At 40.0% G+C, this 1,153,433-nt stretch overlaps 9 protein-coding genes and 1 long non-coding RNA gene across 25 annotated transcripts; 4 read left to right on the forward strand and 6 right to left on the reverse strand.

The window, feature by feature from the left end:
- Window positions 1–77,416: 77,416 nt before the first annotated feature.
- ANO1 (anoctamin 1) lies at window positions 77,417–246,933 on the forward strand. Its single transcript, XM_089523489.1, has 27 exons — window positions 77,417–77,542; window positions 136,126–136,304; window positions 145,831–146,157; window positions 152,753–152,851; window positions 156,773–156,924; window positions 159,446–159,500; window positions 165,153–165,204; window positions 171,530–171,595; window positions 172,209–172,264; window positions 175,385–175,426; window positions 182,059–182,123; window positions 184,047–184,181; window positions 192,622–192,782; window positions 205,982–206,064; window positions 210,384–210,455; window positions 215,323–215,400; window positions 216,972–217,046; window positions 221,422–221,623; window positions 225,637–225,748; window positions 229,044–229,101; window positions 229,220–229,320; window positions 231,963–232,108; window positions 233,447–233,599; window positions 233,939–233,991; window positions 238,775–238,959; window positions 244,678–244,783; window positions 246,533–246,933. Exons 1-27 carry the CDS (start codon window positions 77,497–77,499, stop codon window positions 246,791–246,793), a joined length of 3,120 nt encoding a protein of 1,039 aa, XP_089379615.1. The 5' UTR covers window positions 77,417–77,496; the 3' UTR covers window positions 246,794–246,933.
- Window positions 246,934–270,809: 23,876 nt separating this feature from the next.
- FADD (Fas associated via death domain) lies at window positions 270,810–276,130 on the forward strand. Of its 2 annotated transcripts, none has more exons than XM_089523491.1 (3): window positions 270,810–270,863; window positions 271,934–272,236; window positions 275,825–276,130. In XM_089523491.1, coding segments are annotated over exons 1-3 (579 nt in total). In that variant the 5' UTR covers window positions 270,810–270,862; the 3' UTR covers window positions 276,100–276,130. The 2 variants fall into 2 exon arrangements, with proteins under 2 accessions (XP_089379617.1, XP_089379616.1); XM_089523490.1 differs by lacking the exon at window positions 270,810–270,863 and adding an exon at window positions 271,285–271,361.
- Window positions 276,131–311,576: 35,446 nt separating this feature from the next.
- On the forward strand, window positions 311,577–394,461 carry PPFIA1 (PPFI scaffold protein A1). Of its 9 annotated transcripts, XM_089521386.1 has the most exons (31): window positions 311,579–313,035; window positions 316,669–316,932; window positions 341,331–341,432; window positions 345,905–346,069; window positions 349,888–349,962; window positions 351,125–351,226; window positions 352,299–352,520; window positions 356,374–356,520; window positions 357,458–357,592; window positions 358,433–358,516; window positions 358,777–358,908; window positions 359,737–359,799; window positions 360,676–360,755; window positions 360,884–361,031; window positions 362,189–362,412; window positions 364,180–364,414; window positions 366,498–366,527; window positions 369,533–369,684; window positions 371,286–371,458; window positions 372,990–373,083; window positions 379,048–379,129; window positions 379,219–379,419; window positions 382,254–382,316; window positions 383,054–383,080; window positions 384,298–384,473; window positions 384,558–384,655; window positions 386,334–386,509; window positions 387,033–387,101; window positions 389,461–389,626; window positions 391,299–391,369; window positions 393,075–394,461. In XM_089521386.1, the coding sequence occupies exons 2-30, from the start codon at window positions 316,669–316,671 to the stop codon at window positions 391,355–391,357; spliced, it is 3,744 nt and encodes a 1,247-aa protein (XP_089377512.1). In that variant the 5' UTR covers window positions 311,579–313,035; the 3' UTR covers window positions 391,358–391,369; window positions 393,075–394,461. The 9 variants fall into 9 exon arrangements, with proteins under 9 accessions (XP_089377516.1, XP_089377521.1, XP_089377512.1 ...); XM_089521390.1 differs by lacking the exon at window positions 391,299–391,369 and having other exon boundaries at window positions 311,577–313,035; XM_089521387.1 differs by lacking the exon at window positions 383,054–383,080.
- An 11,260-nt stretch (window positions 394,462–405,721) lies between these two features.
- CTTN (cortactin) lies at window positions 405,722–453,445 on the forward strand. Of its 2 annotated transcripts, none has more exons than XM_089521398.1 (16): window positions 405,722–405,759; window positions 414,367–414,450; window positions 414,786–414,859; window positions 417,479–417,608; window positions 427,783–427,893; window positions 428,429–428,483; window positions 430,060–430,170; window positions 431,461–431,571; window positions 432,469–432,579; window positions 437,734–437,789; window positions 441,202–441,271; window positions 441,814–441,962; window positions 447,220–447,309; window positions 448,866–449,049; window positions 449,582–449,650; window positions 451,687–453,445. In XM_089521398.1, the coding sequence occupies exons 2-16, from the start codon at window positions 414,367–414,369 to the stop codon at window positions 451,821–451,823; spliced, it is 1,542 nt and encodes a 513-aa protein (XP_089377524.1). In that variant the 5' UTR covers window positions 405,722–405,759; the 3' UTR covers window positions 451,824–453,445. The 2 variants fall into 2 exon arrangements, with proteins under 2 accessions (XP_089377524.1, XP_089377522.1); XM_089521396.1 differs by having other exon boundaries at window positions 405,742–405,821.
- Window positions 453,446–468,146: 14,701 nt separating this feature from the next.
- SHANK2 (SH3 and multiple ankyrin repeat domains 2) lies at window positions 468,147–949,139 on the reverse strand. Of its 6 annotated transcripts, XM_089521402.1 has the most exons (24): window positions 948,836–949,139; window positions 895,995–896,223; window positions 883,481–883,684; window positions 879,221–879,292; window positions 876,327–876,435; window positions 876,000–876,151; window positions 873,924–874,091; window positions 861,194–861,310; window positions 848,267–848,344; window positions 819,728–819,794; window positions 760,701–761,007; window positions 758,069–758,238; window positions 751,701–751,814; window positions 679,117–679,192; window positions 634,273–634,355; window positions 632,636–632,760; window positions 543,420–543,555; window positions 535,717–535,797; window positions 528,231–528,251; window positions 502,431–502,561; window positions 501,532–501,643; window positions 497,179–499,585; window positions 494,898–494,924; window positions 472,906–472,975 (listed from the first exon to the last, which is right to left on the reverse strand). In XM_089521402.1, the coding sequence occupies exons 2-23, from the start codon at window positions 896,196–896,198 to the stop codon at window positions 494,909–494,911; spliced, it is 4,950 nt and encodes a 1,649-aa protein (XP_089377528.1). In that variant the 5' UTR covers window positions 896,199–896,223; window positions 948,836–949,139; the 3' UTR covers window positions 472,906–472,975; window positions 494,898–494,908. The 6 variants fall into 6 exon arrangements, with proteins under 6 accessions (XP_089377525.1, XP_089377526.1, XP_089377527.1 ...); XM_089521399.1 differs by lacking the exon at window positions 494,898–494,924 and having other exon boundaries at window positions 468,147–472,975; XM_089521400.1 differs by lacking the exons at window positions 494,898–494,924; window positions 528,231–528,251 and having other exon boundaries at window positions 468,147–472,975.
- LOC149314567 (uncharacterized) lies at window positions 505,769–509,085 on the reverse strand. The gene is made up of 2 exons (XM_089521405.1): window positions 509,074–509,085; window positions 505,769–508,759 (listed from the first exon to the last, which is right to left on the reverse strand). The coding sequence occupies exon 2, from the start codon at window positions 508,515–508,517 to the stop codon at window positions 507,903–507,905; it is 615 nt and encodes a 204-aa protein (XP_089377531.1). The 5' UTR covers window positions 508,518–508,759; window positions 509,074–509,085; the 3' UTR covers window positions 505,769–507,902.
- Window positions 521,151–523,008, reverse strand: LOC149314568 (uncharacterized). Its single transcript, XR_016280937.1, has 3 exons — window positions 522,592–523,008; window positions 521,515–521,585; window positions 521,151–521,333 (listed from the first exon to the last, which is right to left on the reverse strand). It is a non-coding gene; the product is annotated as an uncharacterized LOC149314568 (long non-coding RNA).
- Window positions 949,140–1,019,068: 69,929 nt separating the features above from the next.
- LOC149314569 (actin, alpha skeletal muscle B-like) lies at window positions 1,019,069–1,068,408 on the reverse strand. The gene is made up of 9 exons (XM_089521406.1): window positions 1,068,213–1,068,408; window positions 1,056,148–1,056,295; window positions 1,048,883–1,049,011; window positions 1,039,559–1,039,669; window positions 1,034,689–1,034,773; window positions 1,032,154–1,032,315; window positions 1,029,129–1,029,320; window positions 1,022,884–1,023,065; window positions 1,019,069–1,019,280 (listed from the first exon to the last, which is right to left on the reverse strand). The coding sequence occupies exons 2-9, from the start codon at window positions 1,056,274–1,056,276 to the stop codon at window positions 1,019,137–1,019,139; spliced, it is 1,134 nt and encodes a 377-aa protein (XP_089377532.1). The 5' UTR covers window positions 1,056,277–1,056,295; window positions 1,068,213–1,068,408; the 3' UTR covers window positions 1,019,069–1,019,136.
- A 1,142-nt stretch (window positions 1,068,409–1,069,550) lies between these two features.
- On the reverse strand, window positions 1,069,551–1,138,927 carry LOC149314570 (uncharacterized). Its single transcript, XM_089521407.1, has 29 exons — window positions 1,138,773–1,138,927; window positions 1,128,697–1,128,754; window positions 1,125,449–1,125,592; window positions 1,124,020–1,124,166; window positions 1,121,626–1,121,748; window positions 1,120,303–1,120,470; window positions 1,119,871–1,120,056; window positions 1,119,223–1,119,345; window positions 1,117,918–1,118,031; window positions 1,116,301–1,116,622; window positions 1,114,468–1,114,577; window positions 1,114,024–1,114,141; window positions 1,111,628–1,111,719; window positions 1,110,026–1,110,176; window positions 1,105,922–1,106,031; window positions 1,105,567–1,105,690; window positions 1,104,019–1,104,149; window positions 1,101,540–1,101,649; window positions 1,100,420–1,100,588; window positions 1,098,463–1,098,567; window positions 1,086,427–1,097,292; window positions 1,085,742–1,085,893; window positions 1,083,366–1,083,525; window positions 1,080,818–1,080,970; window positions 1,077,313–1,077,477; window positions 1,074,921–1,075,018; window positions 1,073,660–1,073,794; window positions 1,072,691–1,072,805; window positions 1,069,551–1,070,227 (listed from the first exon to the last, which is right to left on the reverse strand). Exons 2-29 carry the CDS (start codon window positions 1,128,739–1,128,741, stop codon window positions 1,070,069–1,070,071), a joined length of 14,595 nt encoding a protein of 4,864 aa, XP_089377533.1. The 5' UTR covers window positions 1,128,742–1,128,754; window positions 1,138,773–1,138,927; the 3' UTR covers window positions 1,069,551–1,070,068.
- Window positions 1,138,928–1,142,408: 3,481 nt separating this feature from the next.
- On the reverse strand, window positions 1,142,409–1,145,909 carry LOC149314571 (guanylyl cyclase-activating protein 2-like). Its single transcript, XM_089523114.1, has 4 exons — window positions 1,145,715–1,145,909; window positions 1,145,377–1,145,526; window positions 1,144,971–1,145,079; window positions 1,142,409–1,142,560 (listed from the first exon to the last, which is right to left on the reverse strand). The coding sequence occupies exons 1-4, from the start codon at window positions 1,145,907–1,145,909 to the stop codon at window positions 1,142,409–1,142,411; spliced, it is 606 nt and encodes a 201-aa protein (XP_089379240.1).
- Window positions 1,145,910–1,153,433: the final 7,524 nt, after the last annotated feature.

Genomic DNA, 1,153,433 nt, shown 5'->3' on the forward strand with positions numbered 1-1,153,433 from the left:
TGACATGCTCCAGCTTCCTAATATCCCTCTGGAACTGTATTGCCCAGAACTGGAAATAGGATTCCAGGTGAGGTCTGGCCAAAGCAGAATAGAGTGGTACTATTACTTCACGCAGTATGGACACTACCCTCCTATTGATGCAACATAGGATCATATTGGCCTTTTAGCTGCTTCATCACACTTGAATTTTCAAGAACACATGAACACTTTAACTAAAATTGCTTCTGTTCTTCTAATGCAATCTGTGTATATACTGGAGTTTTACGACTTTTATACATTGATTGCACTGTTAGTATTCAGTAAAATGCAGGGGTGTATCTACTGCGGTGGGGGGAAATGAAGGCACTGAGCCTCCAAATGAAAATTCTGCCTCCCCATAATTTTTTTCTTCATTCCTCAAATTTGTAGCATTGCAAAGAATGAAACATCCATTTGGCTTGCATTCCCTTGGCAACTTGGCTTGCATTCCCTTGGCCTGATCCCTTTCTTTGGATGTCTGTATTTCTAAATGCTCAACTGAAGTTTTAAGTTACTCTAAGGCTAGACATTTGGTAAGTGAAGGGAAAATTCACTTGCCAGGTAGAAATTTTATTTGCAGGGACAATGTGCTCATCGCTCTCTGCCAGTACTGTAGCTACACCCTTATAATAGTTTGCTTTGCTATATTGATTGTTACAACAATCTACTGACCGTTCATATGGAAGATGAAAAATAGATGTGTATTGGCAGGGAAGAAGTAGGTATGAAAGATGAAGTAAGTTAGAGAAGGTATGTGTAGTGTATGAAGGTTTGAGTAAGCATTAAAAGAGTCTGCGCAGGAGTGAAAGTGATGTAAAGAATGAGAGGATGAAGGAAGGTTGGAATGAGTGGAGGGGGAAATGTATGAACAAGAAAAGGAAGAAAATCAATAAGAGAAGGAAATAATGTGGAAAGATAAAAGGAAGAGGCTATATGGATGAGAGGGTGAAGAAAGAAAAGAAGAAAAAAGAGTGGAAGAATAAAGAAAGAGATAAAACTTTTCATAAATAAATAGTGGAAAGGGGTTTGGAGGATGGGAGATGAGAGATATTAAGAATATTGGATATGTAATGTTGCTAATATAGTAATATGTAAATTATGTAGGTATATATATTAAAGTATATGTTTTATGTGTTTATTATGATTGCTTTTATGTGTAATATTTTTTTTTCTTTACAAATCCCCAATAGACTGACTGTTACAATGATTTTATTGTTTGCATTGGCTCCATATAAGCTGCTTTGGGGAGCCTGAAGACTAGGAAAAAATTATCTACAATATGTATAAATAAATGTCCAAACTGTATGGAGCCATATAATATAATTTGGGATAATAATAATTGTATGCATAGAAACATACACAATCATTTAATATAATTTCTGTCCATAATAGGAAAAGAAATAATGAACAAGGTTACCTATAGTAAGGAGGAATTTAAGTGGCAGCTTAGACATTACATGAAAATGCATGAAATGAAGTTCCTATTTTTCAATAGAAAAGCAGCCTTTGTAGGATAAAACATAGGCCCTATTCCTACTGGGCAAAAAAAGGGGCTTATATTGCTGCGATTCTGACTCGGATTTTTTTTCCGAGTCGTATTCGAATCTGGGCCCTCATTACCATTACGAAAGGGTGCAAACGGACTCAGGGTTTTTTGACCCATGTTCTCGTTCCCATTGAAATTTTCTTAGTTGTAATTTGAAGCGGATTTTTTTGCTCCTTGTTCCCATTGCCCTTCTGGAACCTCTTTTTCTTAAAACAACTGTCAATCAAGCGCCTAAGCGCTTGACGTCACAGCCAATCAATCGCTTAGACGCTTTTCCCCTCTGGGAAAGGGAGAAGGGAACCTCTATTCCCTCAAGTCCCTTTGCCTCCCAGGCTCTCCTGTGTCTTCCCAGAGTCCCTCTGGGAAAGGAGCCTCTATCCCCCAAGTCCCTTTGCCTCCCCCATTGCTCCCTGGGCTGTTTGGGAGGTGATCGAGCAGGCATGTAAAAAAACAAATAGTTAAAAATGGTGTTCAATTGCTCTCCTCACACGTTGATCTATGAATGTGGAGCAGGGAGGAGGTTGCAGAGGGGTGTAATGTGTTTACTGCGTTTGGAGGTCAATGTAGCAATTTGCTATGTTTGGACACCTGACAGAGCGCCTTGGTGATCGAAAGCTTAATTTAAAAAAAATATATTTGTCTACATGTGCGATCGCCTTACCCTGCTTCCCACTCCACCGAGGGAAAGGCTATGCAAACAGGGGGAAATGGTGCCAGTAATGCAGGAAGGAGAACAAGCGGGTGACACCCCCAGGCCAGCCCCTTGAGCACTGCTCCTCCCATCCCCAAGTTCCCAAATCAGACACCCTTGTCGTTCCCATTCATTTGCCCCAAATCAGACTTGGGAAGTGCAGGAAAAACCTCCAAAAAAGTACAGTCAAATTAACCCAGATTATCCACCACTGATTTGGGTTTTACCAGGAAAAATTGATTACATGGGAATCAGATCCAAATTCCAATGGGAATGAAATCAGCGCAATGAGGATCGAATGCACACTCAAATGGGAACAATGCCCCCATAATCCGCATCTTGATCCGCTTTATATGCCAATGGGAATGGGGCCCTAGGGTTCTTCCAGATGGAATGAGTCTGTTGAGTGATGGTGGAACTTGTAGCTGTACATTTTACATTTGCATTTTTCAAACTCTAAGCAGTGTTTTGTCAATCACATGATATTCTGAGCTATTTCGTCTCCTTTTCTACAGTATTGATAAGTAGCTTGTTTTAATTGCAGATGATTTTTTAAAAACCTCATGTATGGTAACAGTGTAACCAAAGCTCTCTCTACCTATTTTCATAGCATTTCCATTGCTGCTGTTGTGTGCCTTCAAGTCATTTCCAAACTATGGCGACCCTATCATGGGGTTTTCTTGACATGTTTCTTCAGAGAGGGTTTGCTATTGCCATTCTCTGAGGCTGAGAGAGTGTAACCTGACTAAAGTCACCCAGTGTGATTCCCTGGCTGAGTGAGGATTTGAACTCTGGTCTCCAAAGGCATAGTACCATGCTCTAACCACTGCACCATGCTGGTTCTCCTAGATCCCCTTTAGATAATTTTTAATTTCCAAACAGGAAAATATATTCTGTGTATGTCTGTATGTTTTATATGTGACATAGGGAGGAAAAGGCTTGAGATTGATTTTGAGCCGGAAAAAATCCCAATGATGCAAGTGTTCGGTTGTTATTTTTTAAGGCAATTTCTTACCATTGCTCTGCTGAACACTACAACTTCCTGAGGGTGCTTCTTGTGTAAAAATCAAACGTTGGAGCTTCATTCCTTGTGTTTACATGTAACTATGAATTTCTCTTATTTTGCTTCAGGTTAATGAAAAATTTCCTCCACCCTCCCAAAAAAATACCAGTACATACTTCTTCACTCCAGACCTAGACGATTAATTTTAGAAAACAGAACAATTGTTTCATCATTCATAAAGCAGTTTTAAAGTGCTATAAAACAAGTGTAAACAACTCTTGTTGCCATAATATTTCAGTTAATACAGGGTGTTGCTATGATATTATCTTGGTCAGGAAGTAAAGCTTACAGTCATGAAGGAAAACTGACTGCCAATATGATACTCATATGCAAATAACATCTTGCTTTTTCAAAATATTTCATTGGAGCAATACTTTTCTCTCCCAAAACTTCATCCATAACACACATTTTACTTCATGAAATCTACTTAAATTGAACAACAGCAGGTTTAGGATCAGCAAAAGCAAGTCCTATGTTACACAACCCATAATTAACTTTGAAGATTATTGTCTGAAGAATTGGACAACAGCCATTAGTTTAGCTAGATATCAAAGACATGGCTATCCATGGATGCTGCCCAGGGCAAAAATAAAAGTGCTATAGCCAGAAACAGTATGCCTCTGATCCAGGGTGCTTAGCCATCTTGGCTGCAGCATTCTGGAGGCTGTAACCCAAAAAGTAGCTTTTCCCAGCCTTGCTCTAATTATTTTATGGTGTGTGAAAAAAGCAGAGGATGATCACAAGTCCTACAGACCTCTCCATAAAGTATGTTGCTATTTCATTCTGTTCCATTATTCAATCTTTCAATGACTTTGTTACAGAAGGGGAAATACATCAAAAGGAGAGGTGCATAAACAAAAAGCCCTGTAGCCTTATCCAGGCAGTACTTACTGGCTTGAATCAACCAGTGAAGAGGCTTTCCCCCAACCTTCCATCATTGCTTTCTTCTTGTGGAAAGAAAGCAACAAGTCTCTGGAGGAGAAGCTTATTTGCATGCAGGTGCCAACAAGATAGCTTCCAAGGAATATCCCTAAATAGTGGCAACAGTGTTGATTCATATCAAGAAACACCGTTCTAGTAATTTCCGCTCTTTAGGAACAAGTTTTCTACTAAACATTCCAAATAGTTCATTTATATCCCACCTTTCTCCCAGGACTGATATACAAAGTGGTTTCCAATATAATTTCATAGAATCAGGGACTTGGAAGGGACCTCAATGGCCATCCAGTCCAACCCCTGCCATGCAGGAACTCACAATCAAAGTATTCACCACAGATGGCCATCCAACTTCTGTTTTAAAAACTCCAAAGGGAGAGGATCCACCACACTCCAAGACAGCGTGTCCCACTGTCAAAAAGTTCTTACTGCCAGGCAGTTCTCCCTAATGTTTAGGTAGAATTTAAAAGTTTTCACTAAAAACAAAACAAGCTTTACATATGAAAATATGCTTAGTATTAAAATATCAAGTAAATGATTTAAAAGCCCTTGGAGAGTATTTTGTTATCATCTACATGCAACAAGCTTCTCCTCTTGAGATTTGTCATTTTCTTTTTATGTAAGCTATAAAATAAATAAGTAGTATGAAGAATCCCCTGTATGACTGCAATGGCTTCTCCTTGAATTTGCTCACCACCAATCAATATTTAGAATGAGGAAAACAGACCAAGCAAGCCCATGGGTCACTTGGGCCGCTGCTACATGGCAAAATCAATGCAGTTTGATACTGCTTTAATTGTCATGGCTCCATCCTGTAGAGTCCTGGGATTTGTAGTTTCTGGTGGCACCAGAGCTCTCTGACAGAGAAGGCTGAATATCTAACAAAACCACAAATCCCAGAATTCCATACACAGAGCCACGGCAGTTAAAGCAGTGTACAACTGCATTAATTCTGCAATGTACCTGCAGCCTTTATTTCTGCCATTCCAAAAATGGTTCTATTCTTTTCAAAGTTAGCCTATACAAAGTTTATGCAAATTATGTAATTTTTTGCCCTGTTTTGGGGTAATGTATCAGTAGGCACTCTGTCAATAGTGCTTATGTGAAGGTAATGTGTATAGGTTTGAAGTCAAAGAGAAACTACCTGAACAAAGCAGAATGTTGCTGTCCTCTAACCCTTGTACTCTTAGTGGAAATTATTCTTGTCGACGTGTTTTTGTTGTTGGATGCCTTCCCATAAGCCATTTGTCCTTTCTTTTCAGGAGATGTTGCAACTATAGTTTCATCTGTACTCAATATAATTACTTTACGCCAGGGGAAATACATGGCAAAAAGCCACCAACTATTGGGGGTGGGGGAGGAAACTGGTTGAGAGGGGTGTCCTTCTGCCAAGCAATCCAGACATGGAACCTCAAATCATCCCACCAAGAATGCCAACACTCACTGATTAGTATTTAATACTTTGTATTATGGAAAGCACTTTTATATTTTTAAAAGCCATTGCCTAATGTTAATGCTTTTCTCCTTTTGTATTAGCTGCATACCTCTCTACTCCTTATGTAACAAGCTATTCTCTGCTTTAAATGAATGGGGAGGAGAGGAGAGCATAATCTGATTTTAAAAAACAAAAACGAAAGCACCTTGTGATAGATACAGTATGACTTTCAAGGGACATTGTTCAGAAAGACCAAACTATTTGAAGGCAGTCAAATGCAGCCTCTTGTCATGGCAACTCCAAGTAAGTAGATTGATATGCAAAGGGATCTTGCAGCATTTTTGAGACAAACTGAAATATGGAAATTGTTAGTATGAGCTTTTGTAGACTTGGTCCTACTTCGTCAAATGTATGTGGTAAGTACTTTAAAATAAAGGTGATGAGAAAAAGAAGTATGAATACTTTTAAATGGGGTAAACATGGGACAAACTCTGAAAGTATTTTCCAAATCAGTTTGGAACAACTCTTGGGAGATGATCTATATGTTCAGTATATAGTTACAGTTCTGTTCAGACTACACTAGTTCAGACTGATAGTGAAACTTTTCATTTCTGAATGCTCCATGTTGAAAAAAGTTTTCTCTGATGGGAGTTACCACAGTAAGAATACCTCTGTCTTCAGCTTTGTAAGCTGTTCTAAAATAATGGGAGATAACCTTATTCAACATGTCTGGAATCTTTGAGAACCGTCTACCAAGAACATGAAAAATGATGCGCTGCTTCTTTCCCCGTGTTATCTAGATTTCCAGTGAGGTCTCCCTTATACAGTATAGGGCCAGTGTAGTGGTTTGAGCATTGGACTATGCCTTTGGAGAGCAGGGTTCATATACCCACTTAGCCATGGATACCCACTGGATGACCCTGTGCAAGTCACACTCTCTCAGCCTCAGAGGAAGACAATGGCTGACCCCTCTGAACGAATCTCCCCCCCCCCCCAAAAAAAACAGGATAGGGTCACCATGAGTCAGAAACAGCTTGAAGGCACACAACAGTTCCCATATAGAGCTCAATAGGAATTTCTTCCTATACATAGATTTAATAGAAATCTCCCATAAGTACTGAGGCAGTATCCATGAGCTGAAGGATCCCTGAAGGCTCTTTCTGGTAGGACCAAACCATGACTAGATCTGGGCTCCAGCCACACTGCAGAATTAATGCAGTTTGACACTGCTTTAATGGTCATGCCTCCATCCTATGGAATCCTAGGATTTGTAGCTTGTTGTGACTCCATTGCTCTCTGACAGAGAAGGTTACATATCTCACAAAACTACAAATTCCCAGATTCCATAGCACTGAGCCATGGCAATTAAAGTGGTTTTAAAGTGCATTGATTCTTCAGTGTATATGCAGCCTTGGGCATATCTTAATTAAGGGTAAACTCTGGTTAATATATCTGCTAATGACATAGAAAAAAAGCATACCAATGAATGACAATGATTGGTCTTATAGAGGTGTTGGCTTCTCTAATCCACTGCCTTGCACAGAAAGAAAGAGGACACTGTGTAGTCTCTTCAGGAATTTCACATTTGGGACTTTGGATCTTACTGAAAGAGTTTGGCAAGTCCTCCCAATTTCCACTTTGCTTTGTAGCTTTGCCAGGTTCATCTAAGTCGATGCTCAGCTGGGAGTTTCACATTGAACATTCAAGAATACTGCTGTGGAGGTCAGCTGCTCTTGTCCAGACTGAGAGAAAGTAGTCCATCCCCTAACTGGTCATCAGCTTTTGGGATCTACATGGGGATTTGTCATGCTACCAAAACCCTATTTTCAGGAAGTGAATAGAAGGTTTTTGTTTGTTTGTTTGTTTGTTTTGTTTTGTTTTGTTTTTAAAAGAATACATAGACTACAAAATCAAATATGGAACTGAGTTCACAAAAAGACAGGGGATAGGGTTTGAAATGGGAAGTCATATTCTTGGAGTCAGAACTTTTGCTCTTTGTATCCAGATGTGCTATCTGTTGTGATAAATCAGTCATCCCCCACCCATCAATTTTTTTTTAAAAAAATCTGTTTCCAAAACCAAATTTGAGCCTTTAAAAATTGGAAGTTTTTCCTAGTTTCTGCCTCTGTATTTCAGTTGTATTTGTATTTGTAGTACCTTAAATTCAATACAGCCACAGCAATTATGACTATAACAATGGCTAGGAATAGTTGCCATCTGCATCAGTGGAAAATCCAGGACTACCTACACCAAAAAAGTCAAAGAATTTCACATATTCAAGATAAATCCAGCTGGAAGGAAATATTGCACTAGCACTGCTGTGAATGTTCCATGACTAGTAAATATATGCATACCATTAATTTGCTGCAATGCTTTGCAAAAAGAAGAGAATTTTCCCACTGGAGTTTTTCCTGGCCTGCTGTTCTTTGTTCTGTTTTTTAAATTGCCTCTAGAACTCCATCCACACTCCTTTGATTCCAGAAATGCATCTCTAAATCATTAAGTTTACAATGTGAACACTATTGATATAATGAAACCTATCAAAAGTGAAGTATATCTACTGAAGCAGCCAGGACTGTACTTCCATTTCCATTTTAAAAAATGTGAGCCCTTGTGATTTTTAATAGTGCACAAGTCAGCATTTCAATTTTCATTGTTATGGGATTGACTGGAATAGCTGTGGCATCTTCCTTCTGGACCAGCTCAGACAGCAGGTTGGTGGTCCTTGCCTGATGGCCTCTCCAAGTTAATCGAACAACTAGTGGCCTTGAGATCTGGCCAGATTGTCTGAATATACTAGTTCTACATACTGTCAGCAGGAAAGCCATAGGTTACTTTGCAGCTAACAGAAAATATTTGTGTTCTGTCCTAGCAGACAACCTAAACTCCGCTGCCAGCCCCTACAAACACACTTCAGCCCTTCTGTACCACATTCCATCCTGTTCTATAAGATCCCCCAAATCTCAGCAACCACTTTTCAAAAGGTTTCTGCCAGTAGAGAATAGCAAAAAATTGGGTACTTTGTCTTGTATGAGCAGAAGAGCTTCCTGACAGCAGAAAATTGATGTAAACCATTATCAATATCTGCTCATAACAATTTTGGTTCCTGCCCAAGGCTTCATATCCACTTGCACAATGGGTTACTCCTTATACTCCTCTCCACTGGATCCCTTTCATGCCTTAAAATCTGGTGAAATCTCCCTTTTTAAAGGTCTTTAAACAGAGGTTGGAAAGCACCTGTCAGGATGGCTATGATGGTGTATTTCTGCATGGCGGGGGGGGGGGGGTGGACTGGATGGTCCTTGTCTTTTCTAGAGCAAACTTGGGGAATGTGCTGGAAGCTGTAGGAAAAAAGGAAACTCTTCCTACCAGTGATGAACACATGGTCACACTGTATTCACATTGGAACATGCACATAGTTGGATGCACTGACTGCTTTTAAAACAACTGAGGGAACAATGAAAGCAGTGGCAGCTGATGGCTCCAGTTTCACTGCAGATGTGGTGAATCCACTCCAGTCAAAACTTTAAAGATTGTCTCTATTTTGAGCAAAGAGTTTAGCACTGTGGATGAAGCCAGTGGCATCATGGGGAGGTGTGTGTGGGGGGGGGGGGGTCTGGACTGCACTGGGTGACACCCCAGAGGAGGAGTGAGACTGGGTCAGGCTCTCCTCCCCCTTTGATCAGGAGAGGGAAGTGCACCCTTTCCAACTACTCCATCACCAGGCTTACTCCCTGGAGAGGAAGCCCAGCAATGGAGAAGAAGAGACGTAAATGTGACACCCTCCACACCAGGTGACAACCTAGCTATTGACACCACCAGATTAAAACAAAAACCCAGAGCAGATCTAACATCCCACTGACAGGGAAGATATCAGCCAGCCACTAAAAAAACAACCCCCCCCCCACACAAGTATAGGCATAGAACAATCTATTAAAAACTCATACTGTATCTCTTATCCCTTCCTCTAAAACGAACCTGCAAAACTGTAGGAGGTATTAGGTAGGAGCCAAAATTAAAATAAGCTAAACTTCTTCAGGGCACAATAGGTTTTAATTAAACATTAATTAATAATTAATTATTACCGTCAGCCCTCTATATCCATGGATTTTTTATCCACGGATTCAAAAATATACAAATTCTAAACAGCAAGCCTTGATTTTACAATTTTATATAAGGGACACCATTTTACTGTTCATTGTATTTAATGGGACTTGAGCATCCACAGATTTTCTTATGCACAAGGGATCCTGGAACCAAACCCCAGTGGATACCAAGGGCCCACTGTATTAATGAACAATAATTAATATTATTTATATTAATTCCGTCACCCTTCTGCTCTGCCCGGCCCCCTCCTCAAGAGAAAACTGAGTGACAGAGGAGCCTTGCCTGTCCTTCTCGGGAAAAGGCCAAGAAACGGAAGAGCCTTGAGGGGCAAGCTTTCCCCCCTATTTGCTGCCTAGCCATCTCAGGAGAAAGCCAGGCAGAGGAGGATCCCTACAAAGTGAGCATTTGCCCATCCTCCTCCTCCACCCAGCCTTCTCCTCAGGAAACAACTGAGCAGTGGAGGAGCCTTGCAAGGCAAATGTTTGCCTTTCCTCCTCCACCACCACCACTGCCCAGCCTTCTCCTTAGGTGAAAGTTCGGCAGAGGAAGAGCCTCACAAGGCAAGCATTTGTCCATCTCCCCCTCTGCTGCCTGGCCTTTTTCTCAGGAGAAATCCAGGCAGTAGAGGAGCCTTGCGGGGTGAGTGTTTGCCCACCTAGACTTCTCCTCAGGAGAAAGCTAATCAGCAGAGGAACCTTGCAGAGTGAGCATTCACTCTCCCTCCTCTGCATGGCCCTCTCCTAAGGAGAAGGCCAAGCGGCAGAGGAACCTTCAAGTCATTCTACATTCTCATGGACCATCCAAAATCCTTTGGTGGGCTGCATGCAGCCCATTATTATTATTATTAACCTTTATTTATAAAGTGCTGTAAATTTACACAGCACTGTACGTACAATCTTTTTAATTAGACGGTTCCCTGCCCTCAGGCTTACAATCTAAAAAGACACAACACAAAGGGAGAAGAGAATGGTGGTGGAGAAGGGGATCAGGTCCAGCAGTTCTTTACCTCTGATGCCTGGACCAAGGGAGATGGACTGGAGTGAGGGCTCGGCTTCTTAATGGATAGTTAAAACAAGACATCCTGGGGCAGAGAGGGGCTCACCCTTGGGAACGCTTCACTAAACAATATAGTCTTTAACTCAGTTTTAAAACTGGGTAGAGAAGTGATGAGGTGTGCACGTGGTGGAAGAAGGTTCCAGGAGTAAGGGGCAGCAAGTGTGAAGGGACAAATCTGGGAGGGGGCAGTGGCAATCCTACGCTAGGACATGAGACCTTGACTACCAGAGTGGAGGGTACGAGTAGGAATGTAAGGAGAAAGAAGTTCAGATAAGTAGGGAGGGGCCAGTCCATGGAGGACTTTGAAAGTCAACAACGAAAGCTTGTACCAGATGCGAAAGGGGAAGGGAAGCCAATGAAGGGAGGAGAAAAGAGGAGAAACATGGTCAAAGCGGTGAGTGGATGTGATAATACGTGCAGCTGAATGCTGGACAGATATTAAAGGATGGAGGTGTGAAAGAGGAAGCCCTGTCAGAAGAAGGTTATAATAATCTAGTCGCGATACCGCTAGGACATGGACCAGAGTCTTGGCAGTAGAGGCTGAGAGGAATGGATGGATCTTGGCAATGTTGTGGAGGAAAAATCTACAGGTCTTGGCAGTGGCCTGGATCTGTATCTGCTGTGTTGGGATGGAAAAGTGTGTTGGTGTAGGTGACAAACTGCATTTGCCGGTTGAGGTTGTCCAGCTGGGATCCCGACATGGTGAGGTGCATCCCACCTTTTACTTCTACCTTGTTGCCATCCACTTCTGCAGCCACATCAAAGGCTGTAAGGTTCACCCGGTACTACATATGTTTGCAGGCCTGCTCTAAAACATGCATTAGCCTATAGTACTGGGAGGATGTATCACTGAGATAACAGATTTGAAATGTTTTGAGTATTTGGGGAAAGCACTATAGACCATACCCGCGCTTTTGAAAGTATTCATAAGACAATTCTACTCTAAGATATATACTCATAAAAATATGTATAGGGGCTTATGCAGAGTGAACTATACTTTATATTGCAGGGGCAACTTCTACTGGTCCAATTTTTCACCAGCATCCCAGGATTGTCCATGGGCCATACCAGTCCTACAAATACTTTTTTCAAAAATTAAAATGAAACCAGAAATGGCTGGAAGTCCACTTCTAGTCCCCCCCCCTGCAGTTTTCCCCTAAGTTTTGGAGCATTTACACTCTGCTGTAGATGATGATGATGATGATGATGATGATGATGATGATTCCAGTTTAGAGGCCTCCAGTAGTAAAATAAATGTTTTGTTTGTTTGTTTGTTTGCTTGCTTTTTAGACAGGGGATGGGGGCATGATGGAGCCCAGAGACAGCAAAAATGGCCTGTGGCGCTGCATGTGGCCCATGAGGAACATTTGATTCACTCTTGCTTTAGATGGAGGGATATTCTACTTTAGTCTATTCTCACAGCCACTTCCCACATAAATACCAAACTAAATAATCCTTGAACCAGCTGAACTTGTTCCTTGTTGATTACTGCTGCCCTCAAGCTATAACCATTTCAACACCCTTTTCAGTAATGTCTAAACTTTGCTTTTCCTGCTGTCTGAATTTAATTTAATCTGCTATTGTCCCCAGTCAGAGTGATCCTTAACTCAGAATGATGTCATGCCTTCACCTGCACCACTCTTAAATTCTAAGCAAAATTCTAATGCTGAAAACAGAACTATAGATGATATATACTTAACCTTCACACAAGTATAATTTCCTCAGTGAGGATTAAAAACTGAGCTGCTTGTCTTCCCACTGAAATCAACTGTCCCAACTGTCCCTTTCTATTTTAGTCAATAATATCTGTATTCAACCTGTTCAGAAGCCCGTAGTCTTGGTTTTCTTTTTTATTCTTCCTTGTTGTGGATCCCCCAGATTCAGGCTACAGTCAAGGCATGCCAATTCTTTCTTTATAACTTCGTGAAAATTAGACCGTTTCTTTTGGCTTCCACTGCAAAGATATTGGTCCACGGGTTAGTGATCTCACAACTGGATTATTGTAACATTCTTCTGACAGGGCTTCCTCTTTCCCACCTCCACCCTCTAATCTCTGTTCAACATTCAGCTGCATGTATCATCATGTCTGCTTATTGTTTCGGTCACATCTCCCCTTTATTCTCACCCCTCCACTGGGTCCCCCTGCCTTTCCATACCTATTATAATCTTTTGCTAGTGACCTTCAAGCTCTGCATGGATAGTCTGGTAACCAAGGACTGATATCCCAGCCAAGGATTTCCACTTCTTTGGCTCGGATCCACCCCTTTTCACTTGCTGCCTCCTACTCATGAAACCTCCTTTGCACACAAGCATGCTCCATCACTTCTTTAACCAGCTTCAAAGCTGAGTTGAAGACAACTCTGTTTAGAGAAGTGTTTTCAGACATTATACGATTGTTAGCTCACACTTATTTTAACCTGTGTTGTTCTACCTTATTGTTTTAATTTTAACACATGTATTAACTTGTAACTGTTTTTTGTAGACTGTACGTCCTGATGTAGAGTCACCTCACCAACTATGACAGTGGAAGTAGAATGATGCACATGCACATCATTTGATTTATGGTTTTAAAAAATGAGAATTGAAAATGTTCAATATGGTAGCTCCATTTTAAATGGATACAAATGGTAATTTGAACATCAACAGGGTTAAGTTGCCACATAGAGATTCAGTCGTGGCAAATGCAGTGTGAACTTCAATTCAGAATCACAACATCGAATCTCCTTGGATCTTCTCACTACAAAAACACTAGTGTGAATGATCCCACTGACACCACCAATACCATTCTTTCACTTTTAACTGATATCTCAGATAAATAACAGACCCATCTCTCTCAAGAATCATAGTGGAAAGAGACTGCAAAGACCAGCTGAATTCCTAGGAGATCTGATCCAAAAGAAGTCTGGTGCACAAGGTGTCACAAGCAATGAGAATGTGCAAGACTCCTCAAGAAATCACTTCCAGTAAGTTCATGAGATACTGTAGGTTGCTTGTGATCAGACCTTGAGGTAAATATACCTCAAGTTACTCGCAATGGGAAACATTGGTTCTGTATATCACTGTCCCAGGTGATGATCAACCAGGATAGCATTTTGGAATATATATTTTTGGGTAGCAATATGTCCTTAAGATCTTGGACTAGCCTTCCCTCCCTCATCCTACCTGATACGAACTATTGGCACCTCATATAAAAAAGCTATTAAAATCTTCCCATTTAGGTTGGGAGTTTGCTTGGGAACAATGGCCTTTGTGATTCCAGTGTGTTCTAGTTTTGAGTTTTGCTCCTTAGCTTTGATTTCTGACTCATCCTCCTGGCTTGGCATACGTGTACACACTACGCACATTTCACCTCTACTGTTTAGTGTGACTTCTCAGTTATAGTTCCAGCTTAACAGCTGCTTCTAACTAATCCCTTACACAGAAACCAAGTATTATCTGAAGGATGAACCAGGCCTAAGAAGGTGTTTGCTACTTCTGGCTTCATCAGAACCTTAGCAAAATGTGGGTAAAGATGGTGTATTTGACTCTCAGCAAGACTTTTGGTCTGTCAGATCTCTGACTCTATTGAAGCATACAGACTTCTGTCTTATCACTATCATCTACATACACCTGGTTCTCTTTGAAAGTTCTTAGTAATGCCATTTAGAGAACTGGGGTTCTTGGCATAAAACAACATTTTAGAATAAAGAAGTATTGTTAGTCATCTCTCTCTCTCTCTCTCTCTCTCTCTCTCTCTCTCTCTCTCTCTCTCTCTCTCACACACACACACACACACACACACACACAGAATATAGTGTGTGTGTTGTCCAAAACACACTGCAGAAATAATCCAGTTTGAGACTGCTTTAATTGCTCTTGTTCAGTGCCAGGGATTTCTAGGAACTTTAATTTTGTGAGACATTTAACCTTCTCTGTCAGACAGTTCTGGTGCCACAATAAACTACAATTCCCAGGATTCTCCAGCACTGAGTTAAAGCTGTCTCAAGCTGGATTTTGAAGCAGTGTGTTTTGGTCCATGTGTGTGTGTCTGTGTGTGTGTTGAGTGCCTTCAAGTCTTTTCGGACTTATGGTGACCCTAAGGTAAGCCCATCATGGGTTTTTTTTTGGTAAGATTTATTCAGAGGAAGTTGAGGCTGAGAGCATGTGACTTGTCCAAGGTCAACCAGTGGATTTTAAGGCTGAGTTGGGAATTGAACCCAGGTCTCCAGAGTCATAATCCAAGACTCAAACCACTATACCAGGCTGGCTCTCACACACTATGAAGTTTATCGCATGGGGCATAAACCGTTCCCCAGCGCGTTCTAACGGGGACGAGCGTGGGCGCGCATGGAGCGCGATGGGCACCGGTTGGGGCCCAAAACGCGACTTTATCGCACGGAGGAACGCCGCCGCCACCGCGCGTTCCCATTGCGTCCCAATTCTGTTCCAGAGGGTGCCATTTCTGGGGACTGTTTCAAAGCGTCCCCAGAAATGGCGCCCTCTGGAACAGAATTGGGACGCAATGGGAATGCGCGGCGGCGGCAACAGCGTTCCTCCGTGCGATAAAGTCGCGTTTTGGGCCCCAACCAGTGCCCATCGTGCTCCATGCGCGCCCACGCTCGTCCCCGTTAGAACGCGCTGGGGAACGGTTTATGCCCCATGCGATAAACTTCCAAATTACCAGTTCTTAGGTTATTTTGTGAAAAAAGTTATCTTATTACCCCACATTCAGGTTATGATATTTATTTTGGTATGTTGCTGTTAAACTTTTTGGCCTTCTCAAGGAAGAAAAGGGCGGGGTGCAAACATGAAATGGACTACTTAACTTCATAGAGCAAGTCAATTGCAAACTTTTCTTTTTGATGTGGATACTCTAACACAACACCATATATACAAGCAGTAAATCTGTCATAAGATAGTCTGTTTCCTAGCATCTGTATGTCATGGATCCTTCTTCCGTCAAGTTTATAACACAGTTCAGCATAATGAATGTGTTAGACCTGCATGCAACAATATTTAAAAATTAATGACAGACCCATTTAAATATCACAGCTAATTGGACGGAAATGATTACTTTATCCTTGGCTAATTCTTCACTCCAAAAGCATACTTAGGGGTCATTTCCACTTATTGCTGAACCGGTTTCTGTGATCGAATCCAGAAATCGTTTCAGCAGTGAAAATTTTGAACAATTAGAAGACTGACAGATGTGCAAGCCTGAGATACTTTGATTCAAGGCAAAGAGAAAAATCTTTTTGCACCTATTGCTTTTCAAAATTATTTGAATTGAGCAATATACATATTTGTATAGAGCAAAACAGATCTAGGCAATCAAAATTAAAGAGAATAAAATATCAAAGGAGATAACAGGAATTGTTCTATATGCTTTTCTCATCCACAATCTTACAATAATACAAGTAGCAAGGATAGCACTGACCCAATATATTTTGCTGTCTGACAAGAAGGGTATTGTCCTCCGTGCAACATACAAAAGCTAACCAGCCTGGCAGTTGGCTCTTATTTTATCACTGGTCATCCAGATGGCAGCAAACTATCTTAGTGGTAAATAAGCCAGGTGTTTGCCTTACACATCCGACTTATTGCCACTGCTCCTCAGACCACCCCACGAGATGTTGACCCTTCCCCCAGTGTGGTCCGCACCTCCTTCACCCATCCACCCCCAATGATTCCTCTGAATCTGGAGGGACAAATTGGTTTCAACTGTATATCCAAAATAACTGGATGGATTTATTCCTCAAACAAGGCCTATAAAACTGTGCACCACAACTATAGCAACTGAAAATGTCACTTAAATTGTTGTACTGTGTACCTTTGTTCTGACTTGTGGAAACCCTTAGATCATGGGGTTTTCTTGGCAAGTTTCCTCACAAGTGCTTTGCCATTGCCATCCTCTGAGCTGAAAGAGTGTGACTTGCCCAAGGTCACACAGTGAGTTTACATGGCTGAGCTGAGATTTGAACCCTTTTGTTCTCCAGAGTCAGTGGACAGAGACACTGGATTATCAAATAACATCAGTGCTGAGTTGGGAGGGAATTCAATTTTCCCATACTGAGCTCTAAACATCTGAAGAAAAATTATATTCTAAGTCAATAACTGAGAAACTTTTGAAGCTGAGATAAAATACATAAGACAGCATTGTAATACTCCTTAAAAAGCTGAACAAAAACAAACATAAAGAGAATAAACAGCCAGGAAGTAAGGTGAAGGGGCATCTAAGTAGTCCTACAGTAACTCAAGTGCATTATAGTACATACTTTCAAAATGGTTAAATCTCTCTCTCTCTCTCATTCATTCATTCATTCATTCTCTGTCTCCCTTTCTCTCCAGGTTTTGTAAGTAGACAGACAGATAGATATCGGATTACATATGATGTATACCTGTGTGTGGAACATAATCAAGATTGCTGGTGTCAAACAGTTTGCTGACTTTGGGCCCAAACAGACAGGCCAAAACAAAGCTGCTTCAGTTCACTTTGGAGGTATGCTGTTTAAATAATGCATGTGTCCTAAGAGGCCGGAAGCTGCACCAAAGCCACGCTCCATTTGTTTTTGTTCAGCTTTTTAAGGAGTATTACAATGCTGTCTTATGTATTATAGCTCAGCTTCAAAAGTTTCTCAGGAATGGAGCACAGCTTTGGCACAGCTTCTGGACTCTTAAGATGTGTGTGTCATTTAAACACCTGAAGCAGCTTTATTTTGGTCTGTCTGTTTGGGACCTTCATTTGGATTCTCAGGACACTCATCCAAAAAGCCCACAATTACAATGCTGTGTTTAATCTCTGTTTTAAATTTTCCCTTTATGTAGAATTTTGCTAATGTAGCCTGAATCTTTGAAGGAAAAAAAGCCCCTTTCCTCCCAAAAAAACCTCCCACAAAAGTAAATCTTAATGAATCAGTAATCATTATTGCTAAGGCAGTGATCATTATTACAAAAGGGATACACTGTGAGAGAACAGTTGGTAAAGAAACCTTCTTCCTAAGTTTCCAAACTAGCCAGTTTCTCATTAGGCACTTCTTAGCAACCAAGGACAGCAAGTCCATAATAGGCTACTAGACTTGAAGTGGAGACTCCCTTGGAACGGAAATGTATTTTAAAGAAATAATTTCCTCATGAAATAATATATAACTCTGTGGGAAAATCCTCTTCTATGATGAATTCTTCTAAACCAGTGTGGAATTATGTTTACTCTTGAATGATGTTAATTCCTGGAAGCTTCATCGAGTGTCTTTGTGTGCCAGGAAGAAGAACCTTCAGGGGATTCTCATAAACCATGATCCTCAGTAGCTCTGTTTGGTTATGCTTGTTAAAAATCTCTTTGTCACACAGCTTTTCCCCTCCCCTTATCTTAATTTCAGAACCTTTGAGTCATCAATTTTATAATTTGGTCACCAAAATGTTGTGAATTAGCTATCAAATTGATGTTCTACTGCAGATGAATCTGGGGTTTGCAAAAAAGAACTGTAATGTTCCTTAATGGTAGGTGGCCAAGCTTTGCCACTCATATATTCTTTTTGGGGAAATAGAATATTGAGATATCCAGCATTGCCAAATAGATCTGGTTATAACCTTAAAATTTACAATTATAGATACATACATTTACATTTAATGAACCATCATTAATTCTTGAGTTATCTTTAAATATTAATTACTACTGATAAGGATGAACTTTTTCATCAGTTTTCATAGAGACATTATAATAATATACTAATTCTACATTCCCAATTGTGAATGGTTTGCTAGATAGTTTGCATTACTGAAGCTGAACAGGATTAATTAACTGTTAGGGGGAGATTGTAACTTTTAGTATGATATCTGAAAAGATATAGGAGTTTGGTGTGGGAGGGAAGATGAACAAGGTAGCTTGGTTACGGCCAAGCTTCGGGATGACATGGGGCAATGGAAAATGCACTGAGGTAGACATGCAACCTGCCGATTGCATGTTCCCAGTTGAGCTCCTAGTCACCGGGAGATGCTGACTCGATGTGGCCTGGCCTCAGAGCTCCCGGGTCCTGAAGAACTCCCACTCCAGCGCTATGCAGCCCTGGATATCACACCCACCGGATCCAGGACCTATGTTGCCACCCCCAAAAGTTGTGACAGAAAAAACACCCTAGCCAAGAGGAGGGAAGCCCAGCTAAGAATGGCACTGAACGGGGTGCTATGTGGCCTAAAATAGGCCTAACAACCTATCAGGGGCCAGGAAAGGGTGGAGGCACTACTCTCCCTGACTCCCAAGCCAATAGGCTGGACCCAGAAGTCCGGGCCAGCCAATCGAGGCAACTTCTGCCCTGTGAAGGATGCTGAGACATGTAGTTCCGAGTCCCCCAAAGTGGAAGGGGCCACCCCTTCCACCCCAGCAGTCAATGGCAGGCCCTTCTGCCCTCGCAAAGGCTGCTGGGGCAAGGCAGGACGCCTCCGAACCTGAAAGTGGGGCAACTGTCCACCCCAGCAACGAGGCCCACTTGGTGTGTTGGGCAGCCTGATTTGTCACATTGTAAAAACTTACAATGCAACTTACCTCCTCCAAACCGAAGTCTTTGGATTTTAGGTGGGATGCAGACGGGGTCTATCACATGCGCTTGGCCGCCAATGCCGCCTCCCAGCTGCATCCCTGCTAAAATCCAGCTAGAATCCGCCCTCAGGTGGCCAATTTGCAAAGTTGCAGAGATCCTGGCTTTGCACATTAGTCAGCTAACGGCCAGCTGAGCACAGATTCTAGCCAGGCTTTAGGCGGGATGCAGCTGGGAGGCGGAATCAGCCATAAAATGTGTGTGATAGAACCCAGCTGCATCCGAGAAGAGACTTCAATTTGGAGGAGGTAAGTCACGTATTTTTACAATGTGATGAACTCCATATGCTCATGTCTGGAATCCTCTTGGTACACTATGCTGGTTTAACTATGCCAAAGTAATCATTGGTGCCAGGAGGAAAAGGCCACAGGCAGACTGGCAATGAAGGAATTAAAAGCATTGGAGAAATAAGCTGCTTAGAGCCTGCAGATTTTGTCTCCCTTTCCTTGCCACCACTGTGTGTCCCAGGAAAAATCACAACCACTAGCATAACCCAGAGGACTTTGGCCAATACATTATTATGGGGAAAATGTTTAGTGTACACTGAAAATGCACAGTCCAATAACAGTTAGGAAGTAGACTGTAGTGGGAAATTGCCTCAGAGCTTCACAGGACAATTGAGCAAATTTTATTTATCACCCAAAGCCCATTGCTTTTGCTAACATGATTTCCACTGTGTTTGATAGTTTTTACATACTATACTATTGTCCATTAGCATTACAAGGTAAATGGATGCATGTAATATATTCTGCAGTTAATCCTGTGTTATTCCACTTTTTAATATGTTTTTAAAGGTCCCAGTTTCTCTTTTTCCCCACTTTGTCCTTAGCTTACTTCAATGGGTGTAAAGTGATATTAAAGTATAAAAGTAGTTTGGACCCAATTTACCCAATAAGGGAGAGAAGAGGAATAGGTGGAATCTTGTCCTTCTTTGCAGGGTCTGCCAAAAGCAAACTGCTGCAGTCTCTCTTAACTTATCTGTTCTTCTACCTCAACAGGAGCCACGGGAAGAAAATCTCAGCTATGTTGCTTTGTCATTATTTTTTACATCTTTACCCATAAAAGAGGTATTTTGCTTTGGTCCTGTGCATTGTGGTATTTATAATCACATTCTAGACTGAGGAGTAGAAAAACTGCTTTAATCCTCATGTATGAAAATATCTTTTGTATGTGAGCTTTGCATTTTCTTTTAAAGTTATTATTTATAAAGGCTTACCTATATGAGAGGGAAACTGAGAAACAACCAGCTCAAAGCACTTCCCTGGAACTCATTGCAAAATACACTAATTCTACATTCCCGATTGTGAATGCTTGACCAGCCAGTCATTACTGGGTTGGGTAACATAAATGCCTTCATAAACAGTGCAGTTTAAAGAGGATAAGATTATTAATTAGCTTTCTCATAATCTTTCATTTTTGTGATTAAGGGAGAGACTCAGCCCTGCCATCCCACACATAAGCAGGAATTGACATAGTTTCTATAACACCAGCTATTCATTTGTTATTAATGTGCATGATAAAACTGTAGAGTATTTCTGACCCCAGCAAAATTGGAATTTCTTCCCTGCTTCCCATAACTCCCTTTAATACCCAATAGCTGCTCTTCAGAGCTTCTTTGCCCTCTGTAACAGATTTGTAGGATCCAGCTGAAGCTGTAGGAAGGTAACCAATTCTGATAGAAACAGAAGCCTGGTACAGACCTTTGCGGCGCGCCCATGATGTGCCAGGGTTGCTCAAGGGTGGGGCATGCACATGCCCCGCAACCTTGGCATATCATGGGCGTGCCACAGCTCCACAGCGCCGTACAGAAGGCACATGCAATGATGACACTGCAGCTGTGCTGCATCCAAACTGCGCAGCGCAGCTGTGATGTCACCACACCGTCTCTGGTGTTTCGAGGTGTCACAGCGGCGCCGCAAAAAGGAGCCACTTCCGGGCGCTCCTTTTTTGCTGCACAGCAGTGCTGCACAATTTGGTTGCTATGGCGCTGCTGCAGGGCAAGGAGAGGCGCCGGGGAGGCACCTCTTTTTGACCCTCTGTACCCAGAGTTACTTGCAGGAACACCTCTCCCTACACAATCCGCCCTGCACTCTGAAAAGATCTGGGAAGAATTTATTAGAACTGCAAATAACCAGACTGGTAATGACTTCCCAAAGAACTTTTGCTTCTGCTGCTCCAAAACTATGGAACGACCTGCCGGAGGAGATCCCTCTTATTAGCACCTTAGATGCTTTTAAGAAGGCAGTCAAGATTAATCTCTTTCAGAAGGCATATCCATCTGACCCGGTATAGGACAACTATTCACTATTATGCTCCACCCCTCTGATTATGATTATGACTATTGAGCAATTTTAATGTTAATTGTCATTGTATTATAAGGTTAACTTTTTATTTGAATTATTGTTGTTGTTTGTATTTTATCGATTGTACTATTGTGTGTATTTTATCAGGTTGTAATCCCACCTCAATGCACAGGGAGAGGCGGGAAATATACATTATTTATTTATTAAAAGAAATACAGAGATGGATCCTGACTTGGCTCCCAAGTTGGGAGTTTAATTGTTTTGTTTTGTTGTTTTCTTTTTACAGCTGTCTCACTGATGAGGATGTGTTGAAAGACAACAGCAGTAAATCTGGTTAACAAGTGTTGGGTGGCATTGGGATGGGAAAAATGAGTCCAGAAAGACAATGAGAAGAGGTGGCAAAGGAGGCTAAAAAGCAGTTAAAGCCCCAACCCACATAGGCAGTGAACTGAGCCTAGAGAGGACTGACAGCTGGACATTACCTGATGATCTTCTAAAGGGCTGGTTTCTCAGGGCCTGATAACTGGGCTGCACTCTAGAATGTATGAAAATAAATAGCATGGTATTTAATGTTCTCCCTTGGCCTCTGCAAGAACCCCCACCTTGAATATGTTAGAAGTAAAAACACCCAACACATGTAACAAGTAACCACGTGATAAAGGTGGCAATGGGAAGATAGGTAGCCTAAGGTGTCTTGTTCCCTATCACATTTTTCTTGGTTATCAGTTGCTCTGCTTCTTGATTCTTTAAGGATTCTTCAAGAAATCCAACTAGTCTTTTAGCTCTATGGGTAGGCAAAACAGTAATAGTCCTCTTTCCATGATGGCTACCAGCATGACTCTATATGTTGGAGTCCATTTTACAGATTTCTGTTACCAAGTCAAGGGATTTCTTTCCTGTCATATCTTTGACAGACTTCCTGAAAGAATAAACCTTTTTTTAAATTTTTGGTTATTACTGAACAAGCATCTACCATAATTGCTCCTCTTTTATAACCGTGTGTTCACAGCACTATACAGCTGCACTGTGCCATCATAAATACAAAATAGTCTTCTGTGATCAACCAAAATAGGCTGAAGCTAAAAGAAAGCAATATGTTTTAGGAGTCATCACCCCATCTAACAGTGAACTCAAGACTCTTGAGTGGTAGCAAGACTGTAGCCCAAATGATGCCGTTGAGGACCAGGATGGAAGTTTTTACATGCTTAGGGGAACACAAGATTTGAAACAGTGTGTGGGGAGGATTTAAAGACACAAATATGATAATTCTCCACAAAACAGCAAACCCATGCCTTTGCCATACCCAGGTGGCTGCAGCGAGGCATTGCCTTTGCTGGCACCTTAAGAAAGGTAGACTGATAGGAAGCAGCAGAACAGAAAGTGCCATGGCATATGAAGGTGGAGCCAGAAAACTTATGAGCCCTGACTACCCACAAGAACTTTCTCTTTGGTTCCAACCCTCAACCCACACACTGGCCTCATGTTATGTAAACTCTGGCCAGTCACAATTGGATCTCAGTAGGATTTCCCCCTTTTATCTATCTTATACTGCATCTAGGAGACTTGGACAATTGCCTTGCAGTGGTACCATTAAATAGAGGGTGATGTGGCAAGTACTGGAGAGAGAAAGCAGAAGTTTTGGTGAACAATATTTACTGAAGAGGAGATAATCTGAAACTCCCCCTTTAAGTCATGGGACCTCTGGGTGGGAAAGCAGACTACCCTGAAGGCTGGACTGGGGTGGTGGGATCTCACTTTGTGTTGTGAGAGTTAGGGGAAAGGGTTCATTGGGTTCGCCTTCCAGCATAAAGCTAGTTTGTAATCTAGGCAATTGAGTTGTCATTGGGGCACTGGTGCTTTGCACAGGGGAAGCTGAGGAGGATGTTAGAGTCTCATCAGATCCCAGACTAGGTTGCACCTCCCCACCCCTTGCAGTTCATGGTTTTAACCAAGTGAAATAGTTAAGATGAGTGTCCCTAATCAACCTAATACTGGTGTCTGGTCTCATGTGGGTCAGCAATGAAGAATGAACATGCTCAGTAAAGAAAACAATTTCTGCTTTGTAGGGGGAGAAGTAGTACTGCAACATGGTATCCCCCTTGTTTTATCTAGATTGATTTGATGTTTTAAGATTCTGTAGTAAGACAGCAGGAAAATAAGAGTGCTGCTCTTACTTACCACAGGAAGAAAATCGGCATTGCAGGATTGTTCTGCTTTCTTGGCTTCACATTATGTTGCTCTCTGGAGGTGCAAAAGGGAGAAGTATACATATTTGAAATGTGGTGAGTAGCATAAAGACTATTTGTCCTTCCCAGAATTTTAGAATTATTGCCAAATAGGTCGTTATTTGGAAGAATCATAAGCTACCATGACTGAGCACATTCTTTGTACAAGGAAGACCCAGGTTCAGTCCCTGGTGTTTCCAATTAAAAGGATAATCTAGCTACAGGTAATATAAAACATTTCTGAGTAAGAACCAAACTGCATCTTACGCTAACTGCATATTGTAGAGCTACTAGCTAACTAAAGAAAGGTGTGTAGAGTCCACATTCTCATCAGGATTGAAGCCTATGGGGAAAGGATGTTTTGGCATCTCTCCCCAGTCACAATCAAGACATGAATCCAGGTAGAACAGATGGTGTGGGCTTTTTAAAAGGTCATTGGTGCCAAAGGGAGGTGTAATTTTGTCTGGATCATGGTTGGAACAGAAAGAGGTCAGTTTATCCTCTCTATGTGGCATGGTTCTACTCGCAATTAGAATCCACTCATCCTTGCAAAACTGCTGGCTGTACATTTAGCACATACCACAGTTTGCCCCTGAAAGTAACGGCCACTTGGACTAAGGGGTCATTCAGACATCTCTTTTTTTTTAAGCAGAATGATACAAATAACTTCACTGATGCATTCCGGGTTTATTATTCATACTATGGAACCACATTTCTGAGCAGCTCTGTGAATTCGGTTGCTCACACATACCAGCACTTGCATAAAGATGGAGAGTCGATAATGCCAATGTATTTGAAATGCATTCAAGGCATGCAGAGTTTAATCCCAGGTCTATTTGAATCGGTTATTCACATTGCCAACAATGTGGATTTTTAAGAAAATACTCTCTTCCTATTGGTCACACTGGCGAGCCTACCCTAAAGAGAAATGGTGGTGCACTGGATAGCCTGTCCATGGAGTTCCTGCACATATGGAAGCAGCTGCTCTAGGGACAGGGGACAGGCCAGCTGTGCTGATGCAGTGTTGGCCAAGTTGGAGTCAGTTCCAGCACATAATCCTCCAGGCTGGCCCCAGATGTACAGTGCTGACAGGACCTTTGCCTACTGCTCCATTCAATATACTAACCTCTGACAATTATAGGCTGAGCAGCCCCTTCAGCAATGTTTGCTTCATATAACAATTCATAAGTAATCACTTTTTTCCAATAAATCCTGCTAGCTAATGCTGGGGACAAAAGAAGGCAGTTAAAGGAATGCTTTACCAATTCAACTGTGATTTTGTTGTGTGCCTTCAAGTCATTTCTGACTTATGGTGACTCTAAAGTGATCCTATCACGGGGTGTTTTTGACAAGTTTCTTTAGAGTGTGTTTGCCATCCTCTGAAACTGAGAGAGTGTGACTTGCTAAAGGTCAACCAGTGTATTTACATGGCCACAAACCCTGGTCTCCAGAGTCATAGTCCAATGTTTAAAACTCTTCACTACACTGGCTCCATGGAACTAAAACTATTCTGTTGTTCATTTGGGACTGATGTTGGAGACATGCATTACATTTTAACAACACTTTCATTAAACACTTGGAGCTTTTACAATGTAAGAATGTCACCAACCCTGTGCTTCTTTTTAATCTAAACAGAGGTTATGAACTTTAACTCTAAACAAATTCTTTCAATATTTGTTTTCAAAAACTGGTAGCATCAGTTTGGTGTGAAAACCAGTGTGAAATCTTCTTATAATGTAATTAATAAATATCGAAACAATAACAAAAGTAAGACTGGCTATTCTCTGCCCTTTAGTTCATAGTGGGGTGGTTTTTTTACCAAATATGGTAGCACAGCTTTACTCTGCTTATAATACAGACATGACATATGATGTTTCAAATGGTTAGAGAAAACAGATTTCATCTTTTCTTGCCCATTTCCAGGGTTCTCCCCCTAACACTTCAAATTCTGGCTATGAGTCTTAGACAGATTTATAGAGATTCCCATGTGCTTTTCTCACTACAAAAAACACTTTAATAAACTTCAAGTGAAAGAACAACATATCAACTCCATAACAATTTGTTGCAGTCACTCACATTACTTTGGGCCTTTTTAATACTTTTTAATAAGCCCCAAAGTACAAAGCTATTTTGGGGAAAGAATTCTGTGTCAATCTTTAACGTGTTTCTGAGATTATCACATGAGTAACACTGTGGTTGCAAGAGGTTTCATATGGAGGGAAGAGAAAAGAGGGAGCCTTGTTGAATCTTCCACGTGTATTAAGTTGAATCTTCTACATGTATTATGGCCTGTTACCATCCAAGTCTCATAAGGATAAGATCCACAGACCACTGGATCTAGCCAGACGTGTAATAAAAACTGGGAATGAGACCTATAAAAATCTTAAGAAAGTGAAGGCTAAAAAGTGGAACTGATAGGACTACCTATGGATTTTTTGCATAGATTTGACTTCAGCCTCCTTTGGGTCAGTTCAGGCATCTATACTCTATAGTCTGAGGCATTTATAACAAGCATATACTCCAACTGTCCTGATTTGGCAGGGGCAATCCCATTTAATCCTGTGGCATCCCGATTTTTCAGAGGATTTGAAAATGTTCCAGTTTCTCTCTCATCCTCCCATTTTCCCCCTTTGCTCTTGGCTTGTTTCAATCATTGAAAATTTGTTCAAGGTACAAAAGAAAAATCAGCCCTCCATATCCACAGATTTGTTATCAGCGGATGATTTGAAATATTTAAAATATATATAAATTCCAAAAAGCAAATATTGATTTTGCCATTTTATACAATGAATACCATTGTATTTGATGTGATTAGGGCATCCATGGATTTTGGTATCCACAGGGAGTTCTGGAACCAAACCCCAGCAGATACCAAGTGTCCACTGTAGTTTCCTATTTTCCCTATTTCAAGAGTTTGAAAAATAGATGTTGTATTACCTTTCCCTGCAGCCCTCAAACCTGCATAGCCAATGGTGAAGAATCTTGGGAGTTGCAATCCAACACCAACAGTTATGCTCTTTAGTTATGCTATCAGGATATACCAAGGAAGTGTTATATAGGACACTACTGGTGCCTTCCTCTCCCTTCAGGGAACAGGGGCCCTGGCAGGATGGAAATATTTCATTCTCTACTTTGGGGCCTGCATTATTCCTCATCACTTGTCCCAATACCATATGAACCTAGGTCCTATGATTGCCTCATTCCATGGGGTTGCTGGTTGGAAACCTAAGCCCCCTGTTCCCTGAAGGGAGAGGAAGGGGGAAAAACAAGCCATATATACATTTTAAATAAAAATAAGAGTTTAGATTTATTTAACAATGAGAAGGGAAATGGGAGAAGAAACAAAGGTAACATCCATAGGAATACATAATTTAAAATACATTTCTAAACAACAAAAAGGCCCAGTAATTATATGATACACTTGGACCTTCATACCTGATTTAGGTTTGCTTAAGCAGGAATTCAATATAGTTTAAAGCAGGGGCTAGGAATGTATGTGACCCTTCAGATGTTGTTGGACTGCAACTCTTATTAGCTCCAGCCAGCATAGTCAATAGTGAGGAATTCTGGGAGATGCAATATATTTGCAGAGCCACAAGGCACCCACTCTAATGGAGCATAGAGAGAGAGAGTGCTGTATCTGCAGGCAGGTACAGTTACGGAGCTCAGTTTCATTTGTGGAGTCACTGGACATTATCCAGTTGGCTTTCTCAGGCTTGCTTGGGACAGGTACAATGTAATATTGTGGATGAGAGCTTTCCCATAGGAAAACAAGGAACCAACAGGGTTTTTAGATGCAAATAATTGTCTCTGGAAATTCCTGCTTTACAGCAAACTGTTGATAGAAGTACCTCTTGTTTGAGTGGAGAAGAAAAGGGCAGGCATCTGGTTAAACCAGTCATGTTCAAGGAGGCCCCTTAACTATTAGGATTCCTATGGTGTTGAATTATTTCTATATCATGAATCTGGCTTACAGTCCATTTACAAATCTGATTGATGCTTTTATTTTATTTCATTCTGAATGCTTTTATAGAATTCTTCAGTTTTAAAAATGGAATGAGGTTTATTACAATAATTAAAACAGTAAACTTTCCAAGTTATAAGATTAAAACAATAGAATCATCAACGCATCAAGTCATCTTCCTGTCTTGTCATTGCATTACCTTTGAACAGTGGTCTCCACAGCTGTAATATGATAGGAAGCCACACCAATCACTCTACAGTTCTGGATATAAGTAAGCATGATGGAGCTTGTCTGTTGTGTTAAGTAGATAGTGTCAAAGCAAGGGAAGCACTTTTGCACAGCAGTGCCATCAGGGCAGCACTCTGGAGCAGAGCACCAGGACCATACTCAATAGAGTGAGCGTGAAAGGCCCCTAGAAGAGCAGGCCTGGTTTACTAAGTAAAGCAATACACAGCAAGATCCAGAATCCAACACCAGCTAACTACAAAGTACTTTTGCACAGAAGATAATGGGCAACAGCAAAGTCAGGCTAATTGTTCTGACTAAGGGCTTAGTGGATTGAAGCAAATATTTTCTAAAACTCCCTGCTTGAAATTACTTTCCTTTTTAAAATGAGAAGGAAAAAGAGGAGATGGAGAAGGAAGATGGCAGCACTGGGGCACTGTTTTTTTAATATAAAATATTTTATAGAACACCCTGCTTGAAATAACTTTCCTTTTTAAAATATGGAAGGAAAAGGAGGAGAGGGTGAAGGAAAATGACAGCACTGAGGCACTGTAACACAGGTTCATGTGTATAGTGTAGTTAGTTTCTTAGTGCCTTTGGGAAGCACTAGCTAAGCATATAAAGAGGCTTATGAGATCCTGGTCATAGTACCAGAGTATTGCACTGACCTTACTGCCCAGTTCTTTCTATGCTCTTCCAGCCAGTGCAAAGGATCCTGAGACTGAACTCCAAATTGTAGTTAAACAGATTGTTGGAACACATGATATAAGCATATAAAGAGAGAATTTAAACATTGTGTACCACAGAAGTGACATGATATGTCCCCATTTATTGCCTCGGATTTACCAGGCTTAACAAAATGCTATTTAAATTGTGTGTTTAAAACTTCAGTTAGCAAGCTGAAGGCCAGCAAGGCTCCCCAAGTGGCTTTGCACACAACCTTTATGATAGGAAGGTTTAGTTTAGAAATTCTTGAAAGGAGATGCTGGGCATTTTAAAGTGCTTTTGCACTCTTATGGAAAGCTGACTTTATAACAAGTCAGACAGTCCATTCAGCCCAGTCTGGTCTAGTGTGATGGAGAATGGCTCTTTCACATTATTTGATATCTGATAGTTAACTGGAGATACCAAAGATTCATTATGGGGCCTTCTGCATGTAAAATATGTTCTTTATTACTGTGCTAGAACCACTCCTAAATGGAGCATTTTATGAATTTTTTATACCATTGTTTGAGACACTGAAACCAGTGTGTTGTTATGATGGCTACAGTCATAACCTGAAAATATAACTCTTTGTTCTATAGCTCCTAGAATCCCCCCAATAGCATAATGAGTTGCTATGCTATCTGGGTAATTCTGGAAGATGTAGAACAAAATTTTATTTCCTCCCAAAATAATGCTATACAGTTCATGTTAGAATGTGAGAAACACATTCAAATCCTCAACCCAGTCCCACTGCATACAAATCTATTGAGGTATATTAGTGTGGATACTGGAATCAGAGGACTACTTGTATGACCCCAGGGCTAACACAGGGTACATTCCTGCTTGAGGTGAAAGGGCTGGCCTCTCCCCTCCACTTGGAGCTGTTGTTAAGACAGGCATCTGGCCAGAGGGACTGCAAAGCTTGGTTGCTGTGGAGGAAGCTGAAAATGAAGATTCTTCTCCCCTACAGGTATCCTTAAAGCAGGCATCTTGTCAGAGGGTTCTTATCCTGGGGCAGTAAGCTGGAGTGCAACGAGGACCTGCTTTGCCTATTGAATCCAGATATAGTGAACACCAGAGCAAAACAAGCTGCTTTTCAATGACCTTGGGAAGATTTTGCCAGAACAGTATGTTTGCTGTCTAAATAAGAAAATGGAGCACCTATTGAGAAGAATCCCATGAGGCCAGCTTTGGCTAAGAAGTCAGAGTGCTTCAGGCTTAACTGACCTGTGTGTTTGCTTATGATTGTTTGTTCTGCTTTTGGTCAGCCAAATATGTGTTCAGAATATATAAGGGTGATGCAATTTCAGTCACAATAGGCAGGGGGAAGTATAGCAAGAGGGAAAACAAGACAGTGGAGGAGAAGTTGGGAGAGCTATTTCATGCATGTTCCTCTTTCTGGTTCCCCACCCAAGAAAAAGATTCCTCTAGTAGAACCCCACCAGACTGCTGCTTAATGCCAGGTCAGTGTACTGGGAAGAGCTGTATGATCCAAGACTTGAGCCTGGGCAAGCATGCTGACCTTGCATGTATAACCTGAAACCTGGTTGACTGAACAGGTGGGTGTCTACTTGACCCAGCTATGCCCACCAGGTTTCTGGGTGCAACAGCAGACAAGATCTGATCAGCAGGAAGGAGGAGTAATTATCATGAGTCCGTTCTCCTATTGAGGTACTCTGTCTGGCAATTTCCAAGGTTTGAGTGTATACAGCTGGCAGGAATGAGATAGGATGGAAATTCTGTTGGTGTACTGTCCAACGCACTGCCCAAATGTCTCCCTGACTGAACTGCTGAAGGTGGTCTCAGAGGTAATGACCCCCAAACTTATTGTATTGGGGGATTTTAACATCTATGCTGAAGCACCTTATCAGGACTAGCTCATGATTTCATGGGCTTCCATGGCAACCATGGGCCCATCTCAGATCTCACAGCTAAATCGCCCTCACATCCATCTCAAGTACTATCTGCCCCTACACATGTAGCAGGCCACACCCTTGATCGGTTTTGTTCTGGTCAGGATGATGATGATTTGGAAGTAGGAGGTATGACAGAACCCCATTATCATGGACAGATCAATATGTGATAGGTTTTTGATTTGCTGGGACTCCTAAGCTCTGCTAGAGTTGGTGATTTGTTGATGTCCTGGTTGAACTGTGGAATAGGGAGATGACCCTGGGAATTGACACAGTTGTTCCCAAGAATGCTTTACCTGGGTTCAGAGTACCACTCCTTGATTTTTTTTAATAGCTCAGGGCAATGAAGTGCTTGAGTGGATAACTACATTGATGGTGAAGAAAGAGTGGATGTGGATGAACAGACTGAGACTTAATCTGAACAAGACAGAAGTGCTGCTGATCGGTAGAAAACCCAATCTGGGATTGGGATCACAGTCTGTTCTGGATGGTGATGCACTCCCTGTGAAAGATCAGTTTTGTAACTTGCCAATGGTTCCACTGGGGCACTATGGAAGCTATTTATCTCACAGGTCAACTACTACATTAGAAGGTTATTGTGAGGAAAATACAATATGCTGCCTTGAGCTCCTTTGAGAAAAGCTGGAATGAAAAACAAAACACAAACCAAAAAGATCCTAATATTGGACTACATGGTTCCTCTTGTTTCTGTTGCAATCTAGTTAGCTTCAACCTATGGTGATCCTATAAATGAGACCTCCAACAGCCCTGGTCATCTACAGCCCTGCTCATGATTTGCAAACCCAGCCTTGACTGAATCAATCCACTTGTAGTGCAGTCTTCCTCTTTTTCTATTGCCTTCCACTTTACTGAGCATTATCACATTTTCCAATGAGTCATGTTGTGTCCAAAGTAAGAGAGCCTCTTCAGTCAATTTGACTTAAAGTAAGAGTTCATTTTGATTTGCTTTAGGATCCATTTATATTATTCTATACTCCACAGAAAAGAGTTTAGCAATTCTAATAGAAAAATGTCCCCTTAAATAAAAAATTATCATAGTGAAAAGATAGTTCACTGGTCCAACATATTTCTGATAAGTGGGAAGCTGCCTTATATTAGAGCAAAGCATTTGATGATCTAGCCCAGTATTATCTATTTGGACTGATAGCAGCTTTCCATGGTCTCAGGCACAGGGATTTCATGCCATTTGATATCTGACTTTCTTAGCTAGAGATGTCAGGCAGTGGACCCTTTGCACGCAAGTCTCTGTGACTCTGGTACAGCCACTCTCTTATTATATTGCAAAGAAAATTCATATTTCCAAACCATGAATCAAACTGAATTTTTAAAGCTTGACTAGACAGCATGTGACATGCCAGCATGTGTCACCGGCCAATTATGTTTTAAAAGTCTTCAAGAACTACAAAGGTGTGTTCCTTCCTTTCAGAATTCTTGAGCCACACCTTAATTACCGTCATTTAAAAAATTCAGTTTAGCTTTTATCTTTCTTTTTGGGAGAGTACAGGGAGTGAGCGAGAACTTTCTCTTTTTGGAAAATGTATTACACTCACTTGTTAACAGGTAAGATAAGTGTTCCATTGTAGTGTCTTCTATGAACATATGTTTATCTATTTATTTTAAAGAGAGTTTCATAACGTGTGTGGACTTTTGTTGTCTGGAATTTTTCTGTGATATTACTATTCACTTAGAATAAAGATGGTTATGCAAAACATTTCATTTACTATTTAAACCATGATAGGAAAGTATTTTAGAATAAATTGTTGTTTGAGGATGAAAGTTTCCATTTATGTCAACAAAAGTTCTGGGTGAAAATTGAATGAAAGATGAAAAAGAAAAAAAGAAAAAGAAAAGGTACGAAATTAGGTCACTGGACAAAGCTAAAAGAGTGCTGAATTACTTGTCTAAAGATTAGAAAAAAGTCTATAACTTAATACATAAGAGACTAGAAAACTCTGTCTTCAAGCAGGAACTAACTGGATTAAAAACAGTTGATTCAAGAATTTAGGGTACCTTCAACAAATTATTATTCTACTGTACTGCTATACTGCTATTCTACTATACTGCAATACTGAGACAGTGTGGTGTAGTAGCTTGAGCATTGGACTATTACTCTGGAGACCAGGATTCAAATCCCCACTCAGCCATGGAATTTCACTGTGACATTGGGCAAGTCATACTTTCTCAGTCTCAGAGGAAGTAAAAGCAACCCTCTGTGAACAAATCTTGCCAAGAAAATCCCATGGCTTGGTCCCAGAGTACTTGAGGGAACGCCTTCTTCCCTATTGTCCGCCCCGCACACTAAGGTCCTCTGGAAGAAATCTACTACAGCCAAAAAAATCTAGGTTAACATCAGTTTCCCAGAGGGCCTTCTTTACTACTGCTCCTAAACTATGGAACGAACTGCCGGAGGAGATCCGTCACATTTCCACTCTGACAGCTTTTAAGAAAGCACTCAAGACGGATCTCTTCCAGCAGGCCTTTCCAACTTAGATACCCTCCCCAGATATAGAGATATTGTCCTCTCATGTGTGTATTCTTCCCCACCTATGTTTCTGCCTTTTTAAAAATGCTTTTAATGTTTTTAATACTATTATTGTTTAATTCTGTTTTAGTGCTGGGTATGGGGGGGGGCGGTAGGTATAGGGTTTGATTTTTAACTCTATTGTAATTGATGTATTTTATTGTTGTAACCCGCCTTGATTCTTCGTGATTGGGCAGGTTATAAATAAATAAATAAATAAATAAATAATAACAATTATTATTATTATTATTATTGCATCACTATAAGTCAGAAACAACTTGGAAGCACCCAACAACATACTGCTTTATTTTAAATGTTGCTGTTGTGTGCCTACAAGTCATTTCCAGCTTCTGGCAATCCTTGGGTGAATCTATGGACCTTATCACACGTGGTGGGGTTTGCAGCTGAAATCCGTAGTCACTCCTGTTCTAGTAATGCAAAGTGTGATGTTTTTTCACACCAGATCCAGAGTCACTCCTCTCTAGCAATGCAGATTGAGGTTAAAACGTGATGTTTTTCCACACCTGGCTGCCTTTCTGTTGTCCTTCTGAAGTGAGGGGCAAGCGAAGTCAGTTCTATTCCAAGCAAGTCACGTGATGCGGACTCAAGCAAAGGGGAGTGAGAGCACATTGTATTACCACACCGGAGGGTTCAACGATTCAAATCGCCCCCATGAGGAGAAGGGGTTGGGGACGGGGCTCCCTCCTCCTCCCTCCTTTCCCACAGGTGACAGGGACCCCTGGAAAGAAAGGACTGGGAGGGCTGCCTCCTCCTCCTCCCTTCCTTCCTGGGGATGATGGGCATCATCCCCGGGAAGGAAGAGACTGGGGGGGCTGCCTCCTCCGGCTCCTTCCCTTCCGGGGATGATGTGCATCATCCCTATGAAGGAAAGGACTGGGGGGATGCCTCCTCCTCCTCCCTCCCTCCCTCCCTCCCTCCCTTCCCATGGGTGCCAGGCACCTGCGGAAAGGAAGGGACGGGGGCTGCCTCCTCCTCCTCCCTCCCTTCCCAGGGATGATGGGCATCATCCCCGGGAAGGAAGGGACTGGGGGGGCTGCCTCCTCCCTCCCTTCCCGGGGATGATGGGCATCATCCCTAGGAAGGAAAGGACTGGGGGGATGCCTCCTCCTCGTCCCTCCCTTCCTATGGGTGCCAGGCACCCACGGGAAGGAAGGGACGGGGGCTGCCTCCTTCTCTTCCTCCCGGGGCGCTTGCAGTGGAGTACCAGAGCAGTAGCAAAGCTGCATTCCAGACCAGACCAATCCTCAGTGCAATCGAAGGGAGCCTGGAAGCGAATTCTGTGAAGTCACTTTTTTACTGGTTTTACCCAAATCAGGGGTCACTTTGGAATCACTGCAGAAGCACTTTGCAATGAGCTCCCATAGAAATCAATGGCGTCTGATAACACAGTCATTTTATGACCTGAAACCGCATTGTTGGAAGTGCAGTCACTTTGGAAGTGACCCTGAACTGACCCAGAAAACCACCCAAAAGGTCCGTGTGATATACTTCTATCACAGGATTTTCTGGGGCTGAGAGTGTGTGACTTACCCAAGGTCACTCAGTGGGCTTCCATGACCAAGCAAGGAACTGATCCCTGGTTTTCAAAGTCATAGTCAAACTTTCAAATCACTACAACCCACTGGGTCTCTAAATAGCAAATAACAAAACAGATTTTATGTGAAAGGAGGAAAAAATAGAGCACAGATTACTGAAGTTCAGGTAATTGCTTGTCTACAGGGAATTGCTTATTGTCCTGAATATCAGGTATCATATATTGTTGTTATATATTTAAATTATTTACAAGATAACTTTCAAGCCAACATAGTGTGGTTATCCTCATTTAGTACTAGATCTATTACACACAAGGCCATTTACTTTTATAAAAATATTTGGATGACACCCAAATTATTTTAATAGAGGTGATGCTCACGATGTCAAAAAATAGATATAATAAAATACAAAGATGCTTTTTATTTTAAAAAATTAATTAAAGAATTAGGGATTTGCTACCATCAGCAGACTATCAATTCACTTTTGCTCAACAGTGTTGTATTCCCTGGCTATCTTCCAGGGGAAGGTAGACAGAGCACTTGTGTTATACAGACTTAAGATGATCTCTGTATGAGTTACTTGTAACTTATGGTGACTCCATCAATTCATTGCTTAGGTGAGGAATTCTTTGAAATGATAAAATGATAAAAAAAGCTAAGTAAAGATGGCTATGTGTCAAAAAAAGAAAGAGTATTCCTCTACTCTAGGAGCTTTGAAACAGGACACCATTCTGCCTTCCCTGTCTGCTTAACTGCCACATTATGAGAAGGTGCCTTATCTACAAATAAGGTTCAGCAGTTTGAATAGTTCTTTTAAAGTATGGAATCAAACCTAAAGTAGATTCACTGCATTCTTGACATGGAAGCCACGAGCTGCCTCAGCTGTAATATAATATTCTTGAGATATAGAAGGCCAATTGGCATGTCCATTTTGTACACCATGGTTCATTCTAAATACATATAGAGGTTATCATGCTTCATTTCCAATTACTTGGCTAAAATCAAGACAAAAGTGAGTGAAAGAGTATTAAACAGAGTTAATTCCTCTAGGGAAAAGAGTCTCTGTTTTCCTTGTTTCTAGAAAACAAACTGGAGGAAATGGATAGAAAATAATCTTGAGAATTTTAATATGAAATCCTGCAAACAAGCAACCAAGATAGCAAGATATAACTGAAGAAAAATATTGCAAGTCCCATGTGAAAGTTCAAAATATGAAGGAAAAAACCCCCAAAATAACGGTACAGCTTTAGAGTGACTAACTGCAAATCAAAACATGCCTTTTAGTCTTCATTACAGCATAATATTTTTTCAGAGAACAAATATGTTTTAATAGTAATACTGGAAAAATATATGGGCACCAAGGTCTCTTCCATGCACAGCAATAGCAGGCTTTCATGAGGATGATGATAAGGATGGGGATGAAAGATTGGAATAGGAAGACATCAAAAACTGAGATCCAAAACACATTGCAGAAACAAAACAGTTTAAGACCACTTTAACTGCCCTTTCTCAGTGCTAGGCAATCCTGGGAACTGTGGTATATTATGGTACCACAGCTAGAAGGAGAAGACTAAATATCTCATAGAATCATCAAGTTGGTAGAGAACACAAGGGCCATCCAGCCAACCCCCAGCCATGCAGGAAATCTAAATCAAAGCATCCCCAACAGATGGCCATCCAGCCTCTGTTTAAAAACCTCCAAGGAGGGAGACTCCACTACATTCCAAGGAAGGAGTGTGTTCCACTGTCGAACAGCCTTGACTGTCAGGAAGTTCCTCCTAATGTTGAGGTGGAATCTCTTTTCCTGTAGCTTGCATCCATTGCTCTAGGTCCTAGTCTCTAGAGCAGCAGAAAACAAGTTAGCGCCCTCCTCAATATGACACCCCTTCAAGTATTTAAACAGGGCTCTCATATCACCTCTTAACCTTCTCTTCTCCAGGCTAAACATGCCCAGCTTCCTAAGTCGTTCCTCATAGGGCATGGTTTCCAGACGCTTCACCATTTTAGTCGCCCTCCTTTGGACACGCTCCAGTTTCTCAATGTCCTTTATGAATTGTGGTGCGCAGAACCAGACACAGTATTCCAGGTGGGGCCTGACTAGAGCAGAATAGAGTGGCACTACTACTTCTCTTGAGCTAGACACTATATTTCTATTGATGCAGCCTAAAATCGTTTTGGCCTTGTTAGCTGCCACATCGCACTGTTGACTCATGTTCAATTTGTGGTCTACTTGGACTCCCAGATCCCCTAGTCTTGTTCAGCCAGGTGTCCCCCATCCTATATCTGTTCATTTCATTTTTCCGCCCTAAGTGCAGTACCTTGCATTTCTTCGCGTTGACATTCATTTTGTTAGCTTTGGCCCAGGTTTCTAGTTTATTCGGGTCGTTCTTAATTTTGATCCTGTCCTCTGGAGTATTAGCTATTCCTCCTAATTTGGTGTCATCTGCAAATTTGATAAGTATACTCCCAATTCTGTCAACCAAGTCATTAATAAAGATGTTGAATAGCACTGGGCCCAAGACAGAGCCCTGTGGGACCCCACTGGTCACTTCTCTCCAGGATGAAAAGGAGCCATTGTTGAGCACCCTTTGGGTTCAGCCAGTCAACCAATTACAAATCCATGTAACAGTTACATTGTCTAGCCCACATTTCGCTAGCTTGTTTGCAAGAATGTCATAGGGAACCCTGTCAAAAGCCTTACTGATATCAAGATATACTATATCCACAGCGTTCCCTTCATCTACCAAGCTGATAATTTTATATATATAAAAAAGATTAGATTTGTCTGGCATGACTTGTTTTTGAGAAACCCATGTTGACTTTTTGTGATTATGGCATTGCCTTCTAGATGTTTACAGACTCTCTGTTTAATGATCTGCTCTAGAATCTTTCCTGGTATAGATGTCAGACTAACTGGATGATAATTGTTGGGTTAGTCTGAGATCTATACCAGAAAACAAAACTACAGTTCCCAGTTCTCACAAAGCTACATTTCCCAGAATTCTCTAACATTGAACTAGGGCAGTTAAAGTGGCCTCAAACTTGATTATTTCTGTACTATGTTTTGGACCTGAGAAATATTTGCAAAGTGAACTAAAATTTCTTCTGAGCCTGTTGGTGTCAATATATGAAAGACAAAGCTGTAGTTTTCTATTTGTAAATTAACTTATAAGTGTTATATCCTGTTGTATTTGTCCACCAACAGACACTGCCCATGGGATAGATTCTCTCCTGTGCAGCCCTATGTACAGATATCTGCTCTGAAAGGGTGGGGCACAATATACAGTAGACTTAGTGGCCTACAGGTGGAGAGGAAGGAGAAGTCCTCCTATGGAACAGATGTCAACTCACTGGAGGTAGTCCATGGCCCTGAAGAAAGACAGATAAACATAACATTTCAACCTTCCTGAATTCTGTGTGTCTCTTGTGAATAGATTTCCCTCCCTGAAGCATATGTTTAACTGGCATCTTCCATTTTCTCTGTATAGCAGAACACATGTGGGAATGGCTTTTTAACTTTTTCTCCATATAATAAAGAGCAGGCAGGGAGGCAGGTGGGTGTAAACTGGCTAGCATCACCAGTACAGTTTCCTTGTAAATGAAAAATAATCAGGGAACATCATTGTCATTAATTGATTGCCATTTTATTTGCAAAACAAGTTGCAGATGCAGGGGCTGTGATTCACACTGGGACCACAAAGGGTTAGCCTCCTTACGCATACACATACAGAGAGATCTCACAAGGTTTCTATGACTATCGCTAATGTGTATGGTTGGTGTGCATGGTCCACAAAAAGGAGACACAAAAGACCGAGCAACTATAAGACCATAGCATTAATCCCCCCACACAAGCAAAATTCTGCTCAAAATTCTGCAACACAGGCTCCAGTCATACATGGAGAGAAAAATTCCAGGGGTGCAAGCAGGATTCAAGAAAGGAAGAGGCACTACGGACCACACAGCAAATATACGATGGCTAATGGAACATGCCAAGGAATTTCAGAAAGAAAAAGCAGCATGTACTTTATAAACTACAGCAAAACATTTGACTGCATAGATCATGACAAACTATGGAAGACTCTTAAAGTCATGGGAGTACCACTACATCTGATAGTCCTGATGAGAAATATGTACTTAGGACAAAAGGCTACTGTTAGAAATAATATGGCAAAATGGAATGGTTCCCAATTGGCAAAGGAATCAGACAAGGCTGCATTCTATAACTCTACTTGTTCAACCTGTATGCAGAAAATATCATATGAAGAGTATGCTTACACTCTGAAGAAAGAGGAGTAAAGATAGGAGGAATAAATATCACCAGTCTAAGATATGCATAAGACACAATACTAATAGCAGAAAACATCACAGACTTGGAACAATTATTAAGGAAGGTCAACGCAGGCTTACTGCTGAACGTAAAGAAGAAGAAAAATAATGACCACAGAGGATCTACATAAATTCAACCTAGAAAATGCAGAAATCAAAATAGTAAAACTTTTCCTACCATGGATCAAACCTTGATCAGAACAGAGACTGATGTCAAGAAATCAGAAAAAGACTAGGAGTGGGAAGGGCAGCATTGAAAGAACCAGACAAGATCCTAAAGAGTAAAGATATACAACTGGGTACCACAGTTAGGATTGTCCAAGCCATCGTATTCCCCATCACAATGTACAGATGTGAGATATGGACAGTGAAAAAGGCAGATAAGAAGAAAATCAGTTCATTTGAGATGTGGTGCTGTGGAGATCCAAAAAGAGAAACAAATTGATCCTTAAACAGATTAAGCCTGAAATCTCCCTGGAAGCCAAGATGATCAAATGAGACTGCCATACCGTGTCCACATCATGAGAAAGCATGTCTCACTGGAGAAGGCTGATAATGCTAGGAAAGGTAGAGGTCAAGAAAAACAGAAGAAGACTGCACACTAAATGGATAGAGACTCAGGTAGGTCACAGGTCTGAACTTGCAGGACCTAAGCAGAGCAGTGGAGGACAAAGAGTCCTGGAGCTGTTTCATCCACAGAATCTCCATGGACAGGGTCAACTCAAGGGTAGTTAACAACAACACCAGCTTCTACAATGGTAGGTAGAGATAGATTAGTCAGGCAAACAGGCAGTTAGACAAAAGTTTTAAAAGGCTTTGAAATGACAATGTTTTCCTTCAACTTTGTCAGAAGAGTGCAAAGAGCTGAAGAAGAATACAATGGTGAGGTAAGGAATTGCCTAGTTACTAAGCTGTATGGGCCAGCATCCAGGGCAAACAGATAATTGGTAATATTTAAAATTTGGAAAATATAAATTGTGGACTGTGGTCATGTGCATTAAATGAAGCAGGTGAACCAAGATATTTAAGGTGCTTTAAAAATCAACTACATTCATTAACTTAGCAGTTACAGGTTTAAAGCTTTGTACCTAGCTGTGCCAAAATAGCCTATACATACAGTATTTCAATGAGAAAAGTTATGGCTCAGTGAAAAAATAAATGCTCAGGAAGTGTCACCAGCTAACTTTTGCCTATGTTGCATGACAGTGGTGATCAAGGTTTTGGCAAGTATGCCAAAAGTCCAAAGTGTGTGATATGGCAATTTACAGACTACGCAATGGCATTCTAAAATTGGGACTCCCATTATAGCAATAGCAGGTACATTACTTCTATGTCACCTGCCCAATTCTTTTAAATGGGAGCAAAATGACCAATTTTTATAGAATCATATTCAGTAAATGTGAATTTACTAGGACCTCATATTGGAAGTTAAGCAGGGCCAGCCCTGGTTAGTACATGAATGAGAGACCACCAACAAATACCAGGTACTGTAGACTATATTCCAGAGAAGGGACTAGCAAAGCCACCTCTGAATATTCCTTGCCTTAGAAAATGCTATGAAATTAATGGTTACCATAAGTCAACAAGCAACATGAAGGTGCACGCATGCACACACACACACACACACACACACACACAGAGTTCATTTTATATCTAGGTATTAAAAATTATCTTTTATTATTTTATCTATAAATTGTGAATGCATTAGGTCTGATCTGTGTCCTGTAATTAGATATGCTTCATCCTATTGCTATCTGTGTGACCTAAAACCATAAAACACTCACCTGCATTTTGGCCTTTATGGGAGACTGCTTGTTACATGATATGAGTGTTAGATGGGTCTCTGAGAGGCTAGGATTCAAATCCCCATTCATATGTGGAAATTCTCCAGTTGACCTTGGGCAAATCAAACTTTCTCAGCCTGAGATGAAGATGACGGCAAAGCCCCTCTGAATAAATCTTACCCAGAAAATACTGTATTAGGGTTGCCTGAGGGTCACCATGAGTCAGAAATGACTTGAAAGCACATGCAGCAGCAGCAGCAGCATATCTGTACTGATTTTTATGGCATGTCCTCCTTTTCCTGGAAAAGCTGCTGCGCATCCTCCCACATAATATGAAAAATCACTTAAAGTCTTTAGATTTATAGCTGAGCCAATTTGCTGTCACAAGAGAAAACAGTTTAAATTAAATATGCCTGACACAAAATTAACATCACACAAATTATATAATATGAATATCATGTTGTATCTCCTTCAGTTCACATTGACTGAATGAAGGAGACTATTTTACCTACCAATTTTCTAATCATACTGAGAAGGATCAACTATGTGCTGCCCCCTTGTGTTTATAGCAACACAACATAACTGTTATTTCATTCTCAAAAAACTGGGAGTAATGAATATATCTGAGCAGATATTTCATTTTTAAAAGTGGAAGATAGATGTGTTCAATTGTGCCCATGTTCTGTCATCACTCAGTTTTTTTCTTCTTCTTTTTAGAAACAGGAAAAGAATAATGTGTGTTAACAAAATGCTGTGACAATGAAAATGTCAATAGAAAATACGAACTAAAATCTAAATACCTAGAGCCCATCTCAGGAACCAGCTGACTGAATGACTGCCAGGTCTTTTGAAGTCAGTATACACTAAGCCACAGGAACTTTGGGGCCTATTTTCCACCTCTGTTAGCCTAAATATCCTAAAGGTACCAGATGCTATCTGATCTTGGAACCTAAGCAGGGTCAGTCCTGCTTAGTACCTGGATGGAAGACTGCCAATGGATGCCAGGTGATTTAGGCTATATTTCAGAGGAAGGAACTGGCAAAAGCATCTCTGAGTATACCTTGCTTAAGAAAACCCCATAAAAATGATGGAGTCATCATATGCAACAGGTGACTTGAAAGTACATGTACACAGAGAGGATCCTCTAAGGATACACAGATTACAGAAAAATACACCACTCTACCTCAAACCCTAAAAGAAACAGAAAACCACTTCTAGTTTTGAAAAACTCAATTTTTTTTAAAAAAAAAATGTTGAACAGTCATGAGTTGAGGTGGAGAGACTGTGACCTATTTAAAAGAGGGATAGTATTTGACACCGGTCAGGGGAAGGAAAGTGCAGAAGTACTCTAAGAACTACATGCAGTCCCATGACTGGACTTTGCACACCCCAGTATTGTACTGTTCATCATAAAAGTAGCAAGTAGCAAGTACATTTCTGTACTGCTTATCAGTGCATTTCAGCACTCCCTAAGCAGTTTACAAAGTGTAAGCTAATTGCCCCCAACAAACTGGGTACTCATTTTAGTGATCTATGGAAAGATACAAGCCTGAGTTGAGCTTGAGCCCTTTTGCTGGTATTGAACTTGCAACCTTATGGTTTGTGAGTGAGTGGCTGCAGTACAGGCATTTAACCACTGCGCCACCAGGGTGCCACAACTAGCATAATTAAAATACTATCAGCACTGAGGACTTCAGACAGTGGGGTAACTAGGGTTGGTGTCACTGCTGTGGTAACTCTTGGTTCCCTACCCCATTGACCTCCTCCCATACCACATAATACAGAACCCTTAGCAATATTTTTCTACTAATATTACCCATAAATCGTAATTCCCATATATCACTGAATGTAATGGCAATAGTTGAGACATAAACAGCTAGCATAATTAAAATTGTACCTTTAAATTACAATATCATGCTCACAGCCTAAATGTATTTACATATACATAGTTTCATGTGCTTAAAGTTAAAATTTGTTAAAACATATTTTTTTAAAAAAATATTTAAAAAATTAAAAATTAATTTTTGAAATTTGAATTTTTTTAAAAAAAAATCAGGGCCCTCTCTTCCCACGAGCCTCACCCCTCCACACACCATGCCTTCAGAATTTTAATGGGGCAAAGGTGATTGCCACAGCCCATTTCTGCAAGAAAGCAGACTTTTGAGGAACAGTGGTGTCACCCACTCTTAGGGTGTTACCTGGTGTAGTGCTCATCTTCCTGTACCCCCTGATGATGCCACTAACTTCAGATTTGATTGGACCAGTAGCTCTGGGAGAAGCATTTAATGGTTTCCCCTCCACAGAGTTTGGGAAAATTACTTTTCTGGACTACAGTTCCTAGAATCCCCTAGACAATATGGTTAGTCGTGACTGAAAAAGTAATTTTTCCAAGCTCTGCCTCTATACTATTCCCTCATCTGAATCATCCCTGCCTGAGATGCATTAGTCCTGTTGCAGTGGGAGAATATATTCAGATATTGTGGGGATTCCCTCTGCTGCTCTCTGCTATTGTTAATTGATAGCTTGAGTCTTTACTTGTTACTGCAGAGTGCAGTAATTTTTATAAACCATCTTTATGAAAAGGTGAGCTATAACATTTATTTTAATGCATGCTTATACGTACTATTGTCAAGAATGAAATATAAACTCAAACTCTCAATAGACAAACTGTGCAGCTACTGAAGTAATAAAGATTTTCTTGTGTGCAAAAGAGTACTTCAAGGACTTTCAAGGCCAACCTCATTTTTTTCATTTAATAAATACAAGGTAAGTGATTGGCTGTTTTACTGACATTATAGCACTATGATTTGTTTAATGAAACAACTATGTTTCTGAATATACAAAAATACATATTTATTTTTGTGATCAGATACTACATCTGAAAACCAGAAGACAGAAATTCTGAACATGTACATATGCGTATAGATATATATTTAACAAACGTTAAGCTGTATAAATCCACAAAGCCATTTCTCTAACCTATTGCAACTCAGTACACATTATCATTGAATATCACTGAATATTAACCATAAACCTTTCTTCATTGGTGGTTCTTATTACATCTGGATATGAGAGAGGAAAGTGGGTAGGTGCCAAATTATTCAGTAACTGATGATCCTATTAAATAATGTAAAGGCATTAGGTAACTGAGAAGGATTTTCACCTTCCTTTGAAGAAGGTGGCATATTTCTCTTTATGGAGACATATTTCACTTCAGAAGGCGTATTTGTACCATACTATATATAGCAGCATATGTACCTTTCCCCCCCCCCCCCTTGCCATTAAGGAGCAAGTGAGGGAAAGTGAGCGAGGAGGGGGAGTGGCCTTGGTCCATAAATCTATCTTCACCCTGACCAGGAGACCTATTCAGAAAACAGATCATTTCAAGTGTATCTACCTGACCCTGAAGGCTAGGGACAGTCTTGGGATTATGTTAGTCTACTGTCCATCCCGTTGCCTAACAGACTCCCTGGCCGAGCTGACACAGCTGGTCTCAGAGCTGGTGCTGGAGTCTCCCAGGCTTCTTGTCCTGGGAGACCTCAACATTTCCTTCGAGGCTGGCTTACTAGAGCTGTCAGGTGCAGCTCGGGAGTTCATGACTTCCATGGCAGCCATGGGCCTGTCCCAATTAGTCTCGGGTCCAACACATTGTGCTGGTAATAAACTTAATGTGGTCTTCAGTATGGATAAGGAGCATCTGTGGGCAGAGGTAAAGTATACTTCTGCTCTGTCATGGACGGATCACTTTCTGGTCAAGGTGGGACTTAAGGTTACTACCCAGACCCGCCTTGGGGGTGGAGGACCTATTAGAATGGTCTGCCCGCAAAGGCTGATGAAACCCAAAAGGTTCCAGGAAGCCCTAGAAGGATATATGGTTGGAAATGATGGAGATTCTGTTGATGCCTTGGTTGATACCTGGAATAACGATCTTACCAGGGCTATAGACAGCATCGCTCCTGAGCATCCTTTCCAGCCCGCTCCTAATAAAAAACCATGGTACACTGAAGATCTTCATAAAATGAAGCAGACTGTGCAACGACTAGAGCGCCGCTGGTAGAAACATCAACGTTTATCCAACAAGACACTCCATGAGATCCTATTGAAGTCTTATGGAGTGGCAATAGATGCAGCAAAGAATTCCTTCTATGCTGCACGTATTGCATCCGCTGAGTCTCGTCCAGCAGAGCTGTTTAGGGTGGTCAAAGAGCTAACTCAACCATCTCCCACCCTAAACGTATTATTTGAACCAACTAAAGCCTGCTGTGATGCTTTTAATAACTTTTTCGTGGATAAAATTTCTTGGATAAGGGCTGATCTGGACACCAGCATTATAGCAGGGATGGGAAGAGAGATATCCAGTGACTCTGTGGACCTTGTTAGACTGGATCGTTCTGAGTCTGTAAAAACTGATGAAGTGGACAAGATTCTTGGATGTGTCAGGAGGACGACATGGCCTCTCGATCCTTGCCCATCATGGTTGACCGCCCAGGGAGGGGATGCAACAAAAACATTACTACAATCTATAATCAATGCATCCCTCAGGGATGGAAGATTTCCATCGCAATTAAAGCAAGCAGTAGCCTTTGAAAAAACCCTCCCTGGATCCCCTGGTGAGAAACAATTATAGACTGGTCTCTCTTTTACCATTTTTGGGCAAGGTGATTGAGAGGGCAGTCGCCTTCCAGCTCCAAGCTATCTTGGATGAATCCAATTATCTAGACTCGTTTCAAACTGGTTTCAGGGCGGGATACGGGGTTGAGACCGCCATGGTCGCCTTAGTCGATGATCTCCATCTGGACATCGACAGGGGAAGTGTGATCCTGCTGGTGCTCTTGGACATCTCAGCGGCATTCAATACCATAAACCATGGTATCCTTCTGGAACGCCTGAGGGAGTTAAGTATTGGGGCACTACACTCCAGTGGTTCCATTCCTACCTCTCAGGCACATTCCAGGTGGTGATGCTGGGGGACAGCTGCTCTTCCAAGAGAGAGCGGACATTTGGCGTCCCTCAGGGTGCCATTCTGTCCCCCATGCTTTTCAACATTTACATGAAGCCGCTGGGAGAGATCATTCGGAGACATGTGGCACGGTGTCATCAGTATGCTGATAATGACAACTTCACATAAGGCATTCACTGCCGCGGCCCCAAGATTATGGAATGACCTACCGGAAGAGATCCGTCTCATTAGAGGCCTTTAAGAAGGCACTCAAAATGGATCTCTTCTGGTGGGCTTATCAACTGAATTCCATATAAAAAGGTTATGACGACTGCTCTTCCTTGACTGATTGTTGGCTAATGGACGAGTTGTAATTTTTAAAGAACTAATAGGAATTCTTGATAAATTCATTGTTAGTATTTTATTCATTGTTAGTATTTTATTGTTGTATTGATTGTAAATTGATTGTACTAAGTGTCTTTTAAGGTTGTAATCCTGCCTTGATCCGTGGGAGAGGTGGGAGGTATAAATAAACTATATTATTATTATTATTATTATTATTATTATTATTATTATTATTATTTTACAAAAGATTTATTTCTAGGAAGGAAAACATAAGTATCCAATGCTCCCTAATTATTTACTACTGAGAAAACTCCATTTCATACCAATGTTATCAATGTCTTGGTAGTTACAGTATATTTGTTGCCAATGGGTGCTGGAAAATATTCCAGAAAATAATAATGTAATAATTACCTTAGATGATCTTTGCCTATCTTTAACCCTCATCCAGGTGGAATTTTGAGTGAGCTTTGGATATTTTCTGGCCCCATGGGAATTCCAATGTATCCACTGAGAATTCTGATCCTGCCCCCCTCCCCACTAAGCTGCTGACAAACAAGCTATAGCACTTTTGCATCTTGGCATTATGATTCTCTAAAAAATTCCATGAGACATACTTTTCATTGGCTAGGACAAAAAAGCAGGGGGCATATCACACTTCCTTGAAGCATCTAAGTATGCATTTCAAAATCAAATATTGGCCTTCAGCAAACATGGATAACCTTTTGGCTCACAAGTAACTACATTCAGGGATAGGCGTGGGGAGAATGGAACTGCAGTGAATGAGGTCAAAACCAGCTCTAGGCATGACATGGGGTGGTACTAGACACAACCAAGTGGCAGCATCTCATCATTCCTCAGTACACAAACACAAAGCCTTCCCCTGATTCACACAAATTCTCATATATTTATATCTCATGTCACATATAAAGTCATGCAAGGCTTATCTCTCTTCCTCCCACTCCCCATACCCCTTACACATATGCACATTCATTCATGAGAAGTAATGGTCATGTACCATCCCTTCCCCATCTCCTCCTCTCTCAGACCATTATTTGGTGGCCTGTGGAGGGCAGTTTTTGTAGTGCAAGCTTCTCCATCACAGGTGTGCCCCAGCATACCAAATGGACAGCAACTTGGAGGAATGTGAAATTTGTAGAGGCATTGCTGGTATTTGGCAGATTATGAGTTTCCTATGTGCAGCCTATGAGGAGTTCTTGCATAATGTGCCTTGGTTCTTCTCTCCCTTCTAAGTATGGACCATCATTTAGTGGATGATACTATGTTGCTATCATCCACAACACTTGTATCTGTCAAAGGTATTCACTTTTGAAAAATGTGTTCTGTCAGCTAAGCATTGTCTCAAATTGCTGTCCTTACATTTCTATTTACAAATTTGGTATCACACTATAATATTCTTGTGACATTATGGCACATCTTTTGTACAAAATACTTTAGGGCCAAACTGAGACACTTGTATTAAGTGAATCTTAGTGCACAAATAGTCCTTTAGAGCTCCCTGGAACTATGTAAGGGGAGAAGATAGAAAAATACGGGCATAAAATATTTATTATTCCAGTAAATCAATAAAACACTAATAGCTGTTCCAACAACCTTTCCTGAAATGCATATTGTGTATCAATTTACAGGCAAGTGGTGCATCTACAGGCACTGTGTCTAGGTGGGGGCAAAACTTAGATGAACACCCTGCTTCTATGGTCTATGCTACCTCTTCATTCACATGGCTGTGGCTGGGTACGTGTCAAGGAAAGAGCATAGTTCATACCAAAAGGAAGACCGTATTGTTATCTCATTGTCTTGTGTCTTTTTGAATCTCATTTGTCTTTTTGAATAGGGAGCCTTGCTCTTTTGGAAGACAAAACAATTAGATACATACAAAACTTCATGTATATGCATTTCTTCTGTTTCTGGTTGTGACAGGTAGCAAGTAATGTTATAGATTTGTAGGATATGGTTATAAGAAAAGCCTGAATGGTCTAGAGCACTTGAAATAAATAAATACTTATGTGGTGCAGAGGACTAAGATGCATGCAAATGCTGTTAGCCACTCTGAATCCATGGGCCAGGATGATCTTTAAACAACCAAATCATAGTAAAACCTTGTAGAGATTAAGCAGATTATAAATGCCAGGGAGAAGAGAGATATCCAGGTAATAATAATTTTTCCCTTGATTGCTAAATAAGGAAGGAAGGGACATCACTTGGTAAATTGTGTAAGAGAGGCATGTTAATCAACTAAGATATGATGTCAGGCCATATTTTGGGTTTGGTCATAGATTATACTCCACCAGGAATGAACCTTCCTTCCTTCCTTCCTTCCTTCCTTCCTTCATTATTTATTTATTTATTTATTTATGGTATTTATACCCCACCCTTCAGCCCTAATGGCTATCAGAGCAGCTTACAATTATTATTTTTAATTAGACAGTTCCCTGCCCTCAGGCTTACAATTTAAAAGACACAACACAAAAGGAGAAGGGAATGGTGGTGGGAAAGGAGATGAGATCTAGTGATTCTTCTCTCCCTTTGAGGCCTGGACCAAGGCAGATGGACTAGAGAGAGGGCTCTTCTTCTTCAGGCTAGCCCTGGTGGAGCTGGGCCTGCCTGGTGAATTCCCTCTCAGGCTGGAAGATGACAGTTATGGCAAGAATGAATATGAGTTTTCTTTTCGAGGACCTTTCAGGAACTGCACAAAAGAGAACTGAAAGTGGATGGAAGTCCCCTTTTGACTTTGGTTTTAAGTGGGGTTTTATTTAATTTTAAACATTGTGTGAGAAGGGCCTGCAACTTATTTGAAAAGTTAATTGCCAAAACCTGAATTGTCAGGAAAGGCTATTCAGACCTGCAGTGGTTCATACTTTGCCCACACCAATATTATATCCTGCATTACTTACTTACACACACACACACACACACACACACACTCTTAAATTTTACTATAGATTATATCCACATTTTGGATATAGTAAAAGAGCAATAAGTATATGCATGTCGATGTGAGGAAAAGATACAGAATGGAAAAGAAAGCATTACCATCTATCTGGCTACCAGCCAGTGCAGCTGGCAGAAGTTTTTCCCCCCTTGGAATCTAGGAGGGATCTTCAGAGATGATGATTCATAACTGTCTTGAGTCATTGTATAGTTATACTGATGGTGGGTGATTTTGTTACCTTGGGTATGACTATGCCTAAAGTCACAATCCTCTTTTGGAAGATTATGTAAGCCACAGATGTCTAGGGCTGATTACTACCTATGCCTCACCCACAAGAAGAAATGTTTTTTGGGTTTTTTAATGATCTGCTGAATTATCTGTATTATTTCTGTACTTATGGATACCATATTTATCTTTTAGGGGCCCCCTCTTAACTAACGGTTAAGCTCTGACTTGGATGTTGTAGTTGATACAAGTCTGGCAGATGTAACCATGGCTCATGCCTGCTCTTTAATACTGAATATTTTTCAATTTGTGCTGCTTGATCCTTATTGGGTGAAAGCCTCTCCAAGGATCCAGTTCTTGGGGTGCGGAACTGGCCAAGTGGATAAGGGGAATAATGAATGCCACAGCAAGGCAGGATTCTGTCTAGCCTAAAAGAAACTGTGTTGAGGCTATTCCTGAAAAAACACTCCCTGACTCCCACAATATTAGACAGTTATTAACTTATCTCCAATACTCACCTTTCGGGGCAAGGCTTTAGAGCATGTCATGGCTTTAGGAGTTCCTGGATGAACTTAGTGATCTAGATCCATTTCAATCTGGTTCCATTCATAGTTATGGAATGGAGATGGCATTGGTTACCTTGGTGGGTGATCTATGCTAAGAACTGGAGAGGGAGAGTTTGTCCTTGTTGGTTCTGCTAGACTTCTCAGTGACATTTGATACCATCAACCATGATATACTTCTGGACTATCTCTCTGGGATGCAACTTGGATGCACTGTTTTATAAATGCTTCCTTTCTGGAGGAGCAAACCTAGAAGGCTGTGCAGGGGGACTCCTCTTCGACACCCATTGGTCTGTGTTGTCCCTCATGCTGTTTAGCACATACATGAAACTATTGTGAGAGAATGATCAGAGATAGAATCATAGAGTTGGTAGAGACCACAAGGGCCATCTAGCCCAACCCCCTGCCATGCAGGAAATCTAAATCGAAGCATCCCAGACAGATGGCCATCCAGCCTCTGTTTAAAGACCTCTAAGGAAGGAGACTCCACTACACTGAGGGAGTGTGTTCCCTTGTCAAACAGCCCTTACTGTCAGGACGTTCCTTCTAATGTTGAGGTGGAATCTCTTTTCTTGCAGTTTGCATTCATTGCTTCAGGTCCTAGTCTCTGGAGCAGCAGAAAAAAAGTTAGCACCCTCCTCAATATGACATCCCTTCAAGTATTTAAACAGGGCTCTCGTATCACCTCTTAACCTTCTCTTCTCCAGGCTAAACATCCCCAGTTCCCTAAGTCTTTCCTCATAGGGCATGGTTTCCAGACCCTTCACCATTTTAGTCACCCTCCTTTGGACACGCTCCAGTTTCTCAACATCCTTTTTAAATTGTGGTGCCCAGAACTGTATTCCAGGTGGGGCCTGACCAGAGCAGAACAGAGTGGCACTATGACTTCCCTTGATCTAGACACTATACTTCTATTGATGCAGCCTAAAATCGCATTGTCCTTGTTAGCTACCACATCGCACTGTTGACTCATGTTCAGTTTGTGCTCTACTTGGACTCCTAGATGCCTTTCACAGGTAGTCGCGTTCAACCAGGTGTCCCCCATCCTATATCTGTTCATTTCATTTTTCCGCGCTAAGTGCAGTACCTTACATTTCTCCATGTTGAAATTCATTTTATTAACTTTGGCCCAGCTTTCTAATCTATTAAGGTCATTTTGAATTTTGATCCTGTGCTCAAGGGTATTAGCTACTCCTCCTAATTTGCTGCCATCTGCAAATTTGATAAATATGCCCCCAATTGTGTCATCCAAGTCATTGATAAAGATGTTGAATAGCACTGGGCCCTGGACAGACCCCTGTGGGACCCCACTGGCCACTGCTCTCCAGGATGAAAATTTGGGGTCCAGTATCACCAGATTGTGGATAACACCCAACTCTCTCCTTTCTATCTCACTCCACGGAAGTTGTCTTAGTACAAAACCAGTGTGTGCTGTCAGTAATGAACTGGATGAAGGCAAACAAATTGAAGCTCAGTCCAGGCAAGTCAGGTGTTCCTGGTCAGTTAGAAGCCAGATCATGGAATAGGGATTGAAATAGTGCTGAATGGGGTTACACTTTCCCTGAAATCTCAGGTTCACAGCTTGAGAATACTCTTGGACTCATCATTGAATCTGGAAGCCCAGGTAGCTAGGGATGTCAGGTGAAACAACACACAGGGCTCCTGCTGAAATTCCCCTTCTACACAGCCACTGCAGCCCTGTTCCTATTTCAATGGCAAAAATGTAATAGATATGTTGGGACAATTTATGTCATTTTTTCTGTTAGGCAATATGTGGCTGAAGATTGGAAACACTGTTTACAACTAATGAGGTGACCGTGTTGTAAACCTTGTAGAACATTCCGTACTGAAATATTAAAAAGGAAATATCAATTGCTATTCCTGACATATATACAGTATTCAAACAGTCTCATAAGTCTGCTATGGTATCTGATGCTTATATACTTAGACCATCTATAACTTATAGATGTGTAGATATAAAAGTTAGTTGCTTACTTAAACATTTAGCTGAATCCAGGATAAAAAAGCTTCATTATGGTTTGGTTTGATGTCTAAATGGAGAAACCATTGTTTGCAATGCATTTATTTATTAATTTATTTATTGCATTTATATTCCTTAGATGGAAGCTAAGGTGGCCAGATTCAGAAATCAGAATTAGAAAGGATGGCTTGAAGTAGATTTGTAATCCTTTGTTTGTGGTTTCTGAAATAGCAGACCATTGTTATGGCCATTACATTACCTACAATTTTCTGTAGAAATGAACATGTAAACAAGATAAAGAATAAAATGCAAACAGCTCTAAACAATGCTTCTCTTGTAATTTTGGAGCCTCAAATTATACCTGGATTCTCAACTGTGGTTAACACAAACCTGAATTTGGTGGAATGCTTCCATTGAACTAATGAAGCTAACCTAATGTATTATAGATTAATCTTTTCTAATTTGCTGAATGAATAATTTTGATTATTGTGTCACATAAGCATTAGTAACAGCTTCAACAAAGTGACTGCTTCAAAAAATAATTAGTTGTGAGCATCAAACTTCATTAATTAGAATTCTTGACCCTTCTGTATATGTGATATTACTTCCCAGAACTTTGGACAGAATGTTATTAACATTTCACATTGTACCCATAAATCCAGAAAATTGCTGCTCCTTTTAGTGGGGTTAGGCATATTACTCCCTTTCTCTGATCTCTAAACCAGATTTTGGAAATCTTACACTGCAGATGAAATGTTTCAAAAACTTTTACAAAACATGGTTATCATCAAAAGTAGGAAGCAGGAACATAGCAAGAATGAGTAACTCTCAGATATATGGACATATATTGGTGAAAGTGTTGCCATAATTGGTATGTGTTTGGGAGTTGTCTTCTCAAAAGCTCTATAGGCACAAAGCTGGGATCTTAACTGAATTTAAGTTCAGTTATATGTGGACTAATAATGATTTTTAGTATGGTCTTAAAACTGAAAACTGTATCACCATCTACAGTCATCCCTCCTTTCTCATGACTTGAGATCTGCATTCTTGACTATTCACGGAGGGGCGGCCTCCATTATCCTCGATGAGGTGTGCCCCATTCAAGCCTATGGGACTTGAATACACACAAGTCTCTGCTTTTGTGGGGGGGGGAGGGTCGAGAATGGATCCCCCGTGAAATGGAGGGTCAACTGTATACTATTCAAAGCAATGGCAGTTTAGCAGTTATGATGGCATGTCTGATTTGTGACATCACAATTCAGTTTTACATTCATTGTGCCACTGCAATGACCAAATGGCCTTTTCAAAAACTACCTTTTTAAGGCAGGCAACCCTACCCCATACAGCCATTTCAAGTTGCTAAAGTATAGAGGAGGTGAGTGCTGATGTAGCCAGCCTTTTTCAGCTTGTGAGGTCCTTACAGCTGCTTGTTGCAGGGCTCTCAGCTTTAGAGAAAGGGCTGAATGCTTAATCACTACCCTTTCCTGCTCTCTGGTAACTCAGAAATCATTGTATTTGAAGTGGTAGCACCAGGAGGTGAAGCTACAAAAATAATTGATGCCCAACATAGTGTAGACACCTGTTTGGCATAATCCATGCCATCCCAGAACTCCTGAGCTCAAGCTATCCACCAGACTCAGTTGATGCTAAATAAAACTACAAATTTTCCTTCTTCCTCTATGAACATTGACTTTTCTTGCACCAGGGCAATGAACCCATGTTTATACGGTTATCATAACTACAAGTGGTAGCCAAAGCTCCTGATGCAGGATCTTCACCAATGTGTTTTCTAGCTTCTTTACATAGTCTTCTGCTGGTATTGACAGTGGTTGATTCCTGGTGATCTAAAAGCAGCTCATGTGCCCACCCTGTCCCATGAGTGATCTCTGGCTCAAGAGGCAGAAAAATGATCCCTGTCACTAATCCTCTCGTGTGGGAAATAATTTGTACAAGGGTGAGTGGTGGGACATCAGGCAGTCATCTCTCAGTTGACAGGGGAACAGACCCCTGTTGTTCCCAGCAGCTGCTTATCAATAAGTAGAGTTTGGGGGACTTTCACAGTCTCTACAAAGCCCCTAAACTAGGGACCACATAAACTAGGGACCACATATAATATATAGCAGAAATATATATATTAGAATATTACAGAAATATACATTACATATATATATATATTATATATATATATATATATATATATATATATCACATGAATATATAGCAGTTATGAACAGGTAACTGTAGGTTACATATTTGTAACTGCCCAACAAGATTCCATTCAATATTACAGAAATACAGATTACAGAAATATACACAGATATAAATTACAGATATAGAAATATATATATTAGAATATTACAGAAATATACATTACATATATATATATATATTACAGAAACTATTACAGAAATAGAAATATATACATCAGTTAAATCAATACATGGTTTTTAAAAATTCAAACACGGATATTTATTTTTATTCTATTTACAGTATTTATTGAATTTATATCCTGCCTTTCCCCCTCCAAATGGTATCCAAGGTGTCATACAATAATTTTTAAAAGGTCCAACTAAAACATTAATTTACAAAAGTTAAATAAAAATTAACTATCAATGTTATTAAAACATGACTAAAGATAGCTAGAAACACTTAAAACATACTTTAAGCATAGTTTCAATAAAAGATTTATACAGAGAGAGAGAGAGAGAGAGGGTGAATATACCACTTTATACTCACACTACAGCTCCATAATTAAAATTCAACGACCTGCCTAAAATATAATATCTTCACCTGCTAGTGGAAAGGAAGCAGGGAAGGAGCCAAACAGACCTGTTATGGGAGTTCCACAGCCACAGTGAAGGCTTTCTTGTAAGTCTTCACCAACTATATCTGCAAAGGTGGAGGGACTGAGAAAAAGCACTCCCTCTGCAAATCTCAGAACTTGCACTGAAAGACACACCATCTTTCCAATAGTTCCTGGATTTAAGCCATGTAGGGCTTTAAAGGTCAAAAATTCTGACCAAAAAGAGACCAGTAGTCAATGCAGCTGTTTCAACAGGGAAGTCACATGATCCCTGTACCCAGCCCCTTTCAACTTGACTAAAGCATTTTGAACCTGCTGAAGTTGCTGAACAGTTTCCAAAGGAAGCCCCATGTACAGTCCATTACAGTAGTCCAAATGGGATGTAACCAAGCCATGTGTCCCCAGACTGACTACTCAAGGAACAGGTGCAGCTGGGACACTAGTTTTAACTGTGTAAATGCACTCCTGGCCATAGCCAAAACCTGGATATTAAGGCTCAGGTGTGAGCCCAGGAGCACACCAAAGCTGTGAATCTGAGGTTTCATGGGGAGCATAATCCCATACATCACAGATGGATGTCTGTATTAAGTTTCAGTTTATTCGTCATCTAGTCCATTACTGACAGCAGACACTGGTTTAGCATAAAAACAGCTTCCTTAGAATTGGATGGAAAGGAGAGATGGAGTTGTTTATCATTAGCATACAGATGATACTGAACCCCAAAATTCTGGACCACCTCTCCCAGCAGTTTAGTGTCAATATTAAACAGTATTTTTTTTGGGGGGGGGGGGGAGGGAGAACTAAGTCCTGAGGAACACCACAGGATAGTGGCCAGATTGTCAAACATGCATCCCCCAGCAATACTTTCTTTATTATCTTTTATGTATTATTCTGACCACACATTATCATGTAATACCTTTCTTATTACAAGCTTTCTTATCTTGTCCCTTGTGAATCACATGGTTGATAAAAACCAGCCACACAGTCTCAAAACAACCATCATCTGTTTGTTCCTTCACTTGCCTAATTTGATTTGTCATTTTCTCTAAGGGGCTGAGCAGACTGGCCAGGATAGCACTGGCTGAGCCCCTGCTATTCTAGCCCTGGTGATCAACTGGGTCAGTCCCCAATCAGCATGGGGAGGGACAGGTGTACACACCCTTCCCCATGCTGACCTGGGATCCACTACCAGCATGCACTCCTTACCTTGCTGCAACATCTATGGTATTTAGAAGACACCCCCCCCCGGGCCACATTTGATGTGGTAACAGGGCGCCTAGCTGCACCCATGTGACCAGGCACCCTGTTTCTGTGTCAGATGTTGGGGTTTTTTTTTGTTAGTTTCATTTATCTTTAATAAACTATTAAAGATAAATGAATAGAATGTATATTGACAGGTTTAAAATGTTCAGTTAGCAGTACTATTGGAAAGACTTGGAAAAGATGACTTAATTTCAGTAGAGCTCTCATTTTAATTGCTTTTGTTTACCCAAACCATGGCCCAGAACAGATGGGCCAAATGAAGCGGCTTCTGGCCACTTTGGAGGCATGCAGATTAGACAACGCATGCCTCCAAAGTGGCTGGAAACCATGCTGAGGCCATGCTCCAGTCATTTGGACTGGAGCAAAAAGGAGTTGGAATAATCCAGCTCCAGGAAGCATCGGTCAGCCCCAGCAAGCATGGCCTGCAGGGGGAGCAGATCATGCCATCAGTGGGGTTTGGACCTGCTTCTGACCAGAGTGGACTTGGGTCATTCTTTCCTGCCCATCTGCTCCAGCCCATGATAGGCTAAATTTCCACTATTTTTTAACATCTAATTTAATTTGTTTGTTTTATTGTGATTAAATTTCTTTAAATTGCTAATTTCTGGAGGGATATTTTTCCCTAAATGTTTATAATATAAAGTTTAGATCAACCCCAAAGCCAGTTACTAGTCTCACAGAGATTACACCCAATGAAACAATGAAATATTTCTAAATTTCCATTGATTCAGTGGGTCTACTATTCTGGGATCTGATGCTTGCATTTAGGTAAATATATTCAGTCCAAGCTGCCATATTTAGCTGATGTGGTTTTGTTTCCTCTTGTTTCCTCTTTCAATCATTTGAAGTATTGATTCTTTTTTTAATAAACACAAATCTCTTAATTTGTTGACCAATTCCCACTCCTGTTTTAGAATGATCATATTTATATCTAACATTAGGCTATTTGAGCCCTTCAAGTTACTTTTAAGTGACTGACTGAATTAGTTGTATCATACTTTCCTTTAAACAAGCTTAGAGCAGTTTAAACAATAGGTTTTCTATCAAAGCAAGTTCACAACATATTAACATTTCTGGCATATTATATGTAGGACTGGGTACTCTTCCTTAACATTCGCTAGTTTCTTGTTATAGGAGAATGGTGACTCTCAAACAAAACAGCAATAATATTCAAATATGGGCTCAGTATTCTAGTAACATGATCTGCCTATGGTTTGGATCCAGTGGTGCCATGCATTAGGCAAATTCTACTCATTTTCATTAACTCTTTTTTTGGGGGGAGGAAGAGTTGCCAAGAAGACCCTTTTCTGTGAATGGGACCCATTCACAGATGTTAAGATGCAGCTATAATGTCCCCACATATGGAAGGCCAAGCTTTTGCTTTGTACTCTATTAGAAAGTTAATTACAGTGGCTTTAAAACAGTTATTCTTAAGATTTTTTTAAAAAAATCACATGGAAAGGCCTCCTAAAACATTTTCATCTAATGAACGGCATATTATGTCTCTCCATCAGGTCGGGATTTGGGATGAAGAAAAGATCATTGTCTTTGGAACAGAGGTCAGGGTTTTGCATCAACTCACATATGAATGAGTAAAAAACAAAGGCTGGGCTTCAATTTATCACAAATCTAGAACATCACATACTGTACTGTGGCTCTAATAAAGTAAATAATGTGCATTTTTCAAAGTTATCTAAATCCATATTTGCACAGTGAACCATAAAAGTTACAAAGAATTGAATAATGGGTATTAAAAATAAACCAAGGCACATTTACTTCTTTGTGAAGTCTTTGAGGATTAGATTTTGCTTTAAAAGTACCCACATTTTTTAAAGTGCCTGATTTATATATTTATAGAAACTGTCTTTTATATGCAATCATCTCATCTCAGCTATCAAATTCCTTTAGGAAAAGATGGATTTAAATACCCTTGTAAACATGAAAGCATTGGGAACCACCCTTCTGGATAAAGTTAACTTAAGACCACTCAAGGCCTTTTCTTTTAAATGAACCATTCCATCAAGCATCAGACATCAACAACAGCAATTAAAAATTCACTCCGAGTGCTCCTAATGCTAATTTTGGTATCATTTTCTCTTAGGATACCCTTCTTTGGACTAGTGTTCACTGGGCTAATGAACTTGTGTCTAGGCTGTTCCATGTCAGACAGCAGATAAATATTCTATGAAATGAAATGAATTTGCATCCCAAAATAATTAAAAAATTAAAAAATCTGATTGGCATATCAAGAGGAATATCAAGAAGAGTAACAAGTAGACTTTTGGATTCATTGTCATGTTAATCTGGAATATATGTATGCAAAGGGATATTGTAGCATATTTGAGACTAACTGCAAAAGAAGTTGTACATATGCTTTCATAGACTAGGTCTACTTCCTCAGATTCACTCTATGCATCTGGGGAAGTAGAATCATACAATACTAGAACTGAAAGAGGCCTCAAGGGCCATCCAGTCCAGCTCCCTGCCATGCAGAAATACACAATAAATACCCCCAACAGATGGCCATCCAGCCTCTGTTTAAAAACCTCCAAAGAAGGAGACTCCACCACACTCTGAAGGAATGTTTTCTATGTCAAGCAGCTCTTATTGACACAAAATTCCTCCTAATGTTGAGGTGGAATCTCTTTTCCTATAGCTTGCATCATTTGTTCTGTGTCCTAGTCTCTGGAGCAGCAGAAAACAAACTTGCTCCACCCTCAAAGTGACATCCCTTCAAATATTTAAACAGGGCTATCATATTGCATCTTAACCTTCTCTTCTCCAGGCTGAACATACCCAGCTCTCTCATAGGGTATGGTTTCCAGACTTTTCACTATTTTGGTCGCCCTTCTCTGGACACGCTCCAGTTTCTCCACATCCTTTTTGAATTGTGGAGCCCAGAATTGGATACAGTATTCCAGGTGATGCCTAACAAAAGCAGAATAGAATACAGGGGTACTATTACTGAAGGGGGAGGGTAGCAAGCCCTCCCAACCTATGCCGGAAGGGTCCTTGGAGCACCCAGCAACAAAGAGAATCCAGAGTCCGACTTTAGCTCAAAATAAGCACATCTTTATTACCCGTACGGGGTGACAGCTGCCTACATGGCAATTCCAAGACTGTCACACCCCATTGCCTTTCTTCAAGCCTTTTATACATTCAAAAATGCATAGTTTTAGCAACATCCTTTCTTCAAGTTACCTTTTAACATTTCTTAATTTCCAGAACCAATTTATTGACTAATTCCTGTCTTCCTGCCTTCCAGGCAAGTTTCCACAGTTCTGGTTAATCTTTCACAATCCCATTGTTCCTCTTTATCCCTAGTTTGCTTTAGCCATGTTGTGCTGTAATCATTCAACTGCCCAACTGTCCTTTTAACCTTTAGGTATTTGTTCCTCTCATTCCCCCATTTTTTTCTTGTGACTTGTGTCAACGAGTAACACTATCAGTCTTGCTTCTACCAGAACTCCTTCTCTTCTGGCGAATTTCTTCCTGAATTACTGGGGGTCCTCTGATAGGAACTTAACATCACCATTTCTTTGGCCACAGCCACATTAAGCATCCTATTTACCATATTTTGCATATATTGCATTAGACAGAGAATACACATACATAAAACCAGTCCTATTACCAAAATTAGGACTCCTGTTATGACTATGCCTTTTACCCATCCTAGATTTGGTAGCCAAGATGTTATCCATGACCACCAGTCACTAGTTGGTTGGTATGTTTTTCTCACACTTTCTGCTATCTTGTGCAGTTTTTCTACATCCGTCTCAATTATTCCACTCTCATTAATAAAATGACAACAAGTAATATTTAGCCACATACATAATCCTCCTTCTCAACTCAACAGATAGTCCAGTGCGATTTTATGCTGGACCAAAACCTCTGCCAATGAGTTTACTTCTCTCTGTAGAGTCTCCAATCCTTCTGCAGATCGATTGGCTAAACTTTCCATTTGGTATGACAGGATCCTGAGCTGTTTTATATTCCATGCCACGCCTAACATAGGCATACCTATAGCTGAAAATCTTTCCCCTTCGGTCAGGTATGTGTTATCAGGGTCATATCCATATTTTTCATCCTACACCCTTTTTCTCAACATATGTCTATGTCAGCCAAACTGTCGGTCCCAGGCTACTGGGGGGGTTGATCTTGTGGGTGAAACCTCAACTCACCAGCCATAAGGGTTCCAACAGTGCAGGTACGTTCCATACAGGTGGTAATATTTTACCTGCCCATTGTCCACAAACCCAATATACACCCGGGGGCAACCCTCCTGTCCAATTACCTGGGCCAGCAAGTAGTCCCATTTGTCTATTCAGGGCCCCCAAAAGTGTATGGCTTCCTACTTGTCCAAATAGAGTGGGTTCACCTTGGATAGAGCAACCTAAGGGATAGGGCCATCCTGTGCAAACCTCGCTACTATTCAGATGTACAGTGAGATTGCATTTATCATAATCTCCCAAGTTTGCACGTCTTACCAGCACGTTAGTGCCATATCCCATGCTTACATTTCCCATCCATATTGTTTTTTTCTACCATTTCTGACTGCTGAAAATGGCGAACACATAAAGCTGCCTGGGGCCTGTCATTCTGCTCTAATGAAAATTGTGCCTTATCAAATGTTGAGGGATCTCCTACTCCAGAATATACCTTGGTTACATTCCACCCTGTCAAGTTTAGAGTTGCTGAAACAGTGATTGGCCAACCTTGACCATGATGTGAGGGGCCATGTGAACATATCCAACAGCTGCTCCTGTTGAATTCCTTAGAAATATTATTCACCATTTGGTGAAATCTGTTTTGTCCCCACCCTCCATCACATCCTACAAGAAATACAAACATCATAACAATACACCAAATAATCATGTGTTGAACCGTGAAACAAGTGAATTGTGATGATGGGGGACAAATTGGTAGGTCTGGCCAAAATAAATTTGTGGTTTGTGTTCCTGAATGTTTATAATGTCCCTTGGTTCTTTCAGGACTATTCCGGTAATAGCCCCTCCTCTTACTTCGAGGCTGATCTTAGAATCATGACCTCGGAAGGGGGGCTCACGTTGCGATGCTGCCCCTTCCTCCATCTGGAACCTGCAAACCTTTTAAGTTTTACCTTCAATGGATTGTCTTTGTCCAAAGTAACTTGCCACTCAGGATCTTTGGTGGTGTAGTCTCCTTTGATTCTCGTATAATGGACCCAAGGCTTGACTCCCTCTAGTTTGACTGCAGTTGGAGTCATCAGCAAAATCACAAATGGTCCTTTTCACCTGGGTCCCAAAGGTGTGGTCTCCCAATCTTTTAGCCACACAGATTCTCCTGGAGAGAAAGAATGTAGCGCAGTAAAAGGGAAAGGGTACTTTGCCTCACTCACATATTGATTCAGTTTGTGTAACACAATTCCCAATGCTTGAACCTCATTAATCAAAGCTTGTTTTCCCAAGATAGTTACATCTCCTCTTAACTGTTTTATTCCCAAGGGGGGGTCTTCCATAAACCATTTCATAGGGTGACAATCCTAACATTCTAATTGGTGTACATCTCATTTCTAACAAACACATTAGTAACACCCGTGTCCACCCCAATCCTATTTCCTGACAGATTTTCTTCAAGTACCACTTCAGACTTCTTGCAGGGGTTTGACTTAGCTCTAATCACACAACCTCTGGGGCATTTCTGCACATATTCAAGAGCCAGTCAATGTATAAAGTTTATTCATTCAATTATCTCAGTGTCTCTTCTGACAATTTCTGGGCCAAGTTGGGATGGCATTCATACTAGTGAATCTGGGAGGATGTATCCTTTTACTCTTCCAATAACCTCAAATGGAAGCTCCTTCCTTGTGGTTAATTCAAAACAAACTTCTGACTTTTCTTTTTCTCACTAATCCTCTTCTTCCGCATCTCTCATTGCCATAGCAGGAACATCCTAGGAAGCAGGGTAGAAGGGGGGCACTAACATTAAGTTCATGGCTTCCCTTCCTTCTTTGTCTAAGTCCACGTCTTCCTCCTCTTCCTCATATATCATCATTCCACATACTCTCATCTGGCCTCTTCAGTCCAATGGGACATATCGTCCTCCTTTCTTCTCTTGGTTCAGTGCTGCTAGGCCAGTAAACTTGCTTTTTTCTTGCATCTGCTCCTTCACTTCTCTCTTTTCCTTTGTAAACTTTCTGTCTGCTAAGGCTGGGACATTCCTTAATCCTTCTACGACTTCTTCTAGATCACTTCTCTGTCTTTTCTTACAATCTTTATTTCAATGGTTTTACCAAATCTTCTCAGGTCTGGTTACAAAACATTTAAAACTCACTCAGGATCACAACCTCCAAAAACTCAAAAATGCTAAAATGATGAAACAGTGTCCTTTTCCCAAAAAATTCAAAATTCAAAATCCAAACAGTCCCAAACACTCTCAAAAGTGGTTGAATTTCATAAACATCAAAAGTTTAAAAAACAAGAACTGAAAAACTCTTTAAAGTCTGGAAATGCTTTTCTTTGTTAGAAATCCTTCTCAGACTCTTTCAACTTAGCAAGATGTCTCTCTGTAATTTTATTGTTGTTGTTGTTGCTGCTGTTATCAAGTGCAGCTAAAACTTATTCTGCAATGGTAACTTCATCTCCTTTTTCATTAAGATAGCACTCTTGTTATGCTCTGGAACCCTTGTTGACTCTCTAGTGCCTCCAGTGTTCACTTTCAGAGTATTGAAAGAACTCTCTCTTTTTCTCTCTCATGCTTTCTTAAAGCAAACTCTTTGTTCTCTCTGTAGTGCACACAGTGTCTTATCTCTGGCCTTGCCTTGAGGAACTGAAAGTAATTTAATTTTAATTTTTTTTTTTTTTCATCCTCCATGGTAAGAATAAAGGGGGGCAGGAGAAAAAAAAAAAGAAAGCCTTCGCTCTCTAGAAGGAAACTTTTCCTTTTTAAATTGCTCAATGAAAGTTTTCCTAAAAAGCTGTTAGCAATCCTGTCCCATTTATTTCCTCATTGTCTCCTGCTTTTCTCTGGGTGGTTGGCTGTGTGCTCTATATTATATTTCAGGATTTCTCTCTCAGGATTCCTCTCTCAGGCCTCCATGCATACACCCTTCCTCAGCCTGGATTTCCACAATCCAAAGGCTTCTTGTGAGTCTCTTTCCTTTTACAAACATGCTTGGTTCTTTCATGTGTTCTGCATAACTTTGCAAACCCGTCTTTACTCTTTAAATGTGGTTGTTTTGCTGCTTTCACAACCAAATCTCAAGCTTGTCTTTGTTACTTTAGGTTCTGTGTTTTCTAACTCAATCTGTGGAAGTTTGTTGTTTGTACATTGTATGTATTATAGTTTATAGCACTGTGTAACTTTACAGTGCTTTATAAATAAATAATATTTCCTTTAAACTCACACAGATTGGGATTATATTTTTCTTTAACAGGAGTGTTTTTTTTTTCCCACACAAACTGGTATTTCATTAATGTGATTTTTCTTCTTATATGATACACAGTCCATTTGGGTGTTTTTAAATTATTCTAACACCCATCTTTCATTTTTCATTTTAAACACTCCAGGCTTTTAATCTTCTTTTTTTTCTGCCCATGCTCCTGGGTTTATCTTCTGTTTGCTCCTTTTAAAATTTTTAAACACAGTCCTCAGAGCAAACGGACATAAGCTTTTTCAAATTTCATCACAAATTTCTAGTTTCAGGCAAAGTCTATTTCAAAGGTTCTGGGCATCTAGGAGCATTTTAGAACTTATGGGCTATTCAATGGCTTGTATAAACTTTAGTCTCTTCCAATAGGTTGACAAAAGGGGTCTTATTTTCTTTCGGTCTGGTATAGTCTTTATAGTTCTCTGGCTTGAGTTAATGCCATGGTTTTCTCTTCCAGACTTTATAAAACATTTAACAATTGTTGGATATCAAGCCAGGTGGGCATATGGGTGCCCATGATGCCTTCAATTAAAGTGGTCATTCCAGTAGGATCTTCCGACCATGGGAATCTGGTTACTTTCCAGTTTAATAAATCACTACTGGTGAACAGTACATGTTGATAAGTACTTTGAATAGTATAACTTGGAATGCCTTTCTCTGTTATTCCAACTGGAACCATTTGAGTGACTACTCTAAGGGGAAAAAAACTCCTGCTTGTTTTCCTCCTTCCTTTTGTTTGGTTTGCGATTTATTCTATCAGGATAATCCTCTTTCCTTCTAATGGTGGCATAGCATCTTCATTGAAACAGATTAGTAGTTTATCATCTGTTGATGGTAATTGTCTTATAGCCTCCTCCTTGGGTAAGGTTGGGTAGGTTTGTCTGCCAGAGTCCAGTAAAAAGGGGTTGGTTCCTGTCTTTTTACTTTTAGGTTTTTCTGTTTTAACTACCATGAAACATTATCCATGGCAGATTTTCTTTTACAACATTGTACCATTGTGGTAGCATTGTAGTAGCATTGTAGTAGCATTGATCTGGATTGGTACTTTGCTGTAAAGGCTAACACTTTCCTTATAAGTTCTAGGTCCAAGAACACAATAGCTGGCCAGGGGGAATCTAAAGGGAAAAGTGGCCACTCTAACATACAAAAGGTTTTTTTTTTTTTTTTTCAACTTCCCTGCTTTTCGGTGCCTGCCGAAAAGTGTTTTTCTCCAAAGTTTGCTAGCATACAATCCAAAGACGTCTTGCCTTTTTGAACCCTTTTTTTCTTTTTTTTCTTTTTCTTTTTTCCATGGCAGACTACATTTAGTCTGTCTTATTGCAGACTAGGTCTTGGGTGGAGGCACCCACCCTCACTAGCCTGTCTTAACAACTGTTTTCTACTGTTTTCTCTGGGGGAGTCTTTCCTCTTGACTGTCCTTCCCCCCCATTGCGGAAACTAGGGTCTTGGGGCACCCTCACCTAGTCCGACTTCCTATGCAATTGCTCCTGAGGTTTTATATCCCTCCAAATCTATAGTCTAGACTTTCTTTTACTATAACCCAACCGCGGTACAAAATCAACAGACACACAGGGAAAACAGGGATTCACAGCTACTGAAGGAAATGGGGGAGTAGCTGCTTGACTCACAACCCACCAGCCTGGGCCCCCGGTTGCGCAGACGGCAGGCTCACAGGAATCGTGATTAGGCTTATAAAATCACTCACTCAACACACAAAAACCTCCCAACAATATTTCCCTTTTCAATGTGCACTAATACTTGCCTCCTCCAGCGCGCTGGTCTTCCCTTTTTATGCGGTTATTTTGGCCACTTGAAAAGTCGGCACCTCTGGCTGAGACGTCCTCGTAGGACGGCGGGAGAGCTGCCAACGGTCAAGTAGAAGTGGGGCCCCTCTCGTCGTACAGCAGTCACCGTCGTCCGCCGGGGTCGTGCCAGCTGGGTGAGGCTAACACCTTCCTCTGAAACTCTCAGGCAAGGGTGCTCCACTTCCCGGCCAACCGCACCAGAAAATGAAGGGGGAGGGTAGCAAGCCCTCCCAACCTATGCCGGAAGGGTCCTTGGAGCACCCAGCAACAAAGAGAATCCAGAGTCCGACTTTAGCTCAAAATAAGCACATCTTTATTACCCGTACGGGGTGACAGCTGCCTACATGGCAATTCCAAGACTGTCACACCCCATTGCCTTTCTTCAAGCCTTTTATACATTCAAAAATGCATAGTTTTAGCAACATCCTTTCTTCAAGTTACCTTTTAACATTTCTTAATTTCCAGAACCAATTTATTGACTAATTCCTGTCTTCCTGCCTTCCAGGCAAGTTTCCACAGTTCTGGTTAATCTTTCACAATCCCATTGTTCCTCTTTATCCCTAGTTTGCTTTAGCCATGTTGTGCTGTAATCATTCAACTGCCCAACTGTCCTTTTAACCTTTAGGTATTTGTTCCTCTCATTACTTTCCTCGATCTAGACACTATACTTCTATTGATGCAGCCTAGAACTGCATTGGCTTTTTAGCTGTTGCATCACACTGTTGACTCATGTTTAACTTGTGATCTACTAGAACTCCTAGATCCCTTTCACATGTACTGTCAAGCCAGGTGTCCCCCATGCTGTATTTGTAATTTCGTGTTTTTTTCACCCAAAGTGAAATTAATTTTGGTAGTTTTGGCCCGGCTTTCTAATTTATTATGGTAATTTTGAATTTTGATCCTGTCCTCTGGGGTATTAGCTATTCCTCCTAATTTTGTGTCATCTGCAGATTTGACAAGCATGACTTCTATTCCTTCATTCAAGTCATTAATAAAGATGTTGAATAGCACTGGGCCCAGAGCAGAACCTTGTGGTCACTTCCCTCCAAGATGAAGAGGAGCACCCTTTGGGTATGGCCAGTCAGCCAATTACAAATCTACCCATCGTTTGCACTGTCCAGCCCACATTTTACCAGCTTATTCACAAAAATTTCATGAGGGATCTTGTCTAATACAATATTTTCTGAACTTCTCAGCTCCTAATATCCATTAACAAGCTAAAGCGGTAGTACTAATTTGTTCACAGACTCTCCACTGTCATCCTTAGTCAATTCACACAAAAATAGCAGGTGTCTTTGTTAGGACAACTGAAAGTCCCACCTAGTTCACTAACTCCTCTATTCATGTGGCTTTAGGGGCGATAGCAAGGTTGTTCTGAGGCAGCTAGCAACCCAGGCAACTACTGTGGCGACTTTACTCTTTGGATAGAGATATCTAGACCTAAATAACTTTCCAGGCTCACTTATGGTGGAATGATTGGCATTCTACCAAGGAGGGTCCCAATTGCATACGAAAGGCCTCATGACTGGCTTCAATCACTCTACTGTGATATTTGTTAACTATGGGAAACATGTGCACCCATGCTTACAGAGACACATCTTCACAGGTAAATGTTTTCCCCATACCATTGGGAATGTGTATGAAGAAGTATTAAAATAGGTCAAAATCCAGATTGGCTAATCTGACATTCAGTTCTGTCAATCGACCAAGGAATAACTGTTTGGATTCATTAGGGCATCACTTTGGCTGAGAGAAAATACTGGTTGCCTGTATCCTCCCTAGAGACACAGGGGAATATTAACATTAATATTTTCATATCTATTGCACGAGATTGCTGGAAGCATTAAAGTATATCACCATGACATTGCATATAATTATGAAGATTAAAGCTGATATCAAAACTTAAACAATTTATAGAATCATAGAATCAGAGTTGGAAGGGGCCTCATGGGCCACCGAGTCCAAGCTCCTGCTCGATGAAGTATCTTCAGCTAGTGCAACCTCAGCAGGTAGCTGTCAGTTTAACCTGGTGTCTGTTTGAAGTGGTAGCCTTTGGCACAATATATGTTCATACTGAGTCTTGACTAGCATGACACCAAACCTAGTAGACCCTACCCCAAAGCATAGCCTTTACAAGTTGGGTATGGAATGGAAATTGCATCAACATGCATAGTATGTAATAAAAATTTTATTTATATACCGCCCTTCTTAAAATCAGGGCGGTGCACAGCAGAAACACAACAATACAATAATACAATTATACAAAATGATTAAAACAGTACAATAAAAATAATAAAATTCATGCCGGCAGAACAGAGCTGACCAAGGGGGGGGGGGGGGAGAGTATTCAGGGGAAGGTCAGGGGTAAGCCTGCTCGAATAGAAAGGTTTTTAATCCCTTCTTAAATTGGGCTAGGGAGGTGGCTGAGCGGAGCTCAAAGGGCAGCGAGTTCCAGAGGGTGGGGGCTGAGATGGAGAAGGCCCTCCTAGAGGTGGAAATGTATTTCCCCTCTGGAACTCTTAACAGGGCTTTCTATGTATGTCAATCTATGTATTGACATAGATCTAACTTATGTAAGTTAGATCTATGTCAATATTTACCCAGTTTGAAATCAGACAATAGAAATGTGCAAGATTACACACTGCCTAGTTTCAGTGGTCTACAGTGTATACTGTTGAATGTTCAAGCATTTCACATATGGCTCATTTACATGGGTCAAATACAATGGTCTTACCCCCATCCTCATGGTGACCTGTCTTCACAATGCAGGCCCAAATTCCCAGTATGAGTGTGGACTGTCTTCATGACATAAGACTGTTCCATACCAAATCTGCCCTATACCATCATTAAACCAATTTTTAAAAACTTATCTTTTTATCTGGATTTTGCAGGGAAACCCAGAGCACTCAATAGCAACACCAGATGGCTGTCTACACATGCATCACCAGTGCATCAGTTGGTGCCACCAGCGCTGCTGGCATGAGTCACTCCATCTGAGGTTACAATGAGGCACCCAGCTATGTGTCTGATGTTGAGCACCTCATTTCTGACCTCAGAGGGAGTGATACGTAGCAGCACCAGGGAACACAGTAGAGATACGTGTGTAGACAACTGCCTGGTGTCTCCACAAAGTGCAGAAGTAATGGGATTAATCCAGGCCCAGAATATTCTGGGAGCAGCACAGACTATTCTGGATGTTGTAGACAAAACCATAGATTATTACAGCTATCATCCTACTAATCAAAGTGTAAGAAAGGCCAGTAAAATTAGCCCTTCAGATGAAGACTGTGGACATTAAGATGAGACCTTCTCAGAGTTATTGTACCACTACACTGTCCTTTGTATCTCCAGAAATATGCAGGATCACAGTGAGATCAATATGACCATTCAGAAGAAGAAGAAGAAGAAACAAAGAAAGCCATTCAGTTCTAACAGTGCTCATCTTCCCCTGTTATTTCTGATAGAAGTTGTTAATATATTATTTTGTAAAACAAAATATTATCTTTCTTTATTGAAATCAAGATATAAAGCAAAAGTACAGTCATCAATTTTTATGAAATTATTAAATAAATCAGGCTGTCTAAGTGCTGTAGCTCCATCCTATGGAATCCTGGGCTCTGTAGTTTTACAAGGTCTTTAGCCTTCTCTGTCAGAGGGCAGGTGCCTCATAAAACTACAAATCCCAGGATTTGTAAGGTTTCTCTTACCACATGCATGCCATCAGTAGTTTTCATGATACTTGATAAATTTTTGGCCTCTTGTGATATATTTGGCTTCAGCAAGAATGCTGAAGCAGCAGGTGCCAGCATGACATAATGCACACAGTAGTGGTAATAGAGCAATATTTTGACTATGTGTTAGTCTTATTCAGTGGTGTCCAAAACCCTCTGGAAATGTTGAGGCTTGTATTGTGTATAGAAAGCTAGAGAGAAACTATCAGCCCTATAAAAATATGTTGCACCATTATGGCATTATTCCAATCTTGGCCAGTTTACATCTGTGAGGAAAATGTTTGAGTGCTTGGGTACTCCTGATACTGGCTAAAACTGTACCAGACCGATGTACTGCTGGACAACAAACACAGTGGATTCAACTGACTTCTAAGCAGAGGGATCCCAATGAATATCATGACTGAAGTTTTAAATAAGAGACCTCCCTGCTTGACTTCATTGCATGAGACTAGGTTAGTAAATGTTATGTGTAACACATCTCCTAATGCTCTGGCTAGAACTTGAGGGGGTGTTCATAAAGTGCTAATGTGTTTATTAACCATGAGACCGATTGCAAAGTGGCTCAACTATTTCTGAAAATTGAGAAGGTTGAGAGAACAGAGAAACTTTGGCTAGATGAAAGAGTAAGTAATCATACAGTGGAAAGAAACAGGAAGACTTTAAATTTTGGTGAAGTGGGCAGAAATCAGTTTTTTAAAAAAGAAATCAATAGCAATAAATAAATAATCTATTTCTAAGTAGCATTTCACTTTGGAGATATCAACATGAGAACCCTCAAAGCTTTTATCTATAAAGCTTCTTAACAGCATCTCTTAATTATATTTCCCCCAACAGTCCTTAGTGGCACAATGTACGCATGATCTCGGCCCTCTTAACACAGAGGATGTGGTCCTAACCCCACCTCCTTTCTCTCCTGGGCTACCAGCCTGTGGTTTCCAGTAGCTGCCTCTTTTCCTGCAGCCTGCTGGCACAAATCTGTTGCTGACCTTTACAGAGGAATTCTCCACGCACATGTCAGCTGCTGCTATCATTCAGGGGTACTGTTGCTCAAAAGCCCAAGGTCAGTTCCCCTGCAAATTGCTTTGTTTAAGGTAGACTTGGGTGAATTTATTGTATTTATCTGTGGATGTCACTTGCCAAGTTTTATAGATATACAAGAAGGCGCCATCACTGTAAGGGATTCCACAACCCCTATCTTTTTCTGCTGTTGCAGGCAGCCAAGCTAGGATAGGAAGTCTCTGGCATCTGCAGAAGAGCATTACATATTTCAGTTAGAAATTATCAATTCCATACACAGGGAAGAAGAAAGTATGAAGAAAACCAGGCCTGTGCTTAGGGAATGACTTTAAAATAGGTACTAACCAGAAGGCCAAAGCTGAGTAGCTAATAAACAAACATAGCCTGAGGAGACCTGGGTTTGGATCCTCCCTTTGCCAAAAAGGTCTGGGATCCCCTTGTGCAAGTCATTATCTTGCAGTACAATCTATCTTGCTGAGTTGTTGTAAGGGGGTAACAATGCCTGTGTGGGGCAGAGAATTCTGTGATGCAGGAAAAGGCAATTTTATTCCAAACGAACCCCAATTTTGTTTCATTCATATTTTGAACTGGGTTTGGGTACAGATATAGCTGCCTTAAGAAAAATACTGGCCAAGCACCCAATATTGAGATTAAACTCCTTTATTTTAATTGTAAAGACTATGTCCCCCCAGGAACATTTATGTTGAAATGCATGAGAAATGAGGAAAACTGTCCTTTCCTATTTGCTCCTTAAACAGGCTTTTTAAAAAACTGTTTATATTTTTTAAAGCTAGTTGTTCCTGCTTATTGTTTTGATGAAGTGGAATAAATCCATGTAGACCATAGTGAAATCCCTGGAGGGAACACCGGATAAAAATGTGATAATTAAGAATATGCAGTAGACTACTGTGTGCCCTGTGGCAAAATGAAACTGGACTATATCCATCAGTGTGTAAGCAGACGATTGCCCACAGAGTGGATGATTCCTTCTTCTCTTACACTCTGCACCTCTGCATACAATGCACCTCTGCATTCAGTACTGTTCCCAATCCTCCCAAGCTGAGGGGCTGTGCAGAGAACTATAGGGTAGAGGATTAATTTACTCTGCTGGTGGATGCTGTTCTGGCAGTGGACAAGCATCATTGGAGGTTATCCTGTGGTACAAGGGGGCAAAGTGAAGCCACTTGTGGGGCCCAAGGCCTTCGACCTCCCAGGATTCCTCTTTATTTTTTTGGCCAAAAAAGGTGTGAGTGAAACACCTCTTCCAAAAGCCTCTCAGAGTAGTAATTTACCTTGTAAGTAGCCCCCTCCTGCTGCACAGTTTAACATTGAAAAACACTTTTTTTTCAAAACTAGAAAAGGAATTCTGGGTACGTTTCATTTTTGTAGACTACATTTTTGGCAATCCATATGACCCCCTACAGGATCCAGACCCACTGCTCACCCCTGTCCTGTGAATTTTGTAATACTTGAATATTTGCATCTTCTCTCCGATTCAGTACCTATTTTCCTTCCCACAGAACATTCACATGAAAATTATGATTGGATAACATATGAATCCAATACAGCTCAGAACTCTGCTGTCTACAAATGCTGGAGTTTTCACTTTTTAAAGTCTTCAAACTAGATAAATTATCCTTTAAACAAGTAAAAACTGGCAATGTTATTATTATTTATTATTAACCATCCAATTAAAAAGATGGTATGTACAGCGCTGTGTAAATTTACAGCGCTTTATAAATAAAGCACTGTAAATTTACACAGCGCTGTACATACAATCTTTTTAATTGGACAGTTCCCTGCCCTCAGGCTTACAATCTAAAAAGACATGACACAAAAGGAGACGCGAGTGATGGAGGGGAAGGGGATGAGGTCCAGCAGTTCCTCTCTACCTCCAAGGCCTGGACCAAGGCAGGTGGACTGGAGGGAGGGCTTGGCTTCATAATGGATGGTTAATCTTCTTCCAGGGAGGCCTGTTGGAGTTAGCCTGCCTCACTAGTAGGATAATACATATAAAATACATGTAAAATAAAATATAAAATGTTGTTCATGTCTCAACAATATGAGGTGGAAGAAGTCTTATTCAAATAGCTTCACCAAACTAAGCAGAAGGGGGGGGGAGTGAATATCAGGATTGTCAGATGTTACATATTTTAAAGCAGAGACACAGGTATGGAAAGTGTGGCCTTCCAAATGTTGATAGACTTTGACTCTCAGCATCTCTCACCATTGACTATTCTGACCAGGGCTGGTGGGAGTTGCAGCCCAACAACTCTAAACAGCTAAATATTATTCAACAAATCTAAAGGACCAAACATTATTGCAAAGGATAACCATTTTAAACAATTAACATTCTTATTTTGAAGAAGTGGATTTTGTTAAACATGATACATGCCCAGTTTCGATGGCAACATCTAAAAACAAAGCCATAAATCCATGTGTTTTTCATCTGTTGATTTCTCTGAGGCTGCATGGTTGTGAAATTAAGCCATGTTACTCTACTCGGGGGTGGGCTATGTTGCTAATTTGATATATAAGGAATAATGTAACCATATAAGGCATATTTGAGGGGCATCACATCTACATGTAGTACTATAGACTATAGGGCACATTTTACAGCACTGATATTAAAGCCAAAATTGGTGATTGTTAGTGATGCGGGAGCATATGCCTCCCTCACAAAAAATTAAAATAAATGAAAGAATATGTAGGGTGAAATGTCTGAAATTTTCAGAGATCTTCTAAGCTTTCACATCAAGTGTCCTTGAAAGATCGAAAGCCCCATCACTACAGTAATGCTTGTTCATACTAATAAATGATGCAAGGATTCTGCAAGAAGCAAGAAAAGGGTTAAACCCCATTCCCCACGGTCATGATCTTGAGCACATCTCTCCATAAGTTCTTCTTCTGGGAAAGAAAAAAAGAACATGATAACATGGTACGTGTTAAGCATACTTTTAACATCTGTGCTTACAGCATTGATGGGTAAAATGTAGCCCTAGGGCTGTAAGTAGCCCCTTTCAGGCTGTTTTGTGGCCCACAGAGCCATCCAGATTCCCAGTTCACTCCTAATTTTATACAAATTGTGTTCCAATGGAAGCTTCCAAGAGTGGCAGGAATGGATTGCAGCCTCCCCTGCAATGTTTGAGTCTTTTAAAAACATCCTATTTTGCAAAATCAAAAGTTAACTTCTGCCTACTTCCTTTTGGGGGGAAACATTTTTAGCAGTCTGTGCAGCCCTGGAAGGCCTAAGGAATAGAAAACAGGAGTCATCTGTCTCATTAAGCAAAGTAAAACAGACTTTTTAGGCAGCAAATATTGGATGATATGAAGAGGCAGCGAATTACTTGTGTGCTTTGTTATTATTGTACTTTAAAAGAAGAGAAGTGGTTGTGGGACTGTCTGCTAGTTAGAAGTTGGAAGGGAATGAAGCAGTAAAATAAAAGCAGCAAAATATACTAGGCTAGGTGTGGGCTTTACCTCGTCTGCAAACACCTCCATAACTTCAGCAGACAAAGCATCAGGCTGCATCCACACTGCAGAAATAATCCAGTTTGACACCACTTTAACTGCCAAGGCTCGATGCTATGGAATTCTGGGAACTGTAGTTTTGTGAAACATTTAGCCTTCTCTGTCATAAAGCTCTGGTGTCACAAAAAACTACAATTCCCAGAATTTCATAGCATTAAGCTATGGGCTGGCAGATAAAGTGGTGTCCAACTGGATTATTTCTGCAGTGCCAACTACAGCTATGTTTGTTCCCCAATCTCTCTCGCTCTCTCTCTCTCTCTCTCTCTCTCTCTCTGTGTGTGTGTGTACACAAATCTAGTTCCTACTGTTAAACCCAGGTAAACACACTGTATCAATGGGATTTAGCCACGTATTGCTGCACCACTCAATAACTGATTCAATGGCTGCATATTAGTTGGGAGAAACTTAACAAGATTCAGGCTACACCCAAAAGTATATATATTGGGGGGGGGGGGGGGGCGGTGAAGGCCAAACCCCTCCAAATGAGAGTTCTGTCCCTAATGAATTTTTCTTCAGTCTGCATTGAAATCTCTCATATTTGCCTTGAAATCTTATATTTGCAGTATTTGAATTCCTTTTGTGATTTTTTTCTGCCCCTTTTCTTTGGATGCCTAAACTATATTTCTAAGTTCAGTGGAGGTTTTAAGTTACTGCAATGCTAGAAATTTTGGGAGTGAAAGAAAACTGCTTTGGAGGCAGAATTCTTATTTGGGATGCAATGCCTTCATCGCCCCTCATAGGTATATCCCTGCACTCACATGCATGAAGTTACTATTTCTGGATGGAATGGGTTCATTTGGCAACAGAGAAATGCTGAACACTTGCTTAAAAGTGCAATCTTCTTCAGTGCCAAGAATACAAGTGTGTGTGTGTTTTCAATTCACCTGTTGACTTATTCTTTGTCTCTTAGCCAAGGAATCCTCAGAAGATGTTTCAGCAATTCCTTCTTCTGAAATATAACATACAGCACCTGGTATTCATTGGCAGTCTCCCATCCAAGTACTAACCAGGGCAGACTCTGCTTAGCTTCCAAGATCAATTAGGATGTGGTGCCCTTAGGAAGAATCCAAGTACACATCATTTAAGAACTAGATGTGTTATGGATATTAGTTGTGCAACAGAAAATTTAGTACCAGGGGCAGCAATGGAAATTATAAGAAAAGTGGAGGCAGGTGAAAGAAGTCGTCATCCCTAGATTCTTTGGAAGATGCCTTCTGGTGGCCTTTAGAAGGCACAAAATATTTTTGTTTAGTTATCCTTAGTTATTCAAGAATAGGGATAGGTTCTTATACCACAAAAATGAACAGGTTGTTTCAGCACACTTTTTATTCAAAACTAATAATAATAAACAACCAAGTCAGGTCGAGCTTGGATATGTAAACAAAAAATATTTTGTACCTTCTAAAGGCCACCAGAAGGCATCTTCCAAAGCATCCACGAATGACTACGTCTTTCACCAGCCTCCACTTTTCTTATAATTTCCATTTTGGTGGATTAAAGATGCCTTTTAAAAAAAACATTCTAGGGGTAGCAAGTGAGGGCGTAAGCTGGTGAGGCAGGCTTATCTAATCTCTCTATTTTATCTATGCTCCATAAAGGATTTTGGATGCAGTTGCTGTTTACCTTCAGCCAAATCCTCTTACAGTAGGCGCAGCTAGAGCAGAAGCCCATTTTTTCCCAGTTCAAGCTTTATTTCATTGTCTACTGCAGACACATTGCTGCAGCCCAACACTGAAAAATCTCTTTCTCCAGCCCTCCTTCATCATCCTCTCAATACCAATGCTGCTAAAAGAAAGAAAAAAAACTCCAGCTAGACAAAGGAAACATTAAAAAAAGAGCTTGTCAGCTTTTGCTAATATTCCTGTTATATCCCAGTTACTCTATGACATGGGATACTATCAGGATACACCAACACAGAATTTCCAAATAGCCTGATGTAGCTATGAATCCAAAGCACACCAAAGCTCTGCTACCCAGTCATTCAAAGAGCTTCAGTCCTTTCCAATGTCAGTGGACCCACTACCCAAATGACATTACAGTGCAATGGGATTCACAGCAGTGCTGAAACAAATGATGGGTGGCTGCAGAAAGCAAGGGTGGAAGCTACCATTTTAGTTCCCCAGCAAGTGCATTGGTGAAGGATTAAAACACATGGTTCTTGCTATCACCCCCAACCCCTATCAGCAGAGCCACTTGGCTTTCAAAAAGAATTCATTCCCAAAGGCCTCACCTAGCCAAACCTACAAAGAGCTGTCAGCAGCACCTTTCGTCCAGTTGTGGAGGGCTAGCGCTAGGCCTGCATACTGCTGCCACACAGCCAAATTAATGCAGTTTGGCACTGCTTTCACTGTCACTGCTCCCTCCTAATGAATGGTGGGATTTGCAGCTTGTTGTGGCACTAGAGCTCTCTGACCAAGAAGGCGAAATAGCTCACAAACCTACAAATCCCAGGATTCCATCGCACTGAGCCACTGCAGTTAAAGTGGTGTCCAAGTGCATTCATCCTGCTGTGTAGATGCAGCCACAAAGTGCAGGCCAGTGAATTCAAGGTGAAGAAAGCAAGGTGATGAATCAACCACAGGAGAAAGGCAGCAAATGCACTCGAGGAAGTAGACTGAAGCCTAGGAAGGCTCATGCTGCCCATTTCTTTCTTTCAGTGAGTCTCAAAGGGGCTCCAAGGTCTCTCTACGTAGGAGAAAGGTGGTTGTTGTTGTTGTTGTTTTAAATACTCTGCCTTTCTCCCCGAGAAGGGAGTGCAAACTGGAAGAGGCTCTTCTGTACTTGTCAATGGTTGGGTAGAAGAGGGAAATGTCAGCAGGTGTTGTTTGTCAGGAAACCAGGTAACGAGCAACACCTGTTACCTGCTGGCAGTTCCCTCCTTGACCCAGCCATTAAAGGCACAGGAGCTCTGTCCAGTTTTCACTCTGGCAACCCTACCCCCAAAACTGAGGTCCAAGGTGGCCATAGGTCTTAACCATGGGCCAGGAAAGAAAGGGCTGAGGGAAGAAATGAGCATAGCTAATATACCTGCGTGTGTGTGTATGAACAATGGCCACCTTGGACCCCAGTTTTGGGGGTAGGGTATAAGTATATATGTATGTGTGTGTATGCACAGACAGACAGGTACTTCATTCTTCTTCAGGGGCTTAGCAACCCTTCCCCGCCTCTCCTCAGTGAGAGAGTCCGGGCTTCCCAGGTTGGTAGGAGCCCAGCTCGCCTCTGTTGATTTCCTCCCGAGTTGTTGCCCAGGTCTGCAGGGGCTGGGGGGGGGGGCAGCCAGCCTCTCCCCGCAGAGAAACAAGCCCGCCTTCGCCCGGGAAAGGAGGGAGGCAAGGAAAGGCCCAGAGGGAGCCCCGGAGGAGCCCTGGCGAGGGCGTCCAGCCAGGGCCCCCTCTCCTCCTCCTCCTCCTCAGCTGGGAGAAGAAGCCCAGAAGCCCCTCCAAGGAAGAGGGCTTGAAGCCAAGCCAGCGCCTCGTTCGTCCCGCCTTGTCTTGGGGCGGCGGCGGCGGCGGGTGCCCAGAGTGGCCGGCGCTAGTTGGGAGCTCCCTCAGCAGCCCAGGTCCTCCCTCGCTCGCTCGCTTTCTCCTGGGAGTCGTCTCTTGGCCAGGGAGGGAGTCCCTCCAGTTCCCCCGAGCAGCATCACTTTCCATGCTCTGCTGCGCCCGGCAAAGGAAGGAGGCAAGCCCTTCTGGCGCGCCAGCGGAGACCGGGGCTGCCTCTCTCCCTCTCCTTGCTCCCGCCTGCCTCCCCCTTGGAGAGCTCCCTGAAGCAGGGAAGGGGGCTGGTCCTCCTCAGAAGCTCTGGAAGGAGCATGCCTGCGCCCTGACAGACAGACAGAGCGAGCGAGCTCTGGGGGGCTGCAGCTGGAACTCCTGGCCAGAGGGGCTTTCTATCTCCCAGCATTCCTGCCCCCGCTGGGGTTCTGTTTTGTGCTTTTCCTCTTCACCTCAGCTCTCCAGGCTTGGCTTAAGACATGGACCAGGATGGCATTGATCTCCACAGAATCTCCCGCCAGCCATGTAAGTGGGGGATCATAATAATAATAATAATAATAATAATAATACATTGTATTTTTACCCCGCCTCTCCCACTGGATCGAGGCGGCTCACAGTCGTTGTTGTAACGGGAGGAAGGGGGAGGAAGATACACCAAGAGTTTGAGGAACTTGGGATGGCGTGGTTGTGGTTGTTGTGTGCCTTCAAGTCCTTGCCAGCTCATGATGGAGAGCCATCGGAGGCAACTTTTGCTGGCAACTTTCCTCACAGGGTTTTTGTTTTTTGGTTTTTTGCCATTGCCAGAGGTTGAGAGAGTGTGACTTACCCAAGGGCACTCTGGGGGTTTACATGAGCTGGGATTCGAACCCTGGACTCCACAGAGTTGTGGTCCAGTGCTCAAAGCACTACACCATGCTGCCTCTTGGGATGGCATTAGGAAACCAAAAAGACATTCCTATCCATTTGTGGCTCTTTCAGGGACAAAGGTGTTTAAAAACTCTTTCAGGGGCACAGGCTGTCAAAAACTTGTCCCATCAGACAGCAAGGATCTCTGTCATAAAAGGAATGCCACTGTTTAAAAACAAAAGAAAAGAAAAAGAATGGAGATGATTAAAGATTATCATAGCAGTGTCACTGAGATTAAATAGCTAGCTTGGCTTTTCCTTTCAGGAAGCTCCTCTTTCTCCCTTTGGCCTCTGGTTGTGTGTCCCCAAACTGCAAAAGAAAGTGTGTGTTTCAGAAGGTGCATGCAAATACACAGAACATTGACACTGCATTCTGCCTGCCGCATGCAGTTGGGGATGTGCACCATGCAAACTGCAAACAGAAATCTGGTGTTGCCCCAGTATTTCCTCTTCTAATTAGCTGAGAGTTAGAGTTGTCCTCCAACTTTATTTGCAACTGTATTCCCTGAAATAGCAAACTGAGCAGACAACGTGGTCCAGGCTCCATTATGGATTCCATAGCTCTGCGTATGAACTAAAGAGTATAGGGACTTCTTCAACTGAATGAAAACTATATTTTAGAAGCATGAAGCCAATTCTTGCCCATGAAGATGTTTAAAGAGAAAAGTTTGGAAACGATCTCTAGGCTCTTCTTAGAAGTAACTCATTGGCACTTCTGACGCATTTATGTTTGTAACAGGCCTTTTGGTGCAAATTTACAAGTACACATGGCTGGGCAACAGATGGCATCAGTGGTCTCCATCGTATGGTTCCATGTTCTTTCTCCATTTTGAAGGTGTTGCTGAAACGTGCTGAAACACATGACTATCCCTCTGAACTGTATACAAAGGAAGTAAATTTAGAATGGCACAGTTTATAAATTCCAAGCTTGGTAATCAGAATGCCAAATCTGACTGTTTGCTTCTAAGAATAGTAAGGGGAGTCCTTTGCTTTACTCCCATCTTCCAAATTCCCATGAAGTACCAGCACCAAAGCTGCTTATTAAAACAGCCATATATTGAACTGGAGTAGAGCCCAGTTCTAAAAGTAACATTGTATGCTCATCAAATCTCTTGCCAGCCAGAGTGTCTCAGGCCAGGGCAGTGAGATGAGGGACACTTAGGAAAATTAGCCTGACATGAATCAGCTGTACTTTGGTCCAAAAGATTGCTTCTTTGCAAGATGCTGAGTGTTCTCTAGTAACTCACTGTGAGCAGTATGTATGAAGAGGCACCAGTTAGTTTCATATCAAAGTTTAATGTGAGGGACAGCTTTTAATTAATTTTTTAAAATCAGGCTAAACAGAGGAAGCTGATTCTTAGAGGGCATTAATCAATTTGAGAGATCAATGTATAAATGTACCCAATGACACCCAATGACTCATGAGGCATGTTGGAAGTTATTTGTCACTAGTTCTACATGAGAGACTGAGAAATCGCTGCATAACTCAAAACAAATTAGGAACAGGCGTTTATCTGTTAACTTTATGATGACTTTTGGCATTACTTTATAAAAGCATGTGCTCATATCAACATACAGCTGCAAATATGATTTTAATTTATTTTAATATTTTCTTCTCTTGGTCAGATATCTTTCTGCATCCATATCCACTGATCTGAGGATCTACATATAATCGGATGGATCCTAAATGTGCCATGCATATCCCTCACACTAATTTCATATGCAATAGGGTCTAATATAATAATAATAATAATAATAATAATAATAATTTATTTTATATTCCACCTTTTCCCAGGAGAATCAAGGCGGATTGCAACAAAAGTAATCTACAAAAAGTCTACAGATTTTCATTCTTTCAAGAAGTGATAGATTGCCAAAGTCAGAACCACACATGATGCTAGTGAATCTGAACTACAGTGGACCCACTGTGGATGCCAAAATTCATAGATGCTCAAGTTCCATTATGTACAATACCATAGTAAAATAGTGTCCCTTATATAAAATGGCAAAATCAAGGTTTGTTTTTTGGTATTTGTGTGTGTGTGTGTTTGCATATTTTCAAACCATGGTTGGTTGCAGGGTCCATGGATATGGAGGGCTGACTGTATGCTACCATGACAGGTTAGATATTTTATATAACTAATAAAATATGGGCATTTTAAAGGGACTAGTTATGATCATTAATAGAATTAACCGAATGTTAGATTGCTGTCGGTCAAGACTATTATTAAACAACAAAAAGAAGAACATTCTTTTTCGCAGTTAGCTTCATACCAAAGGTGCTACTGGATATTTTTATGCTAAAACAGATAACTGTGCTGTCTCGTAGAATACATCAGAAGGCACATTATGCAGAGTTCATTATGGGCAATATTCTCAGAAAGTGCTATAGAAAATGATGGATCATTCACTAATGTATTTGGAAGATACCAGAAAGAAAGAAAGAAAGAAAGAAAGAAAGAAAGAAAGAAAGACATGCTCTGGCCAAAACTGGAAGATCAGAAGAATAGGCTTTTATACGTTTTATTAAGAACTCCATATATTTCCACCATAATTCAAATGTTGGATGTTCTTCTGACTTGTTTTCATAATTCATCCATTAACTGAGTAAGCAAAATCAATGTGAGTAGGATAATTTTGCTAGTCCAAAATTAGAAAATGTGATTCTGTAGACAAACATTGTAACAAACAAATGCCTCTTAGACCATTTTTCTTCCTGTGCAGGAGACTAAAAAAAATAACAATATGATTTTGTAGTCAGATTCTGCTTACTTTTAATTATGGAGTGACCTCAGTACTAGGCATGGTGAATCTGGAGTACAACTTCTCTTGTACCAAACTAGCTGGCTGGGGGTGATAGATATGCGGAATCCATTGAGATCTAGAGCAATGCTTCTCAAGCTATTTAATGTGACAGATAAGCAATCTATCCTCACTATGCAAGGGGCTGGTATCATATTTGTACGGCATTATTATGATGATTGCCTAATTTTCTGGAGATTCACCAAGGAGCAGACTGCTAGCTGATGGTTCACTAGTCTGGCACCAGTCTGTGGACCTCCAGCTGATCAAGAGAGTCACAGCTTCCCCAGCTCTGCTGAGTACTGTCAGCTATCCAGAGCTACGTTCTGAAATATACAAACTGCCTTCCACTATTTAGCAGGTCCCATGTTAGGCCACTATCTAGCTAGTGATGTAATCCAGTTCCTTTTTCTTTACTCCAGTAGTGGGATGAGAGAAGTTGCATTTGGTGGATTTTTTCCAACCTATTCTGATTTCGCAAGAGGACTAGGCACCCACCACTAGCATTCGTTGTTGGAATATGGTCACCCTGATCTGAATCACTGGCAGTCTTTTGTGAATTCATAGTTTTGCTAAAGGGCAGAGTAAATATGATGACTGCTCTTGTCATAATCCATCAAATCCATAGGCATGCTATTTTCTGAAGCAAACATTACTGCATTACTGACTAGCTCATGTTGATTTCCTTTCTGTTTTTTAATCAGCTGGAGCACAACCATGAAGTACCAGTTGGGGGCAGACCAGAGCCAAGGTTGAAATGTGTAGTACTGTATGAATAGCATGCTTTTCAGAGGTGGTTGCCCCAAAGTAGAAATACAAGGTTTTCTTTTCTTCTCTTTTTTTAAGATATCAGAATGATTGCTAGTTGGAGGTTGAATTGTGTGTTCCTTAGATCACTCACTACTGTACTTTCACAGGCACAAAAAGAGAAAAGCTGGCCAATCTTCAACAGTATTCCTTAAGGGTGTTAATAGACTAAGCAGGAACACCATTCTTTTGATAGATGAAGAAGGTATGTGTGGAAGTAGACTGTCTCTATATATTGAACTTCCATGGATGCTGGGATGTAGCATAAGAGTAATGGTCAGGGTTGGCATATACTACAGTGCTCACATGTGCAACATTATATGTTCCCCATAGCAACCATTCACTTATAGTGGAGAAGGTAAAGGCATGTGCTTAGGACACAGTTGTGAGTTTAACTCACTGCCTTCCATGCGTCTACATAGCCATTCAGAATCAAGGTTATGATCTTGTTGGCTGGCATAACTATACTGGTATAGGTGGCATAGGTGGCAACACAGTGTTGGGGGGGGGGGGGAATGACCATGGGTACTGTAGTATGGAGAATAGGATTTTATAGAAAGCATAGGAAGTTATCCCTGTCAGGAAAGAGAACTTCCCTGAAGCCTTCCAAGCTGCTCAGCATCTCTTTTCCTTCTTTCCCCTGATGCTGTTCCGCACCATAAAGTGCCTTATGCTGGTATAATGGTACATTAAGCCAAAATCACCAAGAGGATTCTGGCAAAAGTCCACGCCTAAGTGTAGAACTCCTCAGTAGCCTGGTTCTCAGTGTAAAGGTAAATCATCATCTGGGCTAAACTTACTTTAGACTGTAGCTGGAAGTTCATATAATGGAATGATACTCCTTTTTTAAAAAAATACACATATATCCTGATCATTTAAAACTAGATGTCAGGAAAAGAGTTGAGTTTTTCTGTGTGTATATCGAGGTGGGTAGTCACAGTGAGTCCAGGAAGACCTTTATCTCATTTCCCTCCCTCAAGTCTCTGTGAGGCACACCCACCACTTTCTGAGGAAGTACGAAGTAATCAAAATTTTGTGATTCTGAGACCTGTGGTCCAACAAGTAATGTTTCCAAGCAAACAGATTACCAGGCCCTCCTGTTCCTTTATATCATGCAGTACCCCTTCATGTGGTTAATATATGATGAGGACTACAGTTTCAATATGGAAATTGGGTACTATTACATAACACAATAGATCTGGTTCTTAGTGCAGAACATATGTAGCTCAGAAATGAGATGTCTCTGTTATGTTAGTATAAAATGATGGTATATAATGGTACATAATGGTAAAGCTGAATTTAAGGTTTTGCAGTCCTTGAAGTCCTTCATTTCCCTTCACTTTTCTTTTTAATAGGTCTTTTCATGGATAAGAAATTATCTCATTCTGATTTAGAACAACTTCATAGCTTTATCTTCTTTATTCCATTTCTGTACTTGGTAGTACAGTAGCTATTTCCATCACAAATTAAAGTGACAAAATATCTCATGCTAATAGTGACAAGAGACTGATAACCACTTTGATTTAATTAGGCCTTCGCTGCCATCCCTAAACCTGACAGTCATCATGTTATTAACTTTATATATTAATTTGAAACAATAAATTATTCTTTTACAGAGACTGATACATGTTCAACATAATGCAACATGCACTTCTGAGGAAGAAGTACTGGCAGTGTATTCCTTTCAGGAGTTGTTCATAACAAGGCAGAGTTAATTGCCAACAGGACTGGAAAACAAACAAACCTTTGATTGTCAAAGGACATAGGAATTGTGTGTGAAATTTGTGTATGGGTAGGTCAAAATAAATAGAGAGGTACAGAAAGGTGAGGAATTAGGGGGAAATTACCATGCAAAGTTCAGAAAGACTTTCAAAAGCTCTGACCCTATATACAATATTGGCATCAACTTGCCAATAAAATAATTGATAGATGGCAGAATTCACATCCAGGAAGATGGGGAAACATGTTTTCTTGTTTTTAAACTGCATCTCTGGAACTAGGACATTTTAAAAAAAAGTCATTGGAGACATAATGTTACTAAAAAAAATAAGATTCATTCACTCATATCCAATTTTATTAAACAGAAAAAAAATTTTAGTAAACAAAACTGGGAATAGGGATAGGGCTAAAGTTTATCACAGTCTTTTTAACAGGTGTCATCAAGAAATACATTCTGATTAGTGCTGTTCTGAAATGGCAAGCTTCCTTTCATGAATATTTTATCCCTCCTCCTTGATATACTTTCCCAGCCCTTTGCAAAAAAAATGATTTAAAGTGTTTGCTTGGTTTCCAAGGCATTGTTGATGAGTTGGATCAGAATGTGGATGGATCTTGCAACCAAAGATATACAGTTGTCATTAAAGAAATACTATGGGATAGATGGTTACCATAGTTTGGATACATATCTAGATGCAGATGCCATCCACCTGCAGTATATTACTTCTTGTGGGATAATTTACATGAACATCTCCATCATATTCTTTTCCAACTAGTCATATCTATGTATACATAACTAGAGACAGACAGGTAAAGGGCAAAGGGGAAGCACTGGTGAGCAATGGAGCATTATGACAAGATAAAGAAACATTAGTTTGGATGCCTGCCCTATTAGCAAACATTCCCTCTCCTGACCACCCTATTTAGAGGGAAGGCTGTATTAGACCTGAACAATTGCATCACATCAGCAACTTGTGTGATACAGTTTTCTTTGTCAGTGCTACTCAAAGTTTTGTGTAATGGCTTGTATCAGTCCATGGTGAGTTTTCAGAAAGAAAGAAAAGTTATAATGCCAGTACCTGGCACTGTGATGGAGGAGAGATGCCACTCTGTTATCAGATATGGTGGTATGTGATCCCTGATTGCCTAGGACACTGTTATTAAATAAGAACTTTCAGGTTAAGGGAGAGGTGAAAGTAAGAGTGTGAAGAAGGAGATTAGCATGGGGTATGGAGATGGGAGTAAGTGAGCCTGGGAACAGTGCCGATAAAGTATACCAAAACCTGAAAGATGAGAATTTCTGTATACCTACCCCTTGTAGGCAACCATTTTTATGTTGAAATTATACTATGTGAAAATTTGATGATGAATTTGAAAGGAACAACAACAGCCCTTTTTCTAACATCAATGTATTAAATATATTTCACATACTCATTTTACAGTCACGTGTGTGCACAAGCATGCACATGCTGATATACTTGTATTTTTAAAATATATATATATTAGGATGCTGTTTGAAAGCTGTGGAGGAGCTGTGTAATATCAGTGATGACCATCTTGAGAGCTTTCCTTTCCGTAAGACACAAACAAACAATTTAATATAGCATCCCTAATTTTGATTCTCTCATGGGAATCTTAATTAATAATTTAATAATTTGTTTTATTTATATACCGCTGTTCCAAAGATCATAGCGGTGAACAGCAAGTAAGCTAATTAGCAAGTAAGCTTGGTGAGTAAGTGTCCCATGCACAGATGTGGGGAGCAGTTGCCAGTTATCTGGGAAATGGAAACACTGGCTTTCCAAATTAAAAAAAAAAACCCTCAAAAATATCCATCCAGGTCCCAGAGAAAAAAAGTTGAATTTTTAGTTGTGCAGTACCTTGATGAGAGCCAACCAAAATGCTACAAAAGCATCTGTGTTCTCCAGAACATTTCCTTAGACTGGAGCTGCATATTGAAGGAGAGCTGTGATGCAGTATAGAGATTGTGAGGATATGTGTGGCACATGGGTGGTTGGTACTCAAAAGTCACTCTCTCCTGAATATAGCACAAGATGCTGTACCACTTTGGACTGTACTTTTAAGAATGCTGTCCTGCATTACAGGCCTCTGAGAAATTGTTGGTGCCTGCTCTGCTTGGGAAAGACAGCCATTAGGGTGTCTGTCTTAGTACTGATGATAAACATGGATCTTTTAGCTAGCACTCCAACAAATGGCTTGTCTCCTATATTTTAATTACATGAAGTGTGTCTTGAGTACTATGCAAATGCTGTTGTAAGCATTAGCAATAATGAAAGATGAAAGACGACCACAGTTGCATGTTACTTGTTTTTGTCCAATAGTGAAACTTGAGAACCACAAAAAGTGGTTCATTGATGAATAGGCTTTGATTCAAAGAAAAACATGCATTATTTCCCATTGACTTCCCCCTCAAACAGAAATTAAGCATTATAACTAGAAGAGATATACAAAAATTATTTTCTTTTCTCTGATTACTGATTACATTAGGTTGGAATCAGACAGATAGAATACTTATATTGCATTGGATCCAGACTAAACATACAATAATTCATTTTTTCCCATTTTTACTTGATTGTATGTAGAACAATTTACAGCAATTTATAACGATTAATAATAAAAATAAAATCCTTTACAATGCAGTGCTTCCCCACCTTTGGTCTGCCAGATGTTTTGGACTTCAGCTCACATAATTCTTACTGTTGGCCAAGTTGGCTGGGACTTCTGGGATCTGAAGTCTGAAACAAATTGAAGGCCAAAGTTTGGGAACCACTGTATATGTTTCCTTAAGTAAGAGCTGAAACAGACTGCCCCAAAGGTCCAGCTTTAAGCTGCCCCTTTCAAAGGTGGATTGGGGCTGTGGCAACCACACGCCGTGGCCCCAATCTGTCTTGAAGCCGGATTTTCCCACACATTGCAGCCAGAAGCCGGCTTTAAGAAATTCCAGTGGCATGTGGCATATAAATGCCATGCTACCGGAGCACCTGGAAGCCAACCCATGTTTGAGCAGCAAGGGGACTGAAGACACTTTCCAGGTGTCTTGGGGGCATGCGTGATCTGTATGCCACAAACCAGCTGGAGGCCAGCTTTTTATGTGGTCTGTTCCAGCCCTAAGTCTCATTAGGTTCATTATGGTCTGATCAAAGAAAACTGAGTGTTGGATTGCAGCCTGACTAAGGTTACATCCACACTGCAGAAATTAAGCAGTTTGACACCACTTTAACTGTTGTTACACCATCCTGTGAAAACCTGGGATTTTTAGTTTGGTGAGCCACCAGAGTTCTCTGACAGACCAAACTACAAATCCCAGAATTCCAAGACAATTGAAGTGGTGTCAAACTGCTTTATTTCTGCAGTGTGGTCTTAGTTACAATTAGTTTCTATTGTAATAAATGTGAAAAGCAATTAAGTTCCACCAAATTCAATGGAATTTGCACACAGGTTAATATGGCTTCTATTAACTTTGCTGTAAGCATCCTGCCTAGCTTTTCTCCACATACTTATTTTTTTATCTGACCTTTCTCCCAATATGAGGCTGATTTTGATCCCTGGATCAGTCAAGAGTGGTTCATCCTGTGATGTTCTGTTCCAGAATTGTATTACCCTAATCTGATCCAATCTGCAGCTGGTCCAAATTAACCTAAATCAGGCCAGTTCACTTTGCTGTACAGATTCAGATGAATTGGTTGCACAGCCCTACCTTATTTGCTAAGAGTAATTGCTAATCTCATTTTATAGGGACCTAAACAGCTCAGAAGCAGGTTGTTTGCAAGGCCACCTTTTTCATATAAATAAACTACTTGGGTCTCTGTGCTTGAAAGGGAGACTACTGTGCTTCTAGTTCCTTGGTCTGATAAGAGTTTGTAAGTGAGGATGTTATTTTCTGTAGTCAATTCAGGTCCATCATGTGGAATAATCTTCCTAGAGATCAGGTGGGATACCAGTGCTGGCTGTTTTCTGCCATCAGTGAAGATTAGTTTGTTTACTCGAGCATTTTTCTGATTACTAACCTAGAAGGTTATTCCGTGTGATTTTAATATTTTCATTGAAATATTTTACATATAAAATTAGTTTCATTTTATTTTATCACTGCTTGCAGGTTTATTATTGATTTTATTATACTTTGTAAATATGAATATTGTAAACTGCTCTAGCTGGTTTTTTTGGAATGGAAAGTAATTAAAATAAGGCTTTGCTGTCACCTCTGCAGCCTTTTGAACTAAGAATCGAAATTTTAATTTCAAGTTCCTTCTGCGTAATTTCCTGCTTGAAGCTGAGTGCCATTTTCTTGAATCTCCTCTTCAGTTGCATTCATGTAATATGCCAGCTCAGTGCCTGTTGCAGCCTTTCAAGACTAATTTTCTCATTTATCACATCTCTTTCTGTCAATGTGCCAGATAACCCAACTTTACATAAAACTTATCCTTGTACACACATTACCTCAGCCTTTCACTGCTGCCATATACCCCAAATAGCTGTATAATTTCTAAATATTGATGCTGTTTCTTTTTTAAAAAAAAGAAAATGAGAAATGTAACTGTAAAAGATGATGTAAAATGTATTGTGTATTACTGTAGTATATGTTCATGTTTTTTGACCTCATTCTGAAGGAAAAAAAGAAACACTTCTTTGGTCCAGAAGTAAAATTTAAAAGGTAGACTTTAGTAATACCTGTAGTGGGCACTACTATGTCTTTAAAAAAATAAGTGGCAGCTTTTGAATTAAGAATTCTAAAAGATTTTATAAACTTGCACTTTTCATATAAAAAATTGATAATTTCGTGACTCAGTAGTGATATTCCTTAGTCTGCAGTCCCAAGAAAGTTACAACTCCCGTTTAAACTAGAAGAGCTTACATTGGTTGCCCCAACTAAAATGTTGTACTTAAAAGTCATTAAGTAGGCTTACCTTTCCAGAGAAAAATGAAGTCATGCTCTTTTCCATACTTTGCTCAATTTATTGTCCAGTAAAACAACAGCTTGTTTAGCTTTCTAAAGTTATTTAAATTGTTTTTCTGTTTTTTTCTGGCTATGTGGTCATGTTCTAAAAGAGTTTCTTCCTGATGTTTCGCCAGCATTTGTGGCTGGCATCTTCAGAGAATGCTTGCCTGGAAAAAGTTGGGTATATATATATATATATATATATATATATATATATATATATATACTGTATGAGCCTGGGAATGCAGGAGTGATTTGCATGTGTATTGTTCTGTTGCTGATGGCAGGCCTTAGGCTGGGAGGCTAATGCAAAAGAGGATTAGTGTCTGCTAATTGGTGACCATTATCTGCTGGGAAAGCCCCTGACTCTGAGTGTTTTTCCATTTGCATTTGCTGAGTTCTTATTTTGCTATTCCTCAGGACTGGTAGCCAAATTTGGTTCACTTTAAGGGTTTCTTCTTTCCGGTTGAAATTATCCAGATGTTTGTGGATTTCAATGGATTCCCTGTGCATCCTGACATGGTAGTGCTTGGCATGATCCAGAATTTCAGTGTTTTCAAACAGTATTTTATGCCCAGGATGGTTTGTGGCATGTTCTGCTACTGAGGACTCAGCAAATGCAAATGGGAAACTCTTCTAAAACATGGCCATATAGCCCCAAAACCCCACAAAAAACTATGGATGCTGGCCACGAAAGCCTTCGACTTCACATTGTTTAAATTGATTTGGGACTACCTTATTCGGAAAGCTAAATTTAGTAATGTCACAATATCATCAACTTAAATTGTTTCCAAGTAATATCTGTACAGACTGGCGCTTTGCACCGGTCTGGGACTGGAATTAGGGTTTTGTAGACCTGGGCATCTGCACATGCCTACCCTACAATTGGTGCCGCGGGCACCATATAGGGCATGCAACAATGACGTCTACATGGTGCAGCGCCCAAAAAGCGCTGTGCTGCATGGACATCATCATTGCTTGTGAGGGTGCCAATGGCACCTACCAGATGGCGCAAAAAGAATCTGCCAGGAGCAGGTTCTTTTTAGGCCTCACGGAGGCTGCAGCATTTCTCTGCTGTGGCCTCCATCTGGGGCAGAATGAGTTGGCATCTTGTCACCCCTTTCTGCCCATCTGTATCCCCCCTTAGTTTGTTTTTGGCTCTGCATCCTTCATTGACCACTCAGTGGAATACACTCTCTTGGAAAGTGGTGGCATCTCCTTCTTTGGAGGTCTTTAAAGAGAGACTAGATGATCCCCTCTCAGGGGTGCTTTGATTATGAGTTCCTGCATGGCAGAGGGTTGGACTGGATGGCACTGTTGTCTCTTCCAACTGTGATTCTATGAGATCTGTGGGGGTGGCAGGAGGAAAAATCCACGGAGATGAACAGTAGTGTCTGAAGCTTGCACTAACTGTATAGGGGGTGGAGGAGAGACTGGAGAGAAAATAAGTGCAAGTCTGGTACTGCTGTATTTTTCTTCCCTTGTTATGTGTATGGGGGGGAGGGAGATCAAGAACATTTTTCCACTGGATACATTTTCTCACTATGGCTCTCTCTGCCATCATTAGATTGCTGATAGTTGAATAACAATGAGGGTAGGCCAACAGTGGATAGACTGCACCAAAATTCACATGGCTATACTTTTTCCAGCATGTGGATAGAAGGAGAGACCTATGAGATCTGATGGTCTCAAGACACTTTCCCAGGGGCCATAGAATTGTCCCTTTAGTGGCATGCTATAGTATTTTGATTTTGCCTTTTTTACTCACAAATATTGAGGTACCTTTATGTAACGGAGAGCACTCCCAGCTGTCCAATCAGAAGGCAACTGAGGGCCAGCCAATAGCCTGCAGGCTGGAACTTTTGAAGATTCCGAACTGACAGTTGGGGAGTCAGTTAGAACCGAGACAGTTTAGAACGGCAATTAGGGTTTAGAATCTTGGGGAGAGAGGACTGAGGTCCAGGAGTTCCTTCGGGAATGTGTTAGTTAGGGGCTGGAATCCTGAGATGGAGGGTTCCAGGGCTCCAGAAGGACGGTTAGGGGTAGAGTCTGTGTAGTAAGGGCTCCCCACCGTTGCACTGCCAGACCTCTAGGAGAGGGAGGGACTGGAGTGTAATATCCTGCGGGATATGGTTAGCCTTGGTGGCTGAGTTAAGAGAACAAACTGTCTAAAGAGAGGCAGGAAAGTCTCTAGGTGATAGAGGGATATCTAGGGAAAAGTAAAATGACAGTAGCCGAGTCAGATAATACAAGTGTAACTAAGTAACCTGTGCCTGAACTATCAATTACATAATATCATTCAGTTCAAGAAAGAGATGTTCAACCATTCTGTTTAATAAAGTTTGTATTTTGGTTTACATAAAAGCTTGTCAGTCATACATATCAGCTCCACGCTACTATATTAAATAAGGTGAACCTGCCAGAGGGAAGGGGGTTCATATTACATAATTGGGTGGAGCAGTGGGATAACAGAAGTCCCAGGTGCTTGCCATAAAAAAAGAAGGCTTGTGGTTTGGACATCCGTTACATAAATGGTGGCAGCGGTGGGATAAGTAAAGCCCAAGCGCCTGCCATCTTTAAGAGGGGGTCCGTTACACTTTATCACTATTGGCCACAGGTAGTTGCTCTGTTCCTTCAAGTTGTTTTATGACTTATGGCAACCATAAGGCAAACCTATCACAGGGTTTTCTGGGTCTGAGGGTATGTGACATAACAAATGTCACCAGTGGGTCTCCATAGAATCATAGAGTTGGAAGAGACCGCACGGGCCATCCAGTCCTGCTATGCGGGAAATCCAAATCAAAGCATCCCCAGCAGATGGCCATCCAGCCTCTGCTTAAAGACCTCCAATGAAGGAGACTCCACTACACTCCGAGAGAGTGTGTTCCACTGTCGAACAGCCCTTACTGTCAAGAAGTTCTTCCTAATGTTGAGGTGGAATCTCTTTTCCTGTAGCTTGCATCCATTGTTCCGGATCCTGTTCTCTGGAGCAGCAGAAAACAAGCTTGCTCCCTCCTCAATATGACTTCCTTTCAAATATTTAAACAGGGCTATCATATCACCTCTTAATCTTCTCTTCTCCAGGCTAAACATCCCCAACTCTCTGAGTCATTCCTCATAGGGCAAGGTTTCCAGACCTTTCACCATTTTAGTTGCCCTCCTCTGGACACGCTCCAGTTTCTCAATGTCCTTTTTGAATTGTGGCGCCCAGAACTGGACACAATATTCCAGGTGGGGCCTGACCAGAGCAGAATACAATGGCACTATTACAGTACTTCTCTTGATCTAGACATTATACTTTTATTGATGCAGCCTAAAATTGCATTGGCCTTTTTACCTGCCGCATCGCAATGTTGACTCATGTCTACTTGGACTCCCAGATCCCTTTCACATGTAGTTTCATTCAGCCAGGTGTCCCCCATCCTATATCTGTGCATTTCATTTTTCTGCCCTAAGTGCAGTACCTTACATTTCTCTGTGTTGAATTTCATTTTGTTAGCTTTGGCCCAGCTTTCTAGGCTATTCAGATCATTTTGAATGTTGATCCTGTCCTCTGGAGTATTAACTATTCCTCCTAATTTGGTGTCATCTGCAAATTTGATAAGTATGCTCCCAATTCTATCATCCAGGTCATTGATAAAGATGTTGAATAACACTGGGCCCAGGACAGAGCCCTGTGGGACCCCACTGGTCACTTCTCTCCAGGATGAAAAGGAGCCATTGTTGAGCACCCTTTGGGTCCGGCCAGTCAACCAATTACAAATCCATTTAACAGTTACTTTGTCTCACCCACATTTTACAAGCTTGTTTGCAAGAATGTCATGGGAAACCTTGTCAAAGGCCTTATTGAAATCAAGATATACTATATCCACAGCATTCCCTTCATCTACCAAGCTGGTAATTTTATCAAAGAAAGAGATTAGATTTGTCTGGCATGCCTTGTTTCTCTGAAACCCGTGTTGACTTTTTGTGATTATGGCATTGCCTTCTAGATGTTCACAGACTCTCTGTTTAATGATCTGCTGCAGAATCTTTCCTGGTATAGATGTCAGACTAACTGGACAATAATTGTTGGGATCCTCTTTTTTCCTCTTTTTGAAGATCGGGACAACATTTGCCCTCCTCCAGTCTGCTGGGATTTCTCCTGTTTTCCAGGAGTTTTCAAATATGATTGCCAATGGCTCCGATATTACATTTGCCAGTTCTTTTAGTACCCTTGGATATAGTTCATCTGGTCCTGGAGACTTAAATTCATTTAGATTAACAAGGTACTTCTCTACTATCTCTACTTATTCTGTGCTGAAATTCCCCTATTCTGTCCTCTGCTCCATTATCCCCTGGTTGAGCACCCTTTGCCTTTTCTGAGAAGACTGAGGCAAAGAAGGTGTTGAGTAATTCTGCCTTTTCTCTGTCTTCTGTTAGCATTTTGCCATCTTCTCCATGCAGTGGCCCTACCATTTCCTTCTTCTTCCTTTTGCTGCGGACATATCCAAAAAATCCTTTTTTATTCTTTTTAACCTCTCTAGCAAGCCTGAGTTCATTCTGCGCTTTAGCTTTTCTGACTTTACCCCTACAAATGCCTGCTATTTCTTTGAATTCCTTTTTTGTGATTTCCCCCTTTTTCCATTTCTTATACATGTTCTGTTTCAAACTTAGCTCGGTTGAAAGTTTCTTAGGCCCCATACAGACTGGCCAAAATAAAGCTGCTTCGGGTCACTTTGAAGTATGCTGTTTAAATGATGCATGTGTCCTAAGAGTCCAGAAGCCATGCCAAAGCCACGATCCAGTCCTAAGGACTAGAACACAGTTTTGGTGCAGCTTCTGGACTCTTAGGATGCATGCATCACTTAAACAGCATACTCCAAAGTGACCCAAAGTGGCTTTATTTTGGCCAGTCTGTATGGGGCCTTAGTCATCCATCCTGGTTTCTTGAGACACCTCCCATTTTTCTTTCTCACTGGAACTGTTTGAAATTGTGCCTTCAGTATCTCTCTTTTGAGAAACTCCCATCCTTCCTGAACTCCCTTCCCTTTTAGTATTTCTGACCACGGGATCACCCTCGATACTTCTCTAAGTTTACTGAAATCTGCTCTCCTAAAGTCTAGGATGCGTGTCTGACTCTGCCTGGCTTCTCCTTTCCATTGTATAACAAACTCCAGGAGAACGTGGTCACTTCCACCTAATGATCCCACCACTTGTACCCCATTAACCAAGTCATCCTTGTTGGTTAGGATCAGATCCAAAATAGCTGACCCCCTTGTTGCCTCTTTTGGAACATGAAATAGTCTTCCAGGCAAGTGAGGAATTTGTTAGATCTTGAGGATTTTGCTGAGTTTGACTTCCAGCAAATTGAAGTCGCCCATCACTACTACATCTCTCTTTTCTGACTGTGTGGTCATCTGTTCTAGAAAGATATAATTCAATTCCTCAGTCTGACTTGGGGGTCTGTAGTAGACTCCCACCATAACATCCTTGTTGTTTCCCTCCCCTTTAATTTTTATCCAGATGCTCTCCACCTGGCTTCCATGATTGATGTCCTGGATCTCTTCATTGGTGTAAATATCTCTGACATATAGTGCTATTCCTCCTCCTTCCTGTTTGGCCTATTTCTCTTTAAAAGGTTATACCCCTGTATTCCTACATTCCAGTTATGAGACTCATCCCACCAGGTTTCAGTGAGGTCTATTATATCATATTTGCTTTGTTGTACTAGGAGTTCAAGTTCATCTTGCTTATTTCCCATGCTCTGTGCATTAGTGTAGAGACATCGCAGACCACGGGTCCCATTTACTTGCTGCTTGTGCAAGTTTTTTTGCCTCCCACTGTTGGGTCCTTGCACTTTTTTTCTTGTTTCCTCTATGTCTGTTTGGCTATTTTCTCCAGCCCTTTCGCCTTCCTTAATATTGTCTCCCTTCCCCACGGAAGCCCTCCTGATCAAGTTCTTGAGACTGTTGGCAAAAACATTTCTTCCAACTGGCGTGAGATGCAACCCGTCCGTTGCAAGAAGTCCCTCCTCATGGAACCGCAGCCCATGATCAAAGAATCCAAATCCTTCTCGGCGGCACCATCTGCGGAGCCAGTTGTTCACATCTGCTATTTTCCTCTCCCTTCCTGGACCGTGCCCTTCAACTGGCAGAAGAGACGAGATGACAACCTGTACATCCATTGCTTTCAGCTTCCTACCAAGCGCCTCGTAATCCCTTTTGATGTTCTGCAGGCTGTGTCTTGCAGTATCGTTGGTTCCCACGTGGACCAAAAGGACGGGGTATTGGTCAGTAGGCTTGACCAGTCTTGTCAGCCTCTCTGTCACATCACGGATCTTTGCACCTGGAAGACAACACACCGCTCGAGACATCTTGTCAGGCCTACAAATCACTGCTTCTGTACCCCTCAGCAAGGAGTCCCCCACTACGACCACATGCCTCCTCCGAGGTTTAGCAGCGGCTGTTCCCTTGGGTGGGACTCTCAGGCTTGCCTGCTCTGTCCCTGAAGTCTGTCCGTGCTGCTCTTCTTCATCCTCCTTGATAAGGGAAAGAACAAGCAGGGAATCAAACCCTGATCTCCGGAGTCATAGTCAAATGCTCAAACCGCTACACTATGCTGGATCTCTGACCATAGACAGTTGTCTTTTTTAAAGACCTGAAACTGCATTGATAGTAGTAGGATTTCATGGCTGCTCAGTGTTGATAAGCAAGGAAGAACTGTTTCCCAAGTACCATTCTACACCTGCTTTTGATGAATCAATGATAATCCCCATGTTTCTATGGAGACAAAGTGACTGAGAGGGGTTGTTTTCCTCTCTTTTTCACCAATGATCTGTTATGTTCAATATTTTCTGGATCTCAGTCTTAGGAAAAACTCAGTGTGTGTTATTGCTTCTATTCAACTGTGTTTGTGTTCATTGAAAGAGGCTTTTCCATGTGTTCTTCCACTTGTACTGTAATGTGAGCTGGATATTCATTTTTGCTCTACATAGCCAAGGAATATCCTTCACCTTTTCCTCCAGCTTTTATATCTAGCATCCAGATTTCCCTTCTTTGAAACCATTACTTCTAAGAGTGTGTAATCAGAATGCTTAATGGATCTTATTTATGAACCAGGGACCTTTTATAGTACACTGTTATAGCACTTTTATATCCCACTTTAACTGCCATACTTTAGAAGCCTGGGGTTCCCAGTTTAGGGAAAGGTATTTCGAATTCACACCCAGAGAGCTTTAGTGCCTCATCAGCAGTGGTATTCCCACTCCTGGTGTCACCCAATGAGGTAGGGGTGGGGTGGTAGGAGGCCACAAGGGGGTGCTTGGCCTTCTCCATCACCACTCCTGGAGCAAAACTGGGAGAAACGCACTTAGTCCTCTCCTTTGCCACTGTGGAAGAGGCCTCCTTGTGAGTCTCCTTTATCAGGGTGAGTCTCCTCATGAGTCTCCCTTATCATGAGGGGGTCTCCACCACCACAGCAAAGCTGGGAGGGGAGAATTTGGCCCTTTCCTTTGCCACTATGGTGAACACCTTGTGAAGAGGCATCTGCTGTGGCAGTGAAGCAGCGAGGGGCACATCTTGCCTTCCTCACCCGACAGCGGGGTGAGGGGCTGACCAGGTGTTACCCTTCTTCTGGGATGACACCTGATGCATCCTGCACCCCTTAGTGATGCCACTGCTCACCAGACTATATATCCCAGGGCTCCATAGATGTTGTCATCGTAGTAAAGTGGAATCACAGTACTATAATTGTGTTGCATGAAGGGCCTCCAGGTGTCAGCAGCTAGAAGAACAACTCTAAAAGACCTTCAGAAGTAATGCTGTTATTATCATGAGTGGAGCATATTATGAAGAAAGGTCTTGCAGTGGACCTCTTTCCGCCCATCCATGGAATTGCTCTCGATATGTGCTGTCACAGAGGTTGAGATGCTTGTCTCACTAGCCAGTTGTTTCAAGTCATTCCATTTGGAAACTGCTTCTTCTATACTCAGAAAGGTAATGGAATGGCAGTGTACTCTTTTGCAAAATGACTTAATATGCATCTTTGTGGTATTATTTTTGTGTTTGCTGTCTTGTATTTGAAATATAACAATACAGCCGGCCCTCCATATCCATGGATTCAGTAATCCACAGTTTAAAAAAATTACAGAAACCAAACCTTGATTTTGACATATTATCCACATTGCCACACTATAGTCTTATCATAGAGTTGGAAGAGACCACAAGGGCCATCCAGTCCAACCCCCTGCCTTGCAGGAAATCTCAATCAAAGCATACCCGACAGATGGCCATCCAGCCTCTGCTTAAAGGCCTTCAAAGAAGGAGACTCCACTACACTCCGAGGGAGTGTGTTCCACTGTAGGACAGCCCTTACTGTCAGGAAGTTCCTCCTAATGTTGAGGTGGAATCTCTTTTCCTGTAGCTTGCATCCATTGTTCCGGGTCCTGTTCTCTGGAACAGCAGAAAACAAGCTTGTTCCCTCCTGAATATGACATCCCTTCAAATATTTAAACAGCGCTGCTATTCCACTTTTACTACTCTGGCTTAAGACCGAAGCTGTTTTTGATTCCCCCCCCCCCTTTTTTTTTTTTTTTTGGATTTTGGAATACCTGAATGTACACACACACACACACACACACACACACACACACACACACAGATATCTTAGAGATGGGACCCAATTCTAAACACAAAATTCATTTGTGTTTTAGTTATACACATAGCCTGAAGGGAATTGTATACAATATTTTAAATAATTTTTTGGGTTGAAACAAGTTTGTTTACATTGAGCTGTCACAAAGCAAAGGTGTCACTATCATAGCCACCCATTAAAAGTTTTGGGTTTTGGAGTATTTTGGATTTCAGAATTCTGAATAAGGGAGGCTCAACCTGTATTCCAGTGGAGCGGAACAAGTCATTTACACCCAATATAGTTACTAAATCATAGAGGAATAGGGGGTCTTTAATGGGTTATTTCAAGTGGGAAAATAATTGATTTCCAAATGACCCAACAGTGGTACAACACCAGGAGAGACATAATGTAAGCTCCAGAGAAAGATGGGAGAACTGCAGTGCAATTGCAGTATGCCAATGTTGTGTGATAAGATCCTGGGTTTCTCACTTAGAGGAGATCAAATAGTGAGCATCACTGGGATGAAAAAATTAAGCCCGTACTGTATTTTGTCCTTGATGACCTCATTGATCCCAGACTTTGAAAAACAGTGGGATGGTCTTGATTTTTCAGGGAAGCCCTATCCTGGATCATGTTTATCAGTAATATTACAGCAGAAATGATGAATTGTTGCCTGACCCATGCCTCCTTGGCTGGATGTTCTGGGAGATGAAGTTTCTAACACCCAAAGGACCGAAGGCTCCCCACAAGATTGTTAGGATGTTATGACATTTTTGAAAATAGCTATTAGACATGAAGTTTGTGAAGTTGGGGCCAAGCTTTTTCAACACCTTTCTTGAGAGCTTTCAACTGTTTCTGGAGAGAAGATTTTCAACAGGCTCACAGTGAGCAACTGAAAAGGGGATTAACTCATCCCAAGGAAAATTGGTCCCTTTCGTATTTCATCTTAGCAAGAAAGCTCCCATAAGTTACAGTGAGAGATGCCCTTCTCCCATAAGGCAAATAGCTGACTAGGGACAATTTTTTTTGGTCAGAATTATGGCTGATAGCAACAGGGTAAACTGTCCTTTCTATGTATTGCCATCTTGATGACCCCCCCTCCATCCCTGCTATTAAAGTAAAAATGATACTGATAAGGCTTCAAGTTGCACATTTAGTTTTGCCCTCATTCATTAGTGGAAATGGCCTTATTGCTTAATATAGCTATTGGCACAGCTTCTTTTGCTTGGTCTAAAGAAAGCAAAGGATTCTCTGGCATTTTAGTATGGGGCCAAAAATTTTTTTTGATTTATGGCATGCAAAATGTTTCTCTGAAGTAATGTTGCCTCCTTTTGTTTGTAATGTTCAAGCCATTTTTCATTCATGTAGTATAGTTAGGCCGGCCAAAAAATGTATCAGATAAATGTCTGTGTTCCCCATTCCATTTTCAGACATTTAGACTAAAATGTTAGGAGTCTTAAAGAAGGCTATGAGATGAAGTTCAGAATAAAGGAGACAAGAAATATGATTTTCTTGCCTTGTTAAAAGTGTTTCTTTATTAGAGACATGTCTTGTCAGTCAGCCCAGTAATTTTTTTAAAATGCTACTGCTCACACAGCCTGCACATGTTTATTATCCATGTGGTGGAGTTTAAGTGCCCTCAGAGTTGCATACTGTGTCCCGCTGTGTAAACTGTAAGGAGAATTAGTACATAAATTGTGTAGAACTCAGTTCACAATACAGTTAATAATATGAAAGGGAAGGACATGCATGCATAGCTCTTTCCCATTTTCTACTTTAAATGGGCAACTTTAAATCCTGAGGTGCAAACCAGTTTTGAATTGCAAAGCATTCTTAATGGCATTTACTTGCCAAAGTGACAAAACAGTGTTTATTAACTGCTTTAGACTGATAGGTTTTTTTTTAATCTATTCAAACAGAATTGGTCACATAGCCAAGCTACTAAAATTTCCATAAAATTTAGAGATAATTATTTGTAGAAAGACAACATTTTAGTATACATAAAAGAGAAACCCTTAACCACATGGTAGGGTGTACTAAAGAAGTCAGTCATGGAGGTGGTGGTGTGAGGTTGATAACCATCTAATTGTGGCGTGACTGTGATCCAATCTAGAGTTATTCCATTCAAATACACATGCTAATTTAATGATGAATGGTCCCATGTTAAAATGATGGGGCAGAAATAACACAGATTGACAATTTTTTTTTTTTTTGCAGTATAAGGTTTTTCATCCATAATACTTATGAGATTGATTAATTGAGGAAAATAGAGGAGAGTTTTTAAAAATAATTTGCAGAGATTCTGAATTACAAAGTATTTTGATCTTTACTCCGTGAACCAAAAGACAGCATTGCAGAGCAAGCTTCTACTAACCTACATGTATTCATTTGAACACATACATGCAGCACTTATGTCATGTTCTAGAGTTGTCTTTATACATTATAATAAACTTGCATGGTTTCACAGAAAAGACTCTTACCAAATGTCTGCACCATCACCCCACCCCATGTCATATATCATGGCATTCAACAGTAACTCCTGAAAAGGGCTTCGGTGTTTTCTGGAGGAGCACCTCTTTACAACACATGACTGATGAAGGGAACTGAACCTGATCCAGGCTCTCATACTCATAATTATATGTGACTGAAGAAAATGTTTGTGGGACAGTTTTTAAAAATGTTGGATGTGCCTATCACTGTCTGAAGACAAGGGTTTATGAGAACTCTTTGAACACGACAGTGAATTATGGAATAATCCATTGATACAAAATACAGCTATTGAATTCTCTGGAGACATGACTTCTTAGCTGTTTTGAAATATTTCCTTAGGATAATAGAAGGCACAACAATCCTATATGTATAGACTAGGGATTAAAGAAATTTAGATCATCACTCCTAGATATATATACAGCTTTACTACATACCCTCTGACCTTCTGTGTCTTGCAAGATAAATAAGAATTCTTATCTTTTTCATCCATGCATTCCTTCTGTAGGCTTTCCACAACACAGACTTCTTCAGGTTATCTGGTAGGAATGGTATGTACTGTGTCTGCACACTTTAGTCTAGTAAAATCTCCATTTAGGAATCTGTTTTGTATGAAAGAACCGTGTTAGCCTTTTCCTCATAAGCATAATAACTTTGGAAATGGCTTTACAGCTTACTATATTTTTATGATGCCTTTTGCATGAAACCATGCTCATTGAGGGTGCATCAGCACTGATTAAAAAGATCAGAAAATCTCAGATTTTATTCCTGTTCTTTCCAGTTTTTGCTTTCCCCAGAATATCAGTATATACTGTCAGCTCCTGGTACAATCAGAGACTTTTTTATACTAGCTCCCCAGGTTGGTTTATTTTAACCCAGTATAAAATTGGAAAGAATAGGAACAAAATCCGGGACTTTTCAATGAGTCGGATAGCACCTTTAAAGATGATGTTAAAAAAAACTTGTCAAAAAAAAGGGAGAGGGGGAGAGAAAGAGAAGAAAGGAGGTTCAGTTTCTCTGACAGTATTATCCTGCTTGTTTTTGCAATTGTTTTGTCCGTTTTCCTAAGTATAGGCCATTTTCAGAGTCTGCACTTGAGATTTATTTAGCTATGATTTTTAAATTTAGATTAATATTTACATGCCTGTTCCTTAGCTTAGAAAGCAGAGAGGGACTATTATTAAAATTCAATAATCAAGTACAATAATTTAAATAAAGCAAATAACCACTTAAAAGGAAGAATATGAGGAGGAGCGGGGGCGGGGGGACCACACACACACAATCAAGTCCCAAGATGTATAACAAGGTTTTCCTGGGCCTGGCATCCCAGAGAAGTGAAGACAAGCAGCCACCCAAAGGGAAGGTATTTTTACCATACATCAAAGGAGTCACAGACAGAATAGGCAAAGTGGTGAGGAAGCACAACTTTCAAATGGTTTACAAACTGACAAAGAAAATCCAGCAAATGCTTCGCTCAGCCAAGGACCAGAGAGACCCTTTCACAGCTGCAGGAGTTTACTGCATACCATGCAGCTGCGGACAAGTCTACATAGGGACCACCAAACGCAATGTGCAAACAAGAATCAAGGAACACAAGAGACACTGCAGACTGGGCCAGCCAGAAAAATCAGCAGTAGCAGAACATGCCACAAACCATCCTGGGCATAAAATACTGTTTGAAAACACTGAAGTTCTGGACCATGCCAACCACTACCATGTCAGGATGCACAGGGAAGCCACTGAGATCCACAAACACCTGGACAATTTCAGCCGGAAAGAAGAAACCCTTAAAGTGAACCAAATTTGGCTACCAGTCCTGAGGAACAGCAAAATAAGGACTCAGCAAATGCAAATGGGAAACCATTCAGAGTCAGGGGCTTTCCCAGCAGATAATGATCACCAATTAGCAGACATTAATCCTCTTTTGCATTAGCCTCCCAGGCTGAGGCCAGCCATTAACACAGAACAATACACATGCAAATCACTCCTGCATTCCCAGGCTCACACAGTATATATACACCCAGCTTTTTCCAGGCAAAGCATTCTCTGAAGATGCCAGCCACAGATGCTGGTGAAACGTCATAAAGGAAACTCTGCTATAACATGGCCACAGCCCAAAAAACCCACAAAAAACTATGGATGCCAGCCATGAAAGCCTTCGACTTTACTCTAGCTATGAACTTAATGGCTTAGCTGCAGCCAAGACAAAGGGTGTAAAAACCTGGGCTTTTGTTAAACCAAGGAGAAGCCAAGGCCAAGGCACTTGGATCTGAACACAACTAGGGAAGGCAAACAGATGAATAGATGGCCATTGACTTAATCACAGGGCCATCGGCTGTGAGGCTGAAAACAAACAACAGGTATTGTACCGGTTTTTGGAGGAGATGTTTTTTCTTGTCTAGAAACTCCAAAACTTCCTGTGGGGAATTTCCAGTCCTTTTCTCTAGGGCTCTTATCCCCTCCTTTGCAAGCTGCCTACATGACATCTCTACTTTGGAGAAATGGCAGTGCCCCTAGGAGGTCAGCTTGTGGTCAAAGTGAATTCCACACACACTCCAAAATATAATATAAATCGATATACTTTAACACCCCGCACTGCCATTGGCTGACACCAAGGGGCAGGAAGCAACTGTATCATAGACTTATATTGGATTTCTTGTGTGATATCCTTATTCAATTGATTAACCAAAACATTTGGGGTGACAAAACATTTAATGTTGCAGTATTTGCTTTATTCATGCATAGGTGTGTGTGTTGTGTGCCTTCATTTTTTACTTCTGGCAACCCTAAGGGGAATCCATCATGGGGTTTTCTTGGCAAGATTTGTTCAGCAGAGGTTTGCCATTGCCTTCCCCTGAGGTTGAGAGCATCTGACTTGCCCAAGGTCAGCCAGTGGGTTTCATGACTGAGCTGGGAATCAAACCTTTGTCTCCAGAGTTATAGTCCAATGCTCAAACCATGCTTTATCTACATCCTTAAAAAAAAACCTTTGCAGACGGACAAAGTATAAGTGGGGACTTGCACCCTGGAGGATCCTCATCCTGCTCTCATTTCTCTCCATCTTTACTTCTTCCAAGCTTCTCTTTTGCTCATGTGTGCCCACACCCCTCTAGCCTTCCCCTTGCCTGAAAGCATGCTTGTCAGTTTCTTGAGGCTTTGATGAGTCTCTCATTCCAACACAGAGAAATTTCCAACTATTTCCTAACCATTAGCTTCCATCAGTCAGCTGTTTTGGGCTATTAACCAGCAATCATCCCAAGAAAGTAGTAGGGAAATATCATGCTGAGTCAGCAGAGTTAAACCTTGGCCTGGAATGCAGTGCTGAGAGGCTTCATCTTACTCATGAGTCTGTCTACACCTCCTTATCAGAAAGAAGGAGATGTTTTGTAAAAACTTCCAAATGTTCATAAACTACCAGTAAATAGCATTGTATATGTCAGTGTAAAAGGTGTGATTTAATCCTTTGAATTATGTCTGTAGATTTTACCTTTGATTCCAGTAATGGACAACTTGGAAATAAACTTGGTCAGAATATTTAATCATTTGGTATGCTATGGCTGCAGGTAAATGTAGAATGTCAAAGGGAAATGGCTTATTAGTAGGCAAGTTGAATGTCTAACCAGTTTTCTCAGGTTTTGTGCTGATGTTAGCACAGAAAAAGATTTGGAACATAATTTTACATTTGCTGCCATGATCAGTAATGATATTTGGCAAGTGGCTGGAATGAGCTTAAATGCATTTCACTGTGAAAGATTAGTCAAAAAGTACTGTATTCAGAAGATAATGTAAGCAAAATAATTTTTTTTTTTTCAGTTGAAAAATTGCACTGGATTTTTTTTTATTTCACTATACTTTGGCAAATTCTTATTCCAGAGTTACAGACTATGATAGCACAACAGCAGGAGTGGTGTTTGCATATATTGAACTGTGTCAATGAAGAATAAATAGGGATTATTAAGAGATGACTGCTCTTAATTACTGGTGGTCTGTTTTATACATTCTTCACAACAGTACTGAAGATTCTCCACTTCTGTCCATTACTTTCAATTGGCACCTTTGGAGTATTCTTGTAGTTCCATAACCAAATTCCCATAATGATAGGCAATAGTGGAAATGCTGTCATTGTTTATGATGAGATACACTGAACAAATGTAAGGCTGCAGAAATGTTTTTGCCAGCAGTCTCAAAAATTGGATCAGGAGGGCTTTTTTTTTTGATACATTAATAATACCTTATGTAATTGTACATTAATACCGTGTATTCCATACATCTAAACCTTTTTTGATTTAATAAATTTTAACAGTTCTTTCTCTGTACCTTATTTTTTTAGTATATTTCCTTTCCCTCTTTCCCTCCCCCCTTTACCCTCCTATCCCCTCTGTAAACAGTTTTATTCACTTGGCTTATTTCACGAGCCACATTCTGTTAGTATTCTTACCATTCCTGGTTTTTACCACCATCGTATTTTTCCATGGTTTGTGGATTATTATAGGTATGTTCAATACCATACCCCTTTCACTTTTCACCATACTACTTGGAGTCACTAGGTTCAATATTATAATATTAACAGTGTTATTAATGTTAGATTGCTTTGTCATCCCTTCAATTATCTAGATAATTATTAGATAACTGTACCAGTTATCCTAATACATCTTCCAAAGTTCTACTCTGATCATTTACATTATGACCAGCGCTTGTTGCAAAAATCTTTAAGAATTGTCCACTCATCACATCTTTCTTCTATCCATTTCCCTCTTAAATACATCGTAAGCTTGTCCAGTTCTAGCATTTCTAAACTTTTTAAAAGCCACTCATCTACCAAGGGAATCTCACTAAGCTTCCATTTTTGCGCGTAAACCATTCTTGCTGTTGTTATTAAATACAGAATAATTTTTAGGTGTTTCCTTTCTTCCTTGTCTTCAACCATATTTAAAAGGAAAGTTTCAGGCGCGAATCTTATTTGTTTTTTAAGCAAGTTCTGCAGTGTCGTATGTATTTTCTTCCAGAATATTTTAGCTTTTGGACACAACCACCACATATGATAAAGACTTCCTTGATTTCCCATACACTTCCAACATCTTACTTCTTTCCCTCTATTCATTCTTGCCAATTTATTCAGAGTTAAATACCAACAATGGATCATTTTATATAAGTTCTCTTTCATGTCCATTGACAGTGTTATTTTTAAATCTTTTCCCCATGTTCTTTCAAATACATTTAAATTTATCGAATGACCTATGTTTCTTGCCCATTTTATCATACATTCCTTAACTGTCTCTTGCTCCATCTCTCTATCAAGAAAGAGTTTATATAATTTTGAGATCATGCCTTTTTCAGATTTTAAGATTATTTCATCTAATTCGTTATTTTTTTGCCATGAATTGAATCTGTTTTTCATCCATCATATATTTCTGCTTGAGTTGCATATAAGGGAACCATGGACAGTTATTGCCCTCTTCTTCCAACTCTTTACTCGTTTTCAGGATCGGCATATTGTTCTGCCATTTAATAAGGTCTTTATACTTTAGAGGAGTAGCGGTTTCCGAGCCCATGTTTATCCTCCATGCCACTTGTGGTGATATCCAACTCGGTGTTTGGTTATAAATTTTTTGCTTTATTTTTTTCCAAATCCTTAATAGTGATTTTCTTATAACATGATCTTCAAACTGTTGGTTCACCTCCACCCTATTATACCACAAATAGCCATGCCAACCATATATGTTGTTGAAACCTTCTAGGTTTAGCGTTTGTTTTTCTGCAATATTAATCCATGATGTCAACCAGATCATTGCGCAGGCATAGTAGTATATTCTCAGATCTGGAATTGGATCAGGAGGGCTTTAAACTAAGGCGCGTTACAGACCGCCTGAAAGCGGTGGTCTGCTGCCACCGCCATTAGCACCAAGGAGCCCCAGCGGCCAAACTGCGAGGCTCCCCGGCGCTGCAAAAAAGAAGTGCCATTTTTGTTGCAGCGCACTAATGACGCCGCAAGGCACCAATGGCACACTCACAGAGTCATTAGCGTCACGTGATGTGCGGACACTAAGCGTCTGCTACATCAAGATGGCGGCACCCGTGTAGAACGGGCGACGCCATTTTGTATGTCCCCAGGATGTACTAGGGTTAGGGGCATGCGTAAAGCACGTACTTTAAGCCCGTGCGGAACGGGCCTAGGTTATGGGAGATGGGGGGGGGAGAGAAACAGTATTCTGGAGTTCATCAGGGGCTGGAGATAATAGCCAAACATTTATTTATTTTATTATTTTATTTATTTCATTTATAACGTGGAGGGACCCAAGGCGGCTCACAGATAAAACCTTTAAAATTGTTATAGAATTCAAATAATTAAAGCATCTCTATATAAATCATATAAAATATACACAATATAAAATATAATATAAAATCTCATAAAATATACACAAGTTAAAAACAGAATAAAAACCCACCTGCTCCATAAAACCACCCTGCTATGCATAAAAATGTTTTTATTTGGTGGCGAAAGAGGTCAGATCCTAACCTAAAGGGATGACCTGATTAATGAGGAGGAAGTAGCAGGATCCTTAGGTGGGAGTGATCATGTACTCCTGGAGTTTATTATACAGTGGAAAAGAGAAACCAAATATGTTCAGACACACATTCTAGACTTTAAGAAAGCTGATTTCAGTAAACACTGGGAAATACTGGGGGTGATCCCATGGTCAGGAATACTAAAAGAGAAGGGGGTTCAGGATGGATGGGAGTTTCTCAAAAGGGAGATATTAAAGTCATAATTTCAAACAATTCCAGTGAGGAAGAAAAATGGAAGGTGTCTCAAGAAACCAGGATGGATGACTAAGGAACTTTCATCCTGAGTTTTAAATGGAACATGTATAAGAAATGTAAAAATGGGGTAGCCACCAAAAGGGAATTCAAACAAATAGCTAGCCTGTGTAGAGGTAAACTCAGAAAAGCTAAAGCGCAGAATAAACTCAGGCTTGCTAGAGAGGTTAGGAACAATAAAAAGGGCTTTTTTGGATATGTCTGCAGCAAATGGAAGAAAAAGAAAATTGTAGGGTTGGAGAAGATGGCAAAATGCTAACAAAAGACAGAGAACAGGCAGAATTACTCAACACCTTCTTTGCCTCAGTCTTCTCAGAAAAGGCAAAGGGTGCTCAACCTGAGGATAATGGAGCAGGGGACAGAATAGGGGAATTTCAGCACAAAATAAGCAAAGAGATAATGTCCAGGACCAGATGAACTACATCCAAGGGTATTGAAAGAACTGGCAAATGTAATATCGGAGCCATTGGCAATAATCATTGAAAACTCCTGGAGAAGTCCCAGCAGACTGGAGGAGGGCAAACATTGTCCCCATCTTCAAAAAAAAAAAAAAAAAAAAAAAGGGGGGGGGGGATCCAAACAATTATCATCCAGTTACTTTGACATCAATACCAGGAAAGATTCTAGAGCAGCTCATTAAACAAATAGTCTGTGAACATTTAGAAGGGAATGTCATAATCACAAAAAGTCAACATGAGTTTCTCAAAATCGTCATGCCAGACTAATCAGATCTCTTTTTCTGATAAAATTCCTGGCTTGGTAAATGGAAAGAATGCTGTGAATGTAGCATATCTTGATTTTAATAGGGCCTTCAACATGGTCCCCATGACATTCTTGTGAATAAGCCAGAAAAATATGTGCTAGGCAATGCAACTGTTAGGTGGATATGTAATTGGCTGACTGGCCAAACCCAAAGGGTGCTCAGCAGTGGCTCCTCTTTATCCTGAAGGGAAGTGACTATTATGGTGCCACGGGGTTCTGTCCTGGGCACAATGCTCTTCAACACCTTTAATGTCTGGGCACATTTTGTCCGACAGGAGATTGACAAAATGTTGCCTGGAACAAGTCTGGAATCCGGGATTGGAGGGTCTAAAATGCCCAGACGGGACAGGACATATTTTTAGATCCTCCAATCTGGTATTGTCCCAGAAAAACAAAAAGGATATGGCAACCCTACTCCTGGAGGACCACTGGCTGGAGGGGTGGGGGGAGAGTGCCTGGTTGCATGGGGGTGACAGCATGAGTTACCACACTGGGTGGCACCAGCCCTAGTGATACCACCGGCATCATGCTCCATTGATCTGAATTGTGATGTGCCCTACTGTATTGATTCATTTGTTTAATGTATGTCCCACTTTTCATCCAGTCTGAAACCAATCCTTCCCACCTGAGTCCAGTGGAATGCCATTCAGAACTACAGAACACAAACTCACATTGCGGTAAAGCTGACTGAAAGTGAGCCTTACTTCTGATTAAATATGTAAAATACCATAAGGACTAAATCCAATCATATTCCCAGCTAGAGTAGATTTATTGAATCAATGAGTATACCCACTGAATACTTGCATGAGTGTTCCCTTTCCCAAGCATCTAATGATTCACTGAGTCTATTCAAATTGAGGCTACCAACTGAATGTAGTGTTTTAAAATAGTAATTGTTATTATTTGTCTAAATAAAACAAGGAATCCATTTGAACATTCTTCAGAAGGCCTACTACTGACTATGCCTGTGATAGATTGGCTGGCTGCTAGATGATAAGACTTGACCAAGTCCAGCCCAGATTGGTAGGCCCCAGGAAGTAAGGAGTTAAGAGGCTTCTTCCAACTTTTTTTGACTGACATTATATTTACTTCAATGGCATGGGTTAGCAACTGTTAGATATCAAGACAGTGGACTTACATGTTGTGGAAGGAATGACACAAGACTATTCTGACCCGGGTTCTCTTGACACGTCTATCATATTAAGTTGTATTATTTTAAAATAAGGGTTGCAACAGTTTAATCTTTTAAAGAATATCCTTCCACTTCGAGAGACATTGATTCTATTTATATGTGTGCAAACTGAATTTAATAATCAGCTATCAGATAAATTTTATACAAGTAGCTAGGTTTTTACCATTCAGTTTAAAACTGTCCCAGTATTCTACGGAGAATGCTTAAAACTGTAGTTCTTGCTGTGGTACACTCCTCCCTATCATGTACTTCTCAGAGTATAATACTTCCCAGCATTCCTTGGAGAGAAGGAAAAATACTAATTGGAAATGAAAATGTGGAGGAGAGACAAGGTGAAAAGGATGCAGACCTAAACCTGAAATGTATCACTAAAAGATTCAACTGGGAATTTGAGAAATTTCCAAGAGTTTCTTTGCATGCCAAGGAAATGAATACAGCCTGAAAGGAAATGTGGGATAATATTTTGTTATTATAAACAGTTTAGCTGTTTGCTTCTCTGATCCCTAATCCAAACCCTTCTTTATTCTAGACATACTGCATGTCCCTTTGGTCCTCTTTTACTTTATACTTCTCCAGGCAGAATGCTCTATTTTGTGTGGTCCAGCATTTGTGTGAACATAAATATCTACATTGTATCTTCATCCTCTCCAGTATGTAATTCAGTTGTGTTCTTAAATACATGCTCAAACTCCTTAAATCTGGATGGCCAAAATCTTCCATTTTGTTTATTCCATGTGCAGACATGGTAATTCATGTTATTTTCATGATTAACAGCCTGTATATCTTCCCAGAAATCTTTTCTTTGAACTCAGTATTATCATTTTAGTTTAAACTCTGCTGCTTGTTCATTGTGGTCATAGAATCACATTGAACACCTCAGATTCATATTAAGATTGTCTCCATTGCCTTTGTTCTTCCTGTATTATTTACTGATCTATTTATTCTCTTGAAATATTTTTATTGTTCCTCTCAGTTTGCATCCATTGAGGTAGCTGACAAAATTTAAAAACAATAGACATATTATCATTAGAAAAACAACTGCAAAATACTAAAATGGACTTAGTAAACAGATAAATACCAGTAAGTAAAATGGACTTAGTAGGTGTGTGTGTCTATATGTGCCTTCAAGTCACCTGTTGACTAATGGTGATTCAATGAATTTCATAGGGTTTTCTTAGGGAAGACTGAAGGGTGTTTTAGCCAGTTCCTTCCTCTGAAATATAGCCTATAGCATTTGGTATGCATTGGCGGTCTCACATCCAAGTCCTGACCAAGATGAGATGCAATCTGGTGCCTTTAGAGTATTTAGGCCCTGGACTTGGTAGGTAGCCCACATTTAACAGCAATAAAATAAAATAATACCAATAAATTATAGAAAAAAGATTGTAGAAGGGGAAAGGCTTGGACCTCTTGCAGTGAGAATGGGTGTCTGTTGAGTTGTCAGAGGGAAAAGAGCTTAAAGGCAAGGACCCGCAACTGGAAGAGAATCTACACTAGATCATTATAGCAATTCAATCCAATTTTAACTGCCATGGCTCTAACTTGTGCAATCCTACAATTTGTACTTTAGTGAAGTAGTAGAAATCTCTGTGAGACATCTCTAGTTCAGGAGAATTGAACTACAGTTCCCAGGACTCCATTGTATAGAACCATTATATTTAAAGTGATATCAAACTGTTGGAACTCTGAGAAAGCCCTGCTATTTGTTGCCATTGACTGGACCTCAGAACGTGTGAGCATTCATCTAGCATATCCTCTCATGACATATCAACACATTGGACCTTATCACACGAGGCATTTACCGCTGCCCAAACGTTGCCCAAACACTCCAGAAGCGCTGGAGGTGGGATCATCCATCACACTTCTCTAACGTAATTGAGGCTTCCCACTTTCCTTCCATTGCTCAAGCATTCACAGGAAAGCTAGGAGAAGCAATTTTTTCAATTATGTAAGATCCTGTTACTTATAAAATGGCTTCTCCAGGCTTCCCCGCAAATGCTTCAGTGACGGAAGGAAAGCAGGAAGCTTCAATTATGTTAGAAAAGCACGACGGATGATCCCACCTCCAGTGCTTCTATAACATTTGGGCAACACTTGGGCAGCGGTAAGTGCTTCATGCGATATGGTCCATTAACTTTCTCTCCTCATTTTTTTGCTCAAGATGTGCCCCATTTTTCAGAGGGCTCACTTATAAGGGAAACAAGCTTAGGATCCTGTGGTTTTTATTTCATATCAGTCTGACTTCATCATATATTTCTGTTTTCCCATTGAAGAGTTTTAATTGAATGTTTTGTTCCATATATCTTCAGTCAGTGCTGCTGTCTTCCATGCTTTTCATGTCTGTCTCCAGAGTTGTTTCTACATTTACTTTCTTTTTCTAGGTCTTACTTTGAAGACTAATGTTTTCTTTTAAAAAGAAACAGAGATAAAGCAGTGACACCAGTAGAAGAAGAATATGCATGCTAATATAAACAGGGGAGTAAAGGTTTGAAGTCTATCCGGAACATGAATAAAGTCTGGAACAGTTTCATTGTTTTTAATATATCTGTTTCCCTCTTTGGCTCAAATGAGCTCTTAAAAAAGAAACTAAGGAAATGAAGCATTTACAGGGATGAGAATAATGAGAACAGAACAATGGATGCATGTGTGAATGAGATGCACAGAAGGAAAGATAAGTGACAAAGTTACAGGAGTAGAGATAGATATATACAAGTGGGACCTGCAACAAAATCCTTGCTTTGTGTAGTGCTCCTGTTCAAACTTCCAGATTGCTAGCTATGCCTTTTCTAGAATTCCTATTCACCCACCTTCAGCCCATTCAGGTTGACTCTAAAAGATTGGCTAATAATCTTTGTGACTTTGTTGTTAGTGTATATGATGTGTTGTACGTTATTTTGAATATGCACCTATATGATGTGGTGGCTAATTATGGGAAAGTATGCAGACAATGCAGAAATGTGTCAGTGAGCCATCTTTCTAGTGCAGTGATTGAAAAAATGGATTATTAGATGAACCTAGAACAATCTGTGGCATATCTGAACACAAAACACCCTGTGTTGAATTGTCCAGTCAAATCTTGCAGTAAGTTACATCAGGCAATTTTTCTTATTTAACAGTCTAGGCCTAGGGATCAGTTTTAGGAAATATTATGATTATGTGTGAATTTATCCAGTATTTGATTCCAAGGCAAGAAGTAATTTTCATCTCCAGCTAATGCTTTGCATAATGCCCCCCCCCCCCCAGCTCTCTTACAGTATTGTCAATAACTTGGATTTCACTTTGGAGCCAATGTATAGGTGGGCCAAAATCTAACATATAGGATTGGTTTACGAAGTAATACAGCTGGGTCTCAATAAATGTCTGGGTTAAATTCCTGGACTCCTGATATTAGGTGTGCATTCTGATGGAGCTGAAGTTGCTACAAAGGTAATGAATTTACTCAATCCACCACCAATTTTAAAGAGGTTTAAAGCATAAAGCATCCAATTTTACCTTCTCCATGCATAAGAAGTGTGCAGATGTTCTCCAGAGGGCTGGGGTAAGCTGGCTTGTCATTAGACAACAGTTCCTTGCTAGAGAAGCATACAGGGAGATAGCAACTGGTACAAACTGTGTTCCTCTTCTGCCTTGTATTCTCCACCAGGCTTCCCAGGTAAAGAAAGAGAAGTTGCCCGTTTTCTGCTCTGTCTTCTGCCACAGGTGTAAAGGGCACATTAGGAGGAGATTCAGCACAGCTCCTACAGTACCCTCTCCAGCAGCTTTGCCAAATTAAAAAGGAAATGTTTACTCACACATACACACACCTAAGAAAACAGAAGAAACCAATTCCACTTCCAGCCCCTCCTTCTAAGCAGGCAAAGAAAACCCTTTCCTTCCAGCAGTGCAAGACTGCAATTGCTTTCTTCCCCTCCCAGCTTCCCCAGTCTAGGAATGTTAAAGAAAACTGCTCCAGCCACTTTTCCCTATTGCTCAGAACTTTACACCAAAATTCTATAAAAGCTTCACTCCCATACCTTAGCTTCATTCTCTCACTCTTCCCTGCTTGTTTTTCTGCTTTGCTCAACTCCACAGACATTTTGGTAGAACTATGCATTGTGGGTAAAACTTTAATTCATTTATTTATGGAAAAATTGTAAATTGTAAATTTTATAAATTGGAGTAATGTGGACTGAGGCATGCTTGTATAACACAATCTTGAGCTTCTTGTTTTCTCAGTCCCTCTGCTTTCCTTATCTCTTTCCTTGAAGAAGTCCATAATTTGATATTTGAACAAATTGTGGTTTGTTCTCATGCTGTAAGCTAGTATTTGAAGCCAAACTTTGATCTTAGTTTTCAGGCCTAATATGCAAGAGCAAAGCACCATTTCCTGGTTTTACAAAATGTTAAACTATAGTTTGCTACAACCCTGGGAGGAAAAAGATTGTGACATGGAAAGGTCAGGCAGTATGAGAGGGTGGATATGCCACATCTAAGTACATCTGTTTTAGCCCTTTGTCTCCGTAGATTGAAGCAACTCTATTAGTATTCCATCTGTCCTTGGTGATTTCTTCAGAGTACTCTGAGTGCAGCTTCCACTTCACTTTCTAAAAAAGTAGATTCTTCTTCATATGATTCTTCCTTTTTTCACTTTATTTTTATTAACAATAAGATAAATAGATTACATAAGAAATTTTACATTTTGTTACATCAACAGGAAAGTTTCCATACCATGCATTGACACTGATCATTTAATATTACATATTCTCATCATGTCTGATTGTTTGCTTTAATTCATCTATTCCAATTTATATCTTAAATTAATTAAATCTGGTACTTACACAAAATAATCAAATAAACAAATACCATACACAATGTTTTTTATTATAAAATTTATATTATTAATTAGTTGTCTAATTTGTTTATCATTTATTATTGTTTACCAAGATATCTGTTTGTTCTGTTTTAGACTTCCAGTTGTCTTTCCTCTTTGTCTGGCTTAATTTTGTACCTTTGTCCACTTCTGCTTTCATGTACTTTTGTGTGAATAACTTCAGTATGTATTATTTTCCTTGAGTTACATAATCATATATTGATTGCTTTATGTGTTCTTTGTGATGTTTCTTTTAGCTTCATTTGTTCTTGCAGTATTCTATGATTGAATTCCATTCTTTTTCCATTGTTTCTGATGATTTTTCCATTTAACCAATTAGTTAATTTGTCTGTCTTTATTACGTTTAACAGTTTTATCAACCATTAGTCTGTATTTTGGATGTTTTCTTATTTTCCACCTTTGTGCTGAGTATTCTGGCCATGGAAACCATATATAGTATTGCCCTCCAATATTTTCTCCCTGTGTGATTACTGTATATACTCATATATAGGGCTAGAATTTTAGTTAAAAATTAACCCAAAAAAGCTAAGTCAACTTATTGAGGGGTCAATGTCAGTACTGTACTTTGACTGTTATCAAAAAGGGACTATCCCCTAGTGAAAGGCAAGAGTGTAATTTGTTATGAAACCACTGACACATACCACTTCTGCGCTCTCATCCATCCAGTCTTCACTGTGAGCACAAAGAGTTATATCTTCTGGAATTTTGTAAGTTCTTTGCCAATGGCCTGTTACAGACAGCCAAAATAAAGCTGCTTCGAGTCACAGTGGAGATATGGTGTTTCAATGATGCATGCGTCCTAAGAGTCCAGAAATCGCACCAAAGCCACACTTCAGCCCTAAGGACTGGAGCGTGGCTTTGGTGTGGCTTCTGGACTCTTGCATCATTGAAACACCATACCTCCACTGTGACTCGAAGCAGCTTTATTTCGGCTGTCTGTAACAGGCCAATGTTTCCTTTCCTTCAACCTTAAGATCCTTCATAACATGTCCCTAAGTTTTAACCACGACTTATCCACGGATCATGTCAAAATCCATACTTTTAGTCCCAAAAGATGACCTTGTCTTATACATGAGGTTGACTTATAGTCAAGTACATACTGCAGGTATTTTATTTGTAATTTTAAATAAATATATTTCTGGGAGCTAGTATTTTATTTTCAGTATTTTGCAGATGGTTAAATGAATATGGGTCCAGAGAGCCCTCAAATGAATGTCAGTCTTTTATCTGTTTCATATAGTTCTTCCATGTATTGCTTCCATCTCCTTTCCCCCCCATACTTGGACATGTAATGTGTTCCCCTGCTGTTCATAGGTCACCCCCACTCTTGGTTTAAATTTCCCTTTGATTTCTTGAATGTTGTGGTGGAGGTCACTTTAAGTCTGGCTCCTCAGCAAAAGCTTATCTGACATGGGAGACTCTACCGGCAGCACTGCTGCCATCAGCATTGCCTCATACCCCACAAGAGCATGGTCCCACCGCAACAAAAAGGTAGTGCCACATATTACCAAGCAATGATTTGGTGTGACATTTGAATCAGATTGCATGAATTCCCAGTAGGGCAAGTGAATTTCTTACAGCTATTCTTCCTCTAGGAACTGGGTGGTAACAAATGTCCTGTCCTGTACATCCCCGAAAGCAGGGGTTCCCAACCTGGGGGTCACCAGGTTGGGATTCCCCCCTGCCTCCCCCTCCTCCTTTTTTCTCTGCAGGTGCTGGCGCTAGCGCCGACAACCTCAAGGAGAAAGGGCCGGGGTCGCCTCCTCCCCTTCCCTTCTCCTCGCGGGTGACCTCGAAGGCACCCGCAAGGAGAAGGCAAGAGGGCCGGGGTCGTCTCCTCCCCTCGCCTTCTCCCCGTGGGTGCCCACAAAGGCGCCCGCGAGGAGAAGGCGAGAGGGCCGGGGTCGCCTCCTCCCCTCACCTTCTCCCCGCGGGTGCCCTCAAAGGCACCCGCGAGGAGAAGGCGAAAGGGTTGGGACTACAAGCCCCAGCGGCCTTTGCAACCGGAGGTCCCACCCCTTCTTCCCCAGTGGCCTCCCTGATTGGTTGGGAGGCTGGGAAGGGGCGGGACATCCAGCCGTAAATCCCGCTGGGACTTGTAGGCAGTCGAAAGTCCCACCCCTTCCTCGCCTCCCAACCAATGAGGGAGGTCACGGGCGGGACTTTCGCCCGGAATAGGGGTCGCGGCCCAACAAAGGTTGGGAACCGCTGCCCTAAATGTTATAGTAAATCAAAGCCTGCTATTTTGGGTTTGACTTCCTAGTTAATATGACCTATATGCACTGGGAGCATTTTCCACTTTTGAGATGGGTCTCAGTGTTTTGTGTTATGGTTGAGTGCTATGGATGAACCTTAGTGTTAAAGGTTATGTGGGGATGGTTATTGGTTGGTAAATGAAAATTTTGTACACAAAAATTTGGAAATTTTGCACAACGAAATCCTATATGAAGTTTGCTTATTTTTTTCTGCCTTGATGCAATGGTTAGCAACACAGAAAGTCCTTTTGTTGTTATTTTTAAATAACATTTCTCTATTGGGTTCACATGGATTCCTTTGGACCAAAGCAGATGTGCATGTACTGAGCTATTTGTTCACCACAGCTATTTCATTTATAACTTTTTCCCCTTCTTTTTAAAAACTGAAGTTTTTTTTTTAACCCTCCATGCTTTGGTACCCTCTTGTAGGAGCTTTGTAGTAGAATTCTCCCAGTTGAACTCAGTCCCATGAGGGATTTCAAAGACCTCCCCCCCCCCCCCCCGCCAAACTCCCTTCCTTGGCACAACTTCTGTTTTAATTATAGTCTGCATAATCTTCCCATGGCCAGATTCATTAGTTTGCCAGATATGTTGAACAGATAGAGAGAATTCTCCCCTTAAAACCATGGGGCAACCAATAAATGCGACTATCAATATTTTCACAGCGTACAAAATTAATTTAAAGGAACCATTACTATATGAAGTTATGATAGTCACCTTCCTAGGTCACAGCTGCCTATCAGGCTTTATTATGGCTGCCTGTTTTTGGAGAGAAAATGTCATACTAATGGGGCCCTGGTTCAATTAAAGAAGACAGTTCTCATGTTTTTAATTAACATATAAGTGTTGTATAGGAGTTCATCCTGCATGTTGAGCTACCTAGTCTTTCTCTTGCCATACTTCACCTGATTCATCTTGCATTGTTAGGTGCATTTGACATAGGTGTGTTGGTTAGGCTAAATAAACTTTGAATGGTCTGGTTTATGCAACTGTCTGAAATATACCACAATTTACTATGAATGCATATCTCCTATTTAATATCCAGAAATTAGGTTCATGTCACAAGTGAAATTCCATGAAGTTAGCAGCTATTTTATTGGTACAGAAATGCAGGGATTGAAGATTTCTGGGATTAGAGGCTTTATTAAGTTCCGGAGACAGGATTGAATAAAAACAAAATTAGTTTGTTACCCCGAATAAACTATTTGAGAAATACGGATTTAGAACCCTAAATATTTTGTGTGGTATGCAAATATGTCCTGAAAGAGAAAGAAGTTTGTACATAGTTTAATCATTCTGCATGTCTTAAATGAAGATTCTGAACAAGATTTAAATCTATTCTGGACAAGGTTACTGCCTGTATTAGATGGTTCTTTAGAGTATTTTTTTTAAAAAAAAATAACCATCTGTATTACACAATTGTATTATATACCTACAAGTGGCTGATCAGTGTTACCTATGTATTTATGGCTAAATGCTTCAAGCTCATTAATCAGAAATTTAACTTTTGGATGAAACAATCCCATTTTTATTTACACTTACCAGCCCTTGTTTACTTTAGTCATTATGTAGAAGGAAGAAAAATCTAAGGAGTCTGGTTTTAGTCTAAGTCTTTCCTCTTTTATAATCCAGGTAAACAAAAGACTGTAATCTGGAGGGACTCAAAATTTGGTGGGAGAAAGCAATGTTCTTTCCTTCAGCAAATAAATCAGCTCACTGCACAATGCTTTGGCTTTATATGAATATAGAAGGATGTGTATATTAAGGATAAGCAGACCTATCAACAGAGGGAAATCACTGACAGATCTTAAGTATGTCCTGTGTACAAGTAACCTCTCTTTGCTGACAGGTCTGTCACATTTGTTCCTTAATAACTGTTGACAAGAGGCAGACTTTATGACAACCTTTTTGGTAGTTTATTTTAAGGGAGATAGTTTAATTTTCTTTTACTCTTTTATGGTTAATTTATCATTTTTTTAAACAAAGAAAATCTGCTTGTGAGGAGGGTTACATTTGGGTAGATCTGCGGAAAGTAACTGGTTATATCAGAGGGGATGTAAGCAAAGGATAAAGATGACAGCTGGGTTATATCAATGGTATTCAGTTCTTTGACCTCAGAGGAAGTTCCTGAAACTCCATGGCTTATGTGTTCATGACACTGACTGAAAAAAATGAGAGCAGCATGTACATTATAATTGTAAGTCCTGACACTGTATTCCGTATTAGACTGTTAGGTTATATATGTGGTGTTTAAAGAAAAGATACTTACTTGTACCAAACTTTTTTCTGTATCTAGTGCTCATCCAAGAATTTGCTGCCTGAGGTTAAAAATAACATTTCCCCCAACCCCAAGTCAAAGTGCATAGTAACCAAAGCTGGCCAAGTGGATACATATGGCAGAAAAATCCCATAAGTGCCTCCTTCCCACCCATAGTAATAAAAATATAATACAGGTTGAGTCTCCCTTATCTGGAATTCCAAAATCCAAAATGTTCCAAAATCCAAAATTGTCCACATGGGTGGTTGAGATAGTGACACCTTTGCCTTCCAATGGTTCAATGTACCCAACTTTCGTTTCATGCACAAAATTTTTAAAAATATTGTGTACAAAATTAGCTTCAATCCATATATATATATATATATATATGGTGTATATGAAACAAATGAATTTCACATTTAGACTTGTGTCCAAAATTCTGAGATATCTAATTATGTATATGCAAATATTCAAAACTGTGAAAACTCTGAAATGCAAAACACTTCTGATCCCACGCATTTCAGATAAGGGAAACTCAACCTTTAATAACAAACTAAATATGTAACAGTATGAAAAGGAATCTTAAAGCACCTTTGGGACTAACTGTGTGAAAGACATTGTAGCACAAAGTTTTGTAGACTTGGGCTTGGCATAGTGGTTTGAATATTGGATTCTGGAGACCAGGGTTTGATTTTCCAGCTTGGCCATGAAACCCACTGGATGACTTAGACAATTCAAATGCTCTATTAACCTCAGTAGAAGGCAATAGCAAACTCCTCTGAATAAATCTTGCCAAGAAAGCCCCATGATAGGACTGCCTTAGGTCACCATAAGTCGGAAAGGACTTGAAGGCATGCAACAACAACAACCTTCCTCAGATGTGTGGAGTAAGTCCATGCATCTGAGAAACTATACCTAGTTTACAAAAACTTATGCTGCAACTTCTTTCACACAGTTAGTCTTAAAGGTGCTATAAAATCCTCTTTCATACTGATATTTCAGACTAGCATGGCTATGTCTCTGAGTTCTAAATATGTAACAGTTTGCTGACTTTTCAGGCTGTCTGAAGTGACTGCCTCAGCCTACCTCATGGTAGGACTGACTGTTCTCATTTGCTGATCAAATTCTTTCATCCCGAAGTCTTCCACACTCCATCACAGTGCATTCACTCACAAGATCTTCTTCCTATTATGTCCACTCCCTGGCCCATACACACTTGGGGTGAAAATGGAAAATGATTAGGGTTGAAAACTTAAATCAAGCAATTAATTGTACCAATTAATCAAGATGGGTAGCATGAAGTGTAAAAGGAAGAGTAAAGAAAATAAAATGACAAGGTTTTTAAATAGCAAGGTGATGAGAGAACTAAAATAAATTTCATAACCATAACTCAGCATGAGATTAATTTTAAAAAAAACTGCCAAAAAAATAAGAATAGCAGGGTTATATCCTGTCAGAGGAACAATCATGTTCCTATTACAGAAATACAATATATATTTAAAAGATAAATGTCAGAAACATGTAGACTGTTCAGACAGTGACTATGGACTAAACAGAATAGACAAGTAATTAAAATTAAACTGAAATGCAAATTAAACACTAGGCAAGGACATTTAATGTGAAATGACAGAACTATCACTGTATCGCAAAAGATAAAGACAGATGGTGTACATTGCCCAGAAAGGAACAGCCGAACATCAGAAGGGCTGTGTTCATTGCTACAGGTCTGTAGAAGTTGCCTCCTGAGAAAGAAAGACCCAGGAAGAAACCTGCATAGTAGGTGGTAAGGATGCAGGTATCCCCACCTGTTTTGTTTTTTGGTTTTTTTCAGATGTTTAAGATCAGGTAGTCCTTGGCCAATCAGAATGGCTAGATTGTTGAAAAAACAGGATAGCTTTTTACCTAGAGTTTTATTTGCTTTGTAATTAGCATAAGCTTTCATAGACAGTGGGGTGAAACAGACGTGCTAAATAAAGCAGTTTCCAACCACTTTCAAGGTGGGGCATTTCGATGAAGCATGCCATGAAAGCGGCTGGAAACTGGACTGAAGTCATGCTCTGGGGCTAAAAAGTGGGGGAAAAAGAAGGATGCACACTTTCCAGGCTAATTGGGAATATCCCAGCTTCTTTTTATTCCAGATTTTAGCCCCAGAGCATGACTTCAGTCCAGTTTCCAGCCGTTTTCATGGTGTGCTTCATCAAAATGCCCCTCCCCCCCTTGAAAGTGGTCGGAAACTGTTTTATTTAACCCGTCTGTTTCACCCTATTGTCTATGAAAGCTTATGCTACAACTTCTTTCTTTTAGCCCATGCATCTGAAGAAGTAGATCAAGTGTATCCAAGTTTATGGTACAATTTCTTTCACACAGACTCAAAGGTGCTACAAGTCTCAGCAGTTATTCAATAGGTGGGATAGCTGCACTCACTCAAGAGTATTTAAGGAATCCTCATGGTACATCCTTTTGGTATGAAGAAATGTTCCACCGCCCCAGGTACCTGCAGATATTTACCCTGGGAAAGCACATAACAATATCTCAGATGCCCTGTAGAGAAAGGTTGGTGTGATAATAGTTGATGTTCAGTTTCATCTCTATTGTTTCCTCCAAAAACAATAGAAACTCAGTAAGCATTTCTTTCTTCTTGGAGGGAAAGCTGGGACTCAAGACAGCACACATGATTTAAAACAAATGCAAATAAAAGCACATATCAATAAAAACATATAATATTGTGGGAAATCAGACTAGCTGCTTGGAGCAGCTTCTGGCCACTCCAGCCCCAGTCGGCCCCCAGTTGGTTGGGAACTGCGGCAACCAGACAGCCCACTGTGAAATCCACTCTAAAAGCCATGGGCTACTGTGGCAGTTCCAAATGACCCACTGGCAGGAGCAGTTTTTCTTTTTGCTGATGTCTTCGTAGTGGCTCCGGCAGATCCAGGGACATGCGTCCTCAGCATGCCATGCCCTTGAAGCGGCCAGAAGCCGTATCTTTTGGCCCATGTTTTTTGAGCCACAGTGAAATATAATTAAACTATCAACAGAATTTAAAGATGTTTAAAATGTATCCTTTTAAAAAGCAAGATCTGAAAATAGTACAGGATAGTAATAAAATCCTATACAAAGTAAAAGCATATGAAGACAGTGCTCCAAATCCTGTCAGGAAAAAAAATCCTTTCACCTGCCCTGTGGAAGGACAACAAGAAGGAATCCAATCTAGTCTTCTTAGCAAAAGAGTTCCAAAGCATGGCAACAGCCACCAAGAAAGACTTATCTTATGTTTCCACCATGTGAGGGTGACAGGACCAAGAGAAGGGTCTCTGTTGTGAATTTCAAATCCTTTGCAAGCTCTTATGGGAGTATAAAATAGCAATAGCAATAGCAAGTACATTTCTATGCTGTTTATCAGTGAACTAAGCACTCCCTAAGTGGATTACAATGTGTAAGCTAATTGCTCCCAACAAGCCATGTACTTATTTTAGCGACCTACAGAAGGATGCAAGGCTGAGTGGACCTTGGAGCCACTGGGATCGAAGTCACAACTTTGTGGCTGCAGAACTGGCATTTAACCATGGCAACATCTGGACTCCCTCAGGTTGCTAGACCTAAATCCTAAATCCTTCAGATTGCCAGGCCTAAAAGGTATATGGCTTTATAGTTCATAACCAGTATTTTGATGACTTTGGAAATAGAATACGTTGTCTATCTAGTATCCCCTTGCCTTACCAACGTCTCTTGGTCATGGGGAAAATTTAATGCTTGTCACTGCTGCAGTATATTATGTCTCATCATTTGTCCTCCAATTTAGACCTTCCATCAATTTGATCATTTTCTTACAACAGAAAGATCCATGATTTACAATGTTCTGTATTTGAATCAGAAACTTGCTGCACTAAGAGGCCACTCCTGCATAGCTCCTGAGGATATGACTTTTCTAGTTGTCACAACTTAGTGAAAGGCAGAGATGACCAGGACAGGACTGTGCATTTATAGCTCAGTAATACAACTGAAGGCCCTCTCCATTTGCATCAGCAGTGTCTTACTTCTGTCAGCCTCACTACAAAAGCATCTTACTTCTGTCAGCCTCACCTGATCAGGGAAAATTTGTAGACAATCAAGGAAGCTTCTAGCAGTCAATTCAGCAGAACTGGGCCAGATGAAAAAATAGAAGACATGTCTCCTATTTTCTGCTGTTTAGATTGGGTGCAGTATTTGTTTCCCTCAGATGGAAAAATAGTCAAATCTGCTGTAAAGCAGATTCCTATATCCCATCCCAGTCCACCCAGAATCTGGAAATGTTATTTGGAAGAGGGGGTCATGAAGTAGGTTATCCAAATGAAACAGCAGCTATATAATCCACTGCTAATATTGTAAAAACAATTTTAATTTTTGGTTTTTTTAAAAAAAAATCTGCTTTTATTCCCCTGTCTCATACATTTACCTATACACTACTCACACACTTAGCACTTGTTTCCCCTACAATGTATCTTAATTGTGAAGAAAAATAGCTAGGGTGAGATGAACAGCTGGCCTCCAGTTTCGCCTGCCCTTCAGATCCTATGCAAAGATCCCACCCTCCCTATATTTTTCTTCCATTCTCTTTTCTTTCCAGGAACGAATTGTGAGTCTACACCTATTGTGGTTTAGCCCGAACGCAACAAGAATCATTAAATGGAAATCAGATGATAATTATGCTTGTATCCTAAACATATACCTTTTAATATTAATGAGACATTCTCCCTCTGAGTTTGTTGCAGTAATAACATCTTGGATACAATATTCCATTTTGTGCATCTGGGATAATACAATAAATCAGATGTTGAAGTTTGCACAAGAAAAGAAGCAAAGCAGGACATTATGGCCTGGTATATACTGGCCTTTCAGGTGCCCTCATCACGTGTGAAGGTTGCTGGGAGCCGGAGCGCCCACACAACCCGCAACCCTCACAAGCGACAAAGGCGTAACAGTGGCAGTGCCCTGTCTACATGGGCGCCACCATCGTTACGTAAGTGCCACGCGGCTTCCGCATGGCACCGCATGGCACTTACGTAACAATTGCGTCAGTCGCGTACTTGTTATGCCACCGCGGCTTCAAATGAACATGCTTTTTGCGGGGGGGTTTTCTGCCGGCGGGAAGCCTTGACATTTGGTGGCTGGGGCTTTTTTCTGGCAGAAAAACAGGCACCAGCTGGCCGCCCTTTTTGGGTGGTCTGTACCGCGCCTATGATAATCAGAAAATCCACCTCAAAAGTATTTATTTGGATAGAGTAGGCAAGAGGAATGCACAATGATGTGAGTATTAATATGAGTCTTTCAAGAAGCTTTGCCTGTACTGTGCACAGTATATGAAAGTGTTCTGACCGGCAAGGTATAAAAAAACTAGAGCACTGGTCTGAAATAGAAGAAACGTTAAGAATGGGTAATCCACACCTTAAGGCCTAAATAGAATTGCTACCTCCAACGAGTAGACCCATTGAATGAATGAATACTAATACTAATAATAAGTATTTGAAAGAGGGGTCATGAAGTAGGTTACCCAAACCTGCTAATACTGTAAAACCAATTTTTAAAAAACATATTTTAAAAATCTGCTTTCATTCCTCCATCTCATACATTCACCTATACTCACGCACTCAGCAATTGTATCCCCTACAATCTATCTTCAGTGGGATGATGATGATGATGATGATGATGATGATGATGATGATGATGATGATGATTGTATTCATTTATATTCCACCTTTCTTCCAATAATGGGACTCTAGTCAGCTAACAACATTTTAAACCAATACAGATTAAAAACACTTCAAACGTTAAATATAAGTATAAGATGTACAATTAATCATACATTAAAACAATTAAAATATTAAAATGCATTAAAAACAATAAAATTAAAAAAATAACTATATAAAGATCCTTAAAATACTTCAAAATCAGCAAGCGTACACTTAAGTAAATCCCAGTGATTCATTCAGTAGTTGGGACTAGCAATTGAAGTTCACTCCAAAAGAAACTGTCAATACAAGAAGTTATTTCAAAGAGACAAGGGCTTCCTCGGACAGAAATATGTCAACTGTTTTATCAACTCATTTGGAATACTTCTGTTGTTGATTAAATTGATGTACACAGCTCATGTTAGCTTGACATTTTGAAATCCATTCTATAGTAGGTGTTCTACAATATTAAATGTAAAGAAGGGAAGTGAACTAAAGATGCTAAAATGATGAATTTCATAGTCCTGGATTGAGGAAAAGGTGGCTCATTCCTTGGCTCTCACATATTTCCTGGATGATTCTGGAAAGTCACTTAATCTTACTCTAGTTCAGTTTACAATACATGAACTAAAAGTTTATAAGAATGCATCCTTTCTGTTCTTCATATGATCTTGTCTGTGTAAGAATATAAACTTTAAGAGTAGGGTGTGCCATATGCTTAACTGGTCCTTCTCACTGTGGCATTGCAGACAACCAAACAGTAATAATAAATTTAATAATTAGTAAAGGAAATACGAAAACTGCTTCTTAGAGCAGTTGCTGGCACTGATTGTAATCAGTGAGAAACAGGAATGACAAAATGTGAGAACTAGGGACTCTATTTTAGGCCCAGAAAGTTTTTACTTATTCATTATTCTAACTTTCTGATACATTGCACTTGAAAAGTTTGGGATGGATGAAAGTATATCAGAAATAAATCGCAATCTCTGTTGTACTGTTAGATTAACTGCAACCTTTATTAGTAAGCCTAAGACCCTATGGGACCTCCAAATCAATTATCTGGCCAGCTTCTCATTAATCTTCAGTAAGAGCCCATTTCACAGACTATGGTGGGGTACAGACCACCCAAAAAAGGGGTTTTCTGCCCTGCCTTGTTTTGCTGCGCGAGGAAGCTGCAGCGGACAAACCGCGCAGCTTCCTCGCACAGCAAAAAGAACCCACAAAAAGCCGGTTCTTCTTGTGGCATGATTGTGACACCGCACGTGTGCCAATGATGCACTCGCAACGTCACAATGCCGTCACGACATGCGGACGCTAAGTGTCCGTTGCGTCAAAATGGCGGCACCCATCTGTAAAGGGCGCCGCCATTTTGACACTCTCATCATATGTGAGGGGCACTGGAAGCGCCGCCCCTCGCATGTAACAATGGTGCCCCATTGCGCCCGTCTGTAGAGTGCCTATAACAACAACTGAGAAGACTTCTCTACTTGCCTCTGATGTCAGGACAGATCTGTGTACGTAACTCACTAATTCATAGTCTGGAAGCATATACCTTCCAGATATTAAGAACTACAACTCCCATGTTCATTACTATTGGCTGTGTTTGCTAGGGGTGATTGGAGTTGCAGTCCTACCCCATTTGAAGGATCACTCATTTGCCCATTCTAATCATACTAACTGGTATTTAATTGTTCCCATAGTATACTTAGTAACACACTTAAGATAGCAGCCAATGAATCCAATCCTATGCAAGTTTATTCTCAATATAGCTGACACTCAAATAATGATGTACTGGAATGCAGCTCTTGAAATTTAAATTGACACAGATGTGAGTGATTTCCTTTAGATTACTGTGGTACCAGCTCTGTTCCCATTGTACAAATAGGATGAACAGGAAGGGAAAATATGTGTGAATGTTTCTAAGCCTAAAGGCACTTAAATCCAATGGAGGTCATTGGTGTCTTCCAAAGTTACACACATCTATAATGAATCCTTTGTTAATGAATCAGGACTTGAAATGTCTCTATGTGATATTGCCAGTGGAATCCTTTAGCTGAATTCAAGGGATCTTTGAAACAAGAGGCCAGAGCTGAGCTGTCACATGTACCTGGGCATACTGCCACTGATCTATCCACATACATTTCAACCATGATATTTTGAAGCCAGCTGTTGCCAACCAGTGCAGGTCTCGCACTTTCAATGTGTGCCGGTGTCACAAGAGCTAAAACTAGGAGGCAGTTATGTCTCTGAGGAATAATTTCTTTAACCCGTAATCCATTCTAACAAGTGTCATTTTTTTACTGTGAGTTCTATGGCAACTAAATCCCAACAACTGAATCCATTTTCTCTTATGGTGACTGTAGACTTGTGAGAAAAGAGATACAAGTCATGCCTGTCAGATGCCAAAGTCCAAAAAATTGAGATACTGTATAAGAAGAAACTACTTGCTACCCAGCCATATTCTATGCCAGCAGGGGATAAACTTAGTTTACAGCATATGTTTAGGACTATTACAGAACTTACAGGTCAAGTGAAATTTTCAGGGTTATCCAAACAAACAAAATAGAAGAAAGAAATGCTTACGTAATGACTTAGCACAGGGGTAAGCAACCTATGGCCCGCGGGCCGGATGCGGCCCGGCAAGGCCTTGGGACCGGCCCCAGCCCGGTCCTGCCGCCGATTGCCGCCGGAGCCTTTGGCCTCTCGCGTGAGGGTGTGGGGCCTTTGGCCTATCAGGAGGAAGTGGCCAAGGGGGGGCAAGCGGTGGGCAAGGGGGGCAATTGTCTATAGAAGCCTCAGAAACATGCATTTATATTAACATTTTTTAAAAACCAGCAAATTTTTCGTGTGTCCTCCATTTTTTAAAAAAGTGTCCTCCATTTGAAAATTTTGTCTTACATTTGTCCTGGTTTATTTATTTATTTAATTTTTTTTTAAAATTATTTAATTATTTATTTTTTGGCTTCGGCCCCCCAGTTGTCTGAGGGCCAGCAACCTGGCCCCCGGCTCAAAAAGGTTGCCTACCTCTGACTTAGCATAAAATGTTCTGAGGGCTATTAAAAATTTCCAAGAAGTGATAGCAAGAAAAATGGGCCTAGTGTAACATTTTGTTACACTAGACATGTAATGCAATTAACACAAGACTTGACTCATTATTTTGATGATACATCTTGTGCATTGGCATTTCTCAAGTTTTGAACGTTTTTCAGAGAGGCAATCCTGATTATTACTGTGGAGAAAAAAATTGAAATACTTCAGCCGACCCATGGCTGTTCCTAGACTTTGAGCTAATGTAACATAGGAAGCAGACTAATTCTTGGTCTATCTGATTATTGATCTATCTGACTCAGTATTGTCAGCCCTGACAGGCAGCAGCTCCTCCAAGTATCCGGCAAAAATCCAAGTTCTACTTTGAAATGCCATAAAATGAACTTGGGACATTTTTTAAACTTGATTTTTCATTAAAAAAAAGAAACATTTTACAATCTTTACTCATAAACTCCTTGTGATTCCTGAAACATCTTATATGACATCTTATATGATATTTGTGACATCAGTACACTTCAGATAAATTTCACTCAATTACTATAACTTAATATCAAAACATACTTTTAACTTCCAGTAGATTTTCTGTTTTTATACCTTGGATAGTTAAGCTAATGAACTTCTGTAATTTTGTCTGAGTCATTTTTTGGTTTCAATCTACCATTCTCATTCTATTGTGCAGAAAACAATAACAATATTGTGTAATTTACATTAATAAAAGAAGTATTATCACTGAAGTTATCTCTTATTTTTCCTTCAGATGTTTTATTCTTTCAAATTACTTTGTACGATATTTGTAAAAAGAAACTAAACTATACATTTCTATTACCCTCAAAGTAGTTACTTCCATTTTTCCTTAACAAAATGTTAACAGAAGTTCCCATTCCTTCTCTACTTTTTACATTGATTTTCCATTTAGTAATTGTTTGAGTTTGTCCATTTCTATGGCTTCTGGAGTAGGTCTGGAGTAGAATTTTCTTTTCTTTTTTGTGCATATGCAACCCTAGCTGTTGAGACCCTATATAGTATTTGTCTCCAGCTGTTTCTTATTTTAGGGTTAGTGACCTTGTTTACCATGTTGAGTAGATAGATTTCAGATAATTTTTTTCCAATATTCTTTTGCTCATGGACATGTCCACCATTAGATGGAATCAAGACCCAATAATGTTTTTACACTTCCAACAGGTGTTTTGGCCACACTTATAATTAAAGAGGAACAAATGCGAGCCTCTTCCTCCTCCTCCTCCTCTCCCCATGCTGTCCCCAGCCTTCAGCTGCCTCCAGAGGGTCTGAAAGGAGGAGGAACAGGCATGTGCTTCTTTTTCTTCCCCTTCCTGCCATGCCAATCCCAGCCTTCAGCCTCTTCCTTCTCCCTCCGCCCCCCGTGTGCCAGAGAAAATGGCTTTGCATGCCATCTCTGCCACGCGTGCCATAGGTTCGCCATCACAGCTCTAGGTTTTCCAGAACATCTCTATGACCAGCTTCTGGTAGTGTTGCACTGGACGATCTAGAGGTTCCTAGGGTGAACATATTAATCAAATCCATGAATAATCAAATCTGCAAAGGTCAAAGTCACAAATGTGGAGTGATGACTGTAAATATAATGTTATTACTAATCATTATTTCATATGCAGATATGGGTGGGGCTTGTGCACCCTGCGACATCTTGGTTCTGCGTGGCTCCTCAACCCCAGGTGTGGGTTACAAACTTGCAAACACACTGCTTGGATGCTTTCAAACTTTACTGAACTATCAAATCATACAAGATAACACCCCAAAACCCCAGACATAAACAAAGTCTCAGTCGACCTTCTGTTCCTTCATGGAGACTCCTCCCCAAACTCTTCTCTCGACCTGAAGCACTTCTCCAAAATCTCCAGTTCCGACTTGTCCCACTCTGCCACCACTGGACCCTGCTCCCACAATTCTCCTTTTGGGTCTCACCACTCCTTTTCCAGGGTTCCTTCTTCCTTTCTCCTCCACTTCCCTTCCTGGGGTATCTAAAGTCCCCCTCTTCTTTAGGGTTCCGCAGCTTTACCTCCACGTGTGGGCCAACCCTGAGCAGTCTGTGCCTTCCTTGAAGAGTTACGGAGTGGCCTTCCCTCCGGGGGCTTCTCGTCACCTTTTCTAGCCCTGCTCCAACTGCCTCCCCATGTCTGGTTCTTCCGCGTCTTCCCCTCCTCCATACGTTCTCCTCTCCCTTACCTTTTATACCTCTCCCCAAGGGTTTCACCTTCTCTCCTTCCCCTTCCCCAGGGTCCTCCTTTCCCTCTGATTGTGTCTCTGCCCAACCATCCCTCTCCTCCCCTTCTCCTCCCTCACTACAGCAGGTACAAATCTTCCACAGAGTCCCATAAATATCTAATTTTCAACCAAGATCAAACCATAAGGAACATGGAATCACTTCTAGATCAGCTGAAACACTTCTTGATCAATTGAAATGTCTATACAGCTTGCTGAGGGAGATAATGTTGAAAACTGGCCCCACCCCAGTACAGTTGCCCTCCTCTGGCCTTCACTAAATAATTTTGCTATTTATTTGCTGTCATGCAAATATTAACAAACCTACCAGGATGAAGCTCAGAAAATGTTGACAACAACATTTGGATCTTCAAATGTGAATGTTCTCTCTTGCTAGTTTGTTCTTGCAACATTTTTAAACAGACCCCCTTAAACTGAAAACAAATACAGAACTAGCCACAGACACTGTGTGGAAAAAATGGACCAGTGGTCTGTTCTAAATTGAAAGGAACTAAATAATCAGACATTTGTTATTTATTGTTTCCAAATAATAGGCCAACTTTATAGTACAATTTAAAAAAAAGTGTCCTTGCTTTGTTTCCTTGTGTGTCTTTGAGTTTAGTGTAAATGTATTCCAAGTTTAAATACATATTGCAAGTTTAAGTATATTAAAATGAGAAAGAATGTTGTGGTTCCTTGAAAGAGTGGCATGCTTTATTTGTCATAAGCTTTCATGGCCTACAGCATGGGCTGCATTCCACAGAATAGTAATGCCAGATAAAACTTGTTAGTCTTTAAGGTGCTACAAGACTCCTTGTTACTTTTTTCTGTAACAGACTAATGCGGAAGTTGTTTTAAAATAAAGACTGCCTCCTGCTGCAGTTTATTTGACAACATGCTCAGCGTGGATAAGGTCCCAGATTTAATTCCTGCTGTCTTCGGTTACAGCATCTGAGATATTGGAGCTGGAGATTTGCTGCTGTTGGTCAGAGTAGCCCATGCTTGGCTAGAGACGCTTATGGTCTGTCAATATAAAGTAGCTAATTTATATAATATTTTAATATTGGATCACCCAGCTTTGTTCCAAGAGCCACATTGTTGGCAAACCATCCATCCTGCTCTTTCACCGGAAAGGTAGGCTAAACATATTGCAGAATTCAGAACCTACATGGAGATAGTCTTAACAGCTGCTTGACAGTGTTGGTATTTTCAGAATGTGGAGAGGTTTCTTTGCGTCTTTTGGGTCAAATGATAAAAGTAAAATAGAGGAAGCAGCAACTTATCTGAAGACTCAGTGAATAAAAGCAGAGATCAAATGAGGAGCAAGAGTGAGGGTGAAGCAGTAATGGCAGCTTCTAGAGAGGTAGTGGTTGGGCATACAGAGAAATGGATGAGTATCAATAATGCGAGCAATTGTGATTTTTCAGCTAAGTGCAGTCATAGGCAGCAACTGAGTATCCCTATGATTAAATAAGAAGGGGTATTTCCTGGTTCCTGTCTCTTTAGAGAGAACTTTTAGGCACAGAGTCACTGTAAATGTTCATAGCTTTTCTACTTCTGTTTATTCATCCTTCCTTCTACTGCTGAGTTGGCATAAAGTACTGTACAACTTATTGAGAGAGCTATTAATAGTGATAATTATGCCTTGAGACTAGAACCCTTAATGGAAGTTCTCTCTAAAGAGACAAGAACCAGGAAATACCCCTTCTTTAATCATAGGGATACTTGGTTAATGTTAATGAATGATTGGATTTGTCTGGCAGTCATCCATAACTTGCATTTGTTGGGAAAGAAGGCATTTGAGAAACAAGTTATGCCTGTCTAATCTGATCTTTTAAACACTACTCTCTTTAGACCATCTCATTCTTTCCATAACTGTGTACATTCTGTGAAGCATAAGGTGGCCTTGAACCACACTGTTAACATCCTTAGTAGATGAAGAGATGACAGTGATTGTGGAAAATGCACCATATATCACAAAATGGTGGGATGTATCAGTGCTGTTACCTAGGTGAATCCCTTAAACAGTATAAAGAGTGCTTAGGGAGTGCTTAAGAGCACTGATAAGCGGTATAGAAATGTACTTGCTGCTTGCTATTGCTAAAAGTAACTGCAGTGCACAAAAATACGTTTCTCAAGGCCAGGAGAGCACAGTGAGCTCTACTTAATGTTAACTGTCCAAGATGCATGGAGACCCTTTTCACAGGTGGGAGCTTAACCTTAGAATTCCCTATTCTCTTGTATCTTAGGCAACAGATCAAAGCATTTATTTGCATAAGCTTTCAGAAAATAAATAAAAAAAATATTTTATTATTTGTTGGTCAAGTTGGATTTGTTTTATTGTATTTTATCAGACATTTGTACAATTGTAAATGTGTAATTTTAATCATATGTTTTATGTGGACCTCTAGTTGTTTTGATATCTTATAAGAACATAAATTTAATCAAGCTCAAAAGCAAACAGCAGAAGCTTCTGAATTTCTCCTTATACAGTCGGTCCTTCTTATACACAGATTTTTTATACATGGATTCAAGCATCCACAGTTTGAAAATGTTCAAAAAAAGTATAAATTTCAAATATCAGACCTTGATTTTCCACTTTTTTATAAGGGACACCATTTTGTTATGTCATTATATTTAATAGGACTTGAGTATCCATGGATTTTGTTATCCACGGGGGATCTTGGAACCAACCCCCAGCGTATAACAAGGGTCCAGTGTAGTTGAATTGTTGGAAAAGAACAAGGGAGGAAAGGAAGAGCTGTCAAGTCCAACATTGATTCATGCTTTAGTGTAAACTATAATTTATCATTGTATCTAAATACAGCCTAGGTATTCAGTCAGAAATACTCTTCACTCCTAGAGCAGCTTTCAGATCAATAACAGTAAGACAGTCTCTGCTCTCAAGCTTCTGTTATATGTGGAATGACTCCCATGATTGGAATATTAGAATTCAAGGATATAACTTATTCAAAAATAATGGATGTGGCAGAAAGGGAAGATGCCTTCTGGATGCCTCAATTTAAGAAGGATATAGCCAGCATGGTGTAGTGGTTTCAGCACTGGACTACAGCCCTGGAGACCAGGGCTCGATTCCCTGCTTGACCATGGAAACCCATTGGGTGATTTTGGATGAGTCACACACTCTTAGTGTCATAAAACCCTTTATAGATTTGTTTTAGGATTGCTGTAAATTGCAAATGACTTGAAGGTATGCACCACCACCAACAGACAGACAAGTTGACGCAGATTCAGAGAAGGGCAATCCAGATGATAAGAGGTCTGGAGAACAATTGTCTGAGAATATTGTCAGAATTTACTGACAGGGGCACAATGAAAGAAGAATACAGAGAGACACTTTCAGTAGCCAAAAAGAAAGAGTTGAAACTATGGATGACAGATAAACACTACAAGGAGTTAAGGAAAGAAAGAAGCTAAACAAAAGGGAGACATGAATAAACTCAGAATCATGAAAGCAACAGTATAACGACTAGTGCAAAAAGATAAAGACATCTACTACAATGATCAATGCGGAGAAATAGAAGACAACAACAAAAAAGTAAGAATGAGAGACCTATTCAACAAGATCTAGGAAATCAAAGGGAAGTTCAGACCAATGACCGGAATGCTCTATTATAATAAAAATAACATAATTCAAGACTAGGAAGGAATGAAAAGACACTGGATGCAATATACAGAACAGTTATATAAAAGAGATGACAAAATGAAGAACACATGGAATGAAGAGCCATATGAAGATGAGCACCAAATTCTAAAAATTGTTTACTATACAATGTATATATTTACTCTTTTATACTTTACATTGTTTTCTTTACTCTTCAGGATCTTCTCTAGTTCTTTTATAGCTCCCCCCCCCCCCCGCCGCTGCCATTCTTAATCTTTTTTTCTGATTTCTTGACTGCAGTCCCTGATGTTTGAATATTTTCCCAATATTTTTATTTTGTTTTCCAAAACTGGACAGAAAATTGTAACCTCTTTTACATACATATAAACATCATTTATTTTTCCATTTTCCAAGTCCTTTAAATCCCCTTCCTCCCTTCTTTCCTTTGATACAATATCAATTGGAAAAAGCCCAGTAATGCTAGGAAAAGTGGAGAGAAGTAGAAAGAGAAGAAGGCCACATGCTAGATAGATGGACTGTATTAAGGAGGCCACCAGTATGAAATTACAGGAACTAAGCAGAGTAGTGGAGGCCAGGGAGCCTTGAGATGTCTCATCCATGGGGTCACCATGGGTCGAGATCGACTCAAGGGCAGTTAACAACAACAACAACAACAGAACAAAACATATGAGGAAAGGTTGAAGGATCTGGGTATGTTCAGTTTGGTGAAGAGAAGGCTGAGTGGTGACATGATTGCACTCTTTCAAGACCTCAAGGGATGTCACAGAAAGGAGGAGGCAGGTCTCTTCTCGGCTGTCCTGACAGGTACTGCTAGGTCAAATGGTAGAAAGTTACAGGAGAGTAGATTTCAATTGAATATTAGAAGGATTTTCTTGACAATGAGAACAATTCAGCAGTGGAACCAATTGGACATCAAAAAGAGGCTAGACAACTACTTCCTGCAGATGCTTTAGCTGGAAATTATGCACTGAGCAGGGGTTAGAATAAATTGTCCATGAGGCCCAACTCTATCATTTTAATTCTCTCTATATTTTTAAAGGCACAAAAGGAAAAGACGATGAGGTATGAAAAGGAAAATAGAAACACTCAAGCAGCAATTCTTTATGTTATATGGTTCTTACAATAATAAGATGTAATAGATACAGTTGTTGTAACAGAGCCAAAAAAGTTGAAGGCTTTCATGGCTGGCATCCATAGTTTTTTGTGGGGTTTTTTGGGCTATGAAGCCGTGTTTAGAAGAATTTATTCCCGATGTTTTGTCAGCAGCTGTAGATGGTATCTTCAGAGAATGCTGGCTTGGAAGAGAGTGGGGTATATATACTGTTGGTTAAGAGGAAGTAATTTACATGTTAATCTGTGTATTTTTCTGTTGTTGAATGGCAACAATAGACACACTGAGACCTTGCTTTCAACAACAGAAAAATACACAGATTAACATGTAAATCACTTCCTCTCAACCAACAGTATATATACCCCACTCTCTTCCCTGACAGCATTCTCTGAAAATGCCAGCCACAATTGCTGGCGAAACATCAGGAATAAAATCTTCTAGAACATGGCCTCATAGCCCGAAAAACCCACAAAAAAAGTAATAGAGAAAAAAAATGCTGTTCTCTCAGCTAAATTAATGAAATGGCCCTTTTCCCTGTCTCTCCCTCTGTTACAGCATCAGGGGATGGATTCCAGACAACTCTTGAGGTAGAGGAAAAGGCCACTGATTGATAGTGGTCCTATTTCCTTCTCTATTCATCCTACAGTCTAAAGTACATGACAAAGAACTGAGATTTTGTTTTACTGTAACAGACTGGAACACCATGTGCTGAAGTTTGTTGTTGTTTTTTAAAACACATTCTGGGAATAAGAAAGCTTTGTGTCAGTCTTCCACATGGGATCAGTAACTGTATACTCCATTGATTATACAGATCTTGAGGACCGAATTACTTCCTTGCAGCTTATCTAATACTAAATTGATTTGAAGTGAAGCATTTCCTTCATAGAGTATAAGCTCCTGTTACTGAAATATTTACATTTCACATCTTTTCTGCTAACCATAACAAACCAGTTTTATGCTTCCTTGCCTATTGTGCCGATATGTTTGTTCTCTGTTATGTGACACATTGCCAAGGCTCTTGACACTGGGGGCCCAGGTGAACATAGTGACAGATGGGCAATTGTTTGAAATTGCACAATAGAATTGACTCATCTGAACAGAGTTCCAACCCATTCCCATACTGATTCATATTAACAGTCTACCAGCACCTTAAAGATTAACAAATTTTATAATGGTATAGCCTTAGGTGGACTACAACCCACTTCATCAAATTTGGGCTGTAGTCAATGTTTTAGAGAGCTAGCATGGCACAGTGGTTTGAGCGTTGGACTAGGACATTGAGAGACCAGGATTTAATTCCTGCTCAGCCATGGAAACCCACTGTGTGTCCTCGGGCAAGTCACACTTTCTCATCCTCTGACAAAAGCAAAGGCAAACCCCCTCTGAACAAATTTTGCCAAGGAAGCCCTGTGATAGGATCACCTTAGGGTCACCTTAAGTCAGAAATGATGCTGAGGCACACAGCAGTAACACAGTTCCACAAGACTATTTATTCTGTGTTTGCTGTAATAAACTAATAGAGCCAAATCCTTGACAATTATATAAATTAGTTACTTAAATTTAAACATAAAATTCCTAAGTTCAATTATTGGAGAATCTTTTAAACAATTTCTTTATGTAATTACTTCCTTTGAACAGAATCTTTCTCGCCTCCTCCTGCCAAGATATACAGTCTTTTGCTCTATAAACCATTTTATGCAAGTGCTAGACTTCTTCCATGTAAGAACTCAAATGTTGAGCTCATCCACAGACTAACATTTGTATAGAAAGGATCTAAGTTTGTTGTAATTTCAGAATAGCAGCACTAGTACAAATTTTCAATTGAAGTTGGTGTAAATTTCTGAGGAAGTCTTACACAGTGTTAGCTGACAGCTTCCATGTTGGTGGGGCAAAGAATCCACCTCACATTTTTTGGAAGGTGCTGTCTAAGGTAATTAAACCTATTCGCCAGATAGGTCGAGTACCTTTTAAAGTTCAGAATGAAACCTAGAGCAAAGTCACCATCCCACTGCCATGTGAGCCATTGGTATTACATCTAGGCACAAATAGACTTGAGATGGCAGTTATCAGAGCAGACATTAGAGACTTTCTTTGCAATGTATATTTACCTTGAATAACATAACATCATGGTGTGTGCATAGTGTTCACAGTCTTGGGGGGGCAAGTAGAGGGATTAGTGATATATAATTTAAGCAGGTACTTGCTTCCTCTGATCCAGCATGCATTAGTTTTCACACATAGGAAAGGATAGCTAATAGAGTTTTTAACAATATGAATTCATCAGTCTGATAAGTTCTAAAAAGTTACATATTTATTTGACTAATTTAGATATCTTCTTACAAACTGTTTAAATCTTGCTCCCACCCTTGTATTTTTCTCCAGTGTTCTCAAACAACATTGCTGCCAACCTATTTGACTGTAAATATTGTGTTTCTATTATAGAATTATTTCTATGCATAGGTTTAGCTATGCTATTGTTGTATAAGTAAGCAGTTGTGTGGCAGATTTAAACTTCATTGTATTATCTTATGATACTGCTATTTATTTGTAGTATAGAGCATAGTATGTTTGCAGTGACTATGATTAGAAATTCAGTTCAATCAGCTGCTAAGTACAGCTTGCAAGAACCCATTGGTCCCTATAGTCCTGAGACACAGAATCATTTCTTGCAGTGCTAATTAACTAAGCCATTCTCAAGCAGGAACCTGGGAAAAGTATACAGGTGCTCAGTACCGAGCCAGGGGAGCATAAGGCAAGGCTGACAGGAGGGACTTACAAAGGGGTGGGAAGACAAAAGGTAAGGGGCAGATGCAGACTGGAACCAGATATGTTCCAGCTGGAGAGTGTTGTGATGCCTGAGAGACTGGATATGAGGTGCAAAGAAAGGTTTTAAACCAATCTGTTCCTTTTCTCTTTAGACACGGATGGTTCATTTAATGGGGTGGAGTTTCTGCCAGAAGATTTTGGGGATGCTCCTCATGAAACAACAATGAGAGTGAATGAGAAATATTCCACTTTACCTGCTGAGGAGCAAGGGATTCACATTATCAACATCAGAGCTATTGAAGATATAGGATATGTTCGCACAGAAAGTACGGTGAGTAAAGGTGCTAAAAGCCTCCACATCCTCTTTATTGTCAAATGTGGACATTACAGGGAGATTCGCCTGTGTTCGCAATACTTTCATAGCCCACGGTTGTGGTTATGTCCCCACTGCATGCTAATCCTTCCCAAGACAAAGCTGATTTAAAGACCAGACACTTAAAAAAAAGCTTTCCATTACTTTATAAAAGCCTCAATTCTAATCAAAGATATTCATACACCTATATGGGAACAAATATATACACGCTGCACTTTATTTGCATTGCAGAACAAAGATATAGTTTTTGAAAAGTTTTTCCACTGCTTTTTCCTATATTCTTTGAATTTTCAAAATAATATTAATGGTATTAAAACATTTGTATTTATGACAGATTACCCTTAAGGGTTTGTTCCCAAATGTTATCTGAGAATAAAATAGTAGTATTTTTTGCATGTATGTATGTATTTACATCGTTTCTAATTCAGAGTTAGGCATCAAATGATGCAGCTGTCTTTGATAGAGATATGCGATGGGGGGGATTTACCTATTTTTTTCTTCCTATTATACAGTCTCTGTCCTCTCTCCACTAAAAAAGACAGACAGACAGACAGTGAAAAGATAGGTGCAGAATGTATTATCTGTTTCCAGAGGTGTAACTAGGTGTTTTCTGGGGAGAAAATCAAATTTTCTGGAATTTAAAAAAAAAAAAACACTAATGAATTTATTATGGCAGAGTCAATTTGATTTATCATGATCCTAAATGAAATGAATATCCCAAAGCTTGTTAAGTTGTAATCTGAATTAAATATCTTTGTATCTGTGTGTATGCATGTAGTAAGGTCAGAATGGAATTAAATGTTAAAATAAGTTCAAACGTAAAAGGATGTAAACAAACTACAGAGGCCATTCTTAGAGCAATGTTGTTAGTAACACAAAATCCAGTCATTGGTAAGCTGATTGAAAACATTAGTGATAAAGATCTAGAATGATAACTCTGGAACTCAGTTTTTTGTTGTTGAACTATGAAGCAGAAATAGGAAATTATTTTTCGGATAGAGATTATTTTAATTGACGTTTTCCTGTAAACTAGTAGAATTTAAGGGTTTTTTTAGCTATGGGTTTTATCAATTATAAATAGCATTATGTTTCTGAAACACATTGATTGAGATTATATCCCTTTGTCAGGCTTATTGAGATATTTCTGTGTTGGAGTGACAGTCTGAGACTATTAAAAAAATCTGTTTATTAACCTTAACAGAAGAGTCTTTCCAGCTAACGCAAGGAATAATAGCATAGCGCTAGTGTGGAAATATGCATCATAATTCAATTAGTTCTTTGAAAGAATACAATTACTTGCCATTCCTATGATAGGTAGTGGGTCTCCATATGCCCAGGATATATATGTGCAGATCATGTATTAGCACCCTGAACCACAGCCTCACACCAGGGACATAATATCCACAATCCCCAGTAGTCATGTCCAAGTTTTTAAAAAGTATAAATGAATACAAAACAGGTGAGCTCATAGTTAACATTGGTTTCGGCATGAAAATCAGCAGAAATTAAAATAAATGAAAAATGTGTTAGTTTCCCAATATGTCATTGGTGTAGAGTAGAAACACTGTGGAACAGCATGGACAGATCACAGAAGGCTTACAAGAAAGGAAGAGTAAAAGAGGTCTAGTTGTTGGATTCTGAAAAAAATTGTAAAGATCACAGAAAGGTTAGAGAGCCAGGAGAAGAGACAGAGGAAAAGGAATAGAATAAATAAGTGAAACTGACAGCTGACTCACTGTAAAACTCTGTTTAGTTTAGATGACAGACTGTTTCTTTATGCCTGCTGCTATTGGCTGTGAGACAGAGACCCTTTGTCCCATCATTCTTAAATTTGTTAGGTCTCGTCTTTTGAATTAAGAACAAAGAAATCACAAGGAGGCGAGACATGCAACTGGGTGTCCCTTTGCAGCGGTCACTGGGACCTTTGAAAATTATTTATTGATTTTAAAATGAGAATCCTTTCTCCTGGTTTTCTCAAATGTGACAGATCTGATGCTCTCAGGAAGTAGTACAAAACTCAGGGGAGGAGAATGTGCTCTTTGCATGTAAAACGCCTTCAAACGGAGAAGAGTGGCAAACTTATATCAATCAGAAAACAAATGAAATTTTTAAAATGAACTAATCATAAATGAAAATGAAAAGCATGTAATTCAAAAACTGTGTTTTAAAAGACTTAATTTTTAAAATGACAATCAAATAAAAAGTTATTTTTAAAAAAATAAATCTGGATACTCTAGCCTACTGAGAAGAGAAGTTGCAACAGGAGTCTTGTAGGAACCAGGACTGTGTATCTCCCTGCTTCTTTTCCCATCCTCTGCTGATGTTAGAGATGAGTGGAGAGACCCACAGCACATTGAAACTCATCACACATTCTTTCTGTCTTAGGCTTAAAAGAAGATCAAAGAAATGCTGTATTACGCAGCTCTGTGTCCCTTATAAAATCTAGTTTGGCATTTAGTAAAATCTTTGTGTTTCTTCAGTTGCCTGGCACAGTTTTTAAAACTCTACGAATTACATCTTTCCACATTATGTCTCCAGATTTAGTCACTTCAGCTATGGCTTGTGCACTAGAATTTATGAAAAGCTCTTTGAAAAAAAAACACTTTGCAAATCAGGAGACTATGACATCTTTGAGAAATGGCACAAAAAACAACACTGGATTTTTTTTTCTCCTCAGAGGGAAGCATCTGTTTTTTATGCTGCAGTCAAATTTGTAGAAAAGTGGTCTCTGGAGAAAGACCACACATGCAAACTTGGAAGCATCAATGGCTTTCTTTCCTCTTACAGTCTAATAAAGGAATCATTCTGAGCACTTTGTTTAATTAAGAAAAAGTGGGTTTATATATGAAGATCCTGATCTGGAACATCAATAATAGATCTTAACCACCTACTCCAGCCAAGTCCTGCTATTATACCATTTCTGTGGTGCAACTTTGGTGGTCTTTAGATGTCAGTCTATTGAATTTGACAACTCTCTTTGAGAGTATGAGCTCACACAAAATTCAATGCTTCAGTGTTTGATAGGCTGTGTTCCTCTCAAGAGACAGGTGTGTGCCCAGGTGTGACCTGCTTTCTGATGTTATAAAAACAAATACAGATAAAATTATTGTGAAATAGTGCAGATGGTTCAGGATTAGAGTCCCGCTACTTCTGTCTTACTTGCAAGATTGATGTCCTTTACTTTTATGGCATGGAAGCTGTGCCTCCTTATTGCATTTGTTAGTAAGTCCAAAGTTCCATAGAAAGAATCTTGCCATTTTGTCTCATTATAATTAAGGCAACGGGGCATGGAAGAGAGGCACACAATTGACTCCTTTCTTGTAATCTTGCCAACATTGTGTGTGTGCATGTGCACCTTCAAGTCAGGTCCCACAAATTTCATAGGATTTTCTTAGGTAAAGAATACTCAGAAGTAATTATGCCAGTTTCTTCCTCTGAAATATAGCCTACAGCACCTGTAATTTATTTGCATTGCCCAATCCAAGTTCTAACCTGGGATGATCCTGCTTAGCAATAACAAGTACATTTCTGTACTGCTTATCAGTGCACTTAAGCACTCTCTAAGTGGTTTACAGTGTTTAAGCTAATTACCACAACAAGCTGGGTACTCATTTTAGTGACCTACGGGAGGATGCCAGGCTTAGTTGGCCCTGAGCCCTTGGCTGGAATTGAACTCACAACCTTGCAACTGTGAGTGATTGGCTTCAGTACCAGCATTTAACCACTACAACACCAGGGCTCCTAAATGCTTAGCTTCCAAGATCAGGCAGTTTGGGATACCTAGGGTACTTAGGCCTCACTTCCAACATTATCAAGTGGCCTACAGTAGTAATCATACAGTCAAAAAAGCTGGACAGAGTATTCCCATAGAGAGAGAGAGAGAGATTGACCAGAATCTGTCAACACAAGTATCAGTTTGGGGAGAAAGACAGGATTGATTGATTGTTCCATTGATTGACTGATTATATAATATATATATATAATGTCAAAGGATCTCATGGTGGTATATAATAACATCAATTTAAAATATTTAAAACATTTGAAAATAATTTCAAGAGTCCAACATATTAAATTAGATGACAGTTTAAAATATTTTAAAATCATGTATGTAGATAAAATAATTAAACTTGAGAAGTTTTAGTAACAAGCAGTGTTTTACTTGGAATCAGAATGAAGTCAGTGCAGTGAGGCCTATAAAGGGAGAGCATCCAACAATAAAGGCATCACAGCTAAGAAGACCTTCCCCCAAATGCTTCAACAGTGTATTGCTCCCACTAGAGGAACACAGAGAAGTTCACCTCCAACAGACCTTATTCCTCAAACAGGCATATGTAGGAAGAGGTGCTGGTCCCAAGTCACTTAGAACTTTAAATGTTTCCACAAGCCAGCACATTGAATACTGACTGGAGATGTATTGGCAGCCACCTTTTATATTATTTCTGTAAGACTTCCCAGCTACCAATCTAGCTGCTGCAGTTCATATTACCTGATTCTGAGCTGTCTTCAGGATCTGCTTCATACAGTGCATATTGCAGTAGTCTAATCAGGATGTTAGCACACAAACTACTGTGGTTGGCTTATCCCTGTCCAGGAAAGGCTGTGGACTAGACAAAACTGGTCCTGGGCATTCTGGGTCATGAAGTCCAGATGAGTCTTGAAAGATGACTCTTGGAGCATGACCAACTATGCATCTGTTCTCTTGGGAGTGCAGCTTCATCTGGAACAAATTGCTTACCCAGTTCCCAGATATGAGAACCACCCATCCAGAAAGCTTTTTGTTTTACTGGGATTCAGCTTCAGTTTGATGTCATTCACCCAACAATTTCCAGTATCCTGGCATTATCCAATACATGAGTCTGGTTTCAGACCATGGTGTCACAAATTCAGTTTCTCCAATTGACAATCTATAGATGGAAGACAAGAGGAATGCTGTCCCGTTGATTCAGAAGGGCAAAGTGTTGAACAGGAATCCCATAACAATCACTGTCTGAAATGAACCATGTAGATAGAAGTAGAACTACTGTGACATGGTGCCTCCTACTCTCATCCTATAGAATCAGTCCAGTAAGATACAATTAACAATTATCAGAACTTTTTACTGATTGGTTTTTATTTATTAATTATATCAGTCAAAATAAATAAACAACTATGCTTCCACAATCTTGTACTAATAGCTTATCATAGACTTCATATAATCTGCTCTAAATTATTTATATGTTGATACAATAGTAATATATGGCTTGGTTGCCTGATTGGTGATTGTTAATAATAATAATAATAATAATAATAATAAAGTTTTATTTATATACCGCCTTTCAAATATCAAGGCGGTTTCCAACAAAATATAAATACATACAAAAGTAAAAACAATAATACAATTAAAACATTCCATTAAAAACACTAAAAAACTCATGCCAACTCACCGATGCTGGTGGAGGGGGGAGGAGGGCATTCAGGAGGGAGGGGTCAGGGGTAGGCCTGCTCAAAAAAGAGTGTTTTCAACCCCTTCTTAAATTGGGCCAGGGAGGTAGCCGAGCGGAGCTCGACGGGCAGCGAGTTCCAGAGGGTGGGGGCCGAGGTGGAAAAGGCCCTCCTGGTGGTAGTGACTAATCTCGCCCCTGGAACTCTTAGCAGTTGCTGCCCTGTTGATCTGAGTGTGCGGGGCGGATTGTATGGAGAGAGGCGGTCCTCTAAGTACCCTGGGCCCAAGCCATTTAGGGCTTTATAGGTAATAACCAACACCTTGTATTGCGCCCGGAAGCGAATAGGCAGCCAATGGAGGTCTTTTAAGACCGGTGTTATGTGACTGGCCCTGGATGTATTAGTGACCAGTCTTGCTGCCATATTCTGCACTAGTTGCAGCTTCCGGGTATGGTACAAGGGTTGCCCCATGTAGAGCGCATTGCAGAAATCCAACCGAGAGGTTACCAGAGCATGTACTACTGTTTCAAGGTCTCTCCGGCCCAGGTAGGGACGCAACTGGCGTATCAGCTGAAGCTGATAACAGGTGCTCTTGACCGTCGCATCCACCTGGGATGTGAGGTGGAGCGACGAGTCAAGGAGCACCCCCAGACTGCGTACTGAGTCCTTCACAGGAAGCGTGATCCCGTTCAGGACAGGTGGAACCACCGCCATCCCTGGGCCAGGGGAACCTATCGCGAGTACTTCCGTTTTCTCTGGATTCAAGCTGAGCCTGTTTTCCCTCATCCAGCCCATTACCGACTCCAGACAGGCCACAAGAGGAGAGATGCCATCCCCGGTCACTGCATCAGTCGGAGACATAGAGAAAATTGTTTGGGTGTCATCAGCGTACTGATAACCCCACGCCCCATGTCTCCGGATGATCTCTCCCAGCGGTTTCATGTAAATGTTAGAGCATGGGAGACAAAATGGCTCCTTGAGGGACCCCAGATGTAAGGGCCCTCTTATCGGAGCACACGTCTCCCAGCTGCACCATCTGGAACCTCCCAGAGAGGTAGGGTCGGAACCACTGGAGCGCAGTGCCCCCGATTCCCAACTCTGCCAGGCGCTCCAGAAAGATACCATGGTCTATGGTATCGAAAGCCTCTGAGATATCTAAGAGCACTAACAGGGACACGCTACCCCTGTCCATGCCCAGATGGAGATCATCGACCAAGGCGACCATAGCAGTCTCAACCCCGTAACCCGCCCGAAAGCCGGTTTGAAATGGGTCTAGATAATCCGTTTCGTCCAAGATCGATTGAAGCTGGATTGCAACCGCCCTCTCGATCACCTTCCCCAAAAATGGCAATAGCGAAAGTGGCCGGTAATTATTATGCATCAGAGGGTCGAGGGAGGGCTTTTTTAGCAAAGGTTTTACAGTGGCCAATTTTAAGCTAGATGGAAATTGTTCCAGTTACATACATACATTATTTATTAACAATCAACAGCTCAGACTTACAGATAAACATCAGACATACAGTTGGCCCTCCGTTTGCATGGGGGATCCATTCCAGACCCCCCCCCCCATAAAAATGGAGGCTTACACATAGTCAAGCCTCATAGGCTTGAATAGGGTGTGCTCCCATGCGCCATTACATGTAATGGAGGTTGCCCCTCTGTATATAATCAAATAGGAGGGGCGACTGTACAGACAAATTTTGTGTTTTGGTTTTTTGAATAGTGTGGTAGTATACTGTTTGCATCACATTTTACAGTGATTTGTTTTTTTAAAAAAATCTCTGAGGGATCTAGGAAAATCAACAGGGCAGCACTCCCCATTTCTTTCACCTAGAATAAGTCATCAATCAGAGCAACTAAGGCTATTCAGCATCACACCCTGGCTTGAAAACAAGAATGGAATGTGTCCAGATAATCTGTTAACTCTGATGTTTCCCAGATTCAGCACAGGGATATAAAGCAGATTGCTGCTGTTGTTAGAATAACTTCTACTTTTCTTCACATTTGCAGAAAACAGTGCATTTGCATTTTCTGAGCACAGATTCCTATCCTCTGGATACGGTGAAGAGCCTAATTCAGGCCTAACTACTCCTTCATCTAAAGCAGGTTTGAGGAACCTCTAGCACTGACGTTCTGTCAACCTTTCACAAGCCCTATCATTCTATTTTGGTTTGGTCAGACCTCACCTGGAATATTGTGTCCAGTTCTGGACACCACAGTTCAAAAAGGATGTTGACAAGCTGGAGCATGTCCAGAGGAGGGCAACCAAAATAGTGAAGGGTCAGGAAACCATGCCTTATGAAGAGACACTTAGGGAGCTGGGTATGTTTAGCCTAGAGAAGAGATGGTTAAGAGATGATATGATAGGCCTGTATAAGTATTTGAGGAGGTGTCATATTGGGATGGAGCAAGCTTGTTTTCCACTGCTCTAGAGAATAGGACACAGACCAATGAATGCAAGCTACAGGAAAAGAGATTCCACCTCAACATTAGGAGGAACTTCCTGACAGTAAGAGCTGTTTGACAGTGGAACATATGCCCTCAGAGTGTGGTGGAATCTCCTTCTTTAAACAGAGGCTGGATGGCAATCTGTCGGGAGTGTTTTGATTGTGATATGCTGCATGACAGGGGGTTGGCCTGGATGGCCCTTGTAATCTCTTCCAGTTCTGTGATTCTCCACATGTTCTTATCTCCAGTCACCAGCTGATCGCAATTAAGACTTTTCCTCTTGCTCTGCAATTTGCTTAGGAAAGATAAGGTGTGTTCCTTGCCTAAGGGAGGGAGCCTCTCAGTTCTGGACAATGAAAAAAATCTGATTATGTTTGACTGGAAAAACAAGGAATACTGGGCAAGGAAAACATCACTACTGAGTTGAAAAGCCAATGGAGAAGGACTCAGAAGAGTGTATATGTGAATGATATGTGTGAATGGTTTGGATGGTGGGAGGTGTTGGAGTGCACACTTGTGTGTGGATGATGGGGGGGCATGGTCATATGTGTGTGAATGGCATGTGAGAGTGTAGGTGGCTATGCCCACATGGATTCTAGATGCACCCAGTTTGAGCCCCAGCCATGTTCACAGCTGGTACATGGCCCATTAAATATGTTTCAGGTGATGAAATGCCCTTTAGGCCTTCACATCTGCCCTAAAGGAATCTTGAAAATGGAAGAAACTGCTCTTTTTCTGACCTGTGATGCCATATGTGCATCCCAATTTACCTCTCAGTAGAAACCTGGCTGATCCACACTGCATTGTTTTAGGCAGAACATGATGCACAACCAAATGTACCATTTTATCTAGAAATGAACTTTCTAGAGATTCACATTTTAGTTGATATATCAACTTTTTCCTGCTAAGAAGTTGTATTAAGTTTGGGCAGAGGATGCATTTTCATTTTAATGTTGCTTGAGAAAAAATTATGAAAAGAGCAAAAAAACTGAACCTTAGTCTGCTCCTGCTCCCATTCCACTGGCCTTTTTGGTTGAGCTGCATGACCAGCTGGCTTCTTTCAGTCTCTGTGCAAACTGATCTCTTTTTCAGATGATACAAAGAAGTGACTAATGTTTGAATATAATATTAATCTGTTTGTCAGTAGTAAAGTGCAGATGCCTTTGGTGTAGAGCGGCAAGATGATCTCTGGCACTTTTAAATCATAGAGAGCAAGAGCATACACAGACTGGTATAAATGTTCAGGCTAATCTACACAAGTATTTCTGAGTTGGAAAAGTGAAGTAATTGTTTTCAGGATGTGGTAACTTGAGATTGTAACCTACAGGGGTGATATCACAAAGTCCAGAGAGTATATTGTATTGAAAGCATGAGGAAAGACATTTTGCATTGATCTGTTGACCACAAATGCTTTTCTTAAAAAAAACTTTGAGGGAGAGTGGATAGATGAATTTATGACCACTGAATCCTGTCACTGATCAACCAACGTTTCAAATGTTTGATATTTCTGCCTTGTATGAAAAGGAATATTTCATACTTAACTATTTCAGTGGTTCTTAACTATTTTTCAGCTCAAAGAAACAATTAAATCTTCTTAATTTTCTTCCATTTACAGCTATTAAATTCATTCTCACAAGATCCAGATGCCAATTGCAAATATGGACTTTATTTTAGAGATGGGAAAAGGAAAGTGGATTATATCCTGGTTTACCACTACAAGAAGTCCTCTTTCAGCAGAACACTTACCCGCCGTATCCACTTCAATGATTTGGCACCCCGGAGCAGCAAACAAGAGCAGCCGCTTCCCGGCAAAGGAGGGCAGGCTAACATGGATGAAAGCGAACCACACATGGATTACCATGAAGATGACAAGAGGTTCCGCAGAGAAGAGTATGAAAGCAACCTTATGCAAGCTGGCCTTGAGCTGGAGAGAGATGAAGATGTAATTACTTCTTCTTCTTTACAATTAGCTGCATAAAATTTTTCTTGGGTCTATAGTAAGAAATTAAACTTTCATAGGTTTCTGTATGAATGGAACATGTTTTTAGTTTCACATAACTTTAACATAAAGCTGTTTTGTGTATTTCCCTTATTTGTATGTTTTATATATAGCCCTTCAGGAGTGAACCTTTTTGTTGCATGTGCATTCTTCACCTTACGGAGAGCTTTTTGTATGAGTTGAAAAGCATGCATTCACAAGTGAGAACGTTCTAATTCTACAGTTCATTTCTTTTGTGGCAGGCACATTAGATGCTCAGGTGATCTTTGAGAATAAATGTGCATGTGCCATTCTTGGCTCATACAAACTGCTACAAGGCTTATTGCAGAATCCTACTTTATGTGAAGCATACATACTGAGACAATGTACATACTGAGACAATGTGAGGTGTAATTTTTAGTGTTTTTCATGCAATTTAATATCTGGATTACCAGGTCAGCAGTAGCAATGTTATTAAAAGTGGCAAGATATATAAAATGTACAGCGGAAAGGGCATACCAGTATATTTTTCATTTTAAGGAACAGGATTCTACTTGGAAGTATTCTTCTTTTCTTTTCTTTTTAAAAGGAAACAGTTTCCAGATTTCCTGTGGTCCTTTTCAGGACATTTTCAAAAGATGGATGTGAATATAAAGTTGTGTGTCTTGCCCCTAATCTCAGTTCTATGTCCATTTTTTGTGTGTGCATGCATGCACGCACATGCACCTTCAGATCACCTGTCAACCTATGGCAGCCTCATGAATTTCATAGGATTTTTTAAGGCAAGGAATCCTCAGAGGTAGTTTTGCCAGTTGGTTCCTCTGAAATATAGCCTACAACACCAGGTATTCATTGGCAGTTTCCCATTCAAGTCCTAACCAGAGCTGACCCTGATTAGGTTCCATGATCAGTTGGGGCCTTATGCCTTTCAGGTATTTAGGCCTTCAAATCTTGTGTCCATTAGAAGGATAGAATACAGTTGCATCCCTACAACAGTGCATACATGAAGTTTTCATTGGAGTACCATCAGGGGATCAACAGTCTTCAGGCCTCATCCCCATCCTCCCATGATCCTCATCTTTTCACCTAGAACCACCAAAAAGTGTCAATTTCCAATGACAGCTTGCCAACCCCATGCCTTTTTCCATCCACAAACGTGAGGGACAAGTAAAGCCAGCTCAGTTCGGACCTGCTACATCAAGGTACCTTGGAATATCTTGAAGGTGCCATGGAATACCTTGAATCATTGGTTCTCAGTGGAGCATTTCTACCACAGAGCTGAGTAGCCCAAGTGGGGAAGCTAGCAGAGAAGGGGAGGTTTAAACTTTCCCTTATCCATGATTCCTTTCCTATATACTGTTCAAAGCAGTTCAAGATAGATGAGGAACAGCAGGAAATTGGATTATAGAGTTCTCTTGCAGTAGAGTTATCTTACAGATATGACCATACTCACTTTTTTATTTCATACTACCCTTCCATTTGGAGCAATATTTGTATTACAGTTATTAGCTCTCGCTTCTCTAACGTACAGCAACTGGACAGTAAAAGCTAAAGTTTTACTGGAAGAGGTGACTGGAGCTCACTGGGGAAAATCTAATCATTCTAGGAGCAGATGAAAATATCTGGAAAGCAGACAGGCAACTAATCTACATTGCTGCTATCTGTTCTCCTCCCAGAAGGGGAAAAAAGGATGGTCTATTAGAGATTATCTGACTCTTAAGGATCATGAGGGAAAATGAAGATGAGTTAGCAAATACTAAAGTTTATTTTGACAATGCAAAGAAATGGAAGGAAGCACTACTGTTTCAGGTTCTGTTTAGCAACATGTAAAGCCTAGCTTTTTTTTTTTTTTGACAAAACTCTGTATTGTAAACTGTATGCAACTATAAGCAAGTTAAATCGACATATTTAAAGCTGTGTCATTCTTTATCTTTGAAAGCAATCTTTTCAATATGCATCCTAGCTTTTACAGGTCTGTCATCAGACCATGGGAGTTGCTTTTGTGAAAGTTCATCCCTAAATAAATAAATAACATGACTATAGCTTTTTAAAAACATTTTCCTTTAGAACTGGCATAAAAAGGTGCTAGGTACAGAGGAGAGATCCATACAAATTACGGATGTGATTACAGGTTTCAAACATCACAGTTGTATAGCAATATGAATTCACTTTAGACTCCATAGACTAGAAGTGGAAAACTGCAGCAGGTTGGGGCACAGACTGTCCCCCACCCAAAAAAAAAAAAAAAAACCTGGTGGGAGGCCTAGTAGTGGCTACAAGTCAATTTCTGATTTTGAAAAATTGGTATTTTAAAATGTTAAACAGTGAAGTGGATTCCTGCTGCTCATTTAAAATATGAATTGCCATTCCTTGATAGGAAACACAATTCACCTCCTTTTTGGCTTAAAAAAAACTGCCTATAGAGTTTGGAGGGGCCAAGGGTCAAATGCAGCCCAGAGGCCATCCCTGCATATTTATGAGCAGGATATTGTCAAAAGATCTGCATGGCAGAGGAGATAGATAGGTGAAGGATACATGGGGCATGTTTCCAAAACAAACCAGTGGAGAGATTTCCCACGGAAGTATATTTTGACTTTGTCAGTATTATCCCCCACAGGGATATGTCCCTTTCTGCCAGTGGCCTCTTACAAGGGTAGTCATGCAAGGGTGAAGATGAGTAACAGAAAAATAAAAGCCACATTAACTGAAATAAGAGAAAAGCCTAGGGTTTCACATAAAGATCCCAGTGCTCTAATCCCAGTGGAGTTCTTTGTTGATACTCACACTCATGCAAGCTTTCTCTACAGATCTGGGAATATGCATGCTAAAACTTGCCTGGTCTACTTCCTTTACCTCAGGACCCCTACTGTGCTTGGATAGCCATAGGTCTTATCCTCAGTTGCACTTTTTTGCTCTTCCTCTAGATTGTTCACGCCTTACATAAACTTTCAGAATATAATGAGAACTAAGGCCAATTCATATAACCATACCTACTCTAAGAAGGAAAGAGCTGTGTAGGAAAATGGTTGTGTGATTTATTCACATGTTCAACCTAAATTTACTGTGCTGGAAGTGGATTATTGCCCATTGTTTCACATCAGAGTCTCTCTCTCTTTCTCAGATCTGCATTATAGGCAGAGATTCAAAAGTAGAATCAAAGAAAATGCTGAACTTTGTGGCCTATATTCCATCATCAGTTGAAATAATTTTGCATGCCTTCTTCTAAACCTGGGTGCATCTACCTTTCTAAATGACAAATTTCAGGATTCTTTAGGCTGGAGCCATTATAGTTAAGGGTATCAAACTGACATTATAGTGCAATGCAGATATATTTTTATAATCAAAATCCAAAATTCTGCCTAGTCAGAAAAAGACTTGTTCATTATGTACCTCAGTTCCTTCAATGTAAAACACATAAAACCAGTGATCTTTTATTGGGAGAGCAGAGGGATAGAGAGGATTTTGAATGTATCTCTTTGACTTGCCTACTGCACCAGTAAATGATATTACTGTCCAGCAATATTTGCTTTCATATCTGAAGATTGCTGAATGAGAGTTATATTCTGCATGCTTTTATGCCACATGGCTCACATCCAAAAAGGCAATTCATATACTATGTTGCTTCTGCTGGACCTTTTGGCAGTTTCATCAGCTTTTGATAATCAGCCTCCACAGTATTCTTCTGGGCCATCTCTTTGGGATGGTACTTGAAAACACTGTTTTACATTGACTCAATTCCTTCCTTGGAGAGTTGAGCCCTGAAAGTGATCCTAAGACATTTTTCTTGATGTCTGTGGAGTTCTGTAAGATTCCGGACTATCATCTGTATTATTGAACATATACATGAAACTCCTGGGAGGGATTTTTTGGGAGTTTTAGGGCCTGATGCTACCAGTATACTGATTATAACCTGTCCTTTGGTCCTTTCCCCCCCAAATCCAAGAAAGCTGTTTCAGTTGGCTTTTTGAATTGTTTTTAATTCAATAAGTAGTTAAATACTTTTTAACAATAAGGTTTTGTACATTTTAACCTATAAGTGTTATCTGTGCCTGTTAATTTTTGTAAGATGCCTTGAGTCCAGTTTTGGAGAAAAGGCAGGATTATTTGTTATTTATTTTATATCTCAGCTTTCCCCTATTATGGAACCCAAAACAGTTTATAAGTTAAAACAACATATAGTTAATATAGTACAATCTTATATGTACTTTTGTGTTGTTTTGTGCTTTCAAGTCATTTGCAGCTTATGGCAACCCTAAGGCAAACATATTGCACAGTTTTCTTCACAAATTATTCAAAGGGGGTTTGACTTTGCCATTGCCATCCTCTGAGGCTGGGAGAGTGTGACTTGTCCATCGTCACTCAGCAGGATTCAAACTCTGCTCTCAAGATTCTTTGCCAGGGGGTAAATCTTATGGAATACAGTCCATATTAGTTCAAAATAAGCATTCACACATTTCTGCCAATTTGCTAGAAGTGGCAATTACTTATGTGAAAATGATATTTTGTAATAATGGTAAATAGAAGGAAGAGACATACTTCTACATAAAACCCTACCTATGATTACATGGCAACATTCCTTTACCCTAAGCTTTATCATGCTACATGTGGAAGATTAGTGTGTAGTGTTCTTGTTACAAGGACAATAACCTGTGATTAGAGACAAACTGTCTTTCTGTTTCTCATTTTTACTAAATACAATTTTTATATAGGTAATCACCTCTTTTAGCACATTGGCAGCAGAACTGTGTGAATGTTTATTTGGAAGTAATACCAACTGTGCTCCATGAGATTTACTTCCAGGCAAGTGCCCATAGGATTTTGATCTTAGATAGTAATCCTTCACCCATTTACCTGTGCAGATAGCCTGTGCAGATAAACGTGTATAAAATTGCTACAAATTTAAGGCACACTTACCTAGGAATAGATTTTATTACCGTAAATACAGTGGATGTTGTGTCTGAGTAAATATGCATCAGTTTGCACTGACTGTCCAGTAATGCATAGTATTAAGATGTTCATAGAGAACTGAATCATGGCTTGATATAAGGCAAAGTGTTTTGTTTCAGACAGTTGCTTGGTTGTCATGGAGAGTTCTGTAATACCTTACAGGTGACATTAATATTGGTTAAAAGTAGTAGCTTATTTCAAGAAGGGCATATATTAAGTTGATTAAATTTTCCTCCATGAAGTAAGCTAATACATGTTTTTGAAGCTATGCCGTATTGAATATTGGCAGCTATTTATGTCCCTTGAGTAATGTATTTCTAGTAAGCAGGTGCACATGGGGTGACAGGATGAAAACAGGCCTTTATGCTTGTGTAAACTAGTACAGCAGCAACAGCATTAAAACAAAGACCTGGGAGGAAGTGGTTCCAAGCCTTGGAGGTGGTATTACTAGCCTGTTTGTCTGAAAAGGATTTCAAAACTGAAGTCCAAATTTATAGCCTTGTTTGTTGGCATAGGCTCTTAAGCCACTGACTCTTATCATTTCAAAATATAAGCAGTATGAACACCAGAGTAAACCATACTTTGGAAAACCCAGATTTATATTAGAGAATTAATCAAATATTAACGCTTCCATCCTGCAGATGAGACCTGGAATTGAAGACACTAGTGAACCTGAGCTGAATAAAGTGATATTCCAATTACAATGAATGGGGCTGCTGTGAAGTAAATGAGTAATGAATTGCAGCCAATTTTTTCTGGACAAGTGTCACCTTATCTTCCAGTCTTTACCTGGGAGACATAGCTAGGATTACTAACTGTTTATAATGCAATTATTTAAATTCAAAATTAAATTACTTCATTTAGAATTATCTTCAATAAGTCCATTTAATCATTAAAGTGAAGCCATTTAATATCAATGTTATGTCCTCAAATGTTCTTTAAGAGGCATTTGGCTAGTTGTTTCCATATAGCAGCACAGTGAATCCACCTTGGGCATTAATTCAAATGTTCAAGGGGCTTTAGTCCAAATTTTAAAGGAGGTGTCAAAAGTGCCAAAAAAATTGAGGATAAGCTCCTTAGATGCCTCCCTTAAATTTCACACTAAAACACTTAACAGTTTTGCCTTCCCACAGACCCAGAAGCCACTAACCACTACCAGGCTTATCCTTTAATCCGAAGTTTGCTTTTTTATATCAAAATATCTATCATGGTGAGGGCCAGCATGGTGTAATGATTTGAGCATTGGACTAGGTCACTGGGAGACCACGGTTCAAATCCTTGCTCAGTGGATGACCTTGGGCAAGTCACACACTCTCAGCCTCAGAGGATGCAATAGCAAACCCCCTCTGAAGAAAGTTGCCAAGAAAACCCTATGATAGATTCACCTTAGGGGCACCATAGGTCAGAAACAATCAGAAGCCACACAACAACAGCAGGTGTAGCCTGACATGAGTATTTATTCATTACCCTATCATCTTTATTTGCTTTTCCTCACATTCATTATTTTCACCCAAATTAACTGTGTTATTTTTAACGGGGGGGAGAATGTGAAATCGAATGAGTTTGTGTTTCACTTGTTTTAAACTAAATGTGTCTCTTTAAATGTTTTTAGACAAAGATACATGGGCTTGGATTTGTAAAAATACATGCACCCTGGAATGTATTGTGCCGGGAAGCAGAATTTATGAAACTGAAAATGCCTACCAAAAAGGTTAGTTTCAGCTTTTCTTCTGGCACAGAAACATAGCATAGACTTGCTTTTCAAATAAATTTTAAAAAGTTGACTGATTTTCACAACCTCTGCATAAAAAAGTTTTATCTGTATATAAAGGAAGCAGAACAATTTACTGACTAGTTTGTAAACATTGGTGTAGAATTTATAGTGTATTATGTATGCATGAACAATGAATGCTGTGAAATGTAAATATGAGTGCATATTAACTGCAAGTGTTGTACAGTGTGCCTTGAGATGCTGACAAAGATGGTTGGTACCATTCTGTAGTTGCTTAGTATAAATATTGCTAGTACATCCCATTAATCATGTCCATGGTGTTTTACCTGTGTGACACTACAGCAGTTTTCTCTTTAAAAAGAGTGCTTGTTAGCTTTTCCTGACTTGCCTCAATACTAATGGGGTACCATTGAATGTCTGATAACCAGTTGCAAAACACTAGATTCTATTCTATATCCACATGCAGAGGTTGAAACATTACATTTAAATAAAATTAATATAAAGACATAGCTTGAAAGGGGGATAAGAAAAAATGGAAGGATGGGGCCATCAGTGGCTCAGAGATAGGAAGGTTAGCAGTAAAACTTAATTGCTAAAAAGTCAAACATCTACTTAAATTGTATTTACATGGAAAGGGTGATATTTTAATAATTAAGTTAATTTTTTCCTGACATTTAAATTTACATTATATTGATGTACTAACAGCTAGAATAAGTGTGGGAAATTCCTTCCATTATTTCTCTTCTCCAACCATTTCTCACAGGTAGACAGTTGTAGTAAGGTAGGTGCTTATTTTTGCCTCTGCGTCCCCTGGTGGGCTGCATCACTCCATTTTGATCCAAAACACAACCTATGTTGCATCTGCACTGCAGAAATAATCCAGTTTGACACCACTGCCATGGCTCAATGTTATGGAATTCTGAACATTATAGCTTGTTGTGGCACCAGAGCTCTCTGACACAGAAGGGTAAATGTCTCACAAAACTACAGTTCCCAGAATTTCATAGCAATGAACTGTGGCAGTTAAAGTGGCATCAAACTGGATTAATTCTACAGTGCAGATGAAGACACAAAAAAGCCCTGAAGACTGATTCTCTTCTTCAGTTCTTTTATTTTCAGTTTTTCACTGATTTCTTCCCCACCCTCAAAGGTTTGTTCTTGTGATGGTGATCTTTGTTTTTCTTTTTGTTTGATTTTTGAATAGTGGCATGTGTTGCCATGTTGTGATGCAGTTTGTTTTGGCATCTTAAGGTCCTTTTGCCAACTGAAAAAAATTAAATTGGTCAGGTCCAGGGGCTTCAAGGAACTAGAAGAGGATTTAGATAATACATAAAAGGGTTTGGGGCTTCAAACACCTCATCTCTGGCCCTCAGACTCAGATATACCAGATTATTTGGAAAACAAACATTGACTAAGCTAGTGGTATTTGTGCCCTACAGACATAAAATATGTTATCTGTCCTGCCTTCCTTCCATGAGAATTTAACTTTGAGCGGCCTTCTTTTCTCTTAGATAGAGTGTTGTAAATCTGCATTTCTATGAGGGGAAATCTTAAAAGTAGCCAACTGGCAATGAATTAGATCCAGACTTGGTGATACCTTTGAAATCAATGGGACAAAATGGAATCTGAATTTGTGCCTTATATCCCTTGGTTTCCAGTAGATCTGCTCCAAGTATCACTACATTTGGATCCAGCCTGGTATGAGTAACATTTCTCCACTGCTAGTACTGGATTCCCAGCCAACTTACTAGATGCCCTGCTGTGGTGGTATAATTGTATGTCTCCTTGCTATGACAGCACCACACAGCATGTTCTTAGGCTTCAGGATGTTTTTGTTGCAGGACTGGGACATAGAAGCAGCACACAGAAAGAGTTCTTAGCTCTCTCTGTGTTCAGTTCACTGTATAGCAATGATTTTTATATTCTCATCTGAATGCTCAGATAAGAGTAGAATGATCTCTGTGCCCTTTGGGGGCACATATTGCCTCTGGCCACCAGTAACATCATGGCAAGGTCATGACTGAATGTAGAGAAGTGTATATTTCTTTATGCATGTGAGTAACCCCCTGTCTATGCCCAACATTAGCCAAGGATAAAGGGATAAGTAGGAAGCATTCTTAAATTCCAGAGTTATCATTTGAATTATCATTATAAAAATGACAGCATGTCACCAGAGAACATGATTATATGATGAATGTGAAGCTTCTGAGAGATATATCTGTACCTGTTCAGGGTACAAAACTGAGAAATAGATCAATATTTAATGTCACACTAAGTGCAAAACCCAGACTCTGCAGGGAAATGTCTTTAATGGAACGAGAGACAGCCTAAAAGTGCAAAATAATTTATTGCAAGTAAAACTAAAATTATACTTTGAGTTTGAATTTCTTATCAGTAGCTGATCCAGTCCTATTTTTCATGTTACTTATTTTAGTTATGTTTCAACACCCCCCCTCCCCGATTATGTTTAAGAGTCTTGAATTATAGAGAGATAGAATTGGAAGAGATTTGATCTTGCCCCGTCTCCTACACTGCTGGTTCAGTGCTTCTTGTTTAAAAATAGATGGTAGCAGGAATGACAAGGGTGCTCTAAGCAGGACTATGTATAGCATCCCATATAAACTCTGTAATCTGTATATATTATTCTGATTTACACAATTCCTTGCATAGCATAATTTCTTCTGTAGTAGTTTTATGTACAAAATTCGTGCTGCTGCTGCTGCTGCTGCTGCTAGTAATGAGGAGAACAAAGGAAGCATTCATGCACTGAGGCCCAACCCTTGTCAACCAACCAGATAATCCCCTGGATTCTGAGATTTCTCTAGGTATTGTTTACATATGTGTAAACTGCAGTGCAACCCTGAGAACTAGAAAAAATTTTAGTGAGATGATTTTTGAAATTAATTTGCTTGAGGTTTACCCTCTCTTTGGCGTCTTTTTTTTACATTATAGATTAACAGCATATTGTACATGCATGTAAACATAGTGTAAAATATGGTTCAAGTCCAATGCCAAGCAAAACACCATTGTGACAAAGAAAGAAATCTTAAATACTGGAAACCTCTGTGAGTTTGTATGCTTGTCTAAACCAGGGAAAGAAGGTTGGGGAAAACTACCAAAAGAAGAGTAGGCAATAGAGAGACTAGGGGGCAGATATATTTTCCCCAAGTGATCCCAGTGGAGATTTCAGGGGAGGGTATTCTCTTGGTTCCACACATTCCCAGGCATGTTTGATGGGAACACAAAAGAGTGTCTTATTGGTAGCATTAGAATTCCCTGCCTAAAGAGGCTAGGATGGCACTCTTCTTTCGGTCTTTCTGTTGGCAAGTGTAAAGTTTTCTATTCCAACAGGAATTGAGTGCTAGGGCTTTTTATGTGTTTTATATATGACTTTGTAGGGGTTTTTAAAACTATTTGTTTTAATATTTGTAGGCCACCTTCAGTCCTGGTATTGAGGAAAAAGAGGGCTATAAATGAAAAAATCATCCTCACCCTTCTCTGGAGTATGACCTGGAACTGGGTCAAAATTCTGCAAATTATTCATTTGCACTGAATATATTTTATTACTTTTTAGCACAGAATATTGGCAACCTGGTTTTGAACATATACATGTACTGAATCAAACCAATTGGAAACTCTAACTCCAAATCTTGGCAAGCTACAGATCTCTGGTGTCCATGATCCAACATATTGGTGTGCTGAGGACTGAGCGTGGGACTATGTGCACACAAAGGGCATGTGCTCTGCAGTTGTGGGTCTCCTTTCTGTATTACGTTTCCCTTTGCAGGTCTTTTTCCCCTTTATTTCTTTCCTTTGAAGAGTGTTTTGTTCTTGAAACCTTGGCATGTTTTGCTTGTGATGGGAAAACAAAGCCTTGTTTGGTTGTTTTTTGGTCCTCAGATGTATCAAATTCATCAACCACATGGCCTTTTGAAAAAAATCAATTCTGTAATTCAGAAAATAACGGAGCCCATCCAACCTAAAGTGGCAGAACACAAGCATCAGACAGTGAAACGCCTCTCCTACCCTTTCTCCAGGGAGAAACAACACTTGTGAGTCAAAGTTCATCATCTTTATTCAATGTCATTTTTAGCAGAATTGCCTCTGGGAATACTGTTAGAGGCTAAATCATGGGACTATTAATAGATATATGCAGGCTAGTGTTTTGATACAACTAAAATTGTCTCTCTCTCTCTCCCCTGCCCCCAAATAAACAGGATCTTCTCTGGCTCAGAAAAGACCTTTTTCCTAGTGAACTTTCCTAAGGATATACAGCAGAATCCTATACATGTCTAATTGGAAATGCATTTTATTGAATTCAGTGGGGCTTGTTCCCAAGTATAGAATTGCAATCTGTCCAGTTCTGTTTTAGAGTAAGAGTCAATAAACCCATTCAGAATTACCTTTAAATGACTTACTACACAGCCAGCATGATACAATGGTTTGAGACTTGGGTTAGGTCTCCAGGAGACCAGGATTCAAATTCCCACTCAGCCATGGGTACCCACTGTGTGGCCTTGGCCAAATCACACTCTCTCAGTCTCAGAGGAGAGCAATAGAAAGCTTCCTCTGAATAAATCTTGCCAAAAAAACTTGTGATAGGTTCACCTTGGGCTCACCATAAGCTGGAAATGATTTGAAGGCATGCAGTACACATTTTCCCACTGTAAAACAAATGTAATTGCAGAGGTGAAATGGGCAGTGTGTCCCAAGAAACACTTTAGACATTTATTTAGAATAGAAGAGACCACAACATTTATGGATTACAGCTGAAAGAAGGTTGGTTTGGTATGGAGCCAGATAAGAATATTAAGTAACCTGACTGTTGACCATTAGTAGACCACTACCCTACCACTTCAACTGCTGGGGGGAGTCATGGCTAACAGAAACCAGGATTTCACCTGGGTGTAAGCCACTGTGTAGTTCCCCTGTCATTGAGGCCAGGACATACCCACTCATCTAAACCAAGCTAGGGGCATCCCATTATCCTCTTCCTGAGGTCCCCTTAAGATTACCTCCTTTCCCCATGGGGGATATATACTTAAGCCAAACCCCACTTAATCCAGCCCTATACCAGTCCTGCCAGTGTTGTGACAAATAAATTGAAGATTTGATCAAATGTCCTTAATCCAACCCCCAGTCCATACTAACAGAGGGGAAGGAAAATGGGGAAGCTGCCCCCAAACCACCTGATGGAGCTGTCCCATGCTGATGTTCTTAAACTGAACAGATGGACCTGACTAAAATCTTCCTCAATCAGATCATCTTGCTTAACCACAACTCCTCTATCAGCCAGTCTGTCCCCTGGTTGGTCACTGATACCCAATAGGCTCAGGGGCCTGTAAAGATCACAGAGGCTCCTGGGATGGACAGACTCGTGTCCAGGGCCATTTTCCTCATTGTGTGCTCCTGCACATTGCTGCTCATGTGTAAATGGGGTGAGGCTGGTACCCAACATTGTGTGTCTTTGAAATTAATGAATTCAAAATAAAGGCTGAAATGCAATTGTTACTTTCAACCAACATAAACTGATTATTTCAGTGGAACTTACATTAGTATGGATTGGCCCTTTCCCAATTGATGAAGTAGATCTATTCCAGTTAGGATTCACAAGTACATTTAGGGCAAGGATTTTGATTTACTTTGTAGTTACTCTTTTTTCTTAACTAAAATCTAAAAACAGTGGGGTTTTATACTGCATGCTCACATTTAAAAATTGGCCCACACACAAAAGTTCCAAATGTGAGTTCTTTGTGATGTTCACTCCTCACATGACCTCACATATTTTACGATTTTAATTGTACAATTTTAATTGTTGTTTTAATGTGTTTTATGTATGTTGTTAACCACCTTGGATCCCACTTTGGGAGAAAGGCAGGATAAAATAATAATAATAATAATAATAATAATAATAATAATAATTCGTCTACTACAGCAAACCAGAAAATACATATATAGTTTCTATACTCATTGTTGGCATAGAAGAGCACTCTACAGTGATCTAGGATAATTGACACAGTCTGGAGTGAAAATCATTGTGTCTGCAGCCACAAATGAAAAGAGTCACAGAGAACTCCAAGGAAGAGACAACTGTGCCAATTTTTTTTTCTTTCAGCATGCTCAAAACCTTTGTTAGAACAAAACAAAAATTTTATGGCATGTTAAACAAACTAATTATTTATCAGAAATGTTTGTCGTTAATATTAGTGGTGGTTTTCTAGCTCTTTTTATCATATATGTTTTTTTTTACTATTTTTAAAGAGCTGTTTAAGTTTGTTTCTCAATGGTGTGCACATGCATGTATATTTAATGTGCTAAAGAAAATCTTTTGTGTTTTGCCTTGGGGATCCTAGTAAGCTGAGAGGTGGTATGTATGTGTGTGTGTATATATATATATATATATATGTTGGAGGAGCAGGGAAGGGCATGGAATTTTGAGGCTTTGAAAGGCAATTGCCTAGAGGCCATTGTTAAAAATCAAGTAGGAAAGATTTGACTGGAAAATAAGACTACCTTATTTTAAATTTATATTTCTAATTACTGATACATTTTTCCTTTTTAATGTTTTAACAGATTTGACCTCTCTGACAGAGACTCCTTTTTTGACAGTAAAACTAGAAGTACCATAGTAAGTATCATGAAATAATATTTAGGATTAGAGAGAACGAAGCAGAGAGAGAGAGAGAGGGAGAGAATTATATTCTTGTAGGTATTTCCATTTACTAGTCTAGCATTCCTATTTAGAAATATATATCCAGGCTTCTTGTTACCACTCTAGCAACTTTGAATACATGCAGATTCATACACAGTCACATGCACAGTTTCAGTGTGGAAGGAAAAGCAATAGTGTGTGTATCTCCTTCTGTGTGCAAAACATAACAGTGGAAAGTATATAATTCTTCATGATCTTAGTAAGAAGATTTACTGGGGGAGGGGGAGTTACAGCAGTTGGTCAGCCTTTCTCTTTTAATTTACCATTTTAAATTTCTCTATTGGTCTTTCAGTGTTTATTTTAAAATCTCTATCACATATAAATTAGGAGCATTCATTTAGTTTTCTCACATAAAGTATTTTCTTCCTCAGTTTCTTATCTTGGATCTGTCGTGAATATTTTACAATCTTCCAGGGCCTCATAATGTTTGGGGTAGGGGTGGTTTTATTGCAGCCGTGAGCCTTTAAAAAGGCAACATTGTTGTTGTCATTTGATTTTGCAGGGAACACGTATGCTTTGAATCTTCTAGCTTCTATACTAGCTTCTGTAGTCTACATTTGATTGGAACGTTGATGTGGTGAAAAAGTTCTAGGGCAGAAAGCTAAATATATAAGTCACTGCTGATGTACGTCGAGCTTGAGGTAGCCCCTCTTTGTCTGCTGATACAAAACAAAATGAAACAAAGGTCTCTAAATGATTTCACTGCCTTCTTGCAGTCCTTCCAATCTCCTGCCTGCCCTAATCTACCTTTAGCAATCTATTCCCCAACTCCAACTATTGTCACAATTTCTGCTAACAACTCCTCTATTTGGTCAAAGAGTGACCTGGGCTTCTACTTCCCTGAGATTCTTTGACAGTTCCCCTGCAGGTTCTTTCTCTCCCACTAAACTCACTCCAATTTCCCATATGTATTCCTTCCTTTTCTGGTGCCAACATAAAGAAAACTGAAATACTATTATATATTATTTGTCTCCTTACACATTATGTTGTGAGGAGGGGCAATATATATACAATACAGTATCTCTCAACTAAAGCTAGCATGGTGTAGTGTTAGAGCTTTGGAAGTGACTCTGGAGACCAGGGTTGGAATCCCTGCTCTGCCATGGAAACCAACTGGGTGACCTTGGGCAAGTCACACTGTCTCAGCCACTCAAAGGATGGCAGAGGCAACTTCCCTCTGAACAAATCTTGCCATGAAAATCCTGTGATAGGGTTGCCTTAGGGTCACCATAAGTCAAAAACAACCGGAAGTCACACAACAATAACAACCTCTCAGCTGTTTATAATTAAAGTTAAATGTGTAGAGCTTCTTTTAAAAGCAGTGCTTGTCAGAATTAACTGAAGGCCATTAATAGAAGATCATTAATCTTTCATAAAATAAAATGGTCTCTCTTTCAATTTTAACCTTACTTGCAAACCCTGCCCTAAAATACTGTTTATTGGTTGGTATCAAAATCTATTAGAGAAACGAATACATTAATAAATCTCTTTTGAATTACAAGTATTTCTTTTGATTCCATGTTATCCATTCTAATAAAGAAAATTAATATGAAATAGCCTAGAAATAAATACTATAAAAAGGACCACTCAATTTCTTTTCTTTTTTCTTCATATCTGAATTGTTGAATGTTGACGTCTATTAGCCTTTTTGTAGGTCTCCCTTTTCCAAGTTTTAGTCTTAAAAAAACAAATCCAAAGGAGGCAATCTTACACAATGCCTCTTTAAAATCAGTGGGGGCTTATTCTGTTTAGATATATGTACTTTCCTTTTAGGTTTTCTTTTACAAGATATGGAGGGAAAAGTGAATGTAGTTCTGTATAGTATGTTTGAGAATAAATCTGAAGAAGGTTAATGATATGGCTTCTATTTTTTAAAAAACCAGCATCCATCTAAAAGACAAACATAGCCATGATGTTCAGATTGTGCATGTTTAAAAATACAGTGGGCTCTTCTTATCCATCGGCTTGCCATCCATGGATTTGAGTTTCCAGAGATGGCAAGCCCCATTGTTTTAAATGTACACATGTGCACACAGCTGCACACACAACACAGCCATTGGAGAGAACACGACTGAGGGTCCTGCATTTTTTGCTAGCCATGCATGGGGGGTGGGGTATGGAACAGATCCCCGTGGATAAGAAGGGATGACCGTATTAAGCAAAATGAAAGAATCATCAGCCTAATTCTGTGTGTATGCATAGATTTGCCAGTGTGGTATAATGGTTTGACCATTCTGGAGACCAAGGTTCAATTCCCCACTCAGTCATGGAAAACCCACTGGGTGACCTTGGCAAGTCCCACTCTCTCAGCCTCAGGCAAAGATAAGCCTTCTCTGAACAAATCTTGTCAGAAAAACCCCTGTAATAAGGTCACCTTAGGATCACCATTAGTTCAAAATGACTTGAAGACACACAGCAACAGCATATACAGGCACCAGAACCCATTTGATCTTGGAAGCTAAGCAGGACCAACCCTAGTTAGTAGTTGGATGGGAGGCCACCAATGAATGCCAGGTGAAGGAGGAAGGAACTAGCAAAACCACCTTTGAATACACCTTTCCTAAGAAAACCCTATGAGGTTCATGGGCTCACTATAAATTAGAAGGCCACTTGAAGGCACTTACATACATACAGAGCTTGTGACATACTTGTGAAAGAGTAGTTCATTGTGAAGTCGAAGGCTTTCATGGGCGGCATCCATGGTTTTTTGTGGGTTTTTCAGGCTATGTGGCCATGTTCTAGAAGAGTTGTGGCTGTGGAGAAACGTCAGGAAGAAAATCTTCTAGAACATGGCTACATAGCCCAAAAAACCCACAAAAAAAAAAACCCCAGTAGTTTTTTGCTTTTTCTGCATCCTGTTTGAGATTTTTTTGGTAATTTTTCAAATGGGTCAATATTAAACCAGCAGCTGAATGGGAGCCAATTTCTCCCTAAATTTCTCCACCATGTATGTGCACCCCCATACAAACACAGAGAAAGCCCAAATACTTCTATTTTCCTCTGCAATCCATCTCAAAATGGTGACAAGAAATGACATGATGTCACTTCCTGTCACCTTTTAAACAGGGACACCCCCCCCCCCCCAAAAAAAAAACCAACAACAGGCGTTTGGAGATATACATGATTCTGGGGTCCCTGTGGCAGGTTTTCCCCCCATGTTTTCACATATTTTGGGAGCTTTTTGAATGCTTTGGGGGGGGAGGATTGGCTGAAAATCATGCTAAAAATTGGCATGGGAAGTTGGGTGCCTTTGGAGGACCGGCTGTTCACTTCAGAGGTTGCAAAACTGGATTCAGTAACTGCATTTGTGCATGCTGTGGACCACACTGTGCCCAGCTTTTTTAAAACAAACTTTAAAATACAAAAATTGTTCCAGAGCAATATTATGAGAGAAATTTTTAAATGTTACTCATTATGCTGAAGTGTGAAATACGTCCACATTACATGTCATTAACATTAGATTTTTAAAGTAACAAAATTGGTCATGTCATTGCCCCAGAAGTACTGTGATGCAAACTGTTACTTGTAACAAATTATTCCAGTCTTTGGTTGTATATATTTCTCTCTGGGGCTTATTAAAATAGAAAGGAACCATATGGTTTTAGACTCCTTTAATTGGTTTTGACCTTCACTTCAGAAGGCAAAGAACCACAAACATATGAATAAATCATGAATTTCAAGGTTGATGGGAAAGGATTGCAAGTGATCACTTCCTATTCAGGGTGCCCTATTCCTGTTGGCTATCATAGGTAGATATTTATGCTGAGCACAATTGATGATTGTGGGTAATTAAACTGTATTTTTGTGATATATTGTTTCATATGTGTTTGGTATATTTAAATTATTTTTATTTTTTCAAATTGTTTTCATTTTGTTAAATTGATTGTATTTAACCCCGAGATCCCATATATAGGGTGGTGTGTGTGTGTGTGTGTGTGTGTGTGTGTGCAAATTTTAAAAATAAAAACTACACAGAAGCATTGTACAAACAATGTGAAAGGCTGAATAACACATGGCAAGGAGAAACATACAAAGATGAATCCCAAATTTTGGAAAGCAAAGTGAAATCCACTCTGAAAGCAATTGGAAAGAACAAATCACCTGGAACAGATGACATATCAATAGAATTGCTACAATCCACAGAGATAGAATCAAGCTTAGTTTTAACTAAAATCTGCCCACAACTATGGAAAACAAAGCAGTTGCCCGGAGATTGGAAGTGGTCATTATATATTCCCATCCATAAAAAAGGAGAAACAAAAAACTGCAACCATTACAGAATCATTGCACTAATTTCCCATGTAAAACAAATCATGCTCCTATTCTCCTACCATATATGGAATGTGAAATCCCAGAGGTACAAGCTGGATTCAGGAAAGGAAGAGACAAGTGTCTTTTCAATTCCATTTACATGACTGGAGGGGATATTGCTTAGTCCTGGCTCCACCTAAAGATTAGAAAAAAAAACTTACTGATGGTAACAGCTGTTCAACAATGTTCAACAATATAGTATCATAGAATCATAGAGTTGGAAGAGACAGCAAGGGCCATCCAGTCCAAACCCCTGCCATGCAGGAAATCCAAATCAAAGCATCCCCGACAGATGGCCATCCAGCCTCTATTTAAAGACCTCCAAGAAGGGAAATTCCACTACACTCTGAGAGAGTGTGTTCCACTCTTGGACAGCCCTTACTGTCAGGTAGTTCTTCCTAATGTTGAGGTGGAATCTCTTTTGCTGTAGCTTGCATCCATTGTTCCGAGTCCTAGTCTCTAGAGCAGCAGAAATATTGCCTTGGAGTGTGATGGAGTCTCCTTTAGAAATTTTAAAGCAGAGGCTGGATAGCCATCTGTCAGAGCTGCTTTTATTGTGTGTTCCTGTATGGCAGGGAGTTTGACTAGATGGCCCTTGCAGTCTCCTCCATTTCTATGATTCTATGGTGTACTACAGTCAGTCATTACAGGTTCATAGGCGGAATACACACCGCCATATAGTACGTATTGTATACGTACTAGGGTTAGGAAGGGGCGGTGCTTCCACACACCCCTAACCCTAGTACGTATACAATACGTACAAGATGGCGGCGCCCCTTCCACATGGGCGCCGCCATCTTTACATACTGGACGCATAGCGTCCAGACGTGTCGCGGCGCCTATGATGTCACGAATGCGCCAGCAGCGCTTCGCAATGTCATCAGTGCGCCGCAAGAAGAAGCTCCGAAATGGAGCTTCTTTTTTGCTCCATGCGGGAGCCGCGCGGTTTGGCTGCTGCAGCTCCCGCACGGAGCAAATGGCGCCGGCGGCGAAGCGCTGCAAAGCGGCGGTTTGTATCCCGCCATAGTCTTCAATGAAATGGCTCATCCCAACTAAAGTAGGCCCTTTGACACAGTTGCTGAATGATGAATCAACACTTATATAAACTCCACTATCTCAATTGGATTTAGATATTAATATTCTATACTAGTTTTCTTTATCATCACTAAGAACTTAAAGATAACTGCACCATAGTTTGTTTGTTTTCAAAGGAATATTTCTTATAATGTCATGTTTATTTCTTTATCTTTTCTATAGGTTTATGAAATATTAAAAAGGACTACATGCACCAAAGCCAAATACAGCATGGGTAAGAAAATTTATGTAGACTTAAATTTGGCATCTTTTCCTAATCCTAGAATGTTCCCAACTTTAAAATGGAAGAAATGTATTTTATAGTAATATATAATTATTACTTATTTAAATAATTAGTGTACTTAATTATTTCTTTCCTTCCCCCACCACTGTTGGTTTTTCTGTATTTATGCAAAGGACCTGTCAGCCTCCACATGTTATTAATGATAGCTCCCATCATCCTTGGGTATGTTGGCTGGGTTTTATTGGATTCGGAGTCCAACAACATCTGAAGTGTTGCAGGTTCTCCACTCCAGAATCAGGGCATCATTCTATTATGGGTGGATGTCATTCTCTACAATCTTTAGATATACTTCTGTCATATGTCAAAACAAGGCATGACCACGGCAGATGGTCATGTACTTGGAACTAAATCTTACCATGTTAAGCAAGACATACTCCCTTGAAAGAGTATTTTCAGCTATGGTTCAGTGCGTATTTTACATTTCACTATTCTAATCAAAGCTTTTATTTTATTTTAAGTCCAGTTGATATTCTAGCAAGCCATTTGCCCACAGGGGGTTGAATGCAAGTGTGGGAAACTGGATTACTTTTGTGCATGTGCAAATATTGTCACAGGGACTGATTAACTATCCTTCAAATAATGAAAGACAAATTAAACTTTGTTTATTTATCAATTCCTGGCTTAAAGTAGGCCATGTGATCAGCATCTGCCACATTGCTGATGTACATTTTCTTTGTTTCATTTGTTCATTCTGTCATTTATAACCTGACTTGCAGCCTTTAACAGACTCTTCATGTGGAAGACTACAAACATAAAAAGTACAAATACAGTAAAAAAAGAGCAATTTAGAAACTTGTGCCACAAAAACACAGTGCAACTGCAAATTTAAAAAAACCTCAGACCCAATACCTGGTGTGATTTTTTTAAAAAAAATCTGTAAGAGCACATGTGCATATGTGAGACACAGTCTAGAGTTTTTGTTAAAGGTTGAGTGGCTTTTCTCCAGCCTTAAGACTTTAGAATCATGATATCTCTGTAAACAAACCTATTCCTTCAATAGTATGTGCAGATAATTTTGTGACAGGAAATATCTAGAAGCTTGCATAAGCTTATGCTTGTTAACATTTAGTGTGTCCTTCTTCATCTAAATATTGTACCTGGTGGCTGCATGCAATCGTTTTAGAAATATATTTGATCTTGTAAGCTGCCAGAAAATAAATGTGGAACTGGCGCATGCCAAGAGCTTTTGTAATATGTTAGAAAGCTGTGGGTTTCCATTTCAGGATTCAGATTCAAGATTCAGAGTTTCATTTCTACTACTGATTTTTCTGAGGAAACACAACCTCCAAATGATATATAAACTGACTAAGGAAATCCAGCAAATGCTGTGCTCAGTGAGGGACAGGAGAACCCCTCTCATGCCTGCAGGAGTTTAACGCATACTGTGCAGCTGCAGACAAGTCTACAAAAGGACCACCAAATGCAGTGTTCAAACAGGAATCAAGGAACACAGAACACACTACAGACTGGGTCAGCTAGAAAAATCAGCAGTAGCAAAATGCATTATAAACCATCCTGGGCATAAAATGCTATTTGAAAACACTGAAATTCTGAACCATGCCAACAACTGTCGGGTCAGAATGCACAGGGGAGCCACTGAAATCCACAAACACCTAGGCCTAATTCCCACAATGTTTTAAACCAGATTGTGATTCCAGATGATCCGGTTTAAACCACCATGGTTCCTACCTAATTTGGATTGCTGAAGCGATTCAGAAAGGGAGGGCATGGTTTTTGCCCATTTAACCCGCATCAGAAAGACGCCAGTAAAATGGGGTGTTTTGAGGGCTGAGTCGATTTATTTGGAAATAAATTGATTCAGCCCAAATGGGAACCAGGATTCAAATCGAATTCGAATCTGCCCTGGCTCCCACTGGAAGTGGCTTCCCCAGCCTCCCAGCCATACCTCCATGCCTGCTCCATCCTCCCGGCCTGCCTCTCTTCTTCCACCCCAGCATGCCTCAGTCCTCCTAGCCTGCTTCTCTCCTTTCATCCCGGCTTCTTCTTCACCCCCGGTAGGGCCAGGAGGACACAGGGAGGTATGATGGGGAAGCTGTGGCTGCCGCTTCCTGCACCAATTCTTGAAACTGACGCAAACATAGTGGGAACCACTCTGTTTGCTGAACTGTTTTCAGGAATTGGTTCAGGGAATCAAATCAAATGGAAATCTGGATTCGAATTGGCTTTGAGTCTGCCCTGGTTCCCACTGGAAGTGGCTTCCCCAGCCTCCCAGCCATACCTCCATGCCTGCTCCAGCCTCCCAGCCTGCCTCTCTTCTTCCACAAAAATAAATAGTGGCTGTGTGATGTGTGGGAGTGTAGTGGTGGAATTTTCCTGTTACAATAAAAAGCCTTAGAAAGATGGAGTCACTTGGGTTAAGAGAAAATTAATTTTTTAAAATGAGGTTTGAACGTTAGAGAAGAACTAGAGCAAAGGCGTGGAGAGTGCATCTTGACCTATAGGAAGTTTGCACCAGCAAAATAGACATAATATACACAATTTAAGATAAGGAGACATTGTTGATATAAAAGGGAAGGTTACTGAAAGACTGCTGAATTCCTGAGGGAGGAGTAATGGGTGGAAACTATAGTTTTAATGTATGCATGTATCTCTGTCCTGATTGTAAGAATTCTGTATATTTAAATTGTAATTGGCCAATGAAAAGCAATGAAAACCTTTCTTTGTGTAATTGACTATAAGATTAGGCCATCTTGTCTTGTTCTGGGCCTCAGATTTTGGAACTTTGAATTCCACTGAGTTCAAGTTTCCTTTGTCGACAAATTGGAAATAAACTTATGGATTTTCAATTTACTAGGTCCTCTTGTCAATCTTTTGCTCTGCCAGGCCTAGAATTTTAAGTTTCCTGACATTTCTGTTACAGGAGAGGTGCCCAGGCCTGGGCAGGGCTAAGAAAATGTGCACATGGTGAAAAGGATGTAACAGCAAAGAAAATAGACACTTTACCAGTAGTGATTACAGCCTTTAATGTGATAAACTTTGCCTGATTTTAACCCAGAAAAGCTGACAAAAATGCAAAAATGTCATATTTAAAACCTCCTAAGCCCAATTCTTCACTGCTAGAATAATATCACCGAATTCACCTTCTCTGAGTACAGTGGCAAAGGGTGAGAGCCATCAACCACCCTGGAAGAACCTAAAAGAAGCATTGACCCTCTCTACTCTCTTCGTGCTCCTTTGAGGAAAAATTCCAAAGAGCAGTCACCAGCATTTTCTTACCCCATAAAAGCCAGAAATTATGCCATGGTGGGGAGGGTAGAGGGGGTTGGTGCTTCTTTTAAGTTCTTCTGGGGTGGACTAAACTCTTACTTTGCTCCACTCTACTCAGAGAAGGGAGTGACTCCTTTTTTGATAAGAGTTAAGATACAGTACTTACATTGAGCTGTAGATAAGTTAACCCAGGTTTCTTGGACTGATTTTTTAACTAAAATTTCTAGGCTTATACATACAGTATATCAAAGTTTGCCATCAGGATCAACAGTAACAGAAAAGTAATAGTTTTTCATGAGGAGATGGAAAAGTCTTCACTTTGAGGTTATTCTACCTTTAAACACTCCAGTATTCTAAAAATATACCTGGCTCTGAATTGAGTTTCCAAGAAGTCATTATCCTCAAATTTGACTTAAGACACTTAGAGGCTTCTCAGTTTTCAGAGGATTGGCACTCTGAGTGCCAGGTGCTTTTCATACACAGAGTGGTCATCACATTAGGTGGCCATGGTTCCAGTAGATGAACTGACAGCATCAACAAGAAGGAAGAGCAGGAACATGTGCTTTATTGAAATCCTTTTTTATTTTGGGGGAAAAGGACCTTTGGCACATTTTTTCACACCTGGACTGGCACGATGCTGGCACTTAGCTCAAGAAAGACTGATCAAGACATCTGATGTGTGGGACTGGCAGGGGTATTTTCTCCAGTGTTCCGGAGAAAACTAATAAAACACTTGTGCCCACTGACTACACCTGTTCCTTTCTCTTCTGGAAACTCACTGCAGAGTAGCAGCCACTGTACCAGCACAAGTTGCTGGACCATTACTTTGAGTGGCACTGCTTTGGATCACCCTTTGGCTTTTGTCAAACCAATTGTCAAGATATTGTTTTGTAGTTTCAACCTTCTAATCCTTAACAGAATGCTTAGTAATTTGGTTGCTTCCCCTGGGTACCATGGGGACAGGATGGAGGGAAACCATTGTGCAAATAGTTCATGATGTTTGACAAATGAGCATTGCTGCCATTTCTGTTTTTCTTTATAGGATCATCCAAACTTCTGATGAACTGAGAACTTTTAGAAATTGCATATTTGGTCTTTGGCATTTTATAAGCTCAGCCTGTATTTGCTCTCTAGCACCCTAAGCAAAATAGTATACCAGCAGCACCAAGGCAATAAAAGTGATTATAGCATTTCTTATGGCCAGGTAGTTGCCTATACCTTCATCCACTTCACTACTATAAGCAAATATTTGAAGGATACTTCCTTGACTGAAGGAATTAACTAAAGTAGCTATTTTACTGTTAACAATAAACTCTCTCTGTGTGTGTGTACTTGTGTGTGTGTATACCTGTGTGCATGTAGACCCCCTGTATGTTACAGTCTTTTAAACAGAATTTTTTTAATGAACAAGGTATGGGTTGTTTTAATTGAACTGTTTGAAGAACTTCTTATCTTTTTAATTGTATTTTATGATTTTATTGAATGAGGGGTTTTAATACTGCAAATAGTTTAATTCTACAGTATTTTAATGCTTTTTTATCTTTTAATTGTATTTTTCTTTTAAATTATGAGCTATATTGAGTACCAGTTATGGGGAAAGATAATAATACTATAAGATATTTAACATATATCTTATAAGATTAATAATAATAATAATAATACAGTGGATCCTCACTATTATGTATCCAGTCTGCAAATTTGAAATGGAGATCACCACATCCAATATGATTCAGTGACAGTGATGTGAATGCGCATACGCTAAACATGTTCAAGTCACCACCACTTAATAATATGGAGCACAATTGTCTGTGTTATTTTAGCATGGGGGAGGGGGACATGGAAATGAATCCCTGCCGGTACGAAGGGCCACTATAATACAGAATACAGAAAATATTGAGGTCTGGCCAAGATAGGCTGAAGAAAGGCATGAAGCTTCATGGGATGTGTGGTCCTCTGAGACTTTACACTTGCATGAAGTCCCATAATGGCATTGCCATTGCGAGACATTGTCTGGGCCTGCATAACTAGGAGCAGCACAAAGCAATATTGGCTGGACTTGGAAGAGGCTCAGCACAACTAAGGGCCCGAACAGACAGGCCAAAATAAAGCTGCTTTGGGTCACTTTGGAGGTATGCTGTTTAAATGACACACACATCTTAAGAGGCAAGAAGCTGTGCCAAATCTGCACTCCAGTCCTTAGGACTGGAGCGTGGCTTTGGCGCGCTTTCCGGTCACTTAGGATGCATGCATCATTTAAACAGGACACTTCCAAAGTCTGTTTGGGCCCTATGGCCCCTCTGTATAGAATGGGATGGCATCCCAGTATGCAACTGGAAATAGACCTTGTTGGCCCAGCAACAGACAGCAGCCTGGAGTCTGTTGCATAGGTTTATTCTGAATTCAAAAGACTTACTAACAGAATAACTTGGGGAGAGATGTAGAGTGGGTTGTTTTATGTTAATGAACTTGCAGAGGAGATGGACTAAAAACATTTATCCCACCATAGACTATACTGTATCATGCTTCATAATGTACTGGTTTTTTTAAAAAAAAATCCCATCCCATGCTTTGTTATCATGTCAATATCCATATTGCTATTTTCAATTTGGTTTTAATGACTAGATTCCAGCCAGTATTGAAGATAGGGTATCAGAATAATCAAACATGTTTTCTAAGGTAACATGACCCTTTCAAGGTTTGTCAGGTATCCCATATCTGGACCCAGCTATATTAATGCCAGCAGCTGTGATGAAAAACATATCTAAGAATCAAATACTGCAGGTTGCAAGCATCTATAACTAAGCAGTCACTGAAATTCAGTTGGAAGCTAAGATTTCTAAGTGCATTCTTCACTCATTGCAAAATTTCATCTATACTTACAGCATCTCCCAATATGTATACTCTGTCATTCAATTCCCAAATTAGAGATAATGCCCATTAGGAAATAACATATGCTCTTCAGGGTTTCCATCACACAAGCAATTGTAACTTGCTCAATCATATAACTAATAGACAAATGTGTAAACAGGGCAAGGAGAGGGAAGAAAGAAGGAAACTACCCTTTTAAATAAAAGACGGAAATGTGATAAATATGGTAAGTATTATGCCAAGGACTTTTCAAAGGCTTTCCAAACAACTTCTCTAATCAAACTGAAATCTGATTTTAAAACTCTTTGGGTAAAAATATGTGTGGTTGTGGCTGTGTGTGTGTATGTATCAGAGTTTAGGAAAGTTATTTTTGGACTACAATCTCCAGAGGGGTTTTGTTTTTGTTTTGTTTTTTAACAAAACTAACATTTCCAAGCTTTGTGTGTATTACCCTTAGTGGGGCATTCCCAGCTGAATTCTCTTTCTTACAACTTATCCTTTTGCTGCACTTCCAAATCTTTGGGCCTGCTTTTCAAATCCAAATGGAAACATCAGGGTATATAATTTATTGCAATGACTAATTTTGAGATGTTGGCTTTCATCTCTTGACTCTGAAATGTATTAGTTCTTCTGAATCTCCACAAGTTTCTATTTCTTAAATCACATCGAATAATCTATACAGTCAAAAGACGTGGTGACAAATGAAGTGGTTCTGGATTCATTATCTTAACAAAATTACTAATTTTTGAGGGGGAAATCTCCACAATTGGAAGGCAGATTTACTTGTATAAATTCACTCTTGAAAGTGTAAATAGATCTCTGTTGCTTTTCCCCCCCAGGGATCACCAGCCTGCTTGCCAATGGCGTTTACAGTGCTGCATATCCGCTGCATGATGTAAGTGGACTTGGAATATATTTTATGTTTCTACAAGCTGATACCAAGAATGTGCTAAGTATGAATGACACTATCCAAAACATCTTCAGTGTTTCATAGACTCAGTATTCTGTTCTACTTTTATATTACTTTTTAGACATTTCTTCAAGAACATGCCTGCCAACTTTTACAGGTCTTAACACAAAATATAACTTCCTTTAGTTTTATATAAAATAGACTTGTAAAAATGACTCAACAAATGACTGACTCAGCAAATAACTGTGCTCTTGACCTTCAGCTACCAAGGGCACTGTGGCAGTTAGGATATATATTTATATCTGTGGCACCATCTAGCTAGTTTCCTAATCTAAATCTCCTAGACATCCTCCAAACAAATGAGATGAATGTTCATGGTGGTGTGGACAGTTTCTACCAAAGAGGTAGATTAGTCATATATTCTAATTGTTATAGCCTGAAACACAGTAATGCATTAAATCATATTTATATTTTTGCAAGCATGGCCAGCTAGTTGACAGTTTGTTTTTATACAAAACTACCCAAAGGCTACTGACACATTTTATATTTAATTAATTAATTATAATTAAATAATCAGTTTTTCTAGTACGCATGATAGTACTGGTGCTGGATGATTATGATAATGGCAACTGCATCAATAACAGCAATGATATTTTTATATGAATATATAATATATTATATGAATGTGATGAGTTTGTTAAATGATATTTTAAAAAAGCAATTAATAACACTAAAGCCTAAATCGTACATTCTTATTGCTGAGTGGAAGCTAGTTCTACACAACAGGGCCGAATCTGGTCCACTAGTTTAGGCTGTTCTCAAATCTATAAAGGCAGGGCTGGAAATCAGTTCATGAACTGCAGCTCTCAGCATTTTTCACCATTGGTTACACTGCCTATCAGTGATGGAAATTCCAGTCCAACAGCTTCCTTGTATTAAGGCAATGCATTTCAAACTATTGGATATTTTCTTAATTTGGAATATTACATCAGATCTTTGTTTTGTTTTCCACAAACACTTACAGTACATTATAGACCTCATTTGGTATACAGTCAGCCCTTCTTATACATGGGTTTTTTATACACGGATTCAAGCATCCACGGTTTGAAAATGTTCAAACAAAAGGATAAATTTCAAATATCAGACCTTGATTTTCCATTTTTTATAAGGGACATCATTTTGCTATGTCTTTATATTTAATGGGACTTGAGCATCCATGGATTTTGTTATCCACGGGGGATCTTTGACCCAATCCCCAGCGTATAACAAGGGTCCACTGTACTAGTTCATCCTCTAACACAGTGGTCCCCAAACCTTTTTGGACCACTGCCCCCTCTTAGGTGGCAACCTTAGTGCCTCCCAATGCCTATTTGCTGATATTAGATCTGCTGCAAAATTTAAAACACCCAATCTTGGTTGCTGATCCTTTTGCACCCAGTCACTGTAGGAGCAACAACCAAACAGCTGGCTGAGCAATGACTGAGAAGCCTCCCACCTGTTCCAACATTGCAATAAAGGCTGGCGCAGGTGAGAGGCTTCTCAGTCACTGCTTGACTAGCTGTTTGGTTGCAGCTTCCTTTGGTCTCCCTGAGAGTAGCAGCCGAACAGCTGGCTAAGCAATGACCAAAAAGCCTCACCCATTCTGGCCTTGTGGCAACGGTCAGTGTAGGCAAGAAGCTTCTTGGTCACGGCTTAGCCAGCTGCTCAATTGATGCTCCCAAGGTGACTAGATGCAAATGGAAAAGCTTCTCCCCAGGGAGGAAGGACTCTCAGTCTTTCTTTATTTGGGCAGAGAGGTGCACAGCTGGTGTGTGAGTAGTGGGTTTAGAGAGGCCACATGCTCTGGACTGGAGACTGATGTGGACAGAGAAAGAGCTATTTTAACTATAGGAGTGGCTCCAAGGCGAAGTACTCTTTCCAAGAATAAACCCCATATATTCCTCCCTCTCCTTTCCCAGAGGCATGTCTTCCCCACAAATAAACATTGCTTGTTCTGCTACCTCTTCCCTTCTGTCTGATGAAAGGAAGCACAGTTCCAGCCTGCCAACAAAGTCCCAGCAGAACTCACAAAGCTTAAGCAGGGTCTCAAATTTGAAAGCTCCTTTTTGCTGCCACTTTTTCCCCACCACAACATGCTCTGATTCCTTTCTCCAGTGTGTTAGTCTGTCCCAAAATCACTCAAGCTACAGAAATTATGCCCTGTGCCCAAGTCTCACAAGAGTTTCTTGCCACCACTAGTGAAAGTTGCAGCTATGAGAGTGAGCTCATGCAGGCAAATGAAGAGCAGGAGACAACAACACACAAAGTGAGGCTTCATGATAGTTTTAAGGGACTCTAAAAAGAAGTTTCATGCAACCCTCATCCCCACCATGGTCCTAAAGTCCATTGTTTACCTTGCACACCAATATTTAGACTGAAGGCCCCCTGCCACCCCCTTTGCCCCTCTCTACCCTCCTGCTGCCCCCTTTCACCCTTACTGCTCCCCTGGATCATTCCACTGCCTCCAGGGGGTAGTGTATCACCCCCTTTGGTAATCACTGTTCTAACAGGTTGTTTTCTAATTTTGAAAATCAAGCTCCTGCTGTTTACTGTCATTTTGTCAAACATCAAATCATATTAACAGATAAAGTAGGCTCTTGCTTGCAAAAACCAAGGAGTTTATTTTCACCATTACTACAAACTGACCATATTTAATCAAAAGATTAATGAATAAAATGCACTGAATAGAATATTTTATTTTATCCTAAGCTTGTGAGTCATAGTATCAGCATTTTATGGGCAAACTCCAGCTCAAACATTACACACAACATGAACTGTGTGAAGTTTTTACACCAGTGTTTTCTTTCCTTATCTAATGCAGCCACCCAGTGGGAGACCAAGGGGTGGGGTGAAGCTTATTCACCTCTTCTACTCTGCCATTTTTCTAACACCAGATCGTTCTTCCTCCAGATGTTTTCATTTTCAGGGTAATGGCTGCCGTGGGAAGAAACTTTCAGCAGTCCAGCTGCATCTGGATCAATCCCCATATGCAGTAATCATACCACTTTTGCATATTAACTGTTGAATGATATTAGTTTTCTTTCTTTTTTCTTGTTTTTTGAATAGGGTGACTATGAAGGTGAACACATTGAGCCCAACGACAGAAAAGTAAGTTGATACAGTAGGATTCAGCAGGTTTTCAGAAGTATCTCCCAAGAAACTACTGCTGAGATGTGGACACTTGCCAGAATTTCATGAAAAAGCAGTCAGTGCCTTTTAGAAATGTTGTTTTTGAATGTTGCATTCACTGTAGCAGAAAACACAATATAGATTCATGCCAGATCTCAGGGTCAGCCAAGCTACCCAAGTGAATGCATAAGGTGGCAAGTGAGAGGAAGTAGTGTTCTGGCAGTGTGTTCCAGCATCATGGCATCAGGATTAGGAGTAGCTTGGACATATGGCAGATTGTTTTATGCATTACTGGAATGTGTTTCTGAGCATACTGGCAAAGCTGGGATCCTTGTGCTCATTCCCTCAAATTATTATTATTATTATTATTATTATTATTATTATGCTTTATTTATATAGTACTGTAGATTTACACAGCGCTGTACATACAAACAATAAAATAGATGAAGTAAACCTGCCCATGGCGTACAATCTAAGAATAATAATAATAATAAGAAGAAGAAATAACTTTGCATTTCATTCAATGTAATGCCCATTGAAATTAATGGAATTTCCAGCTGTGCTAGAGGAAGACTGAGAGCCAGTGTGATGTAGCAAATTAAGGATTGTAGTGGTTTGAGAGTTGGACTATGACTCAGGAGACCAGGGTTTGAATCCTGACTCGGCCATGAAAACCCACTGGGTGGCCTGGGCCAAGACACACTCTCTCAGCCACAGCAGAAGGCAAAGGCAAATCTCCTCTGAACAAATCTTGTCAAACAAAGACTGTGATAGGCTTGCCTTCAGGTCACCATAAATTGGAAATAGTTGCTGGGACACAGCAACAATGAAAGAAGAGGCAAGATGGTACTTTGCAATCCCAGCAAACACAGCCCGAATCCAAACACTTGGAAACAGATATCAGGAGTGAATTACAGTAGTGCATTCTGAGTTGTCAAAATGAATGTAGAAAGCATTCCAGCAATCAGAAAATTGGCTAAATTAGAATTTTTTACAAAGATAAACATTTATGAGTTATCAGGGACTTTTATAAGTAAGGTACAAAACACATTGCAGAAATAATCCCGTTTCAGACCACTTTAACTGCCCTGGCTCAGTGCTAGGGAATTCTGGGAACTGTAGTTTTGTGAGACATTTAGTCTTCTCTGTCAGAGAGATTTGGTCCCACAATAAACTACAGTTCCCAGGATTCCCTATCACTAAGCAGTCTCAAACTGGATTATTTCTGCAGTGTGTCTTGGACCTAAGTTTCACATTGGTTTGTATGATTAACTGAGTTTGTGTAAATAACCCCTGATATGATCATTGAAATCACTTGGTATTACTCTAAGAAGTTCCAGTAAAGGAACAATGTGTCTTTTAGGCTGAAGTCCAGAACATACTGGCCTTTCACAATTACATAAGATCATGACACAGTGTTGATCATTGGTCTGGAAACATCCCAATCCTTATTAATCCATTTTTGCCTCTCTAATAAAAAAAACTGGATTTAATTATAGTTGCCCCTGTTTATTAATACTCTTTGTTGCTATCAGCCCTTTTGAGGCATATACCCCACAGCTAAGGTATTTTGTCTGCTTTTAAGCATAGTGGCGTAAATCCAGAAGAGCACTGCAAATTTAAAATATCTATTTTGGACTTCATGTTCAGTATACCATATGAATGTGCCCATATAATCTTGACTTGGTGCCTTCAAGATTTATTTTTACTTATTTATTTTACTAAAACATTTATCTTCCACTATCTATCATAAGAACATCTGGCAGTGTAGTTATGGAATTATTATTATGATTATTATGGAATTATTAGAGTGAGTGGAATTATGCAAGTTGTAGTCCAAGGGTTGCCATAATTGTCCACTATTACCAGGGACAAAATGTGGAACAAATTCTAGACCAAACTGTAGGACAACTGCAGGTCAAAACTCAGCCCAAAATGTAGGGCATTTAAGAAAAATGGAGGACCTTAAATGCGGCGACAGGCATCAAGTTGGGAAATAAGTGCTGTAAGGAGTTTGGGTTGGAAATACAAGGCACTTGGTGTTAAGATGTACATCTCTATGGAATTAATTAAATCATTGGCTTTGGTTCAATGAGTGTGTTAAAACCAATTTCAATAATTTGAAGGGGGTATCTGAAAAAAACCATGGAGGTAGGATAGAACTGTTTTTCTAGAAAGGGCAATTGTGAATATTTTCAGTAAACAATAATTTACCAAGAACAAATGGGTTTATTTTGTCATATTGTTATGTTGGGATGAGAGAGAGAGAGAGAGAGAATGTTTATTTTGGTCACAGGCCTTTAAACACTAGATATAACAAAGTAATCATCCAAAACAAACAGTATAGACAATATTAAAGGTTAACACAACAAACAGCTAAACTAAGATTTAGTCTTCTGGGTAACTGCACATATCCTAATTATATAACTTACTGTAATTTTTGTTATAGACTGTATGATGAAAAGAAAATGAAATCTCCAAAGGGTTGCAGTCTCCCTTCAGCAGAGAGGAAAATAATTTTACTCTAGGCTTCCTATAATAAATGCATGCCTGGAATACATATGTAAGAGTTTTGGTTTCTCCCAGACCACAGGAGCAGTCTTTCAGGGTTTGAAATACCCATAAATCTAATAATCGCTACAACAGAAGGAAGTATATTGAACCTAGCCCATGCAAAGACCTTTCTAAATTTAGGGAAAGTTAGCTGAGTAAGATACTCAGTTATGTTTAATGAAGAACATTTCCATTGAGCTGGCATTAAAGTGTTCTGTCTGTAGCATACCAGGGGCATCATAGGGGTGATGCTGGGAAAGCAGCACACTCCAGGTGACACCCTAAAATGGGGTGACACCACTGCTCCCCAAGCATCTGCCTTTTGGCAGAAATAGGCTGTGGCATTTGCCTGCATGCCTTTAAAATGCTGAAGAGATAATGTGAGTGTGGCAAGGCTCGGTGAGAACAGAAAGGAGAGACCCTAGGCTTTTAAAAAATAATTTTTAAAAAATTATCTTTTAAAAAATTATAAAATTATTTTTAAAACTTTTAATTCTTTAAAAATTTTATTTAAAAACATGACATCTTATCAAATTTTCATTTTAACCACATGTAAATCCATTTAGGCTGTACATATATTATTGTAATTTAATAGTATAATTTTTAATTTTGCTAGTTATTTTTGACAGAACTATTGCCATTACTGTACATTCAGTGATATACAGGAATTTTGATTTATGAGTAACACTAGTACAAAAAACATTACTAAAGATTCTGTAGGGTGTGATATGGGAGAGGGTCAGTGGGAAGGTGACATCTTGGGTTACCACAAGGGATGACACCAACCCTAGTGACACTACTGTATCTGACAGCAATAAGGTAACCAGGTTTTTGCAGACAGCAAGATAAGCTAGGAGAAATCTCTGATTTGGTTCTTAGGTTCCATACACTTTATGCCTGTCCATCATGATCAGATTTAAGTAACCTATTTCTGCATCATACTCTCAAACACTTGAATACTCTGCTTTTGGAGTATAGTAGTGTCTCCTCCTTTGGCGGTTTTAAAACTGAGACTGGATAGCCATCTATTGGGAGTGCTTGGATTATGTATTTCTGCCCAGCAGGTGGTTGGACTGGATGGCCCTTGTGGTCTCTTCCAATTCTATGATTCTGTGATTGCACTGATAAAACCAGGACATGTGCGGTGAAGCTGAATAAGAGTGTGGTCATGATGGCAAAAGTTGTTAATGAGGAAGAACACACAAGCTAAGCGAGACTGCGGCAGCTTGCTTTTGCCTTTCCATCCTGAGAGGTATAAAATACCACAGCCTCCTCTCCTATCCCCGGGATGAATAAATTGAGTGCAAACTGATATTTGGTCTTAATTTGCAGCAATTGAAATAAGCTGGGGATCAAGAGGAAAAAGTGGAAGGAGGTGAGAGAAACTGGAACATTTGAAAAGCAACTGGAAGATGGGATGACAGGAACTTAATTGGGTCTATCCCTGCCAAATCAGGACAGTTGGAATGTATGATAATTTCAGCAAAAACAATGCAGAGTCAAAATGTTAGTCCTATATGTATCCCAATAGAAATAACTAAGAGTCAATAAACCAAGCTTCAGTGTTGCTCAAGAGACATAGCTAGGAACCTCAAGGAGTATCCTCTCCTCCCATATACAGTCAGCCCTCCTTATCCACGGATTTTTTATCCACGGATTCAAGCACCCACAGCTTGAAAATATTTTAAATATATGCAAATTCCCATAGACAAACCTTGATTTTTTCCCTTTTATATAAGGGATATCATTTTACTGTGACATTTTATTTAATGGGACATCTACAGATTTTGGTATCCACAGGGGGTCCTAGAACCAAACACCAGTGGATACCAAGGGTCCACTATAACATGAAGAGCTGTAGCTCCACATCCCACTGATTTGGAACAACATGCAGCCCATGTGGGGTAACATGCTTAAAACCATAAAAATATATCCTAAGACAATCTTCCCTGACTTGATGCCTTCCAGATTTATTTTTATGGTTCATAAAAGTAATTCAGAAATCTCCACTTGACAGCAAATGCCCCAATATCTTGGTTAAGGTTCTTGACCTTACATGCATGGAAAGACAAGAAGAATCCATCTTGAAAATATATTTCTCTCATTTTGCCAACTTAGAATCATAGAGTTGGAAGAGACTACAAGGGCCATCCAGTCCAACCCTCTGTCATGCAGGAAATCTAAATCAATGCATCCCTGATAGATGGCCATCCAACCTCTGTTTAAAGACCTCCAAGGAAGAGACTCCACTACACTCCAAGGGAGTGTGTTCCACTGTCAAACAGCCCTTACTGTCAGGAAATTCCTCCTAATGTTGAAGTGGAATCTCTTTTCCCATAGCTTGCATCCATTGTTCCAGATCCTAGTCTCTGGAGCAGGAGAAAACAAGCTTGCTCCCTCCTCAACTTAGATTTATATGGTGTGTAATTTTATTAGTGAATTTATATTAAGAGTGGAATTTATTTCATTTGGCTAACATTTTAGTCACATTTAAAAAAAAAAATAAAAATCACTTTGTGCATCTGCTCTTTGTTCAGATGAGCATCTTATATATAGGAGAATAATATTAGTTTGGGAGAGCCAGCATGGCAGAGTGGTTTTAGCACTGGACTATGTTTTTTAAAATCAGAATTCAAATCCTGCCTCAGCCAGGGAAATACACTGGTTGACCATGGGCAACTCACACTCTCTCAGCCTCAGAGAGTGGAAATGGCAAACCTCCTCTGTAGAAACTTACCAAGGCAACCCCATGATAGGGTTCCCATATGTCAGAAGTGACTTGAAAGCACACAACAACAAATATTAGTTTGGTGACTGCAAACAGATTTCTTCTGTCTCACCCAGGCTAATGGCTCAAAGAACATACATTCCCCAGGTCTACTGAGAGCCTTTCTGGTATATGCACTTCTACAAATCATAGTTTCAAGGCTTCAATTGCTTCTCTCCACCTTTTCTGTCTATCTGTAATCTTCTTGAAGATTAATATAGTCAATCACTTTCAGTCAATCTCTTTATTTATATCTCACCTTTTCCCCAAAAGTGGGACTTAAGGCAGCTGCAAGAAGATGTCAGTAAGCCAAACCGCCAAGCGTAGAAAATCATAGAATCTTAGAGTTGGAAGAGACCCCAAAGGCCATCCAGTCCAACCCCATTCTCCCATGCAGGAACTCTCAATCAAAACATACCTGACAGATGGCCCTCCAGCCTCTGTTTAGAAGTGGATGGCAGAGGCCATGCTCCCTCTGGTGAGTGCATGAAGCCATTTTCTGCTTTTCTTGTAGGATGCTCTGTAGCAGCCAAAAAAGACCATTTTAGAGTTGGAAGCCTCAACCCCTGCTAGGCCCTGTCTAGCTTCCTGTACAGCCATGCAGCCAAGATGGTGGCTGTACATGCCAGAGGAGGAGTCCTCTGCCTCCTTTAACACCATCTCATTATAAGAATTGAAAGGAAATGTACAGGAGCCCTGGCAGCACCACCATGTGTTACCCAGGCTGCAATAGGATCTCGCACACCTGTTGGGATCCTGGGTGGCATTGGGGCCAGAGATGGGAAGGAAGGGGGAGACCAAGAGCTTACCCTCTCATCTGCCCTCCTGGCAGAGTTCCAAACCTTATACTAGGCATAGTGCCTGCAGTGGCAGTGGCAGAGGCCTCCTGGCAATGACTGCCCTGAGCAAGGGATTAGATCTGGCAAAGGTTCATTGTTGGCTGCAGAGAGGGGGGCCCTGGTACTCACCCCTTATCCTGTGTCTTCTGGCTGGCTTGCCTCTTGGACCTTGGCCCTGCTTCAGGCTGGGCAGAGGTGCTGTAGAGAAACGCTTTCCCGTGGCTTTTGGCTGGCCTGTCCTCTGAACCCTGGCCCTAAACAAGCTGGGCAGAGATGTCGAGAAGGGAAGTTTCCATATCTTCTTGCCAGCTGACTCCCTGAGCTCTGGCCCTAAATGGGCTGGGCGGAGGTGTTCTTACTTAATACAAATGGTATGTATTGGTTGGAAATTTGTGGAAGGAAGGAACAATTTGCTTGTGGTCTTCACTTTCATTTCAAATTCTTTTTAACAGCTCCTGTGTGAGGAATGGGCAAGCTATGGTGTTTTTTATAAGTACCAACCAATTGACCTAGTGAGGTAAGGAGAATTTGAAACTTAACAGTACTAAATCACATGTTAAATCCAGGATATTATTCTGTCTGTTTGTTACAAATACATTTTTGTATATGTAATAGCTGCAGAACTACAACTATTTAGAAAATCACATAAAATGTCACACAAAAAAACTTCCTCTTTGTTTTGGTCTGATAAATGTTATATTTTCTGCTTGGTCACTGTTATTTCCCTTCTGACTATGAAAGAATGTTTTGGAAAACAAGTGATCAGGAGGTTTGAAATCAAAGTTCATGGTTTAAAAGATAAAAATAGCCCAGAGGGCAAATCCAGCTTGCCCAAGTCATATGGCAATCCTCTGTATGTATGTTGGTTTTCCAACCAATAATGCTCTTGATCTGGGGCAAAAAAAAAAAAAAGATGTTTACACTGAAGTATTTTTGTTTGTTTAGCTTTCCTTGCCTAAGAAAACTTTAGAAATCTAGGGAGTTGCTATAAGTCGACATGCAACTTCACACACACACATGTACACACATGCACGCACACACTGTAAGTACAGTATATGGATCTCAGAGAGTAACAGGGTTAGATCAAGAACACTTTAACATGAACCTTATCATTTCAGTATCCCACACTCCAGTGGTTTCCAAGTCTTCAGAACTGAGTTTCCCCTTTCAATATTCACTAGATTCTCCACCTTCCATTCCACAAACATGGCAGCCTAATTCACTATATCTGCCTAGATTATTTTCCAAGTAATTGATTTTCTCCCACCTTTTTCCTGTGGGGTCAGACAATTTCATGATCTTCATACAGCATGCATTAAACATTTTGCAATAAATCTGTGACCAGCCACTTTACCCATGCATCACGATGCCCAGCCTGTTTGTTGTTGTTGTTGTTGTTTTATTTCTTCTCTCTAAACTATTACAAGTTGAGTCTTCTTTATCCAAAATGATTGAGTCCGGGTCTTTTAGAGTTTAGATTTTTTTTTTTTTTTTTTTTTTGGGAAATTTATATTTGCATATATATACATAATGAGATATCTTGGGGATGGGACCTAAATCTAAACACAAAATTCCTTTATGTTTCATAAAAACCTTATAGACATAGCCTGAAGGTAATTTTATACAATATCTTTAATAATTTTGCACATGAAACAAAGCTTTGTACACTGAACCATCAGGACGCAAAGGCGTCACTATTTCAGTCATCCATGAAAAAGGTTTTGTTTTTTTGGAGTATTGCACATTTCAATTTCAGACAAGGAAGACTGAACCTGTACTTCATTCATTTATTTACATATTACTTTATGCAAAATAAATTAAGATTTTATTAAAGATTATTTGCTTATAATAGTTCCTGCTTTTTGAAATAGAACACAAGAAACACCAAATGTGGCAAAATATGAGTGATGCAAAATATATTTGCCTTCAAACTGGGATGCCAAAGAGGTCAACAATTAGGATCCTAGTTTGTGGTCAAACCATGTTTTGGTATACCATGATTTGCTGTGTTCAGATACAAATTGTGTTTTTTCCAGGAACAAGAAACAGAAGCTTCTATTTTATTTGTCTCACACAGGTAGATGATCGGAAGGGGTTGATAGAGCAGGTTAACTTGAGACCCATGATCATTATTAAACAGTAAACCACAGATTGTCAGTACTTGAAGACTGACACAGAATGAAGAGATTTCCATTTGACAGTTCTGTGGAAACTGCTTGATAAGCAAGAATGGAGGACTGACTAGATGCCTTCAGGTCTGGATCTAATCCAAGCAGTATGCAGAGAAGAATTCTCCAGGGGAAAATGCATTCCAGCTAATCAACAGGGTTTATTTTCTCCTCCATCTTCAACCCTGCTGTGTAATTCATAACTTTAGCTGTGATAAATTTTAAGGAGTAGTAAACATGTCACAGTGATTTCTTCCTTCGATGTATTTCAGAAAATACTTTGGTGAAAAAATTGGACTGTATTTTGCTTGGCTTGGAGTTTATACACAAATGCTTATTCCAGCTTCCATTGTGGGGATCATCGTATTCCTGTATGGCTGTGCAACAGTGGATGAGAATATACCAAGGTAATATGCACAGACTGAGGTCTCCATGCTTGATGTAATCAAAGCCTCCTTATGTTCTTTCATGACAAGGGGAATTTTCATTGTGCTCAAAATAATGCGAACTTTAACACAGAAGTCAGTGAGTTTTAGCTGGGATTTCAGCCATCTCATAATACAAAACTCAAAATTCAGAATATGATATGATCCCAGCATATCACATGAAGGGTTGTTCTTAGGATTTCATAGAATTATAGAATCATAGAGTTGGAAGAGACCACAAGGGCCATCCAATCCAACCCCCTGCCATGCAGGAAATCCAAATCAAAGCATCCCCGACAGATGGCCATCCAGCCTCTGCTTAAAGGCCTCCAAGGAAGGAGACTCCACTACACTCCAAGGGTGTGTGTTCTACTGTCAAACAGCCATTACTGTCAGGAAATTCCTCCTAATGTTTAGGTGAATTTCTTTTCTTATGACTTGCATCCATTGTTCTGGTTCCTGTTCTCTGGAGCAGCAGAAAACAAGCTTGCTCCCTCATCAATATGACATCCCTTCAAATATTTAAACAAGGCTATCATATATTTCTTCATGTGTTAGTTGACACAGATTTTCCATGCACCACAATCCGGCAATCCTCTGTCATAGTTAGTGGCGTTATGAGAATTAGCTTTGTGCATAAAATTTACCAGCCTTCCTAACACATAATGTTAACATTTATATTCCGCTTAATCACTTGGAATCCAAGCGGATTACAACAATAAAAGAGGATACAGTTAAAATTCTAGAACCCCTATCCCTCCCCCCCCAGTATAAAAAATAGTAATACTAAAAAGAGATTAAACCAGACAGATATTTAAAAAGTAGTATAAAATCACAGTTAAAATCAATGGAAGATTTGTAAAAAAGAAATGTATAGCGGGGACCAGATAGGATGGAAAAAGGGATGGAGAAAAGGGGAGAGAAGTGGGGGGGGGGGGGGCAGGAAAATAGAGGTGGACCTAGTCTGGAAAGGCCTGCCGGAAAAGATCCGTCTTAATAGCCTTCTTAAAGGTTTCCAAGGTGATAATCTGATGGATCTCATCCGGCAAGGTTGTTCCAGAGTCTAGGAACAACTGCTGAAAAGGAGCGCTGGGTCACTGCTGAAAGTCTAATCCTCTTTGGTTGAAGCAGATTCCTCCCAGCAGAACGAAGAGTGTGGGGAGGATGATATGGAGGATGATAATGTTGCTTAATGAATGTTTATTCGAAGAAAAATGGTCCATTCCTGAGCTCTCAACAGCACAAGAAAATGACTAGTAGCTAGGCTAGGTATGTGCTTCTAAATTTCAACAGCATACAGATATTAAATATGAATTCTTGCCACCGTTTCTGTGCATGGAACTAGTTCAGTCAAGCACCATGATACCTTTTACTCTCTCCATTTAAGGAGCAGTTCTGTTAGACCTGAAGCTTCTTGGTCTTGAAAGCATGCTACAAACAGATGTTGTTCAATAAGAAGATATCAGTTTACCTGCTTTATGTCTCTCACGGGTCCTAGTTCTCTAGTTCCTTGTGGTGGCTTTTTAAAGCTTAGAAATGTTTAATTGAAAATAGATCAATACAGACTACAGGAAGTACAAGAAGTCAATGTATGTTAGTCAAGTGCAACAATAGTAACACAGTTGTGGTTTTTAGGAAATATTTTTTTATTCAGCATTTTATTTCCTTTTGTTATCTAGCTGAAACATTTTTGTAGACTTACAAAGTGAAATATTGAATATATCTTACAAAGGTTATACCCCTAAATGGCTTGGGCCCAGGATACCTGAAGGACCGCCTCTCCCCATACATTCTGTCCCGCACCCTCAGAACATCAGGGCAGCAACTACTTAGGGTTCCCAGGGCTAGGCTTGTCTCCACTACCAGGAAGACATTTTCCATCGCCGCCCCAGCCCTTTGGAACACGCTGCCCATAGAGCTCCGCTCGGCCACCTCCCTGGCCCAATTTAAAAGGGGTTTGAAGACCTTCCTTTTTGGTAATGCATTCCCCGATTAAGATGTCCTGTGGACCTCCTTCCTCTTCACTGGCAAGGGGACTGGCTAACTCGGGGCTTTTCTGTTTTTATTGTAATGATATTGATGTTTTTAATGTATTGTTTTTAAAGTGCTGTAAACCGCCCTGATCTGTGGAAGGGCGGTATATAAATAAAAATTTTATTATTTATTATTTATTATTATACCAAAAGTTTATGGAATGATAAAACAAAATGCTCCTTCAGTATAGACATTCTACTGCTGGAACAAGTTTTCTAATGTCTAAACATTAGCTCCAAACAGCTCCAAACAGTCTTTTGACCTGTTCTACACATAAGCTGAAATGAGACAATAGAATGGAGTGATAGTACTACTACTACTACTAATAATAATAATGATAATAATAATAAAATTTATTTGTATCCCGCCCCTCTGAGAACAATCGGGGCGGCTAACAAAGTTAAAAATACAAAACATATAAAATCCCTGGTACCCTCCCCTCCTTAAAAAAGTATTAAATCCAATCCAATATTGGACTTAATACTATACTGTTTTGGCCTGTAATTAGGTGGCAACATGCTTTAATGCTTTAATAATAATAATAATAATAATAATAATAATAATAATAATACACAGTAATCTAGCTCATGAGGAGGAGTGTAACATGCATTTGGAAATGATAAATTTCAGAGAGTTCTACTCTCCAACTGGTTCGATAAATATCCTGTCTGTCTGCAGGATAGTTCTGTAACCACAATGTAGCATCTTCCATACATTAACCACACTGTAGCCTCTTCCATATAATGTATATAATGTTAAATAGACTGTGCAATTAAAATGCAATTCCACATTTGGTCTGCTTTATTTCGCATGGCTCATGTAGACATTGAACATGGACATCTGAGAATGGAAATCCTTTGCAGGCTTCTACAGGAGTGAAAACTCAGATTATGCAAGGAGAGGGGAAATGGAATGAAGTGTCCAGAATCCTGAGCGTTAGCACTCCACACGCTTTGATGCCGTTTCCACCATTCTCTAGTACTAAGCATTACAGATGAAAAGAATGTTGACAGGCTGGAAAGTATTCAAAGGAGAGTGTGATAAAGTTCCAAAAGATAAAGCAAATGAAGAAAGCCTTAAGCAACTGTTTCTACTTAACCTAGATTTAAAAAGTGGGCGATCTGTTTGCATTCTGGATACATATATTTTTAAAGGATTTAGGAAGGAAAATTTCTTTACCTCATCTGCTGAGCAAACAAAATATTTTTTAAAATATTTATTTTCTACCTTTATATCATACCTTTTCTCCAAGACACTCAGAATTCATGAGCATCATGCATCTGATTGCATGATTTTAAGAAGACTTTTAATATTCATTATTTTTACTTATTTTTAGTTATCATATTGTTTTTTAAATGTCTAAGCTCTTTTGTATGGAAATGAAAGAATAAGCCATTTTAAAATATCTGTAAAATGGCCTAAAGATGAAATATAATTCAGAGAAATTTACTTGCCCGATCCTGCCCTGTGATCCTGATACCCATATTTAAGTTATCCAAGTTGATCTTTGAACACTTTTTAAAGTTATGTGCTTTCAGGTAGACAACTTAAAGTGAGTTTTCCAATGGCTACCTCTAAGGCTAAGAAATTATGACTTTCCAAGGTCACTCAGTGGATTTCCATGACTGACCAGAGAGTCAAGCCCTACTCTCAAAACAAAACAAACAGCTTCATTTAGATACCAGTTCATACTGAATTAACAGTGTCTAAGCAGTTTACAACTGTAAGCTAATTGTCCCCAAAAGCTGGGTACTAATTTTAGCGACCTCGGAAGGATGCAAGCCTGAGTCAAGCTTGAGCTCTTTCACTGATATTGAACTCACAACTTTATGGTTTTGAGTGAGTGGCTGCAGTACAGGCATTTAACCACTGCGCCACCAGGGCTCCTGGTGTACTCTCCTGGTATAGTTAACCATTAGGAAGTTAAATTCATTACATTCATTTATTCTTTTGGGAAAACATGTCTATTCTGGATAATATGTTCTTCTGTTCTTCCACCTCTACAATTATGTGATTTTACAAAAGTTGTGTGAAACAGAAGATGTTGGAGAACAATCACCTATTGTACAGCTGGGAACCAAATTAAAAGAGCTCTCCTGAGCCTTAGAACTGCTAAGGAAACAGTTAAGATGAATCAATGGCTGCTAGGTAGATCCCAAAAGGATGGATCAGAGCTGGATGCAAAGCCCCTCCATTTCTCAGAAGGCTCACAAGGCTTGTTACATATAAAGTTGGCAGAGATCACCCCACCCCCAAATCAGTAAGAGAAGGGGAACTTGGGAAATAAAAGAACCGGTAGAAAAAACTTTGGTAAAACATTCTTTCTCTCACCCTGAATGGTACAAGCTAGAACACCTTTTAGATCTTTATTTCATTCTTCACTCCTCTTCACATACTTCTACCAGTTTGCTGAACTTAGACCACACAGACTTCAACATCCTTTTCTGAGATAAAATCTGCTTTTTATAACATCTTGTTCTATGAAGAAATTTCAAAGGCTTGCCCAAAATAATGTGTATGTTTGGTTTGTCATAATAGCTATTTCATGACCATGTATTTTGGATTTTACTAGAGACTAAGCTCCAGTGAAAGCAATGGGACTTATGAGCAAACATGCATGGGATTATTGTAACTGCAGATTACTATTTAGGCAGTTTCAGAAAAAGGCTAAGCTGTGCTTTCTTTTCCTTGTGCCCATGTAGATGTTTATCTGCACAAACAGGTTTTCCCCCCATGAAGAGCAGATGAGAATCAATAGATTGCAGTTGTGATAGGTTACAGTATTACAGTAGTGCCCATACTTTCTCAGAGCATGACATTATAACTAAAGATTGGAAAATAGTTACTTTTCTGTATTTATGTTGGCTGGAGAATTCTGTAGCTTTAGCCCCTCCCATAACTTTTCCAGGCTATGTAACTGCACTGTGCTAATCATGAATACGTTAGCCAAAATTAAGTTCATTTGGTGTTGTAGTCACATCAGACTCAGAATGTGGTTTCATAATTTAACTGAGAACTGCTACTGTTAATATTAACTATGGATGATAGTGTACCAGTAGTTAATGCTGGGAAAAAAAGAACAGGGAAGAAAATTTGAATAGTATTGGAGAAGACTGGGAATTTCAAAGCCTGCTCCCTATCAAATAATCATGGTAAAGAGAGTGCTACCATTTATGTTGTGCTTATATAGCTGTAAGACACAAAACTATTTCAGGAAATTTGAGTAAATGCTTTTTAATGCAGCCCTTTTCTGCAGCCTCCTCAATTGATGTTGAGTAAAACATTTAATAGATCAAGCCAAATATAATTGAACCAATACAGAAGATTTTAGAATGGAACAGCATTCTCTCATACTAAAGCAGCAGGTTTGCCCCAGCATAAAAGGTAGATGTTTAAAGACAGAATATCATTTTTTCCTGGTCTTTAAGAAGGAAGCCATGAGCTCTACAAGATTTTTAAAGATTAAGAACGTGTTAAATGTGTTAATCAAAAAAGATCAAAATGGTTTCCTGCCAGGAAGGCAACTAAAAGATAACATCAGAATTATAATCAACTCTATGGAATATTATAACAAGAGCAAAGAGAAAAAACTTGCTTTAATGTTTATCGATGCTGAAAAGGCTTTCGATAATGTCAAATGGGAATTCCTGATAGAAACCCTAAAAAGAATGGAGTTAGGTGAATGCTTTGTAAATAATATTGTACAAATATATAAACATCAACATGCCCAAATAAAGATAAACAACAGCAAAACAGAAGACTTCCAGATTAATAAAGGCACAAGACAAGGCTGCCCTCTTTCACCACTTCTTTTTATTTGTGTAGTTGAGATTTTAATCAACATGATAAGGAAAAATGAAAGGATAAAAGGTATTAAAATTAAAGGTCCTATACACACTGCCAAAATAAAGCTGCTTCAGGTCACTTTGGAGGTATGCTGTTTAAATGATGCATGCATCCTAAGAGTCTGGAAACTGTGCCAAAGCTGCATTCCAGTCCTTAGGACTGGATTGTGGCTTTGGTGTGGCTTCAGGACACTTAGGATACATCCATCATTTAAAAAGCATACCTTCAAAGTGACCTGAAGCAGCTTTATTTTGGCCTGTCTGTATGGGGCCAAGGAAAAAGAAAGAAAAATGTTAGCATATGCGGATGATATGGTAGCAATTCTTGAAGACCCCTTAAAGAGTATTGAACCTTTAATGTTAGATCTGAGAGAATTCGGATTCCACGCAGGCCTAAAATTAAATAAAGATAAAACGAGTTTAATGACCAAAAACCGACAAACATGAAGAACAAAAAATAATGGATAAAACTGGATGTTGTATAGTTAAAAAGATCAAGTATCTTGGCATTCAGCTCACAAACAACAACTCTAATCTTTTCGAAAACAATTATAAACCTAAGTGGAAAGAAATATCTAAAGATTTAATCAAATGGAATAAATTAAATTTGTCAATCCTAGGTAGAATCGCTATCATCAAGATGTCCATCCTCCCCAAAGTTATGTTTTTGTTCAATAATTTACCAATTGTTGTTAAGGAAGAGCTAACAAAGGCATGGACAAAGGAACTGAGAAATTTTATTTGGAAGGGGGGCAAACCAAGAATCAGATGGGATGTACTGAAAGACAGTAAAGAGAGAAGGGGTTATGCCCAACCAGACATGAAATTATTTATGTGGGCCTGTAATTTGTGGTGGATTCAGGATTGGATTAAGTTGGAGGATATGAACCTACTAGATTTGGAAGGGGAGGGTCTGAAACACGGTTGGCACGCATATTTGATGTACGAAGAGCAAGTTTCTAACAAAGAGTTTCAGATACATCCAATAAGAAAAGCTCTTATATCAACCTGGAGAAAAATCAAAGGAATTTTCCATGATAAACTCCCTCTCTTGGTTTCCACTCAGGAAGCGTTTTTCAGAAAAGGAAGCAATAATGTAAAATGGTACAGATACAAGGATTTAATAAATATTAGAGCAACTGGTAGAATGGAGATTAAACACAATGAAGTATTAAATAAAGAAGGAGTGAACTTAAACTGGCTCGAATATATGCAAATTAAAGAGAAATATAGGGAAGATGTTAAAACAAGAGGAATTGAAACGAGTACCTATGACTTAGATACTCTGTGGTGGAAGCCAGACAAAAAGAAGATAGCAAAATTCTATAAAATTCTGTGAGAAAGGGAGCTAGAGAAAGAAATAATAAAGGAGCATATGATACAATGGGCTCAGGACATTGGGCATCCAATACCATATGAGGATTGGCAGAAAGCCTGGAGAAGCACAAACAAGTTCACCACATCACAAGATCTAAAGCAGAACCATTTGAAAATAACAAATAGATGGTATTTTACACCTTTGAAACTCAAAACAATATATAAGATCCCTGAGATGAAATGTTGGCGGTGTAAAGAGAACCCTGGTTCCCTGTTACACATGTGGTGGGTCTGTAGCAAAATCAAAAAAATTTGGGTGAAAGTGCATTCAATCATTCAAAAGATCTTTAAGACACAATTTGAAATGTCACCAGAGCTCTATCTATTAAACATAACTTCATCCCTTAGTAAGGAGATAGAAAAGAGATACTGGAGATTAATATTGTATGTAATCACAGCTGCAAGACTGACTATAGCTAAAAATTGGAAAAAAGAGGATGCACCCAACTTGGATGAATGGTTTTTGAAAATACAAGAGCTAAGAGAAATGGACAGACTTACAGCTTTGGTCAATGACAAACCTAATGATAAAATAATGGAGGAATGGCTCCCACTACTACAGTTCTGGAGAAGAAATTCGATATTAATAAGGATCTGTTGATATAAGAAATATTGTGGTGATAGAGAGCATATCTATAATACTTGGAGCTAATCATAGATGTATAGGATGGATACTTTGTATATATATACTTTGTAAAAGTATATAAATTGCTATGTCTTATGGATTAAGAAAAGGAACGATTTTACATATGTAATATATGCTATCGTTTCCCCCCCTCTTTTTATTGAGTTCTGTTTTCGTCTATTGTACATTTTGACCAAGAGACTGTGTGACCAACACTAGTGCAGAGAATATGAAGTGGGAAATTTATGAAAAGGATCAGTCCGATAGATATGCATAGCATATATGGGCACATCCAGACTGATGCAAAAGCCACAGATTTTGTTCCTGTTCTTTTTCATTTAATCTATCCTGGGGAGTGGGTGTAAAATGTCTCTGACTGGATCTCAAAAATAAAATTGGAAACAACAGGAACAAAAATCTGGGACTTTCTGGTCTTTTTAATCTGTCTGGATGCCCCTTAAATTACATAGGTCAGGGCAAGAGAAAGCTAAATTTGAACATTTTGATGTATTCACTATATTTACTACTTGCTTTCCCTCAGCATGGAGATGTGTGACCAGAGAAACAATATCACCATGTGTCCCTTATGTGACAGAACGTGTAGCTATTGGAAATTGAGCTCTGCTTGTGCCACATCTCGGGCCAGCCATCTCTTTGATAACCCAGCAACTGTCTTCTTCTCAGTCTTCATGGCTCTTTGGGGTAAGAATGTCTACATGACCTTGGTTGGCTTGAGGCTTGGTGGTGGTTTTCAAGTTTGCTTACATGCAGAAGAAAACAAATGAGAGGATAAATCAGTATTTTTACAATTCATCAGTTAATTATCTGTAGTCCTTTCTCCCCTCCCTCTCTTCTCCCATAAAACTGTCACACTTTTTATTTATGTTCTGATCTGAAGGTTAAAAATACAGAAAGCTGCTTGGGTGAATATAAAATGAAGCACTTGTCATAAAACTGCTGCATGGCATGTATAGATAGCATTAAGGGAATTGCTAGCTTGCCAACAAAATCTATTTGCAGGCTTGGCTTCCAAATTAGACCACTGGAGGAGAGATTTATTGGAGAGGTTTTTTTTTCTTGGGGAAGTGGTCTTTAACTTCTCAGAACAAAGCAAGAATGAATAATGACCAAGCTTCTAAGTGCATTAATGTTATCAACATAATACTGTTTGTACCTCTCAAGGTGTCCTTTTTATTTTTGAGGGACATCCCACATTTCCAAACACCTCCTGTGAAATTCTGTAGTAATTTAGAATCAAGCACTAAGTGGACTAAAAAAACAAAGAAAAAAACTCACATCTAACTTCAGAATAAAAAAAAAAGAGTTTTCTTAACATTACAACATGATAATAGGTCAAAATGTACTAGGAATCCATGTCCATGCATGAACACAAATGCACCACAGAGAAGAGATACAAAGCATTTTATTGTAATCAGATTCACTTGTATTTATTCCAAAGCTATAAGTGGATGTGATTATGTGAGGCAGTGTGTTTCTTTATGCCTGCTGCTGAAAACACAAACATTGGGGTTCTACATTTTACATTTTACATTTTATTCTTACTGTTATTTTATCTTTTTCTTTTGGTGATTTTAATTTTGTATGTCACTTTGGGAGCATTTCCCTTAAAATAGGATGTGAGGCATGTGATTCTCATAGCATAAAGGGATAATTGGGGTTTTAAGTCTAGATGCATCTGGCAGGCCCCACATTCCTCATCCCTGCCCTAATAGCCTTAAAATGTTAAATAAAGATACAGTATAAGCATTTTCAGGGAAAGTTTCATATGTGAAGCAGCCTTCTCATGCTGTTCATGTCTCCGCTCTCAGTGTTTGCATACCTACAATCAGAGGCATGATTTCCAAATGTGTTCTTTATAGATTAATGGTAGAGCACAATATGTCCCAAGTTCAACTCCTAGTATTTTCAGGTTTAGAGAAACTGCTGTTTGTCTCATGGGAGGGGGTCACTAGTAGACAATATAGACATTACGGAGCTGAATGAAGCAATACTTGAAGCTAATATACAGCAGCCTTTACATGTGTCAAGAAACAAATATGAACAACTTTCATTATAGACCCTTACAATGAGACGTGTATTATCTTCTATATATGTGCATAAAATCTCCTACAAAAAGACAAAAAATTCCTTGTCTTGTATGGTCATGTCTTTTAATGTTCTACAAAGTGCCTAGAAGAAATCTGAGATTAGACTAGAAAAGGAAATACAGTATGACCACCGTATCTTCGAGACTGGTAACCATGGTTTCACTTAAACACATCAAAAAAATGTTCTCTCTAGGCATTTTCTAGGTCCTCCAGCATGATTCTACAGTATGCTTCCAGAAGAAGTTGACCAGAGAGTCATACTGGAGGACCTCAAAATGCCTAGAGAGGTATTCTCTCTAAGAATATCCAGATCCTGTATGGCCAACTTCCTCAAGGAGTCATTCATTTCAATATGGTTCACTATTATCTGCAGTTTCATGTTTCCACAATACGTCTGGGAATGTCTCCTCCACAGATATGGGAGCCATACTGTACTTTGATTTATTGACTGGAGAGAAAAGTCACTTTAATTACTGTGAACAATACTGGCAACAATAGTTCTAGCCAACCAACACAATCTCCTCTTCCTATATCAAATTCAACCATGGTATTTTTAAAATTAAGATACCATAATTGCCTGCCATGTTAAAAAAAAACAACACCTCTTCATTACTGATGGCGCATATTTTGTATTTAATATGAGAAATACAGTTCAAATTTCCATTTTCCTCAGCTATATAGGAAACAATTGTTCCCCTATTAAAATAAATTCCAGCTGAGGTAGCCTCAGTTCAGCACATGGGTGCCCCACTCCCACTTTATTCTTCACTAAATCATCACTTTTCATACGTTGTAATTCTAACATACAACTGCATATTTTTCTTAATAAGAATGGAACAGGGTGTATGTGTTTCATAATAGCAGACTGAAATGCAGAGTGATTGAATTTAGATTTAATTTTATAGTGCAGTCAGCAGTGGGGAAGCCAAGAAGGAAGGAAGATGAATTCAAGAGAAGCAACCTGTGCCACTGAAGGAGATGATTTGTTATCACATAGAGTGGTTTGTTACATTACATATATTGAGAAATGTGATGTATAAGCCAAAGCAGAATGTCATGTCTTTAAATAGCCTTATCCTTTCATCCAAGCAATTAAATATCCCTTTTCTGTTCTTCAGCTCCCACCTACCCAGACTTTTCCATATAGATTTCAGCTACTTGAATAACAAGGACACTGAAAACATCCCCATCTAAATAGGGAATTTCCACATATTTTACATCAAAGAATCCTGTAGACCCCATTTTCACAAATATTTTCAAATGTTTTTCTCAGTCTATATTATTACCCAGGCTGTCACACTGCTTGGAATATTTTAGTGTGATGCCACCATGTTTTAGACAGCTGACTTGCTGTAGTATAACTCAGCAGAATAAGAGCTGACTTTGACAAGGTAAGCCAGGCATGTAGTATCTGGAAATAATTTGGGGGTAGATAAAACATAATTATGGAATCAAAAGGTAGTTGCCTCAGTTAGCTTTTGTTCATTATGCATTGTACATTGTTTGCTGATATGCATTCAGCCTTTGTTGTTGTTTTTATTTATTTTTTTTAAAAAACAGACAGACAAGGGTATTCGTTTTGAAGGAACAAACCAACTCACTTGAAATATAATGCTAGAAGAGCCTTTCATTGATGTCACAGACTACTAAAAAGACAAATAAATGGGTCCTAGGGTAAATCAAGACTGAACTCTTACTAGAAGCCAAAATGACTGAACAGAGGCTTTTGCGATGACATAACTCTTTGTGCTTGTTAAAGTATAAGCAGGAAAGGAGGAAGACTGTAACATCAGTGGATTTCCTCAATAAAGGAAGTCACAGCCCTGAGTTTGCAAGACCAGAGTAGGGCTGTTAATGACCAGAGCTCATGGAATTCATGGCAATTCATTGGTTTGCCATGAATTGAAGCCAACATATATAAAATAATACCTAAAAACATTCATGAAATCCCCACCTTTGCAGGTCCTGATTTAGCTCAGTCAGCATTCATTTCAAGACTCAGGAGAGATGCTAGCCAAGATTCTATTTTATGCCAGCAGAGTGGAAAGACGTGCCAACATACCTATGCAGGGTTGTATATTTGAAAACTGTCAAAATGGAAGGGACATAGGCAGTCTTCCTGACAGTGGTGCAACAGGCAGTGGGAAGTTTCTCAGTATACCCTGAAGGCCATTCAGTGACCATCTTGGCTTGTTGGGAGAAAGTTCTGCTTGGGCAGCAGACCAGCATGTAAGCCAGGCTTTTGCACCACTGGGTAAACAGAATGTTATTTGCAAATGGAAGTAATAAGAAAAATAATAATAAAATTTTATTTATATCTTGCTTCTCCAAACAATCGAAGCAGCTTACACTAAAAATATCCATAAAATACAATAACAGCATGTTTCATTATACCCTCCCTAACCCTCCCATCTGGATGCTTCCTTTTGCAAGCATGAAAAAGAGTATACAGGGAATCCTTGTGTTTCAGCTCCCCATTATCTGACAGCTCAGGTCCTGTATGCATGGGTCAAAAAGCTCATATTCACCCTTTCCTTTTGTCCTTTATAACAGTTAACTATTTTAACTGCACACTAAATGTTGGGACATTTTTTGTCCTTTGTATTCTGTGCCTTTTGTTTTAAATGTTTTATGCTTTTTGATAAGCTCATTTTGTCATGGCCTTTGGTTAGTAAAATAAACGTTAACTTGAACTTGAACATTAGCCTTGGGCTGAGATTGGACAGTCCAGATGCCAATCTGGCAGCCCTGAACTTATCTTGGCCCAAAGGTGCCTTAGTGCAGAGCAAGAAGACTGGTTGTTTGCCACAAAGCTTCCTGGAAATCCGGCAGTGACAGCTAGCATACTACAAGGCCCCTTCAACCCTTACCTGCCGCTGCTGTGGCATTTTCTCAGAAGGCCCGTGTCACAGCCTGTGATGTTGGATGGGAGTGGCTGGTCACATGGGTGTATCCAAGTGCCCCATTTCCACCCTTTCAGGTCACAATGGGGCTTTCAGAGAAGACACAATGGCAGTAAGGAGGTAAGTGGTGCATGGCAGGAGCAGCTTCATGCAACAGTGGCAGATGGACATGTAAACACCTGCCCATTGTCATGATGGCCCAGTGACTGACCCAGGTCGGAATAGGCAGGATGTCACAGGCTTGGCCCATGGTATCCTGCCCATCTGCTTAGGCCCGTGATCTTCCAAAGCTTGCCAATTAAGGACAAGTTACATTAATCCAACGATGAATCCACTCGTTTTGACAGTTCTTGCCTATGGAGGCTTGCTTGGGGTTGACTGCTTACAAAGCAGGCTGAAAGAGAGGAAAAGATAACAAGCCGGCTGAGACACTTTACAAGCAGTGTGTGCACAGGGTGGCATGGGCAGTTCCAAACAGGCCAGCCTGATTCCTTAATGTTTCCAGCAAAGGTTCTGTTTTTCAGCCAATTCCGATTTCTGACAGTGCCAACTACTCGTTTGTGTAACCAGGAGGTGTGTGAGTACAGTGCCTCTACTGGACAAACCCCCTCCCCTTTAAGACAGGAAGAGAAGAAGAAAATTATTCATAACTCAGTGCAGGTGGTCCTGCCTGAATCCCTGGAGAACACTGTGTTGACTGCTGCTTTAACGCCATGTTAGTGAAGTATTTTTAAATCTCCAGATTCTGCAAATTAAGATCTCCAGTACAATATTAAAAGCAAGTGAAGTAACATGATTTTAATTATATTAATTCATTACAGATTATGAGTGTTTCCAACAAACTTGGCTTGCTTTTGATTTTTAAGAGATGTGGCTTGCACTGTTCTTGTTCTTTGCCTCTGCAAGAGTTCAATGCAGCTGACCAAATTACAATACTAGACTCTTATAGTGCTGCTATTCCACTTTTTCTGCTCTGGCTGCCTCCTGTTGTATTCTGAGGCTTGAAGGTCAGTGAGGCCTAAGAGCTCTCTGGCTGAGAATTCTAAATGCCCCTCCCTAAACTGCAAATCCCAGAATGCAACAGGAGGCAGCCAGAGCAGTTATAGTGGAATAGCAGTGCTATAAGAGTGTAGTGTGGTAATCTACTGAATATCTCTTACAGAAGATGCCACTCTGCTCAATGTAAATTATTTTTTAGAACCCTATTCCTAACCAGTAGTATAATGGTAAATTCTGAAGTGTAGGCATTTAGCCTGACTAAGGGGTGAAACAGACTGCCCCAAAAGGGTGGATTGCAGCCACCCTAGAGCTGTTCGCCCTGAAGCCATGGCAAGCAGATGCCCACAACCCCAATCCGCCTTGCCGCTGTGGTTCTGGGTGGCACTCTAAAAAGATGTGGGTTTTTACCACTCCTTTTCAGAGCAGCTTTTCTGGGTTGGGGAGCTTCCAGGTGACGCCCCTATGGCTTTGAGGTGTGCATCATGTGACTGCCATGCCTCCAGGCTGCCTGTAAACTGGCTTATTATTCCTGTCTGTTTCACCCCTAAGTCTGAAAATTCAGGCTGCTGTGCTGATTTATAGGTTTCCCCTCAAAAAAACATGTAGTAGATCTTGTCTTCATCAGGAGCTGATATTTTGTAAAGTGAATGGGTCTTAATTTCCCATTCATGACCAAACCACTACAAAATATTTACTGTATATACAGTCAGCCCTCCTTATAAACAGATTTTTATACACTGATTCAAGCATGCTTGGCTTGAAAATATTCTTTAAAAGTATAATTTCCAAATAGCAAACCTTGATTTTCCATTTTATATAAGGGACACCATTTTGCTCTGCCATTATATTTAATGGGACTTGAGCATACATGGTTTTGTTATCCATGGGGGGGTCTTGGAGCCAAACCTCAGCGGATAACAAGGTCCCACTGTACTCATGTATAAGTCTAGAAATTTTAGTCAAAAAATTGGCCTCAAAAACGGGAGTCGATTTATCTACAGGTCAATGTTAGTACTGTACTTTAACTCTTATTTTAAAAAAGGAACCATCCTCTGGTGAAAGGGAAGAGCATAATCTGTCCTGGAAGCATTGATACACCTCTGTTCTCTCATCCATCTAGCCTTTAGTGTGAACACAAATAGCTATGCCTGCTAGAATTTTCTAAGTTCTTTGGCATTGTTTTCCTTTCCTTCATCCTTTAGATCCTCTGTTACATGGCCCTAAATTTTACCCTCAACTTATCCATAGGTCATATCAAAATCCATAATTTTGGCCCCAAAACCTGCCCTCGACTTATACATGAGGTCAACTTATAGTTTAGTATATGCGGTATGTAGACAGACAGACAGAGATATATTCAGTTTTTATGTTGTTCTGGAATTTGTGTTGTTTTACATTTTATTTTTATGAAATGGACAGTCAGGTTTGTTTAGTTTTGCAGAGACCCATGCTTCCCTCCACATATCTGTGTGCCCTTTCACATACTGATAGGCTGCAGACCTAAGTCAATTATTCCTTTCAAGTGCAAAAGTGGAAGAAAATACATACCTGGGAAATGTCATTTCCAAGTATTTTCATCACAGTTGTTCAACCACATATCAACCGGCACAGTATAAGCTTGTACAAAGTTAAGTAGATTACATACATAAATAGAATGTCATACCCAGTAATCAAATCATTAAACTGTCATTTGTATTCCAGGCACGCAAATACTAGACCTTGCCATGACAGCATACCTCTCTATTCACTCCCTAAGTCTTTACATTTACAATGTCTCAAATGTCACCATGGCAATTTCATAGCCAACCACATCCCTTCGTACACACTTGTCTCTGGACAGGATTTTGTGTGGCTTCCAGGTCTATGTCAAAGAAAACATACTTCAAGGTGGATATGAGTGGAGCCGGGTGAGTTAGTCTGAGTTGGTAGAGGGCAAGATTTATCAAAAAGTAATAAATACTGCAGAAGGAGCAACAACTGCAATAAACCTCTTTCATTGCCAGGGCTCTTCTAGAATTGAAATAACAGCCTCTACCTAGAAAGTGAAGACCAAGCTAAATGTGACAGGTGCTCTCATGTATCTTTTCTGTATGCAAAGAGATCTTGTAGCACATTTGAGACTAACTGAAAGAAAGAAGCTGGTAGTATGAGCTTTTGTAGACTTGAATCTACTTCCTCAGATGCAGAGAAAATAGATTCAAGTCTACAAAAGCCCATTACCAGATTCTTTCTTTCAGTTAATCTCAAAGGTGTTACAAGATCCATTTGCGTACTGATTGTCCAAACACAGCTATGTTTCTGAATGTATCTTTTCTGGTTGTAAAAAAAAAGAAAAGAAAAAAGAAGCACCCTCAGGAAGACTCTAAAGTTTCAGTGGAATAGTAGCAAGAAAGAAAATATGTTTATCTCTTCCCCTCTGGCCAACTTTAAGGCCTCAAATTCTTCCACTTTCTTTCCTCCTTGTGGACAGCAAAAAATATGGATACTCTGATTTGAACTACCTTTTATTTTTTTCAGTTTCTAGTCCAATTTCATCTTCTTCCCTGTTTCTTCAACCTTACACTCTCCCAATCCCCCATTCCCTTTTGCCTTTCCTTCCACACAATCTCCTCTTCTCTCTTTCAGAGTTTGGAATGAATGAGTTAAAGTAGAATAGTAATATCAACACAGTTTCCTGTGTTGGGGTTGTACAAGAGAGTAACCAAGTTGTCTAAAATAATGTCATGAATGGGAATAAAGTTATTTAGGAGATTATCACATTAGCTTCACTGCCAGAATAGACCTGGGATGTAACTTTCTTAAGGCAGATCTTATCGCATTCACCCATCGCCAGGCAGTATGCAGCCTGTATGTAACCCGGGCTTCTCTGGCATCTTTTCAAGAAAAGGAGAATCCCGTTCTTGAAAAGCTGTAAGAGAAGCCCAGGTTGCATACAGGCTGCATACTGCCTGGCAATGGGTGAATGTGATAAGATATGCCTTAAGAAAGTTACATCCTGGGTCTATCCCAGCAGCAAAAGTAATGTGATAATCTCCCTAATTAGTGTAACAAGTAACATTTTTGTTTATTTTTAAATATTACTTTTCAGAGAACCTTCAAAATGTTTTTAGTGGCACCTTGATGATTTTTTATTCAAGTTTTACACTGTTTTCCTTTAAAAAGACCATGGTTTTTAAGGTGTGAGGCAGCATACATGCTGCCATGCGTAAGTGAGCATGCAAGCAAGAGCAGGGACGTAGCCGGGGGGGGGGGGAGTTCTTGGGGTCCAGACCCCCCTTCCATTAGAAAAATGAATGGTGTGTGCTGCTGCGCTGCCGCACCCAAGACCCATTATAATGGTGGCACTTAGTCTGGATACCCCCCCCCCCCCCTTTCTAAAATCCTAGCTATGTCCTGGCAAGAGAACAGATGAAATAGATCGGTGACAAAACTTAAGTGCACAGTACTTTAGGCTGACCTTTCTGAACCTAACACTTTCCACATATATTGGACTACAGATACCACTGTTCCCTGCAGTTAATCTGATTGTGAGATTTTTCACCCATCTAAAAAGTACCAGCTTGAGAAAAACAACTTTAAAATGTACAAAGAAAGTGCTTATGTTCTTTGTAACAAAATATGCTACTTATTGGTAATGGTGTAAACCAGATCATTGTATGGTGTTTCTTTTCCTCTCAGTCCTGTGGTTTGTAATGGCAATGGTTTGAAAGTTCCTGATCCAATGTTATCATGCACAGATTAGATTTCCAAGTTTACTGGCAGTTACCTAAATGTTAATGACTAACTTTTTGACTAACATTGCAACCTCTGCCCTCTTCCTCTTGTCATACTGCTTTACCGTCACATATTTTCTGTAATGGCTGGCTGTGGAAATGCTACTGGGCTTCCTGCTTCTAGAGACATAGAAGCTGCATTGTAAGAGCCTAGACCTCTTTGGCTGGTCTAATATTGCCTATTCTGACTTACAGGACCATTTCCCCCCACCAACTAGCTCATTCTTTTAACTGAAAATGCCAGGGATTTAGCCTGAGACCTCTTGCATATAAAGCTTGTGCACTGCCTTTAAGATGAAGCGTTCCCTGACAAGGCTTGTGTCTATGTTCTGTTTTGTAATGCCAAGGGCAGCACGACAGCTTAAGGGCATCATACATGCACAACTTTCAGTCCCCAGTGGTTTCAAACTACAAGAAGTGTATGCCTCCCAGCATGCTTCAGAGGTTCCCCTCAGGTTTTCTTGTTTTGATGCCACTCGTGTTTGCAAGATTTGGGGAGGGTGGTGATCCTGTATTGTTTTTTAAAATGACACTCTCAATAGGATTTCTGTAGCAAAGGAGAAGCAAATAAGGTTTTTTCTCCATTTTCCATAATTGTCACTCTCTATATGCACACCACATTCAGCAGGTATTCATAATGCCAGAACAGCTACCAGCAAGTTACAGAAAGCCAACAGAGCTATTTTAAGGATTGTTATATTGCATTATATATAATTATGATGTCAGTTTACAAGGAGCATTTAGAGTTTACATACCAGAGACACAGAATAGACTAACAAAACAGAATAAAACTAGTATGAAAATGATTAATACCAAAAACAGTTGGAAAATTCCCATTATTGCTACATAATTAACATACATAGAGACCTTGGCTAGTCCCTCCCATTTCCCTGATCCCCAGAGTTTTTCTGAAGACCACAGAACAGCTTGTTGATCACATCTGTTAGCAGTCACTTCAGAGTTGTTCTCATGGGATTAGGTTTTCTCAGTACACTTTCTTCTTTCACAATCACTTATTTACCATGTGGAGCGTATTTGTTCCCAGGATTCAAATTCATGTCCCCAAGGACTCCCACAAGCTTGGTGGCAGATAGAGTGGTGTACACAAGCTGTATTTCTCATAACTATGTGTATATTTTACTGTAATTCCCCTACTGAAAATGAAAATGTAACTACTATCTAGGTCCCACTACATGTACCAGTTTAAACCTCTTTCTTTATATAGCATCTTGCAGTTTGGTTATCTGTTTAAAGAAGTGCTTGGACTTAAAAGGGTTTTATGTTACACAAATCCATGTTAACTCTCAAGAACTGCCATCAAAGATTGGGAAGAACATTAATGCAGAGGTTCCAAAAGACTTAAACATATTATTGCAGCTTCTAGCTGATCATTATTTGGTCAAGCAGGTCACAAAAGATGAATAGAAATCCACACCTGCAATTCACTGTACTCATTACAGATACTCCCAAACTTCAAGAGTTACAAATAGTAAACCAGGCTCCCTGCAACTACTGGTTATCTCATTCTGTTTGTATTGATAAGAGCTAGAGGGGTGCTTATGATGGAGAAGCATGGGAAGGTAGGAAACATAGATATATTCACATGGGATTGGAAGGATCAACTAAAAATGGATCACAACATGGTATTTACAAGGCAAACCACCAGCTCCATATCCACAATTTGAATACTCACCTATCTTACCAAATTGTTGGTTAATAGCCCAGAGTGTTAACGGAAATTTCTTTAATGACTGTGGAACTTGGATGTGAGTTAATCCTTCCCTCTGTGCTGATTATCTGACAAAAATTGATTACCTCCTTAAAGCTGCTGTTTAATTTGGACTGTAACTGTTCCTGATAGAAAATTTAGATCATGAAAACAATACAAGAAAAAGGAGTGTCCTTTTCAGGAGAAAGAGTTTACTGGATGGTGGCACCTGGAGCTTATTCATGTTACAGAATTATAGCGCTGTGATTCCACTTTAACAGCCATGGTTCTGCACTCCACTGCCTCACCAAAGTCAAGCCCCAGGACTCCATAGATGGAATCATGGTAGTTAAAGTGGAATCACAGTGCTATAATGGTGTAGTGTGAATGGGCCCCTGGTCATGGAATGAGCTCACTGGAAGGACCTCTATTTCTATTTGTATTTCCTTTTATCTCATCATTTGACTTTTTTTAAAAAAAAAACCTTTCAAGGCATCAAGTGTTATTAAAAAAGCATTTAAAAAAAAAGGAGCAATAAAACTATTGCAATCATCACCATAATTAAATAAAGACACATTTGAAAAGATGTGTATTCATACACTTTGTAAATGTAGGAGAAAGAACTGATTGCATCTCTGAGGATTGCACTCCACAATGGGAGTGACAAAACAGAAATCCCTCTCTAATATGCCTATCAAGCAGGCATCTGCAGGTGGTGGTTTTCTGAAAAGGGCCTTTCCTGACAATTGAAAGATTTAGCCAGGTGCAGAATGAGACAGGCCCTATGCCATTTAAAGCCTTAAAAGTTATAGCTAATACTGAGAGTTCAGCCCAGGAAACATTTGGCAGCACAGATCATGCAGTATCAGGAGATTATCTTGATAACATGGACTATTTAGCATTTTATCTGCCACATGTTGCACTAACTGAACCTCTTGAACATTCTTCTGTAGATCACATTGCAGTAGTCAATACAGTGTATCTAAGGCATGAATGTCTGTTGTCAAGTAAGATCAGCTTAGGAAAGGTCATAGCTAGGGTTCCTAGTTCAGCATCATCCCAGGCCCTGAGGTTTCAAGGCCAAAACCTGAGACCTAGGGACAGCCCTAGGTTATGTCATAAAGTGTTATACATTAAATAGACATCATAGTTCCTCATAGTTTGTCAACCACACATAACACCAATCAAGAGAGAGAGAGAACACCTTTTCCTGTTTGGACAGAAAATATAGAATCATAGAGTTGGAGGAGACCAAAGGAACCATCCCGTCCAACTTCCTGTCATACACAATCATGAATACACAATCAAATCACTCCTGATGGATGACCATCCAACCTCTGTTTTAAAAACTCCCAAGAAGGAGATTCCACCACACTCAAAGCCAGGACTGTCAAACAGCTCTTACCATCAGGAAGTTCTTCCTAATATTTAGGTGGAATCTCTTTGAACCTATTACTCCTGAAATCTTAATTAATGCTGCTGTTTCCATATCAAGATGAAATGTTCTTTTCATTTACTTAGGGAGATGTGATAAGGAACATTTAATGTAGCTTCCTTGCTTTTGGCAAGGTGGATGCAGAGCAGATTGGAGGGTAAGCTCTTGAACCACAATGATTGGGAGGGAAGAAAGAAGCTAAGTAAATACATAGAGTCTCATTGAGAGTTTTTGCAAGTTGCAGCAACAAATCCGTTAAGCCTTCCAAAATGTAGCAAGCAGCTGCTCTGGTAGCTGAACTGGAGATTTACACACAGCCATGTCCTTTTGCCTGCAGATGAGACCACCAAAACTAGAGAATTTGCACTTTTATTTCCCACCTAAAGATGACCATTCAAACTGGACACTCAGGGCCAGGCCCTGAGATCTGACAACCCTAGTCATAGCTGGTGTAGTAAGCAGAATTTTCCTCGGACTCACATGTGTATGTAACATATACATAACAACACAGACACTTAAAATTACTTTCCCAGTGTTATGATTCAAATTTAGATGGACTCCATGTCTCCTGAACTCCTCCTGTTCATATTAAAAACAAATATGGAGGGGCCCACTCAAAGCAGTTAATGATACTGAAGATCCGTATAAAGCATCATCATTTAAAATAGAATTATTAAATATTTTCTGCAAGTGGATTTCTTCTTAATAGCAGGTGTGCAAATATATCTGCTGCCTAATCCATGTTTGGTATTTCTCCTAACTTGCCCTTGGTCAAATCTGTTAATAGAATTGTCCATGTTGCAACCAGTGGATTTTGTTCCAATTTTAATTCTCGTAAGAATTGTTAGGATTTATCTTTGAACAAGGTACAAATTAGTGTGCTGTATGAGTCAGGCTAGCTTGAAGACTGTAACAAACTATAAGTGATGGAAGCAACCTTTACAGCTAAGTATTATTTTTTTAAAAATCACCCAGCTGCTACATTCATGGAACACTGGAAGAGAAAACAGATGCGTCTGAACTATAGATGGGACCTGACTGGGTTTGAAGAAGAAGAAGTAAGTTAATTTTGTTGCACACTATTTCACTGGATGTTAACATTGTTGAATGATCTTTCATTTCCAGTTGTTCACCCATTGGAAAGGAAAATCCTGCACATACCCAGGTTTGGGAAGGGTGTGTTACAGTCTGTCTTGTTACCATGGAAGCATAATGCCAGAACTACAGAATGACGGTCACACCCTGTAGTGTAGACATTAACATGATTCCATTTGCAAATGACTCATTTAATGTAAAAAGCATATCAACTGAGCACACTCTAAAAGGATTGGGAAAAACATGTAAGATAGGGCTGGACAATTATTCAGTTTTGAGATTAAGACCTGAATCCTATTAGAAGTCTGAACTAGAGTAAACTCACTGAATCAGTTCTTGAATACAGAATCAACACTTAGGAGAATCCCATTGATTTTATGTTTTTACTCTCATTGGGACTTCTAATGGAATTCAGGCCAAATACTTCTGTAAATGCAGAGCTGGCAAGTAGTCAAATTATACTTGATTTATGAATTTAAAATGCCTGAAATATAGCTTGTATCCAGCATATAAAAGAGACCAAGTCATCTGTTATGTGCCAAATATTAGAAAACGCTGGCATATTTTAAAAAAAAAATTAAAGGAAAAATGACAGATTCTTTTTAGTTGGTTCACTTTTTTGAAATAGTTTTAAAAGCTATATAAAGAATTCATCAAATAGCCAAATTTACTTTTGGTGATAAGCTTTTAATTCTATTGTTACTTAATGGGCTTGAAAACCAGAATTTCATTGAATGAGTATGTTACACTGTAATTTAAGATGTTCAGCGAAAATGAACATTAAAAATGAAAAGGGGCAAAAATGAACATTCTTCTTTGCATTAGATTCAAAATGCAGTTGCATGCATTTCTAAAAGAAACTTTTCTGATTTCTCTTTCAATGCTTTAATCACAGCCTATTACAGTTTGCAAAGGTGTATGATTCAAAGGCTTCCCCCTTTTATGCCATATTTTCCCCCAGATTTATTTTTGGAAGACTCCATCAGTTGGTTTTGCTCTCAGTGCCTATTATACAGTCCATATGATACAAAACATTTTTTAAAAGCCCATGAATGGAATCACTAGAGAAGAGAGACTTCTTCAGTGTTTCCTTCAAGCTACTTTGTTCTCTTCAACAATTGCAAATTTTGTGAATCTCCTTGCTTTTCCCCTTGGTTTTCTTTTCTTTCCTTAATTTAGTTTTACGTGCGGCCTAAATCTAATTGTTATTTGCAACAGACCCATTGAATCAGCTGCTGAATCAATAATTAGTCCAATTGATTCAAAGGGTCTTCTCTAGTTGGGACTAGCAATTGGATTTAGTTCTTATGTACTCTGTCTCATTATCAACAGAGAAAAATATCTACCATAATTTAAAATATCAGGAAAGAAGCAATCCTCCTGCAGTGAAGGTACACTTCAACCATTGGGATATAGACTACTGTAGTGCTTCTCAATTATTTTCTGTCATGCCCCCCCTAGGAAGAAGAAAACATTTCGCGCCCCCTGCACAACTGTAAATAGTATCATTTGTCTATAAAATTGTTATAAGTACACCTCTGCATAACATACCTTTACGGAACCTCGCGCCCCCCCTGGGGGGCCCGCCCCACTATTTGAGAAGTACTGGACTACTGACAGATGTGACAGCCAGCTGAATGTAGACTTGTGTGATCCAGCATACACAATCTGAATTCATTAACTGCCTAAGATTTAACTAATCATGAATCAATTACATTTCATATATTGGCATATGAATAAACACAGTACATATTTCTGAAGCAAAAAACTTGGTTTCTGATAATGCCAGTGTATGTTTTAGAATAGGCATCATTTTAGAAGGGGCATTCTGCCTTTGGAGGAAAGAATAGGAATGACATTACCCACCTTTTTAGATAGAAACTGCCACCTGCGGTTTAAGTACTTTTATCAGCAGGAACATTTTCATCAATCAGCCATTTCTTAATGGATTATTGTAACTCAGGGGTTCCCAACCTTTTTGACTTGCAGAGCCCTTATTTCTGTGGCAGAGCCCCTAAGAGGGCTACCTTATGTCTTACAAGTTAATGGTGTATAGGCGTATGAATATATTCTTATTCTTTAATTTCATTCAATTTTTATTTCTTTAATTTTCCTGAAGCGGCTGCGGAGGACCTGGGAAGTGCACTTGGACCCCTAAGGGCTCCTTGGAGCACAGGTTGGGAATCCCTGCTCTAACACATTTATTCATTTATTTAAAATTACAACAATAATGTCTTCTGCCCCGGGTTTCAGAAGGTTTGCAATGGCATGAAACTTTATTTGACCATAGATGTGACACCATTCTAACATAAACCACATATCTAGGACTGAGCTCTAACATAATAATAGTAGGATGTTTTTACAGATACCTCAGGACAACTGATCTTTTATTTTTGGTCCCTTGTTGTTAGCTTACAACATGAAAGTGGGAAGGATTAACTGTATCCTTCCAGTGGCAAATATCTTTCAGGGTTATGTTCGGTGTTTTCTGCAGTGATAAGTACATATGACCTGAGTTAACTGCTGTTAATAGAATGTGTTTTATTTTTCACTTAACACACTCCAGTCCTGTTAATTCAGTCCTATGAGCAAAGCATTTGAGCATGCAGTTAAATCCCACTGAAGACTAGAAATGGCTTAATAGTATGAGCCAATATCCCTGGGAACCTCTCTGGGGACAAATCCCATTGCAATGAATTACTGATATGCAGGAGTACTGCTAGTTAGCTGTTCCTTCCTGTGGTTATTAATTTCCGTGCGGGTTGTAAATGAGGGAATTGTGTACCATGTGTGCTAAATAACTCAACACCATCACAGTTTTGAGAGTTTCATACTACTTATTCCAGGATCTTGATACAATAATAAATTTTCTACTGTGGAATCCAGTATGTCTTCAGTTCATGTACAAATTAAGACTGTTTCCCAAAGATGCAGATATATGTCTTCTAATTCTCACGTCTGCATACACATTAAAGAAATCATTATATCCCATGTGCAATTTTCCTGCAGTAAAGTAATTTTAATTTATATGTTTTTTTGTGTTTTTTATGGTTTCCTGAAGGAAGCAGTCAAGGTTTGGAATTTAATTTTTTTTAATTTCTCTACCTTTTTATCTATCTAATGGTGAAAAATTCCTTTTGATCTCACCTCATTCTTTTTTCCTAACATCTGATTTCCTTTAGAGATTCCACTGCAATTGTTCTCTCTTCCTTTACATATATCCCTGTGATGGGACTTTTTCATATCCATTCCCATCTCCAACCAATGCATTTTTGAAGGTACTTTCTGAATCCTTTGGCTGTCTCATTCCTTCAGTTTCTGATTATTTTCCACATGTCTTTCCAGTGTGTTTTGATGATCTGAAATGCAATTTTGAGGGAAACCAATATCAGGTTAATGTATAGCAAGAGAATTATTTAAGTTGGCCAACATACTATGATTCCTCTCCACAAATTATGTGTGGTGTATTTTGTAATGTTAGCTGATATAGCTTGCCTGTGGTGCTGGGACTGAAATATTTTACTTTTAACAAATTATAAGGTTTCAGATCAGCACAGTCTGTGATCTGAAGCCATTTGTAGCTTTAAAATAGTGGTTTTAGGGCTGTGCCTGGTTTGATTTGCTATTCCCCCTCCCAGTGATATAATTCGACTGCTGTGCTATATTGGAGACAGAAACATTGTACAGCACAGGGGCATCTCACCATCAGTGCAAGCGCATCAAGTTGTGTGATTTCCAGAGCAATCCTAACTCAAAGATGTACCAGCTGTCATGGGTTAGGATTAGGTACTGTCTTCTTCTGCCAGCAGAAATGCCCTCCTCCCAGCTGATTTCAGAGACCAGCTAGAAGAACTATTTTCCTGGCTAGATGCTACTGGCAGAAGAGACCTGAAAGGGGCAGAGAAGGTGAAGGAGTAGCTAAATTGTGCCAGATCCAGACTTATTCCATCCAGGGACACAGTCATAATGTCAGCATAATGTTAGGTAAAGGCAAATATAGTCTTAAGTCATTTGCCTCAATCCTAGGCTTGGACAGGTCTCAATTAAGCATAACTTCAATTAGTCTGTCAACTCAGCTGGCCCTTGACTGTCCTGGCTACTTCACATTGTGCTCTTGGGCCATTAGCGGCAATGGAATAATAGCTACAGTAATATTTGAAGCAAATATTAGTGACATGAGGAAGAGTAAAATCATAAAAAAGCTGGTTTAAATCGCTTGTGATACAGTTTAATGGGTACACAAAAGGTTACATGTTTATCTGCATAAATGACTTATTTTCAGGATCATCCAAGGGCTGAGTATGAAGCAAAAGTGTTAGAAAAATCACTAAGGAAAGAATACAGAAATAAAGAGGTAATGTGTTTTTTTAAAATTTATAATTCAATAATGTGTGTTTTAAATCTATTTAAATTTAGTGGTGTGTGTTTTAAATCTATATTGAAGGTTTTCCCCATTTGTAGTAATAATACAGTAACCACCAGTTCCTTCCCTATTATCTACATTCCTCTCACCATACCTTAACCATGTACTAAGATGAAACAATAGTCACGTCAGAGAAGAAAACATCCAGACATAAAACAGGAAAGGAAGGATAAGATGAAGAGGGGGAAAGTATTAATAACAACCTGGATCCTTTTGGTAATACAGGTGTGGGTTCATTGCAGGTACAGTGACAATGTCAATTGTTTTAGGTTTCTGGTAATGTCATAAAGAATCACCTCCTTATTCTCTGCTTGTTCTCAGAAGCACGTCTCAAGGTGTTCAAGGGGACATTCTCCCAAGGACATTTATAGAATTTTTGATTAAATCTCTGTACACATAATGTCTTCAAAACCAGTGCAATTGTGGTGGCCTAAGTGTAGAAATAGCAGGACAGATATTTTAAAAACTGTAAAATTGACCCTCACCTATATAACATGAGCTTTATCTATATAACATTTATTGGAGGACCAAAGACTCATTTTGCAGCAAATAACTTGGCAATTACTGTACTATATAAAACGGAGAAATAGACATGTTAGTCCAGAATATCAGTCGGCAACAAGATCTTGTAACACCTTCAAGACTAACATCTTTTGCTGTTAGGTCCAAAACACACTGCAGACATACCCCAGTTTGAGACCGCTTTAACTTCAGTGGCTCAGTGCTAGGGAATGCTAAGGAATTATAGTTTATTGTGGCACCAGAGCTCTCTGACAGAGAAGGCTCAATGTTTCACAAAACTACAGTTCCCAGAATTTCCTAACATTGAGCCAGGTTAGTTAAAGAGGTCTCAAAGTGCTTGGGTCCAGGCTATTTGAAGGACTGTATCTTCCTGCACAAGCCCCCCAGAGTATTGAGATCATCAGGAGAGGCCCTTCTCTCTGTCCCACCACCCTCTCAGGTGCATTTGATGGGAACAAGAGAGAGGGCCTTCCCAGTAGCTGCTCCCAAGCTTTGGAACTCCCTATCTGGAGAGGCCAGAACGGCTCCATCCCTGCTGTCCTTCCAGTGCCAGGTAAAGATGTTCTTGTGCTGTCGGGCTTTTGCAAACTGATAAGGGCTGGGAATGGTGTGCTAATTAAATTTTAAGGTTTGTATTTTTAACATATTCTATTTAACTCATAACTATTTTAATTTTTTAAATGATTTAATTTTTTTAAAATTTTATATTTATACATTTTAATGTTGTATTTTTTTAACTGTATTGTTTTAAACCTGCTGTTTGCCACTTTAAGTCCCTATATTGGGAGAAAGGTGAGATATAAGAAAATAAAACAACAATAATAAATTAATAAATAATAAAACTGGATTATTTCTGCAGTGTGTTTTGGACCTTACTCTCCAAGGTGCTATAAGATCCCTTTGCATTTTGTATAAACAATTGTTCTGAGTGATGGATACAAACACATCTTGTGACATTGAATTCCAAAGCTAATTGCACACTGTTTCCTAGCTTATATTTGCATTCAGTCATATCTCTCAAAGAGAATGCTTTGATCAATCAGATCTACCAGTCGGCTGCAATTCCAACTAAAGCATTAGTAGTAATAGTTTTTTTGAATGAATGAATAACTAAATAAATAAATAAAGAGAAAGTCAGGTAGCTCAGCAAAGGACATTCCTTGAATCTTGATTTCAGAAACTGTCTAAAGTTAAAACAGGTATTAATTCGTTCTTTGAGCTCCTACAAATGCCTATACGGATTTCACTGTCATCTTTAGAAAATTGATATGCAACTTTGTGGTTGTATATCATATTTAGAAAATGGATATCCAGCACATGTTTATGTTTCCACACATATGCAGTAAATTCGCAGGGTTGCAGTAAATCAGAAATTACCTGAAGGCACCCAAAAAGAAGATTAGACGGGAAGCAGATATACCTGATAAGGAACACTCTGGCTGGAGAGACAGAGATGAATGTATCCGGAGCCATATATAAAAACGGGGCAGTTTTCTCTATGTTTGTTTAAATACTGCATCCTAAAGATATATATAAGATAAAATTATCAGTGCCTATGTAGTTCCATTTATTTTAGGTTGCACACATGCAAGACTTGCCAACTTTAAGCAGTGAATCTGTCGATAAATCAAAAGGAGAAAGCATACTGAAATATTGATTCAAAATATCTTACTGAACTTTGACTACATTAAACAATGGGGAACAATTACTTCTCTGATAATGGCTCTTTGTATTTTATAGTTACTTCCAAGCTCAATCTTTTTTTCAAAGTCCCCTTTTCTCATGCATCTGAGGAAATAAGCCTCTCTGTGATAATCTCCTATGTCTATGCATTCAAGGTCCCCTCATATATGATGATGATGTAAAATGGGACTGCCAAAAAATGTGTATCATACAGGAACATTTGTCAGGGAGCTATGATTAGTTGCAGCAGCCTATTGACTTCTCACAGATCTGAGGTTACCTCTGTATAATGTGTAGAAAGGCCTGGATGAACTCCATTGTGCTGCAGACTATGAGATCCAGAAACGGTTGACCATGACCAGTGGGTTTGTTTTTTTTCTTTTCCATCCTCTAATACTGAATCTAGTGAGTTGCAAGTAAGCCTGTCTTAGCTGCACATACCATTCATAGAAGTCCAGTTCTGAAGTGCATGCTTCTTAAAACTTTCTCATTCAGTCATTAGCTTCATTTCCACCTATTTTCCACTGTCTTACTTTCCCAGGTTTCATCTTTTCATTTTGAACAAACTTGTTTAAGTTGGATGGGTCATGTGCCTGAATTGTAACTTTAGTGTCAACATCTGCAAGAAACATCTTGTGGTTTTTGTAGAGAGTGTAACAATATCTAAGGCTCAAAAACACTGAGAATGGGATATATTTGGCTTACTGAACTGTGCTGATATCACAGTCTATTCTATAAAGTCACACTAGTGAAGCAACTTAGGTCAATATCAGAACTATGTTGCACAGTAAACAGCCACTCCATAAAACTCTGCTTTCCAGGCTAGTACATGTCTCAGAAATAAGTGAAATCAAAGCATTTTGGGGTCTGGTTCGAAGATAATTCACCTAAGTATAAGATTTGTCTGTTATTAGTGAAATAATTCAGTGAAGCAAACCAATGAATGCACATAATATTTTGATAGTAAAGTGTTAAAATAGATGAGTATGGCCCATTTCTTGCTCTTATAATTCCTCTATAAACACATTAATGTGTGTGCTTTGATCACTGAAAGATCAAAGAGTTTGTATGTAATTCACATCCCAGATCATCTGGAATCCATGGTTTTAAGATAGCTTACATCCATTAATATCAGTGTACTACGTTCTTAAATCCAAATGGACACCCATCCAAATGGTCTATAGTGTGGTTTCACTGATCTTTAGCTTTTTAATTTTATATGGAAATAAAGAGCATACCTCACTTTGGCCCTTCTGTGTATCTTCAGACTCAGTTGAAATCAAAGTTCTGCCTTAGAACTAGAAGCCCTTGGGGTGATTATGGTATGCTAAAACTTTTTTTCCTCTGTGTGATGCAGGTCTGTCAAAAATTCATAGTATCCCCCAGAGTGCATTATAAATGTGTAGATCTGGTACTGAAAAATTAATTGCTGCTGAATTTGTGAAAGCTAGAAGAAATGAGATAAACATGTATCAGAAGAGCTTTGCTCTGATACCCCCATTTGGCCAGTATAAGCCCCATTCAGTTCAGTATCACTTGTGCCAGGAGAATATTGTGGAAGCACTGAGATCTATTTCCAAGTAAGCATAGGAAGAGTCAGAACAACCTCTGCAAAGAGAAACCCTGCATCTTTAACATCTTGAAGGTCTTTGACAGTGTAACACAGGGACAGAAATGATGCTAGCCTTTATACACTTGGGCATCCAAGAAATAATTAACATGGTCCTGCATGGAATTGCCCTTGTGTAAACTTAGCAAATCATGGAAATAAAGATAGATCCTCTTATAGATTAGTAAAATTTGGCTCCAATAGCAGAGTTGCTTATACCAAGTGTGAAATATGAAAATCTATACAGAGACCTCCCAAAGGACATCTCCAGATTAAATAAAGGGGCAGCAAAATGATTTGTCATAAGTAGGTACAAGGCAATGATACATAGTGAAGAAGAAGAAGAAAACCTTAACTACATATATAGTGATCTCCTATAACTACATATATAATGATTTCTTCATTGGTCATTTTGGATTTTACCATATCAAATTTGCTTGCACTTACAAACATGGCTAGCTCACGACTCATAAATCAATCAATCACTTTATTTTATCCTGCCATTCCCCCAAAATGGGACTCAAGACAACTACAGAATTTTTAAAATCCCTGGAGTGAAATCACTTCTGAATTACTTAAATATCTCTAATTCTCCCAGAACAAAGTCCTGCAATATTTTACTCTTCCTTCTATTCCAAGGAGAAATCAGACTTTCACTTATTTACCATATTGTAAAAACTTAGAGTAGTATGAATCCCATTTTTTATATTCCCTTGCACCATTGTTGTTGTTGTTGTTGTTTTTCCAAATAATAACATACATTTTCTTGTGGTTTTATTTTATATATTTTCCCTTTGAGTAATTCACTTCATATCAGAAGATATAATGTTGCTCCATAACAAGTAACAGGAAGTTTTTACTTATTTTTAAGTTATAGTGTGTCCATGTTCTGCTGAGGGTATTGATTTATTTACCTCTACAAGTCAATGCTTTGTAATGACCATATTGCATGATCCTTTTCTGTTTTCCTTCAAACGCCATCAGAAGGGCCAGCAATTGCCAGAAGAGGCAGCAAACAAATGGCAACAAAGAGTTAAGAGAGTCATGGCTGGGGTGAAATTGGTACATTTCATTCAAATTTGTGCAAACTTTCTGAATTATGGATAACTATAGAAAGCACAAATTGATCCCCCCCCCAACTCTGTCTGTTTGTTTCTAATATTCACATATATGCCTTCTTCCCCTCCCTCTTCCCCTTTCTTCAGCACTCTTGTTGAGACTGGTTTTTTGCCTCTGTTTGGAATGGCACTGCATGGGTAATCCTTACATATTAACTGGTGTGCTCCTTTTGAAATGGTACACATGCCATCTGCTTGATGGAGTTGTCTGCTGTCCCTGCCCCCACCCCAACAACATGCATGTTTTATGCATGTAACATTAAATGCTTGTACTTTGAGTGGCCTTAATGTTTACAGAGTTTGCAGATAAAATTATCTTAATTACAGTGTATCAAAATTAAAATAGTGGTAGCTCACTGGACCCCAAAAACAAACTACCACAATACTATCTAGTATTCTCATTACTATATCTAACCCAGGGTTGCTGCCTAAAGCTTTAAAAACCCTGGCACATCAGGACAGAGTACATTACCAGTCCCTCCCCCATCCCATTCCTTACTAGCTGCAAGGGACATCTCATTTTTTGCTCATTTAAGAGAAGAGGATGGAAGAAGGGTACCAGTACATGAGAAAAATGAGAGATTTAATGGTTGCAATCTATCCTTTTGCATCAGAATATTTAAAGAGTTCTGATTTGCTTCTAGAAAATGTTATCAAAACATTGAAGACCATCAGTTTCCTAAATTTTCCTATACTCATAAAAATAACTACTGTTACTGTTCCTTGGAACAAAGAGGAAAAGGAACAAAAAATGGGTACATGCAATGTTAAGACCCTATAAATTATTTATTTACTCTCACTGTAATTCATCTATTCCTCTGAGCAATGATTTGGATATAAAAGGAAGCTTTCAGATAGTATTACAATAGTATATTAATATAAATATATAAAAACACTTTGAAAAAACAATTTAAATAGAGTATAGGGAGTGAAGAATGACTACAGTATTTAAATTAAGTTGAGATAAATATGCCTTGACAGTCCCATAAAATACTTGTTTCCTAAAGCTGCCTGGCCTCTAGTGTTTGCATCCAATAGTGCCCATGGCATCTGCTAACAACACAGACCCCTGTCATTCCTCCTACAGTCCTCATGTCCCCTGCTCCTCCAAAAAATACTCTGGATTATTGAGGACATGTGGAACAGATTACATGAGGCTTTAAAGGGGGAGAAGGGAAAGAAAAGTCTTGTTGCACAAGCGGATATCCTCTCACATAATGTTGGATATAGCCCTTGGGCTGATACATAGATTAGCTGCAATTTACTGACTCCCTATATAGTGTTGTAGCTCAGTGGAAATCACTGAACTGATCTTGCACTGTTCTGATATCTACCTCCTTTAAAATGTTTGCTTCCATTCCTTGACTTTGCACTACTATCAAGTTATGCATTTGATTGCTTTCCTACACTTCAGTATTTGGATGACAAGCACAAATTAAATAGAAATTGTTTAGCCACTGCTCATGACTATAATGAACTGCAGCCTTGTTGTGTTTTTTCCCTTTCTTTCTTTAGACTGAAAAAGAAAAATTGACCTGGAAAGATCGTTTCCCAGCATACTTGACAAATTTTGTGAGCATAATTTTCATGGTAAGCATTATCTAATAAATATTTAAAATTAATTGCACTGGCATATTTCACAAGGATGAAAAAAGCTTCTGTAAGATTTTAAGCAAGAAGAAAAAATTTCCCTGACCTCTCTTGTTTCCTTATTGTCATGTGTTTGAATTGGTGCAGGAATCAGAATATTTGTTGGTTTTTTTAATTAATCATCCAAATAATTTCAATTAATGCATCATGGGTACAAGCTTTATGCTCATTTATAGATGAGGTTAGTGATCAGTAAATATATTCCTTATTTTGTATGTATGTGTGTAGTTTCCCCTTCCCTTGCAGTAGTTCTTTCATAGCAATCAGGTGGTTTTTTTTCTCCCTTCTTTGACTTGTATATTATTTCACATCTGCTGTGTAACTTCTTCTCTTTGTTTTGTTAAAGCTATATGGAAGGAATTGAAACATTGCCCCTCCAAAAGCTCCTCCTCAAGCCTTTAAACTAGTAACTGACCACACTGAGAGGAGCAATGTGTACTTACAGTTCTTTGCAATACACAGCTGATCACTTCTGGACCCAATTAACAGTCATCATTTAATGATACTTCCTTGGCAATCCAGAATTCCTCTATATTGTTTGTTCATTTAAAATATTTATACCCCACACTTCATAAAGCTTCAGGGTAGTGTCGAAAATTATTTAACAAACATTTAAAATACAATACAAAAAGGTTCAATAAATATTTTAGCCTTAATAAGCTAAATACTAAGATTAGCAAATGCTTGGCCAGTTCTTAAATTTTTAACAGATACCAAAACAGCAACAGAGTTGGCCCTGTCACACTGCAGCAGACAGATGATTCCAAAGGTGAAGAGAACTTCAAGAGGAAAGTCCATTTTTTCTTGTTGCCTTCCAATGCACATGTACTGGCAGTGGAACAAGTAGGAGGCATTGACCTGTAGATCTTATGGGCAAGCTGATATGGGAGAAGGTACTGCCCTCAGTAATTTGGCTCTCAGTTGCTAAGGCACTTATATTTAAGAGCATCACTTTGAACCTGACTGTGTAATATATTGGCAGGCTGTACAGTTTCTAGCAAAGGTGTAACATGCTCATGATAGGCTGGCCCACTCAGCAATCTAATCCCTACATTCTGCAGCAGCTTCAGTTTCCATCCCAGTCTCAAGGGAAGCCCCACACATAGCACATTCCAAAAATCCAGTTATGGCCAGACTACCCATGTCTAGCAAAAAACTGTAGCTGGTATACCAATCAAAGTTGGTAAAAAGTGCTCCTAGTCCCTGAATACCTCTAAGCATACACTGAAAAAATAGTTCAAAGACTACCCCAAGATTACAAGTGTATAGTCTTCAGGGGAGTAAACCCCTATCCAGACTAGGCAGTCTGAGAATCATCCATCCACAGACCCTCTGGCTTGTCACAATTGCACTTCATCTTATCGGCCTACCTGCAGACAACCTCCCACCATCAACCAACAGAGATGGTCCAGAAGGATGCTGTAAACAATGGTATCAAATGCCACTGATGGCTCAACAAAAGTCAACAAGGTTGCTCTTCCCTATCTCTTGATAGCAGTCATCCATTTTGATAACCAAGGCTGATTCTGTCCTAAAGCAGACACCCCCCCCCCTCAAACAGATAGAATTGTGCTATGTAATGTGCTTTTTTTGAGAAAATTGTTACTGAGCTGCTACCACACTTTTGGGTGCCTCACCACTAAATAGGTTATTTGTGACCAGGTGGTAGTTACCATACACCTCCAAGTTTTGGGTTTCCTTTTTAGCAGTAGTTACACCACTGCCTCAGGGGATAGTAGGGGCCATTGTGCAAAAATATCTTTGTCACATGCTTGCCCCATCTGATCAACCCCCTCTGCATTTGCTTGATTATTCAAGATACAGAAGGATTAAAAAGGTATATGACTGGGTAAGCCTTTTGTCCATATTGTCCAGAATCCTGTTGGGGTTTCTCTATGGGAATGATTGGACATTTTCTTCATTCAGTTCAAGAAGTGGAGTTAGAATCATAGCATCGTAGAGTTGGAAGAGACCAAAAAGGCCATCCAGTCCAATCCTCTGCCATTCAGGAACTCTCACTCAAAGCATACCCAAAAGATGGCCATCCAGCCTCTGTTTAAAGACCTCCAAGGAGGGAGCTTCCACCACTCTCCAAGGAAGTGTGTTCCATTGACAAACAGCCCTTACTGTCAGGAAGTTCCTCCTAATGTTGAGGTGGAATCTCTTTTCCTGTAGCTTGCATCCATTGTTCGGGTCTTGTTTTCTGGAGCAGCAGAAAACAAGCTTGTTCCCTTCTCAATATGACATGCCTTCAGATATTTAAACAGGGCTATCATATCACCTCTTAACATTCTCTTCTCCAGGCTAAACATTCCCAGCTCCATAAGTCATTCCTCATAGTGCATGTTTTTATGTAGTGCCATTTTCAGTAAATGCACATCCATTTGCCTCTGCTGGTTTGGTTGCACATCTGGTTGTACATTCAGTTGCTCAGTATTGCCATTCAGTACAAGGGTTATGTAGCACAATCATTGCAAAACTCTTCATATGGAGGTTTACGTTGCACAATCCCAATGTAGGATCTCTGATCACTGAAAATCTCCAAAAGCTGAAACAGACCCTGTGAACCAGTAAGCATTTGGACACCTTGGCCAGATGTACAACAACACTGGTATCAAGATCATTGCATAGACAACATATTTTATCTTCAAAGGTGCCTTTCTGGTTAATCATTTTGGAATGCCATCATTTCCAGTACTCCATTTCCCAAAGCAGCTGCTCTGAATCATAGAAGATGCAATGGAAACAGTGAATTAAGCCTTCTTTACTGGCTTCACTGTCACACAAAAGGTGTGATTATGTGCTTGGGCATCCTCACCCAGAGCCTTCTGCTAGTTGCTCTCCATTATTTATTATTTTATTTAGTTTAGAATGGTTTTGTACTTCTTTGCATTCTTCACACACACACACACACACACATATGTACTTCTTTACAAACTAACACAGAGACACAAATATCCAGGCTGTTTTATTATCTACAACTTCCAAGAATTCCAGGGAGCAACATGAGCTTCCCTGAACAAGACAGGCACTCTGGAGAGAGACTGTGTCAGCAGCCTATCACATCTTGTCATTAGTGGAACTAGAGAGTCGGCAAAATGACTAGTTTTGTCTACTGGAAACTCACCCAGCACTTTCGTGAATCCTATGGATACCAAAATTGTCTAAGGGTAGACTGTCTTAATTGATATTGTACAAGATGAAAACTGTCACCATGAGACCAAACCTCACAAGGAAGTGATCTGACCAGGTCATTGGGGTTGCTGATATCACAGTTGTCACCAGACTATCATCACATGTTGGGACAAGGGCAAAATCAAGGGTGTGGCCTGCTCCATATGTTAGGCCAGTGATCACCTGAGATTGCCCTCATGGTCATCAGGGAGGCCATGAAGTTCCAAACTAGCCTTGGTGTCAACTTCAACCTGTAGGCATTTGCTCTCCCATCCAGGCACTGAGCCACAGCTCTCTGTCCAAAATATAATCACTCCAGAACCAGATGATAAAAACAGATTTATAAAACATGCAGAACATCCTCTATGCCACGAATCTCACCTGGGTGAAAATCCAGCCTATCTGCCCCACCTGAGTCACTCAGGTGTGTTATTGCCAAGGATCTCTGACTCTCATTCAGATACAACCCTTACAGCTACAACATCTTTTGTTTTTTGTTTTGTTTTGTTTTCTTATAAGATGGGCACATAGCAGCACTCAGTTTTTAAACTTAGGACTAATTCATACTGAGAGCCAGCATGATATGATGGTTTGAGCATTGGACTATGACTCTGGAGACTGGGGTTCAAATCCCCACTCAGCCATGGAAACTCACTGAGTGACCTTAGGCAAGTCATACTCTCTCAGTTTCACAAGGAGGCAAAGGCAACACCTCCTTCTGAACAAATCATGCCAATAAAACCCTGTGATAGGTTCACCTTAGGGCTGCCATATGTTGGAAATGATTTGAAGATACACAACAACAAAATTCACACTAGGTGGAAGGAGTAAGTACAGTGGAGCAGCCACCACTGAGATTGCAGCTGGAGAATAGTTATATTTATGCATCTATGTGAAGTGGTACTTTCTCAGATGGAGGCATGGAACACCAGGGAAAATATGTGACCAACAAAATTTTTGCAGTACGACAATATAATAACAGTGGTAGTAATATACCTTCAGTCAAGATGGAATAATTATGCTGGTGTATTTTACTAAAATGTACCCTCTTATGATTTAGATGTGGCTATCCTTAAAAAACAAAAAATAGATATCTTTGTAACAACTGTCCTTTTTATTTTGTATATTTGCTTCTTTACAGATTGGACTGACATTTGCTATTGTTTTTGGAGTTATCATTTACCGAATCTCCACTGCAGCAGCTTTAGCCATCAGTGCTTCTCCTGGTGGTCGGTCTAATATTAGAGTAACTGTCACTGCAACTGCAGTGATTATTAATCTGGTGGTAATAATAATCTTGGATGAAGTGTATGGCTGCATAGCCAGATGGCTGACCCAGATAGGTAGGTACAAATCTTCAAGTTACTTGACTTAAAGATCTGGTTTAATTGGATGACCTGTCCAAAGAGCATAATCAACTTTGGCCATCTAATCAAAACTACACAGAAGTAAACCTCTAGCCAATAATATAAAAATTAATTAATTATGTTAACATCATTTAATAACTAACATTGGTTTACTTATAAGTGGGAAAATTTACTTAGATTAATGAAGAGTCTCCCGTAGAAGCAAAGCTTTTTCAAAAGTAAAGTAACATAATTCATCTTCATTCCCAGTTGTTGCTTGTTTCATGTTGAATATAAATCAAGAACTGAAAAATAGAAGTGTCAAGCTTTGCTGAGCATGAGCTTCTTGTAGCATCATACAATAGAGAAAGAGGGGGTTTTCCCCCAAATATATATCTGATTAGCTGACCAGACTGATATTTCAGATGGATGTAGTCCACATTATTAACTACTGCAAAGCATGTAGCCCTAGGCATCATCCAAAGAGTAGCTGAGTTAGTCTGTTATAGGAAAAACAATTTTGTAGCACTTAAAAGATGAACTAAATTTATTTGGCATAAACTTTTGTAAACTGTATCTGGTGAAGTGGTATATGGGTTAGAATGTCAGACTGAGGTTTTGAGAGATTCAGATGCTAGTCCCTACCGAACCATGACCTTAGTTCATGTCTCTAAGCCTCATCTGTACAGGATTGTTGTTAAGGAAAAAGGGACATGGAGGACAGCTCTCTTTGGAGGAAAGGCAAGGTATAAATGTTTCTAGTAAATATATAATGTGGGTTGCAATCCACAAAAGCTTATTCCAAATAAAATTTATTAGTCTTTAAGGCACTGTAAGGATCTTTTTATTTTAACCATAGTAAAGGGAATGTGGTAGACATAGCAAATCTTGATTTCAGTAAGGCTTTTGACAAAGTCCCCCATAATATTCTTGTAAACAAGATAGTAAAATGTGGGCTAGCCAATACAACTGTTAGGTGGGTTAGTAACCCAAAGTGTTCTCACAATGGCTCTTCTTCATCCTGGAGAGACATGGCCAGTGGGGTGCCACAGGATTCTGACCTGGGCTCAGTGCTATTCAATATCTTTATAAATGACTTGGATGAAAGAATAGGGGGTATGCTTATCAAATTTATAAAATGACACCAAATTAGGAGGAATAGCTAATATCCCAGAGGACATGATGAAAATTCAAAATGATCTTAATAGATTAAAAAGCTGAACCAAAGCTAACAAAATGAACTTCAACATGGAGAAATGTAAAGTACTGCACTTTGGGCAAAAAATTAAATGCATAGATATAAGATGGTGGACACCTGGCTTAAGGAGATTACATGTGAAAGGGATCTAGGAGTCCTGGTAGACTACAAATTGAACATGAGTCAACAGTGTGATGCGCCAGCTAAAAAGGCCAATGCAATTTTAGGCTGCATCAATAGGAGTATAGTGTCTAGATCAAGGGAAGTAATAGTGTCACTCTATTCTGCTTTGGTCAGGCCTCACCTAGAATACTGTGTCCAGTTCAGGGCACCACAATTCAAAAAGGATGTTGAGAAGCTGAAGCATGTCCAAAGGAGGACAACAAAAATGGTGAAAGGTCTGGAAACCATGCTCTGTGAAGAAAGACTTAGGGAGCTGGGTATGTTTAGCCTGGAGAAGAGACAGTTAAGAGGTTATATGATAGCCCTGTTTAAGTATTTGATGGGATGACATATTGAGAAGGGAGCAAGCTTATTTTCTGCTGCTGCAGAGAATAAGTCCCGATTCCACCTCAACATTAGGAGGAACCTCCTGATAGTGAGAGCTGTTCAACAGTGGAACACACTCCCTTGTAGTGTGGTGGAGTCTCCTTCTTTGGAGGTTTTTAAACAGAGGCTGGATGACTATCTGTCAGGGATGCTTTGATTTTGAGTTCCTGCATGAAAGGGTGGGTGGGCTTGTGGTCTCTTCCAACTCATATGATTCCATGATTAGAAGGCAGTGGGGAGAAAATATGGCAGGCCACCTTTCTGTCTCTGGGACCACTGCAAAAAAGGAAATGGAAAAGAGAGAGCACATGTGCTAGGATCTATGTCCACTTCTCCTTTCTCTTATGTGATTTATTTAAAAAGAGAATCACAATGCCTGGATGGTTCCAGAAGAGGAAATTCCTCTTCTTTCTCCCCCCGCCATTCTCTCTCTCTCTCTCTCTCTCTCTCTCTCTCTCTCTCTCTTTCTTTTTTTCTCTCTCTTTGCCAGAAATAGAACAATCTGCAGGGCAGATTTTGGTCACAAAAACAGCCTTAAGGATCCTGGGACTGTGTTTTTTCCATGCATATTAGAAAGCTTTGCTGGGAGTTTTGATTTTCTAGGTCCATTTTCACTGTGAAGATATGTCATTTGTATCCAAGGAATACAAAACATGAATCCATTATACAAAACATTATTATAGTAAGCAGCTATCAGTATTCTATAGTACATTGTGTAATTTATGTAGATATCAAAAGGGAGCAGTATTTACTCTTAAAATAGCAACTGCTCAAAAAGGTATACAGGGCATATATCTGTTTTATATTACACATTAATATCAGTTTGATATCACTTATAACTCTGACAGCTCCCTTCTGTGGAATCTATGGAATTTGCAATTTGGTGAGATACTTAGAATTCCCTGCTAGAGAGGTCTATTGTCCTCCTTTGAACTATAACACCAGAACTCTGCGGTAGAGAATTCTAACTGCTACACCAAAACTAGAAATCTCAGGAAAGATTTAAGATGCAACTATGATAATTAAAGTGGCATCAAAGTGATATAACTATGTCATCTACAAAATCTGAGGTACTTAAATAGATAATTAATGTAAGCATATTGTGCCCACTTATGGAATTGTCCTACCACTGAAATGCTTCTCTCCCTTATTTACACCCCAGTTCAAATTTGAAACCACTGTCTTCACTTTGTTGCTTGTTGTTATGTGCCTTCAGTCAATTTCTGACTTATGTCTACCCTAAGGCAGAGCTATCATGGGTTTTTCTTGGCAAGATTTCTGCAGAGGGGGTTTGTCTTTGCCTTCCTCTGAGACTGAAAGAATTTGACTTGCCCAAGGTCATCTAGTGGATTTCTGTGACTGAGTGGGAAATTAAAATCCTGGTCTGCAGAGTTGTTGTTTAGCACTCAAACCACTATACCATGCTAGCTCTCAATACTAGCAGCAAAAGTGACATTCAGTACTCAACATTCCACATGGAGTAAGCGACATATATTCAGAAAATAATATGTGTGGGCATACAAAGATGCCTTTTCCAATAGATGCACACACAAAAACCCCACGCAATTAGGATGCATTGGAATTTCTTACTCTGTGACTGTTGTGTAAGTGTCCCTAAATGATATAAAATGTGCAATGTCAGCAGATAACTACTGGACCAGTAGCACTAATAAATGTTCATTAGCACCAGATTAGCATTAAAACCTTCATCCCCAACCAAGACATTTTTATGATCCAGATTTAGGTTTTATATAGCTCTATATAAATATAAAGATATCAGTATAACATTGTTTCCTAGCCAGTGTTGTCTTATCTTCCAGAGATATGAAAGCTTAGCAGTTTGGTCTCCTCATAAACAGTTCTGGTAAGGATCATATGGAGATCAGTGTGGTTATTATACAGAAGTACTTGTTCACATTAGTAGGGATATGGTAATTGATTTAAACTGAACATGCATTTGACTCAACAATTTAACTAAAACAGGCATTGTTCAACATTGTTGAAAACAAACTATTGAGAAACAAATATATAAATATCCTTTTGTCATGATTTTTCAGTTTCATTAGTACATATATTTTGTATAATATATTAGTTTTCGTGATTTCCTCCTTAATTTTGTGGGACCAACTTTTCTTCCACTTTCAAATTTGATATACACAATGCTTTTTGTTAAAAGGTCATGGGAAGTCTGCAGTGCTCTAGCATGTACAGGAATTTTGAATACAGATTCCAAACATATTTACAATCATCTTTTTTATATCAGAGGTTCCAAAAACAGACAAGAGTTTTGAAGAACGTCTTATCTTCAAGGCCTTCCTTTTGAAATTTGTCAATGCCTACACTCCTATTTTCTATGTTGCTTTCTTCAAGGGTCGGTGAGTTGCATAAGAAGTGAAAGAAATGTTTAGCTATTGCTTCAACCCCAGAGTCTTTCTTTTGTTAAAATGGTTGGGAAGCAACAACTGCTGAAACTGTGGTGCTAGCAGAGGATTCATTTGATGTTAATATATTTTAGTTGGAAATACTTTCCTTACACAGAAGAAAACAACTCTCTTATAATACAGTTGTATAGAAATTAACTAGATCCATTTCAATCTGGTTTCAGGACAGGCTATGGAACAGAACAGCTCTGGTCATATTGGTGGATGACCAGAACAGGGAACTAGACAGGGGGATTGTGTCCCTGTTAGTTCTGCTGGACCTCTCAGCAGCTTTCTATACCATCAACCATGGTATCCTTTTGGGGTGCCTGTCTGGGACTTGGGGGTACTGTTTTATAGTGGCTCCATTGCTTACTGGAGGGGCAAACCCAGAAAGTGGTGCTAGGGGACTCCTGCTTGACCCCCTGGCCATTGGCCTGTGGGGTCTCTTGGGGTTCTGTGTTGTCCCCTATGCTATTTAACATATACAGTGAGCCTGCATCATACTCGGGCACATTATACGCTGCTTTCAACATACGCTAAAAGAAGCACCAGAAGAAGCAGCGCCACGTGCCATAAGAAACAATGTTGTGCGTGTGCTGCCGCCACACCAAGCCGCTGCGAGCACGAGCCCCATTACTTGTAATGGGGCTCAAGCATACCGCTGTTTCTTTTATGTGGGGGGGGGGGCAGAATGGATCCCCCGCATAAAAGAAGGGCTCACTGTACATGGAACTGCTGGGAGAGGTTGTTTGGAGTGTTGGAGTCCAGTGTCATCAATATGTTGATGGCATTCAGCTCTACTACTCCTTTCCATCCCAATCCAAGGAGGCTGTCCTGGTCCTAAACTAGCGTCTGTCATCAGTAATGGGCAAGTTGAAACTTAATACAGATAAGATAGAGGTGCCCCTGGTCAATTGGAAGGCAGGTCAGGGAATAGGGATCTAGCCTGTGTTAGATGGGGTAACACTCCTCCTGAAGACGCAAGTTCACAGTTTGGGCGTGCTCCTGGACTCAGCTTTGAACCTGGAGATCCAGGTCTCTGCAGTGGCCAGGAGTGCTTTTGCACATTTAGAACCTGTGTGCCAACTGCGCCCGTCCCTTGAGGCACCAGATCTGGCCTCGGTGGTACATGCCTTGGTTACATCCCATTTGGACTATTGTAAACACACTGTACTTGGGGCTGCCTTTGAAGAATATTCGGAAACTTCAGCTGGCTCAAAGAGATGCAGCCAGGCTGCAAATGACAGCAGGTTACAGAGATCATACAATGCCCCTGTTGAAACAGTTCCACTGGCTGCCACTTTGTTTCTGAGCACAATTCAAAGTGCTGGTGATGACCTATAAAGCCCTATATAGCTCAGGTCCAGGCTATTTGGCAGACTGTACGAGCCAGCTCGGGCTCTGAGATCCTCAGGGGAGCCCTTTCTCTCCGTCCCACCACCATCACAAGCACAGTTGGTGGGGACGTGAGAAAGGGCCTTTTCTGTTGCCAGGGAGATCAGAATGGTCCCTTCCTTGATCATACGCCCTGACACTGCCCTCATACTAGCATGCTGTGCACCCCACCACACAGCAGGCAGTGTCACGGTGCTCCTCTGGCGCTGCATCCAGATGATGTAGTGCCAAAGGAGCACAGGAAAGCCACAACACCAGCGGCTATGGTGCCCTTTCCTTGGCACAGAATGGAGTCGCTTTTTGCAGCTTCTTTTTGTGTCACGGAAAGGCCAAATTGGGGCTGCGGCATGCGGTTGCTGCGACCCCCATCTGGCAAAGAAAGAGGCGGCTGCAGACTGCCCCTCAGAGATGGTCTGTACAGCCCCAAAGGAACATATTTAGGTCCTAGAACAAAAAGCCCCTTCCATAGCTCCTATTAATGAATGTTTATGCATTTAAAAAAATATTACATAGGGAGCAGGGGTGGTATACTTGTGCTTCATATGTTGAGTTGCAAGTCCCATCATCCTTTGACATAGCCAGTGGTGATGAATAATGGGAGCTACAGCCCAACAACATTTGGAGGGCCACTTGTTGACTAATAAATTAGAGGAATATGCATAAGTACTTGCTTTCTTATTTGCAATAATCTGGTGTTTGTTTCTAACACTTAACTATAAAGCCCTACATGGCTTGAGTCCAGCTTACTTGAAGGAACGCCTCCTCCCATATAATCCTATTTGCAGACTCAGGTCCTCTAGGAGGAACTTACTGCAGTGAGGAAAAACTAGACTGGTGGTGACTTCCCAGACGGCCTTTTCAGCTGCTGCTCCAAAAATCTGGAATGACCTGCCGGAGGAGGTTTGTCAGATCACATCTCTTGATGCATTTAAAAAGGTGATAAAAACGACCCTCTTCCGGCAGGCCTTTTCAAACTAACCTCTCCTAAAACAGAATCAACTGCCCATGTTAATCAGCCCTGCCTCATTATTGCCCATTATTATCATATTGCTTTCACTTCTTGCCAAGCTGTTTTAACTGATGTTATTCCAGTTAAATGTTTTTATTGTTATTATTTTGTATTGATGGGAGGGAAGGTAGAAGGGTGGGGGGTTTCAGGGACTGTTTCCTTATTTTTTCCTGTGATTTTGTATTTGAAATTTTTCTTTCTGTAACTGCCTCAATCTTCAAATGAGAGAGGCGGGATACAAATAAATAAATAAAATTATTATTATTATTATTATTATTAACTACAACCTCATAAGCATGTAGTCTTTTTTTTTTCTTAAAAAGAATGTATCAGGATTTTGTAGGATTCTTCCACAAGGATTCTTCCACAAACATGGAAAATATTAAAAGCCTGGCTTACTGTTGTGCACTCTGGATCTGCACATTGATTGCTTTTGTAACTGAGAAACTCAGTCACTACTTAGTGCAGTGCAGGAAGAAGCACTGGAACAGGAAAATGACAGGGCCAAGTTATACATGTGGAATCTCCTGGATTTTCCCACCAAATTCTTTATACCTTTGAATTCTTTGTATTTAACATTAATAAACCAGATCAGATTTGCTTTTTGAAGAAGATATGAATGACATTTTGTGATTTGAAAATGAAAAAAAATCAACCCCCATGGCCCAGATCTGTTTATTTATTTATTTATTTCCTATAAGATAGCAAATTGTTCAATTATTGTAACTGTGATCTATAATGTAACTTTTGGGTGCAGCAGAAATGTTTCAGGAAGAGTAACAAAGCATATACCTGTAGAATACATAGGCCAAAACTCTAATTGTTATTTCCAAATTGTCGCAGATTTGTTGGAAGACCAGGACAATACGTCTACATTTTTCATTCTTTTCGAATGGAAGAGGTAACTGCAATTTATTTTATGCATGATTATTTCTCATCTAGAAAAGATGTATGAAAATTAATGAAAATTATATGGAAGTGCCTTATTTATCTATCTATGTATTCATTTTCTCCTTTAGTGTGCTCCTGGTGGTTGTCTAATGGAACTGTGCATACAGCTTAGTATTATTATGTTGGGCAAACAATTGATCCAGAACAATCTTTTTGAAATTGGCATCCCGTAAGTAGCAAAGCAATGAAAACATGTTGATGATCTTCTGATAAATGCTTGTACATCACCACAGTATTTTCTTGCTTGACATCAAGAGTGAATTCAAGATTATGTCATTGATACTGTAAAATATCATTAAGATATACTCTTAATCCATTTTCAGTTATTATTATTACTTCACTATATATGTTGCTTTTCATACTCTCAGGCGGGTTACACACCGCCATTAAAGTACGCGCAGAGCGCGTACTAGGGTTAGGGAGGTGCGGTGCTTTCGCACCTCCCTAACCCTAATATGCGCTCCGCGCGTAAAAAATGACGGCGGCCGTTCCAGACGGCCGCCGCCATGAGGACGTCATGGCCGCACCGCCTCTATACGGGGTGGCGTGGACGTGACGTCCTCGCTCCGCGCCAGGGCGCCTAGTGCGCCCTTAGCGCGGACCAGGAAGGAGCTCCATTTTGGAGCTTCTTCCTGGTTTGCGGTGCCGCTTTGCGTCGCTGGGCGCAGCCTTCAGACGGCTGCGCCCAGCGAAGCAAGGAAGAAAGGGGCCAAGCGGCCCCTTTCTCCTTCTCCCTGCCGCCGCGGGGTCTCCTTGGGGCTTGAAGCCCCAAGGACACCCCTTTTCAGGCTGCGGAGAAGCGGCGTTTTGCTGCTTCCCCACAGCCTGAAAAGCGGCGGATCGGGGCCTCAGCGGCTACGGTTCTGGCAACTGAGGCCCCGATACACCGGGGAAAGGGGCGGGTACAGACCGCCCCAAATGGGCGGTCTGTAACCCGCCTCAGTTCCAAAAGTGATGTACAATTTTTAAAAATCAAATCATCATTCTGAGTTTACAATAAGTACATATTCATTCAACCTTGTAGGTAAACATTAGAGGGGAAAAAACCTGAAATAAGTATAGGGAGATGGGGAAATGAAGGCCTAGTTTAAGTTTAGGGAATACAGATGTTGCTGCCTTATAACTGCTGATGCTTGCTGGCACTTATGCAAGTGGGACTCCAGCATTTGGAGGGATAGAGGTTCCCATCCTAGGCCTAGGTTTAGAAAATAGGTAAGTAATAAAACCTGTCTTTGCCATATTTAGGGAATAGTACAAGAAAGTGTATTGATTCCACTCCATTTAGGTTTCCAGAAAGCTCCTGCATCTGAGCAATTTAGATTTGTGCAAGAAGCTGAGGTGTTCTCTTCTAGCATCTTTCTTAAACAAGCCAGTCCTGAAACTCAAATTTTAGAAGAATTCCTTTTTATAACTCTGGGTTCAAAGAGATAACAGAGGTGCCATGTGTTTTGTGCACATATAAGGAAGTCTAATATGATATATTTCATAGACCTAAATCCAGTTGCTAGTCCAAAATGGATTCTCTCCACCACCCCCCATCAACTATTTTATTGTAAGTCAACTCTTATGTAAATTCCATTGAGTCAACGTGTCTACTGTAGCTGGGAGTAGCAACTGGATTCATACCTTAATTAGTAAATGCTTTTATATATCCATAGATGGTTTTCTTTACCTGTATTATCACTTACAATTAGATTTGCTTGATCTTAGAGGTGAAATCTCAAGGAATTATTGTTTTTCAAGTCTCTAGGCAGAGCAATAAATCTTAAAGCAAGCAAGGCTTCTGGAAGATAATGTCTGGTTTTTGTGTATTAGTTGGCTTTAAAGCCAGGGCCCCATCTCCACTCATCTTCCCCTAGAACTAGGATTTTGTGGCTTAGCAATAAAGTATCTTCACTGCGTATTGTCCCTGTACAATATCAGTACACCAGAAAGCCAAGTGCAAGTGGAATGGACTGAAGCCAGGGATGATGGGTTCATGCATACGTATGTTCCAATTGGCAAACCAAAAGGTGGAGTGCTGGCACTGAACTTTTTTGTTGTACAAGTCCAGTTAGCACAAGGCCTAGGGTGAATTCACTGAAGGCTAAGAGTGAGCCTTCTGCCAATCTAAGCAAAATCATGGGGCTTGGGAACCTGCTTCTCTGCACATTATGTTTAATATAGGAAAGGCCATACAAAACAAAAATCCTAATGTGAATTGTGAAAACACCAAAACTGCTAAAGGCATTTTGCTGCCCCAAAATAAAACACCCTTCCTTTGCTGTGGGTTGCCATATTACCTTGGTAGCCACATTTTACCCAAATTCTGGGCCAAATTTGCCCATATTACTCTCGTACCTGTTGTCACATTCAGTTGACCTGGAGGCTATTCACACTGTGTAATTACAGCACTAATATTCCACTTCAACTGGCATGGTTCTGTCTTGTGGGATCCTGGGATTTGCAGTTTAGGGAGGAGCATTTAAACATCTCAGCCAGAAAGCTCCTCTAATACATCACCTGGATAAACTCCAGGATTCCATAGGAATAGCCATGGCAGTTGAATTGGAATAATAACACTATGATTTTGTAGTGCAAATGGGCCCCCAAAAGTAGTTCTGTTTGTCCCACCTCTGTGACATGACAGGATGTCACTGTATGAACCTTCACAAGTTTCTGTCCCATGACAACATATGGGCTTGAACCCTGAAATCTCATGGAATGGAAGTCTAATGACCTGGTAACCATACTTAAAAATACACGTAAAATATGAAAAACTGGATGTTTTTAATCACAAGACATTTAAAATACTTTTTCTGTCTGTCTCAGTAAAATGAAAAAATTAATTAGATACTTGAAACTGAAACGACGACGTCCTGTAGACCACGAGGAGCATATGAAGAAAAAACAGCGCTATGAAGTAGACTACAATCTGGAGCCTTTTGCTGGCCTTACTCCAGAATACATGGAAATGAGTGAGTGATATTTCAAGTTCTAAACATAGGATCCCAAACTTTAAATGGTTTACTCACTGATTAATCCCTGAGAGCCAGTTTTAATTGGTGGAAACAAACTTTATCCAATGGGCTGAGAGTCAAGGCCATTTGTGTTTATTTGTAAACTATTTTGGACATGATAAGATAAGAGGAAACAAGAAAGAAAATATTTTTCCTTCTGATAGTGAAAGAAAGCATTTCTTTTTTCAATGTGCTGTAAAATCTCAGATGTCAGATGACATCTGCATGTCATTTGACATCTGCAAAGTATAAATTTATTAAGACTCAATAATATGTAGAATGATGTAAATTAGCTAATGTTAACTTACTTTAAAAGTTTAATAATTTGCTAATCAAGTTTTAGATTTTTTTTATCATCATCATCATCAACTGACAGTTCAGCAATATTGTAAACAGGTTTACAATACTGTAATAAACAAATAAACAAAAAACTAACTCATTTTATAATTTATATAAAACATTTTATATTATAGAAACATGTTCAAGAGAACAGATGTGCTATGAACTGCTAGAAGTGGTGACTCAGCTGATTAAGGGATTATCCGAAGCAGTGCTTCCAAGCTTCCTCCCCCCCAAAAAACATGCCAAGGAGCAGTACAGTACCATATTTGTGCCCATTGACTATATTTATCACTTTTCTGCAAACCCATCACTGAAAGCAGCAGCTAGCTCACAAACTGACACTGGTGCATAGACTGCCACTGAGTATCATTCATTTAGTACACCACTTTGTGTCCTGTAGTAGACAGCTAGATGCTTATGAAAAGTTAGCCATTTTCATAATTGGGGAGATTTAATCTTTCTATTGTGCAAACATTATTTCCATGGTGTCAGTGTGACGTTTGGACCTTGACAGAAGCAATTGATCCAAGTAAACACAGAATACAACTTGGGCATCTGTTTTGGGAGGTGATTTCAGTCAAAGTTTTAACTCTTTCCTTTTCCTAGCTGTAGTTATCAAACTAGAGTGTCTACCATTTCTAAGTACAGATTATTGTAATTAAAAAACAAAACATTGCAAAACATCTTTGTGCATATTCTTATAATATATGAATCTATTCATTTTGTATTGAAACAAAATATTTTTAAACCCTTCCCTGAAAATTTGTTTCTGTTACATGAATTACTGTGCTAAGCTAACAGATATAGATAGCATATTGACTCAAGCATTTATGTACAGAAATATGCACTTAATTTTACAGTTTCAGTACTTATTTATGGCTCTTTGTTAGGGATCGGTTTCCAAAATGCATTCCAGTTAGAACAAATTAGACTAATTTATTTTTATATTTTCAGTCATCCAGTTTGGGTTTGTAACACTGTTTGTTGCATCATTCCCACTGGCTCCATTGTTTGCACTACTAAACAACATCATTGAAATACGTCTGGATGCAAAAAAGTTTGTTACTGAGCTTCGGAGGCCAGTGGCAGTTAGAGCAAAAGATATAGGTAAGTCGTTCATTAATAGAGTCATAGTGGGTCATTTCGGGGCAAACTGATTTTTCAGGCTTCTTTCAAATTTGAGGTATGGTGCTAAAAGGTGTGTGTGTGTGTGTGTGTGTGTGTGTGTAAACTCCAGGTTCCTACAGGGACCAGTACAATCTTCATGTGGAAGAAGGTCGTTTTAAGGTATCCAAGATCAGGGTTGTTAAATTTTTAAGAGTTAGAACCAGCATCATTTGTCACCTTTGTCAAAGCAAGATAATAATGTTTGTATGATGCTCTTTATAGTTATCCATATTTGTGATAACATATAAAAGTTTAAACATCTTACCTGTTTTTTTCCAGGAATATGGTATAACATCCTCAGAGCTGTAGGAAAGCTTGCTGTGATCATAAATGTAAGTGAGTTGTTTTCAGATCTTAATTATGTACAACAGCATGCCTGTTCTGTTCAATAAACCTGAAAAGTTACAGCAAAGAAGTGTGGTACAATGTGTGGAGTACTGGGTATAGGGACAGGAATCCCTTCTTCATATTCTCAGTTAACTAGGGCTGCATCCTCCTTACAAAAAATAATCCAGTTTGACATGGCTCCATGCTATGGAATTCTGGGAATGGTAGTTTGTTACTGCACCAGAGTGGAGCTCTGGCACCATAACAAATTACCATGCCCAGAATCCCATACCAGGCCCCATGGTAGTTAAAGTGGTATCAAACGAAATTATTTCTGCAGTACACCACTAGTATTCCCACAGTGTTACATAATATGTCAAATATTCTTACAGCCCCTATCCCTCATCAGATGAGTCTCATTCTTTATAATGTTCTCTATCAGCCACCACCTGAGTGCAACAAATTTGAAGACAGAACACTGCTTGTCTCTGCTTTTCTAAATACAGTACTGTGGCATGTCACAAACATGATATTCATTCCATGTATAACACAACTGACTAAGGGTTCTCCCTCCCCCCCCCCCCCCAATTTTGCATGCCTTGCTTATCATAACATTACACAGCAAAACTAGTTAAAATCTGAAGGCATATAATATTTATAAAAAGTTGTATGGCCTGTTTATCTTCATGAATTTAACAGCCTTGTTAAAATGGATGTTTTTGTGCAAAGCAGTGGTAGTTTATTTAGAGACTTGGGCTGTATCCACACTGCGGAATCCATTTTGACACCACTTCAACTGCTATGGCTCAGTGCTATGGAATTCTGGAAATTGTAGTTTATTGTGGCACCAGAACTCTCTGACAGAGAAGGCTAATGCCTCATAAAACTACAGCTCCCAGAATTCCATAGCATTGAGCTATGGCAGTTAAAGTGGTATCAAACTGGATTATTTCTGCAGTGCAGATAGAGCATTGGTTGGTTTTCAGTTATGTACAACACTTGAAAGTACTTTCAGAGAGCCTGCTAGGGCTCACAATAGTCAGATGGGAATTGTTGTTGCTGGAAGAGAGGAAAACACCATGATGTTCTGAGTATTATTTTTTTTTAAAGCACAGAAGCATTGCAATTTTTTTAAAAAAAACAGAATTTGTTGTTATCATTTATGGTCAAGTTGGTTTTGACTTATGGTGGCCCTAAGAATGGGAACCATCCAAGATCCCTGGTCATCTAAAGTTCTACTCAGCAAACTGAGACTTCCCCTTTTCCCACTGCCTTCTACTTTACTTCATTATCTATTTCATTATAATCTTTTCTTGTAAGTCATGTTGTCTCATGATATGTTCACAGTATGAAAACTGAAGTTTAATCATTTTGGTTTCTAGTGAAAGTTCAGGCTTGATTTGCTCTAGGACCCATTTATTGGCCTTTGGGGCAGTGAGATGATTCACTTCCTATCATTTCACAGCACCATAAAAATCTCAGAGATCATGAAGTACTAATTTCATTATTTTTTCTGGCGAAATGTCCACCAAATAGTGGGAATGGTCAATCTCCTGTATGCTGTTACCATGGCATAAATATATACCAGTGTATGCTATGCTGGATGTCAAATTTGCACATCTGATTGTGCCACTGACACCATGGCCTTGTGCTGACCCATTCCACAGTCAATGAACTCCCTGTCCACCAAATCATAACACTGTGTGACATCTATATGAGAGACAGCTCTATGTGTGTTTGTATAACAATTAACTGTACTGGGGACTATATTTACAAAGCTTCTGAGAAAGCATAAGCACAACTATTTTTATGCTAGTGTAGTGCCCCAACAAAACTCCAGCCAATATATTTGGGGAGGTATCCATAAAGATGGGCTGCAGCAAGTTCCCAGCCTCAACATTTCCCTCTAGTTAGTATTCCCTCACTCCCTGCCTCTGGCTCCTGCTTCTTCCCTCTCTATGGAGTTTATCACATGGAGATTTTTAGAGCTCTTGCAGCTCGGTTCCAACGTGAGTGCAGGTCCAACGATTTAGGTTCACATCATAACATGAATGTGTTTTCAGACGTGATTCCTTTCTATGGGAGCTCCTTCTGTGGGGCTTCCGCAGTGATTCCAAAGTGACCCTCATTTTGGTGATATCAGAAAAAAGGGGAATTCACAGAATTCATTTTCAAGCTCACTTCGATTTCACTTCGAATTGGTCTGGTGTGGAATACCACTCTGATGTCGCCCTCCTTGGCCCCCTGCATCCTGCTCCTTCATCACCCTCCTCCTCCTGCATCCCCATCTTGCCCCCTCTGCCAACCTGCCACCTATCCCATCATCCCCTGCTGCTCCTGCATCCCCTCTGCCAACCTGCCACCCATCCCATCATCCTTTGCTGCTCCTGCATCCCCATCTCACCCCTTCTGCTACCTATACCATCATCCCCTGCTGCTCCTGCATCCCCAGCTCACCCCCTCTGCCACCCATCATCCCATCATCCCCTGCTGCTCCTGAATCCCCGTCTCACCCCCTCTGCCACCCATCCCATCATCCCCTGCTGCTCCTGAATCCCCGTCTCACCCCCTCTGCCACCCATCCCATCATCCCCTGCTGCTCCTGCATCCCCATCTCGCCCCCTCTGCCAACCTGCCACCTATCCCATCATCCTCTGTCTGCTCCTTCATCCCATTGAAGGATGACAGCTAAGGAGGGGACAGGGAAAGATGACAGCATCCAGAAACCCATTGAGCATGCACAAGGGTGCCGATTCGAATCGTTGACCCCTCAAAGTATGCTCCGGTGTGGCAATACAATGTGCATTCACCCCACTTTGGTTGAAACCGCATCACGTGACTTGCTTGGAATCAAACTGACTCCGCTTCCCCCTCAATTTGGAAGGGCAATGGAAAGGCAACCAGGTGTGGTAAAATATCACGTTTTAACATGAATTCACATTGCTAGACAGGAGTGACTCTGGATCTGGTGTGAAAAAAATCACTTTTCGAATTGCTAGAACAGGAGTGACTGTGGATCTGAGCTGCAAACCCCCACCACGTGTGATAAGGGCCTATGATTCTTCAAGGATCATTGTCTCTGCCCCCTGTCTCAATTGCATCCTTACCCAAGTCTGTTGCATTCTTCTCTTTTTCCCTCAAATGTAGACTGTCCTTTCAGTCATGTTGGCAAAACATCCCAAATGATAGGAAAGTCTGTGGAAAGTTGGAATAAAGATAGGTGAGTGGAATTAGTCCACCGTCTGCTGATATCATAACTCCACATGTTGCAGCCGCCAGTTTGCTATCACATTACCAATAGCAAAGAAACTGCAAGTTCCCTTAAAATCTAGGGTATATCCAGAATGGCTGAAAAGTCTCAGATTTTATTCATGTTCTTTCTGATTTTATAGTCTGTTAAAATAATTTGACCTGGGTAGCTGGTACAAAAAGTCTCTGATTATAGCAGGATCTGACAGAAAATATGCTGAGATAAACAAAGTGTTTATGGATCTCGAAATTAAAATCAGAAAGAACAGGAACAAAACTTGGAACTTTCTAGTCTTTTTAATCAGTTTGAATGCTCCCTTTCCACTGTAAAGCAACTTGTCTGCTCCTCATACATGTTGTTTTTAAAGGGAAATTGAGCCTTTGTGCTGCTGCTACACCTCCAAAGTTTAGCACTATAGTGCTGACAAATTCATAATTCATACAATTACCAAGGGAAACAACATGGCCCACAAAAATCCACCACTACTCTATTCCTGTGGGAAAAGAAAGTTATTGTAAGTTACCCAAATACCCCTTCACTCTAGTGGTACCTATCCTGTCCACACCAGTAAATCTTCAGATTTATTGTAATACAAAAGGAAACAGAAAAAAAGAAGAAAGGGACAACATTTTCAGCATTTGTGTCTTCTACTGAAGTGTTTTGTTTTTTTTACATGTGAACCTCTGTGATAATTTGTCATCTCTTTTGTGTTATGATCAAGCATGTGTTACATTTGAAACAAAATTAGAACAAACTGTGGTGTTCTTGACAAAATTTTCTAACTGGACCATTTGCATCAGCAGGTTCAAGCCGATACATGTAGGATGGTTCACTGTGTGCATGTTAGCAAAGGCAAGGGGGAGTTATTTCATGGGCGGTAAAAACAAAACAAAATATGTGGACCCAAAACAGGGGACAGCAAGATTTCATATAATGCACTTCAACTGATAGCATATTGCAATTAGAGAATTAATCCCAATATTTCCTGGAGGACCTCTGTTTATTTGCCCATGTGATGTCCTTTCCTCACTCAGCCTCAGTGTCTCATTCTTAATTATTTGCTGCAGTTCTGTAGTTTGACTATAACATTTTATAATACAAGAAAAAAAATGGCCTGCAGATCTAATCATATAATGACTCCAAAACAGGGCAAGGGAGTCCTAGGGAAATATAGCTTGAGCACACCTACACAGTGATTAAAACTAAGCAAAGTTCGGTAATCAAATTTGTACTAAAAACTAACAGACACACAAAAAAGATTAACAGTGTAGTTGAGTACTCATAAAAGACCAAATACCAAACCAAACCTCTAAGGGAAATTGGAGGGGATGTACCAGGATGTTTATTTTTTATAGGGAGGGTTAAAATTACCTGCCAGTCTTGACCCCGCCACCACCCCATTAAAACTAGGTCCCTAAATGACATGACTCAAAAGATTGATCTATAAGAGCTACTGGGAAGGAGGTGGCTGAATCTGCTTATGTAAACAGTCCAGCATTGCCTGAATACTGTGCTCATTCTTTACTCTTATGGCTTAGGCATTTGTGATCTCATTCACATCTGACTTCATTCCACGCCTCGTGTACCTGTATATGTACAGTGAGAGTGGCACCATGCATGGCTTCGTGAACCATACGCTATCCTATTTTAATGTCAGCGATTTTCAAGAAGGAACAGCTCCAAATTATCCTATGGAGCTTGGCTACCCAGTCCAAATATGCAGGTACATAATATTATTTCCTTGGAACAGTTTTTTCCTTAGGCTATTCCCAGGGATATTGATGCATCTCACAAAGTTTCATATTTAGTTTCCATGCAGTGGTTTTCAGTGATGTGTACTTCAGTGTAGACTTCTTGCTGTTGCTTTCTCCCTTCTCCCATTCTGCATCAATTATGCATAAATTATTTCCCAATTTTGCTGCTCTGAGCCATACCAAGGACTTAGCCATCTTCGTTTTAACTTCTGCTTTAAATAGACAAGGTCTGGGGCCACACATACAGCTTGCTGGATCTGGAAGGCAAGGACCTTTGCCCATTCAATATTTTTTAATTTTAAAAAATTACTGGAAAAAGTCTATACCAGTGGTTCTCAAAAACTGTGGGGTGGGACCCCCAGGGTGGGCACAAGAATGGCTCAAGGGAGAGGGCAAGATTTGGAGGCCCTGATCCCTCCTAATTCTCATCCTCTGCTTCCCAAACATGCTTTAGTCACTTTTTGTAAAATAGCTTGGGGTGGGAGGCAGACTGAAAGCCAGGCAAAATTGCCTTCCACAACCTGTGGAGAAGTGGGATGGGGGCTTTTTAAGTTAAATTCTGGAAAACAGAGGAGTGAGGCATGGTGGGGTAGACTGGTGCCCTTACGGCTGGCTACACTTTTCCCCTCTCTGACTTAAACTCTTAGACAACTATTCCTTTCCTTAACATGCTTCTAGGGTTCACTAGCTTCCATAAAAGCTCAGCTCATTAAGACATTGCCTAAGGCTTCCAAACAGGATCACAATACCAACTCACTTGGTTCTTACACTCAAAAACCAGAAAGAATACTAACGCAGCCCTAAACCATCTTGCTTCACTCATCCAGTGTTAGCACTCACACTGATAAATCCAACACGTTATGGGACACATTCCATGAACAATGATTACCTGCACAAATCCCCTAAACAATTTCTATAGCACCTTTGGCATGAAAAGCTGTTGCTGCTGCTTACTCTCCTTCATCTTTACTGAAATTCTTTCCCAAGCTTTTCAGACATGCAATATAAGCCAGTAACAGTGGGATCCCTTAACTAACCAGTCTTTAACACATGTGATTCAGGAATGCCCAAAATACATGTTGCCTTGGTGGCCAGTGGCAATGCTTCAAATGACAACTGATCCTTCAAAAGACTATAGACAGCCCTCTGTATCCATAGATTCAACCATCCACAACTTGCAAATATTTTCCCCCTCCCAAACTGTAAAAAGCAAAACTTGATTTTGCTATTTTGTATAAGGGGCACCATGTTGCTAAGCCATAATATATAATGTGACTTAAGTATCCACAGATTTTGGTATCCATGATGGTTCCTTGAGGCAAACTCCAGCAGATACTAAGGGCCCATTGTACTAAATAAGTCAACTTCTACACTCTAATGGTCCATAAACTTTAGATTTCTGTTTGCTTGTTGTTGAAAAGGCAGGAATTGAGATTTAAATCTGAGATTAGATCTGTTCTTTTAGAATATGCCCAGCTATAAATATAACAATTCACATATGCTAGAATAAACTAATAAACAAATTGCATAGCCTTCCTCAATTCCCTTTACAAGACTAGACTTATAAGATACTGAATATGAAGGAACATTCTAGTTCCTTCATCTTCAGGCCAAGCTGAAATGCAGTCTCATCCTATAAACAAGCTGTTCTGTTAAAGGCACTCTTTAGATCAGAGTGGGCAAAGTGAAGCTCCAAGGCCATATGTGGCTTTTACACACCATTTTGGTGGCCACTGAAGCCCCCCACCAGTCCCCCCATAACTCCCAGCCCCAAAAATTTTAGGCATGATTTTCATGTAATTTTTGCCCTAATATCACTTAGAAATCTCCCGAAGCACATAAAAACATTTGAAAATACCCAGCCTCATAAGCAGTCCAAACTGCCTACTGCCTCCAAAAAAATCTCAATTTTTTCTGGTGACAAAAAGAGGAACCTTTACTTCCTGTTACCATTTTTAGAAGGTCTGCAGAGAAAATACATCCTTTTTCTTCTGCGTTCAATCTCAAAATGGCAACAGGATGAATATTGTCTTTATTTTCTATCACCATTTTGAGAAGGTCTGCACTGGAAAACAAAGGTATTTAGGCTTGCTGGGAGGGGGTTAACCTGTGGTGGGGGCTTGGGGGAATTGGCCTCCAGTCCCCATCTAGTAGCCCACCCTGCTCTAAACCAAAGATGGTACCCTTCTGTCTTTTCACAAAAGTATTTCTTCTGCCTCTTCTTTCCTCTGTCTCTGGACTCAACCATTTTTAGGAGAAGGTAGACTAAGGTGTGTTTCACTATAACCTATCCTTCAATGCACAAGAATGAATGAAAGCACTTGCACAGTACATTGGGTTCCCAGTATACTTTATATCTTCTCATCCAATCATTGAAGAGAATGACTTCTCTACTCTTGATCTCCAAGCAACTATTTCCCTAGACAAATATATACTTAGTGTAAGCCACTTTATCCTATTACAAAATAGGGTTTACTTTATTACATATTCTTTTTAGTCCTCCTAAATGAGGCAAAAAAAGAATATCAGCATCCTCCCCAAGTAGAAGGAAGTCTGCAGATACTGAGGGCCCATTGTAGTTGTGTAATGTGCAAGGGACCCTGGAGAAATAGGGAGGCAGCCACTGCCAGAACCTCCTCCTCTTCTTGTGTGCTTGAAAGAGAATATTGGGCAGAAGGCAGTGTGCAGGTAAAAAGGGGGACTCTGGGTGAGATTACTCTTATTTCCCATTGGTTGGTGAAGACAAAAATTAGGAAGGTTTTAATCAGTCAACAAGTTCATAAAGATCAGTGGTTCCCAAACTTTGGTCCTCCAGATGTTTTGGATTTCAGCTACCAGAATTCCTGACTTTTGGCAAGTTAGCTGGGGCTTCTGGGAGTTGAAGTCCAAAACACCTAGTGGACCAATATTTGGGAACCATGGATATAGATGATAACAAACCTTATGCTTTGTTGGATGGCTAGGGCCTTTCACACTACTAAACTAAGCACTGTGATTCTGCTTTAACTGCCATAGCTGCATCCTGCAGACTTCCATGGTTTTGAGGCACTAGAACTCTCTAACCAGGAATTCTAAATACAGTTGGCCCTCTGTTTTTGTGGTGGATCCGTTCCGGACCCCTCTCCCATGAAAATGAAGGATGGCGCATATTCAAGCCCCATAAGCTTGAATGGGGCACACCCCCATGCGCACAGCCCAGGCACACACACCATTGAAAATAGCAGAGGTCGCCTCTCTGTGGATATTAAAAGTCACGGATCTCAGATCCATGAGTTAGGAGGGGCGACTGTACCTCTTTCTGAATCAGATAAATATATGGGCAGGTTCCTGCAGCAGGGAGATGTAATATGAAAGGATCCCAAGGCTGCAGCAAATAGAATAGGGTTGCCAAGTTTTTCTGACCCCAGTATAGCCAATTTAAGACACATTAGGCTGGCCTGTATAAAATCCACCTCACATTTCATGAGAGGAGGATCCTTTGTGAGATTTCCATGCTCTTGTGAGATTTGAGATATTGTGGGAACCCAGAAATCTTGTGAAAGTTCTCTTCTCATAAGACTTGAGGTAGGCCTTATATTGGCCTGCCTTATGTGTTCCTCTTTTAGCCATCTGTAGAACAAAAAATGACTATGAGGATGCAACAGCATACATACAGCCACTGTATGAGATGAGTAGAGAATTCCAATCTTCACAACCATCAGACTTAACCACTAACAGGATACCAGTTATGTTTCTTAATGAATTATTGAAAAAATGAAATGAGAACTCAGAATTTTTCCATCCAAAAAGGAGTTGTTCAGAGAGGCGTATACCTTTAGGATGGTAAGGCATACAGCCACTAGGGTTCTGTCCAGATGGCTCTTAAACATACCTTTATCCTGCCTCATTCAACAAAATGCATGGAGGCACAGACAGCATACCCTACCCTTGAGAAGACCTCAAGCATTTTGCTACCAATTCTACCTATTTTTCTTTCTACCAAAAACAGGAAGAAAAAAACCCTGACAGAATAGTTGTTTCATGTCCTTTGATTGTCAATACTAGGAACTGTCTGTCCAGAAGCATGCTGGGAGTAAAACGTTTATGTTATGAATAGAAAACAATAGGGGACTATATCATTACCAGATCGGAGAATTGATATAATTCCCAAAATTCCATAGCAGAACACCGCATTTCATCCATCTCTCATTTTTCTGATTCTATGATTCTGTGATTCTCATTTTTATCCCATGCTGTTCATGTATTTGTATGAGTTTCCTGAAGATAAATACTTCCTCCTCCCATATGTAGTCATTTCTGTCCTTCACCCCCACAATAATAATAATACTAAATCCACATACCTGTGCATGCAAACATCTGGAGCAACCACTTTATTTATTTACTGCTACTCTTATCATGTGGATTGAACCCTGTTTAGGCTTTACTCACCACACTTTCTTGAACACAAGAGCATGGAAGGATGTAACACAGTACACTCCGCTGTGACTTTACTTACATAGAAAGTGAGACATCTGAAGTGGAAAAATTCCCTTTCACATGGAGAGACTCCATATGAACAAGATCACTGGGAAACCAGGGATTTTGCTTTTATGGATAGCTTCCATGCACATAGGAACATCTCCTCTTCAGAAATGTTTCTTTTCACCTGGGGAAAACAATGTTGATGATAACCAAGGCAAGAAACTACATTGCTTCAGTGTTCACAAAAATGTGGTAAGTATATATGCCTGAACAATATTCATTTGTTGTGTAGTTTGACCTCACACTAGCAATGTTACAGAGCTGGATCTGCTATTGTGAGATAGGAAACAAAGAGAAAATAACAACCTCATAATCATATAGGTGTAAAAATTTTTACTACTACTTCCATCCCCTCCCTCTTCCCCCCTAAAGAAAAAAGAATCTGCTAAGGAAGGGATGACAGAATAGTTGAACAGTGTGTTTTCTTTGAAATTGCTATAAATCCATTGTCTGGACACAACTTTAGACTTGTCTCCTGTTAGTCCCAACTTGAGTAGACCTATTGAATCAATGAGGTTTACTTACTTGTTGACACACTATCAGTAATTGACTAAGTAGCTCTACTGTAGTTGGGAGTAACTGATAGAATTAAGATCTAAATGTCCAAACTGCCTTTAGTTTTGGAAATAGATCCAAATCCTCTTTGAAAGAAGCTTGCAGTGACTCTTCTTTTTCCTATGAAGGGAGCCCAGATCAGTCCATAGATTTTAAAGATGATAGTATTTTGAGGCTTCAGCCCATTACTCACTTTTATAGGTAAGCCCTTTCTGTTCAAGAACATACTTACCACAGGCACAGAAAGAGAGTCATAGATGCCCTTTACAGTTTATATATAAGGATACACCCAGAAGTGAGTATGACAAGGACACAGGAAACAGTATAGTCAACATGACAACAGTACATTCATCATGCCAGCTGTCTGGCTATTGTCAGACTTTTTCTTTTTGCCTGCATAAAAAGCAAAATGATTTTATGTTTACTTTATAAACTTCATCAAAACCATGCATATCGCTAGAATTTCAAGCTGTTTGCAAGACCATTGCTACATGTGTACAGCTAGACAGAGAGAACTATTAATATTAAATGTTAATATCTTATAATGTATATTCAGTCATGATTCACACCAACTGAAACCTATTCATTTTCTGTTGTCTCTTATTTTTCAGGTACAAAGATTATAGAGAACCCCCATGGTCTGAAAATAAATATGAAATTGCAAAAGATTTCTGGGCTGTGCTCGCAGCAAGATTAGCATTTGTAATAGTGTTCCAGGTAAAGCACACCAAAGCTTTTCAATAACACAAGGTGATTGCAGTGAAACTAACCAAAGAGGATGGCATATTTAGAGTGGCATAATGTCTACCTGAGGGAGCTTTAAAAATAACGTTTCTTGTTCAAATCAAGTGAACACACTGTGAAGAATTCCATAGGTTACCACAGAACATAAAATGGTACTTCTGCCACTCTATATTTTCTCCATCTTCCTAGTAACATCTAAAGTTGCATAGCACATTATGTGCTATATATCTCTATGCTTCACTATTGGTAGCCAGTATTGTGAGGTGGAGATGAGTGTCACTGCTTATATGTAGTGTAACTAAGAGGAGCAGCAGGAATTACATGTTCTGTCTTTAAACAAGATACACTCTTCCAGCATATGGAGCTACCTCAAAAGGTTATCAGTATTATTGGGCTACATTAAGGGATTTTAACATTCTAAAGTTCTATAAATGTATACTTACAGAGGTTAGAGTGCAGTTGGTACAGAGGTAGCTCAACATTATGTTGCTGCTTCCAGCACTGAAATCCGCATCACTTTACTCAGCGACATGATTCTCTCTTGAAGCTAGAAAGCATAGCTGACCACTAGCCATACTTCCTGTCGTGGCTGGCATGTCATGTTGTTCTGCCAGCCACCCCAGGGGTCTTTTCACAATACACATTTATAGCACTGTCATTCCATTTTAGCTGCTATGAAATCCTGGGGTTTGTAATTTTGTGAAGCACTAGAGATCTCTGGCTGAGAATCTAAGCCCTGTTCTATAAACTGCAAATCCTAGGATTCCATAGACTGGAACTATGACAGTTAAAGTAAAATCATAGCACAATAATTCTAGAGAGTAAACAAATGAGTGACTAACAGCCACATTTCCTGTAGTGGCCTGAGAGAGCATCACGCCACTGAGTGAAGTAGGGTGGATTTCAATTTCAGAAGCAGGAAATGGACTCTGCACTATCTAAGTTGCATGTAAAGAGAGAGAAAAGGCAGAAAAGTGTTGTCCAGCTTGCCCACCCATCCTCTGTTAAGCAGAAAAGGCATGTGTATTGTGTCAGATACATTGAAATGACAACAGCCTCCCATGTCATTAATACAGATGAAAAGTAATTTGTGCTCTTAATACAGTATACCTTTTCCTTATTAATTTTCCTGTAAGAAAAAGTTAACTATAAGAAAAGGGCAGCTATGTACAAACTGGTATCTGTGCACATTATCTATGCTTATGTCCTTAAATCTTTAGCCATGTACTTTATGAGATCCAGCATGGTGTAGTGGTTTGAGCATTGGGCTACAACTCTGGAGGTCAGGGTTCAAATTCCCACTAAGCCATGGAAACCCACTAGGTGACCTTGTGCAAGTCAAACTTTCTCAGCCTCAGAGAAAGGCAAAGGCAAACACCTTCTGAACAAATCTTGTCTATGTGATGGGTTAGCCTTAGAGGTGCCATAAATCAGAAACAATCTTAAGACGCACATGGACACACACATTATGCAAAAAGAGATCAATCACACATCAGTTTCACACAACTTTGGTTTATAAAAATTTGCTTTTTGCATTATTAGAAACATACATTTAAGATGCAATATCCAGCCTAATGCTTACATTTTTAAAGAGCTCCATGGATTATATGTATCACATGCATAGCCATGCTTAACTCTCCATATAGAATTCAAAGGTGTTTAATTATTGTTGTCTTTTATTTTGCCTTTGCCAACATTTTCTCAACATTTCTTATTTTTCAGAACTTAGTAATGTTTATGAGTGACTTTGTGGACTGGATTATCCCAGACATTCCCAAGGACATCAGCCAACAAATACATAAGGAAAAAGTTCTGATGGTAGAAGTCTTCATGAAGGAAGAACAGGGGAAGTTGCAGTTGCTAGAAACCTGGAGGGACAAGGATAAAAGGAAAGGTGAAAGCTGTAATAACTATAGCCCTAGGCCATCCATGAGCCATAGAGGGAGTGTATCTTCCTGTCATTCATGTCATGTTAATGTGTAGAAGAAAAAGATGTTCTTAAGCTGGGGGCATTCCATTCCTAAACAAGCCATTACTTAAATAATAGGACTTGATCCTTTAACAACCTGGTGCATGTTTAAGCATATGCAACCATTTTGCTTATATCTATGTGAGAAATAATGTTCTTACAAAAAATGGAGGACCATATTTTGTTTCTTTTTTGCACAAAATGTAATGCAGGGATTTTTTTTACATATATATAGGTATTATATATATATTACATGATTAGCTTGTAACTATCACTGTTCTTATTTCTTAAGAAAAGCAGGTAGGATTCTATAGGATCTTCTTTGAGAAATTTATTTTAGCTTATTTATTTTATCAAAAAGGACAGAAAGTAACACTTAGATAACAAGTATTGGAATAATTATGGACTCTCCATTCTTGGGAGGTTAAGAATATGCAAAATAAAATAAACAGTGTACTATCGAGTGCTTCCTTGCAAGATTATGGCAGAAAAGCTCTAGGCTTGAATCTGCTGTTTTTAATTTTTGCAAGCAGAAGTCTTTGGTATTTTCTTTGCCTGTATGCTGAACCCACTGTGTTTTCTCTTAAGTGAAAGCTATGGCAAGAATGCCGTAATTTTTCATTCAGGGCTCTTGCCTTGGTAGAATTCATCATTTCAATTGCAGCTCACTCTATTAATCAAAATAGTCTGAATAGCAGCATCGTTACCTTCATCCTAGCACTACTGAGAGCAGTTCATTTTAATATCTTTAATTTTCTCTTACCTAAAAGAACAAAGGATTGGTGGAAGAGCATCTAGTTTAGTAATGCAGAGTGTCTAGTACACATTCCAGAGGGAGTCCATAGGACAAGAAAGAATATTAGCAACAGCACAATTTCCTCAAGCACTAAGGGGCCTTTTTAAAACTGCCCTGAATTAAAGAGCACACACACAGATCTACTAGCAAACTGCACTGCCCACCACAAACCTAGAAACCTAGCTGTTGAAGGAATACATTGAGTAAATGTGTTCCCTAAGCAATTGTGTTTAGATGTCATCCCTGCTCAGTATGCCTAAAAACTGCATATATGATAATGCTTGATCCTTGCAAATACCATGGGACCCTCAACATTTCACTAACAGAATATCCTCATGGTTCACAGCTATCTTTAGCTCAACAATTATAATGCAACAACTCAATTCCTTCATAAAATCGACTGAGCAATTGGAACATTTGCTGTTTACTAGGGTACAATATAAGATCTGTTTTAGTTACAAACAACAGTGAATAGAGGAGAAAATGCTCCTTCTCTTGTAGTACTAGAATTCAGGGGCACACATTGAAACTGAACTGCAGTAAATTCAGAATAGAGCCATTATGGTGTAGTGGTTTGAATGATGAACTATGACTCTTGAGACCTAGGTTCAAATCCTTGCTCAGCTATAGAAACCCATCGTAGGCAAATCACACTGTCTCAGCCCCAGAAAAAAGCAAAGACAAACCCCCTCTCAACAAATCTTACTAAGAAAACCCTGTGGTAGGGTGACCTTAGAGTCACCATAAGCCAGAAATGACCTGAAGGCACACAACAACAACAGTCAGAATAGACCAAAAGAAAGTGCCTTTCATACAATTCCTAATAAAAATATTACATATATTACTCGAAGATCCAGTGATGGCCACTAGCTGAGTTAGTTGTAAAATGGAATTAGACAAAACTACAGAACATAAGTCTAGCAGTGTCAGTTAGCTCTAATAAGTGGAAAAACCAACTTGACAAAGGTAGGGAATTTTACTATTTTGGACTGCAGTCCTCAGAATCCCAGGCAACTGGGAAGGGAGAACTTTATGGGGCTTCCTGCCTTGCTCTACCTCAAGCCAATCTGCAAGTAGTGCTTCCTTTTAAGTCAGAGAGCACTTTGGTAGGCTGCTTGGGTGCATGTGTTTGGCCACTGCTGGAATCAGGATGCTGGACTAGGAAGCTATAGCAGGGATCATTTTCTAAGGAATTGGGGTCTGCTCACTCACCTTTTCAGAGGCACTTACACATGCACAATCTGAGCAATAGCAATATTAGACTAAACAGCTAGAACCCATTGTTGCATTTTTCTTTCCCTTTCTTTCTTTCTTGTTCACTGTATTATCTGTTTTTGTAATTCCATTTGTATGAACTTCACATACTTTACATTTTTAGTAGGATTAAGAGCTGTTTACAGTTGTCTTCCAGATAAGCATTTTCAGAAGCTGTGGCCGAACATGGCAATGAAAGACCATAAGAACTTCTGGTTCTTCCTGGTTTGGTTTTTATTTCTCCTCTTCAAATATGTAGAGCAAAAAGCATGAAATTGGCATTAAGCCTGCTTTCAAAGAGTAGTTAAGGTGCTGAGCATATACAGTTTTGTAATCTATGTCAGCTCAGAAAGCAGCAGGTGGAAATAAAGAGAAGAACTATGGAAGAAGTAAAAAATGAATGGCAGTTCAGGAAAGAATCAGTAAGCCATGTTGAAAGAAGGAGAGTGCACCAAAAATGGTAGGAAGTGATACCCATATGTAAATATATTATAGTTTCTGTTACAGAGTAATTCCTGGGGATATGGATACTATTGAAGATTGCTTTCTTTCCCTGTTTACCAAAAGATCAAGTTCATGATTGGAGTTTGTTGAATGTGGAGGAGTATGTCTCCAGTTTTGAATTACAAAATGAACAAGATGATTAGCAAGTGGCTTATTTCCTTCTCTCTCTCTCTCTCTCTCTCTCTCTCTCTCTCTCAAGTTCTGTGTAGTTCTGTTGGTTTCTGTTCGCTCTTTGACACAGAGAACGCTATACTGAATATACTCTTTCTTGCTCTTTCTACAGACTTTTCAATATTCAGGGTTAACCGTATCCCATCAGTTTTATCCATTCCACCCAATATATGTTCCTTTTTTCCTTTACTCCCAAGTGGTCCAGTTACTCATCTTGGCTGGAAGGCTTGTAACATTATCATTCTCATACACACACACACACACACACACACACACACCTTCCTTTTGTGTAACGTTTGTGGCCCAGTGGAATAACATGGGGGGGAAATCCAGTTTCCTTTCTATCCGAAAATGAGCTGCAGGAACTTACATGGTATAGTAACATAGCTCTAATGACTTGGTATAGTAGCATAGATCTAGTATCCAGGTGAACATAAATAAAATCCTAGCTACAAAAACCTAGGTAACTTTCAAGGCCAGATTTTACTATACTGAAATATGGGTGGCCAGCTACAAAATATACATGGCACTCTTCAAATCTTAAGGACACATGTGTATTTAAAAAATTTAATGTGCCTTTTTAAAATATTTGGAAATGTCAAGAAAGGCTTTTAAACAACTACTATAATCTTTAGCATTTATGTAGCACTCTTAAGTGTTTGATGATTTTCAAACATACAGTATGACCCGCCATATCCGTAGGACCAGTATCCAGTTCCATTTACCTATGTGTGAAAAAAATGTTTTCTCCAAGCATTTTCTAGGTCTTTCAATGTGATTGAAAGAGCCCTGGTGGCGCAGTGGCCAAATGCCTGTACTGCAACCACTCACTCAAAACCATAAGGTTTCGAGTTCAATACCAGCAAAAGGACTCAAGCTTGACTCAGGCTTGCATCCTTCTGAGGTCGCTAAAATGAATACCCAGATTGTTGGGGGCAATTAGCTTACAGTTGTAAACCACTTAGACACTGTTAGTTCAATATGAAGTGGTATACAAATGATGCTGTTTGATTCTATTATATGCTTCCAGGAGAAGTTGACCATAGAGTCACACTGGAGGTATTCTCTATAGGAACCTCTATGTCCTCCAGTGCAACTATGGTCTAATCCACTGGAAGTCATTCATTTCAATAGGGTTCACTATTATCCATGGTTTTACATTTCCACAGTAAGTCTGGGAACATATGACCTACAGATATGGGAGTCATACTGTATTATATTTTTTGCAATGAGAACAGAGTGTATTTTATTCACAGGTACTCATGCAAACATATAAAAAAATCTCTAGCCCTCAAAAAGTTCTAGATAGTAGCTAGCTTGTAACAAATACTTGGTGATTCTCTTTGACACAGAAAGAACAGGAGGATCAGTTTAGTAGTTACTAGGCAACCATCCCATACTTTCTCTGCTATTGCCTAATATTTGGCAGCAAACGGCATCAGTGACAGGCTATAGCCAAGCATATGACAAGATTCCTTCCAATGTCAGTATCCAAGGGGGAGGGGGGGCAGGAGAAAAAGTGGGATTACAAATCTAGAATGCCCCTGCCAGTTATATCTAGTGTCAGGCTTGCTGGAGTTACTAAATGCTGCAAATATACTGTAGTACAGATAGAAAACCCCAGTCGTGCTGGTAGACACACACATGAAAACACTCCAGTCTTGGCACATGCACAGTAAAAAAGATTTGGATTGGTGTTTTTTTCCAATTTGTGCATGTTTTTTTCATGAATCAAATCCACCTTACCTACAACTTCCAGCTGTGATCTTGACAAAAGCATGTTATTTCAGTCAGTGCAAAAATTAATTTGTGATACTTTTTAGACAATGGTCTGCCAAATGATAAACTGCAAACATCATGTCATATATCATATTATTTATACATTGTATGAGTTGAGAATGAATTTTAATTTTAATTATGAGTGAAATTTAATTTCATTTCACTTAAAACAGCCAATGTCTGGATATATATTGCAAGCTAACTTACCTTAAGGTTTCTTACAAAACCAAATGTCAAAGACTGTTATATTTCAATAAAAAGCTTTTATTTCAAAATGGTTTAAAATAAATATCACTGCATAGTTTTGTAATATTTGTTTCAATATAAAGTATGCAATGAATTCTATTATTTGTAGTGATTTATCCCAAAAACGCTCTGTATGTGGAGGTAAATTATGTTGACAAAATAGTATCCAAACATGTTTAAAATATCAATTTAACCAAAGATTGTTCTTAATAAAGGGCTTATTTTTGTTTATAATGGCTTCTTACATGTTGAATGGCAGGAATGACACATTTTTAAAATTAAAAATCATACTTAAACATATTTTATTCTAATTGTAGTCAGTCTTATCTGCATTTACTAATATCAGATAATAAAAGTATTTTTATTTGATATGATCTAACAACTGCTTTGGCAGAGGCAAGAAGTTTTTACAGTATGGAACAGCTTCTGCATATGTAAGCTGACTGTGGATCCTTCATCAATCTCAATGCATGGATTTGAATGTAAATATTCAGAAATTTGATAACATTATCAGATGCAGATGTCGTCCATCTAACAATATTGTGTATGTGGGTATAAGCTGACATTTCCATCCATCAGTTGGAATGACATTTGGGACACTTCCTACAGTTATTCAGTATGTATTACAAGTGCACAGCATGCCGGACTGAAATCACAAATGTTCTGAATTATGTTATAAAGCCCTCTGTGTAGAAATTTGTCATGTGGACCTCACCACAGAAATAGTCTAGTACTGATCAGACTCAAACCTTCCCAGTCCAGAGATCCTTCCAGGAAAAGAATTCTCCACCATTCAGATGAGCTTTGACAGTGTTCATCACTGGATGGATTAAGAAGTAGTAGTTGGGAATCAGCACCATTTGCCTCAACACATGTATGGTACATTTAGAGTACATGCATTTGAATGGTCAGCAAGCCAAATGCACTTGCTGCATTGTGGATACATGTATATACAATTTTCCCCTGCCTTAGACTCAGAGTAAACTAAATTGGCCATTAGGAATAGTCAGATTTACACAATGCTGTTTGGATGATCCTCAGTTATGAAACCAATTCACTCTTCAACCCTCAGATATTTTCTTGGACCAATTTTTAAAGTTAAAAAAAAGAAAGAAATGATAATAAAGCATCAAACAGATGTTTGAGGATGTAAACACACAGAGTTCTTGAAGGCAAAATTAAAGCCACTAGCACTTGTGAACCAAAGCTGGGAGGGGAGATAGATAGTATTAGAGCAAGAAAAATGCATTCTTTGAGGATCATTTGTGGCAATTATTAATAGCATTCAGTGTTATATAATGCAGAAGAAGTAACATCATTGGGTTAGAAGGTATCTCAAGGGCCACCTAATCCAAGCACCACATCCATCCTCTGTTTAAAACAACATATTTAGAAGTATGCTCTAAAGAAGGTAGCTTCTTTCTATGTATGTTTTCAGCCTGTTCATGTTCAGTGGATTGGGATGAAAGAAACAGGCCTAGCAAGCAAAAACGAGAAAGTACCACCCTCTTGTTTGTATAAGAAAAAGGCAAATCCTTTACAATTTTTATCTTACTGTTATTCTCCCCAAATAGTTTACATTTATGAAAAAATGTATATTGAGCTATTGTAATCCAACTATTTTGACTAGAAAACAAGATGAATATATCACACACAGAGAAAATGGATAGTTCATCTCATACTTGATGAAATTTCAGTTCTGGAAATGTGTGGATGGCCCAATTTAGTAATATACTCTGACATAAAAGGGGGGAATTGAAATTAATTATCTTAAGATGTTGCCCTAATACTGACAAGCCTATAAATAAGAAATGTTTATTATTTTCTCAGATCATTAAATAATAAAAATGCTTATGCTTGTTTTATAGATTCATTTTGTACTATTTTTTAAGAGTTTGTATATCATGCTGTATTGCTACCTAGAAAATTATATAATGCTCCTTTTCATGGAATCTTTTTTTAAACAAAAAGTAAATGCATATAAAGCTGATTTAATTTGTTGAATATTCTTTGTATAACTGGTACATATTAATTCACTGTTTCAGACAAATGCTCTTCCACCACACTATTAGCATTGGAAGAGCCAGTGTGGTGTAGTGGTTTGAGCATTGGACCTTGGGCATATCACATTCTCTTAGCCCCACAGGATGGCAGCAGCAAACCCTCTTTGAAGAAACCTGCCAAGAAAACCCTATGATAGGCTCACCTTAGGGTTTCCACAAGTAAAAAATGACTTGGAGGCACACAGCAAAAAGAACAATTAACAACTAAAGAGGAATGGAATGAACGTTGTTTGGGTCAGCTGAAACTAACTCTATGTGTTCAGTTTGGGTACGTGTACAGAATTATTCTACTTTGCTCTGCATTTTGGAATTGTAAGAGATCTCTTTTTTCTTTTCTTTTTTTCTTTTGCTCTCTAGAGTACAACTAGATGAGGAATTTGTAATACAATCCACTTACTTCATTCATCAGATTTTGCAGGGGATCATGATATTCTGCGTGGAAGGTTGCATAATGCTCTTGGAGTATGTTTCCACATGATGTTATTTATGCTATGCAGAGGCGATGTTGGATTGCAGCCATGGTTTGAAGGGCTCTTATCCTCTCTGTTTTGTTTTTTTTTAATTATGGGCTGGCATCCTGTTGGTGAATGGCAGTTACGTAAGGCAGACTTATGCCATCACAACTCACTTTTGTTGTTGTTGTATAGCTTCCAGTAGTTTCCAACTTATGGCAAACCTAAGGCAAACCTATCGTGGTTGTATTGGCAAGTTCCTCCAGCTGTCTTCTGGGCTCAGAGAATGTGACTTGCCCAGAATCACCGAGTGAGTTTCCATGGCCGAGTGACTCAAATCCTCCCCAAATCTATCTATTTTGTACAGTTGGACACAGAACAGGGACATAAGCTTCAAAAACCTCCACAGGATCCATGGAGGGCCATGTGGGTGCCTGTTGCTGCTCTCTACCAACAAAAAATTTGGCACATTTGGGAGATTGCAGCTATGAAAAAAATGAGTTCGGGGGGTTAGATGAGAGACTCTAATAGCTATGTCTCTCACTGCAGGATCATAACCATAGTGCTACAGTAGAAGTATGTCATTTCACTGGTCCATTGATGTGCTGTCTCTCTCTCTGGCTTTGCTTCGCGAATGAACGAAGATTCAGGAAGGACTCATCCATTGATGTGCTACAACTCTAAAAAAAATGAAAAGAACAGAGGATACTTTTTTGTTCTGATACATCTCAGTGTTAAAAAGGAACACACTCACTGTTGCAGCTGGTGCCAAAAATTGCTAAGAAATGGTTGGATCAACAGAAATATCATTTGGATATTGTTCAAAAACCCGAAAACTACAACAACAAAAGCAACACCTCCCAACATTTTTGCCTCTTCTGCAGGCATCTAATGTCATCTTCTACTTGTACTCTTCTTATGCTTTCCCATCATTTTCCCATCTTTTTTGCTAATAGAAAGGCCCCATTCCCAGTGGCGGTTTTGCCCTGAAAGGAACTGGGCGGATTCAGGGGGGCCCCTCCCGAATCTCTCCATAAGCAAGTGCTCACTACAAATCAGGGGCATTTTAATCCGAATGCCCTCTTGGGGAAATCTGGGTTTAACATGAAAGTGCCTGCTGTCAATCAAGCGATCGTCATAGGTGACGTTTGCAGCACTCATTGGGGCATCGGAAGTGTGCTTCCCCCCTCCTTTTTTTTAAAGAGCCAGGCACAAAATGCGCACATTTTGTCAGATTTAAAAACCTCTTATGCATGTGTGTGTGTGTTGTGGGCATTTGGATCAGTGCAGGTTATGATCTGCCCTTGGCCCCATTTTCAACCCCAAAATGCAAGCTAATGCATCCTGTATCCCCAGCTCCTTGCCACCCCAGAATGCCTCTTACACATGTAATAATAATAATAATAATAATAATAATAATAATAATAATAATTTCCTCACCTTGGAAATGCCAGAAAAGGATGCAATTGCCATGCATTGTTTTTTGCTTTTAAAAGCAGTTCAGGGCTACCCCTTAGAGACAGTAGCAAAAGCATGTATCATTTTGCCAATTGGCCAAATTGACAAGAGCAACAAATGTAACATTTGAATTGTAGCATTCCATTCCCAAGTCTTGCCCTTTGCAACATTTCCCCTTTGCTGGAAGCGAGCAAATGAAAGGGAAAGGGAACAAGCAGCCAGCCACGTTCTATCCATCTATATATCTGCCTCAAGCAAAAAACATGCACATTTTTTGTCAAAAATAATTTTAAAAAATAAAAAAGGGGGGGAAGGTGCCTGATGGGAGCTCCGTTCATGCCCTGTCTCTGACCTGAACTGAACTGACCCTTTTCCTCCTGCTTACATTCTCTTCAGAGGAGGTTTGCCATTGCCTTCCACTGAGGCTGAGAGAGAGTGACCTGTCAGTTCCAACTGACCCATGGAATTCATTGGGAATAAAAGGGATTCTGGCATTCTGACTGTAGCATATGCATATAACACAAATAATAATATTCCAGGAGCAAGAGGAAATGAAAGTAGCACAAGCAAGCACACAGACATGTCACCCAAAAAATCATGCGCATAGATTGTCAAAAATAAAAGAGGCTCCTTCTGCAGCCTGATTTCCCTACATCCCTCCTCCGGCTTGGCCCCGCAGCCCAATTTCCCTTGGTAATCCTCCTCCTCCTCTTTCCTTCTGACCCTCCCCTCCCTCTGAACTTCCCTGGCTCCTTCATCCTCCTCCTCCTGCTCCATTATAGAATGCCCTCCATGGCTCCCTTCTTCCCGCGGCTCCTTCATCCTCATCCGTCACTTTCTCTAGTCCCCCCCGCCCTCCCTCTGACAGCCCTTTGCAGCCCCCATCAACCACCCTGATTTCCCCTTTTAGTCTCCTCTCACCCTTTGCCTCCTGTCAGATTCCCCTTTTGGAATCCAGGCTCTTTCCTCCTCCTCCGATGAGGGGAGGGAATGCTCTGCCCTCTACCCACCGTTTGACTTTAATCTCTCCCTGAATTTGGCCCAATCATGATCAGGGGCAAATTCATATTTCACAGAACCCAGGTTTTTTTCAGAAAAGACAGATTTTACCCTGAATCTGGATACCCCGCTCTAAGGGGCATTTGCTTGTGCATGCCTCGAAATGGATTGTGACAGAATCGGGCCCAATATGAACTTCACGTGGAAGGATCAATTTCTCCTCCGGGTTAAAAGGTAGTCTGAATGGGCCCAAAAATCCATTGATGTCAAAAAGATGGAACAACTGTACAATGTCATTTGATTGGCAGCAGTGGGAATCATTTAATTGAAAACTCACCTGGGGGGAAATGCTTCTGTTATGAATAGAAAAGAAATAGTAGCTGATTACCTGATCAGAATCAAAACATGATTCTCTAAAGCCAGTCTATGAGTGGCTGTTGAATTTATTCCAGTTATTCCTGTATCAGACTTACAGTCAGCCCTCCGTATCCACTGATTCTACATCCATGGATTCCACCATTCATGGCTTGAAAATATGTTTTTAAAAATTCTAAAAAGCAAACCTAGATTTTGCCATTTTATAAAGGACACTATTTTACTGTGCCATTATATATAATGGGACTTGAGCATCCACAGATTTTAGTATATACAGGGGGTCCTGGGACCAAACCTCTGCAGATACCAAGGGCCCACTGTGTAATCTTTATTTAGATAAAAACTTTTTTTAAGTACAGATCCCTAGTATTAGGTTTCAGCTGTTCATAATGCACTTCCTCCCAGTAGTCAGTTTCAGATCATACGTTTAACTATTTATTGCTTACTTTTTAATGATATACCACTAGTCTAAGTCCAGATAAAGTAATGCGCAAAGGGGCATTACAAACCACACATAATGCATATAGTTTAATGTAAATACACATTACCTGTTTGTGCCAATGCTTATGTAAACAAATTTTCTTGTGTAGGCACAGAAGTCTCTCACTATCCGCACACAATGAAATAGTGTATAGGTTTCATGCACAGAGAATGAATTAATATCTGTGCACAGGATTCTGATGGGTTAGGGGCTTAGAAATACCTGCACTTCCTGGGCAGATCTTCCATGAAGTGGAAAAGATGAAAGGCTGTGGAGAAGCACCATAGATCAGTGGTAGAACACATAATGCTTTGCAGACAAAAGGTCCCAAGTACATTTCCTGACACTGGCAGGTAGGACTGCAAATTCCTTGTCTGAAATCATGGTGAGTCACCAACAGTTACTGTAGGCCAGGTGGAGAGTCATGCAGCCTTCCAGATGTTGGATTATTATTCCCAGAATTCCTCATCATGGGCTCTGCTAGCTATGTGGCTGGGAATTACAGTCCAATATCATGAAGCGGGCCACAAGATTTCCGCTCCTGCAGTAGACAATACTGGGCTGAATGGACTGGCAGCCAGACTTTGGATAAGGCAGATTTCTACATCCTTGGGAGAGCATCCATGGATCATAGCAATCATATTTGTATCCCAGGATTGTAGCTAAGCCATATATAGGAAACCTGTGGAACTCCAGGTGTTGTTGGATTCCAGTTTCCATCAATCCCAATGTAACTTAGGGTTCAATAATATCTGAAGGCCCACAAGTTCCTTATCCCCAAAAGCACAATGGCCTTCAAATTTTCTTTATACAAAAAATGTATTATCAAAGTTACAAACAGTGCTAGCACTTTTGTCCCAGTTTCATGCTGTAGTGAAAAGAACACCTCACTGGACAAGTTTTCAGAGGATCAAACAAAGCACTGGTAAGCAGGTAGTTGTGCTGATATTAGAAGATTGATGACAAAGCAGCAGAAAATATTCTTCAGAGACAAGACTTCAATCAATATTCTTCTTGCAAGTTAACACATGTTTTGCTGTATGCAATGGATCTGAAGAAACTATGGTTTCTTTGGCCAAGCAGAGCTTGAAGGTGGGGGAAGTTGCATATCAAAATGTCTAGCTGGAACCAAACATATATATGGTATCATTTGCCAACTTACACCACTACTGTGGGAAAGACATGGACTTCTGTTTGTACATTTGACACAGAAATCACTTACACGCCCTATTCTGTTAACACTCTGTGCCTATTTGATTTCCATAGCAGTGTGTTCCTAAGAAACAGCTCTGCAAATAGCAGCTCAAACTGAGAGAGAATAGGTCTCCAGTCCATGTAAATATGTCTTCATTTTAACCCTTCTTTCATGGTATGATATGTTTATGTTTAGATCATATCTCAGCCTAAAGTGTCCCCTTAGCATCTTACAATCCACAAAAAAACAGTAACCATACAAAAAATCTAGAAATTTTAAATTGTAGTGAGATCACTAGTTACTGCATAATAATTATCCTAATGCCATGGGAATAAAAGGGGGTTTGGGGTGTATTTTAAGAGCAAGAAATCCATGCTGTAAACAAAGCTACATTTTTAATTCCTCCAGTTGAGGAAATGGGTGCACTAGATTATTTTTAGATGTTTTCCCTTAAAGTTTGCTTCCTTCCAATGGAGTTTCCAAAGAAAGCCTCTGCCTCCTTTTTATTATTATTATTTTACACTTGAAAACAATTTATATTATTCTGTGTCTCCTAAGAAGTTCACATGTATCCTTGTTATTCTTACTCAGTATTTCCATATGTAATGCTTTGGGGTTTCTTTCCCATGACAACATGCCAAATTTTCTGCAGCTGGTTTTGGACTGAAGAAGAACTTTGTCTTACAAAATTGATTTTAGCCAAAACAGCACTAAGGGAGGAATTATTTTGCTTATTATAAATATCTAGAGAACACTCTTGGAATATTCATCCCAACTTTCATGATTCTTGTGCCTATTTGCCTAAAACTATGATTTCAAGGAAGCATTTAACTGAGGAGATTAAATGTCATCTGACGGTAAATCTAAATGTAAACCCGACTGTAAACCTAAATGTAAACCTGACTGGTTTAGAGAGGTCCTTATAGGCACATAAAAACTCCTTGCATCTTGTTAATAGCTGTAAGAATAAATAATACTTATATGCCATCATAAATGGTAACACATAATCTACCAGAATTATGTGGTGTCTACCAGAAATGCTAACACATAATCTAATTTCTCAGTCTTGGTATCAATACTTTAGAAGGCTTTAAAATTAAATTCCATTACTAACTAGATTGATTAATTTACTTAGGGCATGCACATGGCATGCCTTTCTTCAAGGTGTGGATTTACAATATGGAATTACAGTAATTTGACATCACTAGAACTCAATTCCTGTTTTATCTATTAAGTCCTTAGGTTGGCTTGTTTTGAAGGAGTTGCTACTTCTTAGACTAGCCTAACCTATCCAGAATGCAGACAGAACATACAAGCATTAGCATAACATATTATTTTTCAGGATGTTAGGAAGGATCGAATTAGGGGAATTTAATTAGCTCAAATACAAGAGGCATGTCCTAACAACGCACGCAGCGCATCGTGCCCCTATGTGTATACTAGAGGTCATCTAGTCCAACCCCAAGAAACAGAGACTCCAATGCCAATGAGTTGCAATTAAAATATAAACATTTATTAAAGCCACACAACAAAAGGGATCACACATGCACACACACATTCAATGCTAAAACAAGGGAGGGGAAGAGTTTGGGGATAAAGGAGAAAGGATAGCGGCACCGTTGAAATAATTACCTTAGGAGTCTTCTCCAAGTGGCGGATGTGAGGGATGTTGGAAGGTGGACACGGCCGTGGGGAACGGGGACAGCAAGCGGCGACCGCGGTGGCTAGGAGCTAAGTTCCAGAGGACTAAGCTAACAAGAGGCCCGAAAGAGACAGTGGGCTTTGGCTTGCCCAAGTGATTTCAGCGGGGCGCAGTGCCCAAGAGATCTCCGGAGCAGTTGCTCGACAGAGTTTGAAGTTTGGAACTTCAGCTCACAAGCCCAAAGGAGAGCAGAAATCTAGGTCCTATTTATACTGCGAAACATATCTGCAGGCTATGGCTACGTGTGGAACAAAGGTCTTAATGGCTGTCTATTGACTAAGACTAAAGCTAAACAATGGATACACAAAAGGGGTCTGCCACTTCTTTGAGAGAGGACCACTATCTAGATGGCTGAGTACTTAATGGCTACGTGGTCAGCTCACTTTTGGGATAATGGCGGCTGCCGATGGGGTCAGTCAAGGGTCATGATTTTTGATCACTTGGCACCCAAAATTTATATAAATCCAAACTCAATAACAAGGATAATGAAGAACAATATTAGTTTCATTCTGATTTTACTTTTAATGTTAGCACATATTTTGCTGGTAAAGAGAAATATATGAATATTTCCAATTATTCGGGAGTGTCATTGAAGATGCCATTTTGAAGCCATTTCTCTATTTTGTTATTTTTTAAAAAAATTCCTTCATTAAACAACAAAAAACAGTGGTAACATGAATACTAAAGTGTTAAAATAATGGTAGAAGAATGATTAAACCAAGTACGTTAATCATTCCAACCTTTGAATGGATCTAATTTGACAATTGTACGTTTCAATGGTTGAGCAAGTGTAAATAATGGTTCTTCTTATCCTCCAAATGTTTTAAGAAAGGAAACCATTGGAATGCTGTGTACATTATTGGTCATCTTGATAATGATTGCCAGGGTATGTGTGCACAGTTAAGCCTAATGGGCCAAATAACAGCATTCAACAAGTTAAATCCCCTTAACACGACAGCCACCAAACTTAAATGGCAAAGACATACAGTATCTGAATTTTATTTTATTTTTTAAACTGCCTGCTGAGTGTTGGGACCAGTTACAATGACATGTTTGGAAACTTTAGCTCATCCAGAATGCAACAGGCAAACTGCTGACCAGAAGAGTTTCCTAGGACCTGGGAGCTTTCTAACCGAGTTATGGATTATCCAGCATGGGCTGCATTTACACTGCAGAATTAATGCAATTTGACACCACTTTCACTATCATGCTCAGTGCTATGTAATTTTGAAGTTTGTAGTTTTGTATTTAGCCTTCTCTGTCAGAGAGCTCTGGTGACAGAACAAACTACAAATCCCAGGATTCCATAGGCAGTTAAATGGTGTCAAACTGCATTAATCCTCAAATCACTGTAGCAGCAGTCCATAGTGGTTTGAGCACTGGACTATGCCTTGAGAACAGGGTTTGAGTCCCTGCTCAGCCATCGAGACCCACAGGGTGACTTTGGGAAATCACACTCTCTCAATCTCAGAAGAAGGCAATGGCAAATTCACTCTGAACAAATCTTGCCACTTGACCCTCCCCCCAAGATAGGGTCTCCTTAAGGTAGCTATAAGTCAGAAACAGCTTGAAGGTACAGAACAACAACAAATTTGTATCCCAATAAAATTAAAAATGCTAGTGGTAAGCTATAAAACTATAAAATGTTTGGGGACAAACAAGAGGGTTTTTCTCTGTGTACCAAGTTTTGTATCTTCCTGCCAAGGGAAACTGGGCTAGCCATTTGCCTCCTGTTGTTGCCAGCTGGGACCAATTTTTATTTGGTGCAGCAGATTTAACTGGTTAGGTGCTCTGCTATTATTTCTATTTCATTTGTGTTTTCAATTTATTTACCTGTTTTAATTCTACTTGTTTTACCTGAACTGTATTAATCCTGACTCCCTAAAATATCATTCTCTCGGAGAAAGACAGGACATAAATATAATAAACATGCAAATGAATAAATGCTCATAACTTTTCACTGCTTTCACAGCTTTTCAAATTCATCTTTGAAAGAGAGGCAGAGAAAAATCCTGGGTCTGGCTCCTTAATCATCTAAAATTATCAAATGGTAGGATTTTGCAGGCAGCTGGGACAAGGTAAAATTTGGGCCAGCAACCCATTTGTTGAATATCGACACCGCCAGCTACATAAGCTTTGCTTCTTAAAGGGATGAGGTGGTTAGGAGACTGGTCTAGGGCTCAAATTTCCCACTTAGGATTTTATCACATGAGCCCTGATCTCACAGCAGTCAGGCTAGTAAACAAAAATGGAAACATACTATTTGTAGAAAAGCTATTTCTACAAGTGGTATGTTTCCACTCCCACCCAGTGACTGGTAATCACATAACTGTCCCAATAGTGATGTTTTGCTCCTGGGAACATGTGCACTTGCCAGGTCATTGATGGGCTTTCCCTGTCGACAAAAAGGGACAGGTCTGGGAGAGAGCAGCTACATGTCAGAGGTGTCACTGTGCAGTAAGCATTGCCAAAGCAGCTTCTTTCTTGGTGTCATCACAGTTTAAAAGCCATGTGCAATAATGTCCTTAGTGTGGCTATGTTTATGGGTAAGACTCTATGTTTCAGTCAACTCCAAAATCAGGGTTGTTGGCAGGATATAATAAGGGAAAGCACTTATATGACTCAAGGGGAACCTTTTCTGAGGAAAGGTAGGTATAAATGGAATAAACATAGTACACACAATAAAGTGGCCCTTATTTAGATCATCTGTTGCTGCTTCTTTCATGTATCACTGCTTTCCCTACACCTTGTAGAATGCTCTCTGAGTCATCCAGCTAGGATGACCAGTAGCTATTCTGATAGGCTGGTACTGAGAGCTGTAGTTGAAAAAAAAGTAATTTTTCTAGGCTCTGGATGTACATATATGCTTCAAGTTGTACCAATTATTAGTTGTACAGGTATTGCTAGTATTAGGAGAGTTGCAGATGTATTTCTGGTTCCTTGAAACATAAGCTTCCAAGAGAAGTTTGGAACACAGCCTTTATTGCTTACATCTGGATTTCAATATGTCATTTGGGGTTGCTGTTAAAATAGGAAAACTATTTTCACCTTTTTTATTTTTAAGAGGAAGGTTTTTTAAAAGGAAATATGCTCTTGAATAAAGGAATTGCTTTCTTAACTACTATTTCTGAATCAGTATGAGTAATCAACCTTGTCATATCCTGTACTGGTTTTTGGACAGGAATGAAAGATAATACCCACCCTGCAAACTTGCAAGGCAACTCCCTTTCGTACAGAATTTTTAACAGAGCTCAAACCTTTCCATTTCCTGGGAAGGGTGAGGTGATGACTCATGGCGTAAAGGAGAGAGAGAGAGAGCTGCTATTTGTGGTGTGAGTCTTAGACTTTGACTCTGGAGACCAGGGATTGAATCCACACTCAGCCATGGAAACTCTCCTGGGTGATCCTAGGCAAATCACACTCTCTCAGCCTCAGAGGATGGTAATGGTAAACCCCCTCTGAACAAATCTTGTAAAAGAACAAACATGATAGGTTGCCGGTTTCCATAATTTGGAAACAATTTGGAAAGCACACAGCTACAATTATCTATACAGTTCCAGAACACCAATGGACAGAGTATCTACTTTGCAGGAACTACTTTGGGCTAAATCCAATGTTATTCCTATCTAAAGTAAACCCATTGAAATTAATGGGACCTTTTATTCCCAGCTACCTTAGGTTCTATTGGATTCATGGATCAATTTTAGTAACTGTTAATACTGGATTGAACTTTCTTTCATCTCAGCAATCCTATACAAAACAGCTGGACAAGAATTTATTGAAGGTTCGACTGTCTTCTGCAGCTTGAATCCCAGTGTGAAGACTGTCTGCATACAATCTGCATTAGGGTGGCTACACACCCATCATCAGAAATATAGGATTAGCACAATTCTGATTTATATGTCTAGATACAGGGTGAGGGGGAAACAATATTGGATTTAAATAGAAATGTGATATTTAGCACCCAAATGGAGACTTGCATGACCAAATGATCTTTGCTCCTACTCAGACTGCTGTCCAGGTGCTGGTGGTTGATGGGCAACTATGATAATTCTTTTGCACTGAGCAGCCCTTCAGATAGTGAGCACCTACAAATGGTGGGGTGCAGGGAGAAGGAACTCAAAACCGGCAGGCAGATCATTATGAATTTGGTGTACTTGCATACGTTCATGCATGTTCGTATAGTACAAACCAGCAAAAACACAAAATAGAGTAAATAACAACAACAGCAACAGTAATACCTCAGGGCAGCTAACAATGTGACTACCATAAAAACAAGAACAGAAAGTTGTGAATGAAATGTTACAAAATTGGTCAAAGCACAAATTAAGTGTATCATGGAAAGGAGAAATATATCAGATCCCATTTAGCCAATGCAAAGAGAGCTATAAACTAGGCCATTCTGATTTGTAATACCTAGGGAGGCTCAACTATACAGAAGTCTTGGTGACTGATCATGGGAGGGGCTTGCAGACCAGCACTGTTTCATGGATCACCTCTTTGAGTACCACTGATAACAAATTATCAAATTTATAGACACTCTGCATGTATGTACATGTGAAGACACAAAAGTTTGCCTTGTTTTGCTATGGCTGTTCTGAAGACAGAAGGATCTATTTTAGCAGCAATTTCTTATTCTTTGAGCTCCCTCTATTGGATTTCAGAAGATACAGTTTTACGAAAGTAATAAATTAAAGGAATTGCACTGTGGCCTTAGACAGATGTCATTATATCATATATGCTTTCTCAGTTCAAGTGAAGAAGTGCATGTGTTCATCTCTCTGATAAACCAGGGACCAGAGCAATCCTATTTGTCCCATTCATTGCACTAAATCACTATATCAATGTTGTTTTTAAATGTTTGGTTATTAATACGTAAAAGAAACAATCATATTAATGTGGATTATGAGATGGAGAAATATGGCTCTTAAGTCTGAATTACCTGGTGAACATATTGATTGTATTCCTGTGAAACGTCATTGTCTTGAAGATAAAATTTATTTCACAGTGCCCAGTTGTATAGCTTGAGAAGAGCAAGTTAGTGGGAGAGTGTTAAATGTGTTTGGTCAGTCATTAATAAACTTTTAAAAATCAGATTCAATTACTTTTACGTGGTAAAAATGTAACTATTACACTTATTTTTATTGGTCATAAAAGTATGTGGAAGAAGAGTGAAGCTGGAAACAGTCATCAGTGATTTACTCACCCCTGCCCTTTCATCCCATCTTGAGCCTGGAAGACATGAAAATACCTGCATGGATTTTTGAAGAGCCAGTTTCTCATGAACCCAACCAAAAAATCCTTCTTTTGCTTCCCTTTTCTTCCTACCTGAAAATCTCTTCTTCTTAACCTCCTTCTTTCTCATCTCACCTCTTTTACCTTTCACCTGGATCCTAACAAAAGTCCCAGAGCTTCAAAACTGTGTGTCCTGAGGCAGATGAGGGGTCACTATGTAATATCTGGTATACCACAGAGGACTCTCTGGATGCAAATACAAACAACCCCCTTCCAGGGTATACTTGTTCACTTAAAATCTTGTAATATTGGAGTTCACTGAACTATCATAGTCCAACTATGACCAAAAATAAACAAAAATTCCCATAACTATTTTAATTTATTAAAGAACTAGCTGGGAAATGTAACATTATTGGGCCCTTTAGCATTAATAAATAATGTTTTTTGTGAGTTTTTCATACTATGTGGCCATGTTCTAGAAGAGTTTGTTCCTGATGTTTTGCCAGTATCTGTGGCTGGCATCTTCAGAAAATGCTGGCATGGAAGTGAATGTGGTACATATATACTGTGTGACCCTGGGTTGGGAGGAGTGATTTCCATGTTCATCTGTGTATTGTTCTGTTCTGTGTATTGAATGGCAAGACCTCAGGGTGGGAGGATATGCAAACAGGATTTGTGTCTGTTTAATTAGAGATCCATTGTTTGCTGCAAAAACCCCTGAACCTCGGTGGTTTTCATTTGCATTTGCTGGGTCTTGATTTTGGTGTTTTTCAGGACTGGTAGCCAGACTTTGCTAACTTTATGGGTTTCTTCTTTCCTGTTGAAGATGTCCAGGTGCTTGTGTTTTCTGATGGCTCCTCTGTGCATTCTGACCTGATAGTTGTTGGAATTTCAGTGTTTTCAGTGTTTTCAAACAGCATTTTATGCCCAGGATGGTTTATAACATGTTCTACTACTGCTGATTTTAGTAGCTGACCCAATCTGCAGTGTCTCTCATGTTCCTTGATTTGTGCTTGAACACTGCATTTGGTGATCCCTATGTAGACTTGTCCACACTGCATGGTATGCGGTAAACTCCTGCAGGCATGAGATGCTGGTGAAACATCAGGAACAAACTCTCCTAGAACATGGTCACATAGCCTACAAAAACCACAAAAAAATGGATGCCAGCAATGAAAGCCTTCAACTTCACAATAAATAATGTATTTAATCACTTAAATAGGGAATTATGTTGATGCTGAAAGTCCAACTGAGAGCCTTATTGCATGAGAGTAGTGGCTTTCCTGTGCCTCACCACATGCCAATGTAGCATTTCTGGTCTCTTCCCGAGGGAGACAGTCATGAAAGCATGACTTTTGTCAGATTTTTCCAGCATGACAAAAGGCATGCTTTTATGACCATTTTCCTCAACAAGAGAACAGAAGTGCTGTGACAGCATGCAGAGAGGCACCCCCCCCCCTTTTTTTTCCCTCATGCAATAAATGGCTCTGTGTCAGTCAATTGGAGGCTGCAATTGCACTCATGTTCTCTTTATGGGCTTCTCATAGGTATCATATGGACTTCCCATATATTGGTCACTGTGAACAGAATCAGAGATTACATAGGCCTTTGGTCTGCTCCAACATGACTCTTCTTAACATTCTTATCATTAGCAAAGTCTGGTTTTCACTATGTGTATTTCTTCAGATTTATTTTCTGAATACCAGATTGGTTAATGAGCTTGTTTCCTTGGCATGTCCCAGAATGACTCCTGGATCTGAAAACTGGTCCATAGACTTCTCAAATTTAACTATCCCTGAGCTAAGGACAGGCATGCAAAATACTGTTTTACCATATGCCTGATCTATGTGGTTATACTGCTGTGACCATACTAGCTTCTAATTTCAATACATGGATTTCTCTAGATAAGGCAATAGTGTTGGGAGAATTGTATAATTCTCATATGAAAAAGACATTTCTTATAGCCCAGGCCATATTTTGGCAGTTCCCAGCATCAGCAGCAACATTTTATTCCCACCTTCTAGGGCGTTTGCTTTTCATTTTGAAATACATTGGAACAATACATCTCCTTTACTTCTCCTTTCTCCCCCACCCTGCCCATTTTAGAATTATCATGCTATAGTACACGTATTTAATGACACTTTTGCACTATAAATCTGTAACTCCTCCCCCCCCAATTGCCAGTAAGAAAACTGATAGGGGGGGGGGATCAGCTCATTTGAAATGTGGTGCTGGAGGAGAGTTCTATGGCTATCATGGACTGCCAAAGTAACCAATAAATAGGTCCAAGAGGAAATTGAGACTGAATTCTCCCAAGACACCAAAATGACTAAACTGAGATGATCCTACTTTAGACTATGAGAAGATATACTAGAAAACATAATAATGCTTGGAAAAGGGAAAACCACATTGCAGGTAGACTCTAACAAGGAAACCCCCACTGGCCTGACTTGCAAGATCTGCCAAGCAAAATTGTTGTTAACAGCTTGAAGTGGAGTTCTCTCATCCATAGGATCGCCATAAGCTGAAGACAGTTTGTTGGCAGCTAACAACATCTAGAGGCCAGCATAGTGTAGTGGTTTGAATGTTGGACTACAACTCTGATGATCAGGGTTCAAATCCCTGCACAGTCATGGAAACCTATTGTAAGACAAAGGCAACCCCCCCCCAAAAAAAAATATTATCAAGAAACCCCTGTGATAAGTTTGCCTTAGGGTCATCATAAGTCAAAAACAACTTGAAGACACACAACAACAACAACAACAACAACAACTATACTACCACCTCAGCCCTAGTTCACATCTAAAAAATCCCTACAAAACAATGGAACGAGAAAGTGACAACAGCTGATGATAGAGGTGCAGCTACAAAGAAGCAAAATGAAGGCATGGCTCCCCAATGAGATTTCTGCCTCCCTCTCAAAATGTTTATTTCTAGTATTCCAGAGAGTGGCTGAAGTCTCACGCAACCTTATTTGAGGTCGCGTGAGACTTCGCCTCTGGGTGCTGCCATTTTGGGCGAAAAAATGGCGGCGCCCAGAGCAGCTTTTTGCCGCTCTGGGCGCTGCCATTTTTTTGCCCGGTGGCGGCAGCAACCACCCCCGGGGGCTGCAAGGAAGGCCTCCGGGGACCGGATCCGGCCCACGGGCCGGAGGTTGCCGACCCCTGGTCTAGATAATCGCTTTCGTCCAAGACAGCTTGGAGTTGAAAGGCGACTGTTCTCTCAATCACCTTGCCCAAGAATGGTAATAGAGAGACCAGTCTATAATTACACATCTGCAAGGGGTCAAGGGAGGGTTTCTTTAAAAGTGGTTTCACTATTGCCTGTTTCAAGGCCGATGGAAATATCCCCTCCTGAAGAGATGCATTAACTATACAATGTAAGGAAATTTTTATAGCCTCTCCTCCCTAAACAGTCAACCAGGAAGGGCAAGGATCGAGAGAGCATGTCGTCCTTTTCACGCTACCAAGGAGCTTGTCCACGTCCTCGGTATTTACAAACTCAAAACGATCCAGAATAACCTTGTTTCCAAAGTCACTGGATTCCTCTATTATAGGTTCTGTCAAAAGACCAGCGTCAAGATCCGCCCTTATCTGAGAGATTTTATTGGCAGGCTATAGTTGGTTCTAATAAAGAGTTCAGGGCAGACAGTAGATGTGTTAATTCCCTGACCACCCTGAACAGCTCTGCTGGATGAGACTCTGCCGATGCAATCCGTGCAGCACAGAACGAGTTCCATGCTGCATCGATTGCCACTCTGTAGGAACATAGCATGTTCTCAAGGACTGTCTTATCAGATAAGCGCTGATGTTTCCGCCAGTAGCGCTCTAGTTGTTGCGCACTCCGCTTCATCTGGCATAATTCTAATGTATACCATGGTTTGTGGGCTGGTAAGGACACTCGGGAGCAATACTGTCTATCACCCCAGGTAAGGTTCTCATTCCAATTATTAACCAGGGTCTCAGCAGGATCGCCATCGTTCCCAAACATAATCCCCTCAAGGGCATCTTGGAACCTTTTGGGTTAAATAAATATTTAAACAAATGAACGTTTATTTGTAAAACTTGTGAGGGTGTGTGTTGTGTGCTTTCAAGCTCTTTCAGACTTATGGTGACCCTAAAGCCACCATATCATGAGGTTGTCTTGGCAAGATTTCTTGAGAGGAGTTTTGCCATTGCCTTCCCCTGAGGAGGCTGAGAGAGTGTCACTTGCCCAAGGTCCCCCAGTGGGTTTCCATGGCTGAGCTGGGAATTGAACCCTGGCCTCCAGAGTCATAGTCCAACACTCAAACCACTACACCAGCTGGCTCCTTGTAATATTTACCTATTGCTTACTATCACAATAGCATAGAACCAATTTAGCCACAATGCAGAAGTGCACCCAATGCCCAATATAATGTGTCAATATTGTTTATAGGTCACCAGGATCCCAAGGGGCAATACTTGCTCTAGATCTCTCCAGCTGCTTCTGGTGGACAGAAAAAGAAAAAAAACTACAATGAACACAGGTCCAAAGCATCTCCCAAACCTCTGGAGCAATTTTTCCCCCACAGCACAACAGGGTGCATCTACACTGTAAAAATAATGCAGTTTGGCGCCACTTTAAGTGCTGTAGCTCCATCCTGTGAAATCCCAGGGTTTGCAGTTTTACGAGACCTTTTGCTTTCTCTGCCAGAGAGGGCTGGAGTACAGGTGCCACAACAAACTACAACTCCCAGAATTCCACAGCATCGAGCCCTGGCAGTGAAAGGTCCCAAACACACTGCAGAAATAGTCCAGTTCGAGACTGTTTCAACTACCCTCCAAATCTATCCTAAATCTGGCTGAATTAGTTCTGACTAATTCTGACACTTGGTGCTTGGGAATTGTGGTTTACTGTGGCCCCCAGGGCTCTCTTGACAAAGAAGGCCACATGTCTCACAAAACTACAATTTCCAGGATTCCCTAGCACTGAGCCAGGGCAGTTCAAGTGGTCTCAGATTCTACAGTGTGTCTTGGACGAAAGTGGTGTCAAGACGGGTTATTATTTGTGCTTTCTGGGGTGATAACCTGGTTTGGCACTGCTTTCACTGCCCTGGCTGAAGACTATGGAATTCTGGGAGTTGGTGTTTGTAGTGGGCTGGGCACAACAACCCCCAGCTCCCAGAATTCCCTAGCCTTGAACCACAAAAGAGTTAAAGCGGTGCCAAACCGGGTTATCTCTCCAGTGTGGATGCAGGGTTAAAATGGGCGCCAAACCCACAGAGAAGGAAAGATCCGTCCTCCTTTCTCTGCTTGGCATGTGATTTCCGGAGGGAAACTTGGCCAAACCCAGAGGGAGGAGGGTCCCACAGGCAGCCTCTCCTCCTCCGAGGCCACAAAGTTGCAACCTGGAAGTAAGTCTAGACTTTCTTAACACTTTCTAAAGAGTTTCTTGTCTTTCCCCTGCTGTCTCCTGGCGGCCATTGCTCTCTTTCTGTCGCCTCTCTGCCTTCAGGTTTTTGCAGAACTCGTTCAGAACAGAAAGAAACTGGTGACTGGCCTCCAGTGCCTCCAGTGCCTCCAGTGCCAGGGACTTTGAAAGAGGAAGCCAGGCGTTTGGTGGAAGTTCCCAGGCAGAGCTGGGAAAAGTTACCTTTTAGGAGACTCTGGTCCCAAACACCCTTTCAGACCTCTACTAACTGCCCTGGCTCAGTGCTAGGGAATCCTGGGAACTGCAGTTCCTTGTGGCACCAGAGCTCTCTCTGACAGAGAAGGCTCAGTGTCTCACAAAACTACAGTTCCCAGAGTTCCCTAGCACTGAGGTCTCAAACTGGATTGTTTCTGCCGTGTGTTTTGCACCTGCAGCTTCCGTTACTCCCTTGCCAGGATTATGGGACTTGTAGTCCCAAAAGGTAACTTTTTAGCTCTTTTAAAAATGTCCTTTTCTTTTTGTATCCCTTTGGAGAGGTTTCTCTTTCTCATTTGTAAGAGGAAAGCAGATCCAAAAGGAAAGGTATTTCCTGAATCCTCTTGCTCTAAGGCAGGGGTCACCTGACGTCCTCCTTTTCCAGGACATGCCCTGCATTGCAATATTTTGTCCTGGGAGAATGCCAAAACGTCCTCCATTTTGAGCCTGAATTTATATTTATATGAGTATTTGAAGCTTTCATGTTGACATGTCCCTCCATCTTTCTTGAAGGCCCTACATGTTATGGTGCCTTGTCCTCCTTTGTGGTTAGGACAGGGTGACCAGACATCCTCCTTTTCCAGGACAAGTCCTAGATTTCCTTCTGTCCAGGAGGTATTCAAAAATGTCCCCCATTCAGAGCTTGACTAATAAGCACAGTATTAGTATTTTTACCTTTCATTTTGTAATGCCCTACATTTTCCTTGGATGTCCTACATTTTATGCTGCCTTGCCTTCCTTTGTGGTGAGGACATGTCGCCCTGTTCTAACCTCTTGCCTCCCCTTTCCTTTTTTCAGTGGTCATGGATCCATTTTTGAGCCTGCTGAGTTCCTTTTCAGGAGCCCTCTCGCCAAGCGAACTTGCGAATCTCAAATTTCTCTGCCAGGGCTTTATTGGGAAAAAAAGGCTCCAGGCGGTGCAAAACGGCAATGAACTCTTCACCCATCTCCTTGAGCAGCAGAAAATCACACGGAACAATGTGGAATTCTTAAGATCCATGTTACAGACCCTGAAAAGGGAAGATCTGCTAACCCAGCTGGCCCAGTTTCTCGAAGGTGCCAGTGGTGATCCCATTGACCAACTGGACGTTCAAGAAAATGGTAGGTGGAAATCAGTAAGAGGGGGTTGTGGTCCTTGGAAATCTTGTGTCACAGTGAGCAGGCAGAGGATGACAACCTCCTGGGTGGTAAGGAAACAAAGGCCCCATAGAGATAGGTCAAAATAAAGCTCCTTCGGGTCACTTTGGTGGTATGCTGTTTAAATGATGCATGCATCCTAAGAGTCCGGAAGCCACGCCAAAGCCAAGCTCCAGTCCTTATAGCGTGGCTTTGGCGCAGCTTCTGGACTCTTAGGATGCATGCATAATTTAAACAGCATACTTCCAAAATGACCTGAAGCAGCTTTATTTTGGCCTGTCTGTACAGACCTAAAGGGTGCATCTGCACTGCAGAAATAATCCAGTTTGAGTCCACTTTAACTGTCATGGCTCAGTGCTAGGGAATTCTGGGAATGGTAGTTGTTGCAGCTCTACTCTGGTGCCACTACAAACTACCATTCCCAGAATTCCATAGCATTGAGCCATGGCAGTTGAACTCTAACCAGATTATTTCTGCAGTGTGTATGCAGCCACAGTGGAGCTTCCTTTTGAGTAGTACATATGTGGTTCTGAACCACAACATATTACTTCCTGGGTTGGAGGACAAAATGGCGTCTCCAGGTACAGAAGCTGTCTGGAGTGGCTTGAACATTGATTTCAACATTGGCAGTGAGTTGTCATCCTCCTTTGTCATGTCTGAGGCTGCAGGCTAGGTTAGAGGACCCAAGACAGGTTGTGGCATAATGAAAACATCATGGCAGGTTGTCAGTGCTCTCTGTTACCATCTTCTCCTATCTGCTGCCTGGGGTGGTCATCTGACCATGAAAGACAGTAAGGTCATCTCTGAACATTCAAAAGACTGCGTAAATCCGTTAAGTCATTCAGGTTAGTTTTGAATGGAGTTTTTTCTGCGTGGCAAAATAATGGGGTAACCCATGCTGTGTATGTGGGAGACTTTTCGTTGTAAGTTATGGCTGCCTTGGCCAAGTGAAGACACATAGACCTATCCCATCCTATACTTGCAAACTCCTGCTATACTGGATGGCTCCCAGTCAGGAACCGTGGAGAGAAGAGCTAATGGAATGGTTTAGTGTCACAAATGGAGCTGCAGTTTCACTGTCTAATATTTGCTTGATGGGGGAAGTAAATGTAATGGGAAGTATTGGGGAAGCAGCAGGATATGATCTGTCGATTATTCACTTTACTTGTATCCTACCTTTTTGCTAAGAGTGGGACTCAAGGTATCCTATAGAAGAAAGAGATAAAAGTAAAAACACATGTAGCTGAAAACATACCAAAACTTAAGATTAAAATATAGTCGTCCCTCCTAACTTGCAGATCTGAGATCCGCGCCCTTAAATATACACAGAAGGGCAACCTCCGCTATTTGCAATAGAGTGTGCGCCTGGCGCACGTGCCTGGGCCTCAGGCAAGGGGTACACCCTATTCAAGCTTATGGGGCTTGAATAAGCGCGAGTCTCCATTTTCACATGGGGGGTCTGTAACGGATCCCCTGTGAAAATGGGGGGGGGGGGGACTGTAATATTAAACTCTCCGTAAAAACCATATAAAACGTTAGTTCAAAAGAGAGCCAGCATGGCGAAGTGGTTCGAGTGTTTGAGTCCCAGCTAAGCCATGGAAACCCACTCTCAGCCTCAGGGGAAGGGAACTGCAAGCTTCCTCTGAACAATTCTTGCTAAGAAACCCCTATGATAGGATCCCCTTAGGATCAAAATAAATTGGAAAGGATTTGAAAGCATACAGCAACAATACTGAAACAGAAAACCCATTACAGAGTGAGTATCCCTTATCTGAAATGCTTGGGATAGGACTCAAGTCTAAACATTAAATTCATTTATGTGTCATATACAGTGGGCCCTTGCCTTATGCCAGGGATCCGTTCCGGACCCCCTGCGTAAGGCAAAAAGTGCATATGCTCGAGCCCCATTGGATATAATGGGGCTCGTGCTCGCTGCACAGCCTGTGTGTACGCCACAGGTGCGCACACCATTTTCCCTTTTGCTGGGCGGCAAAGTCACCTATAATAAGCCCGCATATGGCGTGGGCTCACTGTACACCTTCTTCCCCAAAGATCTTAAGAGTTCAGGTAGCTGATATCGGAAGACACAGTCTGTAAAATAGCCTGTTCTCCTCTTAAGGGTCTCTCACAATGCACTCTTGAGCATGTTTATTCAAAAGTCAGCCTCACTGTACTTTGTGGATCTCACTCTCAACAAGTGCACCCAAAATTATACTTTGAATGGAGGGCAGGGGCCCTTTGGCCCTCCAGATGTTTTCACTGCCATCTTCCAGAGATGCCCCCAAGCATGGCCAATGGTAGGGGTTGGTAGGAGTTGTAATCCAAAACATACCAAAAGTTCCCCATCTGTGGTCTAAATCCATGTGTATAGGAATTTATACTGAAAGAATGTTCTTATACTGTGCAGGGGTGGTCTGAAGCAGAGCCTAAACACCCCTTGCTCCCAAACTAATGTTGCCATGTTAAAAAAAAAAAGAAAAGGAAAAGAAAACCTTCCTGCACTATTTAGTGAAACCCTATCTTTCTGTTTCCTCATCACACAGTGCCACCTAAATTAAATTGCTTCAAACTACTGCATGATTGGCATGGTTGAATTCTTTCAGTCTAAATTGTTTCTTACTCACATCCACCTGTTAGAAAAAGCACAGGAGCAAGTGCTGATAAATTGCTAGCAGCATTGGTAGCATTCTTAGGTAGATGTGCCATTTATTTCTCTTTTTAGGATTAGCATAAGAAAAAGACATAGGCAGTTTATTTACCACAGAATTTTAAAAAATAATCCATTTGTTGCATTTCTATAAGAATGTAAAGTTATGATGATCTAGCCAGGAAAATACTTTTTTTCAACTGGGAAGAAGGAAAGCTTGAGAAGGAAGTAATTTTTCTTCCAGCTCATCCATTTTGAATTTTCCTTTTCTCTGCAGCAGTTTGCCTAGGAGAGACATAGACAAGGAAGAGGGGTCAAAGAGTATACCTATGTGTATGTTTCAAGAAGCTTCTATGGGAGGAAGAGTTGGCACCTGGTTGGGAATGGAAGATAGCTGACAGGTTGCTACCCCTTAACCATAGGTTGGCCCTGTTTATCATCTTATGAAATGTATGTACAGCCAGGAACATTTACCACCTAAGGATCAAAACAGATAATAGACTTAGCACTTTTTAAAGAGAGGTGATCAGGTGGTGAAAGAAATCTGTTTGCCATAGTATGTTATTTTCCCCAACAAGTATATCCTGTAATTAGCATGTTTTCTTTTATGATTGGCCATTGGAAGGTAAACACAAACTTAATTTGCATGTATGAATGCTAAGGCATATACTGTATTTCTAATTAAAATCACATTATGGGATAGAAAATGTATTCATATAGGAAGTGTACATTTCTTTTAACATCTGGTTGGGTTGGGTGGTGTCAGATACAGGAATAAATGAATGTTAAATTGTAGCATCCAGCTGATTCATGAAAAGACAGAGAACCCAAAAACACCTTCTGGAGCATGAACATAATGCCCCACTGCAATTCGTTGGTTTGACAAATTGTGATTACCTTTCTAGATAATCTCGACAGAGCTTTTGAAATCATATGTGAACATGTTGGAAAAAACTGGAAAATGCTTGTTCGAAAACTTGGAGTTTCAGAAGTCAAAATAGATCGAATAGTAGAAGCCAATCCACGCAATTTGCAAGAACAATTGATGCAGTCGCTTTTGGAGTGGCGTAAATTGAAAGGGAAAGAAGCCAAGGTTGATGATGTCATCAAAGCCCTCAGGGACTGTCGCATGAACCTCGCAGCAGACTATGTCGAAGAAGGTTTACAAAGGGAAAGCTGAAAATAAAAGGTGGAAGAAAACCATTAATGTGACATTAAAATTTAGTATTTGTATGAAAACTGACTCTTTAGCTGTCATGGAAAACATGAGGTGCAATCCATGGCTTTCTGTCTTAATTCTGTAGAATTAAGGCTGCTTATGCAATTTTCAGTCGTGTGCCTTGTTCAAAGATTGATTTAAGTGTGAGGGAAAGGAGGGATAGTTTGATTCCAGTTAAATGTCAGTATGGCTTAGTTGGGACCTTCTGCACCCTCACCTCAAGAGCCAAGGAGAAACCCAAAGCTCTCCAAGACACACAGAACATGGTATACCAATAGATACTCCCTCACCATCTGTGCCAAATCACCAACTTCCACTCATCACAGGCTAGTATGCCAACAATAACTCCATACCAGTCAGGTAGGTAAACAGCTGAAGTGCTCCTGTGATTTCCACCCAAAGCTGGGAAAATGTCCTTTTCCAGACAATAGCTCCTAGGTCCCCCAGCCAGCATGGTTCTGCTTGCACATTATCCCACTTTAGACATGCATCACCAGATCTGCCATTGCATGAACCTGTACGGTCTAGCAAGAGCCCAATGACTGCAAGCCTTAAGAAATCTCACAAGGTTCAAATCCCCTTGTGTAGTTCACAAGCAGGCTGCTTGTAAGCATTGTTTTGATGGTATAATACTAAGAGAAAGGGGGGTGGGGAAATGAGCAAATGTAGCAGAACACCCAAGTAACTTCTTTTGAGAGGAGGTATCCCTGGGACAATCAAAGGCTTTCATGGCTGGCACCCATGTTTTTTTGTGGGTTTTTCGGGCTATGTGGCCATGTTCTAGAAAATTTCTCTGAAGATGCCAGCCACAGATGCTAGTGAAATGTCAGGAAGAAAATTTTCTAGAACATGGCCATATAGCCCAAAAAACCCACAAAAAACTATCCCTGGGACAATTTTTTTTAAAAAAACACCCATCTATGTCAATAAGATAATATGATGTGTATATTATCAGTTTATTATTATAACAGAAACTTAGTTTTAAAATATTCAGAATTCTGAAATGATTTTATCACAAAGTAAAGCTCTGGAAGGCTTATGAATTTGTAAATTAAGAGAGCTTATGTGCTCAGACATCTTCTGGGGCCAGTAGATTTAGAAACAAAAATGGCTCCCTCCCATTTTTATTGTAATCCTTTTATCTGCTTGCTTTTGCTTCTTCCCTCTCCTTCAATCAACTGCCTGACTTGTCCTCTTCTTCAAAGGCACAGGAAATGTCAGCATGTACTAAGAAGGTCTTGTATTTCTGGAGCTTTCCAACATGAAAGATCAGTGTCTCTCAACTCCTGCTCTAGAGGCTTCAAAAAAGGATGGAGAGAAGTGAAACACAGAGAGTCTGCATTTAATTTAATGGCTTTGTGCCAGTGAAATTTGTAGTGACTGTAGTGATGAGACAAAGGCACTCTATAGATGCTCGAAGACACTCCATTATCTCCAATTTTAACAGTTACGCATCATGGAGAGTGGCGCTGAGGAACCAAATTATTTCTTTTCTTGGAGGTGGAAACCATTTCCTTACCACCGCCGCCCACTCCATGCTTAAAGTTCAACCCACAACTACCTGTAGAATCCAGTAAAAGCCTAGGAGAGTGGTTTGCATGGTGAACTACCTTTTCTGGGTGAGGCATGTAATACCAAGGAAGTGGATGCAAAGTAAAAGGTATTGGTTCTCTAAACTTTAGAATACGCATTGGAAGCAATGAAAGTGCATTCTGCTTGTGCTCAGGAACACCCTGAGAAATTTTTAAATAAAAAATTCAGTAGTGGAGTCATTTTCTCTGCATAAAATGGCAGATGGAGGCCCTATAATTCCTGCAAATGCATAGGGGAGAAGTTAAGACTCTTTTATTTGGCCTCCACATCAAAATTGGCATAAATGTTGAAAGTTTAATATGGATGTATTTTCACCATAGAAATAAGACAGTTTTATACACTTTAAATGCTGTAGCTCCATCCTATGGAATCCTAGGATTTGTAAGTTTACAAGGTTTTTAGTTTTCTCTGCCAAAGAGTGCTAGTGCCTCACAAAATAACAAGTTCCAGGATTCTGTAGGATGGAGCCATGGCAGTTAATGGTGTCAAACTGTATTATTTCTACAGTGTAGCTGCATCCTGAATCAAGAGAAACCACCAAGTAAGGCATACAAGCTTAGCCATGTTTTTTCCTTGAACATGTAATGTTTTCCTGTTCTTGAAACTTTTGCAAGTAAAGCAGCAGAATTTTGTAAAGTCAGCTTTCATGGCCGGCATCCATAGTTTTTTGTGGGTTTTTCGGGCTCTGTGGCCATAATAATAATATTATTAGGATTTATTTATATGCCGCCCAATCACTGGAAATCCAGGCGGCTTACAACAGAGGGGATAATAGACGGTTCCCTGCCCTCAGGCTATGTTCTAGAAGAGTTTCTTCCTGACGTTTCGCCAGCATCTGTGGCTGGCATATTCAGAGAATTCTCTGACATCAGGAAGAAACTCTTCTAGAACATAGCCACATAGCCTGAAAAACCCACAAAAAACTACAGCAGAATTTTATTCTGTTTTTCACTCAGGTTTTCTTTTAAAAAAAAAACCCACTGCTGCTGCATGTGAAATGCTAACTGTGGGTTACCCCTTTTAGGAGAACCTAAAATACCAAATACATTTCTCAGAATTATATATGACCTGTTACATTGCATAACAGTATGTACACCTAATTATTTAGCACAGGTACTAAGAAACCCCCTTACTGAATTGTGAAGATGTATAATGGGAAACCAGCTGGAGCACCTGATATGCATTGGACATTTTGCTGGCTCTGCTACATAGCCTGCATCTGCATTGCAAAAATAATCTGGTTTGACACTACTTTAACTGTCATGGCTCAGTGCTAGTGCCATAACAAACTACCATTCCCAGAATTCAATAGCATTGAGCCATAGCAGTTAAAGTGGGGTCAAACTGGATTATTTCTTCAGTGCAGATGCAGCCTCAGTCACACAACAGCAGCCCTCTACTGGATGTGGACATTATGTAACTGTGAGATTTTAATTCCTGCAGATGTAAATCCACTTACAAAAATATAAATCCCAACAAGACCATGTGTGGTGTGCTTCACAGAAGAAAAAAGAATGGATCCCAGCCCACTGCTGTTTTAGTTGTTTATTTATTTTTCAAGTTTGCTCATATTGCCAGTAAAGTAGAATGGTCATTGTGCCTGACACAAGAAAGGAATTGGCAACTCATGTGCCTCATGTTAAATTTACCAAATAATGTTACAAGACAGCATTGTGAAGCTGACATGCTTTCTACTAGCCTCTCTGCAGCTGGCTTTGTATTTATGTAAAAACAACATGTTAACACTTGAATTCAACAAGCACAAGACTTTTTTAATTAATGCGTATTCCTAGACTCTGCCACATTTTAATTACTGCATTACTGAGCTGCGGAAAATGAACCCACAATTTAATGCTAATGTCATGTAGTCCTCAAATGCAGTGAAACGACATGCGTGAAGAAGCATTTTCTTTGACTTTCATACAACAATTTGCAAGAATTGAAACAGAATTACAAAACTGTGGGGCTGAGCAGAAAAAAGGAGACATTTGGTTAACTAAAGATAGCCATCACACACAGGAATGAATAAAATTAGGTCAAACAGAATGATCAATTTTCTGATATTTAGATACCCAATTTAAACACTTGGAAGGATTTTTTTAAAACCAGCACTTTGCATTGGGGTGATGAAAACAATTATAGTTATGGAATGTTTGTAATCAATAATATTTAACAAAAATTTAAAACTGAGAATGAATTAGGATCACTATGAAAGAAGAAATAAGGTGTTCCAGAAGCAACTCTGAGATGAGAAAAAGAAATTTCCAGCATAAGCTTCCATGGATCCCAGGCCACTTCATTAAATGTATCATGGACTAGAATCCGTGGAAACATATAATTTCTTTTTCTCAGCTGGTGTCAAAGATGCTTCTAGATTGCTTTATATATATTTTAGGCTGAAACAGGTATATTTTTATGCTGAAAGATGGGTATGTTTATCTGTGAAAGTATAATATTTTTAGTTTGGGGACCCTTTGCTCTAATCAGCATAACTGCAGCACAAGCTAGTGCAACCCATACTTTGAAAGCATGATTGGCCAAGGAACAAAAAATGAGCCATTAAAAATTAAAACCACATGCTAGTTGTTAATATTGAAAGCAGATTCATACTTAAGAATGTTTGTGCCTGTCATTTCTACCAGGCTGTTAAAAGCATAGACATTCTGGCCGGGGGAGGGGGGGACTGGGAGATAAATGCAATAAATGCACAATTGTGATGCCAGAAGGGGTTTTGATAAATAATGAAAAGAAATCTGTTTCAGAAACTCCGCAGCATTTGCTAAAGATTCCTTACCACTCCACGTCACATTAAATGGATAACTTCTTGCGTGATGCTCCATAATCATTTTCCCCCTCATGTTATTTAGAGTAACCTTTCATAGAGAATCAGAGTTGGACGAGACCACAAGGGCCATCCAGTCCAACTCACTGCAATGCAGGAATCCATAATCAAAGTACTTTTGATGGCTTGCCTCTGTTTAAAAACCTTCAAAGAAGAAGACTCCACTTCACTCCTAGGCAGCATATTCCACTCTCACAGCTCCTACTGTTAGGGAGGTCTTCCTAATGTTTAAGTGGAATCTTTTTTCCTGTAGTTTGAATCCATTGCTCCTTGTCTTAGTTTCTGGAGCAGCAGAAAACAAGCTTGTTCCATTTTCAGTATGACACATCCTTTCAAATATTTAAACATAGTTATCATGTCGCCTCTTAACCTCTTCCCCAGCCTAAATATACCCATTCCTCTCTAAGCCACTCTTCATAGGTAATGATTTCCAGATGAATAATGAAGAACAATGACCCAAAATGACCCATTTTTTTCGACTGGTTTTTTAAAAATAGAATAAAAATCATACCTCACATATTCTCCAAATATGTTTGTAAGAAATGTTCAGATATTTTTTAACAGATACTTGACGATATTCTTTAAATAATATCTCCATTCTCTGTGGCAACAAACACTAATTTAATAACACTGTTAAACATTATTTTTATTTTACATTAATGAAAATTGCATTTGGTAATAGTGAAATATTCTGATAAGCCTTTCTACTATCTTGGCCCATGTTTATTTGAAATTACCAGCTGCATGATAAATTAACAGTGTTTAATAGTAAATACATGCTAAGTAAATAAGTAAGTGAATAAATAATAAAATAATACAAACGTCTTTTCAAGTTTTACACATGTGTTTATATAAACCATGTTTTGTGCACAGTGATGCCTGTTCATGCATGTGAACACTAATGTAGCTGTGAATACTAACATCTACAAATGTTGGCACAAAATCCTATATTCTTTATGGTATCCCTTAAGGCTTTGCTGTACTTCACATTGTTAATTACACAAGATAATTCTTGTCTATGAAATCTTATTTTCATATAAACACTTTGAATGAGTAACAGGCAACCTGGATTAGAATCCCATGTATTATCTGTTCCAAGACAAAATCAAATTCCATGTAATTTACACCTTATTGATTTTTTAACTGAAGTTAAGGCTCACCTTGTACATCATCTGGGCTTTCTTACCAAGTCACAACTACTTTCAAGAAGAAGCTTGGGAAATACCCACCTGCTGCCACACTGCAGAATTAATGCAGTTTGACACCACTTTAACTGCCATGGCTCCATGCTGTGGAATCCTGGCATTTGTTGTGGCTCCAAAGCTCGCTGACAGGGAAGGATAAATATCTCACAAAACTACAGATCCCAAAATTCCATACCATTGAGCAATGGTAGTTAAAGTGATATCAAACTGAATTAATTCTGCAATGCAGATGTAGCACTACTGTCACTGAAGATGCAGAACAAGGGTGGGCAACTTGTGGTTAACTGAATCAAAGAAGCCAGGGCCCTGAGTTTGCAAGACCTGAGCCAGGCAGTTGATGACTGAGGTGCTTAGCATTCTCTTATTCATGGGGTTCCCACAACTCTAAGTTAGCTTGACAGTAAATAACAACGAAGCTGACAAAAGGTGAGTTCTCCCAAGAGACAAGGTATGTGCTTAACCTTAGACGACTAGAGCCAGTATATCTTTGAATTAGGATCGCATTCCCTGACTGCAATGCCTACTTACTGGGGAGTAAAATCCTTTGAGCTCAAGCAGCCTTCAGTGTCTACCTGTGGTTGCTAACAGGATCTCATGAAATATTTTATCCGTCGACAAACAAGAACGTCTTGTAGTTAACTGCAATGCAGCCTAAAAGATAAACTTAAGAGCTAAAATAGTGCTTTTCATTTCCACACAGTACATTTTTTACTTCAAATGGAAAAGAGTTGGGTTCTAGCTCTCTAAATTGCAAGTGGTAGAGAGTCAGTGTGGTTTGATCATTGAACTACAACTATGGTGACCAGGGTTCAAATCCCCAATCATAGAATCATAGAATAATACAGTTGGAAGAGACCACAAGGGCCATCCAGTCCAACCCCCTGCCATGCAGGAACTCTCAATCAAAGCATCCCCAACAGATGGCCATCGAGCCTCTGCTTAAAGACTTCTAAGGAAGGAGACTCCACTACACTCCGAGGGAGTGTGTTCCACTGTCGAACAGCCCTTACTTTCAATCTAGCATTTAAAAAAACATGGGAGGCTGGATTGGGGCCATGGCAACTGCATGCCACAGCCCTGATCTGGCCTTTCCAGGACACAAAAAGAAGCAGCTTCTTTTTGCGCTCTGGAAAGGGTGAAATAGTTGTGGCACTAGTGCTGAAGGGCAAAAGTGGAAAAAATGAACAGGTGGCGGCATGACCAAAAGGTTTCAAGAGGAAAATAAGGAAGCATTGTCTACTATGTTTCTCTGATTTGGGATGACAAGGCATCAGTATACATTTTTATGCAATAAAGAAACATAAGAAATGGTTTTAAGGGTGGGACTTGAATTTCTCTTGAGATGTGTACCTTACAATTTGAGACTCAAATATGTAAACCAACAATCAATGTGGGGAGGAACATTTCATTACAAAATGTAGGAGTATGGGTTACAGAACCATGGTCAGAGAAGAGCAGTTGTGTGTTGCCTTCTTCATGTATTGAGTAAACATGCTTGAATAGGAACTGAATAGTATTTATACTTGAAGGGATGTCACATTGAGGAGGGAGCTCTGCTGCTGCAGAGACTAGGACCCAGAGCAATGGATGCAAGCTACAGGAGAAGAGATTCTACCTCAACATTAGAAGGAACTTCCTGACAGTAAGGGCTTTTCGACTGTGGAACACTCTTCCTCAAAGGGTAGTGGAGTCTCCTTCCCTGGAGGTCTTTAAACAGAGGCTGGATGGCCATCTGTTGGGAATGGTTTCATTGTAAGTTCCTGCATGGCAGGGGGTTGGACTGGATGGCCCTTGTGGTCTCTTCCAACTCTGTGATTCTATGAAAGGACATAGCATGCATAATGACTGTCAGTTTACCTGGGAAGAGTTGATAACATTTTCTCATTTGCTTCAGAGACTGTTATAAACTAAAACAAAATTGAAAGGGCTATATGGCTTTTGCAATTAGCTTCTGGGTTTGCAAGAGCTCTTACATTTGACGGAAGGAGCCTTATAGGTATAAGTTACTATATTAAAATTATAAATCAAATGAACTGCTGATTTGCTACTTATAGCATAGAATATTATGACAGTTGTCAGCACATCTTCTTTCAACACTAAGTACATCTTGTTTTGGAAATATCTCTAGCTCTATAGGAGCAGCATCCTCTTTTCCTCTTCTTTTCAGAAAACTAGAATGGAAAGCCAGAGGAGGGATTGTAGCAGTTATGAGTATTAGGGGATAGGGCTCAGGAGGTTGGATTTCACTGCAACCTGGAGTAGATTCAATGGGCTGCTGACGTAAAAGGCGCAAGCCACAAGTCGGTAGGAGATGTCATAATGTTAGTTCTGGCTGTATCATAATACAGAGGCATTATTTATGCCCCAAACAAATCCAATCATACATCTAAAATTAACTGAAATGAATTAGAAATGTTACTCTTCAGAGGAAACTCAGTTGCAATATCCTGAATGGTCTCCTCTGCCATATCTAGAGTCTTGTGTTTTTGTTACAGGTGGGTCTCAATTCATATTGAAGTTGCCCACCTGGATTGGCAATGTAAACTGACACAATGACATAAAAATAAGCCAGTTCCTTCAAGAATCATTGGAGACCAGGGGGATGCATTCTGATAGAGCTGAAGTAGCCACAAAGTGATTTTACTCAATCTACCACCAATTTTAAAGAGGTCTAAATCATTAAGTATCAGAGCTTACCTATTCCAGGCTAGAGAAATATTGCAGTTGCTCTCCAGAAGAATCAGAAGAGACTGCAACTGCTGATCCCTAAATGGCTTGTCTGGGTGAGCTGGCTTGCCATTAAATGGCAGTTCCTCTTCAGAGGAGCAAACAGATAAGAGAGCAACTCGTAAGAACTATGTTCTTCAGCTGTGTATTCTTCAGCAAGCTTCCTAGGTGGAGAGAGTGAACACATCTAATATGCCCTTTTCAGTAACAAAGAAACCAGACTCCAGTTCCTTTCCTTTCCCACTTTCCCTCTCTACAGTTCTGTGCCATGGGAAAGCTTTCTACTGTACTCCATCAGTTAATGGCTGCTGGTGGTGGTATAGGAATACTGATAGAAACTGCTACAATGATACTGGAGCAGTTTGTGAAAGTTCTTTCTAAAAGTATTAATTCAGACACATTCTTAAAATTAAAATCACTGGCTCCCCCTCCCTTTCCGTATTTAGTATAAGCTCCTGCTGTCGACATTTAAAGCCTTCCATGGTCTGGCCCCTCCTTACTTATCAGACCTTCTTTCTCCTCACCTTCCCACTACCAGAATGGATAGTCAAGGTCTGCTGTCCCAGCCCAGGATTTCCTCTGCCCCATCCCGGATTTGCCCCTTTTCACTTGCTGCCCCTCACTCCTGGAACCTTCTTCCCCCACAAGCAAGAACCATCACTTCTTTAACCAGCTTCAAAACGGAGGTGAAAACCATCCTGTTCAGAGAAGCCTTCCCAGGCATTGCATAATTGTCGCTTACTATTTGATGTTCTTTTGGTGCCTGTTTATCGAACCATTTCCTGTATTGCTATGTACTGTATATGCATTATCCTACTTGAGAGTATGTATTTTCCCTGGAAGAAGATTAACCATCCATTATGAAGCCAAGCCCTCCCTCCAGTCCATCTGCCTTGGTCCAAGCCTTGGAGGTAGAGAGGAACTGCTGGACCTCTTACTCTTTCCCTCCACCACTCCCTTCTCCTTTTGTGTCTTGTCTTTTTAGATTGTAAGCCCGAGGGCAGGGAACCGTCTAATTAAAAAGATTGTATATACAGCGTTGTGTAAATTTAAAGCGCTTCATAAATAAAGGTTAATAATAATAATAATAATAATGGCAACAGGAATTCTGAGAGTCTTCATCCACTGCCAATATAAATCTCTAATTCCAAAGACACCTTTTTGAAAAAAAAAAAAACTAGGGTGGAGAACATGCAATCTGTGTGCCACTAGCCACCCTCATTTTTTTTCTATGGGATGCCAGATGTGCTAGCAAAATGTTCTTTTGACACAGGGTGCCATTCTATTTTTAAATATATTCTGTATTTTAAAAACATATTCCTCTTCCTGATGAAGCTGCTGTGCTAACTTTCTTCCTCTACCTCTTTTCACCCAAGCAGAGATGCATGATCTCCACATTATTGTTGTCATTTTTGTTGACGTTGTATGCATTCAAGACATTTCCAGCTTATGGTGACCCTAAGGCAAACTTATCACAGGTTTTCTTGGTAAAATTTATTCACAGTGGGTGTACCATTGTCCTCTGAGGCTGAGAGAAGTGATGTCCAGAGCCACCCAGTGGGCTTCCATGGCTGAGTGGGGATTCAGACACATTCCAGAGTCCGTGCCCAACACTCAAACTACTACGCCACTCTGGCTCTTCTTCTACTGCAGACCTTGTGATATACAGTTTTCCTGGGATGGGGCAGTGTTAGAAGCATCCCTTCCACCTTGGAGATCTACAGTAGCTACACTGCAGTGGGAGAGATTTCCATCTCACCTCTGTTACAGGATATTGCTGAACATCTCTGCTACAGAGGGATCGCAGCAACATTCAGGAGAATTTAGAGAGTAAATGAGTTCTAGGTTTTCAGGATTTCAGGGCCTAGCCTAGAGCCCATGCTTGGATCCTCTTCTCTGATCCACAGGGTAAGGAGAAATAATCTCCTCCTCATAACTTGGATTTGGTGTTTTTGATTTAAATGATTTAAGTGGCACCCTCTATACATTGGTGGTTGATGCTACTTAATGCTGCTGTCCTGCTTAACAGCGGCTGCCTCTTGTGATATTTATCCTTGTAAAATCACCAGGGTCCACTCCTTGTGTCATCACAAGAATATCCTCTTGCTTTCAACTGTATGGATTTTGATTTTTGTAAGCCATCTTGTGATAACTGTTGGGGGAAAGATGGGATAAGAATGAAATCATCATCACCACCACACTCGTCCTCATCCTTATCATCCTTCCTAGTGCAGGTTTTAGCTCTGAAAAATTTTTGGCTGGATTTGCTCCCTCATGAAAGAGTACATTAAGCAGCAAACCACAGGCTGATAGTCCTGCTTCCCTTGTTCAGATTATGTATTATGGCTTTTGTTATAAATTAATTACCAAGAAGGGTGTGCTTGCATTTTATAGCGTTTCTTAAAAGTTGTGCCTTTTGTAGAAGCCCCCAGGGGGAGCACTTGATTTCATTTTATCTTTCAGTCAACTTCAAACTGTAATCTATGCACTCTGCTGGAGGTTCAGAATGCCATTAAGAGGGGCATCCCAGAACTGATATTTCAGAGGAACAAGTACAGTTGTAGAAATATTGGAGGACTGATGCAGTGTGCTTCCATCAGCTTAAGTCCCATAAGAAAGCTGGACACATAAGAAGGCAGAACTAGCTGTTGCTTTAAAATAGAACAGAAACCACATTGGTTCAAATGGTTATTCTCAAAGGCAAGTGGTCTTAACATTTTGCAAATACTCCTTGAGTGACACGTTTGAGAATATGAATTAGGACTAGACATCTGACAATGATACAGTGGCAGTCAGCATTTGGCAGCATCTGACAGCTGCTTGCTATTGTCAGTATTTGACACTGCTTCATGTGTATGTTTGTACAGTTGGCCCTCTGTATACACGGATTCTTTGTCTACACACACAATCAAGCACCCACTGCTTGAAAATATTCAAAAAAAATATATAAACTCCAAAAAGCAAACCTTGATTTTGCTATTTTTATATGGGTCGCCATTTTACTATCCATTGTATTTAATGGGACTTGAGCATCCACAGATTTGGGTATACATGTGTGTGTGTGTGGGGGGGGGGGGTTTCCTGGAACCAAATCCCAGTAGATATCAAGGCCCCAGTGTATGTTCCTTCATTTCACCTGCTGACTCATGGGGTTTTCTTGGGGAAGAAATACTCAGAGATAGTTTGCCATTGCCTATAAAATATAACCCACACCACCTGGTATGCCTGGAACTCTCCCTTCCAAGTACTAACCAGATCTGGCCCTGCTCAGTTTCAACAACCAAATGGGCTCTGGTGCTGCAGAGTATTATTCACTTACTGACATGCAAAAGAGAAAATATATATTAACACATAACATATAGAACCAGCCAATATTGGGTAATATCAGGCATGTAGTAGTAGATGGGGAACATAGGGAGCAATCCTAACCTCTCAGCAATCTGTCATGCCTAGGCCCAGAAGCAGATGAAAGACCTTCCCTGCATCCCAACTGCCATTGCACTGGCCTCCGAGGGACACCTAATCCAAAAAGCAGAAGAAAAGCCGTCCCCACCATTCCAACAGCCGTTGCCCTGGCCCCAGAAGGAGAGAGGAAAAGGCACTATCAGCTGGAGTTAATTCCCTCCCACACTGCCATCCCCTTTTCTTTTTGTGTAATGTCTTAATTAGAATGTAAGCCTGAAAGTAGGGGACTAGGGCGGGTTACAGACCGCCGAAATGCGGTGGTCTGCTGCTGCCACCGGTTAATGCGTCTGGGAACCGCAGCAGCCAAACAGCGCGGTTCCCAGATGCAGCAAATCACGCTCCTTCTTGCTCCCTGGAAAAGACGTCGCAAGGCGCTAGTCGCGCACTCGCGGCGTCACTTCCGGGGCACGACGTGCGGACACACAGTGTCCGCTACATCAATATGGTGGCGGCCATGTGGAATGGCCACCGCCATTTGTTACGGACTCTGTCCGTGATAGGGTAATCCTAAGGACATCCCTTATGGTGGTGTGTAACGCGCCTAGAGTTTTTTATTGGTCCTTTACTTGTAAAACGTCATGTATAGTGATGTAACTTTATAAATAACTATATAACTATATAAATGTAACTATATGAATAAATGATGATGATGATGATGATGATATCATCATCAGTAAGCCAAGTGCAAAGCTTTAAAATGGTATAAATGTAGCTCCAATGGTGATGGTATCCTGGAGGTCAACAGTTATGCCAGTGGTGTCAATACCTATGGTGCTACCCAGTTTGGAGGGCTGCAGGGGGGGGGGGGCAGAGGGCTACCCTGCCCCCTCCCACTAACTGGCTCACTTGCCACCCTTCCTGGCTCCCTCCTGCTGCAAATGAGGCAGCAGGAGGGGACAAAAGGGGCACATATCACTCCTCTTTGTCTCTGGGCTTCTTCCACAGGGAGAAAGCCCAGCAGTGGAACAGCCAGGAATAGTGCACCCTCGCCCCTCCTGTTGCTCTTTCACTGGGACTTTGTCCCCAGGTAGAAGTCCCACAATGGAGCAGCAGGGAAGGTGCATGCTTGCCCTTCCTGCGTCCAAGGGGCATGAGGGCCCAACTGGGTGTCACCGCTCTTCTGGGTTGTCACTCAGTGCAGTCTGTACCCCCACCCCCCATGCCACCACTGAATTATGCTACTATAAATTCCCTGACCCACCTGTGGGATGAGGGATGCTGAAGGTTCAAGGAGCAGGCATGGGAACAAAAGATGTCAAGCCCCCTCTTCCTCCCAAAACAGCCCAGAACCAATGTGGCTCTTAGCCAGACTGTTTAATTCCTTCCCATTCACTACCATGAGAAGAAAAAGCAGCCCTTAACTTCCCACCATGCTTACAGCAAAATGGTGAGCTAATGGGTGTCTGCCAGTGTATGGGAGGTTTACTCTCTTAATAATTTAATCAACAATAATAAGTATTGTTGTTTTTGTTGTTTTGTACATATGTTTAGAGGTAAAGAAATAAAACTTGTATAACAATAATAAGTATTATTGTTATACAAGTTTTATTTCTTTACCTCTAAACATATGTACAAAACAACAACAACAGATATTTTATACAGTGGAATTAGGGTTGCCATAAGGCAGGACCTCCAAACCGGGACAAATGTAGGACAAATGTAGGGCCACATTTTTTTAAAAAAATGGAGGACACATGAAAAAATTGATAATTTTTTTTAAAATGTTAATATAAATGCATGTTTTTTAGGCATGCTCAAAATGGAGGATATTTTGGCATTATTCCTAGACAGAAGGCTGAAATGTACTTCTCTTTCTGGCCAAACACCCCCCCTGCCCAAATTCTACAAGTACATTTCCCACTCCCAAGCAGGGATAGCATTTGCAAGATCACAGGCAGTTCCTTGTGCCATTGCAAACTACATTTCCCACTTCCAAGCAGGCATAGCATTTGCAAGATCACAGGCAGTCCCTTGTGCCATTGAAAACTACATTTCTCACTCCCAAGCCTTCTTAGGAATTCCCCCCTTCCTCCTTTTCCTTGCCCCCTCCAACCCCCCCAAACCCCTCACCCCCTCTTTTTCCCAGGTATGTCTCAACTTAGGAGGGATTTATGGGACAGATCCAAAGCCTTTTTTCTTTTCTAATGGGGGCAAAGCCTTGAGAAGCCCTGGACCCCTGAGAAGAAGAGGGGGGCTTAGAGAGAGGAAGAAAGAGAAAAAGAAGATGAGGAGGGGGAAGAAAGGAAGAAAAAGGAGAGGAGGAAGAAGAGGAGAAGAAAAAAAACGGAATAACAAGAAGAAGAGAAGGAGGGGAAAGAGAAAGAGGGGAAGAACAAAAAGCAACTTGCCTGCAAAGCCCTCTCCGCTTGGAATTTGGAGCATGCCCAAATAAGGAAGCAGAGGGCTGGCCAATAGAGGCAGGGCAGTGCAGCAGACCCCACCCCTGCTGGGTTCAGTCCTCCTGCTGCTGCTCCAGGCATGCTTCACAGGCAGCACTCTATAGAAGGCAGGCAGCAGCCCTGGGAGCTCAGAGTTGGGCAGCCACCCGGGGGCGGGGGCGGGGGCGGGGGCGGGATGGGACCGGGCACGCCCCCCAGGGGGCGGGAAAGTCCCGCCCACCACCGTGAAATGGCAACCCTAAGTGGAATCCACTGGGGTTTGAATATCAAAATCTGTGGATGCTCAAGGCCCATTAAATATCATGGCAAAGTGAATTATTGTTCCTTATATAAAATGGCAAAATCAAGCTTTTTAGGAGTTTATATTTCCTTAAATATTTTCAAGCCATGGATGGTTGAATGCAGCTGAGTAAGTTTAGCAGCAATTATACTTACTTAATATTCTGTTATTACTGTTACTGTGTGCCTTTAACTCATTTCTGACTTATGGTGATCCTAAAGGGACCCTATTGCATGGTTTTCTTGACAAGATTTGTTCATTGCTTTCTTCTGAGGCCAAGACTGTGTGTCTTGCCAATGTTCAGCCAATGGATTTCCATGACTGAGCAGGGATTCAAACCCTGGTCTCCTAGTCTAGCACTCAAACACTACTTCAAATTGGCTCTATATTTATGCTATTAGTAGAAATGGTTGGAATTTTTTTGTTAACTGCCTTCAAGTCAATCTTGACTTATGGCGACCCTGTGGATAAGACATCTCCAAGACCCTCTGTCCTCCACTTCTCTGCTCAGGCTCTGCAGGTTCAGGGCCATGGCCTCTCTGATTGAGTCTATCCATCTGGGATGTGGTCTCCCTCTCTGTAGTGGAGTGCATCTACATTGTAGAAATAATGAAATTTGACACCACTTTAAAGGCTATAGCTCATCCCATACTGGTATTTGTAGCTTTACATGATCTTTAGTCTTCTCTGCCAAAGAGAGCTGGTGTCTCAGATAACTATACATTTTAGGATCCTGTAGGATGGAGTCATGACAGTTAAAGTGGGGTTAAACTGCATTGTTGCTACAGTGTAGATCACCTGTGTGTGGCGGTGCTCTCTTTTCTTTTCTTTTCTTTTCACAATGGTTTGTTTTAACTATCTTGAAATAACTGCATATTAAGTGTAACCATATGGCACATCATAGTAGTCTACCCTGAAGGCTTCTAAGGAATTCAGTAACCTTTGTTATATCTGTCAAATTTACAAGCTGTAAATCAGCTAGGCTAATGCAGCTCTCAGAAGGTTGTGGGAGAAGGGGAAAGCAACCAAAAGGATGCAAGAACTAAAATCATTCTGCAAAGAATGGTCAGAATGTTTGGGGCTTGTTAGTTTTAACAGAAAACAGAGTCTGTAACAGGAGGAATTAAGTTCTGCATTGTGTGAAGAAAGTGGATGGAAAATTCTTCTCTCATAGTACTTGAACCCAGGTCATGTAGTGAAACTGAATCCTGGGAGATTATGACAGCCAAATGGAAGCATTTCTTCTGACAGTGATAGTTTGAAGAGCAGGATTGTTCCAAAAGATCATATGTAGCCACCAACTAAAATGACTTTAAAGCAGGATTAGACAAAGTTATGGAGGATAAGGCTATTTATCACTTTTTGTCATAATGACATCTATTGGGCAGATTGCTGCACTGTATTGGAATAAGTACATAAATGGATACAGTGTCTGCCAGAGGAAGAAGACTCCAGGTGCTGTGACAGTGAAGGAAGTAAAGTACAGGAGAAATAGGCTGCACGGAGCCAGCAGATCTTGCTTACCTTCTTTTGTCATCACTGTGCCATGCATGAAAAAGTGTTCCTGTTAGCATGGTGCATCAACAGGATTTTATCTGTTCTCACCAGAGCCAGTATACCTCTGAATACCAGAATAAGTCCCAGAGCTGTTATTATCCATATGCCCATTGCTTATGGACTTTCCATAGCTGTCCTATCACCCACTGAAGGAAATGGAAGGCTGGATCCTACAGACCTTTCACTTGAGCCAAAAAGGTTCTTCTGGTGCCAAGCCCCAAGCTAAGTGTATAAAATAGATCTGTTACACCCTACAAAAACAATCTGTCCCTTCCCCCAAGGATATTTACATGTCCTCATTTATTGCAGTAATTATTCCTTTCCATCCTGAATATTCATTTCCTGTCACATGCATGACTGCTGTTTTCTGTTTCCTTTTCCTTCTGCCATGCACCTGACATGATTTTGTGGCAGGATAAATATTAACTTTAGAGTGAATATATTGCCTCAGCATTATTGGTAGCAATGTGACAGCCAATAGGCCTGAGCCGAGGGATTTCTCAACTCTCATGCCTCTCCTTCAGTACAGTGAGTTATTTGTGTCAAGCAGGAAAGGGGGAACAGAGTTTCTCCTCTTTCTCTTATTTGTTACCTCCAGAGAACACAGTCCACATATTTTGACTGCAGCTGGATTTTGTGTTTCCTTTAAAGAAAAAGCAGTCATCATCCCTTTAAAATACTTAACCCAAAGAAAAGAGAAATTATATATACACATACCTCTTTTTATTTTATTTTCTCTTTTTTTCTTTCTTGTTTGAAAGGTCAGTTTAAAAACTTGAACGTGCCACATGGAAATACATTTTAAAATTATTTTTAGGGATACCTAGGTAAATGCCAGATGTTTCTACCTATAAATAGGCCAGGTTTCCTGTAGTGCTAAAAACATATTGTAATTCGTGCCATTAAAAAGATCTAAGTGATATCCCCAGGCTCAGGGCTAAATTAACTACTGTTGTCACAAGTAGATTCCATCTAAATACTAGTCCTCATAGTGGCTTTTCTCCCAGTAAGCACAACATACATATCATACCTTCCAACTATCCTGATTTATCACCGATGGGCCTGATTGATCTTCTGTCATCCCACATCTTCATCTGCTTTAAAAATTTCCCAGTTTCTCTTGTCTTCCTTTGTAATCAGATTCTTTCAACTGCTGCAAACTGGAGTGCACTGAGTGTAACAAATGTGACCCCTGAAGGCTTCTGGACAGCCTCACCCAGACCCTCAAATCCTCACATCCAGAAAAAAGAATGGCTTTCCCTGAATGCCTCCAGGAATAATGATTTGTGTTTGAAATAGGTCTCAGCCCTTACACCCCCCCCCCCATGGTTTAACATAACAAATATCAGTTGTACAAATCCAGTAGTAAAACTATGGATATTTCATGTTTTGGTATTTGAAGCAGTCCTTGTGTTCCTTTTCCACAGATCCCAGTGGCATAAAATTGGCCCTCAGACTTGGTTTAGTGGCCCACTCCATTGTAGAGGGAGATAAATTTAATACCTGGTGTGTGAAAGAATCCTGAAAGTTTTAATCCGGTTGGGTAACTTGAGGTTAGACAGGAACACTCTTTATTTCTCATTATCTGCTATACTACATGGAGCTGATGGGCATTGCAGTCCAATGTCTGGAAGATCACAGGTTGCCCACAACTGACTCAATAGTATTTAATGAGTTCTTGGATATGACAAGTGTTCAAAAATAGGAAAGCAGCTGACTGGGATGTTGCTGCTTTGTAGACTTTGTCAGAAAGGTATAGATATAACTTTGCTGGTGCCAGCTATCCCCCACATAGTGTCCTCTAGATGTGTTGGACAGATGCATTGGATTACACACTCATCTGTTCCAGCCCTGCTGGTTGCAGGTGATGGGGCACTTAGTCCCACATACCTGGAAGACAGCTGTTTGAGGAAAGCTGGTTTTGGTCTTGTCTATTTGTTCCCCTAGAGTTCATTCAGATATTTCCTATCAAGTGCTCTCTCTGTCTACACTAGACAAAAAAATAAAATAAATAAATAAACGTATGGTTTATTATTGAATGCATTCATGAACTAAATTAAAACCCCACTGTAACATTTAAAACATATGGTACCTACCCCAGATGATACAAAACAATACATACAGCATCCTTTAATATAGAGTATTTGTATAGTTAGACACCAGGGAACATTTCCATGGATATCAGGCAATTTCTACAGTAAGTCTGCAAATCTGAGCTATCTCTTTACAAGCATGAAGTGTGCAAAAAATTCTGCCTCTGGCTAAAATATGTTTTTACACATACAGGTGAAGAATATTTATTTGCAGAAAGAGAGTTACTCCTTCCACACAGCCAGTGTGATATGGTGGTTGATGTGATTACTGCAGACTGGAGAGACCCAGATTCAAATCCTAATTCAGCCCCGAAGTTCACTGGTCAGTTATTGTCTCTCTTTTATCCCAGCTTACTGCATAGGTTGTCATGAGGACAGAAATGGGAAAGACCTATGTACACTACCCTGGGCTCCTTGGAGGAGACACAAGATATAAATAGAATACAAGGCCTGAGGAAAATGAGGAGTGAGGGAAAACTAGGAACATTTACAGCCAACAGGAAATTCAGAAGCAGAAGAAGCCGCTGCCATCAAGTGAGCATGCATGTGTATGAACCTGGTTGCGTAATACTCCTCAGAAGTCTTGAAAATTGCATTCATGTCAGCTCCCTTCCTTTGGCCAGCAGTTTCTGCCATGTGCAGTATTAGTTTTTGGCATGTCACTGCATATATTTGAAAAGCAATGCTGGTAGAGGCATTTGAGGAATTTAAGTTTCTGTTTGGCAGTTAAGTGCTGGGCTCTAGTGCATACAAGGAATTTCCCGGGACTGGCAGGTTGCTACATTTTAGATTTGCAAGAATGTGTTTCTTTCATCCTTTTCTTTTCATAACTGTTTCACATTCACATCAAAATTCCCAGAGTTTTGTTTCTCTTGTTCTGCTGACTATAAATCTGTGGTTTCTGCAGTTTTCAGTTGTCTCTTTTGCAGGCTTGAACTTGGCTTTAACTCTTTAAAAGGTGTACATTTCTCCTTGGTGTAACTGTTAGATAGCCCTAACTGTTTATTTTCACATGGATGGAACTGCTATTAGTTCTTCATGTAAGACCCTAACATATTTCTATCCCCATTTGGGGGCATGGTGCCCAAGGCAAAGTACATATTTAAAGGCAAAATCTAGAGCTTGCGTTAATCAAAATGAAATGACTGATTAATACAAAGCAATAAGGAAGAATTAAGAAGCAGTGCAGGAAAGAAAGAAAGAAAGAAAGAAAGAAAGAAAGAGGAAAAACGTTTTAGTTTAAAGATAACCATCTTCAAATAGATGAAGGTCTGTGAAAGGGAGGATGAAGCAAACTTGTTGTCTGCTGCTCCAAAGGGCAGTACCTGAACCTTTGGATTCAAATTACAAGGAAGCATATTTCATCTAAACAGGAAGAGCTTCCTGATGGTAAGAGCTATTCAACAATTGGCAGGTGGTGGATTATCTCCTTTGTTGAAAAGAGGTTTGATAGCAGCCTTTCAAGGAGAGATGGTCTTGACAGGTGGCAGATTCTTTCCTTTGGCTCTCTCTGGGATATCTTACCTAAGGTTCATGCACTGACTGGAACTAGATGACCATTGGGCCTTTTTCACCTCTATAAGTGTATGTATCTAAGGGCTTGTCTACATTAGCTCTAAATTATGAATTCCTCTTGGGCTAGCCACATGGTATTTACACCACACAGCCTGAAAACCACAGATTAAATGTGGGCCATTTACACAACAGTCAGACCTGATTTAGGGTTTCGAATCCTTATCCCACATTTTAAAAACTTACATTTTGCTCCAGATTTTCCAGAAAATGTGGATCAAAACACAGTGACAACAGGCAGCAATTGGCAAGTGCTGGCCCCTCAGCAACCTTGATGAGTTGCTCAAGTCACTCAGAGGTCAGAAGAAGGCTCGGGCCCTTGTTCTGACCTCAGAGCAACTCATGCCTACAGTGGCAATGCTGGCCAACTTGCAGGGATCACTGCTATCCATCTTTCTTCAGCAGGTATGGGGATGAATTTGGGGGGATTGCAGCTGTCAGAATACTCTGGGGGCATCCAGGAGTAATCTAGCAAGTATAGACAAGCCCTAAGTGAACAATGTACGAGGACAGAAATTTTGTCTATTAATTTTATTAAGAACGTTAGAGAGATCTGGATTAAGCAGTTTAATGGGAGGGAGGGTTCACATGGTTAATTTGCAGACTTTTTGATCAGCAAGGATCATAACATTATCTAACTAAGGCATGGTACAGACCACCCCAAACTGCATGTCTTCCCTCCAGAGTAAAAAGAACCTGGAAAAAGCAGGTTCTTTTTGCACAGCAGGGTGGATGTCACGAGTGCGCCAATGGTGCACTCATGGTGTAAGCACCGTGTGGCACTGTGTGGATGCCGTGCAGCGCTTACCTCACAATGGCACTGCCCATGTACACGGGACGTCGCCATTGTTATGATGCCACTCTGTACTAGGGTTAGAGACTGTGCGGTTGCCATGTAGTCCCTAACCTTAGTATCTCCAGGAGTACGCCACATTTGGGCAGTCTGTACCATGCCTAAATCATCCACTTCAGTTTTTCCAGTGAGTTTTGCAGCATTCTTTAGAGTTGCTGGCAGACTCGTTGAATTTCCTAAGAACAATATATCCTTATTTTAAGGCATGGCTTGGTCTTGAGTGAGAGCCAGCATGATGTAGTGGTTTGAATGTTGGACTATGACTCTGAAGACCACAGTTTGATTCCCCACTCAGTGAGGAAACCCACTGGTGATGAACTTAGGCAAGTCACATGATTTCAGCCTTGGGGAAGACAATGGCAAACCTCCTCTGAACAAATCTTGCCAAGAAAACCCCATGATAGGTTCATCTTAAGGTCACCATAAGTTGGAAAGGACTTGAATACACAGAACAACAACAACAAGTTGGGTCTTGAATGAGCAATTAAGACAAACTGCCAGTATCAGTTTATTGACAACACAATTGCTGATATTGGAAGATTTTCCTCGGGAAACATGAGAGCTTGCACTGCAGAATTTATCGCTGCACCACTGCTTGAGACATATCACTCCCAAACAAGGACATAATTGCTGTTGCAAATAAAAATGCTTTCCTTTCTATTATTTACAGACCACGATACTAGAAAAATTGCTTAGTGGTCGTGCATTATTTTCATAGGTAAGAAAGGTCAAGGGAATTCTCCATGAGCCATAATTTATTTGGTTAGCTGCCCTCTAATTGTTTGCATTTAAATTAGTGGACCAAGCCACTTTAAGGAGTAAACCAAGCTGAGTATAGCTATTAGGAATGTTGCTTAATTCTGATTTCTGAGTCTTAATGGAACACACTCCCTGCCTACAAAGCTGCACATTAATAATCAATGTAATAAAAATCTGTTTTCTGTATTTAACTGCAGAGACCATTTCACACTACACCAGTGGTTCTTAACCTGTGGTCTGCAGACTGTTAGGGCACTGTGATATCCTCACAGAGGGTCTGTGAAGGTTTGACAGCTACTCAGCCCACCTCCTCCCTGCAGTGGAGCAGCTATGTGACAGCAGCCACAGCAGAGACTGGCTGGATGGCTGGGCCTGTGCATTGCCATTTAATCCATTCCAGTTGCAAACTGGACAGAGGAAGCAGGAGAAAAGTCTTCCCTCCCCCTTTAGGTTTAACAGATGGTGTAATTGTGAATGGTTCAGTGTTCAGATATTATCATTATCATTATTAGTTTTATATCCTGAGTTACGTTTTGGGGTTCCATGGAAACATGATATTTAATGGGGAGGGGCCTGGTAAAGAAAAGGTTAAGCACCACTACACTATACAGTTATAGCCACTTTACTTGCTGTGGCTAGGGAGCCACTAGTACTAGGGAGCCCTGGTGGCACAGTGGTTAAATGCTAGTACTGCAGCCACAACATTGTCAGTTGGATCCTAGAGGGCTCCAGGTTGACTCAGCCTTCCATCCCTTTGTAGGTCAGTAAAATGAGTACCCAGCTTATTAGGGGCAATTGGTCGGCACACTGTAAACTGTTTAGAGAGTTCTTAGTTCACTGTGAAGTGGTATAGAAACATAAAGTGCCATTGTTATTGTTGTGGCTGCATCCTGTGAAATCCTAAGAACTGCTATAGCCATCCACCTAACTGATATGTTATCCATTAATTTGTACTTACCTCTCTTAAAGTGTAGATGATGACCATCACCCGATCCTAGTGAAGTAATTTTCATTATCAAACTATGGCCTTCATGAAATACATCTGATTGTCTGTCCTGAATCTCCTGTCACTGAGGTTAGACACGTGGCTTCTAGTATATGTATTTTGGAAAACGACAGCAATGACAATTATCATTTGCTTGCCTTGTCCACATTTACCATAAACTAAATGTAGCACTAATCCATCTGATTTATTTATCTTTATTTTATACAGCCAGGACTAAGACGTCAAACCTATGAATGCTTACCTTGGGTTAAGTTCTATGAATACATGTGGCCAGAAGGAGGACGGACCTGCTTGTATAGATATGTCTCCATAGAAGAACACACTAACAACACCTTGATAAAATGCAGGCCAGTGACTTTTTTTATAAAATTATCCTGAATGCTTTTTAACACCTTTGTGCGATGAAGAAGCCAGTGGAACTTTGAAAGCTCAGATCATGCATTTTGTGCATTTTGGTTGGCTAATTAAAGATATCACTGTTTTGTGGGTTTTGGGATGTTATTGTACTGAATGCAGAGTAAACACAGAGAGGATTGTGCTAGACAACTCAGCATGAAGCTGAAATGAGGTTCATACTGTAGGTTCTATAAATGTTAGCTTCCATAACCAAGGGGATGGCATACATTTAAATGCACATATATAAAAGAAATGGGCATTAAGCTTCAAACATATCTGTCTTCTTGTGTGTAGATTAGCTTCAGGGTGCTCTTGTATCTCTGTGGTATATGATCTCAGTTTTAACCGGTATCTTTCAATCTAAGGGCTAGGGCAACATTTAGGTCACCTCATTGTAATATGAAAAGAAAGGTCAGTACTGGATACTTAAAGAACAAAAGCAAAACTGAAACTGAAACACCCCTTTTGTTCTTTTTCTTCTGAAATTATTCAAGTCCTCATGGAATGAGCACAATGCAAAAAAGAATTGACATGGGGCCAAGGACAAAGTGGAACTAAGGAATTTATGAAGAAGTATTAGAAGGAAGTGACCTAAATACCTCATAAGGCACCAGATCCTGTTGAGCTTGAAAGCTAAGCAGGGTCAAGCCTGGTTAGTACTTGGATGGCGACCACTGATGAATGTAGGCTATATTTCAGGTGATGTAGGCTGAAGGCAATATTCCTTGCTTAAGAAAACCCTGTGAAATTCATAGGGTCACCACACATCAACAGAAGGCTTAAAACAGTGGTTCCCAACCTGTGGGTCAGGACCCCTTTGGGGGTCGAATGACCCTTTCACAGAGGTCGCCTAAGACCATTGGAAAACACATATTTGCATGTAGCAATGAAAATAATTGTATGGTTGGGGGGTCACTACAAGACGAGGAACTGTATTAAAGGGTCCTGGCATTAGGAAGGTTGAGAACCACTGGCTTAAAAGGACACACATGTACACATAGGAAGGAAGAGAGGGAAAGAAATATGTGGGCAATTCATTTTTCCCAGTGAAAATTTGTATATGATGGTTTAGATAGTTTTGAGAAACAGAAAACAAATGCTAGATACTTTTTAAAAAAATAATACAGGGAAGTATTTAAAATAATACTACAACAGAGATGAGCTATGATAATGTCTATGTTGTTGTAACAAACTGTTGATTAATCACACATTATCTCAGCAAAACTTTTATAGTAGAACAGTGTCATTATCCCCAATTTTGGCTGGTGGGGGATGGAGTTGCTGAAAGAATAGTGACTTCCCAAAAATTATTTAAGGGCTATCCCATTTATCTGTGGGCTATCCCTTTTCTCTGCTAACTTTTGTATTACTACATTGTTTTCAATGTGTTCTGATGAGCAATACATCAGTGTTAGAACCTAACATTGTTAGAACAATTAAAATCCTGTTTTTGACAAGTACATGTCATCCAATACCATGATTGTTAAAGAAAGAAAGAAAGAAAGCAGGAAGGGTGGGTATATATATTGTGTTAAAAAATCATGTGAATGCAGCAGAGTATGGTTCACTCCCACGACCAAATAAAACAAACAATGTGTGTGGAGAGAGTAATTTAAAAGGCTATTATCTTTTCCCAGGCTTTAAAAATCTGAACTAACACATCAAGAGCTCATGAAAGGAGCTTTTGTATATTTCAACTTACTTGAATATGATTGTATGGTCAGGTTGCTATGTTACATATCCATCCAATGGCTCTTGTGGTGCTGATGGCTGCTGTGCATGACACAGAGTGTGATTACATGTGACTGTAGCTAAAAATATCATATCATCTTATAAACCGTATACAAAGTACAATCTGTATACAAGTACAATCTCTTAATGAACTTGGGTTGCAGCAATGAGAACAATAACAAAGCATTGTAAAACCTCTTACAAGCCAGGAAGTTATTACTAAGACCTCCTTTTTTGGCTTCTGTATGTAATACTGTCAAGAAGAGTTATTTAAAGGGAAAGAGGATATTCTCCTTAATATTTTACTGAGTTTTAGTTTATGTAAACACAAACACGGGAATTATGACAAAAGAGCAATTTAAAAACAGAGAACCCAAAAGTTGTTTGTGACTGAGGTGTATGGAGAACCTGCCTGTACCTCAAATGTTGTTGCATACACATCAATCCTGTACATGTGCTTCAGTCTATCTCATGAAGCACAATGCATCCCTAAGCCCTTTTGTGTGCCCGCTGTATCCCCGCTGGCATCCTGGTATGCTGTAAAAAACAGTAAATGTACTATAATGGAGAAAGGGATACTGTCAACTGTGAGAAGAACTACCAATGACTGTTGTCAGTGGGATACGCAATATCACATTAAATAGTATTATATTAAAGTCAATTTAATTTTAGGCTGGCTGTCATATTTCGGCCACATCACAGGAAGGCGTGACTCATTAGAAAAGACAATAATGCTGGGAAAGGTAGAGGGCAACAGAAAAAGAGGAAGGTCATATACCAAATGGTCAAAAACAAAGAAACCAACAACCTGAACCTGCAGAACCTGAGCAGAGTGGTTGAAGACAGGGTTTTTTTGGAGAGGTCTCATTCATGGGGTCATCATGAGTCAGTCGACTCTAAGGCAGTTAATAACAACAAACAGTAATATTAACCTGTCAGGTGAAGGTGGGGGTTATTTGTTAATAATGTAATTAATATTTCCAAATACCAAGTAATCAAATGAGCAGGAATGATTATTAATAATGATTTATAATGGGAAGGATTTCATCTATTAATAAATGACTTTTAAATATAAAATAGCAATAGCATTTTCATTCCAATACTGTTCATCCCTAAGTGGTTTACAATGTGTAAGCCAATTGCCCCCAACAAGCTGGATACTCATTTTACTGACCTGCAAAAGGATGGAAGGCTGAGTGGACCTTGGAGCCCTCCTCTAGGATAAAATTTACAATGTTGTGGCTGCAGTACTGGTATTTAACCACTGTGTCATCAGGACTCCTTAAAACAGGGGTCAGTAACCCCCGGCCCGCGGGCCACATCCGGCCCGGCGAGGCCTTGGGACCAGCCCGAGTCCGGTCCTGCAGCCAATTGCCAAAGGCCCCATGCCGGTGGCAATCGGCTGCAGGACCGGGTCTGTTGCACGGGGCCTTTGGCCTCTTGCACGAACGGCCCTCAGCCGGCGGACAGGCAGGGCCAAAGAACCTCTTGGCCCTGCCTGGCTCCCTCCGCCAGTGGGTGGGAGGGCAGGGCCAAGGAGTCCTGCTGAAGCCAGGCTCCTTGGCCCTGCCTGGCTCCCTCCGCCGGTGGGCGGGTGGGCAGGGCCAAGGAGCCCCACTTCAGCGAGGCTCCTTCGCCCTGCCTGGCTCCCTCCGCCAGCGGGCGGGCAGGCAGGGCCAAGGAGCCCCACTTCAGCGAGGCTCCTTCGCCCTGCCTGTTCCCCTCTGGGCAGGGCAGGAAGGGGGTGGGAGTCCTCCTCTTCCTTCCCTCCCCTCCCGTGACTGCCAGACAGCCGCGGGCAGGGAAGAAAGGGGGTGGGGGAAGAGGAGCAGGAAGAGGAGCAGGAGGAGGAGGGAGGAAGGAGGAAGAGGAGGAGGAAGAAGGAGGAGGGAGGGAGGAAGGAAGGAAGGAGCAGGAGGAGGAGGAGGATGAAGAAGAAGAGTAGCAGGAGGAGGAGGATTTCCATTCCATTTCTACAGGTCTGCTTTGTTTTAACAATGATAGTGGTGGTGGTGGTGATGATGATGATGATGATATCAGTCAGTTTCTGAGACATGCACTCAGTCTTTCTGAAGATGAGACAGTGTGACTTTCCAAAGTGCATTTCTGTGTATTTTCGGTGCTTTTAATGCTAAAAGGTCTGCTTTAACAATGATAGTGATGATGATGATGATGATGGTGATGGTGATGGTGATGGTGATGGTGATGGTGATGGTGATGGTGATATCAGCCAGCTTCTGAGGCCCAAATGTCCTCCATTTTGATCATGCCTAACAAACATGCATTTATATTAACTTTTTTAAAAAAAGAATCAAATTTTTTCGCATGTCTTCCATTTTTAAAAAATGTGTCCTACATTTGAAAATGTCCTATATTATTTAATTATTTATTTTTTGGCTTCGGCCCCCCAGTTGTCTGAGGGACAGCAACCCGGCCCCCGGCTCAAAAAGGTTGCCTACCCCTGCCTTAAAATATAAAAAATCTACATGGTAAAGCCATATATTTTAAACTTTGTTCTTATTTTATGCATTTTTTAAGTTACTAAGTTCTGCCACTCCCCATTAGCCATGTGGCTGCTGAGTATTTGTCCAATATGGCAAGTGGCTTCTGGCACTGCAGAAGTTATCTACCCCTGTTCTGTAGCAATTCTGTGAGCACATCTCCAATTTTTAAGAGTACTGCCTACTCTTTCTCACTTAATTCCTAACAGACCAAGCACTTCTACTGTCTATATTTACAATCCTTTATTTGTTTGAAACATAGTAGACTGTTCCAGTTGTGATCATGATGTCTTATGCCTTGCCTTGTGACAAAGCTCACCACACATCTTATATATTTTTCTGCTGAAAACACCAAGTACAAAAATGCTACCAGGAGACAGTTTCCACAAGGCTAAATGAGTTCTAGATTCTGCTTTCCTGTCACAGGGATCTTTGCTAGGCTTACCTGGAGAAGGTGATGACTGAACCTGGGACTTTTCCCCTCCAAAAGCATGTGCTTTTCCATTGAGTTGTAGTCTTTCTTCTAAGTTTTATTATCTGAGGTCATAGCATAATATTCACCAGAACTATTCATGCCAGATTTTTTTTTACTGCAAGGAATCAATTAAAACACAGAAGTATCCTTGGGTTAATAAGGAATGCATTCTTGGAATGCCATGGTGAAGTTAGAACATTAGCTAGAATGCACACATATTAGAAAGTCTACACATTTTGGCCTAGTAGAAGAATAGTGGTACAGGCAGCAGGAAAGTCTACTGCTGTAGAAAGGGAAAACTGTCCTCCTGAGGCCTATCTGAATAAGTTCTGTGTGAAATCATTAATCTGTTTCATGTGTTGAACAAACATTATTTGGACATGCATTTGGACCTACACCAGCAGTTTCTAAATATATAAAAATCTTCCCACAGTATACCAGTGAGCCAATGCTATATAGTGGTTTTATTGCCAGACTATAATAGATCCGTGTTTGAATCCCTGCAGGACTATGGATACCCACTGGGTGACCTTGGACAAGTCATACATTCTTACCCTTAGATGAAGGCACTGGCAAATCAAGCATTGGCAAGAAAACCTTAGGATAGGGTTGCCATTAGTCAGAGTCATCATGAAGGAGCATAGAATCATAGAATAACAGTAAAAAGTAAGCCAATGCTGTCCCATTGGTTAGAACAAGTAAACTGATGTATTGTTTATTTCTTGGGGGAAAGTATTACAATGATTTCAGGCATTTCAACCCCTGCTGAGCTCATGACAGCATTAAATTATAATCCATAAATCCTCTCAGCTGCATTAAAGACTAGCTATCCATTTTCTTCTGGGGTGTGTGTCTGTGTGCCTGTGGCATTCAACACTTTATCTTTTCTTGGTTATTTTTATTTTATAGTTTTCAGTGATTTTTTTCAAAGTCATTTTGATTCCTTTAAATTTCTACTGTACTTTTTGCTTTGCTTTGTTTCCAAACATACACATTCCCATTCCTGATTGTAATTTAGCCTGTAACTAGGATTAAGCACAGCATATACTGTCTGCACATTCTTCTTTTTCTCTTTCATATGCGCTGAATGTTTTAGTGTAACCTTCTTGGAGTAGGGACTTACCCAAAACATCATGCGCAAAAAGGGATAAATAAGTAATTTGAGTCATTAACACAGATGCTCAAGAGCAAAACTGTATGGAATGCCACTTGATTCTAAGATTTTGGCAAACAATTCTCTCTGAGAATTAATGAAGCTCCACTTGCATATTTCCAATGAACATGCAAAGTTACTTTTTCTTTGACAACAAATAGTAAAGCTTATTTTCAAAAGAGGTTTGTAGTCAATAAGATTAGTAGGCAAGTTTCTTTGGATTGATTGCTTTAAAGCAAGGTTTTCCAGTCAACTCTCCACCACTTCACAGAAGCAATACCTTATAAGTAAAATAAGGATTTTAAGAGCTACTGTGATGAACGCCTCTCTTTATGTACTTCATTAATCGTGTGTCCTGCTGTTTCCTGCATGTTTCCTATCTGGTTTTCAGGACATCCGACAGCTCCTTATTCATCCAGCTGGCTTTCTTATGAGAGCTTGTTATCTTTCCTTTAAATCAGAATTGCCTGAAGTTGTATTTCTGATAAAATCTCCTTCTAGAGCAACTGTTGCCTTTGACACATTTCTACCTTAGATCCTTCCCCCCTTCTGTGAATATCTGTGCAAATCCTCAGATGAAATCTGGTAGGTTTTTACAAATCCTCTTTTTGTAATGATGCTTTTAGATCATATCCTGGGTAATTCTGTCTTGTCTTTTTCTTCTCTTCACTTCTTCTCTTTTTATCACATCAAAAACAAAACAAAGTCTTCACTTTTTGTTTCTTTTAGGTTTTTAATGCAAAATACTATATTTTAATATATATATTGATAACTGAGCACTGTGGTGATACAGTACAGTTCAGCAAATTCCTTTACACACATTTTCTAAAAAAAGTATGAATACCCTTTTTGAAACTAGTTCATTTGATGATATTACAGCTTCTACCTACCACCAATCACATCCTAGACTTCTCAACAGAACAAGTTTACTTTCTCAACACCATCATACACCTACACAGTGGACATCTAAACAACACACTCTATCGTAAACCCACTGACTGCTACATGGAGTTACATGCCTCCAGTTTCCACCCTGAGCACACTACCAGATCCATAGTCTACAGCCAAGCCCACTGCTATCATCTTGTCTGTCAGGGTAGGAACTGGGGGCAGAAGAAACCCAAAGGCAATACCCCCCCCCTTGTCCAGTGGTAGCTGTGCTCCTGCCCATCAGTCTTTATTTCCATCACCCGCTCTAGTCTCCAGGTGGCCTAGATTTGAAACTCTTCGGTGGCACCAAGGCTTCTAGTACTTCTGTGTAGCCACTAGTGCATATTTTGTTCATACTATATGAATATTGAGACCCAGCATGGCATAGTGGTTTGAGTGTAGTACTAAGACTCTGGAGATTTGGGTTTGATTCCCTGCTTGACCATGGAAACCTGCTGGGTGACCTTGGGTGAGTCATACATTCTCAGCCCCCCCTAAAAAATTCTTATAGGGTTGCTATATGTCAGAAACAACTTGCAGGCACATAATGACAACAATATGAATGTTACTGTATAAAGCAACTGGATTTCTGCCCGAAGTCTCCATTCATGAAATCTGTTTCAAAACACTCAAGAATCTGAAGGCAAAAACAAAGATACCAAAATCATGAGCCATAAACTACTGCTTGGAATACTTGAGCAGCTGGACCCAATGCATGTTTTCTTGGAGTCCATCTACACTCTAGAAATAAAGCAGTTTGACAGCACTTTAAGTGTTGTAGCTCCACCCTATGGATTTGCTGTTTTGCAAGGTCTTTAGCCTTCTCTGCCAAAAAGTGCTGGTGCCTCACAACACTACAAATGCCAGGATTATGTAAAATGGAGCCACAGCAGTTAAAGTGGTGTCAAACTATATCATTTCTACAGTGTAGATGTGTTGATTTTATTATTATCTCCTGTTGCTGTGGAGTGGAATGAACAACTGTCACCCTTGCATTTTTAATTCTTCCAAAACATATATTCATATAAATGTAACATTTTTAGGTGCATTATTTGCAATGGTAAAACTAGTTATTTGAAGTAAACAACATGGGAGGGGGGCCTTGAAGAGCTGACCATTGCTCACTCTGTAATTCATTAGCTGGTGAAATTCCCCCCACCCTCCCCTTTTCAAAAATGTTAATCCCCTCCGGCTAAGCTCTCAGAAACCCAGCTATGGAGCATGTTTTCTTTTCTCTTCTCAGCCCAGATGTCTGCCAGTCTCTCCACCCCTTTCCGGTGTCTGCCTTAACGTCTCACCGGTGGAATAATGTTATTGGCAGGACAATATTGTGCATCTCCACCTCATGCCCATCAACAAATGAAAAGAGAGAAGGGATCCTACACCCCAAGGCCAGAATTGCACAGTTGTGGAAAACAATCTGCGTGATTTGACTTGCAGCAGTGGGCATTTTTTTCTTCTTGGTTTTAAGTCTGTTACAACTAAACAACAGGAGAGTCTCGTGGCACCTTGGAAAGACTGTTTTTTGGCATAAGCTTTCATGCCATGAAAACGTCTGTCAAATAAAATGTGCTAGTCCTTACACGAGATGGAGTGTTTTGTTTTTTTTAACTGTATACCTGTTAACTCAGGGTACATCTACACTGTAGAAATAATGCAAGTTGACACCACTTTAACCCTTGTAGCTCCATCCTATGGAATGCTTGGATTTGCAGTTTTAAAAAGTCTTTACTCTTTTCTGTCAAAGAGTGCTGGTGCCTCACAAAACCCTGGGATTCTGTAGGATGGAACCAGGGCAGTTAAAGTGATGTCAAATTGCATTATTTCTACAGAACAAATGCACCTTCATAAACAAGTCCCTTGTTTTCAAGAGCAATTGCTCCCAGGTAAGAATAGAACATGAGATAACGTTTAGTACACCCATAGTGCAGAATTAAAGCAGCTTGATACCACTTTGGCACTATCTATAGGATAGTCCTGGCATTTGTAGTTTGGTGATACACCACAGGTCTCTAACACTTGTTGGTAATTGTCCCTGAGTTGTCCTCAACTCATGGTGACCCTGTGGATGAGATACTGCCAAGCCCCCAAATCCTCCACTTCTCTCTTTAGGTCTTCTAGATTCAGGCCTGTGACCCCCCTGGTTGAGTCCATCCATCAGGTATTCGGTCTTCCTCTCTTACTGATTCCCTCTAACTTTCCTAGCATTTTTGTCTTTTCTAATAGCCATGCCTTCTCATGATGTGCCTGGAGTACAACAGCCCCAGTGTTGTCATCTTGGCTTCCAGGGAGAGTTCAGGCTCGATCTGTTCAAGGATCCATTTGTCTTTTTGGCTGTCCACAGTATTCTCAACACTTTTCTCCAGCACCACATCTTAAATGAGTTGATTTTCTTCTTATCTGATTTCTTCACTGTCCAGTTCTCACATCCAAACTTGGTGATGGGAAATGCAATGGCTTGGACAATTCTAATTTTGGAGCTCAGTTGTATATCTTTACTCTTCGGGGTTTTTTTAGTTCTTTCATAGCGACCCTCCCCATTCCTAGCCTTCTTATTTCTTGACAGCAGTCTCTGTTGTTATCAAGGTTTGATCCAAGGCATGAGAAATATTTTAACTGTTTAAATTTCCCCATTGTCTATGCTGTATCTACGTAGCTCCACTATAGTAATTATTTTTGTTTTTGCACTTTCTCCCTTGACTTTCCTTAGTAATTGTTTCAAGTCTGTGATGTTTTCTGCTAATAATATGATGTCATCTGCATAGCTTAGATTGTTGAAAGAATCCTTTCTCCTATCTTCACTTCTCCTTCTCAGGCTAAACCCGCTCTTTGTATGACATTTTCTTCATACACGTTGAACAGATAGGATGATAAAATGCAGCCCTGCTTGACTCCTTTGCCAATTGGGAACCATTCTGTTTTTTTGTGGATTTTTCGGGACATGTGGCCATGTTTTAGAAAATTTTCTTCCTGACGTTTCACCAGCATCTGTGGCTGGCATCTTCAGAGAATGCTTTGCCTGGCATATGTATGCCAGCCATAGATGCTGGCATAATGTCAGGAAGAAAAATTTCTAGAACATGGCCACATAGCCCGAAAAACCCACAAAAAAACCATGGATGCTGGCCATGAAAGCCTTCAACTTCACATGGGAATAGGGTTGCCATGTCCTGCCTGGGGGTGGGACATTCACGGTTTTTAACCGATCAGGGAGGTCCTGTCCTGATTTCTAATTTGACCCAGGTTTGCCCTGGGTCAGATGGCTGCCACTGCAATGGCTGTGGCGGCTGCTGCGGCTACTCTTGCGAGCGGTTGTTGCGCACGGCTGCTCCAGCGGCCCTTGCGCATATGCACCGCCTCCACCTGGAGCGGCTGCTAGCAAGGGCTGCTGGAGGAGGCACATGAGTGAACGGCCACAGCAGCAGCTGCTAGCAAGGGCAAGGGCCGCTGGAGGTGGTGCATGCGCGAACGGCCACAGCAGCGGCCAATAGCAAGGGCCCCTGTGCCTCAGTTTTGCAAAAATGTCCTCCATTTTGATCATGCCTAAGAAACATGCATTTATATTAACACTTTTTAAAAAATATTAAATTTTTCACGTGTCCTCCATTTAAAAATATGTCCTACATTTTGGGGTGGTGGTAAATTTTGTCCTACATTTGTCCTACATTTTTAACATTTGTCCCGGTTTGGAGGTTGACAGTCATGGCAACCCTACATGGGAACCATTCTGTTTCTCCATGTTCTGTTCTAACAGTAGCCACTTGTCCTAAATACAGATCTGACAGACTAGGCTGAATACCATATTAAACTACAAATCCCGAGATTCCACAGGATGGATCCGTGTTGGTTAAAGCAGTGCCAAACTGCTTTAACTCTGTAGTGTGGATGTAAGTGTATCCTAAATTAGCAAGGCAAATGTTTAAAAATTGTACTTTATGAGCAACAGAACCTTGACTGAACCTACATTTATTTCAATATTTGCATTGTGTCCTCAAAGCAGCCCATTTGTTACGACCATGGTGTTATTCTATGCACTTCTAGGGCTGCATTTGCACTGCAAAAGCAATCCCACTTTAACTGCCATGGCTCAGTGCTGTGGAATTCTGGGAGTTGTAGTTTTGTGAGACACTCAGCCTTCTCTGCCAGGGAACTCTGGTGCCCCAACAAACTACAAACCCCTGACTCCCATAGCATTGAGCTATGGCAGTTAAAGCAGTGTCAAACTGGATTGTTGCTGTAGTGCAGACGAAGCCTTAGGTCCAAAACACTGCAGAAATCATCCAGTTTGAGACTGCTTTAACTGCCCCGGCTCAATGTTAGGGAATTCTGGGAACTGTAGCAATTGTGAGACATTTAGCTTTCTCTGTCAGAGAGCTCTGGTGCCACAATAAACTACAATTCCCAGGATTCCGCAGCACTGAGCCAGGGCATTTAAAGCAGTCTCAAACTGGATTATTTCTGCAACTACATAGAGTAAGTGTTGTTCATATCTGTACTAAGACAGGGAGAAGTAATGCTTTATAAACAGTCAAAGAGCAGAAAGTTGAAGAAAGCAGCGAATGATGGAAGCTTGAGAATGATTGTGTTGGTAAAACGTGTGTTTGTAACTGTGTTGTCTTTGTGTAAAATGTTTTTAGACTGGTGTGTTGTTTTTTAATTGGTTAAACATTTAATAAACAGGTTTTAAAAACCATGATTATTTCTGCAGTGTGTTTTGGACCTTAGTAAAACTCGCTTCATTTGTCATTTGTGTTGAAACTGGGGAGAGGGGTTTGGAATGCCTCTCGGGCAGAAGGTGGAAATGGAGGATACGACCTGGAAAAGGAGGGTGCGCCTGTTCAAAAAGATGGAGTTTTTCACATGAGAGGACAATTGGGACTTTAAATAGTGATTAACCTGAGAAAATTGTGCAATTGACATCAAAACGTGATTAAAATGTCCAGAGTCTAACCAGGGAATAACCAGGCCATAAAGAGTAAAAGGTGAATGATTTGCTGTTGTTTCTTGCCCGGGTTAATGGCACTTTAATCACATTTCACTTTGACATCAAGTGAAAACCATTTTTGTGATAATAACGGGTTATTCATGGGATAATATCACTTTGGACATGATGTCATGTGAAAACCAATTGCTGGGTTATCATGGGTTAATCACTGTTTATACTTTCAATGATCCCCGTGTGATCAAACTCCATAGCTGTGTTAGTCTGCAGAAGCAGTCTGTAGAGAAGTAGTCTCCAAACTGTGCCCTTTAAGGGATTGTGGACTTCAGCTCCCAGAAGCCTCAGCCATGTTAGCCAATAGCCTGGGGTTCTGGGAGCTGAAGTCCAAAATCCCCTTAAAGGGCACAATTTGGGGACCACTGCTGTAGAGAGACCTTGTAGCGCAGTGGCCCCCCAAACTGTGCCCTTTAAGAAATTGTGGACTTCATCTCCCAGAATCCTCAGCCACGTTGGCCAATAGCCTGGGATTCTGGGAGCTGAAGTCCAAAAAAGAAAGTCTCTTAAAGAGCAGCGTTTGGGGCTCACTGGAGAAGGTAGCCCTCTTTGGAGCTGCCTGGAAGAAGGACGTTGGCAGCAGGAGCTTTCCTAGCCTACTTCCCCAGAAGCATTTGGAGTTGAGTCTAGGAAAGCTGCTGCTGCCGCCAACGTCTTTCTCCCCGTCAGCTCCAAAGAGGCTAGAGACTTCTCTCTCTCTCTGTAAACTGAGGGGGAGGGAGCTGAGCCAGGCCCCTCTCGCAAAGCATTGTGGGCCACGCGCTGTTGTGTGCAGGGGCCGCAAAGGACGCCGGGAGAAACGAGAAGCGGCGGCGGCGGCGGCGGCGGCGTCTGAGGGCCTGGCGGCGGGAGGGACCCACTAGCTCCGGCTCCAGGGCCCAAGGCGCCGCCGCGGGGGGAGCAGGAGCCGGACTGGAGGCCTCGGATGTGGCGGCGGAGGAGGAGGAGGAGGAGGGAGGCGGAGCGACGGCTGCAACGACGACGAGGAGGAGGAGGAGGAGGAGGACCTGGGCAGGGAAGGCAGGCCGGGCTTGAAGGCGAAGAGCGGAGGGTTTGTGGCCTCTGGGAAGGGAGAAGCAGCCTCCCTCCGCCAGGCTCCCGGCCCTCTTCCCTAACTTCCCGGCGCTTTGAAAGTCAGGAGGAGGAGGAGGAGGAGGGGAAAGAGAAGGGAACCCCCTCCCTCCCTTCCCCCCCCAGAACAGCCCCTTGAAGTCGGGGGGAATTCGAGAAGAGAAGCCCGGCCCTCTTCCCCCTCCTTCTGCCTCCCTCTCGAGGAGGGCGAGGGCTTCTCTTGGTCTCTCAGACCCCAGGACTGCCTCCTGAACTCCCAGGGAGGATTAGGAGGAGTCCCCTGGTTCCCTCCCTCCCTCCCTCCCTGGAGAAGGGATGGCGGCTGCTGCTGCTGCTGCTGGCCCCTGATCCCCTTTTGAAGTTTGGAGGAGAGGGAAAAGGAGAGAAGGCCCCCTTTTGAAACAGTTGGGGGGAATTAGGAGGAAAAGAGAGGAAGACATCCTGACTTCTCCCCTTTCCCCCTCATTTCCCCTCCCTCTCCAGGGGGGCGATCATTGTTGTTGCTCTTGTTGGAACCAGAGTCCCCAGAACCGCCCCTGGGTCCCCCATCGCCCCTTGAAGTCACAGGAAGGGTCAGCAGGAGGAGGAGGAGAGAAATAGCACTGCTGCTCCCCCCTTCCCTCTCCGCCTCTTGAAGGGTGATGGTTTCTCTTGGTACCTCGGTCCCCAGAAGTGCCTCTGGGTCCCCCTTGGACTTCTAAGGCCGCCTTCCTAAGACCAGAGGAATTATAAATGCAAGAGAGAAGACCTGGGAAACGGAGAGAAGATCCTGCGCTGCCTACCAAGAGGAGAGTGCCTTCCTGAGCTTCCTTCCAGGGAAGATTAACACAGCCTCAACTGACTTGTATCTCTGTGGTTTTGTTTTTTAACAGCCATGGCCTGAAGTGAGGCTTCTGTTGTTGATGGTTGTTGGCCCAGAGGCACTGAAAAAGAGTTGGGTTTGGGTTTTATTGTCATCATTTTTCTTGGCACATCTTTCTTTCATCTCGGCGTTGGAAGGACCTGTGGATCAGGATCTGAATAGGATTTAAAGAAGCCTGGGCTGTTTGTATCTGTTTTGTCTTACTCTAGAGACCTTGACTCTTCACGGCTCCCTTTGAACCATCTTTTCTCAGCAGGGTTATTTATTATTGCCTTACATGTGAGGCTCCAGTGCCGGGGATTGTGGCAGGGACCTTGTGGATGACTGCTCTGCCCTTTGAAATGGTCCTGGAAATCATGCACAGTCGCTAAAGAGAGCTGATCTTGCTGGAAAACATTGGCTTCTTGTAAAACTTTATTTCATCAGTCAAGGTAAAGTAAGCAGCGGGAGGCTGTAGCTGTCAATGAGAAATTGGCCACAGAAGAGTAGCTTGAAATATATTCCACTCTCAGTGTGTTGTGTCAACTCTGTGTTGCTGGTTGTTAAGAATTAACTATACAATTCAATTAACTATAAAGCTCATTGCAATTATTATATAATCTTAAACATATGGAAAATGGAATTGTCTCACTGAAGATCCCATGACGAAATTGCTAACTTATGGTTAACTGAGTAAAACTGAACAATTAGCATCATCTAAAGAAGGGTAAAGAACTTTATTAGAATAGTTGCTCAATTTGGTTGGCTTTAATTAAAAAAAACTTTCCATTTTGGAAACTCAGATTTGTTATGGTTATTAAAAAATTGTAGTGCTGTACTGAAATGTACAAATCCATATACATCTGAATTCAAGTTTAAAAACCTCTTCATTCACTGTAATTTTAAAACTCAGACATTTGTCTTTAGGGGGCTTGTTCAGTTCCTGTGATACTCTCCTGGAGCAGATTGAGGGGAGTATTAATACTTTGGCATTACTGTTTTGATCTGCACCACTTTTGAGTTAGCACTTTGTTTTGTACTTAATGAGTGGGTGGAATTAGTACAAGAGTTATCCTGCCCCCCCCCCCCCCATTTTTCCTTCTCTGATGCCATGCTATGGGAGTCAGGAAAATTTGTACAATGATATCCATTTACCCTATTATGATGTACAACCATATCACAGATGGGTCTCAGTACTATTCTCCCAAGTTCTTCAGAACACCGCCTCATTGAGGACTACTTAAATTGACATTCAAAATTCTTATTTCTGAAGTCTGCCACTGTTGCTGTGCTCTGTCAGTATATCTTTTTCTCTTTCATTCTGCTTTCACTAGCAGAGTTTAGGCATGGAACAAAACATCACAGATTCTGCTACTTAACATTGAAGGGTAATTAACTTATCTGTGAATAATGTTTATATGACATTAACCAACTAGAGATTATTAAATATATCAGAAATTGCTACTCTGTGACTATAGTTCCTAGCAAAGTCTGTATATTAAACTTTTCCTCAGATTTTATCCATTTTTGCGAGCTTCCCCCTTGTTAACTAAATGAATGTTTAGGATCCCTTAGGTGACAATTGGGTCTCTAGGTGACAGGCTGTACAGACTGGCATTATATGCCAGCCTCGGGGCAGAGTGGGGGCATGGCATCCACACGCTGCCCACCTGACCAGACGGCGAGCGACTTCACACCACGTCTTCAGCACAACGCTTACATGCGCTGCGCAGAAGAAGCAGCGAAGAGCAGCCACAGTGGTGGTTAGAGCACCCTATCCATGCGCAAAAAGGAGCCACTTTTTGTGGCTTTTTGTATCACAAAAAGGCCAGATCGGGGCTGCAGCATGTAGTTGCTGCGGTCCTGAGGCAAGGAAAGGGGTGGCACAGAGCTGCCCCTTAGGGACCATCTATTGAGCCCCAAGTCATTAAATGATGGGGAAAACAGTATTCAACTTACTCCTGTTGGTCTAGCACCTGTTGTTGCCTCAGGTTTATTACTTTCCAATGACAGTCTGGTTTCATCTCCCTCTTTAATGCTGACTGTGGACTCATGCCCCGTTCCTTAGTTATAATGTTGGGTTGTCCACTAGCCACTGGTATGAAGTCCTCTGGCTCTCATTTCAGCAGGTTCTGAATTCTTTGGCTTTACATGTTCTCAAGCCAGAAATCACCAATCAATCAGATTCATGGGTTTAGAATTCCATCATCCCACTTTTCAAATCAACCAATCTCATTTTGCCAAGCCTCAATCATGTTGGCCAATTGTCTGGGATTCTGGGAGCTGAAGTCCAAAATTCCTTAAAGATCACAGTTTGGGGACCACTGCTTAACATAGTAGGTAATGGTTAACATTTTCCCATTAGCTAGCTTTACTATAAAATAGGCAAGTCTTATTATTGCAGTGATCATAGAATTCTGTTTTGAAATAAAACACAACAGCATACTCCTGTTTGTTACATCTATATACAGTTTTTTCATGTATTTCCTACAAAGTTTCCATTTACTAATAACTATCCAGCTGCAAAGCAAATAAAAACAGAACATGGAAATGATCATTTTTTGGCATTACAATGAGAAGATCCTCCAGCCTGCATAGTCAGTGTGCATTGCTGGCTAGAAAACGGGGAGTTGTGGTCCAAAAAGTAGCTTTTCCAAATTCTGACAAAAAGCTATATACTACTTTGATAGTGATAAATATCCATAATACAGAGCATACATTTGCTACAGTATATAATAAGATGACAAAGGATAGGCAACCTATTAAACTGCAGACATTTTTAGATAATATCTATCTCTTCCAACATGGCCATTGGTCAGAGATAATAGATACTGTACGCCAGTGATTCCCAAACTTTGGTTGTCCAGGTGTTTTGAACTTCATCTCCCAGAAGCCTGAGCCAACTTGGCCAGCAGTCAGGAACTGAAGTCTAAAACATCTGGAGGACCAAAGTTTGGAAACCACTGCTGTACTCTAAAGCATCTGGAGCGTATCAGTGTAGCTACACAGGATGCAGGTCATGAATGGACACCAGCACTGATCTGTCCTAGCCAACAAAGCCAATGGCCTGGTACAGACAGCCCAAAAAGGGCGGTCTGCCGTCACCCTGGTTAGTTCCGTAAGGAAGCCGCAGTGGACAAACTGTGCGCCTTCCTCGCAGAGCAAAAAGAACCCGCGAAAAGAAGGTTCTTTTTGCCAATGGTGCACTCAAAATGTCATTATGGTGCAGCGACGTGCAGATGCTAGGCATCCGTCGCATCAAAATGGCAGTGCTCATCTGTACAGGGCGCCGCCATTTTGAAGTACTGAAGACGTGCTAGGGTTGCGGAGTGTCTGTAAGAGATGCCCCGAGACAACCCTAGCACATCTTCATGACGTGCTATGGCGCTGGTCTGTCCCAGGCTTATCCTATGCTAAGGAGTGCTCAGAACAGCATCTAGAGAGCTCCACTTTGGCCACCTCTGATGTTGATTAGTCAAACACTAATCTGAGTTAAAATTAACTTGAGCATGGGACAGTTGTGCTAAGTTACACAGAAAAGTCTCTTGTGATACCGGTTGTTATTTTGCAAGAAAAAAAGGTTTTTCTGTTAGCAGTAAATGTCATGGATGTTTCTTTGATTTTATATCTAGCTTCAGCTGTGACGTAAAATGCTTGTAGAAAAACTGATGGACCTTCACTACTACAGTGACACACTTTAAATAAGCTGAACAAGGATTTGGGGGATTTTATTACATCTAAGTACAGTGGTACCCTGGGATACGAATGCGCCGCCTTACGAAATTCCCGGGTTACGAAAAAAAATTATTTAAAAAAACTGTTCCGCGTTACGAAAGTTTTTTCGGGTTACGAAAAAACTTTTGGTGCTTTTCGGCGCTATTTCGCACCAAATCGCGGCTTTTCCCCATTAGCGCCTATGGCAATTCGGCTTGCGAAAGCCTTCCGGGTTACGAAAAGGGCAGCGGAACGAATTAATTTCGTAACCCGGGGGACCACTGTATGACAATTGCTAATGAAAGTTCTGTTACTTGGATCTGTATTCTCCATTTCAAGAATGTAACTGAATTTTAAAACCTTATTTCAAGATGATGTGCGAGGTGATGCCTACCATCAGTGAGGCAGAGATTCCTTCGGGAGGAAGTGGAAGCCATGGTTCAGGCTCCCCTCTACAATCAGATGCTGATTCTCATTTTGAGCAGTTAATGGTATCTATGTTGGAGGAACGAGACCGCCTTCTTGACACGCTACGGGAGACTCAAGAGACACTAGCATTAACACAAGGGAAACTGCATGAAGTTGGTCATGAAAGGGATTCTCTACAGCGACAGCTGAACACTGCACTTCCCCAGGTATTTTATTTATTTATTTGATTTATATCCTGCCTTTCTCCTTATGTAGGACCCAAGGTGAACAAACATTATTATTAATAAACATTATTTATATAAAAGTTGAAAGAGAATTAAATAACAGCACAAGTAAAAACAAGATTTTCAAAAATATAAAAATACTGATCATGATAAAAACAAAAACCACAGTCTCACCACAAACTCTTGGTGTCGTGTAGGTTTTCTCCTAAATGTGCCTGTGATGGTGATGGTACAAAGAGAAAGCCTTCTCCTGAATATCTTAAAACTCAGGCAGGATCATACACGGGGATATATTCTTTCAGATAGTGTGGACCCAAATCATATTGGGGCTTTAAAGAGCACTTTGAATTCTGCCCAGAAATGGGCTTGTAGCTAGTGAAGCTGTTTGAACAGGGGGGTTATATAGTATGATCCTGTAACCAGCCCCTGTCAACAGTCTGGCTGCAGCGTTTTACAGCCACTGCAATTTCCGAGCAGTTTCCAAAGACAGCCCCATGTAGTGCACATAATAGTAATCAAATTATGATGTAATAAAGGCATGTGTTACCATGGCCAGATCTGATGTCTCAAGGAACAGACACAGCTGACACTAGTTTTAACTGTGCAAATGCCCACTCTTGGCCACTGCTGAAACCTGTATCCAGGCTCAAATCAGAGTCCAGTCATACACACGAGCAGGATACCAGGGGCCAGTGATTCTGGCCTGTTCCAGCCTTAGTGCCAGTGCAGCAGCAGGTGTATGTTCACATGTGTGCCTGCCACTGCACTCTAGAGCAGCTGCTGCTGTGCACCCCTTAATTGCCATCACTGCCACATTTCTCTCTGAAGGTCCATGCTGTGGCCCATAAGGGCAGAAATGTGATGCCTCCTTCCAGCATCACAGGCCATGCGACTGGGGCTTTCAGAGGGAGTGTGGCAGATAAGGGGTGTGTGGCCATGCAACCTGCCTGCTTTTGCAGTGGATTTTCTGTGAAACTCCTCTGCAAGCCGCCAGTAAAAACAGACTGCACTAAGGACCTTTTGGGCCAAGGTTGGGCCAGAACTGCCAAATTGGCATCTGATGTGGCCAATCCCAGCCCAGGCATGTTGGCCTACATCATCCATACAGGATGATGCCAGGCCAAGGGGATCACAGGCCTTTTGGCCACTGCATACAGTCTGTTGGTGTATACTCAAGCTGATTTCTTAAAATTCTTCAAATTAGCAAGATTTTATATTGTTTTCCTCAGCAGTTGACATGAGAAAATAGAACACTGGAGAAACCTTATAAGATGTGGCAGATGTTAATATGAGTGATAAAACTTGGAGGGCTGCGCCATGCTGCATTATCTTTGCAACGTATATTCTCAGACCTTTCCAAAAAATTAAGAATATACAACTGTTCAAAAAGTTGAGAATATACAGTCAGCCCTCCTCATAGGTGGGCTTGCCTTACACGGCTTTGAGTTTACGTGGAAAGCAAGCCCCATTAGAAGTAATGAGGCACGTACCCACGCTGTGCGCCCCACATTCTTCTGAGAGCATGCACCTCATTTCCTATGGGGCTTGAGCATACGCTCATTTCCCCATACTTGGGGAGTCCAGGACAGATTGCCCGCATATAGGGAGGGTGGACTGTACAACCCTAAAGCAAAGCGGGCAACAATATTTTATGACTTGTGTAAGACAAAACTTCTATGTGGTTCCAGTGAGGTATTTTAAAACAGGCTAAATGGACTTGCTATTAAAATTGAAGTAGTTTAATCATATAAATATCTAGGGATCATATTTACAAAGATGGGATTAAATACTAAACCTGAGCAGTAATAGAAAAGATTGGATCTTTTTAAAAAAAAAACGCAAAAAATGCTGATAGAATTATAATTCCAGTTATGCTCACACTCTTTATTGAGAGAAGAGATATCAAGAGACTGCAGAGGAACTAGTCATAGTACCTTCACTGATCTTCTCCCATGTAGAGAATTGCAGTAATACTTTTGCATGGCCATTGTTTGTGCCAAGGAAAAGGTGGAACAGCAGCCCTGACATATAGTCTTGTTTCTATAGAATAGAAAACACAGCATGTGATGAGGCTATCCTGCAGTCTTCATGTATGTGAAAGAGGTTTCTCCTGTCTTGACAGAAAGACTGAACTTGCACATTGGAAGATGATATTCTATTCTGATTTAAGTTGACATTCATATATTCAATATGATATTCTATTAAGCTGGTTTGGAAAGTAGTGAGATATTTGAACACTGATATTGTAGTCACATTGTTTTTTCTCTTGGTAAAAGAAAAGCCAAGCGTAATGCAGACTAGTCCTGGGAATCAGTTAATTTTACAGGTGAACTAAATTTTCACCCAAATATGGTCATCAAGTACCTTACTGACAAAACAGTAGTAATACAGCATCTCTCCAATTAATGGCAGGTGAAATAGGAACCGATTATTAATCTCTTACACTTCCTGCTTTAATTAAATCATCACAGCTGTTATGTAGAATCTTTGGAGAAGAGTTTATTATTTTGGTAGTGGTCTTAAAGAAGAATGTTATGTATATGTTATATGTTGATGTAGAAGAGGATATTGAGATTAATTTAATGCACATGTTCATTTATGATAAGATAGTAGCTGGAGGAGGAAGTATCAGTTTTAAGAATGTGCTTTAATTGTTGTATGGAATAAAGGCCAACTGAATATGTATATTTAATATGTATATAAAGATGTACATATACTTACATGTTCATCAAAATAGTCGCATGATAGCAACCTTTGGTAAGCATGGCACAGTTTGATTCCATTGTTTATAAGGAATAAGACTGGACTACACTAACACAATTAATAAACATATTGCTACTTTATTATGGCATACGCTTTTGAGGACAGATAAACAAAATGTTAATCTGAGTTAACATGTGCATATGCCCACACATTTGGGGAGTGGAGAGTGATGGATGGTAAATAGTGAGAACAGAAGGAAGTCAGATGCTTGAAGTGCAGACAGTGATAGTCATATTATACTGGTGATTCACAAAAGAGTTGTTGATAACAGAAACAGCCTGGCATTGGATAAGCCAATGAACAAGAAGTATGATTTAAAAGTTCTTACTACAGATAGAGTCCGACCTCTTGATCAAGTGCAAGAAACTGCAGGGTTTAATCCGCACAAGAAATTATACTGGAAAAATAACAAAATAAAAATACTGTTTAACATATCAGGATCAGTGTTTCCTGTAAATCAAACTGCCTGTGCATCTCAAATGCTAACCTTGATGCATTCAAAGTAGGAACAGTGTATCTGTGATTGAGTGTGAGTAGGAACTCCATGCCATGTTTCCTTTTTGAAGGGATTGTCCAGAAATACTATATATAAAAAGAGAAAGTATCTACTGGATAAGTATTTTCACAGTTAATACTCTCTGCCTCTATCATTGGAAAAAGTATTATCGTTAAATGTTTGGTACAGTGGACCCTTCCCATCAGTGGGGATTCGGTTATGGGGGGCCTTGTGGATGGGAAAAAATATGAACACCCATCCTCATTATTATTAGTGCATGCATCCACATGTCCATGAGCATGTGCCACCACTAAATGGTGTGGCAAGTCATGGATGCTGCAATCTGGTTGGTGATAGCTAGCCTGCCAATACAGTGTACCCGCTTTATATTGTTTTCCAGTGTCTTAATGTGTAGACGTGTTTGGATGTGCACATACTACCTGCCTTAATGATTTTAGACCTAAAGGTATATAGAGATAATTGGATTGATTTCCTCCCCTCAGCTTCCCAGGAAGAAAATTTGGAATACAGTGCACCCGCGTCATATGCAGGCGCCTTTCACGTGGCTTTCAACTTATGCTGAAAGCTGTGTAACGGGAGAGCAATGGTGTGTGCTCCTGCAGCACGCACCATGCACAAGCCCCATTATTTTCAATTTGCCTTATGTGGAGGGGTCCGGAACGGATCCCTGCATAAGGCAAGGGCACTCTGTAATTTGATGAAGCACCTAAAATATAATTGGTGTGTAATTTTGGCTAATTCTATTTATGTTTTGAGAACAGATGAACAGAGCCAAACTTCTTGGTGGAATATTTTCAGAAAAGACTTATTGAAAACGCTGCACTAATTAAAGGGCTTGTTTTAATGGACTTACACATATCAGAAATTACTGTACTTAAGTCTAAGCTGAAATTGTTTGCAGCTAAATAGAAGGTATTGATGTAGAAAATGGATTACTTAATTTTGGAATGCATGTTAAGAGTTATAAATTATGTAACTTAGTTAAAGCTATGGAAATGGAAAATTTTGAGCAGTTTAGAAACAAAAGGGCAAAGCAGACTGGCATAAAGAGCTGGCTTCAGGGTGGCATGGGGGCGTGGCATATGCACCCGGACAACCCAACACCACCCGCAAGTTGGCATCATGCTGCCCCACTGCCCACATAGTGGGTGGCGGCATGGTGTTTCTGGGGCGTGGTGTTTACGTGCGCTGTGCCTCAGAAATGGGGAAAGCTGCTGCCGTAGCACAAAAGGCAGCTTTTTTTCCGGCCCCCAAAGGAGTGGTATTTTGCCACTTCTTTTTGGGCTGGAAAAATGCCAAATTGGGGCTGCAGCGTGCGGTTGCTGTACCCCCGATCTGGCAGTTAGAGTGGTGGCGTCAAGCCGCCACTTCAAGACTGTCTGTTTTGCCCCATGGTGAAGCTAAATCCGTTGCATAGAGGGGTTTTTATGTACTGTAAGGCAGTGATTCTCAAAGTGGGTGGTATGCTCCCCCAGGGGTGGTGGAAATATCCAAGGGGGTGGTGAGGGGAAAAGGGGGAGACAGAGAGGGGACTGAAGGAAAAGGAGAGCAGCAGGGGGCCCTTCAGTCTTTTATATACTTTTGTATTGGTGTGTAAGAAAGAGAAGGGGAATCAGCAGCCTTTAGGACCATGGTGGGGATGAAGGTTAATAATAATAAATAATAATAATAAAATCTTTATTTATAGCCCGCCTTTCCTTGGTAGATCAAGGCGGGTTACAAAGTACTTAAATGTACAATTCCATAATAAACAAATACAATGATAAAACAGCAATAAAAACAAGTTAAAAATTACAGATTAAAAAAAACCTCACATATCTAGCTTAAAGTGCAAGTGCGATGGAGGGGGAGCAGATATTACATCGATTAGGGGAAAGCTTATTGAAAAAGGAAGGTTTTTAACCCCTTCTTGAATAGGTCAAGGGAGGCAGCTGAGCGGAGCTCGCCGGGAAGAGAGTTCCAGAGCTGCGGGGCCGAGACGGAGAACGCCCTCTTTGCTGTCGCAGAATATTTTGTATCTGGAACTTTCAACAGTTGCTTCCTGGCTGACCTGAGAGCGCGGGGCGGATTGTATGGGGAGAGGCGGCCCTCCAAGTACCCTGGGCCCAAGCCATTTAGGGCTTTATAGGTAATAACCAACACCTTGTATTGCGCCTGGAAGTGAATGAGCAGCCAATGTAGATCTTTCAGCACAGGTGTTATGTGACTGGCCCTGGAGGATCCAGTGACCAGTCTTGCTGCCATGTTCTGAACCAATTGTAGCTTCCGAGTATGGTACAAGGGTTGCCCCATGTAGAGCGCATTGCAGAAATCCAACCAAGAGGTCACCAGAGCAAGTACCACCGTTTCAAGGTCCCCCCGGCCCAGGTAGGGTCGCAGCTGGCGTATCCCTCTCTAACCTAGAGCAGTGGTTGTTAACCTGTGGTCTGTGGACCTCCAGGGGGCCACATTGGGCCTGCAAAGACTTCAAGATTGTTCAGACCACTGCAGAGGAGCCATGTGACAAGAGCTAAGACAGGCTGGCTGGCTTGTGCGTTGCTCTCCTACAAGGAGAGGGCAGGCTCAGCAGCTGAGTGACCACAGCTGACAGCCAGCAAGCCAGCCTTTTCCCTTTCTTTCTTTCTTTCTTTCTTTCTCTCTCCCTCCTCTCTTTTCCAGGAAAAAACAACAACAGGATACCTAAAACAAGGACCTAAGGTGATAACAACCTGTTTTTCCAGACCCTTTGAACAGTAACACTAACAACAAAAATCTTAAATGTTTCCAGGCTTAGGCTGAGGCAACTACACTTTCCTCATGATTTCTCCTCCTCCCTCTCCTCCACCACTACCTCAGTTGCTCTTCCACCCCTGAACTCAAGTTTCTAAATTTCATAACTTCCTCCTTCACACTGAAAGAGGAGTGAAGCTACAGATGTTACTTCACCATCTATTCACTTTCATATGTGGGGTCAGATTTACCATCCTTTTGATGTGTGTACACCTCTTGATGCGAAGTGTTGGGTGATTGCAAATTGTTCACATGTAAATTTCTGCACTGAAAGATTATCACAGGGGAGAGATAGGGAAAGCGAGAAGGTTGGTTGTCCAGTGTGTGTCTTTGTTTCAGCTATTACTAGATAACCCAAATAGATGTTTGTTTGTTCGAGGGGAAGAACATTTTGACAAAGGTTTGAGCTTCTTCCATTCTTTATAAATTCATGCTTATATTGTTTATGAAGGTAGAGCAGTGATTCCCAGAGTTCCAGGATGCAAAGGACTCTTTAAAACCCAATCACAGAGGAAGCATCCTGTGACATTTACTTCTATAGCCGTGCCTTCTTCAATCAGCCTTCATGGGAGTTGATTTACCTGCATTTAGTGCATTTAGTCAGTTCAGTCACACCCAATATGGAGAGGAAGCTCAGTTGCTCATCATTAGAGAAGCTCCAGGAGTCATTGTACTGGGCATGACTCCTTCCAGTCAGTTGGCAATCCCAGAACAGTGGCTCATGCAAAAATGCACAGGGACTGCATTCCAGTGCTCTTAAAATTTTGAGGAAATAGATGAAGTGGGTTTCTAAATTTTAATTCATGGTAGGGGAGTGGGACTGACTTGGCCATCAGTAATATGAGCAATGCTATGGGGAGATTTGTCAGTTGTTAGTCTCAAGTAGACTAGACCCACTGAATCAATGTGAATCTGGTAAATTGGTTCTTAGGCCTGTTACAGACTGCCAAAATAAAGCTGCTTCGGGTCTCTTTGGAGGTATGCTATTTAAATGATGCATGCATCCTAAGAATCCGGAAGCTGCACCAAAGATGCACTCCAGTGCTTAGGAATGGAGTATGGCTTTGACGCGACCTCCGGACTCTTAGGGCCCATGCATCATTTAAATAGCATGCCTCCAAAGAGACCTGAAGCAGCTTTATTTTGGCAGTCTGTAACAGACCTTAGATAAGTTGAATCAGTGTATCTACTGTGGTTGGTCCATTTAACCAAAACATCGGTTCCAGTCTGTATAGGTATGTCATATATTAGATTTAATAGATTTGAACACAGACTAAAATTTAAACCTCAGAAGACACATCTCATTTCAGAAATGTTTCATACCAAGAATACCTTCTTGCAGTAAAATAGGATGTGTTGTAAAGTTAATGGTGAACTGATTGCACATTGAATTGCTGCAAAAGAGGTGACTAAGATGTTTGCTTATGTTATTAGATATTGCAATGAATATATTTGCACACCAGGTCATAATGAACTTTTCAAACTATAAATACAGATGGGAGTTTTGAAATTAGAGGGTGTTCAAGTTCCTTCAGTATTTAATCTGATGTTATCTGTTGCAACTTTTGATTACAATATCTGAATTCCATTCTGAGCAAAATGTAATTGATTCTCACTAAATTGAGAACCTCATAATTTCAAAACTTATCAAACTGGTTTAATATGTTACAGTGCTGTTCACAAAATTCTTACCTTTTCCTTTGTTCTTGAAAAAAAGTTCTGAGATTACTTATACACATTTGAAGAATTTGACTAAAGTCTGGGTAAAATATATGATCATATTCTTGAATACAAACACCAGATATACTTGTGTATAAATCGACCTCATTTATACATTGGAGGGCAGTTTTTGGGGCCAAAATTATGGATTTTGATATGACCCATGGATAAGTTGAGAGTCAAACACTGGGGCATGTTAGAAAAGATCTAAAGGGGGAAACAAAGCACCACTTCCCTCCCTACTTCTCCGTCTCTGGATCTCTCCCAAGGATCACAGTCTTGGCATGAAAAATGGGGAAACAAGCCTGGTCTCTCTCTGTCTCTCTTCCCTTTACCACCAGCATTCCCTGCCTCATGGCTTGCAAAATGGGGTAGAACCCCCCCCCCCATCTCTTCCCTTTACCAAAAGCATCTCCAAGGCTTATGGCTTGCAAAATGGGGTACAAACCTCTCTCTTTCTCTCTGCCCTTAACCCTAGGATTTCCAAGGCTCATGGCTTGCAAAATGGGGTACAAACCTCTCTCTTTTTCTCTGCCCTTAACCCCAAGACTTCCAAGGCTCATGGTTTGCAAAACAAGGTACAAACCTCTCTCTTTTCTCTGCCCTTAACCCCAGGATTTCCAAGGCTCGTGGTTTGCAAAATGGGGTACAAACCTCTCTCTTTCTCTCTGCCTTTAACCCCAGGATTTACAAGGCTCATGGCTTGCAAAACAGGGTACAAGCCTGGGCATTCTCTCTCTCTCTCTGTCCCTTGCCTCAGCAGCTGTTTGTTAGCTCTGGCTGCAAGGGAAGGCTGAGGAGTAACAGAGAGAGAGAGAGAGAGAGAGCGCACAGCGCCTCAAACGGGGATCTGTTTAAAGATCCTTGGCTGCAGCGGAAGGTGGGCACTTCTTTTAGGGACTTTATAAGCACTATTAACTTATTGCCCCATATATAAGTCTACTCATGATTTTGGAGTCCATTTTGGGACATAAATTTCTTGACTTATAGTCAAGTATATACGGTAACTGATACTAAACAATCTTGACTATTATCTATTAATATTATCCCCTCTGTTGTAAGCCGCCTGGATTCCCAGTGATTGGGCGGCATATAAATAAATCCTATTATTATTATTATTATTATTATTATTATTATTAAACTGCATATCCTCAACTTCCAATAGATCGCAGGATGTTCTGCTTATCTCATACTGAGGGCTTCAGTTGTTGGATTTTAGAACAGTTCCTGAGTAGCTTGTAAATATTTTTAAGTACTATAATTATTTTCTGCCTTCTGTGTTTGATTTTTCTTAGAGAAGGTACATACTGCTTGGTATAGTTTAGATGGGGAATAATTATGTTTGTATTAATACAATTTTAGGAGTCCAAAGAGCCTGGTTGCTATTGCTGTTCTCAAAGTGTCTCATATGAGGCATTCCATTCCTCCAGTCTGCTGTTTTATATAATGATATGCCTCCGTGTACTTAAGACTCTGACAGAGAAACTCATTTTTACGTGTGTTTACACCCCAACCCCCTTTTTCTTTCTGCACTTTGTTTATCTTGATTTTTTAGTACTTCAACTTTGGGAGAATAGTGTGGAAGGGCTGCCAGGTTGCAGCAACATGTTTGCAGTAATCACTACAATAAAAGCTGAGATGGGGAAGAATGAGATTTTACTCTATCTGAGTACTGCAGCCTTCGGTGCCTGCCTGCAACAGACAACACACACATGTTTAAAAAAACATAAATCTAAAAGCTGGTGGGAAAAATGTCATCCCTGGATGCATTTTGAAAGAAACTTTCAAGTGGTCTCTAGAAAATTCAAAATGTGTTTGTTTACTTATGCAATGCTTACTTGACCTGGGGTCTCACCACCCACCCACATTTCACTTCTGGATAGTTTTATATTTGGAAAAAAGTTTGCTGAAGCATGCTGAACTGCTCTCTCTATATAAAATATGCAGGAACCTATCCTTATTCATTCTACACTTTTTCTGCCCCAGTACCAAATTTTCAGTTAAAGAAGTAATGCACAGCAACATATTTACTTCACCTGGTAGTAAGTGGTATGTATGATAAAGGACAAAGACCAGAAAAATTACTATCAATCACATAAACTGCAAGAAAATGTTCTTGAAAGTGGCAAATATTAACTTTGCTGAATGTCCAAACATTTAATTCCAAACTGCCAGTTAGCATTATGAATATAATGTGCTTGGCATTCCACAAAAAAGCAAGAACTCGATTCTTGCCTAAAGAAGCTTGCCTTTCCTATAGTTCAGCAGCATTTGCCTCACAAGAATGTAACTCTTCGATATCTAGTACACGCACTTGCTGATTTTTTTAAACATGGGTCCTTGGCAAAAATACAGATTTCTAATTAAATCTGATTAAAATGTTTCTTAACTGGAATGGGGAGAAGGAGGAGACCTTGTCTGTAGTATTAACACATGCAGTTCCAGAAGGCTTGATTCCAGTGCTGTCAGCCAGGAGTAAAATGCAAACACTTTTAACATCTTCAAAGATATATTGAAATTTAGGTGGGTTTTTGCAGAAAACTTGTTGAACTTGCAGTACTGGATTTGCCCTTTAATTAAAAAGTATCTTCTACTTTACAATGTGCCTTAAGAAGAAAGATGATTTAGGGAAAGGCTTCCTCTCCTGCATGAGTACTGTGCATATATACCTAAAGGTAGCACAGTCTTGCGTGATCAGTTGCCAACCAAAACATACCATAATACAATAAACGTTCCTTGTTTCTAAAGGGTGTTTTTATAGGACCATGCAGTTCTTACTAAAAATTTTAGTAGATCCCCCCATGCTTTTATAATTGTGATGAAAGGACTTGTAAAAAGGTATTACCATCAATCAAGTAAAACTTGAGTTCTGCTGGTTGGGTCACTAACCTTTTTCTTGGCAGATGAAATAATGTCCAAGTATTTCTAAGCATCCATGTTATGAGAACAACAAAGAGCATAATAACCAACAAGTTTGATAGTTATGCTAATCTGTTGTTGTGCATTTTTAAGTTATTTCTGACTTACGGAGTACTTATGGTGAACATATCATTGGGTTTTCTTAGCAAGATTTGTTCAGAGGTGATTTGACTTTTGTTTTCCTCTGAGGGTGTGAGGATGTGACTTGCCCAGGGTCACAATGGATTTCCATGGCCAAGGGGGGATTCAAACCTTGTTCTCCAGAGTCCAAGTCCAACGCTTAGACCACTATACACTGGTTATCGAGTGCTAATTTAAAAACCTAATAAACTATTAGTCAACATAAAAGTCTCTTTCCTATGCTCAGTAGAACTTATTCCTAGGTAAGTGTACATTGGATTACTGTCCTTGTGAAACAGTGATGTTAGGTTAAGATAATTGCAACTTTAATCATTTTTATTCTTCCCTTTCTTAAGGAGTTCAGAGAGCCTAGCTAGTTCTTCTTCTCCCCCCTCCCCACTAATGTTATAATCACATATAATATAGTGATGTAAGTTCATCTGAGTGTATAGACAACAAAGCGTCACCTAGTGAGCTTTAAATATAAACGAGAATTTGAACCTGGATTTCCTGTGTGCAAAGAGATGCTACGGTTTTTAAAATGCAGCTTTCTATACTGTCAGACATAAATATAAAAATAATATCTGTGCTAGTCTCATAGCAGTACACTGTGGCCTAGTGCCACTCATGAAAGTTTTTCCTGCCTGATTTTCAAGGGTTCTCTTGAAAAGATTCCCTTCTCCGTCCCATACAACAGTCCACCTGTTCAACAGGTCCTCTGATGTTTTTGCCTGGTCTTTACCCCAAAATAGTAAGGATGTGAAAGTAACCTTCCTCACATCTCTTTAACAAGATCTACTGGTCTTTGGGCTATACCTAGGGTTGAAAGATATTATTTTCTGTAAGGTAGAAAATTGGAAAGCTATCTTGAACCATTAATTGACTTTGAACTTTATGATACTGAGTCTGCATGTGGCCATTCATATTGTTGCTTAAGAGACTGAGAACAAAAGAACTTAGAGCTTCACATTATAATTTAATCAAGAGACTGATCAACAGCATCTGAAAAAAGCAGTACATGGATTCACCCATCCATGGCTTGAAAATAATGCCCCTCCAAACAAAATTCCAAAACGCAGACATTGATTTTGCTATTTATAGAAGGGACACCATTTTACTAGACCATTATATATAATGGGACTTGAATATCCATGGATTTTGGTATCCACAGGAACACCTGAAGCCAAACCACAGCAGATGTAAGGGGCCTTCTGTAATATGAAACCAAGGTTTGAAGTTGGTTTTGTACCCTAGCTTCTTCAGAAGCTGTTAATCACAGCTTCTATTGTAAAGAAAAACTGTTGTTTTCTGAAATTTGCCATCCTCATTTCATAGTTTGAGGAAAGTGTACAGGACTATAAGATGTGTTCTTATCTTTGTTTATTAAGCTGAGATACAATCATCAGAATTGTTGCTGTCAAGTCAGTCTCGACTTATGGTGACCCTATGAATGAAAGACCTTGTGGTCATCAACTGCCCTGCTCAGGGTTTGCAAACTCAGGGCTGTGGCTTCTTTCTTGCAGAATCTACCTGTAGTATGGTCTTCCTCTTTTCTCATCACTGTTGTCTTTTCCAGTGAGTCATGATGTCTCACTAAAGCATGACAGCTTCAGTGTAATCATCTTGGCTTCTAATGAGAATTCAGGCTTGATTTGCCCTAGTTTATCCATGATCCATGGTATCTGTAGAATAATTCTTCTTCAACACCACATTTTAAATGAGTTGATTTTCTTCCTGTCAGATTTTTTCACTGTACAGCTTTCACAACTATACATTGAAACATAAATAGTTACACAGAAAACCATTATTAGGTTGAGAATTTAAAAAATTAAATTCCATTTTAATTGTTACTTTTGTAGGTTTTTAATTGTATTGAGTTTTTTAGACTGTAAGCCACTACACCCCATTTTTGGAGGGAAAAGCAAGGTCCAAATCAGCATCATCATCATCTGGAAATCCAGTGGCATGGATGATCCTGACTGATACCCAGTGATACAGGTGTGCATTTGAAAATCTCTCATAGTTCCTTCATAGCTGCCTTTCCAAGTCCTAGTCTTTTGATTTCTTGACTACAGTCTTCATTTTGGTTAATGACTGACCCAAGGTATGGAAAAGGTATATATAGCACAAATACTTCTCAAATAGGCAGCAGGAAGCCAATGTTTCCAAATCATCTCTCCTTCAATTGCATCTGCCTTATCCTTCTGGTTAGTTGAGCCACTTTCCTTATAGCCTGCCTATATTTAGGTTACTTTGCCAGTGGCCATTCTAGTATGATGGACTGTTTTAGGTAAAAGTTGCCTTACGACTACAAAAATAGTCATAGTAGCTTCTACAGGATCCTTTGACAATGTTCAGATGCACATTCAATATCGTTCAGTCCAGATGCTCCTGGACTGAAAGTTCAACAGAAAAAAACCCACTTTATTCATTTCCCCATAATTGTTCTCTCTGCCAGATCAATACTGTATGTGGAGGGAGCAGTTAAGGAGTTAATATAGAAACAGGCAGAAGGATACAAAAATAATCACTTTCTGGGTGGTTTATAATGTTATAGCTCATTCTGTGGACAATAGGACAATAACTTTGTAATCAGTAACACTGCTGACTCAGCTGTTGAGAAATGTATACTATCCACTAGAATTATCGTTACAGACTGTCGTGAAGGCACGTCAGCTGCAGGCAGGACATTAACTCAAATAACTTCCTATTCCTTATTTATTTACTGCTTTGTACAAAGACAAAAGAATCACATACACAAAACAAAACTTCATTATAGCTCAGACCAAGAGCATTTTTCTTAGGACTCAGACCACAAACACGAGTATTAAAATCAGTACACACCACTATGATATCCTTAGGATATTATATCTTACAAAGATTCAGATCCTTTTTCAATTCCTAAAGAAGAGTTACCAGATTTAACAGGTAAAGAGTATACCTTAAAACAAATTAGAGCATCAATTTCTGCCCCCCCCCCCCCCGTTTCCTCTTAACAATACAGACAAAATGAAATTGTTTTGAGACTGATAAATCACTTCAGAGATAGCATCCAGTTTCACTGAAATTAAAGTGATTAAAGTAGATTGCCCATGGCAGTTAAAGCGGTGTCAAACTGCTTTAATCTCTACAGTGTGGCTACACTGCCCCATCAATTCCCATTGCTTAATTCTCATGCCGCTCATCTGTTATAATAAGATCATAATCAGAAAAAGCAAGATGAGAAATTTCCAGTATATCATCCTACAAATTTCTCAATCCCAATCTTTCCCAGTCCACCAAGAATTAGCTACATAACTCCCCAAATCCCTCTCATTGCTGAGAGAAATATCAGAATGAAGGTTGGTGGAAGCCAATTTGTTATCAAGTTCTTGATTAGGAGCTGTTATCAAAATCCCCATCTCAATTAAACCTGTTAAAACCTGAATATTAGCTTTGAGGGCAGAGAGTTCCTGTCTTTTCTTTCTTTTTTTGGTGATCCAGGCTGTGGAAAATTCTCTTCTTAGTTTGAGCTGCAAGAAAGTATTTCTGTATCCTTATCTGAAAATAACTGTACTTGGGCCTGAGTTAAACAGAGGAGTGTCATAGACAGTAGGCATTAAATAAGGATTTTCACATATGCATTCTGGATTTGGAGACCAATTTTTCTTATCATATTGGTCTACTGAAACTTCAAGCTGATTTTTGTGAATGTTATTATTCATGAAAGAAACAAAATGCAATGCTTCTGGTGCAGGTGAAGTGGAGGTAGAGCTGGCCTTACTGGAAATCTCCACTATAAATGTACCTCTAGTTTCCACTTGTAGATAGTATTTCAGAATAGTCTTTTGTGTAGGTAAAGACAGATTGTTTGAATCTCTGCTTCCTTCTCTGGACTCTGGTTACAGCCAGCGTGACCTGGTCACATGTTCTTCAAAAAAACTCCAAACTCAATTCCTCTTTTCTCAGGAGAAAGGAGAAAAAAATCCTTTAAATTCTCAGAGACTTGTTTTTCCCCTTTCTTTCTCCACCAACTTTGAATAGGGGGTGGCGAGGGTGACAGAGCAGTTCATTTACAAGGCGTTCTACTAGGCTACATTACTAGATCCTCATTGCTATTAAAACATGGAAACTTCTAGCCCACTGCTAGCATTTAAAAAACAGAATACCAAACAGCCACCCACCCATCCCAAACATCTTTTTACAGTTTTTCAAGGCTTCTGATAGTATTCAGAAGTCTACTGTTGGAGTAGCAAGCTAATCAGAATGAGGATAGCTAGCAAATGGCATGTATAAACCAACTCAGTAAAAAATTCCACCAAAAAGAGATACGTCAACATAAACCAAAATAATGCAGGGCTTGAAATGGCTAGGCAAAATAAAACACCTAGCCAATTAAGAGTTTAAAAATCCAGATAAGACCTCTTTAGAAAGTAAAAGCACCAGAGCTTTTTAGATCACTCCTCATCATGCCACAGCTATTTTCCTCAATTTGAGAAGAAGGAGAAGAAGATGATGAAATCTGAACACTGAATCATGCCCTAATATTTGCTGGTTAATTTTAATTAATTAATTAATGAAAAAACTTGTGCTGCATTTCACTTACAAGCCTTGGTATCTTAGGCCTAGTAGCTGAAATGTGTATTCTGAGTTCTGACTGTGTTTTTCAAACTGTTTCTGCACTTACCTTTAAGGCAAATGAGAGCTGTGAAAGATTTTTTTACACAAGTACAGTGGTTCCTTGTTATCCACTGGGATTTGGTTCCAGGACCCCACATGGATAACAAAATCTGTGGATGCTCAAGTCCCATTATATACAATGCAAAATGGCGTTCCTTATATAAAATGGCAAAATCAAGCTTTGATATTTGGAATGTATACTTTTTTAAAAATATTTTCAAGCTGTAAATGCTTGAATCTGGATAAAAAATCCGTGGATAAGGAGGGCCGACTGTATGTCATTATGAAAGACATCAATACTTTCATAGCCTTCTTTGATAGCTCTGGGGAAAAATGCTTGTAAATGAGCACAGAAATTTAGGAAGGAATTGTCCCTTGAACTGCAGTTTCAGAACAGCATCTGTGGATAATTCTAAAAGCTTGTCTTCATCTGCTGCTGGGAGCCCTCCTAGTTCATACACATTAACTAAAAATGGATCTCTAATCCAGTTTTTGCTTACTTCAACAGTGGGAAAATATTCACAAACTATGGCGTGTTACACAAGTGCTGAAAGTACGTGTTAGGGTTAGGAAGGGGCGTGCTAGGGTTAGAAAGGGGCATCTATTCTAGACGCCCCTCTAGAATCATAGAATCATAGAGTTGGAAGAGACCGCAAGGGCCATCCAGTCCAACCCCCTGCCATGCAGGAAATCCAGATCAAAGCATCCCCGAAAGATGGCCATCCAGCCTCCGTTTGAAGACCTCCAAGGAGGGAGACTCCACTACACTCCTAGGAAGTGTGTTCCACTGTTGAACAGCCCTTACTGTCAGGAAGATGTTGAGGTGGAATCTCTTTTCCTGCAGCTTGCATCCATTGCTCCGGGTCCTAGTCTCTGGAGCAGCAGAAAACAAGCTTGTTCCCTCCTCAATATGACATCCCTTCAAGTATTTAAATAGGGCTATCATATCACCTCTTAACCTTCTCTTCTCCAGGCTAAACATCCCCAGCTCCCTGAGTTGTTCCTCATAGGACATGGTTTCCAGACCTTTCACCATTTTAGTCGCCCTCCTTTGGACACGCTCCAGTTTCTCAATGTCCTTTTTGAATTGTGGCGCCCAGAACTGGACACAATATTCCAGGTGGGGCCTGACCAGAGCAGAATATAGCAGCACTATTACTTCCCTTGATCTAGACACTATACTTCTATTGATGCAGCCTAAAATCACATTGGCCTTGTTAGCTGCCGCATCACACTGTTGACTCATGTTCAACTTGTGGTCTACTTGGACTCCTAGATCCCTTTCACATGTTGTCTCCTTAAGCCAGGTGTCCCCCATCCTATATCTGTGCATTTCATTTTTTCGCCCTAAGTGCAGTACCTTACATTTCTCCCTGTTGAAGTTCATTCTGTTAGCTGTGGCCCAGCTTTCTAGTCTATTCAGGTCATTTTGAATTTTGATCCTGTCCTCTGGAGTATTAGCTATTCCTCCTAATTTGGTGTCATCTGCAAATTTGATAAGTATTCCCCCAATTTTTTCCTCCAAGTCATTGATAAAGATGTTGAACAGTACTGGCCCCAGGACAGAGCCCTGTGGGACTCCACTGGTCACTTCTCTCCAGGATGAAAAGGTGCCATTGTTGAGCACCCTTTGGGTTCGTCCGGTCAACCAGTTACAAATCCACTTAACAGTTGCCTTGTCTAGCCCACATTTTACAAGCTTGTTTGCAAGAATGTCATGGGGAACTTTGTCAAAGGCCTTACTGAAATCAAGATATACTATATCCACAGCATTCCCTTCATCTACCAAGCTGGTAATTTTTATCAAAGAAAGAGATTAGATTTGTCTGGCATGACTTGTTTCTCTGAAACCCATGTTGACTTTTTGTGATTATGGCATTGCCTTCTAGATGTTCACAGATTCTCTGTTTAATGATCTGCTCTAGAATCTTTCCTGGTATTGATGTCAGACTAACTGGACGATAATTGTTGGGATCCTCTTTCTTCCCCTTTTTGTAGATGGGGACAACGTTTGCCCTCCTCCAGTCTGCTGGGACTTCTCCTGTTCTCCAGGAGTTTTCAAAGATTATTCCCAATGGCTCCAATATTACATTTGCCAGTTCTAGTACGGACTGGGTCCGTACAAAATGGCGGTGCCTGTCCACACAGGGGCCGCCATGTTGACGTTGCGGACACGTAGCATCCGGACGTCGCATGGCGGAAGTGATGTTGCGAGTGCGTGACTAGCGCCTCACGGCACCACTTCCCCTGGCGCAAAAAGAAGTGCCATTTTGGCGCTTCTTTTTGGCTGCACCTGGGAATCGCACGGTTTGGCCGCTGCGGTTCCCGGATGCAGCAACCGGTGCCGCCGGCAGACCACTGCTTTTAGGCGGTCTGTAACGCACCTATGTTGCAAATCTTTCAAATGTTGGTGCTCGGGGATAGGTGGGCAGGGGAGATGGCAGTCCAATGTACTGAGTTCTGTGTCTTGCCCCACCCCATGGCACTGGGGGTGGGTGTATGGACCTCTGCTGGGTGGCCTCTCCCATTGGGATGACTACAATCAGCACAGCAGGAGGGAATCCAGTACCCCCAGGCCACTGGATTCTTCCATGGGGAGATTCCTGAATGTCCATCCCCATAGCCCTTCTCTCCTGGGCACTGGTACATTTCCTTTGCCACCGCTCTGCCCTAGCCCATTCTGTGCCATGAGTGTGGCTATCAGGACTGTCTGGCTCTCCAGTGTGGCAGATGCATCCTGCTGCTGGAAGGCATGCTTGTCCATCTGCCTCATGTGCTTTGCCTCCCTCTCCCTGCAATCTTCTTCCCCACATGTTTGTTCTGCCTCCCTTTCCTTGAATTCATGGACACACTCTCCTCTCCTGCTGCAGCCAGCAGGTTTCTTATGTGTTTCAAATTCTGCTGCATGAAGCGATTGACCACATCTGCTGGCATTGCCATCTCCAGCCGTTGCTCCTTTCTCCTTTGGATCTTAGCCGGGTGGTTGCATGGTTTAGTATTGTGGGACATGCTGAGCATACCACAGGGCACCAGTGGACCACTGAATGCTTATCTTAGATGCCAGGGGTGGGGTTATGAGTGAAGGGGGTTTCTTTGGGGCATGTTTTTTCAGAGAATGCACATATGCAGGATGCTTGTAGGGTTGCCACGTACCCCTCCATGCTTTGCCTCTCACAGAAACTTCTGGCTGCCAAAGTGCTGGCAGCTCACCTGGCCCAGGGCACCTGCTCCTGCCTGCTTCCACCATCCACCAGGCTTTCCCCCCATCTCCGCACCAGTGTACAGTCCACGTATCGTTGCGATAGTTTGTACTTTCCAGCTTGATCCACAACACACCAGGTGTTACTTTGCTCTGGTGTTTAGCTCCAGAGCACGGTGTCCTCCCATGTTGGCCACATGCATCATTTGAACAGCTAGGGTTTGGAAATGAGGGGAAACTGTGTCTTATCACTCTGGTGGACAATCCCCAAGTGGAGTCTAGCTTTACTCTAATTTTAGATATCAACAGTTCATGGCCTTTGCCATGATCCACTCATCTTGTTTTAGCAGAGAAAGCTTCTTTTTCTGCTTCCAATCATATAGCCGGATTGGTTTTTATATTGGGCCCATGGTGATACACATATAGTAGTCTCTTTCGTTTTCTGAAGAATGTGTTTGCAATTAGCAAACTGTTGGCTTCAGAAAATTGAGTCATTCATTTTGCTTCACTTCTTGATCCTAGGCCACTTTTCCTGAAGTCTTACTGATGTCATTTGATTAAACAGTGAGCCCTTGTTTTACACCAGGGATCTGTTCCGGACCCCTCCGCGTAAAAAAAAAAGTGCATATGCTCAAGCCCCATTACAAGTAATAGGGCTCGTGCTCGCGGCATTGTGTGCCAGTGGTGCATGTGCGCCATTGTTTCTTTCAGCGTGCGGTGCCAGAAGAAGCAGCGTATAATGCACCCATGTATGATGCAGGCACACTGTACTTCACATAGTGGCCATGTTCCCACTGTGATTAAATACAGATTGTGATCTGGGTTAAAAATGGGCATGGTTCCCACTGAATGCAACTTCAGAAATTGATTCAGAAAAGGGAGCCATGGTTTTTGCCCATTTAACCTGCGTCAAAAAGATGCTGGGAAAATGGGGTGTTTTTTTGGGCTGAATCGATTTATTTAGAAATAATAGAATCGTATCTGCCCTGGTTCTCAGTGGCAGCCTGGCCCCGGGGGGGGGGGGGGAGCTGGAATGGCCCGGCCTCTCCCGGCCCCTAAATCCCCGGCCCAGCCTCCATACCGGCTTCTTTGGCTGCTGACCGGGGAGGCCAGAAGGAGGTCGCAGAGATGCTGGAAGCCTTGTGGTCTCCTTCCCGGCTTTCCCCCAGCTTCTCTGTGAATTCCTTCTGGCCTCCCCAACCGCAGGAAATTTTTTTTAAAAAGTGCAGGGAACCCGGTCAGCAGCCAAAGAAGCCGATAAGGAGGCTGGGCCTGGGATTTTGGGGCCAGGAGAGGCCAGAGACGGGATGGGCCATCAAACTGCCCCCCACCACTGAACTGATTCTTGAAATCAGTGCAAACATAGTGGGAACTAGGTTTTTTCAGAACCGGTTTCAGGAATTGGTTCAGGAAATGGATTTTCCAGTAAGTGGGAACGGGCCCAGTAGCTCCTGACTACGTTTGCTAAATTTTGCCTCATTGTTAATGCTATCCAATTTCTTCTTTGATTTTGATTTTACCTTTGATTATCATTTCCAAAATAAAAGAGGATGTAACTATCATTGAAAATATGCCAATCTTATCCATATTAGTTATCTCACATCAAGTACATTCAGCCCTTAGTATCTGCGGAGGTTCCGTTCCAGATCACCCCCCCCCCCCCGGTGCATGCTAAAAACTACAGGACCTCAAGTCCCTTGGTTTTTAATGGCCATACATGCTGCCATTAGGGCCAGTGGTGCTTGCCATCCACAGGTGGCGAGCCCACTGCTGGGGTGGGCGGGCTGTATGACCATGTCTTATGCTATTCCATTTCTTTTTTTATGATTTCCAGGTTTTTCTGATTTATACTTCCCAGATTTCATGTTTCTACTACACAAATTGTATACATCATGACTTCTCTTTCACATGTGAGCTTGAACAATCTTTTTGCTTGAATCTAGTTGCATCAGTTAGACACAGTGCTACTCATAACTGTCTTCTGCTCCTCCCTACTACCCTGGATCCTTCTGATCTAGGAGTCTCATGTTCTAGTACTCTCTTGTTTCATTATGGATTGTCTCATCATAGCATTTTCAAAGTAAAAGGCATTCAGACGTTGTTTAACACTGCCACCTTCTTTGCTAATAACTCCTTTAGATTTTGCTAAGGCACCACTGCCATTTTTCTTCAGAGAGACTCTTCTTTCAGTGGTACATCCCCTCACTCCACCACAGCAATTATCCAGTAGCTACTTGACATATTTAATCTGGCTCATCACCAAAAGCCCCTCAGATATGGGAGATCCTATTAGTACCATGCTACCATTAGCATAGCCCCGTTTCTCACAGGCACATACAGTTCTGCCACCATGGATAATGCCAAGGTGGATGACCATCTGAATGTGGAGCACTTATTCTGATAAACAGTGTGTTTTTGCAGTCATTTTGGAACACTTGGAGACTTTCTAATATCTATAGCTATATCTATATCTATCTATATCTAAATCTATATATCTATATCTATCTATATAGATATAGATATATAGATATATCGTGAACAAGTAGATTATTGAAGGGGCATGGCAGTGTCCTTTTTAATTGTGCTGAACTGCTGAAAGAAAGAGAAAGAAAGAAGAAAAGACACTTCTGTTGTAACCCTCCTAATTCCCCTAGCAATATAGTAGAGCTGAGGTGCTTCTTAAAGTAATGAATAATAAATATGGGGCCTCTTTGCTGGTCCCAAAACTCAGTTTTCTCTATCTGGATTTGGGCCTGAAAGAGCTTAGCAGAATGTATGTATACAGAGGGTAGGATGGACATAATCACAGTTTGAACATTGTGCCGTATTATTGCTGATCTGTTAAATAATCTCCCCTCCCCACAATCCTGCTTTTATGAAGTGGGAGCCAACATAAGATAGTCTTAACTTGGCATTATAAGGGTCATTTTTTTAAAATAATAGAACAGTATATACTGTGAACATATTCTGTGACCTGTTGCTTAGGTAATACCTCCTTTTTGCTCAGATCATTCTAAGTAGTTGGTGGTAGGTGCTCGTTTTTAGATACATATTTTATTGCAACATTGGGTTGCTGGTGGAAACTAGTAACAGCCTTTGGGTTGTAAAATTTCTCCCAAGCCCACTGGCATTGTTAAAAATTACAGTGACGATGATCCTCTTGATGGAGCCCAGTCAGCTCTGAACATGGGTGCTGATGTTGTGTCTGTAAATTCTGAAATTTTCTGAACCACAGTGAGAATACCACTGTGCTGCAGAGTACAAAAATGGCTGTGTTTCAAAAGAGTGGTTGTGTGTGTAAAATGAAGTACGTTCTACCTGTGCACCCACAGCCATAATATATGAGGTAGAATAAAAGTAAAACAAAGTCACATAAAATAAAGCTTGTCATAATGTGGAATTTATAAAACTAGTAAGCACAATGCATAAGAATAACAGTGGAGCGTAGCTTCAGTATTTTATAGGAAAGGCTATTTGTTTGTTTGTATTGATATTTTCTTGTCTTGTACTGCAATGGGCTATTTGCTGTTCTTTTTAAAAGTTAAAAACCAAGATAATCCATATCGTTACATTCTTCAGATAGTCTGGAAGGATGTTTTATTTTCGTCTGTGTCGATAAAGCCAGAAGTTTAATTAAAGAAAAATATGTAAAGCAGCTGCAAGCGGTAGAGTGACACATGGTTCTGCTGTTTGCATCTGTTGTGAATCCAAGAAGTACCCCCAGACAGATGACTGTCTCCAATATGGCGTCAGCATTCGGTGGGAAACTCATTTAAACTCATTCATCTAGAAGTACAGTGACATTTCCAATAATGTGTACCAATCTTTTATACTGGAAAATAACCAGTTGCTCATGGCAAGATGTCCTAAGGAGGTTAAGTATCCTGTTAATGTTTTTGTTTCTTCCCACCCCCGTAGGTGGAAGGTGTTTCTCTTCATTGATTTTTACTATGATAATCAGTGTGTCCTGGGAGCGGGGGTGTGGGATCCATTGATACAAGTATTTTGTGCGTATATTCCAGAATATGCCCATTTGTATGCATTGTTTCAAATGTATGAGTTTTAGTATGTGGTTCAATTATTATTATTATTAACCTTTATTTATATAGCACTGTAAATTTACACAGCACCGTACACACAATCTTTTAATTAGACAGTTCCCTGCCCTCAGGCTTACAATCTAAAAATACACGACACAAAAGGGGAAGGGAATGGTGGTGGGGAAGGGGATCAGGTCCAGCAGTTCTTCTCTACCTCCGAGGCCTGGACCAAGGGAGATGAACTGGAGGGAGGGCTTGGCTTCTTAATGGCTCAAGTGGTTAAGACGCTGATTCTGTTGATTGAAAGATTGGCAGGTTGGCAGTTTGAGGCCCAGGTGCTGTGTGATAGGGTGGGCTCCCATCACTAGTCCCAGCTTCTGCAATATAAGTAGATAACTTGGTACCACTTTACTGGGAAGGTAAACAGCGTTCTGTGCAGTCATGCTGGCTACATGATCACAGAATAATCTGTGACAATGCTGGCTCTTCGGCTTAGAAACGAGATAAGCACCTCCCCCTGTGGTTGGACACCACTTGACAACCTTGTCAATGGGGAATACCTTTACCTTTACCTTTTACTTTGGTGTCCCATTCAGGGGAGGGGAAGCTCTTCACAGTCTTTGGGAAGGTACAGATTTTCATGTTCAACTATGTTCTGATTACAAACTTCTTTTGCCCTAGTCAGTGGTTGGAGGTGGACTGTTTAAAGATCCAGACATTCTGGTTTCTATCCTGGCTATTTGTTTTACTTACCTTTGAGAAGCCATGCATAAAACCGAGCTGTGCTTTTTGTACCTGAAACCTGTTACAGTGTGATGTCCTGAAATGACATTAATAGCATTTAACCCTGTTTGGTAGGAAAATTTCAAATTGCATGAGAGATATATCTGGAACCTGCCCATATTGGCTATCTCATATACTCTTAGTTTCTCTATTTCTGGTTTAACCTCCTGGTAAAGGACCTTACACCTTTTCTGAAATGGGCTAACCATGTGAATAAATTCTCTTGAGCTTCTGGTTTTTGCTATCATTATTTTACAGTATGTTTCAATTTGTTCAGTAGATTTTTGCTTTGATTTCCAAAACAGCTGTTGGGAAATCATTTGTTTGAAGCAGTCTGTTGACAGCCATGTTCAGAGAAATGTAGAACTAAAAGGAACCAATTCCTGTGAATTGAGGAATTCATAGCTAATCCACTGTTATGGCTATATTGATAGGAGACAACACAAGAGCATAACTATGCAGATACCAGGTTTACTTTTGTTGTCAGGGTGCAGCAGTGTATGTTTAAAATTTGGGGGTACTGCTGGGAAAGTTAACCTCTTAAACTGCTGTTTCTGCTGCCTGCCCTCTTCCTCGAGGTTAGGCCTCTTCAACCTTGGACGGTCCAGTCAGCCCCAGTCTGTGTAGCGATTTTTCAGGGATAGTTAAAAGTGACTGGCCAAAATATTTGGAAGAAAGAGATTAGATGAGGTTTCTCTAGGTCTCATCTATATGGGTAGTTGGAGAGACAGGAGAGTAGCTGCTGTTGCTCCTCTTTGTCCTTGTTTCTGCTTCTTTTCTCAAAGCAGTTGGGTGAACTGGCAGCAACAGTAAGGAAGAGGCTTAAGGCTAAAGTGCTTGTAAACCTCAGCAAGTGCCTGATGATACTTGACATTTTTTGCTTCTATCCTAGGAGTTTGCAGCACTTACTAAAGAGCTTAATGTATGCAGAGAACAACTCCTTGAAAGGGAAGAAGAAATTGCAGAACTGAAAGCGGAAAGAAACAATACAAGGGTGAGTTCACTACCTGGTATAATTTTTGGTATTGGCAGGGTTCAGTTCCAAAGCCTCCCCCTGCAGGTACCAAAAAACACAGAAAATTGTGCCCCATATTATTCAGTGGTGGTGACATGAATGCACACACTTCAGCACATTCGTGTTCGCATCACTGCCATTGAATTATATGGAGTGTGGAGATCCATGGGAAGTCAAAGTAATGGATACGAAGCCTGCTGATATGGAGGTCCCACTGTATATATAAGGAGGTTTTTTTGAGATGGAATCTGACATGTAATCTACTCAGTGCTCTCTTGCCTTTACTTTTCTAATTAAAGGGGGAAATGGTTGAACAAAACTTTCAGTTATGATTTTGTGTTTATAAATGTAGTGCTACAAGGTTTGAAAATGTGCAATAAAGGCTGTTCAGCCTTATTGTTATTTGACTGGAAAGTCAAGCAATTCATAGATGAAATTAATAATGCAAAAAAGAATTAATTAGAAGCAATATGCTAGAGAGATCTTGTGTTTATAAATGCAGTTCTACAAAGTTTGATTAAATTTGCAAAAAAGGCTGTTCAGTGTTATTGTTATTTGATTGAAAAGTCAAGCAATTCATAGATGAAATTAATAATGCAAAAAAGAATTAATTACAAGCAACATGCTAGAGATCTTGGAAGAAGTTGGCAGCATGAGCTTTTGTAGACTTCAGTCTGTTTCCTCAGATGCATTTGAGGAAGTAGACTGAAGTCTACAAAAGCTCATGCTGCCAACTTCTTTGTTTCACTTAGTCTCAAAGGTGCTATAAGATCTCTCTATATTCTGAGTCTACAGAATAACACAGCTATATCTTTTAAGCAGTGTGTTGTATGTGAACTTATTATTTATTCTTAATTAAACAGTTATTGAATTCAGAGTTGTATAAGCAGAATGCTGCTCACACTGAATTATAAAATTGTAAACACTGAAGACTGATAGATTTTGCTGTCATAACAGTCTGAATAGTTTGCATAATGTAAATGGTTTTAGATCAGATATTATTGCTATCACTACAAGGGGTGCACAGTTGATGGGAGGGGGGTTATGTTTTTTACCTTTTGGAAGGACTTTGAAGCGCACAGAGATCCCTTATTATATATCATAAGCAAATCTGAAGTCTTCTGCCTCTTAAGATCCATAAAGAAATAGCCTTTCAGCATTCATGTAACATATTTTCTAAAACAAACTAAAAGCTAATTCATGCAACCACTCTATAGTTTGACATCTTTTATCTTTATTGCATTTTGCATGTGGCAGAAAAGTCATCTGAATTGTATGTCATAAGCCCAAGCTGTTGTATGGAGCACATGGTTTAATCAAGACACAATAGTTTAAAGTAGAGGAGAAAAAATCAGAATGGTAGTAGAATCCTCTTATATTGCTACTGTTAGAGTAATTTCACACACAGGAATGTTTGCTGCATTTACAGTGTATTGCAGAGAACACCATGGAAGTGTGCTGGGGTGTATTCATCTCCAGATGTTTATTGGGTCAGTTCCAGAGCTTGGAAATGCTACTTTTCCAAGGTCTCAGTTTGCTGCTGTTGGATTCATGCATACTGTCCTCACTGTTTCACATGTACTTTCCATTCTGGTTTGAGGCAAACTTTGCTTTGCATTAACTATAGTTTGCCATTGCATCCATTCAGAGTAGGCTATAGTTTGCCATAAATTCCTCCATATAGCATGAGAAGAAGATAAAAAATACCTCTCTGAACTTTTCTTCATGTATCACAGGGAACCACAGCTTCATGAAGAAGTGTCTGCTCACAAATTTCTAAATCTGCCAGTTTGCACATATAGGACAAGGACAGTACAGAGTAAAAAAGAGAGGAGAGCACTTAGATAGTTGTAGTGCTGAATTCTGTGTTCTACATTATATATTGAGTGTAATTTTTGGCAGAAAAATATGTGCTGTATAAATTTAATATATATTAGTGTACTTTTTATGACACAATCCTGAAAAGTGCATGAATAAGGCATTGTCTAAAATTAGCGGCAAACAGATGCAGTAGTAATGATCACAACTGTTCTTGCCTCTAATAAAATAACATTCAGAACGGCTGTGAAGACCTAGAAACAGTGCAAATGATTTATTCTTGTAAAGTTGTTTTCTAAAATTAGCTTACCATGAATCCGGGACTTTTGCCTGTGGCTGGGGAGTGGGGTGGTGAATAGAGTTAACTACATGAAAGCATTAAGTGGGGAAAGGCTAAACACTTCTGTTCTACTGAGGCTGGATCTGCACTGCAGAAATAATCCAGTTTGACACCACTCTGACTGTCATAGAATCATAGAGGTGGAAGAGACCACAAGGGCCATCCAGTCCAACCCCCTGCCATGCAGGAAATCTAAATCAAAGCATCCCTGACAGATGGCCATTCAGACTCTTGTTAAAGACCTCCAAGGAAGGAGACTCCACTACACTCTGAGGGAGTGTGTTCCACTGTTGAATAGCCCTTACTGTCAGGAAGTTCCTCCTAATGTTGAGGTGGAATCTCTTTTCCTGGAGCTTGCATCCATTGTTCTGGGTCCTAGTCTCTAGAGCAGCAGGAAAAAGCTGGCGCCCTCCTCAGTATGACATCCCTTCAAATATTTAAAGATGGCTATCATATCACCTCTTAACCTTCTCTTCTCCAGGCTAAACATCCCCAGCTCCCTGAGTCTTTTCTATTAGGGCATGGTTTCCAGACCCTTTACCATTATAGTTGCCCTCCTTTGGACATGCTCTAGTTTCTCAGTGTCCTTTTTGAATTGTGGTGCCCAGAACTGGACACAATATTCCAGGTGGGGCCTGACTAAAGCAGAATAGAGTGGCACTATGACTTCCCTTGATCTAGACACCATATTTTTATTGATGCAGCCTAAAATTGCATTGGCTTTTTTAGGTGCTGCATTGCACTGTTGACTCATGTTCAACTTGTGGTCTACTTGGACTCCTAGATCCCTTTCACATGTAGTTTCATTCAGCCAAGTGTCCCCCATCCAATATCTGCGCATTTCATTTTTTCACCCTAAGTGCAGTACCTTACATTTCTCCGTGTCGAATTTCATTTTGTTAGCTTTGGCCCAGCTTTCTAGTCTATTCAGGTCATTTTGAATTTTGATCCTGTCCTCTGAAGTGTTAGGTACTCCTCCCAATTTGCTGTCATCTGCAAATTTGATAAGTATGCCCCCAATTCTGTCATCCAAGTCACTGATAAAGATGTTGAATAGCACTGGGCCCAGGACAGAACCCTGTGGGACCCCACTTGTCACTTCTCTCCAGGATGAAACGGAACCATTGTTGAGCACCCTTTGGGTTCAGCTGGACAACCAATTACAAATCCATCTAACAGTTACCTTGTCTAGCCCACATTTTACAAGCTTGTTTGCAAGAATGTCATGGGGAACCTTGTCAAAGGACTGGCTGAAATCAAGATACACTATATCCACAGCATTCCTTTCATCTACCAAGCTGGTAATTTTATCAAAAAAAGAGATAAGATTTGTCTGGCATGACTTGTTTCGAATTCTGGGATTTGTAGTTTGTTATGGCACCAGAGCACTTTAACGGACAAAGCTAAATGTCTCACAAAACTGCAGTTCCCAGAATTTCATGCGATTGAGCCATGACAGTTAAAGTGGTGTCAAACTGATTATTTCTGCCGTGTGGGTGCAGCCTAAGAAAGGCTTGAATGAAAGTGGAATGTTTAGTCTTGTCCTTGGTGAAAAATTTTCTAGCCTGCCAAATATCTATATAAAATTCTAGGCCCACAGAGGAGAGGGAGTACTGAGGACTAGTGGTAGCATTTATAGATAAGAAAATTTACCCAGGAAGGCAGGGGGTGCTAGACTCCAAAGTTTATTCTTTTTTGTCATTGCATTGCTTCCCTTGTTTAAATGAGAGTCAGGTAAGGTGTGTCCTGCAGACTACATGTGAACCCTCTAAGACTGTTATTATGGCCCTAAGCATCCTCAACCCAGTTTTTAATTTTTTTCCCCTGAACTTTCCTTATTAAAGCTCTGCATCCTCTTGTGAGTTCCACTTCTCTTTCTGGTTTGGAAAAACGCCTCTGCGGGCATAAAACAGACAGAGAAGAGTGGCAAAAACACTTTGAACTTGCTTCCCAAACCCCTCTAGAGGGTATAAATGGCATTTTGAATTTTTAAAATCCTAAAAGTTCAAAAGTGGGGGCATGGATGATGACCTTCTGAGGTCCGGTGGGGGACATGTATAGCCCTGGACCTCAACCAGATGCCCACTCCTGTATTAACAAAAATATGACCATAAAAATATAATTTAGTAATGCAGTTATTTATTTGGTTAACCAATTATTTTTGTTTTCTTTGCCATTCATTTGTAAAGAGGTATTCTGAGTTACACCTTTTTTAGGCCAACTATCATTCAACAGATAATTTTAAGAACAGCAGACTTATATAATCCATCATTTAATTTTGATTGTTTTTCAGTTGCTGTTAGAGCATTTGGAATGTCTTGTTTCCCGGCATGAGCGGTCTCTTAGAATGACTGTAGTAAAGAGACAGGCTCAGTCTCCTGCAGGAGTTTCTAGTGAAGTTGAAGTTCTCAAAGCACTAAAGTCCCTATTTGAACATCATAAAGCCCTTGATGAAAAGGTAATGAAAGATGGTTACTGAAGTCACTTATTATTTGTGAAATGTTTATTAATGCTTGGGATGATTCAATTAAGAAATGACAGTACTTTTGGATTTTGAGGTATTAATGCAAGTGAAAAAAATAGCCAAAGAGTACAGGCTAGTTAGGCATCACTTATCATAAACGACTTTGAGAGTAGGAGCTGACCACTGTGTTGAGTTTCTATGAGATTTCCCTTAGTAAAATCAAAATAACAGAAGGGTATTTGCCTTCTGTGTTTGTCCAGTAGAAGTTTTATAGCACTAGTGCTCCTCCAGAGTATAGGGCAATGGGATGGTGGTTGTTAAATTGAAATGTAGCATACTTTTAATATAGACCCTTCCAATTCCCTTTTCATGCATTTAGTTCCCATGCTCATTCTTGTTTCACTTCATTCTGCTGTAGCTTTGCTTTTAGTATGAAGTAGTTTCCTTTTCTTGCTTTACCACTGCCTACTTTACATTCATAGCATCATGTACAAAGGGGAAGGGGCAAGAGACAATGCCTCTTTGATGGAGGGAGGATGCGTGCCATCTTTTAATTTTAGCATGGAGAACATTTGGGGAACAGAGCTAGAGGAAGAGAGGACTACTGAGTCTTGGAGCCTAAGTCTGCTAAAAGCACAAGATGCATGACCAGGAAGGGGTTTTCCCTGAAACTGTATGTCAGAGAATGAGTCATCTAATGATTCTTGATCCTGTATGTCCAGTCACTGTGTATGAGACCTCTTGATGGGTGAATGTAAGAGCATCAGCCTGGATGAAAACCAGAGCATTGTTTTTATCTTTGTTTTAAAGTAATATTTTAAATGGTTTTAATTCTGTTAGTTTAATTCTTCTTTAATATCAACGTTTGTACATTTTTAACTGTATGTACTTTTATTATATATTTTTTGCCATTTATGATTCTCCTTAAGTTTCACTCTGAGGAAAGGGCAGAATATGATGGATGCATGGATGGGTTTGCATTCTATGTTCTCTTCCTTGAATGGAGTAGCCTCTTCCAGTTGTGGTAGGAACACCAATCTAGAGTAGAAAGAATAGACAAAACTTCAGTGGATTTTTTCCCTCTCTGCAGACCCATGTTTACCTTGCTCAGTGTCTTATGGGGTTCCCTTGTACTCTGGAGTAGGTTCAGGATACTGCTGGTAAAGGGGAGATAAACTTGTTTCTCCTTTTTGTTTTGTATTCCATGATTGCAGCTGTGCTGAGAATATTTTCCCAGCAATAGGTTGTTAGTATTCAATTCACTGTCATTTTTAAAAATCCGATTGATGACCTTACTTTAAATAACTTCAGTGTTAGAAATAATCATACTTCAATATTTCATAAAGTTCCAAAATGAAATCTAACTGCTAAACAAAAATTTTCAAGTGAACACTGAATATTTTAAAATATAATCTTTGCCCCTTATCACTCAAAATTGTACCGTGCTTTTTACTATAAGAAACAAACTTGGATGAGAATGTACACTTGAGTTCAGATGTTAGGACATAAGTCATGTGATGAGTGTGGCAGAATATTTATAACTGTAACACAAACACTAAGGATAAGTTCCATTGACTTAAGAGGCAGGCAGTCTTAACTTTTGCCATATTGTGCCCTTATTTTTTTATTCTCTGTTTGAACCTCCAAACTTATTGAATATACCTGATTCTATCTTTTTAAAAAAAATATTAAGCAGGGTTGGAACTCGTTAGTACTTGGATGGGAGACCACCAGGTAATACCAGCTATCTCCAGCTAGGGCTTGGAAATAATCCTGCTTGAAACCCTGGAGAGCTGCCAGTATTGAGCCCTGGTAGCGCAGTGGTTAAATGCCTGTACTGCTGCCACTTACTCACAAATCACAAGGTTGTGAGTTCAATATCAGCCAAGTGCTCAAACTTGACTCAAGCTTGCATCCTTCCAAGGTCATTAAAATGAGTACCCAGATTGTTGGGGGCAATTAGCTTACACATTGTAAACCGCTCAGGGAGTGCTTAGGTGCACTGATAAGCGGTATAGAAATGTACTTGCTATTGCTATTGGGCTAGATGGACTAATAATGTAACCCAATATAATGACTGATAAAGCAGCTAGGTACTTGTGTCCTGCTTGTATTTTCCAGTCTTTGTGTTTGGAAATTTCTGGACATTTCTCTTTTGATAAAGTGATTTTGCTTAATATGTTTTCAGCTTGGCTCTTTCAAAACATGCAGTAGTAACATGCCTTAAGCAAATACTTCTGCTTGGTTTCCATGGGTTGGATCCCCAAAACTGTACAGACATCCCCCAACTTTCAGTGACTCATTTTTTGATATTCTGCTACTTCAATAGATCTAAATTGTAGCCATGCACCACACTTTTGGCCCCTGGTCCAAATTCATAATTCCTTCTATTCCTGCAGAAAACATGGTGGAATTATTATACAGAGGCCGGCTCATGACACGCAAGTGCACTTGTTGCAATCTGACAGTCAACTTGCACCTTCCCCCCCTCTCAGATGCATGGTCCAGTCTTTCCTTTGTTCTTTCTCTTGTCTTCTTCCTGTAGAGAACTTGAGGGATCTGAGAGAGGGACAAAAAAGGTACCAATTTAACTGAGAGACTTTGCAACCAGCACACCCGCACATGTGAGCCTCTGTAATTACCTCAAGTTCCTTATAGAAAGAAGGCAAGAGGAGACGAAATGACAAAAGAGAGCTCCACTCATATCTGAGAGGCAAAAAAGGCACTGAGTCACTTGAGAGACTTTGCCTGGAGGCTGGCTCATGAGCTCGCACAGACTTGATGGGCATGCCAAGACTGGTGGCAGGCTGCCCTCCTTTGACTGGATGGTTTCCCACTGATTAGCAGGAAACGGAGTCCATTCAAAGATGCTGGCTGTGTGTCATCACTGCATGGGCTGGCTGTAGACACTTTTTGGCTTGGTTCACTTCATTCAGTATGTCCTGCAGCCAGTGCACAATTGCGGCAATTGTGGGGGTTCCTATTCTGACAGTTTTCCTCCTTCCCTGCTTTCTCAACAGCCACGGGCAAGGAAAGGTGGTAAACTTTCATTATTACAGATGTCCCCTGGTTATTTGACAGATTAGGGTCAAGTGGCATGCAGTGGTCCCACATTTTGATGATATCTGCTTTTTGCTGTGAACCCTAACCTGTCAAATAAGCAATGAGATTCACGTATCAAAGCGGCCTTACCTCTCCTTTGGATGCAGTTATTTATGCCCCCTAATAAACTGCCTGTAGGTCCAGTAGCCCACTAGTATAGTACTGAGCATGTAGAAGTGTGGAAATAAGAAAACATAAGTTATCAGAAATGCTTTATGCTTTGATTTGAGTTTCATTGGATCCAAGTCCATATGGTTTAGAATGTCCCCCTAGGTTAACAAAAACATCCTGTTTAATCATTATACTTTACTACTTTTTGCAACAAATTAATATGCATGACTCATCAGGAAATACGGATTACAAAATAAGAATATAAATATAAATGATCATAATCATGCTTCCTAACCATCTGGGCTCTTATTATATTGTCATCCGTTCAAATTTCTATGCCAACAGTTAGTCCTATACTCTTGTCTGATTTAGAAATTTATTGCCGGGGAATATAGTAGGAACTCTAAATCCATACTGGCTCATTGATCTTTCCTAGATCGCTTGTTCTGAATGTTCTAGTTATATGATGGGAATGTATTGGCAATTGCTTTGTTTTTTTATTTTTAACTGTCCCCCATTTATTGTCAATAAATGTATGCTAGCATGTTAGTAATGCTAGCAGAATTTCATTGTGTTCATGTTTTTGCTTCATCTTTTAGGTGAGGGAAAGATTACGAGTAGCACTTGAAAGATGTAGTTTGCTGGAAGAAGAACTAGGTACAACACACAAGGAGGCAAGTAATTTCCATCAGTTTGTTAACTCTGCCTGAATCTTTCGCTTCCTGGAGCTGCTTTGCAGGGGATTCAGACAACTTGTAGTGGAAAGGAAGAGGATTTCTCCAAAAACACGAAACTGCCTACAGCACTTCCTTGTTCTTGCCCAGAATGCTGTGAATGATTTCAGAAATTTCTACATCATCATGAATTGATGCTGAAGAACATTTCTATGAACTGTAGTGATTGTTTTTCAGTTTCTTATAGAATAAATTTAAATAAATGGAAGTGTTTTTCAGCAGCAAGCATAGAATTGTAGAATCTCAGCAATGTATTGCTCATGACCAAGAACCATTTACAAAATGTGTGCAATACAGGTACAAAAACTGAAGCAGATAAAATATATTTAGAAATATGGAATCATACATTTGTAGAATTGGAAGGATCACAAGTCCATCTGATGGAATCCCCTCCCAATCCACACTTAAAAGATCTCTGAGATATAGCCATCCAACCTCTGTTTAAAAACTTTTGTGAAGGAGTCTTCACAATCTTCAGAGCTAGTCTGTTCCACTGTCAAACACCTCTTATCATAAAGTTCTTCCCAATAATTTTAATCCTTACCTGAAAATCAGATTTGCTCTGTCTGCTTGGTAGCTTTTTCAAGTATGTCAAAATGAGTATGATACTACCTCTCAGACTTTTTTTTCTCTTCTGAACATACCTACCTCTTTCAACTCATCCTCATATGTTCACAGACTCTTTACATCTTGCCCTCTTCTAAACAGGGAAGTCCTGGGTGGTCCTATATACCAATCAACCAAACCCTGTGCATTGCTTAAAGTAAATTACAGTCATTGATTGATTGTTGTTAGTAGTGTGTGGGGTTTTTTTTTTCTTTCTTTTAGGACAGTATTTCTCAAGCGTGCATATTGTTAATGAGGCATACTTTGGATAAGTTAACTTTTGAATAGATTATAGAAATTGGTCTAAATTTGGCTGTAAAATTGAGCACAGTATTCTGTAAATCACATTGTGTTATCTGTACATTGATGAATGCAGTATTTCTGATTCTGGAAATATTGTTGCTGCAAATTATTAACATTTTAAAGGCTCCTTTTTTGTTCATAATTAATATATGTTATTATGATTTTGATGTAGTATTTTAATTTTCTTTTTTAGTTGATGATTTTGAAGGAACAGAACAATCAGAAAAGAACACAGGCTGATGGAATGGCTGATATTAATCATGATCAGGAGAATACGCCTAGCACGAATGGAAAGGTAGGAATAAAATCTGTTCTTGTGAGGTGTATCATATATACTTGACTATAAGTTGAGAAATGTATGCCCCAAAATTGACCCTAAAATCCTTGGTCAACTTATATATGGGTCAGTACACTAATACTGCTTAGAAAGGTCCTGAAACAAGCACAGCGTATGATGCCCCACTCTTCATGCCTCGAGGTAGTTTGTGTGTGTTTGAAATCCAATCATGAACTGCCCCCCCCCATATAGCTCCACTTCTGTCCCTTCCTAATCCGATGTAAAAGCCTATTCTTCCCATCGAAGAAAACCCCCATTTAGCTCCACTTCTGTCCCTTCCTAATCTGATTTGAAAGTCTGCTCTTCCCATCAAAGAAACTCCCTTTTAGCTCCACTTCTATTCTTTCCCAATGCAATTTGAAAGTCTGCCCTTCCTGTTAAAGAAACACCTCATTTTGCTCCACTTCTGTCCCTTCCCAATCCAATGTTCAAACCTCTCCTCCAGCACAGGGAAGTGGTGTTAGGTGGTTGGGAGAAAGAGAAGGAGGGCGGGAAGTGGTGTTTCCCCCTTTCCATCCTTTGTTATAGCTCCCTAAGATTTATCCTTGACTTATCCATGGGTCATATCGAAATCTATGATTTTGACCCTGAAACCTTCCTTCAACTTTATACATGAGGTCGACTTGTACATGAGTATACTCATGTACAAGTCGACCTCATGTATAAAGTTGAAGGAAGGTTTCAGGGTCAAAATCATGGATTTTGAAAGTCTGGATTTTGAAAGTCATCATGGATTTTGAAAGTCATCACTTTGCAGAAGAAATCTGTACCTGAAATCCCGGTGATTTACATGCCTCCAGCACATTATTGCAAGAAAGTACCAAGTGAAAGAAGTTGTGTATTACATTGGATGTGTTATTTTATTGATTACCTGATGAAAATCTACTCATTCCCGGAGTACTTGAGTAGTAATAAATAGAATAATCTCAGTTTGGGAAGTTAGAGACTCACGTGAAGCTGAAACCTTCCCTCAAAAGTCATAATATGAAAAAGTATCTTATTAACTAGTCTACCATCCTCTTCCCAATAGAGATCTTCTAATGGCTCACTGAGTCATGATGAAGACCTTGCTAAAGTAATAGAACTTCAAGATGTCATAGACAAACAAACAAAGGAGCAAGCCCAAATGAAAGAAAGGATTACTGCCCTTTCTAACAGAGTAGCAGAACTGGAAGAAGATCTTGACACTGCTAGAAAAGATTTAATCAAATCTGAAGAAATGAATACGAAGTTGCAAAGAGATGTACGAGAGGTGAGAAACTATCATTTTTAAAAAAAATATCTAGTAATATCTTAAATTCAATGCCTTGAAATGTTTTTACCTCATGGAATAAATTGTTTGTTTGTGGTTTGATGAAAGGATTGAACTGTTCTGTTCCTAGGACATTTTCATCAACTGTTTTAATAAGCTTTCAAATATAACTTCAACTTCCCATCATAGTTGTTTATATTATAATTTAAAATGCAATTTGTTTGTTTTTTGGATTCTACGGTGGGTCCTTCTTGTCCGCAAGGGTTCTGTTACGGACCTCCTTGTGGATGGCAAAAACTGCAGGACATCAATTCCCCCAGTATTCAACAGTGGTTTAACAGTGCTCTACCAGGACTGCATGCATGTGCTGCCATTGAACTCAGTGGGGCTTGTCATTCGCGGATGCTGAAGTCCACAGATGGCAAGCCCACGGTTAGGGTGGGCACTGCACTTGCAATATAAATCTTGGTTGGAGCAATACATTACTTAGTACAGTCGGCCCTTCTTATACACAGATTTTTTATACACGGATTCAAGCATCCACGGTTTGAAAATGTTCAAAAAAAGTATAAATTTCAAATATCAAACCTTGATTTTCCATTTTTCATAAGGGATACCATTTTGCTACGTCATTATATTTAATGGGACTTGATCATACACAGATTTTGTTATCCACGGGAGGTCTTGTAACCAAAGCCCAGTGTATAACAAGGGCCCACTGTACTTACAGTATTAACCTGATAATTCTGTATTTCAAATATAGGCCCAGTACAGAGCACCCAAAAAGGGTGGTCTGCCGGCGCCCTGGTTTGCTCCGCGAGAAAGCCGCAGTGGACAAACTGCGCAGCTCTCTCGCGGAGCAAAAAGAACCTGTGAAAAGCGGGTTCTTTTTGCGGCGCCATAATGACACCACAGTGCGCCAATGGCGCACTCACAACATCATTATGGCGTCATGACGTGTGGACACTAGGCATCCGTCACGTCAAAATGACGGCACCCATCTGTACAGGGCGCCACCATTTTGACTCCCTCGTCACATACTAGGGTTGAGGCACGTGTGGGCGCAGCATCCTCGGCCAACCCCTAGCACGTGACGAGGGCGCCCCATAGGCCTGTCTGGACTGGGCCATAATTATTTTTATTACATTCACACTCAGACATATCAAAAATATAGTTATTAATTCTTTAAAGGAGGTCCTGGCACTCATTCTATAAAGTTGCCCCAATCCTTACTTTGGTATAGGCAAGGGATTCGCGGAGCTATTTGTTACTACTCAAGAGGACTAACTATTCCAGTAGAATTTCTTCATTAATTTATATTAATAGTTAACTTTTGTTAACTTTTATTTCATGTCATAGCCTCTTTGGACACTTTACTGAGTGTGAAATATCATATATTTGAAAATCAACAATTTTAATAAATCGTTGTGCAATTAGTAACATGCACTATGTAGAGTTATTATCACTATATAGAGATATTCTGAGCACCCTAGCCTACTGATTAAGAGTCATGTGGAGCTCCCTCTTTTCTAGAACATGAGTTGATGAACAGTGGAACTGTAGATAGAGCAGTGCTGTCAGAAAACTCTCAAGTGGTGAAGTCAGAAAACTGAGTGAGTCCAGTCAGAGATAGGCTAGAGCAGTGGTTCCCAACCTGTGGGTCGGGACCCCTTTGGGGGTCGAATGACCCTTTCATGGGGGTCGCCTAAGACCATTGGAAAACACCTATTTAATTATAGTTATGAAGTAGCAACAAAAATGATTTAATGGGTATGGGTCACCACAACATGAGGAACTGTATTAAAGGGTCACGGCATTAGGAAGGTTGGGAACCACTGGGCTAGAGCAATGCTTCTCAAGCTGTTCCAAATGGGGAATGGGCTGGATTTTTTTTTCTCATTGTGCTGGGGACTGGTGCTAGATTTGTGTTGCTTGTCTACAACAATTTCCTTCTTTCCTGAAAACTTGTGCAGACCAGCACTTTGAGTTACACTGGGCTAGAGCACATTCATATGTCTACTGTATGTCAGTGATAGTGGTAAAAATATTCTTTCATAGAGCAGCTTTTTCTGGTGGTCAGAGGCCTATTACATTCTGGCCTATGAAAAGAAAAGGATGGTTCAATAGCCTGTTATGACCACATTAACAACATTTTGTAGGTACAGTGGGCCCTTTACGCAGGGGATCTGTTATGGAACCCTCACCCGCGTAAGGCAAATTCCATGTATGCTGGTGCCCCATTAGAAATAATGGGGCTTGTGCCCGTGTTGTGGTTCGGCGTGGTGTGTGCACCATGGGCACGTGCCCCATTACTTCTTCCAGGGTGCTCCAGGGCTCTTTCCGGCACAGCTTTCAGTGTATGCTGAAAGCAGCATACGTTGTGCCTGCGCATGATGCAGGCGCACTGTAAGATTACTCTGGTCTGTCATGCATGCCAGCTTGGATGCCACAGTTGATATGAGCTTAGTTCATTTAGTTTTGATACCTGTCCAGTAATAATAATAATGCTTTCCTGTTTGTACTGCACAAAAAAGGAAGACTTCACCTTTCATGTGGTCTTCCGGGTCCCCCCGTGGATACCAAAATCTGCAGATGCTCAAGTCCCATAGTACTCAGTGGAGGAGCAGCCATGCGGCCACAGCACCATTGAGGATAATGGCACTTTGCTCCCTGCCCCCTCTGCAAGGCCAGCCTCCCTGCTCTCCCCATGGCAGGCAGCAGGGGGCTACCTTTTCTTCCTCCTCTTCCTCTTCCTCCCCATTGCTGTTTCCGTAGCTCTTCCTCCTTTTCCTCCTCCTTTTCCTTCCCCCTCCTCCTCTTACCCCACCTCCTCGTCCTTTCTCCCCCTTCTCTTACCCTGTCCTGTTGCTGCTGTCACTGCTCTTCCTCCTTATTTTCCTTCCTTCCTCCTCCTCCTCTTCACCCAGCCTCCATGGATGCTCAGATCCACGGATGGCAAGTCCACGGATACAGAGGGTGGATTGTACTTCAGTTCAGGTGCACTGACTGAATACAGGAAGCCACAGCCCTGAGTTTGCAAGACTTAAGGAGTTCAGTGGATGACTGGTGTTCTTGAAGGTCTCTCATTAGTAGAGTCACCATAGTCATAGTAAAAGTCAAAGGACATTAAAACATGATGGAGAAACCCTTTACACATTTTGGAAGTGTTTTGGAGGAAACCCTTTTTTTTTTACCCCTGAGGGCCACAAAAATGGCCGTACTTTACTCATCCTTATGTTAGAACAGCATTCACTGTTTCCGATCACAGTTCTGAGTGCTGGTTATGCTCTTTAAAGCCCTAGATAACTTGGAAATAGGCTGTGTAAAAAATTTCATTCTCTCATGGGCATCTTGCTGGGTTGGAAGTCCTTCCACCACAGGAGGCATATCGACTGGGCACATGGCTGTTTCCAGACTCTTGAACTTGCTTCTGAGGGAGGTTAAGTCTGCTTTTTTCTTGTTATGTCCCCTCTGTGACAGACAAAAACTTAAAAAAAATATCAGGATATAACTTTGTTTTGGTTTTTTTTTTTTTTAAAGTCTGAATCTTTTAGCTCTGGCTATGTTTTCCTCTGTTTTGTGTTTATTTTTCTTCTGTTTTAAATTATGATTTTCTTTTAGTCTCACTGAGTATCTTTTGTTTTGGAGAAAGGATATGATTTTTTTAAAAATAAAATATTACATGTGAAGTAAAGGAAAGTATGGTTATTGCAATTTATATTGTAAATGGATCTTGTGATTGCCCTGAAAGTTAGTTTACCAGACAATGTGCTCAACATATGCAACAAGGAAAAATGCATAGTATATTGGAACCATGTATTTTTAAAATTTTCTGGCAATTTTTATAACTTAGGCAATGGCTCAAAAGGAAGATATGGAAGAGCGAATCACAACCCTTGAAAAACGCTACCTCGCTGCACAACGTGAAGCTACATCTGTGCATGACCTCAATGATAAACTTGAAAATGAAATAGCTAATAAAGATTCATTACATCGACAGGTAGAAATGAATACTATGGCACTCCTTAAGCTATGCTAGCATTCTGTTTGTAGATGTAGCTCATCTCCAGCATTCACCAACATAAGAAAGAGCTTATGCCCTTTCTTAAGATCTTTTAATACAGAATATGAAGAAAATATTTTAATAAATAATCTGTTAAGCATGTTTGATATCAGAGGAATATCAAGTTCTATGCAGTTGGGCACCTAGCAGGTCAGTTTTACCTTAAGGGATGTGAATAACAGATTGTATTCAACAGCAGCTTGCATAATGTGCTTTTAATATAAGAATGCGTGAAGATTGCTTGCAAAACATCTTTTGGGTTTGGGGAACCCTTTAGTGATTGCTTGAGATACGCCTTGGCATACTACAGTGGAGAATGACAGCTTGCACTCCTGTAAATGGCATACAGTTTAGGCAGTTGATACAACTAGTTAATTTAGAAGTTTGGTTTATACCTAACCATGTCCTGAATAATGACTGACATACCATATCAGAAGACTTTGATAGACTGACTGAGAACAAGTGAAGAGTTTGTTTTTAGTTTTAGAATACACCTCTAATTTGCTGTGTCATTCCATCCTTTATTTTTGTTGTGTGTGTGCGCGTGTGTGCGTATGAACACACAGGCTACATTTTTGTAGAATATGATTTGGAGAAAATTATTAGAAAAATTATTTCCTGTATCTCTGTTTCAAACAAGAATAAGCATGTTAATGCATTACACATGTAAATAATCTGTTTATGTGACTAGAATTGTATGTGAGCTATGATCCATGTTATCTAGATACTATAATATCTTTTATATATTATTTCATACATTTGTTTCCTCACAAAATCATTCTCCTCAGCAGTGAAAAAAAGCTGTTGAAAGCAACATCTGGAATAATACCTACAGTAGTAGCAATAAGCAGAATTCTTTTATCTTTGCTTCTAGAGTGAAGATAAAAATAGGCAGTTACAAGAACGACTGGAACTAGCAGAACAAAAATTGCAGCAGACTCTGAGAAAAGCTGAAACTCTACCGGAAGTGGAGGCTGAACTAGCTCAGAGAGTTGCTGCACTTACTAAGGTCAGTTTACGCAGTACAGCTTATCTTCAGCTGAAAACATTAGCACTTAGTAATTAATTTCTTTCTCTTAGTAATTCATTTCTTCCTATGTTCCTGAATCTGTCTCTCCATGTCTTGTCAATAAAATGGCATGCCATAGTGCTGTGTATTTTTCCAGAGATCTAGATCTAAGGCAAAATTTTTTTTTAAAAAAATCCTAATTTTTAAAAGTTTGAGGGGAGGGGGTTGTTTGAGCAACTCTTTTGCCAGCTGTGGGTTTATAAATTATAAACCCATAGTTTATAAATTTTCAGTTCCTAGTTGAGTGAATTATATCCTCAAATAAAGTTACATCTAATATTTACAAATGGGTTCTTGGCTACCATTTTGTTTGTTTGTATATTTCCCCCCTCCTCACTGTTTATTATTTACTTTTGTAACCTAATTGTTCACCTTCTGGGGATTCTGAAGCGAAAGATGCTAATCTGTCAGAGCATACTTCCAAATTTAAGAAGACAGAACTTTCACAGAGGTTTCTAATCATTTGCTCGTTGCTGTTGCTAAGAAAAAGACATATTAAAATAATATGAGGAAGAAACAATCATGAATATATTTTTTCTTTATTGTAAGATGAGCAAATGCAAATTTTATTTGTTTCCTCAGTTTTTCATTTGCCACAAGTCACCAGAACAAGATGTCCTGGGATGAGAGATTAATTGCTCATTAAATATATGAATCCATCCACTGTTTTTCTGGAAACTGGCAATGACACATCTTGCAACATGTGAACGAAAACAGCAATCTGCATAAAGTATGATATATTCTTAGGTTTTAATTAACACTATGATTTTAAAATTACAGGCTGAAGAAAGACATGGTAACATTGAAGAACGATTGAGGCAGATGGAAGCACAATTGGAGGAGAAAAACCAGGAACTGCTGAGGGTATGTTAAGACAGGGATGCCCAGAGCCCCTCTGCTCTAGAACACATAGAAAGTTGATGAAATTTCAGATTAGTAGTGCAAAGTATTGCTTGCTGTTCCACAAAAAGTTTAATTGGTTATGGCCAAAAAGCAGAAAATGTCAGGTAGAAAAGTTGGCTTAGAAGTTATCAGTTGTTACAAATGTAAAGCATTTGAAAGGTACTAATTGGTAATTTAATGCTCTTTCTTACTGTTCCTCCCCCATCAACCTCAAAATCCAGGCTCGACAAAGAGAGAAAATGAATGAAGAGCATAATAAACGTTTATCTGATACTGTTGATAAACTTTTGTCAGAATCCAATGAAAGACTTCAGCTTCACCTTAAAGAAAGAATGGCAGCCCTGGAAGAGAAGGTAATTGTTAATATTATAATTATTGTTTGAAATGCAATGCAAGATTAAGTAATACACTTTCCAAAATTATTGATTTATATTTTAAAAGACACCCAGCTGCTAATGGTGAGACAGAGAACAAATGGAAGGACAATACAAATAGAACTGCTTTTTGTGTTAAATAAAAGTGTGTTTAGCCAACATATGAGAAATGTTGTAGCTTTCTGTCCCAGGTTCCATCACCCTCCTGTATGTGGACAGTGATGAATTTGAAGTGAAGAGCCATTTTAATCTTTGAAGGCTCTCCACATGAGCTGGAACTCTGGAAATTCAGGGTATGAACTGAGATGGAGTACATCCATGGTAAATGTTGTAGTTCAGACTCCATGTATGGGTTACAGAACCATGGTCAGAGAAGAGCAATTGTGTGTTCCCTTCTTCATGTATTGCGTAAACATGCTTGAATAGGAACTGAATAGTATTTATGTAAAACAGAGGATTGAGCTTGTCTGCTCAGCCTTCTGCTATCCTTAAACTTTTGGTTTTTGTTGCTATGTTTTCATGGTGTTTCATATTTTATTGTAAACCATTTTGGGATCAAATTATGAAGAGCACTCTACATCTTTAAATGAAATAGATAATTTAAAATACTGGAACTGTGTTTAAGAAAAATAGACAAAAAGGTTTGTAGAACCCATAATGGAAACAGTGGAATAAAGCAAGTGTGTGCATTTTAAAAGAATATAGGTGGTATTTATAATCTGTAGTAACTTTTCAAAATTAAGAATGTTGAAAACTGAAGTTCTGCTTGTTCAATATTAACACTTGTTTGAATGAATTCAATTTCAGAATGCACTTCTTCGTGAAGTTGAAAACACTAAGAAACAAATTGACGAACTTCAAAATGAAAAGGTATAACTTGAAAATAAGCCATATCACTTTGTTCCATAGGTCTTCTTTATTCATTCAGATGTGAGAAGAAATAACATCTTTTTTTGAAGTTCGTATAAATTAGCACTATCATTAAAATATACATGTTTTGAGCATATTCATCCTCTGCTGTGATGAACAACCAGAAAAAAACTTTTATCTTCTGTATATTCTGAACTTATTGTGCAAATGAAACTCACACCAACCGTGCCATAACACCCCAAAAACCATAAGTACACAAAAATCCTTCAGTGGATCCTTTTTGTTTTCAGATCAAATAATTCCCCAAAATTTGGTCTTTTTTGATTATTTAACACAAAGCTACTACTGTAGTTGTGTGTAGGGGATGGCATTTACATCCTGTGTTCAGCTCGTGTGGTGAACTGGATTTTCTTGAGAATGTGTACTTAGTACAAGCAGCTGAAGTGGGAATACTGTACAGTGCTCCCTTGCCTTATGTGGGGGATCTGTTCCGGACTCCCCTGCATAAGGCAAATACTGCGTATGCTTCAGCCCCGTTGAAAATAATGTGCATGTGGTGTGGTGCAGTGCACGCGCCATGGGCGCACATGCCATTGCTGGTTCCGTTGCGTGGTTTTCAGCATAAGCTGAAAGCTGCATATAGCGCGCCCGCGTATGACGCAGGCACACTGTAATAGTTGGGAAGCCTTGAATTAATAGACAGATCAAGAGTCCTTAGATGACAACAGTTAGGTTTTAAAACTTTCATCAGTGTGTTAGGCACTGGAATTCAGTTGTATTAATTTTATGAATCTTACAAATGTGTATGATTATGGAAATGTAATAACAACATTTATTTATTTGAATTTTTGTTGTCTTCCCCCCCCCCCCTTGTAGGATCAACTGGTACTCAGCATTGAATCAGTAAGGGCTGAAAATGATCAAATGAGGATTAGAGGCCCTTCTCTTCATCATAGGTATGGGTTATTAATGAAGACACTTCCGTTCTAAGTTACAAAGTAGTACTAGATTTATTATTTTCATTTTCTTCATCTAAATGATCAATGATTTCAAGTGCTAAGTATGTTGTTTGCTCTTGTTTCAGTCGGCCACATTTGGGTAGTGTGCCAGATTTTAGATTTCCACTGACACCTTCAGCTATAGCTGACAATCAGACAGATTCTTATAGCACCTCAGTTTTAAGGCGTCCACAAAAAGGACGGTTAGCAGCTCTGCGAGATGAACCTTCAAAGGTAGGATGGCACTAAAAATCACTCTTAAAATGTGCTATAAAACTCTTTCCCCCCCTCTCTTCATAAAACTGCATTCCATATATATACATTCCATATCTAGATGTAAGACGAGATCTGTAATAAAATTCAGGTTCGCTTTAGTTCTTGATTAGATCCAAGGCTTAATAATGTTACGAAGATCAGAAATACTAAATGCAAAATGATTTAAACCTTTTTGATTCCCCGGAGTCTCTAAGGTGATGTACAATTGATAAAAACACTTCAAAAACATTAAATAACTGGAAACCAATGGAAACAGTTCAAAGTCCTCTTTGAAAGTATTTCCATTATATATATATATATATATATATATGAGAGAAACTCTAGATGTTCCTCTCTATGCATATTTCAACTTATAAAGTAAACAATAATATTTATAACCAAAATATTTCTTTGTGAGCCTATTGATTGAAATGGGGTCTACTGTCAAAATAATGTGCATGACTCAGTCCTATGACTTCAGTCCCTATGTTGAAGTAAACTTTATTTACATCTCTTTCTGGATGGGAAATTGCACAAATCCTGACATCTAGCACTTGTTCGTGTCTTATGAATCTTGGCTTGATAATAGAATAAAGGGCAAGGATCTTTCATTGGATGTTCTACTTCACAGTGATTGGTTTAGCTGCATATGTGAGAGTGGGAAGCCATGGAGGAACAAATGCTCTTCAAGCATATGCGCATAGTTTATTCATAGCAAGCCAAGATTTTCCAAAATCGTGGTTTATCTCTCCATGTGAGTGGAGCCATAGTTTTTTGCAGCATGCATGGACTTATTTTAAAAAGCTATTTTCTGGGCATAAACATAAACAAGATTCTTTGGGAGGAAATTATTTCCAAAATGTGAAGTGGCATGTAATAGAATGACCTTTTGTTGTGCTTCTGTAACACTGATCATTCTAATATCTCAGTTTCTGATTATGTATGTATTATTCGAATAAATCAGGTTCTAGTGTATATGACATTGTAATGTTTACTGTTTTGATTTTACTGCATCTAAACAGTGCTGTCTTGATAGGTTACTACAACATCTAAATGAAGTTATATCGACTCGATCCTGTATATTTTTACTTAGTGATAAATCTGCAATTAAAATTCTGATCATGTGTGTTAAATAGGTTCAGACTCTCAATGAGCAAGATTGGGAACGTGCACAGCAAGCAAGTGTCTTGGCAAATGTTGCACAAGCATTTGAGAGTGATGCTGATATTTCTGATGGTGAAGATGACAGAGAAACGATATTCAGCTCAGTTGATATTTTGTCACCTAGTGGTCAGGCCGATGCCCAGACTTTAGCCATGATGCTTCAAGAACAGCTGGATGCGATCAACAAAGAAATTAGGTATATTTCATTTTTCATCAGTAACTTTCAGTTTTATATTGAGAGTTATTGTTTTAATTGGAGGCTAGTTTATTTAATAATTCTCTTAATTTGTGCAAGTTAGAATATACATGTCTTTAGTGTATGCAGCATTTTTCATTGTTGTTGTAGATAGAGTTGCTGCATTTTGTCAGTTTGCCAGAATTAGTCACTCAGTGTGATAATTTTTGGCCAGTGTAGTAGTGAGATTTTCTTAATTGGCTTGAGTTTTAACTTTTTGCTGTGTGAAGCACCGCTTCTGTGAACATAACTCTCCTGTGACCAGAAAGTATTTCAGTTCATAGAGCATAACATTTCGTTCCAGTGTTATGTCTGCTACAATTCTGCTTTCTGTGAGCATTTAAGACTTGGCCTAAAGACAAGTAGCAAATTAGCATTGTTGAAGAAGAGCTGGTAGAATTTTTTTTTATTTTGCTTGATTTTTAGTAGAATTGGCCCCACAGAGAGGGACTTCTTTATTTTTGTACTATGTTTGTGTCAGTACAGCAGCACAGTATGCATTCTAAGTATAGATCTAAATATGCAATTAATCACATACTCAGACTAAATTTATTACACATTAATCCTGCTAAATTCAGTTGAACAAATCATTTGCATGAATTTCTCTGAGGCTGATGGATGAATAATTTACTCCGCATTCATTGTGCCCAAAACAATGAGCCATGGAGATGTATACACTTAGTACAGTACCAAATAAATAGCAAGATGTGGGGGGGGGGGGGCAAGGTGGGCGATAACACAGAAAAATGTCAAATTTGTGCACTGCTTTAAAAAGTGATTGCTGCACATTGAAAGTTTAGTTTTAGATGTGTGTTTATGTGAAAGTTGCACTTAAAAAGTTGCCCTTGAAGGATACAGTGCTTTGCTCTTGCGTAGTAATTAGAACTGAATCAAAACAGAGAGGAGCACACGCTGCAGTTTTTTGGACAGCAGTAACTTTTCAGAATTGCTGGATTCTTTGTTTGGTAAATGGGACAATATGTATCCATGAATCCTTGACCACCACCTTTACTGGCTTAATAGTCTCCATTGTGATATTACATAGATTTGATTAGATGCATAACTTTATAACATTGTCATAGTGATCCTCCAGTTGTCATATTGTGATCCCCGGTTGGCTGGAACTGTCTATTAGCTAGTTCCAAGAAGAACAGCTAGGTTTTCAAAATCCTCATCAGGCAAAAGGGTCACTTTAGTCCCTTCAGAGTAGTATTTTATTGTGCTAGATGTACGAGACAGGGATTGTATGGTATTATCACCTGAGGAATTGTAAACCTGAGTTTCAGTTATTTGCCTTGTATATTTCCTTTCCCCACCCCGCCCAGAAGATGTGTTGAGTTATATTCATGTTGGTTACATTTTTGGCAAAGGAGGAGTCTGAAAGTGACATGAAACAAACATTCCACCACATCACAATATGAGGCTCTAGGTCTTTAGATATTATGGAGTACCCTCGGTTCTACTCCCACCAACACTCAACTCCATTTTTATTCCCTGCAGTACTCTAGAATTCCAATTACATTGTCATTAAAAATGATAAAGCATTCAATTGAATTCTTTTAATCTACCTGGAATAGCAGTTGCTGAAGCAGTAAATCAAAGGAAATTATATTTCCAATAGTAATACAGAAGGATGTAATTTTAATTAACCTTTATTAAGACATCTTGTGTTACCATTTTTGGTGGCAGGTGTGCTTGTGTAAATGAGTCACAGTCTTAATTCTTTAGGTTGATACAAGAAGAAAAGGAGAACACAGAACAGCGAGCAGAAGAAATTGAAAGCCGTGTTGGTAGTGGAAGTTTAGATAATCTTGGTCGATTTCGGTCAATGAGTTCTATTCCTCCTCCTTTCCCTGGTGGCTCCCTTTCTGGCACTTCTCCACCTGGCAGTGGGCGTTCTACGCCACGCCGAATGCCACATAGTCCTGCTCGAGAAGTAGACAGACTAGGCATCATGACACTAGTAAGTATCTTCTTTTTCTTCCCTATTCCTCATGGAAAAAGTCATATAATTACCTCTTGTTTTGTTACCCATTTTCCCTTCATCTTTTACTCTCTGTGTTTAGATGATCATATTTCACTTTTTAAAGCTCTGATATGTGCTAGCTTTTTCCTTGCTCACAGAGCCTCTCTGCTTCTCCTAATCATGGTTTGAACCAGGAAGCCTCTAGTTCCCAATTTTGTCAGAACCAAAGAGTTAAATTTACCAACTTTAGAACAAGCCACCTATTTCAAATCAGATTAATAACCTGTTTGGCAGTTTGTACCTATAGTTTTTTGTTTCAGAAGATATGAAAAACTAGCCTTAATTAGAATCTCCCCGGATGAAAAAGTTTGTACTGAGTGATTGCTGAGGCATGTTCTGACCCCACGAGAATTCCATCTTATTTTAAAGGATAAAAATCCCCATATCCATAGGAGTCTTTGCTAGTGTAGAATGAAGAGTATTCCACAGTACCCAAACATCTAGAGCTAGAAAACACATGGCATGACATATCATATGACAGAAAATATTTTCCTCTCCTTCTGAATGCCCCACCAATATACTAGAGCAGTGACACTGAAGCTGATGGTCCACGAACTGGTGCCAGTCCCTGAGAAATCTACTGATGGTCCATAGAGAGCTTCCAGGCAAGAAGAAAACCGTTCTAGCTAGAGGGCACAATATATTGCCAGTCTTTGGCACACTGGGGGGGGGGGACTATTCACAGTGCCCCACATCAGATAGTGTAACAGCCACTGCTCTAGAGTTAAGATGAAGATACGGGTGGCAGTGTGGAGGCAATGAATGGCAGTTGCTGTTGCATGAGCAGATATGCACTTACACAGTGTCGGATGGAACCTAAAGATGACATTAGCTCCTATATTTACTCTGGAGTTTAAAATAATGTGAATTAATTTAAGGCTCCCATTATGAAACAAAAGACTGACCTTTTCTTACTTAATCTGCATTCTGTCTACAATATACTCAGGTGAGAATGGTTGCTTATGTGGTAATAACAGTAGTAATGGTGGTGGTGGTGGTGGTGATGGTGGTAGTGTCATTGTTTCGGCAGAAGGATAGGGTATGCATTCAATACATCTAAAAATATTTTGCTTCTGTCCTTTGGTTTTCAGAAAAACTTAGCCTGCCTGTATAACAACACTTTTGTTTCACATGAAAATATTAAATATTTACAGAAATGCTTAGTTGGCATTAAGAATCAAAGGCTTTTTCAAAAATCTTGAGAAACATGATAGTGCATCAGCAACACGTGAATTGGCTTTTCATTCCTTATTCTTACAATCATAGTTAAGGAATTTCCTTTATTACATTTGTACTGGTCTCAAAAGCTGACCTCCAAAGTTGGTTACATTTTGAACAGTTCTGCAGAAAGAAAGCTACAAATAAAGTATGTAATGGCCATAAATGTGTACTGTATTTTCTGGCGTATAAGACTACTTTTTAACCCAGGAAAATCTTCTCAAAAGTTGAGGGTCGTCTTATACGCTGGGTGTTATATTATAGGGCAGGTACTGAAACTTCCAAGCTGGACTAGAGAATCTGCAGTCGCATATTGTGGGGGGAGCTAAAAAAGTCCGCGACCGCATCCCCACTGTATGCGGTGATCGTATGAAAGCAGCTACTGCTCTGATAGTCTTGGAGACAGGGAGCACTGGGCAGGCAGGGAGAGCTGACCAATCCAAGCAGGCTTTGTATATAACAAGGTTTCCTGCTAACTACCTGCATATCATAAGCATTTGAATTAAAATTACCATATTGAAATCAAATCTGATATTTTTTCAATTTTTATTTGGTGTTTGTTGGAAGAGGTGTATTCTTATACAGTGAGTACATCCCAAACTCTATATTTTAACTGGAAAAGTTGGGGGTCGTCTTATACGCCCAGTCGTCTTATACGCCGGAAAATATGGTATATATAAGAATGGAAAAGTATTCTGGCATAAGCAACAGTTTGCCTAACAGTTCCTCCATGTGTTTCTAGTTTTGAATCATCAACAAATCTGCTTTATCTTAACTTTTCTTCTTTGCATGCATCTGTCAGCCTAGTGACTTAAGGAAGCATCATAGAAAGGTAAATCTTCAGCGGTAAACATATGTTGAAATTGTACAGTAAAACTGCATTATTTATTTATATTTAAAACATTCTATAATCTTTTGGTCTTCTAGACCAGAAAGACTGCAATAGTAATGAAAGACAGTTTTCATCTCCACTGCTTTCTTACTCTTCACCCATCCCAGTGTGTTCTTTCCAAGATAGCACATCCACATTGAAAAGCAGAGATAGAAACAGACCTATATATGACAATAGACTATCCATTTGAAGTGTGACCTCTAGTTTTCCAGTTCAAGAGCTATGTGTGCTGAGAATCTGGCAGTAGTATTTCCCTGTATCCAGTTCCTCTTTGTGCTCTTCCTCTTGATCTCCCTGCAGTAAATGGTACAGGTACAAGACCAGGTAGTGGCCCTGTCCTGTGCTCTCTCCCATGAGGCTACTTTGGTCTCGAGCAATGGGGCAGCCAGGGGCTGCTCCCTCAATGATAAATATTTCAGACATATTTTTATGTGCATATATCTTCTAAACTGGAAATGGCAGGTTGGTGTCTTTACTGTAAGTTCCTTTTCTGTTGTTGTTGTTGTTGTTGTTGTTGTTGTTGTGTACCTAGAAGTTGTTGCTGACTTAATGTGACCCTATCTAGTGGTTTTCTTGGCAAGATTTGTTTAGAGGTGGCTTGTCTTTCCCTTCCTCAAGGTTGAAAGAATGTGACTTGTCCAAAGTTAGCCAGTGGGTTTTCATGGCTGAGCAGGGATTCAAACCTAGTCTTCAGAGTCCTAGCTCAACATGCAAACCACTACACCACACTGGCTCTCTTTCTTTGCTTAGTGCTTCTTAAAAGCTTCTCATAATTTGGCATACCTTTGCATGTGTAGTTTGTTATTTCATATTGAACATAGTGCATATACTGTAGTATCTTCCATTTTAGAATAGCAATGCGCTGCCTTTCAACTAAAACTTCTCAAAGTAAATACCTTAATCCCTAAAGACTACATTTTTATGTGGCTTGAACAAGTAGATGTTGTCACCAGTTACTGATTTCCAGAACTCCTGGTTGAAGAAGCTTTTGGAGACATTGGCAGATCAATGATGTAAACTTCACTTCTCCTTAGCCTTCTTTTTAATATCGCACCATTTATCATGGTCATGATTTTGGAAATAGGAGAGCTTCCTGAACTAGACTTAACTCTGTAAATACATGTATCCCTCCATATTTGCAGCTCTGATATTTGCAGATTTGATTATTCACGGATTTGATTAATATATTCTCTCTAGGAATATCTAGGTCATCCAGTGCAACTCTATGATCAACTTTAATTAAAAGTTGCACTGAAAGACCTAGAGATTCCTAGAGAGAATACTCTACTAGGCATTTGTAGCTCCTCCAATGCACTTCTATGGTCAGTGTCTGTTGGACATTGACCACAGAGTTATACTGGAGGACAAAGAGATTCCTAGAGAGGTGTCCTCTCAGGTAAAAACATGGTGTTTTTGTTATTTGCGTTTTGTCCATATTCACGGGGGTTTTGTGCCCCTAACCCTAGTGAATATGGAGGGACAAGTGAATTTCTATGTCTAGGTGCCCTGAGGGATCACATCAGTATGCACTACTGACCACAAGGTCTCAGTAACTCAAAAGATTAGTACCATGAGAGAGTGGGAGTGGATTCTTGCTAATTAATTACAAATTAAGCCCATCATGCTGTTGTAAGGACTGTGTCATTTTAGATAATCTTTCCTGAGCTCTTAAGGCCTTCGGGAGAAGCCCTCATCTTGGCCTTGCCATCTTCACAGTTGTGTCTAGTGGAAACATGGGTGAGGACCTTCTTGGTGGCTGTTCAAAGCCTTTGGAACTCCCTCCCTATAGAGGAATTCTTCCTTGCTGCCCTTCTTGGCCTTGTCAGTGCAAGTGAAAAAGGGCTTTTAACAGTGTGCTGTTTTTATTGATTTCTGTCTTTTTGTCTTTTTAACTGATGTGTTTTAAATGGTTTTATTTTTATGGATAGCATTTTGACAATAGCTTTTTGTATATTTCTATTAGTGTTTGTATGTGTTTTTATATCTATCCATGTTAAGGTGACTTAAAAAAATTGAGTCCCACATTTGGGGAAAGATGGAATATAAATTAATAGCAGCAGGAGCAGCAGCAACAACAACAACAATAGAGATTCTATGTCAATATTAGGAAAAGCTTCCTGACAGTAAGAGCTATTAGACAGTGGAACACACTCCCTTGGAGTGTGATGGAGTCTCCTTCTTTGGAGGGTTTTAAGAGGCTGGACGGCCATCTTTCAGGGATGCTTTGTTTCTGTATTCCTGCATGGGAGGGGGTTGGATTGGATGTCCCTTGTGGTCTCTTCCAACTCTATGATTCTGTGAACAATAGCAGCAGCATTTTAGTCCCATTGAAATCAAGTTAGTCAAAACCTGACTAATTTTCAAATCAATTTCAATGAGAACTAAGTGCTAATGACTAGTCTAAGTGACATAAAATTTGTATTTTTCTTTGGTGTAATTTTCTGTATGACATCATACACATGAATTTTGTGTCTGTTTCTATGAGTCAGCCATAAAGACACAAAACCCAATACCCCGCCCCCCGCAGACACATATCTTCTCTTTCATGAACTTTAGATCTGTTTTGCTTTGTTTGGGGGTTCTCAAGAATGCTGTTGGAAATGAGAAATATGTTGAAATATCCCTCTGAATTTTACCATTAACTTCAGAATTAGTTCCATTATCTTCAGTAAAGTCTGTTTGCAGTTGCAATAAATGTCTACATCCGGTGAACTGCCATACTTTCTACTAGGTACTAAAAAAAGTTGGGAGAATAAGAAAAAAGTATGACAACATATCTAACAAGCAAAGTCTTCATGTAGTTTTCTTTGTTGAAACAGAAAATCACCTCAGTTCATGTATGGAAATGAAAATTTTGGAAAGTATAAAATCTTTAACAGAACTCTTTATTATAGGTGTTCTGTCTTAGATGTATAGATAAAGTAATATATCTGCATTCATTTTAGGCTACAGTTTCTAGAGAAGAAATTAGAGATGACAAGACCACAATAAAATGTGAGACATCACCACCTTCTTCACCTAGATCTCTCCATCTAGATAGAGCTTATAAAGGAGCCTTGCATACAGTGAGCCATGAAGACATAAGAGATCTCAGAAAGTAAGTATTTTTATATGAATATACTTAGAAGCAGAGATTCACATTCGAAGTTTTATCTGATAATTTTGAATGAATATAGGATATTGTCACGGTGTGTTATGACTCATGGATTCAGTGGTCCATTGTCAATTTGTATTAAAACCAGCAGCATTCCAAGTTCAGAAAAACAGGCTTCAGTAGTTAAAACTCATTAAGCCTTTGTTAAGAAACTGTAGAACCAGTATGGCAACTTTCATTGTTAGAACTGATCAGAAAATGTTAAAATTGCCTAATTAAACTACACACAATTTCAAACCTTAAGCAGGTTGAATTCTTATTTGTTATAATTAGTAAGCACGTTTCTCTTTCCTTTCCTATGTCACCCCATTTCTTTTGTTGTTAGAGCTAGATGCTTTCCTCTAAATCACCATGAGCAAATTTGCCTCCTTTCCTACATTTTCTCACCATCTGTGTCTGAACTCGCCTTTCTAAATCGCACTACTACTGCCATATATCCCATCATTACATAATCCAACTTACTATGGCAGACAAAAGCATATATCTTGTGTCTTCTAGTCACCAGCTTAATTTCTTGTTGTCCCCAGGATGTTTATTTTCTAAATTTCCCACTTTCACTGACTCCTCTTTCTTCAGGTTCTTATTTCTCAGACATCTAGTTTCCCTGTTTTTCAGGGTCTGTGCTTCTATGGCTTTGTTATGTCCTCCTTGTGTATTCTGTATTGCTGCCCTTTCCTTACCTGTACAAACACATTACCTTTTGTTGTTAAATGCTTCGAGAAGTTCGAAGTCATGTGGGATTGTTGCTTTTCCTTTTGGAAGCCTGCAGTCTCTATGACTCACTGTGCCAGTCTAAAGCTGCAGTATTAGGTACCGTCACACAGACATGTCCCTTTGACTTGTTTTCAAGTAAATACACTTAGTAAGAGAGCATGGTTTGAGGGTTGGACTATGATTGTGGAGACCAGGGTTTGAATCCTTGCATGGAAACCCACTGAGTGATCTTGAGCAAGTCACAGTCTCTCAGCCTCAAAGGCAAATCCCCACTGAAAAAAATCTTGCCAAGAAGACTCTGTGCTAAGTTTGTCTTAGGGTCACCATTAGTTAGAAATAATTTGAAGGCACACAACAGCAACAACAACAAACACACAGGATTGAACTCATGTTAAAATGCAATTGTATCATTCACAAATACTGTTAGACAGTTTCAAATTCTTACCGTCTTTTTGGCCATAATGCCTTAAATGGCTTGGAGCCAGGATATCTGAAAGACAATCACCTTATTACGCTGGGTGGCCAACTAGACAACTGTGGAAAGGCCCTTGACAATGCAAAACAAAAACAAAAAAAAAAAAAAGGGGGGGTCCCTGGAGGCAAAACACATCTTCCAGGCCTCACTTTGCACATTTTTCCTAAAAGATTCATTTTCAGTGTGAGCAATACTATTCAGTTAATTTCATTGAAAAGATTATCAGTATTATCTAGCTTTTGCTTGAGCCACAGTTTGCTCCCAGAAATGTATTTTAGCCAGTACATACAACATGTGCTTAAAATATATGTGTAGTTTATGTTCTGTCAAATGCTTAACAGTATCTGTTCTACAGTTCTACAGGTTCTCAAGATGGACAAGTAAGCAATCCCAGCAGCAGTAATAGTAGCCAAGATTCCCTTCACAAAGCCCCTAAAAAGAAGGGAATCAAATCCTCAATTGGTCGCCTGTTTGGTAAGAAAGAAAAAGGTCGACCTGGGCAGATCAACAAGGAGAGCCTAGGACAAGGTAGGTCATTACTGTAGTTGAAGTAGGAGGCTGAGATATTGTTAGAATAATTGTGATGAGGGTGGGGGGGAGTAAAGGAAGACAATTAACTTGTAGTGATACTGGCTGCAGATTACATATGCTACCTTGAATATATAAATGATTATGTAAACATTCTCACAGAAACTAACTAAAGCCAGGAATTACAAGATGGTAATGAATTACAAGATTTCAATCAGAAAAAAACAAATTGCATGATAATAGATTTAAGGAAAGATGTGAAAACTGAGAAAACTGTGAACATTTCCAGAATTAAGTATTTTTTCCCTTTTGCATAGAGAAACAAGAAATGATTCCTTCCCCCTATTTTTCAACCTGGGCTCTTATGGTTCTAGATTTGAGGCAAGTTAAACAATAGATACATTTAAGTGAATGTCAGGGGTCAGTGTAGATTTATGATATGAACCTTAATAAATATCTTAATGTATTTTTGATTACTAAAAGGCAAAGTACTTCTCTATCTTGTTTATACCCAGTGAAACAAAACTAGTAGGAGTAATAAATAGGATACATTAGAAAGCCCAACTACTGAGTAACCATAAATAATATGAATTTGAGTACCAAGTTAGGGCAATAATCCTTTCCAAAACTACCTGTGAAACAAGTCCATTGAACCTAGTGGAACTGAGTTCTAAGTAGATGTGAACAACATACTTCCTTCTTTTCATAGAAGGATCTTTGTGTGTTGCTATGTAATCAGCTTCATCATTGCTTTCCTACATCTGTTCCAAACATTTGCTTCTCCTGTTCTATTCAGAGAAAGTTTAAGATTGGATTTCCCCATAAACATAGAGCAGCAGACAGTTTTCACTCATATATATTTTCTTGTGAACTCCCCTCCCCATTGGAAATGACTTGAAGGCACACAACACACACACACCTTTCCATTAATAAATCTCCCATTAATAAAAGACAATGGGGGATAGAATTTTCTATTTCTCAAAGAATAATTCAGTGTGTCTCACACTGAATTAATGCCCCATTGGCTTGACCCTTGTTGCAACAAGAGAGTAAAGCAGTGGCTGGCCTTCATCCACTCCATTCAGATTGGGTCATGGTACCTACTACAGAAATCATATATGGGGTCATTCTCAGGATGGGGCCCCAGTTTCCATAATTAGCAAGTTTTGTGGTACTTCAAGACTGGGACTGTCTGATGATATACATTATATGTATAAAGTCTGTGTAGATTGTGAATGTGAAGTCATCAAATAATGTAGAGGACCTCTACGGCAGGAAGCCTCTGTTAAATCAGTGATTCCTGCAGCACTTCTAGTGTGTGGAGTTGTACTTTTATGTCTATATCTTGAATGCATTTTTTACAACCAAGTGGGTTGTAAAATAATAAATACATGTCTGTTGGTAAGTGAGGTTTTATTAGCTTACATATAATAATAGATCTTACACAGCTGTATTTCAGATAGAACAAGTGACAAACACAAATATAATAATTTTTTACTACTGTTTGCTGACACTCATTGAATTCTTGCAGTTACTGTAATGGATACAGATAATTCAACTCAAGATAGCCTGGGACTTGGAAAACTGGGAGGGCAAGCAGAAAAGAATAGAAAACTACAAAAAAAGTAAGTTTAAATGCACTAAGGAAGCATGCACACCAATCAGTTATTTTCATAGTTATGTGAAAACTGAAAACATTAAAAACGTTTCCTGTTTTCCATCTGCACTTTTATTTTAAGTAAATCTGTGAATTCAGAATGATTATAAGTGAATCCTAAATATCTACAAGCCCCTACATTCACCTGCCATTCTTCTATAATATCATGGTTTCTTGAATTAGTCAGTGTGCCCATCATAACTCTTTATATGTATGGCTGCAGGTGAAGACTTCTTGAAAGCTTCAGCAGGTCCAAAATGCAGAGACCTTGATGCTACCATATATACTCAACTATAAATCAACCTCATATTTAAGTCAAGGTCAGGTTTTGGGGCCAAAATTATGGATTTTGATATGACCTGCGGATAAATTAAAGATAAAACTGAGAGCCATGTAATGAAGTACACAAAGGATGAAGCAAAGGAAAACAATGCCAAAGAACTTACAAAATTCCAACAGGCATAACTATTTGCACTCATACTAAAGGCTAGATGTATGAGAGAGTAGAAGGGGGTCAAGTGCTTCCAGGGCAGATTAAACTCTTGCCTTTTACCTGGGGACACACACACACAAACACAAAAGTTAAAGTACAGTATTTACATTGACCCAGTTTTTTGGGGGTCAGTTTTTAGCCAAAATTTCTAGACTTATGCACGAGTATATACAATACTTTCAAAGAACAAATGATACCAGCTCTTCATGAATTACTGTGTAGCTTCCACTGTTTTTCTTTGTAAATTTTGGATCACCAATTTCTAACTCTTTTAGAGCTAAAACAACCTGATTCCAGGATACTTTGCCCATTTACAAACCCACGAAGTATTAGAATTTAGTTATAAGGCCCTGCTAAGGGTTTCATGATCCACAAGGATGGGATTGTCATATACTGCATAGCTGTGCAGTATCAGTGGTTTCTATGTTATCTCTCAGTATCAGTATCAATATCGCTATGTAATTTTCTCCACGTGCTGTATGCTGCTTGATTCTGTAGAAGAGTAAACCATCTCTGATTTTGCAAGCCCTTTAAGTATTTATGATGCTGATTATTATTCTTATTATTTATTATATTTATTATTTTTCATGCCTTTTCCTGTTAGCTTTTTGTTTTTTTATCTACCATTTAAGCACCCATAAATTGCAGCAATAAAATACATGACAGCTGCTCTATGTAAGACACACGTTTACACAAACACAAAAGGCCCTGTGGCTAGTTTTACTGAACAATTGCTATTCCTCTGGGCTTTGGAAATTACTAATAATTATTAACAAAAAAACCCCAAGGATTATGGATGCCCCAAAATGACTCGAGTCCAGCAAAAATGGCTTTAAGAGCCCCGTGTGGAATAGTGGAATCAAGAGGCAGTTCAAAGCACATGGGGGGCGGCAGGAGTAATGATAATTCAGATAAGTCTTTCAGATCTTAACTACTGTACATGAAAAATAGTGATGTATTGGTGTTTGTTTGATTTTATTTTTTGCATTCATCTGCTCAGTAGTCAGGGTGATGGAATATTTTATGTTTTGTGGCCTTCCAGTGCTTTCATTATGTCCTATAATCCTTCAGCTGACACAGCATGTGTATGAAATTGTAGCTTTAAGTGTCTATTACTTAAATTCTTTTATTCTATAGCTTTGGGGAATTTTAGTAGAAACTACTGTATACAGGGAATTAGGTGTTCTTGATTTTATCTGTGTACTTATGTTCTCTCTGTCTTTTCCTTATCTTCTGTTTTAATTTTTTAAATTAAATCTGTACCAAATACTGTTTTTAATCCCAGTTTTACATTTTATTTCCTTTATTTGCTTTATTCCCTTTTTAATTTTCCATTTGGTGTGGTAGTGCAAAAACTGGGTAAGTTGGTTTTAATTTAACTTAGACTGTGAATGTGTGATGTGTTAGAGAAATGCTAGAATGTGCACTGCTGGATTTCAAATTGAACAGCAAAGGGAGGAGGTGATTCCTCTTCTCATTCCAGCCCTCCAAACCAGCTCTGGAGGCATGAAACCCACTCAGTCTAGTTCTTCAGAAGCAGGGAGAATTCCAGTGGGGAAGGAAAGGGAAGGAAGTGTGGCATGGAATTTAGACTACAATTATTTAAAATCATATTTGTATTAAATATGAGTAATTAAGGGATCAGTGTGGTGTAATGGTTTGAGTTTTGGACTATGACTCTGGAGACCAGAGTTAAATACCTGCTAGGCCATGAAACTCACTTGTCCTTGGGCAAATCACATGCTCTCAGCCTCAAGGGAAGGCAGTGACAATCCTCTGAACAAATCTTGCCAGGGAAACCCTATGGTTTGTCTTAGGGTCACCATTAATTGAAAATGACTTGAAGGCACACAACACACACACACACACGAATCAACTTAAGATGTTTAATTTCAGTAAAATAAATAAATGAATTTAAAAGAACATAGTTGTTTCATATTTTAAAATTATAGTCTTGTCAAGTTTTTTTGTTTGGAGACTTTTTTCCTGGCTATAAAATTAATTAAATGAATTTGTTGTATTCATGAAATGAAATTGATTCAATTTGTTAATACTATATATCCCAGCTAGTTTGCTGATCAGTTATTTTTCTTTTTGAGTTCATGTTCTTTTAAATAACAGCTATTGCATGGATAAAGTATTTTTCTTTACAGATAGATATTAAATCATGTTCTGTTAAAATACCTACCTTCATGAAAAGCCAATTAAAACTTTCATGAATTATATGTAATTCAGTGCCCTGTCAAACATCATGGTATAATTTTTGACATGTCTTTCTGTACTTCTCAGGTCACAATAATTTTTCTAGTATTTGATTACGTTGCAGCTGAGTTGCTTTTTAAAAGCTATATTGCAGTACTGCATTTTTGTACAGGTTGGCATTGGCAATAGACATGTTTTTGTGGGTTTAGACTTCAACTATATTCTCCATTTCATCTTCCAACAAATTCCCAAGCATTTTCACTTACATTTTTTTCATCTATAGCAAATTATATTCCTCTAGGCCATCCAGATGTTGCTAAACAATAATTTACAGCAGCCCTGGCCAGCATAGGTAAAGGTCAGGAATGCTGTAACTTACTGTCCAGCAGTATCTGGAGAACCATACATTTCTTACTGCAGCCTTTACTGTGCATTTTAAAATTGGAAGTAAATGCTTAAGATTTGAAGTTATGCATTCTTGCTGGCATATGTTTAGGTTTTTCCTTAAGATAAGGTAGAAGATGGCATTGGTCCTTTTCACATCTACTATAAGTTTTAGTATACAGTATTTTTCTTTGTAGAGTGTGGGTGGTAATAGTTTGATTCAACTGAAGAAACACAACTTCATCTGTTCAGTTTGTTTCCTTCCTCCTACACACATGAACATTTTTTTTCTATATTGCTTTACCTGTTCTTGTAGCATGTAAAATATCTGTATGAATGTTTTAGAGTAGTGTTTTTCAAAATGATCAGGGAACTCTGGGGATCCCTAAAACATTATTGAAGCTTAATTGGAAAATGAATAAATGGACAAACCTCTATAAAAGAAAGTTTTCCCATCAGTCCCTGTCATATCTTAAGAACTACCAACCCAAAAGTATGCCGTTTGTTTTATGGAGCATTGATTACCTTGGTTGGTTTGGAGCCAATACTGGGCTGTGAGACAATCTAAATTTGCTGACTCAGGGGCATAAGCCCCTATTTTAGAACTATTCTTTAATGAAAAAACGAGTTCAAAGCAGTCAAAGTGGTGTGGAGAAAAGGATAGGGTGAAAGAGCCAGTGTGGTGTAATGGTTTGAGTGTTGAAATACGACTCTGGAGATCAGGGTTCGATTCTCTGCTCACGCTTAAAAACCCACTGGGTGACCCTGAGCAAGTCAAACTCTCTCAGCCTCAGAGGATGGCAATGGCAAACCTCCTCTGAAGATATGTGTCAGGAAAACCCTATGATAGGTTTGCCTTAGGATCACCATATGTGGGGAAACATGGGCAGAATAGAATATTAGGGTCAGCCAATAGGAATCAGGCTGGAAAAGCTGGAGGCTGCTCTCAGGAGCAAGTATAAAAGTGTATAAGTAGAGGATCCAGTGTTATTGGTGGAGAGTGTGTCAAAGCCTGCTGAGGCAGAAGGTTGTTTTAGAGCTGCCAGGATGTGCAGTTAGGAGGATAAGGAGTTCATTCTGGGTGGGACTAGACTCCCAGACCAGGAAAATACTTTAGAAGGGACCAGTGAAGTACAGTATTGGAGAAAATGTGAGTCTCCTGTGGGATGTACAGCCAGGAAGGCTGGGGAAAATATTAGAAATTGCCTGAGGAACAGATGAAAAAGCTGAGCTGGGTGCACTGATAGTATAACAAGTAACCTGTGAGGTTGTCAGCTAAGGAAGCTGGGTATAGATTCTGGTTGAACCAAGACAGTGAAGGAATGTGCCTATAGTTAGTGAGGGAAAGAAATAAAGTTGTAACAATCGAAGTAATGTGTATACTGTAACATAAGCTTGAGAACCATCCACTAAGAAAGATACAGTTCTGAATGTAAATAAAGTTTGATTCTTTGTGTTCAACAAGGAGTTGCCTGAAGTAATTTACAGTGAACAACAAACATGCTACCAAATATATTAAAATGCTACCAAAAGTAATAAAAACAACTGTTATTAAAGACACTTCAGTTAGTGGGTGGATTGCTGTCACATATGAAATGATGCCAAGCGGTTTGGATTTAAAAGATCCATTGTGCTGGCATCAGGAGAGATTGTGTGAAATGGGGTCTCCACATAGAAATTAACAATTACTTGGAGACACACAACAACATAAGAGTGAAAGAAGCAAAAACATAATAAAAATGAAAAGCTATGCTTAAAGTTTGCTTGATTCACAACCTGAAAAATGGAAGAAGCACACATTAGTTTCTGTGGTAAGCCCAACAAACCTAGTCAGTATCTTGCTACACTTCTTATACCTCTTCCCAGAATCCCCTACAGCAAGCAGGGTTTGCATGATAGATTTGCAGTAGTTCCTCAGTAGCAAATTCAAGTCTAAAGGAATCCCTCTAGATAGAAATTTTGAAAACATCTGCTTTGGAGATCTGTGCAAAGTACTTGAATTTGCCCTGTTTATAGTTGTTCCTTGATATACAGGAAATAAGACATGAGCACTGGATTTGGGATACAAAAAAACAGACTGGAGTGATGAAGGAATTGATGTGCCAGTTGGTTTTTGTTTCTTTGTTAATGTTATGCAATTTTGATGTGGGATCTATTGTATAAAATCATAGAGGACAGGTCACTTTGCCCAACACTTTGACTAACATTTTAAGTAATGGGCAGAACAGTGTTTGGAAACATAATTATGGCAAAAAGATCATTCTTGTTAAGAAAAATAACAGGAGCAGTTGTGCTTTCTCCTTTAGGCAGAGATCATTTTCACTGTAGCTGCTTGGGTTGGAAAGAGTGAAGATGAATTTTTTTTTGTTTGAGCTTTGCTATCTATCTCAAGCTGGGCTTGCTCTACATCTCAAATATTTTTGACTAAAATCAACTTCTGGAAATAATTCACATAATAGATATGAATCTTGCAGTTCTTTGATTCACTTGCAGATGTGTCTCAGGAGCAGTAACAAAGCACTTTCTATCAAAAATGTCCTTCTCCCGAGGGTTACCAAACTTTTTCTGTAGGAAATACTGTGTACTATATCATGTAAAAGGTATGCTAAGGTGAACGCGATAAGGTCTGAGATCGTGGCTAGTGTAACGGGTTGGTTTCCAAACAGATGAATCCAGTCTGTTAAGTTCCCAGTCTAGTCATCTCATGCTGTGTGCTTGCTGTGGACCTTTGTCTTTTGTGAATGTGATGCTGTGTTTAGAATTGTTCAAAGGGCTCAGGGATTGACATAGGACAATCAGGAAAGCAAATATGCCAAAGTCACTTCATTGATGTATTTTGTTGTACTATTTTAGGCATGAGCTGCTTGAAGAAGCCCGAAGGCAAGGTCTCCCCTTCGCTCAGTGGGATGGGCCCACTGTGGTTGTGTGGCTAGAGGTAAGGCATCATTACCATGGACTTTAACATAATATTCCTTCTAACGCGAAACTTGTAGATAATTCTCTACCTGTTTTTCTTTTTACCAGTTATGGGTAGGGATGCCAGCCTGGTACGTAGCTGCTTGTCGTGCAAATGTGAAAAGTGGTGCTATAATGTCAGCCTTATCTGACACAGAAATACAGCGGGAAATTGGAATCAGTAATCCTCTACATAGGTTAAAGCTGAGACTTGCCATTCAAGAGATTATGTCACTAACAAGTCCATCTGCTCCTCCTACATCCAGAACGGTAAGCCAAACTGAGAAAGAATTAATGTGATCCAGCAGAAACTAGCATTTAGGGATCTACCTTGTTTATTGGGATCTGTGTCAAGAAGGCCAAATATCCTAAGAGACTAAAATTTCATTCAGGATAGTGAATAGAAAATGGCAAAATGAAATGTTTCCAGTACTTTGTAGGGACTTCTTGTTTAAAGGGATTACTTTAAAATCAGTATATAGTAAGTACTGGACTAAAGGGAGAACATGCCAGTTTCTTTCTTTCTTTTTGTCATCCAAAAGCATTTAAAAAGAGCTTAAGAATTTGGCTGACTGAGACAATATTACTTCTTTCTATGGCAGGTATGATCAGCTTTTCAGTTTTGAAGGTGGAGAAGAGAGCTTATATCACCCATATATAGTTGTGCTCCCTTTCCAAGTTTCTCCAAGTACCTTACTACCAAAACTAGCCCTAACCTTCCTCTTCACTTGAGAGTATTTTGAAATCACTGGACAACCTTGGAAGGAGCACTATAATTGTAAGAAGATTGAACTGAAGAGGGCAAGAGAAGGTTGTTGAAAGGCATCCTCCTGCATAGGGAAGAAAAACGTACCCTTTCAGTAAACAACATAATCCTTAGTGACAAAGCTTTAGTAGGCTACTAAAGCCAGCAAAAATCTGTAGACATACTAGATTGGCTACAGAAAAAGTCCAGTAGAACTCTGCTCATGTGACTGGGCTTTTCTGATTTCGCCACTCATCTGTAGCCCTTGTGCTCCTTCTTTTGATAGTCAACAGATGCTCTAGAATGGCATGCAGAGACATGACAGGAGAACTGGAGTAATTTGGGACTGTCTTATGCAAGTGGAAGTGGTTTTCCACTTATGCAAACTAGCTTTGGCTCCAAGCCATTGTCACCTGGCTGAAAGTCATGTTATATGGAAGCAATTTCCTTAAATCTAGTGAACTAAATTAAGTTAGAGTTTTACCCAGATGCACAGACTGGAAGCAAATGTTTAACCAGCACCTTTGAGCTGCATATCTTTCTTAGTATTCAGTATGTAAAACAGCTGGTTATGTGGACTCATAATAAACACTGGAGTACAGATCCATCCAAAAGTATCTGTCTCCATCCTGACCATATATGTATTACCTTTGCTTGACTGGAGCATAGGATAAGGCAGTGGATCCAAAACTTGGGTCCTCAGGAGATATTAGACTGCACCTCCCAGAAACACTAACCTACATGACCAGTGGTCAAGGCTTCTGGGAGTTGTGATCCAATAACATTTGGAGACCCAAGTTTGGGAACGACTGGATTAGAGTAATTGTCCATATTGTGAGTACTATAGACTGCTTTGAATATAACTGTCAGATAAGAGGTTAGCAATGGATAATATCAGTGGAATTTAATCTATGTAATAATGTTAGGATCCAGGATACCTGATTGAACAGACTAATTTCTATCTCTATTCTTAGATTATAATCATATTAGGTATCATATTAGGTATTAATTTAAAAGTAATTTGATCTCAAGAGGTAGGTGTTTCAGTCTGTTTGAATATAATGTAAAGTCATGGTTTAGTTTTACAAGGATGAGCCTTAAGGTTGCAAGCACCACTTAATTATTTTCTGGCTTGAGGTAAAGCATAATTTGCTACTACATCTGTGTTGGCAAAATGATTTGCCCTTATCCTCTAAAACAGGCTTAAATTTAGTATCAGACTGTGGTTTGCAAGACAATTGGAGGCAATATTGAGCCCTGAACACACCAATATCATCTAAATTTTGAAGCTAAGTAGGGTCAGAGTCTTGGTTAATACATGTATGAAAGATCAAGTAGAAAATATATTTTTTCCCCTGAAACTTCAGAAAGACTCTGCTAGTCAGAGTTGACAGTATCAGACTTGGTGGACCATCGTCTGATTCAATATAAGGCAGTTTGCTATGTGCTATATAAGCACAAACTGTTTCCTGTTAGGAATTAATAACAAATTATAGCTTACCACAAACCATGAAATTATGTAACTTTGTGGTGTGCCCAAGAGAAGGAACTGACACACTGATTGCAATGGTATATAGTAAATGAATAATTTTTTAAAAAAATCTGAAGGCTAAATAGTATTGAAGAAAGTAATAGCAAGGGGAGTGACCCAAAGCATCTTTAAATAAAGTTGCTTAGTGTAAAAAAAAAAAAGGGGGACCTAGAAACCATACTGTAAATCTAGGATGGCAAACCTTTTTCAGGAAGAGTGCCAAATATGGTTTCAAATAATATCACAGAAGGGTCATATTCCAGTGGTAGTTAGGGCCAAATGAAAGATAAGTCAAGAATACCATTATATTTAAGTTCTAAAGCTCTTCTTGGCTCCAGTTCAGTGTTGGCCCCAACTTGAGAAGACCCACTGAAATAATGAAACTGATGTAAGTGTTGATTTTTACACGTCCTTTGAGTATCTTTTAGCTGTGATTAACAATTGGATTTAGGCCACTACCAGTAACTAAGCCTCCGGAAAGGCATTTCGACCTTTTAGAAAAGGTCTTTTACAAAAACTGGGAAGCAACTATTTGAGGATATCATGGGGAAAGGGGCATGGCCACTTGAGTTAGATTAGGAGGGCTAATCCACAATGTAATTTTGTATGCATTAATTTGGGATTGTGCTTTTTTAAAAAAAAATAACAAATATATTTCTCTGTGGGCTTGCATCTTACATGAGTCTGTATTTTACAATCTAGAAACCATTGCTTTTGCCCATGCCTGCTCCTTATATGTACCTATTGCTTATATATTCTGCAACCTTTCCTCTTTGTTACTGCTTTCCTTTCATTGGATGTGATTGGTTCACTATGGGGTCATGTTAGACCACAGGAAATGTCTGGGTAACACATGAAGAAATGGAAAATCTTACATCTACACACCAAACGGTTAGTTGTAGCACCAAGCTTTGTTTTTACAGTGCTTTTCCCACTTCTTGAGTGCTTGAATCATGTGTCTCTTTAGTATCAACAAGGAGTAGAAATATTGTTAATGTAACTAAATCCTTCTTGGTTATGGTTTATTTTAATTACTAACTCATCTAAAGTTTATAAATCATGCTGCAAACCGTTTTTCCACCAAGGTCATTGGTGGGGTGGGAGTTGTGGGGAACATAAGGTGTATTGCAAGCAAAATCAATACATGGATTTCTGAAATGAATGCGAGGACATTATTTAATCTCTCAACTGGGTTTATAGCTAAAGGGTAGTTCTTGAGTGGAAAAACTAAGCTGTATGTGTTTTGATTTACACTAAAGTATTAAAACAAAAAGAGATGCATATGTGCATAATTTTGGATGCATGATGCCTGCATTCTTCAACAATTAGCATGCCATTCTTCCTTTGTTTAGAAGGTGGCCGCAATCCAGAGAAGTCATTTTATATGGAGAAATGGCTACATGTAGTAATCAGTGTCAGGAAATATATACTTACCATGCCACAATCCAGGCAACTTTAAAACTTCTATTGCGAGATTTGTCTAATTCAAACCTCTGTATATATAGTTCAATTAAATTACTTTTTCTACACACTGGACTGTGGCCACTACCCTAAATTTGCTTGCTTTACTAAACTTATTAATACTAATATTTGTGTGTTCTTTTGCTTTTCTAATTACATAACATCAGGAAGATGAGGAAGGAAGCTGGGCTCAGGTTGGAGACTTTTCTTTTAAACCTTTTGTGTAAAGCTTCAGTTAAAGTTCATTATACTCTAAAACCCATTTTTATAGAAATATTTAAGGAAAATATTTAAGTAAAATGCACTCCTTTTAAGTCCTTTAACAAAAATAAATTAGGAAATATATTTATACTGGTTTCTACTTGAGGAATATTTTGTAGGCATTAATTGCAGGCATATGAAGAACCTCTCTTTCCCTGACGCTAGAATAAATAGTTGGAAGTCATGTTGTAATATTTGACTAAAAGCACAGCTCCCTAGATTACAGCTAGAGTGTTTTAAGGAGATTTAGGTTGCAGTTCTATACATACTTTCCTGGGAGTAAATCCCACTGCATTCAGCGGGGCATTCCTCTGAATAGACATGTATAGGACTGTACTGTGAGTCAGCTGTGTTTGTGTCAAATTACTGTTCATTAAAGAATGTGGATTTTGTGAAAGAAAATCATCAAATAATTTTGAAAGGCATGACCAAAAGTAACAGTTTTTAACTTTTGCTATTTTTTAAATTTATAGATTATACATTCAGATTCAAATACTTTAGTAAAAGCTTTCTAATACCAGCCACTTCTTTCTGTGATCCACTCACTGGTGTTTGCGTTGGTTAACACATGAAGTATAAAAGGGTAATGCATATTTCACACATAAAGTATGAAAAAGGTGGGCAATGATCAGGGAGCTAAGAATTTGAAAATAAGTGTCTCCCATTCATGCTTTGCTTGTGTTTTTTTTTATTAACTGTAGTTGTTTTAAAAAGTGTGGATTGAAGTTTAATACCTTGTTTGGAGTTGTTAAAATCATATCTTGTATGAAACTTTAGGCACACATTATGGGTTGGATCCAGGAGTTTCACCCTAAAGATAAGCTCCATCTGTTAGCTGGAGACCTTTGAAGCAGCAGGGCATTCTGTAGACTAAATGGGGAGGGGGTCCAGGTCCTTCCTGCTCTTGCAGTCCTCTCCAGTATGTGGACCTTGGTTGACTTGAGGGGATCCCCTAGAAATATGGGGAAAGTGGCATTTGGAGAATCTCTCCAAATCTCTGTAGATCATATGAGCATTCTCAGTAGATCTCTCCCAGGGAGTGCTTGTCAAATTTAAACTCTGGATCTAATCCCCCCCCTTTTTTTTTTTATAGTTAGGTTCTTAATTTAAATTACATTTCAATTGTGTTTTTTATTATTCTTTTTAATAGACTTTAGCCTATGGTGATATGAACCATGAGTGGATTGGCAATGAATGGCTTCCCAGTTTGGGGCTCCCTCAGTATCGCAGTTATTTTATGGAGTGTCTTGTTGATGCTAGAATGCTAGATCACTTAACTAAGAAAGATCTTCGTGGTCAACTTAAAATGGTTGATAGTTTTCACAGGTAAATACATTTAAAGTAAATCATTATTACTAAGCATTTCAGCTATGCTTCCTAATGCACCTACCTCTCCTTAACTTTACACAGAAATAGCTTTCAGTGTGGCATTATGTGTCTACGAAGATTAAATTATGATCGAAAAGAACTTGAAAGAAGAAGAGAAGAAAGTATGAATGAGATAAAAGGTAACCACTCAATTTTCTATATTTAACTTTTTCATTAGTAAATGAAATCATACTGTAATGATCATTTATGAAATATTTTCCCTTGGCTGAAAAATTTTTTGTAAGATATTGGCAATGGAAGATGCCTGATTTGGTGTTATTTCATAGTTCATAATAGTATTGTTAGAACCTGTGTTCAGTTTTTTATATTGTTCAACACTTATGCAATCAAAATTCAATATTCAAAAGATTTTGTACATATCACAGACTGTGTCTCTAAGAAACCTTAGACAGAATGTGTGTGTCTAAGAAATAGATAACACACCATGTAAAAGGAGCCCTTGAATTGTAAAGATTTGTTTGTCTGTTCCCATAAACCATGGTATACACTGATTACTGACCCTGCTTGAAATGTGAGCATAGTGAGCATGTCTTAAATGATTAATAGTATTAAGAAGCAGGAGGAACAAATCTAATTTCCCTCCATTCCCTCCACTCCATGCCACTGTCTTGGCCTTGGAGAGAGAAGAATTGGCAGTATTAGCCCCTTCCCCACTACCATTTTCTTCTCCTTTTGTGTCTTTTTAGATTATAAGTCTGAGGGAAGGGAACTGTCAAATTAACTATCTGTAACCATTCCAAGAGCCTTTGTAGCTGAAGAGTGGATTATAAATACTGTAAATAAATAAATATATCCCAAAACTGCAAATTGAAGATATTATAGATGTACCAAATTTAAAAGTATTGTAGATGCATCAGTTTCTAAATACTATGCTGGGATCCATCGTGTTATCTATGAGCACCAGATCCTTTCTTTCCATCCTTTCCCTTGTGAACCCCTTACAATGCCAGTCCTTAAACTGGCTCTAATTTACAGAAGTCTCTTTGGAGCAGCATTTAGTACAGTCAGGAAGCTACAGTGAGATGAAGATATCAGCAAACACATATTTTACATCTTTGGTTTCTAGCACTTGCTTTTTTGTCAGTCAAGTCCTCCTTCTTTGAGTCCGTATGAAATTCCTCAGTCTGTGTTACAAATGCCATCCCAAATTTTTTTTAAAAAAAAGATTAGACTGTAAAAGCTATTGGCTGATTAAACACTCCATTGTTTACTGATTATAAATGTCATTACCTCTTTATAAGATACATAAAACTTTGCTGAACATTTATAATGCAGCCATTCTGTACCAGCATCAAATGGTCAGGTATCTCCAGCCCTGAAATGTTTACAGGCCCATGTGCATTTTGTGTAAAACAAATGTGGACAATATAATATTTATTGTCAAAGTACTGTGTCTAAACTGTAGGTGCAAAGTCGTAATCCATGATACAGCAGTTTCTAAACGTATAATTTTCAGTATTACACTTGAGATTTGGAGGTTAGACCCAGATTCCCCAGGTGAAGCTCCACCCATGGTCTCTCTGAGAAAGAAGGAAGGGCTCTTTTGCCAACCCTTCCTCTGCCCCACTACTCTTTGGGCTAGCCAGAAAGCTCTTCTGAGTCAGAGGCAGTGGCACTAGTAGCTGGCTGCAAGGGAAGCAGAGGATGCAGTGAAGATTTTCTTCCCTCTTAGAACCCCCACTGGATCTTGATCATGCACATGCAACAAAAGGACATGTCTGAATTCACCCCTTTATCTTGTGCTAGCACATAAAATGAACTGTTTTGTGACATAGGCATTTACTTTTTCCCCTGCAGATGTCCTTGTTTGGAGCAATGACAGAATGATTCACTGGGTGGTATCAATTGGTCTTAAAGAATATGCAAATAATCTTATAGAAAGTGGAGTTCATGGTGCACTCGTGGCCTTAGATGAAACTTTTGATCACACTGCTCTAGCTCTTTCTTTACAAATACCTACTCAGAATACACAGGTAACAGTAATAAGTCATTTAATGGGTAATGTTTCTTACACATTCAGAATGATGTAGTGTGTGTAGTTTGGGCAGTAAATAGGTATATAAGGTTTATTTTAATATTGGAAATGTGTTTATGTGAAAGAGCTTAGGAAGTTTAGAAAATATTTTGCATTTTCCTTAGCACAGCATTTTATTCTAACACAACTAATAAAACAGATTTTTTTCTCATTAAACTTCATTTTAAGAATGTATTAAGAGTTATAATTGAATATTGCCTCAGTGTTATAATCTAAAGAAGATTTTGGAATGACATTTTATTTTGGAACTGTGAATTCAGTGCAAATCTACAAAAGTGATAGTGTGGGATCTTTTAGTGGGTGTTGAGTAGGTTCATAAAATATTGCTGAGGGAGGAAATGCTATTGCTGTTACATTTGCTGTTTGTGTAGTCATTAGTAAAATATATTTATAAAAATCTCAAACTACATTCCAAAGTTTTGAAAAAAATTGGGTTTTATTAAATATTCTTTTTAATTTAGGCACGTGCTGTGTTGGAGAGAGAATTCAACAACCTTCTTGTGATGGGCACAGACAGGAGATTTGATGAAGTGAGTTTTATCAGACTTTAGCTTTATAATTCTGACTAGCCTATTTTTGTTTTTTAGAGGCACCATGAATTAATGCCACCCTGCCACAGATCTTAGGCTAGAATCACAAAAGGCTTTTAACTTCAGTGGGTTTGCAGGACACCATCCCTTAAACATTCATTGTTGAAGGATATTGTAATGGGCTTCCTAGATATAGTGCCTTGCAGTAGTGTTTACTTTCTATCTTTTGACCTTTTCACATTTTGTTGTGTTGCAACATGGAATTGAAATAGATTGATGTACAGAAGACACTCAGCCCCCTGAGGGAGCAACATAACCTGCTGATCCTGTCCAAAAGAATGTGTTTAATATTGTTTAATATGTTTTTAGACTGTTTAAATGATTCTTTACTGTTTAAAAATTTAGGCTGGCTTCCCATTAGTGATTTGCAATGGCTGAGCCCATCTTACACCATTGTAAGTCACTTGTTTGGTCATGCATAGGTTGGAATTCTCTACAGGCCCTCCACAATGACCTCTCTCACCAGTTCTTGGTGGATGATGTCATTGTTTTGCATTTTGCTGCAAGGACATGGCCAGAGACATTTCCAGTGCCCCCTGTTCATAAATGACCATGGAGGGATGGGTGACAGGGCAGATATAGCATGGTTCTTTGTCATGGTCTCTGTGAATCACATAAATGGGTTTTCCTGCTGTGCAGAGACATTCAGAACCTTCTAGAATTGTTAGGGAAGACTTTTTGGCTGTAGCTCCACCCACCCTATATATATATACTCCTGGTGTTCCCGCTCTTTTTCCTCAGTTGCTTTTTGACCCATTTCAAACTGGCTTTCGGGCGGGTTACGGGGTTGAGACGGCCATGGTCGCCTTGGTCGATGATCTCCGTCTGGGCATCGACAGGGGAAGCGTGTCCCTGTTGGTGCTCTTGGACATCTCAGCGGCTTTCGATACCATAGACCATGGTATCCTTCTGGAACGCCTGGCTGAGGTGGGAATCGGGGGCACTGCGCTCCAGTGGTTCCAGTCCTACCTCTCTGGGAGGTTCCAGATGGTGCAGCTGGGAGACGTGTGCTCCGATAAGAGGGCCCTCACAACTGGGGTCCCTCAAGGAGCCATTCTGTCTCCCATGCTATTTAACATTTACATGAAACCGCTGGGAGAGATCATCCGGAGACATGGGGCGCGGGGTTATCAGTACGCTGATGACACCCAGATAGTCTTCTCTATGTCTCCGACTGCTGCAGTGACCGAGGATGGCGTCTCTCCTCTCGTGGCATGCCTGGAGTCAGTAATGGGCTGGATGAGGAAAAACCGACTCAGCCTGAATCCAGAGAAAACGGAGGTACTCGTGATAGGTTCCCCTGGTCCAGGAATGGCGGTGGTTCCACCTGTCCTGAATGAGATCACGCTTCCTGTGAAGGACTCCGTGCGCAGTCTGGGGGTGCTTCTTGATTCGTCGCTCCACCTTACATCTCAGGTGGATGCGACGGTCAGGAACACCTGTTATCAGCTTTGGCTTATTCGCCAGCTGCGCCCATACCTGGCCCAGAGGGACCTTGAAACGGTGGTACATGCTCTGGTAACCTCTAGATTGGACTTCTGCAATGCGCTCTACATGGGGCAACCCTTGTATCATACTCAGAAGCTACAGCTGGTACAGAATATGGCGGCCAGGCTGGTCACTGGTACTTCCAGGACCAGCCATATTACACCGGTGCTTAAAGATCTGCACTGGCTGCCTATTCGCTTCCAGGCACAGTACAAGGTGTTGGTGATTACCTATAAAGCCCTACATGGCTTGGGCCCAGGATACCTGAAGGACCGCCTCTCCCCATACATTCCGCCCCGCACCCTCAGAATTTCTGGGCAGCAATTACTTAGGGTCCCTGGGGCCAAACTCTCCTCTACAATGAGGAGGACGTACTCCATCGTTGCCCCAACCCTTTGGAACACGCTGCCCACAGAGCTCCGCTCGGCCACCTCCCTGGCCCAGTTTAGAAGGGATTTAAAAACCCTTCTATTTCAAACTGCATTCCCCGAGTGAAGTCCTAGATGGCTTCCCTCTCTCTGCTGACGGCAAGACGGATGGCTGACTGGGGGGTTTTATATTGTTTTTAACTTGTTTTTATGTATGTATTGTTTTCATTATGTTGTTCACCGCCCTGATCGATGGAAGGGCGGTATATAAATAAAAGTTTTATTATTTATTTTTTATTGTCCACCATGCTAGCAGCATCGAAGGAACTGATTCTTACAATTGCTCTTCAGTTTGTATTATTACTGCTTTTGATCTCGGATTTTGGCTTTGGTTAGTTGTATGTTAATCATATCTCAAGTTCATGCTTATTGATTTTTAACAGGATGATGATAAAAGCTTTAGACGAGCACCTTCGTGGAGAAAAAAGTTTAGACCAAAGGACATAAGAGGGTTAGCTGCTGGATCAGCAGAGACTCTCCCTGCAAACTTCAGAGTTACCACCTCAATGTCTTCACCTTCTATGCAGCCAAAGAAGATGCAAATTGATGGTAAAATACAATGCATTATTGAAGCATGGTGATTATTTATGCCTGAGATTGAGTGAAATGTGTAGCTGAAGCATTTGCTAGGTGGGTGGGGCTTAATACATGCATGATTTACAATACTGCTTTGGTTTCTCAATGAATGTTTTGTGATAGTTGTATGTTTGTAGTCTTTAAAAACTGGCCTTTAAGAAACTCTCAATTAAGCAGACATTTATATTGTTTCCATATGCTCAGTTAGATTCCTATTTAGAAGTAGAACACACGTAAACATTGCTGTGTTAATAGCTGCTATATATAATACAAATTGATCTTAAAAGTCCTTCATTCCTATTTGAATCTTCCTCCTCCTTCTATCCTGAACTCATTGAAGATTTGCTTATATCTGTTGCCATTGCTTCCTGATTCCTGTCTGTTCGCTTTGCAATGTACAGTGATGTTTCATCAATGCCACCCCACTGGAAGACTTAACTAGTCTTGGCCAAGTACAAGAAAATGCTAGTCATTCTGAGGATGTATGAAATAAAAATGAAACACGCACATATTAAAAACAAAAGCAAGAACCACACCACCCATACCACGGCATAATCAGGAGTTCAGAAACAACCATGCAAAGGATAGTGCTTTCTGCAACCAGCCACTTATTTGAATTTTTATTAATGAAAGATGTGTTGCAGATTGCACCAGGCTAGATGGGGACCAGAGATCAGTTCTAGGGATATGATAGCACCAGCAGCTTTTCTTCAATTGATTCTCTCTTCCAAGCCCCCCAAAAACATTTTAGCAGCCATCCCATGTTCTATTAGTGGTGGGTACTATAGATTTGGATAGACTTGAAGGGAGAGTAGAGATGTTTGGCTGATTATCCAGAAATTCTGTAATGAACACCAATTGACGAAGGGGTTTCCATTTTGCAGCCCAACCAAAAGACCAGATTTGGAGAACATGGGATTCAGGGTTTTAGACAGGATTTTCCCTCCCTCCCCCCAGACCTCTGTGGAGATGCTGTGGATTGAGGTTTGGCACGTCTTACATTTGTAATGGAGGGGGTGAAGATATCATAGGATTCAGCGGGTGGCATCTACTTAAAGTATATACTCATGTATAAGTCTAGAAATTTTAGTAAAACAATTGACCCCAAAAACGTGAATCGACTAATCCACGGGTCAGTATAAATTCTGCACTTTAACTTATTAAAAAAGGAGCCATGCCCTGATGAAAGGCAAGAATGTAATCTGTCCTGGAAACACAGACTTTGCCCCCCCTACTCTCTCATCCATCCAGCGTTTAGTATGAGCACAGTTATCCCTGCTGGAATTTTGCAAGTTCTTTGGCATTCTTTTTCTTTGCTTCAACCTTTAGATCTTTTGCCCCTAAGTTTTACCCTCAACTTATACACAGGTTGTATCAAAATCCATGATTTTGGCCCCAAAACCTGCCCTCAACTTATACATGAGGTCAACTTATAGTTGAGTATATATGATAATTGAATGTAGGTTTCAGAATGCACAATGTTTCTCACCATATTAGAATGTGATTCCAGAATATATAGCCAGTTACTTTACATTCTGTGTAGCTAACCTTTATAACTGTATGATGTTACTGTAACTGCATTGATATGTGATCCTAATACTAATTGCATGCCATATTCTGCATGTCTTCCTGATCGTTGAAATAGGCAATGTATCAGCAACACAAAGATTGGATTCTGCTACAGTAAGGACTTATTCATGTTAAAGCCTTTAATTGGTAAGTAAGACTAAAACACTGCTTATTAAAGTCACACGATACAAAGATGGGGAAATAACCTCAATTGGCTGCTTTCTGTGGCATGCTCAAGACTGTACTGAGCAGCTGGAATACAGAAGTGTTATTCTCTCAAACTGCCTTACAGCCTTGTGAATTTTCAAAGCAATGAAGGTACTGACAGAGTATGTGCACAGAGAAAATAGTTTGAATATAATGCATATGCTTCTGTAACAATATTCAATACAACTCTCATACCTAACACACTCTGGACTTCAGGAAACCTGATTACATTAAGCTTAGGATAGTACTAGTGAGAGAGATCCCATGGTCAGAAATGCTTAAAAGAATGAAATTCATGGTTCATAGAAGTTTCTTAAAATTGAAATATTGAAGACCCAGATACAAACAATCCCAATGAAAAAGGAAAATGAGAGATGTGTAAAGAAACAAGGGTGAATGTACAAAGAACCTTCAGATGAGCTGAAGTTTAGAAGAGGCATGTAGAAGAAGAAAGAGATCACCAAACAAATGAATACAAACATATCTAGCACACAAAGGGAGAAAATCAGTGGGGGAAAGCTGAGAATGGGACTCTCCTTCTTTGGAGATCTTTAAACAATGGTTGAATGAGCATCTTTCAGGAGTGTTTTAGTTGTATATTCCTTCATGATGAGTTGGACTAGATGAGATTTTGTGAGTCTGTGATTAGGAAGGACTTCCAGGTAATAAGATTTGCTCAACAGTGGAGCAGACTACTCCAGAAGTTATGGACGGTCCAGTCTCAAAGTTTTTAAAACAGTTTGAATGGCCATTTGCCAGGGATGATTTATCTGTGGATCCCTTCATTGACAAATGGTTGAGTAGATAACCTTGCAGGTAATTTTTTAACTGCACAGTTCTAGGGATGGTTGGAGAAATTGGGCTTTAAATGACTTTGACATGCATGTTGTGCTTTCTAATGAGCTGTTACGTGGCCAAGGCCATTTAAGACAATTATACTTTCTTATTTCATAAGCGAACAATATCCATTTCTCCTAGAATTTTGATAGTGAAAGACAGGTAGCAAGCAACTGTTAACTGAGCCAGGAATGAAGTTATTGAGGGAGTTCCTTTTCCTGATAAATCATTGATTAAAATAAATCATTGATCAAAAAGAAATGCTGGGATCCTGTGCAGGAGCACATTCCTGTTATATGTGATATACACCAATAGTTTTAAGGCTAATTTGTGAGTCCACACATAGTTGAATATGTAGCCTCAGCATTGTCAGACTTCCACACAAGTCCAGTCATCACTGAATATAAATATCCTGCACCAGATATGCTGTTTTTTCAATTAAGTGCATGTAGTATGGTGGCTGAGGGAGGAACAGTAGCACTTTCCAGTAGACTTGTCAATGCGTTGAAATTTCAGTCTAATGTCTTTCTTACTATTGATCATCTGTTTGGGTCTAGTGAGAAAAAAAAAGTCTAGGCAAAATCAGATTGTATCCGTTCTTCCTTTTTTTATCTTTTTTTTTCCTTTTGGTATATTTGCCAATTGGCATTGTGAGAGGCTTTCACTATCTTGATTGAAGCTATAAAAATATGCATTGCAGTATGTACTTTCTGATCTGTAGTGCTTGCCATTTTCTGTATCGGGACATGATATGTAATGCCTCCTGAATTTTTACTCTGAATCTAACAGGATTTTATTTCATTTTCAGTTTATCCCCACTATTTCTACAGATGATCTCAAGCATTTTGAACCCAGAAGACCATATTTTGGAAACAGCTGAAATCTTTAATCTGTTAATATTTGTTAAATCAACACTTTGAAATATTTTATTACAGAGTTTTTAATTAGCACACAAATTTGTGAGTACTATAGAGAAAGTATTTTAGAATTAAATGTTTCTTATATTTATATAAGTGTATGTGAGTCCCATTACTTAACTTTCTGTTAGTATTCAGTCGCTACATCACATTCTTGCTGACTTGTTAATTTTAGATTTTTCATCTGAATGTACTGTAAAACTTGTACGTATCAGTCCCTATAAGCAGTATAGGGCGTTTTGTAAATTATGCATTTATTGTAATTATCAGTGATGGTTTTTAATAAAGTGAAGGTGAAAAGAATTTTGCTATCTTTGTAAAGGTATCATGACACCAAGCAGTATATATTTTGTCATTTGGAAAATGCTAGCTAGATCTAAAATTGAAATAAATCTCAGTTTTTTTCAGAGGAGCATACGTTTGTTAATAAACCAGGCATGGTACCTGATTTCTGTTCGTAACTGTACCTTTTCCACATAGCATATGATTTTAGTATGAGTTTATTTAAGTTTTCTGTTCAGTATAATCTGCTTTACATTCTAAAACATGGGAATTACTAGGACACTATGAAATGTGTGAGACCTGGTAAGGTCATTTTTAACTACTTTGTGTGGCTGTATTTATACAGTCTATGTTCTCTGACTGAACATAAGCCATAAGTGATGGTATTTTCTATTAACCAGGGATAGCTCCTAATAGTACTCAGCAGGCAATAAGGAGCAGTCTCCTTCTGTATTTTGATATGAAAATGTTTGCAGAAAGATATTGATGCAGTACTTTTAAGTGGACCAATCACAATGCACTGCAGTTTCATGATGAGGTGCTGACAGCTCAAGAAGCTGAAGCACATAGTGCAACTATTAAAAAGGCCTTACTTTTCATATGTCATCATCTTTTACATATTTATAAACATGTTTTAAATTCTGGACTGTTTTAGTGATTGATAGTTTTAGCCATTTCATACAGTATAGGTAGAAAATGCATCATTCACTTTTAAATAGCATCTTAAGAAGCCAGCAAGGAATAAGTTCAGATCATGGTGCATTATTTATTATGCAATAATATATAAAGCATATCTTTTCTGTTTTTGGTTTTGGCTTTTCTTAATTGTACAACTGAAATTCATTTTTTCTATTAACCTTGTATGTGTATTTCTGATTATGTAACAAATTATGTACAGTCTAAGTACTTTGAACTATTTTTATCACAGTATTATTTATTGCTCTCTCTCTCCCTCTCTCAATAAAGTACTGAAGCATTTTTCCACTGCCAATAAAATGCTGTTATCTTGTGATGGATTTTCAAAGGCTTAAAAGTAAGATTTCAGTTATTAATGCGAAAGAGTTTTCTATTTACTTCTCCATTCATGCGTTTCTTTGTCTAAGCATGAGTGGGCAACATTTTCCTAAAATCCATAGGCACTGGTGGGTGGCAGGCTGGGGCCACTATGTCAGTGGCTGACCATGATGGTGAGCATAGCCAGGCTGAGGCATCTCTCTTACCCCCTTGTGCATGTGCATTCAGTAAAATGTATATAACTGTATACATATGCATATACTTCCTCTATCCCACTCACATATGCACTTACAAATTGTTCTCCAACACATCAGAACATCATTAGTATGTTCCCTCATCTCTGTCCCACTACCAATGCCCTTTTCTCAGCCACTGCTCCTAGCTTGAGATACAATATTGCAGGGCTTCTAAACCTCTTTGGTAGTCACAGTCCCTTTTGAGAACATGATGGAAGCTATGCACTACTCTCCCATAAAAATATGTAACCTTTTTATGTACAATTTATTTCTCAGTGGGATGGAAGTGACTAACTACTTAAAATATGTTTAAAGGTTTGGGATTTGTTATACAGATAAAAGGGAAAATCAAATGCAGACACTCTGAACCTCAAGAAAGCTGATTTCTTACGGAAATACTGGGTGAGATCCCATGGTCATGATGCATGGAAGTTCCTTAAAGGTGAAATAACAAAAGTTCAGTTGCAAATAGTTCCAATGAGGAGGCATATGGGAAGCCAGGGTGGATACATAAAGGACACAAAGCATGCTGAGATTCAAAAGAGATGTAAGTAAGAAATGGAAGAAAAAGGAAATCATCAAATGGGAATACAAAGAAACAGCCAGCACTTAGAAGAGAAAAAAAAAGTGGAGAATGATTTCAAGCTTGCTAGAGATATTTAAATATTTTTGTAATAATAATAATAATAAAATTTTATTTCTATACCGCTATTCCAGCGATCACAGTGGTGTACATCAAAGAGTAAGACAATTGAAACATCAGCATGAAATAATACAAAGTTAATAATTAAGAACAGTAAAAACTAACAACACCCTATACAAGTGGCTGTGTAGAAGGGAATACACAAAAACATTGCCACGGGGAAGAGAATGACCACAAGGCTCACAGGGGGAAAGCCTGGCGGAACAAAAAAGTCTTCAAGTTCTTCTTGAGAGCATCGAGGGAGGTGGAAGTACGGAGCTCATTGGAGAGGGAGTTCCAGAGCTGAGGGGCTGAAATAGAGAAAGCCCTCTGAGCTGATACATATCGAGTGTCTGGAACTTAAAAGATGTCTTTCACCTGACCTGAGAGTGCGGGGCGGATTGTATGGGGAGAGGCGGTCCTGGGCCCAAGCCATTTAGGGCTTTATAGGTGATAACCAACACCTTGTATTCGGCCCGGAAGCGAATAGGCAGCCAATGGAGATCTTTTAGGACTGGTGTTATATGGTTGGCCCTGGAACATCCAGTAACCATCCGAGCAGCCATATTCTGCACTAATTGAAGCTTCCGGGTTTGGTACAAGGGTTGCCCCATGTAAAGCGCATTACAGAAATCTAATCAAGAGGTTACCAGAGCATGTATAACGGTTTCAAGGTCCCCCCGGCCAAGGAAGGGTCGCAGTTGGCGTATCAGCCGAAGCTGATAACAGGTGCTCCTGACCGCCACATCCACCTGAGCAATAAGGTGAAGTTATGAGTCCAGAAGCACCCCCAAACTGCGAACAGAGTCCTTCACAGGGAGCGTGACCCCATTTAGGACAGGTGTAAGTGTTTCATGGCTATGTTTGGAAGAAAGAAATGGTAGGGCTACAATGTAGAGAAGATAATGGAATGCCAATGGGACAGAGAAAAGACCCAGCTGCTTCAATCTTCTCTGAAAACAAAAACTGCTCCAAGTGGTGAAAATAGAACAAATTATGCGATAGGAGATGAGCCCAAAGTAGATAAGGACATAATGCAGGAATACTAGCTACTGTAAATGAATTCAAATATCCAGGACCAGATTAACTACATCCAATAGTACTAAAGAAACCTGCAGATTCAATCTCAGAGCCACTCAATAATCATTGAGGTTTGAGTGCTGGACTGTGACTGGAGAGCATGGTTCAATTCCCAGCTCAGGCGCTTTGGGCAAGTCACACTCCCTCAGCCTCAGGGGAAGGCAATGGCAAAAATCCTCTGAATAAATCTTGCCAAGAAAATTCCATGATAGGGTCACCATAAGTTGGAAATGACTTGAAGGCACACAAACAAAACCTTAACTACAGTTACATAGTGTTTAACTGGAGCCTCACAGATCTTCTCTCAGAAGCCCTGGTGACGCAGTGGTTAAATGCCTGTACTCCAGCCACCCACTCAAAACCATAAGGTTGCGAGTTCAATACCAGCAAAAGGGCTCAAGCTCGACTCAGGCTTGCATCCTTCCGAGGTCGCTAAAATGTGTACCCAGATTGTGGGGGCAATTAGCTTACAGTTGTAAACCACTGTTTAGGCGGTATGAAGTGATATATAAATGAAGCTTGTTTGTTTGTTTGATTCTTCTAGTGTGGCTGTTGTGGAGAAGTGGAGAAATTATTAATTCTCCTGATTATCTTCTCTGGTACTTGTCTTCCCAGCATGCAAGAGAAGAAATAACTGCTACTGAAAATTTAGGGCCTTTTGATAGACCACTTTTGTTTTAGTGCAAATGACTCTATAGAGTAAAAACTGCATAATTCCTAATCGGGAAATGTAGAACCATAGAGTTGGAAGAGACCCCCAAGGGCCATCCAGTCCCATCCCCAATGCCATCGAACTCATCTCAGGCGGGTTACACACCGCCATTAAAGTACGCGCGGAGCGCGTACTAGGGTTAGGGAGGTGCGGTGCTTCTGCACCTCCCTAACCCTATGACGGCGGCCATTCCAGACGGCCGCCGCCATGAGGACGTCACAGCTGTGCCGCCTCTATACGGGGCGGCGCAGACGTGACGTCCTCACTCCGCGCCAGGGCACCTAGTGCGCCCTTTGCGCGGACCAGGAAGGAGCTCCGTTTCGGAGCTCCTTCCTGGTTTGCGGCGCCGCTTTGCGTAGCTGGGCGCAGCCTTCAGACAGCTGCGCCCAGCGAAGCAAGGGAGAAAGGGGCCAAGCGGCCCCTTTCTCCTCCCCGCCACCGCGGGGTGTCCTTGGGGCTTGAAGCCCCAAGGACACCCCTTTCAGGCTGCGGGGAAGCGGCGTTTTGCCGCTTCCCTGCAGCCTGAAAAGCGGCGGATCGGGGCCTCAGCGGCTGCCGTTCTGGCAGCTGAGGCCCTGATACACCGGGGAAAGAGGCGGGTACAGACCGCCCCAAATGGGCGGTCTGTAACCCGCCTCAGTCTCTTTAAAAAAATTAAAAAGACAAAAAATTCAAATTCAAATTTTATTGCTTTTGTCCAAAGGTCATTGCACAGCACAACAATATAACAATACATATAACAATATAACAATATAAAATACATGTAAATTATATCTAAAATGCGAGTATCTCGTATCTGGTATAGAATTTCTAAACAAACGAACAACAGTTGTCATTATGGGTTAAAAATTTTGTCAAATATAGTCATCACCTATCCCTGTTATATACTTGTTCCTGATTTTTTTAGCTGCTAAGGCAAACAAAGCTACTTTCCAGGTTACATATTTAATCAGGTCCAATAGAAGATGAAAAATCATATCCTGTGGGTTTTGACTGGGACTGGTTTCTATTATAGGTGTAATGAACCTTTCTCTTGGTTCTTGGTAGAGAGGACAAAATAACATGTAATGAATAAGGTCCTCTACCTCTTGACAACCATATACACAAGTACGTTCTTTTGCTGGAATACCTCTATATCTTCTGTCTCTGTATGCTGTATCCATCATATTTAATCTTAATTCAGTAAAAGCTTTCCGTAAATTTGCAAATGTTAAACTAACAAAATAGTCTGGAAAAATACAGAACTTCTTGAGTTTATAGTATAGAGGGGCACATGAGGACAGATAAGCAGTATGGAGAGCTTTTGGTATCGATGTTTCACTTATTATGTTCTTGATAGACTTTATCTGTACTTCTAATTGGAGTTCATTAATTTCAGCTAATGAAATTCCACATTTGATAATTAATTGCACGGCCTGATGTACCCAGTTCTTGTTGGGCATGCTGTTATTCAGTTCTATCAAACATTTTTTTGGAAGTCTATTATTATCCATCCTCTGAACTTTAAGCCAGTAACATAAAATTCTCTTATCTATAAGGCTTTCTATACTAAGCATGTTGGTTTCCAATCTAAGCATGGCAGTTTGTGTGTCTCTGGGAAGGCACAGTAACGACCTCAAGAAGTAATTCTGAGGGGGTTCCAGGTTTATGTTTGGTTTACATGTGGTGCCCCAAACCTCTGCCCCATATAGAAACTGTGCCATTGTTTTGGCTTTATATACTATTAAGGCAGGGTTTACTAAATTTCCCCCTCTAGTTGCTGCAAACTTTAAAGTAGCTTTTGCCAATCTGTAAGATTGAACTTTTAAATTTAACAGTTGTTCCTTCCAAGATGTTGTGTCTGAATATACTAGGCCTAAATATCTAAATGATTTTACTTGACTTATAATGTTTCCATCTAAGTGCCAAACATGTTTTTTGGGGCGTCTTCCAAAGACCATAACCTGGGTTTTGTCATAATTAATTATCAGTTTGTTGTTTTTACAATATGTGGAGAGTTTTGCAAGAAGTCTCCTTAGACCTACCTCCGTTCTAGAAATCAATACAAAGTCATATGCGTACATTAACAAAGAAATTTTGGTATCAAGAATTGTGACAGGGGCATATTGCAAACCCTCCAGGTCTTTTACAATGTAATTAATAAAAAAATTAAATAAGAAAGGAGCTAAAATGCAACCTTGTTTAACTCCTACAGATGCATCAATCTTTGGAGTAAGATGTCCTGCCAGGTCCACTTTAACCTGTAATGATGTATCGGAATACAATGACTTTACAAGAAATAATAAACGGTGGTCAATATTTGTTTTTTCCAGTTTCTGCCACAATAAAAATCTAGAAATCGAATCAAACGCAGATTTCAAGTCAACAAAGGCAACATACAATTTTTGTTTCAGGTTATGAACATATTTGCACATGAGGAAGTTCAACACAAAACACAAATCAATTGTTGACTTCCCCTTTTGGAAACCGGCTTGTACTTCTGCCAATAGGTTATTACTATCTGCCCAGTCTTCAATTTTTTCCAAGAGGTATCTTTTAAGATGTACACATATTAAAACAATCCACATTTAAAAACTACAATTTAAAAATCATCTGGATAAGCTTGCTGGAAGAGAATGATCTTTAATGTAATGTAAAAATCAAAATTTCAGAGTTAAATCCTGAATAGGAAATCTGTGAGGAGACAACGAGGATGCATTGTAGCAGTTTGTTGCAGATTGCAGCTTTGTTAACTGTAGCAGAGTTGGTACTTACTAGTTCAAGTTTCCTTTTCCCTCTCCATTCCTGTTTCTCTCTGTAATATCTTTTAAATGCAAATGTTTCTTTGAAAGTGTAAAACAGTCAATGGTTTGGCAACAATGCAACATATAAAAGTAGTAACTGAAAAGTAAACAAGCATTGGGCCTTTTGAGCTCCTCACTGGAAAATCTGCATTTTATCTTGCTTCCTAATGAATACAATAAAAAAAAAATAAGAGTCATACAATTGGAATTAAAAAATTGAATCATACATAGCCATCAGGTCCAACTCTCTGCTTAGTGCAGAATCTCCAGTTAAAGCATCTCTAGCAGGCAATTGTCCAGTTTCTTTTGAAGACCTCTTCCTACTATCAAGAAGTTCCATGTAATGACCAATCAAAATATACTCTCCTGTAACTTAAAATAATTAGACCTGGTTCTAACATCTGGAGCAGCAGAAAGCATATCTGTATCCTCCTCTCTGCATCAGCCTTTGAGGTGTTTAAAGAGTACCGTTATGCCATCACCAAGTCTTCTCTTCACCAGGTTGAACATGCCCAGCTCCTTCATCCTTTCCTCATGTTTTGTTCTTCATACTTGCATCATCCCTGTTGCCTTTCTCTAAATCCCCTCTAATTTGCCTATACAGTATTATCAAAATGAGGTGTCCAATGACACAGTACTTGAGATGAGGCCTGGCTAGTGCAGAATATAGGAGGACTGTTATTTGACTTGAAAATAGTTCTTAAGCCTCTTTTGAAATGGACTAAGGGGCTCAACAGCCCCTAAGGGGCAGCAGGATGCCACCCATTTCCTAGCTGGATTGGGGATGCAGCAACTGCATGCTGCAGCCCCGATCCAGCCTTTCAAGGGCGCAAAAAGGAGCCACAAAAAGCGGTGCCTTTTGCACCCTCGAGGGGTGTCATAGCTGCGGCAGCGCAGCTATATGGTGCTCATCCGGTGCTGCATTGTATGGCCACAGCACTGGAGGAGCGTCATAATGTGCCATGTGGAGTGGCGCACAGCATTATTGCTGCCATGGGGGTGGAGTCAGGGCGTGCGTCATATGGACGCGGTGCCCTGACTCTATCCCCAGGCTGGCCATTCAAAGATATGCCCCCTATTTTGAATAGTATCTAGCAATTTTTCTTTTCCCAACAAAGCTTTTTGAATACTTCTGAGTTTATACCTGAAATCTTTTTGTGTGTGTTCTATTAGAAGTGGTCATGAAAGGCTGGAAAACTACTTAGCAGCTGAAATAGAAAGATTATGTCAGGTTCAATTATTCTGGTGAAGATGCCCACACACCACTATTTGCCAGCCAGCAATTATTACTTTACCTAGGTTCCCAACTTTTCATATGCTCCACATTCCTAGGAGATAGTTGATTAATGTTCACACCCACTGCAAAAGTAAAATCACATTTGAAGACTAAGAAGTCTAATTTCTAATTTTGGAACCACAAATTGAACCACATAAATACTTCAGGTGAACAAATTGAACTTTTTTAAAAAAGCTTTTGACTCAGTGCATAAAAAACAAATCTAAATTGAGAAGTTAGATTCTAATTTATTCATAAAATTGTAAATAGTAAAATTAATCCAAATTGTGAACATAATATTCAATTACTTCTTTGCTCCTTCTCATTCATTATTTTGTCAAAACACACTGTTTCTTGCTGACTGCGATCTGCAGGTCTGCCTTTGGATTTAGATGATTCCTAGATTTTGTCTTGCTCAACAAAAGAGAACTGAATCCAGATTCACACAAGTATCTTTGTTGCACCCCTTGAAATTCATCTCATACCCCTGGGGGAGCGGGTACCACAGGTTAGGAACCCCCGACTTAGTGGTTAAACATGACGTCAGGAGTGACATCAACAGCTCAATTCCTGGCTAAGGGAGAGAGAACAGATAAATGGATGGGGACTTTGACCAGAAAAGTATAATGGAAGCTGATAAATTAAGTATATCTGAATGTGATGGCCAATACTCACTGTCTTTGAGCTCAGTTCTTCTCAGAAGCTGTATAAAGACTGCCTAATAGCCTGCATGATGGAAAGGGGAATCCCAGGGCCAGCATGAGGAAATGTGTACTACATTGGAATTTTTTGTGGTTACAACTGTCCAGACTTCTGCTTTTGTTATAATACAGGGAACCAAGGCAAAGACATAAGGCAAGTGAAGCACTGAAGGCAGGAGGGAAACACACTTTAAGGACCTAGTTAGTCAGCTGTAGGAAAGGATGTGGAGAGACTTATTAGGCCCAATAACCAACAAAATACCTGTAAAGCTCTATATGTATAACAGGAAAGTCACACTTAGAAGAAACATGAACAAATAGTTGAGCATGGAAACAAAATTTATACTAGGACTAGAATCTTCAACTGGATCTAAGTGTATCTTCAGAAACATTGTTGAACCTCTTCTTCAGTTTGATGCCACTTTTAATGCTCATTGCTATGGAATTCTGGGATTCATAATTTTGTGAGATAATTAGCCCGTCAGAGAGCTCTGGTGCCTCAGCAAACTACATATCCTAGAATTTCATAGGATGGAGTCATGTCAATTAAAATGGTATAAAACTGCATTATATATGCAGTGCAGATTCAGCCTAAGTGTAAATCAGAAGATAAGGAAAGCCCCCCCCCCCACAAAAGTGTTAATAAAATAGAAGCTATTTGTTATAAACATTTTTTTCAAACTCATATCAAATCAACATGTTGGCAATGTGATGCACATGGCACTGGACTCCTCACAGTATAACAACCAGCAGAGGTGCAGCAAGCAGTGGCATCATGGTTGGTGCAGACTTCACCAGGTGACATGCTAAGGGAAAGGTGACACCACTGTTTCTCAGACACCTACCTTTTGGCAGAAACGGGCTGTGGCGTTTATCTTCTTCCCTTTAAAATACTCTAAGAGATGGTGGGAGTGGGGTGAAGCTCAGTGGGAGAAGAAAGGAGAGGCCCCAGATTTTTTTAAAACTAGTTTCAAATGTCAAAATTGGACTTTTAATATGTCTATACATATAAATAAATATAATATAAAACATCACATTTTAACCAAATCTTCACGATGTACATGTAAATAGGTTGTGCATGTGATATTATAATTTGAAGGTATAATTTTAATTTTGCTAATTGTTTACGGCACACCTATTAGCATTACATTCAGTAGTATATGGGAATTACAATTTAGGAGTAACATTAGTGCAAAAAAAAAAAAGCATTACTAAGGATTCTGTGAGGTGTAAAATGGGAGGAGGTCAATGGGGGGTGACACCATGAGTTACCATAGCGTATGACACCAACCCTAGCCACTGGCAGCAAGAAAACATAACAGGGTAGTTGAAACAACTCAACAAAAGCGTGGACATTTTGCATTATATCCCAGCTTCAGCAACAAGAATGGGATAAATCACTAGGCTTATTGGGCTAATCGTCTCCTTAATCTTCCTTCTGTTAACGTCTGACTCAATTGCCAAGCCAGATCTTTCTTGGGGATGCTCTATAGGCATGCTTATCTCTCCTGTGTAATGACTATGCTTAATAAGACATAACGGAGACCACAGTGACTACACATAAAATAGGAACCTGCTGGCAGAGCAGTCCCTGCAAAGATCTCTGCTCCACCAACTCAGCCAAATCTTTGCAGAAGGAAAAACAGGGAGGGTGCATCTGAAATAAGGTTCAAAACATTAAGGAGGGATTGAAACAAGCAATGCTTATTAATTTTAAGGACAGATGTTAATATCAAGCATTTCGGTGCCTTCCTCTGACAAACCAGGTTCCCACTAGATTCACAGAAGTCTACCTCATCTGAGAGGAAGTTTGCATGTGGCCTTTATGAATGTCACTTCAACATTTAACTGATAGGGAGCACCTTTAAGGAAAAGTGATGACACAACCGTACAAATGAGTGTCTGCTCTATGTGATAAACCAAGTGATTCATCCCATTCTTTTGGCTAAAGCTATCACAGAATGGTGAAACAGCCTAGTTTTAATTTTGTTTTAACTTGCATGTTAAATATTTATTTTGCTAGTTGTTACACTGTGTGTTCATTTTCATGCTGATTAAGAGGTTTTCCTATTTGGTGATGTTTTAAAATCTCTGATATTTATACATATATAAACATATAGGATTTATTTATTTTTTAATATAAGATTATTTAAAATGATTTAACAATTTATAAAGTAAAAACACAAACTATTAAAAACATTAAAATTTATGACAAGATCAGATACAAGCCTTCCTTAATCACCAACTAATCTAAATCCAATGGGTGACCTTGGGCAGATCACATTCTCTCAGCCTCAGAGGAACGGCAAACAAATCTTGCAGAGAAAACCCCATTTTGGAATCAACTTGAAGGCACACAGCAATAGTTTCAAGATATGCTGCCTGCTGCCTTGAGTCCCCATGTTGGGGAAAAGGCAGGATTTAAAGGAGTAAAATAAACAAATAAAAATAAAACAAATTTAGCATATAGCCCATTCTATTACAGATGTTATTCAGTTACCAGTTCCATAGAAAGAATCAGTTTGCCTTTATCTTCACATTTTTATTAAGCAGAGATGGGCAAATTGTGCCAATTTATAGACCGTTTTACTATCCATGGTGTTCAATAGGACTTGAGCATCCACAGAGTTTGGTATTCACTGGGAGTCGTGGAACCAAACCCCAGCAGGTACCAAGGGCCCACTGTCATTGTTGGTTTTTAAATGAGGCGCGGGCTCTATTTATGTGTGAAATGTCTCTGTGTTTCATGTAATGTATTTCCCATAACTGTGTACAAATGTGACAGCTGGACAGTGAAAAAAGTGGATAAGAAGAAAGCCAACTCCTCTGAGTTGTGGAGCTGGAGCAGAGTGCTGAGGATACTACTGTAGAGGGCCAGCAAGACAAACACATGGGCCTCAGGCCAGAAATCTCCCTGGAAGCCAGAATGACTAGACTGAGGCTGTTGTACTTTGGCCACATCAGGAGAAGGCGTCATTGGAAAAGGCAAGAAGGCCGGGAAAGGCTGCAGGCCAGATGGATGGACTCCGAGGTCACAGGCCTGAATGTACAGGAGCTAAGAACAGCAGTGGAGGGCGGGGGTTTCTGGAGGGGTCCGGTCAACTCAGGGGCAGTTAATAAAAACAACCACCACCACCAGCCCTGCTTGTTCTCTGTGTTTCTTCTTTTGGCGTTTCCTTCTAGCTAAGACTGAGATGTTCAGATTAAGAATGTTTCCTAATTCTTACAAAGTACTACCCACTCAACCTGAGGGCGGCAAACAAGAGAAGGACACTGCAGCATGCCATTCAGTTGAGGGAGGGAAAAGGGGGGGAGGTTTCCATGGTCTGCGGGAAAAGATGGGCCTTTGGGGAGCTCTGAGGCCAGACAGCCTTCCTGAGGGGCAGGGGGGTCTGACAGCCCCCTTTTCCCGTTTGCCCCTTCTGTCCAGAGGGCGACCGCAAAAGCCAGGGCACTGCAGAGAATTATGGCATTCCTCCCGGACAGAAGGTCGAAATGGAGGCCATGGCCTGGCAAAGGAGGAGGCTGGGCCACCCTGTCTGTCGAGGAAGAGGGATTGCAAAGGGCCCTCCATTTCTGCCTGTCTGTCCAGGAGGGCTTCCAAGAGGCCCTCCATTTTGCGCAGGACCAAGGATGATGTATGTATGCGGGGGAGGGCTCCTGCTGGGCTGCTCCGAGGAGGCCCTTCCTTTGCTGCCTCCCTTCTTCCCTCTCCCACCTGATGACGAGGCGGAGGAGGGAAAACAGGAAGCCGGCCTTTGGGAGAGGCGGAAATTGCAGCAGAGGAGCCCTGGAGAAGGAGCGGCCAGGGTGAGTGAGGGCTGGAGGGGAGAGCCCTGGCCTTGGCTTCCTCCCTCTCTGCTGGCGCCCAGGTGAGGCTGCCTGCAGCGGAGGAGGCATGGCAAGAGCGGGGCCCGGGGGGCTTGGGGGGCTGCTGGGTGCCCCTTGGGGAAAGATGGAGGGCATGGCACCCAAGGAAAGGTCCTTCGGGAAAGGAAGGCAGGGAGGAAGGGAGGGTAAATTCTTGCTTCCGAGCCACGCCAAGGACCTGGGACTCCTCCTGGAGCGGAGGCTGGGATGGAGGGAGAGGGGTGCAGGGGAAGGGGGCCCTGGGTGGGTGGGGGGGTGCCCCAGGGCCGCCTCTTGGGGCTGAGCGGCGCTGCCCCCTTGGCGCCCTTTGTTCTCGGCTGGCGCCTCGGAGGGAAAGAGAGGGAGAGGCAGCCAGGTCCTCCTTGGCCTTGCTTTGGCCTGGCCTTCCTTCGACTTGCCTTGCCTTCCAGCCTTGCCTTGCCTGGCTTTGCCTGGCTTTGTTCTGCTCTGCTTGGGAGCTCCATCCCAGCTTCCCAGTGGCGCCTTGCTTGATTTCTGTCCTCTTCCTCCCTTCCCTTGGTCTTCTTCATAGAGCCTTGACTGAGGGAGGGAGCATCCACTGCTCCCTCTTTTCTCCTGGCCTCTGGGCTAAAGATTGGAGGGAAAGCTTTGTCCCCCTGGCAGTTTCTAGACAAAAAAGAAGAGAGGCTTCTGATGGATAGCTTTGTCTTGTGGCGGTGGAGTGCCTTCCAGTCGTTTCCAACTCATCTGGGCCCTTTCCTGGGGTTTTCTCGGCAGGATTTGTTTGCCTTTGCCTCCCCCTGAGGAGGCTGAGAGTGTGTGACTGTCCCAAGGTCACCCACTGGGTTTCAAGGCCAAGTTGGGCATTGAACTGTGGTCTCTAGAGTCGCAGTGCTTCAAATGCCATGACTGTGAAATTATGGGATTGGTAGTTTTCTGAAATATATCGCCTTCTCTGTCAGAGAGCTCTAGTGCCACAGCAAACTACAAATCCCAGGACTCCATAGGATGGAGCCATGGCAGTTAAGGCGATGTCAAACTGCATTAATTTTGCAGTGTGGCAGAAGCCTTGGTGTGATCAGATATACTATGACAGAAAGGCATGGATCTGAAATGTTTATGTACACTTGTTGGTAACATTTCCATGTACTTATTTACAATCAGATCACAACACATGGGACAATGGAGGCCAGCATTGGAAATGTCTATAGTCTTGGACATGCAACTTATTTTAGTGCCGCTCATCATGGATGTTGCTGATGTGATGTTCATGTCTATGAACAGCTTCCTAGCATGTTATGTTGGTTCCGTGGAGTTTGGATGCAAGGGCCACATGTACCAAATCTCCCCCTCATAATGTGAGAACGTGTGCTGGAAAAGGAGTCAGGAGCACAATGGAAGTAGGAGCCCTTGTCTGGAAATGAATCATAGTTCTGAGCTATTTTGTTGCCTCTGATTCAGCAAGTTGCACAGTCTCACTAATGGATTATTGCAGGAGGCAGAGGTTTGATTCCATCAGGCAGAAATATGCACAGCTCTGGACTATCAGCAGTGTTTAAATGTCTATATAAAATATAAACTTGTTCTTATTAATTGCCATCAAGTCAACTTCGACTTATGGTGACCACGAGGTTTTGAAACCTTCAAGAAACCCTTTTATTAACAGCCCTGTTCAGGTCTTGCAAATTCAGCCTGCTCATGTTTTGCCATATAATATAAAGTATAAGCAGTCATGGACAAAATGTGGACTTCCAGATGTTGTTGGACTGCAACTCTCAGCATTCCTCATTGTCATCTAGGATGGCTGGGAGTTGCAGTCCAGCCACTTCTGGAGAGCTGCTGTTTGGCAGCCTGATATAATAAATGAAATAGTGCATTTCTTGTTGTTTTGTGGTCATTGGCTTGGTTTCTCACTGTTTAGCTGGGCACAGACATATATGAAGACTGAGATTTCTTTTCTATGCTCTCATCCCATGACTATTTAGGATTTTTTTCTCCATCCTGTTTCTGTACATTAATTCATAATTATGAAGGTGCAACATCAGCTGTTCCGCTCCTCCAGTTTTCAGTCTTTCATACAGCTAGTTTTGCATGATTGTGTTTGGCTTGATTGTACCTGGACTAATGAGGGTCTAATATTATATTGGATTATATATTATTATATAACCAGGTCTATTATTATATTATATTGAATTATATATTATTATATATAACCAACAGACAGTTTGAGGTAGGCATAGTGCATGCTGCCTTATGGTCAAACTATGGTTTAATGATCAGGACTGTTCTACAGTTCTCCATGCTTTTGTGCTGACATCCCTGTGATCCCCCACCCCTGTTTGGGAGATTATTGTTAAGTCTGCAATTCCATTTTTGTTAGGATTTTTTGTGCCAAACCACTGTTCAAAAACATGATCAAAAGCAAGTTTGCAAAATGGCCAGCTATGCTTCACAAAAATGTTGCTGCTAGCGTAATGCTAACCAAAGACTTGCTCTTTATAAGAACTGGCTGGGAATGGGGGAAATATTTTTCCAAGAGGAGGGGGGAGAGAAATAAGAGGAGCACATAGTTGAATGGTTCATCAGCATAGAAACTCTGAAAAGGGCTTATGTGTCAGGATAGTTTGTACAGTCAGTTACTGTGCTTTGATTGAAATGAGCACCATGTTTACTCCTTTACTAATTTAATTGCAGCTGATTATGCTTCTTGGTGCTTTCCTAGTGATAGGAGAAGCTTCAGTTTCTAGCATGACAACCTGCATAGATCGAATAAAGTAGTGCTGAGAATTGTGTGGTCATCCAGATATTGTTGGACTGCAGTTCCCAGCATAGGCTTTGTTGGCTAGTGCTGATGGGACTTTCAGTCTGATAGTATATGCATTTTCACATGATCCCCACCCCAGCATAAGAAAACATATTTAAGTCATGTGTGGCATTACGGTTAGTATTGGATTGGGACTTGGAGATCCCAGTACATGCCCCCATTGAGCCTTCAAATTCACCTTTTGCCAGTCCTTCCCTCTATTTCCCTAAGGTTAACCTAATTTACAAGGTTATTGTAAGAATAAAGTAGGGAGAAGAGTCATGTACACCACCTTGAGCCCATTGAAAAAAACACCAATTTATCTCTAGAGATGGAACAATAGGTTGCTAAACTACTTGGAGAGGGAGGTATTTTTGTACCTGCCAGATGTACAAAGATCCTCAGGAGAGGGCTTTTTCTTGGTACGGTCACTGTCATGGGCCTATTAGGTGAGGACATAGGCGAGGGCCTTCTCGGTGGCTGATCCCATACTGTGGAATTCCCTGCCATGGAAAGTTAAGCTGGCCTCCTCTTTGGCTTCCCTGTGTTAGCAGGCAAAGACCTTTGTATTCAAACAAGCATTTAATGATAAGTTAGTTGCTAAACAGACCGGCCAAAAGGGCCTGCATTGGGGTGGAGTGGGGGCATGGTGGCTGCACGATGTACACCCCAACTGCACCCCCAAGCTGCTGTCGTGCCACCTGACTAACTGTATGGCGTTACTGCGCTCCTTTCGCATAGCATTCAGATGATGTACGCCAAAACGAGCACCAGAAAGTGCCATGGCAGTGGCAAAGGTGTCCCCTTTCTAGCTCCAAAAGGAGCAGCATCTTGCCACTTGTTTTGGGGCCAGAAAAATGCCAGATCAGGGCCATGGCATGCAGTGCCATGGCATGGTGGCAGCAAGCCGCTCCTTTGGGGCCATCTGTTTTGCCCCTTAGTTGCAGATAGTCTGTGTTTGTATGTGTTTATTTATCCATGTGTTGTATTTTTAATTTTATTTTTCTGTTTTTAAATGATTTTACACCTTTAAATTTAATGATGTTTTAATATGAGATTTTGTTTCATTGTGTTTTACCTTTTATCATCGGGTTTTTAGTTCTATCTTGCTTAAGCCTTATTGAAAGCTCCCCTGGGTCTCATATCAGGAGAAAGGTGGGATATAAAACAAATAAATAGCTTTTTAATATATATTTATGTATTTTTGCTTAATTAGGGAAGGGCATTTCTGAACAAATGCAGCAGATTTTCTCCAGCAGTTCAAACTGGCATTAGGAGAGGGGTGAGCAACCACAGTTGGTCTGGAGGTCATTTTCCTGTTAGGATCCTCTGAGTAGCACAGGCTGCCAACAAATGTCAAAGAAAGAAAGAGGGAGGGGGAAAAAAGAATACTGTAAGACCAGAAGGAGCTATAAATCCACTTCTACTTTTGAAAAAAAAAGGAAGTGTGTTAATATTTAACAGTGCAGGGTTTCAGAAAGGTAGAGTCTGTCTCAATTTGGAAGCTAAGGAGCCTGGTTAGCGCTTGAATAAGTGGCCACCAAATAATACAGGTATTGCAGGCTATATGTCAGAAGAAATCAGTTATAGAATTACAGCATTGTGGAGTTGGAAGAGACCACAATGGCCATGCAGGAACTCAGATTCCTATGCAGGAACTCACAATCAAAGGCAACTCACAAACAATGGCAAATCTCATCTGCATATTTCTTGTCTGAGAAAATCTTACAAAATCGTTGGAGTTGCCATAAGTCTATAGGTGACTTGAAAGCACATAACATCATTTTAACAAGATGAATCTTTTAAAACTTGCAGTTTTTTTAAAAAAGGAATCATCACTCCTGGAACCTTTAATAAAAGACTTTTCCTCCTCTGTGAGGCGGGGCAGGGGCAGGAGGATGACAGAAAAAGATTGGTCCAGGAATCTGGAGGGGCTGAGAGCTGCAAGAATGGCCTTAGTAGTTGGATATTGTCCACCCCACCCTTAGGAACTATTCAGCATCTGATCAAAATCTCCTGTGAAATAATTTGAGTTGACTTGCTACACTGTTCCTCGCATCCTGACCTTGCACAATAAGAGTCTGCACACCATGTGCCGCCCTGCTTTCTTTGCTGCAGGCTGGATGAAATCTTTTTTTTTTACAAAAACAAAAATGGGGGGGGGGGGAGGGGGAGAACCGTGTCAGTTTGTTGCTGAATAAGTAGGATGAAATATCCAGAATCTTGGGTTGTCAGAGTTCCCACTCCCTGAGTCTGTGGCTATCCCTCCCCGCACCCAAAATTTCTATGTAAGTCAGTGACTCACATGGATCAGCATGGATAACATTTCTCTTCAGCCTAGTTTGAAAGAAATCAGCCAGAACAGCAAACTGCATAGGAAACATTTAAGGCCTCTGGGCAGCTAACCCTGTCTAATGGAAAACTAGAAATGTTTCAATTGGAATGGAAAGTCTGGCAAAGTGTTAAAATTGGTGCTAAAGTTTAGAAGGCAAGAGATGCTGAAGTACTGCATAGTACTCCTCTGCATCATCTAATTTAAACTGAGGTGGGGATTGGTGGTCTTCCAGGGGCCTATCTACATGATGTAACTATCTGTGATTCCACTTTAACTGCCATGATTCCATTGTTAAGGAGGAGCATTTAGACTTTTAAACCAGAGCTCTAGTGCCTCATAAAATTACAAATGCCAGGATTCTATAGGCTGTAGTTAAAGTGGAATAATAGTGCTATATTTGTGCAGTGTGAATGGACCCCAAGTGTTGGACTGCAGCTTCCATCATTGCTAGGTGGCATAGCAGAATACAGAGAGATGAGGTAAGGCCCTGTGTTCCCTACTTTTGGATCTTTGAACACTGATGGTCCTTGTTGGATTTTAGACAGTTACTGTGTAATTGTGAACGTGTTTACACTGAGTTTAATGAGATTTATTCTAGAGTATGTGTATATTGAATTATGTGAGGATAAAAATATTAGAGGTTTGTTTTTGAGGTTTTTGGGGTGGTGTTCACATTGTCTGTGGGGAGGCAAGGATTTTTGCTAGATTTATTACTACGGTTTTATTTAATGTAGTGGCATCTTTTGCTTCAGTTTGAGCTATCTATCTATCTATCTATCTATCTATCTATCTATCTATCTATCTAATGTGAAGAGCACATGCTGGCTTTCTTTTTAATAACCTTTTTCCTCATTATTTTAGTTTATAGCAATATTTATTACAATTTTGTCTTCCTGTTAATGTGGCGAGATGACTTGGCTAAATGATATAGCTCATAAAGTGTCTCCTCTGAACGCAGCTGCCTTTCAATAGCTTGGAATGTGTTTCAGATGAATGAATGAGCCAAGCACATGTATGTGGACACTTAACCAGAGTGAACATTCTTCTTTTCTTTGAAATGATGCCAATGACTATTTCTGGTTCTCAAATAATGGCAAGAGGATTTTAAAAATATAAATGATTTCTTCCTTTAACCCAAATTGGCCTGACAGCTTTGTTTGCAGCAGTGTGCACTCAGTTAAACCAGTCACTTCTAATGTATATTTTTGATGTACAGTCATACCTCCATATTTATGGCTTTGATATTTGTGGGTTTGATTATTCACGGATTTGAGTAATATGTTCTTGATCTAGACACTATACTTTTATTGATGCAGCCTAAAATTGCATTGGCCTTTTTAGCTGCCGCGTCACACTGTTGACTCATGTCCAACTTGTGGTCTGCTTGGACTCCCAGATCCCTTTCACATGTAGTTTCGTTCAGCCAGGTATCACCCATCCTATATCTGTGCAAAAATGAAATGCACAGATATAGGATGGGCGACACCTGGCTGAACGAAATTACATGTGAAAGGGATCTGGGAGTCCAAGTAAACCACAAGTTGGACATGAGTCAACAGTGTGACGCGGCAGCTAAAAAGGCCAATGCAATTTTAGGCTGCACCAATAAAAGTATAGTGTCTAGATCAAGGGAAGTAATACTGCCACTATATTCTGCTTTGGTCAGGCCCCACCTAGAATATTGTGTCCTGTTCTGGGCACCACAATTTAAAAAAGATGTGGAGAAACTGGAGCATGTCCAAAGGAGAGCAACTAAAATGGTGAAGGGTATGGAAACCATGTCCTGTGAGGAACGACTTAGGGAGCTGGGGATGTTTAGCCTGGAGAAGAGAAGGTTAAGAGGTGATATGATATCCCTGTTTAAATATTTGAAGGGATGTCATATTGAGGAGGGAGCAAGCTTGTTTTCTGCTGCTCCAGAGACTAGGACCCGGAACAATGGATGTAAGCTACAGCAAAAGAGATTCCACCTCAACATTAGGAAGAACTTCCTGACAGTAAGAGCTTGTCCGACAGTGGAACACACTCCTTCGAAGTGTAGTGGAATCACCCTTCTAGGAGGTCTTTAAACAAAGGCTGGATGGCCATCTGTCGGGGATGTTTTGATTTGGATTTCCTGCATGGCAGGGGGTTGGACTGGATGGCCCTTGTGGTCTCTTCCAACTCTATGATTCTCGCTAGGAATATCTAGGCCCTCCAGCACAACTGTGTGATCAACTTTCACTAAAAGTTGCACTTAAAGACCTAGAAATTCCTAGAGAGAATACTCTACTAGGCATTTGTAGCTCCTCCAATGCACTTCAGTAGTCAGTGTCTGTTAAACGTTGACCACAGAGTTACACTGGAGCACCTATGGATTCCTAGAAAGGTGTCCTCTCAGGTAAAGACATGGTGTTTTTGTTATTTGCAGTTTTTCCATATTCATGGGGCTCTTGTGCCCCTAACCCTAGCAAATATAGAGGGACAAGTGTATATTTTATTATAACTGGCTTTAGTCGAAGTTCAAATTTAATATTATTTTGTTAATATGTTGTTGTGTTTTTATCATGTACATAGACTGGGTAAGGCCACCTGGTGGATTACTGTTTCCTTAATTTTTAAACATTGGCTATATTGGCACAGGCTTATGCCTACCACAGAAATATATAAGTAAACACTGCCATTGGCAGGTTACGTACCACCATTTGGGACGTCCTCAGGACGTCCCAGTTTAAAAAAGTGGTGTCTCTTCTAGACGCTCCTACTCCTGTTACGGACTCTGTCTGTAAGAAATGGCAGCGGCCGTTCCACACGGCCGCTGCCATCTTGACGTAACGGACGCTCTGCATCCGCATGTCGCACCCCGGAAATGACGCTGCAAGTGCGCGACTAGCGCCTCGTGGTGTCTCTTCCAGGGAGCAAGAAGGAGCGTGATTTTCGCGCTCCTTCTTGGCAGCGTCCAGGAACCGCGCCGTTTGGCTGCTGCGGTTCCCGGACGCTGCAACCAGCGGTGGCGCGAGACGGCCCCTTCTGGGCCGTCTGTAACGTGCCATTGTTAGCAGAATATAATCCTAGTGAGACCAGTGACCCAAAATTTCATTAGGTTAGTGGGCACAGGTTGGAATCCAAATAATAGCAACCCAGGAATGTTTTGTAAGATAGTGGATGAAAGTGTAGAATCTTACATTTTAATCTGAAGTTAGTGAGGTTTAGAGCCAGCTTTGTATAGTGCTTTAAGGTTTGGTCTATGACTTTGGAGACCAGGGTTTGGATCTCCATTCAATTACCATATGAAAACCCCTGGGGAGACCTTGTGCAAGTCACACTCTCTCAGCCTTAGAAGAAAGCAAGGCAAAAAGCTTGACAAATCTTGTCAGGAAAACCCCTGATAGGTTCACCTTAAGGTCACCATGAGTCAGAAGTAACTTGAAAGATCACAACAACACTGGTGTTTGTTCTGTTATTTCAGATGTGGAAAGCAACTGCAGGCCACACCATAACTGTCAACCAGGATGATGGCGCCGATGACTGGGAGACAGATCCTGACTTTGTGGTAGAGTTATAAATTGTGTTTTAAGCATTAGTGATTGGGCAAACAAGTGTAACTGATAGTCTTAATTTGAAAGTTAATGGGATACACAAACAATACGGAGCTTGCTATGTCAAATTTTGAAGCTATGGGGTGGAGATTGCATGTGTATTTACCCAATAATATATAAATTCTGTTTGGGGTTTTGTCAAGTTGAATATGGCTTGCTGAAAAGGGTGGAGTATAGATAGGAAAGAGAGATAGAAAGGTGGGACATTGATTTAAAGTCTCTTATTTCTGAACTGTATTGACACAACCATTGTTACTGTGTAACCTTTCCTCCATTGTGTACTTTACAGAATGATGTGAGTGAAAAGGAACAACGTTGGGGTGCTAAGACTGTGCAAGGATCTGGTCACCAAGAACACATCAAGTAAACCCCTTATTTCGTTGTCTTGAAGCTGAGATTGTATGCAGAGACATCACTAGGCAGGAGTGGGGAGTGTGGACCACTCAGTTGGTGGAACATCCAGAGGAACTGGCCTCCCTTTTCTACTCACCCAGCAGCTGCACCCTCCCCTAAACAGGTCCTCCAGAAGCCACAGTGCCACCTCCCTCAGCAGCAGTGACTCCTGACAGGGTGTCTTCAGAGTCCAGCATGGCTACTGTCAGAGCAGCCATGCTGGACTCTGAAGGCCTTTCAGGGTAGGGGGGATGCCTTCAAGATCTGGTGCAGCTGTTTGAAGAGAAGGCATGTTGGACTCTGAATGGGTACTCAGGAGGCCACAGTGCAGCTCCCCTCAGCAGTGGTCTGGGCAGGTGGGCGGTCATCGGCAGGGAGATCAAGGCAGTTTGCCCCCTTCACACACACTGGGCGACACTAACCTTAGTGACGCTACTGATTGTATGTGATCCAGTGATAGTTATGGAACATTTTCCATTTACTAGGGGCCTACATTTAAGTGAAATGGATATGATGTTGTAAGCCAGAGCTATTTATCAGGGTCAAAAATCTTTGGTCAAGTGGGGGATATCATTAGCTCTAATGGCAGGTAGTATCCCATCTGATATTCCCCTTAACTTTGGATGGAGTCAAGGGAGAATTTAATGGGGGGAGGTTTCTGTGTGAGGAGGAAGAGTTTATTCTTGCAGTCTTGATTTTACAACAATGTTGCTATAGTTGTCAGTGTTTGTCCACACCTATTTTTCCTTTGTTCATGCAGGAGTTCAGGGTTAAAGGCAGGATTCTTTACTTGACTTGTCCTGAGGAGCTGGGGATTGAAGCAGAGACCTTCTGTGCATGCAAAAAATGTGGTCGCTGTGGGAGCTTTTTATGTTTATTAAGATGAAAAACAGTTCTAGTTCATAACTTAGTTGCAAGTTATAGGTCTTCACATCTTCTGACCCAAGTACTGAACATGGTACTGATTTCTAGTTTCTTGTCAAGAGGACAACTTAGATTGAGGCAGTGGCAGGTTAAAAACATAGTAGGATCAAAGTGTAGTGAGGCATTTAATTTATCTAAACAGTAACCAAATGAGCTATGTAGTCCCATGTAGAGAACATTCCTATAATGGAGGTTGAAGGCTTTGAAAGCATTAAAGGTGATTGTTTGGGGTAAGTGTAGAGCACAAATGTTGTTTGAGAATGTGAGCTAGTTGAAGAACCAGTTTTCCTACTGTGCTTTGGTTAGCTGCTGTTTTTTGCTTCAAAATATAGCTTGGAAACATGTGTGGCATTTATTTTCTCTGAAGGATATGTTAAAATACACAAGCACACATGCTGTGTGAACTTTTTAACTGTGTTGATGATGACACTCTACATCTAGTCTAGAAGAAGGTTTGGATCTGGGTTATTATAGTATTTTGTAATATCAGCTATTTGTGGGCAGAAGCAGCAATGGATAATGAAGTATTTCTGGCATGGGTGGTGGGAAATGGTGCCCTTTTAATGTACTGGTATATTACAAGTTGCCAAGTCTACACATCAGGAATACTGTGTCTAGTAATTCATGCTCAAGAAACAGGAATTAAAGGCTAGACAGAAACACACACACCCAAGCCAGCTAAGAGAAGCAGATAATATGAATGGGTTCCAGCACTGTAAAATACGTAAGTTTAGTCAAGAATAGTGTATCCCTGCTTGTAATTCAGTCAGGTCAAGAGAACTGTTTTCACCCTGTATCTTATCATTTCTTTTTTTTTTTTTTTTTTTTTGGGGGGGGGAATTCATAAAGTGCCCTAACTAGGGATAAAGAGGTTCGATATTAAAAAGTTTCACCCTGTTACATTTCTCCTTGTATTTGTTAGTCCATGAGACTAAACCAGGGTGGGAATCAAGCAGCCCTCATGAGGTTATTTGATTACAACTCCCAGCATGCCTTCCTATTGACTATGTTGGCTAGGACTGATGGGGCTTGCAGTCCAAAATATCTGGAGGGTTATAGGATTGCCAGACCTACATGTAACAATAGTTTAGTGCTGCAAGAATGAACCTATCTCCTCCTCACCCCAGGTTTGCGTGTCCTACTTTCTCCTCTGATCCAGCCACAGCAAGGCATTCGAGAGCTTTTACTTCTCTCTGCGTTTACTGAAGATCAGCATGTTACCCAAAACAAGATAAACTCTAGTTTATTCCAAGAATGGCTAGTGAAATAAGGCATTTTCTAACCATAGTTTATTAATCTGTCTTGCTTTGAGTGACCACAGTTAAGGATTACTACAGTTTATGGTTCAAATGTTATATAAAACTACAGGTAATTGAAAATGGAAGCAAAAACTTTTGTTCACCTCACAGCATGCCACAGGGGAAGACAAGATTATGAATTCAGCAGCTAGACTCATTCTCAGAATGTTTGGTAAACCATAGTTTAGCATTTTAAGACACATCTTGTGTTTTATTGAATTTTGGGTGGGGTTTGATAATTTTCTTTATTCCATTCCAGAATGTAATTTAAAAAGTTAAAAGTTAAGGATACAAATGGCATAAGTAGGATGGTGAAAGTAGTGTCTTTGGTGCATTTTATTCATAATTGTTCATTTGTCTTCAAAAGTATTCATCAACTGAGAGAGAATGTATTCCAAGAGCACCAGTCTCTTAAAGAGAAAGAACTCCAAACAGGACCAAAAGCTTCTCATGGTTATGGTGGGAAGTTTGGTGTGGAACAGGACCGCATGGACAAAGTAAGTACAGAAGAATCTGTGTGTCTGACTTGCTCAATATGGGCTTGATGAAACAAGTCATTGGAGGTTATTGTCACATTTTCTTGAATTCTGCCACATATTTAAGTCTCCCATCTCCTTTTCTGCTTTCTTTTTCCATCTCTATGTGAATGGTTCTATCAAGTGCCTCCTTTAATTTGGGGGATCCTGGATTAGTGGAAAATTTAGCCCAGTTTGGCAATCTGTCTAGCCCTTTATTTTGTTTTCTGATTATAAAACAGTGACAGTAGTGTGTGTGATATGCTGTTCCTTTTTGTTTTCATCTGGGAAAGTAATATTTCCAGTAAAATTACTAAAATTGAGGGGAAAGAAGCTTACTCCATTTCCATCTTCTTCCATGCCCAACATAAAAACCACCATGCGGAAATGGTAAACCACACACTTGAAAAGTTGCTCTTTGATAGAAGATAATATATATTTAGCCCCTTTCTCCCTCTTTTGCCCTGCAGAAATAAGAATGTGGAGACCAAATGTGGAGGAAGTTGTAAAAGTTTGATAGAGACTTTGGTAAAGGAAAAGCATCTGTTGGCTTCCTGTGTGATAGTCATATGGCACAGCACAACACAGTGCATTTGAGAGGCACAATCATTACCTGAGTGCACTTGCAATTTGGAAGATGTTTGTTAGTTTAGTTTTTTTAAAAACCATATATGAGCCTAAATCTAGTTGTTCGTCTGACCTAGAGAAAGATCTGTTGATCCATTTACTGAATGGTATGACAGCAGTTTTGTAAGTTCCATTGAACCAAACGGTCTACTCTGCTTGGGATTAATAATTGAATTTAGGCTGTGATAATTAATAGTTGTTTGGAATAGGTGAAATTTTTAGTGGTTAAGGGATTTCCCTCTGTCCTGTTGCATCACCAGCCAGCCTGTCTACAGGAATATGAGTAGTAGGATCAACAACAATCCTGCATGGAAGAACTGATCCCATTCCATCTTGTTCAACTCAGTCTGAGCCAGGGATAGCCGAGATTTTATAGGATACCCTTGAAGTTTCTTGAAAACAAGGGGCAAATCCCTGCACTTTCTGTTCCCAGGAGTCCAGAGCCAAAAAATACTATGTATTCAGGAGCAATGATCAAGCAGCCAGGTGCTGGATTTAGAAGCAGGGTCTTCCTAATAATATGTACATACAATTATATGGAGGTGGATTTATTTACAGAATAAAACAGTAAAAGAGACATTACAAACAAAATAATTAGAAAATAGTAAGAAGGACTGAAGAACCACCTGTATAACAGGGGAACATTAATTCTCATATGAACCAGATGTATACACAACAAGATTTGAGTCTATAGTATCCACACAGACAAAAAGATGGATCAAGAAGGAGGACAGTTTTAGCAACAAACATAGAAGATACATTTCGATTTATAGGAAAAACTGGGTGAAGCTCAGGCAAGCACAGTTAATAAATCCAGACCCTTAAAAGCCCTAACATTTGAGCAGCTTAGCATACAAAAGGATATATTCCAAAAACAAATGAAATATTTCGTCTCTAATGACCAAGGCCTTGGAACATCCTTGATCCACTTACAAAAGAGAGAGCAGAGATTTGGAGCATTTCAAAATAACTTTTCAAAGAATATATGCACACATTTTGTGTGTGTGTTTATTTTCAAGTCATTACTGAGTTATGGTGCCCCTATCATGGGTTTTCCTGACAAGATTTGTTCTGAGGGTGTTTGCTTTCACTTTCTTTTGAGGCTGAGAGTGTGTGACTTGCCCAAGGTCACCCAGTGGCTTTCCATGGCTGAGTGGGGATTCAAACCCAGGTCTCCAGAGTCACAGTCCTGCACTCAAGCTTCTCCACCACACTGGCTCTTGTATGTGCTCACAGTTTTCAACACAGGAGAAAACTTATAGGAGACACAGAGCTAAAGCAGGCTTTCTTCATGACTACTGTTCCAGCTTTCTATATTACTGTGAATCGAGAGCCAACATGCTTTCTGTATCTGATACCTGTCTTGGCTGGAGGAGAGAAAGCATTTAAAGCAGTTGTCCCCTTAATTTTTTTGGGCTACCGCCCTCTTTCATTTTGAGCGGCAACTCTTGTTCCCTGCCAGTGCAAAATTTTTCATATTAAGTCTATTGTTCTCTGTATAGTCGTGCTGGCCACACGATCAAGAAATACGAACGTTGGTACTTACCTGTGATACGTTCATTTCCAGCAGACGAGGGTCCTAGCATCCTGTATTCTGGGTTAAGCTCCTCTTATTCGCTCCTGTAGGCAGGGACAATAAACAAAAGACCGGCCCCTATATAGGGAGGAGCTAACCCCCCTGGGCCTCAGTCAATAACAAGCCAAGCGACTAGTAAGGTAAATCAAGGAACTGAACTTTAGTAACCTCAGCTAAGGGTTAACTAGAACACCTTAGAAAAAACTAGTCCAAGAACAAACAAAAACCCAGTAAAACCAATCTAGCAACAAGAATAACAAGGCAGGTTTACCAACAGGCAGGCAGGGTCGGAGGCCGCAGGCAGCACCCAGGTGGGCAGGATGCTAGGACCCTCATCTGCTGGAAATGAATGTATCACGGGTAAGTACCAATGTTCGTTTTCCCAGCAGACAGGGTACTAACCGCCTATATTCTGGGATTTACAAAAGCCCTCTCGAACTGGGAGGGAAGTGCTGCTAGGAGACTGTGGCCCCTGACACAATCTGTTGGAGGACCCTCCTTACAAATGACGCCTCAGCAGACTGAAACACGTCCAGTTTGTAATGTCGTATGAAGGTCGAAGGCGACTTCCATCTGGCCGCCCTGCAAATGTCTGACAGGGAGGCGCTAGTGGCCAGGGCCTCAGAGGTAGATGCACTCCTGGTTGAGTGCGCCATCACCCCCTCGGGTGGAGTGAGATCAAGAGTTCAGTAGCTCTCTTGAATACAAGACCTGATCCACCTACTCAGAGTCGAGGCAGATACCTTGCACCCCAAAGAGCCCAGGAGAAAGGAAATGAACAACATTTCAGATGACCTTAAGGTTGAAGTCCTCATGATGTAGATTTTGAGGGCTCTGTGCACATCCAATGTGTGCCAGGTCTTTTCCAAGTCCTTCTTAGAATCGGGGCAGAATGAAGGCAGGAGAATGTCCTGCGATACCTGAAAGGCTGAGTTGACCTTAGGCATGAAGGTAGGGCCTGGACAAAGGCACACTGAGACTGGCCTAAAAATACACAAGTCTTTACGTACCGACAGGGCCCCAGCTCTGACACCCATCTGGTGGAGGTAATGGCCGTGAGGAAGATGACCTTGAGGGAGAAGTGTTTGAGGGGGGCCTCCTGAAGGGACTTGATCAGCCCAACCGTCAGCGACTTTAAGATCGTGTTCACGTCCCAAGATGGAAAACAATGTTTGGTGGGCTGGCCCTGTTGGAAACTCCCCTCAACAACCTCTTAATGTGAGGATGGCCGCCATTCTAGCTGCTCTCATATGGAGCAGAACCAACATGATGGCAGACACCTGCCTTATAACCATGTTGGGTCTTAGTCCCTTTTTAATGCCATCTTGGATGGACTATAGCAGGTCAGCCACTGAAAACCTGAAGCAGTCGATGAGAACTTGTCTAAAAGGTGGATTATGGTGGATGATGTGATCAATCAGAATAGAACCTGATCTAATCTGGACCTATGACAGCTTCCAGCCTATCACTGATCACTTTGTCAACTGCTTATAGCAATGAAGGTGATATTAAGGTGATTTCATTTGTAGTAATTAAGACTTACCACTCTGAAAGAGGAATGTTAATGTCTGACCTCCAACTAATATTTCAAAACAATGTGCAGTTCTTTACTGGAACATCTGTGAACCTGTGTAAAATAAGACTAATTCCATGATTAGGCAAGGGAGACACTGGATTAACCTTTACCTCGCAGACATTGGTGAGTCCATGCAGAAGCGTGGATGCACTCTGTGTTAACAGGGCCTGTGGTCAGAATTAAGTCTGATTTCATCTGAGGATGAACTTGTCTAGAGGCTTCAAAAATCACCCCAACTCCATGTAGCAGACTATCACCAACCAGTATGAAGGCTGAGGGGTCTCCCAGCTGAATGAACTGCTGATTAAGGAGTCATGAAATGGGAACAGAGGGCTTGGCAAGGATAGCCCTCTGGTATCTAATTTCGAGGAGAAGATTTTCTCCACAAAAAGGATCTGTCAAAGGAAAACAAACCTAAATTTTAAATAGTATAGTGGGCCCTTGATATGTACTGGAGTTGGATTGAGGACTTTGCATGGATACCAAATCCATGGAAGCTCAAGTCACATAAAACATAATGGCATAGTAAAATGGAGTCTCCTATATAAAATAGTAAAATCACAGTTTGGTGTTGTTGTTTTTCTGTTTGTTTGTTTTTTTGCTTTTTTGTTTTTGGAATATACACACACACACACACACACACACAAGCTGTGGGCATATAGGTGGCTGGTGTAAGTCTATGGTATATTAAATCTGAGCACATGTGCTAGTAGAAAACAAGGCATAGGCACTAGGAAGTCCATTTTCCCAGCCTCAGAAGGCAGTGGACAATGGTGTTGTTTAGACCAGACCTTGGCATGAAAGCCCCGTCAGGGATAAGACACTCACCCACACAGCAGCTAACCTTATAACAATAAAATCATAGAATCATGGAGCTGGATGAGACCACAAGGGCCATCAAGTCCAACCCCCTGCCATGCAGCAAATCACAATCAAAACATGCCCAACAGTATGCAAAGGAATCTTGTAGCACCCTGAGACCACTAAAAGAAAGAGATTGGCAGCATGAACCTCCATGGCCTTGAGCCCAACTCATAATATGCATGATAGACCTTGTTACAATAGGCCTATCCAGGGCAGGGAGCAGTTGAATGGCAAGCCCATCAGCAGGCATTCTTATTTAAAATGTAACTATCTAGACAAGGTAAGAGGTAATTGTGATCTTTGTGGCAGACTCCTCAGGGCTCTGTAGGATGTCTGAATGGGATTTGAAGCAACCCCTTAGCAGAAAAGCCTGATTATATTGTTTTAAACACTCATGGAGGAAGGGGGGGTTTTCTCCCCCCCATGGAGAGGAGGCTCTTTGTTTTTGATAAGAATTCTTCTTAACCCCCTGTATTAGTGAGAACCATCTCATGGAATAAACTGTATTTTTCAGTTTCTTCCCTTTAACAGACATCTCTCCTATGAAAGAAGGGAAGGCAAGGGGAGCCAGCTCTCCTGAGGCTAGCTGACTGAGGTTCCCTGTGTTTTATAACAGGAACATAACCCTTTGCCACTAAAGTGGAGCTTTGTTGGTCACCTTAATCCATCTCATATGAGATGTTTTTACCAAAGATCCTCAATGCATGTAAGCATTAGAGGTCTTCTGAGTGACCAGAGGCCTTCTCCTTGCTTGAGTCACCCTGTTTATTAGCATTTAAATGAATCTGTATTGTTAAAGCTTATGCTCTTAATGAGAAGTGCTATGGCTGATAACATTTTGAACAAAGGAGGTAGAACCATGTGCTCATCTTATGTCTTAGGCTGTTCCAGCTAAGGCAAAAAGGCTCTGGTCCTAATGGAGACAGGGATGGAGGCCCATGAGGAAGGAAGAAAAGTCATCATGTTGGCTATGGCTAGCCTCTTCCCTTGTTGAATTAGTTTCCAGGCATCTTCTCTGGCCTGGAAAAAAGAGGGGGGTGAGCAGAAACAGTACAACTCAAACCTCAAGGGCTAACAGTAATAAAATGAACACCAGAAAAAGTTAACCAGTATCTCTTGTAAATCTGAGCCCCCAGACCTGTTGCTGTGGGGGCTCTCCCCTCCTTTATTTGCCCCATCAAGGGAGGCTGCCTGGACAGTAGCTTCTTCCAAGCACTGCTCTTAAGTTAGCAGTGACAGAAGACCATTTGAAACCATGGGTAGATAGCTGCATATGGCCTGTAGTGTAGCCCTGATACTCACAGGGCACTTTGTTTTATTTATGTTTGAGACAGCCCCAACTTCAAGCTGGGGTTTACAGCTTAGCCCTTTTAATTTCGGGCAGGCTTTATAGTAACCTGGCTGCATGATAGAAGCTAGCTTGGTCCTCAACTCCCTTACCACTTGCATAGGTAGCTGGGAAGGGCAGAAGGGCTGCTGTGGGACATGGCTCTACATTTACCTGAGGTATGTCTGTCCTGAGAAAGGACAATCTCTGATGGAAAGGAGAGGCCAAGCGCTCAAGCTGTTCTCTCAAGAGTGCCATAGTTTGGGGCAGCCAAACACAATTGGGGGTGAAGGGAACTCTCCACCCATGATATCCACAAGTGGTTTCCTACTTTTTGTTGTTGTAATTTTTGGGGAGGGAACACAGGAGGATTTGTATCCATGTGCTCTCTCATAGAATCCTTGGGTTGGAAGAGACCTCAAGGGCCATCCAGTCCAACCCCATTCTGCCATGCAGGAACTCTCAATCAAAGCATACCCAATAGATGGCCCTCCAGCCTCTGTTTAGAAGTGGGTGGCAGAGGCCATGCTCTCTCTGGGGAGGACATGTAGCCACTTTCTGCTTTTTTGTGGGATGCTCTGTGGCAGCCAAAAAAGACCATTTTAGAGCTGGAAGCTTCAGCTCCTGCTGGGCCAAGTCCAGCTTCCTTTACAGCCATGCGGCTGTACAACACAGGAGGAGTCCTCTGCTTCCTTACACACCATCTCATGATAAGAATTCAAAAGGAATGTGCAGGAGCCCTGGTAACACCACCATGTGTTTCCCAGTCTGCAAAAGGATCCCCCACACCTATTGGGGTCCTGGGTGCCATTGGGGCCAGAGATGAGAAGGGTTTATGTCCCCATCTGCCCTCCTGGCAGAGTCCCAAACCTTATGCTAGGCATAGTGCCTGCAATGGCAATGGCAGCAGCCTCCTGGCAATGCCTGCCCTGAGCGAGGGCATTAGATCTGGCAAAGGTTATTTGGTGGCTGGAGAGAGAGGGCCCCTGGTACTCACCCTTCTCCTGTATCTTCTGGCTGGCTTGCCTCTCTGACCTTGACCCTGTTTCAGGTTGTGCAGAGGTGATGCAGAGAAATCCTTTGCCATGGCTTTTGGTTGGCCTGTCCTCTGAACTCTGGCCCAAATGGGCTGAGCAGAGATGCTGAGAAGGGAAGTTTGCATGACTTCTGGCCAGTTTCCTCACTGATCCCTGGCCTTAAACAGGCTGGGCAGAAGTGATGTGGAGAAACAGAGACATGGAGGAGATACCCCTCACCATCTGTTCCCACGGCTCCCATGTGCTGCAATGCTGTTTACAGAAATCTGTGCTCCCACCATGAAAGGGGGCAGCTTTGGAGGAGGGGGAGAGTCATTGGCAAAGCCAAGACCTTTCCCCAGTCCTGGGAGCCCTTGCCATATTAAGTCTTTCTTCATGCTTCTAAGGCAGCAAGAGAAACGAAGAGAAGAAAAGGACTGGAGTGGCTGTAATGAAGAAGCTGCAGAGCAACAGCAAACAGGTCCCAATGAGTCTCCCTCTGAAGCCAGCTCCTTCGGTTGAGTTGGCAGACCCTGAGCTAGGGAAGCCTGAGCTAAGGACCCTTAGCTAGTGCTCTTGGGGTCCTCTGCCATAGCCACCACCAAGGATGGGGGGAAAGGCAGGAGAGAGGAGAAGAAGGGAAGGCCAAGAAAACTCTCAAACCGCTTTCGGAGAAAGGAAAAACTTTGCTGGCTCAAAGAGACACATCCTGCTAGGAGTGTAGGCAGGAACAAGACTGAGGCCCAGGGGGGTTAGCTCCTCCCTATATAGAGGCCGGTCTTTTGTTTATTGTCCCTGCCTACAGGAGCAAATAGGAGGAGCTTAACCCAGAATACAGGAGGTTAGGACCCTGTCTGCTGGGAAATGCCTCTGACAATACTGGCTCCCTCTGCTTAGTAATGGAGATGAGCATTGCCCCCTACAATTAGACATGATTAGACAAACATGTCAAAGGAGAACCTTTACACCTTTTCTACTGCAAATTAAAAAAAAAACATAACCTTGGTTACTGCTCTCTTTGCACCCAGTCACCTTGGGAGCAGCAACCAAGCAGCTGGCTGAGCAGCACCCAAGAAGCTTCTTGCTTGTGCCAGCCTTGCAGCTAAGGCCAGTGCAGGTGAGAGGCTTCTTGGTTGTTGTTTGGCTGGCTGCTCAGTTGCTGCTTCCTTTGTGCCCTGTCATCCTGGGAGCAGCAACTGAGCAACTGGCTGAGCAGTGACTGAGAAACCTTTCACCCATGCTAGCCTTGCAGCAAAGGCCAGTGTGGCCAAGAGGCCTCTTAGTTGCTGCTCTTGGTGACCTCATACAATGGAGAAGCTTTTCCTAGAGAGGAGGGCCGCTCAATCCTTCATCAGGTCAGAGAAAGGTGCAGCTGGTATGTATGTAGGGGATTTACACGAGCCGCTCCAAGACTAAGGACTTTTTTCAAGAGTCGAGCACAGATACTCTTTCCCCAGAGATGTGTCTTCCCCACACAGCTTTCTAGTATCCACTCTCCCACAAAAAGAGAAGAAAAGAAAAGAAAAAAAGTTTATTCTGCTGTCTCTGTCTGATGAAAGAAAGCAGGAGCAGCAGTGCAACTGCAACCTGCCAACCAAGTCCCAGCAAAGTTTACAAAACTCAGTCAGGGTCCCAAATTTGAAAGCTCCTTTTTGCCGCCACTTCTCACCCACCACCATGTGCTCTTAACTCCAGTCTGTTCCAAAATGGTGCTGCCCTGAGCCTTAGAAGCCATGCCCTGTGCCCAAGCCTTGCACAAGTTTCTCAGTTGCTACTACTAGCCAGCTCAAAGTGGGGAAAGAGGAGAGAAAAACAGGCCACCTCACCACCCCAGGAAGAGATGTCTACTACCTCCTGCTTGCTACCTGCATGCTCCATCTCACCTGGTGGACTGCTTCCTGCCAGGCCCCAGGTACCCAGCCAGGAACACCTGCTCCCCTTGGGAAGTGGATAAAGGCTGGGTGCCTGGTGAGGTGGGCCTGCCACCAACCGGGGCGACAGCAAAGGGGAGTTGCCCCTTTGGGGGGAGCAAGGGAGCATTTGGCTGGTAGGGGAGGGAAAATTTTAATATATTGTAATGCAGTTAATTTAACTATATGTTGATGTTGATATTTTAGTTAAGGGGATAAATTTTTCGTTGTGTATATGTTATGTAATTGTTTATGTAATTGTTTTTGCATTTTTGTAAACTGCCTTGATCCTTTGGAAACGCAGTATATAAATAAATTTTATTATTATTATTACTACTACTACTAGTGAAAGACACCGGTAAGAGAGTGAATTCACATGGGCAGGCAAAGAGTGGGAGACATCACCACACAAAATGATCAGCAAGGCTGTGTGGTGGTTTTCTGGGGACTCTGAAAAGAGGTTTCATGCAACCCTCATCCCCACCATGATCCTAAAAGCTGTTGGTTACCCATGTCTTTCCTGCACACCAATAATTGGACCGAAGACCCCCCTGCTGGCCCCCCTTTTCCTTCAGCATCCCCAGTGGAGACATACTGCCCACTTTGGGAATCACTGATTTAAAGGAACAGTTGATACTCCATGAGGCATTTGTTTGTGGTAATTTTATTAGCATCTTATGTGTATTTTGATTTTGAGAATACTATGCAGAAAAGAGCGAAAGGAAGAGAAGTGTTCAAATATTTGGCACATTTTCATTATAGTAACACCTGGATTGAGTTAGTATCCCAGCCTAATTGTCCTACATGCCATTGTAAAGACACAGTAGGAGGTCTCCTCCAGATACAAATATGATCGATTAAATTTGTCTGGAGTACTTAGTGCCTTAATATGCAGCATTTATCTGTGCAGCTATGGTTGTCCCCAATAAGGATGATGCCCACTGTGACATATCCAAACAGGCATTTCTTTTTGTGCGAGACTGATTGGAATGTTATTTCTTATGTGGGGGATACTTTCTGTAGTTTTTGTAAGCATTGGGATTAAACATTTATTTAAACAATAATGGTCCGGTCAATGGTAGATGCCATCTTAGTCGGTCAAAAGGTTTAATTCAAGCTAGTTGGAGAATATGATACTAATAAAGGGGAGGATTTGTTCTGCTTTAAGTTTTAATCTACACTCTACTTTCATTATAGCATTGAGGTAAACATCCAACTGGTATATGGGTACAATAATAAAGTTGTTTCTTTCTCTTTCAGTCAGCTGTCGGTCATGAATATCAGTCTAAGCTTTCCAAGCACTGTTCCCAAGTGGACTCAGTAAAAGGTTTTGGTGGAAAGTTTGGTGTGCAAGTTGATAGAGTTGACCAGGTAAGTGAACAAATTATCTTTTGCCTTTCCAGAATAAGCCTTCAGTTGCTGCCTCCTATGTTTGTGTACTGGTGAGGCCACTGCATATTCTAAAGCTGTGTGTAAATTATATGTCCAGTCACTCTTGTTCTCTCTATGTCTGGCTTGTCAATATTCAACTGGTCCTTTATTTCTCTTGTATGTTTTCACTTTTTCAAGATGATAAAGTGAAGTGTGAAAATGTTTAATCTGAGAGAACAGCATTAAACCCCCACAACAGTGCATAGTTCAGTTAAAGAATATGTAGAACTGAATATACAGGACTGATCTGGTATGCTGCAAACTCAACCAAGATGATCCTAGATATATGGAAGAACAAAAACAATTACTAGTAACTAAGATTTGATGGAAATTGTGAGATACAGAGTAACAATGTCTTTATCCAACGACTAAGTAACGCTCACTTTTTAAAGACCTTTTATGATTATATTCATCATTTAGAAAAAACTTCTGTGATTTTATGCTTCTATTTCAAACTAATTATTCTTTTCTCCAGTCTGCTGTAGGATTTGAATATCAAGGGAAAACAGAGAAACATGCTTCTCAAAAAGGTAAATGAACTGAGAGGATTGCATGTGGATTCACTCTCAATATAACATATGCCAATTAAAAGCTCATAAATGATTTTAAGAGTGTTTTAGTAGCTGTAGTTAATTTCTTAATTCCAAATTTTTGGCCTAAATGGGATCGCCAGTTCCAGCATAAACTGGGCCTCTGGCATTAGGCAGATAGGTTTTAGAGTTCTTGTTAGCATCATAAAGCCTTGACAAGACCAGCCATAAAGGCTGGCATCAGGGTAGGGTGGGGGCATGGCATCCCACCCCTGACTCTTTTCCCATGCTGGCATGACACCCCACGTCACACCACATGGCGGGTGGCATAATGGTGCTTCTCTGACTGTGCGTCCAGATGACGCAGTGCCAAAGGAGTGCCAAAAAGCCACAGCACCAGTGGCTATGGTGACCTTTCTGCGGCGCAAAAAGGAGCTGCTTTTTGTGGCTCCTTTTTGTGCTGCGGAAAGGCCAGATTGGAGTTGTGGCATGTAGTTGCTGCTGCCCCAATCTGGCACCAAAAGGGGCAGTTGCAGGGCACCCCTTGGGGGGTGTCTGTTCAGCCCCATAGAGTTCTTGTTAGCATCTTGTTAGCAAATTAACAGCTGTCCAGTGGTATGAAAGTGTTAATTTTTACTAGTGACCTTGTTTGATACATTTTGCATTTGCTTTGCAGTTTGAAGGTGGGAAAAGATATGAAGATGTTAACAGACTGGAGGAGTGATTTGTTTTCTGTTGCTTACTTGTTCTCTTTGCTGTTAGGTGGGAGATGGGTCACATGTCTATGCTTGGGCTTTCTTTGTTTGCTTCTGAACTATATTACCCTTAGGAGCTCGACTTTCATGGGTCTCAGCTTGAGATGGATGCAGCCCAGGCCAGGAGCTTCCCTTATATTTCAGGCATGAGGAATTTTATCACTGGCCAAGGAATGGTTTGGGTAGAATTTGTTTGTGGGCCCAATTCTTACCATTATCTAACTGGATAACTCATCAGCAAAAAGGTTGGAATGCTTCTCAGCTAGGAACCATCTGCTGCATCATTTACCACGAGTAAAGATAATGCTATAGCAGTAATGTGTGTAAGGGTATGACACTGAAAGAACCCCTAGATAAGGCTGCAACTGCATCCAGTTCTGGAACAAGACACCTAAAACCAGACCCATTGAGTCAATAGGAACTTTGGTAAGCCACTGTTTGTGTAAGTTCTTTTTGATTTAGTGAGTCTACTACTGTCTTTGGCACTAACAGTTGGATTTAACCCCTACCAGTTTACACATTTTAATCACTCTTTCATATTTTGAAAGCATCATAGTTGAAATAAAACTGAATGTTTTCAGATCTTTCACTTATTGATTGTAGAATATGGAGGCTACAACTCTTTTAGTTAAGCATTATGAGCGTAAATAACAGGTGGTAGTAATTATCAATTGAGCCACAAACCAGAAAAAAATGTACTTTTACTTGGCCTAGACATTGTTGTAGAAGATGCTACCAGTTATCATTCTGTTTTGGATTTTTCTACTTCAAAGGTGGCAATTTCTGACACAATTCCGATTTTCTTGCTTCTTTATTTTCAGACTATTCAAGTGGATTTGGTGGGAAATATGGAGTACAGGCTGACAGGGTAGACAAGAGTGCAGTTGGATTTGATTACCATGGAAAAACAGAGAAGCATGAATCACAGAAAGGTTTGTTTTTGTGTTTGAAAAAAAAAGTAACTTGTAATGTACTAGCAAATACCTTGTGTTACATTAGCAAATTTTGTAAAATACTCATCTTCACAAATTTAGGGAGACATTCATCTCATTTTTATATCATCCGTTCATTTTTAAAGGATGAGGTAGTTCTCATGGTTTGCCTAAGTTTCTCCATCCAAGTTTCTTGGCATTAGAGATGGTGAGATTATCAAAGAAATTTTTGTAGAAAATCTTACCTGTAAATTCTGTAGAAGGTTGACTGGTGGTAATAAAGCAAGAAAAGGAGTCTGTTTAAACTTGCGTTTCAGTACAACACTAATAGGATCCAACATTTAGAATTATATTTAGAACAGAACCGTTGAAATCAATGGAACTTGTTAGTCACAACTCACCTAAGTTCCATTGATTTCCATGTCTCTGGAAGTTTCCATTGCTAAATCCAGCATTAGGTAAAAATATTATAGGTTCACCTTAGCGTCACCATAAGCCAGAAACAACTTGAAAACGCACACAACAACAAAAATAAGCAAAAGGTAGTAAGCATCACCTTTCCTTTTTGGGGATGCAGATTTTGAAACCTTTGCCTTATCAGCTTTAACCAGGGTTAATATCACACTGGTAATGAAGTCAACTGTAGTTAAATCTAGTCTGCTTTCCTACTTAAAACATATTTGGAGCTGGCTTGGTCAAAACACTCAGTTGTGGATAGTGGCATTTTACCTTCCTAAGGTTGTGACAAACCAATTTTTTTTCTTCTCTCGCATTGACAACTAGATGCAAATTTTACACTCAAATCCTGGTCATCGAATTAAAAACCAAAATTCTTACTCGTTGATCAAGAAATGCTCATAATTTCTTCTCTTTAAAAAGCTTTCAAAATCTTTGAATAATAATAATAAAAATTATTTCTATCCCGCCTCTCTACAAAATGCAATCGGGGCGGATATTTCTTCTGTTTGTTGAATTTTGACTAATATTTTTTACATCACTTCTCCCAACTGGTTAAGGGTGGTTTTATGTGTCTCATTAATTGACCTCTTGCAACTGAATGTTCATCTGCTTGCAATGAAAACATGGTTGACATTATATAAAGTAATATAAAAACTCTGTGGTGGCTCACGTGATAGCATTTTCTCACATGCAAGTCATCACATGATGTTTCACCCAGAATGGTGAACATGGATGTGAGAACTGATCCCCCCAAGTAGCTATGAATAGAAACAGTTCAATGTCTCAGTCTTGTACTATTACAATTTTTTTCTTTTTTGCTCCCATCTCCAGATTATTCTAAAGGTTTTGGTGGTAAATATGGTGTGGACAAAGAGAAAGTGGACAAAAGTGCTGTTGGCTTTGAGTACCAAGGCAAAACTGAAAAGCATGAATCACAGAAAGGTTTTTATTTTAATTTTATTCCATGCAATTATATGTAAGTGACCTCCTTCTTTAAACCTGATCTACTGAAATGATCAATTATTCTTTCATAAACTAGGGCCTTTGACGTGTAGAAATACAAACGATGTTTGAAAAAAAATAACCTTCCTTTCCTCCTTTTCTCCACCTTCTGTGCATAATATATTTTAGTCTTTCTTTCATCCACTTTTTTGATTGTCTCTTTCTTGTTTATTTTTACACATATACCCTAATTTCTCATTAAAAATGACCAACCTGTCTAGCATCAATAACACTCACATAAAATGGCTTGAGGGCCTGACAATAATGTAGAGCCCAATTAATGCAATCAGTCTTATGAATTGGTTTAGACTTAATAATTTTGAGATCTCTGCAGTGCTTTAATTCATTTATAGGCTACATTTCTGGGCCAAGGAATAGGGTAGGAATTGCCAGAGATAAAAATCCTGAGTATGTTAATTCTTCAGAGTTCAGTGAGCACTTAAAACTGAAGTATTAATATGCTAATACTGTATCCATGGATTCTGCATCTACAGATTCAACCAACTACATTTCAAAAATACGTTCCCCTCCCTAAAAAACCCGAAAGCAAATTTTGCTGTTTTATAAAAGGGATGCCATTTTACTTGAGCATCCATGGATTTTGGTATCCATGGGAGGACTTGGAGCCAAAACCCAAAAGATAACAAGGGTCCACTGTATTTCTCTCCCCCCCCCCCCGCCACACACACTCCCCTTTTGAACCCTGCTTCTACAACTAGTTGGTCTTTCAGTTCCTTTCCCCAAACCCAACAAACATATATATCATCTAAATTCTCTACTAACCTCCAAGATGAAAATGAGATTTCTGTAATGTTTTGTGAAATTTTCTGTGCATAGATTATACAAAGGGTTTTGGAGGAAAGTTTGGCGTACAGACGGACAGACAGGACAAATGTGCACTTGGCTGGGATCACCAGGAAAAAGTACAACTACATGAATCTCAGAAAGGTATGTTTCTGTTCTTAACTGGACATAATACAGCTTGGTTATAACTCCTGTGGGAGAAAGGTAACCGCAATGTATAACATGCTGTGTTTACTTTAATTTTCTAAGGAGGACCATGTGATCTGGAGTTTGCCTTTTTGGTGGGTTAATAAAACTCAAATTATCTGGTTAATTTTAAAATAAGGAGCAGGAAGCCAAAACCTGATATAATGCAGTGATTTACTTTGTTCCTATAATAATGGGTGGTATCTAAAGGAATACTTTAGATTCCCACAGAAGAAATATTCCTCATCTCAATTTCCCAGTGAAAGGAATACTTTAGATTCCCACAGAAGAAATATTCCTCATCTCAATTTCCCAGTGAAATTCTTCATCCCCCTCCTTTTGCCCCAAGAGCCCAAAAGGACCTGTCTCAAATGTAGAATGGGGGCTCTTCAAGGTATGGAGGGAACTGGGCAGAGGTAACTTCAGTGAACTGTCTTCTCTTGACTACTAAGAACTAATAATTTAACCCATTATTAGTCCTTTGTCATCTTGGTTGGCAATTACAGTGGATCCCAAAACGGAGCAGCATTGGTTCACCTGTAGTCAGAGTGATTTTACTATGGTCTCCATTACTGAAATAATTCCTGTGAATTAATTGTTTGTGTGAAAGATTCAAGTTGACAGATAGTACATATGCTTCATATATTGCTTAGAAATCTAAGTAGACATGATATGAATGAAAGTTTGAACTGTAACTGGTAGTATTCTTGCTGTTCATATTCTGTTGACCAGATGTGAGTAAAAACATGCCATTTTAAACATATTGGAAACTTTTATTGTCTGGAACTTTGTGAAGTATTCTTCAGAATTTCATAGCTGAAATATATGTTCCAAAATATTACATGAGACTATACCACTTCCAAATATAATCATAGTATCATAGAATCGTAGAGTTGGAAGAGATCACAAGGGCCATCCAGTCCAACCCCCTGCCATGCAGGAACTCTCAATCAAAGCAATAATGGCATGGGGTGAAGTGGCATCTTAGTGTTTTCCCACATTTTTTTTTTAAATTCCCTGCTTGTGGAAAGCTAGTTTATCTAATATTTCTAATGCACTCTTTACTGATGTTGTGGCTTCAAATATACAGGAAATGTTTTTTGTAGTTTTTTCAGCCTATATTGTCGTGTTCTGGAAGAGTTTATTCCTGACATCTCACCTGCATCTGTGGCTGGCATCTTCATTCTCTGTAGATGCCAGCCACAGATGTAGGGGAAACATCAGGAATAAACTCTTCCAGAACACAGCCACATAGCCTGAAAAACCCACAAAAAACTATGGTTGCTGGCCATAAAAGCCTTTGACTTCACATTATACAGGAAATTTTGGGCATCAGGAAACATAATAAATTGCGATGTCTCCTTACTGTAATGTGAAATAGTACAGTCTAAAAAGTGCTGTACTATATGATATTAATGTTTGTAAACTACTTAAAATAGTCAATTAACATCTATATGTAACAAGGTTGTGTGTTGTTTTTGTTCCTTCCTACCTAGAGCTCTTTATTGCTGCTGTTAAAAGAGTTTGTGTTTTGGATCATATATATTGTATCTAAATGTGTTCCTCTTTTCCTTCCCTTCCTTCTCTCCTCTGGTTCTCTTTCCCTATTGTATCCCTTGGATTTCTCAGACTATAAAAGTGGTTTCGGAGGGAAATTCGGTGTTCAAACAGAGAGGCAGGACCCATCAGCTGTGGGGTTTGACTACAAGGAGAAACTAGCGAAGCATGAGTCACAACAAGGCAGTGTTTCCCATTGTAACTCTTACCCAGTGCTGCCACTTCTAACACAGACTTAAGTTGCTCACTTGGAAAGGCTTGCATGTGCCACAGAGAATTATTCAGGGTGACATTTCTCTCATTGAATCATAGCGTGTCATCAGTGTAATGTTTAAGTAAATTTGAATAATTAAACCAGTGGCAAACACTATTTAAGCCAGTGATTCAGCCATTGTCAAGTGAGCATATGTTGATATTGAAAATGTGTTCCACAGTACATTTGGAATGCCCCATATCTTGCCCAGCATTGGTTCTGGCCTACTGAGCCTGACATCTGTCAGAACTTGGCCAGTGCTTATGGCACCCATGTTTTAGCAATTGAGCTTTGGATATTCCTCTGCTGAAAAGGAATCAGCACTTTAAGTAACCCATCATTGTCAAGGTCAGGTCACCACTTAAAAATGAACTCTAACCATGTTCCAGTCAGATGAAAAAGCTTTCACTGAATGTCTAATCTGATATTTTCTGACCCCATGAAACATCCAGTGTATTGCAGAATTTAAAAATGCTCAGTGTCCACAGGAGTGTTTGTGAGTTTACAATGAGGGTTATTTTACAATACCCACACTTCTAGAAACAGGAAATGCAGATTTACATGAGGCATATTTGTTTTGAGTAGCTGACAGACTTTCTTTCTTTTTGCCAAAACCAACACAAGTGCAATAGATTTGTTGGGGCAATTTTTGTCTCAGCCCTTTTTTCATAGAATCAAAGAATCATAGAATCGTAGAGTTGGAAGAGACCACTAGGGCCATCCAGTCCAACCCCCTGCCATGCAGGAAATCCAAATCAAAGCATCCCTGACAGATGGCCATCCAGCCTCTGTTTAAAGACCTCCAAGGAAGGAGACTCTATCACCCTCCGAGGGAGTGCATTCCATTGTCGAACAGCCCTTACTGTCAGGAAGTTCCTCCTAATGTTCAGGTGGAATCTCTTTTCCTGTAGTTTGCATCCATTGTTCCGGGTCCTGTTCTCTGGAGCAGCAGAGAACAAGCTTGCTCCCTCTTCAATATGACATCCTTTCAAATATTTAAACAGGGCTATCATATCACCTCTTAACCTTCTTTTCTCCAGGCTAAACATCCCCAGCTCCCTAAGTCGTTCCTCATAGGGCATGGTTTCCAGACCCTTCACCATTTTTGTCGCCCTCCTTTGGACACGCTCCAGTTTCTCAATGTCCTTTCTGAATTGTGGTGCCCAGAACTGGACACAATATTCTATGTGTGGCCTGACCAGAGCAGAATACAGTGGCACTATTACTTCTCTTGATCTAGACACTATACTTCTATTGATGAAGCCTAAAATAGCATTGGCCTTTTTAGCTGCCGCATCACACTGTTCACTCATGTTCAACTTGTGGTCTACTTGGACTCCTAGATCCCTTTCACACGTAGTTTCATTCAGCCAGGTGTCACCCATCCTATATCTGTGCATTTTATTTTTCCGCCCTAAGTGCAATACCTTACATTTCTCTGTGTTGAATTTCATTTTGTTAGCTTTGGCCCAGCTTTCTAGTCTATTCAGGTCATTTTGAATCTTGATCCTGTCCTCTGGGGTATTAGCTATTCCCCCTAATTTGGTGTCATCTGCAAATTTGATAAGTATGCTCCCAATTCTGTCATCCAGGTCATTGATAAAGATGTTGAATAGCACTGGGCCCAGGACAGAGCCCTGTGGGACCCCACTGGTCACTTCTCTCCAGGATGAAAAGGAGCCATTGTTGAGCACCCTTTGGGTTCGGCCGGTCAACCAATTACAGATCCATGTAACAGTTCCTTTGTCTAGCCCCCATTTTACAAGCTTGTTTGCAAGTATGTCATGGGAAACCTTGTCAAAGGCCTTAGTGAAATCAAGATATACTATATCCACAGCATTCCCTTCATCTACCAAGCTGGTAATTTTATCAAAGAAAGAGATCAGATTTGTCTGGCATGACTTGTTTCTCTGAAACCCATGTTGACTTTTTGTGATTATGGCATTGCCTTCTAGATGTTCACAGACTCTCTGTTTAATGATCTGCTCCAGAATCTTTCCTAGTACTGATGTCAGACTAACTGGACGATAATTGTTGGGATCCTCTTTTTTCCCCTTTTTGAAGATGGGGACAACGTTTGCCCTCCTCCAGTCTGCTGGGATCTCTCCTTTTTTGTCTGTTTTTTAAAAAAAATTATGTTGTTCAGTTGGTGGCTGAAATTCAGACATGTTATTTTCTGGTGACAAACTCATACAATGTCAACCTGATAGATCTAGTTCTGTGTAAATTATATTACAAAACATGCATATAGGGGATTGAAGTGTCTCTTCTGGCCCAGATGAAGGATACATGCAGTTGTTTGAAAAATGATAAGAGCATCATTATGAGAACTAGCTTAGTCTTGATTCCCTTGAGGGAATGTCCTTTTCTTTCCTTTTCCTAAAATTCATGTAGGCTTGTAAGATATAAGAAATTGATATATTAAATATAATAAATAGACTAATAAAGCCTATTCAGTTCTCTCAACAAAGAGTGTATCCTGCTTTAGCAGTTAAGAAGTTTGAGATTCTTTTTAGGGATTACTTATTCAGCCAGTATGAAATAATGTGGAATAAAAGCTGTGTTGGAACTTTAGATGTAGATGATTTGATTCATCTGGAGACACACATATCTCTATTACACAGTCTCTCTTTACACAGAATATCCCTGTAGATCAGGGTAATCATGAGGACAAAGGAAAACATAAGAGAGGTTAAAAATTATGTTACTCCTTGTTTCCCTACAGTCTGTCTGTCTGAAATTTTTCTGTCTTGCCTTTAATTACACTATGGCAATAGGGCACTGTATCTGTGGCAATGTGCCCAATATTTTTCTGTCTATATGGTACAGTACTTACTTTTTAAAATTATAAATGCCAGAAATGACCTGACATTTAAGTATGGCTAAGAGTTCCAATTTACAGAGCCTCTAAAACTGTTTGATAAAGTAATCCAAGGCTGTGCTGTAGAAGTGGTGTGGTCAAGATTGTGTTATGAGGGCGGGATGAAGTTTGAGGGCGGACACCTTTTTCTTTGCTTGGCTCCTGCCAACAATCATTCAGTTTCATTTCAGCCAATGAACATGGAAGCATGCATCTGTTATCCTGCACACATGCTGATGCTTCTACTAAAGACTCAAAATCTATATCCTTCTTTTTGCATCTACTTATTTTGGACTTTTTGCTTGGCTGCTGTCATTGACAACTCTGTGCATGCAGTTCTTTGTAATAGTCCTCCATAGTTGATTTTTTTAAATAAAAAAACCAACAGAACAGATAATAGGTAGAATTACCTACAGTGGTCTTTCTCTCTCTCTCTTTTTAGACTACTCTAAAGGATTTGGTGGAAAATATGGTGTGCAGAAAGATCGAATGGATAAGGTATGGCCATCATTTGGATCTTGTTTATGTGTTTAAAACTTGTCCCTAAATTAAAGATTGTTTTTTTCCAGACAAGCATTCTCTGAGATGCCAGCTGCAGATGCTGGTGAAATGTCAGGAAGAAACTCTTATAGAACATGGCCACATAGCCCAAAAAACCCACAAAAAATTAAAGATTGTTCTTTTAGAATGCTTGATTTTCTGTGATGCCTTTCTTTACAATTCATTTCTTAGCTAAAAATGCAAATTAATAAACAAATAATTAAAGGTCCAAATCAAACTATTAATCCCAACTACAATAGACTCAATGAACCAGTAGGAATTTAGTGAATTAAAACTTGTGTAAATTTCAGTGATCCAGTGGATTTACTATTGTTGAAACTTCCAATGGGATTTAGGCTACAATGTTTTGTTGAACAATAAATTGTGAAAAATAATTAATGTAAGTGATTAGTCCTGGGGTGAGGAATAAAGCAGAGAAACAATTCCACATGTGTTTGCGTATGGCAGAGACAGGAGAATATGCATGGCTTTCTTGTCAGGGATGATGGGAGTTGTGGCTCTTCACCTCTGGCCTGGAACTCACCACCTGGTTGTGCACCACGCTGACCAGTTTTGGCCAGTTGTTAAAGCTTTGCAAGAGTTGCAGAGAACAGGCTGAAGACCCCGACAAACTCTCCAAGCCTTCTCACTCTTGCTTCCACAGAAGTCTTCACCCTTCTTCACCAGGGTCCTGCTGGTTCTTGTAGCTTCACCCAAGACACCAGACAACTCAGTAGTCTTATATAAAAGATCTACTTTATTCTACTATATACACAGCTCCAAACTATCCAACACAACAATACTCCTCACTCCTACTATCCACAACTACTACCCACAAAACACACTGGGATTCATAGTCATTATTATAGTCAAAGCATGGTACCACCCACTGTGGTCTGTTTCCACCCAGTAGGCGTGTACATCATTCCCATTGGTTCTCTTGTTTCTATCCAGATTAGATGATTTCATCATCTCAGCCTTGACCACTTTACAATTGTCAGGTGTGTCCAATTATTCACTATGCATTTCTTGTCCTTGGCACTCAGTACTTGTTAATTGTATTACCATGTACACCTGTGTGGTTCTCCATTGGCTTCTGCTGAGTCACTCTGACTCTCACATACATCTTTTATTTCACTTACTGTATATCCCATGTGGCTTTTTCCTTAACATTTCTAAGCCTGGCAGGGGAAAAACTCTTTGTGAATTAACTCCAACCTCCAGTTTCAAGCTGGAATTGCTGAGATCTGATCAAGCCGCTTCTGGAAGAACAGAAGCTTTGGATCCATCCAGCAGATCCAAGGTTGGCAGTGTCTTGCCTCTCTTTCAGGATCCAGTTCTGCTGGCGCCTCAATTAATCTACAAGTATGTGCATTTTGTACAAAACACAACATATAAACACAGAATGATACAGACAGAAAAAGAGAGACCAAAATAATGAACAAAATTTACACAGACACATGCCTACATTTTGTGTAGAGCCCATGAATAGGATGCACTTTCAGAATTGTGACTAGCTATTTAGTGGTCAGACAACACTTAAATAAAAATTCTAAATATACCCACAAGCCTAAAAAGTTTCAAATTATGGTAGTAATCAGTAATTTGTCAATGTTAAGATGTGCCTGAACAAGAGAATAATTGCTTTTGCTGCCTCATGCCATTAGGTACTGATAAATTTGGTCAGCAGGCCTTTGGAATTAAAATGGCTTGTTTTTGTTTGCTTATTTTTGGTGTGTGAAAGCATGGCAGTTTGTTTTCATTATTCAGTGGAAATGTACCATTATGTTTCTTTTATAAAGGCTTTTTATTATATTATAATAGTTATATCATTATACAGTGCACCCTTGGCTTACGCGGGGGATCCGTTCCACCCCCCAATGTAAGCCAAATATCACGTATGCTCAAGCCCCATTCAAGTGAATGGGGCTCGTGCACTTGGTGGCGCGGTGGTGTCCGCGCGCCGTGGGCAAGCGCCCCAGTCATTCGAATGGGATGTGCCACCTCTTGCGCCCCTCGTGGCTCTACACAGCTTTGCACATAAGCTTAAAGCCGCGTATAGCGCACCTGCGTATAACGTGGGCGCGCTGTAATTACATTGAGTTTGAACAATGATTGTGATATGGTATACATTATTATAATCATACAACCCAGGTATCCATTGACTTGCAATCCATGGATTTGCATTGTCCCCAATGGCGGCATGGCTGGCCATGCAGCCATGCCACCATTGGGGACAATAGGACCGAAGTCTCCCTCTTCCTTCCTTCCTTCCTTCCTTGTTCCCTCCTTGAAAGCTTCTGCCTTGGCTTGGCTCTGGGGCCAGAGATTGGAGCCCCATCAGCTGGAGGGAGCTGGAGCTGGTGCTTGAGTCTCGGAGGCCCCTGTTCAGAGGGCCAGCACCCAGGATGGGGCCTCCAGGCTCTGTGAACCAAGCCCTTGACCCTGCAATGGCTCCTTCTGGCTTGGCTTTAGGGGGCGGAGCTCCATTGGCTGGAGGGAGCCATTGCTGGGGCTTGAGTCACGGAGCCCGGAGGCCCTGTCCTGGTTGCTGGGCCTGGAGGTGGAGGGCTCCGAGACTCAAGCCCCAACTCCACCTCCTTCCAGCTGACTTTGATCCAGCTTCTGTCCCCGGAACCAAGTCGGAGGAAGGGGGGAGAGAGGAAGGATGGACATATGGAAGGAAAAAAGGAAGTTAGGAAGAGGGAGGGGGAGAGAGGAAACAGGGAAAAAAAGGAGGGAAGTAAGTAAGGGAGGCAGGACTTTGGTCTCATCATACCTAATGATGGTGCATGCTGCCATTGGGGAAAATGAGACTTGAGCATCTGTGGATTTTGGTATCCACAAAGAGGATCCAGAACTGATCCCCTATAGATACCAAGGGCCCACTGTAACACTAATAATTTCTCCTATTATAATAGTAAAAATATTACAGATACATCTGAGGAAATAGATTTAAATCTATGTAAGCTCATGCTGCCAAATCAAAGGTGCTACAAGATCTCTCTTCATACTGATTTTACAAACTAACATGGCTATATCTTTGAGTAATAATACTCTTAGATATTATTGTTATATGTCAAACACCCCCCTGTATCAAAGCAGCCACACGTTTGACAACACTTTGTTTTTATTTTGGTATCTCCCAGTTTGTTAAACAGGCTGCATGGGTGACTTGTGAGAAGATCCAGCTTGGTTAATTGTGCCTTTTAATGATATGACTGATAAATAAATGAGATTAATTTGAGTATAATTTGTCTGTTTGTGTTTCTCATAGCTCAGTTGAACATGAAAATAAATAAGTACACCTAAATCAATAATATAAATGTGTGCTATACATGAACTTGACCCCTTTTGTCCCTTATGATAGAATGCTTCAAGTTTTGAAGATATTGAGAAATTGTCTTCAACGTACCAGAAGACTAAGCCAGTGGAAGCTGGTGAGACTATTTCAAAATGTGGTTTTTAGGGTTTTTGGATTATTCAGTTTATTTTTGGATTGTTCATTTTACTATGGTACCTTAAAGATCACCAGTCTTTTACTATTCCAGTGGCGCACTGTGCTGGATCTTCTTGGTGTCTTTAGCTTTTTATGGCTTTAATAGTGAAAGAGAAATCAGATAGACCATCTAATGTAATTGGTTTGTACCTGCAACCCCTAAAAGAGCGAACCATCATTTAGATGGAATATTTCAATTTATCCTTAGTCATATCACTGGGGCTGCTCCAGAATTCCTAATTTTAAACCAGTAATTGAATTTGAACTGCCAATAGGTGCTGATGTCTGTACTGACTGTTTCTGGTAGAAAGCTGAACAGCTCATGCTCCTTAGAGAATTACATTATCTTTTATGAGGATAAAGATTTTGCTTGCTTTGAATGTCAATTTGTCAGTTAACCCAAGAACTGTGTGTTGTGGAGATTTATGTAAGAAAATGGCCTGCAAAACATCACATTGATACTCAGTATTTTTGATACTGCAGCGAATACCAAAACAAGCAACATCAGAGCTAACTTTGAAAATCTAGCTAAGGACAAAGAGCTGGAGGACAGAAGGAAGGCAGAAGTTGAAAGAGCGCAGAGAATGGCCAAGGACAAACAAGAACAAGAGGAAGCTAGGAGGACGCTGGAAGTTGGTGAAATTTCATCTTCTTGCCTCTCCGCTTTCCTATTTTTTTTGTGGGGTGGTGGTTGAACTGTGGTGACTGTGAATAGGGTGAAATACTTGATATACCAAAAATGGCCTGTCTGTTGAAGAGTTTTGACAGTTCTTACTTGTACTCTACCTGATTTTAGATTTATTGCTTATTAAGCAGTAATTATTCTAAGACTGAAAAGTGGGGGTGGGGAAGGACTAGATAGTAGTAATACTGTTAGAATATTTCAGATAATAATATTACTATAATACTTGTACATTGGTGAGTCAGTAAAGAAATATAATTTAAAATGTAAGGTTTTGGAAGCCTGCTTCAGTGGCGAGTGAACAAAGGGGACCAGATGGTCTGGGTGTTACCCAAACCTGAAAAGACATTTTACTAATGAGAGTGATTTGAGACAAGGTCATTGGGTAGAGTGAGTTCAGCTCTATTTCTTGGGAAGCTAATATGTCTGCTAAAGAGGTTAAAGAGTAAACTGTAGGACTGATGTAATGAACTGTCTTTCTCCTATGTAGTATCTTAAATTGGAACAAACTAAAACAGCAAAACTCACCATCTTAGACTGCTGTAACAAACTGATTTTTTTAAAAATCAGTGATGGATTGAGTGTTCTGATTTACTGAATATCTGCAAATCAGGTCCAAGTCTTACTAGAATTTGGCAGAGATTCTGACAGGTTTTCACTACCTCTGAATTGAATCAGGTCTTGCTGTATATGTGCAAAAATCTGTTACATGACCCAAATCTATTACATCTCTATTACATTACATTATTTTTCATTTATTTATTTGTTTATTAGATGGATACCCACCTTTATCCCTCTAAATGGCACTCAAGGTAGTGAAGTATAATGTCAAATAAAACATGCAATTAAACCAGAGAATAAATTAATTAAACTACTGGTATCTGTGAGATAGCTATTAGTGTTTGGCCTCTGTAGCTGAGCCATTGTGAATTTCATATTGTGGCTGTTCCAAGCCCAAAAGGATTTTGCATTTAATTTTGGACATTTGGCCTAATCCAAATAGGGAAATCAGTTTTTTAGCTCCAAGGTGTTCTGACTTTTCTAAATCATCCTCTCCCAATGTTATCCTATTACCAACTGTGATAGATGAAACTTTAAAGTATAATTTTAGCTAAGAACTAAATTATACAGTTTATTGGATGGCCTTTATAAAGCTCACCTGTTTCTGTACAAATGTGTTACAGCTAACACCAGTTAACACAGCCATCCAAGATGATCAGATACTCTAATTACTTGGTTAAGTTCTCATACTTCAACAGTTATCCTTATACATAATCCTTATTAACTAAAAAGAACAAGCCGTCTCTCACCACCTGCCACTCCTCCAACTTCTGAGTTATGGGTGATTCACTCCATTTTGAACTGTATGCCAAGTTTCTGATGTGTAACAGAGATAACTACATCATTGATTCAGGGGGGGGGGGTAATCTGCTTCTCCTCTTTTGCTACTGTTTCCTAGGATAGTTGTTTTTACTGACATTTCCTCTGCAGTTTGTGTTTGTACTTGCCCATGGCTTGAGCTCTGACCATTAGAGTTTTGGTTCATGCATGGCTCATTCTCTTTCATCTTCTGAAATGGCTTTGTACTCTCTTCCTAGGCCTTAGTTGGTGTTGCACTTGTAGGCTGTATCTGAAGGGCCAGATAGTTTTGTATTGCCAATGACAACTGTTCTTACAGAAACTTATATTGAAGTCTTGTACGCAGTTCAAGCAACTTACGGTACTGACAATAAAGGGCTGCTTTTCCAGTATTGTAAGTGCTACACAGAAACAAGATAGCTCTGCTGGAAATCCATAGCCGTTGGCATGAGCGGTGCAGCTCTGTGAATACTTAACTCAAAAGCAACTCTGCCTTGAGAAATAGATAGTGGGTATGTGTTATACAGTATTGGGGGAAATTGGACGTCGTAGTCTGAGGACATTGCAGTGTTGCTTAACCCGGACAGACAAGCAATGTTCATACAATGTTCCCATGTGCTTTGAAAATATATATATTTTGGTAGGGAATACCAAAGTGACAAAACTCACAGAAATTCATAGAATTGAATGATTCAGACATACCAGCAAAACCACAGTTGGCAACGGTCATTGGATCTGAGCCCTAAACTCACACATATGTTCTTCTCCTTGATGTTTCTGATTCCCTCCTCAATTTCCTGGTCTTCCTGGGTTAGCAAACCTGAATGAGAGATGTGCTTTAACTTCTATGGTGCAGACATGGTTGTTCTTCAATCTATCAGAAACTTCTACTTCCTAAGATGGTGCTTCCTGTTCTCAAAGAACCATTTAAACTGCATACTAGCCATGAGGGTGATAGATGAAAGGTTAGGTCCTATACCTTTTTCACTCTAGATGACTTGTGTAAAATTCTGACATAGGATTTTGGAGTTGCAGAATGATTCAAGAGTTTCTTTTTGTTCCTCCCCCACCCCTGCTTTTTTTTTTTACTGAAGCTTACAAGATTTCCCTTTTTTTACTACATCTCCCAGAATCCTCCATGTAAAATCCTTTGGTCATATTAATTGGGGATAATAGAGATTTTAATCCAAAATATAATAATGTTTCCAATCTCAGGCTGCCAAAATGCAGAGCAAGTCCTTTGTGAAAATCAGAGCCAAATGGAATGGATGTACTACTTCTTAAAAAGAATAATTTGTTTTGGAATGCATCAATGTCTCTTTTTAGTGCATTCCATTCATAAAAAAATAACTTGGCTCTAGTCTTCCTTGAAACTGATGTTCCTGAAAAATGTGATTAACAGTAAGAAAGAGAAGAGTAAAATAGTAATTTAATGCTTATTTCAATATTATTTTCTCTAAATCTCCCATTACCAGTATGTCTTTAGTTATAATCTGATTTAATCTGGGGAAAATTACAGGCAGCATCACCCAGCAGAGGTCTGCCTAGTACCACTCACTCTGACTTAAGATATTTATCTGGAAAAAAATTGCTTGTCAGTTGTAGACTATATGCACTTTGTGAAACAAAATGCATCAGTACTGCAGTGCTTGCAACCTCCACACATGGGAATTATTTAGTATTTCAGACCACATCCGGGAGACTGAAAATGGAAATCACATCCTCTGCCAGCTCTGTAGTACATCTTAGAATCATAGAATCATAGAATCGTAGAGTTGGAAGAGACCGCACAGGCCATCCAGTCCAACCCCCTGCCATGCAGGAAATCCAAATCAAAGCATTCCTGACAGATGGCCATCCAGCCTCTGTTTAAAGACCTCCAAGGAAGGAGACTCTATCACCCTCTGAGGGAGTGCATTCCACTGTCGAACAGCCCTTACTGTCAGGAAGTTCCTCCTAATGTTGAGGTGGAATCTCTTTTCCTGTAGCTTGCATCCATTGTTCCGGGTTCTGTTCTCTGGAGCAGCAGAAAATAAGCTTGCTCCCTCCTCAACATGACATCCCTTCAAATATTTAAACAGGGCTATCATATCACCTCTTAACCTTCTTTTCTCCAGGCTAAGCATCCCCAGCTCCCTAAGTCGTTCCTCATAGGACATGGTTTCCAGACCCTTCACCATTTTAGTCGCCCTCCTTTAGACACGCTTCAGTTTCTCAATGTCCTTTCTGAATTGTTGCGCCCAGAACTGGACACATTATTCCAGGTGGGGCCTGACCAAAGCAGAATACAGTCTTGATCTAGACACTATCAGGTTAACAAGACAAGAGAAGGCTCGCAGATGAGTTCCTTACCATGATTACTCTGTATCTTCCTACTCCTCTGCAGAAAAACAGCAATGACAACTTACATATTTTGATTTGCACTCAAGATACTGTGCAATTTCTAAATGTTTACAGAAGAAATGGTAATAGTATATAATAATAATAATAATAATAATAATAATAATAAATTTTATTTATATACCGCTTTTCCAAAAGATCAAAGCGGTTTACACAGAATTAAAACCAGTTACAAACACATAATAAAAATAGATAAAAATATACTCACGATTGCAATATGTTACAGTGTACCCTTGCTTTATGTAGGGGATATGTTCTGGACCACCCCGCATAAGGCAAATATGTATGTTTGAGCCCCATTCAAAACAATGGGGCTTGAGCATGCAGTGCGGCGTGTGTGCCATTGCCTGTACCGTCATGTGGCTTTCAACAGAGTAACTCCTCATGGATGTTTTCATGCTTGTGAACTAGCCCTCTATATAGTTGTCTTTTCAAAGTATTCTCTTTGCTTTGGCTGTTTTCAGGATCCAGCTGGGTCTGTGTGCTAAAGCAAACCTTGTCAGTGGATCCCAGAGGAAGCAATCCCTCCCTGCTCCCAATCCGCAAAGCCTCTGTGCATCTGCAGCAAGATATTTGTTCTCCTTTTCCTCCCTCTTGTCATCAGCCCTCTGGGCCACTGGAGATGGTTCTGGTGGGTTTTCCAACCCTTCAGAGCAGAGGCTGAGAACATGCAGGGACTGTGCAGGAGGGGAAATTGCCGATTGGGTTTTTTTTCCATTGGCACATGGATCCAGTTGTATCTTGGGCTTACTCTGTTCTTGTGTGCTTTCAAGTTCTTTTCAGCTTATAATGACTATCATGGGTTTTCTTGTCAAAATTTGTTCAGAGGGGGTTTGCCTTTGCCTTCCTCTGAGGCTAAGAGCATGATTTGTCCAAGGTCACCGAGTCAGTTTTTATGGCTGAGCAGGGTTTCTAATCCTGGTCTCCAGCATTGTAGTCCAATGCTCAAACCATTACTCCACAATTGGTACTTTGAATAGCACTGCCTTAAATGACTAGCTCTCATACTGGCTCTCTGGCCTTAATCTGCTGCACCATTAATGACAATTTGCAATTCGAAGACATATCCATGTTAGTCTGGAAAATCAGTATGCTAAGGGACCTTTGAGACTAACTGACAGAAACAAAAGCTGGTAGCATGAGTTTTCGTAGACTTGAGCCTCCTGCCCCATGCATCTGAGGAAGTAGGCTGAAGTGTACGAAAGCTCATGCTACCAGCTTCTTTCTTTCAGTTTGTGTCAATGGTGCTACAAGGTCCCTTTGCATAGTGAATTTACAAGTAACTTTAATTGACCTAGCCCAACTGCAAGACACACACTTTCTTCTCCACAAGTAAATGGAAGTGTTAGTTGTAGTGAGCATATTGGTACCAGTCACAAACTTTTATTGACTCTCTTACAATATTGGTTGCAATGCTCACTCTTCATTTTGTTTATTTTTTACTGAAGGAAAAAGCTAAAGCCAAGGAACAGACACCTCCTCAGTCTCCAACACCACAGCCAGTGGACGAAAAACTGCCTTCAAGTCCAGTCTATGAGGTTTGATTGATAAACAGAAGATGCCTTTCACCTGTGCATTTTATACAGCAAGCAGACTTTGTATGAAAGAATGAATGGGATTAGTAATGGTGTTTTGTTTGGTATTTATTCGTTTAAAAACGTGTTTAAAAATGTTAAATAATGCAGCTATATTACATATGTATTGTTTATCAAGCCTGTCACACATAACAGCATAGGACGCCATACAGTAGGGAGAGAGTGGATATCTCAGTGGTACTGCACATGGCTTGCTCATGAAGCCCAGTCCTTAGCATGTCCAGTTATAAAAGAGCCAGGTAGGGTGTTGTGATCACTTCCACCTGGGAATAGAGAGCTTCTTCCTATTAACCAAGATCGGGAGTGGGAACTGTGTGATTCTCTGGAAGTTGTGGCTCATAGCATTTCTCACTGGAGGCTATTCTGGCTAGAGCTGCTGGAGGTTGAGTACAATAACATCTGGAGGGCCACACAGTTCCCACCCTTGGCCTGGACAATACTGGCCTAGGCAGAGAAATACTGTGTCATCTTGTAAACTTCCCATTACATGTTCCTACTTGCTAACAGAGGGGCAAAACAGATGGCCCCAAAGGAGCGGCTTGCCACCACCCCTTTGAACGCAAGATTGGGGCTGTGGCAACTGCATTCTGTGGCCCGATCCGGCACTTTGCCAGCTCTAAAAGAAACGGCAAAATGCTGCTCCTTTTAGAGCCAGCAAAAAGGTGCCCTTGCTGCCACAGTGGCACTTTTCGGTACTCCTTTTGATGTGCATTGTATAAACGCTGTGATGCCACCCTCCATGCCTTTGGGCGGGTGAAATAGAGGCAGCGTCAGGGTGTGCGGCATCCAAACGCCACGCTCCCACACCGCCCCCATGCTGGTGCTTCAAGTTGGTCTGTGCAGCCCTAGAGCCTGATGGTAACATAATAATTCAATTTACTAGACACAGATCAGTACACTGCTTAAGGAAGATACCAAGGGGAGGAGGGAATGGTAAAAAATCAATTGTGGAGTAGAGAAGCAGCAGGCTTGTCTCTCTAGTAAAAATGCTATACAATTCTATTCACATGGTAACTTTAATGAGGTTATTGTAGTGTACAGTCCCAGCTTATATTTTAGTGCATTTCTGAGCTATTGAAGTGTTTGTACAGTGGACCCTTGTTATACGCTGGGGTTTGGTTCCAAGATCTCCCGTGTATAACAAAATCCGTGTATGCTCAAGTCCCATTACATATAATGACATAGCAAAATGGTGTCCCTTATAAAAAATGGAAAATCAAGGTAAATTTATACTTTTTTGGAACATTTTCAAACCGTGTATGCTTAAATCCGTGTATAAAAAATCCGTGTATAAGAAGGGCCGACTGTATATTCATGGGCTTTGGAGGAGGACTGTAACCAAAATATAAAGGGTATGACTGTTCCAGCAAGTAGATGAAGTTTTACATTCATGATAGTATTAATTCTGTTGTATTCTCAGACATTAAGAAGTGTTGATTCACTAGTGTCATCAAACTTACAGCTCTCTTTGTGAACTTCCTGCCTTTTCACTCGTTCAGGATGCTGTTTCCATTGAGTCTGGTTACAAGAATTTACATACAAATTACTCCGCTGTACATGAGCCAGAAACCAACAGCAATGCAGAAGAATCTGACTACCAGGAAGCTGTTAGTCAGAGGGAGCCAGAGTTTGAATCTGAGACAGTTTATGAAGTGGCTGGAGCAGAAAACCAGTATCAACCAGGTTTGCAATTTCTAACTAGGAGTTTTTTAGTTATTGATTTTGACCAGTTGTTGACACAAGCACTGTTGGCAGCTAGGGGCCACATTGTGCCCCCTCCCTTGAACATAGCCTTCTCCAGAACATTGCCTTCTTCCACGGTGCCCTCTTAACATGTTTTGGACTTTTTTGCCCCCAAATGCCCTTCCACACTCCTTGAGGGTGTGATTGGGAGGCAATTTCACCACTTTTTTCCCTCTCTCTGCACCATTTGAGGCCAGAAGAGCCCCTCCTTTTTTTTTTTTTTTTTTTTACAACTGGGCACAGTTCTTGACACAAGTATACGTCAGCAACAGGCTTTTGGTCTTGGTCTGGCAATTCTTGACTTCATACAATAATAATGAAGGTAATCAATGATGGCAGTCTATGCTGGTGAGCCTCCCATGATACAGTTGATAACTGAAGCTGCTCATTATGTCAGCCTATATGCTATTGAATTTAGAAGACCATGCTTCCATCTTTTGTGTCATGTAGTATTGTGTCTCTTTATCCTTAGGCGAAAATACTTATGAATATGAAAATGACCTTGGAATAACAGCTATAGCGCTCTATGATTATCAGGCTGGTAAGCAGTACATCTCTTTCATCCTTCTGTTTCCCCCCTGTTGAATTTTATGAGGGGGCTGTCTTCAGAGTACAGAATAGGCTTGAATAGTGTCTGTTTGTGTAAATATATTTGCATAACTCTTTGTAAAGTTGAATGTTTTCAAAGATGTGTGCATTTTGCAGTTCTCTGAACACAGTGGGCACACACCAAAATTGGCACCAAAGACTGAATTCAGCTATGAGGATATCAGCTTTCACTTTTCTTTTTTGTTCCCCCTTCTAAAGGGGGATTGCTACTGCACAAGTGGACAATGCCTTATCAGAAGCCAGTGAAATAGGGTGCAAGGTTTAGGACAGTGGTACACTGTGCAACCCTGTGTCACAGTTAGCAAAAGTAAAACATATTATGGAAACAAGTATATTGAAACACAGGTAATTGCAAAATTACAGCACAGCATCAAGTCTGTCCTAAATGTTACTTTTCTAATTGCTTATATAGTAGGAAAGGCTTTTTGTTGTTGTTGCTTATATCAGTGTTACCCTGAGTACTTACTTTGTGCTTATAGTAATTTCTTGCATCACATCATTGACACTATAATATTCCAAAGTAGTAAGGATCCTTCATCTGCAAAAGTGGAGACATAACTATGCAGGAAGAGGCAAGGGGAAATGGGGAAACAACCCACAAACTCTTTTAAACTTTTTAAATGAAGAGTTATATTTTAGCTAGTGTAAATGTTTTTTTTTTTGGCTCTTTTGAATCTGAATACTTTTTTTCCAAGTTCCCTGATATCCTTCAAAGGTAGCACCTTCCTATGTGGTTTGCCGAGTACTTCTATCTTGAATCTTTGCCAGTTAGTCCACAAAGAGGTCTCATTCCATTACTGAGATCTTGTTCCATATTTTAAGAATTTGCTTTGTAAGATTTTTCTTTTTGTAATGATTCCTTTGCAGGACTGTTACCTGGTATCATCTGAATTACAAAAGGGGAAGTTGTTAGCTGGGCAGGGTTAGTTGAGTGAATGATGTTGTGTTGTACCACAAACTATACACACACACGTATGAGTACTTTTGTCCAGAGGAAGCAAACTTATGAAAGAAGCACTAACCTGCTTGCAAGTTTCTTGCCACAGTCATTTCTATAGATTCCATTATCTGTGCTGATCCTATTAGACCTTAGTCCAACTCTAAAGGGATTAGTGGAATTGTCATGTGAATAACAAGCATTCTTTAAAATGTCCTGTCCTTGGAAGTGTTCCTTGGTGGCCAGAAGATACAACACAGATCTTTTAGCCAGCAGGGGGGAGAGGGGGAGAGGAGGAGAAGAGTTATGTTGGCTCAGAGCAAAGGTTTGTCTTGGGAACAGAACAGAATTTGTTTGATGCTGATTAATTCATCCGCTAGCTTTTACTTATAGTCCACCCTCTTGGGGAATGAACCAAGCAATGTTTGATTGCTTCAAGGTAAGATGTTCATATGGAGATTTCGTATCTTGAGTGTCATCTGAACTCCATATGGTTACATGCTGTGGCCAAGATCCTAGTGAACGCAGGTGGAGTGGAAACTGAAGTAGCCACACTAGATTACTGTGCTCAGCATTAAATGCATTGGTCACTGTTGAAAATTATGGGATTTCCATGTGGGCAGTCCATGGGACTTGAGATTTCAATTTCTACATGGGCAGTTCATGAGGCTTGAGATATCCACATCGGCAAAAGATGCTTCATTGTGCATACGCCAAAAATGTCAAACTACTCATGCTAAAACAGTCCATCATACAGGTGGTTTGACCCCATATTATCCTGGGTGTAGTTCAAGCTCTAGTGCCCAGATCTCTTTTCATTTCCATAGATAAAACTAGGGCAAACTTGTTCAGAAACAGGAGCTGGGGTGTTCCACAACATACACTGTTAATTTAGCCTTTGCCAAGCTGGGCCCTTCATATATATTTAGACTTGTTTCCCAAAATGTTTGCTAATATAATCTATTACTTAACAGCTGTTAAAAATGCTGTATGAGACATCCATCTAAAAGTTTCCCCTCTTTTCTCCACAGCTGGTGATGATGAGATTTCCTTTGATCCTGACGACATCATCACTAACATAGAAATGATTGATGATGGCTGGTGGAGGGGAGTATGCAAAAGCAGATATGGGCTCTTCCCAGCTAATTACGTTGAGCTGAGGCAATAGAAAATAATGCCTACCTTTTATGCCTTAATACCGTGAATATTCATCTGATTTATTACACTACAAATCATGTTCCTTTTTCAGTGGGAGGGGAAGATGGAGGGATCTATACATATTCCTTTTATATTTAAGATACTTTGCTGATGCTTTTACAAATGTTTATGGGCTCAGAAATTGCTAATATATTATAATTCTCTTATCGTTCCCTGGTACAACCTGTCACCATAGGTTTTTAATGCAGTTTTGAACATGGGGCTTTTCTTTCTTCTGTTGCCAAACTGGTGGTGGAAGTCATAAAATATTTCAAGGAGTTTTCAGCTTTTTCTGACAGTAATGCATGTTCCATTTGTATGTGTGCTGAATTTTCAAGTAATTACATCCAGCAACTCTTTTGCTGAACAGTTTTCCAGATCTTGGCTGGGCAGTTGTGTTTCCATATATAGAGATCAGCACCACTATGGATGGGGGAGGATGATAGGCAGCCTCAAGTGTTGCATCTGACAGCAGGTACTTAACAGGATTTTTTTTTTTTACATTGATAACAGGAAGGATACATTGCTAAAGCAGTTCTCATCTTTTTGAAAACCAAATGCAAAGTCCAAGTGGGAAGTCCTTTCATGCTGTTCTAGTGGGCTTATCCAGAACTTTTCATAAGGTTATGCCATCAGTTTTTGCTGCTTGTTCTTTGTCCCTTCAGAAGAGTGCTCTGGTATCATAACACAGTTCTGCTTGTGTTGCTTTTTCTCTCTTGTGCCCACAACACTGTGAGGTTTTTGATCTCAGAGATTCATTTAGACTAGAGGTTACCATTGTTATCATATAGGGGATGGGATGAGCAGTAGCATACATTGGCATTCCTTACATACATATTGTGCTGTAAGGTTTGGGAAGAGGAAGATTGAGAGCCAATACCTATTGGGTAGTAACTCTGTTATGCAACCTTTGTTTGGCTGAGAAAGTAAGAGTTTAAGATAAGAGCTTAAACCACTGGAGACAATATCTTTCTAAGCAACATGCAGAAAACTACCATGTTTTATATGTTCAGCTGAAACTGCCAGTAACACTTCGAGTAAACCATACAGATGTCTTTTTGCCATTTGCCAACTTTTATGCTGATGTTCTTGCCATTCTGTCAAACATACATAGAACAAAAATTGGTTAGTTCTTATTTTTAACCACATAAACATCTGTACCAAAGACAGCATGTACTGTGTTCACTGTGTATCATGTCCATTTCTGTTTGAATTGAGAGATTCAGGGAGAAACTAATCAAGCATTAAGAACAGAAAGACTTGTAATAAAGCCCAGTGTTGTTCAACAAAATCTTTATATTAAATGGTTGTGTACAGTAAATACATCTGGGAAGAAGGGAGTGGGGGTTGGGGGGAAAACAGGTGAAATTACCTAGTTGGGACAATCTTTCAGAAGGATGCCATTTTAACCATACATTATCTTCCTCACTGTTTTCTTTCTGTCTCACAATTGCATTAATTAATGTTGGATTGGACTGGATTTTATATGTGGTTTATCTTAACCAGTTTTACATAGGACACCTCATAGGATACATAATTCCTGGTTTCCTTTTCTTTTTTGTAAATTAAATATTCAAATAAACTTTTGAACCATTTTCAGAGGATATTCTTGTTTCTTATAGTTATTCTAAGGAGTATGGCAAGGCTCTGAACACTAATGCACTGTGTTCTCTTAAGATCCAAAGTCATGTACTGGTTAGTGATGTTGAATTGCAGGAATGAAAACTTTGCAAAATTATTTCTTTGCACTCATTTCTTGGCTTGATTCCTTTCTGACTGTTTTCTGACCCAGCTGTCTTATGCTGATGACCAAAATATTCCTGGGATTAGGTCTTTCACCAAAGGTAGCTTGATTATCTGCATTACTCTGTGTGGTACAAGCAGATTTCAGTAATCAAACAGGTACATTTGTCTGAGAGCCTAGATGTGGTAGCAAACTCCTGTTTATTTTGGGTAATCTGTGGAGTTTACAAGAAGCAGGATATGTGGGAAGGTATATGTTTGAAACAAAGCCATTTAGAAAGCACCCAAAAGCCAATTTAGTTACCATATTTTGAAAGAAAAGAAACAGAGACACATGTACCAGCTGACTGCTTCAAACCACTAATCACAGCCCTCACTTTAAATACTTTATAAGTTTCAGGTACTTGTGAGAGGAGCCTTTGCTCCTCAGTTGAGTCAGTCCAACAGACAAAGACAGACCTTCCTTGCAGCCAGGCACCATTGTGGGGATGGCAGCAAGATACTTTTATTTTCTCCACTGTCTTCCTCCCTGAAAGGCCTTCCTCTTAGAACAGGGGAGGATGGCATCCCTTCCTTAATGATGATGGTGGCAGTGGCAGCGGCCCTGACCCAGCTGGTACACGGTGAGTCACTTGGTAACCTCCATGGGGCTAAAACTGGCAACTTTGGGGCCCTGCTTTAGCCTGGCTTGTCTCTTTTTCCTCCTCAGAATTGTAGTACGTGATCAACCACTTCCTTCAGTATAAGAAAACCTGGGCATTTTAAAAATCTGCCAGGATAAAGATTTTTAGCTCTCAAAAAGAAGACAAGAAGATGGGATTTTAACTCTGAAAAAGAAGACATGTCCTGGAAAAGGAGCATGTATGGTAATCCTAGTTAGATGCTCTTTATAATGATCTATTTCTTGTGTGGGAGTAACAGTGTTCTGGATACAGCTATAAATATTAGTATTCCATGTATGTATGTACCTTCAAGTTGCATATTGACTTATGGTGACCTCATGAATTTCATAGTATTTTCTTAGGCAAAGAACACTCGGAGGTGGTTTTGCTGGTTCTTTCCTCTGAAATATAACCTACAACACCTGGTATTTGTTGGTGGTCTGCCATGCAAGTACTTATCAGAGCTGACCCTGCTTTGCTTCAAAGATCCAATGGAATCTGATGCCTTTAGTACACTTAGGTCAAATTTGTTGTTGTGTACATTCAAGTTTCTGACTTATGGCAATCTAAAGACAGACAAACCTATCATGAATTTTTCTTGGCAAGCTTTGTTCAGAGGCTGTTTGCCTTCTTCTGAGGCTGAGAGGATGTGCCTTGCTCAAGATCATGGCGTGGATTTCCATGGCCAAGCAGGGATTCAAACTCTGGTCTCCAGAGTCTTAGGCCAATGCTCAAATTGAGCATCATACTGGTTCTCATTCTGCCACTGCTAAAAAGCTTGCAAACCTTTCCATAAGACCAGTTTTGGTTGGTGGAGAATCTGTCTTGCCTATTTGAGGGTTATTTTTCACTTTTTGTCTAGTGTAATGCTAGCTGCTTCTTCTTTAACAGTCGTAAAAATAACAGAAGTAATTATAATTAAACTAACGGTAATAATGCTGGAAGAAATGCTAGTATGTGTTCTGGAAGTCAGAGGATAACCTATGAATAAATAATTGAAACTATGTGAAGCACTGTATCAAAAATAACTGTATTTTTTATCATATCCATTCTTATTGTTGCTGCAATGAAGGAACTTTTTCTATATATTGAAAGTTCACTATTTTATTACTAATAGTTGGCAGTGGCAGCTGTTGTGTGGAAGAAATCAGTGGTGTAATCAGTGGTGTACAATATTACCTTAATGCAACAGGTCCAGTTGGATCGGAAGCTTTCCTAATGCCAGAGCTACACATTAAAAGGCCATGTCACCTTTTCAAAGCAGAGATGGTAGGACACTGGTAAGGTCATTGCCAGATACTTCCCTCCCACAGCCAGGCTTCCATTTACGCCAGAGGTGGAATAATGCAGATGTTGGGCTATAACTTTCACGAACCCTGCCCAGTATAGTAATGGTTAAGAATGCTGGAATTTGTAATCCAGCAGCATTCGGAGGGTCTCAGTGATTCATGTTACTGACCAACATGTTTGCTAAGAGAAAACAGAGTAGGTATGTCATGCTTGTCACAGTGTCTTGAACAAACTTCCTCACAGTTCCAGGATCCTACTTTTACCTTAGATTATACTCAGTACTCTTTCTGAAAACAGAAAAGTCCTCTTTTTTAAATGGGTAGGTATTTTGGGGGAGATGCAGTGGCTCAAGTGGTTAAGATGCCGACTCTGTTGATTGCAAGATCGACAGGTTGGCAGTTTGAGGCATGCGTACTGCATGATGGGGTGAGCTCCCATCACTAGTCCCAGCTTCTGCCAACCTAGCAATTCAAAAGCATGCAAATGCAAGTAGATAAATAGGTACCACTCTGGTAGGAAAGTAAACAGTGTTCTGTTCAGTCATGCTGGCCATATGATCATAGTGTAGTCTCTGACAACACTGGCTCTTTGGCTTAGTAACGTAGATGAACACTATCCCCTATGGTCAGACACAACTTGACAAACTTGTCAATGAGGAATACTTTTACCTTTGGTCCTCCCTATATATTTACTCCAGAACATCTGCCATAAACCTTTTGTTTAGCTTTCAATCCACTAGGCTTCCAAGATCATATACATTAAAAACAGCCCTAACTAGCATAACCAATGGTGGGGATTACAGGAGTTAAAGCCACACCTCTGTGTTAAAAACACTAGGAGGTAGCATGAAACTATCCAGGGCAATAAACCTATGCGAAGGAAATATAGTACAAAGAGAGCAGACATCAGTTTGTTGTAGCTGCTTGAATTCCTCAAAATGTGATATTCTAAGTGGAATTGGAATTTTTATTTGCTTTAGCAGAAACCTGCTCACATTGGAATTAAACTGAAGGAAATCTCTTGAATTAAAGTTACTGTACTCGTATACAGGTTGACCTCATGTATAAGTTGAGGGAAGGTTTCAGGGCCAAAAATCATAGCTTTTGATAGGATAAGTGGAGGGTAAAACTTAGGGGGCTATAACAAAGGATGGAAAGGGGAAATACCACTTCCCTCCCTCCTCCTCCTCCTTCGGACCTTTCCCAACCATCTAACAACACATCCCAGGTGCTGGAAGACAGATTTTAACATCAGGTCGGGGAGGGAAAGGAATGGGAATTAAATGGAATGTTTCTTTGATGCGAAGAGTACACTTTAAAATTAGCCTGGGAAGGGAAAGAAGTGGAGCTAAAAGGGGTGTTTATCTGATGGGAAGAGAAGACTTTCAGATTGGACTAGGAAAGAAAAGAAGGAGCTAAAAGGGGTGTTTTTTGATGGGAAAAGAAGATGTTCAAATTGGACTGGGAACCTCTCTCTCTCTCTCTCTCTCTCTCTCACACACACACACACACACGAATCCTGCCTTGAGGCACAAAGAGAGGGGCATCAGGTCATGCTTGTTTCAGTAATAGCATATTGACCCATATATAAGTCCACCCAATTTTGGGGCATACATTTCTCAACTTACAGTTGAGTATATATAGTAGTATTTGGATGGAAGGCTGCCAAGGAATACAAAATTCTGTAGGTTATATTTCAAAGGAAGGGCCTGACAAAACCACCTCTGAATATGCCTTGCTTTAGAAAATCCTATGAAATTGATGGGGTCAACGAACAACACACACACAGTTAACATTAATTTCTGCTTAATGGTCCAAACAATGCCCTCTGCTTTTTTTCTTCTTTCGGTACAACTGCTCCCCACCCCCAATCTGAAGAATAAAACCTCAAAAATGCCAACTCTGTAAAGAAAATCTGAGAACCATCTTGACTACAATGCTCCCCAAGTAGATTTTTTTTTTGAAAAGGCATTTCTGTGCTCTGTTTTACAAAGCCATTCTTTAAGCTGCTTCTTTATTTTTAGCCAGCACAGATGACAAAATTTAAGAGGATGCTGAAGAATGTTCTTGCATCCAATTTGTTTTATATAAAGCTGTGAAGCTGAGGGAGTCTGTGAAGGGGGCCAGTCCATTTCCCAGTTAAATCTATTTATTTATTTTGATGTGCTATTCAATAATAGGAATAAGCAGTTTGGATCTGAGAGTAAATTAATGGCAGTGAATGGCTGGGAGTTCTTGCATAGCATATAGTGTGGCTGTCTTTGCCATCTTAATAGTTGGGCATCTCTCCTCTGACATCATCTTCCTTTTCCCCATCCAGACACAAACCCTTAAAGCTGGTTGTTTGAGGACAAGCTACTATAAATGTTTTCCCAGTAAAGTCTGTTTTCAGTACATAGATAGAACTAATTAGTCCCCATTAAAGCAGGGTTCATCTTCAAAGCCATTTTGTTTTACTTTAAAAGGGGAGGAAAAATAAACTCATTCAGTGAATAACACATAACATAAATTGAATTTTAACATGAAAGTTACTAATTAGCAGTGTAAACTAAGGCCTTGAGAAAGGACTGAAATCCCATAGCTGGTATTACCACCTTTACAAATAACAAATTTAGAAATAAATGTGTTGTGGCCTTGCTTTAAATTTAATGTTGGCAAATAATTTCAGGGTTTTAGTCATGCTTCTTAGATATACACTATAGCGCTGCACTACAGGATAATTTCAGGAGTTCTACATTGCTTAAATCAAGATGTATGTAAAATAGTTCGAATGACTTCTAACTGGAGAATTGAAAATGATTTAAGGCAACTGTTTACTACAGCAAATAGATAACAGCATATTTTTGCATTTGGACTAGCATGGATTGAACTACATTGGCTAGTATGCTTTAAGATTTGCTCTAAGCCGAGGTAGCAATAGCAAGTGCATTTCTATACTCCTTAAACAGTTTACAATGTGTAAGCCAATTGCCCCCCGACAAGCTGGGTACTCATTTTAGCGACCTTGGAAGGATGCCAGTCTGACTCGACCCTGCACTCCTGGCTGGGTTTGAATTCACAACCTTGTGGTTTGTAAGTGGCTGCAGTGCAGGCATTTAATACTGCACCACTAGTTAGTATAGCAATTGGAGCACTGGACTAAAACTCTGGAAATCAGGGTTTCATTCCCTGCTTGGGCAAGGACACCCACTGTGACCTTGAGCAAGTCACATACTCTCAGCCCCAGAGAACCCTATGATAAATTTGCCATAAATCAGAAATGACTTGAAGGTACACAATAACTAAGCCTAATCTTGCATTGTAATTACACGGGCTAGAGTGCTTTAGGGTTTCTTCTAAAGTCCGTGCTAAATATTCTGACATTATGCTATCACCAGGGATGCTATGCTGATGGACATGTTATGCTGACTGAAAATGGGTGTCTACACTGGAATCATGTCTGGGAGATATAACCTTCCTAAGGCATAACTCCAGTCATTGTGCTGGCATATGTGTTGCATTGACAAAAAGTGAGGCAGTCCGAGTTCATTTCTGAACTTCAATGGAAACAGAAATCATTTTGACCCAAGGTTTTTATAGTAGAACTGAGATGGTTTAGCGCTGCTGGTGGTGGGCATTTTTATATGGCTGTGCTTTTCTCTTCCATTTACTTTTGATATTAATCCCAGGTGGTTTGTTTGTTTTTTTGTCTCCAGCCTAAATCATAATTTTGTTCTGGTGAAAAAGATCCCTTTCACAGTTATACCAATATAGGGATCAGGTTGCTGTGTCTTGTATAGTAGGTATTGTTACCCAAGGTTTTTCACTTTATTTCCAGGAGGGGAGGTTGAAGGAATGACTACATACTCCGAAGATGAAGCCTTCCCTTAGAGTTGCCATGATCTTCATGAGTCTTCCTTTTTTTAAAAACACACGTGCACACACACACACAACAGTAAAATTCTGCTGCTGTAGCAGTACAATCATCTAGTGCAATTACAACAGTGATTTTGTTTTGTTTTTAAGGCAGGAAATGCAGGATGAGGAAAAGTAATGACAGCCTCCTGGAAAACAGACAAAAAGGGATGAGGCAGGGAAGTATATGTAGGGGAGATTGCAGGTGGCATCCAAAATTGCTCTCAGCATGGGAAGGCTAAAGTGGGAACAATCACTATAAGCAGAAAACCAAATTTGAAATGTTAAAGGCAGTGTTACAGTCCCAGAAGCATACCAATGAACCCCAATACTTTAGCAGAAGAAGAGGTAAAGCAAACAGGCTCACAATGGATTGCCCTAAGCTGAGAGTACTGGTATTGGATGAGAGAACTATATAGTCACACCATATCCATGACGGTGTGTAAACCCTTGAGAAAAAGCACATAATTTAGAAGATGGGGCATGTGGCTACATCACTTTGATTTCAGGCCTGGACTCAGGAAGGACTTTGCTAGTGGGAACTTGGGTGGTGGTGGTTTTATTTATTTATTTAGCCCCAGAATATATAAATAAAACCCTTGTGGTTTGCCTCACAGCATCACATTCCCAACAGAAATTTCTGTTTAGTTTTCCCAAACAGAATTTAAGGCCGGTGTACTCTGTACTCAAAATACCAGAATGAATGTTGCTGAATACCAGGTACTCCAATCCGTGTGACAGGGACAAATACTCCTGCATTTTTTAGCATTGAAGGGCCACAGCCTGGGCTCACAGAGTAGCAAGAACATACAGTTCTACTGCCACTTCCTATATGGGAGGGGTAAATATTATGCAGTGTTGTAGTCTTTCCCACCAAGAAAAAATGGAGGGCTTCATGGGGATGATCCTGTGAACAGTGCTTTCTTACCTCTACTGAGCATCTATGTTTTGAAAACAACACTGTCTATTACTTATTCCTGTCTCCCTTCATTCTCCATAGGCAGCTTTACAAGACAGCCAAAGAGAGGAAGGGGAATTATTTCCAGCACAAAGCACCAGGCAAAACCAACGGTGAGGCCAACAACACTGAGCAATTATGGCCCCACTTGCTTCCTCCATGGTCAAGTAGGAGTTGTCTGGCCTTCCAGAGATTTGGAGGTAATTCCCAACAACCTCAGAATACCCAAGGGTGAGGAGTGCTGGGAGATGCAGTCCAACATCTGAAAGGTTGCACAATTTCCATTCCTGTTCTATGAGACTGTTTATTTTATGGTTGTAGCATGGTTCCTATACCATTTAAAGATGCTTGATAGACTTTTCCAAGACACATCAACCAATACTATGATAGAATGATTGATTCATTATGACCAGTGACCTGCTGTCTTGTGTGAAATAGAACCTTTGTTCTGCTTCCACTACCCAGTCCATTGGATGCTTTCTCCTTCCCACCACATACACACAGACAGAGATCCTGGAGCTGGCACAATGTCATATTCCACTGTGTTACACTGCAGTCCTGTAGATGTCCAGGAGGGTGAAGGAAACCAGCTGCATGGTAGCGTGATGGAGCTGCACCAGGAACCATCTCCCTGCCATTGCATAAGTGCACAGAACTGTTGAACAAGGGGATACTGAATACTTCCTTGTAAACGTTTGAAAAAGAATTCATTATGAGATGTGAGCTAGAGAATCAACAACTGTAATACATTAGAATTTCTTCCTCTTTACCTAATCTCAGGATGGGTTTTTGAGTGGGAGAGGAGTCCAGGGGCTTTCCTGCTACCATTGCTCAGTGTCTGCAAGTTCAACACCACTTGAGCTGAAGGGGATTTGAGTCTTCACAACTCAGAAGCCTCATTACTGTTATTAGGGCTGGTGTAGTCAACAGGAAGGGAAATCTAGGAAGCAGGGTGCACTAGGACAATGGCCAGCTAGTCCAGGCAAATTAGCATATCTTTGTATGTTTTCAAATACTTGGACCAAACTTTCTTGGAAAGTAAAGGATACTGCTACATATTTTTTCCTCCTTGTCCTCCCCCTGCCACTCACATTGTTACCAGCAGCTATGCTTTCGTAGAACAAACTGCCTGGACTCATTTGCCCAGCTGCCCTTCAAATTCTCACTGTTTCACCGTAGACTTTGTGGCTCAGGGCACAACTTACTCTGTAGTTCATAGATCACTGGCTACAGATCAGTACCTATTGTTAAGCCTGATCATATGCTAATTAAGTGCAACTAAAATAATTTTGCTTTCATTGGCTTGGGCACTCCCACCACTGTATACGGCTGAGTTAATTTATATTTATGAACTTGTATTATTCTAGCCAATAGTGAGAATCTTGTTGGTGACGTGTGTATGTATCTTTGAGTTATGCCAACACATCTGATAGTCCTGATGAGAAATCAATACTTATGACAAGAGGCCACTGTCAGAACAGAACACAGAGAAACAAAATGGTTCCATTTGGCAAAGGGTTCAGACAAGGCTGCATCCTTTCCCCATCTATTCAACTTATATTCAGAGTATATTATATGAAATGCAGGCTTGAACACAGGAGGAGGAAAGTAGGAGGATGGAATATCAACAATCTAAGGTATCCAGATGACACCATACTACCAGCAGAAAACATCACAGACCTAGAGCAACTACTAAGGAAGATCAAAGAAGAAAGTGCAAAGGCAGGCTTATTGTTGAACATAAAGAATTCAACCTAGGCATCAAGAAAGTAGAAATAGTAAAAAATAATAAATAGTAAAATAGTAAAAATTTTAAAAAAAATAGTAAAATGCTGTTTCTTGTGCAGAAAATGCTGCAGTTGGAGACAGTTCCGTTAAAATTCACACATGGTTGATTTGCACTGACAATAATGGAGAAATATTATTTTCTGCACAGAAAATGCTGTTTCCTGTGTGAAACAACCATGGGCAAGTTTTGCACAGAACAAGTCCTGAATTGCAAACAGTCTTCAATAACAGCGAGGTCTTTGAAGTCTTTCTTGCAGTAGGAAGAGCATTTCCAAAATTACTCTTTGCTTTCTTTGAGAGGAAAATGACTCATTAATTACATCCCTACCAGGCAGCAGGAGCAGGAGTCTATCTTGACAGCAGTTTTCTAGCCAGAGGAAGGAAAATGAGGTTGCACCTCACAACTGCAGTCTTTGCTGCACAGCCACTATCTGGCCATAGCAGCATCCCAGGGGGATTGACAGAAACCTTGGAGATGAACAGAACTGCAGATGCAGAGCATTGCACTCAGCAGGATATCAGGCTCTATCTTTTCTCAGTGACAACAGATACATTACAGATGTGGAAACACTTTCTCCCCTGTGGCTACCTGACAACAGGAATGGATTAGTAATACATGCACAGCACATGGGCCAAGTATGCTATCCAAGTGTCCGGTAGGTCTGGCTAACCATAGCACTGTTTCAGCAGTTGTGCTACAAGCTACTTTATTCAGACTGGCAGGCCTCTACACTGTGTGACAAGCTAACCAGAAAGTGAACAGGTGACTTTCATATCTTATTGCAAACCATTTTTGAATGTCAAAGAATGTCACAATTTAGATAAAACCAAGCATGGGAAACCTCTTTGAACTGAATGCAACCTCTTTGAGCTGAATTTTCGGGGGGGGGGGGGCAAAGAGAAAAGTGCAGGCACAGAAATATCAGTATATAATAGGTTAAAGCTCTTACTAATGGTAACTAATCCCCAGGAGAGGCCTTTCAATCATTTAGAATGAGCAAAACACTGTACAAAGCTGGAAAATCACCCAATGATGGGACTGTGGGGAAGGGGGCCTGGTCATCTGAGACGGCCAAGTGGCCTAAGATTACCCACCCCACCACTAGATGGTCTACTAGCAGCTCTTTAAACAGTGGTCATTATCTTTTGTTTCCCTGAGGGAAATGGGTTGCCCCCAGACCCTGAAATCTACAAAGCCACTTTTTAACTGAGCAACAGTTCATTAGAATGGAGGACTTTCTAATCAAACTTCAGTCTTTTGTTTCTTTTTTCTCTTCCCCCGCTCCTCTACCTCAAAACAAAATTGGAATATTAGATATAGCACTCACCTTCAGTACTATGTCCATAATCAAAAGCATAATTTATTTTGCTGAACTAAACAGCAAGATGCAAGCATCAGATTTTGTCCCTAAAGATATACACCCAACAGGAGATAATGTTGTTGATATGTGCGATTGCCCTTTTCAAACCAGAGACACATGTAATCCCAGGTATTTTTGCAAGGGAGTAAGATGAACTGAACGTAACAGGACTTACATTTGAGTAGGTATGCCTTTGATTGTGCTGTTAAACTGCTCAACCCCCCCCCCACCCAAAATAGAGACAAATTAAAATTTTGTAATTTTTAAAAATACATATACATTTACAAACTGTCATTTGATATGTTCATAGAAGCTACCCTGGGATGTTATCTAGTGAATGCCACTATGGATCAGCACAATTACAGTAGAGTCTTGATTATCCAACATAAACGGGACCAGCTTGTACTTGGATAACCGAATATGTCGGATAATCTAGTTATCCCTCGCCTCCCTTCCCCTCCTCCCTTCCTCCTTCCCTCCTCGGCTTGGATCTCCTCAGCAAGCAGGGAGTCCCTGCTTGCTGAGGAGATCCAAGCCTCTCCCTCCCAGCTTCACTTTCCTTCCCCTGAATGGGCTCTGAGGAGCCCGTTCGGGGGGGAGGAAAGCCCCGGAAAGTAGAAGCCTGGGCCAAAGCCGAGGCTTCTCCCTCCTGGCTTCGAAGAGGCCTGGGTGCTCGGCCCAGGCCTGTTCTCTGAGGCCGCGGAGGACAAGCCTGGGCCAAGGAAGCAGGCTCCCCAGAGGTGTTTGGGTGCTCAGCCCAGGCCTGTCCTCTGAGGCCGCCAAGGCCAGAGTCCCTTCCTTGCGGCCTGGTTTCCCTCAGCTTGAAGGGAGCTCCGCAGAGCTCCCTTCCAGCCGAGGGAAGGCTAGCGCTGGCGGGGCTTCAGCCAAGGCCTCTTGCTCCCGGCTTCCCTTTCCTCCTCACAAATGGGCTACTCAGACCCTGTTCGTGGGGAGGAAAGGCCCGGGAAGGGGCGGCCTGGGCCGAAGCGGAGGCCTCTCCCTCCCGGCTTCCCTGAGGAGCCCATTCGGGGGGGAGGAAAGGCCCAGGAAGGAGGGTTGGATAATCTGGAATGTCAGATTAGCGAAACTCAGATAACCAAGACTCTACTGTATCTGTTAAGATCTATAGTAGACACAAACAACATACTCTGTTAACCCAGATATAAGCATTAAAATGCACACATTATATCCTGACACATTGAACAGAGGTACAAGTTTGTTACTGGGAAATAACTAAAGCACAACTTTATTTGATTTTTTAATACTTCATTCTGGTGACTCATCAAGTCAGTTTGAGTTGTTTCAACATTAAGCCATTTAAATTAAAAACAACAACAACTACTGGACTTATTGATTCAGATAACAGGCGCAATTGAAATGTATATAGAATACACTGATGTTGAAATGGTCTTTTTCATTAACATAATTTTGGTACACATAGAATCATAGAGTTGGAAGAGACTACAAGGGCCATCCAGTCCAAGGAACTCTAGGTCAAAGAATCCCCGACAGATGGCCATCCAGCCTCTGCTTAAAGACCTCCAGGGAAGGAGACTCCACTACATTCCGAGGGAATGTGTTCCATTGTCGAACAGCCCTTACTGTCAGGAAGTTCCTCCTAATGTTGAAACCTAATCTCTTTTCCTGGAGCTTGCATCCATTGTTCCGGGTCCTGTTCTCTGTAGCAGCAGAAAACAAACTTACTCCCTCCACAATATGACATCCCTTCAAATATTTAAAAAGGGCTATCATATCACCTCTTAACCTTCTCTTCTCCAGACTAAACATGCCCAGCTCTCTAAGTCGTTCCTCATAGGGCATGGTTTCCAGACCCTTCACCATTTTGGTTGCCCTTCTTTGGACATGCTCCAGTTTCTCGATGTCCTTTTTGAATTTTGGTGCCCAGAACTGGACACAATATTCCAGATGGGATCTGACCAAAGCAGAATAGAGTGGCACTATTACTTCCCTTGATCTAGACACTATACTTCTATTGATGCAGCCTAAAATTGCATTGGCCTTTTTAGCTGCCTCATCACACTGTTGACTCATGTTCAACTTGTGGTCTACTTGGACTCCTAGATCCCTTTCACACATTGTCTCCTTAAACCAGGTGTCCCCCATACTTTTTCTATGCATTTTGTTTTTCTGCCCTAAGTGCAGTACCTTACATTTTTCGGTGTTGAATATCATTTTGTTAGCTTTGGCCCAGTTTTTCAATCTTTTAAGATCATTTTGAATTTTGATCATGTCCTCTGGGTCATTAGCTACTCCTCCTATTTTGGTGTCATCTGCAAATTTGATAACTATGCCCCCCAATACTGTCATTCAAGTCATTAAGTCATTCAAGTAATCAAAGATATTGAGTAGCACTGGGCCCAGGACAGACCCCTGTGGGACCCCACTGGTTGCTTCTCTCCAGGATGAAAAGGAGTCCTTGTTGAGCACTTTTTGGGTTCGGCCAGTTAACCAATTACAAATCCATGTAACGGTTACCTTGTCTGGCTCACATTTTACAAGCTTGTTTGCAAGAATATCATGGGGAACCTTGTCAAAGCCCTTACTGAAATCAAGAAATGCTATATCCACAATGCTATATCCCTTCATCTACCAATCTGGTGATTTTATCAAAAAAAGAGATAAGATTTGTCTGGCATGACTTTGTTTCTCTGAAACCGATGTTGACTTTTTGTGATTATGGAATTGCCTTCTAGATGTTCACAGACTCTCTGCTTAATGATCTGCTCTAGAATCTTTCCTGGTATTATGTCAGACTAACTGGATGAGAATTGTTGGGATCCTCTTTTTTTCCCTTTTTGAAAATGGGGACGTTTTCCCTCCTCCAGTCTGCTGGGATTTCTCCTGTTTTCCAGGAGTTCTCAAAGATTATTGCCAATGGCTCCGATATATTTGCCAGTTCTTTTAATACTCTTGGATCCTGGAGACTTATATTCATTTAGATTAACCAGGTATTCCTGTACTATCTCTTTACTTATTCTGTACTGAAATTCCCCTATTCTGTCCTCTGCTCCATTATCCTCAGGTTGAGCACCCTTTTCCTTTTCTGAGAAGACTGAGACAAAGAAGGTGTTGAGTAATTCTGCCTTTTCTCTGCCCCCTGTTAGCATTTTGCCATCTAAACCATGCAGTGGCCTTACCGTTTCCTTCTTCCTTTTGCCGTGGACATATCCAAAATAGACCTTTTTGTTGTTCTTAACTTCTCTAGCAAGCCTGAATTCATTCTGCGCTTTAGCTTTTCTGACTTTATCCCTACACACGCTAGCTATTTGTTTGAATTCCTCTTTGGTGATTTCCCCCTTGCTCCATTTCTTATACATGTTCCGTTTCAAACTGAGCTCAGTTGAAAGTTCATTAGTCATCCATTCTGGTTTTGTGAGACACCGCCCAAGAAAATCTTCTGAATTCTGAATCACAATGCAGATGTATGGAAAAGCCAAGAATAGCAATCTCCAAACAAGGCAAAATCCATCCATTTATAGGTTATGAATCTGATGAGTGTAGTTATGGCATTCCTCCCCTTTCCCACTCTTTCTATGAAAACTATTTAAAGCCTGGTGGAAAAGGTCAGATAAAAAAACAGAGTTTAGAATAGCCAACCTCTCCTCATTGGAACAGAAAATTAAGAACTTTAGTAAGTGTTAATAAAGTCTCACTGCAGAATGTTAGTAACAGGAAACAATCCTGACACAGCCATCTCTTTTATACAGATGAATGAAATATGTTTGGAAAAAGATCTCACTTTGTGAATGCAATTTTGTTATTGCAAAAGATGACCACATAAGGAGGTGACGGAAAGGCCTCTCATTCAGCTCTGTAGGAACGTGTAGTGCTGCTGTCCCAGTAAACAGCTGGTAAAAATCAGATCCCATCTGATCCTAGAAGGTAAGCAGGGTCAGCCTGGTTAGTACTTCGATAGGAGACTGCCAATGAATACCAGGTACTGTAGGTTGTATTTCAGAGGAAGGAACTGGCAAAACCACCTCTGAATATTTCTTTGCCTAAGAAAACCCTTTGAAATTCCTGGATTCAACAGGCAACTTGAAAGCATGTACACACACACATATCTGAATGTTTCTTAACCCATATGCAAGAAAGCCTTTCCTCCAAAACCGATCAGCATTGTCAGAAGTGTCAGCAGAGCCAAGCCATCTGTGTGGTGATGGAGATACTAACATGCAGCCTGGTGATGTACATGAGGATTTATGGATGAGGGCCCTTGCTTCTCTGTAGCACTTGGTCTCATACATCATCTTAGCAGTAGTTCACAAAATTAATAACTTTCTGACTTTGGTGCCAAATAAGATACACAAACTCATTTTTTAAAAACCACTTAATAAAGTAAAATATCAGTTAATCACAACATAAATAGATGTTTCTTTCATGCTACAACATAATTTCTTATTTGAGATCAATTAATGATTTATCAGTATGATAAATCAGTGTGATTTAACTCTGAATCAATATTCAGATACCTTAAAATGTTTTCATTAATACAGAACAGCAGAACTGCCAACTCTTTTGAAAAACACACCATTCATACTGTGTATATTTGCAATCAGAACTACAACCTTAGTGCAATATTATATTTATTTTTTACAGTAATTTTGGTTGCCATACAAGAGTAGTAAGGAGTAGGGAAAGTGCAAGTTACAGGAGCTTGATTTTGTTTTAATCCATCTGAAATAAGAGGAATTAAAGCACAAAAATTACAGCAACATAGATAACATGAACACAGGTTGTTACACAAACCATAGCAAAAACATTACTATCTAGAAAAGAAAAGAAAATGCAATGGGAAAATTATCAGTATTAGAGGCTCATACGTAGAGTCATTGCCAGATCAACTGGGTAATGCTTATTTGTAAAGGAAGTCAGAAAAATCACTTTTTTAACTTAAGTACCACAAATAGTTAGCTTTTGTGATATGTAAATTCTGTAAATCAACAGTCACATATAGTCATTTTAGAATATATGAATTAAAACTTAAATGTTCCTAGACACCCAGGGAAAGGAGTCTGTGCAGTTATACACAATTTACATCTTGTGTGATTTTGGTATTGTATACACAAATATTACAGAAACTAGGCATGTAAATGCAGTTTATTTAAATTACAGTATATAAACAAAAGTTGTTCCTAAAACCTGGAATATCATTAACAATATTATCTTGAACACCTTGTTTTGCACCATCATAGTAGCAGGACATTAAAAGGGTCAATCTCACTCCCAGCATTTTTAAAATAGATAAAAATGTCAGGCGGGAACACTGTATCTGTTACTATTGCTTTCTGTGATAAAACCATCAAACAGTGCTAAAGACTACTTCATCTTGGCAATGGTGTATTTTATTGTTATTGTTTCTTGCAGGCTCTATTACTCTTTAGATCATAAGACACAATGTAAAAATAAACTATTTCATTAGCTCTTTGATGTTTAAATCTCTTTTCTACTAAGTATACTGTACCTACTTTTTAAGTGCCTGAAAAAAGATAACATATGCAAGAGATCCCTTTTAAAGAAGAGATTACCATCACCTGTAACTTTGTGTACATCATCATCAAATATTGAACAGTAAAAGGTTATGATTAACAGCAGCTTAAAAGTATTTCTTTCCTATTTTCTTGTCCTATCATTAGTCCTACTGTATTTCCCGGCACATATTATAGAGGTAACACCAACTGCATTCAAAGAAACAAAAAGTATCATGGCATTCGTGGTTTATTTACTGAATTCTGTAATATCACCAAATGGAAGACAATGATGGCTGAATTATCTTTTCATTTTTTACACTCCCCCTCCCCATGATTTGATGGCCTTTTGTAGCCACTGAAAATGTGAATGTCATCTTTTCCATAAAAATCCATGTAATTATGGAAATTTCAGTCCTTTTACATTTAAACTAGATTTTAATTACAAGGTTACTTGGAACTTTCAAATGCAAATAGAAACCTGTGAAGGGTAGGACAACAGCTGTTAAGTCAAAAGACCAGTTTTTGCAGGGATTGCGTGGAAGGAAAAGAGAGAACAAGAGAGATGAATATTAGCTTTTCATAATTAACCACTGCATTGTTAATTGTAACCATGTTTGAAGAAACACGCATCTTCTGAAGAGGTTCTAGCAAAGATAGAAAATATAACACAGCTCTGCTGGTTCAGATGCATCCAAATGAGGTTGATTTAAAAAGGTCAAGACTTAATAATTATTCCACAGAAATAGTAGTAAACCACAAAAGTTTTATTTTTTTTTTTAAATTTCTAGCATTGAAGTGGCACAAAGGCTGCCCAGTAGACCAGCCACTTATATTCTTAAAATATTGTGCTTATAAACTATCTGTACAGCTATTTAAACTTGCAGTAAAGAAAGATATTGAAATTGCTAAACTTTATGTATTAATTCTAGGGCTGTTGCAGACCTAATTAGACACTTGGTTGTGAAAAAATAAAATTATAATTAGAGATAGGCTGGAACATGGAAAGTAATGTAGACAGGAGGAATGTAGATGCCTTCAAAAATATGAGGCCTTTTGAAAATTAAGTGGTTTAATAACTGAGCAACCAATCACATGTCATTTAGTGCAGGCTAAAATTTTCATGAAGCTAAGAACCGCAAAATTTCTAATGCACATTGCTCATGGTGGGGAAGAGAGAAAGTTGATACTGTTAATCTTCATAAACATTACCAAATTACAGGTATTACCACAAAAGTTTGCCATTCTAATTATGCATTCTGATCTCCATAACCAACCAATCCACTTTCGATAAAATCTCCTGTTAACTTGTTTTTGTTTAAACACATCTTCTGAAAAAGAGAATGTTCTCTTGAAATGTTGCTCTAGTTCATGTGGTAATGAAGAACTGAACTGCTGGATTCTTAAGATTTTATAAATGTTTGACTTTTTAAAACTGATTCCAGTTACTAGAGTCTTGATTCCAGCTATCACAAAAGGTGTCCCTGGCATCTGTAACAGAGACCCATCATTTGCATAAAACTACTTCTGAGAACATACACAATGTTTACATTTTAATTTTGTTTCTTTAAGACCACAGGAAATAACTTTTAAACAACAAGAGACCCAAGCAAAGACCTAACAATACACGTCTGCATGTGAAAACAGGCTTTTGCTGGGTGGCTTCAGCAATGTTGAGTTTTCTCATGTAGGTGAAGGTGATAAGGCTGCATCCAAAGATCCTCTTCAAGCTGGAGAAGCCCCTTCTGCACACAATTTATTTTTTCCATAGCTTGTGCAAGAGTTTGTGCATCCACATATGATTTGTTTTTATGGATTTTTAAATCACAGCTATAATTGAGCCTCATGCCATGTGTGATCACTTTGATCCAACAAGAAGAATCTATACATAAAAACGCGCTTCTTTATATGAAATCCTCTTTAAGTAGTGGAACTAACTGTGCAGGATGGGGAGAAGGGAAAGCAAAAAATCAACAACTTCGATTACCTGTTTAAGTCAGGGACACCAAATCATATTACCTGTCCCTGCCTTGACCAGATGCTGGTCAAGTTCTTTTCTTTGGGTTGACACACAGGAGGAAAGGCCTAGAGTGTAGCAGTGGGCAAGTATCTCATTCCTGTTTGAGGATCTCTGAATTGCAGCCATTGTAACAGATGTTCACCTCTTTTATACTAGAAACCTGTAAAAGCTGTTTCCTGCCACACATCTCTGGTTCCATATTTTCAGAGCAATTAAAAGATAGAAAGGTGGAAGAAAACAGATTTGATGTTGTTTACTACTTTGAAAATGTGACTGTAAATGTCACATTAAAATACTAATCTGCTATGTAAATTAAATATAAAGAGTTGAATACATCTGCATTGAATTATCTGAGAACAAATGCTTTTCATTCCAATCTTCAAAAATGTTGATTTCCTGTTTAAGATAGCTAGGAAAGATCTGTTAGATAGCTTCCACAGGTTCTACTGCATTATATAAGAAAAGGAAGCATGCATGAAAGTTTTCTGGCAACTTTGAGACACACTAAACATAAATGGAAAAATAAAGACTTAAAAATTCAAGCAACAAAGATACACTGGAAGACAAGAACTACTTTCATTACTGAGAAACCAAGAAACATCATCATCTGATCCAAAAGATGTCACAAAAGAATGTTTGAAATCTCTGGCTTAATGACTCTATGAATTTAACGTTTAATTCAATGCAGTAAGTACAGCATGAAAATCTGATGTTTAGAATGAAACACCAATTGGCAGGACTGGAAATCAGAATGGGAAAATCCACTGAGAAGTTAACTTACAGGTGCATGGGCACTAGTGTAATGGTCAAGTGCAGTGGTGGGGGAAGCAGAGATTACAAAAAAGTGCTGGGCATAAGACTTCATTGTGCAAGGAGACACACCTGTGAGTTTCAAACTGAAAAGAAACTAACATTGGTGTTCAAGCAGAAGGGCATGCCAAAGGGCTGAAAACCATTTCACAAATACAAAAAGATTAATATTGTGAGTATGTGTGAACCCCCAGCAGTTAAACAAAAATGAGGGGAAGGGGGAGATTTTTAGGGGAAAAAATCAGTATGAGCAGAACGTTTTTTAAAAAAAGTTAGCAATTTTTTACTTTCCTTATTCCTTCTCCCACTGTCCCCCTCCCTTTTTAATACATATGGTCCCATTTATGTGAATTTACCTGAGGTTGCTCCTGGGTGCTAAACTTACAATATGCATTGCTGCAAATCCGAAACTACAGGGACTGACTGATGCTTTAAATAGATGGTACGCTTGGGGAGCCAAGGCATTTGGGGTGTTTCAGTACCAGCCTATCTCTATTTATAACAAAGGTTTGTGAGGCAAGAGCAGCCATTCTTATCTGTCCAACAGCAGTTTCAAGGCTCTTTCTATGTTCATTCGGTGACCAACTCTAGTCACTCCAAGGTCTATCAAGTCTTCCTTCTGAAGGTTTGGTAAGTGAGTGCCATCTATTTCATTATCCATAAAGGTCTCTTTATGTTCACCTAAGTTTAAACTTTCCAACCAATCTGCCACATCTGGTTTAGTCCACAGGTGGACAGGCTTAGTTGTAAAAGGCTTATTTGAGATTGGCTGTTGCAATATGGAGGGAGAAGGAGACCTGCTGCGCCCTGTGTTCAAAGCAAAGAGGTCCCCAGAAGGAGGCTGGCTGGGTAGGCTAAAAACATCAGAAAGAGTTGGAGAAGGAGATGCAACTGGAGCAGCAGCAGCAGTCAGAGGAGCTGGCATGATGTCTTTACTTATCTCTGTGGGTGAAGCCACTGGGCTTGGAGCATGTCTTACTCCTGATGTCCTACTGTCATAGTCTGGGGATCTGCTCTGCAGAGAGATTGGCTGGCTAGTCCCAGGCCGGACAGTAAAAGTGATGGTTGAACTTCGTGTACCTGAGACAGTGCTCATGACGTCTGTGCTCCTAAAATCATAAGTGAACAGGAAACAATCAGACTCAACACTTTGAATCACTGATAACTTGAAAACATTTATGCACTGTGCATTACATTTTTTAAAAATTGCAAATGCCAATGAAATGCCATAAAACTTTATATGAAAACAATAATAGCAGAAATATAAAGAATTTTCAGAAATATTTAAAAAACCAAAGGCAATCTTAAATATGCAATTAACAGCCAAATTACTAATCTTTGCCAGAGCTTGGTAGCAATACAGTTACTTGTAACTAGTTAGTTTTGAGTGGTCACAAGAGTGGAATGCAATCAGTTAAGAATGGAGCCATTCTATTGGGCCAAGTAGTAATCATTTCTAGTCACCCAGAAGTTACCATTTAAGATTATTATAGAGACATTTTAATAAAAGTTTTCAAGTTTCATGGAATTCTCTTATCAATCCTAAATCTTTCTCATCAAAAAGTGACAGAAAATTAATAGAAAAATAGAAATATTGCAAAAAGTAAAATAACAAGTTTTTCAAAACTGTAATGATCTACAGCAATGTGTTACTTTTCAAACACTTTAACAGGTAACAGAAACAAATTATTTTTAAAAAGTAATTTCCCAAGGGCCTCTTTTTAACATTACATGGGTTTTCTTTTAGTTAAAATGCTTCAAGACATGCAGAATATCTGGATACAACCACCCAGGATGCTTTTTCATGTCATTATTGACTATTATTCAACATTGAAAGCACTCTCATTAACATATCAGAGATCACAGCAAAATGGAAAAGAAAAGACAGCCTAAAAGATAAATAAGTAGTACAAGCTTTTAAAACCCCAGCATGTTGGAACCAGTGCTTTTAAACCCAGTCCAGCCTACTAAAGGAAGCCAGTGGAGCCAAACCTTCTCCTTACAGAAAAGGTAAAACTGTATTACAGCAGTACATGTTTGGAAGTCATGAATCAACATTCCTAGGTGGACTAAAACTGCAAGAACAGGCTACAGTGGACTTTGGAAAACTGCCTCTGGCTACTGTTGTATTGGGGAATCTAAAAGCAGTCACAGATCCAGAAGAACCAGAGGTTTACAAGACAAATGATTCTATACCCCACCAAACAGATGATCTTTTCTACCCCAAGCCATCATAGTATGTGTTATGTTTTCATTACCTCAAACTTGTCTTGACCCAACTTTTACCAACTCACTTATACCAATCTTCAATCTTGACCAATGCCAAACTATCTTTAATTCCTTTCTAATTTTAAGATGGGTTGTGGCTGTGTGGTACTTTGTGATATAAATAGTGATTGATTAGGAATGATTACCTAGCCTCTAAAATAAATGCTAAGCCACATGATAAATACAGACAAACATCCTGTTAGTGACATATCCAGCAATAGTGCAGGCATATGTCTTTTTTGTGGTCATTGTGGAAAGAGATGTTCCCTACCTATCTCACACTGTCACCCACACTCCTGACATAGATACATAATGGCTGGTGAAGATGGGGGTGTCTGGCAATATCCATACAGCCAGAAACATAACAATGAAGGCAAACTCTGGGGCTTTCTTTAGGTCTTTTAGAGGATCCTGAGGATGACTTTGCCATTGTATATATGGTTATAGGGACATAGTCAGATGCTGTAGTTTTCATGTTTTTGGAAAAGTTTGGTTAGCCTCCATTTTCTACTGGGAATTACAAGGCCATTTTTTAGGCGGAGGAGCAAGAAATGGTGAGTTTTAAAGGTGGTGAGAGGGGACATGGGGTACACTTCCACTGTGATGTAACATAAAGCCCCATTTTCCTGATGGAGGATCATGGTCACTGTTAAAAAAATCTGTGGCCAAGATCCTGCATCAGGAAAAGGACCAATGCAACCCCTCAAACCCACCTTAGAAGGCAGAGGATGTCACCAACATAAGGATTACTAAAGTGCTAAGGCACAGGGCAGTGAGCAAAATAGTGTCCACCCCTCTCCTTGCAATGAGTTGCTTTCCAACAGGCAGCCACAGGTACTCCTGCAGAATATTGTCACAATTCTTTGTGGGAAGGTGTGTTGCTACAGGGAGAGAGCTGAGGCTTCTCCATTCATCACCTTGCTCCCTAACACCTTAGAAATCCCTATGCTGGTGCTGCTGTCTGGTTTTAGGGGGGCACTCTTGGTCATTGCATTGGTAAGCATGATTTCAAAAATGTATGATGACATAAATCTGGCTTATGAGTTCATGAAGACTGAACAGGATTCCAGCCCTTATTTTATTTAACCATCTATATCCCACGCTATAACCAAGAATCTCAGGAAAGCATGCAACAAAATCAGAACCTTATAAATGTTGCTATTCAATATATATGGTAGCAGCAACACTGCCATGACTGTAAAACCCTCCTTAAAGGCCAGGCAGCCACACCAACCCAAGCAGTTCTGTGGTGATGGCAGGTGGGTTGCTGATGCATCCAGCCCTCTCCTACCAGTGAGGCACAGTATGACATGCAGATGCAGCCCAACAAGGGACAAAACAGTGAATCAACATCAGGAAAGGAAAATGGAATCTGTTGGTCAAGGTATGACTGAGACAGTGTGGGAAGCTTAAAAATGGCCTCTGAATACCACTCAAACGTTGAAAGGGGGAAAGGGGTAGGAGTGCATGATGGACTGTAACATTTTTGTGTTTCCTCCACTGTTGTCTTTTACTTTTTTAGCCTGTGTCCTTATCTGAGAAAAACAAGTAAAAATGACAGAGGTGGAGAGATATTACCATCTCAAGCAAGCAAGCAAGCAAACAAACAGAAATCAAAGATTTCTATGCAGACTGTATTGCATTGTAACTTGTATCCAAAATATAATGGGAACAGAAATACTTGCAAGAGATGATCCCCTTGTGAGACTTGAGGTCAACTTTATGTAGGTCTGTCTTGTCAGGGATGATGGGAGTTGTAGCTCTTCACCTCTGGCTCGAACTCACTACCTTGTTACGCACCGGCGCTGACCAGTTTTGGCCAGTGGTTAAAGCTTTGCTCTAAAGCAGCAGAGTTACAGAGAATAGGCTGAAGACCCTGACAAACTCTCCAAGCCTTGTCACTCTTGCTTCCACAGAAGTCTTCCCACTTCTTCAGGATCCAGCTGGCTCTTGTATCTTCACCCAAGACACCAGACAACTCAGTAGTCTTATATAAAAGATCTACTTTATTCTACTATATACAGCTCCAAAATGATCCAACAATACTCCTCACCACTACCCACAAAATACATTGGGATTCATAGCCATTATTATAGCCCTTGGAAAACACCACCCACTCTTGCCAGTTTCCACCCAGTGGGCGTGTACAACCATTTTCATTGGTTCTCTTGGTTCATCCCATAATTAATGATTTCATCATTTCACCTTGTCCACTTAACAATTCTCAGGTGTGTTCAATTATTCACTTTGCATTTCTGTCCTTGGCATTTAGGACTTGCTAATTACATTACCTTTTACACCTGTGTGGCTTCCAATTGCTTTTGCTGAGTCATCCTGACTCTCACATACATGTTTTATTTCTTTCACTGTATATCCCATATTGCTTTTTCCTTAACATGTCTCACATGTACCAGCCACTCTTCAGCTGGCCAAGCAACAGAAATGGTTCTCCTATTTTAGTATTAGAGTGCTGTAGAACTCTCAATCACAGCATATCTGACAGATGGCCATCCAGCCTCTGTTTAAAGACCTCCAGGGAAGGAGACTCCACTACACTCCAAGGGAGTGTTCCACTGTCAACAGCCCTTACTGTCAGTAAGTTCCTCCTAATGTTGAGGTGGAATCTCTTTTCCTGTAGCTTGCATCCATTGTTCCGGGTCCTGTTCTCTGGAGCAGCAGAAAACAAGCTTGCTCCCTCCTCAATATGACATCCCTTCAAATATTTAAACAGGGCTATCACCTCTTAACCTTCTCTTCTCCAGGCTAAACATCCCCAACTCCCTAAGTAGTTCCTCATAGGACATGGTTTCCAGACCCTTCACCATTTTGGTCACCCTCCTTTGGACATGCTCCAGTTTCTCAATGTCCTTTTTGAATTGTGGTGCCCAGAACTGGACACAATATTCCAGGTGGGGCCTGACCAGAGCAGAATAGAGTGACACTATTACTTCCCTTGATCTAGACACTATACTTTTATTGATGCAGCCTAAAATTGCATTGGCCTTTTTAGCTGCTGCATCGCACTGTTGACTCATGTTCAACTTGTGGTCTACTTGGACTCCTACATCCCTTTCATACATAGTTTCATTCAGCCAGGTGTCCCCCATCCTATATCTGTGCATTTTATTTTTCCACCCTAAGTGCAATGCCTTACATTTCTCCGTGATTAATTTCATTTTGTTAGTTTTGGCCCAACTTTCTCGTCTATTCAGGTCATTTTGAATTTTTTTTCTGTCCTCTGGAGTATTAGCTACTCCTCCTAATTTGGTGTCATCTGCAAATTTGATAAATATGCCCCCAATTCTCTCATCCATGTCACTGATAAAGATGTTGAATAGAACTGGGCCTAGGACAGAGCCCAGGTCAAAAAGAGTGAACCAACCTGGAGAAACACATATTTTGAGTTCAATATAGGCTGATATATACATGTATTTCTTATATAGGTATATAAATTCTCAAGCAATCATACACTAAGCAGAGGGACAAAGATGGATCAGAAAACAACCTACAAAATTAACACTTTTTCATGGCTGGCAAAGGGTTGGGTTCATTCCATAAAAAGAGAAGCACTGGAGAATGCTGAGAGAGAATGGAAATTGGTGGGGATCATTTCCCTTTTCCATAAGTGGGGATAGAACAGTGTTTGAAGATGCTCCTGATGATGGAATAAATTTCTGAATCCAATCCAGTGGTTCTGCTAATTTACAGTGAAGTCATGTGGATGAGACTGACATAATTTGGGATTCCTAGCTCAAATCTAGCATACTTCTCAGGCTGCAACAAAGAACAATTAAATTAGATTTCCCCTGAGACCACTTCCCCAGCCAAGAACAACATTCAGTTGTGTGCAGAAGCCTCACGAGTTGCTTGTCAACTACACCCTCTGTCAAACATGCCCAAAATATTGGGAAAACACACATTTGCACACATACATCAGGAATAAATGCCACTATTCTTATTTTTAATACCAGCATTTGTTTGTCAGCTTCCCCCCACCTGCAAGTCACAGCAACACGTTACCACATTTTGTTGCAAACCCCACTTGTATATAACTATTTTAAAGACATAAACTAGGCATAACAGTGACACAACCAATGTGAAACATGGGTCATGTCAATTTCCTTTCAGGAAAAAGAAAAAGAAAGTGCAACATGGGTGTGTGTTGGTGTGTCAGAACTTGGAAAAATTTGTGAAAATGGCTGATGCATTAGCATTAGATGTTATTTTAACAATTATGGGCTGGCATTCCATTTGTGACATATGCAAACATATGTCCACCTTATGCCTATGTTAATTCATATTCTATCCCATCCTCCATAACAACCAAGACCCCTAGGACTCGGTTTCGGGATGGGGAGTAGGGGGCAACAATGAAGTTCTGCCAGCAGAACTCTTGCACTGTGCTGGGTAATGCAGGATCTCAACTATATGTATTAACAATATTTACCCTTGTAGGAATCTTGGGGTCAACACAGAGGAGTTTATCACACAGGAGGAATTTCTCTTAATTTTGAAGGAAAGAAAGTGGGGCCAGAACGCATTCATGTGAATTCGCTAGTTCAGCGAATTTATGTGAATTTGAATTGCATTTGAATTGACTTCCCATTGCCCGAAAATAGCTTGCCATTGCCCAAAATTATGTGTGATCACCTCTCATACGATAACATGAAATCCCATGATTGCGTTTGGACTGACTTCCCATTGCCCGAAATTGCGTGTGGTACTCTATCATGCAGTAATGTTAAACCCCATGATTGCATTCGGATTGCCATTGGATTATACTTCCAATTTCCCTTGTCTGATAAACTCCATAATTAACATGGCAGTATTTTTACAATTATTGTTTAAAGTTAAAAATGGAAAAAGTTTCCAAATGCCCCTAAAAATATCATTTTTGAATGAGTAATCACCACTCTGACAGAAAATCTTAATAGATTAATGTTAAAATATTTAAAAAGGAAGACATGCCCTCATTATCACAGTAAAGTCCAGTGATCCCTTGGTACTGGATGGGGTTTGGTTCCAAAGCTCCCCGTGGATACCAAAATCCATGGATATTCAAGCCCCATTAAATGCAATGGATAATAAAATAGTGACCCTTATGTAAAATGGCAAAATCAAGGTTTACTTTTCAGAATTTTTATATTTTCTCAATATTTTCAGAATGCTTGAATGCATGGATGCTTGAATGCGTGGATACAGACTCCATGGATATGGAGGGATGAGTGTAATGCATTACTGGTAACATTGTTACTTGTACCATGTTACTTCTGAACTCTGGTATAAAAAGTAAGGTGAGGCTTCATTCAAAGTTTGCTTGTTGCTTATTTGGGATTTGTTTTATGATAAGGATGCACATACATGCATACACACCCACCTACGCATATAAATACACACGTGTGTGCGTGTGTCTGTGTGTACGAGTATAATGTTAGGAAAGAGGATCTCTCTCGCTTCAAGAGGAATTCTTTTTATAGAAATGGCTATGGGGCTGGCATGGGTCCATATCCCATTGTTAGTGTCAATTGGATTTGACTGAATGAACCAATTTAAACCAGCTTCTTGTACATCCCACAAAGGGTTTACACACTATAATGTTTATTATTTTGCTATACCAGAGATGGGTTATAGGGAGGATGGCATATCACTGTTTTTGATATAAAATGTCAAAGTTATTCTCAGATACAAAGAAAATCATGGCTCAGTGAGTGAAATCCAATTGTTAGCCCCAGTTAGAAGAAGTCCATTGAAATCAATGGTACTTACATAAGTTTTGATTTATTATCCTGCAACTGCCTTGACAGGTCTACTCTAGATGGACATTAGCAACTGAATGTAGCTTGGAAATAGTAAAACACACGTCAAAATCCATCGTAATGTATCTTCCTATAATTCACATAGGTTGTTTAGTAATATGAGAAGAGAATGCAGATATTTGTACTAAAGCACTTTCTTCCACCAAAGATGGAAGAACTGATCAGCTTAAAAAGTAGCTTGTTTCCTCTGACAGCAGTGGCAAGCTGGCCAGAATTGGTTTTAATGTGATTTTTTAAGTGTAATGTTTTAACTGCATGTGTTATATTTTGTGTATTGTTTATATAATGTTGTACACCGCCCTGATTGCAAGAAGGGCGGTATAGAAATAAAACTTTTATTATTATTATTATTATTATTGACAGTGACAATTGCTGCAGACAAATAACTTCAGAGGTAATTTGCTTGCAGTTATGTGTAGTTTCTTTGGATTTCATCTTGTACCATAATTAATTTACAATCACTGTGGATAAAGGTTATTGGTGTGTCATTGGATAAGAAAACAATTGGAATTATTTACTCACAAGAATTATTTAGCAAAATAATTCTATTAAATGATCTCTAGACAGAAGCTGTGCTAAATTATATTCAATCGTGAATATTATATTATATTCAATTATAATATAGAAATTCTGAAGAATAAAATTAAAATTGAATTGTTTGAAAAAAATGATCTTGAGCAGTGGGGAGTAAACAATTTTCTTTTTGGGTGATCAAACGCATATGTTTACAGCTGTGAAAAAGGAACTATTTCATAAGAATCAAGATCAAGATTCAAAATGACCTGAATAGACTAGAAAGCTGGGCCAAAGCTAACAAAATGAAATTCAACACAGAGAAATGTAAGGTATTGCACTTAGGGCGGAAAAATAAAATGCACAGATATAGGATGGGTGACACCTGGCTGAATGAAACTACGTGTGAAAGGGATCTAGGAGTCCAAGTAGACCACAAGTTGAACATGAGTCAACAGTGTGATGCGGCAGCTAAAAAGGCCAATGCTATTTTAGGCTGCATGAATAGAAGTATAGTGTCTAGATCAAGAGAAGTAATAGTGCCACTGTATTCTGCTTTGGTCAGGCCCCACCTAGAATATTGTGTCCAGTTCTGGGCGCCACAATTCAGAAAGGACATTGAGAAACTGGAGCGTATCCAAAGGAGGGCGACAAAAATGGTGAAGGGTCTGGAGACCATGCCCTATGAGGAACGACTTAGGGAGCTGGGGATGTTTAGCCTGGAGAAAAGAAGGTTAAGAGGTGATATGATAGCCCTGTTTAAATATTTGAAAGGATGTCATATTGAGGAGGGAGCAAGCTTGTTTTCTGCTGCTCCAGAGAACAGGACCCGGAACAATGGATGCAAGCTACAGGAAAAGAGATTCCACCTGAACATTAGGAAGAACTTCCTGACAGTAAGGGCTGTTCGACAGTGGAATGCACTCCCTCGGAGGGTGATAGAGTCTCCTTCCTTGGAGGTCTTTAAACAGAGGCTGGATGGCCATCTGTCAGGGATGCTTTGATTTGGATTTCCTGCATGGCAGGGGGTTGGAATGGATGGCCCTAGTGGTCTCTTCCAACTCTACGATTCTATGATTCTATGATTAATAATGTCTGATACAGCCTTTTGCATAAATTGTCAGTATGAGTTTATTAGACTTGAGATAATACTTTCCGTGCAAAAATACTTCAGTATTATGGCTCTACACTATCAGAGACTATTTCATCTGTGATTTAAAGGATTAGAAAAAGGCTGGATTTAAAAAAACGCAGGGTCTATTATGAATCTGAAGTATTTGGTTGCAGACTTTAGCTTACTAGGACTACCCTGATTGCAATACACATTATGTTGTCTTAGACTATTTCACAATGTATAATTAATGTGTCACATCACTTAATTTTCCCAGTAAAAAGGCATTGTGTAAACATGACTTTTCATTTAATTATTTTGAGCTATTTTAATATTATTTAAACACATTGCTACATTTCAAATTTAGAACAAAAATGGCAGAAGTCAGCCAATGCCCGTATAACCTAGTTTGTTTGTTCTATTGCAAAAAGTCATATGCTCCTAGTCAAATACACTGCACCAATTCTACTTGGGTAGCAAAACATTTATATGATCTTTTAAATTGTACAATGTGATTCTACACATGCTATGAAGGCAAGTGGCTCTGATGCCACTGGAGTCTTGAAGCTGGAATTTAGTTTGTACTTTAAAGAAGCTATTCAAAACACTGGCTAAATACCCTAAAGATATCATAGTCCATCTGATCTTGAAAGCTAAGCAACGTCAGCTCTGGTTAATACTTGAATGGGAGACCGACGATGAATATCAGGTGCTGTAGGCTATATTTTAGAGGAAGGAACTGGCAAAGCTACCTCTGAGTATTCCTTACTTTAGAAACCCTATGAAATTAATGCCATAAATTGACAGGTGATTTGACGTATACGCACACACAGCCCCTCCCAAAGTCAAAGGAACCTATAAAAAAACTGAGCAGGTCATATTATTGACCTGCTAACTGAATTATAATAAAAAATCTGCCAACAATTATGGAGTGTAAAACAAGGTGCACAGACTGGATATGCTCAAAATATTGTCAAGAAAGGTGAACACCAGGGATTGTAGTAACCACTGAACCATTGCATTAATAGCAATAGCAAGTACATTTCTATACCACTTATCAGTGCACTTAAACACTCTCTAAGTGGTTTACAATGTGTAAGCCAATTGCTCCCAACAAGCTGGGTACTCATTTTAGTGAACTACAGAAGGATGCAAGGCTGAGTGGACTCTGGAGCCCTGCCTGGGATTGAACTCACAACATTGTGGTTGTGAATGGCTTCAGTACTGGCATTTAACCACTGTACCACCAGGGCTCTCGCATACATGCAAAGTGATGCTCAAAAATTTACTATACTATAAAGACTTTTACCATACATGAAGTGAAAATGCTGTATGTTCAAACTGGTTTCAGAAAAGAAAGAGATACTAGGGAGCACACTGCAATCATACTCTGGATACTGAAATGCATCGAAGAATTTAAGAAGAGATTCAATTTGTGCTTTTTAGATTATAGAGGATTCGTTGATTGTAGATCATGAAAAACTATGGATTGATCTAAAAGAAATGGCTGTGGCACAATAGTTGATTGTCCTGATGCATAACTGATACCCAGGACAAGAAGCCACTGTATGAACAGAATATGGGAAAATATAATGCTTTCCAATGTGAAGTCGAAGGCTTTCATGGCCGGCATCCATAGTTTTTTTGTGGGTTTTTCGGGCTATGTGGCCACTCTTCTAGAACATGGCCACATAACCTGAAAAACCCACAAAAAACTATAATGCTTACCTGGCAAGGAGGCCAGGTATGTCAGCATTTTATCACCCTGACTCTTTAATTCATATTCAGAACACACCATATGGAAAACACAATTAGACTTTGAGGAAGGAGGTGTGAAAATTGGAGGAAGGAACATCAACAAATTAAGATATACAGATGGCACAATATTACTTGCAGAAAATAGCAAAGACTTAGAAACTACTACAGAAGAAAATCAAGAAAGAAAGTACAAAAAGCAGGGTAATTACAACTGGATGTTAAAAAAAAATAATGATCACAAAAATTTATATAATTCGCAAGTGGATGATGAAGACATTGAAATAATAAAAAACTATTCTATAGCCTGGACAAGTGATAAATCAAAATGGAGCACATAGTCAAAAAGTCAGAACAAGATGAGGACTTGGAAGGACAACTATGAAAGAACTACATCAGATACTCAAGAGTAAAGATATATAATTGAAGAGCAAAGATAGGATTGATCGTATTATCAGTTTGTGTGTACAGTCAGAATTGGGGACATACTTATCAAATTTGCAGATGACACCAAATTAGGATGAATAACTAACACCCTAGAGGACAGGATCAAAATTCAAAAATGACCTGAATAAACTAGAAAGCTGGGCTAAAGCTAACAAAATGAACTTCAACAGGGAGAAATGTAAGGTACAGTACTGCACTTAGGGCAGAGAAATGAAATGCACAGATATAGGATGGGGGACACCTGGCTGAATGAAACTACATGTGAAAGGGATCTAGGAGTCCAAGTAGACCACAAGTTGAACATGAGTCAACAGTGAGATGCAGCAGCTAAAAAGGCCAATGCAATTTTAGGCTGCATCAATAAAAGTATAGTATCTAGATCAAGGGAAGTAATAGTGCCACTGTATTCTGCTCTGGTCAGACCCCATCTGGAATATTGTGTCCAGTTCTGGGCACCACAATTCAAAAAGGACATTGAGAAACTAGAGCGTGTCCAAAGGAGGGTGACCAAAATGGTGAAGGGTCTGGAAACCATGTCCTATGAGGAATGACTCAGGGAGCTGGGGATGTTTAGCCTGAAGAAGAGAAGGTTAAGAGGTGATATGATAGCCCTGTTTAAATATTTGAAGGGATGTCATATTGAGGAGGGAGTAAGTTTGTTTTCTGCTGCTCCAGAGAACAGGACCTGGAATAATGAATGCAAGCTACAGGAGAACAGATTTCACCCCAGCATTAGGAGGAACTTCCTGACAGTAAGAGCTGTTCGACAGTGGAACACACTCCCTCGGAGTGTAGTGGAGTCTCCCTCCTTAGAAGTCTTTAAACAGAGGCTGGATGGCCATCTGTTGGGGATGCTGTGATTGTGATTTCCTGCATGGCAGGGGTTTGGACAGGATGGCCCTTGTGGTCTCTTCCAAATCTATGATTCTATGTACAGTGAAGAAAGGGGACAGGAAGAGAATTAATTCATTTGAAACGTGGTAGAATAGAATGCCGAAATGTCCAATGAATGGGTCCTGAACTCGAGCCTAAAGTCTCCCTAGAAGCCAAAATAAACATTTGGAGGCTATTGTATTTTGGCCATATTATGGGACATGTCTAATTAGAAAGTATTATAATGCTTAGTAAAGTGGGAGGCAGAAAGAAAACAGGATAGTCACATTACAGGTGGATAGAACCATCACGGAAGCCACAACCCTGAGTTTGAAGGCTCTGAGCACAGCTGTTGATGACAGGGTGTTCTGGAGGCCTTTGACTCATAGCTGAGGCCATATTAACAGCAGTTAAAAACAACAATATTATTAACAGAAAAGGTGATACAAAATTCAAAACAGCTGAATTCACATCCTGACATCAGAACAGCGATGAATAATAAATTATACAAGTGTAGGCTAACTCTAAAATACGAATATGAATGATTTTTTTGTTATAATGAGATGTCTAAATATCTGTATCATGTTTCAATATTTTATAAAAACCGACCTAAGCACAAAATACTTATTCATCATGGAGATGATGAATCAAGAACTAAGGACAGTGGAACACACTCCCTCAGAGTGTGGTGGAGTCTCCTTCTTTTGAGGTCTTTAAGCAGAGGCTGGATGGCCATCTGTTGGGGATGCTTTGATTGAGATTTCCTGCATGGCAGAGGGTTGGACTGGATGGCACTTGTGTTCTCTTCTAACTCTACGATTCTATGTACAACTGCTTTGGCTAAATCATGATTCAAATTGGGTGAATCTGCTTCAAGTCCAAATCAGATCAGATTGGTCCAGACTCAGTCCAACTAAAGCATTTTGGATACATTTGACTAGCCGGACATTGAACTACAGTAAAGAAAGCCAGATCTCTGAGCTTATGACCAGAAGGAGCCAATCACTAGAGGGAGTCAACAGAGCATTCTCCTTGGATGTTTAGCTGGAGTGTTGAGGAAATACTTTGGGCATTATATTATAGGGACTAAGAGACATACATAGTGAGGGAGCTGTCACAGCTATCTGTGGAATCTTCACCATGTTTGTTTTCCTGCCTTAACATGTAGGAAGCCATACATGCCTTAAGTGCAAGCTGGATACACGTCTGGTAAAGAATACAATAGCTTCAGGCCACATCAGGGAAGATGAAGCAATTTTGGATAGGAGAGCTTCTGCAAGAGCATCAAAAAGTTGCCTTAAGGAAAGAGGAAGGATACCAGGTATTAGAGACATAAAACATGGAAGAATGTAGCACAGAGAAGCAAAACAAATAGGAAGCATGGTGTGTCTCTGGACTTACACAATGATTCCCACAGACGGCGGTTTTGGGCCAGCACTAACATGTTTCAAAGAGCAGAGAAATGGCCATGGAAGGGCGCACAGATAGAAGGGCCCACAGATTCATTACACTTTCTGGAAGAAGAGGAGTCATGTGTCGGTGGTAAATAACTCCCTAAAGAATGGGATAAGAGATATCAGTGTGTAGACCTAACTTGCTATTTTGTGAGATAAGTGGTCTCTCTGGTGCAAAGTTCCAGGACATGAGGGGCAAACTGGAATGTGTCCAGGGAAGAGTGACCAAACCTTATGAGGAATGACTTAGGGAGCTCAGTATGTTTAGCCTGGAGAAGAGAAGACTGAGAGGTGACAACACGGCTATCTTTAAATATCTAAAGTCATGCCATGTAGAAGGAGGAGCAAATTTGTTTGCTGCTGCTCCAGAGACTATAACATGAACCAAGGGATTCAAATGGAGCCCTGGTGGCGCAGTGGTTAAATGCCTTTACTGCAGCCATTCACTCAAGACCACAAGGTTGCGAGTTCAAGACCAGCAAAAGGGCCCAAGCTCGACTCAGGCTTGCATCCTTCCGAGGTCGCTAAAATGAGTACCCAGACTGTTGGGGGCAAATTAGCTTACTTGCTAATTAGCTTACTTGCTGTTCACCGCTATGATCTTTGGAATAGCGGTATATAAATAAAACAAAAAAAACAAATTATTATTAAAAGAAATTCCACCTAAATATTAGGGGATTTTTTATTTTATTTTATTTGTACTGCAAGAGCTTATCAACAGTGACTTGGAAGACTGCTTTGGAAACTGGCAGAGTCTCCATCTTTGGAGATCTTTAAACAGAGGTTGGATGGGCATCTTTCAGTAGTGCTTTAGTTGTTATTCTGCATGGTAGTGGGTTGGACTAAATGTCCCTTTTGGCCCCTTCTAATTGCAAGAGTTTATGATTCAAGAGGTTTCCCAGGATTCATTAAGCTCACTGACCCCTTCCTTCTGATTCACATGGGAACAAAATGAACTGCCAGAAATAGTACTACAAAGGACTCTGATAGGAAGGTGAAGAACCCTGGGGCAAATGTGATTGTTTTATTACTTCTTTCTCTTGAAAGAAAAGAGAGAAGCGTACTGGAAGTGAATAACCATTTGTGCTGACAATGTACTATTGCTGGAATGGTTCAGATTGTGTACCATGGGTTGCACTTCAAAGGAGTTGGGGAGAACATATTCATTAGGAATCTTGCAAACATAACGATGTGGAGTTTAAACTGCAGTCTGTGATGGAGGTGCACAATATTGCAGGTAACAGACAGAACCAAGTATTGGAGACAAGAATGTCAATGATGCACAGAAAACCATCAATTGGCAGGGAAAACAGCAAAGAAGCAGCTGGAGGGAATGGCCTATGGTTTCAGATGTCTTTGAAGAAAAGAGAATCATAACTGGAATGTAGGAGCAGTATAGTATAACATATTCAAAAGGAATAGACTAAACAAGAAGAGAGGTTTTTTTTGGGGGGGTTAACATGGGCAGAAGTATCTGTCACTGTAGCTACATCTGATGATACATGATTTCCACTGTCGTGTCTTAACAGCAAAACAAAGACTACGGTTGTTATAGTTCCTGAACCATAAAGTGTGACAAGCATACTAGTAGTGAAAACACATGAACAAATTAAGCAGCAGTCTTCAAAACCAACCAGAACCCCCCAAGTATCGTAATACTGAAACCTATGCTACAATAAATCTCTTATTCTTTCAGGTGCCTTGCAACACAATGTTACTAAACCAGTTATAAACTTCAGTTAGACTAAAGAAATAAAGCAACCACACACAATTCCTGTGCAGAAGGTTTCCAATGGAAAGGCAAAACTCACAAAATATTATTCTACACCAGTTCTGTTGAAATGACTGAAAGCAGTGCAAACTTTGGTGAACTGTATCCTCAATTATTGTTTCTCAGCCTGCCTGATGTGGGGGAATGGTAATTACATCAGGGTGACAAGATGTCATAACTACACTGAAGGACAAGGTGCTGCAAAATGTAGGGCATTCAAGAAAAATGTAGGACATTAAAAATAAAAGCTCAAAAATAATATAGATATAAATTCATTTCATATGGTTTATTTACAGTATGGTGTAGTGATTGGCCTATAATTCTGGGGATCAGGGTTCAATTCCCAGCTTGGCCATGCAACCCACTGAGTGATCTTAGGCAAATCATATGTTCTTAGCCTCAGGGAAGGCAATGGTGAACTTCCCCTGAACAAATCTTGCCAAGAAAACCCCATAGGTTCATCTTAGGGTTGCCATAAATCAGAAATGAGGGCACACAACAACATTTATTCCTTTCATTTGTCTGTTGTGCTGAAATTAAGGAGAAAAATCCTTTCAACATTTGTGTTGCGTCCTCAAGCAGCGCATTGCCCAACACATTTGCTCTCCTTTTCCCCTTCGAGAAACAAACCTACACCCTGAGCTCTGGGGACAAGTCTTGTCGGCAGCTGCTCCTAGGAAAAAAAGAACTTTAGAGACATCCATCCTAACCCCCTATTTGCAGCAAGGACAGTCTGCCAACAGGACATGTTTCTCAAAGGGGCACAGCATACGCGATGTTACTCGGTGGGCTTCTTAGTCATGTTCACAATGGAGGACATTTTGGAATTCCTCCTGCATAGAACATAGGACATGTCCTGGAAAAGGAGGATGTCTGGTCACCCTGAATTATGTGGTAGTGACTGGCACTTGTGTCCATTTGATAAAATTCTTTCTTTTTTTTTTTAGAAAGTTGCCAGGGACCAGCAATCAATGGCTCAGGGACTGACACTGGTCCATGGAGCACCACTTTGAGTAGAAATGTCCTAAATTGCCCTGGCAAAGTCAAAATGGCTCAAGATAAGACAGCTTGATTCTCATAATGAGAATGGGTATGACAATAAACAGATTTTGGTGCACAGATGACAATTTTTAAGCAAAAGCTATCATTTACAACAGTGAGATTCCATTTGAAAAGACTAAGGCTGCAGCCCTGGACACACTTACGGTACCTGAAGAAAGCTCAATGAGGTTCATTTCTGACATATGTCAGGTTGCACTGTAAGAGGTCATGTAATTCTTCAATGTTAACTTAATGTTTACCCTCAGGATGAAGTACATCCATTAAATTTAAGAAAGAGAAATGTCAGAATGCTCGAAAGTAGTGTTTATGCCACATTTGGGAACATTTGCACAATCTTTTAGCATGTTGTTCTATGAAATTGCAAGCCTGCCCTAAGACTGATTGACTTCATTAGTATTAATTCTGCAGTCCTAAGGCTTGCTGTGATATTAGCATAGAGGTTAGAGTGTATTGACTATTTCAGCAACAAGATGTTAAAAATAATATCACATTAGCAGCAACCAAGGCCAGCACCAGATGTAGAAGGGCTATCATATGTCGCACCATCCCTGCATGAGTGCTTTGACACTGGCTCTCTCTTCCTTTTCGTTGAGGTAGGTAGGCAGTAGGAAGGTGAAACAGGAGCCAAACACATTAGGCTATCTGGTAATACCAAGGTAGTAATGCTTCAGAGAGACAGTAAACTGGGATCCCACTTTGTGGGTATTAAAATGGCAAACACCAATCATAGACCAACCCAACTCTGAAAGAAGTGCAGCCAACATGATATATTTATCATATCTGTATTTCTCCCTTTAAAGGAGTTTAGAAAGGAAACTGAAATGTACAACTACCCAGTAAATTACTTAGCTAAACAGTTTTGAACCAAATTGGTCTAGCAATAATTCAGTGCTCATAAAATCATAGTTGAAGGAGACTACAAACAAGCACCATCCAGTCCAACCCCCTGCTGTGCAGGAAGACAAAATCAATGCACCCCTGACAGATGGCCATCCAGCCTCTGTTTAAAAACCTCCAAGGAGGGAGACTCCACCACTGTCTGAGGGAGTGTGTTCCACTGTCAGGAAGTTCCTCCTAATGTTGAGGTGGAATCTCTTTTCCTGGAGCTTGCATCCATTGTTCCGGGTCCTAGTCTCTGGAGTAGCAGAAAACAAGCTTGCTCCATCCTCAATATGACACCTCTTTAGATATTTAAACAGGTCTATCATATCATCTCTTAACCGTCTCTTCTCCTGGCTAAACATACCTAGCTCCCTAAGTCTCTCCTCATAGGTCATGGTTTCCAGACCCTTCACCATTTTGGTGGCCCTCCTCTGGACATGCTCCAGCTTGTCAAAACCTTTTTTGAACTGTGGTGCCCAGAACTGGACACAGTATTCCAGGTGGGGCCTGACCAAAAGCAGAATAGAGTGGCACTATTACTTCCCTTGATCTAGAAACTATACTTCTATTGATGCAGCCTCACATTGGTCTTTTCAGCTGCCACATCACACTGTTGACTCATGTTCAACTTGTGGCCTACCAGGACTCCTAGATCCCTTTCATGTGTAGTCCTGTAAAGCCAGGTGTCCCCCATTCTGTATCTACGCATATCTTTTTTTTCCCTACTAAAGTGTAGTACTTTACATTTCCCTCAGTTGAAATTCATTTTATTAGTTTTGGCCTAGCTTTCTAATCTATTCAGGTCATTCTGAATTTTGATCCTTGCCTCTAGGCCTAGGGTTATTAGCTATTTGGTGTCATCTGCAAATTTGATAAGCATGCCCTCTATTCTTTCATCCAAGTCATTGATAAAGGTGTTGAATAGCACTGGGCCCAGAACAGAACCTTGTGGAACCCCACTGGCCACTTCTCTCAAAGATGAAGGGGAGTCATTGCTGAGTCCCCTTTGTGTTTGGCCGCTTAACTGATTATAAATCCACCCAACAGTTGCATCATCTGGCCCACATTTTACTAGCTTGTTTACTAGCTCATTTGTTTATTCTTCTTATTCCTGCCCTTTGGGATTCCCAACAAAAAAGACTACTGGGATCCAGAAGATTCCAAACTAGGATCTGTGCAGGCATAAAATCTATTTGTGCAAGTTACAAAGGTTGTGTAGAATAAGCAATTATTCCTTCTGACTCAATCAGTAGTGAGACTGATCAGAATCCTATCGGTGATATATGCATGTGTAGTACAGTGTTACATATACATATTTCCTCTTTTGGATGTTGTGAAGAAGATATATAATATGTTCTTGTGCAATGTCCAATCTTCGGCAAAGTAGCCTTCAACTGCTACAGTGATGCCAAGACCATTTTCTGGCAGTTGGGATGGGAAGTGAATTATCCAGGCAGCTAGGAAAAGAGAGTTGATGTCACTTTCCCATCTCTCTTTTTCTGGGTACACAATAGCAGCACGATGCTTCCCACCCTCCCTTGCTCTCGTCCAATAAATGACTTGGAAGCTGTCTTTTGGGACATGGAATTGCAGAAATGGAGTGTTGCACCCTACTCACACAATTCAGGGGTCTGGGCATTGTGTATTTTTGTACTTATTTTCTACTCATTTTTACATATGGCATATTTTCTTGCTGGTCGTCATGACTTATGTCTCTTTTCAAATACTTTGACTATAATGTATTAATAGGAACTAACTCTTAGGCAAATTAGATATTAATTTCAGCATAACTGAACAAAAACTATGAAGGAAGACATTGTAAAAAACAAGCAAGACACCAGATTTGTCACCCAAAGTATGACAGAAAAGTAGAATGTGCCAACTAGTCACCTGTAAACTTATTGTGACCCCATAAGTTTCATAGGGTTTTGTTAGGCAATGAATACTAAAAGATGCTTTGTCATTGCCTTCCTCTGAATAAAGCTTACAGCACCTGGTATTCCCTGGAAGTCTCTCTTCCAAGTGTGAACCAGGCCTGACCCTGTTTAGCAGACTCAGCAGCAATTTCCCACTGTGCACTATTGGAAAAGAAGCCAGTGAAAACATTCTGAGGCATTGGTGGCAACTCCATACAGGTTTAAGTGCAACTCAAACTTAAAACCTAAAATATTACAACTTAAACTTAAAAGTTGCATAACTTATACAACTCCTTACCATTGGGGGGGGGGGGGGTTGGTACAGCCAGTAAAGACTCTTTCCGTCTTCCTGCACTATTTCTCCATAAAATCTACTAACTAGAAGATATGTGAATCAAGACTATGTCTTTCATAATCAGCCAGTGGGGAATAACACAGCAAAGCTGCACAATATTAGACATTATTAAGAGCAGGCAATAAAAGACAGACAGTATGATGGCAGCTCCATATTTTTTGTGATGTTTTGTTCTGCACCAAGACTTGCTAAAATGAATGAAAAATAACCTGATAAGGAAAGTGGCTTGTAAATTCTATCAGGATGTAAAATTCCATCCATAATCTCTATCTGCTTCATCTTGGCCTGTGTTAACTCACAATGCTTAAATAAGAGTGCATGTTACAAGCAACACTTTTCAGTGAGTCTGCAAGCAAAATCACTTTTCCCCCTTCCCTTCTGGAAGAGGCTCCTATACAACAGAGAGCCACTGCAGGAACTGTGTTGTTTTCCCAGTATTAAAGAAGGGAAACGGCAATCTTGCAAATTATGGAACATCTTTTTGTTTTTTGAGACCTGGGTCATTTGTTGGATAGGGATGACACAGGGACTGGCCAAGAGCTACACTCATCCTGCAATCCTAACAATACAGCAATTTATCATTCTCTGGCCTATGGCCTTTGGTTCTCTATAGTTATTTTGACCCTTTCATCCTGTCAGTAATAAATAGACTCTCCTGCTACTAGGCTCCAATGCTTTGGTTCATTATCAATTCCATTTCCTCCTAACTCACAGTTTATTCAGATCTCCGCTTTTTACAACACTCTACTTTTCTCTTTCTTCTCACATATCACTTCCTGTTGTCAAGTGTGATATGATTTATCCAGAGCACCTCCTTCTCCAAGAGATCTACTTTTGCATTAAACAACTGACAGCATTGCTTCCTTGGCTATTTGAAAATCCAGGAGTTAAAATATTTGCCGTTCCTCAGTCAGAGGATTTATCATCATGTGCAATGCAATTATGGTCTAAATGCCTAAGCTAATATGTGATATTCAAGTACACCTTCTGCTTTTGGTTCTTGTTGCTAGATTACAATGCTTAAGCCAGCAGCAGCTGCAAGTAGCAGAATTGTTCTGGCAAGCCTAAGTTCTGAATCTAGTAACACCTTCTTTTTGACATCCCATGTCCTGACTAGCCTCTCAAGCAACTGTTTTTCCTTTGTTATCTTCCTAAATCTTCCTATCTGATCCAGTCATATCTGTACCTTTTTGTCTAGGGTTTTTTTATCATGTCTTAGGCAGTACCACAACCTTACTTCAGCTTTCTGCCTCTGGATGTCCTGCATCTTAGTTTCCCTGCAATTCAGGATCTCTTTCTAATTCCCACTCTGTCCCTCTGTGAATCAGTAATTCAGCCAAGTCACCTATCACACAGAAACTGCACTACCATAGTTTAAACCAGGGGTCGGCAACCTGCGGCCCGCGGGCCGGATCCGGCCCGCCAAGGCCTTCCTGCCGGCCCCTGCGCAGTCCTGCCGCCGATTGCCGCCGATTTCCTCCATTTTCGCTCCGCTGCGGCCGCCATTTTGTTTTTGAAAATGGCGGCCGAAGTCTCACGTGACCTCAGGATGGCAAAGGTCAAACGAGACTTCGGCCGCCATTTTGAAAAACAAAATGGCGGCGCCCATTAGGAAGCCTGGTGCAGCCCCTCAAGCACTCCAACAGGGCTCCAGGGGCTGCAGCAGGCCTGCATCGGGCTCCACCTTGCCCTCTGCCCTCCTCCCTATGAATAGAAGAGCAGGGAAAGGAGGAGGAGGAAGAAGGAGGAGCCAGCTGGCCAGCAAGAGCAAGAGCAAGAGCAAGCCAGAGAGAGGTTGGTTGCTTCTTTAGGGGAGGGGGGGGTTAGCCTTCTATTCTGAATTGCATTTTAGTAGTTTCCATGCTAGTAACTTGTTAGTATTATTATTTTTTACTTGCCCTTGGTAGTCTCTTTGCAAAAACTACTCCAAGCTCCTTGTGCTTCTCTGGGTTGAGACAGTGGTGCATGCTTTTCCCCTTCTATTCTGAATTGCATTTTAGTAGTAACTTGTTAGTATTATTATTATTTATTTGCCCTTGGTAGTCTCTTTGCAAAAACTACTCCAAGCTCCTTGTGCTTCTCTGGGTTGAGACAGTGGTGCATGCTTTTCCCCTTCTATTCTGAATTGCATTTTAGTAGTTTCCATGCTAGTAACTGTTATTATTATTATTATTATTATTATTATTATCATCATTCCGGGGGCGGAGCATGCGGCCCCGCCCCTGGAGGGTGGAAGCTCCACCCCCAGCACGTGGGCCCGCCCCCGGAGGGTGGAAGCTCCACCCCCAGCACGTGGGCCCGCCCCCAGAGGGTGGAAGCTCCACCCCACTGCTTCGGCCCCCCAGTTGTCCGAGGGACAGCAACCCGGCCCCCGGCTCAAAAAGGTTGCCTACCCCTGGTTTAAACATCTGAAAATTCCATACTATCACAGTAAAGACAGACTTTATTGTCTTAAGTACAATACAATTTGGATTATGCATGTGATTTCTGGCCTTGAATTCACTAATGTTTAGGCATGGTTAACTTTTGCTAATTTAATCTTTAGGCAAACTGCTACACATTGCCAGAGTGCTACAGGTGCCGCAAATTTATGTAAGGAAGTATATAATACTGGACACACAGAACTCATTTTAAAGGATGACTACCACTTCTGGATAGTATGATCTAATCAGAATTACAAATGAAAAACAAATACAAAAACAAAAAATAACCCACAAAATGATAAAATGCATGTTTTTTAAAAAAACAACAACCAAAAACCACAGAAGGCACAATGTAGAACAGTCTATGCCTTTGGTCGTCACTTACTTCATGGCAGTTCAGCATGACCCTCTTCTGTTAACGGCAGTCATGAGAGCAAATAAAATGACAAAATGGAATGACTGAGACACTATAAAATTACAAAGCAAAAGCATCTGCAAAATTGGCAGACAAACAGTTAACAAGATGGAGTGACAGTAATGGACACAATAAAGATCAACTTAAAAACATCTCTTAATCGTTGGATTATTTACAAACCTGTAAAGTTATCCAGTTTAAAATTGGCAAACTGAAAATGTCACAATGAAAATCACGATCTCACTTGTTGTCATTGCTATTATCAATAGCAGCAGCAGGATCACTGTCACCAACATCACCATCTAGGGCTGACTGTGTCCAATATGTTGATACTAAGGCAGTCACAATTCAATACATTGCCTGCTATGTTCAGTCATTACTAACATTTACAATATACCAAACCCCCCATAGCATATCCCAATGGGAATCAGAAGAACCAAATCTACCCTAAATGAGACAGTTAATAGCTTCATATTAGCAGTGCTATAGCTACTATTGTTAAGCCTCAATAGTTCCATTATCAACACAGCAACTCTCTTCTGCTTTAGAATGAAACTGATGCTGATTCTACTCTAAACTGTTCACTAGCCTTTTTGTTTCATTCTGTATAGCCACTTGTTTCATTCTGTTTGAATCCAGTGATTCACTGGGCCCTGAAACATTAAGTTCCTAAGCAACTTCTGGTTCAAGGCATGTTAAACTGTGATCCATTTATCTAGTTAGTTTTGGGTGGGAGTGGCAATTCAAGTTTAAAAAAAGAACACACATTCTCCATTCAACTTGTGTTCAAAGGAAAGTATTGGTTTCGATGTCTTCAAATCAGTGACAGCAACAAATTTGGCAGTGCAACAGCTTGAGGGGAGAGGTGAACCAATGCATATCCATCTCCACCCCAGGAAGTTGCCCATATTTGATTTATAGTTTGCATTTAACTACAGAATTCATTTGTTGTTTGGCAACAAATAAATGTAACTATTCACTTTGATATTTGCTTTTGTGAATGTAAGATTAAACCAGAGAAAGAAAATGAAGGGGGAAAAAAAGAGAAAATACAAGCTTACAAATAAATGCAAGGAAAGGGGATGGGTCTAAGAAATACTTTTATAAAATGCACTGAGCCATGCAAAACCCTTCCTTATTAATTTTAGATTGGTAACTAACATGAGAAGAAATTCATTTGTAAAGCAGTGTAAATTTTTAAGCATTCATGTATGGATCTGGTGTTTACTGGGCAACGGCAAGACCAATATAGTGGATAAGCAGCCAAAACAATTATGCTTAAAGAAATTTGTGATGAGGAAGCTCCACAGAGGCATGTATGCACTGTCTTCTCATTTGTTTGATTTCTACTACCATTTTGAGGGAGCACAATCACAGGAACTGGACATCTATGCTTATGGGCCTCACTGTAGGGGCACTTATATAAGATCTGTGCTGCATGGAAAGGCACTTCTACTTTTCTACTACAATATAAATCCTGTCACAAATTGCTAAAAGTCTGGCCTGGGATAGTGCTAGTAAATTAGATATAGCAGGCTCACATTTCTTATTCTCATATACCATATGTTCTTCTCTTTATGGTTGTTCTGATTAAAGAATTCAAACCAAATTAATGAATGAACGATGCTTATTTTACAGAAATACCTGAAGTGGTTAGATTTGGATATTTTAAAAAAACAAACCAAGTTGTAGCCTAATTCTGCATCTCTTCGCTCCCAAGTAGTGATGTCTATATAGTAAGTCACATTTCTGAGATGTGTTATTTCAGAAAAGGCAAAGTAAAGTGGAATTGTTCATATAGAAGAAGTTTCCTTTTCTTTAAAAAAGCAAAGCAGATTCTGGCTGGAAATCAGAGTCGTGGTACATGCAGAAAACACAGGATATTGCTCACTCTCTGCTCTTTTTAGGTCCAGAGAGTTGCTGGATCCTTCTGAGTGGCTTTTTGGAGGGTGCAAGTTATTGCTAGAAAGCTTCCAAACCTTGGTTCCTAAGTAAAACAACATATGAGACCTTTGGATTTTAGCCTTTATGCTGAAAAGTAAACACAAATGCAAAGAAAAATGAAAAAAAGGTTATCCACTGTGCTATGCATCTAACTTCTTTTGTAGATTGTTAGGAATGTATAAAACAAAAATAAACAAAACACACACAACCCGGAATATTAGTACCATACATTTTTATCAGAATGATGAAAACCAAGCCAATTTTTACTTAAAATAGTATAGACTTAAAAAAAAATAGTTGTATTTACCTTGTACTAAGACTTGCAGCTTTTGTTCCTGTAGGTGACTCCATTCCTTCCCCTGGCTTTGAGGATTTCTCTCTGTTCATTTGTTGTAGTATTGAGTTCAATTCACTAATAACATTAGCCTTTGGGCCTGAGAGAACTGGGCTTTTAATCTCCGTTACATCACCCCATAGCTTAGAAGTCCTTTGCTGTACAACTTTAGCCATACCGGGCTGTGCGCTGATAGGAGGTGGGGGTGGAGCAGGTGGAGGAATAACAAAACTATCTACAGTTTCTTCAATTAGCGCATCCTTGTAAAGTGCATTGCTTTTGTTGATTATGGGCTTCATTTTTGGCTTAGGAGGTACTGGGGGTTTGTCCACCAGAAATGTTTGCCCATCTGCATAGACAGTACAAGTATCCAAGTTCTCACCACCTTCAGAAGATAAGGTAGAGATACTGGACACAGTTGAGATAGTGCTGGTTGTCTCTAGGTGATGGTCACTACCGCTTCGACTGTCCACCTCTTCAATCCCAGAGTCAGTGACATTATCAAAATTTTCAGGGGGTGGTAAAAAAGAGGCAGGCATACAGTTTGAAAGACCCGCTGATTTCTTACTGTCTATTGAATTTGAGGGCTGAATGGGATTGAATGAAGTTGATGGAGTTCCATTTTTTCTCTGTTTCAGCAAGTCTGTTAGTGCAGAGCCTGGAACTGTATGGTCATCAGGGATATCAAAACTGTTAGCAAATTCTAAAGGAGGAGGTAATGGCTCAGTAAAGATGAAATCTTCATCAAGATCAACAGATGCTAAAGGAGGTGGAGGGATACGGAATGGCAAAATAATAGGCTCATCAACAGATCCAACAGCTACAATTGTTTTGCAAGGAGATGCAGGTGGCTCAGGCATGACAGTATCATCTAGTCCACTTTCTGCTGTTTCTGTGCTTTCCTGCATTTCTGGTGGAGGCTTTTCAGTATTTACATCTATCTCAGCACTTTCCTCTTCACTTTCAGGCATATTGCTAGACTGTGCTGTGTCTACTGTATGAACCATGAGCAAACCAGCTGTTTTCTGTTGTGAGGTATCCACAATGTTTATCAGCATGTTCTTCTTTTCTTCTGGCCTCCTCTCTTTTGACATATCTATCTCATATTTGTTCTCCGTCTCCTGTCTTCTTAGGGGACCACGTGTGTTTTGCTTAGCAATGGTAGCTGTCACTGGAAATGAAGCTTCAATATTGGATCTCATCTTTGTATCAATGTAAAGGGGTTTATTAAGGTCCGCTTTGCCAGATTCTCCTTTTCCTGGAATTTGTTGGGTTTGCTCTTTCATCGCTCTATCTCTGGCCGAAAGGGCAAGGGCTAAAGGTGAATTTGGATCCAGTAATTTCCCTGTGAGTGGATGAACATAGTTATCCAAACCGGACATATCAGCATTCTGAGTTGCCAATGCATTGTTTTCCGAAACCATTGTTGTTTGGGCTGAAGAATTTGGTATCCTTGCATCACTCTGATTACTTGATTCACTACTATTGAAAATATTTTCAGACTCTCTAGGTGCTGGGATAGGAGACTGTGAAACAAGTTGCCTAAAACTGTCTTCATTACTAAACATTCCCTCATCACTAAACTTAGACTGTCTCATACGTGGTGTTGGAGGTGTTAAACCAACATCCTCATCACCCAAATCTGTGGAAAGGAAAGCTGGAGAGTTACGCCTGGCTTCTAATCTTTTCTCCCTGTCCCTCACTGCTCCAGCAATGGCTGCTGCAAATGGACTACTGACAGTCAAGTTATCTTCAGGTCTGAGCTGTCCTGGTTGCTCTGAAGATTGTGGGTCAATTTCCATGCTGCTTCCTTGACTACTTTTCCCACTACTGCTGGTAGATGGCTCTTTAACAATGATGGTGGGAATTGGAATGGAGCAGGTTTTTTCTGGACTATCCTCAACATTAGATTGCTTCACTAGCATTCCCTTCCGTCTCGCTGGCTTGGCTGGGACATACACTGCTTTGCTTGCTATTTTTCCAACTTCAGAGTATGGGTTTTCCGGCATCTGACCTCTCTTGTTTCTGAAGCTTGCCTGAGTTGCGGCATTTCTGCTATATAAGTCCTCAGAATCTAGAGAATAACGGTCCATCTCTCTCCGGTAATATATGCCTTTGTCCCTTATCACTGTCCCCATATTTTCAGATCTACCTGAAACAGCTATCTTTGAACCTGAATTCTGATTAAATGCAGGCTTAATTGTTCCATATATTCTAGCCATTGGAGATTTGGGAGAGTTGTAAAGAGAAGGAGGTGGTGGTGATGGAGGTAAAGACTGTGGTGGAGGAGGGATATCTTCAGAGGTGTCTGGCATGGATAGACTTCTAGTAAATTTTAGCATGGGGGGAGCCAAAAATTGCCGTTCTTCCTCTGTTATCCCTTTAAAAAAATCACAAGCTACAATGTTTAAGTTGTCCTTGTATTTCAATTAGCATCCACCCTCACCAAAGTCATAGTAAACAAATTACAGCCAATACTGTATTACGCATACTATGTACTGCATGGACTTATTATATGTCTACACTAGTGCTCCTTTTGTGCACACCTTACATTTATACTTTGGTAGTTTCAGTATCCCCCTGCTGATTTTTCTTACATATTTGCACAGACAACTGCATTCAGTCAGTATGCTGTTCTAAGCTGTGCATAAAAGGAGAAGTGCTGGCCAAGGCTGGTGCAAGATTTGACAAAGAAAGAACAGGAAAGCTTTTTTTTTTAAAAAGAGCATGTATGTTCAGTCAGTGAGCATTTGTGAACAGATAGCCATGCATGAAATAAAACAAAACAATGTTGCTGCCTTAAAAAAGCAAGTGGACTGACAGGCATTGTGGAACATTTGTCCAAATTAACATAAGGAACATGGTAGCAAAACTGCTCCCTGGGGTACTAAATTTCATGCTGGAAAGAACAGAAGTACTAATCATAATTTTATGAGCTACCTGTGGAATTTTTGAGTGCAAATACAAACACTAGCTGTTCCTTATGTAGACAACCTCTCAAATCTGTAATAATATCAACAAAAACAACAACAGCAATAGTGAAGTATCTATCAGGCACAGCCAAGACCACAACAAGTTGTAAGTTGAAAAAACTAGGAATCCTAGTTGTGCAACATGGGGTTGTTTGGTAAATCTCTCTGTGTTTGAAGCATACTATTTTCAGTCAGTAGGCCACTATAGAATTGCAGACACACACCCCTTTACTGTGGAACAGCCTTGCTGTAGGCATGAAGTGGGCTGACTGTTTTACATGGAGTTGTAGGGGAACAGCAAAGTAGAGTGGGGTCATGCCTGGGATGCCCATAACCAAATGTTGTTTAGATGATGTCTGCACTATGTCTCCAACTCTGATAGCTATACAACTTTATTTTAAGACTTCCTTGTAACAATTTAAGAGCTACTCCAAACCTTTCAAAGCCAGTAAGTTCACTGGCAATGATGACTGTGCTCATTATAATAATAAAACTGACTATTTAGTTATGGACATGGCACGTAGATTGAGAAGATGCCTTCTTTTCCGTTCTTACATGTGATTGCTATTCTGGAAAAACCAGCACATGCAATAACGGGATATTCAAATCATGTTATTTGAATATATAGCCAACTCACTATCATTTGAAAAAACAGGCCAGCTTTATACTGCAAAATCATATTTGATTAATTTGACTGAATATATGCTGTTTACTTACTGTATAAACAAGAACCTCTAAAATAAAGTGTATCAATATTAACAAATATGATATATGTTTTCTTAATACTCATGGTCATTACTTTGAATTAAAAAAGACCAATTCATTTTATCATAGACACTTAGATTATTAAATATCAATCTCATATTACTTCTAGATATTTTGTCTTCTGTAATAGAAAAGTCAAAATAGTGAATAGGATCTTGAAACTTTTTAAAATATACATATGTGCCCAGTTTTGATTGAAATATCAAATAAATTTTAAAAATGAATAAATTAAATCTGTGTTTGGGAACTCTTGATAAGTGCAATCTACCATTTATTAGCTTGATAATTCTTTATTTGGATTTTAAAATCATGTTCACTAGATTCTGAGGAATGAGGAGTTTTATAAGTATAAAATAATAAAATATAAATTGCTAAAGGAATATTATGTTGCAAAGATGAATTTTAATTCAGACACTCAGACATGCTTACAAAATACAATGCATTCCAATTATTGCTGGTAATTTGACCAAGTTTCAAAGCTAATTAATGAATAAATGTATTAGATACAAGATCAGTGAAAAGGCTAAAAACAATAATTAGAAATAAAAGAAGGATCTAGCCAACAAATACATAGAAAGTGATATTTTACCTATTGATTTTTGTCTTCTTACTGTACCTCGTGGTACACCCAGAAATGGGCCTTGTGTACTCCCAGGTACTGTAGGTGGCATCACAGCAATTCCTTGTCTATCATACATGGACTATAAAAACAAAACAATTAAGTAAGTCCAAGGCCTATCTATATATCATTTAAAATCCTGATTCATCCTCTCATAATTCCAATGTTACATAATATTATTTATAGCATGTTCACTGTTGCTCCACTACACTTCTGGAAATGTGTATATTTCTGGCCACACAATTAGAAAACATTGTGTGCTGGTGTTCAGCTGAACATATATTACAGTTCGAGAAGTAATGTAACTTTTCCTACTCAGAAGAGTGGAAGATATATGTTACTGAAGCAGCACTGGAGCAACTACAGAAGGTTGTGGCAACTACATATAATCAAAGTTTTGAATTCAGAGACATAGCCATGTTAGTCTGGAATATTAGTATGCAAAGATCTCTTGTAGCACTTTTGCAACTGTAGACGATGCTGTAGTATAAGCTTTTGCTGTGCATGTTGCTGTTTAATAATATGGAGTGTGATCATCTGTGTTTTTCCCCATCTGTAGGGGCCCCCACAATGGACTTACTATAGATGAGCAGCATCCACGGCATTTTAATTTTTAACTTTGTGAAACAAGTGGGACAGCTGGCCATATTTGTCCAGTTTTAGTGATATCGTTTTTTAAATATTTAAAAGTAAGGTATTACAAATGCATTACTAATAATTAAAATAGTTTTATAGCTTCCTTGAAAATAAGGAATGTGAACAAATTAATTTGTAATTTAACATCTCAGAATGTTAACATCTCCAAGCTTATTCTTACTTCATCCTTATTCAGTCAAAGAATCACAGCTCTAAGGACAACCATCACTTACATTCATATCTGTAGCTGAGGGAAAACATCTACTAGAAGGTCGTTGCTTAATTGTTGCCACTCTTGAGTCTACACCTGCATTGTCTGGAATTCTTGATGGCTTGGAAACTGGTACTATTTCATCGACTTTATCTGTAACACAGAGGTATTTGCTAAAATAAATCTAATTTGTCCAAAGACTGAAAATCTTATAAGTATAAAATAAAGAATTCAATTTTTAAAAAATGCAAAGAAAAAAGGGGATTTTGGCATTTTAACAAGGCAATGCTTGAGCATTGTAAATCGTGCAAGCCAAGCACTTTCATTACTGCTGCATGCATGCTTTAGTTTTAAGCCTGCATGCATTTAATGTTTACTTAGTGTGACTCGAAAAACAATCCTCTTCTTCAAACCTTCAAAATGTGAAGGGAAAATATCTATATAGAAATGGAAAGAAAACCTTTAGAAATAAAATATCTTTAGAGCACTGTTTCACACAGCAGTGACTAGAATTTAGTGAAATTTTAGACAATAAAAGATATTTTAGGTGCTCTTTCTTTGTAATCTACTCCTGATACACATCTATTAGGCAAAACAATCTTGTACTACTGTAACGTAACTTTTTTTAGTATCTTAAATATGCAACTGCTCCATAATTTAATTTCTCTGTTGATTTCTAGCCCCAATGAGAAAAAAAAAATCAAAATTCATTTCTTAGAACTTTCCTATAAGCCTCATAACTCTTCTCTCAGACTTGACTTTCACAGAAATGCTATTATAGTAATGAACCACTTTCTTTAATCATGGACAGCAATATTCCTGCATTTGTCTATGCATAAATGAGCAATAGAACAATTCCACTACTGGCTCGGATTGTGCTATGGAGTGAAAAGAATTTTCAAAGCGGGATGGATGGCTTTGAAATTGTGATCTGAGGTCATGATAGAACTCAGATAACTATGGACAAAAAACAGGAAAACTGGCCTGCATCGGAGAAAAGAAAGCAGCTCATCATGAACAAAATTGTAGTGATCATCATCCCGCAATTTTAAATTTAAATTTAACAACATATATTTTATTTACACCCTCAGTACCTCAAGAAAATGTGGACATAATTGATGCAATACAAAACACAACTAATTACAATCACAAACCAAAATAGATGTAACCACTATCAGTGTTAATATATTTTCAAGATGCAAAAAATAATTCCAAACCTAACTTACACTGCGACTAGATGATAACCATACAAATGTGCCTTACCATTTATTCTTGGCCACATCTTCAGTGCCAATACATACATCATGCAATCAGATTATTCATATGCACTATTTGAAGATTTTTTTCCCAAACAGATGTAGAATACCATAATCAAATTTGCAAAACATACCTCCTAACTATTGGGTTTTGGATACACAGCTTATGTGCATATATATTAAAAGTTGTGTAAGTGTTGGAATAATTCCACAGCCTGTCAATATTCTTCCCCACTCATCTTTAACAACTGGCGCCTTAAAGTCATCACACTTTTCTGGTTAATTGTCCTTGAATTGTATAGAATACCTGCATTACAATTTCCTTTAGGAACAAAGAAAAACTGGTTCCTTAATTAGCAACACCTGAGTTTTCCACATTCCACCTATGCAAAGGCAGTGTCACTTATACAAATGCAAAGGATCATTCTCAATTTCTCACCAGCAAAGAACAAAAGAGTCTGATTTAGAATGGAATAAAGACCAGAACAAGACTAGTTAAATGAAGATCCAGAGCCCTATGTGTGCTGTAATATGCACCGGTAGCCCAGGCATGTTTAGGCATTTGTTAGTTCACTTTAATGCACAGGGTAGATCCACATGCTTTGATGTCAAACATACCCCCCACCACTGCCATACACAAGGAAAATTTTGGGCTAGGTGAGTTCTATGGATGTATTGGAGCCTTTGTGCTCATGAGTGACAGTTGCTGGATCAAGGCAATGGTGTTTAAAGAAGAGGAATAACTCTTAACATATTTAGCTGAAAAGATAACTGCCCTGGAAAAGACTATTCTTAAATCACTGGGAAGGCTCTAGATCAACTCAGTGTTGTAGAACTGAAAAAATACAGTTGACTGAATCCAATTTTATGGTAGCAGGGTGAAAATCCCCATTTGTGCAGTTCTGCTGGATAACACCTTTGCGCAAGTGATTGTGCCACCAGTTGCACAAAATGGGCCTGGAACTAATTGCACACCTGGTTGTGCAAGATGTTGTTTAACCACTGGCTCAACCTCTTGTACAATTAATTCTTACATAACCAGTGCCACAAATGCTTTGTAGACCTTCCTGTGCAACTGCTTTGCACAGGTGTTTGAGCAATAAAAACTTACAGACAGCACCCTTGTACTAACTCTAAAAATGTAGAACCTCTAATACAATGACATTGTTGGATACAGGCCTAAATGACCAGTAAATATTAATTATCTGCTTCCTACAAGCTCTATTTTTTGTTTTCTTTAAACAAAATAAAATGATATGATACACTTGTACTAAATTTAGCAGTATGTCTTTCAAATTATGGCTGAAGTTTTTGATTTGCAATGGCATATAAACCCTACTTGTGTCATTTCCAGTATTACTGTATGCTAGTGTATTCACTATCAAGAACATCAAGCAAAGACTTCATATTAAGCTCTCTAGTCCTGCAAGTAATCCTTTTAGGGTCAATTGTGAAAGATTTTGAATATGGGAAGTATTTGTTATTCACAATTATGCACAATTCCACACAAAAATAATAACTTTTGTTAAGTGAACAGATACGCATAATCGCACACCTAGCAAGACAATGAAAATTAGAGAGAAGAATGAAGAGGCTTTGACTGACAATCGGAAGAGCATGGACATATTTACTTTGGAAATGATGAAAACCATGCATACCTCAGCTACTCAAATCTGATTGAAGGATTGCATCTGACTACAATATCCATTTGCAAGCGTTTGTAACACAGTCCAATATTGCCATCACATATTAGGTTAGTGGGAAGCTTTATCTTTTGTTGATCTTATAGCTTTATTTTTTCCAGCTCATTTCTTTCCCTTCAGCTTCTCCCACTCATGGTGGGTATTACAACCCTTTCCAAATGTAGATAATTACAGCTCAAGCAAATTGGAATGGGGAGAGGAAAATGCAGTTCCATACCTTACTATAAAAACCATACATCAATTGAACGAAAATTGTAATTGTAGTTCTGACAGCACTGTTAGATGCAATTTTGCAGTACTTTTCTTTTCTTTTCTTTTCTTTTTTTAATGAGCACAATGAAGTAATAAAATCGAGTGTACTAAATCTCATTAAATTAAATTTAGACTGAAGAATCCGTAAAATTGTAGAAGTTTAACAGGGTCTGGAATATTTGCCACTTAAAATCCCTAGTTTCACCATACTTTTAGAATGACATAGTGCAACTAAAAACATTCATTCTATTTCACAGTCAGGCTGAAAGACTCCTCTCCTTTTGGAAACACAGAAAAAACAAGAGGTAAAAAAGATATTAAGGCTGCATAGGAATTTGAAAACATTGTTTTCAAATTCCTATGCAAATTCTATCAGACTAGATTTTCTTGACAAACACCTGCTAGTTGACATTTTCCCCTTGATTTTAATTGTTGAGAATGACTCTTACATGCTTCAGTTTGAAATTTATTTATTTATGAAGGTATCTATAAAATGTCAAACAAATGAACAAAATATAAAAACAGGCACAGATGGGGCGCAAGTGATATGCAGGTGCAAAAGATTGCACCTGTCAGATAAGGTGCATTTGAGCATACAATCAAGACAGGCCACCCATGAATATATTTTAATAATGTTACAGTTCTAGATCTAGTTTGTCTGAGGACATATATTTGAACAAAAATTGCGCCTGCAAAGTGCCTGTATCAGGGTTAGCCCACACCAGCTGCATTTCATCATCAGCCCAGTCACTTAGCAAAAAGCAGCCACAAGCAAATCTTTCACTAAGGAGCATATTATGGCTGGTTTGTACTGCAGCAAAATGCTTCATGTGCCTGATTTTCTTTTTATTCAGAGAAAGGGATGCTTTAGGATGCATTGGAAAGGATGAACCTCACACATTTGAGAATCTATAAACTCAAGATTTAATTATGGGTTTGACAAATTTGATCTCATGGCTCTTTAGGAAAACTAGTTCAAAAATGGAACAGGAAAGTCAACTAGGAACTATGTTGTGCTCGTAACAGTAGAAGCAACCACTGCCCAGTTTGCTGCTGAAAAATGGATCTTTAAATAATAATCTAAAATATCATTCAGCTAGCCACGTTCTGCTCCTTACATGTATACAGGTGAGTTTGAGTCTCACTGTGTTAACCATCCCATAGAGCCACTCCAAACAGAAATAACATTCTTCTCCTGAGTCAATACTGCAATGCCTATCTTCCTGACATGCTACAGTCATCCTGGTTCCACTCAGTCCACTCTAGCATCAGTAAGGGAGGTAGCCTAAAGGGAGAAGAGAGAGCATCTATACTATCAAAGCCTACATAATCTGTGATGCAGAGTCAGTTTTCAGACATTGTGGCACAGTACTAAAGAGCACATCATTACTCTTAAAATCTGAGAAGGTCTGACTATAAGGGAGGTAACAGCTTTACCTTGTACTGTATAATCAATATTTCTCACATTATCAGGGATAGTTTGTCCTATAAATAATATCTCTTTATTGAAGAAAGTGGTTAGTATACAATAAACACAGTGCCATTTTCTTTATTTCTAAATCTCCAAACTCTCTGAAAGAATAATCATGCTCAATATCCAATGAGGAATTTTTGAATGTTACCCATGTGCCTAGATATATCTTCTGGCACACTTTTTTTCCAAGTTACAATGCTGCAGTATTGTCCTAGCATATATCATATTACACAACACAGCCAAGATATGTTGATTACTTCCACCCAACAGGCTAGAGATCAGTCTGGTCAGACCCAAAGAAGATAATTATAATGATCCAAAAAAGGCACTTACAGGCTAATTCCAACCTCAGGCCAGCATGCCAGAAACACCAGGCAAAGACTGAATGAACACAATTGTTGAGGCGAATATTGCCAAGACCCACATACTTACCAAGAACGTCAGTATGCTTGCTCAGAGGGAATGGGGGAAGGAAGGATAATGGAAAAATAAAACTCAAATACAGCTGTGTCCAGAAATGATTTGTATTTGTAAGAAAAGCAATGAATGTCTGGCACAGGGTAAAAAAATGCTCTTATGAAGCTAAAGTGAAAGAACAGAAGCAAATGTTCTTCAAATACCAGCAGCAGACATTGTTAACAATGCAAATATAAACTACAAAATGTTAAGACTAATCTAGTCAGCCAAAATACAGTGTTAGCCAAATGTAGAAATGGTCAAGTTCTGCCATTCATGGCTGTATGGCTAAGAAGTAAAAGGACAGGCACATTAAAAAAAATCTTTAAAAATACTATCACTAGTGTGATAATTTATTTCTTCTTCCCTCCCCCTTTTGCCTGACGCATGGGCATGGGCAATGAGGCCCTCTCTATTATGGCTCTCTGCATCCGGCCACTGCGACGAGGCACTGTGGCTTGTGGCAAATCATGAGAGTCATTAATCACTTCATCCCCTGGTAAGTATCCAGTGGACATTGCCACTGCATCCTCACCAGTCCATGTTGAGGCACTAGTTAACTCAACATGAGGGGTGGCTCTTTGGGAGATACGAGTTTCAAGGACCTGTGTCCTTGGCTGTTTGAGGAAAGCTAAAATCTCAGACAGGTAGTTATGGATAGCTCTTGTGGATGTTGCCACAATGCCTAGCTGCAACTCCATCCGGCCCATGGACTGTGACATGAGACCCATGGATTGTGCATGCTCTCTTTTTATGTTTTCCAGCAGTTGCACAATCCTACTGTTTGTTTCCATCAATAACCTCTCCCCTTCTGTCAGCTGAGTTTGCCCCCTCCAACCTCGATCCCTAGGGACAGGTTGAACACCATGGTGGTCTTCGTTCATTTCATCATGTCCCTCCTCAGGAGAATCACTTTCATACTGGGGAGTTCTACTGAGAGATTGATCGCCAGGAGACTGTATGTCCATTGTACACTGTGGAGTCCGTTCTGGTGTTGGAAATCCCTCAAAATCTTCTCCAATGTTGCTATGTGTTTCTGATGATGACAATGGCCATGGCCAACTCTCTGTAGTTCTGGCTGGTGAATCTTCATCGGAGACTGGTACTGAAGATTCTTGCTCTTCTGCAGGCGTGGATGGTGAGCTTCCTCGCTGGTGCCTGGCTTGTCCTGAAGATCCGGGAACTTCCCCATCTTGCTCCCCAGTGACATCTGGCAATCAAATAGAGGAGCAACAACCACTGTATCTGAGGCCAGGAAGATGGATGAATCTACATACATTGGACAACACACAGAAAGAAGCCAGTTGGGAAACCAGAGTGTTTGTGTTTGGGCAAACAGTAGGGCAGACTAAAATTTAGAGACTGAAATGTAAAGGTGGCTGTTAAAATTATTATTACTTTGTACAATGCACACTGCCCTGCACCCATAACACATACAGCTATACTGGATCCCAAGGCACAACTTTCAATACACCTTTTTGTGATTGTGACAGTAAATGTCTGTGAACCTATCAAAAAGCTCACCTATGCATTGTAGTGATGTCACAGTCAGAAATCTCGGGGATGAACTTTGGGTCAACTGTCCAAGCGACCTGAGCTTCCTGTGGTGTCAGATGTGCTCCACCACTGGCTTGTTTGGCAGCCCTTGAAGCACTGGTTGCTATCTTCTCTTTTGTCCGGCGTATCATCTCACCCTAAACCCCTTCCAGAACTATTGCCATAAAATGTGGGTGATTATTAATCAAATTTATCCTGTGAACAATGACTCCTAGGCTTTTCATTTTCTGTATACATTTATTTTCATGGTGCTAATTTTAAAATGAAGGTAACTTTACAAAAGGGCATTGTTCACTAGGATGCTTTTTGTTTGTTAATAATATTTGCCTTGTGCTTCTCCTAATGATTCCTTTCATAAGTATTTTTATAAGGAAAATATAATACATGTGTTTTTCCATATAAAATGTAGTTTACAATGATTTAAAAATTAAAAAGCAAATTGACCCACATTTTTGATTAAAATTCACATCTATACTGAAGCAAATATAGAATAACAGAATCATAGAGTTGGAAGAGACCACAAGGGCCATCCAGTCCAATCCACTACCATGAGGGAATACACAATCAAAGCACTCAAATACATATATCCTCAAACACTAAAAAATGATTATATTTTGCATGCACTTTCTACTTCCACTGTCATGTTCTGCCTTTTTATGTTGTATGCAGGCTAGTGAAAAATGAGAAAACATCATATATTGGAAAAATATAGTTAACCGTCTGCCTCTGGGAAAATTTAACTGTTTACATTGATTTGAGATGTCTACTGAAATTTCAGTGACCACTGCTTCAAGATTCCACACTTCCCATTCTCCAATAAGAGTTGTGTGTGAATAATATTGCTGTCTTTGAAAACTACATGTGCAACAATAGTAGCTACTTCCTGATCAGTCCTGGTGAACTGGTTGCTCTGTGTAGTTGGTGCTATGCAATTTGCACCTATGTTTGTATTTTTGGGGATATAACTCCTGCTCATTGACACACACCACATGCTGCTCTTATGAACTTTACTTTGAGTTGTGCATTTGTACTACTGGGGCATGGGTGTATGCATGTGTCAGATTAAAAATTCATTTTTTTCTCCTTGTAACAGTGCCTTATATTTTAGGATGGGGAGAGGAATGTTAGGGGTGATTCCCAGAGACAACCATGGTTTATCTTACCACCCCAGATCCTGAACCCCACTAGCTATATATTTGTCTAAAGGACATTGTACATTTCATAAAATCAATGTAATTGAAGATTTAATGTTCTAAGCACTAATTATTTCTCCATCTAGCAATTAAAGTATGCACATTCAAAATATACACATTCTGTTTGTATTGGGTTAGACTGTCCAGTTGCATGTTTATGGAAAGTGAGGATGAAGTTGTGTTTTGTAAGATGTATGAGATCCTTATGAAAATGGATGTGGGAACAGAGAGGCATGCAAGCCTTGGATCTTCCACTGCATGAATATTTTGAAAAAGACTTCATCAGATAGTTTCAAAATAACTCTGCTGCTTTTGCATTTTTATTCCCACCTTTCATCCACCAGCACAACAACTGTGACTAGTGAGTCCAATATCCCTTAGATAAAGTTACTGTGTATGACCCATAAAATTCATTTTTTCAAAATTCTCAACTAGGATTCATGTATCAAACTAGGATTATTATTTTTATCACACGAGCAAATATAACTTCCAAAATTTTGATTGCTTTTTCTAGCTCATGGATGGGCACCAACATTTTAAGATCATATTTTTCTCTGCCCTACCCCGTCTCCCATAAGAAATTAGTAAATCATAATATTTTATTAAGGCATAATGCTTTACATCTTAAGGAAAAATATATAAAAAATGCATTGTGAGGAGCATCCCATACTATTATAATAAACCCTTATGTTTTCAGTCTTATACCCTCCACCCTGTTTTAACTATTAGATCATGCTGAATATAGAGTCTGACTGGCTGTGAGAAGATCATCTGAATATAGGTTTGGCCACTGGAATTGTGTCTGAAAAATAGAGATGACCATTATTACATAGACACAGACACTGACCATTTCTGTCTCAGAGAAGGCATTTTATCATTGGTATTGCACTGATCAAGTGAAATCTGAATACAGCAGAACTGATAAAATAATCTAAGAGGATATTTAATTCCCCAATCAATGTGTGATTAAAGTTACGTGGATTACACAAGAGTAAAGGCATAGTGTGGGACTGTTTGTTATTTGTGTTCTTGGATCACCTGCAAGTTGCTTCTGAATCCAAATTTATTTACTTTGAAAGGCACATTCATTGTTCAGGAATATTATGATTACTGACATAAATTTGTTCCTGTGTCTATACATTCAGAGTCCTACTCAGAGAGAAGACCCAGTATTATATGGCACAGGTGGCACATTAACACAAATAACAAACAGGATAATCAAAGAATTCAACAATGGATTTAAATTCTGACACTGCTGTCAAATACTTATGAATCACAAATACATTTAAAATATTTGGGATGATTTCTTAAGCTGGTTGTTAACAAAGAAAGGGTAAGTCGAGATATAACACTAATAACAACAAAGAGTTCAAGTACTTCCAATAGCTAGGAATTACAACCTTTATTTGATATCAATATGGGGCACAGAGAACAAAAATAGTATTAGTAAGCTGATTTTCATTCAATGCAGAGTGGTTGTGGCAACTTGGGATAATGATGGACATCACTGTGTTGAATGCATCAGACTTTGCTTGAGGGATCCTTTCCTTGCTGTTTACAAATTGGCCTGATTAAAATTCAAGACCAGAACTTGTTAAGAGGATGACACCAGCTGCACTGGTAGATGGAGGCAATGGAAGTTTGGTGTACCTAGCAACTGCAGGACTGGAAGATCAAATGGCTTGTTCTCTATGCCATATGACTAGAAAGACTAAAATTACCAACCTCCTGAATTAAGTGCCTCAATCTCCTAACTGTGACTGGTTCTTTACCAAAAGCCTAAAGCCCTACAAGGATTAAACATGTAACTAATATCTAACTATTATCTATCTATCTATCCATCCATCCATCTATCTATCCATCTGTCTGCCTGTATTTCAACTGTGTGTTGACTGACCAAATATTTTTTTTTCTCCTCAGTTTCAGTTTCTCTGCAGGAACATAAACACTAACCTTTGACTACACTTAGCGGGATATAAAAATGGTGTATGATGAAATAATACTCAGGCCCAGTGCAGATCTCACACTGCTGATGTCTTAATCATACTTGGGAACAATTTGTGAATTCGTTAGCTCTATGGTCTTCTCTCTTATTTTGTCAGTTTACACATGGATTAGTGTTACATCTGCACAGGCATTAACCACAGTTGATGTTAAACAGCTTTCTTCATAACCAGGGTTTGCCATGTTCAAATTGGGTTTCAAATCCAGATAAACAATACAGGCATTATCTGGTTTCAAATCCAGATAAACACTACCTCAGTTGACAAGACCTCTGAGACTGATTTTTTTTTGTTTATGAAGGATTTGAGGATCACATGGTCAGATGTGAGCTTCTTCCCACTACCCACATTCAGTAGAAGAGAAAAGCCTCCCAGTAGCACCAGCTCAAGTGATCCCACTTGAAGCTGTAGTCATGAATCAGCTCCCTATGGTGTAGTGAAATATCAGACTGGAGACTAACTTTAGATTGCTAACAAAGGTTTACCGGAAATAAAAGATACAGTTGCCCCTCCTTTTCCATGGGGGATCCATTCCAGATCCCCTCACGAAAATGGAGTTTCGCCTATATTCAAGTCCTTTTGGCTTGAATATAGGTGTGGGGGTGCATAGGTGCACACAGAGGGCACACACCCCATTTATTCTCCCTCCGTTTGTCCCTTGCACATAAGCGAGGGACACAGGTCCGCAAAATGGAGGGAGGACTGTACTTGCAAGGTAGAGCTAATCTGTCTAGGGACAGAGGGAGAAAGAAGGAGATAGCATTCAGGTTTTAGTAACTCAGCCTGAACTGTTCTACAGACAATTTGGAAACTGTACTCATTTAGTGAGATGCCAAGTGATTAAAAAAAAAAAAAAGCAAAGCACTCAGGAAGAAGCCTTCTAATGGTTTACAGAAGTTTCAAAATGTTTCTGTTTACTCATGCAAGGTTTACCTGATGTGGTTTTTTTTTTTTCATTTCAAACATGAATACTATTAGTTTTGAATAAAAAGTTTCCTGAAATATGTTAAATATGTTGAATTGCTCTTCTTGATTGTAGTATAGAAACCTAGACCTGTTCTTTTGGATTCTGGAATCAAATTTTCTTTTAAAGTAACTGAGGTATACCTGTAACTGGGGTCAAGTTTATAACGATGGTTAATGACATTTCAACTATTATTATTATTATTATTATTATTATTGAAATTGGTCCCCTTTTAATAGGAAAACAGTATTTTATCAGCCTAATTACTCTTTAAATGCCTACAGAAGGGTGACCAGTTTACCTTTATATATATAATAGAACATGCTAATTATATAAGACATATTAATACAATTATAAACAAAAGGTAACACTCAGAAAAACAAAACAAAACATAAAGTAGTAAACATAAACAAGCCAAGCAAAGAAAATGTAATGCTAAAACATGGTTAAAGCAGACATGAGGTAAGGGGAAGAGAAGCATGCCTGGGACTGAGAGAGAGAGTGAAAGACTGAGAGATCCTTCCCTATTATGGTGTCCTCCAATTGTACAGCTTTCATAATACCTCACGATTAACCAGGCTGACAAAGGGGGATGGGAGCTGTAGTCAAAATATTGGAAGGGCATCAGAATGGAGGAGGCTGGGACAAAATGGATGTGTCCAAGGCCCACGTTTAAACCATGGTTAACAAATCAGAAGCATGTCTGTACTCTTTAACAGACCCACATCATCCTCACATTTGTTTCCCTACCAAACTGATCAACCCATTTTAGCAACTAAATAATCTGTTTTGAGTTACATATCTTGATTAATGGTTTTCTAAGTTAAGACCTCAGAGTATGCCCTAGTTTTAATTTGTTCTGACATGTTTTTCAGAGATTGGAAAATAGACAGGGAAAGGGAGATGACCAAGACTCTGAAAATCATGAACCCACTGTTCTTACAGTTTTTGATCTCATAGTTTTATTGTTGTTTTCTATATTAAAAACAAAACAGACATGCATTTGGGTTCTTTCAGTTTTCCCCTAATGATGTTATTTTGTTTGACAACCAACTGGACTGTTAAAGTGCTACATGCAACATGGCAGTGCTAGACTTTTCACAGTCCCTCTTCTCTGTGTGATCAGATGCCTCCTTCATTTCTCTGGTGAAGTAAATGACTGGTTATATATCTGGACACATTGTTCTGACACCTTCATGTGCATCATGCACTTCAGCATTTCCTGATGGGGTGATCTGCATCAAAAGTTGTAACTTCTTCTGGTGAGCAGAGCAAGAGATCTGACACATCATGTTTTCATTTTCAGAGTTTGCCCATTCCCTGCTCTGTAGCGTTAGCTGTCTGGTTCTGGAAAGGTTGTCTGTGAAATATTGCTAGAAGTCAGAACTACACCAGCTCCATAGATGCACAGGGAGGATCATGGTGTTGGAGTACTGCTGGCTCCTTGCACCACAGGAGTCAATGTCACACTCACATGGCTATTATGCTTCAGATTCTCAGTAAAAGTAAGCCAGTAAAAATAAGTAAGTTTTTGATCTAAGGTCCACAGAAAAATCAGGACAGCACAGTTGTAGGAAGCCTATGAAAAAGGCACATTTTTCTAAAGTACATTTTCCTAATAAATATAGGCCTGAGTTACAAGAAAAACAGTTAATTTGATCACTCAAAATAGTTGACTCTTATGTTCATTTTGGAGTCTTACCTGCCACTTGTATTGGCAGCTGATCCCTTCCCTGAGATGTGCTGCTTTCAAACAGGCCCTCCAGAATTTTTCGTCTCTGCTACTGGATTGCTCGGTTTGGCTTACATATTCTTTCCTTCCCCCCTCATGAACAACAGGGTTGAAGGGGTAGGTACAATCTTCTGCTGTGAGATATATGGAGAGTTCTTTGGGTATTAACAAATGCAACTAGAAATATGACAGCTGTTGTAGTACAACTGAGGAACGTTGTTGAGCCTTGAATTGTTCTTTGTATTTGAGCCCATGTTTGCATCATGCCCATTCTTCTTACACTATTCAAAGTTGTGTGAGATATGAAGAACATTTCTGAATACCTATGACAGATACAGATAAGAACTGTGCCAAGCACAAGATGTTACACAAAACTGGGTGCTGTATCCATTGCACTTGCATATTGTGGATGTCCAATACAAATGTAAACAACTAGGGATAATACATGTACATATTACAATCTTCTCTATGTAAATGTTTCACAGATACTGTTAGATGAGAGCCATATAAAAGTAGAATTTGTGAAGGAACATACCACACATTAATTTATCTCATCAATACATTCTGACAGTACAAATCTTTGAGGTTTTCTGAGCAAATGCTGGTCTGTAACCCCATCACAACATATAAATTCTATCTTACAGCAGTGGGGGGAAACCCATACGAGTATGGTAAGAAAATGTTGTATTAGTAAGCACTTAGATTCCAGGAACTGCATCTAGATTTGGATATTTGCAAATATAAGCAGATTTTCCAGCCCTTTCTCTTCATTGGAAATCCTGCTATAACCTTAAAATACTACACTGAGGATTATAAGATCCTGCTGTAATACGATGAAGTGTGGTGTAGGGGAAAGGATTTAACAGATTTTGGATCCAATTCAAAGTCTCACGACAGAGTAAGAATGAAAATGTCAAAGCACATGGCTTTTTGTTTGTAAATTCAAGTGTGTTTCCTAACTTTTCAACACAATAAAAATAAGAAAACTGATAAACAGTATGTGCCTGAAGTAATATTAATCTTAAAGGGAAAAAAGAGAGAGATACAAGCATCTGTAATTAAGAGAGTACTGAATTGTATCTACATATTGGAACACGAGTATGCATTTAAAACTCATTTACAAACTCTGTGTTTCATTATCATTGGCTTTTAAAACACCCTCACCATTCTCTCTTGAAACACACAAGCATATATATGCAAGAACATATATCTATATAACTGACCCATCCTTTAACAAATTAAATAGAGACAAGAGGGGGAGAGAATAGCACAGAAACAGAAGAGGACATAGGGTACTTGATAAAGAAACACATAGACTGTCCAAACCAAAGTTAAGTATTTTCCATTCCGATTGATTTCAGTGGGGGACATATACAGTTCACTCATATGCCTACTTACTCAGAAGCCTCAATGAGTTTAATAGAAGAAAAATTACACATGGCTTGATTTTCTCACTGGAATGAAAAGGACTTAAACATCTTCATTTTGGCTTGTCATACCCATAACATTTCTAAGACATTATGATTTTAAATATTTTTGATGTTATTATTTTTCATGAAGGCCGAGGAAACAGAGACCCGAAACAGATGGTACACCCCCCAGAACTGTCTGGAATTTCCCCCGAGGGCCACCTGAGGCAGCCCAAAGCTGGTCCGAAAGGGAGTGGCAAATAGCCACTCCTACCAGTGGCCCATTCAGGACTATGGCAGTGGCCAGCTTGGGAACTTCAGTATCCAGTCACCACAGCCCTGGAGTGATCTGGGTCAGAGCGGCCTCTGGCCATTCCTTTTGCCTTATCTGCTACACCTACTAAAACACTTCAGTTTGGTTAAATCCAGTATGAAATTGGTGAATTTCATGGAAATTACTTCCCTTTTTTTGTCACAGCAGCTTTGAGGGTCAAGCAAATCCTGGTGCAAAGAGTTTCTTTGGAAGATGTTTTTTGGCTGCCCTCATGTTGGATTCAACTGATGTGTAAGCAGACAGCCAGTACTGGATACAGTAATTCAGCTGTTGTTATGGAAACACTAAGATGAAGGTATCACAGGGGTTTCCTGGCAAGATTTGTTCAGAGGAGATTTGTCTTAGGCTTTCCTTTGAGGCTCAGAGAATCTCCCATGCCTAGTGTTTCCATGGCTGAGTGTGGATTTCAACCCTGGTGTCCAGAGTCAGAGTCCAACCATCAACTGCCACACCAAGCTCAGAATGAGGTTCCAAGATTAGTTTTTTTAGCATATCATTGCAAACTAGTTAAAAAAAACCCACCTGGAAGAGTTATGGAATGGAATGTATGCTTCGGCTAAAGTGTTTATACACTTATATAAGATACTGCTAATTTCTATTTCCAGCTGCAGCCTTAGATTTTATGTTGGATGCTGCATTGAAGAGCTTTTCTGTCATCAAAAAAAGTTTTTGGGGGGTAGGGGGAAGCAATGGAAACACACATCTTCTATTGAACGTCAGTCTAATAGATTCTTTAGTTTCAGGCCAAATACAATAATTTAAATATGGAGAACAGTCTGTGACATAATACTTCTTACTTACTGAAAAGACAACTGGTGTAGTAAACCAGTCTATTACCAACCAGTGCAACTGGGGTCTAGATAGAAAGGTAATAACTTCAAATGGAAAGCCCATTTCTTAAGAATATAATGCATAAATCACTTAATTTGAACTTGTTACAGATGAACAAGTTTTATTTGGCATACATTTTAAAGGACTGAAACACGAGTAACTTAACTGTTTCAGATGCATGGACTACAGCCTCCTTTTGCTGTTGTTGTGCACCTTTGAGTTATTTTCAACTTATGGTGCCCCTAAGGCAACCCTATAAACTGTTTCAGATGCATGGACTATAGTCGCATTTTACTGCTGTTGCCATGCACCTTTGAGTCGTTTCCAACTCATTGTGCCCCTTAGGCAACCCTATCATGGGGTTTTCTTGGCATGTTTTATTCATAGTAGGTTTTTCATCGCGTCCCCTGAGGCTGACAGCATGTGACGTGCCCAAGGCCAGCCTGTGGGTTTCATGGCCAAGCAAGGAATCGAACCTGGTCTCCACAGTCATACTCCAACATTCAAACCATTGCACCACACTAGCTCTCTTGCCCAAGGTTACTCAGTGGGTTTCCATGACCAAGCAGGAAACTGAACCCTGGTCTCTAGAGCCATTGTCCAATACTGAAACCACTATACCATGCAGTAGACAGACATTAATAAACAAGTGGCATGGGGTGGGGGAATATAACAAATGCAAAAGAAATCAGTGTGGTGATGGCCTTAACAGTGGTTGTTAAGTGCCATGCATATGTGCTTGTAAAAAGAAATGTAAAATGCACTAGAATGGTGATCATCTAAGCAATGGTTGCTAAAGGTAATTTAATGTCATAGGGAGCGACAAGTACAGATATTAATGGTGGTTGCGTAAGAGTTGTTGAAAGCACATCGGACAGTTATAACCACATCCAAAGTGATAGAATTCAAGGATATAGCTGTTAGTTTGTGGAATCAGTATGTAGAAAGATCTTGCAGCACCTTTGAGATTGTCTGAAAGATTAATCTCATGCCACAGCCCCGATCCAGCCTTTTGAGGGCACAAAAAGGAGCCGTAAAAAGAGGCTCCTTTTTGTCCCCTCAAAAGGGTACCATAGCCACATTGCTGCGACTATATGGTGGTCCTCCAATGCTGCGTCCATACATATGGATGCAGCAACAGAGGAGCACCATGATGCTGTGTGCCGTGTGGAGCGGCACACAGCATCAGGGTGCCCTGGGAGGTGGAGCTGGGAGAGAACGCTACGCCACAACTCTGCCCCCATACTGGCCTTAATGGCTGGTGTGTACAGGGCTTTAGTTTCAAAGGTGCTACAAAATCTCTCTAAGTACATCCAAGTATAGAGTCATGCTTTCAAATGAATGTTAAATGACCCCTTACGATGTTAAAGCCACCACTATGCTGGTATCTTTGGCATTTCTACTACGTTTGACATTGCTGCACTACTCCTGCCATCCCCAACTTATACATAAAATTCTGCCTTCTGAAACTGCATTTCATATATCTGAGAAATGAGCTGCAATCCACAAAACTGAAGGTAAAATCAAACTTGTTTGTCTTTAAGGTGCCACAAGATTCTATTATTTTTGCTACAAAAGATTAACTGTTGTACCACGCTAGAATTTTTTTTTGAAGTAATAATTTTGCTGCTGAGTTCGGTTTAGTCCTGAATAAGTTGTCTGTAGATAGCAGTCTACAGATATAGATTTACATGCACCATTACTTTAAATCCAAATCTGCTATCAAATTGGGAGAGCCTTTCAAGGGAAATTAGTATTGGACAGAAGACATAAAACAACATTTAAACAGAAGACTATACCTTAAACATAAACTGCTATTAAAAAGCAAACAGATCACAGCACATATTTTATAGCCTGCTTTTAAACCAGTAAAGCTTGAATACTTCAATTTCAACATGGTTCCTATGATTAGCAACAATTATATATTTTATTGTAGGTAGATTATAATTGGGGTGTTAATTCCATTTATTCCTCACAAATAAAAACCGACACTACTTTACTATTTATTCAATATAGTATGTCTTTTGTAGATGCCAAAGTAAAGTAATATTATTTTACATAGAATTTTAATTGCTTAAAAATAACTGAGATTATGTCTGTAAAAATACCTTCTATAAATGTGTGAGAAATGAATGTGCAGAATTAAGATAAAATAATCTTCATCTGAAATCAGACATGAGGCTGAGATTGAGACAACACATCAAACCATGTAAAGAAAAACTCTGTTGTGTGTTTGTAAGGCATGGCCTGTGTATGATAGTTTAGTGTGTGAATTGACAAACCCCAGTAAGGGATTATGTTCTGCTTCAGTGGGCTAAGAATGTTGAACAAACAAAACAAAAACTCTGCTGTAATCTATGGACTGGCTATACTTTTTGAAATGCAACCATGGTTTAGTTCTAAATTATGCTTAGTGTAAAACATTCCTGTGTGTGGTATTTACATTGAGCTGAATTATAGCACTATTATAGTTTGGAATTGCATTCCAAATTCCAATGCACTGAAAACTATGCAGCCATACACCATGGTATAAAGTCAAGGACAAGTTCAGATCATGTAAAAAAAACTTGAATTTTGATCAGAATATTAAAAAGAATGATATGCATTTCTTGACATAGGTTAGGTCAGAGTATCATTGTACAGGATAGAAAATGTACATAAATGTTCAACTAAATACTAACACTAAATCAACAGATTTATATATATCCCAGAGAGACTGTTTGACAGAGCTACAGATTAGACAGATATCTGGCAAATATGTGTGCTTTAGTACCCAGGGTTCACCAAAAAGAATATTATTTCAGCACAATATCATTAAAAGGCAGAAACTGACAACATATTCTTTTATGCACTTTGGATACACACAGTTACCACTTTCAAATTCTAATTCATGTAAAAATATTTAAGGCTTAACATAGCACTACAGTCCTATGTGTTGATTAGCATATTCATTTATTTGATTTTTATTTGAGTAATACTTAGAGGTAGTTCCTACTTCTTTATTAGTCAAATGTAAGCCTGTCTCTCTCTGGAAATATCTCTTACATATTACCTTTTAATGGCAAGGTTACATTTTGCCATCTGGCTTCTATCTAAAGATGAATTAAAGGTAATTTCATACTAAATTAATCAATTATATTTAAATTGTCACGACCCAGGACAACACGATAACAGTATAACATTATTTTTGATATCTAATACCAAATTATATTTCATCACATACAGTATCAAACCAGATTCCCAAAGACAGGTGAAAAAAACTGATATGTGAAAATACTCTAATATATTTGATACATTTGAAATTTAATAATGCAAGAGATTTTGTGCTGCAATATTTATTTTATAAGCAAAATATTCAAGAAAGGGGTGAATTAAGAATTTCCCCCCATCTAGCAAGCTATATAGCAAAAATGAGAACTGTAAGGGGCAACTAAAAATGTTGGCTCTAGGGTGACATTTGAAGAGGTGAAATTTAGAAAGGTGGATCAGTTTTCCAAACATAATAAAGTATAGTGATATTCCCAAAACATTTGAATTGAAGAAGGGAAGAAAAACAAACCACAAGATGCCTGGTCAAATTTATTTTATAACTTTAATAAGAAAGAAACATTCCATTATTAACACTGGAAAAACAAAGCAAAATGGCAGGAAAAGAAAGCCAAAAAACCCCAGTGATTGTTGTCAGCCTCCCTGATACCTGAAAGGCAGGCAGACACAAGTTAATAGCATAGTGGTGGCTACAGCATATTGCACCGTAGTACCTGAAAGACAGAAAGAGAATAATAGCTTTAAAAGTGCATTACATGGATATCCTAAATTCTGAAAAACATTAAGGACATAATAAACTCATTTATTGACCAAGTTACTACTTTTTACGACAACTATCAATTCAAAAATACCCCATACAATGGCCATAAAATTATAATTCTCTTAAACACTTACAATTCCATTCTTTTTATTTTCTCCTGCAATGCTTCTGTACTGGGATGGCAAAATCACCCTCAGTTAGATTTCTGTAGTGAAGAAAAACAGCTAAGTACTTTACATATGGGAAGGTATGATTAGTTACAATTGTATGAATATTTTGATCTTAATAAATATGATAATAATTCTAACACAGAAGCTCTAAAAGCCCAAGTGTATTAACTACTGCTAGCAATTTCAGAAGCATTACTGATTTTCATACTGGATGATGTTAACTGAAAGATTCTCAGGCCCGTTACAAACGGGCCTTTAAGTACGGACTCAGTCCATACTAGGGTTAGGAAGGGGCGGTGCTTCTGCACCCCCCCAACCCTAGTACGGACTGAGTCCGTACAAAATGGCGGCGCCCCTTCCACATGGGGGCCGCCATGATGTCACGACCACGCGGCCTCTATACGGGGCGGCATGGACGTGACGTCATCGCTTCTTGTGAGGGCGCTTAATGTGCCCTTTGCGCGGAGCAGGAAGGAGCTCCGTTTCGGAGCTCCTTCCTGGTTTGTGTCGCTTGTTTGCGTCGCTGGGTGCAGCCTTCAGACGGCTGCGCCCAGCAACACAAGAGAGAAAGGGGCCAAACAGCCCCTTTCTCCTCCTCCCCAAAGGGGCGGTCTGTAACGCGCCTCAGAATCTCAATTTATTATCTCTTTGAGACAGAATTCAGACAAAATCTGTTTGATGCAGCAGTATTTTCTGGGAACTACTGATCTTATTGGGAAAACATCCTCCTAGTGTTTCTCTCCACAATTATTACTGTTTTGTAGATTATGACTGAAATCATTATATCTTACTGATATATACCAAGGGGGAATCATTATTATTGGCATATATTAGAAAATCAGTGCAATCTTATTTTAAACACATTTATATAAGTTATGCTTTACCTAATTATGCTAAAAGAATATTTAATAAATTGGATAAGAGAAGACAGAACAGAGGTTTGGACTATCGCCATGAGAACTTAATATTGCATATTCTAATACAACTCAATTGCTGCAATCTTAATTTAAGTATCACATGGTGTCACAGATCAACACTTACACAAATATCGTTCAGAAGTCCCATGTTAAATCATCAGCTTTGTTGCTATATTTCCTTGTAAGGTATCGCTTGGCTTGAAGATTTCTGTCCAAAGTATCTTCCAGGTGTAAACTCTATAGAGCTGGTGCAGTCTTTCTTTACATTATGTTTCTGTTGTGAAAGCTTAGTAATCTGCTCCACAGTGTTGAAATATCCATAACTGCATTATGCAGCCTTTTTGAGAAAAGTCACATTTATGTTCTAATTATTATTGGAATATAAGAAATGGATTTATTTTCTGTCTGTATTTCGAATAACACTGTCACACTTTTCCCCCTGAAAAAAAACTGGCACTGTAAATAGAGCAGAATATAAGTATTATCTTTTTCTACATGCCACTAAAATGTTTTCCTCTTAAGAATTACTACTATTATTTTTCTGTTCTGTAATGTTGCAAAACTGTTGTATTGCACTTTGATTTAATGTGATATTATAGATACATTTAAAACTGATATCTTAATCATTCTTATGGAAGCAATATTTAGGTCTTCAAGGGCAAGATCAACAAAAAAAAAAAGGGAAAGGTTTTTATTTGAAACAGGCAAAAATATTCCCATTTCAGACTGAAAGATCTTTGGCACTCTAGATTTTTTTTTAATAACACATTTTTTTAACACAAATATATCCTCATTTAATTGTTTCATAAATTAATTTAACAGGAGTGGGGCTTGTAAATAGATAATGAAACTGTATTTAGTTTTGACAGAGTAAAGTAAGAAACATTTAAGGTAGGGCGAGCTAAGTGCACCTGTGGGCCATACATGCACCCTAAAACAGTTTTTAAACTACAGCTGGTCCTCTGTATTCAAGGATTTTTTATCCACAGATTCAGCCATCCAAAAAGCAAACCAGGAGTATGCCATTTTATATAAGGTGCACCATTTTACTATGCCATTATACATAATGACACTTTAACATCCATATATTTTGGTATCCACAGGGGGGTCCTGGTTCTTTCTCAGCCCTTTCTGAACTTCCCCATTTTGAGAAAAAATGCATGTCTTAGAAGTCTTTATATAGCTTACAACCTCCTTGTATCATTTTCAAAGGCCTGTTTCAGAAATGGCCAAAAGGATTTGGTTCCTCCTCAATTCTGGAGACACATTTTTGATATTCCATTTTGATAGTCCATGTGGCTCCGCTCTAGGGGCACAATAATTGACCTCTTGATAAAATAAAATTGCTCATGCTTGATTTTAGCCCTCAACAAACAGAAAGTTGTACAATACAGTAAATAATTAGCTAAAATAAAGTTAATAGTAATGGAATAATTTCAAAGAACAAAAGCTAAACCAGTAAAATAGTTAAGAGTAGCTATGATTAAAACTCCACAAATCCTATGGTTAAAGCTACTGTAATGGCATAAGATCTCATTGCCTCAGGATTTCATTTCAAGAAATCTGAAGAGGTGATATATTTTGTTGCTTCTCCTGTTTGATTTCTTAAATGAATTAATGGCGCATTACAGACCGCCCAAAAGTGGGAGGTCTGCCACCACCATCATTAGCTGCGCCGAGAAGCCCCAGCGGCCAGACTGCGAGGCTTCCTGGCCCAGCTAAAAAGAAGTGCCGAAATGGTGCTTCTTCTTGCCACCTGAAAGTGGCGCTGTGAGGTGCTAGTCACGCACTCGTGGCGTCACTTCCACCACACGATGTCCAGACGCTGTGCGTCCGAGACGTCAAGATGGCAGCCCCAGTGTGGACGGTCGGCGCCATTTAGTACACGCTCCACGCGTGCTTGGCTCAGGGGCCGTTAGGAAGGTAAGACCCTTCCTAACCCTAGCACGCCCCTTCCTAACCCTAGTACATGCGGATCACGTACTTTTTGGCGGTCTGTAACGCGCCAATATTACTTAAAATACTTGTCATATTTATATTAATATTCATGAAAATTTGTACTAGCTTTTTAAAAAACTAAGCAGGTGTTGTATTTATCAATTCACTGATATTTTATTAACTCATACGGGAGCAAAGAATTTGCCACACTTATCTGATTGCCCTACATACACAGTCCTAGATGCATATAGATTGGGTCTGTCCACTAAAATGGATGTGGAACATCTTAAAGCTTGGGAGAGAGCATACACACTCAGGAATTACTATGTCTATGCTATACTCTTGGGAGGCCACATTTGCATGCTGTAACAAAACAAGAAGTGACATAACTTTTGGCTTTTTGGAGGGACATTTTTTCCTTTGGGTTTCTTCTGGGAGGGGGTCAAGGGATGGGTGAAGCAAACTGCTGTGTTGTGTGGCAGTGGTGTTTTTATTTATTAAAAAACCCACTTCAGGTGGAAAAAACACAACCCCTTTTAAAAAGTGGAGGACACTGTAGGCTTAAAGATATGGGAGTGGGGTTTCTGAAGCCCAAAAAACCTCTTAGTCTCATTTTCCCTGTTTCTGCTGTAAGTCATCTCAGGATCAAGACAAAGCTATAAAAGCATTCTTTGTTGTTGTTATGTGCCTTCAAGTCAACTCTAACTCATTACTTATAGCAACTCTCACAGGATTTCTTGGCAAGATTTATTCAGAAGAGGTCTGTCACTACCTTCCTCTGAGTATATTACACTGAGGGAATATATTGATTTCCAATACAAACAAACAAGCTTCATTTATATACTGCTTCATACTGCCTAAGCAGTGTCTAAGTGGTTTACAACTGTAAGCTAATTTCCCCCCAACAATCTGGGTACTCATTTTAGCAACCTCAGAAGGATGCAAGCCTGAGTCAAGCTTGAGCCCTTTTGCTGGTCTTGAACTCACAACCTTGTGGTTTTGAGTGAGTGGCTGAAGTACAGGCATTTAACCACTGTGCCACCAAGGCTCTAATCATGTGAAATACATAACACACATAAAGGCCTTCTTTGAATTTCACCAAAATGTTTTCCCAAAAAAAGTTATTTTGGGGTGAAGCAGATGGGCAGGAAGGAGCATCCAGAAGCTGCTCCCGGCCTAATTGCCCAGGGGCTGTGGGGCCGCAGCATAAACATATGCTGTGGTCCTGAGGGCGTCTCCTGCCATGACCCCAAATAGGAGTAGAAAAAAATCTGGCACCTAAGGCGGCCCCAGCGCAGCCCCAGGACAGCTTTGGGGTACTCCAGAGGCATGTATCATGTAAATGCCACACTCCTGGAGATGCAGGAAGCTGTTGCTGTTTGCCCGTCTGTTTCAGGCCTTTGTTATAGTTTGCATTGATCTATAACACATGGCTTAGCCACTCTACTTAGCTGTGGCTGTTATAAATGACTGATACTACTCAGATGAAATTATTAGGACACAAGCTGCCATGTTTCAAGCACACACCATTCCCCCCACTAGACAAAAAACCCAAAAAGAAGAAAAGAAGCCATTTTTAGTAGGCAAATATTCATTTTAAAGGCCAGTGGTTAAATTTTGAGATTAGTGGAGACGATAAAAGCAAAAGTGTTGATACAAAAGGAATCACCACAATCTGATATATTTGTGCATAGTGTACTGTGTGAGGAACAAAAGTAAAGTAAAAAGTAATGCAGAACACAGCACTTAATTTTAATCTTTTAGAAATCTCTTATTCATTGTATGAATACACCATAGCCCTGATCCAGGGGCCCCATTGTATATATGGCGCTCTCATTCTGTCATGGGATACTGTGTAATAAGGGGCTCATTTCCTTCTAGGTCATGTAAAGTTCTACATGGGAGAATGTGTGCATGAGGAACTGTGACTACTGCTACACTAACTGGGATAAGTCCCTCTTATAGGCACCCTATACAGCATATAATGGAGCTTTCTGCAATTCTGTACACATGAGACCCATATTTTGTATCATACCAAAGGAGGGGAACCTTGGGCTCTCCCGATATTTTTGACTTCACTTCTCACAATCCTTTACCATTGGCCATGCTGGGTGTGGGGAGAGCTGAAGGCCACAAAAGCTGGAGGGACATGTTTGTAGTATGGTGTACAACTATTTTAAAGAATGTAGAAGGGACACATTACTAGCTGTTTGGCATAAGTAAATAACATTAATGTCAGTGTATGCATCTTTAGAAACAGATGTTATTTTCAGTATGTACACTATACACACACACACACACACGCTAACACTACAAATAATTCATGTGATGTATCCCTGGGAGTTAAACATTGCTCATGGATTCCTTGAGCATTTACCTCCCTTTTACAAAAACAGAATCAAGCAAACACACAGTATACTTATTGGCTAACTCAACTACACAACATGTCATCCAAGTAAGTGGGTTTCACAACTGACTAAAAGATTTTTCTCCACACTACTGGTTTCTGTAGAATGGTTAGAATAATAATCCACTGACAAAAAATTGTAGATGTAACTTGAGCTCCTGGCCACACATCAAAAGAAAGAGTGCTGCTAAAAGACTGAAGTGTTAAACAAAAACAAAACCAAGTTTGCTCTCAGGCACTTTACTTCATTGTTCGAAGCTAGTAACAAAATTAATATTTTATACAAACCTCTAACTTCTTTACTTGTTGCCCTTAGTTTCTTGTACCACTACGATACCTAAAGCATTAGCGGTGTACTGTGCAATCACATATGCAGAAAAATTAAGTTCCCTGTTTTGAAGAAAGCAGGTGACATACAAAGGTGGGGGGCAGGGCAGGAAGGGATGCAGCTAAATATATGCAACCTTTATATACATATATTTGATTTTACTATAAAATGTCAACAATCCCCATCTGATGTTCACTTAGCAATCAGTCATTGCAAGTTGTGCAACAGTCTCAGTAGGCTTTGCAGCAGAGGTGGGTCTCAAGGAGGTAAAGGAGAGGAGAGCTGTGATCTTATGGATCAATTTAGGGAGGGCATTCCATGCATACGGGACAGTGTGGAAGATGCTACATTGAACCTGAAATTATGCAGAGCAGCAGTTCTCCAGTTAAATACTCAAGGTGTGTGTGAGGTGCCTATTTTTGAGACAGAGGCAGTGTGGTTCCGTGAGCAACAACTGGCTATTAAGCAGGCAAGTGAAATAAGTGATGCAAGACTACACCAAACGCATGTTACTTGCCACTGTTTCTCATAGGGCTGCTTCACACATGATGTTCTGACATGAAGGGAACCCCAGTGTAAGGAACATATGTACAACCATGTCCAGCATTAAGTGTGAAAATGTGGCAAATATCAACTTGCCTTGATTACACATGTTTTGAAGCTGCAGCAGGAGGTTCCAAATATATGTAACCACAGCAGAAGAGATATGCAACAAAACATGGGTGTGCATATTTTTTCCTTAGAAGGAAGCTTCCTCATATAAGAAAAATGACATGTATGGAACAGTGCTATGTGGCTGCCAGCTAGCACAGTAACTTTGGGATAATGATGGGAGAACAACTGGAAGGGATCTTAAACAGATAAAGGAAAAAGGAGAGGGGATGAAGGAGGCAAGACAAAAGAAATAAATGGGTTCATTTATTTCAAACATGATTTTTAAAGTAATTTTAGGTGCTTGCAATTCATTATCTAAATAACTAAAACATATTATGATCAACGAACTGGACCTTTACAACTGTGTAGTCTTCTTAAATATGAGAATGTGCAGAAAAAATGAATTAAAAATAAGAGACAAAATGCTTCCCCTTACCCTTCTTCTTCCGTACTGAAGCTTGGAAATAGAAAGGGAATGAATGGTAAATCAAATCTGAAGTGAAGTTCGTTCTAAAATGTTAAGTCCCTGTTTCTGCACTGAGCATCAATCAACACTGAGAACTGTATTGGTCTCTTTCCAAACTACCATTTGTCCTATGAGTTACGGAATAAGAGGTGTTTAAATGCTAATCAGATAGTTAGGCTTCACCATAAGAGACAGATTATACTGGGTATGCCTAAAAGCAAGATCTAGTTTCAAAAGTTCAGAGGTAAGCTTGAGATGTTTAAAAATATCAGTGTGACATGGGACTTTCTGAAGACACTTTGAGTGGTTTGAGGCAATGTTTATACAGTATCTTGTTGCTTTGTTCAGCTTCATGGAACATTGATTTCCATGCTTAACCTTTCCTTATTTCCCCACTAATTCTTACATCTTTCTCTTCATCACATAAAATTTGCAAAGTAAAAGAGATGGGAAAGTTGGCAATGCATTCTAATTGCTTTCATAAAGAGCAATCTGGAAACAGCCCTTAGAATACAAAGGAGTATGAATTGTGATCACTCACTAGTCCATTTCTTCCTGATATTCCTTTTGCAGTTTCTATAGCATAAACATTACTTAGAGATGGCTTATACAGTAAGTGAATGGAATATAGTTATGTAATATTATGGGGAAGAGGATTAAGTGAATGAGGCACCACACAAAGAACCATGAAACTATGTCTATGAAGCGAACAAACTACTGTAGTTCCTCTCCCCCAAACAGCAACCTCTAACATGCCAAATATTAAAATGATTTTGAACCTGAATATCACTTAGAACACAAGAGAGTTGTAAATGGTTCCCCCCCCCCCAAATCTGTAAGATTTCCCAAAGCACCTTGGATATCATCAGATTCTGGAAGCAAGCAACAAATATTACTATCAAGTACGTTATGAGTACTGTGCTAAAGTATTCAGTTCAGATCTTTTTCTTGTTGCTTTCCAAGTGGGATGTTAGGGGCAAAGATGCCTACCTTCAGGGAGAGGTAAAAATCTAAGAACCTTGAAGGCGTGGATGTGCTTACTCTAAAGATGAAGGGGAGACAATGTGTGTATGTCTCTGTGTGTGTCACAAAACCACAAAAACTCTTGGTTATCATGCCTTTAAAATAAGCTCACCCCACCAAAAAGTTCTGTCCTTTCACCTTTTGCAAATTTCAGACTGCCATGAAATTTGGAGTATTTGGCTCAGCATAAGAAGACACAAAAAATACTAGAAAAAAACAAAGCAACTAGTAAGAAGAGGGACAACACAGATACATTGTGAATGCTGTGCACATGAGAGGTTCCAGCTACAATCCCTGGAATTTTCAGGCATGGCTGGTAAAGAGCTCAAATCTTGGAGAACTGCCATCCACCTGGGGGTTTGTATGAACATATGTAATTTTAAAGTTTATTGCACATGAAGGTACTAGGTATCTTCTTAAGCAATGTCACCTACCATTCAACTGACCTCCTCAATATTGAAGGCTACCCCATGTCCAATTCATGCTTGGAGGGGATGGAAATGTACCCATGTGTACTCACTAGAGAGTGTGCGAATGACCTATCTAATTTCTGATTGAAAAAATGGATGCTATTTGGGTACCAACATCCTCAGCATGCCAGAACTAGCCATGTGGCACATTGTGGCTATAGAAGAGATTGGCTGTATTGCGGTGGAAGGAGAAGAGGAAAAGTGCATTGGTCTAGTGTTATTCTCCATCAGATGTATTTATGCCAGTTTATGACTCTACATAAGACAGCATCCTATTCTCTTGAATTTCTACCTCACTGAAACAGCATCTATTTGAATTTTAAACCGCTTCAATTAGGAAATAAAAATGTTTATAATAATAATAATAATAATAATAATAATATATATATATCATTTATGATATCCTTTAGGTAGCTATGCTCATCCAAGAGAATGAAAAACAGGGAAGAAATCGATATAATTTCACTGTAAAAGCTTCTGCTGATAAAAGGTTGTCCAAGGCTTAGCAGACCCCAAAGGAATAATAATTAGACAGAATAGGGTGACTGTGATTTCCTAGAGTACCACAAGTATGTATAGAAGGCATATCAAAGCTGAACTTTAAAAAAAAGTTTCCTGTATCATAAATCGATGAACTTTTGCTTAAAAACAAATAAAAGAGTGTTAATTCCCCTAAGATTTTATTTAAAAAAGTCACCCCCAAATCAAAAATTCATATTACAGTATTAGTGCATATGAGGTATATTATATAGTGTAGTATATATTGTATAATTGGCTATACAAGTATACAATATACACAATTATATTCAATTATTCATAATTTTACAATTTATACATTTATAGAACTATTTTGAGCTTTATAAACATGATTTAAATTGTTTAGAACATGTTTAAACCTGTTTGTTTTTTTGTATTTCTGTAACAGTGTAAAGCAATGTCACATATGAAGAGTTATAATACCATACAGAAGAACAAACATACTTGGACCAAAAATCTTGTTCAATTCCAACAGTCACATAAAAAAAGAAGTAATGTGCCTTTAGAAGAATTTTCTCTAGAAAATAAAAGGAGAATACCACTGCAAACACAAATTATTGGGAGATAGCAATTTCTTGGAGCAGAAATTAAAGATAGAAAGGAGTGAGTAATGGAAATTTCTAAGGAAATTACTAAATTATGGGAAAACAAACTTAATTTCTCACATGTGTCGGATCAGGTGATACAATCAAAGCTTGACAAGGTGCTAATGATTTATGATGAATGTGTTAAGAGGGGAAAATATGATGTCCTGGATAAAGTTTTTGATATTACAAAAATAGAAAGGGAATGGTTATCCAGTGAAGACAAAAAAAATGTACATTCTACAAGTGGAAAGCAAGGGAGCAGTTGGATACTCAGCAGGTAAAATTGCAAGCAAAGATACAATCCACTCATCAAAAAGACAAAAACCTCAAGATCTATCACTACTATCAACCTCTTATGATCTTGAGGTTATTGCTAGTGGATCTGAAACTGAGTCTGAAGAATCTGAATATGGAACCGATGATGTGAATACTTCAAAAGTGCCTAGGATACACAGCAAAAGTAAAATTGCAACCAATCTAGTACCAAGAAATAATCAATGCACAGAAAGAGCTATTAAAGTGATGCAAGAACTGTATGAAGTTTGCAAAGACAAAGACAAACTGCAACTACGGTTCATCTTAAGTAATAAGAAAGGAAAAATGTTGTTTTTTGTAAAGGTATAGTGTTTAAATGTTTATAGTACAACAATACATACTCGTTATGTGATAAATAAATAGGCTACTATGTTGTTTCTATGGAAAAATGGTGTATTCCATTCTTTTTAATTTGGGGGTGACTTTTTTTTAAGACAGGTAAGAATTAATATGTTTTTAATTGTTTTTAGAAAAAAGTTCATTGAAAAATGAAACAGGAGTATGAGGTTGTGAAGCTTTCATACCCTAGTGTATAGCTCCCTGTTAGCAAATCTGTATTATCTTCCAGAACATGTTTTGCATATCTAAAATATATCCCACTATAGTTGCATATATGGAGAAGCAATATCCTTGCATTGTTGTTGTTCTTGTGTGCCTTCAAGTTGTTTCTGTCTTAAAATGACTCTGAGGTGAACCTATCACTGGGTTTTCTTGGCCAGATTTATTCCTTCGCCTTCCTCTGAGGTCAAGAGAATGTGACTTGTCCAAAGTCATCCAGTGGGCATCCATTGCTGAGTAGGGATTCAAACCCTCGTTTCCAGAGTTGTAGTCCAAAACTGAAATCACTACATCATACTGGTGTAGTGTAGTTTTGTGTAGCTCTGAAATATTGAGTCTGTTGTGCCAGGTATACAGAATGAACTCTTTTGCAAAACTACCTCTACCACATGTAGCAATGCATTAAAGCGGCCTAAATATTTTCATACGAACAACATAATTTTCCAATCTATATTCTGTGCAGCATGAACAGCAGAATATTATTACTAACAAAAGGTGTTCAATTAAAAGCCACAATTGCATCTGTAGCCTACTTCTATGCATGTTTTCCTAGCAGTACTTATATGTGTTCAGTGGCTATATCCTCAAGCAAATGCACACAGGAATGCAGATCTGGTATAGTTATTAGCACTGGGTATTCTTTTCCTGAATGATCAGGGCTGCTCCATGATATTATTAAGGAAATTATCTCACTTGCAATTAGTATGCATTTTGAAGTGAATTTGGCTTCCTTATTTACAGAGCTTGAAAAAATTGTTGTTTTCGACTACAACTTCCAGAACCTCCCAGGTAGCTGGAGCCATAGTCTAAAAAGGTAACTTTCCCAAGCTTTGACTATTCAAATGTAATATACGTAGCCATATCTGATGAATTGTGAATCACATTAGGAATGGATATTTGAAGCTATTAGAAATATTTAATTATGCAAAAGGGTCTTATTAAAAACAGCTCTTTCTAAGCCCAACTTCTATCTTAAACGTTCAGGAAAATATTTTCTTTATGGCTAAGTTTCATCATGTTTCCTGTGGATTCCTCTGAAGTTATTAAGTGCTAAACTTCTAAAAGATTAAACACTGGAACTCTGTGACTTCTAGTTTTAGAAGCCTAAAAGCTTTTGTTTAGATGAAGTGTGAACTAATTAGGAACTGTAACTGGTCAGAGTACTATTACTAGGCTGATCCCTTGAAAGTGTCAAAATGTGTTACAAATTATCCTTTACACAGTTGCCTTTATATGTTTTCTTAACAAATCTAAACGAGAAGGATTTTGAAACTGAGGAAATGGCTACTTCAGAACTTTTGTGCTGAAGTAATTTCATTCCACAAGAAGATCACACAGCTTGAAAGTAAGAGCAACTTTTAATATATAAAATTAAAAGTAGATTTTCTACACTGATTCAAATTAAGTACTGAAGAGGAGCTGCTTTCAGTGTACAGCCAAAAGAAGAAAGACCATTATTTTGCAATTTTTTGATTTTCTAGGAGAATGAAATTAATTGAGCAGGAAGGTGGTCCAAGGAAAACTGCTTTCTGGGTCTCAAAATAGTCCATGAGAAGGAGACAGCAATCTGATGAGTCCGTGATAGTAAGTACTACACAATTTTAGACTTAAACAGCAGTTTGGGATGTCATCTGGTATGGGGAGGCAGGGCTTCCAGCACCCAGGGCCAAAAGGTCACTTCTCTCCACCTCGCTGCCACAGCGCATAAAATGGTGACACATCAGTGAGGTGGGGGATGTGCTCAGCCCTTGCATCAGCCTCTCCAGCCATGGCCATACAGGACCTAGAAGGCAGCTGCCTGCTCCCCTTCACCTTCCAAGTCCCGCAGGGCCCAGAAGGCAGCCACCTCCCCCTGCCTTCCAGGTCCTGCATGGCCATGGCTGCATGGGATTGGAAGCCATCCGCCCACTCCCCCTAGGGTGTACTACCCCACCAGGTGACACCCCCTCTGGAGTGTCATCCAGTGCAGTCCACACCACCAAACTCCCTAGTGATGCCACTGTTAAACAGATTATCCTTTGGATTAGTCTCTCTGTCTGGGTGTAATGGCTAATGAGTTAACACTGGGCTGGGTCCAGATTTCCTGTCTGGACACTCTACTCATAGGATGCAGGCACCTGGAAGAGGCATCTTTTCATTCTTTGTAGTTCTTCCTTCTCTCCTAAAAACTGCTCTGGAAGGTGTGAGAGCCTCTGAAACACTGTGAGAACTAATAATGGCAAAAACTGTTCCTCCACCTGCTGTCAGATCCCTTTCTTGAGTGGGAGGAGGTCCTCTGTTCACAAAATGTAGCTAAACTCACTTTCCTGAAAGAAGAAATAATCCCTTTCTCAGAGGTGCCAGGAAGTTTTTGTTTTGTTTTTAAACTGGCTCACAGTTTTAGCCCCCTAAAAGATAATTAGGTTTCTGCCTCATAAGAAAGGTTTTCCTATTTTTTTTTTCCTTGCAGGGAGAATGCAAAGGGGCAATGCAAGAACTTAAGACAGATAATATCACAATATTCCCAATGAAGGACACAGGAGACTTGAACATGGCTAAGTAAAAACAATATAGAAAACAACCCCCTTATTTTCTACAAATAATGTTTTAAAAACCTACCCCAAAGCATAAACAATTTTACTAGAACTAGAGATTATACAAAGACATACATAATTCTTAGCAAAACTCTTTATAAACCATACACAACAAATACCTAAATGTGAATAATTTTTGTTTAAAATATCAGTGCATTTAAGGACCTTTTGTTTATTTGTTTGAAGATTTAATACCCACAAGCCTTTCTTTCTTTCTACAAAATATACTCTAAATGTGTGTCAACACACAGGAATGGTTAGAAAACTCTTTAGCATAACCATTTGAGTTCACAATAAGGGAAGAAAAATTTCTAGTGAGCTATTGATTTAATTACTTGGCCAGTGAAGGTATAATTGGTCTTTGAATGAATTGGTCAATATTTAATAGTGAATATTGCACATTCAGTAATATGCTGATATCAGGATATCTATATCAATTGCCATGCAACATTTACTAAAAGATCAAAGAGCTCTTTTAAAAAAACATGTCATATAAAAATGTGTTCTTTGGAAGCTTGCACAAATAGGTCTTATCTAATAGTCAGTATTAAAGATATGCATACCAAAGAGTAAAGTTCTTTCTAGTTCATTCAAATCTTAATTAAGCAATAAATTAACAAACACTGATGGGCCCCAATTCAGTAGGACAGCAGAAACTGGTGTGCCAGATGCTACATCCTTGGAAGTCTTCCTCCATGTGCCTTAGAGATGATCTGCCCTGTGGATTGTTTGGTCTTCAGGAGAGAGAAAGGGGTACCTTGAAATAACCCAGTCTCCCATTTCCCCTTTCTTACAAGTGCTAAGCTCATCTTACAGATGATAACACTTATTACCCCAGGACCTTTTGTGCTAAAACTTTATGCATTTTCCAGATGGTGTATGGGTATCCCCACCCCATGAAAAGCATTTTTGAACTTGTTATGTGGCAGATGTGAGAACAGAAATCTGTTTCCACGCTTTGTTTTTGCTGGATTGGGGCAAAAGATTTCAATGAGAACTAGTTGCCCATGAGTACAAAGCTTTATTTCTTGTCAGCTTTTAAACAACGAGGGCTAGCAGCTTACCTTTATCCACTAAGGAGAGGCCACAGAAATTTAAAATAAAACAATGTTAGATAAGCTGATTTCTTTTTTTTAAAAAAAAAACTAATAAAAAAGCTTTTACTTAATGTGTAAAATAATGATGCACATAAATTATAAACACATTCTCTCGCAGAAATGGAAACAAACCAAAAAAGATCATTCATGCTTATCATGCACACTTGGAAATCTCCAGAAATGCAACATTCCCAAGTAATATTTCAACACAACATTTTGTACAGGATGCAGTTTCAAACAGTATTGTTTTTACATCTCCATTATTGTAGCATGCTGGTTAAAAAACACTTTCTTACCAAGCTCTTCAAGCTCTGAGGTCATTGACTTAGACCGCAAGGTCAGTGCAGTGGTTGGAGCCCGCTTTGGAGGTGGTGGGGCTTTGCATTAAACAGAAGGACATACAACATAAGTAAAGATACTTTAGTATGCTCTTATAGTCACTATTCAAGTACAACTTCAAAATGCATTAGTTGTGAAATTAAAGTGGCCTTTTGATCTCTAGCAGCAATTCTAACTATATATATATATATTAGTTTCCAAATACAACTAAGAAAAACATTCTATTTCATTTTAGGATTATATAAAAAAAAGATTGGGCTGTGCAAAGACTCAAGTTTGGTTCAGGGTCTGATTCTATTTGGTCTTGATTTGGCTCAGAATGCTTTGGATCTGATTCATTTCACTAAAGCTAAAGCCAAACTGAAAATCTGAAAACCTGAATGTTTGTGCTGCCTGTTAATTTTCTCTGGGAAACAAAAACATACATCCATGAAACCTGTAATTTTGTAATTTGTAAATTTGCCTCCTTAGAGGATATATATTTTGCCAAACTAAAAGTGAATAGCTAGGAATTTACCTTTAGAATTGCCATAACCTCTCCCCCCTCACCCAAAAAAAAATACATGAATGATTAAAAAAAGCTCCCTCAAAGGAAATGAATCCTGATAAATTGCACATAGGCCAGCTTTTTGTTTGTCTGTATTAGCATTTGAGAAGTTTTTTATTCTGTTGAAGTTATTCTGTTGACGTTCTTGCTATTCTATGTCATGGTAGAGTTTGAGTACCAACAGCTAATGTACAATGGCACATTCTCTCTGTGTTAGTAACTAACACACATAATACAGTCAGCCACAGAGGAAAAAGGTTTTTAAAAGAACCAAACTCTAAACACCACAGACAGAATCAAACCCAAACTTAATGTTAAAAAATGAAGTTAAAATGGGAGAACATCATCTAAGAATTTAAAGATAATGTGAAAAAGAGATTTTCACTGTTATGCCTAATTGACCTGGAACCAGATGAACTCTGGAATGAAGACAGGTATATTATCAGAGCGGAATGCAAAAGGAAACTATCAGTAGTCAAAAAGAAAAAGAAACCTTAATGGATGACAACTGAAACTCTACCAGCAGTTACAGTGAGATGAAAAACAAAAAGATGATGGAAATAGTTAGAACCCTGAATACAACTATTCAACTATTTTTGCGCAGGGAAAAAGAGAACTAATATAACAATCAAAGCAGAGCAATAGAAGATGACAACAAAAAAAGAAGAACAAGAGACCTTTCACAATATCCGAGAAATCAAAGTGAAAGTTAAACCAAGAATCAGGATGTTCTACAGCCAACAGGGGAAAACATTACATGACCAAATAAAAATAAAAATACAATGGAAATAATACGCAGAAGAATTATATAAAAGAGAAGAAAGGATGATAGATTCATTAGAGACAGTTCTGTATGAAGATGACTGTCCAATTTTAGAAAGTGATGAAGCTGCACTCACTTAGGAGAAATAAATCACCAGGAATCAATGATATACCAAAAACCTGTTTCAAGCCATTGAGACAAAATCTACTCTAGTACTAACTAAAACATGTCAAAAAATATGATAAAAAAACCAATGACTCATTGATTGAAAATGCTCAATATACATTCCAATCCTAAGAAAGGTGACACCAGGAATGACAGTAACCATAGGACCACTGCATTAATTTCCCATGCATACAAAGTGATGCTTAAAATTTCACAACTAAGGGGTGAAGCAGACAAGTGGCTTGTTCCAGCCATGATTTGTTGTGGACTGCAGTGACCGGATGGCCTGCTCTGAAAGTGGGCTGCTGCCATGGTCCCAAATAGGCCACTAGCAAGGATCATATTTGTGCCACTTCTTTTGCTGGTGGCCTCAGAGCAGCTTATAGCTGCATTGGGGGTGTGCATCATCTTCATTCCACACCCCCGAAGGGACCGGAAGCCACATCTTTTGGCCCATCAGTTTCAGGCCTAAGATTCTTCTTCTATTTATGGAGCAAGAAATGCTAGATGTCCAAGCTGAGTTCAGGAAAGGAAGAGGCAGTGGGGATCATATTGCTAAGATATGTTGGATAATGTAAGGCACCAAAGAATTTCAAAAGAAAACCAGCCTGTGTTTTATAGATTATAGCAAATAAGTCATTATGGTTTGCTCTTAAAGAAATGGGTGTGCCACAACATATCATTGTCTTGATCAAATATATCTATACTCAGGACAAGGGGCTATCTGTTAGTAGAGAATATGGAAAAATGGAATGGTTTCTAATTGGCAAAGGATCAGGTAAGGCTACATATTATCACCCTTAGTGTTTAACTTGTATGCCCAAAATATCATATGTAAAGCAGGATTAAACTCAGAGGAAGGAGGCGTGAAAACTGGAGGAAGGAACATCAACAATTTAAAAAATACAGATGACACCATACTACATACCAAAGATTTGGAACGATTACAGAAGAAAGTCAAAGAAGAAAGTTCAAAGGCAGTTGAACATTAAGAAAACAAAAATAATGACCAGAAATGACTAAAATAACTTCAAAATAGAAAATGAAGACATTTAAATAGTTGAAGTTTTTCCATACCTTGACTCAGTCATCAATCAGAATGGAAATGGCAATCACAAAATCAAAAGAAAACTAGGACCTGGAAGGCAGCTATAAAAGAACTAGTTAAGACCTTGAAATGCAAAGATATATCATTGAATAGTAAAGTTAGGATTGAACACACCATCATATTTCCCATTTCTATGTATAGTTGTGAAATCTGGACAGTGAAGAATGTGAAAAGAAAGAGAATAAACTCATTTAAGATGTTGTGCTGCAAAAGAATTATGCAGATACCAGAAACTGCTAAAAAACCAAATAAATGGGTCTTAGAGCAAATCAAGCTTGAACTCTCTCTAGATGCCATGATGGCTATACTAAGACTGTTGTAATTTGGACATTCATCTGGTGCCATCCAGCCATGGAGGAAGAGATGCAGGCCCAGCTCCATCGGGTCTGGCCTAGACTAAGAAGCCCAGCCCTCCCTCTAGTACATCTGCGATGGTCCAGGCCTCAGAGGGAGAGAAAAACAGCTGGACCTGATCCTCTTCCCCACCACCATTCCCTTCTCCTTTTGTGTTATGTCTTTTTAGATTGTAAGCCTGAGGGCAGGAAAATGTCTAATTAATAATAATAATAATTATAAGCTGCTCTGAGAGCCTTTAGGGCTGAAGGGCGGGGTATAAATACCATAAATAAATAAAATAAATAAATATAATGAGAAGACATAACTAGACTAGAGAAGACAATAATGCTTAGTAAGGTAGAAGACAGCAGGATAAAAGGAAGCCCACATTCCAGATGGATAGACTCAATCAATGAAGCTATGTCCCTGAGTGTGGAAGATCTGAGCAGGATGGCTGAAGTTATTTGGACTTGGAGTTCAATCATTCATAGGGTCACCATTAAGTCAATGCCAATTTGACAGCATTTAACAACAGCGAAAGAGCAACACAAAAACCTCAAATAAATTAAGGATTACAGAAGGAGTGGACTGGGAAAGATCAAGCAAAAGAGGACTAAAGGTCAGATAATGATAGGATGATGAAAGGAGAAATAAAAGCCACAATAAACATGAAGTGCCACCAAGCGCCAACAATTTTTTTGGTATTAGCAAAAGAAGCCCTCTCTACAACCATTATGACTGGAGAATTCTACTGGTATTATTGTCCACACGGGCCTTTGCTGTCAGTGTGAAAAGTACAGCTCACTTCCTTCTTGGTCCCTCTCCCCTCAATGGCATTTTCCTTTTACAGGGCTGCTTTGAAAAATTTGGGGAGGGAAGGGCATACTGGCTGATTTCTTTTTACTATCTGCATTGCCAAATTGCTCTGGACTGATCATATGTGATTTGGATATGCCTGAGTCAACCTGCTGAGCTTCAGGATTTAGGTGAATTGTCACAGATTTGTATACCTTTTCTTTTCAACTAAGCTTATATTATTGTATCATGCTTAATAAATCTTCTGGTAGTGAGACAGGCATTATAACATCCTTAAATCCTATATTTCTTGAGCACATATAGAGCTTCAGTAGACAACTTATGTGACAGCAGAACTTTTTCTGTATATCATGTGACTAAGTGAAACTGATCAGAAATCATGATGGGACATAAAATGTGAACAGAAGAATGAAAGACAATGGTATTTTTATAATGCTCATTCCAAGTATTTGAAAGTGATAGGATAGTCCCAATGTTTATCTCATAAAACAACAAAAAGGAAAGGAAAATAAAATTATCCAAATGATATTCCATGTCTAAGGTTGAGTTAGAGATGTTAAGTTACTGTAGCCTTCCAAACAAAGATATAATTTTCTGTTTGTATCTGCCATACAAAAAGATTACCAGCCAAGTACCAAATGTACCTGAAAGGTTTTTCAATAAAAAGTTTGCTGTTTGGAGCTCACGGCAGTAAATATTTCCAGAAGTCACAGCAAGAGAGGAAAGTACAGCATCATCATGTCAAAAGCATAACATTTTGATTTCCAGCTACAAAGCCAAAATCAGCTTACTGAAAGTAGGTATTACAATGTTATTGCATTTTGCCTATACAAAACTGACAACCATTTGGAAAGCAAAATGTGCACAGCTTAATGAATTTTCAGGTGTGACATCTTTCTGTACAACTGCTCCAGTAATATTAGGTCCAAACACACAATGCAGAAATAAACCAGTTTGAGACTGTTTTCACTGCCCTGGCTCAGTGCTCAGCAATCTTAGGAATTGTAGTTTATTGTGGCACCAGAGCTCTCTGACAGAAAAGGCTAAATGTCTCCCAAAACTAGAATTCCCAGAATTCCATAGCATTGAGCCATGACAGTTAAAGTAATGTCAACCTGGATTATTTCTGTAATGCAGACACAATTGTGAGAGAGAAGGATTTGGATCAGGACCTTTGCTCTGGGGAAATGTGGTTAACCTTCCTTGACTTGCCAACTTCTTTCATAAATTCTCTTTCATGTGTGCATGTGTACACATTCAAGCAGGCAGCTTGTGATTCTTTATGGAAATGCATGGGAATACATATAAGCATTTAATCTTTTATTGCAAAATGGAAGATATATGGCTCAGATGCAACTCTTTCTAGGCTTCATCCACACTGCAGAAATAATCCCTTTAACTGCCATGGATCAATGCTATGGAATTTTGGAATTGTAGTTTGTTGTGGCACTAGAGTTCTCTGACAGAGAAGACAAACTATCTCACAAAACTACAGTTCCTAGAATTTCCTGACATTGAGTCAAGACCGTTAAAGCAATCTCAAACTGGGTTATATCTGCAATGTGTTTTGGACCTCAGAAACAGATAATGGACAGCAATGTTGAGTAGATGTATGTAAAGGTGGAGAGCAGGTACATGAATAAGTGACTATTATTTGGAAGAGGAACCAGCAAATAAAAGTTGCTAGCCAAAATGCCTTTGTCTCCTGACTCGTGGAGTGCCTCATCATCACTTTCACATGCTGTAAAACCTAGCAACTATTATCAATGGATCACAGAATCTGAAAGGCCTCAGAAAACTGCTTGATGAAGTTCCTTGTAATGTTTCTCATGTTGGTAATATGTGCTAGAATATTCTAATTTTAGGACTATCAACTCCACTAGTAACTAAGACCCAAGACAGACGGGCCAAAAGCGCCGTCTTGCCACCGAAACTAGGGTTCCGGAGTGCGTGTCAACCGCATGCTCCAGAACCCCAGTATGTGTGGGCGGCGGCCTAATGGAGGCCTCCCGTCCATACCGGGGCCACCATGTTTATGTAAGCGATGTGCAGCATCTGCACATCACTGTGCGTCGCTTACGTCATGACTGCGCCAGGGGTGCACTCGTGACATAACCTTGGCACCGCAAAAAGAACCTGGGAGAACTGGATTCTTTTTACTCCGGAGGGATGTTGCATGGTTTGGCGGCTGTGGCGTCCCTCCGGAGTTAAAATGGGCGCCTGCAGACCACCATTTTCGAGTAGTCTGTCTCAGTCCTAAGAAAGTAAACAAAATGCAGAATTTCTCTACATAGCTGCTCAAGGCTATTCTCCCCATCCCTGGAAATTTCATACTTTTATAATCTCATCAGTGATTACAAATTTCTTAAACATTTCAATGGGATCAGATTTTGGCTTGTGGCAAGGATTGCTTCATACAGTAAAGTACATGTTCTTGACTTACGATGCCTGCAAAACACTTACCGCTCACTGAACTGGCAAAATAAAATAAAGCAATAAAAACTATATAAGGAAGGTAACATGTTTTAGTGGCAAAACAATGAAAATAGTTTGGGTACATATGAGATATCACGAAATGCAGCAGCAACCAGATGATCCTATGGCTTCATTTGTGGGACAGTAATTTTGGAGAAAGAAATTGCAAGTCCATAGGACTCCGGTGAGGATATACTTCATGACCCAATGAACAAACCTCTGCCAGTTTCCTTAGCATGTGACAGAGAAAAAAATATGTGGTTGGGCCTGGAAACACCTGTAGAGTGTACAGCATTGTTCTTTATAAATATCTGAATCCTTTGACATTCAGTCAAATATGGCACACCTGCTCTTCAATACCATTGTGCCAACTCAGTCTAGGAATTATTAAAAGCTACTATCAAAAAGAGAGAGGGAGAGAGAGATGCATGACTCCTTTACATTTCTTCAAACTAAGGCTTGGTTTAGAGACACATGTCCTTATTAAGCAATACAGAATGCTGAATTATTTCATTTTCAGAAGTACTCCACTTTTACAGATACTATTAGTACACTTTTTCCAATATAGAGATGTATATGTTTGAAAATAATCCTTCACAGCACAGGAGAGCAAACTGCAGCCTCCCCACTCCCCTCTTTCTTTGACTGCGACACCTTCAGACAGCTTTTTTTCTGGCCAAAAAATTGGTGACGCCTGAAGGAGCAGCAATTAATTTTATAAATAGGTTACAGGGCTTCCTTTGCACTATTTAAATAAAACAAAACAACAAAAACAAACGGAAATAAGAAAACGGCCTGTTTTTCAAAACTAAAAATGAACTTCTAGTCACCTGCATTTTTGTTGGTGTTATTTTTGGTAGTCTGTGTCAAAGGCCCAAGAGGCAGCAAATCAGCATCTGAACTCATTGCTGTTGCCCACCTCTTCTTTACAGATTACTGCAAAAATAAGTAAATTTCAAACATAGATAGATACACTATGGCTTTATCCCATTTTACACAGGTGCTCAACACAGTGGGAACTAATTCGCTGTGGTACAGTCCTACTTCTCTAGGTAATACATGTAAATTGTTCTACTTATAGGATATGGGAAGGCACCATGCACAAAACAAGAAGGTACTAACCAATTTTAAGAGAAAGTACGAATGAGGTTACAAAAGAAGATCCGCCCAGGTAACCAGAATATTCAAACACAGTGTCTAGCAGTGTCAGTTTACACTCAAACACACCAGCTTTCATGCTACTGGATGTCTATTTAAACAAGACTGTTGAGTCCTTTGAATTTGGAAATAAATCCTTTTTTTCACTAAAATAATTATTAGGTACACTAAATTGTGGATTAATTAACAAATTGTGCAATATATATCTAAACATTGTTTAAGAATTGTTTCCTCAAGTCATTTTCTCTACAGAGAAGCATGAGAAATAGTTCAAACAATAAAAAGAAAGTACCTTTTTTTCTGGCTGTGTCATCTGGATCAAGATTCCTCGTTACTGTGACAACTTTAAGTACTAAGTGATTGCCTCCTTGCCGAATCATGTTTACCACCTGCCTGTGGCCAACTTTTACTACATTTTCATTATTAACCTACAAGGAAAGAAGGAACAGGATTAAACTAAAAAATGGGAAGAATTTATGATTTTAAAAGATATATAAAGAACAAGACCAACTGTAAGGTAAATGTGACATTTGCAAATTCTGATATGAACTGACCTCATTATACCTGTCTTACTCAATTTTTGTTTATAGTTCTTGGTTCCAAAATATATGAAAAATATTTTTAAAAGTTATTTATCCATTAGCCAGTTCATCCTTTGCCAAAGATATAATACAAAGTAGTTATAACTGTACAAAGCTGGGGAAAAAACCTAATGGATTAGCTATTACTGATAACTATCTATGAAACAGGACAGATTATGAGATGTTAATTCATTTGACAGAATTCCTACACAGCACTACTGCCCAACTACTAGCATAACAGTCCCTTACCTCCCCTCCACTCCCTTATAGCTTCCACACTGCTAGAAAACTGACTCTGGAATGTTTTCCAGCATTCTGGAGCAATTTTGAGGGTGGAAAGGGGCATCCTATGGTTCATCTGATGGAAATAGTTCCACTGAACCCTGGTGTCTGTGTTATATACGTAATATCATTATTTTTCATAAACTATTGAGATCCACAAATCAACCAGACAACTCATCAAAGTACAAACTCCAAGATTCCAAAGGATGCATCCATAGCATCTAAAGTGGAATCATAGCTCTATTTTTTTATCGATGAAAATAAAAACAAAAACCAGTTAGTCCTAAAGGTGCTGCCACATTTCCTTCCCCCCTCCTTTTTATGTGTGTGTGTGTGTGTGTGCGCAGAAAATTTGCTTAGATGAGTTTCATGGTGGGAGACTGATCTAGCTGGTTAGATAGAGCAGATGATGTGGGTGAGATTCAAACTGTTATTATGAGCTCTTCCAGTGACCACCAATTGGGAGATTGAGCAGGAAGCTGTAATTAGGTACATAATAGATATATTTGGAAAACTGATACATAAAAATTTGGCTGGGAGGCTAATGCATTAATGTCATTAATCCTCTTTTGCATTAGCCTCCCGGCCATCAGCACAGAACAATACACATGCAAATCACTCCTGCATTCCCAGGCTCACACAGTATATATACACCCAACTTTTTCCAGGCAAAGCAATCTCTGAAGATGCCAACCACAGATGCTGGCGAAACGTCAGGAAGAAACTTCTCTGGAACATGGCCACATAGCCCAAAAAACCCACAAAAAACTACCAATAATATAAAATATTTTCCAAACTAGATACATTTTTGATTAATGCATTAATGTTATCAACCTATACCCAAATCTGTTGCTGTTAGCACAGTTTCCTTTCTGCCCCTCACCAAAAAGATTAGGTGTAAATGGCTTCTCATATTTTAGAACAGCTACAGTATTTGCACGTGTAAGAAGTAGCAAAAGAATTTCTAGAAAAGTAAACACTTGCAAGAAATATGGAACATTTGGCGTAAATCACCAATTTACATCAAACTACATGTCTACAGCCCATCAGAAACAAGTGTATTTTGACAAACTGTCTTGGCAAACATCCCAACCCACTTATGGGAAAAGGAGGCAAGAAATAAACAGACACCTGTCCAAGTCTTAATGAAAGCATGTTTTAAAGCAGCATGTGTAGGAATGACTGTTCAGGAATCTCCAGGCCCTGAAGTTTCTGAGCAAAAATGTGAAACCTAGGGCTCCTGATTGTGTCATTAAGTGCTATGCATTAAGGACCAATCATTCAAACAAAAACACGCAGACATAGTCCATATTTTCCTGTTTGAAATTAAGATAGAAATCTTATCTGAAAGATCTCTTCCAATATTAAGATGAGATGAGGAGATTATTTCTTCTCACTTACTTAGGGAGATGGCATAAGAAACATTTAATTTAGCCTAATTGGTTCTACAATTGGTCCATCGCACTGGCAGGATAGCAACCCGCAGAGTGGACTGTCTGTGGACCGCCATGGGCCATACTATCCAATACTGATGTGTGCCTGTGGGCATGCTGATACAGGAACACATATCACCACCCACTGAATAAGACGGGATTTGAACATTTCTGTTTTTTCCCATTCAAGTGGAGGCATGGAACTGAGCCTGTGCAAATGGGGATGGTCCACTGCAGTCAGAAGGTGGATACAACTGGGTTTAGGCAATGCAATAAGTCATTTCCAAGAAAGTACTGAGAAATATATGGAAAAGTGACTACATCTTCCCCCCACCCCCTTCCCAAGAATGTGAATGTCTGAAACTGGGGTTTTTGGGCTAAAACTATTCTCCCATTTGTTTTACTATTTGAAATCATTGCATATATCAATCTGAAGACACTTAAAAATTCAAAAATTCAAAACCACAAAAGGTACACAATTTGCAGTATTAAAAAAGCTCCTGTTCTCACCAGGCAAACCTAATGCAAACAATACTCTCTCTTTTATCATCATTTGGTAGTTTCTATCCACGCTGTGGCAAGATATAAGAATAATACAATCATCATTTAAGATTTAAAGACATATGGTAGCTTCTAATTTTCCAGTCCCACAGAGCAACACAGGATGTACAAGAAAGGGAATGAAATAGTGATTGATTTTATTACACTCTGTAATCTTCAGTCACAGTCTGCTCTCAGAAAAAAGTGGGACTGCAATAATTTTTTTAAAAATATAAAACAATATCAAAGCTGTTAAAAGAAAATAAAAGTGAAATAGATATTTTATTCTCAGAATAAAAAGACTGGGATAATAGTCTAGTCTGAGTATCTTAAGTGCCACTTTATCATCTGTGTGGTACCATCTATTTTTTCCTTGTGTTTCGACCAACACATTTTGAATTTTGATTTCAAAAGGTTCTAACACAAAAGAAATTCAGGTCCTGTACAGACCAGCCTTAAAGACTGGGTTGGGGGCAGAGTTGGGTCATAGCTCCGTATGACGCAGGCCCTGGCTCTGTCCCCAGGGTGATGTGATGCTGCATACCACACTGCATGGCACATGGCATCACGGCGCTCCTCTGGTGCTGCATCCGCGTGGTAGATGGCATCATGACACTCCTCTGCCATTGCATCCACACAATGCAGTGCTGAAGGAACACCATAAAGCCATGGCACCACAGCTATAGGCCCTTTCCAGGGTGCAAAAAGGAGCCGCTTTTTGCGGCTCTTTTTCGCATCCTGGAAAGGCCAGATCGGGGCCATAGCATGCCACAGTCCTGATCTGGCTGTAAAAGGGGTGACTGGAGGCCACCCCTTCGGGGCTGCCTGCACAGCGCCTTACATCATAAATAAAACAGATGGTCTGCTGAAGGCCATTGTCCTCAACAAAGAGATGGTGATGAGAAGGTCAAAAGAGGAGTTGAAGGTAGCATCCCCATCCTCACCCACTCTCCTTGCATCTACAATTTGCAATAAAGGTTATTACAAATTCATTTATTTCTGTCTATGTACATTCACAGTTGATACTGTATTCAGTCTAGAATACAGAAATGTATACAGTTATACATGAATTGACTGTACACATGCACAGATGGAGAAACTGATCAGCTGATCAATTCATGACAACTTTTATGTAACCATTTTGAAGCAGAAGAGGGCTACTACTACTACTACTCACATACTGCTGGACCTGAGAAGGCTGCTCCTCCCTACATGCCTCCCACTTCTGAAATTCAAAAACACCAAAATGGAAAAATTGGCAGAAATAGTAAAGAAATACAGTAATTATTTCTTGGAGGCCTGGATGTACTTTAAAGCATAGCTACCTACAGAATGTCTGTTACATGCATCTTCTTATCCTTGTGAGATGCAACCATAGGAGAATCTGAGGCACAAATGTTAAATACAGTTAGTTGAAAATTGGTTCCATATCCTTCCAGAGGCAGTGAGAAGCAATTTCACCATGCTTTGGGTCCTCTCTGGTCTGTAAAGACCCAGAAAAAGCCTCTTTATTAAATAGGAAGTGGTTAGAAGTCAGATGGAAAAACGGCTCCTTGGCCTCCTAAACATGGCAAAACAGCTCCCCATAAACCCAGAGAGCCCCAGGGAGAGAGGTTTAGCTTTTTTATTTTAAATTTTAAAAAAAACCTTGGGGGCACTTTAAAGTGGAGTCTCCAGAAAGATGCCTGGAACAGAACTATAGGAGATTCTCAGGTAGAGTTCTTTCTTTGTTTCTTTCTTTTTTGGTAGAAATGGACAAATACATTCATTTTTTTTTAAAAAAAACCTCAAGCTCTTCCCTTTAAAGTTATGAAGACTTTTTAATTTTTTGGAAATCTTATTAGCAATGAAATTTTCAATCTTCACCACTGGCCAAATTAAATTATTTCTAGTATAGAGACCACATTATATCTGCCTCCTATTAAAAATGAGAAGCCTGTTGGGAAAACTTAATTTTCCAGCACAAACATAGTTGAACACACACGGATTCAAAACCATTCATTTTTTAAAAAAATCTTTACAAATATTTTATGAAGATATTTTGAGAATGTTGGTAAAATCTTATTAAAAATGTCCTGAAAGAAATGCTCACTCCTTCCTAGTTTTTGCACAAGTGTTTTGGGGAAGAGTGAAAGAACGGAGAAAGAAATGGGAATAGAGGGAGAAAAAAATGCCATCCAAAGAAGATAGGGACTGAAAGGATTGTAGCTTTCTGACCTCAAGTAGCATTCATTGAGTCATAGCTTTTGCAGACATGGAATGAAAGTTTGAGGCTAAGGCTCCATTACAGAGAGTCCAGGGGCACAATTATAACATTATATTTCCACATCCTATGGAGTATTAGGATTTGTAATTTAGGGAAGGGAGAGCCATTGTGGTTTGAGTGTTGGATTACAACTTTGGAGACCAGGGTTCACTTCCCTGCTTGGCGATGAAACCCACTTGGTGACCTTGAGTAAATCAAATGCTTGCAGCATCAGAGGAAGACAATGGCACACCTCTTCTGAACAAATTGTGCTAAGAAAAGTCCATGATAGGTTTGCTTTAAGGTTTCCATAAGTCAGAAATGACTTGAAGGCATGCAGAGCACAGATGAATGAATGAATAAATAAATAATAATAATAATAATAATAATAATAATAATATTTTCCCCACCTCTTTTCAAGGACCAAGGTGGGATACAGCATGATAAAACACAAAACACAATAAAAACCCCACAAACCCACAGTTAAAATAAAATACTATAAAATCATTAAAATACACTCAAAAGAGTTCATATATAGATTAAAAGATCATGATTTAAAACTGAATGGATAGGCCTGCCAGAAGAGGTATGTCTTTAATGCTGTTTTAAGTGCAGTCAGCTTTTTCAGTTGTTGTATCTCTTCTAGCAGGCCAAAAGAGGGAGATCACACTACAGGTGGATTGATTCTGCCCAGAAAGCCATGGCCCTGAGTTTGCAAGACCTGAGGAGGTTAGTTGATGACTTGGCGACCTCTCATCCATAGGGTTGCCACAGAGGTAAGTCAATGTGACAGCAAGGAATGATGTACATTTGGAAATTTGAGACTGGAGTGAACTATCAAAAAACGGTTCCCATGGAGGGAGGATGTGCCCATTCATAAAATGCTTACTAGTCACAAAACAATTTCTCAGAGGTAAACAACTGTGGTACAAGGTAAAGCAACTATAACGCACAGGTGGAGGTTTGAACTCCAAAACACAAATTCGTTTTTTCCTTTGTTCCTACACCTCTTTCCCAGACTGGACATTGATGATGCTCAAACAAATAACCTGGAAGAGAAACTGAGTTCAAGGCATGCCCCAATGCCAAATCACATATTAGCCTCACAAAGCATAAAAATATCAGCTTTACAGAAGATACATATATGATACTCAGAGAAACACATGAAGAGGAAAAAACACATCCACAAACAACACACAGTCACACAACACAAACAAGCCAGAATACCCAGAAAAGACACAGAAGAAGCGAACCCAGTAAAGAAGCAAACCTAGCTCAGCTCACCCCAAATTAATAAGCCAGCCTTCTCCCTTAGAAAGGAGTCCAAAGAATCTTTGGCAGCAATCAAATCTGCCTCTCAGGAAACATCCTAGCAAAGGCATTAAAGGAATGTGAGGTCTGGGCTTAGCCATTATCCTTGTGGGTGAGGTGATAAGAGTCTAAGAACCTTCACCATTCTGTCAAAAGAATAACTTCTCCCAATCTTTGAAATCAAGAAGCAAAAGTCCCAGGGAAAATTCACACAGAAATACATGCTTTGTGCACCTTAAATGCTTCTACTACAGATGTTTCCTCTTTACCCTATAAGCCCATATGAAATTGTCCTTACTTTCTATACAACAAATCACTATGGTCTGCTCTCACAATTTCATGATTAATCAATGCAATTCCTTTTCTAGTGGAAGTAGCAAGGGACCATATGGTGGTTGTACACACACACAGTCTATCCTTCTTTACTCACAATAGCATGCTGCCATTCAAACATGGATTGATGGCACTTTACCACCACCACACTGCATTCCTCTGCAGAAGTTAGGCAGAATATGCATTATTTTATCTGACCAGATATGAAAAAATGGGTTCCAAAGAGCATGACTATAACCCCCACACTCAGAGATTTGCCATTTGTTTCAATGAAGATGTAGCCTTCATTTAATTTGAGCTGTACAGAGTAGTGTTTCTTAGGCTATCTGAAATAGGCAACCAGCAATATTTTTCTAACTTGCCAGGCACTGGTGGCATATTAAGGACTCATGGCTACAATAGTTTCTCACTCAACAGGTTTTGGTAGCCATTGGTTCATAGACCAGCACCGATCCATGGACTACTTTTAGTTGCATTGGTTTAGACCATTAATGAACCCTGTCACCATTCTTACACAAAAACAAATGATTAGCTTGAACTGTTAGTGACATTGATGGATGTAACCTGGGCTCTACATCCATATTATTTTATAGAGGGGAAAGAAGGAAGTATTAACTGCTTCCTTCATACATTCCCTCCCCAAGAAAGCAGAATCCCGATGAGGGAATGTGCATCCTATGGCAACGTAGTAGTTAGCAGTAGATGGCTGTGGTTTTGCAGTCAAGCAATAAGAGATGTTGGTTTTCCTGGAGTCTCCTGAGTATCTTTATATTCATTGGGAATCCAAGAAAGAAACATCTCTCACTCTCTCTGAGGAAGAAACAAGGGCACTGAGCCTAAAAATAGCTTTGCTGTTGCTGCTAACTGCCTTCAAGATGACTTTGATTTATGGTGAACCTAAGAATGAAAGACCTCCAAGTCATCCTGTCATCAAGAGCCTGCTCAGATCTTGCAAACTCAGGACTGTCACTTCCTTGATTGAGTCTATTCACTTGTAATGCAGTCTTCCTCTTTGCCTACTGTCTTTCACCTTGCCAAGTATTGTTGTTTTTTCCAGTGAGTCATCTCTTCACAAGATATATTCAAAATACAACAGTCTTGGTTTAGCTGTCTTGGGCCCTATTCTCACTGGCACTTTTGCGCTGGAAGGAAATGGGAAGCTTCAGTTTCTCCCTCCCCGAATTCCTCCGGCAGCAAGTGCTGACAGCCAATCGGAGGTATTTTAACCCTGAATGCCCTCTTGGAGAATTCGGGTTTAAAATGAAGGCGCCTGGCTGTCAATCAAATTTAGTTCCGTGATCGTCATAGGTGATGTGTCCAGCACTCATTGGGCAATCGGAAGTGTGCTTCCCCCTCATTTTTTTTAAAGAGCCAGGCACCAGAATGTGCACATTTTGTCCAATTTAAAAACTTCCTGTGTGTGTCTGTGTGTGTGTGTGTCTGTGTTGTGGGTATTTGGGTCAGTGCAGGTTATGATCTGCCCTTGGCCCCGTTTTCAACCCCAAAATGCAAGCTAATGCCATCTCTGCATCTTGCATCTTCCCTCCTTGCTACCCCAGAATGCCTCATACACATGTAATAATAATAATAATTAACTCCTCACCTCAGAATGCCAGAAAAGGATGTGATGCCATGCATCCTTTGCTTTTCCTAGGCTACCCCTGAATTCCTTAGAGACAGTAGCAAAAGCATTCTGTGTGTATCAATTTGCCAACTTGCCAAATTGTAAAGAGAAACGTTGTAACATTCGCATTGTAGCATTTGTTCGCAAAGGAAAAAAGCCGTGCTCTTTGCAGCATTTCCCCTTTGCCTGGAAGTGAGGAAATGAAAGGGCAAGTAAACAAGCAGCTAGCCACATTCTATCTAATATATATCTACCTGAAGCAAAAACCATGCACATTTTTTGCCAAAAATAATTTAAAAAAATCAAACATCAAAAGGGAAAGGTCCCTGCTGGAGAGCAGAGGCTTGGCTTGCTCTGTCCCTCTGACCTACCCTGAATTGACCCTTCCTCCTGCTCACGTTCGATCTATATATCTATTGTAAAAACCATGCACATTTTTTTGCCAAAAATAATAAAAAAATTAAAAATAAAAAGGGAAAAGTCCCTGTTGGAGAGCAGAGGCTTGGCTTGCTCTGTCCCTCTGACCTATCCTGAGTTGACCCTTCCTCCTGCCTCTTCCTTCGCCTCCTCCTGCTCCATTATAGAGTGCCCTCCATGGCCTCCTTCTTCCCCCTGGCTCCTTCATCCTCCACCTCCTCCTCCTCCATTACTCTCTCCAGTTCCCCCTCTGCCCTCCCTCTGACTGCCCTTTGTAGCCCCCATCAGTCACCCCGATTCCCCCTTTTTGCCTCCTGTCACCCTTTGCCTCATGTCAGATTCCCCTTTTTCCATCCTTCCTCCGACTCTTTCCTCTTCCTCCTCCTCCTTCACCCTGATGAGGGGAGGGAATGCTCGCCCTCTGCCCTCCCTCTGACCTAAATCCCTCCCCTGAACTTGACCTGATCATGATTGGGGGCAAGTTCATATTTGGCAGAACCCAGGTTTTTTTTCAAAAGAGACGGCTTTTGCTCCGATTGCAAATGACCCGCGCTAAGGGGCATTTGACATGAAACGCTTGTGCATGCCTCTGATTCGCTTGTGGGAGATTCGGGGCCAATATGAACTTCACGTGAAAGAATCAATTTCTGGTCCGGGGTAAAGTGTAGTCTGAATGGCCCCTTGGCTTCAAGGGAGAGGTCAGGCTTAATTTGCTTTAGGGCTTGTTTATTAGTATTTTTGGATATCTAGTCCTCATGGATGTTTTACCAAGACATATGAAAGAAGCTGTCCAGCAAATATGAATGAGAGACTGAAGAGTAGTGCAAAGGAATAAGTGCTAGTGATGATAGGAATGTGTGGGGATGGATGCTAATTGGTTTGCATGGGTGGGTGCATGTCATGTGAATCAAGCTGAAGGAGGCAGGAACAGCCAAATGCAACAAGCCACTGTTAGCATTACATTAACCATTTCTGAATGAGTCCACAGCTAAAGCGCCACAGTAAAATACAAAGTGAATAAAGGACTGCTCAAAGAAGGGGAAAGCAGGCTTCACAGACAAAGAGAAAATAAAAATGCCTGCCTAGAAATACCTTTCTATGTTCCTGATCAAAAGAGGAAGGAATAACCAGTTCAACATTGCTGGCAAGTAATGCAGACATAAAATGGGAGTTTGACAGATCTAACCCAACAAAACAATGTAGCAGATCTTGTCTCTCCTTGTTTGTTGAATTAAAAACATAGCATTTGGATTCTCGGTGGCAATCCGAACAACTCTGCCAACAACAGGCATGAAAGCTGTGAGGACTCTGTTAATGGCTAGTAATGGTAGAGAATTGATTTGGAAGGGACTTTTGACTGATGCACAGTGACTGTGAACTTGAAGACTTGCACAATGAACCTGCATCCTGTAAGGCTGGGTGGGTAACTGTGTAGGGGTTGGTGGCCAGTTTTCACTGCCCTAACTCCTACATGGGGCACATCCAGATGCAGAAGAAGTGCTGTCACATCACTTCCAATCACCATGGGGGGGGGGGGAGATCTTATATTAGGTAATCTGTTGTATTTATGTTTGATTTGAGAGAGAGAGAGAGAGAGAGAGAGAGAGAGAGAGAGATATTCGGGGCCCTATCTTTATGGTAAGAAAAGTATTTGTAGTAACAGTGACACATGGTTTTGTTAGGCAAAACAGAATCCCTGACTTGATATTGCATCACACTATCCATCACTTGATGTCTTCCCTTAGGCCTTTTGGAAGGGCAAGATGTTTTAGAAGAGAGTGAATATCTGGACTGAAATGAAAAAATTGAAATTGCTTAGGTATATAAAAATGAGGCCTGGCAAAGTGGACAAAGTTGTAGCTAGCATGAGGTCCAGAAGATGCTTAATATCATGAGTGGTTGTAGTGCATGCTGCAAGAATACCTTAGACTGGGTCCTAGTTCTGAGAAAAGAGAATACAAATAAATATAATAACAACAACAACAATATTATGATAACGGCATGAGCAGATGTGAGTAATGCTCAGTCAAACGTTGTATCACTTACATATAGTGAACTGATAGTGTCAGTGTTGCCTGAGAATTTTTGTCATCTACACACAGCCTTTCATTTGAAAATGGAGTGAGAGTGAAGTAAGCTTACAGCTTTGTATGAGTCAGTGGCATCACTAGGGGCACAGACCACACAAGGTGACACCCTAACACCATTGCTCCTCAAACATCTGCATTTTGGCAGAAACAAACTGTGGCATTCGCCTGTATCTCTTTAAAATGTTAAAGAGTTTGTGTGAGTGCGGTGAGGTTCAGTGGGAGGTGAAAGGAGAGGCCCCAGGTTTGTTTTTTTAAAATTCAAATTTCAAAATTGAATTTTTAAATTTCTAATAAATATTTATTTATTTAAAAACATCACATTTTACCAAACTTTCATTTTAATCACATGAAATTATGTATATGTAAACAAATGTATTATATGCATATGATATTGTAATTTAAAGGAGATTATGATCTATGAGTAAATTAGTACAAAAAGCATTACTAAGGATTTTGTATGGGTGTGGTATCGGAGGAGGTCAATGACACCATGAATTACTGTACCAGGTGACACCAACCCTAGTGATGCCACTGGTATGAGTGACTGCAACAGTCACATCTGTGGAAGAACAGTGAAGATATGAGGTAAAGTTAAGAGACTAAACAGTAGAACTTTCAATTGGTACAGACAGTTGCCTCCTGAAAAATGAAAAGTTTTTTCATTGGTGGCAACAGATGGCAATGTGAAGGTAAGTTGTTGTTTTTTAGCTCTATCACCATGAATTTATTACTTATGTGTAGAAGTTGTAAGATAGAGGATAATGTCACCACAGGAAACTCCCCAAATATAACATTTCTGAACTTGAGAACTAGTTTCTTTGGTACAATGAAGTGAAGTGGAAAAATCCCATGAGGAAAAAGAAAAAAGAAAGTTGAAAACAGAACTCATCAGCATTCATAGCCATGATTAATTGAGGAAAATCCCTGATGAGCTTGTTCTGGAGGACACACTGCTCAGGCTTGCATGCTGGAGGTGTGGGAGGTAGCATGCCATTCATGTTACTCGGCTTAGAAAGTTCTGTCTATGAAACTCTGCAGGTGAAAGAGCCATTTTTTTAAAATGCAGATACTATAAAGAAGTAGCAATTATATTTTCCCCGTTATGTGATAGAATACTGTAACATGAATATAATATGTGAAACTATCTCAGCTACTTCAGCAAGATCCTAATTGTGGTAGCAGGGGAAAAAAATTAAATGTCAACTGAAACAGATGGCTCCATCCCACTATAACTTTGCTGTTAACATGGTGGGGCAGCTGTAGAACAAGAAATCTGGGGAGGTTGGGAAAAATGGCAAAAGATTACAGTTAAATAGCCACGTGTTCTCATTTCTAGCAGAGCACAGTACTTCTGATACTGGGGTAGACAATATGGTACATACAGGTATACCTCAGTTAATAAAACAGATGTGATCCTAGGCTTTAGTTGTGTAACAGAAACTTTGGTACCAGGGGTCAAAATCACATGGAGAGAATAGGGATAGGTTTGTACATCACAAAAATGAAGAAGACTTCAACATGTTTCAGTAAACTTTTTATTAAAAACTAACATTATGTACATGAGAAATAAAACAAGCAGGTCAAGTAGGATGTGCATCAGTAAACAAACAAACAAACAAACAAACAAACAAACAAACAAACAGAATCTCCTAGAGATCACTTGATAGTTTTTTCCAAAATTCATACCAATATGATTTTTTCTTTCTTTCAACAACTCCCACTTTTCTTGGGGTTTCCATTTTTGGTGGTAAATCTTATAGATCTATGCTTTTTTAACATGCCAGGGTTGAGGTAGGCTAATACTCCCACACACATACACTTACTGAGCTTATGTGAAGAACAAAACAGAAAAAAGCTTTGCTCTTCACACATGCTCAGTAGGTGCTTCTGGAGGCAGCTGTTTACCTTACCTCTTGTACATAAGCATATACAACTATAATAGGATCACCTAGATTAGAATACTATTCTTTCTCAGGTCAAGATTTATTACAGTGCATGCTGCAGACATGATGCTACAACCAAATTTCTCCAGACCTCCTTTTGGTGGTGAAAAAAAAGTTCCAGCTAGACGGAAGACAAGAAATGGGGGCTGAGCTTTGTAAAAAGGAGATTCTTTGTCAGAGGCTTTGTTGGGTGAGTGATGCCTCTATCTATCTATCTATCTATCTATCTATCTATCTATCTATCTATCTATCTACGATGGTCATTTTTCATAATCAAATGCCAAGAAAAGAAGAGGACTGTATCATTAAGGAAAGACTACTGTCAAGAATAGACCATACAAAAGGGATTCAGAACCACTCCAAGTAATCAATTGCTTTGATACTTTCCTGAAGACAACAGTGGTGAAGATGCCCAAATAGGACACCAACAACAAGAGCACTGCAAGTTGAGGAAGGAGTCAACCCAACCACTAATTGCAGCAAAAAAGAAAAGAAAGGTTCTGGTGGTAGAGGAATCATTACTCAGGGGTATAAAAGGAACTGTGTGTCAACGTGACAAGATGAATTGAGAAATATGCTGTGGACTTATCTGGGAGTCAATGACAACATCCCAAAATTCATAAAGAAGACATATCAGTATACCTTTCTCCCTATTCATGTGGGCACCAATGACACTGTAAATAACATCTATGACCAAATCACTTTAGACTATAAAGCCCTGGGAAGAAAGATGAAGGGTTTAAGGGCAGAGGTGGCATTCTTGTCAGTTCTACCAATAAATGATAAGAAAACCATATAGGGACAGGAAGACAGGAAGATACTGTAAGTGGATGACTGAATACATAGTGTCAACAGCAGAGACTTGGCTTCTAGGACTATGGCCTTATAGAATCATAGAATCATAGAGTTGGAAAAGACCATAAGGTCCATCCAGTCCAAACCCCTGCCATGCAGGAAATCTCAATCAAAGCATCCCTGACAGATGGCCATCCAGCCTCTGCTTAAAGACCTCCAAAGAAGGGGACTCCATTACACTCCGAGGAAGAGTGTTTCATTGTCATTGTCAGGACATTCCTCCTAATGTTGAAGTGGAATCTCTTTTCCTGCAGCTTGCATCCATTGCTCTGGGTCCTGTTCTCTGGAACAGCAGAAAACAAGCTTGCTCCCTCCTCAATATGACATCCCTTCAAATATTTAAACAGGGCTATTGTATCACCTCTTAACCTTCTCTTCTCCATGCTAAACATTCCCAGCTCCCCAAGTTGTTCCTCATAGGGCATGGGTTTCCAGACCCTTCACCATTTTAGTCACCCTCCTTTGGACATGTTCCAGTTTTTAAATCGTGGTGCCCAGAACTGGGCACAGTATTCCAGGTAGGGCCTGACCAGAGCAGAATAGAGTGGCACTATTACGTCCCTTGATTTAGACACTATACTTTTATTGATGCAGCCTAAAATCGCATTGGCCTTGCACTGTTGCACTGTTGACTCATGTTCAACATGTGATCTACTTGGACTCCCAGATCCCTTTCACATGTAGTTTCGTTCAGCCAGATGTCACCCATCCTATATCTGTGCATTTCATTATTTTTCACCCTAAGTGAAATTTTTTTACATTTCTCAGTGTTGAAATTCATTTTGTTAGCTTTAGCCCAGCTTTCTAATCTATTAAGGTCATTTTGAATTTTGATCCTGTCCTTTGGAGACACTTCTTTTTTAGATGGACTACTGACTACAGGTGAGCTGCACCTCATGAAGACTGGGAAGATTATCTTTAGCAAATGCACGGTGAATCTGATCAAGAGGGTTTCAAGCTAAATTCTTGGGGTACTGGAAATGATAGCTTAAACATCTACCCAAAAGCAAACTGTAGACACAAGGATGTGAACTCTAGAGGAGACGCTAAGGGAAAGGATGGGAGCCAAAGTAAAACTCACAGTAATAGAAAAGATATACACAAACAAGGCTTTAGATATCTATATACTGTTGCATAGGGATATAATCTGTTCAAAAATAATAGATGAGGAACAAAGGGTGGGTAGCATTATATGTCAAAGACAAATTTACTTGGACAGAAATCCATATGAGTGATCAGATAAGACCCATTGAGAGTATTTGGATAAAGACAAATGGAGAAAGAATAAAAGAGTTTAGGCCATCAAACCAAGATGAGGTGGTAGACAATGGTTTTCAAAGACAAATATCAGAAATCTCCAAGATGAAAGAACTGGTAGTTATATGGGACTTCAGTTATCTGACATCTGCTTTGAGACTAGGAGGTGAAACTTGATGGGCTAAATAAAGCAGTTTCCAGCTGCTTTGAAGGCACTACACATGTTTGAAAGGTGGCTGGAAACCAGGCCGAAGCTGTCCTCCAGGGCTAAAATCTAGAACAAAAACAATTTGGGATATTCTGATTAGCCCAGAAAATGTGCATCTTTGCTGCTGCATATAAACACCCCAATGTGAGCATGAAGCTGCAGCAAAGCAAAGAAATGAAAGTGCAATATTTCCAATGGATGTAATTATAATATACACAAACCAGACAGTCCAAAATTACAATATACAAAAACCAGACATGGGTGAAGGGGGGATGGTGGTGGTGAAGGGAGCATCTCCATGATCGTGCCTTGTCAATCAATCATTCACACATTGATGCACCTGGTGAAGCATCAGACATGTGACTGTGCCAATCAAAGTGGCAGCCATGCAATGGGATGGCATTTGTGCAGTTGTGGGAGGTACTTGGAGGTGACCGATGGTGTTTTTGGGCAACGAGGATGATAAGAGGTATGGAGAAGAAGAAAACATATGATGACAAGTTGAAGGAGCTGGGCATGTTCAGCTTGGTAAAGAGAAGACATGATTTCAGTTTTGAAATGCCCCAAATCATTCAATGCCCACTGAGAGAAAGGGGCAGGTTTGTTCTCTTCTTCCCTAGATGACCAGGTCTAATGATTTGAAGTTTACAGGGGAGTAGATTTCAATAAGAGCAGTAACAGCAGTTTGGCAATGAAAGCAATTCCCTAGAAAAATGGTGAGGTCTCCTCTTGACATCTTAAAAAAAGAGTCTGGACAGCTACCTGCCAGGGATGCTTTAGCTGGAGATACTGCACTGACCAGGGGGTTGGACTTGATGGTCCGTGAGGTCCCTAATAACTCTTTAATTCTATGACTGATGTCTAAATATCTTGCCAAACCTTGGAAGCCAAGCAGCATCAGGTGTGGTGTGGTTAGTACTTGGATGGGAGACCATCAGTGGATACCAGATGCTGTATTTCAGAGGAACAAACTGGCAAAACGACCTCTGAGTATTCATTGCTTAAAAATTCTTAGGGTCATCCCAAGTCAACAGGTGGCTTGAAGGCATATACACAGCCAGTTATAACTGAATTCGATATTTTTCAACAAAGTCAACACACAATATTTTGTTGTTTTTTAATAGCTTAGAAAATGTATAAGTAAAGTGACAAATGGGAAGGCATTAATGGCATATGAACATGAAAAAGAAGTACAATTAATAAAACAAGATCTAAAAGTTTCAAGGAGCACAAATACCTAAAAAGTCATGTGTGTAGCATATTTAACACACACACATCCATACAAACTAAAGGCAAAGAGAACAAGAAAACCTAACTGGGGCTATGAATCAGTTATTACTTAAATTGTTAGTGGTTCTTTGAGACATTAGTAATGATTTCATGCTGAGAACATGCTACTGGATGTAAACTACAGTAAGATTTGTTTGGGTGCTTTTATTTATTGGCTTTTATTTATTGTCAGGAGCAATTACTCAACTCTCAAGAGCGGTATAATTTCTAGATTTTACTAATGCACTGACGTTAATGGAACAACAGCACTGAAAGTGGTTAATAAATTTGTTAAAGTTTTGAAGTGTTAAATTATAGTAGCATTTTCTGTTTTATTTCTCTGATAGGAGAGCCATTGTACCATTCACACTACATCCTCATAATCAGTACATATGGCAGGTAATGTACATTTGGAATTCATGCTGGTCTGCTATGTTGGACCATTCCTCTTGGCAAAATTGCTCTAGCTCTGTCACGATGTATGGGGTCCACTAGTAAACAGTAGCTTGTTGCAGAATCTAAATTGGATTGAGGTCTGGACTTTGCCAGCTTCATTCAGGTCTCTGTTTTCAAACCGCTTCAGAGTTCTGATGGACAGCCTTCTCTTGGGCTGCATCCACATTGCAGAAATAATCTAGTTTGACACCACTGCCAGGGCTCAATGCTATGGAATTCTGGGATCTGTAGTTTTGAGACATTTAGCTCTCTGTCAGAGAGCTCTAGTACCACAACTAATTCCATAGCAAGGATCCATGGCAGTTAAAAGTATCAAACTGGATTATTTCTGTAGTATGGATGCAGCCTAAGAAGAGTTGCAGCTGAGCCACATTCTTTCCATTTTGCAATAATGGATGTTGCTCTGGGGCATAGTCATAGCTTGGTTTTTCTTTGTAAAAACTTAACCCAGATTTGGTGTTTCTGCACATCTTAATCCTGGACTTGTTTTGATAGTTCCTTGGTTTTTATTAAGCTGTTTGTTTAACAAACTCTGGGGCCTTCTGGAAATTGGTGTCTAATATGAGATCATGTGGTACTGCAAGTGCACACAGATGGACACAATACATGTCTATGATCTCTGGAGACAGTGGGTTAAACCAGAACTTTTGTTAAATATGTCAGAAGAAAGAGAGTAAATAATTACATAACCAGCAAGTTCCTAATTTAGTTTTTTTACTTCATCTTTGTCTCATATAATATGTCTCATATTATATTATATTATAATATCTCATATTAATACTCTCATAATATTTTGCTTCTGCACAGTGTTGAACATCATATGTATACCAGACAGTAATAATTACCTATTATCCCCATTTCAGTTCAAGGTTATAACAAAACAAAATATGGAATAGTGTGTGTGTGTGTGGGGGGGGGGGGGGCAGGTGAATACCATTGCAAGACATTGCAAGCCAAGGTTCCCCCAGAGATAGTTAAAATGTATTGACTAGCCTAAGGAAGGGTTGCCTATATGTTCTAATCTGCTTTCCAAAAAAGAGTGGGAAAACCAGCAATTGTAACCATATAATTGTAGGATTATTTTAAATGTCCAGTTACACTTAAAAAAAAAACTATTCAGAAAGTAGAACTGATATCAGGTGTACTCCCTTGAAAGCACTGAAGTACAACTTTTAAAATCAGAAGAATTAAATTATTATTGCTTTCAGTGTTAATTATTTTCATGCAGTTTGGTGCCCAATATTTATACCTTTTCATTCTACATGGCATGCAATACTATTTCACTGATGGGTTCAGTATTAAAAATAGAATACTGCTGTTCTCTTGAACTGCAAGAACAATTCTGCATTCCACGTACTGCTTGTATTCCATTACTGGCATTTGAGAAATATGCTATATTCTGTTTAAATCTATAATGACAGGCTGATTCCAGAAAGCAAACCAAAGAACAAAACAACCTCTCCAATAGGCTCAGTGTGTATATCATACTGTGACAAATCAGCAAAATCCTGCCAGAGCTAATATCTATTCTATCATTCAATGTGATGTGACATGTCCAGCCCAGTTGTAACTAAGAAGAACACAAGATTATTCTTCAAATCATTGCCATAGGTTAATCAACAATATAGCATTGTAAAAGCTTTAGTCTGCTTTGGTCTTCACTTTGCATCATTTCATGCACTCTTTTTTTCTAGTTGGAACACTCTCTCCACATGTTAAGCCCAAGTGTATGTAAATTTATCCAATATATGAGGGATGTACTCTGATCACAAGATTCAGCTGAGTTCCCCATTTGACAATTCCAAAAACAGCTCAGTGTAGCTCAGACCAATTTGGATGATGCACAGTTCAAACTGGGTCCACATGCAAATCTTGATTTGAAATTCCAAACTGTCACCAGTGATTGCCATTGAAAATAAACAAAACAAAGCTGTAACATCTGGATTCATCTGAATCTGAAACACATCTCTACAATAGACATTACTCTTATGAACAACTAAATAGAGTCCCTCATGTAGTACTATTACATAAAGCTCCAAATTCCAGAACAACTTATATACATTTCATGGGGGGAAAAATCTATTTTGCCTGAAGAGTGAATTTTCCCCTGGATCAAATGGGGATTTGGTATTAGAGCACTTGTGTCTACAAAATTACAAACTGCAGGGCTATGTCTTCTTTAGGCTTGAAGATTTCATTGATTAGCAATGGAAATGCTCTAGATCTGGAAAACTAAGAATTTTTCTAAAATATTTGCTTCTCAGAATGTTTCCTTATCTATCAAAGTTGATGGTGAAAAACAGAGACATTAATCTTCCATTCAAAACTGAAACTAGTGCAGTATGCCTGTTCTTACTATCACCCATTACTAAATCATTCTAAGCTTTGAATTTACCTTGACCATATTTTTTAAATGTACAAGAAACAGGACAACTCAGTAAAACTACCTGTTTTGACAAATGCTGACACTTATGCTACCTGGAAATAGGCTTCAGGGACTATTGCATTATGACTAGTTACATATACCATAAGATTGGTCATAAAAACTGCTGCATACTATTCAATTTAGTGAAGTAAACCTTTCATGTGTATCAGAGCTGGGTTCACCCACAGGAAAAACCTTTTGTTACACCAGATTTTCCTCACAAATCACATGAAAGTGAAAGGTTATTCTAAAAGGAAGTGTCATGAACCACAAAACATGATTAGTTTTGATGGTTTTCAGTGTAACCTTAGCTAACATATGAAAGAGTAATATTATGAGCAAATCATTACAAACGTTAGACAGTCTACAAAATGTTTGTACTTCTTCAACTGCGTGTATCTAATGCCTCAGTTAACACTGCCAACAGGATGCCATAATCTGCCCTTGGGGAAGTTTGTTCCATAGCAACATATTCAAACTCTGTTTTCAGTAAAGCTGATGCATTCTTTATCCTAGCAAAACCAACAAAAATAATCTTCTTTATTCTAGCAAATATAGAAGAGGAGCTTCTATTTGCCCCAAATCCCTTTGCGTTCAGGCTCTTCTGTGTCTCCCCAGACTCCCTCTGGGAAAGAGAGAAGAGGAGCCTCTAATCACCCCAAATTCCTTTGCCTCCCCCATTGCTCCCTGGGCTGCTTGGGGGGGTGATCAAGCAGGCATGTACTGCAAAGCCCATCTGCTGCTCAGGCGCTCAGGCAGAGGCGAAAAGAAGAAAAAAGAAAAAAAATAGTTTAAAATGGTGTTCAATGGCTCTCCTCACACATCAGTCTGTGAATGTGGAGCAAGGGGAGGTTGCAGGGGGAGTAATGTGTTTACTGCATTTGGAGCTCAATGTAGCACAATCGCCTTACCCTGCTTCCCAATCCACTGGGGTAAAGGCTATGCGAATGGAAGAAAATGGTGCTGGCGATGCAGAAAGAGAACAAAGAGGGTGACACCCCCAGGCCAGCCCCTTGAGCACTGCTCCTCCCATCCCCAAGTTCCCTAATCACATACCCTTTCGTTCCCATTAATTTGCCCCGAATCAGACTCAGGAGGCACAGGAAAACCCACTGAAAAGGCGCTGTTTATTTAAATCAGTTTATCGACCACTGATTTGGGTTTTTCAGGATAAATCGATTGAGATTCGAATTCCAATGGGAACGATATCGGAGCAATGCAGATCAAATGCGCGCTCAAATGGAAACAATGCACCCATGATTCGCATCCTGATCTGCGTTATAAGCCAGTGGGAATGGGGCCATAATTTTTCTGTGCAGAAAGTAGGTATTTTTTATTCAAGGTGTAATCAATGTATGTAGAGCCAAGCAGAAAGGTTACAACAAGAGGGAGGAAGAGAAACTTGGGCCCTGTACAGACCAGCCTGAAAGGCTGGCCTGGGAATGGAGTCAGGGTATTGCATCCAGATGATGCACGCTCTGCCTCTGCTCCAGGGTGTTATGCTGCCGCATGCCGCTCCACATGACTCATGGCGTCATGATGCTCCTCTGGCACTGCATACATAGAATGCAGCACCAAAGGAGCACCATATAGCTGCACTGCCTTGGCTATGGTGTCCTTTCTTGGGTGCAAAAAGGAGCCACTTTTTGCAGCTCCTTTTTGCACCCTCAAAAGGCTTGATCAGGGCTGTGATGTTAGGGTGCCGTGGTTCCAATCTGGCTAGGAAAGGGGTGGTGCCCCGCTGCCCGTTAGGGGTGGTTTGTCGAGCCCCTTAGTAAAACACAAGGAAGACACGGTGAAAGGGAAAAGCTCATTTCAGGAAACCAGTAGAGACTTGTCTCGAGGGACAGAGGCTGTTAGGAGTTGACTGCAAACTTGTTTAAATAAACTTGCTTTTTAAATATAACTCTTGTTTGATTCTTAGTGGTAGCAAAAACTTTAAGAATCAATCATTTCTGCACAAACAGCATAACAATAGCAATAGCAGCTTCATTTATATACTACTTCATACCAGCTAAGCAGTCTCTAAGCGGTTTACAACTGTAAGCTAATTGCCCCCAACAGGCTGGGTACTCATTTTAGTGGCCTCAGATGGATGCAAGCCTGAGTCGACCCTGATTCCGTGGGCTGGTATTGAACTAGCAACATAAATAAATTGAAAATAAATTTGTGCCACTAGTGCAGAACATACTGAACTCTTTTCAAACAAACTGTGCAAAAAAACCTAGGTGTATATTTGCACAGGTTTAGTTGAACAAAATTCCAAAGTATGAATAGTATTCAAAAATTGGGGGGTAAACCCTCACATTCTCACAAATCGGAAGAAAACTGCTGCGACTGCTAGTATTTTCATGTGGGAATGAAATAAGATATACATTCCTAGTCCACACTCAGTATAGAAGCCATGTTCCTTCCTACTCAAGGATTGACATCTAAGAAGTGTCTGAGAAAGTGGGGAGAGAATATATGGGAGTGACTATGGCCCAGAACACATGGGCCAAATAAGGCGGCTTACGGCCACTTTAAAGCCATGGTATTCAAATGCAACAGCCAGAAGTTGCTCCAGTGCTGCCAGAAGTAGTCTGATGCTGCCACAAAAAGCCACCGGTGTGGCTTGGGACTGCAGGCAACAGCCTGCATTGGTAGCAGGCAGTACATTCACCACGGTCCCAGCTTGATCATGACCGGAGCAGCCTCTGGCCATTCTTATCAGCCATGTGTTACAACCCTGTGACTCCTATGCAGATGTGTTTGGCTGACAGAGGAAGTGTCAAGAACTGTCCTTTCCCCTCAGTTCAGTAAATCAGCCTTTTGTATTCAAACAGCAAGAACTTTACTTCAGCAACTGATATGTGTGAACACGAAGACCTCTGTAGACAGACTCCCATCATTCGCAAACACTGACATAAAATTAACAATGTCCTGCCCTTACATTTTGTGGGATTTGCTTTGTTTTGTTTACAGATTTAAACATACCTGCCCTCTTCAACCATATTTGCCCAGTCCGCCAGGCTCCTCTGGGAATATTATATATATATCCAATATTATATAGCCAATGTTCAGTCTTGCCTCTGTTTCCCCTTTCCCCTAAGAATGTTCTCATTAAAGGAAAACTTCCCCAGACAGCTGCACATCCCAGTACCAGTCAACAATCTTCTTTCTGCCCAACTACTAAGTGTCTAAACCAGCACAATGACTTCCATAATTCCACAACAGCACACACTGTATGCACTGAAACTTCCAAACCATTACATTAACCATTATATAACAAATCAATACACACAACTTAACAGCAACCCCCATTGTATTCCTGCATAGCTATTGCAGTGTACTTTCCATCAGCTTTAGAAAAGTATTTATAATGTCTTCATTATCTATCCAGCGAAGGAGTAGGAAACATCTGGCAAGTCCAAGGGCAAATCCTTTCCTACAGGATCCAGTGTAAACATCTACACCCTTGTCATGTACAGCTGAAATCTGGTGGGGCAAGGGCAGAAGTAAAGAATAAATGCATTTTTGATTTAGCATATACCTTTTTTAAGGCAAACATAATATTTTTACAATCCACACTGCCAAATTCAGCACAAAAATAGAAAGGGGAGGAATACATTGCTTGTGGGTCACATGATGCCCACCCTCTGATATAGTACATACCCAATGTTATTATATACTATTCAATTAAATATTCAGATAGATAGAGATGTTTAAGATGATCACTTTCCCCATACTTTCCCTTCACACAGCACGCTGTGAGATGATATTTTCAGGGCAGAAAATGAAAGCTATGCCTAGTTAAATCTGGTAAACTAGTCTCAGCTCCTACCAAACCAGTGGAAGGCCACAGGGAGACTTTTAGGACATCAAGTTCCATAAGCGGAGGCATTGGCAAAGGGGCAGATAAGGTGTATATATGCAGGTAATATCAATGAACTAAAAACAGCTAAAAGTGATAAAATTTGCCTGGATGCTCATATGAAGTCAGTGATTTTCAAATGATCTGCTTTGGCCAGCACTCAGAAGTGCCACCTAGCAGACTCCCTATGGACTTCCCCAAGGTTCAGTAACTTCTGAAGTTTTGAAATCTTGCTACTATAATGGAAGGGACAAGCCATACTATTTCATAATTATTTCTGTCTCCCCCACTCCCAAACTAAGTTTTTCCTGAACGTATTATTGATTTTATCTTATGACAGGGCTAGGAACTGTGTAGCAACTTGTCAGTGTTGCAGAGAACTGAAAGTTGCAGTTCAACATCTGGAGGGCAGCACAATTCCCTTTCTTATCCTATGAGAAATGATGATAAAAATGCAATACAAACAACAGCTGGCCTGCTGTATCTACAGGTTCAAGCATCTACAACTTGAAAATATTTTTTTAAAAAATATATAAATTTCAAAAAGAAAAGCTTCATTTTGCCATTTTATATAAGGGACACCATTTTACTATCCATTTTATGTAATGGGACTTGAACATCCATGGCTTTTGGTATCAATGGGGTGGTGGTGTCCAGGAACCAAATCCCATCAAATAACATGAGCCCACTGTACACAGAATAAATTTTGATTATAAGGATTGCAATAATGTGAGTCAATTAACTAATTATTGATTTAAACTGTTGTTGTCTTTAGAACCCTATTCTTCCAGAACAGATCTTTAGAAATGGATAATTCCAGGACATATGTTTTGATGAACACACGTCAGTGCTCAAGCAAAATATCCCATTATATTTGTTATAGATTACTGGGCTAAGAAATGGGATTTGTCCTCCCTAGCAAAGGGTTATCTAATATTAATTTTTACTCTTGGTTCACAAAATATTTCCAACATTTTTGGCAGTGGAATGCACCAATCTTATAAAATAAAAACTGCATCACCTTTCTGTTTGCTATTGTTCTAGATTGAAAATTACAATGACTACAATATTTTAATATAAAATGAATGTTAAAACCTCCAGAGAAAAACTAGCTTCAAAATGCTGTGTCAATATATGTTTGCATATAATACTAAAAAAGTTAAATTATAGTGAGGTAATGGGAAGTAACTATCAGTTTCAAAGAAAAGAAGAAAGTAAGACTCCATGTGTGTACTGGAAATGTAAATCACATTTAAATTGTAACAAGTGCTTAAAGTTGCATTTCAGGTTGGTGAAACTGATCAAGCACCAAATTCTCCAAATCAAGTATTATGTTTTTATAATTTTTATGTCTATGACATAGACAGCTGGAATCAGATTTTTAAATCCATGTCTAATTTCAACTACTGTAAACAGGATTCATTTTCTAATTTATGTGGGTATTCTTATTATCTGAGATGATAGGAATGTTATCTCAGACACAGCCAATTAAATCAAGAGGGATGGAGCCTTTGAGTAAAAATTGTTAGGCAAAGGTGTAGAAACAAAATCATAAAGTATCCAACAGATTGTTAAACAAAGAACTGGAATAACTTCCTTTCTTGGGAAAATGACAGTCTTGCTAACAAGTGCTTTGAAAGCAAGTAATGGGAAATTACCCAAGACTGAAGTTTTTTTAAAAAAACCCAGTACCCTAGGTGCCCAATTATTTGAGTCTTTAACTCAGCATTATATACTTTGGCTCAGTTAAATAACAGCATGATCTTCCTCTTGATTATCATCAGGAATGCACCATTTTCAGCCAGATAGGTCATCCAATAAGCTTTTCAATGTGAATTTTTGTCATCACTGCTTGCCATGTACAACCAATACTAATTTTTTAAAGCTCATGCTTCTGCTCATTCTTGAAACAAGTGCTACCTGTTATGCAGACAAACACCACCATTCCTAAAACAGGTACAAATATAATGATATTCATACAGCCTGCCAGCAAAACAGCTCAGAATGACGTCCCTATCAAATCCACACTGCTATCCCCAGATTACCACATTTGAGTTTTATTTTCTGGAGCATCACAAAACAATCTTGCTCCATGTTCTATGTGGCACCTCTTCAGATATGTGAAAATGACTATTATACCACCTCTCATTCTTCTCTTGTCCAGGTTTACCATAGACAACTCTTTCAGTGTTTCCTCAAGGTACTGAGGCAACTTTTACATTGGCTTCACAATATATCTCTAAATGAACCTACCCTCAAAGACTTCCTTAGATACCATACCTCTCAAAAAGGAACAGCAAAGAGGACTGGACTCAATGGCCCGTGAGGCCCTTTTCAACTCAATTCTTTGAGCCCCCCCCCCCCCCCCCGCCCCAGGAGCTCTCTAAACTGGGGAAATGGACACTGAAAGATCAAATGTAGTTCAGTATAACCAAGTACAGACATATACATACTGGAGCAAAACATTCTAACTTCACATATTCATTGATGGATTCCCACCTGGCTATGACAGACTAGGAAAAGCATTTTGGGATTGTGGTGGATAGTTTGATAAAACAACATCAACTCAATGTCACCGTGCTGTCAAATTTATTTTGGGAGCCCTTGGAATGGATTCAAAACAAAACAAAAAAGTCTTGTAATAACATCTTTGTACAAATCTGTGAATAATTCTGGACACTACACTTCAAAAAGGGCAGTTTAGACCTGCAAGAGACAAAGAAAAGGACACTCAAAATAATCTCAGGATTACTATCAGAAAAAACTGGAACTGTTTAGTTTTTTTAAAAAAAGAATGAGAAGGGTGTGGCATGGTACATGGTTCCTTGATTTTAGTTCTTTCTTAAAGAAATAAAAGTATTTAAAAATCAACAACATAAATGCCACTTCTTATCCACAAGATATGGGTGGTTTGGGGAAGTTGGGGACCTTCTTCCCATGGCAAAGTCAGATGATTGATCCTTTTTTCCAGTAAGGTGGAGCTATCCCAGATTGTGGAGTAAAACAAGTTTTGTGTGTGTGGGTGTGTGTGTCTCACCCCAGGGTTACCATTAAATTTAACTAGGCAAGAAGATGAATTTTGTTTGACATAGCGGAAGCCCATCTGGAGGCTTGCAGGAGATCAAGAAAAGCCTACGGCAAGGACTTAAAATTGTGTTACGACAGCTACTAAAAAAAGCTCGCTGAATCTTGCATAGTGTTTCTACTGTGTACAAGATTTATTACATTAAAATCCTCAAATTATATTCACCTTCACAAATATATATGTATAATTACGGTAACACTTTTATAGATACACCAGCTTGAATCCAAAGAACCCTCTAAACAAAAGAAGATAATCCAGCTGCATGAATTTGCACCCCACATCACTCCCTTGGTTATGATTGATTAGTTAATTAATTACAGTTAAATTTTCAGCATAAACAAAGGCTTAATCTATTGTGCGACATTGACAGGAGCATACTGCTATGCTCCCGTCTTTTTTGCGGATGTGATAACTTCCTTTGTTTTGTTTTTAAGGCACATTTTGGCCTAAAACAATTGCCCCTCATGGCTCCTGGAAAATACTAGGGGTCTTCTAATGTCTTTTAAATAAAATGTTTGCATGTGGAGTGGCACATACAGTTCTACAAAGTCCAGGGGGAGATGTGTGTGGACCAGGAACCTCTTTAAATTTGCCGGCTCCTCATTTTAAAGAAGTGTCAGAACCCAGGTTCAATGCCACCATCTTTCTAAGAAGCTGCATCACTGCCATGCAAACTTCACAATCAATTTCTTTTTCTAATTTCTTTTGCTACTGCAGTAGCCAATTAGGCAGCTGCCCCATATAGAAATGTGAATGTGATCATCCAGCAGATTTAAGGAGACAAGTACAGCTTTACAGTAGATTCCAAATTCTTCCCAAATACTCTTCGAAGAATAATAGGGCTTATTTACTATAAAAGCTTTAAGGTATAATTAATTGGCTATCACAGGCCAGAGAATAAACAGAGTCAAATTCTGCAAAATATTAAAACAACACTTTCACAGATGTTCTTGAATTCATTTGTTGAATCTGCAGTTCATTGAATTGCATGTAGAATGGAAGCAACTATGTCAAAGGCTGCTTTTTACCTGGAGGTATGTTTTTCAATGCCTAAGCTTTCTATCACTCACTCCTTTATATTTTTATGCTGTTGGGTGACTACTGGTTATTCCTTTGTTACCCACATTTGCGGAGACAACCTGTGCTAGTTTCAGTAGATTTTGACTGTTCAATTAGTCAACAACAATTCAACCCATGCCCTAGCAACCTCTCAGTTTGCTTTGCACAGCTGTTTTCAGGGTGTGTCTACTGGAGAGAGACCATTTTGTCTTATTCTTTCCATCCATGTATACTACTGGTGGTGAGCAGCCTATCCATTTAAGGTGGGGATGTATGCTATATTAACATATCCTGCTAAGTGTACTTACTGCAGCTCTTATTTTGTTCCTGTATTAGTAAGTCTAATATATAATGTTTGGATCGCTAAGAATTTCAGCTGTGTGCAGTGATGTCTAATTGAATAACAATAAAAAGAAGAATTTAACTATGCTATTTACAGTGTTCACATTATTTTGTAAATAATAATAATAAGGTAAGGTAATTTAACTAAGAGTTTTGATAGATGGGCAGGAAAGAGGTGGCAAGATGCCACCCTTTTCCCCCCTGAATCATTGCCGTGGCAACCGCACACTGTGGCAACGATCTGCTCCCTTTTGGGAGTAAAAAGAAGCTGATGAAAGCAGCTTCCTGGAAGGGGCGCAATTATGACGCTCATGTGCCATGATGACACCCCTTCCATAGAGCGCTGTTTGGGCACTCCGATGTCTGTGTGTCATCATGGTGTCCCCCATGTGGACAGGCGTGCACCACCATGGTGACCAGGCAGCGAAGGTAGGGCTGGGTGCATGTGTACACCTAGCCCTATCTAGCCCTACTTTCAGCCCCAGGCCGGCACAAAGTGCCGGTCTGTTTAGGGCCTAAAAAACTTTTAGCTACTAAACATTATACTAAATTGTATCTTTTACCAATCAGATGAAAGGGGTGCTGTTAGGAGAAACAATGAGGAAAATAAAGGGAAAAGCAATATTCCAGGGCATAGCAAGAACATACCAAGGCCTACAGCCTTCTATTTCCCTTCCATGGAATGAGAGGACAAATCACATCAATCATTAATCTGGATGAGATATTTTAGCCCAGGGTCATTTTTTTTTTTTTTTTTTGGCAGAATTCAGAGAACTAGGCCTGCAATGTAGCCATTCTACAATAATGCCATATGCACAGTTTTAAACCATGTCTCTAGTCTTTAGGGACGTGCAGTTTTGTTTGTTTGTTTGTTTGTTTTTAAAAGCCTGGGCCAACAAATATGACAATGAATCAATTAGGGAGGTTACAGGTATGAATTTACAGGACCTGGGCAGACAGTGGAGGACAGGAGGACTTGGAGATGTCTCATCCACACAGTTGCCATGAGTTGGGATTGACGTGAGGGCAGTTAACAACAACAGTGTATTCCAAAGAATAATAACCTTTCTGTGGCATTCTGAGATTGTAGTTTTTTGTCTTTATGGCTCATATTAAAAAGTAATCTCATATAAACCCTGACTAAATAGAGATCTGAGATAATTTGTCTATAAAAGCAACATTAATGACTTGCAACTGGAAGGAACTGGAATAGAAATCTGCTTGTTTATAGCTGGAAACAAGACACAGAACTGAGTCAAAGAGAATTGCTCACTCCCAGTTCTAACTCTAGGCTGTTTTCTGGCCTGTTATCCATAGTAATCAATCTATTTATATTAAAGATTATGATGATCAGGTATCATAGGGCTACATCCAGCTTTGTACTTCTATACACACAAAAAAGCTTCTGCTTCTTTTCTCTCCTTCTGCACTTCCTTCAGATCTACTCAAAAGGGCACCCGAACAATACATTTAGACATCTGTGGAGGGACAGCTGGACATAGACCATAACAGTTACATATTTCTTCTGTCATATGCAGTGACAGTTAGTTGGAAGTAATATTTCAACAACAGCAAAAAGAAACAGAAAATGGTACATTTGTTGTGGTGATCTAAATATTACAAAACTCTGTATCAGTTTCACTCATAATTTGAAGTGATAATCTATGAAGAAATCCTGGAAAGATGTATTAGCTGAATATATACATTTTGGATTTTTTTTTTAAAAAAAAGAAAACAAAAGATAATTTCAAATAGAATACTAGGGATTTGATTCCAGTTGCAAATAAATATATGAGCCAAACAGCTTGTAAGAAAAACCAAGATCTAGATTTACTTAACTGTCTTCACTAAGCATACTGCAATATACAGGGTGTTCTAATACATTTTTCATATATGGCTGTTATCCATTAATGTCCCATGTCTACTAGCTTTTCAGTTTCTCTTCCATTGTCCACAAATGGGCATTTTTCAAAGGGCACTGAGTTTACTCATCATACAAACCATCAAGATTTCAATAGCAATACAAGGCCAAGTTCCTAAAATTGGAAGAAAATTTCTGGTGACAAATTTCATTGGAGATAAATGTGCACTCAAATATCGTGCTTTCTCTTTATTTATATGAGCATTAATATCTCACAAATGTGGGCTCTGTAACATTGCCCAATTAATGGCTCCATTCTTTTCTCATAACTGAAAAATGACAACTTGAACTAAAACTTGCTTTTTTTCTTTTAAGTAACCTGTTATATATTGGACACTTGCTCTTCTCCTCTTTCTGGCCCTCTTCAGACTGGCCATTAAGGTTGGGCTAGGGGCGGATTTGGGGTGTCGGATCCAGATGATGCACACCCTGACTCCTCCCCCAGAGCACCATGACCCACACACAGCTCCACATGGTGTGCAGCATCATGGCGCTCCTTTGGCACTGCGTCCATAGAACACAGCACTGAAGGAGCACTGTATAGCCATGGCAGTGCGGCTATGGTGCCCTTTCCAGGGCACAAAAAGGAGCCACTTTTTGTGGCTCCCTTTTGCACCCTGGAAAGCCTAGATTGGGGCTGCAGTGTACGGTTGCCAAGGCCCTGATCTGGCTAGGAAAGAGGCAGCATCAGGCGACCCTTTTGGGCCAGTCTGTTGGGCCCTTCTGTTTCCATAAAAATACCCTTAAGAAACATCCTTTTGTGTTTCTTTAATAATATTTCACACTAATTCTCATAACTGCTATCGTCCTCTAAACTTATCTCACAGTAATTCAATATTCACTAGAATCCTAAGCTACAATAACAAGTAAATACACCTGCAACTCCAAAAGTAGAAACGCAATTCCATCCTTATCCCCTGGCTATATTGCCTAGATCTGATGGGAGATATAGTCCAAGAATATCTGGAGGGTTACATGTTGCCCACTCTTGTCTTAAGGATAGTATGTCTCACTTTCTTTACCTTGAAGGGGAGTCAGATAGGAAAAGAGATTGCTGTGAGGTGGTTAGGGGTAAGAGATTTTCTTTGCCTTCCTATCTAGGAAGCTGGGCAGAAAAGATCTCCACCTGATGCCATAATATAGGCTGATTCTCATTTTTCTGGAATTCCAAGATCCAAAATATTCTGAAATCCCAAATTATCCTCACAGGGGGTTCAGATAGTGAGACCTTTGCTTTCTGATGGTTCAGTGTACACAAACTTTGTGATTACAAGACATAGATTCAGTTTTATTTGTTACAAATATGCCTCTCAGTTATATTCTGTCTTATGTCCACTTGTCCTGTACCAGAAATCAGGTCAAACAAGTAACATTTAAATCTAATAAAATAACATCCAAAATCCACAAAACAGCGATACTTTTATTGGGACAACCAAAATACACATAATACATGTTGCATGCTTTCAAAGCTCCATTGGCTTCTTCAAAGGTGTCAAAAATCATACATGACTAAAAGGATTATGACAATTTTAGTCACAAGTCTGCCTTTTGTAAAGATGCAGCCATTCTCCATTCAGATGGTATGGATGGCTATTCATGCAGGAGGCCTCTTCTCCTTCTGAGAGTACTCCAGGAGATAAAATTTAAGTTTTATTAACAGGAAAACAAATGCTTATCTTGACATCTAACGTGCCTCTGTGAAGCTACAGCCTCCTTTGTTAGGCAGAGAGCACTGAATTTCTAAAGACACTCTCCATGTTTTTGCATTAGGAATAATTTTTTAGGTGCTATTTTGGTGTACAGTGCACCTGCGTCATACACGGCTTTCAGTATACGCTGAAAGCCACGCTGGGAGAAGAGGCGGTGCATTAAATAAGGAATAATGGGGTGTGTGCCCACTGCACTGCCACGTACATGAGCCCCATTCATTTAAATGGGGCTCGAGCATAGGCGGAATTCCCTTTACGCAAGGGAATCCAGAACGGATCCCCTGCATAAAGGAAGGGCAGACTATAATATGCCAAATGTAGTCCAAATTTGTTGGAGATAGAAACCTCAAATGATAAAGTCCCAATCCATTGGCCTTCTCTTCAGTTTTCCCTTGATGAAACTAAAATACAGTATCTTACATCCAGCAAACTTATCCAGGGTAGCCACGTTGGCCATCTATCAAAGTACAATAACATCCAAAATCCACAAAAAATGATTCCTTTATTGGGCGAACCAAAATGCACATTATATATGTTGCAAGCTTTCGAAGCTTCATTGGCTTCTTCATCAGGCAAATATGTCAAAAATCATACAGGAGAAAAAAAATTATGACTATGTTAGTCCCAAGCCTAACTGTTCAAGATGTAAGTGTTCTCAGTTTAGGTTGTATGGAGAGACATTCATACAGGCAGACACCTATAGTTACTTTGCTAAGTTCACATTCAGAGCAAGATTACCCACTGGGGCAAAACTATAACAAAAATATCCAAGTTAGAAATGGAAGAATGAATACATAATTTACAAAGGCTAGGATTCAACTACTGTACATAGTTCCACTGACAGTACAGTTCTATTAGCAGAACCAAGGAAGAATTTCCTCCAGTAAGAGCACTGGCAAACCCTCTAAAAACCATCTATAGCAATGATTCTCTCTCTCTTTTTTTTTTTACTTTTGTGACTCCTTTTGCATCTATCTATGGATGCTCCCCTACTCGATGTAATATATGAATAAAAAAAGTTTGTTTAGTGTGTTTTTTAACATTTTATAAGAAAATAACATAGTTCCAATTAAAACAATTTTATTTAAATAAATTCAATACCTAACTGAACAAGTGTAAATTTAACATGTACTGTTTCACACACAGCCACACTCACATGCATTAATGCACACAGATATATGCACACTGAGTCATGTTTGTTCATATATACTCATTTACTCTCACAGAGTCCCACAGAAAATCCATTCATTTTCTGGTGTGCACATGTGACTATAGACTTTATGGCACTATGAAAATTGGAAGGTTATCTGAGATTGAATCCGAGGCCATCCATGCTCTTTAACGTAATTTCACAAGAGAGTATCAAACAACATCAGAGCCGCTCTGAAGGCAATCCACACACTATCATGAGTCATCCCAGAAATAGCCAAATTTGGCAAAACAGCAAATTTATAAATCCTTTTGCACAGTGAATTTGCAGTCAGTTCGCATTTGCCTTGGTCTGAAATGCTTCTCTACATCGGCCTTGGATTCCCTTCAGTACAAGCAAACTATAATTCCCATGCTCCTTTGTTGTGATTTTCCTTCCTTCATTCCTTCTTCTTCTAAGGGCAGAAGAGCCACCCACAACCCTGGGCATTCCCAACCATTGAGAGAATCAAGCCCAATCCCTCAGTGTGGTTCCCTTTCCTCTCCACCGCCCCTGCTTCTCCTTTTTCTTCTCATACAAGGCGAGCCTCCTCTCCTCCTCCTCTGCCTCTGAGCCTGATCAGATTAGGCTTCCTCTCCTCCTCCTCCTCCACTCCGCAGAATCCTTCTCCTCCTCCTCTTTCCTCGTTGCCCCAGCTTACTCAGCACCTCCATTCAGCGGCAGTAGAGCCAGTGTTGCCAATGCAGCACAGCGCAGGGAGATGGGGCAAACAGGCCCAACGCACTGTCTGCGCTGCCGGGGAACAGGCAACCTGAGAGGGCAATCTCCGTGTTGGGAGGGGGCAGCTCATGAGGGAGGGGTGTAAAATGCATGCACTGGGCAGGAATGCACAGTGATAGGGGAGGCAGGCCCGGCATTCTGTCTGCGCTGCAGGGAAGATGGCAATGACAGGGTGGGGGGCCATCCTTCCCTCTCTACCATTCCCTCTGTAGAGCATGTGGAGGGGCTCTTATGGATATGACAGTTTGGAGCATGCGCATAAAAGATATTTCCCAAGCCAGCAACGGGGATTTTTCCTCCTCCGTTTGATACCCAAATTTGCATTGGGCCCACTTTAATGTGTGTCACAAAGAGATAAAGCAATTGTGCAGAACACCTCTTGAGACTCAAAGGAAAGCCTGTCAGAGAAATGGACCAGTCCATTGGTCCTCTCTGTAGGTTTCTGATTAATAAATCAGAGAATTAGGATGAACAAACCCCTGTGAGAATGAGTGTGCAAGTGAATGTGTGAAAGAAACTCTGTGTCTGAAGGTGAGAGAGAATAATCGTATGCATGAGAAGGCAGAAAAATGGGTCCTCTTGGAAGCAGGTTCTGTTGGGCCCCCAAAACCTCTGCCACCTCAACAGCTACCCAAGGCTTGTGGTTCTTTCCTCCTCTTCTTGGTCCTCATCTAGACTCCAATCTGCCCAGCTGCCTGCTTTACTGGACCAGAGGAGCAGATTGTTGCACACTTCCACCTGTGAATCCTTGGTCAGGAGGATGGAGGTAGAGACTGATGTAGGGCAGCAGCTAGCCTAGGACCAAGCTCTGCTCCAGCAGCTGTCAGGGGGCCGTACACTTGCATTGCTACACCACCTCAACCATGCCATTCAGAAGCTGCTTTTCCTCTGCCTCCAATGGCAAGGGGAGAGGCAGTGGCCTTGAGCAAGAGGCACTGCTGGTGGCCATCACAGACACCAGCTCTCCTTTGCCCACCTGGCACACAGAGCATCCCAGACGAAGCAGGAATGCTGGTTGAAGCTGCAGTAGTGTCTCATCCTGAGAACTGGGGCAGTAATGGGTTGGGTGGGGGAAGAAGTGGCAGTAGCTCACGCTAGGCCCTGCCAGAGGCCAGGATCCAACAAACTTCCCTTTTCTCCTCCTCCTTCTCTTTCTCCCTCAGGAAAAGGCAATGGTGCTCCAAGCACCTTACTCACCTTTCCTGTACACTTCAAAACACACAAAGTTTGAAAAGCAGAGGAGGACAAAAAGGGGGGGATTGGGGCCTTCAAGTCTCATGCCCTCTTTGAGGAACAATTGCACCCTTTTTAAGGGTTGTGCTCCACAGTTTGAGAAACACTGCTTTCTAGGAACCTGGCTATAGCTACTACTTTTTTTTTTAAAGGCATCTATTATCCCTATTTTGTTTAAATCAATACTGTTACTATTTTTGTGAAAAGCAAGGCTCAATAACTATGAATGGAAAGGGGGCAATATATTCAAAACGTATTACCACATCCTCGTCCTCCTTATTCTTATTACTGCCAGATATTGTTTCTGGCAATGATTACTGTATCTATTCTGTAACTTTGGACATAAGCCATAGTCATTTAAAATTTTACTTTGACTGAGCCAGAGAAGAAGGGAGGGGGAGAGTGTATGAAAAGTGGGCAACTGCAGAAGGTCCAGTGGGCAGTTTTCTGCCCCTAAGACCTTCTGGGGCAGCACAGGAAAAATGCCACAACTTCTCCAGACGTTGCTGGATATCTACTCCTGGTGATTAAAGTTTCAAAGTGAAAACCCTACAAAATTTCAGTTTCATAGCATAGACACAAGAGTGGCTGTGTAGCTGAGAAAACTAGATTTCCAAACATTGTAAAGTGTGTGAATTGTTGTAGCAATAGCAATAGTAAGTACATTTCTATACTGCTTAATCAGAGGGGACATAATCCTTAAGATCCAACAATAGTTTCCTTGTACTGTGTGGCGGCAGCTAGATCTCATTCCTTTACAGTTCAGACCAGTGAGCTGCCATATGGAGGCTTCCAACTGATCTTTGGCAATATGACAGGATACAGGATGAGAGAGAGACTCTTAAACAGATGGGTGATAGTTCATGCAGATCTCCTAAAAGACCAGGGTGCACTTTAAATACCACTTCTAAATGATGAGGATGATAATTGTTGTGATACAGGTGTTTTATTAAATGCTGTCGCATTTTCTATAAAATAGCATTTTAAATCTTTTTAGATGGTTATAGACGGCTTACATTAAACTATTTTAACTGAAAAGGCATTGGAGGAAAGCATGTATACCCACATTAAAAGGAGGAACTCCATCATCCAGTCAACAATGAAAATGAAAGAAAATCTGGGCAAATTAATTTCTGTAGTCATAGAAGAGGATGATTTTTTTATATTGTTTTATTGTAGTCACAGAGGACTAAGGCAGATGGGCAGAAAGGAGCAGCCAGAAGCTGCTCCCAGCCCAATTACTCTGAGGCCACTGTGAACACCTGCCATGGCCCTGAGGGTGCCTCCCCCCCAAATAGGAGTAGAAAAGATCTACTCCTTTTGGGGCCGGATTTGGGCCACCTTGGAGGCACTCCAGTGCATGTACTGTGTAAATACCATGCCCCCGGAACAGCCAGAAACTGCCCCCATCTGCCAATTTCGGGACAGAGTCTTATTGAGTTCATTTCAGCATTTATTTATTGGCTTTTCTCTTGCCACAGAGCTGCTTGTGAAATTTCTACCTGACACCTTGAGATGATGACACTCCTCTTCATCTCCCAATGTGTATATCTACCCTTTACATTCTTTATCCATGCCTTTTGTTTGTTTCTGATTAACTTTTGGCATCATACTGAACTGTAGAATCAACATGGAATACACATAGGAATTTGGTTGCATTTTGAAATTCTCTGGAAAGGATTAATATTTTTATATTGAGTGTGGGGGAGGAGTCCACATAATTGTCTTTCAATCCCAATACTTTATGTTCAAATCATAAATTCTATCTACCAAAAAAGTGGTGACTGGAATGACAAAGATGACCACAACTACAGATAAAATTGCCAAGGCAATAATGTAAAATAAAAGTAGATTTATCCTCATGCATCTCTCAGAAAAAGGTAATGATAGAATATATGAGAAATGGAACAATGAAATAAAGCTTAACAGTCTTCACGTTTATGAAGATAAACAAATGAACAAAAGAGCAAATATTTAGTGGACAAATACCAAGTTTTTAGCTGCTACACTGCCTAAATGGATTATAAAAATAATATTTCTTCAGTTAAAATTTATAGCTTGCAAGTGAAACTGTGGCAAAGAACATGTGTAGGAGAAAATGGCAAGTTCTCTTTGTCTGAGATCACCTGGGTGCCAACTGTATTATAATATGTGGAAACCTAGCACTGCAAAAATTAGAAACTTTGCCTCCCTCACATCACCAAAATATAATACATTTATATGCTTTCATTTAAATAATAAAGGAAAATGAAACTTGTGCTGTATTATTAAGAAAACATTCCTAAGAAGCAAACAAGATAAAAGGATTTTAGTGCCATCAGTATTTTTGAAAGAATAAATCCAAACCAATAGCCAATAGCCAATACCATGCAGACAACCATAATATCACTTTACCAAAAAGAAGACAGCTGGTCTACTGAATCAAAACATTAGTGGGGAAAACAGCAACAGCAAACAGTCAAACAAGCTCCCAAAGAATCCTTCAGCGTAATCTAAAGCCTTCCTTTAACAATATATTTACTTAGAAATGATACAAAACAAACTACAGAAGTAGTATATAGAACTGGACACAAGTAATAGAGTGTCATGAAAGTCCTACAGGTTTCAGACATTTGAATTTACATCCTAATTGTAAAGCTAGCAAAACATAAAATGTTTGAATGCACTTAATGTGTGTGTGTGCATGCATATACAGTGTGTGTGTGTGTGTGTGTGGTTGTTTTGTGTGTTTTTTAAAGCTATTTCTCTTTGCACTGCAGCCTGCTGAAAATCCTGAGGAGCACAGTACAGGGGAGGAGGAGTGATAGACTTCTCCCTTTGGTCCCAGTCTTGATTCTTCTCCTGGCAATGTGTGTGTGTGTAAATGAGAGAGAGAGAGAGAGAAAGAGAGAGAGAGAAAATTGAACACATTGATTGCATGCACTTAATAGCTCAGTTTGTTCCTGTGATGCACAGTAGGAAGGTCTGAAAGGGAAAATGACTTTAAACGAAAAAGCAGTAAGACTGGAGACAGATCATTCATAAGGGCAAAGTGTCTATGATGTCCTAGTTTAATAGAAAATGTATTACATCTCGTTTATTTATGACAGGAATGCTAGATGTAACATACAAATACATGTGAAACCTTTCCTTGTCTTGATTGTGTAATTTCCAACAAAAGATGTCACCATAGCACATGTCCTCAAGCTTTTCACAGATGAAAACTAACATGTGGCTAACAGACATCAGGATTACAAATGCTATTGGGAGAAAACAAATAAACAAGGAGAGGTTGCAGCAGTTGGCTCTTGTTTCAGTCTGCAGAAGGGATTCCCAAATTTTGATCCTCCAAGTGTTTTGGACTTCAGCTCCAAGACCAGCTTGGTCAATGGTCAGGAAGTCTGGAAGCTGAAGCCCAATACATCTGGAGGACCAAGGTTTGAGAATCACTGGTCTACAGGGAAGGGTAAGATACAATCTTACAATCTAATTTCTTAGATTGTAAGCCTGAGGGCAGGGAACCGTCTAACTAAAAGATTGTATGTACAGCACTGTGTAAATTTACAGCGCTTTATAAATAAAAGTTAATAATAATAATAATAATAATAATAATAATAATAATAATACAACCCCTTCTTCTTTGCTTCCCCATGCTGAGTTAATTGAGCTCAAGCTGTTTTTGAATTAGTTTCCAGCAACTGAAGTATGATAAGGAGAAAGTGGAAAGCAGTTGAAAGAGTGAAATTGCCAAATTGGGATAGTTGGATGGTATGCATAACACTAACTAACTAAATTAATTAATGAACTATTTTCTAAAGTCTATCCAGTTTCGAATAACAAAAGAGGATATTGTTTCAAAAATACAACTTAATATACCTTGGCTACACTGAAACACTTGTACAATAGGCCCTTGCGATCCACTGGGTCTTGGTTCCAGAACCCCCCATGGATACCAAAATCTGTGAATGCTCAAGTCCCATTAAATACAATGGGAGAGTAAAATGGTGTTCCTTACACAAAATGGCAAAATCAAGGTTTGCTTTTTGAAACGTGTATATTTTAAGACTATTTTCAAACTGTGGATGCTTGAATCCATGGATAAATAATCCGTGGGTATGAAGAGCTGACTGTATGGTATTTGGATTCTATTCTCTGTCAATATGAACTGAATAATGTAACATAGAAGCAGGTTAGCCCTAATGAGAGAGATGTCCTAATTTATCTCATGTATTTACAGCAAGATCAGGCACAAATGAATATGAGATCAAAGAACCGGAAACAGAAAAAAATATTGCACTACAAAGAATTTCCATAATCATGTAGATTTCCCCTGCCTTCATACAGCAAAATAAACAATGGAGAAGTCCATCCTCAATATATTTACAGAAGCTGGCAAAGCTGCAGTGTTATATGCTAATTCATGCAGGTAGCATGCAGTGCACTGCAACACATCTGTACATTTTCTGTGCATGCATGCTTTGTTGTTTGCCATTATAGTTCATGACATTTAAACGCCTACACAGTATACAAAAATGCAGACGATGCACTCGCCTTCAGAAAGTACTAGATATTTTCTGTCATCGCTGTCCTTATAATATTGACAACACATCTTTTCAGGGAAAGGCTGTGTGTGTTCTTTAATGATTACCATTATATTTGAAACACTGTGAAGACTGAAGATAAATTCAAAATTTCTGTTAGAAATTATACCTTTTCATTAGGCCAACTCAAAGGTTACAAAATATTGTGCACGTTTTTGATCTCTTCCAATGTTTGTTGCAGAAAAGAGACAACAACAAAAGGTAACTGTGATAAGGCAGCCTTTGGCTTTGACGTGGGGTTCTAGAGGAGTCTGGATTTCTTGCTATAGTGTTCACAGTGTTATCAGCTGTCTTTTACACCACCTAATACAACTTTTACATTAACTGACTTTTGAACTACACACTTTGTATCTTGTTACACATTTAAACCTGTGGGGCTGATAGGCTAGTTCAGTGATAGTGAACCTTTTTGGGGCCGCATGCCCCAACTGAAATTTTTTGAGGCACTGGGCTCTACCAGTAACCTCTCGTTTAGATTTCTGTAATGTGCTCTACATGGGGCTACCCTTGTACCAAGCCCAGAAGCTTCAGCTAGTACAAAACATGGCATCCAGGTTTGACCATATAACACCTATTCTGAAAGATCTCCACTGGCTGCCTATTCACTTCCGAGCACAATACAAGCCGTTGGTTATTACCTATAAAGCCCTATATGGCTTGGGCCCAAGTTACTTGAGGAACTGCATCTCCCCATATAATCCACCCCGCACACTCAGGACGCCCGGGAAGAACTTGTTGGAAATTCCATCTTCCAAACATGTTTCTACATCCCGGATGGCCTATTCAGTGGCGGCCCCACAAATTTGGAATGGTCTCCCCGAGGAGCTCCGTCTTGTGACCTCCCTGGTAACATTTAAAAAGAGGCTCAAAACCTTCCTCTTCTGTCAAGCCTTCTCCCCTCTAAAATGAAGCTGTGTATTCCCGTTCCCATCGATTCTCTGCCTTACCCTGTTGAATGATTGTGTTCAGATTTTGTATAATTTGTATTAGTGGATTTTATCTATTTTTATGAGATGTTTTTAATGGTTTTTATATGGACTGTAAACCGCTTTGATCTATGGAAAAGCGGTATACAAAATAATAATAATAATAATAATAATAATAATAATAATAATAATACCTGGTGCCAGGGCGAGTCTTTCTGCCTCTGGGGTGTGTGACCTCCATCCTTTAGGGAGTGGGGTTTTTGTCCTTTAGGGGGAAAGAGAGACAGCTGGAGACTGGGAAATGCCAGGGGTAGGAGCCAGAGGCACCCGCACCTGGCTCCTGCCCTCAGAGCCTGTTTCCCGGCCTCTAGCTGCCTGAAGAGAGAGAGCTGGAGACCAGGAAATGCCGGAGAGAGGAGGCAGAGGCGTGCATGTGCGCACAACTGTACCTCCTATTCCCTGCTGCCATGCCTGGCAAAATGGCATTGTGTGCCACTTGTGGCACATGTGCCATAGGTTCACCATCATGGGGCTAGTATCAGAGAACATTCCTTCTATTTCAGGAACATGTGGTGACTGAATAATGACAGATAAATAAAAATGAAATGGAAGACTGAGATATGAACATATGTTGACTGACCTCTTGAGAAATGTGTACCCTAGGTTTAGCTTTCTGTTGGTTCTTCCTGGGAAGACCTGATGTTCAGTCTTTCCACCCACAGCCTTCCTTGGTTCTTCCTTGCAGTGGCGTCTCAGGGTTTGGTGTCACTTGGTGCAGGGGGCTTGCCTTCTGGCTGGAAGGGGCAGGCCTTCTGCCCTAGTAAGGGCTTCCACCCCTCCTTGTTGCGTTTTCTGTGGGAGAACTGGGCCGCGGCAAGGAGCTGGCTTGGCCGCATGCCTCCCTGCCCCTCCTTGCTGCTGTTCAGTTTTCCTCAAGGAACTGGGCCACAGCAAGGAGGGGTGAGGTGCACACATGTGCTCAGCCTATCTCCTTGCCATGGGCTGGTTCTCCCGAGGCAAACCGAGATGTGACCAGGAGCTGGGCCAAGTGCATTCACCCCCTGCCTGTACTTGCTGTGGTAAAGAGGTGCCAGGGTGTATGCACTTGGCCTGGCTCCTTGCTGTAGCCCAGTTCTCCCAAGGAAAGCTAAGCCACAGCAAGGAGGGGAGGGATGGGGGGGGGGGCTGACCGGGTGTCACATGGTGTGGTTCTCACCCTCCCGTACCCCCCCCCCCCCCAGTGATACTACTGCTTCCTTGGAATCAAGAATCCTTGATTCTCTCCCTAGTTTCATTCACACTTCATGTCATGGTTCTAGGAGATGGTTAATAGATTAATAAGGCAGGTGTCCTCATCCTCTTAGGTGGGCTTTGCATTCCAAACACAAAAGGTACATTCATAACAACAAAAACAAGAAGTAGCTGTGATAACAATTAAAAAACAAATATCCATATCCACATTGGTTTTTATATTAGCACAGTAGGAAACAAAGCTAGCGCATGAAGTAAAAACAGGTCAATAGAACCCAAACTGGATAATGTTGTTTTTCTTGATACAATACATGAGAAAACACTACATTCTGACAAACTGAATGGCACACTGCCTCAGCGACAAGGTCTGCACTAAGAGACACAAAGAGGAAAGCCAAGGAGAATGTGCCAAGAAAAGAAAAATTAAAACTTGTAATCTGTCTATATCCTTTATGTTAAGTTTTGTATATTGTATAGATATCACAGCTTCCTCTATTCCTTAACTGCACTGCTATAACCGACAATTTCAAATAGACTTCCCCATTGTATTTCCTCACAAAAACCCAACACAGCATATCAAGAAGCACAATAAAAACACTTTATCACACATTATTCTACACTCTCATTCTGGGTGACTTTGTAGGTCTGCTGTAACAGTGTCTCAACTATGACTTAGGTCTTTATCTTAAGAACTGACTGAAATGTTTCTAGAGCAGGGGGTCAGTGCTTATAAAATGAATTTGCAGAACTGTTATTGCACATTTTGACTCATAGCTTTGCTTCTACAAGAACTGGAGACTCAGTTTTTTAAAAATGGTATCTGAGAACCTGGAATACAACAATAGAGGTCCACAATTGCTGCAGGCACCCTTTTTTGTTTGTTTTGCTCACAAAATCTACCACTTAGTGTTATATTGAATGTCACCTATTAAGATACTAGTGATCCCATGAACTCCTGCTTAGGGTTGCCATAGCGCCGGACCTCCAAACCGGGAAAATGTAGGACAAAATTTTCAAATGTAGGACACACAAAAATGTGTCCTACATTTGAAAATTATGTCCTACATTTTCCCTCGCGATCGCGGCGGGGAGCGGAGGCCAAGCGGCGAGGGAAAGCCTCCACTTAAGGAGGCTTTCCCTCCCCGCCTGGGCCCCGGGCCTCGCCGCGATCGGAGGCCAGGATCGGGGCCTCACCTCATTCCTGGCCCCCGCAGGGACCAGGAAGGAGGGGAGCAGGCCAGCGGCGATCGCCGCGGCCTCGCCTCGTTCCTGGCCCCCGCAGGGACCAGGAAGGAGGGGAGGAGGCCGGCGGCGATCGCCGCGGCCTCGCCTCGTTCCTGGCCCCCGCAGGGACCAGGAAGGAGGCGAGGAGGCTGCAGGGAGGCGGGGAGGTTGGCGCGGCTGCGCCCAAGAGGCACCGCCTCCCTGCAGCCTCCTCCGCCCCAGGCCTTGCTGCTCTCCTTTTCCTCTGCGCAGCCATGCGCAGTGGAGGAGGAGGAGGGCAGCGAGGCCCCAGGGTTGCCTAGCAACCCCACTGCAACCAGGCTTTTCCCGGTTTTTGGCGGCACCCGTGCCGTGACCGGGCAGGTGTCGCCAAAACCGGGAAAAACCCAGTTGCAACCGGGTTATGGCAACCCTACTCCTGCTACATGCTGTCATATATCATTATCTGGCTCCAATCTAACACAGTACAAAAAGTACTACCCAGCAGATCTTGGTTTCGTAAGTTTTACCATAATTTGTTCTATATTGTTATTTTTAATCATTTTTAAAATTTCTGTACTTTTTAGAAATTACCCACAGATCAGTAAAATATTTAACTAAAAAGAAAAAAGAAAAACACACTGAAATATGCACACAGTATTTATGGAAAATTTTTTAAAAATTCCAAAGCCCAAAGCAATTCTATGTAAAATTGATTAAAAATAAACGTTATGATAAAAATAAGCCTAATATAGGTGAACAAGTAGATTTACAAGACAGGTAATCTTACTCAACTACAACAGTTTTTATATATGTATATTGCGCTGAACTTTCACATTGTTAGGTAGAATTGCCAAGGACCTAAACACATCAGATTAACATAGGGTAGATACAAATGTCCAGTTTTGCCCCTTTGTTAGAATTGTTAGGCATGCTTCCTTTTTAAAAATGTGCAGCCATCTTAAGTCATGTAATATTAAGGTTCAAGCTTTTTTCTTTTCTTTTATTTTCTTATGATTCTATGGAAATCTCTAGCACAGAACACACACCAAGGTTTCCCTGTAGAAGAAGCTGCACAGATACACTACACACAACACTGAAACTATTTTTATGGTTAAAATAAAAATATTTTATTTTACGGAACCAAACCTTATCCCCAGGTTTACCAGAAATCTGAATGAAAATAATCTCTGCGAACATGAGAAGATATGCTTTCAGTGTTTGAAATAACTGAAAGACATAATTTGATTGCCTTGGTGGATGATTTACACCAGGGACTGGACAGATGTATGTTTCTATTCCGGTTCCGTGAGACTTTGCAATAATTCTTCCAGGTTTCTTGGATAAAATTGATAACTTGGAGCTTTCCAATAGAGTTCATGAAACTTGAAACAGCCTTGGTTGCTTTGGTGGATGATCTATGCCAGTAACTAGATAGGGAGAGTGCACCACTGCAGTGGTGTCACTAGGGTGTGTGTGGATTGCACCAGGTGACAGCCTAAGCGGGGGTGGTGGTGGTGACACAACTGCTCCTCAAATATCTGCATTTTGGCAGAAACAGGCTGTGGCATTTGCCTGTATCTCTTTAAAATGTTGAAGAGATGGGGTGAGAGGGGTGAGGGTCAGTGAGAGGAGAAAGGCGAGGCCCCAGATTTTTTAAAATAAAATTTCAAATTTCAAAATTTAATTATTAAATTTTAAATAAAACATATTTTTATTTTTTATTTAAAAACATCATATTTTACCAAATTTCCACTTTAATCACATGAAACTATGCATACGTAAACACACTTATTCTGTGCATATGATATTGTAATTTAAAGATTAGTTTAATTTTGCTATTTGTTTATGTCACCACTATTACCATTAGATTCTGTGATCTATGGCGGTTATGGTTTATGAATAAATTAGTACAAAAACATTACTGAGGATTCTGTATGGGTGTGGTATGGGAGGAGGTCAATGGGGGGGGGGGGTGACACCATGAGTTAGTGCACTGGCTGACACTAACCCTAGGGATGCCACTGCACTCCTGTTAATTTTGGTCGACCTCTTGATGGCTTTCTGTGACATTAAGATCACTCTTAAATCTTAAGATGGGGAGGAAAGTGTGACACTAAAGAGAGAAAATGATGTTCAGGATTGTCTCTGGCAGAGAAAACTGTAGTCATGTCTCATGATAATCAAAAGATGGTGGTTTTATTAATAAAAAGCCTGACTTGTTCTGGCCTATATGTACTTTTAAGGATTTCTTCAAGGAACTGTTTAGAGCATCTTGAGCTGTGTCTTCAGTTTCTTCTGTGGATTTCATTAAGTGATCTGCAGTTTCTGCTTCTAGTGTATCTGGCAGAATAGTCATGTCTTTTTTGTTATTTATCTATCTGTCTAGAGTACTGTTACTTAAAGTGGTGGCCTGTGGACCAGTACTGGTCCATGGGTCATCAGCTGCAGATATGTGGCAAGTTTCCAGGAAAGGACGAAACAGTTGTAGCCAATAGACACAAATATAGTACTGGTTCCTGGCACGTTAGAAAAATAATTACTGCCCCCCTAGATCAGATAGCTGAGAAGCACTTATCTAGAGTGTACATATTATGTGAAGTATGATCTTTACTGCCCTCCCACCAATGAAATAAATTCTGGCTTCCATATCCGGAACAAGAAGCATCTGTGTTTACAGGCTTCCAGCCAAAGGCATCATCTGGCCCTAAAAAAGAAAACTCTAGTTCACATAGTAACTTTCCCCTCTTGAAAATGAACATTAAAATATCTCATTAGCAACTAAATAATCCTATTTCAGATCCTAACACCTGGCATTTATTCAGCCAGAAGAACTGAAGGAGTAAATGTAAACTAAACTGTGGAGGGGAAATGTGGATATGCTATGCCAGTAAATACATTTTAAATGAATTTAAAATCTACCAAGAACAAGGACCTCTCCTTACATTTCTGTTTGCTCATATTAAAAAAGCTTGATTAGCTTAGTACTGTCAAATTTTGAAATGTGATTTAAAAATACATTAATACTTTTTTGCCTATATGCATAAATGGATTATATAAAGAAAATGATTGTGAAGCATTGGGACAGTTAATAGAAGCAACATTTCACAAATAAATAAAATGTAGCCCCTGCATCTTATATTATATCCATGACAAGGCCACTACTAATAAAGGAACAGTCTCTTAATAGAGGTAAAATAAAATTTTAAGACTCAATTCAGTATTAAACTTGGACCTAATTCTTGTCAGCATTAACCTAATTTAAGCTGAAAATTTGATTACAACAAATATATTTAATGCAGAACTGACATAGACTGCATCTGCACAGGAGAAATAATCCGGTTTGATACCACTTTAACTGCCATGGCTCAGTGCTATGGAATTCTGGGATTTGTAATTTGTTTGGTACCAGATCTAGTGTTGCAACAAACTACAAATCCCAGAATTCCATATCATTGAGCCATGGCAGTTAAAGTGGTGACAAACTGGATTATTTCTCCAATGCTGATGCAGCCCCAGACAGACACGGTATATTGTGTCTCAGACAGATTTAGATGATCTGTCTTGCCATGACTTTTCCTCCTGGAACTGATAGAGGCATAGATCCCTGGTATTAGAGGAATGGGTATTTCTATGAATATGTTCATTCCCCTTTGAAAGTTGTGCAAATCCATGGCAGTCAGTACTTCTCCTAGTAATGAATGCCACACTTTAATTGTTGTACTATTTTTTTTTTTTAAAAATCTATTTTGAACCTGTCACCATTCAGCTTCAGTGGAAGACCCCAGGTTCTAGAGTTATGAGAAGGAAAAAGCTTCTCAATAATTACAGCACTTTCTCTACAAAATACGAAACTTAAGACACTTCCATCATATCTCCCTTTATTCTTTTTCTAAGTTACAAAGGGAAACACTCTGGAGCTGGTTTTGAGGTAGCTGAGCCTGGATGCCCAGATTTCAGTGGTTGCCAGGAGTGCATTTCCACAGTTAAGACCAGTGCACCAGTGCCACACATTCCTCAAGAAGCCAGCTCTGGCTATGATAACACATGCCTTGATTACATCCCATTTGGACTACTGTAAAGCACTCTATGTGGGGTTGTCTTTAGAACTTGTTTAGAAACATCAGCAGGTCCAAAATGCTGCACCAGAATCCTGACTGGGGTCAGTACAGGGAGCATATAATTCCCTTCTTAAAACAGCTTCATTGGCTACCAGTTCATTTCTGGACACAACTCGAAGTATTCACCATGATCTGTAACACCCTATGTATAACTTAGGTCCAGATCATATCCTCCCTATACAAACCTGCCAGAGTCTTAAGATCCAGAAGGGATGGCTTTCTCTTAGTCTCACCACCATTAGAGGCTTGTTTGGCAAGAGCACGGGAGAGAGCTTTCTCGGTGGCTCCTCTCACCCTCTGGCCCCCTCTCTGTAAGCTAACTGCCCCCAACAAGCTGGATACTCATTTTATCCACCTATGAAAGGATAGAAGACTGAGTGGACCTTGGAGCCCTCCTCCAGGATTGAACTTACAACCTTGTGGCTGCAGTACCAGCATTTAACCACTGTACTATGAGGACTCCAGGGTGTCCTGTGGTTAAATGGCAGTTCTGCAACCATAAGGTTGTGCGTTTGGTCCCAGGGGCTCCAAGGTTGACTCAGCCTTCCATCCTTTCATAAGTCAGTAAAATGATTACCCAGCTTGTTGGGGGCAATTAGCTTACATATTGTAAACCACTTAGAGAATGCTGAGTTCACTGATAAGTGATATAGAAAATGCTCATGATATTGCTACTGCTATTACTGTCTTTGAATTCTGCTTTTGTGCAATCACTCTATTTGTATGTTGGAGCAAGTGGAAACTGTTTCACTACAAAGATTTATGTTCTCACATAATGTTCCTAAGAAAAATGAAGCTGTTTATCCTCACTACTTGTGTCTGTCAAGTGCTAATCTGAGAGCAGAACCTACCAGGACAGAGATTTCTGTGTTAAGTATCTCACCCTTGGAATCCACAGAGAAGGACTAATATCATGATGTTATAGCACTCAGCCAATACTTAAGTCTATACCTCTTTCCCACATGAGAAAGTCAAAAGTGGTCTCTGCACAGTAGAGAACTGTCACATCAACAGATGCTACTGTTCATAAATATTTTGAGAATCAACTGCATGGTGAAAATGAAACAGAAGACCAAAGCCTGAGGGAAATTTAGCTTTCTGGCTGCCCTAGAACAATCTGTTTAGAAGTCATGGTCACATCATAAAGCTGTGTCCAGTGGCAGCCACAGACATTGCAGGTGCCTGTGTGATCATTTTGCAAGTTATTCAGCTATTTCAGGGGCAAATTTTTCTTTAAAAATAAATCAAAATGAAAACAAACTTTTTAAAAGAACACAGTATGACAGAGATGTCAGCCTTGCAAATCAGTGCCTACCATACACGTTTATCAAAAAATGCTCTATTGACAGCAATGGGGATAATTTAATCATTGTTTAAAAGTCATTTATGCCCAATCTCAGGATATTACTTTGAGGATCAGGCACTCTCATTTTGAAATGTGCAGTGATACTGTCCCACAAACTTAAATAGGCACCACTGTCAACCATTTGGGAGAGATAATACCTATTCTGGCTTGTTCTTGTGTAAAAGTCCATGGATGGCCCTCTTGTATCACCAATGGCATTTGATCTCAGCCACAGACATGAGTAGGTTGTATTATCATTTACTACATAAACAACGAACACAAGAGTGCAACTGCCTTCTATCTACTTCATGGTGCCTATAAGCACCAAAGGACTAGTGTTGCCACAGCATTCAACATATTTTAAAACAACAGTATTGAAAGGAAAACTGTATGAAAAGTTAGCTAAGCAGATAGGAATATAGGGAGAACAGGAAACTTCAGTAAACTATATTGACTCTTTCACAATCATCATTTGTTCTAAGTTCTAACTTCAGATTCAGGTGTCTCAGTACCAACGGGTTTGATCCCCAAGTGGGACCACTGAGTAACAAACAGGAAATATTAATATGCTCTAGGGTGAACCCCTAGAATGGTGGTGGCGAACCTATGGCACGCGTTCCCTCTCTGGCATGCAAAGCCATCTCTGAGGGCATACAGTGGCCACAGCAAGTAGGGGGGCGCATGTGCTTGTTGTGGTTTGTCTTGCCTTGGGAGAACTGGGACGTGGGAAGCAGGGGATGGGATGGGAGGGAAAGGGAGGGATGCGTGTGCGGCCATCCCAACTCCTTGTCCCAGCCCAGTTGTCCCGCTGAAAACCAATCCCCGACAAGGAGAGGTGGAAAGGCTGAACCTTCCGACTGGAAGCCTTGTTCCTTCCACCAGAAGTCCTGCACTTTGCTAGGCTATGGGATTCTGGAACCGTAGTTTAATGAGATGAAATGGGGCCATCTATGGGGTTTTCTTGGCAAGATTTCTTCAGTGGTTTGTCATTGTCTTCCTCTGAGCCTGAGAGAGTGTGCCTTACCCAGGTTCTCACAGTAGGTTTCATGGCCGAGTTGGGATTCGAGCCCTGATCTTCAGAGTTGCATGCTCATACCACTGGCTCTCTTTGTTCTTGTTCTTGTGTTGTGCCTTCTGTGCTTCATTATGCTTGTTATTATTCTTATTGTTGTTGTTTGTCTCCAATTTGTTTCCAACCTATGGGCCCAGAGCATCCTCCCTCCCTTCTGAGTGCTGGTTCCTAGCGACCCTAAGGTGAAACTATCATGGGGCAAGCTTTATCAGAGGGGGGATTTCCACTGCCATTCTCTGACGCTGAGAGAGTGTGACATGTGTGTGGTGCCTTCAAGTCATTTCTGACTTATGGCAAGCTTAAGGTTAAACTATCATGGAATTTTCTTGGCAAGTTTTGTCAGGGGGGGGGGTGTTATTGCTAGCCTGAGGCTGAGAGGTGTGCCTTGGGTTTCCCCCTGGAAGTCCTGCCCCTGGAGGGCAGAGGTCTTGCCCTCCCAGAAGTCTCAGCCCCCTGGCAGTGGGTGACACCTGATGATAGAACACCACTGAGTTTGGACACTCGGTCTCTAAAAGGTTTGCCATCACTTCCCTAGAAGTACGTGTGCACACATCTGAGATAGAAAATGCAAAAAATGATGAGTGCTGAAACCAATGAGTACTGAACATGTTCAAAAGCTTCTAGGAGTCACTGACTGCTGGGGGTTGGGGTGAAAGAAAAGCTTAACTTGTGGGATGGAGGGGATGAAAGAAGAAAACAAATCTGACTGTCTGAGTCCTTTGCAATTTATAGTAGCTTGCAAAAGAGCATGGCTAACTAGAATCCAGGACTCCTTCTTGGAAGACAAGGATAGATTCAATATTTTATTACAAGACACATCTGATTTTTGTGAACCACCACCATCACCCACATGTTTGAAATCTCACAAATAAACAACTTTGACTGTTTAAAGACAGGCCTTTGTGATTCTACATAATGTTTATGAAAGTTCACGGTAGCAACCCTTTTTGTAAGCAATATAAAAACCAAAATGTAGTGCTGTATGTTAAACATTTCATTAAGGCTTAGAATCATTTGCTGCAGAGATTTAACACTCTTTTTAAAGACATACAACCCTTATTAAATAGGATTAAAAGACAGGGGGACTCTGTTGCCATAGTTATAATTTCTGCAGTCTGCAACCACCTCCACTCCTTTATCCTCCTACACCTTCAAACTCTAGTATTCTAAACCTCCTGCTCTTTAGAAAAAGCCACACATAGAATGCCACCTGCGCAACGGATTATGTATGTTCAAAAAGCTTGATCCAAAATGGATTAATTGATCATGTCTTTTTAAAATCAAACTTGCCATCTATCCATATCCTCATTTTTAATTATTCCAGCCACAGAGAAATCCTTCAGAATCAAGAAACCAATTTATATTTATTTCAAGTACATTGGTCATACTGTATATTCATAAGAGAATCAAATACATAAACTGACACTAAAAATAATAAAATAGACAACAATTGTTGGTTTTAGACTTAGGGCCTTTCACACAACTTACTTACACCCTTATGATTTCAATTTAACTGCCATGGCAACATCCTGTGTAATCCTATGATTTGCTGTTTAGAGAGGGAACTTACAATTCTCTGGTAGAGACGTCGAAGGCTTTCATGGCCGGCATCCATAGTTTTTTGTGGATTTTTCGGGCTATGTGGCCATGTTCTAGAAGATTTTCTTCCTGACCAGCATCTTCAGAGAATGCTTGCCTCGAAAAAGTGGGTATATATATATATTGTGAGAGCCTGGGAATGCAGGAGTGATTTGCATGTGTATTGTTCTGTGCTGATGGCTGGCCTCAGCCTGGGAGGCTAATGCAAAGAGGATTAATGTCTGCTAACTGGTGATCATTATCTGCTGGGAAAGCCCCTGACTCTGAGTGGTTTCCCATTTGCATTTGCTGAGTCCTTATTTTGCTGTTCCTCAGGACTGGTAGTCAAATTTTGTTCACTTTAAGGGTTTCTTCTTTCTGGTTGAAATTATCCAGATGTTTGTGGATTTCAATGGCTTCCCTGTGCCTCCTGACATGGTAGTGGTTGGTATGGTCCAGAATTTCATTGTTTTCAAACAGTATTTTATGCCCAGGATGGTTTGTGGCATGTTCTGCTACTGCTGATTTTTCTGGCTGGCCCAGTCTGCAGTGTCTCTCGTGTTTCTTGATTCTTGTTTGCACACTGACCACCAAACGCAGTATGCAGGCCAGAAGATGACAGTTGGCAAGGAGGGAGGGCCTTCTTCTTCAGGCCCAATGGCTTTGGGGCTGCCCTTACTGCTTCCAGGTAAATCAATGTAACAGTTGCATTGCCTAGCCCACATTTTACTAGCTTGTTTGCAAGAATGTCACAAGGAACCTTATCAAAGGCCTTACTGAAATCAAGATATACTACATCCACAGCATTCCCTTCATCTACCAAGCTGGTCATTTTATCAAAGAAAGAGATCAGATTTGTCTGGCATGACTTGTTTCTCTGAAACCCATGTTGACTTTTTGTGATTATGGAATTGCCTTCTAAATGTTCACAGACTCTCTGTTTAATGATCTGCTCGAAAAACTTTCCAGGTATTTTTTTTTTTTTTTTTTTGGAAGATGGGGACAACATTTGCCCTCCTCGAGTCTGCTGGGACTTCTCCTGTTCTCCAGGAGTTCTCAAAGATTATTGCCAATGGCTCTGAAATTACATTTGCCAGTTCTTTTAATACCCTTGGATGTAGTTCATCTGATGTTAGAGACTTAAATTCATTTAGATCAACCAGGTATTCCTGTACTATCTCTTTACTTATTCTTTGCTGCATTTTCCCTGTTGGGTCCTCTGTTCCATTTTCATCAGGTTGAGCTGCCTTTTCCTTTTCTTTTTGTGAGAAGATTGAGGCAAAAAAGGTGTTGAACAGTTCTGCATTTTCTGTGACCCCTGTTAGCATTTTGCCATCTTCTCCACACAGTGGCCCTACCACTCTTCTTCCTTTTGCTACAGACATACCCTAAAAAGCCCTTTTTAGTGTTCTTAACTTCTCTAGCAAGCCCGAGTTCATTCTATGCTTTAGCTTTTCTGACTTTACCCCGACACGTGCTAGCTATTTGTCTGACTTCCTCTTTGGTGATTTTCCCATTTTTCCATTTCTTATACAGTCTGCCCTTGCCTTACACAGAGGGTCCGTTCCCCCCACCCCCCGCATAAGGCAAAAAGCGTGTATGTTTGAGCCCCATTAGAGGGAAAATAAAATAAAATGTTTTGAAGGGAATATGGGAAGAGGAATTAGGATGTAAAATAAATGATAAGGAATGGGATAGAATTTGGGAACAAAGACAATGGAAAATTTTATCGGTTTGAATAAAAGAAAACTATTATAAATTGATTTGGAAATGGTATTTGACTTCAGTGAGACTACATAATATTGATAATAATACTTCAAAAAATTGTTGGAGAGGCTGTCAAGAAGAAGTAGGGTCATACATCCATATGTGGTGGCAATATAAAAATGTACAAAATTTTTGGGAAAATGTGATATTAGAAATAGAATAGAAATGAATATAAAAATAGATAGAAGACCAAGTATAGTTTTGTTATCTTTATATAACTTAGAGAAATGGAAAAAAGAAGAAAAAGATTTGGTAACAAGTTTGCTTACAGCAGCGAGATTAATTATAGTAAGGTGTTGGAAAATGAAAATAAATGTAGAAATGGAGGATTGGAATAAAGAGGTATGGAAATTAGCGATTAATGATCGACTGGCATGTAAATTGAAAGTAAAAAAAGGACTATGGAAAAGAAACGATTTTGAGGGGATTTGGAAAGAATTTATTGAGAAAGCATTGAGAAAAGAAGATGGAAGATTACCTCCACAAGATGAACTGAAATTCTGGATGGAACATAAGGTTGGAAATGGCTCCAGGGAAGGGGGACACTGAGGGGAAATATAAAATAACTTGTTAAAATGTAATAGAATGTAGGAATATATTCGTATATAGAAATATATGTATTGTATTTATTAAGAATATTAATTAATTAAAAACCTTTAAAAAAGATATAATGGGGCTCAGGTACACTGTACGGGCGCGAGCACCATTCTCCCAATTTCCCAGTGGCTTCTGTGTAAGCTGGAAGCCACCTATAATGAGCCTGCATATGGCATGGGCTCGCTGTACATACTCCATTTAAAACTTGGCTCAGTAGAAAGATCTTTAGTCATTCATCCTGGTTTTTTTGAGACATCTCCCATTTTTCCTCCTCTTTAGATCTGTTTGGAATTGTGCCTACAGTATTTCCCTTTTGAGAAACTCCCATCCGTCCTGAAATCCCTTGTTTTTTAGTATTCCTGTCCATGGGATCACTCCCAATATTTCCCTAAGTTTACTGAAATCAGCTTTCCTAAAGTCTAGAATGCATGTCTGATTATGCCTTGCTTCTCCTTTCTACTGTATAACAAACTTTAGGAGAACATGATCACTCCCACCTAAGGATGGCACCATTTGCACCCCATTAACCAGGTCATTCTTGTTGGTTAGTATCAGATATAAAATAGCTGATCCTCTTGTTGCTGCTTCCACCTTTTGGACAATGAAAGTTTCTCTGAGGCAAGTGAGGAATTTGCTAGACCTTGAGAATTTCATCTCTCCTTTCTGAGTGTGTGTTCCTTTGTTTTAGAAAAGCATCATCCAATTCCTCATTCTGACCTGGGGGCCTGTAGCAGACTCCCACAACATCCCTGTTGCATCCCTCCCCTTTCATTTTTATCCAGATGCTTCTCCACCAACCTTTCAGGATTTAAGTCCTGGATGTCTTCACAGGTATAAGCACCCCTGACATATAATGTTATTCCTCCTCCTTTCCTGTTTGGCCTATTTCTCTTAAAAAAGGTTATAACCCTCTATTACTACATTCCAATCATGAGACTCATCCAACCCGGTTTCAGCGATGCCTATTATATCATATTTCCTTGTTAAGCTAGGAATTCAAGTTCATCTTGTTAATGTCCCATGCTCTGTGCATTAGTGTAGAGACATCTAAGGCCATGGGTCTTCCCCCCTAGCTGCTTGTGTAAAGTTTTTTTGCTTTTCATTGTTGGGTCCTTGCACTATTTGCCTTGTTTCCTCTATGACAATTTGACTGTTATCTCCAGTCCTTGATGTACTCCTGCATTCCAAAATACTGCCTCCATCCCTCAAATAACTCAGTTTAAAGCCCCCCCCCCAATCAAATTTTTGAGACTGTTGGCAAAAACATTTCTGCCATCTGGAATGAGATGCAACCCATCTCTTGCCAGAAGTCCCTTCTCATGGAACCACAGCCCACAATCCAAGAATCCAAATTGTTCTTGGTGGCACCAGCAGAGCCAATTGTTCACACCTGCTATTTTCCTCTCCCTTCCTGGGCCATGCCCTTCAACTGGGAGAAGAACTGAGAGGACAACCTGTGCATCCAGCCCTTCAGCTTCCTACCCAAAGCCTCATAATCCCTTCTGATATTCTGAAGGCTGTGCCTTGCAGTATCATTGGTTCCCACATGGACCAAAAGTAAGCAGTAATGGTTAGTAGGCTTGACAAGTCTTGTCAGCCTCTCTGTCACATCACAGATTTTTGCCCCAAGGAGAAAACACATCTGCCAGAGACATCTTGTCAGGCCCAGAAACCACTGTTCCTCACTGTTCCTCACCACCACCACATGCCTCCTCTGAGGCTTAGCAGCAGCTGTTCCCTGTGATAGTACTCCCAGGGTCCCCTGCACTGTCCCTGTCCCTGCTGCTCTTCTTCGTCATCCCTGATAAGATATCTCATTATGTATATGCAAATATTCCAAAATCCAGAACACTTCTGGTCCCAAGCATTTAGGATATGGGATACTCAGTTTGCAGTTTTCTGTGTTTCACAGAGTATGAAGGACTTAAAAATGGCTAGTGAACTAGAACTGGTTGCAGATTTTTCTGGATTATTATCCCTTTGGTGCAGCGGTTAAATGCCTGTACTGCAGCCACTCACTCACAAACCTTAACGTTGCAAGTTCAGTCCCATCCAGGGGCTCAAGCTTGACTCAGGCTTGCATCCTTCAAAACTGGTAAAGTGAGTACCCAGATTGTTGGGACAATTAGCTTACACTTTGTAAACCACTTAGGGAGTGCTTAAGTGCATTGATAAGCGGTATAGAAATGTGCTTGCTATTTGTTGTTGTGTGCCTTCAAGCAATTTTTTATTATGGCAAACCTAAAACCATAGGGTTTATTTGGCAAGATTTGTTCAAGGTCTGCTATTGCCTTCGTCTGAGGCAGACAGAGTGTGACTTGCCCAAGGTCACGCCATGGGTTTCATAGCTAAGTTGAGAATTGAACCCTGCCTGATCTACAGAGTTGTAGTCCAACATTCAAACCACTATGCCATGCTGGCTATCATTATCCCTTTTAACTTCCATTTAATGGACATATTTTACTTAAAGTCTGCCAATGTTAACTTCTGCTAGAAAAAAGAGAAGGAAAGAAAGATAGGTAAACAGATCTACTCTTCTAGTGATGGTTATAATCTATTCTTACAGTAGTTGCATATTTGTTGTTACAGTATTTCTCTTCAAGTCAAATCTGACTTATGATGACCCTATTAGAGGTTTTTCATGGAAAGACTCCCAAGGTTTCCATGGCACAGCACAGAATCACATCCTGATCTTCTGAGGTCATAGCCCAGTACTACCACCACCACATCATGTTGGCTCTAAAAACTATAGCCTTTTTACACTATTTTGGTATACATATGCAGTTCTTTAATGCATAGAGAACTGTTGGATGAGAGACTTTTCTTAGTAAGGATGCATGACAGTAGGCCAGGGGCCTGATACAGCTTACAAATCATAGATTTCCTATCTCAGGACTCAGACTAGCAATTTGAATTGAATATATTGCTTTTCTGTGTTGTACAGGCCAAAGTATTCTATGACAAGACATGCACATCAGCCCAGCTGTAGTCCTGCATAGTTAATATGCATTGAAGCAAAATATGAGCTACAATTAGGATTGAAATTCAAATGTGCAGATTGTTGAAGAAATGCAGGATGGGCAGATATGCTCATATGTCCATAGCCGTCATCCATATTCTCAAGTAGATAAATATGCACAACTGGATCACAAAAGGGAGGCCAAAATTCTATTGGTGCTTTATGCTTGTGTATGTATACTGGTATAGGTAATGTTGGCAGAAGATGGTCTGGAGTCTAGCCTCTGTGAAGGAGATACAGGCTGCTTGGAGGAAACAGATTTTATCTGCCTTCCCTCGCTGCTTCTGCATTAATCTGGGAAAGCATCATCCTAACAGACTCAGCCCTGAAATCTATTCAAAATATCCAGGAGAAGGAGAGTAGTACTGAATTATTAATGAGCAATTTGTTTGTTTCACTACACTCAACCATAAGGTGACTGAGCCAATAGTTTCAAATTTCACAAAGGCTTAAATGTACTTAGCATTCTTTGATTTGTTATATTCTCTCTCTATTGCATGATTTGGCTCTTTGATTATTAAAACTGCTTTCACGGATTATGTAGCATTCAGGTTTTCTACTCAAATGGGCTTGTGTATGAACTTATCCTATCCTAATTGCTTACTACTGTGTGATGTGAAACATACTAAGTATGTTTGAGAAAATAATTGTGAAAGACATGAAAATGGACATTTTTATTAATAGGATCTTCAATTTTACTTATTTGTATAATACGCGAATGAAGGGGGCAGGGGGCATGCAGACTGCCAGTGAATTGCATGTTGTGACTAGAGGAGTAGCCAGAAGCTTGTTCTGATCTAGTGAAGTGAGTATCGTTACTGAAGATGATTAGCTATTTTTACTTCAAGTTCATTATGTTTGCCATTTTTTTCATATCTGTGAAATAATGCATGGGAGAATGAAATCAGTTGTTCTGTTAAAAATGCTTTTTGCAACATTTAAAATACTATTGTATCAGTACACTGATGACACTCAAATATATTTCTCTATGTCTCAAACTGATGCAGTGACTAAGGATGGCATCTCTCCTCTGAATGCCTGCCTTATTTTGGTAATGGACTGGATGAGGGAAAACAAATTCAGGCTGAATCCAGGTATGATAGAGGTACTTGCTATAGGGACCCCCAATCTGGGAATGGAATTATACTAACCAGTTCTGGACAGGGTCACACTGCCCCTGAAGGATACTGTTCGCAGTCTGGGGGTGTTCCTTGACTTATCTCTCCACCCGATGGCTCAGGTGGATGCAACGGTCAGGAGCCCTTGTTATCAGTTTCGGCTGATACTCCAGTTGCTCCCCTTCCTGGAGCGGGAAGACCTTGAAACATGCGCTGGCAACATCTTGGCTTGACTTTTGTAACACACTCTACATGGGGCTACCTTTGTATCAAGCTCAGAAACTTCAGTTGGTTCAGAACATGGTTGGTCACTGGCACTTCAAGATCTGCTCATATTACACCAGTCTTAATATCGCTCCTCTGGCTGCCTATTAGCTTCCGGACAAGATACAGTGTTGGTGTTAACTTTTAAAGCCCTACACGGCCTGGGTCCTGACTTCTTGCGGGAGCACCTCCCATATCATTCTCCCCGCACTCTCCATTCTGCTGAGAAGAATCTGCTCCAACTAAAGAGAACTAAACTCTCTGCACTGACCCAGTGTACCTTTTCAACAGCTGCTCCTACATTCTGGAATGACCTGCTGGATGAGAGCCATCAAATTACCACCTTGGAGTCCTTTCAGAAGGCCATTAAGATGGATCTCTTCCGGCAGGCCTTTCCAAGTTAGAACATCGTTCTGCCTCTCCATCCTCCCTTTTCATGGAACTCTCATTGATATCTCTTTCTATTTTAATTCTGATTGTATATTAATGGTTTTACACTCTTTCTAGGTTTAATTTCTCTTTAGTGTTAACTGCTTTTAATATTGGAATGAGGAATGGGTTTTACATTTTTAAGCACCTTTCTTTTAACTGTATTTTGCTATTTTTACTGTTGTAATCCACTTGGATTCTTTATATTATTATTAAATTATATTATAGTACACTAATGTAGTAAATACAAAATTCTCATCTGTTTCTCATCAGGATGATGGAACACGTCTTTCTGCAGGAGTCATGGCAGTACTTCCTCCACAGTGCACTGATTCTCTCAGGCCAGACAGGCAGCCCCTTATATCCCTTTCTGATAGGCAATGCTCACCAGCTGCTTAGTTCTGCAGGAAGCTGGAGGCTGCTCCTGCAAGTATCTAGGTCCTACTCAGCAGAAAACAGGCAGACAGTCAGGCAGCAGGCTTAGAGAAGACAGACCATATCTGGTAGGAACATGAAAGAGGGGCTTCTTTAAGATTGCTCCCACACTCTAGATCCCTGTGTAGAGATGCTCAATTGTCCCTCTTCACGTGGTATGTGAAGAATGTTTGTTTATTTGTTTGTTTCAGTGACTTTGGGAAGTGACTGCTTTATGTCAAAGTAGTTTTTAATAAAGTACTACTTTTAAGGAAAGGAAGCAACTGCTGTCTATTCAATTAACCAGGTTCCAAATCCAAGGAACATATTACACTTAATGCACTGTATACAGCTTCATCATCTGATTTTTGTTAAGTAATGGAAAGCCTTCTATTCATGTAGACCAGGAAAGCTGCAAATTAGAGGGAATGGACAAGTTGAAGAGGATGCAAACAACACCTCACAGTGGTGATCCCCTCTTTCAAAACACTGTCCTTAAAAGTGAAGTGAACCCTCTGCCTTAAAACATTAACACATACTTTTCTCCTTAGTCTATGCAGTAGATTGAAATAGGACCTTTAAGAACTGACTAAATGGCAATGAATATATCTATGAAATCTGTAGTTTTCAAGCCTGTGGCTTAGTAGGAGCCATCCATGTGAACTCCTCTGATAATAAACCCCTTTATCACTACTGAGATAGTGATGCAGTACATGGTACTCAGTAAACATCAAGCACTGATTTGGTATCACTCTTCCCTTCTTGAACATCCTACAACAATAACTATGGCCTGTTACAGACAGCCAAAATAAAGCTGCTTCGAGTCACAGTGGAGGTATGGTGTTTCAATGATGCATGCATCCTAAGAGTCCAGAAGTCGCACCAAAGCCACGCTCCAGCCCTAAGAATTGGAGTGTGGCTTTGGTGTGGCTTCTGGACTCTTAGGATGCATGCATCATTGAAACACCATACCTCCACTGTGACTCGAAGCAGCTTTATTTTGGCTGTCTGTAACAGGCCCCTATGACCAACTGGGATAGGCAATTTATTTCAAAGAAGTGTATTTAGCATTCCTCATCTTGTCACTGGATACTCCTCATACATTTTGAGGAACAGCAAGGTACATAGAACAGTTTGTAACCTATGCTTTCAATGAAATTATAACCAAACTAAAGGAAGATGAAAGTCCCCAAATGCACGAAGTTCAAAATTGACAACAAATATGGTACCAAAATATAGCAATGCCATGTTGCATTTGGCATTATTTAATTCAGAGATTGGGTTTTTTCACATTCTGTTTCAATTTACCTCTCTAATTTGCTGCATTGTGCAAACTACCACTTTGCTACTCACTCCATTTCTTTTACTTCACTACTCACTCCAGACACAAGTCTGTCTCTTCAGTCAAATGGATTGATAGATTTACTTAGATCAGTGTGAAATTAACTCAAGCTAATAATTCACTATCTTCTTCTTAGCTATTTTATCTAACTTTTTCAATTCTCCAATTAACAATGAAGTTACAAATGTAATTTATTGAAAAATGTCCCTCTGTCACATTCAGGAAAACAGATCTATTACCTCGGAATATTAAAACTGGAGGGAATTAACCACATTGCTCTGTTGTTAAGTAGGCTAATCCTTTTACCTTTACCTTTCTTGCAATGGAAGTACTAGCTAAGGAAAGAGGAAGGTCAGTTGGCATACAAACATCACAGACCTCATCACCATGCACATCATAATAGGAAATGTACTCACAAACCCAGTATGAACCACAACAAACAGTGTATATTTGCCCCTTGGAAAATAATTGTTCTCTCTCTCTCTCTCTCTCTCTCTCTCTCTCTCTCTATATATATATATATATATATATATATATGTAGAGAGAGAGAGAGCAGGGGGGGGGGGGGACGGGAATTTCCAGAAAATTATCCAGGACAACAAAAATGTTCAGCTAGAGAGAGCCAGCATAGCATAGTGGTTTTAGGGTTGGACTATGACTCTGAAGACCAGCGTTAGATTCCCAGCTTGGACATGAAACCCACCAGGTGACCTTGGGCAAGTTACTGCCTCAGGGGAAGGCAAACCACCTCTGAACAAGAAAACCCCACAATAGGTTTGTCTTAGGGCCGCCATAAGTCAGAAATGACTTGAAGGCACACAACACACCCACAATAAAAAACACCAATAACTACACACACAAATATTACAACATTCAGCAATCTCTTGTCACATTTACTCCATCTGGAGCAGCCCATGTATATATAGCATTGTATTTTTCACCATGTGCCTACTTGTCACCAATTTGGAATGATTAAAGACATACATTTTTATTGACACCAGAGAATACCAGATGGTTTTTAAGAGACAGAGGAAATGGAAAGATAATTGAGTAACTGTATAACTTCAAGGTCCTATAATTCAAGGACATGGAGGAAGACAACAAATGTAAACACAGTAAATTAAAATATGTATCTTCAAATTCAAATAAATTGCAATTAAGCTCTCACAAAATTCCTATGGTTACATGTCATAAATGCATTGCTCTCATTCTGGATTAATTTAATTCAACCTTATTTCACCAAGAGGAAAAAATTATTTGGCACCTTAACTATTTTGTTCATTGGAATTCTCTCCCCAAATGCTACCTAAATGCTTATAGAAGAGGGACTGCCAATTGGGTGGTGGTGGTTGTAAATGCTTATTTGAAAGAGGGCTATGTTCCAAACTCTCTAAGAAACAACTGTAAGACCTTTGTTGAAAAGCCTTCATTGGATCCCATCTCCAACTATCAGCTAAGAGACTGGCTGATAGACAGGTAAGTATCAGACAGTCTCTTATCTCCCCTTTCTAAGTAAGGCCCTAGAGCGACCCTATGCTTTCTTGGATGAAACAGATCACCTGGATCTATTCCAGTCTCAGCTCATGCTTGGATATGGGACAGAAACCGGCTTTACCACTTTGGTGGATGATCTACATTGGGAATTGGGTAGGGAGAGTGAATCCCTATTAGTCCTCCTGTAATACCATCAATGTGGTATACTTTTGAAACTTGGGAGCATTGCTTTACAGTCTTTTCAGTCTTTCTTGGCTGAATATTCACAGAGGGTAGTACTGGGGGGCTGTTTTACAGGCTTTTGGCCATTAGCCTCTGGGGTTTCATGGGGTCAATACTGTCTCCTGTGCTTTTCAACATCAACATGAAACCATTGTGAGAGGTCAGTTGAAGCTTTAGATTGGGTGTCATCAATATGCTGATGACAACCCAGCTGTCTCTCCCCCTTACAACTGATGGCAAGGAGACTCTGGTAGCATGGAGTTGCTTTCTGGGTGCAGTAAAGAAATGGATCTGGGTGATCAGTGATGCTTAATCCAGAGAAGACAGAAGTGCTTCTGGTCAGCAGGAAAATCAACATGGGATTAGATCCAGACTGGTCTGGATGGGGTTCCTCTCTCTCTGAAAGATCAGATTTCTAGCTTGGAGGTGGTCTTGGACCCAGTGCTATTCCTGCAAAGCTAGGCTGCTGTGGTGGCCAGGAGTGTCTTTTGTCCAGTTTTGGCAGGTGCACCAGGATGCCCTTTCTTGAGGAAGGCTGCAGTGATTCATGACTGCCTTCTAAAATATGAGCCTGCCAGAAATTTGAGATCTTCAGCCTGTAGTGTTTCCCAACACCTCAGATTGGTAGATACACGTTGCAGGGCAGCGCCTCAAATGTGAAACTCCCTCTGCAAGAAGGTTAGATGGGACTCAGCCCTTTTAATCTTCCAGCAGACAGGCTAAATAGTGCTGTTTTACATGGCATTCAGTGTTTAAACCATAATTGTTTTAAAACAGGATCCTATGATTGTTTTTAGACTGCTTTTATGAGTTTTTAAAGAGCATTTTAATGTGTTTTAAAAATGTTTTTATTTGTGTATTGTCTGAATTGGTTTTTATTTGTCCATCACCTTGAGAGCTCTTGTTGGCTTGGCAAGGGATACAGAAATATAATAAATAAATTTGGGTGGGGGGGTGGGGGTGTAAAAGCACCTTAGATATAATCGACCAGCCGAGTGGCTAGTATTAAAAGCTGCAACCGCTGTCCTGTTTCCGCCCCCCTTCCTATTCTTCTCCTTAAGTCTTACATCTCAACTGGTGACACAGCACAATGCTTGTTGCTAGGAAACAGTTGCCCTGAGTTACTAAACTAGCAATGTGAAAGAGTGCTGCTAGCAGGAATATTTGTCTCTTACATTCACATCTTGCTTGCAGTCCACTCACCCGTACCTTCTCACATGTCCATTATAAATTATGTATTTATTGATGACTGGTTTGAAAAGCCCTTTAAATTTTATGATGGATAAGATCTAAATGAATTCCTTTCCATTTGTTGTAAGAGAGGAAGAATTATTTATTTAAAAAGTAAGTGGCTTGTATGATCATTAAAAGATTTAAAGCTCAACATAAAATCATTCCCGATGGTCTAAATCTAGTCATGTAGAGACACTAATTTTATGACCCTAAATTTATCCGCAACTACCACCAGATATGATTTCAATTTGATGTAATAGTTTGAGCTGGCGATGCATGCAGAGTCTGTTGACATGTGCCTCAAAGAAAGCTCTAGTTTTTGTGCTTTCTTCTCTTTCAATCTGCAGAGTCAGGTTTTCAGGGATGTTTCTGAAAAACTTGATTACTAAATGTCCCTTATAGTAGATATTCATTTGTTGAGTCACACAACTTCAACTGTATAGCAACAGTTTGTATTAACTAATAAGGTATGCACTTCCCTTACCACTTCATGCTGCTGGTTGCACATGATGGAAGCGCATGCCATAATGATAACTGATGATCTTTACAGTGATATAGTAGCAGCAATATCTATAAATTGCTTTTATGTCCATGAGGACCCCCAAAGTGATGCAAAATTTAAAACAGTACAGTAAATAAAATCACAGCTGAATTAGAAATAAAAATAAAAATTCTTGAAAACAAGACTGAACAATAATCTATCAAGGGCCCAGCAAACCAGTACTGTTTTAATTGGCAATCAAAAACTTGGCAGTTCAGAAGCCAATCCTACTTCCCCCAGAAGGTGTTTATATCACATATTTAAATGTCTTAATTATGATATCAATGTTCCAAAATTACTCCTTGGGTTGTATTGATCAATACTGGCTGTGTTAGTTTTGTTGTGTTTAATATGACTGCACTGTCTGGACTATTGTTGTTATGAGTTTAAATGGAATAAAAGGAGACATTCTTCAAAGTGAGTGGCTACAGGTTTCTCTTAATTTGCACAGAAAAAATGTGGAAGTGTAGAGTAATGATAAATCAAGACATCCTTATCATTTTTTTCCTTATTATATTGGCATCCTATTCTTTCTCCAAGGAACTCAGAATACATTTTAGAAATCCCTTGTCCCCCACCCAGTCCTCCAAAACCTTCTTCACTAATCCCATACAAAACCCAGTCTGGTATAATGGCTAAGGAATTAGACAAGTACTGGGAAGGCTGAGATTCAAACCCTATTTGTCCATGAAATTCACTGGTGACTTGGAGTAGTTATCCACTCTTAGCCTAACTTTACCCCACATATCTATTCTGTGAGGTTGTAGAAAGAAAGGGAGGATGGTTTATTGTCATATGTCCATATACAGATCTGTATAGATTAATAAAAAAAAATGGGGATGGTTGAGGTACTATAGCTCAACAATACCTAATTGAGTTTTTACAAGTAAGTGTATATTCAAATAACAACCTCCTTTGTCTAAACCCAACAGCCCTTCAGCTTCATTAAACAGTTCTCAAGAGCAGGGAGGGAAAGGCTAACTTTTAAAAAAAACCGAGGAAAGTATATTAAAGTTAAACAAATAGAATGCTCAAAGCAAGGAAGACAATTGTTAAACATACAACAAAACAGAGGAGAATGACAGAGTGTATAGGCAGTTGAAGAAACGAAATAAAAAAGTCCAGAGAAAAATTAATGAAAGTTATGTTGGAATATATTATTTTATTATGTTTCACATTTCAAAAGAGGTCTGAATTCTTCTTTACTCCACAAGGCATGGTGATAAACTGGTAAAAGTATATATTTCCAGAATGAAGCAATAAACAGTTCATAGTTTTCAAAGTCAAAATATATAGAACTGACAGCACTCAAGGTGATTATAATAGCACTCTCACTGAAAAAGGCAATAATATGACAGGTATAAGTGCAAGGATATTAAAACACTGTGAACTATGTGGACTGCTACCCAACCCCAGAATAATGAGACCAGACACTGAAATGGGATAAAACAGAACCATTTATTGACCTATTTATTAAAATCTTAATGGAACCGCAACTAATTTCTAACAACAACCAAGTGTGGGAGAAGCTGCATCCGGTGTCTTTCCCCAGACCACCTCTGCAGCGTATCTGGACGATAATACCTGAGCCCTCAATGGCAGCCCAAAAGCTGGGTTATTCACTGGCCGGCCCGCACCAGGAAGTCTAACCAGAAAGCCCCTTTCCCAATCTGTGAAGATCAAAGATGGGATTTATCTTTCAAGCCAGACCTAAGGGCAATTTTTTTCTGCCACTCTCCAGGTCACAAGACCTAAAGAGGTGGTTCCAGAAACATCCCTTCCACCCAAAGGGTGTCCAAGGTGCTCGTCAAAATATAATCCAAATATTTATGCCATAGCTAGATAATTATACAAACCAACTAGAATTCAAACTTTTAATCCAAATCAATTATTATCAAGACTCCACTTTAGCCAATTTCCCATATGCCGCTTGAAAGAGTATGGGGTAGGCAAAAAACCTGTGGAAAAGGGGGGAAATTCCTACCCGGCACTGAGATGACCAAGCAAAACTTTGTACTATACAAGTAGCGGGTGGGTGGGTTGATTTATATCTTGCCATGAGACAAATCTGCTGTGATGCATTTAACAACTACTTTGCAGGTAAAATCTCTCAGATAAGAGCCCACCTGGATGCCAATGTTGGGGCAAAATCAACTGATGAGGTGTCCAGTCAATCCATTTATGAGACCAGACTGGATCAATTTGAGCTTGTGAGTACTGGTGTCGTGGACAAGATCCTTGGAATGGTGAGGAAGACGACATGCCCTCTCAACCCCTGCCCATCATGGCTGGCCATCCAGTGGGATGATGCCTTGATGGGCATTTCTTAGATATGTCATCAATGCATCCCTTAGGGAAGCTTATGTACCATCTGCCTTAAAGGAAGCGGTTGTTAGACCGCTTCTGAAAAAACCTTCCCTGGACCCCCTGGACATGAAAAATTATAGGCCTGTTTCCCATCTGCCATTTTTGAGTAAGGTGATCAAGAGGGCTGTCGCTCTTCAGCTCCAAGTGGTCTTGGATGAAACCGATTTTGAGATCCATTTCAAACTGGCTTCAGGACGAGATATGGGGTGGAGACTGCCATGGTCACCTTAACTGATGACCTCCGTCTAAGCATCGACAGAGGAAGCGTGACCCTGCTGGTGCTATTAGACCTCTCAGTGGCATTTGACACAATAGACCACGACATTCTCTTGGAACGATTGAGAGAGTTAGGAAGTGGAGGCACTGCTTTGCAGTGGTTCAATTCCTTCCTCTCAGGTAGATTCCAGAGGGTGATGCTCAGGACAGTTGCTCTTCAAAAACAGAGCTTAATTGTGGCGTCCCTCAGGGCACCATCCTGTCCCTGATGTTATTCAACATCTATATGAAGCAGCTGGGAGAAATCATCTGTAGATATGGAGCGGGGTGTTATCAGTATGCTGATGACACCCAAATATACTTTTCCATGTCTCGGTCATCAGCAACGATGACAGATGACATTTCTCCCCTCAATCAATGTCTTGCAGCAGTAATGGACTGGATGAGGGAAAACAAGCACAAGCTGAATCCAGACAAAATGGAGATACTTACGGTAGGGGCCTCCAAACCAGGTATCGGGCTGCAACCTCCAGTCCTAGAGGGATTCACGCTCCCCTCAAAGGACTGTGTTCGCAGCTTGGGGGTGCATCTCAACTCGTCGCTCCAGATGAGAAATCACGTGAATGCAACTGTCAAGAGTGCCTGTTATCAGCTCCAGCTGCTACGTCAGCTGCAGCCTTTCCTGGACCCGGGTGACCTTGAAACTGTAGTACACGTACTGGTAACCTCAAGACTTGAGTTTTGCAATGCACTCTACATGGGGCTACCCTTGTGCCTAGTCCAGAAACTTCAACTGGTACAGAATATGGCAGCCAGATTGATTACAGTAACAACTAGGAGCGACCATATTACACCAATATTGAAATCACTCCACTGGCTGCCTATTAGTTTCTGGGCACAGTACAAGGTGTTGGTCATTACCTTTAAAGCCCTCCATGGCTTGGGCCCAACCTATTTAAGGGATCGCCTCCTTTCATATAATCCTCCCCGTGCACTCAGATCTTCTGGGAGAAATTTGTTGTAGGCCAGAAAGACCAGATTGACAGCAACTTCCCAGAGGACTTTTTCCGTGATCTCTCCCACTTTATGGAATGGCCTGCCAGATGAGATGCGTCAAATTACCAACCTAGAGAGCTTCAAGAAAGCTGTCAAGACAGATCTCTTCTGGCAGGCCTTCCCGGAATAGAACCCGGCGAAATAAAGATCCCCTCACATACATATATAAGTGAAGACTCTGCCCACTGTTATTCTATTATTGTACTATTGTTTTTAGATTTTATTGTCTGTAATTTTAATGGATAGAGTACGCTGCTTTGATTGTGGTAACAAAAAGCGGGGTAGAAATTAAAGTTTTATTTATTATTTATTTATAAATGGAGGCAACTGGCAAACCTTGCCTTCACCCACATACCCCAAAGTCTCCTGCCATGGCATGATTTAAACTGCCATGGTCTCAACCAATGGGAAAGCAGCAAACAGCCCATCCCCACTCCAACTCCTCTGTTGTGGAGGGGGGGATGGCCAATGGTTTCAAGAAGGCAGAATTCCTATGGTGTCAAAGAGAGAGAAAGATTTTAAGACGCAGGCTCACTGTTCTTCACCAGCAATGTCCTAGCATTGTCCCTCATTCACTGATTCATTCTCAGCATTTATATATAGCTTTTCATTTTAAAAATCTCAGAGTGGTTAACAATAAAAACTAGTACAATAAAACAGTTTTAAAAAGGATAAAAATGAAACAACAAAATAAATAAATAAAATAAATACCATAAAAGCCTTCTTTTCATTCATTAAAAAAACCCTAAGGGTAATAGATGGGGTTATCTAGGAAAATGCTTGAGTAGAGGAACAAGTTTTTGGCTGAAGACATAAATACACCTCATCCTGGGAGCTTCCTTGATTGTAACAGGAAGATTGTCCCACATGGTGGAACCCATAACAGAGAAGGTTTTTCTTCCATAGCATAGCTAAATGTGCCTCACTAGGCCACAGAACAAACTTTGAATCCAGCTCAAGCTTAGCTATGCATAAGAGTGCACTATAATACTCTAATATTAAAGTTACCAATGGATGGATCATTGTGGCCTGGCTATCCCTGTTCCGGAACAGCTGTAGCTGCTCTACTAGACAAAACTGGTGGGAGATGTTCTTTGCCACTGAGCTCATTTTGATCAATAGTGATAGAGCTTATCCCAGAGCATCCTTATAGTACAAAGTTGTCACTAAAGGAGAAACAGAACCCCATCCATGAAAGATAAATTACTCAGCTCCTAAACCATCTACCCACAGGGCCTCTGTCTGGCCAGGATTCAATGTTCAAAACCACTGGTCAATGTTACCAAACACTCTCAGATCATTTCCTTGTCCCTCCATAACTGCCATTCATCTGGGTATTCAAATCCAATTCTATCCCCAAACCAGGTCTGAACCCAAAGAGAAACAGATCTAGAGAAAGTCATTTCATTTTCATCCATGAAACTGTTCTCACAATCACTATCCCAAGTATGTTAGCAAAAAAGGAGGTATTATAACTCAGAGTACTTTTTATAAACATCTCGTCCAAGGAAGTTTCTAAGGGCCTTATCACATGGGAGGGCCCAAATGCCGTGGATAAATGGGGTTTCAATCAGGGAATATCCAGCAAAAGCAGAATTGTTTTCAGACGACGTCAGGCTAATTGAGCATGAATGCAACATCAACCCATGCAGAAAGTTGCAAAATCACACTGTTTTTTTTTTACTTTCGGGAAAACACAAAAAGTAAAAAGCGGTGCAATTTTGCCCACTTTCTGCACCAGTTAATGTTAGCCCAAAGTGTCTGAAAACAATCCTGCTTTTGCGGGATATTCCCAGGATCTAAACCCCATTTATCCATGGGATTTAGGTGCTGTGCCTCCCATGTGATAAAATCCTAAGAACCTTTCATTATTTGAGTTCCCAAAAAACACCAAAAATGACAGCTCCTAGAATACAAGGAAGTATTCAGATAGATTTTGCACACTTGTATCACTTTAACAATATGGGATACTTGTAGCAGTATGTTTAGAGGTCAGTAATGAAATTTGTACTTTTCATTTACTATGCTGTATTTTATTACGCTGGATATGTCCCAGAGTTTGGGTCCAGGTTATTTTAAGGACCATATCGACTTGGTTCCAGGTCATCTGAAGGACTGTGTCTCCCTTTACGAGCCCACTAGAGGACTGAGATCATCTGGAGAGACCCTTCTTTCCACCCCACTACTCTCTCAGGCTCATTTGGTGGGAACAAGAGAAAGGGTCTTCTCAGGGGCTGCTCCGGGGCTCTGGAACTCCCTCCCTCCCATGCCCCAACCCTGTCTCCATTTGACAGCAGATAAAAACATTTTTGTGAGTGGCCTTTAAATGCTGTGTAATTTGGATTTTAAGGTTTATATAGTGTTTGGTATACAGTTTTGAATACATTTTAAATTTTAATGTGTAATGTTTTTAACTTTTTAAAACTGTTTTTCAAACTTTGTAATCTACATTTTAATGCTTGTATTGTTTTAAACTTACACTGTTTTAATTTTTTGTTAGCCACCTTAAGTCCCTATAATGGGAGAAAGGTGGAAAATAAACAAACAAACATATAAATAATAGTTCCTTCAATTATACTTGCATTAGAAAATACTGATTCACTGTTGTCACACTTGTCCACAGATCATACCCAGTATGAAACCCAGCCTGAAGTGATAAATGTTTTCATACAGAGACGAAGGCTAAAACTGCAGTTTGATTTTCTGGAACTGGCAACTGAACTTTATCTTAATAAAGCAATATTTAGCTATAATCAATTGCATGGTGAAAAAGACTCCACAGAAACAAATCCGTGATCTGAGTTATCAAATCATACAAGTTTTAACATCAGAAATCACTGTATTTTTTTCCTGAAAACACCAAAATCTAATGATTCTGTAAAATTACATCTTGTCAGGCATCTACAGTTCCAAACTCTATGCTACAGAAGGACACATAATACATTCAATAAATGTATATGGTTTGAAAACAAGAACTAAAAATTCTCCCAGCTGCTTTTACACATCCTGAATGTTATGGCAGAAAGAATGCATCCATGCTTCTGCACCAAAGATGTAAATAGTACATCAAACACACTATGATTTAAAGTACATAAAGTTACATATTAGTATATACACATGAAGATCTTGTGACTTTTAAAAACCCCGCACTAATGTAGAAATGGGATGAAACAGACTTAATAAGTGAGCCCATGAGAAAATGGCACAGACCAAAAATAGACTGATTCATCCATCTTTAATGAGAAGTAACCAAAGATGTTATGGAGCTCCCCTCATTAGAAGCTGCTGAGGAAACATATATCATGAACAAACAGTTGTCTGGAATGGAAAGTAATTAATTCTACCTCACTGCAAGGGGGCAGAGTAGGTTTCTCCTGAGGGGCCTTTCGATTCTCCAGTTTTGAGTTCTATGATAAATGGCTTCTGCAATTATCAAATGCTTGTCACTTTACCTTTTAATCAGCTGAAGAAGCCATTTAATATAATATGCAGTACTCCATCAGTGCACTGTCTCTTAAATAATTCCTTTAGAACTAATGGTGCTCACATTAATGGGATTCAGTACCAAAATTGATTCATAGTAGGACTACAGAGAGTAAATGGCTCTCCAGCCTTTTTTAAAAATAGGACTAAGTTTAAAAGCTATCCATATGTAAATATTACTTTGTATCAGATATGCAATTTATTGTAAATAATTTTAAAAGTGGATAAAGTAGCAAGCTATGGATATATAATTGCCATTCATAATGGGAATGAATTAACTTCCTCTTGCACACTAATATTCAGATGGGTGAATTGATCATTGATCCAGAAATACACAGTAGGCATATTTTCTCATCTAAAAGCCTTTATTTCATAGTCCCAACATTGACTGTTAAGGCTCTCCTAATATCTATCAAGATGCTATAACATATGGAAATCAAGCAACTGGAACAACCATTGCTAATTAGATAACTAAATAAGCTTAATATTGCTTATTGCTTTGGTTCCTTCAGAGACTGTATTTCACATGGAGGCACTTACCATGCTTAAATCATTGGCAACATGCTTCAGAAGTGTGTAGGTGTGATAGCTGGTTGCGCTACTGAAGAAATGGCTACTCCGTGAATGCTTTGTCAATGGGAGAGGAGCAGGACGCCTCAATGATGCTTCAAAAGTGTGACTGGCTATTACAACTACACACTTCTGGAGCATTTTGCCAACGATTTAAGTAAGCCTCCATGTAATAATCCCCAGTGTCTTTCTGACATTCCATCCTGGATCATCATGCTACTTCTTATTTTATACTGGAGTAGTTACTGCTTTCAGTTGTTTCTTAGGGGCAAGCACAAAGCAAGTCAGCTTTAGTTAAGTAGCCCTCCACTTTGAAGGACTAATAAAAATAGCTCACACTGATGTTAAAGAAATGTACATTTCCATTTTGCTGGTCATTCTGCTTAAACAACCCTGGGAATTTTTGCTGAAGCAAAACAAAGAAACCCTGACAATTCTTGTTCTTCAAACAAACATTTCAAATTGACCAGAGATGCAAGGTTCAAAAGGTCCACTCTTTAATATAATCAAAGTTAAGACAAATTTGAAAATGGAGGGTTGAGAATTATTTTTCATCCATGCACATGATATTTTGTATCTTACAAATGAAAATTCCACTAAAATGTTATCCACACAAGTAAAAATAACCGTCCATAAGAAAAGGTGAAAAGGCCATCTCTCCCCTGATTCAAGCACTGGGGCCCAGATCCAGTGTGTCATTAAGAGCCCCAAAAGTCCACCAGCACAGTTGCATGTGTCTTGAACACTGTATAATGAAGAAGATAACATGCACTATTGACAAACATTGCACTGACAACCACTTGTTCAATAGAAAACTATCCTGGATCCTGTAAGCACCACAAAGCTTGTGTTAGTGCAATTGCATTGTTAGACTTGGTTTTCCCCAAAGTATATATGGATCTAGCAGACAGGTAACTGAGCATAACCTATATCTTTGAGTGTGAAAATGGCCTACACATTGTACCTCCTAAAAGTTCAATGCACAGAAATATTAGGTTTTTTGTTCTTTTTAAAAAATTCTAGATTAAGTTCCTGTCTTTATCTAATTAATTGTTCAGAATTAGCTGTTCACATAATGAACAGTTTATTCCACTAAGAAACCTTCCAATTAAAACATATTGGCACCAGTACAGGACTAGTTTGTTAAGACTAGAGATTAAATTATTTTTGCTCAGAAATTAGTGTGTGTGTGTGTGTGTATGCATATATTACTCCACAGCAAAGCTACCTAAAAGCAGCCATAAAGAGGCCAAATGTTAACATGTCTTCTATTAGAATCACTAAAAAGAAAAGAGATTGAGACAAGAAAGTGGTTTTGGTGCACCTTAAATAGAGTTGATCTTCTTGTAACATTGATGCAGGTGAGAAAATACCCCAGCACTAGCTGTCGTGAACAGACAAGAGCTTCTAACAACTGTCACACAACTTTTCGCTTTACCATTCTCCACAGCTGAAGTGCTAAACAAAAAGAGATCTAAAGTGAGAAATGCAGAACCTGTCACATAAAAGCCACACTACGGAAGAAGCCATTTTTACTGTCAAATTACAGCATCATAGAGCTTTTAAAAAGATTTGAGCTGATGCACATTCTACTCCTTTTAATCAAGAATGTATTCAAATTTTGGAAACCAGTGGCCAACTAATAAAAAAGGCCAGGTAGTGTTTTCCAAAAATGCAAAGACACAACTTTGTGTTCTTTCTATGCAAAATACTTTACATAATTTAATACACAATTGCTAATTGATTATCATAAGTTCATTTTTAAACTGTGTGTAAAGGTTTGCTCAGTAGGTAAGCAAGAATTTAGCAGGGTGCAATTGAATCCTATGGCTATAATCCTTCACCTTTAAAATCAACAGGAATTGAGATGATCACATCAATATCAAGTGTACCAAGTACATTGTCCTCAACATGGTGGAGAAGGTAACAACTTTGGTAAGTTTGAGCAAGGTTGCTCAGTGATTATATTGATTTGGAAGATTGCATATAATTTTATAATGTTATGATTATTGTAAACAAAAAATGCTAAGGGCCTATTTTTTACATTATTGCAATTGCAATACTGGTTGAATTGTTTCCTTCCCAATGCTGCTAAGTTAAGACTGCAGAAATCATGTGAAAGAAGTATCATGCTCTTTAATGAATTACCACAGACAGACATTCTCTCTCTCTCTCTCTCTCTCTCTCATACACACACGCAGTAGCAGACACTGTCACTCTTCTGTTATACAACCAGCTATATAGACACCCACATCCTGCACCTTCTATCTAGTAACAGAAGCACATGGTAGAGTCCATGTCACAGAGATAACTCAATTTGCACTGGGTTTCTGTCCAACATTTAAATATAGGAATTGTCCAAAGTAATGAAACTTGGTGGGCAAGGGTTGGAACCTAAACCAACTTCAGCACATTAGAGAATTCTGTTAAAATGTGGACTAAAGACCAATACTAAATATTCACAATAGGGAAATGTGCAGCAGATGTTTGACTTCAATGGAAACTGTTGCAGGTAAAAAGAAGGTTTAAAACGCTATTATAGAAAGATGTGATACAGGAAGGGCTTTAAGTAATGGTTTTATAACCACCTCCTTCAGGGAAAATAGAAAAATCTCGAGTTTATTTTAATAAGCCCGGAAGGGCAAGGGATCTGAAACCCATGTGGTGGATCTCATCTATTCAAGAATCCTGTCCACATCCTTAGGTTTTACAAATAGAAAAGTATCCATTGTGTCTGGACATGCAGGGGAAACATTTGTATTTATGAATCTGTATTAATTATAACATCTAAGACAGAGCAGATTTCAACAATTTTATTTGCAAAGGGTTGGGCAAGTTGTTCACAGGCTGTTCACAGGCTATCAAGTACAGTGCACACTTCCCTTATGCGGAAGAGAAAAACCACGCAAAGGAAATACTGCATGTGGTGGAGCCCCATTGAAAGCAATGGGGTTTGTGCCTGTGGCGCACACACCATTCCCTCTTCTGGTGTAAGCTGAAAGCCACGTATGAGATGGGCGCACTGTAGTCTAGGTTTTCCTTTCTTCCACCTGTGTGTGAAAGACCACTGACAACCTGAAACAACTCCACTGGCCAGCTCCTTTCAAACACAATAGAGCAGTGGTTCTCAACCTTCATAATGTCATGACCCTTTAATACAGTTCCTCATGTTGTGGTGACCCCCAACCATAACATTATTTTCATTGCTACCATTGGAAACATGTGTTTTCTGATGGTCTTAGGCAACCCGTGTGAAAGGATCATTCGACCCACAGGTTGAGAACCGTTGCAATAGAGGAAGAGAAAATTTTTGCCTTTGTTGCCTGTATTGCCAGAGTAGACCTTCAGATATGCTTAAGCATGTTTTTGACTAAACCCACTCCATGTTTTCTGCTACTCTAGTTACCTTCTCATTTGTTTCATCAGCACCAGTTCTCTGGAAAATCAGGGGGGTAGATTCACACCACTCTGTGAGAGGAGACACATGTCCACCAAGTTGGTCACTTCTCCATTCCAGAGGTCAGGCAGGACTTCAGCAGGATCAAAGAATCACAGAACTTGAAGGGGCCTCATGGGCCATTGATTCCAACCCACTGCTAAATGCAGGTGTGTCCCCTGTCCAGCTTCTTTTTGAAGACACCCAGAGAAGGAGATCTTACCTCCTCTACAGGAAATTATTTCCAATGACAAACCACTCTTACTGTCATGTCAAGACATTCATTCTAATGTTCAACTGAAGCCTACCTCTCCTACTCTGGTCCTAACTTTTGGAGCAGGAGAGAACAGCCTATGTTTTTCTATAGGCACTGATCCAAACAAAGTTTATTTTTATCTCACATCAAAGTCCAGGGGTTGCTTTCCCTAATTCTGAAAAATCCTGGCCACTGGAAACACTTGGAAAAGGGGGAGAGGGAGAACAGAGGGGGTGGAAGAAGTAGAGCCAAACAAATATCATACCAAGAAGATGGAGCATGTTCTGTAGACAATGGTCTTAATTCAGTTAAGGAATTAAGGAATTCAAAGTGGAATATCTTATTTCTCTCCTTCTCTTCTGGGCTGCCTGTGTCTGAAGACATTTAAAAGTTCTCTTGCTTATTCACTGAGGCATGAAGGGAGGAAGGGGAACGGATGGAGGAGTCATCGGATGAGAGTGCAAGGTGAGTGATAAGACTGACAGAAAAACAAGAAAGGGCATTGGTTGATAAATTTATGCTGTGGGGGAAAAGCTGATGGGAATAAATGACCTTTTGTACTGATTTGAATTTGGCTGGGGAAATGTGTGATTATCAATACAATCTAAGTCAGGTTTTACAAGCCAGTGTGGTGTAAATGAGGTGAAATCTGAGCAAAATCATGCACATTGGATCTGGTATGGATCTGGTATGGATTCATCGAGAGCAGCGGTTCTCAATCTGTGGACTGCAACCCCTTTGAATTCCACTTGAATTCTACTTTGAATTCCTTAATGACCCTTTCACAGCAGTCACCTAAGACCATCGGAAAACAGTAGCAAAATTACAGTTATGAAGTAGCAACAAAAATAATTTTATGGTTGGGGGTCACCACAACATGAGAAACTGTATTAAAGGGTCATGGGATTAGGAAGGTTGAGAACCACTGACCCAGAGTAATCTTACAAAGCAGAGAAAGGAAAATACACATAGACTGATTTTTTTAATAAAAAAAACAACCACTAGTATGCTGACTGGATAATCGCTCTGCAAATCAGTTTCATAATCCAAGAGCATTACTCAGGACTGGACACATTCAAAATGATGACACCAGTAATATATTCAGGTTTTAAAATAAGTCTGTACAGCCTAAGCGTGTTATGTCTTGGATTGGCCCCAGACTGATCACAATGGTGACCTCACACACCAGTCTGAATATGGTGCAACACATCATTGTACACATGCACTAGTCCAGTTAGACTGTCCACCACCGCTGCTTACTCATGAGCAGGTGGTCTGTGTAAAGCCTGCCCAGCATGCCACCGCTTCTGCAAGGACAGACATGGGCACCCCACACATGTGCACAACAAGGAGTCAGGGAGCTGTTCCTGTCCTCAGCAGAAGTGGAGGCACGCTGGGCAGGCTTTACACATTGTTCCTCCATGAGAAGAAGTGGCACCAGCACTCCAAAAATATGCCACACTCTTTCCCTGTGCTGCTCAGCATGGGGGAGGGGGATGGCATGGCTCTTGGTGTGTGGACAACTGGATCAGGCCAAATCTGAGATCATTCTGGGTCTCTGGGAAACACTGAGATTTTCCTTATTTCATGGCAAAGTTAGGTTAAAGGCAAAAAACTCATGGCTTCTCCCTGGAAGTAGCCATATATTGTCAGGGCTGTCAGCACAGGTTGAGTGTAGCATTTTTTCACTGGTCTAGACAAAACCTAAGTATTGGCAGTTCTCTGACATTTGCATAGGAGACACTTCTCAGAACCAAATACTCTCTCAAAATGTACAGGCATGTTTAAATATGTTTACATCTACAGATCCACAAAGGTCAAGTTCTTCTGTGCCCAAAACTTCACTTCAGCAATCTGATGAACAGCAGCTGTGACACTAGGTCAGTCTGCTGCCCTGACAATGCCTGTTCTCAGTGGTCCATCATGAGAAGAAGCCATGACCTTCTGCAACTTGAGTGAAGGCTAACTGTAAATATCTGCATCTTAGGCTGTGCATCTGAATAAAACAAGTAAGATATACTTCTGTATCAGCAACAAAGGCTGACTTTCTTTTTCGTAACTGAAATGAAATACCATCCATTTGTGTATACAACCATTATATATACACACACTGCAGCCCAGTTTGGAAGTTCTAAACACTGTCAGCATATTTAATTCAATGAAGGCATTATTTACATGTCCTCTCACAAAATTCATGAAGACAGATAGAAACACTTAAACACTTGTAAAACAACTGCAAAAACAGAAGCAGCACAAAGTAAATTTTTTCACTAAAGAAGAAAGTCTTTACCCTAAGAGTCAACTACCCAGAATGCCAGATTTTTATAAGTACACAATTCCTAAGTGGAGACATTCAAGAATCTGAGCTTTCCTTTAGAAAAGTAGCCACACCAATAAGCTTATCACCAGCACTTACAGGAACAGGAACAGAATGGTACAGAACCGGGGTGGGGGACGGGTGTTACCACATGGGAGAATGCTGCCGATGCCTCTGGGAGTCCCCAAGCTGTTCTCCCGTCATTCCATGGCATCTGATTTTGAAGAATGGTTCAAAATTGCCCTTCAAAATCGGCTGCCAGGAACAGCTGGGGGACTCCTGGCGGCATCAGCGGCATTCTCCCATGCAGTAACACCTGCTCTCCCCCTTTTCTCTTCTGTTCCGTTCCGTTCCCGTTCCTGCAAGTGCTGTGCGATAGCAACAAGAAGCTTTAAAATACAATTGCATATATTCCAAAACTTCCCAAATAATAAAACAATATTGGAAATTAGCCCCACTATCCCTCTTTGTGTCAGTCAACATAAACAGTGGGTAAGATTGGGGAGGCGGGATCTGATAAACTGTTCATTGATGTCTATATTTAATGAGAGATACCTCACCTTAATGAAAACAGTAAATTACCATTTTCGTACAAAACAAAACAAAAGCTTAACCAGACAACAGACTTATCTACTCCATCAATGTAACCTGTTCGTAAAGTTGCCAATCAGGTGCCTAGCAGAAATTTTCAAGCAGGACATGAGTGTTATCTACTCTTCAGTATCAGAGGTGATATATAGTTCTTTTGACTAATGACCATTGATGCCTCAACAAACAATCCTTACGTTGAAAGTGTAAGTGTTGTCAATACATGATTAAAATTTAGCCCAGGGTTTATATTAAAAGGTTAATGACAAATCTAGAGATTTTATGGCCTTGGTACTCCCAAACATAAAACAGCATAAAATGTGAATGAACTCTTTTAGGTGCAGTCATAGAAGGGATCCATTTCATGGAGTAGATTTAGAAACAAGACAAATGAAAGATTAATTTTACATTCATCCCTTAAAGTATACAATAACTAGACAGTATGTATCATATGATTCTATGTTAATAAACTATTCTTTTTTGTCATAGTTTAAAAGAATATATCATCTCAGTTTTAGCCTCAACATATTAAATTGTAACTGTTAGTTTTTACAAGAGTAGACCCATTGAATCAATGGCTGAATTAAATTATTCAGTTGATCTACTCTAGTTGGGGCTAGCAAATGGATTTAAACCAGGTGTTCTAGAGGAAAATCTTATTTTCATATTTCCAAGCGATCATAGTTTTACACATGAGGCTGTCACAAAAGCCTGCTAATCCAAATGTAGCTGTCTTGATGCCTTTTCACACCCAAAGTGTCACTCACAACAAAGTTATCAGGTTGACCAAAGAAGGCAAAAAAATAAATAAATAAATAGCAAAAGCATTTCCTTTGGATCCTAGAATTTAACTTATTCTAACTCTATTTGTAGTAATCAACAAATTATACCTTTATTAAACTACAATTTAGCATTACCAGAATAGGACTTAGGCTTGCATGCTTTCACCCATCTCCCCCCCCCACCTCAATTTGTACTCAATGTACAAAGGAAAGGCCGAAAAATTTCACTTTCAGTTTTTAATAAACCAGTTTCCCTGCATTTCCAGGTCATAACCAAAGTGTTCCTGCCAGAAAGATACACTTTTTGGAGCTATAGAATTATGAGGAGAAAAAATATGGTATAAGTAACATATGTCCCCCCCTTTATTGCTGTTACAGGATTGGTTTAGTGCATACCTTTCAACTGTCTCAATTTGGCAGGGGCAGTCCTAATTAATCCTCTATCATCACACTTTTTTAGCTGCTTTAAAAATATCCCCATTTCTCTCTCCTCTTCTCACTTGCCCCCATTGTCCTTAACTTTTTTTTAGCTGCTACAAATTGAGTTCAAAATGCAAAGTTTGCATTCAATTAGCTCAGCAGCAGGAAGGTGTGTTTTCTTCAACATATTGTTCCAACATATCCCTGGAAGCTCAGGCAAAAGGAAATTGCTGCAGCCTCTCCTAGCCTGAGGGGGTTTCCACTCTTGATAAATAAATTTTGTCATTGTAATCTGATGTAGTTTGGCCTCAGCTTTCATTTGTGAAATATAGAGTATGCCAGTATAATGGGCAAGAGTATGTCTGGAAAAGTCACTTGTTACAATCTCACCTTATCTGCAAACTGATCAGGTGGCCTTAGCTTAGTTCTTTTCTCTAAAGGCCCATTCACACTACACAATTTTAGAATGATAATTCCATCTCATCTGCCATGGCTACAGCCTGTGGAATCTTGTGGCTGGCACTTTAATGAGAAGCATATAGAATTCTCAGCCAGGGAACTTCAGTGCCTCACCAAATTACAAAGCCCAAGATTCTACAGGATACAGCCATGGCAACATAGATCAAGGGAAGTAATAATATTTTGCTTTGGTCAAGTCCTACCTGGAATACTGCATTCAGTTCTGGGCACCAAAAAGGATGTAGACAAGCTGGAGCGTGTCCAGTGGAGGGTGACCAAAATGGTGAAATGTCTAGAAACAATGCCCTAGGCTTATGTGGAGCGACTTAGGGACTTTGTGTAAGTTTAGTCTAGAGAACAGAAGGCTAAGAGGTGATATGATAGCCCTATTTAAATATTTGAAGGGATGTCATACTTTAGAGCAGGGGTCGCCAACCTCCGGCCTGCGGGCTGGATGCAGCCCGCAGGCGCCTTTCCGCCGGCCCCCGGTCCCTCCTGCCGCCGAAATCGCCGCCGATTTCAGCCGCTCCGGCCACCATTTTGCCCTTCAAAATGGCAGCGAAGTCTCGCGTGACATTTATCACTGCCATTTTGAAGGGCAAAATGGCGGTGCCCATTAGGAGGCCCGATGTGGCCTTCGGAGCCCTGAAACGGGGCTCTAGCAGCCGCACTGGGCCTCTGGGAGGCCTGATGCAGCCTCCGGAGCCCTGAATCGGGGCTCCAGGAGCCGCACCGGGCCTCTGGGAGGCCCTATGCGGCAGCCGGAGCCCTGAAACGGGGCTCCAGCAGCTGCACCGGGCCTTCCAATGGGCACCGCCCACCTCCCTCCTGGCTCTGCCCGCCTCCCTCCTGGCTCCGCCCTCCCTCCTCCCTCCTATAAATGGAGGGGCGGGGAGGAAGGAGGAGGAGGCAGAGAGAGAGAGGGGGGGAGGAGAGAGAGAGAGAGAGAGAGAGGGTGGGAGGGAGAGAAGAGAGAGGGAGGGAGGGGAGGAGAGAAAGAGAGAGAAAGGGTGGGAGGGAGAGGAAAGAGAGGGAGGGAGGGGAGGAGAGAAAGAGAGAGAAAGGGTGGGAGGGAGAGGAAAGAGAGGGAGGGAGGGGAGGAGAGAAAGAGAGAGAAAGGGTGGGAGGGAGAGGAAAGAGAGGGAGGGAGGGGAGGAGAGAAAGAGAGAGAAAGGGTGGAAGGGTGGGAGGGAGAGGAGAGAGAGAGAGAGAGAGAGAAAGGGTGGGAGGGAGAGGAGAGAGAGGGAGGGAGGGGAGGAGAGAGAGGGTGGGAGGGTGGGAGTGAGAGGGAGGGAGGAAGGGAAGGAAAGAAAGTGGTTTGAGACAGTGGCATGCGTTTTTTGCTGTTTTGTGGCCTTGCCTAGTCACTTCCATTCTTGCAAATATTGCTATTATTATTGTTGTTATCCTTTGGTATTCTCTTTGCAAAATCCCCCCACATGGACTTGCTTGCTCTTTTCTGGGTTGAGACAGTGGCATGCATTTTTTGCTGTTTTGTGGCCTTGCCTAGTCGCTTCCATTCTTGCAAATATTGCTATTATTATTGTTGTTATCCTTTGGTATTCTCTTTGCAAAATCCCCCCACATGGACTTGCTTGCTCTTTTCTGGGTTGAGACAGTGTGCATGCATTTTTCCTGTGTTATGGCATTGCCTAGTAGCTTCTTGCAAATATTATTATTATTTTGCGGCTCCGCCCCTGGAGGATGGAAACTCCGCCCCTGACATGTGGCTCCGCCCCCAGATAGTGGAAGCTCCACCCTGGCATGTGACTCCGCCCCAGAGGGTGTAAGCTCCACCCCCCGTGTGTGGCTCCGCCCCCGGAGGGTGGAAGCTCCACCCCCCTGGCTTCGGCCCCCCAGTTGTCTGAGGGACAGCAACCCGGCCCCCGGCTCAAAAAGGTTGCCTACCCCTGCTTTAGAGGGAGAAAATTTATTTTCTGCAGTTCCAGGGAACACGATCTGGACCAATGGGCTCAAACTACAAGAAAAGAGATTCCACCTCAACATTAGGAGGAACTTCCTAACAGTAAAATCAGTTTGACAGTGCAACATGCTCCCTCTGCGAGTGGTGGAGTCTCCTTCTTTGGAGGTTATTAAACAGAGGCTGGATGGCCATCTGTCAGAGGTGCTTTGATTGTGAGTTCCAGCATGGCAGTGGGTTGTACTTGATGGCCCTTGAGGTAGCAATACCATGTACATTTCTATACAGCTTACCAATGTACTAAGTGGTTTACAAAGTGTAAGCTAATTCCCCCAACAAGCTGGGTACTCATTTTAGTGACCTATGAAAGGATGCTAGGCTGAGTCGATCCAGAGTCCATGGCTGGTATTGAACTCACAACCTTGTTGTTTCTGAGCGGCTGCAGTACAGGCATTTAATCAGTGCGCCACCTCTATGATTCTATTATTCAGTTACAATGGAACCATAATTCTATAACTATGTAGTGTAAGAAGGCCCTTAGTCTCAACTCTGACTTGCAATGTGTAATTGCCAATATTAATGTCTTACTTTATTGATTTAAAAAAAAACAAACAAGGATTACTGAGTTAATATCTGTGAAGTGCTTTGAATATTGCACATTATAATATTATTGTTATACAGTCAGCCTTCTACATTTTTGGCTTTGACTTTTGTGGCTTTCATTATTTGTGGTTTGATTAATATGTTCTCTCTAGGAATCCCTAGGTCCTCCAGAGAAATTTTGCTGGAAACTGACCATAGAGTTGCACTGGAGGATCTAGAGATTACTAGAGAAAATACTTATCCAGCCATTTGTAGGTCCTCCAGCATGATTCCATGATCAGCTTTTGGCAAATGCTGACCACAGAGTTGTGCTGGAGGACTTAGAGGTTCCTAGAGAAGTGGTCTCATGTTTAAAAAAAGTGTTTTTTGTTTGCATTTTTGTCACTTTCATGGGGGTCTTGTGCCCCTAACCCCAGCAAATGTGAAAGGCCTACTGTAATTCCTTGGGAACATCAAAACCAGCTCAGTTTAAAGATGCCTTGTGTCACAGTTTATGGAGAAATGCAAGCTGCAGACAAGTAAATAACAACAAAAATCATTAAAAACTATGGTATTTAAAAATGGGGCATGGGGTAAAGGCTTATTATTTCACAGTGAATGTGCTTCCCCTTTGGCCCATTTCCCATAATGTAGCCTTTCAAGAAACTAGAATGATACACTGAAGAGAAGATTTGAGTAATGAAATGAAAGCTGTCCATGAAGTTTCAAGCTTTCCACTTTTTTCTGTATAGGGTGCTCTATAAAGTTTTGTATGTATTTGCATGTGCCTTCAAATCACTTTTCAGTTCATGGTAACCCCATGAATTTCATAGGGTTTTCTTAGGCAAGGAATGCTTAGGGGTGGTTTTGCCAGTTCCTTCCTCTGAAATCTACCATATATGCTCATCTATAAGTCAAAAAATTTAAGCCCAAAAATGGGCTTCAAAATCCTAGGCAGTTGTATGTACAGGTCAATACGGTAATACTTCTCCATGAGCCTTGGGAAAGCTGTGGAGAAGGGAGGGAAGAGAGAGAGGAGGGAAATCAGAGGTCTATGTCCCCCTTTTTGCAAGCCATCAGCCTTGGGGAAGGGAGGGAAATTGGAGGCTTGTGTCCACATATTGCATGCCCAGACTGTGACCTTTGGATGAGGTCCAGAGAGGGAGAGGGAGCGAGTGCAGTGGTGTTTTTCCCTCTCTGTTTAGGTCCTTTGTTACATGCCCCTGGGTTTGACCCTTGACTTATCCATGGGTCATATCAAAATCCATGAGTTTGCTCCGAAAGCCTGCCCTCGACTTATACATGAGGTCGACTTACACATCAGTATATATGGTAGTCAACAGCAGTTGGTATTTGTTGATGGCCCCCCCCACACATGTACTAAACAGAACTCTCCCTGCTTAGATTCCATGATTAGATGCGATCTGGTGCCTAGTTTAGGGCATTTAGGCCACCATAAACATGCAATTGATAGAATTCAACACAAAAGAGTTTTCTGTCCTCTTTCTGTAGGGCTGCTGCTAAGAACTGACAGACAAAAAGCATACCAAAGATATAAGCTTTGCAGCAAGGAAGGATTATCTGTATTTGTGTGTGTATGGGGGGGGGGGGGGGAGGAAGGGAGAGAAAGAGGACCAACTCTCAGTTCAGCCAAAAAAGTATATTTAAGTAGTAACAGAGAGTATGCAATAGAACTACTTTGTTTAAACTTTTTCCTTGCAAATCTGAGTATACCCATTAAAAATGCAACCCAGTAAACCACAAAATAACCACAAATTGTAGAATATCCACCCTCTGAAATATGATATAACAGCTGAAGAAGTGTGTATCCCTCAGTTTAAGAGGTTTGGGAATATCACGATCACAGAAGATACTGTTGGCTTCCATATAAGAACCTTTTTGACATTACTGATAGTTCTTCCATAACTAGCCAGAAGGAGATTAAAATGGTTCCACACAAGTACTAATAAAGCATTATATTATCCAACAGTTTTTCTTCCAAATAAGCATGGGAAAGGAGGATATTGGCATTAAAGAAATGAGTAGATACTACGATTAATGATGATAGGATGGAAGTTGTGTAGGCCCTCAGATGTTATCTGACTGCAAGTCATAGAATCTGCATGACTCCCAATTCTAATTTGTCAGAATGTGAAAAAAGGATCAGCACCAACAAATGGGAGATACTTTTTTCCTAAATGTACAGGAGGAACCAGATCTCACCTGATCAAGGAAGGTAAGCAGGGCCAGGTCTGGTTAGTACTTGGATTGATGATTGCCAAAGAATACCAGGTGCTATATTCAGGCTAAGTTATACGGTATGTTCAGAGAACAGTAATAACAGATCATCTTTGAGTACTCCTTGCTAGAGAAAACCCTATGAAATTTATGGGGTCATCAATTGTTGATAGGTAACTTGAATGCACAAACATGATATTAAGGGCACAAGAACTATTCAGAGTTTCAATAATACTTGCCTGTCCATAATGAACACGTTTTTGTTTTAAATGCCAGAAATCAGTGCCGCATAAAGGAGGACAACACAGAAAACACTCAGATGCATCAAATGCTAACAATCATGTCATCTGGGTATTCCATACACCATGAGTGAACAAAGGATGATAACTTCATTTAAACAGCTGGTGCAGGAGCAATCACAATATAAAATTACTTAAGCACCATTTTATATGTGTGCGCTGCACACCTTGAGAAGACCCATGTATATACACCTGGGAATCTGGCCTGTCTTGAATTTGTGCCACAATTTTAATGAGTTAAGAACATCTGGCTGTCATCCACATTCCACGTATTTACCACAGAGGCAAAAACTATGCAGCTCTTCAGATATTGTTGGATTGGAATTCCCAGCAATTTTCATTATTGCAGATGTTGTTGGACTGCAGTTCCACTAACATCTGGAGAGCTTTTCAGTTCCCCTCTCTGGATCGCTGCATGAAACACCCATGTAAGGTATGGTACATGGTAAAGCAAAATTTCCACATTAAATATGAAAGTCCCTAGGAGAAAAGGTTGGGGATGAGTAACAGAACCTTTTCAATACTGTCAGCATGGATGTAGAATGCCTTCCCCACAGATGCTCACCTGGCACCTACATTATGGGGTAGTGCCACAGTGTTCAATGACATGTTTAATAAAGATTTTAATATCTTTCCAGGCTTTGGGATGTAAGTACCTTTTTACTTCTTTGCACTCTTTTTTTTCTGCACCAAAATTTATTTTAATACTGCTTTAGCTGTTTACACACACACACACACAGTGGGCCCTTGATGTCTGCTGGGGTTTGGTTCCAGGACCCTCCATGGATACCAAAATCTGTGAATGCTCCAGTTTTATTAAATACAGTGGCACAGTAAAATAGTATTCCTTATATCAAATAGCAAAATCAAGGTTTGCTTTTTGAAATTGATATATTTTTAAAATATTTTCATGCTGCGTATAGTTGAATCCATGGCTAAAAAAAAGTGGATATGGAGGGATGGCTGTATATCTCTCTCTGTCTTAACAAAGGTTTTAAGGGATATATAGAAAAATTAGAATATATATATATATATATATATATATATATATACACACACACACACACACACACACACACATTTTCCTACATATTTCTAAAAACTTCTGATGATGGGCAGTGTAGACATTTGGTAGCTAAATTGAAAAACAAAACAAAGCAAAACAAAAAAGAAAACATTTTTCTACTATGCTCTTCTCCAAAGGAAGGGATGGAGGGAAAGGCATTTTCTTCAGTGGAAACTTCACTCACACAGATTTTTCCATCTGAGGAAATAGACTTAAGTCTACAGAAGCTCATGCTGCCAACTTATTTCTTTAGTTAGTCTCAAAGGTGCTACAAGATCTATCTCTACATACAGAATTTTGCTTCACCCTGAGAAACAACAAATCATTTGGATGCTTTTAAAATCCAAAACTTTGGAACACCCATATGTCCCGTCATCCTCTGCAAGAGACAGTGAAACCCATGGGATGATTTGGGAGTGAGGGAGTGGGAAGGTGCTTTCTATGAATGAATAAACTACATGGCAGACATACCATTTGGAACATTTTGATGCAATAGTATGAGTGTATTCCTGCACTGCAAATTATAAAATTGGGGCAACTAAAACTTAATCCTCTTCTAAAAAAAGACTGAAAAATCCAAGATAAACATGCAACAATCTAGAATGAAATAGCATTACATTAAATCATTAAATAATTTACTTTTCTTTAATAAAAGTGGAATCCTAGCCATATGCCTGAAGCAAATGGTTGAGCTGCAAGCATGTAATACTGTAAATGTTTGAGTCACTCAAGATTTTCTATCACTTGGCAACAAGAGATAAGCCAAACTACATCCAATAATATCATAATCAGGTTTCACAGCAATGAAAAGTACATGCAACCTTACTAATTCCTCTCATTACAAAATAGCTGTTTCTGGGAGGTAACATGTACAACTTTTTGGGGGGAAGGGGCACCTCCTTAACTGAAACACTGCAATTCTGCCACCCTGAAAAAAAACCCTTAATGTCTAGTAAAGGGGGAAGAGAACATTTACAGTTTCTCTAGAGAAAAAAAATACTATCATGGTTACAATGGTGTTTCTCATGTTCCTTAATACTATAACATCAGTACAGGTATACTGAACTAAAACTGCAGATGGGTAGTCATACCACTGTGGATGTGATGTGATATTGTGTTATGCATTTTGCTTACAGAACAAATTGCCAGCAATCTGTATTCCACTGACTAAGGTGATCTGATTCAGCAAGCTATTCAGTATATTCTTATCTTTAAAGATGGCTGAAGTGTGCAGAGCTGCCTGTCAGAAGAGATGGAAACTGGTGTCTTTACAAAAATTGAATGCATAGATTAAATAAAAAAAGAATGCTAAAATAAATTAGATTTTAGAAATAACTTGAATTAACAGGCAATTGAATCTCATGCAAGACAAAATAAAAGACAAAAATCTCAAATCTTTAATGTTGATTCATAATATTTTATAACTGAATCAAGAACCAAGACACAAATAACACAGCTTTTCCATACCACAATTTCTGACTTCTGACATAAAGAAGTGCAAAATTATACAGCTATTATATATTATTTATTATTCTGATCTTTTAACACCGCACTGACCCAAGATCATTCACTAACCCATTGATATAAGTGCTATGATATTCCACAGTCATTATCCACACCAGAAACCATTGACTGGACTGTTGTTGCAGGCTGCAAGAAGACAGGTAAGATGCTAGATGACTGAGATTTGCATGAGGATGCATGCAAATCCAGGGTGGGTGGCACTGGTACTGTGAATGTTCCCTAGGTTCCTCCTTGTGCCTCTCCTATTCTTTGAGGCCAATACCAATCACCCACTTGAGAGTTGTGGAGGCCTGGGGCAAAGACACAGGAAGATCTTCCTATACTTGGTGCACCCTGAATCCATCCTTGAGAGTCCATTCCATGCATTTCTACTATAGGCTAGTTGTTTGGATGGAAATTTAAGAAACCGGCAAAGAAATGCCTCACAGAATGTAGGCCTGATGTAGTCCAGATATATTGTGTTCTTATCGCTTCATTTCCACCTGCTCTTGCAATGTTACACCCTCAACTACTTGAACTATGTGGTATGCTTAATTTTCCAATTCTAAATAGTATTGATTCCACCAAATACCATGGACATTTACAGTCCATCTGAAGGAGTATATTGGTCTGCTCAATTAACACCATCTCTTTTTTCCAGAAGATTTTGAACACCTAATTCTATTCAAGTTTATTTAGAAGTAAATTCAAGTTTGTTTGTTTGTTTGTTTAAAAAAGCTTACTTCCAAATAAGTATGCAAACGACTGCAGTTTTATCATTCAACTAAGCATTTTTTGCTTGCTTTTCTTGGACACCATAAAAGCTCAGTCTCTAAGATACAGTTTTATAGTACAAAATGCATTTGGGAATACATGACTCGAAGGTTTGAGTTATCATTCTAGATTTTTTACAAAACAGGGATGGAATATTTTTACCTTCCAGATGTTGTTCGGAGTACAAGTCCCTTCAGTCAAATCTAAGAGATAATGGGAACTGCAATCCTGCAACATCAGAAAGGCCACACATTTCATCTCCCTAGATGTAAAGTTTCTATTTAATAGGAAAACAGCATTTTTATTTGTTACAGCAAGTAGTTAGTATGCAGGCTTGTTCAAGAATAAATGAATTTTAAACAGGGGAACATGATTTAAACCAAAAGCTTAGACTGATTTTTATTCTGGAGATCTAGATCAATCCAATCTGATTAGGACTAATATTTTACTTGTGTGTGGCAAAAGACCTCTACTACATCTTTTCAAAATCCTTATGCTTCCCTCCTAATTCCTAATTTACCTTGCTAGTATTCCAGCACTAAATATTTATTCATATGTATCTTCTAGCAACACGGAAGAAACACCACTGCAGTACTGGCACACACTTGCAGTTTATAGCACTGGCCAACATCCAAAAAACCAACATGCAACCACTTTGACTGGCAAGAGGAGCTTAAGGCCTGTGCTTCTTGAAACTGTGGGGACAGTCATAGCATGTGCTATTCTAAGGGATGAAAAAGCTTGAATATCTAACTGGCCATACTAAACCTTTATATTTATAAAAGATACCAAGCAAATCATCTAAGACAATTATGTGGAAAGGCATGAAAACCACAAAACACACTAAAATACATTTTTTTTTGTTTTTGCATTATGATACCTACTAAAATACCTGTTAAAAATGAAATGGCCAGGAGAACACTTGATCCTACAAGAGTGGCAAATACTGATATAAATGAAGATCTTTCGATTTTTTGAAAAGCCAAAAAACAAGCTGAAAAGTTTCCTCTTTGACAGATGTCTAGATATCCTCATCCACTTGTCACAAATATTATGCAAATCAGAACAAAGCTTGAGAATAAAGCACTCTACATTTTTTGGTTTATGTTCTAAAATAACTTTTGCACACCAGCTTGAAGTTGAGCAAAGGCAAACCTGAGAATATTATGAGTACATAATTACATGTAGTATAGTGTATTATTACTCATTATTCCTTATCAGACAAATAAAATTAACACTGAAATATTAATTACATTGGATATGAACTGTATTTTGTTCAGATTGATGGTATAGATTCAATGTATTAATAAGAAGATTAGTGTACTGATGTGTAATCGTTTGGAAAGACCATCCAAATCATAGCTGATTTCATACCTTCTTTAAGCTAAAAGATGAAATGAAGGCTAACAAGGAAATGAATCAAGGTGAAATGAAGGCTAACAAGCAAAGTGCACTTAAAATCAGGCATGGGAAAAATCTGTCGGGTCTTTTATGAAATGTATTTACACATTTTGTCACTAACATTTTACTGTCTGATATGAGAGCATAACTCTTTTCACCATTAACTGACTAGAAATGCCCAATAGTTTAGGGTAAGGGTGGCGAAACTGTGAGCTACAAATGTTATTGTACTACAACTCCCATCAGGTTCGTTCACCTTGACCGACAATCAGGATAACAACAGTTACAGTCCAACAGCACCCGGAAGGCCTTCATCCTGGCCTAGAACATTAGCAGTTAAAATCATTGTATAAAAGCTACCTAGCCTACAGGACAAGGAAATAACACAAGTCCCTGTTACCATAGAAATGGAGTTATAGCTCTATGGAATGGAAGATACCACAACATTATCACTGGCTGATAATCTTGATAGATCAGATTAGTAATTAAAACATAACTCTTTAAAAATTAGATTAAAGAATGAAATATCCATTCAGTTATCTTCAGAAATAAATCTGTGCAAAAATACAAAAAGTACATTCAACAACTTCTTTCACTGAATAGCTGTATTCATACTATTTCTGTTAAAGTAGCAAACTAGATCCAGTAATATCATAATCAGGGTTATAATCAAATGTAGGAAATAAAAGACTGGAATAATGGAATCATGAAAGAGTATGCAAATGTTGTATCAAACTGCTGAATCAGCCTGACTACCCCTAGTTAGACAGACCAGTTTGTCAGCAAAAGTTTTGCAAACTGATGATACAGTATTTTCCACAACAGAAAAATACTAACAACACTCCAAATTTGCCTACCTCAATCAAAAAGTCTCCTGTTCTTAAACCAGCTTGCCATGCTACCCCGCCTTCATCCACTGATTCCAGATACTGCAAAGCAGGAAAGGCTGGAGTTGGGGTGAATTCTTCAATAGGTGTATCAGCTTTGGGAATAATACATGATATAGTTTTAATGAAGGAAAAGAAACCTCTACTATATATGGGTTAATCAAGTAAATAATGAATTATTTATGCATGTCCAAAATAAAGTATGTAAGAATGTCTCCTGCCATCTATATCTCCCCTCCCTTCCTTGCAAAGGAATTATCATTTCTATTTTGTCAGCAAATGAGTGAACGACCTTTTAACTCTTATAGAAATATGTGCAGAAACAAAAAGCAATCTATTTGATGATTTGAAAAGATTATCTTTAAATTCCACATAAGTGAAATGAGGCATTTCAAAATTTCAAAGAGCACCAAATTGTGGGTTCATCATTGTATACTGTATACCTGTTCACCTCACAGATATGTCCTCTGATAATTTATCACATGGGTATCAAACTACCTATGCAAGGAAGCTTGATATAAGCTTCTGTTTTAAAATGCAGTGAAGAACTCAGGTCTGTGTGAAATTAACATGGATAGTAAGGGACCCCTGTTTGCTGCATAGGTAGCTTAGCGCCAGCTGATCGACACAGTGATGAAGTCACTGGGTTTCCAGAAGACCCCACCAAAACATGCATTTAGCCAGGAGGGTTAATCAGAAACTGTTACATAGCTAGGGAAGCCCAATAGGTGTTCACCGTTCTAGTGAGGAGTGATAAAAATGGCATCCCGAGAGGAAGGGTGTGGAGGATCCTCCATAGAGCACATATGAGCTAGCCTTTCCTATGAGCCAGGCAGCATGAGGGAGAGCCCATCCAGCAACCAAGGGGTATTAATAGCAGGCAATGGGATATTCCATCACTTTTAAGAAATTAAATGCAAAATGACTTAAATAAACAGCATTAAAAAGATACCATTTTACCCTTTAACAAAAATGTGTTGGAGACAATCTGAGATGAAAAAATGATTAGCATATCTGAACCCATGAAGCTCTCAAAACAGAACACACACTAAAAGGCCATTCAACATACATGCAGCTTCTGAAGATACAAAACCATCCAATTTTCATACTAAAACTGCAGTACTGTTACCTTGAAGAAACCACAGCCCAGTTTTAAGCAAGATGCCAAAATGCCTTTTCACTCAGCTGACAATTTTAATAGATTAATCTTTTAAATGAAACAATTTTGTCACCCTCCCTCCCCCCAATTTGGTTTGGATACACTGAATAATACACCGATTGCACTTTGGACACAGTGAACAGCAAGACATAGGAAATTTCTAGGCAACTTGCCCCACAAATTATTCTGCATATCTTGCGCGCACACACACATTTATAATAGATATATAAGTAGATGTAGATGTAGATATAGATATGAACACACATGCATCTCTGAAAACTGCAGCATCAGAAACTGGTAAATTTCATGTCAGTGCTACAGCACAGAGAGAACACGGTTGTCTAGCAACCAAATGCATAAGGAATTAATACCTGTTTCTTTTCAGAAATGCATGCCATTTTTCACACAGACACTCACCCAATCATACAGACACAGAAAATCCACATACCTTTGGCCCCTCTGAGCACAAACCCAAATCCTTCATTGTCTTTTTTCTGCAGGACCACTGCCTTTTCTTCTATAATGCAGTCACTGTAGAGAGAATTCCGAGGATAGCGACCATTATTACATCCCTTCATCACCACTGTAGTAGCTGCTCCTCCAGTGTGTAGGTTCATCATCATCACAGCCAGTTAATCAAATAATATTGCAGTAACCAAACATGGGGAAAATATAACAACAAACAACAGAAGAAGGAAAGAGACAAAGACAAGGTTCAATGGCAAGGGAGAACATGACAGTGCAACGTAACAGAGGGAATAATGCAGAGAAAGCAGAGGAAGAAACCATGCATGGTGATGGCTGAATAAATGTGTGATCATGTCATCTGTGTGCTAGCTAGAGGTCTAAAAGAAAAGAAAGTGAACTGAACGACAGTAGCATTAATAAACTCCTCAATCGTGGATGTACCAGATGCATCTTCTAGTGAAGCCAAAATGAAACCAACCAGGAGAAAAATGAGGCAGCATTTTAAAATTTAAAGTTAGCTTGGTTTGCTTAATAAGTAGCTAAAAGGCACAAATAAATTCAGAAGCTATGCCTTGCATCAAAAGCCCTTTTTCAATCCTATTGAATGTTGCATGCTGCAAGAATCCCACATGATCATCTGACAGCCTACAATGCTAACAACGTGCAGCTGCCTTGGCGTCATCAAGCACAAATTTTCACAGCATCAGGAATCTGCATAATTTAAATAGTAACAAGGCATGTATGCTCAATATCACCATTTTCTGTTAAAAAAAATTACCTGCATTCTTGAAAAGAGAGTGTTCTAAAAGGCATAACAATCTTTCTCTCCGTCTCTTTCTTTATTTAAAAGGAAAGTCAGTTTCTTAATTTTTATCTGATAGTATGTCTTGCAAGGAAGTTTTTTTTTTTGAAATCCTTTATTCAACAAACATTTCTTAGCCAAATGCAAAACATCTCATTGGTTTTTATACCATAATAATCCATACAAACATATATTCATATATTTAAGGAGAAATGCATTTTCTGAGACATTATTAATTAACTAGTTATGTGTGATTTCTTCTAAATAATAGACAAAAATCTTTTTCTTTTTTAAAGGCAGAAACTGCTACAAAAATAGTGGTGCAGTGGCATAAAACTACTGCTTTGGTAATGCTAGCAATACGAGCAAATCCTGGAAGCTTCCTCAAAAACCTAACTGTTACTGATAACAAAAATATTAACAAGGAATAATCTTGTACCCATCTACGTACAGTTATTTAGTCAGGCTTCTGGGTATCCCTATGGTTCTGGGGTTAGCAGACAAACATATTTTTAAGTCTGCAGCTGAAAGATGGAAATGAATAATGGATCACTCCCTCGGCAATCTACAAATGGACCCAAAATAGCCAGCACACCCTTTGGCAGAAATCCTCAGCAGAGCTGCTGGCAGTTACAATGGAGCTTTCTTCTGAGTGAGAAGCCATCCACTGTTGGTCCCTTAGCTAGTGGTTGGGCCATGTTTTCCTTCCTCTTGTTCTTAAATGATTACATAAAAATGCATATTGACAGAGGGCAGGATAAAAACTGAGGAGGAAAATGTAAATCTGATTACATTCTGAGTAAAACCTTCAGTTTAAATCAACAGATTTTGCAGCAGATTTGGGGAGGAGGCTGCAAAGCAAAGGAATGGAGCATGTTTGTTTTCTGCAGCTCCAGAGATAGGACCCGGAGCAATGGATTCAAACTACAGAAAAAAGATTCCGCCTCAACATTAGGAAGAAATTCCTGAGGATAAGAACTGTTTGACAGTGGAACACACTTCCTCAGTGTGGTAGAGTCTTCTCCTTTGGAGGTTTTTAAACAGGGGCTGGATGCCCATCTGTTGGGAATGCTTTGACTGTGTCTTCCTGCATGGCAGGGGGTTGGACTTGATAGCCCTTAAGGTCTCTTCCAACTCTATGATTATATGAACCTGGAGGAAAAATAGAAGGATAATTTTCTCCTCTTTGTAAATACCCTGCTTCTAGCAATGAAAGCAAATTACTTCCAGAAGGGCTTCCACAACAGCAGATTTTAAAACACAGGTAAAAGTGATGGGATTAAGGCTGACACTGGAGGTAATCTTCACCATCTCTCTCCACTGATCTCTCTTGCTATTTTTTCATTCCTCTCTTTTCATCCACCCTTTCCCTAGACCCTCTGCTTCTACTTAGACCTCCCACCTCCTTTCCTAGTTTTTTGTGCTTCATCTGTCCCCTGCTGTCTGCTCTCTACCACACTCATTACTTACTCTACTTCTCAGTCTCAGAACAGAGGGGGCAATGAATTTACTTAGGACTCATTTGGGCATGTTTACCATTTTTTCCCTTTTTTTAAATTTACAAATGAATATTTTTCTGTATAACTGGGGGATCCTGCAGTAATAACTGATAGACATCTAGTCATCAAGTTCACTATTGTAATAAAATAAGGGTCAGTGATGATACATTTTGGAAATCCATCTTAGATGAAGAATTAGAAGAAATTATAATTCTGTGGTAAAGTGCATGTTTTTCAGGAATAACAGCTGAAAATTAAATATTAGTCCTATTTTGCAGATGCTGCAATGAATATTAGAAATATCTTTGATATGAATTTTCAGCTCTTATGTCTCCATGAAACCAAAAATACATTTAATTTTTGGCCCATGTAGAAAACAGAAAAGAAAGAGTCACAGATATATGAGGATGGAAATGATTTTCTGAGTAAATATTTTAACATGAAGAACATTTTTTGCCACAGTCAGGTTGGGGAGAACTGTCTATTTGTGCCTTTGCTTCTATTATAATGAAGTAAGGACGGTGAAGATTATCTTAATAATTAACATCAATATTATTGTGGACTTTGCTTTTGAGTGATTACATTTCCCTGGGCACTGATCATCTAGGCGGGATACAGACTGCCCCAGTAGGGCGGTCTGGCACCACCTCCTTTTTCGCTGGCGGGAAGCTGCACCAGATAAACCATGTGGCTTCTCACTGGCGGAAAAAGAACCCGCAAAAAGCAGGTTCTTTTTTCGTCGCACTTGCGACACCCGAGTGCGCAAATGGCACACTTGTGACGTCCCAAGTGTGCCACGACATGCGGACGCTAAGCGTCCATTGCGTCAAAATGGTGGCGCCTGTGTGTACAGGGCGCCACCATTTTGACGTACGGCGTACGTACTAGGGTTAGGGAGCGTCTGAATGGTGCACGCTCCCTAACCCTAGTACCGCCGCCGCCACGCCACATTTTGCCTGTCTGTAACGGGCCCTAGTAACAAAATCTGATTTTATAAAAGGAAGGATTAAAACAACCCAGGAAGGAAATATTAATTATTTGTTAAATGCCAGAAGTGAATTCAAACCTGCAATAAAACTACTGATGTCAACTTAGATACATGGTCCCTGTTCCTAAACTGGAAAAGAGAGTCACAATCTTCAAACTGTTTAGAACCTACAGAAGTTCAATACAACAAATAAGTTTACAATGGCTCCACAGGTCGCAGTCTCAGGGTGCTTTCAAATATCTGTGGTAGCCTTCATTGAAACCTAGTTCTAGTTGACCCGATATGCTGCTAGTATAGCAACACTGGATAAAACACAAAGCTAACAGTCCTATAGTGTGTCAGCCTATCCCTTTTAACAGGCTGCAGTTGAGGTAGAAACAAACATGGTCAGCAATAGCTGACAAAAAAAGAAAGAAAGATGACTTAATAAAGAAAAAAACAATGCTTATATGGCCTTCCTCAGATAACCTGTGATTTGGATCCATCTTGGCACAGGCACTTTGACGATATTCAAAATCATTCCGACTAAAATTACATATGACAGAGAAGTGATATACTGTATTATACAGTAGCTGTTTTTGTCAAGGGGGGAGATCATGTGGTGTTCTGTTAAAAGACTACAAATCATTACTTGGGATGAGAATTAGGGAAAGAGAAGCCTCCACTATTTACAGCAAGCACTGCCGCTATGGATTTTGCCAGTAATGTAAGAACTGTGTTGATACACATGGGAAAAGCAGGATTTCATTTTTCTGATTAAAAATGTGCTCTTACTAGTTTTAAGTAAGTTAAACCATCTTAACTGAAGTAGCAGTCATTTCTTCCAAAAACTGTGTGATAAAATAACTAGCAAGGCAGATTTTTATATGAATTTTCAGAAAGAAAAAAAGCAGGGACCTTATGAAAAAGGTGAAGGAAATTCCAATATTCCAATGTAATGCGGGCCATATTCTATAAATTATAGTAGCACCGATACCTTAATAATATGTATACACAAATTGTAGAGTTGGAAGGGGTACATTTAGTCCAACATCCTTCCAGTGCAGGAATCAACACTTAACAGAAGTTCCTGTTGTTTGAGAAATGGCTGCTCCGTGAACGCTTTGATGACGGAAGAGGAATGGGACGCCTCAATAATGATTAAATGACGGGAGGCAAGCATGACTGGCTATCACACCCATGTGATTTACGGATGATTCATCCATGCTTCAGGGATGGTAAGGCTTCATGTGATAATTCCAATTGAGGTGAATATTGATCAAAGGAGAGTCCACTACAATAGTCTATTCCACTGACAAATAGTTCTTATCAACAGGAATGTCTTCCTAATATTTAGCTGCTATTTCTTTTCTTGTAATGATGTTGTTTGTTACAGTAGTTTCTTTTTAATTGTTATGTTTTTAACTGGTTTGGATTTTACTGATAGTTTAATTACATTTTAAACTTGTGAAAGGTATTTTTTTTGCTATGTCTGTTTTGGCTGTTGTAAAACAGCTTGAGCCATTGACTGGGAAAAGAGGGGGTATGGAAAGAGGAGGAGGAGGAAGATGATGACTTCCTATTTATTTGGGTCCTGTCATCTGGAGTACCATATGACATTTTATTTTTAAAGCTATAACCTTACAGACATTTATCTAGAAAAAGGTCTCCCTGAACAGAAAAGAACTTGTAACTTAAGCATGCATGTATAGGATTACTTTGTAAATGTAGTCAAGGTTAAAAAAAAGTATGCTATTAGTAGCTGACATGAAAAAGTTTTATTTTGTTGGGCAAATATCACTAGGTGTGTCTCAATTCAGCTTCACAAAGTTTCTGTATTAAAGAAAGCTTTACTTTTCATTAAAGAAAGCTTTATTTTTATTTATTTTTTAACTGGGACCCAAAGGCGATACACAACAGATCAAAACTGTTTTTTAAAAAATGATTGTTGTTTTAAAAGAAGTTTTGAAAAACACAACTAAACTATTTAAGAGGTCATACAAAACAGTACAATCTTAGTTGCCTGCAAAAAGCTACAAAAGGATGGAGCTAACCTGACCTCACTTTATAGGGAGTTCCAAAATTGTAGGTGCTACTACCGGAAAAGCTCTCTCTCATGTAAACACCAATCTAGTACTGGTGGGGCACACAACAGGCCTTCTCTTAAAGTTTATAGATTCTATGCAAGATCATAGTGGAAGAGATGGTCATTTTAATATCCTGGTTGCAAACTGTTTAAGACTTTCTAAGTCAAAAGCAGCACCATGAGCTGAAACCCAATGGAATCTGTACAAGACCAGTAATGTGTAGTCTTTAAAGCATACCCCAAATAACAGTCTGGTTAATGCATTTTAACTAGCTACAGCTTCCAAATACTTGAGCACATTAGAATAACCAAGTCACCAGATAATTAAGCTATGAATCACTTTGGCCAAATAAGCAGTACGCATCTTGCCACATGGTGAATTTGTGGCTTTGGGGCAGAGCAGAGCATCTGGCCATCCTCAGGGATGGCAGCATATTGACATCTTCTTTCCAGGAGCCTATGCAGACTGGCACAGGCTATGGAAGGAAGCAGGAACTACCAGCCAATTATTTTAAACCTGTGGTTTGAAACCTGAAGCTGATGGCCTGTCTAAAGTAATCCGGATGTGGGTTTTATTCAGGTTGGTTGTGGGGGGGAGATATACTGAGCTCCCTGGCAATTTTTATATCATTTTTTCCCTAGGAGCTTCATCTCTGCCCACCCACTCTGTCAAAGTTGTTGTCCTCAGTATTTGGCTTGTGTAATGTTGTCTGATGCAAATACTGTACTCACTTCATTACAATTTTTTGGCACTTTGGCATAGGATCCAGATCCAGGACATCATTTTTCAGGGTCTATTCAATAATATAGTATCAGGATCCGATTCATCTGTTAGTGGATTAGTTGGTGCCTGGATTCTGACCCATGTGTGTACCAAGCCTTTGTGCAGCTGTAGCCAATAAAAGTTGTGGCCTACCTTGTGCCAAAGAAAGCTACAAGTGATGTCTTATTGTTGAGTTGAGTGGGACTCCCCCTGCGCACACAACCACCTTTCCTAGGAAAGAGGGCAACTTATTCACCAGTCAAAGCTAGGCAAAACACGATCATTCCCACAGCAGTTACTTGATCATCAGGGAGTAGTGCTGAGTTCAAGAGCATCCCTAAGCTTTCAATATGGCCTTTCAGAGGGGGTGCAACTCCATTCAGAATAGACTGAATTCTAATAGTAGCTTGGTGTTCCTGCTGATTAATAGAACCTCAGTGTTATCTGGACTGAGTATCAATTTATTAAGCTACATCTAGTACCTCAGTGCACCTATCAAACAAATCAGGGCATGCATAGCCTCATGTATGAGTCCCTCCAAGCTACCTGCCAAGTTATGGCAACCACATGAATTTCATAAGATTTTCTTAGGCAATAAATTTTCTGATTGTTTTTGGCAGTTCTTTCCTTTGATAGTTGTCCTACAACACCTGGTATTGATTGGTGGTCTCCCACTGAAGTACTAACCAGAGTTGACCCAGCTTAGCTTCCAATATCAGACATAATCTTGTGCTTTTAGGGTACTTAGGCCTCCTTTAAATTCCTTCTAAAAGAGAGAGTAGATTTTTTGGTTTATATTGATAGCAGTTGCGAGGAACTACAGAAGTATCTATAGGTATGAATTCTCCTAATAACCTCTTGTCAAAAAAGGTCTACCAGGTTTACAAAAACCATCTTTCTCATAACTATGCTGAAAGCTAAAATGAAACAAAGGAAGGATATTTCCCCATGCACAACATGTGCACAAGAAGCTTCCTCCAAAAGAAGTGCTTATAACCATCATGAAGATGGTAAAATTTGGGGTGAAATCTAATATAAATAAATAATGGAAGCCTCTTTACTACAATGAAAAGTCATCTCTTGCCAAATGAAGCACTGCCTATACTGATCAGAATTGGATTCATTTTCCTAAAGGGCTTCAGGGGATACATGCCCCATCTACCTTTGCATATCCCCACTGAGTCCAGTGTCAAACTGACTGAAGTAACAGTCAAGCAATAGATACCTTTGACAACTCTGGCCTAGATTATGTTCCAGCTTTGGTATTCATCACATAGTAAAAATGAGCGATCAAGCCAAATACCTGGCAAAAATGTCACAGCAAACTCTAAATGATAATTCCTCAGAATATGCTATCCTTGGTATACACCAAAACATACTAACCTTCCTGAAACCAGCAACAGGTGTAAAAATATATATTCTATCAAAGTGGTAAAACTTGTAATTTGGAACATGCTGTCATGTAATTTTTATCTATTATCTGAAGGGACGTCATCAGATTGCCATCTTTATACAGAGGCAGCTGGAATAATCCTAGAACCTGGTGTTCCAAGTGAGCCCATACAGATGAGTTGATGATCCTTCTCTGTTGAAGCTTAACATCACAGATAATAGAGCTGATTATAATTGAGCTGTTACTATCACACTAAATAATCACAAGATTGTGAAAATATAAAAATAAAAACAGAGAACACAGAGAACAGACACTGCACCCAGTTCCAAGCCATATGAAAGCAATACTCATTCTCTCTAACAGATGGATACCTTTATCATTCCAGTGTTACACCAAAAGAAATCAGATACCTGTTTATAATAATGCAGAAATTACATATTTATTAGTTCAAAAAACAGCTGCCAAAATCAAAAATACAACAGCACAGAGTGCCCTCCCAATCTGAAAGTCAATAGAGGCAGAGTATATCTTATCTGGAATTCCAAATGCTGAAATACTCCAAAATCCAAAATTGTCTACAAGGGTGGCTGAAACAGTGACACATTGTTTTGGAATGGTCCAGCATACACAAACTTTGTTTCATGCACAAAGCTATGAAAAACATTCTGTATAAAATTGCCTTCAGGTATGTTTATGAGCTATACATATGAAACATAAATGAATTACATGTTTTTGCTGGGGTCCTATCTCCATACTATCTCATTATGTATATGCAAATAATCCAAAATCTGAAACACTGCTGGTCCCAAGCATTTTGGATATGGAGACTTGACTGGTAACGTATACTACTACTCCTAGGCTATTAGCAGTGATAGTAGTTGCAATAAGACTATACAGTCCTTCCCAGGAGAAAGAGTGCATAAAGTAATGTCTCAAGAATACAAGATTTTTTGTTTGTCTCCTTTCTTCCCATCCTGTATAAATTGTCTACACTAAATATAGCAAAGACATCATGAAAAATACAGCACAATGCTGGGTAGAAGGATTGTGAGCTCTAGCTCCAAACTCAATGTGTGCAGGATGATACCAAGGTTTTGGAATTTTCTGTTTCTTTTTTTCACATCCTTAAAAATATCCTCTCTTCACAAGGATGGTTTCTTGACCTGGGCAGTTAACATGGTCTCAAAGAGAGCCCATTCACGCTACACTCTTATAGCTCTATCATTCCACTTTAACTACTATGGCTGCTTCCCATAAAATTCTGGGGTTTGCAATTTGGTGAAGGACTAGAGCTCTCTGGCTAAGAATTTTACATGTCCCTCCCTAAATTGCAAATCCCAGGATTCCATAGCATGGAACTGTGGAACTAAAGGCAGAATAATAGTGCTATAATTGTGTAGTGTGAATGGGCCCAGAAACTATAACATACCACCTGCTCAAAGAAGCACTGGCAACTTACTAACTGCTGAAGAAAGTGTTGTTGAAACAGTGAGTACTGTAGTCTTCCCCAGCTGGGTACATTTTTAATATGGTCTAATACTATTTAATTATATTCTGCTAGCATAACTTACTGTGTTTTTTAAAATCAAACTATGAGTCACTTTGATCCATGTATTGAGAAAAAAATGGTATATGCAATCTTTTGTTTTTAAAATGGGCTATTAAATATTTTAAAAATGGGATGTAAAATAAATATCTTATTCAAGCAAAGCAAGAAAAAAATCATTATGTAGCATGCATGTCCAAAGTGATAGGGTGTGCACAAACAGTAAATGAGTGGCAGCTGTTGCCCAATTTGTTTTCTGTATAGAAAAGTTGGGAAATAAATGTTCTGTATGTTTCAAAAACAAGCATACCCCAGTTAACAAAGTATCTGACAGTGAAAATCCTTTTTACCATTTTTTAATCCAGTTTCCTTTTTGTCTTCTTGTGTTCTATCTAGCTCGTAGTTTTTTGTAGTAGCATTGGCATCGGGAAGATGGTCAAGAAGGGCTAGAGAAACATGGACTTTCAGTGTCAGGCTACAGCAGTCCATCTGCACTGAACAATGCAATAAAGGCTGAGCTCTAGCTGACAGTATTATAGCTGTGGGTGCTTGCTTATAACAGGCAAGATAAACAGCAGCTGCCTCCAGAAATCCTTGCTGACCTTGCATGAACAGCAAAACAAAGAGAAATGGGTAGACCTGCCTCACCAGGTACTCTTAGCATGTTTCTAAAAAGCATAGATCCATAAGTCTGGCCACTAAAATTGAAATACAGTCGGTCCTTCCCTTACGTAGTGTTCTGTTCCAGACCCCCCCCCCACCTTCCACATAAAGGAAATACCACATATGCTTGAGCCCCATTGAAAACATTGAAATAAGCCACTGCACCATAGTTAACTGGACAAAGATGACAACAACTGTGCGCTATGATGACATGTTTTCAATGGGGCTCGATCATACATGGTATTTTCCTTATTCGGGGGGGGGGGGGTTCTGGAATGGATTCCTGCCTAGCAACCCACTTAAATCATGTCACCAGACAGTGTTCTTTCTTTGCCCCTTTTTGGCTACTGAAAAAGATCAAGAATCTCTCACTAAACTTTAGATTTCATACATTTCATCTGATACTGTCAAACCTTAAAATTTACCAGTATAGTACATGTGCCCTTGGTATCTGTTCAGGTTTGATTTCAAGACCCCATGTGGATACCAAAATCTGTGGATGCTCAAGTCCCATTATATGCAATGCAGCAGTAAAGTGGTGTCCCTTGTATAAAATGGCAAAATCAAGGATTTCTTTCTGGATTCATTTTTTTTTTTGGGGGGGGGGGATATTTTCAATCATTGGGTAATTGAATCTGTGGAGGCAGAATCCATGGATATGGAGGGCTGATTCTATTGTCAATTCCACCAAGCACCAAAGTTTTCCAAAACCTTAGGTCTAAAGAAAGTCTTTTGCACTGCAGAGTTCCAGCACAGAAATTCCACAGTTCCAGCATTGACCAACAACTGAAGAGCTACAATGAGACCAGAGTAATAACTTAAAAATGCTAATACATCATCATCCCCAACAATGGGCAGAGATCAAAGCTTCTTGCCTTTCCTCCTAAGTCTGCCCTTCAACACTCTTTTTCTGTCTCTGTGGACAACATTTCTATTCAACCAGTCCAGCAAGCCCGCAGTCTTGGTTTTATCTTTGACTCTTCTCTGTCGTGTATCCCTCAGATCCAGACCACAGCCAAGGCTTGTAGATTCTTTTTGTACAATATTGCCAAAATCCGACCATATCTCTCCACCTGTACTGCCAAGATTCTGGCCCATGCCCTAGTGGTCTCACGACTTGATTACTGTCCTGGCTGGGCTTCCTCTTTCTCACCTCCGTCCTTTAATTTCTGTCTAGCATTCAGCTGCACGCATTATCACATCCACCCACCGCTCTGACCATATCTCTCCTGTGTTGGCATCCCTTCACTGGCTCCCCCTCCCCTTCCGTATTCAGTATAAGCTCCTGCTGTCAATGTTTAAAGCCCTCCATGGGCTGACCCCTCCTTATTTATCAGACCTTCTTTCTCCTCACCTTCCCACTAGTGCCCTCCGCTCTGGTATTCTGGAAATCCGCTCAGGATTTCCTCTGCCCCATCTCGGATTCGCCTCTCGCCTTTCACTTGCTGCCTCTCACTCCTGGAACCTTCTTCCCCCGTGAGCAAGAGCCATCATTTCTTTAACCAGCTTCAAAACAGAGTTGAAGACCATACTGTTCAGAGAAGCGTTCCCAGGCATTGCATAACTGTCACTTGCTATTTGATGTTCTTTTGTTGCCTGTTTTATTGAATCATTTCCTGTATTGCTATGTATTTTATATGTATTATCCTACTAGAGAGGCAGGCTAGCTCCAACAGGCCTCCTTGGAAGAAGATTAACTAACCACCCATTAAGAAGCCAAGCCCTCCCTCCAGTCCATCTCCCCTGATCCAAGCCTTGGAGGTAGAGAAAAACTGCTGGCCCTCATCCCCTTCCCCATCACCACTCCTTCTTTTGTGTCGTTTCTTTTTACCGTCCAATTAAAAAGATTGTATGTACAGCTCTGTGTAAATTTACAGCGCTTTATAAATAAAGGTTATTATTATTATTATTATTATTATTATTAATAATAATGATGATGATGATGATGATGTACCATTGGACTCAAATCTCCTTGTCATATATGGGAGAACAGCAGAATTGTACATCTATGCAGTCATGAAAATGTGAAGTCTTGTTCATTTTCTTTAACTTAAAAATGTTCAGGAAACAAGCCAAAATATGGGAAATCAGCACAATATGCAAGATCAGGACACAGCCTGAGGTGATGTCTTGTATATGAACAGGGGAGGAAAAATCTTCTATTACATGCTACAGAATTGTGCCTCTATATTTTTAACATATGCTGCTTTGAGAGTCATTAAAAATAGTGATGATGATGCCCAATCGTAACTCAAGTTTTTAGGTTTTTCCGTTCATTCTTCCTTTACATTTCTCTTTTCTTGCCTTTCCCCCTTCTCCTTGAATTCAACATTAAGCCATTAATAATTCAACATCAAGGCAACAAAATAGTCAAAGTGTAGATGAGTCCTGGGGCTTTGTATTTTTTCACCTGAAAGGCATGATGCCATTTTTAAAACTGATCACTGGGCCATACCAAGAAAAAGGAAATTTGTTTTATCACTAGCTTTATAAAAGTCACTTGCTTTATAATATATATGATGTAGTTATGACAGCTCATCTCCCATACAATTTTCAGGATCAATATACGTATGTACATCCATCTTATACTTCACAGTATTCAATACTTCACAGTATTCTATTCAAATGTGACTATTTGAGTATCTACATCTACAATATGATAACAATATTTAGTACTTCATCTGCAATATGCACAGCAGTTGTGGAAACAAAGTATGAATAATCTTGTTCTATACATACTTGGAAGAATTATGTTAAAGAGTTTCTGATCAGAAGAAATGCATGGATTCAGACTCCACTAATTTTCTCAAGAGTAATCAGGGGCCCTTTCACCCTACATAATTAGAGCACTATGATTATGCTTTAACTGCTACAATTCTATCCAGGCAAAAACAGGACAAGGATACGCAATATTCCGTATTCAAGAAAAAGTAAGATGATAATACAAGTTTTATTACATGAATATATTGAGCTAACAATATGTTGCAAACAACATATTGTTGTATATTCTTGCAAACAAGCGTGTAAAATGTGGGCTAGACAAGGCAACTGTTGCATGGATTTGTAATTGGTTGACTGGCCAAACGCAAAGGGTGCTCAACAATGGTTCCGTTTCATCCTGGAGAGAAGTGACAAGTGGGGTGCCACAGGGTTCTGTCCTGGGCCCAGTGTTATTCAACATCTTTATCAATGACGTGGATGACAGAATTAGGGACATACTTATCAAATTTGCAGATGACACCAAATTAGGAGTCGCTAACACCCCAGAGGACAGGATCAAAATTCAAAATGACCTGAATAAAAAGGAAAACTGAGCCAAAGCTAACAAAATGATATTCAACACAGAAAAATGTAAGGTACTGCACTTAGGGCAGAAAAACAAAATGCATAGATATAGGATGGGAGACACCTGGCTTAAGGAGAGTACATGTGAAAGGTATCTAGGAGTCCAAGTAGACCACAAGTTGCACATGAGTCAACAGTGTGATGAGAAACTGGAGCGTGTCCAAAAGATGGGCGACTAAAATGGTGAAGGGTCTGAAAACCTTGCCCTATGAGGAACGACTCAGGGAGCTGGGGATGTTTAGCCTGGAGAAGAGAAGGTTAAGAGGTGATATGAGAGCCCTGTTTAAATATTTGAACGGATGTCATATTGAGGAGGGAGCAAGCTTGTTTTCTGCTGCTCCAGAGAACAGGACCCGGAACAATGGATGCAAGCTACAGGAAAAAAGATTCCACCTCAACATTAGGAAGAACTTTCTGACAGAAAGGGCTGTTTGACAGTGGAACACACTCCCTCGGGGTGTAGTGGAGTCTTTCTCCTTGGAGGTCTTTAAACAGAGGCTGGATGACCATCTATCGGGATGCTTTGATTGAGAGTTTCTGCATGGCAGAGGGTTGGACTGAATGGCCCTTGTGGTCTATTCAAACTCTACGATTCTATGATTCTATTCTTCAGTGACAGAACTCATGTAAAAATAGCAGATGTAGAAGAGGACTATATTTCACCACCATTGTACAATGAATATTTCTCCAATGAAGTAATTTTATGCAGCAGATTTTGGTCTTTCAACATCTTATCGTAAAACTTCTCATGCTCCATGACACAATTTGTTTTTGACAACATTTTCAAACAGAGATTTTCAAACTTTTTTGCAATATAAAATGGCATTTTTTCTTGAAATGGGACAAAATGAATATTTATATTAAAATGACAGGACAGCCTAGAAATGTTGAAAAAAATGGTACTGTCCCATTCAAAATGGTACGTATCTTCAGCCTAATCCTGTAATATTCCGGGGTTTGTATTTTAATAAAGCACTAGAAAACCCCTCTGGCTGAGAATTCTAAATGCTCCTCTCTAATCTATAAATCCCAGAATTCCATAGGATATTGCCTTGGCAGTCAAAGTGGAATCATAGAGCTACAATTGTTTAGTGGGAAAGCGCTCTGGTACCATCTGTATATGACTTATGATGTAAGACTCAAATTATTAACAGGCCACGCTATGAATAGGTCCAGGGATGATGTCACTGACCAGCAGTCAAAAATACATTAATACTGAAAAACCATAATCTCTTTACTGAAAATCAGAGATTTTATTTTACAGTTAATTTTACTTATAAGCATGAGGGTTGAGGAGAGAAAAAAAAATTCTTTGGGAAAATCAGTGGCACAAAGATTTAATACTGCAACTAAGAATTATTAATTGGAATAATCAATAGGGAAAGGAAGAGAAGGAATATAGTGTGAAAGTAATGCATGTATAGTAAAGGGGGATTATATGAAAATTGGTAAGTGTTCATTGTTTTATTTCTGTAAATTCTGTAGTGAATTTAATAAAATATAATTAAAAATTATAATACTGAAGAACTATGATGACACTGGAATTCACCCCAACTCTTTTATCCATTTCCCGTGTTCTTGCAGACTAATAACTGCTTAACATTTTTCATATGATTTTGCTATCCACTGTTTTTCTACAGCAGCAATGTGTGCACTGCCATCAAAGGCAATACTAATTTGTATATCCAAAATTTCCAAACGCAAACATGAAGAATATATTGGGCAAGAGTCAAGATAGAACTGGCAGATTATGAAACGCCAAGACCTGCACACTCCCTGTACCCCTACTTTACTATCCTGGAACTGCACTCACCATTTACCAGAGCCACTTAATGGCCAAGAGAGGCTGGGTGTAAGTTACCAGGCAGCAAAAATTAGGGGGCCCATTCTTTGTACATCCAGCTGCAGGAACAGAATCAGAGGTGTTTGGCTGCATCTCGCCATCCTTCCCTGGCCTCTGTTTGATACCTGAGTGTAATCCAGATACAGGATGGTAAGTAGGGGGAGGCAGGAATTACTGCAGATGGAGGGGTTGAATACCTCCATCTGCAATAATCAATAAAGAATATTTAGAAGGGTAATCTTTCATTATACCTACTTATGACACCAGGTGGATTCCAGGTATTAGTTATTAGCTTGAATTAGCTGTACAGTTCATGCAGCTAGTGAGGGGTACTTTCCCCCTCTAATACTTTCTGAAGAAATATTATTTGATTTTAAAAGAAGTAAAATTCTGTCCCTACTGAGGAAGCTCAGATGTAATTTTGTGTTTTGACATTATTATACTTGGAAAACACTCTTTGAACAATAAGACCATTACAGTATTTTGACTCTTCCTCCAAGCTATCACTATCGAAATCTTAAAGATATCAAATACTGTTTTTCCAAGAGGGCTGCTGACCCTACAAACCTGCTTAGCTATTCCTCACCACCACTTTTGGCTTTTCTTACTCAGCTGCAGGGCAAGATACAGAACATCTATAGTATGGAAAAACATGTGTCTTCTAAATAAAACATAATTTTATAAACAATTAAATGGAATGTTCTTTGCAAATATACAAGCCATGCTAACTGGGGGAGCCAGGGAAATATAATCCAAAAATATAACTTTTCCAAGCTTTGTTCATATCTATCTGCATGTTAGAAACAAGGCAATGACCAAAGAGGAATATCAAATGGTAAAGAATTGTCAAATGCTTGTAACATACGCTATCTCCAGGACAAGTTCTAGGAGAAAACTGTCTGTGGAGTGTAACATTAATGTTTCTCTGTAAGTCAAGGTCATATAGAATCTCTTACTGCGTTATTATGGCCTCTGTGGAGGATTCATAGCAAGTCATGGATGAGATCTGTACAGAATAAGACAGCATGAAATATCTACATCCTGCATTAATGTAGAGTAAGTTCACTCCAGCATCCACCCTTAAGCTGAAATACCTGAGAAAATTTAATCTGAAGTTTTCAGTTTTCTGTTTGCTTGTTTTTTGGGGAGAGGCTCTGTGGTTTTGTGCACTGGAGTTTAAATTAAGTCATCACCACACTTGAAGGCCTACAGGAGGGACTGGGAACTTTCCAGTTAGACTACTGCAACACACTCTATATGGAGCACCCTTGAAGACAACTCAGAAATTGCAGCAAATGTAAAGTGCAGCAGCTAGATCACTAAACAGAGGCGGGTTACAGACCGCCCATTTGGGGTGGGCTGTACCCGCCCCTTTCCCCGGTGTATCGGGGCCTCAGTGGCTAGAACGGCAGCCGCTGAGGCCCCAATCCGCTGCTTTTCAGGCTGCGGGGAAGCGGCAAAATGCTGCTTCCCCACAGCCTGAAAAGGGGTGTCCCTGGGGCTTCAAACCCCAAGGACACCCCGCGGCGGCAGGGAGGAGGAGAAAGGGGCCGCTTGGCCCCTTTCTCCTTTGGTCCGCTGGGTGCAGCCGTGTGAAGGCTGCGCCCAGCGGACCAAACCAGGAAGGAGCTCCGAAACGGAGCTCTTTCCTGATCCGTGCTAAGGGCACACTAGGAGCCCTGGCGCGGAGCGAGGACGTCACTTCCGCGCCGCCCCGTATAGAGGCGGCGCGGTCGTGACGTCCTCATGGCGGCGGCCGTGTGGAATGGCCGCCACCATTTTGTGCGTGCGGAGCGTGCACTAGGGTTAGGGGGGTGCAGAAGCACCGCCCCTTTCTAACCCTGGTGCGCGCTCCGCATGCACAAAACGGCCCGTTTGTAATGGGCCCGAACATCATACATAAACCATATAACACCAGTTTTAAAGGAACTGCTGTGGTTGCCAATAAACTTATGATCTCAGTTTGAAGTGATGGTAAAGCCCTAAATGGTTTAAGACCTCAAAACTTGAAGGAGTCACTCTGACCATAGATGCCTGCCCTACGTTTTAGGTCTGCTAGGGTCAGCTACCTCTGGGTCCCACCAGGCAGAACAATATATAGTAAGAGGACATTGGAGAGAGCTGTCTTTGCTGTGTCACCCCAGTTATGGAATACTCTACCCTTAGAGACCAAGGCTGCATCTGCACCTCAGAAATAATTTGGGTTAACACCATTTTAACTGCCATAGCTCAATGCTATGGAATTCTGGGAACTGTAGTTTGTTGCAGCACTAGAACTGTCTGACAGAGAAGGCTAAACAATTCACAAAACTAGAATTTCAATAATTCCGTAGCACTGAGCCATGTCAAACTGGAATATTTCTGCAGTGCAAATGCAGCCCAAGTTGATGCCAATGTTGCTTTCATTCCTGCGTCAAGTGAAAACATGAGTTTTTACCAAAGCCACTGGGGCCTCGTTCATTGCATACAAATCCGAACAAAATAGATAAAACATTTTTATCAAATTTCCATCAGTACTTAAACATGCAGTGGTTAAGCCACTCTTAAAGAAACCCTCTCTAGATCCCCTGATAAGGAACAACTATAGGCCAGTCTCTTTACTACTATTTTTGGGCAAGGTGATTGAGAGGGCAGTCACCTTCCATCTCCAGGTTGTCTTGGATGAAGCCGATTATCTGGACCCATTTCAAACTGGCTTTAGGGTGGGATACGGAGTTGAAATCGACAGGGGAAGTTGCTGCTCTTGGACATCTCAGCGGCATTAGATACCATTGACCATGGGATCCTTCTGGAACTCCTGAGGGAGCTAGGTATTTGGGACACTGCGTTCCAGTGGTTCCATTCCTACCTCTCGAGCAGGTTCCAGATGGTGATGATGGGGGACAGTTCTCGTAAAAGAGAACTGACATCTGACATCCCTCTGGGTGCTATTCTGTCCCCCATGCTTTTTAACATTTACATGAAACCGCTGGGAGATATCATCTGGAGACATGGGGCGCAGTGTTATCAATATGCTGATAACATCCAAATTCACTTCTCTATGTCTCCGAATGCTGCAGTGACTAAGGATGGCATCTCTCCTCTGAATGCCTGCCTTGAGTCAGTAATGGGCTGGATGAGGGAAAACAAATTCAAGCTGAATCCAGAGAAAATGGAGGTGCTCATGATAGGTGCCCCTGGTCCAGGGAAGGAGATCTGCCAACCCATCCTTGATGGGGTCACATTCCCCCTGAAGAATGAAGTCCGCAGTTTGGGAGTGCTCCTGGACTTGTCTCTACAGTTGACATCTCAGGTGGAGGCAATAGCCAGGAGTGCATGGTATCAACTACGGCTGATACGCCATCTGCGTCCCTACCTGGCTCAGGGAGACCTTGAAACAGTAGTACATACACTGGTAACTTCTCATTTAGATTTCTGTAATGCGCTCTACAGGGGACTACCTTTGTACCAAGTTCGGAAGCTCCAACTGATTCAGAATGCTGCAGCCAGACTGATCACCAAGACACCGAGATCAGAGCACATTACACTTGTGTTGGAATCTCTACATTGGCTGCCTATTAGCTTCCAGGCGCAATACAAAGTGTCGGTTATTACCTATAAAGCCCTACATGGCCTGGGCCCGAGTTACTTAAGGGAACGCCTCTCCCTACATAATCCGCCCGCACTCTCAGAACATCTGGTACAAAAATATTGCAACACCTCTTTGTAAACTACCTCGTATAGAACATTTTCTGCGATGGCTCCTAGACTTTGGAACAATTTACTGGAAGAGGTCCGTCTTATCACTTCCTTGGAAGCCTTCAAAAAGGCACTGAAGACAGATCTCTTCCAGCGGGCCTATCCAACGGATCTCCTCTAATCTGATTTGTATATCTGAATATATGACTCGATCCTTATGACTGAGCAACACTGTAACAACTTTCTCCTTTTCCCTTTTATTTTTATTTCTTTTATTGATATTTTTGAACTATGTATGATTTTATGATGTTTTTACTGCTGTAATCCTGCTTCGATCTGAAGGGAGAAGCGGAAAATATAAATAATTTTTTTATTATTATTATTTTAAACTATTGGACTTATTTTATATTCAATATGTTTTTATCCTTTTAAAATCGTTTTAAAATTGTATGATATATTTGTTATGGAAAAACTATCATGTATTATGAAAAATCAATCTTTACAAAGGTTTTATAAAGAATGGGATCCGCGGCTTGAATATGTAAAATCAGAAGGAGTTAAGAGTCGCTGGATAGCTTTAACAAATTAGATAACTGAGAGGATAATAGAAAATAAGAAAAGAAAGAATAGATGAAATATTAAGATAGTAACTTCGCTAGAAGAGTCAAGGTTTATATCGAAGTAATTTTTGGTGAATAAGATATATGATGTTTTTCAGGTTATTTGATTTCTTTTAGGATGAATTATAGATAGGATTATAAGATAGAAATTATTGGATGAGACACAGACATAATGACGTAAACTTGACACGTGAAGGGAAGGGTTAAAAGAGGACACTCTCTAGATAATAGTGAAAGATATTTAAAAGAGATAGTAATAAAGGAAAAATGCATTAACGCGTTCATAGCCACAGTTTTTTTGTTTTTGTTTTTGTTATATGTTTGTATACGTCAATTGTAAATGTCTTTTTGTGCTTGTATGTTTTTAATTTTGAGTTTTACACAATAAAATGTATTTAAAAAAATAAAAAATAAAATCATTTTTATTTTATTTTTGCCTTACATTAAATTGGTCAAGTTGATTTTTACTGCATGTTCTCCTGAATTAATTAGACAAACAATGGCATGCAAATATTTAAATAAATAAATATATACAATAGTCAGTTAAGCAATTTGTGGCAAATATTTGGCCATATTTTAGGGGAGTACTTTGGTGAGTTCAAAGGCTTTGCAGGGTTGAGGAGCACAAAAATGAGGCTCGACTCCTCACAGGCTATGTGAAGTCGAAGGCTTTCATGGCCGGCATCCATAGTTTTTTGTGGATTTTTCAGGCTATGTGGCCATGTTCTAAAAGATTTTCCTCCTGACGTTTCACCAGCATCTGTGGCTGGCATCTTCAGAGAATGCTTGCCTGAAAAAAATTGAGTGTATATATACTGTGTGAGCCTGGGAATGCAGGAGTGATTTGCATGTTTACTGTTCTATGCTGATGGCAGGCCTCAGGCTGGGAGGCTCATGCAAAAGAGGATTAGTGTCTGCTAACTGGTGATCATTATCTGCTGGAAAAGCCCCTGACTCTGAGTGGTTTCCCATTTGCATTTGCTGAGTCCTTATTTTGCTATTCCTCAGGACTGGTAGCCAAATTTTGTTCACTTTAAGGGTTTCTTGTTTCTGGCTGAAATTATCCAGATGTTTGTGGATTTCAATGGCTTCCCTGTGCATCCTGACATGGTACTGGCTGGCAGAATGGTCCAGAATTTCAGCGTTTTCAAACAGCATTTTATGTCAGGATGGTTTGTGGCATGTTCTGCTACTGCTGATTTTTCTGGCTAGTCCAGTCTGCAATGTCTCTCGTGTTCCTTGATTCTTGTTTGCCCCCATGCGTTTGGTGGTCCCTATGTAGACTTGTCCGCAGCTGCATGGTATGCAGTAAACTCCTGTGGCTGGGAGAGGGTCTCTCTAGTCCTTGGCTGAGCGAAGCATTTGCTGGATTTTCTTCGTCAGTTTGTTAACCATTTGAAGGTTGTGCTTCCTCACCACTGTGCCCATTCTGTATGTGACTCCTTTGATGTATGGTAAAAATACCTTCCCTTTTGGTGGCTGCTTGTCTTCACTTCTCTGGGTTTTCCTAGGCCTGGCAGCTATTCTGATGTCTGAGCTGGAATAACCATTAGCCTGTAGAGCCCAGTCCAGGTGCTTCAGTTCATCTTCCAAGAAGTGGGGTTCACAGATGCGTTTTGCCCGGTCTACCAGTGTTTTGATGGTGTTTCTTTTTTGTCCCGGGTGATGGTTGGAGTTCTTGTGCAGGTATCTGTCTGTATGTGTGGGTTTTCGGTATACTGTGTGACCCAAATGTTGGTTCGGTTTGCGGATGACTAGGACAGGCTCACAGGCTACTTTCCTTATCCCTGGTAGAAAGATCACCTGTACTGATGAAATCACAGATCTTCTAGATATTTAACATAAGATATATTTTTAACTCTTTCTGGTAATCTCTAGAGAAGTTTTAACTACTAGTCAATCATAACATCCAGAGCAGATTTAAGCAAGCAAGCAAACAAACAAACAAAAACCCCCATAATATTACTACTAATAAAGCAAAAATGTAAAATTACAAATCAAATACCCCAAGTCATTAAACAAAAAACAAACAAACAAACAAAAAACCCTTCTTAAGGATGAATGTTTGTTCCTGATTGTGCTTAAGGAGATAATAAGTTGTGTCTTTCTAGTTAAGACATTCCAGAGAGGAGACAAAATGGTGTAAAAAGTTATTATCCTTTTGAGGGGTGCTGTTGTCCAGAAAACAAAAAAATTAAGACCACAGGGAATCCTATAACAGAGCCTCTCAGAGAGATTGCACAGTACTAGATTTCAAAGAGATAGCTGTGCTAGTCTGTTTCAGCATACAAATAAAGTGGAGAGAGGAGGCATTTTTTCAAACAACTATGTGGGATGAACGGCTGAGTCAGAGCAAATCTTCCAGCAAATGGAATCCAGCAATCACAGACCTCAGAAAGTTGACAAGGGAAGGCTGAGAGAGAAATAAAAGGAGAGGTTTCACAGTTTAACTGACAGATGAGTTTTGGGAGCATAGGTTCAGCAGGACTCATGGTCAGGAAATATAAAAGAAGTAATAAAAAGGTGAGAGTTCAGGAAGAATTGGCAATTGATGCAACTGTAATTACAGTTGCCAAATTAAACCTATTTCTTTAATGGTTGTGTAGCAGAGGGAATTCCAGCAGGTGTGGCCTGTCATACAACCAGGTAACAACAAGATTGGTAGTCGTGCAAACCTAGCTGAAATTCCCTAAATTGCACAACCAGGTGCAGGAGTCCTCTCCAGGTTTCACTCTGGCTACCCTAATTGTTATATTGATAGTAGTGAGCCAGAATTTATGCTTATTGCTATAAAGAAGCCTTCTAGTGAATAAACTATTCTGTGTTGTTTTAATTAATGACTCAGCTGTTAATTCAGAGGAATGTCAGAGTTTCAGCATAAAAAAAGAACGCTGGAGAACACACAAGCCTGGCCATATTGGGAACCACCCTGTACAGCTCTGCAGAGAAATCCAAGAAAAGGTTGAGGGTAAGGGTGGTTGACAAGAGTCCACAATTAAATTCTGGGGAAGGGGCATAAGTGTCCTATATTTTAAATCTTAAAGCTAACACTTGAATTGAACTTTAGAATTCATTAGTGATCATATAGTGGTTTGAGAACTGGAGTTACATGTCTCTGTGGCTAGAATAGGTTAATTTAGACCCACTTTTCTACATAAGTTCTGAAATGGATTTCAGAAATGGGACTTGCAACATAATGCTCCAATATACTGGACAGTTTTCCTACTCAGGTGTTCCAGCCATCCATGCCCTTTGCAAAGTTGCTACTATTGCTACTATTACTCTACTAACTACTACTACTAATTTCCTACCAATTTCTTCTTGTGGATCAAGGCAGGAACAACAACAAATTAAAGACATAACACAAGTTTAACACAAAACCAATACACATAAAAACCATTGATAGATACTTTAAAATCACTGATTAAAAAATAATTTTGGTAGGCCTGCTGGAAGAGATTGATGTTTATTGCAGTTTTAATGTTACAAAGCATATACAGCTACTGGATCTCCTCCAGCTAACACACAACCTGGGAGCAGCTCAAGAAAATGTCCTATGGGTCACTGATGGGTAATAATTGTCAGCCTAGTTTTGACTGAAGTAAATGTCCCACAGAGAATCTGAGTGTACTGGGTGGTGTAGATGAGAGGAGGAAATCCTACAGATAACCTGGACACAAACCATGTATGGCTTTAAAAGTAACAACGCACATTTTGTATCTTTCTAGGATACCACTTGGCAGCCAGTGGAGGGATTTTAATATTAGAAAGGGTACAATGAGCGGTTCACTTCACTCTTCCCTATCTACCTTTTTTTTCTTTCCAGATGAACCTCATGTTGGGGAGGAATCGCAATTCTTGTGGTAAAACACATGCTTTCCCTGGGGAAGTCTAACTCCCAGTATCTCTAAGCAGGGCTGGAAGAACTCTAGCATGAAACTGTGGATGATACTACCTGTCAGTGCCAACTTCTCCTGCTACAGAGAGGAGGAGAGAAGTAGCTGGGCGGCCATTTGGAGTGGTGACTGTTTGAATTTTTTTAAACTCTAGGGAGAGTGTGCTTGTTGCTGAGGGGGTGGAGTTTCAGTGAGTCACCTCTGTGAGTCACTAGAGGGCGGAGCTAGCAGACTAGCTCTATACCACTCCTCCCAGAGCCTTTCCAGAGAAGTTCCTGCTACAGAGAGGAGGAGGAGAGAAGTAGCTGGGCGGCCATTTTGAGTGGTGAATTCTTTTTCATCCAAGGAGAACTACACAAAGGCTGAGTTGATTGAGCTCACTGCCAGAAGTTGTTGAAACATCAGGGGCTTTAATGTTGGTATTTTCCAGAGGATTTTTTTTTTAGGAGGAAGCCCACAGTCCTGTTCCAGTAATTTCTTAAGACTTTTCAGTATGGACACTGACGGAACTGCTGTAGTCACCTGCAACACATGTGGGATGTTTGCTTTCTTGCCTACAAATGTGGAAAACTTAACATGCACCAAGTGCAAGTTGGTAGCACTCTTGGAGGAGAAAGTACAGCAGCTGGAGTCCAGAGTTGCTACACTTCAGCATATTAGGGAGCAAGAGGGTTTCCTGGACAGAACAGAACTAACGATCTTGGACGAGTACCACACAGAGGAAGCTGACGGGGTGGAGGAGGTCACTTCCCATAAACAAGAGGCAGACAGATGGAGGAATGTCACACAGAGAAGTAGGCCAAGAAGGGATTGTTCTGGGAGCTTGCAGCTAGAGAATCGATTTGAAGCTCTTTCCCTTATCAAGGAGGACGAAGAAGAGCAGCATGGACAGACTTCAGGGACAGAGCAGGGGAACCTGAGAGTTCCACCAGAGGGAACAGTCACTGCTAAGCCTCGGAGCAGGCATGTGGTCGTAGTGGGGAACTCTTTGCTGAGGGATACAGAAGCAGTGATTTGTAGGCCTGACAAGATGTCTCGAGAGGTGTGTTGTCGCCCCGGGTCAAAGATCGGTGATGTGACAGAGAGGCTCACAAGACTGGTCAAGCCTACTGACCAATACCCCTTCCATTTGGTCCATGTGGGAACCAATGATACTGCAAGACACAGCCTTCAGAACATCAAAAGAGATTACCAGGTGCTTGGTAGGAAGCTGAAAGAAATGGATGCACAAGTTGTCATCTTGTCTCTTCTGCCAGTTGAAGGGCATGGTCCAGGAAGGGAGACAAAAATAGCGGATGTGAACAACTGGTTCCGCAGATAGTGCCGCCAAGAATGATTTGGATTCTTGGATCATGGGCTGCAGTTCCATGAGGAGGAACTTCTTGCAACGGACGGGTTGCATCTCATGCCAGTTAGAAGAAATGTTTTTGTCAACAGTCTCAAGAATTTGAACAGGAGGGCTTTAAACTGAGTTTCATGGGGGAGGGAGACAATATTAAGGAAGGCAAAAGGGCTGGAGAAAATAGTCAATCTGACATAGAGGAACCAAGACAAATAGTGCAAGGATCCAACAGTGGGAGGCAAAAAAAACTTGCGCAGGCAGCAAGTAAAGGGGACCCATGGTCTGCGATGTCTCTACACTAATGCACAGAACATGAGAAATAAGCAGGACGAACTTGAACTCCTAGCACAACAAAGCAAATATGATATAATAGACATCACTGAAACCTGGTGGGATGATTCTCATAATTGGAATGTAGGAATACAGGGGTATAACCTTTTTAAGAGAAATAGGCCAAACAAGAAAGGAGGAGGAATAGCACTATATGTCAGACATATTTACACCAGTGAAGAGATCCAGGACATCAATACTGGCAGCCAGGTGGAGAGTGTCTGGATAAAAATTAAAGGGGAGGGAAACAAGAAGGATGTTATGGTGGGAGTCTACTACAGACCCCCAAGTCAGATGGAGGAATTGGATGATGCCTTTCTAGAACAGATGACTACACATTCAGGAAGGAGAGATGTAGTAGTGATGGGTGACTTCAACTATCCTGGTATTTGCGGGAATTCAAACTCAGCCAAATCCTCAAGATCTAACAAATTCCTCATTTGCCTCGAAGACAATTTCATTGTCCAAAAGGTGGAAGAGGTAACAAGGGGGTCAGCTATTTTAGATCTGATCCTAACCAACAAGGATGACTTGGTCAATAGGGTGCAAGTGGTGGGATCATTAGGTGGAAGTGACCATGTTCTCCTGGAGTTTGTTATACAGTGGAAAGGAGAAGCCAGGCATAGTCAGACACACATTCTTGACTTTAGGAGAGCAGATTTTAGTAAACTTAGAGAAATACTGGAGGTGATCCCATGGTCAGGAATACTGAAAGAGAAGGGAGTTCAAGATGGATAGGATTTTCTCAAAAGGGAGATACTGAAGGCACAATTTCAAACAGTTCCAATAAAGAAAAAAAATGGGAGGTGTCTCAAGAAACCAGGATGGATAATAATAATAATAAATTTTATTTCTACCCCGCCTTTCCAAAAAATGATCAAGGCGGCTGACTAAAGAACTTTCAACTGAGCTAAGTTTTAAATGGAACATGTATAAGAAATGTAAAAATGGGGAAATCACCAAAAGGGAATTCAAACAAATAGCTAGCCTGTGTAGGGATAAAGTCAGAAAGGCTAAAGCGCAGAATGAACTCAGGCTTGCTAGAGAGGTTAGGAACAATAAAAAGGGCTTTTTTTGAATATGGCCGCAGCAAAAGGAAGAAGAAGGAAATGGTAGGGCTGCTACATGGAGAAGGTGGCAAAATGCTAACAGGGGACAGAGAAAAGGTAAAATTACTGAACCTTCTTTGCCTCAGTGTTCTCAGTAAAGGAAAATGGTGCTCAACCTGAGGATAATGGAGCAGAGGACAGATTAGGGGAATTTCAGTACAGAATAAGTAAAGAGATACAGGAATACCTTGTTAATCTAAATGAATTTAAGTCTCCAGGACCAGATGAACTACATCCAAGGATATTAAAAGAACTGGTTAATGTAATATCGGAGCCATTGGCAATAACCTTTGAAAACTCCTGGAGAACAGGAGAAGTCCCAGCAGACTGGAGGAGGGCAAACATTGTCCCCATCTTCAAAAAAGGGAAAAAAAGAAGATCCCAACAATTATCGTCCAGTTAGTCTGACATCAATACCAGGAAAGATTCTAGAGCAGATCATTAAACAGAGAGTCTGTGAACATCTAGAAGGCAATTCCATAATCACAAAAAGTCAACATGGGTTTCAGAGAAACAAGTCATGCCAGACAAATCTAATCTCTTTTTTGATAAAATTACCAGCTTGGTAGATGAAGGGAATGCTGTGGATATAGTATATCTTGCCTTCAGTAAGGCCTTTGACAAGGTTCCTCATGACATTCTTGCAAACAAGCTTGCAAAATGTGGACTAGACAAGGTAACTGGATTTGTAATATGGATTTGGTAATTGGTTGACTGGCCGAACCCAAAGGGATCTCAACAATGGCTCCTTTTCATCCTGGAGATAAGTGATTCAAAATTCAAAATGACCTGAACAGACTAGAAACCTGGGCCAAAGCTAACAAAATGAAATTCAACACAGAGAAATGTAAGGTACTGCTCTTAGAGTGGAAAAAGGAAATGCACAGATATAGGAAGAGAGGCTCCTGGCTGAATGAAACTACACGTGAAAGGGATCTAGGAGTCCAAATAGACCACAAGTTGAACATGAGTCAACAGTGTGATGCGGCAGCTAAAAAGGCCAATGCAATTTTAGGCTGCATCAATAAAAGTATAGTGTCTAGATCAAGAGAAGTAATAGTGCCACTCTATTCTGCTTTGGTCAGGCCCCACCTGGAATATTGTGTCCCATTCTGGGTGCCACAATTCAGAAAGGACATTGAGAAACTGGAGCGTGTTCAAAGGAGGGTGACTAAAATGGTGAAGGGTCTGGAAACCATGTTCAATGAGGAATGACTTAGGGAGCTGGGGATGTTTAGCTTGGCGAAGAGAAGGTTAAGAGGTGATATGATAGCCCTGTTTATATATTTGAAGGGATGTCATATTGAGGAGGGAGCAAGCTTGTTTTCTGCTGCTCCAGAGAACAGGACCCGGAACAATGGATGCAAGCTCCAGGAAAAGAGATTTCACTTCAACATTAGGAGGAACTTCCTGACAGTAAGGGCTGTTCGACAGTGGAACACATTCCCTCGGAATGTAGTGGAATCTCCTTCCCTGGAGGTCTTTAAGCAGAGACTGGATGGCCATCTGTCGGTGATGCTTTGATTGAGATTTCCTGCATGGCAGGGGGTTGGACTGGATGGCCCTTGCGGTATCTTCCAAGTCTACGAGTCTATGATTCTATGAATACTGTATTAGATATATCAAGATTGATAGGATGTTTCTATACTGGTAAATTTATTGGGTCCTGAGGGTGAGGGAAACACTAAGTATGCTCAGTCCTCATTATATTTTTGGAGGAGGAGGAATGAAATTGATCACTTTGGTGTTTTTTTTTTAATTGTACTTTTGCAGGAAATGTCAGGGTTCACAGACTTAGTTTAGCACCCACAAAACATGCAAGAAACTCTCTCATGTATGCTGTATAAATATACTAAAAAGTGGTTCTTAACCTGGGATCCACGGACTGCCAGAGGGCCACAATGTTCTCACAGGGTCAATGAGGGCTTGAAGGCTGCTGAGCCCACTCCTCCCCACCATGGAGCAGCTACATGGCAGGAGCCAAGGCAAAGGCAGGCTGTCTGTCTGACTGTGTCTATATGTTGATGTTCAACACAATCCACCTGCAAACTGGGAGGATGAAGTAAGATAAAAGTCTTTCCTCCCCTTCCAATGCCTCTCAGAGAAGCTTTTCTGGATAGTGTAACCAGTCATCATCATCATCATCATCATTATTATTATTATTATTATTATTAATTGAGGTAAGTCTTGGAGGTCTGCAGAAACAAAATATATTTAAAAGGAGTTCTAGGTTAAGAGAAGGTTAAGACTCACTGGTGTATGGTATATAAATATACACAAAAAAAATTCTAAAGTGTTTTTTTAAAAACAATAAAAAGCAATGTGAAAAAGAACTGCTAATGTCAACATCTCTTAATCTACATTGCAGTGAGAAGCACAAAGACTTAGCCCAGCTGTTGTTGTTGAAAATTAATCAAGTGCTATACAGCAAACTTCACTATGATCAGCCATAGAACTGTTGTAACTTACTGAAAAAGCAAAAAAGGAAAGCAAGATGTGCTCCCACTCTAACAGAAAACACACACAGAGACACAAAGAGCACCCCAATGAACTTAAATAACAATATATGTTGGTAAGACTCAGCAAATAATGACTGACATGAAAAAAATTTTAACTACTGGAAGAAAGCAATTGACATTTTGAAAAACAACTCTCACACAGTACAGCAACTTGTAATTTCATATTGTCTTAACCATGAAAAATTAGAAATCATTATTTAATAATAATACTACTAATAATATTTATTTCTATTTCCCGCCTCTCCCTACGGATCGAGGTGGGATTACAGCAATCAGCAAATTACAACAATAAAACATGTCAAAAACATGGCATAAAATACATCACTATCAATACAATATACAGTTGGTCAGCTCTCCATGAAAGCATGTAATGCTGACTGGGTAAGATATATTACAGCAGGTTAAGTGGATAGGCTTGCCAGAAGAGATCCGTCTTCAGTGCTTTCTTAAAAGTGTCCAGGGTGGTAATAAGACGGATCTCTTCTGGCAGATCATTCCACAACTTGGGGGCCACAGCAGAGAACACTCTGTGGGACGTGGTCACTAGCGTGGTATTTATGTAGTCCAGTGATTTCTTCCCAGATATTCTGAGGGTGCGGGGCAGATTGTGTAGGGAGAGGCGTTCCTTCAAGTAACTCAGGCCCAAGCCATTTAGGGCTTTAAAGGTAATAACCAACACTTTGTATTGTGCCCGGAAGCTGATCGGCAGCCAGTGCAGAGATTTTAATATTGGTGTTATGTGGTCAAACCTAGATGCTCCAGTGACCAATCTGGCTGCTGCATTTTGAATTAACTGAAGCTTCCAAACTTGATACAAAGGTAGCTCCACATAGAGCGCATTACAGAAATCTAAACAAGAGATTACCAGTGCCAGTACCACTGCTTCAAGGTTCTTTTGGTCCAGGTAAGGGTGCAGTTGGCGTATCAACTGAAGTTGATACCAAGTACTCCTAGCCGTCGCTTTTCATTCATGTATTTGTTTACTAATGCAGTGTACCTTGGTTTGTAAAATAGTAGTGAAATATCAAGCTATTATGACATGATCCCAAACCATAGCTTTGGTATTACAAGCATGAAGCAAAATGAGTTTCAAGCTTTTGTACTTCCTTTGCCCATCACACCTTGAGTTTAGAAACTCAACAGATTAAAAGTAATGGTTTACAGACTTGCTTAAAATGGTAGGAAGACACATACATACATTCCTCCCAGGGCGTTTCATGTAGATTCTCCTGCATGTCTTAGAAACCTTTTAATGTGATTTGAAATCTAGGTTTCTGTGATGTTGTAACTACTCCAGAACCTGGGGTGGGGTTGCACCCACTCCGCCCCCCAGCATCTCCTTGCTCAGTTAGCACAGTACAACGTCCATGTACTCTCAGAACAAACTTTATAACATTTGCCTCTCACTATCTCCTTTTAACACAAACTGGTTTACTTTACAAAAAACAAACACAAGCAGGTCCACATGTGGTTCCTAGTTCCCAGACACAGCTCAGACATCCTTTAGAAAACTGACACAGGAGCTGCTTGCTACTCTGCTCTAGTGGGAGCTGAAAGCTTTTTCAGGAACCTCCCACTCATACTTCTCCAAAAACCAGTATCCTCTTACTCAGATGCTTGATTTGTGGGAACATGCAATGGGATCTGGGCATACAGGTCTCTCCTGTCTCCAGGAGAAGAGGTTCCCACACAGAGTTGGGGTAGGTGTTTCCTTTGCCTGTCTTGGCCCTCTCTTACCATTGTCCCTCTTACCACCTCCTCTCTGGTCCTTCCCTCAATGTCCCCAGGCACCTCTCCCTACTTGAACTGTATTCTCTCTCTCACCTTCTCCTCCCCAGTGAGAACATTCATGGTAGTTTCTCCAGCTGGTCTCCTCTCTTCCCCTTCCCCCTCCCCTTTCAAGCTATTCACATTGCTTTGCCCCCCCCCCCTCTCCTTCTCTCCTCTTTTCCCCACATCTGCCTCTGGCACACAACAACAACAACAAATTGCCAGAACTATTTTAATTCTTTTAAATGAAAATATCTTATTGAAGAGGCAGGATAGAAATATTATTATTATTATTCCACATTAGCACATAAAATGATTGTTTCAAGATCAATTTAATAACAAAATTGTTTCCAACAAATCTTTTTATGTTCTTTAGATTGGGCTCTCCATTGTTTAAAAGCCAACAGATTTTGTTCTGTTCTTTGTCCCAAAAGTATTGCTTCTAAACAGATACACTGTTTTAAAGGCTGAAAACAAGTTTATACTAAAAGACTGAACAATTTAAATTGGAAAAACAAAAAGACTTCATTTGCCTTTTAAATTTTCATGTCTTGTAGAAATGGGCTGGAATATATGAAGCACGCAGACTTTCATTATGACTTCCTGATATAGGCATCATATGACAGCTACAGCTTGCAAGAACAAATGATTCACCCAAAGGGTGCTAAACAATGCCTCCTTTTCATCCTGGAGAGAAGTGACCAGTGGGGTCCCACAGGGTTCTGTCCTGTGCCCAGTGCTATTCAACATTTTTATCAATGACTTGGATGACAGAATTGGGGGCATATTTATCCAATTTGCAGATGACACCAAATTAGGAGGAGTACCCCAGAGGACAGGATCAAAATTAAAATCATCTGAATAGATCAAAAAGCTGGGCAAAATGCTAACAAAATGAAATTCAATAGGGAGAAACGTAAGGTACTGCACTTAGGTACCCTAGGTCCTGGGAAGGAAATTAGTCAACCTGTCCTGGACAGGGTCACACTTCTGCTAAAGGATGAAGTTCACAGTTTGGGAGTACTGCTGGACTCATAACTACAATTGTCATCTCAAGTAGATGTGACAGCCAGGAGTGCTTGGTACCAACTTTGGTTGATACGCCAAATGCGTCCCTACCTGGACTGAAAGGACCTTGAAGCAGTGGTACATGCACTTGTAATCTCTTTCCTTGATTTCTGTAATGCGCTCTACATGGGGCTACCTTTGTACCAAGGTTGGAAGCTTCAATTAGTACAAAACATGGCAGCCAGATTGTCACTGTTTTTTTGAAATTTGACCATATAACACCTACTTTGAAAGATCTTCATTGGCTACCTATTAGCTTCTGGGCGCAATACAAGGTGTCGGTTATCACCTATAAAGCCCTACATGGCTCAGGCCCACGTTACCTAAAGGAATGCCTCTCCCTGTATAATCTGCCCTGCGCTCTCAGAACTTCTGGGAAAAATCTGTTCGAAGTACATCCAACCAGACTGGTTTCAACTTCTCAAAGAACCTTTACTTCAGTGGCTCCTAAACTATGGAACAACCTCTCGAAAGAGATCCATCTTATTATCTCCTTGGAGGGTTTCAAGAGGGCAGTTAAGACGGATCTCTTCCGGCAAGCCTATCCACCCAGTCTTCGGTAAAGACATCATTCACTCTTCTATTCAGTATCAGAATATTATATCTTATAATTGTTTGACTGTACTGTTTCTAACTGTTTTAATGCTTGAAAATTATGTTTTATTCTTGTATCTTATTGTTACTGTTGGGTTGTAATCCCGTCTCAATCCACCTGGGAGAGGTGGGAAAATATAAATAATTTTATTATTATTATTGTTTTATTATTATTATTAGGATGGGGGACACCTGACTGAATGAAACTACATGTGAAAGGGATCTAGGAGTCCAAGTAGACCACAAGTTGAACATGAGTCAACAGTGCGATGTGGCAGCTAAAAAGGCCAATGCAATTTTAAGTTGCATCAATAAAAGTATAGTGTCTAGATCAAGGGAAGTAATAGTGCCACTCTGTTCTGCTTTGGTCAGGCCCCACCTGGAATATTGTGCCCAGTTCTGGACACCACAATTCAAAAATGATATTGAGAAACTGGAGCGTGTCCAAAGGAGGGTGACTAAAATGGTGAAGGGCCTGGAAACCATGCCCTATGAGGAACAACTTAGGGAGCTGGGGATGTTTAGCCTGGAGATGAGAAGGTTAAGAGGTGATATGATAGCCCTGTTTAAATATTTAAAGGGATGTCATATTGAGGAGGGAGCAAGCTTGTTTTCTGCTGCTCCAGAGAATAGGACCTGGAACGATGGATGCAAGCTACAGGAAAAGAGATTCCACCTCGACATTAGGAGCAACTTCCTGACAATAAGGGCTGTTCGATAGTGTAAGACACTCCCTCGGAGTGTAATGGAGTCTCTTTCCCTAGAGGTCTTTAAACATAGGCTGGATGACCATCTGTCAGGGATGCTTTGATTGAGAGTTTGTGCATGGCAGGGGGTTGGACTGGATGGCCCTTGTGGTTCTCTTCCAACTCTATGATTCTATGATTCTAAGGAGTTTATCACACTTTGCATACTGAAACTATGATGTGAGTGTACACAGTAAAAGTAGAATTTTAATAATCTGGCATTTGTTGAAGACCCATGTATTATATTCATACTAAGTTAGCTACACATAGGTTCCAGTCTTCAAGAAGGATTAGTCATGATATTTGTTTAAATGGCAATTAACTACAACCAAATGTTCTATGATCAGAAAAGAAACATGATACACAATGAAATAAAAAAAATGTTGGAGACAATACACAGAAGAGCTATACAAAAAACGTGAAAGGCTAAATGAGACATGGGAAGATGAAACTTACAAATATGATCCACAAATTTTGGAAAGACAAGTGAAAGTGACACTAAAAGCAACTGTGAAGAATAAATCACCAGGAACAGACAATGTATCATTAGAACTCCTACAATCCACAGAGACAAACTCAAGTATAGTTATAACTAAAATCTGCCAACAAATATAGAAAACAAAACAATGGCCCCAAAGACTGGAAATGATCTATATGATCCCATCCACAAAAAAAGGATACACAACAGACTGCAGTAATTACAGAAGCATTGCACTAATATGCCATGCAAACAAAGCCATGCTTCAGATTCTGCAGCAAAGTCTCCAACTATATGTGGAACAAGAAATCCCAGAAGTGCAATCTGGTTTTAGGAAAAGCAGTAAGTATCACATTGCAAAACATACTTTGGATAATGGAGTACATCAGGGAATTCCAGAAGAAAATATGCATTTGACTACAGCAAAGCTTTTGACTGCACAGATCATGAAAAACTGTGGCTTGCTCTTAGTGGAATGGGAGTGCCACAACATTTGATCATCTTGATGAGTAACCTTTACTCAGGACAAGAGACTGCTGTTAGAACAAAATATGGAGAAACAGAATGGCTCCCAATAGTGAAAAGGATAAGGTAAGGTTGCAAACTACCACCCAGTTTATTCTACCTGTGTGTAGAAAATATTGTTCACACAGCAGGCTTAGAGTCAGAGGCAGGAGTAGTGAAGATCAGGGGAAGAAACATTAACTATCTAATATATGCAGACAACACAATATTACTAGCAGAAACCAGCAAGGACTTTGGGCAATTATTGAAGATCAAGTAGGAAAGTGCTATCTAATGGTGAACATCAGGAATACAAAAATAATGACCATGGAAGAGCTACAAGAAATCATCCTAGACAGCAATAAATACAAACAGTAAAAGAATGCCCATACTTAGATCAAATACAGACCAGAACTGAGACAGTCAAGAAATCAGAAAGAGACTAGGAATGGGAAAAAGGAGAGCTATGAAAGAACTGTACAAGTTCCTAAAATGCATAGATATAACTCTGAATACTAATGTGAGATCAGTACAAACCACTGTGTTCCCCATCACACTGTAAGGATGCAAGACAGTGAAGAAGACTGATAGCAGGAAAATCAACTCATTTGAGATGCGGTGCTGGAGAAGATCAATAGCATCACTGGGAGGGTGAGGGGGGTGCGGACCACACCAGGAGACAGCTGAGTGCCCCCCCACACACCTCCCTGCCGTGTGCCACAGTACACACAGCAGGAAGGGAGAGTCCAAAGGCATGTTTAAAGCCTTACCAAGCAGGGAGAGGGAGGCCCAGGACACCCTGTCCTCCCTGCCCAGCCAGGCTTTACATGTGTATAAAGCCATGCCAAGCAGGGAGAATGTGGTGCCTTGGGTCTCTACTTTCCTCCTTGCCTTTGGCCCCACCCTCTGAAGCTCTGCCCGTCCCCCCCCCCCCACACACACACACCTGGTGACACCCTGGTGTGGGACACCACTGATGAAGATACCATAGATGGGCTAGAAGACAAACAAATAGCTACTAGAATAGTTCATGCCCGAATCCTCCCTGGAAGCCAGGATGCCTAAATTGAGACTGTTGCACTTTGGACACATCATGAGGTGTGAATCATTAGAAAAGACAGAAGGCAGTAGAAAGAGAGGAATACCAAGTGCAAGAGGGTTAGACTTGATCAGGGAGGCCATGGGCCTGAGCATACAAACTTGAGCAGGGCAGTCGAGGACAGGGAATTCTTAGAGATATCTCATTCACAAGGTTGCTATGAATCAAAGTTAACTTGAGGGTAGTTAACAACAACAACAGCAAGAAATTAGTTTGGATTCAGCCAATGCACATAACCAGATTTGATGGGAGGACGCAGTACAAATTACTGGAGGCCAATAGCTTAGAAAGGGTCAGGGCCTAGTTGTGTTGCATACATTTTTGAATTTGGGGCAGATCAGCCCCAAATCCCGTATTTTTTTAATCCGGTGAGAGCAGGAAGAGCAAACACCAGCTATGTTTACAACAGAACCCCCACAAGCATTTGGTAAACAGTAAAATGGTCTCAGCTGACATACTAAATGTTGTAAGTGACCTTCTGCTGTAAGTGTGGCTGAAGCCTGTTCTTTGTGCTCTCATCTCTACAGGTTCAGTCAATTGAGGTGAGTAGCATATGAAGTATAGCTGCCAAATAGCTTCCCATCTAAATCCAAGGTACTTGTGATGAAATTTTAATGGCTTGATATCTCAATACTTCAAGGAGCGCCTCTCTCGATATATATATATATATCTGTCTGAGGTCTGCAGGAGGGGATCTCCTCTGTGTCCTACCAGTTGAGGCAATATGAAGTGGGGGGTTATGGGAAAGGACCTTCTCGGCTGTGGTGCTCCAACTGTGGAATACCCTCCTCTTGGAAGTGGAAGTAGCACCAATGTTGATTTTTTCCAGTGCCAAGCTTTTTATTAAATCCTTAGGGGAATAATTTATTTCAAATATACATGTACAAGATTTTAAATTGCTGTAGTTCTAAATATGTTTTTTAAATTGTTGTTTTTAAAGTGGTTTTAACTGTTATTGTGTTTAATATGTTACCTTGTTCAAATTATTTATGCTTTTTATTTTGAAAATGTTTTAAATTGTTTATATTGTATGCCATTCTGAGATCCTATGATGAAAAGCAGAATAGAAGTGTTTAAATAATACTAAATAAAACCTGCTTCAAGTCTTAAAATCACTTCACTGGCTGCCAATTAGTTTCTGGGCAATGTACAAAGTTACCTTTAAAGCCCTACATTACCTTTAAATTGCTAGATGATTTAGGTTCAGGGTACCTATAGGATTGCCTTCTCCCATATAATCCACCCCATAGACTCAGGTCCTCTGGGGGATATTTGTTCCAGGACTAAGCTGGCAACTGTCAGTAAGAGGACTTTTCATCAGTAGCCCCTAGACTGTGAAATGACCTGCCAAAAGAGATTTGATAGCTGAATATGCTGTCCAAATTTAAAACAACATTAAAGACTAGTCTCTTTTAGCAGGCCTATCCAGATGATTTTTAAATTGTAAATTTTAAATGATGAATTTTAAAACATGGAGTGTTTTAATATGCATGAGTCTTATTTGTTCTTTTAAACTGATGTGTGTTATAACATATGATGTGCATTTGCTAGTCTATTGTTCCCTGCCTGTTCATTATTGTTCCCTGCCTCGATCCATGGGAAGAAATGGGTAAGAAATAATAATGATGATTATAATGATAATAATAAGCTCTCTCATGAGAGTTCCGGGCTCTTGTGAGATCTTGAACTCTGGCAAGAGGCCTTCATCTCACAAGATTTGGTGGCAAGCTTTATAGATGCCTGACTCACATGTACTCAAATATGAGTTGGCCTGACAACAGAGAGGTCTGTATTGTATTACTGTCTGAAAAAACTGGCAACCCTAGTTAGGGGATCCCCCCCCCCCGTTTTTTTTCATCGGAACCAAACTTGCTCTTAGTGGCCATGAACAGAACACGTTCTGCTTCACCATGTGCTGCTTTGTACCATATTTGGTTCTCGCTTGTCTGTGTAGCCTATGGTGAGACAGTTACTGGTCTCTTGGATAAGAGGTCAGTATAATATGTCATGGTGCACTGTGCCATGATATGTTGGGGGGAGGGGGGCAGGACAAAGATGATTTAAGGCCTGGCTACCTTCCTCCCTCTTTCCTTCTGGAAGTTGAGAAGAGCAGCATAGAGTGATCCCCCTTTGGATGGTGAGATCTTATTTTAAATTTTTCTTCTCTGAGGACTTCCAACAAACTCAGCTCTCCAAATATACAGAATAATGAATGAAAGCACAAGAATATAGTCTACCAGTTAAATAAATGCAGAACAGCAAAACACTTAAAAACTCATTAAAATTTGCCCTGATTTTCAGACACTTCATCTCAAACTTATTGACAGATATACAACTGATGAGTTAAAATTATTGCTATTACAACCTGATTTCTCCACTGCTTCACATATTTAACAATATTTTATCATGGTACACAAAAAAATTACAGCAAAGATTTTTATTTTTTTGCAAATTTTAAAGCCTGAACATTAAAATCCAAGCATTTAAGTTACAAATTTAAGAAGGAAAAAAAACCCCATACATTTAAAATATAATGGGCCCTCAGTATCTGCAAGGGACAATTCCAGATCCCCCATAGATACCAAAATCTGCAAATGGTCAAGTCCCATTGTTCTTAACGGCAGCCACATGGCCACGTACTCATTAGGGGGAATGGGACTGGAGTCCTCCCTCCCTCCCCCTCCTTCCTTGCATCTTCCAAGCCTTCTGCCCCAGCTTGGCTTTGGGGGTGCAATGTGCTAATTCAATTTCTGCTCTCCCTTCTTGCAAGCTTTACCGTTTAAACTGAATAAAAATTACTTTTAAATTGGACTTGGGTTGAACACTCCTTCATAATGAGGATTCATTTTATCTTAGCTTTTTTTTAATGTTCTCTGGTTTTAAATTGCAATGTTTGTGTTGTAAGCCACGCTAAGAGATTTTTAAGACCAAAGCAGTATATAAACATTGTGCTTAATAAATATATAAAGTGAAAGCAGTAGCTTTCCCACATACTACTTATTTTGTAGTGGAAACAGTGACTACCTGGAAACACTACACGTGACAACTTATTTTGCCTCTTAATGTGGAGATTTTAGTTATCATGGCAAATAAACATTGGTAGACATCCATAGGTTTATTTTATTTCCCTTCTATTCAAAACTGTCCCTATCAAGATTATAGGAACATCTGTATATGCTTCCTAACTCTTCTTCCACTGTACTGGAACAACTCTTCCTCCATTGGGTTTATGAAAACCTTCACTCTGACCTCATGTTTTTACTCCATTGATGTTTGCGTTTTGATATATACACTGTATATTCTGCAGCAAGCATATTTGGGAAGGAACAAAATCAAATGCAGAACTCTGTGCTTTCTTTAAATGCCAGCAACTAACCAGAAAACTTCTTAAGCTACAGACAATATATTGAACATACCCATGAATACCGTTTACTTTCCTGGGAGCAGGATCCCAGCACTACCCCCAACAAACACACACAATGCACACACACACAAACACATCCATTAAAAATTGCTACTCCTGTGGGGTTCCCTGAGGAACTCAGCATGTGCACACAAATTTTCTGCTTGGAAAAAGAAAAAGATAAACAGTTCCACCAGTCACATGAAATACTATGGTTTGTAACCTACATCTCTTTTTCAGTATTAAGGAGTGCCACAGATTGGTATGTGAATAAACTGGCAGTAATCCAGACACTGCACAGCATGAAATTTCTATTAGTACCAGATCTTTATAGTATGGTTTTGAAACCTGAAAACTGAATGTGATAACTTAAGGAGGCTAGGAATAACTAAGAGAGACTTGTAGGTTCAGCTTCACCTATGACACAGGTAACAGTTTCAGGTATAATAGTAAATTAGAATTAGTTCCTGGGGATTCATTACTGGAAAGTGAAAAAAGTAAAAACAACAACAAAAAACCCCTGCTGTTGCCTTATGAAAATATAGGCTAATTATTATTATTATTATTATTATTATTATTATTATTTCCCACTTCTCCAAAGATCATAGCGGGATTACATATTAAAAATACAGTACAATACAAATATAAATTATAAAATACTAACACTGAATTAAACATTCCTATTAGTTCCTTAAAATATATAAGCAACTGTAGTCCTATGAATGTCATTGGGAGTGGAGCATTAATTATGGTTTTATATAGAATCAGGTGGATATAGTAAAATGTTGTACTATATTACATAAGAACAATTTCTATTAGTTTTGGCATCCTTTTCTTATTCTATTCTTTCTTATTTTCTTTTTTGAGGAAAAAGATCTGAGAACACTAAATAAAATGTATGTGTAAATATTTTACTTGAATGCGCTACTCACTGTCATATTATTTTCTGGGTCCCTAATTTATATTCCTTTGTTGCTCAACCTTGTTTATCACAAGATAATATGTGACTATTGCTAACCATACCTGCCAACAATTCTTGCTTAAAATATCCATAAAGATTTAAAACTGGACATTTATAGAACTGCACACATATTCAAATCAAAATTTTAAAATATCTGAAAAAGCTATAATCCAGATGTAAAATTATAATGAGGCTGATAGTGAGGATGGTTTGTTAGAGATAGAAAAGACCTTACCAGTTTCAACTCCACTGGATAAGTGAGAAAGAAGACACCACCAGCAGTTTTTTTCCCCTTTTCTAAATAATAAGGATCTTTTGCTCAGGAAGGAGACAGGACAGAATGGATAATGATCAGGAAGAATCTCAAATTATGCCAAACCAAAAAATGTAAGGTCTATATGCCTAGGTCAAAATGAGTGAACCAACCTGGAGAAACGCATATTTTCAGTTCAACCAAGTAGGAATTCACCCTCATTTATTAGTCAAAATTTGTGGAATAAGGACCCAACATTGGCTTTAGGATCTGCATTATTTTTATAGACCTATGTGCAAAGTAGGGAGGCTAGCAGAGAATAATCTCTACTTGGTATGGATGATAAAGGCAGGGAGTCTATCATTGATGGAAAAAACAAATGGTATCTCCACACTTCATTCAGACTCCATTGCCTCAGAATAAACAGAACCCTGAAGTAATGGATGCAGAGAAAACAAGAAGTTGTAGAAATAAACAGCCAATTCATACAGGACTAGCTGAAAGCACTGAAGGTCAAAACTGTTGTTAACCAGAAGAGAGTGACAAAAGAGACTAGCATGTTGGGCAGATAGGAAGCAATGGGATTATAATACCACTGATTATATAATATGCATGACCAGTCACTGATTGGAGTTGTTGCTGCTTTCAAATAGAGCCCTTTATATTTACTTACTACCAATTACAATCATTAGCATACCCAAAACTTACTTTCCCACACATCAAGGACAAGGTTCACAGTTGGCAGTACAGGATTACTGCCTTATCTAACTTCAGATTTTAAAAGCTTCCCCAGAGATGATACCCAGAAATGGGGGAATTGCTTATCAGTGGACATAAAGGGATGTCAAAATCCACATTAACCACAAGGGAAGGCTCTACAGGATACCTTTTCCTATATTGTTGTTAGATCAAGGAAAATGAATGTCAGGACCGGATATTTTATCCTGTTATCAGATCCTTCTGACCAGATGAGGGAATTCTGCTGCACATTCTGGTTGATCTGTTGTGGCTTGCCTCTGTAAGTGATATGGAACTTTGAGGCCCTGGCACACAGTGATGGCTCATGACTACAGTGCACTCTTCCCATCTGAAGGGTTCAGTTCTGCTCCACCCCTTGCAGATGGCAAAAAATATGGACAGTTGCGCCCCATATTATTCAACAGTGGTGATGTGTGCATGGATGTATCAGCTTGCCTATACAGTGGAAGGGTCCACAGTACTAAGTCTGGCAAAACTGAAAGTAGAGTCTCTAGATGAAAAGCCAAGTAAAGTTGGCCCTCTGTAACCACAGTTTTTTTATCCATGGATTCAACCACCCATGGCCTGAAAATATTCAAAAATAATATAAATTCCAAAAGCAAACCCTGTTTTTGAAGAGCGGGGTATGTATGTATGTATAAATAAATAAATATTATTTTGCCATTCCATATAAGGAACACCATCTTACTATGCCACTGTATTTAATGGGACTTGATCTTCCACGGATTTTGATATCCACACAGGATCCTGAAACCAAACTATACCCCACTCCCGGGTGACACACTGATCCAGCAGGACACACACTATGGAAAAGCAGGGAACACTTTGTAAGTTTTCTAAATTGCATCAACATCTGAAAGAAATATTTTCACTGTGAAAGAAACAGTGATACGTTATGTGTTCTAACAGCACTGAAATTGAGGTGGGTATGGGTTTTTTTGCTAGTATGCATTCAACCTCAGAAGGAAGTTAACAATCACTGCTACCTCATAGTCTGCTTTAAAACTAATGATGAAGGCAGGAGTGGGTTGATTGGAGGACAATTTGAGACTGAGGGGAGCCTGGTGCCCCATACCCTAACAGGCCAGGACTCACTGGTAGCACGTACCTGTAGTATAGTGGAGGACAAAAAAGGGAACCCATTGTAGAATGTGCAACACCTTCCCTGTGACAGCAACATTGTGCAACCACTGTCTTCAAGACCTGTGGCTCAGTAAACTGAAAGGAAGTCTCCCTAAACAATTGCAAAGTTAAAGAACTCTTATTGAATACTCCAAATGCTTAGATCTCATTGGCAAACCTTATCATACTAGACATTCTGTACTGAGTGACTGGGTAGGGAAATTAAGTGAAGAACAGGTAGCACTGGCTTAAATCTAACTGTTAGTCCCATCAAGTACAGGTCCACTGAATCAATGGGATTTTCATAAATGTGGAATTACCACTTAGCAACAGATTAAATGTGGCTGCTCTGCCTGGGGCTAATCTATGGATTTAGGCCACTGTTGGAATGGCCAGTGTCAAACATTTGTGAAAAGGAATGAAAAAGAGAAAAAATGTGTGTATGAAAGAGAAAGAGTAAGAACACATTGATGAAATGTGAATAAGGGTGGGGACTTAAATGTAGTGATGTCTGGAAAAATTCTGTTAAAGTGTACAGAGTGTACAGAGATCTTGTAGCACCTTAGAGACTAACTAAAGAAAAATGTTGGCAGCATAAGCTTTCATAGACTCACGTCTACTTCCTCAGAGTTTCTGAAAGACATCTTTCTCATTGTCAAGGCTATCAATTCAACTCTCTGTGTATGGTGTAGCTAGCATGGCACTCCAGTTTTATGTTCTATTTTTTATGTTTTCTTGTGTGTATACATATAGAGAGAGAAGGGGGAGGGGAGAGAGAGTCTCCAAAGATTTGAGACATCAAGCTTATTTTGTGGGGTCCTTATGTACTAAATAACAGAAACAGCTGTTATTTTAAATTAAAACTTCGTCTGAAAATTTAGGAGGTTCTCCCAAGTGTACTTTGTAATAATTGTTGAAATCTCCATGACCTTTTCATTAACAACTTACACTGTGTGTTACAAAATAAAGAATGTTTTTTTCTGTCTTTCATCAAGTACATGTCTAACATTTATTTCAATAAATTCAACAAAAGGTTCCCTATTCAGTCTTCCTAATGCATCCATGATGAGAGCCAGCATGGTTTAGAGGTTTGGTGGGTCTGAATCCTTGCTCAGGTATGGAAACCCATTGTGTGACCTTGGGCAAGTCACACTCTCTCAGCCTCAGAGGAAGGCAAAGGCAACCCCCCTCTGAACAAATTCTGCCAAGAAAATTTGGTTCACCTTAGTGTTGCCGTAGGTTGGAAACAACCTGAAGGCACACCAACAACAACACAACAGTACAACCATAGTTTTATCTCACTCATATCCCACCTTCAATTCCTCTTCTCTACTCTTAGATTTTTCTGAGTTTTTGATATCTTTGAGTGTGTTTTTGTACAATGATATCCTTCTCTTCAGCATTTTTCCTAACTGACTTGTCCTTCTTTAAAGGTGGGAGATGACTAAAGCTACACATAATAACATAAGCAAATGTATGGGCCTGTAGACATGCTGCAACATCTGCATTCTTTCCCATTCATTTTCCCAATTTTGTATTATCTACAGTTACAGAACATTAAACAGCTGATAGTTTCTGGTCACTTTCATACTACAGTGAACAAATACAGCACTATGATACCACTTTTAACTGCCATGGCAATATGCTATAGAATTCTAGAATTTGCAGTTTAGGGAAGAGTATTTAAAATTCTCAGCCACAGAGCTCCAGGCTCACCAAACTACTCTTTCCAAAAAGTGAATTCAAAATATGTCCTGTTTGTATGCATATTTTCCCATGTTCCCCCAAGTGCACACCACTTCACACTTAATAATCACTTCTTCCATTTTGTGAATTATAATCCCAGTGTTATAAAATCTCTCACTGGCATTTCAACAATTTGCTTTTGAATAGACTATCTTAGGCCTGTTACAGACAGCCAAAATAAAGCTGCTTTGAGTCACAGTGGAGGTATGGTGTTTCAATGATGCATGCGTCCTAAGAGTCCAGAAGTCGCACCAAAGCCACGCTCCAGCCCTAAGAATTGGAGTGTGGCTTTGGTGTGGCTTCTGGACTCATAGGATGCATGCATCATTGAAACACCATACCTCCACTGTGACTCAAAGCAGCTTTATTTTGGCTGTCTGTAACAGGCCTTAAATAGTTTTCCATTATGTGTAAATGTTTCTACTGAAAAAGAAGGTTAGAAATGTATTGTACGATTCATATGCTTTGACCAATAAGATTGTAGAAGGGATATATGACAATTACACATACAATTAAAACTTTAGATGGATGGTAGTATCAGAACAGTATCATTAATTTTACCTTTATTTATTCAAATACAGATGCAACCACTGTAAATCATAGAATTTGGATTGCCACCTCTTGCTTCTATTTTATGGTTAGCTCAATCTTAAAATACTCATAGAAATGGCAAGGATACATCAATGGGACTATTTAGACAGACAGTGATGGACGCTAGAGAGAAATATGATGAGTTTAAGTCCATTAAAGTGCAAGCACAGAATGGGATACTGACAGAAGAGAAAACAAAGCAGGAGGGGAGGGGACATTAGACAGTTCTCTGACTACAGAGGAAATAATCCCATTGGCTCTGAAAGTATGCTCTTCATATGCACTGTCTACAGAGAAGCTCCTATCTGCTATTTTGTTTTACTAGTTTTCATATAAAAGAGATCACCAGGAACACAATCCTAAAGACTAGAACATGTACCCCACAGTGTTTTATCTACTAGTGGTGTGGGGAAGAAAGAAAGGATATAGGCTAAATGAACTTCATCCAGTCAGGACAAATACTTTAAAAGGGACACATAGCCCTGCATATAAACTATCTATGCAGCAAGGCCCAGAACCAGGAAACATTACCTTTTTGAGCTGCCAGTCATCATGGCCACTAGTCATGCTAGATATAAGGCTGGGGGAGTAGTAGCCCCCACAAATAAACTTTCCTAGGTCCAATACTAGCTACTAGCTAGATGCCAGGATCATGCTTTGCTAAATTTCTAAAACTATCTGATTATCCTCTATTCCAGAGCATGGAAGTAATTTAGTTACTTGGAAATAATTTATGTGCAGACAGGCTAAAATAAAGCTGCTTTGGGTCACTTTGGAGGTACGCTGTTTAAATGATGCATGCATCCTAAGAAGCCAGAAGTTGTGTCAAAGCCACGCTCCAGTCCTAAAGACAGGAGTGCGGCTTTGCTGCAGTTTTGGCCTCTTAAGATGTGTGTGTCATTTAAACAGCATACCTCCAAAGTGACCCAAAATTGCTTTATTTTGGCCTGTCTGTTCAGGCTCAAAGTTAGCATTCAAAAGCAACATAACTAAAACTGAACAAATTTTTATGCCACTGTCTTAACAAGGACAGTTTGTGATTTTTAAGTAACAAACTAATGAAAAAGGAGCAAGCAGTGCAACAAGAAACATAAAGAATTACTTTTAAACAAGCAAATAAATAACAGCAATGGCATCTTTTAAAGAAATGAGAATTACTTTTAAAAATAACACTGCTCTTTCATAGCAAAAGGTGCCATGAGAGGGAGTGGAGAGCATTTACAGATTTCTTAACTTTGAAGCCAAGCCCACCACTGAAAAAGTAGGGTTGTTTTTGAGCATGAAAAATATGTAACCCTAATGTTGCGAAATAAAACAAAGGCATCTTACCTTGAAGCATCAAAGCTGTCATATGATCCAACAGTATAATGTCTAAACAATTTCTTTGTTCTATCAGCTCGAGTTTCTGTTCAAAATGAAGAAAGAATATATTTAATAAGGGTTTTCTGTGTCTAGGAAAATAATCACGCACTCTTGTATAAATTACAGGAACAGGAAGACATGATTGATATTACCAGTGCTGTTGTTCTAATCTTTATCACCATTAACCGAGGCTAATAAGGAAGGTAATTTGCAATACATAAACACAAGTGTGTATGTGTGTGTATTAAAAACAAATATTTATTTACATTAAAGTTAAGTACTGTATATACTCATGTATAAGTCTAGAAATTTAGGTCAAAAAATTGACCCCAAAAACCTGAGTCGACTTATCCACAGGTCAGTGTAAGTACTGTACTTTAAGTCTTACTTAAAAGAAGGAAACATCTCCTGATGAAAAGCAAAATTATAATATGTGAAGCTCTGACCCCCCCTCTACTCTCTCATCCATCCAGTCTTAAGAACAAGCACATAGAGTTATGTCTGCTGGAATTTTATAAGTTCTTTGACATTATTTTGCTTTCCTTCATCCTTTAGATGCTTTGTTATATGCCCCTAAATTTTACCCTCGACTTATCCACGGGTCATAGCAAAACCCCCTAATTTTGGCCCCAAAAGTTGCCCTCGACTTATACATGAGGTCAACTTATAGTCGAGTATATACGGTAGATCAAATCATGTCATAATAAATCTGTCACTACAGATACAGTGTCTCTGATTTCAGGACAAAACACCCGGTTGCCACTCCCTCCCTCAAGGTATTTGTAAAATACATCCCAATGTTATCAGTGACCAACATCAGGGAAACTTCCCAAACTGAATGAGCTGAATGTATTCCTACTGGAACCAATAACTTTTACTAGAATCAACAAAATCACAGCCTCCTGTACACCCTGAAAAGCTGCCCTGAATTATGGAGAAACTCTGTAGAACAGGTTACACACTACAAGGACTTTCCTCTGGTCCAGTCAAAGAACAGGGGAGGGGGGGAGGAGTTCTCTTTCCTTTCTGGGGGAAGCCTTGCACATCATAACTAAGAGCAAAAGACAATCTGTAAATGGCCCAAAAGAAGAAAAAGAATGCCCTTTATGTGTTTGGATTCCTTCTTAAAATAAAGCCTGCATACAATAGGATCTTTGCTTGCAATCTTTCAATTCTCTCTTACTTGTATTCTTAAGAATTTATCCTAATTAAAGATGACATCTGTTTTGATCATGCTGTCACTATATGTACAGAATTATTTTTTAACTTTTAGAGAGACTAGGACCTGAAGCACAACATATTAGCATACAAACTTATTCTGCCAATGCCATGCACACCAAATTTGAGGTCTCTCAAATTTGAAATATCAGCCCTAAACCCTACAATACTGATAGAAACGGACTCCAGAGAACATGAAGACAAGAAACAAAAAATAGAGAAGTAAATATGTAGGGTGCCTCCAGTGACTATTTTATATCAGGTCTTTCTTTTCGTTTTTTGCAAGTACTTCATAGGCAAAGAACAGGTAAAATAAATTTCAGTATCATTTTAGAGTTGTTTTTTTAGAACCACCAAAGAGTTAGAACACACTAACTTGCTTTAATATAGCTTCTCCAGTCAGGCTACCACTTAAGGTGCAGTTTGTTTGTTTGACCATACTTTTACAATGCCATTATCATTCTATCAGCCTTGATTACAAACTCTGCCACAATGTCTACTCAGACGTCTTCCTCATATGTTAATTTACTCCCAAGTAAGAATGCCTAGGACATAGTGTGTGCAGCCTTAGTTACTCCTAAGAGGACACAACTACAACAGCTGTCTTAATCATTTTTGTACATCTAATACACTTCTGATAGATAATTCGTGGGGCAGCTCAACTACACATGAGCTTTCATAGTTTCAGCTTGATCATTTTGAAGGGGCTCTAGCCCTCCAGCCTAGTATGCAAGAAAGAGGCTCAAGTCCCCCTTTCTTCCCTCTCTTCTGGGTCTGCAACACAGACCAATAGCTTTGGGAGTGAACCATTTTCTGGAGCTTTTAAATCAGCCTTTGGAGGCTGTTGTGCAGCCATGTCTGAGTTGCAATGAGTATCCAAGGCTTTGAGCATACACACAAGATTGATTTAAAATTTAGGAGCAGTTGAAAATAGGGCAATATGAGGAAGTGCATCAGTGCACAAGTGCTAACAATATGAGCAGAGACAGAAAGAAGCAGCAAGCTTTTTATCTTGAAGAGTTCTTGAAGAAAACCCATAAATAATAAGCTAATTCTGAAATGAATCCAGTGACATTTGACATCACTGGATATAATGAATATTACCAGTCTTGAAGGTGAATTTTAAAAACATCTGTATTCATTTTGACAAAGCCTGTAAACTCTAAAATTATGATTGGAATGTTTGGAGCTGCAAGCTGCTTCAGTAGCAAACTAGTTTCTAGAGAAGGTATGATCTCAGAGTTCTATTATAGTACTGGAAGTGGGTGGGAGGAAAAGCAAAATGCAGTTAGAGGCAAAACTGTTCAGCTACCTAATATCTATAAAGCAAGCATTCCACTGTGATGATTTGAAACCAGCCCTTAAGGGCATTGGCAGGTCAGTGATTGCCCAGAAAGTGGGAGCAGAGAGGAATCAAAAGGGTAAAGCAGGGACACTGTAAAGTGTTTATTCAATGTAATTAGAAAATAGACAAACATCCTGCCTCTCTCATTGAAATACAGTTCTTACAGAGTTCCTCAAACTCAAAACCCTGCACAAATTTTGTGCTCTTTTGGTTAGCCTAAAATGCATGAAACCAATATGGATTTTGAAAATAATTTGTATCCCCTGAAATTAATTCCTGAATAAAACTATTTATGGTATTGCATATGGCCAGAAATTTTGAGAAGACCAGAAAATGTAAATAAATAAAAATATTCCTTTTACTTTCACCAAAGCAGCAAATATCTCATAGGAAAGTGTTCCTATTTCTTTAAACAAAGTCACAAGGCTTTTATTAGTTTGTCTGAAGAAATTTCTGTAATGGCCCCTTCTCTACTAATGTTTCTTCTCTTCCACCTTTTTGTTACACTGTTCTTAAGTTCAAGGCACAGCACGGGGCTAGGTGATACATGCAGACCCAGAATAAGCTGGGCCACACTGCAGAATTATTAAACATCTCTGTTTCTCTCTGTTTCAGCTCCCACACACCCCTGCAATCTGGACAAAACAATGGACAATAGGCTCCTGTAAAGCACACTTTCAACCATTAACCCAGCTCCAGTCTGCAATATTAGAAGTGAAGAATATCACATAAGTGTGCCAGAAGCCACACTATCAGTCACAGACCTTCAGTCAGCAATACTTACTGCTTAGGGAGGAGTTTTTAGAAATCTAAGGACTTTATCACATGAGACTGTTCTCCCACTAAAAAAGTGTTGTTTTCAAAAGCGCTATGCAAACAGGATTGGTCTCTTCCTTATTTCCCACACTGTAATCTTCATTCACGTGAATAGCTTCTCACACACAGCATTTGGGACTTCCCATTCATTACCTCCTCCAAGACATTATCTTCACCCCTTTTCCTAGTTTGACACCCACACACAGATACGCCCCCCCCCTGAAGAAATATAAAATGAAATTAAAACCGTTATGTTTAAAAAGGTTTCCCCCCACCCCTTATTGGGTGGCAATTTCTTGATTAGGGATAGATTGATTAAAGCCAGCAACTAAAGATAACCATTATATCTACCAAGAAGAATCGTAGAACAGGGACACTGAAATAAATGCCTTTTAAACTGTCCACATTTCCAGGCATGTGTGAATGTGTGTGTGAGTGAGACTCAGTACTGGGCTACCCAACTGCAAAAAGAGGTGGGAGGGCAGTGACCAAAGTTTTCCCTTCTCAACTTCTCTGACAAGTCACGGTTGGAAGGGGAGGGTCATTTGCAAAGGAAGAGGCGGAAAAGGTTGAAAAGTTTCTCAGTTATTTTGTCAGTTTATCAAAAGGAAATCAAATGGAAATATCTTCTCCTTCTCCCCTGATCAATTGGTAAGTAAAGGGCACATAAGTTACACCTAAAGCCCACCCATTGAATTTCCAAACTCAGCATTAAAGAATTGGATTATTTGCAAATGGTAGCACAACAGTAATGGGAAAGGAGGTCATTAACACAGTTTTCAACAAAAATAAAACAAAGCAAAACACTTTCCAAATGGTATCCCATCAGAACAACAGAAGAAGGCTGTAGTTATATGATAAGCCATGTGAAAGACATGATTATGCTGCTCCAATTGCGATTTACTGCCTCGTATGATACTCATCTTTACTGCCTTGTCAAACTACAAACCCCTAGAATTCCATAGCATGCAGTGGGAAAGAGCCACCCAGACAACAGTGAGCCTTAAAAAATGGAGCACATTTTCCTCAAATGTCTAAAAAAATTTAAACATACTTTCACACAAAAGAAGTCCTGAATTAGAAAACCATGAAGGTTTGTCTCTGGATATTTATTTTTTATTTTTAAGAGGTGGATTCACAAGCTCCTGTTCCATCATAGCTGCCTGCTGCCAGGGACGTTGCCGGGGGGGGGGGGGGGGGTTCTTGGGGTCCAGAACCCCCCCCCCCTTCCATTAGAAAAATGAATGGTGTGTGCTGCTGCACCGCCACACTCAAGCCCCATTATAATGGGGGCACTTAGTCTGGACCCCCCCCTCCCTTTCTAAAATCCTAGCTATGTCCTTGCTGCTGCTATGCTGAAATCCTGGATTTTTCTATTTCTGATTTTTTGTCCTGTAAAGCACTGGTTTCCAATCTTTGGTCCTCCATTTGTTTTGGTATTCAGACCCCAGCAAACTTGGCCAACAATCAGGAATTATGGGAGCTGAAGTTCAAAATATCTGGAGGACCAAAGGTTGGGAACCACTGTTGTGTGACTTTGGGTAAAAATTGGATCAGTCCAGTCTTAAGCATGTGGAATTGTCAACATAATTGGGCTATTTAAAAAGTTCAAGTAAGAAATAGATTTTATTACCTGATCTCTTCCCCTTTGTTCAGACTGATGCCACTGACCCACCTGTCAGACCCCCTTCAATGGCTGCTTTTTTCCTTCTGCTTTCTTCTGTATCAACTCTTAAAATTAAAAGTACAGCAAAAAGCTGTATCCTGCTCCACATAAGCAAATACCAAAGAATTAATCATAAAAAGATGGATAACATGCAATAACGTGTTGAACAATCCTCTTACTGATATAGGAACTATCAGTCTAATAAAGACCCATAGTAGGAATAAATAGCCTTCTGATGCATTGAATATTATTTTTAAAACTTCCCCAGACAAAAAACATACCATTGTGTTAGAGAACTTACATCCAGTTCTCTCAAAAGATATTTTAAAGATAGTGCTAGGAAGATGTTCCAATATTTTCTTTTTCAAAACTCTTGTTACTCCTGCACTCAGTAGTTTATTGCCAAATTTCAAGAAAAAAAATATGTATAGCAATTGCTATCAAAGAAGACAACACACATTTAGAAATGCTGAATTTAAGCAAATATGGACTGCTAGGGATTGCTTCTGCCTTTGATTTCCCCCCTCTGTCATTTGTGCTGCAGTCCGTTACAGCAGCTGTGTGCTAGTCACCAAGGAAACTACTGTGGGCTGATCTTTGATTGGATTTGTTGTCAGTGTTGTCAGAGTTGTGGGCAAAGTTTAGTAGTTTCCTATGAAGGAAACCACTGAAAATGTTAGTTTTATGTTCTGCTACTGCAGGAAGAATTTTAAGAATGCAGAATATTAGGAGAAAGGAACCCAGTGAGTGAACTATAGGGGATGGGGGAAGCACCTATAATTAAGAAAGAAAATAGAAAGGAAAACACAATGCTGCACAGATTTAGAGTAAGTCTCATTTGGCCCTATAGTTCTACGGAGCATGTTCTGAGACTCATTTACTTGCACAAACTCTGGCTGTTCAATACATGTATTAATTGTAGCATCCTCTATGCAGCTTCCACATGGCCCCTGAATCCTCTTTTTTTAAATTATTATTTCAAATTTCGTACACAAACCACATCACATGGAACATAAAACATATATATACATATACATACACCTTACATCAATCACATAAACATAAAAACAAACACAATTAAAAAAAACTTTCTTTCCTTTACAGCGATTATTACTGCTCTCCAGTCACCCTGGGAAATATGACCTTCGTGTTTACCTTTTCATATAGTAACTTTAACTAAATTCTACATGAAGATATAGACCCTTTTTCCTTTAAATTTCTTCCCTGTTCTCATACCATGATATCTTCCCTGGCATCTCTTTTTTTCCCCCCTTTATTTTTACTTAGTTTTCTTTAGTTGACTGATATACAGATTTCATTTATCAAAAGCTATTATTCCATTTTCACCTTTCTCTATTTTCAGATAATTAATAACTGGTTGCCATTCCGTTCTATATCTTTCTAAGCTTTTGTCTTTTAATAAACATGTCAACTTATCTAATTCCATAAATTCATACAATTTCAAAAGCCATTCTTGTACAGTCAGTTCATCATTTCCTTTCCATTTTTTTGCAATTGTGCATCTTGCAGCAGTTAACAAATAAAACATAATTTTCCCATATTTTTTTCCAGGTCATCACTCAACATGCCTAACAAAAACACTTTGGGATCCATCTCCAATGTAGTCTCTAACATTCTTTCCGTTTCTTTGTGTATTTTTTTCCCAAAATTTCTTAACCCGCTGACATCCCCACCACATATGAAACATGGTACCTGAGCTTTTATTACAGTTCCAACAAATATCTTTAGTATTTTTATATATTTTAGATACCTTCTCTGGTGACAAATACCATCTAAATTGTATCTTGTAATATTGTTCTCTTACTCCATAACTTAAGGTATGTTTGATTCTTCTTTTCCAATTTTTTTCCCACTCCTCTAATAATATTGGCTGACCGACATCTCTAGCCCAATTTATCATGTATTGTTTGATGGGTTCAGACTCCATTTCAACACTTAACAGTATTTTATATAATTTGGAGACAGTATGTTGATTTTCTAAAGTTAATACTTTTTCAAGCTCAGTTTCTTCCTTCTCAAATCCAAACAACTTTTGATCTGTCCTGAATCTCTCATGTATTTGTCTATATAGAAACCAATTGTTTTCATATCCTTCCTGTGTTAATTCCTCCATTGATTTGATTTTCTCTTCTCCTTTTTCTTTTTTTAATAACTCTTTATATGTAGGCCGATTATCTTGTTTTAATTTTTCTCTTGCGAAAAAAGCTTCGTTCGTCGATGTCCATTTTGGTATTCCTCTTATTAATTTGTTTTTATATTTTAACCATATCCTTAAATAAACTTCTGCGAATGAAATGATCATTGAATTGCTTATTTACTTTAACTTTATCATACATCATATATGCGTGCCATTCGTAAATTAAATCGAACCCTTCCAATTGCAATATTTTTTCCTCTTCCAATCTTATCCATTGTTTAACCCAATCAAGACAGCATGCATAGTAGTAAAGTCTTAGATTTGGCATATCTAATCCTCCTTTATCCCTTGTTTCTTGCATAGTTTTCATCTTGATTCTTGGTTTCTTCTGATTCCATACAAAATTTGTTAGGTCTTTCCCCCATGCTTTAAAGGGAATTCTGAATCCTCTTTTATTGTGCCCTGCAGAGGCCTCCCAACCCCTCCTTCCCCAAACCAAAGCAAACTGGTGCCAAAAAACAATAGCATGATTTTTTTACTTGCAATTTCCCACCTAAGTTTGGCATCAATCTAGTACAAGACTTGGCTGGGGGCTTAACACACTGCCTCCTCCCTCTTCACCATTGATGGGTTCCCCTCATCTCCCTTTTCCTTTCACTTTCTTCCTGCCAAAATAAAGGCATAGATGCTACTGAAGTGCTTTCTCACTTCTTCGTATTGCAGAGGCTTTACTATTTCTCTGTGAGGCACACCTTGCTACACCAGACACAAGTGAAGTTGTTGTCGTCAAAGTGACTTCAACCCATGGCAACGCTATGAAAAAGAGACTTCCAAGTTATCATGGCACAGCCCTGGTCAGGTCTTAAAGATTCAGGACTGTAGCTTCCTTACTTGATTCTGTCCCCCTTTAATGCAGTCTTCCTCTTGGTCTACTCCCTTCTATCACACCAGGCATTACACCTTTTCTAATAACTGGAGCAGGCACCAGTAATCACTTGCTTTCATCTATAAGCACCTACTCATCATGCCTACTTCAGTTTTTCATTGAGACAGAAGTTGATTCTTGCTGTGGCAAAAGGCTCTGTGACAGGAAGGAGAGAAGGAGTAGCAATATCAATAGCAATGCTACTTTACATTTCTGTAGCGCTTCACGGTGAACTCAGCACTCTCTAAGCAGTTTACAATGTATTAGCTGATTGCCCCCAATAAGCCAGGTACTCATTTTACTGACCTACGAAAGGATGGAAGGCTGAGTGAACCTGGAGCCCAATGGGATCGAACTCACAACATTGTGGCTGCAGTACCATCATTTAACCTCTGAGCCATCAGGACAAAGATCAGCCATGATCTTTGCCTCCATTCATCTTCAGCAAAATAGTTCCATTGGCATAGTGCAGGGGAGAGGAATGAGAACTCATCATTTCAGCTCCAAGAAGCTATCCCATGATTTGTAATCCTTTTCCTTTTCCCCTCCTGTCCATTTCACATATAATTTAAGAAAATTAAAAAATCAGTGGGTGAATACAGTGTGGGGGAATATTACCCTCCCCCACTTCCTGCAGGGTGCTCCAACTCCTGACAGTTGCTACCCCATGCCCTAAAGTAATGGAGTTTTGCTGGCAAATTATGTTTTACATTAGCAGATTTTGTTGTTATTGTTATATACCTTCAAGTTGACTCTGATTTATGGAGACCCTTTCTTAGGGTTTCTTGGCAAGATTTATTCAGAAGTGGTTTGCTACTGTCTTCCTCTGAGGCTGAGAGAGTGTGACTTTCCAAGGTTATTACATGGCTGATCTAGGATTCAAAACATCATCTACCAGAATTCTAGTCCAACATTCAAACCATTTCTGGCTTATTTCAAACATACATAAAGATTTTTAAACTTGTGAAAGTGATCAGGACTTATGCTTTCCCCCATTTAATAAGAATGGTTTTATCTGTATATAAAAAGCCTTTCCAATAAACAGCTTGCTTTTTTAAAAAATGAGGAAAGAAAGAGAACTGAAATTACCACAGTCAGAATCTCAAAGCAAAGTGCTGTTCTGATTCTTCTCCAAACATCATATGCTAATACTTTCATGCAAGGAAAAAGCACACACATTTCAAAGAGATCAAATGTAATCTTCACACCTTCCTTTACTGTGTGGAGCTTTCAGCATGAGTTATGCATTGAAATAGCATATGTGCTGTCACCACATGGATACTGCATATGTTGGCATATCCAGTAATTCTTTGTGCACATGCATCACTACACATAGACAGCAATCCTTAAATCAAGCACATACACAACAGGCCATATCCAATGGTGTCCATCCGTCAGCAGACTGTACCCTGCTAGTGAAACAAATTCTCCCTCTTCCCTGCAAACCTTCCCATCTGTTCCAGTTGGGGGAATTCAAATGCATACATAGAAGTCCTTGCGTGATATTAGATGAAACCCCCACACACTTGATTTCTTTGATTACTGGGATAAAGTAGTATCTAACCCATAACCATGTATATACAGAAGAACAACCCAACACAGTTCAGAGTTTCTTTGATTTTGGAATTCCTGTATTTGCATGCACAACCAAACACATTTAGAAGAATTATGTCCTGTAAGGATTCCTCCAGCAGGGCAAAGAAGGAACGTCTTTAGAAAGCATGAATTACAACATGCATTTTTCAAGTTAGCTCTAGTATTGAAAGAATACATTTTATATAATTTATTTTCAACACAATATTTTTTGTAAACTACAGCAACTTTTTCTTCATTTTTTTTTAAAAAAACATATTTCCCATAAATATCATTGAAACTAATTCATATTATCTGAGTAGCCAGAAGTAAAATAATCAAAAACAAAACCTGTACTTTTCAGGCCTTAGAAACTATAACCTACAGGTTGAGTCTCCCTTCTGCGAAATGCATGTGGCTAAAAGTGTTTTGGATTTTGGAGTCTTTCAAATGTTGAATATTTGCAAATAATAATAATAATAATAATAATAATAATAATTATTTATATTTTCCCATCTCTCCCAGGTGGATCGAGGCGGGATCACAACCCAGTATAAAATATAATACAATTACAATACAACAAGTCAATAAAAACATACAATCCACAATTAAAAACTATAAACTATTACAAAGCGACAATGGGACAGGGTGTGCTCATCCTATTCAGGGAGATGGATCTATATCTTACAGGAAATCAGGTGGATATGCTCGCAGAAGAGTTCCGTTTTTATTGCTCTTTTAAAGGATTCTAGGGAGGTAATGAGATGGGTCTCCTCTGAGAGACTATTCCACAGTCTTGGAGCAGCTGTAATAAAAGCTCTTTGGGAAGTTGAGACAAAACTTAGTTGTTAATCCCAACAAATTCTTCCCTGTTGTTCTGAAAGTGCGGGGTGGATTGTATAGGGAGATGCAGCATAATGAGGTATCTTGGAGGTGGGACCCAAGACTAAACATAAAATTAATTTCTATTTTGTATATACCTTATACACATAGCCGGAAGGTAATTTTATATACAATATTTTAATAATTTTGTGCATGAAACAAAGTTTGTGCAGTGGTGTCACTATCCCAGCCACCCATGTGAACAATTATGGAATATATCAGATTTTGGGATTCTTGATAAGGGAAATTCAACTTGCATTGAGGAGAACGTCTGCTGTTAATTTTATTTTCAGTACACTTAGTTGTACCTGAATGTGGCAATATTACTGAGATACAAAAGGGTAATGCCATCTATTGGATATTAATATGACTGAAGCCTAAAGATTCATGGTTAACCTGCAGTATCAGTTCACCTCTTCCCATATTATTTAAGGCTGTGCTCACTGTAAGTGAACAATTTGTATTGAAGACTTCCTGTTACAGCCAAAGTCAAATGTGTGTTAAGCTTAATATTTTAATCATTCTGCTCATAATAGCCAAGGAGAGAAAGACGAACACTTATATTAAAGTATTTTGGGGGGAAAAACAAGCTTAAAAAGCATGCTTGAGGCAGGACTACAACTTAGGGAATGAACTACATGCTAACATAAATGTATACAAAGGTGTAAGATAGATAGATAGATAGATAGATAGATAGATAGATTGACTGATTGATTGATTGATTGTTACTTGGATGTACGTTTTCAATATACCGTTACAAATCACACCCACTGTATAGTTGGGGAAGAGGTCTGAAACAAAATTCCCCATGTGGAGGAGCTAAAAGAGGTGTACTTCCTGGGTGGTTACACATTTCTTTATTTCTTTATAAAGTTTGAGTCTCTCTTATCCAAAATTTCAAAATATGAATTATAAATTGGATTTTTGATGGTTCAATATACACAAAATTTGTTTCATGCAGAAAATTATTAAAAATGTATAAAACTGTGTGTGTGAGGTGTATATGAAACATAAATGAATTTTGTGTTTAGGCTTGGGTCCCACTTTCAAGATACCTCATTATTTATTTATATTCAAATATAGGTATTCCAAAATTAGAGAAACTCTGAAGTCCAAAAAAACTTCTGGTCCCAAACATTTTCGATAAGGGAGACTCAACCTGTATTGAATTTCCACAACACCGAGTTTCAGACAAAAAAGAGGGGAGCTTAAAGCTCCCCATACTCAGGCATGGTTGGCTTGATCTATATTAGACCACCATATGCTTACTTTAGAATAGAAAAAGAAATTATGTTTAGCAGCATGCTATACTGGTAGTGTAGCATGTAATTTAACTTTAGCAAATAAAGTAGAACACGGATTCAGTTTCTGTAAGCTAAATATCACACCAACTTGTTCCACACTGCTTAATTTGCGATAACTACAATCAGCTGATTAGGAAATCAATAATCCAAACAGAGCCATTCAAATCTACTTCACCACTAGATCTACTTTAAAATGGTGTGGAAAAACATTATTTCATTACACTGAGTGTAGCTATTAATTAATTGCATTTCACAGGAAATTCTCTGATAAGACTTATTGCTAGCCATAAAAGGCTATGAAGCAGAGAAATACAACAGGGTATGCACCCACTTCGTGCCACATGAAAAAGTGCTGCTTAAACACATGCTTAAACACATAAACAATGGCTTATGGAAGAGCACAAGGAGCTGAGGGGAGAGATAAGGTCTTTTACCTTTGTACATTCAGAATTCACCATAATATTAGAGGTTTAAAATGGTGCTTAGATAATTACTGAATTTAAAAGACCTATCTCTAAAAATAGCAAAATATTATAATCAAATATGCAATCAATGCTACCCATACATCTGTTTACAGCATGATTAACATTAGAAGCGTTGCAGAACTTTTTACCAAAGCCAGGGTTCTCATTTAAATCTGCCTGAAATCCTTCACAAAAGTAATTTTAAAGTAACTGTAGAGCTAATCTGATAATATTTAACTTATTAAAAAGTATTCTTTTCACTAAGTCTTTTCAATTCTTTTCAATAAGACAATGAGTCAATTATTTTTACATATAGACTTCAAAATCCACTGTACATTTAAAATACAATCCTCTTTATATCTACCCAGATGTAAATTCCACTGGTCTTAATCCCAGACAAGTTGTATAGGATTGTAACCTTAGTTATACGTGTTTTTCTAAGAGAGTAGAACTGTGTTTTGATGCCAAGTATTAACTTCACAAAGATTTTAGCTTCCCACTCAATCTACTTTCAGATCCTGTCAATGCCCTTGGTGTTATAAAAATATTTAACACAAAATGGAGAGAAATATATTTATTGACTCTAAAATGTTCAGGTAAGGCTATTACAAAATTACTGTTCCTTCATCAGCCAGAACACATGGAACTAATTAATAAAATAAAATAAGTTATTAATGTAAATAAAATGCTGTTGGGTAAAAAGAAAAAAGAATCACAAGACCACTGAAATTTAATCAGAAGAGTTAAGCAGTTACAAGTGAAACAAACCAGAAATGAACATTCATGTGTATTTTTTATTTAACTCAAATATATTAGATTACTATGTAATAAAAAATATAAGAACACACAGGCAGTATATGATGACTCTTAACATTGAGCATGCTGTCATTTTTTAAAATGTAGTGTACTGGGTTTTTAAACTGTAAATGTATCTTGAGAGTTCACTCCTTTATCTATTTAGAAAACATTCTATAACCTTGCTTTAAACTGGATTAAGATAACCAGATAAATAATTTAAGGAGCCACAACTGCAATCTTAAACATGCTTAGTTAGAAATTTAATTGAAATGCATTGAATTAAAGAGACTTGGGGAATGGGGTTCAAATTGATAAAATTAGTATTTGAAACAAAAGCATCTCAGAACACCTCACTACATTTAACACTGTTAGTAACACTGACACAAACCACACACATCTATACTTCTTAAAATGACACAATACCTCCAAAATGAACTTTCTTCTTGAATCTTGAATTTTCAGCCATGGTTTCTAACCTAGATGTAACCATTTCAGTTGTTTTGGTTGTGTTTTTGTTATCACCACCAACATGCAAGACATAGTTCCCAGCTTTCAAGTTACTTGAACTCAGTTGTTCATCCTTACTGTAAAAGCATTTTTCAAAAAGAAGGGAGGGAAAGGCTCCGGACTTAAATCCATAAAGATGCTCAGTGTGAGAAGAACTTTCAGAGATCAAAATATAAGTACGAATCAAGAACTCTGTTATTTTATACAAGTTATGGGCTCAGCAATGGAGTCCAGATCATTCCACTTTCACACTGTACCTAAGGGTTTCCATGGAAATGCATCAGCCACTAATCTAAATAAGTGCAGATGAAGGACGACTGAAAACCTAGAGCAATTACACATGCCATTAGAGAGGAAAAAGAATGATTCAGCCCAGCTGTACCATGTTACTAATAGCTATCGTTTCTACATTTTGGTTGTTCAATACCAAACAAAAACTGCTCTTGCAGTTTTGAAAAGCCACTCTGCTTGCCCTGTCTCTAACACGCCCATAATAAAAATAACCTTGATGAGTACAAGCTAAGAGTTTAAGCACTTCAAATGCAAATCTTCTCTCCTCCAACAAATGCCAAATACGCTTGTTTTGCCATAGCTTTTAACACTGTATGTTAATTTCCTTCTCTGAAACATGAGTTTATTTTCAACCCACTGCTACTATCAGAAAGGAGCTGTTTCCTTCTGTGATGCCCATTTATTATTTAAGCTCTATAAATTATTGTAAAAACACAAGAAACAGAAACAGAAAAGGTTAAAGTCTTGGCTGAAGAGCGGGGTATAAATAAATATTATTATTATTATTATAGTTTACATGGATTAAATAGACATTAAATATCAGAAAGAATATTCCAAAAGAAATAGGTAAAATTAGGCATTAAATAATGCGAGTTGGTATATAGTGCAAGTTAAATAGATAAGAATTATTCAATCAGTTGTTAGAAATGTCAGAAATGATAAGAGGTTTATTTTGTAAGCTGGGAACATCGTTTGGTGACAACAATAAAACTATAAAGAAAATGCTCGATTGCAAAATTCCCATACGTCCGTTGCTTCATCTTAATTTGTACACAGATCTATTAATCAACAACGTAAGAATGTTGCATGTAAAACCGGGGAGAGTGCAAACTATGGCCAAGAACCATTTGTGCACTTTCATATCCAATAGAAGCAGAATTAGGACACGTACCGAATACAGTCAGCCCTCTGCATCCACAGATTCTTTATCCATGGATTCAAGCAACCAAGGCTTAAAAATAATAAAAAATATATGAATTCCAAAAAACAAACGTTGTTTTTGCCATTTTATATGAGGGAGACCATTTTACTACACCATTGTATATAATGGGACTTGAGTAGCCATGGATTTTGATATCCACAGAGGGTCCAGGAACCAAAGCCCAGCAGATACCAAGAGCCCACTGTTTTGGATGCTTGTGTGTGAAAATGTGTGTCTATTTTACTAATCCATAGAAGAAATGTACTATCTGTTATATTGGCATTATTATATCTGACATTTATAAAAAGAAGATTTTGGGGCTTGACAGACGGGCAGTTCCGTGCTGCCCCTCTTTACCCCGCATTGTTGCCGCAGCAACCAAATGGCACGGCAACAATGCGCTCCCTCCTGGGAGCAAAAAGATGCTGCCAAAAGCAGCTTCCTGGAAGGGGCGTGATTGGCATGAGTGACCCAGTCACATCACTTCCTGCCAGCGCTGTTTGGGCACTGCGTGATGCTCGCACCATCATGCCGCCACCCATGTGGATGGTGGCAAGCCATGATGGTGGTGTCTCGTGGACTAGAGCTGCTGAGCATGTAAATGCTCACAGTGAGGACACCGCAAAGTGCCCGTTTGTACCGGGCTGTAGTCTGTCTGTTTTTGTTGATGTGTATAATCAAATCTTTTCCAGTTTATGGCAAACCTATGGTGAACAGATCACAGAGTTTTCTTGACAAGACTGGCTCAGAGAGGGTTTGCCTTTACCTTCCTTGGAGGCTGAAAGAGAATGACTTGCCTAAGGTCACCCAGTGGGTTTCCATGGATTAGTGGGGATTTGAACCCTGGTCTCCAGAGTCCTAATCCAACACTCAGATCACTACACCACATTGGTTGTCAGTTCTGTTTCATTCATGCTCATAATAAAAGCAGCATAATCAATACAAATCACGTCTGTGTCCTCAGATGCTAAATATGCTTGTTTTGACCTGCCTACAACATTGTATCTTAATTTCCCATGACCTCAGATACCCAAGCTGTAAACTGGTATAATAAACTGTATTACCATTTGTTTACCGGCACTATGGCAGTCTCACTGAGCCTCAATTACAGCGCACCCTTCCCTGATGCGGGGATCCATATTTATTTTTAAAACCATATCAAAAACATTGGAAGCTTGCATCATATATTTTTACATTTTGGTTGTCTGCTTAAAGGTATCACTGTTTTGTGGATTTGAGATGCTATTATCCTTTCACTATTTACCTCCACATTAAGCATGACTTTGCTTGCTGTGAGAGATCAATGGAGGTAAATAGTGTGACTTACTACTGAGATGAATTGAGAAAACTTAAATTAGCAAATTTATCCTGAAATAACAACAGTGCTGTCAGCTGCGCTTGTTCCTTGAGACATTAGATCTGGCTACAGTGATGCACGCCTTGATTACTGTACATCCCATTTGGACTACTGTAACATACTCTATGTGGGACTGCCTTTGGAAACTGTTCGGAAACTTCAGCAGGTTCAAAACACCACAGCCAGAATGCTGACTGGGGCCAGTTATAGGGAGCATACAACTCTCTTGTTGAAACAACTTCACTGGCTACCAATTCTTTTCTGGGCACAATTCAAAGTGCTGGTCATGACCTATAAAGCCGTACACAGCTTAGGTCCAGACTATTTGAGAAACCATACCTCCCTATGAACCTACCAGAGCCCTATGATCTTCAGGAGAAGGCTTTCTCGGTCCCACCGCCACCACAGGCTTATCTGGAGAGTTGTTGTTACCTTCTCGGTGGCTGCTCCTGCCCTGTGGAATGCCCTTGCACAGGAAGCAAGGCTGCCCCCCTCCCTGCTTGCCTTCTCTAGGCAAGTAAAAACAGCTTTATTCAGGCAAGCTTTTAATGTGTGATCATGAGAGAGTTTTTTATATGGGGTGTTTCTTATATGAGGGTGGGTATCGCATTTTTACTGTAGTTTTAATGTTTGTATATTGTTTTTATGTGAAGTTCTAATTGTTTAATTGTACAGTGGAGTCTTTCCTTACACAGGGGATCCATTCCAGACACCACCACCCCCCCCCCCCCGCGTAAGGCAAATTCTGTGTATACTCAAGCCCCATTCAATAGAATGGGGCTCATGCTTATGGTGGCACGGCACACACGTGGCACGGGTGCATGCGCCATTCATTCAATTGCAGCGCAACTTCCACATAAACCGCAAGCCGCGAATGGTATGCCTGTGTATGGAGCAGGTGCACTGTAACAAGTTTTTTATGTGTTTTTGTGAGCCATCTTGGGTCTCTCCTGGGAGAAAGACGGCTTAAAAATTAAGTAAGTAAATAAATAAATAAATATTGAGAGGAATTTAAGCTGGATTGATCAGAAGTGGACATTGATCAGTGAGTTCAGACTAAAAAAGTGCAAAGAAACAGGTATACCCACCTGACCTTGTGTAAAAGACTGTTCCACCACCTTGACTACTGCATACTGTATTATTATTGTTAACTGATGGCAGTTTATGTTTAACGTGATTATTGTATTGTATTTTATTGATATGTTTTAATGCATTTTATTGGATTGTAACAGTGGATTTATTTGGATTGAAAATATAAATAATTTATTATTATTATTATTATTATTATTATTATTACCCCCCCTCCAAAGTGCCACAGTTCCCCAGTCTGGATTCCCCCCCCCCCCACACACACACACACACAAACACACTGTTTTTATTTGGCCTTGCTTTCTCCTCAGGCTAAAGGACTGTCAAGACAAACAGCCTGGTAGACAGAATAAAAGAGGACATCTCTTGAGTCTAATGCCAAACGTTATTTTGCAGCTACTGAGGATGCATTGTTTGAAACAGAGTTCTGAAAAATATCAGATATGTCCGCAGGACATATAGTCCTGCCACTAGACAGTCCAACCTGGAATGCACCACGGGATAACATTCTACATTTGTTTTCATTTCTTGCTTATTTGCACTGTTCCAAGAATGATTGAAGGTATTTGATTATTTAAGGAGTTAGATCTTGATTAGATTCTAAAGAGAATATGTCTTATTTAATCTAAATAGATTGCTTTTACATTACTGAAATTATGCATTTCCACTGTGATCTGGAAAATATATTTGTGGTACTTCCTAATTTTAGAGTTGCACAAAATGTTAAATGTCAAGGTTTTAATAGCTGTGGTATATGAGGTCATCATTACAGCTTGGAGCAAGAGAAGCAACTCATGCTAAAGTGCCTTAGACACACCAACACAGTACAGTATGCATCTTTCTTCTCTCCACCCAACACATTGTTTACTGAAATATTTCCTACGTTCTTTTCTATAAGTATTTAAAAATTCATATTCTTTTTAAACATTTGGGGGTTGTACAAGGTTTTCTACTGTGTACACCTCAAGAGCAAGGAAGCAGTAGGCATAATAAATATCTGCTGCTTTTCAGCTGCAATTTTCTCTAACAAACTATCAAAAACAAATAGGTCAGAGAAAGAATTCTGTCTCTTCCCCACTGCCCAAAATGCTGAGTCAAATTTTTCCCCCCTGTGGAACTCTTCTCCAGAAAAGGTAGAACTCACATACACAGAAAGATCCTGCTCCTTCCCAGACATTACATATATTCAGATACATACAACTGAGATGAGAGACCATGTTAATAAAAATGAATAGCTGCTTTTGGTTAAAGAGAAGAGTGGAGAAGTGGCTGGGAAAGGAAACCTTGTTTCAGGGCCTAAGAAATTTGCTGTCTGAGGCAGAGCAGCAGACAGCATCCCCACCTACTCAAGTCAAGCTGCAGAGTCCTTAAAGAGAGTCAAATTATTTTAGTAAATGAGGCAGATATCATCTAAGTATGTCTTTCCAAAACTTTGCGGTAGGAATGCAAGAACAAATTGAAACAAACTAAAAGACTCCAAAAGTCTGTTGCCTGGCACAGCTACTTAACAGCTTATAGTATCCTGAAGGGGGACTGGGGTAGGAAGGACGCTAACCATCATTTCAAGCAAACAGGAAGGATGGCATGGCTAAGCCCATGCCATCCTGCTCCAGGTCCTGACCTGGGTCTGTCTCCAGGCCGGTGTGGCAACAGTCAGGTGTATACACATTTTCCCACACCATAGACCCACTACTGCAGTGCCTCATACCTGCCTCCACCATCATGTCTGCTTAGAAGAACCCTGTCACCACCCATAAGGGTGGAAACAGGGCACTTGGCTATATTGATCTGACAAGGTGTTCCCATTCTGCATCATGGAGTGTGACAGGTTTTCTGAGAAACTGTGATAGCGGAGTCTGCCAGTTCTTGCAGAGTTTCCTAAAAACCCTGTGGCAAACAGTCGGTCTTTTAAGACCAGGTTCAGTCCCCTTTGGGCTGGGATCAGGCCAGCTCAATGTGCAGTCGGCCTGATCCCAGCCCAGGCCTAATGGCCTGTGACATTAGGACAGGATGGCACAAGGCCAGGGGGAGCACAGGCCTTTTAGCCTGTGCACACAGGCCCTATGAGACAATAAAACTCAATTCCTATGCTTTCTATTTTTCTCCTTCCTTGTTTATTATTTCTTGCCTATAAATAAGAGACCTTCAAGAACCAGTATCTACTGCCCTGCTCAGGTCTTGCAAGCTATGGCTTCCTTTATAGGGTCAATCAATGTGTAATGTGGTTTTCCCTCTTCTCCTGCTCCCTTTCACTTTACCTAGCATTATAATCAGCTTTAGTAAGTTGTGTTATCTCAAGGCATACCCAAAGTATGATAGTCACAGTTTAATCACTCTGGCTTCTAGTTCAGACTTAATTTCCTCTCAGACTCACTTATTTGTCATTTTGGCATACATACACCATTAATCCAACACCACATTTCAATGAGATGATCTTCTTCCTGCCAGCTTTCTTCACTGTCCAGCTTTCATACACAGAAATCACTTTGGTATGGCTGATTTTGATATTCAGTGGTATTCAGGGTCAGCATGTTTTGAGTGTCTGACTAGGATTCTGAGAGACCAAGGTTCAAATCCCTACTCAGCCATGGAAACCCACTGGGTGACCTTTGATAAGTCACACACTCTCAGTCTCACAGGAAGGCAATGATAAAACCTCCTCTGAATAAATCTTGATAAAAAGATTTCTGTGATAGGTTTTCCTTAGGGTCACCATAAGTTGGAAAAGACAGGAATGATAAATCTTTACATGTAAGGACTTTATTAGCTCTTTCATGCCTGCCCTTCCACATCTTAGACTTCTCTTCAGAATTTCATTTTCAAATGTATGGCATTCATGTTTGTGAAGTCTATAGCTTTCATGGCTGGCATTCATAGTTTTTTGTGTGGGTTTTGGGTTATGTGGCCATGTCTAGAAGAGTTTGTTTCTGACATTTTGCCAGTATCTGTGGCTAGCATCTTCAGAGAATTCCCAGCAAGCAATGGATCTCTAATTAAACAGACACAAATCCTCTTTGCATATCCTCCCACCCTGAGGCCTTGCTATTCAACAACAGAACAATACACAGATTAATATGGAAATCACTCCTCCCAACCCAGGATCACACAGTGTGTGTATGTGTATGTGTATATGTGTGTGTGTGTGTGTGTGTGTATAATCTCCCATTCACTTCCATGCAAGCATTCTCTGAAGATACCAGCCACAGATGCTGGCGAAATGTCAGAAACAAACTTTTCCAGAACATAGCCACATAGCCCAAAAAACCCACAAAAAACGATTCACATTTGTTTTAGAGCAATCCATAGCATTTAATACTCAATGGAATCAAAGCTAATAAGGTTGATTTTCCAATGAACTTTTTTGGTGTGTTCCATTGTCTAGTGTATGTCAGCAGTATGATCCCTAGTTGCACTTCCTTTTCTGAAATCAGCTTGGGTATTTAGAATTTTTTGCTTCCTTTATAATAAAGGTTTTTGTTGTAACATCTTGAGCATGACTTACTGTATATACTTCACTATAAGCTGACCTCATGTATAAGTCGAGACAAGGTTTGGGGGCTAAAATTATGGATTTTGGTATGACCCATGGATAAGTTGAGAGTACAGTTAGGGGCATGTAACCAAGGATGTGAAGGATAAAGAAAGGGCATTAGTGAAGCAACAGGCACCACACACCCATGCACTCTTTCTTAGCAGGAGCAGCAGCTCCTCTCAAAGCAGAGGGACAGACACACAAACAAACTTGCAATCACTCTTTCCTTGCCAGAGCAGCAGCTCTATTCAATTTTTGGGGAAATAATCTTTTGTGGGTTTTTATATTTGTGTGGCTATGTGGCAGCATTTTGGAAGAATTTATTCCTGATATTTTGCCTGCAACTGTGGCTGGCATCTTCAGAGGGCAATTTTTTAAAAAGAAGTTTTAAACTCCGAATACCCAAAATGCCTTCTAGAGGGCATGTACCACATTTCCACCACACTTTACCCTCTTTCTGGACCAGTTCAGTTGCTTCTCTGTATATGAGGGCATTTGAAAGAGCAATAATAACCTGTCCAAATGTAATGGAAATATAATAAATGTAATGGGAAACTCATATTTTGGGCTAGATATTTATATGAAATATTTTTTATCTGAAGAAACTATAAGGATGATTTTTTAAAAATTTAATGGTTATATTAACTGTATCAATGCAAATATACAATTTGATTTTGAGTACAGCAAAACAGAGGTTCATTTTCTGGATCTGAGAAAGAAGAAAGGAGATCATCTTTCTCATCTCATTATACAATATAAAAACACAGATACTAATATAGCCAGCCCTCTGTATCCACAGATTCAAGCATCAACGGCCTCAAAATATTCCAAAAATATATAAATTCCAAAAACCAAACCTTGATTTTGCTGTTTTATACATGGGATACCATTTTACTATGCCATTATATATAACAAGACTAGAGCATCCACCGATTCTGACATCCATAGGGAGTCCTAGAACCAAACCCCAGTGGATACTAAGGCGGTTTACAGACCGCCCCTTTGGGGCGGCCTGTTCCCACCCCTTTCCCTGCCTGATTGGGGGCTCAGCTGCCACAGTGGCAGCCTCTGAGGCCCCGATCTGCTGCTTTCCAGGCGGCAGGGAAGCGGCAAAAGGCCGCTTCCCCGTGGCATGGAAAGGGGTGTCTTTGGGACTTCATGCCCCAAGGACACCCGACGGTGGTGGGGACAAAGAGAAAGGGGCCGCTTGGCCCCTTTCTGCTTTGTGTCACTGATGCAGCCGTCTAAAGGCTGCACCAGCGACGCAAACCTGGAAGGAGCTCCGAAACAAAGTTCCTTCTGATGCCGCGGAAAGGGCGCCCTCGTGCGGTGCCAGAACATCACTTCCACGCCACTCCTTTTGGAGGTGGCGCGGTTGTGACGTCACAATGGCGGTGCCCATGTAGAATGGGCACTGCCATTTTGTACGTGCTCAGCACGTACATACCCGGAAGCTGCAATTGGTGCAGAATATGGCGGCAAGACTGGTCACTAATACACCTAGGACCAGCCACATAACACCGGTCCTTAAAGACCTTCACTGGCTGCCTATTTGCTTCTGGGCGCAATACAAGGTGTTGGTTATTACCTATAAAGCCCTAAATGGCTTGGGCCCAGGGTACTTGGAGGACCGCCTCTCTCCGTACAATCCGCCCCGCACACTCAGATCAACCGGGAAGCAATTGTTATGAGTTCCGGAGGCCAGATTAGTTACTACCACCAGGAGGGCCTTCTCTACCTCGGCTCCCAACCTCTGGAACTCGCTTCCCGATGAGCTCCGCTCGGCTACCTCACTGAACCAATTTAAGAAGGGGTTAAAAACACACCTTTTCGAACAGGCATACCCCTGACTCCTGACTCCTGATATACTCCCCCCCTCATCAGCACTGTTGAGCTGGCATGAGATGTGGTTTTATTGTTGCAGTTGATGTTTTGATGTTTTGTATGATGTTTTGTATTTTGATGGTTTTATATTGTATATGCACATGTTGTTAACCGCTTTGATTTTTAGAAAAGCAGTATATAAATAAAATTATTATTATTATTATTATTATTATTATTATTAGGGCGTCCAGAAGGGACACCCTTTCCTAACCCTAGTACATGACGAGCACGTACTTTTGGTGCATGTGGAATGCGCCTAAGGGACCACTGTAGTTATCTCAGTTTTGAAAATAACCATCTTAGAACAATGTGATACAAAATGAGATCTCATACAATCTCCCATATAGTCAGTTCCTCAGTCTGAAAAGAAATTATTCTCATGAAGAGGTATTTAAGTTGAAGTCTGATTTACTGCCCAAACAACTGGGCACAAGGGATTATCCACAACATGTGGTATCTAACAAATTTGTTAAAGCAGTTGATAGCTCCCACTTAGAACTGTCACAAAAACTTAATTGTCTGCACTGCTTTCTGACACTGAATCATATTATTAAAAATATCCAGAAATTTGTACCATTTGTCCTCCATATCCAAGAATTCTTCATCCACAGATTCAACGAACCATGGTTTGAAGATATTCACACACAGAAAAATTCTAAAAAGCAGATCTTGGTTTTGCCATTTATACAAGGGAAACCATTTTGTATATAATGGAACTTTATCATCCATGGATTTGGATAACCACGTGGTGTCCTGTAACCAACCCCAGTGGATAGTGAGGACCCATGCATATAGACACTGGTATATGAGATAGAATATTCCAGATGCAAGGGAAAAAACAATGATTTCATGCAAAAGAAAACATACATCAGAGATATTGTTACACATGACGATTTCAATGTTTCTCTCTCTCTCTCTCTATATATATATATATACACACACACACACACACACACACACACACACACCTGATAATAATATAATGGGTATAAAATGGGTATACCGATCATCATCCATGTGGACATTTGCTCATCCTACTAAAATTTGTTCAGTTGGCCCTCCATATCAGTAGGCTAGCCATATGTGGATTGGAACATCTGTGGATGGCCCTGCCCCATTATTGTCAATTGTGTTGCGTGCATGCGGTTGTACCAACACGATCATGTGCACATTACATGTCTATACAGAATAATGGGATTTGTGGTCCCTTTTTTTGTATTTTGGGGACGAGGGTCTGGAACAGAATCCCCACCTATATGGTGCGCCGACTGTAAACTGTAATGTCTAACAATGATATGAAATAACTCACTTCAGTACCTGCAATAGTAGCTATGTGATTCATGCAACTGAATGCAGATGCAAAAAACTTTATGTGAGAAGGACCTCCAAACCCATAAAATTCCTTCTCACATAAAGTCCTTCTCACATAAAGTTTAATAGAGGATAATCTGTTCGAAAAATACAAGGGTGGGGGCTGCTTTAGTAGGTCATTTTGAAGAAATGTAGCATTCTGGACCAGATTTTCATTTTTTGGTAATATTTTTTTATTAATAATAATAAAAATATTTTGAAGAAAAAATTAGGTGGAATTGATTCTAAAATTGAAATCTCTAGCACAGTCTGGTCTGAATGAAGATCTGGATCTACAAACTTTAAACATTATAGAATAATTGTAACAAATTTCATGAACAAGTTTGGATAGACAGCATCAAATGTCCTTGGAACTGATTTCAACACATATGCATCAATAGTTCATTCTTTGGATGACTACTTGGAACATGTATAAATACCCCCCACCCCCACCCCCACCCCCCAAAAAAACCCCCTATAGGCTCTGCTCTAACACCTTATGGTCCAGCTTTTTGGAACATGTTATTACAACTCCAGTAACTCCTGTTAAATAGTATGTGTGTTTTGGTATGAAAAATATTGTTTCAATGATATATGGCTAATTAAGGGGTGAAACACACTGGCATATCACATGTGGGTTGGCTTTCAGGCTCACTGGCAGCATGGAGTTTACATGCTGCACACCACCAGAGTGCCTTAAAGCCGGCTTCCAGCCCCACCAGGTGGGAAAAGCCACCTTTTTTGCAATTGGAAAAAGAAACAGCTCTTTGCCATTCCTTTTCAGGCAGCTTCAAGACAGACTGGGGTCACAGCCCTTGGTTGTCATGGCTCCAATATGCCTTCAGAAGAGGCAGCTTGAAGCCACTCCTAAGTGTTGTACTGTTTCTTATATCTTTGTTTAGTATTTAATGTAATATTTGTGTTTTGTTTGTAGCCCCTGAAGGAGGCCCTTTCTTGCACAGGATGAAATGTGCTGGACTTTTTAAAGGAATAAACAGTTGACAATCCAACAGCATTTGGCACTTGTCTCTTTTTTGTTGCCTTATAGCAAGTATGTTTATGTATACTAGTTCTTATTTCATGATTTCTCACTTCTCCCAACTCATGATCCTCACATTCTATGTTCCTATTACAAGCCTTGTGTAGCTTCAGATTTATCATCCATATCCGAGTCCAGCTGTGTAATTTGACACAATACTATTCATACATGTCCCTTGCTCTTAATACCTTCAGATCTGGGGGAGAGGGTTTGTCTGATCTTCTAGCACTCTTTCCTGCCTCATTTCTGATTCTCTTAATCCAATTTTCACAGTAAAATACATTCATAAGTGAGTCATCAGTCCCTTCTTCTAGAGTTAGTTAAAATGATATTCCCATCATCTCTGAGACTTCCTTCAGCAATGTTACCATTCATTATTGCTGCTGCACACAGTAGCTGCCTTCAGGAGCTCCCACACTTCCACCATTGGAACTATCAATTCTCTTCTGATGATGATTTGTTACTCCTTCATGAAAATGAATGCATCTTATTCTAGTGTTCCCACTTTCAACATCTCGTGTTAGGAGTCTAGATTGTTGATAGAATCTCTTCTACTGATAATATTATGCTCAGCTTCCTTAACACAGTCAAACCCCTCACCATGATAAAGTATGCATCAAAGAGAGGATGCATGTTTTTTCATTATCCTCCACTTCTTTCATATCCTTCAGAAACCTCCTCTGAAATCCAAAATATTTCAAAAACCAAAACTCTTTTCATAGGTGGCTGAGATAGTGTCAACTTTATTTTCTGATAGTTCAATGTACATTTTGTTTCATGCATAAAATTATTTTAAAATATTGTATAAAATTACCTTCAGGCTATGTGTATAAGATGTATACACATAAATGAATTTTTGTTTAGACTTGGGTTTCATATCCATGATATCTCATTATGTACAATCAGCCCTCCTTATCCAAGGATTTTTTTTATCCAAGGATTCAAGCATCCATGGCTTGAAAATATTTTTAAAAAGTATAAATTCCAAATAGCAAACCTTGATTTTGCCATTTTATATAAGGGACACTGGGGGCATTATTCATGGCATTTAGTGACCAGCGTTTTTTTCCTGCTCCTACAAGCTCTGTTTTTATATTTTGTCCTTGAGGCTTCTCCCTTTAAAAAGCCTTCAAAAAGCCTTTTAACAAGTGAAAGTTAACAGAAGATAACATAAGAGGAGGAAACTAAGAGTTCATTAAGAAGGTTCAAACAACCAAACTAAACAAAGATTTATTTCTAATTTGTAAGAAACAGGAAGGAGCTGTGAGCATTTAAAGAGACAGTCGCTTTGCTGGTAACTTTTACTGTTAGAATTCTTAGAACATTTTAGTTTAAGTTTAAGCCTAATTGCCAAGAGAGTTGAAACTAGCTATACTCACGTATGATGTAAGTGTGGGTGTCCTACCATGAAAGATGGTGGTCCTCACAAGACAAGGATATAAAAATCTGGACACTTCACCAATCAGTATGAAATATCCCGTAAATAAAAAGAAGATGCAAATAAAGAAAACAAAACAAACAGAAATTTCTGAGCAATTTTTCTTGTGCTGGTAATGGAGAATTAAATATCCAGGATCCCTGGGAAATAATACCTAGAAATGGCCCACTCTATAAGGAGAAGTCACCCTCCTGAGGTGTGTATTTCCAGACTTCAATCCCCCAGGATAATAAGAAAAGTAAGACCTGGAATTAAATTTTAGTTAAAAAATAAATTGGTCATCAGTAACTATCCTAAACCTTGGAGCAAGTTATCTCAATCTGCATGAAGGGATCACCTGATACATATATTAGATTCTGTGTCTTATGGGACTCCTACCCATGCAGAAATTTTCCAGGTGGAGTATTTGTTCTACAATTATACCTGAGCCCCAGCCCAAAAAGTCTACTCTCTCAAGTGTGAGCTATTAAATAAGGGCTTGTTAATCTCCTGTTTAACTAGTTCACTGACCAAATCCTCCTATTTCACTGACCAAATGCTCCCTCAGCACAATCCCTAGTAACAAGAGCAATCGTGGCACAACAGCTAATCTTATGGAAAAGGTGAACTGAAAAAGCCAGAACTTATTGATATGCAGCTGACTTCTTTAATACCTAAATCAGATGGTAACAAAATATCTGAAAGACTCTATTGGGGGCAGAAAACAACATATGGCACTGATCTGGTTACAACAAACTGCACTATGGAATCAGGGGTACCCTAAATAGCCGATAAACATAACAAGGCAGTGGACATGTATTACAGTACCAGATATGAATATCAAGGATTAAAAAGGGAGTGCCCTATGAATAATGGAGTTATATTCCACAATGAAAATGGATATCTGGCTAAGATTCAAACAATGAAATAACTGGAGGGATATGTGGAACCATTTATACTTCCTAAATTACCTGAATCATCCAGTGCTCCTCAGGTTCCTATTGCTGTAAAAATGCCTTGTTTAACAAAATGTCAGATAAAGTGTTTGTCTAGGAATATAGCAGGGTGGAACTCTAAATTGAAAGATGTGGAGGTCACTAACTTTTTACGGCAATTTGATGTGATTTTGCTCTAAGAGATGTGATGTACGATAACACTGGACTTTAATAGCTATGCTCTTATAGATTTACCTGATACAACTCCAACTGGCAAAGGAAGACCATGAGCTGGGCTTGCCATTCTGATTTCTACATCTCTCAAAGCCTCCATCAAATGCCTGACACAATGTGGACAGATTGCCATGGCATGCTTAATAGATCTCAGTTCTATGTGCTTATTGATAGTTAATGTATACATTCCTCTTATGTTTAATCAAGAAAAAATAACCTGGGAATGGGAGATATTAGAAGACTATATAGTTAAGCTAGAAGCACAGTTCCCTAAATCACATTTTATTCTGATGGGGGATTTTAATGCAAGAATTGGGCCTGACAACGGCGGGTTACAAACCGCCATTAAAGTACGGACTCACATGGTGAACACCATTACTGATATCTCTGTTTATCTATATCAACCAAACAGTCCAATTCCTTATTGCTGGTCTCAAGCTATTATAATTTCTATATACTAAAAAGTGATAGAAACAAACCTATTAATTACTGCCTTTGGAATTACTACTACTGATGTTAATGTCATAGTGTTCCAGACACACACACACACACACACACACACACACACACACACACACACATGGTAATTTGAATCCATTGCTCCGGGTCCTATTCTCTGGAGCAGCAGAAGACAAGCTGCTCCATCCTCAATATGACATCCTTTCCAAGGGCACTTATGAAAATGGAACCCAATTCCAGGTACATTATACATTTTAATCCCCTAATGTCATGTTTTGATGCAGAACTGACACCAATCCAGGCCTACAAATGAGGTTCAGCCTGGCATGTACTGGTTCATTATAAGAGATAAAAATAGTATTTGGGGAACCCAGAAATTGTGTTGCTATTTTAAAAAAAATCCCAAGAAGAAAGAGGAAAAAGGAGAGCTGACAGCTACTCAAAACAAACATTCCATCTAATATAAACATGTGCCTCTGGGTGTTTGGAAATACTTGTTTCTCCCCTTCTCCCCTCCCCACCATTGTGTGGCTATTGGGTATTTTTATAGCTTGCAATAAACTCAAATTTCCATTAGGCTTACAAAATACTCCAGATTAACCAATTCAATGGGTGGAATTTCTTATTCTGCCAAGATGAGGATAAAACAGTAATTGCATGAAGTACTTAACGTAGCACTATTTTAAGCAGCAATTTTAAATCCTATGACTGCAGTTTCTTTGTATTGTTTACTTAAAAGTAAACCCCATTCAAGAAAGGTCCCGACATTAAACTTACTATTTGCAGCTTCTGCCATTTTTACATTTTCCAACTGAACGTGGGAATTAACAATACAAACACAGAGAATTTCTAAAGAGGAGCAATATATTAGTCTGAAGATTCTTTAGAATAATAATAATAACTTTATTACAGCCATTTGGCCAGCACAGTCTGAAAATTCTTTAGAAATGTGGCACCACCAGCACCATTGGTTCCACATGTAATAAAAAGGTAAAGGTTTTACCTTTGACAAGGTTGTCAAATTGTGTCCAACTGTAGGGGGTGGTGCTCATCTCCGTTACTAAGCTGAAGAGCCAGAATTGTCAAAGATGATTCTGTGATCATGTGGCCAGCATGAATGCACAGAATGCTATTATCTTCCCACCAAAGTGGTATCTATTTATCTACTTGCACTTTTACGTGCTTTCGAACTGCTAGATTGGCAGAAGTTGGGACAAGTAATGGGAACTCACATGTAGAGGCACTCTCAAAAATCCTCAAGGCAAAGTAGTCAATCAAGATTTAGTTGACACTGACCCCACAGAGGGCAATCCTGATGACCTAGCTGAGCCAGAACCCAGGGAATATTACAAACCTGAGACCCTTTGGCTTTTGTACTTGACGAATTTGGAAAATGATTTTTAAAATAATACTGAAAAGAGCTTGTTATAGTCCTTGGGTGTCCTGCCTCAAGAGGCCCAGAATGAAATAATACTCAGATTTGACATTCTGTTTTCCTACTTGGTAAGTATGAAGAAGGGACAGAAAGATTCATGTAGGCAAAACTTGATTTATTTGGCTCCTGATGCAGCTCATCAGGCAGACCATCAAAGGTTGCAACTATAGGTTGAGAAGCCACCAATCCACCATCATCAAGTTTCTCTGGAAATGAATCCACTTTCTTACATTCTTACAAATGAAAAACATCTCTGAAGATTCTGTCCCCATGCTACCCTCTGTTAAGGCAAGCATAGCTACAAGATCTGCCTGGCTTGAAATGAGAGAGCTAAAAGATTGGGAACAGGGTTCTCCACACACAGCAGTTGATACAAGAGCATTTTTGTGTAATACTATTAATCCATTACTCTCCAACCTAAATAGATTGGACAGATCTCTGGACACAACTGAATATGCAGTAGAAGCTGTTGAAACTACCGAGTAGCCCAAGGAAAATGAAAACTGTCAAGAGAAGTGCAGTATTACATTAAAGAAGACAGCACAGAAGACAATCAAGAATATGGTAATACTGGTTAAACTTTTACATCCAGTAAAGTGGACCTGTATTTTGGGGGGGCAATGGAAAGGCTCTGTTTTGAAGATAAACCCTCTAAAACCCCTTGTTGGACAATCTTCACATACCACCAACTGACCTAAATTATTAGATTTGTCAGCTACCATTTTTATCCTAGAATATTGTGGGTTGGCCCACTAAGAATGCTGACCATTCCTTTTGTGATTTTATTGGAAGACATATCATTTTTCTCCAAGAGACCTGGGAGTGTGGTAGTTTAGAGTTAAATGATTTTGAAACACATTTCCTGAAAGCAGAGCCCAGTAGAGGTCACACTAAGGGAGGTCACGGCATATTGATCTCTATCAAGCTTTTGGTTAACCTCTCCGGCATTGATTTCCTGCCTAATATGGCAATTGCCCTGGTTATCAAATTGTGTTCATTTCTATTGCTGTTAATAAATGTTTACTTTCCTCCATTGTGCCAAAGATTGTCAATTAAGGATAAGTAGCTTAGGCTACAAGCATTTATTAACAAAATGATGACCATGCACCCAGAAGCATATGTGATTTTGGTAGGTAATTTTAATGCTAGACTGATTAGGCGATTTATAAGCATTTTGGTGAATATCCTCCTGAAATAGAAGTTGGATATCTCATACCTGTTAGGCTTCTCTGGTTTGTGCCTTCTAATAATGATAAATAACTTAGGCACGTTACAGACCGTCTGAAAGCAGCGGTCTGCCGCTGCCGTCATTAGCAGCGCCGAGGAGCCCCAGCGGCCAAATCACGAGGCTCCCCGGTGTCGCAAAGAAGAAGCGCCAAAATGGCACTTCTTGTTGCGGTGCGCTAATGATGCCGCAAGGTGCCAATGGCGAACTCGCAACGTCATTAGCGCCACACGATGTGCGGACGCTAAGCGTCCACTACGACAAGAAGGCAGCGCCCGTGTAGAACTGGCACCGCCATTTTGTACGTCCCCAGGATGTACTAGGGTTAGGGGCATGCGTAAAGCATGCCCTTTCCTAACCCTAGTACGTCCTGGACACGTACTTTATGCCCGTGTGGAACGGGCCTTAGATTTAGTGATACTGAATGGGGTGGGGTTTGAAGGAAATAACTATGGTGAATTTACATTCACATCTGGCCTTGGGACATCAATACCTGATTACCTAATTGTATCTTACAGTTCGTTAAATCTGATCAAAAGTTTCAGTAGCTGTATGTATTGATATCTATGCTGTTTGATCATCAGTAAGCTGTATCCTAGTCATCTTCTAGATAAACAATCAAGTTGGATGGAGGAAGAAAATCTTTTGGATTCCTCCAAGAAGCTGGTTTTATTCCTGGGCACTCATCAGTTGATTAGGGATTAGTATTACAGCATTTACCAGAAAAATATTATTCCCCTTCTGGAGCGGCACGTTACACATCTTTTGTAGACTTTAATTTTGCATTTGACATGATCCCAAGAAACAGATTATGGTACAGTGCATCTTTGCTTTACGTGGAGATCCGTTCCGGACATACATACACACACACACCCCGTGTAAAGCAAATAGGACATATGCTTGAGCCACTCCATTCTATTTCTGTCATGCAGCTTTCAGCATAAGCTGAAAGCCATGTAAAAAGCACCTGCGTATGATGTGGGCACACTGTACAAATTTGAGGCCACAAACACTGATAAGCATCTGCTGATTCTAATTCACAGTCCTTATGAGAAAATGTATCTGTGCATGAGATGCAATCATGAAGGTCATTTGACTAGACTAATACAAACTCATACTGGAGTAAAACAAGGCTGAGTTCTTAACCCTACTTTAATCAATATTTATATTAATTCCTTGGTCAAGACACATTCTGAAATAAAGTCCCATCTAAATTGGCAGGGAGATTTGTATCTATTTTACTCTATGCAGATGATGCAGTACTTCTGTCACTACCATGTGTAGGTTTGAGAAGGTCATTAAGAGCACAGAATGTCTATTGTAGTACTGAACAATAATGACAAGAAATTCAAAGTTTTGGTTTTCACTTAGAAACTATGTAAACATTGCTGGCAAATCAATGGACACCCAATTGAACAGGTTAAATTTTATATATATATGGGAGTAATTTTTCAAGTTACTGGTTTCTGGCGAGCTCAAGTATCATATGCCATAGCAAGTGCACAACAGAACAGAGTTATAACTCACTTCTCCTTCTTTTTACACTAAGGGAGGCCAGCATGTACTATTGGCAATTCAAGCATTCAATGCTAAGATTATGCAGTGTACCTGCATTATACGTGGGTGTGCCTTACGCGGCTTCCGGCATACACTGGAAGCTGCACCAGAAAAAATGCTGACACACCCCAGAAGTAATGGGGCATACACCCCGCAGCAAGCATAAGCCCCATTACTTCTTTTCTTTACATGTCTGTGGGGTCCGGAAGGAATTCCCCCATGTAAGGGAAAGGCTGACTGTACTATATGGAGCATAACTGTGTGTATTTAGCAGTTCTGTACCTCTAGAATCTATCCTTGTCCTTCTCGATCTGTCTGCAGCCTTCGACACTGTGGACCACTGTCTCCTAATAGATGTACTCTCTGACCTTGGTTTCTCGGGCCTTGTTCTCGATTGGTTCACATCTTACTTGTCAGATAGATCTTTTTCAGTGGTCTCGGGTGGTCAGACCTCGTCTTCTGTCCCCTTATCTGTTGGAGTTCCTCAGGGCTCTGTTTTGGGTCCCCTTCTGTTCTCTTTATACACACTCTCCCTTGGCAAACTTATCAGTTCTTCTGGTTTCTCTTACCATCTGTACGCCGATGATACCCAGCTGTACCTTTCAACCCCTAATCTTTCGCCAGAGCTAGAGCAGCAAGTGTCATCCTGTTTAACAGCTGTCTCCCACTGGATGCACCATCGGCGTCTGAAGCTCAATATGTCCAAGACCGAGCTTCTTGTTTTCCCTCTTAAGCCCATCCTTCACTATTCCTTTTCTATCTCTGTCAATAACATCTCTATCCAGCCGGTCCAGGAAGCCCGCAGTCTTGGTTTCATCTTTGACTCCTCTTTGTCATTTATCCCTCAGATCCAGACTACAGCCAAAGTCTGTAGATTTTTTCTCTATAATATCACCAAAATCCATCCATATCTCTCAGCTTCTACCGCAAAGACACTGGTCCATGCCCTAGTGGTCTCACAACTAGACGACTGTAACCTCCTCTTGGCAGGGCTTCCCCTCTCTCATCTCCACCCATTAATTTTTGTTCAGCATTCAGCTGCACGCATTATTTCACTCGCTCGCCATTATGATCATGTCTCCCCTCTGTTGTCCTCCCTTCACTGTCTCCCTTTTCCTTTCCGCATCAGGTACAAACTTCTGCTACTCACCTTTAAAGCCCTGCATGGGCTGGCCCCTCTTTATTTAACCGATCTTCTCTCTCCCTATATCCCTACTCGCACTCTCCGCTCTGGTAGCCAAAGTCTCCTCTCTCAACCCAGGATCTCCTCTGCCCCATCCCAGATCCGTCCCTTCTCTCTTGCTGCCCCTCATTCCTGGAACCTTCTTCCTCTGCATACATGGCTCATCACTTCCCTAACCAGCTTTAATGCTGAGCTGAAAACCATATTGTTTAGGGAAGCGTTCTCAGGGAATTTGTGATTGTCATCTGGCTGTCTGATAATATTTGATGTGATGTGATTTGTTTTTATATTTGATGTTTTTAATTTGTTTTTTTTCCTATATGGTAATTTTATCCATTCCTCTTTTTAATTGTTATTATCTTAGAGTGTATGCCTTGGGCAGGCTTTTATATACTCTTTAAGTTTACCGACTTTGTACAGCGCTGTGTATAACTACAGCGCTTTAGAAATAAAGTTTAATAATAATAATAATATCCAAACAAAATTTTTGAAAAGTATTCTTAGCATCTCAAACTGTGTGCCAAATGTTCTGTTATGGTTAGAGGCTGGTCAAATTTCTATTGAGTCTCAAATTTGGGTATACAAGTTAAATTTTTGGCTTAAAATGTTATTCATACGTAAAGGTTTGCCCTCCGATCCTCAGTAATAAATTTCAGTCAAAGTGGAAGAAGATAGTTGATGAGAAAGTCTTACCGTATATACTCGTGTATAAGTCGAGAAATTTGGGTCAAAAGACTGACCCAAAAAACGTGGATCAACTTATACATGGGTCCATGGGTAATTGACCGGACCTTCTCCCCAGCCGGGCTGCCTCCGCAAGGGACGGCCTGGCTGGGGAGAGGCTATGAAGGGCAATCACATGCTCAAAAGCCTCTTGGGAGCCAGGCTTTTTCCCCTGGGAAGGAGTCTGGCTTTGGAGAGGCTGGGTGGGCGATTGCACCCCCAGAAGCCTCTCAGGAGCCAGGCTTCTTCCCCCGGGAAGGAGTCTGGTTTTGGAGAGGCTGGGCAGGGCATTCGCTCAGCCCTGCTGCAGAGAGGCTGGGCAGGGCGAGTGATCACCCTGCAGCTTGTCCGCAGCCCCACTACCATGGGAACTTTGACCTCTGACTTATCCACGGGACATACCAAAACCCATACTTTTGCCCCCAAAAGTTGACCTCGACTTATACATGACGTCAACTTATAGTCGAATATATACGGTAAGTTTTATTTTTTAACACATTTGATTTCCCACTTTATTTTTAAGGCACTAGATGTAGGCAGAAAATATCATATGAAGAGCAGGTTTGGAGACAGAAGATGGAGAAGTGAAGATAGGAGGAAAGGACATCAACAATTTAAGATATGTGGATGACACCATACTACTAGTGGAAAACTTCATAGACTTGGAACAATTACTAAGGAAGGTCAAGGAAGAAAGTAGAAAGGCAGGATTACTGCTGAACCTAAAGAAAACAAAAATAATGACCACAGAGGACTGACATACACTCAACCTAGATAAAGAGGAAATCAAAATAGTTAAAGACTTTCCTTACGTTGGATCAAACTTTGATCCAATGGAGACTGTAGTTAGGAGATAATATGACTAGGAATGGGAAAGGCAGCCATTAAAAAACTAGACAAGATCCTAAAGTGTAAAAATTGAGCACTAACGTGAGAACTGTCCAAGCCATTGTATTCCTTATCATCATTGGAATGTGGAAATAGAGGGGTATAACCTTATTAAGAGAAATAGGCCAAACAGGAAAGGAGGAGGAATAGCACTATATGTCAGAGATATTTACACCAGTGAAGAGATCCTGGGCATCAATCATGGAAGCCAGGTGGAGAGCATCTGGATAAGAATCAAAGGGGAGGGAAACAACAAGGGTGTTACGGTGGGAGTCTACTACAGACCCCCAAGTCAGACTGAGGAATTGGATGATATCTTTCTAGAACAGATGACCACACAGTCAGAAAAGAGAGATGTAGTAGTGATGGGCGACTTCAACTATCCTGATATTTGCTGGAAGTCAAACTCAGCAAAATCCTCAAGGTCTAGCAAATTCCTCACTTGCCTGGAAGACAATTTCATGGTCCAAAAAGTGGAAGAGGCAACAAGGGGGTCAGCTATTTTAGATCTGATCCTAACCAACAAGGATGACTTGGTTAATGGGGTGCAAGTGGTGGGATCCTTAGGTGGAAGCGACCATGTTCTCCTGGAGTTTGTTATACAATGGAGAGGAGAAGCCAGGCAGAGTCAGACACGCATCCTAGACTTTAGGAGAGCGGATTTCAGTAAACTTAGAGAAGTATTGAGGGCGATTCCATGGTCAGAAATATTAAAAGATAAAGGAGTTCAGGACGGATGGGACTTTCTCAAAAGGGAGATACTGAAGGCACAATTTCAAACAGTTCCAGTGAGAAAGAAAAATGGGAGATGTCTCAAGAAACCAGGATGGATGACTAAGGAACTTTCAACCGAGCTAAGTTTGAAACGGAACATGTATAAGAAATGGAAAAAGGGGGAAATCACGAAAAAGGAATTCAAAGAAATAGCAGGCATGTGTAGGGGTAAAGTCAGAAAAGCTAAAGCGCAGAATGAACTCAGGCTTGCTAGAGAGGTTAAGAACAATAAAAAGGGCTTTTTTGGATATGTCCGCAGCAAGAGGAAGAAGAAGGAAACGGTAGGGCCACTGCGTAGAGAAGATGGCAAAATGCTAACAGGAGATAGAGAAAAGGCAGAATTACTCAACACCTTCTTTGCCTCAGTCTTCTCAGAAAAGGCAAAGGGTGCTCAACCTGAGGATAATGGAGCAGAGGACAGAATAGGGGAATTTCAGCACAGAATAAGTAAAGAGATAGTAGAGGAACACCTTGTTAATCTAAATGAATTTAAGTCTCCGGGACCAGATGAACTCCATCCAAGGGTATTAAAAGAACTGGCAAAAGTAATATCGGAGCCATTGGCAATCATATTTGAAAACTCCTGGAGAACAGGAGAGATCCCAGCAGACTGGAGGAGGGCAAACGTTGTCCCCATCTTCAAAAAGGGGAAAAAAGAGGATCCCAACAATTATCGTCCAGTTAGTCTGACATCAGTTCTAGGAAAGATTCTGGAGCAGATCATTAAACAGAGAGTTTGTGAACATCTAGAAGGCAATGCCATATTCACAAAAAGTCAACATGGGTTTCAGAGAAACAAGTCATGCCAGACAAAACTAATCTCTTTCTTTGACAAAATTACCAGCTTGGTAGATGAAGGGAATGCTGTGGATATAGTATATCTTGATTTCAGTAAGGCCTTTGACAAGGTTTCCCATGACATTCTTGCAAACAAGCTTGTAAAATGTGGGCTAGACAAAGGAACTGTTAAATGGATCTGTAATTGGTTGACCGGCCGAACCCAAAGGGTGCTCAACAATGGCTCCTTTTCATCCTGGAGAGAAGTGACCAGTGGGGTCCCACAAGGCTCTGTCCTGGGCCCAGTGCTATTCAACATCTTTATCAATGACCTGGATGACAGAATTGGGAGCATACTTATCAAATTTGCAGATGACACCAAATTAGGGGGAATAGCTAATACCCCAGAGGACAGGATCAAGATTCAAAATGACCTGAATAGACTAGAAAGCTGGGCCAAAGCTAACAAAATGAAATTCAACACAGAGAAATGTAAGGTATTGCACTTAGGGCGGAAAAATAAAATGCACAGATATAGGATGGGTGACACCTGGCTGAATGAAACTACGTGTGAAAGGGATCTAGGAGTCCAAGTAGACCACAAGTTGAACATGAGTGAACAGTGTGATGCGGCAGCTAAAAAGGCCAATGCTATTTTAGGCTGCATCAATAGAAGTATAGTGTCTTTCTGGCAGCCATTATTTTACTTTTCTCCTGATTCTATTGGGTCCTATAATTATTGGTTTAATTAACTCCAGGTTACTAAGACTTGGGCAAACTGTTTTAATACTCAATCTCAAGTCAGATTCACGAAGGCAATTCATATATGTGTATGTACACACACACACACACACACACACACACACATTTCTATGTTATTTTCCATGTTTAGATCTGGGTACATTCTGCAGAACTGCTATGCATGATAAAAGAATGCAGATTTGGGTGTCTAGTTTGTCATCTGGAGGATCCTCATTTTCATTTGAAGAAGCACTTTTAGTTTTGTTTTTTGTTTTTTTACTTGTCTTTGATGAAAAACTGGAAAATATAAGGGTAATACCAGGTAAAATCAGACATGGAAAAGATAGTGCAAGATATAGCTTCTCTTTGTTTCATAGTGTCATGGTCTTCTTCATGGCTGGCAGAAGCATATGTATGCCACATGGGGATAAGGTGATAGTATGCTGATGACACCCAAATCTATTTCTCTGTGTCTCCGACTGTTGCAGTAACTAAGGAAGGCATCTCTTCTCTGGATGCCTGTCTTGAGTCGGTAATGGGCTGGATGAGGGAAAACAAACTCAAGCTGAATCCAGAGAAAATGGAGGTACTCGCGATAGGTTCCCCAAGTGTGATGCGGCAGCTAAAAAGGCCAATGCTATTTTAGGCTGCATCAATAGAAGTATAGTGTCTAGATCAAGAGAAGTAATAGTGCCACTGTATTCTGCTTTGGTCAGGCCCCACCTAGAATATTGTGTCCAGTTCTGGGCGCCACAATTCAAAAAGGACATTGAGAAACTGGAGCGTGTCCAAAGGAGGGCGACAAAAATGGTGAAGGGTCTGGAGACCATGCCCTATGAGGAACGACTTAGGAAGCTGGGGATGTTTAGCCTGGAGAAAAGAAGGTTAAGAGGTGATATGATAGCCCTGTTTAAATATTTGAAAGGATGTCATATTGAGGAGGGAGCAAGCTTGTTTTCTGCTGCTCCAGAGAACAGGACCCGGAACAATGGATGCAAGCTACAGGAAAAGAGATTCCACCTGAACATTAGGAGGAACTTCCTGACAGTAAGGGCTGTTCGGCAGTGGAATGCACTTCCTCGGAAGGTGATAGAGTCTCCTTCCTTGGAGGTCTTTAAACAGAGGCTGGATGGCCATCTGTCAGGGATGCTTTGATTTGGATTTCCTGCATGGCAGGGGGTTGGACTGGATGGCCCTAGTGGTCTCTTCCAACTCTACGATTCTATGATCGTTTATGAATGCACGATGTGGACAGTGATGAAAACTGACAGAAAGAAAATCAACTCATTTGAGATGTGTTGCTGGAGAAGTCTCCAATTCAGATTGAGATAAAGATTCCAGGAAAGGAGAATTAACCACTCTCCCCCAGGAGCATTTGCCCCCTACTATCTATCATTAAACAAAGGGAGTGGAAGAGGAAGCAAAGCTCTGCTGCCTGGCTTCATCCTTCCCTTTTAGACTTGTATCAGTAGTCTGTAACTCGGGAGTGGGGGAGGAAGTGGCCTTCTGACTGGTCTTTTAAAAAATGGATATTGACCATGTGTAATGACTGGGCCTCCAGTCATTTAAGGACTCCTCTCAAACCACAAAGGGTTAAGCTGGGGCGAGGTACATGCTAATGAGAGCCTACATCACATGCTAAGAAGAAGTTACATCATAGCTGATCTAAGGTCCAACTGGCCAATCAGTAGAGATGGACCGGGTTTTTCAAGAACATTCCATCAGAGGGCTTTAAAAGGCCCTGTTGCCATGTGGTCTTTGGTCTTCATCTTTGTCTTTTGTTTTGGAAGCCCAGCTGTTGAGCCTGTGCCAAAAGGCAAGCTTAAGGGATGCAAGTTGAGCTAGGCAATGAGGGCCAGCTCCTTGCATCCAAAACCCATCAAGGACTGCAAATCTCATCTCTGTGTGAGTAGCTTAGGAAATGCGTTAGCTACTGTGTCTAGGCTTTTGTTATGTTAACTTTTGACTTGCCTGAAATGAATATCTTGTAACTATGCATTCTGTACCTGCACGGCAAGGAGGCCTCACATGAATGGTATTTTATTGCTCTATTCTGTCTATTTAGAATAAATACCTTTCTTTAAAAGTATCTGCTGTCTCTGTGCTCCTGTACACGTGTCTTAGCTCGGTTACTGCTTGCTCAGGTTAGCAAGGGAAGGAACTAAGTCCTTAGCAAGTCCCAGTGTGTGCTAAGGAGAGTTCATTGGAGATTCACTGGGTGGTGGCAGCTTGACTAGAGGATCTCCAGGGGTCTTATTCAGCTCAGCAGGGAGCGGTAACAGAGACCCAGGAGACTCTAGGGGAAATTAAAAGGATGCCCTGGGGCTAAGGGCCAAGAACAGGGTGGCTGTGTGGCAGCTTGGACCCCGGGGATCATCACACCATGGTTTCCTTCAGTTTATTCTCCTTTATTTTTTTACTCTTCTCTCCATACCCATTGGCACCAACTTGTTATATTTATATCTTTAGGCTGAAAACCTGAGTACAAGAGTTATTTCTATTTCTGAACAGTGCCTAACATCACTAGATATTTATTAGCAGCAACAAAATCATTCAAATTTCAATGATTAATAAATACTGGTTATGCTAGCAGTAACTATGAAAAGTAGGGGGAAAACAATTAAACTTGTAAACTGATGTTAGGTTTCTAAGCTTATTTGTTAAGCAAAAATGGAATTACAGGTTGTCAGACCAACAGCAAGTGGATTTTAAGGGATATTTTACAATCAGTCCATTTTGAATTAGAGAAGAACACAGTCACTGAAGGACACAGTATTTGTGAACATAATGTTTAAGAGGTGAAGGTTCTCAGCAGGTCCCTAGTCTCAACAGCTGCAGAAAAACAGTTTTGGTTCTTTTGGCTTAACTACAAAGACATAAGCTAAAGCACTTGTATACTTAAGTGGGCTTTACGGTGTGTCATCAGGCAAGTGATTCTAAATATCTGCTCTTTCTTCATTCTTTCTTTATTATGTCTTTGGCTTCTGCACATAGTTCTTCTGGTTCTTGGTCAATTATGTTGGCAAATCTGTTTCTTACACTATCAGTAAATTGAGATATTATTCAGATCATATTTTTGGGATGATGACGCTTTTTGCCTTCTTCTTCAGCTTAAATTTTTTACATACTGTATATACTCGATTATAAGTCAGCCTCATGTAGAGGTCAAGGGCACATTTTGGGGCCAAAATGATGGATTTTGACATGACCCATGGATATGTCGAGGGTAAAACCTAGGAGCATGTAACAAAAGATGTAAAGAAGGAAACAATGCCAAATAATAAAATTCCAGCAGGCATAACTGATTGTGCTCCTTCTAAAGGCTGGATGGATGACAGAGTAGAGTGGGGCAGTGCTTCCAGGACAGATTATGTTCTTATCTTTCACCAGGGGACGGTTTCCTTTTTTTATAAGAGTTAAAGTATAGTGCTTACTTGGATGGTAGTACTACATGGATAAGTCGACTCAGGTTTTTTAGGTAAATTTCTAGACATGAGTATATACAATAAGTAATTCATGGTCTGTACCACATTTCTCACTAGTCTAGCTTTGGCTGCAAAAATACAGCTTCTCCATCTTCTGCTTCTGGAGACGTCCATGTGTACAGTCTCCTTTCTAACCAGGAAAGAGTATGAAGTGGGTATTGGCAATGAATAGTTTGTTGGCCTCACAAAATTCACTCTCAGTCACTCTCTTGCTTCATTTCTTAAGCCTAATTGAATCTACCTACTGTTTTAAACTCTTCTTTGCTGCCTACATTAGCATTTCAGTTGCCTATTACTAGTTTGAAGTCCTGTGTTTGTGTGTCACCAATTTCCGACTGGACTCCCTCACAATCTCTCTCAATTTCTTCTTCCTCGGCTTCTGTGGTTGGCCCATATACATGGATTGTGACAATAGTTGTAGGTTATCCCTGCAACCTTATCGATATGATTCAATCCAACTTTGCAAAGTCGTAACCTTTGACATATTAGCTACAATTCAGAAAAGATGTGGGACAGCTTATGTGGGGGCAGGGGATGTTGTAATTCACTAGGAGAAGAGAGAAGTCTTGTAGGTAAGTAACAGCCCAGAGGTCAAGGACCTGAGGAATTAAGTCAGTAGCTGAGAAAACCAAGACAGGCAGACAGTGTTAGGGGTTAAAGCCAGCAAACTGAGAAATGCTTAGATGTGACCATGAGCATCCAGCACCGGAAGGACAAGGCTAATTGTGTCTTTGGCTAGTCTTTGTATGGTTTTAATCTGTGTTTTTAACTTTTGTTTTTAATGTTTGAATTGTACATTGTAGTGTGTATATTTATCGTTTGCTGTTCCCAAGATGTTGTAACCCGCCTTGATCTCAAGGAAAGGCGGGCTATAAATAAACAATTTATTATTTATTATTTATTTAATTAGCCACAGCTGGTGCTCATAGGCACAAGGTCATTCTGTTTGCCTACGTGCAGCAAAGCCTGGATGATGAAACATGTGTCTGCATGGACAGGAGGACACTTTACAGTGTGGAACAGGAAGTGACTGAGTTTGGGAGACCGCATGGTCTGGAGTGTATATAAACTCAAGGGCTTCCAGTAATTGCTTGTGGGTTTGAGTAGGAGTTGGTATTCGTTTCATCTGTATAGTAGCATTGGTGATTTGTGGTTAGCACTCTGTAAATAAAGATAGCACTTTCAGGAGCCTGGCTTCTCTGGTCGTTTATTCAGCTGGAACCGGAGCAGCAGCGATTGCTGGAGAGTTCCCGAGATTCCTGCAATTCCTTCACTTCTGGAAGACATCCAGTGCCTGTCATCTTCACTGAGGACTGCAAATTTGTCAACTACTCTGCTATATTCCAGAATTGGTTTATAAGCCCAGCAGTTTTTCTGCCAATAGTTATTGGGCTCAGCAGTGGTTAAATGCCTGTACTGCAGCCACTCACTCAAAACCACAAGGTTGCGAGTTCAAGACCAGCAAAAGGGCTTAAGCTTGACTCAGGCTTGCATCCTTCCGAGGTTGCTAAAATGAGTACCCAGATTGTTCGGGGCAAATTAGTTTACAGTTGTAAACCACTTAGACACTGCTTAGGCAGTATGAAGCAGTATATAAATGAAGCTTGTTTGATTGACAGACAGATTCCCAAAAAGAGTAGTTTCAAGGGCCCAGAAAGCGGGGCAGAGTCTCCAAGCTGGCTTGGATTTCTTTTCCACACAGTGGGTGACAGACATTGGAGATTATCAGATGGAAGATAAAGACAGGAGCAAAGCTGATTGCTCCCGTCCCATCTCTGTGACTGAGAGAAAGATTATCACACACCGTGCGCTTATCCTGCTGTTCTCCCATTAATACCAAATGACGGGGCCATTACACTTCACAGATGGGAGAAAAACAGGATAAGCACGTGGTGTGTGATAATCTTTCCCTCAGCCACAGAGATGGGATGGGAGCAATCAGCTTTGCTCCTGTCTTTATTATCCGTCTGATAATCTCCATTGTTTCCAGCAACTGATGAGTGTTTTGTTGTCTGCCTTATCTAGACAGACTGATTGTTTAGTAAGAAGAGCTGACACAGCACCACTTGAGCTGCAGGTGTAGTGAGCTTCTCCCCAAATAATCTTGTACTGCTGCAATCCTGCAGGGAGAAATGAACTCTGAACCTGGTTTTCTTGTGGTTCATGGGTACTCTGTCACATGCTGACCGAGTATGCTGAGCTACAAGGTATGAATGATTGGGAAACTGACTTGCATAATTATTTGAATTAGTTACACAGGTACAGAGAAAGAGGCCAGTGGATCTCATACACCAAATCGCCCCCCCCCCCATTCCTCTGAATCTTTTCTTTAAATTTTGATTTTTTGGCCCACTGGTTCAGGTGGTACAGGGGCAGTCCTAGCATGTTTTGGTCCTCATGACATTTTAGGCCCAAAGAATCTCCTTTTCGCTAAACGTGAACTGACCCGAAAATTGATCTTCCATTATTTTTTTCCTGTGGGGGAAAAACAAAGAAGGCTTCTCCTCGGCATAAAACATTCAGCCCTTCAAAGTGGAAATCCTCCATAATCCTCTTTCTAGGGATAATTGGAAGGAGGAATTTCGGGGACAAAAAAATTGTTTTTATTATCTTTTTTAGGGTTGGGACTGACAGAGGTATTGAACCTCAGAGGCACCAAGGTGGTCTAGGTGGCCAATGCACTAGATGCACTAACACTAGACAGGTGCCCAGCCATGAATTACACCATGCCCTTGCCTTCCAACAAATGATAGATGAAAACTGGGACATGAGTGACCAGGCAACATTAGAATGTCATCATGATGGCAGAATTTATTAATGTAGAAGATCACAAAAACTAGGGCCCGTTCTGCACGGGCACCCTAGTACGTGCTCAGCACGTACTAGGGTTAGGAAGGGGCATCCACACGTCACGCGGTAGAAATAATGCAGTGAGTGCGCCATTGGCGCCTTGTGGCGTCATTTCTGCGCCGCAAAAAGAACCCGCTTTTTGTGGGTTCTTTTTGCAGCATCCGGGAATCGCACGGTTTGTCCACTGCGGTTCCCGGACGCAGCAACCAGCGGCGCCGGCAGAGCACCCTTTTTGGGTGCTCTGTAAAGCGCCTAGGAAAGGCTGCAGCAGTTTGCTTTTTCCTGAGCCTACTGAGAGTGGCAAGAATCTGTCCACTTCTCCTCCTGCTGAGTTGATGAAGGGCAAATTACTTTGAACTCAGGGAGCCAGTGTGCTGTAGTGGCTTGAGCTTAGGACTACAACTCTGCAAATCAGAGTTTGAATCCCTGCTTGGCCAAGAAAGCCAGTGGGTCACCTTGAGCAAGTTATACTATCTCTGCTCTAGAGGAAGGCAAAGGCAAACTCCTTCTGAACAAATCTTGCCAAGAAAATCCTTTGATAGGTTCACCATATGTCAGAAATGACTTAAAGGCACACAACAACACAGCAACTGTGAACTCAGTTTGTACCAATGGAAGTAAACCAGGGAGAAAGGGGGAAAGCTGGTGGATGAGGAATAAACTAGGATGTTTTAAAAACAGTCCAAAAAGTGGCATGACAGAGAATTAATCAAAACTGTCCATGTAAAATTGGGACAGTTGGAGGGTATGCTAGTGCCAGCAGGTAAATTTATTGATTTACTTGGATCATGTCTTTGGATTCATGGTGCTTTGGAGACTTTAAAACGGAATGTGGCCTTGCCCTTTTCATGCCCCCTTTTTGCTTAGATGCAAATGTCCCCATATACTTACAGTGGTTACAAAACTAGGAAGAAAAGTTCCCATGCACAGAGCCATCAACAAACACATCCATCTCTAAGATCAAAGAGCTTTTTTTGAATTTTCTAGTGCCTTTCAGTAGCCTTTGCTGAATCATAATGCTGCACCACTGATAGCTATCAGCTAGTTTAGTGGCTAGTGGGTTGATTGAAACAAAGAAGCTGACATTATGTAACACATGATGCTATTTATTACATTAATAACTTGGATGCTAATGATCTGGACACAATTCTGCACATTAAGTCAATAGGAACTCCATGAATGACCATATTTTGTGAGGGGGAGGGGGGAACCATCCCTGATCTATGCTGCTAGGAGTATTTAGAACAGACATGGGTTGTATTTATCTGTTACTTTGGCAAGGCACAAGCACCAATTCATGAAGCTGTAAATGTATGGGGAAATAATTAAAATCACAGAAGGACCACAAAGTTCAAAGCAGCTGCTCTTCAATATATGGCCTGCTATAGTTACCAATGATAACAAGTTTCAACAGAGCTTGTTTTAAAATTCAGGTATGTGGCAGTTATAGACTTCTATTACACATCTACACTTGCACTGACTTAGATCTCAGAGATCTATATCTCTGTTAGTCTGGAAGGTCAGTATGCAAAGAGATCTTTGTACTTGTAGAAGTTGTAGCATGAGCTACCATAGAATTGGTCTACCTCAAATGCATAGCCAAGTCTACAAAAGCACATGCTACAACCTCTTTCACACATAGGCCCGGTACATACTGGCCTTTCAGACGCCCTCGTCATGTGTGAGGATTGCCTGGGGGGCGGAGCGCCCACATGGCCCACAACCCTCGCACATGATGAGGGAGTAACATTGGGGGTGCCCTGTTTACATGGGTGCCACCATTGTTATGTAAGTGCTGCGTGGCATCCACATGGCACTTACGTAATGAGTGCACCAATGGCACACTTGTTATGCTATTGCCACGGCTTCAGAAGAACCCGGTTTTTGGGTTCTTTTTCTGCCAGCAGGAAGCTTCGCCCTTTGGCGGCTGAGGCTTCCCTCCAGCGGAAAAACAGGCACCAGCAGGCCACCCTTTTGGGGCGGTCTGTACCACACCATAGTCTCAAAGGTGCTGCAAGATCTCTTTGCATACTGACCTAGATGCATTCAATTTCTCTTTTCCTTTGACAGATGGAACTTCATGGTGAAAAGCATACCATACAAGTTTGAGAAAGAATTTTTTTACTACTAGCTTTGTTTCAAGAACAAGAGAAAAACCAATTAAACTTTTGAGAAACTACCCTGCTTTACTTCACAGAGTCTATTCATAAGTCGTTCAGAAGCAGTACCAAATCAAAAAAATTAATTCAAACATGATACACCATGTAAACCTCAATGTAAGATTTTAACCCTGTATCACTTTTTATCATAGTATATTAAGATAAGAGAGAGCCAGTTTGTTTAGTGGTTTCAACACTAGATTACAACTCTGGAGAACAGCCTTCAAATCCCTGCTCGGCCACAGAAATCCACTGGGTGACCTTGGGTAATTCAGCTTCTAGGGAAGACAAAGGCAAGCCTCCTCTGAACAAATATTGACAAGAAAACCCTGTAATAGGTTCACTTTAGGATTTCCGTAAGTCAGAAATAAGTTAAAGGCACACAACAACAACATATTTAGTTAAAGGGAAACACCAATCTAATATAAAACCATAGAATGCAACAGTTCTATACAGATCAGAAGGAACTGAATTGATCTTCAGGGCAATTGATAGCTCTTAAAAGCTACTTCTTGCTGTCAGTAGCCATGACAACAGCCTTCAAGGGTTTTTCAATTTATGGTGAACTTAAGGTGAACCTATCAAGAGGTTTTTCTGGGGCGGAGGGTTTGTGACTTGCCCAATGCCAGCAGCTTTCCAGGGCCAAGCAAGGAATTGAACCCTGATCTCCAGGGTGATAGTCCAAGACTCAAAGAAAATGTTGGCTTATACAGACAAAATGTTGGACGTTCATTGGCATTTCAAGTTAAATAAAACATGTACAAGTCATTCAAAACCCTGTCTTTAAACACCTTGATGTGTTCTGCTGATAATATTACCAGGTACAACAGCAGTTTGTGATACAAAGAAAAAGTGTAACATACACATTTTGGAAACAGTGCTCACTCATGACTAGTGAATTTGTACTACTGTCATCATTACCTGTTCCATTGCTTAATGTTAATGCAATATAAGGCTGAGTTAGCTTTGTTTTACACACACGCATGCACGCATGCACAGATATTGAGAGAGAGAGAGAGAGAGAATGCTTATGGCTACCAAGCTGCTGTGTTCACTCAGAGAACACAGAGAAGATTCCACTCTTAACCTTAAAGGAGCAAATTTTCATATAAAGTTTAGTAACCTAGATGTGATGCATGGATTTCTGATCCTGGACCCTGTTAATGTGGGATCATACACAAGTAACATGTACAAGGCTACTGATCCATATCACCAAATATCTGGATGTGTTCTGCTGATAATGATACCAGCTACAACACCAATGTGAGATACAAAGAACAAGCATGGCATGTATAATTTTGGAAATAGTGCTTGCTTAATATTTGTTTGTTTGTATGCCTGCCATAGCCATTTGCTGCTCAACTGCTGCCACCACATGGTTTTGTAAAAATGCTGTATAAGCTTGGTTTAACTACCTGCTTGCTAGTAGATTTTGAACATGCATGCCCAGCTGCACTTGGTATGGCATCTATCTAAATAAACATCCATCTTCAATTTACTAGTGCCTCCAGTCTTGAACCCTTGGAAGGAGACAGATTTTTAGTGTTTACTATTTGAATCAGTATTAACAGTTACACTGTTTGGAAGCGCCAGCACCACCCTTGATGCAGGGATTCAAGATAAAATACTACAAATAAAAAGAAACAGAGGCAGCAATGTCCTTTGTCTCTTAAAAATGGTGACAAAGGATGACTTTTTAAAGAAGTTGTTCTAATGATTGGGGGGGGGGGACTGGAGAAGGCAAGGAAAAGGAAGTCAGTTTGTATGAGGTTCAGATGCAAGTTTTGGACCCTCAATTCCGCTAAGGAAGTGAAACGAACGTTGACCTTATCATAACGCAATGGTTTACCACATTGTTTGCTTTTCCGTCATTCCCCCGAAATGTGATGTTAACGCTATACAAGGCGATTTGCGTGATGTGAAACCATGCACAGCGGATCTGTTTACTATACCAGCGCCTTTTCTGTCGAACATTTCGCATCAAAATCTTTGCACATGCCCTTTGGAGGTTCTGGTTGTATCGTGACCTATGTGCTTCCGGGGGAGCGAGGGGGGTCCCCCCCATCTCTAGGATCCTATTTAGCAGAGGGGAGGGGGAGAAGGAAAGAGCTGAAGGAAAAAGGGGAATCTTGATGCCAAGGGTGACAGAAGGCAAAAGGGGAAATCTGGGTGGCTTTAGGACTGCAAAGGGCTGCCATAGGGAGGTGGGGGGAGGGATGGAGAAAGTGATGGAGGAGGAGGAGGAGGAGGAAGGAGCCGTGGGAAGAAGGGAGCCATGGAGGGCATCCTATAATGGAGAAGGAGGAGGAGGATGAAGGAGCCAGGGCAGCTCAGAGGGAGGTGAGGCTCGGAAGGAAGGAAGAGGAGGAGGAGGATTGCCCAGGGAAACAGGGCTGTGGAGAGAAGCTGGGGATGTAGGGAAATGGATGCAGCAGAAGCAGCCTCTTTTGACAATTTATGCGCATGATTTTTTGGGTGCTTGCTTTCCTCTTGCTCCTGGAACTTAAGAGCCATTATTATTGTTGTTGTTGTTGTTATTGTTTGTGTTATATGCAGATGCTACAGTCAGAATGCCTGCGCTGCATTTCCCTTTTATTCCCAATTGATTGCTTGGGTCAGTTGGAATTGACAGGTCTCTCTCTCTCAGCCTCAGTGGAAGGCAATGGCAAAGTGTAACCAGGAGGAAAGGGGGCAGTTCAGGTCAGGTCAAAGGCAGGGCACGAACGCAGCTCCCATCAGCAACTTTCCACCCTTTTTTAAAAAATTGTTTTTGGCAAAATGTGCGCATGTTTTGTTTTGTTTTTTCTTGAGGAATATATATATTCTTGCCCTTTGCAACATTTTCCCTTTGCTGGAAGTCAGCATATGAAAGGGAAAGGGAACAAGCTGCCAGCCACGTTATATATAGACTTTTTTTCCTTTGAGAATCCATCCTAAAATGCGAATGTTACATTCGAATGTTACATTTGTTGCTCTTGTCAATTAGGCAATTGGCAAAACAATACATGCTTTTGCAAGGAATTCAGGGACAGCTCTGAATTGCTTTTAAATGCATAAAAGAATGCATTTTCTGGCATTTACGAGGTGATGAATTTATTATTATTATTATTATTATTATTATTACATGTGCAAGAGGCATTCTGGGGTGGCAAGGAGTGGGGGATACAGGATGCATTAACGTGCATTTTGGGGTTGAAAATGGGGCCAAGGGCAGATCATAAGAGGTTTATTTGACAAAATGTGCACACTTTGGGGCATTTTGTGCCTGGCTCTTTAAAAAAAAGGAGGGGGAAGGGTTAGAGTTAGAAGGGGCTGGACTGGATGGTCATTTGGGATCCCTTCCATCTCTCTGGCATCCTCTGTATTCCTTCAGGGCAGAAGAAGTGGCTGGATTGGATGGCCCTTGGGGGTCCCTTGCATAGATTAGATTTACCTATAGGTACAGACCCCACTCCCCCCCACATATACATATACCTATACCTATATAGAACATATACACACACACACACACACACACACATATATTCACACACACACCCCTCTTTATAAATACAGTGGGCCCTCACCTTACGCGGGGATCCGTTCCGGATCCGTCCGCTTAAGGCAAATTCCGCCTATGCTCAAGCCCCATTGGAAACAATGGGGCTCATGCGCGGCAGCGCGGCGGCGTACAATGGGTGTGCATGCCCATTCAATTGAATGGGACGCGCCGCCCCTTCCGTGCCCCGCAGCTTGACCACGTATGCTCAAGCCACGTATGGCGTGGGCGCGCTGTACAGGCAGACAAGACAGATATACATATGTATATACATATATGTCAGAGACACATACTAATAAACATCTCTCTGCATATTCACAGTATCCACAATAGCTGATAACACACACATGTTTTTATATTCACATGTATTCCTTCAGGACAGAAGAAGGGGCTGGACTGGATGACCCTTTGAGGTCCCTCCCATCTCTCTGGCAACCTATGTATTCCTTCAGAAGAAGAGGGGGACTTGATGACCTTTTAGGGTCCCCTTAATTTATAGCATCCTATGTATTCCTCCATCACACATCAAGGCAAAACACACACACACACACACACACACACACATATATGCACGTTTGCATTCGTGCAAAGAATGTATCTCTGCACATATTCACTCAGAACACACATTTATTTATATACATATTTATATATACACACTTAAAACCCGCTCCCCCGGGGTTGCCCTGAAAAAGGAAGGCCACTGGAAGGGAATGGGGTGAAAAAGCAGCTCAGCATCATGGGAACTTTGCAATCAGTAACTTTTGCGTCGCGTTGTGTTACTCCCTACCACACCAAACCATTTCACAAGGCATTAGAAAGGATAACGGGAGACAAATGCCGGACTTTCCTTTTTCCCCGTAATGCCCCAAAAGGGGAGGAATGACGCTAAAACTACAGAAGTGTTGCGCAACGGGCTCCCATAGAAATGAATGACGTCTGGAAGAACATCGCGTTATCGCTTTATTGCGCTATGTTGGTTGCACTAAAGTGACTCTTTGGGCAGGAAAAATCACCAAAAACTTGCATCTGATAAACTCCTATGGATGGAAAAGCAAGAATGTTTCAGGAAATGCAGAATAAGTGAGAAGGTGTGAAAAAGGAATTTGTAGAAGAATGAAAGAGGGAGGCTGTGGAAGTAGAAGAAAGAATGAGGTTTAGGGGGAGAAGAGTAAGCAGTAGGAGAGGTATGAAGAGAGCTATGAACAGGTGGTGGCTGGAAGAAATGTCTGATGAATGTTTAAGGAGATATAATGGATGGGTTAATACACCGGAATAAGTAAAAAGGACAATAAGAACGAGAAGGAATATATTTACTGCTTTTGATACTGTTTGCTGTTGGGGTGTTGGATAATATAAAACTGAATCTGTTTCCTTATGTTTTAATGTTGTAAAATTAAAAAAAAGATTTAAAAGTAAATAAACAGAAAATGGTGACAAGGGGAAAGGCAAAGTAATGGTGTGATCTAGACTCAAACTTTCTGAATCAGGATCCCTAGCTATAATGGCTATAAATATTTTATTAAATAATACATCATTCAGAACATTTTTGTTCTGTGCCAGAGAGTAAACTACCTCTCTTTCAGAGTAGCATGAGGACAAAAGAGATACTGTACTATTAGCCACAGACTTATGAGCATAGGGAAAGTTTCCTGAAGATAAATTGTGGTCCTTAACACACTACAATGTTATAGCGCTATATTCCACTTTAACTTCCATGGCAACATCCTGTGGAATTCTTGATTTGGTAGTTTAGTGAGGTCCAAGAGCTCTTTGGCTGAGAATTATGAACACCCTTCCCTAAATAGCAAATCCCAGGATTCCACAATTAGTTGCTATGGCAGTTAAAGTGGAATATAGGGGTTTATCACATTACTTAACTTCCGCTCTGCTCCTGTTGCCCCAGCGTCACCAATCTGCAATGGGAGCCTCCTGGTGGGATTGTGGTTAACACTTTTAAAGGGGGACGCTTCCGTTTTTGTCATGGATGTGTTCTCGTAATTGTTTAAAAAAGGGCCCTTTTTAATAGTGATTTAATCCGTGGAAGGTGGAAAGGTGGGGTGTAGAGAGATGTGCTGTGTCCACTACGACCACATGCAGAGTTGATCCACGCAGGCAGGACGCCACGAGAAGGCTCTTGGAGAGACGTCTGCAAAGGCTTCAGGCTGAGAAGGAAAAATTCCTCCCACACAGGCTTCAGCCTTGAGCTCCCAGCTTGAAGAAATAAACACTGTTGGACAGCAAGGCTCTCACTCAAGCAAGAGGGCTTTAATCACTTGTTGCAAGCTATTTACAGGAATGCACAGAGTACCAGACAGCTGTCTTGGATACTCATAGCTCTATATACAAACAAACAAAGTGCTTCACCAGTCACCGACCACAACAACCCAACAATGGAGATAGTCACCTTCTCCCTTTTATAGGTGGTCTTCTGTGAAGTCATGTGATAGCCATGCCACCAATGAAACCTTGCTGGTTTCATACCCAGAGTATGTTGCATCATACAGTATCCCATGATGCACCTCTAACTGACTTCACCTACTTGGATGTTGCATCATATGTCCCATGATGCACATCTTCCAAATGCTGACTCATGCACACCTGCCACTTGAACTGTAGTTACCTCTGCTGCAGTTCCACCTAGTGTCCACATCCATGTCATTTCCAGGCCAAGTGTGCCACATGGTCCTGACAGAACATGTGTGGCCAAGTGAAATTGGAGTTTATCACATGCTAAACTGTCGGCAAGGCAACCCTATGCCATCATCAACCCTAACCCGTCCCTGAGCCAGGCGAGTCATGTGAATTTTGCTCAGCTGGAAAGATTCTGGCTGAGCAAGAATGCTTTCCGGCTAAGCAAAATTCACACACCTCAGCCCACCTCAGGGATACCTTGCCGACAGTTTAGCATGCAATAAACTTCATTTTCACTTGGCTACAGTATTCCCTGCTCGTGCCCAGAACGGAGACAAAAGTGTGCGATAAGCTCCAGAGTCCCAACCCCTAACTTGCCCACAAGACCAAGGGAATCTCAGAGGCAGCAGGGTACAGGTCAGCAAGAACAGATGCAAGCATGCCATGGGAAAAGCCCTTGGAGGAAATGCTGGTGGAGGCCGGCTCTGGGTGGGTGGTAATGAGTTTAAAGAGAGAAGAAATAGTAGGAGAAAAGACAGAGAGGGAAACAAGAGGAGAAGAGCCAGAAGGGACCAAAGATGGAGGAGGAGGAAACAAGTTGTCTGGAAGACAGGGACAAGTTATCAGGGAAGTAATATAAGAGGAGGGGGAGTCTAGAGGAGGTAGTGTGGCTGGAAGCAGAGTCAAAAACAGAGAAGAAACAGCTGAAAGAGGAAGAAGAGAAACAGATGACAAAGCGGAGGAGGAGCAGAGGAAGATGAAGGCTGGTGGGAAGAAGGTCAAAGAAGAAAAGCCGAAAGCCTGAGGGGTGAGGCCCTCAGACAGAGGGGAGTGGGGAGGTGGATGAATACCAAAGACATTTGAGTGGGAGGGAATGGAAAAGAAACTTGTCAAAATGTTTACAAGGAGGAAAAAGCCAGAGCGCCCCAAGAGCAGGAGGCTTCATATTTACGGTGTTCCTTATTATACAGGACTGGCATTAAGGCCCTGTACAGAATGGCAAAAAGCACCGGCCTGTGGGCTAACTTGCTTACCTAGGCCTGAAATACACAGGCCAAAAGTGCCGGCTTTGGGCTGATCTGGGGGTCTGGCGTAAAGATGACACATGCCCCGAATCCTCTGAAGCTGTACCACAGCTGGCTAAGGTGACCCGGAGCTCCCAGCAAAAGGAGCACCAAAAAAGTGCTCCTTGCCAGCAGCCCATTCGGAACAGTGTCAGTGGTGGCCTCAGGACCGCGGCGTCTGGTCACCACAGTTCTGCACTGAACAGGGAGCAACTGGGGCTGAAGCAGCCAGAGGCCGCTCCAAGTTGCCAGTCTATTGACCTCCCAGATGCCTTTTCTCATGACAGGCCTGGACTTCAATGACTGGTTTGCTTGTTTATATGCCTTCTTTCTCCCAAATTGGACCCAAGGCATCTCACAAAAGATGCTTAGAAACAATAAAACTACCATTATAAAACACGGTTGATACTCCACAGTAATATAAAAGGTAACAAACATAAAGTCTTTTAAAATACTAAGTTAAAAATATAAAACCTTTAAAAAACCTACCAAAGCAACACCCTAATAAGAAGCCTCCTGGGAACAATTATGCATTAAAAGTCTGCTTGAAAATAAAATGTTGTGCCTGCTGGTGAAAGGAGAGCAGGGAGAGAACCAGCCTGGCCTCCCATGGAAGGAAGTTCCACAGTGTTGGAGCAGCCACTGAAAAGGTCCTCACCAAGTGAGCCTGTGATGGTGGTGGGACCAAGAAAAAAGTTTCTCCTGAAAATCCTAGGGCTCTCGCAGGTTCGTATGAGGAGATACAGGCCTCAAGTAGATGGGCCCAATAAACCAGGCTGTGGCCGTGGCAACTGCACTTGCCTGGTCTCAATCCGTGCTGTCACCATGGTTTTCAATCTGACCAGTCGCTGGTCCTCCTCCATCCTGGGCTTTCAACCTGGAGAGGAAGCACTGTACGGAGCAGCATGGAAGGATCTGTATGTGCCTCTCCTGCCCCAAAGGGGGAGGGGGCCCAATTCAGATATCTCCCTCACTTCTGGGTGTCATCCGGTGTGGTCCACCCCTGACCTCCACCCCAGTGATGCCACTGCTATTCACTACCATGGTTCAGAATCAGGAGAGATCTCTCTCATAGCAGATCTTGCCTTTTTTCACTGCTAGGTCTAAAACTACAGATCTCAGCAAGCAGAAGTTCTACATTGGATGCAACATCCATTGTAGAAATAAAAAAGTCAAAATATAATTACAAATGAGTCTGAACAGCAACATGGATCTATAAGCCATTATGCAGGCAGGATAGGTTACAATGCACATGACTGCATGGCCTTCCACATAAAGATATTCCTGTGAACAGAAAGCTAGATATCAGTTTCTAGCCTCCCCCCCCCCCCAATTTATTGTTTATTTTTTCATGTGGCCTTTGTTTTGTAAGGTAATATTTTATTATGTGAGTCCGTGCATACAAACTGTACAGACTCAGAACCAATCTTACTGCTCAGAGTCTCAATAAAGCAAGAAAAACTGGCTTTGGACTAAGAATAGGATTGCTGGTTCCATATATTCCCACCTCCACATACTTTATTTAAATGAAAAGAATACTTTAAAATGACATTGTACTATTCTGCTATGACTGAAAAATTATGAAAACACAACTATTTTCATCTGCCTACATGTATTACTGTAGCTGCACTGATTAGAGCATTGTCTTTTCCCTACCACAGCTGGCAGTGTTTGCTGAACTAGAATAACTAACTAAGGCCTGTTACAGACAGCCAAAATAAAGCTGCTTCGAGTCACAGTGGAGGTATGGTATTTCAATGATGCATGCATCCTAAGAGTCCAGAAGCTGCACCAAAGCCACCTTCCAGTCTTTAGGGCTGGAGCGTGGCTTTGGTGCGACTTCTGAACTCTTAGGACGCATGCATCATTGAAACACCATACCTCCACTGTGACTCGAAGCAGCTTTATTTTGGCTGTCTGTAACAGGCCTAACTTGTACTAAAATACTTCAGATGAGCTGTCCTATTTTAATGTGTATGCAGGGCAAGAGATATGCTTAAAAGAACACCTAGCACTGACTTGCTTCTGTTTTGTACATAAACAATGCCATCTAGTGATCATTCACAAAACTGAACTGTTACAGCAAAATATATTTCTGATTATTGCTGCTATATATCTGATGAAATAGACAAGAGATATACAAAATTATTGGTCCCAGTGGTGATATCTAGTATCAGCTGGATTTTTGGGACCACACTGATGTACAAAAATGCACATATTAGTGGGCAATAAGGAATTTGAGAAACAGAGATTATCGCACTACACTCTTAAAGAGCTGCTATTCCACTTTAACTGTTTTGGTTGCCTCCTGTTGCATTCTGGGATTTTCAGTTTATGGGGGGGCATTTAGAACATACAGCCAGAGAACTATAAACTTCAGAATGCAACACAATGCAGCCAGAGCAGTTAAAATGGAATAACAATGCTTTAAGAATGTAGTGTGATAATCTCCAGAGTCACTATGGACTGGAAGATGCTTCAGCTTTTCACTCAGCTACTGTCTCAGAAGCCAGAAATAGTGTTTATCCCTGCAGGTGAAGCAGAGTTGCAGGGAAAATGGGTAGGGTCCCACCAGTTGTGCAAGACATAGTAGCTGAGGACCACATGGTGATTCCAGAGCCATAAGTTGTGTTACTGTCAACCAAATCCTGCATAACAATAAATTTTTTAATGTCTAAGAACCCATAAGACACTTTTGCTTTATTGAAATCTTGGTATTAGTCAACTAATGTTAGTCTTCTTATGTCAGAACACAAGAAGACTAAAGAGGGACAAATCAGATGGGAAGAACTCACCTAGTGTTATAAGATTGCATTCAGCTGCATTTCCTTCAATTGCCCCTTTAAAACTACTGGTGAATTGGAAGGCAACCTCAGCCAATTTTCTGGTGCTATTTTCTGGTGCTATCACTGACACATTCCTTCAAATCATAACTGCAATGGGGAAGAGACCAGGTGTCCTAAAATGAGGTAGCTGACTAAATGAGAAAAAAGTGGGCACAAGAAGCACAGCTGACTCATCTCCCAATTTAGCAACAAATGTAAAAGTAAAGGCTAACCTCTGAATTACATTCCAAAAACTTTTAACTCACTTCCAGCTTGGTTGCTTTTCTTGCCATCTCTCTTATTGAAATCAAGAGGAGAGAAAATGAATTCTGAGAGGCAATGTGCATTTGCTAGGTCCTTTCTTAACAACGAGGATACACCTGTCCACCTATTTAGCGCAAAATGGATCACCAGGAAAATGGCCAGTGCTAATTATGTAATAAAATATTACAGACTATTGAAACACCAAGGTTACTGTTTCCCTCCTGGTTGATTAACATACAGCATTGATCCTAAACACTTTGCAGGCAATATGACTGGATCTTCCATTTAAAATACAACAAAACCTGACACATTGCTACAATTAGGAAAGGAGTATTAAATTCCACTTTCATTTATTTAAATGGTTTAAAATGCTCTCTCTCAGCTGTACAGATGAAAATAAGTACAAGTACATGCCACTGTCACACAGAAATAGTTGTTATGCATTGTAAGTTTTATCTTGGCCTGCTAATGAATCCAGAGGAGAGGCTGTTATTTGTGCCACTATACAACTGCCTCCCGACTGTTATATAGCACTATCACCTCAGAAAACAAATATCCAACACCTCCTAGTCTTAATTAATTCTGCCGTACAGCAAAGGGTTATAAACAATTCTAATAAAGATGCATATCTCCACTTTACTTTAATCAATCATAAACGTACTAGTAACATCTTAATTAAGAAAGCTGACACACTGGAGCAAAGGAGTATGATGGAGGGACCCTACACCACAAATTCAACTAATACCCAAGATAGCATATGTAGGATTGCAGCCTAAGCATGAAATTTTGTGTACTTGGGAATAAACTTCAGCTGAGATCACTGAATAAGCCTGAACTGAGATTTATATGTGAGAAATCAAATATGCATTGCGAACTAGTTACCAAAAAGGATTTCCAAATTCAATTTGAATGCCTATCAACCTTGTAAGAATAATAAAAAAACCCTACAATTAAAGAATACCCAGAAATGTTCAAGCAGTCAAAAGTACTGCAGAGAACTGGGCAGAAGAAACCACAGCTGTCTCATATTCTGATTCAGTAGCAGATTTAAAGGTACAAGAGAAACCTCTGGTTCTAACCTAGCAACTCTGCATAAAGCCACATCGTAAATACAACTATTCAGAAGTCTACTAAGTTCTGTAGAGCTCCTTAGCAAGAAGGTTAGAATCTCAACAATGTATATTGTGGCAACAGAGAGTGTGGCATCACCACAGTGATGTGATTGAAACATTAGATTGGACTAGGAAGTTCCACATTCATGTCCCAACTGGCACATGAAATTCCCTGGGTGACTGTGGTCCATTTGGTCTTTCAGCCTAGCCTCTCTCACATAATTGTTGCAAGGGTAAAATCCTAAAGGCACCAGACTCCATCTGATATTGGAAGCTAAGTAGAGTACTTGGATGAGAGACCACCCATGAATTCCAGGTATTGTAGGCTATTTCAGAGCAAAGGTATTTCAGTGCAAAGAATTGAAAACCACCACTGAGTATTTCTTGCCTAAGAAAATCCTATGAAATTCACCATACATTGACAGGTAACTTGAAGGCATACACAAAGTGGGGAGGGGGAAATTCATGTACACTGTCCAGAGTTCACTGGAGGAAATATGGATTGCAAATGCAACTAAGAACAACAGTGGCTCTCAGTTTTCAGTCCTGCAGATGTTTTGCTACCATGTTCTGGATATAAAATTTCTGCTAAAAGCTATCGCAAAGCGCACAACAATAATTTAGGAACCAACATGAGCATCTGACCCGCTATTTCAGTATCAAAATTTCCTCATGGCCCATTTAGCAGTTGGTAGCATATGTGAACTACATAACTTGGAAAGTTACTTTTAAAATGCAATCAGTTCTAATTACCACAACCACCACCACCAGTGAGATACTGAGTTGTTGTAATAAAAAGTAATTCTTTATCATCATCTAAAAGTAATTAAAATAATTGCCTTTCTGGTAAATTAATAAAGTAGTCCAAAAGATGCTTGCCTATAGCACAGAACACATCTAACAAGTGAGACCATATACATAGATAAAACTGTCCCAATTACACTGGTGAGTTAAAATTATTTTTCATAATGCTATATCCATAATGCAACTTAGTGACAAAAGGAAACAATTACAAATTATTATTTATAACTACTTACTTCCAGGTACTATGAACTACATACACATAACAAACTGTCTCCACAAGTAGTTTCATTGTTGTCCCGTATACAAAAAATAAATATAAGATGTAACATTTACCTGTTTGAAACATTTTTTCTTTACAAATCAGTAATATTCACTTGTAGGTGAAGGTTGCTTGCAGACTTTCTTGTAACAACATTTACCATGAGAAATCTCTAATACAAATCTCTAAAAACCCAGCGCTTTTATTGCTTAGCTGTTATAAAAAATCGATGCAGAAAAATTGGAAAGAACACACAAATTTTTGAAAATTGGTAGTAAGGCTGCCACCTTTAATGCTGACAAAATCTGTGTTCTTAGAGAAGGCTGCATATGTGTTGCATTTTAATCTTTCTGCAATTCTTAGAAACACAGCCTCGCTGTCATTAAGTTTGTTTTTTGTGGTTCCTCATTTTGTTCTTCTGATCATGGTTTGGTCCTCTGTAATTTTATATTCTGTGTTTTTAACTCTTACTCTCTTGAGAGTGACTGGATACCCTAATTTATTTCTATTCCCACAGAAAGCAGGAAAGGAGGATGTTGCACAAGAAATACTTTTAGAGACTGAAAATAACTGTGCAAACATCTATTCAGAAATAAATTCTATCCACTTCAGTGGCTCATACTCTCAGATTAGGCTGTATAGGACTGTAGTCTGAAATCTTTTTGGTTGGTAATTTCAAATTAGAAGAGATCATGAGACAAAATATTGAGATCAGTTTGTTGCTCACCAGCAAAATAATTTTTAGAACTCTGTATTCTGATTACTGGTTTAATATTAATTATTTCTCTTACATCACAAGTTACACAGTGTTGCTATGTGAATATTTTGCATTGATACATTTTAATTTCTTAAACCTCCCTGCGAGAGGTCTGTTTCTTTATAAGCCTCTGCATCAGTTTAAAAATTAGAAATTACCATTATGTTATCCACATGTGTATAATCAATCTTATTTTCCAAGAATTTCCTTTTTATTTTATTTGTACTTGATACATACAAAGCTTGGGTTATACTAATTCAAATAATTAATCCATCTAGCTTTGTATACTCTAACCAGCAGCTCCTCTCCAGAGGTCTCTTCCTGCAATGCTACCAAAGATCTTTTCAACAAGAGAGCCAAGGAATCAAAATGTAGTAACAGGTGGGCCCTATACATGGACCCTTATGATTCTTCCTCTGAAGCAAAAGGTTGGTTTTGATCCTGAAAAGACTTCCACTGGGACTACTTTAAGAATAAACAGTCAAATAGGTATCCAAGTCATATGTCTGCCTATATCACACTTTTTGGAGCCCTGACTTCTTTTTCTAAAAGTCCCTGTTCCCTTTCTCCCTTCCAACCTCCACTCTTTCCTTTACAGCAACCCAAGAAATTTGCATCAATTCAATCCTTTGTTCTTCCATCCTTCCAAATCTGAAGTTGTTACTTGTTCCAGGGCTTATGCATCCTTCTTTAGGTCCAACATAAGCCTACAACGCACCCATAACCAATACCCATTCCACACATTGTCAAGGGTCATGTGAAAATTTGTTTATTTGTTTATTTTATGTTTCTGAAACTATGGTCCAAAACACACTGCAGAAATAATCCAGTTTGAGACTGCTTTAACTGCCCTGGCTCAATGCTAGGGAATTCTGGGGACTGTAGTTTTGTGAAAAATTTAGCCACCTCTGTCAGAGAACTCTGGTGCCACAATAAACTACAATTCCTGGGATTTCCTAGCATAGAGCCAGGACAGTTAAACCAGCTGCAAACTGGATCATTTCTGCTTTAGACCTACTGTATATACTCCTGTATAAATCTAGAAATGTTGGTCAAAAAATGACCCCAAAAAACTGGGTCAGCTTATCCATGAGTTAACGTAAGTACTGTACCTTAATTCTTATCAAAAAAGAAATCATCCCCTTCTCTGAGTAGAGTGGCAAAAGGCAAGAGCTTTGTCCATCCTGGAAGAAACTAAAATCGGCACCACTTCTGGCCTTTTTGAATGTCTGGGAGGGATAATAGCAGTGTGCTTTGACACCATTTTTCTTTCCTTTATCCTTTGCATCTTTTGTTACATGCCCCTCAAATTATACATAGGTTATATAAAAATCCATAACTTTGGCCTCAAAACCTGCCCTCAACTTACATATGAGATTAATGTCAGGTATAAAAGTATATTGCAAAAGAGTAAAGGTTAAGGTTTCCCCTTGACATGAATGTCTAGCATAACCAACTGTAGGGGGCAGTGCTCATCTCCATTACTAAGCCAAAGAGCCAGTGTTGTCTGAAGACAAATTTGATGGCCATGTGGCCAGCATGATTGCACTGAACACTGTTACCTTCCCACCAAAGTGGTGCCTATTTATCTACTTGCATTTGCATGCTTTCAAACTGCTAAGCTGGCAGAAGCTGGGACTATTGAAAGGAGTTCACCCCATTATGAATGCCAACCCATCAACCTTACGATCAATGCCAATCCATCAACCTTACAATCAATATTACAGACCAGACTGGTATTTTTCTAAGTATGTCCTCCAACACCCCTCCTCCCAAGTGAGTTTATTATTGTTGTTTGATGTAACATTCAGTATGCCAAGTTTGCTGAATATCTTGAAAGTATTTTGGTTGGTCTTATTGAAGGTTAGCTCTTCAGACAATATGTCTCATATGCTTAATCACACACTCACCAGACTTTGTGTGTTATCTAATGGAATATTTGACACTGATAATCAAACTAGCTTTTTCTCCCTTGAAAAATTGCTGTTTTGGGTCCATTCTGCATGGAAGTTGGTGTCCAGAAGGCGGCAACCAAAATGGTGAAGGGTCTGGAAACCATGCCATATGAGGAGAGACTTAGGGAGCTGGGTATGTTTACACAGGAGAAGAGATGGTTAAGATGTGATATGATAGCCCTGTATAAGTATTTGAAGAGATTTCATATTGAGGATGGAGCAAACTTGTTTTCTCCTGCTCCAGAGAATAGGGCATGGAACAATGGATTCAAACTAGAGGAAAAGAGATCCCACCTCAACATTAGGAGAAACCTCCTGACAGTAAGAGCGGTAGACAGTGGAACACACTCCCTTGGAGAGTGGTGGAGTCTCCTTTGGAGATTTTTATATAGAGGCTGGATGGCCATCTGTTGGGCATGCTTTGATTCTGTGTTCCTGACTGGATGGTCCTTGTGGTCTTTTCCAACTCTATGAGTCTAAGATTCTATGAAACAAATTTTAAGGGTTGTAGCTGTCAGTCAAATTTTTATTTTATTCAAATCATAAGTGAAATAATCAGTAGTAATCCAGACAATGTCAGTTACATTTGCTGATGTTTATTATTATTATTATTATTATTATTATTATTATTATTATTTTGCTCTGGTGGTTTTTGAGGTTGTTGCACATCGCTTTTTTATTACAGCTTACACATGGAAATGCCCAGTGTGGTGCCTTAGCCACCAGGAGAACTTGGATGGCCACAATTTTCCACTGTCGGTATCCTTGAATGAATGAATGAATGAATGAATGAATGAATTGCTGTGCTCCCAAGGTGGTATATGAGCATTTTTATCAAGCCTTCCTGGGCCATTTTAGACCTAAGAGAGGTCTTTAAAAAAAAGGTACAAAGTTAGCAGAAATAATTTCTTGTTCACATTCTGTTGTTTTTTTAAAAGCTCTCCTGGATATAAACTGGCTAGGTTTTGCTACAAAATGGGGTGGATATGTGCCCTCCCGGGGGTGTACAAACATGGTGGAAAAGTTCTCCACACTTCCTGAAGTGCATTAAACAAACAAACAAACAAATAAATAAATCTTTTATTTATATCTCACTTATTTGTAGGGTCATTCTGGAGCAAAAAAGAAACATGCACCCCTGTGGGGCTATGAAAACAGCCTGAGGGCCAAATATGGATCCGTTGCTCCAAATGGCAGCTCAGATAGATATAACAGTGAGGAGTGTTTAATAAGAGTTTTGGCTGTTATGCCAATTGCACCCCTTGCAAGAGGGGACCTAAGGATGGTAGTGCGTACACTGGTAACCTCAAGGATGGACTTTTGCAGTGTACACTGGGCTACCTCTGTTCCAAGTTTGGAAACTTTAATTAGTTCAAAATTGATTGGATACTGGGACATCCACGAGGGATCATATCATGCCAATATTAAAATCACACCACTGGCTGGCTATAGAAGGCTTTCATGGCTGTGGGTTTTTAGGGCTCTGTGGGTTTTTTGGGCTATGAGGCCATGTTCTAGAAATGTTTATTCCTGACATTTCACCTGCATCTGTGGCTGGCATCTTCACAGAAATGAAAATTCATCTTCTCTGAAGATGCCAGCCACAGATGCAGGCAAAACATCAGGAATAAACTTTTCTAAAACATGACCATATAGCCCCAAAAAACCAGAAAAAAACAACACACCACTGCCTGCCAATTAGTTTCCAGGCAACATGCAAAGTATTGGTTATTACCTTTAAAGTCCTGCATGTCTGGTGTCCAAGTTGCCCACAGAATTATCTCCCATATTATCTGCCCTGTACTTTCAGGATCTCTGGGGGTCATTTACTCCTTAAGTCTTCCATCCTTAAAATGAAACCAGGATTCTTAACAGATTTGAGGCCTTACAAGAATAATGTTCCCCAAACTCACAGTGCTGCATGAATCATGGGCATTTATAATAATCATAAGGAAAAGCTATCTGCTGTTAAGCTGCTGTTCATAGCCACACAGAGAACCTCTGTGATACAGGGCAAATTCATAAGACTGCCCCACTCAAATGTTATTTAACTGATTCATATTGCAAGGATGTAAAATATAGATAAGAGGGAAAATTGCAGTGGAAGTAATGATTTTAAAGAATGCATCTGTAAATACACAGTAATTCAGCTAACTCTGTTCCTACAGAATACAAGATAGTGCTTTATTTCATTAAATAAATAAATAAACACATGTGGAGCCTTTTTCTCCAATAGCCTAGTAGAAAGTAATAGTATTTAAAGGAAGTACACTATTACCATTGATATCTCAGTAGTACTAGTTAAAATTTGTTTCACATCCAAGTACTGAATTAACCTATTTTATTTGCACCCCAATTTGAGACAAATTTGAGAGAGTTCAGCTCAAGCATAGAGATGAGTCATTTGTAGGAATTTAAAATAGCTTAAATGAGAAGTTTATTAGAACTGCATGTAACCAGTAAATTTAATCTAAAGTTATATTTCAAGTAGCTTTGGAATTCTGCTCAGGCAAAAATTGCATGAGGTGCAAAGTAAGTTAAAAGAATCAGTTTTCTTTTTTAAAAATAATTTTTATTAAACATATTAAAACACAACCCTAAACAAATATTTTGAAAGAAGGAAGTTCAACAAAATGCTTGTTTTGTTTTGTTTTGTGTTGCTTTATTGATTTATTTTTTCGTTTCTCCTTTTGAGTTTTTTTCACTATGGTTTGCTTTGTCTTGTTTACACGTTTATTTTTTCTGTTACGTGTTGGTTCTTTTTTATTTTTGTTTTTTGTTTTGTTTTTGTTTCTGTTCTTTGTCTAGCTCTTTTTGGTCTTTCTTTTTCCCCCTTTCCCTCTCCTATTTCCTTTTTTTTAAATGAACAAATATTGAATATTGAATATAGATTATTGAAACAGAAGAAGTACAAAGATTGATAAGGGATAAGGGATTTTTTTGGATTACGAGATATCTTAATACGATGGCTTTTTGGGTATGTTTCTTGTATATTTGTGTATTTGTTAATTTTTTTTAAAAAAACCAATCAATCTTATTTATCCGGAATAGATTCAGATTTAAATTTCTGCACAAGAGCTATCTGTGCCATGGTGGTCATATAAAAATACTTTTCCATGTTTCTTTTCCAATTCTTTTTCAGTCATGTAAAGCCCTAAATGGCTTGGGCCCAGGGTACTTGGAGGACCGCCTATCCCCATACAATCCACCCCGCACACTCAGGTCGACAGGGATGAAATTGTTGGAGGTCCCAACAACACGCTATGTGAGGACCTCACAGAGGGCATTTTCTATCCTGGCCCCTAGATCTTGGAATAATCTCCCAGATGAGCTCCGCTCCACCACATCCTTAGATCTTTTTAAAAAGAATCTAAAGACGTTCTTCTTTTCCCAATCCTTCCCACCGTGAGAATCATATTATCCCTTACCCCCTTTCATTGACGACCTGGTAGTGTGTATATCAACTCCCCTATCCATCTGGCCCTTTTGTTGTTATGATTACTGTGTTGTTTTTAATGTTGTTTTTAATTGATTTTATTGAGATGTTTTATACTCCAATTGTATGCCGCTTTGATCAAATTTTGGAAAAGCGGATTATAAATAAACCATATTATTATTATTATTATTATTATTATTATGTTTAACAAGAAAAGTTCTGGCTTCATATGCAAATTAATCTTTAAAAAATCATTTATTGTATTATTCACCATTATCCATTTTTAAAACTTTTTTACATGACCATCAACAATGATAAAATGTTCCAATTTCTTCTTTACATGTTCAAGAGAAATTATTTTTGTTTTTGTATATTTTGAGATCTTTGTTGGTGTCAGGTATTATCGAAAATACATTTTATAGTAATTGTCTCTTAAATTCTGTGACTTTGTTTACCTTGATACTATTTTCCATGAGTTTTTCCATCTGCTCAGTTCTAGTGAGTATCCTATGTTTCTTGCCCGTTTTACCATGCCTTCCTTTACTACTACTTCTTCCATTTCCATTTTTTTAGAACCTTTTGTAAACTTTTCCTATTATTTTTTTTGAGTCTCCATTTAAAATTTTGCACATTTCAGATTCTTTGTCTTTACATCGAATTACTGTCCATTTTATACCTCTTTGTCTATATGGGAACCAAGTTATTTCATATCCCTCTTTTTTTAATTCTTCTTGAGATTTTAACTGAGTTCTCTCATTTTGTTTTTTTAACAGTAATTTTTATGTTAACCAATTCTCTTTTTGAGCCATTTCTCTCCTTTGAGAAAGCTCCTGGGGCGAGATCGATAACAGAATTTTGTTTAAGATTCTAGCTCTGTATTTTTTCCATGTCTTAAATATTGTTCTTCTAATACAATGACTGTTGAAATCCTTATTAATTTTCTCTTTTTTGCATCCCAAATACCACTGCCATCCAAATCTAATGCCTTCTCCTTCTAGCTCAAGTAATCTATTGTTTTCTAATCTTGTCCATTCCCTTAACCAAGTCAAGCAACCAAGTAGCCTTTGAATTCTACTCAGGCAAAGCTCTACTGAGGCGCAAAGCAAGTGAAAATAATCAGTTTTCAAGCCAGTCTCTCCCTCAACTTCACCAACATACTTGAGTTAGTGAACAATCACCTCCTACTCTCAGAACTATGAAAGTGGCATTGGAAATTGGAAATTTAATGGAGAACTATTTTCATGAGATGCCCTCTCCCTTTCCATGCACGTACGCATGTGCACACACACACACAAGCTACTTCTTATTTTAGTGAAATAATTTCTTTCTTTCAACATAACTTACCAGCAGAATTTTAAAGGGTTAGGCACACAGTATGATTAACCTATATTCATGTATAAGTCGACCTCATGTATAAGTTGAGGTCAGCTTTTGGGGCCAAAATTATGGATTTTGATATGTGAATAAGGCAAGGGTACAATATAGGGGCATGTAACCAAGGATGTAATGGACAAAGCAAGGGCATTAGTTAAGCACCAGTCCCCCCCCCCCCAACACGTTCTCCTTGCAAATCCAGTGGGTCTTTGGAATCTCTCTAGGAAACCAGAAACATACATACCCACACATACAAAAGTGCATCTTCTTTTCTTGCAAATCCAGAGGCACTTTTGAATCTCCCTAGCAAAACAGCAACTTAGGGGCTCTTCAGACTGGCCATTAAGGCCAGCCTGCAGGTTGAGTCAGGGTGTTGCATCCACATGATGCATGCCCCGACTCTTCCCCCAAGGCACAATGATGCCACATGCCACTCCACATGGCATGCAGCGTCACTGCGTTCCTCCGGCACTGCATCCATACAATGCAGCGCTGAAGGAGCACCGTATATCTGTGGCACTGCGGCTATTGTGCCCTGGAAAGGCTGGAGATCCAGGTGACCAACTGAGGTCTTACTCATCCCCTGCCCCCAACAACTCAGAAAAAAACATGTTCAGAACAAGCAGAGCAAACTACACAATTTCCAGCTATGGATTAAAACTGGGAGTGTATCTGCAATGATTTCTGATCTACTTCAAGTTGAATACCAGTTGTCCTGAGATTCAGCCCTCATTAAATAATTAATTCATTTCCCTCCAATCTCTGCTCCAAGCACAGGATAGTAAAATAATCCTGACAATTACCATATATACTGATGTACAAGCAGACTTCATGTATAAGTCGAAGAAAGGTTTCAGGGTAAAAATCATGGATTTTGATATGACCCATGGATAAGTTGAGGGTAAATGTAGGGCACTATAACAAAGGATGGAAAGGGGAAACACCACTTTCATCTCCCCTCTGAAGGTCTTTAAACAGAGGCTGGATGGCCTTATCTGAGGAGTGCTTTGATTGTGAGTTCCTGCATGGCAGGTGGCTGGACTGGATGGTCCTTGTGGTGTCTTCCAACTCTATGACTGTTCTTCTCTGGATCTCTCCTGACCACCTAACACAACTTCCCTGGTCCCGGAGGAGAGTTTTTAACATTGGTTTGGGAAGGGACAGAAATGGAGCTAAATGGCGGGTTTCTTTGATGGGAAGAGCAGGCTTTAAAATTGGATTGGGAAACTCTTTCACACATACACACCCCTCTTGCCACCAGGCACGAAGAATGGGGAAGAGTAGGTATCACCACTGTTCTAGTTTCAGGACCTTTCTAAGCAGTATTAGTGTACTGACCCATATATAAACTGACCCAGGATTTTAGGGTCAATTTTGGGACATAAATTTCTTGACTTATAGTCAGGTATATACAGTATACTTGCATATATTTAGCCATAAGTTATTTTTCCCTCTGGAAGGAAGAAAATAGGTTCATTTGCAGAATTATCCAGAACACTGCTATGCTAAAGAAATGTTGAATTCTTCTGTAATGTTATTTGGCATTCTCACGGGAGTTGACCGCACTGGGCTCCAAGGACGGCCTCAGAACGGAACGGAAGGGAACGGAACAAGTGGGGGACAGATTTTACCACACACAAGGGAGTCCCTCACTCATTCCGTTCCCCTCTCTTCCATGCCCATTCCATTCCAGAAGGGAATGGTTTTTGAGAACTGTTCTGAACAGTTCTCAAAAATTGCCCCCTCTGGAACGGAATGGGCACGGAAGAGAGGGGAATGGAATGGAATGGGGACTTTTGTGTGCGGTAAAATCCGTGCCCCACTTGTTTTGCACTCGTTCCTGCCTCTTCCGTTCCATTCTGAGGCTGGACCGAGGAGGACCTGTGCGGTAAACCCCACAGTGTTTGTTTCTAAACTGTATGAAAGTCTTCATGTATTTCAGAGAATGCAAAGAGAGTTATTACAATATAGGCATATTTTGGATACTTCAACTGACCTCATTTTAACAGTCCCAACATTTAATCACCAATCTCTTTGTTGTTTTTTTGAGAGGCTAAGAGCCCCCCCCCCCCCCAAGACACAGAAAGAGGGTTGAGTGTCCCAAGACACAGAAAGAGGGTTGAGTGTATACCTCAGGATGACACCACTTTAACATCCATTATGGCTCTGTGCTATGGAATCTTGGGATTTGTAGTTTTGAGGAGCTGTTTATCCATCTCTGTCAGGTGCCGCAACAAACTACAAATCCCAGCATTCCACGGCATGGAGCTGAGGGCAGTTAAAGTGGTGTCAAACTGGATTATTTTTTCAGTGCAGATGCAAATTGAGTCTTTCCTCTGAAGATGTTTACATCAGATAAATTCAGGTCGACAAAGCAAAGTGCAGCTGTTCAAGCAATGGGTGGCAGCCACTCTGTTCATGCTCTGAGACACTCAGAGGAAGCACAAGAAGGAAAGGCCTAAGGATGAGGACAAAAAAGGAACTACCTGAGGATGAACATTTGGGAGATAGGAGGGTATTTGATACCCAGGCTTTGTAATCTGTACTCATTGCACACACAAAGCACAACATACACAACACATAAACATGTTTTAAGGCAGCTCACAGTGTCATCCTCCTGGCCCATATAGATCTTTTTGCCTTTAATGGTGCATTTATGGATAATTTATAAGCCACTGGTGACAGATTTAAAGCTCTTTTGGTTCAGCTCAAACGAAGCTGAAGAAAACACAGGGTTTTGTCAGTGGAAAAGCGTCTCTCTCACTCGCACCCACCCATTCTCCGTCTCCAAATGCTAAACCAGAGCTTGGAACAATTATGGGGTTTGGGGGACTACAGCTCCCAGAATCCCCCTGCCAGAGTTGGCTGGGGGATTCTGGGAACTCCCCAACTCTGCCCTGAACTGCATTCCAACATCTGAGCTGAGCTAAGAACTCAGGCTGCATCCACACAACATTTCATTCCCACTTCCAAGAGGGATTTTTAATTCTAAGACATACACATGCACACACACACACACACAATTTTTAATTCCAAGACACACACTCTCTCTCTCTCTCTCTCTCTCTCTCTCTCTATATATATATATATATATATATATATATATCATAACTTTTAATTCCAAGACACATTACAATAATATGTTCCTTTCTTTTTATAAAAAACAAACCCCTTTAAGAGAATCCTATTTTGGCAGAAAGGCAGGATATAAAATCAATCAATAAAAAGTTGTAGTGCAATAGTCCAACAGTGCATAGCTTGCGTTATAAGACTTTATAACTTTAAAACTGTATAACTTTAAAAACACTTAAAATCACAGTAGGATCAGAGTGTTATAATTATGTAATGGGGGCGTCCATCTACATTATAGAAAGACACTAGTTTAGATTAATGCTATGGGGAATCGGCACCTTGAGTCTGTATATTGGGAGAAAGGCAGGATATAATAATAATAATAATAATAATAATAATAATAATAATAATAATGGGGATTGTAGCTTTGTGAAACATTTAGCCTTCTTTGTCAGAGAGCTCTGGTGCCACAACATACTACAAATCCCAGGATTTTCCATAGCATTAAAATGGTGTCGAACTGGATTATTTTTGCAGCCTTATTAGACTGCAGTTCCCAGCAGTCTGTGTTGCTGCTGGATGATGGGACCTGCAGTCTAGCATTGCCTAGTGTTGGGCCATAGGACTCAATAGCCCCGATTCATCATCTGGCAGAATTTGGGGGGGAACTCCTTTAAAAAGGCGAAAATAAAGAAAATAAAAACTCCTTGCAAAGTAAAACCTAGAGGTCTGCCAATGGACTTTGCTTACAAGGCAGGAGGGCAGAGAGGCCTAGACCTTTGCAGCTGACCTTTCATTGGCGACCCACTTAGATTGATTCCTTATGTTAATTAATTAATCATAGAATAATAGAGCTGGAAGAGACCCCAAGAATGGCCATCCAGTCCAACCCCATTCTGCCATGCAGGAAATCTCAATCAAATCATCCCCATTGACATGCTGAAAAGGGGCCAGCTAACTGTATTTTATTTTATTTTTATTTTTAAAAAGAGAAAAAACAAAGCTGGAAGGAAGCGTCTTGCTTTTTTGCATCACGGACCCTCCTCTTTTTTGTTGTTGCAAAAATCCAGAAATGACTGTTTTTGAAAACACAAGTTCATTATCAGAAGAAATGTACACAGTAGAGTCCGAGTCTCCTTTATCTGGATTTCTGAAATCTGAATTATTCCAAAATCCAAAACTGTCCATGAGAGCATCTGGTCTGACCCCAACTAAAGGAAACTTGGGAATCCTGAAGGTTTAGATAAATTACTGAATTATTGGTGTGGTCTCAAGATTTCTCTGACAGCTCAGTGTATGGAAGCACAAAATTATTTTAAAAATATTGTGTATTAAATTACCTTTGGCCTATGTCTATGTGAAGCATATTAAACATAAATGGATTTAATAGTTGGACTTGGGTCTCATCTCCAAGATATCCCATTATACATATATAAATATACCAAACTCTGAAAAACTCTAAAATCCAAAATACATCTAGTCCTCAGAATTTTGGATAAGGAAGACTAAACCTGTAGTTGATAAGAGGAGATGATGATGATGATGATGATGATGATGATGATGATGTTGATGATGATTTTATTATTATTTTACTATATTGTATATGGATATAACTGATGAAAGGAAAGTAGAAGTCACCTTTTCTTTCTTTTATATTTCCTTTTAGAGCTTTCCTTCCTTTTTCCTTCATTCCTTCCTTCTCCTTCTTTCCTTCCTCTTCTTTCCTTCCTTTCTTTTGTTCTCCCTCCCTCCCTCCCTTCCTTTCATTCTTTATTTATTCCTTCCTTCCTTCCTTCCTTCCTTCCTTCCTTCCTTCCTTCCTTCCCTTCATCTTCTTCTTTCTCCTCTTCCTCCTCTCCTTCCATAGGAACAGAGACTTTTTTTCTGGCAAAAGTGAGGAGGAGGAGGAGGATGGAGAGGAAAAGAGAGTGAAAGAAGAAGCAGGGAGGGACCCCCGCCCACTCCCTCCCTCCCTCCCTCCCTCCCTCCCTCCCTCTCTCTGAGCCTCCCTGCTCCCTCCCTGCGACTTCTGTCTTTCCCCCTCTTTCCCTCTCCATCTGAGTCGTCCATGCTTTTGACGGACGGGAGGAGGAGGAAGGAGCTTGAACGTGCCCACGTGCCGGGGGGGTCCGGACCCGCAAACCCCCCCCCCCCCCTTTGGCTACCTCCCTGGTGTGAGTGTGTGCTTCCAGGACAGATTATATTCTTGCCTTTCACCAAAGATCATTCCCTTTTTAAAATAAAAGTTAAGGTACACTACTTACACTGACACGTGGATAAGTTGAATCAGGTTTTTGGATATTTGGTTTACCTAAATTTTTAGACTTAAACATGAGTAAATACAGTATCCTAAATTCACACACAAGAAAATCACCAACAGAAAACCTTGATGGCAACACACCATTCTGTAAAGTTACCATATTTTCCGGCGTATATGACGACTGGGCATATAAGACGACCTCCAACTTTTCCAGTTAAAATATAGAGTTTGGGATATACTCGCCGTATAAGACTACCCCTCTTCCAACGCATACCAAATAAAAATTTAAAAAAACATCAGATTTCAATATTATAATTTTAATTCAAATGCTTATGACATGCAGGTACTTAGCAGGAAAACTTGTTGTATATAAAGCCTGCTTGGATTGGTCAGCTCTCCCTGCCTGCCCAGCCCTCTCTGTCTCCAAGATTTTCTTCTAGCGTACCTGTACAGCGCCACCCTTGCTGCTTTCATACGGTCACCACATACGGAGAGTATGTGGCCGCGGCCATTTTTGAGCTCCCCCACAATATGCGGTGACCGCAGATTCTCCAGTCAGCTCGGAAATTTCAACACCTTCCCTATAAGACAACACTCGGCGTATAAGACGACCCCTGACTTTTGAGAACATTTTCCTGGGTTAAAAAGTAGTCTTATACACCAGAAAATACAGTACATAAATTTAAGGTTACACATTGTACTTCATGACATTTCCATACAAAAATATTAAACTTTATTTCAATCTCACCTTAAGTATAGCAGTTACAGCAACTACACTGAACACAACAATACCAGTACACAACATATTAAGCAACTCTTTCCAACTGAAACCAGTGAAAACTAAAAATGGTTTCAGTTTGCTCGACTGTGCCATTCTTTGTATATGACATAAATTAAATATATATCAAAGGAAATGTGCATAATGTTTTGAAGTATTTTATCTTTTGTGGTTTTTCTTACAAATGAAAAATCAAGGGTGTCTGAAAATTATCTTTGCATTTTCAATTCTAGATAGAATTGAGATTGTAAAGGTAATTTTCAGGCAGCCTGTAAATCTTGCAGCAAAAACAAACTTAAAGTGTTGTATCTTTTAAAAATACAATTTTTGTATTTCTTCCTAGGGCTAAGTAATTGAGACAAATAACAATCTTCAATTTGCTATGAACACAATGTCAATTTTAGATGGAATAGTAATAGATAATAATTTGTATAGATTATTATAAAACTACACCACCTTACCTGGTTTGCTTTCATTTGGTTTACACTGTACTTCCTCAACACATTCTGCAGGAAACCATCCAATGTGTCCTCGAGTGCTGCCTTCCCAGAATCCGCCTTCACCAATGCTCAAAACTGCGCATAAATTAAAAAAAAATGTCATTAGGTTTGCATCATATTTTTATACCTTCCTGGAGAGGCTTGAATGGCAACTCATAAGCCTAAATTTGAAACCTTAGCTACTCTGTATCTGCAACTATGACTTCCATTGCATACAATAGAATATGCAGTTAACAGGGTAAGATAAGCAGTTGTACAGTTTGCCCTCCATATTCACAAATTCTTTAACCATGGATTCAATAATCCATGGTTTAAAATTTTTGACAAAGGTATAAATTTGAAAAAGCAAAGCCTGATTTTGCCATTGTATATAAGGGACACCATTTCATTATGCCATTGAATGAGACTTCAGCATCCACAGATTTTGGTACCCACAGGTGGTCTTAGAACCAAACCCCAGCAGATAGCAAGTGCCCACTGTATAAAATTGCGGGGACAAAGTAGAAAATGCATGATGAATGCATAACAGTCTGGGGGGGCATTCAGACTACACTTTACCCCAGATCAGGAATCGATTCTTCCACTTGAAGTTCATATTTGCCCCAAATCTGTCACAATCCATTTCGAGGCATGCACAAGCATTTTGTGGCAAATGCCCCTTAGCGTGGGTCATTTAATCAGGGTAAAAGCCGTCTCTTTTGAAAAAACCCGGGTTCCGCGAAATATGGACTTGCCCCCGATCATGATCAGGTCAAGTTCAGGCGAGGGATTTAGGTCAGAAGGAGGGCAGTGGGAAGGGCATTCCCTCCTCTTCATTGGGGCGAAGGAGGCAACAGAGGAGGAAGGAGCCGGAGGAAGGATGGAAAAAAGGGAAATCAGGGTGACAGGCTGCAAAAAAGGGGAATCGGGGTGACAGGAGGCAAAGGGACAGGAGGCAAAAAAGGGGAATCAAGGTGAGAAGCTGCAAAAAAGGGGAATCAGGGTGACGGGAGGCAAAGGGGCAGGAGGCAAAAAAGGGGAATCAGGGTGACAGGCTGCAAAAAAGGGGAATCAGGTGACAGGAGGCAAAGGAGTTGGAGGTAAAAAAGGGGAATCAGGATGACAGGAGTCAACAGGAGGCAAAGGGACAGGAGGCAAAAAAAGGGGAATCAGGGTGACTGATGGGGGCTGCAAAGGGCAGTCAGAAGGAGGGCAGAGGGGGGAACTGGAGAAAGTGATGGAGGAGGAGGAAGATGAAGGAGCTGGGGAGAAGAAGGGGCCATGGAGGGCATTCTGTAACGGAGCAGGAGGAGGCGAAGGAAGGGGCAAGAGGAAGGGTCAATTCAGGGCAGGTCAGAGAGAGGGCACTAACGGAGCTCGCACCAGGCAGCTTTCCCCTTTTTTAATTTTTTAAAAATTATTTTTGACAAAAAATGTGCATGGTTTTTGCTTCAGGGAGGGTTGGAAGGAAGGGAGGATTGCCAAGGGAAATCGGGCTGTGGGGCCAAGCCGGAGGAAGGATGTAGGGAAATCGGGCTGCAGAGCCAAGAGGAAGGAGCCTCTCTCTCTTTTTATGCACATGATTTTTTGGATGACATAGAATGTATGTGCTTGTGCTATTTTCATTTCCTCTTGCTCCTGGAACAGCACCTTATAAGAGCCTTTATTATTATTAATATTATTATTATTATTTGTGTTATATGCGAATGCTACAATGCCTGCACTACATTTCCCTTTCATTTCCTCTTGCTCCTAGAATTGTTTAAAATGTGAATGCGACAATGCCAATGTTACAAATGTTTCCCTTTCAATTTGGCCAGTTGATACTGCTTTTGCTTTTGGTACACACAAGACACACACTGGAGGTTTTAAAATTTGACAGCATCTGCGCACCTTTCCCGCCAGATTTTTTTTTAAAAAGAAGGGGGGAAGCCCCCATCCGCTTAGCCAATCTCTGCAAGAAACGTCACCTTTTACAAAAGCTGCAATGGCGTTCCGGGGTTAAATACCCCAATTAAGGTATTTATAGTGGGCACTTGCTTCCGGAGGCATTCGGGGGGGGGGGGGGGAGAAACCAAATCTTCCCAGTTCCTTCCAGTGCAACAGTGCCAGTGAGAATGGGGCCTAGGAGGAAATGTTAATGAGACTTCAGAGAGTCTATTCCAAAGTTTGGGTTAAAGGAATTATGACATATACATGCTGAACCTCATAAACTGAATTGCAAAATTTATTATTTACAGAGTTAATACTACTCAAAGAAAATGCATTACTTAATGGTTAATGCCAGAAACTTTGCAACTGGGTAACTTTGTGTGACTCTAATAGCCTTGGTTCATAAATAATGTTCACATAATCCACAGTAAGTACACATAGTCAGAGTATGTTTTCCAACACTCTGCTGATTTTTATAGCAGAAGAAAATGGCAATGAGGAGTTATGATATCTTACAAAGAGTAAAGGCTCATGTATGCATAGGTATTAAGTCTGAAATTGATCCTGTGACTTAACAGGTACTGTGAAACTGAGAGCTGTAAAAAGAAGTGTAAAGGGGGGGGGGGGAACAATTGTCGTTGCCAAGGCATTTTACAGAAAAGGAATTAATATAACCCTTACATACAATTTTAAAAGTGAAGGAAGATTTGAAAGGTGTTTTTCCCCCAGAGACCTGCAATCTGCAAGTTTCTCCTAATCAGGGTTTGCCCTAGAAAAGGTGAGATGCCACTTTAAGCAGTAGATTTTTGGTGTCATAAAATGGCAGTCAGTTGATAGTTGATAGATATCAATATATTATTGCTGGGAAGAATTCAGACTTACTCATATTTCAAGAAGACCAACTTAAATCAATTAAATTTAAGAAAAGAAAAGAAGAGGTACTTGGGATGTTTTCCACATTAGGGACAAAGCAATTGTGGTGTTCTTGGATACCATACATGTCCATGCGGGATAGTGGTGGTACAATCATTGCTGCTCTTTCAAGCTGCAAAATGTCCTTGGCCATCACTTTTCCTCTTTATTTATTGGGGGGGGGGGGGGAGGTAATTCCCTCCTCCTATTTTCACTCCTTCTTCTGTGTCTAAGCCTGCTTGTCTTACAATAAGTTCTGTTTATAAGTTGAACAGGTAGGGTGGTAGAAGGCAGCTTTGTCTGACTCTTTTGCCAATTGGGAACCATTCTGTTTCTCCATGTTCTGTAGCTTCTTGTCCTGAGTACAGATTCCTCATCAGAACTATCAGATGTGTTGGCACTCCCATGTCTTTAACGGCATTCCATACATTCTCATGATCTATCCAGTCAAAGGCTTTGCTATAGTCTACAAAGCACATGCTGATTTTCTTTTGGAATTCCCTAGTATGCTCCATTAGCCATTTTATGTTTGCAGTTCTTACCAACCACATATTTTTTTTGCCAAATGGTTTGCAATCCATTATAAATTCAGAAACTTCCCAGCTTTGGCTAGAACCTATTAGTTCAATCTGTTTGCTCACAAGCAGTTTTAATCAAGTGTTCTATTAATGTAGGTCTTTCTGTCTGCTACTGTGATTATCAGAGATTAAGTTTAGCTGACCATCCTTCAGGCCATACAAGTATCCCTTCAACAGTGCTGTTCTTTACACAATCTTTTTTGGTCATTTGGTATCAGCTTTCCCCTTAGCACTCCAGGGGCAAAATGTATAGTTACAAACATATTATGTAGCCAAGCAACATCAGTGTGTGGTCAAGTTGGCAAAAGCGATTAATAAGGAAGTACACAAGCTAGAAGAGACTGCAGACATTTACTTTTGCCTAAATCTACCAGGAAGACCAAGATCCCACTTTCTCATGTCCCCAGCTGAGCTAACTGTGGCCCGTTACAAACGGGCCTTTAAGTACGGACTCAGTCCATACTAGGGTTAGGAAGGGGCGGTGCTTCCGCACCCCTTAACCCTAGTACGGACTGAGTCCGTACAAAATGGCGGCGCCCCTTCCACATGGGGGCCGCCATGACGACGTCACAACCGCGCCGCCTCTATACGCGGCGGCACGAACGTGACGTTGTCACTCCGCGCGAGGGCACTTAATGCGCCCTTTGCGTGGAGCAGGAAGGAGCTCCGTTTTGGAGCTCCTTGCTGGTTTGCGTCGCTGGGCGCAGCCTTCAGACGGCTGCGCCCAGCAACGCAAGGGAGAAAGGGGCCAAGCACCCCTTTCTCCTCCTCCTCGCAGCCGCGGGGTGTCCTTGGGGCTTGAAGCCCCAAGGACACCCCTTTCCAGGCTGCGGGGAAGTGGCCTTTTGCCGCTTCCCCACGGCCCGGAAAGCGGTGGATCGGGGCCTCAGCGGCTGCCATTCTGGACACTGAGGCCCTGATACACCGGGGAAAGGCACGCCTACAGGCCGCCCCAAAGGGGCGGTCTGTAACACACCTGAGTGAACTACTTCTGCACTTTTAATTCAGTTTTCCCCAACTAAAGTAAACTGAGAATGAAGAGAGAAAGTGGAAAGAGAACCCAGAAAAAAATATTTTTCTTTTTGGTCAACAAAGAATTAATAGGACTATCCCTGCCAAATCAGGACAGTTGGAGGGTATGTATATATGCAAATTGAATTTTCTTTTCAAGCATCTCTAGAGCATGAGACTTTTTTTAAAAAAAAAAGAGTATGTATTGGCAGTACCCATGGTAGCCTTTCACTTACTACTTGGAGACTGTCATGTTAGTAAGAAAATTTTTAAAAACCTCCCTCCTTTTGAACATTTCAGAAACAAGTAAATTTCCTTTTCAGTTCAAACCAAACAAGTTTGGATTCAGTACATTACTTCCAAGCCCAGGGCACCTCTGCCTTTTTTCAATATACTAAGCAGTAGGTGTGGGTGCCTTTGCTTGTTGTTGTTTGCCAACCAAATTATAAAAGTAAAAATGAAAGCAAATAGTCTGCCAAATCTGTACCTGAAGGATGCTTGGAATTATTATTTATTATTATTAACCTTTATTTATAAAGCGCTGTAAATTTACACAGTGCTGTATATACAATCTTTTAATTAGGCGGTTCCCTGCCCTCAGGCTTACAATCTAAAAAGACATGACACAAAAGGAGAAGGGAGTGGTGGAGGGGAAGGGGATGAGGGCCAGCAGTTCTTCTCTACCTCCAAGGCCTGGACCAAGGGAAATGGACTGGAGGAAGGGCTTGGCTTCTTAATGGATGGGTAAACTTCTTCCAGGGAGGCCTGTTGGAGTTAGCCTGCCTCTCTAGTAGGATAATACATATAAAATACATAGCAATACAGGAAATGATTCAATTAAACAGGCAACAAAAGAACATCAAATAGCAAGTGACAATTATGCAATGCCTGGGAACGCTTCTCTGAACAGGATGGTCTTCAACTCCGTTTTGAAGCTGGTTAAAGAAGTGATGGCTCTTGCTTGTGGGGGAAGAAGGTTCCAGGAGTGAGAGGCAATAAAAGGAAAATAAATTAAGCCTGAAGGCAAGGTTCCCAGTTCTGGGAAAAGAACAGGATACAAATAAATATAATAATAATAATAATAATAATAATAATAATAATAATAATAAGGTAAGGGGTGCACAGTGATAGTGGGTCCATGGCACAAGGATGAGTGGGTATATGAACACCCACCCGTCCCCACATCAACTTGGTGACCACTCCTGGCTCAGCCAATGCTTTTCTGACCCGTTTGCCCAGCCCCTAAGAGTGTCCCACGGAACCATGGAATTTTACTTCCTTGATGGTCAGATGTGAAAACATCAAAATCATATAGTTGTCCTCTGCCTAGTTCACCTTAGACTAAAAAGGGATATTAAAGTCGTTTCAGTCCTATACATGTTTATATCCTGTTAAGGTCCATGTGATTTACTGGCAGGTACATTATGTATAGAATTGAAATCTTAGTGTGTTTTTACTTTAACCCATGGAAACATTTTATATTTTTTTATTTCATGCTTTTCCCTGTGAACTGCTTTTCCTTTATTTTAGCTGTCTCTTTGCACACAAATTATAAGCATTACATATTTACAGTTGCCTGCTTATTATTTGATTGAAGGCATGCTTCACAGTAATAATTCTAAGCTCATTAACTTGTTCCATGCAACACAAATTGGCATTTTTGTAATATGTTATTATTCTGGCAGGATCCAGTACAAATGCATTTGAAGGATATCAGACCATTTATTCAAATGTGCATTGTCTGAACTTGAACTGAGCAGCTTTAAGGTTTAGCCTGGTTTAGAAAATGAACTGAAACAACTATTTGATGAGTTCACTTTGCTGCTTTAACTAAAATGCTTCAAACAACTTTTGTTTGGAAAACAAAAAATGATATGGTTATTAATTCAAGAACATTTGTTTAAAAAAAAGACTGACCTTTTACCCTGTCCCCTTTGTGCAAATGAATCTCCCCTTCTCCTTGAGGTTGATATGGCTTCACGACAATAAACAGTCTTCCAGGTACAGCACTGTAAAGTTTGCGTTTTGTACCCTGATATTCCAAGGCAGATATAGTATCCTTGTTGGCACTGGGGTTATAACTGGCACTGGAAGATGGGCAAAAGGAAATCATATTATTTTATTTTTTAAACTTTGTGTCCCTTCTTTTCTTTCCTTTTCCTTTTCTTTTCTTTTGGACCACCTCATAAAATATGACCATACCAACCAGATTGCTAGTGTTTCATAAAGCACCTACCAGGTAGTCCTAACCACCAAATAAACTTCTAAGTGGAAAAGGTCACTTACTGTATATACTCATGTATAAGTCTAGAAATTTAGGTTGAAAAATTGACCCAAAAAACTTGAGTCGACTTATCCATGAGTCAATGTAAGTACTGTATCTTAAGAAGGAACCATCTCCTGGTGAAAAGCAAGATTATAATATGTGAAGCACCGACCCCCATTACTCTCTCATCCATCCAGCCTTAAGAGTAAGCACAAAGAGTTATGTCTGCTGGAATTTTGGAAGTTCTTTCACATTGTTTTGCTTTGCTTCATCCTTTAGATCCTTTGCTATATGCCGTTAAGTTTTACCCTCAACTTATCCACAGGTCATAGCAAAATCCATAATTTTGGCCCGAAAACTTGCCCTCGACTTATACATGAAGTCGACTTATAGTCGAGTATACACATAATTATACTACTTTTCAATACAAATGCAAAAACACAGAACTGACTCCAGGTTTCTAATCCCCTGGTTAAATAAAATGACACATGAATCAAGATAACAATTCAGGTGTTTATAGCACTTATGGTTAAATTTACATCAGGAATACAACAGCAGCCACAGACACAAAACAACAATGTTGAATATCCATTGTTAACAACAATTAATTAACATAAATGTAACTAATGCTTTCATCTTCCAGAAACTGGGAGACAGGGATTGACATCCACTACTGACTGTTTTGGGGCTCATACTTTTTCACTAAGCATCTTTTACTGCCAGTGTATTTCAGAGGTACCTTTCTTTAAAAAAAATGGGGGGAAACTTGTAGTGGGGAAAGAGTTAAGCAGTGTGACCTCACTTCTATTCTTCCACTCAAAATGCTAGTTTCTTGTCTTTAACATGAACTGCTAATATCAAGAATAAGAGTAAAGCTAGAGAAGTATATTAAATCATGCCCTTGCAGGTGCCACTTAGGAAAGTAGATATGTTTAGCCTGGGGAAGAGAAGCTTAAGGGGTTACATAATAACCTTGTTGAAGGAACATTGAGGATGGAGCAAGCTTGTTTTCTGCTACTCCAGAAACTAGGATAGGGAGTGATATAGTCAAAGTACAGAAAAAGCGATTCCAACTAAACATTAGGCAGAACTTCCTGACCATAAAAGATGTTCAACAGTGGAACACACTCCCTTGGAGTGTGGTGGAATCTCCTTCTTTGAAGGTTTTTAGACAGAGGCTAGATGGCCATCTGTCGGGAATGCTTTGATTGTGAGTTCCTGCATGGCAAAGGGTTGGACTCAATGGTGTCTTCCAACTCTATGATTCTATTATATAAGGCAATAAATAAATAAAATAAACAATAGTAAGTTGGGTGACAGTACACACTTTCATATTTAAAACTGTTACTGAATCTTACAATCTGCTTCCATCCTATTATTGTTTAATATAACTATGCAAGATTTAACAAGCAACTTCTAGATTCTGTTTTGTTAATTTTTTTAAAAAAAATAATAATGTGTGATTTCCACTATACATATTCTGAATACAATTTCATTTTCATATTGGAAAGCAGGCAGGTGTCAGCACTTAAATATTCTGATTATATTGTTTAGATGGAATTTATGTATAGCCAATTATACAATTCATCTGGATATTGAAAAAATGTAGAACATTTGGACCCAACATCATGATAAATTATCTCAATTTATTCACTATAATTATCATTGATGCAGGAAAAGATTTTCAGAAGTGCTCATATAAATGTTCCGCTCAACTCTGACAAAACAGAAATAGATGCCAAACCTCAGAATAACAATTGAGGTTAGATGCCAAACCTTTTGTAGAAGTAAATTCATGCTGCTACTGGAAAATTCCCAATGTCTAATCACATGTACAAATGTTTTAAATGTTATGTGATATAAAGTTTTAAAAAATGTTTCAAGGACTATTAGGGAGGAAGTAACAATTAGAAAAAGAGATACACAGTCTAGGAATTCCTGTAGACTAGGTTGAAAGGACAAACATAGTTGCTATGGAATGACTGGAGAGAAACAATTGCTGAGCTCAATGACAACACATTTGAGACTAAGCAACTATAAATGTTACCATAGTTTTTGGCAAAACCTGCCATTCCTGCACTCCATCCCCCCTAGTTATTTCTTTCTTCTGTCTTTATCCTCTGCTTTTTGGTTATGGCTGGAGGATAGCAGTAAAGAGACTAGCAGTAAAGATTCAGGAGAGGTAAGGTTCATTTGTATTTAGACTTTTATTTGTTACCAATCTTTTAAAAAATACACATGCAATAATTTTCAAATTTAAAAAATGGAATATTGAAAGGTCACCTGACATGCCGGTGTTGCTGCCGTTTTGCATCCTCTCCTAACCTATTTAATGATGGTGAGCGGCTCCGAGAGGATGAAGTGTAGCTCCCAACTGTTCTCACAGTTCCATTGGGATTGTTCTGCATCTGTTGCAGTAGATGTGGTGAAAGGCTACGGTGTGAAGAAGCTAAAGAAGAGGCTGACCAATCAGGAACATTGATGTTCAGATTGTTATCGCTGTTGGATCGAAGCAAGACACGAGGTGTTGCCAAGGTACTTTGGGGCCTCCGTCTTCTATTCGAATAAGTAGGAGCCTCTCTAAATGGCACTAAATTGAAAGGGAGACAGAATACAAAATGATTCTCCAGCAAACACATGTGATTTTAATCAAACATATCATATAACCCACCCACCCCCTAAATCAGCAATATACAGTGCCCCTTGAAATAGGATGTGAAAGTATGCCTTGACTGATTGTCTAATCAAGATGAGCACTAGAATTATATTTAAGCTGCAATTAAAATTAAAGATAACTTTTTGCAGAAACACTTTTTGCAGAAACACACTGAATTAATAAGCAATAAAGCTCCACATTACTTAAAAATCTCAGTGACATTATATTTCACTGTAAAGCCCAGAACTGGAGAATGACATTCAGCAGTCGATGCTAACCATTTCTGACTCATGAACAACAAGCAGTTGTTGGCATTCATCAATCTCAGAAAAATCATATTCATTGCTTTTTAATATAAGAAAGTTGAAGGGGGCCATACTAGACCAAGGGCCCATTTTCCTTCCTTTCAGTTTACCTTTCTATCAGTTGTATCACCAGAGAAGACCCTGTTTTCAAGGAGGCTGTCCACATTACCAATATTACTGGAAAATGAGGGATCCTGGTTGTGTGCAAGGCCTCGGTGAAAAGAGGAACCTCTCCTCTTTAGATACATTGCCTTCTATGTAGACAAAGTGATGATAGAAAGGACTGGGACTAGATGCTTGCCTGCTCTTGTGTGATGAGTAACTCCTGAATAGGGCTTATTATTAATTTACTAGCATTATCATAATGTCGGAATCCACACAAACTATTGTTAGTTTTATATGGTTTATTGAAACAAGGTTTATCAATATTGTGGTTTGTAAGGTTGTTTCATGTCTTTTAAAGCACTATTGCAAAGTAACATTGTTTTAAAGTTCAGACACAATGACAAACTGCATTTAATTAAAAATGGAAGTGAACACTTTCAATCACTTCCTTTCAAACATAATCACATGAATAAGACAAGACAGAGTTGCTTCTGGTCAGTCATAAGACAGATCAGGGAATAGGGACATTGCCTATGCTGGATGGGGTTACCCTCCCCTGAAATCTCAGGCTCGTAGCTTGGGTGTGCTCCTGGACTCCACTCTGAGCCTGGATGCCCAGATTTCAGCAGTGGCCAGGAGTGCATTTGCATAGTTAAAACTTTTGTCTCAGCTGCGTCTATTCCTTGAGACGTCAGATCTGGCTACAGTGACATATGCCTTGATTACATCCTGTTTGGTCTACTGTAATGCACTATGTGGGGCTGCCTTTGGAAACTATTTGGAAACTTCAGTGTGTGCAAAACGCACCTGCCAGAATGCTGACTGGGGCCAGTTATAGGGATCACATAACTCCCTTGCTGAAACAGCTGCATTGGCTACCAGTTCATTTCGGGGCACAATTCAAAGTGCTGGTTATGACTTTTAAAGCCCTACATGGCTTAGGTCCAGATTGTTTGAGAGACCGTATCTCTCCATACAAACCTGCTAGAACCGTACAATCTTCCGGGGAAGACTTTTTCTCAGGCCCTCCACCATCACAGGCTCACCTGGTGAGGACATGAGAGAGAGCCTTCTCAGTGGCTGCTCCTGCTCTCTGGAATGCCCTTCCACGAGAAGCAAGGCTGGCCCCTTCCTTGCTTGCCTTTCATCGTTAAGTAAAAACGGCTCTGTTCAGGTAGGGTTTATATGGGATGGATATTGTGATTTTATTGTGGTTTTAATGTTTATAATTTTATATTGTTTTTAGCTGACCTTTTAATTTTTTATTGAAGTATGTTTTTAGAATTGTTATTGTGAGCCTTGAGTCCCTTCAGGGAGAAAGGGGTGATAGAAATTTAATAAATAAATAAACAAACCCTTCTGGGGTTTGCGTCACTGGGCACAGCCTTTACATGGCTGCGCCCAGCAACGCAGAGAAGAAAGGGGCCAAGCGGCCCCTTTCTCCTCCTCCCTACCATCGCCAGGTGTCCTTGGGGCTTGAAGCCCCAAGGACACCCCTTTCCAGGCCGCGGGGAAGGGGCCTTTTGCCACTTCCTCAGGGCCTGCAAAGTGGCGGATCGGGGCCTTGGAGACTGCCGGTCTGGCAGCTGAGGCCCTGATACAGCAGGGAAAGGGGCGGGTGCAGGCCGCCCCAAACGGGCAGTCTGTAACCCGCTTACGTAACATAAATTAGCAGCTCAAACCTTTCTTCACCTAAAATTTCATTAGGTTGGTCTTGAATAAGTCATTCTTTTTTAAACCTCAGTTTCCATTGATTGATTGATTGATTGATTGATTGATTGATTGCATTTATATGCTGCCTTTTTCCTGGTGTGGAATCCAATGCAGCTCATAAACAATAAAACAAATATACCTAAAAACATAACAATAAAATTAAAACAAAATTCAAAGTTTGACATTTTTCAGATCATAAATGACACAATATAAAATCATTAAAAGCATGCAAAACTTAAAGTAGAGTTCCCTACCCACATAAGAAGGCTTCCTGAAAGTATTTATACATTAAAAGCCTGTTTGGACAAGAAGGTATTTGCCTGCTGGAAAAAGCAGAGTAGAGAGGGTGCCAGCTTAGCCGCCTATGGAAGGAAATTCCACAGGATGGGAACAGCCACTTAGAAGGCTCTCTCCTGTGTACTCACTAAAGGGACCTGATGGTGGCAAGACTGAGAGAAAGCTTTCCCCTGAGGGTCTTCAGGGTCATATGGGGAAATACTGTCTTTCAAACAATCTGGACCTAAGCTGTATAAATCTATATAGGTTGTGACCAGCACTTTTAATTGTGCCCAGAAAAAAACTGATAGTCAATGGAGCTGTTGCAACAGATGAGTTAGATGCTCCCTGTGATTGGCCTCAGTTAGCATTCTAGCTACAGCATTTTGGCCCGCTCAAGTATCTAAACAGGTTAAAAAGGCAGCCCCATGTAGAGTGCATTGCAACAGTCCAAATGGGATGTAATCAAGGCCTTTAGTACTATAGCCAGATCTGACTGCTCAAGCAATTAGCAGAACTGGCACACTACATTTAACTGTGCAAATGCACTCCTGGCCACAACTGAAACCTGTGCATCCAGGCTCCACCCAAACTGAAAGGCTGAGATTTCATAGGGATAACATCCCTATTCTCCAATCTGCCTTTTAGTGATGAGGAGAATCTTTGTCTTATCTAGATTAAGGTTCAATTCATTTGCCTTCATCCAGTCTATTACTGACAATAGATATCAATTCAGAATCGAGAGATCTTCCTTGGAATCCGATGGGAAGAAGAAATTGATTTGGGTGTCATCAGTACTCCAAATTTGAAAATTTCATGTAGATTTTAAACAGAATGGGAGACAGAACCAAGCTCTGAGGCTACAAACCAATAGTAAGGGCATAGAACAGGCATCCCACAGCACCACTTTCTGAGTTTGACTCTCCAGAAAGGACCAGAACCATTGTCAAACAGTGCCCCCAAGTCCCATCCCAGAGACGTGGCTCAGAAGGAGACCATGGTCAATGGTACTGAAAGCCACTGAGAGGTCCAGCAGAACCAATAGGAACACATTACTCCTGTCCAGTTCCCTATGTAGGAAATCCACCAAGGCAACCAAAGCTCCTCTCTGTTTCATACCCAGGTCTGAAGCCATACTGAAATGAATCTAGATAATCTGTTTTATCCCATAATACCGGGAGCTGGAAAGCTACTGCATGCTCTGTGTGATTCAGGAAAGGAATATTGGAAACTGTCCTGTAATTCTCTAGCATGGTGGGTTCAGGGTTTTTATTTTTTTCAGTAACGACTTGATCCCAGTCACTTTTAGGAAAGACGGAACCCTGCCTTGCTGCGGTGAGGCACTTACCACTCCCCATACCCACTCCCTCTCTGACTGCTTTCAGAAGCCAGGAAAAGCAAGGATGCAGTTCATACACAGCGGTTCTCGTTTCTCTTAGGGATCCTGCTCATATCCTCAGGCTGCACAAATTGAAACACATTCAATAACACAGGATAATCTGTTGCCAAGGTGACTCTAACATGGGAGCAATAGTATACAAGATTTTTCTAAGGACTATTCAGATTATCTTTGTGTGAGCATGCAGTAAATGCACAAGTGCCAAATATTAAAATAGGCATCCCTACACCAACAGAAGAAACCTATAGTCCTCTCTTCATCTCTGCCCCTGATCATGCTGCCTAGGTTTGATGGAAACTGGAGTCCAAGAACATCCGGAAGGCCCATCTCATGCCTATGTCAACATGCAGAAACAAATACAGAGCTGCTGGATAGGAAGGTAGGCCTCATGAGGAAAAAAAGAGAACAGTGTGGCATAATATTGATTCCACTTATCAAACCTTGAATGTACATATCATGTTACTTTTTATACATAATTCTCCTCTTGATATGACTTTCCAACCATCAACTGACAGTGCTGGAGAATATATTATTTTTTTCTGTCAGAGCAAAAACTAACTGAAAGATCTGTCACAATGGCTAACTATGGCTATTTCTTCACAGTCATGAAGCGATGGTATTTTGCTTTCCAACTTCTACATCAAAACTGAGTTGGGATGTGGTACTTCAGCTGGTTTAGAAATCTTTTCAAGAGGAAGAGACTGAAAAGGAAAAGGATAGCAGAAGCCTCAGGAATGTACTGTTCATTCTGTAAGAACAGGGGACATTTAGCTTGCATAAGGCTGTTGAGGTTATTAGACTACGTTTTCATCCTCAGAATGGAACATTATAAAACTTGCTGATTGTCATCAAGATAATGCTCCAGAAGCCATCCCATAAAACAAAGATTCACACCGCTTTTGAAAGTACAATATTAAAATTTCTGCTGCTCTTGAAAGTAGAGCTTGTTACCCAACATACTGCTTAAACGTTATGTAACTCCACGGCCCTCTTTAACACGAATTAGAATGTTTACATATCCCATCTGTCCATCCACAATTACACATGGGAGAGAATTTTAATCCCCCCCCTGCACTTACCATCACTTGGTCATTACAAAATCAATTGTAAAATTCATAATCACAATACTGTCTAGTTTTAGAAATTAAATTTTAAAAACTTACCTGAACTATTTTCTTGTTTTTTTGTTTACAACATTTTGTAAAATTTAAGGAATTGTTGGCCAAATGGGTGCTTTATTATCTGAAACAGTTTAATCAGAACTTTTCAATGCTACAATCAAAGTAGAATCCTAAACTTGATAAGCCAGCCCATATTTTTTTTAAAAAACTTGATTTTAATCTACCTTTCCACCACCAGAACAGAGCATGATGCTATGTAAATAATGGGAAAATAGCCATGTGCTAACAGCTCCCAAGAGTCAATGAAAAAGGCCATACCAAAGATAACTGAAATTTCAGAAAGCAAAAAGTCCTGTTTTCAGACTTCAGTCTTTATCTGTTACTGCAATTTTACCACAGCACCCCTCAACTCAGATGAAGGCAATGACAAACTTTCTCTGAACAAGTCTTGTGAAGACAGTCCTGTGACATGTTTGTCTTAGGATCACCATATGTTGGGAAGCTGTTTGAAACCAACAACAACCTCCAACGTAAAAATGCTGCAGCTGTGTGAAGGGGGAATTCCCACAGACCCAGAGCCTTTCCTTGATGTGTCTTAGAATACAGTGGACCCTTGTTATACACTGAAGTTTGGTTCCAAGATCCCCTGTGGATAACAAAATCCATGGATGTTCAAGTCCCATTAAATATGACATTAAATATGTCCTTTATAAAAATTGGAAAATCAAGGTTTGATATTTGAAATTTATACTTTTTTGAACATTTTCAAACTGTGGATGCTTGAATCCATGTATAAAAAATCCGTGTATAAGAAGGGCCAACTGTACTAGCCAATGGTATAAGACAAATTTTATTTTCCCATATTTTGAAGGAGGTTTTCAAACATTTCTAATAAAGCCATACTGAATAGCTTTTGACTCATTACTTCATTATTTTCCTGCCTTTATATCTATAGGAAACAGCCGTAACCAGGGATAAAGAACTATTTAAACCCTGGGCAAGTTTTGAAGTGAAATGAGTTCTACTCTGTTGATGAGGATGATGTGAAAATTGGCAAAGGTTTGCATTGGAATGTAGGCCTGATTGGCAGACTGCTCATGGCTTCTATTTTTAAAAAGTATTTAACGTAACAATTAGCAAAACTTTTCACATAATGAAGGTTTTATTTCACACAAAGGGGCAAAGCAGATGAGTAGCTTGAAGCGGCCTCCGGCTGCTGCAGCTGAGATCGGCCTGCAATCCGCCAGGGACCGTGCGGACGAGAGGGCCCACTCGGAAAGTGGGGTGCCTCCCCAGTCCCAAACTGGCCACCAGCAATGAGCAGATTTTTGCTGGTCTTTTATCAGTGGCCCTGGGCAGCCTCAATGCAACTTCCAGTCACATTGGGGGCATGCATCATCTTCACACCACACCCCCCCCAAAGCGGCCAGAGGCGGCTCCTTTTGGCCCATCTAGCTTGGGCCAAAATTATTGATAACAAGCTAACAAGTCTCAAGCTTTCCTGAGAAGGCTCCTGAGTTCTCATGTAATCCTTTGCACTCCCCTCTGAAATAACACACCAGCACTGCAAGTTTTCCAAATGAACTCTATGATGGATGAACTTTGCGATATACCTTTGGGCTGTAAGGAAGCTGACCACTGCTGAGTCCAACTTCACTAAAAAGCCAAAATCTAATGCATAAGGCATAAAATTAAGGCACTGAAAACTGTTGTGGTGCATACATAAACTTGCTGTTTACTGTGATAATTAACTTCTGCAACACATCTGGAATGCATGTAAAGATTAAAAGCCTTTGGCTTGCTGAAACTTTTATATGCATATTCACTTTTGTTGCTTGATAGGGATGAGCAGATGACATATACATCCCACGGTAATCAATGTCAAAATTCTCATTAACTCAAGAGACAGGAATGTATCTCTTAGTGGAATTAAAGTACCAAAATTAAACCTAGAACCTGTTTTTCTTCTCATTCCTTAACAATTAATATTAAGATTTAAATAAACTTGTTTAAATAAGGAAACTACTGTTTCAAGGTATTCTGTAAAACACAAATATGTTTTAACAATGATGAAAGGAATGGATTGCAATCAGTATGATTCTTCACTTCCACTCCATCTGTTATGATCTAAATTTCTGTTTCAGCAATTTAGCAAATTAAGTACATTCATGGGTTGTTTTTTTAAAGCAAAAGAAAATTATGTTCATAAATGTGTATGTATGTATGCATACTGAGAGAAAGTATGGCTGTGTGTTTAAATATTTAAATTAATATGCCAAAGCTATATGGCACAAAATTCCAAATGTTAAAGCCAAAACCAAGTTTCCTAAGAAAAATAAACACTTGGTTCTACAGTACATGTCCATGCAACGTTTTTTTTAAAAACCAACCATCATTATATATTGTATTGATTGCCTACTGAGCAGCCATTTAGCCACCTTAGCATTAGCCTTTCAACAGGTTATATTTTGTAAAATATATGAGGTACATTAAGTTCAGCTTTTCAAACTTAGCATCTGGGGAAGGCCCTCAGAAAATATATGTTGCTATTTAATCTGGGTGGTAGTATCCCCACTTTCAAAATAAACAATCTTATATGAAATTACAACATATTCTTTGGACTGAACCTCAGATTACTGAACCCAGTTTACTGAACCCAGAACCCACATTACATTAAATGTAATGTGCTTCTGTCCCACTGAACTCAGGGGACTGAATTCAGACTTGACCTCAGCAGTTTAACAAGTCATGAAGAAAAGCACTAAGGTGACAGTTTTCTCATACTCCCCCTTTCCCACACACTCCAGCATCACCTTCCATCCTGTTCTAGAGAGATCTTGGGGTTTCAAGGAGATGGACAGAAATCAGAAGAGGGATGATTCAACAGAAAGCCTCTGCTGGATCCCATTGCTTTCCTTTATTCTTTCATTTATGGACAGGCAATCTGGATCCATCCCTATGAAAGGCTTTCATATTAAGTCCAGAGCAAACAAACAAGAACTCAAAATAGCTTTAATCTAAGTATTCCAATTTAATGTGTTAATGGACTTGGCTACATATTTGCTCTCCATATCAGGACCCCCAAATTTCAGTGAAAAAAAAGAGTCACACAAAAGTGATTTCTATATATTTCAGAATTCAGATCCCCTTTCTACACCAAATGACAAGTGTAAAGAGCTTTTCACAGTTCTTGTACTAATTTTCACCTGATGTTAACAAAGCATTCTTTTAAAGATAAAAGACAAAAATCTTTTTTGAAACAATGTACAAATGTCATGCTATGCAGAAAATTAGTGATAAACCTCTATTGCTACACAACTGTTATATTTTCTCTTTCCCATTTCAATTTGCACCCTTCAAGTGGGTAGATATTTCCAATATGCGTTTCACAGTTACTACTTATTTTATGTACAGTATAAACACATGTCCTATTTTTAAAAGACAGGTGACAAGAATGTGCATGGTTAAGTGTAACTGAATTGTTTTTCATTTTTCATTTTCATTTATTTTCCAAAATTAATTATAGTAGCCAAACTATATAGATGAAGATATACAAGCAGAACTAAAGCATGCTTCTAAGTAATTATAACTTCTTATGAATTAAATACGACTATCAACATCCATTTAATGTTTTTCCTTGATCATGTGAACTGTATATACCTAAAATTCCATAATAATACAAACCTAAAAAAACCACCCAAATACATATACTAGGCATTAACAGAGCTTTATCTCTAAACTGAACATAAGGTTTCTCTGAGACACACTAAGATAAGTCACATGCAAGCTCCTATAATGAGTTGTCTGAAAGGAAAACCTAACATAAAGGAATTCCGGAAAAGATCCAGAAGGAACTTAGTATAATTACATAGTAAGTAAGTGGATCATATTAAGCAAGCAGAAGAAAATAGCAGTTCCCAAGCATCAAGTGCTTTGCATTCAGTGCTTACCTTCTTTCTTTGTTAAGGCATTTAACAAAGACTTCATTTTCCCTTTCACTTTAGCAGCAATCCTCTCATTACATAACCTTTGATGAAATGAAAAAGGAATAAAAGCTATCCAATTTCTATGTATTTTAACTGACTGCACCCTGACATAAGCAGCAGGTTTCTGGGCACCGTATAACTAGAAATATAGCTGGGCATCGAGTTCCCAGCATTCTGGTGACAAAGCCCACCCCACATTCTGTCTGTCAGCTGGGAGCCAACTGTGCGTAGACTGGAGCTGCTCAAAAAATCTTGCTATCTTTCATAGTATTAGTCATGTGAACACCATCGGCGCAGTCTTTGAAAGATTCTCCTGGTTTTGTAATGGAGACATTTATGAGTAAGGGAAGAGGGATGACTGAAGCAAGAGGAAGCAGTGCAGGTTGAATAGGGTCAAAATTAATATTTGGAGAGAGAGGAGAGCAGTCATTCATCTTAGCTCATGTCAGCATTTCAAAAGCTAGAGGGAAAATATTGAAAAATCTGGGAACTGTGGAACTGGTGAAAATCAGACTAAAAAAATCTTCCTGATACTTATAGGCTGGTTTCCAGCAATGCTTTTTCAGCTTCACTGCTAGTATACAATTAATCAATTCCAAGTTTCACATGTTTTCAGAGCATTCAGATAAAATTGGCAGCCCAAGTTTCTTAAGGCACAATTGTTTCTCTTTAGTTTACGGAAAAACTTTCTTCCACTAAAATAGTTTTTCTTCCCAACAAAAACTTACTATACCGCTAATTTTTAATAATGCTTTTCAAAAGTGTTATTTGGGGGAGTGGATGTCTTCCAATGCATGTCTCTGGATATATAGGAAAAGGTTTCTAAAAACCAATTGTGAAATTTTTACTCAAGCAATACTAACTTCAAAACAATTTTCTTCCAAGTTATGGGTGAAATAGGCTACCCCTGTGAAAGCCGGGTTGGGACCACAGCAACTGCACACCATGGCCCCAATCCAGCTTTTTGCCAGCCCAAAAAGAAGCAACTCCTTTTTCAGCTGGCAAAAAGCCACCTTTTCCCATGCCGCTGTGGCTTTAGAGTGCACCTGCAGCTAACGCTACACCACCCAAGGGTGGGTGGCAGGATTCTGGCTTCCAGGTGGCTTCATTGTGTGGCATCAAAACACCGTGCTCTGAAACCACCTGGAAGCCGGCGCAAATGGGTGGCGTGTTTCACTCCTATGTTTGTACAGGATTCCAGCTTTTATAAGAGATAATGCCAATGAAAATGAATCTGGAAAGAAGGAGTCCCTTTACATATATAATATTTTACTTCTCACGAAACTGATGCAGCATTATATTTTAAAAACCTGAACTTTTTACTACTACCATATACAAAATCAACTGTTGCCTTATAAAAGATACTGGCCTAAACTTGAATAAATGGACTGTTTACTAATAATAGTTGTTTCACTGCAGTGCTATCTGCCTCTTGTTGGCAAGGTATCTGTAGTTAAAGTCTGCCTCTCTTAGTTGCTAAGAACAATTCCTTCAAGAATGGGAGGAGAGGGGGTGGGAAGAGCCACTTAAAGCTAGATTTTATCTTCCTGTGCTTCTGATTTTTTAAAAAAAAGGTGTAAAGAATTAGCAAGTATGAATAAATAACACAAACAGTTTAGGACTCATTGAATATTACAGTGTTTATGTCGCCCTTAATTTTTAATGGAAAAAAAGCCATCTAAGCCAAAGAAGGTATTTTTAGGTTTGGAATTTATTTTTAAGCTTTGAGTTGCTGCAAAGATCAGCCCAAACTCCCTCTCTTAGCTGAATACTATACAAACCCCAGCCACAGGAAATGAGAGGGCAGAAATATGCATGGGGATCATTTGGATTGTAAAAGGTACAAAAATACACTCATAACTTTCTACAAACACATTTTCCAGAACTTTTTCTGAAGAATCCATGACTTTCACTCATCTACTTTTTAAAGAAGCATCTCTCTCTCTCACACACACACTCTCTCTGTGGATATATATATACATGGATGTGTGAAAGTTTGACTCACAATGCATGCTCAGAAAACATATCCAGACACTAGCCATGTTAGCCATACAGCAAAGTACAGTAACATCCAAAATCCATAAAACAGCAATATTGAGCCAACCAAAATATTCATTTAATCAAAAACCCAGAAAATCAGCATTACAAAGGAGCTATTTACTACAGCTACAAAGAAACCTCTATATCTTTTACATAATTTAGAGCACATAAGTCAGACAAACAATGCATTTTTGTTTTACAGAAATGCATTCTTTTATATGCAAATACTGGTTATGGTTTCCTGCCATTCTGAAATTGCCTCCCTGAGGCTTACATGACAAATACAAATGATATACTTTTACTACTGGCAAGTCCTCCCTGCTTCTCCTAGCTCCCAAAAATTTGTGTTATGGAAAACAAACACATAAGAAATAAAAGGACAGAGACTGGAGTGGGAGGATATTTTTAGCTGAAAGGGGGGGAAAAGCAAGTTAGAACTGCTGCAACTAAAGTTTGCAGGGATGTGGGAGAGGAAAGGAGAAGGTTGCAAAAGGGAAATACAGTTAGCCCTCCGTATCCACAGATTCTGTATCCACAGATTCAACCATCCTTGATTTTGTCATTTCATATAAGAGATAACATACTGTTGTATATTATGGGACATGAGTGTCCACGGATTTTGACATCCAAGAGGAGGGGGATCATGGAACCAAAGTCCAGCAGATGTGAAGGGCCCACTGAACATCAATATATGACACTCACAAAATTCAACAAAAGGAAATACAAATTTTACCCCATTCCTAGATTTCATCTTAACTTTTGTTCCCAAAGCTCTTCACAGCCCTTTGCGTGTTTGCATACCTTCAAGTTGTTTCTGACCTATGATGACCCTAAGGTGAACCTATCATGGGGTTTTCTTTGTAAGATTTGGTCAGAAGAGGTTTGCCTTTGTCTCCTTCTGAGGCTGAGAAAATGTGACTTGCCCAGTGGATTTCCATGGCTAAGTGGAAAACTGAACCCTGGTCTCCAGAGTCAGTCCAATGCTAAAACCACCACACCATATTGGCTCTCCCACAGTCCTTTACTGACATAAAAATACATGATCTCTTTTTTTTAAAATGTGGGTTTTGCCTTTAGAGCTTGGAGAATTGTTGTTGTTGTTTTAATTAAATTTTCAGAATGACCCTTCCAGTATAGCCAGTATCTTCTAGAAGCCATAGTAACCACTTCCACCTGAAAAAATTTAAACTCCAATAAAAGGATATTTGTTTTGTGAACTGGACCACTGGGATGAGGAAAATTAAGGCTGGAAAGAAATCAGAAAGTAGGTGTCTTTGGAAGCATGTTCTGATGAATACTGGCTCAAGTAGAGATGGAAAGTTTGTCTATACAAGATAAGCAGGGAATTATAGGAGGAAAGAAGAAACCATTTTGTATAGAGCTGCTGGAGGAAAAATTAAAATTAGATATGGATTGTTACATGGAGACAGTGGTGTCCTACACCAGGGTGTCACTCGGTGCAGGGGGCAGGTGTTGGGGACAGAGTCAAAAGAGGCCCCTCCCTCCCTGCCCTGTGTGACTTTACTTTAGAGTAAAGCCACATGCAGCAGGGAGAAGAGGACCTGGTGCCCCTATCCCTGCTCTACATGGCTTTACTCTAAAGTAAAGCTGTGTGGGGTAGGGATGAGGGCCCCTGGGCCCTCTCCTTCCCAGCCAAGCTTTAAAAGAAAGTCTTGCTGGGCAGGGATGGGGGCAGTGGGCCCTCTCCCCCCTGCCACATGCCATGGCGCACAGCAGAGAGGAGTGAGCATTCACCTGGTGCAGCCCACACACCCCACACACATCCCTAGTGAGATGAACATAATATATGTGTTCTGTGGTTGTAGTTTAGTGGATATAAGAAGGTTACCTAGCTTTTAAAGACAAAAGTGATATAATTCCCTGGGACATATGTGTCTCATCACATTTTAATTTTTGTCTCGAACTGTAGGAAAGAAAGAAACTGAACTTCTTAGAAAGTGTAAGGTACTCTATGTAACTTAGGATATAGAGAATCTTGTAGCACCTTTAAGACCAACTGAAAGAAAGACATTGGCAGCATTTAGTTAGTTTCAAAGGTGCTACAAGATCTCTCTACATACTGATTCTACGGATTAACAGAGCTATAGTTTTGAATTCTATGTAACCCATTCATCTGCATCTCTTTTTTCATCTGTCAGAGATTTCAAGAGGTCTGGTAGCTACGCCTTCAGGGGGGGAACAGTATTAACACCACCACGTGCCAAGATATTTCTATTGAGCCTTAACACTTCTGCACATTCTGTAAATCAGAAAATTATCTTTGGCAGTGCTTCATTTCCTTCAGCATTTTCCAAAGCAAAAAGGGATTAAAAAGCTAAGAAATTCTAACCTAATTATGACTCTCAAATTTTCAAAGGGCCAAATTAGATTTTACTAGATTCCCACATTTTAAAAGGCATATCGAAAACCTAGCCATTTATTACTTATTTGAAGAAAAAAACAACTTTGGGATCCTTAGGCCAGCCTAACACATTTTTCTGCCAGAGGAGGAAACAAGATGAAGGCTATCCATTCCTCAAATAGAAATCAGACAGACTAAGAGCTGAAAGTGCTTCCAGTTCAGAATAATCCTTTGCATCCTTCCTGGCTGCTCTTTTTCTTCAAATGTATTTTCGCAGTGACCAGTAACTTAGGGGGCAAGTAACAGCTGTGGAAGTCTGTGAGATGGATATAATGTGCCCTCCAGATGTTATTGGACTGCAAGTCCCAGCATTTTTAACAATTGGTTATGCTGGATGAAGAACTGATTCTCTCACATGATTCTGACTAATATTAACCTAAGGCTCCTCTCCCAATTGCCCTTTTATCCCCACCACCATTCTCCTTCTCAAGTACCCCATACTACCAGTCACCATTTTGGAAATATTTTCCCCAAGGAGAATAAAATAGCATCAAATGTGACCTTTAGACACCAGGTAAAACTTTTATTCATTTATAGTCTTTTTAACTATGGCTTGGTACAGACTGGTGCTTTGTGCCAGCCTGGGGCCAAAAGTAGGGCTCAATAGAGCAGAGTGTCTGCACGTTCCCGAGCTCTACCACATGCTGAGGGCACCATCTTGGCACGCTGCTGTTTACACGGGGCGTGCCATGATGACATGCCTTGTGCACTGTGTGTAAATGAAGCAGTGCACGAGGGAAGGAACAGCAGCATGCCAGGTTGCTTATGGCACCTCTGTAGCGGTGGATAAAGGAGCTGTGTTTCATGGTTCCTTTTTCCAAGTGCATCGTTGCCGTGACGTGCAGTTGCCGTGGCGACAATCCGAGGGAGAAAGGGGAGCCCCCCAAACTTTTTTTTTATTGTATCGTGTAATTTGTAAAACTCCTGATTCAACATTGCCTGTGATTTTTAAATTGTTTAAAAACACATTTTAGTTATGTGAAGCCAAAGTTTTTTGTGGGATTTTCGGGCTATGTGGCCATGTTCGAGAAGAGTTTCTTCCTGATGTTTCGCCAGCATCTGTGGCTGGCATCTTCAGAGAAGATGCCAGCCACAGATGCTGGTGAAATGTCAGGAAGAAACTCTTCTAGAACATGGCCACATTTTAGTTAATTCCAAACCACCTTGGAAATGATATAACTGAAATCAGGATGTAAATATTTTTAATAAATATGATCAAAGTTACCTTTCTTTCTATCTTTTGCTTTGTGAATTTAGTGATGACAACAACACATGAGGCATTACCATTTAGTGATGACAATAAAACATGAGCCATTAAGGTCAGCATTTCAGTGTTCTGGAAAATAGTGATCCTCTACAAGAAAAAGTAACCTGTTTTTTAACAGAAGCCTTATATTTGGAAACACCTTCATTTTTAAAAAAATAGCTTTAAAAAGAGTTAAATAGTATTCATAGACTTGAGAGGAAGGGAAGCTTGTTCTGTTCTACCCCAGAGGGTAGAACTGGGTCTAATGGTTATATGTTACAGCTGAGTTGCTTCTGATTGAACATTAGAAGGAACTTCTTGATAGTAAGAGTGGTTCAGCAGTGGAATCAATTGACTAGAGTGGTGGTGGAATCTCCTTTTCTGGACATCTTCAAAGAGAGTCTGGAGAGTTACCTGATAGGGATGCTTTAGCTGAAGGTCCCCTTCACTGAATAAAAGCTGGACTCAATGGCCCATGAGACTCCTTCCAACTCTTACAATTCTATGAAATAGTGGCACGTTACAGACGCGCCAAAGGGGCGTGCTAGGGTTAGGAAGGGGCATGGTAGGGTTGAGAAGGGGCGTCACTTCCTGATGCCCCTCAACCCTAGTACAGACCGAGTCCATACAAAATGGTGGCACCCGTCCACACAGGGGCCGCCATTTTGACGTCGTGGACGTGTAGCATCCGGATGTCACGCAGTGGAAGTGATGCTGCGAGTGCGCGACTAGCACCTCGTGGCGCCACTTCCAGGGCCCAGAAAGAAGTGCCATTCCGGCGCTTCTTTCTGGCTGCGCCCAGGAACCGCGCAGTTTGGCTGCTGTAACACGCCTGAGTTTCCTTCCTACAGCCTCACTCACTTTTGGAGGGGGTTGCAAGAATAATGATAAGGAACCATGGGGTCCAGAAATCATATAGGGAGCATTTGGGATTAATTAAAATAAGTAGACATAATCTGCAATAAATGTATGTGGGATTGCAGCTTAGACATAAAAAACCACCTTTTGAAAGAGCACATCATATCTACATGTCTCCATACCAACAAGTAGTGCTTTAGCAAAATGTGTATTAGACTTGGGCACGTGTGTTGGTTGGAAAAGAAAATGACATGAAGAAAGCTGAGACAGATGAGAGCAGAAAGCAGATTGCAAGGAGACAACTAGAGAAACAAATGTAGATTTCATTTTACACCAGGCCACTACTCTTTATGTAGACATTACTCTATTTTCATCTTTATTTGTTGAGGCATTTAAAAAAACTTTTCATTATTTCTTCAAATGTGATGCTTAGAGTTTATTCTGTACTGCTTGTTTGCAAGCCATATTGTTTCACATTTATGTGTGAGCCTGGTTGGTAAATAATAGGATAAAGCATCTGTGCTTCAAAATGTTGATAAGAGTCATTTTTTTTATATCAATGAGTAGCACTGTTCTGGTGGCTGTAAACAGCATGCAGTATTAAAAAGAAGACTGTTAAAAGCTAGTATAGTAGTCATACCACCATTCCCTTGGTGTACATAAAATTAGAGATGGTGGGGAAGTTACAATTCTAGATTCTGAATATCACAAGGCTTCTACTGTTCACTTCTGAGAAGCAAGCATTACAGGCTCCACATTTTTCTCCCTGGAATAATGTGTGAACAACAGAAGTAAAACTAACTTTTCCCATACTCTCAGCGCTAAATACAAGTCCTCTCACCAAAAGCAGTCTGGATGTAAGAGAGGGCCACTTTTAGTTCAAGAATGAAATACAACAGGAATTCTGTTGTTGTGTGCCTTCAAGTTGTTTCTGATTTATGGTGACCCTAAAATATACATATGGGGGTCGGGGGGGAGTGAGCAAAGAGTGTATGACTCACCCATGAGTTTCCATGGCCAAGCAGTGAATCAAAACCCTTATCTCCAGAGTCCTAGTGCAATACTCAAACCACTATACCACATTGGCTCTTGCAACAGGAACTACATCTGGTAATTAAGAAGCTGATAGTGAAGCACACTTTGACTCCATAAAATATGGAAATTTCAGCCAGGTCGTTCCCACTATGGCTGGAAAATGGGGGAACTGAACAAGCACAAATTGTAATTTCTGTTAGTACTCATAAAACAGGTAATCATAATCTTGGGCCAGATGTTGAAGGTCACCTTTGTTGAAGGTTCACATCTGGTCACACCTTTGTACCTTGTATTTGCACAGAAATTGCCTTGGCGCACATGAGAGGTCTACAGCGAACCAAGCACAAGACTAAAGGAAAAAACAAGACACAGGAACATGCCAAAATTCAGGAAGCTCTGGTGCTCAAATACAGATCACCCTGAGCAGGAAGTTTACATTTATGTAAATGTTATATTCTTGCCTAACTAGATGGATTCATACTCCAGCCTGGTGAGTGAACTGGTCCAGAAAGTTCTTCACTGAACAAATGAAACTATTCTGAATAAATCTGGCCAAGAAAATTCCATGACAGTTTTGCCTTAGGGCTACTATTTATATAGGAATGACTTAAAGGCACACAACAACAGCAATGATATTGATTCATATTTTCCCCTCTTCTTCAATGGTAAGGACTAATAATCCTCTCAGAGGACAAAGCTTCTACTGCTGCAAAAGAAAGAAGGTGAAAGGAAACGGCAAACACAAATATAATACTATTTCACACTCTTCTGAGAGGAATGGCTTTGGTTTGCTATACTCTTTTTGTTTCCAAGCAATCTGATCTTATTAAATCAGTTTTGAAAGTGAAGCCTTACTGCTCCTTGGGGATGGGGTTGGGAAGGGAAAGCGTCTTTCAATGCTAACAAAATAGCACACTGTACACAGAGACCCTGGGGGGTGGGGGGTGCCCTTAAGCCATCTGTCAAGTTGTGGTAACCCCATGAATTAGGGTTTTCTTAGGCAAGGAATACATACAAGTGGTTTTGCCAGTTCCTTCCTATGAAATATAGCTTACAGCACCTGATATTTATTGAGGGTCCTATTCAAGTACTAACTAGGGCTGGCCCTGCTTCCAAGATCAGACAGCATCTTGTATCTTTAGGGTAGCTAATGAAGCACCAGAATGAAAAGCAAATGTCATGTATTTCTTCAAAACTTTTAAAACCTTTTGACTTCAGATTGTTTTATAATCATGGCTTAGTAGAATTCTCTTTCTTGGAGAACCAAAAATGAAAAGAAGTTTAAGGAGAAGGATGAGAGAAAAAAATTATGATGAAGAAAAACAGCAGGTTTTTTATTTTTTTAGAGTCAAGATTTTCTTTTAAAATGCATCATGTTGGACTCCCAAATGTAATGGGGAAAATCCTAAAAGGCTGACCTTTTTGATCCTTAAAATAAGATCATTTTAAATTGTATTCATAATCTGCATTTCCCCTTTGCAAAAATAACTGTTAATGAATCATCCTTGTATAAATAACAGATGATTAAAAAAGAATCTCACTGCAGCATTGCAGGGTTATCTTTGCAGATGTAGGTGTTACTTGGTAGCATTTGTAATTTTCTATATGGTCAGCTCCATTGAGTAAAGAAGGAAGAAAAGATATGTTGGGACAGATGAATAACTGAAGTAGAATTATGTTCATCTCTAGCAGAAGACACTATACATTTTGCTATATGTAACTTTAAAAAATCCTTTGCCTATTTTTCATTTTGACCTTCAAATTATTGGGTTCAGGATTCCAAAGACTTAGGTCCAAAACACACTGCAGTTTGAGATGTTTTAACTGCCCTGGCTCAATGTTAGGGAATCCTGGGATCTGTAGTTTTGTGAGACATTTAGCCTTCTCTGTCAGAGAGCTCTGGTGCTACAACAAACTACAATTCCCAGGATTCCCTAGCACTGAGACAGGGCAGTTAAAGCAGTCTCAAACTGGATTATTCTTCAGTATGTTCTGGGCGTTAGCACAGCCTAAATGTATCTACATGTACATAGTTTCATGTGGACAAGGTGAAAATCTGGTATGATGTGATGTCTTTAAAGAAATTTTTATAAGAATAAAAAATGTTAACTCTTTTTTTAAAAAAAATTAAACAATTAAAATTTTAAAATTATTTAAAAAAAAAAAAAACAAAAAACAACCTGGGGCATTTCTTTCTCCTCCCTAGGAGCCTTGTCCTCACACCACCTCTTCAGTGTTTTAAAAAGATGCAGGCAAACATGATACCCCATTACTGCCAAAAGGCAGATGTTTGGGAAGTAGTGGTGTCTCTCCTCCTTAAGATGTCACCTGGTGTTGTGTGCACCCCACTAGTGATGCCCCTGGTGGGAACCACACTTGTAATTGAAGATGATGTCCAAAAATGCAGCTGAGGAGGCGAGGGAGAATCTACATGCTGTCCCAGCCAGTGTTCTGTTCCCAAATAGCACCTGTAAGGCACATCCTTACAGATGAACACCACTGTCAGGGGCACTTCCACTCAAGAGACATCCTCCCCCCAAGAAAATCATGTAGCACCTTATCTACAGCCCTCACCAACTGAAACCTGCAGACACGGATTCCACGTAACCTCTACCGCTACTTGCAAGCCCCTGGAAGCACAGATTAACCTACAACATGTTCCTGAAAACTCCCATGCTGAACTAATGCAAGACAGTATTCTTGTCACAACAGCACTGCCAACAGCAACAACAGAGCCTTCTCAGCGACTGCCCCCAGACTTTGGAACTCCCTTAGAAGAAATCATTCTGTCAGTTAGTGAAGATTCTTCACCAAATTTTGTGATGCTGTTCTCCAGTCATGAAATGGGCACAGACAGGCATATATTAGGGATACTGCTAGAGGGAAAAGACATGAGGAAGATGCAAACTTACTGACACAAAGGCAGCCACCACCAAAAAAGAAGCCCCACAAATTGAGGAAGCAAAGGAAAGGAAACATTGTGTGCTTCACAACATTTGAAAGCTGTAGATCTTGATAATGATTTATTTATCCTTAGTACTGAATGAGCTGGTAGAGAATAAAGCAGTAAAGCTCATTTACTGAAGTGTTGTGCTATATTTTGAACTTTTTTTTGTTGAAAGCTGCCCTGGAAATGCCAGTTAACCACTGAAGGCTTAATATAAATGTTAGGAAATAAACAAGAAATTGTACTGCTAAGGCAAAAGTCAATATATAACCACCACTAAAAGAGTGACATTCTTTAACAAAAGATTAATTAATTTATTTGTATGTACTTCTGAGTTTTATAAAATCCCAAATGAATTTGTTTAGTATTGTTTTGAACATTCAGTAGAGCAATCTAGGAAGGGGTTCTGCACAGAAGCATCTGCCTGTCAGGATTTTAACCTTTAACCGTAAGGAAGATTGTGTATGTTCTGTCATATTCTGTTTGATTGAGACATCTGTCTGCTACAAGAAAGGGCAAAAACTTTAGACAAAATCCCAAGGCAGTCAATATACTGATTTATTGATTAAAAGTTGATGAATTAATACTTTTTTTCCTCTTACATTTTTCTTCATTTCTCATTTATTTTAGAAGATTATGCATTGGAAGGATTGGCTTTCTAAACTAGATAGTAATCCTAAGACTTATACATTTGCAAGTCAGATGAAACATCTGTGTAAGAAACTAGAAATACATCAGTTTACTTTGTTATATAAAAGTTTTGATACATTCTAAGAAAACATGAACAGTAATCTTCCAAAAACGAACTAAATAATTGTGCAGTCAAAGATGAGCTCTAAACATGAGTGAAATTCAAATAACCAAAATAAATACGACTACTGTGCATCTCAAGATGATACATTATTAAACATTTTTTAAAATGTTGCAGAAACAACCCATCATAAAAAGAGAAAATGGAAAACAAGATGTCTGAAGATATTTTCTAATGGGTAAGGGGTCGATTGGAGTTCAGGAGAAAAAAAGATGTCACCCCTGCAGCTCTACCTCTCAACACCATTATCGTACTAAACTGAGCTCACTGGCACTCAGCACTGCTTCTTGTTGTTTGTTGTTAGCTGCCCTTGAGTCAGCTTTGACTCATGTCAATCCTGTACATGAGACACCTCCAAGACCACCCTGTGCTCAACTGTTCTGTTCATTCCTGCAGAGTCAGACCCATAGCCTCTTTGACTGAGTCTCTTCATCTAGTATATGGCCTTCTCCTTCTGCTGCCCTCCACCTTTTCTAGCCTTAATATCTTTTCTACTGAATCCTGTCCTCTCATGATGTGGCCGAAGTACAACAGCCTTAGTTTACACATCTTGGCCTACAAGGGGAGTTCAGGCTTGATCTGTTCTAGGGTCCATTTGTTTGTCATTTTGGCTGTCCATGATATTTTCAGCACACATTTCCAGCACCACATTTCAAATGAGTGGATTTTCTTTCTATCAATTTTCTTCACTGTCCAGTTCTCGCATCCATATATGGTTATGGGGAATACAATGGCTTGCACAATCATGATCTTGGTGTTCAGTTTAATGTGTTCACACTTTAAGATCTTATCTAGCTCTTTCATAGCTGCCCTCCCCAATCATAATCTTCTTCTATTTTCCTAGCTGCAATCTCCATTCTGATCAGTGATTGATCCAAGGTAGGGGGATCTTTAACTAATTCAATTTCCTTGTCATCTTGGTTGCATTTAAATCTTGTATGGTTATTATTTTTGTTCCTTAATATTCACCATTAAGCATGCCTCAGCACTTTCTTCTTTGACTTTACTAATTGTTCTAAGTCCTTGAAGTCTTCTGCTAGTTGTATCATTTCATCTGCATATCTTAGATTGTGACTCCTTTTTTTGTGGATAGAAATGTATATTGATTGTTTCCATTCTGTGGATCAATGCTTTGTTTCCTATATTTGTTGGCAAATTTTAGTTAAAGGTAAAGTGGAATCTGTCTCTGTTCTTTGTAGCAGTTCTACTAGTATGTCACCTGTTGCGGGTGATTTATTATTCTTAATTGCTCTAAGTGCAGCTTTCACTTCACTTTTCAAAAGCTGGTGTTCATCTTTGTAGGATTCTTCTTCCCATGTGTTATTCGTTCTTTCATCTCTTTTATATAGCTCTTCTGTGTATTGTCTTGGTACTGCGTTACTATGCTATTCATGTTGACTCAAGGACCACTCTGTCTTCAAAGTTAGCCCAGCATTCTGATTGCATTCTGCATGTCAATGTGATACTATTCTGTTCTGTTTCTTCTTCCCGGCTTCCTATGGGACTCCTCCAAAAGCAAAGGATGTGTACACATGCCTAGAGAATTTTTAAAAATAATAGAAAGCAACTGGGAGGTAGAAAAGGATGTTTAGCTCAACCACTTACATCTCTCCCCAAAACTGATATTTTCACTCCCTCTCTTCTAGAACTGAACCCACAATGAAATTAGGGGAATGAATACAAGGTACCCTGCATCCGCTAAATGCACAGTACCTTCTTTAATTATGTGACAAGACAGAATAACAACAACAAACGTTAGACAGTATTGTAGACAAAGTACAGTATCAAACAAAATTTGAAAAAATAATTGTCTCTTTTGGAGTATGAATTTGCTGCATTTCTAATGCCTCCTAATGCATTACACTGGAAGGATAGATTCAATTGCTTTTCCTGCCTTTTACTCTGGTTGTTGTTTTTGTTGTTGTTGTTAATAGTACTACAACTAGTAGTAAAAGTTTGTTGTTCTTGCATGCCTTCAACTCATTTCCAACTTATGACAGTTCTAAGGTAAACCTACCATGTGGGTTTCTTGGTAAGATTTGTTCAGAGGGATTTTCCCTTGCCTTCCTTTGAGGCTGAGAGAGTGTGACTTGTCTAAGATTATACTGAGGGTTTCCATGGCTAAGTGAGGATTCAAACCCTGGTCTTCCAGAGTCCTAGTCCAACACTCAGATTACTGCACCACACTGGCTCCATAGTAGTGGTAGTAGTAGTAGTAATATATTATAAATTTTATCCCCCCTTTTCCTATACTGAGACTCAATGTGTATGAGTATATAGCAGTATTTTATTAATTTGCATCACTTCCTTTTCCCTTACACTTGGACTCAGTATGGCTTACAAATTATTAAAATAATAATAATAATAATAAAGCTTTATCTATAAAGTGCATGGCAGGGGGTTGGACTGGATGGCCCTTGTGGTCTCTTCCAACTCTATGATTCTATGATATAATCTTGGTTCCTATATTAAAAGAAAAGCAGAGTATCAATAAAAGAAAAGGTGGCCGGGGGGGGGGGGGGGGAGAGCCCCTGGCTACTGAAACAGCAGCAAGGGAGATTTTCTTCATTATTCCCCTTCCTTGCTCTTTCTTGTTGGTTCTTTGAACTTTGCAGCAAGTTTCCCAGCAAGAGAGATCCCAAGGCAAACAGCAGGTTTCCAGAAAGGAAGGAAGGATGAATTGGAGGGAGAGAGGAAGAGGTAGCAAAAAGTGGGTTCCACATTTGACGAAACCAAGGGCTTCAGAAGAGCTGATGGGAACTATTGCTGTGGGGTTTGGGAGGGGCACTTTCAAATACATTTAAAACTCACAGTGGGAGAAAACCTTTCTTGAGTGCTCTTTAATTTTCATCACAACTGTCAGCCCCTTTTTGGACTGAGCCCAGAGGGTTTGTCAAATATTAGAAAATGTTGGAATACGGAAGAGAACTTGTGAGAATATATAAAAATAAGCCATACAGTAGTAAGAGTTATTTGGCTAGATCTATTTTAGACCCTCACAAATATTTAGTAGAATTATTTACACTAAATAATACACTGAATTTACACTGAATAAATAACTAAATTAATAACTTTGAAAAGGATATAACCATGCTCATAAAATGGTTCTTAAACACCAAACAAAATCTTAAAGCATACCAAGTTTTATTTGGCATATACCTTTGTGAATTTCAAATAGGCTGTTTTCTGTGAAAAATTATATCAAGTAATATGTGTTGGTCTTTAACATACCACTACACGCTCTGTTGTTTTCACGTCAATGGAATACCATATAAACTCTAATTTGGTCTTTGGGGTAAAGGGTAAAGTTGACCAAAGATACTACTGAACCTTTGTTTTTCTGCAAGTTTCCAGTGACTATGCTGGAAATCTTTGACATTAATCACAGCTTAGAGAGAGCTATGTAAATGACCCAAGAAGTCAGTTTTTGAGATGGAACTGATCTCAAGCTACTGACCGACAATTTTGACAAGCACTCAAAACTCTTGGAGTAAGGGACTTCTGTATTCCCCCTCAGCTTGTCTGATCAAGTTTGTTAAAACCTTCCCAACCAGAATAGATTAAATTTTAGACAGACCCCTCTCTCGCACACTCACAAAGCTCTGCCTGTTAGCCATGTGACTGATAAGAGCCCTCTCTCCAGTTCTAATTGCAAACACATAAAATCTGGAGGATGAGCCCTAAACATTAGAGTTGTCATTGGTGTTCTTCCATGTTCTGATTTTCCAAAGATTCCCTCTCATCTAACATGTACATTTTAACATTAACACAAAAACACATAGAATTATACCAGCTTTTATTAACATGAAATGAAGGTATGGTTTCTAATGTCAAGTAGTTTGGTGAATATGGCCTGTTACAGACTGCCAAAATAAAGCTGCTTTGGGTCTCTTTGGAGGTATGCTGTTTAAATGATGCATTCACCCTAAGAAGCCGGAAGCTGCACCAAAGCTGCACTCCAGTGCTTTGAAATGGAGTGTGGCTTTGGCGCGACCTCTGGACTCTTAGGACCCATACATCATTTAAATAGCATACCTCCAAAGAGACCCGAAGCAGCTTTATTTGGGCAGTCTGTAACAGGCCTATGTCAGCACAGAGGCTGAACTGGATGTTTGGAGGAAATCAGTAGGGTTGCAGAGTTGAACAATATGTGAAATATAACTATGACTGACTTGTTCGCAAGTTATTATATCCTGAATGGCTTTTAAAACAGCAATTTCACATTACTACGTCCCCTGCTCTAATTCAACCTGACACCAGGTCACACTATTTATTGCTAAAAGCTTCAGACCTTAAGTGCCTCTGCTGCATGAGTAGCTGGTTGTAACATAGGGATAAATGAAAACAAACACTGGCACATGAAAGTGGCTGAAGTGAGGAAGATGAAGTTGAAGTAAGATAGCAGCATCTTCCATGCAGATTATTCTATTTTATGTCAATCAATTGCAGTTTCATTCTACTAGACCTAATTTTAAAGAAATGGGAAACACAGTATTTATCCCATTATATTAAATCTGTCAGAAACTATCTGTAGTACTGTATTTACTTTACTAAAAGAATCTTCTCTTCTTCAATAAACAGATGCTTATAAGCTTGTCCTGCTAAAAATACAGTATCTAATCTAAATAACATGTCAGGAACAATTGAAAGTGATAGAAAATTTAGCTGCTGCAATAGAAAAATACACAGTACTTTACCTTTAAAGTTGCTTTAAATTTCAATCTTTTTTTAGTTCATCTTCTATTTCAATCCTTCTGGAGTTCCTCAAAAATAAGGTATTTTATATAACTGAACAATTTGTCTGAGGTTTCTGTGACCCCAAGTCAGAAAAGCTAAAAAGTCATGATGAAAATGCTACCACATCCTTTCCCCAAAAGAAATATAGTGGGTTGGATCCAGAACTTTATGCTGCCAGAAGGGACATCCCCAAGCAGCCTTTCCACTTAGACTGCTCCTCCAGGTGATTTTTTTACTATTCCCTGTTCGCTCTGTAGCCCCAGTAATCCTTTTCTACCGTTCTAGATTTTTACAGGGAACATGAGCCTGAAGGGGGTGGAGTAAGGGCTACTTCTTTTCCATTCAGCCAGAAGCTCTGCTAGATCAAAAATCTTCCATTGACAGAAGGAGAATTTCCATTTGCTGTAAGCTTTTACTGGATGCAAGCATTACCAGCAGACTAAACCCTGTCCTGTTTAAAGCAATACAAACATTGTGTTAAACCAAGCCAACAGTAACACCACTATTTACAAATAAACCTCTAAATCAAACAATAATTACAATGTCCAATGGCCATGCTAAACTTTATTTGAGGTTTACGATGCAATGTATCTGAGGAACCAGATTGTAAAAACTTAAGCTAAAATAAATATTAAAGATATCTATAACTTTCTCTAGGTTTTTAACACTTTTATTATCTTCTAATTTTTTGTCCTGCAATTATACCCAGAGGCTATAGAAACAAAATAACATATCAAAAAACCCATTTTTAAATTGTGGTACTAAGCCTAGATCATGAATAAAAATTAAAAAATGGAGTGACCTTGCATATAGTCATAGCTACATTTTGCATTTTTTATGTACCTATGGCTTTTCTTAACATTAATATCCCATCTTTCTCCCAGTATGGGACCCAAAGAGAATAATACAGACTAAAACCAAATACAACTAAACAAATGGATCATGTGGATGTCATAAACCTATTAAATAAACAGCAATACTGAAAACATTAAAATAGTAAGATAATACTAGTCCTCAAAAAGAACTTATCTAGAAGTGGAATGATATGAAGCGATCTGTGAGATAACCTAAAACAAGCAGAATGCTATATATTAAGATTAAATAGATAGATTGCCTGTCCGTCAAAACAATTACTAGTCTAGGCTGGCCCTGAATTCTGTGCATGGTTCCAACCATCCAAAGAGCTCAGCGTGACATGTATGCTTCAACTCTTTTTAATTTTAACCCCGTGAGTTAGGTTAGGTTAAAAGACAATATTCTGCTGAGGGCCTACCCAAGTCCAACTCACTGTCAAGTGGGAGTACACAGCTGAGCTCCACTGAAAGATTGACTTCAAGCTCAGGTTAAAGGCTTCTAATAAGAAAAATCTACCACCCTACGAGGCAGTCCATTCCATCTTTTAAATAGGCTTTGTCGTTCCAATGACAAAAGATTCCAGCCTCACTAGCAATCTGATGCAGAGAAGGGAAATAGTCATGAAAGTTAATAAACATCCATGCTTGAAGATTTTTTAAACCTTATTACTCAATTAATTGATTGTAAAATTTTAACATATTTTAATCATTCAATATGCATAGCACATAAAGCAAAGCAAGAGCATAGCTAAGGAAACTAATAGCCAACAAGGAAACTGACATGTCTATAGATAAATCTCAGCAAGGAGAAATCCTGCAAGAATTTACTGGATTATTTCTGCAGTGCGGATACTGCCATAACTGTATTTTCTCTTTCCTCCTGAATTTTTCCTGCTCTGCAACCTGATCAGATGTATTTTCATTCACCTTGCTTGTTTTCCACAAATTTCTTGGTATTACTCGTTGTTTCCCAAGACCCTGATCCAGGAATATATTTTACATCTTGAAGAACCCATTATCATTATCGAGAACTAATTCATGTATTTCTCCATTTCCCTTTAGTACATTTTCAGTGACCCTTCCTTAATTAGAATTAGTGGTGCCACTTTATGACTTGCAGGTGATGAATATTCCTGCCATTATCTTTTCCTTGCTATTCATCCTTCCTGCCAAAACCTACATTCATCAGTTGGGGGTAAGGGATGAAAGCAAGTGCTGAGTTGTGACACCTCCAGCCAAATGCAGTCACTCTGCCATGTACAGAGACCTCCAAAGGCCATTATTATGCAAACAACTGGATACAACTTATTGGTGGACTGTGTTCAGGTTTGTTAGCAGAGAGCTGTGCAAGCATGGATTGGGGTATCCAAACTTTATAACATAATGATAGGTAAGATATTTTAATAGAGAACTGGGCAACAAGTAATTAGATCATAATAGAATTTTATTGTCCTAGATAGCAATTGCATTTTGAGGCCCTATAAATGGAAAGCAGAAGTATTTTACATTAAGGTGCAAATGGGCTTCAAAAATATTGACAAATATAATCAATAACATTTCATAGCAATTCTGCATGAATGATGTATTTCTGAAATTATAAGGCACCTTAAAAATAAGCAATACAACAATCTTAAATAGAGATTACATACAAAACTACTTTTAGATAGTGGATAAAGTAAGCCTTGTAACAATTGAATTTTCTTAGCTGTTTTTAAAGGGGAGGGGAAAAACCCAGAACAATGTTTGCTTCAGTGATGATGCAATCTGATGGGTGCATTGTGTAATGTCAGATAATATCACATGATGTGTCCTAATCTAACCCTGCTTTAAAACAAAAAAGATTTAAGCTTAGAAAATGCCTACTCCAGAATATGAATGGTGTTCCTGAAAAATGTTGATCCCCACCCCAATGTTGAAAATGCAAGTCCCTATGCTGGAATTAATTAATAATTCCATTAATTAGTAAATTAGGAACCAACCCCATTACCTTTCATCTGTTTCTAACAACACAGTGACTCCAACAGACTAAAATTCCATCCTTCATGAGTTCTGTTCAGAAGAAGAGTTCAGAAATGTTTTTAACTATGAAAAAATCTTAAAGGCACTCGGCTGTTCAGCCGAAGATCAATTGTTTTAAATCTAAAGTGAAAGATAATTAATTATTCCCCAAAACTAGTCTTGCATTCTCTATAACAATGTATGGTTGAGAGACCTGGACAATTAAGAAAAATGGACAGGAAGAAAATAAATTAATTTGAGATGTGGTGCTGGAGAAGCGTGCTGAGGATAATGTGGACAGCCAAAAAGACAAACAAATGGGTCATAAAACAGATCAGGTGTGAAATCTCCCTAAAAGCCAAGATGATCAAACTGAGGATGTCATACTTTGGCCATGTCATGAGAAGGCATGACCCATTCAAAGAGACAATAATGCTAGGAAAGACAGAGGGAAGTAGAAAAAGAGGAAAACCACATGCTAGATGAATGGACTCTATTATGAAGGTCATGGGTCTGACAACCCATAGTCCAAGTTACTCCACAGAACAGATCTTTCAGATATTTTAGACTGAGTTGTGCAAGAACTACGAACTTCACTAAATGAAACTGTGGGTATGTCTAATGCAACACTGTGTATCCAAGAGAAAAAGCACCATATATACTCGACTATGGAGCTTATCACACAGGACTCTGGGAACGGCCCCGGCGTGGAATGAAAAGGGGCGGGATGGGAACGGAACGGGGCTATCACCTGTTTTATCACATGTCAGAATGCTGCCACTGCTGTCGAAAGTGTCCATTCTGTTCCATATCCATCTCAGAGAGGGCAATTTTCAGGAACTGATCAGAAGTGTTCCTGAAAATTGCCTCCTCTGGGACGGATCAGGAACAGAATGGGAACTTCCGGAGGTGTTGGCGGCATTCCGGCATGCAATAAAATGCATGATAGCCCCCATTCTGTTCGCATCCCACCCTGATCATGTCCCCAGGGGCAGTGCGAGAAGGTCCTATAAGTCAAAATATTTATGCCCAAGAATTCACCCTAAAATCCTGGGCTGACTTATGTATGGGTCAATACAGTCACCATGGGTAGAGATTGACTGGAGGGCAGTTAACATTAACAGACCATAATACTTCTTAGAAAGGTCCTAAAAAAGCAGCCCTGATGCCCCAGTCTCCCTGTCTCAGCAGTGATTTATGAGAGCTGCAGAGAAAGGAGTGTGTGTATGTGTATGTGTGTGGTGTTTCCCTTCTCAGTCCAATGTTAAAACCTTCCATCTCCATTCTGCTGCTCCTCCTCCAGATCTCTCTGACCAACAAACACCCTGTTTCCCTACTCTTTCTTCACGTCCCAATATAATGTTAAATAATAATAATGATGATGTTAAAACATTTTCTTCTCATCCTCCTCCTCCTCCAGATCTCTCTAACCAACAAACACCCTATTTCCCTACTCTTTCTTCACATCCCAATCTAATGTTAAAACATTTTCTTCTCATCCTCCTCCTCCTTGGATTTCCCCTGAGTACCATTGCCCCCACTTCCCAATTCAGTGCTAAAACCTATTCTTCTCATCCTCAACCTCTTCTGCATTTTCCCATTTCCTTCCACTTCCTCCCTTCTCAATCCAATGTTAAAACCTTCTCTTCCCCTAAGTTTTACCCTCAACTTAACCATGGGTCATATCAAAATCCATAATTTTGGTCCTAAAACCTCCCTTGACTTATACATGAGGTCGACTTGTACACAAGTATATACAATATATAAGCAGAAGACAAAGAAGGATAGTCTGTTCTTAAGGATTAAGATGTTTTAAGAGGGGATGCTAAAAAGTTCTGGGCCTGACCTACTTTCCAAAATCTGAGTGTAATTTTATCACTGTAGCTTGAAAGAATGTTCTTTTCTATTGCAAAGTGTCAATTTGCAGGATCATAGCTCTAATTTCTGATTTTTTCTGATCATTGATAGAAGCATGTCAATGAAAAATATAAAATTTTCAAGTGCTGAACCCCAGGCCATCTTGAAGTTCCTGTTCCTCCAAAGGAGGTCCATGTGTATATGCCTGGTGAAGAGAAGGTTAACAGGTTACATGATAGTTATGTTTAAATATCTGAAGGGATGTCATATTGAAGATGGAGCAAGCTTGTTTTCTGCTGTGCCAGAGACTTATGTTGCATCCGCACTGCAGAAATAATCCAGTTTGACACCACATTAACTGCCATGGCTCAGTGCTATGGAATTTTGAGAACTGTTGTTTGTTGTGGCTCCAGAGCTCTCTGACTATAGTTTGTTGTGGCTTCAGAGCTCTCATCTCTCTGACATGGCTAAATGTTTAGAAAAACTACAGAATTCCATAGCACTGAGCCATGGCAGTTAAACTGGTGTCAAACTGCATTCTGCTGTGTGGATGCACCCCAGGGCACAGAGCAATGGATTCAAGCTACAGGAAAAGAGACTCCACCTAAACATTAAGAGAAACTTCCTGATGGTAAGAGCTGATCAGCAGTGAAACACAGTTCCTTGAAGAGTGGTGGTGATTTTGGAGGTTTTAAAAAGAGACTGGATGGCCATCTGTCAAGCATCCATTTATCATTTATTCCTGCACAGCAGGGGTTTGGACAGGATGACCCTTGTGGTCTCTTCCAACCCTATGATTCTATGATGCAAGCATTGAATGACAAGTGCCTGTCATATTCAACCATGCAGAAGTGGTATGCCAACTTTCAGCATGGAGATTTTGAGATTGAAGATGCAGCAAGTTCTGGGAGGCCTTCAACAGTGTTGAAATTGTTGAGTGTGCTTATAGTCTGATTTTGGCGGATCATTAAATCTCAGCTAGAACCATTGCTGAGACACTAGAGCTAACCTGTGAACATATTGGTTTTATAATTCATGAACAGTTGGTTAGGCAGAAACTGTCAGCCAAATAGGTACTGAAATGTTTGAATGCTGACCAGAAACTAAGTGGATAACTCCAAGTTGGTTTTGCAGCATTTTGAGCAATCTGTGATAATTTTTTGGAATGACCCATCACTGTTGATGAAACATGGTTTCACCATGATCTGGAAACCAAACAACATTCCTTGCAGTGGTGGCACTCAGGTTCTCCATGGCTGAAGAAATTCAAGACTCAAAGGTCAGCAGGAAAGTCCAGAGTCATGGGATAAGGAAAGTATTTTGATGACTGACTGACTTCAAAAGGGCCAAAGGGCTAATGCAGAATATTACACTAACTTGCTGTGACAATTAAAAAAAGTACTGAAGGAAAAACAGCAAGGAAAGCTGCGGAAAGGTGTTAGCACTTTACATTTCTATACTGCTTCATAGTGAACTAAGCACTTTTGTAACCAGTTTACAATGTGTTAGCCAATTGCCTCCAACAAGCTGGATACTCATTTTGCTGACCTACAAAAGGATGGAAGGCTGAGTCAGCCCTTGGAGCCCTGCTGGTTTGAACTCACAACATTGTGGTTGCAGTATCATCATTTTACCACTGCACCACCAGGGCTCCTTCATGTTCTCTTCTTGCAGGTCAGTGCACCTGCTCACAGGGCTGGCAAGATGATGGATGTTTTGAAGAATTTGTGCTTTGAGTTCATAGACCATTCACCCTTCTCACCAGAACTGGCTTCATCTAGTTTCAGTTTCCAAACCTTAAAAAGAGTTTGAAAGGAAGGACATTTTCAAATGATTCAGAAGTCACAGCAGCAAAAGAGCAGTTATTTCAGTGAGCAGTGTTAGAACAACTCCATTTTTATAAAATTTCGGAGTGTAGAGCTCACTCTGACGTCAAACTGACCTCCTAGAGGACCCACCATTTTGCTGAAGCGAGGAAACCACATATGCAACTTGCTGGGGAAGAGGCAGGATCCCTAGCAACAATACACATGGAAATTCCCCAAAGGTAGCTTGAGTGTTGCTAATGAGGGAGCCAGCACCTCCAACACAATATTGACTGTTTGTTCTCAGTCTCACACTTAATGGGCCGGTGATCAAATCAACGACCCACAGATATATCTGTTTATCTTTCCTCAATTGTGTCAAGACCTGACTGCATTGACCAGGCTACCCTACACCTCAGCTTAACAAAGCCCAGGCAATTAAACATCTTTGTCTAGGCTTTGGCCAACCCATTAAGCTCATCGCCAGAGGCTAGATTTTGCCTGTATAAGAACCCCGAGATTTGCTCACTCAGGTCTGCTATTTTCAGAATACAGCTTGACTCCACGCCAGACTGGACTCTGATTTTAGCTCCTTTGGCCACCCCCACCCCCCATGTTTCGGCGGCCGTGTCCTATCCACCATCCATTTCAGCACTGGAATCCCGGAGTAGCCTTCAAAAGTGAGTATTGCCTGCAGTTCTGCCTCTCGATCTTTCCCACTCTCCCACCTTTACTTTCATTGAGTTTCGTGTGTGTTAGTGTGTGTGAGTGTGTGTGTGTGTGTGTGCTTATTGCTGTATGTGTGTTCTCCCTTTAAATAAATATTTGGACTTTAATTGGAGAAGCCTGTCTCCGCGTCATCCCTTAAGGGATTATTTGGTCGTTTGGTATACAATAAGGTACATGGTCTTATGAGGGCGTTGTTACCCTCCCTCTTGGCAATTTGAGTTAATTAAGAAATTCTCCTAATTAGAAACCTCCTAACACCAGACATCAGAATTTTTTGGATGGGTTAAGGAATATTGATCTGCCAGATGCACTGAGTTTTTGGCTGAATATGTAAAATAGCATGCAAGTTTTAGGCTCAAGGTCATTCCCTTGGTCAGACTGAGAACTTTTCAGCATCCACTCATATTTAGGATAAGCTTCTGAAGATATTAGCCAGCTATTTGTGTTATCCATTCTCTGTTTTCTACTGATGAAGCTCAACCACAGTATTTGTTTCCCCCCACAGTTTGTTCAATAAGATTTCCCTTTAGACAGCACTATATGGATGTAAGTCATTGGGTTCAATCTGTTTTAAATTGTACTATCACCAAAGGATCAAAGATCCCTTATAGGCACATAGAACATGTACTCTGAAAGTCAGCATGGCATAGTGGTTTGAGCATTAAACTACAACTCTGGAGACCAGGGTTCAATTCCCAACTTAGCCATGAAACCCACTGGGTGACCTTAGACAAGTCACATGCTCTCAGGCTCAGGGGAAAGCAATGGCAAAGCTCCTCTGAACAAATCTGGCCAAAAGAACCCTATGGCAGGTTACAAACCGCCACTTGGGACGTCCTCAGGACGTCCCAATTTTAAAAAGGGGCATCTCTTCCAGACGCCCCTATTCCTGTTACGGACTCTGTCCGTAACAAATGGCGACAGCCATTCCACACGGCCGCCGCCATCTTGACGTAACGGACGCTGTGCGTCCGCACGGCGCTAATGACGTCGTGAGTGCACCATTTGCGCCTCGCGGCGTCATGAGCGCGCCGCCAGAAGAAGCTCCATTTTGGAGCTTCTTTTTTGCTCCGTAAGGGAGCCGCGTGGTTTGGCTGCGGCGGCTCCCTTGCAGAGCAAACAGCAGCGCCGGGAGACCGCCGCAAAGCGGCAGTTTGTAACGCCTCCCCGATAGGTTTGCCTTAGGTCACCATAAGTCAGAAAAGACCTGAAGGCACATTAACACACACACACACACACACGTGTACTCTGAGAGCATATCAGGTAACACAGGATGGGGAAAACCTAAAAGAAATGTTACTTTTTTAAGCAGCTCCATTAGAGTACATGGTGCTCTTTCATGTTTTCAGAGCCAAAAATAATACATAACATAAGGAGTAGGGATATGCTGTGTTAAATTATTCAGTCCCTCTAGGGAAAACAAATAATTTAAACAATTTCACCCTTGCTTCCAGATGCCCTTCAAAACTACAGTCAACCCTCTAAATCCATGACTTGAAAATATATATTTTAAAAAATCCAAAAAGCAAACCTTGATTTTGCCATTTTATATAAGAGACACTATTTTAATATGCCATTGTTTATAATGGGACTTGAACATCCACAGATTTTGGTATCCACAGGGGGTCCTGAAACCAAACCCCAGTGGATTCCATTATATGTAGTTTTTGGAAAGGTCTCTCAGGGAGGACAAAGTGTCCTGCAGCAGAGGAGGCTCCTCTGAGAGCCCCTGTGTAACATTAGGAAGTTGGGTGGGAAGTCAGGGGAGGATTAGGAGGCTTGCCACCTTTGTTCTGAAAGCTGATTCACAATTAAGTACATGCTATTGATGTGCCCCAATTGTCAGAACACAGTCTGATTAATGTTAGTCCTCCTTCACTGATCAGCACTCCCTCTTGGGTATTACATATTTAAATATTCTTTATATACTTAGTATGTACAGTGCCTTCTTATGGCTCAAAAGCACTTTATATGTGTTATCTGGCTGTAATCCCTAAAACAAACCTGTAAGGTAACCATATTATTATTCCTCATTGCAGCAGGAAAGACAGGCTGAAATATAATGGCTTGCCCTAGGAAAAGACCAAAGTGGTCTTTTGCTATTGATAATGAGATCCTGATCTGTAGATTAGTCTCTTTAAACCACAATCTGAAACCAATTTCTGTCTTGGACCAGAAAAGACATAAGAAGAGTTCTCTATTTAAAACCGTGGAGACCAAGTTTTATGAGGAAATGTTTGAAGAACTGGGTATGTTTAGCCTGCAGAAGAGACAACTGAGAGATGACATGACAACTATCTTCAAATAACTGCTCAAGAGGGTAGGATATTGCTCAAAATGGTTTTAAAAAGAGGATTTTGACTGAACAGTAGAAAGAACTTCCAGAAAGTACATGCTTTTTGACAGAAGGACAAGCTACCTTGGAGAGTAGTGAACTCTCCTTTGTGTCAGTTTTTAAAAAGAGGTTAGATGCCCACTTATCATGTAGTAGTGAATTTGCCTGTATCAACAGAAAGCTGGATTACATGACCTCTAAGATCACTTCCAACCCAATAAATGCTTTTTCCATGTCAGCCCCCTCTTTGATATCTTTTAAAAAGTACTTATATATACTTCTTTTTGTACTGCTTTTAACACAATTTGATAAAACTGTTTAACTTGATTTTCATTAGATTCTTCTTGTGATTTCAACAGCTGATTGTGAAAAAAAAGCAGCAGCAATGTGTGACTAGGAGCTCTGTTGCAGTTACACAGGCATTTAGGATACCCATAGACTTAAACTTGCCTATGCAAGTGATGATAAAAGTGATGACCTGAAAAACACCACATGCTGTTGGTGCATGTTAAGGAGAAATCTGAAGAGGCACTGACATAAAAATGTGACAAGGAAAAGTATAGACATAGTGTAATACAAACAATCCACAATATCAACAAGTGATTTCTGAAGATCAAAGATAAAAAATATAAAGAGAAAGTAGAGAGTGACTTCAAATAGTACAACCAAAATTATGTAGCTTCATTAACATGTTTGTAAAATATTACTGAAATTTAACACTTTATTCAGAAAACATATGAATTTTGAATACTCCATCATATTTTCTTTTAGAAAACACAAGTCACTTGCTGTGCCTTAAAAGCTTTATCATACTAGTATAACCTGGGTTATTTTTTTTAAATGAACAGTGGAATAGGATATTTAAAAAAAAAATATTGCTTTTGGAAATTCAAGGTATAAGGGCTGCAGATACCCAAGATTCTTTTAAATGGTGAGCAGTATAAAGGATTTTGCAGAAACTGAATTAAAATTCAAAGTATAATCATTACTGACTGCTCTTAATATACAAGGAGGTGGTCAATGCAACTATGCAGGATATTATTACACAAAATATTCCAAACAAAGTGTCATTACCATAGCAACTGCTGCATTGCAATAAACAGAGATAGTGATCTTAACCATTCTTTGCAATATGACAGCTTTTTAAAAATTACTTGTACTGCTATCTTACAATTTTGTTTTAATAATTAGAAGTTTGTATCTGTGAGAACATTCCAAAAAGGAAACATAATTGGTGCATTATGTGACTCCACTTCCCTTCCATTTCTCTCCTGAAAAAGCTCTGGAATTAAAATAAAATAAATAAAAGAAGCTGCAAATGTACAATGCAGATTGCTTCCGTATGGGGTGGGAATGATTCTACACTATGTGATTTACAAAGTTCTGAACATAAATGCAAACACTGAAGTGTTTTACTTTATAATAACCAGTTTTGTATTTACATCTGCTTTGTATTAAAGTTTAAATGGTAATCTATTGCAAGCAGTGCAGTGACATTATTTATAACAGAACTGTCTAAACTTATCAGGCAACAATAGCAAATAATATCATGCCAGTTTATTATTATAGAGACAACTGGTAAATTATATGCATCTATAATATTATTTTATATTTAGTAAGTATTTTACCAATAATTAATTTTCAATATGTACAAGTCAAAATGAATAGTCACATTTCTGCAAGAAAATAAGGTAAAACCTTTAGAAATTCCTGCCCTATCATAAACCGTGTGATTCTGCATGTAGCTTTGATTCTTAGTTCTTTACTGCTAACACAATGGCTAAATAAACAAAAACATCTGAACCAGGGATCCAGGTTTGTGGGTCCCAAGGAAGTCAAGATCTGTAAAACAAAAACTGAACTGTAATCCAGGCCTAATGTAAGAAGTACGGGGAACAGGGACCCAGTGTGGTGTAGTAGTTTCAGTGTTGGACTATGACTCTGGAGACAAGGGTTTGATTCCTGTTTTGGCCATGAAACCACTGGGTGACCTTGAGCAAGTCATATGCTCTCAGCCTCAGGGGAAGCAATGGCAAACCTCCTCTGAACAAATATTGCCAAGGAAATCCAATGATAGGTTCAACTGAGGGTTGCCATAAATCAGAAATGACTTGAAGGTACACAACAACAACAACAAAGGGGGAAAACAACTCAGTGTATCCACTTCAGATGAAACATTGAACAATCCATTCCTAGTTTGCTTACTGGGCACACTAGGGGGAAATAACAAAGTAGGTCTGTGCAGGTTGCATGTACTTGTCATTCTTTGCCATTGCTTTTCATGTTTTGACCAATTACAAACTCTAAGCCAAACACATATATTCTCTTACAGTGGTGTGTCTATAAAACCACCATCTACTCAAAGGTAATAATTAAATATAAAGATAACACAGGGCTCTGTCACAAGAACCAGAAAAGGAAACTTATAAGAACAAAACCCAAAACTTGTCCCTTTGTACATTTTTTTCTAAAACAAGTTCTACAGAGTTTGTCTACAAAGAAACATATTAAGCCACCACACATTTATTAATTGTATAATCTAAAATTAATTACACAGCATTAAGACATAATTACAAATCTAACAAAACACAAGTTAAAAACAACAGATATTAAAAATAAAATAAAAGTCAAGCCGCCATGATTGTAGGATTCCTTTAAAATCATAGTGAAAAGGGCAAATTTTCCTGGAAGCCTACAACATGAAACAATGGTTAAAATTAACAAAGAAGCTTTCAGCACAGGAATGGAATCCCAGCTATGTCTCTTCAAGGGAATGGAAGTTAGAAAGAACTTTGTATGTGGGCTTTCAATCCAACACAGTCCAGCAGGGGTCATGTTCTCATACAATCATAGAGTTGGAAGAGGCCACAAGGGCCATCCAGTCCAACCACCTGTTCAACCAGTACAAATTTGATAAGTATGCCCTCTATTCCATCATCTATCATCCAAGTCATTGATAAAGATGTTGAGCAGCGCTAAGTCTAGGACAGACCCTGTGGCACCCTGTCAGTCACTTCTTTCCAGGATAAGATTGTTGAGTACCCTTTTGGTTTGGCCGGTCAACCAATTACAAATCCATCTAATAGAGGCATTGTCTAGTCCACATTTTGCTAGCTTTTTTGCAAGGATATCACTTTGTCAAAGGATTAAAATCAAGACACACTACATCCACAACACAGTTCTATGCTGCTGTTGGACAAAATAAAATACTGAACCTACATAAAGATTTACAGGCCAGATCCAGCATTTGCAATTGCACATCTGTCACAAAGCTGACTAGGCTACCGTATCAAAACAGATGTGATATTTTGCATCACTGAGGTTTCCAAAAATCTTCACATTTAGCTCCACAAAAGCAGAATTGTCAGTTGAAGGACAAGTAAAAAAATAAATTTCTGTTTAATTGGCCAGGGTTCATTAGGACAGCTTTTATGGAGGAGGTTGATATGGTGCAGCCCAAAGACCCAATTTAAAGACTCATAATTTTTGCCCCCAAATCATGCAGAAATCCCTCCAAACCCATGACAGCACACAACAATATGCCCTCTCACCTCCTACAAGCATCCCAGAACCCTCTAAGAACCCCACTGTCACTTTCTTTCACCATTTTGAGTGGGCTCCAAGGTCACCTAATGACATCGCCTAAACATCTGTTTATTCACATGAGGTTTGACTTTGATTTTGAATCTCCAAAAGCCATTGAGCCTTATTCCAACAATGGTGCAAAGAGGTGGTGTAGGTGGTGCATTAGTGGTGCAGAACCAATATGAATAGAGGTTTTTGTCAACTATCTATGTCTCCCCAATCATTTTTCTTTGCAGCAGAAGAAAGTGACACAGGAACAAGCATTTACATAATTCTTCCAATCCATCCTCTTTCATTGATCACTGGTCACTGCTTGCATAGAGGCTGGGAGACTTTAGAGCAGCAGTAGCTTTAGCAGAGAAAATGGACAGTAGGTCAGCCAGCTGCTGCCTTGGTTGGCATTTAGCCCTGAATCTTTCATTTGCTCTGAACGAATCTTTCATTTGCTCTTTCAGACGCTGTAAAAGATGTAGGCCTATGGCCTATATTGAAGATTAACAATTATGAAACCCCTTCTGTTTATTTTAAAGAAAGTGCACTGTTATGTTATGTATGTTTGGTCTCATTCCAACCTCTTCTTGTCTCTGTTCAACACAATAATGGCTAAATATTCAGGGATCAAAGTTCCTAAAAGACAGAAAATTATTACCATCAAATTCTTCCATTATGTCAGGTTTTTAAAAGACTATGTCAGTGCAGTGCGTTAACGGTTGGCCAGTAGGAATACTGCAAGTTATTGTAAAAATACACTTCAAGTGCAGCCCTGGTAGTCAAAGCTACATGCAGAAAGTGCACCTCACACATTATTGTTATTTTTAACCTACTTTTGTGTCTCTAGATTCATTTTTTCACTACTGATTTGTCCCTACTTCTTTTCTTGTGTAAATGCCACTCTTCCTAGAAACAAGGCCTGGAAAATACTATTTCATATGAAGTTATCACTCTCACACTCATAATAAATCATTACAGAAAATAATTAAAACTTCAGAACAGCACAAAGCCCAAAATACAATGTCCTCAGATAGCAGGAATCTAGAAGCTCCTTTGTTACTAATCCTGTGCCTTCCGGAGCCAGTGGACCATCACAAAGCACAAAAATAACTATTGCCTTACAAAAGCAGAACTTTTACCACTTTGCCATCTCTAATTCCACTGGGGGACTTGTTGGAATTTTTAAAAGGAAACAACCAGAAACCTTAACGATTCAAATGCAACAAACAGATTTCTTTAAAAATCTGTATTTGTGGAATTTTTGCTTAAATACTTTTCAGTAATGGGCTATGTGATTACCAAAAGCTATATAAAGATTTCATCTACCCAGACTATGGAGTTTATCATACTAGGGAGATCCCAAAGAAAAACGGGATTTAAAAGAGATTTAAAGCACAAAAAAAAAACCAACCCGCAAATGTGGGAAGTTTATCAGACGATGTCGCAGTTAAAGTGAAATAACGTGAAGTTAAACCAAACACAAAGCAGAGAAAACCGGCAGCTTTTTAGTTTCAGAACTTCCTGAAAGTAAAAAGCTGCTGGTTTTCTCAGCTTTCTATCCAGTTTAACTTCGCGTTATTTCACTTTGGGGGTCATCCAGTGTGATAAACTTCCTGCATTTGCAGTTTTTTCAAAAAAATTGAATCTAGTTTAAATTCCATTTTTAGCAGGATCTCCCTAGTGTGATAAACTTATAAATGATAATATGTAATAGTAAATTGGAGTTAACAGCTTATTGTTAACTAAAATGAAACATACAGTCGGCCCTTCCCTTACATGGGGGATCCATTCCAGATCCCTCATGTATGGGAAAAAACATGTACGCTTAAGTCCCATTACTTGTTCCGGCGCACCCTATTACTTGTCCCGGGGCGTGTCAGCATTTTTTCTGGTGTGGCTTCCAGCATATGCTGGAAGCCTCGTAAGGTGTACTCATGTATAATGTGGGTGCACTGTATTTAAAACCTCAATGAATATCTCAGCCATATCGATTTACCTTTTAGGGCCTGTACACATGGACTAAAAAGCCCCCACACACGGTATTAGCCTGCTGAAATGTTGCAGACCATTGGCCCCAGGCTGGGACTGATCACTACAGATGCTGATATGGTGGTTGTGGACCAATCCAAATCCAAAGGGGCCTTAATCCAGTCTAAAAATACCAGCTGTTTGCTGTGGAGTTTTCAGAAACTTCACAGGGACACTCAGAACACCAGACAGCCCTGTGCACTCTGCCATCATGTCCGCCCCCCCCCCCCAAAAAAAAAAAAAACAACCCCACTGTGGCCTCTGACAACCAAGTAAGTGCCTGGCCATGTAGGTGTAGCCAGATGCTTTGTTTTTGCCACAACAGGCATCTCCTTGACAGAAATGGTGTCAGTCACAAGCAAGGGGTGTGCAGAAACAGAAGGTCCATAATGCAATAGTGGGCAGGTGTGTAAATATCCACCCTGTTCAGTGCCAGCCCAGGGACTGATACGAGTCAAAACCATGGTCAGAATGGTCAAACCCCTCTACTCAGTCCCTTAATTCATTATTGTCATTCTTTTTCTTTTGCTTATTTTCTGTAAAAAAAAAAAAGGGGGGGGTTAGTTTGATATATACAGAAGAAAAGTTTTATTTCTGTATGGTTTTGTATTGACATTCAAAATAAAATTCTATGTATGAACCAGAAGAGAAAAAAAACCAATTATTTAGATTCCTGTGGAATATTTATTTCTAAAAAGTAATAGTAAAGGACCATTTTTAAAAAATCTTCCTTATATTTCTCTGTTTGAATATTTGGTTATACTTTTATTTAGAGCAGCCTTCCACAGCATGCTGCTCACAAAATCTAAATATATTTCCCACAGCATCGTGTCCAGTACCATCATCCTCAAATACCATGACAAATGACAACATTGACTGTCATTTCCTCAGCACACATGGATTGCACCAGCTTCTCAACAGGTAGGTTAGGGGGGAAAACCTACGAACATATTTCAGATAACAAAGAAGCTCCTCTTTACAAATACCTTTTGTGTCTTTTCAGCCTCCCTTTCTTCCTTGTCCTTTTTCAAGCTGGATGTTTTTTAGCACTGGCATTAAGAGTTGTTGTTATTGCTGACATTGTTGTTACACCTATTTAGATCCCACCTTTCCTAAGTCTGGGACTAAAGACATCTTACAACAATTAAAACAGACATAGTTAAAAATTAACAGGTTACAAAAGTAAAAAGTAATTTTAACTAATCACAAAGTAAGTTAAAAGCAAAAATGATTAAAACAACAGCAACAATAAACAAAAGTCCAGCATATATAATCAAATGCCTGCCAGGATAAAAAGGTTTTTTCACCTGCTTGTGGAAAGATAGGGGAGCAGTACAGCCTCTGTGGAAGGAGTTCCAGAGCCTGGGGTCAGCCACTGAAAAGGCCGTCTCCTGTGTTCCTACCAAATGTACTGGTGAAGGTGGTGGGGCAGGAAGGCCTCTTCAGAAGATCTCAAAACACAGGCAGTCTTTGTGCTGGACCTGAACCATATAGGATGGGGAGATGGTAATGGGAAGATGGTGATGGAGGACTAGAGAAACACCAACACCAACCAGGTGCACTAGCATGTCTGCTGCAGACAATGGAAGAAACTTGATCTGGGAAAGAATGGGATACTGCTCTAGCTGATCCTACTTTAGCTGTGTGTCACTGCCTACTAGGGATGGAATGGAAATTTGTCAGATTCCCAACTGGAGTCAAATTTGGAGTTCCCAACTCCTTGAGGAACTTAGGGAGGGTGAAAATGGCACATCAAACTTGTTGTTCCCAGCACAACATAATGCAATTTTAGGCTGCATCAATAAAAGTATGGTGTTCAGATCAAGGGAAGTAATAGTGCCACTATATTCTGCTCTGGCCAGGCCCCATCTGGAATACTGTGTCCAGTTCTGGGCATCACAATTTAAAAAAGAATGTTGAGAAACTGGAGCATGTTTAAAAGAGGGCGACCAAAATGGTGAAGGGTCTGGAAACCATACCCTATGAGGAACGACGGAGAGAGCTGGCGATGTTTAGCCTGGAGAAGAGACGGTTAAGAGGGGATATGGTAGCCCTGTATAAATATGTGAAGAGATGTCATATTGAGGAGGGAGCAAGCTTGTTTTCTGCTGCTCCAGAGACTAGGACCTGGAACAATGGATGCAAGCTACAAGAAAAGAGACTCCACCTCAACATTAGGAAGAACCTCCTGACAGTAAGGGCTATTCGAGAGTGGAACACACTCCCTCAGAGTGTAGTGGAGTCTCCTTCCTTGGAGGTCTTTAAGCAGAGGCTGGATGGCCATCTGTCAGGAATGCTCTGATTGAGAGTTCCTGCATGGCAGGAGATTGGACTGAATGGCCCTTGTGGTTTCTTCCAACTCTATGATTCTATGATTCTATATACACAGTTTCTGAAAACTGCACAAATGTTTAACATTTTGCAGTCTGGTGGGGAAAATGTAAATCTAGATTGCACATTATACCCCTAAACAATTAATGTGGTGAAGCATTTCATATGATAGCTGCAGCCTTTGAAAAATGTGCAATCCAAATGTTATGCAGCAGGAAAAGAATCTCAAGCAAATTGGAACTGCAGCCACATGTGGTTTTGTTGTGCAACATTATGGTTTTCTATGTGAAAATCAGCTTAATGGTATGACAAAGTTAAGATAAACATAGGTTAATGATCACTACATAAAACATGCTATTTTTAAGTATGGAATAAATACAAAGCCCATTTTTTCTCTAAAATACCACTTGGCATTTCTATTTAAGAAACATTATTTAGAAGATATAAAGTTTCTGCTAAAAAACTGATTACCTATAAATATTGACTTAGCTGGGAAGAAAATGAGTTTAAACTTAAACAGTATGACGAATTAGTAAGATATGGTTTTAACTATAATTGGTATAGCTGTAAACAAGTTTTTGAAAGATACAGTATGTACAAAATGTTGTTAAAATCAGATCTAGAGGATGAACAGGTTAAGGAATGCATGGCTAAATGGACACAAAATTTTGATTATAATGGTGAAATGGAGTATTCAGAAAAATTTAGACAGTGGGATTAAAAGAGGTACTTTGTTACATTGTAAAAAATAATAATAATAAAATGATGTAAAGATGGCATTTGACTCCATCAAGACTGTCTAAGTGGTGGAGCAGACAGGCACTTGGAATGGCTTCTGGCCACTCCAGCCCTGATTGGTGCAGGACTGTGGCAACTGCATAGCCCACTCTGAAAGCGGGCAGGCCACCAGCAAAGAGTGGACTTTCCCTGCTCCTTTTTCCAGCAGCCCAAAGCAGCCTTAGGCAGACTCAGAGCAGCTTCTGGCTGATCCAGGGGCATGCATCTGCCCCTAGAGCATCCAGCAATTACAGTATTTGGCCTGTCTGCATCGGGCATTTGATGTATAAATGAGTGATTAATAACAATAATAATGTATTATTTCTATTTCCCGCCTCTCCCAATGGATCGAGGTGGAATCACAGCAGATAAAATACATACAAAGCATACAATTTACAACATTAAAACCTCATGAAATAAACCTCAAATTACAAAACGTACAAATTAATATAATACAATACAAGTCAAATACAATAGCTGAGCCAGAGTTAGGATTTGTATCTTATGTAGTCGGGGATAGGGAGAAGGGTGGGTATGTTGCTCATGTCAGCTCTGGTGGAAAGGCCCGCTGAAAGAGATCCATCTTAATGGCTTTCTTAAAAGCATCCAAGTTGGTAATATGACGGATCTCCTCCGTCAGGTTGTTCCAGAGTTTTGGAGCAATCGAAGTGAAAGACCTCTGGGAGGTAGATGTTAATCTAGTTTTTTGTGTCTGTAATAGAAGCTTCCCAGACATTCTGAGAGTGCAGGACGGACTATATGGGGAGAGACATTCCTGCAGGTAACCTGGGCCCAAGCCATGTAGGGCTCTAAAGGTTATTTCTAACATCACATACCTCCTTGGATAACAAATATAATCGGCAAGGATTAAATAACCAACACCTTGTACTGCACCTAGAAGCTAATCGGCAGCCAGTGAAGATTTTTTAATACAGGTGTTATGTGGTCAGTCCTAGGTGTACCAGTGACCAATCTGCCTGCCATGTTTTGGATCAACTGAAGCTTCTGAACTTGGCACAAGGGTAGTCCCATGTAGAGCGCATTGCAGAAATCAAAATGAGAAGTTACCAGAGCATGTACCAATGCTTCAAAGTCTCCCTGGTTCAGGTAGGGTCGCAGCTGGCCAATCAACCAAAGTTGATAACAAGCACTCCTGGCTGTTGCCTCCACCTGAGATGCCAGCTGGAGGGACGAGTCCAGGAGTACTCCCAGACTGCGAACACAGTCCTTTAGGGGAAGTGTGATCCCGTCCAGGACCAGCTGATAAAACTCCTTCCCTAGACCCGGGTTTCCTATCGCAAGTACCTCCATTTTCCCTGGATTCAACATGAGTTTGTTTTGCCTCATCCAGTCCATTACTGACCCAAGACAGTTATTCAGAGGAGAGATGCCATCCTTAGTCACTGCAGCAGTCGGTGACATAGAGGAACATATTTGGGTGTCATCAGTGTATTGATAACACCACATCCCATGTCTCCGGATAATAATAATAATAATAATAATAATAATAATAATAAATCATTTATTTGTAGCCCGCTTTTCCTGGTTAGATCAAAGCGGGTAACATGGTTGTATACAATATACAAATTGTAACAATAATCAATCAATACATCAATAAAAAAAACAATTAAAACAAAGTTAAAAAATACAAGCTAAAACATACAGACTAGCTGACTCAAAAGTGCATGTGCAGTGTGCAGTGGGGAGATAACAGATGTTACAATGTCTGGGGAAAGGCTTGTTCGAAGAGGAAGGTTTTTAACCTCTTCCTAAATTGGTCAAGGGATGATCTCGCCCAGCGGCTTCATGAAAATGTTAAACAGCATTGGGTACAGAAAAGCACCCTGAGGGATTCCCAATCTGAGCTCCCTCTTAGATGAATAACTGACCCCAAGTGACACCATCCGGAACCTGCCCGAGATGTAAGACCAGAACCACTGCAACGCAGTGTGCCCAAGTCCTAACTCTCACAAGCATTCCAGAAGGATACTATGGTCAATCGTATTGAAGGCTGCTGAGAGGTCCAAGAGCACCAGCAGGACCATACTTCCCCTGTTGATGTCCAGACAGAGATCATTGACTAAGGTGACCACAGCCATCTCAACTCCGTATCCTGCCCTGAAGCTGGTTTGAAATATATCTAGATAATCGGCTTCCTCCAAGACAGCTTGGAGCTGGGAGGCAATTGCCCTCTTGACCACCTTGCCCAAGAATGGTAAAAGGGAGACCGGCCTATAATTCTCTCTCATCAGGGGGTCAAGGGAGGGTTTTTTCAAGAGTGATTTAACCACTGCCTGCTTTAGGCTAGATGGAAATATACCCTTAATAAGTCTTGGAAATGTAATATTCATGAATGTACTTTTACTACAAGTAGTGGACTTGTGAGAATGTAAATACTTATGGGAGGCTAATGCAGCCAATCTGGAAATATAAGATTGACATTAAACCAGTTGCTGGGGGAGAGATGAATAAAGTTAAAAACAATATAAAGATATCAGTTTTAAAGTGATATCAGAGACTAGATTATTATATGCCAAGAATTGCCCTGACTGTCTCAAAGCTACAGACAAAAAACTGCTACATTGTTCTCAACATCTCTCAGGACTTGGAGAAACGAGATTTACTATCCCTACTGCCTACAACAGGGAAAGCTGATGGTAGCTGCTTCCAGAATGCCTCACTGAGCACATGTGAAAAGCAAAACAAAGAAAGGGGGTAAGAAGATCTAGACCTGCCACACAGGTCACTCCAAGCTTGTTAAACAAAATGTAAATCTGGCCACTGAAATGGAAACCACAAGAAAAGTGGAGGGTGATGAAAGAAAAAAAAAATCATCTTTTGATGGATTTTGGAAGAAGCTTCCAAGTGGTCTTTGGAAGATTCACAAGGCTTACCTGATCTGTTGTTGTTGTTGTTTTTAAGAATTTACATGATATGTTATTTTTTGTGGTGTAGGTACCTATCCCTATACTCTTCATGTTATTTGTGTCTCTGGTATCAAATTTTCTGTTAAAGAAGTAATATTCAGGAACACATGTTAACTGAGGTATACCTGCCTGTTGATGTTTTGTGCTTTCAAGTTGTTTCCAACTTATGGCATCTCTAAGGTGAACCAATCACAAGGTTTTCTTGGCAAGATTTGGTCGGGGGGGGGGGGGGTTGCCTTTGCCTTCCTCTGAGGCAGAGAGGCAGTGATTTGCCCAAGGTCAGCCATTGAGCTTCCATGGCCAAACACGGATTTGTTTTTTGTGTCTTTATTTTTCTAATATAAAGAACATACTCTTGTTGTGGTTGTTACTACACCACTGAAAGCAAGGCAACCAGTTTGAGCACATTTCAAAGCATCTGCTATATAAAATGGAAAGAGCAAAAGTATAAAGAACAAATATCTCAAGAATGAAAAACATCACACAGAGCTAAAAAAAAGAGCTAGGCTTCTACCCATCCAGAAACTCAAGCTTCACACTTGAATGCCTAAGAGCAGGTGGCCTGATGTATCCACCTCAGTTCCATCAAACAAGTAACACAGAATGTAGTGTTATCTTAAAATTAGGTTTAGAGAAAACCAAGTCCAAAAAGAGATGTGTCAGCAACAGTTTCATCCATTTAAACATATCACTTCTTCAACAGTAGAAAGAAAAGGTGGGAGATCTACTTTTAAAAGTAAAAGGAAAGTGTGGCTGGGGGAATGGAATAATCTGTCCTCTTGGTCTTATTTCGTCACATTCCCTATCCCAAATCTGGATCAAGGAGGTAGTATGAGAGTGGAGAGAGGGCTCTTCATCTGACCATACATTCTAATTTAAAATTGGGCCTCATTCTCACTTTCTAAATGATTAACTATGGTTCAGAACTACATTTCCCATTCTGGAAACACAAAAGACCTACGGTAACATATCATGTTCAGTTTGACAACAATTCTGTCCTTGATATTTAGAAAGGGATTGCCTTTCCCCTCAACCATGGGCTGTTAAGTGGACAGAAGTAAAGAACTGGCAAATGTGGAACCTGTAGTGTCAATGGCTATATACAAAGATTAACTTGTCAAGGGGGACTACTACAAAACTTGGTAGGTATTTAGTTGCGGGTGGAAATCACTCCTTCCTGAGAATCTATGCTAATCATGTTCATCTAACCTAAGTCACTGGGTTCTTAGAGAAGATAAAATGTAGGAAGAGGCACATATCTCATCCTGAACTGCTTTGAAAAGGGGAAGGATTAAAAAAATATAATTGATAAAATAATACTGGAAAGGACTAAGAAAGTGATTCAGTGATACAAAGAACTTTTGTTCCTTTCTGAAATCCTGAATGTGACTAAGCAAAATAGGAACATATCACTTATGTATTTTCCAGTTTGATTATTTAATATGTAAATTTTGGCCTGTCATATGGATTGTTCCATATTTAATATTACCATGCTACACTCAATTTTATCTATTAATTAAATGCACCAAACTGATTTCAAGATCGAAGCATTACTTTCACATGGATTCTTTTTGTCAGATATTACTGGATTCAAAATACAAATTGAGAAAGGTTGTTCTCATAGGACATTTCTTAACATTTTTGGTCTAATAATTGCTTAGATTTAAAATATCTAACCATCTCAATCTTGGTGCCACTTGACTCAGACTATTATAAAAATAAAATTATTCTTTGCCAAGAAAATTTCACTGTAGCAAACAAATAATTAGTCAAAACTGAAATAGTGAATGAACATGGCTGCAGTGCATGCTCACTTTTAATGCACCTTTTAGTTATTGTAAATAAGACAAGATAAAAATAGACCGATTCAAGTATGCTGCTCTTAGGCGTTTATATCCCTTTATTTAATGTTTGTTTTGTGTTTCTAATGTTATTATTTTATATTTGTGTGCTTAAAAAATAAAATATATATTCAATGGTCTGTAAGAATCTGATTTATAAAATAAATCTCACTGTGAACAGCTCTTTTTAAAATTAAATGAATAGCATTAAATCAGATGGTAGTTAATTTAAATTCTTGCTCTAAAACCAGTATTGACCTAAATTACATCAGTTTCAGAATAGAAAAGCAAATGGCCATGAACAGCAGCTATTTCTTCAAAATATAAACAGAATGCTTTTTAAAAACCTAAACAGCATATATCTACTGCCCTGTTTTCTCAAAAAATCAGCATACTGTTTCTAAGCTGAAAGCAAATGCCTAATGTAAAAAACACATAATATGAAGAATAAGCTAAATTCATTGGGAGACATTTGGGATGCACACGCATGCACACACACAATTAAATTACCAAAAAAATGCTTGAAAACACCCACAAACCACCACAAATACACATCTCTGCATAATTATAGAAGAATACAAGAACTCTGACTTGAAGCCTAGCAACAGTATCCAAGTATTAGTTAGTCTGCTAATCAACTACCCAAACTCACACACCACCACCTCAATGTGCTTCATATTTAAAAATAAATTCCCTCTTGTTTCTATCTTCAGAGCTGCTGAAGAAGAAGGTATAAGATCAAACAAACCTTGTTCACTTGAAGAGGAACAACCCATGTCATTTAATCCATCTGGTCATTCATCTCATCACAAAGAGCCAAGGCAAAACAAAAATAATAATAAAAAAGATTTAAAAATACGTTATCCAGTTCAAAGGATCTTCAGTTCGCAACATATTTAATATGTTCATAACTGCATTTAAAGAAATCTTCAAGTCTCCTATATATATTATTGCTGGTTTTTTGTATCTCCATTCTATAGAAGCCATAGTAAATGCTGTATAGCAAATGCTTTCTGAACCTTCTGTGCTCATTTATTCGCAGACAGCTGTAGACTGGATGAAAACAATCAGGGATTAACTTTCCTATTCAACACAGCTTTTAATCCATTACTTTCCCCTTGGTTTTCAATAAAAATAAATAAATAGATAGATAGATACATAGATAATTAAAAATGAAATGCTACAACTAATCACAGTAGGAAGGGGAAGAATAACATGTCAATCAATTAGGTTTAGCTGCAGGACAGTTCTTAAAGACTTGTGCTGTTCAAAGATGCAATACTGCTCTCAAAACATAAATGAAATGAAACTGTACACTCACTGAGCTACACAATCTTTTCAAATTTCAGTAATAATTTACTGTTCTCAGATAGTAACAATAATTCTCTGATGTTTCTGTAATGTGTATAAAGGTCTTATAATGGAAATGTGACAATAGAAAAATTTAAGGTGACAAGTCATGTTCAGTGTGATGTCAAATATACAAGTGCAAACGAAAGAAATGTGTGACAGACTGACAGGATGTCATATTCACTTCTTAAATGTTAATAAAAGGATATGTTCTTAAACCCTTTTACAATATAAATAAACTTGTAATCTGATGTTCAGTCTAAATATTTTATCTTCTTTCTCAGAATCATCTCTTTTCCATAAACTTCAGGGAACAAAAATCTGATCTGTTTTAATTCTGGCATATGCTGATTATAAAGAAATATTTCATTATAAATATTTAACCATCTAGATCTTGGTACCACTTTATTCGTATATATGTGGTCTTTCGAGTCCAATCCTTAGTCCAGAAATGGTGTCCAAAGTTTACTGCTAGTGAATTATTATCAACTGAACAGTTATTTAGCTGCTATTTACCCCTGAGAATAAGAACACTGTGCAGGGAAGTCGGTGGCACATATTTTCTTGTAGACCCACTTCTCTCTCTGTGGGACAGCTTAATTACTCAGCATTTAGGATACCCCCACATTGAGATGATCTCACAGAAGAGGAGGGAATAGTGGGATAGTAGCATGAAAGCCTGACACCTGCATATGATCCCTTTCTGGGAGCAATCCCAGAGCATGGCAGGGTGGCAGTAGCAGCATACCAATAGGCCCACAGAATTTGAGTCCCCGTTACATGATTACTGTATATACTCATGTATATAGACATTTTAGTAAAAAAAAATGACCCAAAAAACTGGGTCGACTTATCTGCTGGTCAATATAAGTATTGTACTTTAACTCTTATATATATAAAAAAGGAGTCATCCCGTTTCTCTGAATAGAGTGGAAAAGGTGAAGGCTTAGTCCATCCTGGGAGCACTGCAAGCCATGCAAGAATACGCAATCAAAGCACCCCCAACAGATGAACGCTCAACCTCTGTTTAAAAACCTCCAAAGAAGGAGACTCCACTACACTTCGAGGGGGAGTGTGTTCCACTGTCGAAAAGCTCTGTCAACAGGTTCTTTCTAATGTTGAGGTGGAATCTTTTCACCTGTAGTTTGAATCCTTTGCTCCATGTCCTAGTCTCTGGAGCAGCAGAAAACAAATTTACTCCATCCTCAATATGACATCCCTTCAAATATTTAAATAGGGCTATCATATCACCTCTTAACTATCTCTTCTCCAGGCTAAACATACCCAGCTCCCAAAGTCTCTCTTTGCTCCTTATAGGGAATAGTTTCCAGACATTTCACCATTTTGGTTGCCCTCCTCTGGACAGCATGTCAACATCCTTTTTTTACCTGTGGTGCCCAAAACTGGACACTGTATTCCAGTTGAGGCCTGACCAAAGTAGAATAGAGTGTCACTATAACTTCCCTTGATCTAGATACTATATGTCAATTAATGCAGCCTAAAATCGCATTGTCTTTTTTTAGCTGCCACATCACATTGCTGACTCATATTCAGCTTCTGGTTTAATAGGACTCATAGGCGGATTACAGACCGCCATGAAAGTACGGAGTCAGTCCGTACTAGGGTTAGGAAGGTGCGGTGCTTCCGCACCCCCCTAACCCTAGCACGGACTGAGTCCGTACAAAATGGCGGCTCTCCTTCCACATGGGGGCTGCCATGACGACGTCACAACCGCGCCGCCTCTATACAGGGCGGCGCGGATGTGATGTCGTTGCTCCACGCCAGGGCGCTTAGTGCACCCTTTGCGCGGAGCAGGAAGGAGCTCCGTTTCACAGCTCCTTCCTGGTTTGCGCCACTGCTTTATGTCGCTGGGCGCAACCCTCAGATGGCTGTGCCCAGCGAAGCAAGGGAGAAAGGGGCCAAGCGGACCCTTTCTCCTCCTCCCCACCGCCGCGGGGTGTCCTTGGGGCTTGAAGCCCCAAGGACACCCCTTTTCAGGCTGCGGGGAAGCGGCCTTTTGCTGCTTCCCCGCAGCCTGCAAAGCGGCGGATCGGGGCCTCGGAGGCTGCCGGTCTGGCAGCTGAGGCCCCGATACACAGGGGAAAGGGGCAGGTGCAGCCCGCCCCAAACGGGCAGTCTGTAACCCGCCCTAGATCCCTTTTAAATGTACTGTTATCAAGCCAGGTGTCCCCCGTCCTATATCTGTCCATTTCAATTTTTTCTCCCTAAGTGTAATACCTTACATTTCCCCGTGTTTAAATTCATTTCGTTAGTTTTTACCCAACTTTTTAATCTAGTTAAATCATTTTGAACTTTGATCCTGTCACCTGGGGTATTAGCTACCTCTCCTAATTTGGTGTCATCTGCAAATTTGATAAGCATGCCCCCTATTGTTTCATGTAAGTTATTGATAAAGATGTTGAATAGCACTGGGCCCAGGGCAGAACCCTATGGCACCCCACTGGTCACTTCTCTCCAGGATGAAGAGGAGCCATTGCTGGGCATCCTTTGGGTTCGGCTATCAACTAATTACAAATCCACCAAACAGTTGCATTATTTAGCTCACATTTTACTAGCTTGTTTGCAAGAATATCACGGGGGGCCTTGTTAAAAGCCTTAATGAAATCAAGATATGCTACATCCACAGATTGCCCTTCATCTACCAAGCCAGTAAATTTATCAGAAAAGTAAGTAAGATTAGCCTGACATGACTTGTTTTCGATAAATGCATTTAAATATATAGATATATAGATATGCTTCAAAACTGTTCAAAATGTGTCCAAACAATTGCAGTTTACTTCCCTTGACCCTACAAAGCCACAAAAGAAATCTAAAAAATTCAGCTGAAAATATTCCAAAATGGCAGCCAGAAGTGACATCATGCCACATCAGGCACAGTGAAACACATTGGAGTGACCTGACAGATGGATGCAGGGAGGAAAAATGCCCCCTGCACAGTTTTCCACCCCTGAATTAGAGAGTTGAAAGACTGAAACATCAAAGGAAAACAACTGGGAGCTACAAGTAAAAATAAAAATTGTCTACACAACTTCCTCAACCAAGGAAGTCCTACTACTACATGTAGGGGAAACAGCCATGTGGCCTCCACTACACAAGCCAGAAAATCTAGCAAGGGGAAGCATTCAAAGTGTTTGAGCTGACAGAATGTAATTTCCCCCCCATAGCAACATTAGTATACGAGTGTACTAGTATTCAGTACGTTGAACCATGGTGATTTTTCCATACTGAAATGATCTCTGCCTGCATAAATGAATATGACCATAATATTTGAGAACAAGATGTCTTTAATGCACTATTCTATGAGAAATAAAATCTGAAGCTTATTGCCTAGGTTTATTTCATGCATTGGGATCTCCATATCAAATATGTTCCTATCTGACATAAACTAAGCTAAAGTAAGCTTTATTAAAACTTTATTAATGTAAATATCTCATAGAGCCAAAATACAGCATTTATTTTTAATTAAACTAACGGCATAACCAGAGGGCTTTAATAATTGAAAATAGTTTTCAACCAGTGTGACTAGATTCCCAGGGTCATTATAAATAGCCATCATTATCTTCCACTAGGGATATAAGCATGAAATGCTATCTATCTATCTATCTATCTATCTATCTATCTATCTATCTATTCATGATTCCTCCACTTACCTAAGTGCAAAGGACAATAAACAGAATTACACACACACACACACACACACACACACACACAGTACTACAACAACCATAATACTACAGCAGAGATTAGAAGTCCGCAGCTTGTGGCCCAAACACATCCTACAATATTCCTCTGAACTGCTGCTGGTGACACAAAGAATGAAGACATCAGCAGGAAGGAAGGCCATCCCTGCCTTGTGGGGAAAGGACTAGAGTCCATCTACATAAGTAATGAGAAAAGATGCCTTTGAAAATATGGACTTTACTAATCTGTATTTTCAGATCATGTCTTTCCCGAAGCAGAGAAGAAGCCAATCCCTCCTTACTAGAGAAAGAAGAGATGAACTTCTTCCAAGCCTAGGTGCCTACATTCAAAGAGCATACAAGGTGTATCCTCTGGTTATGCTTGTATATATGCATGTGAGAAAGACCCTCCCCCTTCCCTTTGTAAATAGTTGTAAATAAGATTTTTATTGTTATTGTTAATAAAATCTTTATTTTTAAAAAAAAACTTGTGTGGTTCATTATGCGCAACTGCGGCAGTGTGGCTGTGAGTGTGAATGTGACAGCTTAGGCGCAACTGTGCAGTCTAAAGCTAGGCAGGAGTGCTGGGAGGTAGCAAGGTCCAAACTCTGTCCTTCCAGGCGTTTGGACTTCATCTCCCAGAATCCCAGACCACAGGGCAAGGTGGCTGGGGATTCTGGGAGATGAAGTCCAAACGCCTGGAAGGACAGAGTTTGGACATTTCTGGTTTGGGGACCAGTGAGCCAGGCCTGGTGGGAGGAGAGAACAGGAAGGGTAGACTAGAGTAGATAGGCTTCCAAGGTGGTGTTGAGTCGCCTCTGCTCCTGGTCTGACCTGTCTATTGATCTCTCCTGGTTCTGAACGGCCCTCTCTTGAACTTCCACTGCCCTCACTTGCACTTCTAGGTTCCTCTCTTGAACTTCCACTGCCCTCACTTGCACTTCTAGGTTCCTCTCTTGAACTCTCAGTGTCCTCTCTTGAAATCCTAGTGCCGTCTCTTGAAATCCCAGTGCCCTTTCCATGAGCTCCCTGCGGGACTGTCTGCCCCTCCTCACGGGCGGCCAAAAACGGGGCTTTTTTTTTTCCTTTGCCGGCTGGCGGATGCGCAGCTGCGCAGCTGCAGGGCTAAGCAGCGGCGGCAGAAAGCCTATGGGCACATTTAAAGTGCCCAAGCCTCTTTAAAACTTTTCCCCCCGCTCTGCCCAAGAACAATGGTGGTCTCCTGCCAGCTGGTGATCAGCTGGTGTTGGCATCCTTGTCCGCTTGCACTTTGCCAGTGTCACCAGCATCATAGATGCCTCCTCTCCTTTGGTCCCCGCGCTCCTGCTGAATCTGCAATGCACAGCCACAGCTGTCGCCGCTGCCACCGCTGTCCCCCTGCCATCCCCCATCACCTCCCTTGTACATATGTAAATATTTACAGTTTTAGCGGTTTTTTATTGTTAGGTGAAAATGGCACAGGAATGTGTGTAGGGGCTCACTTTAAAGTCCAAACTTTCCAAGCAGCGCATGCGTACATGTTGCTCTAGGGTTAGGGTTAGGGTTAGGGTTAGGAGTCTTAAAATGCGCTGCAGCTGTGCTGCAGCTTCCACACCTGCATGGCAGCGGACGCTGCAATTAAAGCCTGACTGCAAACTGCGCATGTTCCAAGACCCCAACTCATTATGCGACGCAGCAGACACGGAGCTTTTAAATGGGCAACTTAAATTAGCGGCGTAGCAATTCTGGTGTACCGGTGCAGCAGCTCTCATGGCTTCTTCCACTTCTCGATATGTGTCAGCATTCAGGTAGGACTGCTCCAGTTTCTGCAAAATGTTTGGCTGGGACCATATAGCTATGAGGTCAGCCGTCTCAGTATGAGACCAAGACGTCCCCCTGCTTTTTTTCGGGGTGCTGGTGGATGGCTGAGCCATCCTGCCTGGTGGCAAAGGGGAGCCGCCGCACAGCTGTGCCAGGAGCAGCCGAACTGTGCCCGTTCCCAGGTGAAAATGGCGCAGGAATGTGTGTAGGGGGTCACTTTAAATTCCAAACTTTCCCTTATCACTTTCTACAACCAAAACATCCGCCGGCAAAACTTACAACTTCCCGCGATTCTAGCAACGCATGCGCACAAGTGGCTCTAGGGTTAGGGTTACGAGTCTTAAAATGCGCCGCAGCTGTGCCGCAGCTTCCACAGCTGCATGGCAGCGGACATTGCAATTAAAGCTTGACTGCAAACCACGCATGTCCCGGACCCCGACCCATTATGCGACGCAGCTGACACGGAGCTTTTAAACAGGCAACTTATATTTGCGGCGTAGCAATTCTGACGTACCGGTGCAGCAGCTTACATACGGAGCTGCGCACGTACGCCGCAAATCAAAAAGAAGCGGAAAAAAGCAGCACCTTTTTAATGCCGCCTCTTCCCGCTTGGGGCGTGCGGGGGGCGTGTTCATGGCGGCATTCAGGTAAGGGCCGTCTGAAGGCTCTACCTTCATGACGTCATGAATACACCCCTTTTTGCCCGTCTGTATCCCACCTGTGTGTCCTTTTATGGTACCATATCAAGGATAACCCACAGATTTCACACCCAACTGTTGTGGGAGAAAGCAGTCCTGACAGGCCTTCTATCTTGTCAGAATTTAGCGTGGCTTAATTGATTTCACTGATCCACCATTTTCTCCAGATATGTGTTCAAACTGAAACATAACTGCTTTTCGAAACTGTCTGGAGCTGTAGAGATCACACTTCCTCGAGAGCTTGTTTAAGAAGAGCAAAGTTGACACCACATTATGAGTATCTAAGACCAAGGCCCTGCCCAGGCCAGTGAAAAGCACCGGGCTGTGGGCAGAGTCACGGTGTAGCATCTGCATGCTTCACAATGTGACCATGCCCCCATGGTGCAGTGCCCAAACAGTGCAGCGCGGAAGGAGCATCATCATGGAGCACCACCACACCTACGATGCCCCTTCTAGGATGCTGAAAAGAAGCTGCTTTTCGTGGTTTCTTTTTATGTGCTCTGGAGGCCGCCGCATGCAGTTGCCACGGCCCCAATCTAGGGCAAAAAGGAGCGACTGCATGCTGCCTGTCTGTATAGCCCCCAAGGTATCTGAACTGAGCTTCTTCAACAGCTATTTCACCTTCTTGCATAGCATGGCCCCCTTCAAATATATGTTCCTTTTGCCTGTCCAGAATCTCATACTAGTCAGTTGAATGGTTTGACATTATATTTGAAGATGGATAAAAAATATTTGGTTCTACCTATACCTTAGTTAATTAGTTACACCCCCAGTCATTGTACCTTTTCTCTATAGGAATAATGTTGTACTCCAATGCTCATTTTATTTTTCAATTTCTGCACCCTTTCCAGTCCTACAATATCCTTTTCCAGGTATAATGGCCAGGCCTATTATATTATTCCAAGTGTGGCCACACCACAGATTTATACATGGATATTTCAAGATTGGACGCTACCATTTCCTACCTTTCCTAATAACTCCTAAAATCACCATTTTCATGTCTACTATTAAACAACTCAATATCTTCACTAATCCTGCCTCCATGACTCTTGATTACAGGCCTCATCAGCATACAGTCGGCCCTCCATATTCATAGGTTCTGCATTCATGGATTCAACCAAACACAGCTTGAAAAAACTCCACATTTTTTTTTTAAAAAAGCAAATCTTTTAAGTAGATCACCATTTTATATAAGTGACACCATTTTACTATACTATTGTATACAATGGGATTTGGGTATCCATGGGGTGGGGTCCTGAAACCAAACTCCAGCAGATACGGACCCAATGTACATAACTTTACCCTAATTTACTTTGAACTTCATCTGCACATTTAATTTTGACTATACTTTTATGATTGTTAAAAGGCAATAGTACCAATACAGATCCCTCTTCTCATTATTGTCACAAAAGAATGGCTCTTTCCTTCCTGTTCTTTAACCCACGAACAGAAAGGCAGGAAAGAGTGGCTTCCAGACATTTTTGGGGTTGGGTGTGCAGATGATGAATGTCCCCAGAGTTGTTGGAAGCCGCACAGAGAGCATGCCCGGCAGGAGAAAGCCAGCACAAGAAGAAGCGGGGGAAATCCACTCTTTGCTGGCATCCCATTCAGGATTGCAGCAGCAGCCTGGATCCAGATTGAGCCCATGTGGTTTCTGTAGACTTGCATCAATGGGGAGGTGGGGGGGGGTCCCACGCCCCATTTGCATGACCATATAGGAGGCACGTTTTCTTATCATATTTCCATTAAGTATTTGTTCAGCTTTGTCACAAGCTATTTAAATGTTACGGTTTACAATGGCTGTCAAATAATTCAAAATTAGCAGTTCACAATTAACTTTTTCACAGGCCATACTGCCATTAATTCAGCAAAACTAGTTCTTCTTCAGGCTTGAACAATACTTTCTACTACCAATTTACATAGAACAAGCCCAGAGGTCCCTGCACCCCCATCTAAAAGTTGGTGATATGATAGCTAGTTTCCAAATGTCTCATATCGAGGCTAATTTTAGGGGAGATTTGTGTATTTTTTAGAGGTTTGACAATTTCACAACTGGATTTTAAAGAACTTTCAAGTGGATGCTGTCCAGAGCTGGTGATGGGCACATTTTTGCTTGTTTCCATGTTTCAGCATCTCTTGTTATCTCTGTATGAACCTGCTCTTCAGATGCTTTGAACCAGGACCCCATTGTAAAAAAACTCTCTAAAACTAGTACAGGAAAGAACATCTTGCAGATTATATTTCAGCTGCTGATAATACAGTCGGCCCTCGCCTTACGAGGGAATCCGTTCTGGATCCCTCCGCGTAAGGCGAATTCCGCCTATGCTCAAGCCCCATTGGAAACAATGGGGCTCGTGCATGGCGGCGCGGCAGTGCGGCGGCATGCGGGGTGCAATGGGCGTGCGCAGCCATTCAATTGAATGGGACGCGCCACCCCTTCCGCCCTGTGCGTGCCCCGCGGCTTGAGCGCGTAAGCTCAAGTCCGCATAAAGCGCACCCGCATATGATGCGGGTGCGCTGTAAAAGTATTTTCTGCAATATTCTGGTACTAAACAACTCTGGTTTGAAGACATAGCATCTAGGTTTTTTTTAAAAAATGAGGATCTATGGGGCAAAACAGATAGGCCGAAAGGGCCACTTGGAGTCGGGACCACTCGGAACCATGTGGGGCCTGTTCGCATCAGGGCCATGACCGCTGCATGCGCCTGGCCCCAATGTGGGCCGCTGCCACAGTGCCAACCAGCGTTCTGAAAAAGAGTGGATTTTTCTGCTTCTTTTTGAGTGGATATTGGGCCAGGTCTTTGGAAAAGAGCTGTGCCCAGGGCAGCTTCCGGCCATGTTTCGGGCATGCATCGTGTGCACGCCCTGCCACCAATGCAGCCTTATAGTGGCCCTTTTGGGCTGTCTGTTTGAAGCCTTTAATTCTCAAAACAAGTAATTTTAAAAATAAAAAATAAAAAATAATAACTTTTCCCTGTTATTTCAATTTTTAAAAATTTACAGAATACCGATAAGCAGTTTAGATGCTAGTAGATATCTTACATACCAATGTCAGTTTCCTTGTGATTCTTGATGTATTCAGCAAGTTCAAAATTTCCAGCAATTATTGCCACCTGAAAGATAAGAACAGTTGGCAAGTCTAAGAAATGAACAAAAAATTCAATGAAGTCTTATATTCTATAAAGTTATACATGTTCAAATTCCATATGCAAATGCAGACAAAGATGGATCAAGTGCTTCATCACTATCATATCCTATGCTGTTGATTCTTGCACACTACCTATAAAACAGATACTTTGAATTTATATGAACCTGTATTTTAACAGTGCAGGACTCATTTGATTTGATCAGCCTGTGATTCGCAGAAATAGTTTCTCCTATTAGCCACAAAATTAGCAGGAATGTATTCAGCAACAAATCCTCCAGACACTGACATATTAGTCCATCAATGTACCGTGTATAAAAATAATGTTCCATCAATAGACAATAACAAATTACAATGCAAAAGCAAAGTAATTTATAATATAAAAACAGATAAAAATAAGGAGACGCCTATTTGTATCACTTGTAAAGGTTCACTAGGATTTAGTCTGAACATTATATTTTTGCATTTATTTTGCACTAAAGGTTAATAGATAGATATTGTAATGCAAAAGGGGAGTAAAAAGAGCCAAGATTTCTGTCATTAATTGTGTCTATTACTGCTGTGCAGAGAACTTACTGCCAACCAAGAGGAAGAGAAACTTGGAAAAATACCAATGTGCTGTACTTTAAAGGAGCATTTTCATTTTAGAATGAATTCAGATAGCCACTTTGATTTTGTAAATGAAGATGGTTTTGAGGGTATATTTATCTAGTCTAATGGTTGTTTAGGAGTGAGTACTTCACATCTAACCTGTGTCATCTTTAAGACTTTCTCTAGAAAAATTTAAACACTTTCTTACTTTTGTCCTCTGAGATAAATGTGAAGAAAACAGCTATAGTCATAGATGTAACAAATTAAAATCAGGTACCTTGTAGTCATGGTTAAGTCTGAAATACTCTCTTTTGATATAGGCACCATTCCCTACAGGGTAGTGCAGATAATAAACCAATGGACATCATATACAATGATAAGGTGCAGAAAAAATGAACTGTTTGGTAATGTCTGTTATAACAGAAATCATTACAATTCTATTGTTACTATGTACCTTCAAGTTGTTTCTGGTTTATGGAGACCCTAAAGCAATCCTATCACAGGGATTTCTTGTTCATTGGAAGTTCTTCCTCTGAGACTGAGAGAATGTGACTTTCCCAAGGATACCCAGTCAATTTCGTTAACTTTTTTTTAAATATAATCTTTATTGAATTATTTTTTAAAAACAAACACAACATTATTGCATAATCCAAGGTACACAATAAATCTTTTTGTCGCCGCTAATAAATCTAAACAGCACAAGCTAAAAACAAGACTTCCTCTGAGGAGAAGGGACAAGCGGGTGAGAAGCTACAAAAAGAACCTATTACATCTTTTTCGTATTTACATTTCTCAATTCTCGCATGATTAATATTGTTTAAAAAGAAAACAAAATTACAAATAAACATTATACCAATTTCTTAAGTACTTGTCTCTGTTCTATATGTACATACCCTGATCTAGATTAATAAGATAAAACTAACGAGTATTGATTACCAAATAAAATTTAAGGGTAAGTCTTCTTTTTTAATGAAATGAATAAATGGTTCCCAAGGTTTTTTTTCCTTATTCCAGTCCATGTTTCTAACATAACAAGTTAACTTGTCCATTTGCATGTACTCCAACATCTTCATGGCCCAATCATTCCACGAAGGATGTTGGGTCGCTTTCCAATGCAAAGCAAACACAGTTCTGGCTGCTGAAATTATATAAAACAACAGTTTACCAAATTGTCTTTCTAACTTGTCGTCCAAAATCATATTTAAAAGATACATTTTTGGGTCAAGGGAGAGTGTCTGCTGTAATATAATTTGCACCTTCTGGTGGATCGTTTTCCAATATTCTTTAGCGTAGACACAGGACCACCACATATGAATGTAGGAGCCGCTGGCCTTGTTGCATCTCCAGCATAGTGGATTCTGGTTTTTATATATCTTAGAAAGTTTTAGAGGCGTCAGATGCCATCTATACTGCATTTTCATGTAGTTTTCCTTAATCGCGACACAGGGATTTCTTGTTCATTGGAAGTTCTTCCTCTGAGACTGAGAGAATGTGACTTTCCCAAGGATACCCAGTCAATTTCGTTAACTGAGCAGGGATTCGAATTCTGGTTTCCACAGTCACAGTTCAATACTCAAACACTACACCATGCTGCCTCTCAATAGCATTACAATTTCAATCACCATAATTGAGTAATACATGTTGTCAAACTAAACAGGACTTGATCCCATGAATATATTGATTACTCTCAATAATACAATCAGTACATTGATGTAAGTATATCTGAGTATAACATTATTGTAGGTTAACAACATAAGCACTATCTGAACATTCACTGTCAATCAATGCACCACAGTATTAAGCAGTATATCATTACATTTTTTAGGTTGTAGGATTTCTGCAGCAGTGGAGCTATGCAAAATAAACATCTGTTTAATTCTGCCTGTTTGTGGCAGGATCCATTCATACAGCAAGTACCATTGATTTAAAGATAGGAACTGGGATTAAACATTGCCTCATATTCATACTATGAAAACAATTTATTTTAAGCAATCTGGCCTCTCATTCTTTCTTACTCAGAACTAAAACCATGGAGAGATATAACTATTAAATCTGAGACACATTATTAAGATGACATAACATTTAATGGGAAGCAGTAAATTGTAGCCACAAAAATAGTAAATATGTTTTATAACTCCAGAGAGGGTAAGATTTTTATTAATATTGCTCAAACATTAAAGGAAAGAATGATAACTATTCCCTTCTGATCTTGACAGCTGCTCTCATTTTCAAGAAATCGTCAATCTCAGTTTAATTTATTTGAACATAACTGTAATGGGGCATCACTACGTAATGGCAAAAAAGGTGAAAACATGTTCACATTTTATGACAAAACAGGAATCAAGTGTAATTAAAAATGCAATTAACATGATTAATTCACTATCTGTGCAACTTGAGAGTGAAAGCTGAAAATCTTTTTTCTTTGCAGTTTAATAACTTCTACAATACTAGAAGTCTGCAGCCAAATTTATCACATCTGTAGTGTATATTCATGTTTTCACCTGTGTTTTTCAGGCAACAGCTTACCTGTGGTGACTGGTAGCCTATGCTAGGAGGCTATGCTAGGAGGCATTGAGTCCAGTTTGGGGTTTAGTCCAAACTTTAAAAAATGTTGGAACTATTTGGGGGATTGTTCCTTTGAAGTATGGAGTACAAATTGGATGAGATTTACTACCTCATTAACATGGAAGCTCTTAGAAACCACTGCTATCTACTCTACCCTATTATATTATGCCAGCCCTTTCTTTGCTTTCTTTCATAGCTTGTTCACTCTATATGCCCACAGTATGCATGCTCTTTTGACTGTGAGCACTGTTAGGCTTCCATCCTCAGAGACCCCTGTTTGACTTCTGTAAGTCTCTTGTGCTCTTTGCACTTTTACTTTCTTTTGTCTACCCATCCCTTCAGTTTCCATTTCTTACAAAAATGTGAAGGTGATTATACATACTGGTCACACCTCCCAGTGCTCATGCATATATGTTGGCTAAACCCATCTCCAATCAATATTATAATGAGCACTTGTGAGAAAGGGCTGATATTTCCAATTATGAGTTAGTGCTCCAGCCATATAGGGCCCTTTTTTCCACCTGTTGAATGTCTGGTAGGGGTGGACAACAGACCTAAGCCCTCTGACGTTATTTTGGTGTTATGAAAAAGGAAGAGTTATGCATCATACACATATATATGTATGTATACACACATATATACAACACAATCGGCCCTCCACATTTGCAGGTTTCAGATGTGTGGTTCTATTTGTGACCTTGTAGCTGCAGCTTAACAAGGTACATCTCTTCCTCCCTCCCCCTCCCTCCCAGCCAGTTACAAGCAACACTGTGCCTTCTCCACTTTGCCAAACTTTGTATCCTCCTTATTTCCGAAGTCCTTCCCCTATGAATCTGATGTTAGCAGCTACCACCACAAAGGACCCACAAAGAGAAAGTATGGTGTTGTTTTTGTCTTGCCCGGAGGGAGCCAGGTGGTGCTTTTTATGGGAGAGGACTCATTCGTGATTTTTTTTTGGGGGGGGGGGGGAATTCTAATATATTCTTGGTTTTTCCACTTTCACAGGGGGTCCTCTGCCTGTAACCTCCATGAATGTGGAGGGGTGTCCGTATCTTACTCTGCTAACTGATAGAAGGATAGCCACTACCCCATGGAGGATAAAGAAGGATAATTTTAATTTACACATTCACAATTCTGTATTAATATGTGTTCTAGTAAGCAATACTGCTTCCTAAAATTATATAAAACTTACTTTACAGAAAGCATAACTTACTTTGAAGTATGAGAAAGCAGAATAAACATAGTTTTGTACTTTATGGTTCAATAAAGTCTAACATCTCTAAAAATCCAGCTGTATGCATTTGTATCTAGTAGAATAAACCTGATACTATGGTGATTGATTATAATAATACAGCAAAATGCCACAAGTCCTGTTACCTATTATCAGGTCTTTTGAAGGAAGAACAATTTCAAGCCTACAAATCTGGTGAATACTGAAAGCTCTGTGTTTCAAAGTCTATAGCTGGTGTAAAAGATAGCCTCAAAAATCAAAGTAAAATAAATCCAGCTAGCACCAAAGTCTCATGTAATTTCACACTGTATTGCCATTAATATATGCCTGTTTATTCAAGCAACAAAGAAAAAATATTTCTCATGCAATTCTTTTGTGAAATATATTCCTCTGTAACACAACATTTTTGTATTATCATCTTTCCTTATTAAAGCTGGAAAATACTTCAATAAAAATAAGGCAAAATATTATGTAAGGACAAAGTCATGTCCTACTCCAGGGGAGATGCTAAGGAATGACATAACCAGAATCTATATACTGTATGTATGATTTTGGTGACCAGAGGGGCGGGATAAAAATAAAATTTATTATTATCATTATTATTATTATTATTATTATAGTATCAAAGGTGCAGTATATTTAATTACTAGGTAGGACAGGAAATTTGAACTATGTAAGGGATACAAATCTGTGCACATTTCTTCTGTTGCCCAGTTATTCAAGATACAGAAATTCTTCGCCTACAAGTCAGGATAAACCCCTGGTGCTAATCTTAATCTTGAGAGATGGTCAAAGAAGAGGAGTGGGGAGGGGAGGGAGACTGTGGGGAAAAGGAAATCAAATGCTCTCCAAATTAAGTCAGTAAATCCTTAAAGGCAAAAACCAGTACTCTGAATAGTCTTTCACTCACTGGAAGCCTGTGCAGTTGCTTTAGTTGAGTACATTTCTGCTGTTTCACATCCACAGGCTCTTAGATTTTGTGCCAGCAGTGAACAATTGAGAAAACTGAAAAAAAGCATCCATTTTATGTAGATATTATGATAGATAAAAAACTTCTAAATTGTAAACCAGAACAACAGTATGTTGAAATTGTTGTCCTCACGACAAAAATTGTACAATATTAATCATTTTTAGTACTGAATGGGATGGATCCTTGTTGTCAACTGCTGTCAAGTCAACTTCAAGTTATGGCAATCCTATCTATGAATGAGAAACCTCCAAATCACCCTTTCATCAACACTTGATCATCTGTTGATGACAGGGGTGAATCCTACTCTGTTGAGATTATATAAAATTGCTACCTCAACACTTGCAGCAACTCAGGGGGAAAAAGCATGAGCCAGCATTTGAGTAATTTGTAAATTCAAATAAAGCTACATGGAGCTTAGAATTTTATTTTCAAAAATTAGTTACCTTAAAAGTTTTATACCCAAGTAATCAGTCACCACTATAGTTGTCATTATAAAAAAGCAACGTTTTTAAAATAGTAGGCTTTTAGTTACCTTTTCAAAACTGAGCACAAATAGGGCATCGTGGAACAACCTTCCCCCCCCCCCCCCCCATCTGTAGTTACCACTGTACCTTGGTGACTGGGGAAAGGAATTGCTTACAATAAGTGCCTATTTGTATATAGTTACTTTAAACCTCTGGCCCTGGCTAAATTGAAACAGAGATGATGGCATAGAAATGATATAGTATAATAAACCTATAAAAAGATTTTAACAAGATTCTGATGCTACCAAGAATGTAAAGTGATTTCAAAATGACAAGATTATTTCAGAAAGTAATTCATCTAATGTGTCTTTAAGCACATGGATTTATCACTTGACTATGACTTTTGGTGGGGAGTTTACTACCTGTATTTAACTTGTACTGAAGCATATTGAAATTTGTAGACATGCATGTGCTTTTAAAGTAGGTACCTGTTTCTAGGAAACTGACTACTGGACAGTAGAAACAGATTTTCCATGTCCTTTTGCTGGTTAACACTTATGCTGCAATACTGCAGAGACAAATCTCCACCTCCTCCTACAGATGTCAACTTTAGAACATTTATCTGGGTAACGGTCACCTTTTATTGATGCTTGTGTACTGATACTCTCTCTCTCTCATATGCACACTCCTTTTTATAATAATTATTTACACTGGTTTTTCCTCCGATTCCCTTCCCCCCTTTTTTTCTTCCTCTTTTTTTCCTTTTCCTGTCCTTATATGATTTACACACAATGAAAATGCATTCAAAATAATTTCAGAGAAATATCTTCCATATGCAATTTTATTGTTTAAAACCTGACACCATGTCAGTTTATTGTTAGTTTAGCAGAAATAAAATGGTTTTATGTTCAGCCTAGAAATAAAACAGCAGTCTCTGGCTATTTTCCGCTGAACTCCAGAATTTGTGTAGGAGGTTCAGATTATTTAACAGATGAAAAGGACTAGAAAAACCAGTGAGATTAAACGTTTTTGTGTGTGATTATTTCTGAAATGTCTGGATACATTTCAAACTGGCTTCAAGCCTAGTTTAAGAATGCAGATTGCCTCAGTTACCTTAGATCCATTCTAGGAAAGGGCCACCAGGCCTTGGGAATTTTCCTGGGCCTTCTCCTGTTGAGCACCAGAACCAGTGAATAACTCTCTTAAAATGCATTAATATATTTGCTCCAGTTATTCCAGGAAGAACTGGAGTCCTCCATTCCAACACTGTTTGAAATGTGCCCCGCTCTTCTACTCTGTCAGTTGCTCACTCTGAGGTCAGAATAAGTTGCCCAGCCATGACTGAGGCTGGGCAACCTTTTCTAGTCTCAGAGCAAAGCAACCCACTGTCTAGGCATCGACTAGGGGTAGCATGACCCTGTTGGTGCTGTAAGACTTCTCAGCGGCTTTTGACACGATCACTCATAACATGCTGTTGGGAACGCCTGAGAGAGTTAAGAACTGGGGGCAGTGCACTGCAATAGTTCCATTCCCTCCTTTCAGGCAGATTCCAAAGGGTGATGCACGGGGGCAGTTACTCTTCAAAAATAGAGCTTAATTGTGGCATCTCCCAAGATGCCATCCTGTCCCCAATGCTATTCAACATATATATGAAGCCACTGGGAGAGATCATCCGGAGACATGGGACTGGGTGCTATCAGTACGCTGATGACACCCAGATATACTTCTCCATGTCTCGGTCTACAGCTTTGACTACTGATGGCATCTCTTCTTTCAGTGAATGTCTTAAAGTGGTAATGGACTGTATGAGGGAAAACAGACTAAAACTGAATCCAGACAAGACAGAGGTACTCACTGGGGAACCTGGAAACTGTGACACATGCACTGGTAACTTCACAACTCGATTTCTGCAATGCGCTCTACATGGGGCTACTCTTGTGTTTAACCCGGAAACTCCAAATAACACAGAACATGGCAGTCAGGTTGGTCACTGGAAAATTATTACTGTGATGGTGGACACACCAGGTGGCTCAGGACACATATATGAGCAGCCGTCCGGTATCAGAACAGAGGGCCTTTGCAATGGGAGAGGGTCCAGGCAATGACACTCTGTGCTGCCTTGTACCAGTGCAGACAGGACTCTCGACTGAATTGTTAATTATTTTATTTATCTCCATCTAGGCTAGAGAACAATTGCACTCCTTGCCTTAGTCTGCTGCTAGGACTTGTTTTGCTGCTAGCTGGCATTAGCCTACCTTGTTTGCAACTTCATGAGTGTACCCATTCCCCATATGTTTTCAACTATGGCCTTGCCATGAGCGCTGGGAAACAATTTTGCCAGGAAGCAACTTGCTCATCAAGTTTTTCTACACAGTAAGTAATGCTCTTTTCTTGTCACAGCCTAACAGTGTGATGACTTGTTCACATTGGACAGGATCTATTTTTGTTGCAAGCAAGTAGATTTATTCCAAAAGAAGAAAGGATTCCTGCTGGGGAAAGGGAACTACACCTTTTAGGAAATACACAACTCATGGTTCACATGCAGAGCTCACTCCCAGATTTTCTAGGAGGAACCACATAGCAGTCCACGCTACAGTTCTCCCCACTCCCAACATCCCAAATGGATCGTCCCCCAGGGAGAATGGGCATCAAGCTTTTCAAAGACTAGAGCCATGCTCTATTTTCCAAATTCCACTGTAATCAACACAGATGTGGCCATTTTCATCTCAAAAGGACCCTTATGGCCATTTATTCTTACACACACATACACAGCTATAGCTGTTAGGAGCACAAAACAACTTATTCTAAAACAGCTGCACTTGTTACCAATATGTCTCTGGGTTAAAATCAGGGTATTGTTTTTGACCTATGCCATCCAAATCTGTATCAGGGAAAATATTCTCTTGGAAGATGGTTCTATGAATTTTGAATCAACCATCCAAGACCCTCGGAAAGCTAAATTAGCATCCACAAGGCCCTTTCCATATAGCACTGGAATTTTGGAATGTACCATCCCAGAAAGTTTCTTTGTCCTCTTCCCTTAAATCTGTTCAGAGGCGAGGAAAAATTGTTCTTGTTTGACTCAACATTTAAGAACCAAGCCCTTTAGAAATATATATGAATGTCTGTTTATTTATTTTTTTATTTTTTTATTGCTTTTTTGTTATTGTAAACTCGTTATGGGATGTGGTGGCTTAATGGTTAAGATGCCAGTTCTGATGATCAGAAGATCGGAAGGTTGGCAGTTCAAGGCCCAAGTGCTGCATGATGGGGTGAGCTCTTATCACTAGTCCCCGTTTCTGCCAACCTAGCAGTTCAAAAGCATGCAAATGCAAGTAGATAGATAGATACCACTTCTCAGTGGGAAGGTAACAGCAATCGGTGCAGTCATGCTGGTGACATGACCAGAGCAGCGAACGCTGGCTCTTTGGCTTAGAAACGGAGATGAGCACGGGCCCCTACAGTTGATTATGACTAGACATTCATATCAAGGGACTACTTTTATCTTTACCTTTAAACTGGTCACATTTGCATGTTTTTAATTGTATTGTGCTTTTAAACTGTAAGCCACTTTGAGTCAAAAAATTTGGGGGGAAGTGGGATATAAATAAATAACACCATCATCATCTTCACTGGATAAATTTGTTGATAGGCAACTGTCTATATAATATTAAAAAACATGTTGTGTGCCTTCAAGTTGTTCCTGACTTATGATGACCCTAAGGCAAACCTATCATGGGGTTCTGCTGACAAGATTTGTTCAGAGGGAGTTCGCTTTTGCCTTCCTTTGAGGCTGGAGGAGTGTGACCTGTGTAAGGTCACCCAGTGGGTTTCCATGGATGAGAAGGAACTATGGTCTCCAGAGATGCAGTGCAACACTCAAACCGCCATACCTGTCCAAATATCCCACTTTTTTGTGTCTTTAATTTTCTTATATTTGAGCACATTGTTATTGTTGCTGTTGTTGTTACATAGTCCAATGGTGAAACCACTAAACCATGCTGGTTCTGCAAATAAATGTAAATAAATATATCTGGAGTTCTTCAATTATATATGATATATATATGGAGCCCTGGTGGCGCAGTGGTTAAATGCCTGTACTGCAGCCATTCACTCAAAACCACAAGGTTGCGAGTTCAAGACCAGCAAAAGGGCCCAAGCTCGACTCAGGCTTGCATCCTTCCGAGGTCACTAAAATGAGTACCCAGACTGTTGGGGGCAAATTAGCTTACTTGCTAATTAGCTTACTTGCTGTTCACCGCTATGATCTTTGGAATAGCGGTATATAAATAAAACAAATTATTAAATTATTATTATTACAAGTGAAAGGTATCTGACCTCTTTGTCTTGTAAATATGCACAGATAGAGAAATAGAGAGAGTATAGTTGGAGAGAGCCAGCATGGCATGGTGGTTTGAGTGTTGAACTATGACTCTGAAAACGAGGGTTTGATTCCCTCTCAGCCATGAAATCCACTGGGTGACCTTGGGCAAGTCAGATGCTTTCAGCCTTAGGGGAAAACAATGGCAAACCTCCTCTGAACAAAACTTGCCAAGAAAACCCCACAACAGGGTTGCCTTAGTGTTAGAAATCATTTGAGGGCTCACAATAACAACAAATAGCTGGACATGTCACTCAAAATTTTATGGTTAGAATCCTGTTGTCGACACATATAGGTACCCTTGTTACAACAGCACATGCATTCTTTTGAGACACTGCAGAAGAAGGTATTCCATGGAAGAGTAACCAGGGTACTCTATTCCTCCAGCCATTGATCAGCTATGGAAAATGCTCAGATGCATGCCCAGTGGATAAGAAGTGGTCTTACACTGGATGCTCCTTTTTTCCCAATGCGTGAGGGCAGTCGGAACTCTTCCAATGCACTCCTGTCATGGATAAAAAAATGGGAGTGGAGCTGTACCTGTGAGCTGCCTGGCTGCTGTTGCGTATACATTTGTTAATGTTCTTCAAGTCCCATTTTTCTAGGCTGAGCAATACTGAAAGAACCACCCAAGGTTACCATGTTCACTTACAATGAAATGTAAGTTAAGTTGATGGATATACCAAAACAAAAAACAAAAAAAAACCACAGTATGATATAGAGTTGGGATTTTGTCTGCACATTTTTTTTTTGTTTGGGAACCAAACCAACTTAACATTTAGTGCATATTACAGCTTTTTAAAATCTATTTTATTGAACATGAATTTCTAGGTTGAACTATAATAGTAACATTTCTCCAGCACAGTAAGCAAACTTGTTCCATTGCTCTGAAATATCCAATAGCATAAGACATCTATAGACCTAGCTTCTAACTACATTTTAAAACTGCAGTTTTAGACAACATTACAATGTGAACTGCACGTAATTAAAAATTAATTATAGTGTGGTTCTTATTTGGACACTGAGTTTCCTGGTATAATAGATGTGAATGTACTTCAACAACATATTACAGTTAAAACATACAAATAATACAGGGGAATCAACTAAATAGCTGTTAAGTTAGAATACATTAAGGTATTTAAAAAGTTTTCCCAGTTCCCAAACCAAGAAATTCTATAATTTTATTCTATTTTTTACAGTGCACCTTGAACAACATTTATGTTCTAGTCCCAGAATATTTTACATCTAAGGTGACATATTCAGCATTTCAGTATTATTCTTTTCTTCTTCTTCTTAACCAATCAAATAACTTTAAAAATTATACACTTTTTAAATATTTTATTTTGATATGGACAAATAACCTGTATACAAATATCAACCATGATATGAAAAGTATTCACAGCCTGATTAACTTATTAGCTCTCAGTTTACACAGTCTCTCTCTCTCTCTCACACACACACACACACACACACACACACACTCACACACACACTTATTAATCATCTTATCCTTCCATTTCTGCTGTGCCATACTAATTCTCTTGCCTGTACTGCTGTTCTCTTGGTAAACATTACCTTTTGGATGCTGCCGACAGGCTATCTGGAGGAATGCAATTTCATCTTCTGTCCTTGATAATACAGAGCATGCTAAGGTTACCCTCCTTCTATTGGTCTTTTGAATGTGATTTCATTTTACCATTGGATTTTTTTCAGTCAGAATTCATACTGACTATGTTCCAAGATTTAGCACTACATGTATACTGTGCACAAAAAATTCTCCTAGCAACTCTGGCTTAGAGTCTAGCATTTTCCTTATTCAATTTGTGATTCACTCTGCCATCTGTAGACAGATATTGACAGGCACTAGTCTCAGAATAGCTATTATACACTTGTTCAAAAACTAGTTTTAGCATCTGGAAATATAAACCATGGGGAATGTACAACAGTTATATATCAGACTAGTCTACATTTGCTAAAATATTGCACTATTACTTACTGAAAGGGCTGAGTTTTTCATTATGCAGTTTTGTGATGATAAACATGTACTTTATTTTTATAGCATAAAAAGACACTTTAGAAATATAATTACTGCCAAATTTGTTCCAAAGGCTACTTCTCTAAGAATAACCACTCTGTGATGTCTTACAGATGAATAACTGCAGACAAGCTTTTCACAACAAAGCTTCATAGTAGACAAATCTAAAAGATAGGCTTTTCCATATACCGTATTTTCCGGCGTATAAGATGACTAGGCGTATAAGACGATCCCCAACTTTTCCAATTAAAATATAGAGTTTGGGATATACTCGCCGTATAAAACTACCCCTCTTCCAAAACACACCAAATAAAAATTTAAAAAACATCAGATTTGATTTCAATATGGTAATTTTAATTCAAATGCTTGGGACACGCAGGTACTTAGCAGGAAAACTTGTTGTATACAAAGCCTGCTTGGATTGGTCAGCTCTCCCTGCCTGTCCAGCCCTCCCTGTCTCCAAGACTATCAGAGCAGTAGCGCAAACAAGGCTCTTTTTTCCATACCCCAGGCATCCTGGACACCTGCAGCTTGCTCCACCCTTCACTTACACCTTTCCAGTGAGGCACCCCTTCACCTCATCATTGGGACCACGTTAAGTCACTTCTTTCCACGAATCCTGGTGAATGGATTTTCTTCTACCGTACTTGTATAGTGCCACCCTTGCTGCTTTCATACGGTCTTCCGTATATGGTGGGGCTGCGGCCATGGCCGTTTTTGAGCTCCCCCACCATATGCGGCGACTGTAAATTCTCCAGTCCAGTTCGGAAGTTTCAGCACCTTCCCTATAAGACAACACCTGGTGTATAAGACGACCCCCAACTTTTGAGAAGATTTTCCTGGGTTAAAAAGCAGTCTTATATGCCAGAAAATACAGTAATCATGCCCATCGTTTAATACAGTCTTCAAAAAGGGGACGGAGTCACAGCTGGTGAATAGGGCCTTTTCTGTGGCACCAAACTTCCTGTAGAATTCTCTCCTCTAAACACTGTAGCCTAATGTCTTTTTTGCTCAATTTCAGATGAGCTCTTCAAATTGTTTTGTTCCAAATGGCTTTTGTTTTTCAAAAGGCACATTGTTTTTGAAAATTCTCATCTGTTCTTAAATCTGCTGTTTGTAAAGTTCTAAAGTTCCATTAGTGTTTTAAGTCTTAATGAAAAGTTACATTGTAATTATAATTATAATTTATAAATTTGTTGTTAACAGCCCTCGAGTCAATCTCGACCCATGGCGACCCTGCTGATGAGACATCTCCAAAACCCTCTGTCCTCCACTGCTCTGCTCAACTCCTGCAAACTCATACTGTGATCTCTTTAACAGAATCCATCCATCTTATATTTGGCTTTCCTTTCTTTCTACTTCCCTCTATCTTTCCTAGCATTACTGTTTTTTCCAATGATTCATGACTTCTCATGATGTGTCCAAAGTACGACAACCTATGTTTTGTCATCTTAGCTTCTAGGGAAATTTCTGGCTTGATCTGCTCTAGGACCCATTTCTTTGTCTTTATGGCTGTCCATGGAATCCTTAGCACTCTTCTCCAGCATCACATTTCAAATGAGTTGATTTTTCTCCTATCCTCCTTCTTAAGTGTCCAGCTCTCAGATAGCAATAGGGAATACAATGGCTTGTATGATTCTAACGTTTGTGCTCAATTGTATATCCTTGCCATTTAGGATCTTCTCTAGTTCTTTCAGAGCTGTCCTATTCTTAATCTTCTTCTGATTTCCTGGCTGCAGTCTCAATGTCTATCAATGTTTGATCCCAAATATGAGAATTCAAATTTGTGTAGGTTCTCAATCGTCATTATTTTTGCTTTATGTTAAGCCTGCCTTTGCACTTTCTTCCTTGATCTTTCTTAGTAACTGTTCCAGGTTTTTGAGGTTTTCTGCTAGTATTATGGTGTCACATGCATATCTCAGATTGTTGATATTCCTTCCTCCTATTTTCACTCCTCTGTCTTCTGTGTCCAAGCCTGCTTTTCTTACAATATGTTCTGCATATAAGTTGAAAAAGTAGGGTGGTAAGATGCAGCCTTGTCTGACTCTTTTGCCAACTGGGAACCATTCTGTTTCTCCGTGTTCTGTTCTGACAGTAGCTTCTTGTCCTGAGTACTGATTCCTCATCAAGACTATCAGATGTGTTGGTACTCCCATGTCTTTAAGGATGTTCCATAGCCTTTCATGATCTATGCAGTCAAAGGCTTTGCTATACTCTATAAAGCACATGCTGATCAAACTAAATGTATTCAATTTATAATGCCATCTTTCTCACAGTACAAGATCCATGTAAATAATGTAAAGTATTATTTGAAAAAATAGTCAAAAAACCATTATTTCAAAGGATATAGGGAAGTTATATGGTCAAACTACACATTAATATAAAATGCACCATCACTTTTAGTGTGTCCTTTCTTAAAATATACCTACAGAGATGACAGAGGACTGCAAATCAAAGTGAAAGGAGGTTCATCCTTTCCTACTAGCCAACAGTCCTGACAAAAACCTCTGCTACATGCTGCTGGAGGAAACCGTTATTGAGACACTCCTGATTTCTTCCTGCAGAGCAAGAAAAACAAACAAAAAGCCAACTTCTAATTGGCATCATGTATTTAGCACAACATGCAGGTAGCTTACAAATTGACTCTATGATGCTATGCCTGGCTTTTTGGTTTCTCATCCCATCTTCAATTAGAAAGTGATTATTGCCACATGTAGCTGTGGCATTACATTACCAATAATGGCTCTACAGCCCATTTTTACTACTCCTTTTATATCCTGTAGGACTTATAGACCGACAGTTTCGACATCATTCTGAATATTTTCAGCTGATATAATCACAATTGCCTCTTGTGTGAAGAAAGTTGAGTGAGTTGGTCCTAGTAAGCTCTTTATTAACCACAAAACAATTTCAAGTCCTGCTGCAATCTGTTAAGCACATTTGGTTCTCAGAGCATGTAACAGTTGCAGTCCTAGCATCCCAATCTTTTTTTTTTCATGCTGCATTGCTGTACCACATCTGATGAAGATTGTAGGTAGCTGCTGAAGTAACAATGAGAAATACTGCCATATTGCTTAAATATACCAGTCAAACTAGGGAGATAACATTCTGCATTCTGGGAATTCGTGTCTCCTGTAACCATCTAATTGTTATAAAAATCTCCATGTATCCATTCTTGGCAGAACTCTTCGCAGAATGTTTTTCTGATAACCAGTGAAAGTACACATTCGGTTTCAGGCATCACAGTTCTGCCATATTAGTGTATTTGCAACATGGACAACTGCACTGAGTGTGCAACTGTGTGTCTGCAAAAAGGATGAAGTACACACCATTATATGCATATTCACTTCATGACCATGGCTGACTGACTGTAAGATTTATTTTGATGTGGTAGATGTTGCTGGATGCTATGAGTTCAGTCATCAGAATCAAAGCTGGTCTTCAATCCAATAGCAATAGCAAGTACATTTCTATACCACTTATCAGTGCACTTAAGCACTCCCTAAGTGGTTTACAATGTGTAAGCTAATTGCCCCCAACAAGCTGAATATTCATTTTAGTGACCTTAGAAGGATGCCAGGCTGAGTTGACCTTGAGCCCCTGACTGGTATTGAACTTACTCACCTTGTAGTTTGTGAGTGAGTGGCTGCAGTACAGGCATTTAACCACTGCAAAATCAAGGTTTGCTTTCTGGAATTTAAATATATATATATTTTCAAGACATGGATGGTTGATGCCAAATCTGTCGATACAGAGGGCCAACTGTATGAGAAAGGTTCAGTAGCATGTACCAATTCATTTTTACTGTATCATTCCTGTATTCTACTGGGAAATCATTAAGTGCATGCCACTAATGGAATTCAGATTCCTTGGTCACTGGGCTGTAGGCTCATAGTATGCCTGGTTTCTTCACTAAATTCAACATTGTAGCTATGCATAAGAACATATTGTTTATATTCCCACTAAATGAAAAATAGGTGCATATTTGACATCATCAGGGACTCTGCAACTGTCACTTAAGCTATTGGCACTGGAGAATAGACTGTAGTTATGTGCAGGGTTTGGACGCTATTTGAAAGAATTATATTTTGAGGTGGTTTACCTTCAGTTAATTGTGAATTCATTGTTATTTCACCAATGCTCCAATTTCTGTAATGGCTTCCCCCTATCTTTTAAGCAGAATGCAAGATACTGATTCTCACTCATAATAGCCTATACTGTTTTACCTAATTCCTCTCCCCTCCTGCCCTAGCAGAACTGGTAGGAAATACCTCTCAACCATATTATACATATACCAGATTAAAAAAAAAAGGGGGGGGGGGCGAGAACTCTTTAGAGATATCACAGCTGCTATCTTTTTTATTAGTATTTATATCCCACTTCCCCTCTAAAAAAATTGGGACACAACATGGTTTACAAATTTTAAAAAAATACAAAAACATACACTTTGAAAGTGGCTGAGACAATGGCTGTGAGTAGTGTAAACATTAGGTTAGTAAAAGGTTGAAAATTTGAATATATTTTAACTCTTTCAACTAGTTTTCTGTGGGTTTTCTGGGCTATGTGGCCGCATTCTGGAAGAATTTATTCCTGATGTTTTGTCTGCATCCGTGGCTGGCATTTTCACAGGGGAGAAGATGAAGATGCCAGTCTCTGAAGATGCCGGCCACAGATGTAGGCAAAATATCAGGAATAAATTCTTCCAGAACTCAACCGCATAGTCCGAAAAACCCACAGAAAAACTATGGATGCCAACTGTGAAAGCCTTCGACTTCACATCTTTCAACTATGTTGTTATAATCAGGCCTGTTATCAGCTGCTGACATGGCTGGATACTTGCTATATGACATAGCTAGCCATCTGATAGCAGAATAACCCCCATCAGTCCAAGCTGATTATGGGAGAGAGAAAGAAGCTATCTATGAGTTATGTTTGGGGAAATAGTGTTGGCTACTCCATCTTCCCTAGATCAGACAGCAGCAACTCTGGAGGGTCTGCCCCTGCATCGTTGCCTCCTGCCCACCATGGAGCCAGAAAAAGGTGACACAACCTCCAGAACAGCTACATGCTCAGTTGAGGAGGAGACAAAGGAGATCTGAGCCACAAAATGGAAGATGGAAGATGTTAAACCAAGGACTAGAGCAGACTTTGGATGTGCAAGACACAACACTCTGCTTGGTGAGTGATAGCTGGCAAAAAGGACAAGCCACCAATGCTGCTTTTATTTTTGCACTTCCTTCTCTTCCCCACACATACACAGATGGGAGAGTGGTAGTAGCTATAGCTATGCATGTTAGCCTTCGTTGTAAGCAGCTTCCATATATATGACAGCGAAAGGGAATGCTGCAGCCTGAGGCCCACATAAACATGAAGATGGCCTTGATATTAAAAGAATTTAACAGTAATCTAACAAATCACAAATAAGGTAATCAGAAATCCATTCTACACCTCATTAAGCCATTAGAAATTTGTACTGTTCCCCCTAAAGCATAAAGTTGCACAGAACCCTGGTTGCAGTACATTTTTTAAAATTCTCAGTTTCTCAACATTGATATCTAAGGCCCGGTACAGACAGGCCCTTTGTGGCAATCTGGTGTTCCTGAGGTATCCTGCTTTCTTCCAGGCATACTGATAATTTCTGCTACAGTAACAAAATAAATAAATATTTCCTAATTCTCTAAATGAATTGTTCAACCCACTTGACAGAAAAAGGCAACTAAAGAAAACAGAACAGCTTTTTAACTTCCTCTTTTGGAACCAGGATTGCATCGTAGGAGACCCAACTGTTAGAACAAAACAAATAATTATAAGAAATTTCTGCACAGATTACCACCTGCCTGTCCCTAATTCTTACATGAGGATATAGTATGCATTACATAAGAACACTTTCAAATAATGTAGAATAATGGGCTCCTATACATAAACAATGAACTGTAAGAAAAATGTGACATCTTGCATTTCCCAAATTGAATTAATATGCAAATAACAGATTATATTTTACTCAGAACTATTATATTTATTTCCCCATACACAGTAGTGAGAGGAAATGTTTAGCTAAAGCCATTCCATCTTAAGTGTCCATGCATTATTTTAAAAATGTTATTAATATATACCCACAAAAATACCAAGTGTATGAAAGCCTATCGGCTGCTTATTTAAATAAACATGAGAAATACAAGGTTGGATTTCTATTTCTATGCCTTTTGCTAGCATAAAAATACCACCTAGCTAACCATTCACAGGAAAAATGCATTCTGGAATCCTTTATGATTTCATTTTAATTACTGTATTAAGATGCAAAAAAAGGAACAAATACTGTAATGTATGTGCATTTAGAACTACTGTGGTTTTTGTGGAGAATTATAGTTCAGGCAGAAAAGAACTTTCAAGGCAAGTGATTATATCATCTCTATTACTGCTTACATGACTGAGCATTAATTTTAAAGGAGGGTTAATTGAAACTAAATAATGCCTGGTTACAACTGAAGATGAAAAGCAAAAAGGACAGACTGCTAATAAGAAAATACATTTTTACTTTAACTTTCCATTTTTACTCTGTTCTATGAAATGTATCTTAAAGTAAAAGAATATAAATTAAGTATTACATTGGGAGAAAATATAAATATTATTTAGTGACATTTTCTTTATGTTCCTTTCATTGAAGATGGAATTGACCAATTCCTATAACAAGATTAAGAATATGAACTGATTGGTTCCAGTATAATTTGGTCAGTATAATATGCGTAGACATGAAACCATATTCATATAATGCTGCAATGCTGCTGAAGTAAGTTGACTGGTGGAGCAGTAAGTTTCTACTTAGTTGGGCTCAGAGTGAAGCAACCATGGCGGGTTACAAACCGCCATTAGGGACGTCCTGAGGACATCCCAGTTTGGAAAAGGGGCGTCTCTTCTAGACGCCCCTTACCCTATCACAGACTCAGTCCGTACAAAGTCGTGGCACCCTGTTCATACGGGCACCGCCATTTTGATGTAGCGGACGCTCTGCGTCCACACGTGGCACACCAGAAGTGACACCGCGAGTGCGCCCTTTGGCACTCACGGCGCCTCTTCTGGGGCCTGAGAAGGAGTGCGATTTCCGCACTCCTTCTCTGCAGCGTCCGGGAGCCGCGCCGTTTAAAGGCTGCGGTTCCCGGACGCTGCAAGCAGAGGCAGAGCCAGACCGCTGCTTCTCAGCGGTCTGTAACGCGCCCATGTGATTTTTTTAAACTGACATGTTGAACATAGTCCAAATCTCTTATACTCTCCATATCCTAGAAATACACAGACATTTTGTTGATGATTACTACAGATTTGAATGCTCTGACAGCATTATTACTTATTACTTATACTGGCATAACTGAGGTTTATACTAGCTTACCGTGTATAATTGACTATAAGTCGACCTCATGTATAAGTCGAGGGCAGGTTTTGAGGCCAAAATTATAAATTTTGAAATCGAGGGTAAAACTTAGGAGCATGCAATATAGGATGTAAAGGACAAAGGAAAGGAAAAAAATGCCAAACCTTACAAAATTCCAGCATGCATAACTATTTGTACTCATACTAAAGGCTGGATGGATGAGAGAGTAGAAGGAGGTCAGTGCTTCCAGGGCAAAATAAACCTTTCGCCAGGGGATGGTTTTTTTATACACATACACAAAATTTAAAGTACAGTACTTACATCGACCAATGGATAAGTCGACACAGGTTTTTTGGATCAATTCTTAAACCTAAATTTCTAGACTTACACATGAGTATATACAGCGAGTCTTTACATATTGTTGTGTGATGTCTCCAGTGCTTCCTTATGCAACAGTTTTGCCAGGCTGTGTAATGGTTGCCAGTCAGGTAACCCAAATACAGTTTTTTCTCCCTCCATCTCCCTTATACCACTTTGCCCTACTTCTTATTTTGCTTCTCTTCATCACTGACCTCCTGGGCTTTGGCATATGCATACTGGTAGAACTTTAGGCGCTGTACAGACCACCCAAAAAGGGCAGCCTGCCAGTGCCTGTTTTCCACCGAAGGGAAGCCGCAGCCACCAAACCACGCGACTTCACTCCAGCAGAAAAAGAACCCTTGAAAAGTGGGGTTTTTTTACGCCACAGCGGCATAACACGTGCGCCACTGGTGCACTTGTTACGTAAGCACTGTGCGGCACTGTGCAGATGCCGCACGGCACTTATGTAACAATGGCGGCGCCCATGTATATAGTGCGCCACCATTCTTACGCCCTCGTCACGTGCTAGGGTTATGGGGCATGTAGGTGCTCTGCCCCAAGGCAACCCTAACACCTGACGAGGGCATCACAAAGGGCCCATGTGTACTGGGCCTTTGTTTCCTCACTTCAGATCTCAGCCTCTGTCAACTCAGTATGGGTCTACTATATAACTATGTGGCATAAGCTCTGTTCAGTAGATTTTGTCAGACATGATGGCAACCATGTGAAGTATAAGCTATCATGCCCTCTCATGGGTTCGATGTATACTGGCAGATAAGACATTGTCTTAATGTGCATAGGTGCCCTGCATAATCTGGAACTCTGATTGTATTAAAGGGAAATGACTGCCCAGGATTAGGGATTCTGATATGGGCTAAATCCTTTCTTCAGAAAACCACAGGAAACAAGAATTTGGAACTAACATAGATTTGTAAAAAGAATATATTCATAAAAGGACATGGAAAGAATTGACATGAGAATTCTGTCATCCATAAAAAATATGAAGCAAATGTAATTTAAAATCCAATTTTTCAAAAGCTGGGAAGACTTTTGCATGCTTCTTTACAAACAGGATCAAAATATTGTTGCTATTATTTGCTGCCAAGCTAAATTTGATTTATGGCAACCCTATAAACGTGAATTCTCCAAGAACCTTGGTCACCAACTATCCTGATAAGTTCTTCCTAACTCAGAGCTGTGGCTTCTTTGATTGACTAAACCTACTTGCAATAGGTTGTCGTCCACTTTACCAAGCATTATTGTTTTTTCCAGTGAGTCACATCATTGCATGATATGTCCAAAGTGCAGCAGTCTCTGTTTCGTTATCTTGGTTTTTAGTGAGAGTTCGAAATTGATTTGGGCCAATAAAAATAACAGAAAAGAAAAGGGAAAAATACAACCTGTGTGATCTTAACATAACTAAAAAGTATTTAGTAGTTTCTTAGGCTTGTGATAGTGCAATAGCCCAATTGTTATTACAATCCCTGGAGTCCATTTTCTTGCAGAATGTATATTCACCATTACCTGTCTGTTGGCCATTGTTTTATTTTCTATATTTGCTGGCAGATTTTCATTAGAATTTGAATAGATTAGTCTGCACATCTTGAAATAGATCTACTGGTATTCCATCTGTTCCCAGTGATTTATTTTTCCCAAGTGCTTTGAAAGCTTTCTCCACTTCACTTTCGAATATTGGAAGTTCAGCTTCAAATGGCTCTTCCTTGAAGGAATCTGTCATTGTTTCACTTCTTTCACACAGTCCCTAGTATATTGGTTCCATTGCCTTTTTATTTTGTCCTGATCATATGTGTTTCCCCTCTTAGCCATATTGCATCCCTAGGCTTGGTTTGAATTTCTTCCTCTTGGCTCTTGTGGAAGAGATTTCTTGTTCTACCTTTTTATTGATTTATGATTCTTTGTATTGATTATTACAATAGTGCTCTTCATCCTTATCCACAGATTGCTGCTCTTTTCTGTTATTTTTTCTTCTCATCTGCTCTTAATTACTATATATATTCATGTCTAAGTCTAGGAATTTTAGTAAATAAATTTACCCCAAAAACCTGAGTCAGTTTATCTCTGAGTCAATGTAAATACTGTACTTTAACTACTTTTTAAAAAAGGAACTACATTCTGGTGAAAGCCATGAGTGTAATCTTTACTGGAATCACTGACCCCTCTTTACTTTCTCATCCATCCAAGCTTCAGTGTGAGCACAAACAGTTATGCCTGCTGGAATTTTGTAAATTCTTTGGCATTATTTTCCTTTGCTTCATCTTTATATTCTTTGTTACATGACCCTAGGTTTTATCCTTGACTTATCCACAGGTCATATCAAAATCAATAATATTGGTCCCAAAACCTGCCCTTGACATATACATGAGGCTGACTTATAGTTGAGAATATATGGTATTTCATTTGTTATCCAATAAGGCTTTTCTTTCTTTTTGGCTAAAGACAGTGTCTTTTCCATTCTTCTTAGACAATGTGAAGTTGAAGGCTTTCGTGGCTGGCATGCATAGTTTTTTGTGGGTTTTTCGGGCTATGTGGCCATGTTCTAGAAGAGTTTGTTCCTGATGCTGGCGAAGATGCCAACCACAGATGCTGGGGAAACATCAGGAATAAACTCTTCTAGAACATGGCTTCTTAGACAATGTCCCTCATTTCCATCCACGGTTCTTCTGAGGCTCCCTGTCCATTAATACATTTCTGTTTTTTTACATGGTCCTTAAATTCTACAGGAATGTTCTTCAGATTGTATTTGTTAGCGCTGGGGTACAACTGTCCGCACGCAGAAGACTGCCAGCCAGGAAGACAAACACCTGTCTGGAAGTAGTTCACAACTGCTAAGGTTCTTCCAAAGAGGCTTTTAATCTTAGTTGCAGCAAATATTTACAATCACAATACAGCAATATACAAACCAGCATAATGCTCCACCATCAACAGACAACCACACCACCACGCTATGTACTGGAACATTCATCCTTATATACACAAACACAGGTAGAATTCTGATCCAACCCCCTGCTAATGTTTCATCAGCTTCCTGTCATGTAGCCACAGGGCAGCTTTGATCTGCTATGACTCATCTCCATGCTAAAGTTGCATCAGCTTCCTCAGAGTCAGTATTTCCTCTTTAACCTATTGCACACACCTGAGACATTTTACACAGGCTGGGGCAAAAATATACTAACATTGGCAGAATGACTGATTCTTTAACTGTTTTAGATTTAGATCATATCTAAAGTATGTGCCATGATCTTTTCCTTCCAATTATGTAGTCTTTTTTTAAATTTCTATATTGGTTATCAGGTGACCTTCATGTATATAATTACATTTTTGGTTTCATGATGAATGCGTTTGCAATGAATAAACTGTTGGCTTCAGAAAACTCATTAAATTGCTCTCCTGTTTTATAGAAGCTAGGCTAAATTTTCCTACAATATTTGGTTCTGCACTGTTTCCTGCTTGTGCATTCCAATTACAGGGTGCCCACAGCGGGCTTGCCATCCATTGTTTTGAGCCTCTGCAGACAGCAAGCCCCAGCTTGGGCACAGTGCAGCTTTGACCTCTTTGAATAGATGCACATGCACACGCCACCATGATCGGCAGCACGTGCCCATTCAAAAGAACGGGACTTAAGGTCCCATGTTTTTGGCTATCGCAGGGAGGTCTGAAATGGATCCCCCATGGATATCAAGGACGCACTGTACCTATTATTACCAACACGTCCTGCTTTGATGTGTGATCAGTGTTCAGTGTACACTGGTTATGTTATAAAGTTTTGTGGGAACTCTAATGAACAAAATACAATCTTTTCAGGTCACTTGGACAGGTAGGCATTTGTGCACATACTCTTCACTGACACTGGGAGCAGGCCATGCAGACTGCAGGGTTCTGACCCACTTCCAGCTGGAGCAGACTTGGGCCGTTCTTTTGTGTCCATCTCTTCCAGGCCCAAAATAATATTAGGTATATACAATTAAAATACCTGAAAAGATCCTCAACATTTTTATGATTAAAAAATGGTGTAGCTAGAAATGTCCATACCAAATTACACACTTAACAAAAAAATTAATTTGGTATGTTTGATAACCATGTTCTTCAAGTAGTTGACCTAACAGACTCCATTATCTTCCTCTTCTTCTTAGCACGTTTGTGTAAGCAAGTTTGTGAAATTATGCTGTCAGATTGTTTCTGAGAGTGGATCTAATGATAATCTTCTTGCCATAGCAGAAAAAATGAGGCTGCTTACTTCTCTTTTAGAACTAGAGCAAACTAATCTCTGCAAGTCAGATAGAGAAAGGCAAGACTGAGAGGCAAAACAAAATGTTGATACTAAAGAAGGGCAATCACTTGGATTCTGAGACCAATGTGCCCGCACATTTTTGAACTAGTAGGATGTAAAGGTGAGAGTGATATTGACTAGTATAGCAATTGCAGAATTGCAAACGTACAGCTACAGATCCATAACTGCTACCTATTCAGTGTGCAAAGGGATCTTGTAGCACCTTTGAAATTAACTGAAAGAAAGAAACAGGTAGCATAAGCTTTCATAATCTTGAGTCTACTCCCCCAGTGTCTTTTTTCCAGTTAGGGGCTGAACAGACTGACAATTTGAGCCGGCTTCCCAGCGGTATGAGGGCATGGTGATCATACACCGCATGCCCCAACTCTGCTCCTGATCTGGCCTCTCACTACTCACCTGACCAGAGGCGGGCAAAATTGGGATATTCCTGTGGTGCAGCAACCAGACGCTGCACACCACAGGAGTGCAAAAGAGCTGTGGCGGTGGCAAAAATAATATCTTTTTTCTGGTAAAAAAAAGGAGCGGCATTTTTCCACTCTTTTTGGGACCAGAAAAATGCCAGATCAGGGCCACAGCAACTGCATGCCACAGCCCCAATCCGACATTCAAAGGGACATCATAGAGCATAGAGCCACCCCTTTACAGCCGTCTGTTTCGGCCTTCAGTCTCCAAGTGTCAGGCCCAGCCTGGCTGAGGACTCAGAGGAGGACTGTGGTGGAATCTCAGCCTGAACCTGAGCCTGGTCCTAGCTCTGTCCTGAGAGCTCCAGCAGATGCTGTGGCTTTAGAAGACAACCAGGAGCCAAACCTCCTGGCAGCATGGATAAAAACCTGGGAAAGATGCCAGAGCTTTCATCAGCAGTTACTCTGTCTGGGAAAGCAGTCAACAGCAGATAACAAGTCCAAACAAACACAAAAAGACTCCACACAGAATTTGTGGAGCAAGATCTCGAAAGGCAAATGCAAAAGCAGATGAAATCAAGAATCAGTCTGAGAATAAGCCAAAGGGTTAAGCTAAGAATGAAATCAGGCAGTCCAGATCAAAGGTTCCAGAAAAGCAGCGTGGTTATGTCAGTCTATAGTCCAAAGGGTCAATCCGAGAAATCAGTACCAAGTCAGGAAGCAAGGTGCTTTCTCCAGAGAATCTCTAACAAAAGCTCTGGTGTCCTTCCAAGGCCTTTGTAATCAGCTCTCATTAGTGCAGGTGGTTTTTCATGAGTTGGCATTTTTTATAAAGCTTCCTTGAGCATGGGAGGTAGGCCCTTTCTGATCTTCTCTGGCTGAAGTTAGGTATGTGATCCTCCTCCAGGTCCACAGTACTAGAAGGCCCTGCTGCTGGGAGGTTTGGCCCCTGGTTGTCTTCTAAAGCCACAGCCTCTGCTAGAGCTCTCAGGACAGAGCTAGGGCCAGGCTCAGGTTCAGGCTGAGGCTCCAGCTCACCCTTAGAGTCCTCCTCTGAGTCCTTATCCAGGCTAGGCCTGACACCAAAGTGCTACAAGATCCTTTGTACACTGATTTTCTAGACTAACATGGCTCTGTCTTTAAATGGTTCCTATTCAGTAGACCACAGAAGATCTATGCAAATACCACCCCAGTCTACCTTAAGATCCAGCCTCCAGATTTGGTGAAGGTGGTCCATTCAGCTGCTTAGAATGCAAGGAGGATGAGGTTCCCACCCTCATTCTACCAGCCAACAAGGCTGCAACAATCAAAAGCAGAACCTCTGTCAAAAGTTCTTGTTACAGTTTTGCTCCTTGGTGGGATGGGGTGGAAACATCTTTCTCTTTACACCCCAATCTGAACAACTAACCAGACCTCCATTAGGAATCTGGCAGCTGGCTCTTCAGATGGACCGAGGGACTGGGGCAATTAGTTAGTTAGGCCAGGAGGCATTAGTTAGTTGTGCAGACTCAACTAAGTAGCCAATCTAAGATTCCAGTGGTGTGTGTGTGTGTGTGTGTGTGCATATAATAATGGTGTTTTCTGTCATTCAATTTCTATTGCCTTTATTTTGTGAATATTCATATTATTTGTTAAGAAAATATTATTCAGTTTTGATAACAGATGTCAAAATGAAATCTATAAATATTTATAAATTTAAACAATTCCCTTTATTGAGAAATTGTTCTAACAAAAATTTGGCACTCCCAAATTATTAAAAGCTTCACTCTTTTAAATTCTAGGCATAGAAAAAATCTTAAATTGCTGTACAAAATCTGTCAAGTTTAAAACACCTTTTACAACAGCCTGTTATGTCCCCTAATAGTTGGAGGCAATTACAGTGCCCTTTTGTTATTGCCTGTAGAAAAGAAAACCTATAATTATGACTTTATCTCTTCAAAGGGAGCGGTAGCCGTTTATCCAGTATTGCATTTTCTTCTATTATGATAACTATTTTCTAACAACAAATAATAATCTATAAGCTTTTTCTTTCTCTTTACTTTTCAAAAAAGACCTTTTGAATTAGAGGTTTCATATAAATTAAATGTTATGTTTTATAACAATAAATGTGGGCATTTGATAAGTTGTTGCATAGGGTCTGCTGTAATAAAGCTGTTACTAGGATATCATCTTAAAATACGATATCCCATTAATTCAATAGGATCCCATGTAATTTTATAATGATGCTATTTCCTTTAAGTGGGTGAGCCAAATATGGCAGATGGCAATAAACTGAAGAAGAAAAACATGATATTAAGAAAAGGACACAAAAGGCTGCAGATAAGCTGGTCATGGAGCAAAGTTCAGAGTTTGGGAAAGCTTGAGGAGCCCTACAGCTTCCAAGTTGCACAGTTAACACGGCCAATGGCCATGCTGATTGCAGGATTGAAAACTATAGCAAACCTATCGAATTTAACTGATAGAAAGGCAAATAAACCCATCTGCCTTATTCTTTTCTTTTTTCACTCTCTCTTCTTTGCTTTTTCCCAGGGAAAATTAACAAAATATCTTGCTGCAGGGTGCCTGAGATGGGAAGCTTCACATTCTAAGTAGCATTATTCAGTGGGATCTCAGTATCTGCTGGGGATCCAGCCTGCCTCCCCCCCCCCCCCATACCAAAATCCATGGGATCTCAAGACCCGTTGTCTCCAATGGCTGTTCAGGCAATGATTTGTATTTTTAAAGGCTATATTAAGGATTGGGAGATATGAATCAGCCATGGTGCCATTAGGAACAATGGGACTGGGGCTTACATGAAGTCCCATTGTCCCTAATGGTGGCACAGCATGCACCACCACTGGGGACAAGGGGCTCTGTCCTTAATGGCAGCATGGCCATGTGCACATGCTGCAATTGAGGACAATGTGGGCTTGCCATCTGCAGTTGCTTACATCTGTAGATGGCAAGTCCGCAGATAACGAAGCCTCACTGTACCGGCTCATAAATCATTTCTTTGCTTCATTTTATATATTTTGTCCTAACACAACATTTATTTATCTAAAGATATTTCTGTAATATCTATAATGCATAGCATATCCAAGTGATTGAAACACTGTATAGGTATACCAATATATACATCTTAAAAATATCAATTTATATTTTTAAAGAAAAAATACATACCCAATAGGCCATATGATAAAGATGAAAATGCCTATCAACATAACTCATCAAAAACCAAGTCTACTTGGGAAAAGAATTTCTCTCAGGTAATCCTGTTTGAAGTTATTTAGGGCCTTATAGGCTAATGCCAAAATTCTGGCCTGGTAGCAAACTAGTAACCAATTTTGTTCTGTCTTATATCTTAGCCACAGCCTCTAGACCAAGTATAATGGCAGCTCTGCACAGAGGACATTACAATAATGGAAACATAAGTTTACCAATGCATATCACAATTGTAACATAAGGTTACAATTAAATGCACACACAGTTGTTACTAACAGTAATATACAGTCAGCCCTTCTTAAACATGGATTTTTTATACACGGATTCAAGCATCCACGGTTTGAAAATGTTCAAGAAAAGTATAAATTTCAAATATCAAACCTTGATTTTCCATTTTTTATAAGGGGCACCATTTTGCTATGTCATTATATTTAATGGGACTTGAACATCCACGGATTTTGTTACAGGGATCTTGGAACCAAACCCCAGCATATAACAAGGGTCCACTATACACACAGGAGAATGTGTCTACATGTTACATTTTAAACATATTTATCATATATATTTACCTGAAATGGAGACTGACTGTTATAGTTCTTTAACTCCTTATTGGCTCCTCGTAACAGCAGAACTCTAGCACAAGTGTCCTATAAATAAAATAAAGAATTTGTTACAACCCTGCGTAACATTCGGGGTGTGTGTATGTGTTTTCAAGTCAACTGTCATCTTATGATATCCCCAATAATTCTCTAAGGTTTTCTTGCCAATTCCTTCCTCTGAAATACAACCTACAGCAACGTTCAAGTACTAACTAGGCCTGACCCTTCTTAGCTTCCAGGATTAGATGGGATCACACATAAAGCAAAATTACAAACTATGCTATTTGGATATGTGTGGTAATTTTTTGTTTGTTTTATAATGAATAACCCTCACTGTGGTCCAGGTAAAAGCAACCACCCCTGATATTGCTATTCATCCACGGAGCTAATAATCTACTACAAGTATCAACTAGGGAGGCATTTATTTGGGATTTCAACTGGAGATAGAAAAATCCTTTCCCAACATACATTCAAACAATAATGAACAGGGGGTAACATTATGTACATTTACATCATATGACATTAGCTTGAATCTGCATAATACTCATCTACATACAATACATATTGTAATAACAATGATTTTCCCAAAGCAATTACAGTAAGTAGCTATCTCAGACAGATTATTTATATTTACAGTAAGTAGCTATTCTCAGGCAGATTATTTATATTTTCCCTCTCAAGCTTCCCACAAGCTTGGAAGAAATTTGGAGAGAAATCCAATTTCCGAGAGAAACTGGAGGGAAACAGTGAAGTACTTCTATCTTTCTGCTCCACAGGTACTTAAAGAAAAATAAAACAAAACAAAAAATATCAAGGGAAGCCTTTATGCATCTTAGTATGTTGTGACCTCCTAATAAAGCTGAGGGCTTTCAGAAGTTCTGCAAGTTGGAAGATTCTGATACCTCTAGTTCAAAAAGGAACTTTTACAAGCTTGCTATTGTTGTGCCTTCAAGTGGTTACTGACTTAGGGCAACCCTAAGGCAAAACCTGGCAATTTTCTTCAGAGGGGTTTGTCATTGTCATCCTCTGAGGCTGAGTGTGACTTGCCTAAGGTCATCCAGTGGGTTTCCATGGCCAAGCAGGATTCAAACCCTGCTTTCCAGAGTTATAGTCCGATGCTCAAACCTGGTTCACAAGCAGTGATTTCTTATTCATTTATGGCATCTACTTATATATCTGATATATAGTTGATCTAATATCTTCACAACAGCTTTATTCATCCTTAGGTTTTCTTTTCTTTTATATTTGTGTAATAATGAAAATCACATGATATAGTCCAGATCAGATGCCTCCCAGACATGAAGGGGCACAACACTGGATTAAGAATTGTCCTGCTAGTAAATAAGAGACTACTGTATATACTCATGTATAAGTCTAGAAATGTAGGTTCAAAAATTGTCCGAAAAAAACTGAGTTGACTTATCAACGGGTCAATGTTAGTACTGTACCTTAACACACACTCTCTGTGTGTGTGTGTGTGTGTGTGTGTGTGTGTGTGTCCATCCCCTGGTGAAAGGCAGGAGTTTAATCTCCCCTGGAGGCATTGATCTTCTTCTACTGTCTCATCCATCCAGCCTTTAGTATGAGTAAAAATAGCTATGCTGCTCTAATTTTGTAAGTTCTCTGCCATTGTTTTCCTTTGCTTTGTCCTTTACATCCTTCATTACATGTCCCTAAGTTTTACCCCTGACTTATCCATGGGTCATACCAAAATCCATAATTTGGCCCCAGTATCTGTCCCCAACTTATACATGAGGTCAACTTATAGTTGAGTATATACGGTAAGTGTTAAAAAATAATATGACTCCCGCCTGAAGTGACTTCCTGTTTCAGTTTCAGATGTGTGAAATTTCCTTCATACTCTGTGGTGTGAACATCATGTGTGCAACTGATTTCAGTAAGAGTGAACTGCTCTTAGCAGCATTCTGTAAATTCCAGGCCTGGTTTGCTAAGATTAAGACGAAAACCACATTGATAGCCAACAATAGCCAACACCAGCATTTTTACAAAACTATAAATCCAAACATTTATACCAAAACAGGTTGACTTGTGATTATACTTTCCACACCAGAGATAAATGAGTCAAAGACATGGCATAGTTTTTGAATTAAATTCTTGATTGTATGGTTTCTCTGGCTCTTTTTGCTGTGTTATCTCACATAATGGTATATGTTATGCATGTAAATTGTAAACCAGCCTTTAAGCCATGAATATAAATTTTGATGCCTGTACCGAATCATACTTTAAAGCTTACTAGCACAGGGCTAACCTGATCTCTTTTTCTGATAAAGTTACCAGCTTGGTAGTTGAAGGGAACACTGTAGATATTGCATATCTTGATTTCAGTAAGGCCTTTGACAAGGTTCCTCATAACATTCTTGCAAACAAGCTAATAAAATGTGGGCTAGATAATGCAATTGTTAAATGGATTTCTAATTGGTTGATCAGCCAAACCCAAAAAGTGCTCAGCAATGGCTCCTTTTCATTCTGGGGAGAAGTTTCCAGAGGGGTACCACAGCATTCTAACCTGGGCCCAGTGCTATTCAACATCAATGACTTAGATTAAAAAAAAAAAAAAAGGGGGGGGGGTATTCTTATCAAATTTGCAGATTACACCAAATTAGGAGGAATAGCTAATACCCCAGAAGACAGGATCAAGATTCAAAATGACCTTAATAGATTAGAAGGCCAAAGCTAACAAAATGAATTTCAACACAGAGAAATGTAAGATAAAAATGAAATGCACAGATGTAGGATGGACACCTGGCTGAATGAGACTACGTATGAAAGGGATTTGGAGTCCTAGTAGACCACAAGTTGAACATGAATCAACAGTGTGATGCAGCAGCTAAAAAGGCCAATGCAATTCTAGGCTGCATCAATAAAAGTATAGTGTCTAGGTCAAGGGAAGTAATAGTGCCACTCTATTCTGCTTTGGTCAGACCCCACTTGGAATACTGTGTCCAGTTCTGGGCACCACAATTCAAAAAGGATGTTGAGAAGATGGAACATATTCAGAGGAGGGTGACCAAAATGGTGAAGGGTCTGGAAACCATGCCTTATGAGGATAGACTAAGGAGCTGAGTATGTTTAGCCTTGAGAAGAGAAGGTTGAGAAGTGATATCATAGCCTTGTTTAAATATTTGAAGGAATGTCATACTGAGGAGGGAGCAAGCTTGTTTTCTGCTGTTTCAGAGACTAGGACCCAGAACAATGGATTCCACATCAACATTAGGAGGAATTTCCTGACAGTGAGAGCTGTTCGACAATGGAACACACTGCTTCGGGATGTGGTGGAGTCCCCTTCTTTGGAGGTTTTTAAACAGAGGCTGGAAGGCCATCTGTCAGGTGTGTTTTGATTGGAGTTCCTGCATGGCAAGGGATTGGACTGAATGGCGCTTGTGGTCTCTTCCAACTCTATGATTCTATAATTCTAGGGCATTCCAAATATCATTCCTTTCTAAAATCAATAAATATTTTAGTCATACAAACAAGAAAGTTATCTACTTTCACAGGGCTTTTAAAATTAAGGCAGCAATTAATTAAGAAGCAGATGCTTTAACAGATGTTACATTGGTGATAGCAGCCTCATTACTTGTGTATATCTAAGTCAGTGCAGCATTAGAAACACAATGTAATTGTACTGAAGGGTTGTAAAACAATCAAAGGATTAAATAAACTAAATGCTTGTACCAAGCCTATTGGTTCCAACAAATCCTACAAACAGAGCTTCATGTGACACATCTTCTAGATATTACATCAAACCAGATTTATATTTTTAAAAGACTGTATTTTTAAACTGTGTTTTAATTATATGAGGGGCACGGAAGGACAGGTTGCATACCTGTAACAGTATTTCTTCGAGTGGTCATCTGCAAATACATACAAATGGGCTGTACTGCGCCTGCGCAGTACTGCTCAGGAAACTTCTAGAATCACTGGGCAAAGTTAACTTTGCAACTTTTTGGCGGTAGCTCCACCCATCCCTTATAAGCCCCTGGCATTCCCGCTCTTTCCCCAGTTACGAAATTTACGCTGCGTGAGCGACATGAGAATGAGCTAATGAAGAGCAGGACACTGAGGGGAGGACGGGCGGGATTTGTATGTATTCGCAGATGACCACTCGAAGAAATACCGTTACAGGTATGCAACCTGTCCTTCTTCTTCGTGGTCTTTGCAAATCATACAAATGGGTTGAGACTGTCAAGCTTCGGTCAGCGGCGGAGGGAGTGTCATGAGACCCAAGTAAGGTTCAAATAAAGTGTGTTTATTAATCACAAGAAATTCTTTGAACCCAAAAATTGTGTCAGTCATTTTTTGGTACCTTAATAAATAGCACTTAACCTGTGCAGGACATAAGGAACATTAGGGTCATGGTAGACCTGTTAATAGTACTTCAACAAATAGTGCGACATGAGAATGAGCTAATGAAGAGCAGGACACTGAGGGGAGGACGGGCGGGATTTGTATGTATTCGCAGATGACCACTCGAAGAAATACCGTTACAGGTATGCAACCTGTCCTTCTTCTTCGTGGTCTTTGCAAATCATACAAATGGGTTGAGACTGTCAAGCTTCGGTCAGCGGCGGAGGGAGTGTCATGAGACCCAAGTAAGGTTCAAATAAAGTGTGTTTATTAATCACAAGAAATTCTTTGAACCCAAAAATTGTGTCAGTCATTTTTTGGTACCTTAATAAATAGCACTTAACCTGTGCAGGACATAAGGAACATTAGGGTCATGGTAGACCTGTTAATAGTACTTCAACAAATAGTACTTAAACTTGTGTTTGAAGACATAAAGCACAAACAACACATTAGGTCATGCAAGACCTATGTAAACCATATGAATGCTGTAAACCCAATTTAGGCCAAAAAGACATTCATTTCAGAAATGTAAACCAAGAGAAATGCAGTACAAGGACACTCATTTCAGAACATGTAAACAAATAGAAATGCAGTTCAATCAATGTAACCCTGAAACCAACACTGCCCTTCCAAAGGCTGGATCCCGTTTGGCCCTGGTATCCAGCCTGTAATGTTTAATGAAAGTCAAGGGCTGGGACTAAACAGCAGCTTTACAGACATCCTCCAAGGGGACCCCTGCAAGAAAAGCGGAAGATGTCACTACCACCCTAGTTGCATGGGACCGAACCCTGGCCGGGAGAGGTCTGCCCAACAGCTGATAACAGGGGTGGATGGTACCAGCCACCCACTTCGAGGGTCTTTGTGCAGACACAGGCAGTCCCATTTTTGGTTCTGAGTAGCATTGGAAAAGTCTCTCGGAACGTCTCGAACCCGCAGTTCTGTCCAAATAGAAGGCCAGAGCCCTCCGAACGTCCAAGGTGTGCAAACTGCGTTCAGTATCTGTGGTCGGGTCGAGGCCAGGGTTGGCAACACAATGGCCTGACACATGTGAAAGGCCGACACAACCTTAGGCAGAAAGGTAATGTCAGTACAGAGGACAACCTTATCCTTGTGAAACCTGAGGAAAGGTTGATCCCTCCATAACGCACAGAGTTCTCCCGCACAGCGGGCAGAGGTGATGGCCACAAAGAAAGCAGTCTTCCAAGCCAAGTGTCTCAAGTCTGTTGTGGCCATGGGTTCAAAGGGCTTGGATCATAAAGCAGACAGCACAATGTCCAAGCCGGTGCCGGTACCGGGGGGTGAAGGTTGCAACAACCTTTCAAGAAACTCTTCACAAGAGGGTCCCTGAAAAAAGAAGGTTTGCCATTAAACTGGAAATGAGAACAGATGGCAGAAAGGTAGCACTTAATGGATGTGAGGCACAGCCCCGAATCCAAAAGTGCCATCAGGAACTCCAGCACCACCGGCGTCATCACCTGGGCTGGAGAGAGGCTGGAGAGAACAGAACAAATTTCTTCCACTTGGAAGCATAGGACTTCTGGGTAGCCGGTTTCTGGGCAACCAAAATCACCGTCCGTATTGAAGGGGGTAGCGAGGCTAGGGACGGAGCCACCAAGCTACCATCAGAAAGCTCTCGATGTCCGGGTGCTGAACCTGGCCATTCTGGAGGGTGAGTAGGTCGGGATGGAACTTGAGCTAGAGAAAGTCCCTGTTGGAGAAGTGCAGTAGGGATGGGAACCACGGTTGCCTCGGCCACCAAGGAGTGATCAGGATGGCATTCGAGCGGTTCGCTGTCATCTTGGACATCACCCTGGTGATCAGTGGCAATGGAGGGAAGGTGTAAAGCATCTCTCCTGACCAAGTGAAGCCGAACGCATCTCCGAGGGAGCAGAACTGGGAACATGGCTGTTGCGAGAGGTCGCAAAGAGGTCATGGACCGTCTCGGGATGGAGCATCCACTCGTGGCAGACAGTCGAAGACCTGCTGAGCTGATCTGCCAAGTCTTTCTCCTCTCCCAGCAAGTGGATTGCTTGGAGGAGAATCCCCCTCGGGATGCACTGGTTCCAGATCCGGAGCGTGATGTCCAGTAGGGTTCGAGATCTGGAGCCGCCTTGCTTGTTTAGGTAGTACATGACAGTGGTGTTGTCCATCAACAGTTGGACTACCTTGTCGGAGAGGCTGGTGTCGAACACTCCCAAGGCCTTTTCCACTGCAAGCATCTCGAGGGCGTTCATGTGGAGGGACTGTTCGGCTAGGGACCACTTGTCCTTGATAAGGAGCCCCGACATGTGTGCACTCCATCTGTCCATGGAAGCGTCCGTGGTTAGGGTGACCTGTGGCTGAGGAGGAGAAAAAGGCATGCCTACGCAGACATTGTGGGAGTCGAGCCACCAGTGCAGGGAGCGGGCGACCGGCCTCGGGATGGTGAGCCACTTGGATGGCTGGTCCTTCATGGTGTCAAACACCAATAGGAACCATGATTGGAAGCGTCGAAAACGAAGCCTTGCCCATGGGCTACCTGGACATCTCTGGCCCTTACTCATCTGTGTGCCAAGCAAGTCCTGACCGAGGTGAAAAGAGCGAGGAAATGGTCCTGAGGGAGATAGGTGACACAATTTTCAGAGTCGAGGATGGTGCCTATGAAATTGATGCATCTGGATGGAGTGAGATGGGGCTTTTCCATGTTCACCACGAACCCAAGGGATGCAAGGAGCGACAAGGTGAACTCAACATCCCTTTGGAGCTCTTCCATGGAGGGTGCTGCAAGGAGCCAGTCCAGGTAGGGGAAGACCCTGGAGCCCTGCTGGAGGAGGTATGCCACAACTGGGGCCATGCTCTTGGTCAAGACCCTCGGGGCTGTGGAGAGGCCGAAGGGAAGGACATTGTAGTGGTACATGTCGGTACCGACGGCAAAGGCCAGGAACCTCCGGTGACTTTCTCAAATCCCCATGTGGAAATAGGCCTCCTTCAAATCAATGGTCGCGAACCACAGTCCCTGGTGCAACAAGGGCAAGATAGAAGCCAGAGTTACCATACGGAACTGACGGTATGACAAAAAAGCATTGAAAGATCTCAGATCGAGGAGTGGTCTTATGCCCCATCAGCCTTAGGCACCGTGAAGTATCTGGAGAAGAAACATCTAGGGTCAATGGGCGAGATGGCGCCCTTAGCTAAAAGAGTGCGTACTTCGTCGAGAAGGGTGAGGGGGTGGTGGAAACAACAGCTCCAGTTGGAGGAAGCTCTTCGAACTCGAGGGCATATCCCCTGTAGACAATGTCTAGAACGCAAGAGTCGGAGGTGATAGAGGCCCAGGTGTTATAATAGGGCCTAAGTCTATCCAGGAAGGAGGAGGGTGGGAGGACGGAGCACGCAGGAAACCTTCAGGTCCTCTTCTTCCCCTGATCAGTATCCTGACGGCGACTCTTACGGTACCAAGTAGGGGCCTGGCGATGGCCAGAAGAGGAGGAGGACTGGGAAGCGTAGCGCTGTCTCTGGTGCTCCTGTTGTTGATAAGGTCGGTCCTGTTGGAACGGCCTCTGCCCTTGGCACTGCCACTGCCAATAGCGTTTCTTGAAGGGAGGCTGTGAAGAGGTAGACATACCGTGCTTCCTGGCCGCGGCCTTCATCCGGTAGTTGTGATTGAGCCGCTCATCGGTCTCCTTGTTAAACAAGCCAGAATTGTCAAAGGCCATGTCCTCGACCATAGACTTGGCGCCAGGATTAAGGTCCTAAGAACGGAGCCAGGCATGTCTCCAAAATGCGATGGAAGCCGCCATGGATCTTGCCGAACAGTCCGTGGAGTGCCAGGCCAAGGTGATGAGCCAGCCACCAATGGAGTGGGCTTCATCCCTGATTTCCGTGAGGACCTGCTGACAGTCATCAGGAACATCAGGGATGATGGGCGAAATCTCCTCCATGCGGCACTGGATGTGGGCCCCCATGCACGCGTTGTAGTTCGCCACCTTCAAGCCCAACACTGAAGCAGAATAAGCTTTCTTGGCCAGGCCATCGATCTTTTTGTCCTCGCGGACGGCAGGCGACATCGACATCTTCGGGGTGAATGCCTGCTGGGATCCCTCGATGATCGCTGAATTCTGCTTCGAGTGGTACGTGAGCCAGGAGCACTGGGAAGGCAAGATCCTGTATAGGGACTCAATCTTCCTAGAGGATGATGTCAATGAGGCCAGAGTGTTCCAAGAGCGTTTTGCGATGCTCCCCAGGGAAGGGAAGAGTGGGATAGAGGGGGGTGTCGGCACTTTGCCGTGAATCCTCTTTTCCACTGCATCCTTGGCCTCCTCCTCGATGTGAGAAAGTTGCAACTCCAAGGTGTTGGCCATCTTAATCACGTACTCTGAGAAGGTGAGGACATCATCTGTTGGGGATGAAGAGCCAGGTTGGTACAGCTCTTGTGGAGATTGCGGAGCCACCTCCTCCGAAAAGTCCAAAAAGCCCAAGGGGAGTGGGTGGGTTGAGGGTTTGGACTGTATATTTTAACTTTGTAAGCTGCCCCGCTTGCTTTTTGTAGAGAGGTGGAATATAAATGAATTTTATTATTATTATTACAAATTGACAGGAGAAGCAGGAAACACCTCAGCGTCGGATCCAGAGTCGGTATTGATGGCAACCTGAGTCTGGCGCGAGGTAGTCGGTACCTGAGGAAGCGGCCTCAGCACTGGCACCCGACCCATTGGTGGAGTGGTGGCTATGCGTGTGCGACGGGAAGGAGTTGTAGGCCCTGGTAATCCAGTGGATCGTGCCGATACTCCCTTGAAGACGGAAGTTTGCATTGGTGACACAGTGGCTTTCAATGACAGACTACTATAGGCCTCGTCCCGACTGACAGCGATGAAGTATCTATTGGTCTCGCTGTCATAGAAACAGTCCGAGTCCTCCCAATGGTGGACCTGGGCATGGTGCACCTAGAGTTGAGGAACATGTGTTGGGGAGCGCCAACAAGGCAATGGAGAAGCAGACCGAATGTCGTCATCAGGGTGATGAAAGGCCAGCGTTGCCGGCAAAGTAGAGGCCGGGACCGAGGCTGGTACCGAAGTGGCTCTTGGAGAAGCGAGGGCTGGAGGCACCAGTTCGGCCTGTGCAGGTACCGAAGGAGATGAAGAAGACGTAAGGTCTCTGGGAGGTCGAGGAGTCTCCGAAGACTGTCGGTGGGCCTTCTGAGACAAACTCTCAGCCGACTTCGAGTGGGACTTCTTATGGGCTGGCATTGCCGAGGCCTCGGTATGAGTCGAAGCTTTCGCCTTCTTAGCGGCCACGTGGGGGGGAACTGTCTCCCGCGTCCGAGGCAGCGTGCCTCTTTTTGGAGGAGGATTTCGAGCTCATGTCCTTACGGGAGCTCACTTCCTGGGCCGAACTCTTATCGGAGCCTGGCTCCTTGGTTCTAGCCTTATCCTTTTCTGAGGATTTCGGCTTCGAACCAGCTCCATCGGCTGCTTGCCTTTTCAAAGGCTTTTCGGCGGTGGTACTTGGCTCAGTGATGGAGCTCTGAACCACAGTGGCACTAGGCTTAGTCTTGACGCCTTTGGCCACAGGCGCAGAAGCGTCTGGCCTCGATTCTGAAGCCGCGGGCACCAAACCTGGTTTGTATGTATCCTGAGGCTTAAGGACACCTTGAAAGATGACCATGATCAACCGGGAGTCGCGGTTCTTTCTGGCCTGAGGGGTGAGGGACTTGCATAACACACAAGCCTTGGTATTGTGGTTCTTGCCCAGGCAAAGGAGACAAGAAGAGTGGGGGTCTTGTACCGGGATCTTACCCCTGCAGATGTCACATTTCTTAAACGGTGCCGGAGACATTGTCAAGCCAAATCGAATTCCAAAAAGGAGTCAAAGATGCACCGATGGTCAACAATACACGGGGGGGGGGGGGGGGTGTCAGAAGAAGAATGGTCAAGAACGGTCCGAGTCAAAGTCCAGTGAACAAGTTCGAATAACACAGAGCAAAGTTCCCCATGCAGCTAACGTGGCGGAAAGAAAGAACAGGGGAAAGAGCGGGAACGCCAGGGGCTTATAAGGGATGGGCAGAGCTACTGCCAAAAAGTTGCAAAGTTAACTTTACCCAGTGATTCTAGAAGTTTTCCGAGCAGCACTGCGTAGGCGCAGTACAATCCATTTGTATGATTCGCAGAGACCACGAAGAAGAAGATGTGATATTCCAAATAGTACTAATATGCAATTCCCATCCTCTACCACCATTGGTTAGAATTGATAAATCAAGAGGTCCTATTCTCAAATAGATATATTCTAAGCCTGAGTTTTAAATATATGGCTCCCATACCCAGCAGCAAGAATTTTTGCAGCATCAGTGACAATTGAATCCAATCCTGAGTATTCTCCTCTTTATACACTACTGTGCCTTTGCAAACGGTCAATTCCAAACTCTCCAAAGAGACAATATATGCAGAGTTTTATGCTTGTTAAAGTTCCGAATATGATTGGCTTTATGTGGGGCAGATGCTACTGGAAATCAGTTTGCACAGGTGCCATAACATTATAAATTGGCTCTAAGTGTTTACAAATATATTACACATATGCAGAATTGTAAGATTGTCAAACAAGAACTCAGATAGTATTACAACAGCCAAGTAAGCAGCAAAATTACTAAAAGAAGAAAACACCTTCAATTAAAGAAAAAGTTATGATTGGAGCTATGAACAGAAAGCAAGAAAATCTCAATCGCCCTCCCACCTGGGCTAACTCAAAATATGGGCTCATTGATGGGGTTCTCCAGCATCTTAATATTCTCCCCCATGATATAAATACTACATCTGCCCATTTTACAGCGCCTCATGCTTCTGAGGCTTCTAGATTTCCCTCCAATTAAAAAAAAATGAGCTAAAAAGGTAAAAACAAGTTTTCACACGCTTATTGATGGCTGTATTTTATTCTTTAAAATGGTTTTATGAATATGAACGATCGCACTTCTTCCCAGTAATGAAACAATGGTAGTTCTTTGACATCAAGTTGTAATGGGTCAGTGTATCAAAGGCTGGGATACCCATTTTATTGTCAAGTCAGGTGGAAGTTCAGGTGGAAACAAGGACCATGAATGCATTTGGAGATGGCAATACGAGGTCAACTTCTAACTTTGCTTTTACCCTGTGTTCTCTCTCTCTCTCTCTCTCTCTGTGTGTGTGTGTGTGTGTGAGAGAGAGAGAGAGAGAGAGAGAGAGAGAGAGAGAGAGAGAGTGTTTAGGGAATCAAACAGACCTTTTGTGTTTTCTTAGGGCAGATGTTAAAGTGCAAGAAGGGTCCAATCAATGTGTTCATGCTCTAAGGAAGCGGAGTGGGGTTGATCTGTGATATGACTTTCCCTTTCTTTGAGGGAATTTTCCTTATTTTTAAAATGTAGGAAGAGATAAGGAGAAAAAAATAATAATGACTAGAGCAGTAACAATAAAGAAAGGTGGAGGGATGCAAATAATGGAATTAGTATTTTTCTTCATCCTCAGTGGCAAAGGGTGTATAGCCAGCCTAAGGAAGAGGTCAAATGCTATGAAATTGTTTTTTCATTATTTTGTTTACACACAAAGGGATTTTTTTCATATTAAATAAAAGGGTTTACACAGAATATAATATTTTTGGATAAAAGGAATTATTTCTGTACAAAATTTTGGTTTTTGTACAAACCCAGAATGAAATAAGCAAATGTTTTCATCCTGCCAAAGTGAATATAACAACTTGGACTTACTGTACAAAGGAAACCATAGCCCCCTAAATGCTCGTAGACTACATCTCCTATCACCCTTAGTCACCATAATCAGTGGGGAGGAATGCAATCCAATAACATCTGAAAGGCTACATGATTCCACTTCTACTCTAAGGAAATTACACCCACTCACAAAGGAGAGGGAATTACTAATGCCTTATAAATCTTTCTTTCAAACAGCGAAGGCCTGGCTGTTACAAAACACTATTGATAAACATGTCTTCATAAGGTGTTGATGCTCAATGTTGCTCTCCATAAAACATTCAGTTGGCCCTCTGTATACGCACATTCAGCACCCACAGATTCAACCATCCACCGCTTGAATTTTTTAAAAAACCAAAAAGCAAATCATGATTTTGCCATTTTATATGGCAGGGGGTTGGACTGGATGGCCCTTGTGGTCTCTTCCAACTCTATGATTCCATGATCTATGATCAGGTACCATTTTGCTAAGTGATTGTATGAAATGGGACACACAAAGGGGTTTGTAATCAAACCTCAGCAGAAACAAAGGGCCTGCTGTATTGCAGGATCAGAAAATAATCAGCCAAAAACCTGAGGCTTGGGTTTCAGTTTTCACTCAAATAATTTCACTCTGTATTATCCAAATAGATACAAGGTACAAGCCGAGAATTCAAGGTTTCATGATGTTACAGCATAGAGAGATTGAATGTCAGTAAATTAATGATATGTGTTTTTAACTGGATAAAGTCTGATTTTTTAAAATTATTATTGTAAGAGATCTTGTCTTATAAACATTTACTGAGAATAATTTCTGTTGCATCTGCAAGGAAACTCTAGTCACTAACCTGATTGTAAAGTGCACAGATATGCAATGCTGTGTTTCCAGAAGCATTTTGTGCTCCCATATCGGCTCCATAAAACAGAAAATGTTCTAAATGCTGGACATGTCCATATCGACAAGCCTATGAAGATTTTAAAAAATCATAATTTAATTAGAAAAGACACACTATGCAACATAATTTGATTCACATCTGAGTGTTAAGTAATATGAATATAAGCCGTCTACACAGGGAACTGCATGTGACAACAAAATGTATAATAGCTTCATACTGCATCCTTAAATGGTTATTTCTTCTTATTTTTCAACAATGCCTGCTGCATTACTGATATCAGGAGGCAGAACATCTGAATGACTTGGGTCTTGGCTGCACAGGCCCGTTTTCTACCCACTTCCTGCCCCCCTGGGTATGCGCTGTTTAAATTGCTTGAATGAGGTCCCATCCCAAACCTGTTACTTCCATACCTATAATGATTTAAATAAACTTTCATTTGGCTCTGAGTTTTCCAGGAAAATTTGGAATACTGTGCAGCGCTGACAGGCAGTTGTTCACCTGTACCCCCTACTGCATCACCTGCCATCACTGGCTGTCACATCCTCTGAGGTCAAAGGGAGGTGCCCAGTCATGGGACAAAGGTGGATGCCTCCTTCTTCCTTCAAAGGACACAACTTGTGGGAGCAGTTGTGGTGGGCAATGCAATGGAGCATGACTAAGTGAACAAGCCACCCATCATCATTGCAGCATTGACAGTTAACAGGGGAAGATCAGGGCACTCTGGGGCCAGGATACTCCAGGGGCAGCCTTGATTTTCCTGCCCACGCAGACAAGGCCCTAATCATGAAAGAATTAGATAACTACGTCAGAAGGGATTCAGCAGCTATATCATAACTTGCCATTGCTTGAACGGTTCTATTCAATACAGAAAAACATATACACTAAAATTAGCAAAATCCAGCATATCTTCCTAGTTCCTTCTATCAGGAAGTCATGTGGTAGCATAATCATTTTCTAATAACAAATTGTAATCAAACAGCTAGCCTTGTTAACTCTTCAAAATTTGGCAAGCAAGTAAATTAATGCCTGTCATATTAATAGACTGTGCTGAAATAAAATATTGGCTTTATCTAAAATGGAGCACTTTAAAATAGCACCAAAATAAACAGAAGATCATTATTATAGGCATCTGGAGAAGAACTATCTGTTTTTCAAATGCTAAAAAGTAATTCAGGTGCTTTATCATAAAAGCCAATAGCCTGTTGCACCTGAAAGAGTGAAATGTTTATTTCCATATTACTTTGAGGACAAGTCATAACAACTCTGTTATTTCTATTGTAATAAAAACAGCTAGTCTAAGGCACTTTGTGCCGGCCTGTGGACAGAGTTAGGGTGCAGCATCTGGATGCCCTAACCCTGCGCTGGTCCACGTCATTACAAGGCTCCATCATTACACTCCTCCGGTGCTGCATCCACATGATACAGATCTTTAGGGTGGTCTATATAGCCCCTAAATCAGCAAAATACTTTTTTCAACAAGGTCTTTCTTGTTTCTGCTGCAAAAGTCTGAAAAGGACATACCTTCCCTCAAAATCATAACCGTAGTAATACCCGCTTTCCTACTTATCAACTGTAAAAATACTATTTAAACATGTATAACATCACAGTAAATATACATGTTAAAGTAACTTCATGATACACTTGATATCCTCAAATATACCACTATCCAAGAGATATACATTGATGCATCTCTGTATTTTTCTTTTTTTTTTCCTGCTGTTGAAAGTACTGCAAAAGAGCAAAACCGATTTAAAATAAATTTAGAACAGAGGGTTCTAATACTCCTTTGACGGAAAGCAAAGAAGACTGTGTAAAGTAGATCATCAGGTTAAACTGTGTTATTACACTCTAAGGATTAAGAGGAAGAACATTAAACACCTCCAGTGATAGTGACAACTATGGATAATTTTATGCCTCTTTGTCTTTTGGACTTATATATTAACTAGTACGCATTAAGCTGGGTTTTTTTTTTATTCTACAGCTGGAGAAGCCATAAAATTCAATTTCCAATCATACTTAACATACAACTATTAGAAGTTTAAACAGCAAAACTAGATATAGAGGTATATGATTCAAGATCATTTCTAGAATCAGATTAACATTTAAATATATATGTAATAGTATTTTTACATATGTTTTTAAAGTAAAATGTATCAATGCACCTATAAAATTGCATTTAGACATTGCATTATAGCAAGGTAATATGCTACAAATCAAGGCAAACAGAATATTTGTTGTCCCTTCATGAGGACAGAGAATTGAATACTGAAGCCACCAGATGGCACTAATGATCACAGTTCTGTATTAAGATTTCAAAGGTACTGTTGAGAAATAGTTTATGTAATGTAAAAAACTTTATCGTTATAACATATCTTCTCAGCAACATAGTCTACAAACTACAAAGATGCATGTAATAGTATTTTAATAATATGTAGAAGTGTTGTTGTTGTAACATATTCGTGATAATTATAGTAAGGAAATGTTCTTGAATCGTATGTAGACAGTAAATTAAAATGAGATGCCACTTTCACTTGAAAATTAGTAATTGCCTTTCTTTTCTACCTATTTATTGGGAATTTCCAAATCCACTTTGCACTTTTCCTCTCCATTGCTGATCTCACTAACTCACTAACTCTATTTGCATGCTGAATTGGGTTATAAAGAGACGAAAATATGAACCCTGCCAACTCCAGTGCCATCTCTCATCTTACAAAGAGAGCAATGAATCTGAACAGGAGACATGAACAGGTGTTCTCAATACGGTTGAGAACCTTAAATAATCAGAGTAACCAACTGCATAGAGATCACCCATATACAGAAGATGGGTAGTTCTAATGCATTCTACTCTTCACATGATGATTAAATGAAGTTCCATAACAAGGACAGAGAGCTTCTGATGTGGGAGAAACCAGGATATGGAATCAGAACAATACTTTGTACTGCACTGAAAAGGAACAATGTGGTGCAGAAACTAACGAAGACTGTAGGAACTGTTAATCTGGTTTGGATCAGCGCTTGGGAGTAACCATTTACAAATAATGTACATGCAGAATGGAGTAACTCCACTCCTTTTGCAGTTATAAGTGTAACTTTTCAGTGACTTTTATCATTACAAGGCGTGGTCTCACAAAATGGAGGGAGATATTTCACGTGGCTCAATGGCTGGCCCATGTGCTTTGATGGTGCTTTATAGCTCTTGTAGTGTTACCACAAAGTAGACAGGAAGAGAGCTTATTTCGTACCAAAGCAACTTGTAGCACAGAGAAGGGTTTAAGTAGCTACCCTTAGGGTGGGGAGGAAAGAAGTGGTCACTGTTTTAAAACTGTAATAATAGCAGTAACACAGGCTTTGTCTGCATTGGCCAGGATACTCCAGGGGCATCCCAGTGCATCCTGGCCTGGAGGCAGCCCTGATCTTCCCTCTTGACCTCCCCAGGGCACTCATTTCACATGGCTGGGCACCTTGTTCTGACCTCAGAACAAGTGACTGTTGACTGCACTGAACATGCAGGGCAGGAATGGTTATAAGGATGTTACACCCTGGTTCTGGTGCTAAACATGATAACTATGCCAGTTGTTGTCCAGACTGTTCGTACCAGAACCAGGGTTTGGGATGTGCATCATCCACACAAGACACCACCAGAGCAGGAGGAAAAAAGAACTGTTGACTCATGTAAACAAGGCTGCAGTGGGGTGAGGGGAAATTGAAGATAAGGAATATAGCACAGTGAGGATATTATGTATGTAATGTTTGAGATTTGGCCACCTGGAGACAAGAGGGGAGGAAGGAACAGGTTAGAATTGGGGAAAGGAAAGAATTGCAACAGTGACAGAAACTAGCTAACCAGACTGGTTTAAGTCTGGAGAAGGCAACTGTGGAAGGCTAGGTGGTCATATTAGTCTCCCAGGAGTGCTTAGAGACTACATCCACCATCACAAATTGATTTTAAAAAATTTAAAAATTGTCCCAAGATGTCCTCTAAGGGGGATTTTGGACATGTTTTTAGGTCTCTTTGGGCCCAAGAGATACTTTTAAACAACAGGTAGCTAGCAAAGTGTGCTGTCCATTTCTGATTTAAGTTATAGAAAAGTCTTATAATAAACGCCTCTGGCTGAGCTAATTCTTTCAGAGGCATTGCTACCATCAGAGACCGAAGAACACACACACCTGTCCTTGTCCTTAACGCTAAACCTGAATGTGGGTGAAAAAAGAGGGATAGGTTGGTTGGCAGAAGCCCATGAGTGAAAATAAATGGTTACCTAGAAGTAGGCACGGCCATTGGGCACAACAGGCCTTGCCATCTGCAGAGGCTTAAATCTACGGATGACAAGCCTGCAGATACCAAACCTACCCCCCTGTATCTTTTTGGTACATTGGACTACAACTCCCATCACTCCAGACAATATATCTGGGCTTACAGTCCAACACATCTGGAGGGAAGAAGGTTATAGAAGGCTGTTATAGAGCAGTTTCCATCTTTGAGTCCCTAAAGGTTCTTGGACTTCATCTAGCATGTCCAATGATCAGTGTTTTAGGAAAGTGTAGTCTAACGACACCTGGAAAACACACAGCCCAAATACACTGTTTAAATTGAATCTAATATAAATTCCACTGATTCACTGAGTCTACTGTAGCTGGAGATGGCAAATGTATTTAAGGGTCCAGAATATTCCTCTTATTAGACTTTTTGCTAGCCAGCTAGTAAACTATTTCCTTTAGTCTTTTATGGAACACCATTAATTTAACATTCTCTTGAGAAAACGGAAGGCTGGTTCTGTGTGTTCATTTTGCTGGGGTGAGCTTTCAAACTTTTCAAATTGTGACCCATTTCTGTGGGTCACTGAGAGGTGGAGCTAGAAGCCTAATTCTAAAGAGTTCTGAGCAGAGGATTTCCAGACCATTCTCTTGAAAAAAGGGAGAGCTAGTTCTCTGTGTTCATTTTGCTGGGGTGAGTTTTCAAGCTTTTCAAATTGTGACCCATTTCTGTGGGTCACTGAGAGGAGGAGCTAGAAGCCTAAATCTACATAGCTCCTAGCAGAGGCATGTGCCTAATGACGTGCAAATTTTCCTTCTGTTTTCTAATAGTCACAGACGTTTTAAAGTACAGAGGACAAGGGGGGCTGGGAAGAGTGTTGTAGAGGGGCTCCTTTAAATTTTCAATTTTGCACTAAACTTTTTTCCTTAAGGGGCTTGTGGGGACTTGAATTTAGAGGAAGTGAGTCAGAGACTTACCTCTGGAAGGAGCTAGTAGCCAGGAGCTCTCTACATAACTATAGTCCCAGTTGACTGAGCTCTTTAACAGAGCTTGGGATCAAAGGCCAAGCCAGTAGGGGTCCTTTACACTTGTGTTTAGCAGGAGAAGCCCACAGTCTTGTTTCAGTGCCTCCTTAAGACTTCTCAGTATGAACACTGAAGGACCGGCTGCAGTCACCTGCAACACTTGTGGGATGTTTGTCTTCTTGCCTACAGATGTGGGGAACTTCACCTGCACTAAGTGCAAGTTGGTAGCCCTCTTAGAAGAGAAAGTAGAGCAGTTGGAGGCTCAGGTAGCTACACTTCAGCATCTTAGGGAGCAAGAGGTTTCCCTTGATAGAACAGACCAAACGATCTTGGATGGGAAACACACAGAGGAGGTTGATGGGAAGGAGGAAGTCATTTCACATACAACAGAAGTAGATGTCTGCAGGAATGTAACACAGAGAAATAGGGAAACCAGGGAACGTTCTGTGAGCTTGCAGCTACAGAATCGATTTGAATCTCTCTCTATTATCAAGGATGATGAGGAACAGCAGCATGCACAGACTTCAGGGACAGAGCAGGGGACCCTGGGAGTACCACCAAAGGGAACAGCTGCTGCTAAGCATTGGAGGAGGTGTGTGGTGGTCGTGGGGGACTCCTTGCTGAGAGGTACTGAACCAGTGGTTTGTGGGCCCAACAAGATGTCTTGGAAGATGTGCTGTCTCCCTGGGGTAAAGTGACAGAGAGGCTGACAAGACTGGTCAAGCCTACTGACAGTTACTCCATTCTTTTGGTTCATGTGGGAACCAATGATACTGCAAGGCACAGCCTTCAGAAAATCATAAGGGATTATGAGGCTTTGGGTAGGAAGTTGAAAGAGATGGATGCACAGGTTGTCATGTCATCTCTTCTCCCAGTCAAAGGGCATGGTCCAGGAAGGGAGAGGAAAATAGCAGAGGTGAATAACTGGCTCTGCAGATGGTGCCACCAAGAACAATTTGGATTTTTGGATGATGGTCTGAGGTTCCATGAGGAGGGACTTCTGGCAAGGTTTGGGTTGCATCTCACACCAGTTGGAAGAAACATTTTTGCCAATAGTCTCAAGAATTTGATCAGGAGGGCTTTAAACTGAGTTTTGTGGGTGAGGGAGACAGTATTCTGGAAAGCAAATGGGTTGGAGAAAATAGTCAAACTGTCATAGAGGGAACAAGACAAACAGTGCAAGGACCCAAAAGTGGGAGGCAAAAAAAAACTTGCACAGGCAGCAAGTAGGGGGGACCCGTGGTCAAAGATGCCTCTACACTAATGCACAGAGCATGGGGAATAAGCAAGATGAACTTCAACTCCTAGCACAACAAAGCAAATATGATATAATAGGCATCACTGAAACCTGTTGGTATGAGTCGCATGATTGGAATGTAGGAATACAGGGGTATAACCTTTTCAAGAGAAGCAGGCCAAACAGGAAAGGAGGAGGAATAGCCTTATATGTCAGGGACATTTACACCAGTGAAGAGATCCAGGACATTGATCCTGGAAGCCAAATAGATAGCATCTGGATAAAAATTAAATGGGAGGGAAACAACAAGGATGTTATGGTGGGAGTCTACTACAGACCCCCAAGTCAGATGGAGGAATTGGATGATGTCTTTCTAGAACAGATGACCACACACACAGAAAGTAGAGATGTAGTAGTGATGGGTGACTTCAACTATCCTGATATTTGCTAGAAGTCAAATTCAGCCAAATCTTCAAGGTCTAGTGAATTCCTCACTTGCCTGGAAGACAATTTCATTGTCCAAAAGGTAGAAGAGGCAACAAGGGGATCAGCTATTTTGGACCTGATCCTAACCAACAGGGATGACCTAGTTAAAGCAGTGCAAGTGGTAGGATCATTAGTTGGGAGTGATCATGTACTCCTGGAATTTGTTATACAATGGAAAGGAGAAGCCAGGCATAGCCAGACATGCATTCTAGACTTTAGGAAAGCTGATGTTAGTAAACTTAGAGAAATACTGGGGGTGATCCCATGGTCAGGAATACTAAAAGAGAAGGGAGTTCAGGACGGATGGGAGTTTCTCAAAAGGGAGATACTGAAAGCACAATTTCAAACAGTTCCAATGATGAAGAAAAATAGGAGATGTCTTAAGAAACCAAGATGAATGACTAAGGAACTTTCAACTGAGTTAGGTTTTAAACGGAACATGTATAAGAAATGGAAAAATGGGGAAATCACCAGAGAAATTCAGACAAATAGCTATCCTGTGTAAGGATAAAGTCAGAAAAGCTGAAGCACAGAATGAACTCAGGCTTGCTAGAGAGGTCAAGAACAACAAAAAGGGCTTTTTTGGATAAGCCCGCAGCAAAAGAAAGAAGAAGGAAACGGTAGGGCCAGTGCATGGAAAAGACGGTAAAATGCAAACAGAAGACAGAGAAAAGGCAGAATTACTCAACACCTTCTTTGCTTCATCCTTCTCAGAAAAGGCAAAGGGAGCTCAACTTGTGGAAAACAGAGCAGAGGACAGAATAGGGGAATTTCAGCACAGAATAAATAAGGAGATAGTACAGGAATACCTGGCTAATTTTAATGAATATAAGTCTCCAAGACCAGATTAACTACATCCAAGAATATTAAAAGAATTGGCTAATGTAATATCAGAACCATTGGCAATAATCTTTGAGAACTCCTGGAGAACAGGAGAAGTCCCAGCAGACTGGAGGAGGGCAAACATTGTTCCCATCTTCAAAAAGGGGGGAAAGGAGGGGCCCAACAATTATCGTCCAGTTAGTCTGACATCTATACCAGGAAAGATTCTAGAGCAGATCATTAAACAGAGAGTCTGTGAACTTCTAGAAGACAATTCCATAATCACAAAAAGTCAACATCGGTTTCAGAGAAACAAGTCATGCCAGACAAACCTAATCTCTTTTTTGATAAAATTATCAGCTTGCTAGATGATGGGAATGCTGTGGATATAGTATATCTTGATTACAATAAGGCCTTTGACAGGGTTCCAATGACATTCAAGCTAATGAAATGTGGGCTAGACAAAGTAATTGTTACATGGATTTGTAATTAGTTGACTGGCCGAAGCCAAAGGGTGCTCAACAATGGCTTCTTTTCATCCTGGAGAGAAGTGACCAGTGGGGTCCCACAGGGCTCTGTCCTGGCCCAGTGCTATTCAACATCTTTATCAATGACTTGGGTGACAGAATTGGGGGCATACTTATCAAATTTGCAGATGACACCAAACTAGGAGGAGTAGCTAATACCCCAGAAGACAGGATCAAGATTCAAAATGACCTTGATAGATTGGAAAGCTGGGCCAAAGCTAACAAAATGAATGTCAACAGGGAGAAATGTAAGGTACTGCACTTAGGACAGAAAAATGAAATGCACAGATATAGGATGGGGGACACCTGGCTGAACGAGACTACATGTGAAAGGGATCTAGGAGTCCAAGTAGACCACAAATTGAACATGAGTCAACAGTGCGATGCGGCAGCTAACAAGGCCAATGCGATTTTAGGCTGCATCAATAGAAGTATAGTGTCTAGATCAAGGGAAGTAATAGTGTCACTCTATTCTGATCTGGTCAGGCCCCACCTGGAATACTGTGTCCAGTTCTGGGCACCACAGTTAAAAAAGGACATTGAGAAACTGGAGCATGTCCAAAAGAAGGCGACTAAAATGGTGAAAGGTCTGGAAACCATGCCCTATGAGGAACGACTTAGGGAACTGGGTATGTTTAGCCTGGAGAAGAGAAGGTTAAGAGGTGATATGATAGCCTCATTTGAATACTTGAAGGGATCTTACATAGCAAGCTTGTTTTCTGCTGCTCCAGAGACTAGGAGCTGGAACAATGGATGCAAGCTACAGGAAAAGAGATTTCATCTCAACATTAGGAGGAACTTCCTGACAGTAAGGGCTGTTCAACAGTGGAACAAACTCCTTCGGAGTGTAGTGGAGTCTCCTTCCTTGAAGGTCTTTAAACAGAGGCTGGATGGCCATATATCGGGGATGCTTTGATCTGGATTTCCTGCATGGCAAGGGGATGGACTGGATGGCCCTTGTGGTCTCTTCCAACTCTATGATACTATGATTCTATGATAACATTTCTTACATCTATGAAACAGCTAAGCGATCATCCACATCACCAGAAAAATAACCCAAAAAAGCCCTTGAAAAACAAAGATCAACAGTAGGTTAAACTACATTAGCTAAATAAAAACTAAGCTAGCAGTAGTGTAGTTGTTTGAGTGTTGGCTGGACATGAGGGTTTGAATCTCCACTATGGAAACCACTGGATGACCTTGGTCAAGTCACATCAGAGGAAGGCAAAGGAAAAACTCCCTCTAAACAAATCTTGCCAAGAAACCTCTTAAGGTTCGCCTTAGAATCACCATAAGTCAGAATGTCTTGAAGGCACACACAACAACAACAACAGTAGAATATCTTGATTTTTTTTGTATGTGTTGCTAAGAAATAGCAGGCAAAAATGTCACTCTTAATTAAAGAAGCTGTTGAAAACACTTGAGCATGGCTATTTATCATAATATTAAAGGAAGATAGGAAAGTTTTTTCTATGTAAAGCTATGAATATAAATGAATAAAAAATTCTTTGAGTAAAAACCAACTTGTGGCTGATGACTTGTTCACTGTGCCAAAAGGGTTCACACCTTCTACAACTGATAAAGAGAAAATGGGATTGCTTTACCCTGTTCTGAACGATGACTTTATTTTTACTGAGTGTGTACTGCTCAATTAACCTACATTCTTGATTTTGTCTCTGGTTAAAACCAGAAAAGACAGCTTTTGAATCCTTTTAATACCACCAAATACAAAAATAAAAAGATAATAAGGTGCACACTGTATAAATGGATAATTCTGAATAAATGTATCAGATTCACCAAGAGCAAAAAAATTCACAATAAAATAAATGTGTATGAGTGCATGCTTGTGTGCATATGTTTGTATGATCTAATTTAAGGTTCACAGTGATTCAAACATTGGTCCTCCAGATGTTTTGGACTTCAGCTCCCAGACTCCCGAGCCGTTCTGGCTGTTCAGAATTCTGGGAGCTGAAGTCCAAAATACCTGGAGGATCAAAATTTAGGAACCACTGCTCCAAGCCAACTTAAGAGTCCTGTAGGTCACTGCACAGGAAAAGCTGCTGCTTTGTCCCAATCTTCATCACAAAAGGCAACAACTTTGATGCTGAGTTTGGCAGAATACGGCATTCAGATGAAACACAATACTGTGTCCAGACTTTCTGTCAATTTCATGATTTGAAGTAGGTTAGAATTTAGTCTGGCAGCCCATATGCTTTGAGATATCAATGTATAAAATCATTTAAGCAGGCTGAGGAAAAATGGTGGAGGTATCTAAAGCCAGTGTTGTAGTGGAATGGCAACTTTCCTTGGACACATGGTTGCTAGTAATGACATACTGAGTACCTGTACTTTACTATTTATCCCTACAAGAATGTATTAAGGGCCCAGTACAAACGGGCGCTTTGTGGTGCCCTGGGGACAAAATTAAGGCTCAGGAGTGTGGAGTATCCACACGCTTCCGAGCCCTAGCGCACGGCTGCAGTGCTATCATGGCGGCCTCCCAGCCGCATGGGACCGTCATGATGATGCAAGCGCAGTGCAGCGTCTGCATATTGGGATGCCGCACCTGTGTCATCCATGCACCACACTGATGGTGGTGGCCGCACCCACCAAAAGAACCCGTTTTTAGCAGGTTCTTTTTTGTGCGGAGAGAGCCCATGCGGTTTGGTTGATGTGGGCTCCATGAGGAGCAAAAACAGGCGGCTCCAGCCTGCCCTTTCAGAGCGGTCTGTCAAGCCCCAATTGAAGGTCTTCTTTCAATTAATAAGGTTCCCTGAGATAAATGTAAGACATACCACAATGGCTGAAAAGCACAACGAGTAGCCGCAACATACCCCTTTCCTTCTACCATACATTACTACAGGCTGAAGTAACGTTGTACTTTCATCAGCACGTTTTTCCATATTGTTATTGTTATGTGCCCTGAAATAAATGTCAGCTTGTGGAAACCCTGTCTTCTTGGCATGATTTATTCAGAGATGTTTTCACAGGGTCCTAGCCCAATACTCAAACAACTACACTATACTGGTTCTTAGTCCTTACCAAAGAGAGTAACAACAACAATAACAGCCCTACTGAACACTTGTACAAAGCTATAGAACAGACATGAGTGAGGTATAATGTAAGCAACCCAGGGAGCTTACATTATCAGGAAAGACAGAAAGACTGTAAACAAACAAACAAATATATATATAATAAAATAAGCAAGCTGTTTTGCATCATGGTACCCAACCAATTCTGGGTGTCCCAGAATTGAAATTCACACCCAGTTTTGGAGCCAAGACTTAAGCACTGCCTATTCCACTGGGCAGCTCAAGGGGGCACCAGATACACTGAAATGAAGTCAGGTCCGGAATGCTTTATCTTTCTAAACAGATGTTTCCACCTCCTAAACGGTGTTCAGTTCTAACATACAGAGGGAGGGAGGGAGGGAGGGAGGGGGGAAGCATAACATCAATATATTTCCTATTGCAACTTCATCACGGAAAGACTTAATTACAGGGAATGGTAAAATGAAGTAAAATGTAATCTTTCTGTTTCTGACCTCAGAGAGAGTGACAAATGCCAACACTGGTGGTGGCAGGCAACATAGCAGGGACGCATGTGTAAATAGCTGTCTAGTGTTGCTATTGAGTGCAAAGGGAACCCGGGGCAGCTCAGGGGCCAAAATATTCCAGGCTGCTCCCTGAGTATTCTGGTCAATGCAGATGAGCCCCGAGTCAGTAAATTTGAGAAAGAAAGCATTTCGACGTAGGACTGTGCATTTCAATACTAAGTCTGAAGGGAGAGTATTTGATACATCCGTAGGGAAAGGCGGGATATAAATAATAATGTTATTATTATGACATCTGAGGAAATTATTCCAAAACTGCCTCTTCACCAAATTCATATGTTGTTTATTGTATATTGTGTATCTTTGTATATCTGGGTTTGAGGTTTTGTTTTCTTTTTGTACAGGTGTAATAGTATTTTCATTTCATTTTATCACTACATTCTACTACATCTCAGTATCAATGTTTTGGGTTTGTTTATGTATTTGCTATGTTTTTATTTTCTGCAAATGAAGTGGATGACAGTGAGGGCAAAACAGAAGGAAAATGGTCTGGAGAAGAGACTGAAACAACCTGTGTATTCTTTTTATAATTTTACCAAAATATATGTTACTTTACTAAAATCAATTTTTATAGCAGCAAACTTTCCTTAATTTAATCAATTCAGCATGATAAACATTCAGAGTTCTTATTTTCTAACAATGTTTAACAAGATAAATGGTTAGATTACAGAAAAAGAAATCCACTAAAAAATACTCTTATAATATGACATTTCCTACCTGGTGAATCTCTTGCCATCCATTTTCATCCTTGCAGCCAACAGTAGCATGTTCATGAAGTAATAGCTCACAACAATATGGGTCACCTCCAACAACAGCAGTGTGATATAGTGGTGTCAGCCCACAGCTATCTTTGTAGTTGGGGGATGCTCCAAGCTCTAAGAGGGTCTGTAAAAAAATTGTAAGTTCTGAAAAATGTGTGAACATCTATGCAAAGTAAACAGGTATTAGCTTTCCCAACACTGAGCCATCCTGATGTGCTGGAATCTAAATGCCATCATTCACAGCCAGCACAGGTACTAGTCATGTTGACTGGGAATGATGAGCATTACAGTCCCAATAGATCTCAAAGGCTGCTCTACATATTTCTTATCTTTTCTAGGCCTAGTCTTAAAATGCAGTGGAAAGCACTTAACTGAGAGTATGTCTCACAGATCACAAGTGAATTATATTTGTTATTCAATAAATATGGAAAGTAATATGCAGTGAGGCTGCTTTTTGAATGTATGTTGACCTATGGTCAACAGAACTTATTTCCAAGTAAATATATTTAAGAGACCCAGCATGGTATAGCAGTTTGTGTATTGGACTATTAGAGACCAAGGTCTGAATTCCCAAATTACAGCAATGACAACTGCCCTCTGAAACAATCTTACCAAGAAAGCCCTACAATAGGATCATCTAAAGGTTCGGATAAGTCAAAAATTACATGAAGGCACACAACAATAACAACATATGTTTAGCACTTGAATATCAGACTAAAATCATATGTACATTTACTTGAAAACAAGTCTGAGCAAAACCAGTAAGACCTATATGAATAAAAGGATCTTGAAAAAATAGAAAATCTGGCAAAATTAAATTAATATGGCAAAAATACCAACCAATATGGAAAGCAAATCAATGGTCCACAGAATGGAAACACTCAGTATATATCCCAATCTCCAAGAATGAGGATATCAGGAATTGCACTTTTGCAACAAAGACTTTTACCATGTATACAACGAGAAATGCTGGATGTCCAAACTGGGTTCAGAAAAGGAGACAATAGATGATATTGCAAACATATATTGGATAATGTAGTGAACCAAAGAATTTCAGATAAAATCAGCTTGTGCTTGATAGATTATAGCAAAGCCTTTGGTTGTGTAGTTCATGAAAAACTATGGCTCACACTTAAAGAAATGTGCAATGAGTAACCTGTACTCAGGACATTAGGGCACCATCAAGACACAACATGGAGAATAAGAAAGGTTTCCAGTAGGCAAGCGGGTCAGGCAAGTCTGCATTTTATCTCTTTATCTATTTAACTTCTATTCTGTACATATCATATGCAAAACTGGATTAGACTCTGAGGGAGGGGGTGTGGAAATTGAAGAAACATCAATAATTTAAGATATGCAGATGACACCATAATTACTATCAGAAAATAGCAAAGACTTGGAATGATGAATGAAGAAAGTTGAAGGGTTAGAGCTTAACACTGGGAGAATAAAATATTGACTATGGATTATTTATATAACTTTAAAGTAAAGGATAAAGATGTTAATATAGTGAAAGATAGGGTCATCATAAATCAAAGTCGACTTGACAGCAATTAACAACAAAACAGTCCCCAAACTATTCAGCAATCCATAACAAAATGCCTCTATAATATGTCCTCCATAAGATGCAAGATGCCCCATGCCAAAATTCAAATTCAAAGAAATTAATTTTTTTAAAGAAATTAATAAATATGAAGGGCAAAAAGAACAAAGAACATTATTAAATATTCTAAAATGATAGCTTACTTGGATAAATTTTCACCATCAAAGTCTGATAAACAGCCATTGTACTATTCTATTTCCCACATTCAAATCTTATATTATCTATTACAAAGATGCAAGATTTCACCTCCCATATTCTTTCCTCCAAAATGAATTATTTGTTGAAAGCAAATGTTAGAATCAAAAAGCCAAAGACAGAAGCCTTTCAGCAAATGCAAATTAAAAGATTCATTTACGACACTAAATTATCTCAGAGATTTTTTCACACTTCTATATAAAACAATATATAAAATTACTCTAAAAGATTTACCTTCAGAATGATTTGGTTCTTGGCTCTAGCTGCTTTGTGTAATGCTGTCATGCCATCCTTGGCTCTGAAATCTAAATGGGCTCCTCCATTTTTCAGAGCTTTGATCACTTCCACACTGTTGTTAAGCTGAGCTGCCAAAGTCAGTGGGGTTTCTTAGGAATGAATAGAAATAAACAGTTGTGGAATTCACATTTTAATTGATTGTTTTATTATGGATCCCCTTCTTAGGTATATAGAATATTATTATTAATTCAACTCCCTTTGTACAGTAAGCATCTGTTACTTTTAATTAACTAACGATGTGTAACACATTTGTCTGTTTCATACCTCCTGTTTCTAAGTCATGATAGTTTGGATCAAGTCCTCGGTCCAACATCTTTGTTAATTTTTCTACTGAGAGGTGATGAACATGGTCCATAAATTTTCGAAAATTAGTCTGAAAAAGAGCATTAGGCCAATTATTTTTACTTTCAAATATAAATTTCTTTTACAGAAAAAATTCTCACCTATTGTCTACCCAATGTTATGCATTGGCATTCTTACAACTGTGCAAAATGAACATAATCAGATGTAAGAGACTGCACATTTTCTAATTCATCACTTGATGTCTATTTCCATTTGGATGTCAAGCCAAGGCAGCAAGGAGTTTATTTCACACATAATATTTATATGTCCTACCATATACTACAAAACTATAGAGAAGTGTAGTAAATAAAATTTCATTAATATTCATAAAAATAACTTCCAGATTATTTTCAGTTTATTTGGATCACAAAGTCTCATATGAGACAAGAGAACACCAGAGAACAGAGCATTTTCTACAAAGACCTGCCCCTACTAATAAAGTGCAGATAGAGCAAGTTGATTTACTGACCAACCTTTTTTCTTTTCCCAAAGAGATATTGTTTGTAAGTCCATACATCTTTGATGCAAACAGGGAGCATACTGAAAACAATCAATTCCCTGAAGACTTTTAAAAATATAATTGCAATTTATACAGATGACAGGGAACTAACAGTATTGTAATTCAGGAGTGATAGTGCCGATCCTGCCAGGATTCTTTTTCCAGAAATTTGGCTGGAGAAGTAATGAGTCTATGTTGCCTTTGGACTCTTCACTCATAATCTGGACTGAAGAAAGACTGAAGGTCCCCAGGTAGATTTGTCACTCTGAAGCAGTTTATTCCCAGAGATTGGTAACCTAATAAAGGCAGCCAGTCCACTAAACATATCAGTGTTTCTGTAAAAGGGAGTCAAACTAATAAAATGAACATAAAGGCCCAAGTCCAACTGAATAAATGGAATTTATATAAGTGTTGATTTACCAATGTCATATTGATTCCAACTCTAGTTGGAACTAAAAATTAGATTTAGGTCAAAAAATGTTGGGGAGGGATTAATTAGGATCAGCAATCCTTTGTCTGAATTTACATGAGCAATTTTAAATGTTCAATCCCATTACAAGATGTAGCCTGATTTAATTTTGGCTATTTGTTTCATTTCTTGACTAACGACCTGCTCTATATATGGTTTGACACTGTGTTTTATTTATACATTGTCCTTCAATTGAATTTTAGCCTCATAAGAATAATTCATCTGTAAAATGGACAAAAGTTTCTTCTGTGACTTTTTTTTTTTTTTTTTTTAAAGGCACGGTACAGAGCACGAAAAAGAGATGCCTCCCCAGCACCTCTCTTTGCTCCGCAGGAGTGCCAGAGTAACCAAATTGTGTGGCGCTGCTGTGCAGCAAAAAAGGAGCACCCAGAAGCAGCTCCTTTTTGTGGTGCCGCTGTGACGTCGCAAAGCACCAGAGACGGTACAGTGATGGCGCTGGTGCACCACGCCATTTGAATGCAGCACAGCTGCGACATCATCACTGCATGCGCCGTCTACTCAACACTACACAGCTGCGGCGCGTCCATGACATGCTAGGGTTGCAGGGCGTGTGCATGTCCCACCCTCGAGCAACCCTAGCACATCATGGGCGTGCCGCAAAGGGACCATCTGTACCGGGCCAAAAATAACAATTCAAAGAATATTTAATTCACTTGTTGCTAATATGCTACATATATGTATCTTCTATGTGTTGTGTACTGATATGCAGTCTGTGTATAAAATCATGATTTAATTACAGATTTTGCACAAAATTGTAGTTTTCCTGTGGTAGCAACCATTATCAATGACAACTAGAAGTTTCAATATCAATTGTAGGAGAAGGTGAATCCATTCTAACTTTAAAAGATCAATCCAAGGTGCGGAACATATTTGGAAAAGTTCTACTCTTGGATAGCTCCTTTAAAATAGACTTAAATGTGGAAGATTCAAAACCTCCCTGACATCTGAACTATGTGCTGCCACTGTTCATTATACCAGTTTGGAATATGGTTGATAATAGCGATCTTATAGCATTTGTGGGGCTAGCCTGGACATGATCTACCTTCTTCTATTACAATTGTACAATTAGACCCACATGGTCTATTCCTATTCAGACTCTTTCTCAAGGTGCAGTCCCAGGAAGAATATGTTGCCTGAAGAAAGCAGCAGTGTACAATCACTGTCTGAACCTTTGAGAATCTTTGGATTATTAGTAATACAGTTGGCCCTCCATATACATGGATTCAACTATCCATGGCGTGTGTGTGTGTGTGTGTGTGTGTGTGTGTGGGTATCTGGGGGACACCATACTAAGAAAATGTACTAAGCCATTGTATTTAATGAGACTTGAGTACCCACTGATTTTGGTATGGGGAGGGGCTGCAACCAAACCCCAGTGGATTCCAAGGGCCCACTGCATTACCACATATAAAATCTTTTAACCATTCATTAAGAAACCAAGCCCTTCCTCCAGTCCATCTGCCTTGGTCCAGGCCTCGGAGGTGGAGAAGATCTGCTAGACCTGACCCTATTCCCCACCGCCACTCCCTTCTCCTTTTGTGTCATGTCTTTTTTAGATTGTAAGCCTGGGGGCAGGGAACCATCTGACTAAAAGATTATATATACAGCGCTGTGTAAATTTACAGCGCTTTATAAATAAAGGTTAATAATAATAATAATAATATAAAATAATGCACGTGCACAGGATCATTTTATAGTAACACCCATCTTGGAATCCACCCTGCATTTTCTTAGCTTGTTATTAAAATCTAAGGACCGAATAAAAAGTCAAAAGGTCTATGAAATATTCTGAGACTACTATGCTTTCTGCTCTGTGGTTCGACATACCTTGGTATGGAGCTTAGCTAGCTGCTTTTCATCAAGATTCAATTGCCTGTATACTCTCTTCTTGTATCGAAACTGAAAGGAAGCAGTATCCAAATGTTACTTTTCATTTAAGAAACTGTGTGTTTGTGGGGGGGGGGGGGGGGAATTAATATTAGTTAATAACAACTGAAAAATCATAAAATGCTTCAAGGCTTAGTTCATATAATTACCAAGATACTAGAACACTTAACTGAATGCTTAAAGTTTAAACACATAAAGACTGGTTTGTATTAGTTGTTCTTTAAAACTGAACTTAATGGCTTGATTTTAATAATCACAAGCAAAACAGAGAACAGAACTTCTTTTCATCTAATTCTAATTTTCAGGCACAATGATCTGCAGAAGTGGAGCATCAATGATAATTATGGTCAGTCATATCCTATCATCAAGGTTTCCATTTCCAGCACCAATCATGATTTCTAATTCTAACTTGCTGGTTGCTCACAAACCATGATTTATCATGGGATTATGACAGTAAACCATAGTTAATCTTCCTTAACTATGATTTGTCATGCATTGAACTTATGAATAACAGACAACATGGGATATTCATTTTAAAAGTACAAGTACCTTATTGTAATTGGATTTTGAATTTTATATTTTGTTGGTACAGACTATGGTGCAGTACAGGCCGCAGAAAAGGGGCGGTCCGCAGCTGCCCCTTTTCTTGCCGGGTTGGAGGCAGGGCAGCCTCACCGGCAGCCCCTGCGGCCTCAACCCGACACTTTTCCAGGCCACGGAGAAGCGGAAAAATGCCCTCGGACACCCTGACAGGCATGGGGAAAAGGAGAAAGGGGCCTCCTGGCCCCTTTCTCCTTTGCATTGCTGGCATGGCCATGTAGAAGCCGCGCCAGCGATGTGTGCACACAGAAGGAGCTCCGTTTTGGAGCTCCTTCCCACAACACCGAAAAGTACCCCAAGCGCCCTGTAGCGCCGTGGTGGCATCACACACGCGCCGGTCCATGTGGAGGTGGCACATGTGTGACGCCATCATCACACGCGCTGTATGGACAGCACGCTTCCAACATGGTGTCGTCTATACAAACTAGGGCTGGGGAGCATGCAGATGCTGCTCACTCCTCAGCCCTAGTTTTGGCCTGAGGGCCACCATTTGAATCTCCACTCTCTACAGAGGTGTTCTGTAGGATTCTTATAGATGAAAAAGATTGTGAAAATTCTATGAAGAAAAATGTGGTAGCACAAGAAAATAGACAACAGAAGGATTCATTTTTTCAATAATGTTCCTTGCTCTTGGCTTTAACCACACAGATCTTAAGCTAAATTGCTCAAGCACTCCATCATTCTAATCATGTGTCTAAGGCCTAGCAAACAAAAAGATGGTGGCTTCTGCCCAATTTGGAGTTCCAACATTTAAAAGATGGCTACATTCTGTTTTTATAAGAAGTAATAAAAAGTCTATCAGAAATAAAAAATTAACCTGTTAAAAGGAACAAAATCACTGACTTTTTCAGCACAGTTGAAAGAGAATGAAGAATTGCATGTTTTGTTACCTAGTTGAAACTGGGGGTGGGGGGGGGGGGTGTTGAACTAAATACACCTAGACTACTGTCCTGAAGTGTGACATATCAACTCTTATATATTTCTCTAAAAAGGGAAAACAGAGCAATTCTATATTATTGTTATTTTAAAATAATCTTGGATTTTTTAAATAGATTTTCTCATTAAAATTCTTCTAAACCAGTAGGCTAAACCAAGATGAAAAGAAACCTCTGTTTGCCACTTGGGATTCAAAATGATGAGGAAGAAAATGATGGTTCAACATATTGATTGAGCAATATATCTTTACTATATATATGAATCCTGAGTGATGACTATTACTTTTACAGTTGACCCTCCATATCCACGGATTCTTTATCCACCAGTTCAACTATAGACAGCTTGAAAATGTTCCAAAAATATATAAATTCCAAATAACAAACTTTGATTTTTGCTATTTTATATAAAGGATACCATTTTACTTTCATTGTATATAATGGGACTCTCCTCAACTCTAAAACTCTAGTACAGTCACATATAGAAGCCACACTTTTATTACCTATAAAACCCTAGATGGCTTGTGTCCAGCTTACTTGAAGGAATGCCTCCTCCCATATAATCCTTCCCGCACACTCAGGTCCTCAGGGATTGGGAAGAACTTACTACAGCCAAGAAAAACTAGACTGGTGGTGACTTCGCAGAGGACCTTCTCAGTTGCTGCTCCAAAAATTTGGAATGACCTGCCGGAAGAATCACCAGATCACACCCCTCGATGCTTTTAAAAAGGTGATTAAAAACTATCCTCTTCCGGTGGGCCTTCCCAGACTGACCTCTGCCCAGAACTGAATTAATTGCCCATTTGATCTGGCCTCCTAGGTACTGCCACTATTATTAAATTGTTTTTAATTGTTTCTGTAGTTACATGGATTTTGTTGTTTAATTTTGTATTGAAGGGAAGGCAGGTTGAAGGGTGGGGGGTTGGGGGTTGTTTTTCTTGTCATTATTTTCTGTATTTGTTTTAATTCTTGCTGTTACCCACCTTGATCCTCAAAAAGGAGAGGCGGGATACAAATAAATAAATTTATTATTATTATTATTATTATTATTATTATTATTATTATTAAGCTAAGTAATTAGAACAGAACTGGACACAATATTCTAGGTGAAGTCTGACCAAGGCAAAATAGGGTGGTACTGTTACTTCCCTCAATCTAGATACTATACTCCTATTGATACAGCGTAGAATTTCTGAGATGCCACATCACATTGGTGGCTTATCTTTGCCTGTGCTCCACTAAGACTCACAGATCCCTTTTGCATGTACTGCTGTCAACCCTGGTGGCAACTATCTTATATCTGTGCATTTCATTTTTACTGGCAAAGTGTAGTATCCTAAATTTCTCCCTGCTGAAATTCATTTTGTTCATTTTGGTCCAACTTTCTAATCTGTTAAGGTCATTCTGAATTCTGATCCTGACCTCTGGGGTATTAGCTAATCTAATTTCTAATGTGGTGTCATCTGAAAATTTGATAAGCATGCTCTCCATTCCATCATGCAAGTCATTGATAAAGATGTTGAATAAAACTGGGCCCAGGACAGAACCCTATAGCACCTTGCTAGTCACTTCTCTCCAGGAACAGGGGGAGCCATTGGTGAGCACTCTTTGGGTTTGGTTGATCAATTAATTAAAAATCCACCTAATGGTCACAATGTCTAGCCCACATTTTAGCGTTTTTACAGGGATGTCATATGGGACCTTGTCAAAGGCCTTACTGAAATCAAGATACACTACATCCACAGCATTCCCTTTATGTCAATCTTGTGACTCTATCAAAAAAAAAAAAAGAAAGAAAGAAAGAAAGAAAGAAAGAAGATTAGTCTGGCATGACTTGTTTTTGACAAGTCACGCTGACTTTTAGTAATCACCGCATTCCTTTCTAAGTGCTTACAAATTTCTGTTTAAATGGGTATTAAATGGACAGCAATTATTTGCATCCTCTCCCCTCCCCTTTTTTTTTTTTTTTTTTTTTTTGAAAGCAGGGGACAACATTTGCCCTCCTCTAGTCGGCTGAGATCACTTCTGTTTTCCCAAACAAATTTATTGACAGTGATTCTGATATTACTTCTGCCAATTCTTTTAATATCCTGGATGTAGTTCATCTGGCCCTAGAGACCTGAATTCATTTAGAGTAGCCAGGTATTCCTATACTACCTCTTTACCTATTCTGTGCAGCATTTCCCCTACTGTCATATCTCCTCCATTTTCCCCAGGTTGATCATTGTTCTCCTTTATCAGAGAAGACCAAGGCACAGAAGGTGTTGAGTATTTCTGCCTTTTCTCTGACCCTCTTAGCATTTCACCATCTTCCCCATGCAGCAGCCCTATCATTTCCTTGTTCTTCCTTTTTCCTACAGACATAACAAAAAAAAGCTTTTTAAAAAATTGTTTTTAACCTCTCTAGCAAGCCTGAGCTCATTCCATGTTTTAGCTTTTCTTATTTTCTCCCTACATGATCTTGCTATTTGTTGAATTCTTCTTTGGTAATTTCCCATTTTCCCTTTTCTTGTACATGCTCCTTTTGAGTATTCCTGATCATGGGATCACTACCAGTATTTTTCCTAATTTTACTGAAATCAGCTTTCTTAAAATCTAGAATGCATGTCTGACTATGCATGATATCATGATATCAAAAGATTAAGTAAAGGATTGTTCATTAAAGTACCTCCAAGGATGGAACTCCCTTATTTACAGGTTGAGGGTATTCCATAAGAAGTCTTTCCTCATCCAAAAATTTCCCATCTCTCCCATTGTTTGCAGGCTGGAACAAGCCATAATTGAGAACGTCTTTCAAGCTTTGATTCAATGTGCAAAGAATTCGTTGTTTTGCTACCCAAACTGATGCTTCAGGATTGAATCTAATACATTTCTGTAAAACAACACATAAAAAGAACAAACAATAAGACAATTAGTATACACAAAATATAGTGATTCACATGAATGATACGGACATTCCTAGATCAGATTCATCAAGGTTTTTTTATTATTTAATTCAAATACAATTTAAATCCCCTTAAAGATTAATATTTCATAATAGATTTTCTTATTTCCATCAGAAGACTTTTTTTAATCACATTCTATTTACATCTTCACAGTTATACTTTCTAACCCAGTATATATTTTCTATGTCAAAATATACACTTCTTTGTTCCAACTGCAGTACAGAGAAATAGTGCACTGAAATAGATACAGTGTCTGTCCCAATTAAAATCTGGATTCAAATCTGGTTTTTGCCATAATGCTTGTTAGGTGAACTCTCACCCTAACTGCTAACTCTTGTGAAGATAAATGTGCACTGACCATATATACTAGCAAAAAATCATATGTAATAGAAATGCAATGTATTAGAAATGTAATAATATATTGGTACATGTAAACAAATGCTGCCACTAGTGATCGCTTATAGTACAATCACGTATGATGACATTTGCAGGAACATATTCTTCTAGTACAGTAAAACTGTAAAAGAGTTAAGTAAAAGAAAATTAACATGTGCTTTATAGGCTATAGCAAAGCCTTTGACTGCATAGGTAATGAAAGGCTATAGAACACCCTAAAAGACATGGGAGGGCCAACACATCTGATAGTCCTGATGAGGAATCTGTACTCCAGACAAGAGGCTACTGTCAGAACAGGTCACAGAGAAACAGAATGGTTACCAATTGGCAAAAGAGTCAGACAAGGCTGCACTTTACCCTACCTGTTCAACTTATATGCAGAGCATATTGTAAGAAAAGCAGGCTTGGGCAGAGAAGAAGGAGGAGTGAAAATAGGAGGAAAGAATAGCAACAAAGAACAGCAGATGACACCATAATACTAGCAGAAAACCTCACAGACCTAGAACAACTACTATGAAAGAACAAGGAACAAAGTGCAAATGCAGGCCTACTGCTAAACAGAAAGAAAACAAAAATAATGACAATGGAGAATCTGACAAATTCGACCTAGAAATAGAAATACTAAAAAGTCTCTCATACCTGGGATCAAAAATTGATAGAAATGGGGAATGCAACCAGGAAATCAGAAAATAAGAAAGGGGAGAGCAGCTATGAAATAACTAGAAAAGATTCTAAAATGCAAAGATATACAGCTCAGCACAAAAGTTAGAATCATACAAGCCATTGTATTCCCTATTATCATTTATGGATGTGATAGCTGGACAATTAAGCAAGAAGATAGATGGCCAAAAAGACAAACAAATAGGTCCTAGAGCAGATCAAGCCAGAGATCTCCTTGGAAGCCAAGATGACAAAAGGGAGGCTGTCGTACTTTGGACACATCATCAGAAAACATGACTCACTGGAAAAATAATTCTAGGAATGGTGGAGGAAAGCAGAAAGAGAGGAAGGCTGCATGCTAGTTGGATGGAGACTATTCAGGAGATCACGGATATGAGTTTACAGGACCTGCAGAGCAGTTGAGGAAAGGGAGTTTTGGAGATGTCTCATCCACAGGATTGCCACAGATCAAGATTGACTCAAGGGTAGTTAACAACAACACAAAACAGTAAAACTGAATGAAATTATTAAAATTTTCTCAACAGATTAATAACACGTTAAATCCTTCTAGTATTGGTAAAATCATTTTACTATCCAGTTTATTTTATCACTTCATCATCATTGTTGTTGTGTTGTTGTCAGTCTTCAAGTCATTTCCAATTTGTGACTCTAAGGTGACCCTATCAAGGATTTCTCTGGGACTGAGAGTATGTGACTCATTCAAGGTCACCCAGTGGGTTTAGTATTTAAAATAGTGTTAACATCCAGTTTGATACAACTTGCTTCAAGACTGCATGTGACACTGAAGTGGTTAAATGCCTGTACTGCAGCCATTCACTCAAAACCACAAGGTTGCGAGTTCAAGACCAGTAAAAGGGCCCAAGCTCGACTCAGGCTTGCATCCTTCCGAGGTCGCTAAAATGAGTACCCAGACTGTTGGGGGCAAATTAGCTTACTTGCTAATTAGCTTACTTGCTGTTCACCGCTATGATCTTTGGAATAGCGGTATATAAATAAAACAAACAAATTAATTATTAAAGTTGTGTGACAAATAAGGAAAGAGGGAGGCCTACAGACATTGGGCTGGATTGTGACTTAGAACAGTTGCACTAAATTCAGTATCTAATCTAAGCAGTAAATCTGGACTCAGTGCATAGTTAGTCAAGCAGCAAGTATGCATTTGTGTTTGGCAAATACCTCTAAAAGTCTACACTAGGCCATGGTCTGGTTCACACACAACATTATCCAAGTTATAACTGCTTCGATGAGATTCCCTGGGCCTGAGAATGGCCCCAGGGCTATGTAATCCTCTCTCCCCTCTTACATGCTTCTAGGGGAGGAACTTTTGTCAAATTTTGTTGCTAATATTGTTGTTTTATACACCTACTTTTCTGCAGTACTCAAGGTGAATTATAAAAACTGAAACAGATAAAAGCTCAAGTCACTAAAACACAAAAAGATTTAAATATAATTAAACTATGTATTAAATTAAAAACAACTTACAACATACAAATTAAAAGACAAAAAATAAAACAATATCACACACTATTTAAAAAAAAACCTCTCCTTACAAACAGTAGTTCCCAAAAGCATGTTTGGCTTATTTTAAAAGTATTTTCTTCCGAGTATAAAGCAATCCTCTCTACCTGGAAAAAAACCCAGACCAATTTTCTATTCTAGAATACCCCACTGTGTCTCACCTCAAGAAGCCCTGCTAGGAAGCACTAGAATATCCAAGGGATGGTTAAGATATAGAGACATATTAAAAAAGAATAACCAAGGCCACTATGAGATGAGACGGATAAATGAAATCAGAGAATTTGACCCAAAAAGCCCCAAAGCAATTGGCTGGTATAACTATCGGATAGATGCAAGATTGACCAAAAAGAAACGGAGTTGGTACTTAAGAAAAATGAACTCGACATGATACTGGAAGGAGACGAAGCAAAACCAACATCTAAAATATACAAACTGTTACTAGAAACAAATCGAGAGCAAGAAATCATTAAAGAAACTTTAAAAAATCATTAAAGAAACAGACAGCCTGAAAGCCTAAAGGGTTCCAGAGTGTGTGGCAACCGCACGTTCTAGAACCCTAATACATATGGACAGCGCCATCTTTACGTAGCGCCATCCATAAATGGGGTGCATGCACGAAACAAGTGTGGCGGCGCATCCATGCCTCCAGGCGCCGCACTTGTGTTGTGGATGTGTCACAGAGTGCCAATGGCGCACTGGTGGTGTCCTCCCTGCGCGCCCAAAAGAACCCGCTTTTAGCGGGTTCTTTTTGGAGCTGAGGAAGCCACACAGTTTGGTTACTGTGGGCTCCCTCCAGATAGAAAATGGGTGGCTCCAGATCACCCCTTTGTGGCGGTTTGTCGAGCCCCAATCTTAAAAAAGACTAAAGATCTAGGAAAGACTATTGATTTAGAAAGCTGGCAATACTCGAGGGAAAAAAACATCTCAACTATCAAAGTGACAAAGTGTTACAGAAAATTACTTAAAGAGGCCATATTGATGGTATCTGACGCGATCAAAATTAGCTAAGATTTATAAAAATAAGGATAACAAATGCTGGAAATGTGGAGAAGTGATGGGCAACTGGTACCATGTGTGGTGGTGTCAGAGTTAGCACCCAGAATCCCAGACAATCAACCAGTCAGTTTGATTGATATAATCAACAGCACTTTATTGATAGATCCAGAATCAGACATGTGCCTCACTCAGCTTCTTAGCTGAGACTAACCACACCCCTCCCACAGACAAAGTAACAGAATTCCCAAAAGCCAAAATCCCCTCCCATGCAGAAACCCGCCAAGCGAAGCCCCTCCTGGTTCCCACAGAACTGAAAGCACATTCCCCGCTCAGAGAGCCAGGCCCTCAAGGCCACCCGATAAGACACCTGGCCCTGCTATGCACTAAACATCACTATCTACATTTCTAACTGCAACTAAAGCCCCATCATCCCCAACTACTATACTACAACACTAACCACTATCTGGTAGAATACTAACAGGATTCTAACAGGTGGACATGTACCAAGATCCAAAATTTATGGAAAAATATTCACATACAGATCAACAAAATGCTGAATATAAAGTCTGCTATGCTACCAGAAATATATCTTTTAAACATGGCAAATAAAATTTCAAACCCAAAAGCAAAGAAGCACTGGAAAACAATATTCCCAGAATCCTCACAGCATAAAAGTGGAAATCAAATGAATCACCCACAATAGATGAATGGTTATTAATAACTCTAGACAACACAGATATGGACCAATTAACCAACTGGATCAAAGGACAACAAATACAAATTGGGAACTAATAATGATGTTTTGTTTTCGTTTTTGTTTATGGTAATAAAAGGTAGCCATAAAGGGAAGTTTCTAAATCACACTGCACTGTATACATCAAAGCTCTGAAACAGTCCAGAAACAATCATGAAGCTAAATATTAGGCTGAGTCATAAAAATCAATTAGGGAGTTGTTTCAATTTCTTTATTGTTTCATTAACCAAGTATACAAATGGAAGTCACTAAAAATTAATGTATAGAACATACAAATTTAGTTGGAAATATGACAAGTACCATAGTTAAACACTGAGACAGATTACGTCTAAGTGAAATTGTAAGTGTATATAACACAAGAAAAATTAGAAAATGTAATTTTTTAACAGTCTGTAACATTTTTGTAATGATAACAATAACAATAACAATAACAATAACAATAACAATAATATCTTGCTGGTGGAAGAACAACAAAGATGAAGCCTGGCTAATCTTCCCAGGAAGAAAATGCCAGAACATGGGAAAAATCACCAAAAAGGCCTTCTTCTGTGATTCCCCCCCGATATGCCTGTGAGGGTAGCAGAACCAAGAAAAGCCTCCTTAAAGAGGTGTCCGGTGATGTGTCATGTGATGTGCTAGGTTGTTGCTCTTCTGTTGTGTCAAGGATTTCTACCCCTCCATTTGTGGATGCTCGTTCCTGTGGATCTAGTGCAGTGGTCCCTAAACTGTGCCCATTAAGAGATTTTGGATTTCAACTCCCAGAAGCCCAGCCACGTTGGCCAATAATCTGGAATTCTGTGAGTTGAAGTCCAAAATCCCTTAAAAAGTACAGTTTGGGGAACACTGGTCTAGTGGATGGACAAAAACCTCTTGGTTGGCATGTACTTTGTCCCAACCACTGTGTGTTTTGAAATTTGCACTCCTAGAAAACAACTCCTTTCCACTGCCAGGGACAACCTGTATTTGTTCCCTTTGTAGCCCACAAATCTCAGCCTTCTCCATTTTGGCTGAGCCTTGTGCCTCTGGCCTTTGAGAATGAGTACACTGACAAACTGATCGTATATCTTTCAGTATTTCAGAAATGGTTGTCTACGTACAAGCTGTAGCAGGGATTTTGATTTATGCTTGAACTCAATATCCAGGATATGATTGGCACACAGAATTGCCTTACCCCACATTTTTGCAGGCACTTGTGCATCCACCATCATATTCTTTTATGGACTGTAATAACCCCACACTATGTTCTGCAAAACCATTCTCGGATGGACTATGGGGGTTCATGGTTTTGTGCTGGATGCCTTTCTTTCTCAACCACTATTGTAATACATTACTTAGGAATTCCCCACCTCGATCTGATACAAAACAAACCACTTTTGAGAGAAACTTCCTTTCCACCATTGCCACCATCTGTTAAATACTTTATCTTTGGATTTTAGCAAATATACAAAACCATAGTGGGTAAAATGGTCCACAAACACAAACATGTATTTGGCTCCTCCCTCACTGTGCCTGAACAGTCTGGAAAAATCCCCATATACAGTCGTCCATCCATTTTTGCGAACTTCAAGTCCACGGTCTTGGCCCTTTGTGGACCAGCAAGCGGACAGAGTTAAAATGCCCGCAGTGCATGTGCAAAGCCACACATGGGAGCATGCGGCCATGAGGCTTGAATATCAGAGAATTTCCATTTTCACGGGGGGTCTGGAATGGATCCCCCTTGGAAATGGAGGGATGACTGTACTGCCTCAAAGAGCTTGGTGGTCACTCTTTGGCTTTGATTAGCCACAGGAAATGCTTTCAGTTTCATTTTTTCACAGACAGAGCAGTCCAGAAACTTTTCACATGGTTTTACACTTAGCTCTCAACAAACCCTTGTTGTTATGCTTTTCCCCCTCAATATTTTGCTGTATTCCATTCTACACAACCACTTGTATGATTGTTGTTGCTTGTAATTGTTTTTATTGTATTTTGTAATACTGTTGGGGTATGGGATTGTGATGGTTTTACCTGTTTTTATCCTTGTTGTACACCGCTGTGACCCTTGGAACAGAGGTATAGAAATAAAATTTTATTATTATTATTATTATTATTATTATTATTAGTATTATTACCTGTGTCGATGTGGCAAAACTTGGATGCTCAAGTACACAATGGAAATAATATACACATTGGTCATGCAAAGGTACATTGGACATGTTCAATTTGGCACAAGTGACATGTTTGTCTTTGGATGCATATAGTACAGTGTGTTTTTCTTTACTCCTTTAACACAGATTTTTCCATTCATGGATACAAGACATTCATCTTTTTCAAGTACCTATCACTTGTTAAAGAAGACACACTTAACAAGCAATTCTGCATTTTAGGTGCACAGAAAACCTCTGACAATGTCAGGACTATGACACCAGGAAATGAAGGCTGTTCCCATTTTCTCCACTTTTCTGAGAGTTCCATCAGCCAAGTTCACTTTGGTCACTGATGCTGGCCTCACGTCCTGAAACAACTCCATATGACTGACAGCACAATGAGTCTATGAGCCAGACATCTGATGAATCAGCATCACTGACTGCTGCCGTAAAACAGCTTTTTCCAGGTGCAACTGCATTTGAGGCTTCTCTGGAAGGCTTTTTCTGCTGCTTCTGGCTACTGGAGGTAGGACAATCTTTTCTCAGATGCCTCTCCTTTCCACAGCCATGGCACCGTCTCACAAAACCGCATGATGCAATGTCCTCTCCCCAAGACACTGAAGACATGTGGTTGTTATCTCTGCTGGCATGCACATATCTTTCCTGTTTAAGCCTCAAAATCTCTGTGTTCTTGTTCTTCCAAGAAACAAACCAAGATGAGGTTCAGGAACGAATCTGCTTCAGGTAAACTCTGCAAACCGTACAGCAGATAGTCCCAGCTTTCATTCAGGCTGCCTAGAAGTACACAGGACTTTTGTACCTCTGGAAAGGTCATTCCTCTGTTTTCCAGCTCAACAGAGTCCTGATTTTATCTAGATGATCTTTTATGTCAGCACCAACTTTCATTTGGCACTGTACAGTCTTTTGGTTAAAATCATTTTCAGTGTACAAGAATCTCTGGTAAACATTTTTCAAACTCATCCAGCCTTCTAACACTGTGGCCATTCTGTTCACATACACTAGCTGACTTGACTCTAATGACAATAGTATTGTTGCTCTTGCTTTCTTATCAGCTTGTTGATGTTCGTTACTCCACAGCCATGCCAGAAGATTTTCAACATAGTCCCACAAATTTCATCTAATTTAATTTGTCACAGCTTAAGCTTCCAGTGTAATAAGCCATTTCTACAGGCTATTTCAAAACACTTCCACAGAAACAAAAACACAAAAGCTTTGTGAACTATTGAAGGTCGTTCTGTCTTCAGTGAGAAGATAATGGTCAGGCAAAAATGAAAACAAAGGACAGGCTGAATTCCAGCTGCCCGTCTGCTTTTGCAAAAGCACAGTGAAAGGCAAAAAGCAAAACTTCTGTAGAACAGGTGTTTCTTGAAACCAGCCTACCCCAGGAGCATAACACCAGCCTGTACTGGGATATACTGGCCTATACTGGGTCCATATCCATTTGTTGATGTGGGAAAAGCCAACCACTAGCACAGTCTGGGGACAAGTCTACCCAAATGCAGCCAAAACAATATCATTATCAGAGTTCAAAAACAAAAACACCCAGCTATTGGTATCAGCAATGTCCTGACCACTTTTCACACACACAAGACAACGACTCACAGGAGTAGTTGATTCATCCAAAGTTCCAGAGGCTTTATCTTCAGTCGCAATGTGTACAATATAATACAATCTTTACAAACACCAACTCTCCAAACAAACCCAATCAACTGCTCCAAACCAAGCCAACTAACCCACAACTACCCACACTGTTGGTCCACTTATATAGGAGGTATGGCATTATTCAATGCCACACAACATGATGCAACCTTGCAACAACATTGCCTCATGCCATGTGCTCCTGACTCAGCAGTCTGTGGTTGTCCCACAAAATATATGTCACCTGTCAATCAATTTTGTTTCCTATTGTCAAAGTCACAATTACTTCAACATGTTCAATGTTGAGTTTACAGCCTGCTACAGTGCTCATACTAGAATTTTCAGCAACCATAGAAATAATGTCAAACATGCATTTGACTTTCATGGACACACAGAAAATATAAAGTAAAAATACGTAAGATACAGGGATTTAGGAATGTAAACTGGTGAAAGCAGCTGGAAGGAGCAAAATAGCATTGTAAGATTATTCAACACACCACATACTACTATCTTAGCAAAACTAGCTAAATACAAGAAGCTAGTAACATGGTTCCTGTTTATACAAAGGGGTCTGGGGGGTGGGGTCCTAAGATAAAAGAAAATGAGAAAAAAGTTCTTAGACATTTTACTGAAAGAAGCAACTACATCTAATCTTTTTTAAAAAGCTTTGCATGAGAAATCTCACAAATGCATAAACTACAGAAAGGGGTACATTTCATTTTAACCATCTGAGAAATCATACTACCAGATCTACAAGACCAGTGAAGCAAAATGTACAGTTTTGTCAGAGAATACCAAGAATAGCAGCAATAACATTTACTTCTGTATACCATTTCATAGTGAACTCAGCACTCTCTAAGTGGTTTAAAATCTGTAAGCCAATTGCCCCCAACAAGCTGGGTACTCATTTTAACAACCTACAAAAGGATGAAAGGCTAAGTCAACCTTGGAGCCCTGGGATCAAACTCATTACGTTATGGCTGCAGTGCCTGCATTTAAGTACTGTGCCACCAGGGCTCTGTGTCTTGCACAATACATGCACCTTAAATGTGCCATGCATATTACTTAACTGTGCACATAATTTATATAAGGCGATACATTTCCACATGGTTATGATAGGGGAAACAAGATCTGATCTTCTTTGAACAAGCTACTTGGATGAGTTACCTAAAAAAGGAAAGTAACAGGTGGAAGAAGAATTTGTATCTCACCCTATGTGAATCTAGTTTCAACCTTTCTCAAATATGATTTTCACCTTGCCACACATATTGAAAAGCCTTTATTAACCTCCAGGCAGACAGCCAATATTATTCAGTGAAATATGAATATATTGTCTGGCAGACATAATTCTTCCATGGAATAACTTTGTCTAAATTACCCTTCTGAATCACAGAAAAAAGAGGATTTGTTTTATATGTTGCATAAACTATCATTAGTACCTACAGACCAAAAAGAGTGGAAACCAATGTCGATTAATACACAAGATACAAGTCCCACATCAGGGAATATCCCCATAGAGTTGGACTGCATTGCTTTGAGTATTCTAGACACTAATATTTAAAAATGAAATTTACAAAAATGAAGCCTATGCAAGTTATTTGTCTCACCCAAAGAGCAATCATATTAGGAAAATCATGTGGCTACTAAATTCCCAGTGTGGTAGCTGCTCAGTCATAACAACTACAGTTTTAAAAGCTGTGTATATTGAATTACACCATGCTGTTCAGGAAACATATATCTTCTTCCTCTCTCAGTGATGAAGGAGGAGGAGAAACGACACACCCGCCTGCACCCGTGAGCATCATCCCAACATTTCTAGAAAACTAACCCTGCTAGGATACACAATCCACACCTTTCAGAATTTTCTTCTATCTCAGTCATGGAAAGGAGAAGCACTGGCCCAAATGAAAGGCCCATGTGGAGTTAAAAAAACCAATGTAATAGCCAGAAGTGCAGACGTCAAAACCATCTGTACTTGGGGCTCCATCAGCGCTTGAGCAAAGGGATGTGGAAACACTTTCTTTGTCTAGTCCATTCCTGCTTCCCTCAACCCCCCAACCCAATTTGTCATAAATAAAGTTCTGATTTTCATTCTCACTGGCTTAGTTTTTGTTGTGTTGGTGGTTGGAGAGAGGCAGGTAAGAAATAAAAATTATTGCTGCAGAGGAAAGTCGCCAATGAAAACCAAAACACAAGGTTGGAGGAAAGGCCACAACTTTATTCAACCAAACAGAAGGGTGGGCCTCAAAGCATAAGGTCCGGATCTGATATCAATCAACCACTAGTTGGTAGATGAAGTGTATTGCTTGGTCACGGGCAAACTTCGGGATGACATGGGGCAATGAAAACACCCTCTCAAGACTTGCAACCAGTCGATTGCATGTTCGCAGTTGCATGTTCAACATCTAGGAGATGTTGAATCAATGTGGCCCCCGCAATGGCCACACCACATGCCCTCAGCGCTCCCGGGTCCTGAAGGACTCGCGATTCAATGCTATGCAGCCCTGAAAACTGTCCATCAGATCCAGGACCTATACAACCGCCGCTATAAAGTTGTGACAATACAGCACCCTGAACCAACGGAGGGAGGGTAGAAGAGCCGAGCAAGAATGGCGTGCAGGCAGGATGCCATGTGGCCTTATATAGGCCTAACTACCAATCAGGGGCTGGAAAAGGAGGAGGCACCACCTACCCGGCCCCCTGAACCAATCAGCTGCGCCCAGGAGACCGTGGCAGCCAATCCTCCAAAACGGCCAATGGCAGGCCAGCCTGGACCCGGCAAGCCATTCTGGGAACCCGAGTGGGCCTACCAGGCCCCGGAAGAAGCGGCTCCCCCTCCCCCCCCCCGGCAGCAACCAGGTCAGCCCCGGTAAGTCGGGGCAGCCCCGTTTATCATGTTTATTATTGTATGCCTTTAGGTCGTTTCTGACTTATGGCAACCCTATCATGGGATTTTCTTGACAAGATTTGTTCAGAAGGGTTTGTCTTTGCCTTTATCTGAAGCTGAGAGAAACTGACTGGCCCAAGTTCACCCACTGGGTTTCCGTTGCCAAACAGAGCTTTGAACCCTGATCTCCAGAGCCATAATCCAATGTTCAAACCACTACACCATGCCATAGTCTTTAACTCAAACAGAGTGAGACAGCCAAACCTAAACATTTTGCATTCTAAGTTATATAAATGGAAGAGTTAAAAAAGTACTTAACTCTCTCACTGAACTCTATAGAACTAAAAATCATTTAACTTTGAATAACCACATCCTAAATTTCTTTTCCATTTACTCTGAGTTTAGTCTCAGTTTCCTGATAATACCTAGACAACAATCCATTAAGCAAAATGTCACTGCCAACTGAAAAATATTTTTGACTTCTTTCTACAGTCTAAAAAGCCTTTTTTAAGAACAATTTTAAAATTACATTTAATTGGTTTTGCAACACAATGGTCAACTGGAAAGAAGCAAAACTAAACTGCTGAAACTGAAATTAGATGAGATGATTTGTGAATTTTGGCCAGCCTTTCTATTTCATCTAATATGCCCTATACAGTCTGCTTCTTAGGAAGGAAAACATATTCATTCTTTAGTTTTTGTAAACTCTTATTTCAGTTGCAACACTCTGAAAGAATATAATAATAGCCTTTATTAAAGATTCAGAACACATTCCCCATTTATAAAAGTTGTAGAAAAGAGCTCAAAATCTAAATAAATCCCTTTAAAAGAGTCTGAAAATGTGTTAAAAAGCAGAAGGAATATGTGCAAAATAAAGCCACAAAAAGTGAGGCTTTTTCATATTGTAGGCAACTATTCTATTTCTGTTAGAAATAAATGAATGAAGAATATATAATGTAATGACTTGGAGTCTACTTATCAGGCTGCCATGCACAAAATAAACTATGCATTTTGTGTTGCTTAATGATAAAAACAGTCTCTTAAAAAAATCATCCCTTTAAGTTTCAATATATGCTTATCTGATTGCACATTTTAGAAATATTACCTACACACTTTTGTCATTAACATTCTTGCAAGGTACTGGTATACATTAATTATCTACTGCAGATCAATCTGCTCAATGGTCTTGGTCAATAAACTTTTAATGGAGTTCTCCATACCGTTTGCTGAAGGTCAGGTATGATAATCCGTATCACTAATGTGTTGTTCTGGGCATCCTCCATCCTGCTGCTTGGCTTTTCTGCTGTGGCCCTGATAGTATCATAAATGGTTTCTTCTTTGGAGCTGTCCGATTCAGATTCCACTGAATAATCCGAAAAACTCTGAGCCATCTCATCTTCACTTGATGTTGGACTCCGAGGCATGTTCAGCAACTCTTAATGCATTTGGCTGAAAAACAAAGGACAAGGCAATTTACTCCAGTAAAAATGTGAATGTGGTTCAACCAAGTGAGAAGAAGGAATAACAATAGCAATAGCAAGTACATTTCTATACCGCTTATCGGTGAACTAACACTCCCTAAGCGGTTTACAATGTGTAAGCCAATTGCGCCCAACAAGCTGGGTAGTAAGATAAGAGAAGGAGGGCTGTTCTTTTTTTAGCCACCTCTGTTTATTCCAACTTTTTAAAAAGACTGACAAGCATCAATGAAATTTAAAAACACGTGCAATTTAATAAAATATTGGTGAGCGAGTAAGGCATGGTCTCTTTCTGTATCATGTGCAAGTACTCAGGGAAGAAAAAAACCATTCTGCATATAAATAACAAAATCACCGGGCTTCCTTCTCATATAGACCATGCTGTAGATTATACTGAGAAATATCACATATCTACAGAAAAAATATATTGCAGCATTTAGAAACACGTGTAATGCTCATGGGTATTTCAGCCTGATTTGTTTAACTGGAATATTGTAAGATAAGGTATAATCAGTAAAACTAGCTATGGTAGTCCTCATTCTCTGCTTAAGAGCTATTAGGGCCAGCAACTCAAAAGGACACCACCAACAATCCCATCATTACTTCATACTGGGTAAATCCACATGGTCAGTTCAATCAGAAGTTCATTGGAGAGAAGCAGATTTTCTCCAGGGTTTCTTTCCCTTTCATTTTTAAGGATTACACAGTTTTGCATCAGGCTCTATGAGGACATTCAAAATTAACATTAATTACCGTTAAGTCAAAGGTGGAACTGCAGGTACAATTGTGCTTCCTCCCAAAAATGGTTATTGAATGTCCTTCCATATCCACTGATTCTTCTGAAAGAATCAGTTTGAAAACATTTTTAAAATATATAAATTCAAAGTAAATTATGATTTTGCCATTTTTTAGAAGGGATACCATTTTGCTATGCTGTTTTGTTGAATGGGACTTGAGCATCCACTGATTTTGGTATTCATGGGGGAGGGGGGCAGGAACCAAACCCCAGGGGATACCAAGGGCCCACTGTACCTAAAAGGGGATCATGACTTGTCTCGGAATATCCCAAGAGCAACTTTTCATCTTCCCTCTAAAATGTGACTAATAACAATAAGGTACAACTTTGTTATAATGTTAAGTGCAGACAAAATAAATATTGTAAAATTAAAATAATGGTAGCAGCTGTGTCTCATATTCTTTAGTAATATTGCAAAATGACCTCATGTACCAAAACAGTTTCACATGTTCAAGTAATGATATGGAATACACAATGATGGCATGGTCTGTATCTTTTACACATTCATCACTGATACTCAGATATTGTTACTTGGAACAAGTTAAACCCACATGTAATAATAAATGTTAAAATATTGCTTTGAAATGCCATATTTGAGAAGAAGCCAATTTACAGTGACTTCCTTTTTTAGGGCAATCCTTGAGGGAGTATTTCATTTTCTTTTGCTTCACTGAACTGTAGATAAATGCACCTCTCCAAAGCACCATAGAATAATAAAAAGCACAAATACCGTACAGGCTTCCCAGTCTTCCCCCAGTGCCAGCTTCACAAATTAACCTTTCTATAGGTCAGTTTGCACTGTTTTAAAAGATCAAGAAGGAAAAAAGAAAAGGAAAATGTGGACCTTCGTATTACAGTTATTTTGTTTTAATATATACTTCATGTCTTTTTAATTGTTTTTATAATTAATACTGTAAAAGTAGTATTTTAAGTCAATTGATGATGTAATGCTTTTCAAATCTTTGTAGAAGCATAGTGTAGTGGTTTAAGTGTTGAACTATGACGCTGGAGACAAGGGTTCAATTCCCAGCTCAGCCATAAAACCCACTGGGTGACCCTGGGAAAGTCATATACTCTCTGCCTCAGCAGAAGGCAATGGCAAACCTCCTCTGAACAAATCTTGCCAAGAAAGTCCCATGATAGGTTTGTGTTAGGACTGTCATAAATTGGAAATGACTTGAAGGCCACAACAATAACAAACTTCACACTGTTTTAGCTGTTCGGTTTTAAACTTACATCATAAACTACTTTGGGTCTCCATTTGGGAGAAAGGTAGGATACAATCATCATCATCATCATCATCATCATCATCATCATCATCATTATTATTTTCTTGTCCTTTCCCCAAAACTGGAACTCGGGGTTTGGCTTACAATGAATGAATGAATGAATGAATGATTTATAAACCGCTATTCCTGGCAGATCATAGCGGTGTACAATATTATCAAAAGATACAAAGTTACAGTCAATAGCCCCCCAATAACCCACCCATACAAACCCACCCCAACCCTTAAAAACAGTATAAAATTTCAAATATTGCAACGAATCCATAAAAGCCAAATTAAATCAGAATACATAACAAAAGGTTGACACAATGCAGAGAGGAGACAGAGATAACATCAGGACACATACGGGAAGGCTTGCCGGAAGAGAAAAGTTTTTAGATTCTTCCTAAAAAGATCTAGGGAGGTTGCAGAGTGGAGCTCATCCGGGAGAGAGTTCCAGATTTGAGGAGCTGCGATGGAAAAAGCCCTTTGAGAAGAGGAGACAAACCTAAATTTAGGAACTCTTAACAGGTGTTTACTGCCCGATCTGAGAGCGCGGGGCGGACTATATGGGGAGAGGCGGTCCTCCAAGTACCCTGGGCCCAAGCCATTTAGGGCTTTATAGGTGATAACCAACACCTTGTATTGCGCCCGGAAGCGGATAGGCAGCCAGTGAAGATCTTGTAGAACAGGTGTTATATGGCAGGCCCTGGAGCATCCAGTGACCAGCCTTGCTGCCATATTCTGAACCAATTGTAGCTTCCGAGTTTGGTACAAGGGTTGCCCCATGTAGAGCGCATTACAGAAATCCAACTGAGAGGTTACCAGGGCATGTACCACAGTTTCAAGGTCCCCCCAGCCCAGGTAGGGTCGCAGCTGGCGTATCAGCTGAAGATGATAACAACTGCTCCTTACTACCGCATCCACCTGCGATGTAAGGCAGAGCAATGAGTCAAGGACAATAAGCTGGGCCAGCTCATAAAGAGAGATACCGTCTGCCAAATAGCCTGGACCTCAGACATATAGGACTTTATAGGTCACAACGAGCACTCTGAATTGTACCTGGAAACAAACTGGTAGCCAATGAAACTGTTTCAACAGGGGCACTGCGTGGTCTCTGTAACTTGCCCCTGTTAACAGCCTTGCCGCAGCTCTTTGGACAAGATGAAGTTTCCGAATACTCTTCAAAGGCAGCCCTGAGTAAAGCGTCTTCAGGGGACATGTAACACCATCTAACACCAGCTATATCCCTATTTTCTGATCTGCCTGACCAGGACCACCTATGTCTTGTCTGGATTAAATTTCAATTTGCCCTCATCCAATCCATTACTGATCCAGTCCATTACTGATCCAGTCCAAACTACTCGTTTAGGACCAGGACAAGCTCCTTGGATTGAGGTAGAAAGAAGTACTAGAGTTGAGTCATCTGCACATTGGTGGCACCACATCCCAGAACTCTGGATGACCTTTCACAGTGGTTTCATGTATATGTTAAATAGCATAGGGAACAACACAGAACGCACAGGTCAATTATCAGGGTACCAAACTGGAGTCTCCTAGCTCCACCTTCTCGGGTTGCCCCTCTAGGAAGGAACGAAGACACTGTAAAACAGTACCTCCAAGTCCTATCCCAGAGAGGCGACCCAGAAGGATGGCACTGAAAGTCACTGAGAGGTCCAGAAGAACTAACAGGGGCACACTCCCTCTGCCCAGTTCCCTGCATAGGTCATCTACCAAGACGACCAAGGCTGTCTCTGTTCCATTGCCAGGCCTGAAATCAGATTGAAATGGATCTAGATCTAAATAAATCATTTCCTCAATAGCTCATGTGATATTTCAAAAGGTGTGCTTGTGTTGACCTGGTAAAATCACATTTGCCTAGCATACCAAACACAGAATACTCTGATGAGCAGTATTGCTCAGTTTTGATGCATAAATTATTTCTGGAAGGGACTTACTATATTTATTGGAAACTACTAAACTAAACACAGTTACATTTCACATTTTCTGATTAAACAATCAGGATTTGTAAAATTAAATATAGAGTGTGAAGCACAGAGGGCCAACATCTGATACACTTTTAGAACAGAATAAATTCACATTGTGCATTCTTACAGTTGTGCAACTCACTGCAACAGTGGTTGACTAGCTCCCCACTCAATGAAGCAGAAGTGGCACCTTACCCAAAGCAACACAGGACTATGTGTCTCTTTGAGGAATTATTGGCATTTGTTGACTTCTTCTGTTTATTCGAACTAATTGTTATAATGGTTCTCTTTATCACTGCGCAGAAGTCATTGAACACCTAATTCAGGATTCTCATCCTATTTCTGTCACCCTTTACTTTTGCTTCTTGCCTGTCCTTAACTGTTTGAGTAGGGCCATCAGTATTTCAGGGATGTTTTTCTTTCTTTTTGGCTACAGATACTTTACTACCCTGATAATGAACCTGCCCAAAAGGGTGGTCTGCCGGCGCCAGTGTTTGCTGCGCAAAGGAGCCGCAGCAGACAAACCGCGTGGCTCCTCCGCCCAGCAAAAAGGAAAAAAATCACCTTTGTTTTCCAATATGTGACTTCATTGTAATTTTTTAAAGTTACAAAGTTTTATTCTCTCTCTTTTTTTTTGGGGGGGGGGGGGTAAGTGGGACCTGTAACAGAAGGTTAAAACTGTGACACACTTCTGCTTAGTTTCTTAGTGAGCCAGCAAGTCATGCCTTCTTCAGAATACATTGATCCCTCCTTATTTGTGGCTTTGATATTTGCGGATTTGATTATTCATGGATTTGATTAACATGTTCTCTCTGGGAATATATAGGTCTTCAAGTGCAACTCTATGGTCAACTTTAACTAAAAGTTGCACTGAAAGACCTAGAGATTCCTAGAGAGAAGACTCCACTAGACATTTGTAGCTCCTCCAGTGCAGTTCTATGGTCAGTGTCTGTCGGACACTAGAGATTCCTAGAGAGGTGTCCTCTCAGGTAAAAACATGGTGTTTTTGTTATTTGCGGGTTTTCCATATTCATAGGGGGTCTTGTGCCCCTAACCCTAGCGAATATGGAGGGACAAGTATATTTCATTCCTGTCCATTTTCCAATCACAGAGAGCTAGTGTTCCACAGTGGAGAGCACAGTGGCCAGTAACCATGCTCAATCCTCACTGGACTCCAAGAGGGAATGTCTTTTATATTTTTAACCCCTTAACATAGTACTTTAAACTGAACCATTTAGAAATGGTTCATTTAAACATCTCACCTGTTAGTCTGCCCTGTTTTGTCTGTGTTCCTGTTGGCACTGACCATCTGAGTTCACTATTTATGATTTATTCAGCAAGATTTTAGTTCTGGCTTTTGAACTAACTCCAACAGTGCACACAAATGAATGTCACAATACATAATAAAAATTTGTATTTTCTGCCAGCAGGGAAAGACTTTGTTATTCAAGCACATCTCTGGCAACAGACCTTGCTTGTTGGAGAAAGGGCTTTTAACAGCATGGGTGCTACATTTTTCTTTCTAACCAATGTTTTAATATTATACTTTTATTTCTTTTATTTATTTATACTGTTTTATTATAAGCTGTCCTTATTCCCATGTGTGGTGAAAACTGGATGCAAACTGAATGGCTAGATAAATTTAAGCATTGTGAAATATAAATAGGTTACATAAATACAGTATAAACACTTTTGTCAATTCCTTTGATTCAGTGAGTCAAATGTAATGGGGACTATCAAATACATTTAAGCCAACATGATATATATTTAATGAATACTGTTGTCAAAATTAATGACATGCAGGCTTGACAATCAGGAAGTAGCTATAAGTAAGTTTGTGTTCTACCTAAATACCATAGGGTCGGAACCGACCGGCTTCTCGGTGGCTTGGGGGCATGGCGTTTAGACACTACCACCCCCACCCCCACCCCAAGATGGCTTGAAGCCACCCAGCTGCCCATACATGGGAAGTTTCATGACGCTCCGGCGTTTACATGCTGCACACTGCTGGAATGTTATGAAGCTGCCATGGGGCCACAGCAGGATGAGAAAAGCCAGCTTTTTGCTGGCCAAAAAAGGAGAGGATCTTTGCAACTCCTTTTTCAGCCAGCTTCAAAGCGAATTGGGTCTGTGATGTTGCCACAGCCCTAATCCATCCTCAGAAGCGGCAGCTTCAAGCCACCACTTCCACCTGTCTGTTTTGCCCATAGGAAAGTATTGGTTTCAATTAACATAGTCATGCATTTTTAAAAAATATTTTATAGGCATAAAATATTGGTGTGTATAAAAGAAGAAGCTTTCCAACCCTCAAATAGGGAACACTTGGCAACCCTAACAAATATACAGTTGGCCCTTTCCAACTGTAGGCTTGCCATCTGCAGATTGGAGAATCCGCAGATGGCCCCAACCTGTTCTCCCCTATCATGACATGTGCACATGGCTATACTAGTGCTGTTACACATCTGTCACACCACCACTGGAAAGCATGCGACTTGAAATCCTGCATTATTTGTTATCCATGCAGGGAGGTGAAGAATGGAACCCCCACAGATTTGAAGAGCCAACTGTATGTAATAAACATGAGAAGGGCAACCCAGCACCAACACTGCTCAGGAGACAGTACAGGTATCAACATATTGACTATTTAAGTAGCCATACACATTTTAACCATACTATTGGACAAAAATATCATAGACTTGGAGCAATTACTAAGAAAGTTCAAGGAAGAAATAGAGGCATTTTGCTGCTGAACATAAAGAAAACAAAAATGAAAACTACAGAGGACCTAGATAAATTCAACCCAATCAATAAAGAAACTGAAATAAAGATTTTCTATACCTTGGATCAAACAATGATCAGAACAGAGATTGTAGAGGAAGATTAGGAATGAGAAGGGAAGTTATGAAAGAACTAGTGTAAAGATATACAACTAAGCACAAAAGTTAGAATCATCCAAGCTATTATATTCAATATCACCATGTACAGATGCCCGGATCATTGCTGCGGCAACTGCTTGGTGCAGCAACAATTCACTTCAAAAAGGAGCCGCGAAACACGGCTCCATTGTGCACCACTACAGGTGCCATTAGCACCCTGGAGCAGACCAGTGATATTCCTTGTGCACCGTGCCATTTGGCCATGGTGCACAAGGCACGTCATCGTCATGCATGCCATCTGAATGGGCGCATGTCAAGGTGCCAGTTTGTACCAGGCCAAACCCATCTGAGATCTGATGCTCAAGAAGAGTGCTGAGGATACTGCAGACAGCCAAAAAGACAACAAATGCGTCCTTGAACATATTAAGCCTGAAGTCTCCCTGGAAACCATGATGACAAAACTAGGACTAGAAATATAACTAACTAAATATAACTATCTAGAAATATAACTAAACACTGATAGCATCCAATATACAGTTGGCCCCTCTGTATCCCCAGATTCTGCATCCATGGTTTCAAGCAACCACCATTCAAAAATATTCACACACACAAATTCCAAAAGACAAACCTTGATTTTGCTGTTTTATATAAGTGATGTCATTTTATTATGCCATTGCATATAATGGGACTTGAGCATCCACAGATTTTGGTGTCCATGGGAGGGGGGGAAGGTGTCCCAGAACCCACTGTAGCACAAATTCAGTATCCCTATCACCTCCAGTAGTCTAAAATTCACCATCTTTGTGCCACTAACATCCTGTTAGCTCTCAGCTTGCCATTTGCAAGTTGCCGAGGACGTGGACACACACACACACACACACACACACACACACACACACACACTTTTCAACATTCTTCAGCTGACCTCTTTTTCCATTTAGCACAGCCATGAAGAGAAAGGAATAATTTTAGTTTTATGAATCGTGTCCAGTAGACCATATCTGTTCCTATGATTTACTGATTTCAATCTCTTAACTTTCCGCCAGGAGAAGTAAAAGACACATTGAATGAGAGAAACGCCTCTTCAAAGTCAATACAAAGTTGAAGAAATAAAATTCAGAACTGACATTTATAATGCAAATTCATTTTCACAAGAAAACAAAAAGAATACTGTGCTTTCATTAAGAGATTATCATAAAACACTGCTGGTGTCCCCTATGTTTTCATTTACACTAAATAAACAACATTCATTTTGATCACAAAATAGTACTTTAAATGAACCATTTACAAAATATAGGCAAAAACACTAAGGTTCCAATCCTAGGAGAGCTTAGAAGTAACTAATTACAAACAACACATTACTTATTATGAATTCCTTTTTGTAGTAACTAAGGCAAAATGGGCAACTTGTATGCCCTCCAAATGTTATTAGAGTTCAACTCCCAACATGCCTTATTATCAGTCATGGTTGCTAGGGATGATGAAAAATGTCAGAAATGTGGAAGAAAAAAGGCTTCATGTAATGAGATAGTAAAACATCTTTGTTAGTAACAGCCTAACAGAACTACACCTAATAATCACCAAACCCTAATACCTGTAATACTTTCAATTGTCCAAAATCTGTTCAGGGGATGGGTCCCTCTTGAGGTTAAAACAAGCACGATTATCTGGAATGGTGTGGAATGACCATATGCATACTCCAGCTTTTATGGACCTCTGAAGCAAAGTTTACTTGTTGTTGTTCTTGTTGTATGCCTTCAAGTCATTTCCGACCTATTTTGAACCTATCACAGGGTTTTCTTGATAATGTCTGGAGGTTATTCGCCATTGCCTTCCTTTGAGGCTGAGAGAATGTGCCTTGCTCGAGCTCACCCAGTGGGTTTCCATGGCTGAGTAGGAATTTAAACCATGCTTTCCATGAGCTGTAGTCCAACACTCAGAACACTACACCATGCTGGCTCAATTTAATTCTATAGGGCCAAATATAGTCTTGTTCACTGGTAGCTGGTGGCTTCATGTCAGTAGTGCAATTATCATCTGACATTTTCATTACAGAGTATAAAGGAGCTATCCAAGTTGTTTGATACTATATAAAAGGATATCAACCAACACCTTGGGTAGCCAGCAGCCACTACTGACCATGGCCTCAAGTAAAGAGGATATTAAATACTCTTTAGCCAATAGAAAACAATGATAGCATTCATATGTCACACCAAGCCAAGGTATATGTTAGCCATGATTTGTTGCTTTGGATATAAATAGTCTTGGAATGCAACCAGTCAGCCCATGGTTTGTTTTCTGAATTTCTATCTGTTTCTTTCCCTTTCCTTCTTTCAGTGGCTATATTACAGTAAACAGTTCAAGAATCAAGCTAGAGAAAAACACATTTCCAGATATGAAGATATCAGTATGCTATGGTTTAAACATGTCAGAATTTGCAACAGCAATAGCAATACCAAGTACATTTCTAAATGCCCTATCAGTGCACTTAAACCCTCCCTAATAATAATAATAATAATAATAATAATAATAATAATAACAATTATTATTATTATTATTATTATTATTATTATTATTCCTTCTCTCTACAAAAAGCAATCGAGGTGGCTTACAAAGTTAAAATATACAGTCCAAACCCTCAACCCACCCACCCCTTAAAATACAATTAAACAGTGTGGAATTAAAAACATAAAACATACTTAAAAAACAATACAATAACTGTGGTGAAGTTGGAGGTCAGCAGTTAGATTTTCCTTCCAATGGCTGGAGAACTATTCAGGAAAGGCCTGCCGGAAGAGATCCGTCTTTATAGCTTTTTAAAAGCTGTTTAGAGTGGTAATATGACGGATCTCATCCAGCAGGTCATTTCACAATTTGGGAGCAGCAGCTGAGAAGGTCCTCTGGAAGGTCATTGACAGCCTTGTAAAACAAATTTTTCCCTGAGGATCTAAGTGTGCGGGGAGGATTATATGGAAGGAGGCAGTCCCGAAGATAGGTTGGACCCAAGCCATTTAGGGCTTTAAAGGTAATAACCAACACCTTGTACTGGGCCCGGAAACTGATGGGCAACCAGTGGAGTGTTATATGGTCTCTTCTGGATGTACCGGAGACCAATCTGGCTGCCATGTTCTGAACTAATTGAAGTTTCTGGACCAAGCACGAGGGTAGCCCCATGTAGAGTGCATTACAGAAATCAAGACGTGAGGTTACCAGTGCATGTACTATGGTCTTAAGGTCCCTGACTTCCAGGAAAGGGCGCAGCTGGAGCTGATAACAGGCACTCCTTACCGTCGCATTCACCTGATTTGTCATGTGAAGCAACGAATCTAGGAGCATCCCAGACACACTCCTTTGAGGAGAGTGTGACCCCTTCTAGGACTGGAGGTTGTATCCCAATGCCTGGGTTCGGAGACGATACCGTAAGTACCTCCGTTTTGTCTGGATTCAGCTTCAATTTGTTTTCCCTCATCCAATCCATTACTGCCTTAAGACAGTCATTGAGAGGCGAGATGCCATCTGAAGTCACAGCTGAAGACCGAGACGTGGAGAAATATATCTGGGTGACATCAGCGTACTGATAACACCCTGCCCCATGCCTCTGGATGATCTCTCCCAGAGGCTTCATGTAAATGTTGAAAAGCAACGGGGACAGGATGGTGCCTTGAGGGATGCCGCAATTAAGCTCCTTTCTTGCCGAGCAACTGTCCCTGAACACCACCCTCTGGAATCTGCCCGAGAGGAAGGATTCCTCCTATTTCTAACCTTCTCAGGTGATTCAAGAGGATGTAATGATCTATAGTGTCAAATGACGCTGAGAGGTCCAGAAGCACCAAAAGGGTCACACTACCCCTGTCGATGCCCAGACGTAGGTCATCAGCCAGAGCAACCATGGCGGTCTCAACTCCAAATCCCATCGTAAAGCCAGTTTGAAATGGATCTAGCTAATCGGTTTCATCCGAGACAGCTTGGAGTTGAAGAGCAACCGCTCTCTCAATCACCTTGCTTAGAAATGGCAGTAAAGAGACTGGCCTGTAGTTCTTCATATCCAGGGGGTCAAGAGAGGGTTTTTTGAGGAGCAGCCTAATTGCCGCTTCCTTCAAACAGGATGGAACGTGACCCTCTCTAAGGGATGCATTGATGATGTCCTTTAAGAACACCCTCAAGGCGTCTCCCCCCTGGACGGCCAGCCACGAAGGGCAAGGGTCGAGAGGGCAAGTTGTTTTCCTCACTCTACCAAGAAGCTTGTCCACGTCATCAATACTTACAGATTGAAATTGATCCAGTATAACCACATTAGCAGAGTTGCTGGACACCTCATCAGTTGATTCTATTGTAACTCCAGTGTCCAAGTAGGCTCTTATCTGAGAGATTTTATCTGCAAAGTAGTTGTTAAATGCATCACAGCAGGTCGTTGTCGGGTTAAGTAAAGGGTTCTGCACAGGTGGAATCTGTGTCAGTTCCCTCACCACCTTAAACAGCTCTGCTGGACAAGACTCTGCAGATGCAATACGTGCAGAGGAGAAAGCTCTCTGAGCTGCACGTATTGCCTCTCTATAGGAATGAAGGAAATTCCTATGACGAGTCTTGTCAGATAAGAGTCAAGTTTTTCACCAGATGCGCTCTAGTCGTTGTCCCACCTGCTTCATCTTTCTAAGTTCTTCTGTATACCATGGCTGGTGGTTTGAAGTGGGCTGGCAAGGACGCTTGGGAGCGGTCGTATCGATAGCCTTGGTAAGATCGTTGTTCCAGGTATTAACCAAAGCTTCGACAGAATCACAGGCATTACCAACCAATGAATCCTCCAAGGCTTTCTGGAATCCAATTGGTTCCATTAGCCTTTGAGGGTGGACCATTCTAATGGGTCCTCCACCCAGGACGGGATGGACAGTGGCTCTGAGTTCAGCCTTGATCAGGAAATGATCTGTCCATGACAATGGGGAGTTTTTTGTTACCTCCACCCACAGATAATATTCCTGTTCTGTACTAAAGACCGCATTGAGTGTATGACCCGGACAATGAGTAGGCTCACTGACCAATTGGGATTGGCCCATGTTTGTCATGGATTCCATGAACTCCCGAGCCACACCTGTGAGATTTAATAGACTGGTCTTGAGTGGGATGTTGAAGTCGCCCAGAATGAGAAGTCTGGGCGACTCCAACAGCAACTCTGAGACCAGCTGTGTCAGCTCGGTTAGGGAGTCTGTTAGACAACGGGGTGGATGGTATACTAACAGAATCCCCAAACTATCCTTGGTCTTTATTATTTATTTATTTATTTATTTATTTATTTATTTAGCGCTGTAGATTTGCACAGCGCTGTACATTAAAAAATTAATATAATAAAGTAAACCTGCCTATGGCGTACAATCTAAGAAATAATAGGATAATACATATAAAATAAATAGCAATATAGGAAATGGTTCAATAAAATAGGCTTAGGTACATACACTCAAAGTGAACCGTTTTCTGGACAGGTATCCAGGTCAAGGTAAGGTTGTTTTTTTGAACCAGAGCCACCCCACCTCCTCGCCCACTTCCCCTTACCTGCTCAATGACTGAGTACCCGGCTGGGAGGGCCTGTGTTTACAATGTGTAAGCTAATTGCCCCAAATGAGCTGGGTACTCATTTTAGCGACCTCGGAAAGATGCCAGGCTGAGTCAACCCTGGTGGCCCTGGCTGGGATTGAACTCACAACCTTGTGGCTTGTTAAGGAGTGGCTGCAGTACCTACATTTAACCACTGCACCACCAGGGCTCCCTAAGCGAGAAACAAACCTATGTGAGGGTCCTAGACATGGTTTGCAGCTGGCTAACAAACCATGGCTTGTTCAGAAGGACTTGTTTGGACACAACAACAAGCTAGTATTCATCAAACACCTAGCATAATGCATAAGCCCAGCCAATGTTTTGGTCAATTGAAAAACTAATATGAAATGTATATGAGTAACAAAAGCACACATATTCAATTAAGTTTCTCTTAACAGATGTTTATGAACAAAATTACTTTCTGGATCACTTCACTAATGATAATACTGCAGTCCAGATGGCTCCATTTTGTTCCTCTGCACCTCTGTGAGCAATGATTTATATCATATTGCAAATGTTCATTAATTATAATGTTTGCTAAAAGGCAGTAAGAAGATTTTCCCCTGTTGTTTTCTCTCAAAATAATAATTAATATTTTGCAATGGTGTTCTGCATCTGGCTTCTATGCTCTAGATAATTTAAAAGGTGCCAGATTCTGCCCTAATGTACTATCCTTACTGTCAGCAGCAACGCTATAAGAGGTGATCTCATTTACAGCAGAATTCCATACACTGCAAAAGGGCATATTTTCAGATTAACAGCAGCAGTTGCAGCCTCAATTATTTATTCATATATGTATTTATTTGGAATGTTTTTAGTGAGTGGCAAATTGAATTTAACATATAAAAGTAATATAATACATATAAATATAAAGTAAAATGCAATGTGTCCAGGAACCAATTCTCAGTGGATATCAAGGGTCCACTGCACTGTCTTTTGTATGTTGCATGTTATCTACCATCCCTTGAATAGTTCACACATGTAAACAAAGAGGGTGCATTTTCAAAACATTCCAGGGCCACAACCACCTTAACCTGACCTCATGGCAACTTAATGCAAGGTAAGATTTTCCAGGAGTTTTCATGACATATTTATTGCAATAGTCACTTCATGCTGGAGCGGGAGGGAGAAGCATTCATAAATTTATGGTTCTCTCTGCTCTTTATAACCCAGACCATTGAATGTTTGGTACACAAGATCCATTATTCTATGATCTGATTATTGCAATATGTTTCCAATATGTTCCCAAAAGCACTGGTGTCATTTAGATTGAAGAAGTATGGGATCTGATTATGTCATAAAGTAAAGAAGGTGTACAGAGAAGAACAAAGGCTACATGAACAGATTAGGGGGGGAAACAGAATTTATGAACAAATCTCATACAAAAAGCAAAAAAAAAATCAGTGATAAGAAAGGGTTCATCAATTCACACACTGTGATTGGTATATTGTTAATGACACACATACATGTAACTTGGGTTTATGTGCATGTATGCTTTGTTTTGGATGCTGTGCAAGCAGGTATACACCAACACCCTGAACAGCATCCAAAACTTCTTTGTGTCCTTGGTAGTTGCCAAGGCCCAGAAAAGACATCTTCCTTCTTCCGCTTGGCTCTGGTTGCAGTCAAGATCAGCCATTTTCAAGTCATTTGAATCATCTCCTTCCTCCTTCACCTCAGCCAGTAAAAGGATATATTAGCAACCCCAGGGACTTAAAAGCTGCTGAGGACAGAGGAAGAAAGATACAGAGCTGCAAAGAAAGGACTTTATGCTCTACCCACAGCAATGCAGGAGCTTGGTCTCTAAATGCAAATCATTTTCACTCTGAGTAATAAAATGTGGGCTAGACAATGCAACTGCTAGATGGATTTGTAATTGTTTTACTAGTCGAACCCAAAGGGTGCTCAGCAATGGCTCCTCTTCATCCTGGAGAGAAGTGATCAGTGGGGTGCCACAGGGTTCTGCCCTGGGCCCAGTGGTATTCAACATCTTTAACTTGGATTAAAGAACAGAGTGCATGCTTATGGAATTTGCAGGTGACACCAAATTAGGAAGAGTGGCTAATATCCCAGAGGAGAGAATCAAAATTCAAAATGACCTTAATAGATTAAAAAGCTGGGATAAAAGTAACAAAATGAATTTGAACAAGGATAAATGTAAGGTACTGCACTTAGACAGAAAAATGATGCATAGATATAGGATGGGGTTTAACAACAGTACATGTTATACAGATCTAGGAGTCCTAGTAGATCATAAGTTGAACACAAGACAACAGTGTGATGCAGCAGCTAAAAAGGCAATGCGATTCTAGGCTGCATCAAGAGACGCATAGTTTTCCCAAACTTTGCTCTTTAAGGGATTTTGGACTTCAGCCCCCAGAATCCCAGACTATTATTATTATTATGTTTATGTTCATTATGTTTATTTATACCCCGCCTACCTCCCAGTACAGGGACTCAAGGCAGCTATTGGCCAACATGGCTAAGGCTTCTGGAAGCTGAAGTCCAAAATCTCTTAAAGTTTGGGGACCACTGATCTAGATGCAGGGAAGTAATAGTGCCACTCTATTCTGCTTTGGTCAGGCCTCACCTGGAATAGTGTGTCCAGTTCTGGGCACCACAATTCAAAACGGATGTTGACAAGCTGGAATGTGTCCAGAGGTGGGCAACCAAAATGGTGAAGGGTCTGGAAACCATGCCTTATGAGGGGAAACTTAGGGAGCTGGGTAGGCTTAGCTTGAAGAAGAGATGGTTCGGAGATGATATGATAGATTTGTTTGAGTATTTAAAGGGGTGTCATTTTGAGAATTGAGCAAACATGTTTTCTGCTGCTCCAAAGAACAGGACATGGAACAATGGATGCAAGCTACTGGAAAAGAGATTCCACCTCAACATTACGAAAAAACCTCTTGCCATAGAAGTGAACAACAAAGCACTTCAGGTGGTTAAGCAGCTATGGAATTTAACCTTGGCTAATGCTATTCTGGATTTTTTCGTAGCCATAGTAAGAGCTGTTCAACAGTGAAACACACTTTCTCAGAGAATGGTGGAGTCTCCTTCTTTGGAGGTTTTTAAACAGAGGCTGGATGGTGCTTTGATTGTGTATTCCTGCATGGCAGAAGGTTGGACTGGATGGTCCTTAAGGTCTCTTCCAACTCTTTGATTCCATGATTCTGTGGTTCCATGATTCTATCATTCCATTATTCTCTCAGCAGCTTTTGCCCTCCCAGACCTCTGTCATCCTGGATTGGATCTCATGCAAAAGTATACTTGCAGAGCTTTATGCTTCCTCAGCATCATCAAAGAGAATGTAAACAGTGACGCTTGATCAAAGCATTCACACTTCATACAGCTGACAGTATTTTCAGAACATCTGAGACTGTCACAATAGCAATTCTGCTACTGGCACTATTTGGTGGTAAAAATCTACAGTACAATCCTTATTGCAGTGCAAACAGTCAAATAGATGGCACTTGGTGCTTTTGGCAAATAGCTGTATGTGTGTGCATGCACACACATGCACATACACATGCCCTTATTTAATTCTGTTACAAAATATGAATCCTTAAACTGACAAGAGAAATGCCTGAAGTTTATAGTAATGTGTCCTTCCATGCAGAAATAGCAGATGTCTGTGTGCCCAAAGTCATATGTGGCCATGTTTCCTCAAGTTAGTGAATTAAAATTCCCACAGAAACAAACAAACAAGAATGCATCTATGTGCCGCTGTTCATGAGCCTTTCAGTCTGTGAAACAGGGCGACTGGAAGCAAAATCTGACTTGAATGTCAATATCCTGCTGATATGAAAAAGAAAAGGAATATGTTGCATTCAGTAGTCCAGAAGTACTATCAATTGTCCAGAGGTGCCAAAGTGGAAAAAAGCACAAGTCAGTTAAAAATTAAATAGCCTATATGTCAAAACCATTAGTTAAAGCCATTTAGCTTTAGCACAAAGGGCAGGAATAGGCAGAATGCTGCCAGTTTCTTGGTTCAGCATATGAGAGTTGACTACAAGATGGCACAAATGTTCTCTCTTCAGAGGAAAGTATCTTCCTCTGCCAGTCATCAGCATCAATTATGCTTTACACTGGCACTGACCGTAATGGTCAGAGTTAAACAGAGTTCATTACTGACCAAACTTTGGAACTATTTCACATCTATGGCTACCAAAAAATCCAGAATAGCATTAGCCAAGGTTAAATTCCATAGCTGCTTAACCACCTGAAGTGCTTTGTTGTTCACTTCTATGGCAGAAAGTTATGGACACAGCAGGAACTAGCAACCAGACTGGTGGGCTGGTTTTGCTTCCATTACAATAGTATCCTCAATAGCAATATTCTACTGTCTACTATAGAAATCTATCACTGCCATGGTCCACTACAGAAGTAAGCAAAGGTGTACATTTGGAGAGACAGGAAAACTCCCTACAACCATGATTCCATATGGCAGGGACAACTCTCAACAAATTTCTGTTACTAAATAAAGTAGTTGGGTGAATGCAGCTTGTAGAGAAAAGGTGGAATGAGACTTAGAAGTTTAACATGATCAGCAAATGAAAATACAAACCGCAGGCAGCACTAATTGAAATTCATCACAGAGTGTTAATGCAATCAGATAAAGAGTCTCATTAGCATAATAACAAAAAAATTAATCCTTTCCAAAGATATTAAATATATTATCCTGTTAATTTTGCCATTTATCAGTGCTACAAGATTTGCTTCATATATTACACCAGCCCTTCCCAGCCTGATGTCCTTCATATGTGTCATACTATAACTTTTCCAATAAGAGTTGCACTACAAACCCCATAAATTCTTACACTGTGACTTGTGGTTCAAAACAACTGGAAAGCACCACTTTGGGAAAGCCTGCTTCATTTAGAAGTTGGAAAATAAGTCTTCTTCTTTCCCCTAATATACCCACTGTAGTATGGTAAATGGGATTCATAGGTCTCACCGACAATGACCTTTGTTACTTTTGGTTTCACAGTAACACACTGCTTTAAACATCATGCATTTCTTTGCCTTTGAAACACATGCAGGAGCTTGACGAGATTAAGACATAATCAAAAATTATGTTATCTGCTGGAGTTTGCTTCCAGGATCTCCGAGGATACCAAAATGCATGGATGCTCAAGTCCCATTATATACAATGCCATAGTAAAATGGCGTCCCTTATATTAAATTGTTAAACAAGATTTCTTTTCTGGATTTTTAGAAAAATATATTTTCAAGCTGTGGATGTTTAAATCCATGGATGTAGAATCCATAAGTACAGAGGCCTGACTGTATTCAAGTTTAATGTATTTTTTGCTGGACTGTTATTTCAGCTACAGATGAATTCACTCTCATGAAAAATAAAACATCCTGCACATTTAAAAAAAAACAGGTTGCATAGAAAGCCAAGTTAGATCTTTCTCCTTGATATGGTGTAGTTATCTGTTTGGACATTAAAATGTTTTATTCCACTGATCTACAGTTTGCAGTGACACTCCCCTGCAAGAGTTATATCACATTAGCTTGGGTCTGAGAACATCTCTCCTTCTAGTAGAATATTTGCACTGCAACATTCCACAAATACACATACATAGGAACCAGTAGGAATTCCTGCCCTGAAATAACAAAATACAATTCCTTCAAAGCAAGCAGTTTATTCCCTCTGTGTTTAATTTAGAGAGCACAATCTTCACAGAAAATTATCTTTGTGTATTTAATAGTGCACAAAAGGGTCTTACACACACAATGTCCATGAAACCAAGGAAAACCCCAAATTCGTTTCCATGAGATGGGTGTACAATGACAACAGGGATTCTTATTTGTAACCTTCAAGGGCTGAGATTCAACCACCTCCACATGTCACAAGGAGAGATTATATGAATCAGGTAATGGGAAGCAGTGGCCCCTCAGACATAGCTGGACTCCAATTTTCATCAGCTCCAGACAAAATTATCAATGGTCAGGCATGATGGGAGTTGTAGTCTAATATCTCAAAGGACATAAGTTTCCTAGCCCCACATAATGTCATTCTAATGTGAGAAGTTATAAGAGCAAATGAGCTTAGACATATGGCATATGGACCAATTCTTAATAGGAACATGGAAAATATAATATATTCACATAACATATGGTAATGTACCTTTCCCCCTCTCTATCATGAGGTTCACAAGATGGTCTATTCTCTGATTACCCTTAAATCAGAAAGGTATCTTCAGTAGAAATTCGGTAGAATTTCTTTAAAATTAGTTTAAAAGAACTCACTTTGCATGAGAAGAGAGGCAAGACTGATAACTGACTCAAAATTGAACTTACCCATCTGTCATACAAACTGTGAAGCTGGACATACACTGTCAGTATTGAAATTGATTGAGACTGTTCTTTAAATAGTTTGCATGTCTTGTTCTTTAGTCTTTTTTCTCCAGTAAAATTATGAGTGCTGTTTTCCAAATGACTGATTCCCTATAGTTCTATACCCATGTATGTGTCAAGAGTTTTCATGCAGATAGTCTGGTTTTACAAGCACCTCTGTGTAAAAACCCAAGGGCAACACTATTAAAGTGGTCTAGGAGCAACAAGATGAATGGGTCACTAGCCAATCAGACCAGCTCAAACTTCATCCTACATCTCATCCCCCAGCTCAATATGTGTCAAGAATGTGAGAGAATCACTATCGCAGTGATGGAAATTTATCTAGTGGGTTTCACATGCTGCCAAAAGAAAAGAGGACAAGGTACACATGGAGTCCAGCTATTTTTTAAAGCCTGCAGGAGCAATGACACTTCAGGGGTGGGGCAAGGGGGGAGAGGGAGAAGTTGCTGGTGCTGCTCATATCCAGCAGGGAATCAGGAAAATAAAGCCATGCTCCACCTTTCATACTGCTAGCTCTGCTGCCCTCCATATATTAGAGTATATGGCCTGGCAATGATGGCATGAGGCCATGTTGTGATTGTCACCAAGGAAAAGGAAGCACTTGGAATGCCTGTCTTTTGGGGGGATCTTACCCCTACAATTGACACATTGCTTCAAGAAGGGTGAAGATGTCGTATGAAATCCGAGGATGAGCCAAAAACACAGAACTATGAGGAAAAACGAAGAGAAAAATCCATTGAACAAGCCAAGTCAAAACCAAAAATGAAGCAGAAAATAGCACCGAGAAGCCCTTAACAATACTACTGGTGCAGTGGATGAAAAATAACTGGGGTGAAGACACTGGAGGGCACTTATATGAGGAGGCATGGAGCTACTGCCAAAACACCAATTGACAGCTTTGAAAGCTGTGAATGAGTACTGCGCGGGTGCATTCCATCCCAAATGTGTAAGTCACAGAAACCACAAAGAAGAAATCAAAGCTCATTTGAAGCCACTTAAAGGGCAAGTTGGTATGTGTGTGTGTGCCTTCAAGCTACCTATCAACTTTTGGTGACCCATGAATTTTATGAGATTTACTCCAGAGTTGGTTCTTGCAGGTCCTTCCTCTGAAATATAGCCTACAGGACCTGCTTTTTGTTGGTAGTCTCCCATCTGAGTATTAACCAGGGCTGACCCTGCTTGGATTCCAAGATCAGACAGATCTGATGCCTTTAGGATATTTAGGCAATACAAGGACCCAAAAGAATAGGGAAAGGAGAAGAAACTGAAATATTAATGTAAAAGTCTGGATGACATGATAGTTTCTGTGAACATTTAGTAGGGAATGCCATAGTCACAAAAAGGCAACATGGGTTTCTGAAAAACAAGTCATGCCAGATTAATCTGATCTCTTTGTTTGATAAAATTACCAGCTTGGTACATGAAATGAATGCTGTGGATATGGCATATCTTGATTTCAGTAAGGCTTTTGACAAGGTCCCCCATGACATGGTTGCAAATAAGCTAGTAAAATATGGGCTAGACAATGCAACTGTTAAATGGATTTGTAACTGGCTGATCAGCCAAACCCAAAGGCTCTTCTTCAAATCAACTCTAATTTGTGACAAATTTTCTTGGCAAGTTTCTTCACAAGAGGCTTGCCACTGCCTTCCTCTAAGGCTGAAAGTATAGCTTGCACAAGGTCACCTGGTAGGTTTCCATAACTGAGTGGGAATGTGAAACCTGTTCCCCTAAGTTCTAGTGAACACCCAGTAAGAAAAGCTCATTGGTCAGTGCAACAGACAAAATACTGATCACTCCTATGGTCCTTACTGGTTTGGTTTTGGAAGGGGGTTATCATAGTTTTGGGACTGCACATTCAATTTGAAGCAATGCTCCTACATGTAAACTGTAAGATATTCTACTAGAACTCAGGGCTATGCTCCTGGCAGTGGTTCCGTTCCTACCTCTCAGGTAGATTCCAGATGGTGATGCTGGGAGGCAGCTGCTCTTCTAAAAGAGAACTAAACTTTGGAGTCCCTCAGGGGCCCTTCTGTTTCCCATGCTATTTAATATTTACACGAAGCCGCTGGGTGAGATCATCCAGAGTCATGGGGTGGGGTGTTATCAGTACACTGATGACACCCAAATATACTTCTCTGGGGCTGATGCAGCAACTGAGGATGGCATCTCTCCTCTGAATGCCTGTCTTAGGTTGGTAATGGATGGGATGGGGGAAAACAAACTCAAACTGAATCCAGGTAAGACGGAGGTATTTGCAATAGCGACCCCAAATCCGGGAATGGAGTTATGTCAGCCAGTTCTGGATGGGGTCACACTTCCCCTGAAGGAATCTGTCCGCAGTCTGGGGGTGCTTCTTGACTCGTCACTTCAACTGTCAGTGCAGGTGGATGCGACGGTCAGGAGCACTTGTTATCAGCTTCGGCTGATACGCCAGCTGCACCCCTTCCTGGAAAGGAGAGACCTTGCTGTTGTCCTCTGAAATACCCTACCACAAGAAGCAAGGCTGGCCCCCTCCTTGCTTGCCTTTCGTCGGCAAGCAAAAATGGCTGTGTTCAGGCAGGCCTTTAATGGGATGGGTTTTTATATGGAATGGGTATTGTGATTTTATTGTGGTTCTGATGTTTGTAATTTTATATTGTTTTTAGCTGATGTTTTAACTGTTTTATTGCAAAATGTTTTTAGAATTTTTAATTGTGAGCCGCCTTGGGTCCCTTCGGGGAGAAAGGCAGGATAGAAATTAATTAATTAATTAATTAATAAAAAGCATCATACTCTCCGCAAAAAATAAGAACAGGAGTAGACTGTGGAACAGAACAAGAGCAAAAGAGAGCGAGAGAGCAGCAAACATCCACTCCTTTTTCAGCCAGCAAAAAGCTCTCTTTTCCTGCCCCACTGTGGCTTGAAGCCAGCTGCAAGTCGCTCTGGTGGTGTGCGGCGTATAAATGCTGCACTACTGGAGCATCTTGAAGCCGTCCACCTCTGGGCAGTCACCCAGCTTCTGAGTAGCTTCAGGGAATCATCAGAGTGTGCAGCATGTAAACTTTGTTGATGCTCTGAAGACACCCTGAAGGCGTCTATTACGTGCTGTCTGTTCCAGCTCGAAGAGACATTAAACACTAGACAACTGCAAATATATGGATTAATGCAGCACACCAATGAAGTGGGGTGGAGAGCCTGTATTTTCTAAATTACAGCAAAGTGTTTGACTGTGTAGATCATGTAAAACTATAGATCAATCTAAAAGGAATGTGAGTGCCACAATATTTGATTGTCTAGATATGTAACCTATACTGTTGCCAAGAAGTCATGGTCAGGACCGACACAGATGAAGTGGATGGATTTCAATTGGCAAGGTGTTCAAACAAGGCTGCAGTTTATCATCCTATCTATTTAATGTATACACAGAACATATCATATAGAAACTGGGATTAGACCCAGGGGAAGAAAATGTGAAAACTAAAAGAAGAAACATGAATAATTAAAGTTATGCAGATGATACTATATAGCAAAGACCTGGAACAGCTTCTGGTGAAAGTTAAGGGGGGAAAATACAAAGGCAACTGAATATTTTGAAAAGCCAAAAATAATGACCATAAAAGATTTCCATAATTCACACTTGGATGATGAAAACATCAAAATAAAGATTTTCTATAATGTATTAAACTGACTGGAACATATCAATATTTAACATGCTAAATCCCATTGAACTTAATAAATCATGCACACCTCTTTACTTTACTCTTCTAGTTTCTCCTAGGATGGGGATAAAGCTGTATTAGACTGAGTAGCAGCATTTTTACAGTTGTAAATCATATCAAGTGTAAATGCAACAAGTGTTTGCTTCCAAATAGACAGACATAGCCACACTTGTCAACTTCCTAGCAGCTTCTAATTACATTGTTTTAAAAAGTGGGGTTTATTGTTGTCCTTACTTATGTCCTTTGTCCTTTAATGTAACCTTGTCATTTCCCCAGAACTCTTTCCTCTGCCCCCCCCCCTCAACAATGAAACCTGTCTTGTTACATCCCTGCAGGAAAGGTTACAGATCATATCACAGCAAGTCCTGCCTCCACTGCCTCACTGGTTGCTGTGATGTAGGGACATGTGTTATGGAACCAATCAAACCAATTAGTGGGGATATGGAAACATATATCACTATTAATTGGTTTCACTAGTTCTATAACACATTTGGACATTGCCCATTAGTCAAATCCTTGATTTGTAGGCATCAGCAAAGATTCCATGAATTGTGTAGGTGTATCTGCCATTTCTTACAGTACTGTACATCTTTTTTGGGTTCTGGATTTTCTGGATGTATATTTCCCCCTTTCCATTCTGGGCTGAACCTACATTGTAATGGTAGCACTGCACCAAGTGAATCATGTCTTTTGTCAGGGCACACCGCTGTGGCAATTTTGGTGTTCTCTGAATGAAGGATCACTGGGAAAATGTTTTTTGAGTAGAAATAATATGTTAATGACCTCCTATCCTTCCTCTATTTAGCTACTAATTCTGCTGTGAATGTCTCATTCCTATTCATTGCAATATTGAATGGTCATATTATCTGCCGTGGATATGGTTTGGTTGCCTCAGTCTACTTTCAGTGATTGGATGAGAAGGATGTCAGCTGCAGTCATGGTTGAGAACAGTTCAGAAGAAATCTAAATTGCTTTCACCTATGACTGCTGACACTTTAAAAAAAAATTAAAGAAGAATAATCCAGTAGAGATATACCAGGATACAGTAACGTATTCTGTCCAAGATACTGGGAGTGGAAGCTTTCCTTCTTTCTTCAACCCGTAACAGGTGGGCTCGTCACGTGCGAGGGTTGCCTGGTGGGCGGAGCGCCCACATGCCTGGCAACCCTCGCTTCCAGACAGGGCGGCGCAGGTGCGATGTCACTGTGCTGGCTCTGGCACTTTGCAGTGTCGCAGCAGCACCGCAAAAAGGAGCCGCTTCTGGGTGCTCCTTTTTTGTTCCGCAGCAGCACCATACAATTTTGTTGTTGCGGAGCTCCTGGGGAGCAAAGAGAGGCGTCGGGGAGGCACCTCTTTCTGGCAGTCTGTACAATTTGATTTTACAATTTCCTTTATAATATGGTTAGGGAAGAGATGTAATTCTTTACTAAGGCCCGTTACAGACGGGCTCTTGAGGTGTCCACACCGGCCTAGCGTCCACACCAGCCTCACCCCAGCACGTGACGGGGGCGCAATAATGGCGGCACCCTATACACACAGGCGCCACCATTATTACGTGTCGGATGCATAGCGTACGCCCGTCACGCAGCGCTTATGACGTCACGAGTGCACCATTGGCACCTCGCGGCGTCATAACTGCGCCGCGGGAAGAAGCGCGATTTTGGGGCTTCTTTTTTGCTCCACGCGGGAGCCGCGCGGGTTGGCTGCTACGGCTCCCTCGCGGAGCAACCAGCAGCGCAGGCAGACCACCGCTTTTAGGCAGTCTGTAATGCGCCTAAGTTTCTTTGCAAAGGAAACAATGAGTAATTTAAACTATTTTCTTCCCACTGTGATAAAGTCTTGGAAAATCACAAAATTTTCAAAGGCTGATGTGAAATCAAAGGCTTTCACAGTCAGCATTCATATTTTTTCATGGGGTTTACAGGCTACATGGTCGTGTTCTGGAAGAGTTTATTCCTGACATTTCACTAGCATCAGTGGCTGGCATCTTCAGAGAATGCTGGCATGAAAGTGAGTGGGGTATATAAACTGTGTGCCCCTTGGTTGAGAGAGTCTAGATCTATGCAAATGCCCCTGAGAACAAAGGAGGAGAGAGCACCATGGCTGCCTCTTCTGTTGCTACATCCCCAAGAAAGTCCACAGCTTCTGAACCATAGCAGAGCAATAACCTCAGTATTCAAATGCAGCAGAACACTTCCTCATGTTTCATATCCAGGCATCACTGATAATACTTCAAATATAGCAGAGCGTTACACACATATGCATGCACTTGCACACACGCACACACGCACATACACACACATACATGAAAACCATGCAATGCAATATCAGGAAAAAAGCCAAAGGAAGCCCAAAAAGCATGAAAGGCATACATGAGAGTTAAGTTGAGCTTCCAGTGAGAATACTCATATGATATGATATGGAGCACGGTATCACTATTGTAATTTTGACTTCCTGTTTTTGTGTGTGTGTTTTTTTTTTTAAAAAAAAACTGGATGAAAAAGTACATGTGCATGTTCACTGGCCACCAACAACTATGAGAAAGAAGGTAGTCAAGGTGACCTTCTGGATCCAAGAGAAAAAAGACAAAAGTGGGAGCCAGTGCTACTGAAACAGCATTGCAATGCATTGGACTGATCGTGCAAAAGGTAGACTATCTTCTTTCTACCTTTTTAAATAGGAGGAAAGTGCTTTTGCATATAAAATGGGCTTATGCAATAAACTCCTTGGTCCCAATCCAATGTGAATATAGGACAGCTAAGGCAGAACAGCTCAAAATGTCTACTTGGTTATTAAAATGAATTGCCATCCAAATCATGTATTCTAAAGCACTTCAGTTTACTCATGTCATCCAAGTAGACAATCAGGTGAAGTAAGTTAAGTTAAAACTCGAAGGTAGGTCAGTATTTATTGTTTTCTATCAAGCCATAATTTATCTTTAAAAAGTAATTAAGGTCAATATCCCAAGTGCAACAGCAAGCAGCTTTCAAAAATTAAAAGCACAATGCACTTCCAGTAATAATGGCCTTGCAAGTTGTTTTTGGATGGATGAATTAATTCAAGCGTTCTAGGTTATATTTCCCCAAAGAGAACTTCAGTAAATTGTGATATTAAAAAAAACAGATTTAAGTCTCTGCTCCACTTCTTCTAATCAGTGTGTTACATAACTGATAGTGCTTTTCTATTCAAAGTATAATATTCATTTAACCTCAACTATTAAAATGCTGAAAGAAGGAAAGAAACTAGCCATCCAGAAAACAGAACTACTTTTACTCCCTGCAGAAAACCATTAATTTCATATAAGAGAAATTCCATTATATCAACCAACTTATGCAGCAAACTAAAATCCATGGTTGCTTCAGGCCCCAAGTGAGGTCAGAAATACTAACAAGACTTTTTGTTTTTGTTTGGTTTAATAAAGCTGTCATGCTTTTCCCTATGGGCATTTCCAAGACCCTCTGCAATAGTCAGTCCTTGCAGGAAAACTTTGTGCAGCCTTATTCTGTGAAGAGAAAGTTGGGTGGCTAGCTAGTTAGTGCTGCACAATGAAAACCTGTCATGCTACATAGTCCATGTTCATCTATGCACAAATGGGCAGGGACAGAGAGGGAGTGGGGACAAATCAAGCCTGAACTCTCCCTAAAAGGCAAACCAAACCACAATTTTGGCCATATCATGAGACAATGACACATTATAAAATACAGTAATGTCTGGTAAAGTGGAAGCAATAGGAAAAGAGGAAGGTCCAATTACAGGTAGACAGAATCAGTGAAGGAAGCAATATCCCTGGGTTTTCAGGGCTGTTGACAACAGGGTATCTTGACAATCTATCATTCACAAGACCACAATAAGTCAAAGCCAACATACTGACAATTAACAACAATGCTAAGCCAGTCCCCTAAACACAGTTATGCTCACATTTTGTTCATTATATCCCACTTCTGATATCCCTTTATTGGCTAGCTATTCCCTCTAGGATTTAGTATAAGCTACTTATATTTCCAAGTCCAAATGTTCTGACAGTCAAGGCACACAAAGTCATTTCTGAGGGCACATGTAGAGATGGGAGGGTGGGGGAAGAGTAGGAATAGGTGTGAGCTTGTTCCTCCTCTTCCCGCACCCTCCTGTGCCTTGAGCTGTCTCTGGGGAAGTCCCACCCCCTGGAAGTATCATTCTCCCCTCAGGAGTCCCATTCCCCTCCAGCACCAGGTAACACTCAGTGTGGGAACACCTTTGAGTTTGGGCAGTCTCTAAAAGGTTCACCATCACTGACCTAATGCCTCTTTATCTAGCAGCTCTTATCTCCTCTTACCAGCCCATTAGAAATTTGTGCTCTGGGAATAGCAAGTACATTTTATATCATTTATCAGTGAAGTAGCACTCCCTAAGCAGTTTACAATGTGTACACCAATTGCCCCCTACAAACTTGGTGTTCAGTTTACCAACCTTCAAAAGGATGGAAGGCTGAACAGATCTTGGAGCCCACCTCTAGGATTGAATTTACAAAGTTGTAGCTGCAGGCACAGTATTTAATCACTGCTCCACTAGGACTTCTTACTGAGCTTCCTCTTTGGCTCAGCTTTGTCCTTTTTCTCTTGGCACCTCCTATTCCTGGAATCGCGCCCTGGAAATCCAACCTGAAAACTTTTTTGTTTATTAAAATTTTTGGAATCTCAGACTGATGCTATATTTTGTGTTTGTATGTGTAGAGTTTTTTTTTTTGCATTGTAGTTTAGTATTGTATTTTAGTATTGTATTCTAGTATTGTATTTTTCATTACTGAAGTACCGTATATACTTGACTATAAGTCAACCTCACGCATACGCCAAAAGCAAGTTTTGAAGACAAAATTATGGATTTTGACATGACTCATGGATAGGTTGAGTGTAAAACCTGGAGGCTCCTTCAGTGTGCATATGCGAGTGGCAAGAGGGAAGCAGCAATCAATAGAAGGCTTCAGTGTTTCAGCCTTCACTCTGAGACAGCAAAGTACACAGGTGGGAGAGGGACTGGTTAAACAAACGGCAAACAATCAGTCACCAAGGGCTCTTATCTGCTTGGCTCACGACAGAAAGAAACTGCATGGGGAAACCTGAAAGAGCTACTATCACATTACCATACTTACACATAAATAAGTCAACCTAGGATTCTGAAGTCAATTTTTGGGCACAAATTTTTAGACTTGTATATGAGTACGCTCATCCCTCCTAATTTGCAGACTTGGAGTCTGCAGTCTTGGTCCTTCACGGAAACAAGCAGGAAGGGATAAAATGGTGTTGCATGCCACCATTATAATCAATGGCAACTTGAACATTTGCATTTTTCGAGATTGGCATGGTGTCCGGAATGGATCCCCCATGAATCAGGAGGGACACCTGTTTACACGGTAGTTCTCAATGTTTTATCCTATTGTAAAGTGTCATGTACATGGATGGCATTATATAAATAAATTATAATAATAATAATTTATTTAAAGTAATATATTATGCAGTATATTAAGTGGAGAATGTCCAGCACCTTGTGTCCTCAAAAAGCCTCCTCAGAAAGTTGCAAGGAGCTTCTAAACAAATGTGGATCGAGCTCTATGGCTAAGTATGGATGAGTAACAAACTAATTTAAAACCCCCATATAACAAGAATTATACAAATATGTAAGCAATTGCATTGAGAAAATCTGCAAGATGGTATAATGATGAATTTGCCTTGTACCATATTTGAAGGTTAAATAAGTTTGTGAACTGTACATGCATCAGATAATTAACTTTACATAAAGCGGTGTACTCGTGCCGATACAAGGGTTAGGGAGTGCGCACCATCTGCACGCTCCCTAACAATAGTATAGGACTGCGCCTGCATCGTGGCGGCCTCCCATCTACATGGGGCTGCTATGACGCCGGCACTGAGCACCCAAATGTGGCACTGTTATGACACCACTTCCTGGTTGCGGCACCGCAACAAAGGAGCTGCTCTAGGCAGCTCCTTTTTGCTGCGGCACCGTAAGCTTCGTTCCTGAGCAGCAACCAGATGGCTGGTAAAAGGGAAGCTTTTCCTGCCCACTGCAGCCCATGGGCAAATTCAAGTAGCTCCAGCAGTGTGTAGCTGCTGCACCACCAGATCGCCTAGAAGCCAGTCCACATCTGAATGCTGGCATGACTTCCGGGCATCTTAGGGGCATGCAGAGTCTGTACGTCATGCAATCAAGCTGGTTGGAAGCTGGCTTTTCGTGCTGGTCTGTTTTGCCCCCAAGTGAAACATTTCAGAACATCTTCCTAATCAACAAGCCTGTCCAGTATAATAAATCTGTAGGACTTTTAGGTACCTGATTGAATTATATGGATAACATTACTATATCTTCAAAGATCATTTAGCATGTATGGCAAAAAGAAAAAAAGGCTAGCTTAAGAAGTTTTCCTTACAATCCTGCAATTGTGTGTACAACAGGAAAAAAAATCTTCTTTAAGGAGATACATATACAAAAAAAAATATTGAAAGCAGAATGTATTATTTTAACAATGGAGAGAGTATTAACAGTACCAAAGACCTGTCAACTAACTTGAAGTCAGGATGTTTCTGCTAACCAGTCCTTTTAAGGTTTATGACAAGGGTTAATAAGAGGTCAGTAATGGGCTGGATGAGGGAAAACAAACTCAAGTTGAATCCAGAGAAAACAGAGGTACTCCCAATAGGCACCTTAGGTCCGGAGATGGAGATTAGTCAACCAGTCCTGGACCTAAAGGACGAAGTTCACAGTTTGGGAGTACTCCTGGATCCATCACTACAGTTGTCATCTCAAGTAGATGTAATGGCCAGGAGTGCTTGGTACCAACTTCAACTGATCCAACAATTGCACCCCTACCTGGACCAAAAGGACCTTGGAGCAGTAGTACATGCACTGGTAACCTCTCGTTTAGATTTCTGTAATGCGCTCTACTTGGGGCTACTCTTGTATCAAGTTCGGAAGCTTCAACTAATCCAAAATGCAGCAGCCAGATTGGTCACCGGTACTTCTAGGTTTGACCATATAACACCAGTGTTAAAATCTCTACATTGGCTGCCAATTAGCTTCTGGGCGCAATACAAGGTGTTGGTCATTACCTTTAAAGCCCTGCATGGCTCAGGCCCGAGTTACCTGCGGGAAGCCTCTCCCTATATAATCCACTCAGCACACTCAGAACATTGGGGAAGAATTCGTTGGAACATTGCAATACTCAATTAACCACAACTTCCCATAGAGCATTACTGCTGCAGTTGCTAAATTATGGAATAGTCTGCCGGAGGAGATCCATTTTATCACTACCTTAGATGCCTTTAAGAAGGCACTAAAGACCGATCTCTTCTAGCGGGCTTTGCCATTGGATTTGGTATAGAGATGATGATTAAGACCCCCCTCTCTAAGTATGATGGTATTTGAATTGATGTTTGGAGATTTTAAGGAACTAATAGGGATGCATAATTCAGTATTAGTATTTTATTGACTGTTCAATTGCATTGTATTATTTTAAAGATGTAATCCCTCTTCGATCCTTGGAAGAGGTGGGAGATATAAATAAAAGTTATTATTATTATTATTATTATTATTACTATTATTATTATTATTGCATCCTTATGTAGCTGTGGCTCTGGTCCAAAACACACTGCAGAAATAATCCAGTTTGGGACCACTTTAACTGCCCTGGCTCAATGCTAAGGGATTCTGAGAACTGTAGTTTTGTTAGACATTTAGCCTTCTCTATCAGAGAGCTCTGATGCCACATAAACTACAATTTCCACGATTCCTAGCACTGAGGTAGGGGAGTTAAACCAGTCTCAAACTGGATTATTTCTGCAGTATGTTTTGGACCTAAGGCCTGAATATTGTATTCTGTTAATGTATCTCAACCAACTGGTATTATAAACCATGAAAGCAAATGCTAAATAAATATTTTTATCTTTTTCTTTCCACTTCCTATCTTAAGAAGCAAAAAAGGAAGGAAGGAAGGAAGGAAGGAAGGAAGGAAGGAAGGAAGGAAGGAATTTTAACTAAATCCTTAGCAAGAAACTCTAGTAGGACTTTCAAATGTCACATCAACTTCCATTTGAAAATCTGTCATCACAATGGCATTTGCTGTTATCACAACCTAGCAAAACATTAACTTGAGGTCTTTAGCTTCTTTAATCCCTAGTTAACATTTTACCATCCATCTGCAATCAGAATGTTCTACAGTCATAGTATCTATATCAGACATGGGTAAAATCTGCCATTGCAAAATTTACTTTTTTGAAACTAGAACCCCAACAGCCATCATCCAAAGCCTAGTGAAAATGAAATTACTTTCATATAAGAGTTGTGTTTAAATACATTTAAGATATGGATAGAAATTAAATGTTGGTTTGAAAGGTGCACTTGGATTTATGTGTTTGTTTGTTTGTTAATTACCAGGATTCCAAGAGCCATCTTTTGAGTCTGATGCAAAAATATAGAATTAAAGACCCAGGAGCCCAGCAAATTATTTTGAGAACCATAACTGAATGGGGTTCTCAGTCCTTCCACAGAAAAATCTACTCCTTTGATTGCACCAAATGTTCTTCATTCGACATCATAATGGAAGTTATTTTGTTGCTGCTTTCTTGTCAAAATACTGGTAAAATACTTAAATTCCTCATTATATTGTTAAATTATGTCAGCAAAATATCAAAAATGCCATCTATTTTCTGAAAGTGGGCATCCTGATACACATTAAAATATTAATTGCTTACTCTCCACTGCCAGCAATGGATTATAAAATGATCTTTGGGAGACAAATTCAAGCAAAAACAACATTGCCTAACGCAAGCATTACCCAAATTTGCTTGTAATTTAAACTTAATGGACCACATTCCTACCTCTTTTTATTAGCTACGGAAAACAGAGCAAGATCTCCCAACAAAAGATTACTACTCATGAGAGACTGTGCTACATGAAGGGTTCCATCTTTGTCCAAAACCAGCAAATTTTATCTATACAGCACCTAAAGGTTTGACCAGATGTAACAGTACTTTCTTTTTGAGAAATGCAATGTTCTGTGCCTAAGGGTCAGTTAGCTTCACACAGGACAAGAACAGTCTGGATCTCAAGGAGAGTTACTGTTCTGTTTTGTTACTGTTCCCTGACTTTTACTGCCCTTTATCCCTAGTCCCCACATAGCCAAGAAGGAGAGTAGACTCTTCCTGCATAGAGATCCCTCTAGACCAGTGGTTCCCAGTCTGTGGGTGGGGACCCCTTTGGGGGTCGAATGACACTTTCACAGGGGCCACATAAGACGATTGGAAAACACATATTTGCATGTAGTAATGAAAATAATGTTATGGTTGGGGGTCAGCACAACATGAGAAACTGTATTAAAGGGCCGTGGCATTAGGAAGGTTGGGAACCGTTGCTCTAGACCATCTTAACTGCCAAAGAAGTAATTTGAGACAAAATGTAGGCTTGTGACTACGACATCAACAATTCTCCTGTATGATTTTTAACATTTTTGACTGATGAAAAAAACAGTAAAGCTTCAAAAGCTTGCATGATGTATTTTGCGCATTCTGATTGAATAACAAAGGTATTACCCTTTTGTGGATTTTGGATTTTGTTCTGCCAACACAGCTACTCTTGAATATGTTTGTAAACACAAAATGGCTTACAGCAATTTAAAAAAAACAGTTAAAATCCACAAAATACAAAAGTTAAAACACGATTAAACAATCAGAAAAAATTAAAACCATGTTAAAACAAATATTATTAACACATACACACAAACACACACACCAATTAGCAATGTCTAGCGTATTGTGTAAGATGGGCCATCACTCATCAAATGCCTGTTGTAATAGAAAAGTCTTGGGTGGTGAGACAGAGAGAAAGACCTCCCCAAAAGACCTCAAATCACAGGCTGGTTCGTAAGGGAGAACAAAGTCCTTCAAATAACCTGGTCCTGAGCTGTGTTGGGTTTAAAAGGTCATAACCAGCCCTTTGAATTGTGACTGGAAAGGGACTAGCCAGTGGAGCTGTTGCAACAAGGGAATTATGTGCTCCTTGTAGTCAGCACCCATTAGTAATTTGTCTGCAGCTCATTGGACTAGCTGAACTTTGCAAACAGTCTTCAAAGGCAGCCCCACATAGATAGCATTATGGTAATCCAACCAGGATGTAAGTAGGGGATGTGTCACCTTGCCCAGATCTGACATTTCAAGGAACAAATGCAGCTGGTACACAAACTTTAATTGTACAAATGCACACCTAGCCACCACTGAAACCTAGGCTTCCAGGTTCAAAGCTGAATCTAGGAGCACACCCAAGCTGCGAACCTGCCTCTTCGGGGGGAGTGTAACATCATCCAGCACAGGATAAATCCCTGTTCCCTGATTTTGACTCACCACCTCCATCATAATAGCACAGTGACAGATGTATCTTCCATGAATTTGTCCAATTCACTTTTAAAGCTGATAATATTGGTGGCCATCATTATACCTTACAGAAGTAAACTTTGTGTTTACCTAGGCACTGTGTTAAGAAGTATTTTTCTCATCCTGAATACTGCATCATTCAGCTTAGCTGGTTCTATTATCATGAGAAAAACTTCCACTTTTCCATGTTATGCAAAGTTTAGAGATTTTTGTCACACTCACACTTACTTGCCATTTTTAAAAAACATAAAAGCACCAAACATTGTAACCCTTCCTTATAATGAGTTTATTATTTCATTTTTCAATTTCCGCATCTTTTCTAGTTTTACAAACAATATCCTCTTTTGAAGTGCAGTTACCAAAACTGTTAACTGTATTCAAGATATGGTCATACTGTAAAATGCCATAAAGGCATTATGATATAGGTAGAGTTTGGGGTTGTTGTTTTTTTTTTGTGAGGATTGGTTTTCTTGTTTGATTACAAACAAAAAGTTTGCCTTTCCCTATGCAGTCAAGACTGTATCCAATTCTTCTCTATGCCATTCACATCAGTTGTGCTCAATTAGCTACTGGCCAGAGTACCCAGGTCAATCCAAAGCCATGTACACACTGATGGGAAAACCTGGCTTACTGTCAGGACTTCCAGATCCTTGGGGAGAATGAGCTGCCTGCAAAACCAGCACCCAAAATGGGCCAGTACAGGTCTGCACATTCCTTCTTCCCATCTTGGCCTGAGTCCAGGTCCCATTAAAACACAGTATGTACTGGAGGAACCATGCATATTCAAAAGAGACAGTGCTGAGACAGGAGTCAGGAAGACATCTGCAGCACCTGGCCCAGGACACCTCCACCTGCCTTCTTCTGATGCCCGCTAATGCTCCTCCACCCATCCCTGTACCAGCATGCAATCCACTCACTCGGGAGATTCTCCAAAGTTTCTGGCCTAATTCAGAGCAAACAGGGGCCCCATTCAGACTCACCTATTTGCGCTGGATGGAACTGGGCAGAATCGGGTCCCCCCCTCCCGAATTCCTCTGGAAGCAAGTGCCCACTAATGATTTACCTCAGTCAGGGTAATTAAATCCTGAATGCCCTTGCAGCTCTTGTGGAGAGTTCACATTTGCGGAACCGGTTTAAAATGAAGGCGCCTTTGCTGTCAATCAAACTCAGTTCCGCTTTTGTCAAGGTGACGTTTCCTGCAGCCATTGGGCAATTGGAAGTGTGCTCCCCCTCTCCTTTTTTTAAAAAAATAGGGGGCAGTATATGCATATTTTGTCAAATTTTAAAACCTCCAGGTATGGGTGTGTGTTGTGTGTATTTGGGTCACTACAGATTATAGATCTTCCTCTGCCTCCATTTTAAACCCCAAAATGCAATCTAATGCAATTGCATCCTTCCTCCTTGCCACCCCAGAATGCCTCATACACATAAAATAATAATAATAACAAATTCCTCACCCCAAATAGCATCTCTGCATCCTTTGCTTTCCCTCAGCCACCCCAGAATTCCTTACAGACACATACAGTCGCAAAAGCATTCTGTATCAATTTGCCAAATTGAAAGAAAAACATTTGTAACATTCGCATTGTAGCATTCGCATATAAAAAATAATTTAGAAAAAAAGCCTTTTGCAAAGTGCCGTGCTGGGAGCAAGGAAATGAAAGGGAAAGTAGCACAAGCAGGCACACATTCTATCTATATATGTATCTACCTGTAGCATGTGCATAGTCTATCAAAAATAAAAAAAGAGAAAGCTGCCTGGTGCAAGAGGGAAGCTTGTTCCGTTCTGTGCTCTCTCTCAGACCTAATTCCCTCCCCTGAACTTGACCCTTCATCCTGCTCCTTCCTTCTCCTCCTCCTGCTCCATTACCCCGATTGCCCTTCATGGCCCCCTTCTTTCCCCCAGCTCCTTCATCCTCCTCCTCCGTCTCTTGGCACCCTTTCTCCAAGGCTCCTTCCTTCTCCTCCTCCTGCTCCTCCTCCATCACCCCGATTCTCTTGGCATGGCACCCTTTCTCCAGTTCCGCCCTCTGCCCTCCCCTGAACTTGCCCTGATCATGATCGGGGCCAAGTTCATATTCGCCAGACCCATTTTTCCCCAAAAAGATACAGCTTTTACTCCACTTTCAAAAGGCCCGCGCCAAGGGGCATTTGCCCCTCAATGGGTGTACAAGCCTTGGATTCGCTTGTGGGAGATTTGGGGTGAATATGAACTTCCCATGGTTAATCCGGGTTCTGATCCGGGGTAAAAGGTAGTCTGAATGGTCCCAGGGACTTGGTTTACTCTGGAGAATCACACTGGAGTGTGGATTGGACCTGTGTTTAACGCATTTCAGCACCAAGCATCATTATTTTCTTCCATCTGGGCACAGCTGATGGTACTTTGTTTTGGTTTTTTTCCTTGACAGGTTACATTTACAGTTCTCCCAGCCCTGGCTAAAAATTAAACATGAGATGTTTAAATTATTTAATTTGGCTGAGATGTTCCCTGCCCTCCCCCCTCCCCCCGCCCCCCGCCCACAGGCAAGCGCTTGGGTTTGGATATGACCAATGAGAATTTTCACTTTGAAGAGCAGACAACTGCACCATGTACCACAAACTGCATTTGAATTTCTTCTCCATTCCAAATATTATTGTACTGGGGAGCATTGTGAGGGAGGAACTGCATTTGGGGAAACAAAAAAACTCAAATGCCTTTAGGTGTATTGAAATAGTTTTTGAGCTCTCTGGATGTAATTAAAACATGTGTTCATGTTTTAAATATATTGTTTATTCACATCAGTCATTAGATATTAACAATGTAATAAAACTGCCCGAGGCTATACTTTCCAAGGGCACAAAATTAGAGGGCTTCTGAAATATAATTACAGCTTGAGATTGTTCTCAAAAAAGCACTTCTGACATTGTTTGTCAGGCTAGGTAGTTTTCAAAAGCTTTTTATCATGGATTCCCACAAACACACAAATGAGCATAAAAGAAATTTCAAGCATAGAGCTATAGTCAGTCAAACATACGGGTGTAGCAAAGCTTCAGTATTTCAAACAAAAGATTATCTTCTTCTTTAATTTTGATAAACCTTTGAAATAGGGCCACCAAATGCATGCCAAATATCTTGAAATAGAGAGTACTTCGGTTAGGTACTTAGAATTCTCCACTAGAGTGTGAATTCTGTCTAGTCACCATTTTGGCAATATACAGTCAAAAAAGATCTTTTAGGTGGGTGAAGGGTTTTGAGAGAGTTCTTGGGGGCACAAATGACACTTTTATACTTTTAAAATATATTATGGTGTTGTTTTCAGGCAAAAACCATTTGAAAATCACACACACACCATCCAGAATTCCATGGCAGTTAAAATGATATTCAACTGCTAAAACAATGGGGTGCAAATATACTCTATATTCCTATCAAGCTACCAAGATATATTTGAGAGTGACCTTTCAGGACACAAAAATGGCAGCTGGGGATTAGGTGGGGCCTGTGGGCTGCACTTTCCCCAATTCCTTCAATAAAAGAAAGGCAAGGTGGGTTTGGGGAGCTGTGTAACAAGAATGTTTAACTGTTATTTTATATTAGAGGTTGAGTCTGGGGTGAAGAACACGGGCCAAATAAAGCAGTTTCAGGTGACACACACCTCCAAAGTGGACAGAAACCAGATTGAAGCCATGCTCTGGGGCTAAAAACCGGAACAAAAAGTGACTGGGATATGCCGACTTACCTGGAAAATGCACACCTTCAACCCTGTATAAAAACACCCTGACACGAGATGAGTTCTGAAGGAGCGATCCTTCTTAACCCTAACCCACTAATATATGTGCACATTAAACGCACTGATGCATGTGAACATTAAAAAAGGACAGAGTCAATATACCCAAGCAATTAGCATAGCAATGGGGGGAAAAAACTGTGACACCTCCAATGGATGTAATTACAGCATACATAAACCAGACAGTCCAAGAGGGGGCATGGGGTGAAAGGGAGTAAAGGGGGCATGTGGGGTGCGCATAATTGTGCTTTGCCAGTGTTTTACTGGGCACACCGATGCTCCAATGTCTTGTACCAGTGGAAGATCACAGGTGTGACTGTGTGGACATTCAAAGGGGCAGTCATCCAATAGGATGGCATCTAGACAGCAGGCAGTTGCCAGTGGTTTATTTGCACAATGGTGCACATGGATAATGGGAGGCAACCAAAAGAATTAGCCAGCAATGCAACTTGGTGCTGCACCATGCTGTTGGACCGTGTGCATTTGGGACACCTTGGGAGTGGTGCATGTGGTCAGCGGAGTTTCAAAAAGCTTTCAGAACAGGTTGAACCTGCTTTTTCCTGCCCATCTGTTCTGTTCCACTCACTTATCTGGAAATCCAAAATTCAAAAACCAAAACTTTTTTCAGGGTGAGATAATGACACCTTTGCTTGCAGATGGTTCAATGTACACAAACTTTGTTTTATGGACAAAAGTATTTAAAAGTTATTTAAAATATTGTATAACATTACCTCCGGGTGTAAATGAAGCAGAAATGAATTCTGACTTTAGACTTGGATTCCAATCCCAAGATATCTCATTCTGTATGTATATGTAAATACAGGTATCCCAAAATCAAAAAAAGAAAAATCCAAAATCCAAAACACTGTTCAAACCAAAGTCTTCTCAATGGTCGTGCCATTCCTTTGGCAGTTCTTTGGAACTCAGTTTAAATTTGTTGCTCTTCCCAAATGGTAAGTTGCACCACAAATTCAATGTGTTAAACAACAAGTCCTTGTTGGTTTAGGAATGATGGGCTTCACATTACAACATATTGAGTTCCAAAGTGATATGTTGGGCCAGGCTGCCACAGGAGAGTGATAAAAGCTCATACAGTTAAGAGGGGTTCCGCCCGCCATCTATTATGAAACGGCTTATAGCTGAAATTGTGCTCATTTTCTAGTTCTCTGCAATTTACTGCTGATAACTGATGTACATTTTAACATTTGAAGTGTATTTTTGCAGTGCTATTTTTCAAGCCACCTCAGGAGGTGTGATGGATAAAAAGACTGGAAAATAAATGAAAAAATCTTTCTGAAGCAGAGAATAGTAGCAATAATACTAATAGCCAAACAAAAATAAACATGATTCCTTTGTTAAATGGAAAGTAGTTTTTCTCTACCAGGTAGGAAGAACAATTTTGTTAGGCAACATTATTGTACCTAAAATTAGGGATTACATGAATTACATTTAAAAAGTTGTCAGAAGACCACTGCGGTAACAAAATAAAACATATCATACAAAATCCTAAAGGTGGCAGAATAAATATTCTCTGTCAATTCAATCCTTTCGGTATTAACTATGAGAATGAAACTTGATACACCATACACCAGTTTCACAAGACGTGTGCTGAATGATTCAGAAGGTTTGAAGACAAACAAGAGAAAGATATTCCAACAGAAAGCAAAACATATAGAACCTACAGCTGCTTTTACATGTCTGTCACCTTCTACAAAGATAAATTGGCTTTTTTGTGTATCATCAGAATGCTTTCTAACTCATGGACAACGCATTCCAAAAAAATGAGCTTAAAGGAATCATTTTACAAACAATAACATGGCAAAGTGGTCAGTCCACTGATATATGGAGATCATTCAGTACAGGATTTCAGTTAAACTCAGAAATAACTCCAGAAACTGTTTTGAACACAAACTTTGAATACTTAAATGGATGACCCAGATGTAGTACAGCAACACTTTCTAAGCCTATGAATGCCTTTACAACACCATTATCATGTCATCATACGTTATGCCATTAAGAGTTACTGTTGGTTCCTTTCAAGATGCAATTAAGTAACATGGAAATTTTAAAATATGGTTTATTAAAATGATTCTGTGGCTTCAAGTTGTTATTCAAATTGTTATTCAAATCATTCTTGTTATATTGAAGCCAGGAGTGTGGCTATGGGGTGGGCAAAATGAGGGCACTTCCCCCGGAAAATTCTCCCCCCATTAAATTTTTCTTCAGTCTGCAAATTTCTAGCATTGTAATAACTCTTTGTAGGAGGTGGCAGACACAGTGCAAACTGGGATGGGAGAGTATGACTTTTTAGAATTTGGACCTTATTTTGTAAAAGCAGCTGTAGTTTCTGCAAGTTTTGCTTTCAGGTAGAATAGCTTTCTCTGGTTTGTCTTGAAATCTTCTGAATCATTCAGCACACATCCTGTGAAACCGAACATATGAGCATTCAGATATACAATGTAAGCATTCAAAGAAAAGGAGTAGGCCAAGTTACCAAGGAAATACAAATACAACAAATAAAAAAGTTCTAAGTGTGAATGATTTTCAGTGTCTAATTATCTGAGATGCTAAAAATTTGGGGACTGAAGGAAATTTTCATGGGGGGGGGTAGAATTCATATTAGGGGAAGTAGTGGTAGTAGTACTAGTACTTGTTATTTCACATCTGCCTCTCCCCCCAATAAAAATCCTCTCCCTTGAATTGAGGCAGGGGACAATAACAATTAACAAACAACATTTAAAACACAGATCAATTTAAAAAGAGAAATAAGATATGCACATATTAAAACCATTCACATTTAAAATCTATCATTTAAAATATACAATTTAAAAATAATCTGGATAAGTCTGCCAGAAGGGATTGGTCATTAATACTCATTTAAACTCAGAAAGCATATTCAGTTGTTGTATCTCTTCCAGCAGGTTGTTCCACAGTCTAGGGACAGCTGAAGAAAAAATCCTATGGCTGAAAGTTGCCAAGCTAGTCTTGGCAGACTGGAGTAAAGAGGACCTTAACATACAGACAGATTATATGGGAGGAAGCAATCCTGTAGGTAACATGGGCCCAAGCCATGTATTGCTTTAAAGGTAATAACCAATGCTTTGTACCTTGCCCGGAAACTAACTGGCAGCCAGTGGAGCGATTTTAATATTGGTATAATGTGATCACTCCTGGATGTCCCAGTAATCAATCTTGCAGGTGTGATTTGAACTAACTGAAGTTTCTGAACTTAGTAACAAGGTAGTTCAATGTACAGCTCATTGGAGAAGTCCAGCCTTAAGGTTACCAGTATATGCACTACCATCTTTAGGCACTGTATTCATTTTGCCTCCTCTTATAGCTATACTCCTAATTGGAGCACTATTTTTAAGTAGAAAGGCAAGATAACAATACAATCAATCAATCAATCATAGCATAGCATAGCATAGCATATAGCCCATATATTTAGCAAGAGCACACAGGACTTCCAAAAAGAGTGCATGGCTTCCTGTCAGGTTTCCACCATAGCTCCATGAAAAACAAACATAGCTAGCACCTAATTAACAAAGAAATCATGTGCCAGCTGAGTTTTTTCCCCCCTTCATTTCTTCAAGGGGAGACTAGTAATTTGATCCCATACAACAGGAGCTGGAGATCCATCAACACACACGTGATTATAATGCAAAATAACTCAGCTCATGTCTGGTCACAGCTTTGGAAAAGTTAGATTTGGGGTTATAATTTCTAGAATTGTTCAAACAACTATACTAATCAGGAGATTCTGGGAGCTGTAATCCAAAAAGTAATTTTCACAGACTCTGTATCTGGGCATATGCATTTCAAAACAAACAATCAAACAAACAAACAAGAACAACGGTGGTTTTCCTGAAAATGACTTTCACATGAAAGCACATTCTTTCCTGATCAGTTATTAGAAATTAGCCTTAAAAAACATAGCCATTATATTGGTACAGTCAGAGGGATTACAAAATCTAAATGTATGAATTAATCAAGAGCACTCTGCTATGTGTGTATTTTATTTTGTAGAGGGGGAAACTGTGTAATTAACCAAAAGAATCATTAGTCACACATTTAACACTGGTTCCTTGTGAATTTGGAATACTGGAATGGATGGTCATATGAAAAACAAGCAATAACAATAAGGAATAAAAGTGACAGAGTTCTATTTCCCTCATCTCTTCTTCTATTAAAAGATTAAACACTTGGCAGCATGCAAACTATTCTTTACCCAGGAAAGAAAAGCAAATAACCACACAGACATTTTGTTAAGAAACTTTCCCAAACAGAATCAAGGTTTGCTCAGGACTTCCTTTCAGTGAAATGCCACCAGGCACACAACTAGACTATTCTGACATAAAGAAAAGTTTAGAAAATTTAAACCTATCAGTGAAGTTGAAGCTCAGAAAGCCAAATTGGGGCTTCTTGTGTAGTGCATTTGTTGCTTCTTTGAAATGTACTTGACGAGAGAAGGAATATGACACTGTTCCCCTCCCCCCTACATCCAGCTTCCTTGTCCCAAACAACCCATCTGATACATAAAACCTTACCTGTGACATGACTCAAAGAAATAAATCCTCAAAATCAGTCAGTTCCTAGCAGAGCTGGCACTAAAAGGCAAAAAGGTAGGGGTGTGTGTGTGTGTGTGTGTGTGTGTGTGTGTGCGTGTAAATAAATAAAAAGAAAACTTTCCAGGGACTGTACTGACTTCCAGCTGCGAACGCAGAACAATGAACCCAAGCCAGGTTGTCTAGCAGCCCAGCCTCCTCTCTCCCCTGCCAATTACACACCACACCAAAGCCAAGTGATATGTGGGACTAGAGAAAAAAAGACTGGGGGGAACATTTAGCCCTTCTCAATGGAATTACCAAGGGACTCTAGGCAGAGCATTGTCTTTAGAAATGGACAAAATGGAGCCGAAAAGTACAAAGAAAAACAACTACCTGTTGTTTCTAGCATGTCTAAAACCAGAAAAAAGGAGAAATAAAAGATGGTACCCCTTCAGGTACCAAATCAGAAGGAGGGGGCTTGATTGTGACATGGGGCCTGAACAGACAGGCCAAAATAAAGCTGCTTCAGATCACTCTGGAGGTATGCTGTTTAAATGATGCATGAGTCCTAAGAGGCTGGAAGCTGTGCCAACGCCACACTCCAGCCCTAAGGACTGGAGCACAGCTTTGGCGCGCCTTCTGGCCTCTTAAGATGTATGTGTCATTTAAACAGCATACCACCAAAGTGACCTAAAGCAGCTTTATTTTGGCCTGTCTGTTTAAGCCCATGATAAAGGCCCAGATCCTAGGCCCAATTTAAGCATGATAAACAGAAACCAGAAGAAGTTACATGTGGAATATTCACACATCTAGCATATACTTTAAATTATGCTTCCAGGTACTATATATGCCAGGTACTATATAAACAAGGGATTATTAAATGCTAGATTGATATGTTTAACATTTCACACCTTGTGGTAAAACCCCCAGATTAAATGAGACATCTGATGTCACACAGGTTAAATTCTTCCCAAGCAGCTCACAGAAGCAGCCTCTTCTGCATGGAGGAGGGACTTTTTAATGTAAGGGATGATTATAAACATAATTTCTCCCATCCATAATCTGAAGTGGCCCAACTCATTCTATCATCTTAGCAACATTCTGCATCAGCAGGCATTTGCAAAAACACTTTGAAGGCATTTCCCTATACAGCATAGTGTAGTCCAAACACAATGTAATTAAGGCATGCATCAGAAGAAGTCTCTTCAGGAGTGGGCATAGTTGGAACAAAAGCCTTAACTGATATATTATACTGGCCACTATCAAAGACTGGGCATCCAGATTCTGCCACGGTTAGTCCTAAATCCCATTAGAATCACAGAATTATAGAGTTGGAAGAGAACTCAAGGGCCATGAAATCCAAAGGCCTATCATGCAGGAAAACACAATCAAAGCACTCCCGTCTCTGTTTGAAAACCTCCAAAGAAAGAGACTCCACCACTCTCTGAGGCAGTGTGCCAACAGCTCTGACCGCCAGGAAGTTCTTTCTGAAGTTTAGGTGGAATCTCTTTTCCTGTAATTACTAATCCAAACCAGAGTAGACCTGCTGAATCAATGAAATTTATGCAAGTGTTGATTTACTAAGGGGTTCTCCAGACTGCCTCTTTGTACTGCCGCCCCTTTACTGGCCGGATTAGGGCCGTGGCAACCTGATGCCACAGCTCCAATCCGGCCTCTGGAGAGTGCAAAAGGGAGCTGCAAAAAGCAGGTAAATTCCATGTAAATATTAAATAACAATAGAGGATCTGAGGAACATCAGAAACCAACAGCTCAGAGGCCACAGAGCTGAACAATCATTCTCCAACAGCACCCACTAAACTAGCCCTTTCATAAGGACTGGACACACAATAAAACAATTACTTCAAGCCCTGTTCCAGATGGGTAATCCACAAGACCACTGTGGACCCCAAAAAGGTCCTACAAATGCTGCATGGGCATGTTTCCTCATTCAGTTCTCAGCAAAGATATTTCACTAAGGTGACCAAGCCAGTTACCCTCTAACAACCCAGCCAGAAGCCAGGCTGTAATGGATCTAAATAATCCATCTCATCCAGGAACCATTACATCTGAGACAAGAAATAGTTCACCATGTTGTCTAAGGCTTGAGACAGGCTAGAAATTTTCCAATATGGTGGAATTCAGGAAATTAATAGCCTCTGTTTTTTATTTATTTAAAAAAAACACTTTGTTCCATATTGTTAAAGTAGCTAAAGCTAAATACCTAAAATGGTTACAGTACTTTTTTTTTTGAAGAAAAAGCAACCACACATCCTAATCTAAAACCCCCTTCCAATGTTGCTTGAATGCCAGCACATCTTTGCTGACCCTTCCTTCCTCGGCTACTATTTTCCCCTGAAGTTGTTGTTTGCAACCTCCCTCTCCCACATACACAAATAACTTTAATACTGGAATAAATCAGGATCATTAGGATCAGGAAGAATGTATGAATAGTAAAGGGAGTGAGGTAAGAAAGAACAGGAATGGGTAACTATAATAAAGAGGGTCAGAGGTGGAAGGCTATAGAATGATGGATGCAGAATCCATAGCAAGAGAAACTCCAAACAAGTGTTGATATACTTCTCAATGTGTGGATATGTTTGTATGATATTGCATATGATGGTTTATGTTTGTCATTTCTTTTAAAACTCAATAAACTTTATATATAACTTTAAAAAAATACTGGAATAAATTACAGTCGGCCCTTCTTATACATTGATTTTTTAAACACGGATTCAAGCATACACGGTTTGAAAATGTTCAAAAAAAGTATACATTTCAAATATCAAACCTTGATTTTCCATTTTTTATAAGGGACACCATTTTGCTATATCATTATATTTAATGGGACTTGAGCATCCACGGATTTTGTTATCCACGGGGATCTTGGAACCAAGCCCCAGTGTATAACAAGGGTCCACTGTACAACAAAGACAAAGCCTCTTGGTTTTCACCAGTCCTCATAGCAGAGGTTTATTCCAGTTAATGGGGATGGCCCACATGAGCTACTGATGTGTTCTTCCTTGGGGGAAATGCAGAAGACTTTGAGATTTAGATAGCAAGTTAGAGAGTGTCTTGTTGCCAGGTTCATCATTGACTAATTTCTGGAAAGTGGATGGTACTATCAAATCTATTCTTCTTTGCAACTTGTATTTTACCATTATGTTGGCATGGCTATGCTTGTTCACTTATAGCAGGAAGGTGAGGGACTTGCATCTTATTGTAACTTTGTATGTTCCAAATATAAACTCTGGTGAAATAGAATGCAACAGAAAAAGAGGGAGACTACACTGCACTAAAAGTGGATTAATTCAGCAAAGGAAGCCATAGCCCTGAGTTTGCAAGATCTGAGCTGGGCAGTTGATAACAGGGGCTCTTGGGGGTCTTTTGTTCACAGAGTCAGTGTAACTTGAAGTCAACTTGATGGCAAGTAATAACAATAACAAACTAATTTCTAAAAAGGAGGAAGGGAGAGGCAGTGGGGAAGGAACATAGCAGTACCTTTAAAACTAACTGTTTTTTTCTTTTGGAATGAGCTTTCATGGATGCTAATTCCTACAAAACTTAACTTAGTCCCTTAAAAGTGGAAACATTTTGTTTTTGTGATTCATTAAAATCCCACCCCATTCGAAATGTCAAGAGCCAGTACAATGAAATCAAGATATATACCAGACCAAAGGCAGGGAACATAAGAAGAGGCATGTGGAAATGGAGAGTCACTTTAATGTATCATCACACAGCTTTGTCGTCTAAACAGTATTATACTTTAACTAAAACATGGACTTTTCTGTTTGCCTGTTTACTTTTTTGGAAAGAAACATCAAAGAAAACTGTTGCAATACACTGTGTTGATTTTTCTCCCACTCCAAACCTACATAAGTGAACAAGGTCAGACAAGGACATGGGAACACTGGCTACAAGAGGAAAAAATACAGATAGAAAAAGATAAGAATTTTAAAAAACAGAAACTGAGTTTATGTCTGTAAAAAGACACAATGTGAATTATTAAACAGCCAGATTAACATATTGAAGCATTTTTACTTATACACAGAAACACAGGTAGTAATGTGTACTGCTTGTATATGTGTGTATTGTTAACATTTAAAGCAGGAAGATCCATGTACTGTTTTTACAATGGAAACATAACTCTTCTGTTTAAAGAAATCTAAGGAATAGGCATTAATTCTCCTTTCGTAATTAATTATATATGCATACATACTGAAGCATAATTCTATTTGCACAAATACCCAAGAGCAACCCATGGTTCTTGCATTAGCAAATAACCTTAGTCACACAACAGATGTGTAGAAAATGAACATATGGAAGGAGGAGGTAGATTGCTTCCAGTGACTCCACCCCACTCCAAATATTCATCTGAAAGTTTGAAAATAGCTTACATGTGTAGAACTACTATGCAGGTAGGTTCTGTCCACAGAATCAGCAGAACCAGATCATCAACTACATGGAGAGCATCTCCAAGCAACAATGTGTATATGTTATGGCTACCAGGGGAAGGCCAGCCCAGTCCCAATCCTCTCTCAATGAGTTCCACAAGTTTACTCTAAATGTATTTACTGAGTGAATAAAACTATTTGTAACTTTAAGATATACTAGCCTGAATATGTACATTGCCTTGCAAAAACAAATAGTATAACAATATATGTTTCTTGAACCAAAACCAATGTTAGTTAATTAACTAACTAATTAATTAATATAGATTCTCAAATTCACCCCAAAGCAGTATCAAAACTCAGCTAATATTTATTATTGATTTCATTCCATAGGCTTCAAGAATACTCCATGCTATGCTACCAACAGCAAAATACCAAATCAAAAGTTTCATGTACAGACAAACATAATGCAAACATTGGCAATGAGCAGGTCCCTTTAAACAAATGATTGGGAAGTAATGGTACCTACACTCTTTAAAGATAGGTCTGAGACCCTTTGATTTCTCTGATTCAGTACCTTTAAAATTATTAACAATGCATACATTAGTGTTACAAACATGCATTAAAATCAACCACCACAGTTGTTCCCATAGCTTAGAAAAGATGGGGGGGGGGGGGGTTCTACTACAACATGTAGTCAACATGTATTCTGGTTAATTCTGGGATTCATTTTTCCAAAAGGTAACTTTTGCAAATTCTGGCTGCTTCTCAAATGTTCTGCCTGTTCCTTTAGTCCAACAATAACCTTTCTATTTTCCTCATAAGTAGAAGTTAAAAGCACAACTTGTGGCCCACCAAGCTTATTAAGTCTACAAACCATGCTATATAGCCTACAAGGCTCCTCAATGCAGAAAAAGCAGATTTTACTGATGCCTCCCCTTATTTGAATAAGAGGGTGGTTTCAGATTTTATAGGTCAGAAGTGGAATAGACTTCACATAAAGTCAGAAGAACAGAAATTATTTATCCCCACCTTTTCTCTTCATAGAACTTTTCTCTTTGCAGAGTACCTGAACCGCAACTCTCAGCATTCCTCATCACTGGCTAGAGGTGCTGTAGAAGTTGCCATTCAAAATCTGGAGGACCATAAAATTCTTGAAACCTATGGCTACCCTAGTCACTCACAACTCTGCTTGCCACAACATCTCTCCTACTGAAACATTTTTTTTTAATCTGGGGTATGAAATCAACATTTTTGCTGTCCTAGTCCACCAAACTCATGGTTTTTCTCTCAAGCATAGCAGTAACAAGTATCAAACCATACATCATGGAGAAATACAGCATCCTTTGCCTGTCTAGCCTGCCATCTCTCAAGAAATCCTGAAATTGTGACCTGTAAAAAGGGTCAAACTAAAGACAAGTCCTTCAAAGAATGGTTTCCCTTCATTAGCTTCAAGAACAATAACTTTTCAAGCAAGGTACATCAATATTCAAAATCGACAAAACAGTGATACCTTTATGGAGACAACCAAAATACAATAAATGCATAAAATGCATAAAATACATTTTGAAAGCTTTCAAACATGCCCACCCCGCATATCTTTTCAAGCAAGCACAGCCAGTGGTAAGGAATACTGAGAGTTACAGTCTCCTGAGAGTCATATTGATTCCAGGAAAGATATATTTTGATTACCTGCTTAGAAATACCTCTTACAAAAGTAGCAGCTGCTGACCTGATTGACTGTTCCAAAATTTCTTGAATCTGGTTAAACTTTATGTAATGATAATCACTTGCTCACTGTCTGTAAGCCCATTATGTTACTGCTTGTCTCATTTACTCATTGTAATTTCTGTCTGCTAAAATACATTTGTAAAATCTCATTGTCAAAAAAAAAATTAATATATATTTTTTAAAAAAATAGAAGTCTACACACATGTTCCCTGTTTCCTTCTAACCTCTTTCTTATACCTGGTCTACACATAGTGGAACCAGGTGGCAAAGCATTACGGAGGGGAAGACCACATCACATTAGGATGCCACATTAAAATTCTCCCTGATGTAAATAAATAAATTAAACATTCCTAGCAAGTAAAACATTAATAAACCAGGAGGGGAATCATCTGTCCCTGTGCACTCTTCACTCTGCCATGTTTCTATTTGTGGTAGGTTTTTTTTTTCCCCCACTGCTAAGGAATATATAAAAATGGTACTTCCCACCTGAAATCTGAAGTGGTATTGTCCACCTTATTCCTTCAGAACAATACCATCCTCCTCCCTTATGCCTTTATTCTGCTACATTAAAGCCTTAAAACCTTGAAAACTTCAATTTCAAGCAAGAAAAATTACAACCCACATTGAACACAGCCAATAATAAACATTGCTAAGAGTGGAACTTAAAGAGTAAATAAACAAGGCAAACCCCAAAACATTTTTCCTGAGTTTCAACATTCCCTATGAGTTCCATTTTTGAGGGATTTTCCTCATTCTTTCCATGAAGACATATACAGAGTCTGACCCAGTATGGAAGGAGGGGTCAACCTGTTTGCACATTTTCTTGAGAAACCAGGGGACAGAGTATCAAGATTCAAATCCATTCAGTGAATTTCTCTCATATCAAATGAACGGATGAATACATCTCCTTTTTGTATGGTATAATGAATGGGTGGCCAGTATAATCAGACTTTTTAGAAACAGCAGTCCCCACCAAATGCCCCACTTTTGTTTCAGTCTGAGCAAGCTGTCCGTAGAAAATATATACTATGCACAGTCAGAGAATTGATATCTCAGCCCAAAACTCACTGAAGCATTCTGACCCTGCCTAAACCCCAGCTTAGTTAATGAGAATGATAGCTGCATTAATATATGCAATTAATGAAGCACTGTGACCTGAAAAGATCAGGATGTTTTCCTGCTCACAGTATTGCCTCTGGCCAAGCAGTGAAGCAGAAGGAAAATTCGAAGGAGAGTGTGCTGAACTGCAACTTTCTCTTGTCCCTTTGTACTAGGTATAGCTGAATGGAAAAGAAAGCACACTCACTCCAACTTCAAGTATCACCTCTACATGTTGCTAAACTGGTTGCCATATCTATATCAAGGAAAACCCAAGTTACTTGATAGGAAATAGCAAGCTTTTCTTCAAGCTCATGATACAGTGAAGGGACAAAATTGGTATTACAGTGGGCTCTTGGTATCTTCTGGTGTTTGGTTCCAGGCCCCCCTATGGGTATCCAAATCCATGGATGTTCAAGTCCCATTACATACAATGGGGTAGTATCTCTTATATAAAATGGCAAAATCAAGGATAACTTTTTGGATTTAATTTTTTTTTCAAGCTGTGGATGTTTAAATTCATGACTGCAGAATCCGTGCATATGGAGGGTTGAATATAGTAGCACAGTATCAAGACAGAGCATATTTTGCTTACCTTTTTCACTTAAAGTCTCAGATAAAACACAAAGATTTGGTATGCACTGGAATTTAATTCAAGGGCCTGCTGTGAATACCAAAATTCATGGCTTCTCACTTCCCATTCTATATGCTGGTGTAATAAAATGGAATTTCTTACATACAATGGCAAAATCAAGGTTTGTTTTTTGGATTTTTAAAATACATCTATTTTCTAGCCATGGGTGACTGAATCTGTGGCTATGCAATCTGTGGAAATGAAGGGCTCCATGCTATGTCAAGGTTAACCATACCTCAAGATGTCTCTCTGAAATTAATGGTACAGTACTTGAATTGAGCTTGACTGACTGGTCTACCCTTAAGTACTAAGGTTGGATCCAAACCATAATTTGTTTATTATTTATTAAAATATTTACAAGCGATAATGCTGAGGACTGAACTACTGTTCTTATATAATGTTATTTCCTTTAAAGACACTACTTCATAAGTCAAAAATGGTTGTTACTGTGGCAAGACAGCTTTGGGAACTAAGACTGCCACACTTTTCCCTGGTACTTAAAATATTTCTCGGTGAGCAATTCAATGGTTTAAGATTTTCCCCAATATCTTCAAGATGTCAAAACCTCAAATTTCCATATGTCACTTAGTTGTTAAAAGTGCAAGAGCCTTGCCAAAAATAAAAAATGGTGAGAATCATGTGGAACATGCCCACCATCTTCTCCTATGTTTACTATCCCCTAACAGAAACTATAAGTCTTGTACAGCTGCATAACAGGAAAAATCCTAACAGACAGCATTTCCTCATCATCAAGTAGGGAATCTGTCAACCATTTCTGATACAAAAGCATATGCATTAAAAAAAAAAAAGAGGTGCCACACTTCTTCAAGAGGTGCCATCTGCTGTTGAAGTTTTCTACAGGACTTCTAGTGGGGCTTATTTCAAAAGGTCAATGAGTTACTGTTTCCAAAACAAAACCAACCGGCAAATGGCAATTTAGAAGACAAGGAATAGACTCAAGGATTGCGCTTTTCCTTTCTTCCATTTTTAGCCTTTCTTAACAGGGAAACATAAGTTGCAGCCACACTGCAGGCTTAATAGAGTTTGACACCACTTTAACTGTCATGACTCTATCCTACAGAACCCTGGGATTTGTAGTTTGTTGTATGGCACCAGATCTCTCTGACAGAGAAGGCTAAGCATCTCACAAAATGACCAATCCCAGAATTCCATAGCACTGAGCCATGGCAGTGTCAAACTGCATTAATTCTGCAGTGCAGATGTAGTCTTGGAAGACAAGGAGGCAGAAGCAAGGGCTGAAGTTTTCTTCTTTTTCCACTTTCCACTTTTCTTAACAGGTGAGGAAACATCTATTCAAATATTTATGGATTTTATTTTTAGCCTATACCTATCAGTCAGAAATCTGTGTTGTTCTCTTTTAGAGACATGGGTCCAAAACACATGCCAGAAATAACCCAGATGGAGACCGCTTTAACTGCCCTGGCTCAGTGTTTGGCAATCCTGGGAATTGTAGTTTTGTGAGACATTTGGCCTTCTCTGTCAGAGAGCTCTGGTGCCACAATAAACTACAATTCCCAGGATTCCCTAGCACCGAGCCTGGGCAGCTAAAGCGTTCTCAAACTGGATTAGTCCTGCAATGTGTATTGGAACTTTAGACACGATTCATCATCCTCATTTCATCCTTCTTCATAGGAGAGTGACTAGGGCTGCATCCACACTGGAGAAATAACCCAGTTTGGCCCTGCTTTAACTGCCTTGGCTCAAGGCTATGGAATTCTGGGAGTTGGAGTTTGTTGTTGTGCTCCACTCTGGGCCCCACAACAAACTCCAACTCCCAGAATTCCATAACCTTGAGCCAAGGCACTTAAAGAAGTGCCAAACCAGGTTATTTCTCCAGTGTAGATGCTGCCAAAGATGTATGCAAAAGAAGCAATATGCATAAATCAGGAAATCAGTTAAACGGTTTAATATAGATTTAGGATTTCTCCCACTGACAAAGCCAGGTCGAGCTTTGAGTCGCCTTAATACTGCACATCTTTTGCCAACAAAAGAGACTGGCATCCTCTTGACCAGTTTTAAAACCCTCAGTCCCCACACACTTGTTTCTTGAAACTTGAACTCAATGGACTTGACTTGCCCAAGGTAAGCCTGTTTCACAGGAGTTTATCAGACAAGGGAAATTGGAAGTATAATCCAATGGCAATCCGAAGGCAATCATGGGGTTTCACGTTACTGCGTGATAGACTACCACATGCAATTTTGGGCAATGGCAACCAATTTTTGGACAATGGGAAGTCAGTTCGAATGCAATTCGAATTCATGTAAATTTGCTGAACTAGCAAATTCACGTGAATGCGTTCTGGCCCCACTTTCTTTCCTTCGAAATTAAGAGATATTCCTCCTGTGTGATAAACTCCACAGTCCCATCCTCCTGCCACTAATGTCAAGTAACAAGTGTGCAGCAGAAATGTAGTTTTAAAATGGCGGTGCCTGTTGTTAAGCAGTCTTTTCCCTTTATTTTCTTCATCTGTTCACACAGGCAACCTTGGCCAGAACTATTTTTCGCAACAAGCCTGGGGTGTGTGTGTGTGTTTAGTTGATGATAATAATAATAATAGGTAATAATGATTAATAAAAAAAATACTAATTGTCCTACACATTGTTGCTGTGTGCGTTCAAGCCTCCAAGTTTCCAAATAATAGGTAATAATAATTAATAATAATAATAATTGTCATACATATTGTTGTTGTGTGCATTCAAGCTTCCAAGTTTCCAAATAATAGGTAATTAATAATAATAATAATAATAATTGCCATACACATTGTTGCTGTGTGCCTTCAAGCCTCCAAGTTTCCAAATAATAGGTAATAATAATTAATAATAATAATAATTGTTGTACACATTGTTGTTGTGTGCATTCAAGCTTCCAAGTTTCCAAATAATAGGTAATAATAATAATAATAATAATAATTGTCCTACACATTGTTGTTGTGTGCTTTCAAGCCTCCAAGTTTCCAAATAACAGGTAATCATGATTAATAATAATCATCATCATCATCATTGCCCTACACATTGTTGCCGTGTGTCTTCAAGCCTCCAAGTTTCCAACTTACGGTGACTCTGAGGCAAGATTTGTTCAGAGGAGGTTTGACCTTGCCTTCCCCTGAGGCTGAGAGAGTGTGACTTGCCCAAGTGGGGCTTTTTTTTGGTGGGGGGAATCAAAATTAAAAATCTCACTAAAAGTTCAGTCAGGGTTTCCCAAGGCAAGGAAAACACACGCTGAAGAAGGCAGGAGGGAATGAGGGAGAGGGGGAAGAGAATGAGAATAACCTTCTGGAAACCAAAGGTGCCTCCAATTTTCCAAAAGCACACCTGAAATGAAAGCATTGTCTGTTCCTTGAAAGGCGTGGAGGGAAGGGGAGAGAGGAGAAAGCGAGGAGCCCTCTCAGGCAAGAGTCCAAGCTGCTTCTTACCTGTTAGAGCAGACAGCCTTCCTGGCTCTCTCTTCCCTCCTTTACCCCAGCCTCAGTCCAGAGGGGCTGCTTCTGCTGACCCCTGTGCAGCTCCTTTTGTAATCCGTCATGGCTTTCCACACACAGAAACAACACACACACACACACACACACACACAACCTTTCCTCGGCAGCAGAGGCGCAACACTGTTGAAAAGTTGGGGATATCCGCTGCCAACGCCTCCTCCTCGCAACCAAAGGCTCCCCTGCGCGCCTTGCAAATGGATGCAATGTGACAATAAATGGGCGACCGGTGCCTGCCTCCTTCGCCTGGCTGCCTGGCTGCCCCCCCTGAGGGGAAGAAGAGCTCTCTTCACGCCTCACTTCCAGCAGCTCACCCCAGATAAAGGCAGGCAGAGGGAGGGAAAGAGAGAGAGAGAGAGAGAGAGAGAGAGAGAAGAGGGAGGCTCTGAGGCCAACTAAAGGCAGCCTTTCCTGAGGGCAAAGAGGACAAGACAAAAAAGCCACTAGCTCTCTTCCTTTCCCGTCTATAAACATAGGGTGACCAGATGCCCTAACCCCAAGGGAGGACAAGGCGCCATGAAATGGAGGACGGCCCAGAGAAGAAAAATATGCAGGACATGACCAAAGACAAGCTCAAAACAGTTTAGCACACTGGGGACAATTGGAAGTATAAACAGCAATTAAAACGTCATAATCCCCCACTATGTTGTCTTCAAATTGCTATTATCCTGTGAATAACTCTTGATAATCCTGCAATTGCAAAAATGGTTTTCACACGACGTCGAGGTGAAATGTGATTAAAATGCCATTATCCCATAACCAGGCAAGAAACAGCAGCAAATCATTCACAGAATTTTCCCATGAATGACTTTTTTGCTGTTTATTGCCTGGTTATTCCCTGGTTATTCATGGGATAATGGCTTTTGTGTTAATCTCATTTTTATCACATTGATTTTCACAGGTTTAAACTCCACATTTCCCCCTGCGTGATAAACTCACTCATGTAATAATGTTAATATACTCCTAGTGTAATAATGTAAATTCATGCTTCTTGGTCATGCTCAAAACAAAAGACCTTTTGGAATTCCTCCTGGACAGGAGGTTGAAATGGAAGACATGTCCTGGGAAAAAAGAAGGACCCTCTGGTCACCCTGTATATACATATACCCACAGCTCAAAGATACACTTCCTCCCCAGGAAAGTCCAGTGGAAAGGTGGACATGGAGGACATTCCAGAACAAAGGGAGGACATGACCGAAGAAAAGCTAAAAAAAAACAAAAAACATATGTCTATAAATGTAATAAATTCATGCTTCTTAGTCCTGCTCCAAATGGAGGACCTTTTGGAATTCCTCCTGAACAAAAGGCTGAAATGTAGGACAAGTCCTGGAAAAGGAGGATGTGTGGTCACACTGCCCGCTACCTCAGAAATATTCTCCCTCCAGAGGAAAGTCCAATAGTAAGGTGGAAGGAGTTTTCTTGTTTCCCACACTCTTGTTCAGTCCATTTCAGGAACAAAGGCAGGGTGATGACTGTAGAACAAATGCCAAAGACCATATTGTGGTAACACCTTTATTGGGTCAGCTGAACAGGTTTTCTTTTTTGTTCCTTGTGGGTTGGCTTTGTAACAGGTTTAGCAGGATATGGATTTTGGAATAGGAACAAGGAGTGTGGGAAGGGGGGCAGTCAAGTGTGGGGCTGACCCATTCTTGGAAGCAGTCTGTGTATGCTTTCCTCAGCCATACTACAGAGCAGCAGGCCAGTATTTCTAACATACTAACATACAACAAGATACTCTCAACTATAAGTCAACCTCATGTCAAGGGCAGGTTTTGGGTCCAAAATTAGGGATTTTGATATGACCCATGGATAAACTGACAGTAAAACTTGGGGCAGGTAGCAAAGGAGGAAGAAGAAAGAAGAGAGAGAAAATGATGCTAAATAACTTGCAACATTTCAGCAGGCATAAGTATGAACCCCCTAAAGGTGGGTAGATGAGGAAGTTGTTGTGTGCCTTCTTGGCGTTTCCAACTTATGGTAACCCTATCATGGGGTTTACTTGCCTTCCCGTGAGTCTGAGAGAGTGTGACTTGCCCAAGGTCACCCAGTCAGTTTCATGTCTCAGCTGGGACTTGAACCCTGGTCTCCAGAGTTGTAGTTCTTAAACAACTATGCCATGCTGCTACTATAGCAAATCATGGAGGTGAGACATGTGTGGGATGTGTCCAGACACAGGCAAAGCTAAAAAAATGTCAAAAAGAATGTTAAAAGGCAAGACAAAGGAAATGGTGACTGCATTAGCAGCAATTATAGCCTTTAAATTTAATGTGCTAATTCTGCCTTATTATAACCCAGAACAGCAGACAAACATACACAAATGTCTTTTTCAAATCCTACAGTGCCTGATACCTCTCAGGGCTTATTTGAGGAAAAGAGATTCCACCTCAACATTAGGAAGAACCTCCTGATAGTAAGAGCTGTTCTACAATGGAACGCACTCCCTCAGAGTGTGGTGGAGTCTCCTTCCTTGAAGGTTTTTAAATAGAAGCTGGATGGCCATCTTTTAGGAGTAATTTGATTGTATATTCCTGCATGGCAGGGGGTTGGACTGGATGGTCCTCAAGGTCTCTTCCAACTCTATGATTCTATTATTCTAAGTTTCAAAGAGATGCTGCCTCCTCCATTTTCCCACCCAGGCATTCAAAAAAGTCAGAAACAGCACCATGGTGGAGAGAGTAGAGGGGGCCACCGCTTCTTTTAGGTTTTCCCAGGATGGACTAAGTTCTCGCCTTTTGCCACTCTACTCAGAGAAAAGGATGGCTCTTGTTTTGATAAGCGTTAAAGTACAGTACTTACCTTGATGCTTGGATAAATCGACCCAGGTTTTTGGGGTCAATTTTTTGACTAAAATTTTTAGACATGAGTATACATGGTAGTATGTATAGGCAGTAATGAAAGGTATTAAGAACCAGTGTGTTGTAGTGGTTTATGTGTTAGACTAGGACTTCAGAAGACCAGGTTTAGAATCCCTGCATGGCCATGGAAACCCACTTGCTGACCCTGGGCAAATCCCACTCCTAACCTCACGATTTTCCACAATAAATTTTCAACAGTTCTATATTTAAAAGTGTTTGAGAGCATCTGCATGTATGGAACTAATATTTTTGTGTTCATTTTAGCTGTTTAACTTCATAGGTTAAAGCCTGAGCACATATACTTTCAGTTTAGAATTACTGTATATACTCAACTATAAGTCGACCTTATGTATAAGTCGGGAGTGAGTTTTGGGGCCAAAATTAAGGATTTTGCTATGACCCGTGGATATGTTGAGGGTAAAACTTAGAGGCATATAGCAAAGGATGTAAAGGATGAAGCAAAACAAAACAATATCAAAGAACTTCCAAAATTTCAGCAGACATACCTCTTTGTGCTTACTCTTAAGGCTGGATGGATGAGAGATTAATGGAGGTCAGGGTTCCATGACAGATTTTACTCTTGCTTTTCACTAGGGGATGGTTCCTTCTTTTAATTAAGAGTTAAGATACAGTACATACATTGACCTGTGGATAAGTCGACTCAGGTTTTTTGGGTCAATTTTTTGACCTAAATTTCTAGACTTATACATGAGTATATACAATAGGTGTGATCCCAAGACCCAGAGATCAGTGACAGAACATGCACTTCTCAAGTTTATTGTTCGTGTGTGCCTCCAAGTCCTTCCCAACTTATGACAACCCTAACACAATCTATCACATGGGGGTTTGGGGGGGTGGGTTTTTTGTTTTTTTGTTTGTTTTTTGCAAGATTTATTCATAGCAGATTTGCCTTTGCTTTCCTCTGAGGTACAAAGAATGCAACTTGGCAGAGATCTCTCACTGGGTTTCCATTGCAATATCACTGCTCGGCCTCTCAAGTGCTTTCACCATTTCTCCAATTTGTGACTTTTTACCTGGATCTCTCTCTCTCTTAAAACATTTAGATGGCAACAACTCTCCAACTTCCTTAATTTCTTCATCAGATTCCAGATTTTCTTCTATCCATCAATCTGAGCCTTGAACAATCTACACAACAAATTCACTTTCATGACACAACTGTGCACTTGATGACATCTTTGTAATTTGACCACATAGAAGTTATTTGAGAAGTTTCATCAGGATTTGAATGGCTGTGCCGCCATTAGGGACAACCTCCATTGTCTCATGGTGGTGCTGCATGCGGCCGTGCCACCATTAGGGACAATGGAACTTAATGGCAGTGCGTCCTCATGGACACACCACCATGGGACAACAGGGGCTGTCTCTAATGGTGATGCAGCCATGTGCATGAGCCACCATTGGGGACAACATGGGCTTGCCATACGTGGATGCTTGGGTCCTCAGATGGCAAGTCCACAGATACCGAGGGCCAACTGTATAACAGGAGTTTCTCAAACTACAATACCCACATAGGGAGATTAAGAAACAAATTAACAAAGCAAGATTAATACACAGAAACTATCTACTACAAGACAGGCTACAACCAGCTCTGGAGAATAAGGCCTCACAAGCTCTGGGAGACAGGCAATTATTGCCCTACAGACAGTCTCTAAGATTTGGAGATAAACAACTACTTGCTTAGAACAATGGATGGTAATACAGGAACAGGATCCTGCCACATTCTGCTCATGCAAAAATTGAGAGCTTGATGTATACCCAGAGTGTCACATGTACTGTGACTCCATGGGACAGATTCTTATTTTTTGCTTAGATTTTATTCTGTTTATGAAAAAATTGAGAGCCCAAAGTACACATACAGTACCACTTGTACTGATGACATTGACAATACATAGCAAAATGAATAGCAATTTTTATAATAAAAATGCAGTAGTTAAGGTAAGTTGAAAAATAAATATATTGCTATAGGTACAGAGATATAAAATATATTTGCATATGTTCCTATCATTTTTATATTCACTGGTTATAAGCTTTTGAACTATTTCATTGCATTTTCCCCTGTGAGCATGTCTTTCTGTTGCCCAAATATGAAAAGGCAATTTGAACATTTATGCAAAAATCACAGATACAAAATAAAAGAGTAGATTCCATTTTTGAATTGAAGATTTCTATTTCATCTAAACTGGATAACCGAGGCTTTAAATTTTTAAAGCACCTGAACATTTTTTCTTCCTTTTGACGAGAAGAAACTGACTGGCTAAATCCTGTTTTATAACTCTAGAGATACTACTGAAAATAGGGCAGCAAGGTTCATGAAGAGGGTTTCCTTGTATTGTCTTTTCAGCAAATGGCTTGAAAGCTGGGAGTAAAAGGAAAAAAAGCATCCCAAATTCTTTTCATTCTCATGAATCCTGAAGTGCACAGCAATAAAAATGCAGAAGGTTTAGGGAGTGAATAAAAGATGTCTATCACATGTCTATTTTTATAAATATACAGTCATGTAGCTGTTGAATATAGCTGCAAATGCAATCATATGTATAATCAACATTCTGTGCATTTAAAGAAATACATAGTTTGCAGGGAAAATATGGAAAATCGGGAAATATTGGTATCTTGTCAATGTCTGACAGTGGTGGCAATGATAAAGGCAGTATCACCATTGACTATTACAGTCTTTTACATTATTAATATTTCAGTCTAATAATGCTTTGTAATTCCTTTTGCTGGCAAACAATTCAGATCTCTACCCACATTTCAAAATAGAGCATTACAATATTTTGATTGTTCATTTATTTATTTTTTCTATATTGTTGTTGTTAATTGCTGTCATGTTGACTTCAGCTTATGGCAGCCTTATGGCAGAAAGACCTCCAAGGCATCCTGTCATTAACAGCCCTGCTCAGATCCTGCAAACTCAGGGCTATGGCTTCCTTGATTTGAGTCTATCAACCTATAAAGTGGTGTTCTTCTTTTCCTACTGCCACTTTACCAACTGTAGTCTACATTAGTCAACATTAGTAGAGTCACACCTCTCTTAGACATGTGGGGATTTAGACAAAGGACAGTGAATCGCACATGACCGAGAGAGGCATAGCCTCTGCCTTACATTGAGATCTTGTCACAAGAATGAAATTTGTTGCCAGCAAAGATGATGATGATGATGATGATGATGATGATGATGATTCTTACTCACTTCTCCCCATGGATCAAGGCGAGGAACAACAACAATTAACAGGCACACGACATCAGTTAAAACACATCAATTAAAATACACATCAATTTAAAAAGACATGCATACAATTCAAAAGGACAAGATACACACCACATTTAAAATGCATCATTTAAAAATCACAATTTGAAAATTATCTGGGTAAACCTGCTGGAAGAGACTGGCCTTTAATGTTGTTTTGAGTTCAAACAGTATATTCAGCTGTTGAATCTCTTCCGGCAGGTGTAAGAGTGTAAGAGCAGCTGAATAAAAAGTCTTCTGGCTGACAGTTGCCAACCTAGTCCTGGTTGCCTGGAGGATATGTCTGCCAGAGGACCTAAGCGTACAGAGTGGGCAATCCTATATGTGACCTGGACCCAAACCATGTAGGGTTTAAAGGTAATAACCAACACTTTGTATTTTGCTCAGAAACTAATTGGCAGCCAGTGGAATGATTTTAGTACTGGTGTAATGTAATTACTACTGGATGTCCCAGTAATCAGTCAGGCTGCCATGTTTTGAACTAGCTGAAGTTTCCAAAATTGGTAGAGAGGTAGCCCAATGTACAGCACATTGCAGAAATCCAACCTTGAGGTTACCAGCATATCCAGTAACATCTTTAGGTCCTCTAGCTCTAAGTAGATCTTGGTAAGTAGGTCTAGGTAGGTAGATCTAGGCAGCTCTAGGTAGGAAAATGGTCCAAATTAGCAGATGCAATATGAGCAAGATGTAGGGGTGAAAAGTTTATTTCTGTGGCAGAAAGAGGCTGCATCCACCCTGCAGAAATAATTCAGGTTATCAGATGAACTTTAAAACCGTCTCAAGCCTCCCGAGCTGCAGCCAGAACATGAGATGAAGGCGGGGATTATCACATGCTAAATCAGAGGTCCATCAGCCTGGGTCCAAGCCGTGTCCCAGCTACACTGCACCCACACATTTTAGAAGTCAGAAGCTTTCCGGCTTCTAAAAAGTGCTGGCGGAGAACAGCTGGAACCCGGGCTAATGGTGGGCAGTGATTAGGCAGCGATTTAGCATGTGATAATCCCCACCTCCATCCCTCATCCTGGCTGCAGCCCGGGAGGCTTGATACAGTTTTAATGTTCATCTGATAAGTTCCTCAGTTTGGCACCATTTTAACTGCCATGACTCAATGCTATAGAATTCTGGGAACCAACGTAGATGCCGGCTTTAAAACTGAGTTGTTAGGAGAGATATCCAGTGCCTCCGTCTATACTGTTATTCTGGATCAATTAGAGTTGGTTAGTACCGAGGATGTGGACAAGCTTCTTGGTTGTGTGAAAAAGACGACTTGCTCTCTCGATCCTTGCCTGTCTTGGCTGGCCGTCCAGGGGGGTGACACCACCAAGTTATTATTGAAGAACATAATCAATGCATCTTTTAGGGAAGGCTACCTCCCACCCTGCCTTAAGGGGGCAGTGGTTAAACCACTTCTAAAGAAGCCTTCCCTTGACCCCCGGACAGAAACAACTATAGGCCTGTTTCATTGTTAACATTTTTAGACAAGGTAATTGAGAGGGCAGTCGCCATTCAACTCCAAGAAGTCTTGGAAGAAACGGATTTTTTAGATCCATTTCAAACCAAATTTAGGGTGGGCTACGGAGTTGAGATGGCCTTGGTTGCCTTAGTTGATGATCTCCGCCTGGGCATCGACAGGGGAAGTGTGACCCTGTTGGTGCTCTTGGACTTCTCAGCAGCCTTTGATACCATTGACCACGGTATCCTTCTGGAACGCCCGAGAGAGCTGAGAATCGGAGGCTCTGCTTTGCAGTGGTTCCAATCCTACCTCTCGGATAGATTCCAGATGGTGTCGCTTGGGTACAGTTATTCAACCAAGAGGGAGCTTAGGTCAGGTGCCCCTCAAGGTGTGATTTTGTCCCCAATGCTGTTCAACATTTACATTAAGCCGCTGGGTGAGATTATCCGGAGAAATGGGGCAGGGTGTTATCAGTACGCCTTGACACTCAAATATATTTGCCTATGTCTCAGATTGACACAGTGACTAAGGATGGCACCTCTTCTCTGAATGCCTGTCTTAATGCAGTAATGGACTGGATGAGGGAAAACAAACTCAAGTTGAATCCAGGTAAGATGGAGGTACTTGTAATAGGGACTCCCAATCCAGGAATGGAGTTATGCCACCCAGTTCTGGACGGGGTCACACTTCCCCTGAAGGACTCTGTTTGCAGTCTGGGGGTGCTCCTAGACTCGTCTCTCCATCTGACGGTTCAGGTGGATGCGACGGTCAGGAGCACTTGCTATCAGCTTCGGCTGATACGCCAGCTGCGCTCCATCCTGGAGCGGGAAGACCTTGAAATATTGGTACATGCGCTGGTAACCTCTCAGCTCGACTTTTGTAACACGCTCTACATGGGACTACCCTTGTGTCAAGTTCGGAAACTTCAATTGGTACAGAATATGGCAGCCAGTCTGGTTACTGGTACACCTAGATCTGCTCATATCACACCAATTTTAATATCTTTTCACTGGCTGCCTATTGCTTCCAGGCAAGATACAAAGTGTTGCTTTTAACCTTTAAAGTCCTACATGGCCTGGGTCCTAACTTCTTGCGGGACTGCCTTCTCCCATGTCATCCTCCCCGCGGTCTCTGCTCCGCTGGAAAGAATCTGCTTCAACCAAAGAGGACTAGACTCTCCCCATTGACCCAGCTTTCCTTTTCAGCAGCTTCTCCTAGACCCTGGAACGACCTGCTGGACGAGATCTGTCAGATTACCACTTTGGAGACCTTTAAGAAGGCTATTAAAACAGATCTCTTCCGGCAGGCCTTTCCAGACTAGAACATCCTTGCTGACCTGCCTCCCCTCTCCTTTTTCTCCCATTATCCCCCATCTTTATCTTTATTCTACCCAGACCCCGCTTGAAATTCTTATTTTATTTTAATCGTTATTGTATATTAATATTTTTAACTTCTTTTCTTGGTTTTATCTCCTTTTAGCATTTAATTATGTTTTTATGATTGAGGGGAGAGATGAGGATCTTGGAATTTTTAATAATTCTCTTTTTAATTCTCTTTTAACTGTATTTTGCTTTACTGTTGTAATCTGCTTGGATTCCTAGAAATTAAGCGGAATATAAATACAAATTATTATTATTATTATTATTATTATTATTATTATTAACCATTGCACCATCATTGCTCCTGGTTATTAACATTATTATTATTATTATTATTATTATTATTATTATTATTAAATAATCTTTTATCAAACATCTTATATTAACATCTTATATCAAAACACATCATCTTTACCTACCATACATCAGCACCTCTGGGCTGTTCCAGAGATAGGGGCATCACTTGGGGGTGCTGGCTATACCAAGTGACTCCATAAAGGGGGGTTGACACCATTGCTTCCCACACATCTACCTTTTTGGCAGAAATAGGTGGTGGTGTTCACCTGCATCCTTTTAAAATGCTGAAGAGATGAGTGGGGTGCAGCTCTGTGGGAGGAGAAAGGACAGATCCCAGTTTTTTGTTTTTAAATAAAATTTAAAATCTTTTAAAATTTTCTTTAAAAACATCACATGTTACCAAATTTTAATTTTAATTATATGAAACCATGTACATGTACAGTGGGCCCTTGTTACCTACTGAGGCTTAGTTCCAGGATCCCCCCACCCCTCCATGGATACCAAAATCTGTGGATGCTCAAGTCCCATTAAATACAATTGCATAGTAAAATGGTGTCTCTTATATAAAATGGCAAAATCAAGGTTGGCTATTTGGAGTTTATACTTTTTAAAAATATATTTTCAAGCCATGGATGCTCAAATCCGTCGATAAAGAATCTGTGGATACAGAGGGCCGACTGTAAATACATTTAGGTTGTGCATATCATATTGTATAGGTATATATAAAGGTATAATTTTAATTTTGCTAGTTGGTTATGTCACAACTATTATCATTGCATTGGGAATTATGGTTCATAAATAAGATTAGTACAATGCACATTACTAAAGATTCTTCATGTTGTGGTATGGAAGGAAGGGGGGCTTACACCATGAGTTGGTACACCAGGTGATGTCACTGCTCCGAGATGGCTGTGTTTGTTTTTATCTGTTTATCAAAACCTATAGTATGTGAAAGTCAGTCAACAGGAACTTTGGATGTTTACAAGGATCTGTCACTTAAATAAGGAATACTGTATCTTCATTAACACTTTAAAACCAAGCAGAAAGTTTCCCTCCTTATCTATATGCTAAACACACAAGTCTCCTGCTTCCAAATGATGGAGATTTCAGAGCTCATGAGTCAATCTGGAGAATAGAGAATTTATAAACTAAGAATGAGAGTTTTCATTTTTATCATTTTCATCACAATCCCTCCAACTGAACTATAGCAGAAACAACATCTATTCCAAATGTAGGCCTCTAACTCCAACTCCCTCAATTTTCTTCCTCCTCTATGGTATTTTAACTTCTTTGTTCTGATAAAAAGCCAGTGGAGCTTGAACGCTTTCATGATGTATTTTGTACATTTTGGCTGGTCAATAAAGATATAACTCCTTTGTGGATTTAGGATTTTGTTTTATTAAGCAATCAAATATACTGTAGTTAGTCCTAGGATTTATTCTCAAATATGTACATTTGACAACTGTTTTCAAAGATCAACTCAGCTAATTATAGAGGCAACAAATATGCGTATAGGCATGACCATCCCCTGAGCCAGGCCACGTCTCATGATCCTTATAGGGATAATTTATTTGACCCAGTAATAGCCCCAGCTCCCTCCAAACAGTGTCAATCCCAATCTAGCATTCCAGTAAAGGTACAATATTATTTATGTGCATAAATCAATATGGGGAAAGTCAAAACCGCTTGTACCAAGAATCATCATGATAATGGGTAAAATGCTTTTCCAGCTCTGCTAACCAGTGGTCACCATCTGTCCACAGTGACAGGGGGTAGAAACAAAAGCTTACAGAAGGGAGTGATGTGTGTCAAGGTCAGCAATGAACAATGCCCATGAAACTATCCTTCCCAGATCTGGCCCCTACAAATCCTTTGCCTGGGAGGCAACCAGCGTACCTAATTGGCCCCAGGGGTATTTCCAATGCATTGCCTGAATAACCAAATCACCCTTTCAGGCTATTGGTCACATTGCTCAAAAGAGGTTCCTGTGTTTCTAATCATGCTGGCAGGTTGAAATTGTCCAAATGGTAACATAAACATCTGTATTAGGCATCCAATTGATTCTTCAAATGGAAACTACATTGACATTAAATACACTAATAATAGTGTACATAGTGTTAGAGAGCCAGTGTGATATAGAAGTCTGTTGGACTAGGACTCTGGGAGACCAGGGTCTCCTGGCAAGTCACAATCCCAGCTTTAAAGGAAGGCAGTGGCAAATCTCCTGTGAATAAATCTTACAAATAAAACACTATGATAGGGTTATCATAGGTCAAAGTCAAAGGCACATAGCAACAATGTTACACTTTTTAATTTGGCATATTGTATTGCACAAACAAAGAGGAGAGCATTCTAGAGGCAAGATTTGCCTTCACTGTAATAAAATCCTCACTGTTCAGTTTCCAATCTTCTAGTCTGGGACCAATCCCTTTGAATTCATTGCAACTTACTGCTAGTATGTATAGGATTGTTTTGAGCATCTATAAGACTGGATGACAACCAAGGTTCTTCTGAGGTTCATAGAGTTCTTGATTTGAACTACTCAATTTTGGGACTGACTTCTAATTTCAATGCAACAGGTGGCAGAAATTTGTGTATAGACTAGCCATAAGTAAATGTTCTTACCACAGTGAATCTTGTAAAATACTCATTGAGTTAACCTTGATGGTAATTTGTATCATTTATGTTCTAACGTTAGCTAGGGCTGCATTCACACTGCAGAAATAATCACGTTTAACACCACTTTAACTGTCATGGCGCAATGCTATGGAACTCTGGGAATTGTAGTTTTGTGAAACATTTAGCCTTCTCTGTCAGAGAGCTCTGGCACCACACAAACTACAATTCCCAAAATTCCATAGAATGGAGCCATGGCAGTTAAAATGGTGTCAGACTGGATTATTTCTGTGGTGCAGATGTAGCCTAGGTATTGTTGTTAACTATTAACATTTTATTTTATTTTATTCAGTGTATAGTTTCTCTATTGCCCTTTCTCCCATTTGCATTTAAATAGCTTCAGTTTTCTTCCCCCACATCTATTGGTCTTTTCTCTTCTGCAATTTTTGTTGTCAGAATGTGAATACATCTCAGTGTGGGGTTGTTCATTTGATTTATATTTGATATAATATATTCAGTGTTACTTTGAATCACATTCCTTAGACAATCTCTTGTTCAGTATGTATGTGTGTCTGTGTGTGTAGTAGGCTCTTTAGGGATGGTTTGTAAAAACATTTCCCTTTGTTGTTGGTTTACTTGCCAGGATAATGAACAAAGACATGCCTGCTGAAAGTGTGAATCATTCTTAAAGATAGATTGCACTCATCTTTTTAATACCCACCACCTCCATAATACAGCTTTTCCTTTATGTACCAAAGCAGACATCAAGAGAGCACTCATGCCACTCTTCAGCTTTCATAGACAGTTAACAATCTCTCTGCTGAGTCTCTTGATATCCCAATGGTTCTATCACACTTATGTTTCCAGCACACAGAAGCTAGAGAAATGTCTACAGAAGCCTACTTTCAAGTTTTGGCTAACTCTTTAAATTCAAGTACATAGTTGAAAAGAAATACCTGAGATAAGTGACTTAATAAGTGACTTGTAGGTGCACGTGCATGTGCACGCACGCACACACACTGAATGACAAGGAATCATATCATACCCATATGGTTTCTGATAAAAGAAATGGTCACCCATCTACTACCCTTGACCTGCTTATTTCAGATACAAACACCCTTGGGAGGAGGACATCATTACTGTAGTATGATTATTTTGTCCAGCTGTTGCAAAAAGTAAACTGCTTGCCAAACCATTAAAACACAAGAGGCTGATTTGGCCATTTGTACATATTTGAATATACATCATATGCTACTGTTTATGTAGATGCTTCATTAATTTTTAAAGGTGAGTTCTCTGTTTTCCCCTTGGAGACTCCAATATCATCCAAGAGCCATCGCTATGTTCATATTAGAGTATAAAAGAGTTGCGTTTCTTATTTGGGCTATATTTCAGATTTTTCAAAATGAATGTTTATATTACAATCATAAAATATAACGTAAAAGATTTACAAGCAATATGAGAAAGCTAGTGTTACTAATCAAACTACAACATGGAGATTGTTAAATATTGTAATGTCATACTCACTGTGGGTATTATTACAAAGATGAGTTATTCAGCAGGAGACAGAAAATGCTATTATTTTCAAATTTGATTAAGCTGTGGTAAGATAATTAGGCAGGAATGTCAAATTGTTCATAACAGTATTATATGAGATAGATGTAAGTAATGTTGCAAACTCATCTTCCTTGATAAAAGTTAGGCAATGCAATGTTGTTATTCTCTCTGTGGGCAATGAAGAAATTCTTGATTAGGTTACGGTATCTCTTTTTGCTGCCCAAACAAGACAAGGGTCATTTGGCAGAAGGAGAACCTCCTCTACCCCAACTTCCTTTCTTGCCTTCACCCAGGACATTTCTCTCCTACTCTTCTCTAACCTGTAGCCTCTATCCTTACTTTTTCTATATTAATTTTTCTCTCATCTTTTAAACATTAAACATATCTTTCTGTTTCCTCCTTTTTTAAATTTTCCTCTTCTGCACCCATTTCTCCTTCCTACTCTTCCTGCCCAGGTTGCTCCCATGGCGGAAACAACAGGGACATCTAAAATCTCTACCAAAATGCCGAAGGTACTGATACAGCATGTGCACATTGTGAGGAGCAGCCACTAAGTTCCTGCTATCTCCACCAGGAGTCATTTGAATGCCCACAGCTTGAAACTTCCCCTTGATGCCACTTCAGAAGCTTCATTATTGGGACACTTTCTCCTTCTCTCAATGTTGAAGGTCAGGCTCTCCACCCATCCCCAAGGGATTTTCCTTCTTCGCCTCTGCACTTGTCCTCTCTGACAGCTCTGAAACACTTAGAAGCAATTTAATTTTAAGGGGTGGTACCATGAAGGAAGAAGACATGGATCAAATAATCATCTGACCTAGATAAAGGTCTGGAGGAAGGGACTGTGAGTGCTGGAGAGGACTGGATCTCTAATGTCTGCTGTTTTTCATGTCGGATGATTATTTGATCCACGTCTCCTTGCTAATAACCCAGCTTCAGCACAGTACAACCAGCTTTGCCAGTTTCACTTCCTACTGTACTTAAAGTGGTCCCACTTAAGTGTCTACCAGTCATGTGTGGCCATCCTTAACAAAGCAGTGGTCTTTAGCCAGTGGTCATTTCCTTCCTTCCTCTAGTAGCCATCTCCAGGCACCACAGCATGTACAACATATCACATTCTCTCTCTCTCTCTCTCTCTCTCTCTCTCTCAAATCTCTGGCTGCTGCCACTGCAGAATTATTGCAGTTCGACACCACTTTGCCATGGTTTCATCCTATGGAATCTTGGAATTTGTAGTTAGCTGTGAACCCAGAGCTCTCTGATAGAGCAGACAAAATACAGTATCTCATAAATTCCAGAATTACATAGCATTGAACCATGGTAGTTCACATTGTGTCAAACTGCGTTAATTCTGCAATGTAGGTGCAGTCTCTGTCCTTTCTAATGAACTGAGGGAAGAAGCTTCCTTCTAATCATGCTGACATTCTTCTCTGAAATTTCTAAGCCAGACTGTTATTTCTCAGTTCCACTCAACCCCCATAAACCACCTTCCAAGACTACCAATACTCTTGCTTCTACTTCAGACATCCAGCCCCTCTAAGTCTGGAATCAGGGGACCAGGATCTTGTTCTCTCTTTCTTCCCATCTGCTCCTGTTAATGAATGGTTAGACAGAGAATAGGAATAATAGAATCATAGAGTTCCACTCAACCCCTGGCATGCAGGAATACACTATTAAAGTACCTCCAACAAATGGCCATCCAGCCTTTGTTTAAAAACCTCCAAACAAGGAGACTCCACCACACACTGAGGGAATCTGTTCCACTGTCAAACAGCTCTTAGTGTCAGGAAGTTCTTCCTAATGTTAAGGTGGAACCTCTTTTCCTGCAGTTTGAATCCATTACTCTGGGTACTATTCCCTGGAGCTGCAGAAAGCAAACTTGATCCATCTTCAGTATGATACCCTTTCATTGGGAGGAATGATCTTCAGCCTAACAAGAGGAGGCTTTCATTTTTTATTATAAAGTTTTTAAACAAATTTATCTGTGACCCACCTTGGGTCCCTCTCTGGGAGAAAGGTGACAGAGAAATGAAATAAATAAATAAATAACACCTCACACCCTAGATTTTAATTTCTTTCATGGTCACTTGTCACCTGTTTATGTGAAACTAACTCCAACTGTAAGTTTCCACTCCCAAACATTGTGCAAATAGCAGCCAGCTATATGCACATCTGTGTGTCTGTGCTTGCCAAACTATGGTGGGTTACAGACCGCCATTTAGTACGTATTCTATACGTACTAGGGTTAGGAAGGGGCGGTGCTTCCGCACCCCCCTAACCCTAGTACGTATAGAATACGTACAAGATGGCAGCGCCCTGTTCATACGGGCGCCGCCATCTTTACGTATCGGACGCTGTGCGTCCGAATGTGTCACGGCGCTAATGACGTCGCGAATGCGCCCCTGGCGCCTCGCGACTTCATTAGGGCACCACAAGAAGAAGCTCCATTTTGGATCTTCTTTTTTGCTCCGTAACGGAGCCGTGCGGTTTGGCTGCGACGGCTCCCTTACGGAGCAAACGGTGGCGGCGGCAGACCGCCTCAAAGCGGCGGTCTATAACCCGCCTTAGTTATTTTTTATTAACAGAAAAGGGAAACCACATGAAAGGGTGGACGCTGACCAGGAAAACAGTGCTGCAGTTCTATATAGTACATTTTTCCTTATTGTTATTTGCAACAGTTTGTAGCAAGGCAGAGCTTTTCTTGCCAGTCTTATACTTAAAATCACATAACTTTGGAATTGTATTTTTTAAAAAAATAAAAATAAAATGAAAGGCATGTAGGGTAGGGCATAGGGCAGGGAGGCAGGGTTAAGAAAGAATAAGGAATAGAGCATGTGGTGACAATCAATGGCACCAAAGGCCCCGTCGTCCTATTGAACAGAAGTCTGATAACAAAAGCTCCAAAAATTGTATGTTTGTGTTCTCTTTACAACATGATTGTGGCAAGATCAAGGCAACACCATGATAAAGTCCTTACTAATGGTGATGAAGTCCTTATTCAGATCTGACCATTACTTAAACTGTGTTTGGCTATAGTTTAAAGCAAATTGCCTTGAAACGTTAAGGAATTTTCTGTTTTTTCTTCTTAATGGCAATTAAATAATCTCTATATTCAATCAAAGAATATTAAAAATAGTAAATAATTATTTAAGTTTTGTATTAGGAATATTTTTGTTTGTACATTAGGAAATTTGTTTCCTGAAAGGTAGTGATGATGTCAAGAAGGAAGTCATTTTTCTCATATACTAACATAAAAACAGAAATAAAAATATACACATACTGTGAGCAGATTTTATAGTTTGTCACATCAAAAAATTAAAATCAATATGACATAAACATTTTACTTTGGTTTTATTATTGAACTATAATTCTACCAAAGGGAGTTCACTCATGTGAATGATAAAGCCCAAATCTGCTGTTCAAGTTCTATAATGTATCCTTGAGGTTTGCATGTAGGTTTCCATTTCAGGAGAAATGCCAAAGTGTGTCTGCTGTTTCCTTCATTTAAAACCTGTTTTAAGGGGGGGGGGGGACATATTTCTAAACAATATAGATGTTATAGCCAGATCATAATTTATCACAAAGTACCTGTGACTAGTATCCATTAAAGTATTTTAGTCCTTCGTGTACTAAGGTCAGTAGTATTATTAGCTGCAGTAGCAAGAGTATTATGCATTGTAAACTTGGAATTAGTATTGCAAGAGCTGTTACTTCATGGAATTATAGAATCATAGAATTATAGAATCAGAGTTGGAAGAGACCACAAGGGCCATCCAGTCCAACTCCCTGCCATGCAGGAACTCTCAAGCAAAGCATCCCCGACAGATGGCCATCCAGCCTCTGTTTAAAGACCTCCAAGGAAGGCGACCCCACTACACGCCGAGGAAGTGTGTTCCACTGTCGAACAGCTCTTACTGTCAGGAAGTTCCTCTTAATGTTGAGGTGGAATCTCTTTTCCTGTAACTTGCATGCATAGTTTTGGGTGCTGTGCAATGGAGCAGCAGAAAACACGCTTGCTCCCTCCTCAATATGACATCCCTTCAAATATTAAACAGGGCTATCATATCACCTCTTAACATTTTCTTCTCCAGGCTAAACATACCCAGTTCCCTAAGTCATTCCTCATAGGGCCTGGTTTTTAGACCCTTCGCTATTTTAGTCGCCCTCCTTTGGACACACTCCAGTTTCTCAACATCTTTTTTGAATTGTGGTTCCCAGAACGGGACACAGTATTCCAGGTGGTGTTATAGAAAATGAGCAATCCTTCAGAAGGGTCATTCTGTTTTCTAAATACTTTTGCTCTAGCATACTTTGCTGGGACCCTATTTCAAATCCTTTCCCCTGTATGCAGTTAGGCCAAACCTTTGCCAATACCTTTTTAAATCTAATATGGCTCTGTTTTCTATATTTCTACTAAATAGCTAATTTTGATTATTGAAACCCTTCCATCTCAGTGGGGCCAGACCAAAGCAGAATAGAGTGGTACTATTACTTCCCTTGATCTAGACACTATACTTTTATTGATGCAGCCTAAAACTGCATTGGTCTTTTTAGCTGCCGCACCGCACTGTTGACTCATGTTCAATTTGTGGTCTACTTGGACTCCTAGATCCCTTTCAGACATAGTTTCATTCAGCCAGGTGTTCCCCATCCTATATCTGTGCATTTCGTTTTTCCGCTCTAGTTGCAGTACCTTACATTTCTCTGTGTTGAGTTTCATTTTGTTTGCTTTGGCCCAGCTTTCTAGTCTATTCAGACTAATCTAGTCTCCTTCACCTATAGCAATCACTCAGGCTGCATCCACACTGCTAAAATAATCCAGTTTGACCCTGTTTTAACTGTCATGGCTCAGTGCTGTGGAATTTTGGTGCCACAACAAACTACCATAACCAGAATTCCATTCCATAGCACTGAACCATGGCAGTTAATGTGGTATCAAACCAGATTGTTTCTGCAGTATGGATGCAGCCCCAGTGTCTCATCTCCTTCATCCCCATTTATGTTATTATAAAATATGTGATGTCATGTCAGCAGACTGAATCTCCTTAACCCTACTCCACTTCATTTCCTGCTGTTTATGTGATGGTGATCCTAATGTACAGTGACATCAAATTATGTTTTGTAGTGCTACACATCAATGATGGAATAGGTAATGTAAAAAAACATACTGAATTAAACCAAAGACCTACCTAGTCCACCGATCCCATCTAGTTCGTCACCAGTCTTGCCTATGAGAAGTCCTCAAAGAACTCATGAACTTCATAAATCACTCTGTGTTGTGAGAAGGAAGGAATGTGGCTACAGTTTTGGCAGCAGCCACATAGCTCCCAAATCTAATTCCAGCCTCAGAGGCAGTAGACTATGCACATTTTACTGTCAGTTGCTGCAGAGATTGTAAACATGCATCAGTAGAGCAGGCAGGTACGTTAATATTGTGTGTCTTCATTTCCCCCACTCCATTAATGCTTAGGTACATGATCTACATGGCCCATTATTTTCTTTGTTTTAGTTGACATGAAGATGATAAGAAAAGACAAGAAAATAAGAGTTAAAAAATGAAACTGTTCCCAATCCAATTGAAATAATACATTAAGTTATGAACACTGCAAATAAAAATATGTATAGATATTTTTAGCAGAGCACAGAGTTACTAACTGAATATATCAACACTGTATTTTGACCAAACTTGTTCCATCAAGTGATATTATAACCCATAGGATTTTTGGTTGTTATTTTTAAATTTAGGGATGTGGATTTCTAGAGACTCCTTCAAGTGGTGTCTAGAAGATTCAAGATTTGTGGGTTTTTTAATTAACAAATGTTTACCTAACCAGTTTCATTTCATATAAAACTGTGCATATTTTTAAATTTTGAATAAAAAGCTTGCTGAAATATGTACTTTAGGAACCAATCCTTACTCCTCCCATGTTATTTTTGCCTCTGATATTAAATTTTCTTTTAGACAAATATGCCTAGGCACACATCAGCTGTGTTAACTGAGGTATACGTGTATAATGACACAGTCCTATGGAAGTAGATATTTTTGTGGTCTACTCATATGGACACAGAGAGAAAGATGCTAACTTTTGGAGAGAGATCTGCCTCTTCAGTAAGTCTAAAGAAAGGTCTAGAGCCGTTGCTCTTTAAGCATCAGAAATCCAATGTTGGATTTGGAGAGAGCAAAAAGAAGGTATTCCAGGGTTAAGGTGTTACCCACCTGGTTCTGATGTTCTGGAGATAACCATGAGCTCTAATAATGGTGATTAGTCATAGCTTCCCATTCCCTCAACATGTTCCTGGAAAGTTGGGAAAGCAATAGCAGCCCTATGTCTGCCTTCAAGTCACCTGAATTGATTTTGCCAGTTCCTACCATCAGCACCTGGTATGCATTGGTGGCCTCCATCCTGCTTAGCTTATTTCACTCACATCAAGAACAATGGGAGAGAGGCTTGTTTTAAAAACATATGCAAATGAGACCAAATGTAAAGAGACAAAATTCAGTTCTACAGTTCTAGGTAGGGCCTGGGAAAGGACATGTTAGTTTTGCTCCAAAGCCCTCCTCTTCTGCCACAGGATTGCTCTGTAAATCTATGCAATAATCAATTATTGATTAGCATGGTTATTTAAGAAGTTTATTGTTTAATTTGTTTTTAGTGCTAATTGTTAGCCAGTTGGAGCACTGGAAAGCTGGGATAAAGTCAAATAAATAAATAAATTGTTTTCCCGTTAATGTTCAGCAGAAAGACTTTGCAGTCATGAGAAAAAAACACCAATGTGCATGCTAGCTATTAAATGTGTGGATAGATTTCTAAGGCCCCATTCATACTGGTCTAAAAGACGTGGAAGGAACTGGGCTGATCCGGATGCCCCTCCCCCGAATCGCTCCGTTAGCAAGTGCCCACTACAAATTTGAAATCGAATGCATTTTGACCTGCAAATTAGAAATCGAATGCATTCTGTGTCTGCTGGCGAGGTGGCCGCTGCCAATCAAGCTATCGTCATGGTGACGTTTGCAGGGCATCGGGGAAAGTGTCCTCCCTTTTTAAAGAGCCAGGCACAGGGGTTTCAGCGGCTGAAGCAGGGAGAGAGATGCCTCTCTCTCTCTCTCTTTTTTTATAAACCTGTGGGTTTTGGGGTCAGATCTGCCCCTGTCCCAGGCAAAGGATGGGACTGCCATGCATTTTTTTATGCTTTTAAAAGCAACATTAGCTTTCCCTTTGCTTCCCTTGCTGTATCTGCTCAAGAAGACAAACCATGCGCATATTTGCTCCAAAAAAATTGTTAAAAATGTAACATTGATTGTTTGCAACATTTGTAGCTTCCCCCTCTGCAAGGAGATCCAAGGATATAAAGTGCAAGCCCGGCTCCATCTGCCTCTGGAATACAAACATAATATATTCAATGCGCATATTTGCTCAAAAAAAATTGTTTGAATTTGAAAAGGGGGGGGGGGTTTGCCTGACATGAGCTCTGTTCGTGACCTGAATTTTTTCCTCCTGCAAGGGAAGGAATGCCCAGCGACAGAGGGCTTTGGGCAGGGGATGCAGGGAAAAGAGGCTCCTAAAGAATGCCTTCCCTTGCTCCCTTCTTCCCAGGGCTCTTTCCTCCTCCCCTTCCCCTCCGATGAGGGGAGGAAATGCCTTGCCCTTTGCCCACCCTCTGACCTAAATCCCTCCCTCAATTTGCCTCGATTGTGATCGAGGCCAAGTTCTCATTCCCAGGACCCGGGGTTTTCCAAAAGAAACGGTATTTGCACCGATTTCAAAAACACCACGCTAGGGGCCATTTAACACGGAACGGGTGTGCAAGCCCCGGTTTCGCTTGTGTGAGATTCGGGGTGAGTAGGAACTTCATGTGATTGAATCGGTTTCAGAACCTATTTTTTTTTGTAATGTGAATGGGCCCTAAATTTCTGACAGTAGCTGAGTTCAAACACTCATTTTTGTTTGCTGCAAAAGACCACACAAAAAAACCTCAACAAAAAACACCAAAAAAACCAACCAATCCTTCCCTGCTGATACTGAACATATTATACTTCTGGTCTATTAAATAATGAAAGCTAAATCAACTGTAAAAGTGTTACTACAATCATTCCCCACATTAAACAAATGTGTATAAAATAATTATTTCTTGGATTTTTTAAAAAACAGAATAGGCTGCAGAGCAAAACTACTGCAGGAAGTCTCTTTAATGATCAGTCATTCTTCTAATGAAATAAGCAGAGTATAAAAGTGTAAGAAGAGCCCTGCTGGACCAGACTGTTCATCAAGTCCAACACCCCTTTTTTTCTGCCAAGGGCCAACCAGATACCTCTGGAGTGTTCCCAAGCGCTCTTCAATTCTTCCTCCCAGTAGTTGCTGTTCAGTGCTGCCTCTTAATTCAAAGGTAAGATAGTTATAATGGCAAATGACTACCAAACATAGTCATAATGACAAGCAGCCATTCAGTGATAGTTTAAATACTTTTTAAAACCATGTAATGCACATCTAGTGGCAGCGAGCTTCAGAAACTGAACGTTTTATTTGATTCATTTACACCACTTTGTTATTTCTCTAAATAACAGAAATTGCTTTTGACTTCTTTTACATCACTGTCTCAAGGTGTTTTTGATTTTATATGTTTCTGTGTTTTTATATTGTGAAAATACTTATCAAAATACAACTGGACTTATTTTTTAATAAATCAACATAGTTCATGGAAAAGTACTAAAAACAACTTTCATTTATGGAAAAAGATTAAGTGGATCAATAAGAAGTGTAGTTTATAAGGGAGTGGAAGATACATTTTTGGGACATATTTCAGAAAGAATATAAGCATCATCACAAAATACATTTGGAAAATCCACACAAAAAATGATATTGATCAGAACAGTTACCCTCCTTATAGATTTTGATATAATGTAGAATATTACTGTTTCTGAATACTTGAAATCTTTTAGGTTGTATATATTTATGTCTACCAGATCCACTGCAGGGATGCAAGTGCAGCCACATTAAAGAGCAAGATTCTTCTACCAACATTCCTTTCCTTTCTCTTTTGTTACATTTACACCCCACTTTTCCTCCGCTGAACTCAAGACAATGTATATGGCTCTCCTCTCCACTTTATCCCCAGAACAGCCTTGTGAAATTGATCAGGCTGAGAGTGGGTGACTGGCCCAAGGTTACCCAGTGAGTTAGATGGTTAACTAAGAACTAGAACTTGATCGACCAAGTCCCAAACTAACACTCTAATCTCTATACCACATTGGCTCAATAAAGGGCTCACTCCTAATGCTGTACCTTTTCAATATGATTTGATAGTAACCTCATGGTGTCCCTTATTATTGTTGTTTTTATTACATTCTGCCTGTAAAGAGCTCAGGGTGATATATGTTCCCTCAACCCATATATTAACACATCATACAAGATGCCAGTTCTGACAGTCATAAGGTCAGAAGGTTGGCAATTCAAGACCCAAGCGCCACGTGATGGAGTGAGCTCCCATCACTAGACTCATCTTCTGCCAACCTAGCAGTTCAAAAGTGTGCAAATGCAAGTAGATAAACAGGTACCACTTTGGTGGGAAGGTAACAGTGTTCAATGCAGTCATGCTGGCCACATGATCATGGAGTTGTCTTCAGACAATGCTGGCTCTTTGGCTTAGTAACAGAGATGAGCACCACCCCCTACAACTAGACATTCATGTCAGGGGGGACCTTTACCTCTTTTCCTTTTAGGTGATATAGTTCAATAGTTTTCAAACTGTGAGGTGGGACACCCCCCAGGGGGGGCATAATAGTTGTTCGGGGGGGGGGGGCAAGAAATTCAGCCTGCAAATACAGCAAATGTGAAAAAGGAGGGCAAGCCTGTGTGGGAGAGAGTGGAGGATTGACTGGCCTTTGCAAAACAATGCTAAGCCTCCTGTTATTCTTTCCTCCAGCCTCAGCAATATCAAAAAACAGCATTTCCTGCTTAGCTTCTCCAAAGGTTCTGTCCTTGGCATAACAGGCACATGCCCTTTAATGACCATGAGACAGTTTTTCTGGTTGGGGGTAGGGAAATGTAGAGACAAGGCAGAGGGCATGAGATCTCAAGGTGGAAGGTGCCTGTAGAAAAAGAAGTCTGTGTGAAAGAGAGCCTCTATCAATGCAATGCTGTCTGTGAGACGAACAAAATCCAAGTCCTTCAAATGCAATATATCTAGCCTCTTCCAAGATTTTATACTTGTCCCACTCTCTTTTGATTTGTAATTCTGGAGGCTTCATGATTTGTTTTTTTTCCCCCCTTTCAACTCTTCAGTATTGAAGGGTTGGCAATGAACACTAACCAACAAATGCCTGGACCAGTAGGGTAAGGGTAAGTCTTTTCCAGTCCTTTGGGGCTCCAGTTATGAGTACCTGCCACTTGTGGCTAACAAGTATCAGCAGTAATATGTACACTTACTAGCACTATTGCAGAGATGAGTCACAGGATGCTGTCACTTCAAGTTATCCATGATACTCTGAATGAAAGTGAGGATTTGGAAGCACTTGTGCAGCAAAATAACACTCTGGTGTTTTTTTGTCTTTTTAAAATCATCTGAAAAACAGGGTAGAAAGTAACTGCTGAAGTGGGGATTTTAAGAGGTTCATGGTAGCTGGTGAATGGCATGCATCCTTACCAGTTCAAGTAGCAGTCCAGAGATCTGCAGGATTTGTACAATTAGTCAGTCTAAAAACAGCAATTGTGGCAGTGGAACAAATACACAGTGTTTATATATTTTGGACTTCAAACTGCAAAAAAGGTGAGATGGAAATAGATATCATCATCATCATCATCATCATCATCATCATCATCATCAATCATCTATTCCAGAAAAAGCTTTTAGGATTGTAATATAATGTAAATGTAAAGACTAACTTGCAATTGATGCACATGTTTTTGAAAACCCATGTAAACCTACTTTAAAAAAAGTTTTTAGTGAAAATAAAATTAACTTTCATTAACTTTTTTTCTCTACTACACTGGTGGGAAAAGTGTTCATCATATGTGGTTGCTGGGACTCTGTATTGTGTCCCCTGTAAAGCTCCCAAATGACCAGACTTTTAAAAATGTCATGAGTGGTTTTTTATAACCATAATGTCCAAAACATTTCAAAAATTCTTCAAAATGCACCTTTCCCACCCTCTCAGCCTCTCTGACCCTCCAATGACTATCAACCTCCAAATAAGGTGAGAAATGCCCCAAAACTGGGCAAAAATGAAACCAAAAGTGGCATGAGATCACTACTACAGTAATTGTGCCAGGAATGCTTTTTATAATTCCAATAAAGTCATGGGATGTAATGGCTCTTGCCCCCTTCTCAGTGCTCATCACTGCTTTAGTACTTAGTCATCCTAAGTTGTCAGGTTCTAATACTAGAGGGGCTATTTCCTTTAAGAGTCAAAAAGCCAGCATTGTCCTTGTTTTATCTTACTAAATAAAATGCTGGTAATATTTTTGAGACCCTCAAGTTGGTTTCTGCTGAAGCACATTGGAAAATACAACATTTCATTAACATTCACTATTATTTCCAGTACTATTTAAAGACATACCCATTTTCTGGTCATCTACATTTGGTGCCCTCCCCCCAGTCTGGTTCTCTGTCTCCTATGGTTTTTTCATACACAATCTGTTTCTGTAGTTTCTCCACCATAGTTCCAAACCACTGGTGCTATATATCCAGTAGCTGGCATCTGGATCTCTTGTCCCAATTAATATGGTATTTCCATACTGTGTTCTGTAGGCAATAAATGTCATACTTAGGATATGAGAAATTGGGTTAAAAACCTTGTTTAACTGTAAAATCACAGAGTAACTTTATGTAAGCTATTGTTTCCCCACCTTTCAGAAGGATGTTGAGGCAGGAAAATAGGACAAGGCCTGAGTGTGATAGAAATGGGTAGATTTCTAAGTCACCAGACATAATGTATGGTATCTAGTTGCATGTCTTCTAAATCTATGTCTTTCTCTTTCACATGTTTGATTTAGTTCATACCATGGTCTATCCATTTTAAGAAACAATAATGAACAAACATCAGACTAATCTAGCCTAGTGAAATTCACTTGAAGTAAACTTTTCAGTGCATCCCCCCCAGTTACTCTGCACTCATGCTATTCTGCATTAATGGATTAAATAATCAAATATGCAAAAGCATTTTTGAACTCATAATATGATAATACCATTATAGTATTAATTCCATTAACATACAAAGCACTCTAGAAAACGATTTGCCAAAGCAAATTAGTCTATCCAAGCATCTAGTTCAGTACCCTGGCTGTCAGTATAGTTAATATTTACTACCTTGTTCTTTATTAGAATTTGGATAATAGACCAAAAAGCTAAGCTGAATTATAGCCTCACTAATGAATCTAGCCAACTGAGAAGCACAATAATATGTTCGGTGTAAACTGTGATAGCTGAGGATTATTATACTAATTGTCTCAGCATCCATGTCCAGTTAACATTAGCACTGATAATGGTGGGAAAGAGTTTTTTGAAGTCATTGTCAGAACTGCAACTGAGTTTAAAGGAGTTGGAATGTATCCAAAACTGTAGAGCTATTAGCCTGCATCAAACTAAGCAATTAAACACAACTATGGAGAGACATCTCTGCTTTACTCATACTGAGATACAAAACTGAAAAGTGGATGTTGTAAAATATTGGTATATATTTTTTATTCTTAAGAATACTTTAGTTTCATTTCACTTTGGACTCTTACCTTGAGTGAAAAATTTAACAAATGGCATCATACAAAGTGGACATGGAAAAATACATGAATCCATTATCTACAATTTCCACCTATGTTGTAACATTTTTTAAACAGACTGTTGCTTTCCAGTTTATTGTTGGGTTTAGTCTGGTTTTGTTAGGTGAAAATGTCTTCTTACATTCTCTTCACTATATAGGCAGACATTAGAATGATTTCCCATTTGGTTGTGTGTCTACACAGAATCATAGACTCATAGAGTAGGAAGGGACTTCAAGGGCCATACACAGTGTATATACTCCTAGCACTGGTGGCTCATGGACTATCCCCAAAATAGAATCATCTCTGTTGTTGTACACCTTGAGTAAAGCATTGTTTGTGTGGAAATTAGTATGATGGTCCAATAATTCCTATAATCCCTGTTGTCCCATTTCTTTGGTATCAGAATGTACAGTATATTCAGTAAGCCATTGTTTTGTTTTCCGTATTTGTTGCAGATTTTGTTCGAATTTTCATAAATTCTGTCTCTGTAGCTTTAAATTATTATTGTCAGGGATGATGGGAGTTGTTGCTCTTCACCTCTGGCTCGAACTCACCACCTTGTTACACACCGGCGCTGACCAGTTTTGGCCAGTGGTTAAAGCTTTGCTCTAAAGCAGCAGAGTTACAGAGAATAGGCTGAAGACCCTGACAAACTCTCCAAGCCTTCTCACTCTTGCTTCCACAGAAGTCTTCCCACTTCTTCAGGATCCAGCTGGCTCTTGTATCTTCATCCAAGACACCAGACAACTCAGTAGTCTTATATAAAAGATCTACTTTATTCTACTATATACAGCTCCAAAACTATCCAACACAACTCTTCACTACTACCCACACAATACATTGGGATTCATAGCCATTATTATAGTCAATGGATAATACCACCCACTCTTGTCAGTTTCCACCCAGTGGGTGTGTACACCATTCTCATTGGTTCTCTTGGTTCAACCCACAATTAATGATTTCATCATTTCACCTTGTCCACTTAACAATTCTCAGGTGTTCTCAATTATCCACTTTGCATTTCTGTCCTTGGCATTTAGGACTTGCTAATTCCATTACCTTTTACACCTGTGTGGCTTCTAATTGCTTCTGCTGAGTCATCCTGACTCTCACATACATGTTTTATTTCATTCACTGTATATCCCATGTTGCTTTTTCCTTAACAATTATTGCATACTTTCTTTAGAAAAAGATGCACTCATCTTTTTAGAGGGCTATTTTTCCCCTCAGTTACACTCATATCCTACCTATCTGAGGTGTTATAAAACATCTAGTCATTACCTGGAGTTTCCTATGCACAGAACAAAGTGTGTATACAAGACTCCCTTCTCTCTCTCTTTGGTATAAATGATCTTGGGGAAGAACAGCTCCCAGAATATCAGATGAGGTCTTCCAGTTTTGCATTAGCTATAAATTATGCATACATGATCCTGCTATAGAATCTGATTTTGTATCCAACAGGATATGTTTGCTTGTTTGTTTAACATTATTTAAACGTAAAGTAATATCAGCACTTTTCCTCATGTCAAATTCCAGTAGTAGTTATAATAAAGGGCTGTTTCACTTTGTTTAAAGCACTTCACAGTTCATGTTACTGGTGTTTAGTCAGTGATTTTGGCCAGTTGAATTCAATGGTGCTTCCCTGAATGTGTATCTTGAGGATTAATTATTTGGACTATGGCAATATTTCTAAGTCCATAGTTCCATGATGAAGTTACAGTGGTTCTTTATCATGTAGGCATGGATTAAGAAGATATATCAAGTTTACAGTTTATATTTAACATATGAAAAACTATGGAAGAAGGGAGTGGGACAAAAAGGGACTAAATAGTTATATAGAATATGAAATATGAACACATTTGGCATATATATTCTCTAAAAGCAAACAAAAATCCATCAGTGATACCTTTATTTGCCAACTGAAATGCACAATACACTTGTTGCCAGCTTTCGAAGCTCCATGGGCTTCTTCCTCAGGCAAAATGTTACAAACCAAACAGGAGAAAGAAAGAAAAAACAATTGGAGATGTTAGTCAGATACTTGCATGTTATTTCTTGAGGAATCCAAAGAAAGCTTGTGACCTCATTGGAATGGAGACATATTGGACTCCAAAAGAGGGGTCCCTGTTGAGATGCAAATGGACTTTAAATTTCGTGGACATTGAAAATCTCCTTAACGCCACATGGCCAGAAGGAGGAGGAGGATCCTGCCTGCAAAAAATATCTTCCTCAGCATACCATCTTTACCAAGAAACTGAAACATCATGCAGGCATCTGATAACATCTCCAATTGTTTTTTCCTCATGTTTGGTTTGTAACATCTTGCCTGATAAAGAAGCCCTTGGAGTTTCAAAAACTTGCAACAAGTATATTGTGCATTTCGGTTGGCCAATAAAGGTATCGCTGATGGATTTTTGTTTGGATTTGTTAAATGGCCAACACAGCTACCCCTGCATATTTTCTAAAAACATTTACCTTGTTTGTTCCATTTACTCATCTGGGACCCTTTTTCCATCACCACCATCTGTGAAGTTCATCTAAAGCTATGTGAATAAAGGCCATCAACTGAAAGCAGAGGCATATATAAAAACATCCAAGGAGTGTTCATGGGAATTATCAGAGAGGTTCATTACAACCATTGTGTGTGTGTGTGTGTGTGTGTGAGTGTGTATCTGCTTCTTGGATAATAGGATTGCATTTTGATATGGCTTCCACTATATTTGAAGGCTGGACTGGACATATATTACAGCACTTAATGTCTGAGAACCAGTTGCTTCCTTTCCAAGTAATCTCCACCTGGTTTCTTCCAGAAAGAGACTAATACTTGTTAACCCATTCCATATTGATGATGGCATTACTACATACTGGAAGTAGGTGGTGGGACTGGATCTATTCTTTCCCTGATATGGAATTCAAATTAATGATTGAACAATTAAGTTACTCCATAAAATTTGGCTGATTATCTGTGATCAGTTTTAATTTTATTAATTTGAAAAACACACGCATGCATGCATGCATACATAAAATGCAAATACAAACACTACAACACAAACATCTTGACTATTCAATGCAAAATACCATTCTTGCTCCATGCTTTCTAATGAAGCATATATTTTAAATATTTATGAGATTTGTCTTTCGCTTTTAGACAATAAACCCTTCAACATAAACAAAATATTCCCCAGGTAAATAAAGTAGCACTTCCTTAATGTTAATAAGTACCATATTACCCTAACACAGGAATAGACAAAGTGCAGCCCATGGGTTGCAAGCGGACTCCCAGGTGTCAAAGAAAAAAACATTTTTATTTTTATTTTATTTTTTTGCTCCAAAATGATCTCTAGGATGTATAGAGAACATTTTCACATGTTTGGATCCTCCAAGGACCTCCCCTGCAATAAAAATGAAATTTTGCAAACATATTCATATACACATACATATTGCCTCTAAATCTCCCAAAACACCCAATTTTTTGTTTGCAGAAGTAGGAGCAACTTCCGAGGTCTCCTAGAGGGCTAATGTGCCCCTCTAGTCTTCCACAGTTGCTGATCCCTGTCATATCACAAAGATCTAGAATAGTTTCAATAACTGAAACAGTTATGAATTCCACAGATTAATTTTTAAAGTATGTATTTCATGCAATATTTTCAACAAGGTTGCACACATTTTCGCAAGGTTATTAAAAATAATCATGCCCAGTTTGTATACATTTTACTTTCTCTTTTACTGTTGATATTTCATTAGTCTGATGTTATGATTTCAGTAAATGCATCTCCTCCTCACTCTTTGAGTTTTGTTTACATTATTATAATGTTTGAGGCTAGACGTCTTACAAAGATTAATTCAGGGTTGCTCTCTCAAATCAACAATCTCCACATTTTACAAAGTGCATATGAATTGCATTTCTCAGTGGTAGTTCTTAAATAAGCTCAGAGCCCTGAGCAACACTAGGCAGTAGGAAAAGATAAATGAGATTTTCACAAGAGGTGTTCCCTGGTGGCTTTCCTTTTTTTGCTACATCTAACATGCTGCAGACAAAATTCCTTTACTCTATACTGGGGAGTCTCTTTTAGGAGAAATATAGGGATACATATTCTCTAAACAAATACAACCAAACAGCTCTAATGGTTCTGGAAAACTAAACTCTTGCCTTTAACCTGCCTTGTGGGAAATGGACAAAAATTCAAATACAAAGTGGAGTGTGAGCAACTCCCAAGTTGCATAGGTATCTTTGAGCAAGAAGCCCTATTTTATTCATGAAGCACTTCCCTCATTCCAGTCTTTAACCTCATCTCAGTTATCAGATTTTTATTGTTGTTTATGTAAATTGGCTGAGACCAAGCTGCTTAGAGGTCACAGAATTTCCTTTAGACTTCATGTAATTCCCAGTTTCCTGTCTAAGGAGAATAGAAAGTCAGACTCATCTAAGCTGAAAAACCCTGCAGGCATTATTTTTATCAGAAAGTGACATATTGCCTCAGAAGAGGAACGGATTTGATCCATTTTGATGAGGTGATTTTGTTGTTATTATTGTATGTGTGTCTTCAACTCTTTTCCAACTTAAGGTGACCCTAAGGCAACCCTATCATAGTGTTTCCTTAGTAAGAATTGTTCTGAGGATGTTTGCCGTTGTCTTCCTTTGAGGTTGAGAGCATATGATTTGCCCAAGGTCACCCAGTGGGTTTCATGGCCAAGTTGGGAATCAATCCCTGGTCTCCACAGTCATAGGCCTGTTACAGACAGCCAAAATAAAGCTGCTTCGAGTCACAGTGGAGGTATGGTGTTTCAATGATGCATGTGTCCTAAGAGTCCAGAAGTCGCACTGAAGCCATGCTCCAGCCCTAACGAATGGAATGTGGCTTTGGTGTGGCTTCTGGACTCTTAGGACACATGCATCATTGAAACACCATACCTCCACTGTGACTCGAAGCAGCTTTATTTTGGCTGTCTGTAACAGGCCTCAGTCTAACACTCAAACCACTATTCCAAGCAACAAACAGTGGTTCTTATCCATCCATCCATCCATGGAGCATAGAAAACTGCTCAAGGTGCAGGGTGTTCAAGACTAGCAGGCAGCTCATTATGAATGTTGCGTCCTTGCATGTATATTTTTTTAAAAACAGGGCAAAAATGAAGAAGCAGATTACTGCAAAGTATAATATCACAAACAGTTAACAATATGACTACTGGAAGACAGTGACAAAATTATAAATGAAATGTTATAAACTGATTTAAAGTATAAAATTACTATATCAGAGAAGGGTGGAGGGAATATGAAAGACCCCACTAAACAAATGCAAAGATGGTTATAAACTAGAACACTTCTGGTTGGTAGTTCCTCAGAGGGCTCAGCTGCACAGGAGTCTTGGTAGTCCTGATTCTTGGTCCCTGATCATTTTGGTGGGACTCAGCCCCACAGCCTAGCCTTGTTTTGAGGCCCATGCACTCTGACAGGCCAGGCCAGTTTCAGGGATTAGTCAGCCTAAAATTTTCCAATTGTGGGATAGCAAGCCAGATAAACTGTTACACCATTCCATCTACTTGCTGCTTTTGTCCTGGAGAATTCTGAAGCAACATTGCTTTCAACGCTGGACCAGCTTCCAGAATTAGCATTACCACTAAATTGTGCATTAAGTTTGTTGCAGGAAGAAGATGGTGAAAATCTGGATGGGCACAAAATATCTGTGTAGTTTACTATATAGTCTGGCCTAATATAAATTTACATGAAGTTGAAGCAAAGGAGAGAACAACTTAAGGAGCTTCTAGAAAAACTTCATATTTAATCCATATGGTAATAATAAGGAAATCAAAGTGGCCACAGATAAGGTATGTGAAGACAGTGTCACTGCCTGCCTATAATATACAATTTCCAATGTAGGAGAAGTGCTGTCTGAAGACTCCTCCACTCACAACAAATAAATACAGTGCCTTCCACATAGTAAGTCAGAAGAGTTAGCCTAGCCTTGACTTAGTCTACACTGCAGAATTAATACAGTTTAAGACACCACTTTAACTGCCATGGCTCAATGCTATGGAATTTTGGGATTTGTAGTTTTCTGACAGTGCTTTCTATCAGACAGCTCTGGTGCCACAATAAACTAAAAATCTCAGGATTCCACAGGATGGAGCCTTGACAGTTAAAGTAGTGTCAAACTACTTTAATCCTTTAATGTGGCAGCAGCCCAAATTATCTCAGGTATTTGGAGGTGGGTAGATTGTGCAGAGAAATATTGCTGCATAAACTCTCATGAAATGATATATCCCAGACCACATCTCTGAAAAATTATCTAAGACACAGGATGGCCTCAGATTTTCACACAATGAGTGTTGTGCTGAAGATGTAGCTGATGTTCTATTTTTTATGTCCTCGTTTCTCAAAATATCTAGATAGTACTACATTGTGCTTCTTCTGTTTCCTTTTGTAATTTACCAGCCTAGAAATATGCCCTTCTTCATAGCTACATAAATTTGGTTAATAATGTGAACAGATCTACCACAGCAGTCTCTTGCGTCTGCCGCAGTGTAACAAAACCTAGACATTTGCCTCAAGTCACCTTTCTGTCTGCATGTAACATTTAGCATGAATCTTCCAACATTTGGAAAGAAGCTAGCCAGAAGTTAAAATTTAATGTACATGGAGTATACTCTCCAGTTTTCAGAATGGCTAAAATGTATTAAGATTCCACTCCCACCCCCAAAACTCAGCAAGAGTCAACATTTCTATACATAATAATATATAAATTATGTATCTAACTTAGAATGTATAGCGTTTAGATATCTTTATTTATTTTATTTATTCAGTTTATAACCTGCCTTTCTCCTGGCATGGAATCCTAAGAATCTTACAAAATTTAAAATAAAATAATCATCATCATCATGCATTATAAATTATCTTATGAATAGGACAGTAACATTTTCAGCTTAACTTTCCTGTTTAAACCTGTACAAAGCATAATTTGTTATGCTGTATCAATAAAATAAATGCTATTCAGGATTTTGGGGAATGACTCTTTCTAAGTATTTCCAGAATTACACTTCTTTCAAGTACAATTCTCCATTCACAATTAATTACTGAGGCCTGCTTAACGCACTCTTCAGGAAGAATGGCTGGTATAGTATAGTTAAAAATTATCCTAAAACAATTTGGTCCTCTTCATTAATGGTTAACTGTAAAAGGGTTCCATGTGTTTGAAGTTGATTATACAAAACAAACAAAAAAAACCCTGTAACGTTCAGTCAGAAATCCAATTGCTGTATTGTATTCCCAGAAAGACAAGCTTTAGGGGGCTCTGGACAGCAAGGAACACAAGGATTTGTTGTGGCCAATATCCCAATAGGAGGGGCATGCACATTGCAGAAATAATGCCGTTTGATGCATAACTGGATTAACCATTAAGAAAAATAAGCACGTGGTTAAGGCATCAAGGGAAGGGGGCACCACAGAATTTCCCATTGGCGGATTTACCATGGACCATAGGGTGCAAAACTGCAAACTGTGCAGCTTATAATTATAAAGACAACATTGAGTGTGACTTTCCAGATGTAGACATTTGCTTTTGTATATTTTTAACATTAATGGTCACAAATTTTTCAGCTGAGGTATATTAAAATCCCGACAGAACAACTATGCAACAAAGTAGGCTGGATGCATTATCTCTATGAAGTATAGAAGCACATATGATTAGTTTTGAGGATATGATCAAAGTCTTTGCAATTATAAAATGAAGGAGGAGACTTTTCAAATGTAAATAAAGTGGAAGTATGCAAAAAAAATAAAGCATTATTTTTCATCTTACTGTAAGTTTTTGTTCATTTCAAAAAATAAAATTTTATTTTATGGATCATTATTGTTTATATCCACAAAAATGAGACACAAGAGACTGCAGCAACTATAGAACCATAGCACTAATTTCCATGCAAGCAAAATTATGCTCAAAATTCTGCAACATAGACTCCTACCATACATGGAGAGAGAAATCTCAGAGGTCCAAGCAAGGTTCAGGAAAGAAAGAGGCACTACGGACCACACTGCAAACATACGATGGCTAATAGAGCGTTCCATGGAATTTCAAAAGAAAATCAGCATGTACTTTATAGACTATAGCAAATTCTTTAACTGCATAGATCATGAAAGGCTATGGGACACCCTTAAAGACATGGCAGTCTTAACACATCTGATAGTCCTGATGAGGAACTGAACTCAGGACAAGAAGCTACTATCAGAACAGAATACACAGAGAAACAGAATGGTTCCTAATTGGCAAAGGGGTCAGACAAGGCTGCATCTTATCCTACCTATTCAACCTATATACCAAACATATTGTAAAAAAAACAAGCATGGACACAGAAGAAGGAAGAGTGAAAATAGGAAAAGAAATATCAACAATCTGAGATATGCAAATGGCACCATAGTACTAGCAGAAAAATTCACAGACCTAGAAGAACTACTAAGGAAGATCAAATAAAAAAGTGCAAAGTTAGGCTTACTGTTGAACATAAAGAAAACAAAAATAATGAAATGGAGAACGTACACAAATTCAAACTAGACAATGAGGAAATAAAAATGATAAAAGAGTTCTCATATCTGGGATCAAACATTGATAGGAATGGTGACTACAGCAAAGAAATCAGGATTAAGAATGAGGAGGGCAGCTATGAAAGGAATAGAAAAGATCCTAAAATGCAGATCATACAACTCAGTAATAATATCTCAGTACAAAAGTTAGAATCATACAAGCCATTTAATTCCCTCTTGCAATGTATGGATGTGAGAGCTGGACAGTTAGGAAAGAAGATAGGAAGAAAATCAATTCATTTGAGATGTGGTGCTGAAGAAGAGTGCTGAGGATTCCATGGACGGCCAAAAAAGACAAACAAACAAATATAAATAAATAAATGGGCCCTAGAGAGGATCAAGCCAGAAATCTCCCTGGAAGCCAAGATGACAAAACATAGGCTCGCATACTTTGGACACATCATGAGAAAGCATGAATTATTGGAAAAAACAATAATGCTAGGAAAGGTGGAGGGGAATAGACAGAGAGGAAGGCTGCATACTAGATGGATGGATTCTATTAAAGCGATCATGAATATGAGTTTGCAGAGTAGTGAACAGGGGGTCATGGAGATGTCTTATCAGCAGGGTCGCCATGGGTCGAGATCTACACGAAGTCAGTTAACAACCATTTTGAATTAAATATATACAGGGGCACAACAGTCTTTTAAGTACTTAGGGGAGTGATGGCGAACCTTTTCCAGTTCACGTGCCGGGGGCAGGGCTTCTACCCCCAGGATGGGGGCTTTGTGCTGGAGGTGGGGCTTCTGCCCTCTGGGGAGGGGCTTCGATCCCCTTTTCAGAGGGAGGAGCCTCTGGTTCTTGCCCCGGCATTTGCCAGCCCCTGAGGGTCCCTTCTGGGGTCATCAGAGGCCAGCAAAATAAGGGAAAGGCAGGGGAAGGAGGCTGGGCACGCGTCCCAGCCGCCTTCTCCTCGGCCCTTCACTCCTCGTGAAAGGGCTCCATGGAGACCTTTCACGAGGAGAGAAGAGAAGCCAGGAGAGGAGGAGGAGACAGACGCGCGCGCCTCTGTCTCCTCCCTCCAGGCACCATTTTCTGGTTTCCCGCTGTCTCAGAGAGACAGCAAGAGGCCTGAAAATGGCAGGGAGGAGGAAGAATGGGCACGCACCTGTTCTGTCTTCTCCCTTGCCCCGTGCTCGGCGAAATGGCGTCGCGTGCCACCCGTGGCATGCGTGCCATAGGTTCGCCATCACAGACTTAGGGCCTCTAAAGGTCTTAATCCAGCCCTGATTTGACATTAGAGGGCTCTAGTTCCATCCGATGGAAGTCTTGGAATTGTAGTTTTACTAGGTCTTTAGCCTTCTCTGCTAAAGTGTGTTGATTCCTCACCAAACTACAGATCCAAGGTTTCTGTAGAATGGAGACACGGCAGCTAAAGTGGTGCCAAACGGCATTATTTCTACAGTGTAGATGCACCCAGGGGTTAATATGCTTACGTTGAATGCTGTGGAGACTAATGTCTCCAATATCAGTGAAGTTATTAATCCACTCTGGGGTTTAGTCAGATCTTTAAAGGAGCTATCCAAAGGCATCAAACCAATTTGGGGGTTAGGCTTCAGCACACTGGGCATCTTCTTTAAAAAGTTTGGATTAAAAGTACCACACTGACATCAGAGCCATATCTCCACTGTTTGAATTGGATGCTGGAGATGACTGGAGGCAAAATAGAGGATATGTTCTTCCTTGATAGTCCCTAGACTCCTGAAGCTGTCACTGTGTCATATTCTCTCAGTCTCTCTCTCATAAATGCAACATAAATCAATATTTTTCCTTGAACTGGATTCACTGTGGGAATTCTCTAGACAAACTTAGGTTTGGCTTCCTTGTGTCTCTGTTCTTTTGCAGTCTGTTCATTAAAAGCTTCTTCTTCTGTGCTGAAGGATAGATACCTAGCCTTTAAAAAAAAATGCAGCGGTTAACAGCATAGCTTCCTCCACCTGGAGCATTGCATAGAAAGTAAATTTCCATTGCTTTTTCATTGCACATCTATCCTATGAGAAATAGACATGGGTGTTGAATCAGCTGTATTGGATTCTAAGGTAGAAACTACACTTTATCATGACACCGGTGTTTCCTGTCTTCTTTTTACTGATATAAAATGATATTTTAGGAAAGTAACAGACTGCCTGAGGGACAATAAACAGAAGTTCAATCTGGGTAAGATGGAAATGCTGTTGATAGACTGGGCCAGGTCCAGAACTTGGGAAAGTTACTTTTTTGGTCTACAACTTCATAGAAACTGTCATCCCACATTGACTGTTCTGGGGTTGGGCTTGCCCTGAAGAGATTTCCAGCCTGGATGTGTAGAATACAGCCTCACTGACTGAAGTGTGTTATGTGACACTGTGTTTTTTGTGCCTTTGAAATGTATTTTTTTTCTATGCACACTGTTCAAGTGTATACATTTTCAGGGGTGCATCTGTGGACACCCATTAGGAGGACAGTTCAGGAATGCAAATTGCATCTGGCATGCAAATAGTTTCAGACTTGCAGACCAAGACAAAGCCTGTTTAATAGCAAGACAAGCTTTTTGTGCCACTGAGGGTCCCCAGCATGCTCTCTTCCTCATTTCTCCTTAACACCACCTCTCCTTCTTTCTCCTCCCAAAGAAGAAATGATTGCCCCCTCATGAATAAGTGGTCTTGCCTTCATTGGGAGTGAGGGTATGAGAAACTTCCTTCACTTCTCAGCACCTGAAGTAGAATGTCTGTGGATTTGGGGGGGGGGGGGGAGATGGGAGTAATGTCCACTCACATCAGTGAGATTATCAATCTCTGAATTACCTCAGAATTACCTATCACACATACTTCAATTATGGGTAAACAGCGCAATTAACAGCTATTCACGGGATTTCCCCATTCATTAAAAGTAGTGGTAGAAGCATGGATTGACTACATGGTACCAACTGCCTGGCCACAAGGTCATGCAGTAGGAACCTGCCATTACAGTTAAAATCCTGCTTCTATTCCACTATTTAAGAACAGTGCATAATCTCTTTCATTTGGACATATCACTCCTTTCCATGCAGCTCTGCTCATACTCTGGAGATCAACAGTGGGGGTCCTTCTGGGGTTCTTCCAGAATCTCAAGCATAATGGGTGGTTACCAGAGGGAGGACCTTTTCAAAGATGACCCTGGTTTTTGTCTATGACAGATTGATTGTTAGCTCACCAGTTAATGTTTCTTATAAAGACGCTACAAGCTGGAGCTTAATGTAATAGGTAATGGATTTCTGAAATAATTAATTCATATGATCCATTGCTGCCTTATGAAGCCCAGCACATTTCAGATTTGAAAATGTCAGATTTTAATAGCAACTGAACAGAGGGGACTACTTGCTGCTTTCTGTGAATTTAGCTTTGGGAAAATGGTGTCCCAATTTCACTCTGCATTCTGGGGCAGGTAACAAAGACCAATTAATCACTTTTTCATTCTCTCAAATATTCTCACCTTCTTTTGTCTTTGAACTGATACACAAAACTAGGTCATAATCATATCAGCAGGAGATGGTGCCTCCTTTTATATTCTTAAACAGATATTATCAAAACAGCTTCTCTCCATTAGAAAAGTGTTTCCTTAAACAGAAGAATAGATTTCAATAATAGAAATAGTGGTTTCTAAAGTAGATAAAATCTCACGGTAATTGTGCAAAAGGCAAATTGATGAATACAACCATTACATTCAGCACTTTCTTAACACATTTTATAAATTACCACATTTTGGAAATATGAGCAAAAGGTCAGTGTTCTCATGAATACAGTGACACTTCTAAGTTCAATGCTGCAACATTCAGCATTACCTTCTGTAGCTGATGCTTCCTCCTATCTTTGCAAAAACTGTCCAAAAGTTATAGTATTTTCTAGAACAGTGGTTCAACTTTAGCCTTCCAGATACTTTGGATTTCATCTCCCAGAATTCCTGATTGTTGTCCAAGCAGGCTAAAGCTTCTAAGAGCTGGAGGACCAAAGTTTGGGAACCAATATTCTAGAAGATATTGCATGGGAATAGTCGTGTTAGTGGAGTATTTTCAAAGCTTCCTAAAACTCATCTCAGAATGACATAAGACAGAAACATCCAGAGACTGATTTTTATTTTTATATTCTTGTCTTGTATATCTATGTATAAACAAGGTTCAAACAGTAAGCAGATGGTGGTGTTAGCTGTGGTATGTTTAACAAAACATTACTATCTGCCATCTATCTGACTACTGTCTCACTATTTATTTACCAAATATACATTAAACAGATTGAGTCATGGTCAACCCTCTGACAAAAACTGGATATGTTCAAGTACTTAAGGACAAAAATTGCATGAAAAGATAGTAGAAAGAATGGAAGAAATATTGAAAATTCCTGAAATCTAGACAATAGATACATAGTTAAGGACATATTTCCCTCAAACAGGAACTGAAATTAATGTAGTTAATAAGTTGATAATTAGTAGTCCTTCTAAGCATAGACTTCATTAATTAGGTGTGTACTCTAGAGAACAAAAGAAAACTCTTCAGATATTTCTGGTTATTATTGTGCTTCCTAGTTAAGCTTCTGGAAGTGAGCTTTTAGTCCAAATCATATCTGGAAATAAATCCCACTGAAATCACTGGAACTTGTCAATAAGTGAATGGAATGGATCCTAAGAATAAGAAGCAAAGCTTTTCATATAGATCAAGGCCTCCCTTCATTACTTCCTTACCCCAAGGAACCTTAACACTGTGGAGGTGACAGGTTAAAATTACTACTATATAATTACATTATTTTTGAAAAATACATTTTGTAATATTTGTACACTGCAAAGTATTATTTTTTTTTAAAAAAAAAGATACATAATGATATAGTTCAAATAAGATAGCAGCCCCCTATTCTAACACAGTAAGTAATGCTTAGCCAATGATGCATTATATAAGGTGGGCAGGGCAGGGTGTTGCTGTTTTTAACTGGAAAGTTGAAAAATCCAATAACAACTTTCTTTAAAACAGACAAGAAAGTGGGGTGAGGCAGCTGCTCTCATTTTTTTTTTATCTGTGATCCGCCTTGGGTCTCTGTCTGGGAGAAAGGTGGCATATAAATCAAATTAAATAATTAAATGAATTTCCTGTATTGCATAGAGCAATGAGATGCCCTATGGCAGTTGTGGCAGCTTTGGAGGTTTGGCAGGTTAAATTTCCCTAGCAATTGCTTTCTGCCACACCAGAGCTAGAAATGATTTTAATAATTATATAATAATAAATATTTTATTTATATTTTCCCGCCTCTCCCTACGGATCGAGGCGGGATTACAGCCAGTATCAAGACAAAGATACATCACAATTACAATCATTTAAAATCAACTCATAAAGTAACACATACTTTTAAAACATACAATTTAAAAAACGTCCTGAGATAGATATATATATTTGGGGTGGTTTCCCTTATAGAGGGTCAGGGGGGTATGCTTTCTGGAAGAGATGGGTTTTCAGTGCCTTTTGAAAAGCATCTAGAGTGGAGATAAGTCGAATCTCTTCCGGGAGATTATTCCAGAGCGTTGGGGCCGTAGCTGTAAATGCTCTTTGGTGAGTGGTTATTAATCTCACTTTGGGATGTTCAAGTAGGAGCTTCCCAGTTGTTCTGAAAGTGCAGGGCAGATTGTTTAGGGAGAGGCATTCCCTCAAGTAACTCGGGCCCAAGCTATGTAGGGCTTTAAAGGTAATAACCAACACTTTGTATTGGGCTCGGAAGCTAATTGGCAGCCAGTGTAAAGATTTTAATACTGGTGTAATATGGTCCGATCTAGGTGTCCCCATGATCAATCTGGCTGCAGCGTTTTGAACTAACTGAAGCTTCCGAACTTGGTACAAAGGTAGCCCCATGTAGAGCGCATTACAGAAATCTAAACGAGAGGTTACCAATGCGTGTACAACAGTTTCAAGGTCCTTTCGGTCCAGACAGGGGTGCAATTGGCGTATCAGCCGAAGCTGGTACCAAGCACTCCTGGTCATCGTATCCACCTGGGATGATAACTGTAAGGATGAATCCAGGAGTACTCCCAAACTGCGAATATTGTCCTTTAGGGGAAGTGTGACCCCATCCAGGACTGGATGGCAAATTACCCTGTCCGGACTTGGGGTACCTATCACGAGTACCTCTGTTTTCTCTGGATTCAGTTTGAGTTTGTTTTCCCTCATCCAGCCATGGAAGGCAAGGGAGTCCTACGACTTTTCATTTGTGGAGGACAATATTTCGTTCATTTTTTTAAAAAAAACTGTGGGGTACTGGGAGAGGCCAGGAATTGTCAAAAATGATCTTGAAGCCTACATGCTGTGCTGTTATCTATACCTGTCCTAGAATGAATGGCTGCCTCACACATCTCCTTGAAGTGTTACTGGAACAATGTACGGAGGGTTCCTGCAGCCCTGAGCAGCATAGAACATAAATGCCTTCCACTTGTCCATAAATATTTGAACAACTTTCCTTCAGGTTGGTGCCTTTTCGATTACAACTCCCAGAAGCCCACACAATCAATGGCGAGGAGTCATATGTGTAGCTCTAAAACATATGGAGGGCACCAGGTTTGAGAAAGCTGTGTTAGAAGTATTAGGAAGTAATAATGGAATAAACAAATCATTTGATAACTGGTGTCTCTTGCTGTTGATGCTTTTGCTCTATCTCAGTGTTTCCTACCTGGTGGATAGGAATGCACACAAGGTAGGTATTTTCATTTCAGTTCACTGCAAAAGTAGAGAGAGAGAAAGAGCTGCATACACGCAGAGAGAATTATGCAGATAAAAGACATCAGTACACAGCATTTTGGACAGATCCATGATAAAGCTGCTCCTAGCAGGTTTCCCCACAACCTTTTTGTCTTTTTGTCTACATTTCTTCTAGAGGTGATTTTGCTTTATTTAAAGATTTTGCTTAATTCATTTGTTTGTTATTAAAACAAATGTTTGCTATTTTAAAAAGACAAGAAGAATACCAGCATTTCTGCTGCAAACCTGGAAGAAAGATCCAGTACAGATAATAGGTGCTGACAGGACACATCATCCTGCAGATGTTAGTTAAAAATTTGATGAAATGAAAAAGCAGCTGAACTAGTTCCATCTAAACATCTGTCACAAACCCTCGAAGCATAAGGATGGTTATATGCAGCTACTTTATTTTGCAAAGGAAAGATCTCTGTCTTATAGTTAGTACCAAATCATAGGTCCAAAACATACTACAGAAATAATCCAGTTTGAGACTGCCCTGGCTCAATATTAGGGGATTCTGGGAACTGTAGTTTTAGCCTTCTCTGTAGAAGAGGTCTGGTGCCACAATAAACTACAATTCTCAGGATTCCCTAATACTGAGCCCAGGCAGTTAAAGGGGTCTCAAACTGTATTATTTTTGCAGTGTATTTGGGACCATAGTGGCAACTGCCATGTGGTACAAGGTTATGGCAAGACTTAGCTGAAAAAAAATCAAAGCGAATGCAAGAACAAACTTGCAATATTTGACTTCAGTTGTACCAATGGCAGTACCCTCCCCAGCTGTGATCCTGACACTAACAGACTCTCTCCAGTTTTTCAGTTACTGCTGGGGAAGGTTCCCATTGGCATATATGGAAGCTTTTTTTTTGTAAGGCTAGTCAGCTCATTTGAAATGTGGTGCTGGAGGATAGTTCTGTGGATATCCTAGATTGGCAAAAAGAGAAATAAATGAATTTTAGAACAACTCAAACCTGAACTATCCCTAAAAACCAGGATGACTAAACTGAGACTGTTGTACTTCGGCCACATTATGAGAAGGCATAACTCCTTCTGTTAAGATGGATACAGAAGCAACATTATAGATTATCCCACAAATTCAGATAGAACAAAATGTGGAATTTATTGTTTTTGCCACAACAGAATATTTGCAGGAGAACTGCATAAAAATATCTCATGTTAAAGTCATCACTTACGTTAAGGTTGACTAATTCAATTAATTTATTCCAGTTTGGACTAACAGTTGGCTTCTGGCCTATATATTGTCACAAATAAACCCCACTGAGTAAAGTTCTGCTTACTTCAAAGTAAGTTCAACACAATAATATAGGCTCGAGACTAAAACCAGAACCACAGAAGTGTTAAAATCAAAGATGAAAGTATAGAAGAGATATTTTACCTAGAAGGATTCACACTTTAAAATATTTGGTGAGTTTTAATGAAGTAAGACAACTGTCAAAAAAAATCACACAAATGGATGCAGTTTAAAATCCAGAGAGGGTTGAGTTATACTGCATAATTAAAAGCTATGGATCTTCTTAAAAGAGACACGTGTTTAATTTCTGAAATGGCAAATTAATATTTAACAAATCTCAGAGTATAGTTTGGTACATTTCCCTCACTGTTTAAAAAATGCACCTCTGTTATTCGGGCAATTCAGATAATTCCAGGTATTCACAAGTACAAGTGCAGGCTGCAATCACACTATTGCTGTGTGAATGTATTCTGGCTTCCTCCCTTCGCTGAGTAGGCAGATCAACTAATCTTTGCCTTTCTGCTTGAGAACATTTTTCAGTAGCAGTAGAAATTGCTCATCTGCACCTCTGGATTGAAGCTTCTGTTTTTGTGTGTGTAAACCTAAATTGAATTTCTTGGCTCTTTTTTCACTTAGGTATTTCTCTAGAACATGTTTAAAGAGCATTAAATGTTTATTTCTTAATTAGGTATTCAGTTTAAAGTGGAAGATCTTTGGATGGAATGAGACATTGTGAAAGACATGGAGCTGTCATAGATCAGCTCTCCATATCTCCTTACCAGTTCTTAGAATCATAGAATCTATTTTATTACTATATGCCGATATGTCATTATGTGGTGCACTGTCCATCCTTGCTGATGACAGCCCAATATAGTTAAATAATTTCACACATTACATTCCTCAACTATATTTTAAGGAGAAACAAAGTGAAGAGTATAGTCATGGAGAAAAGAGTCATAGTTCTTTCCTTCCTTTTGTAGACATACAGAGTGAAGAGACCATTCCAGCATTTGAAGTTGTGAAGTCACTCTCTATGCACTATCTTTATAAGAGGCAAGCCCTGATTTATACATTTATAATTATATGTCATAAATGTATTATATATTAATATTATATATTAATTTATATTTATAAATATAAGTATGGATTGGAGGGAAAATTTGAAAAAGAAAATTGGAGATTGATTTTATGCATGATAACAACAGCATGGATTTTGTAGGACAAAAACAGAAAGTGGACGATAACATTAACAACTGATAATTAAACTGGCAGATATGATGGAAATGGAGGAAAATATTTTCGGACTGAAGGATAAATCTTCTGAAAAAGTAGAAGAAGAATGGAGACCAGTGGTAACATATCGGAAAATAAAATGGTCTAGTTTAATAAATTTCAAATGAGATTACAAAACCCTTGTTTAGACATGAGAAACAGAGTTTAAAACAAGAATATTAATTTATTATTATAGTTTATTTTTATAGTGCTGTAAATGTACACAGCGCTGTACATACAAATGATCAATTAACCTTAAACATTTAACATAGATGAGATAGGGATACAAATAAAAATTGTGATTATGTGTCATAAAGGAGGAGAAAGATAAATAACTAAGTGTAGAAGGAATAGTAATAGTGATTAATGGAAATTTATTGAATACTCTATGAAGATCTTTAAAAAGATAAGTGAGAAACAATAAGACTAGAGGAGAGGCATGTAGAAAAGTCTGGAAGAGCTCACTGCTAGCAGGTCATGGAAGAGAGCTCTGGGGCCACAACTGTAATACCCCGTCTTTGTCTAGCTCATGGAGGAAAGCAGGAAGAGTACTGAAAAGATCAGCACCATAGAAAAACCTTTGCCAGATCTGAGTTAACAAGCTAAATTTCACTTCTCTACTCCTCCAGATTCACTCCCTCATTTCTTCATATTCCATTCCCATGAAAAGCCAGACACTATATTATTCACACTGTATAATTCTTGGTTCACACAAAACAATTGTCTACAGTTGCTTACTTCCCTTCCCTTCCATCCAAGCTCCCAACATGGCTACAGCATGGCTAAGCAGGCTAAACTTTAACATGGCAGGGGAGACTCGGAGAGGAGGGGAGGGGAGGGACTTTTGCCCTTAATGGTGGTGCACCTATATCGATGAGCCGGCCCTGGCTGTATGGTCTCTGTAATCTGCCCCTGTTAACAGCCTGGCAGTAGCTCTTTGAACCAGCTGAATTTTCCAAATACATTTCAAAGGTAGCCCTATGTAGAGCCCATTACAGGAGTCCAGCGGGATATAACCAAGGCAATATGAGTCTGACAGAGAGACATAGCTTGAGCCTCTTTCTATACTAATTACAATTGTCTTCATTGGGAGAGAATTGTATACTTTTGTGAGCTGCCTTAGGTCCAATATAGAAGAAAGATGGCATATAAGTAAAATATAAAAACTAACTAGTCTGTACAATTGCTGCTTTCTTGAATCAATCAAGAACAAGGGTATTCTGGAAAGAAAAGGGGGAGGATACCCAGGCTGTTATTTCAATTTTCATAGTACATGGAGGAATGGAACATAAGGGAACCAGTGAACTTAGATCTACATGTGGAGACTATTACTGTTGTGTTTATCAGGGCAAAAATAATTTTAAAAAATCAAAAGGTTAGCCATATTACATCTCACAAGCAAGGTATAAAAATGGTCTTATCAAAGCCTGCACCTGATTCCTTCTGTTTGAATCAAATTCAGATTAAAACATTATTAGATCATTCTTTTCTGAGAAATTCAGCTCAGCTTTAAATTACAGTTGGTGCTTTCAGGAACAATGTGTAGTGGCTGTAAAGAAATGGGGTGGATCTGGAAAGATAAGGGAAATCTATAGTCGGCTATGCATAGCTGATTAAAATTAACCAACTTTGTAAATGAGGAAGTAAACATTAGAGTCCTCCATGAGCATATTTTCCTGAAATTATAACCAAGCATAGCTTGCATTTTCTGCTGGAACATCTGACTCAGGTCACTCTTCTGAGCTATTAAAAAAATGCCATATACCAACTCTGAAATCTAAATGTATCCTATGAATGAAACATAGACTCTTACCCTAGCGTGATCCTAATTGACCCTATCAAACTGGAGTTTGTCATGCACTAAGTATAAAAGTTTTATATAAAAGAGTATTTATGTAAAAGAAGGGGTGGAGTGCAATTTTGCTGTTAGGTCTATTTTGTATAAGTCTGACACCTGCTGGTACGTAAGAGAAACTAATGTCTGTTGAGCAAATTAGTGAGGGAAGAAAATTAAAATTAAAGTTCACTTTGACCACACAGCCATGCATTTTAGCAATAGTTGCTAAATTTGCAGTCATAAATAAATACATGTTAGAAGATGGCAATATACTGCATATTGCAGTCAAGACCCTTTATCTATATCTGCCACTGTTGATTCAAAGGGAACAAGGATAATGCATTTACGCAGCACTACAACACTCTTTCATTAAGTGATCTTTTTATGTGTGTGTGTATACAAATCTATGACTGGAAAGGCGTTTTAGCATTGCCTAAAATATTTATTTAAATAAATAAAAGGGTGATAAAGATGGTGCCCAATGAGTGTGAGTTGAGATGTGATGGGTTCAGCTGCCCAGTAGGTCGCCAAGGGTCACCAGAAATGGGGAAATCATGATAAGAACACTAGTGTTGGGAAGAATGTTATGGGGAATGTGCAATATCTCCTAATAGTGTAGAAAGTTAATTGCAATTCTTCTCATAGTTTACAGTGCAAGATGAATTACAGTCGGACCTCCATATCCATGGATTCTTTATCCAAAGATTCAGCCATCCATGACTTGAAAATATTATATATGTATATATATTCCAAAAAGCAAATCTTGATTATGCCATAGTATATGAGGGACACCATTTCACTGTGTCATTGTTCTTAATGAGACTTGAGCACCAACATATTATGGTATCCATGGGTGGGCTGGAACCAAACCCCAGCAGATACCAAGGGCCTACTGTACTTAATAGCTCTAGGAGACATTGGTTCAAAAAATCTTGACTGAAAGCACCCATTGTGCTGCCACAATCCCATTTTTCTCCTATGCCCATCTCCTGTTTTACCTTGGCATAAATAGGAAACCTGCAGATGCTCCGGAGTTTAACCTCACATGTTTTCTGCTACTAAATTTAGCTTTCTGACAGTTTTTTCAAATATGAAGAAGAATGAAATGTTTTCTTGTATCAAATTTACATGTCTATGTGATAGCAGGCTGGAACTTTTCATTTTGTGGGGTCTGGTAAGAAAGATGACAGGATCCACTTGATGCAGAAAGTGTGAATGTTCTCAATATACAGAGAAAGTGGGAAGTTTAGATAGTGTGCCAGTGTTGAAATTCAGTTTGAGCTCTAACATGGGTCTTACAAAGTCTGACATAAAAATGCTGAAGCTGATTGTGTCACTGCTCTTCCACTTGATTTATTTTGGTATTCCTATGATCAGTTCTGCAATAACCACTCTGCTGTCAGATATTATTAGTAGCTTCCAACATTATGTGAAGTAATTAAAAATCTAAGCAGCCTATTTGGCAGCTTCCCATATAAACTAAAACAATTTATGCCATTAACATAGTCTGGCATGGATAGAATAAGAACCATAAATTAAAACTGCAGTATGAATTAATGAGAAATGCATTTGCAGCAGCAATTTGAAACTTATCCTTATTGCAAGGATAGAGGGCAAGGAAAAGTCAAGAGGCAAACAAATGATATTATAAGCGATAGTGTCCGCGTGGCCATCATTATTATGAAGCAATGTATAGCTGTCACAGCAAATTCTGGAAAAAGTGCCATTTTCCTGTTTTCCTATGTGTCACCAGAAATAAACAGGTAGGGGCAGATCTCACTTATTTTGGCATTGTGTGTTGTTGTTTTTAATATGTCACATGGCAGAGTTCACAATCTGTGATATACAAATATCTGTATTTTGAGATGGGGACCAAATTTGCTGGGCTGTCACAAAAAATTCTTAAGCAACAATACAAGGTAATAAGGTTGACAACTATTCAGAAATGAAATGACATCAGTGTTCTGGGCTGCATCTACCTCTCCAAGGCAGGTCACTTGCCAGCCCTGCAGGTATTGTCATGACCACTTAGTAACTGGGAGGAGGGAGGAGAAAGCAACGAAACAGCACTTCACTACAGTCCTGTTGGAGTGGGAAGAGAACTGAGATTGGCCACCTGGATCTCCAGTGACTGCAGAACCACAGCCCAGATGAGCACTGCCTGGTTCCCTCTCTCTTCCTTGTTCAGCAAATGGCCATGGCAACACTCTTGGGGTAGGAAACTGTCTGGGGAGAGGACATTGTACAAGGAGGTAATGATATTTCATATCTCTAGGAAAACATTTATGCACATGTAACCCCAATTTGCTGTTGCTTATGTCACACTCAGGATCCCACCCATATATCTATGTTTTAAATATCAAACGGAAACAAATCATATCCATATTTACTCAGAGCTAAGACTCTGTGTAGTAGCTAAGTGTGTATAGAACAGTAGTGTCATGCTACTGACATGTATATCACTACATTGGCATTTGAGCGGTAAATTCAGGCCAGAATCCTGTTGCAGCACTATGCTGGCATAACTCTACTTGTGTAATTGGTGGTGGCAGGAGGAAAGAGTTCATAGACACAACAGTTTTGAAGGAAATAAAGCTACTCAGATTTTGTTGGCCTTCTCTTGCCTCTGTTATGCAACTAAAAAAAAAATGCTCTTGTCTATCATTGTGGACCAACAGGATTCTGGTTGTAGTTTCCTGACCATCCCAGTTTGAGAAATATGTGTAGCTGGAACTTTGTGAGCATTAACTTTGCTCATGCAATTTATTTTTAAAAAATTATTTTAATTAATTCAGATGAGTCCATGTGTTTTAATCATACAGTATAGAGAGCCACCATGGCATAGTGGCTTGAGTGTTACAGCGACTTTGGAAGCCAGCGTTCAATTCCTCACTCAGCGATGAAACTCACTGGGTGACCTTGGGCAAGTCACACTCTCTCAGCCTCAGCAGATGGCAATGGCAAACCTCCTCTGATGCAAAGTCACCAAGAAAACCCCATGATAGGTCTGCCTTACAGTCACCATAAGTTAAAAATTATTTGAAGGCACTCAACAACAATGACGACAACAACAGCAGCGAATCGTCAGCCCTCCACAGTGTGTTCAATTCTGTAAGCTGTTCAACACTGGTATACTAAGCAAAAAGCTATTCTAACCCATGTGAAGTCAAGTACTTTTGCTGATATGAAAGAATACGAACTCCCTATGGTAAATTTAATTGGCTATTATTTAACTATTGTTAAACCATTATCTGATGTTTTGTTTGATGATAGGATAGGAAATTTATCAGAAGAATAATTCAGCATAAGGTGGCATCTGGCAATGATTCCTAGCACCATTTAGCATTCTTTCTCAAATACTTTTTGTAATTAACCAAAGCCCTCATTGCTCTTCCTTTTGCAAGAACCCCTTCAGCTGATTTGGATTGTTAGTGACTTTCAGGTGACATTTATTTTTCATTTGCAGTTCAGGAGGGGAAACGTGAGAGACATAATGTGTGAGTTGTTATTGGTCCCACTCCAGTGAAATTCATCACTTTTTTTTCTTTTGGAGAATTGTTATTATTGTTGTAGTTTTACATCATCTTCTCAACTATTGTAACTGTTACATGTTTCCTTGAAAAATATTTTGAGTTTGAATTCTACTCTCTAGGGACTGGAGGATCCTTGTCTGATCCTAGTAGCTAAGCAGGTCTGGTTAGTACTTGGGTGGCATTGGAGGGCCCTTAGGAACAGTCTGGGGTATGGCACAGAGGACTATTATTGTTATTATTTATTTAATTGGTATGCCACCTGTCTTTAGTGACGTCTTCTCTTTCTTTCTCTTACCAATAGCTTTCATCTCAACTTCCCATGGGCATAGGGTTGCCATAAATGAAGACCTCCAAACCGGGACAAATGTAGGACAACATATCAAAATGTAGGACTTTTATAAAAGTCCTACATTTTTATATGTAGCCCCCCCCCCGGGGACCTGGAGGGAGTGTCTCCGCAGCTGGAGCTCCGACCGCGGAGAGCCCTCCAAGGCCTCGCCGGGGCCCAGGAGGGCTCTCCGTGGTCCGAGCTCCAGCCTTGGAGGACCCCGTGGCCACAAAAAAGGTGCGCGCGGGGGCGGAGGTGGCCGCAGCCGGGGCAGTCCCGGTTTTGGCGCGAAACCGGACCGGGACCGTCCCGGCACTGCCAAAAGTGGGATTGCCCCACCTACAGGCGGGATATGGCATCCCTACATGGGCATCTTAAAATACAAATAAATCTTAGAAAACCTAAGTAAAATACTATTTAGTGTCATGCAGAAAGCATAAAAATGATAACTGGATGTGGGGAAAGGAATGAAGCAGCACCTTTAAGACTAACTAGTTTTATAAACACATTTGGATTTATATCCATGAAAGTTCATGCAAAAAATTAAAACCCATTAGTCTTAAAGGGGCTGCTACATTCCTCTTTCTTCCTCCCTCCTTTCTCCTTTTTATTCTGCAAGAGATTAAAATGGCTACTTTTCTGAAAACCACTGCTATGCAGAAAAAAGAATCTCTGTTGAGATTAACCATGCCATTCTACAGGAATGGGTGGGGAAAGAAAGCAGGACATGACAAAGGCAGAGAAGACAATCACATAAAATACAACCAATAGTAAAATTAAACTTTTACATTACATTTTAAATCAGCACTCCACAGGCAGAGCAATTTAGTTGATTTAGTGAATGGATGCACATTAAGCTCAGGCTGAATGATTAAGTGCCTTTTCAGAATTGTTTGTGCTGGGAAAACCAATACAGCATTTAAGCAATGTATTAGTAAAACTAACCCACATCTCATTAGGAGAGATTCATATTATAGTAATACATTTTCCTTTGCAAGTCTAGCAGCTTGTAACATTAAGTTTTCATTTATTCTAACTAGATGGCAGTCATCTAGGAAATTCTAGTAGCCAGGACTTGCTGATATTATTCAGAATATGTTAAACGGCGCAGAATTCTGAAATTTGGATTACAACAGCTGTTTCAAACCAACTGTGATCACATTAGGTGACTAACATAACTTGCAATGTAATGTCCTCCAACTGTCACAGTTTGGCAGGGACTGTCCTGATTAATCCTCTATTGTCCCACCTTTTCAGCTGTTAAAAATTCTGCTTGTTTTTTGGTTTTGGCACCTCCAGTTCTCTTTCTATTGTGGTTCCTTACCAATACCTGAATTTGCTTATATCTTCCTTTCCACACCTGAGAACAACAACTGTCCCATACTCTGTGGCATCACTTGGGGCTGCAGGGGGTGCGGACTGCACCAGGTAACACCCCAGAGAGGTGTCACCTGGTGGAGTGCTACATCCAGAAGGACTGGCATGGCTGCTGGGCAAGGGAGAGGAGGCACTTTTCCACTTGCCCAACAGCTGCATTGGACCCTAAATGGGCCCTTCAGAGGTGTCAGCTCAGTAGTGGTGCCTGAGTAGTGGGGGGGGGGGTAGTGCCTTCAGGGTCTGTTACAGCTACAGCCACCCTGAAGGCCTTTTCGGAAGGGGCTTTCCTTGAGAGCCCAGCATGGTTGCCACACCAGACCCTGAAGGCCTTTTGAGAGGCTGTAGAGGTTTGGGTGGCCAGCCAGCTGGCTGGCTAGAAAGAAGACAAGGCAGTTTGCCCCCACGCACATCCGGTGACGCCAGCCTCAGGGGTGCCACTGCCCACACTCCCTCCAAAACTCACAAAAGCAGCACATTCCTGCTGCTGCTGCTAACTAGAAAGGGCAATGTATGCTTCACTTATGACAGAATCCTGTTGATACTTTGCTCTGGTGTTATTTCAGTGGTCTGGGTAATGGTAATAGGAGAACAGAAGGGTGCTGTGTCCATAAAGAAAGGCACTGGAGAAATAGGCTGCTCATAGACAGTAGATTTTGTCTCCCTTCTCTTTCTACTACTGTACAATCCAAGAAAAAGCTACATAGCACACCAACAGGATTCCAGCCTTTGTTTTAGTTGGTTAAACCCTTCAATTAACTGACGGCATGCATGTGCACACGGGCGCTTGCACACACACACACACTTTTTTCAATATGAATACTTTATTATATACAAGTTATGAGGTTTCTTTTGTGTGAGTAGAAATATGTAACACATCCTAGGGTTCATTCTATAGTATAAACACATATTGCAAGCACAATAATAAAAATTTCATTTCAGCTTGAAATTGGCCATTGTAAAACCATTGCTAAAAAAGCCCTCCCTTGACCCCCTGATGCATAACAATTATCGGCCAGTATCGCTATTGCCATTTTTGGGGAAGGTGATTGAGAGGGCAGTTGCAATCCAGCTTCAATCAATCTTGGATGAAACGGATTATCTAGACCCATTTCAAACCAGCTTTCGGGTGGGCTATGGGGTTGAGACTGCCATGGTCTCCTTGGTCGATGATCTCCATCTGGGCATGGACAGGGGTAGCGTGTCCCTGTTAGTGCTCTTGGACATCTTAGCAGCTTTCGATACCATTGACCATGGTATCCTTCTGGAGTGCCTAGTGGAGCTGGGAATCGGGGACACTGTGCTCCAGTGGTTCCGATCCTATCTCTCTGGGAGGTTCCAGATGGTGCAGCTGGACGACGTGTGCTCCGACAAGAGGGCCTTTACATCTGGGGTCCCTCAAGGAGCCATTCTGTCCCCCATGCTCTTTAACATTTACATGAAACCGCTGGGAGAGATCATCCGGAGGCATGGGGCGTGGGGTTATCAGTACGCTGATGACACCCAAATAGTCTTCTCCGACTGATTCAGCGACCAAGGATGGCATCTCTCCTCTCGTTGCCTGTCTGGAGTCGGTAATGGGCTGGATGAGGGAAAACAGACTCAGCCTGAATCCAGAGAAAACGGAAGTGCTCATGATAGGTTCCCCTGGCCCGGGGATGGCGGTGGTTCCACCTGTTCTAAACGGGATCACGCTTCCCGTGAAGAACTCAGTACGCAGTCTGGGGGTGCTCCTTGATTCGTTGCTCCACCTTACATCTCAGGTGGATGCGACGGTCAGGAGCACCTGTTACCAGCTTAGGCTGATACGCCAGCTGCGTCCCTACCTGAGCCGGGGGGACCTTGAAACGGTAGTACATGCTCTGGTAACCTCTCGATTGGATTTCTGCAATGCGCTCTACATGGGGCAACCCTTGTACCATACCCGGAAGCTGCAATTGGTGCAGAATATGGCGGCAAGACTGGTCACTAATACACCTAGGACCAGCCACATAACATCAGTCCTTAAAGATCTTCACTGGCTGCCTATTCGCTTCCGGGTGCAATACAAGGTGTTGGTTATTACCTATAAAGCCCTAAATGGCTTGGGCCCAGGGTACTTGGAGGACCACCTCTCTCCGTACAATCCGCCCTGCACACTCAGATCAACCGTGAAGCAATTGTTAAGAGTTCCGGAGGCCAGATTAGTTACTACCACCAGGAGGGCCTTCTCTACCTCGGCCCCCAACCTCTGGAACTCGCTTCCTGATGAGCTCCGCTCAGCTACCTCACTGAACCAATTTAAGAAGGGGTTAAAAACACACCTTTTCAAGAAGGCATACCCCTGACTCCTGACTCCCAATATACTCCCCCCTCATCAGCACTGTTGAGCTGGCATGAGATGTGGTTTTATTGTTGTAGTTGATGTTTTGATGTTTTGTATGATGTTTTGTATTTTGATGGTTTTATACTGTACATGCACATGTTGTTAACCACTTTGACTTTTAGAAAAGCGGTATATAAATAAAAATTTTATTATTATTTTATTATATTTCCTTCTGCATCGCATGAGGTGTCTGATTAGCGGAGGCTGTGACTCCTTAACATAGACAGAGAATAATAATTAATTTAATAATTTGTTTTATTTATATACCGCTATTCCAAAGATCATAGCGGTGAACAGCAAGTAAGCTAATTATCAAGTAAGCTAATTTGCCCCCAACAGTCTGGGTACTCATTTTAGCGACCTCGGAAGGATGCAAGCCTGAGTCGAGCTTGGGCCCTTTTGCTGGTCTTGAACTCGCAACCTTGTGGTTTTGAGTGAATGACTGCAGTACAGGCATTTAACCACTGCGCCACAATTGCTGAGATAGAAAATATACTATTACAATCTGCACATCCACAGATCTTTTCCAAGGCCATTTTTTAGTGAAAGTGAATGCAACACTTATGATTCAGTTTTCTACTCTTTGATGCATTAAAATATTCTTTTTCTTATAAAAATGATAAAAATGATCAAATGTGGCACCTAGAGAGCAATCTGGAGGTAATTTTCACAGCCCAAATATTTTGCTTGTTCCCCTAACTGATACAGGTAAAGAAAGTAATACAGTGGTTTGTTCCAGATCCATGGCCAAGATCTGAGTGTAGCCAGCACTGACTTTGGTTTGGATGGAAACAGAACACACTATTATTTGCTTTTAATTTTGAAAGAGGTGGTTTGTCTGTAATGCTTTTGATACATAATAACTGGATTCCATACAAAAGATTATTAACAATTACACATTTCTTGCAGTATGAATAATTGGGAAGTCCCTTGGTGTTTCCCCCATTAGCTAATTTTCTGTAGCGATTTGTTTTACATTTCACAGGTGCATTTTGAAAGAATATAATCTGAACTGATTCTCTCCAGATGAAAAACTTGCTCTTTAGTCTGCCCAGCTCCCTTAGCATTGGTGGTTGTCTTGGAAACATGGCTTGTGTTCTCCCCTGCATTAAAATGCTGGTAATGAAAGAAATCCCTTTGCATCTCTGGGTCATGTCATGTTAATTCAATGCTTGCACTGTGTATGAGCCAGATTTAGTGCATGGTGTGCAATTTAAAAATGCTATTTATGAGAGTGCAGGAGAAAAAATAGAAATGTCATGTGGGGAGGGGACATTTCTTCCAATTTACAACCGTGCCTTGCAGAAGAATGTGGACCATCTGTGTGCACAAAATATTGCATCCCACAGTTTGCTGCCATGGAATCTGCAGGGTAACCAACACCTTGAATTCAATGAGCAATGACATTCAACAATCACTATCATACAAACCTCCTGAGCGGTGTCATTTAATTAACAGTGGGAGGAATGCAAGATTCCTAGGAAGATTCAGGGACTGTCCTTGGTGCAGTCTTTTGGATCATAGAGTTATTTTCAAACATAAATTATCATTCCAAGTGCCCCTTGCCCTTTAGTTAATTACAGGTTGAGTCTTCCTTATCCAAAATGCTTGGGCCCAGAAATGTTTTGAATTTTGTTTTGTTTGCTTGTTGTTTTTTCTTTTTCGGAATACAGTCAGACCTCAGCATCCATGGGGGATCCATTCCAGACCTCCACCCACACACATCCCCTGGATACCAAAATCCATGGATGCTCAAGTCTCACTGTCCTTAATGTTGGTGCAGAATTCCATATAAGGGATACTTAACCTGTATGATTATAATTACAGTTTTTAATAATTACTCTTTAGTTTTAGGTTCCTCAGAAGTAACAAAATGTGAAAATAATTACTTGTATGTACTCTCAAAAACTTGAATGCTAGAAGCCAATGACCTGTGATACGAAACACACTTTTCTTTCATTCACCTTCTTCTCAGCACTGACAACAGAACACCAAGCAATGGTGCAAGGCACAGTACGAACCAGTCCTTGAACCGTATGATACTTTCAAAATTTTATGAAAGTAAACTAATCTCTGTAGGTTTAAATTTGGATTCTCTCCTTTTATTAACTGAAAAGGGATGTCTTGAATCTATTAGGGTCTGCCTTGTAGAGAGAGAATATCAACTGACATATCCAACTCCTCCCAGAGTGTGTTCTTCGGTGATGCTTGGCATCCCCCCCCATTGCAGGGTAAGCTACCGGATTATTTTCAAACCCTTTCACTGCTGGTGTCGAGGAAGGCCTTTTTGTTTGCAAGATTGAATGTACACCCCTCAAATGTGACCAGGGGCAGATATCTGCAGACCCCATTTTTGAATTGTATATGTCACTGTGATCAAGCTCCAGATGTTCTCCATCACATTGTATTGCTTTGTCCATTGTATATAATTCCGAGGGAAAAATTGTTAAGATGGTTATTGGAAATGAATACCTCTTTAAATGGGTTATCAGTGGAATACCTATTGGAAAATCGGAACCCACATATAACCAAGTTAATGGCCAATTTTCTGGTGGAGGCAACAAGACTATGGCTTAAATTTGAATAACAATCCTGAGGTTTTATTGTAAATTTTTATTGCAAATTTTATTGTAAATTTTATTGTAAATTTTTATTGTAAATGCATGTTGTTTTTCTATGCCTAATAAAAGTTGACTGACTGACTGACTGATATTTCTCAGGATGTTATCCCTTACTAAATTACTGTATAAATGTAATGGAATGTAGTTAAACCCACATTATTGGAAGACAGGATTAATTACAACTACTTAATTGGCCTAAATCATGTTCACAGTCCCAGGCAGAAACTAGGGTAGACCACTGAATCAATTATTCAATGGGGAGTTCACACTTATATGAATCCAACTAATTTGGTGGGCTACCAGTAGGACCTGAGTCATGATTTGTAACAAACAACTTTCTTCCAAGCTCTGATTAAGATTCCTTCCTACAGCTTACTCTAGGTTATGATGACACTGAAGAGCAGTACATTCATGCCTTCATTGGTGTTTATCACACGTAGGTTTTTGCAGCTTTTTGCAGCTCAAATCTGACGTGACTGCAGGTCCAATGATGCGAATTCACGCAATAATTTGATGTGTTATCACACGTGATTCCTTTCTATGGGCGCTCCTTCCGTAGCACTTCTGCAGTGAATCCAAAATAACTCCTCATTTCGATGAATTTGGAAAAAAGTGAATTCACAGAATTCTCATTCAAGCTCACTTTGATTTCACTCCAAATTGGTCTGGTGTGGAATGCAACTTTGCTTCCATCCTGGTACACCTCCCCAAACCTCCAAGGTCCCACATTTCCCATGATGCTGTGCTGCAATTTTGCCCCATTTGCTTCCGGTACTCCTTCGCCCCGCTTCCATTGCTGCTGAGGGGAAATACATTTGTTTCCGATGCTGCTGGGGAAAGGTCAGAGAGCTACTGGGGAATGAATGTATTCATGTTTTAACGTGGACAGAAAACTTGCTGGCAAGGAGGGGGAAAGTGGCTGTTTCTGATACCACTGGAGAAGGCTGCTTGCGTGCATGGAAAAACTGGAAAATAATAAGTTATTAGTTTGCTGAGGCACCAGAGCTCTCTGGCAGAGAAGGCTCAATGTCTCAGGACACTACAGTTCCCAGAATTCCATAGCACTGAGCCAGGACAGTTAAAGTGGAGTTAAACCGGATTATTTCCCCAGTATGGATGCAACCTAACAGAAGGCAACTGTTACAAAGGGAAGGAGAGATGTACTGTATTTTCTGGCGTATAAGACTACTTTTTAACCCTGGAAAATCTTCTCAAAAGTCGGGGGTCGTCTTATACGCCGGGTATCATCTTATAGGGTGGGTGCTGAAACTTCCAAGCTGGACTGGAGAATCTGCAGTCGCTGCATATGGTGGGGGGAGCTCAAAATTGTCACGGCCGTATCCCCTCCATATGTGGCGACCATATGAAAGCCGCATCCCCTCCATATGTGGCGACCGCTGTACAAGTACAATAGAATAAAATCTTGGAGACGGGGGGGGGGGGGGGCTGGGCAGGCAGGGAGAGCTCACCAATCCAAGCAGGCTTTGCATACAACAAGCTTTCCTGCTAAGTACCTGCATGTCATAAGCATTTGAATTAAAATTACCATATTGAAATCAAATTGATTTTTAAAATTTTTATTTGGTGTGCGTTGGAAGAGGGGTAGTCTTATACAGCGAGTTTATCCCAAACTCTATATTTTAACTGGGAAAGTTGGGGGTCGTCTTATACACCCAGTCGTCTTATACACCGGAAAATACGGTAGATGAAATAGATGAGGAGTGCAAACTGTGCCATTTCTGACTATCTGGCACTTGACTTTCCACTATCTGACCATCATTTAATCACCTTTGCTCTTACTTATACTCCACCTCCTCATCACATTGTTCAACGCTATTTTCGTGATCTTCAATCTGTTGACTCTAACCATCTTGGTCTGACCCTGGATTCATCTCTCTCTTCCCTAAATCTTGGGGATTCTGCTGACTCAGCAATGGCTTTATTTAACTCCACTCTTTCCTCGACTCTTGACCGCTTTGCCCCTGTCTCTGTACGCACTTCTTCCTCGAAGACTAGGCCTCAGCCTTGGCTTACCCCCATCATCCAGTTTCTCCGGTCCTGCTCTAGAGTGGTTGAACGTCTTTGGAGAAATTGATCTCCGCCAATGAGAGGCGCCCACAGCGTTTGTTCTCCATCTTCAACACTTTGCTTAAACCTCCCTCTCCTCCTGTCTCTTCATCATTCTCTCCTAATGACTTCCACCTCGGAGGACGCTGCAAAGAGAGAGGCAGTTTCTGCACGGGCGGCCAAAAACGGGGCTTTTTTTTTCTTTTGCCAGCTGGCGGATGCGCAGCTGCGCAGCTGCGGCGCTTAGCAGTGGCGGCATAAAGCTTATGTGCACATTTAAAGCGCCCAAGCCCCTTTAAAACTTTTTCCCTCGCCCTGCCCAAGAACAGTGGTGGTCTCCTGCCAGCTGGTGATCAGCTGGTGTTGGCATCCTTGTCCGCTTGCACGTTGGTAGTGTCACCAGCATCATGGATGCCTCCTCTCCTTTGGTCCCCACGCTCTTGCTGAATCTGCAATGCACAGCCACAGCTGTTGCCGCTGCCACCGCTGTCCCCCTGCCATCCCCCATCACCTCCCTTGTACATATGTAAATATTTAAAGTTTTAGGGGTTTTTTATTGTTAGGTGAAAATGGCACAGGAATGTGTGTAGGGGTTCACTTTAAAGTCCAAACTTTCCCCGATTCTAGCAGCGCATGCGTACATGTTGCTCTAGGGTTAGGGTTAGGGTTAGGGTTAGGGTTAGGGTTAGGGTTAGGGTTAGGGTTAGGGTTAGGGTTAGGGTTACGAGTCTTAAAATGCACTGCAGCTGTGCTGCAGCTTCCACACCTGCATGGCAGCTGACGCTGCAATTAAAGCCTGACTGCAAACTGTGCATGTTCCAGGACCCCGACTCATTATGTGACGCAGCAGACACGGAGCTTTTAAATGGGCAACTTAAATTAGCAGCGTAACAATTCTGGCGTACCGGTGCAGCAGCTTACAGATGGAGCTGCGCAGCTGCGCATCATACAGAAAAGAAGCGGGGAAAAGCAGCACCTTTTTAATGCTGCTTCTTCCCGCTTGGGGCGTGCGGGTGGCGTGTTCATGGCGGCATTCAGGTAAGGGCCGTCTGAAGGCTATACCTTCATGACGTCATGAACACACCCCTTTTTGCCCGTCTGTATCCCGCCCAGGTGTGATAAAACACATTATAACGTGAATTTGCATCGTTGAACCCGCAGTCACTCTGGATCTGAGTTGCAAAAACCTCCGTGTGATAAGGGTCATTGAGTCTGATGAACTGTTTTTAGAGAACTAATAGGAATGTGGTAAATTCAGTATTAGTGTTTTATCAATTGTATTTGTATTATTGTATATTTTCTCAATATAATCCCACCCCAATCCTTGGGAGAGGTGGAAAATATAAATAAACATTATTACTATTACTGTTACTATTATTCTCACTGAGCTCTTTGGTATCATGAAGGACCTTCAAGTAGTAGGCTGTGGAAGGCAAGAAATGGATTCCTCAGAAGCCCACTATGTCCAGTTTGCTGGACATTTGTTGATAAAGTCATTTGAATCTGTGTCAGCCTAGATGCTGTTGTTTTGTATTGCATTGCTTTGCACAATTTTGTTCTCTTCAGATGCACTGTGGAGAAAGGAGAAGCAAGTGGCACTAGGCAAACCTTGACATCACCAATGCTAACCTGACTGAAAGCCATATATATCCCTAATAACATCCTGCACCCCACCCATAAACAAGGTATTGGGTTGTGGCTGAACAGGGAATGAAATAAGCAAGGAAGTTAATGCTCTCAACCATAATAGTTTAAAGGAAAACTTAGAATTATAGAGTTGGAAGAGACCAAAAGGGCCACCCTGACCAACTGCATGTCATTCATGAACACACAATCAAAGCACTCCCAACAGATGGCCATGCAGCCTCTATTTAAAAACATCAGATGGAGGTGATTCCATCACACTCCAAGGCAGTGTGCTTCACTATTAAATAGCTCTTACTGTCAGGAAGTTCTTCCTAATAGTGAGGTGTGTAATAGTAAGACTCACTCACCCAACTATTTTCCTCTTCAGTGGGTCTTTTTATCCCACTGCTGCCATCAATATGTGACAGCAACCTTCCTAGCTGCCACCAAATTGCATGATGAGACCCTCACTTGACTTGGATCCCTCACTTGAGTAACTCCCACACTTTTCCTTTACATCTGAGCTACTCTGTAGGAAGACAGAGCACTGACTACTTTGAGTAGTCTGAGGGCTAACAGTATTGTATTTAGCAACAAAGCACTGACCAACCTGAAATGAGGCACAGGCATAGCTGACTTCTTCCAAAGTCATTGGAGGCTTTTGTCTTCCTTTTGCAATATGTACAATATATACAGCAAAAGCTCTGACTTCTGTCAACAGTTATTTGTCTGATATATTGGCAATCCAAACTCTGAAAACTAACACACCAACTCCTCTCACAAACGCACACCCACTCTGGGTTTCAGAGTCCTTATATACATTACTAACAACTAAGGATTGACACCTGGTGTTCCTCACCATTTACAGCCATATAATTAGTTTATAACATCTTAAAGGGACGTTTTACCCAACACTCTAGAGTCTAGACACTATTGTTGCAGCCTAAGATCATATTGGCTTTTTAGCTACTGTATCTCATGTTAACTCATGTTTAGCTTGTAGTCTACTGAGACTCTTTCATCCCTTTTTCATGTACTGTTGCCAAGCCAGGTGTCCCCTGTTCTATATCTATGCATTTCATTATTTCATTACAGTAGAGTCTTGGTTATCCGAGATTCACATATCCGACATTCCAGATTATCCGAGCCTCTCCCCCACAGACATGCCTCCAAACATGGCAGCCGCAATGGGCAAGGGGACAGGGAAAGTGAAGCTGGGAGGGAAAGGCCTCGGCATGGGCCCAGGGGCTTTTCTTTCCCAGCCCTCTCCTTTCTGGCCCTGTGGGGAAGAGAGGCGGCTTGCCTTTCCTCCCCCGAACGAATTCTGAGGAGCCCGTTCGAGGGGAGGAAAGGCCTGGGAAGAAGAGGCCTGGGCCCAAGCCAAGGCCTCTCCCTCTCGACTTCACTTTTCAAGGTCGGATAATCCTATGGATTATCCGACATTTTCGTTATCCAACTATCGGCCCGCCCGATTATGTCGGATAACCAAGACTCTATTGTATTTATTTATTATGTGCATAAGTTTTTTCCTGTTGAAATTCACTCTGTTAGTTTTGGCCCAGCTCTCTAATCTCTAATCCATTAAAGTCATTTTGAATTCTGATCCTGTCTTCTGTGGTATTGGCAACGCCTCCCCTCCACAGGACCCTGTGACACTCTACTATCACTTCTCTCCAGGATAAAGAGGAGCCATTAGTGAGCTCCTTATTCCTAAGCTTGCAAATGAGCAGAAAGTAGCCATTTCTTCTGTCTCAAGAACACAGAGCAGGTTTTGTGAGGGATGAGCAGAACATCACACACTCTCAATCACAAGTAAAATGCTGTCCCTTTCTACTTCAGTCCAGAGCAGTAGCAGTAGCCAATCTAAAGGACAACAACAGAAAGGCAGCATGGACATGAGAAAGACAGCAGCAGGGGGATCAAGGAAGGTAAAGAGGGAATCATGGGAGAAACATGTGAAGGATGAAGAGTTTCAAGAATGTACAGGCATCCCCTACTTTTAACGTCTCGTTTTTTGATTACCTGCTCTTTCAACCATTCTAAATTTTACCCAGTACCAAAGCACAATCCACTTTTTTGTCAGTGTTTTCACAATAGGTTTGTGACCATCCAACTGCTGCCCCCCCCCCCGCATTTTGTCAACTCCATGCTTCCCCCTGACCCATTTGCTTGGCACCATCTTGTGTTCAGTTGACTGAACTGGGTTCCACTTTTCAACCATTTCCAGTTTTTGACAGTGCTCTGGCCCTAACCTATCCAATAATCAAGGGGCACTTGGTATAGGGAGAAGAGTGGTGGGGAAAGCAGTGCAGGAGGGCATGGTAGATGTGGTTGTGATGTAGTGCAGTGATGAGAACCACAGTAGGATCAAAGGGTGGGAAAGATTCATAGGTGAAATGTGGAAGCATGTAGGGTGAGGAGAGTGGCAGTTCGGTCAAGGAAGCAGTCCAGCTGTGGAAAAAGCAGTCCAGCTGTGCAGGGGGTAAGAAGAGTGGGTGTCAAGCACAGAAAAGCAGCATGGGGGGGCAGGGAAACAATGGGGTGGGGAGAGAATGGGTCAGAAAAACAGAGTAGGGATGGGTGGGGAGACTGGATAGCCAGGTGACATTTTCTGTGGGTTGTATGATTCTTTGTGCATGTGCAAGTTTGTACAAGACTCTTGAAAGGATTGTCTTTTTTTAACATTATTCCACTCTTGAACCACTGAAGTCATTGAATACAGACTCTCTATAAACTTTTTATGCTGATTTGTTTTAGTAGAAGAGGACCCAGCTACTTCACAATCCCCAAATAGCTTCCTGATCTGATGCCAGGAAGAGCACAGTTTTCTGCATGTATCTTATTTTTAGAAGTGAATACTTACAGGTGCAAAAGTACCCTTGCAAAATTCAGCATAATTTTAGAGTGGTATAAGTTTCATCACGTAATTCTGGTATGATGCATGAACAGGAAACGTGCAATCATTTGCATGGGGAAAACAAAGGTCAAGTGAAATTTCACAAAAAATACTAATGCTCAGGTGAAAAACAAATTTGCCAAATGAAAACCCTCTCTTGGAACTTTATCACACTGGGGTAAAACCGTCCCCCAGTGTGTTCTAAAGGGGTGAGCGGGGCCGCGCACGGAACGTGATGAGAACCGGACGGGGCCCAGAATGCGACTTTACCGCACAGGGAACACTGCCGCCTTGCGTTCCAATCGGGTTCCAGAGGGCGTCATTTCTGGGAACGCTTTGAAACAGTTTTGCTCAATCTCTCATATTCTCTGTGTGTGTGTGTTTGCTTGCTTTGCTTTGCTCCCTGCATATACTTGATTCCTGATTCAAAATATATCACAGGCTGTTAATTTTGAATAGTATTACATATGTGGATTTCTTTAGGAATATATTCAGAATACAATCAGGTGCCATAGTGAAAATGAAATCAGCTGCAAGAAGCAAATTTATATTCTGAGCATAAAGAATTAAATCTCAGCTCCAGCTGGTCTGATGAATATAGCTGCCAAACAAGGAGTTCTGAATGCAGAATGTTTTTTGCTGGAGAGAGAGGGAAAAGGGGAATCTTCCAGTTATGTATATACTTATTGCCATTTTATTCATGGATGCTGCCCTTCAAGAATCTGAATCTGTCTATACTTTCTAAAACCAATTGGGACAATATGTGGGTATTATTATTACTATTACTATTATTAAGCTTTATTTATAAAGTTCTGTAAATTTACTTAGTACTATACAAACAATCAGTTAAAATAGAATAAAATAAAATGAAATATTGTGTACATTCTACAAAATAATTAAACATAATACATATTAATAAATATTACCATTTAAATAATAAAATATAGCAAGCAACAAATAAAAATAAACCTAGGATAACAATCATGTGATGTCTGGGAACACTTCCCTGAACAGTATTGTCTTTAATTCAGTTTTAAAGCTAGGTAAAGAGGCGATGAGAATTTCCTTTAACACGATTTTCAGAAGTTATTCATTTGTTCCTTGAAGATTGCCTGCCATTCTCAGGCAGACTCCTTCTTGTCTTTGGAAAAGAAAAAATAATTCTGAAGTCTAATTTCTCATAAATGCATTATATCACTTGGCAATTAGAAGCATAAATTAACTTTTTTTTGCTGTGCTTTTGTAATGACTGTGGCCTCCAGTCATTTGAGGACTTCTCCCAAACCACAAAGGGTTAATCTGGGGGGAGGTACATGCTAATGAGGTCTTACATCACATGCTAATGGGCTGTGACATAATAGCTGATGTAAAGCCCAACTGACCAATCAACAGAGCTAGACCAGGTCTTTCAAGAAGGTTCCAGAAAATGGCTTTAAATACCCTGTAGGACCCATGTGTTCTTTGTTCTCCATTTTGGCATGTTGTTGTGGGAACCAGTTGTGTGCCTGCGCTGAGGCAGGCCTAAGTGATGCAAGTTGAGCTAGGCAAATAGCTTGCCTGAAATGAACATCTTGTAACTATGCAATCTGTACCTGCAAGGCAAGGAGGCATTGCATGAGGGATATCCTTCTACTCTATTCTGTCTATTTAGAATAAAAACCTTTCTTTAAAAGTATCTGCTGTCCCTGCTCTTGTACATGTGCCTTAGCTCGGTTACTGATTGCTTAAGTTAGCAAGGACAGGAAACTAGGAGTCCTTAGCAAATCCCAGTTTGTGCTAAAGGGAATTCATTGGGAATTCACTGGGTGGTGGCAGCGTGAATAGAGGATCTCAAGAGGTCTCATTCAGCTCAGCAAGGAGAGGGAATGGAGACCTAGGAGACTCTAGGAGGGAAATTAAGGGATCCCCTGGGTTTAAGGGTGGCTGTGTGGCTGCCTGGACCCCTGGGACCCTCACAGCTTTGATGAAGCCCTGGTGGTGCAGTGGTTAAAATGCCAGTAATGCAGCCATGGTTTCATACCGGCCAGGGGATCAGGGTTGACTCAGCCTTGCATCTGTCGGATGTCACTAAAATGAGTACCCAGCTTGTTGGAAGGAATTAGCTTATAATTGTAAACCACTTAGAGACTGCTTAGTGTGGTATGAAGCGGTATATAAATGAAGCTGCTTTTGCGATTTTGTATTTTTTAACATAATTTTATACTGTTGAAATGAAAATATTTTAATTGTTTAAAAATTTGTATTGGTAAATTCTTAACCAATTTTATCTGTAAGCTGCCTTGGGTCCCACTCTGGTTTAAAGGCATAAGTAAAATTTAAAAAGTAAAATTTTATAAGTAAAACCATTTTAAAAAAGACAAGCTGGAATGTATTCAGAGGAGGGTGACCAAGATGGTGAAAGATCAGAAAACCAAACCCTATGAGGAATGGCTTAGGAAGTTGGGTGTGTTTAATTTGGAGAAGACTAAGTGGTGATATAACTATCTTTAAATATCTGAAGGAATATGTAACTGACTCGCTGGGAAAATTTGGTTTCCTGACAGCCATTCCCAGTTTGGGCTGACTGTGAAGGAGCTGCTGCAGGGGAAGGAACAAATATAAAACTCAAGAGTGAGTGACTGAGTTAGAGTTCAGTTGCAGTTGAGGGAGAGTTGAAAGGAGTTGAAAGGGGCTGAAGGAAATTGAGTTGAGAGAAGGATACTGACTGAGAGAGAAAGTGTATTGGAGATTGTAAATCGGAAACTGTGAAATGCCTGCAACCGTCATATTAATGTAACCATACCATGTTTGAACTATTCTACCTAAGCTACATTCTTGCTAACTGTTATTTATTAAAGTCAATGTTTCTTTGGCGCTTTACAGACCGCCCAAAAGGGTGGTCTGTCAGCACCGGTGTTTGCTGCGCCAGGGAACCGTAGCGGACAAACCGCGTGATTCCTTGGGGCAGCAAAAAGAACCTGCAAAAAGCGGGTTCTTTTTGCAGCACGGTAATGACGCCGCAAGGCGCTAATGGCACACTTGCAGTGTCATTTCCACGCCGCAACGTGCGGACACTAAGCATCCGCTACGTCAAAATGGTGGCGCCCATGTAGAATGGGCGCCACCATTTTGTACGTGCTCAGCACATACTAGGGTTAGGGCGTCCAGAAAAGACGCCCTTTCGTAACCCTAGTACGTGTCGAGCACGTACTATTGGCGCATCTGGAACGCGCCTGAGTTATAACAGAAGCCTCTGCCTGAGTGAATTCTAAACCATATAGGCACAGACAAACATTCTAGCTAAGATATTCAACTTATAAGAGCAAGACTCTTGGGACCCTTGCCCTTATGCATTTGGGGAACGTGTATAAAGGGTGGACGCTGGGCAGGTGTCTTTGAGGAGGGGCCTTTTATAATTGAGAGGTAAAAGGTAAACTCAAGGCATATAAGGAAGTCATGCAAAATGTCATACAGAAAAGAGAGCAAGTTTGTTTTCTGCTGCTCTAGATATAGGATACAAACCAATGGATTCAAATGGCAAGATTTCCCTCTAAATGCTAGAGGAAGGATTTCCTGACAGTGGGGCAAAGCAGACTGCCCCAAAAGAGCAGCTGCACTGCCTTTTTAGTGCTGGATCGGGGGAGCCATGCCATGGCCCTAATTCGGCACTTTGCTGGCTCTAAAAATAACAGCAAAATGCTGCTCCTTTTAGAGCCGGCAAAAAAGTGCCCTTGCTGCCATGGCAGCACTTTTCGGCACTCCTTTTGATGTGCGTCATATAAATGCTGTGCCAAAGGAGCACCATGACGCCACCCCAAACTAGCACTTCAAGTCAGTCTGTACAGCCCCAGTAAGAGCTATTTAACAATGAATTGACTGCCCCAGAGGGCGGTGAACTCTCCCTCAATGTAGGTCTTTAAACAGAGGTTGGATGGTCATGTCTCTGTAGTACTTTAGTTGTGTGTTCCTTCATGGTAGGTGTTGGACCAGTTGGACCATGAGACCTTACCAGGTATGTGTTTCTGTGATACACTGTGACAAAGTCTTGTTTGTTAAAACAAAAGTATTAAAACATGTCTTGAAGATTTCTTATCTCAGACAAGCCATAGTTAAGACTGACAACAGTTTGTAAGATTCACAATGACAACCATATAATAAAAACAGAAGTGAATGCTTCTGATTTCTCCTTGTGACTACACCATGAAGATGCGTTGCTTTATTGTATGATTAGAACAAACAGTTCTCTCCTTGTCAGAGAACTATTTTAACCAGCCATTTCCAGCACTTCTATTGTAAGTTGGCCGGGGGCAGAGAACATTATATGGAACTTGTCAGATTTTGCATTGTAATGTATTGTCACTCAGGCGCAGCCTTGTTATGAAACAATGTGAAGCATCTGCTTCAGGCAGTAGACTGGGGAGGAGGGAGTCAATTTCTCTGCCAACAATATCTATCTCTGTGTCACATTAAAACAGAGTTCCGATGCACAGAAGGAAAGAAGGGCATAATTTTGACTCCACTTCAGGCACAAAAATGTCTAGAGTCAACACAGCCATTGCTCCATCCACAGTTGAGAACATGTTCCCAGCCACATAAATAATAGCGAATAGTGTAAATAATTCAAAGCAAAAGTTTCCAGTGCATGTTGGGAAAGCAACGTTGTGTGGCAAAGCAATGTTCAGCAGCAGTTTTGACCCCTTTATTTATTCCTCAGGGCACCTGGCATATGTGCTTTTAAAATTCACTTGTGAAAATGTGTATCCCAGTGGATTCATTGCTCCATATGTCAGTACTGAATTTAATAGCATTTCACTGGCAAAAAAGCTATAGAGTTATTATTTTTAGTGATTTCAATTATTTTAAAATATTTTAAAATGCAAAGAGCAGAAATGTGAAATATACACTCTGCCATCCTAAGAATATTCAGAAGGAAAACCTGAATAGATGCTGTCAATATTTCAGGTTTACACTATTGTTATTTGCTAAAAAAAAAATAGCACAATCCATTCCCCAGTTGTCTATGATAGGTTGCACAAGGTGTCTGGTGCTACATTTGATACTGCAGCACTGGAAAACATGCATGCCACACTGTGACAATGGATTGGCTTTTAAGCAGCAGCAGCAACATCACCACACCCACCACCACACCTAAATATATCATAAAAGTACAAATCCCAGAATTTCATTGCATTGCACCCTGGCAGTTAAATTGTTGTCAAACTGCAATAATTTTGCAGTGCAATTCTGGACAATTTTGTTTGCTAAACAATTTGCTTCAAAAGGGCATTTTGTTAACTCTCTGTGTGTGTGTCTGTGTGAATTAAAGTCATCTGTCGGTGTGTGGCAACTCCATGATTTTTTTCAAAGGGTTTTTCTTGGTAAGGAAAACTCAGAGGTTTTTCAAATTCCTTCCTCTGAAATCTAGCCTACAGCATCTGGTATTTGTTGGTGGTCTCCCCTTCAAGTACTAACCAGGGCATTTTAATTTACCAGAGGGATTTTCATAAACAAATTAAAACAGACTGTTATGATGGCATTCATATCTATTTAACAGATAAACCAGTTGCTATGGAATTAATGCAAGTCACATTAGCATTATATGGCTAATTGTGTGTTCATTTTAAAAAAACCCAATAATTATAATAGAATATTTAAAAGGACCATTATTTATTTAGTGTCCATTACAAGGGCAGTTGCAGAAGATTAATTAAGAAGGCATTTAGTCCAAGGTCCTGTACACACTTACTTAGGAATAAATCCTTTTAAAGTCAGTGGGGTGTATTTCTGAATAGAGATGTATTAGTTTGCACTGTAAATGATTCAAAACTCTACAAAATAACAAGAGAGATAAAGGAAAAGCAGAACCTTCTTTTAGGTAGATTAATCAGATATTTATGAAGATGTCCATTCCAAAAGCCTTACTTTTAGGGAGGGGAATGTTGGTATGCATTTCTGCTAAAAAGATAAGGAAACTAAACAATTATGTAGCATGTTGGTGGATAGTGTGGCACCAATACACTTAGAGCACTGAACTAGGTCTAGGGAGGTCCTTGCCTAGTCTGTTCAAATCCATGCTTCACTAGCTGATACTGGAGAGCTGGCCAGGCCCAAACACCTCCCTCCTGAGCAATAATCAGAGCAAGACATAGGCAGCGGTGCTCTGAGAAGTCTCATCAGCCACTGTCCTCCTGTGACATTTTGCACAATGAGAAAGTGGGGTAAGTGGGGTTCATTGTATGCCTCAATCTGTTGAAGTGGTAGCAGGTAACTGCAGAGGTAGATTTATGTATCCACATCTACACAGTTATCCACTTGTCCTGTTCCACTGCTGGAGGCAGGAGTTCACCTAGTGTCATAGGAGGGCCAGCTCTGTGTATGTGTGTATGTGTTATGTGTGTTGTATATTTATATGCTACATGTATTTTAATTTATGTGTATGTGTCTATGGGCTCATTCATGCTTACCTTTTTGTACCGACGAGATTCAGGACATCGAATCTCTCTGTGCCATTTAAACTGTTCACACTCGGGGTGGGGGGGGGAGGAGAAGGAGGAAGGAAAAGGAAAACTCCTTCTGAACAAACCTTGACTAGAAAATCCCATGACAGGTGCACCCTAAGTCAGAAATGACTTGAAGGCACACAACAACAATAGCAACAACAGAGGCGGGGCAATGGCAGCAGGAAGAGGAGGGAGGAGGTGGGAGGACTGCAGTTGGGGGTCTTGTGGGATCCAAATTGATCCAGTAGCTTACTCTCACTAACAAAGATTTGGATCGTTGCGGTTCTTTAAAAAAGAATTGCTAAGTGATCTGATGCCAAATGAACCAGTTTAACTGGGCTTTTCGGTCAACCTCCCCACCCCAAACTGCAGTCAGGGTGAGTGTGAACTCCATGGAAATAAACTGGTTCTACACCAGTTTATTTCCATGGTGTGAATAAGCCCTGTATATGAGAGCAAAAGGGAGCATAATACTCTGACTCTGCCCATTTATGTCCAACCTTGCCTAATTCATCTTTGATCTGAATTCACTATTTGCATGTGGCCTCCATACAGACCCTAAATCAAAGGGAAGATGTAATGATAAAATGAAATCATCCCATGGAAGTCATACAGAACATCTTGGCCTGAATCCTACTGTTAGCCCCAGGTAGAGTATACCCATTGAAGAAATGTGATTTAACAACATGTTGGCTCCTCAACTGGTTCTGTGAGTCTACTCTAGCTGGAACTAATCAATAAGATTCAAGCCCTCATTTCAAGTATAGCTGCATTGTTTTCTCCTTCTGTAACAGAGCACTGGTTTAAGTGGTCTTTTCATATCATATCTGCACTCCAACAACCCTGGAAGCTTCCTACACACTTAATCTTCTGAAAATTCTAGTTTAACATCTTTGAAGAATTACCAAATTGCATATTGTTGTTGCTATTAACTTGAAATTTGCCCCTGTCACTGCAATGTAAAATTGGAGGCTTCCAGAAAATACATCTTCTCAATTAACATCATCTTTTATTTTGTTTTCAGAATAATCTGTTGAGGAAATTATGCTCTGTACCTAAAGAAATTATGTAGAGAAACACCACATGATATCCCTTACAATAAATCACAAGTGCACTCAAAAACATTTGCGGTGGACAATGGAAGGACCAGCTTCTTCATATTCATCTTTGCTGATCCACATTTGCTGGAAGGTTGACAGAGAAGCCAATATGGAGCCTCCAATCCAGACTGAATATTTACGTTCTGGGGGTGCAATAATCTACGAGAAGGAATATAAAACAAAGAAGGGGATGTAACAATATTTCTCATTTTAATCACATTAGAAATTTCTATAAGGAACTGACAAAAGCACCTCTGAATATTCACTCCCTGAGAAAAACCTGTGAAATTCACAGAGTCTCCATAAATTGGCATGTGACCTGAAGGTACATGCAACCAGAGAGATGTCTAGCTAACCCAGTGATCCCCAAATTCTGGACTTCCAGGTGTTCTGGACTTCAGCTCCCGGAATCCCAGACTATTGGCCAAGATGGCTGACACTTCTGGGAACTGAAGTGCAAAATATCTGGAAGGCCAGGGTTTGGGAATCACTGATCTAGCCACATGTGTTCTGATGCTGGAAAATGCACTCAATGCAACATATGATCCACTGCCTGCAGCTGTGTATCTAAAGAAACTACAATGTTGTTTCCAAATTTGGGTCAATGATGAATCAACAGAACAATAACATTAATTAGTATCTCTGCTTCATGATCTGTTTATATGGTGTCTCTCTATGTAATATTTACATGTATTTATTTAATGTTGACTTTTCATATGTTTAGTTTGTTACCCCATAAAGGCTCAAAATGGACAACAACAACAAAAACAACTTAAAAACAGCCCTACTTATCAAGTGGAGCTAGCACAGTATATGGCTAATCCCATAAAAGAAAAAGAAAAAGAAAAAGAAAGAAAGAAAGAAAGAAAGAAAGAAAGAAAGAAAGAATCCATGTTAGCTTTAGACAGCCAAATCCATCTCAATGAAAATTTTTCATGATCCCCCTGAAAAGTATAGATTTGCTAGATTATCACACTATACTCTTTAGAACTGCTATTTGATGTTTACTGCTCTAATTCCCTACTGATGCATTCCAGGGTTTGTAGTTTAGTTAGTCTTAAGAGCTCTCTGGCTGAGAATTCTAAATACCCCTCCCTAAACTGCAAATCCCAGAATGTAAAAGGAGGCAGCTGGAGAATTAACGTGGAATAGCAGCACTATAATAGTGTAGTGTGGTAATCTCCTTGGGCTGTCATTGTTGTTATTGTTGTTGTATGTCATCAAATTGGCTTCAGTTTAAGTTGGAGTTACTACTAAGTTCCATGAATGGAAGACTTCTCTGAGCCCTGCTCAGAAATTGCAAACATCAGGCCATGGCTTTACTGAATCAATCCATCTGTCTTCTTCTTTTCCTCCTCTCCTCCACTTGACTGAGCCATCTTGGCACTACCTTTCCATGTTGGTGGAATTGCATGGGCCTGTGAAGTAATATGCTATCCTAACAGTGGCAATGCTAGTAATATGGCATCTCAAGACAAGCTTTTGTTGCAGAGCCAAACAATGGTTGCAATTGAGATGATGATACTCATCTGCATCTGGCTGTGGGGCATAACCAGAGACTTCTCTGATCCCCTGTGGTACTGATCCTGTTATTGTCCCACCAGTAAGTTGGAATTATCTCGTCCTTGCCCTTCATTTTGCAGTAACGGAAGAACCTGTTAAGAGCAAAAGTCTTTCACGCAATCACTGTCACAGACAGGATAAGGACGGGCTTTGCTCCCATTCCCCAAACTGATAATCTTTATACTCTGCAGAAGGCTGTCTTTCAAAAGTGTTTAGAAGCTTCCTCTAGCCCAGACTATTGAAGCCAAGCTCTTCATCAGAGTAAAGTGACAGGGAATATATTACTCCCTTGTTACAACCACTGGCTACAGGTGTGTTCCCTGACCTTTCCCCAAGGCTTAAACAGCAAGTTTCGTCTTGCCTCACAGCTGTCAGTGCATGTGCCATCGATGTTTGAAGCTCAACATGTCCAAGACGGAGCTTCTTGTCTTTTCTCTTAAGCCCACCCTTCAACACTCCTTTTCTGTCTCTGTGGACAACATTTCTATTCAACCAGTTCAGCAAGCCCGCAGTCTTGGTTTCATCTTTGACTCTTCTCTGTCGTATATCCCTCAGATCCAGACCACAGCCAAGGCTTGTAGATTCTTTTTATACAATATTGCCAAAATCCGACCATATCTCTCCGCCTCTACTGCCAAGATCCTGGTCCATGCCCTAGTGGTCTCACGACTTGATTACTGTAATGTCCTCCTGGCTAGGCTTCCTCTTTCTCACCTCCATCCTTTAATTTCTGTCCAGCATTCAGCTGCACGCATTATCACATCCGCCCACCGCTCTGACCACATCTCTCCTGTGTTGGCATCCCTTCACTGGCTCCCCCTCCCTTTCTGCATTCAGTATTAGCTCCTGCTGTCGACATTTAAAGCCCTCCATGGGCTGACCCCTCCTTACTTATCAGACGTTATTTCTCCTCACTTTCCCACTAGGGCCCTCCGTTCTGGTAGTCAAGGTCTGCTGTCCCAGCCCAGGATTTCCTCTGCCCCATCTTGGATTCGCTCCTTTTCACTCACTGCCCCTCACTCCTGGAACCTTCTTCCTCCGCGAGCAAGAGCCATCACTTCTTTAACCAGCTTCAAAACGGAGACCATCCTGTTCAGGGCAGCGTTCCCAGGCATTGCATAATTGTCACTTGCTATTTGATGTTCTTTTGTTGTCTGTTTTATTGAATCATTTCCTGTATTGCTATGTATTTTATGTGTATTATCCTACTAGAGAGGCCCCTTCCCCACCACCACTCCCTTTGTGTCGTGTCTTTTTAGATTGTAAGCCTGAGGGCAGGGAACTGTCCAATTAAAACGATTGTATGTACAGCGCTGTGTAAATTTACAGCACTTTATAAATAAAGGTTAATAATAAGAATAAGAATAATAGTAAAATTCACAGAGCTAGTTATCAAATATATATAATTTGGACCTGGTTTTCAGAAAGACTCTGTTTTCCTAGGTTTTAAGATTTTTTTAGAAAGGCCTTTCTCTTTGATTCACCACCATTGGAAGCATGTTTGACACAAGGGGAAGTTTTCTCAGTGGCTGCTCCCAGATTCTGGAACTCTCTGTCAAGGAAAGCTAGGCAGATCCCTTCTCTCTTGTCCTTTTACTGGTGATTTTTTTTTTTTTATTCAAATAAAGCTTAGACATTCAAACTGTGGTGCTGCTGAAGGAATTTTAATTGTCTGAGTGTTATTCTTTGGGGCATTTGTTGCCTTAAATTTTGTTTTTAATCTGATTTTATGCTTTAAATGTACAGTCAACCTGCCATATCCATGGATTTTTTTTATCCACAAATTCAAACATCCATGGCTTGAAAATATTAAAAATATATATGGTAAATTCCAAAAAGCAAACCTTGCTTTTGGCATTTTATATAAAGTACACCATTTTATTATGCCATTTTATTTAATGGGACTTGAGCATCCATGGATTTTGGTATCCGCGTGGGGTCCTGGAACCAAACCTCAGCAGATACCAAGGGCCCACTGTACTTGCTTTTAATTTTATTGCTGTTAGCTACCCTGAATGTTGCTGACAGAAAGGTAGTGTGTATATTTAGGGCTAAATCGAACTAGAGTCCCAACTTGAGTAGACTAATTAAATCAGAAGTGTTAACTTACCATTAATTGATTGATTCAATATGTCTACTAGGTGACATATGGATTTAAGCCTTACTAAATCAATTTAAAAAATCAGATGCAACATTTACCTTGATCTTCATAGTACTTGGAGCCAAAGCCGTAATCTCCTTCTGCATACGGTCACCAATGCCAGGGTACATGGTGGTTCCTCCAGAGAGCACATTATTAGCATAAAGATCCTTACGGATGTCAATATCACATTTCATGATACTATTATAGGTAGCTTCATGGACACCAGCAGATTCCATCCCTGAAAAGAAAGAGAAGAACAAAAATTATGGTAAATACTGATAATTAAGCAAACCACTTCCACCATGGGTTTATGGGGCTTTTTAAAAATAAAGTGTAAGCCAGTCTTCATCCTACTACTTAGCAAGATATCCATAGTATCTACCCTATACTAAGATGAAGTTCCTATATTGCAGCTTAATTGTTTTGTCTCTTGTAAGGCAGTTTTCTGAAGCTTAATTGAACAATACTTAATTGTATACTGTTTGTGAATACTTCACAGCCTATGAGATATGTGGACAACCAACATCAGAGTGTGATCAAGGTGACAAAAGTTATTAATGAGGAAGAACACACAGCCTAGAAAATGCTGCGGTGGTTTGCTTTTGCATTAGCCTACTAGAAAGGGCCAGATGCTGCCTCTCTTCTCTGAGTTAAATGCAAACTGTTTTGACACTTGGAACTCATTTTGCAGCAACTAAGGTATGCTGAGGACAAAGATGGAAAGTGAGGGAATGAAAAAAAAAACCTGGGATGTTTTAAAAGCAGCTGAAAAAGTGGAATGACAGAGGAGTAATCAGGAATGTCCTTGCCAAATTAGAATAGTTGGTTGCTATGGGACTTTAACTGCTTAAAGGTAACTTGAGAATCTGCTCACAGATAATAAATAATATATTATTCCCTGTGGCAATTAACATCATGTGAGGAAGACAACAGGGCTATGCTTGCTGGTTCCAAGTCTGCAATCTTCATATGGGTGGGGAGAAGGTCTGAAGGAGGGGAGCATGCTCTACACACATAGCTTCCCGCATGTAGGACCCTGAATGATTCACATTTCAGACACTTAAGTTTGGAAATGGTTTAGATATAGCAGTTTCTACATTTTATCTTTGCCCATTTCATGCAACATAATGCACTCAGAATGCAAGGTAATAATAAGAGGAATTTCTCTTCTTATTTAGTTTTTTCCCCCAGAAAATGCACTGCACATTTGTCAAGTTACAAAGTTTTGAAAATTACACTCTTGACAAATTACACACTTGATTACTTGATTTGATTCTTCCAGGTGGACAATGTGACAGCCTCCAGGGGATGCAAGAAACATCAAGTTTGTAACTACATGGCAGAAGTAAATCACTTTGACACCACTTTAACTGTCATGGCTCCATCCTGTGGAATCCTGGGATTTGTATTTGGTGGGGTATTCAGCCTGGTTTGTCAGAAAGCTCTGATGCCTCACCAAACTAGGGAAAAAAGGATTCCGTAGTGTAGAGTCATGACAGTTAAAGTGGTGTCAAACTGCTTTATTTCTGCAGCGTGGCTACACCCTAAACGTGTTATCTAAATCTCTATTATTATTAAGCTGAGGAAGATATCCTTCCTTTCATGGACTAGTGCCATTGTTATGAAAAGGTTTAATTTATATTTTTTTAAAAAATCTTGCCACCCTAAAAAAAAGGAGTGGACAATTCCAGTGGGTGCAGGGGTCAATTTTAGCCTATTTCTGGGTCATACCATGGGCTACAGCCTCCCATGAGTTTCTGAAATTTATATACATGGAAGCAATCTCATGTGGACCCTCCCTCTCTTTTTTTGATCAACTTGCATTTGTACTAAAATAAGGCAAATTCAACAGGAGTTCCAAAGGCCACAAAAACATCTTGAGATCAGAAAAGGCACAGGGTTATGGGCTATATGTAGTCCACTCTCTTGCTCTAAATGAAGCACAGATGACTCAAACATCTCTCTCTCTCTCTCTCTCGCACTCTTTCTCTCTCACGCACACACAATCTCCCTCCCACTCTCTGTATGTGTGTGTCTTCCATATTCTACAAAATAGACTCTTTCATACCATCCCTGTATAGGACTTTTTAAGATGGGCAAAAAGAAAGTCCTGTGAATGAAAAGCATCTGGAAAACTTCATGGGATAATGATGTGATTATCGTGACATTGTCTGAAAATTTTCACACAATCATGTGACATGGATGGGAGCAACCTGCTATGCTCCCATCCCTTTTGCCTGTCCGAAAAGGTCCACAGAGTCTACATGAAAATGGCAAGCAGATCAAGTAGACTATTCTTTGGTTATAGACTTTGCTGTGGTGATTCATTCTAAACCTCAAATCTTTCTCAGAAGCACTATGAGAACCAAATTAGACAGAACTGAGCAAATTTAAACCCACACGTGGTTAATCCTGCATTCCAGCCTCCAGAACAAAGTAAGAGTGAGAGTTTATTAAAAGAATATGATTGAAATGCAGGAAGAAAATAGGGTAGGTATATTAGAAGAATAACAAAGCAGCTTTGCTTCTATCCTATATAGCTTTAAGTAAACACAACATGCCTATGAGATCCATAGTAATTGAGAGAGATGGTCCAAGGTTGTATTTCCAGTGTGATAGGACAATGTGGCATGACTGGGTGAGTTGATGTGATGAGGCATGACAGCCTGATATAATATGACAGGGTGAAGTGACAAATAAAGGCACCTACTCCATATTTCATAGGATTTGGCAGCGTAGAGGTCAGAAGAGCTATTCTTCTAATTCACCAATCAGGAATAGGGCCTTTTTGTCAGAAAACTGCCTTTCTCACTTGCTGGGCTGAGAAGATGAGCTCTATGCTGCATCCATACTGCAGAAATGGTCCAGGTTGACACCACTTAACTGCCATGGCTCAGTGCTATGGAATTCTGGGATTTGTTGTCTGTTGTGGCACTAGAGCTTTCTGACAGAGAAAGCTAAACTTCTCACAAAACTACAATTGCCAGAATTTTATAGCACTGAGCCACAACAGTTAAAGTGGTGTCAAACTGGATTATATCTGGAGTGTGGATGCAGACCTAAAAAAAACATGGATCACAAGGGAATAGCTTCTTAAACTTTTTATTATAATCATTGTGTTTTAGCTGTAAGTTTGGATTTTGTCTATGCAGGGAGCTACTTGAGTCCCATGTTGACAGAAAGCTGGGATATGAATAAAAGAAAATAAATTTGAAAACCATGACTCTTTTTCCTTAAAAGAGCATAGGGTTAGTTTTAAAAACAAAAACAAAAAAGCATTCCAATTGAAATATTACAATCGACACTGAAAGAATTAACACCAGTACTAACCAATAGATGCGAACAGATATGGAAAACAAAATGATGGCCAACCGATTGGAAACAATCAATATACACCCCATCCACAAAAAAGAGACACAAAATACTACAGCATAAAAACATAGCAATAGTCTCACATGCAAGCAAAATCATGCTATAGCAATAGCAAGTACATTTCTATACCGTTTATCAGTGCACTTAAGCACTCCCTAAGCGGTTTACAAAGTGTAAGCTAATTGCCCCCAACAATCTGGGTACTCATTTTAGCGACCTTGGAAGGATGCAAGCCTGAGTCAAGCTTCAGCCCTTTTGCTGGTATTGAACTCACAACCTTATGGTTTTGAGTGAGTAGCTGCAGTACAGGCATTTAACCACTGCACCACCAGGATTCCTATGCTGCAACATAGACTTAAACAATACATGGAAAGAGAACTACCAGAAGTGCAAGCAGGGTTCAGGAAAGGCAGAAGCACTAGAGACCACTTCACAAACCTACAATAGCTAATGGAGTACAACAAGGAATTCCAAAAGAAAATCAGTATGTTTTATTGATTACAGCAAAGCCTTTGACTGCATAGACCATGTAAAGCTATGGAATGCTCTTAAACACATGGGAGTGCCAACACACCTAATAGTACTGATGAGGAATTTGTAATCAAAACACTGTCAGAAAAGAACATGGAGAAACAGAATGGTTCCCTATTGGCAAAGGGGTCAGGCAAGACAGCATCCTTTCACCCTATCTCTTCAATTTATATGCAGAAAATATTATATGAAAAGCAGGCTTGGATAAAGAAGAGGGAGGCACAAAAATAGGAGGAAGGAACATGAACAATCTAAGATATGCAGATGACACCATAGTACTAGCAGAAAGCATCACAGACCTAGAGCAACTATTGAGGAAAGTCAAGGAAGAAAGTGCAAAAACAGGCTTACTGCTGAACATCAAGCAAACAAAAATAATGACCATGGAAGATATTCATAAATTCGAATTCGGTTACCTCCCTTGACCTATTTAGGAAGAAGTTAAAAACCTTCCTCTTCCAACAGGCTTTCCCCCAGTCGTAATATCTGCTCTCTCCCCGTTGCACGTTGCACTCGCACTTTAAGCCAGCTAGTTGTTGTGTGTTTTTACCTTTTAGCTTGTAATTTTTAACCTTGTTTTTAATTGTTTTTTATATTTTCTAGATTGTGACATGATTGCTGTTTGTAAATTGTACATTGCGTACTTCTGTGTAACCCGCTTTGATCTACCAAGGAAAAGCGGGCTATAAATAAATGGTTTATTATTATTATTATTATTATTATTATTATTATTAAATAAATTCAAAGTAGACAATGAGGAAATAGAAATAGTAAAAGAGTTCCTGTATCTTGGAGCAAACATTGATCAGAATGGGGACTGCAGTCAAGAAATCAGGAGACTAAGGAGATTATCTCACATGTTGAACCTGTCTTTCTCCCGATGGGATACATGTGTGTTAAAGTGTCAAAGATGAGTCTTGTTGCATTTACCTATGGCCGCCCATCTGCGGGGATTTTCCCATCTTTGAAAAGCCACAGGATAAGCCCACCTGCAGATAGGTGGCCATGGATGAATGCAATAGAGCCAGTCTTTGACACTTAAACGTGCATGTATCCCACCAGAAGAAAGACAGGATACAGAGTGTGCAATAATCTCCTAAGAATGGGGAGGGCAGCTATGAAAGTACTAGAAAAGGTCCTCAAGAGCAAAGACATACAATTAAGCATGAAAGTCAAAATCATACAAGAAATTGTGTTCCCCATTGCCATGTATGGATGCAAGAGCTGGACAATTAAGAAAATGGATAAAAAGAAAATAAATCCATTTGAGATGTGATGCTGGAGAAGAGTGCTGAGGATACATTGGACAACCAAAAAGACAAACCAATAGATCATAGATCGTATTAGGCCTGAGAGCTCCCTAAAAGCCAAGATGACTAAAACTGAGACTGTCGTACTTTGTCTGGTCATGAGAAGACCCGGCTCATTAGAAAAGACCATAATGCTAAGAAAGGTGGAAGGAAAGTGAAGACGACCACATGCTAGATGGATGGTCTCCATCAGGGAGGTCATGAATCTGCAAGAACCGAAGACAGTAGTGGAGGACAGGGAGTATTGGAGATGCCTCATCCACAGGGCAGCCATGAATCAAGATCAACTTGAGGATAGTTAACAACAATGATTGTGCCTATTTCTTGCAAGACAACAGTTATTATTCATGCATCACAGTTCACTGTCTACTCTACAGGTAAAGTCTGTGATACAGCTTCTCTTACAGCATTCCCTCAGGCAGACGATTAGAACAGACATCTGTTCTAATATATGTGATATTGACCTAATATGAAGTGTGCCTTTTCCCTTAGAAACATAGAATTTTAGAGCTGGAAGGCCCATAAGGAATGCATAGTCCAACCCCCTACCCTTCACATTTCCTTTTAAGACACAAGAGAATGATCTTTTCCTGAGCAGCGCGTATGTTTTAAAAGGAGAAAGAGTGAGAAATCCCCACATACACAATTTAAACAACATACATCTATTTTGTATTCAGTTGCTGTACCAATATTTTTTCCATTAAAAAACACAAAAATGTTTTCCATAAAGCAAATTTGTGTGGTATTGCTCTATACTCCAGAGTGCCTCTTCCTGACTACAGGAATCCAAAATCAGTTTTTCTCTCCATCTTCTTGATCTGATTAATCTACAAATGGTCTTCCAAAAATAAAATCAGATGCAACAACATGCTGAATCTTCTTTTAGAAGCCTTTTCCCTCCTTGACTACACTGCCAAACATTCATGCAGCAATAATGTAGCAGTAGCATTTATAATCTCAAGAAGGTATTTGTGGATTATATCAAGAGTCCTAGCATATTTGAAATTAATGCATAACACTACAGGAACTTCTTTATATCTGTTCACTGCAACCATGCCTTATAATACAGAAAACAAGCCTAGACCTACCTATGAATGATGGCTGGAAGAGTGTTTCAGGGCATCTAAACCGTTCATTGCCAATAGTAATGACTTGACCATCAGGGAGTTCATAGCTCTTCTCCAAAGAAGAGGAGGAAGCAGCAGTAGCCATTTCATTCTCAAAGTCCAGAGCCACATAACAAAGCTTTTCTTTTATGTCCCGCACAATCTCACGTTCAGCTACAAATATAAACAAGTAAGGGGTAAGAAGGCTGTAGGGGCTATTGATTATTTATTTGTCTTGCATACCATTAGTCTTAGACAGCTACCATCAGAATCACAATTTTCCCCAGTTCTGAGCAGGAGGAAAAATAAGTCTGTTTTCCAAATGTCCACCATATTGACAGAACAAAGAAATCCCAAAGACTTTCCATCAAAGTTAATGGTACAAAGAACCCTATATTTTCCTTTGTTCTCAAGCTCTTTTCACATATGAGGTATACAATATATTATCTAAAAGGCTATTATGATATTATGGTACCTAAAAGGGCTTTTTGCTCTATCTGCTACTATGTTTTTGTTCTTCTGCTCAGTTTGTCTCCTCTTCTTTCTCATGGAAGAAAGAAATCAGTGAACAAATGAGGTAAGAGTCTGAATCAAGGGTGGACTAATTTCACTAGGGCCACAAAGCCACTGTTCCCCCCCCCCCCCCCCGTCAAATGCTTCAGGCCGTCTTAGGTCCAAGAGAGACCTTTTTCTGAATCAGGAATCTGATCACCTCCTGTTGTTTAACCAACACCACCACCCCAGACATAAAATGGTACGGGGGTGCAAAATATGGCAAAAATACCCTCAGGCTCCTTAGGGAGCATTTGAGGGCATTTTATTATTTATTTATTTATTTATTTATTTATTTATTTATTTATTTTTGGAAGAAGGTGAGGGTGCAGATTTCCCAGTCTCCCAGAGGTGCCCACCTCTGGTCTAAATATTTGAGCTTAACAGCAAGACATTTATGTTGTCTGACTTTTGCTCAAATGACATTTGTTCTTTATCTTTGTACCTCAGTGGGGAGATCACAGGCCCTTTTACCATGGCACACTGTGGTTCCACTTTAATTGCTCTCCATATGCCATATATTCTTTTCTTGTTTTTGAAAAGGCCAAAGGTCTACTCATTCTTTTCTCAGCCCTCCATTATGTGGTTTGAGTGGGTTTCTCTTTATTTTATTTTATTCTCCCCTCCCCCTGCTGTAATCGCAGTACTGCAACATTCTGATATCTCTCATTTTCAGTTGGTTGGCTTTGCTGCTTGGCCAAGGCACTTGTCCAGCAGCATTTACACATTCGAGCTGCTGTCCTGCTGGTATAGTGCTATCCTGAGGGATAGAATCTTAAAATTGTAGAGTTGGAAGAGACCTCAAGGGCCATCCAGTTCAATGCCGACATGCAGGGAGACATAGGACACTATCACATGGGAAAAATCGGAGGATTAAAAAGGCATTTTCCCAGGAAAAAAGTTGTGCAATTACAGTGAAGATTTTAAGATGATATCACAATCAGAGGGGACTCATCCCGAGAAGAACCAGGAATACTCTAGCAACAAACTATTGATGGAATTTCTTCATGGATGGTTTGTTGCTGGAGCATTCCTGGTTCTTCCCCAAGATAAATCCTCTCTGATCACAATGTGTGTGAAAATCTTCACCGTGATCATGCAACTTTCTCATGGAAATGCCCTTTTAATCACCTGATTTCCCCCCATGTGATAGTCTCCACAGTCAAAGCACCCCCAACAGATGCCCATCAAGCTTCTATTTAAAACTTTCAAAGAAAGAGACTCCACCACACTCTGGGGCAGAATGTTCCACTGTCAAATAGCTCTTACTGTCAGGAAGTTCTTCCTAATGGAGAGATGGAATCTCTTTTCCATAAACATAAGCCGCTTGTCCAGGTAACCTTTATGTTGGTATGTCAATATTGCAGAATCCCTCCTTTAAAAATAAATAAACCCATACCATCAAATGTGTAAAGAAGGGAAAGATATTGCAGCTTTCTTGTGAACCCTTCTCAGCCATGACATCAGTTTGTGTCCTCCCCATCCAACCAATGGAAATTGACAGAGGTTCCCCTGCAAAGAAGTCCTAGGGAAGGGAAACCAAGTAACAACCACACAGCACCACCTAACCATCCAATATCAGGATTAGTTGGAATGAGACATTTGCACCAGTAGCTAAACAGTAGTAGGATAGGAGGTTGTTAACAGATTATTTCAATTTTTAAAAAAGGTTACCCTGAAAAATCCTCCACTGAGATCACTACAACATTGTGAAATAAGCCTGGCCAAAGTTGGGATTGACCCAATGCAATTGCACTATAACAGCGTTGTGTGATAAGCACCACAGAGAGACCCAGTGTCTCAATAAGCTGCAAATCCCAATTCCATAGGATAGAGTCATGGCAGTTAATGGAATTCTAGTGCTGTAACTTGTGAAGTATTAAAAGGAATCACTTCTCATAGGAACCAAACGGGAGTAGGTGGGAGACTCCTTGAAATTGCACATACTAGTAAATCCTCTTTCTTATCTAATTTTCTCCCCATCTCCCAACCTAGTGACTTTGGCTGACAATGGATGTTGCATCAAGTATTTGTGTCCCTCAGCTTGGACTTATCATGCATTAAGACATTTATCGATGGGGTAGAGAACAAAGTGTATTTTGGCAAGATATCATTAGAAGCTTGGGGGGGGGGGTAGTACTGGGTTTTGTAGTTTGATTTCGTTTTATCTCATGGCCTGCTTTTTTTACATATCTATATTTGAAAAAATAGAAAGATGGCTATACTTTCTTTTAAAAAAAGAAAAAGAAAAGAGGGGAAAGTATTTCAAATTCTTCAGTTCGTGGATAACATTTGTAAAACTGAAATGCTTAATCCCTGCTTGGTAGTGCAGATCAAAGGGAAGCTTTTGATAGAAGAGATTTCACATAATATTCATTCATCTTATATCATGTGGAAGGGCAAGTTGGCTTTTAAAAGAAACAAACACACAATATTTAAGGGAGGTGATGATTACCAGTAGTAACAAAAGAATAGCCTCTCTCTGTAAGAATTTTCATGAGATAGTCAGTGAGATCTCTTCCAGCCAGATCCAGTCTCATGATAGCATGTGGCAAGGCATAACCTTCATAGATAGGTACATTATGTGTGACACCGTCCCCAGAGTCCAGAACTATACCTAGGAGGGATGACAAAAATGAATATGTCAGCATTCCTCTCTTTGTATGAACCTCACCCTGTCCTAGTCTTCCCATTTATCCATCTGCTAAATTAAACTCTTTGACAACAGCAGGGCTTGAAAGGAGAGACTGCAAATGACAATGCCTATTGTCTCCAGTCTAAGTGGAACTCTCCTCCTGGGAGGGGGAAATTGCAGGCCTATACAAAGAAGTATTTGCCTTCTGAGGAAGCATGAAAGAGTCAGAAACTGCATGGTATTGTTCTCTCTGAACAGATGCTAATGATAATGATCTTACATTTCTATAGCCTTTTATCAAAAGAAGAATCCCAAACAATCTGCAAAGAATCCCAAATGCTGATGTATAAACATATAGATTTCCCACCAAAATGCAGGTTTTTTTTAACGAACAAAACACAGCAGCTCTTCACAAAAAAGTATATTTGTAAAAGGGTCTGTATGCCCCTATTCTGAGAGGACCAAGATGGGAGGAGGAGGGACCAGAACTTGGAAAAAGTCTTTTTTGGGACAACAAAAACCAGAGCCACCACTGTCAGTCAGAATGCGTGGTGCTGGTTTGAGTGTTGATGATTCTGGAGACCTGAGTTTGAATCTCTGCTTAGCCAAGGAAACCTACAAGACACCTTGGGCAAGTCACACACTCTTAGCCTCAGAAAAAAAGTGACCTGCCTTAGGGTCATTGTAAATTGCATTGACTTGAAGACACACAACAACAACAACAACAACAACAACGAAAGCTAACTGGAGGTTTCTGGGAGTAGTCACTGCCCCCCCCCCCAAAAAAAAGCACATTTCCAGACTTTGGGAGAGACAAATAAGGACTACAACTGTAGTTTCAGAGTGCAGAACATACTTTTCAATGAGTGATGTGGAATAAATATGCACTACTAAAGCCACTAAAAAAGTTGAGATAACTTTTTTCCCTGGCTACTTGGCCACTATACTTATACTGGGCCTGTTGTTGCTCTCATATTAGTAAGATGTTAACTGTATTTTGATTTAATTTGTTGTAATTCACCTTGGGAATCATGCCAGGAAAAAAGCAAAATTTAAATCAAATTTTAAAAATAAATAAATTGGTGGCTAAAAGCATTATTTTCATATAGGTCTAAATCTGATTCTTTGACCCAGCTAGAGAAGGCCAATCAAATCAATGTATTTAAATATGTGTTGATTTCCCAAGTTTCATTCATTAAAAGGGTCTGTTCTAGTCAAGACATTAAAATATTTAGTTGTTGTTATTGTTGTGTGCCTTCAAGTTGTTTTCTTCAAGTTGACTTATGGTGACCTAAGGCGAACCTATCATGGGGTCTTCTGAAAGTACAGTTGTCCTCCCCATTCGCAGCCTTGGCACTCGTGGTTTCAATTATTCATAAGGCCAAGGCTATGGCTCCCTCTCTCCCTTACCGGCATCTTTCCCCCCAGTGCCAGGGCCTGTAATCAATGCTTGGGCTGTAGGGGCGTGGCACCATTGGGGACAATGGGGCTTGAATATTTGTGAAATTTTGTATCCGTGGAGGTGGGGGGCTGGGGGGCTGGAACATATCCCTGGCAAATCCAAAGGGACGAGTGTATATGACTCACCTAAGGTAACCCAATGGGTTTCCATAGCTGGGTGTTAATGGACCCCTGGTCTCCAGAGCTGTAGTCCAACACTCAAACTACTATAACATGCTTGCGCTCAAATATTCAGTTGCAATAAATTAAAAATTTGCTACCTTTTCATGATACCAAAAACATGCAGTTTAAGACACCCACCTTACTTTATGTTAGAGCCTGCCCTGTTGATTTATTCCTATCAGCCCCCGGAGAAGTCCCCCCCTTTTTTTTGTGGACAGTACATTTTGAACTTGTATTAAAATTTGTCAGCATCTGGGGATATGGCCTCTCATTCTGAAGTACCCAATGGATGCCTTCCAGTTTGATAGAAGAAATGAAAGAAATCAACTTTAGTAGCAGACAATATTAATGTATTTCCAAGATTTAAATGTTGATGATGGACTTCCAACTAAGCAATTGGCTTTTTGGCATAGTAGATACTAAAACATTGCAGAGACAGAGCTACTAAAAATAGGCATTATAGAAGGGTGGCTGGGTGAGTAGACTGATAGATTATTTATAGGTGGTTTGATAATGTATGAGTATAGAAGTTATAATTATCATGTTAATTTGGGGAAATAGGGAGGTAGGGAATAAATTTTCTTGTTATTGATGAATTCTAAAAATAATTACATTTATTTATTTATTTATTTATTTATTTAAAAAGATGGATATATTCCAGTTTGTTGTGTTTAGTTGTTATAAAAATACACTGCCAACAACAAAACGATAATAACAGCAATTCAAACTCACCAGTAGTTCGGCCAGATGCGTAGAGAGAGAGAACTGCCTGAATGGCCACATACATTGCTGGTACATTGAATGTTTCAAACATGATCTGTAGTAAAGAATGTAAGGGTTTTAGGTTATCTGAATACCACAATGCTGTTAGTTTGTGATTTTTGGATGATGTATATTAGCTGGAAATATCTATCTGTGAATGAAATGATAAACAGTTATGAACAGTACCTATCATACCCAGCATAAGTAATCCTAGATCTTGGAAAAATAGACATGGGATGGTTAATATAAATTTAATTGCTTACTTCTTGGGTGCATATAGACTGAAGAATGTAGTGCTCAGAAACTCAGATGCATTGTTCTGCAATCTACATTTTTACTCTATTAATTAAACAACAATTTCATTGTATGTTTACATTTTTATACCCTGGGCTAAATAAGACACATGACAAATACTGCTGTAACTTTGAAGACAGCAGAAAATGGCTTATTTTTGTGAAAACATTTGTAGCATCCGGAGATCTTTCTAGAAGTATTAGGCGACCTTTGTATGCATTTACTGACTACTACTAGTTTGCATATTAATCTATTAGATGCAGTATATGGAGTTTATCTCACCGGAGGGAAGCGCCCAAATCCTGTGGATAAATGAGGTTTAAATCCAGGAATATCTCACAAAAGTGGTATTGTTTTCAGATGACGTTGGGCTAATTGAGCATTAATGTGAAATTAACACGTGCAGAAAGTTGCAAAATTGCGCCACCTTTTACTTTCTGGAAAATCCTGAAAGTAAAAAGCAGTGCGCTTTTGCCCACTTTCTGCACGGGTTAATATCACGTTAATGCTCAATTAGCCCAACGTCATCTGAAAACATTCCCATTTTACAGGATATTGCCAGGATTTAAACCCCATATATCCACAAGATTTGGGCACTTTGCCTCCCGTGTCATGAACTCCTATGTTTATGGTAAATTCCTGTTTGATTTTTCCACCCCCGCTCTCTTCCAATATCACTTCAAATTGCAGCCATTTTTCTTTTTTCCCTCTCTCTCCTCAATAAGATCTTGTCTTTCATCATTTGCACAGGTAATTATAAGTAATGCTACCTTTGGCGGGTTACAGACCGCCTGTTTGGGGCGGGCTGTACCCGCCCCTTTCCCCGGTGTATCGGGGCCTCAGCGGCCAGAACGGCAGCCGCTGAGGCCCTGATCCACCGCTTTCCAGGCTGCAGGGAAGCAGCAAAACGCCGCTTCCCTGCAGTCTGAAAAGGGGTGTCCTTGGGGCTTCAAGCCCCAAGGACACCCCACGGCGGCGAGGAGGGGGAGAAAGGGGCCGCTTGGCGCCTTTCTCCCTTGCTTCGCTGGGCGCAGCTGTCTGAAGGCTGCGCCCAGTGAAGCAAAGCGGTGCCGCAAACCAGGAAGGAGCTCCAAAACGGAGCGAGGACGTCACGTCCGCACCACCCCGTGTAGAGGTGGCGCGGCCGTGATGTCCTCATGACGGTGGCCGTCTGGAACGGCTGCCGTCATTTTTTATGCGCGGAGCGCGTATTAGGGTTAGGGAGGTGCGGAAGTACCGCACCTCCCTAACCCTAGTACGCGCAGAGCGCGTACTTTCATGGCGGTCTGTAACCCGCCTTAATATGTTTTACAAGGAAGACTCTATAATTCTGAGAACGTAGACTCAAGTCTATAAAAGCTCATGCTATCAGCTTCTTTGTTTCAGTTAGTCTCAAAAGTGCTACAAGATCCCTTTGCATAGAGATTTTCCAAACAAACACTGCTATATCTTTTGAAGGAAGACTACAGTAAGCTTGTTTCATTTTTTGTAGATTTTGTGTATATGTGAGGTGGGATTGTTGTTCAGCTTCTGTCTTGTCAATTGAGGACATAGCTGGACAGCACTCTGCTGCTGCCCAGTAATGTTCTCTGCTGGCCAGTAAATGGCAGTATTGGGGAAAGTAAGGAAGAAGACTGGTGGAACTTCGTGTTATGTCTTCCTAATCCAGGATCTGTTAACTATTAAAGAGGCACCAGTCCTGGCAACTCTATCAGTATCTAGGGAAGTCTCTGTTGAAGGAAGTGAAATGAAAGAGTATGGATGTTCCTAAAATGTTCATCCCCAAAACTACAAATCATTCAGTTCTAAAAGTGAACATGTATTCTTTACAAATACTTACAAAATTTATGTAAATACATTGTCTTTATTTTTTGGAGCCAGCTGACTCCAAGCCTCCAGCCTGCCCAGAAACACCAAGGCAGAGAGATGGAGGGGCAGGGCACGTTTTTGACAATTGACAGCAGGAGGCGGACAATCTTAGTCATAATTTGCTTAATATTAATTTGCTTAATATTGTTTTGTTGTGGACTTGGGCTGAGGGGTTGAGATTTTCTATGAACCTTGTTTGACTTGTAACGTTCTTGTAATGTTCTTACGTTTTCCTTTGATTGCTACTGTATTGATATTGTTCATTGTTATTGTCTGCTTAATATGGCTGGGGTGCTGGGAAGGGATTGTTTTTAATTGTATTTTTTTATTGTACTTCCACTGTTGTTAGCTGCCCAGATTCCTCATTGTTTGGGCAGGATACAAATAAATAATTTAATATTATTATTTATTGGTATAATGGTAATAGATTTTCAAAAATGTTATACAGAATTCTCAACATGCCGCCTAATTAAAATCTAACAAGAAAACCTCTTTATTCTAGCTTTTATTTCCTGGCTCAGCTGAGCTGTCTCTTTTGGGATATGGCCTCTAAATTTGTTAATTCATAGTCTCTCCGAAATGAGCAGCTCAGCAATATATTCTTCTCTGAGCAAAAGTGGATGACTACCATTTCATTATCTCTCTCCACCTCTGAAGTGCAATAGGCCTTACATAGCACAAACCTATCAAGAATAATCTGTGCTTCAAAACTGAAATTGTTCTTTGGATGAATTCACAGCCTCATTTCTACAGTGGCAAAGAGGGAAATCACAACTTCTGAGGAATGATGAGGTACTTTTGCAAGAGAAGGATAAACAATAACTGTTCAGAGGAAGTTATTGATATTTAGTTTCTCTACTTTTAAGCAGGATCTTGAGTTTTACTGACTAGATACATCCACTTTCTTGAGTGTCTCAAAACAAACAAGATAACAAACTGTTATCTTCACTGGTAAATTGCATCAGATATCCACGAGCATAGAAAAATGATGTCAGTTACAAGGTTGTAAAATGTAGAGTAGGGGTAGGCAATGTGCTACTTCATGTGGCTCCCATGGCTGCTTTTGGGGCCTCTTGGATCCCCAGAAGTCAAAAACATTTTTTTGCTCCCAAATACCTCAAAATGACTTCTAGGTTGCATGTAGGGCATTTTCACTATGTCTGAAGACCTTTTGGACCATCCCTCCAGAATCAAAACATTTTTTTTTTCAAATAAAAAAAAATGTTTTGCCTCAAAATGACCCAACATGCTTTCTATGTTCCCTAGAGGGCATTTGGGAACAAAGAATGTTGATTTTCTTTTTCAGGAGTGAGTGTGGTGAGGGTGCAGCCCTCCAAGCTCTCAGTCAGGGGTGGGCACAGTTGCCCACCCTTGACCTAGAACTAGTATTATCTCCTGTACAGCATTAGTAGATATACAGGGCCTTAAATTTTGGAAAACCTATATAAAATTAAGCCTTCTCCCTTTCCCTATAGAATTTCCCCAAGGGATTGGCTGCTGCCTGGGAATGGTGATGTTGGGTGGAGTGCAAGAGACTAGAGAATAGATTCTTGTACTAGGTGGGGCCTTTACTCCTGGACTCCCCTTACACTGTCAAAAGTACTGGAGGGCTAGAAAATCGTCCAAATCTAGTTTTAAGATTCCACATCTAACCAGATGGGTGGATGAATGAATTAAATTCTGAAATTTCTGCAAGTCAGGCAGGACTTAGCTGACTGAACATTGCAAAAAATCAAAACAAAACTATAATGTACTAGAATAAAATTTATTCCTACAAAAGTGGAGTTTAGCTTTCCTTTGCAACCCAGTATTACCTGCTCATGCTATGCTATCATTCTTGGATTGTACGACTTGGGTCCAGGCTATTTGAAGGATTATACAAACCCACTAGAACACTAAGATCATCCAGAAAGGCCTTCTTCTCTGTCCCACCACCTTCTCAGGTGCATTTGGTGGGAACAAGAGAGAGGGCCTTCTTGATGGCTGCTCCTTCCCTAAAATGGCCAGGAACTCCCTCCCTAGAGAGGCAAGGCTGGCTCCATCCCTGCTTTCCTTTTGGTAGCAGAGAAAAACATTTTTAATGCCACCAGGCATTCTCACATTGACATGGATGCTGAATAAGGTTGTATAAGAGTTTATATAGAACAGCAGTTCTCAGCCTGTGGGTTGCGACTCATTTGAGGGTCAAATGACCCATTCACAGGGGTTGCCTAAGACTATTGGAAAGCACATACTTCCGATGGTCTTAGGAACCGAGACAAAATAATTGTATGGTTGGAGGTCACCACAACATGAGGAACCGTATCATAGGGTCATGGCATTAGGAAGGTTGAGAACCACTGATATAGAGCTTTTAAATTTTAATATGTAATGCTTTTCAACTTTTTAAAGTTGTTTAATTGTTTTTTAAACTTTGTATTTTTAATGCATTGTATTGTTTTAACTTGAACTGTTTTAAATTTTGGTAGCCACCTTGAGTCCCTATACTGGGAGGAAGGTGGGATGATGATGATGATGATGATGATGATGATGATGATGATGATGATGATGATGATGATGATGATTCATTTATGTCAGTGATGATATTATTGGGCTGGTTTTTGTTTTTTAAAATGACTGTATTGAAGCACATTTAGGTGACCATCTTCAGATTATTCAACGTTACATTGAACATTACCTGAGTCATTTTTTCTCGGTTAGCCTTGGGGTTTAAAGGAGCTTCTGTGAGCAGTACAGGATGCTCTTCTGGGGCAACACGCAGCTCATTATAGAAGGAATGATGCCAAATCTATAACACAGAGATGTTGCAATGATGGAAAATTTTGTTTGAAACAATTGTGTTGAAAATATATTTTTTGAATTTCCACCCAAATAATAACTAAAATAAATACATATTTGTTTATTTGTTCACACACATACACATACAGAGAGAGGTGGTGACTCATTTCCCTGAACTGAAGAACAAAACTGGACTGGTAGTCCAACAGTGGTGATGCAGGACCTCTACTACAACACCTAGAGGCATCAGGAAACCTTAGTGGGTGCTAGCTCTCATTTAGCACACAGCTCTCTTCTCTAACATCTTTCTGCTGCCCTCCCAACATTTGTTGCCAGAAGTGATTGCCTCACCATGTGCAATCGAGATATTATTATTTTATTTATTTATACTCCACTTTTCTTCAGTGATGGGACTCAAAATGCCTTACATTTTGACAATATTTCAGCTAACAAAATATTAAAACCAAGTATTAACAAAGTAAAAAAAATATTAAAACAAAGTATTAAAACTAATAGACTAGAAACCATACAAAGCATCAGCAATCCTATCTATCTATCTATCTATCTATCTATCTATCTATCTATCTATTATTTTAAAACAATTAAACACTCCATAGAGTTAAAACACTTCACAATTCATGAAAGGACAATATTATAAATAAATAGAACATAGTCAGTGAAATAATAAGGTCAGTCCTACATGCATGCCTGCATACATGCAGATGAAATATGCATTGCTGTTAATGTATCCAAATTTCCAGAAATTGCTCAATCTTTCCTCATGCTTTAAAGAAGTGTTATATTGTGTGAAGAAAAAAACTTACCAAACTGAATATTCATTTGTACATGATGTACATTTCATGCACCCATTGCTATCACAAACATATGAAGCTGCCTTTTAATCTGTAAGGCTATTGTCTGTCTAGTCCAATAATGTTTAGGACAGAATGCAGCATACTCCCCTCTGTTTACTTTTCTAGTCTGAAATTTAAGCTTTTCAGTTGCACTGGCAGCTGGTGGCTTCAATGTGAGTGTGATGGTAAACCCAGGTAGGGTTTTCATTTGTACTTTAATGAAGCTATCCAAGGCAATGAACTTGATTCCCACAATAGCTCCGGCATCTCTGACAGTTCCTTTAAAGTTCATACTAAAACCCAGAGAGGATTGACATGAAAGTCAACAGCTGCCACTATATATCCTAACCATTCATAGTCTCAGAAATGAATCAGAGGGGATAGTGTTGCTATATAAATGAGATGAGATAAAATCTTTAGATGTTTATGAGAACTTTAGATTGTGTTTGCTTTCAGTACCATGTAATACACTTAGGCTCCAGCAGAAATCTGTGAAGCAATGGTTCTGCTGTAGTGGTTCAGCTTTAAAAAGCTTTTATTTGAGCTTCTCAGAATTTAATGATTATATATAAAAGATGAATTTATCCACTCACAGAGGCTGATTCAATAGAAGTATAGTGTCTAGATCAAGGGAAGTAATAGTGCCACTATATTCTGCTCTGGTCAGGCCCCACCTGGAATATTGTGTCCAGTTCTCGGCGCCACAATTCAAAAAGGACATTGAGAAACTGGAGCGTGTCCAAAGGAAGGCGACTAAAATGGTGAAGGGTCTGGAAACCTTGCCCTATGAGGAACCCCTTAGGGAGCTGGGGATGTTTAGCCTGGAGAAAAGAAGGTTAAGAGGTGATATGATAGCTCTGTTTAAATATTTGAAGGGATGTCATATTGAGGAGGGAGTAAGCTTGTTTTCTGCTGCTCCAGAGACTAGGCCCAGGAGCAATGGATGCAAGCTGCAAGAAAAGAGATTCCACCTCAACATTAGGAGGAACTTCCTGACAGTAAGGGCTGTTCGACAGTGGAACACACTTCCTCGCAGTGTAGTGGAGTCTCCCTCCTTGGAGGTCTTCAAACGGAGGCTGGATGGCCATCTGTCGGGGATGCTTTGATTTGGATTTCCTGCATGGCAGGGGGTTGGACTGGATGGCCCTTGTGGCCTCTTCCAACTCTATCATTCTATGATTCTATGATTCTACAAGAAGTGTACAGAGTATAGTCTTCATGTGACTGTATTGTATCACAAGAGAACTGTATGCCCATTCAAATACTTCTTGGATGTTTGATGTTAGCTAGTTTCAAGCTGCCAGGTTACGGAGTGTCAGCTGAACTTTTAGGGAATTGCTAACCTTTTCTAGAAGGAGAACATTTTATTTTACTTTAGGTATAAGGTGGCTTCGTTATATATAAGGTGGCTTCTCCACCCCCTACCAGCAGATGCCAGAATGCACTGTCTGAAGAAGGAGGTGTTTGCCATGAATGCATTTAGCATAACACACCAGTAAACCAGGAATGAAGAGAATAGATTGGCAAGAGTCTGGCTGGTGTGTGCATGCATTTGGTCCATCATGTCTTTGGGAGTAAGGCTGGAAGTGGATATTACCTAGTTAGAAAGTTATACTCAGGCGGGTTACAAACCGCCACTTACGACGCGCTCCGTGCGTGCTAGGGTTAGGAAGGGGCGTGGTAGGGTTAGGAAGAGTCGCCCCTTCCTAACCGGCCCTGGCCGCAACACGCGCGGAGCACGTCATAAATGGCGGCACCCATCCACATGGGTGCCGCCATTTTGACATCTTGGACGCATAGCATCCAGACGTGTTGCGGCGGAAGTGACGCCGCGAGGGCGCGCTTCGCCCCTTGTGGCGCCACTTCCGCATTTTGAAAAGGAGCACCATTTCGGAGCTCCTTTTTTGCTGCGCCGGGAAGCCTCGTGGTCTGGCCAATGGGGCTTCCCTCCGCAGCGAATGGCGGCGGCGGGAGAATGGCCACTTGAGGGCGGTCTGTAACCCGCCTCAGACTCCTTTTTAATCAGCGGGTCCAGAAGTAGTTTGTATTCCTTCTCAACCTTTGCCTGTCTCACCCCTGTGGCATCACAAGGACCTGTACTCTTGTCCCAGGGTATGGAATGCAGCTGATCAGACAATCCTTAGCATAGCAACATTAAAAGTTTCTTCTAATACATTAGCTTTCCACATGCTGGTATATTTTAAAGTGGGTGCACTTTCAAGTAAGCTAGAAATGTTACAGACCTTTGAGATGCCATTGACCCATTCCTAGCACCCCTTTTACCATGTCATCCCTGTTGGTTAGAACAAGTTTTAAAATAGCTGATCTCCTTGTTGCCTCCTCCATCTTTTGGACAATGAAGTTGTCTTCCAGACAAGTAAGGAATTTGCTGGACCTTAAAGTTTTGGCTGAGTTTGATTTCCAGCAAATATCAGGATAAGTGAAAAGGTCACTGCAACATCTCTTCTTTCTGAGTGTGTAATCATTTGTTCCAGAAAGGCATCATTTAATTCCTCCGCCTGACTGTAGTAGACTTCTACAATAGCATCCGTGTTTTTTCCTTCCTCTTTAATTTTTAGCCAGATGCTCTCCACCACAGAGTTTTGCCCCAGGGAGACAACACACCTCCTGAAACATCTTGTCAGGTCCACAAACCACTGATTCTGTATCCCTCAGCAAGGTGTTTCTCACCACCACTACCCACCTCCTCTGAGGCTTGGCAGTAGCCATTCCCTGTGCTGATTCTACCAAGGTCTCCTGCATTTTCCCAGAGGACTGGTTGTGCTGCTCTCCCTTGTTATCCCTGATAAAGGAGAGAGCATCAGATCAATTCTGTAGCTGCAAGCTCACAGAATGATCCCTGGCTTCCCTGTTTCTACTTGTCACATTCTTCCAACTGTGTACCTCCTGTGTATGGCAACTGACGTCCTCCCCTGAAACTTCCTCTGTGTGTTCCCCATCCAGTACTGTCTGTTCCACTCTGTCCAAGAAAACCTCTTGCTCCCTAATATGCTGAAGTGTACTTTCCCGAGCCTCCAGCTGCTGTAGCTTCTCTTCCAAGAAGGCTACTAACTTGCACTTGGTACAGGTGAAGTTACTACATCCATTAGCAAAAACACAAACCTATCACAGCAGTTGCAGGTGGCTGTAGCAGCTCCTTCACTGTCCATATTCTGAAGTCTTCAGTAGGCACTAAAACAGGACTCCAATAGCCAGAAAAATTTGGATCAAAATTCAATCAGCCATTTACAACATGATTGCAAGCACGTTCCGTATGAAAGCAGAACCTTTTAAATATGATGGACACTCTTAATAAGAATGAAGAGTGTAAACATTGTAGACTTTTACTATACATGGTTACTGCAACCCATATGATATATGCGGGGGGAAATGGAAAGAGGAAGCTATGCCTACAATAGAAGATTGGTTAATTAAACGGATGGAGACGTTAGCGCTAGATAAACTTACATGTCTAATTCAAAACAGACCACTGAAAAAAGCAGAGGAAGATTGGCTTCCTATAATAAGAAAGTGGAAAGAGAAGTGGTCAAATCTTATATATTAGAACATAAGGCTTCTAAATACAGTATATGACGTAATATGCTGTTACAAACTAAATGTGTTTATTAACAGACTATAGATATATTTCTTTAAACAATATTGATAGAAGATTTGAATTTAGAAGTAGAACATACATAAGTAAAGAACAAAAATTAAAAGAAAATAATGAAGTGTTGTGGGAAAATTTTGACATAAAGGAAATCTTTATGACAAACAAGAAGGAAGTTAAATGTGGTTATGTTTTCAGGTAAACTATACATAAGAAGAAAAGAAGAATAGAATTAGAGAGACTGGATAAATTAAAAGAGATGTAACTCTGTTTTGGAATGAAAGGATTGAATAGTTATTATTTCTTTTTAATTTCTTCTTTTATATTTACTTTTATTGTAGTGATAAAAGGAAATTACAGTTTATCAAGTTTGTAAAAACTGTTTGAAAAAAAATAATTTAAAAAAAAGAACAGGACTCTATGCTTCCCCCCTCAAACTCCCCTGCTAAACATCCACAGAAAACACCCAGCCTGTTTTCCAAGTGTGTTCATCAAGCTCCAGAAACTGAGACCACAGCTATATGGGAAAGCTACTGGCTGCTAGTTCTTCCCCATCCAATTCATTCAATCAAAAATAAATTGAATAATATTCTCTTGCAACAAATGGAACTTACTTTGATATGTTTATGGCAAGCATATTGAGAAAATGGGAAACATCCCAACAAGATCCTAGTGCACCACCTTAAGCATCAACAGCAATGCAATGTTAATTCAACTGTCAAAGATTAAAGCAATAATTTATATACACTGTCCACAAATATAAATCTATACTTTTTGAAGTTTTATGCAGCTCTTTATGATGTAAAGAAGTTCACCAACAGTATATGGAGAGTTTCCTTTCTCATATTGACCTTCCCCATCTTAGCATATCACAGCAACAATTTATTTCGGAACCATTACACTTAGGGGAAATTATCAATGTTATAGCAAATAGGAGAAATGGGAAGTCTCCTGGCCCTGATGGATTTCCTTTTTAATGGTACAATGTTTTTTCCAGTCTGTTATCACAAAAACTGCTCCAGCCCTGCAAACATATCTTAGAATCCAGCTCCCTCTCATCACCATTAAATTATGCCTACATTACCCTAAGATCCAAAGCAAGTAAGAATCCTACTCAATGTGCTAAATACCACACTATGTATTTATTTCCAGTTGATATCAAAATATTGACAGCTATTTTAGCTAAATAGATTACAAAAAGTCATTTCACCTTTTGTAAGTCCTGGCCAGACAGAATTGATCAAAAACAAGCAGGAAGCCAGTAGTATTTGATTGGTTGTGGACTTACTTGCTTTCAACTCAGATAGAACTGATCAGTCAGCTATTATTTCTTAAGATGTTGAGATAGCTTTTGATAAACTTTACCGGATGTTTATTTTCACAATATTAGCTAATTGTGGATTTCCTAAAATATTTTTGAGATAGATAGATAGATAGATAGATAGATAGATAGATAGATAGATAGATGGCACCAAGATGACAGGGGTGTGTGGGGGTGGTGTCTTCAGGTCACCTGTCGACTTATGATGACCCCATAAATTTCATAGGGTTTTCTTAGGCAAGAAATACTTATAGATGTTTTGTCATTGCCTTCCTCTGAACTGAAAAGGGCAGTGTTTTGCCAACAATTGCAGAAGTTAGAAATGTGTGGCAAATATTGTTTCATCAACTGCAACTTGACCCATGCCCTCACTCCAAATGGATTTTATGGGGAAATCAAGATTTGAAAATGGGTAAGGGACCATTTTTTATGGAAGGTGTGGACTGATGATGGAATTGTTACCTTAAATCAGATACATGGAGTTGATTTTGACTTTTTGTCTTATACTATTTCTTTCAGCTAAATAGCAATATCTACAACTGAAACATTTGTTGCAAACTAGATTTGGTCCTGCAGGTTTAAGGGCATCCAAAATTCCCTTAATATTAAAGACATTCAATTAAATCAACCACGTATCAAAAAGGTGTGTGCGTGTGTGTGAGGAAATTAACAAATGGCCAAAGGAAGTGGATTTTTCACATCATTTTTACTGCTAAAAGACTGATACTTCATTACTAGAAACACTTTTTCCCCACCTGGGTTCCAATGGATAGAAAACACCTGCAACATTGGAAAGAATGATGTGTAGATAAAATTAACAAATGGACTTCTATCTCAACATTTGTTCAGCTTTTATAGAAACAACTAATATGGTGTTTTTTTCTCTTTTTGTATTTTTATTTTCCTGCTTTTGATATACTGGAACATAATAGTGTGTAACTGAGAACTCTTTTTGAATGCAAATAAAAAAAAATTGAAACACAAGAAGGAGCTGTGAGTGATTTCCCTTCCATATGCCACTGCAGAGAAACAAACAGTCCCATTAGACATTTATGAAGTCATCAGAAGATAATGCCCCATTCTTGTGTTTCCCCCTCCCTATATTCCATGTGCAGTAGCTGTAAATGCATTAACACTTACATGCTGCCCTAAATGGATGCTCACTGAAAAATGGAGCAGCCCAGATTTGAATATTGTGAACTGAAGCATAAGAGCTGGAGGATGCTTCATTTTATTGTCCATGCATTCCATTTCTCACGGCCTGCTGAAAATGGCCACACACCATATGGCAGTAAAGAAAGAGGCATACATATGGAAACAGAAATATTGCAGTTGACATGGTCATAGTTGTCCCTGTGCATCTGTGTCCATGTGAGTAACTAGTGGATCTGTGTGTATGCCATTATCACCTTCTGAAACTAGCTGCACCCTGACTGCTCCTTCCTGTTTTGGTGTTGCTTCCACCTTGATTCTATGAATTGGTTTCAACAATACATAACTCATCAATGGACCAGTACTTAATTTTGCAAGTAAGTAAAAGAGGGCAAAGATTTGAATAAAATGTTCACATAAACATAGTTTATAGATTAACTGTCAAATTTACTGCCACAATAATAGCTATTAATTTGTATGTATTTTAAAAGATACTAAAGCCAATTAATGGCTAGGAGTCCATTTGGTACCACAGGCAAGATGCCTTCTTATAAGGGTTACTTGGGAAAGCGCGATACAGAAGGCACTTGCACTCATATCCTGCTGTGGCCACTGAGATATCTGAATAGGCCTAAACACTGCAAAGGCACCTGATCCCATCTGATCCTGGAAGCTAAGCATGGTCAGCCCTGGTTAATACTTGGATAGAAGACCACCAATGAATACCAGGTGCTGCAGGCTATGTTTTGGAGGAAGGAAGTGGCAGAACCACCTCTGAGAATTCCCTGCCTAAGAAAACACTATGAAATTCATGGGGTCTCCATAGGTTGACAGGTGACTTGAAGGCATATACACACACTATGTAGAAAACTTGCTGGTTTGTGGAAGAGCTAATGCTACTCAACAGTTATGGCTTTGGAGTGGCTACCACAATTGTGAAGTTGTGGCTTTGGGGTTTGCTAATACAATTGCCTAGTTATACTTTCTATTTTTAAAACACACACATACACACACTGTGCCCACACAAAATGTTGTCTGGCTGCTATCAATCACAAGACGAAAGGTGTGGTCAAGAATCAAGACAGAAAGGCTGAAAACAGAAAGCAGTACCATTAAGCTGATATTACATTGTAAGTGCAAAAGGTGCTTTCCTCCCATTCCCTTGCCAAACAGAGAAAAAGCTCTCCTCAGGTAGGAGACAGAGGGAGGAATTCTGGGAGTTTCAATCCTGGAAAATACTCTTGTCCAAGCCGTACCCTAGGAAAACTGGGCTAAAATACATTTGTTCAAAAAGCTGGAGAGCTGGGGTGTAAAAAATCTTACTTTCTGCAAAATGTGTGGGAGGAAGGGAGCCAATGAGACTGACAGGAAGAACAACAGGGCAAGATGTGCAGCTTGGAAGGGGCCTGGCATAAGGATTGGATGGGCACAGCTGGCAACCTGAGGGACATGGCATCAAGAGAGCACAGTGAAGACTTTATAACAGATGCTGCCTTCTAACAGCCTGCCTGCATCACAGCAGAGAGAGCAGAGATTTAAGGAATAATGAGGTGAATGATTGAGATTCAGTGGGGGAAATGAAGCCTGTGTTCCATAAGGCAGTCAAATGAAGCACAAGAAGTAGAATGTAGTAAAGCTATGCTTCCATCTAGAGGAGGAAGTGTGTAGTCCCCTCTCCTGTTAGCATAGGGAATCTCAGAACATTTCACATATAAGATAAAAGAAAAACCAGGCTTCTTTATACCAACTCTGACACATCTGATCTTATCTGATTTTGGAAACTCAGCAGACTCAGACTGAGCTAAGAATTGGACCAGCTAATCTCTCTTATTGTCTTGTGATACTACTTACTTTCTTTGTTCCCAGACCTTGTTATCTCACAAAGAAGGACAAAAGTAGTATAGAAGCAAAAGAAATTCAGTTTGCTCACATTCCATCTGGTGCACAAACGGCAGCCTATTTTATGTGAAGGAGATCCTATGCTAAGAATAATCACAAATTTGTTTGCCAGACAATCAGGGAATGAAGGTGTTATTTAGATAGGAAAGGCCCATGCAACCAAGCTCGCCCATGCGTTCATATTGTTCATAGGTGACTCCATGGAGGATGAGATTGTGCCAGAAGGAAATGAGTACCATGCAACAATCAACTGTGAGTGAAGCAGGGTGATGCCTGCCCTAGTGCTCAGAAACTAGTCCCTCATTGGTACAAATGTTACTACTGGCCATGTTCAAAAGTGATATTATCTTTCATCACTAATAATATGAAGGAACATAAGGCACTCACCTTTTCCATGTCATCCCAGTTAGTGATAATCCCATGCTCAATGGGATATTTCAGGGTCAGGATTCCCCTTTTACTCTGTGCTTCATCTCCAACATAGCTGTCTTTCTGACCCATCCCTACCATGACCCCCTGGAAAATTAAAAGTTCAAATGAAAAGAAAATATAAATATCATTTTGTAAATGTTTACCAAGCATAGCCTCTATTCTCCTCCTACTACTCCTCTAGGATCGAGGAAGGAAATTTAGCTTTACATGCTGTTGCAATGTGTGCTTTTTCTTTGACAGTTTAAATAAATAAATAAATAAATAAATAAATAAATAAATAAATAAAGCTTTTATTTATATACCGCTTTTCCTTTCAGATCAAAGTGGTGTACATACAATAAAATTGTATGACACATGTCAAATACAATATTAAAACCAATTATAAAAATTCTCAGCAATTCAATTTTTAAAAACAGTGTAATTAGGATGGTAGGGATAACAATTATGGGTCATCGTCTAAACTGGTTGGGGAATACTTTCTAGAGGAAATCAGGAGGGTATGCTAACTGGAAGAGGTAGGTTTTTAATGCCTTCTTGAAGGCTTCCAATGTGCAACGAGATCGAATCTCCTCCACGAGTGCATTCCAAAGAGTTGGAGCTGTCATTGTATAAGTTCTTTGGTGAGTCAATACCAGTCTCACCTTGGGGTGTTCAAGTAACAATTTCCCCGTTATTCTGAGAGTGTGGAGCGGATTATGTAGGGAGAGGTGTTCCCTCAAGTAACTCGGGCCCAAGCCATTTAGGGCTTTATAGGTGATAACCAACACTTTGTGTTGGGCCCGGAAGTGAACTGGCAGCCAGTGAAGAGATTTTAGTACAGGTGTTATATGGTCCGCCCTTGAGGTTCCGGCGACCAACCTCGCTGCAGCATTTTGAACTAATTGGAGCTTCCGAACCTGGTACAAAGGTAGCCCCACGAAGAGCACATTGCAGAAATCTAACCGAGAGGTTACCAGTGTGTGTACTACTGTTTCTAGGTCCTTTTGGTCCAGGCAGGGACGCAATTGGCGTATCAGCCAAAGCTGGTACCAAGCACTCCTGGCCATCACATCCACTTGGGATGATAACTGTAAGGATGAGTCCAGGAGTACTCCCAAACTGTGAACTTTGTCCTTTAGGGGAAGTGTGACACCGTCCAGGACTGGATGGCAAATTTCCCTGCCCAGACTTGGGGTACCTATCACGAGTACCTCTGTTTTCTCTGGATTCAGCTTGAGTTTGTTTTTCCTCATCCAGCCCATTACTGACCCCAGACAGGCATCCAGAGGAGAGGTGCCATCCTTAGTCACTGTATCAGTCGGAGACATGGAGAGATAGATCTGGATGTCATCAGCGTACTGATGACACCATGCTCCATGCCTCCGGATGATCTCTCCCAGCGGTTTCATGTAAATATTAAACAGCGTGGAGGACAAGATGGTGCCCTGAGGGACACCAGATGTCAGCTCTCTTTTACGAGAATAACAGTCCTCCAGCCTCACCATCTGGAATCTTCCCGAGAGATAGGACCGGAGCCACTGGAGCGCAGTGACCCTGATGCCTAAATCCCTCAGGCGTTCCAGAAGGATACCATGGTTGATGGTATCGAAAGCCTCTGAGATGTCCAAGAGCGCTAACAGGGTCACTTGTCCCCTGTCAATGCCCAGACGGAGATCGTCGACTAAGGCGACCATGGCAGTCTCAACTCCGTGGTCCGCCCTGAAGCCAGTTTGAAACGGGTCCAGATAATCGGTTTCATCCAAGACTGCTTGGAGTTGAAAGGTGACTACCCTCTCAATCACCTTGCCCAAGAATGGTAATAAGGAGACCGGTCTGTAATTACATGTTAGCAGGGGATCAAGGGAGGGTTTCTTCAAAAGAGGTCTTACTATTGCCTGTTTTAAGATCGTTGGGAATATGGAGTTTCATACAGCTACTTTCAAAGAAAGGAGGAAGGGATGGGGAGGGGGGAAAGGACTACATCATCACCTTTAAGACTAACTGGTTTTTATTTTAGCATGGGCTTTTGTGGTATAAACCTACTTCTTCAGTTGCAGCACAGAGTGATATAAAAGCATATTTATACAGTTGTAGGAGTGATTTAAGAAGCTGGGTATAGCTCTTATGATCTCTTTCAACTCTATCATCGTACAATTCGATTACTCTGCACTGCAGCTGATGAAGTCGGTTTATATCTGAGAAAGCTCATGCTAAAATAAAAACCAGTTAGTCTTAAAGGTGCTGCCGCATTCCTTTTTGTCTCCGACTTCCTTCCTCCTTTTTTGCTGCAAGACACTAACACTACTACTACTTCTTTGAAAACTACAGTACTTTCATAGTTTTACTTTACACATGCAGTCAGTTCCTAGCTTCCTGAAATGTCCAGAAACCAAAATAGCAGGAAAATATTTATCCAATATTGATCTATTAATATTTATTCAGTAATACTTAAATGAATCTGCATATTTCATGGGCTATACTTAGGGGCAAGTGACTGGTGTTTAGTGTCATCTTGACTTTACTACCAACTTGTATGTTCTTATGCTCTAAATATGAATTTTGTAGGAACGCTACCACAAAAGTGATGCATTCTAAAATTCATTTTGCTCCAGCTGGAGCAAATCAAGTCCTAAACAGCACTTGCAATTGTTTACTTGGAAATAAGTCCAACTATATTCTGTTTTGCATCATCACAATCCTATACATACATTCATTGGGGAGGGGAATGTACAATTAAACTTAGTGGAATGTACTTCCTAGTAAATATGCACTGCAACTCTCCAATTAAAATAATGGGGTTTAAAATGAGTAATATTCAAAGAATATGACCCTATACTCCAACTGTTTCCATGGAAAGCCAATTTATGTTTTAATTATTTGCCTTTTGCTTTCTTTAAGAATTATTGTTTGTAGAAATGCCGAGAGTTTCCACCCTCATTAGCTTCCATTTTAAAAAATACTGAATCAGATTATTTGATGTTGTTAGCATACACATTGGATTGCTTTCTCTAAGGGGGAATGGCTCACATGACAAATTGTTTAAATTCAAGACTGGAATGCAGTGACTGGATGGGGCCTATAGAAATATTTATTTAATGTACAGTTTTACATAATCAGTTATCTTTCTTTTTTAAACTAGAAGTTCCAAGACACAATATGAAAATAATAAACAACACAAACAATACGTAGAGTGAATTTGATCAATTGGAAGAAGATGTTTTAATGGCAATGTTTATTTTATTTCCTCGGGGCTGCACTAAATAGCTTATTATAAGTTACTCCCACTGTATATATTTTTAATAAACCCTCATTAATTTCTTGATGAGCTATGTCCTTATTGTGGTCACAGTCCTGGCCACTAACAAGGATCAATCTAAATATGTAAGAGTGGCAGGCAACAGCAGGAGCTAATTTATACCCCTGTGCCCTGTGGGCTGTAGTGGTTTGAACATCTGGAGAACAGGGTTCAAATCCCCACTTGATCATAGAAACCCACTGGGTGACTTTTGAGGAAGTCACACTCACTGGGCCTTAGAGAGAGGCAAAGGCAAACCCCCTCTGAACAAATATTTTTCAGGAAAACCCTGTGATAGAGTTGCTTTAGGGTTGCCATTGGTCAGAAACAACATGAAAGCATACAACAGCAACAAGCTCCTATACTGGGCCACAAGGACAAATTTTGGATTTAAAAAAAAACTCAAATAAATCAGCCCAGGAGATTTTTACACACTTATTTTTTTGCTAATCTTTTTACCTGTTTTCTGTGGTTTGTTGAGTTTAGTAGTTGGGGGTATCGACATGTTTCAGGTGGCATTTTGTGGTGTTTCAGGATATATTTGCCTAGAAATAGGTGGTGGAAATAAAAATCAACTAAGATCTACTATGGGCATGCCCAAGTTAGCAAAGCCTTTGGCAAAGAAGATGCCTTTCCCAAAATCTTATGCTTGCTCAGCCTGTAATTTTTCCTCCTTCTATGTTTATCAAGAAGGGTTTTTTTAAAAAAAAATCATTGTCAAAACTGGGAGGATTGTAAGAGAGGGCTGGAGAAACACTTCTGGTGTCAGTTCTCAGGAATGCATCTGCAGTGAACAATGCAATAAGGATTGATCCAGGAAAGAGTGGGAATCTACTCTAGCCAATACTCTTGTGGCTGTGTCTACAACATGCGAAGTAAACAGCAGCTTCCCTCAGAATCCCTTACTAAGCATGCAAGAACAGAAAAACAGAGAGAAAAATGGAGAGCACATTAGCCTGCCTCAACAGCTCCCACCAGCTTGTTCAAAAAACAAACCTGTAAGTCTGGTCACCAAAATGGAAATCATAAGAACATTGAAGGCAGGTGAAAGAAAAATTCATCCCTGATGCATTTTGGAAGAAGCCTTTAGGTGTCTCTAAACGGTTAAAAAAATGTTTACTTATACAAGGCTTATGTGACCTGAGTATTATATTTCATATATGTATTCATGTTGATATTCTTGTGTGCTTTCAAGTCAGGTCCAACTCATGGCAACCCTAAGCTAGGGTTTTATTGGCAAGATTTATTAAGAGGAAGTTTGCCGTTGCTTTCATCTTAGGCTGAGAGAGTGTGACTGCCCAAGGTCACTAGTAGGTTTTCATGCCTGAGTGGAGGTTCAAACCCTGGTTTTCCAGAGTCCAACACTCACATCTCACTACACCAGCCTGGTTTGCAGAGCATGTTGCTACTTTTGAATAAAGTGTTTGGTGAGAAGATTGAAATTTTATTCTCTTATGAGACATAGTAACTTATCCCTGTTCGTTCCATGCTGTTTCTTTCTCTGCCAACAAATTTTCTGTTTCTCTGACTGGAATACATAATTACACATCAACACTTCATCAACAGAGATATTCCTGTGTCTATGTATGTGTATATGTTGCTGGATATGATGTCTAAAATATTTTATGCATTGTGAAAATTGCCTTACACACTTTGGATTATAACTATAGAATGGAAGGTAAAACATTTTAGGGAAATCTTTGAAATTGTGCTCATTTTGTCAAACCTCAGTTTTAAACAGTGTTTTTAAAAACAGTGACCAAACAGATATTTCTGGAAAATTGACAGTCAGGCTGAGGTTATGATATTTTATTAATGTCTTGTATAAGCCTTCTTTGAGATCAAATAAATTGAGGATTAAATGAGTAAAAGTAGTGAATACAATATCCCAGTTCTGTGAACAAAATGTATACCATAACACAATATCCCATATGATATTTTACAGAAAACTTTGTCAATATGTTCCCATTTAAGGGAGACTGCTATTCTTTAAGTCTCAACAGACATGTGAAACAAATGAGTATAATTGAGATCTTCATGGAATTATTGTTAGATGCAATCCATCATGATGATATAATGATCAACAGTCACTCCTCCACTGCTGCTGAAATATGTTCCAGAAGATTGGAGGGTCTCTGGAGCAGATTTTGGGAGGGTGTGGGGTTTTACCTTGGGGATGCAAGGAGAAGTAAATATTACTGAGTGGAAAATTGTTCATATGATTTCCATTCCACTCACTGTACATGCTAGTAATAATTATGCTCAGAAATGGCACATTTGTTTGTTCTGACACATTCTTTAATAAATTCTTTTGGTGGGAAATCATCCAACACATTCTGATAAGATATGAATCCCTTTATTCAGTGGTTGTGTTTGGAAGCAACACCACACCAGCATTTTCCTTTGCATTTCATAAAACTTACACAAATGAGTCACACTGAGTCTTGGGCTTATAAATGGCTGCAGAGCATGGCTTTGGAGACACTAGAAGCCCCTGGATTTATTTCAGATTTTATTGTGCTATGTAAATCATAAACAGTTGTTAATTTTAACTATAGTTGGTTGAAACAAGGGTGCATCATACACTATGGTATGAAGTTGATTTCTCTTCACAAGCCATATACAAGATCAAAACCACAAACTGCCCAGATTTGGATGGTATAGCAAGCTGTGTTTAAGGTAAAATGGAAGTGAATGCTTCTGGATTTTTCTGCATGGCTGCACTGGAAGAAGATGGGGAGAGCAAAGCATGTGAGCCTGAGGCTTTTTTTCTCCTTTGAATAATACAAACCTTCTCCTCCCCTCCCCCCCCCCCCCCATCATGCCACAAATAGTATGATAGTTTTAAAATTTCAGTATTTCAAAAAATTTCTTGTAGAGAGGGCCTGTGCTGCATATGTAAACTGAATGCAGTTTTCTGGATGGTGGGCACTGACCATTTGATAACTATTGATTTCATCTGATTCCAAGGAAGCCGTCTCAGTACTGAACCAACATCTGTTGTCAGTAATAGAATGGATGAGGGCAAACAAATTAAAACTTAATTCAGAGAAGACAGTGGTGTATCTGTTCAGTAATAATGCAGATCAGGGAATGTGCTGCATGGGTTTCACTCCCCCTGAAATCTCAGGCTCGCAGCTTGATTCAACTCCTAGACTCAACTCTGAGCCTGGATGCACAAGTTTCAGAAGTGGCAGGATTGCATTTGCACAGTTAGAACTAGTGCGCCAGCTTCACTCATTCCTTGAGATGTCAGATCTGGCTGCATTGACACATGCCTTGATTGCATCCCATTTGGACTACTGTAACACACTCTATGTAGGGCTGCCTTTGGAAACTGTTCAGAAGATTCAGTGGCCAGAATGCTGACCAGGACCAGTTATAAGAAACATAACTCCCTTGTTAAAACAGCTTCACTGGTTACTAGTTCATTTTCAGGCACAATTCCAAGTGCTGGTCATGATTTATAAAGCCCTATATGGATTAGGCCCAGAATATCTGAAAGACTGTATCTCCCCGTAAAAACCTGTCAGAGTCCTAGGATCTTCAGAAGACTTTCTCTTGGACCCTCCACCATGACAGGATCACTTGATGAGGACATGAGGCACAGCCTTCTCAGTGGCTGCTCCCATCCTCTGGAACTCCCTTCCATGGGAGGCTAGGCTGACCCCCTCTCCTCTCCTACCATCAGGAGGCAAAGACCTTTCTGTTTAAGCAGGCTATTAATGAGTAATTGCTTACAGGGCAGCTTCTTATGGGAAGAGAGTGTGCTTCATTAAAAAAAAAAAGAACTTTTGTATGCTTTTTAATGGTTCTATATTGTTGTTAACATGTTATTTTAATGTGATGCTTTTGATTGTGCTTTAAAATTGTGTTGTTTGTACCTTTCTTGTGAAGTGCCATATAAATAAATGAAACAACAACAACAACAACAACAACAACTAACCTGATGCCGAGGTCGTCCAACGATAGATGGAAAAACAGCCCGGGGAGCATCATCTCCTGCAAATCCAGCTTTGCAAAGCCCAGAGCCATTATCACAGACCAGAGCTGTGGTTTCATCATCATCACACATGGCTCCTTACAGTCCTAGGCTAAGGAAGCAACTGTTTAGCCAAAAGTAGGCCTGGATTCTTTATACACACACAGACACACACACACGCCATGAAACAAACATGGTAAGGCATCTCATCTGTAAAGTCAGCAAAATATATGAATATACTGTACAACATTTCACAGGCGAAAACTGGGGCAAACGTGGCCAAGCAACATTGGAGTATGGTCAAGATGGCAAAAGTTTTTAATGAGGAATAACACACAAGCTAGGAAAGGCTGCAGCAGTTTGCTTTTTCCTGCAGTTTGCTTTTGCAAGATTCTGTCCTTCTTCTTGTCTCTGCTGAGTTGAGTGCAAAATACTTTCCCACTTTCAATTGAGGACAGGGGGCAATGGTGAAAAGAAACCAATGGTGATCTTACTGAGGGGATTATGTGCATGTCATCATGGAATTATAATACTGAAATTATGGTATGATATATTACACATACATATCCTATATTTTAAGCATGAGTTTTGTTTTACTAAACATGCCCTCCAGAAGTGGCACTCTGAAATATTTTAAAATGTTGAGTTATGACTATGAAGTACATGTTCATTATTTCCAACGAACATTTTAAGAATCACATTTCCCACCCAGAAATGTCTCCATTACTGCTATTATAATGTTATAAACAGTCTTTGGAGGAAAGGTCTAAAAATAGACCTTCTCTGGAAAGCTTCGGAAAGTGTTGGTTAATGTTTTGAAATGGCAGCTGCTCCTGTTAAGTGTTTGCTTAAAAGAACTATGCTATATTTGTGAACTGTGAATTCCTTATCAGAAAGACTGTTCTAGGAAGCACAGTAAGATATGACTGACTCTACTGGCTAGAAAAACAACAACTTGTACATGTGACTTCTGTTTGGGATTCTTTAATTTTGATGTGTATGGGCTTGGGACATCCCTCCACTTATTGACTTACAAATCCTCCAGAGTAAGTAGAAAAGGTTGAAATGGCTTTGTTATAAACTCTGCTCCCTCAGATTATACCAGGAGTTATTTAATTTCCATAGAAACCTCTATCTAGACAGCGTTCATCATGATTCCTACACAGAACTGGGCTGTAAAGGAATATTCATGTACATAGAAGGAACAAATGCTTCATCACAGAAAAAACAGTATGCATATTTGTGTATACAAAATGAATGACATGATGGCCTCAATCTATTGGCTATCCCAACTAGAAGAAAATGCCTTGAATCAATTTAATTCACTGTACCTATGTGTTGACTCACCATTCAACAGTTGGTGCAGTTGATCTGCTCTAACTGGGACTAACCCATCTGATTTGGGCCAGTAGCTTTAATCAATCCAAATATTTTCAGTTGGCAGTTGTATGATAATCTGGGAGTCAGTAAATGATGCAGCAGCAACTATGTGAATCAGTCCTCTATCAGTTATGTGAACAAATGTCTTGATCCCTCTTGTACAAAAGTGACATTATTTGGCTTGCCAATTCCAATTGTTCTTGTACCTTTAAGTCATTTCTGTTTTATGACAATCCTAATTCAAATCTATCATTGGGTTTTCTTGGGAAGAATTGTTCAGAGGGGATTTGTCCTTGCCTTCCTCTGAGGCTGAGAGTATGACTTTCCTAAAGTCACCCAGTGGGTTTCCATGCTGGGCTGAAGAGAATCTTTTAAACACTAGTCTTCTAGATTCTTGGGCCAATATTCAACCCACTATACTACACAGGCTTTCTTGTCAATGGCATTCAGAGAACATGCCAGAAGAGTATTAACACTGATCTTATACCTAGAAATGTCTATTTTTACAAGGCTTCCTGTAGAAATCGGTGAGAGACATTAACAAATGATATTTGTCATAATTACTCTAAAAAACAATAATAAAACTGCCTTATCAAAAGGACTAGGCACTGGCCAAATGGATCAGATCAAAAGTCTACTAGTCCAAAAATCTAATGCTATTGAAGCTGAAAGCATATATATTCTATGGACACTCTTTGCATTCTCAAAGCTAGTCCCAGGTGAAAAGACAGTTTTAGGTTTATGACACTTTGGCGCGTTACATACCGCCATAAGGGACATCCTTAGGATGTCCCATTTTGAAAAAGGGGCGTCTCTTCCAGACGCCCCTTACCCTATTATGGACAGAGTCCATAACAAATGGCGGCAGCTGTTCCACACGGCCGCCGCCATTTTGACGTAGCGGACGCTTTGCATCCGCACGTCGCGGCCCGGAAGTGACACCGTGAGTGCATGCTTTGGCACTTGTGGTGTCTCTTCCGGGTTGCCGGAAGGAGTGCGATTTTCACGCTCCTTCTTTGCAGCATGGAGGAGTCGCACGGTTTGGCTGCTGCGACTCCTCTGCACTGCAACCGGCAGCGGCCCGAGACCGCCCCTTTTGGGCGGTCTGTAACGGGCCAATAGTGGCTAAGCTGTGTCAAGCCACACAGGTGCTAATGTAGGAGCATCCTGTTATCAGTCACTTGTTCCCAATGATTCTTAAAGATAATAGACATCCCATAGAATTCAGGAATTCTGGAAATCAACACTGCCACCCATTTGTAAGACCTGGGTATGTGGGAACAACTGACACTAGGGACAGAAAGAAAGTTTGAAATATATAGACTGAAAAACATAAATTCTGGGTAGATGAGAATCATCACATTTGGGGGCTTATTCTATGCAAAATTCGCATGTGGTTTTTGTTTGGGGGTTTTTTGCACAGGAAACAGGATTTTCTGCAGAGACAATCACCATGTGTGAGTGTTGTGCAGGATAAATCACCAACTACAATATTTTATGGACAGAATACAGCATTTTCTGCATATTATTTTCTGTCCAGCCAATGCTCTATTGTCTACAGAAAATATTCTTTCATGAACACACGCACACACACACACACACACAAACTATGTGTGAATTTTGTGCAGAATAAGGCTCAAACTGCAAATAAAATTACTTGTTGCTTCCCGTGAGAATGAAATTAGTGAAGATTTACTTCCATTCCTGACCCCCACATGGAAATCCTAATACAAATCTTTGTAAAAATACAATGGATGAGGAGCAGTGGTTATCCACCAATATGTAAAAAGAAGATCCACCAATGTCATGCCTCCAGAGCATCTTTGATGCTCTTGAGACATATATTTAGTTGAGATTATATTAGGCTTTCTGTGTATCAGTTTGGGAGGAGAAATAGCTTTAAGACAAGGATTGTGGGAAATCCCAGGGTCTTATGCTGTCTCCCTCTAGCTAGTTTCAGTTGTGTAGTAAGATTTCAGCTAAGTCAGACCTGGAGAGAGTATTTTCCTTTGACAAAGATAAGTCCACAGAAGAAGAAAGATAAAACCCACCAAGAAAAGAGAGCAAGGTATTTAAGAAGGACTATTGAGAAAAAGGAGATTGGTTTCATGATTTTGTGTTATAACCAGTAAAGCTTTGAAAACTTAAGAAATTTGTGGACAAGTTTTTTGTTCAGGCTGTGTTCCCGGGAGCCAGAGACCTTACTACACCCAAAGTCCATAGCATCGCTCTTGGGACAAAACAACCAATATCCAAAAAAAGAAGTAGTTTATTGCTGACAGCCAAAGTATCTATTACATGGGAGTTTATGGTAATTTGTTTAGGATTAGGAGTATGTGGAAAAGAAATAAAGTACCACTTCTCCTACTAATTGATGTAAGGTGTAACATTGTTTATTGTTACACTTGAACAATGTCATTTCTTTGCAACTGAGGTCCAAAATACACTGCAGAAATAATTCAGCTTGAGACCACTAACTGCCCTGGCTTAGTGCTAGGGAATCCCAGGAGTTGTACTTCATTGTGGCACGAGAGCTCTCTGACAGACAATGCTAAATGTCTCATGAAACTACAGTTCCCAGAATTCCTTAGTACTGTGCCTGGGCAGTTAGAACAGTCTCAAACAGGATATTTCTGCAGTGTGTTTTGGACCTATATGTATTCTGTAATTTTAGTTTATTAAGGTGCAAGGAGTTCCAGATTCAAATAGCTAAACATCCACACCCTTTCGCAGATGATGATTAGATTTAATGCATGGAGATCTATGCATTAAAAAACAAGGGCAATGTATATAACATATTTCTCTAAACTTTTACAAAAAAGTTGAGTAACATGAATTCTATAAAAGTTATGCTTTAGGGAGCTGTGATTTGTAAAAATCCCAACAACCTAGGCTACATTGATTAGTTTATAGCCATGTTACAGAAATATGGTAGCAACATACAAACTTCTGGTTTTTCTTGACTACAGCTCCCATTAACCCTCTCCATTGGCTGTGCTAACTAGGGCTTATGTTGCATATGTTTTGTGTTTGCATTTGGCTATTTAGATTGCTTCCCCACCTCTCTCACCGTCTCTTCCTTTTCACTCATCCCACCCCAAGCAAGCCTCACTGATCTTTTCAAGCTCAGAGTGACTTTGGCCTTCATTTTACCACATACAGCAAAGCACAAATCTACAGGTCCATTTGTTCTTCAACTTTCTGTTGCGTGTTTTCACATCCTGAAAGGACACTTGCATTGCTGCACCATCAAAAGATGTGGATTCTAGGTGCCTCTATAGTTCATCCACCTTTCACAGCACAAGGAGCATAGTTTCTCCTAGGTGTCACACTATTTGGTGGGAAGTGGCAGCATTAGCACATATATGCAAAAGCACATTTATGCAAATGATTAACATTTTTTAATATGAAAGTTCACTTTCAGCTCAGCTTTGCCCTTTCAGTTCACATGCTAAAAGACAGCAAAATGTTTATATGCAGTGTTCTGAACAAAATGCATCTGTGAAGTGTTTATGTCTAGCAGTAATCCAAAATCAACACCCCAAATTGTCCTTATTCTTACTTGTGAAGAAGCCAAAGCAACTATTTTAACTACACTAGTAATCAGTTCAGTGTTTTTATTTCAGCATGGCTCTGTTGAGTAAGTATCCTAAGTAGTTCTGACAGTCACCAAATGGTAGCGAGGTCATCTAAAAATCATCATTGTTGAGTATGCTGTTCCACTGGAGGATTGTAAGGGAAAAGAAATGCAATAATTTGTGTCCTCACAAAGAATTATAAGTAGAATAAAAAAGGCCATACAATTCCCATTTCCCTCAACAAAACCTTGTTTCCTAATATATGAAAGGTGAGAAGTTAGTAACATATTACTTACCAAATACCCGAAGAGATGGGGGGGGGGATTCTTATAGCTGTCTTGAACAAATGAAATGATCTCACCATTTATTATATTTATATCAGCTTGCGGAATGGAGTTCACAGAATATCTAGGTCTGTCATGCCATTTTTGGAAACTTTTTTTCTCTAGCTTGCGCTTATCAGAGCAACAGCTTGTAGAGCTGGATAAATGAGGGCAGAATTTCTGACACCCTTGGATGCTGGCCTGCTCTGAGTTGTAGGCAGCTTCCTCTCTGATTCCCCTATCTTCACAATCTCCTTTTTCTCCTTTTCCTTCCAATTTTCAGATACATTGAAAAGATTAGCAGACATGGTTGTAGAACCAAAACAAGCCTTTGTTTTATTCATTCTTAGCTCAATAGCTCTGTTCCTACTTTTCTAAAAGGGAAAGTTGCCATGTACAATGCTGATAGATGAACTGTACAGACCCTTATCAGGTTTCTGTAGCAGAGACAGAAAATAGACACCTTATCTCAACAAGGGGTGACTTGGTGTCTCAAAATGGCAGCTGACTCAGCAACTAGTCAATTCCTATGTGATAATTGCAGGTTACTTCAGTTATGTCTAGTGAACTTTAAGGTTACATGGTGTGCAGCATGTTTTGTTTTGTTTTAAATGATAGCTCAATTTTGGCGTTGGATCTAATCTTAGTCAAAGACTTGCTGAAAGTGACTTACAGTCGGCTCTTGGTAGGGCTGGAGTTTGCCTCCAGAACCCCCTGGGGACACCAAAATGCATGGATGCCCAACTCTCATTATGTACAATGACATAAAACTGCAAAATCAAGATTTGCTGTATGGATTGTTGTTGTTGTTTTTAAACGATGGTTGGTTGAAACTGTGGATGCAGAACCCATGGATACGGAAGACCATCTATATGCATTTATACAATTAAAAAAAAACTCAGTTGAAAAAATTGAGTTGTAGCTACAATTTACTTATTAAATCCATCCCTACATGGCCTGGGCCCGAGTTACTTAAGGGAACACCTCTCCCTACGTAATCCGCTCCGCACTCTTAGAACATCTGGCACAAAAATATTGGAACACCCCAAAACCAGGTTGAAAACTACCTCTTGTAGAACATTTTCTGCGATGGCCCCTAGACTTTGGAACAATTTACCTTGGAAGCCTTCAAAAAGGTACTGAAGACAGATCTCTTCCAGCGGGCCTATCCAACTGATCTCCTCTAATCTGATTTGTACATCTGAATATATGACTCGATCCTTATGACTGAGCAACACTGTAACAACTTTCTCCTTTTCCCTTTCATTTTTATTTCTTTGATGTTTTTGAATTATGTATGTATTTTATGATGTTTTTACTGCTGTAATCCTGCTTCGATCTGAAGGGAGAAGCAGGAAATATAAATTATTATTATTATTATTATTATTATTATTATTATTATTATCTACAAATGGTTGCTAGAAGTCTCTACTTGTAAATGGCACTTTTTGAACACCCCATGTTGTTACCCATCATAAAGAGATGGCAATGATGTACACATTATAAACTTCTAGCAAGTGACTTCTACTTGCCCCAGCAAATAATTTTGTCATAAAATGTTGCTTCTCACAAATCAGTTTGCTGCTCACCTCATCACAGGGAATCCCTGTCTTGCTTCTTGCACTTTGTTGCTCTGAGCAAAGTCTCCCTTTCTCTCCAACACCCCTTCCCAATGCCCATCTCCTTTGCTTCTTACATGCCAAGAGTTAAGTGCTTGTCTGGCTCACTCCCCTTCTCTCCAACTCCCTCTCTGGCTTCCCCTTGTACCCTCACAATGCACCCCTTTTGCATCTAGCACTCTGCCATTCACACTGCTCACTCTCCTTTTATTGCCTTTGTCTTACATCATGCGCTTGCAGCACACCCCCTCCCTTGCTTCTTACACACTACTGCCGGCACCACTGTCTTTCCCTCCTAAAAATAATAATTGTAAGCCACTCTGATAGCCTTTAGGTCTGAAGAGCATGGTATAATTACACCACACCCTCACAATGTGGCCCGCTCTTGCTTCTTACACACCTTTGTTGACTGCTCACACCCTTTCTTCCCACACTCTCATAATGAACCTGTGCAATGCACCCCTCCTGTGCTTCTTGACCTCTGCCACAAACACTGCACATTCTCCTTCCCTCCTACTCCCTCCCTTGCTTCACTTTGTGCCCTCACAATGCTTTCCCTGGCTTCTTGCACTCACCACAATTTACTCTCCTTTCCCTTGCATTTGAATGCCAGTGATGGACTCTTTGCCGAACAGTTTCACAGAAGAGTGCCTTCACATTTTGCCACATGGCTCCTAAAAGTCGCTAGACTTTTTTAAAGCGTGAAAGCTTGGAATCTGGGACAGATTATGGGTCAAATGCAATGTTGATAACATGCCTAGAACTGGGGAGAGAAATGGCAAAATTGGGTGTGTGGCAACCCTACACAGCCAGAGTTTTAGATCCAAGGCTAGCAGCCTATAGGAGGGCTCACCATTAAGACACTGGAATATGATTCCAACCCAGTTACAGGTTGGCCAGTATCTCCAGAATTTGCACAATAGTTTCTTCTGCTATTTCATCTAGTTGATCAGGATTTTAAGTGGGAAGACCTTATAATTATTTTTCATAAGAAACAGTATATAGTCAATATATATAGCCAAACAACTACAGGGGAGAAGGGGCTGCCATTGGCAGGAGAAGTCTAAGAGACAACAGCTGTATCACTTTAGCTAATGCTTGTTAGTACTGAACAGAAGAATGTCTTTTACCATAAAAACCCTATGAAGAAAGTGAAAATGCTGAAAGATCAGCCTCCCAGATCAGAAGGCATTCAACCAGTACAAGAAGAGCAGAGAACAAGTATGAGCAGCGCTGTATCTAATGATGCAACTGCACTTAAGGAAGGGATGTTCAGCATACACAGATATGGCATAAAAGTTTGAAGCTGTGTATAACAGGAACATAGATTGTGAGGAACATGAATCACTGAAGCTAGACACTGTAAAACAAAAAATAGAACATATAAATATTGAAATACCTAGGTTAGCAATCTAAAATAGATATTTTCAATCAATTAGATGCTGTTTTATGAGGAAATGAAAATCTAAGAAGAAATGGAGTGGCATTAATAGTGAGGACAGAAGTAGCAAAAGCAGTAAGAGGATACAATGTAAAGTATGATCAAATAATATTGGTAAGAGTTCAGGGGAAGCCTATCAATACAAACATAATCCAAGTTTGTGCTCTAAATAAGAGGCAGAAGAAGAAGAAATTAAAAGATTCAGTGCTGGAGTCCAGGAGGAAATTGATCACACATCAAAACAGGACTGGCTGATAATCACAGGTGACTGGAATTCAAAAGCAGGAAGCAGAGCACAACCAAACATTGTTGGCAAATTTGTCCTAGGATCAAGAAATGAAGCAGGAGAACAATTTAGTGAATTTTGTGACGCTGACAGTTTGTTCATCACAAACACATTCTTCAAGTAACCAAAAAGACAAGTATATATGTGGAATCACTTGATGGCCAATAAAGAAATCAAATAGACTACATAATTGGAAGCAGAAGATGGCAAACCTAATATCAAAGATGAACAGCTAATAGAAAAAAAATTAAATAAAGCTATAGAAGTACACTGAATCACTGTGCCAAGACACAACCTAAAGACTCTCTCTGTAGAATTTGAAGACTATGGCCCTATACAGACAGGCCAAAATAAAGCTGCTTCAAATCACTTTGGAGGTATGGTGTTTCAATGATGCATGCATCCTAAGACTCTGGAAGCTGCACCAAAGCTGCATTTCAGTCCTTAGGATTGAAGTGTGGCTTTGGTGCAGCTTCTGGACTCTTAGGACGCATGCATCATTGAAACACCATACCTCCAAAGTGACTCGAAGCAGCTTTATTTTGGCCTGTCTGTATCAAGCCCTAGTAAAGATAAGACTTGCATTATTAAGCTTAATAGACTGGAAGCCATAAGAACTCTGGACCAGAACCAGGGACTCTGGCATGGAAGAATGCAGAAAGATACTATTTGCACCCAAAAAAGCCTTATTGGATGACAGATTAAATTCTTCAAACAGTTAAAGAAAAGCTAAACCCTTCACATGCACAGCCTTCCACCTCTCTACCTCAGGCATCTGTCAACACTAAGAGTGCCATTTACTGGAGGACCCAAGTGTGAAGGAAGGTGAGGGACAACAAGGCAGTACCTGACTGCAGATATGGGAAGAGGACTGAGGTCATTTCCCCAAATGTCCTCATTGCAGATCCAGAAAAGCGACTTCATTCCTCTTTCTTTACAGCTGCCAACTCCAGGACTGGCAGATGCTAGTGTAATTTTTGGGAGGAGATTATGTGAGCTGCTAGTGAATAGATTAACGCAATGTCTTTTAACAAGTGTCTGTGAAAAATACTGTTATACTCGTATATGTCACCAACAGGATCCATCATGACACATACGCATACATATACACATCACATGAGAAATGCATATGCCTACTAGATAACAACAAAGCATCTCACCCTAATTTACTAATTATTTATTAAATTTACCAATTACATTAGGATGTGTTTTGTTGATTTAGTGTGAGGTCTATTTTTGACATCCTCAGTGTTTCTTTTGTTGGTAGTGCTGCCACAGATAACAAGTAGATTTGGTCTCCAGAGGGATAGACTAGAGCCAGTAGGGAAGCAGATTCAGGATTTAAACCGAGAGAAACCTCCTGGTCCTAACTTAGCAAAAGTTAGTTATTTAACTATTAAACTATTTAACTATGTAACAGGGTGGGTTGTACACTCATTTGTTAGGGATGTGATTGTTGTATCCTGCATTTTGCATCTTGCATTGAGCAGGGGGTTTAACTATCAGGCACTCCAAGTCTTCGTCCAATTCTGATTCTGACTTTAAAAGCAGATAAGAACTTGGCAAGAACCCTATTTGAAAGGAAGTATCACACATGCATAATACTCTCCTACCCTTTTTTATTCTGTTCCAAAACAAAAGTTGAAGACTTCAAAGTAAGCACTGAACACAGATGTTTTCTTCTGAACGTTCATATCTAACTACTTAATGGAACACTAGTTCAATTAGTAGCAGCTTCCTTCCACCCGCAGTAGACAATTCGTTTCATTTAATGTGACATATATTCTAACAATCAGCTTTCTAGCTGTCACGTCCCTTTAGACATTAGACACTTGCTATTTCAATAATCACCATGTGTTCCATTGTCTTCCCCTCAGGTTTGTTTTTTAGGTGTTAATTTGCCATGTGTGGGTTCAATAAGCTGAGAAGGAAAGATGTTTGTGTATGCATGTCTCTTTTTCAGTGCCAGCTTCTGATAATGTGATGAGCCATTTTTGATCTCTGAAAAGCTGCCAGTGTTCTAGTAATGAACACTTTCTTGAGTCTCTCCTTTTATCAAAACAATGCATTACTGTAGAATCAGAGATGATGCTAGGAACAGCTTCATGTTCCAATCACAACTGCACTATGATCACTAATTTCTGTACAGAATGAAGTTCTAGAGTATTGTGTGATCATAAGGACAGGTGGCTTACCTGTAATTGTAGTTCTTGGTGTGGCCATATATGAAATCACACAATCCTGTGCCTGTGCAGTGCATCATTTGGAACCCTCTAGAGCTATTACATAAGCATTCTGGCAGTAGGCTTGTCCACTCTCCGAATGACTTACCAGCTCACTTCCCACTTAAGCCCTCAGTTTCATGGATGCCAAAGAAGCAGCCCAGGATCTAAGGAAAGGCAGACCATGATGAGGGAAGGGTGGGTGAGATTGTGTGATTTCAGATGATCACCCAAAGAACTAAGCAACTTGCAATTTATTTTTGTGGTCACTGTGAATCACACAAATGGGAGACTAGAAAACTACTAATCATAGGAAGGAGTGTCATGCCACACAAAAGAAAAGAGTAAGCTTGCTTCATGGAGAAACTTTCTCCTATATAGCGTTCTAACAAGTGTCCATATATCAGCTGTAGTCAGCAACATGGGAACTACCTGTTATCCTTGAAGTTAACTGGAATGGAGTAAATCCTTTCACAGGTCTTGGACTGGACAGCTATCACTATAATTAAATTGGTTTTCAGAGCATGCAGTATCCAGCCAATTCTAGAACTCATGACCTAATACCAAACTTCAATTTTTTTATAAGTGGATGGTACTGAGGGGTTCCTGCTACCAGAGTCAGTGCTGGAAACTAATGAAAGAGTAAGAGAACCCCAATGAATTGCTGATGTCCTAAGTACTACTTGAGTACAGTTGGGTGGAATAGTGGAGCTCATGATCTGTTTCTTCCATAAGGCATTAGAAGATGGCATATTTGATAAACCAGTATGGAGATATAGAAACATATGGTATATAGAGAGAAGGCAACTCCCCCCCCCCTTTTTTTTTTTTATTAAACCCGGGGGGCAGGGAGAAATGGTACCAATAATTTATCCTCGGTATGAAGGAACCGAGTTGTTATGTTTCTCCTGCACAGAACGTAACAATAGTACCAACAATAGGCCCTCAGCATGGAGGAACCAACCATTTCCTCTGATACCGCTGCATGGAGAGAAGAGATGGGATCAATAATAGACCCTCAGTATAGAGAGAATGACCTGTTACATTTCCCCTGTACAGAACAAGAGGGTGGTATCAATGATTTGTCCTTGTTATGGAGGGATCAACAACCTCTTCTGTTTCCTCCATATGAACTAAGAAAATGGTACAGGTAACTGACTCTCAGTATGAAGAGACTGACCTGTTACGTCTCCTCTTTGTGGAGCAAGAGGATGGTACCAGCAATGGGCCCTCAGTTTGGAGGGATGAAGCACATCTTCAGTTTCCTTCATATGGAGTGAGAAGAAGGCACCAATAATCATCCCTTGGTATGGAGGGTCTGACCTGATTTGCTTGCTCTGTATGAAGCAAGAGAATGGTACCAATGATCAGTCCTCAGTTACAGAAGTAAGCTCTAAAGTGTTTCTGAGCTGCTGCTGCTACTGCACCAGACAAAAAGAAACTGAGGGCTTAGACAGGAAGAGAGCTGGTAAGTCATTCGGAGAGTGGGTTGGACTACTGACAAAATGCTTATGTAACAGCTCTAGAAGGTTCCAAATCATTCACTGCACAGGACAACCCATTGGGATGATTCACAGAGATCACAAAGAGGAAGCTCTTTTAGTTTTATAAGTCCCCCCCCACCCCCAGCTATGACAAAATGTTTTTTTCTATTATGTGGTTCTTCATGTCCTCAGTGGACATTACATTATTACCTATTACATTAGGTAATATCAAACCAAACCTCTACACAGGTAGATCACATCATCACCTTTAAGAAGGCTATTAAGACGAATCTCTTCCGAGAGCCTTTACAGACTATCCTTGTTGATCTGCCTCCCCCTCCCTCTTTTTTTTTCTCCCATTATCCTCCATCTTTATCTTTTACTCTACCTGGACTCTGCTTGAAATTTTTATTGTGCACAATTTTTTTTAACCTTTCTTCTTGGTTTAATCTCTTTTTAGTGTTTAATTATGTTTTTATGACGGGGGGATGAAGATCTTGGAATTTTTAATGCATTTCTCTTTTAACTGTATCTTGTTTTACTACTGTAATCCGCTTGGATTCCTCAAGATTAAGCGGAATACAAATAATAATATTAATAATTATTATTATTATTTCAACTTTCCAAGTTATGTTGGCAAATGTTAATGAATAAAAACACCTTGGCTTTGCCTGCATCAATCCATGCACAGTAATTTATGGTCATAGATCTGTTGCAAGAAATACAACAATATATTTCTATCATATACAGATCTAACACAGTCATGTTTTTCTTAGCTGGCTGCCATAAAGGGAGCCAACGGATATAAACTTTTATGTAGTGGTGGTGTTGTATATTACGAAAGTGATGTGGCTAAAATTCCAAAATTCTTAAGAAAATCTGAACATTTTATAAACCAGGAAACACTTTCCTGTCTTATCTGACTATTCTTTGACATTTTTTACAAAGTGACAGTGACGAAGGAGATCAACCCAAGCATACTGATAAATATCCAACATTTTACACACAAAAGAAAGGGGAGAATTATATTCAGTTCTTAAGATTTTATTTAAAGTTGTGAAACTCATAATAATTCCAGCTTGCCCCCCACCCTGTATTGCACTCTGTATGCTTCCTGTTATAACCAGAAGCCAAGAAACCCAACAGTTAAGAAGTTTCTCCCCAAATTTATAGTTTAACTCTCTTAAAATAAATTTATATATAGAAAAGGTATAATTTACAACCCATTCAACAGTATTCAGTCATTATATATTCCCAAAGAATATTACACATCCAAAATTCAGCAGCTTCTTATTGATAAGACCACCTTTTTTTCTTAGCAAATATAATATTCCATTGTTAAAGAGCAACTCAGGTCAACTTTGGAGCAAGTGTGATGTACATTTAAAACTTTTCATAAGGAAGAAATTGAAAAAACACACACATCATACTGAAAATATATACAACTGTGTCCAGTGCATAGCATTAACAGCAGCTTGTGAGAAGTTCACTATCCCAAATTGGCACACCATTATTTTGAAGGAAAATAATTCACACAGCAAGTTCAGTGCATTTATAGGATGCCAGTGAGGCACAAGAAAACAAGAAGATGTAGAATCACCAAATAAGTCAGAAAGAGATATCGGGATTTTGCCCTCGAGGTCAGCAACTTGGAGCAGTAAAGGCTTCGCCCCCTAATCCATCTCTTGAGAGAAAGAGCACCTCCTTTTACCTGTCCAAAAAAGAAACATGCCTTTAAAAACTAGCACCAGATATATATTTTTCCTCCATCTTTCAAAAATGATAAACTTAATTTGCTGTTAAGAAGATTCTGTTAGATTTTCATGAATATATTCACACTGATAGGTCTGATAAGCTGGTATGACCTTTGAGTCAGTTTACACAAACATTTTATGACATTGACAGGTCAGCCAGTAACAGCCTATGTAGTGATTAATTGATGACGGACACAACCGTTAACATTCCTTCTTGATATGACTGAACCTTTAGTATGAGCCCAACCATGTTAATAATAATAATAATAATAATAAATTTTATTTGTATACCACTTTTCCACAGATCAAAGCAGTTTATAAGTGTAGAAAACCATTACAACCATTAAAAAAAGTTACAAAACATCTCTAGATAAAAACCAATTATACAAAATTTAAAACACTGTCATACAGCAAGGTAAGGCAGGGAATCAATGGCATCAACATACAGAACTTCATTTATCAGGGGGGAAGGCTTGACAAAAAAGGAAGGTTTTAAGCCTTTTTTAAAATGTTTCTGGGGGGTCGTCAAACGGAGCTCCTCGGGAAGGCTATGTTGAATTTGCAGCTCATAGTCCTAAGGGGTCAGAATCAGTTACAGGTTTGTTGCAATTCGCAACACCCTCATTTATGAAATTTCAGATTTACATCAGTAATCAGAGCATGAAAGATAAAAGGGGAAGGAGAAGGCAAGTGGGAGAAGTTGAAAGGCAGGACCACTGGCAAAAAATAGAAAGTAGGATGGAAGGGGAAGGAGCAGATCATTTCCCCTCTTAGAAGGGGGAAGCTGAAAGTGGAGCAGAAGGAGCAAATAGGAGGATGCAGGAGTAAGAGAGGAGAGGAAAGGAGAAGGTTGGTGTCTATGGTGTGGTGCCATTTGGTCAAGAACAGATGGATCTCCCTCCTCCAACTTCACCAATTCCTTTTAGGTTCTCCATCTCACTGTCCAGACCATTCGCTGGAGTTGGAGTTCGCAGCAGAGCGCACTTGGTCAAGGACAGAGGGATCTCCCTCCTCTGGCTGCACCTGGGCTCTCTGGTCTTTAGCCCCTTCAGTTTGGCTGAGGTAAAATATTCTCCAGACATGCCTGGGCTGTCTTCTTTCGTGGTGGAGTTGGGCATATTACACCTCACAAGACAGTTTCTGAACTGTCCCTCCCTGATTGGCTTTGGTTCAGCAGAAAACGTTAGAAAGATGAAAGTATAGAGCAAAGGCTAAAGAAACATGGTAGTTTTTTCTAGGTAGTTGCCAAGGCAGGAGAGAACAGATCAGAAATATTAAAGTCTTTTAGTAAAAGTAAAGGAACAAGCAGAAAAGGAAAAACACAGCCTACTCGTAGCCAAGGCAGGAAAAAGACTGAAGAACAGTGGGGGTTTCTCCCTCTGGTGGAGACTCCTTCAAGTCTGTTTCCCTGCCTACCAAAGCGATGAGAGGGAATCAACAAAAGTGAACTGGCAAGTGGAGGATCATGGAATAGTTAGCAAGCAGAGGGATGGCAAACCTCAGAAAAGGGCAAGGTAGCTAGAAGGCAGCCAGACATGAGCACTGGAGAAACCTTGAAAGCGGGAACAATATCAGTCAAGAATTTTGTGAAAGCTCTGGGAAGGGTTGTTTTTGCTTTTTTAGTGTATCTGATTATTGTGCAAGAGGTGTGCTGCCTCTCCTTCTGCTGTGCCCTTTGCACCTGCTGCAGAAGACAATGCAGGTGCTTCTGCCTTCCTTTCTCCTGATGTGCTTTCTCAACCTGGGAAGCGGTACAGAAAAAGAATACAGTTCATACCATATGCTTTCTATCTGATTGTTCCTCTGAAGATGAACTGTCACCTAATGGCAAACCAATTCACCCTAGCCATTCTCTCCTTGGGATCAGCAATCATTGCCTCTTTGGGGCCCTCTGGAGAATATCTGTGCATTTCTCTAGTCTGGAAAACGTAAACTCTGATATTTTATGCTTTACACCTCTTTAAAACTGGTGATAGGTTAATAAAGTTACTAATTTTGAGGCTACTTTAGCTCCACTGGAATGCATCCCCCTGGTTTCCAAAATTCCCTATGGAATTGGCGCCACACACACACACACACACCATTTACATCAGTCTCTATTTACCTCATGAGTTCAGGAGTGAAAGCTCAACATAAATTGAGACTCCCCTGTACCTTTTCAGACATAGGGTTGTATGAATACAACCTAATATCCTGATGGCATTACAAAATGTGACACTGCTGGAGAATCAGTGATTAAAAGATGTTCTACTGCTCACTAATTCAACTGACAGAAACTAATTTATTGTTCACTCTTTTTAAAATGTTAAACCAGTATTTCAGAAAGATGCTTTTGAAAAGAAATAAGCTTCCAGATATTTGCAATTTCTCAGCCATGAAAAATAACATCTCAGATTTAGACTTAAGATTGAAAGACTTACCTTCCTTACTATAATATGTTCACTCGTATTGATGATTAGAGCTTCCCTTTCCTCATCAGAATCCATCTGAACAGTATATTCTCTAGGTGCTGACCTGTAAGTACTCATTTCAAGCCTTAAAAACAAATGCAAAGTTTAAAAAATGTTACCACATTACATTAATGCTAAGCTACCATTTATCTGTTTATGCTGAACTTCCTTTGAATTACTTTGGACGTCAATCCCTTTTAGATGAACTACAGTTTCTTTAACTGTATCAGATCTTCTAATTTCTCTTCAATTAGGATGGGTAATTTCATAATAAATTTATTAAAATTTATCAAATAATGCATAGAAATTCTATAGAAAAATAAGTTCTTCATTAGCAAATAAATGGTTTTCAGTATGTGTTCCAGTCATTGCTTTGACATTTATTGGCGTGATTCAATGAATAATGGCATAAAGTCTATCTTGCTGACAGCTACTAATACTTTCCTGAAATGCAAAGCCCCAGTAAAAAAATTTAGGATGCATGCTCAGCTGGCACAGAGCAAAAAGCATGGAAAAGTTACTGTTTTGGACTGTAACCCCAGCCAGCATGGCTGCCAGAGGATTCTGGGGGTATAATCCAAAAAGGTAATACGTTCACACTTTGGCACAGGGTGACAGTAAAGCTTTGTTATGTGTAGACTCAATACATGTGACACATTAACACTGAAAAGGTGTTTGAGAGCTGCAATAAGCAATACTGTATAGTTGGGAGGAAATGGTTTGCAAATACAGAGAAAAGAAATGAAAATGTTTATGTTTGGGTCCACAGCACTGGACTTAGTAACCAATACTGAATGTCACATTTGTAAATAAATTCTAGATGGGTTCCTGTTACAAGAAAAGGCTGATTCATGAATTGTTCCAACAAAATAAAGGTCTGACTGTCAAGATCAAAACGCATTTAGATCAGACTGAAAATGTTTTCACCCATAATACTACCTTTTGATTTGTTCCTCAGATAGTCCCAAGGCCTCTTCTGCAGCCAATCGCCTGTTCCTCTCTTCCGATAGTGTTTCTGTTAGCTGAGATACAGTCTGTTGTGTCGAATCATGCTGCATTTCCATCTCTGCAAGCCTAGAGTAAACCCATGTGTTTAGTGATTCATGCAAACAAAACCAGTGAATATCCTTTGCTTTCTATATAAACTTCAAAGTGCTGGTCATGACCTATAAAGCCCTGCACGACTTGGGTCCAGACTATTTGAGAAACCGTATCTCCCCATACAAACCACCGAGAGCCCTAAGATCCTCAGGAGAAGGCTTTCTCTCAGTCCCACCACCATCGCAGGCTCATTTGGTGAGGACACGAGAGAGAGCATTCTCAGAGGCTGTTCCCACCCTGTGAAACTCCCTTCCACAGGAGGCTAGGCTAGGATGGCTCCCTCTCTGCTGGCCTTTCGCAGGCATGCAAAGACATTTTTGTTCAAGCAAGCTTTTTAAAATCATATAGGCTTGATTTTATTGGAGGATGGTGGGTTGGTTTAGATTATTTTTAACCTTGTATGTTTTAAATTTTGTATGATGTATTTTTTTTAAAAAAAACTTTTTACTGTTTTAAATGGATTATTTTAATTGTTTTTTTGAAAGTGTTGTTTTAATGTGTGTGTGTGTGTGTGTGTGTGTGTGTGTGTGTGTGTGTTGTGAGCCACCTTGGCTCTCAACTTGGGGAAAAGGCAAGATAAAAATAAATACTTAGGGGACTATATCAAAATTACTCACTTTAACAATCATAAAACTTGTTACATTTTAAATATAGAGGAATCTTTTCCTAAAGCCTAGGACTGTTATCATGATAAGGTTACTGTAGGTTATATCCCAGTCCACAAAGCATACTTTACAACATAAATGGGGAACCAACCTCTGGCTCACAGGGGAGATGCAGCCTGTGGAGAATCTACATTGGCCGAAAGTGTTTTCTTTTCTTATCATTAATAATTCTGCAGATTGGGAGGTTTTACACTGGCACTTATTCTTGAGAAGACATCATGCAGAGACTTAAGCTGCACTTTGCATGCTTAGTCGGAAAATGTCCACAATGCTAAGACTTGCATATGAGATGTCCCACTTTGCTTTGGCCTTGTCCCATGATTGTTGTCCAGTCTGCTGCTGGAGTAGGCTTCCCAAATCCCTTTTACATTGGAATTTAGCCTCCAGGACACATAAAGCTCCCTCATTTACGACAAATCAAAAGTACTACTGACCTTTTCCTGAGTTCGTTGAGTTCCATATTGTCTATTTCAACAACAACTGCAGCTCTTTCCTGGGGAGCTCCTGGAGGAACTTCTGTTTGAGGTTCACCCTAAAGACAGCAAAATTGATAATGCTATTCAGGCAAAAACTGTTCAAAATGTCAGAAACATCCAGTCTTGAATCACAACTTGGTGAAAGAATGTATATAGTTTTTATCTAAAGCATAAGTAGGCTTTGTTGAGTGGCTAGTGGTCTGTTTCTGGGGAAAATTCAAAGTGCTGTGTATGACCTATAAAGCCCTATACAGCTCAGATCCAAGTTATTTGCAGGACCAAATTGCTCATGTTTTGAGATCTGTTGTAGAAGCCCTTCTCTCTATCCCACCACCCTTGCAGGTACATCTGGAGGGAACACATGAGAGGGCCTTCTCAGTGGCTGCTTCTAGGCTCTGGAACTGTGTTTCCAGAGAGGATAGGCTGACTATTTTTATGCAGGGAAATAAAGACCTATTTGTGGAGTCGAAGGCTTTCATGTCTGGCATCCATAGCTTTGGGGGGGGGGGTGTGTGGGCTATGTGGCCATGTTCTAAAAGTTTCTTCCTGATGTTTTGCCAGCATCTTTGGCTGGCATCTTCAGAGAATGCTTGCCTGGAAAAGAGCTGGGTATATATAAACGTGTCACCGTGGGAAAGGAGAAGTGATTTGCATGTATATTGTTTTGTTGCTAGTGGCAGGCCTCAGGGTGGGAGGATATGCAAAGGAGGATTAATGTCTGCTTGATTAGTGCTCATTGTCTGCTGGGAAGCCCCTGACCCTGGGAGATTTCTCATTTGCATTTGTTGAGTCTTCAGCTTGCTGTTTTTCAGGACTGGAAGCCAAATCTTGTTTACTTTCAAGGTTTCCTCTTTCCTGTTAAAATTGTCCAAGTGTTTGTGGATTTCAATGGCTTCCCTGTGCTTCCTGACATGGTAGTTGTTGGCATGGTCCAGAATTTCAGTGTTTTCAAACAACATTTTATGTCCAGGATGGTTTATAACCTGTTCTGCTACTGCTGATTTTTCCGGCTGACCCAGTCTGCAGTGTCTCTCATGTTCCTTGATTCTTGTTTGCACACTGCATTTGGTGGTCCCTATATAGACTTGTCTGCAGCTGCATGGTATGTGATAAACTCCTGTGGCTGTGAGAGGGTCTCTCTTGTCCTTGGCTGAGCGAAGCATTTGCTGGATTTTCTTCATTGGTTTGTAAACCATTTGAAGGTTGTGTTTCCTCACCAGTTTCCCTATTCTGTCTGTGACTCCTTTGATGTATGGTAAAAATACCTTCCTTTGGGTGTTTGTTTGTCTTCCCTCGTCTGGCACTCACTATGGTTCGGGGTAAAATGGTATCCTTGTGGATCTTGGGAAGTCCATACAGTCTTGGTGGGAGAGCCTCAGATTTGCACAAACTCTGTCTTGTGGTTGGCTGAATTGAGGAGTTTTTGATCGGGGTGTTTGTTTTCCTGGTGATTTTTCCAGAGCCACTGTTCCTGTCAGCATGTTCTAGTCTTACACATCAGGGAAGGCTCTACTGTACGCAACATGTGCGTGCAATAGGTACTTGTTAGTGCAACAATGGATCACCTCTGAATTTCAACAGAAAGGTAACCCCTTGTAGTGTGAGTCACCTGAGGAAGCCAATTACATAACACAACAAATAAAAGGCATACTCTGTACTGGGATACCGCACTACAACATTGTGATAAAACAGTATCTTCCCCTATCTTATGTCCTCTGTCCTTTCTGGCTCCCTGTGGTAATGAAGGCCAGAAGAGAACCACTTGCTATTCCTTCTGTCTATACGCATTTTGTGTCTATTCTTGGACTGGAACCCATTGGAACTAAAATTAAAGCATAGCCAAGGCATACATTCCCGTCATCAGTAGAATGGGATGTAATACTGTGAGTATCCAAAACTAAGAAGACCAAAGCTCTATTTGGCTTTTAATTATTACACTGAAAGGTAAAAAGAATTTGCATCAAAAAGTTCTCCTCTTATCAGTTTCTAATGTTCTCCACAAGTATGGAAATACAAAAGTGTAGGAAATCTGAAAGTATAAAAAACAGAGAGAAGCTGGCCAAACCGGTGCTAACTGACTGACATCCAGAGGGCACTGTGATTAGTTTATATCATCTTTTAGTTGCTTGGTTACTACCTGGAAAACTGTGTCTCCTCTGAAGATAGTATTATATTGAATTGTGCTTTATTGCAGCATCTTAATAGTTATGTTCATGATCATTTTATTTCCAGTGTGATTGTGTTGTTAATACAATACTTTTAGAGATATATATTTTAGTGTAGAAAGTACCTAAGATGACTTCTCATAATGAGAATGAACAAACTGTAAGTAAATTGTGTGTTTTCTTACCTGAGCAGTACCTTGCACAGAAGCAACTTGCACTTGATATTCCCTTTCAAGCCGCAAGTAACGATTCTGCAGGTCAGTGTAACGGAGTTGATTATCCCGCAAAGTCTGTGATACAGCTTTTAGTTGGGCTGACAAAATAGCATTTTCTTCCACTGACTGCATTACCTGTAATGATATGGACTAGTAAAGTATTGAGCAACAAATTTTCTCAAAGTTATTCTGGGGGTTTTTGTTCAGTGTATGTACATGCCAGAAGGGGAAAATATTTAAGCAGTACGTAAGTTCTAGGCTTCATCTACATTATATAAATTCAGTAGGAAAACAGGAAAGTGCTGCATACAAGGTAAGTCTTTTAAACAGATTTTCCACTTAAATTTTCTCTCTCTTGTGCCACATCCCAGGGGCCTGATATGATTTCAACCTCCCCCACAAAAAACGTGGGGAGAACAGAAGAAGCTAAAAGACCCCTTTTAATTTTGACTGAACATTAGGAAGAATTAACTGTCAGCAGTAGGACAGGCTACCTGATAAGGTAGCAGACTTCCCTTTAGTGAATTATATCCAACAGAGGTTGGATGGCCACCTGCAAGGCATTCTACAGCCATGGATTTTCTGCGTGGCAGAGGTTGGATTAAATTGAGCCTTGGGGTTGTTTTAATTCTATAACGTTATGATGATCCAGCTACTTTTCTTTTGTCTGCTAACTGACTTGGACTACAAGATTGTCAAGGACCAGCTAATCCAAGATTAGGATAGCTAAAATTGGAATGAATCTAAGATTCGTTCTGGTCAGGGCTGTTGGAAATTACATAGCACTACTGTCAGCCTTGCCTGCTTTAATGTTTTTACTGACCCTGGAAGAAATGTTTGATTTATGTTAACTCAGCTCCTCTCTCAGACTGCTCGTTCTCTACTTCCTTTTTGGCTCTTTTGCTGGCAGACCTTAGTGCCAAAAACAATTGCTCTGTAAGAAAATCTCTCAGATCAGCTGGCTGAAGAGCGTTCTGCTACAACAGACTTGAGCCCAATTCTGATCCCATATTGCCAGCACATTGCTCATTTAGGATTGCACAGTTGGCTTTCCTGAATATTTCCAGGCAAGGTATTTCCTAGTATGTGCTACCTAATCATCTTAACTGGAGATGCCAAAGACTGGTAGGAATGTTAGACTAAGACCCTGGGAAAACAGAGTTTGAATCCCTGCTTGGCCATGGAAACCCACCGTGTGATCCTAGACAAGCCACACTTTCTCAGGCTTAGAGGAAGGGAGTGGCAGCCACTGTTTGAATAAATCTTACCAAGAAACTATATATGGTAACCATAGGTCATGGAGGTAACTTAAAAGTGAATAACAACAACAGTCAAGGACTGAACTCTAGACCCTGGCATGCTATGTATGTGTTCTACCACTGACCTACAGGTGTTCCCCAAATATGTAGGTGGTGTACTTTCCTCTGGAAGGCCTACTGGAACTCCATCTGCACATGGAACAGAGCATTCTTTTGTTAACTGGCTACACCAGGAAAACCAAGTAAATGTGAGCAGGTCAGCTTCTTCTGTAATATTTATGATCCTTTTCTATTGTTTCTGTACTCTTTACAGCGCTGTGTAAATCTACAGCGCTATATAAATAAAGTATAATAATAATAATAATAATAATAATATAATCCTTTTGTGTTGTTATAAAATTCAAAAATGCTTCTTCAAAGCTAGCAGGATGCTGCTATCTACACAGCAAAACACTTTAGAAAACCTAACTTTTGCTATTACGAAGGAAACTGCTATTAAAACCAAACCAGGTGCACCTGCTTTCAACTGCCTTAATAACAAGTTCACTTGAATGACAGAAAAAAATTCAACTGATTCAATAGCTATTGTCTAGGTGGGACTAACAACTGGATTTCAGTGTAAAATTGTTTAATTGTGTTTTAGCATTATAGCTTTTTGTACCCCTTTAACCATAACTCCCAGTCTGGGGGAAAGGGTGGCATAGGCAACTGTGGGAGGCCAAGGGGTTAATTTAGTTTCCAGGGGACCTTGAAGGACCACACACACACACACACCCTGGGCTCTTTTAGGTCCAGGAGAAGCCTTTCTTTCTTTTATAAGTGGATGTGATCTTGAAGCCACTTCCTATTTTTTTTGTTTATTAAAAAAGCCTCTCTTGGGTTTAAAATGGCCCAGGGGCCCAAAAATGTAACAAAAATGGCCCCACATCTCCAGAGGGCTGTGGCAAAATTATTTTGGGCCCACAAAAGGCCCTGGAGGTTGCATCATGCTCACAGACCATGCTTTGCCCATCCTGATGTAATTAATGAATTAATTACAGTTGTCCCTCAGTATTGGCTAGGGTTAGGGGAACAAGACCCCCGTGAATATGGAAAAACCACAAATAACAAAAACACTGTTTTTACCTGAGAGAACACCTCTCTAGAAATCTCTAGGTCCTCCGGTGCAACTCTGTGGTCAATGTCCAACATACACTGACCATAGAATGGCACTGGAGTAGCTACAAATGGTCTTTCAGTGCAACTTTTAGTTAAAGTTGACCACAGAGTTGCACTGGAGGACCTAGATAGTCCTAGAGAGAACATATTAATGAAATCCATGAATAATCAAATCCGCAAATATGGAGGGATGACTGTACTTCCATTATACAAGAGCTGGCCTGACAACATAGATATTGTAACGGTCAGTATCCTCCAACCGCTTCACACATTAACTTACAGTAATATTTATTTATTAACTACTGCAACTAATTTGGGCAACTTTGGAAAATTTCTTGCCATGTTGACTGTAATAAATCTATGTCTCTTCTTGTGGTTTTGTAATTATAAATATATTTTCAAAGCCCTTCTTCAATTTCTAATAATTGTACTGCTCATGTTTTCAGGGTTTTTCCACAGCCAAAGACTACATATTTGTTTCTCTCATTAAACAGATGAGGCAATATGATATTCCTTACCATAAGGATAAGGACTTTTAAAAAACATTTCCAAATTACACATTCTAATATAAACAATAGTTTTGAATGAAATGACTTAAATATGGTCCTCCAACTTTACAGGAGCATTCTTCTCCCCGTTGTTTTTTTCATGTATCCCTTAGACTCATGTTAAATACTCTATTTCACCTTATCTGCAAATTTAATACTGGACTTGGGTTATTAAAACCAAGCCCAAAGAGAAGCTTGTGTATTCAGTTTTGTGTTATTATATAACAGTAATAACTGCAATAATATTATAAAACAGTAATAACGCTTCTCTCTCACTGGTTCATAGAATAAGAAAGGAGCAATATACTGATATACTTTCCATGAACTTAAGCATTCATTTGCTAGGTGTATGGGGGAAAAGCATGGGGGAAAGTGGTTGTTGACTATTCAGCAGGAGGATTCTAAGATTTGGGTTACAAAAATATATATTTTTTCCAACCATTGGGGGAAAAGCCAAATCTTAATACGTACTGAGCAAAATGTTTATCCAGCCATTGCCTACTTCTTTACCTTTGAATTTATCTGCTGAAATCGCAGTTCTCTCTGGTGCATCTCCTGAAGGCAGCGTTGGAGTTCATTCTGAAGTTGGTTTTTCTCAGCCAGCAGTTGATTTACCTGATCAGGGATGTCTGTGCTCCCAACAAGAGTAACAGTCTCTAAGCCCTTGGACAAAGATTTAAAAAGTATAAGTGGCAAAGTTTCATAGGGTTTCTATATTTATATTACAATGTTCATTTAAAATGGTAATTTAATCTCAGATAGCAAAATAGATTAACCTGAGGTGCACACTATGTTACCTGATATATATTGTTACTTGCCACATATATATCATGCAACCTCTAAGCACTTCCAAGTTTAACCCTGTAGCCTCAAGTATACAGATCTGTCTTAGAACATCTACATAAGATTCATAAAGTAAGGATAGATATGAATTTGGATAATTTTCAAAACCAGCATTATTGGCCACACCACAGTAATCTGATACATCTGTAAACTTTTAGATGTCTTACAAGCAGTACCACTTGAATGGAATAATTAAGGATGTTTGTAGGATTCAGCTTACTGCCCTTTGCTGCCACCTGATGGTGTATGATATAAGGGCTTCATTCCCTGCTAGCTGTTACAGCTCAGAGGCTCTGGAGTGCTTTAGCCACAAATGGAAGCTGTGTGGCAGGAACACCAGTTTCTGGACTTTGGGCAAAGCTCTCTACTCTTTCTGGTTCTGAGCAGTGGGCACTTTCCCTCTGCTGGGCAAGGAACATAGGAAACTGCCTTCTACTGAGTAAGACCACTGCTTCATCTAGCCCAGTGCTGCCAAATCTGAACAGCAACAGCAGTTCTCCAAGGTGCCAAGTAAGATTCTGTCCTAGTCTTAAATAGAGACCTCTTGTATTCCCTGGTAATCTCTCATCTAAGTTCCAACCAAACCTAACTCTGCTTAGCCTCCAAAATCAGTTATGCCTGGATGTGTTCATGATGCTGTGACAATGGGGCCTCATCACAGATGCACAAAAAGCTCTTCTGTTTCTAGTTTAGTTTCTACTAGATGAAACCTTAGCAGGATCTCCAAATTTTTGCAACCTCATATTAGTTTCAGTGATGGGGAGGACTGCTATCTTGGACAGTTGACCCAAATAAATAAACTTCACTGTTGTGTCAGAAGCTTTAGTTTCAAAGTGTTTCATTGGAAGAGCCAACAAGGAAGGAAAACAAAAACAGTCAAGAAAAGAGAGAAGAAAAGAAATGGCTATGTGAGGATCAGAAGCAGCAGTAAGATTTTAAAAAGAAAAAGACTATTTGAGACCATTTTCCTTGGATGACTAAGAAAATAAATCTGCTCTTTGGCCAAGTAAAGGAAATGACAGGGCAGAGCTTACTCTAAAGGGCAACCCCCCCCCCCAAAAAAAAACCCTACCCTAGCTCTGTGATCCCTATGGAGCCTGATAAAACAGTAGAAGCCATTCTGGATAAACTCCCAAAGCAAGAGAAAAATGCACAGTTGGTCTTCCATATCCACAAATTCTGCATCCACGGATTCAAAAAGTACATCATGTTTTGCCATTTATATAAAGGCCACAATTTGCTATGCCACTGTATATAGTGTGACTTGAGCATCCATAGATTTTGGTATCCATTGGGGGTTCTCTGCAAACAAACTCGAGTAGATACTCAGAGTCCTCTATAGGTATGTTCAGCAGATTGTTTATTATTATTACTGTTTTATTTTCTTATATACCAACATTCTTCCAAAATTGGGATTCAAGGCAGCAAACAGCAGATTTAAAACAATACAATTTAAAAACAATACAACATTAAAATGTTATAAACATAAAATTTAAAAAACAAACCATTTTAAAAGTTAAAACAGTTAAAACAGAATATGTTAAAAATACAAACCTTAAAATTTCATTAGGACAACATTCCTAGCCCTTATCAGTTTGCAAAGGCCTGCCAGCACAAGAATGTCTTTTGCTGCTACTGGAAGGACAGCAGGGATGGAGCCATCCTGGCCTCCCTAGGGAAGGAGTTCCAAAGCTTGGGAGCAGCCACTGAGAAGGCCCTCTCTTATTCCCACCAAACACACCTGAGATAGTGGTGGAACAGAAAGAAGGACCTCTCCAAACAATCTCAATACTCCAGTGGACACGTACAGGGAAATATGGTCCTTCAAATAGCCTGGACCCAAGCTGTATAGGGCTTTATAGGTCAAAACCAGCACTATGAATTGTGCTCAGAAATGAACTGACAGCCAATTGAGTTGTTGCAGCAAGGGAGTTGAATGCTCCCTGTAGCCAGTTCCAGTTAACAGCCTGGCTGCAGCTCTTTGAACCAGCTGAAGTTTCTGAAGGCATCTCCAGATTTAAAAAAAAAAAAAAAAGAACAATATACCTACTTTAAGAATCACTTACAGTAATTCTGCTTATTTCTCATTAAAGGATTTTTAGGACAGCAGCTTTGGGATTTTTGTGACTTATATTAAAATGTCAGCATAAGATGTTGTACATTCTGGACAAGTTTAAAAGGTTATTTAACAAGGTTACTTTACAGGTTGTTTTACCTTGGATGGGTAGTTGCTACTAGCAGCTATAGATCTCTGAGATACTACTTCACGATGCACCTTTTGTAGTTCTGCAATCTGACGCTCCTTTTCTACAAGAGTTGACTGGAATTGATTCTGGAGTGCCTGAGATTCTGCCAGAAGATTGTTTTTTTCCATTCTAGACATAAAATATGAAGACACCATGAAAATATTTCACGACTAGTGCATGCATCCTTTTAATTTCCAAATTGGAAATGTTGCTAATTCTGTGCAGTTAGGCAATGTAATAATGTACAATGATCCAAAATAGGAGTGTGTCTGCTGTTCACAAAAGCTTTTGAGGGCTGTCAAGGTGGGGCAGAAGCATTTCCAGAAGAGAATGACTTTACCAGCAGGTTCATGTCTTCCACAGAGGTACCCAGAATGTCCTTAGAAAGATTCTGTCACTAGTGATGGCTGCAACAGCAATGGGCCCCAAGACTGGGCTTAGTAGATGGTGTTGGGCCTCTATTCTTCCCTCTTAAGAACCTAGAATTAGACCCCTTGTCTTAGGCAGGCTCAGAGCAATGCAAGTATTTCTCCTTCAATGGAAACAACAGGAGATAAAATGAGGAGAGTGGCCACCAGTGAAGCCACCACTTATTTCACACTCCCTTGAGGAGCATGCGCTAACAGGACTTTGGAAGAGACAGGTGACCTATCATTTCTGTTCACTCCTCTCATTTAGCAATACAGTATATGATGTATATGTATATGTCATTGGTGATAGTAGCAGTGTCAAGACATAACAAGTTAATTTTGCTTCCCCAAATATATAAATGAGTATTCATGCCAGCCACAACTGAAAGCGTAAACTAAAAATGGCAGCATTACCACAATGCACTCTCTCTTCAATTTTTCCTTCTTATGCATGGTTAACATTAAGTTACTCATTCATGACATTTTTAACTGAACTTCAAGGAATTTTGAGCAAAATAAGTGCTCTCTCCTAATTTTATTCTCACAACAACCCTGCAAAGTAAGTCAGGTCATTGTTACCATCTTTACTGATCTCCTATCTTTTCCCCAAAGCCAAGACTCAAGGCAACTTACAAAAATTAAAGCACATGTAACAAAGATAAAAATACAAAAGATCAACATTAAAGTAGAATTAAACTATTAACAATAAGAATTTAAATTTAAAACTTAAAACATGCAATTAAAATATTAAAAAGCAGCACAATTAAAACAGTAAAACACACTCTTAAAATCAGTGCTCAAAAGCCTGCTGGAATGAAGAAGTCTTTGACTGCTGATGGAAGGACAGCAAGGAGAGGGCCATGCTAGCTGTCCTAGGAATGGGGTTCTAAGTGCCCATGGATCTCATTTTGGGAGAAACGGGATGTAAATTAAGCAAACAAACAAATAAATAAGGGCAGCCACTGAGAAGCCCCTATTAAATGGCCCCAATGCCTATGAAGGGGATGTGATCCAAACACCAGCATCTTCTGAGACTCTCTAAAAGAGAATCCATTTTAATATTGTTGTAGTTTAGCTCCTTTTTAACCATCACTTTTGTAAGTTTTAATTGTACTATGTTTTTAGACTATAAACCGCTTTGAATCCCAATTTTGGGGTGAAAGTGGAATACAAATAAAATTTCATCTAACCTCATCTGAAAATTCTTTGTACATCCCCTCTAGTTTCTTTAGACATCTCTCACTTTTCTTCTTTATTAGAATTGTTTGTAACTGCACCTTCAATATCTCACCTTTTAAGAAATATCCATGCATCATGAACTCCCTTTTCTTTTAACATTTTTGACCAGGTGATCTCATTCAGTATTTCCCTACTCACAGTGAAATCAGCTTTCTTAAAATTCCAGATCGAATGTTTGATTATGACTGGCTTCCCCTTTCTTCTATATAACAAATGTCAAGAGGGCATGGTCATTCCTATTCAAGGATCCTATTACTTCACCGGACAACCAGTGCATCTCTCTTGGTTAGGATTAAATCCAGAACAGCGGATCTTTTTGTTGCCTCCTCCACATTTTGTACAATGAAATGGTCTGTAAGGCTTGTAAGGAATTTGTTGGATGTTACATTCTTGGCCAAGTTGACTTCCAACAAATATCAGGATGGCTGAAGTCTCCCATTACTACTATAAATTCTGTTCATAGCCTGCTCCCATCCTTCCTGATCGCCAACGTTGCATTTTAGGATTTCTAGCATGTAACATTTTTCACAGACATCAATACTCATACTTGTGCCACATTAGTTAGTAGACAAATTTCACACACAAGCACATACAAATATTCTTTAGTTATAATGAGTAAGTATAGTGCGATCTTATCATTTATAAAAAGGAACATTCATAAAGCTTTTTACAGCTCAAGCTGATAATCCACATTACCGCAAGCCAGCTAGTTCATTTTGGTATGAGGTTCTTTCTTTCTCAGATTCTTCTTGGAAAGTTTTTTTCTGGTTCAAGTTTCTCTCAAGATCATCCACTTTGGCTTTCAGTTTTGCTATTTCAGCTGCTGCAACATTAGCTCCTTCTTTTACCTATGGAAAAGGAAGTGTTAATAAAAACCAGGCTTATTTAGCTTAAAGATGATGACTGCTGGCCCATACAGACAGGCCAAAATAAAGCTGCTTCGGGTCACTTTGGAGGTATGCTGTTTAAATTATGCATGAGGCCTAAGGGGCCAGAAACTGTGCCAAAGCAGTTTTGGCACAGCTTCTGTCCTCTTAAGATGCATGTGTCATTTAAAGAGCATACCTCCAAAGTGACCCGAAGCAGTTTTATTTTGGCCTGTCTGTCTGGGGCCATAGTTTCCTAATGTCTTCTGATAATATTTATGGATATAATTCTGGTTTTACTTATTCAGCCAGTAACTTTAAACCTATCCAATCTGAAAAGAAGGGAAATACATGAATAACGTAATCCTATACAAAGATGTAATCTCCATACTTAAAATAAAAATAAATTTAAAATAAAAGGACATACTCCCCAGTAAGTATACACAGGACTGTAGCTGTTGCTTTTGTATATTTGCATCAGTAACTATTAAGATATCTCACCTAACAGAACTTACCAGTCTGTCCCTATCCACCTGAAGAGTCTCCAAATTATGCTTAAGAGAACTAATCTCACTTGTGTTGTCAGAAGCTGAACTTGTGCCCTGTTTAAATTCATGAGCTAATCTCAGCTTGCGGAGTTCCTGCAGAAGTCTTTCTCTGTCGTCTTGAAGACTGGCCATAGCCTTAGAAAAGGCATCCATCTGCTGAGCATAATTCTCACATTCAGAGGAGAGTCTGCTAATTTCAAGATCTCGAGTGTTTAATAGCTTACACAGGTTTTCAAGTTCATCAGTAAGCTGGTCAAGAGTGATTTTGCTTTTAGCTTCTGGTGACGCCTGGTTCCAAAGAGCATTTTCTTTGAGCACACTGAATAAATTTGATTTGACATCACTGAGCTCAGTTTCAAGTTTGTTGGCTCTTCTTTTTTCCAATCCAAGCTCAGAAATATATTTGCTCTGAAGTACCTTGAAGTCCTCTATTAACCTCTCCCTATCATCCTGGAGAGCCGTCATAGATTTTCCAAAAGACTCAATTTGGGACTGTAGTTCTTTATTCTGAAACTGAATTTCCAACAGTCTCTTTTGTGGTGATTCAACAGTGTCGTTCTCCGGTAACTTAGGATCCAGCTCTGTACCTTTTGTACTTTTGCCAGCCATTTTCTGGAGCTCTTGTAACCTTCTTTCCAGCTTTTCTTCAAGCTGGTGGTTGACCAAAAATCCTTTGTTCTGATCAAATCTTTCTCCCTCCTGGTGTGGGTACTTCTGTCTGGATTCAGAAGCTAACCTCTCTTTGTTTATGGAAGCAATCACAATCTCCAAGTCGTGAGCTTTGGATGCTAATTTTATATTTTCCAGTTTCAAAGATTCTATGTTCTCATCCTGTAATTTCACAGTCAGCTGCATCTCTTTCAGTTTTTTCTGAAGTTCTAGTTTTTCCTGTTCAAGGATCTTAATGCTTTCCAATTTCTGTGTAAGTAATTCTTTCAACTGATTGTCTTTTAGTGACAGAACTTGATTCAGATCTTCCCTGTACTTTATAAGCTGTGCAGTGAGCATTGCATTTTCAGAATGAAGATCATCTATTTCATTCCGTAGCTTCCTTAGTTCTTGCTTTAATATTCTGCTTTCATTATTACTGTCTGCTACAAGTCTCTCTTTCTCATATAAAGCAAGTCTGTGCTCACATTCTAGATTTTTATGTTTCAAAATCAGGGAATCCCTGTCATTCTGAAGAGAGGACATTGCCTTTTTAAAGGCCTCCATTGCACTGGCAGTCTCAGCCTTATCTTGAACTGCTTTTTCAGCTTTTCTTTGAAGATTTTTCAACTCATTTTTAATCTTTTGGCAAGTTTCATCAGATTGCCCTTTAGCCACCTGCAGAGACTTTATCTGCTGCTCATAATCTGAAACCTGCTGTCTATGCTGAGCTTGTATCTGAGCAAGATAGCCTGAAATTTCTGTATCTTTTGAGGAAATCAGAAGTGAAATCTCTGTATCTTTCTTATTCAGCATGGCTTTCACATGATCAGAAATGGCAACTTGTTTTTCCAATTCAGCTTGTATCTCGCTTTTTTCCAAAAGAAGCTGCTGCACTTCCTGATCTTTTCTTGTCAAATTATTTGTCAGTGCTTCCATCTCATTTTCTGTAGGTTTATTTTTTATCAGAAGGTCAAGAGACTTTTTCTCATTGATCAGTGTCTGCACAAAATCTTCTTTTAACTTCAGAGCAGTAGCCAGTTCATGCTGCCTGTTCTGCAGAATGACATTTTCTGCCTTTATTCTGGAAAGCTCATTGAAACGGTGTGAGTCAACAGATGTTTGCTTTGGGTTCTTAGGTTCTTCTAGGACAGAACTTTTGAGTTCTAGTTCTTGAATTCGAGACATGTGCACCTTTATTTCTTCTTGTAAAGATGCTATTGTTAGATTACGGGCTTCAATCTGTTGCTGCTTATTTTCAATCACCTCTTTGAACTGCTTTTCCCAGATTTTCATTTCACCAATGACTCTGTCTCTGTCATTTTGAAGGGATGACATACACTTGGCAAAAGCACCCAATCTGGCTAAGGCATCATTCAGTTCACTTTGAAGGCTCTTATTCTGAGTATCCCTTATTCCAATTTCTACTTGTAACTGACGGTGTTCACCAAGGATTCTTTCTTTCTCTCTTTGTAGGGCATTGTATTTTTCTTCTGAGCTGAGCCATTCTTTTTGCCAAGTTACTTTAAGGTGCTGAAGGTCAGATTCCAGTTGGATTTCATATTCTTTTTTCTGATTTAATACTTGGTTTTCTTTCTCTTTAAGTTCTATCTTACTATTTAGGTTCTCACTTGTTAATTCCTCTATTTCAGCTTTAGACTGATCCAACAAACCTTTTTGCAAAGACAGCTTTTCAGTTAGTTTCTGTATTTCTTCATTTGATTTAGTAAGTTTTTCTTCTGCATTGTTTAAACTTTTCTCAAATTTTTCACTCTTTGATTGTGACAATTTCACAGATTTTTCTAAATCCAAAATCATCTCCTGGTAGTTAATAGAATCCTTTTGCAATTGGTTGATCTCTTGTTGTTTTTCCTTTAGAAGCTCTTGCAATTCTTTTGTTTTGTTTTTTGTTCCATTATTGTCCCTTTGAGCAGATTTCACTTTTTCTTCAAATACTCTGACAAGATGTAGTTGTTGTTCTTCTTTCTCTCTAATTGTACTGCATTTCTCATTTTTTAAATCATCCAACTGCTGTGTGAGCAAGCTGATTTGAATTTGCTTGGCTTTCAATTTGTCTGTTGTTTGATCCAATTTTTTAATGTGATTAAGCAATTCTGTCTCCAAAAATTCTCTCTCATTTTTCACTTTATAAGACGTTTCTTGAACATTTTCTAATTCTTCCTGTAAAAGACATTTGTCATCTTCTAATATCTTAATTCTTTCACCCAAGCTTATTATTTCCTCATTAAAACTTTTACAATCATTTTCTAACTTTGATAATGACTTCTCTTTCTGACACAGAGATTCTTCAGCATCTCTTAACTTTTCTGACATATTTTTATTCTCTTGCTTTAAGGTCAGTACAGCTTTCTCCTTTTCTGAGATCCCTTCATTTAACAAATTAATGTGATTTAATAATGACTCCCTCTCATTAAGAGAATCATTGATCTTAGATTCTGCATCAAGCTTGGCCAATTCCAACTGTGCTTGGAGGTCCCTCAAAGCAGATTTTGTTACAGTGAAATCTTTAGAAAGGACCTCACTTTCCTTTTGATTTTTCTCTAGGCTCTGTGTTAAGGTCTCAGAAAGGTCTCTTAATTGCTTATTTTCCTCTGTTAGTTGTTTGATCTGAAGCACAGATTGGTCAATATTTTTCTGATATTCCTCCAAGCACAAATTGTGCTCAGAAGCCTGCTTTTCTGCTTCAATCTGCAACTCCTTGATTTCCTTCTGTTTAGATTCTGCTAACTGCTTTAGCTGTTCTTTCACATGTATGTTTTCATCAGTTGCTTTTTGAAGCAGCTTCTCAACTTCCTCTTTCTCAACTTCTCTCTCTTTCACCCTGTGGAGCACATTCTGCTTTTCTTTTCTAGTGACATCAATAATGTGCCTCATTTCTGCTATTTTACTACTAATATTTTCATAAGCCTGAAGCAGTGACTCATACTCCTGCTTTAATTCACTGTGTTTAGCTTTCCAACTTGTTAATTCAACTGTCTGAGAATCTTTTAAGGAATTCAGCTGAAAAGAAAATGCTTCCTTCTCTTGAACTATTGTTTCCATAGTAGATTTTAGACTTTCACATGCAGCAGTTAAGTTTTCATTTTCAATTAACAACCTAGCATTTTCTGTCATGAGTGTCTCCTCTTTATACAATGTAGGAGTCTGTTGTTGTTGTTCTCTGTTTAGCTGAGATACCAGAAGTCCAAGGTCTTGGGTCTTTCCAATCAGTTCTTTGTTTTCCTGTATTAGTGATTCCATTTTCTCTTTTAGAATTTTGTTTTCTTTCAGAGCTTCTTTACGTGATATTAAAGCCGCTTGGAGCTTCCTTTGAAGTCGCTCCTTACTCTTTTCTTCCGCATCATCTTTCTGTCCTCTGTCTTCTTTCTTTCCCATCTGTGCAAGAGTCATTGTTGCTGGTGCTTGATCTGTCCTTTCTCTTAAAGTCATTCTTCCAGTACAAGTGGCATCTAGTGATTCTTTTTCTATAGGAGAGACATCTAACAATGGAGTGACACCCTCTGTGTCTCGAACACTGTTCTGTAATACATTATCTGAACACAGCCACAAACCAGAATTCTCTTCACTGTCTTTTACATATACTGCCAACTTTTTGCCTGAATTAGATACTGGTAAAACCTTCTCACGTAGCATGTTTAGCTCTTTCAGTAGTTCCTTGTTTTCCTCACTGGCATGTCTTAGCTCCTCTTTTATATTGAGTAAATCTGCATTTGACATTTGAAGACTGTTTATGAACTCGTCTTTCTCTTGCCTCATTTTTCCAAAGGCTATTTTGAAATGTGCTGCTTCTTCTCGACTATCCTCTAAACTTTGTTGCAACTGTGAAACTTCTTTCATTATTTCCTTTCCATGATCAAGCTTGCCTTTGAGATCCTTAAGGGAATTATTTAAATTCCTAATCTCGTCATCTTTTTCTAACATCTGTGCGTTGGCTTGTTGAATATCATGCTTCATGTTTTCAATTTCTTTCAGAGTGAACAGATGATCTTCTTCTGTTTTCTTAATATTTTTTTCATTATTTACACTGTTAATCATAGCCTTAACATCTATCAGTTCATTTTTATATATTTCCAATTGTTGCTGAAGCTGACTTCTCTCAAGCAGCATATTGTCTTTGTCTTTCTTATATTGCTGTTCCAGTTGTTCAACAGAGATTTTCAGTTTTTCTGCCTCTTGTTCCTTTCTATTAAGTTCAAATGACTTCTCTTTTAATTCTTCTTGAAACTTTTCTTTTTCCTTCATTAGTTTCATGCAGTTATTATGACATTTCACCATCTCATCCTCCTCTCTGACCACCATTTTACTTATCATATTCTCCGATTCTTCTTTCATAGCATGACCCTTTTCATTTAGCTTCTCTGGCTCCATGGCATTCTTTGGAATATTTTCACTGTGATGCAGAGCTTCAGAAGACTCTAATGTTTTCTGAAGAGAGCATAAAAGCAACAGATTTGAATCAAATTCCTCACACTTTTTCTGATAAACTACCTGGAGTGCTTTATATTCTGTTTGTATGATTTCAAAGTCTTTTGTTATTTCATCAACATTTGCTAATAGTGCATCACGTTCCTCCTTTAGTTTTTGAATATTTTTAGTACTTTCTTTACGGGCCACAAGCAGTGCCTGAACTTTCTTTTGCAAGGTTTCCTTTTCTTTCTGCAAGTGATTTATTTCACTAAGGAGATGTGTACTGTTATTGCAAGAGCCTCCAGCATTTAATGTATCTTCTGACCCATTCATTTGCTTAAATGCTTCTTCCTTCTTTGCTATATCAGCTTTGAGATTTTCTATGGTTAAGAAAAGCTGAGAACATTCCTCTCTATAACCTCTTTCTCTTTCAGTGAGCTCAGACTGTTTTTGCTGAAGAAGACAATCTTTCTCCTGCAGACATATTAAATTCTTATCAAATATGATATTTTGCTCAGCAAGGGCAACTTTTAATTCTGTAACATTCTTCTGTAATTCCTCCATGTATACTGTCTTTGTGGATAACATTTCACTTATGTCACATATTTTGGCATCTTTTTCTAACAATTGCTCCTTCAGCTCTACAAGCTGGGATTCAATATTTCTGTTGAGAGCTTCAGCACTTTTAACCTGCTTTGTTAATTCATGAATCTGCTCCAGTAAGCCTTGTGTTTTCTTACACTCTCTTTCTGTAGATTCCTGATTAGTTTTTTCAAGAATCTCTATTTTCTGCATTAAATCCTTTCTTATTATCAAAGCTGCCTGAAGCTTCTTTTTCAGATTATCTTTTTCCTGACTTAATTTTTCCAAAGTAACATTTATTTGTGCCTTCTCATCCAGTAAGTCTTTAATTGTACCTTCCTTGTCAGTTAATATAATTTGACCAAGATCACGTTCTTTTTCATATTGTTCTACTTGTTGTGATAATAAGTTTGCCTCTTCTGTCATGCTGGTTTGAATAGCTTCTAGTTGCTGTAGTTTGACAGTAAGCACATTTTTTTCTTCAGAAAATTTTACCATCTCATTAGATAAAGATTCCATGACTTGAGTAACTGCACAATCCTTTTCTTTCAGTTGCTGGCTTAGAGTAGAAATTAAATCCTTCTGTTGGTTAGTTTGAGAAATTAAATTTTCTACCATCTGGCTTTTGTACTGTAGTTCTTCTGAAAGTTTTTCTTCTTTTTGACATTGTGCATTTAATATTGTGCGATTGTTTTCACATTCTTTTTCTAATTTATCACACTTTTCTTGGAGAACACTAACCCTTTTCTTCATCTCTGTTAATGCAATGTTCCTTTCTTCACAAAGAGACTGTTGCTTATATAATGCCTCCTTAGCATTACTCAGTTCATTTGATAAACATTCCAGCTTTGATTGGTCAGTATCTCTAACCATCTCCAAGTGATTCTGTATCTGCTTGTTCTCCTCCCTCAGGGACTGCATACTTTCTAGCTGATTATTCAAGTGCTGTATCTCTCTCTCTCTGTCTAGAAGGGCTTGCTGTAGTGCCATTGTTTCAGCTTCTTTGTTAAGAATATCATCTATCAGGGTAGATAATTTTTCCAATATAGTCTTACTTTCAGTTACTTGCTGACCAGCTTCACTATCACTTTCTTTGATGAAATACCTACTATGTGATAATGCACACAAGTACCTGGTAAGTTCTTTTTTAACCATGTCCTGTTCTTGTTGCAAAGACTGAATCTGAGCATCTTTGGATTTCAGTTCCCTTTCTGAATTGCTCAGTTGCATAAGATTAATTTCATCTTGTTGTGTTGCCCTACCAAGTTCTGTAACCCATTTGTTTTCTGACTCAAGGAGATTTTGTTCTAGCTTTTGAACCTTAAGCTTTAATTCATCAACTTCTTCACCCTTTACACTAACCTTCATTTGCAACTGCTCTCGCTCATTCTCCAACTGCAAAGTGATGGCATGTAGATGCATTCGTGATTCATTCTCACTGCTTTTGAATTTTTCACAAAGTTCTTCTAGTTCTTTTGCTTTCTGCTGTAATTGGTTCTGGATGTTTACCAGTTGTTTGTTTTCCACGCTTAACTTATCAAAGTTCTCCTGTAAAATAGTGTTCTCCTTCCTTAAAGACTCTACCTGTTTTTCAAGCTTATCTGTTAAAAGTATATAGTCATGGCATTCTTGAGATTTAGAATTTACCACACTGAGCTCAGAATTTAAGTATTCAATATGCGTAGCCTGCTGGGTGCATTTTTCCTGCAAAACCTGTAGCTCCCTCTCTCTGAGTTGAACATTCTGCTGCCACAGTTCAACTTGTTCCAATGTTTTCTGGTACTCTGATTTGACATATTCCAGTTCAGCTGACAAAGAGTCAAGTTTCTTTTGACTAATGGCAATATTTTCATCCTTTTCTTGCAAATGTTTTTTAAGTGTAACAGAGTTCTTTCCTAGCTCTTCTCTAAGTTTCTCGATCTCGTTAGTAAGACTCTGAACATTGCTTTCTGCTTGTTGCACACTCAAATCTTTCTGATCTAACGAATGAAGCAATTCAGAAATTAATTCCTCCTTTTTACTCAAAGTAGCACTGAGTTCATTTCTTTGTTCATACTGAGCAGCAAATTTATCCTGAAGTGACAAGAAAGCACTCTCTTTTTCCTGTGCTAGTTCTTTTGACTTTTGGATTTCTTGGGTCATTTCATTTATCTGACCATAAAGCTGAGAAATTAGCTGCAATCTTTCTTCATTTGCTTTTAGTTCTTCTCTTAATTTTTCCACAAGACAGGCATTATCCAAAAGATAAACTTCTTTTTCTGATAGGGCCTGTTTAATATTGTTTATGACATGTGTCTGATCACTTAGTTCTTTTTTTAGATTCAAATTTGATTCTTCCAATACTCTAACTTGCTTCCTCGACATCTCACATTCAGTTTCTTTGTCTTGAAGTTCAACCTTCAATTTATTATTAAGCAATAAACTATCATTCACCACCGTTTCCTTCTCAAAAACGACTGCTCTTAACTGTTCTGCTTCTGTGATCAATGACTGTACATGTTTCTGCTGCACAGAGGAAGACTCAGAAATACAGGCTTGCAAATTAACACATTCCTTCTCCTTTTCTTTTAAAATGTTATCTTTCTGTGTAATTGACTTACTTAACTCTTCAGACTTTTTGGTCATATTTTCAATCTGACTCTGAAGGTCAGAAATTATTTCCATATTCTCAGACAGTTGAACTCTAAGCAAATCAGATTCCTCGCATTTATTTTTAAGCAATTTTAGCTCTTGAGTTTGCTTTTTCAATTCATTTTCTTTTTCTTGCACTTCTTGCCTAAGTGTATCAACCTCACAATCTAAAGTCTGTACTTGGCTTTGCAAATCTGAAACCATTTGCAAATGCTTCTTTTTGCGTACATCTTTATTTTCTTTCATTTGCTGAATCATAGATTCCTTTTGGGAAAGGAGGGTCTCGTTAGCATGAAAATTGCCTTTTAAAGTTTTTATTTCACTGATTAAGGTATCAATTTGGTCTGTAAAAGCTAAAGCACTGTGACTTTGCTGAGACAACTGTGCATTCAGGGGAACTACACCCTCACACTTTTTCACCAATGTAGCATTTATTGTTTCAATATCCACTTTCAGCTTTTCATTTTCTAATTTCAACATGTGAGCTTCATGTTTTGTAGACACAATTTCACTCTGATGTTGTGTTAACTGATGCTGGAAAACATCACACTCACTTGATTTTGCACTGCAAATAGCCAAAGCATTGTCCTTTTCACACTTCAAAACATCTACTTCTTTGACTAATAGCACTATCTGATCACTTAATGCTGTACACTCTTCCATTTTCTTGGCAAGCTGCCTCTGAATTTCCTCAAGCTCTAGTCTTTGAGATAACACAACAAAGTCTTTTTCTTCAAGCTGATGATACAACTTGGTGCCTTCACCTCGAAGTCTTTCTACCTCTCTCTCTAATTCTACCATACCAAGTTGTTTTTCTTTTAATTGTTTAAGTAAAGTATCATTATCCTTGTTTTTTTCATCTAGAGATTTGCTTTTTACCCCAAGCTCCATTTCTATGTTCTGAACCTGTTTCTGTAGTGATGATACTTTTTTTTCCTCCTGACTAAGCTGTTGAGCCATTGCATTATTCTCTGACTCTTTCTGGCTCAGCAGTCCTTCTTTTTCCAGCACTCTGTTTCTAGCATCTTGCAGCTGAATGCTAAAAGATTGCATTTCTTCACGTAACAGCTCCATCAGCTCTCTGCTTTTAGAAAGCTGATCAGCTAACACATCACACTCCTTTTGTTTCTCCAGTAACTGGTCTGTGACTGAATTTTCTTTTTGTTTCACAAGGCTTGAAAGTTCTTCAACCTTGTTTCTTAGTGTCTCTTTATCATGATCTATTTCTGAAAGTATTTTTTGGTGCTCAGTGGCAGTGGCAGACATCTTACTCTCCATTTCAGCCATAGACTGAGCACGCTTCAACAGTTCGCATTCTTTCACATCCAGTAATTTAGATAAACTCTCATTCTCACTGATTAACTGCTGCTTCTCCCTCTCCATGATATGCACCTCACTGCTGAGATCTTCAATAGCTTTAAGCTGACCCACAAAATCTTTTTCCTTTTGCTCAAGAGCTGCCTGCAACTGGCTGTTAGTCAGAATGCTAGTCTGTCTTTCTGTTTCCATCCTACTAATTATTTCACATTTCTCATGCAGCTTACTATTAACTTCTGTTAACTTCTCTTCCTTATTACCCAGCTCCTCAACTAACTTGAATTTTTCCTTCTCACTCTGCTGCTCTACAGTTTTAAGCTTATCCTTTAATGAAATTATTATCTCTTTTTTTTCCTGTAAAGACTTTTTGGCAATTTCTAGATGCTCGGTATGTTCAGCAAGCTGCCTGGATAAGTTAGATAACTCTTCATCTTTTTTAGCCTTTTCTGAAGTTAGTTGATTGTACAAATCTTTCACTGATTTCAGTTCATTCTCAAAACTTTGTTCTTTGCTCTCTCTCTCTTTAAGCAAGGTATTCAATTTTTCCTTGGCAGAGATATGTTCATCAAGCTGGGATTTGAGATGCTCCATTTCCTCCTTATATTTTCTCTCTGTTTCATGCAACTTCTCGGTTAATTTACTTATTTGTTCTTTAAGCAAATTAATTTGTGACTCGCACTCCGTGAGCTTGTTGGTATAAGTAATATCATGGGCCTTGATTTCCAAATTAAGTTCTTTTATTGTTTTGCTGGACTCTTTGATTTGCCTAACCAATTCTTCATTTTCTTTGGTTTTGGCTTCATTTTCAACTTTCACCTTTGCCAACTCTGATTCCATTGTACTTAGCTGATCAGAAAGTCCTGAAATCTTTGTGCTTGCATCCTTCACATCAGCAGTTTGTACATCTTTCAGCAACTGTGCTTCTCTTTCAGCCCTGGACAGAGCTTCTTCCATATCTCTTATTTCATCATCTTTGCACTTGATCTGACATTTCAGAATGTTAATCTGTTCAGAATACTCAGTCATACTGGAAGAAAGAGCAGAAATTTCTTTGTCTTTTTCAGCTAGAACTTCTTTGAGGTTGTCAATTTCTCTTTCCCGTCTCTGGAGGTCCTGAATAAGTTGAGATCTCTCTTCTAAGTGAGTTGTGTTTAATCTGTCAAGTTCTTCATTTGTCTGTTCAAGGTCTAGTCGCATTAGTTCTACTGCAGAATCCTGCTTCATAATCTGGAAACAAAAATAAATGGCACAGTTTAAGCATTCACTGAATAATCTGGCCTATGGCTGGGACACAAAAAAAAAATACTTAGGCTACCCACAGCACATGGTGAAAAAAGGACTTTTCCTCCTACTCTTAGATGACTGACTTCCCCCTCTGCATGTCATATACTGCTTCTTAAATAATAATGTTCTTGGAAGTGGACAGGGCTATCCAAAAACACTTCTACAAGATTCCAAATTTTGCACTGTGTGGATGCAGAACAACCTATTTGTGTGAGTCACAGAGACCACAAAGAAGAACTGTGCTTTCACAATATTCCCCTAAGCGTATTATATTTTACAGTCATTTGATGGTTTATATACTGTTGACCAACCATGAAATAATGAAACCACGCACAGGTATAGATGGATTAAACAAGGGCCATTATATTGACTTATAACCTATTTAAGTATTTCAAGGCCTGGGACTAAACAAACTGACAAAATGCGCTGGGGGGGGGGGCAACCTGGTGTGGATCCAAGCTTCAGACACCTCCCCTTGGGCGAAACACCAGACCATGAGAGAAAGCTAAAGAAATCAGTAACTATTTTGGACAGTCATATTTGGAAGGCCAAACCTGGAGTGGTCCTTCCCAAAGCCTGTGACTTTGTAAGAGAGTCAACCCCAGCCCCAAGGGCAGTCTCCTTCTGTCACCACCCGATCTCGTGTCCCATGGAAGCAGTTCCAGAAACCAATTCTCCACCAAAATGGGGTGCCAAAGTGTACATCGATCTAACATCTCCTCCCCATATTAGCTACCAAGTGAAACTATTTATTCACAACACCACAAGCCCATTGTCCCAGTCCCAACAGGAACAGGTAATGGGGACAAAATTCCAACCCCACCCCATGGTGGCCAGCAAACCTCATACTGCGCACTTTGGGGGGTGGATCGTCACAACTGGCAAGAGAGAGTGGGAGTGGGTGTGTGACAGGCTTAAATATCCTTCCAGATCACCCCTGTCATGTGACCTCACCTGGCCAACTAGGCCAGGCAGATTGCCCCATTCAGAAGTCCAATAAAAAGGTTCCCTCCCCCACTGCAACCTCGTGGCACAGTTCAGTGACCAATGACATATATAACAAGAACAGCAATTACACTGAACTCACACATACATTTTCCACTTGTTTTTTACCTTTTCTTTAAAGACAGCCACTTTTTCTGTTAGATCACTGATTGTGGCTTTTTGTTCTGTACATTCCAGGCCATAAGCACTGCACTTCTTCAAGGCATCATCCAGCTAGGTTGAAAAAAAATTTTTTTTAATGTTTTATACAATTAGTATTAATGGACAAAATGGATGATTATAAACTATGATGTTATCTGTAAGACTTGATAATCCCTTATAAATTCCCTTCATAATTAAACATATATTTAATCTCAGATGGATGCAATTTTTAATGCGCAATAACTTCTACTAAAAAGACCCAACCATATACAGTTAACTTGAATTAGTGGTGATGATGTTCTATTCACCTGTTCAGCTCAGTTTGGATGGGACTCTGTGCAATTAAGTGCATCCCACATGACTGTAAGATTCAACCATTTCCTCCTAGTTCCACCACCATGAATTAAGATCCCCATTTCCTAATCAGCAATTGATTACTGTGAAACCTGAATAGGCAGAGCCATAGTTATTGCTGGCTACAGTATGCTCTGAGATCAGAAACTGAAACCAAGACTAGAGACTAGTTTCAGTCTCTGATCTCACAGCAAACTATGGTTAACTGTAACTGTAGTTATGCTACTTCAAATGTCTAGTTATTGCTAACCAGGAAGAGAGGGAGAACATAATGTACCGTACAATCTCTAGCAAAATTCTGATTGCTAAACCATGATTTGTCAATTAGATAATATGAATCTGAAGAGTATATTTATAAAATAATCGTGCAGATGAACTAGATCTATTCCAGCAAAGAAGGAGGCAGGAATAATTTGCCTTCTTCTTTATAAGCAAGCATATCAGGTAAGGGCAAAATGTAAGAATACAGCAGTACTTTCACATGTAAGTCTTTTTCAGATTGCCCAGAATAGTTCTGCAACTCTTTTATTTAAGGTGTGAGCCAGATTATAAACAACAAATCTATTTTATTAACCAAAATAAATTAATCGTTATTAATAATTTTTTATCAAAGTTGACAAACTGTGCAAACATCATCTGCCTATTGTCTGCTGTTGTTATCGCTGAGTACCTTCAAGTTGTTTCTGATTTATGGCAACTCTAAGGCAAGACTATCACAGGGTTTTCTTGGCAAAATTTGTTCAGAGGGGGTTTGCCTTTGCCTCCCTCAGCAACTTAGCAAGTGTGACTTGTCTAAGGTCACCCACTGGGTTTCCATGGCTGAGCGGGGATTCAAACACATGGTTAAAATAAATTCCTCTTGAATGCGACTATCAGTGTAGGAAATCAACCTGAAATGCTATATTCATTTACCTGGGTTTAAGCACACCAAAATCATTGGAATTAGATGGGTATACAATTGTGTTGCAGGACCACAATCCTACACTATTACTAGGTAATAAAACCAACTGAATTCAGTGGGATTTCTGATCTATATAAAACAACTGCACTCTCATTTCCATTTCACCAATGTTTCCCCAGAGGGCTAAAACATTATAGGAACAAGTAAATGAACCTCTTGGTTCAATTCCAAATGAACTGCATTTATAGAGCAGTGACAAGCCACTGACACTAATTCAGCAATCTATCCCACCCCATTTCAGTAATATAGCAATGATACTGGGCACAATTCTGCCTATGCTGGGTGATACAACAGGGAAATCATCACTGTTATGAGAGAAAACTGCTCTGCCAAGCTCATGTGCTGCTGCTCAAGAGCTGGTAGGACAGCCTTCTCTAGCAACAATTTGTTTAGTTATTGAATGTATACCTGGCCTTTCTTCTGGGACAGGATCCAAGACACCTTTCTCAATCATTTCATTCTGCTACTACACAATATTGCAGACTGTTCTGCTGATATAACATACCAACAGGGTACCAGCCATTACAGGTGATTCAAGCAGGAATGAGTGAAGAATTGCTAAACACATACCAGAGGTTTATTCTGAGTCACTAAAGCAGTACAACTCACCTTCTGTTCAGTCTGCAAAAGCTTTTCACCCAGTTCTTTATTTAGAAGGTCTCTCTCTTGAAGTGAGCTTCTCATATATTCTATCTGTTCTAGCTTTTCTGTTGTACTTGAAATCTTTTGATCCTTTTCCCCAAGCAAAGTTTCAAGCAAACCATTTCTTTCATTTAGTCTGCCAAAATAGTTAAGTTTTGAATTAATCAAAAATGTTAAGGTAAATAGTTTTTGTATACTCAATGTCTCTGACATTGAATGAACTCTCACAATAGCAGAGGTTTAAATGCTTGCTGGTGCATGCAGCCCAATCTCCCCCTCCTCCATTTGCAACAGAAGTGACTAAACTGGAGTGGGCAAGTGCTGCAGAATCAGAGGGGCTTTTCAGGTCAGCAAGTGCCTTCTTGTTTGTGATTTAAAATACATAAAAAATATTTTGATATGCATGTAAAATAGATTTTAAATTAATTAAATTAAAAATAATATGCATGAAGTATTACATTTGTTAAAATCTCATGTCACGATTAACAGATAAAATCCCTCTATAAATATATATTTATGTATTAGTGAACCTCAAATTTATTTAAACTGAAGTACACACTCCAACACAGTTACAATGTGTCTCTTGGCGAACACCTCCTACACAAAACCCTCCTTTTAAGTGCAGATGCCCCTCCCAATACAATCATTTCTCTAGGCTGATGAAGAGGAGGGAGAGCAGCCAAGATGAATCCTGATATCTTCCTTTAGCAGGACACATGATGAAAGACATCCTCAAGAACCTCCCAGGTGTCCCCAGGAGGTCCCTGATGGTGATGTTATTCTGTGCATCCAGCTAAATGAAAATACTTGGACTTCTCTCTGCCTTCCTTGTCTCTCTACCATCATGAGAATGGCAATCATGGGGGGCTGCCACATTCAAAAGGTGGACGAGGCAGGGAGCGGGTAGTCAGAATAAAATTCAGAACTTCGCAGTGACAAAAGAAGTGGGTTATGATGGCATAAGTTAGACTTATTCTGTCAGAACTCACTAAGAGAAAGCCAGTCATAATACATTGGAAAAGGGGTATCCTCCCATTACTTACTACACTACAAGTCTGGTGGCTTTTTAAAAAACATTTTATTTTACCCTTTAAGTTGTTCATTCAAACTGGAAACAAGAGCTTGATGTTTCTCTGCATCACGTGCATGTTGGTTACGCAGCTGCATAAGCTGGGACTGCAAACGATCGTTCTCATTCTGAAAGAAATTGACACATATAACCAGCACTTCCATTGGACAGAACAACAGTGTTATCATTAGAGATGGTGAGTTAGAGTCTATCTTATATAACTCATTAATCAAGGGAAGTGCCATCAAGGATATTAGCCCCAGGACACACTGAAACTCCTTTTGAAAGGTTCCTCCTATGGTGGTCTTATTATGTGATGACCACAATGGAAAAACCCTACAGCACACCATGCTCAGCAAAACTGTGTGGGAGCCACTTAATTCTAACATGGAATTGACTTAAAAAGCAGGACATGATTTTCTTTTTTAAAAGCCCAATAATTTATTAGATGCCCAACAGCACTGTAATTTGAAAATTATTCAGAATCAATTCCTGGTCAATTTTTTCTTGTATTTGTCAAAAACTAATCAGTGATTAGCAGAGAGGTGTGTAATAAATCTCTGAATGCAATCCACATGCCATAAAGCAAGCTCCACTGACACAGTCCATTTGTTATGCAGTCTAAATATTGTTAGTCTACCCAGCTTCACAAAACTAGTGTGTAAAATATAACTGCAAACAAACACCAACAATAAAAAGAAGCTCAGACAAATCCAAAATCACTGTTAAATGCTGGGTAGGTTAGATAAAATACCAAATATCAGTTCTAAGAAGACAAAAAGAACTATCGTTTTGGAATGGGCAGAACACACCTGTACAGCCCTCAATAGCTGCCCTTCTTCCTCTACACCAAATGCCACCTGTATTGAAACGCTTTGTTACAATGCAAATATACATTGGCATACTGCTGTTTCAGAAAAATGTCATTACACACATGCATTTTAGTACGTTAAGAGATCTATTAGTCACACACTTAGATTAACAGGACGAATAAACAACATTGTATGATGTTTCCATGGAGCTTAGGCAAGCTTATTATGTGCTTCAGCTGTCTTACTACAAGCAACTATGAAATTTCACTAGTGTGTTTTGGGGCTATAGTATGTTGTTCATAATATCCCATATTTGTGCCCATGCACTCCTAGCCCCTTAGCTCTTTGCTATAATGGTGCTGCGTTCTCACTTCTTTGCATTTCTTCTATGTTAACCCCAAAACTTTGTGTTATGTTGTGTTTGTAGTTTAACTCCTTTAGTGTCATTTATGAGCATTCCTTGACTACACAATACTTCAGCAAAGAGCAGGCAACAGGGTTGACGGGGGCAGGGGCACGGAGGCTCGTGTCAATAAAGTGAAATAACTGCATTTGAAAACACAGAGAATCAAAAGGAGCAGCCACCAGCAAATCAGGTCTAATTTATATGAATTATTCATTTCAGTAACAGAATCTAAATGAGGACCTACTCCCAGTCCGCAAATCTGTGACAATCTGTTCTGACAATTAAACTACATCCCTAGATCACAAATGGTCTTGTCTAACTATATTTAAAGATATTTTTAACCAAAACTCCAATTTAGTATACAAAAGCATGAATAAAAATATTCACATGCAGATCTACACAATATAATTAAAACAGAATACAACAACCAATTAAGAAGACTAAAAATATTAATTAAAGCAATTTAAAAAGGGGAATTTTTATCTTATGTGCCCGGGGAAATAGGAAGGCATGGAAAAGACTGTGAATTGAGCCTCTTTGAGAATGGCATTCTAGAACTAGAATACTACCATTGAATAGGCAATCTTGTAAATAGAGTTGGACCTCCATATCCGCAGGCTTGCCATCTGCAGATGTGAGCATCTGCAGATGGCAAGCCCCATTGTCCCCAATGGCCATGTGTGCATATGGTTGTGCTAGTGGGTGCATACACGTCATAGGGAGAATGAGATTTGAGGTCCCACATTTTTTTTGTATCTGCCAGGGGGAGAAGGGACATGGAGGTCCGATGGTACCTAACTCCTCTCTGCTAAAGAAAGTACACAGAGAAGGTAATCCGAGAAGTACCTTGACAGAAATTAAGAATTTTATGGTATCATCTGAACTCTGGAAAGAAAAAAAATGCTTTACAGTAGAAAATGGTACAAAATCAGAATCACATCAAACAGTTGGTGACACAGACATAGGTGATTCTTAATAGTTACTGTTAGAACAAAGAGAACATGTAAGACAAAGTAATGTCAAATGATAGCCCCACATATCCATATATCTGCCCAACTCCTATACAAAGCTGAGGGAAGAGGATGTCGGTTCTTTACATTAAAAGGACTACTGAGGAAGGGGAATGAATCCAGTCCCCTAGGTTCACTTCATCTTTCTGCACTGTATTATTCTAACCATTTTCGCCTGCAGTCCAACTCATTTCAATATGAGAGCCAGACAGAGAGAAAACTGCTCAAAGCCACTGAGTAGGAGAGATTCCACTACTTCTGACACATACCTGTAGAGCTTCCATTCTGCCTTGGAGCTGCAGTCGATCTTCCAAGTCCCGACAGCGTTCCTCCAAAAAGAGAATTTGTTCTTGCAACTGATTTCTTTCCAATTCTAACTCTTCCACTACAGTCCGTAAACCTAGTTAATTCAAAAGACATTTTTGTTAGCAGTGTCTGGTCCAGTCATATCATGACTTGTAAACAATTAACCAATTGACTAAATCTGTACACATTTACAGAAACCATAATTCTGAACATTTATTTATCATATAATTATCATATGTTTCATCAAGCCCATCTCTTAAAATGGAGGTATGGGGAATAGCTCTTCTAAGGTGACACCTACTCACCTCTTTTTAGTTTTTTGGCACTACTTCTAGTATTTTTTTAATTAAGTGTCTCATTAATCAAGATAATTTTTCTTATTCAATTAAGATAAATAACTGACAGAATATTGCATCCCTTATTTTTATACATTATATGTTTTATATAGAATGTTTTTGGCAATCAATCAATTTTGTTTTAAACACCATTTAAACTCAATTTCCTATAATGGTTATCCAGGCATACAAAACTCTACACACACAAAAGCCATGGGACTGTGACTCTGCTTTCCACTGTGCCAGAAAGTCTGATGGGAGATCATAACCACATTCAATTGAACAATATTGGACCTCTCCCTAATGCTTGGTAAGTGCTGTGTTTTTGACTGTGGAAATGATGACTGTTAACCATATTCAACTGAATATGGTTACTGCCTCCCTTTCTGACTTTGTTGTCCAATGCAAGAAGAATAGAGAGGATTCATCACATTTATATGTCACATGCTTCCTGGAGTGGAGGCTTAGTATAATTTAGTGTATTTTCTTAGTATAAAAAATCTGCTTTTGCTTAATCAAGTTCCATAAGACATCTGCCTGTTTAAACTACTTTCAAATAAATAGTCTTTTTATTTTTTATTTTTGTCCTTTACTTCAAGTCAAAAATAACAGATTCCTAAGTGCTTCAGCATTTCTAATTTCTAAAATATATTGGAAAAGTATAGTCAATGAAAGATGTAACTCAAAATACATCCTTAGTAAACCTATGCAAAACAGACTTAATACATTTAATGAAATTTGCCATCTTCATGACAAACTCTGGAGGAATTGAAGTGTATACTTTCTATAAAACAATAAGAATAGACACAAGTATATGTTATCTTAAACAGGACATGTAACACAACTAGAAAACAATGTCTGGCTGTGGTGGTATTTTCAAAAGAACACTACTAGAACTTAAAAAAAGCTTACCATGAATGACAATATTCTTTATTCATAACTGAGATTCCAAGGTGTTAAATCACGACTATGTTCTAGTTTTGAACCAAAACTAGACAGTTCATCCAGCACGCACATGCTTCAAATTGCAACAAAAATGCAAGCCAAAAATAATAATAATAAATCAACAGATACAAACACAACACAACATGGTTTGTTAGTTGAATTTGTAGAACAAAAATAAGACAAAACAGATGCTGGTGCATGCTTTAATAAACTGTCTAGTGGTTGCCACACCTGTGCTAGGAGAAGTGTACTCTGGCCACCAACCTCCCATGTTCTCTCCTTCAGTTGAATCAGTGCTATCCAAAGTTACATTCAGCTCTTCGAAGCCCTGCTTTCCATCAAAGCCATAATCTTCCTAAATACAGGGAGAGAAATTAATAGACTATAAAATCCACAACATTTGAGGATAACAATGCTCTATTCTTTAAACTTTCCCTAGATTAATGAACACAACTCTGTAATAGCACTGGCAACAAATTCCCCATAACAACACATATTAAGATGCCACACAGAATGCAATAAGAGTGCACTTGCTGCTTAAAATGACATCAACAAAAATATGAATTTTTCAGTGCAACCAACTTACCTGGAGTTTCCTGCTGGACTGGGAAATCTTTCTTCTCTCCGGCTGTATTCTGCCAATCCCTTGACCTGTAGCCAGTTCCTCCTCCAGCTCCTGCTGCCCTGAGACTATGGCTGGATCAGAGCAGCCAGGAAAGAACCAGTCATCCTCAATCAGTTTTGTGCCACAGGAAAGCAATCACACATCAGACAAACATGTTGTAGACATTCAAAAGGGATAAGTGATATAGACGGGGGTTTATAAAGAGTTGGCAGGAATAGGTTATAGATGCACTCCATATCATTATCCACCTTGTGATTTCCCCCTCATAGCATATGGAAACAATCGATATGTGATTCTTTTTTAAAAAGCCACAGCGGGTATAAATCTCACAGGCATTTCTTTCCAAATAAAAATTGATCTGTACTGTATATGGATACTGACAAAAGAGGACAGCCACTTACATATTCAAATTAAGCGCAAATTAAGTCAGTTATATTCAAATGTAGCTGATGTGCATAATAAACACATCACCTCAGATTATTCAGTTGGGCATATATTTTTAGGAAACTGTAGCAACCCTTTCTTAGATTTTTAATGTTAAAGGGTGCCTTTATTGTGGTAATATGAGGAAGTCACAAGCCTGTATCACACACTTCAACCTGGCATCAAGCCATAAATAATTTTAGATTTAAAACAATATAGACTCATTTGTCAATAATAACAATAAATTCAAAATTCAGCAGTCCATTGTGAGAAATTATTATTATTTGTTTATTTTAAGGACATTCCCATCTGTTTTGTGTGATCAACAAAGCATGTTTATTTGGAAGATGTTTCATGTAAAGCAGATAAATCAGCATGAAGAAATGAAGACAAAGTTGGCTCCATACTTTATTCACTGCTAAAGCAGTATTGAACTTCAACTATTCAACCTCAACAAATCAATCTTTTTATTCAAAACTGTATACCTAAATTAATGAGGTAAAACCAGCATGTACAAGTCTAGATTTTACATACTATATGAGCTAGACTTTGTAACCCATGCTGGAGTTTAGTTAAGAAGCCAGGTTCTGTGAACCTTCTGTAATTTTGCTATAGTCTCTTTGAAATTGTGTGTGTGTGTGTGTGTAAATCTACCATTGTGAGGTGTGGATGTGACCAACACAATGGTATTTTGATCAGATGTGATTCCCTGCTAGATAAACATTGTGTTGAACCACATCATGGAAATCCTGTGAATGCCTCAGAACAATCATGTAGTTTGGGACTCGGATGATTTACTATAATACTGTACAAAGATTCATTTGTGAACAAGGTACACACTATTCAGAGAGCTCTAGCAGCCCTCCCTGTACCAAGACTGACAGCAGGAGGCCAAGACCTGTATCCATATGAGTACATGACTGGATCATACTGTGTCCATTAAAACAATTTAAGAAGCCCCTATTATTATCACATCATTTTGATTTAGATCCAGAGTTAATTCTGGAAATGGAAAGACTGATGGAAGCAGTTGGTCTGCAATTCCAGCTGGAAAAAACAAAGAGTAGTGATTTTCATCAATTCCCCTTTTCTCCTGCAGTCCCCAGGACCATCATTGAGAGTTCCTGCATGGCAGGGGGGTTGGAATTGATGGCTCCTTCCTGGTTTGCGGCGCTGCTTTGCTTCGCTGGGCGCAGCCTTAAGACGGCTGCGCCCTGCGAGGCAAGGGAGAAAGGGGCCAAGCGGCCCCTTTCTCCCCCTCCCCACCGCAGCGGGGTGTCCTTGGGGCTTGAAGCCCCAAGGACACCCCTTTTCAGGCTGCGGGGAAGGGGCCTTTTGCCGCTTCCCCGCAGCCCGAAAAGCGGCGGATCAGGGCCTCAGCGGCTGCTGCTCTGCACACTGAGGCCCCGATACAGCGGGGAAAGGGGAGATTGCAGCCCGCCCCAAATGGGCAGTCTATAACCCGCCTATGATTCTATGATCATGTGCACTACTCTCCACCGCCCCCTTGACTGTATAGAGCATATTGGGGGGGGGGGGGAGGGGTAGCAGTGAGCTATGAGGGAGATTGAGAGAGATCAAATGGCAAAAATCACTTATTTCAAAACGTTCACTGGATCCAAATAGCAATAGCAATAGCATTTACAGTTCTCTGGATCCAAATATCAATAGCATTTACATTTCTAAACCGCTTCACAGTGAACTCAGCACTCTCTAAGTGGTTTATAATGTGTAAGCCAATTACCCACAACAAGCTGGGTACTCATTTTACCAACCTATGAAAGATTGGAAGGCTGAGACAACCTGGAGCCCCCTGGAATCAAGCTCACAACGTTGTGACTGCAGTACCAGCATTTAACCACCGCACAACCAGGGCTACATGGTAACAAAATATGTTACAAAGGTTTATTCTGGATATTTGTAAAAACACGCTTTGCATCTTTGATACTTTATGATCCATCCAACAGCATAGGTTTTCCTTATTTCCTAATACTATACTATGTTTCAATATCTGATCTGCATATCAAACACAAACATGCTATAGTGATCATCCTTTCTAGCCAACTTTAACTCTCTGGAAACCTTTCCCACCTTTTGGTTTAAACATGCATCCCTACCTTTAAAACTCTTTGAAATGAAATAAATGGAATTTTAAAAATGTTTAACACTGAAGGGATTGTGTTCTTTAAAGCTGCAGGTCCAACAATGAGACCCAACAAGAAAGGCATTTAGACCTATACAAAGCCCAATCCATAGCACTTTGCAGAGGGGCTCGTACCAGTGGATTTCTGTAAAGGGCCATGTTATCAAAAGAAAGTGAGACTTGTTTGCATGAAAGAATTTCACACACACATACACAAAGATGATGGCACTTATAGTCTGCATATTTTTGTATATTTAGCTCAAAATTTATTCTGATTTCTGCTCCTGAAATTCATTAGTGACTCATTCTTTTTTTTAAAAAAAAGGGTATCTAAAGAAAGCCTGAATATATAATTTTTAATACTAATAGTATAACATTATAAATTATGAGGTTTTCAAGGTAAATATGGAGCCAGCTACAAGTAAAAAAAAGTATGAAGAAAGTGCTGTTAACATAACTGAAGATACCGGCATTGCAAAGAGGGAAAATCAAGTTAAAAACAGCATTTGTTACTTATGTTAATAAAGGTGTGGGGGGGGGGAACCATACAGCACCACAAACAGCAATTATAATACACTATTGAAGATTTCCCACAAAATAATGTCTACCAAGGAAAATCAGCAACAGTACACCATAGGCTGCTGCGGCTGCAGAATCCTGCATGCACAAAACTGATGGGAAACTATGTTCTCAGTGGCTGACCAAATCACAGTGTAGGCTAGGAGTGGAGGGGGAAGGGACGCCAAGTGCTCATCAGGTTTAACCGCAAAGGGGGGAAAAACAAAACAGAAAGGTCATGCATAGCCCAAGGGAAATGCAAAATTAAATACTGACCAGACATACAGGAAGATAAATATTTGACCATATTAATACAAAAGGGCCTGAATAAAACATAGCATGTTTCAGCCCAAAGCTGCTTTAAACCATGTCTTTCATCGGGAATCAAAGGCTCAGTACATAGAATGTGATAACTGGAAGACTAGTCATGAAATTCAATGGACAGAACATGTGGTATTTTCAAATTTGCACCCAGTAAGAATGAAACAGTCTCAAGCTGAGGGCTTCTGGGTCTATGTAAAGGACATGAAGGTACACAACTAAAAGAATCTGGCTCACAATCAAGGAAGAAGGTTCAGAAATATAATTATAATTTGTCTTCATAAAAGGGCTTGAAAGAACTCAGTGCTAGGAGACTTAAGGCTAGGCTTGCTTTCTGCCTTATTTTTGTTCACTTTAGGAGAGTATCACTTCTTCATTATGGCACTGCAAGCAGACTGAATGATTCTGCTCAACATACCATGCCTCAGGTTTAATTTTAGCTACGGATGTAGGCAATACTAGGTCTCAATTTACTATTTATGATCAGGCTGCACAATACACCTGGCAACGGCAGAAACCGGATGCTGCCTACCAGCACACATCTCACCTGACTGAATCTGCTTCTAATATTTGGCAACCTAACAAAATGGCCTAACACAATTTCCAACAGACTAACTCACCTTCTCTTTCTTCTTCAATTTGTGCCATTCTTAGAGCCATTGCAGATTTTTCCTCTCTAATTTGATTGTTTACGTCCTCAGATTCAGTTACAATTTCTTGCCATTCCAAAAGCCGACTCTGTAGTTCATCCACACTGCCCGATTCACTAGGCTACAACAAGTAAAGTTGGGACATACTCAGAACATAAAGAATTCAAAACAGATTATAAACTAAATAACCTAATAATCAGAAATTCTATCTAAGAGCATAAGAACAGTCATGCTGGATCAGCCCCCAGACCTCTCACTGTTCGCACACTAACCAATTGAGTCCATGGGAAACATAGATAGCACAGAGGTACAACTGCACACTTTGTTTATTATCATATTTATTTCTTACCCACCCCTCTCTATGGATTGAGGCTGAGAACAACAAAAAATTAACTGCATAACACAGTTAAAAGAGCATGTAAACACACTAAAAGAATACAAAAGTACTGACATATATTTTAAAAATTATGAATACAAACTTTAAAATTCATATTTTAAAAATCATCTGGATAAGTTTGTCAGAAGAGACTGGTTTTTAATGCTGTTTTAAATTCAGACAGCATATTCAACTGTTGATTCTCTCCTGACAGGTCATTCCAGTTTGGAAGAGGCTGAAGAAAATGTCCTCTTGGTATAGTTGCCAACCTAGTCCTAGATGATTGAAGGAAGAGTCCCTCAGAGGACCCAGGGTGGATTATATGGGAAGGTAACCAGAACCCAAACAATGTAGCGCTTTAAAAGTTACAACCAACATTTTGCACCTTGCCCAGAAATTATTTGATAGCCAGTAAAGTGACTGGTGCATTACAATAATGCCCCACAGCAATAGGGATCAGAGGGAATATATACCCACAATGACGAGCAGCCATTATAGTTGTGCCCTGCATGAATTTGTGTAATTCCCTTTGGATCCATCAACATTGACAGCTTAGACTCTGATTCTTTGTTGCTCTCCCAGGCAAGAGCTACGATCAAGTTTTTGTTTTAAAATGGGCTTTCATCTGATCCAGATGTTGAGTAATAGGTAGAGTTACAAATATGTTCAGCATAAGCCTACAGAATCTTAAGACTGTGTAACTATTAATAATTCACCAGATTTTCAGCACAGCAAATTTTAAATGGGTCCTCTACCCTGTACTTAGTACAGGTTGAGTCTTCTTTATCCAGAATTCCAAAATCCAAAATTGTCCACATAGGTGGCTGAGATAGTGACACCTTATAATTCAGTGATTAAAATGTACAGTATAAAAACTTTGTTTCATGCACAAAATTATTTTAAAATATTGTGCATAAAATTGCCTTCATGCTATGTGTATAATGTGTACATGAAACATAAATGAATTTCTTATTTAGCCTTGGGTCCCTTTTCCAAGATATCTCATTATGCATATGCAATTATTCCAAAACCCAAAAAACTCCAAAATCTAAAGCACTTCTGGTCCCAAGCATTTTAGATAATGGAGGCTCAACCTGTAATTAACTACAGGCAAAGGAAGCCTTGGGATGATAAATGTATATTCCTGTAGTAACTGACAATTCAGCTAAATTCTTTTAACCCCAATAGCAGCAGACCTGTGAAGCTGCCCTCTTCGTAACTTGTTCAAGATCTGCTTGCAATTTTCGCTGCTGCTCTTCATAAACTTCTAGCTTAGCCAGCAATTCTTCTGTAAAGATAAATTATCTATATTAACTGTAAATTCCAAATAAACTATTCAGATGAGCAAATGTCAGTTTAGGCTGCATCACAGAAACAAAGTAGGAATTATCTCCAATAGACTAAACAATATAGCACTGGAAAGTATATCCAACTACATTTGTGTGAAGTATATCCAGCTATATTACAGTAAATAATCAGTATGATCCTGGTTACCTCTCCCAACCCACTGGACCCCATAAGGGGCATCTACACACAGATAGGCTTTTAATCATTTGCTAAGCACAGGACACCTTGTGTTACAAACTGCTTTTAAACTTTGTGATTGCATTGTTTGGCTTCTTCTAAGAGGAAAAGACAAGACTGAGATTGCGATCATGTTTACTTGGAAGGAAGTTGCAATGACAAAATATGGAACTTATGTTTGTATGGAGTTGAATGCTTTCATGGTCGGCATTCTCTGAAGATGCCAACCACAGATGCTGGAGAAACGTCAGGAAGAAACTCTTCTAGAATATGGCCACATAGCCCGAAAAACCCACAAAAAACTATAAATTATGTTTGTATGTTTGGTTCACACTACTAAGAAAAAAATTACCAAATGATTAAAAACAAGTTAACAGAATGAGGAAGAATGGTCCTTCTGAAACAGATGCCACTGTCAGATGTTGTTATAGACTTTCCAACTTTCCTTATAGATGACATACTTCTAGCAGTCCTGCCATACAGGTATACCTCAGTTAATAAAACCTCTGATAAAGACATGCAGGGGTAGCTGTGTTGGCCATTTAGTAAATTCAAACAAAAATCCACCAAACAGTGCTACCTTTATTGGTCAATCGAAACGCACAATATACTTGTTGCAAGCTTTCGAAGCTCCACTGGCTTCTTCATCAGGCATGATGTTACAATCAAACTGCTTATCAGTGCAGTTAAGCACACCCTAAGTGGTTTACAAAGTGTAAGCTAATTGTCCCCAACAATCTGTGTACTCATTTTAGTGACCTTGGAAGGAAACAAACCTGAGTCAAGCTTGAGCCCCTGGCTGGTATTCACAACCTTATGGTTTGTGAGTGAGTGGCTGCAGGACAGGCATTTAACCACTGCCCTCATCAAGCTGAGTATTCATTTTAGTGACCTCAGAAGGATGCAAGGCTCTTTTCCTTTTCATTCTCTGACTAGCTGGAATGTTTAGCAGCACTAGCATTGGGAAGATGGCAAAGAAGGGCTAAAGAATCAGGGACTTTTGGTGTTGGTTTGTACCAATGCACCTGTAGTAAACACTGCAATAAAGCTTGAGGCAGGAGACACTGAAATTCTACTTTGCCAATTCTACATGTGTGCCTGCCTACCACAGGCAAGTTAAATAACAGCTGCCTCAAGAATCCCTTTCTGAGCATGCATGAACAGCAAAACAGTGAGAAATGGGAAAGCAGAGACACTTGCCTCACAAGATACCCCTAGCATGTTTAAAAATCATTGAAAGCATAAGAAAGGCAAAGGCTAATGAAAGTAGGGGAATCATCCCTGGATGCAGGATCAAGTGGCATCCAAAGGTTTACAATATTTTTATTTAGTTTGCAAGGCTCACCAGACCTGGTTGTGTCATTTCACATGTCCATATTGTTAGTCTGGGATAAAATGTTTCCTGAAATGTGTTCAACTGGTTTCCTCTCCTTATCCTTTCCATGTTATATCTGCTTCTGGTACCAAATTTTCTTTTAAGTAATGCCTATGTAGACATCTACTTTATTAACTGAGATTTACCTGTACTTCTTTAGTTTAATTTGGCCTTAGAGCTGGGCGTAATACTTAAACATGACAATAACTCAATGTCAATTTGTATCTTTGGTAACCTGAGCCCATCAAAAAGCCAAATATTAAACTTTTGCTTAACCTGCGAAGCCACCAGGAAGATCTTACCATGTTGGGCAATTAATCAGTTGAAATGATCAGACAGAAATTCATAGCTGCTAAGGACCGTAAAAAATGTAGTTCTCTGAAAAGCCTGATATAATCACCAATAGAAGTAGGAAGGCAACTGAAGGCTCACACTGGGGAGATCCAGGTGGGAGGGGCCTATGTTGAGAATGTAGTTCAGTCCTGCTGTCTATACCCATTTACAAATACATCCCAAGTTATAATACATGGATACCACTCTGATGGCTATTTAAAATTCTATATCTAATAGACATTTACTGCTTGCTGATGAGAAAACCTCATTATTGTTTTCAGCTTATTAAATGGTACTATGAACAATTAAATTAAAAGCTGCAATATTCTCTCCCTTCAGAAAAATGTAATGATTATTTACCATTTTGAGTTTTAAGTTCAGTAAATGTCTGCAGTGTTGACTGTAGATCTTCCTTTTCCTGTTCTAATTCTGAAATCCGGTCATGTAACGCAGTTACATTATTATTCACTGATGTAACCTATAAAAGATGCATTCTGACATTGATTTCTTCCAAAATTTAGAAACACCAAAAACACTGTGCTTTTTTTTTAATGATCTCAGACTAATTTGGTAAGATCTGTCTCATTTTTATCATTATGGACTAGCATTGGTCACAGAATAATTATTTTATGCATTTCAGTTACATAAAAATGTATGCTATACAAGTTTTCACCTATAAATGTATTCCAGTAAAGACTGGTTTCTTCATGTGTAATATTTTAAATAGGCACCTTTCATTTATTTTAAATCTATGCCTTAGAATCAAGCACACTAAAGTAAGTTTTGTTTTAAAATGTTACATACATTTTTAAGCTCATCTTCAAGCTGTCTGATTCTGGATTTGGACCAAGCTTTCATCTTAAGGAACCTTGCTTCAGATTTGCTGGCCTCTTCTGTTTTCAGTTTTGCTTGAGCTTAAACAAAGAGGTACTTCAGTCATTATTCAGAACTGTAGCAGAAATTCTATTATAAAATTTGCTGCACTGCACATGTGCTATTTACATATTAATAATATGAGTTTGAGAGAAATATTATTAAAACATATCAGATGTGACATATTAAAATTACCATGAGACTCTTGGGTGGTTTAATGCTGCATGGTTATATGTTGCAGATGCCTGGATTAACACACAGTGGTACAGAAAAGTCAAATCGGGATATCGCCCATCCTGCACAGGCACACAGAACTGCTAAGATGAATGAGACCTACATAAACTGATATGTAATCGCAAGACTCATTCCTTTACTCTCTAACACAGGGGTAGGCAACCTTTTTGAGCCGGGGGCCGGGTTGCTGTCCCTCAGGCGACTGGGGGGCCGAAGCTGGGGGGTGGAGCTTCGACCCTCCGGGGCGGGGCCACGTGCCAGGGGTGGAGCTTCCACCCTCTGGGGCGGGGCCACGTGCCGGGGGTGGAGCTTCCACCCTCCGGGGCGGGGCTGTGTGCTGGGGGGTGGAGCTTCCACCCTCCAGGGGCGGGGCCGCATGCCGGGGGCAGAGCTTCCACCCTCCGGGGGCCAGGCCTCCCCATTTTTGCTGGCCCCTGACGGGCCCCGTCAGAGACCAGCAAAAAAGCTGGGGGCTCCCAGGGCGGCAGGGGGCCCTGCAGGAGGGCTCCCAGGGCGGCAGGGGGCCCTGCAGGAGGGCTCCCAGGGTGGCAGGGGGCCTCTGCAGGGCCCCAGGGATGGCAGAGGGTCCTGCAGAGGCCCCCTGCCACCCTGGGAGCCCTAAAGCAGGGCCCCAGGGATGGCAGCGGGCCCCGCAGAGGCCCCCTGCCACCCTGGGAGCCCTCCTGCAGGGCCCCAGGGATGGCAGAGGGCCCTGCAGAGGCCCCCTGCCACCATGGGAGCCCTCCTGCAGGGCCCCAGGGATGGCAGAGGGCCCGGCAGAGGCCCCCTGCCACCCTGGGAGCCCTAAAGCAGGGCCCCAGGGATGGCAGTGGGCCCCGCAGAGGCCCCCTGCCACCCTGGGAGCCCTAAAGCAGGGCCCCAGGGATGGCAGCGGGCCCCGCAGAGGCCCTCTGCCATCCCTGGGGCCCTGCAGGAGGGCTCCCAGGGTGGCAGAGGGCCCTGCAGAGGCCCCCTGCCGCCCTGGGAGCCCTCCTGGAGGGTCCCAGAGATGGTAGCGGGCCTCCTAGAGGCCCGCCGCCATAGCCGCTGCTGCCGCGGCGGCCACTCTGGGCGCCGCCATTTTGGGCGAAAAAATGGCGGCGCCCATAGCTCCAGAGGCCGCTATGGGCGCCGGCATTTTTTCGCCCAAAATCGCGGCGAAGTCTCGCGCGACCTCAGGGAAGGTCGCGCGAGACTTCGCCGCCATTTTGCCGCCCAAAATGGCGGCGCCCAGAGCGGCGAAAAGCCGCGACGGGCGGCCGCCGCGGCGGCGGCGGCGGCGGCAGGGGCCGCCGGGGGCCGGCGGCCAGGCCTTCGCGGGCCGCATCCGGCCCGCGGGCCGGAGGTTGCCGACCCCTGCTCTAACACATGGATAATCAGTCCCCCTGAGTCCTGTGTACAAGAATGACCATAAAGATGGCTCTCTTGGCTTTTTATGAAAAACTGACCCGTTTCAGGAAAATTACTGGAACATACATGAACTGAATGTATTGAGAAATTGTAAAAAAATGCTGTTCAGTAATATGATACCTTCAAGCTGTTCCAGCTTTAGTTTCATTACAGCATCAATATCAACAGCTTGCTCCAAATTATTCTGTCCACTGGAACTTAATTTATCCAATTGTTTCTGAAGTTGAAACAGGATTTGGTCTTTTTCCTGCAGTTCAGTTTCATGTTTTTCTTGGAGCTCTTGGATCTCAGCATTGCGACTCTCCCTAACTTCTTTCATTTCATTCTCATGTTTCTTCATCATATCTCTCAGCTGAGCTCGCATGACATGCTTTTCAGCATTCAATTTGGACTGGAGGTTATCTTTCTCTGACTGAAGACGGTTTAGGTGTTCATTAATTTCCTGAATTAAAAAATGGTATTTTAAATATACAAAAATGTGTGTATATATTCCACCTGTCAACATATGGCAATTGCATTAATTTCACAAGGTTTTATTAGGCAAGGAATACTCAGAGGTGGTTTTGCCAATTCACTTCTCCAAAATAGAGCCTACAGCACTTGGTAATTGTTGGCAGTCTACCATCTAAGTACTAGCTCACTTAACTTCCAAGATCAGACAGTATTTAATACAAAATCTTTATAATGTGGAAAACACTTCCAGTGAACATGGTTTCGAGTCAAAAGGTTGGATCCAGAGTCCCCCTCCAAACAGAAAGGCTCCTTCTAACCATGGAAGTAGAAATAGGATATTTCCTTTTACAGAAAATGTCTAAATTGTCATGCTGAAGTCATCCATAATTGAGTAGTGGTAGGATGATACTCTGTATTGCAAAGCATGAGGCTACGGTTACTCAGTTATGATGGCTTCAGAATGTCATTATATATTTGTTTTCTCTTGCAAGTAACTATCCAAATTCTGATTTGGAACTTTTGATCCAGTGAAGAGATCTTTCTTGCAGGAAAGAATGGGGAGATCTGATTTATCACAGCAGCCCCTGACTTCCTCATTTCTGCAGAAGGTACTCCAATGCTTTGCTTCAGACTTTCAGAGAGTGCAAGGGAGAAGGGGAAACCAGGCAGTGAGATGTCTCCAGGTCACTCAAGATCTCTATCAAATGCTTCTAATGTGGAAGAGAGATATCACCTTTCCACCACTGTGTCAGAGGTCTGTGAGCATTTACATAGTTGCCTCTATGAAAAATGAAAGGGACTGTGAAATCATCAACAAATCCTACCACCTCCATAGGCATTTCTCGGAAGAGAGACATGAAACATCCTATTGTCTCTCAAAATATTTCTGAAGTAATGCATTATTTTGTATATCTTGGATAACTTCCAGATGATTAACAATAATCCCCTGGGGGGAGGGGGTAGCACTACACCAGTGATTTTCTAATACAATTCAGGTGATGCAATATGCTGTCCCTATGTATCTTGAGGAGAGGAATAAAGTCAATACGCTTTTAATATATTGTTTTCAACACTTATGTTGTTTTTTGACACAGTGATCCCCAAAGTACCATGGGATATAAGCAAAATATAATCTATAAATACAACATATAATACAACAAAAATATGTAAGCATATTCATCAAATATAAGTGATTACAAACAAATAAACTCTGTTGAACTTTGTAACAGCCTAAGAACGTCAATAATTACTTCTAAGTCACTAGATATTGCACTTCATCCTTACTTTGAGCTGCTGGTCTTTAGCATCCAGTTCTTGTTGCAACATAACTATAACTTGTGTCCTTCCTAGCATGACTTCCTCCTTTTCATGTAGCTTCTGTTTCAAAGCTTTCAATAACTGTTGAGGATAGATTTTCATTTTATGAAGCAGAAAGAGAGACATCTTTTAAAGTTTCCATTAAGTTTCCATCATTCCTGGCACACTTCATCCCACCTAATACAACTAAGGGGCTCAACAGACAACCCCTAAGGGGCAGCTCCATGCTGCCCCTTTCCTCGCTAGATTGGGGCCACGGCAACCGCACACTGCGGCCCCGATGTGGCCTTTCCGTGGCACAAAAGGAAGCTGCAAAAAGTGGCTCCTTTTTGCTCCATTGAAAGGGCACCCTAGCTGCTGTGGTGGCAACTTTTTGGCGCTCCTTTGGCGCAGCGAGTTTAAACAATGCACCAATGGAGTGCCATGATGCCCCCCATCATGTGGTTGGGTGCGTGGCACGACACCAGTGGGGGGGGGCAGCGTGCAGATGCTACACCCCTACACTGGCGTATAACGTCAGTCTGTACAGGCTCTAAGTCCCACACTTTAAGGATGTAAGTAAAACCATTACATTTATTCAAAACGTAATTTAGCCCAGAAATATTAAATATTAAAGCCAATTGTTTCCAGTTCTAAAGTATGGGGAAGCTCAACCTCTGTTACCATACAGGCCATTTCTCATTCCTATTAATTTCCTTCTTATTATAATTCATGCAAAAGCTCCATCTTGGAGAAGACACAACTATTTGTGGATTTGTCTGAAGAAACTGCATGGGTTCTTGGTAATCAAAATCAGCAGAATATAGGAGGGATTAGTTATTACAGAATGAATATCAGGGCTATGACAAAACGCTGCTGAAAAGGGCCCACTTCTTAAACTATGGTCCAAAACAAACTAGAGAAATCATCCAGTTTGAGACCGCATTAACTGCCCTGGCTCAGTGCTAGGGAACTGTAGTTTATTGTGGCACCAGAGCTCTTTGACGCAGAAGGCTAAATGTCTCACAAAATTACAGTTCCCAGAATTTCCTAGCAATGAGCCAGGACAGTGAAAGTGTCCCAAACTGGATTATTTCTACAGTGTGCTTTGGATCTATGACTCCAACCTGAAAGAAACAATGTGCAAGTCTTTTTTTGAAATGCAAGCTATTGGTCAAGTTAAATTTGCAAGGTGACAACAAACAGAATACTTAAGGGTTTAACTGGGCTTCTAATAATCAAACTCTGGGTTCCACCCACTCTACTACTGAGTTACAGTACATTTTCAACTACCTGTTCTAGATCAGCACTAGCATCAGATTTGGCAGCCATCTTAAACAGTTCTTGCTCATGTTTCTGCACCAGTCCCATCAGCTCTTTTTCTTTTTCCTGTATAATATTCTGAAACATACGAATCTAAAAAACACACACACAAATAGATCTCTACAAAACTGATCACAGCAACACCATTCATAGTTTAAATTTCAACTATGCACGTGCGAGTGCCATTTTTTAATTACTATTATACAATGTAATGTTGAAAAGTTGGTTAGTGAGATACACAAAAAGAACACTATTTCAACAACATCAAGTTTATACTAGAATGGCTTATTATATAATGACACCTTACATACCAACTGATGAAAGCTACCAGCAACAGTTGCTATGCAAGAACACAGATCAGGAAAAGTCCTACCCTGAAGACAGACACCTGAGTTTTTTGCCACAAGTGACTTTGCAAGTATACCAGAAAACCCCCAAGTGTCTGAGATTTTTCTTTTTCAGAATCCTTCAAAATTACAAATTCTACCATTTAACATTCTTAGAAACAAAATATTCCTTTTTATTAGTTTTGCTAACCAAATCCATCTAGGGATACATCTATTTATTATTTCTCTTATTATTAAACATAAACACTAATTGATTAATCTAAAGACTTACATTTTGTGTATACATGGCTTCTCTTTCCTGGAAATGTTCTCTCTCTTTACTCTGAAGGCTTTTATGGTTTTCAATTTGTTCCTCAAGGAGGCTACATCTTTCTTCACTGTCTCCAACTTTCTTCGTTAGGTTCTGAACTAGGATTTGCATACTCTGTAATGAAGCCTCCTTTGTGGAAAGCTGATTCTTTGAAGTTTACAAGGGAAAAGAATTAAAAGAATAGAATAGGAATAAACCACTCAGGATTTATATTTATCAATATAACTAGAAAAGCAACAGGAAAGAAACTACTTTATTGAGACAGTATTTTATACCAACAGTAACCAAAAACCTTTGTGTTTTATGCATGCCACTCAGAATATTAAGGAAAATATCGTATCTGCAGATGAACACAATGAGATGGCACTTTTACAGATCAGAGTTTAAGAATACCTTTAATTCACAATTATGTACCAGCACTTCTTTGGCATCGTTCGTTGATCCACAGGCTAATTGTAAATCAATTATATAGGCTTCTTTTTCAGCCAGCTTTTTTTGTTTCTCAGCAAGCATGGCATCCATTTCAGCCCCCCGCTGATGTGCAGCATCCAATTCAGCAACCTGGAAACATGAATTGTTTCAGCAAAAATGCACTAATGATTATTTATGTCTTTTTCAAATTTCAATACTAAACATACCAGTCATGTTAACACTATCTTCATTTATCACCATTACTTTCAGTACTCTGTTAAGCCTGAAGTTATCTTATCAAGTTCCTCCCAGCTCCAGTTAGATAAAGGTGCTTTCAATATGACAGCTAAATTGGGCACAAAATTATCATTTTTATGAGATTTTTACCAGCAATTCTCATTTATTCATACTGCTACACAAAGCTGGCTAGAAAATAATTATACAAAACCTGAAAAGTTTTATTTTGGGGGTTACAACTCTCTAGCCAGTGTTAATAAGTTAAATATTATTTAATGAATCTTATATTTTAATATAAATGGGCTTGATACTAGATGAACTCTGCTCATTCCCCGGAATTCTTTCTATTCTATATCCATTTGAAACATTTGCATAAAACTTACTTAAAATATCTTTTTAAAAAACCTAACAGTCTTATGCTGCAGTCCTATGCATTTCCTTTAGGAAGGGACAATCTTTCAAGTAAATACACTTTAGATTGGGCCATCAATGTCAAGTTTTCATTTCCATATGTTATTACAAAATGCATACAACTATCCAGAAAAAGAAAAACAATAAAGCAACTTGTAGACAAACTAGAAAGAACAACCACAGTATTTTGATAACCATAGTATTTTACTCTATTTCTGATAAACGATTCATGAACAGCACTGGCTAGTTTGAAAATATCTGGACAGGCTTCACCAAAAGTGGTGATCAATCTTTGTAAGTATTTACTTGTTGGTATTTTATTTATTAATTAAATTAGTAGACAAACTTTCCATTAAAAACAGTGCTCACAATAGCTCACAACAGAGGTATATCTGCTGGTGGCATTGGTTCCATCAAGGAATAGAAAGGCACAAACATTCTTCCCGCCTTGCTGAAGCTCTTGTGCAACCCAAACGTCTGTTCCACTGGATTCCTCCAGTTTCTCTAGACATGATATCTGTACACAGCTGAGAGGGAAGAATGTTCTTCCATGCTAACAGGGAAAACACACAGCATGGGAATCTTCTGAACAGCCTGGTCAACAGCCAAAGAATTGCTAGCAATGAAGAATAATTACAGTCTTCCACAAAACAGTACCTTTCTCTGAAGCTCTTCATTTCTTTGAACATTCTGTGTCTCTAGTTCCTCAATTTTCTTTTTAAGTACCAATATTTTTCCACGACTTGCAGCAGCATTATCCTGATCACCATCTCTTGAGCTCTAAAAATATAAATCTGGCAATTTAGCTTGGGTATATGATTTAGGCTATATGACATGTGTATAATACATACAAGTATCATTTGTTTTAGTCCTAAAAACAACACAGCATGCTTTAGAGTTCTGTTTGAGAATTTTAATACACTCAACAAAACAAAACAAAATTTAAAATTGAAGAACCTGAACTTTTTCTTAAAAAAAAGAAACTCCAAATATATTATCATGGTCTTGGTCCTAAAATATAAGGCAAGTTATAAGCACAACATTACTCTTACTTTTACAAGATTACTATGGCCGGTTACACACCGGCACTTTAGTGCATGATGAGCACGCACTAGGATTACAAAAGGGCGGTGCTTCCGCACTGCCCTAACCCTAGTGCGTGCCCGTCACGCACTAAACGGCAGCGGCCCTTCCATATGGCCGCCGCCGTGAAGACGTCATGGCCACGCCGCCTCTAGACGGGGCGGCGTGGACGTGACGTCCTCAATCTTTCTCCCCCTCCCCGCCGCCGCGGGGTGTCCTTGGGGCTTGAAGCCCCAAGGACTCCCCTTTTCAGGCTGCGGGGAAGCGGCGTTTTGCTGCTTCCCCGCAGCCCGAAAAGCGGCGGATCGGGGCCTCAGCAGCTGCCGGTGTAGCCGCTGAAGCCCCGATACTCTGGGGGATGGGGCGGGTCCAGACCGCCCCAAATGGGCAGTCTATAACCCGCCTATAAAATTACTTTTTTGAACTACAGCTCCTGAGGATAACTTGAGATCTTCATGCAAACAATGTTCTATTAACTGTACTATGATCCCTGCCATTATTTGAGGAAGAATACAGATGGCTCATTTCAAATCCTGAACTTATTCAGTTATTTCTCCTTGAATGATACTGGAATGAGGGCTGTGAAAATACATACAGTTTAAAGTCTTTTGGCATGCTTTGAAAGATTTCATTACTTAGTGATTTTTAAGAATACCAGGAAATTGGGATAATGTCTTATAGGCTTTCTAAAACACTTAGGCTACAATCATAAATATGCTGACAGCATCCACACAGACATTAATCCACAGTGCAATGCAGCATGAATGAGCGAGTGAGCCTTGGTTGCTATATTCATCTCTTATCATGTGGTCAACAGGAGAAGTTCAGAAACTTTTGTTTCGGGGGGAGGAGCCACGAGCGATGGTGTGAGCAGCTAAGATCATCCACTCCTGAAAGCAAAGGCCTAAAAAGCTAAAAAATCTCTCCTAATGAGGAAAAAACCTGTGAGTAACTGCAAATAAATATATCAGAAAGGGAAGAGAGCAGACTGGAACTGTTTAATTAAAGTTTTAAAGGGAAGGAAGAGAAATAAACAGCAATCTTGCATACGGCATTGCCGGCTAGAGGTTTGTCAGCCGAGCGGACGCCAGGATTGCTGGTAGATGTCCAAAAGCCAAAAGAAAAAAGGGAACTCAAACAAACAGTGATAAACTGGAAAAGAGAGTCTAAACAAAACCCTTCTGACAAGGCTTATAGTCGTTTACAAAGAATAAGTTCACAAGAGAAGCTTGGAACTTGTAATAAAGAAATCAGAAACTTTTGTTTCCTCTCAATCATGGTATGTCACCCAGTCTACAGTTAATATCAATTACTATTAATAATTATTATTAATTATTATGCTAACATAGCACTAGCAATGTTAGCTAGGTCTCATGGGAGTTACAGTGCCATCTGGTTGCCCGCACCTGTCACAGTTATTTTAATTGGCTTGCTTAAAACTATTAACATCAAAACCCGGAAAAGGTAAGTCAAGAGTCCTAGGCTGAGAGGACACAATAAGTTGTGGTTAATTAAATGGGGGGGGGGGGGGAGTTGGGGAGGCATAAGGAATGAAAGAGTATGGGGGGGAGTACATAAAGTGGAGGGTTGCTGAGGTTCATTCATTCACATTGCAAAACAGCTTACTTACTAAGGAGTAAATGGGACACCCTTCTGAATCAACATGCCTAGGACTGCACTACCAGATAAACAAAAGACAACTAACTACAGCAGAGAAACACAGGCAAAGGCAAGGCTTGCTGTTTCGATCACTATGTTTCCATCATCTGAGTGCTTCATTTGTGAAGCAACTTATCTCTTTAACAGCAGCAAAACTCAAAGTACCTCATAGGTGAACTGGATCTGCCACTCAAACAAGTGTGTATGCATGCAGTGCACATGATACCAGCCTTAGAACAACAGTATATAGAGATCATTAGTAGTGCTTTCAAGACTTAAACATATCTGAATGTTAAGAATATAACTCACTTTCTTTTGCTCAGGTTTTCCTTCTTTTTTTCCAGCACCGGACAACTGCTTTTTAAGTTCATCTAATTGTGAAGTTAAAGATGTTACTTTGGCTTTGTTTTGCAGCTTTAATTTGGAAATCCTAGCTTCAGAAGCTTCTTTTTCCTCCTGTTTTTAGACAAAAGGCAATTGGCACATGTAAACTAATTACACATATTAAAAGTATATGAGCAACTAAAGGTAAAATGTAAAGGTAGTCCCTTGACATGAACGTCTAGCCTTGACTGACTGTAGAGGGCGGTGCTCATCTCTGTTACTAAGCCAAAGAGCTATCATTGTCCAAAGATAACTCTGGTGGTCATGTAGCCAGCATGACTGCACCGAATGCTGTTGCCTTCCCACCCAAGTGTTAACTATTTATCTACTTGCATTTGCATGCTTTCGAACTGCTAGGTTGGCAGAAGCTGGGATTAGTGACAGGAGCTCACTCCATCATGCAGCACTCAAGCCTTGAACAGCCAAACTTCCAATCTTACAATCATCAGAATTGGCATCTTAACCAATAAGATACTGCATCCCTAAATAAATACATGAGCAGCTACATATATGAAAATCCAAGGAGATATTCAGTGTGAAAGAACAATTCCATTGGGTCTAATGAAAAGCTGCATGCTATAGATACCAAATTAAAATGGAAAATTTTAATCCTGAGTTTATCAACAAATAAATAATAAATAAATAAAAAGTTTATTTATATACCGCCCTTCGAAGCATCAGGGCGGTTTACAACAGTGCAGATACAATACATAAAATACATTAAATAATAAAACAAAAACCACAAACAACAGTGCAATTAAAATAAAACTCCTGCCAGGTCTTCAATGCTGCTAGTAGAAGAACAAGGGGGGGGGGAGAGAAGGGCATTCAAAAGGGAGGAGTCAGGGGTATGCCTGATTGAAGAGGAATGTTTTTATCCCCTTCTTAAAATGGGCCAAGGAGGTGGCTGAGCGGAGCTCAGTGGGCAGCGAGTTCCAGAGGGTGGGGGCCATGATGGAAAAGGCCCTTTTATAGGTGTTAACTAATCTGACCTCTGGAACTACTAATGGATGCTGCCCTGTTGATCTGAGTGTGCGGGGCGGATTGTACGGAGAGAGGCGGTCCTCTAAGTACCCTGGGCCCAAGCCATTTAGGGCTTTATAGGTTATAACCAACACCTTGTATTGAGCCTGGAAGCGAATAGGGAAACATTTGCATTTTGAGTGATAATCAAATCTGGCACGTTATGGCAATTTAAAATAAACTAGAAGGAAACTGCACCTGCTGATTATAATCACTGATTGTGATTCTAGTCTGAAATAGCCATTTGTAACCTGATATTTAGGAAAAGCACCTTGCTCCCCAAACAGCTTCATTCACAAGGGGATGCAATCCTAATCTATACACAGATTACCTTTAACTGTTGCTCCTTATTATGTAACTCATTCTCCTTTTCCTTGACAAGTTCTTTGAGTTGTATTACCAGTTGTTCAGTCTGGGACAGCTGTTCGGTTAAATCAGCTGCTGACATGGTTGTTGCTTGAGAAGTGCCATGAACCTACAGATATCGGGGTGAATTTTACAACAAAATGATGCAGAAAAGTAAATATTCATATATTATTATTGAAATATAAATAATCCAACTTCAGTAAAACAACAGATCAAGCATAAATAGCTGAAAATTATTTAACATATGTGCCCTAACCTAGCTATTAATTTAAGGGCACTACAGTGAATATGCCATCAAATCCTGTCAGCCAGTACTTATACCAATAGGGAAAATAGTTCTACACACACTTGCTCAGTCCACCAAAGTGAAACTATTCTATGTGTCTCCTCTAAAACAAAATGGGGGACTCCAACTTACACCTTGTTTTAGGAAACATCTGTGAGTTTTTCAATAACTTCCCAGTCACTTCCCTTTTTTATCTGGTAGTACATTCATTGTACTAGTACATTCACTGCTAGTGCTGGTACATTCATTGGAACAGGGGTAGGCAACCTTTTTGAGCTGGGGGCCGGGTTGCTTTCCCTCAGGCGACTGGGGGGCCGAAGCTGGGGGTGGAGCTTCCACCCTCCGGGGTCGGTGCCGCGCACCGGGGGTGAAGCTTCCACCCTCGAGGGGCAGGACCGCGTGCCGGGGGCGGAGCTTCCACCCTCCAGGGGCCAGGCCTCCCCATCTTTGCCGGCCCCTGACGGGGCCCCAGGCCCCGTCAGAGGCCGGCAGAAAAGCCAGTGGGAGCCGCCAGCGTTGGAGGCCTCCCCCTCTTTGCCGACCCCTGACAGGGCCCCAGGCCCCGTCAGAGGCTGGCAAAAAAGCCGGCGGGGGCCACCAGCACTGGAGGACTCCAGGGAGGGCAGTGGGCCTCTAAGAGACCCCCTGCCGCCACCAGAGGCCTCTTGGAGGACTCCAGGGACGGCAGCGGGCCCCTCAGAGACGCCCTGCCACTGCCGGAGGCCTCTTGGAGGACTCCAGGGACGGCAGCGGGCCCCTAAGAGACCCCCTGCCGCTGCTGGAGGCCTCTTGGAGGACCCCAGGGGCGGCAGCGGGTCTCTTAAAGGCCCGCTGCCACCTCCGGAGCCCCGTTTGGGGACTCCAGGGGCGGCAGCGGGTCTCTTAAAGGCCCGCTGCCGCCTCCGGAGCCCTGTTTGGGGACTCCGGGGGCAGCAGCGGGTCTCCTAAAGGCCCGCTGCCCATAGCGGTGAAGTCTCGCGCGACCTTTTCTGTGGTCGCGCGAGACTTCACCACTATGGGCACCGCCATTTTTTCTTCCAAAATGGCGGTGAAGTCTCACGCGACCTCAGGGAAGGTCACGCAAGACTTTGCCGCCATTTTGGGAGAAAAATGCCGGCGCCCATAGAGGCAAAAAGCCACATTTGGCAGCGGCGGTGGCAGCTGCTGCGGGCCGGATAAAAAGCCTCCGCGGGCCGGATCCGGCCCGCAGGCCGCAGGTTGCCGACCCATGCATTGGAAGATCCTGAAGCTGGAAAAATGATCTGTGCAACCTCTAGAGCTTGCCTATCCCTAGTTTATTGTGTTGCCTGACAGCAGGCAACTTTTGTTTCTCTGGTCAGTTCCTTTCCAACAAACCAAGGAAAGAAAGAAAGAACAAACCCTAGGCTCTTTCTCTAGTCTAGACAGAATCAGAGAGTTGGAAGGTATATCATGGACCATCAAATGCAACCCCCTGTTCATAGCAGAATCTCCAGCTAGAGCATCCCCAGCAGGTAGTTTTCCAGCCTCTTTTTGAAGACATCCAGAGAAGGAGACTCCACCACCTCTCTAGGCAATTGGTTCCATTCTGAATTCCTCTTACTATTAAGAAGTTCCTTCTAATGTTCAATAGACATCTACACTTCTTTAATTTAGGTCTCATTCTACCCCTGGGCAACAGAGAACAGGTCTGCACCCTTCTCTCCATGACAGACTTTTAAGGTATTTGAAGATTGCAATCATGTCATACCAGAGTCTTCTCTTCAACAAGCTGAACATACCCAGCTCCTTCAGCTTTTCATGTTTTGTTCTCCAGACCTCTTATCATTCTTGTTGCCCTTCTATGAACTTGGTTCCAACTTGTCTATACCATTCGTAAAATGAGGCAGCCATAACTGAATGCAATACTCCAAATGAGGCCTGAACAGTACAGAATATAGGGGAGTATTACTTCCCCCAACTTAGAAACTATACTTTGATAAATACAAGCTAAAATAGTATTTCCCTTCTTTGTTATAGTATCACACTGCTGCCTAACGTTCAATTTATGATCAACTATAATCCCAAGGTCCTTTTCACATACAGTACTGCTGAGCCATGTATATACCTGTGCATTTGTTTTTTATGACCTAAATGTAGAATTCTGCATTTGTCTTGACTGAATTTCGTTTTATTAATTTGTGCCCAATGTTCTAGCTTATTGAGGTCCTTTTGAATTCTGTTCATGTATTCCAATATAATAGCTACCCCTCCCAGTTTTGTATTCGTTGCAAACTTGATAAAAATTCCTTCCAGCCTTCCATTTAAGTCACTTACAGAAATGGTGAACAGTAAAGGCCCTAGGCAGTTAGTGATGTCAAATTGCATTAATTCTGCAGGGTAGATGCAACCTGCAGGTTGTTGTCCAAATAGCAACTTTCCCAAACTCTAGTTTTCAGCCAACAAAGCGCAGATAGTGTACCCATGCCTTTGTGTAAAGAATATTCAGACATGGTTTTGCCAGTTCCTTCCTCTGAAATATAACCTACAAAACCTGGTATTCACTGGCAGTCCAATCCAAGTACTAACCAGGGCTGAACCCGCTTAACTTCTAATATCAGATAGGATCCAGTGTCCTAGGGTTATTTAGTGCTGTTTATGCTTAATTTTGCAAAACTGCATGAATCAGTTGTTACAATCTATTTTCAAACAGTACATTAGTACAGTCCAGCTTTGTGATTGGCAATAAATCAGGAAGAGAAAACACATGCACTATATCGGCTATTCACAGTGATATTTGTCCAGCAAGGGCAATATGGACAAACCAAAGGTGGTTTTCACTTGATACTGAGAATTAATATTAATTATATTGGGTACAGTAAATCACTCAAAACATTTGAGATGCAAAAATGAACTGCACCTGACAAATTTCCAATGGAAGTTAGGGAATTTTTTTCCAGAGTACTTACTCCAGATTTAGGGACTGAATCATCAACACTGCTCCATTTCCACATAGTTTTAGGGTGGCTATAAAACAAGATAAAAAAACTGGTTATTTCAGTAATTCCTATTCCCTGTATTATTATTTCGGTCAAAGGATATTCAAAATAATAAGGCTATAGAAAGACTCAGAACTAATAAACTATTATACATAAAACCCTACTAAACTCAGAAACAAAGCAGTAACAACTGAAAACTGTACAACAGAAGTGGGGCAGGAGGAATGTACCACCAAGCAACATTGTGTAAAAGACAGAGCCTAGTAATCTCACATGATGTGCATTCTACAAAATGAGTACCATCACTGAGAAAGCACTTTCCAAGATCATCTTGGCAAAGAACAGGGTATGGGCCAAAGATCTTCTTTTGATCAAAAATAAAAGGACATGTCAAAGCAGCCACTCGGGAAGGCAAAGTATGTTCTTAAGGCTGCAAGAGTCTCCAAGCCTATTTGTGAGGGTGCTGCTCCCAAGAATGCCTACAATATTTTTTTCTAGCCAAAAAAGGGTGAAACTGTATTTACTGAAGTCCCCAGGAGCATCAGCTCACCTTTTAAAACAGGTTGCATGTTGCTTGCTTCTAGTTCGCTCCTCCTGCCACAAAAAGTGGCTAAACTAAGTAAGAAGTCACCAGCAAGCAATAATTTTCCATTGTGTTCAAATTGGAAATATGTAGTATTGTGCTCCTGAACAAGTTATGAATCAAGTTCAAAGACAAACCTGATTCTAGCTTGCTAGGAAAGTATTAGGCCAGAAATACCAGTTTAGACAAAATAATGATTTTGCTTGTTGGCGACATCCTACTTAGTTTGGTTGCTCCTATTGTTCCCAAGGACCCAAACAGGGACGACTGGACAGGGAAAAATGGCATGCTTGAAATTTCGTTTAAGATATTATCCATGTTATTAGCAGTTTGGTAAACAAAATGAGATGAAGCACATTCTGTGAATTTAGCTGCTACTTACAAGGGATGGCCCTGTTTAGATTTCCCTTCAAGACCTACACACACACACATTCCATGGTCCACCCCAATCAGTAGCATCCCCTTACTCTCAAGCAGACCATTTCATGGGCTGGTTGTGAGATGCTGAGGACAAGGGATGGGATCAACTGCTTTCATAGCAAACCGTTTTTCCTGGATATTACATTGCATACAGTAATGACTGGCTGATCCTTGGGACATAAGACTCTTCAGATAATTAAAGCAATTTTAGCAATTTTTTTTAATTATGGGGAAAGTGAAGAAATATAGGGCATCAAATGAACTACTTATAAGTAACTATGTAGCTACTTAAAAGGCAGGAAAAGTAGTGCATGGTTTGGAAGCAAGTATGTGTGTTGTTTGAGAAACAAAGGCAACAGAAGCTTCATAGCAGAAAACAACAATGCTGACTCGTTTGTACATGTCCGTATACACCCTCTTGCCCAACTGTAATTACATATAATTAAGTGCCACTGATTTCAGTGAAGCTTACCTTCTCACAGTGGCTCTAATCCAGTGAGGCCGATTAAACTCATAAACAGGCTTCTATGAATGCAGACTTTTGTGTGTGAGTGTGTACAGTAGGTCTCCTGTATTTCATGGAATACTCCTACAGCTTCAGAAGCATTTTTCTGTATGGTATGGGGAAGCTGTTACATGTTTAGGTACAAAGCTCTATAACTGCCACAGTTCTCAGTATAGTCAGCTCCAGGTATGAGCCCTCCTCTTCAAGCTATGGTCTGCCTCTACTCAACATATGTAATTCATTGGCTAGCTGTACCAAGAAGGTTAATTGTTGTTGTGTGCCTTCAAGACATTTCTGATTTATGGTAACCCTATCACATGGCCTTCTTGGCAGAATTTATTCAGAGAGGGTTGGCCTCTGCCTTCCTCTGAGGCTGAGAGTGTGTGTCTGGCCTAAGGAACCCTGGTAGTGCAGTGGTTAAGTGCCGGTACTGCAGCCACAACATTATGAATTCAATCCCAGGGTTCTAGATTGACTCAGAATTGGGGGCATGGTGTTTACACACCACACACCACTAATGCGGCCAGAAGCCACACCAAGCCCAAGCCAGGCCAGAAGAAATGGACCACAAAGGAGTTGGTATAATCCACTGTTTCCGGTGACCCGAGTCAGGACCACGGCAGCAGCCCAGATTGGGACTGAAACCAGGACCATGCAGTCATCACAGAGACCCACAGCGAACAGGGTAGGAGTGGCTTCTGGCCACCCCTTTTGCCCCATCTGCTTGAGGCCTCAGCCTTCCACCCTTTCGTAGGTCAGTAAAATGATTACTCAGCTTGTGTGCTGATTTCACTGTGAAGCAGTATAGAAATGTAAAGTGCTAAAGTGCAAACTGCTAAAGTCTACAGTAAAGGTGAATTTTCAAGATGGGCAAGTGTTACTAACTGTGGTAATAGGATCCCCCATTATCTGGGCAACACAGCTAAGGGGTAAGGCAAACAAAGGGTCAAATGATGTGATAGGTTAGGATAAATTTACAAAGGAGCAACAGAGAGGGAAGCTTGGTCATAGGTTGGACAAAGCTGTCCAGACTCTCAGCTTCCTAAGAACATTCAAAGCCCCAGAACACCATCGGTATTGTGAGTAGAGAAGGAATGTTCAGCTAGTTGAGTTAGGGCTTATGTTTCTTTCTAACCTTCAGGTGAATAAGACTTAAATTGTTCTAACGACTCCTAAGTACAGTCAGTCCTCCACGTTAGCAAAGGTTTCGTTTGGAACCCTGCCCATGGATACAAAAAAACATGGGACCTTAAGTCCCATTACCATCAATGAACATCTATGCGTGTGTGGCCACATCAGTGTGACTGCATGCAAATACCACCATTGACGAAAATGGATCAGAGCCATCCATGGATGCTCCAATCTGTGGATGGCTAGCCCACCGCTATGCAGGGCCGACTCTAATACCCAAAGGACAATGCCCTCATGTACAAGTTATTCTTTTGTTAATATAAGATTTTTCGCTTAGAATAAAACCACCTTAAAAGATATTTTCCACTCTCTCTTCGCATGCCTTGCTAGGTATGTGCATAGTTTTGCATATAGGCTTCTCATCTCTGACAGAGGAAGTTCAATCCCTCAGTAACTTCCCACTAAATTACTGAGTCACACGGGGTAAATTAGTGGGGGGTGGTAGATAGATAGATTTCAGTGGTCCTCTTTACTACTTAAGGGCAGGAAATAGGGCTCAGAAGCCATAACACTAGCCATGCTAAACAGCACAGTAGGAGTCTTCCTATCTGCCCAGTGTTACCGGAGTCCTTTTAAGCAAGGAAACAATGGAGAATCTCTGACACAGCAGATATCCTGGACTTCAGCTCCCAGAATCCCAAGCCAACATGGTGAATGGTAAGGGATAAACTGAGTTCCAGTCCCAAACCTATGAAGAACCAATTCACTATTTATGTTTGCATTTCAATCCCAACCAGAAGTGCTACTTTAAAAAAAGCCTCTTGCCGCTTATTAAATGCTAGCAAGTTTTATTGGGCATCATCCAGCCTCAAAGGGAGAGAGGAGGGCAGGCCAGCTCCATCCGTCCTATCCCACAATAAGAAGAAGGCCCTCTCTCCAGTCCATCTGCCATGGTCCAGGTCTCAGAGGGAGAGAAGGTCTGCTGGACTTGATCCCCTTCTCCACTGCCATTCTTTTCTCTTTTTGTGTCATGTCTTAATTGTAAGCCTGAGGAAAGGGAACATAAGCTGCTCTGAAAGCCTGTTTGGATGAAGAGCGAGGTATAAATATGCCAAACAAACAAACAAACAAACGTGTTTAATGCATACCATCTAAGTAGGTGATCTGTAGTCCACAAAAGTTTATGCCCAATAAAATGCCCAATAAAATCTCTTATTCTCTTAAGGAACCAAAGCTTATTGTTTTCTTGTCATAGACTAACAAGGCTACTCCTGGAAATTTTCAGTTTTTTATTTCCATATTTTTCTAAGGCAAAGAAAATGCCTTTTTTTGCACAGTTTTTTTCACTGAATCCACACGCATCCTTTCAACTAGTCCTCAAGTGTTGTTGGACCTTATCTAGAGACTCCAGTTACTTTAAACTTGTTTTTGTATGAATAAAATCAACACTCTTTGCAGATACATATCTTCCACTGCTTTAGGGTTGTCATTTAATTGTGACTTCATACTAACACAGCTTTCTGATCACAATCTTTTTAAAAAGATTTGTACAGTACGTTTAAACACAACTGAGGATATGAGGCTGCTCTATATCGATATGAGAACATTTTGATATTAGAGTATGTCAACAATGGCAACAATGAGACTACTTTGAAACCTAACTGTTACATTAAATGAGCAAAGCAGAATTGTCTCTTGTCTACATTAGGTATTTCCAGGTCAAATACACTTCAAGTTTAAAAGAAAATTCTTATAAAAACAAGATATTTACTGATGGCTTTGAATCAAATTTGCTAGATTCACAGGTGGTGTTCTCCTATATTTCAAACTGGTTTCAGAGCGGGAAACGAAGTTGAGACTGCCATGGTCGCCTTTGTCAATGATCTCCGTCTGAGTATCGACAGGGGTAGCATGTCCCTGCTGGTGCTCTTGGACATCTCAGTGGCTTTCGATACCATCGACCATGGTATCCTTCTGGAATGCCTGAGAGAGCTGGGTATCGGGAGCACTGCGCTCCAGTGGTTCCGTTCCTACCTCTCAGGAAGATTCCAGATGGTGAGGCTGGGGAACAGCAGCTCTCGTAAAGAGAGCTAACATTGGGCGTCCCTCAAGGCGCCATTCTGTCCCCCATGCTATTTAACATTTACATGAAACCGCTGGGAGAGATCATCCGGAAGCATGGAGCCCAGTGTTATCAGTATGCTGATGACACCCAGATCTATCTCTCCATGTCTCTGACTGATATAGTGACTGAGGGAGGCGTCTCTCCTCTGGATGTCTGCCTGAAGTCGGTAATGGGCTGGATGAGGGAAAACAAACTCAAGCTGAATCCAGAGAAAACAGAGGTACTCGTGATAGGTACGCCAAGTCCAGACAGGGAAATTTGCCATCCAGTCCTGGATGGGGTCACGCTTCCCCTAAAGGACAAAGTTCACAGTTTGGGAGTACTCTTGGACTCATCTCTACAGTTATCATCTCAAGTAGATGCGATGACCAAGAGTGCTTGGTACCAGCTTCGGCTGATACGCCAGCTGCGTCCCTGTCTGGACCGAAAGGACCTTGAAACAGTAGTACATGAACTGGTAACCTCTTGTTTGGACTTCTGTAATGCGCTCTACATGGGGCTACCTTTGTACCAGGTTCGGAAGCTTCAGTTAGTTCAAAATGCTGCAGCCAGATTGGTCACCGGAACTTCTAGATCAGATCATATAACACCGGTATTAAGATCTCTCCACTGGCTGCCTATTAGCTTCCGGGCTCAATACAAAGTGTTGGTTATCACCTATAAAGCCCTACATGGCTTGGGCCCGTGTTACTTGAGGGAACGCCTCTCCCCAAACAATCCTCCCCGCACTCTCAGAACTACAGGGAAATGCTTACTTGAATATCCTAAGACGAAATTGGCATTAACTCGCCAAAAAGCATTTTCATCTGCAGCTCCCACATACTGGAATAAGCTCCCGGAGGAGATAAGGCTTAGTTCCTCCTTAGATGACTTTAAGAAAGCCTTAAAGACCCATCTTTTCTGGTCTGCATATCCTTCTGACCCCTTGTAGAAATTATTCCTTGTTGAAAGATGCTCTTTATGACTGACAGATGTTATTAATGTTCTTATACGTGATTTTAAGGAAGCTTGTTTAATTACATATGTACTCGCGGTTTTACTTACTTTGTATTTGATATAATGTGCAATTGTATTTGATGTTATGTGTATTTGATGGTCTTGTGAACCGCTTAGATCACTACGGAAAAGCGGTATACAAATAAAGTTGTTGTTGTTGTTATTATTATTATTATTATTATTATTATTATCAGTGACCTAACTTTTTGAAATGTATAACCTTATTTTACCCAACCATAAATTGTCCATGGGATACTCCCAAATTTTAACAATTCCTAATTCCAAAAAACATAATTCTGCTGGAAAAAATAGACTCTACTTTTATATTAGAAATGTTTTATTCCAGTAATTTTTATATCTGAAATGCTAAGCACAGATGCTGCCATGAGATTAGGCTGCAAGCAGTTCATTACGATGTCAATCAAAATTAAATTCCTAGGGCAATAGGCAACATTTATTTTTAGTTTCACCCGACTGATCAAGGCAGGGTACAAAACACTCCTCCTCTCTACTTTAACATCAGTCCTTTTAACAACAATCCTATAACGTAGGTGTGGCTAATAATGTCTCACAAAACTTCAGTTCCCAGAATTCCCTAGCATTGAGCCAGGGCAGTGAAAGTGTCTCAAACTGGATTATTTCTGTAGTGTGTTTTGGACCTTAATGAGTCTCAGGCTTCAATGGGCACTAAAACTCAGATCTCCCAAACAACCCCAATCCAGTACTGGGGCCCAGACCAAGTGCAAGTCTAAATCCACAAAATGAAAGCATTCACATCTCCTTTTGCCCCCATATCTACCCAGATGGTTTTCCAGTGGTCCAGGTGGGGATATACTTAAAATTGTACAGTGCACTGTTTTTATGGTGCTGTGGGGAGGCAAACTGCCCAAAATTGGGGAAATCTTAAAACAATTTGTTTAATACACACAAGGCACAGTCCACAATGTTCTGTACATCCTCCTGATTTGGTCTCTATATTTGTGCATACAAAGATCATTTGGGACAGGGGAGGTGGTGAGGCTTTTTGAGAGTACAGGGGGCTGCATAATGAGCCACTGTGTAAGTCTGCTTTTAATCATGCAGTAGCAGATCTAGTGCTATCCCCTTAAATCCATATAAACAATGAGTCCCAGAACAACTCTGTGTATGTGTAAGATGGCCCAGTAAATTCTGTGGAGCTTACTACTAATATATTAATGACTGCAGCCTCCAGAAAAACAAGACTTGTTTTGAAACCTCTCATTGCATGTACGTGACAATTTAAGATGCAGCTGGCTTGTGCAATTATTAGCAGCTTCATAATGTCCTCTGTCCTTTATGATCTTTCTAAGTGTAAATATAGAGACCAAGCAAGAAGAAGTCAAATTTCCCTCTGTTTAGCTATTATCAATTGAATTAAATATTAAAGTTTTACATGATATCCAGAAAAGTGATCAGACTGAAGGTGTACCTTTGACATTACATATACAATGTTTTTACTGTTGTTTGTTACATTTTGGGTTTTTCAACACTGTAAGTTTTGTGGTCTTTTAAGGAATTATAAACTAAGGAATTTTAAGGAATTATAAATGGAGGGAGAAGGGACAAAAAAAGATGCATGGAAAAAGAGTGCAGTCCCTTTTTGCCCATTATAGATCCCCCTTTGGACTGCTGGTAATAAGGCTCAGAACTATTTATAATACCCAAGTATATGTATGGCTCTGGAAAGCAAAACCCACAGATGGCCAGTACACTACAGTACGTTACTCTGACCTCTATAATCAGCAAACCAACTGTCTCCTTCCAATTACAAATCCCTCTTTAAACTCATCTGCTGGTGGGGGCAGGAATGCTTTTTCATTATCTCTTTCTGAACTAATAGCAGATTTTAATTTCTCTGAATTCACTGTGATAGAATTACCGAGCATTTTTAGGAGCACACAAGAAAAAGAAGAACCTTTCCCTCCTTTCTGAAGACAAACTACATTATCACACATTTGCATCTCAGCCTGGAATGAGGAAGTGGAGTGCAGGAATTCTTGGCATCATGAACTACATTTTTCCTCATCACGCTACAGCTGGGAATATATACATAATCCACTTTCATGCAATCGTCTTGTCTATTCAGAAATGAGTCTCATTGAATTCAGCAGGACCTACGCCAGGATAACTCTTCATGACTGCAATTCTAGTGAATAATAAAGTAACTCTTATAAGAAACCAGTTACAATAGTTTGAACGGTAATACTGGGAAATGTGGCACCACACGCACACACTCAGACCTCCTCTTTCTAGGTGGTTTTTGGGCATCTTCCAATACAGGGTGCCCAAGTGTTAGTGCACACAGAGGCCAATTACAGTGCCTCCTTTCACTAACACACACACACCCTTGCCAAAACAAGGATAATGCACAGCATGAAGTCTAGCAAAAGCAAATAGTTGAGTGAAAGAATCTGGGCAACAATCCCACGAAGGAGTATCTGGGCAACTACGAGGGAGTAAATGCTGGCCTACTCAATCTTGCTTGTTCCTAAATAAACCTTCTAAAACAAAACAGCAAATGTTTCCCCAGTCTTGCAGGCAGCAGGCACACAGCTGTTTTGCTCCATGGATGTCTGAGTGACACAGACAGGCTGCGGCCCTAAGGCACTTGGGAGCCAGCGCCATGGGCCCTTGCCAGCTGACATGCACCGGCCCTGTTAGCAATGAGCAAAAGGAAGCCTTGTGTTAGCTCCTCTTTCTAAGTAGGGAGCCTACTGCATGGTAAATAAATAAAGAGGGAGGACAGGAATACCTGGTTAATCTACATGGATTTAAGTCTCCAGGACCAGATGAACTCCATCCAAGGGTATTAAAAGAACTGGCAAATGTAATATCAGAGCCATTGGCAATAATCTTTGAAAACTCCTGAAGAACAGGAGAAGTCCCAGAAGACTGGAGGAGGGCAAACGTTGTCCCCATCTTCAAAAAGGGGAAGAAAGAGGATCCCAACAATTACCGCCCAGTAAAAAGGTAATGGGCAAAAAGAAGGCCTGCGTCTGCTCCTCTTTCTAGGTGGGAGCCTATCGCAGGGTGTATCCACATTTTGGAATTAAAGGAGTCTGATGCCACTTTGACAGCCATGGCTCTGTCTGAGAGAACAGAACTGCAGTTTGGGAGGATGTTCAGTCTGGGGGGGGTGGGGGATTTGTAGTCTGGTGAGGCACCAGAGATGTCTGACAGACCAGGCTGAACACCAAATTACAAATCCCAGGAACCGTGACAGCAATCTGACACCACTTTTAACTGCCTGGAAATTGTAGAGAAGGCTGGGTACCTCACCAAACTACAAAGTCCACAGAATGAAGCCATGATAATTAAAAGTGATATCAAACTGCATTACTTCCGCAGTGTGGAAGACCAGTTAGTGCAGGGTGAGCAGCTGCCGTAACTGCAAAGGAGGCCAAGGCACTTTAAAAGGTAGGACACTCAAGACAATGTAGGACATTACGAAACTAAAGCTCGAAACGCTCACAGGTCCAAAAACCTGTTTGAGACTGCTTTAACTGCCCTGGCTCAGTGCTTGGGAATCCTGGGATTTGTAGTTTATCGTGGCACCAGAGCTCTCCAACAGAGAAGGCTAAACGTCTCACAAGACTACAGTTCCCAGAATTCCCCAGCACTGAGCCAGGGCAGTTGAAGCAGTCTCAAACCTTGGGGTGTGTTTTTGGACCACCACAGAAATATAAACCCATGCTTCTTGGCCATGTTCAAAAATGGAGGCCACTTTGGAATTCCTCCTGGAGAGAGGGGCTGAAATGGAGGACATGTCCTGGGAAAGGAAGGCGCCTGGCCACCTGACTGCCCTCCCAATTTCCCCAAACTGTGCCCTTTAAGGGGATTATGAACTTCAGCTCCCAGAATCCCAGGCTATTGGCCAACGTGGCTGAGGCTTCTGGGAGCTGAAGTCTAAAATCCCCTTAAAGGGCACAGTTTGGGGAACACTGCTGTAGAGAGACCTTGTAGCCAGCGGCTCCCCCAAACTGTGCCCTTTAAGGGATTTTGGACTTCAGCTCCCAGAAGCCTCAGCCACGTTGGCCAACAGCCTGGGATTCTGGGAGCTGAAGTCCATAATCCCCTTAAAGGGCACAGTTAAGGGACTACACTAGCCTATCCATCCCCTTCAGAAGCCCCCCAACTGAGCCTTGAAAAAGGGGCGTGTCCCTTTAAGAGAAAGGGAGGGGCGGGGCTTCGAAGGGGAACCACTTCCGGGCTGGGCGCGAGGACACCCTTTCTTCAAAGGGGGGAGGTTGGTTGAAGGCACTCACCTGAGAGAGAGAGAGAAAGCGCAAGGGGTGGGCGGGGCTTGGGCCTCACAGGCTCCAAGCAGCCCCTACTGACCCACCCGGCAGAGGCATCCCTAGGGCCAGCGACGCAGCGGCGGCCGGACCATCACTTTGGCCGCGACGGGAAGCGGCCAGCGCGAGCCAGACGCACGCCAGGACGTGACGTCCACTGCCCAGAGCGCATCCAATTGGAGGGCAGGGGAGGCGTGGCTACCCCCGCCCCGCCCTTTTCTGTCTTCCTCGCGTGCGTCGCCAAACATTTACCAACCCACCTGGTCCGACAGTGGCCTCTAGTGGCCGTCGGCGCTCATAGCAAGAGGGTGGGATTCTTCAGTGGTGATCATTGTTTTTGTGGTTGCATCTGCATTAAAGAAGTAATCCAGTTTGACACCGCTTTTAACCGCCCTGGCTCTGTGCTATGGAATCCTGGGGTTTGTAGTTTTGGGAGACATTTAGCCTGGCTTTGGCCAATCAATTTTAAATCATCACTTTACATATATATATATATATATATAAAATCTTAGAATAATCTACTCATATGAGTGTATTTTAATAGTTTTATAGTATTGTGTATTCGCCATAGAGACTTAGGGCAACCCTAAGGCAAATCTGCCATAGAGTTTTCTTGGCAAGTTTCTAGTTCAGGGGGACTTTTCCATTAAAGTTTATATTTATTTCCAAAGACATTCACTATGTTCGTCTCAGTCTCTTGCGGCACAAAAAGGAATGCCTTTAAGGAATGCAGAGCCTTTAAGAATGGGTTTTATGTTTGCCTGAGCTCCTTGTGGATATAAACCCACCTCTTCAGATGCATCATTACAGAGTGACGTCCAGGCCTCAGGATGTAAAACCTATTTACACAGCTGTGGGACTGGGATGGGAGGTAATGGATGGTAAGCCTGAGGGCAGGCAACTGACATTGACAACAGTAATGAGTGTAAGCCACTCTGAGAGCCTTTAGGGCTGAAGGACAGGTATAGCCACCCTAAATAATAGGATCCAGAAAGAGGTAAATCGTGACTCTTGCGTTAAATTTTTGATTTTGGAAATGTCCGTGTGCCACTTTGCCCCCGTGTTTCTCAGAGCGACATAAAAGATAAATTCTTACTTTACTGTTCATTTCATTAAAGAAGAAGCATAGTTTGCAAGACCTTAGCAGCTCTGTTAGTAACAGGGGTCTTTGAGGGCCACCATTGAAGTTGGAGACAACCAGGGCGACCCAGTGTCCTCACCGCAAAGGAAGACAAGGCACTGCGAAGTGTAGGACAGTCAAGAAAAAATTAAGATAGGACCAAAAAAAGCTTTAAAAAACCTCATATAAAATATTAAATTCATGCTTAGTCATGCTCAGAATGAAGGGCATTTGGGACGTCCTCCTGGATACAAGGTTGAAATGGAGGGCATGTCCTGGAAAAGGAGGACATCTGACCCTGAAGATGACTTGGCTGCTATTTACAATAACACCAAGCTGTTTCAGAAGCCATGAATCCCACCCCATGTTCTCTTCCCCCCTATTTGTTTATAAATAAATAAATGCATAGCCTTTTTTAGGACCAACCAAAATGCCAAAGTCTGCAAGCTTCTGAGTTCTCTAGAATTCTTCTAGAGTTCTTTCACCAGAGAATTGTTTCCTTTTTAAATAAGAGTTAAAACGTACAGTGCTTACATTGAGCCATGGATAAGTTGGCCTTAAACTAAAATGTCTAGATTTATACATTAGTATGTACAATATGTAGAGAGATCCTGTAGCACCTTTGAGACTAACGAAAGATAGAAGTTGGCATCATGAGTTTAGTCTACAAAAGCGTGTGCTGCCAACTTCTTTCTTTCACTCAGTCTCAAATCTGCTTCAAAATCTCGCTACATACTGATTCTACAGACTAACATGGCTATATCTTTGAATCAGTATATATACAGTGGTTGTGAAGATTCACTGGTCTCTCAGAGTAGGCAAAGGCCATTACAGAAAAGGATGGCAGCTTGGGTCTCAGGAGAGAGGGAAAGGAAGACTGACTGGAGAAGCCTTACTAACCTGAGGTGCTTTGGAACAAGGCAGGGCCAAACAGCAGCTGCCCATCTGAAGGTGCCTGTGCGAGACATAACCAAAGATCTCCTTCTTTGCAGGTCTTTAAGCAGAGGCTGGGTGGCCATCTGTCAGAGATGCTTTGATTGTGAATTCCTGCATGGCAAGGCATTGGACTTGATGGCCCTTGAGGTTTTGACCAAAGAGGGGCTATTGGAATGGCAAGTGTGGCCCTCCACCAGATGTTTTGTGGGAGATTATCACACTGGAGGAATTTCTCTTAATTTTGAATGAAAAGAAAGTGGGGCCAGAATGCATTCACATGAATTTGCTGAATTAGCGAATTTACATGAATTCGAATTGCGTTCAAACTGACTTCCCATTGCCCAAAAATAGCTTGCCATTGCCCAGAATCACCTCTCACGCAATAACGTGAAACCCCAGGATTGCGTTCGGACTGACTTCCCATTGCCCGAAATTGCATGTGGTAGTCTTATCACGCAATAACGTTAAACCCCATGATTGCATTCGGATTGCCATTGGATTATACTTCCAATTTCCCTTGTCTGATAAACTCTGTGGTCCCAAGCAGCTTCCATAATTCCTTCCCCTTAGCCATTCTGGCTAGAGCTGAATTGCAACCTGACATCTAGACGGCCAGAGCGGACATTAGATGCTTGCCTTGGCACTTACAGTTCACAGAACTATGTAACTGACCTCTTTAAAGTGAGCAGAGTTAAGCATTGGTTAATAAGTGAGCAGTGGAGAGGCTTAGAGCTTTTTAATAATCTGTTTATTTTCAAATGCTTGAGCTGAGCAGACATTACAAGTGTACAGAACAAGCACATAAGCATGTGGTGCTACTCCCAAAACAATATTGGTTCCTTGAAATCCTTAACCAGCTCTCCAGCAAAATTCATAAACTGTTTTTGCAGATGACAGCACCTGCCCAGATATTTTCTTACAAAGCACCTCAGACAGTTTGTGGCCATTTTTCACCATCTATGTCCAGCAGGCCATAAGAGAGCTAGAAAACTTTGCATCACAGAACAGTGTTTGCATAGATACTTAGAGTAGGAAGTGATGGATACAGGAAATAAATTGGTGGGAAATGAAAATTGTAATAATGATGAAAGCAAGAAGGAAGGAACTTGACATGGAATTTATGTGTGAGGAAATGACAGGAAACAGAAGGGTAGTCTACAGAGGAATAGAGAAGGGAACATATTTATGCCTCCATGGGCCAAACAGTTGCAACAATGATAAAGCTGTTGGTTGTATTTTGAAGCTGGAACCCGGTGCATAGTTATTCAGGGATTGAAGAAATATGTGAGGTTAGATCCATTTGTGCCCACATATGCAAATAATATAGTCTATACTATAGCAATGTTTCACAAGTACATTTTAAGCTGCTGCCATTGCCCAGTTAAGAAAGATGTATAAATCTAAAGCTTGCAGATTTTAGCAATATTATGCTGTGGTCCAATTCAAAAAATAATGCCTTTGCAGTGCCTTTTAGTATCTTTTATTTCCTAAGATCATAATGTCACCCTGAAAAAATAAATCCCAAACAAACCAGCACTAGTATTATTTACTTATTGTATTTCTTCATGCTTGTCCTTTACGTCTGTCTTTTTTCCCTGATGTTCAAGGATCCATTTTGTGGGATTTATTTCTACACTTAGCATTTTCCTTATCCAATCATCTTGTTGTACTCCATCAACAAACTCTTTTAGGGAAAGTTTTCCTGGAAGAATAGAGAAAACCTATTTGTTAGAGAAGCCTAAACTATTGATGACTGCAGTTATCAGACTGTATACAAGGAAGGATTGCTTTAGAGCAGGGGTGTCAAACACAAACCAGAGGATTTATGAAGACATTTAGGCTATAATCCAATACTCTTGTACCAAGAATGACATTTTCATTCTCTAGTTTATAAAAAACTATAGTACCTGAAGACTGCAAAATTAAAAACAAACACTGATGGTCAGACTTTCAAGGTAATATACATTCTGCATCCCTCAGTATTTTCCACAAAGCTGGGAAATAGAATGGAGAAACCTATGATCACTGTTCTTTCCACCTCTTTTTGTTCCAACCCTGAATTAGGAGGAAAGAAAGCAGGCATGCTGAGCTTGCAGTTTCCTGAAATAGAGCCATCAGATTCTAAAAATAAATGCATTAAAAAAACATTCACAGCAAAATTAAACCACTGTTTTCTTTATACTTCTGATCCTTAAGCAACTCCTCCCAGTATACCTTTTAAGTGAGTCAATAACAGTTGCCTTCTTGTAACAGCAGTTAGGAACTGGAAAGGTTCCTCTAAAAATCTATTGGGATCTGTGGCATTATCTATTTAGCTATGAGGTGTTTTCAGGGAAGCATTCTTCTTCACGTAATTGGCCATGTTTTCCTTGTTGCGCCAAGATGTAATGTAGACTGGTGTCCTGAATATACTTATACTAGGGGGAAAAACAGTTGAATACCTAGGGCTTTCGTCTGAATAAACATATACGGTTGAGCTATTTGCTAATTGTTATTTTGTTTTATCAATGTATTTTTATGTGTATTTTAATGAGCTGTAATCCCACCTCGATCCATTGGGAGAGGCAGGGAAATATAAATAAACTCCTCTCTCTATACACACACACACACACACACACACACACACTGCACCCGCAGTATACCGTGTTTTCCAGGATTGCATGAATAAAAGCTGGAAGCAGTCACCCATGAACCTCCACAGACCTAATAGCATTTTGCACAGTGGTATAAAAACAACCATGGACTTTTTAGGAAGCAGGGGGTTATATTCAATAATATTATTCTAGTTCAAGGCTTATGTTTTTTGAAGAAATCTTCTTTTATTCCTTTATTCTTTTTTTGGCCCTGTACTTCCAGTCCTTTGAGTTTACTAGGACAAAGTTTTGCAAACGGTTATGCATACTATTTAACAAGTAGTTGTACAAGCTCTTTCACAAGCCATTGTACAACTCACTCTATCTTAGGAACATTGGAAATTGTCTTGCGCTGAGTCTGACCGTTAGTCCCTTGAACCCAATTATTGACAAAAGTAGCTGGGCCAGCAGTTGCTTTCTGTCTTTTCCACTAAGATTCTTTATTACCCTGAGAATGTAGATGTCAGAGGCTGAATCTGCAACCTCTAGCATACAAAATGTTTTTTTTACTACTGAGCCATTATCACCTGTGTTGTTATGGTGGTGTCAGTTTTGCTAGCACATAGATTGGCAATGTGTGGTTCTGGGATTGCTTGTGACACCCCATCCAGGGCTCCTCAGAACTCTTCCATACTCCTTTATTCTACCTCCCCGTGAAAAGGTGAATTGCTCCTTCTGGAAGCCTTCAGGAATGGCAATTTAGCTTTTAATGCGGGTTGCAATGGTACTTTGAACTGTTTGACATCAAAAGAGGCCCACTGAAAAAAGCCAGAAATGGACGTATTGCCAGGTCTGGTTCTGCTGTTTATTTGCATTTTTGGTTATCTGTGCAGCCCCCAAAGGCCTCAGAGGCAAAATTTTCCCCCATCATTCAGATCTACCACATTTACTCACCCCATGCTAGTACCTGTGCATCTTGTTAGGGGATAAGCCCACTTCTTGTCATCTTTCATTATCCTAATGTTTATTACAACCCAGGATATTCCTGTGCATCTGCACTACTTTAAATCTATTTTGCTATCAGGATTTCCTTAGTGTTTTGGAACTGGATGACTGTGCAGTAGAAAAAGTCAAAATTAATATAAAATGAATCAATTGAAAGATTCAAGGTATCAGTGTTGTATATAAAAGTTAAATTTTTGCTTACTTCTGTATTCCAAAAATAGATTGAGCATGTACTGTACATTTACTGTTTTCAAATCTTTTTCAATCTGGCAGCAACCATCTACACAGAAAAGCCAGTTCCCAAGGTTCTGCCTTACTTAATGTGCATAGCTTAAAACTACAAGTGAGTTGGTGAGAAACAATGTTGCCTGTCGATTATTATGGCAGTGAGACTGAAATTGAAACTGGGTATTACATTTTCCCCCCTGCTTGGTTTATGTACTGTACCTAGGCAGAGTACACTGATAAATTCATTTAAACAGGAATACAAATGTACTTTGGGAAACCTGTAGAAAATACAAAGAATACATTTACCATCATTGTTTTCATCCATTAGTTGAAATATCCTGTCACACACCTCCTCTGGGGATGACAGCTGAGTATCTGTGTTTCTTGTCCATCCTTGTTTGACATTATAGACACTCTGAAAAGATTGTTTTTTAAAAAGGAAAATTAAACATCATGGGTATGAAGACAAAAAGGACAATATCCTACCCCATGGAGCTTTGCTTAGATGCCATACAATTGATATTTTTGATCCAGTTATGCATCTGACCAAAAAGCCAATTTTGCTATGATTTCTTTCAGTTACATGTGAAGAGAGTCAGCCAGTCTGATGGCTTTGTATAACATAAGATGCAAATGTGACCCCCTTGTTCAGCAAAGTAGGCAGCCTAAACAATCATCTTAAGTTTAAAGCATTAAATACAAGAGCTCTTACTTTCAGCATTTTCTGTAGTTCAGTCTTATCAAGAAAACCATTTCCATCTGTGTCATACACTTTAAATAACCATTTCAGTTTGTGCTCAGGTTTGCCTCTTAGCACTAGATTTAAAACTGCTACATATTCCAAAAAGTCTATCTTACCATCCTGAAATGTTAAAAGAAAAATAATTACAAAACTGTTATCAGGAAGCATGAAAAAATTTAAACGGTCCCAAAAGGGCAGAGGAAACTCTTCATTTGCATGACATGCCTAGGTAATCAGCCACCATACTGACCTAAAGCAGTCCACAAAGAACTCCCCTATTTTCAACCCCCTTTTAAAATAAAACTCACCCCATTCCTGTCAAAGGATTTAAATGCACTTTCAGCATATTCAGATGCCTCGCTCTGGCTAGTAATGCCAAAAAACTGCTTGAATTCATGGAGATAGAGCCCTCCACTGGGACATTCTACAACAAACTTCTTGTACAAATCCTGTAATTCTGCCACTTCAATTCCTTTCATGTTACAAGTGTGGTATTGGCCCATTCTATAAGGAATGTATGCCCTTAAAAGCTTTCCAGTGTCTTATATTCTTCTCTGAAGAAAACATAAGTGACATATAGCAGTGCTATTCAGCAAAGAGCTTTAAACCAGAACAATGGGTTGCTTTTCTAATCCAAAGATAATGCCTTCCTCATTGTGTTTCTTTTGTGTGTTGCATAACACTTCAAGAATATTTTATCTTTCAATAACAGATTGCATAACAGGTATATGGTTTGTTTGTTTTTTCATTCTAATAATTTTGTAGTTGCTGCTAATAGCTTCCATGTCAGCGGTGTGATGAATCCAGGTTTTAGTCTGAAGTTTAAAGAACCTATCCAGGATGCTGCACCAAATAGTTCCAGCACCTTGAGTTGACCCATCAGAGTAAAATTCCCTGGCCCAGTGATATATAGGCACTAGCTAGGACATTGAGAAACTGGAGCGTGTCCAAAGGAGGGCGACTAAAATAGTGAAGGGTCTGGAAACCATGCCCTATGAGGAACGACTGAGGGAGCTGGGGATGTTTAGCCTGGAGAAAAGAAGGATAAGAGGTGATATGATAGCCCTATTTAAATATTGAGGAGGGAGCAAGCTTGTTTTCTGCTGCTACAGAGAACAGGACCCGGAACAATGGATGCAAGAGACAGGAAAAGAGATTCCACCTCAACATTAGGAGGAACTTCCTGACAGTAAGGGCTGTTCGACAGTGGAACAAACTCCCTCGGAGTGTAGTGGAGTCTCCTTCCTTGGAGGTCCTCAAGCAGAGGCTGGATGGCCATCTGTCAGGGATTCTTTGATTGTGATTTCCTGCATGGCAGGGGGTTGGACTGGATGGCCCTTGTGGCCTCTTCCAACTCTATGATTCTATGATTCTATGATAATTATGTGTACTATCATCAACCAAATCACATGACCTCTTGCTATACTGATATTGATCTAGATAGCAGCTTGCCCATATTGGCATCTTACATCTTTAAATTGGGCAGGTTCATTTGACTACACCACTTTGCCATTTGCAGTGAAAGATTCTTCCCAGATATTAAGAATCAACAGATGTGTTATATGAATACTGTCCACTATCCATTTGGAAATACACACAGGAGTGCTTTGATTGTGTATTTCTGCATGGCAGGGGGTTGGACTGGATGATCCCTGTGATCTCTTCCAACTCAATAAGTCTTTGATTCTAGGTAAAGAAAATAAGATACTTAAGCATAATGAACACCAGAGTGCAGTCTTTGAAAGAAGAAAACACAACACATGTTTTGTGACATATGTGTCAGACTTTTTATAGGGGCATACCAACATATAATTCTGAGCTGTTATCGGGTGTGCTCTGAAGACACATGTCTGGACTCATACTCATTCTAAGTATATATCCTTGCTGTAAATTCATCTTCACGGTACATTATTGGATAGGGGAATTCACTACTTGGGATGCCAGTGCCTCTGTCAAAAGTGTATGTTCTAATGGACAGCAAGATATTGCAGCAAAAAATCTATTTGGTTAAGTTTCATAAACAGCAGTATAAATGGGAGCAAATCCAATGAAGATCAGGGCAGTAGACAAGTTATATTTTCCCTGCATTGTTTTTCTGGTGAAAATCCTCTCCCTCTTGACATAGCTGCAATTTGTCCGTAGCACAAAACATACAGATCTTCTACATCGAAGAGGTCAATGTCCCTTTGTTCAGTTCTGTCCTTTCCTAGCTCAGAGGAATCAGGCATCCACAGTTACAGTGGTGTCACGGGGTGGTAGTGCAACTAGGAATGTGGACCTAGTGGCATCACTAGGGTTGGTGTTACCCAGTGCAATAACTCATGGTGTCATACACACATGCACCATTGATCTCCTCCCATACCACGCCCAAACAGACTCCTTAGTAATGGCTTTTGTACTAATTTACTCATAAATCATAATTCCCATATATCACTGAATGCAATAGTAATAGTTGTAACATAAACAACTAGCAAAATTAAAATCATACCTTTAAATTACAATATGATACAGAATAAATATGTTTACATATACATAGTTTCATGTGGTTAAAGTGAAAATTTGGTAAAATGTGATGTTTTTAAAGATTTTTTAAATTTTATTTTTTTAAAAAAAAAATCTGGGCCCTCTCCTTTCTCCTCTCACTGAGTCTCACCTTACTCATACCATCTCTTCAGTATTTTAAAGCGGCACAAGCAAATGCCACAGCCCATTCCTGCAAAATGCAGATGTTGAGCACTGGTGTCACGCCCCATAGGGTGTCACCTGCTGTGTTACACAACCCCCGCAACCCCTTAGTGATGCCACTGCCAGTAGACACCCTTCCTACCTTCCTTGATGCCTCAGCTTGCTTACCTGAGCCAACTAAATCACTGGGGAAGGTGCAGCACATACACACCTCCCATATTCCCTGGTGCCTCACTTGCCTGGCCACTCCCCTGCCAGGCAGCCCTGTGTGGGCATCTGGCTCCCCCCCCCCCCACCATTGCACCAGGCATCCGCACCAGGTGACACCAACACCAGGGACACCAGTGCACAATTGGTGCTATCCAAATCCTTACATGTAGCAGAAGTAGGGATCAGGAAAAACCTTCACACTGAGTATTTACAGTGAACACCATGGAAGGCAGCCTAAATGTTTTTACATGTACATATATTCATGTAATTAAAGTGGAAAATTGGTAAGATGTGATGTTTTTAAATAAAAATTTAAAAGGATTTAATTTTTTTTAAAATCTGAGGCTTCTCCTTTCTCCTCTGACTGTGCCATGCCCCACTCACTTTATCTCTCCCACTGAGCTCCAGCATTTTAAAGGGACACAGGCAAACACAAGAAATTGCTTCTGCCAAAAGGCAGATGTTTGGGGAGCAGTGGTGTCACCTCCCTGAAGATGTCACCCAGTGCGATCCAGACTCCATGCACCCCCCTAGTAATGCCCCTGGTCCTTTCAAGTCATCCCTGACTTATGATAATGGCCAACCTATCACTGTGTTTTCTTGGCAAAATTTGCTCAGAACGGTTTTCTTCTGAGGGTGAGAGAGTGTGACTTGCCTAAGGTAACCCAATGGGTTTCCAAGGCTGAATGGGGGTTTGTATCCCCATTTTCCAGACTTCTAGTTCAACACTTAGACCACTATACCACACAGGCTCTGTATGTAATACACCCAGTCAAATGGTATGTGTTTACAATAGAGAAGGGTCCCTTTTTTTCCCCGTCAAGATACTAGCTTTGTCAAAAGAGGGGGGAGAACTAAATTTGGTGTCCTGAAATCTCATTCCAAATAGATCAGTGATAATATGCCCATGTCTGTGCACATTCCTAACTGCTTGATCACTCCAAGAACTTCATATATGTTTTCATTTGGCTCATTCACAGCTGCTGTTGGTCCACAGTTCCCATCTAGCCAAGCTGTTTCCATCCAGTATGGCTGCAGATAGTCACACAGAGTCACAGGCTTATAGTGGCAATGCTGAAGCAATAAACAACCCCAGACTGTGAACATGACTCTTTTAGGAGAGTACATTGGCAGCCCCAGCAGCTAGGGAAGCTGAGAGAGTTCATGGGTGACAAGGAAGCAGGCAATGTGGAGGAAATGGTGGGGTGCAGAGGAGGCAATCAGGCAACACTGGTCTGGTGGCAACTGTTATACCTGGAGTGCTGGACTCCAGCATGTCCCAGCCATTGGAGATGGAGGAAGCCAGCCTCATTGAGATCATCATGGTCATGGCCCCTGTCGTCCTCTCGGTTACCGAACAAGTGCCGATCATCAATCATTGGTGACAAGCACCAACTGAGCAAGAACCTCAGGCACATGTGGAGCAGAGGTGAGGGTAGTGACAGGTGCTACAATACGTGGGTGTCCTGTTACCCACAAATATGTGAGGCTTGGAGAGCCTCACCACTCACAACAGTCTATTTTTAATATATTGGGGAGTGTTGGCTTGGCTTGTGAAAGAGTGTAACCTTAGGACCAAAAGCACCAATGTATACCAGTATTAGTCAATAGATACTCCAAACATGAGTGAACTGAAAGAAATTTTATTTGGGGGAAATATGAAATAACACATATATGACAATAACTCACTCTAACATCCAGCATACAGAGCTAGCCAAAACAGAGAGATAGCACAGTTTTGAGGGTTAGATTGCAGGGTATAGCTACCTATTCTAAAGAAGAGTCCGCGGAAAGCAGGAACTACTCAAACTGTGAGCACCAGTCTCAGGGACACTAATGGGAATAGAGGGAGTGCTGAAAACAAAGAATGGCGCCTCAGAACGAAGCCTAAGGGCAACAGCCACTAGACAAAGTGGGAGGTGTGGGTTTGACTGTGGCAAAGATAGGCTACGTTTTTCTAGTCATATTTCTGCTTTCAAACTAGCCCCAGGCTAAGGTGATTTCATGAGAAACAAAGACTTACAGCCTTTGAAAAGGACCCAAAAGGTTCCTGAAGTGGTGGCGTACTTTGATATCCAAAATTGGGAGGGGGGGCAATTTGATTGATGATAGCTTCACTGACTTTACAACATCCTCACAAGATCTGAAGTACCCCAAAATGAGCAGACAGGAAGCATATTTAGGAAGACAGCAGGGAATAAAAGGGAATCAAGTCCTGTGTGATCTGTTGGCAAGAACTCATCTTTTGATTTTATGAAATGCAGAGTGGAGGAGTGGGGGTTTGCATCCTCTATCCAGCCCCTTCACCCTTTGTTCCAAGCCATCCACATGTCTGAGATTTATGTGCCATGTTCACAATACTACATTTCCTGGTGTTTCGTAGATCATCACAGCCTCTACAGCCCATACTGGCCTCCAGCAGTATGATATCAAAATATAGCTGGATCATAGGGATATTAGGGCACTTATGATCCTTCCAGGGAGCCACAGTGGATAAGGAGGAGGAGGTGGTGGTGATATCCTAGATGAAGGCCTGCTCCACCTGCTCTTCACATAAGGCTGAGGTCTAGACTAAGGCAGAACAGTCATTTTGATGACATTAAGGCTCTGTACTAGCTGCACCCTTACAGTGAAGCCAATGGGGGTGACATCATGAGTTACTGCACTAGGTGACAGCAACTCTAGTGATGCCACTGGTCTGAAAGAAGTGCCTCTTTTTAGGATCTCAGAGTCTGTGCAGGCTTTTATGAGAAAATACAGTCTGTTAGATAGCCTGGACCTCAAGGGTATAGGGCTGTATAGGTCATATCGATCACTTTGAACTGTGCTTGGAAACAGACCAACACCCATAGGAGCTGTTGGAGCAGAAGAAGTCCATGGTCCCTGTAATCAGCACCAGATAACACTGTCTGCAGCTCTTTGAACCAAATGAATTTTCTTGAAAGGGAGACCCACATAGAGTGCCTTCAAGTCTTTTCTGATTTATGGCAATTCTAATGCAAGCTTATCATGGAATTTTCTTGGCAAGATTAATCTTTGCCTTCCCCAGAGGCTGAGAGAATGTGACTTATCCAGGATTACCCACTAGGTATCCATGGCCAAGTGAAGATTCAAACTCCAGAGTGTTAGATCAGGCTACATTACCCCTGAATATGCAAAAATACAGTTTGGGTGTGCTCCTGAACTCAGCCCTGAGCCTGGAAGCCCATGTTTCTACAGCAGCCAGGAGTGCTTTTGTACACTTAAAGCTAGTGCACCAACTGCATCCATTCCTGGATATATCAGATCTGGCCATAATGGACTTAATTATATTCCATGTGGATTAGTGTAATGCATTGTGTGAGAGCCAATGTAGTGGTTTGAGCACTGGACTATGACTCTGGAGACAAGGGTTTGAATCCCTGCTTGGTCATGGAAACCACTGGGTAACCTCGCACAAATTATACTTTCTCCACCACAAAGGATGGCAAAGGAAAGCCCCCTCTGAACAAATCTTGCCAGGGAAAACCTGTGATAGGGTCAGAAACCAATTGAAGGAACACAATAACAACAACAAGAAGAAATTGCCCAATAGAGTGTGGTGGTTGTTTTTGGTAAAACCACTATGGCATTTATTTTCTTCAGTGGGATATTTCAATGGTACTTTTTTCTCAGCTGTAACACAACTATGTTTTGGATCACCTGTCAAAGAAGGACTTGGAAAATAGATTTGCAAGGTTTTATTTTATGTTGTTCATGAGCAGAAAACAGTAACTCTATGATTCAGCTTTCATACAGAGTTTCATTAAAGACAATTATGTAGCACTTAGAGACTTCTTACCAATTATGGCTAGTACTATTCATATAATTAGTACAGGATTAGGCATTGTTCTTTATACATAAATAAGATGTGTATCAAATATTTTAAAAGCCGTTTTAAAAAAATGTTCCTGGTGGGAGGGCAACCTGCCATGGTGAAAGCCTCTTCTCAGGGCTACTATCAAATGCATTTACTGGTGTACTTGGCTGCTAAGAAGTTCAGGCTTGGATCCTACGACAAGTTCACTTAGATTCATACATGAAGACTGTCTTTTTCTTCCCTTCTTCCTTCCTCCAATCACCTGTGTCCCTGAGGACACCAGGGAGTCACTGAAGGAAACAGAGCTATAACTAAGATTGATGTAGACACAGCATCTGAAGTCAGCACAAACCAAGATCCTGAAGGGATGCTTAGGCTTCTTATCTTGGAATGCATTTTTTAAATGCAATAGACCCTAAGAGACAATCTATTATTTATGTGTTATGGATATGCATGCCAGTAGTATATAGTGCTTATACAGTGTGTTTTCATAACTTATTAAATTGTTTGAAAAGTTACCTTAACTAGAGCATAGCAGATGGAGATTAGGGTATCGCAAAATGATGTGGTTGGACTATAAAGAGGTTGGACTACCAAATTATGAAAACACTGCACAATAGATCAGCAGATTGAATAGCAGTCCAATAATATTGCTTGTGATCCATGTGTGAAAGAAAGAAAGAAGCCTGGCCAGGAGGGAGCCCACAGAAAGTTCACATGGATCTCTAGCTCATCCTGTTTGGGAGAACTGTTAAGGCAAAATGTTACCAAGTTGGAAAGAAGGAGGGAGGAAGTAAAGACATTTGACACTTGCCATCAAGGAAAGGTTTAACAAACAGGTAAAAATGGGTAAGAATGAAAAATATGTTGAAAATTTCAAATTACATTTCAATTTAGAACTGCTACTCCCTATAAAACAGGTAGTAACTTATAATCACGAGCTTCCATTACACAACTGTGGAAAGACTAATCATTCAGATGAGACACATAGTAAGTAGAAAGCAGTATCTCAAGAAAAGACCACAAATGATGAAGCAATTACATAGCACAGTAAACAAATGTTATGCTGGTACATGTTGTTTTCATAAGTCATTCCATCTCTCCAAGTGTGGCTCTTTCTCTTGAGGTATCTGCTAATAAGTATGAATTAAAATTTAAAAACAAATCAGTATGTCTTTTCTATTCCATTTTAGAAGGTGAGCAGCTGGACTACTGTCAGCAAAGAAGTTATGATGAGACTTCTTAACTACGTTTTACAAATGGTTTTGAGTTACACAAGTTTCCTGTGCAACAG

This window comes from Sceloporus occidentalis, unplaced genomic scaffold, assembly GCF_023333645.1.
Source record: "Sceloporus occidentalis isolate IW3139 unplaced genomic scaffold, rSceOcc1.0.p SCAF_4, whole genome shotgun sequence".
Lineage (NCBI taxonomy): Eukaryota > Metazoa > Chordata > Lepidosauria > Squamata > Phrynosomatidae > Sceloporus > Sceloporus occidentalis.

Bases quoted from the DNA above. Each gene is read 5' to 3' on its own strand.
- SHANK2 (XM_089521399.1), bottom strand. From the start codon at position 896,198: ATGCCTCGGAGTCCAACATCAAGTGAAGATGAGATGGCTCAGAGTTTT. The intron at 876,436-879,220 runs GTATGTCGAACC...GCTCTTTTTCAG, and splicing joins TAGCTAAGCTCCATACCAAG to ACTAATTTTCGAAAATTTAT. The intron at 861,311-873,923 runs GTAGGAAATGTC...AAATCTTCATAG, and splicing joins GATGGCAAGAGATTCACCAG to GCTTGTCGATATGGACATGT.
- LOC149314571 (XM_089523114.1), bottom strand. From the start codon at position 1,145,909: ATGGGCCAATACCACACTTGTAACATGAAAGGAATTGAAGTGGCAGAA. The intron at 1,145,527-1,145,714 runs GTGAGTTTTATT...TTAACATTTCAG, and splicing joins AATCCTTTGACAGGAATGGG to GATGGTAAGATAGACTTTTT. The intron at 1,145,080-1,145,376 runs GTAAGAGCTCTT...CAATCTTTTCAG, and splicing joins AACTACAGAAAATGCTGAAA to AGTGTCTATAATGTCAAACA.
- ANO1 (XM_089523489.1), top strand. From the start codon at position 77,497: ATGGACCAGGATGGCATTGATCTCCACAGAATCTCCCGCCAGCCAT. The intron at 175,427-182,058 runs GTAAGTTGATAC...TCTTTTTAACAG, and splicing joins TTGAGCCCAACGACAGAAAA to CTCCTGTGTGAGGAATGGGC. The intron at 184,182-192,621 runs GTAATATGCACA...GCTTTCCCTCAG, and splicing joins GTGGATGAGAATATACCAAG to CATGGAGATGTGTGACCAGA.
- LOC149314570 (XM_089521407.1), bottom strand. From the start codon at position 1,128,741: ATGTGGAAATGGAGCAGTGTTGATGATTCAGTCCCTAAATCTGGA. The intron at 1,098,568-1,100,419 runs GTGAGTTGTACT...TTTTCAACCTAG, and splicing joins TTTTGCAGACTGAACAGAAG to CTGGATGATGCCTTGAAGAA. The intron at 1,083,526-1,085,741 runs GTAATGTGGATT...TTTTATGTCTAG, and splicing joins AATGAACTAGCTGGCTTGCG to AATGGAAAAAAACAATCTTC.
- LOC149314569 (XM_089521406.1), bottom strand. From the start codon at position 1,056,276: ATGTGTGATGATGATGAAACCACAGCTCTGGTCTGTGATAATGGCTCT. The intron at 1,039,670-1,048,882 runs GTGAGTGCCTTA...TCTGTGTTATAG, and splicing joins ACTGGGATGACATGGAAAAG to ATTTGGCATCATTCCTTCTA. The intron at 1,034,774-1,039,558 runs GTAATGTTCAAT...TCTTTACTACAG, and splicing joins ACCGAGAAAAAATGACTCAG to ATCATGTTTGAAACATTCAA.
- PPFIA1 (XM_089521386.1), top strand. From the start codon at position 316,669: ATGATGTGCGAGGTGATGCCTACCATCAGTGAGGCAGAGATTCCTTCG. The intron at 346,070-349,887 runs GTAATGAAAGAT...TTCATCTTTTAG, and splicing joins ATAAAGCCCTTGATGAAAAG to GTGAGGGAAAGATTACGAGT. The intron at 384,474-384,557 runs GTAAATACATTT...AACTTTACACAG, and splicing joins ATGGTTGATAGTTTTCACAG to AAATAGCTTTCAGTGTGGCA.
- LOC149314567 (XM_089521405.1), bottom strand. From the start codon at position 508,517: ATGGACATACAGTCTCCTGGCGATCAATCTCTCAGTAGAACTCCCCAG.
- CTTN (XM_089521398.1), top strand. From the start codon at position 414,367: ATGTGGAAAGCAACTGCAGGCCACACCATAACTGTCAACCAGGATGAT. The intron at 430,171-431,460 runs GTTTGTTTTTGT...TCCCATCTCCAG, and splicing joins GAAGCATGAATCACAGAAAG to ATTATTCTAAAGGTTTTGGT. The intron at 437,790-441,201 runs GTATGGCCATCA...CCCTTATGATAG, and splicing joins AGAAAGATCGAATGGATAAG to AATGCTTCAAGTTTTGAAGA.
- FADD (XM_089523490.1), top strand. From the start codon at position 271,340: ATGGGACTTGTAGTCCCAAAAG. The intron at 271,362-271,933 runs GTAACTTTTTAG...TCCTTTTTTCAG, and splicing joins GGGACTTGTAGTCCCAAAAG to TGGTCATGGATCCATTTTTG. The intron at 272,237-275,824 runs GTAGGTGGAAAT...TTACCTTTCTAG, and splicing joins ACTGGACGTTCAAGAAAATG to ATAATCTCGACAGAGCTTTT.